The 890,835-nt window shown below is 42.7% G+C and overlaps 15 protein-coding genes and 1 non-coding gene across 23 annotated transcripts; 8 read left to right on the forward strand and 8 right to left on the reverse strand.

Moving 5' to 3' along the window:
* The first annotated feature begins 9,780 nt into the window (after positions 1–9,780).
* LOC122785714 (protein shisa-6-like) lies at positions 9,781–86,087 on the forward strand. Of its 2 annotated transcripts, XM_044051627.1 has the most exons (9): positions 9,781–9,880; positions 10,271–11,134; positions 18,813–18,970; positions 26,515–26,598; positions 26,986–27,051; positions 73,116–73,178; positions 74,746–74,766; positions 76,558–76,686; positions 84,590–86,087. In XM_044051627.1, the coding sequence occupies exons 2-9, from the start codon at positions 10,560–10,562 to the stop codon at positions 85,219–85,221; spliced, it is 1,728 nt and encodes a 575-aa protein (XP_043907562.1). In that variant the 5' UTR covers positions 9,781–9,880; positions 10,271–10,559; the 3' UTR covers positions 85,222–86,087. The 2 variants fall into 2 exon arrangements, with proteins under 2 accessions (XP_043907562.1, XP_043907564.1); XM_044051629.1 differs by lacking the exon at positions 74,746–74,766.
* A 27,333-nt stretch (positions 86,088–113,420) lies between these two features.
* LOC122784763 (amine sulfotransferase-like) lies at positions 113,421–115,676 on the reverse strand. The gene is made up of 6 exons (XM_044050095.1): positions 115,447–115,676; positions 115,148–115,353; positions 114,654–114,780; positions 114,127–114,221; positions 113,845–114,016; positions 113,421–113,759 (listed from the first exon to the last, which is right to left on the reverse strand). Exons 1-6 carry the CDS (start codon positions 115,586–115,588, stop codon positions 113,650–113,652), a joined length of 852 nt encoding a protein of 283 aa, XP_043906030.1. The 5' UTR covers positions 115,589–115,676; the 3' UTR covers positions 113,421–113,649.
* Positions 115,677–120,304: 4,628 nt separating this feature from the next.
* On the reverse strand, positions 120,305–133,146 carry LOC122784764 (amine sulfotransferase-like). Its single transcript, XM_044050096.1, has 7 exons — positions 133,125–133,146; positions 122,282–122,430; positions 121,983–122,188; positions 121,513–121,639; positions 120,972–121,066; positions 120,668–120,839; positions 120,305–120,582 (listed from the first exon to the last, which is right to left on the reverse strand). Exons 2-7 carry the CDS (start codon positions 122,421–122,423, stop codon positions 120,473–120,475), a joined length of 852 nt encoding a protein of 283 aa, XP_043906031.1. The 5' UTR covers positions 122,424–122,430; positions 133,125–133,146; the 3' UTR covers positions 120,305–120,472.
* LOC122784765 (phosphoinositide-interacting protein-like) lies at positions 126,515–129,902 on the forward strand. The gene is made up of 2 exons (XM_044050097.1): positions 126,515–126,736; positions 128,590–129,902. The coding sequence occupies exon 2, from the start codon at positions 128,606–128,608 to the stop codon at positions 129,011–129,013; it is 408 nt and encodes a 135-aa protein (XP_043906032.1). The 5' UTR covers positions 126,515–126,736; positions 128,590–128,605; the 3' UTR covers positions 129,014–129,902.
* A 4,158-nt stretch (positions 133,147–137,304) lies between the features above and the next one.
* Positions 137,305–138,749, forward strand: LOC122784762 (transmembrane protein 238-like). Its single transcript, XM_044050094.1, has one exon. The coding sequence runs from the start codon at positions 137,415–137,417 to the stop codon at positions 137,940–137,942; it is 528 nt and encodes a 175-aa protein (XP_043906029.1). The 5' UTR covers positions 137,305–137,414; the 3' UTR covers positions 137,943–138,749.
* Positions 138,750–145,369: 6,620 nt separating this feature from the next.
* On the forward strand, positions 145,370–160,976 carry foxk2b (forkhead box K2b). Its single transcript, XM_044051007.1, has 9 exons — positions 145,370–145,870; positions 152,790–152,984; positions 154,737–154,890; positions 155,665–155,811; positions 155,907–156,100; positions 156,907–157,115; positions 157,211–157,438; positions 158,804–159,001; positions 159,450–160,976. The coding sequence occupies exons 1-9, from the start codon at positions 145,578–145,580 to the stop codon at positions 159,635–159,637; spliced, it is 1,806 nt and encodes a 601-aa protein (XP_043906942.1). The 5' UTR covers positions 145,370–145,577; the 3' UTR covers positions 159,638–160,976.
* A 33,141-nt stretch (positions 160,977–194,117) lies between these two features.
* hlfa (HLF transcription factor, PAR bZIP family member a) lies at positions 194,118–207,976 on the forward strand. Its single transcript, XM_044050747.1, has 4 exons — positions 194,118–194,487; positions 196,117–196,488; positions 205,200–205,414; positions 206,104–207,976. Exons 1-4 carry the CDS (start codon positions 194,373–194,375, stop codon positions 206,317–206,319), a joined length of 918 nt encoding a protein of 305 aa, XP_043906682.1. The 5' UTR covers positions 194,118–194,372; the 3' UTR covers positions 206,320–207,976.
* A 3,973-nt stretch (positions 207,977–211,949) lies between these two features.
* mmd (monocyte to macrophage differentiation-associated) lies at positions 211,950–222,019 on the reverse strand. Of its 3 annotated transcripts, none has more exons than XM_044051420.1 (7): positions 221,583–222,019; positions 216,887–216,968; positions 215,820–215,980; positions 215,602–215,676; positions 215,380–215,481; positions 214,498–214,567; positions 211,950–214,404 (listed from the first exon to the last, which is right to left on the reverse strand). In XM_044051420.1, the coding sequence occupies exons 1-7, from the start codon at positions 221,618–221,620 to the stop codon at positions 214,201–214,203; spliced, it is 732 nt and encodes a 243-aa protein (XP_043907355.1). In that variant the 5' UTR covers positions 221,621–222,019; the 3' UTR covers positions 211,950–214,200. The 3 variants fall into 3 exon arrangements, with proteins under 3 accessions (XP_043907355.1, XP_043907358.1, XP_043907356.1); XM_044051423.1 differs by having other exon boundaries at positions 221,575–221,606; XM_044051421.1 differs by lacking the exon at positions 221,583–222,019 and adding an exon at positions 218,008–218,599.
* LOC122785560 (small integral membrane protein 36-like) lies at positions 221,716–222,018 on the reverse strand. The gene has a single exon (XM_044051424.1). It carries the CDS (start codon positions 222,016–222,018, stop codon positions 221,716–221,718), a length of 303 nt encoding a protein of 100 aa, XP_043907359.1.
* Positions 222,020–235,867: 13,848 nt separating the features above from the next.
* tmem100a (transmembrane protein 100a) lies at positions 235,868–239,179 on the reverse strand. The gene is made up of 2 exons (XM_044051571.1): positions 238,970–239,179; positions 235,868–237,120 (listed from the first exon to the last, which is right to left on the reverse strand). The coding sequence occupies exon 2, from the start codon at positions 237,031–237,033 to the stop codon at positions 236,623–236,625; it is 411 nt and encodes a 136-aa protein (XP_043907506.1). The 5' UTR covers positions 237,034–237,120; positions 238,970–239,179; the 3' UTR covers positions 235,868–236,622.
* Positions 239,180–241,882: 2,703 nt separating this feature from the next.
* LOC122785671 (phosphatidylcholine transfer protein) lies at positions 241,883–246,427 on the forward strand. The gene is made up of 6 exons (XM_044051570.1): positions 241,883–242,084; positions 243,149–243,266; positions 243,934–244,013; positions 244,126–244,297; positions 244,735–244,802; positions 245,933–246,427. Exons 1-6 carry the CDS (start codon positions 241,956–241,958, stop codon positions 246,005–246,007), a joined length of 642 nt encoding a protein of 213 aa, XP_043907505.1. The 5' UTR covers positions 241,883–241,955; the 3' UTR covers positions 246,008–246,427.
* Positions 246,428–284,900: 38,473 nt separating this feature from the next.
* nog1 (noggin 1) lies at positions 284,901–286,285 on the forward strand. Its single transcript, XM_044051217.1, has one exon. It carries the CDS (start codon positions 285,370–285,372, stop codon positions 286,048–286,050), a length of 681 nt encoding a protein of 226 aa, XP_043907152.1. The 5' UTR covers positions 284,901–285,369; the 3' UTR covers positions 286,051–286,285.
* A 25,630-nt stretch (positions 286,286–311,915) lies between these two features.
* cbx2 (chromobox homolog 2 (Drosophila Pc class)) lies at positions 311,916–318,770 on the reverse strand. The gene is made up of 5 exons (XM_044051149.1): positions 318,666–318,770; positions 318,513–318,556; positions 315,843–315,908; positions 315,303–315,372; positions 311,916–315,220 (listed from the first exon to the last, which is right to left on the reverse strand). The coding sequence occupies exons 1-5, from the start codon at positions 318,735–318,737 to the stop codon at positions 313,898–313,900; spliced, it is 1,575 nt and encodes a 524-aa protein (XP_043907084.1). The 5' UTR covers positions 318,738–318,770; the 3' UTR covers positions 311,916–313,897.
* Positions 318,771–320,334: 1,564 nt separating this feature from the next.
* Positions 320,335–326,927, reverse strand: LOC122785391 (ectonucleotide pyrophosphatase/phosphodiesterase family member 7-like). The gene is made up of 6 exons (XM_044051150.1): positions 326,420–326,927; positions 325,856–326,001; positions 324,327–324,956; positions 322,296–322,530; positions 320,777–320,900; positions 320,335–320,690 (listed from the first exon to the last, which is right to left on the reverse strand). Exons 1-6 carry the CDS (start codon positions 326,652–326,654, stop codon positions 320,633–320,635), a joined length of 1,428 nt encoding a protein of 475 aa, XP_043907085.1. The 5' UTR covers positions 326,655–326,927; the 3' UTR covers positions 320,335–320,632.
* A 59,254-nt stretch (positions 326,928–386,181) lies between these two features.
* On the forward strand, positions 386,182–884,772 carry LOC122784870 (RNA binding protein fox-1 homolog 3-like). 5 transcript variants are annotated; one of them, XM_044050270.1, is made up of 17 exons: positions 386,182–386,338; positions 439,746–439,871; positions 494,588–494,704; positions 571,289–571,356; positions 644,418–644,511; positions 731,534–731,643; positions 837,076–837,378; positions 845,340–845,483; positions 851,842–851,895; positions 854,770–854,862; positions 855,598–855,658; positions 855,750–855,803; positions 864,470–864,602; positions 866,061–866,100; positions 870,207–870,265; positions 874,278–874,356; positions 877,699–877,745. In XM_044050270.1, the coding sequence occupies exons 5-17, from the start codon at positions 644,490–644,492 to the stop codon at positions 877,741–877,743; spliced, it is 1,197 nt and encodes a 398-aa protein (XP_043906205.1). In that variant the 5' UTR covers positions 386,182–386,338; positions 439,746–439,871; positions 494,588–494,704; positions 571,289–571,356; positions 644,418–644,489; the 3' UTR covers positions 877,744–877,745. The 5 variants fall into 5 exon arrangements, with proteins under 5 accessions (XP_043906205.1, XP_043906209.1, XP_043906208.1 ...); XM_044050274.1 differs by having other exon boundaries at positions 837,076–837,327; XM_044050273.1 differs by lacking the exon at positions 877,699–877,745 and adding an exon at positions 884,687–884,772 and having other exon boundaries at positions 386,184–386,338.
* On the reverse strand, positions 416,012–416,084 carry trnar-ucg. The gene has a single exon. It is a non-coding gene; the product is annotated as a tRNA-Arg (tRNA).
* Positions 884,773–890,835: the final 6,063 nt, after the last annotated feature.

Consider the following 890,835-nt stretch of genomic DNA (forward strand, 5'->3'; position numbering starts at 1 on the left):
CTCCACAAGGACGTGTGATTGTGATGATGGCTGCTTCGTTTTAAAGAAACATCACAATACCTCGAGTTTGTTTTCTGTGTACTTCACTGGATTTGAATCCCTCGAGTTGCACAACCCGCACATTATCTTCCTGTTTTTGTGTATTTTGTGTGTTATTTCTAGAGCACATGTAAAAACAACCACGGTCAACTTATATCTTATATTCTTTTTTAAATCCAGCACAACCTAGACAATCGGATTAAAAGAAAAAAACATTATAAAATATAATATTTTCACCAACTATGTGAAACACACCTGAACCAAAAGTACTCAAAATGTTTAAAATCAGATTGAATTTGTGAAATTTGTCTTGTTTTTATGAACAAAAATAAAAGTCTATTTTGTGACTTCTGCACAATTACAGCTACTTTATATCACTGCACGAAGGCATGAAGGGTTCAGGGACAGACAGACGTCTTTGCATTTTTAGATATATTATTTTTTCTGGGTTTGTGTGTTTCACAGGTTTTGAAAGATGTCATCATTCCATCATTCGTTCATTAGTATTAATTTATGTGTATTTTTTTCCCTTCAAATATGTAGAGCAGAAATGTATCAGTGTGAAAGTTTCCCTCCCTCTCATGACTGCGAGTGTTGGCTCTCCCTCTTAAAAATGCTCTTTATTTGCCCGCCAACTCTTGACAGGGCCAGATGTCCCCAACATTAATGTGTGTGTGTGTGTGTGTGTGTGTTTGTCACAAAACACCTGTGATGGTGTGACACACACACACACGCGCTGACACACACACACCCAGCATTAGGAGACACACTTGAAACAAGGCAGAAATGGCAGACTTCACCACATTCATGCGAGAAGCTTCTGTCAAATGCACGTCAGGGTCAAAATTCACAAACTCTAACAAGCTTCCGTCGTTCATATTGAAAGCACAGCCACCAAAAACAATACTTCACTCAATGGAGTGAAGTAATAATGTGATACAGTCTAAAGAAATGACGAAATACATCAAAATTCTGAGCTAAAAAATATCAAAATTTGATATATAATGTTGCTAAACATCAAAATAATGTTAGATTGGAAAAGATGATACAAGTCAGATAAACGTCACAATTATGAAATACTATATATATATATTTTTTTTTTTTAAATAACGAGATAAAAATGGACCTCACACAGATATAAACACTTCAACAACCTCCTCTGAGAAAATCTCACACACTGTGATTCATGGACCTCACATCCAAACCCTGTTTCATTCTCCAAAACACACACACACACACACACACACACGCATTAACGCAAACAGACTGAGTAATAATTTCCCTTGACCCTCCTTTGCATTCTCTATGTTTTGCTTTAGTCTTCTTTAAGGTTCCGTGTGGTTTATAATAATCCACTTCGATGCATCGCAGAGCAGTGATGAGGCGAGAACCCACACAAACAAACCACGGCAACACAACCCTTCCCTATAAGTTAGTTTTCATGTATCCACTGCTGCACCTCATCCCCTCATCAATGATAATAATTTAAAGTGTTCATATGCACACGCGGCACAGGACGGTGATTTGTTCTGACGCCCGTCGAGAGGCGAGAACCAAGCGAGGCGAGGTCCAAATTATTAGAGTTTGTGTGGTCGTAAGAGGCTCTTTACATTTTATATACTTTATATTATCTTCTTTATCATATGTAATAACATACATGCACACACACACGTATGTTTGCTGCTTCATGTCACTGTTGGACAGACATTTCTCAGCCACTCACTCTCCCTCACACCAAAGTCCATAGAGAAAATCAGTGTTTTTAGCCTGTGGAGAAACAGGAGCTGCTGGTCCACTGCTGCCCCGTGTGGTCACTTTGTGTCACTGAGGTGAATCTGAACAAAGGATTTTAAATGCCGAATAATACAAAATAAGACATTTGAACTTCCTGATGGAGGCAGCAGTGGTTCGACAACACCTGTGCGCTGTGATGTTAAAATTGATGATTTTCTCAGTGGAGTTTGGCGCAGGAGAGCAAGCCAACGCAACCTTCAGTTTCCAGTCAAAGACGACTGGCGAACAATGAGGAAAAACATATTTTTAAAGATAATGTCGACTTAATCTGGTGTAGATGGGTGATTACTTTGATGAATTAGTTGCTGATGACTGGTGGAGATCTGCAGGCCTGCGTGTCTGCTGTAAGAGTGAAAGGAGGATCACTTTGCGTCGGAGCGCGTGAAACATGCCGAGGCGTCCTGGCTCATTAACAGAGGACGACAGAACGGACCCTTGAACACACTCGGTGTCAGAGGAGAGCTAATTCCCCTCTGCTGCTGCAGAACTGGGGCAGACATTTCGGTCGGAGCTCTAAGCGAAGCCAAATCCAGACCCACGTGAAATCTCCTCACACAAAATATACGAGAGACGATCGCTGCCAACGTCCTGATCAGAAAATAAGGAACGGATATATCATTCATTCATTCACTCATCATTCACTTCATTCAAGTCATGATGATGTGTATCAACTCATGAGCCAAATAATCCAAGAAAAAACACCATACACCTTTGCTACAATAGAAATGAACTATTCATTCATTCATTCATTCATTCATTCATTCATTCATTCATGGCTCCTGCTTCGATTAATCTGTCATTTTTCTGTCATGGCCTCAAACCTGGGGCCCGTGGGCCACATGCGGCCCACCACTTAATATAATGGGGTCATATAAAAAAAAACTAAGATTCATTTAGTATCATAAAGAAGTTTTTTTTTTCCTTTTATTGTCAACTATTGTCATTTATAACACATGCTTTTATTTAAAATTATGTAAAATACCTGATTTAAAATCAGAATTCTGAGATTAAAGTCAGAATTCTGAGATTAAAAAAAGTAGAACTCTGAGATTAAATAAATAGAATGCTGAGAATAGATAAAGTGGAATGCTGAGATGAAAGAAAGTAGAAAACTGAGATTAAAGTTGAAAACTGAGAATAAATAAAGTATAATTCTGAGATTAAAGTTGCAGGTAAACAGAGGCAGATGTGGTTTTTACTTTTACAGCAGAACGAGACATTTACATAAATGTCAACCTAAATTCTTCCTTGCACAAAACTCACTTTTAACCTTTTGACACTGCAAACGTGCAAAAAGCGCACTCTGCATTACCGTAGTTACGCTGCGGTTTGAGATATCGGAAATTTCCAGTGGTTTCTGAAAGCTGTGGTTATTACGGTAATTTCACAGGAAGCGGGAGAATCGGCATCTTTGTCACCAGAGAGGAGAGAGTTGGAAACACGCCTGTATATAAGTTTACATTTCTTGTCGTTTTTGGACATTGAGACATCATTTTAAATGTTTCAGTTAATGCACTATTTTAACATGCAGTGTATTGTAAATAACTGCCACATATTGAAAGTTATAAAAATGGACAAAAAATAACTCACTCACAGGACATTTTGTTGTCCCTTATATTATATTATACAATATTAACTAAAATAGTGGAAAACTTTAATTAGTACTCACTGCTTTTCCAAAAGCACTTGGATTATGGGCGTGTCATCTGAACCCCCTGAAAAATGACGTCCGGTGGGATGTCTCAACGTTTTGTTAGACATTTAGGTAGTGGAGGCGGCGATTGGTTCCAAACGGCGTCGATGGCAGCGTGGGCTCACGGGGGAGAGCGTGGGAATCCATAAAAGACAAAACAACGAGCAGCGAGTCAGCGACACCGGAGGAAACCATGTTACCACAGAGGTGACTGTCACCGTGTGGCAATGAGTGGATTGGAAGCAGCTGTTCTCTCGCCACAGGTGAGCTGATCGCATGCTGGAGGTGGAGAAAGGAGGAGATGTAGGCGGAGACCAGGCGGGGCATGACACGCCCCTAATAATGAATGCACATGAAGGGAACACTTAAAGCAACTTAAAACCAAAAAAATGATAAAATTTGCCTCAAAATTATTAAGCCTCAAAATTATTACATATATATAAGATAATATATATATGTATAAAATGCAAGGAACAACATAATCACACACCCAAATGTTAAGATAATATAAAATATATGAAATGTAAAGTGACTCAGGTTTCAGTTTCAGTTTTTTCAGTGATTTTGGTTTAATCTTGTGGATAAAAGGTGTGTTTTTATTCTACTTGTGCTAATTTGGAATTCACTGTTTTGTTGTGTTCACCAATTCTTTTGCCCATTTTCCCATGTTAAAATAGTGTTCGAACAATTCAAAATGAAGAACCACAAAAAAAAAACACACTGTAGTTGAACACAAACAGCAGATTGTGTGTGTTAAAAAAAAGTTGTACAATATAAAACATATTTAAAGTAACGGCGCAAGTGAAAATACCGTAATAACTGTCGTCGTATGCAATATTATACGCTCAGTGTTCCAGTGTTTTAATCACCTTTACGCTTATGCTGCTATACCTCCACGGCACCACCGGGGGGGACGTGAGGACACCAGGACTCTTAAGTGTTCCGACACCTGCTGTGACACTAATCATCGCAACAGTTACGATGTAACATGGCGTTAACGTTCCCAGCTGCTGTTGTTGTCGAGGAGAACGTTCCTCTGTGGAGTTACGGTGTCATCACTCCTCAGCCAGTGTCGACCCTGTCGTCATCTGTCAGCGCTTTTTTCTGCTGAGGCTCGCGAACTCGGAGCTGTTTAACACTTAATGGACAAATTCCTCTTCCCTTTGTGCTCAAACGCGCCCAAGTCATGTGCCGCGGTTTGAGTGACACGGGAACCGAGGGCCAATTTGCAAAACGCCGTCTTCCAGAGCCTCCGGTGAGGAGAGACATTCATCAAACGCTCCGTGCACTTTTTTTTTTTCTTTCTCTCATCTGCTTGTCATATTATGTGTAAAGCGCTGTCAGGAGCATTGTAGCGTTGCTTCTCTTTTTGTTCAAAGGGCCACAGGGGGAGATCACATGACTGCTGTAAAGTACGGCCGAGCAATTAAAGTGCACTCCTTCTTCTTCTTCTTCTAATTCTTCTTCTTCTTCTTCTTCTTCTTGTGGCTCAGTGAGATGTGAAATGAGCTGTGCAGGATAAAATAGTTTGGACAACTGAGAAGACCAAGAGTCCCATCACTAAAAGAAAAAAAGACATTTTGGACCAATCTGTGCAAAGAGTGGACGACACAAAGACAAGAGTTACCGTCTTTTTTTTTATCAATTACTCCTTAAAAACAAACTTTAATCACAGTTTCTAGTAAGACGTGGAGATTTTAAAGCTGCAGTATGTAACTGCAGCGGCACGTCCGATATTCTCTTATTTCACGTGGTTTCTTAACACTTAAAGTCTGATTTTAGTCAGACTTAGACAATAATTCAGTTTTCTTAACGTCATGTAAACACGTTAGTCCGACTATAATCGAGCCAGTCAGACTAACATACCGAAACAGCCACTTTTGGACATTTCAACAATTAACATGTGTAGCAGTTTGTTTGTTTGTGTTTCCTGTGACGTAACAGGTCAACAGGAAACTGATTCAGTATGCACTAGCTTATAGAGGGATACAGCGCCACCTAGGGAGGCGGAGTCAGACATACACGGACAATAAATCTATTTTCTCCTCTGCATGTAGAATATCCGGACTCTGCAAGTTGTCCAATTCCCTGTCTTAGTCGGACTAAGACAATAATTCAGTTTTCTTAACGTCATGTAACCAAGTTAGTCCAACTATAATCGAGCCAGTCTTAGTCAGACTAACATACCTGGATAATAGTCCGATTACTCCTGCATGCATACGCTTAGTCGGACTGGAGTCGGACTTCTGGCATTCTGAAACTTGTACTTTTACTCCACTACATTTCCTCTAACTCACTTTGTTACTTGTTACGACCAAATAAAATCAGAAGAAGAGTTGGTATTATGGTCTGTATTTATATAGAGCTTTTCTAGTCTTGATGATCTTCACACACTACAACATGGGGTCCTGCTCAAACCTTCCAGTTGACAGACACCATGGCACAAGCCTAAGTCTGCACTTTTTTCAATACTTTTATTTCCAGAACTTAAGTACATTTTAGATCAGAAAATGACTTTTGCTACTTAAGTACAGTAAATGTCTTTAAGTATGTTTACTTATGATAAAAAAGTGACTTTCAAGTACTGACTTTGCAAGCTTTAAATACCAGGGTAGTGTGGACAACAGGTCTGAGCATAATTTATACATCTTTGTAAAACTAAAACAGAAAAACAGAGGAATCTGGATGGAACCTTAGTTCTTAGGACTATAATTCTAGTATAATTCCTCTTGTGGTGGCTGAATAGTTTTGGGACTATGTGCCAAACAACTGCAGTGACTGTGGAGCATTTTCTAACGTCACAGCAGACTCTCTCTTTTTCTCTCTCTCTCTCCTCTTCTCTCCTGTCTCGCCTCATCACACCCGACTGTCAAGAAATGTCTCCCCTCCCCCCTCCCCCGAAACAATTGCAATACTGTGTCCAGTGGATAGATGGTGATGGTGAGGGAAAGAGAGGAGACAAGTCAAATAAGCCAGACTCAACCTGTCCAGGTGACAGATGTCAGGTTAGGACAACCCTGTCCGTCCCCGCCTGTCTCTCTAACTGTGAGCGGAAAGAGAAGCCGTGGACAGCAGGAGGAGGATGTCACTCTGTCTGTCTGTCTGTCGGTCTGTCCCTGCTGTAATTCTAACATGTTTGTTACAGCGAGAACAGTGTGGGGACATGTTTGTGGACAAGCCAGTGTGCACGACTTTCACTCTCAGTGCAGATGTTTGGCGCTCGAGGAGGGTGGAGGTTTGATGGAGGACGTGTCTGAAGTGATTAGTGAGGCGTCTGGCGTCTGAATATTTCATACAACATGTATTTTCATGAAGGAGTCGAACGAGCGACCGTGTTCTGACTTTTAATGCATGAAACTGCACTGATGTAGTGAAAGTGATGAGTGTCGGGGCAAAACATGTGTTTGTCGTTACTGATCATTAATTCATTTTGGTACCACTTTAAGCTCCATGTGAGGGTCACAGGGAGGGGGGGTCATTGGAGCCAATCGCGGCTGACACAGGGCGAAAGGCGGACCCTGGACCGGTTGTCAGGGTCACAAAGAGACAAACACCTGCGGTCAATTTGTGTGTCCAATTAACCTCTGTGCGCTGCACGGCTGGTGTAGTGGTTAGCATTCTTGTCTTGGCAGCAAGAAGTCCTTTTGCTGCTAGGCAACATTGCTAGCCGCTACTGCACTGTGTGGTGCCGTTATTGAAACGAGACTCTAGAGGAATCTGGAGAAGGATTCTTGGGGAGGAGCCAAACACACACACACACACACACACACATAAACATACTGACCTACTCACTTTAGTGGGGAACAAAGTCTATGAACATCTCTGTTGGTCACTGTTTGTGCAGAATTTAAATATAAACACACTGTGATTCAACTTCCTGCTGAAAGATTGTTGGCAGTGGACAAGTGGAAAGGGAACTTGGCTTGTAACTGGAGGGTTGCTGGTTCAAGTCCCCAGAAGGGCTGGGGTACCCCTGAGCAAAGTACCCAATCCCCATTGTTCCCTGGGTGCTACTCAAATGCAGAGAAAGAATTTCCTAAGGGGATTAATAAAGTATAAGACTTAGATTTCCTCAACTCTTCTCATTTTTGTTGCTTTTCCATCAGAGATAGCACCTGGTGTTTTTTAGTATCTAGCGAGCTAGCCGGTACTAAATTGTGACGTCAACAGACGGCCAGCCTCTGATTGGTCAGAGAGTGTCGTCACTGAATAGTCATCCACTGATTCTAACGATTCAGTTTCACCCAAAACGACTGCTTTACAAGTGCTTTGTGTGTTTGTGTCGCGTAGAAAAAAAATAGAACTGTGGAAAGTGGAAAAGTGACATAACACACACACACACATACTGGTCCACTCACTTTAGTGGGGACCAAAGTCAACGTCTTGAACAGAATCTTAATGTGAACACTTCGGTTTCAAGCCACTTGCTCAACAAACGTTAATTTTCCGCCATTTCGGTGTCAGTTTAACAACAAAACTGTTACACATACATGGGGCTGCTCTCTGTCTCCCTCTGTCTCTCATCAGTGGTACTGCAGCCTCACAGCCAGAGTTCCTCATGAGCAGGTGCAGCGCCTCACGGGTGAATGGTAAACTGTTGATAACACTCGCTCAGGTTTTTGGTGACAGTGTTTGAGGAGGAGCTATGACTCCGGTGAGTCGTCAAGCCATAATTATAAGACACGCCCTCAAATCCTGAACAAAAGAGAAACGGTTTAAAGCCTTTACTTTGTAATTCATTATTTCACAGTAGTAATTGTATCACTTTTTCGGAGCCACTACTTTCTAACATATTTCATTTATCTGCGGTCACGTGATGAAGAGCAGAGCTTCACCTCGATCAAATCTCACTCGGACGACTCGGCGTTGGCAGAAGGTTCCCGTTTTCACGACAGACGGACGAGATTTGACACTGAGCGAGCGAGGACGAAGTCGTTAAAAAAGTATTTGTAAGTCAATTTCCCCGCGTCGTCACAACGTTTTCAGTGTGGTGATTTTCACCATCTGGTGCAGCCACATTTCACCAGATTAAAACACGGTTTATGAATACGATTAAGCCGCCAATGAAGCGGCGTGGAATAAATGATTCTCCATTAATACTTTTTTTTTTTTTACCTCCACTCCCACTCGAGATATTTCTCCTTGTTATGACTTTGTTGCGACAGCAGCCTCCGTAAATGATTATGCAGATACATTATTTTAATTAAAACATGTTGTGTTGCGATAAATGATGATGGGTGAACGTTCCACACACAGACACCCAACCTGAGGAAGGTGAAGAAGATGGAAAATCACTCTATTTTTCACTCAAGTATCTAAAAATTCACCACAATTCAGTCGCAGTCTTGAAATAAAGTTTATAGAAACAAGTGGAAATTCACAGAAAAAAGGAACACTTTGCCAGTTCAAGAGAAAAAATGTCAATTCTAAGACTGAAAAATTCAACACTACAAAATATTATGTTTGATTCCCTGAGATTTCTTACTAAACCTAAAAGCAAGTCTGAAAATCCAAAATTTTGAATATCAAATTGTGCAAAAGTCCAATTTACACACACTCCAAAGTTTCTGTTCTGATTCAAACCTGTCTTTGTGAAGACATTTTTATCTGGTCCTCACACCTTTTAAAGGTTTTTTTTTTGAGGGTTAAGACTTGGTTTTAAGATTAGAATTGGGTGAGGCATTTCTTTAAGGTGAAATTAAGGGACCTGTTTAAACCTAACCCTAAAACCAAGTCTTTACCTATAAACAGTCCTTATAAGGTGTGACAGACAGTGAGGACCAGTCCTGTTGTCCTCACTGTCACAAAATGTCCTTGTCTCCTGAGGTTTATGCCACACACACACACACAAACACACACACTTTCTTTAAGACACTTAAACACGTTATTTCGTCTGGTCCTCACACCTTTAAAGGGCTTTTGGAGAGTTAAGGTTTTATGGTGAGGTTACAGGGAGTGTCCTCAGTAAGACTGCTGTACAAGAATGCACACACACACACACACACACACACACACACACACACACGGAAGGTGTGTGGATGCACGCGCGTTGAAGCATGAACAGACACAGAATCACCAGCAGCAGCTTTTCACTGACAAACTTCTTCTATTCTCTCTCTCGTTTTTTCACAACCGCGAGTTATTGACTGAAGCCCAGAGGCAAAAAAAAGCATAGAAGAAGAAGAGAAAGGGAAAGGGAGAGGAAGAGGAGGAGGGAGGGTTTGATAATTAACCGAGGCACCTGAAAGAGAGAGAGGGAGAGAGAGAGAGAGGTCCTGTTCTCTCGCGCTGCTGAGGCGTTTTGATTCCGTGGCAGTGGCTGAGACAACGCGGTTACAGACCGCCGTGAACCCGGTAAGTCTTCTCCCTCTTCTTCTCCCTCCTCTCATTTTTTAATCTACGCACACAAATAAATTAACTTCTATGTTTTTTCTTCCTTAAACGAAAATAACCCTCTACGTTTCCAAGTTTACGCACAGGATGAGGCGATGATCCGCGTTCACTGCGGCGAATATTTCACTCGCGCGATTCACGAAAATTGTTTTTAGTGGAGTATTTATTTTTCAAATATGTTTTAAGTGAAAAAAGAGAGAAAGAAATAATGAATAAAAGAAGGAGATGATTTAAGTGGAAACCTGAGAGCCCGGGCGCTGGCCGTAGTGCTGATTTCATGCATTGTTGCTGCTTATTGGTACAAGTTCTTCTTGAGTGACATGTGTTGGACACGTCTCTCTTTGTTCGCAGTGTCACATGAAGAAAAAGACAGATTTCACCTGAAGGACTTTCGTCTCTGCTGCAGCCAAAAGTTTTTAATCAAAAGAAGAATAAACATCTGGAGCCGCGCGAGAACCACACAGTGTGAAGATGTTCTGCGCGTGTGATGTGCGTAAAAGCCGCCAGTCACAGTCCGTGAGCGAGAAGTCGGCGCGTAAAGGTGGAGCACCTGCGATGGACAAACCCGCCAGAAGCTGCACTCGGTAAAGGACGTGGACAGAGTGACACTCAGGACAGAAAACCACCAGCGTGTCCTCGAATGATGGGGACAAAGCACCTCCTGCTGCTTTTCATCTACTTAGACCCGCTGAATGTCCTGTGCGCCGCCGCCGCCGCTGCCGCCGCCACCACCAACAGGAAAACCAAACCCTCGCACAACCGGAACAACAAGTTGAAGGCGGTGAACGGCAGCAGCACCACCGCGGTCCCCGCGGCCGCGGCGGGGAAGATCACGCAGCTGCAGGCGCCCGCGGTCCAGCACGACACGTGCCTGGGCTACTACGACGTGAGCGGCCAGTACGACAAGGAGTTCGCGTGCAACAACACGGACCACCGCTTCTGCTGCGGCAGCTGCTTCCTGCGCTTCTGCTGCGCGGACCGTGGCAAGCGGCTGGAGCAGAAGACCTGCACCAACTACAACACGCCGGACTGGATCAAGACGCAGCCGCCGTCCCCGGCGCCCACGGGCGACACGTACGACCCGGAGCTGGACCAGACCAACGCCACGGTGTACATCACGTGCGGCGTCATCGCGCTCATCATCGCCATTGGGATTTGTGTTAAAGTTGCCTACGACAAAGCCACGAAGCCTCCTCAGGAAATGAACGTGCACAGGTGAGACCTCCGCCTCATTAGCGCAGTGCATTCTGGGTGAGGAGCAATTATGTGGGGTGTGGTTACTGACACTGACTGGAAACCTGATTTGTTCTACAGCATGTGAGAAAATGGACAAACTAAGTAACTTACTAAGGCTGTTTCCATGGTTACAGGGAAAGTTTGAATCTGGTTTCCAGCAGGGATCGGGATCCGGCATCTACCCGATCCCTGCTGGAAAACCCTGTTTGTTCCTCACATGTGCGGAAGTGTGGCTTTATTTGAAACCATTTACAGCAAAGATTTCAGATAGTATTTAGATAAAATAAGGTTTTTCTTTAGTTATAATTCTGATCAAATCAAAACACATTTGTATGTCAACGACCACGTCCTTTAAAAACATTTTATGGCAGTTTCAGTGACATGAGGGACTCAGACAGAGGCGTTTGAAGGAAGTTAAAGTGCCTGGGGCCCCCAACATTGAACCAACTGTGATGAAACTTCCTAAAGTTTGACTCATCCACTGCACATTTGCAAAATGAAGTAGAAGTAGGAGCTCATTTCCAATTCTGAATTCCATTGTTTGTTTGTTTTTAGAAACAGTGGAGTCGCCCCCTGGTGGCTAACTAGTACTTTTCTCCCACTTCGCAGGTTTCAGTTTTCAATATATTGTTGTTTATTGTACTATTATGGTACCAATCCAAACAAGTTCATATTTCTATTCAAGATACTTTGAGTTTTAAAGGTAATCGTACTGAGACGTTCAGTCAAATATTGATATCTATAATCTTCCACCAGTGTTTGGTCTAATCTGACTCACAATTATTGTTTATTGATCTTTTTGCCTCAAGTCCTCGTGATGTTCTCCACACTGAGCGTCTGAAACCACGACGAGTTAAATCACTGATCACTCCTTTGATTGAGTGGTTCGTTGACCTTGTTGTTGTTGTCACCAGTTTGTATTTTTACTTTTCCTGCAAAACCACGGAGAACTGGAAAAGAAAAGGAAAAACAGTTAATGTTGATGTTTCGTCTCCGTCGTTCTCAGGGAGTTGAGGAGAAAATTGGCAGGTGGCGACGGAGTTGTTTGTGGTGAGTGTGACATTCAGAGTGACGGCGAGAGACGGAACACAGTCGGAGACCAAGCGTTGGTGTGTTTTCAGGGATTTTGTGGTGTTATGAGGACACTCTGGTGTGTGTGTGTGTCTTTTATTTAAAAGACGTGACAGGATATGAGGACGAGGATAAACCAAGAGTCATTTCCAGGTTCTTTTTGTGCCTCAATAACCACAAAAGTGGTCAGAATCACATACATTGATAAGCATTTCTGCCAAAATCCATAATCTGGGAGAAGAAAAAGTGTTTCTCACACATTTGAAGATTGTTTGTGACAAAAATTCAGATCGATCCGTCAAAAACTGTAGACAGGAATTTGATAATTATTGCTTTTTATGGATTTTATGCCGTCATGACGACACTCGGGTGTGTTTTCATCTCTCGGATGTCGTGACATTTTAAACCACGATCTCTTCTCAGCCTTTCCCCAGGTGCTTTTTTTTTTTTTAAACCTAACCACATTAATCACCACAAAATCGTCCTCGTTCCCTTATTTTCCTCATTAACGCCTCGTTTAATTGCTACAGAAAATGAGTTCCTTGCAAAAAAATGAAATGAGAATGCAGTTAAATTGAGTGGCAGCATGAATCCATGGCATGGTTTCTGCAAACCACAGGGAACGTTACATTTCAGCATTTTGTTACAGCTGAATGTTATGTTTCTATATTTACACGTGAAAGTGAGGTAGTTTTGAGTTTACCGTCACTCTCATTTACTCATTTACGCACGGAGCAGTAAAAGCAGTTAAAACACAGTCAGTTATGTGCTCGTCTGTAGATGTGTGGTAATTTTGGCTCAGAAATCTGAGCTCAAACGTATCTGAGGGGTTTTAAAACAAACATACAAGTGCAACATATGATCGTGGAGCCTCCAAGGATCCACTTCAAGTACCAGCTTATAATTTCAGTTAAAAAAGAAAAGAAGTGCCATCTGTATTTTTGTGCCTGTAGTGAGGCTTTAATCACAAATATCCAACCTTCAGCCTCTAATTACACTGTGTTCTTTTTTCAGGCTGTCAGTTCAATGCATAGTGAAAATCTAAGGGTTTGTGTACATTCAGCTGGTTTACAGTAGTGCGTCAGTATCATACATCGCGTTCTCTCCGGGCTGTGACCTTCAGTGAGCGCCTTTCTTCTCCTCCCCAGAGCTTCCCTGTCAAAAAATGTCAAGATTGTGTACATTTCCACGCCACACATTCCCATTTCTGTGTCAGTCCTGAAAATGGGAGGGGGTTGGGTATTTGATGTGTGTTCAGCGGCGGTAGAGTTATGGAGGGGAGCCACTCATGTTCGCCCTGGTAGGAGTTGTCTTCGTCGATGACAGCGTGTTTTTTAAATCCTCAAGGCTCATACTGAAATGTTCACTGAGCATTAGAGATCATATAAGACATCGCACGTCTTTGATTCAGTCACTGTTTTCAGAAACAGCACCGAAGGTCACATGTTTCCCTCCATCCTCAGGAAAACGGAATCGTTAAAATCAACACTTAAGTTCCTTTTTAAAAATGTTATAACTTTATATCTTGCCATTTCCATACAGCCTTCAATAAATAGAGTTTTCTTGGAGAAAAGGTTGCAAAAGTGGGATTCACGACATCTGCTAGCTCATATTAGCGTTACTAGCATCTATCCAAGACCTATCGCTACCCAGCTTTCCGCTAATGATGACAAAGCTACCAGGTACACAACTGCTTGAAGATTTGGCTCAGTTTGCTAAATTTAGCAGTAAAAACAGGCAACTTTTATCATACATTAGCAAAATTCTTGCAAGTAAACGGGTTAACAACCCCAGGAAACTCAAATACAACAAAAAAAAAGCAAAGCAGCAGAGCATGTTTGACAAAACTATAATTTAGCAAAACTAGCATTGAGCCAAGCAGGGGTTTAGCAAAAGTAGCATTTAACAAACCTAGCGTTTAGCAGAACTATTGTTTAGCGAACGTAAACATTCTGCTGCTGATAACAACTGTAGCATACTCACAGCGCTGATGCTAATACAAACTGGACTTAAGCTAACCCCTTACTGTACTGCAGAGGGTGGCTACAAACTTAAGACACTGTTTTTAAGAACTTTGAACTCTAAACAAATGTGTTTACTGTACGTGTTAAATAATCCCAGAAAGGATGTCAGTCAAGCAGCTTCAAGCAGCTTCAAGCAGCAGACACAGTCGCACAAATAACAGAACATGATTCGGGGAAAACACAGCTGTCATCACATAGACGAGCTCTGCAGAGCTTTTAGCTGTGGTATCCATCCATATATCCATCTGTCTATCTCTCTAGCTCTTGAGCTAGTTCTCTATTTAGCTAACTAGTGCTTGATCTAGCTCTTTATCTCTCTATCTAGCTATCTAGCTTTTGAGCTAGCTCTCTAGCACTCTATCTTGCTCTCTATCCAGCTCATGATATGTCTAGCTCTCTAGCTATCTAGCTCTAGTTCTCTATCTAGCTCCCTAGCTCCCATTTCCCAAAATCCACAGCAGATTAGCAAATGTAAAAGTGTGAAAATAGTGTGATGTGAATATTAGCTACATGGTCATAAGCTTCATGTTTGGACTATAATCCAAACACCTGTCCAAGATCATTGTCTTCACTTTGTGCTGAGATGGATATGGAAGGTGGACAAAGACATTAATGGCTCCTCAGAGTCTGGTTGAGGTCTGACTACATTTGCAGGTTCTCCACCCACTGATAAGAATGAGAGAGAGAGAGAAATTGCAGTCACTTAGTCATTGCTCTTATTCAAGTGCCGCTTGAGTCACCTGCTTTTATCCGGCCTTCATTTTGGACAGATCAGCGGGAGAAGGACGTCCTGCTTCTCAGCCAGAGTCGTGCCAGTTGATTTAATGATATGAAGACAATTGAGCATTGTTGTGCCTCAGTCATGAAATTTCACTGCCTGCTGCTTTGGAAATGTTAAGGGCAGATTACTCATCTCTCTGACACACAGTGACAAGTTCCTGATGAAGAAAAACAGAATATTTAAATCCAAGACAACGACTGGAAGGGAAATCTTCAGCAGATGTAACCCTCTTATGACCATGATGATCATTTTGATTTTTATGGCTGTAAAATTGTCAAAAAACGTTCAATGAGTGAGTGCTTTCTTTCCAAGATAGCTTTCACTTTCTGTTTATCTGGCAGTTATTCAACCGTTTAGGTTACTGTCCCCAGTCCATAGTTTTTGAATTTTCTAGATATCACAATGGTCGAGGTCTTTGCCAAAATTTTGAGTTAGATACACACCATTGTTTAATGACTTCACACAATGTTGATTGAGCCCATCATCTCCACATGAGTCTAATTGTGTTTGTCACAGAATGTTTCGATCTTTAGATTTTTCCGCACTGCAAACACAGGAAGTGATTTCTTTAATGTCAAGACAGACAGAGGCACCAACATTGAGCTAGGAAAGTGGGACAACTGCAAACAGCTCAGAGTTTGACTGAAAATGCAAAGAAGCGTCCATACAATATTTTTAGAAGATAATTCTCCTGCTCCGCTGCTGCTGTATTCACACAAACACTTCCTCACTCAGGTCTGATAGTATTGGGTCACAAAGCCGGTTTACATACGAAGGACAGGTTGGTAAAGTGGCTAGCACTGTTGCCTTACAGCAAAAAGACCCAGGTTCGCGACCCGGTCTGACGAGGGCCTTTCTGTATGTGTTTTGGGCCTGCGATGGTCTTGACCAGTGTCTGCTGGGATTGGCTCCAGTGGCCCTGCAACCCTCATGAGGAGGATAAATCAGTAAAAGATGGACAACACCAAGTTTTAGCCACTTCTTCTCTAGGGGTCGCCACAGTGAACGATGCGCATATTTGATTTGGCTTGGGTCAATTTAGAGTGGCCATTTAAATATGAGCAATGGGGATTGGGTGCCCCAGCCCTTCACCTGGTTGGAACTCAAAATTCACAAGCACTGCATCTTTGAATTCAAGTTCAGGTCTTGGCCTTAGGCGTCTTCTCCAAAGTTGACTTTAATGTCTGCATGAACTTATTGGACTATGTGTTGTCCTATAGTGTTTTGTTTGAAATGACAAACACAAAAAGAACAAATCTTATCACAGATCCATCCATCTTCCACAGCTTTATCCTCCACATGAGGGTCGCACTGTGCCAATCTCACCTGACATTGGGCGAAAGGCGAGGTCCAGCCTGGACAGGTCGCCAGTCCATCACAGCGCCAGTCTTATCATAAGTTTTTTTTTTAATTTTCCATTTCCTCTCTGAGAAATAAAGAGATGTTTGGCTGGCTCTGCTCTTCTTGCCACGGGGGCGATCCTTCAAGTGGATCCATCTGATGCCATTACTACAGTGTGAGCTACGGCCGCGAGAGTTCAGAGATGGGACGATTGAACGAGAAAGCGTAGCTTCCTGGATGCTCAATGGTGTTATTATATAAATTTTTGTGATTTGTTTACTCGCACCAAACCGCTTGGCACAGTCATAATGATATTTGCTGGAATAGAGCTCAGAGGCCTGGCAGCAGCCAGTGCATATCCACGCTGACAGCTGTGACCGCAACAGAAGAAGAAGTGGAACATAGGATTTACTTTATATTTGGCCAAAGGTCTTCTCCTTAAAAATGAGAGCGTCTTTGTTAATTTTCGCTGCTTGGCTCGACTGATTTTGGACTCCTAGGTCTGTGACTGATGGAGCACTGTGAGCAGAATACTGAGCTGTTGGCAGACCTTTGCTTTTTTTTTTTTGCCTGTGACCTTCACCGAAACACAAGAATTGTTGAGTGAGAGCTAAAGATTTGAACAGGCTGTATTGATCACCCACTGCAGAGCAAATCAAGACGCAATTTATGCCAGCAGTCTGTGATTGTGAGGCTTAGATACTGAGGTAAAAGACAGGACGCCCTGTGAAATTGTGGAAAATAGCAGCAAATAAACTGTCCTGTTCTGTCCCATAGACTTTATTTTTAAAGCTGTATTAGTCTCTGGGTGTGGGAATGTGAAGCCAATGCAGAAATGTCTGAAACTTATATTCTCTGTGTGGAAATGTGTGAGGAAATTAGCCCAATTCTCATTTGATATGTATGTATATACATATATGTGTATGTATATATATATATATATATATATATATATATATATATATATATGTATATATATATATATATATATATAACTTTATAGTTGCAGGTCTTTCTCAGTACAAAATGGCATCCATTTTGTATCTTATTCACAGACTGCAAAGCAGGGGGAGCTTTAGGGTGTGGTTACTGTGACCAGTCTTTACTCGTGCTCAAACTCCAAACCCAAAAGACTATGGGTTGTTCACAATTCAACTGATTTAATCCATGACGTCGTAATGTCCAAATGTGTTGTGGCATCTACCTACGTTGCAGTCAATACATCTGTCCACTTCTAAGGATAAGGTCCCAGTTCTCCTAATTTCTTCTCCAGCCTAAGAACTTAAACTAATATTCCTACGGTAAAGGCAAATCTTTTATAAATTATTCACTAGTTTATTTTCTTGATTTGTTTTCAACTGTTTTTTGACAAAAAGAGGATCAAGATATACCAAACTAATACTTGCCTGTTCAAGTTCAATTATGGAGTTCCTCAGGGATCAATTCTTGGTCCCTGTTTGACAGAACCAGGTTAAACTTACATATTTTGTTTTAAATGTGTTGCATTCCTTGTGTTTTATTAATAATTAGTGTAACCTTTGATAGAAAATCACCATGCAGACCAAGTCCATTTTGCATCCAAAGAATAGTCCATCTCTTGGTCGACATTTCCCCAGGACTATTACACATACTGTCTAATATAATCCAGACTATAAATACTATTATACATATTAGTTAAGAAAAATGTTGGTAAAATACCTGGTATTAACCCAAAACTTCTCCAGGTTCCACAAGGATTATAAACAATCACAGCGTTTGTGACAAAGACAAAGTTTCCTGCAGTTTTCTTTAAGAAAAATGAGATGTAGACGTGCGCTTCAGAACTCCTTTGCCCACATTGTCCATTCCCTTTGAATCACCACATCATTGTCAGGCCCCTTTGCTGCAAACTGTAGCTCCTGCCGCACACGACATGGCAGCCAATTAGGACAATGCAAAATCAGGTCGCCTCTGTCTGTGAAAAAGGAATGGATAAAGTGTGCTGATCCTGGAAGGGAAACGCTATTAATACACTGCATATCTCCCAAAGTCACAGAGTTACAGGAAAAGTGGACTGTGTGGTTGCATTGGGTTGACATTGACATAGTTAAACTGCCCTTTCATTTCCTTCAAGAAAATGCAAAGGCCGACACTGAGCCTCCAAATGTTCAACACGGTGTTGCTGAAATATTTTATTTTGTGGCTTGAATAAAGAGACATTGAGTTAAATCTCACTAAATCAGCCTTGATTCTTGACTCCACCGCAAATGACTTTGGGTAGCAAACAAGAGAAGTGTGACTCTTTTAATTTCCTTTAAATTGTAGCTGTAATTATGCTTTTTTCCCTCTCCACTCCCCTTAAAAATTGCAAAGATTCAATTGGAACTGTAGCTAAATCAACCAAAAAGAAACATTAACATTTAACTTTTTTTCTGTTGTGTTGTTTTCTTTTTCCTCCCAGAGCTCTGGCAGATATTCTGAGGCAACAGGGACCAGTTCCTATATCTCAGTATGAACACGAAAACATCGCAGCAATTGATGGGTCGCCTAAAGACGAGACGCCGGTCAGAACCTTGAAGAATCATTACACACCTGTTCACGCCAAGGCGTCAAACCACGGTAGGAACGGTGCTTTTATGTGAATCAATAACTCAGACACTGAAACGCTTGTCCATTTATAAGAATCCAACTCTGTGCTATTACGACGTTGTGAGCCTCTCAGTGTGTCTTCCGTGGCGAGACCGTCATTAATCTGTCACAACGTGCTTTGAGTGACGTCTTGCGGAATTGACAGATGGGGCTGTGAATCCTGAGCTTTCCCTTCAATCTTTCTTAGCATGAAACGTGGAGAGAAAATAGAAATGCGAGGCCTTGGATGAGTTCTCCAATCTCTCACGCTGTTTTCCCATAAGCCCAACTCAGCAGTGGCTCAAAAAAAAAAAATTGAGATGCAAATTGTCATCTTCAAGCTTTTTTTTTGTCCGGAGATAATTCTGTCGTGCAAATGCCGTTCCGCCTACTTTTTATCTGGTCGGGTCTCCAGATTCCTGCTCCAGGGACGGGCTCGTTTTGCTAAGTGCCCCAGTATGGTGTCCCAGATTCGACGGTGTTACGTTTCACTCTCGTGTCACTCCCGCCTCCACCCTCAATCATGGATGGAACGTGTCAGAGGAGAGGAGATATACCACGGAGCTGCATGATGGAAGGAAGCTGTTTTTCTCACTGTTCTGCAGCAGGATGACGTCGTGTTTCTGCCATGTATATGCGACACACGTTAAGTGACTATTCAGGAGGGTCTTAAATGGTGCTCTCATCACTACATTTGCATTATTATATTATCACATCACAGTATCATAATGTTCCAATAAATTATTCTCCCTTTTCTAGTCTTTATTACCTTCACTCTTTTTATGTGCATTTTTTGAAACTTAAATTATGAGCTGAAGGAGTTTGGGACACACTTGGATACATATTATATTGTTTCGATCAATAATTCTGTAATAACCTTCAACATAATGCAAATCATTGACTCGAGAGAGAACTCGACTTCCTTGGGCAAATCTGCCCTGTGATGGGAGACAATATCTGGCTTTCCATTAAAATGTGTGGCAAATTTTACCTGAATTTCCCCATTGTCTGCTGCATAATCTGTTTTTCAAGCTTGTTTCAGTCACATAAGTTCTAAAAGTTGCTGAATCTGTTTCCATTGCACCAACTTTTCCACCTCCTTCATGCAGCAAAAAAACCCTTTTAATGCGATATTTTAAAGACTTTTTTGAATTTACCCTGTTTTCAGTTTCTCTCTACAGTGGAAATGTCGCCACTGTAGCATTCGTAACAACTGAATATGCTGCAAAGACACCTAAAAATAACGTTTTTCATGATCTCCAATACAAAGAGAAGTCGGTCTGCAGATGTGAAGTGGTTAAAAGGTTTAAAAACAAAACCAACGCGGAGAAAAACAGGTGTTACACACTTGTTTGTTTATGGTAAACTGAAATAGGCGCCGTACAATCCATTAACAACACAACGACTAAACAAATAAAGATACTCATTCTACAAAGACTCAATTATCAGACAGGTAAAATGGGCGACGGCCCCAGGCCCCCAAACCCTGGAGCTATAAGTTGCTTTTAATTAACTTTTAAGAAAATGTGTTTATTAATTCTGCTCGCACCCCACAAGCAGGGACTGAAGCACCGGCTGCATTTTGACTTGTTGTTAAGGTTCTGCACAAACACACAGTTATGTTCTGGTTTTTGTCTCCTCCTCTGTCCAGCTCCGTGCTACAGGTCGACCAGTTAAGTCGTTTTAGCTGATTGATCAGCATCAATTGGATCTTTTACAACCTAATGGCCTAAGAGATGCAGATCACTGCTTCGCATGGATGCCACTGGCTAACAGCACGCCAAGCATGAGGATGGGTCAATGGTCACCTTTGCTTAAAAAGGAGGAGGGAGTGGAGCGATGGTTACGGTCGACTTTTTTGTTTGTCTTGGTCTATAACAGTGTTTCCCAACCCTGGTCCTCAGGGGACACTGCCCTGCATGTTTTAGATGTTGCCCTGCTCCATCACACCTGAGCAAGTTCGACTCCACCCCTGGCTGATTGTACTTAATAATTTAGCAGATAAAAAGCGTCTGCTAAATGACATGTGATGTAATGTAATGTAACATCTAAAACATGCAGGGCAGTGTTCCCTGAGGACCAGGGTTGGGAAACACTGGTCTATATCATCTGTTATCACTTTAGGGGGCGCTATATAGCCCCTGAGCAACGCATGGGTCGCATTTTCGCCAGACCTGACCTCCATGCAAAGTTTCAAGACGTTTTTATGTACGTTACGCCCTCAAAAATGACCACAAAGCTACAGATATGATGATAATCTGAAGGATTAACAACAGGTTCCTCTCATGAATTCGTGCCTGGAGCTGTTTTCGGCCCCTGCCATTTGAGGCTCGGCCCCTGTCAAATAAAGAGTAGAAAATGATGTGTACAGTGTAAAAAGAGAACATGCGACATGTTCCCTGTTCATGCCGCACGGTTACATTCCCGAGGACCTCTTTTCTATTTGCCGTCAAGGTCAAGGACAAGTTGTTGTCGAAAAGAAAATGGCTTTTGCGAAAAGCGTGCGCCGTATGGATCCACTTCAGCGCCGCGACACGGCCCTTAAGAAGGTTGTCGAGCAGCCGCTCCAGCACTTCTCTGCTGTGGAAGCGTCTCACAGCAGCAGCAGATCACAGTTAATGGCTGAGGAGAACAAAAGTAGATTTGAAGAGATTTCTGTGCCAGAGCTGAATATATATCTATAATATATTCCTGCAACATCACCACTGATGGTTTCCTGCACGCAATTGGAGTTCACTTTCAATCGCTATCCCGTTTTGTATATGGCTATTGTATTTTATAGCATTTCCAGGCAAAAAGGGGAAAGTATTAGCAGTGATGTGCAGCAGTGGTTGGTCTCAGAGCGTCAGCCCTGTGTGATGTGAACTCATCCCAGAGATATTACACTTAGATGAAGTGCTGATGGCGTGTTTGTTGTGTTGTGTATCCAACAAGCCACCATTTTCACTTCTCCAAGCTCTGTTCTCTCACGTTTTCTGCTTGTGTGTGTGTGTGTGTGTGTGTGTGTGTGAGAGAGAATGAATGGGTGACAAATGTCTTCCACACTTTGCAGACAGAGGGAGGAATTAACTCTGTAGGACACTCGCAGCCACCTCACTCTCAGCTCATTTCAAGTTTCACAGCCCCGTCAGAACTTTCACTCTACAATGAGTTTGTTTTTGTTTTTCATAAAAAAAGATGATGTCATGGCAGATGTCAGTGATGAGTCTTCTCAGTCTGACTGTACACACACACACACACTTAAAGTCAAAACAGTGAAGCTACGTGTTCACCCGCTGCCTTAATTGATGATGCACGTTGCTTTAACACAGAGACTTAAAGGACAAATACGGAGTTATAGAGGCTGTAGGTCTATTGTTGATAATGGGATGATTTTTTGATTTCGACTGATACACAGCTACAGCAGTACATGGGGCATTAGCATTGCGTCAAGGCTCAAAACAACGTTTCACCTCTGTGGCAGTGAGGAGAGGAGAGGATTCCTACAGACAGTGCAGTGTCCATAACTTTGCACACAGTGTACAGACGGATTCTTAAAGTCTTATCTTCCTGTGACACCATCTTCAAAGTCCGTAAAAGTCGATTGCAGAATGCAGCACAGTATTTCCATATTCCAATATAGGCTAGTATTGAAGTGTAAACTGAAAGGGAGATGCATAGAACATGATATTCTGTTTGGAGATGGCTCAAACAGTAGCGTAATGAAACATCAAAGTCAAACTTTCACTTGTGATAATTTCATGTTTAAATCTTCTCTGGGTTTTTTGTTTAAGACCAAGTCCGACTAAGCGTATACAGTACATGCAGGAGTAATCGGACTATGAATCACATTATCCAGGTATGTTAATCTGACTAACTAGACAAGCTCAATTTTAGTCAGACTAAAGTGTTTACAAGACATTAGCCCTTAAGTGTTCATTTAGAAAACTTACTCATTTGTTCCTAGCGGCACAAAATGTCACCCTTCCAAAAAATGCTGTAAAAATATGATATATTAATATTTGTTTCCACTTTAAATGATTCAGTCTACACCACTATTTCATGAAATATACATATCAAATGTTATTATTAGTATTATTATTATTGTTATTACAATAGAGACTTTAACCCTTTAAAGGCCATTATGTTTACACAACTCCTCTTTCTCAACTTTTTTTTTTTTATCAAAAAACAAACACTGATGTGCACTGTTATCCCTGTTTTGACACTTTATTGGCCACCCACCCCCCCCCTCACCCACGCCTGTATTGTGACCACCATTTTCTCTGGACCCTCCACTGGGGGCCGATCAACACGACTAGAAACACATTTGATTTCCAACCTGGTGTGACAGCACGTCAGCAGAGCTTCAGTGCGACTGTAAACAAACCCTCAGAGGCACTGGCAGCGGGCAGGTCAGTTTTGTGCTCTGCTGGACTGAGCCAACTTTGCCATCCCCCCTGTTTTCAGTGTTTGTGTGAAAAGCCACATTCTGGCTGTTTTATATTTGTACCCCGACGACGGGAGAGAGGATGCAATGTCATTTATCGCTCAAATGTCAAACAATTTATTTAGGAACTCACGCGCCTCATATACACAAGTCAATATGATACAAGTTCAAAGTATTATATGACACACTATTTCTTTAAAGATATTCAAGGTATTTCCCTCATGACCACATGATTTATTCATACTCTTCAACATTTGGTCGGAGCTAACATATAAGCTAACAGGTACATTTGCAGATTTGTTTCGTTACTTTCCCAGAAACACTTATCCACATGCCGCTTTTTAGACACTCTGGTGCCGTGATTGTCCTCTCAGGAGGACGGTTTACTTACATTCTGTCCTGCATTTTCACACTGTGCTCAGGTTGCCATCTGCTGCCACCTCAGACAGTCTGATGCACTTCTAGGCTAAATATAAACAGGACAATAAAAGTTTGAGTCCCTGTGGTGTTAGATTTGTGTCAATATTTTCAAACACCACTTTTCACGAAGCAAACAACGCTTTTTAAAAATATCGATTTAATCATTCAAATATTGTATTCTATTGTTTGTTCTTTGGGGGAAAACTTGGGGGAAAGAGACGGCCAGCGACTCCAAGCCCGTGAAAACTTCCGGTCCATTGAGCTATCGCTCCAAAACTCAGTAGCCAATCAGCAGGCAGCTTCCTAAGGCCGGCCCACAAACAAAAAAAGGGTCTTGGAATTATGTTGTGCAGCTATTTCCAATTTTTTTTACCCTCTCCTTGAGACAAATTCCAGCGTTATTTTTTTTAATCTTTTTTTTTTCAGGATATTTGAGTTTTTATCTTGGAAAATAAAACACTGAGGCCATCACTGACGAACATAAAAGTGCGGACAAGGCATCTTTGATGAACATTACCTGGAGATAAGGGGGCTTTAGGTTTGTCGTGGCACACGGGAGCAATTTATATCACCGTCAGCATCTCCAGTCAGCGGCCTGTTTTCTGCTCCAAAGTGCAGTCCTTGCAGCACACGGAGGTTATGAATCGTCAGCACTTCGTCCCGGGAGACGACGCGCACTGATGCCCGACCGTATCATCTCCACAGAAACAAGACAATTCCTTTCTTGTGATTTTTTATGGAATTCCTCAATGGTCCTAATTAGCCGTGATGGTTAGAGTAATCAGTTTGTCGTCTTCCTCTGGGTTTGATAAAGGAGTAATAAACTGTGGAGCTCAGGCTATTATTGCCAGACCTTGGTGCGATGAAGATCCCAGGTGTCTGTCTTCATTGCGATAATTTGAAATACTGGTCGATCTTGGTTTCCTGAGGCCCAAAGGTCTGAGGGACGTTACTGTGTTTGAAGTAGTTCCTTAAAGACAGAGGCTTTTAACCGTTTGCCAGTTTACGTAAAGATGGACTTGGAAAGAAAACAAGGGCAGTGGGGCTGGGGCAAAGAGGCCATTTGATAATTCAACTCTCTAGATTTGGGACAGTATCCCTCACTTCACCCACTCGGAGCTCTTTTATTTCCCGTGACGACTCGTCTGTGATTGGCAGCACAATTGGATGTTGTCAGGGTCGGCGCCGGCACCTTGTCTCGCTCCTTGTGTTCATGATGTAAACTCAATTACAGTGGTGGTTTTGGAGGAGCGTTAACAGCAGTGTGGTACAAATTGCATTACCCAGCGATCCTTTAACACCGAGGAAACACAAAAGTGTGTCTACTGTGGAGGTGTGTAGCGTTGGATTCCCAAACTAAGGTCGGATCGATTCTGAAATCAAATGTAACCAAACTTCCTTTCACCACGGGGGATTTTTCCAGAGCCGTGATTTCACTGCGTAATTAAGTCACATTTTCTGATTCAATGTAGAAAAGAGAATGTTTGATGAATGGGCCCCGGAACCCCAACGCGGCATCTGTGGCATCCTTATTCAACACATATTGATGAGCTGATCAGCCCACCTGAGAGCCGCTGTTCGCCAGTCCTGCCATTTGTTATTCTGTTTAGTATTCTCGTCGTCTGTGGCTGCTTTTTCCACAAAATGGCAGAAAAGGAAAACAGACACTTCTCAGTGGAGGTTGACTGATAAAGGGGTTTTTCTACGGCCTATGCCAATAATTAATGCAGATTTAAGCCCTTACATTATGCCGATATCTATCTGATGATCTATCTGATAAAATGGATGAATGAATATCTTTATTTCGGTTGCAGTGAACATAAAGTGAAACCAGTGAAACACAATTATGCCAATAACCGAAAAAGTAATAGGTGAAGCATGTGGGAACTTACAGTTATAATACTAGACGTCAGCTGTAATTATTTTACATTTCAGACTTTATTTGAACCCCAAAAGAGTTTTTACACAATTTAATTTCATCATTGAGTTTGTTCCATAATTTAGCCGTAATCTGCATTTAATATTTGTTCTTGCTCTGGTAGTTTCAAACCCAAATAATCCTCGTAAATTTTAATTTCCTTCTATCAATTTAAAGAATGTATGAATGCAAACAGGAGGAGAGTTTAATTCACCGCACAAAAAATGATCTCTAGTGTTTCCGAATATTCAATGTCTAACATAAAAGATTATAATTGCTCTTTTCTGTGTTTTCCCCAAATTTGGATGCAGTATGACATACAGTATAAGGCAAAATGTAACCGCTTAATGACAACAAATAATACTTTTTTAAAATGGTCTGTCTCTGCAAATATACAAATAATGCGTAAGCTCAATATTAAATACATGAAACAAGTCATCAAAAAACAAAACAAATAAACATTTGCATGATGTGTTAATGACTTCTTGTCAGAGAACAAAACATGGGTAATTTGTATTAACAATCAGTTTCTGTTTCGTTTAGTTACAGACCTTTGTGCTCCATTTCCTGTCCGTGGTCTCTTTGGTGCGTTCCAGGTTTTCCAACGCTTACATGCTAATAAAGGAAAAGAATAGAATCAAATTGATGTAAAAGCACCTTCTGACACACTGGCTTTAGCTACTTTCCATTGACAGCAGTGATTTTTTTTTCCCCTCCCATTACAGTTGGAAAACTTGTATATTTATTTATATATCTCTGTCTCTTCAGGTCACTATGGGAAAGGAGGAGGCCAAGACATGCACAACTACATCTCCTCCGGGTTTGTGACGCTTGGACGTGGCCACTTGCAAGGTAAAAGCTCGTCCTCGCGAGTTTAAAGTGACGACAGTTTCACTCGCAGAAGCTTCTGTGTCATGCTGTCGTCGTCCCTGCTGCCAAACGCGAGAAAAGAGAAGAGAAGAATATCAAATAGTGTGACTTTTGTTTCTGCCCGTACAGAATGGCATGAAGTGACATCTTGCAAAGTCCACTCACACGTTTAGTGTCTATGATTAAATCCACACTTCCAGTAACAAAGTAACACTTTTCGCAACCGATAAGCAGCCAGCGTGACGGCGACAGTGAGGCACAGGAGTCGATTTCCATCCCATTTCCTCCCTTTGGGGAGCTAATAAATCAGGAGCGGCGCCGGAGTGAGAATGAGCTGTAAACAAGGGGCTGGTTGTTGTGTTTTTACAGCGCAGCACTCCATCGATGAGTCGGGCATGTCCTGGCAGGGCGATCTGGACGTCCCCATCTCCTACGGTACGTTCGTCACATTATTCAAATGTTCCCTCAACAGACACTCAACACAACCTTCTCATTTCCTGCTCACACCTGATAAGAAAAGTCACACAGAGGCAGAGAGAGAGAGAGAGAACACAGTTGAGTGCTCTTGGCTGATAATCGCAGCACAGTCACTGGGCGTAAAGAGCCACAGTCCCGGGCAGCGACTGCTGCTATTGTATCTGCTCTGATTATTCTTTTTTCGCTTACACTTAATATTTAAGGGCACTTTTGAGGACCTTGTCACGCATGGAAACTCATTAAACTCGGCGAGCGCATCAGGATCTGCGACAACTGCGATGTGACCGAGTTTTAGGGCAACCGGATGAATTTTGCAGGAATTGTAGTTAAAAGCACATTTTCACATTTTGTGTTCCCACTAGCCATGTGGCAGATTTCAACCTGGACAGACGGCTCCCTCCCTAACCTCACTTTCCTGATCTGATTCCTTATTCGATCTGTTACCGTGGCAACCACAGGATCAATTATTTTTCATCTTCTCCTGAGGACCCACGATGATGGTCTTCTGTATCTAGCTGTAAATAATCTCTAATACAAACTTAAAATACAATTTTAAACTATATCTGGTGTATTTTGTTGACTTTTTTAACGTTCAGTAGAGGATACTTGCAATATAGCTGATATTGTATTAAATATTTATTAAATAACAACTTTTTTTTCCATTCTAAGGCGGATTATTTGTGTTGTAGCACAATTTTACAAAATTCAATGGAATCCTTGCTTCTGGTGACTGCACATAAGAAGGCGACGGGTTAAAAAACATCGACCCTGAAGCTAATTTAGTGTAAAATAGCGCTGACATGAGATGCTGTTGATTTAAAATTGAAGCGCACAACACTCTGAAGCAGGGACATGAACAGCAGGCACAGAAGTCGTCGTCTTTTATGATTCATGCGACGCCTGATACTGTATTTAAAGTGTTGTCGCTGTGAGGAACGTCACCCGCTCACTGCACCTCACAGGTGACAGGCGTCAGCAGCGCGTCATTTCAAAGCTCACGTTCCTGTCAGCCGCCATCGTACACGTGTGAGTTAAGCAGCTGGCTGTCGGCTGCTGGCTCACACACACACACACACACACACACACACACACACACACACACAGGTTTCCATGACTTCAGAGTACGTTGCATTGATTTGCATTCATTTCCTGGAGACTTACACTAACCTTAAACCCTCATTACCGTAACTCCTCGACCTTTTGTGATATCTAGAAACTGGCGATCTGTCTAGGGTTTGACCCCCGCCCTTTCGGCCTATGTCAGCTGAGATTGGCACAGCACCCCCGCGGGACCCTCATGTGGAGGATAAAGCGGTAAAAGATGGATGGGTAACAGAAAGTAGAGAATGAACTTGTCAGTACGGTAGCTCCTCAGGACTTCCGCGGGAACACGTTTGCGACGTCAGCTTCTCAGTACCGTAATTCCTAAACGGTTGAATAACTGCCAGATATGGAAAGTGAAAGTTATCTTGGAGAAAAAATGGGCAGAAGAACTCACTCATTGAGCCTTTTTTGAACAATTCTACAGCCATGAAATCAAAATGAATCCAGACGGCCTGATTATCATGATGGTCATCACCTAAGCCTGACTTCACCTTTCCTTAAAATTTAGTCATTTACATAGGAATACCAGGAGACTCATAGACATCATGCATTGGTCCTTGAAAACATTGGAAGTTTGTGAGTTTGAAAATTTAAATTTTGAGGGCCTTGAGCGTTCCTTTCTCCTTCCCTAGATTCCCTGCTTCCTTTCCTCGGCTCTTCCCTTGTCCTCTCTGACCTCCTGCATTTCTCTTCACAATAATTGTTTTCTTTTATGGACAAAAACATAATGTCCTCTGTCACAATCATCTCATATCTATTGTGGAGTATCCTCCCGTGTATTCCTCTGCACTGCGGTGTCGTTTTCCTCGCGGCTTCTGTTTGCTTCCAAACACCAAACAACTCGAGACAAGCTCATTAACATGAACAACCCACTCCCCTGCTTTTAATCCACTGTTTTCTAAGACAAACCACGTTTGATTACAAGCGGCCATGACCTCAAACTCAACTGTGTGTGTGTGTGTGTGTGTGTGTGTAGTGTTTCATTTTTTGTGCGGGAGTGTTCGCCGTGAAAGGAAGAGAACAAACAGTACAGACTCCGACGTACGTCAGGGCTAACGAGCCGCTAAACAAAGCTCCGAGTTATGTCGTCATTAATATTCATGCACACAACGCGACAATCGCGTGAATCCACTATCACTGCAGTAAAGTGAGAGTGTGTGGAGCCACTGCTGAGGCTGCGAGAGATGGATTCATGTCTGATATCGGTGTGTCTGTCTCTCTGTCTTTATTTTATTCCTGGTGATGGATTGTCTGCGGGCGAAGGCGACGTCGAGCAGCTCTGAACCAGAGCAAGTGTGTTTTGATGGAAATCGAGCTGCTGCCACAGGAGACGCCGGAGCAGAATCAGATTCCTAAATTGTCAACGAGCTCCTGAAAACGTCTGGCTCATCTTCTACAGGATCAGGATTTTCTTACACCCCATTAAACCCAATACCACTGGTGAAAAAAATTTAAAAAATGTACTCGCAGGTCAAATGTTTGATGGTGCACGTAGCAGTGGCTAACTAAGAAGAAAGAGTTGCTAATGTTGCTAAAGCGATTGGCCATTGTTAGGTGCGCGTTGTCCAATACTTACCCCATGAAACCCATATTTAATCCCAGGGTTGAATGGGTTTTTACAAGATAAAGACCCATAAGTACGTTTTTAAAGTAGGCGCCCCCAGTGGTAATATAAATGACAGCAATCTGGTACCTTGGGTTTGTCTTGAACGTTAGACACCCACATACGTAGCTTAGCCCTGTCTTTTCTTTAGCCCAAACCCTAATCTCACTAACACTAAACGGACCTATGAGTTCTATTCAAAACAACCCATACTTACGTTTTATTTACAGATTTACATGTTTCGCGTCATCAGTTCTTGGCGGTGGGCAGGTCTTACGCTAGGTACTGGAGCTTAGCTATCAAAGGTTGGATTAGCAGGCTAACTGAGTTGCTAATGTTGCTACTTACTTAGCCATGACAGACGGCTAAGCAGTGGCTATCAAAGTAGCGAGAGTTGCTAATGTTGCTAAAGCGATTGGCCATTGTTGGGTGCACGTTGTCCAACACTTACCCCATTAAACCTGTTCCCACTGGTGGAAAAAAACCTATATAATCCTAAATTTGAATGGGTTGTGATTGGTTTCCTCTCCAACTGGCTTTAGTTGGAATAGAAGAATTTGGAGAAGCCGCTAACGCTGGATTTTCATGTACGATCATGGGCAGGTCTTACGCTTGGTTAATTTTGTTTCCTGCATCTATTAATTGTCATCGATAATCAATAGTTTGTTTTTTGGGATTTCAGGGCCGACTATTGGGCGAATCAGTCAATCGAGAGTTGTCGGTTCACTCTAACTAACAAATACTTATTTGAGGAGAAACTTTTGTAAAACAAACCAGTCATATCTCTTTAATTGTCCGAGGATTTATAAAGAAAATCTAATCTTTTTGTGTGTGTGGTGTACAAACATTGTCTTCGTCCTCAGGCCTTTGTCGTCTCACTTTACCGTCTCTGCCTGTGGCGTCCACTGATGTGCATCCTGCTTAATTACTTTTTCATGAATTCGCTCCCTGTTTTCGTCCTGAGGGAATTGCTTTTTTCCTCCTCATCCCAAACCACTTAAGGTGACCTTGTCTTATTGGCACGCACCCCCCACCTCCTCACACTGTAATCCCACACACCCACACCGTGTGTGTGTGTGTGTGTGTGTGTGTAAAAAGAGTGGAGTTCAATTGTGCCACTTGCCCACTTTGCCTCCTTTTGTCCATTTTTATCCCCGTCACCGTCTTTAACACCGCAGACGCCGTTTCGGGCTGAAACGAAACTGGAAACCTTGATCCTGAGGATAATCGATCGATAAATCATGTGCTGTGACATCAGCAGGGCACTGCGCACACGCGTCGTGTTGACCGTGATGCTGTGTATCGATCGGGAGACAGAGAGGCGGTGAGTCGAGCTCTTCCTGGATCATGTGCTCGCTCACCGTCGCGACGTGAAGTCCACTCTGAAGTTTGAAAAGAAAAGTAACACCCACTGAATTTGTTTTATGGACTAAAAGGATTGTAGAAGATGTTGTTTTTACAGTATTTTTTTTACAATAACTTTACTTGAACACTATTAGAAGTTAGTTACTGGTTAAATTTGAAGAAAAACACAAATTAAGAACCCTTTATTTTGATGTTGAACCTTATGTTAAAGCTAATTTATTAATTGCCCAGTTAAAAACAGACCTTCCTCCCCTTTGCCCTGGAAGTTTGCATATTTATGACAAAAAAAATATGCATTAAAAGGATATTGCAAGGAATAGGGATCAAAATGTGAAGTAAATGCTGACTTAATTATAACAACATATTTATATATTTAACATATCTGTTAAATGAGAGCAAATTTCAAACTTCTGCCTATTTTTGTAGTATTTACATGGAGAGGAAACCAAAAACACACAAAATAAACAGCATTTAAGAAGCTGAAAAAGTCATTTGAATTTAGAAATGATTTGTCGTTTCAGCCCTAATTTGAATCCATCATTTGTCTCTTTTTTCAACGTCTCACATCAAAAACACACACAAATAGGTCGGAACAGGAAATTAAACATTTGCTCCTGGAGACGTTGCTTTTTTATAATTATCTGCTTGTTTTTTTTTGTGCAGAAATGACACAGTTCAGTTACAGTTTACAGTTCAGTGTCACTGTGTTTCACCAAGGTTCTTTCTCCTCCCGCAATAAAACAAGTGTTACGCGAGAGGTGACCTTTGACATCTGTTCGCATCAGTGTCAACTTCAAACCTATTTTATTCTGTCACCGGGCAGGTTTGGTCTTTATCGGGTCATTTTAAATCGCTGCAACGTTCGCCAAAGTGGTAATATCCGCTTCTTTCTTCAATGAGGGTGATTCAGAGCAGTGGAGCTCGTCTCACGCTGTGGCCGTCAGACACACAATGCAAACTGATTCCTCTCCTTATCTCGCCACGTTCCGTTAAATGGGAGGCTAATGAAGCGGATTCGGTCGCTGGAATGAAGCCGCACACTCGAAGAATCACGCTTAATATCTGACACATATACACACACACACACAATCTTTGTCCAGCCACTGCACATGCATTATGTAGTGCATGTTTGCAGGCGCTGAAATCACATCTGAATCCCTCGCCGCAACTGGAAGGTCAAGCTGCTGCCTCACCTGGTTTTCAGCTTTTTATCTCAAATTGGAATTTTTTTTAGAAATGTCCCCTTTCGCCATTATCATATCATGATGATCTCATATTGGTCCGTTTATTTCCGTGTTGGTCATTTTAAGCGGTTCTGTAAATATTCCACTAAAACTGCAATGGCTGCATCGTTAAAAAAAAGAAATAACCGGAGAAAAACGGAGAAATCACAACTTAAATGTGTTTTAAAAAACACTTCTCGCTTCTCATTGGTCGATACCGGAGCGTCTTTGCATGTAAATAGGCGTGAAGGTCAGGTCAGGATCACACTGATGACCGGTGGCGTGTGGATTAATCTGGAAAACCAAACTTCATCCACCGTAACTGTTAAAAAAACAGTTTTCAACCAGTTTAATCTGGTTTAAACCAGTTTGTGAGCAGTGTGAATGTGTTATTTTAGTGGAATGTCTTCTTTGTGTGACTTGCGTGATGTGTTTCTGCCCTAATTCAAAGTTTGGAGCTGTAGCCGATTTAATCTGCATCTTTTCTTGTCCATTATGGTCGACCGTAAAAAAGGCGGTCCAAAATGGCCGCCTCTGCTCATTCTGGGGCGTAGAAAAACAACAGCTCATACAATCAAGTGATTGTACACTTATTTATCTCAAATTTCTTGCCAAATGACAATAATTTCACCTAAAATTTGACACACTGGTCCTTCATAAGCATTCTCTGGGGTCTGTTTGACCCAAAATGGATGCTGAAACTAGGAACTAGGTAGTTTATGCTTCTTCATCCACCACTGCTTTAAATCGGTTTAAGCCAGTTTTTGACCGGTGTGAATGTGTATGGATTTTAGCTGCATTCACCATCAATGGGAACTTGTTTAACACACACATTTCTTCTTTGTGTGACTTATGTGTGGACTTTTCTGGCCTAATTCAAAGTTTGGAGCCGCTCCAGTCGGTAACAGCAGATTTAATCTGCATTTTAAAGCTCTTCTCTTGTCTCGATGATGACTTAAAACTGCTTTACACGACAGTTTTCACCATTCACTTTATTTTCTATCACGTGTCTCTCAAACCCAATGATTTTTGCTTCACTGTTTGGATCAAGAGATTCATTTGTGACGTCACATTTCACACGTAGTGTTGGAATTTAAGGCAGAACAAGCACTGACAATGAAAATGGAGTTAATCCCTCTTTCCATCTCACCGACACAGAGTTTCCTCTCCTTGCTTTGGCAGCGTTTCTCTGTAAATACTCATTTTCTTTAGCCTTAGAAAACGTCCAGCATGATTAAAAACACCGACACACTGAGCTGTGATCTTCTTAGTATTGTTGCCAGGTTGTGGCGCTGACGCTGCTGACTGAAGCACTTCCACGTCCAGCCTCGTCACTGCCTCGTCCTTGTCCTCCACTCATAATAGATATTGACAGGTTGCGGCGCAGATAATCCTAATCTGCATCCTAATTGTGCTCTCTCCTCTACGCCGTGCACTTTAATTTGCGACTCTGTTATGCGGCTAATGGAATTTCACAGTGGCATGGCCCTGTGAGAAGTGTGTGAGTGGATTCATTTGTTCTAGTCACATGTGTCGCACATACAGTATGATGTATGAATATAGGTTTGCTGTGTAAGGGTTGGTGAAGTTTCATTTTGTCGTGTTGGTGAACATACACTATTGGCTCTTTTCCACTACACGGCTCAACTTTGCTTTTCCATCAGTGATAGTACCTCGTACCTGCTCTGACGATGCTGAGCAGACACTAGAAATGTGACGTCGACAGACTGCCGGCCACTGATTGGTCAGAGAGTGTCGTCACTGAAGAGTCATGAGCGCGACGTCCGACACAAGAATCAAAGCCAAAAATTTCCAACTGTAGATGAGTCAAAAAGACTTAAAAATCCAACTTATAGTTCAAAATCTACTTATAGTTCACTTATAATGCCAACATCTACTCATAGTTCCAAAATCTACTTATAGTCCCAAAATCTACTTATAGTTCCAAAATCTACTTATAGTTCCAAAAATCTTATAGTCCCAAAATTATATAGTTCCAAAATCTACTTATAGTTCCAAAATCTACTTATAGTCCCAAAATGTACTTATAGTTCCAAAATCTACTTATAGTCCCAAAATGTACTTATAGTCCCAAAATCTACTTGTAGTCCCAAAATCTACTTATAGTCTCAAAAATTTACTTATAGTCCCAAAATTTACTTATAGTTCCAAAATCTACTTGTAGTTCCAAAATCTACTAATAGTTCCAAATGTACTTATAGTTCCAAAATCTACTTATAGTCCCAAATGTACTTATAGTCCCAAAATCTACTTATAGTTCCAAAATCTACTTATAGTCCCAAAATCTACTTATAGTCTCAAAAATTTACTTATAGTTCCAAAATCTACTGAAAGTTCCAAAATGTACTTATAGTCCAAAAATGTACTTATAGTCCCAAAATTTACTCATAGCTCCAAAATCTATATGTAGTTCCAAAATGTCTTGTTTTTATGTCGAGGAAAAGTTCCATTACGATATCATTATCATTATTGTTTTATTGCCCGTAGTCATTTTCTATAGTAACGGGGGAAAAGCAGCCTAAACTCTGTGTTCAAACGTTTTAAAGAAGATAAGATGGAGTTCAGCAGGTGTCGGTTTCATGATGTGAGTCTTTGTTTGTTTTTTTGAGTTTTTCTGCATTTGAGGCTTCACTCGGCTGTTATTGATCCGACTGAAGACTCCACTCCTGATGAATTCAACATTTTCTTTCATGAAACGAGACGGTGACGAGACGTCTTTATGGAGCAGTAATGGTGCATGCGGCCGCCTCATCGCCGCGATGTGAAGTTTAATATGCTGCAGAGTCGAGGCCCGCGATCAGATCAGATCAGCTGTGGCTGCGGGCGAGTGGAGGAGGAGGAGGAGGAGGAAGCTGAGTGGCTCCTGGTGCATCATATTCTTCCCATTTCTCCGCAGCTCCAGACAACAGGCCGTGCTGAAATGACTGTAGGTGCCGCCAACTGTGAAATTAATTGAACTTGTGATCCGAGGGCGGTAGAGACCAGCATCCGGCCCCGAGGAGACGAGCTGTGTGCAGCCGCGCTTACATTAGCCCACGACGAGGGAACAGCCGAAGCCCCGGAGGCGTTGGACTGGATCCGCGGTTGGACGCTTGCCTTGGACAAGATGTCCAGCGTCTCCGCTCGACGCGCATGACATTGTCGCAGAGACGTGTTGTCTCGCTACCGGCTCGTATTAGGGAGGTTTTGTGTTGGCGAGGAATGGGATTTGTTCACTGATCCATCGGGTGACCGATGGCGAGCCTGTGGATCATGATTCTGAAGAGATTGAAGAGCTGCAGTTTTGTTTGGGTTCTCGTGAACGTGCGCGACGTAGCATTGTCTGTTTGCTGCGACTCTCGTCTGAAATCCAGCTCTGTCGAGCAAAACTATCAGTGTTTGTGTGCACACAGTAGCTGTATACAGTGGTACGGTGGCCTGGAAGTGCAAACCATTATTACAAAACAGTGTTCAAGTACAAAATTCACGTATCTGTATTTTACTTTATTTATATTTCTGTACTCCACTACATTTCCTCTAACTGTTACTCGTTACTACCAAATGAAATCAGAAGAGGAAGAGTTGGTATTATGGTCTGTATTTACATTATATAGAGCGGTTCTAGTCTTGATGAGCTGCTTTACACTATAGTTTTCACCCATTCACTCATTCACATGCTGCAAGTGTTTTTGCTCAAGGACACAATATTATTAAACAAAAGTGACTTCAGATTCTGGTAAAGGTACTTGTACTTTTACTCAAGAACCCCTTTGTTAAGGTACTTTATATAAGACTGATTGTGAAGCAGCTCATCAAGACAAAGATAAATAAATACAGACTAACTTTACGTCAGGATTAAGTTAAGTTAATTTGGTCCCCGCTGCGCTCACCTCGCGATGAAAACACGAGAAATCAAATGGAAACAGCTGTCGTCTCAGAGACGGCGATCAGTCTGGGAGAAATGAAACTTCTCTCTCAGTTCCCTGGTTTTTTTTGGCCTGAAAACCAAAAAGAGGCAGAACGTTCTCTCTCTCTCTCTCTCTCTCTCTGTTCTGCTTTAAGCAGTTTGTGTCGTGTCCCTGAAGTTTCCTCCCCCCGCCCCCAAACCTCCCGACTCCTGTGGATACAATGAAATCCGCACTGGCCCATATTAGATAAGTATCCTCCAGCTCTCATCCAGGTCACATTGCACCGTGGAGAGCAGCAGCAGGAGCAGCAGCAGCAGAAACCGCAACAGCAGCAGCAGCAGCAGAAACAGCAGCAGCAGCAGCAGCAACAGAAACATTACATTACATGTCATTTAGCAGACGCCTTTATCCAAAGCGACTTACAATAAGTGTATTTCAACATTTGGGTACAAACAAGAGCTAAAAGTAAGTAAGTGCTTCAAGTAAGTCAAACTAGAAAGTGCTAGTCATAAGTGCGATGTACAAGTAAGTGATTACTTTATTTGTCTTAGTCGAGGTAGTGTCCAAAGAAATGTGTTTTTAGTCAGTGGCGGAAGATGTGGAGGCTTTTTATTCGGTCAATGCCTCTGCGATCCTCTCAGTGAGGGAGGAAGCAAGCCGAGGGAGAGAGGAAGCAGCAAGCCGGTTTGCCGATGCAGAGTGGGCGGGCTGGGGTGGAGGTTTTGATCATGTCCTGGATGTAGGCTGGACCGGATCCGTTTGTAGCATGGAACACAAGCACTAGCGTCTTCAGCAGTAGCAGCAGTAGAAACAGCAGCAGCAGCTCAGGTGGAGGAGACGACGCAGGTCGACTCACAGCTCCACATCGACCCAAATCAAGAACTTCACATTCAAGGTCGACCAATAAACCGTAGTTACTTGTACTTTTTTGATTTTATGATCAAATATAAAAATGATTCACTTCAGTAACCAGTTACTGGAAAACACTTTCGTTTTATGCAGTATTTTCAATACAATTATCATGTCTAATGTCACCATAAAAGAGCTTGGAAAATGTCCTTCGAATGTGTAAAAGTGTTTTTGACCATTTTTCCAGAAAACATTGAATATTGGGCAGTTTCCAACTGATTAATCCGTCCACGTCTGGTCCACCTTACTTTGGCATAAAGTCATCTTGAATGATGTAGGGACTCCATAACCCGAACATTGATTAAACATGTGTTTACCTCCAAATAGACACAGGTTTGGTAAAATGTCTGTATTTTCCTCTTTTATTCACACGTATAGAGCCGCTGCACTTCAGAGTGACACAGCAGTGAACTTCTGTGTCGGAGACGTCTTTACCAGCCTTGTTTTTCGCTCATTGTTTTCCGGCTGAAAACTGAAGTTTAGAAACCGCTCGCACTCCTACACCAAAGTCCATGGAGAAAATCAGCGTTTTTAGCTCGTGGGGACGCAGGAGCTGCTGCTCTGCCGCTGCCTCGTTTGGTACGATGGTGTCTCTGAGGTAAATCTGAGAAAAAGGATTTCCAACACTGAAGTCACAGAATAAGACTTTTTTTTTTACATCACTGATGTCAAGAGCAAAGAAGATGGATAGGATCAGGAATGAGTCAATCAGAGGAACAGCACATGTTAGATGTTTGGAGATAAGGTCAGAGAGGCCAGAATGAGATGGTTTGGTCATGTACAGAGGAGGGATAGTGAGTATATTGGTAGAAGGATGCTGGGGTTGGAACTGCCAGGTAGGAGGTCTAGAGGAAGACCAAAGAGAAGGTTTATGGAGTGAAAGAGGACATGAAGTTAGCTGGTGTGAGAGAGGGGGATACAGAGAACAGGGTGAGATTCGCTGCGGCGACTCCTGAAGGGAGCAGCCGAAAGGAAAAGAAAAAGAAGAAGTCAAGAGCAGTGGGTTAACAGCTCCTGTGCTGTGGTGTAATGTCACTGATTTTCTCTCTGGACTTTGGAGCAGAGACTTCGGGGGTGGAGTGGCTCAGTGGTTAAGACAGGTACCCTGTGTGCGAAAGACCTCATGGTCGCAATGGTCGCAAGTTTGACTCCTCCCCTGGTTGATTGTACTCAATTCCATTATAAGTCGCTTTGGATAAAAGCGTCTGCTAAATGACATGTCATGTAATGTAATGTAATGGAGAGAGTTTGTGACTTTACGACTCCGTTTGGAAACACTGTCTGACTTTTTTTAATCGGATAAAATCTGCTTTTTATTTACACCAAACACGTGTGAATGAATTCCATTTCCCTGCAGCTCGTGACAGAATAACGCGACGTTTATTCATTTACGGACATCAAATGTCTGATATTTAATTAGCATCCCCCATTTGAATGTGTCATTCAAATGTCGCGACCTTCGGCAGAAACAGCCGTCTTTGTCTCGGAGCGCCGCTGCGGCCGCCGCCTGCTCGCCCTTAATCAATTAAAAAACAAACAAACAAACGCTTTTTAAGCTCGTTCCTTTTGATATCTGTGATATGCATAACAACGACCTCGTTACTGGAGGCGTCGCTGTTGTGTTTGTGGATGCAAAACACACACTTTCATTGTTGTGTGATTCCTCCGTGCAGTGGAGCAGAGGAGGACGGGAAACAAACAGCGAGCGTCTCTCGAGGCGTGAACTCACATCTGTGGCTTCTGTGTCGTTCGCCGGCTCCGGGTGGAAAAATCACTTTTTAAAGACGTGTCCTCCATTTGCTTATAAAACGTCGCCGTTCTGCTGCTTCTCGCTTTTGTCAAAGCTGCCCATGAAACGGTGGAATAAAAAACGACCTTCCGCTGAAGGGAGGACACATTTCCTCGTCTCTGCGTCCTCCGTCTCTCCTTGAACGCGGCGCGGCTCGTTTCTTTTTTAGAATCCACTTTCCCGGAACAATAAAACAATCTTATGTGAAGAATCAGGTGCGCGAGGAAGGGAACCGGAGATTTCACAGCTATGTTGGAGGTGTCAAACATACGGCACGTGGTGCCACATGTGGCCCGCTAATCCATTTCCTGTGGCTCGCCTCTTTATTTTTTTGTTATTTCTGCGTTTTTACATACATTTACACAAATACTTTTATTTCGATGGCCATTTTGAGGGCCCGAGCCACGAATGACAGCGGCCGAAACGGCTGCTATTGTGTTATCCTTCAGATTGTTATTAAGTCTGTGGCTTTGTGCTTGTTTTTTGAGGGCGTTAACGTGCATAAAAACTCTTATAGTTTCCGGATGCGTGCGTTGCTCAAGGGCTCTATAGCACTAAGGTGAAAACAGAGGCAAAATTTTGTTCCACCGAATTTCACAAAACTTGGCGGGAAGATGTTATGGACCAAGACGAACAAAAAAGTCGACCATAACCATGATCTAAACTCAACAGGAAGTCGGCTATTGTGAATTCCATTTTTGGCGATTTGCACCTTACGGAAATGAGCGAACTCATCCGAGCACATTTGTCGTAACGACACGTCAATTTGTACTTGACACATCAAAGTGTTTTGTGGATTCAAAATGGCGTGGCCACGGCAAACCTCTGTGTTTTGGCCAATTTCGACCATTCGCCACGTAACAGGAAGTATCATACAACTTAAGCATTGAGTTCCATCGAATTTGCCGAAACTTGGTGGGAAGATGTTATCGACCAAGATGAACAAAAAAGTCGACAGTAACCATGGCCTCAACTCAACAGGAAGTCGGCCATTTCTAATTTTGGCAATTTGCACCCTACGTAAATGAGCGAACTTGTCTGAGTGAATTTTGTCGTACCGACGTAAAAATACGATCCACTGAATAAAAGTCTATTATTCTCTAAAATGGCTATTGAGTGAGAGTCAGTGAGGTCGGAACTGAAACGTTGTCTCAATAATTGTTTCAGTCTGAAATCCAAAATGCCTCCAAATGTGGCTTCAGGTTTGTTGAGTTTGTCTGCATGGTTTTTGAAGGGTTTTGTCTTCAGCTAACATTGTGCGTAAAATCCCACCATATGTCCTCTCTTCTCGACTTCATTTCTGTGTGAAGTGTGTCCTCCTCCGTGTGGACTTCCAGATAGATCCAAACCAAACCTCTGTCCCTCACAAGAACAGATCTTCTCTTCCCAGTTCGTCATGATGCCCATAACATTTCCATTTTTGTCTCGTTGACATCTCGTTATCGTCTGTGAAAAAAAGAGTTTTCGTTAACTAAATAAACACTGGTCACTCCCAGACATGCGTGCATGCGGGGGAGTCTATTTTTGTAATTCCTTGCCAAGAGACTGCTGGACTGTCCGAGGTGTGAAAAGCAGTGAGAACAGAGTTGATAAAGAAGCACTCAGCTGCTCGTTAACTCCGGGCATCGTGTCCTAATGTTTCAGAGCCAGATTAGGTTTCGCTCTGCTCTCCAATTCCCTTTTAAAGTGCTTTTAAAAAAGTTCCACGTTTTTAACAACAGTGTCAAATTCCGTGAAGTTGAAGGAGCAGTTGTTGGAAGTTCAGATCGATGCTCCTCAAAGTTTATTTAAGTTTAGAAGGATTTACATCTCACGTGACCTTTTTAGTCCTTGTCAGATTTCAGAGATTTCAGATTGACAGAGTTCATAAATGATGATGTAGTAACAATGAGTTAAATATTTAAATATAAAACAGATTAGGTGTCATTTTCATCTTCTGTTTAATGATTTGTAGTTTCTTGGTAACGCAGCAATGAATTGAAATCTGAAAGACACAAAACTTCAAAACACAGTTTCATTTTCTGACGGGTTTGTGTCGCTTTGCAATCGCTCACTCCACCCACACCAAAGTCCACAGAGAAAATCGTCGATTTTACATCACGGCACATGTGGGTTGTTGATCCACTGTTGCTTGCATATGTAAGTTCAGACATGTTATTTTTGAGTTTGAAATCATGCATTTCTCCTCTAAATGAAGTGTTGATATTGTGCAAATGCTCATTGTTTTGTCTTGTTGTTGCTGTTGTTGTTGTTGTTTGCAGAGCACAGGGTTTTTTCACCATGTGCAGTTAACGGCAGCTGACGCAGGTGTTTGAGATTAAACTCGTCAGAGGGAAACTCTGTTCTCTGTCAGGACACGATTAACTGATCCGACTAAGTGTTCCACAGGGTCCCAGCGTGTGTGCTTGTGTGTGTGTGTGTGTGTGTGTGTGTGTGATTAATGACAAACATATCTACTGAGTCAAAACGTTTGGCTAATGTCACTAGAGAAAAAAAAAGAAAGACGCAATATTAATTACTGTTGTTCTGTTCTTTAACCTTCACGCTTAATCTGTCCTTGAGATGAAAAAAGTGTGAAATACTTGTGAAATACTCTGTACATAGACAACATCATGGAGAGCAGAGAAAGCCAACAATTCACACAATGAGAAAACATTAGAGGCAACAGTGGAGAGAAAAAACTCACTCTCCGACAGAACCAGACTCAGTGATGTGCGGCCATCTGCCAAGACAGGTTGGGGTGAAAGGAAAAATGGGGGGAGAGAAAGAATAAGTAATAAGTTACATCACTTGTGACTTTAATAAACTGATGTACAACAAGTTTCCTTTGGAACCAAATCAATGGAACAAAGGCAACAAAGCAAAATATTAGCGATCAACAATCACAATAAACATTGTTCTTGTTTACCTATAAAATTAGAAACGCCAGACACTAGAAACAAACACACATTATTCTGGGCTTCGTTAAAGAATTTGATTGATAGTAAAAAGCATCTTGTTACAAATGCTAAATCATTTAAAAGGGAAATAAACAGATATTTCCAACAGTATAAGGCTTATTGCAAAGAAGCGTTGTTACAACAAAGAAATAATCAACCCAAACACTAATGTCCTTACTTTTTCTGATAAGTTTATATAGTGTGAACGTCCCCTGTTCAGATCTCTCCATCAGTTTAGGGGTTCCTTGTCTTGAAAAAGTCTGTTCAACGTAATGACTCAAAAAAACAGACTGAGAAAAGATCTGTTTGAAATGATATTCTGATACTAACAGAATCACCGAGAATACATGAAAAACATCATTCTGCTGCTTCTCAAAGCAAAAAAAATACTCTTTTTTTGGGTTGGACTGAAAGTCACAACGCTAAATAAATGTTTGCCTCATGTGTCAAAACACACATATATATATATAAAGAAAAGAATGACCCCGGTGAACCATGGACATTGCTCACGTCTCGGCCTCGCGAGCCTTTAATAGAGATGTCAGCCTCAGTAAACAGAGACGACCGCGGTGCTAAGCGTTCCTGTCACACTTTGGGCCCAAACTCCTCTCGGTGTGAGCATGTTGTTTTGATTAAAGGGCCGTGTGAAGGTTGAAGCACCTCTGAGGGGAAGAGTTATTGCTGCAGCGTGGATTGGCAGCTTGATAATGATCTCAGTGGGAGAACTCAATGAGCTTTTAAAGGCAACGTGTCGCCTCCGTGACCCCCACAGAAAAAAAAATAGAATCCCACCTCCTTTTAAATACCAAGCGGCTGCTTGTTTGTCAGGGAGACTTTCAGGTAAACGTCAACAGCAGGTGTTGATCTCATGATGAAGTTCATTCTTTTATTCATCTGTCCATCAACTCGCACGTGGAAACGAGGGAAAAAAAGCTGCAATTTACTTGTCCTTTATTTATTGATCAGTTAAAAATGTGAACTAAGCGGCTGCTTGTGGTCAAATTAAAGAAATCTAGGTGTCTTTAGATATGTTTAGTTATTTATATTTACAGTAGTGTTACTTAGCATTACTTAGAGTGTCATCATTTTTGGTTTGTGGACAAAAACAAGACATTTGAGAAACATCATCATTTCCAGAGTTTGGGGAACCCTGATCAACATTTTCTGACATTATTTTCATAATCAATTAACAACTACCACAAATTTTTTGAAAGAAGACGTATTTTGAATCAAATTGCAATTAGTCAACTAATCATCTACTTTTTTTTTTCTTAATGTAATGCTTGTTATTTCAAACATAAACACATTAATCTGAAATAAAAGTTTCAGAAAATTCAGAAAATTTGCTTTGGGACCCAAAAAATTCACCTGCGACCCATCTCTGGGGCCCTGACCCAGTGTTTAGGAGCTACTGCTGTAAATCATTTTGGTCAAAGCCTGTTTAAATTTCTATCAATCATAGTCGAGCACTGGCTACTCAGAGGTGGTGCCACCCCAAAAATTTAATTCAGCTTATGGCACCATATCATTTTAAATATCGCGTTACATTGATGTGATGATGCTCCATTTTGTTTTCAACTATAGACCAAAGAAGTCGAGTCTATAACAGGTTTTTTTTTGCAGATAATATAATATATTTATAATTGCAGTATATGTAAGAAAAATGAGTGTAAACCTTTTCATGGTTTGTACGCTTTAGTGGGGACCAAAGTCTGCAAACACTGCTGTTTGCACAGAATATAATCGCAAAATAAAAACACTGATCATAAACTTCCCGTTGAACAGACGCGTACAAAAGCCACGGGAAGCTACTTGAACTGAAGCTTGTACGTGAGTCAGTGTCGGCTTCTAACGCGCACGTGTCTCACTCGCACACGTGGGTCCACTCGCTTTAGTGGGGACCAAATCCTCTGAGTCTCTGTTCGTCCACGTTTGGAAGGAATATTAGCGTAAATGTTCTGAGCTCAAACCACTTGTTTCCCAAACATGTAGAGAAATTATATTTTCACTTATATTTTAATCTAAAAAGAAACACTCCTGCTCTATGTCTCCCCCTTGTCTGTGTCTGTCAGTGGTACTGCAGCCTCACAGCAGGAGTCTGCTCTTCTTCACCTCTTTTAATCATTTTATTAGAAATTTTAAATACAGTGTCAGAGCTTTTTTGCATGCTTTTGCCTCGAGGTGAGACAGGTCAGACAGGTCAGACAGGTCGAACTCTGATTGTGTCGTTCATAAAAAAAAAATATTTGTTTTTTATTTAACATCAGGGATCACTTCCTGAACCGCCACGTTTTCTTCTGCCTTTCTTTCTTTCTTTCTGTCTTTCTTTTTGACGAGTTCATTAGATTTCGTGAGGAACGTGACGTGACTGTGTTGGAAACCCTTCGGCAAACATGCCAGAGTAAACGCAGATTATCATAAAACAAAAACCCATCGCAGAGCGGGTGAGACGTGTTTAGAAAAGGATTAGAGAAGGTTAACAGATGCTCCGTCTGGATTTGACTGGATCAGTCAAACAATTCACATTGTGCAGTCAGGACTCGCGTCATGCTGGCAGTTTTCTTAAATAAGTGTGTCCCGTGTGCAGCCTTTCATCTGCTTCTGTATTTCACAGTTTGAAGATAAAAAAAACCTTTCTGCTGCTTCTGCTGTAGTAGTAATAATAATGTCACTGTTCTTTGTTCTTTGGGCTTTGTGATGATCTGTTAACTGATGCTGAACTGTGGAAGTGTTGAACTCGGCAGCTGTTGTGACAGTGAAAATGTCACAAGTAGGCGAAATGAGAGAAAGCAATAGGAAATGAGAATTCAGTGTGAGCGGTGGCGAATTTACCACTCGAGAGCGAGCAGCGAGTCTCTACTTTAATGCTCTTTTGCACTGAACGTGCACCTTTTTTTTTTAGAAAATTAAACGACCCTTGGTTAGAGCTGCAGAAGTATTTTTAATCAAAAGATTAAAGTCGTATTTATTTGCAATACACAAGGTTCAAGGTTCAAGGTTCAAGGTTTTTATTTGCCATTTGTGCTTAAACAGAAAGTCCAGGCACATTGGAAATCTTGTGCGGGTTCTACGAGTCAGTAGTACGAAACATAAACACACTTAAGGATAAATATAAATATAAGTATAAAAGTAATAATAAAATAAAATAAAAAAAAAATGTTGAAGATGTGGGGAAATAAAAATAAGGAAATATACAGTTATACAGCAGATTATGGGGTGTATTGCACATTTCTGACATTGCACATTTATCAGGGAGGGAATATTGCACATAATGTTACACATGGTTAGGTGAGGTAGTGTCTGGTAATTTACAGAGAGTTCAGTGGTTTTGATTTGCCATCAGTCTGACTGTGGCCGGGAAAAAACTGTTAAAAAAGCGAGTTCTGTGTGTTTTGATGCTGTCCGCTCTGCTGTGCCTCAGGTTGTACTTGCAGCGTTTGTGTTTGAGCAGAGTGTGAGCGGGGTGGAGTGAGTCTCTAATGATTCCCTCTGCTCTTTTCCTACAACGCTGCGTATACATGGAGTCCATGGTAGGAAGTTTTGTCCCAATAATCCTTTCCCCAGTCTTTATGACTCTCTGCAGGGCCTTCCTCTCTGCCTGTGTGGTGTTCCCGTACCAGACAGTGATGCCTGCGGTGAGGATGCTCTCTATCAGTCCTCTGTAGGCCAGGGTGAGAGGGCGGTGGTTCAGTCCAGCTTTCCTGAGCAGCCTGATGAAGTACATTCTTTGCTGGGCTTTTTTCACTGTGGCTGTGGTGTTACAAGCCCAGCTCAGGTCAGATGTTACCTGCAGTCCCAGGAACCTGTAGCTGTCTGTCCTCTCCACCTCAGTCCCGCTAATGAATAGAGGCTGTAGAGGGGGGGGTTTCTTCCTGAAGTCCAGGATTAATTCCCTGGTCTTGTCTGTGTTGAGGAGGAGGTCGTTCTCCTCTCCGTAGACAGTGATGTTGTTGACCAGGGCCCTGTATCCTGACTCGTCTCCCCCCTTGATGAGCCCCAGGATGGTGGTGTCATCAGCGTATTTAATGATGATGGAGCTGTCCTGGGTGGAGACACAGTCATGTGTGTACAGGGTGAAGAGTTTGGGGCTGAGGCAGCAGCCCTGTGGTGATCCAGTGCTGACTCTGATTTCAGCAGACACTCGTCCTCCCATCTTCACCGCCTGGGGCCTTTCGGTCAGGAAGTCCAGGATCCAGTTGCAGGTGGGAGTAGGGACTCCAAGGTCTGCCAGCTTTACGTTCAGTCTGCCTGGGTGGATGGTGTTAAATGCAGAGCTGTAGTCCAGGAAGAGCATCCTGGCATACGCTCTGCTGCTCTCCAGGTGTTGCAGGGTGTGGTGAAGAGCTAATGCTACCGCGTCGTCCACTGATCGGTTGGGGCGGTAGGCGAACTGGAGGGGGTCCACAGTGTCTGGAACCATGTTGTTGATGTGGGTGAGGACTAATTTTTCCAGGCACTTCATGGTGACTGGTGTGAGTGCCACTGGCCTGAAGTCATTTAGGGTGGGTGTGTCTGGTCTTTTAGGGACTGGTATGATGGTGGAGGTTTTGAATATACGGGGGACTACAGCCTGAGATAGTGATGTGTTGAAGATATCAGTATACACACCGGCCAGTTGTTCTCCACAGGCCTTCAGTACTCTGGGAGGCACTCCGTCGGGTCCCACCGCTTTGTGGGGGTTCACCTTCTTCAGAGCCTTCAGGACCTGTGTGTGTGTCACCTGGAAGGCAGTGTCCGTGGGGTCACAGGGGGTTTTTGAGGGTGAGTCTGTGTTCAGCCTGTCGAACCTCGCATAGAAGTTGTTCAGGCTGTCTGGGAGTGTGACGTCCCGGGGGTCTTTGGTTGTTGTGGTCCTCCTGTAGTTAGTGACAGACTGGATTCCCTGCCACATGCTGCGTGTGTTGTGGTTGAGGTAGTAGCCTTCAAGCTTTTGGGAGTGAGCCCTCTTTGCTGCTCTGATGGACTTCTGCAGCTCGTACCGGGCTCTCTTATACTCCCCGTGGTCTCCTGACTTGAAGGCCTCCCGCCTCTTCCTTATGTTCCGCCGTACGTCCCCATTAAACCAGGGTTTTTGGTTGGGGAACATACGCACAGTCCTGGGGGGTGCGCAGATGGTCGTGCACCAGCTGATGTAGTCACTAACGGTCGTTGTGTATTCATGGATGTCGTCAGTGGCCTCTTTGAACATGCTCCAGTCTGTGGCCTCTAAGCAGCCCTGCAGGCTAGCTTGTGCACTATCAGTCCAGGTGTTAATAGTTCTGACTGTGACTGGGCTTGACTTGAGCCTTTTGTTATAAACCGGTTTGAGCCGGATAGCCAGGTGATCAGACTTTCCAAAGTGGGGTTGTGGTTCAGCTGAAAAGGCATGTTTGATGTTGCTGTAGCAGTGATCCAGTATTTTGTTTTCCCTGGTGGGAAAGTTCACAAACTGATGCAGTTTGGGCATAGTTTTCCGGAGATTACAGTGGTTGAAATCTCCCAGGATAATGACAGCAGCATCAGGATATGTGTCTTCATGCCCACTGATCATGTCATGTAGCTCCTTAAGTGCAGCCTCCTCTTTGGCAGAGGGGGGGATATACACGACACTCACAATAATGCATTGCAGTTCTCTGGGCAAATAAAATGGTCTTAGTCTCAAAGTGAGATATTCCACATTTTCAGAGCAGGATCTCGAGATGATCTTACTGTCAGTACACCAGGATTGTTTGACGAGGGCAGCCGTACCTCCTCCGCGAATCTTGCCGCTCTCTGCGGCGCTGCGGTCCTCTCTGAAGACGGTGTAGCCGTCTGGTGTTACTGCCTCGTCTGGTGTTTTCTCCCCCAGCCATGTTTCGCAGAAACACAGTATGGAGCAATCCTGTATGTCCCTCTCGGTGGAGATCCTGGCATGAAGTTCGTCCATTTTATTTGCCAGCGACTGTGCGTTAGCAAATAGTATGATCGGGAGGGTTAGCCTGCCGTTGCTAACCAAGCGCCGCAGCTTCCGGTCCGTTCCTCCCCGTCTGCCGCGCCTCCGCTTCGGCCTTCGGCTTAGCGTCGGGTCCGCGTAGCATGTTAGCTCCGCGTAGCGTGTTAGCTCCGGGTAGGACTCCAGCACGTTCGGGTCGAAAAGTCCGAAATTGCTGCGCTCTCTCAGCTGTAGTAAGATCGCCCGATTGTAGACACTGTTTGCAGTGTGTGCCTTAACTCGGCATAAAAAAGTGGCAAGTATAAATAGGAAAATAAACAACTGGACTCGGAGAGCTCCGCGACGTCGCACACTGTGGAGCGCCATGTTGGACAACGGTTTTTAGGTCCATGATAACACTGTAAAGCAACTTGTGCCAGCGTTCCCTTGACTTTGAATCAAATGAATCCAAGGAAAGTAACTTTATGAACTAGACCTTTTTAGATTTATGTGATTATTTCAAATCGCGCCAGAGGAAAACACAGTGTTCATTTACTCCTCATGAAAATGTTTACTCATGTTGTGAATCAAGCAAAATGCAGAGACTTACTTTTCCCATATAGTTCCATTCAAATTCAGTTCATGTATGGCAAGCAGCACTGTTGCCCCCCACAGTTGCTATTTCATATATTCTTACTTCCGGATTGCCCTCAAGCACATGGCGGTCTAGGATATAGGCCAAAATATAAATATATTATATAAGTATCTCCCTCCCACTGCATACGACTGAATGCTAACTGAACTCTTTTGCTATCCACATTTTCTGGTAGTCAGGAGGATATGGGACCATTCACACAAGAACAAGTTACGTTAATCATCATCAAAAAGTTTGGGCTTTTTATCCACATTTACGAGCATACTTCGCATCTTCTACTCGCAGCATTACAGCGCCACACACAGGCCTGGCATACCTGGCATTTAGAGCTGTTTCCAAAGAGCTGCTGGGTGTTTTAACATCTTTTCTTGAAACGAAAGAGAAAACAAGACTAGGACTGTCATGATAAGGCCCTTGCCCAAACAACTCGTCTTGTCCGATGACTCTGAGAAATTTCATGTAGTTCTGTTTACCGTTAACCCCTCGAAAGTGACCGGAAAACCAAGGATATCATAATAATAAACTGAAGGCTAAGAATGGGTTCCTCTCCGTTGCCCCTGGTACATTCATGCTTGGGCTCTAATTATACAGGGAAAGTCCTATTTCTGTGTGGATCAGGCTGATGTGTGTCCTGGGATGTGTCCTGCAGAGTCTCTGCCGCTGTCTGTGGACGAGCCTCCTGTCAGGTGTCAGTGGCCAATCCGTTCTTTCTTATCGGGCTGAAGGATTCGAGAGTGAATAAATAAAAGAAATGGAGAGGTGAGGGCTGATTTCTTCACACTGCTGGGGAAAATAAATGCTTTCCAGTCAGATTGTGGCCGGATTTATGTGGTCATGGGAGGTCGGGTCAAAGTGGGGAGCGTAAAAAACGCTGAGCAAGCTCTTCTCCGCGGAGAGTCACGCCGGGCCAAAAAGGATTTAGTTTGTGAGAAATATTCTCATTACCTCTGGGGTTAAAGGGAAATAAAAAGATCTTGACTTTTTTAAAACTCCAAATGCATTTGATCCCACACAATCTGAACTCTGGCACTAAATCACCAGCCTTGTGATTAAATATCAAGCTGCTGATAACTGGAGCGCAGATAAAAGAATAATGTGTGGACTCCCTGTGACATGTACCGTGGCGTATTATATATGACGATTGGTCCTCCAACTGCGGTGTGTGCCCAATCTCTGCTGTAATTGGGCCAACTCGACTGACTACTTAAAAAAGTTTTGTGCAACTCGTTTGACATCTATTATCTGTGCAGTGCATTGTGGGCAAAACAAATGACAGAGCGTAGTGTAACAGACGTTCTCCAGCTTGTGCTGAAATAATGAAAACTAAAACAAAAAAACGTTGTACTGAAGGAACTTTTAAAACTCTACTGGAGACTTTTGTCATTTTTCACAAAACCTCCATTTAAATTTGTACCAAGGCTCCAACTGTTTCTGAAGATAACAAATATGTCAGAGTGAATATTATTAGTGGGATTTTTAAAGTGATGCATGAGGCAGCTGGAATAGTTCAGTCTGGTGGTGTGTGATTGTCATTGTTCAGATAGTTGAAACAGTAGCCAGGTAAGAAACTCTTGACACTTTCTATGACCAAAATTATTAACACCTTGTGTTAAAGGCAGGATGAGACCCATTCAAGACCAGCACCAAGTCAAGGCTAAGACTAAGGCAGGGCTAGACCAAGTCAAGACCAGCACCAAGTCAAGGCTAAGACTAAGGCAGGACTAAACCAAGTCAAGACCAGCACCAAGTCAAGGCTTAAGACTAAGGCAGGGCTAGACCAAGTCAAGACCAGCACTAAGTCAAGGCTAAGACTAAGGCAGGGTGAGACCAATTCAAGACCAGCACCAAGTCAAGGCTAAGACTAAGACAGGGCAAGACCAGGTCAAGACCAAGTCAAGGCTAAGACTAAGGCAGGGCAAGACCAAGTCAAGACCGCACCAAGTCAAGGCTCAGACTAAGGCAGGGCGAGCCAAATCAAGACCGGCACCAGGTCAAGGCTAAGACTAAGGCAGGGCAAGCCAAGTCTAGACCAGCACCAGGTCAAGGCTAAGTCTAAGGCAGGGGCAAGACCAAGTCAAGACCGGCACCAAGTCAAGGCTCAGACTAAGGCAGGGCAAGCCAAGTCAAGACCAGCACCAGGTCAAGGCTAAGACTAAGGCAGGGCGAGAGACCAGGTCAAGACCAGTACCAAGTCAAGGCTAAGACTAAGGCGGGAGAGACCAGGTCAAGACCTGCACCAAGTCTAAGACTAAGGCAGGACCAGGTCAACAGCACCAAGTCAAGGCTAAGACTAAGGCAGGGCGAGACCAGGTCAAGACCAGCACCAAGTCAAGGCTAAGACTAAGGCAGGGCAAGACCAAGTCAAGACCGGCACCAAGTCAAGGCTCAGACTAAGGCAGGGCGAGCCAAATCAAGACCGGCACCAGGTCAAGGCTAAGACTAAGGCAGGGCAAGCCAAGTCAAGACCAGCACCAGGTCAAGGCTAAGTCTAAGGCAGGGCAAGCCAAGTCTAGACCAGCACCAGGTCAAGGCTAAGTCTAAGGCAGGGCAAGACCAAGTCAAGACCTGCACTAAGTCAAGGCTAAGACTAAGGCAGGGCGAGACCAGGTCAAGACCAGCACCAAGTCAAGGCTAAGACTAAGGCAGGTTATAACAACACAAATGAATATTATGTTGTGTCTCACAACAAGTTTGAGTGACAGCTCTAACTCCTGGAAAACTGAAGCAAAACATGGAGGAAAAAAAAGAAATCACCCACAGTCTTGATGCGACAGAACAAAACCAGAGTTCTGAAAACAACAGGAAGCGAGTTTCTGTGCTTTGGCCCATTTATCATCGAAGACAGCACATGCAGCAGCGGCAGCGGCGGCAGCAGCAGCGTCGGCAGAGGGTTTGAAACACGGATCTTGGAGATAAAGATGATTAAGACACTTTAGAACCCAAGAGCCTGATTGCTATAATTTGCTGCTGCAGATGATTTGAAGCAGTGGCTCATATTTTTAGATTAAGACTCAGTAACACTTCCTGAGGATTTCTTTGGTAGCAAATATTTATCGTAAATAAACGTCCAGAGAGGAGAAGAGGGAACGGCTCATGATATTACCTCAACTGTAAGAGAAGAGTAACTCCTTGTTTGAATTGACTTGGTTGATTGTAGGTCACAGTGTGACTCACTGACTCAAGACGACAGCAACGCAAATCAAGTCCAAAACCTTTAGGGACTGAGACCAAGTCAAGACCACAAACAGACCATCACACAGTGAATCTCACTTGGAAAAGTTTCACCCAGCTTTAATTTTGCTCTTGACTTGGTCTCATCCTGGCTTGATCATCCTTGGCCCTGACCTAGTCTTGGTCTTGATTTGTATTGCATCTGGCTTAGTCTTGGTTTCGACATGTTTACATCATATTTAGTCATGTAAGTCATATAAAAACACCCTCTTTTACTCATTTTTATAAGATTTTACACAGATTTTTGCTGTGACACGATGATCAGGTCTGTTTTAGCTGTGTCACATGATGGAGTAAATGAAGTTGTGATTGTCTTCTCTCTGACTCCTGCTGTCAGCGAGTCGCATTTCTCTCTCACTCTGTTCCATCAGCCTGATGAAAAATGATCTTGGTTTTAATTAGACGCCACAAAGAGGCTGATTCATTGTTTATTTGCATTTTCCGTTGTGTTTTTCCTCTCTGTTTTTCTTTAACTTGAACCTCACAGACATTGTGGAATCGATGGGGAGTTGCATATTTGCCGAGGGAAGAAAGCGTCCGTGTGTTTACTGCAAATATACGCCTGTGGCCAATACACTGTGACGATCACACAGCCGGCACTTTATATGTAGAGGGGAGGAAAAAAAGAAAATTGCACTTCGAGGACCTGATAGATGAAGGTGAAATAAAAACCCAGCCTGTAGCCAAAAGTGACAGATGAAAAGGTTGAATGAATAAAGGTGCGGGGAGAAGTAAAAAGAAAGAAAAGCCCCCGGTGACTGGTGCAGCATCCACACTCCCCTCACAGGACAATGTGATGCCCTAACGAGCCCTCAGAGGGGCTCCTTTTTCCCACCCCTAGCTTTTACTGCTCATCCCAGGTGCCAGACACATTTGTCTGCAGGGTTGCGGGGGGTTATGGGGCTGCTCTGCTCACAGATGGAATCCTATTGGGCGCCACATGGCTGGAATCCATGTGGCGTGATTCAGTCTGCCAGGAGCTTTTCACGATCGCGAGGAGCAGTTGTTGTGTGGTCTATCTTGGAGGGAGGCAACCAACTGTGTACAGTGGCATGGGACGACAGAGTCTGGGGCTGTTTTGTTGCACAGAGTGACGACGCGATCAAACAGGTTGAGCTGTTTCCCCTCCTGTTGCGACGTGTGCCTGATTTTCTGGACGTTTGTCTTTTCATACTTGGGCAAAAACAAAAACTTTGTGTCCACTTTGAAATGACCTGAGAACATCCACCGTTCAAGTGAAGCTCCTGAATCCTGAGATGCTGAAAGTGCTGATTTATTTATTTATTCATACTACATTACAGGGACAGTGCATGCGAATAAAACATTCCTGTAAAACCTTTATTGTATATTATAATATATAAAATGTAAAAAATGATGTATTTTAATCCAGAGACTGAAGCCAATGTGAACATTTCTGAAACCTCATACTTTATATTGTTGATATATATATATATTTAGTAATTATGATTATGAAGTAACATTTCTTATACTAGTTATTAATAGCATATGGAGGAAAGTTTTACATAGTTTTTGTTCACTTATTTTCTTTCTTATTGTCTCCGTTGTTTTAACGTTGTTTGAGATGATTAAATACATAAAAATAAAACGTCAATAAATATAATTATAACTAGGACTGCATGCAGTCTTGATAGGACTCTGGCGTCCTCACACACGTCTGGGAGTGCAGCAGTTCTCCCTCACTCAAAAGTCTTCACTGCACTCGGACGAGTTCGCTCTTTTACGTATGCTGCAAATCGCCAAAATGGACGCCAAAATTCAAATTGTCCGACTTCCTGTTGAGCTGAGGCCATGGTTACAGTCGACTTTTTTGTTCATCTTGGTCGATAACATATTCTCACCAAGTTTCGGGACATTCGGTGGGACTAAATGTTGCCCCTTTAGGGGGCGCTGTAGAGCCCTTGAGTGACGCACGGGTCTGGAACGATGCCAATATCGCATTTTCGTTTCAAGAGTTTTTATGCATGTTTCACCCGCGAAGCCACGGATATAATAATAATCTGAAGGAAAAAAATGAGTTTCCGTTTGGGCCTTAAATATATGCAAATATAGAAGATTGTCTCCTAACAAAGATAAAATGTCAACAAAACTTATTGACTTTTCAAATCTGAAAATAAATCTTATAAAAGTCAAGATTCAATGGAATTACTGATCAATAATCCCAAATATAAGTCTTTGTGTGGCACACGATGATGCTTTTTAATTATTTTTGGTCCAATATTTGCATCTTTTTACCTCTGAGGTTATTAACAGCCATAGATTAAACATACTGGGGGTAAAAGGAGCCTCCTTTAAAGAGGAGAAGGTTTAAATTTAATTATAAAACAACATCACCAGCTCCCCAGGAAGTGCTGATCAGGGTATGTGAAGTAATGAACCTTCATTATGAGCTGGCAGGCGCCTCCTCGACTGCTGACACGCTTAGAAACCTATTATCGCCCCGGCAAATTAAAACAATTGAGCGCAAAACATTTCAAATGCATAAGTCGTTTCCAGCGCGCGGTGTTTGATGAATGGGATCGGAGCGAGAATCAGGAGAACAGTGTGACGACGGCAGACCGAAAACATCAGGTCACGAGCAGAAAATCACCCGGCGCTGTGGGAAAAGACGTTTTCAAATCATTTCCTGCTAATTAAATTTCTCCAAAAGTCAAGCAGAGGCCATTAAAATGACTCTGCTGCCGTCTGAGTGGAGCGTCAGTGAAACTGTGCTTGTGTCAAGGCGACACATGGACAAAATAAAAATGAACTGGGCCTCTGCTGGTTCACATCATTACATCAACGCTCTGCTGCTTTTTCCTCCACAAAACTCAACTTCCTGCTGCTGCTTATACACAGTGTTTGTTTTAAAGATGTGCTCTGAGTTAGTGAACACAGTACACTCATGATCAAAATTTTAAGACTGGTAAAAAAAATTCAAGAATTTACATTTTGCACTGTTTTTTGTCTTACTCCCATTTCTTCTTTTTGCATTTTGAAGCACTACTTAGAACCTTCTTAAGATCCAACATTGCAAAATGTAAATTCGTGCAATTTTTCAACTGGTCTTAAAATATTGATCACGAGTGTATTTGTGATGGTTTTACCTTTTACCTCTTCTGAGCTCCCCCTACAGTTTCGGGGGAAATCATTTTGCTGTGACACCACCGTAAACATCCATCCATCGTCTCCTGCTTTATCCTCCGTCAGTGTGTTTACATGCATGTCAAAAGTCCTACTTCAGTCAGACTAAGACAATAAATCTTAATGTCATATCAACACAGTAGTCCGACCAAAATCGACAACACGACAACCACAAGAGCTGAGTTTCGATCTAATTTGTATCACAATGAACATGAGCAGCGGGTACAAAACATACAGAACCACAGCGCCCATCAGTTGTCCGATTCCCTGTCTTAGTCTGACTATCACTCGACTAAACTGCACATGGAAACGTGTCGTAAAAACTCGACGGAGCTTCTGTGTTTTGTACTCAATCAGTCAGAGTTTCCTCTTCCTCGCTCTTCCTCACGCTTCCTCGCTCCCTCCGACAACAGTTTGCTCTGCTCCGCATCTTTTTCTCCGACTCTGCCGCAGTGAACGTCTAAAATAACGCTATCACTGCAGTGAGCTTATAAAGTTAGTTGTCGTGAAATCACGTGTGGTTCCTTTCTTGTTGTTCCGCCTCTGTTTGGTCTCACACCTGACTGAGGGAGCGTTTGTGTGCATACAGCAGCAGAGCATGGGTGGGCGGAGACTGATCTGATCTGGAACCTTTCGCTTCTTTGTATTTCCTGTTTGCAGTCGTCTCGCTTTGCCAGCTCGATGTTGTTGTTGTTGTGGACAAAACAAATGTGGTGGACATTTAAAAAACGTTTGGGTGATTTTCAAAGTTGTTTGTCTTTCTGTCGTTTCAGAAACTTTCTTTCTTACGCAGTCGTTTGACAGAGAAAATGTCTTATTGATGTCGGAGGTCAGGAGAGAGAGACCAGACTGGTTCAAGATGATGAAAAAACTTAAATAACCACTTGTTACAACTGAGTCTGACACAAGGAAAAAAAAAAAGAAAAATCCTGAACTTGAGAAGGAGACGAGGCCAAATGAACCCGTGTGGGGGAGTCTTAAAATACACCTTTAACTAGGCCAGCGTGCAGCGTGCGCGGCTCGGGGTGCAAAAGCTGTCCACGCAGACGGGACACGGGTTACATAAACCAACACGAGACTGAAGTGTGTCATCGCCTCACCTGCCGCACTGTGACCCACATGACCGAGCAGGGAGCGAACACAGAGACACCAGCGAAGCAACACAGCGACGCACGGCTTGAGACGGTCATGGGCTCCACGTCCATGACCGTCCGTTTCCCCCTCGATGAGGCCCACGGTCCCGGGGAGCGCAGGAGCCCTCGCGCGGCGTTAAACGTACATTGGGCCCTTTTCAATTCTCCTGGCGTCGCCCGGCTCTGTCCTGCACATATAATGAATTCCAGTAATGAACTGGGTTTATACAGGAGAGAACAATATGAGCCGCAAAGTGTTGTACAATGTGGCCTGCATTTGTCACCATTACAGTCAATATTTGGTGACTGGCACAAGATGAATGCGGCCCCGGGGAACAATGAAAGAAGCCTGGTCTAATCTAATGTGAGTCCTGATTGTAGCGGGCGCTCCCGGACGCCGTGCTAATGGACGGCATTATACAACACTGCGCCACCAACTCTTCTCTTATCGCCCCACCTCCATGCTCTGCTGAACGGAGACACATTAATAAGTTTGAGGCGAGTAAAAGTACAAAGATTAGGGGAATAATCCGGCATAAAGATGCTTTTATGTCCAAGTTGAAACGCACCAAGAGTCTGAAAGGGAACAGAGAGGCGACGGCAGGTTTTTAAGTTCTGAGGACTGACCCAAATATTGGAGACGAAATCACCTCCTTTTCTATTTGTGCCGCTGCTCGTCTCTGGTGACCGAGCTTAACATGGAATCAATTCAACTCATTTAAGACTTTAAATGGAGTTGCTCTCGCCCTCGCTCAGCCGCTGAACCGCTGCCAGAAATCACCGCAGCCTCAATCAGCCAGAGAAAAAAACAAATGACGGGCATTTACGTCCATTAGCTCCGTCTTCAATTATATTCTTATTTTTCACTCCAGATTTAATTGAATTTAAACTTAAACGGGTTACAGTGTGTAACTGGATGAAGAACCCGTCCGACTGTGGACAACAGCTGAACCCGGGAGAGGAAAGGGTTGTGGGTTTTCATCAGTCTTCAGGCAGTAAGATGAAGATCACAGTATTTACACTTTAATAAAAAAAGGCTTCACATTAGACTGAACGCTGGCTGAAGGTTGAAAAGTTGTGAGTCATTTCTAGAAAAGACTTGTGTGATGATGACACGGAGTCTTGTTCAGGTTTTTGTCACTGACTGTTGCTCTGAGTGGAAGCAGCACGACTCCATGTTTGAAATGTCAGTGCAGCAGGAGGCGTGAATGTTTGTGATTTCACTGCTGCTCGGTGGGAAGAAAAATAAGAACAACACAAAAACAAACTGTACAGACGAGTTTCCGCGTGTGACTGATTACACGGTGACTTCTATGAAAGGAACGGGAAACGCTGATGAGAGGTTTGGAAAGGAAACTGTTCATTTATTCATTTTAATTGCACGTGAATACAAAGAGGGGAATTTCAATGTTCAGCCGAGCAGTTTGGTGAATTGTCCATAAAAAGCCAAAATATGAATCACAGCAGTATTTTCTTATCCACATCATGAGATTCACCTCTTTTTTAATCAACCTCCTGCTAACAAACAGCGTGACTGAAAGCACCAAAAAAAATAGCGTCATAGACACAATAATTCAGCTTTTAAACATTCACCTTCAATCAAATAAGTATTTGTACTTCTGTATGAGTCTTTTTTAATCACCACAATCATTGATTATATACTAATGACTAAATAGGAAAAACAACAATGAAGAATCGTAACAGTCACTTTATTTCCTGATTAACCTTAACAATAATAATAATAATAATACATCAAATTTATATAGCGCTTTTCTAGACACTCAAAGACGCTGTACAAACACAAAACAAAACAATTTGGTGTTAAATTGACCGTGTGCTTAAGTCTCGACTGTATAAACGTATATGAGTATAGATAAAGTATATGATTCAGTATAGATTAGTTGGGTTGTCAAAGATGGGGAGGAAATGTGTTCCGTGTCACGTACGTAGACCGACTCTCGCATCTGCAGTGAAGATGTTGTTGCCAAAGATCGCTCATCGGTGCATTATTGTATCATTATATGTACATTAATGTCAGTGTCATGGATGTGTGGAGTCTTTGACAGCAGAGTGTTGGCTTCACTGTGTTTCCCTCAGCCTTTGATGTTGCCTTGTTCCCTCAGAGGTCTTTGTTTCTTCCACCCTCTGCTCATATTTTTTATTCTCTTTCATTGGCAGCGGTGGATTTCTTTATGACGTGACCATCTCTTCACTCACCTCTCCTTTTTCTTTTTCTTACTTTTTTTTTCATACAAACCTGGCAACATGGTTCTTCAAATCAATCACTTTCACCCCGTTTCATGCCTCGATCGGTCGAGCAGCAGACTTTACATAGTAAAAGTAGGCTTCAAACAGAATTCAGACAACAACAACACAGTCACTCACCTGCCACCCATTCATTCCCTGTGAACAGATGAAATTAACAAATGAAGCAGAGGAAAATGAAACAAGAACGTGAGGAAGTGAAGAATCGATGTCAATCGACGACGAGGAAACACTTTAAATCAATAACTCTATAGCTACAAATATGCATTTAAATGCAACATTGCTCTGTCTGTCTGTCTGTCTGTCTGTCTCTCTCTCTGTCTGTCCTTCAAACTTGGCAGGGGACTTGGTCAGGGCACCAGTGTGTGCAGAGACAACAAGGTTGTTGTTGTTGTTGTCGTTGTTGTTGTTTTGGATAAGAAATGAAAGGGAAAGGCTTACAGGTGCTGTTTTATTTTGAAAAACCAATCACTTCTTTCTGGCCTTCACTTGAGGATGAGAACATTTGATTTGGGCGTCTCTAACTACATTTCGTTTTGATGATTTGTACCTTGTTGTTGTTCCTTTTCGCCTTGTAAACGATCTCTTGGGTCAACCCTGGTCGTTTTTAAAATGAGCTATAGAAATAAAGTCTACTCAACTTAAATAGTAGTAATACAGTAAATATAAGAACAGCAACATGAAGAAAGTAAAAGTTTGAAATTGAAACTAAAACACAAGGGTAGATAAAATAATTAAATGCAACCTGTTACATCTGTTACATATAACAGATGTAACAGGTTGTCGTTCTGCTGTTCCTCAGGGTCTATTCTTGTGGAATCACGCTGCATCAGGTCACAATCATATTACAAGCAGGAGACGTCCATGAAGTAAAACAAATAAAGAAAAGAAAAAGACACATTTTTGGCGCATTACATCTCTGCAGCGCACTTCCCTGCTGCTGTATAATTAGGAGTCACTCCTGTGGTTTGGACAGTAGGGGGTGATCTGAGCTGCAGGGACGACGACCGACAACTGCGGACTCACGTCGAGAACAAAAAAGGAGGTCGCCACGAGAGACAAGTCAATTAACCGGTTTCGTAAAAGGACTGCAGCGTTGCCTCATCACGGCGACTGTGTGGTTGTTGTGCTTTTTTTACTGTCTCAGCCGACTTATCTGTACTTTTAGTAATGAGGAGTTTACAGCAGAGCGCTGTGACCATGGTGGAAACAAGAGTTCTAAAGCTCTGGCTTTATAATTACAGTCCCTCCAAACATACTGAAAATTATCATTGTTCCCCGGAGGAAAGGTTTCTGAGGAGTGACAGTTTGTATTAGCATGCAGCTGTTGTGTCCAGCACTGAATCATTTAAAGCCTTTGTAATTATCACACATACCTGTGTGAGACAGGTTTAAACAACCTGGGGTCATCCGTCCAAAGCAAGAGAGGTGGAGACGAGTGTCAGGACGGATGTGAGACAGAAGTACAGCAGCAAAAGTGAGACCGATGCTGAGACTTTCATTGGGCGTGGCCAGGATTAGAAACTATCAATATTCAGTCCTCATTTTGCAGGCTGCAGGATCCAGATCCAGTTTCAAGGCTATATTATTATTATCATTCATATCATATCATCACCATTATTATTATGCTGTAATTAAAGTTGATATCAGTATAATTTGTTATCAACAATCTCTGCTGCTGCTTATATAAAGGACATTGTAGTTCTATAAACACGTGATGACTAACTCAGAACTGTCCTGTCTAAACGTAGAACTTCTGTTCCTGTTCTCTCTCTTATGCGCTGCCTCACCCCTTTCTGTCCCCCATTTTTTTCCTTTCACCCCAACCTGTCTAGGCAGATGTCTGCACATCTTTGAGTTTGGTTCTGTGAGAGATTTCTTCTTCTGTTTTTTCTCCCTCCACTGTTACCTAGTGGGGTTCTCTGCTCTCCATGATGTTGTCTATGTACAGCATCTTGAGATAATGTATGTTGTGATTTGGCGCTATACATATAAAATTGAATTGAATATAATTCAGGGACAGCTCAGGTTGAGAGTCGAGGTTGAGATGGTTTGGACACGTGCAGAGGAGGGACAGTGTTGGACAGAGGATGTTGAAGATGCAGGAGGAAAAGAGGAAGACCACAGAGAAGGTTCCTAGATGTTGTGAAGGAGGACATGAGGACAGATGGAAGTAGATGATACACTGTGGCGCCCCCTAAAGGTAGAAATTTAAGAGGCAACTGTTCCACCCCCCAAAAAAACCATCGGCCTGGGCAGCAGGTTTAATCTTTTCTTCGTTGTTATTTCTCTTAAGCAAACAACTGCAGATAATCAACTCTTTTTTCAGGTGTGTCAGTATGAACAGTATTATTATCTGAAAAACATAATGTTTAAATGGAAACATAATGGTATGAATATACAAAATGAGTAAGATCGCAGTAAACGTTTGGTGCCATCAGCATATCAGAGGAAATATAGGCCGTCGTTCTGACTTGTGGTGTGTCCTGGGGAAGAATGAAGAGGATGAACAGAAGGGGGCCAAGAGCGGAACCTTGTGGGACACCTTGCGAGTGTTATTGGGTTGAGTTATTGATATATGGACGATGTGACATTTATTAGATCGTCAAAGGTCATCACATACCAGGATCTTTGCCTGAGTGACACAGAACCATTCTGACCTCCAGTCAGAAGTCTCTGATGAAGACTTGACACCTGAAGACCTTTGTCGTGCTTGCAACGTGAACCCCGAGGCTCTTTGGGCTCAAGGCCAAAGTTTTAATAAGCAGTCTGCCTGTGAACGCGTCGAGGCGTGACCTGACCTTGACACGAGAAGATATTCTGAACACCTTCACTCAGCGGCTTCGGGCACACTGTTGATCATCTCACAAACAAAATGAAGTCACGATGAAGTCGTTGCTGCTGTTGCGGTCGTTGTGTTTTCGTGTGGCATCTATTTAAGCAAAAAAAAAAAAAAAAAGGTTCCTCCTGTTTTAAAAACATACCGTGACATTTCCAAACGTCCCAGTGCGATTGAAATGTTAACGAGGTCTGGCATTATCACCGAAGTGTTCATTTGAGATTCTTATGAGGGCGCTCGATATCGTGGATGACAGCGTCTGATCAATTAGGCCCCGCAGCCTGTCTGACGATGTGCAGCGCTGCGGTCGCTCTGTCCCCACTCCCGACGTCGCGTGAATCCACATTAGTCACGCGTCTCCTAATAAACGCCGTCAGACGCAACACAATAGCGGCATCTCTTTTACGCGTAGCTGCCTCGCTGTTCAGCCTGTCGTTAATTAACGTCATCCGCAATTGTTTACTTGTCGCGAATGATCGTTTAATTAGGTAACTTCAGATGGAGGATCCAAATATTATGGATTGATTATAACAAGATCAGCGGTGGGCGGATCCGGCGGCAGCCTAAGGAAGCTTTAACTCTGTGGGACAAGTACCAATCACATTTGTATGTAAATAGACATAATTATCTGTTCTAATCATCCCCCGTTACTCTTGAGGCAGGCGGGGAGGAGGAGGAGGAGGGAAAAAAGGGGGCGTTTTGCTGCTTCAACTCTGTGGAAAGTGGCAGAAGTGTGAAGGAGACAAAGACACGCGGCGCTGAGCCAAGAGCTGCTCCACCCGCAGTAAAATAACACCTGCTAACTCAACCACTTCCTGATGAAAGATTCTCAGAGGAGTCTGTAAACGGTGAGACACCGGTGCTGTTTCTTTTGTTTTCCTCCAGGAACAATGAGCCTCGGGTCAGACTGTTTTTGGAAAGAAACCAGAGCTATTATATCTGCAGAGAGAGAGAGAATGTGAGAGAGAGAGAGAGAGAGAGAGGGAGAGAGAGAGAGAGAGAGAGAGAGAAAAGTCTCCTTTTAGTCACAGATGCAGTTTGAAGAGTTTAGTTTCTTCAACTTCACAAACAATAAACTCTTGATTTCGGAAATTATCATCAGTTAGGGTTAGGTAAGTCTTTTCCCTTTTTGTCTAAAACCTGAGACGTTGACTTCAGTTTTCTCTAAAACAGCAGAAGCTCTTGATCTTTATGATGACAGTTTGTTTCTGAAAATAATCTTTACATTACCCATCATGATAATCCGGCCGCCTGGAGTTCTTCTGCCCCTTTTTTTTCCAAGATAACTTTCACTTTCCATATCTGGCAGTTATTCAACCATTTAGGAATTATGGTGCTGAGAAGCTGGTGAATCTCGTCTGTGATTGAACGCTCGTTCTGCGGAAGTATATGGTCATAAATCTCTATTTCTCTCTGCTTTCCGGTATCCATCCATTCATCTATCCATCTATCTTCTACCACTTAATCCTCCACATGAGGGTCACGTGAGGGCGCTGTGTCAATCTCAGCTGACATAGAGCGAAAGGCGGAGTCACAGCCTGGCCAGATTGCCTGTCCATAGTTTTTGAATTTTCCAGATATCACAAACAAGTCTAGGAGTTACGGTAATGAGATAGTAGGATAGTAACAGAAGGGTTAAACAAGGAAATGTAATAAGGTTCGATTATTTCTTAGGTTTTTCATTGTCTGTTATGTGTCCACGACAGAGTAGTGCAGTTAAGGCAACTCTAACTGTTCATTTGAATTTGTAATATCGGTAAAATTTGTCCACAAAGTGTTTATGGTCTTAATCGCGAGTTTCAGGTCTCATTCACTACATCACGATGTGAATTTTGTAAATGATGGCCATGTTATGTGTCAAAGCAGTGCGTGGCTATGGTGTGATTGATAGCAAAATGCACTGTAGGATTCGCCTCCTCTTCCAAATATGGTTTCTTCTTGTTTGCAAAAATCAAAATGGCAGTAGAGGTGATACATCTACAATTCAAGTGACATTATTTCAGTTTTTGGCAATTTTTTGGCAACCAATTTTTTGGTTTCAGGTTTACTGCATGAGAAGAAAACAATTAGTGGCAGTCGTGGCTTGATAAAAACTGTTTCCTTTAATATTTGATGTAAAGGGAAGGAGGCACACTCTTCTAAAAGTGAATTTTCCAGTGAGTTATTTTCCATAATTATACTACACGTTTTCCTTTAATTGCATTGGCAGTGTGGCACAAAGCAACTGTTGATAAGCAGTCTGATGAAACGATTAGAAAAGGCAGAGCAAACTGGAAAATTACAAGGGAAGATCTTTTTAATGAATTTGCAATTAGGAGCTGAGCTCAGCTGCTATAGCCGGCATTCGGCGGCAGCGCGTGTGGAATGCTAAGCGTTTACGGTCACATTTTTCTCTTCAGGTTTGGGGAGGGAAGCGTTTTCGGTCGAGACTTTGGCTTAATTTGAGTTAGCGACTGAGCGTTTTTGGAGAAATTGTCATTGTTTGGCTTCAGTTCTGCACCTGAATGCCTCAAAAATGGAGAAAAGTCCCTATTTCTGATGGTGTCTGTGAGGTTCAGACTCCCCTCCCTCTATGGAAAGATCAGGAGCAGGAGACGTGAGGCGAGCAGCTCGGCATGACACATGACGACTTCCCATAAGGAGCTCCTGCAGCCGAGGATCTTTGTTTCCCCCGTATTGATTAAGGATTGTGTGTCACAGCTCCTGGGCCCATCATGCACTCCCGACACGGGTTTTTTCCAGGCAAGTGAAGGCAGTGCCGGTTGTTTTGCCCCCCACCACCCTCTCACCGTCCCTCAGGCTGACCTTGTGACTTCTTTACAGAAATAAGAAATATCAGACAAACTCTTGAGCTTGGCCGAGCGTGCAGGCCAAAGACAGAGTGATAAATGTTCAAGGGAGGAGCTCCGACAACAACGATGCGCTTCTGAAACACAACTGTATAAAATGTCTCATCTTATCCAGAGCTGTTTGAGGACAATGAGGTCATGTCCTGTCTGTTTTTCTCTTTTGTAACCCTAACCCTAAGCTTAGCTTAGCGTGAGTTTAAGCCCTTCAATTAAAAATCTTCAATTAAAATATATATAACAATATATATTTTAATATATAATATATAGGTTAATATTTCTCCATGTTTTGACTGAAGCCTTAATTAACCCCACATAAACAGGACTTTCCCTTTGTTTTTAAAATGTCTTCATCCACACAAAGCAAAGACGCTAAATGCTATAGTACATATGCCAGGCCTGTATGTGGCGCTGTAACACTTTTGTGTTGTGTACAAACAATGAAAATAAAACGTATCATTAAGTGAAAAGACCAAAAAAACTCATGTCTTTTAGGGAGACATTGCCATTGGAATGTGACTCCGGGACACTAGGTGGCGATATCACATGTTTTTTTCCTGTTGCTGTAAGTCACGTTAACTTCTTATATTTATAGAAAACATCTAATTATTGTGTTAGTCTGACTAAAACCACATTTTTAAAATACATGTAAACATGATAGCTTTCGTTAAATAAAGGTATATATATGTATATATCGATATATACATCTATCTATATATTAGGGACTTAATTGAGTCTCTAATATATATAAAAGTCAGATTAACACCCAGATCCTGTGGTTGGGAGTTGAATTACTGTTGCAAAAAAAAAGTCTAGCTCTTTTTCTTGGCTTAAAGAATGAAATATTTATCTTCTTTAGCTCACCATCTCAAAATGGATAGCTGCGCTAACCATGCAGTCACAGATGTTAACGACAGTTTGTTGACGTGTGTGGGAGTTTTATTTCAGCAGGTGTGAGAAGTCGCCGTCAGAACGTCAGAACATTTTCTGAGTCTCATGACGAGTTTGGCGGCTGATATGAGAACAGTTTGACATCAGATTAAATGAAGCAGGTTAACGTGTCGACGCAAATCTGTCTCCAAATCTGTTCCAGCACATGTTCTTGTTGCATTAATGAGGTGAAACCTGCGAGTTCAGGCGACGGTGTGGCTCTACTGCCTCTGCTCATGTGGCACAGTGATTGTTGGTGCCTGCTGTCGCGCTTCATACCTGAAATCTGTACGTCCCTGACACTCATAAGCTCCGCCTCCATCCCAGCTGCCACTTCTGCATCTGCCTTCTCCTCCTGGGAGTCTTGACGTTGTCGCTCCACTGTCATCTGCCTGGTGTTCATGATAATGAAGAGTGACAGGATCAGACGCTGGTTGCCATGGTGACTCTGTACATGTTCTGTGTTCATGTGTATGCAGATGACACTGTCATTTACCTCCTGATCCTCAGAGATGGATGCAACTTTGTCATTTTTGCCAATTATTATTTACAAAAATAACCATTTTATCTTTCACTAAAGTAACATTGATCACAATGTGGGCTTTTGCCAGCTGATAATTATTCCCACTTAAACTGCACAGCAGCTTAGCCACATTTTATTTTATCTATTCTGGTCTCCCGGAGGAAAAAAACTTTTATTACCTGCAAACCATGGGGAAATCATAGACTATATAAAAATATTATATATGTAATATATAATATAGTCTGCCAGTCTGCAGTCAAACCATAAAGTAAAAATATTTTCAATAACCACATGGGGGTGATACTGCTGGTTGTCAAAAGAACTCAATTTGCCTCTTTCTCACTTGATTTATATCATTTGTAAACATCTTCCTGCAGAGTTAATGGTCTCAATCGCGATAGTTTCAGGTATTTTCAATAAAACGTTATGTAAATTTTGTAAACGATGTTTTTTTTACATTTCCAGGAAAATAGACAATAAAGCACAACACACACAAGCTGTGTGATTGACAGCTTGGTTGGCTGATGTCTGTCATCTTCTGGTGGCAATTTAGAAAAAGATTTATAGAATGACTGACATGTTTCGGCACCTTGTTTCACATGTGTCATATTAACGTTTCAAAAATCGAGAAGGCCCAAGACATCTGCCCAACATCACACCGCAGTTTGAGATCAAACTGCAGATTATTTCCATTTTGTAAACTGTGGCTGAATGCAGGGATGTTGCAACATAACAGAACCTCAGAGCAGCTGAGGATAATTCCACCACAACCGGACCCTGCAACTATGGGGGTGGAGTGGCTCAGTGGTTAAGACCGATACCCTGTGTGCAAAGACTTCATGGTCGCAAGTTGGCAGGTTGTACTCAATTCCCTTGTAAGTCACTTTGGATAAAAGTGTCTGCTAAATGACATGTAACAATAATAATAATCTGTGCCCCCCAGAATCTGTTGAAACGTCCCTGGCTGAATGTGAAAGCCTGAAGAATGGAGGCTTATACATGTGAAGTGACATACATTTGAAAGAAAACACCATCCATCCAAAGCTTTTGTGGCATTTCAGAATTACAATTGTGTTTTTTTATCAGATTCTTATCACGGTTGCGGGTTTTTTTTTTCCTTCCGAAGACTCGGCTTCACCCATTTACTGGGATCCTCTTGTGTTCGGCCCCTTGAATCGTGGAGTCCCACATTTCACGGCAAGGATAACGGCAGCTTTGTGTGATGTGACTTCTGACATATCAAAGAAGACATCAGATAAATCTGTGCTTATCCTTGTTAGTAATTCACAGACTCCGGGAAGCCGTGCTCCCCCCTGGGAGACGCCGCCGGTCGAGCTTGTGACGCCGCATGGGTAAGACTCAGAGAGACACTGCTGCGTTGGTGTGGATCTGTGTTTCTGAAACTGTGTTACTGTAAGAAAAAAAAAGGCTAATTCCAGAGCTGGAGGAGGAAGGCTGGAGTGACTGATTGTTTCTCAGTTGCAGCTCGTGAAATGGAAAATGAACTGATTTCCTCTCAGTGAGTGAAGGGTTTTAAAGCCGGGGATTAACAGGATGTGACGATTTCAGACAGATGTGGTTCACTTGTAAACAGAATTAACATTCATTCATGTGCAGAGAGAGAAATACTATAATTGAGTTAAGTGCACCGAGTGGAAAATGCTGCCGAGGAAATATGCATTTGTGATAAATAAATAAATAAAAAAATCCCCGGTGCACTGAAACATGGCAATAAGATGCTCTGGTGCAGAAAACTCAACAAAACACCAGCGACTCATCAAAAATGAATATTAGCCGATATTAAAGCTGCAGTAGGCAGGATGGCATGAAGCTAATTCTTTAAGATAGATGCTTTCTCCCTCACTCTCTCTTTCTCCTGAGCCTCTCCCATACACACACTTTATAACAATTTTCCTTTTATTGAAGTTTCTTTGCAGTGTAGGCAGTTCTAACCAATGCAGGAATAGGAAGATTTGCACTGAAGGTTTGTCTACAGGTAACTGTTTTGTAGAAAAACCAATAGAAGGCGGCCTCTCTCTCTGAGCTGCTCTGTGATTGGTCAAAGTCTCCCAGACTTCTCCAAGCCTGGGAACAGAGGAGTCTTTTTCTCTGTCAGATCTCTTCATTTTCATTGTTTTGGAAAGTTGTCGGTAACATGTTGCCAACCCCGGCTTTGCTTTTCTTTGTTTTCTAAAATCGAGCTATAAAATAATAATGTCAAATAAGGAGGTTATTGTATATAAAAGAGAAAGAAGGTTTGCATTTCTAATTTTAACGTCCAATCATGACATTCGGGCTTCAACTAACGAGTCATTAATCAAGTAATTGTTTGGGCCATGAAATATCAGAAAATGTGAAAATCAGTGTTTCTCAAACCTAGAAAGGATGATGTTGCCAAATGTTTTGTCCAGAAACCTAAAAACGACTCTGGTTTTTTTTTTGTTATATGGAGCAAAGACACGAGAAAATATAAAAAACCTTATTTTAATCAAATAATTAATAAACTTATTTGATGCCTAAAGACAAGTATCTGTATGAAGCATGATGATAAATTGTAGCTGAAGTGAATTTCCTCTAATAACCAGTTTTGGATATTTCTCACGTTCTACCAGAATTAGTAGCAAGTTGTAATGTCTCATATTGTTTTAGCAAATGTAGTCCAATATCAGGTTTGTGCTAAAATGTAAAGTCAAAACTAAAATGAGCCACAGTCTCACAGCTCAGTGCTTCATTTTGACTTTAAAATGGCAGCATGCTTCCATCTCTGCTCTCTCCTGCTTCGCCTCAGTGTCACTCTCCATCACACGTTCGTCCGGACAAGGACAAAAATGAGGTGATCTGTCCCACCAGGTCCACATGGTACTTCACACTCTGCCGGGCTAATGACCTAGCATGGGTTCTCTCCGTCGCCCGCGTCTGTCCATCAGCTTCCCTCCAGAGTGAGGCGTTTAAAATGGATCTGGGTCACAGTGGGATCCCCCCTCTGTTCACCCGCCGGAACCTGGAAGCGTTGGATTCATTTGTGACACAGCCGTCTGTATCACTCCAGCCAATCCACGTGACACGCCTCGCTGTCTGCTGCATTATGCATTGACACTTTGCAGGTATGTTCCCCTCCGTGTACTTCACGCGGCACCAGCTCGGTGTCACATGGACTTAGTGTGTCAGCGCCTCCGAGTGTGAGAGATGAAAAGTGATATATATCGAGAGGAAGAGGAAGAGCTCCCTCTGACACCAGGGGGTCCTTGGTTTTTCCGCCATTGCGGCTTTGACTGCAGGAGCGACACTTTACTCCTCGGTTACATTTTTTTCCAAATGACATCACCCCATCCAGGACGGCAGCTCCTGCAACTGTTATATATTCTGGCAGAAAGCCATGTCGCTGCTTCATTTACAGTTCTCTAATTGCACCAGATGTCATATAAAAACATCTTAGAGTTTAATTTTAACAGCCAAATTGTGATTGTAGGAGCTTCACCACCACCTTCAACTCGACTCAGTTTGATATCATTCATGTCGTTCTCCATTACTTCTCAGCTCCTCCTCAAATTCGGGGCGGAGTCGTCATAGCAACGGATGCATGAAACTGCCGCGCCGTGGTTTCATACGTTTTCACGCTCTGTCTGACACAGTCACTGAACTGAAGAGATTAACGCACGTTTTTATTTTTAGTTGACCTACAGTTCGCCATTATTGGCTTTCATTCTTGTGTCGGACGTAGCACTCATGACTCTTCCAGTGACGACACTCTCTGACCAATCAGTGGCCAGCAGTCTGTTGACGTCACATTTTAGTATCGGCTCAGCTGGCTTGGAACCTCGTCAGAGCAGGTACCAAAAAACACTTCAGGTGCCTGGTACTATCACTAACGGAAAAAAGCAAAAAAACAAGAGTCATGCTAGTACTGAATAACGGAAAAGTTCCATGTTTGTGCGATCGATTCACTGTAAAACATTTAGACAGAAGTGCTGTTGGAAATCCACCTCATGAGTGTGAAAACTGCGAGCTCTGACTACAAATAGAACACAGCGGAAAATCTGAAAACCACTCACCTCACAGTCTGTATTAACAGCTCCCCCGAGTGGTGTCTCCTGTTATATTTCAGGATCATTTTCCAAAGCAAAATAAAGAGTGGTTTCTTACCGACTCTCAGCCCATGCCGCGCAAATTGAGTCGTGTAACAAATCCTCTGAAAAACCACTGTCTTGTGACCAAAGGATGTCAAAGTAAAAAATCAGAGATTTCAGCTTCACATGTTGTAATTGTCTCGGTCCTTTGGCCTACTTTTGTCCCTTGCAGTGCATGAGAAGACAGAGCTGGACATGTGCATCAGATTGGTTTCTGATCGCCTACAGTATAACCCTCATCATGACCATGCTGTGTCGTCCTTGGTCGTTCAGACGGTTGCAAGTTTCCTTGAGGGAGAGAGCGCCTCATTCTCTGGCTTCTTGGTTCCACTTGAGTAAACACTCCTCTGAGCGCTCTGTGGTTACGTGTGACTGCTCGCTGTCCCCACGGCTGAATCACGCCTGCAGCTGCATCGCTGTGTGCGGGGGAAGTGGAGTCTTCTCCTGAATTACACACTTCTCATGAACAAATGACACATTTTGTTTTATTTGTTTGTTTGTGTATATCCAGTGTTTGCTCAGTTGTTGCATAGAAGCAATAACACTCAAATGTCTTCACATTACATTACATGCATGTCAGCCCTTAACTGCATATCACCACTAAACTTTTGAACCTTGGGTCACCACTTATGCTACATTTCATTTTGTGAAGTCATTTAAAAATAAATAAGACGCTGAAGTGGAAGTGAAGGAAAGAACAACATGACAGTGGTTCATTTTATATCTACACTGAGGAGAGCCCTAATATTTTCATGTGAGGAGACTTCACAGCAACTCGTTACTACGGTAGCAGCTTTCGGCTACAATAGCTAGCAGCTACATAGCAGCAATCAACTGTGGTAGCAGTTTTCAGCGACAGTAATCAGCAGCTACATAACAGCTAGCAGCTACAATAGCTAGCAGCTACATAGCAGCAATCAGCTAGGGTAGCAGGTTTTAGCGACAGTAATCAGCAGCTACATAACAGCAAACAGCTACAAGAGCAACTACACAGCAGCTACAATAGCTAGCACCTACATAGCAGCAATCAGCTAGGGTAGCAGGTTTTAGCGACAGTAGCTAACTGCTATGGTAGCAGCCCCGAATTTGTACCAGCAACCAGATTTGTTCTGCACATGTGGCAAATGTGACTACTTCCTGTCTAAACAATTAACAACAGGTTCAGAGATTTTAAGTGAAATAATGTTAGATAGTATTTTAGTCATTATTCTATAAAATGCACATTTTCATGTTATCTCTCGTTTTACTAGAGTAGGGTAACAGATATTAACTACTACATACTATGTTATATATAGTAGTAGTATAATTTTGCAAATGTAGGAGATTATCAAGGTGGTGCAACATCTTTGAATATGTTAAAAATGAAATGAATAATAGTCATGTTCAGACACTGATCCAAAAGCAAAACACAGCGCCCCCTGTCATAAGTTCAAACCAGCTCATATATAAATTTCTTTTATTGTGTTTAGTGTTTTAACAGGATGATAGATGAACATATTTACATGCAAATAAGGAACCTCCATCATATATATCTCCATGCTTTTTATGCTCCACTGTTTGGAAAATCCACATCTAATTGAATCAAGGAGAATATCCTCATTCTCGGAAAATAATTTAAACCCCCGCCGCTGCTCAGCGATGGAATCTGGTTTGTTCTTTAAGCACTCAAACGACACATAACGACATTAGCGCGGCATCAAATGAGTCCCTAGCAACAGAGATGGATTGCTGTGAGGTGGAGCCATGTTCCATGTTCCTCTTCATAAAGACGCCGCAATCAATCATTTTGGCAAAGCAGTGAGGATTGTGTCAATGTCTGGAGGGGGTCATGTGACCGAGCTGTGACGGCTTACTGCTCACTCCAGATCAACAAAATCATTACAGTTTATCCTCGGGGGACAGTGACCGCATAAATTAACGTCAGTCGCCGTCTCAGTCCTTTGAGGGGTTTCAGGACGAGCTAAGCTAATCTTTGCTGACGTGATTGACAGGTTACACCCTGGACATGAGTCCAGCGTCCAACTGTGTCATGTCTGTGAAGACTTGCATGATGAAAACAGTGCTTCCTCTTCATGTTTAATCGCAGTTAGCCAACAAGACAGTTAAAAAGACAAGCTGTCACTCAGTTGGTAAAGCAGGTGTTTTTTAAGGCTGCACCAATGAGTCACTTTAATCAGGGATAGTACAAGTACGATCACTTGAAGCAGAATTTGCATGTCTGGTCGCCTTTTTCTCCTTTTTCTCTACAGAGCTCCCCCTACAGTTGTTGACTACATATTTTTACGACTATCGTAATCATCCGGCCATCATCGTCAACCGCTTGTGTGTTTCTTGCAAGAACCAATATTTTTTCTATGTGGAGACTTCACAGCAACTAGCAACTCTGGTAGCAATTTTTAGCAACAGTAGCTTGCAGCTACAGCAGCTAGCACCCATGGTCGCAGCTTCCAGCTACAATTGTTAGCACCTATAGTATATAGCAGCAATCAGCTATAGTAGCAGTTTTTAGCAACATAAGCTAGCAGCTATTGGCAGTAGTGGGCAATGAAGACAGCCCAGATTGTCCCTGGATCAAGATCAATCTGCAAACTTCTGCTTTAAATTTAAGTCCTATTTGGTTTACTGTGAACAAAATCCAACATTAGATACTATTTCTGCAGCGTCTCCTCCAAAACTATTGGAAGAGTGAGGACAATTAATTTACCTTTGCTGTAAAGCATTTGGGTTTATACAGCATATCAAAAGACAAGAGCTCAGTATTTCAGCTTTTATGTCCATGTATTTACATCCAGATATGTTGAACAACGTAGAAGATTAGCCTCCTTTGTAATGGGAACAGATTTTAAATGAATAACACTTCACATTTAGTGGTAAAAACCTTTTCCTGTGCGCCCTGTTGGTTCTTTTTTGATGTTTTATCCTCTCGAGAGTCGAGCAGAGCACAGGTTACAGTCTGCTCTGTACGTAAAGTGGTATTGGGTGGAGCAGTATTGGAGTAGTTTTATGAGTATGTGAATTACACGAGGGCTGCATCAAACCTGATACTGGTATCAGGTGCATCCGAATGGCCCCGACTTGGTGTCAGTAGTTGCAAATATTGCCAACATGATCCCACTGTGTGCACAGTTGTTGCTTGAACTGTGTCCGACACAAATCGGACAGCAGCATTTGGACGGTAAACTGTTTATGTTTGAACAGATGTGAATGGTTGATTGGATTAGTTGGTGTCTGGACTGGAATATTTGAGTGGCCAAAAAATAAAAAATAAAAAAGCAACAGACCTACAATGCAGTTTGTTCAGCGTGAATGGGCAGTGTTTCAGTCATTAAGAAATCTGAGTGGTCATGAAGACTTGGTAAGCAGTATGAATACAGACCCGTACCATCAGAAGTCAACGCAGTGACCGTGTCGTAGGCTTTGATGGGAAAACTGCAGTTTGCTGAACTTCAAGACAGAGCATTTATTCATTCATTGGAGTGAAGTGACCAAGCGGTGAAGAAGGAGAGTCTTTAATGCATGACACGCATAAAACATGAAGGACACGTCTGGTTTTCTTTCCATAAAGCGACCACCCTTAACTCTGTCTTTCCTTTCCTTTATAGGGAACCACCACCACGACTATCAGCACAGTCACCTGGATCTGACTGCGCTCACGCCCAAACTGGGTAAGAGAAACTGAAAAGTCCTATTGCCCTTGACATTAAACCACACACAAAACCTCACTGTTGAAAAGCTCACCAGAACCAACTGTATTCATCTTTTCAGTACAAAAATAAAGTCTTAAATAAAAAGAATGCTGCTCTAAGTTTGAGTTAGAACTTGTTCAGCCAACTTGACTTTTGGAAATGATATGCATTGTTATGTCTGTAAATGAAAGTCAGCATTCTTGCCAGTTTCAAGGACGAGCTTAGATCTTTCACAGGGAAATTAAAATCTTGAGAAAAGAGTCTTGAGAGTAATTTCATAAGCAAAAAAAGGAAAAACACTGTTTGATAATCAAAGGATCATCTGCAGTTTGCAGACGTTATTGAAAACCCAATTACTATTATTGTGTCCCATCTTTTTTTTCTTCTCCGATTGCGATTTTTTCCATGAAAGAGGTGTGGAATTACTGAACGGTCCTGCAACTGAACGGCAATGAAATGAAACGCTCATGTGTAATTAGGGAAAGAATCAGGCATTTATTTGTTCCGAAAACATCCCGTGTGACGCTCTTAAAGCTGCAGAAGCAGATGTTTGGCGTCAGCGTCTCTCTCTGAAACCCTCGCTGAGTGATTGTACAACGTTTCCCAGCATTAATGGAGCACCGCAGTCCACATCCTGCCCGTACCCGTCTGCCTCTTCAACAGAGCGGCCTTTTCACGGGGAAAATGGCTTTCAAAAGTGCTTTTAGCCACCAAATAAAACTCTTCAGAGCTGCTTCTTTAGTCTATTCAGCTTCTGACGAGGCTCCTGGCTGCAATGCATAATTCAAAAGTTGCTGGTGTTTTGACTTTGTGTTAAACATTCAGGTATTTTCAAGTATGGTTTGTATGAGGTACTGACATGTAGTCTTCACTGACTGTGCTCAAGCACTCTTTAAACGTGGAAAACTTACATGTGCAATAATAATAGTAGAGATAAGTATGAGATTATGGTTGTTTGCGACACGGTCACGTAATACAATCGAGGTGTGCAGCCTTATTTTTGACCGGAAAGCTAAGTTTTGTTGATTTTTTTACTCCTCAATCTCCTGCACCAAAGTCCATTGAGAAAATCAGCGATTTTAGGAGCTGCTGGTCTACTGCTGCCTCGTTTGGTACATTTGTGTCACTGAGTACAAGAAGTTTAAACCCTAAAGTAAGAACATTTTAATATCTAAACCAGTCGATGGAGGCAGCAGGGGATCAGGAACTCCCGTGTGCTGTGATGTAAACTTGCTGATATTCTCTGTGGAGATAACCGAGGTCACGAAGCAGCAAGAACTTAAGTTTCCCGTTGAAAACGTCCGTCTACCAGTAAGATAAAGTGTTGAACGTATTCTTATGATATCATAGACTTAAGGTGGTGTAGATTTTATTATCAGCAAGCCTTTGTGTCTCAGTACTTCCGACAACCAGACAAAAAAAAAACCTGAATTATGGCAGCATTCTTCCAATATTGGCTTTGAATTAGGTCGAAAACTCTGGTGTGCTTTATAAAAACATGCTGTGTCCAATGATTGATCTTTTCTTTCTCACTTGGATTTGTTAGCCCACAGACAAATGAGATACGGTAAGTGATACACATGCACATGTTTGTGTTTATGTGTATTTTTATCTTCATCTTTTCACATAGAGATCAGTTCTTTACCGTTTTCTTCTCCCCCCCACACACCTTTTTCAGTGCTTGTGTATTCTTTTGCAGTCACAAAAGTTCCCGCCGCTGCATTATAATCCATGACCTTTAGTCCGTTCTCAAGAATCCTTTCACGCAAACACACACACACACACACACACTCAGAGAGCATCTCCTCTCTGCACCATATGCTCCGCGGTGTTGTGTGTCCCTGTCCTCCTTTGCTGCAGTAGTCGCTCGGTCCTATATTTAAACCCAGAGTCGCTGCCCCCCACTATCTGTGCCTCATGACCCATGACTGGGCGTCCCAATCAAACACTGAATCCACAGGAGCTCGACGCAGTGCAGGGAACTCGTAACGTTGCCACACGATTTATCAATCATTCAATATCACAAGACATGTCAAGCGCAACAGATCAGGAAACAGTTGCCCCAGACATCCACCAGGGGGAGTGTCACTACCAGAATTTTGCCCTCAGGGTACCCCTATGGTCTGTAAATGGTATTATTTATCACGCGTTGACACTCCAGACCAGGTACAGTCATTTTCCCTTAAAATACAGTGTATTACTGTTTCCCTTAAAATTCAGTGTATTACTGTGGTTTAGCAGTATTACTGTGGTTTAGCAGTATTTTCCCTTAAAATACAGTATATTACTGTTTCCCTTAATATACAATGTCTTACTGTGGTTTAGCAGTATTTTCCCTTACAATACAGTATATTACTGTGGTTTATCAGTATTTTCCATTAAAATACAGTATATTACTGTGTTTTAGCAGTATTTTCCATTAAAATACAGTATATTACTGTGGTTTAGCAGTATTTTCCCTTACAATACAGTATATTACTGTGGTTTAGCAGTATTTTCCATTAAAATACAGTATATTACAGTGGTTTAGCTGTATTTCCCATTTCCACTGAGGGACACAATCCACTGGACGAGCTTGACTGACCTGAGAAGCGATAAAAGTCGTGAAACCTCGCCAGGAGTCCACCGGACGAAAGAGACTCATGCGATGGTAGATAGTGTCCACGGGTGTGGGGATCCAGGTCACTGAGTTTGAGGTTCATACGCTTAGTCAGCGGGAAAATGAGTGAAGCAGAACTGTTTTTACAAGACAGAGGAAACATATTGTAGAACTGTTTCTTTGCTGTGAGACAGACCTTTTTATTGACACAGTTTTCCTATAGATTCAATGACAACAGTTTAAAAGCTGTGTTGCGACACGGCAGATCAGCTGTTGGGGAATATCTTTGACCGTTCAGGTCATTGTGTTTAAAACCAACCGGACTTCATTTACTTTGATGACACCCAGATATAAAGCATACAGTGAGAAATGTATTGATGTTTTTCAGCCGGGTCTCGTACGACGCCCTGAAACACACAGAGTTTCTCACACAGACTGACCTTTTGCCTTCTCACATACAGTCACGGAGGCGAATATTTGGCCTAAAAGAAACTGTAAACATTCTCCTGCATGCAGGTGTGATTTTCACACTCTTATTCATTTATTTTTGTTCAGATTAAATCACGTCACAGTTGTCGTCCAGAAATTCCCCAAAAACTGATCTCTAGTTCACCCGCCAGGCGGTGGCAGTGGCCCGAGAGCTGCCGCTCATCCCTGTCATCTTCTGCCCGTCTGTCCGTCCGTCTGTCTGTGTTCTGACCGCACTGCCTCCACTCCCTCCTCCTCCTCCTCCTCCTCCTCCTCCTCTGTCCACTGTAGAGCGACCGCAGCGGATGAACAACATCCTGACCTCAGCCACGGAGCCGTACGACGTGTCGCTTTCCAGATCCTTCCAGAACCTCAGCCATCTGCCGCCCTCCTACGAGCTGGCCCTCCAGTCTGACCTAAGTAAATACTCCTCCTCTTCCTCCTCCTCCTCCTCCTCCTCTCTGCTCAGATTAACTCATCCTCCATTGCAGTGTTTTGCTTGATGCAGTTGATGTCACCCTGTGGCCTGATGAAAGGTCTGAATGTCCATTACGGGGACAAGCATCACGATAAGTGTCTCCAGATGTTCATCGTCCACGCTCTCCTTTTTTTTTATTTCCCAACTTTTCACCTTTTAAAAAGGGACGTGTTCTTCTTAAGTGCGTGACGTTTTCCAGACGTCACACATATTTCCACAGACTCATGCGTCGGCCCAGCGACTGTTGTCTAATTGGCATGTAATCTGGCTCCATCTGCAGCGCGTGTCACGCCGCTAATGTCTGCTAATGACATTTTAAGAGGCATATTTTTTCCTCAGCTGAGCGGCTCCTATAGGCCAACAGGGCGGTGCTTTAATGTATCTGCGATGCCACAGATCATTATCTCCACCGTGACATATTCAGCCCCGCGATGACGACGTTGATGCTGACATTAAAACCCCGAGATGTGTCGTCCTTTAGAGCAAACACAAGTTTGATTTCATTCATCCTTGTGACTTTCAAGTGTATTCTTTCAGTAACAGGGGTCACTGTATTACTGTGGTTTAGCAGCATTTCCCCCTTAAAATACAGTATATTACTGTGGTTTAGCAATAAAAAATACAGTTTATTACTGTGATTTAGCAGCATTTCCACTTAAAATACATTATATTACTGTGGTTTAACAGTATTTTCCCTTAAAATACAGTATATTACTGTGGTTTAACAGTATTTTCCCTTAAAATACAGTATATTACTTTGGTTTAACAGTATTTTCCTTAGTAGTATTACTGTGGTTTAGCAGCATTTCTTAAAATACAGTATATTACTGTGGTTTAGCAGCATTTTTAAAATACAGTATATTACTGTGGTTTAGCAGCATTTCCCCTTAAAATACAGTATATTACTGTGGTTTAACAGTATTTTCCCTTAAAATACAGTATATTACCGTGATTTAGCAAAATGTCCCCTTAAAATACAGTATATTAATGTGGTTTAGCAGTTGTTTCCCTTAAAATACAGCATATTAATGTGGTTTAGCAGTATTTTCCCCTTAAAATGCAGTATATTACTGTGGTTTATCAGTGTTTTCTCTTACAATACAGTATATTACTGTGGTTTAGCATTATTTCCCCTTCAAATACAGCATATTACTGTGGTTTAGCTGTATTTTTCCTTACAATACAGTATATTAATGTGGTTTAGCAGTATTTTCCCCTTAAAATACAGCATATTACTGTGGTTTAGCTGTATTTTCCCTGATAATAGCATGAATTAAACAAAATGTAACTTGAGCCGCTTTGTGATTCCAGTGGAATTCAGTGGAAACCTTACTGTGTGTGTTTGCAGGTGAATGAGGTTGTTGTCACATCCTCTTTTTCAGAAATGTTTCCTTTAGCCTTGAGAAGCTGCTGGACATTTAAAACGTCAGGGAAAGCAACCTTTAGAGCTTTTAGTCCAGAGCTTTTGTGTTCTCTCTCTCTCTCTCTCTCTCCAACAAAAGCAACAATGCTACATTTACAGGGATGCTATTCAACGCGTGACGAACACACGCACACACACACACACACACACACACACACACACACACACACATAAGCGCTGCTGTCGCTGTCCTTGAATCTTAACAGCCGTCGCACACAGTTCAGAAGTGCCGTCTCTTTTCAGGATGCTCGATATTGCTCTTTTGAATACATTATTTTCTTTCACTATCGACCGTGAGCCTTGTTTACAAACACACACATGAATGACGAAAGCCTTTTATTAAGTGGCTGAAAGAATCTTTAATCCAAGAAAAAGGGAAAAAGAGCATCATAAAACTGGTTTAAGTTGGTTTACCACTCCTGCTCTGATCCCCTGGAAAGATCACTTTATAATTGATGTTGCACTAGTTACATGAGTGTTAGTGCATTATATGATTACAGTCCTCTGCGATCAACAGCCGACACATAAATACTCTGGCTATATTGAATGTAATCTCGCAGAGTGGGAGTTGGGGCCTTAATCAGCCGCTGTTAGCAATTTCCTGCATGCGTTTGTAGCTGCGCTCCCCGCTCGGGACCCTTTAGCCTCTCACAATCACGTTAATTGTAAAGTGCTTGCGTTTTTTCCAGCACCGCAGAGAGGAGCTCGGGCAATATGCATCGCCGCTCCTAAATCATTTGAGTGTAAACAGTGTAAACACTTAAAAAGGCCAGAGCTTAAATCAAGACTCCGCAGCTCGACGGGCTGTATTTGCAGTTTCTGAGAAACGTGGTGTGTGTGTGTGCACGAGTAACGTCGCAGTAAATCCTCTAATGGTGTCTTTATTTGCCTGAATGACAGAGAGAAGCTGCTCTCATTTCCTCCACATTTATATTTGACAATATTTTAGTTAGAAGACTCCCTGTTTGCTAATCTGCAGCTGCTGATGCGGCTCGAGCCCAGTTCATACTCTGTGGGGTTTCAGAGTCCTGGCATCACAGTGCAGTTTCTAATTATTTACAGTGAACTACAGTGTTTCCATTTCGCAAAACAACCTTAAAATCCAAAGCCATGTTTTTTGGCGCCCATGTTAACAGATTAAAGGCAGTGTTTTTCCTTAAAATACAGCATATTGCTGTGGTTTAGCAGTAAAAATACAGCATATTGCTGTGGTTTAGCAGTAAAAATACAGCATATTGCTGTGGTTTAGCAGTAAAAACAGTATATTACTGTGGTTTAGCAGTATTTACCCTCAAAATACAGTATATTACTGTGGTTTAACAGTACAGCATATTGCTGTGGTTTAGCAGTAAAAATACAGTTTATTACTGTGGTTTAAAGTATTTACAAAATACTGTGGTTTAACAGTTAGCAGTAAAAATACGTTTATTACTGTGGTTTAGCAGTAAAAATACAGCATATTACTGTGGTTTAGCAGTATTTACCCTCAGAATACAGTATATTACTGTGGTTTAGCAGTATTTACCCTCAAAATACAGTATATTACTGTGGTTTAACAGTACAGCATATTGCTGTGGTTTAGCAGTAAAAATACAGTTTATTACTGTGGTTTAGCAGTAAAAATACAGCATATTACTGTGGTTTAGCAGTATTTACCCTCAGAATACAGCATATTGCTGTGGTTTAGCAGTAATCATACAGTATATTCCTGTAGTTTAGCAGTATTTACCCTCAAAATACAGCATATTACTGTGGTTTAGCAGTGTTTTATCTTAAAGTACAGCATATTACTGTGGTTTATCACTAAAAATACAGCATATTATTGTGGTTTAGTAGTATTTTCCCTCCAAATACAGTATATGACTGTGGTTTCGCAGTGTTTTCCCAATAAATACAGTATATGACTGTGGTTTAGCAGTGTTTTTCTCTTAAAAGAGGTGGTTCATCAATAGGGGGCGCCAGTGTGCTGCCCCACTAGTTTATTATTTAAAAGAGCAATTGGCGTGTCACAGTTTGGTACATGCTTCAGTTTGGAGCCAAAGTTTGGTGCAGATCTGGATTTATTTCCATTCGTCCTTAACAGTAACTTCCACAGACGTGCAGGTGAATGAATATTTGAGTACAGTGGAATCACTAACCACAGCTCTCTCACAGTGACTGACTGTGTCCTTAAGTTTGACCTATTATGGAGCGACGAGCCACGGCGTGTTGATTGTTAGACGTGCTTGTAGCCTCTGGTTGAGTTCGGTTGACATTTTCCACCATAATGTCGCTTCTAAACAAATTCTTCCGGGAGGTAAAATCCTATGCCACACTGCCCCAAGGCCAGAGACGGACTGTCTTCATTAGAAATGCACAGAGCAGTGGACATGAAGCCCCCTAATGGACGGACAATAAGGTGACCTTCTGTGTCCAGGCGTGAGATCACTCCCTGAACGTCCAAACAAACAAGTCCCATCGTTAAATTCCTCTGTGGCTCTGTGGAGCGTGCTACCGTCCTAAAAACAGAGCTTTGACCTCACTGGTCCTCGCTAATTAACTGCTACACAGGTGACGACACCTGAGCCGCAGCAGTTAATCAGAGAACGTCAGTGGAATCACTCCCTCGAGTCGCCAGAGCTGCCAAAAAAATAAAACACAGGTCGACAGAACTCTGCAGAGAGAGAGAGAGAGAGCTGTTTATGACAAGTTCAGCCGGCATGGTTTTACTATCAGGGGGAGGAGTTCAAAGACCGGTTGCCCAGAGTTGTGCATACATGTCTGCAGTTCCAGTCATACTAAAACGAGGCTCCTTGTCTTTCTATGCATCCTCAATCCTCCAATCTTATATTCCAGTTGCCGTGATTTCTCACCCGTTTGCCTACATTTCGATGTCTTAGGCTTAATCCCGTTTCACCACTCAGCCTTATACTCTTAACGTTTGACTGATCCAAGAGGAACTAACATTGGTTAGCAGGCCATGCCCAAGAGGAAAGGAACTGGGCTTGTAACCTTCAATCCTGGGACACGCCAAGGGCTGGGGTGCCCCTGAACAAGGCACCCAATCCCCCACTGCTTCTGCACCTGTGTGCAAAAAAAATACTCATTCTAATACTTTATGTTGTGTACCTGCTTTAATGTTAGCGGTCTTTCGTACAGACCATGGCAGAGACAACAGTTTACTGATAACATTCACATTCTTGAAGGGGCGTCCCTTTTTTGTGGGAGTAAATTTAAACCACTTGTCCAGTTCCAAAGGTCTAAGAGACAGGGACAGGGGTACAAAATGAGAAATGGGGTTCAGCTGTTTTCTTTGTCTTCGAGCGATTGCTTGAACAAGTGTGGGGACCGGTGGACATCATAGCATGACCCTCTTTTTGAAGCAAGCGCCCCGGTTATCGTCGTCTTTGTTGTCTGCTTCTTTAACCTAAACGAGTATTGCGCGAATGGTCACAAATCGAGTATGTCCGTATGTGTGTGTGCATTGCTGTATTATGGCATTTATTTTGCCTCATGTCAAATCAAGTCTTGCATGTATGACGACCAGTATCTTGTGATACAGATAGAGTTGATCATATGCGAAATCTTGGGGACGTTCGAAACCATTCGTTTACCGTGAAAAAGGCTTAGCGTCCAAAAATGGCGATCAACCGTTGACAAATTTCTCATGGACATCTCTCGTCATGTCCACTTTCACCTCTCCAAAAACCAAAGCTGAAACTGCAATATTATGGTCAATAATGAGTGGCTTTGGAGCGGAAAAAGCTTAACGCTCACTGGATACATAATATTGGGGTTTCCGTCTAGAGTAGAGACGACTAGAGGTATAAAATTTAGTGTTGATTGGTCGCTGTTTTCGGACGCTAAACGACTTTTCACATTCCCAACTTTTGAGACTAAAAGAAAGCAGATTTCTGTTGACTCATGACAACATTGTTACATCACTGCTCTTAAAGTGGCCTCTCCGTACCAAGGGGGAAGTGACATAAATATTCATAGAAGTTTTAGCTAACTTTCGTACACAACCATTTGCAAATATGTCAGATGAAACTTCAAACTGAACTGATCAAAAATGACTCTGAGCTTTTTTTCCCCCCTCAATTAAACTCAGGTACAGATTGTCTGAAGCTCATTTGCAGCAAACTCTGAAGGCGAGTCTTCGTTTTTAGAGAAAACATTGACCCCACACACACACACACACACACTGGTGTTTTGTCCACAGGGAATCTCCCAGTAATGAGTCACTGTCGAGCAGCCGGCGAATCAAGCTCTTTAATGAGAGTTTCCTCAGAGGGAGTCCAAACAGTCTCAGTTAAAACGAGGAGAAACCCGTGGTCGTGGTGGTGATGAGGTGCCTCCTCCCAGCAGGGGCTGGGCTGGTTTTCATCTCGTCTGCAGGCTTTTGAGAATCCACTGTTACATGACAATGATGAAGAATGTGGCGACATTTCACAGTCTTTGTTTTCTCCGCTGGGTTTTCGGAAACTAAAGTGAACAAAAATATTGGGCAGCAAAAGTGATTCCAAAGAGTTGAATCACATTTCCTGAATGTGGCAGATAAATCTGCGATGTTAAAGTCCTGCAGGGGCTTCTTGCAAAGTTTTTCATTTCTTAGATTTGTTTGGTGAAATGTGTGCATACCTAACAAAAAAAATGCAAATAAATTACCAAGTGCTGCAAATTGCATGTTACAAATCTGACAGAATTGGCCCCGAGTGTCACCGGCTGTTATTGAGAAACATAGACGGGCTTTCAAGGAGTCATGGGAGTTACCAACTACAGTACAGGAGGCACATAAAGAAGATTAGTTTTTACAGCGAAAGCCCTTTGTACAAAATACATTTTTTTTTCATGCAATTTGTGTTTCAAGTGTGAGCAATAATGAAGAAAGAGCCCCTTTCTTTTTACCCGACTCCCAAGAAACCACCAGCCACATATTAAACAAATCATTTTAAAGGTTTATTAAAAAAAATGCGCTAGCTGTGACTGATCCGATGCAAGTTCCTACTTCAGGTGTTAAGATATTCTATCATTGCTGTAGGCACCCAGTGATCTGCCCACTGGCATCGATTCTGCTGAAATCCAATGCTTCAGATTGTAATTATTCTGTGTAATTTATGAAGTTGTCGGGCACGAGATAACTTATGCCTCCATGCAGCGATTCCCAAAGACTGGGTTTGGAAGTTTTCCATCCTCATAGTTAAAATTAATGTGTAATAACGTGCACGACATGGAGTTTTAATTCATTTACCAAGTGATTATTTGTTTACCAATTAGCTGTTATGGATATGGCTGTAAAATGAGTCGCTACATTATGAGCAAATTAGCGCTTGTCATGATTTATATTGTGATTTATGTTGCGGTCGTTAGCCGTCTTTTAAAAGTTCGGGTTCAGGAAAAACTGCCTCAGAGTGTTTCTGGTTATTGTGTCCCGGGAGTTGTGTTGTCTTTCCTTCTCGCTCTCTCTCACCATGTGTGTGTGTGTGTGTGTGTGTGTGTGTGTGTGTGTGTGTGAGAGAGTGTGTGAGTGTGTGTGTGATGAGTTGCAGGTGCGCATGATTGATTGAATGACTGACATATGTGTCAAGCTGGATCCTGGGAGCTGATTGGTTTTGCACATGTGGTTCCACTATAAGAGACCACACCCATCATGGCCAGTTTGTCCATGTTTTTTTCCAAATAAACCTTTAATAGGAGATTCTTGGGAATGGAGTAAAAATAAGGGAGTTGCTCTCATGTTTTCCCCTAGACCTGGACCTGGACCTGGACATAACACTGTGGCTTTTATTTTATGGACCAATGTCAACTTTTGTCAAAATTAAGCTGATGACTGGTTCAAGTATAAGCAACCAGACGACCTGCTGTTGATGATGTGACCCTGAAATATTCAAATACGCTAACACACACACACACACATACAGACATGCTAATGTCCGTCTGAAAGTTTATTTTATTCATTTATTTATTTATTTATTGTCAGTATTAAAGACTCTGCTCATAGCCTGCTCGTGTGTTTGTGTTAGTGTATAATCCTGTGGTTTTTCTGGCCTTAAGATGAGCCTTTACATGGACTTAAGGAAAGATTTTCCATTCCATTTGCCATCTCACGTTGATATGGTTCGATAGCAGCCTGAAAACTACACAAACAAAAAGAAGAACATCCTATTTGGTCTCTGAAGACCACCGTAGATCCCTGAGGAGTCCTCAATCTGGAGGCCTCACCATTAGATGTCTCTAATTCTCAGATATGTGGATCATTTTTGCCATCTGTGTTGCCTTTACATGGGAACTAGGAAGTCAGATTAGCAAAAGAGGTTGTTCCCAGTGTCCGAGTCCAGGGGCGTTTCTTCAACGCAACCTCAGAAATCCAAGTTTGGACTACAAATGGAACACACCATTATGTCTGTTACCACAAAGCTCATTTGACCTGTTTTCTTACTCAGGTGATAAAGACATTGACGACTACTACACGAGGAAGCATCATCATCCCGACTTTGGCGGCCGGGGACCGACCCACATGATGAAGCTGAACGCAGACCCCATGCAGCACCAGCAGCACCAGCAGCACCAGCAGCACCAGCAGAGGCAGCGTCCCCGCCGAGTCCAGCGGGCCATGTCCCAGGACCACGTCCTGTCTCCTCCCAGGACGCCGCGGCGCGGAGACTACGGCTTGTCCTCTTACGGCGTGATGGCGGCGACGGCGTACGGGAGCAGCCGCCACCTCTCCGAGGAGCAGCTCCTGTCCGCGGACCGCCTCCACTCCCAGGATCCATTGCTGTCGCCGGCGATGAGGCGCGACAAGTTCCGGGAGAAGGCGATGGCGCGGGCGATGTCTCACGCTGACATGCTGCTGCCGACCACGCCCGTCATGGACCACCATAAGGTGACTAAGATGCACTCGCAACCCAGTGCCTCTAACGACTCCTACAACACGCTGACGGTCAACCACCAACCGACCACGTCCAAGAGGCAGGCGTTTGCCTCCCGACGGACACACACGGTGGACCACCTACAGTACATTCCCGGCCACCACCACACATACCGCACTGCCAGTAAGAACGAGGTAACTGTTTAGTCGTAAAAACAGGATTCCTGAGACGAACCCCCAGACGAACAAACCTCCTGCGTTCAGAGCACTTCCCGCTTTTTAGCACAAGCTTCCTGTGTCATCCATATTTTCGGGTAACTAGAATCAAAGACTTTCCTCTCTTAGAGCATCATAAGGGCTTTGAGCGTCGACACAGAGTGGATCCTTCATGTCGAGGCGTGTTCGACGGCGTGAAAGTAAATATTTTTTAAAACCGACTGGACGTCGGACTGGAAGGGGAATTGTGTCAACTTTATAAATATATAAATACACTATATTTACTATTTGTATTTCCAGTCCTTGTTATAGCTTTAGAGATTCTTACTGACTGATGTGAGTTGAGCACTTCAAGAGGTGCCTCTAAAACTGTCCCATTTCAGTGACGGAAGGGGATTCGTGGGTTAAAAAGCACAATTAATGAATTCCCTTTTTTTGGGTTTGGTTAATTTTCTTCTTTCTTTTTTTTTTTCCTAAACGGCCAGAACATATCAGCTTATTAGTGAAAACAGAATATGTGTCTGTTGCGTACAATAGATGATTGTAAATAGGCTATATTAGCAGCAGTAAAAGAGAGTTTAAAAAACAACAAAAAAAGAAGCTGGCCTCATTGATGTTGTTTGTTTGTTTGTTTGTTTTTTCTCCTCCCACCTAGAATCTATAATGGATTCGCAATTAATAACTTTAATTTTAGATAAGTCAAAGAACCCTAATTAGTATTATTTCCACAGATGTCTGTGAAATTGTGGATCTAATATAAGTATAAGGGGATTTTTTTTTCTCTTTTTTTAAACCGTGCTTGTAGCGTACAATGATTGTGTCTGTTCACTCGATTGGCAGCTTCAGCTAAAAATGGAACCCCCGTTCTCTTTGGTTCACGTACACGTCCTGGCTTGTGAGCGATGCGATGACCTTTCTCTGCCCCCCCCCCGCTGCTCGTTTCTCGTGATCGGCCTGCTGCTTCCATCTCTACATATCAGGTGCTCTGTGTCAGAACTAATGAGCAAAAAGAGGTCCAGTTGTAGTTTTGTGTTGGTGTGATGACTTAAAACAATCAATACTTGCAGCAGAGGACACCATAACATGCTAGTCAATCAAGCATTAATTAAAACTGTGAACTGTTTGTCCAGGTGTTTTCATTAAAGTAATGCCTTACTGTACGGAATCCATATGCTCTTAATTGCAAACAATCATGTTTAAGTCCTGTCTCCGTGTCTTTTGTGCATTATTACCGACTACAGACAACGAGCAGAACCTGCTGTAAAAAAACCTTTACTGTGGTAGATGATACAGTACACTCGGTTTACCTGGAAAAAGACTCTTAAATTTTAAAAGAAAACAATTGGGAAATTCACTTGGTTCCTTGTAATCAGTCATTAAAGTCCAATAGACGATTCCCAAAGTCTGGTTCAGGTGGGTCTTGGGAGATTTTGTTTTGGAGTCACAAAATATTGTCCAAGTCTCTGACTTAAAGAGTGATTATTCTTCATATCATAAAGTCACAGTTCATTTATCAAACATTGACATATATGACTTGGTTTGTGACAGTCAAAAGATGTTAATAGTGATGTTTAATTGCAAATTTCATCATATGGCTGTCAGACAGTCACTGTTTTGAAGTCCTGGATTAGAAGCCCCCTTCAAATCCCAACTGAAAATCCCAAATTCCAAGTACAAAGTCTCTATTTTATGTGTCCCAGTTCAAGATACATTAAATTAAGAAATAACAAATATAAATATATAAATAACAGATTACATTAAGAACCAAGTGAGGTCATTTCAGTCCCAACTAAAATCTCTATTCAAGGCAAATCAAATTCCCAAGTCAAAATTTGAAGACAGGACCATTGAGCCACAGGTAAAGGTTGGAGTCAACATGAGGACCAAGTAAAGTCACAACTCAAACTAAATATCCAAAGCAAGTCAAAGCCATACAAAGTCAAATCCAACATCGGGACAATTCACTCCTGAGAAAGAGAAACAAAGTCAAAGTTTCAAATCAAGACAACGTCCTAAGCCATGACATGAAGACAAGATAATGGAGTCCTGGTTAAAAGTCTTCAGGTAAATCAGTACTGAGTTGTCCCATGTAAAGACAATTCAGTCCTAAGAAGAGATAATCAGAGTTACAGGTCACATCCAGAGTCAAAACAAATCAATTCTAAGTTAAATTCCAAACCAAGACCAACTAAGTCCCAAGTGAAGACTTGAAGACGAGACCATGGTGTCCAACTATGAAAAGTTCAAAGTCAAGGTGAATCTGTGCCGAGTAGTGCCAAGACCAGACCTGTCCTAGAAGGTCCCAACTAAGACAACTCAGTCCAATGAAAGAACCCAAATAAAAGACCACACAAGTCAAGACTCAGCGATACGATACTTGAATTCCAGGTAAAGTTCTAAGTCTTAAGGTATCAATATTGATTAAGAGCCGATTTGTTCCCAATTAAATTCTTTCAAGGAAAAACCAGAACAAGCCTTAAAAATCATGTCAGGAGTCAACTGAGTTCCAGATAAAATTCTGAGTCAAGTTTCCCAATCAAGACTTTCAAGGTATAAGAATAAAGGGTGAAAATTCAATTTTCAATTCAATTTTGTGCACAATTTTGGGACATGTGAAAACCTCTATTGGTGAGTCCAATGTGCCATAGTACGAAGGTCTTTGTATCTTTGCCAATAATCCACTGCTGTGTCTTCGTAAGCAGAAGGTACGCTGCCGTATGTAAAATGTCTCACACACGTCATTTAAAGCTATTTTTGATCACGCGATGTTGCACATTTGTTTTTCCTGTTTCTCGTGATGATTTACTGTGTGGAGAATCGGCCAAACGTACTGAAATTTCTCAATGTGTGACTTTAATTTGAATTAAATGATGTCAATTAGAGCTTTGTCTTTTAACCCACCGCTGACAATTAATTGTCATTATTGTACATATTTAATGAAGTATTTGTCTCCTTTTCTTGGAGAGAGAGTGTGTGTGTGTGTACTCTTGAACCAGTAGAACAGGGGACTACGGCGTCGTTACACACTCATAAAGAGGGGACTCCGCGTTGAACAGGGGACATTTTCAGGTCCCCTCTTTGTCATGATTTAAATCAAGTGAGTAAAGAATGACAGTCCCCTGTTAGCCTGGTAAATGTAAGGTAATAAAGTGCATTTGACCGCTTTGGGTGAGCGAAGGACGCTCACTGTTTCGTAGACAAGTCGTTGTAGCTGATCACAAACTTCTGCTTCTTCTTTTCACTTAATTAACAATAATAATAATAATAATAATATTAATAATAATAAAAATGATGTCATCCCAAGAGCCTTTCTCTCTCTCTCTCTCTCTATGTGCAGTATAACTCTATAGCCACTTCTTAAAAATGTGGTGCTCATTTGCTACCATCAAGGCTTTGTTGTCCTTTTTTTTTATTATATAGGACTGTATTGTCCCTCCACATATATATACAGTATATATAAATTGTTTTTAATGTGGTATGAATGAAACGGTGTCTGTGTAACTGCACAAACGACTGGAGACTAATTTAAAGGCTTCAAAACAAAAAAATACAACTGTTTCTGTGTTTGTTTTCAAATGATTCATTATTAGTAGTATACAGTATATATAAATGGAACTTGGCTTGCAAGCGTAGGGTAGCCTGTTCTATATTATCCGTATGATATTGGTATCATTTGACATTAAGCATTTAGCAGATGCTTTATCCTAAAGACGAATAAGCTACATGGAAGTAGTCTTGGAAAGAACTCCACTAGATAACAGTGGACTGATAGTTGGTGAGAGTGCCAAGGTGGATCCAAGTGCAGGGGATAAAAGGTAAGTGCTCGGACAGAAGATGCTGGCTTTTCAAGAGCTTCTTGAAGATAAATAGGGACGCCCCGGTTCCGGTAGCGCTGGGTAGGTCATTCGGAGGGAGAAGTTACTAATTATTAAGCAATGCTAGAATGAAGAGGAACTTCATCTTCCAGCACGACAATGACCCAAAGCACAAATCGAAATCAACAAAAGAATGGCTTCACCGGAATAAGATTGAGGCTTTGGAATGGCCCAGCCAGAGTCCAGACCTGAATCCCATCAAACATCTATGGGGTGATCTGAAGAGGGCTGTGCACAGGAGATGCCCTAGCAATCTGTCAGATTTGGAGCAGTTTTGCAAAGAAGAGTGGGCAAATATTGCTACATCAAGATGTGCCACGCTGATAGGCTCTTACCCAAAAAGACTGAGTGCTGTAATAAAAGCCAAAGGTGCTGCAACAAAGTATTAGTTTAAGGGTGCGCAACCAGGTTATTTTAAGATTTTTATTTTATATTTTTCCCCTTTAAAGGTTTCAGTAAGTTTTTCAATTGCATTGTACAGGTTATAAGTCACATTAAAGGTGGAAAAAGTTGTGAAATTATTTGTCTTGCTGTAATTTTTTTACATCACAAAAACCTGGCATTTGAACAGGGGTGTGTAGACTTTTTATATCCACTGTAGATACAGAAGCTTTGGGTCATTGTATTGACCACATACAACCACTCTTAAAAAAAGAGTTCCTTTAATATCCTGACTAATTTGTTCCTAGAGGTAGAAAATGTCACCTTCCCAAAAACTGCTGTAAAAAAATATTATATATTTAGGGTTCGAGCAACAAGGTTGCAAGAACCCTATTACTCACCAATTTTTGCAACAAACTCAAAATTGGTGAAAACACTAAAAACACATGGTAGATGATGCGTGCTTAATATGACAACAAATCCTTCAACAGTGTTGCCATGGCAACACTGCAAAGTCAAATATTTGCGACCAAAAAACAAACTGCTACAACTTTGTGAATCCTAGTCCAATCTGAACCAAAATTGCTAGGATCGATGATCGTCCAGCCCTGAAGACGCCTATATGAAAATATTCACTTTCAAAAACAGCACCCCCTGGTGACGGCAGACACTATGACGTCTGGTATTTGAACAAACTTGTCCTAGAGCTTTCATGGGATCACCTTTAAACTTGGTGAGGTCACTGTGGACAAGTTGAGGATCTAAAGTTATCGAAAACTTTTCCATAAGTATCATGGTGTACGAGATAGGCTCTTAAATTCTTAAAACCCCTAAAACTTGTGGGCCTGAGGAGCACGTTTAATGTACATGCACTAAACTTGGTACACGCGTTCCTTAGGTCGGGAAAGTCGAAAAAGTCAGTTTAGCAGACATTTAGCAGATGCTTTATCCTAAAGACGAATAAGCTACATGGAAGTAGTCTTGGAAAGAACTCCACTAGATAACAGTGGACTGATAGTTGGTGAGAGTGCCAAGGTGGATCCAAGTGCAGGGGATAAAAGGTAAGTGCTCGGACAGAAGATGCTGGCTTTTCAAGAGCTTCTTGAAGATAAATAGGGACGCCCCGGTTCCGGTAGCGCTGGGTAGGTCATTCGGAGGGAGAAGTTACTAATTATTAAGCAATGCTAGAATGAAGAGGAACTTCATCTTCCAGCACGACAATGACCCAAAGCACAAATCGAAATCAACAAAAGAATGGCTTCACCGGAATAAGATTGAGGCTTTGGAATGGCCCAGCCAGAGTCCAGACCTGAATCCCATCAAACATCTATGGGGTGATCTGAAGAGGGCTGTGCACAGGAGATGCCCTAGCAATCTGTCAGATTTGGAGCAGTTTTGCAAAGAAGAGTGGGCAAATATTGCTACATCAAGATGTGCCACGCTGATAGGCTCTTACCCAAAAAGACTGAGTGCTGTAATAAAAGCCAAAGGTGCTGCAACAAAGTATTAGTTTAAGGGTGCGCAACCAGGTTATTTTAAGATTTTTATTTTATATTTTTCCCCTTTAAAGGTTTCAGTAAGTTTTTCAATTGCATTGTACAGGTTATAAGTCACATTAAAGGTGGAAAAAGTTGTGAAATTATTTGTCTTGCTGTAATTTTTTTACATCACAAAAACCTGGCATTTGAACAGGGGTGTGTAGACTTTTTATATCCACTGTAGATACAGAAGCTTTGGGTCATTGTATTGACCACATACAACCACTCTTAAAAAAAGAGTTCCTTTAATATCCTGACTAATTTGTTCCTAGAGGTAGAAAATGTCACCCTCCCAAAAACTGCTGTAAAAAAATATTATATATTTAGGGTTCGAGCAACAAGGTTGCAAGAACCCTATTACTCACCAATTTTTGCAACAAACTCAAAATTGGTGAAAACACTAAAAACACATGGTAGATGATGCGTGCTTAATATGACAACAAATCCTTCAACAGTGTTGCCATGGCAACACTGCAAAGTCAAATATTTGCGACAAAAAAACAAACTGCTACAACTTTGTGAATCCTAGTCCAATCTGAACCAAAATTGCTAGGATCGATGATCGTCCAGCCCTGAAGACGCCTATATGAAAATATTCACTTTCAAAAACAGCACCCCCTGGTGACGGCAGACACTATGACGTCTGGTATTTGAACAAACTTGTCCTAGAGCTTTCATGGGATCACCTTTAAACTTGGTGAGGTCACTGTGGACAAGTTGAGGATCTAAAGTTATCGAAAACTTTTCCATAAGTATCATGGTGTACGAGATAGGCTCTTAAATTCTTAAAACCCCTAAAACTTGTGGGCCTGAGGAGCACGTTTAATGTACATGCACTAAACTTGGTACACGCGTTCCTTAGGTCGGGAAAGTCGAAAAAGTCAGTGTAGCCTATGCTCTAAAACGAACAGGAAAGCCGCCATCTTGGATTGAAAGTACATTTTTTGCTGATTTTGGCCATTTCGCACCAATGGTATTTGAACAAACTTGTCCTGCAACTTTCATGGGATCACCTTCAAACTTGGTGAGGTCACTATGGACAAGTTAAGGATCCAACGGTATCAAAATCTTTTAAATAAGTATCATGGCATACAAGAAAAAGGGCGGCAAAGTTGACGAAAAACACGACTCTTCGCAACACACAACAAACCCTTATACAAATTCTACACAAAAACTGTAAATTTTGAATACAGCGCCTCCTGGTGGTAACAGAAAATACAACAGTTCATCGTATCAAACTCAAAATTGGTGAAAACACTCAAAACACATGGTCGATGATGCGTGCTGAATATGATAATAAATCGTTCAACGGTGTTGCCATGGCAACACTGCAAACAATTCACTCAACTGAGTGGTTCGTGCGTTCATTTTCATGCATTACCCTTTTTCGCCACATGATGGAGGCAGCTGCATACAAATCTATATGAAAATATTCCATGTCAAAATCAGCACCCCCTGGTGGCAGACGAAATTACATTTAACTTTCTGATGCTGCTCTAACAGGGATTGTTGTATCCACTTGAAACTTGATATGTGAGACCTCAGACCCGTCCGGAACATGTCTGAAAGGATGACCTCCCTACAGGAAGTAGAACTCCTGAAACAGGAAGTAAAGTCTAACATTGTCCGACCTTCACAACACTTGATATGTGAGTCAAGGGACCGTCCTAGAACACGTTTACGGACACACCATTCACCCAACAGGAAGTCGGCCATTTTAAACAGGAAGTGGTGAATGAACGGGAGATGAGCTAGAGGACTCGCGCGGCGACGTGGGCGCGCGGAGACTCGCGAGCCCTCGTTCATTACCGCTTGTGGTACTAGTTATATATTTTTTCCACTTTAAATTAGTCAATGAGTCAAAACTACTTCAGCCTGAAATACATGTGTGTTTATGTAAATATATATATGTATATATATTTATATTTATATATATATGTATATATATCTATATATATATATATAGATATATATGTATAAATATATAGCATTATTTAATAATATTAGTTCTAAATTTTTCTACATTCATTCAACACAAACATAATGGCTTGACATTAAAAAAACGCAATCTCTGTTCTTCACTGCACAACTCTTCAGGTTACTATGATTTTACCACAAATTTCAGCGTGGGCTGAACTGGTAGTTTGGTTAAAAGCCTAAAAGTAGCTTTTATGCAGTTTCAAGAGAGGCTTTTAACGACTTAGCACAAGTCAATTAGCTAAATCATCCCCAGGGGCATGAAATAAACAAAGCAACAAATGGAAATTAACCAAATATCATCAAATGTGCTCATTTGTCAAGGAATTGACTGCATTAAAATTACTCCAGTGTGTGTTTGAACAGCCATTTACATCCTATATCTACCTTTTTTTTAATGTTAACACACTGTCGGTGAAGATGCAGTGTGATTCCAGTCCCAACTCGCAGTGAATAGGTCCAACAACAATATCAATATTGCAACGATGAGGGGGAAAGTTTTCCCCAGAGTTTCCTCTAGGATAAAGCAGTTTGCGGAGAGCAGTTTTCTTCCCTGGGTGTGTGTGTGTGATTGTGCAGAATCAGTACTGACACACACTCGGCTCCCAGGTGATCGGTCAACCATGACACTGCTCAAATGGGAAGTCATTGGTGCAGCACGAGTTTGAAACTCACCAGAAGTTGCCGCCCGGCACGTGTTCTTTACTTATCGCTTTGCAGCAGCTTTTTGACAGCTGCAGTCGTCAGGATCGCTGGAGAAACAGTCGGCTGTTGAGTCGATCAACGGAGGCTTGGAGGAGAAATATGTAAAACTGAGCGCAGGAGTTTTCCAAAAACAGGTCCTGAAAATCCAAATTCACAACATTGGCTATAGTGTTTCCTCCTCCTCCCTTAGACCTGAGGCTCTTGTGGGCTTGGCATTTAAGTTCTTCTTAAGACTTAAGCCCCAAAGTTACACTGAGTGCATGCACATATAAATGTCCCATTGTCAAACCATCCATCCATCTACTACCGCTTTATCCTCCACATGAGGGTCACAGGGGGCACTGTGATAGGCGGGGTATACATAGAGACAAACAACCATTTATTCTCACACCTACAGTCCTACGGTCAATTTAGTCCAATTTACCTAATCCCCAAATCTCTGTTTTTGGACTGTGGGAGGAAGCTGGAGAACCGGGAAAACACACACACACACACACACACACACACACACACGGGGAGAACAGAATGCAGAAAGGCCCTTGTTCCAAAGGCAAGAGTGCTAACCACTACTCCAACCACGTGGCCCACTGTCAAACCGGGTAGCGTTTATTTTCACGTCAGCAATAGGAAGTGGAAGTAAGTCGGCTCTGAGCAGCAGCAGAGAATGATCACATGACGAGGCAACGGTGTAGCGAGAGGGAGAGAGAGAGAAAAAATGAATAATTACATTACAAAACTTACAAAATGAAGTACAACGGCAGCTTTTTGGTCTCTCTCTTCTGTCTCTACCTCACCTCCCTCTTTCACTTTCTCTCTCCCCATTCTGTCCCCCATTTTCCCTTTCACCCCAACCTGTCTGGCCGCAGATCTTTGAGTCTGGATGCGTCAGAGATTTCTTCTCGCTGTTCTCTCCACTGATGCTGCAACAGTCATGGAAGTTTGAAGACCACATGTTGAAAGTTAAACCTCATTTGGTCAAAGCACTGCATCACGTTCAGCCTGCGAACTTTTCATCCCACCCTTGCATGTTAGAGTGAGTGTGCAATTTTTTTGTCTAATTATGAAGACATTTTCCTCCAGTCACCATTCTTTTATGTCCTTGTTGGTGTTTTTGTTTAGTTTGCAGCATCAGCGGCTGAAGCTTTGTGTGTCTGGTCACTGACACCATAAACAAAACCACAATGAGACTCCTATTACGTTTACGACACGTGTATTAATACCTTCTGTTCCACATCGCGTCGTCTTGAAAAACTCTCTTGAAATTCACGGAGCAGTGAAATGCATTTTTTTTTTACACAATGCCTTAAACAAAACCTTGTGGTTACAAAAGTGCACACACACAAATGTGAGAGATAGCATAAGGCAGCAGCTCCCACTTCCTTCTGCTTTTGGCCATTTGCATTTAGATAGAAAAATTGAACAAGGTTATTTTGGACAACTGTGGCTCAAATGGAGGAGCAACGTACGGTCAAGGTTTTTTTTTTGCCATTTTAACACTTTAATTCTGCTCTTTTTGTCTTCTTATCAGGCAAATTAAATCCAGATTATCACACTCAGGTGACCATTTATGATCCGGAAAAGGTTGAGGTTGTGTTTATATTTTTATCAGAGATCTACAAGTCTGTCAGTAAAATGAAATATCCACCTTTTGCACCCATAAATCCTTCTTTCTTTACAGTCCGTGTGTATCACTGCTGCCTCACACTGTTTTTTCTTCTTCTTTTTTTTTTAATGGTATGACCTTTTCCAAAAAAAAAAAAACACGCAGACCTCGGGGGAAGAAGCCTGAACTTTCCGTTGTCTTTTATTATTCTTCAGATTCTCAGTTGAGTTGACAAAGGAAAAGGTATAAGGATTTTTTTTATTATTATTTCTTTCTTTTTTTCTTTCTTTTGAAAAGGCTACTGTTGACCTTCCACATCTCACTGCCAAACAAATCCCATCAGAAGTCACCGCCGCGTGAGGGATAAGTGTCGCTCCAGCTGACTGACGCGTCAAACACGGAACAAAAGGGACAGGAGGGTGACGGTAAAACTCATATACCATCGCCTGCCACTTTATTAGGTACACCTGACACCGGATAAAGTGTTCCGAGTGGCGACTGGTGTGGTCTGGAGAGGTTCTTCTTCATACATTTGATGTAATGAGTGCTTATTGAAGTTACTGTTGACCTTTTTCCCAGAGAATTTCTTTTCTATTCTGTTTTCCAGAACATTATCGATGGTTGTGCATGAAAACCGTTAAAAGTCATTTTTTGATGCTCAGTGTGAACTTCAGCAGCTCGTCTTGGGCCCTTGTATGTGTGTACCTAATAAAGTGACCATGATTGTAACTGGCATAACAGTGGAGGCACTAAAGCAGCATTAATTAGTTTTTACTTAACATTTTTAAACTTATTTTTCTTTTATTTCAAAGTGATTCCACACTTATAAAAACACATTAAGGGAAGAATATTCAATTCACGCCAGTAAACCATTTTTTTGCTTGTTGTTCACACTTTTAAGCATCATATCTTATTTAAAATGTGTTTTTATCATTCTGTTTTCAGTGATATTGAGTTTTCTCTGGCGCTTTCATACGTTATTCCAAGAATTCCGTGAAGCATTTATCAATTTTGCTCAGTAATCTCAGGATTTCCTAAACATTTTCAGACGTTTATTGATTTATATTTATTTTTCACTTTATTATTATTTATGTATTATGGGTTAAATATCATGCCCGCGTGCCAGTTATATCAATAATAGTTGGTCTTCAGTAGTCTGAAAATAGAATATTTCCCTGTAAAATCAGTTTAGTATAAGTAATGTAAATGTATGTCGTCTTAGATATTGTGTCTTCCTTTAATTTTTGTGTTGTTTCTTTGTTTTAAGTGCTTGTTCTTTGGGCAAGTAAACAATATTTAAATCTCAATGAGACAACAATAAGACAAGTACAAGATTTCTCTTTTACATTAGTTTGGTATAAAAGGGAAATAATCCGGTAATGAATGCTCTCAGTTCCTCACCGCTGCTGAGCAACCACCCGAGCAGAAACAGGAGCCCCATTATCTGAACTGCAATTATACCAACAACATCCAACCTGGGCAGAAATTGGACAATTTGTGTTATTTATGGTCCACAGTCACAGCTCTTCACCTCCGGGGAGGAAACCGATGGATGCTGGCATCATGTAAATGCAGCCTGTTAATAGAGGCGGGTGCTTAAGGAGTCTGAGAGTGTAAACACCGCGGCATTCACCGGTGACCGCACCACCATGGGATTCTGATGATGAATGCAGCTAATAGGCATTTCTCACTGCACCGCACACACACACACGTGTTTGTGTGTTTGTGTGTGTGTGTAGTTCTAGTAGGCAGCTGCTATCGATCCGTCCCTGACATACTGCCTTCACCACTGCTTAAAAGAGAGCAGTCAATAGCAGAGCTGCCTGCACGATGGCCCCGAGTGTTTCTGCAGTGGAATGGATAGTTGTAGAATGAGAAGGGGGGAAAAAAATGTAATGGCGTAACTATACAGCCTAAAGAGGAAAATCCACAAAAATTGACTGGTGTGTCTCTGCAACACAGACAATCTAAATGTCTCCTATAGTTTTTTTTTCTCCCCCTCCACCCTCCTCCTTCTCCTCCTCCTGTTTTACTTTTATTTTTCCAATTCAGTTTTATGACTTTCAGGAGCTTTTTATGAGCTTTTATGGCAGTTCTGGAGAGAAATGAAAGGGAGAGGTTTCTTTGTCACGGTGCAATGATAGGACACAAAGAAATAGGTTCAGGCTCTTGCAGAGATGAAAACGTTCTCCTTTAATGAAGATAATGTCAGGTTTGGTATGCCGTATAATCATCCACAAAACAGGCAGGAGTACGGAATCAGCGGGCAAGCGACTGCGTTGGGGGTGCAAATCACTTCCTGACCAAATTTTACAATTTATTTGGCAGTTGTCTGCAGCAAATTGGAAACATTTTCCAAAAAGAATTGGTGGAAAACTTACAGTATATAAGAAGCAGACACAATTATATTGATATCAACTTTAATTATAGCAGAATAATAACGGTGATGATATGATATGAATGATTGTAAAAATAATAGCCTCAAAACTGGATCTGGATCCTGCAACCTGCAAGATGAGGATACAGGGGAGGAGAGAGAGAGAGAGGACAGGAAGGAAAGACACAAACTAGGAAGAGAAAGAACCAGGTTAATGACATATAATGAAGTCATATTCATGTTCCCGATGTAATTCTTGATTTGACTGATTATACTTGTGTTGACAAAAACAACAATTGTTACTTTCAGGTGAACGTATACATTTCTGCCAATGTATACTCCAAAATCCTCTTGGCCACGGGCAGCCCAAAGGAAAGGAAGTGGCCTTGTAACTGGAAGGTTGCTGGTTCAATGTCACGATGGGCCAAGGGCTGGGGTGCCCCCTGAGCAAGGCACCCAATTCCCCCATTACTCCCCCAGGCGTAGATAAGTGGCTTCTGTGTGTTCACTCCTGGTGTGTAATAAGATTGGGTTAAATGCAGAGGTCAAATTCACTATCACTAATTGGTGGATGTGCAAAAATAACTCATTCATTCATTCATTCATTCATGCTAGTCTATTGAATGATATAGAAACCAGGCGGAACTAGCTTCTGTGTAACGCAGGGCCAAACATTATCACGCTAACAGGCTCTATGCCGATGATTAGCTGGTTTATTCCATCCAGTGTCTATCATAGTTTAGCACATTAGCATTCTGGCATGATTGTGAGTTATTGCTGTATGCTGACAATTAGCTGCACTAATGTCCATCATAGTTTAGCATGTTACTACCGTCTGGATGAGGTTTAACTGGGACATTATGCTACAAAAAGGTGTGTGTGTGTGTGTTAATGTTTTGATGAGGACATTTTTACGTATATGTGTATGTGTATAAAATGATATCAGACTTTAACTTTGACATTGAACACAAACGTCCAGAAATAGAAAAGGTCCCGTTTCTCAATGCTCCACATTCAGCGACAACATTTTTCCATTACAGTCAGAGCCTCCTGCCAGACTGACAAATTAATATCCCGCCTGCATTGTCTTATTGACAAGCACCTCCATTAATCACAAAACAGACACAATTCAGTCTCCATCTGCTACCAGGATAACAAGGGTTTGTTAGTCTCCACACACACACACTCTGATAGGACTCCTCTTTCACTCTCTATCTTCCTCTTCTCTCTTCTTCACCTTGAGAAATATTTTTTAATCCTCTGGTCAAAGTCAATTGTTCCCTTAGATTGGTACTTGATAAGTTAAATTAAGCTGAGCTAAGACTCTCTTAGGGATCAAGGTTAGGGATCTACTACATTCAGGATTTAGTAATTACTTAACCACTGCTACAGCTTGAGGAATGACTAGCTAGTTTGCACCAGACCAACTTGGTCTCGTAAATCCATAGTGAACGAGCACGTCAAAAACGTGGCAACCAAATCAGCATGCAAAGCAGAATGTAAACAGTGTCTGGGGACAAGGGCAGCTGGACATATTCATTTAGACACTGACATAGAGACATTTAAAGACATTTAAAGACAGCACCACCTTGTAATAAAATATCTCAATGATATGCAGGCGCGACAAAACCCCATTCAGCTCCGAGCAGTTAACACCCTCATCTAAAGGATGTCTCCCAGGACAGGTTCCTCCTCCTGTACAACCATGAACCTCCCTAAATGAGTTACGTCATGGGGTAGGTGTAAATATTCAGTAATTACTAAGGTTTAGTGGTAAGTGGAGCCATCCATTTGAATTTAGGGGTGACACCAGCAACTAGCCCCAAGTATTATCACACCTTTACATCAGACTCTGCCTCTCCAGAGGCTCAGTTATCAATTTTATTAAGCACCAAAGAAAGAAAGACATTAAAACCCTGGTTAAAGGGCGGATTGTCAGCTAATTTTGTCCCACCTGTGACAACACCTGACCGGCTCCACCGAGAACACTCTGAGAGCGTCTGACCACGAGTAAGAACAGGTGTGATTTCCACCCACAACAACTGGGCGGAGCGGAGGTACACGGTGTCTCTGAGGACATCTAACAAGAAAGCGACAACTAAACTGCTTTTGTCGATTCTAACACGCAGGGTAAAGCGGGCCATAGATGTCTGCCAGTCTCAAAGGCCTGAATCTTCTGGATGACGCTCGCACTGAGAGTCCAGACCTCGTAGGTTGCAATGGTGGTTTTCACTGGAGCTCTATCGATCCATATCACTTCCAGGGACGAAAGAACAGTTTAACTGCGATTAACTCTGACTGTGGTTTCAGTTTGATGATCTTTACGACCAGGGAAGCATGTGACGAGATCATGTTTACATGACGTTACATGTGCGGGTGTACATCTGGTGTCTGATGTGGAACCTCCTGTTTCCTCCGCGTGCTGCGGCGAGGTGTAAAGCTTCCTACTGTTTGAACGAGCGATCCGACGAGGATGTTCACAGGTCGTCAACGAGACGCCGCGGAGCTGACTGCGTCCTGCTGAGGACAATCTGACAGAGTGAGAGTCTGCACTTGTTTACACAGATGCTTGTGTGTGTGTGTGTGTGTGTGTGTTGGCATGTGCTTGTTTGTCTATGAACGTGTGTCAGGGAGGTTTCAGGCACGACTTCCTGTTGTTCTAGACTTGGACGTGAGACACAAACCCTAAAGAAAACGTCCGGCGGCTGTTGTCTTAAGTGACCTGTGTGATTTTACTGCTCTCGTAAGGAGGAGGGAGTTACAGTATGAGACAGAGCAGCCAAAGTGATACCCAAAAGACAACCTAATTGAAAACAACTTTATTACGGCTGTGAATGTAATCCAGTTAAATCAAATGGAGTCTATTAGGAAGGTGTTCCAGTTTAAGAATCTAAATAAGCCACTCCAAGATTTGTTCTCTGTTCTTTTCTTCAGACTGTTCCAGATCACACGGCTCCAGACACGAGGTACAGTTCTTCCTTTAGGCGTAAGGAAATAAATCAGAGCTCTGTAGGTTTCCCCCCTCCTGTAGAAATCAAGGTCACACAGTGTCTTTTAAATCTGGGACAGCTCGTCTCATGTGACAGGCCACGCTCACACACACACACCTCACAGTGATTCTCTGTGGAAGTTGTTGCTGCTCATTTGAACAGGTTTGTTTGTGTAAGTGAGAAACTATTATGCCTGAAGCAAGAAAAAAAAAACAAAAACGTAGACAATTTTATAAATGTAAACATGGATGCGTGAGCACACAGTGATCTAACGAAAGCTTCCCGGGCTTCGTGTTTGGGCCCGTGGAGCTTCGCTGCTGTTGACTGATGAGTTTGCACAGTGAGATCTTGACACAGTCGATGAGCTGGAGTCTGGAGAGCTGTTTACTGCAGAGGAATAGATGAACCACGGGGACTGTTTTCGTTTCTTTTGTGTGCTTACAGTGTGTCCTGCAGTAAAATCCTCGGAGAGACTTCAGCCTAGTTGCCTAGATTGAAAATCTCCTGCCTGAACAACCGACTATTTCAGTCGACATTATACAATGTTTTCAAACCACTCACTTAAAGTGATAGTTTGGGTTCACCTAATAGACTCTCTGCCAGTTTAAGTGAACAACAAGTTAACAATGTGAAGGTCTTGTCTTTTTTTGTGAACTGACAACTTCCCAGCCATTTTACATCACAGCACTCAGCAGCTGTTGATCCACTAGTGCCGCAAATATCAAGGTCAAATATGATATTTATGGATTTTCGTGTTTGAAATGTTTTTGGTTTCATTTACTTCGGTGACACAAACTCATCAGATGAGGTAGCAGGAGACCAGCAGCTCCAGCTAAAATAACTGTTTTTTTTGCATGGACCTTTGTGCGGGAGAGAGGTTTCTGTCCAATCTGAGTAATTTTACAATTTCATTAAAGCATAACTGTTGATTTTCGTCGAACTGACTCGAGGTTTATTCAATGTAATAACTTCTTTATATGGTGTTCCTGGTATCTAACAAATAGGAAACGTTGCCATAATAAACACATTATAAAATATGTTCCCTATCCTTTTGCATCACACATTACATTGTTATAAACAGAGAGATATATCAATTCATCTTTTATCTATGTTATTACTTTGTTATCTATGTTATTACTTTGTTATCTATGTTATTACTTTGTTATCTAGGTTATAAAGGCAGATTTTTTATATTTTTTTCACTACATTGCCATTTAAAAATTATAATTGTGGCAATGAAAATACTTTTTTTTTTTTATAAAACAATGCATTTGTGTGTTACGAAAGAGTGTGAAGGCCACATTGAGAAAAGACATTTTTTTCACAGACTTCGTGAATAAAGTCGTAATAAAGTCGTAATATTCGAACCCAAATGATGCATCCACCGATAACCCTGCAGTGGACCAGTTCCAGCCATTTCCCCTCCACAGAAGCAGTGATTTCCTCCATGTCCGCCTGGTTCTTTCTGCGGAAAAGATGCGTTTTCTTGCTCTCCTCTTCTAAAACAAGAGGTTAGAATATTACGACTTTAATGTCGTACATTTACGACTTTGTTGTCATTTATTCTAATACTCTGTTGTAAAGAAGTTGGGACACCCGTGTCACTGTTCCATAACGTGGTCAATGCTTGCTCTCAACTTTTGTCCCACAATGCAGTTCAGCAAACGCTTGACGCGGCTCTATTTAAAGGGAACGGCGGCGTTTCCGTGGACGCCTCCTCGACGTGTGTCCTACACACACACGAGTTGTTTAATTACTTTCAGGCAGACACAGACAGGCACAACCACACTCCATGAACTGCTAAATGAAACGTTGCCGCATGTGATTTAGTGGGCTGTGAAAAACCCGGCTAACTGCTCCCTCCAATTAACACAGTGGCTTCCCTCCAGCGATTTGCCAAATCAGAGTTAATTTCCCCTCAGCACCGCTTGTTTATGTCGACACCCAGGACCACGTCCGCAGAGAGACGGTTTTCCCAGTTTGGATTAGAGGGAATTAGACAGATTCCCGACCTTAACCGAATCTGCAACGCGAGCAGAGAGACGGGCAGAGACAGAGTGACTTTGTTGTTTGTTGCATTTTTTAAAGCGTAGTATTGATCGACAGATGCACTGAAGGATTCACAACATGTTTTTGTCATTACCACTTCATAAGAGAGACCATGTGATTTTTCTTTACCCCCATTCACAAAGAGTGAGAAGGGGGAGGGGCAGAGAGCGCCAGAAATCCACTTCCTGATCTGTTTATGGCCAACACGTAACTCACACTTTTTTTTTATTGTAGTTTTATGACATTATGTTGTAAATAATCTGCTGAATCTGTGTCACACAGTAATAAATATAAAGTATGCGCTGTTGACACATCCTACACCAGAGAGCCATAGATCCTATAAGCAGATTATAATGACATTATATAATATTAACCACATCAATACAACAGTGGTAGTTTTCCAGTTGCAATGCAATGTCCACCATGGTTTTAATGTCTCCTAAATGTCTCCTAAATATGGACATTATTTACACAACATGACATCACATGCTGTTGAAGAAGAGCTGAAAATCATCAGATGTTTCAAACTAGCTTTCCTATGGACTTCCATTCAAACGTGTTTATTTTTAGCAACCGGGACAACGCCCCCTGGTGGCTAACTGATGTGTGAACTGGAATTGGCAATGAGCTCCTACAAAAGATTAAATTTATATCTTAGAAAATGAATGGATGGCTGTGGACACAGACTGGGGTTAATGTTTCTGTGTCCATGGAGTTATGGTTAGGGTTATTTTGTAATTTGTATTTTAATGAGATGATGACATTTTGTATCAAAGTACTTCTATATATTTTTGTATTTTTAAAATACTGTAAAAAATAATGCTTTCCTTGAAACAACGTGATGGTGTCGTAAGAAAACAGATTGACAGGCAGGCGACTTAAATTTGCCCTGACACATTTATTAGTTGGGTATTTGGTGGTTTATTACAAAATACATAATGTTTTTTCATGATTTACAATGAAACAATCAGAAAGCCACCCCTGCATAGGTTGATTTTAAATATACGAGAGCTTTCACAGACTCTCCCGATGAAAGACTGTTGACCTTCTTAGCTGATGTTGTTTATACTGCAGCGAATATGAGCCGTCCCGTTCTGTCAACTCACTTTATCTGGCCCTTCAACTGTCCGGCCGACCACAGCGACTAATGTCCTCTCCAAAACACACACACACACATAAAAACAGAATCATAAATGGCAAAAAAAGGTTTCCCCGATAAGGTCAAACCTCTCTGCATTTCAGTAATTAAACGTGGCAGGTGGAGCAAAAACAAAAAGCACGCTAACATGAAAATGCAAAAGACAAACCTCAGTTTGGAGAATAAAGCGGTCGCAACGTGTTTCTACTTCAACGTTGGAGGTGAGTGGACAAACATACACGGTGGAGGTGACAAATAAAAGCAGACACATGCACGATCATGAATCCACAGACGCCGAGGAGCTGCTGCTGTAATTCTTTATTCCTGTTCGTCCTCTGAATAAAAATGAAGAGGAACGGAAAAAAAATCAATGGCTGTCTCGATGGAGAGATGAAAATGAAGGGAGGAGGAGGAGGAGGATGGGGGGGAGAAAAAAAATCAATTTCATCGACATTATCCCGGGGAGTAAGTGTTCCTCCGCTTGTTTGTCTGAGAAGCGCTGAATGAAATCTTTATACCTGAATGAAATGTTTTTGAGCTCCGACGGCAGAGCCAGAGGAAGTGAGAGTTCCTTCTCCAAAAGATGAATCTTTATCAATAAGTCGCATCATTCAAACGTCTGGAGGAGGAGGAGCTCATTGATGAAATGTCTGCACATGCAAAGCCTGATGTCACTCACACACACACACACACACACACACACACACACACACACAGTTATCCTTTTAAGGACTCTGCATTGACTTCCAACACATTATCCCTAACCTTAACCATAACTAGTTATTGTCTTACCCTCAACTTAGCTAGTCACAAATAGGGCTGGGGTACCCCTGAGCAAGGTACCCAACCCCGGGCGCCACTCAGTGTGGCAGCCCACTGCTCCTAATTCTAGGATGGGTCAAAATGCAGAGGAATACTTTCCCTAAGGGGATTAATAAAACTAACTTTAAATGAGGTCCTGCCTCATTAGGACCAGGTTTTGGTCTACAGGAGGACTACTAGTCCTGACAAGTTCGGGTTAGCCATAACTTTAAGCGGGTCTTAACCCTGAAAAAAACCCTTAAAAGTTGTGGGACCAGACAAAATGTCCCCACAAGGTCAAAATGTCCCCACAAAGTGGACCTCACAAAGATATAAATACAAGTACACACCAACACACACTTTGTGTGTCCATTCTGCATTGACCTCCATTCATTTTAACCAAATGACAATTCAAATCTTAACCCTAAACTTCATAAATGATGTTCTGCCTCATTAGGACCAGGTTTTGACATACAGGAGGACAAGGTCAGTGTTTATGACAGAAAGGGTCCTACAGAGGAAAAAAATACCTAAGACTTCAGAGGACAGTGACTTACATTAATTTCCTTGAGACTCACCACTGAGCTAACCTAACCCTAAACTTAAACAACTATACATCATTAACATGCAGGGGACTAGATTTTTGCCCCTCCTGGAGCCTCCACCTTATCGTGGTGGAGGGGTTTGCATGTCCCAATGATTGTAGGAGCTCAGTTGTTGGGCGCTTGTATGTCTCTGGTAGAGGCAAACAGGCCCAAGTTGAGGGACTGGACAAAGATGGGTTCAAAGACCTCACCAGGTCTCCATATCTGGAGCCAGGACTGGGGGTGGGGAACAATGGTGAGTGCCTCGTAGTCGGGCCAGGCACATCCCGAAGAGGCAACTTGGGTCCCCATTTCCATGGGCTCACCAGGGGCCATGGAGGTGTGAGTTGGGTGGTGGCCAAAGGCAAGGACCTTGGCGGTCCGACCCTCGGCGGTCCGACCCTCGGCCGTAGAAGCTGTGTCTAGGGACCTGGATGCCTCCCTGGTGAGGTGTTCTGGGCACGTCCCACTGGGAGTAGGACTAGGGGAAGACCCAGGACTCGCTGGAGAGACTGTCTCTCGGCTGGCCTTGGAATGTCTCGGGATTCTCCTAGAAGAGCTGGACAAAGTGGCCAGGGAGCGGGAAGTCTGGGATTCTCTGCTCAAGTTGCTTCCCCCACAACCCAACCTCAGATAAGTGGTAGGCGATGGATGGACAATCCTTACAAGTTGTACCTCGATGTGAAGGCCATTAATCAGGCTTTCCAACAACTTAAAGTACAATAACAATTGGTATTATTAAAATAATTGGCTGAAATAGTGTTTGGAAAAGTGAGTTTAGAGTACTCAATGTCTGCCAATAAACCCTAGCAAATGTTACACCCTTTAAGAGTAAAATGTTAAATTAATGTGATGGCATTTCCACATCTGACTCGCTGCCTCTGCAACATTTGCTTAGTTCAGACATTCATCCTAAAAAAATTCCAGAATTAACGTAACAACCAAATCAGCAAAAAGCCGCGCGGAGGCCGTTCACACTCGCCTCGGAGTGACATGTAATTGGAGTGAATTGAACGGGCGGTTTGACTTCATCTAAGTGCTCCGTGCCATCTCCTCACACGGAGGCAGAGATTAATGAGATCACCTCACAGAGGCTGGAGCAGCCTGATTGTTTGTGAGAACTGCGATCGCAGTTCACGGTCACAGCGGTGATTTTTTTTTTCCTTAACATCATGGACTGAAAATTAAGGATAATGCGATCGCTGCTGGAAAATAGCAACGTCATCTTTCACCAAGGACACTCGGGGAAAAATGAGAGTGGGGCTTAAATACTAACAGAAACACAGACTTTACAAACTATGTGTTGAAATAAATTGGACCTAATTTGTTTTTTTTTTAAAACATGTCAGTATTCCACCGTGTCGGAGCCACGACTTTAAAGGTTTGACCCGCTTTATTTTCATTTTATTTTTTAATGAGGACGAAGGAAAACAAGCTCAGCATCTAACAAGTGGCTCATTTCAACGAAATAGGACTAAAAACTGAAACTAAGCAATATTAAGATGAAATACTGTGACCCATAACACCCTGGTGTTTGTAAATGAGCCTGAGAATTAGCAAAAAACAAACCTCAGGACGGAAGATACTAAGAACAGTGACACTGGTATAAAAAAAGATTGGAAAGATTAACAGTTTAGTGGTTAGAAATTAAAAATGATATCTTGATGAGCCATCAAATAAAATGGACATCGAGTAGGGGGCACATGTGGCACGCGGGCCGCGAGTTTGAGGCCTCTGCTTAAAAAGGTTTGAGTTTAAGGTTTGTTGATCACAATCACAAAAAGTGGTGAAAGGAAAAGACAGAAACTCTCATAAACATCCACGGTGCCACCTTCAGTTTTCTATCATCCCCTTAGAAGCAATAAAAATCTAAATGATGTCAGCCCTGAAACAGAGAGCAGTGCTATCAACAGAGGTTACAAACCATATGAGGCAATATACAGCAAGTTATGACTGGACCTCACCACACAGACACACACTCTGACATCTGATGTCATAAATCAAGACTTCTTGAACCATGGGAAATAAGAGCAATCACACTCAGGTCAAAGGGATAAAGGCTACGCAACTCAACAGCTAACCCCCCCGCGCCCCCATATATATGATTGAGATTTCACGACGAGTAGGCTACTCCATAATGCTGAGGTTACCACGGCAACTGGGCTGTAAAGCTGCACAGTGTTTGGTACAGTCTGTCTGAGACCACAGGTCAAGGCTTCGGCACATTCCACCTCTGACTGAGAAACCCTGCGGTCGATGTGATATCACAGCCGTGGATGGAGTTCCTCTCCAAATGCTAATTCCCCGCAGGGCAGGAGGGACCGGTCGATGACATCGATCCGCTCGCCCATCGGGGGGGAGGAGACGAAGATCCTGCGGTCATATGGATGAGCATCTCTCATCCTCTTTCTTTCCCTCCGTTCAGACTCCTTCCACATTTTGTGTGTCGCTACCGTTTACCGACACTTTGACGGACAAGATTGTGCAAATGTTCGGACCCCGATCGAGATAAATTGGGGTGTTTTGAGGCTGCGCTGGGAAGTCAATATGGCGCGGTCCCAGCGAGTTACCTGGAGAAACTCCCTGCGGAGACTTTAAATTAGCTTGTGCTAACAGACACAACAAGCAGCAAGTTTCCTATGCAGAAAACTTGCTGCTTGTTGTGTCCGCCTCCACTGTGGTTCTGCAGTTTCAGACTCCCAAGAGTGTAAAGAATGATTGAAGTCGTAAGCCTTGAGGTAAAGGTCAGGACTCGGAGCACTCAGTGTCCCTTTACCTTCGCACTAAATTCAAGATTTATTGAATAAAAATGCAAAAACTTAACGTATGGTATCAAAACTGTGACAAAGAGTTTGGAGACTTGGGATTGTGCACATTTCCTCATTATTCATGAGGTGTCTCACAACACAGACAATTAACTTAAGTGTTATCTTACACTTGTCGAGCATCATCACATCAAAAATGATCAAGAATCTGCTCTGAAACCTGTGCTCAATGAAGCCTCTGGGAATCTTTCTTGCGTTGAATTTGGAACTGTCCTTCCGATGGTTCAGTTGGTGCTGTTTTGTAGGTAATGCAGTGTCTCTTACTGATTCAAAATAACTCAGTTCTAAAGCTTTTCAACCTCAAAAGAAAGTAGAGTAAGTTTCCTTTTGCCACATTTGCCAACTCGCTGAAAGTCACCCATTTTGTTACTTACCTTCTGTTTTTTTTTTTGTATTTCCTGCTTTATTGTGAAACTTTCATCTTGTTTCCTGTGTTTCTCCACCTTGTGGATTATCTGCACCTGCCCTAATGTGTCACACCTGGTTCCAATTGTCTCACCCACTGTATAAAGTCTCTGTGTTCCTTCCTTACTCTCCCAGTTGTCTTAATCATTCTTCAGCATCCTGGTGTTCCCCTCGCCTCTGATTTTGACCCTTTCTTCTGTGTTTTTTTTGGCCTGGTTTCTCATTAAGGGACTGAAAAATCCAAACATGTTTGATTACCTGCGACTGAGGTCGGGTTGGGTCTGTTACCCTCACATACCAACTGTCCCCAACTACTGACTGGTGCTCTGGACTCTGAAATCCTGTAGTGTGTCCCCAGCTTAAGTTTGAAGCCTAAAGGCTCTGGTCTACTTCCACGCACATGCCTCGTGACGCATATCGTGGATCCTGGTATACTCACGCAGGGTCTTGTAGTATCACCGTGGGGAATAGGACACATTCCAACCAAAGAAGAAGAGAATGATGCTACAGCTCCCATGTACACGTCTGGTTTGAGCGGCTGATCAGCTGAAAGGTCTGTCGGGCAGGGGAGTCGGGGGGGTCAGGCGGTTTGAGGGTCGGATGACGATTTCTTCGGGCATCGCATGCGCGGAAGTATACCAGGGCCTTGAGTGACTTGATTTCCTGCCTTTGTAGATAAAGTCACGGTAAACACGCCCTCACGTCTGTGTCCACTGGTCAGTCTCTCAGCACCTTTTTATCATCAGTACCTTGAAAAATGGGGAAAAAAAGCAGCGAGTCGCGAGCCCGGAGGCCACGAACCATCAAATCAACCAGAGTGTGGCACGCTTTGTTCTCTGCCCAATTATCAGCCGGGGAAAACAAATCTGTCGGAAATGAGATGTGTGGCTGAGCTATTGATCTGTTTACACACACACACACCATATCTCCTGCTTTATTCCCCCTCAGAAGCAAATAAAAGCACTCTGTCCTTTTCCCCGTCCATCGCTGACATGTCTCAGCGGGGAGGAAACAGCGCCAGCCCTTTGACGTCATGAGGGCCACGGGTACGTAACCCTCTCCTCCGACTGCTGACAACATGTGCGATGTGCTCTATTTTTATGCCAGTGCGTCAGATGGACGGACGGATAGATGCCTGTACGCTATGTGATCATACATATGGATGTTGGGATCATCAAAGGGAGAGAATGTGTGCCCACACTTTCCTCAGCTGTGGAGGAATCCACCTGAATATTTTAACCCTGTCAGATTAATGACCCAGATAACGCAACACGTTTCTGATTATTACTCTTCGCTGTGTTCTGTTTGTTGACTTGAAAGCCTGTGTGTGTGTGTGTTCACTGTGGATTCACCAAAGCCGTGAGATTAGTGGTGCTTGTTGTGACATTAGACAAAAGACCAAATGGACAATCAAAGGTCCAGAATCTGTCACGTTATATAGGTTTTCACAAATTTTGTTTGAAAGTCTGTGGTGAAGCAATGTGTTTTGAGCTCTCCTCTCCTTCTTCACGTGACACTACAGGTATTAGTTTTCTTTCCGTTATTTTGTTCCTCGTAATTTATTCACTAAATCTCATCACACTCAATGTAAACGGAGAGGTTTGAAATTCACACTGCACTTGTGAATAAGTGTGTTTCATGTGCTTGTTGTTTTACACCTGACACCTGACTTTACCTCTAGATGCCACAAAATCATCTTTCTTAGTATAAAATAACCTTGAAATTGGTGTTTATTTGCGTTGTTGTTGATGTGAGAAGGCCGTAAAATGGATACCATAGTTTCTTATTTACACTTGGACAGGGGGCATAGAGTACACAATATGTAATATCACATCAAGTTTGTTAGGTTTAGTCACTCATGTCTGTTTTATTTTGTATTCACCTTTCAGACCCTGACTTCCTCCACTTGTGTGATTTCCCGCCACTGTGATTGTCTGCCCCGCCCCTGATTGCTTTCACCTGTTACCACTTACTTCCTGTATAAATAGTCCTGGTCTTCCCCTCTCATGTCGCCAGTTTGTATTGTTTGGGCCTCGAGTTATGTTGTCAAGTTTTTCAAGCAAGTAATTCATCTTTCCCTGGTTTTGTTTACTTGTGTTGAGATTTGTTTAATCCTCCTGATGAGTGCTTTTTGTTAATGTTTTTGGGCCTTTTTGTGAGCGTTTTTTTGTTCATATTCAAAGGTTTATTAAGTAAACCTTTTTTAAATTTTACATTGACTTTGTGTCGTGCATGTGAGTCCTCCAGTCTCGTGTCTAAAAGCACAATACAACACAATAGTTGCAATTTGAAACTTCGCCTCTATATTAGTCACTAAATCCTGCATACTTGAAAAAGCAACATATTATTTTGTAGAAGAGCTGTGAACTGTTATCATGGTGTTTTTGTAAACTCTGTGCAAAGGTAAATCAAAATTAAGTCATTCAACAACGCCATTTTAGGAAGCTGCTGCTGTCTTTGTCCCGGTATGCAAACACTAGCAGGGAATCAATACATTGAATGTGAATTTGAAGTCTGTCCAACTGTCCTGTGGCAATATGCCCCCTTATCGACCTTTTGTGGTTACCTACGATGTCACAAACCAGAAACTTCTTCAGTTGTTACCATGTCAAGGACTGTTCTGTGTCTTTTACGCCAACATCAAAATATTTAAAACAGAAATTTGAGTATTGGTATTTGGTATTATAAGGTTGACTGAAAAAAAAGTTCAACCAAATGTTCAAAACAGTTCATCTTTTCCTTTTGGGGATAATTTGATGGCTAAACAATGAATAACAGCATTTCCAGGAGTGCAAAAACTCTTTATGCTACAGTTGATTGTTATGCCTTTCCCTCTGGGATTACTCAACAAAATATGCAAAGCAGATTAATTAGTTTTCCAAGGTCATCTGTACAGAAATATGACTGTGTGTGTGTTAGTAAATCAGCAGTGTGTATTACCTGTGGTGTGACACGTCTGCAGATGAGTTGCTGCTCGGGTTTTATTGGTATTTGCTCAGGACTTAACGAGGCTTTGTGCGAGGCTTCATTTGGCCAAAAAGTATTCCTGTTTAATCCACAGCCTCGAGAAAAAATAAACACAACGCAAGGGTTGGAGTTGTTAGAGCATCTTAGTTCTGGTAGCTTTAACCATAGGATGTGTGCTGTACCTTAAAGTCCACAGTTCATTTGAATCCGGTCTTAAAAACCCCTGTCACATCAACAAAGTCAGCATGCTGACTCAATATCAGGTTTATGCTGATATACTCAACTTTTAACTTTAAAAAACTGACACAGTCACAGAATCCACGTGTGAAAGGACATATGATCAAAGTCTGGGAAAATATAACTGATCATAAGTATACATTAATCCAAAACTAATTTCTGTGAATCCAAGTCATACTATCTGTGTACACAGGTGTACAGAGGTCCGCTAGGGTTTGCCCTGCTAGTAGCTGTGCTACTTGACGAGAACTTGAGAGACGACAAAGAAGTTGGTGAGCACAAAAACTTGCTTGTGTTCGTGTGCGAAGGTTCAGCACTCAAAGAAAACAAGGAAACAGGAGTGAGGATGAATTCCTGCTGAGAAATTGGCGCTACTGGAGAGGAAAGTTAGTAGATCGAGTACGCACTGACCCGCAGAACCGCATGCTTGTTCGCACATGCGGTTCTGCGGGTCAGCTGTGTGTCCCGGCCCTTAATGAGCCATTAGAAGAGTGTGGTTGTGTTGTTTCTTATTGTCTGCAGAGACACTGCCCTCTGCTGGTATTACTGGTCTACTCTTATATAGCTGTGGCTACACAGCTATTGTTTTAGGTCTTTGCTGTTTTGTTGATGTCATCATGTAGAGCACTTTGGTCACCGTTGGTTGTGTAAACATGTTTTTCTACATACATTTTGACTGGACTGACAAAAGCCTGAGTGATTCTGGTAATGGCCTGCATGTGCGAGCAAACACTGAGGGAGAGGACGGGTATGAAGGGGATGAAGGGGGAAAATCAGCGTTTCTCCAACAAAGGTTACGTCCTTACTAGAGCAAGGAGTTTGTAGCCTACAAACTGAGACCTACAGCGAATAACTGAAGACAACTGACAAACTAGCCCTGGAGATCTGTCGTGATGAGTTTGAGCTTTGAATTGTAACCGCTCAATGCTGTAATAAATATGACCAATCATTGCATTCAGATCACGTGGAACAAGATGGTTTAATAGGGCTGTCACTCTTTGATCCAAAATTGGATGTCCATTTGGACTTTTGGTGGAGCACCATACATGTGATCAAAGGCAAACTAGGCACATGCCTAGGGCCCGATTGGCAGAGGGCCCAGACAGAGTAACAATCAAAACCTAAAAATGACTTGGTCGCGTTTCAAGACGATTTACGCTCCTCGTCCTGATGACGCGATGCTGTCAGGGCGTTCTGAGGACAGTCTGCTCCGATCGACAGTCGCGCTGGGGGCAGACTGGTGGGAGAAGCCGCAGCAAGTGCACATGTCTGTGGCGAGGTCCGGGCGGGGGTTCGCTGTAAACCACCTTCGCCCCAAGCCTTTCCAAGCAGATCTATAGTTTAATCAACACATTTAATTAAGATTTTCTGCTAAATGCAATAGCTTACAACATTTATCTTATTTGCTCTGTTTACGTAGCAATGCTGACATCTATTGGTAATATACTGGTACTACTGCCTTAACAATGACACTTGCAATGGATAAGATAAGGATAATTTAGTAGCATTTAATAGAGCCTTGTAGTAACATATAAATACGGTAATAAAAATCAAAAATAGTCTGATAAACTGTTTAACATGTGACACATAACTTATTTTGGCATACGAAGAACCAACTCGTAACCAAAGACTACGCTATGTAAAATGTGAATTAACTTTTATTAGTTATTTTGGTAAGTTTCGGATTTCAATTCATAAATAACATCGATGGAGGGGGGCCCAAAAAATACAGTCTGCCTAGTATAGTCCATTTATTTAATCCAGCTCTGCATGTGATAGAAACATCTGAATTCCTTTTAACTTTCAACAAAGTCAACAAAAATTGTTGTTTATTGTTCATTCACAGAATCAAAGACAGAAGAAGAGAAGAAAGCATCTTAACAAGAAACCATCAGGATGTAGGAGTCGACATTGTTAGCGAATTTTAGGGTCTTCAAGACCATAAACATCGTAAAGTTTGTTGTGGTTTATTCACAGATGATCTTCAGAGACAGATCACCCAGTTTCTCCTGAAGCAGCTGATCAACTCTTTCACTCTGAGCAACAGTGAAGAGGTTCTTCCAGTCACCGATCTGACCTGCAGTGAAAACCACAAACTAGACGTGATCATCTCTTCACATGCTCTCCACACAGAAAGCTTTTCTTTCAAAAGTTTTTGTTACCTTTTCGCATGAAGTGTCCACTGAACTTCTCTTTTGGCAGGAACTCGTAATTTGCCTTTGAGTCTTTCTTCATCGTCTTGAATGTGGATTTTTCTACGACTTGATTGATGGCGTCTTCACTGAGGGTTCTCCCTAAGAAGCGGCAGAGCTTAGTTACTGCCCCCTTCAGGTCCTAAAAAGCAACACAAGGTCAACTGAGCAAAGTCCAACAATGACAAACAAGTTCTTTACTGTACAGTGTGAAGATGATTCTGGATGTGTCAACACAATAAAAGTTCTCACCAAAATCATGTCCTCGTAGGTCAGGAAGAGGATGTCGTACTCGTCTCTCTTTGAATGCCACTCCCTGATGTGGTCAAACCACGATGATGCAAAAACTGTACAATGTGAATTGAAGGTCAAGACAATTGATAAGAAATAAGAAATAATAGTCATCTTAGCACACCTGAGCTAATGTAAACACTTTCACAATTCTCTCTCTACTGTTTCACCCTCCTCCTTCTTCATTGGTTCATGGATCAGGTTTATGAGGGCAAAGCAGTTTACCATCATTAACAAAGTGAGCTCCTGTATCTAGCGGTTGCAGAAACATGTCAACTCAAGATGGTGACCTCTGCAAAGCTAGCCCCATATTTTAAATTAAGTGAAGGCATATATTCTGAGGATACAAGAACCTAATGAATATTTCTTTGGACTGATTAATTTGCTGAAACAGACCTGAGCCTTTAAGAGCGTTCTAAGGCTTTTGAGCAATTATCTACAGTCTCATCCTTGAAGAATATAGATGCGATTGTGTGGAAGTATCTCACCGTCGCCCTTCAAAAACTGCTCAAAAAGACTCCCAAAGCTCTCAGGAGTCTCCATGTCAGCCAAGGCTTTGCTGAAATGATAATAGGAGACGGCAACGTCTTTCGGATTCCTCATCACGTAAATAATCTGTAACAGAAAGAACCAACAATCGGGGGTTGATCTGATACATGACGTCGGACAATACCAGAGTCGTCCGCAACAAAAGAACTGAAACAAAAACATAGCGAAATCCAGGCCAATTGTATGCTCGGTCAAAGGTCATGGATGCCCTCCATACTAACACCTCTGTAATTTACTGGCAACCAATAATCTCTAATTTTTTTAATTAAGATTGCAGCACTAGTTTTAAACACTAATGGCTGCATATGTTGTCTATTTAACAGAATAAACACTCCTGCGATCAGGTTACAGGTTGTTTGGTTAGTTCATCCAATGATTTTTCAAAATGTTACTGTCCCTGCAGACATTAACTTCCACAAAATAAACCACCAACCTTTGCCTTCTTGTTCTTCATGTCTGGAGGCATGAGAGCCGGGGTGAGGTGAGAGGCAAAGAGTCGTGGAGAGGGTCTCAGGGCGTAATCTGGACGATCGTCCCGGTATTCCAGCCACGGCATCTTCTCATAGTTGTTTGGATATTCAGTCATTCTGCCACTTAGCTCGCAGATGGAGATGATGATCTGCTGAGTCCATATGGTGCCTGTGGAGGGGAGTCACAGTTCAGTGAAGTTTCCAGAACATAAAACAAAAAAAGAGAGAAGAAATACTGTAAGAGTTGAAACGTTTCACTGACCGGACTTTGGATAAGTGACCAGGAAAATGTCAGAGTCTCGTACTTCAAAGCTCGTGAGGGAATCCAGGTTCTCGACAGACGTGAGAGCGGTGATAAAGTTGTAGTTCTTGTACCTGCTGAGGTTTTCACTGATCTTCTCCATGTTACTTCTGATTCACAACAAGAAGTGAAATAAATGTTTGGTCCCGAGTCATTCAGTGAGCCAGCAGTGAGAAAAAAAGAAAAGAAGGAAAAGACTGGACTCTGGACTTAAGCCTTTATCTGTGATACTGACTGCCAGTATATCACTGATTGCCATCAGTGAAAGTTATTTTTTTTTTTATCTGGAGCCACAACCTAGTCTCAATAGTCAGATTCTCTTTAAATACCTACTTGGCATTCAAGATTCACATTTTTTGTGGCGGTTTTATTGTGTTGTGTACAGAAAGTGCTGCTGTATTGTTTTATGTCTTGGCTGTTTTGTTGATGTCATCATGTAGAGCACTTTGGTCACTGTTGGTTGTGTAAACATGTTTTTCTACATACACTTTGACTTGACTGACACGGCATCTAAAAAAGCAGTAGTTTTTACAGAGGCTAAACACTAAGAGGTCAAAAGGCTTCATGTGTGAGCAAACACTGAGGGAGAGGATGGGGGCAACATGGAGGTGAAGTATCAGCATTTCTCCAACAAAGGTTACGTCCTTACAAGAGCGAAGAGTTTGTAGTGTACAAACTGAGACCTACAGCGAATAACTGAAGACAACTGACAAACTAGCCCTGGAGATCTGATGTGCATAGTTTTGAATTGTAACAAGCCACCGCTCAATGCTGTTATAAACATGACCGATCATTGGGGGCAGAGAAAGGTCAGGACGAGGGACCCTGCTCCTGATGACAAAGACCGGGCCAACAACCTGAATCTGTTCTTCAATAGATTCGACACCGCTCACACCCCCTCCCCCTCCGGCCTGTGCACTGACCTGCAAACACCCAGCTCCCCTTGACCTTCAGGTGATGGTCAGACATCCACTGAGAGATGTCGGTCAGACAAGCAGAGATCCGTTCTGCTACATGTGTGTCGGAGATGGGAAAAGAGAGAATGAGTTGGGTGTCATCGGCGTAGCTGTGATAGGAAAAACCATGAGAGAGAATAACAGAACCAAGAGAGTAGGTGTATAGAGAGAAGAGGAGAGGGCCCAAGACAGAACCCTGAGGGACCCCAGTAGCTAGAGGACAGGGTTCCGACACGGATCCTCTCCAGGTTACTCTGTATGTTCGGTTTTGAAGATAGGACGAGAGTAGGGTAAGTGCAGAGCCTGAGACACCTAGTTCTTGAAGGGAGGAAATAAGGATCTGGTGGTTAACTGTGTCAAACGCTGCAGAAAGGTCCAAGAGGATGAGCACAGAGGAGAGAGAGGCAGCCCTGGCAGTGTGGAGTTGCTCAGTGACAGCAAGAAGTGCAGTTTCGGTCGAGAGACCTGCTTTAAAACCAGACTGAAGAGGATCAAGAAGGTTGTTCCGGTGAAGGTAGGAGGAGAGTTGATTAAAGATAGCACGCTCCAGAGTTTTGGAGAGAAAAGGAAGAAGAGAGACAGGTCTGTAGTTATTTACTTCAGACGGGTCAAGGGTGGGTTTTTTAAGGAGGGGGTCACTCTGGCCTCTTTAAGAGAGTCTGGAAAGCAACCAGATGATAGAGATATGTAGGGATGATAGAGATATGTAGGTGACATCGAATGCTTGTATCACACATATATGTTAGTTATGGACTTACATATATTAACTTGTTTTCATGATTAAAAACCTCCTAATCGCTGCAAACAAGCCGATCAAAATATCTCCTCACTGACGCTCTCGTCAGCCGTGCCGTTTCAGACTAAAATCGCACCCCCAGAACGTGGACTTTGTTGTGATTGGCCAGTCAACAAGAGCTTTCCCACTGTCCTGTGATTGGCCAGGTACCTGTAAGTGACGTAATAGATAGGCCAGCTCTCAGATACACAGCTCCGGATGCAGGTGAATGCTCTGCATCTCAGCAGCTACAACAAGAGTAGTTCTTCTTCTTCTGCGGTTGAATGTACGCAACCGGATGTGCCCAGACTAGTGCCGCACCAGGAGGCACTACGGTGGTGAGAGGAGTGGTGAGGATTTCTGATGACGACATCAACCTACGGAAGAGCCGATCCGCTTCGCAGAGCCCAGGAAAACAATACAACACTATTTTCTCAGCAGAGGCTGAATTGTTGTTCTGAAACTTTAGGGTTTCATAAACGCGGTAATGGCGCAGATACATACACACAAACGCAGCGTTAATTGGAGCTTCCGGTCTATGTGGCCTTTAATGAGGTGGGTGAGGAAAGGAAGAAGATCAGAAGCAATTGACTGAAGAAGGTGAGAGGGGATAGGGTCAAGGGGGCAGGAGGTGGGGCGGGCAGAGGTTATTAGGGAAAGAACTTGATCCTGAGATAGAGGGGTGAAAGAGGATAGAGAAGGAGCTGAATGTGTGGTTGGTAGAGTGGTGAGAGCAGAAGGTGGGGTTGAGAAAGAAGAGCGAATGTCATCTACTTTTTTGTGAAGTAGTTGACAAAGGGAATTGGTAGAAGGGAGGAGGGGGGTGGAGGGGTCAAGGAGGTTAGAGAAGATCGAGAAAAGTTTTTTGGGGTTAGAGAAAGAGGATTGAATTTTAGTCTGATAGAAAAAATTGTTTGGCGGCTGCAGAGATAGAGGCAGTGAAGGTGGAGAGAAGAGAGTGATAGGAAAGCAGGTCGTCAGGGTGTTTTGATTTCCTCCATTTCCTTTCTGCTGCCCGTATTGTGGCTCTCACAGCACGCACTGAGTCCGACAACCACAGGGCTGGGGAGGACTTACGAACCCGCCGTGAAGTAAGAGGACAGAGAGAGTCAAGAGAGGAGGACAGAGTAGAGAGGAAGGTGTCTGTGGCAGAGTTGGGATGCATAAGGGAGAAGGAGTCAGCTGAAGGAAGTGTTGATAGAACAGTTGAGGAGAGAGAGGAGGGCGAGAGAGAGCGAATGTTACGGCGGACAAGTGCAATATCTGATGAGATGAGACCATCAGATTGGGAGAGTGGGAGAGAGGAAGAAATTATCAGAGACATGAAGTGTAGTTACCTTGAGGTCGGAGGTGGAGCAGTTTCTGGTGAAGATGAGGTCAAGGTGGTTGCCAGCTTTGTGAGTTAAGACCAGCTCTGCAAGGTCGTCTGCCACCTATTCAACATGAGTCTGAGTCTGGAGAATGTCCCCACGTTGTGGAAGACTTCTTATGTGGTCCCCGTCCCCAAGATATCGCACCCCAAGGAGCTCAACCACTTAAAACCTGTGGCCTTGACATCACACCTGATGAAGGCGCTGGAGAGGATAATCCTCAATCACCTCCGCCCTCTGGTGAGCCCAAGCATGGACCCTCTGCAGTTTGCGTACCAGCCTAGCATCGGGGTGGATGATGCCATCATCTACCTACTGCAGAGATCCCTGTCCCACCTGGAGGGCACTGAAAACAGTGTGAGGATTACTTTCTTCGAGTTTTCCAGTGCCTTTAATACCATACAACCATCACTACTCAGGGTGAAGATGGGGAGAGCAGGTGTCAGCGACGGCTGGTTGCATGGATTATCAATTACCTCACAGATAGACCCCAATTTGTGAGGCTGCAGGACTGTGTGTCCGACATGGTGGTCTGCAGTACGGGAGCCCCCCAGGGCACAGTGCTCTCCCCCTTCCTCTTCACCCTGTACACCTCGGACTTCAGGTTCTCCACAGACAGTTGCCACCTCCAAAAGTTCTCAGACAACACCACTATCGTGGGGCGCGTGTCGGGGGGTACGATCTGGAGTATAAACAGACCATCATGGACTTTGTCAGCTGGTGTGAGCTAAATCACCTTCAAGTGAACGCCAGCAAGACGAAGGAAATGGTGGTCGACTTCAGCAAGAAACCCACAATCACTGCACTGGTGAACATCCAGGGACTGGACATCGAGAGGGTGAGGACATACAAGTACCTGGGTGTTCACCTAAACAACAAACTGGACTGGTCTGACAACACTGACTCACTCTACAAGAGGGGTCAGTGCCGTCTGTATCTCCAGCGGAGACTGCATTCCTTTGGGGTGTGCAGGAAACTACTGAGGACATTCTATGACACTGTGGTCGCGTCAGTAGCCCTATTTGCTGTGGTGTGTTGAGGAGGGGGGTGTTCTGTGCGGGACAATAACAGACTGAACCGAATCATAAAGAAAGCCGGCTCAGTCTGTGGCTGTCCTTTGGACTCCATTCAGGTCATCCATGAGAGGAGGGCCCTGGCCAAACTATCGGCCATCATGGACAACACCTCACACCCTCTACACAAGACTGTTGGGGCCTTATGCAGCTCCTTCAGTCAGAGACTGATGCACCCTAAGTGCAGGACAGAGCGCCTCCGCAGGTCATTCATTCCAACTGCAGTACGACTCCACAACAACAGTGTATAAATATTATGATGATGTTTATGTCCCTGTTGTTATCATGTTTCATTTTTTGGTCTGCCATAACGCGATGTTTACATTCATTGTATATTTTTACTACAGAGAGAAACTGCACCTTATTACATATGTATATTTATATATATATGTAAATAATTTCTTTCCTACTTGTATTGTTTGTATGTTTACTTGTTTATTTGTTTATCTATTGTTGAGCTGCTGTAACGCCGTTTTCTCTCCAGTGTGAGATAAATAAAAGCTATCTTATCTTATCTTATTGCATTCAGATCACATGGCACGAGATGGTTTAATAGGGCTGTCACTTTTTGATCCAAAATTGGATGTCCATTTGGACTTTTGGTAGAGCATCATACATGTGATAGAAACATCTGAATTCCTTTTAACTTTCAACAAAGTCAACAAAAAGTGTTGTTTATTGTTCATTCACAGAATCAAAGACAGACAAAGGGACGAAAGCATCTTAACAAGAAACAATCAGGATGTATGAGTTGACATTGTTAGGAAATTTTAGGGTCTTCAAGACCATAAACATCGTATAGTTTGTCGTGGTTTATTCACAGATGATCTTCAGAGACAGATCACCCAGTTTCTCCTGAAGCAGCTGATCAACTCTTTCACTCTGAGCAACAGTGAAGAGGTTCTTCCAGTCACCGATCTGACCTGCAGTGAAAACCACAAACGAGACGGGATCATCTCTTCACATCCTCTCCACACAGAAAGCTTTTCCTTCAAAAGTTTTCGTTACCTTTTCGCATGAAGTCTCCATTTAACTTGTCTTTTGGCAGGAACTCGTAATTTGCCATTGAGTCTTTCTTCATCGTCTTGAATGTGGATTTTTCTACCACTTGATTGATGGCGTCTTCACTGAGGGTTCTCCCTAAGAAGCTGCAGATCTTAGTTACTGCCCCCTTCAGGTCCTAAAAAGCAACACAAGGTTAACTGAGCAAAGAAATCCGACAATGATAAACACATTCCGTTTAATGTACTGTAAAGTGTGAAGATGATTCTGAATGTGTCAACACTTATAAAACTTGGATAAAAATTCTCACCAAAATCATGTCCTCGTAAGTCAGGAAGAGGTTGTCATACTCGTCTCTCTTTGAATGCCACTCCCTGATGTGGTCAAACCATGACCCTGCGAAAACTGTACAATAGTATAACAAGAATTGGTTAGAAATAGTGACATCTAGGGGTGGATGGTGGGACTGTAGCTCACCCCTCACTTTTCCAATTATGTCAGGGAACTACATGAACTACAGTTTCACCCTTCATCTTCTTTGTTGGTTCATGGATCAGGTTTATGAAGGTGAAGTTGTTTACCATCGTTGACAAAGTGACCTCCGTAAACTGACCTGAGCCTTCTCGAGCTTCCTCTACAAATATACAGTGCCCTCCTATAGTATTGGAACAGTGAAGCCAATCGCTTTATTTTTGCCGTAGACTGAACCCATTTGGGTTTGACATCATAAGATGAACATGAGATCTGATACACAACATAGAAGATAACACTTTGGATAACACCCATTTTTCATGTGACCAAAAGTATTGGAACATGTGACTGACAGGTGTGTGGTGTTGGAAGTTTCTCACCGTCGCCTGTCAAAAACTTCTCAAAAAAACTCCCGAAGCTCTCAGGAGTCTCTATGTACGCCAAGGCTTTGCTGAAGTGATAAAAGGAGACGGCGATGTCTTTCGGATTCCTCATCACGTAGATGATCTGAAACAGAAAGAATCAACAATTGGGGGTTGATCTGATACACGACGTTGTCCGCAACAAAAGAACTGCAACAAAAACATAGCGAAATCCAGGCCAATTGTATGCTCGGTCAAAGGTCATGGATGCCCTCCATACTAACACCTCTGTAACATACTGGAAACCAATAATCTCTAATATTTTGATTTAAGATTGCGGCACTAGTTTTAAACACTGATGGCCGTATATGTTAACCAAATAAACACCTCTGCGATCAGGTGACAGACTGTTTGGTTAGTTCATCCAATGTTTTTTCAAAATGTTACTGTCCCTGCAGACATTAACTTCCACAAAATAAACCACCAACCTTTGCCTTCTTGTTCTTCAAGTCTGGTGGCATGAGAGCCGGGGTGAGGTGAGAGGCAAAGAGTCGTGGAGAGGGTCTCAGAGCGTAATCTGGATGACTGTCCTGGTATTCCAGCCACGGCATCTTCTTAAGGTTGTTTGGATATTCATTCATTCTGCCGCTTAGCTCGCAGATGGAGATGATGATCTGCTGAGTCCATATGGTGCCTGTGGAGGGGAGTCACAGTTCAGTGAAGTTTCCAGAACATAAAACAAAAAAAGAGAGAAGAAATACTGTGAGAGTTGAAATGTTTCACTGACCGGACTTTGGATAAGTGACCAGGAAAATGTCAGAGTCTCGTACTTCAAAGCTCGGGAGGGAATCCAGGTACTCGACAGACGTGAGAGCGGTGATGAAGTTGTAGTTCTTGTACCTGCTGAGGTTTTCACTGATCTTCTCCATGTTACTTCTGATTCACAACAAGAATTGAAATAAATCAATAATCATGACTCCAATCACTAAATGGTGATTGCATTCTGAAGATGTCATCATGTTGGTTTTTTTTAAAAAAAGAAGTATATTACAGTAATTTGAAAATACCGAAAATGACATGACATTGAAGTATTTGGATCCAAAACCCATCATGTCTTTTGTCATCTCAGTAAAATACAAATTACAGTGGAGACAGTGGGCCAGAGGTTACATCTCCTGTTTACTGCCTCTATACTGCACAGCATTGATGGCCCAGAAAGATAAAGTTTAGAGTCATTGTCAGGGTTGAATAAGGACAGAAAAATGGCCCTGGAATAGGGACACTGTGTTCCAACTGTGTTCCAATACGCATAAACTGAACAAATGAAGCATGAACGACTAGACTATGAAAAAACTTGACAATGTAGCTCATGGACGAAACAAGACAAACTGGGGACATGACAGGGGAAGACCAGGACTATTTAAGCAAGGTGGAAGTGGTAACAGGTGAATACAATCAGGGGTGGGGCACAGAAGTCACAGAAGGGAAGGAAGTCAGGCTCTGAAACGAGAGGGAAAGGTGAATATAAAAGTGCATATGAAAAATAAAACTTGAGTGAGTAGCCTAACAAATCTGGCGAGATATTACAAGCGGTGGTGAACATTTGTCATTGTTTTTACGCTGTTTTAGTAGTTAGCCCTGAGGCGTTCAACGTGGCCTAAAGGCGTGAGGGGGAAACCACAATGCACCGCTTCATCCTTCCTGACCACAGCCTCCACTAAATTAAGTCTATAAGTCAGTAAAAGCTCTTGAAAACTTCTGAAGAACATCTTGAACAGCTTGAAACAAACCTCAATTGAGCTCCATCTCATGTGAGATTGAGTCTAAAGGTCGTTGCGGAAATACAGGACGAAAGTGCTGATACATCGGCTGCAAATTCCGACGCACCTTCCTGTGCACATCAATCGTGATGCCAAGAAACGAAATTCTGAGGGAACGTCGGTGAAAACTATTGGAGCTTGATTTACACGCTTTTCACACACTGTCGAGTTTACTAATGGTACGTGCCGTACTTTGTCGTCTATTTTCCTTCTAAATGGGAACAAAATGTACAAAACTGGCATCACAGTCAATAGTTGTTTTGGGAGTCGCCCCCTGGTGGCTATTCAATTAAATTTTTACTTCCTCATTGATTTCACCCAGGAAACCAGCGCATGGTCTAAGGTGTGAACTCACTTGAGTCTTCTCCGTCTCTCCCTCCACTACGGCAAAGAATTGTTATCAAAAACAATTAGCCAAATCTTTCCCCCAAAATTTCATGCTAAAATAAATGAATCTCTGACACAGAATTGAATGAAAAAACAGGTTTTTATCACTGAGCAGAGTGAAATATCCCATTTAAACAAGGGCCATTAATGACAATGAGTGACATCATAATCTCATCGTTTATCACCAAAATAAAGGACTTTGATGTTCATGAAGTCTTAAACAAAAACAAAAACACCCTCACACTCAACAGTTAAGTTACAGCTGAACTGAAGCAGCACATTTTACAAAAACACATGCCAGTGCTGCCCTCTGCTGGATTCTGTGGCTCATTACAGGTATTAATCAGTGTTGTTGTACACACACACACACACGTGTTTGTATAGCATTAATAGTGAGGACATTCATTGACGTAATGCATTCCCTAGCCACTTACCCTAATCTTAACCATCACAACTAAGTGCCTAACCCTAACCTAAACATGATTCTAACCCTAACCCTAAAACTAGGTCTTCACAACCCTGAAAAGGGTGTCAGAATAAGACCAGCCAAAACGTCCTCTTGTTACCAAAATGTCCTCACTTCTTCGGTATACGTTTTTTGGAGCTCACAAAGATACCCATACAAGAACACACACAGACACACAGAGGTTTTCCCTCAGAGAACTTGGGTTAAATCCTCAACCTGAAGCATTCTTTCAACATTATTTTACCTCACTCGTTTTTCAGAGACCATGAGTTAAATCCTTAACCTAAAATTTCCGTGTTTCAAAGAACCAGGGTTAAATTCTTTACCTTAACTTTCCCCCATTTCAGAAAACCAGGGTTAAATCCTTAACCTAAAACATTCTTTCAATATGCTTTTACCTCACTCGTTTTTCAGAGATGGGGGGTTAATTTCTTAACCTAAAGTTCTCTTTCAACATTCGTTTCACCTCACTTTGCCTCGCCACCTCACTTTACTAGTGTAGTCAGTCATGACATGAAATGAATCAACACAGACATGAGAACACAACGCCCCTATTTTGTTAAAAGATCCCATAGCCCGGAAGTGCCAATTAACGCTGCATTTTTGTGTGTATCTGCATCATGACCTCATTTATGAAGCCCTAAAAGTCCATAACAATCAGTTCAGCCACTGCTGAGAGCGCAGGGTTTGATTGTTTTCCTGAGCTCTAGAAGCGGAACGGCACTTCTGTTGACTAGTTACGTAACTGGCGAATTTCACCACTCCACTACAGCAGCGCCTCCTAGTCCGGGCACTAGAGTCCGGGCGCATCCGGTGACTTACTTTCAACCGTAGAAGAACTACTCTCGTTGTAGCTGCTGAGCTCCGTACAACCGATACGCTCAGCAGCTACAACAAGAGTAGTTCTTCTTCTTTTTCAATATAAAGCAGGACACAGCACCAAACTTCACCTAAAGGAAGGAGCAGTGCCAACAATACCTATACATACATAACTGTCTTTGTGTGCTTGTTTTTTCGATTAGCATTAGCGATAGCCGGCAACAGGCTAAGCTACACGCTACGCTTGTGTTTCATTTGCATGTGTGTTATCATCTCGGTAACCGCAACGTTATCCAAGCTACAGGCGTCCTGCAGCAGTCTTTCATTTATCACAGTGTCTTCTGACTCTGAGTCAGACTCCGGATCAAATGTGTAAGGGATTACGGCATTACTCAATGTTTTGATAATTGCTAGCGGTGCATCTGCCTTTCCAGAGGGGGAGCTGCGGGTCTGCGAGCTGACGTGCCAATTACGTCACTTCCAGGTAACTGGACATTACATTGGCTCGTTTGTAGCGACTAGGACGTTTTTTACCATTAAAAACGACTTCATGTTTGTAAGTACACCTCCATATCTCACATATTAGTGAGATACGGCCATGCTATGGCCGCTTTAATCATTTTAATTTAGTCGCCCTCGCCTCCAAACTCAACTCTCAGACCCTCCACAGAACAAAAAAACACACACTTGTGTCGTCTGCAAACGGAGTAAATTTGAGTGTTTCTGAACTCAGCAGTGGTTGTAATGAGATCAGCGTGGAGGGTGTTCACTGATCATACAAAGAGGAGCAGAGCTGAGGAGTCGTTTTCATTTTCACCGTGAAGCGTAATTGCATTGAAGGGCGAGATCGTGTTCGGATCGATAGCCTCGCGCAGACACTTTGCACAAAAACGAGCACACGTACACCAACAACAACAACAACAATGCGACAGATGCAACATCAGGGCCATTTGATGGGAGCACAAGTGTCATGTTCCTGCAGCAGCAGCTCTCCCATCCCCCATGATGCATCTGAGGCAGCAGCTGAATCACAAACAGACAGCACACAGATAAATTCTAAAAAATTGACCCGTTAAAATCTCCCGAGGGGTCTAACGGTGCTACACACATTCCATCGATCTCATGTTCAGGCGAACAAAACTATACAACTTGCAGATAATTGCTCTGGGCTACTTTGGGATCAATGCGCTGCCAACGTATCAGGCTGTATCGGAAAAGTCTCTGTGTGGGTGATTGCTCTCTGCATCAATCCTTTAACAGAGAGCCATTTCCCAGCCGCTGCCCTGCCCCGTGCTCTCTGTGGGGGGAAGAGCAGCTATGGCCAACATATTTCCTCATTGTCCAGTGCTGGGCAAAATAACACAGAAAATCATGTCAGAATCATTCCCCAGTCTGATGGAAACATCGGTCTGAGTGGTTTTTGGGCGGGGTTGGGGGGTTGGGGGGGTCCACTGTACTCCTGAAATCCTCTGGGGAGCGGAGAGGAAACCAACCTCCTCGCCCTGGATGTGGTGTGTGGTGGTAGATGATGGTAAAGAGGATGGAGCTCGCAGGAGAACTCTTAAGGAGATGCAGCGAGTGCAGAGGAGGGCGGGTGGATGAGCTGTAGCACTGCGCTTTTACTGGTTTCTCTGGTCGGACGCTGGGGGAGGCTTCTCCGTCACAATTCTGGATGTTTTTTGGTGGCGGTTGATGTTACTCCAAACTTTCCATTGACTCTTGAAAAAAGAAGTTGATCCTGATTTGTAAGGTATGCTTTTTTTTTTTACTTTTCTAAACTCTGTGCGTCTTCTCACAGGCAAACGAGTGGAAATAACGTTTGTAAAGTAATTTTTATGTATAAAATTCTCAAGCGTCCCAGGTAGATTCTTCCATGTGTGATGTAACGACAGCGTTCGTCAGGATACTGTATATGTGCTTAAAGGTGCAGTACGTCACTTCTAAACATGACAAGTCTGTTTGATTCAAACCGTTGTCAAAAGAGTTCACACGCTGTTGAATTCTGGTCTGTCAGCTCCACACGACTGTCTCTCTCTCTCTGTCTCTCTCTCTCGCTCTGTGTTTCTCAGTACAGAAGTGTTTACTGTACAGTCTTGTGTCGCCCCAGCGACATTCCCTTGTGCTGCACACGAGAAGTGACAGAGGCAACAGCAACATAGTAAAAGTGCGCCGACTGCAAGCAGATTGATTGGACAGATATTTAAAATGTCATAGTAAAAACAAATTTTTGTGTAGTAAAGAGCTAAAAAAATCAAATGTCGCAGTGTACTAAAATGTAAATTTTTTGTTAAACCTGTTAAGTGTAGTAAAGCGTTCACAATTTTATCGAAATATCACAATAAACCAAAGTCAAAAAGATGCGGTAAAGTGTAAACGACTGAACTTACATTGAAATTTAAGTTGAAGTGTGAATTGAAATGTGAAGCCCGGAAAATAGGACAAAAACTGCTTTTCATTATTTTCATTCAGGGTGGATGATTTGAACTCAAAATGATATCACGATATACCATCATTACATCAAAATATTGATATTTACGATGATATTTCGCAGAATTTCAAAACTTATGTGTGGCAAAGCTGGCAAAGTAAATGAATATATGATGCAAAATGAATATATTAATAAAGGAATACAGTCATTTTAACTCAAAATTAAGTGGCGAGCTACAGGAAATTGATTTATGACGGTTTATTATTTTCCTGAGGTGTTAATGGTCAACAGTAAATTGCTAGTTTCAGCTCCTCTTCATTTGAACATGATGTCAATTTTGAAAACAATCTGTGGTGAAATGGTTAAAATACAAAAAAACACCCATGAATATTTCTTAGAATTACATTGATTATGCAGGGACTTCTGCTAAAACATTAGCCTGCTCTGTTACTTTGACTTGGTCGGGTGTTAAGGGGAAACGCAGACTCATTAAAATTTCCAATCTAGGTCTATGAAAGCGGTAGAACGTGTCGCTAGTTCGTTCAGAATCACCTGTTTATCACAGACCACAGATTGACAAATGCAGCAAAAAAAGTCACTTCCACGGAAGCTCAGCTTCTCTGGGAGTCAACGGAGCAGTGGGCAGGGCGCAGGCGCTGGCTGGGCTTCTGCACGATGATTGGAGGAAGTGTCTGAAAGGTGGAGCCAGTTTTTGATTGACAGTGTTGCAGAAACAAACACGACAGCGGAGCCTCTTTCTGCCTCAGTCCTGTGTGGATTTTGTGAGGGAAGTCTGTAGACAAACAGCTGCTCGTGTGTTATTTACTCTGTGATATAGAACATTTTCATTTGTACATATACACTGCAAATAAATAGTGTTTCAGTTTCACATAATTATCGCGTTTCCTTGATCGTTTATGTAAGAATTTATGTTTAAATAACTGGGCCTGAAATGAGCTCCAGCTTTTTCAAAGACCAGATTCAAAGATCCTCAAAAACAATAGTCTGTCCCTCCTCTGCTCCTGTATACGCACAAACGCTCCCTCTATCAGGTCCAATCTTTTTTGCTTGACAGAACTATTTTCAGATGAAGGACACGGCAAACAAATAATGACACAGATATGAAGGAAGCGCGGCGTCCTCACGTTGATTCTTGTGTGGGCTCACTTCCACAGACTCACGCCGGAGGCCATGTCCGGCAGCCCAGAGAACATCCCGCTGGGAGAGTGCACTCTCTCTGAGTCCAAGGACCAGCTGACGCCGCCGAGCCGCACCGAGAGCACCGTGTTCAGCCTCTCCCACAGCGAGTCCCTCTGGACCACCGAGACGGCGGAGAGTAAATGCGAGGTCTTCTGGTTCCCCATACACCTCATGTCCACCGGGGGAAGCTTCCTGGCATGCGGCCTCATCATCAGTGGCCTGTACTTTGCGGGCCACTGCAAGAAGGTCACCAACATCCTGGGACCGGCTCTGCTGTCCATCGGTCTGATGGTTTTCGTGTTGGGCGTGGTCCTGATCCCCATCACCAAGGAGAACAGGAAGAGGTCGAACATAAAGAGGCCTCTGAGCTACTACAGGCCGCCCAAGTTCAATCTGTGACCACAGAACAGTCGGGGAATGATTCCGACTTCAGGATCTGCGATGAATTGAAATGTAACTTTTCCGTGGTGATGGTGACAAGTGTTTTTGTTTTAAAATTTTGCTCTGGAATCATCTGTTGTTCAAGTAATCCTTGGCATTTTTAGAAACTGACTCTGTTTTCATTTGAAAACTCCATGGCAGAGTTTTATGTTGCGTTCCAGTTGTGTTTTTGGAAGTTGGAATTTCCAACTCGGAAAGTCAGAGCAACCTCACCGAACCCAACATGTGATTCCAAAATGGCTGCCCCTCATACCAACACTACTACTTTTATTGTTATTTCCACTTTTATTCACATTAAGTCACTCGTAAACAATGGCTGGTATTACGAACTGTGGCTAGCCCGAGATACGTTTGTGTCCATGTTTTTTTCCGACACAATCGACTCAGAGCTGACATCACTCCCAGTCCAGACCTCCGACTTCCAAAGTATATGGAACACAGCGTTAGTGAGAATGCTGGAGTTATTCACGTTAAATTCCTGATTGGTTCTTGGTATCAGCCGCAATGCGACTTTTGGGCTGTGAACAAAAACCTGCGTTAACGCTCGCTTTCAGTTTCACCACTTCTTCATCTTTGGTGCAATAAATGATATGATAAATTTCCACGTTTTTCACCATTGTTTTTTTGTCAATTGTACTTTCTGTAACTAAGCAACTTATGAAGCAAAAGCCCATTGAACCTGAATGGTTAACGGTGTTGAAAAAACCTAGGTTTAGATAAAAAGGCCAATTTTAGTCACACTAAGACAATAATTTGGTTTTCTTAATGTCATGTAAACGTGTTAGACTAAACGACTAAATTCGAGCCAGTCTTCGTCGGACTAACATACCTGAATAATGTGATTCATAGTCCGATTACTCCTGCATAGTCGGACTGGAGTCAGACTTGGCGTTCTGCACATGCACCAAAATGTCCTCCCTTTCTTCGGACAACGATCTAATTTGTATCACGATAAACATGAACAGCAGGTACGAAACATACAGAACCACAGCATGGTCCATCTCGCCGTCCACTGTTTGTTTTTCTGTGATTTTTCTGTAAACTGATTCAATACCCACTAGTTTATAGAGCGATACAGCGCCACCTACGGAGGCGGAGTCAGACGTACACAGCCAATATATCCAACTTCTACGTCACATGTATACTCGGACTAGCTTGTGCATGAAAACATACTGAGTAGTGACACAAATCTACCACACGAGGCAGCGGTGCACCAGCAGCTCCTGTGTCCCTGTGACTTGAAAACGAAAAAGATTTTTCTCAATGAGATTTGGTGTGGGAGAGTGAGCCTATACGCTTCCAGCCGGAGTGAGTGTAGCAGTGCGATAAAGCAGCGTACGTCTACGTGCACACATATCGCCACTGGCAGCCATTTTGTTACTCACAGTGTCGTTTGATTCCGTGCACTCAGCTGCATGCGCTTGGAGGAAAAAGTTGCATGGGTTATATATACAGTAAATGCCTGTTCTACGGTGGCCCTGAAGTGCAAATCACCATCACAAAAAGGAAAACACAGCAAACTAAACACAACTGCAAACATGACAAAAGCAGAAAACACAATTATAAAAGCAGTAAACACAATGATAAAAGCAGGAAACAGGGCCACTGTACTGTTCTCAGTAATGTTCTCAATCATGCCGCACGGCCACATATCAGAAATATACCTGAACTCGGACGACGTACTGAAATAACGCAATCCGGACTTTAAACTCTGAATTAAAAATCTGATTTTTAATTCACACACACTGAGACGTGAATGTAGCCCCTTTTTTATTCCTCTGTTTCTGTGAACTGTGCATGACAACATTTCAACATAAGAAAACAAGCGAAAAAGAGACGACAAATATTCCCACGCTCGTACAGAATTTAGTGCTGAGGACACCACAGAGCAAAACTGTCCTTATTAATATTAACGAGAGAAAAGTGGACAAGAGGGAGTTCCTCGTTGCCGTTTGCTGCAGCATGAGCCAATTCATGAATAATTAAAGGTGGTGAGAGCTTATCATCGTCAATTCCCGCTTTAGTTTGCGTCCACTGAGTTTCTTTCCTCCGCGAACAGAATCACCATAGAGGAGACTCTGGGAAATACGTCCACAAACATGGAAAAGAGACACTGAGAAATTTGACTGCTGTGACCTGAAAGGGCATTTTCATGGCATTTAAATACGACGTAGCAGGAGATTTGCAGTCAAAACCTTCGTCACTGGGCCTCCACTGTAGTGCACCTTAAATATTGATGTGTTTTATGACGAGACTTCGGCCCGTCACAAGGGAAATTGTGATTAAAGCAGCTTAAAATCAATATTTGCATATTAAGAAAAGCTTTGCCGTCTGTGTGAGAAAGGTGTGGCTCAGAAACGTACAAACAGTCCTCATCCACCTCTGAATAAAACTGTCCCACTGGATTCTGACTTTTTAAGAAGTTTCCATTTTTCCATAGCTAAAAATTCATTATTAACAAGATTATTTTAACACCTTTTTAACAACCAATTTGTTCAAAACTGAACAAATAAAGTCAAAATGGGATGTTTAAAATTTGAAGGGGAAAAAAAAACAAATACAATGCTAAAGGCTTTTATTCAAAATTCACAAGCTGAATGAGTTACACTGTAAAAAAGAAAATGGTAGAAAAACATTTTTTTTAAAAATGACTTACATTTATGACACGTAAATGCATGAAGTTCCTTTAAACTAAAGTTAGCAAAGTTGTCTTCATATATCTTGGTCAATTGAACGTGTATTAAAGTAATTCATTAAGGTTTTACCAATTTTAGGGATTCATTTTTATTTTGTCAACAATTCAAAACCTTTTTTTTTTATTAAAATCAACTTTTTTTTTTACTTAAAAACAACTTTGTGTTGTTTTTGTCATCCACCTTAATTAAAGACATTTTTCTCAGGAGAAAATGGTATTATTAAAATTACAAAGCAACTGTTTACTAACTTAAAGGATGATGTCATCATAAGTCATGTTTGTTGCCCCCTAATGGCCAAAAGCATGAGTTATCATTTTGAAATGGTTGAATGTAAACTACAAACAAACAAATGTAATGGCGCATTTCCACCGGCTCTACTCGTCTCACCTCGCCATGGCACGGCACAGTTTAAGTAGCGTTTCCACTAGCCTAGTACCTGGTTCCAGGTACTATTTTTAGTACCTGCTCTGGCGAGGTTCCAAGCGTGCTAGTAGTAGGTAACTATGCGATGATTGGTCAGACTGCCGGCCGCTGACTGGCAAGAGTCCCGTCACAGGAAGAGACGTCCCACACAGAAATCAAGCCGAACAGTGCCGAACTGTAGATCACTTAAAACTACTTAACAATGCTAACAAAGTGGGTTAATCTCCAACAACTACCAGGGAAATCTCTATATTTAACAGGAGTCTTCTAAAGTGGAGTGGTGCATTTAGGGCCAGCGCCGCTGATCGCGAGCGGCATCACAGATCGCTGCCGCTGTAGTCTGTGGAGCAGAAGGCTGTACTCCGGAGACGTGTGGACAGAAATCAAGCTGAACAGTGCCAGATTGTATTAAAACTATTAAAACTTGGGTTAATCTCCTACAACTACAGAAGTGTGGTGTCACTAGTCACTAGTCACTCGTGTGTGTGTGGGTGTGTGTGGTGAGGCGAGTAGTGCCCGTGGAAATGCGCCATAAGTGTACTTAAGATGGTATCTTGAAAACTAAAGTTTCTACATCATCATATGAACAAATGAAAACTACTGTCAAAGGTTATTTATGAAACCATGTGTGAGAGCATGAACTTGACTGCCCTTTAAAACCTTCATGTTATGTGGGTTTTTTTTAATACAAATTGAATAAATATGTGATTACGGCTTCTCAAATGTGATTGTTTTTGGTTCTGAAACTGAAGATTTTGTCACATTCTGCAGCAACAACAGAAAAAAAAATTGGCTAAATTTCTAAATAGTCTGGCAGAAAGTCATAAATTCCAAAATTAAACAACAATAATTGAAAAAGAAGTTCAGTTACAGGAAATTAACCATTTCATAATTTTAGTACGTACACACTTTAATTTCACTTAAAGGTACAAAATAATATTATGTCTTACTTTTTTGGTGGCTTTCTTGGAAACTAAACGTCCCTTCTGAAAAGAAAGGATCATTTCAAACAGGGAGGGAAATGGATTAGAGAAATATTTTTGGTCAATAGATTTAACGTTCTTACTCAGCATAAGCCTGTCCAACCTGTCCTCCAACTGAAACGTACATATGAGTCAATATCACCATAAGGTGCCTTTGAGACTTCCCCATTTCCCCCCAAAAAAGCTGAGATCTTCCATTGAACTTCATATTCATTGCATTAAGTATATGTTATGCTCTTAGAAATGCATATTGGTCAAGCTCCCACACTTTTTATAAATTAACTGCAAGCAGACAATTTACATGCAAACAGCAAAATATGTCCACCCTGTCATGGACAAGTTCAAAGCAGAGTAAATACATTGTAATTACATAGTTATTATAAAATGTACATTTTCAGAAAGGTATTTGTTCACTTTCTCAACAATATATTTTAGTTAATGGGAAAAGTATTTGGATAATAATGAAATGAAGGCAAACTATTTGTTTCTCTATAAAATCTGCAAGAGCTGCACTTTCTTTTCTAAATAAAATCTAACAACAAAGATATCTGGTCAAACTTTCAAGCAATACTATTTGGCCCTCATTTGTTTATAAAGGAATCACACAAAAGGTGTTGCTAACTTGTGAAAATAATTTGTTTCTTTTCATAGAACATGAAAATAACAGGGTGGACAGTGACATGACAGGGTGGACACGTTGTGAAATGTCATTGAATGGCCTCATAAATGCGAGGAACATTGCAAGAAAATTATGTAACAAATGCCTTTTCCCATGTAGGGGCCAAATTACCAGCTGAACAGACTGGTTTTGATCCACTCAACCTGCATGCAGCCACTAAATAAAGATGACGGAAATGAGACATTAATGTGGCCTTCTAGCGTTAAACTCTGTACATCATTCAAACATTCAACTGTAGAACAAGAACAGTTGAAAAAAGAAAAAAAAAGAATATTACAGAAAGATCACTTGGACGCATCTCCAAACAGTCTCTTCCGTTCTGCAGAGACATGGCTCAGTTCTGCAGTTGCTGTTCCACATACTTGCATGCAGACACTTCAATCTGTACAGAGCCCTTGTTCAGAGCCTGTGGTTCTGGTATTAGGCAAAGTACCTGCCAGTCATGGTACCAGCAGATGTTGTCCCGAAGACTTGGCCAACGGAACTTGTTTATGCCATGGCGTTGCATTAACTTTCACACTGTTCCCTTCTGCATCCATGATGATACCTGGGTATGCTTCATTGTCATAATTAACGACGCACCACTCTCCAATGTGCTTTACCTCAATCATCTCTCCATTTCTTGCTTCAGTCTCCATTGAATAAAAACAAAATGCTCATAGTGATGTCAGTGAACAAATCAGTGGGTTTCTTAAAGGGGCAGTTACCCCATAATGACAGGGTGGACAGCAATTTCAGGGACACATGCAAAATGTTCAATATGATTATGAAAATAGAATATACACGATCAAAATGACTTGTTTTATCAAAGAACCTATTGTGGACAATAACACCATGTAAAACCTTTTTTGATTTAGTATCATTTAACCACTTATTATACACACTGTTGTTAGCAGAGCAGTGTGTGGGACATGCCAAAATCACGTACATCCAATGAAAAAAAAAAAGTATAAAATGAAGGAAACACATTTTAAGAGACTTATCATTGTACTGATATGTGTGCAAATGTTTGGCCACTTATAATAAGACCTCACACTTTCATTATTCTGTTACATTTTCATGATGACTGAGTGAGTCTGATGAGGACACCAAAGGCACTTCATAGTGATATTGACTCATATAGGTCGTTTTTTTCAACCCCTGAAAACGTACATATAGGTCGTTTTCTGAAAACTGTATGTACGTATGTACTGTATGACAGTCTGAAACAAAGCTATGAAGAAGACGCACGGTGTTCCTAATAAAGTGGCCAGTTAGTAAGTGATTGTTATTCATTATTGGTAACGTTGGGTGTAACAGTTAATTATTAAAAATGGAAATATCTCCTCTATTTAGAACATTCATGTCAGAAAATAGACACATTTTGACATAATTTAGCCTCATTTTATTAAAAAAAATTGTATGAATTTATTTATTTTTTACAGTTAAATACAGTATTCAGTAAAATACAACAAAATCAAAATACGCTACTGTATTTATAAAGAGAGGTAGCACTAACTGTCTTTAATATAAATAATACAAATGAATATATTGCATTTTAAAGTAAATACTGCTAAACCACAGTAATATACTGTATTTGAAGAGGAAATACTGCTAAACCACAGTAATATACTGCATTTCATGGTAAAATACTGCTATACCACAGTAATATACAGTATTTTACTGCTAAACCACAGTAATATACTGCATTTTATGGTAAAATACTGCTATACCACAGTAATATACAGTATTTTACTGCTAAACCACAGTAATGTACTGTATTTTAAGGGGAAATACTGCTAAACCACAGTAATATACTTCATTTTATGGTAAAATACTGCTATACCACAGTAATAGACTGTATTTTACTGCTAAACCACAGTAATGTACTGCATTTTATGGTAAAATACTGCTATACCACAGTAATATACAGTATTTTACTGCTAAACCACAGTAATATACTGCATTTTATGGTAAAATACTGCTATACCACAGTAATATACAGTATTTTAATGCTAAACCACAGTAATACTGTATTTGAAATACTGCTAAACCACAGTAATATACTGCATTTCATGGTAAAATACTGCTATACCACAGTAATATACAGTATTTTACTGCTAAACCACAGTAATATACTGCATTTTATGGTAAAATACTGCTATACCACAGTAATATACAGTATTTTACTGCTAAACTACAGTAATGTACTGTATTTTAAGGGGAAATACTGCTAAACCACAGTAATATACTTCATTTTATGGTAAAATACAGCCTAACCACAGTAATATATGACAGGGGAAGTGATAGTAAATGGTTTTCAGTTCACAGTAATTAACTGTAAAATGATACACTAACTTACTGTGAAAGTACAGTATATATGACACAGTTTATTTACTGTAGACACGGTTTATTTACTGTCAAATATGTTTTAGCCTCACTTTCACATCAGAATAAAGTGATATAAATATGTAAAGATAGTCACACATGCTGCATATTTATGACCTGGAGAGACAGAAAAGAAAAAGTGTAAATGTTGATTTATCTTCATGAAGATAAACTGAATGTTCAAAAGAGAGTGAAAACTGGTTTGTGGCGTAGCTTCCTGTTTACATGTTGCACCCTTTGTTGATGTGTAAACAAAGCAGGAGCTGAGTCATGTTTACAGTGACACGAGGAAAATGAATTTGACTGACAAATGATTGCAGAGTCTGATGAAGAAGAAGACGAAGAAGAAGAAGCAACAACAGAAGCAGCCATTTGCATTAAGAGGAGGCGGAACAACAATGACATAATGTACACACACACACACAGTGGAGAAGAGAAGGTGTGTTTTAGTATTTATTACCTTTTTAGGACCTTAAACGCCGACCTTGTCAGGACCTGTAGTCCTCGTGGAGACCAAAACCTGGTCCTAATGAGGCAAGAACCTAATTTCTGAGGAAACTGGTGAAGTTTAGGTCTAAAATTTGAATTGTGGTTAAGTTAAGCTTAATGTTAGTGAGAACAGCGTCCTCAGAAGAATAGCAGTGCAAAACTCAGTGTGTGTGTTTGTGAATACATGTCTCCAGAGGTAGTGAGGACCCATTTTGATTAAAAACCATCTTTGTGAGGTCATTCTTGTAATTAAAAAGAAAAAACTACAAAAATGACACTATATACATTATTTATAAAGGGAAAAACAGGAAAACCCACAGTAATATACTGTAATTTAAGGGAAAATAATGCAAAACCAGCGTGTGTGTGTGCCTGGTATTCCTCATGTTGTGGGGACGTTAGTCAGTTTACACATTGAAATTATGTGGACTTGTCTTCCTTATGGGGACAAAAACCAAGTCCCCATGAGGTTAAACGTCAGGGTTAGGGGTCAGAGTTCGGATTAGGGCAGTAGTTATTATGGTTAAGGTTAGAGTAAGTCTGTAGGGAAATGAATATGTGTGTGTGTGTTGACAGTGAAGAGCAGGTGATCCACCTTGTTTGCCTTCTCGTGCCGGAGGGGCGGTGTCAGTGTGAGCCTGTGCAGGTGCGCACAGGTGCGCAGTCAGGATGCAGCGTCCTCCCGTTATTCACGCGTAAAGACGCTCGCTGTGTTTCCCACGATGGACGTGCGCAAACACATCGGCGGCTGCCTGCTGCTGTTCGTCCTCGCCGTCGTCTTCGACGTCACCGGCTTCATCGTGCTCTTCGTGGGCATCTTCGCCAACGTGCGCCTCGACGGCCGCTTCTACGGGGACTTCTTGATCTACACGGGCTCGATCGTCATCTTCATAAGCCTGGCCTTCTGGCTCATGTGGTACGTGGGCAACATCCAGATGTCCGAGCGCTACCACGACCCTTACGACAAGAACAGCGTCGTGGAGCGACTCGCGAGGACCTTGTCCAGGAAGATGAGCCAGAAGCCTGGAGGAACCGCGAGGAGCCTGAAGGACGTGGACGGCAGACGACGTCCCGTGGACCCGACGCCTCCACACAAGGCCAGCAGGGTGACGTGGGGCAAAAACTCAGCCTTCCACAACCACGGGTTCGAGGGGGAATCCATGGATTCACCCACTGTGGAGAAGAAGCTGGAGAAATCAGAGAGCAACGAAGAGGAGAAGCTGCCACCTTCAGACATGATGGATATTTGAGTCCTGAGACGAAAGAAGACATTTTGGATCATTTCCAGGTTGATTTTTTTTATCAAATATTTGGAAAAGAAACTTGTTTCTTTTTGTCAAGATTCTCCAAAATCAACTTTAAGTTGCACTATAACTGTTTACATGATATCATGGAGGATCAGTTCAGAGTCTGAGCCAAAGAAAATTTTTATGTTTATCATTAATAGACCAATATTTAATACTTAAAGTGCCCACTAAACCAATGAGTCCCAAAGATGTGGGTCGGGGCCCACAGATAGGTCGTGGGAGAGGTTTTTTGGGCCCCCAAAATGAAGTTTTAATTAATTTGCCAAAGATTTAAGACCAATTAATTACAATATGTGTCAGAGATATGGGTGTTAATGAGTCTCTATATTTTGTGTTGATTTTAAATCTTATTTTTATAATTTGGGCCATTTTTGAAAAGTGGAAACACTTGTATGAAACCGTCAGATGTAACTTCCTATTATTGGCAACACTGTGATTTGACAGCAGACACTTTTGAAACATCATTCGTTAGATGGCAAAGTGAAAAAAACAAACATTATCAAGAATATCGATCGCAGAATAATCACAGTGGTGCAATTAAAAAAAGCATAAAAAGGTGATCACAGGAAATCAAAAAGAGGGCCTATTATAATAATATTAATAACAGCAAATAAAATAAACAAGATAATGACAAGAAAGTTTATACATACTATAGTAGTATGACAATAATACTTACACCAATAAAAGTAGTGTAATTAAATAGTGTAAACAAACGTAAAGTAATATATCATTTAAAATAATCCAAACATTTACCGTGTTGTGGCGCTTTATTTCTATTTTTCCTGCCAGTTTCTGTCATTTATTTAATGATAATTCTGTGGTGTGTTCAGACAGTGGGACAACTTGCACTTGCATATTTATTTATTTCAATAACCACATCGTCATGCACACGTTAAATAGTCCTAAGATTGTACAAAGATACTGTGTAACGCGTGAAACTACAACTCAAGTGAAATTCTGGGGCGTTTTTTTTTTACTCACTTTTACTTGTCTCTGAGGACATGGCTGCCAGCGGAAGACAGAAGGAGAAACAGATGTTAGGACACATTGACAGAAGACTTTTGTGTCTCCACCACCAAACTCCATAGAGAAATCTGCAAAATTAGCGCCGCGACTCGTGGGGAGTCGTCGATCCACTGCTGCCTCTGTCAAATGTGTTATCTTGTGAATTCTGTGTTTGTGACACAAACTGACCACATGGGGCAGCAGTGGACCAGCAGCTCCTGGGTCTCCATGAGCTAAAAACACAACATTTTTGAATGAATGGCAGTTTACTAACTTCATTTCCCGGGTGGAAAAGGCTGTCGAGTGGGGAAACAAAGCTGCACACATGTTCTTATGATATCATAGACTTAAGCAGGTGTATATTTTATGAGGTGAAAATCTGTGTTCCCTCGTGTCCCCACAGGTAGACGTGTTAGAAATGAGAGCTAGCATCCTTGCCTCAGGCTGTTTGTTTCTATTGATGTTGTGTTTTTACTGCTTTCTTTATTTAAGAATGATATTTTTCATCAGAATGGGGCATAATGAGTCTAAAATATTTAGTCTTTTTAAAGTCATTTATACCACAAAACAAAAACACATTTTACCGATCAGAATACAGAACATTTACTCTGTTACCTGTTCCCTTTGAACCATAATGCTACTGTTATTTGATCAGGAAGGATAAATATTGTCCTTGTCAAAGTCCTCTGTCATTTCAGTCCCATTTGTCAAATGTCTTTAATGAATATCATTCAAACTGCTGCTGCTGCTGCTTCCAGGCAAAGTGGAGCTGTGCAAACACACACACACACACTCACACACTCACACTGGTCAGACTGGTTTTGTCCCAGTGGTGTTGGTTAAACAAACCATGGAAATCCTCAACAGAGGATCACAGGTGACCTGGGCAAAGTGTACAACTGTATAAGTGTCTTTTGTTCAAGTCGTGAGAGTCGCAGAGTTTGATCCCCGCGTTTGCCACGCCTTACGCAAACGTCCGGCTCTTTGCTCCACAGTTTGGTTTTGAATCAAATCTTTTAAAGGACAAAGACACACAGACCGACAGACGGACGGACGGCGTCTGTGCTATCGTTTATCTCCTCTCGCTGCAACGGCGGACAAATTCCCGCAGCTCGACTGGACGAGGAAGTCTCCATTACACACGTTTCCTCTTTTGCGTTATTGTAACTCCTACAGGAGCCGTGTGTGTGCACTCTTAAATATTTATGTAAAGTGCATCTGCCCCACTGGACTGCTCCCAGGTTAAATATGAAGGGTAAACACTGTGCCGTTGGTCAAATCTCTGAACGCATCTGATCATTTCATTAGCTGAATGAAAACAATCCATCCATGGGGTGGAAAGGAAAAGGAAAATTAATTACCTCGAGCTTATCACTGTGTAAACAGAAGCCCAGTGGCGAGGGATTGTGAATTATGATGTGCGTGTACTGTACATCTGTCACAGAGGTGACAGACAAAGGCCCGGCGTGTCACAATCGGCGACACGAAAGGTGCAGAACGAGTCGGCCCTGCAAAGGAATGAAGATGGACGACCCGTTGTTGTGGTTGGGGACCAGTCTTGCTACTCAGGCTGCAGCTATGAAAGAAATGCAGAGGTGTGCTCGTGTCGTGAAAGCCAGTGACTCTCACGACAGGAAGGCACTCTTCCTGCGCTCGCTCTCCCCGCCAGACGTCTGCATCCACGGCGTCCGCCATGGGAAAGACAAACGTCACCAAGCTCTTCCTGTCGCTGGCTCTGATTTTGGACATCATCGGCCTCGTCCTCTTCTTCGTGGGCATCTTCGCGCCGCTGAGTTTCTGGGACTTCTTCGTGTTCTCGGGACCTTTGCTCATCTTCCTCAGCCTGATCCCGTGGATCTTCTGGTACATGGGGAACCTCACCGTGTCTGAGGAGGAGCTCAACCTGTACAAGCCGGGCATACTGTGATTACGGCTGCTTTTCCTGGACGTAATCTTGAAATTTGGGGGCTGCACGTAAGGATGTAACAATGTTCCAGAACTTCTTCTGCCAGCAGGAAAAGCTCTGGTTCACCTTCATCTGGATCCTTCACCTCTGACCCAAATTATCCTGCTCCATTCAATCATATATGAAGGACAAACTGTAAGGGGAAGCTGGACTGAGCCTGAGAAAGACTGGACTCTTTAAAAGTGGCCGTGTGTGGTCGTGTAGAGAGCACGAGTGTGGGACGTTCAATTGTTGTGATCAATTCAGAATCCAAACACAACTTGGAACACATTTGAATAATCCTCACTGATAAAAATAAATAAATCCACTCCACCCTTTAACTTCAGGGTAGAAACAGCTTGTCATGTTGTGTGTGTCGAGCGTGTTTCGGAATGGAAAACAGCACTTTCACCTGGAAGAAGAGACCAAACGTCTTTTATTTATGTCATAATTATCTTCTATTTATATTTCATGTCTCTCTGTGTTAACATGAGACATATGTGCTAATGTAATGAGCAAACACGCTTTGAAATGACTACTGTTGTGTTTCCTGTGGAGCTGCTCCTCATTAAAAAAAAGAAAAAGAAACTGGCCAAACAGGCAGTGTGGGTTATTTTAAGTGCCGATTCACCCAGTGTGGAGAACAACAACATAAATAAACATGAATTTAAAGTGATAGTTTTTTTTGTTTTTTTGAACTAAAATATAAGCCTGGTTAAGTCAGAAAGCCTGTACTTACTTAAAACTTAAGATTGTAAACAACTCACCTTCCCCACACCAAACCCCATAGAGAAAATCAGTGATTTTAGCTCACGGGGACACAAGTGCTGCTGGTCTACTGCTGCCTTACAGCAGCCTTGTGTGGTCATTTGTGTCACTGGGTTCAATCTGAACAAAGGATTTGAACCACAGAAGTCACAAAATAGTACATTTGAACTTAGAGATGAAAGCAGCAGTGGGTCAACAACCCGTGTGTGCTGTGACGTAAAAATCATTGGTTTTCTCTATGGAGTTTGGTACAGACGAGCGAGCGCTTTACACTGTGACCAAAACGTCCATTTCCAGTTTAAAAACAGTGGTCTAACAGTGGGCTAAACATGTTTTTAAGATATCGTAGATGTAAATAGGTACACGTTTCATTGGATGAACATTTTATGTGTGAGGTAACCTCTGCGTCTCAGGCTGGTTCTCTGCTCACAGTCAAATTAGTTTAATTTGTATTTGTATTGTGCTGTTATCTCAACGCACTTTACATAGTAGTCAAGTTTTAAAATTATTAAGAGAAGAGAAACAGAAGGACCATTGTATTAAAAACTCAGTAATTGTACAGATACGATATACTTTAACGATATAATAACAATAATCTCAGTCCTGGAGTCACAGGTACCTGTGCAAGGTGCGGTGTCGGACTCATACAGCCACACTAATACAAAAACTAAACTACACCTTTAAGTACTGAAGTCTGTAGAGAGGCAGAAAACACACTTCCTCATGAAGCAGTGACTCTGCATGAGGGATAAAAAAAAAAAAGAAGAAAAAAAACCTGCTGGATTTGTGTTGTGAGTGTAACTAATACTCCTCCTCCTGCTCCTCCACGCCCAAATCTTCCCAGCCTTAATCAGCACTTAAAGCAGCATTAGCTCCCTCAGACATGGGTGAGTGTTATTAATGTGTCCATTCGTCTGCTGCCCCAGAGGACCGAGAGGAAATGGGAGGAGAGGCGTAATGGGGCTCTTTCTCTGCAAAGAGATGGAAACCCTGCTGCTCGGAGAGCCCCCTCCCCGCCTCCCTCCTGTAGAGGACGCCGCCCTCACTTGTAGCACTCAAATCCCCAAGTTGTCTTCATGGTATATGCCATAATAGCCTTAATCACAGGTGCACTCATCAATGTATAATCGTCCGTCCCTGAGGTTTTACTTTGAGCGTGTGCGGCCCGAAATGGCCGACTGGCCCAAATCAAATAACACAAGTGTTTTACTGGGGAGCGAGAACTCTGTCTGCAGGTAACGCTGCAATGATATTAGGTCATAAATCCGCAGTTGTGTGGTTTGGAAGAGCTCTGAGTACGAGCTTATTGGTGCCACGGCGGTGGCTGCTGCTCTTCCTGGAACGTGTAATGGAGCCGGCTGTCACCAGTGGAAAAACACGTTTTCCCATCCAGAGGAAATACACTGAACGATAAACACACCACACAGATCTCACACACACACACACACACACACACACAAACACACACACACATATATGTAGATGTATATATACATCTACATATATACATATGTAGATATACTGTATATACATACATATGTATATATATATATACATATGTATGTATATATATATATATACACATTTAAATCTCCAAATTTAAAAGCTATTTTGCAAAAACAAGAATTTCAGTATTAGTGATGAACATGAATAGAAAATATTATACAATCATACAGGGAAAGAAATACTATAACTATTCACCACCCAGAATTTTGACGCAACATTGGCACCCCCTAGTGCCTACACGGTGTGAAATAAAGTGGAGCTTTATTTCACTTTATTAGCTCATCTTGTCCAGAGTGACCTGACCAAATTTGAAGGTGGTCGCAGGAAAGCTGTGGGAGGAGTTTCCTTAAATTCATCACACACGGAATTGCCAAAATGGAATAATAATAGAATTCTACAGATATGACATTAAAAAAAATCAAAAACTTGTAATGAATACTGTATAGTATAAATACTGGATAAAATACTACAAAATCACACTAATCACAGTATTTATAAAGGGAAAATATTGCAGAACCACAGTAATATACTGTATTTTTTGTGTGTGTGAACACACATCAGTTCTGTCTGAAAATGGCCGGTGAGTTCATCATGATGTCATCCTTGGAGAGTGATTGAGAAGAAGAAGGTGAATGTCTCCCTCCAGTGGTCGGTGTGAAGTCAAAGGCAGGAAGTCATTTCAGGTGCTATTTTGGGGCCTTTTCAAATAGAATGAATACATAAGTTATACATGAAAATGATCAAATAGAGGTTAAAAAGACTAAAAAGACGTTGTTCTTTTTTTGATTTGTCAAAGTCTGCTTTTATTTTGTAAAACTGGTGGACATTTTGGTTTGTATTCACATCATTTTGATTTTAGAAATATGTGTAGTGTATGTGTGTGAGTACATTAATTGTAACAGCACATGATACTTCAAAAACAATACTACACATTTATTTTCAATATTTTAAGTTGTTTAGTTGTTATTATTTATTTATCCTTTTTCTTTGCAGATAGTGCTGTGGATGGTGCATTGTTCTTTGTTTGTGTATTCATTTACACTTTATTTTCTTATTTGTTGTATTTTGTGTTTTAGTTTTGCTCTAATGTTTATTAGTTTAGTTTTTGCTCTATAAATCGCGCTAAATCCAATCTAAAAATCTAAAAAGAATCTGAAAATAACAAAAGTAAAATAGTCTTACTTCAGGAATGAAGTTTCAAATGACATTTAAAATTCTACTTTGGGAATTTAAAATTATATTTTAAGAAATAACTTACATATTCTAAATAACTTTTACATGTTTTTATGTTAAATTAAAATATTATTAAAAATGTACTTTTAGTATTTAAAAGTATAAATTGTTAACATTGTTAACAGTTTTTTAAAATGAATCGTTAAAACCCTGATCATGACTTTGCTCACAGAGGTGTTGTTATCGTCAGGTAGATCTCGCGCGTGCGCAGTCGCAGCAGTTTGCCCTCAGACAGTGTTTACAAACAGTTAAGTGACCTGCAGATGGCGGGGTCACGCACTCTGGTGGTATCAACACGGTGCGACGTGCAGATCCCCCCACACACACTCGCCACCTGTCAGTCTGTAAACACGGTTTATTTATTTGTTTGCTTCTCCTTTGGTTGTTTGTTTACGTCGTTCAAACATTTGTAACGACGTAAAACCTCCTCTCAAACTTTACAACTCAACACAAGATGCTGCAACGGGGGCGACGTGCAAAAGCCGGCATGGACTCTATAGTGGAGCGGGACTGCCACAGAGCCCGGTTAGCTTCGCGCTGCTGCGACGCAGAGCTACAAAATCATGGGCGCCGCTTGAATACACGCGATTATTTTTCGATTTCCACGCACGAGCCATCTGTAACGATGATGTACTAACGTGGATTGTCGCGTATCTATGGCCGCGTTGATTATTGTCATCGAATGCACGTGCGAGATACTGAATCCAGTTCGTGTCTGTACGCCGCGCCGCTTCTTTTATTCCGCCAAGCAGCATATGCTCGTCCAGCCACACACCAACCGACCTTGAATCTGTCCTCGGATTAATACTGACACCTGATTGGCGGCGGCGTTGGGGCCGTATCCACTCTCTCGAATCTTATCGGTGGAGAGCGCTGTCAGTCAAACCGCGCCCGCCCCCTGCTCTGTTCGGTTGTTTCGCTCTGCTACCCTTTCTCTCGGCGGTGGGTCGGAGCCGCTGCTGTCCCTGGCCTCGCATGTTTCCCCTCTAAATTCCTGCGTTAAAATTCGGTGCCCCTCTTTTTTGATTTGATCCACGAACACGCCTCTGTCGGGCCGCAGCTGCTGTCTAATTTAACCCCCCCTAATATTCGGCGTTTGGAGACTTAAAATACACCCGAGCATGGCCGTGGTGAGCGGATCGTCTGGGCCGGTTGCCCGGCTCGAGGGCCGTGAATTCGAATACATGATGAAGAAGCGCTCGGTGACCATCGGTCGGAACTCGTCCCAGGGCTCCGTGGACGTGAGCATGGGCCACTCCAGCTTCATCTCGCGCCGGCACCTGGAGATATTCACCGCCAGCGACGACGGCACCGGCAGCGGCGACTTTTACCTGAGGTGTCTCGGTAAAAACGGGGTGTTTGTGGATGGAGTGTTCCTCAGACGGGGCGCCCCTCCTCTGCAGCTACCGCGAATGTAAGTCACCCCCACCCTCACCCTTATCCCCGCTCCTTCCCTGCCTGGTGAACATGTGGACGTGACGCTAGTAGCCTGGAAGCTAAACGTCCAAACAGAGGACAACATTGGGTTTGTGTTTGGCTAACAAGGGTCGAGAGCACCACGTGTTTTAGCATGTTAGCAAAGGAGAAGAAGCCCGCATCCTGTTCGCAAAGCCTCTGTCTTTGTTGACATTCCTGTTAGCAACAGTGTTTATTAGCCGCCTGTTTTCATTCCACCCCCCCACCCCCCGAACACACGCATTCAATGTACTTAACACTAGCAGTTAGCCGTATTCCACACTCTCGATTAGACTTTAGCTCGAAAGCTAGCTCGTGATTACATAGATGGAATGCGATTTTGTTTCCCACATGTAAACACATGGTCACGTTGAGTCCGTCATGTTTGTGTCGTGTTACTGTAAAAAACAAACAAAAACCACCACCAGCGAGGTCATGTAAACATGATAGCGCACTGCTAGCTTGTATCATTTGTTGTGAATGGAGCTCCTCTCGACCCCTAAAACGTAAACAAACCCAGCCCGTCCCCGCCCTGCCGGCTCACAACAGCACAGCCTGCGGGGAACTTTGGCCTCTGTTGAACACAGCCGAAGTGACGCTAACATGCGAATTTCGTCAAACATTCACTAACTTAACGCATTCATTTATGTTTTGAGCGTAGTGCAGTCGTTTCAAAATTAAATACTACCTAATTGTAAGGGAGTTTGTGTCGGCGTCCAGAAAAGCAGAGCTGTGGAGGCCACAGCCCGCATTGTTCCTCCATTTCATTGTTTGTTTATCTTTCTAAAAAAATGGACAATGCACAATATTGTAAATTGACCTGCAGATGTGCCAAATTGTGGCCACAAACTCGTTTCAATCGGTAGTCCCCATGCAGTTCTACAATAAACAGTAGAGCTCCATTATTTGTGAAATATGCAACAGGCCTTAAGGATATAGCAAAATGAGTCTATATCAATAATTATCATAAAAAATGTGAGTTAGCTTTACTCCTAAATTGAACAAACCAGTTCATTTTGGGTTCAAAATGCTTTCTGGACAGAAGATGACAAACTAAACATGTAATGGTAATTATTATGTGTTGTGTCTGAAGCCATGTTTGGTTTATTGCCTCTTCATTCAACCTTTTGTCATATTATGGTTGAAGAAAATTATACAGCGTTATTTATTGTTGTTGGATTATTGCCTGGCCGTAAATTGGCGATAACTTTGTTGAAGGTTTGCCATGACAATATGAAATGCGAGGAGTAAACAAATGCTTAAGTGTTTGTGTCTTTCTTTCTGCTTTGGCTTCACTGCAAACAGACCTGTAGTGAGTAGCCTATTCTGTAAACTGGTGTTTCCCAAGCTTTCTTTATGGGTACCCACTGGTCCCCATAAATGGTAGATGAATTATAATATCATTTAATGCACGTTTGAACATTTACACTTAAATCTGAATATAGAGGTTGAGAAATGTCTTCAAATTTGTTTGGGAACCCCGAAAAAACTCCTGTGACCCAGTCTTTGCAAATCATTCCTGCAAAGAAATGTAATGCATTATTTCCATTCCAACATCATTATAAAGATATGTCGTAATGCCCCACATTAAAACATTGTGTGCTACTCTTAAACGAAAACAACTCCTACTACCTATATGGCGGAACTAAGTTGATACAAGCCTTAAAACAAGTTATAAATATAAACATAGCAATTATAATCCAACATAAATCTACCTTTTATGCTAAACCAAACACATCAAGCTTGAGAAATATTCTCCATTTGTGGAGGCTTTGTGATGTGTGTAGTAAAAGTAAAAATAACAACAATGTAAAGTATAGGTAAAAATTTATAATTTCCTTGTAAATTGCGTTGGCCATTATTGGACGTTGTCCATTGATAATTAATCACAGAGGAATCTGCCCTGGTGCTGCATTAAACTTGAATATATTATACTGTACTTTACTTTGGCATATTGTAAATCAGGCCACGGTTGAGTGGCTGCTCCAAATAGAGTTAGTGATAAAAATAAATGGTAAATAAGTTGGTCTGTCTTTTCCAGGTTAATTGATGAAATGATGAGCTCTGGGAAAGGTTTTTTGTCATTCATGTTTTTTTTAAAGACCAAGTATTAAAAATCATCCACAACATTAAATTAATGATACTCTTATTGTACTTTTTACTGGCCTGTCGTTCTGAAGCTGGGGGCACAGAATTTTATATTTGTGAATGCAAATAGTTTTTGTCAAAACAAAGAGTACCGTAGGAAAAGATTTATTCAAAGGAAATGATGGGGTGTGTGTAAACAACTGGTGAGACTGGGTCTGAATCAATTAAATTAAGAACAAGAGAACATTAGATCTGTAAGGTTGAAAACCTTTTGATTTGAGGACAAACTATCGTGTTTACAGGTCATTTCTTCACTGCTGTCTGACTTTTTATGGACCAAATGATGATCTGTTGATTATTTTCTTGATTCACTGATTAGTTGTTTGGGTCCATAAAGGGTCAGCATATGTTCACTAATTATATTTTTATAATTATAATGGTTCTGTTGTATGAAACAAAACAAAACTGAAACTATTCAAAGTTAAGGAATTGAAACACAACAATACTTTGTCATTGTTGCAAGTCCTAGTTCAGACATTGCCAGAATAATTTGGATTATGAAGAAAAAACTGCCATATACAGAGTTAAAGATTTTGAGTGACAACAACAAACCAACCTTTTCCATTTTCACAAATTAGTGGCTCCAATTTATTCAATTACAGTGTAATGTAATGTGGACAAACTTTCCAGCCCTTTCCAGCATCCATTTTCTCCCCTTGCTCTCAGCTGTTGTGCAATTCCCTGACTGTGAAACCACTTTTTCATACTGCAAAGCACAGGGGCCTGTTTTGACTTGATGTAGAATCTCAATTAGCATTTTTCTTTACCAAAATGCCTCTTTTTTTATCTGGAGCTGCAACTTTGTTAAATCGATACCCCACGCCACTCTTTAGCAACATCATAACCTAATATATGTTGGTGCATTTCATTGCGTAGATGCCACACGGACGGAGCAACAGAGGTTTAAGGTTCCAGTATTGATCCGGTCGACCGAAGACCTTTTAATCAGTGGCACTCTTTATCACCCGTGCAGCCGGCACGAGTAAGACACCACAGCATGGGCTCACATGTTGTGTACTGTACTGCACTGCACTGCCCTCGAGCCTGAGACCACGCTTCCGTGATAAAGAGAGTAAGGAAGCAGATTGACAGCATGAGCCGACTCGCTGAGCCGCGGCCCAGGAGAGAGGTCGCTCGTATTCCAGGGATTCCTCTGTGGTGATGTAAACAGACGGAACACAGAGGAAAATCTTTCCTTCCAACCTTCATCCCTCCTTTTCTTTCTCTACACACTCATAAATTCTCTCTAAGTCGGTGCACTTCCTGCCTGCTTTTGTTTACATTCTTTTTTGTTGATGAGGGAGGCATCAAGATCAAGTGAAAGTTTTCCTGTTGAGCAAGGCTTGGTTTGTTGCTGCTCCAACAGTAGTGTGTTTGTGTTGTGGAGTTTAGGGGAAAACATGGGGTTAATGAAGAGGTTCCTGTGAATGTGGGTATGCATGGAGGGAGGGACTGTGGGTGAAGGGTTGTTGAGCATTATAAATGCACCTTTCCCCAGAAATTTGTCTCACACAGACAATTGAGCTGTGTTTCCAACGAGTGGAGCAGTTCGGTTTGGTATAGTACCAAAGTAACCAGCCCCCAACTGTTCCATTCTTTGGCAGCCGTCACTTGGGGGTACCAGAGTAAAATTGTGCAACAGAAAAACGTCACTTTCTTGCGATCAGTATAAATATCACTGTGGAAGTTGAGGCAAACACCACAGTCTGTCTCAATGAGACGTCAAGTATGTTGGATATGAAATCCTGCAAGAATATTTATATAGCGTAACTGCCTATTCACCAAGCTTTTTGTATTTTTGGATTCATTGCACATTTATTTTAAAGCGAATAAGGATATGTTTTACTGGCATCAATTCGACACATGTTTATTTTGGCATTCAATCAAAATAGTGGCAATAACATTTTGCATCTGTAACAAAAAGCATTAGTATTTTGTTTTTATTATTATTATAATAGATATATTTAGATACCACTGTCCCCACTCTGTCAGATTTTGTGATTTGTCTTGATATTGTGAATGTCTCTGATGTTATTTGTGGCTGACGTTTAACTTCCGAAGCTCGTCAGTGAAGTGTCTGCCCTTCCTGAAAGGCAGCTCGGAGGCCACATGCATAATCACAGTGTCCCCCCCCACCACCACCACCACCACCACCACCACTCTGGCTCCAGGAAGCGTTAAAGTGTCTCCTCCTGTGAGCGGCAGCGCTAATTCGAGATGCGAGTGTCGCGGATACAGTTCAGTTCAGCAGATGCCAACGCTGCGAGATTCACTGCTGTGCCTGGCACTCTGAAATTAAAGGAACAATGTGTGGCTGCTCTGTCTGCCGGGTGTCACAACACATGATTTGAAACAAGTTCATCCTGTTCACTGATATCTGGCGGTGTGAGCAGCTTCCTTCTGATGTGAATGTCAACAGCACACTTAGGGTTATGGTCGGGTCAAAGCTGAAATGTTTTAATGAGGAGAAATTCACCTTTAAGAGTCGCTCAGGGTTTCTGTTGGCAGCGTCGTCACATTCCTGACTCCATTTTGTTGGTTTTGCTGTTTTGAATTCCTCTGGATGGTAAAAAGAAAAAGTGAAAGGAGGAATGTTTTCCTTTGTCGTAAACTTGTTTACTGTTATGTCTGACAGTGTGTCGCAATGTAATATAATGTTAAAAAAGTGTGTGAAGACACTTTGAGGCATAACTCATTTTGACAGAATTGTTTTTGTTGAGTTATAATTTTGTTTTATAAAGCAGAAGAAACCAGAAAACATTCACATTTTAGAAGCGGGAAAGTCAGATCAATTGTCAACATAACAATTCATCAATTATTAAAATAGTCGATGATTAATTTAGTTATTGATTTATAAGCAACAAATCCTTGCAACCCTAAAAAAATGTAGAAGATTTATCAATTGTTCGAAATTGTGACAGTGAATTGTGGTCATCGTTCACACTGGGGGGGACATTGGTAGAGGTTCAAGGATTCAATATGATTAAAAAGCATATATACATGCATATACAACATAAGTAGTACAATTGTACTCGGTTGTATTTTCCTAAAATATATATTTTTTATTTATATGTTTATTTCGGCCATTTAGATCACTCATCACCCAGCATTGTAGTTCACAGAATACACATAACCGAAAGGGAAAACGGGAGAAGCCAGAAGCTTATCTAGTCCCGCTCCCATTATCATCACACATTACTTTTTTTTTTCTTTTTTTTTTTAAATGACATTTGACAAAGAAAACGTGTTTCAGCATCAGGTAGCACTCAGAGATATAGTCTAGCTCTTGACAGTCAAATCAGACTCCATGTGTGTCTGTACATGTGTCCATGATATTTCGTCGCGCGTGACAGTCTCGACTTGTTGCCTGGCATATTCAACTTCCCAAAAGTCACGAAATGATCCAATCAATAGATGTCAATGCATCATTTTTTTTTATTTTTTTTTTTTCCATCCCTTTAGTCGTCCATCTCATCTGTAGGATTTGCCTCGCTTTGCTTCTCCATTCTTTTCACGTGCCCGAGGGTTGTGGAGACGTCGGAGCTTAGCCCAATCATGACTCTCTTTGCTATTGCGCTTTCCACCTTCACATCGATCAATTCATTGGTCATCTCACTGCCGATCTTTCTCAGTTCCCGGTATTGCAGGAACATTCCCCATCCCAGGGAGAGCATTCCGATCATCATGAATGTGAATATGTACACATCCTCGACTTTCCACTTATCCCATCCGTCCCGAATGTAGCCAGCCGTCAAGGTCCCATCTGGGCAACTAGGTTCACCAGAACCTGCACTTTTTGTCGATCGCATTCATTGACCAGCTTAGCAGTTCCATCTTGGATCAATTCATCCTCCGTAGTGACTTATTTCACAGTGGCAGCTAAATACTTCTCATGTGTTTACATTTGTATCAGCTGTTGTTTGGGTACATTCGCTTTTTTGTAATTTTTCTTTTTGTTTGGTTGATATAATGATGACAATGTGTTCACTCGATTAATCAAGCACAAAAGTCAGAACATGTTTATCGTTGTTTCCAAAAACTTGGAAATGATGATGTTTTCAAATGTCTTCTGTTGATAGCTTTTATAATCAGGCCAAAAATGCTACTATTGCTTGCTGTGCCACTCTTACTGTACTTACCCTAGCTTTAACCACCAGACCTTTTTTTTAAAGGAGCTAATCGTCAATATAACATCAGAAAACATGTATATTTCCCGAAGCTGTTAATAAAAGACAGATTCACACTCGTGGAGCCTGAAGTTGTGAATATTTACATGGTTTTCTTGTTAATTATTAATCATAACTGCAAGTTTTTCCATTGACCTACATAATCTGGATAAATATACAACTCCAAACTAGAAGAATGACACATGTTTACCTGTGGTATATTATATCTGTGACACGTTGCTGAGGGGACGTGTCGTCTTAAATTTAACTGTCTAATTTAGGCCTGTCTTCCTCCTGAGACAAGCGCTCCCCTTTGAAAACAAGCTCACACCAGCGTCACTTTCGGTCTTTAAACTCCACGTCTCTTCAGTTTAATAATACTTCATTGAGCCATTGCACGTCAGAATTCACATTTAATTAACTCGCTATCGGCGAGAGAACGTGCAAACAGTTCCACCACAGCAGAGTGTGTAGATTTTGCCTTCTTCTCATCGGCACTTGCTCTTGATAAAACAAAAGAAAAATGAAGCTTCATTAAGCTCATGTTTTTGTTTCTGTCTGCAGGTGCACGTTCAGGTTTCCCAGCACAAACATCAAGATCACATTCACGGCGCTGTCGAGCGGGAAGAAGGCGAGGCGTGACGCTCCGGAGTCCCCCGTGAAGCCAGTGCAGCCGCAGATCTCCCCGCTGACCATCAACATTCCAGACAACATCGCTCACCTAATGAGCCCACTGCCGTCGCCAACTGGCACCATCAGGTACTCGCTGCTGCAGATGAGATGCATTCACTGAGTGCTGCTGTAACTCATCTGCTCCTGTGATTTGTTTTACCCAAATCTCACAATATTTGAGATACGTTGAAGTCATAAGTCAGGTTGTTTTAAGTGTGGTTGTGTGAAGAACCGTCACCTATGGCACTTCCCCACTACACAGGTCCAGCACAAGTTGGCACCGCTCGTTTCCCATTACTATAGCTCCGCCTCAAAATGGGTGCGTGATGTGGTTTTTATGCGTGACACAAACTAGTGACCTGTAAAGCAGTTGTTTTGGCTGTAACTGAATCATTAGAATCAGAATGGTTGAGTACTTCCTGCATGACCAGAGTCACTGAACTGAAATACCACTGAACGTGGTTGTGATTCGGCTCACGTGCGATCCTCGGCTTTCAGCAGGGATGTCGCTAAATTTCCTTTGCTAAATGTTGGAGATTAACACATGTTTTCGAAGTAAATCTGAAGATAAGATTTCAAACACCAAAGTTATAAAATAACTAATTTTAACCAACCGACGGAGGCCACAGTGGATCATCAACTGATGTTAAAACGATGATTTTCTCTGTGGACTTTGGTCTGTGGAGCACACGGTTCACAAAGAAACTTCAGTTTCTAGTCAGACGAGCCTGTTTAACAGCAAGATTAAGTGACAAACATAATCTTAAAATACCATAGCCTGAAGCTGGTATTTATTTTTATTGCGTTATTCCTTTGTGTTGACTATGTTTCAGTACCTCAAATAACCGCGATCCCTTTAAGGGAGTGCATGTTCTAAAAACCTTGCTTCTTAATGACTTTCAGGTCTAAGTTTAGCACTTCCCTCTGTCAGTGCTGTAAGCCTGTAGATTTCCAATCCCACATCAGTGGGTGGCTGTAAGGAGACTTCACCCACACATCGCCGCTACGCGACCTTTAGTTGTTTTCTGACCTTGACGATTTCTGTGTGCGTTGATCAGCTTAGGCTTAGGTCAGTGACTGCAGGGCAACTCCCACCTCACACCCTGAGATCCTCTCAGCCCCTGATCTCATCCGGGTGGCTGCAAACCAGTCAGGTTTCTTCTGTCATACAAGTTTGTCCAATATCACAACCTTGACTGTGCACCGTTACCGATGTCAGTCCATCGTCGACTGTGTTTTTAAGTGTTTGAATCATCTTAGTTGGTCACGTGGCGGTGGTGGCGGACTGAGTTCAGTCAAGTATTTGTGTCATATTAAGGTTTTATGCATGGTGTAGGATTATACTTAATTTATCAGATATCCAATCCAGTTATTTTGGCCACTATCGGACCACAAGTCCTTATTTACTCGTTGGATAAATGGTGGAATGTTTGTACCTTTTTTAAAAGCAAACAAATAGAGATTGACTGTTTTATCTGGCCAATATTTGCCCATTTCTTTGATTATTTATTATAAATTAGCTTCTTGAAAGAAAATTTGTTCTCTGAAACTTGGTAAATGTTGCCACTCGTACTTGTATTTTTTGCAGGATTTTTGATGACTTGTGTAATGTATTTACTATTAAGTTTGTAAGTTTTTATAGCAGTGCAGACGTAAAATCTAGAACCATTAATGTTCATGTACCGGTTTCTGGATAAAATCTAATCGTGGTCTTCAGACTGAACAAAAACACAGTAAATGTGTTATTCAAACGAAAATGAGAATAATTAAGCAAATAGATATTAATATAAAATGGTTCAAGTGTCCCCGTCCGCTGACTGTGCCGTTGTTCCCTCCCAGTGCTGCTAACTCGTGCCCCTCCAGCCCACGCGGCGCTGGATCCTCGGGCTACAGGATGGGCGGTCGCATGGTCAGCTCTGCAGAGCTGCAGCTTTTAAACGACAACTCCCAGCCCGAGAACGACAAAGACGCCTCCGGAGGAGACAGTCCAAAGGTGAGAAAAGTAACATTTGAAAACTGGATTCATTGACTGAAGTGAAATGAATCTGCAAACACATTTTAAATGGGTTTACATTCGCACTGCACAATATCAATATATCATGACATTAGACAAGATGTCGTCTTCATATTGTGATAAAGTATCTGTGATGACTTTTCCTGCTTTTAAAGGCTGTTGTGTTGATATTAATCGTATTTCTTCTATTGAGTACATTTGTGTAATACACTACACATGATGTGTATTGATTGAAAAATACATGAAATTGCCAGTTTTATATTTAAAAAAAAAAAAGCATACAGTAATAACACGTCTTAAATTTAAGCCTAATTGTTTATGTTCTGGCAGAATGTTACTATATTTATAGGTTCATTTCATTGTTTCTAACACACGTAAATATCCTTCATTCAGTGTTTAAAAGCCGAAGAAATAAACCAGGTATTACCATGGTATTATTAAATGAAAAGTGTATTTTAACAGCATATAATACAGAACATAAACAGCCTGTGTGCAGCTTTATATCCATGTATCTCCTATATCGGGGTATAGACTGAAAATATCCAGATATCATTTATAAGCCATATGGCCCAGCCTATATTTGTGTAATAGATAAAAGATATGAGATTTACAAAATATATATATGTAAAGAAAAATACAATTTAAAGTAAAAGAGGTAGAAGGTAGAAAAGATATTAGAAAAATAGGTCATACACCTCTACAGTTTTCTTTCTTGTTTCTTAAAAAGGCTGTAATTCCTCCTCTGCTCCACAGGATGACTCCAAACCTCCGTACTCCTATGCACAGCTGATAGTCCAGGCCATAACGCTGGCCACGGACAAGCAGCTCACACTAAACGGAATTTACAATCACATCACAAAGAATTATCCTTACTACAGGACTGCAGACAAGGGCTGGCAGGTGAGACTTCAGCCTCATGTTCTTCTTCTGTTACCTGCTGAGGAGCAACAATCAAAAAAAAAAGCATTGTGTGATTCCCTTTTTTCTGTTTGCAGAACTCGATCCGTCACAATCTTTCGTTGAACCGTTATTTCATTAAAGTGGCGCGGTCGCAGGAGGAGCCCGGCAAAGGCTCGTTCTGGAGGATAGACCCGTCCTCGGAGGGGAAGCTCATCGAGCAGGCGTTCAGGAAACGAAGGCCCCGCGGTGTCCCCTGCTTCAGGACCCCGCACGGACCCCTCTCCTCCAGGTCTGCCCTCACACCCACCGTTAGTTTGTCTGTATGAAATGTATTTTATTCGGAGGGAACCCCCTTTGAGATGCATCGTCTGGTTTTCATGGGAGGTCTGATACCAGAAAAGTCAACACGACAGTGACAAAATACTTAATCAGAGAATAGGTCAAAAAAAGTTGCAGCCTTGACTATATAAGCAATATAATACAATGAAATGAGTTGCAATACAAAGCAATCTTAAATAATGGTTACACAAAAATGGACATTTCTAAGTCAAAGATACTTTTCACAAGAAGCTCAAAACGTGACAAATATTTTCCCTACAGAAGGAACCCTAAAAGACCTCAGCTCATTTTGTTCAAATTTGTTTAAGATGATTAAGAGAGTTAATCATTTGGTTGATAAAATGTCAGAAAATATGGATCTGACTGTGATGATGTTCTCAAATGTCTCACCAAAATGATGATTTATTTTTTTCTATGGAGCAAAGAAACCAGAAAATATTCACATTTAAGAAGCTAAAAAAATGTGAAAACCTATTTTTAATAGTGGAAAAAAATGATTGATCGGTTGACTATTAATTTAGTCATTGATTAACAGTCAGTTAATAGTTGCAGCCCTCATCATTACATGTTAAGCAATTATGTTGTACCGGTCGGCAAATCGAGGAAATTCTCTATTTTATTTCCTGTAATTGGCCGCGATGTGTATTTATAGCAGTGTCATCAGCATATCATCGTATTCATCACATTTAAGCTCAGGTTGTTTCCGTCGTACAGTCTGACCTTTGACCTTTGACCTTTGTCCCCACACCGTCTCAGGAGTGCACCGGCGTCTCCCAATCACTCGGGGGTGCTCTCCGCTCACTCCAGCGGCGTCCAGACCCCCGACAGCCTATCACGGGAAGGCTCCCCGGTTCCGCTGGAGCTGGACACGTCCGCCGCCGCTCCCGTTCCGACGACCGCCACCGCAGTGGTCCAGCCCAAACTGGCAGTCATCCAGGAAGCACGCTTTGCACAAAACACATCAGGTAAAAGGAAAAGTGTGCTGGTCATATTTTGTTTTTGTTTTTTTTGTCTTTTTAAATGGTTCGTAACTCCTCATCTCTGTGCTGTTGCACTGCAGGCTCGCCTGTGAACAGCCAGCCGGTTCTCATAGCAGTCCAGCGTCAGTTACCTCAAACCATCAAGCCGGTGACGTACACCATGGCGTCCCCGGTGAGCACCAGCGCCTCGCAGCCCGCAGTCCAGACGGTCCACGTCCTGCAGCAGATCCCCTCTGCCGTCATCGCTCAGCCAGCCACCATCATCAAGAGCGAGCCGCAGGAGAATGGAGAGCACACAGAGGTCAAAGGTGAGTCACAATTTGTTTGTTGTAACACGATTTTGTGACTTTTACCTTCTTTTTAAAATACAGAATGGGAACAAACCGCTTGATATTTCACAGTAAAGCATAGTTAAGGTTTAGGTAAACAAGGGAAAGCGGATTTTAGCGACTTGACCAAACTAAATCAAATTAAGATAAATATTAATACCTTAAAGGCGACATAGAATGCTTGTATCACACATATATGTTAGTTATGGAGGTCTACTTACATATATTAACTTGTTTTCATGATTAAAAACCTCCTAATCGCTGCAAACGAGCCGATCAAAATATCTCCTCACTTACGCTCTCGTCAGCCGCGCTGTTTCAGACCAAAACCACACCCCCAGAACGTGGACCGTGTTGTGATTGGCCAGCCAACAAGAGCTTTCCTACTGTCCTGTCATTGGCCAGGTACCTGGAAGTGACGTAATAGATAGGCCAGCTCTCAGATACACAGCTCCCCCTCTGGCACGGTGGATGCTCTGCATCTCAGCAGCTACAACGAGAGTAGTTCTTGTTCTTCTGTGGTTGAATGTACGCAACCGGATGTGCCCGGACTAGTGCCCGCACCAGGAGGCGCTACAGTGGTGAGAGGAGTGGTGAGGATTTCTGATGACGACATCAAATTAAGGAAGTGCCGATCCGCTTCGCAGAGCCCAGGAAAACAATACAACACTATTTTCTCAGCAGTGGCTGAACTGTTTGTTCTGAAACTTTAGGGTTTCATAAACGAGTTAATGACGCAGATACACACACAAACGCAGCGTTAATTGGAGCTTCCTGTCTATGTCGCCTTTAAAAATAAGCATGCAGCCGAGTGGGAGCAGTTTGTTGCCCTGCAATCTGCTAAGAAGGATAACGATAGCCCCCAAACAACACAGAGGCAGGTAACGTTAGCCGCTTCATTCGCACACAATACCCCGTATGAAACGGAAGGAAAAAAAGTCACATCGCCAAAGATATGGTTCCCATATATACCATAGAAAAGGTTGGCTTCATCCACATGCTGAAAGCGATAGACCTCGGTTACCAATCTTTTGTTTGTTTAAAACAAACTCGCCCAGCCCCGGTCACAATCAGTCATTATTTGAATAATAAGTCACACTGATTAATCTGAAAGTCTTTGCCACTTGAACGAACTGAAGGAGGCAGCAGTACATCAGCGACTCCTGTGAGCTGTGATGTAAAATCACTGATTTTCTCTATGAGTTTGGTGCAGAAAGAAAGGTGGTTTACAAAAGAGGAAAGGACGTGGTGTTACTGTGAGATAAAGCCGCAAACATCTTCTAATCATATAACTTTTGGGCTTTTGCTAATGTTTGTCTTTGAAATGTTTTCGGTCCTCTTCAGTCAAAGTGGAGACAATTCCCACCATCACCTCTATAGGCGGCTCCAGTCGCATCATCCAGAGCTCCCAGTCAGCCACGCCCCTGCAGACTGTTACCATAGTGCAGGCTCCCCTGGGTCAGCACCAGCTGCCCATCAAGGCCATCACGCAGAACGGCACCCACAGCATCACCACTGCCCTCCAGGGAGCTGTCAGCTCAGGTGAGACGCGCTCGGGGGACTGGGTGTGGCCTCGTTTGTGGAGCTGTGGCTCGCTAACGAGGATCGTGTCCATGAGCTGTTTATTTGTTTGAATTATGGGAAAATGTTAAACTGTACAGCATGATTGTGTGACAATATTTCTAAGATAAGATTGTGATATAATCGTTAAATGACGAGTCGGCTCTGGTTATCCATGGAAATATCAACACAGACACCTTTATTTTGAAATCAGGTGAAATATCGTAATAAGTGTTATTATTTCACTGTGTTTTCCTCATAAAACTTACAAAAAAAGTTCCAGGCCCTCAATAGACATGGGTCATTAAAATCCTTTAAGGTTTGTGTATTTAAAAAAAATCCAAGCCCTTAAAGGTTTTTCCGCATGGGTCCTTGAAATCCCTGAAAGTTTGTGTTTACATCTCTGACACTCTTCTGTCTCTCTCTTCAGCTCCCGCCGCGGCGAGCCCCCTCCACCTGCTGGCAGACCACGCCTCCGCCTCCGCCTCCCTCCCCACCAAACGGCAGAACGGTGACCAGCAGGCGAGCGAACAGCCGGACGCCAAGCGCATCAAAACGGACGCCGGTGCAGACTCGGACTCGTCGGCAGCAAACGACCAAGGCAGCCTTCCCAACTAATCTGCAGCACCACACGCACCAACACCACCACGTCTCCCACCCCTCTCTCCCCTCTTGTTTTTTTTTTGTTTGTTTCTCCTGCTTCTCCCACCGACTCCAGTCGTGCCAAACGGAGAGGATTCTTATCATTTTTCCACCTTTTATCTTTGCTGGAGCGTCAGAAGGGAAGAAAAAATAAATAACGTGCATCCTCCCTGAAAGACTGGAACTCAAAAGGTTCCTCCCCCCCTCTCCCACCCTCTGTGAGCCGCTAAAACAGGAGAGTGACTAAACCACGACCACAGGAAGCCTTAACAACGACCGGGAGCCGACATGTGACGCGTCGTCGTCGTCGCGCGGTCAAAGCGGCGACGGGGGAGACTGAGCTCGGGCTGGACGCCAAACCTTTCTGTCGCATCTACCTCAGAGCAGACGGGAGACTCCGGCGCCCTCCTCAGTCCACGAGTGCCAGCGACGAGCATTTAAAAGGAAAAAACTTAACAGTAGTAATAATAATAATGATGATAAATATTAAACGGTCATCGCGTTCAGAAAGGGATCAACTCGGAGCCAATATTCCTGAAACTCTGGCAGCTAGCCTCTCACGACACTGACCTTCCATTTATCGCAGCAGCTGTACGTAGATAATGCAGTATTTTGTCGTTCAACACGTGGATGCATAGGAATTTTTCAAAAACAAAAAAAACACCTGTATTTTCACCTCATCGAGATTTAAATAATAATTTAATTAAAGGAAGTGTTCAAATCGGTTATTACACTTGCGTTTTTTCTTTCGTTTCCAAATGTGAACTTTTCCGTTTGTGACGCGATGAAATAGTTTTCGCACTCTTTCTTTCTCACTCTTCCGTTCTTTCTTTCTTTCCCCCCGTACGAGATACCGTATACCTTTACATATTTTAATACTTGCACAGATTAACCCGTATAAGCATATGAAACCTCCATGTGTAGTTCCAGATGTTGACGTTGCATGTAACTGACAGAGAAACTGTAAAACTGTACGTTGAACCTGAGGAAGAATAAGACAAAAAAAAGTAGAAGAAAAAACAACCAAGACCCGCTTTGTTCAGAAAAACCCGACCTGCACTTGACGAAACGTTCGTGTTTTCATTTCCTTTTCATTTCTTTAAATGTTCCTCTTCTTCTTCCTCCTTTTCTTCACGTTCCCGGCCGTGTTGACGTTGTGGTGTTGGCAGACCCCGCCCACCTTCACCCACACGCCCCACCCACCAAACCAAAACCAACCCCACCCCCCCTTCCCTCCGTCTTTTACTCGATTATTTTACTCCGCTCTGGCGACGCGACGAGTCCGTTTTCTGATCGTTCCAAAAACAGTAGTAAAGGAAAAAAATTTGATGTTTGTTCTGCTTCAGTGGAGAAATGCTTTTTTTAAATAAATTAATTTAAAGCCCATTTCTGTATCTGCATCTTTCAGTTCCAACGGGGGGGGTGCTAACATGCAATCCATTTGAAGTCGGAACGCGGATGATCCTAATCGATCTCGGAAAATCCTGTCTGAACTCGGAGAAACCTCACCGAACCCCAACAAAATCTACTTATAATTTACAAAATTCTACTTAAAGTTCCAAAATCTGCTTAAAGTTCCAAAATCTACTTAAGTTTCAAAATCTGCTTAAAAGTTCCTAGTAACTATTTTTGCGACGTCTGACACAAAGCTAACAAAACTGAACTGTAGATCAGTTAAAAAGACTTAAAAATCCTGAAAACTTACCTTAATCTCCAACATTTAGCAAAGCAAATGTCTAAAATGTCATCATTTAACAGGAGTCTGGTGGATTTAGAGACGGCGATCGATCGTGAGTCCAATCACGAACATGTTCACTGGTATTTCAGTTCAGTGACTGTCAGACGTCAGAGTACCGACATTTGTGTCACACGATGTTAATCTGCGAGTCATTTGTTCCAAACGTTAATACAGGAGAAAAAAAACATTTAGGTTTGTTCTGCTTCAGTGGAGAAATGCGATTTTCTTGTAAATATAAATTAATTTAAAGCCCATTTCTTCACCTGCATTCACCGTATTATGTGAAGTGTCTTATTATTGTTGTAGTTCCACATTTCTCCACTGAGGGGCAGCAAAGGACTGTCTTTAAAAACTGCACATTTTTACTGTGTCCTTCAAACACAAGATGGCTGCAGTGATTTCACTCAAAGTTTAAAAAAATAATTACTTGTTATTTTTCGAACTTAAGACGAAAATCTACATCCCAATTTTTAAGTGTTTTTAGTTTTTTAATTCACAAATGCTCTCGAGCTGCTTTAAACCATTTAAGAATTCACTTTTGTAAAAAGCTCAGAACAACTGGGACGTTTTGAGATGAACACATTTTTAGTCAGTTTATTTAATTGAACTGCTTTTAGGGGAATTATGGGAAGAAGTGAATACATGAAAAAATTAAGGTGTATTTCAAGCAAAAGAAAAATGTCAAACAGCAAATTAATAATACAAACAATAACTGATGAAAAAGAAGAAAAGGAATCAACTACTTTGTAATTGATTAGGTCATATTTTTTTTAAAATTATTATTATGTAAATATAACAGAATTTTAACAACGTATTCAGGACAAAAAAATACATTCCCCTTGTGTTTATATTCACGGTTAAAGAAGAGAAGATGTTTATAGTGATTTAAAAACAAGCTCATGAGGGATGTGTTTACTAGTGAGGTAACCATAGTAACAAGACGTCAGGACAGTTCCTGTTTCCTGCCAGAGAGAAGGGGAAGTTCTTTGTGAAGCTGGTAACAAAAAACAAACACTTACATTCCTGAGACTCTGTGAGTGTGTGTGTGTGTGTGTGTGTGAGGACAAAAAAGACTTAAAACCACAGGAAGTGAGGACATTTTTGGCTGGTCCTCGCTGTGTCGCACCTTAAAAGGCTCTCTCTCTGACCATTGGCGTGAGATTCCATGCAGAACAATGAGTGAGTAAAGCTAAGCAAGAGAGAGCAAATGACGAAACGATCAAAGACAAATTTACATAGACTGACTTTGACCAAGATCCACCATGGACGAAGACACTCTTACAAGTTGTCCTCCCATCTTAAAATTCCAAAATATACCTAAAATTCCAAAATATACTTGTATTCCAAAACATACTTAAAATTCCAAAATATACTTGTATTCCAAAATATACTTATATACTTATATAATTGGAATATATGAATTCCAATTCCATTCATTCATTAAAGACAAACTGATTAATCAGTTATCAGAACAGTTAATAATAAACGCCGTCATGGACGAGGACAACTCTTGCAAGTTGTGCTTCCATCTTTAACTGTGTCAGGATATTCTAGTCCTAGTGGAAATGGTCCTGGAAAGTCCTTGAAATTGATGTCAACAAAGGTGTGGGAACCCTGATGAAAGCAACTGTGGAAGTCTCTCTCGTCAAACTTCATAAACCGTGACAAAAGAGTCTTTTGGGTTGATGTTGAAAGACGGCAGAGCTTCATGTTCCTGCTCTGAAACATCTCACATGTTTCCGGAGGCTGCAGGTGACACGTGTTACTGCTGCGTGTGTAGGTGGAGATTCATTCTCCTGCAGCCTGAAAACAACAACAACAGAGAACTGACTGATTTCACTTCATTGAGAATAATTCTCGTTTTCCCTGAATCGTTAACGTCTAAGAACGAGGACATGAGGTCTTTAATTAGCTGCTCATTTCCAAACTATTCCAGGCCTTAATCTGTCTGATCCTTCTAATAATCTCTGTCTCTGTTTGTCTCCTCAAGCCGCTGAACTCACAAGGAACCCGTCGCAGTCGGCGGGCAATGTTTAAAAGTGTCTCCGGTCCCTTTTTTGGACCTGAAAAGTGGAAAATCTGCAGCTCAATCCTGCAACAAAATCTGCCTCTCCACGTGGATGTCCTGGTGCTATTCTGAGCCGCCGTGACTCCGTCTCTTATAATAGTAACAATGTTGGTTAAAGCCAAACAGGCAGTTGACAAGAATCATATGGCAACAAAACAAAAAACTTGTGGAAACAAATTAAAACTGATGAAAAAACTAATTAAAAATGGTGCATGAGAGGAAAAACTGAAGTTTGTAAATCTTTCGCTCTCACACACCAAACTTCATAGAGAAAATCAGCGATTTTAACATCACTGCACACAGGAGTTATTGATCCACTGCTGCCTCCATCACTGAGTTGAAATGTCTTATTTTGTGACTTCAGTGCTTTAAATCCTTTGTTCAGATTGACCTCAGTGGCACAAACTGACCACACGAGGCAGCAGCAGAGCAGCCGCTCCTGTGTCCCCTCGAGCTAAAATCACTGATTTTCTCCATGGACTTTGGTGTGGGTTCTTTTGACTGATGAAAAAATGATTTTAGTCCACTTAACAAAACCAGTCTACGACGTCTTCACCTCACTGTTAGACAGATGTTTCCAACAGGAAACTGAAGTTTGTAAACCACTCACTCTCCCACACCAAAGTCCATAGAGAAAATCAGTGATTTTCAGGAGCAGCTGCTCTGCTGCTGCCTCGTGTGGTCAGTTTGTGCCACTCACATTTAAGTAAATGAAGAATTTCTAACACGGAAGTCACACAATAACATATTTAAATGTACTGATGGAGACAGTAGTGGATCGGCAACTCCTGTGTGCCGTGATGTCAAATTTGTCTTTTTCTTTATGGAGTTTGGTGCAGGAGAGCAAGCTCTTTAGAAAGTAACCAAAACTTCTATTTCCAGTCCAGAACATAATCTTGAAAAATCTTTTTTTTTGTCGTGAGAACAGCCTTCAAGAATCCTATTTTTATATTTCTCCACTGCTGCACGTACACCTGCTCCATAATCAGACAAGAGATGTGGAAGACTTGGCATGTCAAGTGTAGGGCTGCAGTGCCCCCAATCACCACAGGGTGGCAGTGCAGTGCAAAGCAGACACATTTCGGCCCACACACTCCTGTCACCTGTGGTGAATCTCATTTTCTTTTCCACTCTTCTCAGCTCCTCATCTGGCCTGAGCAGCAGCAGCAGCAACAGCAGCAGTCAGGGGAACGAGAGCGTGATGGAGACAGAGTGGGAGAGAGGAATAAATAAAAAAAAATTGGGTGGGTGGCGCCGTTGAGCAGAGAGGAAAAGATGCTCCACTGTGATGAGGCACTGTGGGTGTTAAAGGGACGAGCTGTGCTGCCCGTGACCCTCTCTGTGGAGACTGTAACCGAGGGCAACACACCAGATTCCCAGAGTCCTCGCGGAACTCGGCAGTGAGCAATCTCAGCGTTTTCTTTTAAAGAGAAAGAAAAACCCGCGCTGAGAGCACTCGACGCGCTGCTGATGTCACAGACTAATTTGATGCTAAAAAAAGCAAACACTCGAAGCGCAGGGAACGGACGGTTTGTGCTTTGTCTCGTCTTTGTCCCTTCGTCTCCACTCGGGTCTTTTCATTGACTTAAGTTCAGGTCAAAGGGGAAAGTTGTTGTTTCCTACAATCAATTTCCTGTCGGACACAGTTTAAAACACAAATAATCCATTTTTTTTTTTATTCTATCATATTATCTGGTGAATGACCTTTATTCATTTCCCTCAAGTTTCCCCTTAACTGCCGACCTGGAGGCTTTGGATGCCAAATTTGGTTTCGTTAAAGACTCCCAATGCTAATCAAGTAGTTTTGGGAAGCACCAGGGGGCGGTATAGGGATCAGATATATTCAGTCCGTCAGGTTCTGTGATATTTTGTTCAATCTCTGTGGGTTTAAAGTTCGCAGTGAAAGAATTCTGATGACTTGAAACCAGCATCATTTTTGCAGAAGCTTTTCCTGCCAACATGCTTTTTCTTTTTTGATCGTATTGGAGTTTTGTCACCACGGAAACGGTGTCTCTCTCTGTGTCTACAGTCAGAGTAAGTCTCCGCCCACAGGAAGTACAGCTTGTGCAGCAGAACTCGACATTTCCGTCTCGGAAAGTAGTTGACGGTCATGTCAAAAAGTCGCGACTCGCTAGATTTGTCACTAGTTTTTTGCGGTTTTATACATTGCAATGTGTGCAGTGTCTTCTTCTGCGTTTGTGGCATAGCGTTACAGCGCCACTTACAGGCCTGGCATATGTACTAGTCGCTTTGGGGGAGGGGAAGTTTAGGAAGCAAGCCTTCTTAGGCTGCAGTCTTCGAGGCACTCGTGGGACTGTGCTTCTGTCGTGTTTCATATTTTGGAGTTTATGGATCGTGTTGAATTTTAGGTTTTTCCTTTCTTTGCAACATCTGATCCAGCGATTCCGATACAGAGTCTCAGTATCAGGATTAGCTATCGGCTAAATTGTTATTTTAAGCTACTTTTAAGCTCATTTATGTGTTTTTGTGACATTCAGTTAATTAATTCAATGGTTTTTCCCTCTTACCTAACCTTAACTATCACAACTAAGTCCCTAACCTAAATCCAGACCCTGAAAGTGTTAGGGCCCAGACAAAATGTCCTCACAAGGTCAAAATGTTATTTTAATTTCCTTTAATTATCCATAACCTTAACCAACCCAACATATAAATCATCATCCTCAGAAATGCAGGTTCTGCCTCATTAGGACCAGGTTTTGGTCCCCATGAAGACTACTCGTCCCGACAAGGTCAGTGTTTACGACAGGAAAACACAGGTCCTGAAAAGGCAACACATACAAGAACACACACACACACACACACAGGTGATCAGGCGTGCTCTCCTCCCGACAACATGTGCAGCGTCACGTGTTATTAAAGGCTCTGCCATCAGTGAGTTGGTCGTCGTGGAAACATGATGCAACAAACTCAGCGGAGCCTTTATATCGTGTTGTGAAGACGAGAGTGTCACGGTGGCGAGGTGGTGTGAGACGTGGTCAACAGGAAGTTCTGGGAATGACGATGATGATGATGATGATGATGGTTTCCATGATGCCACTGTCCATCCATCTATTCATCCTCTCATCCACAACTGACTCGAGTTTCACCCAATCCAAGACAAAAATAGTTTGTGAAAACATTAACGGGGCACAGATGAAAACTAAAAAGGCTATATTGAGAAATACTATTTTTTATAAAGATGTTACATGATTGTTATTGCCAAACAGACATGTTTACTTTGTAATTTTGTAAAATATCATCATAATTTTTCGTTATTACTAGTTTAGTAATAGTGTGTTTTCATTTTTGTACCTTAAAGTACTTATAAAGTACTTTAAGGTACTTATAAAGTACTTATAAAGTACTTTAAAGTACAAGATACTTGAGTAAAAGTACAAATATCTTTACCAGAAAACTTATTACTTAAGTAAAAGTACTTAAAGTGTATGACATTAACTGTACATAAGTATCAAAAGTCTTTTTTGCTGTTGATAAAATGTAGTTTTCGAAGTAATAGTGTAAAAAAGTGAGGAGTTAGGATTGAGCCATGGTGACTCAGTGGTACGGCGAGTTGTCTTTCAACTGGAAGGTTGCAGGTTCAATTCCTGAACACTGTTGTGTAAAGCAGCTCACCAAGACTAGAAAAGCTCTGTATAAATACAGACCATAAAACCAACTCTTCTTCTGATTTTATTTGGTAGTAACGTGCAACAAAAGTACAGTAACAAAGTATTTGTACTTTGTTACGTTACAACACTGCTAGATGCTCAGTGGTTTAGAGCAAAAATATGAGTAATAATAGTAATTTTGCAGCCTGGCTCTTATTCACAGAATATTTCCAGTGATAGTACACTCAACAACCTCGATCCAAGTAAATAACCTTTTCTTTTATGTGAATGTTTCCATTCATGAGCACAGATGCTTTTTTATATCTTTATATATGTACACTCATATATATATATGTATATATATATACATATATGTATATATATATACTGTATATATAAACGCAACCTTCATAAGTCTTTATTTTCAGTGTCACAGCTTCATTATACTTCTTGCATCCGTGTTTTTGTGTTTAAAAGCCTGAATGCTTCATTGACCAAGCTCAAAGAAGAAGAAGAAGAAGAAGAAGAAGAAGAAGGAGGAGGTGGAGGAGGAGGAGAGAGAAAAACCCCCCCAAACCTGCTGCAGTGTAAAAACAGGCCTCGCTGTTTCCGTGGAGACCAGAAGGAGGCTCTTCCATCTCTCGGCAGTGAGTGCTGCTGCAGGAGAGTGACACTTACCAATTACAGGGCAAATTGGACAAATTATCTTCAAGAGTATTTCACTCGCTAACTCACGTTGGGTGAAGGACGCAAATTATAAAATGATGGAGGGCAAAAGCTCAGGAGAAATGTTTTAGTTTCTCCTCTTCACACGTTATATATATGTGAGAACAACAGTGGCTAAGAACGCGTGAAATAATCACAGCTGTGGTCATTTTTTTTCCCTAAAGAAGAGGAAATGAAAGTGAGACTGCAGTACCACTGATAGAGGAAGGGGGCGACAGAGAGCAGGACTGAAGCAAAACCAGCTGCCTTGATCTTATAGTCGGTACCTGGCTTCGTGTGACTCGCGAAGACTTAGCAAGACCTCAGCCGCCCTGATTTGGCTGGTTTTCCCACTAACAGACAGTAGGGGGCAGTGGAGAGAGCCCCCAATCTACCCGCAACATTTAATTGTCACAATGGTTAAATGATGCAATGCTGGTTTAGACTAGTGGTTTGACACTGTTTACGTTGACATTAAAAATATCAATAATAAAAAAACAATAGTAAAATGTAAAATAGTGATAAACGGAGATGTTAGCAGACTTTGGTCCCCACTAAAGTGAGCGGACCCGTGTGTGCGAGTGATTTTTCACCTTCTCCAGAGGACCCGTCACACCCGTCGTCTCTGGGCAGAAAATGTTCAAAGTTGCTCAGGTGTTTAGTGACAAAGTCAGAGGAGATTTTTTTTGTTGTTTTTTGCTTCATTTAAAGTGCGTCAAACTTTTTCCCTTCAATTCCTCTTGAACATTGACACGCCCTCCTTCATACTTTTTGTCTCTTTTATCACAGGTTCAAATGTTGTTTATTCCATTTTTAAAAAAAATTAAACCTCTATTTTGTCCCTTGTTTGTCAAAGCACAAATGTGCTATTTAAATTTTAGAAGTTCAAACATATTTAGAGAGAAAGAACTTCTTCTGGAGGTCATTTAACAAAACTCTCTGAAAGAACATCAATTATCTTGTATCTTTTTTCTCTCTTTAATTTTTCCGTTTCATATTTTTTCATCCATTTTTGACAGATTTATAGAAATTTAAAACATAATAAATGTGGAGGGCTTTTTTGCACCTAAATCACAAAGCACCTGGTTGAATAATCAGCTAAAAGCAGATCAGCTGTGTGTCATCAGCTGATCGTGGTATAAAAACACCTGCGGCTGCAACCTCCAGCAGTCTCAGATCTGAGACACAGACGTGAGACACAGTGAGAGAAAAACATGGAGCAGAGGCTTTTATTTACTTTTATTTCTAGTTTGCAGATTTAACTAAATCCCTTGCTTTTTATTTTGGGGGTGGACTTTCATTTAATTATGTTGAACGTCTACAGTTCTCATGCTCTGCTGATGCTTCAGTAGAATCTGTCAGAGTGTGTGTTTGAAAGCAGCTGCATCCAGCTCACTATCATGTTTACCTCAGGTCAGAGGTCAAGTCTTCACGGTTATCCCTCGTTTGGCTCAAGATGGAGTCGCCATTGGAAACACATTTGGAGCAACAGGTGGCGCAATAAAGGACGTTAAAAGATTAGACAAAGAAAAAGAAAAAGGAAAAATATGAAAAAAAAGCCTTAAAAATATGAGTTACACGTCTAAATACATGCACAGCAAGTTTGTGGGATGAACGTCAAATCATTTTCATTAAATACAATTACATGCAAACCTGTCTAAACTTATTATTATTATTATTGTTGTTGTTGTTTTTGTTATTTAAGGGGGCATTCAGGTGTTTAAAGGTTATACAAAGCACTGGCACAAAGTCAGAGTTGACTGGGCTGTGAGCGCCTCCTGCTGACATAATAAAATCTACATCGGCTTAAGTCCACAGTATCTTAAGAATATTTATTTGGCTCTGATTTGCTGTGAGACAAACATTTTTTAATTGAAGTTTTTTTTTAATGCCTCTTATTCTCCTGCACCAAAGTCCATAGAGAAAATGAGCGTTGTTTAACTCCCTGGGACACAGGAGCAGCTGGTCTCCTGCTGCCTCGTGTGGTCAGTTTGGGTCACTGAGCTGAACCCGAATGAAGAATTTCAAATAAAATATCATAGACTTGAAGCAAGAAATGTGTTTCTTGCTGAGTTGTTAGTTTAAATCCCTGTTTTCACTCGTCATGTGGCAGCTCCAGTTTGACAATAATGAACTTTAGCACCGAGGAGGTGGAAAAAAATGTGCCGACCTTAGCAAAGGGCAGAGAAGTTTGAGTTAGGGTTGATCACAGCTCACCTTGAATGGTGTTCAGTGAACAGTAATTAGGACCCGAGCACGAATGCCAGGGGCCAAAATGGCTCCTTGGAACCTATTGTTTTCCTTCACATCATTATTAGGGCCAGGAACCTATTTTTCTCCAACGTTGCACTCACTTTTTAGGAGGTTAACATGCATAGAAATTCTTTGGCACGGAGGTTGGGTCAGCTAAACATGCGATATTAGCATCGGGCACTAACCCTCTCATAGCCCCAGGGCTCTGTCGTGCCCCCAAAAATGATCAGACAAAAGTCGTCAGATTGGGACGAAATTTGGGGCCAAAATTGCGTTGAATGCAAAATTTTGGAATTTTATGCTATCGTGTAGTTGTATAGTTGTTCCGATTTTAACAAAACTTGGTACACTTTCGTGATTTTGTGACATTTTGGAAAAAACAAAAATGGCTAGTCTCCGCATTTGAACAACAAACTGGGTCCATATGTTCTAGACAAGTTAATGATATAAAGGCATGGCCTCAGCACTTGCTGCACTCCCTGTGTTGCATGGGACGAGGACCCTTTCATGTCCTGAAGGGGTTAACGTGCATAAAAATGCCGGAAACTTGGCACGGAGGTCAGGTGTGGCGGAAATTGTCATAGTGCTTGGAACCGTGCATTGCATCAGGGCTCTATAGCGCCCCCCCCAAGGTGAAGCGTGGATAGAGACTGCCAAAATTAAGTTGAACCGAATTCCACGAAACATGGTGGGAACTTGCTGTAGCCCAAGACGAACAAAAAGGCCCATTGGGACCATGGCCTCAACTCAACAGGAAGTTGCCCATTTTGGTTTTTGGTGTTCACCTTTAGCGGTTTGCACGCTTCATATATGAATGCGTTTATCATACCAACTTAAAAAAACCTGACCATTTGTACTAGACACATGAGAGGGAAAAAGGTGTCTGATTCAAAGAGGCGTGGCCACGGCAACCATCGGCATTTTGGCGAATTTTGACCATTCGCCACGAAACAGGAAGTGCCCTTAAAACTTCGCCATACATTGACCGATCGCTTCCAAACTTTTCTTAACTTTAATTTGAGAACATTTAGATTTTCAAAATAGTGGCACATTTTATTTGAGTAGAATATTTCAGTACTCTTTCCACCTTTGATTCCAAAATCTGATCATATGCTCATTATGAAAAATTAATGTTTATGTGCAGTTAATAAAGCCTGTGACCGAGCACAAGTGTGCGCTCTTTTCTTTTCAGTCATGTGATGAAGTGCCAAGTGCCGCCAGCGCTGCTTGACCTTTTTAAAAAAAAACCTGAAAAGCAAGTTTCAGACAAAGTTAAAAGCTGTTTCCTTGTGTTTGCTTCTATTTATATGAGCGTGTTTGCATTTCTCTCTGGGGTTTTTTTGTTTTTGGGAAAACAAGCCAGTGCAACAAGTGCAGCGCACTGTACCTGCAGATAAACATGGCGGAAGGTAGAAAACAGCAGGAATGCTGAAAGGGGGCAGCTCCGGGGGGTCAGTGTGTGTGTGTGTGTGTACATGTTCCAGATTGGTGGTGTGACACATGTGTGAGGCCCTGTCCCTGTGAAGTGCATTCCTTGTGCAGGGAGGCCTCCAGGATCAGGGGCTCGCTCGCTGCAGTATTCTTGTGCCTGCCTGTTTAATCACATTTAACGGCGGGCCACAAGCCACGGTCAGGACTCGCCAGACTGTGCGGATCGGAGCTCACGTGGCAGACCATGCTTGCTCGCTGCCACTCACCCTGCAACAAACCCAATACCTAAACAGCTCCACGAGAGCTCCGCCCCCCTCCATCCATCCATCCAGTCCCCGGCTGGACTCCGCTCCACATCTTGACTCGAGCTTGTTCCCTTCCCTCAAAAAGTAGGTCACTGTTTGCTTTGTATTATTCAGCAACTGGAATGATTGTGCAGTGAGGGTTCTTGACTGTGATCTGGGTGACGTGCAGATCTGTGTGTGTGTGTGTGGAGGGAAAGAAAAGCGAGACAAGAAAAAAACAACAACAACAACAACAACACCCTGACCGGTTGTTTATAGAATAATAAGGAAACCCTCAATAAAAAAACAACAACCTGTAGATCGGCCGGCCTGTCGGGTTTTCACGGCCCAGTGAGGAAGTGCATGGATCCATAATTGGGCAGCCATGAAGAGGCTGATGAATGAACAAGTGAAACACAAGAGCACAGAGGTCACAGCAAAACAAAGAGGATCAGGAAATAAGAATTAAACCAAACGAAGTGAGAGTTCCTGCCAACACGTACCAATATCAGGTTGATTTCCTTGTCACAGCATCCGAGAAATCTAACAATAATAATAATAATAATGATAATAATCTGGCAGGTGCAGGTACATTCAGCCTTTTTTGTGTTTCTTCTTCTGCTAAAATGAATCTGCTTTGAGTCCACGGGGGCCTCAAAGGCCCGGCTGGGATTCTACCTGGAATGCAGAGTTGTTTTGGACGATCTGCGAGCGAGCGAGTGATCTGGCTCCAAGTGCAAATACAGCAGTGGCACGAACACAAACAAAGAAGAGAAGAAAAGACTGGTAACAGTGTAAAGTCATGGGTTTAAATGAAGAAAAAAAAAAGATATATAATCACCCGGCTCGTGAATGACCGACCAGCATTCGTCACAGTTAGACAACTGCACGAAACATTATAAGAAAGAAAGAGTTATAATTTTTTTAATAAACTGATGGTAGTCAGCTGAGACAAGTCGGCTCAAATTTTATTTATATAACCCCCAGTATCACAAAGTTTGCTCCAAGGAGCGTGACGATCTGCTGAAATCAAATTGATGGAGCAAAAAATAACATCAAAGTGAGAAAACACGAGGAAGAGGAAGAGAGAAGGGATGTTTTTTAGTACAACCGAAGAAAAATAAATATATTAGCGATTGTCTGCCTGCAGGGATGTAAATGAAAAACACAATTTAGCCACTTTTCCAACTGTTTGTCAACTACTCACTCTCCCGTACCAAAGTCCATTGAGAAAATCAGCGTTTTTAGCTCGCAGGGACACAGGAGGTTGCTGGTCTAACACTGCCCCGTGTGGTCAGTTTGTGTCCCTTACCTGACTCTAAAGAACATTTTTTTCAAACACCAAACTAAAAATAGCACATTTGAATTTACTGATGGAGGCAGCAGTGGAGAAGCAACTCCTGTGCACTGTGATGTAAAATCGCTGATTTTCTCTATGGAGTTTGGTGTGGGAGAATGAGCAGGTTTACAAAGCGAGACAAATTTAATTTTCCTGTCAAAAAAAAAACCCCACACACATTCTTAAGTTAGTGTTTTTTGTTTTGTTTTGGGGTAAAGCGATTACTCCCTGCACCAAAGAACGTAGACACAACTTTATATTTAGTACACAAAGTTATCAGAACATCAGAGTTTTGCAAACAAACAACGACTGACCCTTGATTCAGCTGATAAATCCTGAGACAAAATAGAGACCATTCGCCTCTAAGAGAAAGAAAACACTGCAAAATTGTGCAACTTCAAATCCATGTTGATCAATTTAAGTTGCTGAAAACATGTGCTACTGCAAGTGCAAGTTTAAACAGTTTTTGGAGTAGAGCTATCCTCTGTGACACTAAGAAGAACTTGTTACAAGCTCGGTTTTAGACTGACAAATGAACTCATGCTCTTTGTGGAACAAAACGAGTATAATCTGATATAACGTGCCTTTATATCACTGAAACTGAAGCTGAACTTTCTTACCTGGAGCTAAAACTAAAGCCGTCAAATGGTGTGATGTGAATGGTGAATTGCAGCAGGGTGATTTGGTTATTTTCCTCCTCATATAATTTATTCTGAATTTCCTCAGTCTGAGTAAATGAGAGTCATCGTATATGCAGATGACCGTGTTAAATATGTTCTTGTGCAAAATGGAATGATAATAATCTTATCTCCTGTGCAACATTTCCCTGTTGCTGTCAACCGATGGAGATAACACGTTAACTGCCATGGATTCAACGCCGCGTCATCTGAGCCAGGCCCACCTCCATCTTTAGATTTTGAGCCGTGAAGCTGCCAGTGTTCCGCGGCTGCTACGTGCAGGTACGCAGATAATTTGACAAACCACAAAAGGTAGAGAGTTCCTTTCGAATCGTCGTGCCAAGGACATTGTGTGTTTTGGGGATTCTTGTTTTTGCCAATCAATCATGTCAGACAAAAGGGCGTCGGCCCTGGTAGGTGTGAAGGAGAAGTATGTCCGGTGTGTCATTCTCTGTCATCTTCACACAACAATGTGCCGCTTTTGTCAACGTGACAGGTGGAATTGTAGCTGTGACTGACGGCTATCACTGACGTGGAAAGCCAGTGTTTGCACACACAGCTAATGAATGCAAATACTTAATATTTAATTGTTTTACTATTTTTGTCCCCGTAAACAAGCGCTCGTGGTGAAAATTCTATTTATTAACTCATGGATGTACAAAGTCTGGTACACGGGCCAATCACGGCACTTGGTCAGATTTTGTACGGCCCACAGCTTTGGTTCTGAAATGTCCTATTTATGTGAGACAGGGACGGACTGGGACAGAAAGTTTTAGCTTTTTTTGGTAAGCCATTGAATATTTGGGCCAAAACATTGTATCTTTATAAGGCAAAAGTCTCTTAAATATGTCTTCAGTCACAAACAAAAACTGCCTTAACTGCCATGTTTACGGCCTTAAAACTAGCAATAATGTGGACGTTGTCTTGCTCCTTCTTCTTCTTTGAGCCTAACGTTTGCAAGTAGTTATTTTACGGACATTTACTCCTCAAAACCAACAGCAGTGTTGTCAAACCAATCCTACCAACAGAATCTTTTTGAATAAGATGTGAAAGAAAGGCATGATTTTTTTTCAATTGTTCACTCCTGCGTGGCTTAGATTTGGTTTTATCAAATCTGGCCCCTCGTTAAGTAAAGTGTCACCACCTCCAATACACTAGGTGGCGGTATGGCCCGTTTCAGCTTGTTCTTCTGGTTAGTACAAAAAAGTAAAAAGTACTAAAGTATCAGACTTCAACCATTCTATTTTTGAGTACCCCTCCCTTGGGGTACCAGAGTAATGGTTTGGTACGACTTTGACATTCGAAACGGAACCACACCATGATGGAAACCTAACTTGAGCCTAACTTGAGTCCAACTCTGGTCCCATTTAACACGTTACCAAAACCTTGGTTTCAGTGTTTCGACAAAGTGTCCTCACCAAAAAAAAACGATGGATGATGATGATGTGAGCAGTGACCAATTTCCCTAAGAATTTTTTATTTTTTTTATTAAAATATGCCCACATTTTGATGTCATCAGCCAACATGAGCAAACACAAGCCGGTGAAGTTTGACAGGTCGGTCAACGTCAACTGTGAGTGTGATCGTGTGCGTCACTGTGAAGAAAACAAACAAACAAATCAGCCACATGATCGTGAGAAGAGACAATCACTACACTGCAGGTGATACTGGAGTATTCCATGAGGAGGCAACATGGCTCGACTCTACTACCTGGTACCTGGTCTTTTCTGACGAGGTTCCAAGCAAGCTGAGCTGATACTAAAAATGTGACGTCAACAGACTGCTGGCCACTGATTGGTAAGAGAGTGTCGTCACTGGAAGAGTCCCGAACGCGACATCGGACACAAGAATCAAAGCCAACAATGTTGGACTGTAGATCAGTGTCTTTTCAAGACGGCTGTCACTTTCTTTCTCTGCTCAGAGGCCTGTCATAATCTATCAAGAATCACCAAAACATGGTGCCATCCAGTCAAAATCGAATCCATGCCATTTGCCCGGCATTGATCTACTTTCATCCCGTTGGAAATTTTGACTACGAGGCCGAAGGCTGCAATCGAACAAAGAAGACCAGAGGTTTGAGCTCCTGTGGAGCGAAGGGTGGGTGACTTGGAGCAGAATTCCCGGGCTGATGACCTGGAGACCAGACATCAAAGCTGGCCCAACTGGAGACCAACAAGGAGAGGGTGCACCACCTGATGAGCTACACACAAACCTGGGCATCTTACGGCCCAGGTCTGCAAACAGTCATAAACACAGATGAACAGGTATTTATGCTACGCATGCAATACACCTGTGTTGCTTTTATTTTGAAAAGCCTGACAAATGGACACACGTCTCTGCCCTAAAAATGTCGGCTCACGTTAAAAAAAAAAGTTAATTAAAGTTAATTCCTAATGGCATGTTTTCAACAAGACATGGACTGTTAAATGTTTCTTTACAGGCGTCAAAGGTAAAGCCGTGTGCTCAGTTTGTGGTACAAAGTGTACAAATGTGGTTTAAGGATTACAATCTGAATAGCTACTACGTGATCTGATGAACAATGCAAAGGAGTCGGAGGCAGCCTATATCGAAGACAACGTTAAGAACGAGGTGTCTCGGTTTAAGTTCAGGAGTTATTATTATCTCCCTCCATGTTTATTATTTTATGATCTAACCAGCAAAGCACTGTCACTCGTATGTATGATGCCAATTTTACACCAAAACCATACAATTTAGTGCTTTTTTAGATGAAAGAGATTAAATTCAATTAAATTAAAATTAATTCAAATTGGCCCAGCCCTCAACAATATTTTTTGTTTCTCATGCGACCCCTTGAGGAAAATAATTGCCCACACCTGCTTTAGAGCAACAACATTTAGCAAAGGAAATGTCTAAAATCTCAATATTTAACAGAGGCGTCTGTTACGTCTTTTAATGTAGCTTGTCCAGACTGCACCCGGGAAACTTGTGTTTCCATCATGGTACGGTACAGGAATGGTAAAGCCCCATGTCAGGCTTATGTTTCGACTGTATTCCGACCTTTACTTGGTCGGCGGGGAGCAGACAGTGTCCGATGGCTGCATAGCAGAAACTAACGGAACTCTGCCAAAGAAGTGAACGGTTGGGGCTGGTTATTTTGGTACTAAACGTTCCACTCGATGGAAACTTAATGTTTAGGTTTATTTTCAGCAAGATAAACCTTTTATGAGTGCTTCATGGTGTTTTCAGCTATAATCCCAACTGTATATAGCCATCTTGCTTCTATGGTAGTTGGATTATTTACGTCTCTTAACATCTAAAACATGGAGCTGTGTGGTGCAGGAACAGCAGAAGCTGTTGTTTATGGTAACTCTTCTTGGGCTCTATTTTTGGCGACATGTGTTTATATTTAACTTACAAAACAAATCATTTCAAATGTCACATACATGATGTGTTAAATTGTTCTAGTTTGTATGTTTCCATTAGATTTAGTGAGGACTGGTAGTAATAACAATGATCAGCCTGATGCAGCCACAGTCAGAGGCTCCACCTACACTGAACTGTCAGACAAGGGGTTTTTTTTAGCTGGGAAAAAAGAAAAAAAATTGCATTATGCATGAAATGATTCACAAAACTCGGCCGCTCTGACTGTTTGGCAGCAAAAAAAACCCCAAAATGTATATATATTAATAAAACTAATTCTATTCATGTCAGAGAAACTGAATGAACATGGACAACATGTTTCCTTTCCACGACCTGCTATTTTACAAAATGAAATAAGATTTTGAAATTGTATTTAAACACTGAAAACCTTGTTTTCTCTCAGCGTTAATCATGTTCCAGAGGGAACATGCTGCCCACACAGCTGCCGGGTTGCCTCAGTGTATCTCTGGCGTGGTGGAGGTGGAGGTGGAGGAGATGGTGGTGGTGGGTTTACAGCTGGTACTGATGTTCACCTTGTTCTCCACAGGAAACCGCAGAGACAGATTATCCAACATGACCTGCAGAGACTGAAGGACCGCATGAAAAGCTCAGTGGACCAAAAACATCCAGTACTCCTGCTCGTAACTGATAAAATGGTCTATTACATGCTCCTATCTAAATTAGCTCAGCCATTAGAGGGTTTTGGGAATTTGGGAGTGACCAGGATGGACAGCTCAGGTGGAACAGTTTGGTCATAAAGTGAAAGATGTCAAGGGGAGGAGAACATGAGGACAGTTGGTCTAACAGAATAAGACACAAGGGAGAGGACAAGATGAAGATGGAGGCAAAGTCACACAGCACACCTTGGTAACCTGAATCTAACTCATGTTGTGAAGTAACTTCACTTTGGAGCCCTACTGTTAAATGGGGTTCCACAACAGGTCCAAATGATCCAAAAACGATTGTCAGGCTCGGTCACGTCGACTGACGTGGTCATTTCAAGTTCTTCTAATGAAAACAGTGAAATATGATGAATTGAAATGGCTCTTTTTTTCATTATTTAAATGAAAATGACCTGGTGTTTCTGTTTAGAATTGACTAAGTTCTGTTTTGGGAGGGCTGTTCTACTTGGTGCATCAACCATACATACTTCAGTCATACCATAATAAATCCCCATGCGCCATCCCCAAGAAGATTTTCTGTTAAACGACAGTTCTGTCATGACAGTGTGTACACTTTGTAAATATTGGAGGAGGAGATGAAAAATAAATACACACAGGAGACAACCCAAATATGTGTTCACACACACACGTCACATAGGTAATTTATATGTAATTAAATATAATAACTATATTACTCCATGTATTTGTTTAGTCGTATTGTCCTGTTTGGCTTTCTATTATTTACATTACTATTTTATATAGTGTCTGTATTGTCCACATTGTCCTTTTTAGTGTCCTGCCCAGAGCTAACTCTGGTGTGGGATTTTGTTCTGTGCATGGCTCCTGGTTAAATTAACTAATAATACTAATAATAAATGATACTTGTTCTCTTGTACAGTTATCAGACTTAAATATATATAAAAGAATAATTGAAATTTATAAACGCAAATCTAGCCAGCAAGATAGTTCTTGCTAGTTCTAGTTATGTAGCTAGCTAGCTACACATTGTATGTATTGCCTTAATTTGTTTTAAATATTTATACTTTGTCGTACACATTATATGAATGTATTAATAATTCCTGAAAATTCTATTTCTATCTCATATTTTTAATTAAATGAGCAGTTAATTAACTTTCTAATAAACTGACACCGTGTCAGTTTATTGGAAAGTTAAATTGTGTGTTAAACATTGTTTTTTCTAGCGTGTCCATCATTCAAAAGCCAAATTTTCACATGGTGGTTTTTTTTTCATATTTGGCCTCCACATAAAACCCATGAATACGAAAACAAACAAAAACATTTTTTTTTTAAATGAAACACAACCAGCATTAATATTTCAAGCAAGTTAAGGAGGAGATGTCATAGAGGACCTAATCCTATGTCTCACGGTTCATTTGTGTGTTTGTATGTGTGAAACTAGGTCGCATAAACCGAAATACGTAAGAGCGGCAGCATGACCTCGTCCCTCCTTTGAACTCGGCACAGTCGGTGGTGACGACGTTGCCTAGAAACTGAGAAACTGCCTGGTCCCTCACCTCTCCAATGTCTCACATTGCCGTTGTTGTTATGACGACACATCGTCATCAAGTCTCGGATGTGTGTGTATGTGTGTGTGTGTGAGATAGGGGCTAAAAACCCACTCAGGGGGGAAACAAAGACACAGATCAGTGGTGTCCTGCTCTAATGCACCCTTATGTCAGTCAATCAGCTCGACACTCATTGTACGTAGGTCACGTGTTCCTGCCGTGATTTTCTTCTCAATGAGAAGTGACATACACACATCTGGCCCTTTTATTCTTTGACTGTGTCAAGTGGAAGCTGTGGACCAGGGAGTGAAACACGGGCCTAATCACAACATTGAGCCTGCTGCGGTGAACTCAAGTGGCCTTCGATACAATTAGGTGGCTTGTTAAGATTTCCAGGACATGAAGGGATTTACTCGGTAATCCGACCATCAGCTGGTCAGAGCCTGTTGACTATTTTTGCCCGACACCGTCGCACCGACTCCTCACCGTCGTGTTTTTAATCTGAGGTGACCACTCCTATGAGCTGCACAGAGAGGTCGATGCCAATTACAGACGGAGTATTTATCAATAACATCATAAAAAACACCTTTCGGAATAACGTAAAACATGTAATCTGAGAGGCAGGTGTCAACAGAGTGTCAACATAGTTACAGATTGAAGTCACAGATACTTCAATCTGTCACAGATACGCCAGATTATGGCGTATTTCCACCGGCTCTGCCTCGCCACGGCAAGGCATGGCACGGTTTAGGTTGCATCTCCACTACAAAAAAAGTACCTACTCAACGTAGGTGGAGTCACACACACAAACGAGTGACTTTACACCAGACTCCTGGCAGTTTTTAGGATTGTTAAGTAGTCTTAACTGATCTACAGTTTGGCACTGTTCGGCTTGATTTCTGTCAGACAAAAATCAGTATTCTGAGATTAAAGTCTGACTTTTCTTTAAATACCGACTAATTTTTTTCCACAGAATTCTGAGATTAAAGTCAGTAATCTGAGAAAAGAATCTGAATTCTAAGATGAAAGTCAAATTTGCAAACAAAATTCCAGTCATTGCAAAAAGTGTATTTTCAAACAAGATTGTTATTTTTATTTGAGTTATTTGTGTATTTAGATTTTCTTTTCTGTTTGCTCAATCCATTAAATGCTGTTTGCGTCTTAAAAAGTGTTGTCCATTTGTCTCCTGGCTCTGCAGATACCTGCCTGGATCGACTCTGGTTGCCTGAAGGCAACAGCACAATTCGGCCACAGCAGCAACAGCAGCAGCAGCAGCAGCAGCTGCTGTTGCCATACCAACACTGTTACTCCGGAAATAACAGACAAACCTGAAGACACTGCATGTTTCATCCTTTTCAAACAGTCCATCACCCACCGCATTCACCCTAAGAGAGAATTCACTTCCTAACCAGTTTAATCAAACAAATCTGGTCCTCAGTGGACGCTTGTGGACATTATCCAATTATTTAAAAAAAGAAGAGAAAGAAAGAAAAAAGCCTGTTAAGGGACTTGGCTCCATCTCCCATATTAAAGCAGCTCCTGCGGCATGGAAACTTCTCTTCACCTTTGGTTCAGCCCAGACAGGATTTAAAACTGGTGTTCAGCCAACACATGGATTACTGAGTGCATGCACTTTGCTGTTCGTTCACAATCTTGGTTGATTTTGGTGTGTTTGTTAAACATTAGTGAATCTGTAGCTTCTTCGGTCCAGAGCAAGAAAAACGTCAAATGAAACAGCAGAATCATCGAAGACAAACGATCTGCATCAGTAAATTCAGAATTCTTGGTAAAACTATTATATTTGTATGCCGTCTGTCCATACATGTACACTCCGATCACATACCCTGGTATATGCAGTAGAACAGTGTCGGTGAAGGTTCTCAGTCTTCCAGGTCATAACCTTCTTCTTCTGTAGTTGGCTGTGGGCGACTGGACTGGAACAGTAGTTCCAGTTATTCGATTTTAGTTAGTTGAGTTTACCAGAGGAAGCTTGCGTGGCACTGGTGGTGCATGCACCACAGTTTGAGATCCAAGGGTCTAGAGCAGGGGTCTCCAACAAGTAGCTTGCAAGCTACCAGTAGCTCCCAGTCCCTTTCCAAGTAGCTCGCCAAAGGTTTCAATAATTGGACATAAACCTGTTTACGTTTTCATCCGATCTCCTCTTCAAGCTCATTCAGTTTATTCTGGTTGAAATGAGCTATGAGAATAATGTTAAAAAACACAAGTAGCTCTTGGCCATTTTCACTTTGACGCAGTAGCTCTCAGAAGAAAAAAGCATCTTAGGGGGAAACTTTCTAATTTGGCACAAACATTGATTTGGATTTATCAATGAACTACTACAATTGTGGTGGTCAAATTTCATAGTTGAGAGTTGTTGTGACCTGACAAGCCTTGTGTTATCTTAGGAATAACTCCAGAGAATCATCTGGCACAATCGTGGAGTTACATGTTGAAGATGGACTGGATGGAGTTTGATGGTCAAAGTCCAAGAATAGCTGTGAGCTTGAGCCTTGTGTTGTGTTGTCTTGTGGAAGTGTCGTCATAAGAATATCATAATATAATGTGTCACTTTCACTTAAGGGTAAAGATTATGGAAAACCAAAAATGAAGTCACAGTGATCTTATGGAACACGTTTGGTTTTTTTTTGCCTGTTAGACATGAAATTCCTGTTAAGTCAACCAGCACATGTTATATAAGCCTTTGAACAATTGTGTTCACTTTAACTGTTGGGCGACTGTTCCTATTATTATGAGATTATCATAAGATTCTCTGTGTTGCATTTAACTCACTGATATTTTAACTTGATGGAATTATTTTACGTGATTATTTTACTAATTTTCAGGTTCAAATCAAACCACAATTTGATTGTAACCCACCCTTGATTGAATTTAAGGTGAATCTTTCACTTCCATTCTGCCCATTGTCCGCTAAAAGATATTTTAGTGTGAAAAATAGCTGGAATGACTCACTCTGGGTGAGTAGGTTGCATAAAAAACTTACCACGCTTCCCCTTTCCAGTATTCATGCCTCTGAGTTGCCTTTAGACACCTGAGCACGACAGCCTAAAGCCATGGACATTGATCTGATGCTATAATTGAGTTTCCTCCTCTGCTTTCAGGCTCTCCAGCACATTCTAAACCAGGCTGCAGAGATGTTCTGCCATTCAACAAGTATTCAACGAGTATTAGAGAGAGAACCTATAGTGATGTTGGGTGACAAGGCCAGGCCCAAGTCCAGAAGGTGTCATAAGGGTTTGGGGTCAGAGCTTGTGCAGGCCATGTCTCTAAAGCCATGTTTCCATCGTGGTACAGTTTAAGTTTGGAACAGTAAAGCCCAGGGTCGGTGAGATGTGTATTCACCACAACACAACGGACAACAACAATGGAGTTCATCCAGCAGATAATCTTTTTCCTGCTTGGTTTGTGGCTGTTTGTCTCCACAAGACATCAAGCTTTGTATGAAAATAGACTGCAGGGGGACTTTCACAGGAGAGGGACACTTTTCTGTCGCCCAATCAGCTGGTCTAGCTCCACCCATACCGTACCATACCATTACTCTGGTACCCCAAGGGAAGGGTACTAAAAAATGGAACGGTTGACGGTTGGAAGTTAAAACCATTGATTTGAAGAGTGACTTGAATGAGGAAGGGTCAGGACAGCCACGGATGGGTCTGGGGTACTGAGCTCCAGAAGAAGATTTGTCTCTCCAGGTTTGTGCCTGTGCCCGGGTGGTGGCTGTAGCAGGTTGGAGTCTGAGAACCCGGAGGCTGCAGGATGGTGTGTAGGGGTGTAGAAGTTCTGTGTCAGGTAGGAGGGGGACTTTGAACTGGATGTGTTATTCTGTTGCTATTCCTAAAACAAAAAGTACCGAATGGAACCGTTCCACTTGGTGGAAACACAGCTTATACATCTCATGTTGCGTTCATTGGGGAAAACCTCACAAAGTATGTTTTAGCTACATGGGTACACACAAAAAATTATTGTTTTACAAGTCTTGAGCTAAGACTAGGCCAAGTAAAGACCTGTTCTATTTATTACCATCATTTCAGATCCTGCCCTCCAGTACAATCAGTTCATTGCCCTCACCTGTTGTTCCACGCCCCCTTCTTCTCACCTGCAGCTTATTAGTCCCCCATATATATATATATATATATATATATATATATATATACATATAAACCAGGGACAAGCTCTCCAGCATTGTTTATTTTTTCCTGTTCTCTCATCTACCCGATCTGACCTGTTTCTGTTTTGACCTCTGGATTCTTGCCTGCCGCTTATTGGATTTGTTTGCCTTATAGATGGACTCTCTCAGCTATTTTTAACCCTGACTGTTTTCGTGACCATGTAAACTGAACGCTCCTCTTGAACTGAGTTCTGCCTCTGCCGTGCTTTTGGGTTATTCTCTGCTAGTACTCACACCACATGTTTCCATTGCCACGGGTTTACTCCTGTTAGCAATTTCCTGTTTTTGACGGATCATTCTGCATTGTTTGTGATGGGTAGGTGATCCCCCCCTCCCCCCCTCCCGAGTATGATGTAGACCACATGGTCTACATGTAGGTAGGATCAGATACTACCATGATACTAAGTTTGATCCAGTTCTTATCCAGGTTATGGATTTGATGGCATTTGTTTGTTGGTTGTTTCTTCCATAAAATGCAGAAAGTGGCATTTTGTGTTCCCTGAACCTCAAAATGGCAACACCCTCAAATGCTTTGTTTTGTCCACAAATAAACCCTTCATTGGTTTATTGTCATCGAAGGAGAGAAAAGACAATAAAGGAGCCGAAACCACAAATATACATGACTATTTTGGTAATCAGCTATCATCAATTAATTGTTGCACCCCCGATTTATAGTCTCCCATTAACCTATCTGCAATCTGCAGGTCTTTGGACTCTCGATTTGAACCCAGAGCCTTCTCACTGTGAGGCAAACAGGCTGAACATGAGAGTCCAAAATGTGTATTTTCATTCGTCCACGTCTCATGATGAACCCAGCCACTGGGGGACCACATCCAGTGAACTCCTAGAGCCAGTCCCAAACCCGGATAACTGGAGCGGGTCGCATCAGGAAGGACATCCGGCATAAAAACCTTTGCCAAATGAAATATGCAGATCACGGAAAACAATCGGTAGGGCAAGATGGAGGCAGGTGATCTGCTGTGGGCGACCCCTAAAGGAAGAAGTTCCCCGTCTTCTGACGATAAATACTGTCGTCCATCTGCAGTGGCATCGATGTACTCGCAACACTGACAAATTCAGGGAGCCGTCATTTTAACGTCGTTAACTTCAATCTTGTGAACGCCGGACTGGAAGCGGGCAGAGGTCGTTTGATGAGACGCGCCGCTGGGTCCGGACTGTTTACGCTCCGTGTCATGGAAAGATGAGAGGGCTAAATTGAAATGGTCTGCTGTGTCGTGTGAAAGTGTGACTCACTGCGAGACGCATGGACATGGAGACGCACACACACACACACACACACACAAAGGCCGTAATGTCAACACAGCGGGGCTCTGTGTTAATGTGACAGAGAGAGCAAGCTCAAAATAAGGAAAGAAAAAAAACGAGACAGCGGGAGCATGTTCTCAAAAACGTGTCCGTCCATGGTGACAGCATGTGACTCCTCATGTCTTTCTCGTGTGTGTGTGTGTGTGTGTGTGTGTGTGTCAGACCTCTCACTGCAATGTGTGAGCGGGATTTGACTGAGTAGGAGGAGGAAGCTGAAAAAACATCCCAGTGAACCCTGAAGCCAACTGTTGCTAAAATTCATTTACATTCATTTCATTTGCAATAAAGTCAAAGGATGTATTTGGATTCTTCGAATAGTCTTGTCGATTATTTATTTGGCTTGTGACGTTAGACTCCGGTTTGACTCCAGTGTTAGAGCGGTGAAAAAAGGTTGGGAACCACTGGGTATGGGAAGGCTGGTTAATGTCCACAGATACTACTTTCTCTTTCACTCTGTATTGATTTGACCTGAAATAGGGCTTGATCGTATGGACGTTGAGTTTTGTGCAAAAGTCTCAGGACGCCGGCAGCTTTGTTGTTTTTTTTTGTGACTGACAGTTTCTGTGATCGTTGTGACTGAAAGTTGGTCTTCTGCTCAAGCATGTCTTTTTCAAATTGTTGCTGTGAGTGTAAAAGCAGGTCACTATAAATACTTGACATTTTAACCTGTAGAAGCATTTTTTTCCCCCCTGAAAAATGTTGTTATTTTGAAACTGCAATACATGCATATGCATGCATAATACAATATCTCGTCAATCTTTTACTTTTCGATTCTACCATTCCTGACTCCACAATTCTGGATTTTACACAAGTTCTGGAAAGAGATGTACAACACTGTTTTTGCACAAACATTACATGAGCGTTTAGAAGCTCTTTGTTCTTTAAATAATCAGACTGAGAAACAATAACAATCACATATAAGTCTAACATCTTTTTTTTAATTGTGAGATAGTTTCTCTTTCCGACTACTTTCCCAAACAAGAAACCCAGCAGAGCATCCATCCATGCCCTCCCTCTCTATAAATGGAACTCATCACAGGCTCCAGAAATACACTGCAACTATCAACCACTTGGTTTCACCTGCAGCCCTTTCCTCGTGTGTGTGTGGGCACCTGAGTGCGTGGTGGCTAACAGAGGGATGTGAGTGCTTAATGCAGCGAGTGGGACGTGCAGATGAGCAACCCCTGCGCCTTGACATCGCTCACCTGCCGGCGAGTGGAGAGGGTGAGCAGGTAGGTGGAGGTAAGTCCAGAGCCCAAAGCAGGTTGTTTTGTTTCCCCGCTGAAAGACCTGAAGTAGCACTGGAAAACACAGGACACACATTTCCATTTCTCATTTGGCAGAAATGTGGTTTTGAAGTCATTCTGTGGCGACTTCATTTACCTCCAGCCACAGTTTGTGCACGGCCAGACGTGTACGGACGACCAAAAACTTGGACGATATGAGATTGTTTTATGCACAAAAGCATTCACAATAAGTCGATTGCCAAAATTGGGAAAGTCACCAGATAAAAATTGGTAATATTTCACGTGAGTGACTTGAAAATCCATTCACTCCAGGACCTCATATTTCATATTGATCATTTTTAAAGATCCAGGGTGCAAGGATTGGCGACATCTAATGGTGAGACTGCAGATAGCAACAAAGAGTCGGCTGAACCCCTCCCTTTTCCAATCACTTCAGGCATCAGAACTAGAAGTTGGAACTGGGAGTTCCAGTTTGAGAAGTCAGAAGTGCAAACACATCTCTGACTTACCACTGTTAGCAGTACCACTCGTTAACAGTAGCACCCTACATGGTATTTTTGCACATCATCAGTGTGCAACGAGTCTAAGGATTAAAACTTTGACAGTACTTTGTGTGCGACTGATTCACTCTGACACAAATATGACAGAACGGTAAAAGAAAGATTCTCGTTTTTCCCCTTTAGAATATTCACCCAACAATATCTGTACCTCTTACCTGCAAAAAGGAACTTCACAGTCAGCAGCCTGAGCAGGTTTAACACAATTTCTGCTGACTGAATAATTGAGATCCGGTGAGTTGAAGTAGCTTTTGATGGAAAATGTCAACCCTCCTGTCCTATCTTGTCCTGTTTTGTCCTGTCCTGGCTCTAACAGCGTGTGCTGCTGAGGGGGTGAGTGGTGGTGGGGACAGCTGTGTAGTTTCAGACGCGGAGCATTCACTGCTGTTACAGGCGAGGCAAAACCGCCGGAGACCATGTAATTGCTTCTCTGAGTGTTATGTAACAGGAGCGATTCTGCTGCAGATTCGAGGCCCAGCGTTGATGGATTATCCCAGAGACATTTCTTTAAGCTTGTTCTTTTCCAATGCTCCCTTTGTTACCCCAGATCTGCTAGAGAGAGGAACTGTTGTGTCTGACTCATTTGTGGAAGCAGGTCAGGTGTTCTTTGGGCTTTATGTGTTCCTCACGCAACTCTTCAAAGTCCCTGTAAAGCAAATTGTTTCTTCTCTTCACACTTTATTATTATGTTTAAAAAATAATATCTGAGAACATTACAATTGTGGAGTAAAGACCCTTCGTCCCCAAAAACTGGAACGATATAAAACCCTGCAGAGAGCTTTGTCAGCAGTTTAGCAAGCTGAGACGTCTTTTTCCCGACTTTTTCCCGTCTTACCTCAACGTAAAAACACAAATAAATGCTCTGACACTTTTTAAAAATGTTTCCTAAAAATTAGATAATGAAGTAGAGAAGTACAGAAGTAAGAGCAGACTCTTGCTGTGAGGCTGCAGTACCACTGATAGACAAAGAGGGAGACATAGAGCGGGACGGGAGGTGAACAAACTCTTCAAAGTATGTTAAAGTGCCACCAAAATGGTGAAAATGTAGCTTCTTAACATGAACATAACTTTGATACTAGACGGTAATATTCTGTACAAACGTGGACAAACAGAGACCTTCGAGGACTATGGTCCCCATTAAAGTAAATAAACCAGTATGTGTGTGTGGGTGTGTGTGGTAGTGCATCGGGAGGAGAGGACAGAACTCCTCCAGGAGACACGGACTCATATTCATGCACAGGAGATTTCATTTGTATTCGAACAGGGTTTGTGGACTTTGGGCCCCATTAAAGCGAGCAGGCCAGGATGTGTTACATGTAGAGTTGTCACGATACCAAAATGAGTAACCACGATACTATACCAGACAAAGTATCACGGTTCCGGGTAGTATCGTGATACTGTGGTTTTGATTATTATTATTTTTATGAACTGCAATGTATTTGTACAAGTTATAAATACTTTTTAATAACTTATAATGTTGTTTGGTGCATGATAAACATATATATGTATATATTCATATAATATATATATAAAATATAAATATATATATATACATATATATATAATCATTCAGTTTCCTTTGCACATTAATTTATGTTTAACTAATATAAATAATCAACATAGGATAACAAATTCTCTGTCTTTTTAAAAAATCTATTTGACAATAATGCTTCTTTTCCAACATAATAATCCATAGAGAACAGGAGCTGATTCTCTGTGAAAACTATAATTTTATGCCTTTTCTATGTGCTTTGTGCTTTTCATTCCTCAGCCTGTACACGGAGCATATAGCCTAATATTAGCTAATACTAACCTGATATTCGACATATAAATGTGGGTGACGACACTGCAGGTGTTTCATGAGGTTGGACGTGTTCCCTCCTTTGGCTCCTATAGCTTGGTGGCAGCGCCTGCACAGTGGACGGCCATCGTCTATTGCTTTACCGTCTGTGCCTCGTTTAAAGCCAAAATAGTTCCAAATGTGACTTTTGGAGTTTGTTTTTTTTTTTGAGCAAAGTTAGCGTTGCCACTGACGCCGCCGCCACGGCAGACTAGGCGCTCGGGCCCGGTGCTTCTGCCATGGTGAGTGTGTTGTCTCGTAAGAGTGTGTTTGTGACTGTAAGACGTGTGTGCGTCTGGGCGGGACACAACTTTAGCTTGTTGTTTGTTTTGAAACCAATTTCTATCGAAGCGGCGCTGTCTTCATGGAGTTCGTTCTTGCCGGCAGAAACACACGAACAGCCAATCAGCTAACAGACGGGCGGACCCAGCGTGCGGAAACAGCCTATCATATCCCAGGACGTCACCAGTAACAAGCAAACAGCCAATCATTCAGCAGCTGTGTCGTTCGGTTGCAGTAGTTACAATGTGGGTTTGTTTACAAGGGAGTAGCATGCAGTGAGAAGACGGCCGTTATGTAGCAGAAACTGGCCGCGGTAGTATAGTAATTCACAATAGTACCGTCGTGTAGAATTTCTAGTATAGTAGGAACCGTTACGATTTGGCACCGCGGGGTACCGTGGATACCGTGGGTATTAAGTTACAGGGACTACATATTTTGTAGAAAAAGTTTTCGTGTGTGTAACGTCTATTTGTGTGTAACGTTTTTCCTGTTGTTGCTGCAAAAAAAAAGAAAATTCTGGCGCTAATTTCAGTGTGAAAGGGACTTTAAAAAGGATGCCGCCACAAAGCTTTTCCATATCGGTGCAACAAATCTTGTGTTGAAGAAAACTGATAGTGAAAACTGAGGAGCAGTTACTCCCGACTCCTCAATAACAACACACACACACGGATCTTTGTTGTCACAATTTCACATCTTGGGTTTTTTCTTCTGAATTTCTCTGCCGCACGGATCTAGGGGCAACTTGCCTCGTTCAGCTGACCACTCTCATACAACACATGTTTGTTTGGTTTGTACGTCACAGTTTCTTTCCTCTTAGACTTTTTCCCCTCACGACATTTTTGTTTCTTACAAAAGGCCTCAGATGAGAATGCTCAGAAGTTCACCCATTCACCTGCAGCTGTCTCTGTCCTTTATCTGTCTTTATCCTTGTATATGTTACAGAATTCCACATTAAATGAAATGGATTTCAAGGTTGCTTTTTTTTGGTAAACAGGGAAATGCCTGAGCTGACAGCGGACCCCAAGGCGTGGTTGCTTACTTTATACCACAGCAATGACAATTAAACAAATGTCTGTTGCGTTCAATTGTCAAATGAGTTCACACAATGTTGATTAAGTCACAGGAAGGGATTTGTGGAGTATACATTTTAATGCAGTTATCATCGGAAGGTTTGTTCAATAACATTCAAATTATTCAGTTAATGACTTGAAAATAATGCTGACTGTCATTTGCATCGACTATTAGAGAAAAATATCACATTATTGTCACATTATAATTTGGAACGCGGTGTATGTGGAGACAGATGGCAGCAACAGCCACACTGAGCTAGTAGAGCGAGACGAAAAGATTCAGAAGTGAATTCTACTGCTCCAAAAATAACCTTCTTGTCCCCAGTTTTGCGCACGTATGTCGTTAAAGTGTCAACAAAATAAAATAGAAATAAAAAACGGTTCTACTCACCTCGCCTCGGCACGTCACAGCACGGTTTAGGTTGCATCTCCACTACAAAAAAGTACCTACTCAATGTGGGCGGAGTCATCACTGCATGGCTGCGTGAAACTGCGGTGACTTGGTTTAATGTGCGACAGACACACACACACACACACAAACGAGTGACTAGTGACTTGTAAAGCAGTGGTTTTCAGTGTAACTGAATCACTAGAATCAGTTAATTAAAACTATTTGTTCAGTACTTCCTCCATGACCGGAGCGCAGACTCCATCTGACACAGTCACTGCACTGAAACACAGCGGCAGTGTGATGCTGGTCGCGGACCAGATTTTAGGCATTTCCCCGGTAATTGTCGGGGATTAACCTGGAACTCAAGTCTCTGTAAATGTTGGTGGAAAAGGGGCTATTGACACTGAGTTAGTTCATCGTTGGGGCCTCCAGACCCCTTTTTGCTCCGGAGTTTCTTGAAACACCCCTGCTAAAGGACTTAAAAAAACAACACAGAAAACAACTTTAATTGATTCCGGATAGAAATTTCACTTTGTTGAATCGGAACAAAACAATGTTCTTTGGTTGCACACAAAACGTGGATCAGTCAGTCGAGAAATGTGATGATTTCTTTTCAAAAAGAAAATTCAGAGAAAGTGTAAAGGTGGGGTGGGGAACATCAGGTTTTCATCATGTGGACCGAACCACATATAGCGTTTATATTCAAGACAACGGATTGTATCGGCCGGTGTGACTTGTACAAAGGAAAATTATCTCTACTCGTGTAAAGGTTTGTCATATTCAAATTCAAATTTGATCCTTTTGTTTACCCCTGACTGCATGTGGTGTATGCGTGTCTCTTGAAATAACTTCATGCAAACCTAATTACCCTTAAGCGGTGTATAAAGTACGCATCATCAGTGCTGACTGTGTGCTCACCAATTTATCTCACCATTCCGACAGCCTTCTCCGACTGACACTCGGCAGTTGATTTGTAATCCTCTTATTCTGCCACACCAACGTCCATTGAGAAAAGTAGCATTTTTAGCTCACGGGGACACAGCAGCTGCTGAAGTTTGGTCAGTTTGTGTCACTGAGGTGAATCTGAATAAAGTGTTATGAACACAGAAGTGATAAAAATGACACATTTGGACTTAGTGATGGAGGCAGCAGTGGATCAACAACTCCTGCGTGCTGTGACGTATTTCTCTATGGAGTTTGGTGTGGGAGAGTGAGTGGTTTACAATCTTCTACACAAATCTAATTAATCTTGTAAAGATTTTTATTGGGGTTCAGCACCTCATATAACAACACTTAAAGATTGGATTTCAACCTTCATATAATGTCTCATATAATGGTGGTAGTATCCCACCGTTTTATCCGCCATCGTAAGTTCCCCTGCACAACGACGAACGATGAAATGATGAAAAGCTCCATCCGCTTTTGTCTTTTGTCTCTCTGTGTCCTCATCATGCAGGCTGCAGGATCCAGATCCAGTTTCGAGGCTATTATTAGTATCATTATTATTATTGTAATATCATATCATCCCCATTATTACTGTGCTATAATGAAAGTTGATATCAGTATAATCAACAATCTCTCCTGCTGCTTGTATAAATGACATTGTAGTTCTATAAACATGTCATCACTGATGATTCAGACATGTCTTGTCTAAACTTAAAACTTGATCCAATTGTGATCCAATTTCTGCTCCTGGTCTCTCTCTTCTGTCTCTGCCTCAAATCCCTCTTGTGCTTTCACCCCACCTCTCCTCTGTAGCCATCATTTTTCCTTTCACCCCAACCTGTCTTGGCAGATGGCCGCACATTTTTGAGTCTTGTTCTGTCAGAGATTTTTTAATTTTTCTTCCAATTTGTCGGTTTTCTCTGCTCTCTACAATGTTGTCTGTGTACGGTGCCTTGAGATAATGTATTTTGTTTGGCACATTTGAATTTAATCGAATATAACTTCCGGTTTTTGGGGTCGATGCCACAAGAATAACTTGACGACAAACGTCACAGGAGGAGAATCTCATTAAGATGCAAAATGTCAGAGGCAAAGTTCAAATCGTCTCAGAGTCGTGGGTGGCATGACAAATAAGATCTGTGGTTGGATATGGTGTGACATTTTCATAGGCATGAGAACAGATTCAGATGTAACCGTTTTGCAACAGTCTGGTCAGAACAATCACTTCCTTTCATTAGCCTTTTCGTCATGTGCAACTCGATTTTTTTTTCTCTCTCTCATTGTTATTGTTTTTGTCTCTGTTATGGGGCCTTGTTGTGTTTTTCCTTTTTTTTCAAAAACTGACTACACATGCTCATAAATCACTAAAACAAAGAGGAAACAGGCTGCGGAGTGCATTTAAACTGAGTGACTCAGCAACTACGACTGTAGACAGCATGAGTTTGCATGTGCCAGGGGCTGCACAGATACAATTGCAGGCTGACTCCAACAACCATTGGCTGAAAGTAGGTCAAATTTGGATTCACATCACTCACCCTCTCCTCTGCCGTGGCTCTAGATTGGAGTGTTTCCTCTCTGCTTAGATTTACAGTTACACAGTCGCCCTGAAAACCTCCTTCTGTCGTGCTGAACATGAACGGGTTTGTATGAAATGTGAGATGTCCCTGTGTTTATATTTTCACCATGTATGTTGTCTGATAGAGGAGTCTATCTGTCTGCTGATCTATCCACCTGTAACCCTGATTTCTGGGTGGGTAGTGTGGGTTACACACACACACAGACACACACACAGGTAAGTTTCACCGGTTCAGTGTTGTGACCTGGCACATAACAGTAAAAATAAAATCTGATAAAATTCAAGTTTATTTTAAGAAAAAGGTGAAGAAATTAACAATGAAAATCAACAAAAGGTCAAATTAGTGCCAGATTAGTGCAGGTTTAAAAGATTAAAAATAATTTTAAACCAAAAGATAAATTATGGCCTCATCTATGGTGCGTTCCATTTGTAGTCGGAAATCGGAAAACTCGACATGGGATTCTAAGATGGCTGCCACAATAGAAACACTGCTACTTTTATGGTTATTAGTCCCTCTGTTGTTTTTAATTAACAATAAATCGGTCATAGGCCTAGTAATGGTTAATTTTTAACTTGTTGCTGCATTGTTTGTGTGCGCAAAATACCACATATCGTTATCGACCGCTATTGCTACCAATAGCTAACACTGGCAAAGCCCAAGATACATTGGCGTTTTGCGACTTCTCAATTGGAACAAAGTGAGCAAACAACGACTTTATTAGACCACCGCCCAAAATCATAGCTGACCTGAAGTATCGAAATTATTGTTTATGTTTTTGTAATGGTTAATACACATTGTACTATGTAAAAAATCTTTAACCCAAATGACATTTTTAATGCTAAAACATAATTTTTATTGTTTTCCATGAATTTTCAAATTTACTGTTTAACAAAAAACAAAAAGAAAAAATGTAAATCACATTATTATTTCTTGATAAAGATGTCCAATTATATTTATTTTACAGAAAAATTTGTTTTACTGGTTGAATTGATTATTTTCTGACTCAAATTTGGGTATAAAAAGGTGAATTCAATTTGTTATTAAGCAAATAAATTACAATAAAATGTTTAGTTTTGAATAAACAAGTACATTTATTAAGCACTGTATTTATTTATTCATTTTAATTAAAGAAATATTGAACTATTTGCCTGGAGCTGCCATTTTGAATGAACTTTGTTTGTAAACAGTTTGTAAATCTGTAAATACTTTTTTTCCCTGTGTGACATGAACGTACCGCAAGAAGAGTCCCCGCCCTCCCGGTGCTTTGACGTCACCGGCGTCCGTCTCGGCACATGGATGGAGGAGTGCTGAATAAACCACGCCCCCTCCCCTCCCCTCCCATCACGCGCTCCAGCCTCTCTCCCGTCACTCAGTCAGCTCCAGCTCCAGTAGCGACACTCCGTCAACAGCTCACCGTCCCGCAGCAGCGCCGAATCCCGTCTACCTGCCGCCGAGCAACCAGGCGTCCACCTGCAGCTCAGTTCCCGTTGCCCCCGCCTGCGAGGGTCTCAACGGGCCGGCCAGCACTTGCGGTCGCGTCTGTCTTCGAGGGGGGGAAAAGCGTTGACACTCCTCCGCGAGCGTTCTTCTCCATTCTTTGCCCTTCAAGTCAAGACATATGGAGAAAATGGCTCGACCTCTTCCCATAAACTCAACTTTCTTGCCGCCGACTCACGGCGTCCTCAAGTCCCTGCTGGAGAACCCTCTCAAGCTGCCTTTCCACCACGATGAAGGTACGTGTTTCTCTCCTACCTCTCTTGCTGTGTTCATAATCGGCTGTCATTCATGGTCTTTGACAGACAAAAAAGTGCCGGGTGAAGGAGGTGGACTGCGGCGCGGGTTTGTTTCGCGTAATCCTCAATGAGGGATCCCTCTTCATATTCTGCGATCTTTGTGGAATGTAATGCCATTAGTTTGTGTGTGTGTGTGTGTGTGTGTGTGTGGGAGGCAGATATGAAAAACAATGCGCTGCTTCACTCGGTTGGATGTTGCTCGACTCACACTGGACTGACAGCTAGCTTGCTTAACAACAACAACTTTATCGGATTTAGCGCGTACTTAACGTCCAAAATTAGCATCGTACACACTGAATTTGCGTGCGTTATTTTCGTACCTGCTGCGCTGTAACCTTTCAAAGAATCTTGTCTCCAATGGGATTTGTGAGTGACGCTAACGAGCTGCCGGTAGAGGGCGTCTTTTCTAGTCACTGTGTTATTGAATGTATTGACTGTCATTACATCATGTGAACATGAATGGAGAACCTCGTTTATTATCTTAAAGCATCAGTTCACTCAAGACAAACAAATTATCTATCCTTGTTTTGGTTTCTTTTTATTTGTGTTGTTAAAAAAATAAAAGCTGGGGCTGGACAATATTTCAGTCACAATATATATGTTTATACATCACACCTTACATGTTTTACATTTGAGTTTGTTTTGTATTTTGTCCATAAATAAACAGATACTGTAGGTCAATACATTGATACAGTTAATTAAATAATACAATTAGACCCTTTAAAAAGGCAAAATCAGCATTTAGTTTTCCATAAATATCTAAAACAACAGTGACCTTTATTTTCAGTGTTTTTAATATGTAAAAGTGTAATTACGGCTGCTGTTGTTTATTATTGTCTTGATTAATCTGTTAGTTGTATGGTCCATAAAGTGGTGAAAAATGTTGATGAGTTTTTCCCCAAATTTAAAAAATGAAGATGTTCTCAAATGTCAATTTAAATGATTTCTTTGTTATATGGAGCTGAACATTCAGAGAACTTGTGTTAAGTATCAAAAACAACACTCTGATTATCTAAATAGTTAAATGCAGTTTAATTCCTCTGCTTTTGATTGTTCCATCTTTTATGCAAATTTAAGAAAAGGATATGGTGAAGTTAATGATTTGTCGGTGATTTGTGTTAATTAGGGTGGGTTTTTTTCAACAATTAAAACATGTTTCTCAGATATTTTCTGTTTTTTTTGCTCCATATGACAAAGAAAATCATTAAAACTGAAAACAAGACATTTGACAATGTCATCATTTCCAGGTTTGGGAAACAAAGATCAACATTTTGTGACATTTTACAGACCAAACATGTACATGATGATGAAAATAATAGTTAGTTGCAGCCACCGTTGTTAATTCTCCATCACATTTTTGAATCTGTTACACCGTGAATATTGAAGTGAACCTTGGCCTTGCACTAATTGTATCACAAATTGCAAAAGTGCAATATTTGTCAGGGAAAATTGAAAGTTTGACATTTCTTGCCTTAACCGCAGGCACACTTTCTATTTCTGTCCATGCACCGAGCCGCGGTGCTCCTCTGCTGCCACTTAATGACATGACATGTTTCCAAACATCCGCAGGATTCAGCAAAGACAAGGAAAAGGAGAAGAAGTTGGACGATGAGAGCAGCACGGCCAACCACCCGCAGTCGGCCTTCCTCGGCCCGACGCTGTGGGACAAAACCCTGCCGTACGACGGCGACAACTTCCAGCTGGAGTACATGGACCTGGAGGAGTTTCTGTCGGAGAATGGCATCCCCGCCAACACGGCGCAGAGCGACCAGGCTCAGCATTCGACGACACAGCCGCCGCAGCAGCAGCAGGCGACTCTCCAACAGGCCCCACCCACCGCCACGCCCACTCCCTCAGTGGTGGACCTCAGCAGCCGAGCCACCACCTCAGTTCACACTGGCATGGCTCCACAGTCCTGCCTCCACAGCCCCGGCACGGCAGGTAGGAAGCACACGCAGTGCAGCCTGATGTCACTCCTGCTCACACACACGTACACACACTGCTTTCCATGACTTCAGAGAACATTACATCGACTTTCATTCATTTCTTACTCTGATTTACTCTCACCATAACCACCTGAGCTTAGCCTCAACCAACTGTACGCACATCTTTTTTTTGGTTGAAAAAATATATTTCTGTTATAAACAATTAAGGCTGCAGAGTTCATCGCAGCCGATATTCTCAAAAGTGCCCCGACCTAAAATACCTCAAATTTGAACATACGCAGTTATGAGCATATGACATAAACAGCGTCAGGGTGAATTTCTGCCACACTGAGCCAATTTGTATACATTTATTTCGCTTTTTACTGGATCCGATAATTTTGATCCAAAAAAAGATCAGTTGTACCAAATTATCACCATATGATATTGCTTTAAAGTATAGTAGCTAATATTTGGACAGTATCACCTGTGTTGTTGTGTTAAATCTTAAGTCTTTATCGGTCTTATTTTGACCTCAAAAGTTTATATCGCAAATCCAATCGCAATATGCAGAAACACACTTAGGCCAATGACTGCATACTTTGACAAGCGTCTCTCTTTTGTCTGCTTATGGCAGTTTTGTTCAGTTATCCCATTATGGAAAAGTTTCTGGAAATTACCTGGGGAGTTTTCCGCTACCTTTACAACCCTATAACAGACACATCTCAAAATCTGTTACCAAATCAAGCAAACTTGGGAGATCGGATCAAATCAAAGACGTTGAAATAGATCGATTGAAATTGAGTCAAATCAGTATTTTGTGACTCAGAATCAACGTCTCCGCTCCAGGTTTTTGTGTTTCATTCAGCATCAGATAATCTCATCAATTAACTCAGGCAGGTAGTGAAGCGAGACTGACGTGTTCATCTCTGTTAATCTGCTGCCAGGTGCCATTTACACTCTTGTTTTCAAAAGGTTGAGCTTCTCTTAAGAAAACAAACAGAGTTGAATTTTGAAGCGCAAGCCCCCTCCCCGGCCACTGGAGACGTGTTGTGTTTCACAGCCGCACTCGAGGCAGAAATCCCTCCTGGCAAAAGAACAAGATGATCTGAGTGTAGATAAACAGATGGAGCGCTGGGACTCGCACTGTGTGTGCGTGCGTGCGTGTGTGTGTGTGTGTGTAAACGCTGTGTTTGTCGGTGTGTTTCACCTGTAAACACTGAAGATGTCGAATTACACACACGTGTGTTTTGACGTCAGTGCTGATTTAAAGACCTGAAGGTTTGGATTAAAAATGGGGGATTGATCGCCATCACGTGACCTGAGCAGCAGCAGCGGCAGCAGCACCAGCAGCGTCCACCCGTGGTCGTTTGTCAGCGGAGTCACGCGTAATGTGACCCCTGTCCTGTTTGCACGTGAAATCGTCCGCGGCTCCTTTTTTCCCCTCGACGGAGCCACGAGACGGCGTGTGTACAAACCCTGTTTGCGCTCCGTGCCAAGATCAGGAGGGAAGACTCCTTAAATGATTTATTAAAGGTTGATTTATTAATGTTGTTGTCAACACATCAGGCTTTGTTTACAACTATAAATTATCCCGTTTGTCAAATTGTACCGAAATGGATTATTAAATCAATGAGTCCAGGGGAGGAAAAACATGAATATTCAGACTGAATTTATTAGTCTGGCACAGTTGTTAGATTGAACAATAACTAATTAAAAATGCAGTTTTTAGAGAACGTCTCAAAAGCAAAAGTCGCTTTTTCAAGGAAAACAATCAACATAAGAAGTACTTTATGTCAGATTTTAGCCTCTTAAGGCTCAATACTTCTTTTTTTCATGTCGGATAAAATCGATCACAACTTTGATTATCTGTGGATATTTATATCGGTCAGTTTGAACGATTTCTGTGTTTTGTGGAACAAAGAAACCTAAAAAATATACATATACAAGAAAAAAACTCTCAAACTGATCTATTTATTATGAAACAAGGAGGTTCATTTCATGATCAATTGGTGACGCAAAAACAGTCTCAAATCAAACAGCCTTGAGCTGCAGATTACAGGTCATTAGTCGTGAAAAAAAGCGTGTAAATGCTCATCACAAGGTCCCACATGGCTTAAGAGGGATTATGCGAAAAGCTCATTATGACCCAAATTCAAAGATATTTTTTAAAAGTAAAAATACAGAGAAAATTTGAAAATGATCAGATCAAAGCTCTAGCACCAGTTCGTTCAAATACCACCAATGTTGCAAAATCGTTACAAAATCGCCAAAAATGGCCCTTCAACCCAAGATGGCGGTCCTCATTGACTATTTTGACATGATTGTGCACCAACTTTGGTTCATGTACGTGAAACATTAAAAAAAAAAAAATCACCTGCACTCGGATCCTAATAAGAAAAGAAAAACACTTAATTTGCTGCATTAATTTTGCTTTGTTGACTTTCGTGTCCGACCGATATCACAACCTCAGATATCTACCTTCACAGATGTCACCCATTAAAAGTGATGAAGCTGTTAATTCTCCGACTGCGCCAACAAATATTCTACTCTCTTAAAGAAGGAATAGGCACTTTCTCTTTCTTTCTGGTGATTTTGACCAAGTATTGGCCCGATACCAACACCAAGTATCGCATTGTATCCCTAATCACAGTTTTTGGAGTTTTGGATCATAATCAGATTTCATGTTTTTCTTGATCTGATATCAGATCTGATGTTTTTTGACATGAGGAAGTGGCCTCATTTAAGGTATATATAATCGTTACTCCCCTTAAGCTGTCGCTCAGTGTGGATGGTTGAATAAATTGATTTATTTAAATACAAGAAGGCAAAATATCCTGGTTTTAATGACACGATTTCTGTGTATCAACTGTTACTGGTGACACCAACTCAACACGCCTTTTACCGTTTTACCGTTTTATACTTCTTTGATAGTACAGCATAGTAAAATAAAACAAATACACACACATTTCTTCAAATTTAAGGCTTTTTAAAGCATTTCCTTGTTCCAAAGGGGGTTCCAACATTCCTGTTTCATTAAAGACTTTCCGTTTAAACCACTGACTGCTCATGTGGTACCTGCTGTACTCGAGGTTATGTTATCTTTTAAATTTGTTGCGTAAAAGCTCGCTAAATATTGACCGGAAATGCCAAACTGGAAGTCCCCACAAAAGGTCTATATAGACTAAAATGAGTGGGTATAGATCCAGGATTATTAAACATGGGTAAATCACTTTTGTGGGGTTTTTTTCGACGAAAGACAAAAACAACAACAACTCCAAGTAGCTCTTAAAGTGTCACAGTCGTTACTATTTTGTTTATATCTTTCAATTTTGGTCCCTCATTGAAACTCAAAAAAATTGCCGTCATCAATGGCTCTTGCGTTTCCTACTGAAACAGATTAAGATGATTAAAAAAAAAAAAAACTTTCACTTCTTAAGTAAATGCAGATTAAACGCATTCACACTCGTCACAAACCGGTTTACACCCGGGTGTCAAGCTGGGTTTTTGACCCGTGCAAATTGGGTCTATCTGGTCAGCAGTCTATGAAGATGATGAATCATTTATTTATTCATGTTTGTTCCCTTTTATGATTAAAAAACACGTCGCGCAGAGTTGACGTACGGCCGAACGATTTCGAATAAGTGTTTGATTTATTCAATTATTTTCAACACAAATTGCGATTGTGATATCAGAGAGAATGTAAAAACGACCATTCTCTCCATTACTGTAGAATAAGATGTGTATGGATAATTCATAAAAATTATATCTTGACACACATTTTTGGGTGTCTGTAGGCCATATTGTGTTTTCGTTCAAATTTCGATAAATTGTTGTGTAGCTGTGGCGTTTCCTGTGTACCTGTGTGCCTTCTGATCGGAGAATCGGAGAGAAGTGCACATGTGCAGACACAACTTCATTGTATGTGTGTGTGTTGTTTTGGTCCTTCTGCTTCTTCACATTTCACGTGAACGCCGCTCGAGTTTCCCCGCAGCGTGCTCGGCCATGTGACGGACACATGCGGCAGCCCTGTGCAGCTCTGAGTCAAACAGGAGCCTGTCACGGCATGAATCTGCCTCTCTACTCCCCTCCCTCCTTTGCTCACTCATCACCACTCACTCTCTCTTTCCTTCTTCTCCTCCTCCTCCTCCCTTTAACACCCGCTCCACTTCCTGTCCAGTCCTCCACCCCTAACCCCCTCGCCGCACTGGGCGTCGACAAAGCCTGGACTCTGAGCCAAATCACAGGCTGTTCCCTGCAGAGGTCACATGGACTCGGGTGTGCTTTTGTCACGTGTTCACAGGCGTGTTCCAGCTCTCTGAGCCGTGTTGTCTAACCAGTCACTCCACTGCCGCCAACAACAGCCCCCCCGTCAGCCAACGTCCCCTCTGTGCCTGCACTCTGCTTACAAGCAAACACAGCAGGCGGCCGATAACGTCGTTATCACCACCACCACCACCACCACGACTGGGTGGGGTGGGGGTTAAACATGTGAGCGGCCCCTCCAGGGGTCCGTGTCAGGAGGTGCTGGACTCTTTGCCTGTTGGCAGATGTAGGAGGGGAGGGGTCAAAGGGCGTGTTGTGGTGCATTCCAGTGAATGAATGGTGGCTTTAAGGAGGTTTATGAGTAAATCCTGCAGAAATACTTAAGTCGGGAATCTGTAGATACTGGTGTTTGATACCAGACGTCGATCGATATGACTTTTGATACCGATGTTTTTCAGGGATGGCACAATACCAATATTTTTTGTCCGATACCAATACCGATATCATGGACTCGAGTATCTGCCGATATCGATATCAGTCCGATACAGTCATTTTAGACATTTGTGCCCTTCAATAAACAGCCCACAACATGACTCGGCTAAAATGCAGTTGCTGATTTTTACTTACATTTTTACAGTCTGAAATATATCGAATTTTTTGGATTATATTATCGAATTTTACATTTTTATTTTACATATTTCATGAATATCGTCCCTAATACATTTAGCCTTTCTTCTTTTTTTTCTTCTTCCATATATTAAAATGAAACATTAAAAATAAAATGTTAACATGTTTATTCATAACAAATTCGACAAAATATCGATACGATATCGGCATTGGCCAATATTGGCTTTAAAATGTATTATTAGATAAAACTAAAATTATAGGCTAAAACCACCGCTACCTCCTTCTTGACGTCTGTGTTAGCACCCTCTACAGTAATTATTTTAATTATTTTGCACAATGAATAAAATTTAAAGGTACATCTGCTGCAAAATGAGTCCTAATATCATTCATATTATTTAAAATATTTTCAATAAAAATAACAGAGGTGAATATTATTATCATTATTATTATTATTGTTATTGAATAAATAGAGGTAGAATATTGAAAAGTGTCCTGGAAAAAAGAAAAATATTCACATTTAAGAACCTGAAAATCGGCAAAATTGTTTTAATCGTTAAAAAACACTCAAACAGATTCATCTATGATCACAGCAAAACATTTACTAATGATGACCACTTCTGAGGGTTTTTATACCCTCAGAAGTGGCCTTTTAACAAGGTGCTTATTATTATTAATTGTATTATTTTTGTATAAATATGCATAATACAAAAAGTTAACAGGTGAGTCTTGTTGAGGACTAGAATATTGATTGGTATTATTGCGCGACTATATTCAAATATTCTAATCTCCAGTGCACAAGCGTGGGTGAAAAATAACAAGATGCATTCAACGGGACCTCGTAAATTCCATCACTAATGCAATCACTCGTGAAGTCCACTAAGAGGTGCTGATTATTAGTTTTATTATTTTGTATAAATATGCATAATACAAAACTTTAACGAATGTGTTCGCTGAGTCATGTTGGGTACATTAGAAAAAAAGTGTTATCACAGTTTTTTAAAATCCAGTCAGAAGACAGTGAGGGACTCGCCCCGTTGTTGGTCAAAGGTCAGCGTGTCCATCCCTGTACAGTACAGTGCATCTGCTTTATCATCCGCGCAGCGCGGTGATAAGATCTTGTAGCGTGACTCTGGGCTGTAGCCAGCAGTGTGTGTGTGTGTGTGTGTGTGAATAGATAAAACACATCTGAGGTCAGATTAAAAACTAGTTCCACAGGTCGATCCTCAACACACACACACACACACACACGCACACCTTCACGCAGACGTTTGTAGGTCAGAGCTCGTCTACCTTTTCTGGCCTGTTAATTTTAGACAGAAGAATAAGAGAGTGGGTGTGTACGAGACATTCTTCTCCTCAGGAATGTCTCTGTGTGTTTCACATGGGGTCTTCAACCTGTGGCTCCACAGCCACATGTGGCTCTTCCACGCACAAAATGTTGTTAATGTTTGTCTTATTGTATTTTTTCTTTCAAAGTGAATATGCATCGTCCGTCCTTATGTGTGCATGAAAGCTATATGAAATCCAAATAATTTGGTAAAAACAGTAATAACATGTAGTGTATATGCATATAGAACTTAATACATGATGTTTTCTTCATTTTATGGATAAAATGTTTTATTTTGATGGCTCCAGATTACATTTATTTGGGTGGAGAAGGGACAAAAATGGCTCTTTTTTTAATACGAAAGGTTGCAGAGCCCCTGGTTAAGATCATTAAATCACATGTAGCTCATGACACCACGTGTGTATTTGTGATTTTTCCTAAAGCAGCGTCCACAGAATCATGTGACGCTCAGGAGTTTTCTGAGCTTTATCTCGAGCCGTCAATGAGACGTTTGATCCACGACGGGACGGGGGAAAATAGTTCTTGTTTTGTCATTTTAACTTTGTAGTGATGGAAAACACATGAGCTGATACCGACAACGCCTTGTGACTGCAGGGAAGAAAGTCAGCCGTGCCGTAGTTGCAGCTACTAAAATGATCAATTATTGTCCATAAAAATGAGAAAATATCATAATATCCAGTACTTGTTTGGTCCAATATGAAAAAAAAGTGTCAAAATGATAAAGAGACAAACCAATATTAATCAGTTTTAATTCTAATTGTCACATGGAGCGAAGAAACCAGGAAATATCCACACATAAGAAGCAGAAAACTCAGAGAACACCCAAACTCTTTAATCAGTTATTAAATTCTTTAATAACTGATTAATCTTCAATGTTTTTGTATCAAAATGTATAGTTTAAAGTTCACTTCTTTACATTCATATCGTGAAAAGCACGTACATCCGCGATATGATATGAAACTGTCATTTCTTCCAGTGTCAAACTAGTGAGAAAAGCAAGAGAACGTCTCGCTAATGTACGAACATTCTGACAAAAGGTCAGCGGTACATTTATCAAGTTTCTGAGAGCAGAAATTTGTGATTTCATCTAAAAAATTGGCCTTTTTAATAAATAATAACCGGCATTGCTGATTCTTAAAAAAAAACAAAAAAAAAAAAACGCAACCATGGCCACGAGTGAAAAATAACGAGACGCATTCAAGGGCACCTTGTAAATATCAAGTCCACCAAACTAAATGTTTGCTGCCACCTTGTGGTCATAGATGCGCCACAAATTAGGAAGTAATACGAGTAGAAACATTTGTATATTTGTGGAGGTCAGCTGACTGTTGTGTCTGTTTTGTTGTTGGTCATCGACCTAACATTAATTCAGGGAGGGATTCTAAGAAAAAGAACATTTTTGGACTCGGAATAATTGAGTTATCCTGGTGAATAACATCATGTGTTAGAGTCACAGACAGCCAGGTATTATTGAATTAATCACGCCAAGTACTATTCATGTATTTTTTATTTTGTTCTTATAAACATGATAAATGATGATACATTGTACAACATTATATTAATGTTAACACATGTAGATTTACGCGTCATATTAACGCAACCTTGTGTTAAGTGTTGTTACTTAAACTCATATTTTATCAGACGGAAGACGGAAGAAAACTTCATATTTCTTCATTTCTTTGTTTCCTTATTAATCGGAGCGACAGTAAACGGCACAAAGTTCTCAGAGATTCTGTTCCTGGGGTAAAAACCAGATCTCAATAAAAATCAGCAAAAACACATTTCAGCTGAGTCATGTTAGTTATGCAGCGTGTTTCCTCCTGTTGGGAGAACATGTCTGTGAATTATGTCTTTTTAAAATGACTCGGCAGCTTAGCAGTTCGTAGTGGTCGATAAATGGTCTAAGATGATTAACATCAGTATCAGATACTGGAGTGTTATCATGATTTCAACACATCACAAATAGATACAGAATGAAATAACCACATATATAAAGCATCTTTTTTTGTTAAAAAAATTTAAATAAATCTGAAGCAGAAATCAAGTCAAAGTAAGGAAACGTTGGTGGACAGGTTACTTCATTTAAAGCTGGTGTCATAGCATCACCTGCTGGTCAGAGAGAATAACTTATGGCTCGGTGCACACCAAATTACAGAGGATTGTCCTATTGTCCAACTGTGTCCTCCTGCCACAGCTTCACAGCAAAACATTTAATAATGATGACTAAGTTGAAGTCCTTTACAAACAATAATCAGATTTTTAAACCCACTTAAAATGCAATTTAACTTTTATTGCAACTTAAATTTGATTATTTTGCTTTGAATTTATTTTTAAGGCTTTTGTTTTTGAGAATTAGTGATAAAATGAACCCTATACTTTGTTTCTTTCAGGAAAAATGATCACATTCATTCTCAGAAATTGCCTAAAATGTTCAAAACAGTCAGTGAAAAGTCATTAATCATACATATAATTATTTTCCCCCTCTGCAGCTCTGCCCTCAGCCCGTGACACGCCCAGCCCCATCGACCCAGAGTCCATCCAGGTGCCCGTGACCTACGACCCCGACCCGGCAGACCTGGCACTGTCCAGCGTCCCCGGTCAGGAAATGTTTGACCCCAGGAAACGCAAGTTCACCGCAGAGGAGCTGAAGCCGCAGCCCATGATCAAAAAAGCTCGGAAGGTCTTCATTCCCGAGGACCTGAAGGTGACGCCGGGTGTGGGGGGAGGGGTTTGTTGTTTTTGTGTGGGCTCTGATGTCATGTCCTCTGTGTGGACCTGTTGCTATGGTAACAGTTTAAAGGGAAGCAAGGTCCTGAAGTAAACGCACAGCGGTCTGTTTAAATAATCACAATCTCCAACAGTTTATATACAAGTGTTATGTAATTCATTCCACAATGATGGCTCCATCCTGTAGGGATCGCCGCCGCACTGGTTAAAAAAAATTGTTAGATATGTGGGATAAATTGAAACTTTTTTTTTTTAAGCATTTTATTTACTAGTACTACAAACTTTTTGTGGATTAGCGTTAAATATCGTGCTATATTGTATCGTCACTTAAATATCGAGCTAAAATTGCATCGTGGTATTTGGCGATTTGTTTACAGTGTAAGGAAAAACAAGAATTCAATAAGCGCCAACTATTTTTATCAATACATGAAATACTTTTTGTTTTCTGACGTCTTTCTATTGAGATTTTGGAAAAAAATAACAAAAGACCTAAAAAAATTAACCCTAACCCTATAATGTAAATCAATGAGATGTCGAGACCAGCTGAATCGCCCCCTGGTGGCTAAGTAGTATATTCTTACTTCCTGGTCAGCCTCAGTCAGTAAAATGGTAAAAATTCAACGTATTTTGACCCATGTGTTCCGCTCTCCTCTCCTCCCCCTGCAGGACGACAGGTACTGGGCGCGGCGCAGGAAGAACAACGTGGCAGCCAAGCGTTCGCGGGACGCCCGGCGGCTGAAGGAGAACCAGATCGCCATCCGCGCCTCCTTCCTGGAAAAGGAGAACTCGGCGCTCCGCATGGAGGTGTCCGACCTGAGGAAGGAGCTGGGCCGATGCAAGAACGTTCTGGCCAAATACGAGGCCCGGCACGGGCCGCTGTGAGGAACCACGCCCCCTGAACGCCACCTCTCCCTTTGCTCCTCCTCCTCGTCCTCACCTGAACCCATTCACATCAACACACTTTACTGCCCCGCCTCCAGTTTTGAAGGACAACGTTTTTGTTTTTTTTGGTGGCACCGCCCCCTTACACAATAAGCTCCTCCCACTGCACCCCCCCTCTTCAGTCTCTCATGGTATCATCTTCTCTTCGATTTGTCCGTTCTTTTTATTATTTCCCGTACTACGTTCGACTGAAGACACAAATATATATATATATGTATACATAGATGAATATCTATATATTTTCACGTGCATACTTCCCACTGTATTCATGTAACTGTGAGGAGTTATGAGCCAACCCACCACCAGCTGAGTTCCTGCCCCCATGCCTCACCTCAACCCGCCCACTTTTGAGAAACAATGCCATGCTGTTTTTTTTTTTGTCGTTCACTTTCATACCGATTTTATACGTAACATCAGGACTGAGAAAACTGTCGTTTCCTGTTTCTCTTCTTCTTCTTCTTCTGTACTCAAATCATCAGACGTCATTTTTTGTATAGCACTTAAATTTCTGTGTGCATTTGTGGAATCGTAGATTTGCGTTTTTTTGTTTGTTTTTCTGAGCAATAATTCCTGTCCACAGTAAAAACCTTCAGACATTTATTTACTCACGTTATTCTTCACCCCCTTTTTCCTGCCACAAACCACCCACCTGCAGCTCTGCTGCCCCCTAGTGGCAGGTCTCCTCCACCTCCTCCTCCGTTGACTGAGACAATCTTTGTGCACTAATGCGTGTCTCACAATCTGATCCGGTGCAATGTTTCCACTCGCTCAGAACATTTTCCTCATATTTATCTACCTGTTTGTTTCTCGAATGGAAGATTGTTGTTTTTATTTTTAATATATATACATATACAGTATATTGTATATTATATATTATATACTTAATACATATTAGTCCTGGAGCCAGGTCCGCCCAAACTACAGTTGTATAAATATATGTGCAAGTGTGATATTTGGCAGGAAGTTTCCCGAAATGAAGGATAACGTAGCAAAATAAGATATTGCTACTTTGTTGTCTCTTTGGCTGTGATTCGGCTTTAAAATTTTGCCCAAACTGTCTAATTATCTTCAAAAATTTTAATTTTTCCACTAAACTTCCAAATCTATCAGAAAACAGTGCATATATCACGATAAAAACAAAGAAAAGATTATAGGTTAATAGTGCTTGTCAAGTTACTTAAAATGCTGCCACAAGGGGGCGCCTGAACCTTGTGATTTATACCTGTGATACAAACAAAAAAATGTATTAAAACATTTTTAATGTAAGGCAAAGAGTTGATGATCGCAATGACACTGAATCGCAATCATTTTGGTCAGGATAATCACAATGTGAAATTTAATCTTCTTTAATCTTAATGGCCTGTTGTGGCGGCTTTTTGTAACGTCAGTAAAATTACAAAATTTTGCAAAAGATTTAACGATACAAACGTAGAGAACTCATATACGTACACATTTTCTGAAATGTTCCCGTACAAATACATAAGACAATTTGTTGGCAACTTTTTTTTTGTTACAATTGTCACACTAATGTATTGGATCAGTTATTTTTTGCAGTATCCACGAATATTTGTGATATAGAACGACTGCTTGTCTAGACCTTGCTCCTGGGCTAACATATACAGTGTGTATATATATATGTTCTGTTGATATATTTGTTGTATTATTACTACTCTTGTTGTCGTTTTTTAGCCTCGTTGTTTTCCAGATCTAAAGCATGATTTCTTTAACGGAATGAAAAAGCTAGTCATTTTTTTCTTTTTCTCAAAAAGGTGTTAAATAATTCTTTTTTTTTTTGCTTCTGCTTACCTTAGCATGATGGAGGAATGTTTTTGTTTTTTTAGGAAATCAACAAAAATCATCTGTATTCTTTGTCTCTTTCTTTCTTTATGTTTGCCTTCTTTAAAAAACAAAGAAAAGAAAAAAAACGGCTGTACGAATGTAAAAGATGTTGGTGAAACGAAAAAGAAAAAAGTTGGATGGTGTTGTCCGATACTGTGGTTTCGTTAAAAACCCGATCAATTTGTGTACTGCAAACCAAACTATTCACAACAGAGATGATATATTATTGGTTACAAGAGATATGTTTATATAGATATAAACCTATTCTATATTATAAGTTGTTCTTTTTGTACAGTATTTTTCCTATACATTACTGAAGTATGTATTTTAATGGCACAACAGATCCATATTATTAAAGAAATGTCTATAAACTCAAAGACAGATTGCATATAGTGGTATTTTTAATATTCTGTGTTAGCGAGCATGAGGTCATTCTGCGGAGACTCTGCAACTCCAAAAACTCCCGGGCATCATTATTATTATTATTATTATTAGACACTCGTGCTCATGTTGGCGCCCCCTACAGGCCTCCTTGCTTTTATTAAGCTTTTTTTGTAATGTTATCATTCGTGATGACACTGTTGGCGCCCCCTACATGCCTCCTTGTCATTTAACTCGCAGGAATCCAATGCACAAAAAAAAAAATGCAGTCCAGAGGACGGAATGTACCATTTTCTGGCAAGAATTCAGCAAGAAAAACGCACATTTTCCGCCCTAAACACAACCGTCTTGCAGGCGATCGTCGGAACTCATTCTGAGGCTTTTGTTTTTGGTGAACTGCACTGTAAACTTGTGTGTGTCGCGTGTTTTTGTGCTCTGATTTGATGGGGCGAAGTTACGATGAAGGAAGGGAAATGTTTTGCTGGTTACCGTTGCAGTTGTCGCGTGATCCTGAACCTGAGAAGCTTTATTTCTCTTAGAGTGAAGTCCCCGCAGATATTGTTTAGCTTTTAGCTTCTTTGCTTTGTCGGTTTGGAATGGATACATTTTATTATGTATTTCTTTCCTATGTTTCAGAACGCTTTAAATTAAATAAAATTGCACCCAAGTAGCAAAAAAATCAAGACGTTAAATATTTTTTATTGAACTCTTTTTGAAAACCTTTAGGACGCTCCATATTTTTTTCTTTTGTTTCAAAAAAACGAAAGGTTTATTCATATTTTTGGATAGTCAGATTTGTGTCGAAGGTATTTTTTCCCATTTTTGGGGTCAATTTTTTTTGAACAAAAAAGGTTTTTTCCACGTTTTTGCGGTTGTCCATTCAAATTCTTGAATAGAGGGTACATTTAAAAAACATTTATTTTTTGTGGGTAAATCGCCTAAAATACAATAAAAGCTTTTTTTCTACCAATCCCTTAAATCCCAGTCCAGATTTCATCCAAAGATTTTTGCTTTTACAATTTGTGTTTGTTTCTGTGTGAACTAAATTTGTAGAAGAGAGTGACAACTGGAGCTTTTATGATTTAAATATATACAGTATATATATGAATAGGAAAAAGCCAATAATGAACCCGTGCATATCCCATAATGACCTCACTGTGGAGTGATCTCACTACCTCACCCGGAGACGTCAACCATAATCCCGAGTCTATTCCAGTGCCTTGAATACACTGACTGTTCCTCCGTCTCTCAGCGATGTAAAGATCTAATAAAGAATGAATTCACATCTGCACTGAGGGGCTTCTTAGTGCATCCAAAAAATCTATATTATTATTATTATATACAGTATATATAGATATAGATAAATAGATATACACACGCACAACTCCTCGTTTCTTATTCCTGACAATGCAGCAGACTTAATAACCATTGTATTCACGGCAACACCAGCGGACTGTTTTTATCGTGTGTGTACAGGAAGAAGCAGAAGAACATAAAGTGAGTTTGTCACAGAATGAATGAATGAATGCGTTCAATTTTATTATGATTATTATTATTTTGTTTGTGCTGTTCAGCCTCTCTCTCTCTCTCTTTCTCTCTCTCTCTGTCAATCTGTAATCTGTAGTGTTGAATAAAAATCCCACTTCTTTTCTGACGTTCTGTTCTCGTTCCTCTGCCTTGGGTGAAACAAGATTGAAATACAGTGAAATATTGTGATTATATATTGTGATTATATACATCGCTTTTGAGACACCAAACAAACGTTTTTTTTTAACCGATTTTACCAATAATAGTTTAACTTTTTCTGGATTAGCGTGAAAAAAAAATGGATTGATATTTCAGTCCACTAGAGGGCGCCATGTGCCCATGTGAGTATATTGCGATATATGATTTCGCAAATCTTTGCAATATTGCAATATCGTGATTGTATCATAATAATATTGCATTGTGGCTTAAATATCATGATTGTATTGAATTGCGACTTAAATATCGTGATAATATATCTCTACTTAAATATCGTTATTATATCGTATTGTGACTTAAATATCGTGATTATATCGTATTGTGGCTTAATTTTCATGATTGTATTGTATTATGACTTAAATATCGTGATAATATATCTCTGATAATATATCTCTACGTGATAATATCGTATTGTGACTTAAATGATAATATCGTAATGTGACTTAAATATCGTGATAATATCGTATTGTGGCTTAAATATCATGATTGTATCGTATTGTGACATAAATATCGTGATAATATATCTCTACTTAAATATCGTGATAATATCGTATTGTGACTTAAATGTCGTGATTTTATCATATCGCGACTTAAATATTGTGATATCGTATTGTGACTTAAATATTGTGATAATATCGTAATGTGACTTAAATATTATGATAATATCGTATCAGGACATAAATATCGGGATAATATTGTATTGGCACATAAATATCGTGATAATATATCGTGATATAAATATCGTGATAATATATTGTGGCTTTATTGTAACTTAAATTTACAGGTTTTTTTATATACACAGAAATGTGTTGCGTTTAAAACAGGAATAAATATTGATATATACACAGCACAAATCAAAGGATTGCACATGCCCTCTTCATTCAATGGTTTTCCTTTGTTTTTATTATTTTCTAACTTATCTATCAACTAACTACAGACAATCAAATATATTCTTCACAGAAGCTTCACTTTGCTCTCATGTCACACCCGTGTCACTCCCTCAATCAGATCCATGCGTTCATCAGCTGGAGATGTTTTCAGTCGACAGGTGAGCGTCGTCAAGAGTTCGTTTGTGGATTTTGTTGATCGTACGGAGGTAAGACTGTTTCACAAATCTGTTCAGCTACTGTTTTAATCCTCATTACCAAGAAAAGTGAAAAAGAAGTTTTTACTTTAAGACATGAAAGTCAGTCCGTGTGGAAACTTTGAAAGAATTTTGAAGCAACTGGTGACGAAACAAATGTGACTTTTCAGGTACGCTTTAGTTCTATTATTTTAACAAAACTTTACTGTTTCAAGGAAGCTTCTTTTGAATATAAAATTTGGTGAGAATCTCAAAAAAAGTGAGCTTTTAAATTGTCAACAAATATGTGGAAATCCTTAAAATAATCTGTGCTGTCGACTCACGACACATTGTAATCACATCATTGAAAATGACTTTTTTCTATGAGACAAAAATCTGAAAAATTGATAAACTGATTTTTTTAAATTTGAAATTGTCAACAAATCCTTGAAATTATGAACTAAAAATTAACTACTTCTTTAAATTGTCAATAAATCTGCTGAAAACGCTGTGTAAAATTAAAATAAAACAGAAACCATTCATAAAACGACGTTAAATATTTTTTTATTGTCACATTAAAAAGTTGACGTTAATTCAGCACCTTTTGAAAAAGTCAATGGAAGAGACCACAATGAGCTTAAATGTTTTATTTATTTATTCATTCATTCATTCATTCATACATTTGTTTTCTTTCCCCGTCTGCAAAAAGGCGCCTGGATCATAAAACATGTGACAAACAACAGAAAATACAAACATTACAAAACACACACACACACACACACCACAGTGGTTAAAGACGTTGACGACAGTTAGAAAAAAGTTTGCAGTCGTTTGGCGTCGCAAAAAAAAACAAAATGAGAAAACACGAGTGGAAATGTTGATACAGGACTACAGTGCACTAGAGTTTGTGCGCACACACGCACACACAGTGTTGAACAGATTCCTCGTCATCATGATTTCTCTCTCCGTGACAAATGTCTGCCACAAGGTGTCGCCACTGCGCTTTCCTGAAATGTCGAGGAATCGCCTTCTCTTCTCACATTAAATGTCGTTTCCCTGAAAACTGCACATGGACTCGAAGTCTGAATCAGAAGTAAAAGTCAGAAAAATAGTAATAAAAAAATAATATATTGTTTCCTGAAAGAAGAAACGACCTCTGACCCCGACTGCTTGTTCTCCGTGAAAGGACAGGAATGTAAATACTTTTCTGGTGCCTAAAGTGTCCAGAGTTGCCTTTGAACGCCTCGTCACACGCGCGTTCTTTACTTTTCCTTTTATTTTCACTTTGGCAAAACACCTGTAGCTTCCTGTGTGAAAACTGTTAAATCACCACCTGGATTTAAATGAAGCCAACTGTTTTTTAAAAAAGCGCTCCGTTGGATAATTACTGCCGTGGTGAACGAGTTTTCCCTGGCGACAAGTGACTTATTCCAAATGGTCAGCATTTATCACAAAACAAACAACTAAACGTGGGTTCAACACGTGATTTTAAGTTTTATGTTTGAGGAGGGAAAAGGTCAGAAAAAGCAGTTGGAACAACATTACAACTCCTTTATGTTTAAAAGGTCCAGTGTGCATTTAGGAGGGTTTTTATTGGCAGAAATGTTCCCTCAACCCCCTCACGGTATGTTCCAGTCATAGTCGGAAGTCAGAATTTCCGAGTTGTGGCCGCCACTCGTACAAACACTGCTGTTTTTAAATCAGTACGACGCTGTTCAATAAACGCTAAATGCTTAAATGTTAACACGTGTGCAAAATACTGTCACTCCCAGTTCCGACTTAGCATTAGAACAAATTTTTACTTGATGCTAAGTGAGGGCCTTGCTTTACGGCCACCGTAGATCCCCGACGCACTAGATGTCACTACTTCTTACACACTGGGCCTTTAATAACACAAGCGGTCCACCCACTTCAGTCACAAAATACACGATCTTTGCGGTGGAAAAAAAGTAAATAACGATAAAAACACGTGCTAAAGGCGAGCCAACAAATATTCTGAGTGTGTGACTTTTGTTGTTGGCTAGGCAGTGTATTTCGCAGAAAAAGGTATTGGCTAAAATATCGCAACATTAACTCATTAACATTAAGGTACGATCGGAGGAGGAGGAGTTCTGTGACTCGACTCTGCCGCGGTGAAATGGCGACGTTTTAGCACCTCGTGTCTCGGGAATCAGCAGCTGAAATGGATGAAGTTTACAGTTTGTTTGTTTTTCATATATATATATATATATATATATATATATATATATATATATATATACATATATACACATATATATACACATATATATATGGTCGCCGCAAAAACAATGTTAACATCGCTGTTGACTTTAAACTGTCAGATGCTCTTCTAGGCTGAATATTTTGGTTTGAGTTGCCTCTTTAGACCGTTCTGTACATCTGAAATGTTACTACTTTGCGATAGTTTTTTGACATAAGAATTGTTTTAAATGTTGCAGCAGGTTTAAGAGATCTATCACTCAAATCGGGCCTCAGTCGCGATACCCAGCCTTACACAGATGTGGAATGTGACTCTCCGACTCTTCAAGCGATAAGAAAAAAAACCTGTCACCAAAATATCTCAAGTACTCACGAACGTGCCGAGGCGAACACTTTACTAGTAAAAAGTAGTTTTACAAAAACAGCTTCTGTTCCCCGCGTTAGAAAACGGTAAACAATTCAAATATATATATATATATATATATATATATATATACATACATATACTGTATATATAATTTTTTTTCGTAAACGTTTCAGCTGCCGCCGCAGCTTCAGTGGTCAGTCGGGCGCAGTCACGAGCCGAGGAGGGCGTCGGCGCTGGGAGCCTTGTAGAGGTATTTCCAGATGGCGTAGTAGTGCACGGCGGCGGCGAGCGCCACGAACACGTGCCAGATGGCGTGAGCGAAAGGGATGACGCCGTCACACTTGAAGAAGAACACGCCGAGGCAGTAGATGAGTCCGCCGCAGGCCAGCTCCTGAAGCCCGTCGGTGTTGCTCTGCAGAATAAAGAAAACCTCGTTTTAAAGCCGTGGGACAAAGTAGCAGGTGAACATTCAGAGCGTGTAAATAAGACTGAAAGTGAAAATTACCATTGACGTCACAACCGACGCCGGGAAAAAGCCCATCGCCAAGTAGAAGGCCAGCTCAACCACTTTATACCTAGGGAGGAAAAACAAACATCACATGAGTGATGCAAATGTTATTTTCATAAAATATGAATAGTCACATCAATAAAAAACATGGAAATTAAACCTTTTTAGAGTGTGTAAGTTCTTAGATTTTACAGCTAATTTAAGATATACATACCGCTGTCCACGTTTCATATAATCCTAATTTTAATGTATTTGCAGCCAGAAAAAGGTGAAGGTAATTCTTTTCATTTACAACACTTTAAAGGCCTTTTGCACACCAGACGCAGTGTAAAAATATTTTTTTCATTATTTATTCATTTGTTCAAATTGCGCTCTAGAGCTGAAACAATTAATCGATGATTCGATTATTAAATTAATCAACAACTGTTTTGATAATTGAATAATCAGTTTGAAGCTTCTTTCATGATTAAAACAATATTTCCAATTTTTTTAAGCTTCTTAAATGTGAACATTTTCATAAAAGTTAATCATTTTGGTTTGTGGACAAAACAAGACATTTGAGAAGATCATTTCCAGGTTTGACAAACACCGATCCACAGTTTGTAAGGTTTTCTGATATTCTGAACACCAAACGATTAATCGATCAATCAAGAAAGTAATCGACAGATTCATCGATAATGAAAATAATGGTTAGTTTATTTGTTAGTTCGTTGCAGCTCTATTGCGCTCGATGTGAGGCTGCGTCCTAATTCACATCCGAGTTCATCCCAGTCTAATTTGCGTCACAAAACAAAACGTCCAAAAATTCCCAGTTCCTCATGGATATTTTATCCGTGAAACAACCCACGAGTAAACAGACGTGTGTCGACGCAAACTCACTTCTCATGGTAGTTGAAGACGTAGACGGTTCCAGCCGCGGCCATGAGCCACACGAACCAGCGCATGTGCGCCGCCAGAGGTCCCAGTTCACGCAGGTTTAACCTGTGGAGAGACCACACACACACAGACACACACACACAGCCGAGGTTACACAACCACCAAGAAGTATACAAGAAGAGACGAGACAAAAAAAAAACAACAACAAAAGACAAAGACACTCACCAAGGTGTGTAAGAGGCAGCGATGAAGAAATAGATGACCACTCTGTCACACATGTGGAAACACTGCTCCATCGACCTGAAACGGAGGGGGGGGGAAATTAATAGCCCTCCAGTAAGTCGTAAAACTACCCTACGATATATTATTTACCAACTTGATTGAAGATTTGGAAAACTTCCACTTTATTCCCATAAGTTATCTCTTGTTCTGCTTCTCCTCACCTCATGTGGCTCTTCTTCCAGGTGATGATGTGAAACACAGTGGAGACCAGGAACAGTGCACAGAGGCCCATCCCGTACACCCAGGCCGTGATCCTCTCCCAGCTGTTGTCAGACAGACGGTACAGCGAGGCCATGCCCACGAAGGCCGGCACGATGAGGAGCTGCGGGGACGACGATCACAGAGTCAGCAGCAGATACTTGACACACCCACACACACACACACACACACACAGCTTCCCAAAGTTCACGTTTCAGTACATACATGTTCTAGCACGACTCAACTCATTTTTTTTTACGTTGACAGACTGTCAGCCACTGATTGGTCAGAGAGTGTCGCCACTGAAGAGTCATGAGCACAATATCCGACACAAGAATCAAAGTGAACAAAGCTGAACTGTAGATCAGTTAAAAACGACTTAAAAATCCTGACAACATGTGTTAATCTCCAACTAAAATGTCAATATCAGTGGAGTCAGTACTGAACGATTCTGTGAACAGATCTGTTTTTTTTTTAAATCAACTGATTCTAGGAGTGTGCGATATGTAGCGTCTACGACAGTATCTTAATTGTTGTTTTACGATGTGTGAAATCACAATATCGAGTATGTCAAAATCATTTTTGAGAGGCCACATATTCACTGCATGATCAAGCTCAGTAGGACAGACTGCGGCGCATGCGCGTTGAGAACGCATGCCGTGTCCATGCTTCACAACAACAAGCTAACGCAGCTGCATGTATGAAGTTAAACACGAGTGAACAAACAGCTCCAGGACACAAAACACAAACTCTACCAGCCTCAGAATCCACGTCGTTAGATTTAATAGCTAAACGCGTAGAATATGAAAACTTCGGCAGTCAGCGGTCGACCACGACCGGCCAGCTAAGGTACCGACAAGAAAACACCCTCCGCAAACTTTGGCCGCAGTTAAATGTGGAGCCACGTCCTCATGTTAATGCCTTGTAGTAGACTTCACGCAGCCCTTACTATGACGACCTCGCCCACATTGAGCAGGAGCTACGAAGCCGAGCCGAGCAGTGCTAGAAAAGCGCCTTGTGTGACACTCACAGCATGGGTGTAGCAGTTTGCAGCATGCTCGTAGCAGGTGGGCTGGTAGCGGCAGTTAGCAGAGGCCCGTCTGTTCATGAACCTGAAACACAACAAAAACAAAAAAATGTCACTACTATGTGTCTCCTCGCGGTGGCGCTGCTCAAATGAATGAAGGGCGGAAGTGACCTGGCTGAAGAAAGAGGGATTTTACAGCGGGATGACGGTAGAGAAAGCTACGCTAAAGAGATGCTCCATCCATGTTCAATACACAACACTTTGACCTTTCAATACTGTATGTCGTGAATAAATGGAGGAATCCTGCACTTTAACTTATCACGTTAACATTTTGTTTTATTCAGTTCAAAGAACTGTTGTATGTATCTAAAGCCGCAACTACCGATTATTTTCATAAACGAATAATCTGTCAATTATTTTCACGATTAATCGAGTAACAGCAAACAATGTTGATCAATTTGTCAAACCTGGAAATGATGATGTTCTCGAAGGTCTTAATTTTGTCCACAATCAAATGATTTAGTTTTAATGATTTCTTTGTTATATGGTGCAAAGAAACGAAGAAAATATTCACATTTAAGAAGCTGAAACAATCAAATCTCATTTTAATCATGAAAAAAGGTTCAAACCAATTAATCGATTATCAAAATAGTTGACGATTAATTTAATAATCGAGTAATTGTTTCAGCTCTAGTTGTATAAATATATATATATAGTGGTAACCTTATTATGAATAAGTGAACTATCAAAAACTCATGCCCATCCCTGAATTAGGTTGAGTATTTTCTATCGAGTAATCGTTTGGTCCATAAAGTGTCAGGAAATGTTGAAAGATGTCGAGTTAAAGTTATTTCATAGATTTGTGTGATTGCGGAACAACAAAAACAAGCTAATAAACTGTATATTGTGCAGTATATCTTGTTTATACTATTTAATCATTATTTGATGTTGGTTTCCTTTTAGTGTCTGTATGTGAATAACAGGATAATAACTTACTTTAAAAGTGGGGTTAACTATGCAACACATGGCTGCAGACATTTTTGCATTAATACAGTGAATTAATATCTATATTAAAAAAAGTGTCATATGTGGGATTAAGAGGCAAATGATCAGATGTCACTCACCTCTGAAAGCTGTTCACTCTCTTCATTTCACTGCTCAGTGAACCACGGGGAGAAAAGCAGCGAACAATGGAGCCACAAAGCTCCGCTATTAGTAAAAATGATTCCAAAAATGAAACAGGCACAACCTGCTCTGACAAAGCGAGGGAAACGGAAGGCCTAGCATCAGCTAGCTACGATAACGCTCACGAGCTAACTTTCATTTAAGGCACAAACGCACACTCGGTCCCACTTCTTCTACACAGCCTCCATTTTAGCCTTTTTCTTAGAACCATTTCTGTTTCAGAACCCACTCACTCACTCACTGCCGCTGCTGTACGCTACAGGTATCCATGAGCACCGGGAAGAGAGGGGGGTGGGGGGGGCGCAGCCTGGAATGACCCCCGCAAAGCACACACTACAGTCGGGTAATGACGAGCCGGCTCCGCCGCTGCTGCTCCACTCGAGTCTGCGTGAACGCCCCGCCCAAAAACTGTCATGAGATGTTGACCGACAGTACATTCAGCCAATCAGCGGCTAAGAGAATATTAAAGGGGCGGAGTCAATGTTTTTGTATTTACCAATTTATCCATAACTAAAGATTCTTATTGTATCTTTGTGATGTTATTGATTTGATTTAATAATATAATATCATATTTTTCTAATATAAATTATAAATATAATTATATTATAATTATATAATATATATATATATAATATTATAATATATATAATTATATATATATTATATAAAATATATTCTAATATAAAAACAAACCAAAAAAAGTGTTATATCGAAAAATAAATATATATATGTGTATGTATATATGTATGTATGTATGTATATGTACATATATACAATAGTATATGTATATACAATATGTGTGTGTGTGTGTGTATATATATGTACGTATGTATGTATGTATGTATACATATATATACACACATAAACTCATGCAGTAGCTGCATCTTGGGCTTCAACTGACTCATGCCTCTATGTAAGCTCTGGAAGCTGAAGTTCGTGAATTAGGCCTCACTTATATTCTTTAATGATCCTGTTTTATTTGTACTTGGAGCATGTATTGGTCAGGCTTCACAAATAAATAAATAAATAAAAGAAAGCAAATGAAATAAAAGATGTTGCTGAGTCACTGATGTTGACTGAGTCACTGATGTTGAAAAGGTCAAAAGAAAACCTGCCGGCCTGGTTTCAACCTGAACGTTACCTCTGACGTAACTGCTGCACTTTGAGACGAGCAGAACGGAATTATTTAATCTCAATCTGACAAAAAAAAGCACACATGCAAAAGCATCCACGGATAAATATAAATATGTGTTCTGGAGCAACATTACTGCTGTGTAACAGTAATGGAGTAAAGTAAAGGTGGGAAAACCTCACCTTAGATTAGAAGAGGCTTTATGTGAACATGTGACACGGCGCTAAACAGCTTTGTAATTGGTTTTACTCTTGCCTCAATAGTTTTTTACCTCCATTAGCCATAAAATGTATTTTTCATGTTTTAATGATTTATTTTCTTATTTGAAGCAAATAAACTAGAAAATATTCAAATTTGAGAAGCTGAAAAATCAAAGAAACAATTTTTGACATTTGACAATTATTTTAGTTAAAAAATTAAATATATCAAAAATATCCTCATAGTAATGAGTAATTACAAAAGATCATATTACTAGAGATTATAATCCTACATACAGAGTCCCACATATTCTCCTTTGACACTTAAGTTGTTGATATTATTAGTTATTTTACTTTATTTTACTTGGTTTATTTTTTACACTGTATGAATGTTATTTATGTACAACCCATATTTAAGGTATTTTTATTTATTGTACTTGTTTTTTTTATTGTATGACTGTTATTTGTACCCATATTGAAGGTATTTTTCATTTTGTATTAGTTTTTATTGTGTTTTTTTTATTGTATGATTGTTATTTTTACCCTTAATGTATTTTTATTCAATTTATTTGTATTTTCATATATATTTTATTGCCTCGTCTGATCTTTTATGTGTTATTTATTATTACAAATAAAGTTGGAATTATATTTATTGATTGTCAAAGTAAATAGTGTATTCTTTTATTTTTGTGTTTCTTCACTGTCAGTATAATGAAGCTGAGCAGATGACAGGCTGAGCCTGTAGCGTGCACCACAGTGAGACACATGGCTGAGGATTAATGTGTTCACTGAAGCGCAGTCGCCTCCCTGCGCTCACTTTACACCTCAGTGTCACAGACAAGTCGCACTTCTGTGAGGATCGATTTCCTTGGAACAAAACACTGTTTAGCACCAGGAAACTTCTGCCCTTAAATATTTTAGCATATTGTCAATAATCAAGGCTACGTGTTGTATCTATTTTGTTCATGTATAGTAAAGTAGCAGCTGTACACCCAGGCCTGATTAGCCTCTGCTAAGCTAACTCAGCATTCTCATCGCGTATACCCCAAAAAGTTCCAGTGCAGTATGTCTCGTCACGATTGCACTTGTTTTGGTCTGACATGATATCTTAAAGGTAAATTTGATTATCGTCAACATACAATTGATTTGAACCTCATACTGTGTTGCATAAAATTGATCGAAGAGTTAGATGTGGCCGACGATTTTTTGTTGTTGAGTTCTGCTCACGCCCCCAATCTCTGTTCAAGTCGCAAACATGTTTAATACTTGCGATTTTGAGCTCATATGACATTCAAATCTCGTCTGTTAATCCCTCACACTCCAGGATATTTTTGGTCAGGTGAAATGTTCAAACCAGCCTCAAATCGGAATTCTCACGATTGCCGGAAGGGCCTGATCGGGACCAAAATCTGTGGGGCAGGCTTAAGCTAAATCGACCTTCTCAACATGGACCCCCAAAAAGTTACCGTATGTCTCATCGCGATTGCATCTGTTTTGGTCGGAAATTATACCTTTAAGGTATAACTGATTGTCAACATACAATCTGTCTCACGGTCAGCTTTGAGCAAACGTCCTCCCTGAGTAAAGACAGAAGAATGGAGATGTGGCAGACGAGGAACCTGCATTACAATTTTATGTAAGACTTTCAAGAAGTGAAGTGTCAAAGTTAAGAGTGCTCAAGACCAGTTACAGTTGGCTAGTTAGAGATTTTAGAGAGAAAATGTTTTTGCACCAGATGAGAATTCAAGAGACTTTGCTCTTCTGATCAAATTACAAAGCTAGTTCCAGCATCAGGGACTTAACCAAAAGTTGACCACTAATCTTCGATACTTGTGGCTGCAGATCTGGAGCAGTAAACTTTGATTTGATAGAGATCATTTTTATCTCCATGTGGCAGAAGAGCAAAGTCCAAAGACGACAACACGTGAAACGAGGGCACTGATTTGTTTATATTAAAGCTTAAGTACGCAGAATTTGTCCTGCGTTTCCAGTCCTCTGCATCTTTCTCCGAACTCTACCCTTAAACCATAAACCACCACTCAACAGAATGCCCTCTTTATTCCCTGTGCTTTATCAGTTGTGACATTTCCTCTCCAGAGCAGACTGCAGGCTTTGGCTTGAAACCCTTGAGATCAAGAGGGATTTCAGGAGCACACAAACCACATAAAGACACTTACACACTTACCGTCCAAACCTGGTCCTGCGCAGGTCAAATACAAGCATTTTTCCAAGCAAGAAAGTGTAAAAAGAAAGTGTATGTATAAAAGCAAAAAAAAAAGAAGTCAATTATGTACAAAGGTGAGTCCTCTGAGTGTCCCTCAGACCATTGTGCTCTTCTTCTCCCTAAAGTCCGAGTGCGTAGGCTCGTGGTACGTCGTGATCATGTTGGTCGTGTCCCACCGTCCCACCGAGGCTGGAGAGCTCTGCATCACCACCAGCCTGATGGGAGACTGGGTTGGCTGCGGGTCCGGGGCGTACTCCTTGGTAGGATCTTTGCCCCGGCAGTCATACATGATACAGGATATCAGGAAGACCAGGAGCAAGATAACGTAGCTGGCGATGAGGATGCAAAGGTTCAAAGTGACGGGGTCGATCTCCTGGTAGTTTTCCAGAAAGCCCATGGTTCCTGCTTCATGCTGTGAGGCCTGAAGGCCTTAGAGAGAACACGCACCGTTAGAGGGAGCGAAGCCTGGGAGAAGGTATCAAAGACCGACAGAGGAACGTTAAACAAGCCTGGGTGACAGGAGGCTTTTCTCCCTCTCTATCCTCTTCAATCTGTCACTCTCTACTCTTCTACTGTCCTCCCCTCCCTCCCTCCCTCCCTTCATCCTCTCTTGCTCACTCCCGTCTCCCTCCTCTCCGTTTCAGAGAAGCGCCGTGGATACACGACTTTGAGGTAAAAATACTTTAATCCGTGCTACTCCCTCCAGCCTTGAATTTCTGCGACCAGCGGATCGCTTTAATAACTTAAGCTTCGGCTGTAACTCGGCAAACACTGACCAACTCTGTGTTATGTCATCTGTGAACATTAATTACTGCGTGTTTCGACGTATTTAAGTGCATGTCTATGTGTGTGTGTGTGTGTGTGTGTGTGTAGAGTAATCCTAATCTTGATTGTGAGTGGGGATTGACGGGGGAAGCCATCTGGCTAAATCGAGGCCACCGAGCAGGGCCAAAAGTGCTATCGTGACTTGCTAACACAGGACATTTTCTTTTTCAAAGCTGCATAGAGCAACTTTTGTTGATTTTTGTTGTTACACATTCATTAAGACCAAAAACATTGGTGAGAAAAGAAAAAATAAGAGCTACGTAAGTTCAAGAAGTGAAGTGTGGACGTTTAAGCGTGCTAAAGACAGCTCAGGGTTAGCAAATTAGCGCTGGCATTATGAGTTTTTAGAAAGAAAACGTTCTCGAAATAGATGATAATTGAAGAGTTTCTTGAAAAAGAGAAGAGACTTCGCAGTTCTGACCATGTTACAAACCTTTTTATCTCGGTTTGCAGTCGTCTTGCGTCTGTCTGTACATAAAATCATCACTTCCTGTGTGCAGATCGCCTGTCGCCGGGTGACACAAAATCTAAACACAGAGATTGGATGTGTCTCTAAACTTATTTGACAAAGATTTGAATCAAAAGTTGCATACAACTGTTTTAAGTACAAATCTGTGTCTAATCTGGTGTGGATTTTTTTGTTTTTTGTTGGACAAACTATCCAAGTGGATTACAGCAACGTTTTTCCTCTGTACACTGGAATCTTGGAATCTTCTTGTGTTATATTTGATGTGTGGTGATACAGGGAGGGTTAAACAAAACAAACAAACAAAAAACATTGCATGTGTTATAGTGAGTGATGAACAGCAGAGGGCAGCAGTTAGCAATGATGGAGAGCAAAGCCTGAGGCTGAACTTTAACCCAGACTAACACTTCCAAAAGAGTAAGCAGGGAGATTAAGATCCGTATAAACACTCTAATCTCATAATGATTATACAAAACATGAAAAAAATACAGAGTTTTGTTTTGTTTATTTCTGTGTTTTTGGAGATCTTGTGAACACATGCTGTCTCTTATCAAATAAACCAATAAAATAAAATGCATAAAAAGTCATTTTAATACTTTTCTCTGTATATTTTCAACGTGATTTCGATTTTCCACGTTTCATTTTTGTACATTGTGATTGTGTTTTCTTATTCTGCCCTCAAATTTCAAGACAAAATACTTCTTTATTCAATAAAACCAACCAGTTGAATGAATTAATGGCTGAATTTTGTTTAGTGTTCTTCAGTTTCAGTGAACAGAATCATTGTGAATGTCATCAGAAACACCTGTACAAAAACAAAATGGCTGTTGCGAAATCAAAATCCACTGAAATCACCACCTGAATTCACTCAGTCACGATTGGGTGACGCCCCCTCGCCAACTCTATAAAAGTGTTTGCTTCATAATCGTCCACCATTTTGTGACCCGACCAAGATCTCTGAGGTCAAAACAAGTCTTCTTGGAAGTATGACACGACAAGTGTGAGACTTCAATTCAACAGAAAAAGTGAGCAACAGAGCATGAAAAGAGGCTTTAATCTGCTGCAGCTCTCCTGCACACACACACACACACACACTTCCTGCCTCCTGGTGTGTAACAGAGAGTGAGCTGCAGATTTTCAGCATTATATCTGTGAACCGCAGAGTGACCTCACTCCGGTCCTGATGTTCAGGCCTGTAATCTCCTCTGTGTGTTCAGGAGGAAACTGATGTCAGGAGTGAAAAGGCTTGACCCCCCACCCCCGGCCCCGCCTGACCTCCTCCACACAGATCAGAGGCCCGAGTCATGTGACCATGAGAAACGATGACCATGCCATCTGTGCGCGTCCTGCACCTGGAGCAGGTAAAGAACTCTCTGCAAACTTTTGTGGTCTGATAGTTATAGTAGAAAAAGATGAATAATTCAATTCAAGTATGTCCACATTATTGTTGGACATGCTGACTCAGCATTCCCTATGAATTAAAAGCAAAAACAGAGAGTCAGAGAAGCAACATTTGACAATGCTGACTCAGCATTCCCAACTAAAATGAAGTATAACAGGAGCACTCTTGTTGGAAGTGCTGACTCACCATTTTCAGCTAAACCAATAGTCGGAAATGCTGACTCACCATTTTAATCAATAAAACAGGAAAACAGTATTTGGAAAAGCTGTTTTCCAAAGCTGGTTTCAGCATTCCCAGCCAAAAACAAATATAACAGGAACCTTAAGATAGCTAACTAAAAATAATGTATATGGTTGAATATGCTGACTCACCATTTCCAACTAATATTCAGTAAAACAAGAATGACGTATTTAGACATGCTGACTCAGCATTTGCAACCTAATAATTAATAATAAAAATGGAACGCGTTAGTTGGAAAAGTTTCTAAAAGGGTCACACTGTTCATCTATCAATCAAAATAATATAATTGCAATAATTTTACACAGAAAAGGATCAGAATCTTATAGTTTTTGTGTATTTTTATTATGTTTATGTCATGGACATTCCCTTGTACATATATATATATATATACATATATATATATATATATATATATATATATATAGCCCACTGCTCCTAATTCTAGGATGGGTCAAAATGCAGAGGAATACTTTCCCTAAGGGGATTAATAAAAAACTAACTTTATATATATACAGCTAGCTATATATGTATGAATAAAAAGGGCCATTTTATCGCATACCAGGTGTGATTGTACGATTATATTCAAAAATCAACAGAGAAAAGATTTAAAGCTCTACAAATGGATGATTCTGTCCTGGGAATGTTTGTATTGTTGTGGCGTCAGAGAATGATTAGCTCAGAGTTTTGTCTGTATGTGTGTGTGTGTGTGTTTACTCGGCTTCTTGGGTGGAGTTTCTCCTGCTTATATCTTGGAGATATAGATCTTCTTCCCCACAGGCCAGACTCTGGTGCCAGTGAGTCCAGCAGAGAGACACAGAGACAGAGACAGAGCGATGGCTCAGGATGTTTTTCAGATCTTTGTGGATGAGGATGTTGAGGGTTTGCTTCTTGTTTTGCGTTCATCATCCTCTGGCCTGAGGGCCTCTGAGGGGCCACACCTGATGTTTGTTCATTTTACCAGCGTGAAGCTTGGAGTCTTGCTGCGTTGGCACTGACTCTCCATCAGAAACATGTGAAACATGTCGACCTCCACCTCTGCTCTGTTTTCCCTCCATCAAACATCTCCAAAAACAAATGTGGAGCAAGAATCAAGTGTGTGACGGCTAACACTTGTGCTAGTGTTAGCATTGCTAACATTGCTAACTGAACTTTTAACATATTTGTTTCTGTCCACATTGTTTATTTCTCTTCTGGTTGGACAGCAAGGCTTTGCAGTGACAGTTATGTCGCCACCTGGTGGCTGGGCATCATTTAAGTGGGTTTTTGTGTGGGGAGCTTAGCTGCAGGAAATGCTGACTCAGCATTCCTAACTCGTACTAAATGAAACAGGAAAACAATAATTGGTTATGCTGACTCAGCATTCACAACTAATAACACATGATTCACAAATACTATAGTATGAAATGCTTACTCAGCATTTCTAATTCATAGTAAATTAAACAGGAAAGCTATAGGTGGATATGCTGACTCGGCATTCCCAACTCATAAAACATTAAACAGGAAAACAATCGATGGACATGCAGAGTCAGCATTCCCATTTTGTAGTAAATTAGTTGGACTTTTCTTCTTTTATATTATTATTATCTTTAAAGTATTTTCAGTTTTATAAATATCTAAATATGTGTGGACTCAGCCTGGCATGCTAACCAGTGCAGTCGCCCCCTAGTGGCCATTTTAAAGGTACCTCCTGCCTGATTAACAAAAGGGCTGCCATGCTGTACTGAAGAAGAGCTGAAAGCAGCAAATCAAGTGAAAATGTAGACTCATTTTCTCATAAACTTGTATACGAACTAGTGGAGTCGCCCCCTAATGGCCATTCTAGAGAATACAAGTGTAGCACACTGACACATTGGCTTTATTTTCTGAACCCAGAGACTAAAAACCAACAAAACCCCTTTGATTACAAGAGGTGAATTGAAAATAATTAAAATATTATTAAAAATAATAATAATATAACAATAGTAATATAGTAATAATGAAATAATGACAGTAAAATAAAGCACTGAGCAAACTCCAGTTGTTCTAATGGACAGAATATGTGGTTCAGTTTCGAACTGGCCTGTGCAGGACAGATCCACGGGGAGGTGGGAGAGGAGGGAAGGGAAGGGGGGAGAGTTGGGGGACGAGGAGGACGGGGGTGGGCGGGTTAACGTGATCCTCTGTCTCCTTTGTGTCTTCAGACTGTTTGAGTTACTGCGGAGACGTTCCATGAGGTCAGCAAAGGAGGTGCTGTTACACAACCATGCAGGAGACAGCTGAGACAAACCCCTGCTGCGTCCGTCCTCTGCAGAGACACTGTGTCTTACTGCACGTCTGTCACTGGGAGACAACTTTATCTCACTGTTTCTCTTCATTTAGTCACAGACTGTTGATAATAATATTGATTGGATTTGATGAAGTCGATTAAACCCACTCCTTTTTTTCCCCTGATCGATCCGACTTTATTTATATAAAACATCTGATACAAATGAATGAAACCTAAAGTTCTTTACAGTATAAAAACAAAATCTCACATTCTAAAATTAAATAAGTGAAATAAGCAACAGATGTTGATTAAAAATGCGAAATATGAAAACTACGTAAGATAATTGAAAGGCTAAAATAAATAGAGGAATAAACAAATGAACTTCTTTTTTTAATATAGAGTAAACACTGAAAAACGTGGAAAAACAATTTCCCTTAAGGATGAAACCGACCTGTGTATGGGTCAAATGTGTGTGTGTGTGAGACAGAGACAGAGAGAGACCTTCCCTTCCTGAGTGTTGGACTGTTTATGTTAGAGTCATCAGTGTCTCTTCTTCTGGGTGTAGGAAACCTGCTCCTCCCAGAATCAAGCGTTTCCTCTCCTCAAGTATCTATCTATCTATCTATCTATCTATCTCTCTATCTCTCTATCTATCTATCTATCTATCTATCTATCTATCTATCTATCTATCTATCTATCTATCTATCTATCTCTCTATCTCTCTATCTCTCTATCTATCTCTCTATCTATCTATCTAGAGAGGCAAATTAGGGATGCTCATGAGCTAACCCGAGGTAAATTTCCGGGGACAAGCAAAAAAATTAATATCTGCTCCGTTTTCCTGAATCAATTCAAGCAAACCAACACAGTCCCCTAATGAATTAAAAAGCATTTACAGTTATGTTTCATAGAGAAATAAAATGTTATTTATGACATAAAATGTCTACAGATATGCGTATAAACTACTAAATGAATCGTCAACTATTGTGATCCTCGACTATTTGGTTAAAAGTGTTTTTTTTTTTAATAATTAAAACGTCTTAAATATGAATATATTCTGGTTTCTTTGTCTCCACATGACAAAGAAATCATTGAAACTGAATCAGTTTGGTTTGTGGACAAAACAAGACGTCGTCATTTCCAACATTTTTCAACATTTTCTAACATTTTACTGACCAGACAAGTACGATTATGTACTTTTATTACTTTTTTTATTACTTTTATTATCAAAACAATAGTTAGTTGCAGCCCTTATATAAACCTAACAATATTGTCCACAGTGATGCTGGTTGCACTCACTCAACATTTATTACTTTGCACTTTTGCTTCACAAAAAAGCCATCGTTTGTGTTTTGAGTTTTTAAGCTGTGCAGTTTGATCTGCCACATGGAGGGAAAACGAAGACGAAAGTCGCTCCTAAACTTGAGTGAAGGTGTTAACGGGAGCGTCGGTGTGGATAAATACGGCTGCGCAGGTTCCAGTTTATGGCTCAGCATCAGATTTCCATCTTTGACATCACACGATGAAATCACCACTGCAACACTAGAAGGATGTTGCTGTCCATCTGGCAAGTGCAGGACAGTAGGATTTAGGTTAGTTTTGTTTACATCCCACAAACCAGGGAAATTCACTTGAGAAATTCATGTTTTCTGATGAGGAATAAAGAATTTAGGACATCTCTTGGTTCTCTTTGAAGGTGCCGTGAAGCCATCACCATGAATCCAGAAGACAAAACGTGATTAGGCAACAAATTCTGGTCAAATCTGGACACTGACATTGACAGAGAATTCCCTGTTGTCCATTATTGATTGGTTATGGGTTACTCATGGTCCATTGTGCATATACTATTTTATATTGTACTATATTCAAACAGAAACTCAAAAACAGTCTGATATTAAATTGGAACTCTACTCGAGCTGGGAAGAGGATGTTGTTGTGTGATGATCTAGAAACTCTAGAAACACCTGACTATGGAGAGAGTGAAGGAGTGATTTTTCAGGGTTAATGTGACTTGGAAGTTTCAGCTCAACTGTTCACATGAAAAGGAAACCGAGTGCTGTGAAGAAGAAGCTACTTCCCATGACATCATTGTGTTTGTTAAATGACCTCGGCGGGCAGCGTGTCAGTCAGACACACCTTCTTATTTCCTCCCTGACGGAGTCACTCGAACCTATTTACTTAATTCCCTGAAACAATGTGTGGTCAACTGAGAACATTGTCCAAACACGACTTAATCCCATTTTATTTTCCTTTCTTTCAATTGTTTGTGCATATCACGCATTATCACGGCTTTCTTTTACTCTACTTTATGAAATGTAGTGAAAAGATAATAATGTACTACAACAGACAATGCCAAGAGCATCATTGAAATACTTTTTATTTAAATGTAATTTACAAGAAAATTTCTTTATTTCCCTTTATTTGGGGTTTTGACATGTTTCTAAAACTGTGTCATCTTTTCTTACATGTTTTAAAACGGTATTTTAAAACAGCCCAAAAACAATTTAACAATTCCACAAAGTAGCAGTTAGTAATAAGCTAACTAACATACACAGCCCCCTAAATTTACTCTGTTTATAAAATGTACACACACACACACATATATATATATGTATATATATATATATATATATATATATATAAAATGAATAGCAATGTTTGGAACTGAGCATCATTTAAATACTTAAAGCCAGCTAAACATACTGTACAGCATGTTCTAAAACAAGTAGAATCACGATTAGCAAACTAGCATAGCTAGTCAGCTAAACATACTGTACAGCATGTTCTAAAACAACAAGTAGAATCAACAAACAACAACAAACAAGTAGAATCACGATTAGCTAACTAGCATAGCTAGTCAGCTAAACATACTGTACAGCATGTTCTAAAACAACAAGTAGAATCAACAAACAACAACAAACAAGTAGAATCACGATTAGCTAACTAGCATAGCTAGTCAGCTAAACATACTGTACAGCATGTTCTAAAACAACAAGTAGAATCAACAAACAACAACAAACAAGTAGAATCACGATTAGCTAACTAGCATAGCTAGTCAGCTAAACATACTGTACAGCATGTTCTAAAACAACAAGTAGAATCAACAAACAACAAGTAGAATCACTAACATAACTAAAAAGTTGCATTGCTAGTTATTTATGAATAACATGGCTAAAAAACAACACTTTGTTTAGCTAACATAGCTTAATTTTGCTTAATTGTACTTCGTTTCTTGTCTTCAACAGAATAAAGTTAAAAGTGGGCAGAGATTTTTTTTTATCACCTGCAGAGTTTAATTAACACCGGCTAACACTGATGTGTTCCAACACACTCGACAACGGCACTTGCTGTTTACGTGACGCAGTTTTCAGTTGCTCAACGTTGCCTTTGTCAGCGCAGATTTATGAAACTGCCCAGTTGACGACATAATTCTGCCTCGTAGGAGCAAATCTTTGGCTAATAAACACTCCTGTGTGTCTGTTTCTCAACTCCTTTGAGTGAAAGCTGTGGCTTTCTCAGAAATGATTTCAGAAGAGCAGGACAGAGGGTCAAAATAGCAAATGACTTTAACTTTCCTCCACACTGACCAATTTTACAATTTCCCTACAGAACAAATATTGTGTTTTTCATCTAAAAGCCTCATAAACTTCACACCTTTGGTGTTTTCAGTCACATAAATGACGATAAAATGAATGTTAGTCTTACCAGCGAGCACAACTTTTTTTTTTTTTTTTTTTAATGTGTGAGAAACAAAAAGAGAAAAAAATGTGAGAAACCTAAAGAGAAAAAAATAGTAATCCCCATTTAAAAGTGTGAGAAACCTAAAGAGAAAAAAATAGTAATCCCCATTTTCATTGAATTTTGAGAAGTTTATTCTTTGTCATGAAAATGAACAATTTCATCAATTTAGCATAAGCACAGTTTCATTGCTGGTAATATTGTTGCGTTGTTGAAATGAAGATCAAGATTCTTGAATTGTTGTTGAGAAATCAGTTGGTTATTCTCAAATGAATTAAGTTACATCAAACTAAAGTTAGCAAGTAATATAAGCTTTATTTATGCCCTTGAAATGCACACGTTAGTCAGTAGGTGATACACTGCGTTTAAAAAAAAAAAAAGGTATAAAGAAAAAAATGGTCACAATTTGGTTTTTTTGTTGATATGAGTAGTTATATTAGACCAAAGGCCTCAAACTTGCGGCCCATGGGCCACATGTGGCCCCCCAATCCATGTCATGCGGCCCACCATTTAACTGGACTTAGTATTTTTTATTGCAAACTTTATATCATTACAATCTGAGCAGGATGGGGTGGACCCCTACCTGGTGGACTGGATCTCAGACTACCTCACTGGCAGGCCACAGTACGTCAGGCTGAAGGACACCATGTCTGACACTGTGGTCAGCAACACTGGAGCCCCCCAGGGCACAGTGCTGGTCCCTGTTCTCTTTAACCTGTACGCCTCAGACTTCTACGGCAACGACACAGCCATAGTTGGGTGCATCAGGGATGACAGAGAGGAGGAGTATCGGAGACTGGTGGTGGTCTTTGCTGCATGGTGCCACACTAACACTTCTAAGACGAAGGAGCTGGTCATTAACTTTGGGAGGTCCAGAACCAAGGAGGCTCTGGACTCTTATAAATACTTTTTATGACTGTGGCTGGATAATAAACTGGATGGGACAACACACACCAGTCACCTGTATGGGAAGACACAAAGCAGGCTGTACTTTCAAAGGAGACTGCGGTCTGTCAACATCTGCAGCAAACTGCTGTGGATGTTTTACCAGCCTGTGGTTGCCAGTGTCCTCTTTTACACTGTGGTGTGCTGGGGGGGGCGGGACACAAGAGGCACACAGACTTGAGGACACTGGACAAACTGCAGGATATTATGGACAATGCCAGCCACCGCCTGCACACGGCCATCATCATCTAGAGGAGACTGTTCAGTGAAAGACTGCTTCTTCCCAAGTGTAGAACCAATGGACTTTTAATTTTACACTCCTATCACCCACTCTGACTAAACTGGGGGTATTTTTACCCCCAAAAAGTTGGCCTTTTCCTCACTTAACGGTCTCTTCTCATTCATCACCTCAGTATCGTGTCACTCCTCCTCAGTTTGAACGCTGAATTAGAGGCTGACTCATGCAGTTTCTCCATCTCTTTCCTCATCGCGTGTGCGTCAGAGGTGACATTCCTGAGAAAATCTAAACAAACCCGTGAGTTTTTTCCTTGCACATATGGACTCAATCATTCCTGATACATGATGAGACCAACAGTACAACAGCAGGGCGTGAGCTTTTCTTCCGCGCTCCGTCTTCTTTTTTTCTCTTGGTCTCACAAAGCTTGTTAACACGAATGATCCCGTGACCACAGCTTCATGAGTCATGTGATTTAAAAAATCGCTTTTCATTTGGTGTGACTGTACCTCAAGGGTCCACTGTGTAAGAATTGGTGACATCTATTGGTGGAAACGCAGAATGCAACACATGGACGATTGCAACACATTGCCTCCTCCCATCTTTGCTTGAAGTTCTTGTGGGTGGAGCAGCGATGACTTTTTTTTGGTGTGGTACATTTCTTGCTTCCTGTTCAAAATGGCGGCGAGATGGCAGCCTTGCGAGGCCCTTGCCTAAAATGTATTTAGAAGGCTTATTCTACGGCAACAACTATTTTTATTTATAATAAAGGATATTCTATTGAAACTACCTTTTTACTGCAGCTTCATGGACTTGGTTTGTTGTAGAAAGGCCACATTTTGTTTTTGTGGGTAAATTGAGTTAAACAGAGACACAAAAAAAGACTTAAAGCTGGGAAATATCGACACTAATATTGTTATTGTGATTTTTAACCCATTTTAAGATAATATCACCTGAAGCTTTTCTGGGGTTTAGCAGCTCCAGTTCTTCTTGGCTTGTTTGTTTGATTCAAAGCACAAAATTCGATTTCCATAAAGCAAGGATCACATAAAAAAGCTTTATTGCATCCCTATGATCATCTCTTTAGTAATATGGAAGAGGTGGGAAAAAAGGTTTCAAAAGAAAAGGGAGGAGCCGGTCAGGAAAAGCTGTCTCTTTATTATGGAATGAGAAATGAGGGCGAACCGAGCCGCCTGCTCCTCTGAGACTGTGGTCAGCCAACACTTCAGTCACTCTGGGAAACCACTGGCAACACATGAAAGAGTCAAAGACAGAGGCTGTCGTGCCGAGTCACTGTCACACTGTAAAATAGTGTTGTTGTTAGGAGGCTCTTGGTTCACGGCCATAAATGCTGTTGTTCTGCACTTTTATATGAACTTCTTACTGGGAGAGGTTTCCCCAACAAAAAAAACCCCATAAAAACCACACAAAAGAAGACATGAAGGACTGCAGCCCGTGAATGAAATATCATATTTGATAGGGGAATAAAACTGCTGCAAAATTCAATTGAAAAGATTTAGTGCCATGAATGTCGTGATCGAGCAGATTACGATGTGTGACGAGTGGAAGACGATGATACGATCATGACAATTAGGAAAAAACAAGTTGGTAAATGCTGACTCAGCATTCCCAATGAATTACAAAGATAGTATAAAACAAAATGAATGCTGTCTCGTTAACGCTGGTTAAGAAGTTGGACTTTTTGAAGCAGGTCAAATGAAACACACCTGTGTGTCGGCTCAGATCACGCTCACTGAGGTGAAGCTCATTATGTGGATTTGGAACAGTGTTGCTGAAGTCTGGAATTTCACACTCGAGTTTGAGACCGTTTTTGATCGACTCTGTCGTCGTTTTGAAATCATTTTCTTCTAACAATTTCAACATTTCCCTTTTCTTTCCTCCCTGCCTTGCGGACTTTTTCTGGTTTGCCTCCATTTCTTTCTTTTCTTCATATTGATCTCAGCCTCTTTCATGCCTTCCTCCCATTATTTATTCTATCATTTCCTTATTTCCCAGCAAACTTTTTGACTCTGCTGTCTTCCCTCCAGCTATCGTTGTACTTCCCTCTATCCTTCTTTCATTATCCCAATTCTTTCTTTATTTCTTAGCCTGTTTCATCTGTCCTTTCTTTCTTTTTTCTTTCTTTCTCCATCTCTTCTTTCATCTGTCCATCTTCATTCTTTCTTTCTTGACCTGTTTTATCCCTCCATTTCCTTCATTTGCTCCTTTTATCCCTCCATCTCCTTCATTTTCCTCCATCTTATTATTTTCTTCTTAAACTTGTGTGATCGGTCTTCTTTCTTCTAAACTTTCTTTACTTCCTTCCTAAACTCCTCATCCTAGTTTACTCTTTAATTGTTTTTGTCCCTTCTTTGCCTTTTTTCGTTTCTTTACTTTTATAGAATCCATCCATTTCCTCGCGCTGCCTTGTCTCCTTCCCTACTTTCCTTGTTTAGTCGACACAGAAACACATTAAGATCCACAGTGAAACAATATAAAACTGCAGCAGCTTCTTTTGTTATTATTTCTGACAGAGCAGCTCCTCCTGTTTTTTTTTCCCTTGTTGTTGTTGTTGTTTGTTGGGACACAAAGTGAAATGACACCACGCGAGGCTCGAAAAGTGACGCACACAGTCTGTGCAGGAGGTGCCAGCAGTGTGTGAGGAGGAGGACGAGGACACTGGTGGACAGCACCTGTCCAACTTCATATCAAGTCAACACCTCTCTCTTTCTTTTTTGTGTTTCTTTGTTTTCTTTCTCACTTTTAGCCTGACTGACCTTTCAGGGAGGTGACGCCTCACCTCATAAGAGCTGGACTTTAAAGTCCACATGGTGCCTTAGCTTATATCTGATAGCTGCTTATGTGTGTGTGTGTGTGTGCGTGGTGATCTCCCCTAAAGTGACAAAGTGTGTTGTAGGTTCCTCCTCTGACGCAAGGAAACCATCGAGTTGTAGTGTCTGGTGTCACACGGACGCATGGCAACGCAAATGCTGCCTATAAATATACTTCCACGTCCAGGCTATTTTAATCCCAACAGGGTCAAACAGGAGAGTTCAGCTTCTTTACAGCACTGGGAATTTATAGTATATGTCCTGAAACGTCACGTTCATTCTCCAAGAGTCTCTGACTGAAAGGAGCAGAGAACATGTTTCAAGATCTTCAAGATAAGATCTAAACAAATGTCTGTTAAACTCAAACTGTTCTATTTTCTATGTGGGTCTCGTGATTTTGACCAACATCTCTGCTATTTACGTTAAGTTTTGCGCCACCTACTGCTCGTCTTGGTGATCCCGGAATCAGAGCTGTGACGTTCACGAACGAGTCGAAATTACGGACCGTTAGTTTGCGAGCCATTCTCTTTCTATACAAACTTTCTATGTTGCCTTTTACGCGATGCGTGAACGGCTCCTTGAAAGGAACGATGAGAACTGAGTCGCAGTTGTGGACCGTTCCTTTGCGAGAGGTTCTTTTTATATCCAAACTGTCCACACCGCCTTTTACACGACACGTGAACGGCTCTAAATATAAGAACGAGCCGAGTCTTTTGAACGGCTCTTTGAAAGGAACGGCTCCTCAAGACGCGGCTCCCTTCAAGGAGCCACAAATCCCTGCTCTACTCCCAATATTCATCCTTGGATGGAAAAGCACTTACATTTGGTGAAGAAAAATTGCGATAAATTTAAAATGGAGACCAGGTTCTGTTCACATGTTTGACCTTACCCTAGTGATTCTGACCAATATCAGACCAGCATCACTGCTATTCACGTTAAGTCTTGTGCCACCTACTGCTCGTCTTGGTGAACTAACACCTGTAATTAGAGCTGTGATGTTCACGAACGAGTCGGACCTTTTGAACGGCTCTTTGAAAGGAACGATGAGAACTGAGTCGCAGTTCTTTTTAAAACCAAACTGTCCACGCTGCCTTTTACGCGGCACGTGAACGGCTCTAAATATAAGAACGACCTGAGTCTTTTGAACGGCTCTTTGAAAGGAACGCAACATTGACAGTTTGGATATAAAAAGAACTGCGGCTCAGTTCAAAGAGCCATTCAAAAGATTTGACTCGTTCAGCCGTGGATGGAAAAGCACTTGCATTTGGTAAAGAAAAATTGCGATCAATTTAAAATGGAGACCAGGTTATGTTCACATGTTTGAGTGTTAATGAGTTTATTAAACCTCATGATGTCCAGTTAACAGAAAGTACAAGCAAACAATTACACAAAACAACAAAAAAAGCGCCACATTTTCACGACATGTGACATCATAATGCGACTCACTGCACGTCACAGTGAGGTGTCGTTTAATACTGAATATGATGATTATGAAGGGTCAAAGTGCTTTAAGTGGATACAGAAAGGTATTTACGGTTAAATGTAGAAGAGAAGACTACACGAGTACCATCTTTCACCAGCAGGTGAGACACAGTCACTTCCTGTGAGATGAACAAAAGACATGTCATGGAGAGATTATGTGCAAGTTGAAGTGTAGAAAAATGAGGCATGAATCATCGTCGTGGAGTTTACAGTTTCTCCCTTTCTCTTCCCCGGGTTCCTTTAAATCACAGTCCGTCCCATTAGAATCAAAGCCGCCACATCCAACGGCAGATTAATGGGCGACTTCCTCTACATGGCTTCACACAGTGGTAATTCATCTTAATTGGGATACACTCCTTCTGGCCTCGTTCCCAGCTCTCCAGATGTTCGACGTCTGTTTGAGGAAAAAGAAAAAGAACAAAAAAAAAACCCTTACAATGTCTTCAAAGATTAAAGTTCTGGGCCTCGAGAGTCGGCGCTCGGAGCGCTTTAAAAGGTCGGAAGCGCAACACATGCTGAAGAACATCTGGTTCCAGCTGCTTCTCCAGGCTCTGATATCGTTCCAGGCCTCGGCGAAAAAAATGATCAGGATTCAAGTAAAAATACTCCTCTGGTTCGTGACCAGGGCGGTCTGGCTCTCCCGCCGCCTCTCCTTCTTCCTCTCCAGTCTCACCTTCCAGCAGATGGCGCTGGACGCCAGGAGCACAAGCCCGGCCGAGAGGAGCACCAGGCCAAAGTAGGAGATGGTGGATCCGTGCGAGTTGAAGCTGTAGGCCACGGCGGTGACCACGATGCCCGCGATGAGCACCACCACGCCAAACGGGATGGTGCAGCGGTAGCAGGACAGCTCCGCCCCGCCGGTGGCCGCCGTCAGCTGGACTTCATTGACCAGCGGGATGTTCACGGTGGTCGCCGCGGGACGCTCGTGGTCGTTGTTGTTGTTGTTGGCCTTCTCCGGTGCCGCGGGCGTTCGCATGGCGTCCTTGTGAGCTTCTTCTGGCATCGCAGGACTCCGCAGCCTCCGGGTAAACCAGCCACAGATGGTTTCTCACACAGCGTTGCCCTTTTTACCTCACTGCGATCTCCCAGTCTAAAACAAATAAACCAAAGAGTCAAACTGGTTGCTCAACCGCTGCACACACAAAGACCCCACAGATATGTTTTGTTTTTCTTTTCTTTTCTTTTCTTTTCTTTCTCTTTTTTGTTGGAATCCAGCCCCACATTTCACAATTAATCGCCGCTCTCACACACACATGCTGCTTTAATAAACTGGCGTAACCTCTGCTCACAGTCGCAGGCGTGCGCCTCTGACCCAGTCAGAGGAGCTGCCTGAATGACGCAGGACCACTCAGCCCAGCACGAGCTGAGACATTCCCAGGAGAACGCGGGATATGACATTACAAACTGCTCCGTGAAATGCGAGGAGCTTCGAAATCACCAGCAATTTCACAAGCGGCACTGATCTAACCCCCACTCACACTCACTCAGTGAACTGGGATTCAAACACTGAGTGACAACAAATTGGAAAAGGATGGGTTCTTTTTAAAGAAAAGTAGTTCAGGAGACTTGTGTTTGCTGCTTACTTCGCCGTTCGACGTCCTTTTCTGGCGGCAAACGGAGGTTTGCGTCGCGTTGCAGGCCGCGCGCTCTCCCAACACCAAACTCCATAGAGAAAATCAGCGTTTTTTAGCTCACAGGGTCACAGGAGTTTCTGATACACTGGCGCCTCCGTCAGTGAGTTCATATGTGTTATTTTGTGACGTTGGTGTTTGAAAACCGTCAGATTAAGAACATTGACACAAACGAATCAAATGAGGCAGCTCCCGTGTCCGTGACGTAAAAACGCTGATTATCTCTATGGAGTTTGGTGCGGGAGAGTTGAGCGGGTTACGGAATTCTGTTTCTAGTTGTAAAATAAGTTCTTAAGACATTGTAGACTTAAGCAGGTGTTGGGAAAAAGTATCTTTAGTCTTGGAAATATTTGAAAAAAGTATTATTTTTTTTGAATTTGACCCCACAAAACAGTCAAAAAACACCTGAAAACATTGACACATCAATCAATCAACAATTTTCTTTATCCACAATTAATCCAAAGCCATATCTGAGTGGCTTTGGATGTGGGTGCAGCAGGAGAGAATCCACAGAAACGCCTCGATACAACAGGGATTCAAACCACAGCCTTACTGTGAGGCAACAGTGCTTACCGCTGAACCACCAAACCACAGCTGCAAATATTTAGGATTAAAATCTGCCTCACAAACGTTGCATGAACATGTGATTAAGGATGGGTTTTTTCCTTCGAATTCAACTGAATAAACGGCACAAACTTCTGTCGACTACTATTTTCTCTACGTAAACATCTAAATATTGTTTCAATGTTATTTAATTGCCTTTTTCCAATACAATTTTGTATTTTTCTGCTGTAACAAGTGCATTTTCCCCGCTGTGGTATCAAGAAAGTCTTATCTCATCTTATCTTGAAATTTTAATGCAATAACAGCTATATTTCTACACAAATGTGACATTTACTTGTTTTGTCAATTTATTCATTGTTTTATCACATTATTGGCTCAAACCTGATCATTTTTGTCTTGTATCCTCAAAAGTATGTTGTGTTTAATAGAAACATGTTCACACTGAACATTGCTGCAGATTACTGTGTCATATTATTAGAATAATCACTGTCGCTGTAGAAAAACATGAGAGCAATGAAAAGTTCATGAATTCTGTGTGAATTATTAGTGAAGACAATGAACAACAGGGGAGAAAACATGTGTGTTTAAAGTTATTAATTCTATTTAAATCCTATTCATTGTTTTCATTAACTTGACTGTAATTGTGTTTGGCTGCAGCTGGTAAAGATTTTTAAAAAAGAAAACCAGAACAACAACAAGACAGAATGATTTAATTTAATTTAAAGAGAAAGAAAAGGTATTTACCTCACAGCATTGGTCCATGCCGCAGTTTCCACAGAGGTGCGGTCAAACAAACGTCTAATAAATGTGAAAAGTAATGAAAATGTGTTGATTCGGATTCTTTCAAAATAAAACGTGACAGTTGTTGCTCGTCTTCTCTGTCTCTCTGTCACTCAGTTGTGGCTGTCGCTCGCACGGCCATCCCTCCTCCTTCTAACAGCACAAGTCCACTGGACTACAAAGCTCGCACAGGTGAGAAGAACGTTACGAGATCCGGTCTGGTCTTTCAAAATAAAACAAACGGCCTCTGGGATTTTTCAACATATTTTCCATTCAGCTGATGGGTTTATTTTGAAGTTCGAATTTGCACGTTTCCGCTACTAGCTTAACATCTTGTTAACAAATTAAAATTTTGTGGAGGATTTTTTTTTAGTGTCACGTGTATGGAAGCTCAAAAAAGGTCAAGTGAGAATAACATTTCTGAGTCAAATGATTTTTTTCAAAAAGTTGAAAAATGTATTGCAATCTGGTAACCATTTGCTTTAAAGGGAAGTTGGAATTTCCCTCCATAAATCAGAGTAACCTCTCAAACCCTGACATGCTTTAAGTCAGGGGTCTCAAACTGGCGGCCCGGGGGCCACATGTGGCCCTCCAAACAATATCAAGTTGTAACGAGTCATTTCTATATGTTTTTATTTTTAAATTGATAGATTAATTTTGCATCATAAATATTTTTTTTGTTGTTGTTGCATATTAAAACAAGCACTTATATTTTGAAATGATCCAATCCAATCCAACTTTATTTGTAAAGCACAAAACAAACACAGTGGACCAAATTGTTGTACAGATTAATGGATAAAAGACAGAAAAGCTCACACAAGGCAGGAGTACATATAAAAAAAGTAATTAATACGTAATTTTGAGCTCATAACGTCCACCGCAACTGCTGCTTTTCCCAAAAAAGTTGGGCTTTTTTTTTTTTTACTTGACTGGCCCCCGACTGACCAGACGAGACAGTCGGTGGCCCACAGGTCATTGGAGCTTGAGACCCCTGCTTTAAGTCATGTCAGTGTTAAACATAGTATTATTATAATACTATGGAGAGTGAATCAGCAGTTTTCAGTCTAACATCTACAACTTCTTGAGTCCAAAATTTCTTAAGAAGATATTTATCTCGCACTTAGACAACTGACGTGTGTGTACATCTGTAAACCGCTCAATCCACTGTACCAAAGTCCATTGAGAAAATCAACGGTTTGACACCATGGCACACAGGAGTTGTAGATCCACTGCTGCTTTTCATCAACGCATTCACATGTGCTATTTTGTGAATTCGTTTTTTGAATTTGTTTTTGTTTGAATTTGCCCAGGGGGGTATTCCATCAACGTAGCTAAGAATTGCCAGACTTAGGTGTAAGCTTGAAGCTTGACTAAGCTCCACCTCCCAATCTAGCTCCAAGCCGTTTCATCAAGTGACATCAGCTGGCTCCACCTGACGCTTAGTCAAGCCTTAAGCCTCAACTTGTGCACGCCCACAGGGAAAATAAAAAGCCCATTCTAGTCGAGCACGGAAACTGTGAAAAATGCCGAAACGCAAGGGAAAAGAGCGTGCAGAGATGTTCTCCGCAGCGGAGCAAACCCTCCTCATGGGGGTATATGAGGATTACAGCAACATAATCCGAAAGAAGGGCAATACCACGGCAATCAATAAAGTGAGGGATGTGGCGTGGCAGAATATTGCCGACAGACTGAATGTGTAAGTGACAAAGAAAATGAAGTATTTCAGCATCATCATGTTATATAAATCCTCCATCAAAGGGACAAAATATATGGAGACAATAATCTACCAATTGATTTCTTGATGGTTTTTGTTTTAAACTAATCAATTATGTGGACCTATTAATGCAACCAAATCCCTAAAATTTCCCATATTTTCCCATATTATATCGTTTGGTAGCCCTAGTAGTTATGTTAGAAAGTAATATTCATCACATTTATCAACTGAATGTTATACAAATCGATGAGATAGCTTTCATTTATTTCCTGCATGGACAATTCTATAGAATTGATATCATTTTCATTTAAGCCTGTCATTTTTACATGCTGTATTTTGTCCCAGATGCTATATGTTGAATTGTTGTATGTTCATTTTATTTTATGTAAAGCACTTTGAATCACCTTGTGCTAAAATGTACTATATAAAGTTGCCTTGCCTACATTTGATAATAATAGGCTACATTTAATCAAAGTATTTTACATGACTCCTCACATGTATTATTATATTATTGTATTATCATACAATTGATGGTAGATTATTACATGAAGAAATGCAATGTTGGTTATCATTCTATACGAAATAATCATGACAGATCTATTGATTGTAAAAAAAAGTTATTATTTATCTAGAATCATTTTAGCAAATCAAGCAATTCAATGGAGACGAGGACCCCTATTACAGTAAGTGAATGTAGGTGACAGCAAATCAATCATCTATCTCCTATCAATCAGAGGCCCTAACCCTTGTTACATCAAATGAATAATTAAATTTCCTTTTATTATATTTTTTTGCTAATTTGTTTAATTTTATATTTATTTGTGTCTTATTTTTTATTATATTTTATTTTGGTGATAATGTTCTTTAATGTACTTATAGATAATATATAATTATTAGTCTAAATAATTTCTCTAATACATTTTATTATATAGTTTATGTTTTACATATTATTTTATCATTCCATGACAGTTGTGTGTCTCTGTTTCTGTCATTTAAGCTTGACTTTGCCTTTAGCCTGCTTGATGGAATACACCCCAGATAGCACAATCTTGGTAAACAAGACAGCAGCTGACGCGCAGCTCCAGTGTCGCCTCAAACTAAAAACGCTGATTTTTCTCTATAAAGTTTGGCGCAGTGAGGGTGAGCCGTCTTTTATTTTGAAGGTAGGGACCGGAAACACCCGGCGCTGTTCTCGCCGTCGTTCCGCAGCTACCTCTGCTGTTCGGAGAATCCGTCATGTCGCTTGGCTTCACAGATGAAGAGTTCCAGGGAGCGTGGAAGGAACTGGACGAGCCGCAGCTGGACGGAGGATGGGAGCTTTTCACCGAGACCATGGGGGTCAAGATCTACCGCCTCTATGACAAGGTGAAGAAAACAAACACACCTCACACCAGAGGGGGAAAACACCGCCAATGACTCAGTGAACGAATGAATGAAGTCTCTACTTACTGAAAATAAAAACACCACACAATTTCCACTGTTTTTGTCTCTTATGTGACGTCACTCCTACTATGCGTAATATAATCAATATTAACATAAACACACCGGCAGTGGCGCCCTAGCGGCAAAACCGGGAATTATCCGGACATTGAAGGATGTGTGTTTTTCCCCCTCACTCACAAACCGGTTGTAGGCCTAACCTGTTAAACCAGATTCCATTGAGAAACACATGTTAAAGGTCGAGTCATTTAAATAAAAGTATGTAAGTTGAACAAAATAAAGTTCAGGACATAACTTGTGAGCTTTCTGTTTAGTTTCATTTTCGTTAAGTCTGTAAACAGTCTTAAATCAAGGGATTAAATGATCATTTCAGATTAAACTATATGAGTCAGCCATTGTTCAACATCCACATTGAGATACTAGTGCTGCAATGCCTCATTGTATGTATTTGTTTCGCAGAATAATAACACATTTGTCCAATTTCAGCTTCTTCTTGAACTGAACGTCTTTAGGTTTGTCAACAAAACAATTCAAGATTAACATGTTCACAGATTTTTTTAACCATCAACCAAACAATTGACAAATTAAACCACACATGAGCCCTATGGGACTCAGTTTTGAGAACATTCTCTCCACGATTCATTTTTGTCATCTTTTAAACAGAGTCGTGGTTTGAGGGAAAGCGAATCGACCTTAAAACAATGCTTTTGTGAATGACTGAGCAAACAAACCCGCTGGGCCACAGAATCTGCAAAAAATCAGTGACCGCACACTGTGTTTATTGCGTTTAAGGGTGTTAACCACATGTGAACTTGAGTCCAATCCAACACCCTTCCTCACCCAGAGTGAGAAGAAAGGGTGTTGGCTCTACTCATGGAACCTTGCACGCGCTGGGATTCGTTTACGCGGCGACGCCGTGGGGTGTGGCCGCGTGTTGTGCTCGCCTGCAGTCTCCGGGAGACGGCACTTTCATGTGCTTGTGTTTTCAGGAAACGAAACTTTACGAGTACAAAGTCTTTGGCGTGCTCGCCATCTGCAGCCCAGAGCTGTGCGCAGACGTCTACATGGACCTGGCCTATCGGAAACATTGGGATGGATATGTGAAAGGTAAAATGAAAGCACGTGGGAAGGCCAGTTTCTCATGCTCTCATGTCTCCTCCCTGAGAATGAATCACGTCTTTAATATCTTTAATATCCAGTTATTGACGTTTTTCCTGCTCTTATTTTGTCTTCATGCAACTCTACAGTAACAAGGTAACATGGCTTAAACTGTACTAGACGTAGTTTGTAGTTACGTTGTCATATAGATGCTATTCTTCATGAGGCTTAAGATATACATGCTGTTTCGCAGTGTGTTATTCGTCTTGTATCTCTGACAAAAACCAAACTTCAGGAGAGCCATCGCAAAGTCAAAATCATGCACCGAACCCCAGTCGTCGATTTCACATCACACCTTTGGTTCAGATTGACCTCAGTGATACAAGGCAGCAGGAGACCAGCAGCTTCTCTGTCCCCCGTGAGCTAAAAACGCGGATTTTCTCTGTGGACTTTGGTGTGTGGAAAGAGAGAGACGTTTAAAAACACAAAGACGTGTGGCGTAGTTGACAGCAAGTATATCTTCGGCCTCACGCTAATAAAATATACGTAGCGCGGTACAGAGCTTTTCCAAATGGCGTTGATTTCCATGGGATACATTATTTACACAAGCCAATGGAGCGGTTGGGGCTTTTTAGCGCGTGATATCTTCATGTTTTTGCCTTTCTTTTCCAAATAGAGCTCTGTGAGAAGAACTTTGAAGGACAAACGGCAATCTACTGGGAAGTCAAATACCCGTTTCCTCTGTCAAACAGAGACGTATCCTTTTTTTCCGTTTTGTTTTTTTTGTCAGGCCTACTTTACAGAGCCGAGAGGAGGCTCTGTATGTTTGCGACCTTTGTTGTGTTCCCTAACGGATCAAACCCCTCAGTATGTTTACATAAGGGAGAGGAGAGACCTGGACGTGGACGGCAGGAAGATCTGGGTGATCCTGGCCAGAAGCTCAGCGGAGACGGCGTGCGCGGAGAAGAGCGGTGTGCTGCGGGTCAAAGACTACAAGCAGAGCGTCGCGCTGGAGAGCGACGGAGCTGGGGGAACCAAACGTAAGAAAATGCTCCGTCTTTTGGAGGACTTGGTTCTCCAAGATTTGTCTTATCACTACGTTTCAGCCGCTTTGTCAGGTAGTAAAACTGTCAAATAGCAGATTATCAATAGCTCGCCTGGACAAAAGATACCTCTGTTCACATGTTAACTTTGCTTTAGAACAGTTTGTAATTAGAAAATGTTAGCACGATTCCCGACCATGATGATGAAGTTGCTGACGTGTGCGACGTGTGTGCTAAATTTAGTAAAAATGCAGGGATTCCAAGAGAAGGAGCGGAAAGTAAACACTGTTTACGTGGGTTTTCATCCACTTTTTTTAAAAATGACCTGTTAAAAAAGTCATCCTCTGCGTGCAAGTAAAATATAGATTACTACCTGAAAACGGTGACGAGTTACAGGCTTATTAATATGCAAAAACTTGATCTTTTCTTTTTAGTTTTCATGAATTACTTCGACAACCCTGGTGGTATGATCCCGACCTGGCTGGTGAACTGGGCCGCTAAGGTGAGTTTCATCTTTATTTCAACTCAACTTAACAAATCTCTGACCGAGTCTTTCTACAAATCTGTTAGACGGTCTTTTTCTGCCCCCGCACCAAAGCCCATTGAGAAAATCTCTGTTTTTAGCTCACAGGGCAGCTGCTGGTCTACTGCTGCCATATTTTTGTTAGTTTGTGCCACTCGTGTAAATCCAAACAAAAGATTTCCAATGCCGGAATCTACAAATAAACGCAAGACACAAACTTTAGTTTCCTGTCCAACAGTGAGACAAAGTGTCAAACGCATGCCTAAGATACTGTTAGACTGGGACAGGTGTAGTTTTTAATAGGTCAGTGCTTTGTTAAGTGGTTAAATTCAGTGTCTCAGGCTCATTCTCGTTGCAGAAAACTACCTGAAATAACCCTTCAAGTTACAGCACTGTAAGAACACAGAAAACAAAGCAGAAAACGTCTTAAACCGTGAAGCAGCTTAAGGCGCGCTGGCCTCGCTGAACACTTACAGATGGGTCACATGCAGAGAATTTCCTCAGTGGGATAAATAAAGTGAAACGAAACATGGCTGGTTTGAATCAAGGTTTTATTAGTCGAGTGTGTGGTTTTGTTTGATTCTCATGTTGTCTCATGAATGTAAAAATAAAAGGGGAAACTTACCAGTAAATAATGTATGTAAGTAACATTTCCCCCTGATTTATTGTAGAAACAGATTCATGTCAACAGACTCGTGTGGAGATATTTCTCAACCAAGTAGCTGTGTGAGGTTAATGCTTCATTAGCTCGTCTCTGGACAGCAGAGTTGTCCAAGTGCCCATGTTTTGAACAGTTACTGGTTCTTGACGTAGTTTTGAGGCTCTTTTTTTGAAAAGGGTTGCATGGTGAAATGTTTGAAATACAGATTATTTTCCCCCACTTCTCACCGCACTCACGCGTACAGTCGAGGTTTTACGCGAACAAGTTTCAGGAAACGTCTTCATTCACTTCCCAAACCTCCCCAAAAACTCTGCAGTACCTATGCCAGGCCTCTACATGGCGCTGACCCATGAAGTAGAACTCTGTAGGCCAACGCCAGTGGTTTGAATTCTTCCTGGCCCCTGCGTTCGTCCACTGACGGATACTTTGGTGTGTTTCTGTCGAACAGAACGGCGTTCCGGGTTTCCTCAAAGACATGCAGAATGCCTGCAGCAATTACAGCTGCTACTGCCAGAAGAAATAAAAGCAGCAGCAGCAGCAGCAGATGATTGTACTCACCCTCACAATCAAGGGCTTTGATCCTTTTTTTTATTATTATTATTGTTTTAGTTTTGGGAGATGTGTTTGATTGTTTGACTCTTCTGTGCGTGGTGTGGGCTGCTACTTTGACTCAGGCATGTTTTTTGCATGACACCAGAGATCCTCGTCAATCATTTTTGATCATAATCAACACTTTTGTTCGCTGTAAATTTCCGAAAACCAGCCTTGCAAGACCAGGGCTGCCGACCCTGGAGTCCTCAGAATCATGCAAAAGACGGCACTAAACACAAACCTTAGCCAGGTACCGGCTATAAGATCAAGGTGGCAATATTATATTTTCTGCACCTTCTCGCACACGTTTTATGTTTTTTTGCAAAAAATTAGCTCACATTCAATCGTTGCAGTTGCTGTTAGCTCTAAACTGAGCTAATAGTGCGTCCCAGTTGTAGTCGGAAGTCGGAATTTCCGAGTTGAAAACTAGTAGTAACCTCACCTCACTCCATTAATGTTGGATTCCAACATGACTGAGTGGCTCAAAAACTCAAAAAGCAACCTGACTCCACCCCCCTAACGGTGGAGTCCAACATGGCTGCCACTCGCACACACAGCTACCACTACTTTTACTGCTAATCGCACTCATATTTGTTTTGCAGTAAATCTTTTCGTCTTTCTGTATTTGTTGCTACACTCTTACCTGTTCTCTGTGTCCATAACTTAACTTCTGTTTTCTGGTCACACTGGAGTCTCATCATTGTCTGCTGTTCACTGGAATTCACTCCAAAAAACAAACAGCACCACATTTACTCTTGTGATTCTTTTCTTTTGAGTTTTGATTATTTCTGCAAAAAGAAAATCACATATTATAGATGCATATGAATAAAGACACACTACGTGAGTGTAGTCGGGCTTCGTTACCTCAGTAGGACGACTTTTCAAATATGGTTTTATCTGATCATGAAATCCTATTACTGTGTAATACCTGCTGTTTTATTGTCATGAATAAACTCTCATTTGACATTCAGACTTATGTGTAACTGTGTTGTGTAACCCCCGTAAAGCAAGTTTGAAAGCAACCCTTGTTTTTATCACCAATTTCTGTAGAGAAACTTAAAATCCAGATGTTTCCAGACAGAAGAAGATGCTTCAATCTGCTTAATCTAACGTCGACTTCTATAATTACAGCCCAAGTCAGGATCAGTGCAAACACTGAGGCTATTTGAGAAGTAAAGAACAAGTAATATGGACTGAAAACAGGACAGAACAGATTAATTAGGGTTCGAGCAACAAGGTTGCAAGAACCCTCTTCAAACTGTAAGGATTATGAATTATTATTTTCATAATTGAGTAATTTGTTAGTTATTTGCTACTTAAAATGTCAGAAAATGTTGATTGGTGTTTACCAAACCTGGAAATCTCAAAATTCAAATAATTCCATGTTAATTATTTATTCGTTATATGGTGCAAAAAATACAAAATATTCACATTTAAGAAGATGAAAAATCTGAAAAAAAAACCATGTTTCCATTTAAGGGTAACAGTCAGCAGCTGATCAGCTCACTTATCTGTGATGTTTTTACTCCCTCTGGTGGTGAAAGGTGAGCATTGACCCAAGTCTTGACCATGAATCTCCCTCCTCTTACTTTTTCCCTCTCCATCTTCATCATAATCTTCATCATCTTTGCATACATACATTCTTCTTCTCATAATGATAATAATAATTTATTATTATTATAATAATAATAATAATAATGATAAATTGCAATTAAACATCTGGTCTATGTCAAACAATAACAAAAATAAAAAATACAGTACATATAAGCTCATAAAGTGGTTGAAAACCAACATTAACTGTGTTCCTCTCAACATTTTATTAAATAAACCATTATCTGACAGTTAATGCATTCATTTTCATTACTGACAGATTTTTAATATCACTAATCACAAATTATATCACTCGAAAGATTACGATTTAAATCTCGAAAGATTACGATTTAAATCTAAGATTTCAAAAGATTACAACTCTATTCTCATGATATTACGACTTTATTCTCAAAATATTACGACTTTAATCTCGAAATATTACGACTTCAGTCTTGAAATATTATGACTTTAATCTAGAGAGATTACGACTTTATTCTCGTAATTTTATAACTTTATTCTCGAATGATTATGACTTCAGTCTTGAAATATTACGACTTTAATCTAGAGAGATTACGACTTTATTCTCGTAATTTTATAACTTTATTCTCGAATGATAATGACTTCAGTCTTGAAATATTACGACTTTAATCTAGAGAGATTACGACTTTATTCTCGTAATTTTATAACTTTATTCTCGAATGATTATGACTTCAGTCTCTAAATATTACGACTTTAATCTCGAAAGATTACGACTTCAGTCTTGAAAAATTAGGACTTTAATCTAGAGAGATTACGACTTTATTCTCGTAATTTTATAACTTTATTCTCGAATGATAATGACTTCAGTCTTGAAATATTACGACTTTAACTTTATTCTCGAATGATTATGACTTCAGTCTTGAAATATTACGACTTTAATCTAGAGAGATTACGACTTTATTCTCGTAATTTTATAACTTTATTCTCGAATGATAATGACTTCAGTCTTGAAATATTACGACTTTAATCTAGAGAGATTACGACTTTATTCTCGTAATTTTATAACTTTATTCTCGAATGATTATGACTTCAGTCTCGAAATATTACGACTTTAATCTCGAAAGATTACGACTTCAGTCTTGAAAAATTAGGACTTTAATCTCGAAAGATTACGACTTCAGTCTTGAAATATTACGACTTTAACACCTAGAGAGATTACGATTTTATTCTCATAATATTATCACATTGTTTTCGAAATATCCCGACTTTTATAATATTATGGTTTGGACTTCCGGGCCACCGTAGATCGTCTGTATCTCCTGGTTTTTCAGCAGCAGTGAGTCTGTGGTTAACGTGACACATTAAACATTATAGAACGTGAAGTGTGGCACTGATGAGATTTGAAACACTCGGTGGATCACGTTTCTTTGGTTTGTTTGTTTGTTTGGTTTTGAAAAAGAAAACTCGGCGTGGACGCTTTATCCGCTGGAATGTCTCGTCTCGTCTCGGCGCTGCTGCTGGACTCTGTCCCACTGGCAGATGGAAGACAAATATATTTCTTGGCTGGGGCCATTGTGTTTCAGAGCGAGGCTCTTTTGATTGCTAATGTACGAGGCTAATTAGCTTAAGAGAGTGATGGAGTTTTTGTGCTGGAGCGCTGCTCCCCCTCCACGTCAGCTCACATTTCCCAGGTGCCTCTCTGTCTGCCAGAGGTAACAAAATAATGGCTCCACTTGGAAGCTTATTTTTCAAAGTCTTTTTTCCCTCTGTGTGTGTGTATGTGTGTGTATGTGTGTGTGTGATTTTTAATAGATTACTATTAGAGATATTAGTGTGCTCCGGGGAATCCTTTATCCTGAATAGGCTTTTATGTGTTTTCTTCTTTTTCTTCATGCTGCTGTGCAAAGCAGTTAATATTTTAGTGGAAGGACCTTTTTTTTGTTTTGCTCCATTAAACACGTGAAGCAGATTCACATCAATGTCAGATTTATATACAGATAAAAAGCAAACACCCTTTTTATGTACCACAGAATGAAATAATATAATCTAAAGTGCCATAATGTAAACACATCAGTTTCAAATTATAGGGTATTGTGTGTCATGAATTCATATAATACTTTAACCACTTCATAAGATCTATGCCTGCTTATTCCCATAGGATTACAGCTTCATTCTCGAAAGATTACAACTTTAATGTCATAATATTACGACTTTATTCTCAAAAGATTATATTCCCATAATTTTACGACTTTATACCATAATATTAAGATTTTAATCTCATAATTTTACAACTTTAATCTTGAAAGATTAGAACTTTATTAGACCTCTCATAATAAGGAGGAATGTGAAGATTAAAATGACATACTCTAGCTTTAAAGTCTCAAAACTGTGCAGCATTTGTGTTTGTTTTCTTTTCCCAGTTCACGAAACATGGTTTACTCTCCAGATGTGATGCACACTTGTGTTGTTTGCCATCCAGCAGAGAACAAAGAAGATGGAGCTCAACAACTTTGATGCAAGGAGTTTATATTCATTCATATTCATGTTGTTGTGTCAATTAAATGTACAGTACACATGGGGACGGGATATATAACTTAAATAACGCATGTTATTTTAAAACCTTGTGTTCACCTAAGCGAGCCGTCCTTTATGAAGAGTTGGCTGTGACTAGATTGTGTCACGTTGATGAGTTTAGGTAATATTCTCAATAAAAATACCCAGAAATTAAGTGTGGAGTCATTTGAGAGCTCTATTATAAGTTATATATATTATAAGTGAGTCTCTGTGATATATAAATAGTATAAAGGACAGTGACAGCTCCATGGACCGGAGGTCTTCACGGCTTGGAGTCGCTGTCTGTCTGTCACTCCAAAACTCAGTAGCCAATCAGCAGGCAGCTTCCTAAGGTCCGCCCACAAACAAAAAGTGAGGTAGCGCAAAGAACAAATGAGGGAGTGCAAGGAACAAGTGTACTTTCAAACAATAAAATACAATATTTTTAAATCGATATTTTATTTTGAAAATATTGACACAAATGTAATTCCACGACGATGGTGTTAACATGTAGAGCTCAGAATTTTCTCATGAAAGCGTTGTGTGCGTAACAGGAGAGCAGCTGATAGAGAGCGAGGAAATTCATTCACCAGGTACGAGAGTCTGAGGCTGGAAAAACGGTTTGAAAGACAAATCTAAGAGGTTTCAAACGAGTGAGTAATATTATTATCGAGCTGGTAAAAACATTAAAAACCATAAATGTGGAAACTGCTTTGGTTTCCGAAAAGTTAAGTAGAAATAAAGTCAGATTTAAAGTTGACTGGACTCGAGTAGATCATATCTAAACTGCGCTGCACACAGGAAACTGAAGTCATCTGAAGAAGCACTTAGGCCTCCGACTCGTTTTTGATGAATTATCAATTACTGAGCTTGGATTTCCTCTAAATCTCCGGCATGTGATTTACTCGACGGGCGACTGGCAGGAGAAAAGAAATACGACTGTGCCGAAGCAACGGATTCTGGATTATGTTTAACGTGTAAACGTTAGCGAGATCGACGTCCGGACACTATCAGCAAGTGTCTGTCCACGGTGTCCGTCCTAATGGTAAAAACAAGTTTTATTATGAGTGGTGTGTACGCGTGTATCCAAGGACATGAGGCTGCAGTTATGACTTTGTTTCATGGAGACGTCTCTGCAGCACCAAATTAAATACAAAATAAAGGCTGAGGGTCAGTGACATTTAAAACCAAAACGGCCCATCTTTGCCCTCAATGTGTCATTATTGTGTTTAAATTGATCGTAGCTGTTTTAAGTCAAACGCTGATGTGCGGACGTCGAAATAACAGCTCGGGAAAATATAATAATTTCTACGAATGTGTCAATAAATAGAGAAAATTAGAACAAAAAATGGGTTTAGGGCGAGCTTAATTTATTAAGTTAAGTTAATTTAACCTGAATTATACAGAAGTGTGTTTGTGGTCTTTGTTAAATTTAGTTTAAATGAACTTAACTTCTGCAATTGAAAAACGAATTGATTAAGTTAATTTACCTTGAGTTTAACACTTTATACTTGCATACCTTGTTAAATTTAGTTTGAAGCAACATCATTTATTTGTGTTTCAATTGTAAAAAATACAAATTGATTACGTTCATTTAACCTGAATTTAACAAGTTACATTGAAGTGTTTGTGTACTTAGTTGAATGTTAGTTAAATTAACTTAATTTGTAATTATTTTTATTTATAATTATAATTATTGTAATTTAAATAAAACATCTTTTTTTTTACAGTGTTCTTTCACTGCATAGGTTTTTACACGCATAACCTTTCATGAACTGAAGCCTGTTGGCGCTGATGTTTTTGAATGACTTCATCAAAAATTCATCCCTTCATACGTAGCAGCAGCACCTCTGACGGACGAACGGACGACTGTCTCTGGACGAAACAGAGCCAGAGGACGTTCCTCGCTCGGGTGAGTTTCCGCTGAATTATGGGAAAGTGTTGTCAGATGTTGCTCTGGCTGATCGACAACGTAGCTACGCAAGAAAGAAATGATGATTATTTAAATAAACGACGCGGACACTGACACACACTCACACACGCATGATCTTCCACGAGGTCAGTAGGTTTGTAGGTCGGGGGTTTGGATCCCGGTCCACAAAGACCTCTTCTTCACCCCTGAACCCGTGTACAGTGATCTTTGACGTCCAAAGCGAAGACAAAACAAAGACACTGTGAGACAGATTTGAACTTCAAGCTCTTCTTCTTCTTCTTCTTTTTTCGTTCTTGGCTCGACTTCCTCCGTCAACGTGTCAGAGCGTAGAGCGACGCCAGGGAAAAGGTCGTGACCTGTGATCAAACACTTGGAACTTGCGGATTTTTAAGTCACGGAAAGGGATAAAAGGAAGCGTGAGGTGCCGACAGCCTGAGCTGTGAGCGCCCCCCTGTGTCGAGAACCAGACAGTACACACGTTGTTTTTTAATCGTACAAATACTTTGTTACTGTACTTAAGTCTGTATTTACGACTTTTACTCCACTACATTTCCTCTAAATCTCTGTCACTCGTTACTACCAAATAAAATCAGAAGAAGAAGAAGAATTATTATGGTCTGTATTTACATTATAGAGAGCTTTTCTAGTCTTGCTTTACATGACCATTTTCACTCATTCACACGATGCAGCATGGGGTTACGTGTCTTTGCTCCTGGGCACGCAGAGATGAGCAGAGCCAGGAATTGAATCCACAACCTTCCAGTTGAAAGACAACTTGCCCCTACCACTGAGCCACCATGTCTCAATCCGAAATCCTTTTGATACTTAAGTACTTTAATTAATTCTGTCTTACTTTAAGATTTAAGTACAAGTAACAAGCTAAAGCAACGTTTGTGTTATTACGTAATAAGTTAAATTAAGTACGAGGGCCTTAAATGTTGGTCTGTTTTTCCTTTTTTAAAGCACATTACAGTCTGAAAGTAGCAGCAGATTCTTTGCCTTAAAACAAGAAAATTGAATCAATTTATAAGAACATTTTGCCCCCCCCCCCCCACACACACACAGTGAACACACATCTAAATTTAACAGTGTAAACTCTTGTCTGTGCTTGTATGGATTTGATTGCGTAACAGTAAATGCTCTTACGCTGCAGACTGCAAGGCTGATGCCAGCTATTTGTTTTCCTGAGTTTTTTTTTTTTTCTGCATTCATTAAAAATAATTGTGTTTTCTGCGGAGCAGACCACAGACTGGCACCTCCTCGGAGTCGCTGCTCCTCTCCCGGGCCAACATAAGCCTCCGCATACCAAAGAGGGACGACCTGTGTTTACCTCAGCCCGTACGACGGCAGACTTCAGGGTCCTCTCCTCTTTCTTTTTCCCTGCGGTTTCTGGCAGCCAGCGCCAGATTCCTCTGTGTCTATCACTGCAATCAGCAGGCCAGGCCTCTGCAGTCAGCCAAGCGTCCTGAAACAAAGCAGCAACGAGCGGCGGCGGCTGAACGTAAAAGTGAAGGTGAAGTGTTTTCTTCGTTTTCTGCGGACACTGAGAAGAAAAGAGTCTGTTTAGCCTCTCGGATTTAACCTCCTTTTATTACCGGGGAACTTATTTTACCTGCACCTCAAAGTTCCTGGGAAAACGGCGTTCGGTCGGTTTCTTCCGCTTCGTGTCGCGGGGTCAAAGAAGATACACTCGAAAGAGCCTGGACCGCGTCGTCCGTCTTCTTTTGACGGTCTTGTGACCCTTAGAACGCAGAGCATTCTTATTTTTTTTTCTTTTTCACCAAATATAAAAACACACCTGACCAAAAAAGTACTCCAAATGTTTTCACTTTATTTTAAAGAAAGGATAGTCCAGGTTTTTGTAATTGTTGCTGTCAGGCGTTTTTTACATTACATCACATGTCATTTAGCAGACACTTTTATCCAAAGCGACTTACAATAAGGCTTCCCACACCTTGGTTGATATTGAATTCAAGGACTTTTCAAGGACCTTCTAAAGTTTTTTCTACGACCAATTCACTCAAATTCAAGGACTGAATGTGCACAGCTTACCTGAGAATTTAGCACAGAGAATTTAGGCTCAACTCAAATTCAAGGACCTCCTACGACCAATTTGCTCAAATTCAAGGACAATTCACTTAAATTCAAGGACTTTCTAGGACCAATTGGCTCAAATTCAAGGACAATTCACTTAAATTCAAGGCCTTTCTAGGACCAATACGCTCAAATTCAAGGACAATTTCCTCAAATTCAAGGACAATTCGCTCAAATTCGAGTACTTCCTAGGACCAATTAACTCAAATTCAAGTACTCTATAGGACCAATTCACACAAATTCAACCACTGCAAATTGTTTTCCACCAATCAGTGTTCTTTGACACAGAGCCCCGCCCTTTTTAAGTCATAAGGTGGTACTTCTTTGGGTGAAAGTTTGGGATTGAGGTTTTAATCTGGGTGATTTCTCTGAATATGCACCATGTTTTCAAAAGAAAATCCCGCGTAAATGAGAAAAGTTCCTGCGGTGGAAAAAGGGGACTTTTGTCTTTTCCCCCCACTTTCAGAGCGTCGCTAATTGGCTACTTAGCAGATTTGTCACTCTGTTTGGGATCCAACCCCCTTCAAATTAAATCATTACCCCCTCACCATGCCCGTAAAAACTCAAGTATGTGCTGTAAACGTTTTATTTAAATGGCAGGAGGTGTAAAGCATCCAGAAAATCAGGGTGTTGGTTTGAAAAACCTGCTTGTAATGCAGAGACATGTTTACCGAGGAATGATAAATGGCGTGATTTGCGCTGGCACCATCCACATGCTTTTCTTGGAGTGGCGGCGCTTCACCTTCACTGATTATTTGGATTAGAGTAAATCATATTAATACCAGTGGAGCGGCAGTGGGTGAAAAACAGAAGAAAAGAACGTTTTTTTTCTTTCTCTGTCTTTGAAAAATGAAACAGAGGTTCGACCTCGACTGGTGTGTAATACTAGAGCAATATTTTAAAACTGAAAAAAAAAAAGCCTTTGAATATTTAGAGATTTAGTTGGCAGCATTAACTGCAAAGAGCCATTTACTTTAATGTATGTATTCAAAGGTCCAGTGTGTAACATTTAGGAGGTTTTATTGGCAGGAAATTTAACATAAGTATGTTTTTATAAGAGTATAATCACTTTTAACTAAGGAGAGATCGTGTTTTGTAGTTTAAAAAACAGACGTTTATATGTACACAAGTGAAGATATATCACACTGATGGTAGCAATTTTAGTTCCCTGACTTGACACAAGGGGTCACTGTTTCTTACACACTGGACCTTTGAGGCTGTAGTAGGCAACATTACTGGAAAGAATAATAGACTTTTGAATCTCATCTCAAGGCTGTTACGTCCGCTCTCCGTGTCCCAGAAAATGTAACAATCTGGGCAATTTCGGTTTGATTTTGATTAATCTCGGTTTTGCTAATAAGCCCATGTGACGTACAAGATCTTTCATACTTAAGATCACCATAGCGACGATCAAAATCCTACACCTGCTTGAATCTATGTCTATCTTAAGCTGTCAGGGTTCCCACACCTTGGTTGATATCAAATTCAAGGACTTTTCAAGGACTTTCTAGGACCAATTCGCTCAAATTCAAGGACTGAATGTGCTGACACAGCTTAACTCCGAGAGAGACACAGAGAATTTAAGCTGCTTTTTTCATCACTATGCTAAAACATATAAATACAATGACAATTCACTCAATTTCAAAATTTCATACCTAAAATCACCATAGCAACATGTCCACAGACACCAGGACAATACTGTGTATATGTCACTAACTAAAAAAAAAACAGAAAAACTGATTCTGAACTTGGGGCATGGCTTTCTAGCAATTCTATCTTTCTACTCCCAAAACTAGCATAAGTTACCATCTTACAATATAATACCTAAGCTCCTCCCCAGAGGAACAGGCCACTCCCACATTGACATAAGTCTTTGTTATAGACTCTTTTTTAAGTTTTTATGAGGAATATGTGTTTGTAACCAGTGCTAGAATCAGGTATCTGGGGGCCCCAGGCAAAGAGGGATGTTAGAAACGATTCAGCGCCCCCTTTAGGTGCATCAGTTCCCCGTTGGGGACCCCTACCAACTCTGGGTCCCTAGGTAATTGCCTAGTTTGCCTACCCTGTTGTCAAAGGCACCTCTATTCAGAGTTAATGTAGTATTACAGCCAACAGCAGGCACTCTCTCTCTCTCTCTCTCTCTCTCGAGGACCTGCTCAGTGATTGGTCAAAGCCTTCATGAAATCAGCCGATTGCTCTCACCTTTCTCCTCACCTGCAGCTCGTCTTCTCGTCAGCTTCCTCATTCTATAAATCAGTTCAGATTTTCACCTCCTGTAAGAGTTGTCTTTCATGTGCACTCATAAAATGAGGAAAAAGTCCAATAATGAGCTTAAACAAATCGGGTAAATTGGAAATACTGGGCAGAAGAGAAGAAATCTGCAGTGGAGACAAGGTTCTCCTGGACAGGTGAGCAGCATTTTAAACTCAGTCCAAGTAATTTAACACCGATCGTATATCGCAGACGAAGCGTTACGGTAATTACGATACATGTCAAAAGCCAACGTGTGGTCATTATGGTACTTTCACTCGCACTGTTGCAGGAAACTGGCAAATCAGCGTCTTTGGCCTGTTTTTAGGACAAAAACTAATCTTAATTTTAAATAGTGGTCTAATTTCAAATTTAACACGCAAAATCTGGTGTTCGTGTACAATTACGGTATTTAAATTAAACTTTTTAAAAACTATTTTAACATGCAGTAAACTGCCAGATACGGAGAATTATTCTTTGAAAGATGGACAAAAAATTGCTTTTTTTTATAGTATAAAATAAGCACGATTTTATAGATTACATAGATATAGATACAGATTCGTCAAGTTAATCTGATCACTTAAAGGTGCAGTAAAATGTAAAATTTCCCCCCCTTCCAAGTGTGTTTTTGACCTTGTGTAGCCTTCAGTTCACATCAAAACTCAAAGGGAGGTCAGTTTGTCCATTGTGGGCTACTGTACTCAAAATGGCCGCCTCTTCAGAGCCGAGTCGACTCCTGTTATAAATAAAAGGTGAATTTTAAGTGAAAGTCATATAAATTCACCCAGATTTACACAGTGGACCTTTTTAAGTAACATGGACAAGTTTGTGTGCTCTCAGATTTTCTTTATTCACATTTTATTATTAAATTAGTTGAAGGAAACTGTCTCCACACACACAAACATGACTTTCTACTGAGCAGCGAAACCCGTTTTTTTTAAGAGCGAATGTTTGTTGTTTCACACCGAGCCGCGCGGAGCCAGCAGTAAACCCGTCTGTGAACTTAAGTGCTCTTCCATAAACGTCCTAACAGTGTATTCCCCAGTAAAAGAAAAGAAACTGTGCTGGGTGCGCGAGATGAATGGGGGCATTTTGGGACCAATAAACCTAAAATACACAAATACCTCAAATGAGATGTCTCTCATTGTGGCCCTGCAGACTGATTTACGGACGCAGAGACCGGTCGCCCTCAAACCGTCGCCTTTCACAAACAAAGTGGGAGCCGGGGGAGGACACACAATGGCGGCGACAATATTACTGTTATTATCATTGTGCTGCTCCTGCTGCTGCTGCTTTAAATCACTGGTAATAGAAGGATAAATAATTCCATGTCGTGCTGCAGGAATGTTTTTGTGTAATCGCTTGCGTTAGTGAGAAAAATTAAGAGGGAAATGTCCAAAACTTGAGGTTGTGTGTCAGCATCAACTACACCAACCAAATAAAACTAACCAGTGAAATCCACACCAGCTGAATCTCACAATTAGACAAAGTGTTATGACTGGAAACGTGAACTTAATGTGGCTTTTCAAAACGACCCACGGTCCTGCACCAAATTCCATAGAAAAAATCAGGGAATACGAGAGCTGCTGGTCGACTGCTGCCTCCTGTGGTAGGTTTGTGTCATTGTGATTAATCGGAACAACACATTTTAAACACTGAAGTCAAAAAATGACTCGTTTACAGTGAGTGAGCAGTTTGCAACGCTCAAGGTTCCCACGGGTCCTTGAAAGTTTTTTAAAGGTGCTTGAATTTTGTGTAAGAAAGAAGTTAAGTTGATATTTAGGTACAAGTCTCGCCTTGTTTGTTGCGACGCCACCTACTGTTTCATGCCCTGCATTGCTTGATGTACGTAGACGAGGCCTACGCAGGACAAATGTCATTCTGTCTGTCTATTGTCCTTGAATTGGTCCTAGAAAATCCTTGAATTTGAGTGAATGGGTCCTATCAAGTTGTTGAATTGGAGCAAATTGGTAGATAATGGATGGATTTAAGGTCTTAGAAATTCCTTGAATTTGAACAAATTGATCCTAGAAAGTCCTTGAATTTGAGCAAATTGGTCCGATCAAGTCCTTGAATTTGAGCAAATTGGTCCTATCAAGTCCTTGAATTTGAGCAAATTGGTCCTATCAAGTCCTTGAATTTGAGCAAATTGGTCCTATCAAGTCCTTGAAAAGTCCTTAAATTTAATATCGTAAACTCAGGTGTAGGATTTTGTTGTGTTTTTGTTGTCAAGTGACTTTTTTTACTTGCAAACGTGGCCTAAACCTTTTCAAAATAAAGGAATAAAGTGACCTTGCCTGACCTGATGTGCTCGTACGACCTTGACAACGAGCAGAATCTCGGCTGCACATCCTGTCCCTGCTCTACAATAACAAGCTCAGATATGATGGAATCCTGCTCTTCAGCGGCTCTTTTCAAACAAAAAAAGAAAAAGAGCAGTGCTGTAGTGCAGTAACGCTCTCACTGTGGCAGCAGCTCTTGCACTTTCAATAATGCCACTGCTCATTATGGCTTTGCCCCTGAATCCTCGCATACCGGGAGGAATCGAAAGTGTTTAACAGCCGCAGCCATGGCAACAGAAACCCTGGCTCTTGTGAAAGAGTCGCATTTAAACTTGCTGCAGTGAAGACACGTGTTTGTTTTTTTCACTGTCTGTCACAACAGAAGAGAGCAGCTCGTCAGCTCGGCACCGGCCTGCAAAAATGAAAATGAGACTCGTGCGCATGAATTATTCAATCTGCCTCAATTAAGTCCAGTTATTTTCCTTTTTCTCCGGCATGTTTTTGGAATCAGGAGATAGGCAGAGGTCCAGACTCTCAGGGTTCCCCCGAGCGCGGCTCGTATCCGCCCCGCCGCCGCTCACTTTGTGTTTGTAATTAGTTTAATTCTACAGTTATTAAGCCGTCTCACAAATACTGGAAGGAATTCAAGAGGCAGACTCACAGGTTCTCACAGAGCTCGCCATCCAGGCTCGTCTGGATGAGTCTGGTGCCGCCGTTCTTATGTGGGCTGATTCCACATGTTTTACACACACACACACACAGGTTCACGCAGCTATCCTTTTAAGGACTCTTACTGACTTCCAGGCGAACCCAGTGTTTCCCAAACGTTCTACTTGGGGAACCACTTCTTTTTTTTTAACGATAACAAAGTATTATGACCAAAATCACAATATAAACCGACCAGAGCAAATGTGTGCGTATTATAGCGACTAAGATAAGATAATATAACACTTTATTGTCTGTTTTGCACAGAAGAGTCTTGCATTCACCGCTCTGACAATTGTAGACAGACATGAGACGAAAGTCAGAGCCAAACATTCTGCTATAAGTCTGTAATGTGAAGAATTACACCTTGAATGTGCTGAAAATGTATTATTAACCACTAATTTACAGCCATATCTGCAAGCTCCCCCTACAGTTTCAGAGTAAATATTTTTATGTCATCCATCCGTCCATCATCTACCACTTTATCCTCAATGTCATGGAAACTCACAGCTGACGCTCTCCCCTCCCTTCCCCTCTCCTGACCATCCGATTTTCATGCTTCTGTGATTTTCAATTCTTTCCATTCGTTAAAAAAGTCAGTCCAATTTACTCGCGTGTCCCCCCCTTTTTTATATGTGAGCAGCACCACTTCCTGCCAACATGGCGTTGCTTTGGTTGCTCTATACACTTATTTATCAAATAAAGTTTGGGAAAATTCTTCTCATTTGCTTTGGGACCCAAAAATAAATCAACTGCGACCCATCTGTGGGCCCCCGACCCAGTCTTTTAGAATCACTGGCTAAACCAAAGCCTTATCCCTAACCTTAACTTTAACTCATTAATGTCTTAACTCTACTTAAACCTAACCAGTGTTCATATCCTAGCCTTTCCTAGGTTCTTCCTCATTAGGACCAGGTTTAGGTCTCCATGAGGACTACTGGACTACTGTTTCTGCCATTAAAAACAAAAAAGGTCCTAAAGAGGTAACAAATACAAGTACACACTCTCTCACATAGTGAAAATAATGATGTAGACGATCACTCACAGGCTGAACTGTACAAACACTGTGGGAGGAAAACGTTTGACCCTGAAATACCAGCGTTCACATGATACGAGAAGATCTAAGAACATTTATATAAAGTCCACGTTCTCTGTTTCTGTGTCGTACATCAAACCCCCCATTATCTCCACATGCATATTTCTTCTCTATTAATTTTGATTTATAGAAACCCGTCTGGCTCCTTCTTTCCCTCCACAGTAATTATGTTAATTAAGTTGAAATCAGAGAAGGAAATGGCTCCTCGTGTGATGTATGTATGTAGTGAAGATCATGTGACGTGGCGTGATGCTGGTGCCAGATAGATAGAATACCATAATATGGTATTAGCTGCTTATGTGTATATTCATGAAATAATATGAATATATATATAAATACAGATGTTGCAGGGCTGCAACAAGCATTGATTGTGATGAACTACTGGATTAATCAATTAATCAGTTCATTTTGTGTGTGTTTTGTGTAAAGTTATTTTAAGATTAAGGGATCTTTTCTTCAATGTTCTGACTTATGTTTGGACCAAACGACGAATAAATTCATCCAGAAACGACAGATTATTTAATATATTTTTTTAAATACGTACATATATGTTTATATTTATGCATCTACATAGTTTCTATACATATATGTATAAAAAATGATATATTATGGCTGCTGTACTATACTATGGCCAAAAGAAATATCATGAATCGTGACAGAAAATGTTCTCATATTGAATTGACCCATTAATTTAAACATTTTTCTTTTTCCTTTAAATTAAAGTTATTAATCTAGCAATTTCTTGACTTTCTTTTTAAATATCTCCAACTTCTAAGCTGCTGTGATGAAATCTGACATTTCAAAGACTTAAAATTGGAATATTTTGGCCATATTTGCTTCAAAATTGATAACATTTCTAAATCAGCATCTACAAATATAAATGAGATGGTGTGTCCTTTTGAACTTAGCGTAGCATCTGACTTAGGAAAGATGGCGTCGTTCCAAAGGTCAGAAACGGTGAGAAAATCACCCTGATTAAAATGATCACTTTTTACGTCATCCATTTCCTTTTGTTCTATTTTTTTGTGTGTGACTGCAGAAGTTGATTGTAATCGAGGGTAAAATCTACTTATAATTCCATAATCTACTTAAAGTTCACTTTTAGTCCCAAAATCTACCTATAGTTCCAACATCTACTTAAGGTTCACTTATAGCCCCAAAATCTACCTATAGTTCCAAAATCTACTTATAGTTCGCTTATAGTTCGAAAATCTACCTATAGTTCCAAAATCTACTTATAGTTCGCTTATAGTTCGAAAATCTACCTATAGTTCCAAAATCTATTTATCGTTCCAAAATCTATTTATAGTTCACTTATAGTTAGAAAATCTACTTAGAATTCCAAAATCTACTTATAGTTCCAAAATCTACTTATAGTTCCAAAATCTACTTATAGTTCACTTATAGTTAGAAAATCTACTTATAATTCCAAAATCTACTTAAAGTTCACTTATAGTCCCAAAATCTACCTACAGTTCCAAAATCTACTTAAGGTACACTTATAGTTAGAAAATCTACTTATAATTACAAAATCTACTTATAGTTCCAAATTCTACTTATAGTTCACTTATAGTTAGATAATCTACTTATAATTCCAAAATCTACTTAAAGTTCACTTATAGTCCCAAAATCTACCTACAGTTCCAAAATCTACTTAAGGTACACCTATAGTTAGAAAATCTACTTATAATTCCAAAATCTACTTATAGTTCCAAAATCTACTTATAGTTCACTTATAGTTAGAAAATCTCCTTATAATTCCAAAATCTACTTATAGTTCACTTACAGTTAGAAAAAATACTGATAGTTCCAAAATCTACTTAAAGTTCCAAATTCCACTGATTTGGTCAGAGTGTGTCAACGCTCTAAATTGACCATTGAGTTTGTGCCCTGGTGACCTTTCACCCTATGTCTGCTCGGGATTGGTGCGAGCGCCCCCTGCAACCCTCATATGCGAGGATAACTAGAGTGGGAAAAGATGGATCGATGGATTCTTATGATTCACTTAAACTGCTTTGACCGTGACTAATGTGTGTGTCTGTGGCAGTTTTGTGCAACCGTGCCCAGACAACCCCTCCCACGTTGAGGAGGAAAACGTCGTGCCTGATTCAAAACCATGTCAACTCGAGTAGAGCTGGAACTGTATAATGGAAAAGTGCCACTTAAGTAGTTTTTCCTGCCGTCTGCTCCAAGCGTCGCTCTGGAGCAGCTTCAGTCTCTGTAGTCGTACACGAGGTCGTGGTGGACGGGGCTTTGTTTAGTCTCCTCTCTGCCCCTGAAGCCTGTGGAGATGCCAATCTCACCAGTCTTTGAATGTGATGGAGCACATCACTGCTCCAGACACACACACATGGATTAAGATCACATTCAGGGAGAAATCAGTCTCTGAATCTGTCACAAAAGCTTGATTGAGTGAATTCAAAAGGGGACAATGGTTCATTTCTGGCTCTGCCTGAACACATATTTATGTGCTTCATATTTTAAGGGACTGAGGAGACAGAGAGAAGAGCTGTAGGAGATAAAGGGCGGATCTTGTGTCACTCGGTGACAGTCCACTGCTGCACACAGGAAGTTATTCGTTTATGTCAACACAGACAAAGGTAAATGGTCTGTCCATTCACACCCATTCACTCATACAGTGCATCTATGTAGCAACGTGGGGTTCAGTGTCTTGCCCTTGCAGAGCCGGGAATCAAACCCACAACCTTCAAGTTGTAATCGTAGGGTTTTAATGGTGAAGCAAGAAGTAAATTTGACTTCTTATTCTGCAGTTTGACAGCAAAAAAAATTGCTCTGCTCTGCTGCTGTATACACACAAACTCTCCATCAGTCAGGTCTGATAGTTTTGCTTGACAGAGCCCATTTTCATATGAAGGACTCATGATAGCATCACCAACAACAGAAACTATAAGTTACGTACTGCAGCTTTGACACTTCAGATCTGATTTAAACCCAGACATAACCTTTATCAGCGTCACATCATGTAAACCCTTATTTCTACTAGTGTTTATTAAACAATCTTTCATTTTTATGTAACTTTACTCACTACGAACCAGATACGTTTTGTAGATCTTCTCATGTGACGAGTATGTTTTCTCTGTTGACTCGCGCCGCGGTCAGACTTGAAGCTCGCCGAGCTAAAGAGAGCACAGCGGGGTGGAAGGTACAGAAGCCAGGCTCCCTGCCAAGCAGAGTCAGAGCAGCCCGGACCACAGACTCCTCAGCTTTCACCGTCAACATTTTCATATCTGTCCTCACCAGCTCGAGCCGTTTGTTGCCATAGAGATTTTTTTTCTGTGAAATGGCTCACGATATTAAATAAAGCAGAACGTGTCAGGGGAACAGGACGAGGAGATGCTGGCTGTCCTGTTACTACTGACCTGGAAAAAAATGTCTGGGTTTACCAACAGAGAAGGATGCTAGCAAGCTAATGCTATCTGCAAACCGAGAAAGAATAAAAAAACATTAGAATTGTTAAATGTAAAAACAAGCGTCTGGATTCACACACTGACATAAACCCAAGCTATTACTCTACTGTAATATCTGCTGTAGCCAGTGGAAGTAGCATTAGCATCAGGCTAACATGTTTTTCTGCTGACTCATTGTCCTCTAAACTAGCTGCAGATTCACAAACAGGCTGTTGAAAAACACTGAAAACATGTCACTTTATTCCGTTTCATTTCACCCGTGGTTCTAAAAGTAAAGTTAAAGTAATATCTGCTGACTTGCCTGAACATTTTACCAGTAGGAGTAATATTAGCATTAGCATCGGGCTAACATCTTGTCGCTGCAGTAGCGTGTTAGCTTCCTGCTAACGCCTATGGCAAAATACATTTACATGCTCACGGTTAATTAGTCAGTGCAAAAGAAAAACTGTATGTTTAACTTTTGAAAACGTTATAATTTGCGCTTAAAATTTAATTTAATTTATGCTTAAAAATGGTTGCGGTAAGTGTTAAAGAACCAGTTTCTGTTTTGGTTTTCAGTGACTGACGTTAATTTCTGGAGGAGTTTTAGTCCAGAATTCAAAAATCATCATCACCCTTCTAAAATATACCACAATGATTTTTTGAACAATATTTTTTTTTTATTTCCACCTAAGAGTGTTCATTAAACCTTAGTAAAGCAATATTTTATCTTATCTTTATCTTCATTTTTTTTGCTTCTGTTTTTCTTTCATCATTCAGCACCAGTTTGAGTTTGAGTCACAGGGATCCAGCGTCCTGGCTGCAGAGACGAGTTAAGGATCTTAAGCTGAGTGTCTCTGCTCTGCACCCAGTGGCTTTAAACATATATCACAGTGGCAGTAGGCTGTTTGCTTTCAACCCCTCTCTCCCTCCCTCGCTCCCCCCCTGCCTCCCCCGCTCTCAGCTGGACCGGTCACTGATCCGTCTGCGTCTCTATCTCCCAGTGAATCCCCTTCGACTCAGAGTCAAAGCTTTTGAGTTTTCACAGTCAAACAGCGCCAACACTGGGCTGAGAGTTTCTTTGATCCTGAAGAGATTTGTCTCCACCGGGTTCACAACATCTCAAAGGGATAGTTCAGGGTCTTTTAAAATATGGTTGCCGACGCGAACGCTAATCTGAAACGAGGACAAAAAGAGAAAGTGATTTTTGCCATAACAAAAATACTCGCCTGATAAAAATCTACATCAGTTCATGTCTGCGGTATCTTAAGAATGTGTTCACATCACGGCTTTATCTCGCTGTTGGAGAGACTTTCACACAGGAAAAAGAACGAAAGTTTGTTTCCCTTTTAAAACTGCTGCACCAAAGACCAAAGAAAAATCACTGATTTTACATCCACTGCTGCCTCCATTATTAAGTTCAAATGTGTTGTTTTATGACTTCAGTGTTTGAAATCCTTTTCGTCTGGTTTACGTCAGTGACACTGACGTACCACACGAGGCAGCAGTAGACCAGCAGCTCCTGTTTCCCTGTGAGCTAAAAACGCTGGTTTTCTCTATGGGCTTTGGTGTGGGGAGAGAGCGTGGTTTAAAAACTTTGGTTTCCAGTCAGAAAAGTCCATATGATATTTAAGTTATTATAGATCTTTAGGGTCTTTGAGTCTTTGGTTAAATGGTCAAAGTATTGTATTATAATAATTATAATAGCATAATTTATTCTGGACATGTGCAAAAATGCTTGGCGATACTTTAGGACAGTTGTGGAATGAAGGAACTAAAATGAAAGATAACTTGAAAATGTATCTTTTATTTCATAAGAGTTATTAGTAAGTAGTAAAAACCCAAAGTAAGTGGCTCTTATTTTGAAGGCCAGGTGAAAGTCCAATCAGCTAGCTCATGTTGCACATAAATGCTCTGTTACATGAGTTCAAATTAAGGATAACGGAAAAAAACAACAAAAAAAATAGAGTATAAAACATTATGTTGTTTTGCAGTGGTTCACAAAGTCTGGGTAAGGACCCACCGATGGGTCACAGGGAATTGTTTGGGCGTCCTTGAACAACAAAAATATGCATACAATTAAGTTAAACATCTATTGTAAAGAATTAATTGACACAGTGTGTAACAGGTATTGCTGTATATGAGTCGCTATATTGGGCACAAATGTGCTCTTTGTTGCGATTTAAGTCGTGATTTGGATCACGATAGTATGTTCCAGGGCCAGCAGGGGGCACACACAGCTCAGGTGGCGAAAGATTTAGTGTCAGTACCTGAAACTTGAATTCTCCCTTTCACATACATGTTTATATATACACATACATGTGTGTTGTGCCACTGTAGGAGCATGCAGCTTTGATTTGATGAGTTTCCAGTTCATTAAAGGTTTTATTGTGGTTGTAAATACCAGATGTCCTGGGGGAAAAAATGCAAAAAGAAACTGAGCATTGATATTTAGAAAAGAAACCATATCAGTACTGAATATAAAGACTGTGAATGAGACCCCACTGTTTATTTAATAAGTGATTGTGATTACGTTTTGGAAAAATTTGGGGCCAAGTTTGTGCAGCAGCAGCAGCAGCAGCAGCAGAGGTTTGTGCACAGCCAAACGTCAGAGCTCCTGAGTTCACACCACAGGGGAGGAGATGGAAAAATATGCAGTGATTCTGAAGGAGGGTAGGTAGGTGGGTGGTGATGATGTGGTGGGTGTGAAGTCTGTGAACTGTCCTGCTGACCCCCCGTGACCCCCTTTGATCACTGGACCTTGGTGACAGTGCACCATTCCGTGCCAAATTGCCATGTCACAGCACAGCAGACCATCTATCACTCTGGATTCTCCACCACAGACACAACTTTTATCTGTGGAGGCCGAGACCCTGAGCAGCCGTTTAATCCTGACCTGAAACAATCACGTGATTAAGTGATTGACACGGAATCAACCTATGATATTTGTTGTACATATATATATATATATATATATATATATATATGTATGTATGTATGTATATATATATATATACATATTAAAAATTGTAGAAATGTAGGTAAACATAGCACATTAAACACATTAAAAACAACCATTTTAAATGGTCTGTATTTATTTTATTTTTTTTTACTATTCACCCATTCACACCCTTCACACACACTTTTGAAGAGCACATCTATGTGCATCGTTCATACCTATTCACACGCCAAGAGCAAAGTGTGGTAAAATGTCTTGCCCAAGAACACATCAGCACGTAGGCTGGCAGAGACAGGAATCGAACCTACAACCTTCCAGTTGAAAGCCATCTTGCCCATTCATACCCATTCACATGCTGCCAGTACTGCCGTGAAAAATTAACATGTCTTGCCCAAGAACACATAGGCTGGCACAGACGGGAATCAACACACACAACGTGGGGTTAAGTGTCTTGCCAAAGGACACATTGGCGTAGGCTAGAGACGGGAATTGAACCCACAACCTTCCATTTGGAAAGACCACTTGCTCTACCACTGAGCCATAGATTTTAGGAACTATGAAAGTTATCAATGCCTCACATGTGGGAGTAGTGGCTACCGTTGTTGCCTCACAGCAAGTAGCAAGTGCGTCTACGTGCGTTGTTTCTCACCTAAAACCACCTGAGGGCTCGATGTTCACGCGTAATCAGCAGCCATTTTTCCCCTTAAGTATTTTTATACAATTAACTAAATCTAATCTATGCAGTTCTTTAAACTAATTGACAAATTCTCTGACAACCAGATGACCCATCTTTGCTCGCGGAGACTTTGTCGGACGCTTATTTTCTTACCTTTCATTGGAACTCGTTAATTGTGGAACCTTCCAGAACAGTCGGTACCTGTGTGCCCCAAATGGGATTTGTATTATTAGTACTTGATGAAACTTGAGGGTAGATTTATTGGACAATGGAATCAGTAGATCAATTAATGGGCAGTTTGTTATGTTTATGTGTTATGTTTTAGTCGTAATGTGGTTTTTGAAATGGACTATTTTTGCGTTGACGCGTGAAAGAAAAATGAGGAGATTAAAGGGGAAACGAGACAGAGCGGCGATGCAGGTTTTAACTTCACAGACTCCACATGGACAAACATTAGGTCTGTGCTGTTTTGTTGTTTGTCTGTTGTTCATTTATTGACTGTGTGGAGACAGGTTCTCTGACGAAGGAGGATGAGAAAGAAAAGAAAAGATTGTTTTGTCTTGTAACAAGAGCCTCATTTTAAATTCCACATCAAAGTCAAAACTACTGTACACAAGTACAGTCATTATGTTGTTTAAATGTTATTGTGGCATGAGTTTGAAATCAAAGTCAGAATTTTTTGACAAATTTTTGTTGTCTTGTTCGTCGGGTTCTCACCCGAACTTCAAACAGACTCCAGTCTCACAGTGACGGAGGACGACATGTCTAAATGTAGTCAGATCTCCTCTGACAATATGCTACTGAATTTCTTTGTGCTTTCATTTTTGTATTTATCTCTATCTTTCTTCTGCCTTTTACAATTCTATGGAAGTTCTGCAACATCTGAACATATTGATTATTAAATCTTAACCAAATGCAGGTTTCAAATCATGTCAACATTCACCACTGTGACACTTTTTGAAACCAGAAGTGTTGCCGTAGCCTCCAACCAGAGCCGACCCACGGCCTAAGCAAGCTAAGTGGCTGCTTGGGCCCCTCAGGCCCCCCCCAATAGTGTGTCCAGATATTTTTAGATTTATTTAGATCTCTAAATCTAGTGTTGAGCTGAAGTTATTTGGTTTTATTTAGCCAAGCACCAGCTACTGGCCCAAAATCAATTTCTACTTAGGGACCTGAAACTGATACAAATTTGTATCATGATTTCAAAATAATACAACACAATACTGAGTATTTGGCTTTATTAGTACTATTACTATCATGTTAAATTGGTTTTTACTTGCTACAAGAATCAAAAAATCCATTCTGGATTCTCACGTCTTTTAAGAGAACAAAGCTGCAGAAGAAAAGCTGTGATTTATCCGCGGCGGAGTTGAATTACAACAACAGGAAAATGTTAATTGATTTCTAATCAATGTAACCGAGCGGTGTGGGTTTTCTACGACTGATTCCACAGGTCTGAGAAATGAGGAGCGGCAGAGCGAGAGAGAGAGAGAGAGAGAGAGGAGACTTTTTAAAAAAAAAAGGCTGGAGTCAGTCTGATTGCTCCCCGGGGAGACATTTCCACCCGAGTGTCCCACAAATGACATGTTTGTATGTAACGTAATATGCTTTTCTTTAAGAGGTGACGCTTTAGTGCGAGACACATTCTTCCCCAGGGCCCCAGCCGTCAAAAACGCTCCCAAAAATGTGTTGCTTGTTTCTCCTCTTCCTCCTCCTCCATCTTTCTTTCTCTCTTGCATCGAGCACAGAAACACTCTGGTGAGAGATCTGCTACCTGCTCAGGTGCCCGATTAAGTCTGAATTATTGAATGCAACTCATGTGATCGTGCTTTGTTTTAGCTTTAATATTTGAAGCTGCAGTACGTAGATGTTACTGTTTGATCTTCATGCACAGGAACATTCTGTATTTGAAAACAGGCTCTGTCAAGCAAAACTATCAGACCTGACTGAGTGCTTGTATGCATACAGCAGCAGAGCAGGGGCGGGCGGAGACGAGAAATGTTTATAAATAAATAAGTTGAAAATGGATTACTAAATGAATCGTCAACTATTTTGATAATGGATTAATCAGATTGAGTGTTTATTTTAAAGAATAAAAACAAGTCTTCTGTTTAACAAGGAAACTTTGTTTTTTGGACAAAACATTCAATATTTTTTAACGTTTCCAAAATAAAACAAAAACCAAGTTCTATTGAAGAAGAACCGGAACTCGTGATTTAGACCATTCACTCATCAGGAACATGCTGTTTGCTGTGGTAAAAATCAACCAGCAGAGTTGCCCTCTGGTGGCAAAGTTGAAAAGTTAGTTTTTTATTATCATTAAGACACAGAAGCTCTACAATGTCCCCTTTTTTGCACTTAAAAAAAATCATGCACTTTAAAAAAGAAATCAGTGAAACGAATACAAATTTGTATTTTGATTTAAAAATAAAATGCAATATTGACCAGAAAACAGCTGCAGAAGAAAAGCTGTGATTTTGATCATCGATTAATCAGATTGAGTGTTCTTTTATAGAAGATAAATGTGAATATTTCCCGGTTTCTTCGCTCAAATTGTGACAAAGAAACTGTGTATTTTGGACGAAATGAGCAATATTTTCCACGTTTTCTGTCATTTTATGGACCAAACGAGTACACGATCAATCGAGAAAGTAATCGACAGTTTTGGAAATAATCGTTAGTTGCAGCACAGGATCTGAACAGTCGAGCGGCGAAATCAAGATGGCATGAACTCATTTCACAGTGAGACTCATTTTAATGGCCATTCCTTTACATTTAAGAGTTACGTACTACAGCTTTAAGTGATGATTTCCTTTTGTAATGTAGAAGATTGTATTGGCGTTGTAAGATTAGTTTGGAGTCAAAGAGTTATGGCTGCTATGACCGCCAAGACGTCCACCCCTCCTTTTTAATGTTGATATTCTCAGATATAAAATCTCTCCACAGCCAACTTCAGAAATAAAGGTTGACTGGATGATGGTGGAGAAGAAGCAACCTTTGATTCCAGTGTAAAGCTCTGGAAGTCACATGACTCAATTTGTATACGCCGCCATGTTGGTAGGAAAAACGAATGTCGACAGGTCCAGTTCGCCAACAGTTTTTTTGTACAGTGCGTCCGGCACAAGAATCAAAGCGAATAATGCCGAACTGTATATTAAAGTTGAAAAAACTTAAAAATCCTGAAATCAATAACATTAATCTCCAACATTTAGCAAAGCAAATGTTGGAGCAAAGCTAAAATGTCAATATTTAACAGAGGAGTCTGGTGTATTTAGTGGTATTTCAGTTTAGTGACCGTGTCAGACATAAATCTATTGGCTTGAAAAGCGTAGCTTCCTGTAAAAATGGGACCATCCCTGTCTGATTTCTTTCTGGTTCTCCCGAATGTTATTTCATTAGTTTATTTAGCCTTTTTCTATTATTAAAAATAAAAACTCCGGCTGCAGACACCGCATCGACTGCATGTGTGAGGCTGCACTCACTCTCTCACATTCACGCACTTTTGGCAGCGGCAACAAAGCAGCCATTCCTCTGGTAACCACCGCCGGTCATTAAGCATAATTTGTCTGGTATCCCAGTGTTGAGAGTGCACAAAGGAGGGTGAGTAAAGCCAGCGTGAGGTTGTCTTCTGAGCTGTCATGTGGAGGGATGGTGGGGGGCCCCATGCCGGGGCAGTGGAGATGGTGGTGGTGGTGGGCCGGGCAGACAGCGACAGAGAGGCTGGCTGGAGCAGCTCCCACAGGACTGCTCGGGGACAGCAGCAACCCGAGAGGGGACACCCACCCTTCCCCTCCAAATCCCACCTACAGCCGACTGCACCAACCCCCCTCCCTCCCTGCAGCCGTGCTTCTGATGCTTAAAACAACAGCCCCCATGGTCAGCCAGGCTCCATCCACCCTGCTGGATTTACGCTCGTTTCTCAGTTCCCACCACCCTCCTCTACACCCTCTGTCTCCTCCTCCATCAGCCAGGAAACCTCTCCTTTTCCTGACTTTGGCTCCTCTTTGCGTCTCCTGTAAACTGCTTATGCGATGATGCATTAAAGCTGCAGTGTGTGACCTTTTAGGGGCCAGAGCACGAATGGCAGGGGCCGAAACGGCTGCTGGCACGAATTTGTGTGAGGAACCCATTATTTTCCTTATTATTATGATTCTGGTCATTTTTGAGTTAACGTGCATAAAACTTCTTGAAACTTTGGATCCGTGTTGTTGCGCCCCCTAAGGTGAAAAGTAGATGGAGCAAGCCAAGATTAAGTTGCACCGAATTTCACAAAACTTGGTGAGAACTTGTAACAGCCCAAGACGAAAAAAAAAGTCAATTGGGACCGCGGCCTCTACTTAACAGGAAGTCGGCCATTTGAAATGTTGACGTCCATCTTGGCGATTTGCACGCTTCATAAATGAACAAAGTCGTCGTCTGAGAGCGTTTATGAGAGCCTAAGCAAGGATTATCGCGGCCGCATCAGACTTGGTGGAAAATTTACATCTGAAAGTGGTTCGGTGAACGTGTGTCAAAAACTGGAAATGGGAGGGGCTAAACGGGGAAAAAAAGCTTTCAGTGGGTGATTTTTTTTTTTTTTAAATGTTGAAGAAAAATTAAAGTTGGCACACATGTTCATCATGTCAGGACGGTCCAAAAACCCATCAGAAAAAGTCCTTATTTTGGATTAAAAGAGCTTATTTTGGAAGGGAGAAATTGGTGCAAATTCTGCAAAATCGCCCCAATTTCTCCCGTCAAACTGCTTAACGACGGCGTCTTTTGGAGCAACAGAATTCACTTCTGTGGACATTTTCACTGTGTTTTGCGTCTGCTGGGAGACACATTTTAGTTTATGTTTAAGAAGATTAAATCGAAAAAACATATTCTTACTTTAATATTCATATTCATACTTTAAGAAACCTAAAAAAAATCACATTTGTCTTCATCTTCTTTTTTGTTTTTTCCCCCAAAAGATTAACGATTTACAATAAGAACATGATCAGGTTATATTCAATTCAATGAAGTTACAGAGATCTGGTGTGGCAGGCAGGTCTGTGGTGTGAAAATCACACAAAACAAATCACCATGTTTGTTTAACACCACTGACCTGTCACGCAGAGACAGCTCTGTGGCCTTGATAGGAAATAACCTATAATGACTTTATTGGCTCTATAAGCTCCTCACACCTCCTCCAGTTCACACCTCAGCGGGTTCAACGTGCGACCGTGTTGTTGCTGTGAAGTCAGACAGACATGGAGACAGACACGGAGACAGAGAGACAGAGTGAGGAATTTACAGTTTTTTTTTTTTCAAAATCTCATTTCCTCCTCAACGGTAAGAATCTGTCACTGGACATTTCAGCGACATTTGTCTTGATCCAGTGTTTGGTGGAAACGGAACCTGAAGATTGTCAGTGTTCCCACGGGTCTTTTTGAAGTTTTTGAGTTTTTGAAAGTTGCTCTTAGTTGATATTTAGGTCAATGAACCTGAGACAAAGCGATGAGTCGCCTGCCACTCACATAAGGCTTCCTGCCAAAATGGCGTTTGTTATTTATTTCTTCTTCCTTTGTTTCTGTGCATATGTGATTTCATCAGGGTTCCAATAGGTCCTTGAAGTCCTTGAAAGTTTTAAAAATGCTATTTATTCAAACAACCACAACCAATTTGCAAATTTGAGAAAACAATGACGTCCTAGCCCCACCTCTCTAACCGTTACAGCGCCACATACAGGCTTGGCACATGAACTGTCGCTTTGTGGGGTGTCGTGCGTTTGAAGATATTTCTTGAAACCTTTACGACTGTGTAGATAAAGTCGATGTTACATGTGGATAAAGAGACAAACGCGTCTCACTGTCAGTCCACGGCGTCGTTGTGACAGCGTCTGCCTGTTTGTTTGATGCGCTGCAGCCACGTGGACGCTCGCCGCTCACCGGGCCTCACGGCGGTTTATCTGCTTCTGTGGAGGTGAGCTGGGAAGCGCCTGGGTGGCAGGGCAGCACACGGGGCCTCCCTGGCTGGCGCCTGTAATTTTACCTTCCCATTCATCAGGCAGAGATATTAATAATAACAGCACATCTGGATTCACTTTACTGTCTCGTATTAACCCTTTCCACTGCAGCGCCGACTTCCACTACTGCTGCTGCAGTGATGATGGCGGTCCAGCCAGACCCAAACCTCAACCCCCCTCCCAACTCAAATCCCATTCCTCTAACTGTCTGTCTTCATTATTGTGTCTCATCTTGAGCTGCATGAAGTGTTTCCCTTTCCAGACTCACAGAGAAAGACTTCACCTGGAAAAACGTCTGAAAAAAGATCTTTCAAAGTAGCTTTCTTATTCATAATCAATCACTTACTCTCACATTTTTTTATTATTTTTTGATCAATTATTCAATTAGTCGTTTGGTCCGTAAAAGAAAATGTGTTTCCCAAACCTCAAACCAAGTTGATGTCCTTACGCAATTTAGTTTATTGCATAAAGGAGGAAACAAAACAAAAATAATTAAAATAACTAATAATATAATTTGTTTCATAAAAACGTGTTGGTGTAGCTGCCTCTCGTCATTCTCCTGTCCCTTTGTAAACATTTGTTTGTTTACAGTGTTGGAGTTTTTGGAAAGTAGTAGAACATTGTTCTACAAATGGAGCAAAAAGAGTCCTATTTCACTTTTCTGCCATCTCTGTGCAGCTCTGTTGTTTGTTTGTTTAAGTGAAGTCAGTTTGTTAAGTGAAGACAGACGTTAAAAACCTTTAATTTGAGGAGACTTTACAGTACCTAGCAGCATGTGTAGCTAATACTGTTGCTACTAACTTCTACTGTAACTGATAGCTGTTGCTGTGGGTGCTCACTGCTACTATACCTGCTAGCCCCTTTTGTTGCTGCTGCTGCTTACCTGTATTGTAGTTTCTCCGTGCTAGCTGCTACTATGTATGCTAGATGCCACTGAAGCTGCTAAATGCTGTTGTACCTGCTAGCTGCTACAGCTGCTGCTAACATGTACTGTGGTTTCACACTGCTAGCTGCTACTATGTATGCTAGATGCCACTGAAGCTGCTAAATGCTGTTGTACCTGCTAGCTGCTACAGCTGCTGCTAACATGTACTGTAGTTTCACACTGCTACTGCATGCTAGATGCCACTGAAGCTGCTAAATGCTGTTGTACTTGCTACAGCTGCTGCTAACATGTACTGTGTTTCACACTGCTAGCTGCTACTATGTTTGCTAGATGCCACTGAAGCTGCTAAATGCTGTTGTACCTGCTAGCTGCTACAGCTGCTGCTAACATGTACTGTAGTTTCACACTGCTAGCTGCTACTATGTATGCTAGATGCCACTGAAGCTGCTAAATGCTGTTGTACCTGCTAGCCCCTACTGTTGCTGCTACCTGTACTGTAGTTTCTCACTGCTAGCTGCTACTATGTATGCTAGATGCCACTGAAGCTGCTAAATGCTGTTGTACCTGCTAGCTGCTACAGCTGCTGCTAACATGTACTGTACTTTCACACTGCTAGCTGCTACTATGTATGCTAGATGCCACTGAAGCTGCTAAATGCTGTTGTACCTGCTAGCCCCTACTGTTGCTGCTGCTTACCTGTACTGTAGTTTCTCACTGCTAGCTTCTATTTTATATGCTAGATTTGAGGTTTTTTTGTTTTTCCCCACAAAATCTAATTTTAAACCCATTTGGAGGTCATTTTCAAATCAGATTAGATTTGTCTCAGTCTGAATGCTGAAATCAGTTTTCAAATTGTCCTTTGCGTCACTCTTAATGCGACACACGACCAAAATACCAAATTTGTTGTAGGAGCGTATACTCATGTTGCAGAATTGTTGATGTGTTTTTCTTGTGTTGTCAAAATGTTTATGGGAAATAAAAGTATGACCCAGTCCTGAAGGCTCATGTTCTGTTGTTGCTTTTTGATTCTGGTGTAAAAAATATAGTCCCTTTTAACATGAGGCCAGACACGTTTATACTGAGCTCTAACTGGCCGTGTTCAGTTTGTCCACACTGAGGCGGGCGACGAAAGAGCCAATTAGCTGTGTCGTCCATTTCATTTTTAACCAAAATAATCCTAAATGTCTCCACGAGACGGGGTGTAAAAAGTCAGACATTGGCCTGGTCGCGTGCCGCCGCCGCTGCTGCAGCTACACGAGTGTCCGTCGACACCTCCGCGTGGAGTAAATCACCCCGCTGAGCTGTCTGTAGGTGGAGCCAGGGCCTCTGCTACTGGCTGCCACGCTTGGCTCGGTGCCTGTCGCCCCGAGACTCCCGCTGGTGGCAACAGGTGACAGAGGTCTGCTGTGTGTGGAGCTGACAGCCCCCACTCACATCACACAGAATCACTCGCTTCATTACCAGACCTCCCCCCGTCCCTCCCCTCCTCTCCCCAACTCTGAGCTGCAGAGCAAGAGACAGCGAGACAGACAGAAGAGAGAAACAGAGAGGGAGGGAGGGAGGGAGGGCGAGAGGAGGTGGGAGGCTTTACTACTTCTCTGTGGCACTAAAGTTTTGAGAGGAGGCAAAAAAGCTCATGTGTGCATCACTCATCTGCTCATGAGTCAACACTCATGATGTCACGCGCCGCCTTGCCAGCCTCACACACAACTATACTGTATTACCAATTTTCGTATAAAAGGCCTTATTTATTAAAAAAAGGGGAGAGTCGGCTCTTTTTCCATGCAGCGAACCGAGTCGTACCTCCCAGAGAGCCTGACTGTTAAACCGTTGTGCCACAAACAACCTGCTAAAAACACTTAGAGTATTTCTCCCGTACAGAAATAAACACTGGCCAATTAGTGTTCTTATTTTTGGAACTGTCCTCGCTGCCAGAGAAGTTGAAAATATAACCGAGCAGACATGGCATGACACGGCTGGACTGCAATTTCGCTTCTCTCCTTTTTTAACGTCTCCACGCGGACGTCCAGGAGCTGCTAGAGCGATCGGAGGCCGCGTGCCGGGGCCTCCTCCTCCTCCTCCTCCTCCTCCTCCTCCTTTCGCGAGGAGAGTTTATGTCTGCGAAAAGCGTATCCTCGCAGGGCGGAACAATAATGCCACTATTATAGCGGCGCAGAGAGAGATGAATTCACATGAGGACGAGGGCCATCTTTGATTTATGAAGTGTGAATTAGGAGCTGAGAGTTTCAGACCGAGGTGGGGTCGGTGGGGAGTTGCATGGCACAAACAGCCGTCTGTGTTGCAGGGGCTGTAGACACTGCGACCTCCCGTCACCCCCCCCACCCCCCTTCACCACCACCACCATCACCACCCATGGCTGCGCTCTCACTCCTGGCCTGTTCGCTCTTTCACAGGAGCATCTGGCACGGCCACAGATGATCTATCTGTTCAGGTCCGGCCAGATCGCCATGTGGGGATCAACGCCTCAGCTCTCGCATGATGAGGTTAGAAATGTACTAAATTCCCCTGCTGGCAGCAGGAGACGCCCGCTGTGTGTCTGTGCTGCTCGTCAGGCTTCATTTACATCACATGGCGGCGTTAGTAGAGCGCTGAGTCATCCATCAGGAGTGCGAGTATTTACCTTGATACCAGTAAAATCAAAGTTTGACGTGAAACCGCTGACTGAGTCGGCCCGGGGAGGAGCGAGCGCCTGCGTAAGCGTTGAATGTTGCTCTTTCTGTGGTGTTAATATTGGACTTTTAAATAGTGACATTAACTGCCGTCAACTGAGGCATTAACAGGCCGACAGTTTGTTGACATGTCAGGAGTTCCTTCTTGTCGCCAAACGAGAGATACCATCTGCGGTGGAACGTGTTTTCCAGCCTGGAATTAAAAGTTAGAGGCTGACGATTTGTCTCACTCGGCTGCTCGTAATCACAGTTTGCGCGGTTTACGGTTTACTGGGCAACGGACGACGCTCGTGTCCAGCAGCTCCTGTACGGCGGTAAAGCCTCCCTGCCAAGAAACACTAGAAGATACCGGGTGGTAACACCTCCCTTTTGAGCTCTTAACTGGGTTTGTCATTTTTCCCGTGAAAACCCCAACGCGGCGGCCATCACAGTAACAAAGCAAAAGCAAATAAGGCTCTTAGAGAATCAATGTGTATGCAGATGATGGTGTTGTTTCTCCATCACTATTCAAAACGCTGTCTCACACGACTGAACCTGCTTTTAATTTGCATAGTGAAAGAGCGGAGTTTTGAATCTTATCAGCCACGTGATTACTGCGGCTCTTTAAAGTGACAGCTGAGCTTTCAAAGGGCCGAGCGGCAATTTGTTGCACAGCCAGCGGTAACGAAATAGGTGTAAGCCACTTAACAAAAGTCTGGCCTGCTTTATCTTGCGGTGTGTGATGGTCTTTTCTGACTGGAAAAACAGAGAAAACAGGCGATTTAACATGACGGCACACAGAAGTTGTTGAAATATGTTATTTTGTCACTTCACTGTTTGAAATTCTATTCTGTCACTCTCGCTCTTCGATCACTGAGCACTTTTGTTCTCGTTTCTTGGTCGAATGACTTTGTTTGGATGCAGACTGTGAGTCTGTGAGACTTTATGGAGGAATGGAAGGAACACATGCTCCCACTGAGACTCGGGTGCTTTGAGTATTAACTCTTAAACCTGTGGGGAAAAATTAGCTACGTGTGCTAATTATAGTCCTTGTAAAAAGGACAGAATAAGGGGCGGTGCCTGGCCTGTGCACTCACAGAGTTTCGTCTGCTGTGTTCTCACATGAGCTCGCTCAGACGGTATCTGGAGTCGGAGACATTCGGTGTCTCTTTGGACAGTCTCTGGAGAATCTCCACATTTTATTGCATGTCTCAACGAAGCTCTAGAACAATCTGTAAACATCATGATCCTGAGAATTTCTTTCAGTTGCTCCCAATTATCTTTATCGTGCTCTTTCTTGTCCCACGTTGTTGTTTTGCTGTAGACTTTGTACACTGGATGTTCCTGAACCAATGTTCTCCAACGTTCTCCGTGCTTGGAACCAACGTAAACAACTTCTTTCAGACCTCATCGTGTCTAAGTCGCTCCAAGTTTAGGTCACATCTGAGTAACTGTATGTGTCCACGTTCCATGAACATCATGACATCCTCTTATCTGCGGCATTTTCACAGCATTTTTTCACTTATCGTCCTGCGCTTGTACATCAATTTATTTGTAGCCACTCTGACAGAATTAAAATCGTATTTCATGGTACAGCAGCGTGAGTGGAGGTTTGATTCGTTTTTATCTCTCTTTTTTTGTCACTCGAAGACTTTATTTTCATTTTTATGCATCATATCGCAGCATCAGGTCTACCACGCAACTTGTTTTAAAATGTTCCTAGAAAGAATTCAGTAAAACATAATTTCACTGCAGACACTGCCTTCTATACACCGTCATGAAAGACACATGTTGTTTACATTTAGCCTTTTTGAGGGGTTCAAATTAAGGATCTTGTTGGTATGACCTGTATATTCTCCTTTAACTACTTCCTTTTAGCTTTTATATTCTGTCGCAAGATTTAGATCTGAAATCGCTTCGTCTCTGTAACGACTCGTACTATTTCTACGGCTGATCTTGACCAGGACTCGCCTGGAAGAACAGATCTTGGGACCTTCTTGGCTTTGAAATAAAGGACAAAATAAGTTCCCCTTTAATTATTATATAACTATATATAATATAAATAATTGACGTGATATTGGTGTGTATTTGAAAACATGACAAAGTATTAAACCAGTTCCAGGATGGATTTCAACGCTATCCACTCAAGATACTGTGACTGAGGAAAAATATGGTTTTCTTGTACTTTCTTGTTCGCGTCGACCCCAAACGCTGAAGTAAATGATGTAAACTGAAGGTTTGCGTCGAACGAAAGATAAAAATAGTGCCGATTGCAGGAATGCGAGAGCGTCGTGTGACTCGTGGTCAGTGGTCAGTGGCAGGGCGATTAATTTTAATTAAGACTCTCAGCAGGAGTGATTATTGTGATTGTGTGCTCTTGGCTCGCAGAGGAATGATGAAGGTGTGTGTGTGTGTGTGGTGAGGGGTTGGGGGGGTTGGTTGGTGGGGGGGGGACTAAACAAACTAGCAAATTGCACACCTCCCCAAGTGCCAGAGTAAACAGCAGCAGCAGCAGCAGCAGCCACTTCATGTCTGTGTGTATTCAGCTTGGCAGTGAAGCCTCAATTAGCACCAGGTGTGAAGCCACGCAGCGACGGAGATAAAGAAGCACGTGAAAAGGTGCTCTGTGTTTCTGTGCTGAGATAACCGAGTCACCGCGGCGAGGACTCGCAGGGGGACGCTGTGCCAGTCCATCAGAGGGACACATAGAGACAGACAACCATCCACTCTCACACTCACAGTCAATTTAGTGTCTGATTTACTTAATCTCCATGTTTTTGGCCTGAGTATCCGGAGAAAACCCACACACACACGGGGGGAACATGCAAACTCCACGCAAAAAGGCCCTTGTTCTGATGTCTGGATGGAACCCGGGTCCTTTTTCTGCAAAGGCAAGAGTGCAACCCACTACACCAACCGTGTGGTCCCATTCCATTCCAATAAAGTCTTTTTTTCTCAACGACTGAGCTGTTAAAAACAATTTTTGTCTGCTGATGTCTTTACCTCTGATTGTTGCCCACACATGGGTGCAACATAAGGCCCTGGGGCCGGATCTGGCCCGCAAACCAGTTTTGTCCTATAGTCCTCACGGTACGCCTCAACTTCGCTCAGGTCATGTGACAGATCGATGGTGCGAGAATAGCAGCCGTGATGTGTGATGTGCACCCGGCCCCTCCCTGAGAAGGGGGCGGGGATCCCACCTCGGCGCGCGCCAGCCCTCACTTTCATTGCTCCACGGGTTTTTGTGTGTGTGCCCTCTGACTCGCTCGCATTAGACTCCTTGGTCCTGGTCGGATGGGTTGCCGACATCGGCGCCGACCCCTGGCACCCGATTTACACGTGCTGCTCCCCGCCCTGGCAACGCGAGGGGCGGGAGAAGGCGCAGAGGCCGCCTGCCACCTTCGCCCCGCACAAAAATCAAGTTCCCATAATGTAAATTACTACATGTTAAGGTGAAGATACGTTTTTAAGGTTAGTTTGAGGTTAGGGTAAGGTTAGAGTCAGGGTTAGGATTAGGCCAGTAGTAATTGTGGTTAAGGGTTAGATTAAGTCTCCAGGAAATGACTGTATGTCAATGCAATGTCTCCTCAAGTCATGAATGTCGAACTGTGTGTGTGTGTGTGTGTGTGTGTGTGTGTGTGTGTGTGTGTGTTTCTACCTGAGCGTGTCTGTCTTGGTACAAGTACTGATGTTGTCTGCCAAGACCAAAAAGTCTGCTTTTCTTCACTAAATGAGAAATCAGCAGGGAAGGCCACAGTGACCTGTGGGCGGCTCCGAAACAAGGAGACTGGTTTCTGAGTGCATGTCCTTAAGCGCGGGGTTTTAAAAAGTCCTTAAGAACCAGACCTCAGTGAAAAAAATGTCATTATGTGTGTGTGTGTGGGGGTGTGTGCAGTTTATTGGCCAAAGAGAATTGTTTGGTTAAGTTAAGAATAAGGGTGGGGGTGGAATGCATGGCGTCTGTCTCAAGTAGCCCCGTCTTTTTCAGGGAGGAATAATTCACTATCAGAATGTTCCTGTGGTAAAACAGTAGGAAGGGATTAGGACAAACGAAAACAACTCGGCGTTAAATGAGCCTGGCAAATCCAGATGAACCCTTAATGAGAACCATATTTGGACTTCACCCGTGCAGCCACATCAGAAACGAAGGGAATATTCCACTGTATGAAATATGGTTTCTTTAAAAAATTAAAAAAAAAGAAAGAAAGAAAGAAAAACCAACGGCAAATTCATTTTTTTTCTGAAAAATGAAAAGTGAAATCCAGCTGCTTCGTTTGAGGTGTTGAAAACAAAAATAATCGCTTTTATGTTTCGGTGAAAAAATGCCGCCGCACGGTCCACGCGGCGGATCAGAGCGGGAGCGATGGTTTATGATACGTTTGCTGGTTTTTCGGATGAAAAAATATGAGGGGGTGACATTTTCCAGACTCTTCAACCATCACTCGACCGTAAACCAAATGAGTCGTGCGCTCAAGTGCTCGTGTGAATTAGCTCATTCAAAATGAAACAGAGATGCATTTATCTAAAGCGAATGGTTTATGGCTGATGTAGCAGCTGGCTAAGTTCTTCCATTAAATGACTTTTTTTTTTCTCACAGAGTGATTCTCTGAGCGTGAGCTTAGACAGGTTCTTTTGCAAATTGTGATACTTTCCATGGCCGCCGCTTAGCGAGCGTTGTTTATTTGGGAGCTAATTTGGCCCCCGGGCTTCATTGAGAGCAGGAATCTTGAACCCTGTTCTCGAGGTGGACTAGAAAAAGTATGTGTTTTTGCTGTGTGTGTGTGTTAACACAGAAAAACAACCATCTTTGGTTTGTTGCGTCGCGAAAGGCCTCGTTTAGGAATCGGGGTAAAACAGGGTTCCGTTGTCCTGCGTACATCAAGCAAAGAAACACTAGGTGGCGTCGTTAAACAAACAAGGGAGACATAAATATCAACTTAATGTCTTTCTTTCACCAGATTCAAGCACTTTCAATGACTCATCTCTAGTTGGGGCGACTTTCAAGGGCCTTGAAATTTTGTTTCCAAATCCACAAACTATCAAGGACTTCAAGGAAACCTGATAAAAACCACATATGCACAGAAACAAAAGGAGAAATGCAGCATTTGTTATCAAAACAAACGCCATCTTGGCAGGAAGACTTACGTGAGTGGCAGGCAACTCATTTCCTTGTCTTAGGTTCTGCTTGATGCTAATTAAATGTGACATTTTTGTTGATCCTTCTCACTTTTTATTGCGATAGTGTTCTCCAGACTATCGTGACTTAAAAATTGTGAGATGTCAGCATAATGCAAATCTGGAAATACTTGTGTCACCCCTTACCGTAACTTTAACCCTTAACCTAAACCCTGAAATCCAGTCTTCAAGCCCTCAAAAAGACTATTAAAGTGTTAAGGACAAAAACAAACTGTCCAAACAAGGTCAAAGCTTAGCCCTTTTAGAAATGATGTTCCACGTCATTAGGACCAGGTTTTGGTCTCGACAAGGATGACGGGTCCTGATAAGGTAACAAAATACAATCAGATAGGACTATGAGTTGTTGTATTTTTGTGGTTTGTCTTAAAATCAAACACAAACACTTGTACCAAGGAGAAAAAAAACCCTCTGTGAACAAATTGAAATCCAGTGAAATTCAACACCCAGAAAAACAATCGGCGTCTTTTACACTCTGTTTGTTCCTGCTGCCCTCGTGATATTTACAGTACGGTGAAATAGTGAAAACGCGGCGGCGGCGGACACATTCCATGTGGTGGCCGCTGAGAGAAAAGTGAGATGTGTGACTAAATTAAATAAGTAGGCTCAGCTATTTCTGCAGGTTTTGCTCTATTTGAACGATAAGCATCTGAGCAGACTGAGTTCGGCTCCGTGTCGACCACACACTCGCTGCACGACCGTTCACACTGAGGCACAAATGAAAGTGTGCAGCCCTGCCGAGGTCAGATGGACATCAGCGGTCACTCTATATCATGTTGCCAGAGGTTAAAACAATATGTAAAAAAAGAGAAGTTCCTATTATTTGAAGAACAGTATGAGAAACATTGCTACCAGTGAAGACTTACAGTAAGTCTATGTTGTCTTACTTATATGTCCAAACCTTTGTCTCACTGTTAAACCCCCTATTTTAGCTGGAAACTGAACTTTGTGTCTCTTTGTAAACTCACTCACTCTCCCACACCAAAGTCCATAGAGAAAATCAACAATTTTACGCCACATCAGTTGATCCACTGATGAACTCTGTTATTAAATTAAAATGTGTTATTTGTGTGACTTCGGCATTTGAAGTCCAGATTAACCTCAGTGACACAAACTGACCACAAGGGGCAGTACTAGACCAGTAGCTCCTGTGTGATCCTTTTGTCCCCCCCTGAGCTAAAAATGCTCATTTTCTCAATGGAGTTTGGTGTGTATGATCACAAATGACACAATTTCACAGTTTTCTGACATTTTATTGATGAAACAACTAACCAATGAATTGATTATGGGGAAACACATTAGCTGTGAGTAACATACGTAACAATATCTCTGGTATAGGGCTTTTTTTTGTCTTGTCATCCAATTTTATGTATTTTTTTATTTCCATCTAACTTTTTTATTGACTTTAATTCATGTCCATCTCACGGTTTTACATAAATAATTTAATGATAATGCACTTTATAATGATACACCATCCATTGTTGTGCTTTTTATTATAAATGTACACATACAATTTAAACCCGCAGTGCATTTGTGTGTATATTATTGTGCATAAATTAAGTTTGGGTTAGTGATACATTGAACTCTTTTAGTGTTATTTTAACAGTAAAATGGTACATTTTAAAACTATGTGAGAGTGTATGTAACTTTTTTTCAGTGTTACTTAAATCATTTCGTGTAATTGACTTTAACGGTTGTGTCGTTTAAGAAAAAACAAACATGTACATCAAGCAATGAAACACTAGGTGGCGTCATAAAACAAACACAGGAGACATTTTTTATCCTAAATATCAACTTAATGTCTTTCTTGCACCAGATTCAAGCATTTTCAATGACCCGTGTCTATTTTTGTTTTCTTCAAATTCACAAACTTTCGAGGACTTCCAAAATCTAAATGAACGCCATCTTTTTGACTCCAATTCTGCTTGTGTCGCCATCGCTTGTGTTCATATCGGATCCAGAATCCAGAATTATCTAGTCATGTCAAACCACTTATTACCCCCATAATACATATAATAAACTTTTTCTTTCTTTTTACTTTAATACACAAAAGAAGAAATGCGACAATTGTAAGCAAAACAAACGCCATTTTGGCAGGAAGACGCGTCAGTGGCAGGCAACGCCTCGCTTTGACTTAGATTCTTTGTATGTTGTGATCAGGTACAGAATCCAGTGTTAATTTAAGGACAATCTGTTTACGGCAAAAAACTTTTTATTTATTTATTTATTTATTCATTCATTCATTATTTATTTCCTGTCTATAATAACCTTTATCTTTTTTCTTTTCCTTTTTTATACTTAAGTACATGTTTGTGTACCTTGTCACATGAAAACACTGAAAGAAAGTGAAGTTCAGCCGCTGTGAGAGAGACAGTGAGTTATGGAAGTCTGGAAAACCAACAGGGGGCGTCTCCTCTCCCTGCCCCCGCTTCTCTCTCTCTCTCTCTCTCTCCCTCTCTCTCGCTCTCTGTGATGGAAGAAGGAGGTATTGGAGGTGGGGGAGGGAGGGGAGGAGGGGTGTGTGTGTTGGGGGGGAGTGGGATCTCCTTCTAGACAACAAACCCACATTCAAAGAGAGGCACACGGATTACATCACGGTCCGTGGCGAGGATATAACTGGAGGTGGCGCGTGACGCTCAGCGCTTTTCTGCAGCGGGAGCATCATCACCAACATCATCATCATCATCTTCACCACCACCACCACCACCATCATCATCGTCATCATGTGGAGCTCGAGGAGGAGACACGCGAGCTTCTTCACGCTCTGTATCCACGCCATCATCGTCACGCGCAGATTCCCCTGATGCTGCTTTTCTTTTTATCACAAACATCGTTGTTTTTATTCTAATTCTTTTTATTATTCTAATTTTTATTCCATTTTACGGACTTTCATGATGGGATTTTGCGCTGTTTGAAGAACGCAGCACGTTTTGGATACGGCCCGTGCGTAATTGCGCACAAGAACGCAGCGCTTTCCCTCCCCGCACCTCTCGTGTCTCCGTGTGTGTGTGCGTGTGAGAAGCTGCGCCGTGCGCCATGGATCAGCGTCCGCGGCGCGCGCTCGTGTCTCTGCCGCCGCTGCTGCTGCTGCTGTCCCTCGGACTTCTCGTGGACACGGGGACGTGTCAGCACTACTACCTTCTCCGCCCGATCCCGAGCGACAGTCTGCCGCTGGTGGAGCTAAAAGAGGACCCGGACCCCGTCTTCGACCCCAAGGAGCGGGACCTGAACGAGACGGAGCTGAAGAGCTTGCTGGGGGACTTTGACAGCCACTTTCTGTCCGTGTCCGCGCCAGTGGAGGACAGATACACCGGCAACGACGAGCTCGACGACCTGGACGTTCAGAAACCGGGCGGGGTTCTGCCCAAGGAGATCCGCGCTCTGGACTTCGACGTGCAGTTCGGCAAGAAGCACAAGCCGAGTAAGAAACTGAAGCGGCGGCTGCAGCAGTGGCTGTGGGCGTACTCCTTCTGCCCCGTGGTTTACACCTGGACCGACCTGGGCAACAGGTTCTGGCCGCGGTTCGTGCGCGTGGGCAGCTGCCTCAGCAAGAGGTCGTGCTCTGTGCCGGAGGGGATGGTGTGCAAGCCCGCGAGCTCGACCCACCTGACGATACTGAGGTGGAGATGCGTGCAGAGGAAAGGTGGACTCAAGTGCGCGTGGATACCCGTGCAGTACCCGATCATCACGGACTGTAAATGCTCCTGTTCCAGTTAAAAAACAAACAAAAACAAATAAATTATAAGCTCATGTTTTGTTGATTCGTTTCCCACGTGCACTACCGAGTGTAGGAATGTATTTTCTGTATATGCGGTGCCACGCAGTTATATATATATAAATATATAACTCCCTGTACAAAGTCAGTATTATGTGTAACCAAGAGTCTACTTTATTTGTGGAGAATATTTGGTTTTATATATATATATATATATATATATATATATATATATATATATATATATATATATATATGTATATATATATATATGTATGTATATGTATATTGTATTTATGGAGCTGTGGCGCATAAGAACCACGTCGGGACTTTGTTTCCCCACATTTTGGACGTTTGAACCTCAAGAGTTTGGATAAACGTGGATTATTGTTTTTTTGTTTTTTTTTTCCTGAGCAGAACTATTTCTATCCTGTAAATTAAGGAGAATTTTACTATTTATTCTTTATATTCGTACAATAAAACGACACTGACATCATTTTTAAGGCTGTTATTGTTTGTATTTTGAAGTCACCAGCAGCTACTGCTGCTGCTGTATAAAAATGTGTGGATTCCCACGCTGTTCCACACTTTTACGCACCACAGTCTGCGCGGCGCGTGACTCAGGAGGTGTTATAAGACATTTATTACACACGAGTCCCTTTAAAATGTTATAAAGATGCTTAATAATTGGTGTTTGAATGACTCTTAGGACAAAAGTGGTGCACAAAAAGTTAGTTTTGGAGGTGAATCCACGTGAATTGATGAGTCCAACAATTGTGTCCTAAAACTGTCATTTAGGAAAGTAAAATGTGTTCATATGACGATATGTGAAGGAATAATGTTAGTTTGGAAAGATGTTTTATCGAAAAGAATAATAACCTGTTTATTGTATTTAAGGCACTCAAGGAGGTGTCAAACTTGTGGCCCGTGAGCCATTTGTGGCATGCCCAATCCATTTCATTGGACCTTTTACTTAAAAATCAAGTTATAAGTCATTTTGCATCATAAATATGTTGTTTTTTATTGAAATATTTTTGTATATATAATATATAATATAGTCACAAATATCATTATTGTGATATATGGTGATTCAATTTTAGGTTAACATAAATACTGAGAGGTGTTTTCCCTACTTGACCAGTCCCTCCTGACCAGAATAGACTCTTAAATGGTCCATTTTAGATTGTTAATAAAGCATAAAATCATTCTGTACACAGTGTTTTTGTGACAGATGGGATGTTTAAAACACGTCAAAGTGAACATAGTAGGACGTTTTCAGCGGCTGAAGTCTCTGGACGATGGCGGAAGGAGGTGGAGAGAAGAAGAGCAGAGGTCATACACAGCAGCAGTCACACATGTTCAGCCAGTCACACTTTAGTAAATCAATCAATAAAATGTTAAAAATGTGAATGAATGAATGAATACATAAAGCAGGAGACATGTACACTGAGTTCAAACAGAGTGCGTGGAGTCCTCGGTGATGGAGGTGGCGGGAACTGGTGATGTCATCCAGGGAGGACAGATGATTTATTTTCTTAAATGACTGAGTCACCACAGGAGCTTCCTGTGTGCAGCTGAGCACCCTGTGAACCACACGCATGTGTTTTTATTTCAATCATTAAATAAATTACATTTTTATTTATGATATGATAAAACCCTGGTCCTCACACATTCCATTTTTGATGTTCTACACTTCATTTAAAGGCGTTGTAGCTCATGATTATACGTCAGCAGAGTGAGATATTCAAAGAAATACTACAAATCTATGTAGACCTGGACAATACGTGAGGTAACCCTGAGAACACAGAGCAATTTGGCTGCTTTTTTCCCATTACTATGTTTAGACATACAGTATAAACAGAGGCTATAAGAGTGTGTAATATAGAGTGTCTTATATCCTTTTTTTCCAGACATGTAACAACCTGTAGGCAGTCTGATGGAAAAATAATTTTTGGCTCCTTTTTATGAACAAAACGAAAAGAAAAAACATTTAATGAGGTTCCTTGAATGCATCTTGAAGCCACTACTCTAAGCTCAACAAGCAACGGATTCCGCAGAAGTGATGAATTTTAAATGTTCTTTTCTACTGTGACTTCTGCACAATTGTAAGTCAGCCTTAAATCTTAAAGTTTCATGTAAAAATGTAATTCTTTGAATAGAATCCTCCATCTGAAGCCCAGCAGGAGCTGAAAATGATGACATTTGAGAATCACAATAATAACAATGGTAAGTGTCTCTAATGTTGTGGCTGCTCTGTAGATAACGTTTAAATTAGATTAGATTACACTTTATTAATCCCACACTGGGGAAATCCTCTTGTTGTAGCAGCAGAAGGGTCAGAGGTCAAATACGTGACAAATACAAAAAAGTACTAGAAAATAAACACAATGACGGTCTGATGACAACTCATTTTATATCGATTTTTCTCACCTAATCACACACTGCTGCTATAGCGCAGCCTTCACATCTGAGCCCGGGAACTGAACTCACGACCTTACAGACGAAAGACGACTCGCTCCACCACTGAGCCACTGTCACCAAAACTGAACCACCCTGCACTGTACAAAAAATAAAACAAGAACGGCACAAAGGACAGCGATAAAGGACAATATGAAAACAACGGAATAAAAAGTATTCTCTTAAAATAGAGAACAGGTTGCAAACTTTTAAGTAAAGCAAATATATATATATATATATATACATATATATATATGTACATATATACATATATATGTATATATGTATGTATATATATATATACATATGTACATATATACATATATGTATATATATGTATGTATATATATATATATATATATACATAAAAGGGAAACAAATGCAAAAGCAAGAAAGTGTAAAAATAAAAGCACTAAAATAGTGACATAATAAAATAGTGAAATAATAAAAAACTAGATCTACAAGTGTCCTGGTTGCCAAGGAGACGAGGTGGGTCTTAAAAAAGTGATTTTAGATTTGATTTACCATGGGTAAATGGTTCCAAAGTTGAGGAGCAGCTACAGAAATGCTTATTGCATCTAAAATCATTAAATGGCAAACCTTTCTTTGATTAGATTCATTGTTTCCAAAGTGAAATACGACTAAAGTGAATTCCTAAACACTGGAAAGTGAAAGCACTGCAATCACAGGTGTAAATAATCACATCAGTTTCAAGGTGACGTCGTTAAGGTGATCGGTAGCACTCGTGGTGGCGTGAAGTGCACGTGGTGGCAGAGTGAGATCAGGACAGGATTCAGAGCTCTGTCTCCACGAGTTAAGAGTTAAACTTTGGTCTTTGGTGGACAAAGACTGAGAGGAAGAAGAGACGAAGAAGAGGAAGAAAAAGACGACACTGCAGCTTCTTTCGTCATCTGAGCACAGGTGAGAAATCCTATCATGTTTATTTGAAACTCCTGTGTGCCGTGATTTTAAAATCACTGATTTTCTCTATGGACTTTGGTGCAGTGTGAGACTTGTGTGAGTTTGTTTTTGCAAAAGTGACACAAACGTGCACGTTGAAGGCAGAGATATGAGATAAAAACTTAGTATGTTGTGTTTTTAAATGAGCAAAAAGCTGTCATGGGTGGCTTTAAAGCTGTAGCATGTCACTGTTTACATGACATGAGACAACGTGTCACACAGAAAGAGACTTTTAAAAACGCGAGGGAACTGAAATGGAAACTTTAATACAAAACAATTCCATCGTCATTTCGCCTCTGCACACAGGAAGTGATTTGTTTTACTTTCAAAAGCGACGCAGGCAACAGCAACGTTGAGCGAGTGACGCGAGACGACCGCAGACAGGCTGGAGTTTGACTGAAAACACAAGGAAGTGTCCGCGGACGTCCCTGCTCAAAACCCGGTCGCACAACACTGTGTCTCCGCCCGCCCCTGCTCTGCTGCTGTATACACACATGCGCTCAGTCTGGTCTGACAGAGCCTGTTTTGATGGACATGAAGGACACACACACACAAAACGATAATGTAACATTGTTTTTGTTAATACAGACTAAAACGTAGGCGTCGACACAAACGTTACGTACTGCAGCTTTAAGATGAGATGATTCCACATATCTCACCGGCCTTATCTTACTTTACCGAGCAATTTTCCCTCTCATTATTCACATTACACCTGGGCAGACTGTGGGGCACCAGAGCGCCTGTGTTTTTTGTTGTAGTTTTTGTTTAGTCCATAATGATGCTCCTCGGCCTTAGAGTCGGCCTCTGCACGTACACACAGATCCCCCCGTCCCGTCCCTGTCCCCTGTCCCCTGTCCCCGTCACCGCAGAGAAACCTCACAATACAGCTTTAACAGACTCGACGTATAGACTCTTTTGATGATGTATGTGAGGCGCGGGATTCTGCAGCGTTTGACAATAATCCTCTTGTCTTTTTACATGATGCCCTTTTGTCCTCCGTTGTCCCCGCGCGCTGCGTAGATGTCCCCCTATTTCAGGTCCCGTGTGTCAATAGTCAGACGTTTGGGCTTTTCGAGGGATCAGAGGACGGCCCCTTTAACAGCTGCCTGTCAGATAATAGTTTGTCATGAGCAGGGTTAGACTCACTGTATAACTCTATGCTAACTTTTGCAGCTTTATCTCACGGTTAAACAGCCGTTTTTTGAACCGCACCAAACTCCAGAGAGAAAATCAGTGTCTTAAGCTCACAGGAACGTGGCACTCTGGGCTCTACTGCTGCCTTGTTTGGCACGTTTGAGTCGTTTGTGTTAATCTGAATGTTGGATTTCAAATGTCGAAGTCGCAAAATAACACATTTTAAACTTACTGATGGAGAAGAAGTGGATCAACGACGTCCGTGTGCTGTGACGTAAAAATCGCTGATTTTCTCTATGGAGTTTGGTGTTTTAAGAAGTTTTTTTCTCGTGGTAGCCGTGTTTCCAGTGAGGACAAGTCTCTGGTCTTTAGTCAAGGACGGAAATTTGAACTAAAAAACACTAAAAACAAAAAAAAAAATCACCTTTATTTCAAACTGCTTTTTGTTGTTGAAACATTTGTGTGGACCTGAGGAATTTTTCCCATGATTTTATCGCCTCCGTCTTTCGTCGCGCAGCACAGACGAGGTGTTGTCCGGGGTGATTTGCGTGCACACGTCGACGTAACACTGCCGCCGCCCTCCGTCACTCGCGAGCCTCGTGGTCGTTCCACAGCTCCACAGATCCTTTACTCGGGCACTGTAATGCTTTTAGCCACCAGCAATCCATTAACTTAATGATCTCGTTGGGTATGCACTGGCTTTATTGCTTTCTTTTACTCCCTCATCAACCTTCCTTTTCTTTCTTTTCTTCCTCTCTCTCTCTCTCTCAATGCAGATATTCTCAAGTCCAAACATTGCTGCTGATTAAAATTCTCCTACAGGCCTCAGATATTTTCCCCTGATCAAAGCAAACGTCTCCTTAGTTAGTCCTGCCAAAAATATCAAACACCCGGTCATTCTTTTTTCTTTTTCTTTTTTTTTTTCTGTTAACGATGATTAAATTAGTTTTAATAACCTTCACCGGTTCATTAATAGCCCGGAGCTGTAGCTTTTGTGGCACCTTCATTACCAGCACAATAACGTCTCGAGTGCAATTCGACTGTTTATTCAGTGAAAAACGACACATTTGAGATGATTTCACATGAAAGGACGTGCTTTTAATGATGAACGCACACCGCAGCGCTGGCGAAGTGACGCACGCACCAAGGTTTTGTGCTTTTATGCGGCGATGAGAGACATGTCAAAATCAACACCTTTTGATCTCCGCCTCTCTGGAGACGTTCTGAGGAAAATGTGACGGTAAACTGGCACAAAATGACAAAAAGATTCTTTTAACAGCCTTTATCTTCGAAGTAGAAACAACCACAGGTGTCGCTATCATTCAAAATGTGGGTAAGAAAAGAACAACGTTGATCTTTGTGAACCTTTCACTCTCCCGCACCAAAGTCTATAGAGAAAATCAGCGATTTAAGCAGCCAGCGACACAGGGGCTGCAGGTCAGCAGCTGCCTTATTTTAGTAAATTTGCGTCACTTGCGTGAATCCGGACAAAGGATTTTACGCGCCGAAATCAACAAGATGAAGCATTTAAACACGTAGACTGGGGCAGAAGTGGATCGACGACTCGTGTGCGTGGTGATGTAAAAATCGCTGATTTTCTCAATGGGCTTTGGTGCAGGACGTAGTTTACAAAGTGGTTGAAAGCGTTTTTGACGGCAAAATAAGACACCGGTCATATTCTTAACATGACATAGACATGTGACCACAATCACATGACCAGAATATGGTCGTGTCTCAAAGCTGAACTTGTCCATGTGGTTTGATTTCCAACAATAATGAACTTTTCTTGTTAAAGATTAAATTTAACCAAACTAAGGGTGGCAGTAATGTAAATAAACAATTTAATCCATAGTTCATTTAGTTTTTAGTTGAATGTTTTGTGTTTGTTTGAGTTTCAGAACAGTTGCGTCTTGTTTTGACCAAAAAAGGATTAAAATTCTGCTTTTTTTCGTATTTATTTCAAATCCATACAGTGAATTTGTGTGTGTGTGTGTGTGTGTGACCCAGTTTTACTGTTACAGTTTAATGAGCTTTTTGTGTCTGCGTGCATCTGTCAATATGATCAAATATATAAGGACGTTTCATTCACAGGCCAGATGTCCTGCACGTCCATCTGTGGCGGTGGAGGACGAGGACGAGGCCTCGGGGGGGGGAAAACGTGAGCTGAATGAAGGCAGGTGTTCACTCCCAGTGGAACAGGGAGCTGCTGTTTCTCATGTTCACGCGACTCAGAAATGAACCTGTCGCCAGGTTAAAGCCTCGCGTGTGTGTGTGTGTGTGTGTGTGTGTTTTCTTTTAATTTTCCACATTTATTCTCATAGTGGGGTTTTCATGCTTGTACGTACTTGTAAGCCAGAGAGCGCTTTTAGCTTTTTAGACGAGAGTTACGACAGTTGAAGGCTGAAAAACATGTGACTCATGAGGCTTTTAAAACACTTTTCCAAGCGGCTGAGATTTACCGACAATATAGCGACTGTGCGGCAATCCGACGCCGCGGTTATCCTAGAAAATGGACGAAAACCTTTTGTCTGTAAGTCTCCTGGTTTCCTCCTGAAGCCACTCAGGAACTAAGACTATATTGATAAACCACCAGGGTTATAATAGTTTGGGATTTTTCATTAGTTTTTAAAACTTTTAGACACAACTGCCAATTTATTTATCTATTTATTTATTTATTTATTTAACATTTGTTCCGTATTTTCAATTCCATCACGAGCGCTCGTGACGTCCGTGGACAGTTTTGTCCTCAAAGACAGACGCGTCCCGTCAAAACGTTCCATTTGTTTGGTAAAAAGGATGCCGTTTGGAACGCGGCCCAGCTCATTGTGCTCTCCCACACATGAGATAATTGGGCTGCTTTTGAAATATCCTGCTGCTGCTGCTGCTGCTGCTGAGGTTGATGTTGATTTTGCTGTAAATTTGGCTAAGCGGGGGGGGGGTGGGGGTGGGGTTTGATGACTTGTGGGTGGTGATCCCGCTGTTTGATGTCCAGAGCTCGTTAATCCAAACCTCATACGGTATGCGAGGTCAGGCCCTTCTTTGATGTTGCTTCTGCCAAGTCTGCAGAGAGAGTCGAGAGGAGGGCACCGCGCGTTTACCGAAGATCAGGAACCTTAGCAACCCCTCACACCTTTTTGGCTTTTGTCCATCGACTACTGTGAGGATGAGGTCCGGTGTGGTCACAGCGTAATTGGAAGAATGTGTGTGTGTGAACTTTCATGTTTTCCTCTTGGAGCCAACAATGCAACGAGCAAGCGCCCACGACGTCGTAGAATATATCAACCGAATGTCACGCAAGCATTTACCCCTTTGATTCCTGCTCCTTATCGTTGAATGAAAAACCTGTTTCTAGCCACAAAAGTCTGGAGGACACTTCTGTATCTGACACTTTTATATCACCGCGAGGCAGCGTTTTCTGGCTGGAAATTAAAGTTGTACCAAAGTCCATTGATAAAACGGACTATATTTACATATATATTTAAAATCCATCATTCTGGTTTACAGAATCAGCAGCAGACCACGAGCTCCCGTGTCCTTGTGAGCTTAGATCGCTGATTTTCTCTAAGGACTTTGGTGCAGGAGAGCGAGCAGCGTTTTTAAAGTTCAGTTTCCAGTTGTGCGACGCTGTCACACTGTGAGGTAACAGCCGCAGATGTGATCCTCTGATATTTTTATCAGTGTGTATTTTCTCTCAGTCGAAGCAATAACAAAAGAGTGAGTTTAATGGTGTCAGGAGGGGAGGAGCGCGGAATCATACGAAAAGTTAGTGGGCAAGTTGTCTTTCAACTGGAAGGTTGTGGGTTCAATTCTTGGCTCTGCTCGTCCACATGTGTCTTTGAGGAAAGACCCTTAAATGTTGCAGTGTGTGTGAATGAGTGAAAAGTGAAGTGTAAAGCAGCTCAAGACAAGCTCTATATAAATACAGACCATAATACCAACTCTTCTTCTTCTGATTTTATTTGGTAGTAACGAGTAACAGCAAGTTGGAGGAAATGTAGTGGAGCAAAAGTACAAGTTGCAATGTAAATAAAAGTAAAGTACTACTTTATTCTACTTTATTTTATTTTACTTTATTTTTACTTGATTTAATTGTTTTTACTTTATTCTACTTTATTTTATTTTTTTACTTGATTCTACTTTATTTATTTTACTTTATTCTACTTTATTTATTTTACTTTATTCTACTTTATTTTATTTTTTTACTTGATTCTACTTTATTTATTTGACTTTATTCTACTTTATTTATTTTACTTTATTCTACTTTGTACTGTTTCGCCCAGTTTTAATTTTTCCATCCAACGCAACGTTACGTGATCCGAAGGTGTCGAGTTAAGAAAAGTAAGAAGGATTTTCACAGATTGGAAACTCTGTAACGATTTCACAAAACATTGTAGAAACACATGCAAATACATATTTGAATCATACAAGCTACAAAATAATTTTCGTCAAAAAGAGAAAGTGGAGAAACTACGCTGATCTGTAAACATGCAGTCATCAGTGAGACTGGAGCTCAGGGGCCGTCTACAAAGTGTTTATTTAAATAGATATTTAATAGATGTTCAAAAATATTCAATAACTTCACCATAACACAGTGTAGTGTCGCATAAAAACGTCTGTTTGCAGACACTAATTTTTCATTTTATTTTGAAAAACAATTATTTCCTTTTAAATGATTCTAACATTGTCAATTTGCGTGATATATTTCTACCACAGACCCTGACTTCAGATTGGACCTTTAAGCCTCTAATGGTCATTTTTAATTATACTGAATTCCACTGATTTGCTCTTAATAATAAACCTTTATCTCAGGAGTGTCCCAGAGAGAAAAAGAAAAAAAGATTGCCTCAGGTCCTGAAAACTTTAAAAAGTTTGTTTATTTAAGTCAAGACAATGTTGATGAATTGTTATTTTTCTGTTAAAAATCCAATAGATAGCTGTCATTGATATACAACAAAAACCTGTAAACGATATCCTGCAATCTATTTTTATTTCTTCCCTTTTTGAAGAACGAATGATTCACAGATAGAATTGAAATGTCTCACATTCCAAAAAAAAAAACAACCACAGATAAATAAATCATTCATTTGTTCATTTGCCAGTGACGCTGCGTTCATTTCACAAGAGCCTTCGCTCCGAGATCCCTGCAAACGCAGAAGGAATGAGTTTGTTAACTGTTTGTTATGTAAAATAAAGCAACAACAGCCCCCACCACCACCACCACTTTGCACCCAGTGCAGGAATTCAATGCAATTAACTCTTGAGCGTTGCATGTAAATATGAAGGTTTGGGGCTCCACTCTCTCTCTCTCACACACACACACACACACACAGACACACACAAACAGACACACACACACAGGGATCCTGTCTCTTTGTTGTCCCGGGGCTTTGGCCGGACGCCACCGCTGCCTCAGTTGGCGGCACTTAGCTATAATTTTCTCACAATGGCTGGCGTGTGAGCCGTCCATCATTCCTCTCCTCGTGTCTCCCCGTCTCTTCCCTAGCCTCTCCCACCCCTCCTCCCTCCTCCCCCACTATCAATACCAAGTTCTCGCTCCAGAGTTTTTAACTGCTGCAGGATATTTATTAATTCACACACCTCACACTTTACTGTCTGTGTTTTGATCTCGTCAAAGTGATCGCGTATTTTTATTTAGCAGGGATGATTTCGGGGGGGGGCACATTGGGGAGATGCTCAGATGAACTAGATGGTAGGATTTCTCCAAAAATGTTTTCCAGACCCCCACCTCTTAAGTCTCATTCACCGCCATTTTGTGACGACAGGAGCCTGGATGGACAAACAAGGCCAGAGCAACAAACTCATTCATATCACGTAAACACGCCAATTTAAAACTTGTATTCAGATGTTTAAGTTTCATCAGGTTTTTTGGGACTTTGTTCACTAACTTCACTTTTCAGACACATTTGTCGAGTTTAAGTCTGCGACAGTCGCAAATGACGCAAGCACACGCGGGGACGCGATCACATGACACGCTTGCGACTTGTGCGATGGAGGACGAGGGTTCAAGCCGAGGTTTAATTGTCCCGATCTGATCTGATAGGGGATTAACAGACGCGATTTTTAACATCAGCAGACTCATCGGAGTCCTTTCTCCCGTGTGTTTCTGTGAGATCCCGATTTGATTAAATGCCCAAAAAAGTGTGTGTTTGTCGTCTCGTAGATTTTAAAATCAGGTCAGATGTGAAAAATCCTCTTGTGTGGCGCAGGTGTGAGGATTGAGGATCTGTGAATTTCAAAATAAAACTACTTGAACTTCCATTTCGGCCTACGAACTCTGTTCAGGTCTGTAGACTAATGCACTCTGCAAGTATCAAAGCGTGTAAATGCAGATTTCACACATGCATCACTTTTGAAAGACTGGACATAAGCAGTTAGTCATAAAAAGATCGACCTGCTGTTCTAGACTTTTAAATAAAATCCCCAGAACTCCGATTCTGCCTCCAGAAGCAGGAGGAGGTAACCCTAATGAATATAAACTCCACGAGCCTTCACGTTTGTTTCTCGTTCTTATTTTGAAATGTTGCTAATGCCCGGTGACGTCAGAGCAGCTCGAACAGAAGCGAAGTGTGAAATGTTATCGGGAGCAAAACGCCCTCTGGCTCCTGACACACGGAGACAAAAATCAACTCCACGTCTCCACCGCGGTGAGGGAGCTCCGTCATTAACACGCCTGTGGCTCACACTGATGTACAGTGATTGAGTTCAGTCGAGGTGCTGCACAAACACGCCGCGTAAATATTTCCAAGACGAGCCCCTACTTCAGGCGTAATCCACGCGCAGCTCCCACCGCCGACACTTATTAATTTTTATGTGTCAGTGATAAATTTTCCCCCCCCCGATCTTATCTGACGCTTGCTCGACACGGATTTTGGTTTTTGGGAACACGTCTGCAGTTATTGTTTGTCACGAAACGTCTCCAGTGGAACAACGCCTCCCGACACCACAAGTTGTTGTGTTCTTTTTTTTTTTACGTTTAAAGTTGTAGGCGAAATAGATCGTACAAGATGCAACGCTGAAGGCAATTAGTGAAGGTGTAGCAGACATTTCTTCTTCTTCATGGGAGAGAGTTGAACAGAAATGGGAGGATCGTGGGCCTGAGCTCCTCCCATTAACCACAAAAGACTCCACCCACCTGTTATTTCCTAATGTAGTAATAATAATAGTACATTTAACATATAAAGATCCTTTTAAGGGTGCTTAAAGATGCACTAGAAGATGAGATTTTTTGCAGTGTAGACAATTTTTTATAGTATTTTTAGCTACTGGGAAACAACGTTTTGGGAAATGCTAGTTTTTCAAACGCGTCACAGACTGGTAAAATAAAAATTTGTGTCTGTTTGTGTGTGTGTGTGTGTATATGTATATAGATTCTCTATATTTTATTTATATATATATATATATATATATATGTATATGTGTGTGTGTATATGTATGTATGTATATATATATATATATATATATATATGTATATATGTATGTATGTGTGTATATACACACATAGTGTAATATATACTTATTCAGTTATATGGTTTATTTTAACAACTAAAAAGCGCACATGGTGTATTACTGCAGCAGTGACACCTACAGGCCTGGCATATGTACTACAGCATTTAGAGTCGTTTTCGGAGGGTTTCTTGTGGATAAAGAATGGAAATCTTTTTTTAAAAAAACACACAGAATAAGATAATTGGATTCAAAAATGGCTGAAGTCTTTTGGTTGTTGTGAAATGTCAAAAGGTGCAATTTTCCAGCACCGTACTGCGGCACATATAAACGTACGTGACAGTATTTTTTCAGCAGATACTCGATCACCAGATAACGAGTTTAGGAGAATCTGCAAACGTTTTTTTAACCACACAGAACGGAGTGTTTTACAGTGACAAAATTTCAAAGTGCTTATTTTACGTATTCCCCATCGTTGGTGTGTTCCTGTGGCGGCGTTACAGCACCACATACAGGCCTGGCATATGTACTGCATGCTCATGAGTCATGTTTTGTGTATGAAGATCGTCACATTGCTTGAACCAATCAAGGCCAGTTCCCCTCAAAGTTCGGTTTACGTCGTGGTGATTACATTCCACACAGTGTCACACTGGGCTACAACTGTTGCCTCACAGCAAGAAGGTTGCTGGTTCAAGTCCCGTTCGAAGCCTGTCTTTCTCCCACATGTCCAAAAAAACCATGCAGATGTTTTAACAGAACATTCCTATTTGCCCACATGATTGTTTGCATCTTTATTTTATTAGACTGGTGATCTGTCCAGGCTGTGACTTTGCCCTTTTGCTTTATGTCAACTGGGATTGGAACCAGCAGCTCCGCCAGGACAAAGCTGGAGGCGACGAATAGATGAAATATGTTTGGAGATGTGAAGGAATTTCTCAGGAATTAAACACCATTCTTCAGAAATGGAACATATTTATAAATGTGATGCATGTGTTTGGTGTTAAACGATGTCCCCCAACATTTATTTTTCTGTCCTCACAAACCCTCTTGTCTGGGTTATGTGAGATAATCAATCTGCTCCTGAAGAATACAACGACGACAGTGAGAGCGAGAGCATACAGCAGAGAAACAAGTGAAGCAGGCGCTGGTGGCAGCGGACTGAAGATTTATCATCCTGCCCCGGAGTGGAAAGTTGCGCTCGTAGTCTGGGGAGAGAGTGGGTTTCCACTTCACTTTAATTTGGTGTGAAGTGTTTAAAACACACGAGTGTGGTTTTGGGGGAGATAAACGGAAAAATTTCTCAGGCCTTTTTTTTTTTTTTTTCTCTCCCCCCGCCCTCCGGTCGAGTCTGACACCTCGGCGTGTTGTGATCCATAATTCACTCCCTCAGTAGTATTTGTTGACAGGTTTTAGTGGTGATTTGCTGCGTGTGGACTCAGCATTTGAAGCGTGTCTTGTTGTTTTTGGGAATCTCACTGAACATAAATGTCCATGTTTATTAAGCAGCCAGTGAAAGATTCTTCTTTTTCTTCCTGACACGACGACTCAGAGGCGTCACACTTAATGGGATATTAACGACAGCTGCTGTTACCCAGCAGCAGGGCGATGTCTGCCATCTAGTGGCAAACATGTGTGCAGATGTTGTGCACAGCTGCACTGGTCTGTCCTGTGTCGTTCCCGTGGTGTGTGACACAGTGGACGCCGCTGTGGTTTGTGATGAAACGGCACAAGTGTTTGGCCGCGTTAACTACAGGACTAATATTAGCTGCACTGGGGTATGAGCTCAGCTTTTCTCTGGTATTTTTAGACCCAAAGCGAAACTCTGTTTGAACTCGGTGAACACTCGAGAGCTCAAGATGTGATTTGTTGAGCGACTTCAACCTTTTTTTTTATTTCACAAATTAAAAAAAGAACAAGGATGGGATTTTCACTTGCGAATGTATAACAAAAACAAACGTGATGTTTGTATTTTACTTTCCATCAGTAATAGTACCTGGTACATAGAGGTTCCAAGCCAGGGAGTCTGGTGTATTTGATCATGAGCCCAATCACGACTCGTTCATCAGTATTTCAGTGTCAGAACTTTACACCCAAAACAACTGCTTTACAAGTCACGAGTTTGTGTGGTGTAGAAAATCACGCCAGTCTATGACTCCGCCCACGTTGAGGAGGAACTATGGAAAACGACATGACTGATACGAGTCGAGTAGCGCTAGAACTGTATCATGGAAAAGCTCCATTAGTATCTTTAGCATCTTAACTGGTGACAAGTATCTACCAAAGTCTTGGCAAACAAGGAGGCTTTGACGGCCTGAGTATTGAGGTCTTTAGGGAATTGGGGGGTGGCGGGGGGGATCTCAGGGTATGAAGGCCAAAGGCACAAGCTGCTGCTGCTGAGTGTGCGTGGACATCGAGCCCTGTATGAGAAACCCATCATGCTAGCTCAGGAGTTCAGAGTTCTTTGGGGCCAAAGTCCTCTGAGATATGGACTGAGTCTCGGACGTTTTTCTGGGTAAGAAAAAATGGACGTTGGACATTCTTCAAAGGTCATTGTGGCTGTTATTAATGACAGGTTTATGGAGGAGCATCAGCGTCTACAGGATGTGAAGGTGCCACTGATGCACAAGCTTATATCGGAGACGTACGATCCCAACGAGATGACGTCGTTTCGCGAGGAACGCCGCGTTGGAGAATCCGACACTGACCGCTGAGCGGCAGGAAGTCCATTCCTGCTGCTCAAGTCTTCATGAATCAGAGCTAAATGTCACAACTTTCTGTCATAAACACTGACCTTGTCAGGACCGGTCGTCTTCATGGAGACCAAAACCTGATTCTTATGAGACAGAACCCTGATTTCTAAAACTGGTTAAGTTTAGGGCTAAAATTAGAATTGTGGTTATGGATAAATGTGGGATTAATGAACAGAAGTCCCCAGAAGAGCAGCTAAACCTGCTGAGCTTCACATTCAGTGTCTGTTTTGTGACATAAACACGTAAAACCTGAAGAGCTGCTGCGAACTGTCTACGGAGGAAAAAAAACTCTGATTACTCTGAATTTACGCGAGCCACTTTGTCGCGACTCTTCAGCCCGTCCATCTGTCTCTGGTTCCTGCTGCCAAGAGCCGGATTAGTTTCACTGACGGTGCGAGACAGAGTCCGAATAAATGAATTAAAGCCGACTGGAGGGACAGAAATAGACTGTCAGACTGTGGCGCTCATGCTGAAAACCTGGAGGAAGCAAAGGGAGAATCTCTCTCTCTCTCTGTGTTGTTATCTCTGAAGAGCTTTGAGGAGCCAGAAGACTCTCGCTCTCGCTCTCGCAGCAGCAGCAGCAGTAGTGGCGTCACAGAGAGAGAGTGTGTGTTTTGTACGAGCCAGGCGGTCGTAAAAACTCAGGCAGACCGTTGTTGGTCCTGTAAACGTAATCTGCAAAGCGTTAATTACAACCTGGCGCCTCTGTGAAGCTGTGTGTGCTGGAAGTCAGCGAAGTCGTCAAGCGGCGGCGTCCGTCCCTGATCTCCTTCCTGAACAACAACAGCGGCTCGAGCCATGGCGACAGCCCTGGAAACGAGATTTTCTCCCTGTTGGGGATCCTGTTTGAATTGGCTGCTTTAAACAAATTAAAGAGTCTGTGTGTGTGTGTGTGTGTGTGAGACCCCCTCTCTCCTCAGGAGGGGGCACAGCCAGAGATCCTGTGTTGTTTACTGTCATTCATGTGAAGGGGCCAAGGGGTTTTGTGTGTGTGTTTGGCACGCACACGCACACACACACACACACGACACTCAATGAAAACGCTCTTTAAGCTTTGTTACGGCCCACACAGCAGCAGCGAGGAGCCGGAGCTGCAGCCGATTAATTGATTTAGTCGATTTGAGCAGAGAAACAATTCACACAGTCTGTTTCTTTCCGGTATTAAGACATAAATGAATAGAAAAGGCAACAAAAGTACAGTTTTTTTTAAAAGCCACAACATGTAAATAAACAAACAAACAAAAAAATGTATTCATGAGTGAACAGAACCTCACGTCTTCCTCACGTTCAAACATCTCCGTTGAGAACTTCAGCAACTTCAGCCGCAAGTGAAACTTGGTTTTTCACTCTAGAATTAAAGAGAATGTGGTGATGTAATATATTTTTAAGCGACAAAGATAAAGTTGCACACTGCCAAAGAGAAATAAAACCTTCTCTGAAGAAAAGAATGGAAAGGGAAAAGCAAAAAAATACTTATTTAATCGCCACCAAATCGCATCAAAATGCAGTCGGGCTGATTTTAGTCACTTGTCAAGATACATACATGTGTATATATATATATATATATGTGTGTATATATGTGTATGTATATATATATGTATACAGTATGTGTGTATATATATATATATGTGTGTATATATATGTGTGTATATATATGTGTGTGTGTGTGTGTGTGTATATATATATATATAGTATGTGTAACTGGAAACCAAAAAAAATGAAGAATGGATTCTTTTATTTCTTTTAGCCGATTACAAAACACGTGTGTAAAATGCAGTGATTTAAAATGTCAGTGTTTTTCCAAAATATTTACAGTGTAAGCAACACTTGAAGAAGCAAAAAAGGAACAAAATAAATGATATTTCTAGTTTTATTGAGTTTAATTGTTTCATACACGCAACAATTTGGACATTCTATTTCACAATTATACCAATTATTGTTTGCTGCTTATTATAAATCATCATAGTTTACACATTTTTTATGCTGAAGAACTTGAAAAATGCTTCTTTTCATCCAAGAGTTTAACAGTGTCGTATTTGAATAACCAGTTTAATGCGATTAATATTTAGTTTATATGGCGTTTTTCTTATTTTTCTTACTGAAACACATACAGTTACTGCAAAATGCAGATCGGAGATGAGATATTCAGTCATTTATGTTGATAATATGTCATTTTGGAGGAAGGAGGAAAAGGAAAAATCAGCTAAGAATTAAAGATTTGTCATCATATACAGATTGGTATTACCCATTTCAAAAAAAACCAACAACCCATGTTCTCATGGGTGAGGCCTGTAATATAGGTTTGTTTAATTATTATTGTTATTATTATTATTATTGTTATTATTATTATTATTATTAATAATAATAATATTAGTTCTGTTTTTCGTAGTTTTACTATGGTAATGTATATGTTTTTCAGATAATAATTAAAGAATGTCGTCATATTAGTCAGAAAAACAAAGCTTAAACATCAGATATCGGCTCTATTTTATGCCACCGAGAACCAGACGCTGTTTTAATGGTTTATCAGAGAACTCGTCCACCTCAGACTCTATTCAGAAACACCTCCATCTGTCTGTCCTGTCCTGTCCTGTCTGTCCTCCTCTGTGGCCTCCAGAAGACAGGCCTCCGTCAATGAGCCCCTCACTCTCCCTGAGAGTTTTGTTATTTTGTTATTGTGTAATGGCCTGCAGAGGTTGATGGATGGCTCCTCCACAGGTCTCCCCGAGGAGCAGAAACCTTCTATCTGGACATTAATCTACTGCTGTGAGACAGACACGCTTGTTTGGCCGGCACAAAGCCCAGTAAGCTGTTGTCTCTGAGAAAAAAAGCTGGCCGTCTCCAGAGCCACTGGAGGCTGCGCTGGCTGGAGCCAGAGTAATGACCTGTGAAATCCAGCGATAGAGTTGTCCTGTCGCACACACACAGCGCCGCCAGCGCCGGGCCTTGTTCGCGGCCTGTTGCTGATTTATCAGTGCGCGTCTCCTGGTGCCGCCGGCCTTTCATGGGCGCTTTGACCCCGGAACCGGCGCTTTTCACACAATTAATGCAGCACATGTGAATATTGAGATCAGTGTGATACGTTTTCTAACGTGTTTTAAACGACCTGTGAGGTTATTAAACACTACTAAATTCATTGTTTTGATTTAGTGTCTTTGCTTGTTTATTTTTGGCATCTGTTGAGGTTTTAAAAAATGCTAATCAACCTTTTCAGTCGATACTCGAGTATCTACCGATACCGATATCATTTATGAACCTGAAATGAAGATATTTAACAACACATTTGTGCCGAGTCATTTCAAAGACATAACATGACTCCGCTAAAATGCTTTTGCTGTGCATAGTGAAGCATGCGATATGTAGGATTTTTTGGATTGTATCAGGGCTTAAACAGTTACTCGATTAATCGATTACTAAATAATCGTCAACTGTTTTCGATAAACGATTAGTTTTCTGATTTTTCAGCTTCTCAAATGTGAGTAGTTTTCGGTTTCTTTGCGCCATACGACCAAAAAATGTTTGGTTTTTGGATGAGACAAGACAAGAATGTCATCCTTTCCAGGTTTGAGAAACACTGATCAATATTTTCTGACATTAAATGATTAATCGAGAGAGTAATCAATTAGGAAAACAGCCCAAATTGTATCGGATTCTACATCTTTATCTGTCCGATATCCGACCAACTGATTTTGACCCAGTATCGGACCGATAACGATTTTTACACCATTTTATAGACAAAACAACTCATCGATTTAAGGAGTATAAGTCAATTCAATTTTTTTTGTATAGTGAGAAACCCAACAATTCACACAATGAGCAAGCACTAAGAGAAAAAACTCCCTTTTAACAGGAGAAGAAATCTCTGACAGAACCAGACTCAAATCTGTGCAGTGTCTGCCTAGACAGGTTGGGGTGAAAGGAAAAACGGTACAGAGAGGTGGGAGGACAGTGAGGACAAGAAGTAGGTGATTAATTATCACAGCTCATAATCAGTTCAGATGTCGCACAATATTGCGATAATTGTGGTTTAGGTTTTGAAGAGAAGCAAATAAAATCAAAGGTTTTGAAAAGTGAAATAAGTTCATCTTAAATAATGAGTTGGCTGGAATGACTGGGAGAAAAAAAATGCAGGCTCCCCCTTGTGGCCTCTCTAAGTAAATCACGAAGAGTTTCACGCAACCGTGAATATCCAAATCATGGAAAATTCACTGTCCCTTTGATCATTACTCGTACCCAAACTACTGAAATACGTTCTTTAAAGAAGACAGACTTTAAGAAGACAGTTTTCTCACGATAACGGGAGAATAAAAAATAAAGACTCGGCCCCTCTTTAGTAAAACGAGTTCACCAGCAGCGGCAGCTTGGCGGCTCTGACACTTCTGAAGTGACGATCTAACACAGGCAGGAATTTCACCATCTTATCGCACGCGAGAGAACACCAGATAAATAATCTCGTCATCGCGGGGTGAAACGAGATTTGTTATCTGGTGATAACGCAACACTCATTTTACCTCATTATCACGAGAAAACGAGCCTCGTTATCTCCTGATAACGCGTTGATAATACTCGCCCTCAGCTTCCATAGATATGGGCCAAAAATGTTCCTATTCGACGACATTGATCATCGATTGGTGGCCCACAGCTCTTCAGCGCCCCCTGCAGTAGCAGAAGCTTTGATAAAATCTTTTTTTGATGCACAGTTGTCTTCGGGGTGTTTGCGGTGACACTTAGACTGAAAAGTAAAAGTTTTAATTTGTTATTCACTAAAAATATACGTCAGGAAATACGATTCAGGAACTGCGATTTCGCATCTGTCGCGTAAAGTCTAACAGTCATAAAACTAGTTTGAAAAAGTAAATATCTATGTGAGGCAACAGAGGAGAAAATGAAGTGTGAAAAGTTATTAACAGAAGGAGAATAAGGCCTAGATTGAAAATAGCATAAATTTTTGCACACTTTTTGCCTTTATATACCACATTTAAAATTGCTTACCATGCCATTTTTGGGTCTAATTTTTCCAGCACAACTTAATCACTTATTTTAACCCCCTGAACAATCCAAATCAGATTGGAAAGCAACTGTAACAATCTCAAACCTGCTTTAAAATCCAATTTTAGTGTCTGTTTGACCTGTTTTTTTATACATATATGCCGTGATAATTATTGTTTTATCGCCTTGCCCCAGATTCGGTTTAACTGTCTGTATTTGACCCCCCGTTTCCACAAGTGTATTACGACAATGGTTTCAAATATTTGCCCTGCTTTGTCCCGTGGTATAGTCTGTTTTCTCTCTCCTCCTCAATCAGATTAGGAGGTGAGTCTGAGTGAGTTCTTTGAAGAGGTGGTTAAGGAGAGGAGCTCTGTCCTCCCCACAGCCAGATTATACAAAGGAGGGCAAACTTCCTGCTGGCACCTTCTGTCTGCTGGATACACTTTGACTTTGTTTCCTCACATTCACAGCACAGAGGAGATTCCTCCTCGTTCCCGTCCTGTGGTTTTTAAAAGAAAAAGAAAAAGAAAAACTCTCACTGGGAGACAAGTGAGGGGATTTTGCATAAAAACTGCAGTTGCACAATAACAAAGATAAAATAAATCCACTGTAATGAGGCACTGATTGTGAAATTCAAGGCCAAGACGATGTTTCAAATAACAATTCGGCCGATGGCCTTTACTGTAGAAACAAACTGAACAGTTTTTAAGTCTTTCAGGCTTTTTCACTGTCGTATTATCTTTGAATTATCATAAATTCAGAGACTTTATGAAGGCAGTGATGCAAAACACAACAATAATCATACAAATATATGAAATAACCTTCTACTGCCTCGTTTTAGGCCCTTTTTGGTGTTTTATTCAACTATTTATTGACTAAAAACTACATTTTCATCCACAAAAATACATTTTTATGATAAAACATAATTGAACCAAACTTACCTAAGTTACCTAGTAGCCTGTTATTCCTTCTGTGTCACCTTAACAAGTTAGGCTACTCTGTATAGAGCTGTTTTAGCCCAATATGCTAATAAAAACATGCTAAATGACAGGAAGAAAACTGCAGATAAAACTTCCTTTTCTGCGTCACCGTAACACAAAATATATCACATTATATCTTAATTATAGCGCTGTTTTTAGCTCAATATGCTAACAAAAACATGCTAACTCAGTGTAGAAAGTAACATAAAAGATTTCAGGCTTCTACATCACTTTGAATGTATTTCATGACCAATTACTCAATCATTTACTTCTGCTAAAGTATTTTAATACGCAGTTAAGCTAGGCTGCCCTACCTAGAGGTGCTTTAGCTGAATATGCTAACTCAACTTTAATCTTTTCTGCATCACCTTTAAAAACAAAATACATCTTCATTGGTTAATTTGTGGTCAAGTTAAGCCACTCTGCTGCTATAGAGCTGTTTTAGCACAATATGCTAACAAAAAACATGCTGAGTCACTGCGAAAGAAACATAAATGATTTCAGTATTCTGCATCACCTTTAATTTACTTTATTAATTAATCAATTCCATGGCTAATTAATCATTCATTAACTTCTGCTAAAGTATTTGCTTGTACTTTTTTTTAAATTTAACGATTTGTTAGTTGACGTCTGTGTGTGTAAACGACTATGACACTTTGCACAGGTAGCCGAGTGGCGATATGAAAAAGTGTTTATGGAGCCGGGAGGGTGTGACATCAGATACTGTGACTAATCAATAGGTTTCTTCCTGCCTGCTTGCTCTTCAGGTGTCCGTGAATTTCGAAAAAGGGAGGAGGCGGCGGCGGCGGCGGCTGCAGTGTTCACGCGGTGTCATAAAAGTGAGCTCGGAGGAAAATGTGACAGATGTGGAGGCCTGTGCCAGCGAGGAAAAGCGAGAGTGGGACTGTCAGACATGTCGACTCCGGCGCAGTGATGGATGGAGAGTGAGGTAAGACAGATGACATCGTCTGTCTGAGGCCATGTTGTCATAGCGGAGGATTGCCGCTTGTCTTAACCTCTCAATATCAGAGAGCAAACTGAAGTTTGTTTACACTGCTCCAGTGGAGTGATTTAGAATGAGGGGCAAGGGAGACGTGGGTGTAGAAGGTATGCTCGCTGGAGGGTCGGGGATCGGGTTTCTAAACATTCCCTTTGAAATCGAATAGCAGCCGTCCCAGGCGTTTTGAACTCAACCAACCAGCCCCCTTTTTTGGTTACAATCCTCAAGGTAGTGAGGAGTCCAAACACAAACACAAACAGAGAGAATGGAATATCAATTGCATTATTTTTTTTTTACTTCCCCACAGCCTGGATTGTGGCCAGTGAAGGAGCAGGAAATGAAAGCCATGAGAGACTTGTTGCCTCTTGTCTTGTTCAGACTGGATTTTGGCTTAAACTTGTCATTATGATGTTAAAATAGCAGCGGTGATAGAAAAATGACACCACCCCCCCGAAAGTGCAGATCATGGAAGAATCACAATAACTCCATGTACTTTATAAAGGAACTACATTATTCTGTGTGAAAAACACTGACAGGACTGGATGTTTATGCTGTGTATACTGTCAGAACAACTTACAGCCAGGTTAATTGTCTATTCCCCAAAAGGACAAAGTCTTTTTGCCATTATGATATTAAAACTGACGCTAAAGTCTGAAGGGGAAACAATAAAATAAAGGAGTAATACAAAACACCCGACAAGAATGATCTCGTATCCAACGGGATGAGAAAACATGAATTTACGTAATTCCGTTAAATAATAATTGGAAACACACTGGCGTCTTGATACTGCCGCGGCTTTATGACAACGACCAAACATACACTGTTTAGGAGTGAGTGACATCTAGTGGTGAGGCAGCAGACTTGCAACAAATGGAGGACTCGTATCGCGAAAACTTTGTGAACCGGCAATTGTTTTGGTCCGTCGACAACAACGCCGAGGCAATCCTGAACATTGTGAGCCTTCAAACTTTTCTTTTAACACACAGTTAAGCTGGGCTGTCCTATATAGAGGTGTTTTAGCTGAATATGCTAATGCTAGCAATGCTATCTCACTGGTTTTCAGTCTTTAATCTTATCTGCATCACCTTTTTCAAAAGAAAATATATGACTTTATATCATTGTTGGTTAATCTGTGGTCAAATTAGGCTGCTCTGTATAGACGTTTTTAGCCCAATATGCTAACAAAAAACGTGGCGTCTTGCTACTACCGCAAGTGTCTTTACGACAATGACCAAACATCTTAGCATAGCAGCACAAAAGTTTAAAGCATGTTTAAAGGTCCACTGTTTACGAGTGAGTGACATCTACTGGTGAGGCAGCAGACTGCAACAAACGGACTGTGAACTGCTAATATGACGAGGGATTAGCAACAACACCAGCATGTTTATATACAGGGATTTATAATCTCTTGTATTCATGATTAAAGGTTATTGTTGTCCTTTGAAGGTGGGTTGCATCCTTTATTGGAATTGTCCACTTTCACCACAACGTCGTAGCTTTTAAACCCGAGTTAAACAAAGATCTGATGGATTTATGGCGTCCTGTGTTGCTAAAACAATAAAAACAAAAAGCGATGAACTCGCTGATCGCTGCTCATAACAACATAGTTTGTGTGTGTGTGTGTGTGTGTGTGTTACTGCGATGGAAGCGTGATTGGAGTATGGCTTATTTTGCCAGGAGTCAGGTGTGGGGAGGGCGGGGTGTCGTGGGTTGGTGCATCGCGCCGGCGGGGGGTTTTCGGCTCATGTCCAAACCCGGCCTGAAGTCAGTGCTGGGCTGGGTTGTTGGGTACATATATATATGTATGTGTGTGTGTGTGTGTGTGGGTGTAGGGGATTACACTGTCACACTGTTCATACTGTTTATGCATACCAGGCCACTGTGAGTGCCTCTTTGTCGCATAAGTGTTTACTTGGATTTATTTTGGGAGAATTCCACACAACTGGGACGGGGATCTCTATAAATTATGGAATCGAGTGCTTTGTGTAATGATAACTTGTGTCAGTCGGTCGGCCTGCGTGACAGTGTTTTTAAGAGCGTGTGTAAATACAGCGGGGAGAGGGGCGTCTGTGTGTGCTTCCACCGTTCATTTAGTCTGTTCAGCAGCACAATAACAATGTGTTAAAATAAAATGAAGCTCCTCACACGTTCACTCGCCGTCTCCCTCTCTCTCTCTCCTCGACATGACTACATGACTGTGTCGCATCATCCGCTCATTTGTCGTTTTGTTTCGAACATTCCTCATGTTTTTCACCGCTACAAGACAAAAAAATATTGTTGTATACCATTGAATCTAACGTCAATTTAAATATGTTTCGTACCGTCTCTCAATACTATGGAAGAGTATTAGTGTCACATGTAAAACATAATGAAAGAAAGAAAAATCAAACAGCATGAATTCTGAGATTAAAGTCAAAATCTGAGACTAAAGTCAGAATTCTGAAATTAAAGTCTGAATCAGAGCTTAAAGTAAAGAATCTCAGAATTCTGAGATTAAAGTCAGAATCAGAGATTAAAGTAAAGAATCTCAGAATTCTGAGATTAAAGTCAGAATTCTCAAATTAAAGTGAAAATCTGAGAATAAAGTCTGACTTTAATCCCAGAATTCATTCCGGGTTTTTTTCTTTCATTCAATTTTTTTTACATGTGGCACTAATAATCTTTCGTACAATACTTAAAGGGCTGTTTCATGCATTTTTTTCACTTGGTCAAATGAAGAATACACTTAAAACCATTGTGCTGCTGCTGGGTTTGTTTAATCCACATTCTGTAACAGAGTTGGATTAAATTTGTTGTTGTTGTTGAACAGAGGAAACACTGACACTGTGATGTGCATAAAGACACACCAGGTTAAAGGATTTCAGTCTCAAGTGTGTCATGAAACGTAATAATACACATTACGGTCTCATTAGGGAGCGGCTCAAGTGTCCGTGTATACTGCCAAGTACAATAGCACCATCTAGTGGTGTCTACAGGTAATGCGTCCAAAAGTCATGGTGGTGGGTCTTTAAAGTGTGGAGACGGACAGTCCGATAAATCATACGTTTACGAAGGAACAGTTTGTATGATTTGGCTACATTTATTGACGTTTAATGTTCGCCTCACTCTGCAAGTGTGTCGTTGAACCTTCATTTAGCATCAAAACTAACAAAGATGTTTTGAGTTTGTCCATAAAAACATGGTGGTCTAAAATGTCAGCTCCTGATATGAATAGAAAAAGCTAATTCTGGGGAAACTACAATCAGATGATTGTACAATTTTATCTTGAACTCAGGGAAAAGAAAAACAAAATGCATTCTTATTTAAAATGCCTGCACTTTGATTTTTAAAGGAGATTGGTCCTTGTGCCTTAAAGCTACAGTAAACTGGACTGTTAGAAAAATAGTTATTTGTTCAAATCGCTGCTCTCTGTCTCAAGCTTCTCTCGTCAGCCGAACACAGACAGAAGCTCTTGTTTCTTTGTCTTATAAACAATATCTTGGGATTATAATATCTCACTATATCTCGTGATGCATCTCAATATAAAGCTGGACACCGGTTGTTTATCTGAGAAAAGTTTCTTTTTAGAGGTTTGTGCTTCTCACAGGACGTTTACAACACAGTTGTGTAATATACTCTAAAATGAAATATATACCCAAAGAGATAGTCGTTTCCAAATTCTAGTTATTTACGTTCTGTATTTCATACTTAAAATACACTTGTTACCTTTAATTTTACATATCTGGTGTGTTTTAAGGATATTTACATGAGTAAAATACAGTCAGATTTTGTTGTATAAAAAAAGCTTAAATTAAAGTCAAGTTAACCATGTTTTCGTACACAAATCACGTACAGTATATCACTATTTGACATCAGTGCCACAGTGGCTTACATAAATGTTAATATCACTTTGAATTCTGTCCAAAATCTGCCAATATCTTGTCACAATATTGATACAAATTTCGATATATTGATACTGCCATATTGTTTGAAACACCAAACATATTTTCCTTCTTTGTTTAAGCCTGTAAAATGTCAGAAAATGTAGGAAAAAATACAAATTGCAGGGAGAAAAGACAGCGTCTTCACAGATGAAAGTACCTATAATCTGCTCATTTTTGGCCTTTTCAACTTCAAGAAACCCAGACTTAAACTTAAGGTTGTACCCTTTATTAGTCAAGTTTGACAAGTGGCACAATACAAGGATTGACGACGACACACCTGTCCCCTACCCTGAAAGGCTCTTATTTTGAAATAAATAGAGAACAACATTCCTTTTGAAATGGTTAGTACATCTAGAAAAATAAACACCATAACTGAAAAAATAGGATTATTACTTTTTAATGAACAAAAGCGGACGCGTTACCCCGACATCTAGCACGCGGTAGTGGAAGAAAAAAACAGAACCCTGATGTGTCAACCTAACATCTAACACATGGAATATGAGACTGTGTGTTATTCTGCTTATCATGAACAAAACATACTTCTATATGTTGAACCAGAAGACCTCGTATCGCTTCAAGAATGGCATCGAAAAAAGTCTTCCGGCAACAATGTAAGCAGAAAAACAATGGTACAAGTCCAGGGATACTCCGTTATTGACCGACCTGAAACTCTAGCTATCTTTGGGGGGTAACGGCCTTTTTGTGTTTTTAGTCTGTGAGAGGGAAAGAAAGGCACAGTCTGCAGAGCAGGATTAGACACAAGAAGTTCAGTCGAAGTGCTTTGTTGCCGAACTCCTCTCGTGGGAGTAGAAAGTAGCGGCACATTGTTGTGGTTTCTTTTCCGTTACATCAGATAAGGACCTCTCTCTCTCAGAGGCTGGGCCTGCAGCTCCTGAAAACCATGCAGGCGGGGTGGAAATGAGACTGAGTCTGCAGCTGCGAGGAGGGGAAAACACTCAAAAACAAAAAGACAAATCAAGACTGGTATTTTTTTTAGCGCTAAGAGAAACAATGACATGCGAGTGTTTCGTGGTCCGGGATAAACAATGCTCAGCGGTTTCATGGTCAGGCTTTGTCCACTTCTTCCCCCCAATTTGAAAGACGATGCCTTTGGCAATCTCAAAGAAGGAGCTCCGACAGGTACACTGTCCGCGAGCATCCAGCCGCGTCGACCCAAGCTCTTATTGTGGTTTTTTTTTTGTCCGTATTAATTACAAGCCAGAGAAGATACAAGCTGCCAGTGAATGCCACAATGCAGAGGCAAAAAAATAAAAAAGCCACCCCGGCAAAACCACAAGTCTTATCTGAGCACCAGAGATACTGTATCCAACTCCCCGACATGCAACAACCCGCCACGGATAGACTGGGCAGCACTGTGGAGTTTTGTAGGTTTGTTTTTAGCCAAACAAAGCTGCTCACAGCGGGTTTCTGGTATGAAAATGAGTCGTACGGCGTGAAAATTCAACAAAAACCCACGTGCGTAGAGAGTTTTGCGCCAAACAAAGCTGCTCAAACTGGTTTCCGGGTACGAAAAAGAATCAAAAAGAACAAAAACATAGACACGATGACAGTTTTTTTACCCTGGAGGGAACGCGTTTCCTCTCCCTGAAGAAAGAAATGAATATACATTTGCAGCAGATGTCCAAAAACAAAAAAACAGAGGTAGCTAATTCACAAAAACAGTAAAATAACACTTCTATGTACTATGAATTAAAAGTGGTTAACATTGAACTACTGCTTGATATGGATTCTACGCGTCTGCCGTAAAAAAGAAGCTCCCGCTCACTCCTGTCGATTTTTATTTGAAAGTTTGTTCATCGCAACATTTATTTATCTGCTGAGTGACGGAGGAGATAATCTCATAATCTGAGAATTGATTACGTTCTTTTGATGTTTTCCCCTCCAAACACACCCCCCCCACCAGTAACGATGCAATTGCGGACTCGCTGAGAGTTGTTGAGACGTTGCCCTTCCTCCGCTTCCATTTCTCACACAATTTGTAGAAAATAAATAACAATCAAAAACTGACGTCCATCCCTTTTTTCTTCCTTTCTTTTTAATCTAAAATTATAGTCTTCTTCTAAGAAAATATAAAGGAAACAAATTGACCTCCGTTCCCTGACGTGTTCCTCAGGGTTTTATCCAGTTCCTTCAAAGCTCCTCTGGTTCTCGGTAGTGTCTCGGGATCCTGGTCAGTAGTTGCGGAGGCTGAAGAAGCCCACACTGGTCGGCGACTCCTTGACCGTGACGGTAACTAGGTTAGCCGTGACATCCGTTACAAACACGTGCTCTATCAGACTCCGCGTGGGTTTCCAGTCCTGGTTCTGGATTACAGAGCGATCCTGCCCGATGAAGGACGAGTCGTGGTCAGAGTCTGAACTGCTCTCCTCCTCGCCTGTGCTCATGTCGTTCATTTTGGCCTTCTTGCCTTGTTGGCTCGGAGCCTCTGCGGAGGACTTGAGCACGCCGCTCTTCTCCAGCCTCCCTTGGACTCTCGAGGACTGGATTTCTGTCACTTCCTTGACCTTGTCCGCTCCGGGCTGGTTCTTCTTGGCCTGCATTCTTCCAGGAGTCGCCGGACTCTTTGGAGGATTGTAATCCTGGTTTTGTGGGACGCTGCTTTTCCTCGCAGGGTTGGCCGTGTTTCTCAGGCCTGACACTGGCGTGGCTCCATTTCCCGGGGAGTCTTTGCTTTGTGCCGGTTTGTTCTGGAGGTTGAGGGGCTGAGGGCCAGAGCCTTGATTGGAGGAGGAGTTCTTGGATGGAACAGAAGCCACCGCTTTGGTGTTGGGTATCCGCTGCAGTGCTGACACAGGGCCCTGGGGTTTCTTTTGTCCATTGGGGGAGCTCAGAGTATGCTGAGTGGTTCCTTGAATGGGGTGTTTGGATGTATTCAAATTCAACGCTGCCACCCCTTTTGATTTCCCAGCAGCTGTGTTTAAATCCAGACTTGTCCCAGTATTCACGCCGCAGACGGACAATTTGCCTTCGGTGACATTCCTGCTCTGGCTGGATTTGTTCAGAGAGTGCGAGGAAGGCTGGACCGACCTGCCGGATCCCACAGAGCTCATGGAGTTTTTTACAGCCCCACCGTGTGCCTGAGACCCCCTGGTCTGTCCCACCGCGTCTCTCGGCGAGCCTCGGTGGAAGCCCATGAAGGTGAAACTCGCAGGATGAACGGGCTTTTTAATCGCTCCGGGCAGATCGGCGTCTTTGGACGCGCTGACGAGTTTACGAAGGCTCTTGCTCTGTTGGAATTCCTTCACTTCGGGGGTCGGAGGTTTCCTGCTCCGTTTCTTTGGCGGCTCCGGTTTGGCCACAACGATCTGCGCCTTCTTCTGTGGGACCGGATGGTGGTCTCGGGTTCTGACAGCCGGGTTCATCTGTTTGGTGTCTTCGTCCTCCTCATCCTCCGACGAGGACGAGTCGGAGGAGCACGAGGATGACGAGTCGGAGGAGGACGACGACGAGCCGGACGAAGAGCTGCTTGATTTCGTAGATTCTGGCACGTTTTCCTGAAATGATAAAGAAAGTAAACATTAGAAAACTGAAGCGAGCCTCGTCGTTTTTAAAGCTCATTAGACAAATGGTACTTACTAAGATTTTCCGTGGTCTTCCTCTTGGCCTTTTCCCTTTATTGCGCAACAGGAGCTCCTTTTCTTGCTCTCTGTAAAACAACATGTCAGATTATGAGAAATTATTGACAAAAGAAATCTGATTTTTTTAAGACAATTCTGGACAAACTTTAACACCTGAGTGTAGATTTCACTGTGAAGTGTGTGCAGCAAATATATCTACTGTGTAATAATGAGGTATTTTCCAAATTTAATATACAAAAATCATTATGAGGTACAAAAATTAAAGCTTAAAGGACGTTGTAGAACAGTTCCCTAATCAGATGTTAAGGTGATGTATAGGTAAGAATGGAGATGCTCGCTAGCCGCGATTTAAAAGATTCCTTGCTGTGATTCAGTAGATTTTCCCATTGAATTCTCCTTTGTGTACGATACCACTCCAGGTTGTCGGTACACGTCTGGGAGCAGCTTGTCTTGTTTTTTTATTAACATGTCTGAATGTTTGAAAGTTCACTTTAAAGTTAACTAGTCTGCGTGCTCGTGGCTCGGTCAGAACACTCACTTCTTGTTGAACGCAGCCAACAGTCTCGGGTCAAGGATGTTTTCTTGGGGCTCCCAGCTGTTGTGTCTGCAATGAATCAACACAACTTTTAAAAAGGTGGACCTGCAAGTTTAAAAGTATCCTCCAGCCTCAGCAGAGACAGTACGGTTTATTTGGGACAAAAAATATTGTAAGAACAGACCGTCCTTTGTAATCAAGGCCACCTGAAGTCTGAATATTTTCCCTCAGCGATTTAAAAAAGCGGCACTTGTTTTTGTTTTCGAACATAAATGACAGCTAAGTATTTATCAAACATAATCATGTATCATGAAAGCAATTCTAGTTCTGCTCCTGACAACACACCCACACCATGACGAGTTTAACAAACTGCTTCTGTTATAGCGATGATAATAACAAACCATGCTGCGATAATTTCAGACTACTGTACGTAAACAAGGAACACACACACACACACACACGCAGAACTAAAATACAGTTTAGCAAAACGTGGCACGGCTGCATTTCTCCAGTCTAGAGGCTCAGGGTTAAGCACTGTTTTAACCAGTACTGATATCCAGAAGGAGGAGTATAATGTCTTTGTTATAACAAAAAAAAATACAGTCTGAGTTTTGTACACGTTTACCCAATTTTAAGAGCAAAAGAGTCTTCTGCAGCATGTTCCCCTTACTGTCAAACATCTTATTTTGAAATGATATGAAATGATAGTTGATTTTGGGTCGGGTTCTGTGACGTTTGCTGTGTTTTTTGGGTTTATTAACAGTTATTTACCCTGCACATGCATTAAATATTACAAAAACAAGGCTGGTAGTTTGTCTGGCGAAACTCTGATCAGCTGGTCGCGACATATTCTGGTTCAAATACAAAAACCCTGTCTGGGGCTTGTCCACATATTTATGTTGGTACCACTAACTGGTGACCAATGTCTGACGAGATAGCCACTAGATAACTATAAACTAACGATTGCTTTCTCAATTAAATGTTGAAAAACGCTGTTAATTGTTTCCCAAACCTCAAAATGATTATAATATCAAAAGTTAAACTTTGTCCGCAGACCAAAACAAATAAGTCTTTATGATTTCTTCGTCACACGGAGCAAAGAAACCAGAAAATATTCACATTTAAGAAGCTGAAAATGCAGGGAGATTGTTTTAGATTATTTCATTTATTTAAAAAAAAGAAGAAGCTCAAACCCATTTTTAGAACAGTTGACTATTAATTAGTTACTAGTCTGTTCACGTGTGTGTAGTAAAACATGAACACACCAGGAAGGAAAACCATTTGCAGGTTATGGAAGTTCCTGCGACGCTCACGGGAAGTTGCGAAAGTATGACGAGTTTGCTGCGCTCGTGTCACAAAATAAACAACAACTTGTTGCGTGCATGTAAATCACCACACGGCGACGGCGGTGCCGTGTTCAATATTACACACATGCATGTGTGTAATGACCTTTTCTCCTCATCACTTGCAACTGAACGGCCTCTTCTGATCAGCAGTCACCAGTGAAATAATCAACCCCCACCCTTTCCCCCCCACACACACACACACACACAAAGGATGTGGTTCTAACAGAAAGCCATGGAGCTGGCAGGCAACCCTGTGCATTGATGCTGGATTACAACAACAATGTAGAGTGAACATAAGAGGGCAACTGACAAGAAATCAAGCCGGAGTGGAGACAGATGTTCATTTAAAAACATGTACATTTTTTTTTAAAAAGTGACTTGAAATTTCCCAAACAAACACACTATGATATTAAGTAGCTATTACTTCAACGTCAAAACTCCCCAATCCTAAACATTAAGCGTAAATAGTTAAAGCAACAAAACCCAGTGATAAACTCATACATGTGTTGTGAACACAGAGGCTCATTTACTAATTGAGTATGTTTTTAAATATAACTTGAAATTTCACATGTGTAACAAATACAGTATGACATTAAGTAGCTATTACTTCAAAGTCAAACAACCCTAAATGTATTCGGCATCACTCAATAGAGATTTATACGGCGTTAAAAGGGTATTTTCTATTTTCTTTTTGCCACTTTACCAACTCTTGGGGTGTCGTGAACGCAGGAGCTCATTTACTACGTGTGTAACAAATAAAACATGACATTAAGTAGCTATTACTTCAACATCAAAAACCTCTAAATGTATTCGGCATCACTGATTTTACTCATTAATGCGATACATTTGATATGGCGTTAAAAAAGCTATTTGTTTTTTTTCCACTTGACGTGTTGTGAACACAGAACCTCGTTTACAATGCGTTTATTTTTAAATACAACTTGAAATGTGCTGCGTGTAACACATACAACATGTCATTAAGTGGCTATAAATCACACACCAAAGTGGCCCAGAAATGTTCGGCTTTACTCTCACGCACTAAAAACACTAACTCGATTCAATAAAAAGAAAATGAGTTAACGTGGCTTCGAAAAGTATTTTCGATCTCATTCTCGCCCGAACCCCCCAAATTTGAACAAAAGAAATCAACATTTCTGGTTGTATTTGGACGCAAAAGTGAACACGGATGGAAAATAAAGCAATCGCGTCGTCGTTCGTTGAGGTTTGGGCGAAGGAAAAACGGACGACGGAGGCGAGAGTTTGGTTTGGGGGAAAAGCAACAAGCGACACGCTGTTGTTGTTGTTTTCATTGTTTCACGGGACTTACTTGGATGACCATCCCCTCCACTTCACCAGAAACTCCAACTTTCCCTGAAAGAGAAGCGACACAGGCAGGGGTTATGGCGTGTGAGCCGGAGACACAGAGGCGGGAAAATACCGTAGAATAAATACAAGTGATTGTGTATGTGGAGAGTCTGACCTTCCGGAGTCGTTTGTTTAAGATGCATTCCGCATCAAAAACCTGTTCGCCCACCGCGCTCAGCTCCTCCATGTCTGCCGTCGCCACGAATAAGAATCCTCTATGAAAAGAGCCAGAGCTGCGGAGCAGCCAATCATGGACGAGCACGGGCACGACCGGACGTGGCGAGTCCCGCCTTCAAAATAAGAGTACCCTAAAACTCAAGCGACGTTAAAAAATTCAACATTCTTTTGTTGTCATGCACTTCGAGCTGAAACAATGACTCGATTAGTGGATTTTTAAGCCATTACTAAATTGACCGTCAACTGTTTTAAAAGTCGGTTAATCGGTTTGAAGCTTTTTTTCATGATTAAAACAAGATTTCTAGATGTTTCCTCTTCTCAAATGTAAATATTTTCATTTGTTTGCTCCACAAAATAAATAAATAATTAAACATGAATCATTTTGGTTTGTGGACAAAAACGAGACATTCGAGAACATCATCATTTCCAGGTTTGAATACTGATCAACGTATGGTTAAGGTTGTCTGACATTTTATGAACCAAACGGCAGCTTTCTCGATTGTGAAAATATGCGTAAGTAACTACAGTATGCAGCATTTATTACCAGCAATGGAATTATCTGAGTTCTAAATAAAAATATATACGAATACAAGAAAAGTGTAGAAAAAAGCAATAAAATACAAAATAATTCATAGAAATATGGGATAAAATAAAAAGTTAGAGTGCTCGGGCCCTAATAAAACTTAACCCGCCCAAATTTACAAATAGGACTAAGTGAAATAGTGCAAACAAGTGAATGAAACTTCAAAAAAAAAATATTGAAAAAATAAACTAATAAAATCCCCCAAATTTGAGAAAATATGCAGTCGTGTAAGTTAAGAGCAGGTTTTCTATTATATCGGTGGTACACAATAACAATGTATAGAAAACAACTCTTGTTATGTCAATTAGATTACATTAGATTGTGGAATTCACAAAATGTCAAACAAGTGACAAAAACAACATAGGAATAGAATAACAATGAAAAACATGTGATAATATGCAAATACAGAGTGGAAAAAGCAATAAAATAGCATCAAAAGAAGGATGTCAAATCCGATTAGTGTGAAAAATTAAAATATAGAATTAAAAGTGATGAAAAATTCCTTTGAAAAAATTCCTTTTAAAATATTATTGACGATAAAAGAAAAATATGTTTAGGTTTACTTAAAAAAAACACTCAATATTGTAAATCAGTAAATAATGACTAAAGTAAATACATTTTTAAAATTAATACAAATAGTGTAACGCAGTCAAAGCTAAAATGTCTGCAATACGTTTGCCCAAATATCTTCTTCACAGTTAAAATAAAATGTACAATTCTACCAAAAGTTGACATTATCATACCTGTATGTGTATATATGGAGTTTAATTTTGAAAGTCCTAACCGGAAACGCATTTTTTTCACATGTAACTTGACTCCACCTCACGTAGAGAGGCGGGCAAATGGAAAAGCGGTTGCTGCCTTTTGTCCCTCGGCGGTCACCGTTGTCAGGTCAAAGTAGATCATGGTCTTGATAAACTGTTGCTTTGTTGTGAAACGGATCCTTAAAAACACTTGTTTTTAAAAGTACCACATAGTTAAAATGTGTATATTAATGTGTAATAAGTAACAAAGATACTAAAGCTGCTGTAGATTTGGGTTGCATTTGCTTTATTTATGACACAGAGACATAATAAGTAACAATATATACGTAAATATTGCACTTTGATTTTGCGCATACAACAAACTATTAAAATAAAATAAAGTAGTTACTTTATTTTATGATTCTGCCACTATTGTGTGTTTTTAAAATTCATTTTGAAGCAATAACAATGTTTTTTAACTTTGTAAAGTAGTTTGTTGTAGATTTCTTCATAGATTGTCCACAGGTGGCTGTTTTTACCACCAAATTTCCACTTAATTTTTTCCCTTTAACTCGACAATCAAAATGGAGTTTGTGCTGTAATTTCTTTCTGTGGAGGACGACTCGGACCTTGTGATCTGAAAAAACAACAAAAGTTAAAATTGTCACATTCTCTTCTTTTTTTGATTTGAAATGATTAGTGTAATTATGACATTGCCGTTACCCTGTATCCTTGCGTTTTCTCTTGATTATCTGGTGGGTCGCCAAGGCAACAAAAACTACGACAAGAAATCCGGCCACTGCGGCAATTCCAATGAAGCCGTTTTCCAGGAAATCCTCCTTTTTAACTACAAACAGAACCAAAGAAAGAAAATATTCACAATTTTACTTTTAGGTTGGATATTTTAAGTGTACACACTTTATATTGTTTTAACCCATTTGTTTCATTCTATCCTATCATTCCTCATAGGACAAACTCCCAGAGTACTGTCCCTGAGTAACCACACAATGGCGCTGTAACAACAGCTTCTAAATTTTTATCTCCTGCAAGAGTTTGTTTACTGGCAACTGCTGTCAAAGAGGCCTGAGGTTTAAAGCAGGTAAAAATCAAACCCAGATTCTTAAGATTTTTTTAAGTTTTATTATAATCTTAGCCCTTAACTTAATCAGTTCCTCAGAAATGAGGTTCAGCCTCTTCAGGACCAGATTTTGGTCTCCAGGAAAGGTTCTGAAGAGGTAACAAATACAAGAATTACAGACACTGATGTAAGCAACATTTTAGTCAGTAATATTCGAGTGTAATATTAGTACTAGTTTTGTTTTTTGTTGGTGTTAAAATTGTGTCAACCACAGATTGATGATGCTATTAACATTATATACATTATATTATGATATGATAAGTAGATGGTTTGAAACTGGATTTAATTTTTAACCAGATTTAGACGTTTTAACAAGAATGACTATCTGTAAATGCAGAAACGTCAGTCTGTCAATCCCATAACTGAGCAACCGTTCACTTGACAGGCTTCAGACTTGGCAGGAGATGTACTTTTGGCACCAGTGTGTGCATTGCCAAATCTGGCAGTGTTTGGATAAGAGTGCAGTGCAGTGTCGACTTTGCCTGTCAAATAGCATTAAACTTGGCAGGTTTTTTTTATGTTTGCCATAAAACGAAATCCATCAGTTGGATAGTTTTGTTTTTCTAAGACCAGAGGTTCCTAACCACTGTGTCGGGACCCACAGATGGGTCACAGGAGAATGATTTGGTTCCCCATACACATTGGCTGAAACTTTTTTTTACTTACAATCTGTGTATATGATTTAAATAACATAGATAAAATGAAGTTTACTGGGGAAAAGATTTGTTCACCAGTACAAAATCGCTTTTGTCAGGAGTGATGTTGGGGAAGTTTGTTTTAGACAGTTGGCAAAGTCGTCTTTTCAACCATTTTTCTGATGTTTACTTTTTGAGTTGTGTTGCTGCAATGACAAACACACATAACCACCATGTGTCAGTTGAAGTTCTCCATTGTCACACCGTGTCCTCAGACATCAGCAGATGTTACCTTGTCTTTCCTGGATCATTACTGGCTCTACTGTAGTTTTAACCTATAAAAATCTCTCTGCTTTAATCCGAACATGCTGCAAAGTTGGAAATGATGGATGAATAGATGGATGACCCTGAGTAATGAAAGCAGTAGGTGCACAAGGCGGAGAAGCTCGTAAGTCTGGCATAAACTCACCCTCCACAGCCCTATTCGTCACCAGCAGGTGTCTGGTGGCGTTCAGGTGGCCATCGTTGACCTCTGGCTCGATACCCAGGATGTGGCACATCAGGGGGTAGATGTTCACCGTCTCGAAAGGTCCCACCTCCAGGTTCTTGTGGAACGCCGGCCCCACCGCCCGGAAGAAGGGCTTCATGTCCAACTCCTGGTTGTCGAAGCCGTGCTCTCCTTTGTTGAACTGAACAGGGATATACTGCAGGGGGCACACGGGCACAGCAAAATGACTCACACGGGACGCTTTAGATTCAATTAGACTGTGACTCATGAGCCGGTGATTTTAGTGACAGCACTTTATCATCACTCAGAGTTCACACACACACACACACACACACACACTCGCTCTACACATACTCTAGTTTGGCCAGCAGAGGGAGGTGTTGTCCAAGGTAAAAAAAAGTCCCAACCATCAACTGATGATCGTGGCAACATGGCAATGTCAATGCATCTCTTGAATTCTCATTTAAAAACCCTTAGAAGACTGATTCCGTTAATAGTTACACGAGATCTATGAAGCCGTGAAGTTGGTGATGCGGCGAACGTGACAGTAAAGTAAAAAAAAAACTAAAAAAAAAAACACCCACTTATCTCTGCTGTTATGCAACGGCATCAATACACTTATCCCTCTTTGAGATCAAAATAAAGGGAGTTTAAGGGCGGCCATAAAGAGAATGAACTCGCAGTGAGATGGTGCAAGTCATTATCACGAGCAGGCAAAAGACTTGAGATAACAGATTTCATCAGGAAATGAAGAGGACTGATTATTTTCCTCGTCATTATCGCTGCGTGTGTGTGTGTGTGTGTGGAGACATTTTTACACTTTTCAGTGATGTCACTCTGCTAAATGAACTCGGGACTTGACGTTTCTCACACGGCATTGACTGACTGACTGACTGACAGACAGACAGACACGTGCGGTGCGGTGCAGTGACCGAGCGAGCGCGGAGCCAAATGAAAAATGCTAATTTTGAATGTCGAGGCGTGAATAGCCTCGTGAAGCATTTGAGAGGCGCCGCATGTCATCAGCCGGGGCCGGGATTATCCCAAGGACGTGCAAATTCACTTGATTAAAATTGCAATGTACCCAGATTAGAAATTTAACGCCTTGTTTCTCATTCTGGAGAGAGAAAAGAAAGAGTCCAGTTTCACCATTTTCTACGGGCTAAATAGAACAAGTGATTGAAGTGTTTCTATTGTCAAGACTTGAGGCTATTTCTGGAACAAACCAGCTGGTGTGCTCAGATTTTCTTTTTTCTTTTTTTTACCTGGCTATTAATCTGTGTCAGTTTATCACTGTTTGCAGGTTTAATTCCCTTATATCCAGTTAAGTGGGTCATAATCACATTAATTACTGGCTGTTGTTAATAAGTTACCAGTGCCATTAGAAGATGTTAGTTAAGTGTATTAGCAGCTTGCCTCCTCAGCAGTAAAAGTAAATGTATTTGCACTCTGTTAGTGAGTATATGAGTGGGTACAAACGACAGGAGCATGAAGTAGGTGTTGTCGTGTGTGTCAGTTAAAAATCAAACATCGCCTGATCTTTGGGAACAAACAGGACACGCATGTAAAGATGGAACGGGCGGGGTCATTGTCGCACGTCTGCGCGAGACCGCCGCGACGTGGTTTTCAATGCGACACAAACACACAAACTATTGATTTGTAAAGCAGTTGTTTTTCGGTGTAACTGAATCAGTTGATACAAAAGGACTGAACTGAAATACCACTGTTGTGATGTTGGGATTCGGCTCACAATCACCAGCTTTCAGCGGGAAAATGTCTAAAATGTCAATATTTAACCCTTTTCCCTTTTCCCTTAAATATTGACATTTTAGACATTTTCCTTTGCTAAATGTTGGAGATGTTTTCAAGGGTTTTTAAGTCTTTTTAACTGATCTACAGTTCAGCATTGTTCACGTTGATTCTTGAGCCAGAGTAGTCTGCACGTATCGAATAATATGACAAGAAAAAAAGAAATGTAAAGCGTGAACACACCCCGTTGATTACGTATCCTGGGTCAGACCATAAAACGATGGGGAGGATGCGGTCGTTTTTGGAAAAGTGCAGGCGCTCAGGCATCTCCTCCTTCTTGTACACGTGAAGGTGTGGATGTGCGCCTTTCAGGGCGTTGTAAACCTTCTCCAGCTTTCCCGGCTTTGGCAAAAGCATCCCAGAGGGTCCAAAGTCCACCAAGTGAAACGATATATCGCGGAACGAGAAGTCTGGGATCTTTGACAGGGTGATTTCCTCCACCAGACCGTTGCGGTACACCGTGGTCATGCCGTGGTCTGCTGTGATGATGATGTTCAGGGTGCTGGCCAGATTCTGTTTTTCAGCCAAGTGTCGAATGTAGCCGATAGTTCTGTCGACTTGCTTGACCATTTCCCGGCGCTCTGGGGAGTCGGGGCCGTATCTGTGGCCCGTGCCGTCCGGCTCGCCAAAGTACATGGACACAAAGTCTAGATCCTGGTCTCTGAACCAGCTCATCACCTTGTCCGCATTCTTTCTCCACTCAACCTCATCCTTGTAGTTGTAAAACAGTGGTTCGACTTCACGCACCTCAGCGACCTCACCCTGGTAACTGGACGCTGTGCCGGGAAAATGAAGGGAGCCGGCTTTTAGGCCCTTAAAGATAAGGGAGAAAAAAAGAGTCCACATTAATTCACAAAGAACAGGTAAACAACACATGTATGAATCTGTTAGTTTCATATGATAAATGAAACTTTGATTGCTAACTTATGCTGATGATACTTGAATGTTATTAACTTGTTCATTGTCCTGTAAAAACATTAAAAACTGACAGAAATTGAAAAGTGTACGATTCACAGAAGAGATCTGTGTTGTCGTTACTTTGGTCTTTGTACAAGTCTAGTCTTGGTCTTGACGTTGTTCTTACCCTGCCTTGGCCTTAGTCTTGGTCTTGGCACAAGTCTGGTCTTGGTCTTGGTCTTGATTTGGCCTCACCCTGCCTTGTTGTAGATCTAGTTTTGCTCTGCCTTGGTCTTGGTCTTGACTTGGCCTCACCCTGCCTTGGTTTGACTTGGTCTTGGTTTTCCTCTGCCTTGATCTTGGTATAAGTCTAGTCTTGGTACAAGTCTAATCTTGGTCTTGACATTGTTCTCACCCTGCCTTGGCCCTAGTCGTGGTCTCAGCCTTGTTGGTGTTTAACTTTGTGTTTAACTTTAACTTAGATCAATGTGGGCTCATTATTTTGCAAACAACAATTCCCGGGTTTTCTTTTTGTATTGAATGTGTTGTATCATATTTTTAATAATGAATGAAAATGTTAATAACCTATTTGATAACATACTAATAAACCATTTATAAATCCTTTATATGGTACCAGGAAATCAAATCTGCAGATGTTCATGTCTTTTCTTTACCCTGCATATGTTTACACCTTACCCACCTGCATAATAATGTGCACTCTAACTGTGGTAAATATAGCTGTAATCGCTTTGTACAGAGAATTACTCTCCTGTGCCATAAAGAGTAAAACCCATTCTCTGAGTGATAAGACAGACCTGCCTCTGCGCCGTGATCCAGATGGGCAGACTGCCGTTGTCCCACCACTCGTTGACGAACTGCGTCTGGTAGTAGGGCTTCTTCTCCTGCGTCTTGGTGTTGAACCACATGTTGTGAATCACCCCATGGTTCTCGATGTAGCGGCCTGCACACACAAGTCAGTCCGCTTTGCACTTTCATTCTTCATGGCGTCCTCATTAAAAAATTCTATCAACTTAACAAGGCTGAGTGGCATGACGCTTTTGGACAAGGTCTTATACGACCAACTTTGGAGATTAGTGGAATTTAATTTCAGGGAAGTTAAATTTCTTTTAGCTGGCACTCATGATTTGAGAGTCAAAATAATGTAAAAAAAAGAGAATTCTTCCCTCAGTCATCCAAACATAATCATCTCACTCAGCTATAAAAGCTGTTGGACTCTGGGACATTCAATTACAGTTAATTCCCTTTTTTTTCCCCGTGGCTTCTTTCTAAACTCAGAATGGCTTCCCCTCTCTGTCATGATATGCAGATGCCACACCAGCGTGGAAGTGTTGTTGTTGTTGTTGTTGTAATGGTTTTACCTGTCAGGAGGGTGAAGTGCGTGGGGCTGGTGATGGTGAGGTACGGCGGCGTGACGTACTGAGCCTTGACTCCGTCCCTGGCCATGTCGTCCAGGTTCGGAGTGTGCACGTCGCGGTCGTAGTCCCAGCGGAAACCGTCGAAGGAGATAAGCAGCACTTTCTGTCTCTGCTTGTTCAGCGGCGCCCCGAGGACGGACAGAGCCCCGAGGAGGCACAGGGTCGCGGTCCACATCATGGCTCGACGCACTTTCACCTCTCAGCTCCCGAGCTGACAACTTAAACGCTCCTTTGCGACCGGACTGTGCTCCAATGAAACGCAGGGATGACGACCTGTGTTTACGTTTTCAGAACCAGCGCCCCTAGCGGTTGTATACATAAGAGCAACCACTTCCGCCTTCGATCGCTCAGTCGGCTCAGTGGCGAGAGCACTGCGCTCGCGCGCGGTCAACAATGGTTCGATTCCCAACTGTAGCACCTTTGTAATGTATTTTTAATTTATACTACCTCACCCTGTCTTTTTGCCCTAAGCCTACCCTCAGTAACATCTGTGCATATTAATATACATATTAAAATACTAGTAAAAACATACCTTTACGTCACATTCAGGGGTGTGAAAGAACGACAGGCCCCTCCCCGGTTTCCTCACCTGAGAAGGTTCTGAGCAAAGTTTCACCAAATTATCTTATCTCTTTAGATTAGACGGACTTTATCTCAGCCAGTTTTAGTGCGCGCAGCCAAGTGGTGTTTATGAGGCAATTTTACGGCCCGGGACTTGTGTTCTCAGGAAATTTCCCCCCTGTTTTCCTCTCGTGCATTGCCGGTAAAACAGATTAATCTCTGCGGGCACCGCGGCTGTTTGTTTCTGGCTTGTTGATGCTGTCTTTTCTGTTTGCCCGCCCACCCGTCTGTGTGTGTGTCGGAGTTTCTTGTGAATCACTGACACGGGCGAGGAAAACGACACTTTGATGGGTTTCACCTTGAGTTGAGATGGCGCATGATTGATCTGACACCGGGAAAATGAAGAGGAAAATGAGAGTATATATCTTTTTTGTCAGCGACCAGTAGTCTCCCGGGGAAGAAAAGACCCTAATAGTCATATTCATTTTAATAACCCTAATGTGTTTATTAGCCCCAGGATAATGTTAAAAAAGCCTTTAAAATCTACATTGATTTTTTTTAGCAACGGCCGTGACGACGGACACTCATTTTTAATAGAAATGTCCGTCGCCTGCTCTGTGTCTCACGCTCGCTTCCCTTATCCCGATATTATTCTATATAACTGCGATGTGATGAAACCTTATCAACGTCCATCAAATTGCGAGACAAGCTCCTCAAATTTGTTCTTTCTTGTGTGTGTGTGTCCTTGGCGGAGGTTCAAGGGAATTGTCTAATCTTTATGGAGATAAGGGATAACATTCATCAGCTTTCATTTACCTCATTCATATTCATTAGCTCTTCCCCCTCACGTTCACTCTATGTGCCAGTCGTCCACTCGTCAGCAAGATTTGCGGCAGCGTTTTCTTTGACGGCTGAGGACGGCGCACGTCTCCAAGTCTCTGCCGTGAGAACTTTGGCAAACACACCCAATCTCTCTGGACTTAGCAACCTCCTGACTCTCTCCACTCTGAACTGAGCTGCTGCAGGGATTTCCATGTGTGAGATAAGTGAGGTGCTTAACTTTAGCGCCCCCTGCTGCCAAACAACCTGTGCAGTACATTTTACTCCAGAGAATGTAGAGTAATGATGCAAAAATGAAGAACTATTAAGATTTGGTCAAGCTCAGAAGATAGGGGCAGCCTGTGGAAAGGGAACTCGGTTTGTAACCGGAGGGTTGCTGGTTCCAGTCCCAACCAGGTCAGAGTGGTGGTGTACCCCCTGAGCAAGGTACCCAACCCCCATTGCTCCTCTAGTAGAGGACGGGTTTAATGCAGAGAAGGCATTTCCCTCTATGGGGATTAATAAAAAGTGGGAAAAGCACTAATGTGCCATATTTCCCAGAGATGTTTGGTGAGGAATTGTTGGATTAAAAAAACATGAATAACCTCCTCTCAAAAAAACAAGCAAATCGTTCGAAGCACTCAGTCTTAAATCAGAATTTTAGATGAAAGAAGAGTCTGGAAAAAACAAACACGAGCACTCACGCCCCCTGTTTATGGGGAGGAGATAAAATTTTAACAGCATCAGTATTCTGCTCACTGCTGCGTGTGTGAATGGCAAACTGCTCCCCCACACCCCACCCCCCGCTGTGACTGGAAGTAGACCATCAAGTTCATGCCAGCGTGCCGCAATCGATGTGTTTTGAGTTGTGAGCAAACAAACTTTTGATGCATGAGCGGCTTGTTATCAGTTTACATGCGAGTGTGAGTCCAACTGGAAACACAAGGAAACTCCACAGGAAGTGTTATTGTTTTCCAATTAGCAAAATTAAACCCAACACAGTATTAATGATAAAAAAAATCAGCAAAATGTGAACTGCACAACATTTCTATGTCGTTATATACAGACGTGGAAAGTAATGAATTACATTTACTCACATTAATGTTAAACATGTTGTAATGTAGTGAATGATATGAGGACAGGTGAATGACACGAGGACAGGTGAATGACATGAGGACAGGTGAATTATATGAGGACAGGTGAACGATGAGGACAGCTGAACGACAAGGACAGGTGAATGATGAGGACAGGTGAGGGTGAGGACAGGTGAATGATGAGGACAGGGAGGGATGAGGATTGAAGGAAGAGGACAGGAGGGATGAGGATTGGTGAAGGAAGAGGACAGGTGAGGACAGGTGAATGATGGGACAGGTGAGGGATCGGGACAGGTGAGGGATGAGGACAGGTGAACGATGTGGACAGGTGAATGACATGAGAATAGTCGAATGATGAGGACAGGTGAGGGATGAGGATAGGTGAAGGAAGAGGACAGGTGAATGATGGGGACAGGTGAATGATGAGGATTGGTGAAGGAAGAGGACAGGTGAGGGATGAGGACAGGTGAACGATGTGGACAGGTGAATGACGATGAGAACAGTCAATGATGAGGACAGGTGAGGGATGAGGATAGGTGAAGGAAGAGGACAGGTGAATGATGGGGACAAGCGAATGATGAGGACAGGTGAGTGAGAAAGTTAAAGCATTTGTGACCTTTGACCCATGTTGACTGCCACTTTATGTGTTTACATAATTTATTTTGTCAGCACTTTAATTTGTTTTGCCATTAATTAAAAACAACAAGGAACCCCAACCTTGTTAATAAAGCAACAAAGTAACTTTTACTCTGAGTAAAGTTTAAACTGGCTACCTTTTCACTTTTCCAATTGCATTTGTTTCCCCAAGGAATTGCTATTATTTATTAACTTCTACAAGGCCGTGTATATTGTGTGACCCACCATGACATCATAGACCCACGGTGCCTGGTCCTGCCTTTGTCCTCACATGAGCCGAAGAGAACTGTAAAAAATACATGATACAATGTCATTCCTTGGTTTAAAAACGTTGAGAACCACTGGTTTAGAGAATAAATGTAAGTGTTTTTTTCCAAATACCACCTGAGAAAGTATTCCAATTAAAATACAGCGGTGTAAAATCACGGCAAACATGACCTAATATTTTAACCTTTGACCTTAACCAAAAAGAAAAACTTCTGCCACCACAGAATCAGACTGATACTAGTGTCTCTACTTTTGGACAAAGCCTGTATTACGCGAGTGCAACTCGACTTCGATTTGATAACACGGAGATTAACATTTGGAGAAGGTGGCGGCGGTGTACGTAACACGCGGCATTAAAGTCAAACAGCAGGGTTTTTGACAGCAGATCCCTGTAACGCGAGCAGCTCTTCCTCTGCAGTGTGTAATCATTTTCTCCTCAGTGCAGCCGCCGTCGTTAACCAGCGGTGTATCATCAGCTTTCCTCTTCACGACGTCGTCGTCAGCCGCTCTCTGAACACTCTCTCTGTCAACGCGACTGCTCTCTCTTTGTCCTGTAATATTCGGGCTCCCGCGACTATTTAGTGGCAAATAAGCACGTGTGAGGGTGGGGGAAAAAAATAATAATATATATATGACATTAAGTTAATAATCAGCTAAAGGCTTCGTCGACACCGTGTTATTACCGCGTCAATAGCAAAATTGCCATGTGCTGCAGCAGCTATAAGAGCGTTTGAAGCTGATATGATTTACACTGATGATACTTAAGTGGTCCGTGAATCATTTTGATTGACTTATTTCATGGAAAACAAAATTCACACATCATTCAAATGCTTCAGAAAAGCTTTAGAAAGCACATTTCTTTTGTTAAAGGTATTAAAAAAACAAATCAATTTGTTTAAGCGGCTTTCCTGCTTCAAATACAGGACTAAAGAAACATTTTCTGGGCCATTTTGTGTCCACTCCTGGCTCTTGAATCTGGATGAGACAGACAAATATGCTATCAGTGAACATATGGAATTTGATTTTAGCCACTTAAATCGAGGCAAAGTGCTTTTGCCACCGTTTTTAGCAGGAAGCTAAACTTTGTAAACCAGTCACGCCCCCACCAAAGCCCATTCAGAAAATCATAATATTTTAGCTTGCAGGGACACAGGAGCTGCTGATCTAGTGCCATGTTTGTGTCACTGAGGGAAATCTGAAGAAAGGATTTCAAATGCCGAACTCACACAAAAACACATTTGAACTCACTGATAGAGGCAGCAGTGATTTAACCACTGTCCATGTCCTATGTGTCCCGTGCTGTGGAAATCACCTTTTTTTCCTATGGAATTTGGTGTGGGAGGAAAAACTTGGCTGTTGACAAAATGGCAGATCCATTCTCAAAATACTATACACTTAAGATGAAGTAGATGTAACTGGATTGTTCAATTAAGATATATCACATTTTATGAGTGGAAGTAATCGCTGTTCTTACATTACATGACGTGTGTGCTTTAACGGTCATGTGATATACATTTTTAGATGTGCGCATATAAGCACATCGCCTCTCTAAAACACTAGAAAGGACAGAAATTGTTTTATTTTATTTTTATTTGTTTCCTCAAAGCTTTAATGCCAATGTCAGAGTTGCTTTCAAACTGTATGTATATATATATATATATATATATATATATATGTATGTATATATACATATATATATATATATATATATATATATATATACACATATATATATATATATATGTGTATATATATATATATATATATACACATATATATATATATATATAGTGTATATATATATATATACACATATATATATATGTGTATATATATATATATATATATATATATATATATATATATATATATATATATATATATATATATATATATACATATATATGTATATACCCCGTTTGGCTTCTAAAAATAGTGAAATATAAAGAGCCATTCATCCCAGCTCTTAAAGAAAAGCTTTAAAAACCCCGAAATGCTTCTCGTCTCCGCTCGCCCCTGCTCTGGTGCTGTATTTCCCCACACAGCTCCCTCTGAATCAGGTCCGGGCCTGTTTTTCACACGACGGACGCTGCATCGTCTCTGCTGACAGAGACCAGACAGAGGCAGAATGACAACAACAACAACAAAATCAACAAAAAGTTACGTGTCGCAGCTTTAAAATCAGCCCTTTTTTTTTTTTACCTGACTTTCAGGCAAACGGCGTAAACAACAACGACCACCGGAGGAAAAGTGGAAAAAGGAAAAAAAACCTTTTGTATTAAATTGCAGTGCAGTCACCAGAGATCTGTCAACAGCAACGAGGAGCCTATAGGCAATATGCAGTTTATAGTAAATGCCCATTATTATGCAGAATCTCTCTTTAACCTTAGCATATGCTCCTTCTCTGTGTGTGTGTGTGTGTGTGAGACACAGAGAAGGTGAGAGGATGAGTAAGAAATGGCAGCAGAGTGGAGGCAGCTCGGGCTGATTTGCGGCTCCATTCCAGCGCGTGGGCCTTTTCAGGCTCTGCTGCCTGTAACAGGTTGACGTGATAAACTCTGTAGCCCGAGCCAGTCAGATGTGGCACAGAGGAGGCGCCCTCCTCCTCCTCCTCCTCCTCACTCCTCGCTCCTCGCTCCTCTTCAATCCTCTCCCTTTAGCCCGGCGTCTGACTGTGGCGCTGTGGGGCTCCGGCGCGCTGGCATTACACTTTCACACCGGGCCGTAATTGATTTCTTTAATTTGCTCCGAGAGAAAAGTGTTGTCAGCCAACCAGGCAGCCATTTTTCAGGCCACTTTAATTAAATGCCAGGTCTTTAGGTGTGATATGAAATTCGTTTGGCTCCTCTGATCTCCTCTACTCCTCAGACAATTCGTTAACATTTTCGTCCCTCTGCCTTTTTATGTCTTCACACGAGGGCTTCAAAAAAAAAGAAGGCTCGTCAGTGACATTCCACTTCCTCTTCTTGCGCTATACGTTCAATAATTTATTTAAGTGAATTTAAACTCCAGATTAAGTGCAGCGTGGCTGTTTCACTTGAGATAATAAAAGAGTCTGTGTAGTCAGTCGGCCGAGGGAGGTCGAAAGAATAAAACAAAAGTTTGGCGTCTCTTATTGGCGTCTCGTTTGAATCAATGCAAGACAGCGGCGTCATTTCTTTGTTTACGCCACAGTGACCACACCAATTTTGTCGCCCCATATGCGAAACTATGGCTTCACATTTATGTTTAAAAAGTCGTGAGAGCAGTAAAACATGCTCAGAAGCAAATAAATGTTACTGCATGCGCGCGTAGCGGCGGTTAAACGGCCGCCGCGTGAGACACAACTGCGCTACGCTGCTTCTGCTCTACGAGGCACGTGGTTTGTTCGATAAACCATGTGATCTTTCAGTTGATTGTGTTTAAAATGTAGGAGAAGAAGTCGCTGTCATCTGCTTCTTCTGAGAGCTACTTTGACCAAATGAAAATGGCCGAGAGCTAACATTATTCAACATGTATCACATTTCTACCCAAACCCTACATTAATCCGCTCCGCCCTGTTGGCCTTTGACCCTCCGCGCCCCCCCGTCCTCGACAACCATAACATTATTATAACCGCCTGTAATCTGATGTGAATGATAGGTTTATCAAATCTCTTCACCTGACGACGGCAGGTGTATCTTTCTTTGGTCTGAAGCGGCAGAAGAGGCATTTATCTGTGTGGTAATAGCAGGGGCAGCAGGCAACACCTCCCTAATAATATCCCGATGCCTCCCCCACTCGCTCTGACTCAGATCCTGTGAAAAGGCTCCTCTCCACTCATCCTCTCACCGTGGCCCCGCTCCTCTCGTGGAGATGAACAGCAGCTGCCTCTTCCTTCCTCCCACCGTGCGTCAACACATCAGCACCACTCTGCCCGCCCGCCTGCCAGCCCTCAAACGCCAAAATATATGAGGCTCGCTAAACCCGAAAGAATAGCTTGCTGCACTTCATATTGCAATGGCTGATATGTATTGACAGAATCTTTTTTTTTTTTTTTTTTTTTGGCAGATAACTCAGTTACAGCTCGACTGAGCTTACAGGAAAAATCTCAGGAGTGGAACATAATTATTTTGGACAAGGGTGAAGAAAATACGGAGGATTGTGCAGACCTGTAACTTGGTAGCGCCGTTGCTTCTGTTGCTCAGACTGCACGTGCGTGGTGACAGTCTACTTATAATTCCAAACTCAACTCATAGTCCCAAAATCTACTTTAATCCCACTGATTGGTCAGAGAATGTCGTCAGTGAAGAGTCATGAGTTCAAAGCGAACAAAGCTGAACTGTAGATCAGTTAAAAAGACTTAAAAATCCTGAAAATGTGCAAAGGAAATGTCTAAAATGTCAATATTTAACAGAGGAGTCTGGTGTATTTCAGCGACAGCACTGCGATCGTGGGCCCAATCATGACCACGTTCAGTGGTATTTCAGTTCAGTCCTGCAGGAAGTACTGAACCGTTCTGTGAACAAATCTTTTTAAATCGACCGATTCCAGTGATTCACAACAACTGCTTTACTAGTCACTAGTTTGTGTGTTTTTGTGAAAACCTGCAAAATTCTGATCGGAAGACTGGAAAAAAATAGTTTTTTTTGCTGACAGCATATTTTCTAACATGCAGTGTGTCACGTGTGCAGAGGAGAATCTCTGCATTTACTTTACAGGGACTTTGAAATCCTGTCCGGATGGAGATGAAGTCAAGCCACTTTCTGAGATCATTCTGACGTGGAGGGGGGGGTTCTGTCCCATTTATCATGTGGACCTAATCATGAACGGGTGGATGGTCTAATACAATATCATGTCCATCTAATAAAACTAATTAGATGGATGTCAATCAAATGATGCCGATCTAATCGTAATGAGATGGATTTGATCCAGATGTAAATCATTTGCATTGGTAGTTCTCTGCAGACGTCCCTGCTTCACTGATGATGAATCGGAATTGGGAGCAGAATATCGAGTGGTATGAACCACTCAACCACTGTTGTTATCCATCAGATTTTTTTGCACAAATTTGAACTTTTTTTCAACTTTTATTATTGCAACAGTCATTCGAGGAGGAACTTTTTCCAGTTCATCCATCAGGAACCATAACTCTACTACTCTACGTGTCCCTGTCCCCTTACCTAATGTCTTCCTGGGTGAGGAAGGAGTGGAATGCTAACAGGCAGCTACAGACCAGAAGATGACATCACTGACGACAAACCCCCCCAAATACACTGGTTGCCGAATGCAGGAACTGGAGTCACGAGACTAAGGTTTTGCGGTACTTCTCGCATGGAAATACACCGTATATGTTGTAAACACAACAAACGGAGCTGCATTTCTGACCGACCGAGGAAACAGGAGCACACTGAGAATGCGCGGATCCTTTCTCTGACGCCGAAAAGTAAACCAGGACGTTTTATTCTCCAACCTTACGCCACTGCACAGACTCGTATCAGCCTCGACGCAACGCGGCCGTACTAAATGTGCGTTTTCAAAGACCTAACGTAGAGTTTGCGTGTGTATGAAAGGCCAAAAAAGATGAGACAAAAGCTACATTTTCTAAAACACCCACTGCATTGAATCTCTATTGGTACCTCATTGTTTTTTTGATTGATTCGGTTGTTCAGCGTGTTTCCTGCTAACGGGGTGGAGACAGCCCTCCAATCTCCCTACAGCAAGACATGTAACCATCACAATGACTCTGATGCAGTTAAATATAAGTATACATCCTACACATTTCTGTATTTTGGATCTGTATTACCCAAATAGGAACTGAATATATATAAAAAGTTACCCAACCCTATTGTTTCAAAAAAAAAAGCTGAAGAAATCACACTGCATACAATACCAGGGCCTCATCCCAAATGCATTTATAGAATAACAAAAAAAAGTGTTTTCATCTGGCATTTGAGCAGGAGGCATTGTAAATGGGACATTAAAAGGAATCCCACATCAATTTCCCACACCAAATGCTGCATAACAGGAGTCATTTTGACAAAGTAGCCGTGTGATTATTTTTTATTTCCATTTGAAAGCAATTAGCTGAAAGGTCCTTCCCCTGAGTTTCTGTGGCAGAATGTGTGGAATGACTCAGGATAATTGCTGTGAAATGAACAGAGTGCCAAGTTGAGAGAAGCACGGAAAAACCGCAAGGGTTCCCTCTCCATGGAAACGCCCTCTGCCTTTGTCAGTGCACCAGGAAATTAGGCAGCAAGTGATAACGGGGCTTGAATGAGTAACAAATGCAGGGGGGGGCGAGTGATATTTACTCCATTTCAAGCCATTACAGAAATTGAGTGTTTCCCCATGTCTCACGCTGCGCCTACTGCGAGCTGGATACAGGAGGAGGAGGGTCATTAAACATGGCAGCCGCCAGCGACGTGCCGGAGAAAAGGCGTCTGAACAACGCGGTGTTTGCAGCGGCACTGATGGGCAGGACAGACATAATGAAGCCCGGGTGCTGTCAGTGTGTGGCACCAACTGATGATACTGATGCCTGAAAGGAGGACAAGGTGTGAGACGAAAGACGAGGCTGGGACAGTGTCTGCGGCTCATCTCGCGCCTTTGCCACAAGCTGCCTCCTCGGCTCCTGCTCTAATTGCTGCCTTGCTTGGAGGCAGCTCTCCCTCGGTGTGCCGCCTTTCATGCCCCCCCTTAATTACGTCAGCTGGAGAGGAACGTGATTGTTATTGTCATTACTCTCGTTACTAATTAAGCAGCTATCGACGCCTCCGCTACTTTCACTCTGTTTGATTAGGCCTGAGGCACGGAGATATGGATTAGACTCTCGCCGCCGCACAAACGTGCCGTCGTCTTTTGGCGTCCGGGAGTCACGTGGCCCGGAACAAAAACCACAAACTGAGAAAGAGGAAGAGCTTAGCTGTTGCTCACTGTTTCTGTCAGCGAGGCAGGCAACCGTCAGCTCCTCGCCACGGAGGAGTTAGAGCACTTTTACCCTTCATGCTGCCTCACAGCTGGTGACGCCGGGTGCTCACCTCCTCAAGAATCTCTGTGTAAATCACAAATGCAGAACTGTCAGGAACCTGCTGAGCAGAAGCCTCAGCGGTGGTGGCGTAGATTTGGATCAGCAGTGATGGAGGAGAAGGAAAGTCGTTTTGTAGACGATGCTGACAGAGTTCAGGAGACCACCCCCACCACCACCACCACACACAACCAAGACATCAAGAGATGTTAAATTTTCTGGGTTTATCAAGCTCTTAGATTCTGTCAGGATATCTAGAGAGGCTGAACTGACAAATAAATAAACTCAAACTTCTTTCCCAGAGCAAATTAATGAAACATTAGTTTCTGGTGAAACAAAAAGTCACAATCACTAGTTTTAGCTTTTCTTCACTACAACACGATGACATTTTTGTAAATTATTTGTGAAACACTTGGGGGGGCGTGTCCACTGGAGGGTCAAACAAACACACACGCACATATTGGTCAACTCGTTTCAGTCGTCAGTGTTTGTACAAAAATATTCACATATCCTGCTTTGGTTGCGTCTAAAGTATGTACGTGAGTCAGTATGAGACACACACACAACTGCTTGATGAATCAGGTCTTATAATCCTTGGGTACAGAATATCCAAGGTTGTACCGGAATTGAAATCCCACTATTTCCACAATGTTAGTATTTGATCAACCTGTATGCAGATGACACTCGACTATTCTGTAAAGGATCCAGCCTGCTACAGCTTTATCCGCCACAAATGACCATTTTCATGTCAAAACCATTTGCAAGACTCGATAAATATGCATATGAGTCCCACTCACTCATGTAAACACAGAAATCAATGCAACGGCAGCCTGTCACCGAGGGTGTCACCAGAATCAAAGAAAACCCTAAGATTCACTGGGTTGTCATTCTGAACTCCCCCGGGGATTCCCTCCCCTTGGGTAAGTGGCAGAGGAGGATGAGAATAATAGTCTGAGTAAAGAGGAGGGAGTTCAATAATCGCGCGAGAGTGACAAGGACCCAAAAGCAATTCCTGACGGAGCACTAATCCCCACTTTTTTTTTAAGAGACGCACAGAGTGTGAGATAAGCCCGGAGGTTAATGCAGAGGCGTCTCTCCTCTGTCCTCAGCGGTGACAGCCCCTGACAGGCGGACCCCAGCAGCACGCCTTGTTTATGTTAATGCAGGTGGCCTGGGCCGGCTCCCACGCTGAGCAGCACAGATAGAGACGTCACGCGCTCGTCAGAGTGACACTCGCAACCTCCACCCAGGATCTCTGCATTCACATGCAGGGGGTTGGCAGTGGCAGAGAAACCCGGGGTGAGGGAAGATGGGTGAGGTGACGTGGGCCCTGCTGGGACTCCCTCCCACCTAATCGCCTGTGGATGGTTCATCTTCTTCTTCTTCACACGCCGTTTCAACCACAAATGACATCTTAGAAAAAGACAGGGAGAGGATTCTGCCATTTAATGTATGCGTCTTTTAAAATGTGCATTTTTATTCTCTATTCTGAATTCCTATTTTGTGATCGGGTCAGAGCCTGACAGTTACAATCAAAACTAGATATGCGCTGCTAGTTTTTGCCTCTTATTTTCCTTTTTATGCACATGTTATGTTATTCATAAAACCTGACATTGCTGATGTACCCAGCAGCGTACAGGAAACTGATGTTTTTTGTTAGTTTTTTTTTTCTGCGAGCAACGTCTTTGCTGGTGGAAATAAAAAAAAAACAAGTTATTCATTTTTCATAATAAAACCACCTTTTACCACCGTGCATTTCTTTGTGATAAATCGGCAACGGAGCGGGCATTTTTTATTTTGATTGATTAACAGGGAATTCATTGGTCACACTTTTGAGTCATTTATCAAATGAAATGCCCAAACCTTTCTAGTTCCAGCTTCTCAAATTGCAACCTGGTCCCTAATGAAGCAGAACCTGGTCAGCTTGGTTGTGACCGCCCGATTATGAACGTTGAAAACGATGAATGGACGTGTAGCGCAACACATATGAAGAACAGAGATTTGGCGCCTGGGACGTTCTGCGGCACCCTGATGAGAAGTCTAGCATGAATTTTTTTCTATTTTCCCGTCGAGTTTGACGTCTCCTACGATGCACTCCTGGACATTGACCAATAGGATAACTGAGTCCTCTGACGCGGCGTAACATAAAGACATAAACATGACCAGGAGGAAGAGGGATGCTGCTGCTGTTGTCCACATCGTGACATCCAAGAACAGTCTTCAGCAGGCATCACCCACAACGCTTCGGTAGCCATGATTGACAACAAGGTGGGGCAAGGAGGTCGGGGTTATACTTGTAAGTGTTGCCTGTCCCCCCCAAACAAGACTTGGCAAGCCTCAGTGATTGATGATCTGACATGGTGACCATCGTGAAAGACAAAAATATCGTGTAGTCTGATACTGGGATAGGTTTCAGGCTGAGATTTGAATTGTGGTTAGGTTAAGTTAAGTTTAGGCTTAGGGTTAGGCATTATTAACTTACTAACGGGTAAGGTTAGGGATGACCCTTCTCATTCAGTCTTCTTCAGTAGTTGGCTGTAGGAGAATGGACTCGTCTCAGGTGAGACCAACAACCTGAAACAGGGAGGGGTGAACAACCTTCTAGACCACTATCAGCCTCAAGGCCCTGCTATACTTCCGTGAATTGTGCCATCAACTGCGCGTGCAGACCAGATTTTCGGACCTGGACTTCCGGCCCACCGGAATGCACTGGAGTATTAAGCCCCGCTCACCAAGAAGAAAAGCCATTCCGACAACAGTAGATGTAGTCGCCAAGGATAGTCATCCAAGCCTCGACCTGGCGGCCCACAAACTGGCTGACACCCCAACTCCCCTGGGGATACTACAGGACCCTGACGATCAAGTATACCAGGGCCTTCAGAGGTTAAATACCTTTTTTTCCCACCAACTAGTCAGAACTAAAGAAGCCTCTTTAGATGGTCAAACGTCTTCAACTCAACTCAAGCAAGTCCAGTCGCCAACAGCCAACTACGGATGAAAACACTTTTGTTTACGTCATGTGTGCGTGGGTTTTCTTCAGTTCCTGCCACTTCCTCCCAGAGTCCAAAGATTTCGACCAGAAGATTGGTCGAAATCATAACATTGGATATCAGGGGATATCGATTTGTTATGCCTTAGATATCGGGTAAATCGTTTTTTTGTAATGTTTTTGTTCACTGCACACGTGTTGGTAACAGCGACATTGATGTAACGGAGGTAAAAGACATCCAAGGTTGTGATCAAGTGCTACGTCCTGATGTAACTGCAACTCTGCAGCGAGTATCTGCTCCACCTGGTGTTGTTCCCCCTGTTTATCTGTTTGCCACCCCCCGAGGTATCGGTCTCATCATACCCCCCTGTCTCTCACTGATGAATGGCTGTGCCTCGGTGACCTACGCTGTCCCCAACCAAACCCCCGCCTCCTGCTCTTGTTTGTGTTGGTGTGATGCAGGGCTGACCTGCGGAGGATGGAGCAAGGTGGGGACATTGAGACAGATGAAGGGTCAGGAGAGTGTGTGTGTATGTGTGCGCAGAGAAGCGTCTCCTCTGGGTCTCCTTCACCCGCCGTGTGCTCGACCCGCGCCAGCCTTTCATTCTAATCTGATGATAATGATATTTGCTCAGGACGACCTCTGCTTGCACAGTGTAATTACCCCCCCAGCTTTTCTATGATCTCAGCTATTGGAAATCGATGGGCCATAAGAGGGCCCCATCAGAGCTTATTATTATCACGGCTCGCTTTTTCGTTACAGTGCGATCAGATTTAATATGTTGTCCAGTTTTTTTTTCTCATCAACTTATTTATGTCAGTGGCCTTTTTTTTTTTAAATAATGCCTTTTGCAAAAATTGCACATTCATGCTCTACATTAACTGATTTGTTTACCATTTATAAATAAAGTCCCGTGTAGGGACCAGAGATTCATCATTTTAAAAGGAGACGCACACACATATTGAGACGGCGAGGACAAACAACAAAAAGTCCAGCCCTGAAATCCAAACACTTTAATTGAGAGATGTGGCCATCCAATTGTTATTATATTAAAAAAAATTATTTAATTAATATATTAATTTTGCATCATAAATGAATTGTTACCTTTCACATCATCACATATCCACACAAATTGCGGTCATTTGCAACTTTTTGGTTAGGCTAGATGAACCTTTATTGTTTTATGTTTTGTTTTGTTTTGTTTGAATACGGCAACGTCTTCTGATACTCATAAACATTACGAGGATAAAGTCGTACTAAAAGAAGCTAAGGAAAATGCTATCTCACCTATCTGCAAAAGGGTGCAACACCGCAGGTAAAGTATATAGATACAGATAAAAAGATAAACTAGTAAAATAAGAAAATACAATTCATGTTCAAAGAAAATCATAAAAATAAATAAATAACCCTAAATAATGTTAGAATTTGTGCTGAAATAAATGCTGATTGCTGTGTTATTAGGTTCCTTTAGCTCATAAAAACACGACAGCCTCTCCATGTTTACACATCCAGGCACTTTACAGGGGGTCAATAAAAGGAAATTGCTGCACAGAGGAGGTTGTCGGGGTATACATATATATATATATATATATATATATTGCTTATTATGACCTAATGTAAACCAAATATACAAAACACAGGCCTTCACACGTGTAATTATCCACGCACACAGTCCATTGTCTTTGTATAATTCCAGAATAAAACAGTCCTCATTGATGGAAATCTCACCTGTGAGGCTCATATTCTCTTATCTCTCTCTGACAAGAACCGACGATAACAGGCACGAAGGTCACCGGCAAAGACGCTGGTGACCGCGCTTCTCCTGAAATAACAAGTTTGGACTGAAGTAGCTGCAATACACTCACACACACTCGTGCTGGTCGTACATAAAAGGTCGATTTGTGGGCGGTCTCCGGAAGGTCGCCGCGGCGACTGAAGTGTCTCAGTCGAGGCGGAGCGGCAGTGGCTGGGGGGGTCACCTGATGGGCAGGGTTGTCTGTTGTGGAAGAGTACTTAACCCTGGATGAGTGGCTAATGGAGGGAGAGTCATCCAGAGCAGATTTAAATAGACATCCACTCAAAACAGCGTGGAACTCCTGATGTACCATTAAAGGCACTTAACTGCAAGATCTATAGAATCTGTTTTGGTTAGTGCTGAATGGATATTGTAAAAAGGTCAGGGTGAAAAAAAAGCTGCAGGTATTTAAAACCAGAATACTTCTTTTTATAAATATATAAGTAATTAATCCCAAGGAAGAAACCAGGGTTGTTTTTTTAAACCAAGGTGACTGGAGGTTGAGCCATTAAACTGAGAATAAAATCCAAAGATCTGTCGAATGTACAACATATAGAGAGACGATATGGATTATGAAGGTGATAATCATGCAGGAAGTACTGTGAACCAATCTTTTTAATCAACTGATTCTAACGATTGATAATGGCGGTTTGTTTGTGTCGCGTATGAAACCACGAGTTGTCAGAAAATCGCCATATGTGAAACGACAGTGTTATATCGGACACTGACTTTTTTTCTCACAATGTTACGAGTTTATTCTCATAATATTACGACTTCTTTAATATTACAACTTTATTATCGCAATAGTATGACTTTATTCTCATAATATTACAACCTTTTTAATATTACAACTTTATTCTCGATATATTGTGACTTTATTAATATAACAACTTTATTCTAATAATATTACAACTCTTTTAATATTACCACTTAATTCTCATAATATTACGACTTTTTTAATATTACAACTTTATTCTCGGCATATTGTGACTTTATTAATATTACAACTTTATTCTAATAATATTACAACTTTTTTTAATATTACCACTTAATTCTCGTAATATTACGACTTTTTTAATATTACTACTTTATTCTACTAATATTACAACTTTTTTAATATTAACACTTAATTCTCGTAATATTATGACTTTTTTAATATTACTACTTTATTCTAATAATATTACAACTCTTTTAATATTACCACTTAATTCTTGTAATATTACGACTTTTTTAATATTACAAATTATTCTAATAATATTACAACTTTTTTTAATATTACCACTGAATTCTCGTAATATTACGACTTTATTCTCAAAAGATTAAATGTTTTTTTTATATTGAGGTGTGTGAATGAATGGGTTTTTATGTAAAGCATTTTATTCGTATAAAAAGTCAAGAGACTGTTTATATAGTAAATCAGAAACGGAGAATCACATTGACACCAATGGCATCTTAAGGTCTAGAGTCTTACAGAGGTCGCGAGAAGGATTTACAAAAACAACAACAAAAAAACAAGCATTCGAGACAGAAATATGAAAAGGATTAAAGTGGGGGTGCTGGTTGTGAAAATGTATTTTTAGCAAAGGACAGAAAAGGTGACAAAGGGAAGGGGAGGTGGACGTGATCGATATGTTTGTGCAAAGGCCAGAGGACTGTCGAGACACAACAATGGAAGTCATGAGTGAAGCCGTCTCTCGAGGGGACGCCGGGCTCGGCCGGTGTGGAGACAACAAATGAGGAAACAGTAACAGAGACACGGCTGATGAGCAGAGAGGGTGAGGGCGAGGGTGAGGGTGGTGTCGCTAAGTGACAGGAAATATTTGTTATGAACAAAACTGTCAGAGTAAAGTCCAGGTTTCTAGTGACTGAACTGAGAAGATGAAGAGAAATATTGGCAGGGATCAGTTCAGTTAGTCCCAGTCTGTTTGTTCTAAGAGAAATAAAACAAAACAAACGTCTTCACAGCTTTGTCTGAGAGATAAAAACAAACAAAGATTGTAAGCAGCAACATTTAGGGAGCATTCACAGCAGCAGACCATCATCGAAACCCTAGTATCAAAGATTCTTGGTTCTGCCGAAAAACAAATGTGGGTCTCAGCTCGCTTCAAGTGAACCAAATGCAGGAAGTGGACTACAACACAGGGCATTGTGGGTAAACACAACCAAACATACACGCATAAAACAAAAAAAAACAAGACTGATAGGATTTGAAACACAAATCGTCCTGCATTAACCAACAGACGAGCGAGTTGTCTTGTTCATTGTTTGTCTTTGTCTTCTCCTTCAATCATTCTTGATGCAGCGCCGCCCTCAGGCGAGGAGGGGAACACGTTTTTCAAAAGGTTCGATTCCTTTTCACTAAAAGAGCGAACAGCTGAAAGCAAACTTGGAGCGGCTGAGTCTAGTGAACAATTAAAGACCTTAGTCGGACTATCTTTTATGTTAGTCTGACTACATTTTACTATCTTTTATCTTAGTCGGGCTATCTTTTATCTTAGTCAGACTATCTTTTAGTCGGACTATCTTTTATCTTAGTTGGACTATCTTTTACTATCTTTTATCTAAGTCGGGCTATCTTTTATCTTAGTCGGACAATCTTTTATCTTAGTCGGACTATCTTTTAGTCGTACTATCTTTTATCTTAGTCGGACTATCTTTTAGTCGGACTATCTTTTGTCTTAATTGGACTATCTTTTACTATCTTTTATGTTAGTCTGACTATATTTTACTATATTTTATCTTAGCTATCTTTTATCTTAGTCTGACTATCTTTTATCTAAGTCGGACTATCTTTTAGTCGTACTATCTTTTATCTTAGTCGGGCTATTTTTTATCTTAGTCGGACTATCTTTTATCTTAGTCGACTATATTTTAGTCGGACTATCTTTTTATCTTAATCGGACTATCTTTTACCATCTTTTATCTTAGTCTGACTATCTTTTATCTAAGGACTATCTTTTAGGTACTATCTTTATCTTAGTCGGGCTATTTTTATCTTAGTCGGACTATCTTTTATCTTAGTCGGACTATATTTTAGTCGGACTATCTTTTGTCTTAATTGGACTATCTTTTACTATATTTTATGTTAGTCTGACTATATTTTACTATATTTTATCTCAGTCGGGCTATCTTTTATCTTAGTCTGACTATCTTTTATCTAAGTCGGACTATCTTTTAGTCGCATCTATCTTTTATCTTAGTGGGCTATTTTTATCTTAGTCGGACTATCTTTTATGTTAGTCGGACTATATTTTAGTCGGACTATCTTTTATCTTAATCGGACTATCTTTTACCATCTTTTATCTTAGTCTGACTATATTTTACTATATTTTATCTTAGTCGGACTATCTTTTACTATTGTTTGTCTTAGTCGGACTATATTTAATCTCTTTTATATTAGTCAGACTATCTTTTATCTTATTTGGACTATCTTTTAATTTTAATACTGTCTGTGTTAAAGGTTTATGAGGACACTGAATCTTACAAACTGAATTTTCCTTTTTTCCCTGAGCTTATTTTTACACTTGTCAATATCAAGAAAATGTACATTATTAAAATTTCAAGCTCAAGGGAGGGAAAACCAAATTTATTTTACGATGCTCTGTCACTCTGTCGCTTCTTCTCCCTCTGCTTCATTTTCTTCTCCTTTGTTACTCGGGCAACGAGATTAAAAAAAGAAACAGTTTTCCCAATTTATTTTCCAGTCTAGAGACACGGCACATACTGTAGGAGCTACACAAGTATTATTGTGCTGATTATTCACATTTATACATCAATAAAAACAGCTTTTCTTTCCATAAATGTTCACTTTTCTGCTTTTTAGTGTCTGAGGATTCATTGACGTGAATCAATCTATTGATTAAACAAGCAATTATAGAGAAGCAAAAGTGGAAATATAGATTTTTTCTTGGATTGCTAATGAGACTTAACATCATACTTTAGTTGCTCTTTTTGAATAATGAAAGCTGTAAGATAGCGATTGTACTCCCTGTATAGTATTTAAAAAAAAAAAAATCTTATCCTTAGCAGATTATTATGTAATATCATACAACTTGTGTGGTCTAATATTTTCCTGAGATTTCCTGAAAATCCCACAGATTATTCTCACGTCATCCGTCTTTTTCCACATTGCGATCGTGTCAGTCTCAGCGTATATAAAAAGGAAATGACTATAAACTTTAAATCACATAAGGTCAACGTCAGTCTCTCGGCCTCTGCAGTAAATCACCACTCTGACATTTTTGTTTTTGTGCCTGTAGACAAGATTTCTGACAGCAGCACGTTTTCACGCTGCCGTTAATAGGACCTTCATTCCGTTGAATCCTTATGAATTTGTATATTATTTATTATATATTATATAATAATATATATCTACTGTAGCTCTTATTTGTACCCAAATGTTTAAATGTACTGATTGTAAGTCGCTTTGGATAAAGGTGTCCGCTAAATGACATGTAATGTAATGTAATATTATATTACATTTTTTCTTTAGTGACATTCAGACTGCCTTAACATAAAAAATTAAAAATGCGGCTGGAAATTTGTGGTTAAGGTTTGTTTATATATATATTATATATAATATAGTTGTTCATGTTTACAGTTTTAGAATAAATGGGTTTTTTTTTACAATTTCAAGCTCTGAAAACTGCTCTGTTTTTGAGTCTGTGACAATAAGACACATCAAAGAAACAACAAGCACAAACTTTTTGCTCAGGTGTGTTATATATAGTTGTTTTTTGCATCAGTTCACCTAGGTGGTGCTGGGAAAAAAAAGACACTTTATATTGCACATTGTTATAGCCTCTGTTTATACGTTTTAACGTAGGGTTCGTTTTGGGGGCGAGACTTTTCTGGTTTAAGTAGTGGTTTAGTCGTAGTTTGAAGAAAACGTGAACGTGAATGCAAAGCACTGTAAGAACTTTTTTCCTAAAAACCCCTTAAATTTGAAGAACCCACCCGTGTCTGTTTGTTTCACTCTGCTGTTAATGGAAATGCAATTTTGGGGCGATACTGTTTCTGAGAGATAACATTTCTTATAGGAAAACTGGTATCATACGTGCAGGGGTTGGTTTAACCCTCAGTGCACCTGCGGCACAGACCTGGGTCTGTGTGTTTATAGGTCACATATTCTGGCAAGTTCTTTTTTTTCTCATGTAATCATTGTGCAGAAATCACAAAATAGAAGTTTTTTTCTTTTCTTTTTGTTCATAAAAATGAGCCCAGTGAACTTTGAACTGTGACGTATTTCATCAGATTGCCGAGGTTGTGCTGAAAAACACACTCTATATTGTGCATTCTTATAGCCTCTGTATGTACAGTACGTCTCAACATAGTAATGGAAAAGAAGCAGCCAAAATGCTCCACGTTCCAAGGGTTTAAATGTTTAATGGAACGGTAATGTTTTGATCATCAAACAAGACGACAGCGTCATGGATGTGGAACTTTTCTCCTCCTCTGAGTAACAAGGAAACACTTTGCTTATAACTAAAAAAAAAAAAAGCCTTAAATTTGAAGAAAACATTTTATTTTGTTAAAAATATATAACCACCAGTAACCAGAGAAGTGTCTGTGCTACGATGTTACGCCGGTAAAGACTTTCAAAGCGACGATGTCAGCAGCTGCAGGTACAACTACAGCTAATTAAAATAAAAGTCTGAGTCACAGTCGACATATTTGTGGTTGTACACTATAGCCCACTTTTTTTAATTAGCTATTTTATTTAAAGTCTTTTATTAAAACCGTCCACATGAAATTGCACGGTCAATTTAAATATTCTATATAAAGATTGTTTTTGTTTTTTTTCATTAATTGAAGAATATTTGTCTTATTTCTAGTAGGAAATATGAAACACTGGGAGAGCGGCACACGAACACAACAGGAAGTGGGACTCGTAGTTACTTCCACATTCAAGAATAGGGTCTTTATATTCTAGCAACCTTTAGTCTTTATTGTCCCACTGTACATGTGTGTGTGTGTGTCAGCTGCGACTGGTTAAATGATTTCTTGAAGGAGCCGTGCCGGAGCGGCCATTTCATTTTGGCACCTAATAACAGTCAGGTCACAGCGTGGCCCCAGCTGATTCTCTCTGATACGCTCCGTGCACTCGCACCGTGCCTCCTTTCACAGGTGCCAATCATTATGATCCGGCCTCCTCCTCTTCCTCCTCTTCCTCCTCCTCCACCTCCAACACCATCACCTCTTTAACCCCAGGGAGCGAGATGGCGGCAGCTTCTCGGTGTCGTCGTGCTGAGGAAGAGGAGAGTTTTAATCTGCCCTCTGTTCTCTGACCCTTTACCTGAGGCCAGATGAAATCATAAAAATACACTTCTGAAGCAAAGATTTCTCTTTCTGTGAAGTATTTTACTCTTTAGGGAGCACAGAAATTACAATCCAGCGAGTTGAATTCCCTCTAAAAGTGTAACTAAACCTTTAAACCACCTTTGTTTCAGGTGTAAACCAGCGTGATGTTAGTTGATGTGACACAGAAGTAGGCGCGTGTGCTGTGATAGAGAACAATAAGCTTTCTTATTTGATCACATGTTTGTATAAATCAAGCGTATTTGTGTTGAAAAGTTGTGAAAAATGTTTTAGAGCAGATTAAGAGCAGATTAAAATAACATGAGATGCTGTTAATTGAGTTTCCGCGAGATCTGAAATCACCAGAGTGAAAAAGTTTGAGCAACAAGTGTGTTTTCCTGCGTCTTTACTGGATTATCTATTCTGTATGTTCCCAGGATAATCTCACGTCATTTATATTCAAATCCAGTGACATCCAGCCACATGGAAAGACGAAATAGAAACAAAAAAAAAACTGCCAAAATGTTGAGAGAAAAGTCGGAATAATGTGATTACGGTCAGGATTATTTGATTTAAATCATAATTGTGAGGAAAAGGTTGAGAGTAAAGTCAGGATTATGTGATTATAGTGATTAAATTAAGAGTTATGTGGGAAAAAGTCAATAATTCGGAGATTAAAGTCAGAATTATGTGATTTCAATCAGAATTTTGCGGAAAAAAACAGGAACCACGCAGTGGTGTGTGGAAGTAAAGTCTCCACACTTCACTCCTTAAACACTCTGGAAATAACAACCAACGACACCATCATAAGTTAAATATCAGGTATTTTCCAGACACGGAACCATATTTAAGTTGTTTCTCTTCCAGCGACGCTGGACAAGCTTTCATTTAAAGGTGCGACTGCTGTCGGCGTCTGTCGCCCTGATTTGATCTTGAGTTGATTTTGATTTGTGTCGCGCTGTCGTTGGTCAAACTCTGAGTGAGAGCAGTGAAGTCCGTACTTCATCTGAGAAAAGGCCACGGTCATTTTCTGTGACTGCGACACTCGCTAAATATAACGCTTATATAACGTGCTGACCTTTGGCCTTTTGTTTTTATAAAATGGATGACCTTTGCCAGGTGACCATCACCAGCTGGGGAAATGTGTGTGTGTTTACATTTTAAAACATGGGAGAACACACACACACACACACAACTACGGAAGAACTACTCATAACTCTGACTTTAATCACATTATCCTGACTTTAATCACATAATCCTGACTTTAATCTCAACCCTTCCCTCTGTATTCTGAGGGAAAAAGCCAATAATTACTTTTTTCCTCATAAATCAATCCTGACCTAATTTACATAATTCTGACTATAATCTCAGAAGTATTGTGCCAGAATTCTGACTTTAATCACATTATCGCACCTTTAATCTCAGAATTCTGACTTTTTCTTCTCAAAATTCTAGCCGTTTTTTGTTTTTATTTTGTTTCCTATAAACATATTCTCACTTGTGGCCTTAATCCTCTTCCGTAGAAAGAGCTATTTTTTCACAAAGTCATTAAATCAATAAATTAAAACTATAATAATCTATAAAAACCATTAACTTAATGCTACTTTCTCGCTCAGTTTTTTTTTACATAAACTGTTAAAACAAACATTATTATTATTATTATTTTTGTGTACAAAAAACAGATGCTGTAAAAATGGCTCAAAAACACACTTTGTAAACAAAACAAAATCAGATTTACGACAGCAGAGGATTACCTTGTCTTTATTTATTCATGTATTCATCCTCGCCCACGGCCCAACATCATATAGTTTGTGTTTATATTCCCAACGTATCATATGAGACATGATATATATACAGTGTATATATATATACTGTATAATATAATAAAATAATATTTACTGTCACAGAGCGCTTGTTTTCCTTTAATATCATCTTTTTCTTACAGCAAATACAAGAATGCAAGTCAGTGAATGGACGCTGTTTTCAATCCTGAAATAAATATTTGCTTTTGTGGAGGATTTTAAAAACGGCACCTTTTACAGGCGTACATATGGAAGACGATTAGTGCCACAAAATAATAACAAAAAACAGCCAACATTTTGAGAGACAACGTCAGAATTCAGAGATTAAAGTCGAGATGATGTGATTAAAGTTTAAAGAATTCTGAGACAATACTTCTGAGATTAAAATTAGAATTAAATTAGGTCCGGATTATGTGATTTAAATCATAATTTGAGAAATTATTGACTTGTTTGCTCAAAATACAGAGGAAAGTATTGAGAATAAAGTCAGGATTCTGTGATTGAAGTCAGAGTTATGAGGAAAAAAAGTCAGAATTACGCAATTTAAATCAGAATTCTGTCACAAACTCATTTTGGGTTTAATCTCAGAATTATCTACCTTTTTCCTCACAATTCTGAGGAAAAAAAATTGAGATTAAAGTCAAGATATTGAGATTAATGTCAGGATAAAGTGATTAAGGTCAGAGTTTTGTGATGATCATAATTCTGAATTCCTTCAGTATCGTCTTTGATATTGTTTGTTGTTGTCTTTATGTCAGGAGATTCTGTGTTTTAATCCGGAAATAAATATTTGCTTCTGTGGAGGATTTTAAACGTCACCATATACAGGAAACTGTATATGGTCTTCTATGATTATATCATCCTAGTCCATCACAACACCTTCCTTTAATTACTGGAAATCACCTACTTTTACCCACAAGTCTGCGGGGACCGCTGTGTCCCACGGGACGACGCCCCCCTTTGCTTAGACTTTGCTTTGTTTTTGTCAAGAAAACAAACAAACGTGTTGGAAAAGCGTTTTCTTTTTCTTTCCCCCGCAACAACTCCATCCTCCGTCTGCTATTATTAGAAACTCAAAAGTATCCAGGGATCCAGGAACTTTCCGTGCCAAATTCCCAGTCTGGTGGCATTCCGTGCCGTGGAGAGGCGGCTGCTCTCGAGTTTTTCTGTCCTCCAAGACTGGACGAGGCGACCGGGACATATTTGTTTATTCAACAATAAGCGTTGGTTGATTTTTGTTTCACCAGAACAAAACCCTGTGGATTTTCTCATATGTTTGTCTTTTTATTTGCTTTGACAGAAGTGTTTTGAGTCACTTTTGTTAGGGAGCGGATAAAAGACAAAAGTTTGGAAAATCGCAAGAGTTTAAAAAAGGAGACAGCGGCGTTTTTCTGTGTCAGTGATCGTATCAAACCGCCCCTATTTTTGATAAATGGTTGTGATCGGAGCGACTGCTTTCAGAATGGTGGGAAATTGGTCTGAACAGGAGATTAGTCCGACTCAGCTTGAGGGACAAAAAAGAAAAAGTCCCCCTGATTGGTCTGGTTTTCAGGTTATAGATTTTTTATCTGAACATTTTTATGATGTTTTTCATCTGTTAAGCGCTGGGTGGTTTTGATCGATGGTTCTGGAGTAACACATTCTTTACCTTTCTTTAGTGACAAACCTTTTAACAATAATGTCGTGTAAAGAAACTGCAGTGGTTGTTTTTGTTATTTATGTCTAAAAAGCACTAAAATTAGGGCTCAAATGTACATAGTTATAGTTCCACCTGAGCCCCAAAATCTAAGTACCTGGATCAGTCACCGTAATGTCACATGAAACTTGGGCCAAAGGGGCATTCAAAATGGATCTAAATGGCCACGCTACGCCCCCTGCTTGACTGTAATAAGCCAGTTATGATTCGAGACAGTCTGATGCACTTCCAGGTTGTATATCTCGTTTGGAGGAGGTGAAGTTTAAGCTTTTCTCCCACCAAAGTTTTAACAGACGTCTAAATTTCAGATAAAAGCTGACAACCCTAATGCATCCCCTAGTGGACATGGGTGGATAACGACTACATGTGGAAACAATAAGTTTGCATTAAAGGTACTGAAAGCTTTCCTGATCAATAATTCACAGAAGGACAGCAGCAAAAGTGGAAGGGAAGGTCTACAAGATGGCGGAGAGACCTGCTGTGATGAAAGACAGTGGCAGAGCTGAAGATGTTGAGATCTTTCCATTGGGAGTGATCAGGATGGACGGGATTATAATTTAGCATATTTGAGGGACAGCGCAGGTTGAACCGTTTGGAGATAAAGTGAAAGAGAGTCAAGGTTGATGGTTTGATGGAGGAAAAGAGGGAGACCACAGAGATGGTTCCTGGAGATGGTTCACAGAAGAGGAGACAAGGTAGAGGACAAGATGGAGGCAGATGATCGGCTGGTGACTAAATGGAGAAGCCAAAAGAGCAAGAAGAAGGTCTGACAGAAGAACATTTCTGTACCTACTTTTGCACTTTGTGACCAATCATGGAGTGGCTCAGTGGTTAAGACCCTACCTTGTGTACCAAAGACATCATGGTCGCAAGTTCGATTCCACCCCTGGCTAATTGTACTTGATTCCATTGTAAGTCGCTTTGGATAAAAGCGTCTGCTAAATGACATGTAATGTAATGTAACAGCTTTGAGAGAGTGTGGGCGCCTCCTATTGGCTGTTTCACTGCAAAGCTCTGGATAGATGTTCCTTCAGTGGAACCAGCAACAACTTGTGAATACAGAAAATGAACGCAGTACAGTTTGTCAAAATAGAGTTTCTGTGGTCGTCTTGTCGTTGTTGTAGTCGTGTCGTATATTCAGCGGAGGCTGGAGCAGAGGCCTGAACCACAAAACACAAGTAATGAAGGAACACAACCGAGATAATGCCACAGATATCTGTGATTGAGTTTTAACTGGTAAGATTCAAACTATGTTTCCCATTCATGTGTATGGGGTTTGTGATTATAGTTACAGTTACAGATATTAACATTTAAGTTGTAAATACATGTAACTGAATTGTAGACATCTTTAATTCCATTCTGACTGAAACGAAGCAGATATCTTCAGAAATCGCAATGAAGTCACAATGACGTACTGTAGATATCTGAAACTAGGATTAGAGAGTCCTACAGTTCAGTGACAGAGATCCACAACTATGATGAAACTGCAGAAACGACGTCACAGATTATGTGTACTGGAGTCAAACTTGGCGAGTAAATGTCTGAACATCTTTGCTATAAGGGACGGACCTTTCCGATGTGACCTGGCATGGAACTATGAGGCCAGAGACAGAGAGAGACAGAGACACAGAGAGATTGACCAGGAACAGCAAACACAGATAAAAATGAATGAGAGGGTGTTGGTGGGAGAAAAAAAAAAAAAAAGAGGAAAAATCAAACGGATTGACTTTGGTAAGAGGTCACTTCTGAAAGTCCTCCCAAGTGATTGTTCGAAAGTACCATTTTTTCTCAGTTCAGGACACCCCTGAGATGTGAAGTGTAAGGTTATAGTATGGCCCAGTGCTCTATATTAATGGTGACTTTGGCTCACCTAATACGGATTGTCAGGGTTATAGCCCCCGGGTGCCTGCTGAGCAGAATGTGAATGCAAAAAGGAGCCAATCCCTCTCCCCCCCCCATCCCCTCGCCGGTCACCAGGGCCCCAGCAGCCCCCGCTCAAGGTTACAGTCCATACAGCCTGGCAGCGACGAAGCCATCAGCGCTGATTTTAAATGATACCCTGGACAAGCCGGCACTTAATGTGTTCCGGCTCCCTTTACTTTTTCTTTAAACTCTTGATTATCCCCTTTTCAAGTTGATATTGTAATGTGAGATCAGAGGAGAGGCTGAATGGGTGAGACGCGTCTCTCCTTGAGTTGGTAGCTTGATTTCCTGCTGGGAGAATAAAAGAGGTTATGATCAAGGGCTTGTCACTTGAGCCCTGAGCTATGAACAGGATGCTTTTGCCTTTCACTGTGTTTCACTGGGAGCTGTATCAGGTAGAGGGGAGGAAAAAATAAATAGAAATGCTGCTCGTACGTCTTGTACAACAACCTTCTGGTGGATTTGTCTGTTGACGTTATTATTCCAACTCTGTTTGGTCTTTGTGAGCAGAAATGATGGAACCTTGCTTTGACCAAGGGAGCGTTTGTGTGTATACAGCGGCAGAACAAAGGTCGAGAAGTGAAAGTGCTGACGTCAAACTTTTCATTGATTCCAGTCTGAAAACTCCTCGCACAAAGCAGAACTATTATTTTTTACCCTCAGAGTCATTGTGATGGTCACATGACTTGTTTCGGGGGGGGATTGGGGAGCTGTCTCCACTGCGCCCCCCCCCTCACCTGGCCGCCGACCCAGAGTCCACTTTAGCACTCTTTTAAACGTGGCAGAGCCAGTGAAAAAGGAGTAAACATTGGACCGACTTTTCTTAATGTCAAGAACTGCCAACCGGATGTACTCCAAAACTGTAGGGGGCGCTCTTTAGAGAAAAAGCTAAAAAAAACGTGTTTTGTGCTTTGAAAATCAGCGGTGAGGTTTTTTTTACAATAATGAAACAAAAAGAAAAATCTGCTTTAAAATAACGCAAAAAAAAAATAATTCTGCTTTAAAATAACGCACTTCCTGTGTGCAGGACGCGCACTTCTCATTCTAACACCGCTATAGTGAGAAGAATTTGTTTTAAGACTGATTTATAGTCCGTCTACTCCACAATTATCGCAAAACGCATTGCGTCGCGCTGCTCAATTTGTAGTTCGCCGATTTATGGTTTTTCCGATTTTGTTCTAGTAGAAGACAGTAGGAGTGGTTAAGAGACCTAAGTACGTAATCATTACGTATGTGTGACATCACAGCACAACAGAAAAACGGAGGTTACCACCCATACAGTATATATTATGGATATTTAGCCACAACGTGAAACTTCAACCAATAAATAAATGCTGCCAAATTGTACACACTGTTCCTTTAACTGAGAGCACAATGGGAGCAGCGAGTTTTTCTGAACGTCATCCCAAATGTCGAGTGACACTACTTTCTTTCCTGTCACGTTTAAAAGTCTCGTATAAATCAGGATTTACACAGTTTTCCGGGGGAACCGGCACGTCTTCCAGTTACTACTCTGTAATTACAGCACAGTCTCTCTACTACGACTGTGAAATGATAGCTCCGACAGACACTGGCACTTATTTTTGTGTGTGTGTGTGTGTGTGTGTGTGTGTGTGTGTGTGTACTCCCATCTCATTGCTCATGTAGATTCCACTAATGCTTACTGGACGAGTAAAAATGTTATTCTAATGATGGTCGTGGGAGCAGGGGGGGTTTTGCAGGTAGTTGTTATGGAAACTGCAGCTGCAGCTTAACTGTACAATAAGCCCCCACCACCAACACCACCATCCACCCCCCCACCCCCGTCTTCTCTTTTCCATCTAGTGAACACAGCATGTCGGAGTCATTACCAGAGTACAAATGGTTAAGGATGGAGCTGAGACACTGTCGTAGTACAAAGAATCACAGTTGTGGCATTAAAAGGGACGCGGTTTATGTCGAGTCTATGTCAACATTACACATTTATCATAGCTTACAGACGCGGCTTTATCATAATCGGGGGGTTTTAACGGCTTAATATCTGTTTTACTCACATTAGTACTTGTTATTATATAAAATAGCTCATTATAATCAGTTTCATTAGCAGCCTTACACTAACTACTACAATGAAACGAAGCTAAAAAGTGAACGTGTTTGTACTCAAATACGAATGTCGATGATTCTGGAGATTGTCTTATTATAGTCTCCCAACATGAATTACCTGATTATTAATAATTAACGTATCATAAAGTCGAACGTCACCCTCCCCATGTTCCACTCACACATTTCCAAAGGCAATTATTCAGTAATTACTATAGAAATAAGATGATATTGTCATAATACTAGTTAAAATGATCACTGTATATTCACACCATACTATAACTGTACTGTAACGTGAGATATTACTGACATAATTTGTTTCCCAGAATAATTACACTAGCGTTGAGTGTCGAGGCCTCCTTTCATTGAGTTATGAATTTAACCGGACACGTATGAATGAAGGAGGCTTTATCACACAGGGCTCAGGTGGTCGTGATTGTTAAGAGGATGCAGTCAGTTTTCATCATTAAAGTACAAGTAGCTGCAGGTGGACCTCCCACTCTCGGCACAGCTCGTCTTTCACCGAAACTAATGTTTAATTCAGAAAAGAGAAGAATTTCCGATCGTGGACGAGAGACGAAGGCCAAACAAAATTTAATTGCTGTGAATGAAAATGTGGACTTTTTTTTTTTTTTTTCGCCGCGCCCCCCCCCTCCCCTCCTGTCCCTCCTCTCCCTCTCCACACCCGCGTGATTTCAGCTCAGCTGATACCGAGATTGAACTGTTTGCAGTGACTAATGAGCTCCATGTGAGATCACTCAAGGTTAGAGCCAGCAACTCGGCATGTGACAAGTCCCCACCGACGACACACACACACACACACATACACCAAACCCCCACCCCAACATATCCATCAAGGCTCTGTCTTAGTGAACTTCCACAAACTTGAGTTGCTGAAAAAAAGTGTGGTGGTGGTGGTGGTGGTGATGTCAGTAATGATCTCCAAGTAAACCCAGCTAAAATAGCACAGTGACCTCATTATTGTTTCCATAGTTACGGGGTTACGGTTCCTCTCTGCAGCGGCATTCACTTCACACAAACTACTGCCTTTTTCCCTCACATGGGTAGTGGTTAACAGCGACTCGACGACGGCAAAACACGCCGATCACGATTAACTGATTCGCGGCGGTCGGTTATTGTTGTTTTTTTTATTAAAGTGTCGCCGTGAAACGCCGCCCAGCAGCCGATCATCATCGTCCCTTTGTGTCCCTTTGTGTCTCTTCCTATCTATCTACTATTTAAATGTGTGCACAAAACAATGATATCAATTGCAGACCCTGAAAAGCGCTCCGCTGCCGCCCACCTACCTATTTCACTCTCTCTCTGTGCCAGAGAGAAAGCATCACACACTTAACTGAACCAGCTGGCTTTGTCAGGCGAGGATCCAAAAAACACAGCTCTATATTTACCAGGTTATGTCACCGTGCGTGAGTAAACTAAAATAAAAATGAAACTTGTGGAGCGGCAGGAGAGACCTCATTGTCTCTCAGGGCTGATCACACCTAGACGAGGTGTTCTATTTATTGCATTTGATCCAAAAAAAAGAAAATGATATTGTGATTATTGACGTTATTTTCTGTCTCGACTGTTCCCGATCTCGTTTTTTGGGGTATTTCGATGACTCATTGTAACATTCCGCTGTGGAGAGACACAGCAGGGATGTGTGTCAGCAGAACTGGGACAGTTTGGTGTCGAGAATAGATCAAACTGTGTGTGCTGCATCCACACGTGTATGACGCTGCGGTTACACTCTACAGTAGAGCGGTTTGGTAGGAGTTTTTTAAACGCTGACGTTTCTGCTTTTAGTTTGAAAACGGAAAGTGTAGCGCGTTTAAAGTCTGGGAAACGATGATGCGGCTGCCGAAATCTGTGCATCATTCGTTCTTTTCACATTCAATTAAGAATCCACAATTAAAAAATGAAGAAAAAAGTAAAATTGACGTCTTTGTGTGTCTCCATTTTAATCAGGTTTGGTCAAATCCCTGTTTTTTTTGAGAGCAAAATCAAAAGTACAAAAGAAAACAACTTCTTCTGTACGTTCCCTTTCTAATTGGTTTGTTTGCTGCTGCGCGGTCAGTTATGAGAGAAAAACACTGTCAACACTTGGTTTCATTTTTATTTTCGCCTCCTTGTTGGTCTAATAAAAGAAATCACTCCTTATTTTTCTACCATTGTTGTCACTCTCTCTCTGAAACTAAGCAAGACAGTTGCAGAATATAAAAGCCCGCTTCTTAAAACATGCAAATGTGCGTGATGTTTTGCCTTCTGTTCCCAACGAGGGTTTTTCATCCATTCTGCACCTGCAGCGTGGAATGAGCTGCAGAAGGATGTGAAAGCTTAGCAAGTTAATCTCACTAAATGCATTTAAACTCAAGAGTGGGGGGGGGGAAAAAACCGAGGTGGATATCCTGAGATGCAAATTGTTATGTGGGTTCCAAGAAATGCTTGGCCAGGTCTTCCTTGAGAAAGGGGTACACGAGCCCCTGTTCAGACCCGTGTTACCTGCGTTGACCTGATTTACATCCAACTCATGTGAAATATTGCAGCATTGAATCTAAAAATAACTAAACTAATGCTTCCAACACAACTTAAATCAGCTGTTTAGTGTAAAAATAAGACCGCGTTAGCTGGGGAGGCGGTTTTCGACTACGTCCCAGATAGATGCTTAAAAATGGAAAAGTGCGTCCTCAAACCGACTCTAAATGTGGTTTCGGAGGACACTGAGGACACTTTCAGGACACATTAACAGGGTTCAGATGTGAACACCAGATCTGAACAGGGTCCAAATCTCAACGGAACCCTTTTCCTGCTTAAAATGATGTATTATTTTTCTAAAACTGAGCTGAAATCCTCATCTGGAGCTGATTTACAGACTGTGGGAGGAAGCTGGTGTACCTGGAGAAAACCCACACACAGGGAGAACATGCATTAGACGCCGCACAGAAAGGCCCCGCTTCAAACCAGGATTCAAACCATCGTAAACCAGCCTTGCTCTGAGGCACGAGCTGCAAACCAGTGCACACTGTGCCACCCACAACAAAGCCAAACAGAGGCAAAATTTCAAAAAGGAGACAGTATAAATTAACAGTGCCAATTCATCTAAGCAGGCAAACATGTTGCATGTGTAGGCGAGCTTTGAGAGATTGCGCCTTTTCCACAAGCTAATGAGCAGAATCTGAGCAAACACACACAGAGCCCCGACTAAACCGGCTCGTGGAGTCTAGCATGACTCCATCTTAGAGACCGAAAAATTGTGAATGATCCAACCACGCATTGTTGAGCCGCCGGTTTCAGCCGCAGACAGGTGCTCTTGAATATTCATCGGCCGCGAGCCCTCACAGATTCTAATCACTGTCAATATGTGTGCACTTTGCAACTGTCAACTATTCAGAAAACAAAATATGCCCCCTGCTCCAACTGCTTATGGAAATTTATGATGCAGGCGGAAAATGGAGAGTTCCCAGTGAATCTATCAGAGATTTGCAATAAGCCTGAACAAAAGTGTGTGTGTTTGTGTGTGGGGGGTTGTTTTTATCCAGATTGTGTGGCGTTACAGGGAGACAGTGGGTGTGGTTTCTTGTTAAAATTCAAATGTGTGTGTGTCAGACGATCCATCTGTAAATACAAGGAACGTCTGTCGGTTAATCACATATTTGTCGAAACAAGTCACTTGACGGGTTTCGAACTCGGCATGTGAATCACTATCCAAACAGCGTGTCCATGTGGTTTCCTGTGAGGGTTATAGTCAAGCTGACAATATGGGTCCCAAGTGGGTTTGTCTGTCGTTCCCATGGTGGTCCCACCTGTGTTTGCCAAACATTGGCGTACCCTTGTTTGGGCCCATGAAACCATATGGGACCTGCATAATTTGTCCACTTAGCACCCAGGAAAAGGTACTTAGCCTGGAAAGGGTACTAAAGCCGCGTTTCCATGATGGTACAGTTCGGTCGGGGCCAGTCAGTCAGTCATCATCTACCGCTTTATCCTCCACCAGAGGGTCGCGGGGGGTGCTATCAGGCGATAGGCGGGGTACACCCTGGACAGTTCGCCAGTCCATCGCAGGGCCACACACAGACAGAGACGAACAACCATTCACTTTCACTCTCACTCCTATGGTCAATTTTGAGTGTCCAATTCACCTAATCCCCACATTGCATGTTTTTGGACTGTGGGAGGAAGCCGGAGAACCCGGAGAGAACCCATGCACACACGGGGAGAACATGCAAACTCCATGCAGAAAGGCCCTTGTTCCAACCGGGGCTCGAACCCGGGTCTTCTCACTGCAAGGCGAGAGTGCTAACCACTAAACACCATGTGGCTCGGTCGAGGCCAGAAACACACAAAAAAAATACGTAGTGTACTCGGTGGAAACAAAGCATGGGCTTGAAGTGGGGCATCATGGAAACCACAGACGGTCCCACTTAGGATTGTCTGCCCGGATGTGACCTTTATGGGGCCATGGACATCCTTGATGGGCGAGGGCATCAGTGTGTGCAGTGGCAACTTTTTATTGGATAAGAAATGCAAAGAGATATTGGTAGAAATGTGAAATATCCCTAAAAGAACTACATCCACCCCCTTACTGCATGCATATGGGTTTATAGTTAGCAGTGGTGACAGGGCAAGTTTTGACTTGATGGTCAATATTTGTGTCTGTGGCCTCAGATCAGCATCGCCTCCTTCAACTCCGTCTCCGCTGTTTTTCCCTGCAGCATCCTCATTTGCGGGTTGCTTTCCAGGATCACTATCTAAGTGAGGCCTGGAGGTGTCACATTCAGAACACGGACGCTCAAACTCCACCTACTCCTACTCGTTACGGTGACATCCATGCAATCCTGTCCTGTTTGTTCCGCGAGCTGTTTATTTGAAAAGGTTACTGTGCAGGAAATCTTCCCGCTGCCGCACAGGCGTTTGTTATGAGCAACATTTTTTTCTCTCTTCCAGTCGCTTGTTGTCACCTGACAACATTCAGAACCAAAAGGGGGTGGGGGGTGGATGGATGTCAATTTGACAGGGTCCTGCTGCAGCTTCAGCTGAGAGGATTCAGCTGAGGCACAGCCACTGTGACAGATCCATCTAAAACTTGCCATAAAAACTGACTCCCCTGCACAAAGCTGATAATTCATTTAAGGAATTAACGAACGGACCATATTTCAATAAAATTGACTTATAAGCCCCTCGTATAACTACTGTTATATGAGGTGATGGATAAGTTCAAGGCCTGAGTTGGGAGATAAGTTATACGGCTCTCGTTGCCATGCACTTGCATTTCCACTCTCTGAATGAGTGATTAGGCATAAAGTTTAAAGTTAATAGCTTTTGGGATACTTCTGCTTTTGGTCATTGAAAACTGCAAGTCAGCGTTGTCTGACTCAAATGGACACCGTCAGCCTTTGTGCAGTCAACCACTGCTTCTGTCTGGAGGGCTTATCACCTCGATTTATATCCTGATGAAGATATGAAGATGTTGGAGTTGAGAGAGGGAGAGAGAGAGAGAGAGATGAAAGGATGACCGGATCACATTCAGGAGATCCAAGAGGCCGAGCTTTGTTTTCTAAATGTAGGATGTTTGATGGACTGTTGAAAAGTCAAAACAAAAAACGACCACTAAAATTTGAGATATGCACATTTCAACGGAATCCTGGCCGGCCTGTGTTGGGGGAAAAACATTTTCTACATTTTATGATTTCATCAGTCACGCCTCACGTGAGCGTTCTGTGTGTGTGTCGTCAGATTCTGTAAAGACCTTTTGTTTTGGAGGGTTTGTGTATGTTATTTTCAGGTGCAACAGTTGTACTCTGCTCCCCGCTGCATTTTTCCTGCCCCAACCCAACAGACCCTGACAGAATATTGATCCAACCTGACCCAGGTTTTCTTGTTGGAGCTGAAGATAAAAAAAACTAAAGCACACAGGTGGTTATTAGCCTTTGTATATCCACATTTCATTTGTGTATCCACTTCCCACGCCATTTCTATATTACCATTCACTGGTGTCTTTTAACCCAATATGAACTTTGACCAACCCCAACCAAGACGTTTTTGTGCCTAAACCCAAGATCATTAATCATCCTGCGTTTGTGTGTGTATCTGCGTCATTAACTCGTTTATGAAACCCTAAAGTTTCAGAACAAACAGTTCAGCCACTGCTGAGAAAATAGTGTCGTATTGTTTTCCTGGGCTCTGCGAAGCGGATCGGCACTTCCTTAATTTGATGTCGTCATCAGAAATCCTCACCACTCCTCTCACCACCGTAGCGCCTCCTGGTGCGGGCACTAGTCCGGGCACATCCGGTTGCGTGCATTCAACAATTCAAAAAGAACTACTCTCGTTGTAGCTGCTGAGATGCAGAGCATCCACCGTGCCAGAGGGGGAGCTGTGTATCTGAGAGCTGGCCTATCTATTACGTCACTTCCAGGTACCTGGCCAATCACAGGACAGTGGGAAAGCTCTCGTTGGCTGGCCAATCACAACACAGTCCACATTCTAGGGGTGTGGTTTTGGTCTGAAACAGCGCGGCTGACGAGACCGTCAGTGAGGAGATATTTTGATCAGCTTGTTTGCAGCGACTAGGAGGTTTTTAACCATGAAAACAAGTTAATATATGTAAGTAGACCTCCATAACTAACATATATGTGTGATACAAGCGTTCTATGTCGCCTTTAGGTTAAATGACACATCATCCGCAAATGAACAATAATGAATATGCTGAATATCCTTTTTGTTTGTGCAGACGTTTCAGTAGGTTTGAACAGGTCAACAAAAAGTGGGTGACCAGATGTTGACAGTGGTGTTTTTCAAGCAACTGAAAAATATTTTCAGCACGAAAATCTGCCCAGCAACAAGTTATGAAAGTCACAGCTAATCACCCCCAATTGGCTCAATGTTTTCAGTCCCCAAAAGTATGCAAAGATACAACTCCCCGACAAATCACAGATGCAGATCTCACATCCAGGAACCTGCACAGGACAACAAGAACAGCTCACCAGGGAAAAAAAATAAACCACATCTAGAAACGTGAACCATAAACTGAGCTAAATGAAGCCTGGTTTCACGCGACCACACGTTTCAACGCCAACACGTGTCATTCATGAGTCAACTGCAAATGTCACGTAGCAGCGTTGAACGAATTTGGCTTCAATTGTGAGGAACACCATATTTTGTTAATGGGGAGGCTTCGTTTGGTTTCGCAAGGTCATAAAACACCATATGCAAAACACTAGAGTGGCTTTTGGAAGGCAAAGACAAACGACCATTTTCAGTGCTCAGTTCCAAGAACTTTTTTTTTTTTTTTTGTAAATCAATCCCGCGTTGGAGTCGGCAAGGGCTTTTGTGCCGGGGGGTTTACGGCTCTGTGGCTTTTGTCGAAATCAGCAGGTTTCAAGCATTGTCCTACAACCAGCTGGCACCGTCCTAAAACTCCAGACTCCACAGAACCAGGATGAGGAATGCGAGGTCAGAGCCAATGCCATTGCCAGGGCTGACTGAGTCATTTTACACTCTGTCATCACTCTTATCACAATTTTACCCCCTCTTTCACTCTATCTTGATCGGTCACTCCTCTCTGGAACACGTCTGCACCCTAGAGGCTTTATCTGTGATTCCTTATCATGCCCAACTCTGCCTATCTCTCACCGTCACCCCCTCCTCTCCAATCCTTTCCCGTCCTCCTTCTCTCCGTGCACCTCTCTCACTCACTCGCTTCCTTCCCATTTGTCTGTTGCTCTGTCATATTTGTCCTTCTCTATCTGCCGTAATAGAGTTGGGATTATATGTTGAAGGTAAATAATGTGGAGGTGAAATAGATGTAGGTTTCAGCAAAGGTCCCTGCAGGACGGCATGTCGACAGCCCCCACTTAATGATATTATTCTTTCTGTGAGTTCATTTTGTGTCTCTATTTCCTGGTTTCTGTCTGCAATCACAGGGATGAACTTATCATGGCAGCAGTACCTTGGCAAAGATCGTTGGAATTTACACTTTGGACACTGTCGACCAGGCTCTAATTGTGAAATTTTCAAAGTCAACGAGATTCACAGCAGAAGCACATTCATGCGAGGTACATTTTAACTTCTTAATTGTGCCTGTTCTGTTAAAAAAAAACGTGAAGAGTCTGAGTATTTAGTGTATAGCCTTAGGAGCTGTTTGCCCTTGGCGATTCTTTCATCTTCACATTTAATAGCAGGAGTCAAACAGTGTTTGGTAAATTTGACTGGGGTACATCAAGTAGCTGGAGCTCCTTGTGCTAATATTAACCTGAGGGAGAGGGCGAAGAGGAACGTGCGGGACACAAAGATCCCTCCGTGATGGGAAAAGGGACCGGATGCAGCGAACGTCCTCCGAGGACGAGTCTCCTCTGTCTTTGAAAGTCAAACCAACTCGAGACTTTTGTTTGGCGTCTGACTTCCATGAACGAAGCTGGTGGTTGTGCGTCTTCGTGGGTTTTCCAACGTCGGCGAGGCGTTGCCAAACTGGGGTTACGGAGTTTATCCGGCAACCTCCAACACAGAGTCCAGTTCGCCTCGCACTGCATTAGTACGTGAGAATAAACGCTGATTAGATCTGTGGGTTTTTCTGGGCCAAAAAGCAATAACCATTCACTCTCCTATCTGAGTCGTTATCGCTTATAGTTACAACACAATAAATTAATAAATCTAGATGGAGAGGGCCTTTTTAGCCGTTCTTTATTGTCCCTTAAACCATTATTGTTAGTGGGTATGGACGCGGTGGGTGTCGTAAGTGTATGAGTGTCAAGTGTCTTTTGATTAGAATTGTTTTGAACAACAAATGTTATTGTTTATATTGAGCAAAATACCATCAAAATTCTTATCCATCACACAGGACATATCTTTGTTGACAAACTATGCGTCGGTGTCGTGATTGTCCAACTATTTATCCGCAGTATCTTGAATTTCTTGTGTTTGCACACCAGTAGTAAACACATCTGAGGGGGGGGGGGTTGGTTACCTTGCTCGGGGGCGCCTCAGCACCTTGACCTGTCCCTGGATTTGAATTGGCAACCCTCCGGTTACAAGCCCAATCCCCTTTCCACTTGCCCACCTCCAAATGATCTCCCTTTTCTTGTTTGTGTCGTCCGATTTTTCACAGCAACAGTTACATCACTGTCTGATTATTCTGATCCGATCTGGCCGAGCGGTAATTACTTCAGATGGCCTGACGCACTTCTAGGCGGCATCTGTGGTAACCAAATGGGTTTTTAAGGTTCTAGTTTATACGGAGCCCCGAAAGAGCCGTCCGTATCAAGTACTGCAGATCATATAGGCTCATATTTGGCGGTCGTTTGAGTTGGACGACACGTTGTAACGATGCTACGTTTCAAACTCATTGTAGAAAACAGCGCTTTATAAGGTTGGTCACATACTGCCTTTATTATGCAGATGTGTTCCACATTTTCCCATAAAATAGGTTACGTGCATAAGATCTATTTCCATTAAAAAAAAAGTTTGAATGGATATCCAAATTTCAGCCTTACTACCTATCCTGCTTGTTCTTGAATATCTGCTCTTGAGTTTTGAAAGCTACATTAGCATGTGTGTGTGTGTGTGTGTGTGTGAGAGAGAGTGAGAGAGACCCCCTGCCTGAACCTGTCTTTCCCATTTCCTCTAATCCAGCTCATTCTGCAGCACTTTTTTTTTCTGGCACTAAACTCACTTTTGATGATTGTTCTGGCACCAAACTTATTTTTATACTCTTTGAAGTGAATATATTTAAGACACAGCTTGAAGTGCTGGCTCCCTGAGTTTAGCAAAGCTGTAATTATCGTGGGTTACAGATCTGGAGACTTCCCTCATTTCCCTGTTTATCATTTAATTCTGTCCAAAATGACTCATTGTTATTTTCGCTACACGTCTAATGGAAGGGCATTATCAAGGCTCTGTTCCCATGTGATAATGCCCGCGAAGACACCGCTCAAGGTCTGGCATGGTCTACCAGATGTCAGATTACCACAGGAAAAAGGCAGGGTAAACACAAGCACAGGCTGCCTTGCTGTTGCATATAACATTTACATCCATTACTGGCTTAATAGGTGAAAAAAAAAAAAACAATATACAGGCTTCTTATGTGCAGTGAAAATCACCATCACCTTATCCATAAATAAAGTGAAGCCATTGTACCCAAAAATAAGGACTTGTCCACTCTCTGCCCCATTCCATTTTTTTTTTCTCTCCTTTTCCGGAGGCAAGTCACAGCCTCCGTCGTCTTATGTTTGCTCCATGTTGTCATTCTCAGCACATTTCATAATGGATGAACATATTTCCTTCGTATACAGGAAAAGCGCTGATAATGAGAGTTATCGTTCTTTAGAATTTGCACCACTGATGATAATGGACTTCATTATGTCCCTCTTCCAGTAAGCTGTCACCCTGAACAAATTTAAATTAGCCAGCCCCCGAACAGATCTTACGCCGAGATTATTCCCATTCAAGGCCCCATTTGGAGCTGTTTTGATTCCCTTTAACACAGGACTTTTTCACTCCAGCGAGCAGCGGCCCTGTTTATTTGACTGTCACAACATTATAAATTACTGCCAGCTTTTTCTAAGCAACGACAAGAGCGCGGAAAAGTCACCTAGAACCAGACTCGGCTGAGAGAACGGGCTGACGTGAAGGATGCTGGCTCACCGGCTCCGAACAGGGCAAGGTGGGGTCTTGGACGAGGGACCCTGAGGGAACACTGTGGTGGAAACCATACTGTGACTCATTCAATAAAGTTAATTAATGATATTTTATACATAATGAGGGTCGGCCTCCCATGTGGTCCCCTCTCAGGTGGAGTTCATGGAGAGACAGCAGTTTTGCTGCGGCTGCAGGGACCACTCTGGAAACAAAACAAGGCTTGTAACATGTCAGGTTGTGTTAAGGTCGTTTTCTTATGACTTATTACTGCCTGGGTTTTTTTTCCCCACTTCAACCTATTGATATAATGTTCACTTGGTTCATAGATGATAAAATGCTACGATAGAAGATAAAATAAAGTACAAAAACTAACAATATACAGCATAACGTTGGTTCGCAAACATTTTAGACAAAGTACCACCTGAGAAAATATCGAAGTAATTCCGTTATCGCCGAGCAAAGTCGGCTGTGGACAGAAGGCAGATTTATTCCCAATAAGATAAGGTTTTTGTTTCATTTTCTACACTCTCCAGTTAAAATTCCCCAGCTCCACTCCGATCACATACCCTTGTATTTACAGTCGAATGGTATTACTGATTTTCCACTGGTGGTACATGTACCACAGTTTGGGAACCAGGGCAGTATAAGTATATGTGTCTGCGTTACTTACAGTACATGCAGCTGGAAACCACTGGAATCACAGAAATATTGAATTATACGCAGCTTATTACAGAACATTTCTTACATAATATACCATTTAAGTGTCATGTTAGTCCCGATTAAACAGGATTTGAGAGCGGTGCAATCCTTCGCTGGTCAGATCTTGGCAGATTTGACCTTGACAGATGAGTGGACAGGCTCAGATTTTTTTTTTTTTGAAATAGTCGATTACTGAGAGAGAGAAAAAAAAAACATATCGCGCTTGGATCCCTTTCAGCAGCTTAACTCTGTCTCTTGGAGTAAAAACATGTTCACAGTATGAAGTGTACTATAATAAGCAAGTGATTCCACGTTTCCTCTGCCAGTTTGTGCCTCTGATTAGCATGTTTTCTGCCGTATTGACTGCTGGTGAAACTCCGGGGCTGCCTTCCCCGGGAAGGTGTAATAAACAGGAGCAGGGAGGCTGGAGCATCTGCATTAACACCTTGCTGAGGCTCTTCTCCTAGGGGCCCAGGAGCCGAGGACAGTGCCTTCCCTTCACGCCTCGTTACGCCCGTTCCCTCCTGTGACCTTTCCCTGCAGGCAAACACGCACCCCACGAGACGGTGACCCAATCAGTAACCTTCTTCCATCCAGCCCCACCCTTCAAATCCATTCCTCTCTTCCTCTTCTTTCCTTTTCCTCAAATACACTTAATACATCAATCTTTGAATGCATCCATCTGCCTGTCTTTCTGACTATTCAAACTGGGCAGGTGACTTCCTCCAGTGACGACTTTGGATAAGAAATGCGAAAGATATTAACAGAAATGCGACACATGTATCACCAGAAGAGCCAATTTCATCCCTTCAGGCACATTTTGAACAGTTACTGCACTGGTTAACAAGACATTAGAAACTTTTGCTCGTCCAACTAAAACCAGACTTTTAAATTACACATAAACATGTCAGTGTGACTGAAATTTTACTACACTGGAAGGGAGGCGGGGGGGAGTCATGGGGGAGTCATGGGGAGCTGTGAGTGGAGCTACTTCTGTGCATGTTCCGCAGATTCTGCCCAGGCTTTGACGGCAGAAGAAAAACATGGCAAAAATCCAGACAGGTGTATTATTTGCACCGAGGAGGAGACCAAACGTTTATTCTGTCACCTTGAGGAATTAAATGTTTTAAAGCGAATGGGTGGTAGCAAGACAAGGAATGACGCACAGCATGGTACCAACATAGACTGTATATAAAAAAATGGACATAGTGAAGCCCAGGAAGGTGGTGTTGTAGTAGTTTGCCACCAGGGGGCGACTGCTGGTTGCAAACACAACTAGGTTTGAAAGTAAGTCTATGGGATATTACGTTCCTCTAGCTTTCACCTGATGTGAAATGACAGTAAACATTTTCTTGAGGCGTTAACAGCACATGGAAGCGGGTGGAATCTGCTGGACAATTTGACTATGTCAAAATGCAGCATACAGTTTAAGGGTACAAACGTCTTTGTCATGAGGTAAAGCTCAAAAGGGGTCATTCCGCCACCGCCACCTCGCACAGCGTCAGAGTCAGACACTTCCCCACTTGTGATTGTATACTGGGACAAGGACAGTCAAACAATTAAGCTGCATAGTTAAGCTACGACCTAACTGTGCATGTAAACGTACCGACTGTCACAGACTCTTTCACAGAGAGGTGTCTGTGATGTCGCCCCCCCCCACCCAATCATTGTCCTCCACTCCCATCAGTCAACGATGTTTACGTTCAGGTGATTTTAACTTTGAATCACTCCACTGGAAACTGATGTGACCTTGAAGAGGATGTCTGTCTCTTTCAGACCTGAAGAGGAAGGAGAATGCTCTTTGAAAGTCTTGTCTTTCATGTCGCTAATAGACAGGAGGCTCTCTCTGAATGACTTCTTTTTTTTCCTCCTTTTCTTTCTTTTTTTGACCAATCGTTGCAGCGATCAGGACGAACAGGCTTGAATGCATCGGGCCTTGGAGAGTGAAAAAGGAGTTTCTGCGGGTGAAAGGAAAGCGGGCCCTCTGGCAAGGTTGCGTGGTTTGTCTTTGATGCTCGTGGCCTGACACGGCGAGCTCACCTTGACTGGGTCATTTATCTAGACACATACTAAGTCACCTGGTACTGGGAGGCGGGGGAAACAGATCGCATTTAGCCTTGATGGAGCAGTGACGGCAGTGCATCAGAAAATATCTCCATTTTTAACATTTCAACGGTCCGTCAGAGTTCGAGTGCTTAGCCGCAATTAATAAACCAGAGTTGCCTGTGAATGGTTTTGCTTTCAAGTTTTAATTAAGTCAAAGTTAATGTCCCTTCCCACAGCTTTGAAAAGTCACCCACGATTTTATTTTCTCTAAACATAAAAAGTAACAGGAGGCATGAAAGAAAAAAAATACAGAAGCAGCGGCTGCCCTCATCCTTTAGCCCTTCTAGCTTCTGAACAAACCATCCCAACCTGACCTCGGACGTCTTGTCTGCGAGTCTCACACCACAGATGAGTTGCAAACTGCAGTGTGGCGAGTCAGAGCACAGAAAAACCCTGTTAATTGGTCCAGTCTGGCTGGCCCCTGTCAGACGAAGCCTTTCATGGCCTTTTCATGAGTTTCTCCTGGGAGAAGTGAGGAAGCTGCCTGTAATGAGGCTCCGTACCTGGTTGCAGAGGGGGAGAATCAGGAGGGTCACTCGTGGACAATTAGGGAGAAATAATGAGCGCTTTCTCTTTCTCTCTGTGTCTGTTTCTCACCCCTCCTCCTTCTCCCCCTCTCCCCGTTCCCTGTGAGGACACTGGCTCGTCGTCAGGTAACTTTTTGGGGAGGAACAGAGTGTTGGGGGCGGTTCCCCGGAGAGGCAGCCAAGGAACCAGTTAGGGTGATGTAGATGTTCAACGAGTACGCGCGAAAAGGACTTTGGTGCTGTTGACCGACAGCGGCAACAAGTGAGACTGCAAAGATTGTTTTTGGCTTCATTTAGATCTGGTGTTCCCGAACCACAGAATGATGTACTGTGGCTTTACTGTTTGAAAAGTGAGTCCTAGGAAGTGGGACAGACGTAGACGTTCTTGAGGAGTTTATGGTCTCATTGACTAGTTTCAGCTCTTTTTCAATAGAACATGTACAATGTCAGTTTTGTAAATGATGTCCCTATTCAGAGGGAAAAAAGACAATAAAGCATGGTACATATGAGTGACAGGTATTGTCCAATAGGAGCCTGGATTCATGCCTTCTATGAATTTGACACCAAATCAAATCACCAATCTCGAGGCTTCACAACTTTGTCCATTCCTTGCTAGCACTGGTACACTAGTACTCGTACAAGGAGAGTAGTCCAATTAAAGCTTAAATATTTGAATATTTTAATTTTAATGGATTGAGGAAAGACAGAGAATAGTGGTCAACATGGTACCAACATAGACTACTCATAAAAATGGACTCCGATCAAATCAACTGATTCCTGAAAAGTTGGTTGCAGTTAGCCACCAGGGGGTGACTCCTCTGTTTGCAAAAAAAAACTCAATTTGAATAGAAGTCTGTTGGAAAAATGATCTATTATTTCTCACTTGATTTATAACTTCAGTGATCATTGTCCTGAGGAGTGAATGGATCTCAATCACTAGTTTGAGCTCTCCTTCAACAGAACCTGAGAATACGTTTCATAAATGATGTTCCCGTTTAGAGGAAAACGCATGATAAATCATGGCATAAATTAGTGGACACCAGTGTGATTGACAGCTAATACCATTCAAGAGGAGCCTGGATGCAGGTGACGCCTCTGAACGTAAAAACCAAAATGGTGAATCTTGAGGCTTCACAATGGTAATATATTTTATATAAGAAATGTCACTCATGACCAGTTTCTTTAGCTGTATGAACACAGTCCATCCTCACCCGACCTGCTGTTCTTCCACAATAATCAATACCCATATGTTGATTTCTACACAGCTAATCGCCATATTATTTCGTTTTTTCCCCCAGTGGTTAAGTTTCTGTATTTGAAGTACGGGCAAATCTGATCATCAGATCTGATCTCATGTCGTCACACACATGCCAGCTGTTAGCAGTCATACTTATTAATGCGATCCACATGCAATCACATCACTGAGGATGGATGATAACACCAGGTCTGAACTGGGCCTTAGAAATCCGTGTTTCTGTAGTTGCATCTCATCCGCTCCTGTCTGCAGGCGGGTTTCCACATCTCTGACAGAGATTGATGTGCTGCCTGTCCCCGACTGTAATAGCACTCAATATCCACTGCACTTAATATCCAAATGGCACCAAATCAAAATGTGCACCAGCCTGACATCTGGGGTGAAACACCTCGGCTGAGTTCAGCACATTACTCACATGCACTGATCCTGATACTTTCTACTTCCATGGCTTGAAAATAGATCAATAATTCACATGCAGGTGAGTGACTGTGTGGAAGGAAAAAAAGGAGAATGAAAAAGGACTGCAACTAATGATTACTTTTATTATTGATTAATCCCGTGATTTCTTTCTCGTCTGAGTGGGTGTTGTCGATAAAGTGTTCTGTGTTGTCCAGACCTCAGAAACGACATCCTCAAATTGCGTCCGGGAGCAAATGAAACAGGTATATTTAGGGGCTAAAATGTTCTAACTTGCTGTGTTTAAACTGAAGGGAACGGTTAGGGTTTGGTACGACACGGTTCTTATGTTTTTGCATTTCCATTAAGAATACAACCAAAATCACCAGTCCCCAACCATTGGGGTACCAGAGTAAAACGGTACAGAATGTTCTGATTGGGCAACAAAAAAATGGTTTATTCCTCAAACAAAGCTCGACGTCTTGTTGAGACAAACAGAAGCCACATACCGAGCAGGGAAAAAAGAGCTGCTGGATTTCCTCCATTTTTGTCTGTGTTCTGTGTTTGTCTGTGCCATCAGGCACAGCCCACACCACACCTACCAAGTAAAAATACTGTTCTCAGTCGAAACGCAAGCCTGACCCAGGGCTTTACCGCGCCAAACCATACCATACTGTACCAAATCCAACCATACCATGATGGAAACACAGCATAATTGATTGTTGCAGCCCTAAACTTGGGTATTTCATTGGTATATATACATACTGTACATATATATATATACATACTGTATATATATGTATATATATATATATATGTACAGTATATATGTGTGTATATGTATGTATGTATATATAGATATACATATGTATATGTATGTATGTATATATATATATATACTGTATATATATCAAGTATATATATAATCAAATTATAATTGTTCAGGCCAATGAGGGCTGTTGTTTTGCATCTATGGCTGAAGAAAACACATTGATGGATTAAAACCAGGACAAAAGCCTTATGTTTCTGCAGCAAACAGAGACTCAGAGAAAGTACAATCACTCTGATGCTGCTCCTCCCCATGTCTCTATGCTTTAATGATAATCTCACATCCCCTCTCTAGAGGCTGCTCTGGTCTCACTTTTGCCTCTGCTCTGCTTTAGCCTTCACTTTTGCTTTTGCTTCATTAGCACATGGATGAAGAAAAAAAAAGGAAAGAAAAGGAAAATCCTCTGAATATAATTTATTGTTGAGGAAAACGAAGTCAGGGTGGGTTGAAATGTAGCTGCTGCTTAAGACTTTGAGCTGAAGGATAAAGAATGGGCACAGAATCACAGAGTGGTGCTGAAGGCTGCAGGTTTTTTGTGTGTTTGGAGGTTTGCTTTTGAAGTTATACGACAACACTGATTCCATGACAGATTTGGGTTAGAAATCCAGACCTCGTTGCTGTTTTTGCCCTGGAGAACGTTGCCATAAAGCGGTGGTGGAAATCCCTCCTTCCCAGATGAAAAAGCTCCATCTGTACACATGTAAGAAGCAGTAAGGTAGAAAAAAATAAAAACATGAATGTGAGGGTTGTGAGATGGCGCGGGGAGTCTGTTATGCTGATGGAAAATGTAAAGTGCTATAGTCATGGATGTAATGCAGAATGATTGTCTGTCTCCCGTGTTTATTTGCCAGTGTTAGAACCGTAATGGAGACAAATGCTCGTCTGAGCCTGTGAACCCGCTGCTTTGGCAATATAACTCCTCAGTATATGTGGCTGTTGAGGCAGTCTGTGCTGAAACGACTGTATGAAGGCAGGTGAAAGGTCCTCAGGTGACAAACCGGGGTTTTCTTTTGCCTTAATGGCACCTTGTTACTCTCATAGCTACAGTATTTCCCAATTTCCACCAGCAATTCCACCCTCTGTGTCCGTTAGACGTGGGGAACATGGATCAATATGTGATGCAATTTCCCTGGGGAATGAGCCAGGTTTCTTCAGGGGGACCCCCTTTTATTCACCAAGCCAACTGTGGCAGTCACTTGTTCCAAAAGAAAATCCAGTTTGAATGTTAATTACTCAACACCGTATTCCTCGAGAGATCCTCAGACATTTCCCTTACGCCAGGGTCTTGTGCTCTGCGTCCGCTGGGGTCCATGTGACGTAGATGATGACCACGAGGCCGGATGCGCCAAACCAGTTGGTGGCGCACACTTGTTCTGCTCAAAAGAGACGATGAAGAAGATGGTAACCATGGAAACTTGATACCGGAGGTCCATCTGCAGCCACACAACCCATCGCTCAAAGAGGCCAGAAAAAGGTACGGTACTATTTTTGTGCCACATTGTTGCGCGCACACATTTTTTCTTCTTCCGGCTTTTCCCTCACTAGGGGTCGCCACAGTGGATGCAACCCTCCCATTCATCTGGGCTTGAGACCATCATTATAAATATATAAAATAAATGAGTCCTTTATCAGTCCTGCAGGATGCACCCATCCTCTACTAGAAACCTTCCTAGAAGTAGGAGCAGTGGGCAGCCACTGAGCAGAAACCGGGGAGCAATGGGGGGGGTTGGGGACCTCGCTCAGGGGTACCCAACCCCCCTTTTTTTTACCTGGGGACCCGAAATGGCAACCCTCTGGGTGCAAGTCAAGTTCACTTTCCACTTGGCCATGGGCTGCCCATTACGAGTACACTATGTGGTAGTCAGGCAGCTCTTCTTGATTCAGTCGATATTTCTTACAGTATCATCTGCAGCACGTCCGTTTAGCGATGTGATTGGATAACACACAACCTGAGTGAGCAGACAGACAGTTTTGTGTGCTCATCCCTAGTTTTAAGAAAACATTTTGTCCTTTATATTATAACTCCCATTCCACTTCTCCCTCGTTTGCTCATCTCTTGCTTTTCCTTCCCCTCTTTTACAAGTCAGGCTGTGTCAGAGTCGGGTGGGCGTCGAAAAAAAAAAGACACAAGCTGATTTTGGCTCAATCATTCATCTAAATGGAGTAAGAATTCGGCGACGCCAGGAGACACTTTTGTTACAGCAGCTAAAACAGAGACCTGTCGCCCAGATCCCTGTCTTTCTCTCTCTGTCTCCAAAGCACATGAAGAATGAGTCATCAGCAGTCCAACGCCCACCCAGGAGCGAGGCTGCCACTCTGCATGCCAGCAACATCATCTGCCTTACAGCGGATGCTGCCCAGCTATTATCTTTGAACAATGAGACGCGGTTTGCTAGTATTTGATTCTGCAAAGGTCAACATCATTTTGCCACTGGAGTAAAGTGTTGTTTTAATAATGAACATGCCCAAGATTATGCACAGACACAACATAGCCTATGGAGTCTGCTGTGCGTCCAAGCAAAAGCACATTGTTGGCAGTTGTATACGTTTATTTTTGTTTTTAAATGATCGTTTTGTGTCACAATATTTTAACTGCACCCTGAGTTGCCATAAAGTCTATTCATAATTAAAGGGATGCTGAGTTTTAGAGGCTGTTACAGTAAAAAAAAGGGAAAAAAGATTTTGATTTCATTTTTCGTGAATCTCGACCCGCTTTACTTGGTGATATGTCAAGGCTTCACATGTATTGCTGACTTGCGTTTCCATGACAACTTTACTCTGTTCTAATTTTGAATATCACAGTCTGGGGACTTGATTTACGGCCGCGATGAACGTCGAGATAATTGCCACACAAACACCCCAGTGTTGTTGAGTTTTCACTCATTTTCCAATCGTTCCAGGTGCTTATGTCCTAGAACCTCGCAGATGAGCAAACATTGTAAAATAGGTGGACAATCTTCTGTTCTGAAGGCCTACAAATACAATATTATTCTGAAACATTGCACAATAACTGGCCCTGCTACTTTTCCTAAAGTTTTAAAACTGTAACACATCCGCTGTGCTAATGTCTTTGTGTTTGGAATCTGCAGCAGGAGAACGTCTGGAAAGTTCTGCTGAGGCTTGGATAAATTATCTGGAGCTTTTACTTTGGTGGACGTTCTGAGTTCTCACATACAGCCGTGTGAATCTCCAGACAAATGGAGGAACGGCTCTGAAAATTGCTTAAATGTTGTCTGGGCTGTTGGAGTTCTTATGCACAAGAAGCACAGAAGGCATACGAAGCACAGTGAGGTCTTATGCAGAAAGTTGAGTTTCGCACAATCAATTTCCCAGTTTTCCCTCTCAGAGTTACAATTGCCCTGGCGTTGTTGTGCAAACAAATTTGATTCATTTGGTTTGTTTGGCGGAGAGTCCTTGTAATGAAGGCGAATATGGAGTGCTGCATTTGAATTTTTCCCAAAACTGTGGAAGCTTGTAGCCTTCCCCAAAGTTAATTGTTTCATCACAACGGAGTGTAAAGGCAAAAATGTGGTGTTCACAAGGCAACGGAGCACATTTCTTTTTCCTCCAGTCTGCACTGTCATGGGTCAGTGATTTCCTGTGGGCTTTATTTTTTTTTTTTGTAGTTAGCACCCTGTTGCAGTTGAAGGATGTGCATTGTGCTGCGGGTGATCAGAAATCCCAAAATTGGTCCGGAGAGAGAGCCAGCGCTGACAGAAAAAGACCACAACATTGAGCGCAAAGCAATGGAAAATGTCATCCCCTGCTGAGTGAATGAATACACGAGTTTCCCGGTGAACTTTTGGTCGCACTGCTCGGATCACAGCGTCAGCAAAAAGCACTCTTAACAGTCTACAGGTTTCTAAAGGGTATAATAAAACAGGACGGGTTATATATTTCAGAATGCAAAGAACGGCGCGAGGAAGGAGTGGGAGGTGGCGCTTTTTTCCTCCTCAGAGAGAACAAACGGTTAACATTTCCACTTGTCCCATTGTTACATTTGTAAACGGGGAGGATATTTCTGTCCCACTCCTTTGTGGAAAAAAAAGGATCTTGCAGGTATCTCCCTCATGTCTTTAATCAACACACAATGTTATCTTCCACCAGCCGTGGCCCTACATCTGTTTCGGTGACAGTTTCACAACTCCTGCCTCGGCCACTGAAAGGCACCATTTAATGAGAAGAATTAAATGTCGGAAAGAAAGAAAAAAAAAAAACAAGAAGAAAAGGGCCAAAGACAAAGAGAAGGGGGGGTAGATTGGAAGAGTAGTAGACAAAGGCGACAAAAAGAAGTCCTCTAGTTCAGGATCTGAGGAGACATCAGTATGTGTGTGCAGTGTTAAATAATTTACTCCTCCTTGATCAGGCCTTATTTAATTAGCCCTTGTTCCTCCGGGTTTAATCAGGCACTCTTGACTGGGGTGTTGGGCTATGAACTGTGAGGGGCACAGAAGCATCATATGCTCACCTGCTGTGTGATCACAGCGGGGCCTCAGGTAGAGGACATGGGGACATGTCCTGCTGGCTGACTACTGTTATTGCGAACAGCACTAACAGGGCGGCAGCAGCGGCAGCAGCAGTGGGCCCAAAGACTCCTGTTAACAGGCTGGTTTCTAACACCTTCCCTGGTTTCACCTAACCAGAGTTAGTCTTTGATATCATGCTCCTCTAAACATATTTTTCACACACAAGTGTCATTGTGTGTGTGATTGTTCTGGTGAAAAGGATATTACTGAGTGGAGCACAGTGGCATTGGATAGAACTGATATTGGTCAGGTTTCCATCAACAAGATTTGCTATTAGCATTAACCTGCTTCCACCAAGTGCAGTAAATACTGATAAGCACTAGGTGGCACTAAAGTCCATTTCACCCAAGAAGGATCACAACAAGGCTCAAATTGGTCGATGTAGACAAAGAGGTTGCTGCAGCCAAACACAGTGGCACCATCTTTCTAATTATGTGTTAAATCTAATAATGTTATAAAACAAAATAAAATAATGGCACAAAATGGTGGCGACGTTGACACAGTCTCTATTAATGTAGCATCCAGGGTGACCATAATGCCCAAATTTTAAAACCGCTGTCTGTCCCATCTTTCAGTTAGATCTATGGTATAACAGATGATATGTCAGCTATATCATTGGTTAAAAACGTAAACAAGGCTTCCATGTGTTGACAACACACGGAAAAAGTGGTGCTACTGCTGCTGTTCCCCGGCTGTGGCTAATTTGACAGAAATGCCGAAACATGTTTTAATTCTGAATGGTCAAAAGAGCACGGCTCTGATGTGTCCAGTGTGAGGGGATGGTAGGGGTATAGAAATGCTATTAGTTATTATGCAGGTATACAGTAAGGTCACATGTTCTGATAGTGGTGCAGCCATCAGAAACATACTGTCAATACTGTTGATACTGATAGATCAGTGCTCGCGTCATTAACGCAAATACTATTCTTATGCTGTCATACGGTCCCAGATTTCGCAATTGTACTGTAGTGTAGCCCTATATACCTACATATAATGAGGTTTTTCTCTGCAATATTTGTATTTTTATTTCATTATATTTATGTAGTTGAAAATCAGTTATTTTTTAAATGTACTGGAAAATATTAGAAAAGAAAACAGAAATGAGAAGTGAACAGAAACAGCAAACCAACTAACAAACAAAAAACAATTTAGGTTAATCATATTCACAAAGAGAAAATCATATTTTACCACTCTTCTTTGTGTTATATATGTGACTTTTGAGTTATATAATATCATCTTGAAACTTGTGTAGCGGCAGGATAAACAGATTTAAAAAAAAGTTTACTAATAACATTTTTGCAGCTCATTTAAATTTTTTTACACAATTACACAATATATTATATGTCAGATGGGGCCAAAAACAATTTCAATATGTACAATAGATGAACAAATGTGTAAGAGATTGTGTTTCGGTTATTTTTTTTAAAAACGCTCTTAATTTGATGACGTCACGTTCCCCACAGGTGTCTCCTGTTCAGAGCTAACGAGCTCCTTACGTGGTTCAGGTGCGTGGAAAACACAGAGAGACAAAGAGAGAGAAAACACAGTGACAGGGAGTTAAATGTGAAAAGTTTTAGTTTTTAGTTTTAGTTTTGTGTGCTTGGTTATCAGTAAGATGATAATTAAGGACTTTTGTGTGCCGAGGACCTTCAAGTTAAGTCAGTTAAGTGAGGAGCTTCGGTTAGCTAGCGCACCTCTGCTTCGTGGGAACTGTTTTACGAACTGGAAACGGAAACCACGAGGATTTCTGGAATATTCGAAAGTTCCTCTCTTCTCCACCTCTGCACCAGCTCGCCTGCTGTCCTCTGTCCTCCTGTTGTCCTCCTGTTGTGATTCGCAAACTCATGGATGCTAATCTCTTCTGGGAGACTCCACAATCTCTCCAAACAAAGGTACAGTTGGGATTATTTTGATATTTCTCTCTGTATTTAGCCGGTTGTGAAGTAGGGGAAAGTCGCTACTCCCCATGTCCATATGATGTTGGGCTGCAAAGATTACTAATCACTACTAAATTAATCGTCACCTATTTTGATTAGGGCTGAAACTAACGATTATTTTCATAATTGATGAACCTGTCGATTATTTTCACCATTAATCGAGTAATTGTTTGGTCCATAAAATGTCAGAAAATAATAAACCTGGAAATGATGATGTTCTTGTTTTTCCACAAACCAAAATGACTTCTGTTTAATATGGAGCAAAGAAACCAAGAAAATATTCACATTTCAGAAGCTAAAACAATCAGAAATCTTGTTTTTAATTATGAAAAGCCGATTAATCAATTATCAAAATGGGTGACGATTGCTTTAGTGTTCGACTAATAATCGAGTAATTGTTTCAGCTCCAATCAACATTTTGTGAATCAAGAAAATTATTGATGGATTATTTCAAAATCGCAATACAGCCGACTGCAGGAGGTGCAATATTTCTTAAAGCCAAAATATGTATCAAATGAACCTTTTAGATAAAAGATTGTCCTGACCTATACGCATTGTATTCTACATACGGAAGAAAACATCTTTGTTTCCCACATAGCAATGTTATTTCAAATGAAAATGAGAGTAATTCTGTACAAATGACCATTCCCATAATAAAAAATTTGCAATTAATTATTAAAAATTGTTCAGCCCTAGCTCCAATATGATGTCTTTCGGTGTTATTACATCATTAAACGCCAAATTATGAAAATGTTCAATAAATAAGACACCAGAAGATGCTTGTGGTGTTAAATGTTGAAATATTTAACATTTAATAATCTTAATTACCCTTAAGATTCAAAGTTTGAGCACACAGTCCATTTTATATGGTGTTTTTGTTATTCTGCTGTCCTTCTGGACACAAACGTGGCAGGAAGTCGGAGTCACATAGTCGTATTGCACCACAGGAAATTATTCTGCCCTATAATAAAGAATTTCAGTAGTACAGATAACCCAAACTGGCATTTCATGACAATTGCAGGTATGCAAATTAAAGTGTTGCGAGTCAATACTGGCCCAGTCAATGATATTTAGTGAAAGGAAAGGCCCACAAGTTTTAAGTCTTTAGTGGCAACGTCACTCTAAACAACTTTCTTTCATTATGTTTTTTTTATCTTGTAGTTGAGTGATTGTCTGCCTGAAAGCGACTCGGGCTCCTTTTTATTTGTAAACAACATACACCTATACCTGTGAGGCTGAGTGGGCTATAATTTTAAAAATACAACCCCCACCATAAAAATTGCATGTTTTTGAAGCTAAATAACCCTACAGTCTGAAGGTTTAGGAGCAATAATAATAATGATAATGGATACAGCTTACACTAGCTATTCACATGTATTTCAACAGGTGACAAAATAGTGTAGTGCCATAAGGGTAATTGTGAAACGCATATTTTGTGGGAATAATTTCAGTTGTTTTTAGTATATCAGAGTATACCAACTTAAGACAGAAACATCTGGTTGTAGATGTGTTGCCTAAATCATTTCAGTGACTTTATTTATTGCATTTTGTCTTTTCAAAATAGATTTTTATGGATTTTTTATTATTTTGTACGACATACTGAGTCAGCCTCCTATTTTGCCTCTCTTGGCCAGGTCACTCTTACAAAAGAGATTTTGGATCTCAGTGAGTTCTATTCCTGCTTAACCCTTCACAGGGCACTAGAGGATATAACAAGTTATATGGAAAAATGTTCCATTTTTCAATTCTTTTTATTTTCATGTATAAAGTCAAGCTCCATGAAGGTACCATATAGTGTTCCTTGCACGTCCAAAATGAGTACACATATACACAAGGAAAACACAGATGAAGTGAAAGGAACATTATTTTAGAACATTAAAATACATTTTAGAACAATGTTCCCCAATCCTGGTCCCTGGAACCCTGTCCTGCATGTTTTAGATGTTTCCCTGCTCCAAAACACCTGTGGTTTCATCATCTAACCATTATTAGTTTTTGCGATATTACCGTATTTTTGCTATCTGGAACTGCCACTGTAGTTTCTGAATTTCACAACGACGCTTTCTGTGACAAAGCTGGATTTCTTCTGATTGGCTGATTGGTGACGTGTTTCTAAGATCCTGTGTGTGTGGTAATGCGCAGTAACACATTTTTTGGATGGTTGTGGAAATCACCAAATAGTTCTTTGCCTGTGAAAGGGTTACATTTATAAAAACATACCTTTGCTGTTCCCACAAAAACAGCTTCAAATGTTGTATATAAACATTATGATGTTTGGGTTTAAACACTCCAACGAACCCCTGAATCAGTTTCTGGTTCACAATCTCTTTTTGGGTTTTGTGTGATATTTGGTTTTTTTGACATCTCTTAATGGCTTAACGTTGGACCTTCAAATGAGAAAGTGCATTTACCGGGCATCAGAACCAGAATCTCCCCATCACGCCCCCTTCCTTCCTTCCTTCGTTTTTTCGATTAGAGGCAGCGTCTGCAGAACTTGCAGGATCTTTCTGGAAATGACAGGGGTGCCTTAAGTATTGTGTCGCTCCCAATGCTAGTTTAGGAGGAACTACAAGCTGCCAGAGGATCCAATTTCAGGCCATTTCCCCTCCTGAAAAAAATTGTCTGAAGTGGAAAATCACACCTGATGGCCCACTAGCATGGCTTTCAAGCCGCTAGATGGTAGTGTGGAAGTCTTTGTACGAATCAATTTTCTAAAGGGGAAAAAAGAGGGTTATGTTAAAAAAAAGACAGGTTGGTCAAAAGTGACCGTCTGTGTATTTTAGTAAAAGGGCTGTCTTTTTTTTTTTGAAGAAATGCACTCGAGCAGCAGTTTTTTTTTTTTTTTTTTCTCCCTCTCTCACTGTGGGACAAACATGAATGTGGCAGCAGAGGAACAGTTGAATTTTGTTCTAAGCTGCACTCCCACGACGTGCAGCCAGCACTGAGGTGCACACTTTGATTTTTGACATTCAGGGAAAAGTGTGGAAAGAGGAGACGAAGAAGAAGGCAAAGTGAAGGGGGGAGGGAGAGGAGTGTGGTGTCCCGCTGAGGTAATTTGCCTTGGGTCTTACAGAGCTTTACTCGCACTGCTGGCAGAGTCGCAGGCAGGCTGATACGGGAAAGGGAGAAGATGTGGGGAACAGCATGAGGAGCCAGCAGAATCACAAGTGTTGTGGCTTTGCCTTGTAGCTGGAGAGGAAATGAGGAAAGATTGAGAGCGGTGGAACGGCTGCAGGTGGAGTGAGAGTTTAACTAATACTCAAACAAAAAAAAGAACGGGGGCGACTGAGAGTTTGCGCACTGGCACGTTTGTGCGCGCAATCCTGGTTGTCGACCGAACGCGCCTGGGAAAAGCAAAGGCCAATTTCCATGGGAGCGCAGCAGCTTTGAGCTCACATAAGTGCCTGTGACACCTTTGGCGGTGCCAAGAGCCCACACATCATCCGCTGTTGACAGCATTGCTGGCACATGCCTGAGGGGTTGGGAATCTTCCCCTCTATAATTGCATCCCATGTCAACCTCTGACAAGTTGGGCTCAACCGGCACGGTAGATCACTAATCACCCTACCAGACCTCCTGCACCTCCTTTACCCTCTTGCCCCCCCCCCACACACACCCTCTACATTTACCCCCCCCGCCACTCCAGCTTATCCGTCTCTCATCTTTGTTTTCACATCTGTCGGGGCAGCTCCCTCTGAGCGAGCCATTACGTCTTTATCTCGGCACCTGATGCCGTCAGCGTGACTCCACACTCGCAGCAGCAGCTCTGTCTCATTAGCCCTCTTCTCTTTTTCAAGTATCTGTTAATGTAGCCAGTTGCTGCTATTTCTACCACCTGTTATTCTCAACTGACACTCGCTTTCAACTTAATTACATGAAAGTTGTAAAAAAAAAAAGTACGGGAATGAAAATGACAATAGGCTGTTGGATTCACAAGCTTTCATCACACCCTCACATGAAAAGTCTTGAGTGTGACCACGATGCATTCACGAAAAACAAGCTTTTTCAACTCGCTGGCAAGTTCAGTGTGCATAGAAGCAGATTTTCTTTCGATCACTTAGTTTCTGAAAGTCTTGCTGAGGAGAAATGAAAATGTAAATGGCGATGATTCGATTAGTAGTCCAACTGTTTTGACAATTTTCAAATCAATTTCAGTGTCAATTAAGGCTGAACAATTTTGAATAAATATGTATAATTGTGATCATTTTGACAATAATCAGATTTTTATCCAAAACCGTCATTTAAACTGATTGTGTGATAGTTGTGCAGATCCTTGCGAAACAAAGATGTTTTTTTCAGTCTGTAGGTTTACAATATTTAATCCAAAATGGTAAATTTTACACACATTTTGGCTTTAAGATATATTGTGCCTATATTCTATATTTTAAACTTTTGTAGCACCTCTCTCTTTTCTGTCGAACTAACCCTTACCATCCAGTCATGTTGTCGTTGACAGTGTGCGTACTTCTCATTATCATAACTCCTAGAGCGTTTGTGATATCGATATACTTGTCTATACGGTAGCCCTCAGGACTTCCTGACTAATGACTGTCCAATCACAGGTTTGTGACGTCAGCTTCTCAGTACTGTAATTTCCTAAACGGTTGAATAACTTGCCAGATATTGCTAAGTGGCAGGTATCTTGGAAAAAGGAGGCAGAATCACTCACTCACTCACTCATTGAAGATTTTTTTTGTGACGTTTTCTGTCGGAGATGAAGTGGGAAAGTGAAGTCACACTCTGTTTGTTGTGTGGGGTGACGTGCAAGAGTGTGAGCGAAACACAGCAGCAGCAGCAGACTCAGGTAAACCAGGGTGTGAACCAGGGTGTAACGAGTTAATACGTGTGTGTGTGTGTGTGTGTGACGAGAAGTTTGTGAAAGTCTGTGCAGCAGCAAGTCCCGATCTTTGATAAGAGAGATCAGTACATCAGTGTTGGTGTGTGTGTGTGACCAAGTCTGTGATATGTGTGAGAAAGACGGCGACACGGTGCTAGCGCCTCCCGCCTCCCCGCAGATTGAGGTGAGAGCGGCCAGGTGGGGCCCGGGTCGTATCTGTGTGCCACAGTAACTGGATGTGATGTGTGGCCTCTGGGGGGGAATCTTTGCCTTAGAAGTGCTAAACGAGCGAAGCAGAGCAATCACACCATTTTTGTGTGTGCATATGCCTCCTCTGTGTGTGTGTGTGTGTGTGTGTGTGTATGTGTGTGTGTGTGTGTGTCACAAGCCCACACAGACCTATATACTGAGCGATCGCCGGGTTTTCTTCCCCGTTGCCACTGGTTCTGTCTCCGTGTGGGCGTGTGTGTGTGTCTGCTGTAAAGGACACTGCATTTATCCTGGGACTAAATATAAACACGGCGAGATGGATACGGATAATACTAAAAAAAGAAACCCTTTTAATGTATTAAATGTTGCCTGGTAACAGGCCCTTTTTAAATAACAAATACACAAACGCGGTGGCTGCTGCTGCTGCTGCTACATGGTGATGCTAAGTGCCGCAGACGGTCCACATACGGCGGAGGGTTAGGGTCGTAAATGTGGTGACAAGTCACCGGTTTCCAGTATGGGGATTGTGACCCCCACCCTCCTCCGTCCGTCCCCATGTCTCAATGTGACTGTTAGCCTGGAGCTGCTGAAAGGGCAAACTGCCCCTCACCCCCCTTCATTAACTAAATGGAATTAATTTTATTCAATTAAGGAGTTAAATTTCCTCTCCCACGAGGGGGGAGAGGAAACGTTTGTGTACATTTGTGTACATTTCTGCTTTAAGCACACCCAGCTGCCCCCTTCTCCCTGATGCATATACCTGCACATCCATTACATGTGCAACCTGCAAAATGATCCCTCATGCATATGAAAACAAAACAAATGAAGCGTGTGTCACGGGTCGCGTTCTTGACGCGGGCCTCCGCGGTGTCGGCGCCGTGGCCTCGGCTGGCCCCCGCGGTTGTTGTAGCTGCAGCAGTGTCCCCACGGCTCCACCTGCGCCCACGTGTGCCACCCGAGCCGAGGTGAATGCCAAGGAGTCTCAGAGCCACTCCATCAAGAAGTAGCGCGTGCCGCCCCCCCACCCCCCCAAACAACCCACAGCACACAGCCCAGGGGAACAGCAGCCAATGAATTACAGATTAGATCATTGTTACAGGATCATAACAGTGATCTAATTGCCAATTTCTCTTTTTAATTGAATTTGTTGGACTGAAGAGGACGGAGATATAGGATTCATGGGACTCGGGTGTGGAGTTGGTCCACTGTTGACCGGGTGCGGCGGTTAATGAGGGTAGAAAATAACCAGAGCTTGACATTCGACTGCAAACTGGGCATCAAGTGTAGAAATGCGAGGCACGCAGTCACTGAAAACATGGTTTAGCCACTTCTCTGTCTAAGTCTGCAATTCTTTATGAAAGTTTCTGATTATATCTCGCTGTTAGACGACCTTTTCTGCTTGGAAAATGAAGTTTGTGTCATGTTTTAAACTCACTCACTCTGCCACACCAAAGTCCATAGAGAAAATCAGGGATTTTTACCTCACAGCACACAGGAGTGGTGGATCCACTGCTGCCCCCATCAGTCAATTCAAATGTGTTTTGTAAATTCTGTGTTTGAAATCCTTACATGAATTTAATTTTAGTGACCCTAATTTATCAAAGGAAGCAGCAGTAGACCAGCGACTCCTGTGTGTCCATGTGAGCTAAAAATAGTGATTTTGTCTATGGACTTTGGTGCAGGAGATTGAGTTGTTTAAATTACTAATGGCAAAGGTAAACCTGCAAATATGTTAAGATATCGTGGGTTTAACCAAATCTTAGATTTTAGTTTTTTCTTCCCTTCCCCTTGAACTATCCTCCTAATATCCTAGTAAGTGCTTCTTGTTGCACCTGAATCTCTTTTGGACCACATTTCTAATTTCCCTTTTTCTTCTGTTTTTTTACCATGCTCAGCTTTTGCTTTGTTGTTGTTTTGTTTTGTTTGTTTTTTTCGCTGGGTTTGTGTTCTCCACTGCACACAGGCTTTAATCTGAGCCTTCAGGCTGCTGCAGCTCTGACCTGTATCGAGCTAATTGCAGTTTGTCCGTGTCTCGTCTACCACCTCGGCACCACACCACCACCACCTCCACATCGGAAGCATCCCTCCTTCCATCCGGTCTAACCGTAAACAGGCTCCACAGTGTTGTCTGATTATAGCTTGGTTAAATTGGATGAGATAAGTTAGCTCCCCACATCTCCTTGCACAGCCTTTGCTTGAGAGCTTGACAAGCCCAATACATCTGCTGCTGCCACGGCTATGGTAATTGAGATGGTGGAGAGGGAGATGAAGGAGGGACTGATTTTTGTGTGTGTGTGTGTGTGTGTGTGTGTGTGTGTGTGTGTGTGTGTGTGTCCCTGAGCCTCTTGTTCCTCAGTACCTGTCATTGATGAGGAGCCAAGGAGAAGCTTCAGCTTGAAGCTGTCATCGTCCCTCTGAATCTGTCTGCCTCACTCTATCAACCCTCCCTTCTCTCCTATCTCTCTCTCTCTCTCTCCCCTGTGTGATGTGGATGCAGAGTGTGTGTGAGTCGTGAGGCAGCCAGCGAGTTTGTGTGTGTGTGTGTGCGCGTCGCAGAATCGGGCTCTCGAGTGAGGCGTTCTGAATTGGAAACACCAGGCAGACCTGCTGGGTCGCAGGCAACCTGCCGCCCTGACACTGCCGACACCGACGCTCCCTTTCCCCCGGACTGACAGGCCAATCGCAGGCCACCGCTCGCCCCTCCCTCCCTCCATTCATCCACACAGCTCACTCTCTCTCTCTCTGTCTCTTTCTCACTCGCACTCCCTCCTCCTCCTTTCACTCTCTCTCACACTCTCTCTCTCACTCAGATTGCCATTCCTTTGCGTTCAACCTGAGCATCCTCCTCCTCCTCCTCCACCTCACACCTTTTGGACAGAAGAGGACGCCCAGCCCATGGAAAGAGACGCTGTGAAGATGAAACTCTGACACGCCGACAGACCACAGGAAAACCAGAGCACAACTGTGAGTACGATAAGTCCTTTTCACCCCTCACTCAGGCTTATACACACACACACACCTGGTCCCTCACACGTGTGTGTGTGACTTGACTCTGCACACTCATCCTCACACTCCCCGCCGGTGCGACCTCTCCCTCGTGTGTCTTTGTTATTAGGAGGAATTATTTTGTAAAATTTGTCGCGTGTGTTTCGTCACATTGTTTGGCTCAGTCTCTGTTGTTGTTGTTGTTGTTGTTGTTGTGTATTTCCAGCTGAAAGTGTGATTCATACTTTTGCGATGACGTTGACTTTCTTCTGCTCCTCGCCAAAAAGTCAACAGTACGTTTTTCTTCTCTTTTTATGTCTTTGTTTTGCTCGGATGAAAAAAGAAATCACCGCCCCGCGCGATATACAAGGTCAACTGAATAATGTTTCACACGCTCTGCCTCGTGTTGTTGAGCGTCTTTTGTCTGTGAAGGTCCTCATTTTGTCGTGTTACCGGCAGTATAGGCACGCCGTATCTCTCCATGCGAGGGGGAAGCGTCCCTGTTATCTCCCATCTTAAACGTATAAGCTGCTATAAACCAATAGTTGCCTGCGGGGTGAAAAAAAAAACGGGGGCGGGTGTTTTGGGGGGGGGCTGTACTTTCTTCTCATGAGAATCCCTGAGAAAATCCCCTCTGCTTATTGTTTAGCGCTCAGCCATGGGAAGTGTGAGCGCCGGGGCTGATGTGCCCGCTGTTTGCGCCACACACTTTTTTTTTTTTTTTTTTGATTATGTTCCTGGTTCATCTCTCTGGGCTGAGGCGATTTCCTATTTCCGTCTCCCATTTCGAGAGCGGGGAGTATAATGTGATAGTGGCTCACATGCGGGGAAGTGCAGACAGTGGATCTGTGCAGGAGGACACAGATTGCATTTCCCCAGAGAATGCTCCCGCTGTATTAAAGGCACTAGAGGGCTGCTCGGGCACTTGTCATCAGCGCCGCCGGTGACGCCGGCAAAGAGGAAGAAAGTAGACATGGTGTTTACGGCCCACTCTCTCATTTAAAGAGGTCCCATTGCTCCCTAAAGCCACAGCTGCGTGGCGATCCACGCTATATTACATTTGCGAGGCCCGGGATATAACTTGGCTTTCGACTATCGCGCAGGCAAATGAAAAAGATGTTTATGTTAAACACCACACGGTACATTTGATTTGTTGTTGGGGACATAAAGACGCGTGGAATGACAAGTGCAGGATTTGCATTTTTTTTTTACGGCGGATCACAGACGCCGCTGCACCTGTTCAACCTCTTCTCTCTCCAAAAAATAAAGAAAGCAAAGTAAAATAACTTTCCTGCACAACCAGAGCTAGAGTTGCAGTGATCAATTACTTTAATTAAATCGATTAATTTGTTTGTTTGTTGCTCCATATAACAAAGAAATCATTTGCAAAATGTTGTGGACAAAACAAGACATTTGACAATGTCTTCATTTCATGGTTCATTTTATGTCATTTTCAGCATTTTTTTGATATGGTATGGACCAAACGACTCATCAATGAATCGAGAAAATAATCATTAGTTGCATCCCTAAACTTCTCAATTAGGTTTTGTTGGTTTGAGCACAAAAAGCACATGGTTAAGGTGAGAAAAAGTTTTTATTTTTTTTCTTTCCTCATTTTGTCATAACATTCTCAACGTAGCTTATCTGGTCTGAAAAGTGGTGGAGTTTGTGTCCACAGGGGGGCGACACTGCTTATTGCAAAAGTGAAAGTCAGTTTGAAAAGAAGGAGATGGGGAAGATTAGCGACTTCTCACTCGATTTAAAACTTCGGTGAACATTTTTCTGAGGAAGTTCTTCAATAGAACATCATATGTTCCCATTTAGAGGGAAATGGATGATAAAATGTGGCAAATGAGAGTGTGATTGACGGCTCGTATCATCCAAAAAGAAGATGTTTGTGAAGTTATGGTTAAGTTGAAATTCTCGAGGCTTCAAAGCTGGCAGCTTGTTTGGAAATCAGTACTATATGTTTATTTTTTTTTATATATACAGTCTCCGATATTTCCTCGATTAATCGAGTCCATGTTTTGTCCACAAAGTGTCAAAAATGTTGAGTGTTTACCGAACTTTGAAATTATGTTATTGTGTTTTGACCAAAATTAATCTGAGATGATTTCCTTGTAGGGATTAAATAAATCATCAAATGTTCACATTTAAGAAGGCAAAAGCTTTGTTTTAAAAATTTGGTAATTGTTGCAGCCCTGTATGCTACACACTTCAAAACTATGTCCAGCCTCTGAGTTGCATGCAGTTTTGTCATTTTCGGACCAAAAGCTTTGCCCCAAATTCACATTACGGCTGCAGTTTAGTACCATTTTCAAAACGAATCAATGTGTCAATTGCTGTCTTGGTTAATCCGTTTTTTTGGTCCATTAAGTGTTTAGAGGTTTTTCCTAAATGTAATTATGTCCGTTTTTTTTTAATCAAAAAAGATTGAGATTGTTGCAGCTATAATTCATAACTTCCTAATTTTTTTTTGGTTTTCCTCATTTTTCTTTCAGAGATGTTGAATCTAAATGAAAGATGCTTCTGTTATAAATGAGATTTGACACATCAGTGGCTCTCGGGGGCCCGAAGAGCCTCTGGTTTGTCAGCTGTGTGTCAGCAAAAGTGAAAAAAGTGAATGAGTAGCCCCGAGACTCTCTGGGCCTTGGCAAATTTACTGAACCCTTGTGGTTTAACACACAAACACACAATGTTACAGCAAGGTAAACAAGACAATTATCTTCTCCTCTGTAGTCGCCGCCCCCCTCTCGCCCACCCCTCCACCCCCTTTTTTCCCAGGCAAGGATTATTGGAAAAAAAGCAGATGAGGTGAGAGTTAAGAGGCAAAGAGATTCAGTCAATGTCCTACATGAGGAAAACGAAGCCTCACCATCAAAGCTGTGATTCCTTTTTTTGGGTCTCAAGAAGATTACAAAAGCGGCATGACACGACACACACACACACACACACTAGAGAAAAAGTAATTTAAACTCTCTCAATTAATGCAACTTTCATTTTGGATTTGCTTTAGGCCTTTTATAGAAAATTCATTCTAATTTAAATGCAGGAAGCCGGGGTTCTGCCTCTGCCTCGGTTGCTGACCGCCAGTTTAAATCCATCTTCTTCTCCACGTTTGTGTTTTCCCCCATTGTTGAGAAGTACATTCAAGGCAAAGTTAATAGCCTTTTATATTAGGGAAACATATTTAATTACATATATCTTTCAACCGCCAAACGTTTCACCCCTGGAGGTGCTGTTAATGTAAATGTTAAGTTAATGTATGTCTGTGATCTTTGCAGTTATTGAAAAGGCTCGTGAAGGCAGCGTAAATTGTACCACATTTCCCACCGGTACAAAAAACCTGGAGATGAAGTGTTTTTCTGCGAGATGTGAGCCCGTATGATCAGTCAGATATTGGCTGAAATCACTGGATTAGCAAAACAAAACATTTTATATGAGATAAAATCCAAAACAACGGCTGATTTTAAGTTATCGTAAAGCACAGACTGCAAAGATGCATGAGTATGAGTGAGAGATGGATACGATGATTAACCCTTGGTGCTCATGCGGCACAGATCAGTGCCGCAGGTGCACCCATGGTGAATTGCCATGGGAATAATACACAAAACTCCTTATATGGACATCCTGAAGGTGTGTGTTTATGGGTCTCATTGCCAGGCTTTACAAAATGCATTTTACCTCGTCTTATGTGTTGAGTCAAAGTTCTGATAAATATCGCATACTAAAAAAAGAAGAAGCTATAGTTGTGCGGAAGTCACAAAATACATTTATGTTCATAAAAATAAGCCAAGTAAGGCTGCAACTAGTGGCTGCAAATGTTGGTCAGTGTTTCTCAAATCTAGAATGGATGATGTTCTCAGATGTCTTGTTGTCTTGTCCAAAAACCAAAACCTATTCAGTTTGAATGATTTCTTTGTCGTATGGAGCAAAGAAACCAGAAAATATTCACATTTAAGAAGCTGAAAAAATCTGAAAACTTTCTTTAATTAAACACTCAATAGTTGACGATTCATTTAGTAATCCATTCGAATAATTGATTATATCGGACTAATATTGGTATCTTTGTATAGTCAGGGCTGTCATATGACCAGTGGAAATGTGTTAAATTACTGCAATTCACACATTTTTCCATCGATGTAAGGGCAAGACTCCTGTCTGCTTCGTTCATGGCAATGAGCTCCATCGTGTTGTTAGAGGTATACCAATTAACGTGGGGCATCTTATTTTCTGTCCATTATGAATATTTATTTACACACTTTGGCTTTTGAAAAATATTGTTCTGATTTCTAAAGAATCGGCATCAGTCTTTGAAAAACTCTGTCTTTAATCGACTTTATTTTGCATGTTCACGCATCCCGTTTTAGTTTGAAAGAGACTTTACCCCCAACTATCTGTTTATCTGCACTCATCGATTACATGATTGGTAACCAGTCCTGATCATCAATACAGCTCCTTACAAGGCAAAAAAGGCCAGATAGTGTTTCCACTTTCCCTGAAGGCTCAATTACACGGCACACATGAGGAAATATAAGGGGCGGGGGGGCGGGAGGGAAGGGGAGAGAGAGAGAGAGAGAGATCAGCGTCTGACAAGGTCAAATTATACATGTCAGCATCAAATCATTTTATTCAGCCACGGCCGACGTCGCGGACGTATAAAGAGAGACGTTTTCAGAGAGAGTTGATAAATGTTGGATGCTGGAGCGCTTTAAATATTCACATACTTTGCTGATTAAATTATGTCGACTGGAGGAGATGGCACATCTCCAGGCTCTCCGGGGTCTTTTCATTCATTTCCAGAAAATTTCCACCTTTTACTTGTGTGTGGGGGGGGACACTGAGACACTGGATGCCAGTAATTGCACCTCTTGACAGAATTCACTAATTTGCCAAGTTGTTACCATTTCGCCCAATGCTGATTACAACTGCAAACCCCATCATATGCTACTTTACAGTCAGTTTTCACACACAAACGTGGAGCTTACTTGTGTGTTTTCTGAGCTGTGCTTGGTTGATGCCGTAATTGGTGCTTTGTGGCACTGTTTTGCTTTTGCTCAAATTTGCGGACAATGGCTCACAAAACCCCATTCAAAACTGATGAATGGCCCCCGCTCCGGCGACGAAGGACGCGTGTAGCAAATATTGAAGATATTCCTTTTATTTTGCTATTGGTGGGAAGCCCAAAAGGCAGAATTGATTTGTTGAATGAGCCTGGGAAGGAAAAGCCTCTTCACGAAAACCCCTTTTGTGAGAATGATGGTAATTGCAGGGAAAAAAGTGCCGCCGACAGAATGCGGGGAGGGCTGGATGTGGGGGGATTACCACATGACTCCAATTACAATGTTTTTTTGCAACATGTATGCATCACCGAAATCGGATGTTTGATTTCCTAGTGTCTGCTGTGGTAACATGTTTGTTTAAATGTACCTGTAGTGTTGCTGCATCGATTCACTCATAGTGTTTGCCTTTTTGTTTTGGTTTTGTTTGACCAAAAACAAGCAAACCTCAAAACCTCTAAGATTTGTTTCACCAATAAATTACAATGGAAGGATTTTTTTTTTTTTTAATGTTTAAAGTCAATTCAAAGATACAAAGTTTGCTGAGTTAACTTGTTGGGCAATACAGTGCAGCATACTTCTCATTACTGTAACTCCTAGACCGTTGTGATATCTACAAAATTTAAAAACTATGGCGATCACCGCTTTTCGCCCTATGTCAGCTGAGATTGACAGCCAGCGACCCTCATGTGGAGGATAAAGTGGTAGAAGATGGAGAGCGGGATGGATGGATGGATAGTGGAAAGCAGAGAAATAGAGCTTTGTACCCATATTCGTTATTATTACAGTAGCCCTCGGGGCTCCCACGGGAACGGCCGCCCAATCACAGATCATGCTTTATTTGCTCAGTCTCATCAGGCGACGCAAATTACAAGACAGGAATCCTGCATAATTTCAAAATTTACTTAGTACACCTCACTGTCTTGCCAGGAAATAGTGCAAAAGGAATCTTGGAAAATTTTGCTTTGTTTGCTTCCACCGATAAGGCTGATTTTTATTCCATCTTATTGTTGTGTGATATCAATTCACATCAAAGTCTTCTGAATTGAATAAAAACTAAAGTTTTTTTTGTTATGTAAGGCAGAAAGTGTTAAAAGGCAAAGCAGATTTTAAGCAGAGTTTTAAATAAGCTGGATAGGATTGATGATCCAAAATGATAAAAAGTATTAAAGTGTCTGCAATTGTTGATTTTTCTGGGAGCAACATCTGGTTCTGGCGAGACTTTTTTATTACTTTTAATCGTTTGGTCAGTCCTGCCAAGGCAAAGGCAAGGCAAGCACCCAGTGTTTATTAAAACTGCATCTGCTTTAATTTGAACACTTTCTGCCTGAATAAACATTAACAATGAATTAGTAGCCGAGAGTCATTTTGCTCTTTAGTCGCAGCCAGCAGAGACGGAAGGTTTTTTTTTTTTTTAAATGTCCAATTATGTGGAGTGAGCTCCTCAAAGTGAATCTCATTTACCTACGTTTTTAAATGTTAAAAAAATAAACCAAAACTTTTCATAAAGAATCCACCTGAAAGGAAGACGAAAATGTGTATGTGTAAATTACCTTGTTAACATTCCGTCCTGTAGCCTAATTGTGTTTATATTTATTTAGTCTACTTAATGGCAGCCCAGTGTGGGCCTGTGTCACTCAGTCGCCGTGTAATCAGTGCGCACCCTCAGCGCTAACCTTCATTTACCTCTCTGTGTCGTTCTCCACAGGGTCACGCAAAGTATCATCAAATATTTATGATATTAATAACTGCGGTTAGGAGGGGGGGGGGGCAAAAGAACATAAATCTGCTCTGTGCGATGAAGAAGTTCCATTGTGTTTAATGAATGGGTGCAGGGGAAGTTAAAGGGCAGTGCTGGGGCAAAAAAGGGGGCGAGAGTCACTTGAGTTTGAGATCCCTGATATAGACAGTCAAAATTATGTCATATGCAGTTTTCTTTAGTTAATTGCAAGAAGTGGAAGGAGGTAGGTGAGGTCATAAGGCTGACTGCTAACTAGTGGTCAGAGGCTAAAATACAACACAAAAACCCCTCAAGAATGGTTCCATATTGATGCAGCAATTCAAATAATCGGTATCACAGTATCACGCCATACAATTTGCAAAATCTTTTCTTGCACCCTTAATGAAAGATTTTTCCGCTGTTAAAATAGCAATGTTTTTCCGTGAGACCAGGCTATAATTTTTATTTGTGCAGTTCTTCATCTGAGAGCAAATACAATGAGAATGAAAGGAATTGTTCTTTTGTGTACGGCTTGAGCATCCACGGTCCGGGGTGGGGAGGTGGGGTCCTCCCACGTTGGCCGTCTCTAAACACGAATAGACAAACATGCAGACACCCACACACACACGCTCACACATGTACACAAAGCTACTTAGCATGGAAGCCGATTGATGCAAGGCCCAACATTAATTATCTGTTTTTCAGCCGAGCTCTGGTGACAGTGATTAGAGTGAGTTTTTTTCTTTTTTTTGGGGGGGGGTGCACACATGGTCTAATGAGGAAAACTGGCATCTCTGTGGAGCTCTCCAGGCTCACTTGATCTGCTCCATGGTTCTGCAAGTATATGAGTGTGAGTGCACAAGTGTGTGGGTGTGACTGCTGCTGCTGCTGCTGGAAGAGACGCACTCTGAATGTAAGCTTTAGGCTACGTCCATACTCCTTTTTGTTTTTGTCTTCAAAAAGTGTAATTCTGTGTAAGTCCGTCGTACACACTACATTTTAGGGAATCCAAAAAAGTTTCTCCTCTTTAAGTACACGTACATACACACAAGAACAGGTTTTTGGAGAATCCACATACTGTAAGTTGTCTACCGTGTTTTTATCTCCAAGGAACCAGTGTCATCTTTCATCATCATCGCCGTCGTCTTGCGTTTAGAGTTTGTAAACGTTGATGTGGTCGCTCCACGTCTTCGTCACCATTTTTTTGGTTTGTTTCTGTGGCCGTGTCACAGGCCCCGGCATGTATACTACAGCACGAAAGTAGCATGATCTAATCTCAATAAAGATGGGTTAATAAATGCGTAGGTCAAAAGACTTTATATAAAGATTGACATGTACTGCCACTAATTGACGTGTGCAAACAAAAGTCATTCTAATGGACGACAGGGCTACACCTAACTTATTTTCATAATCGAGTACCTGTTTTGGTCCGTAAAAATGTCAGAGACCTGGAAATGATGTTGTCCAATGACTGGTATTTGTCCACAAACCAAAATAATTCAGTTTCAATGATGAATAATCTTTGTTATCTAGAGCAAACAACCTAAGAGTATATTTACATTTAAGAAGTTGAAAAGAAGTTGTAAGTGATGCTCTGTGCATTACAGTCAAGTTTCACTCTACAGTTTTAGATGATTGATTTGATTATTGATTAAATGTATCAGTAATGACAAAACAAGTAAAGTTATAATCAGATAAAATCAATTGGTGGTAAAGTTGGGGCAAACTGGTCAGGCCCAGTGTTTTGTTTTGACCTCCATGTCACCTGCTAATGGTTTGAAATCTAGTATATTGAGAGCCATTAAGGGACTTTTGGCATATTTTTCTGTATTAAAACTGGAACAATAAACGGCTGCTTTTGTTTCTTTGCGACACAATTGTAACTGTTTTTTTGCTCCAAACTGTCAGCACTGAGGCACAAATTACTCGTGTGTGGTTTTCATGCTGAGAAAGACATTTCATTCACTTTGACACCCAGTGTCAGAAGCTCATAAAAGTTCAGGTGACTTTGACCTACATTTGCACTGATATGCTGCAGGGTTTCATATGTAAAACACTGTTTTATCTGAACGCGACAGAGTTCAAACTGCAGCGGGGGAAGCAGATTGCATGGCTTGAAACGGTAGTTTTCCTTTTTACCAGAAGCACTGGTCCAGCACATCGACTCTCCAATATCGTCGGCTAAATCACATTTGTGAAAATGCCAATGTTGGTGTGCACCTGACTGATAGATTTCTGCTTGCGCGCCAGTTTGGCTTTAGGCAAAGGCCTACACGTCATTTTCCACACCATTTTGTCCCCGAAGTCGATTATGTTGCCTCTGCAGCGACGGCTACTTCTGAATTGAACCACACATTTAGCTCGCGAGCTGCCAATAAAAGTCAGAGAGCCCGGGCTTCCATCAGTGTAATGATATTTCAGCCTCAATATTAGTTCAGCACTGTTCTCCACAGCAGTTTCTGCTCAATTAAAGATGGTCCATATTTAAATGTGGAGAAAATCGGCAAACGCCGGGGTGCACCCGGCCCGTGTGCATTCACACATGCTGCCAGTCGGTTAAATGATGGAGTTTGAAATGGACTTTTTTTTTTTCTTACTCTCTCCACACCTTTCGAGTTAGAAGAAGGAACTGTTCATTTGTAACTGTGAAATTTTCCTTTAACGTTATTGATGTAGATTAACTTTTAAAAAGGTAAGTAAGTGAAATGTGAAATAATTCATCAAGAGGCAGCCATGTAAGAAATGTGATATTCTCTGGCAGAAAGACCTTGTAGACCATTACCCCAAACAGAGGAAGTAGATAGAGGGCTTTCTCTCTCTCTCTTTCTTTTTCTTTCCCTTCAGGCCCTAAAGTATGAATAGCACATTTCCAGCTAAACCTCCATGCAGCAGTGGAGAAAATAAATTTGAGCTGCTCTGCAGTTGTGTTATGGAACTTGCGTCGTCTTCCCTTCTATCTTCCCTCCTGTCATTCCCCATAAATCCCCCGGAGGAGGCGTCGGTCCGAGCTGCCAGCTCCTCTGCGTGGAGCACCTGTAACAGAAGTGACAGTTGTGCTGGGACGTCCAGTCAAATATGCAGACATGCAAACCGACACACGGACTCACAGCAGCAGCTTCAACAACACTTTTTTGAAGAGTCGCTGCATCGCCATAGACAGAGTTCAAAGAACATTACCTCGTAAGAGCTGCAGTAAGGAAGAAGGACCGTGTTGAGATTCATAAAATGTCAGTGTTGAAACATTTTGGCTGGTTGGTGTAGTGGTTAGCACTCTTGCCTTTGCAGCAACAAGACCCAGCTTCGAGCCCTGGTTGGAACAAGGGCCTTTCTGCATGGAGTTTGCATGTACTCACCGTGTGTGTAAGGGTTTTCTCCAGGTTCTTCGGCTTCCTCCCACAGTCCAAAAACATGCAATATGGGGATTAGGTCAATTGTTTGTCTCTATATGTGGCCCTGCGATGGACTGGTGATCCGTCCTTCGGTTGTTCGGGGGCCCTCTTTTTCTTCGGCTGGACACCTGAGTCTAGAGGAGGAGCAGAAGTCTAATTCTCTTCTCAGATTCACTTGCGCTACACATTGATGATAATGAAGTTATTGATCAATAACAAAAACATATGCTACATATATAATATAACATATGTGTGTTTGTATGTGTATATATGTATATGTATATATATATGTGTGTGTATATATATATGTGTGTGTGTATATATATATATATATATCTCAAATAGATATAATTTGGAGTATTGACTACATTTAATCTGTTTTGGCGCTTCAGTCTGTCTTTCATTTATGTCAGTGCCATTTATATTTGACACTTGAATAAATGACCACATTAAAAACACAAAAACAACCATACAGTGCACACAAGGTCACACTGTCTGTCAGTTGTCATTTACCACAGACTAATTGTTTTATTAGTCTGTGGACTTATGGATGTCTGTTAAAACAAGTCTTCTGTTCTTCTGTTCCCCCCCCTCCCGTTTTGTTTTATCTGATTCAGCTGTCAGCACACATGCTCCATCATCTGCGCTCCAGGAAATTAGAAAGGAGAAACGTTTGACAGCACAATTTCACAAAACATCGCCACGCCATCATTTCATTTTCTCTGAGCCATTTTTTTTTTGGAATGGGGGGGTCATTTATTTATTTTATTATTTTTATCTTTTGAAAACAAACTGAGCTGTTAATAATGGCTTCCTCTTCAGGTTTGTCCTCATAGCTGTGTTATACTGTACTGTAGCGCTGTCTCTCCAAATTCTTTTACCCCGGCTGTTTAGCCAAGAGTGCACTGTGTGCTATGTTGCCATAGACTTTACTTAAAGATTGACATATTGGATTCTATTCCTCTGCTTTCCGGTATCCATCCATCTTCTGCCGCTTTATCCTCCGCATGAGGGTCGCTGTGCCAATCTCAACTGACATAGGACGAAATGCAGGGTCACATCCTGGACAGACTGCCAGTCCATAGTTTTTGAATTTGTAGAGGAGTTACAGTAATGAGATGCACACATGCCAAATCCAGTCAACTGTTTTCCCCGCTTCTTTTTCGCCCGGCTCTGCCACGATCTTATAGCCGGCACCTGGTTGGTAGGCTTGTGAGTGTCGTGCCGTAAAAGCAATTTGTGTTTATAGCAAGACCCGAGACTTAGTGGGACCTCCTGATTTCGGCCCGACGATCCTGATCTTGTAAGACTGGTTTTCCAAAAAAAGTTACTTCCTGGTGAGACTTGCACCCCACAAAACTGGAAGAATACGTCCACTATTTGCTCACAGCCTCTGGTGATGATGACTAACATGAGGTAAGGGCACTTTGTTTTACCAGCTGGTGTCACTTTGATGAGTAGCAGCTTGGTGGAAGCGTTTGCTGGTTGCCCTTGGCAGCACAAGCCCGTGTCGCTCCGGTGAGCTATGACCAAGACGGTAAGAGGTCATCAGTGGCCGCGCAGCCGCGGCGGCTATACATCACCAATGTCAGTCACTGACGGCTGCTTATCTCTCAGGTATCGATTTGTAGGACTGTGCAGGGAAGACCAAAGTGGTGTGGCCAATCAATGGGGGCATTTCATTCTCCTTGAACGTCTGGTGTTTGATCCTCACCACTGATTGGCTGGGCTCGCTCCGATTGCCGTGTTTTTCTCTTTCTTTCTTTTTCTGTTGTCTAGAGTGTTGTGAAAAGGGGTGGGCGAAGAGTGATTAACACTTTGGTGTTGGCAGCCGGCTGAGCTTCTCGTGGATGTGCGCGACATATGTGCGAGAATCCCGTTGTGTCCCCACAGATCTCACTCAGATTTTTGCTCTCTAATTTTGGTGCTCGTAATTCCATCACAGAGACACCAGAAAGCTTTTCCTGCTTAAAGTTTTCCTGGACTACCTCCAGTGTCTCCACGGCTTAAGTACATGTGTAATCTGTGCAAAAACTGTAAAATATATTTGTACTCCATTTGGTTGATGTTACTCGGAGCCAGCTGTACTATTTTATTCACTTAATTTTTACCTAGTAAAATGTGATTGTAAGGAATGCAACACACTTGAAATAAAAAACGAAAGGTAGACGCATAGATATAGGTAGAGGTTATTCCCCACTTATAACTTTTTAAATGTCACCTGAACAGTTCTCAATGTGGGTACGAAGGAGGAAGAGAAACCTCAGTAGCAGTGTTGGGCATCTTACTTTAAAAAAGTAATTAGTTATAGTTACAAATTACTTCTCCCAAAAAGTAATTGAGTTGGTAACTCAGTTACCACATTGCAAAAGTAATTAATTACTCAGCAAAGTAACTAATATTATTTTTTATGTTCTATAACGCTATTACATTCTTTAACATCCTATATGTCAAAGACATTTATAATACCTGAATGAAAAACAGTATTTTAGAGCATTTGGTATTTATTTGAACTTTGAATTGAAGGTTACAATTGACACACAAATGTTAACTTGGGTAAAGAGAAACGATGGCCTTTCAGTAGTGCATATCTCTGTATCTGTATACCATTGCACAATACACAGGGCACTATCCAACTCTTAAATATTCAGTAAGTAAAATAAACAATATTCACACACTTTGCATTCAAACCAATACACACAAATGCTTCATTAAGTTAGAGTTGCTCGAGGTTGACGTGGACAAACTCCTTTTCCCGGACATAGTGTGCACGTTTAATGCTAATGACTTTTATTTTGACACACAGGAAATAGGAAGTACGTCATGACATGCTAGGATGTAAACAAACCATAAAGTGTGGCTAGCAGAAGCTCCCAAGGAAACTCTGTGTATCTGAATTTATTGACGACATACACACGTTGCAACACACGTCACATATACATTCTTTCCTTTTACCTCGGTAAGGGAGAAGTAGTGTGGATATTTCCACTTGAAAAACGCTACGCTTCCCTGGCTCGTCGCCATTGTCTTAGAGCGTACGGTGAGACATCGTGAGCAGGGCACCCGTCCACCCAGCCAATCATCATCGCATTTGCAACAGTGTCGTCATCAATCATCTCCACCTCTGCTCTCTCCTGGCAGCTGATGTGTGGCTGTCAGATAGCCCGACAACGCTGCGCTTCATTCAACCGAATTGTAACACAAGTAACGCGCCACTTTACATTTTCAGTAATGGTAACGGCGTTGCAAGGATAGGAAAAGTAATTAATTAGATTACTCCGTTACTGGAAAAATAACGCCGTTAGTAACGCTGTTATACTTAAACGCCGTTACTCCCAACACTGCTCAGTAGTGACCCCAATGACAGAACAGTACTAATTTCTGCATGCACAGAGAGAGCTGCTTCGCATTTCTGTATGCGTTTACCTGCCTACCATTTCTGTAGTGACAAATTCTCATCAGGTTTTCACCTACTTTGGATTTTTTGTGTTTCTTTGACCTGTGTGAGTGTCAACGGACTTCCGTCATGGTCACCCTCTTCTTTGTTGCCTCTTTGACCAAAACAAAAGTGCAGTTTTGTGTTACGGGGGGGCATGTGCAGTTGGTGTTAGAGAGTTCTGCAAACACGTGGATGTGGGAAAGTTTGACCCAGCTCTTATTGGGACGTGAGATGTGAGTAACCTTAGCAACATTACACACATACTGAGAGGGACAACTGAGTTGTTTACGTCAACTCTTGTGTTCACCACACACTCTAAACTCATCTGTACGCGTGGCAGATGTTAAGGGTTTTTCAGCAGGAATGTTGCTGTCTAAATCATAGTTGGACAAAAATAAAATGCTGTCGGAGTTGTTGCCGCTGTCAGTTTGGCGAGATACCTAATGGTTCTGAAGTTACGTTTGGAGCGGCATTTGTAAATGTTCACCATCTTCACACTTGCCAGTTTGAAAATTTGCCAATTAATCCTCGTGACATTTACAAGACAATTCGTCTCTTATTTACCCTCCTGTTTATGTGAACCACTCAGCAACCAAGGCTCTTTTAAGTGCGAGTGTAAATGTGCTCTCCCGAGCAACCGCTCGGTAAGTTTACCCTTCAAAGTGAGCGTTGAAGCTGTTTGGAACTAGGCAATCCATCAGCTTTTTCCGTCATCAAAAGAAAAGTCCACACTTCCTTGAAGATGGACTTTTTCCTTTAGACAAATAATGATTATTCTCTGTGTGAAACTTCCACTTATGCAATTTGATATCGCTCTGCTTTTGTATTCACAAAGAACTAGGTGTCAAAGTGTATAGATGGCTCATAGTGAATTCATGAGGCAGTCAAGCAGGAAGACGATGCACCTCTCTGATTCACTTTCAGATGGGGAAACGAACAAAAGAAGCCTCTGCCACTCTATTTGTGGTTCTGCCGAATCCTGAGATATCACTGTTTGCATAATATCTTTCTTATAGGTCTCCTTAACCTTTGTGGAAGGCTTATTGACACTCACTAACCTTGCAGGGGGTTGCTAGAGGACGGCAGATGATGATGAGCGTGCTCAGTGTATGGAAAAAGCCCCACGTGGAAGCCTTTTTTTTTTCTTTTTTTACCCCCTTTTTCCAAACCCCCCATCCTGCCCTTGTGGAGTGACACCTCTACTGACTCTTTGCATGACCTTAGCCTTGTGATCCCGGTTACCATGGTGAAGCCCGTAATGTTGGGAATTCAAGCACAATAGGTAGATGATACAGTAGCACCGTGTGGCTTTGATGTGATTCCAGCGGGTACAGCAAAAAGTGCAAACGCTGGTTAAGACTGAACGAAGGTTAAGAGGGACAGCGAGATGGAAAATGTGGAGAGGCAAATTGTCAATTTTGTGCAAATCGTAGGTTTTCATGGTCCCTCATGACATAAAACAACCGTCTGTGGGTGCCCATGCTTCCACAACCTTTCTGTTTAGTCCTCTGACCACTCGGACTGAGTTGTGTTTATCCTGTGAACATGTTGCTGTCACATGAGTGGCTACTTCGTCTCTCTTGTGCTCCGTCTTCCTTGGAATGTAGGAAGTGTCCTCGAGTTCTGGGTGGAGATTTGCTTTACTATCATTTTGCCTATCTCTGAAACGACGTTCAGGGTTAGGGATATCGGTGACATCGGTAAAACCTTCATGTTCATTGGTCATGATAAAAAGTCTGCCTGCTCACTCTGCCTCAAATTTGCATAGTCTTTGGATGTAGCTAATTTGGTCATGTGACAGATTTTAAATGTGTTTTGTTGTAAATATGTAAATGTAAAGAAACACGAAAAACGTACATTAACAAGAAGATAGCACAACACCCAAAGTAAAAGTAAACAGACGGATTGTGAAACTCTATTTAAATCAACACAAAATATATCTTTAAAATTTCAATAACAGGGTGTGACACATTTTATGAGGCATATTTTACATTTAAGTATTTAGCAGACACTTATATCCAAGGTGAGGGGAATAAGCTACATAGAAGTAGTCTTGAAATGAAATCCATGAGATAGGAAAAAAAGCAAATTCTATTACTGGGAGCTGCCTGGGTGAAAACCAGGAATCCTAACCGCTAGTTTAGAATATTAATTTTAATATAGATTTATTTTGATTTCGATGAAGAATATATTCTTCAATGAATTTGATAAATAGGTTCACCTCCAATATACCAGTGGGCCACGACCCACCCTGTTTCCCAAACTTCTTGTACTTGAGAAGGCAAACTATCATGACCCAGAACACAGTAGAAATCGTGACAAGAGCGAATTTGTGCATCTTGAACTGGTAAACAAAATCCGCTCCATGAGATGTTTGGTAAATAATTACTCTTAAGGTAGCATATTTGAGGTATTTGAGGTATCTGAATTCTTTAAATTATGCCTTGGGGGTCAGTGAGAGGTCAGTGGTTTTAAAATTGTTGTAAATCCTTAATTTTTTTCTTGTGGACAAACTTTGTACCGTATTTTATTTTTCAAAAGCACTTTAATTAGTTTTTGGTTAATAATTTACATAGGTCACTCACTGATTAATTACAATTTTTGGTACATTTTCATTTGAGACACTGAACGTCAATATTCATATTTTAGAATCAAGGACTTTATTTTGGCAATTTGAGAGAAGAATTTTAATTAAAAAAAACCAAAAAAAACCCCCAAACTATGGAAAGTGAATTTCAACGAGTTTGCCTCCACTGTAGCTGAGGTAGAGTGAACCAGCAGTGTTTTCGCCACTAAGCCCGGTTGTTTACTCATCAAATGGATCCTCCTGTGTTTATATCGGCGATGCAGGTCCACAGGTTCAAGCGATTCTGCTCATATTTGAGTTAGAATTCAAGAAAAAATGTTGGTCTTTGTTGGTGGAGGCCGGGGGAAGGAGAGGGCTCTAAACAAGACGGAGCTGTCGAAACACCCAAGAGCCATCCTTCACGTCTGACTGTAGTGGTTAAAGGGCAGCCAGCCTCTTAAGGAAACCATTAGCATTTAGATTTGAGACACCCCCACCACCACCACCATCACTGCCACCACCACCACCAGCAGCAGCAGCAGCACCACAGAGCAGCAGGGAGTGGCTGAGTCACACCTCAGACTTTTCATGCCTTGAGTGGGGCCTGAGTGGCAGCTCCATGGCACTGATCAATCTCTCAATATGCCCAAATTGTTTTGGATGACCTCCTCGGGAAGAGACAGAAGATTGGCCGCGCAGACGCTCCGCCAAATCAATAGCGGTCGCCATCACGGCTCATCAACAATGAAGTGTTTTTAATGGAGGTCAGGGCACTGAAGATCTAATTCATTTTAATTTATAAATTGTTGCATGACAAAATTCTAATCAGGACGCTTTGCTACCGAGGTGCCGCTCACTCTCTCCTCTCTCCTCTTCCTCCTTCTCCTCCTGAGCCTCATTTGTATTCACGTCTTTCTGCCTGTGAGAATCCACACAGGACCGAGAAGCATGAATGCATACATGACATATATTAAATATCAGTCAGCGCGAAGTATCAGTCAGTTGTTGTTTAAATGTAGATTACTCACGTTTGTGTGTGTTGTTATTGTTGTTTTTATTTGGAGGCAGACCGTCTTTAGGCAAAGATAACTTTCACTCACAAACACACTGTCGCACGTGTTTCCGCCTCATTACCTAAAGATTGAAAAGATGACAAATGTGACACATGCAATTTATTATCTTAATTAATTTACTGTCTTCTGTCAAAGACGGGCAGGGGCGTATCTGTCATCGCGAAAGAAAGTAAAAAACAAAAACAGGAGGAACCTGCCACAGATTCGTGTAAGAGGTGAGCTTTTTCCATCTCCTCTTCCATTTCAGCTAAATTTGTCTCAGCCACAGTAATATGCACCATGGGATCAAACCACCGCCCACCCCCCCGACCCCACCCTCTCCTTCACCCGTGAGCAGAAATGCAATTGGAATGGGATGCGGCCGTCCGTTGTGATTGTGTGCAGACGAAACCTGTCTTCAGGCTGCACGAGCGAGCGAGGCTGTGTGTGTGTGTGTGCGCCGCGGTGATCGCCTGCGAAGGCTTTCAGAGGAGAGAGGGCAGGTGTTTACAGGAAGGTGATTTCTGAGCTGAAGTTACAAATGTAGTCGGTCAAGTAAAGCTGCAGTACATAGCTTTTAAATATAAACAAATATAAAACCATTGTCAAATGTCTTCACGCAATGCTATTTAAGTCTACCAGCACCACAGTTTTCTCCATTATAGCAGTGTGTAGATCTCTAGGAAGTGTTTTGCTTTATGCCAAGTGAGACGGTGGGGGGAACCTCATAAAGCGAGATGACTGAAAACACAAAGAAGTGTCCCACGAAAAGTTTCAGGGAGTGAATTCTACTGCTCAAAGAACTGCATACACACAAATACTTTCTCCATCAGATCTGATCGTTGTGCTTGACAGAGCCATTCAGCTAATGGAGCTTTAAAATCAACCCTTACTTGACTTTCCAGGCATCAGCTTAACAAAGTACCTCAGAGAAAAGTGGAAAGAGATCTGACAACAACAATATATAAAAATATGAAGTTTTATTCCATTCCAACCAGTTGAGGGAAAGCCACTATAAAGTTGGTAATTTTGGTACGGTACAGTAAGTATTTGTTTTACGATTCCATTAGAAATGGTACCAAAACAACCAGCCCCAACCGTCCATTCTTTGTCACTCTTCCATTACTTGAAAAAAAATGGTACGGCTAGCCTGAAGATAGTCAGCTGATCTGGCAACAGAAAGACATCACTCCCCTATTCCAATGGAAGTCGAGGAAAACGCTATTCTAGTCTCATATAAAGATTTATGTTTTGTTCAGACAAACAGCCACAAACTAAGGAGGGAAAAAAAAAGTGGCTGGATGTCCTCCGTTGTTAACTGTTGTGATGCGTTCGATGTCGTCGTTTGTTGACGTCACACCGGTATAACGTCACGATACGTGGCCATCGGGCTCAACCCACACCCCATCTACCAAGCATACAGTAAAGGTAAACACAAGCCTGTACCAAACCAAACCATGATGGAAACGATAAGAAAGCATAACAGAGCATTGTTTCTGAGAATCCTGATAAACGCTTGAGGCCGAAACAGTTTGTATACGTCACGGGCCGATAACTGAAACTGATGTATACGTTTTCCCTGTGCCCAAATAATGAGGTAATGTTGACTCCTTTGCAGTAAAATGAACAAGATATTTTTTCATACTCATGTCGCAGCAGATGTAGATATTAAGTTTTCTTCATAGTACAAAACAAACATAAAACACAAGTTGTAGAGGACTACAGCATAGAAGTGAAGGAGTTATTAGCCTCTTCAGCCTACTATTTTAGTCATTTGTCATATTTAGGGATCTTGGCATGTGTGCAAATATCCAATCATACATTTTAAAGCCAGTATCGACCGAGACCAATATCAGGCTGATAATATTGTGCATCCCTAGTTTAACATGACCATGCAACTACATTAAAGACATTTAGGTAGTTTAAAAGAGAGTGCCTTGGTGTTCATCTTTGACTTTGCCATAAAAGTCGCCAAAAAACAACACTGTAAACCCGAAGTTGGTCACTCATCACAGAAATACTCAGCTGTTTTATGCTTTTAAAAGTGCCTTGACCAATTCAGTATGTATTATTTTGGAAGGATGGTGCTGAAATGGTTGCTTTCAGGTTTGGTGCATCTCCCTCACTGGTTGTAACACAGAAATCCATGTGTAAATTATGGAGAATAATCATTGATGAGAGGCAAGGGCAGGAAAGAGAAGCGGCACCATCCCCCGTCTTCGCTCTCGAATGTCCCCATTGATTTATCAGGACTCTATTTTTAGTTGCACGTGGAGCAGCAATGAATTCAGGGGAATTAACAATGATTCATGCATCGCTAATATCAGATATTTCCGAGGCTCGATTAAAAGCTGCAGGAATTCAGTGTGCGAGTCAATTTGCCAATTATTCATAATATTTCTTCCACTGCATAAACACAGCCGCTTCAGCCTCATCACAAAGCCTTGTTAAAGGAGCAGGTGTGTGTTTGCGCTCTGTTACTGTAAGAACATCTAACGGGCTGCAATTAATGACATTAACCTTTTCTCGCCGTGGCATGGCTGATAATGGATGATCAAATCAGCAACTCTCACCCCTGGTGGTATGTAACCGCTCACATCATTAAGAGTTTCTGCTTCCTGTTCTCAACTGAGAAGTCCGTCTCTGCCCCGATACGGTCAAGGTGAGTCGAATATCACAGATATGGCTCCTCGCATACTTTACAGCTTCACACATTTGTAACCACACTTTGTGCAAAATGAATTTGTATTATAGATAAATCGGTGGGATTAAAGGGTTGGTTAAGGTTTTTTGAAGTGTGGTTGTATGACACAGTGCTTCTGCATTGACATGGAGGCTCACTCACTCTTATGACATGGCTGCCACAAGGGAAACTAAGGTTTAAGCCATTAAACAGGTTCACCTAAATGAAACCCATGTCAGCTTAAGTCTACAGTAGTTCCCTCAACCGCTCACTCCCTGCACCTAACTCCATTGAAAAAAAATTGTGCTTTTAGCTCGCAGGTACACAAACTATTGGTCTCCTGCTGCCTTATGTGGTCATTTTGTGTCACTGAGATAATTCCAAACAAAGTATTTCAAACACAGAAGTCACACAATAGCACATTTGACCTTACTGGTGGAGGCAGCAGTGGCTCAACAGCTCCTGTTTGAGGACCACCCTGAACTGTCCCTTTCAAAATGGTCCAGAGCGAGAATAAATGGTTGCTACAGTAATGGCCGAATTGACACAGCAGAGAAGTTGACTTATCACATTAGAATTTGCATATTTATATTAAAAAGTGTTAACTGCTTCTTGAAACCGGCTATTCCAGTACACTTGTTTACCGAAAATGACGTTGACACGACAGATGCGTCACGCATCACTGATTGGTGTAGGGCACAATAACACAATAACAAACCCCCCCCTTCATGGAAAACTGTCAGGCTAAATAATGAAGTGGAAGAACATGACAGTTGAGTCTGATTGTTGGTTTAGGTTTATACAGCATCATCTGTTGGTCTGTGATTGAGCTTAGATTCAATTTGCTGGTTTGCTGTGGAGGATGAACGAGCCGTTTGTCTGCGGTTCTATATACGTGATGGCTCCTTTGATGTCATAGTAGATTCTAATTGGTTTTACTGGTCGGAATTGTTTGCGTCACGTAATTGAATCAGCATATTATTGAGGGGGGTCTGCAGTCGTGAAATGGAGTGTGAGGTCAGAGACTGTTCGAGGCTGAGAGATGTACCCGAGTCTTTAAATCTGAGCTGAGTTTGTGTTTGGGCCTTTCTTTTTGCGCTTTTGTGAGTCCGGTGAAATCTGCGTGAAAGACGGACCTTATTTTTGAGTACAGATGTAGCTAAGGATACGACTTCCTGTTCCTGTATGTCAAGGGGTCTCATGTTATGTGTCGGGATATTTTTAATCATAATGTGCGGCAAATTTCCTTATCTTGCTAGCAAACGTCTTCTGCTTCAAGAATTCAGTCATACATTGCAAGAACACGGACAGGATACCCAGTAATCATTGGGCACTAAACTTGGGGTTAGGGTTGTAAATGGTAAATGAGTGTTAGGGTTACAGGTGGGTTAGGGTGGTACAGATCAGATGGTATTGGCACTACTGGGTAATTTCAGTAGTTTGTTACAGATTTGCCAGGACTAAAGGCATCTGCTTTTATTTGTTTTATGTAAATAGGATTTCAAAGTACAGACCCTAGCCAAGGTAATATTGATTTAAAAATATAACGTCTCAATACTAATCCCCAGTTGTTCAAGCTAATGCAAAAAAGCCCCTACTGTGAACAGTTTTGATTACTTTGTAATGAGATGAAACATTCGCTCCTCGTTTCCTTTTTGAATTTGTATCTTGAATACAGATGTAGTTTCAGTGGCATTACCCCAATGTGTACATTTAAGTGTAAACAGCAGAATTCAGATTCTTAAACTGTGTGCGAGGTGTGATACTGTGTGTTGGGGTGTGTAATGCAAAATGGTGTTTGAATGTGTGCGTTCAGGCTTGACTTGGCATTCTGCTTTACTGTCTCTAATGCGGTTTGTTTGGTGCACAGGAGGGTGACGGCTGGCTGTGGTGGTGACTTCTGCCTTTCTTAGGTGTTTCCCGCTCCTTCTCACACACTGAGGTTAAAAATAAGTCTTCGGTTTCTGGGATTTTTCACACAAATGACGATAGTGGCTGGGGTCTTCCTTCGAGATAAGGCTCAGCATCCAGGAGAGACTTGGAGTAGAGCTGCTGCTCCTTTTTGTGTGGAGTTGGTTCAGGTACCTTCTAAGGATGCCATGGGGATGCATCCCTTGGGAGGTGTTCCTGGCACATCCAACTGGGAGGCAGACTGAGGACTAGGTGGGGGGATTATATCTCGGATTGACGATGGATAGATGAATTTGGGACGCAAAAAATCTCTGGTGTCCTACGTGTCTTGACACATTCTTTGTGAATCACTGCTAATAACTTTATCCTTTTAGTGTACATACTGTACATAAAGAAATGTTTTTTTGTGTAGAAAATATGGTAGAATTTACTGATGACTTCTTCACTGAAAACAAAGAAAGGAAACAAAATGGTCCAAGGATGTTCTAACGACAACGGTGCCTTCGAGACAGTCTGTACTAGATTCCTTCCTCACAATATGAGATGTCAAAGAGTTCACCTCTAACTTATATAATATCTTGTAGCCATGGACATCCCCTCAGACTCACCACTGATGCTTTTGTTTGCTGAGCTCAAGTTCCTTCATCTCGAGTTTTATACAAAAACAGGAGGCGATGACCTGGACTGTAAAAAAAACATCTGAGAGTGTATTTAAGTACTGCGGTTATTTACTTATCAGTGTGGTGGTGCATTTACCAAATTTTATTTCATAAAAACCCCTGACAAAAGCTAACTATCCAAAAACTGTCGGGCTTTTATTTTGGAAGTTGTCACCATTACATGAATGGCATCATTGTGTAACTTGAACATATTATTTTTGTTTTTAACTGAAACCACCAATTCCTCCAAATTATCTGCACTTGCTGCATTTCCTTCCAAATAGTTCTCCCATTTCTTATTAATAACTTCAAAAGCGGAAAAAAGTACTTCTGGTTGATTCAAGGATTGATGAAAGAATGTTTAAAAAAGGAAAATCACTTCAGAGGTCTGTTTGGATTCTTTTTAAAAACCTTCATGCTTCATTTACCAAACGATTTGTTTATGGTGATGTTTGGAGATAGAGCTTTGGTAATTTAAAGTTTGTTGCCTTCGTGCTTTTACATCCTTGTTCCGTTTGAGATGACAGACAGGAAAGTCACTGCATATTTAATTTTGGCTTGTAAAAGTGTTTGTTGGTTAAATTAATTTTATGTAACAGACTGCGGAAACTAAAAACGTGTAAAGATATGTTTTAGCTTGCTTGATTTGTTTGTGGGAAATTAAGTAGGATTTTGTTTTTGTTTCAGGTATCGCTGCCATTTCAGGCCAAGCTGTGCTGTTGAAGCAGCAATATTTGATAAATAACAGTTTTGACTTACTGGTAAGAAGTCACCCACTGATGTTTGTTTTACCAGAAGAGACCATATTTGTAAGATATGCAGCTCAATCTCCGTTTGCAACCGTGTTCATGAACCGATTTAAACAACACTAGCTGTCACTCACAGTGTCCACTGCCCAATACTCCCCATTCTTTATGGTCTGTTTGACTTAAAAATGGTGATCCTAGTTGACCAAATGGACACTATGCTGTATTGAAGATCTGAAACTAGTAACTGAGACATAAACTCCTCAAGAAAATGTTTTTTTTGTGTCAAAAACTAAACTGAGCCACAAGCCTTCTTAATGAGTTGTAAACAAGCCAGTTCAGGCACCCCCTGTTGGCCATTCACAAGAATACAAGTTTCTGGCACATCCACATTTGCTTTACTTTCTCAACCCAGACAGTAAGTACATTAGTTATATACAGTCTGTGCTTGTGTCACAGTATAGTTTGAAGTTAGGATTATAAGCTTTCCCATAATACCACTTTGTACCACAAGAGGTGGTATTAATTTGTGTTTGCGATATGGGTAGTTTTTCCCAACATGACTTTGAAGCGGTAAAGCCATGAGAACCCTGTTGCTAGGCAACAGCAACATGGATGCCTGAAGACTCGTTCTGCTCTTGTCATTCTTCATTGCTGTCTCACAAATGTGAACTGACTCTGTTGATCTCCTGAAACTCGTCAAATTAAGCAATTCCGGGACTCGATGCGATTAAAATTACAATATATTAACTTGCCGTCCGCGCCCGTGATCAAACTTCCATGGGCTCTGCCATTTTTGGGAACATCCAAGCTCGTGAACTTCATTACAATATGAGTGGGTGTTGAAATTTCGCAAACGTTTAAACTGTTCAATCTCACCGAAGGTCGGCAACCTGTAGCGCCACAGATTGCATTCCCTTATTTCTTGTGTCAGGGATGGACAGTCCCTACTTTCTGGCAATATACTGCCCCCAAATGGCCAATTCTTACACTTTGCACCATGAGTGGTGCATAATATACAAGTAAAACAAGAAATGGGTACAAATGAGGCTATGAGGCACTGAAACAGAATAAATCACCCAAACCTAAGACATGCTGAAGTGTTTCCCCACCTGAGTGGAGAACATTAAAATCTCTCTGCCAGTTTTCTGCGATATGAAAGATGGGCCGAAAGCCGAGGGGAGTGGAGGCCATCGTCTCCTCACCTCGTCACCCAGACTGGCAGACAGAGTGCTGGCCGTCTGTCCACTCGTCTGATTTCCATCCCCTTTGGCATGCTGGGTAATAGAGATCAGTAATTGGGTGGTATAAATCCTGGCCGAGGACAAGGTGTGTCAGAACAGGCTGATTACTTAGGCATTACAGTCAATCTAAGCAAGTCCTTGAATTGAAAGATCTGGCGCGGTGGATTCTCATTATCAGGCTCGGGCGCATGTACGCATTTGTGTGAAAGACTAAGAGGCCAAGGTCCCCCCCCTCTCCCTGTCCTCGTGTTTGTAGGACGACATTATGCAATGCTCCGTTGGCCTCAATCGTGCAGACTCGTAAACATCACAACAAATTTATTTTCCTCAACCCGCACACTTTGAGAATGTTTTTTCTGAATTGTCAGAGAATAGTCGCAGGGGGGCTCACCCGTAGGTTTAAGACCTAGCCGCCCGGTGCATTAAGGACCTCTGCCTGCACAACACGTTCACTGCAGTTTCAATGTTAGACCACAAGAAGGTCTTCACATTCAATCTGCACCGTGCAAACCTGGTTTCACCACGAGCCTTTGTCATCCTGCGTGTTTATCTCTCAGTGTAGCCAGAAAACAAGCTCTCAAGGTGATTAGCCCTATCATTTGACATGAATCAGATTGATGGCAATATGGTGAAATGCACCTTTCTGTTATTTTTCATCTCGGGGCCTATGAGCTTAATCCATTTTAAGCTTCTGGGTAAGAAAAAGACTGTGGAAGGTGAATTAGAGTGTAAAGCTGATAGTGTTTCTCAGCATTCTCTCCAGCTGAGGGTGTGACGTACTGGATTACGGGAACAGTAGTTTCTCCTCCAACCGTCTTCAAATTGTTGATTTGGCTTTTATATTCTATTTTGAATCAGTTTTTCTTTTCATTATCAAGAGCGCATTGACAAATTCTCAGGTTATTTTCCTCCCCTGTGCCATCAGTCATCTATAAAGTCTTTGGTTCACAGTTTGACTGAATAATAATAATAAAAAATAAAAATCCAAGGAACATCCGTCGGTCTATTAATGACATATCTGTCCGATGGTTTGCTTCACGGGCCTCAAACCTGGCGGGTGACTTACTCAGGCACCAGTGTGTACAGTGCCGACTCTGACATTGTTGGGATGAGAAATGCACGAAACATCGTTACAGCCAGAGCCCAAAATGTAAAATAACATTATGAATAATAATAATGTGCCAAGGCTCTGAAATATGGGATAAATGAGCAAAAGTGATAAATCATCTCGGCTTACATTTTCAAAAGGGAAACAAAAACAGTGAGAGAGATATATGACAAATTTATGCTGTGGCATCAGTGCAAACCCCTGCAGTGTGAAGTGTTCCCACTCAGAGAGCCACTCATACTAGCATCATCCCTCGACTCCTATAACAGCATGCTACTTCACTTAGCAGCCTCCATTTGGGATGCAGCACAAACACGGTTTTTAGCGCTTTTATCTAATGCACTGCGACACTTTGCCGCACTAAAGGCGTGATTATAGTACGGAGGAAAAAGAAAGGGAGAAAGTGCGGCGTGCATTTAAGCATTTATTTAGACAGGGACTTAGCACCAAAGCTAACCACTCAAGGGCAGATGGCTTCCTGATTCCTGTTGCTCATTTAGTTCATTTTGCTAAATGGACTCTTTGCATATATTTTAATATAACACTAATTCCTTGCATCGTTATCCCTGTTTAAGCCCTAATGTCCCACTGAGTGTGTTTACTGTTTTGGAAAGAGCTAATTTATCTGCCGGATACCGAGCTATTGTCATTTTAACCATCTGCAATCCTCAAGGAAAAAAACCCAACAACAACAAACCGAAACAGAAGGGATGAAAGTGAGGTTGGGGTGTTGATTTTAATCTCTGTGATGGGAGCAGTGTGGCATATGGTTGCTGTCTGATTTGCGGCAAAGCCAGGTGTGGAGTGGAGTGGGGGGTGGGAGGGTCTAAGAGGAGCTTTGCTGCCACACCCATCTGACGCCATCTTCAAGCCAACACAAAAACACCTGCCCTTGGCTGCCCCAATCGTGACAATGAGGCTTGTTCTCACACTTTGGGGGGGGGGCACTGATTTAATAGAGGCGCGGTGTCAGCCCTGACCTCATCCACTGATGTCTTCACAGCTAATGCCCTAACATGTGACATTGACACTCGGCAAGACAAACAGTAAAGCAGGGGAGATGGATTGGCAGAGAGACTCGTATGTCTCTCTCTCTCTCTCTCTCCCTCTCTCTCTCTGGACGAAGGAGAATGATGGACAGTAGGCAGGGAAGACAGCGATGTCAATGTGGAATGACACTGAAACAATCGGGGCTCACCTTATTTTCTGACACGACGCGACACGCGGTCTTGTGATGCTACATAGTAGTGCATGTCGTGTCACGTTATTTCACGTTATGTCATGCCATGTTACCGCGAGTTAAATCAAACAGTAATGATAATCAGGTCAAATCATAACACATTTAAATCCAAGATAAAAATAGAAAGGTTTTTTTTTATCTTGGAGACTAAAAAGTTTTTTGTTTCAGACACCCATAGAATAGAATATATAAACACAGGTTGTCTGATCCTCATAAACATCTTATGAGAAAGATAGTTTTGGCATTATTTTTAAATTAAATGCACTTAGTGAGGCACATATGTTGTATCTTTGTTGGTCTTTTTGTGGAAGGAGGTCACATCTTCAGTCTCCTGATTCTTCTCGACTTCATCATCTCTGAAAATGGCAATTATACAAGCGGGATTTCAGTTCGGGAAATAGCTCATAGTCAAATAGCAACGGGTTTGGAGTTAAACCTCTCAATTACTGTATAAAGGCCGAGAACACTATGAAGCACCCTCATTTCATCATTTTATTGCTTAAAACTGGATTGTGAAAGTCTGGAAAAGCTACCAATAGCAGACTACTGACAGATCCCGGTTGTCGATGTAGTATTTATTGCCCCGTACTGGCATGGCCTGCTGCTTGTTGGGGCAGTGCATTTCTCAAGTCAGACTTTTACTTCAACAATCAGCAGAGGTCTGCGTGACTTTATTGTCGCCATTTGCTCAAGTCCGTCATGCTACGTGAGGCCCCCATGTGATTGGCCGCATGAAATCCATGCTTTGGATGTGTTGACTGTTCCGGAAAATACAATGGAATGGAATGTGTATAGTATGTATAAATGTAAATTTAGTATGATGCAACCTTGTGAGGAAAAAGAGAGTTTGTTACAGAAAACATCATTAACAAGTCTAAAGCTGAAGTTGTTGAAGCAGCTTGTTGAATTAAGGATGTTCACAAGATGAGAAAAAATGTGACTTTAAATAAGTTGCTGGTGCCTGCTGCACTCAACATGTCCTCATTAGTCATTATCCTGTTCCCCCCTTAACCCGTAACACATGTGAGAGCTAGAAATTAAATGATGTGAGTGAAACTAAAAAAAAACAAACAAAAAAAAAACTTTTAAGAGATTCGGAGAGAAAGCAGGACTGATTTGAAAGTGTGGAACTAAAGTAACCTTGATGTGATTCCTCTCCTTTCTCCGCTAAGGCTTGTTTTATTATGTTTGTGTTCTATTACTCTCTGTTCATACATAGCTGAACTCTGCTTAATGGACTAACCTGCCAAACTCACAGCAGCACAAACACAAAGGGCCTGCTGCTTTTAAAATGATTGAGCCATGACTTGTCAGCGAGAATTCCGCTCTCGCCCTTGAATGCTAATCGCGCGGTGTTTATGCCAAGCCACGTACGCACTCCCAGCGGATCCCGGGCTGGATTTCCAAACTCTTAAAACAAATCTTAACATGTTGTCAGCATAACAATGTCAATAAAATGACACTTCACTTTGTGTCGGCGAGGTATTTCATTTTCTTCCACCCCCACCAATAGGAAAAAGGGTTCAATGGGATTCCCCCGCAGCACTCCACGTTCTCTAAATCTGTGACACAGTTTTTACAATCAGCCTGACAGCTGCCCCGAAACAAATGTAAATATGTGAAATGAAGATACAACTAGAGTTCAGCTCTGGTAAAATAAAAATAAACCAGTTTTTTCGTTGCTTTAAATGTTTTCTTAAGTCATTGTTTGTATTTGTGACTTAAGTGTCATATGGGGGTAAGGGGTTAAGGTTCCAATTTTCCAAATGTATGCAAGGGTGACCAACAGCTTGATTTAAGTCATGCACATGTTTTCAGAAGTTACCAGTAGGAATGGCTCAATACCACTTTTTTTTATTTCTCTGACACCAATATGAAAACCTTGAATTTATACTGATATCAATCCATTAACAGTGTTTACCTCTGTTAAACAACTTGGGTGTTGATACATTTCACTAGTAGATACAACCAGCCTTTACCAAAATGTAATGATCCAACTGTATGGAAGACGGTTAAGTATTTACATAATTTTTAGTCTTTACGGAGCTTATCAGACTCAAGGCATTTTGCCCATACATGCTCTATAGCAATACTAAATATCATTATTGGGTTATCCTTACTAGGTCCTCCTTCCTTTTTTTCGCCAGATCTTGATACCACTAACTCTTATTGTTCAATTTTATATTCTTATTCTGCAAATTGTAGATAAAGACTAAGTCATACACAACCACAAAGGGACTTGAATCCTCAATCTCCTGATCCGAAGTCAGACGCCTTATCCATTAGGCCATGTGATCATATTGTGATATGCAATTTTCCTTGCTTGAGTTCAGATATTTCAGCTCATGCGACTAAAGCATCGTTCTGACATTTGTGTCTACTCCTAGCTTTTAGGATCCTATAACTTCAGCTAAAAACAAACAAAAAAACCCCAAAAAATAATATTTTAACATGGCACTAAAATGGTGTGACACAATGTCTAGATAACCAATCATTGTCAACATTCTACCAATGATAGTGTAGGTGAAAGTTGTCAGTCATCATCTTCTTCAGTAGTTGGTCTATGGGTGACTGGACTTGCTTGAGTTGAGTTGAAGACGTTCGTTTCACCTCTGATCCAAGAGGCTTCTGCTGTTCTGCCTAACTAGGAAGAACCAGGGGTATTCAGAAGTGAAGAGGAGAAACGTCTTCAGCTCAACTCAAGCAAGTCCAGTCGCCCACTATTGAACAATGACGTTTTTAGTAGTTCCAATTTCGGGCCTCTTTAATTTTGTTTCTCAAATGGAGATTAAATTCATGTTGCAATATATGGTTACCCAGTCAGAGTAACTAGCACAACCACGAAGGGACTCGAACCCTCAATCTTCTGATCCGAAGTCAGACGCCTTATCCATTAGGCCACGTGGTTCCTGTTAGGCTTGTAACAGGCATCAGTGACAGTGTATATCACAGTTCAAATGTTTCAACTTAAGCAAATGATGTTCAGCGTCTTCATAAGATTTGTGTCCTCTCCTGTCTTTACATTGACCTGTACTGTGGTGTCAGATTTAAAACGTTTTTCGATTAGGATCCTATACAATTACTAAAACAAAGTTACTTCTAAGCTTCTGCAACTGGCTGGAAACACACAACCATGAAGGAACCCTCAATATTGTGATCCGAAGTCAGACGCCTTGTCCATTAGGCCACATGGTCCGTCTGCCTTGTTTTTGATAGACTTCAATGATGTTGCATATCACAATTTTCAAATTTTCATGTGACTAAAGCAAATGATGTAGATTAAGCGCTTATGTGCTATTAAAATCTGTACCGTTATTTTGACCTCTTGGACCACCCACGAAATATTCCGACATTGCCACTGTCCCTTTAAATGTATCACCATATCCACTCCATTAGCTGTGTGGATTTGTATGTTCACAGCAAACCTTTCATGCGACCAGACTACACTCATGGTGGGTGGATGCAAAAGACACTTTGTCGAGTCAAAACTACGAGTTGGAATATTTCAAATTGGGTGCCAAAATGGTGACACAATGTCAAGATAACCAATACCTGTCAACATTTAAATGACACTGAAACACTGAAGTCCCAACACCATGTCGTTGTTTCATAAATTGAAGATATTACTTGCACCAGTAAGTTCCATTTTAATATATATATTCATTTTCTGCTAAGTATGAGGTGCCAGTGATGTTACACACAGGACCTCTAATGTGTCAACATCTTATCAGGTCACTTTGGAAATGAAACGAGGGGAAGACAAGGATGAGACAAAGAAAGCTGAAGAAAAATTAAGTGGGGGGGGGGAGGGAGTGGTGGCAGTCACTGCCGCCGCCCACCGCTGCCTGGCCCTGACACCTTGTGAAGAGTGCTCATTCATCACGTGGCGTAGGGCTTGAGCCTCCGTAAATCACTGTGGATAAAGGACATGCCGTAAAGAATGGAATTGTGAAGGTAAGGGTTTTAAATCCCCCTAGATGATCCGAGATAAACACGGAGAGACTTTTGACAGTCCCTCGTTACCGCCACGAGCGAGGAGCTGTCACCGCTCCCTCCTTTGCCTTTCATCTCTTGGTAACAGTCTGGCTGCTAATATCCTCAATTATCTCCGCAATATGTTGCTGGGAAAAAGGGAAAGTTCCTAGGAGGCATTTCGCACAGTTTAAAAGTTTTAATTTGACAGCTTGTGGTGTAATGATGAGTTGTGATGAGGGTAGAGAAAGGAGGGAGGGGCGGGTTAGAAACCCACACCGAGCCTGTGACAAGTGATTGAGGCGGACTGAGAATGATTTGTGGATGCCACGTCTTTCAGAATCACGTGTCGGGAAGCCAAGTCGATGTTTCTCGGGTCGATGTCGGGGGGAATAAAAGCACAGATTTTTTCCTGATTGTTAATTGCTGATGTATTTCATCTACTTGCTGGTTTTGGTAGGGAGACAAATGTTTGTTTACATCAAAATCTATGTTGCAACAACTCTGAATTCAGTCCTTCACTCACCACATGACATAAGGATGTCTTGTGCACCTCCCCCCTTGCCAAATGTGTTCACATGGTGATGTAGGCAGAAGGGAGGGGAATGCTAACGGCAGTAATGGACAGAAAGATGGTCAAAATTAGCCAGCTTTAAGGTTTTGGTATGACTTGATTAGTTCCTGTCAGTCCTCTGGTCAAAGCTCCACCCCCAAAACACTGCAACTTGTTGTCTGTTGTAGAATTATTTTTCTGCGCTAGTTCTTGTGTCCTAACGTCTGGCTATCGGCTTCACCATAGCGTTGTAAACCTACAGATTGTTGCGTGTGCAGTGTTGGTTCACGACATGGTTAGTTCGAGTCTTGCGATAGTTACAGAAACAAGCTTCTTTTCTCTCTTTTGTGCAACTCTACTCGACTCTTTTGGCTTTTCTATTAGCCATAGTACCTGGTAGTACCTGGTTCTTTTGGTACCTGAACTGAACAAGAATCAAACCGGTCAATGCCGCAAACAGGCATGCACTGGAAAGCCGGCGATCAATCGTGAACTGAATCCCAATTGAACAATTCTGTGAGCAAATCTTTTTAAAGCCACTGATTTTAATGATTCCGTTACAGTGAAAACAACTGATTTGACCGTCACAAAGTTTGTGTCGCGTATAAAATAGCGTCACAAACTCATGATACGGTCCATGTTGAGGAGATACTGTGAAGTAGTGAAAAACAACATGACTGATACCAAACTAAGTAGAGCCGTGTCATGCTAGAACTCTATCATGGAAAAGTGCCATTAGAAACAAATCACAGATGTGGCTTTTAGTTGTCGCTAACCCCTCCATGGTGTTTAATTTCTTTTTTTTTATCACAGGACGCGCTGTCTCTGTTTCCTAAACTGTATGTAAATCCATCCAAACTTGCAGGAGGAAATATAGGCAGCATTTGCATAGACGGGGGCTCCCATTTGTCGTCGAGTGATGTCTGAGTCGCAGTGCATGATGGAGACACAAAGGGCAAGAGAGTGTCACGTGAAGGTTGACTCTCCCGCCTAAGTACCAAGGCAGATAATTGTCTCCCCTTTTTTTTTTCTTCTTCTGTAGCTGATGTACATACATAGCTTCAACTTGGAGGATAAACCAATCGATCATTCCAAGTGTCTGGAGTAATAAGTGAAAGTGATAAATCACAGCTTTGCACTCAGGTTTATGAAATATCGTGCAGGTGTTGGATGCATTATCTCGCAGTCAGTGTTCCCAGGCCGAGGTGCAGGTGTCGGAGCACAGACTGTATCCGGCAACTCTAATAGGAGGATCTGCCTCAGGTGGAAACACCTCATCACTTCACTCCATCAAGGACTTTTTTTGCGCTACGGCGCAATTAGCACTCACAATATTAACATAGGGATCAGACGTGGTGCTTCCAATGGGGGGGGTAACTTTAAAAAAGTTCCAGGTAGTTCATGCAGGTGTGTCAATCTTCCTCCGCCGGAGTAATTGCCTCGGGTCCATCCGGCTCGAATCAGTGTACGATGAAGTCAGTGTAGCTTCAGTGGCGCGGTGACAGAGTATACACTCTCTTGGTCACATTAACAGCTTTCTCTTGATAGGTAAAAGTCCCAAATAATGGCTCCTGTGATGGAGTGAATCCAGGATAACAAATTGGCCCTTTGTGGTAACAACCCCCCTGTGAGCTTCCCAGGCGCTCCGGATTGTCAGACGGCTTTGAGGAGAGTCAGGTCTACAACAGCGTATCACCGGGGGGAAACGCACCATGCCCTACAGGAAGATGGATAGTGTAGATTTGTAATGGTTCCCTTTGCTTTTGACAAAGTAACCCAACCTGCAACCTTCATCCTCATTGGCTCAGTAAAGGGCAATGGCGGAGGAAGCCGGCCTCAGATAAGTGAGGTCTGTCTCTCCGGCTGCCGCGTTATAAATTGCAGCTACCTCAATCATGTTGGTGAGACAAGGAAAAGCTGTCTCCCCCGTGACAACCTCCTTTTGACTTGACGTGCAAAAACAAAAGGAAGCGGCAACAAGAAAACAACAAATTGATACAACGCGGGGGGGGGGATGGCGTTGAAGGAGCGAGGGTTGAGCAGATTGTGGGACACAAAGTCTTCCCCCGCAACATTTATTTAAACATTGCATAATGCCAGATTTTAATATTAAATTAAAAACGCTGTGCATGCTTCATTAAAAAAAAAGAGAGGGAGAGGGAAAAAAGAGAAAAGTAGGGCTGCAGGACAGAAGAGCTGCCAACGACCGTTAATTAAAGCCCCACAGATTCTCCTTGTTTGTCCAAATTTAGAACAAGATGTAATTCTGCTCGATATGCGAGAGATGTATAATCATGTAAGACTTCACAGATCTGCTGTGAGGAAAAGAGGTCAAATAATGGTTTCATTCAGATTTACATCGCTGCACATTATCTGTACTTTTGAATGTATTCATTAAGGCTTCTGTTATTTTTGCCCTTGTTCGCAATGTACACGCCGACATTGTTGCTCTTGTTATTGAGTTTCTTACAAATGGCTTTCTTGTGTTTCGTGGTCGTCTCGCTTGACCTATCGGGCTGCACTCTTCCTCCCATCATTTTTGTCTGTTTGCTTCTTAGCAGGAATCTTTCAAAAAGATGTGCTCAAATATGGACAAAATGAACACAGAGTGTAGACAGGTGGCTCCATCTTTTTCCATATAAGCTGTGGTGGTGTTGCAGCAGAGAAGGCACAGATGACAGTTGCTTTTTCTCACTTCAGTTTCTAGCCTTTAGCGGCTGGAAACCAAAGTTTGTCAACTGCTCTTTCCTCCCCCACACCACACCAAAGCCCATAGAGGAAAATCTGCAATTTAATATCAAGGCACACGGGAGTGGCTTATCCACTATTGCCTCCATAAATAAGCTCAAATGTGTTATCTTGTGATTTCGGTCTATGATATCCTTTGTTCTGATTTACCTCCGCGATACAAACTCACAAAGCACGCCAGCTCCTGTGTCCCCTTGAGCTAAAAAATGCGGATTTTCTCTCTGTGGAGTTTGGTTCAGGAGAGTGAAAACTTTCCAAACTTCAGTTACCAAAAAAAAAAAGAAAAAGAAACAGACTCACAGTGATACTGAGGCAAACACGTTCTTAAGGTGGTGTAGATGTTGTTTTCAGTGACAGTGAGAGTGTGGGTCCAGGGCTGGTTCATGTAAATGTCAGCGTACCGGGCAGTGAATCAGTGAGGATGATGTGTCAATACCTCATATCACCACCTCTCTGCTTCCCTTTTGCCCTGGGCCCCTGAATGCTCGTGAAACACCACTGATAACACATATCTGTCAGGACAGCATTACCTGCCTCCTCCATTACATTTGTTCTGTACTATTTGTAGTTTGGATTTTTATTTGTGAAATCACTTCAAGAAATATGCATTTCCTATATCGCTTGTATATGTCGTCCGTGAAACCACAGAAACTGAAATGTCCTTTTGTGATTGACAAAGTTTTTTGTATCTGTTTGTATCACTGAGCATAAATGACCGTTTAGTGTCGTTTTGAAGTCTGTATTTCCACCAGTGGTAGGGGTGGAAATTCCGCTTACATTGGCTTGTAACCGGAAGGTTGCCGGTTCAAGTCCCCACGAGGTTGAAAGGGCTGGGGTACCCAACCCCCATTGCTCCCCGGGCTGGCCACTCAGTGTGCCAGCCCATTGTCAAATGCAGAGAAATAATTTCCCATGGGGATTAATAAAAATATATTCTAAAGTCGTTTTTTTCCCGCCATTATCTTGCTGTAAACTCCCCTTTTCTTCTTCGGCCTGGTAACTTCCACCCAGGTTTTCGCTTAGCGGCACCCAGCAAGTGAAACTGGCAGAAACTGTTTACTTTAGAGTGCCTTAATATGTCTGATATTTTGACCCCACCCCTAATAAGTAATATAATCCACTAACTAACCAAGTTATTTGGGTGACCTGGCCCTTTAAACCTCTTATGGCGCATTCCCACCGGCTCTACTCGCCACGCCACGGTTTAAGTTGCGTTTCCACTTGCATTGTACCTGGTACCAGGTACTATTTTTAGTACCTGCTCCGGTGAGGTTCCAAGCATGCTAGTAGTAGGTACTATGCGATGATTGGTCAGACTGCCGGCCGCTGACTGGCCAGAGGGCCATCACAGGAAGAGACGTCCCACACAGAAATCAAGCCAAACAGCGCCGAACTGTAGATAAGTTAAAACTACTTAACAATCCCAAAAACGTGAGTTAATCTCCAACAACTACAGAAGTCTGGGGTAAAGTCACTAGAGTGTGTGTGTGTGTGTGTGTCGCGTATAAAACAAAGTCCACGCAGTTTCCCTCAGCCATGCAATGATGACTCCGCCCACGTTAAATAGGTACTTTTTTGTAGTGGAGAAACAACCTAATCGTGCTGTGGCGAGGCGAGGCGAGTAGAGCCGGTGGAAATGCGCCATTACACAACCATACTCCACCCACACAGGTGTTCTCACTTTTGTTCTGGACTAATTGGACCTGACTAGAATTCCTCATACCATGTGGGTGTTTACATGCTGCTGCTGCTGATTGATCTTTTATTTATTTGTTGTTTTATTGTAGCTCCAGTCTTGGAGACCTTTTACTGTCCGTGCTACTACGTACGTTTATCAACAATGTACGCATCTGCGACACGGACTTTTATGGAATTAGTTTTACAGAATGAGTTCCTGCAGGTCAGTGCCTTCACTGGACATTTATTTTTACTGTTGCAAAGTGTTGAAAAGAGAGTTGTTGTTGTTGTTGTTGTTGTATACAATGGTATAAAACCTTGTTGTTGCTTGGACAAACACACAGTTTTTTGGTGAGTCTCCTTGAAAGAGCAGAGATATTTGACAGAGGAGTTTGAGGCTGAGGAAATACATTTCTGTTTCCTTTCAAACCCACTCTCCTACTGTTGTTGTTGTTGTTGTTGTTTTGAACCACACGGAACAACTCGTTCGCACTTGCTCTTTTTTTTTTCTCTCCGAAGAGAGAGAGTATTAATCACGTGACCTCATCTCGCTGAACTCTGTCTGTAAATATGAGACTAATTTTCTCCCTGCGTGGATAATCATCTTAGCGGGAACCAGAATCAGATATTTTCACCTTCATAAACTCGCTTGTGGGAATTTTTCTTTCCCGACTTCGTCACGCTTCTCATCCGATTATTCCAGACAAAATCTCTGCGCCGAGTGTTGACTCCATTCTTGCGATGGTTTTGTGAAATTCTACTTCTGATAAGAACAGTTTTGTCTTTTTGTAGTCGGTACTATTTTTTTCTTCTTCTTTCTTTTAGTGTAGTTCTATTATTGTAATATGATATTATTACAGTATGGTTTCTGTCCATATTCTTTCCTTTTATTTATATTTTTTCCTCATGTTTTTCCCTTCAATTAATCCTTATATAAACATGTTTTCATTCAGGTAAATTATTTATTAAAATGTTTTACAGTAAAACAACACAAGTTCTGAGAATGAGATCATTTATTGTGTTATAATGTCAAATATGTCACATCACGGTTGACATTAGATTTAGAAAATCTTTACATTATAAAGCGAAAGAAAATCACTGTCAGAATAAGATAATTTATCATGTTAGAATAACAAAATCTTCACCTTTTTATAAACGCAGCCATTTCATGTTTAATTGAGGAAAAATACCACGTTATAAAGTGGAACATTAGAAAAGTTAGAGAATGATTAAAGTTTTATAAAATGAAATATTTCACGTTGAAATGAGAAAATCTTCAAGTTATGAAGTATGAAACATTGGAAACATTAGAATAAATGTTAGATGAAGAGTCTTTCAAATTATGACATAAAATTTTTCACATTCTCACTTTATAATGAGAATTTATTTAGTTAGGACGTGCCTTTAATTTTTTTTTTTTCATAATAAGGTGAAAATCTTTGGTTACGCTCTTTATAAACTTCATGTTGCTATACCATCAAACATTACACATTATTTTGTGATGCTGATTTATTTTATTTTTGTTTTTTCCTGGCGTGGCAGCGCCTCTCGCTTCAGCAGCCGGGGCATTAGATATTTGGCAAATTCTCAGACAAAGGTATTTATCACACGTTACCACAGTTGACTGAACTCCATTTATTTTTTTTTTGGAAATATGAGACTAGTTTTCTCCTGCCGGGATAATCAATTTAGCAGTGGGGGAAAATAATCAGATATTTCACCTTGAAATGCTTCATGACTTGTTTGTGGGGGGGATTTTTTAGAAGCCGTCATGGCTCCGGCCTGATTTTTGGAAAACGAATGATGATGAAATAAAAAAAAGCAACGATTCTGCAGCACGGCTTCTCCTAACTCTCCTAACACACAAATCTCATATTTAATTAAAAGTCAGTCTCCTCACTCTGACAGCAGATGGAACGTTTTGGCCCTAAAAACATTGGCGTGTTGGCAAAATCTTCTCACCACAGACCACACAAGTTTACCATATGATTTTCTTTCAGGATCATCAATCAGTGACCATGTGGAGAGGCTTTAATAACTCTGGTACATATAATATGTGCAAATGTAACATCATACCTGCTGTGTGGATGCCACACTATCAAGACCAAGGAGTAGACTTTTAAGAGTATCAGTTGCATTGTTTTCCATGACTTCAAAGTTGGGAGTGAAGTATTGTTTTTGGTGGCTCTGAGTGTCGGTCTGTGCTTCCGCACTTGCTTGCACTTGCCATTATGACCAACAGAGGCCGCCAGAGGCTTGTTGCATGAATGGGGTGAAGTCTGCCATCTCTGATTGCCTTGTTGACGGAGTCGTCATAGCAACGGCTGCTGCGAAACTGCCGTGACGTGGTTTCATACGGGACACAAACTAGTGACTTGTAAAGCATTTTTCCGTCCAACTGAATCATGAGAATCAGTTTATTTAAGATCGATCGCCCGCTTTCATAAGTGCTGTTGCTAAATACACCAAAGACTCCTCTGTTGAATATTGACATTTTAGATTTTCTTTGCTAAATGTTGGATTAATTAACACATGTTTTCAGGATTTTTAACTGATCTACAGTTGGACATTGTTGGCTTTGATTGTTTTGTTGGACGTCGCACTCATGACTCTTCAGAGACAACACTCTCTGACCAATCAGTGGCCGGCAGTCTATCGACGTCACACTTCAGTATCGGCTCAGCTTGTTTGGAACCTCGTCAGAGCACCAGGTGCTATCACTAGCTAGACACTTCCCCCCAAATTTTTCTGGATTTCTTTGCAGCATAGGCAGTTTTTACCAACGCTGAAATAATGACCTCTCCACTAAGGGGACGTATACATGCAGCTGCTTAATAGTACAGCCTTTATGATTAAAGGTTATTAGCGTTAACCCTTAGAACACAATGCATTCTTTTCCACAACTTTGTTAACACGTTTATACAGAGGCTATAAGAATGTGCAGTATAGATTGAATTTGTGAAATTTGGAATTACGTTAAAGTTCCAACTTTGTCTGCTTGTTCGAAAAAAAACCAAAACACTATTATGTGACTTTTTGCTCAATTCTCGCCACTGTTTTGTTTTGTTTTTTTAATATGTGAAGATGAAAAAAATGCATTTTGAAAAGCTTGCAAATATGGCTTACAAACGCAAACCCCCTGGATGTCCATATAAGGAGTTGTGTATCATCCCCCCCCGGCACTGTTCTGTGCCAAATGTGACAAATCAGTCGGTTTACATTCAAACGATATTGAATAAGTCTTCTCCACACAAAACTATTCTGTTCCACGCTACACACAGGTAGTGATTTGTTTTCGTGAAGCTCCAGTAAAGCGAGGTGACCGCAAACAGGTTGACGTTTGACAGCTGAACGTCCAGCAGTTCCAGAATTTCAGTTTCCAGATGAAAGACGCAGCAAACGAAATGAAGAAAATTTGCACACTGCTGCTTTAATTTCTCCTGGATCACTGGGTTGAGTCACTGCTCTTTTCTCTGATGTTTGTCTCTTGTCTGGCACATTAACAGAGGAAACAGCAGCTGAGTCACTTCATCGGAGCTAATAATGCCACAAGGGGTTACAGTACTGCTAATATCCTTTATTTAATAAGTCTTATTACTGTATCTGTTTTAAAGTGAAGCACTTGTTAGAAGCGGAGTTTCAAGCACACACAAAGACCTTGTTGAGAGCACAAAAGTGTTATTTAAAGGCCTCCACTGCCCTCATCGTCCACACCAGCTCCTCTCACTGAGCTGTAATCACACCACATGAAATATTATACAGCTTTTTTTGTTTTTGTTACAGGATGGAATGAACTCGACAGTTTGTGCTGGTGACCCTTTTTGTTTTGTCTGTAGTGCAATAACTTGGGTTTCACGCGTGCCCTTTTGTGGATTATTGCACTTGATGTCTCACGCGAAGACGCAATCCATCCCCATTTAGCTTGCCGCAGGGTGACACTTGTCCTGAAGCTCTGAATGTGGCTCAAGGCTGTGCGTTTGGATTCTGTTGTTCACAGCGGCAACTCCCCGTCACGTTAGCTACCGCTGCTGGTAAGCCTCCTTTCTCGTAGAATAGAATAGAATAAAATCTTATTCAAAAAGGGACAATACAGTTAACATAGTTCCAATAGAAAGAATGCAACTGATGTGCTGTATGTATTCTAAAACTACACTACATACTTCACTGAAACACCCCAAACAAGACAAATAAACCTAAACAGTGAAGGGGTACAGCTTTGTTTTTCTTTTAGCCAGCACCTAACCTTTGTTGTTAACAATTTTATATCTGATATTCATTTGATTTTTTAGGTTGGCAATGTGTTCCAGAGTGGACAGACAGTCCAAATGTAGTCTTCCGATAAAGTATTCTCCTGTTACCAGTCTATTTGATTGATTATAAAAAAGTGGATCAGTTACTGTGACTATTCGTAACATATTTAAAACATAAATAGCTGCACAATATTAGGAAATCATGTGATAACATTGCTGAATTTCACTATGAAGATATCAGTCGTGACTGATGAAAAGATACTAATAAAAGCGTTTGCTGGTTTAAGAAGTTTATTTATAGATCACATTTCAATGACAAGGCTTTACAATAAAAAAAGAGAAAATTGGAGCAACAACAGTATTAAAGATGTAGAAGGCATATAATAAAACACAATAAAAACATTTATATAGAGAGGTAAAAGAAAGAGGCGACAGCAGCTTCCCCATGTTTTGTCCAGAGTAAACCTGACCCAGGTGACCTTAGTGGTCTGGATGGTTCATGGTGAGCAACCAGGTCAGTTAAGGCTTCTTGTCTTAGCAAATAATTTTATTTCAAGCTGTTTTCATACAGGTTTACACAGGAAGTTGTTGTTACTGAAGCCAGTGGCTCTTATTTTGAAGGCCAGGTTGAAGGAAGTGATGATGGCTAAGAGGAGAGAAGTTGATGGTGTACATGGTGTGTGAAAGAGAAACTATGAATACTATGAACTATAAATCAGCCCTCGTTTTATCAGTGATTGCGTTCATTAAAACAAATATTGCAGCTCCAATGATTTCCTAATTTGAAGTACATCTATTGTGGTGTGAATGTGAAGATACAATGTGGTACAACAAATACAATGTGGCAGCGGCAGCAGAAGGTATTGAGTTAGTGGACTTTATGTGTTTATGTTTGCTGAAGTGATTAAATTTACGAGGTTTCTTGAATGCATCTCAACATGCTGTCAACCCTGCATTACTTTCACAAATTCTCATGTGCTGGAGTTTAGTTTTGCTCTTAATAGCCATTCTTTTATTTTTTGCCAGAGGACAAATGACTCTAAACAAAAAAAGAGAATCACACATTATTTACTCAAATACTACCAAGTATTTGGGGAGCAGACTAAAAATAACATGATATGCGTCTCTTTTACGTGTGCAGGTTGGGGAGACGAGGTTAAAATGCAGGAAAATATATAAAAAAAAACAAAAAAAAAAACATGTAAAACCTGTTTGACTCATCTCCCATTACCAGTTGATAAATTTGTCTGTATTTTTGTTTTACTCCAGTGAGTCATTGTCAGTGTCCCAGTATTTTAGAAAGGAGTAAACACGGCACACAATAGATGGATTAAAGTACCACAGAAACTGTGACATTAATAATGCATTTATTTATCGAGTGCTTTCAAAGCTGATTTCAGATGATTTTCACTTTAAAAATAACAACAATTCCACGTTGAAAGACGTCAGGTAACAATGACGGTTACATATCTCACACTTTAGTAGCCGAGTGTCATAATGTCAGCGCAGATGAAAAGCAGAAGAACAAGAAATTGGCTTGTATTTACTTGGCATTTTGTTTCCATTACTGCCAACTGGAGCCAAATCTGTTAAAAAGCCAAGTTTCTTAAGTCTATTCCTGGTGCAGGTTTATTAATTTAAAGCTGCAGCAACAAATGACAGGGTTCCCACGAGTCCTTGAAATCCTTGGCAGTTTGTAAATTTGACAAAAAAATGTTTTAAAGGCCCTTGAAAGTTATTGAAAATTGTCCTAAATAGACATGGATCATTGAAAGTGCTTGAATTGTGTGCAAGAAATAAGCAAGTTGATATTTAGGTAATCGTCTCCCTTGTTTGTTATGATTCCACATACTGTTTAATGCCCTGCATTGCTCGATGTACGTAGACTAGGCCTATGCAGGGCAAACGTGGAGTCGTAATTACTAGCGTTGTTGTGGACACTGTTTGGTGTCCAATACCTTGATGCCTGGGAGATGAACATTCCAAGATCTCTGTCTCACCAAAGAAAATTTACAAAGACTGATTTTGACCAAGATCCCAAGGACAATCACTAGCCCGGATCAATAATAGTGGACGCCGTCATGGACGAAGACAAACTCTTACAAGTTGCCCTCCCATCTTAAGCTGTGTCTTTTGGTCCTTGAATTTGAGGGAATTAGTCCTGGGAAGTCCTTGAATTTGATGTCAATCGAGGTGTGGGAACCCTGAAAGCTACAAACCCTGAGCTGAGTTATTTCAGTAATTAAATTTCCTTTTTGTCAACACCAATTTGACTCCTGTTTGCGGTCATCTCACTGCAATGTTGTCTGTACATATACAGTACAGTGTATATACTCATTTGACAATAGTTTGAATGTAACAGACATTTGTTTGTATTTAAAAGCAGGGTTAAGCTACATATTTCTGTCATTATTAAGCAACAATTCCATCAGATTGTTCTTTATATTTATCTTTTAATCACAACAGTGTTTAAAACAGTGAGCAGTGTTAACTGCTCCTTGAGGATGGTAGATCAAAACATCCAGTTGTGTGAATATGGACAAGCCCAGTTGCTCAAATTGGGGGAAAAATATCATCAGAGACAGATCCAACACTGAACAGCTTACCCAGGCTATCATAAAAAAAGAAAAGATGCCCACTGTGCAGGAGCACAAATGACCTATTTAGCATCATGCTAACAGCAGAAGCTGCACACAATCTGAAAACTCAGAGTCCTCTGCACCAAAAACTGTTCACAAGCGTTTCCTGAATGACAGAGGTTCACAAAACTTCCAGGAACGAACACACACAAAACACCCGCTCATTGTGGCCCAGCAAGATAAACAGATGCTAAAGCGTGGCCTTGCATTTTTGAAGACTCTGGAAAACCCCAATTACTTGCACAAACGTGAAAATGGTAAATGACTATGCATGAAGGCGGCAAGATGTTAGAGGTCAAAGTGGTTCCCTGATGGTTCGGCATCCTCGTACCGAAGCGAAGCCTCCTCTGTCACCTCCTCTGCCCCCCCCCGCAACAACCCTCTGCATTCAATCCATCCAGGAGGAGCTGTGCCCTTCCTACCAACACGCTGATGTTTAATTCATTCGCCGACACCCGGGGGGACGCTCATAACAACAACAGAAAAAAACAAAAAAAAAGACAAAAGGAGACTCAAAAACTGAGAAAAATGGGGGGGAAACCACAGAAGAGAAAGGAAATTAGGAGCTAAATGTTTGATGTGAAATGAATGACGGGGCTCAGAGCAAGGACACTTAGGACATTTAGAAGAAAACATCATAAGTGTGGGGCTGTGAAGACAAATAAACCCGGCTTCCTGATGTTTTTCACACGTCAAGGATTGGATGAGGCCAGTGGAGATGTTGCTGGACATCTTGGCGTGCTCTCTCTTAATCAGAGGTTGATTAAGCGCACTTTCCAAGGCATGGATTAGGGAGCTCCCCTCGGACGCGGCTAAATTGGTCGGAAGGGAAGGCAGGCAGAGCGTTGAGCGGCACCGGGGGAACTTTTGATGTGTCAGTCAGACTCTGGCATGGCTCGTTTTATTGACCTTCCCATCCTCGATTTGTGACAGATCCCCCGGTGCTGGTGTAGGTGAGGTTGATGAAGGAGCTTCAGAGAGAGAGAGAGAGAAAGCGAGGAAAGGTTGGAGGAGATTCGACTTTTGAAGAATTTCCAAATTCAGCTGATCACAGTGGAGCTGCCACAAGCATCAACCGTGATTTATAACAATGAAGGGTACAGTGTTACGTTAGGTGTTGGCGACCTGGATGCTTTTCAAGAATTGTATTTCTGTCTTTTTTTTTTTTTTACTTTAATTGGCAACCGCATTTAGATCCAGGATGTTGCACTTGGAACACCTCCAGGGTTTATTGGAAAAATCTAAACAAACATACTTCTAGGTAGGGATAATACCCGGTATTGGTCCAATACTGGTCAAAATCACTGGATCTTATATTGGCAAAAAGAAAAGCTAAATATCACAGTAATGCATCTCTAAGCACTGAATGAAAATAAAAAGCAGCATTGACATTTTAACCCGGCCAATTTCGTATTGGAAAGCAGAATCATTTGCCGTTATGGATTGGTGGTAAACTCAAACAGCAGTTTCCCAAGTACACAAATGTTATTTAAAAGATGTATCAGAATATTCTCACGATTGTGATTAGGGCTGCCAAGATTAGTCGACTAGTCATGATTATGTCGACTATCAAATTTGTCAATCGTTCATTTTCAAAGCTTTGTTTTTCTCTCAAAACTGCCGCTGCACCTTCCGCTTTCTTGTCTGCCTTTCTGTCCTTGATGCACTAGCGCAGTTGTGGTTATCGGGGTCAGCCATGATGTCACTGGAAAAGTTATGCCCAAACAGTATCATGGCTGGCCGGCAACGGAGCTTGAAAGTTTGGGAGCATTTTACCAAAATAAAAGAGAAGAATGTGCAACGCAAAATCTGCAAGGCAGAACTTGCCTTCCATGGCAGTACGACAAAAGGAAGCAATGGCTGATTAAATCTCTGACTCAGAGAGACAGTCGTAAGCTAATTGGCTAGTTAACTGGTGAAATTAACGTCACAACGACGATTTCATTAGCCATTCATTGCTGTAATGTTATAACAGCGATGTCATGTTTGAATAGGAAATGTGATAACGCTAATGTTTTATAATATATATATATATATATTCGGTAACACTTTAGATTGGGGAACACATATTCACTATTCACTAGGTGCTCACTAACATGCATAAATAGCACACTAATTATTAAGCACGTATTAACATGTTATTATACATAACCTTATTCTACCTCTATTACGACATGAATTAAGATTTTTCCTGATTAAGGTGTTAATACGTGCTTAATAATGACTAATAAAGGTCGGGTATGCTACTTATATGCATGTTAGTAAGCACCTAGTTAATGGTGAATATGTGTTCCCTAATCTAAAGTGTTACCATATATTCATAGTGCATAGTTTTTTTTGGTTCCATTTTACAATGCACTAAATATTTACAGCTAAAAGATGTTAAAGGCCAGAGTTGTGCCTTCATTTTATTTATCACATTAAAAAATGTCAGAAATGCTGCTACAAGCTACAAAGTTGAATGAACTATCATCTTAATTGTTTTTATGTTTAGTTAGCGCATACCTTAAACACTTCAAGCTGCAAGGTAATGATGGTTATATAAAAATGCAGCTGCATGCTGGTGCCATAAGCTGCAATTTACGTATGATCCGACTCGAAATAATCGTTTGTGGCAGCCCTAATTGTGATACCTACTTGTAGATTGTTATGTTGTTATGGGTGTAAAACCACTTTAAATTCTTAGAATAAGCTTTTTAAGTACTTTTACTACGTGTGCCATCTTCTACGCTAACAAGGAACAGCTCCGACCACGTAAATACATAAGAATGAAGAAAAACGAGGAAATAGCAGAAGGCTTTTCTACATCCTCTTTGGTTCTTAAAGGCCACCGTAGTTCCCTGACGAGCTTTGGAACAGCAAGGGTTGAGTGTCCTTGGTTTGTTGTAATCTTCAGTCTCCCCATTGGATGTCACCAATTCACACTAGACCTTTAAAGGCCACCATGATATTTTTTTTCCTCCCATTTAATTTATTCACACATTAATATTTTCAGTCAAAATAAGCTTTTATTTTATTATTTTTTCCCAAGGTCAATCATTTCAAAGTTCTGCTTTCGCTGGCTGCACGCCTGACTTACCAGAATAGATGCTGTTTGACGTTGTGGTATTCAAAACATTGGGTAAAAAAAATCCTATTGAAATGAGTAAAAATATGCACAGCGATGACTGTTTAAAAACAAACATGACCTTTCCAGTTTGAACTCTTCAACCTGCGTGTTAGACAGTTAAAGTTTAAGCTTCTAAACCAACTAAGCTCTCTGTTGCTTGCTTGGTGTTTCAGTTTACTGCTGCCTCATTTGGTTAGTTTGTGCTACTTTGGTAAATGTAAACAGAGGATTTAAAAACGGCCAATTCACAAAATTACAGATTTGAAGTTGCTGAAGGAGGAGACGGTGGATCAGCAACTCCTTTGTGCCATCATGTAAAATCACTGATTTTCTCTATGGACTTTGGTGTGAGGGAGAATTCTCCAGCGAGAAAAAGTACATTATTCATTTCCTTTATCGCACAATGCTTAACAGGGAATAATGAATAGTGAGAGTGTTCTGGTCGACGCGCAGAGACTTTCGGACAGCTGATCCGCTGGGAAATCCTCGCCTGGTCATTTTCAATCCTCTCTGACTTTCAAATCGACTTTGATTTAGATCCAAACAAATGGTTTTTACTCACGTCATCCTCCGTCCACCGTTCATTTATTTAATCGCGCACAACAGCTCAGCTCTATATATAACCATTCCACCACTGTGTGTGTGTGTGTGTGTCATTTATCGATTTATGGTTAATAATAGTCTAACCCTTTTTCCCGGACTGGCATGTAACCACTTTCGTGGAAGGAACGGCATTATTCATGTTTCCGGCGTTTAATGTAATGAGTCGGGCGGTTAATTTGATCCCGCTTCAGACACAAAGGGGATCTCTCAACCCCCCCCGCCGCAGACAGGCGACCTCTGCACCCGACATAACAACGGGACGTGTCATCACTGATTTATTTTGCCCTTGAACCTCCTCGTGAAAAGGACCTTAGTGGGATAGCCTTTCAAAGAAGCCGCAAAGCCCGGAGATGAAATGAACGCCGTGGCTGAAACTATTGGAAGGCGGTGCGGGTTTGGGGCTGAAGGCTTTTTTTTTTGAGACAGAGCTGTTATCTAAAATGTGCTATATATTTTTTTACACACAGCACAGCTCTTGGACGGGCTGATCAGATAGTCTGAGATGAATCTGACTTGGCCTGTGAGCAGCAGTCACTGCCTCCTGCATCGCCTGGGCCATGAGTGGAATCTGCAATTCCTCACCACAGATAGAAATCAATTCAAATTCATCCGAGGCCTGCAACACCTCCTCAGTAAGGCACTGCGACCCCCACCCAGCCCCCTCCGACCTACATGTAGACTCTCAAATTTCATAATGAATAGATAAGGATTAATACAATTTCAAACTGTCAACACCTGCCAGACAGCACGTCATGAATGAGTTTATCATCAGTGCACCGTGATTTTTTTTTCCCATGCACATCGCGGAACACAAACATGCCGCGTCCAATCCATAAACATGAATCCATGGTAACCGTGTGAGGAGGCACATTACTCAGTCTGCATCAGTGTGCAGAGCCTTATTAACTCAGCCCATTTGCTTGTGGTGTAATTAATGTCTGCTTACAATTTAGCCACAATCCGCCGCGCAACCTGTGACGACACGCCGTCATGATGTGGCCCGTTTGAGTGACAGAGATCAAGAGATCAGGAGAGCAAATGGAAAAGGAGGCCTGTCTGCAGCATCATCAGGAGGAGCACACTGTTGCTCTGGGTTAATAGGCGTACTCCAGGGAGGTATTAGCCGCAGAACGTAAGGAGGGCACTAGTCGATACAGAGAAATCGGATATGTGATGCAGATTCTTTTTTTTTTTAGCCAATATACTTATTTTTCATTCATGTAATAAGATAAAATAGTTAAATAATAATAAGCTAAAAAGAGCACGAACAAAGCTTTTGGGGTACAACATTTTGAAAACACAAAACAGTTGGTTTAAACCAGTGGGAATATATTTAATCATTAACCACTAATGGCGTCAGGATGAGTGGGAATATAAGACCCGCGCTAATTTCCTATTTGTCTTATGCCAAAATAAAGCATAGTCAAGCGCCATTGTTCTAAAAATGTACAAACTCTCTTCCCTATGTGTTCGATTTCTTTGCAGCATAGGCAGTTGGTACCAATGCTGCATTAATGAACGTTCCACTGGATCTCCCATCAAGATTTCCCCCATGTCTAGAGGAGCAGGAGTCTCATTCTCTCTCAAATCTCTTTCTAATGATCATAATGACAACATATGTTGCCTTCCTCAGCTGTAGTGTGTAACTTTGACTGTAGATGTACACAAATGTCAGTTCCATTCAAACCAGTATCAAATGACATCACACAATGCTGATTTACAGTAGTCTATCAGCTCCACACGACACACGCTTTACTCGGCATAGCCGTGTTTAGATCTCGTATCACGTGGCTACATTACTGAGACAGGAAGTGATTTATACTAAGTCAAGACAGATGGAAGCAACAGCAATGTTGCGCTAGAAAACGAGGCGACTGAAAACACAAAGAAGTGTCCGCGAAAATCTCAGAAGAGAATTCTACACACAGAAACACTCCCTCAGGTGAACAGTTATCTTCTGTTTGTCAATCTGTGTGTCTGCACTACAGTGCACTTATATAATTTTCAATACAAATATGGTAAAAACTACATCAAATTTAGTTTCTTAAAAGAATAATTGGCCAGTGATGGAAATGAAGTTTCTTTAAAGTTTCCAATCAGGCCTTTTTTTATGCGTCGAAAAACAGGTTGATTTAAAGCTGCCTGTTGTCACGGGGCTTTATCCATTCCTGGTCCAAAGCTTTGTGAAGTTTTCTACACATGTCAGCATTAAATGAAACACCGAGATCCGATGAAAGAACACTTAATTTGAGCTGGACACTCTGTAGTACATCCACAAATATCCTCGCCATCTGCTTCCTGCACTCACAGCAGCCAAACACTGCGCTCAAAATACTCTCAGCCCGACTGAGGCTTGATTGAGGAACAAAGGAAGAGGAGGGAAGTACACAACAACAGCGCCGTTAACTGGAGATCCTGCAGAACCAGAGTCCAGCTCGTTGTCTGGATCCCAGAAGGAGGAGGAGGATATGTGAAGTGTATAAGGCAGTGGGGGGAAGGCCACTCGCAGTGGAGTGGACCTGTGATCGATTGGGATGAGAAGTGGCTTAGCCGTACCTCTGCGTGTCAATAGCTTCACCCTCTCCCTCAACCTGTGTGATAAAACAGAGGCTCGGGGTGTAAAATCTCAAGCCGGGGAATCTTCCTGCCTCATTTTTATCTCCATGACTTTAGCTATAAATCTAACAAACATCTATCTGTCTGACCGCTAATCACAGAACTGTCCAACGGTTTGCTTGACAGGCTTCAAACTTGGCAGCAGACTTAACTAAGAACACCAGTTTGTGCAGGGCCGACTTTGACGGCGTTTGGATAAGATTTGCGTGGGATATCGGTAGAAATGTGACAGGCACATATTGAACGGGTGCTGCACTAGTTTACCTATATATATATCAAATAATCACAAGAATCGAAACTTTTACTCTTGTATACTTTTGTATTTAGATTGTTAACCCTCGGTGACAACTCGATTTATTGGTTAAGTGATAACAGGCTGAGCAACACATTTTAATGAATTCATGTATTCGTTCTTTTTAACTAAAACCTTTTTTTTTTTGGTCCTTTTAGCAAAGAAATCATTAAAACTGAACTTGTTTCGTTGGCAAAACAAGATATTTTAGACTATTTTTTGACAAAAAACTGCAACTTGCAGTATTACTATTTTGTATCTTTTACTTTGGTCTCTCATTCAAACTCAACCTTGAGTCAACAATTATAAGTCAAATTGGCTAAAAAACATAAATAACAAGATGAATGTCCGCCTTTGTAGGGTGCCAGAAACTTTCCCAGAATTGACATCGCGATGAGCCCACAAAGAAGAAATGTACGTGTTCATATGGCCTGGGAGTGAATACTGACCAGTGGTAAATGGTCATAACAGGAAAACAACAAACATGTTCAACTTCACAATAGATTGAGACAAGGATTTAATCAGCTTTGTACCAGTGTGAGATAGCACCATCGCTGACTTTTGATAAAAAATAAAAAAGGGCAAGGTGACTTGATATTGTAGTGATAAGCAAAAATCTCAACTCGATCACATCAATACATTTCTGGAGTGGGTGGCTCACCTTGTAAACAATGACAGCGGCAGCAGCTGCCGCGCTCTCATAGACTGACATCGCAGCGCACATATGTATGAGCGTGCGCACGCGCGCGTCGTCATGCATTTATTGCCGTGTGTGCAGTGTCTGTTTTACTTAAAATCGTTCCAGTTGTTCCTGACGTTGTGTTGACTTAGAGGTCAGCCCAGCGCCGAGGCATAAATTTCTGCAGCATTGATGTTGGCTAATTCACAGCATGTCACACACAGCGGCTCTTCAGAAAAAAAAAAAAGAAACAACAACAACAAAGGTCACCTCCAAGCAGCACTTTATGGCTTCATATCTGTTTTATAGGCAACTGTGCAGGATTCTTCAGCGTCTGAATCACCCCTTTTTCTACCTTCTGTAACCTGCAGGGAACATTTTGTTTCCGTGGGATGCAAACTGGACTCCCACAGTCCGACATGAGCAAGGTGAATCATTTCAGGTTTGGACTAAAATACTCATTTAGAAGGGTTAGATCTTAGGGGTGGGAGTCACAGGGTAGGGCTGGGCGATATGGACCAAAACTCATATCTCCATATTTTGTTCGAATGGCGATATTACAACGATATATTGAACAAAAACGGGCAAAGTGTGTACTTTTAACTAATCACCATCAACCTTTTATTTAGGTTTAGTTTTGTTGTTTTTTCCTCAACAAAGCACAGCTGTGCATATAACAACAGAATATAAGCAATAGTGTTGCCTGTTTGAAACATGTAAAGTATTATAAAGGAAAATCTATAGTAATAGCTTACACTTATGGGCATAATTGTGCAAATAACACAAAATGTAAACAAAAACAAGCCTACAGCTTCACAGTATTATAAGAAACCACAGGCAGTCTTGTATAAAGTACTTGAAAGCGATATTTGAGTAGAAGTACAAGTATCTTAACAGAAAATGAATTTGGTTGAAGTTAAAGTCACCTTTTACAATACTACTTTAGTAAAAGTCTGACATTTACTGTACTTAAGTATCAAAAGTAATTTTCTGATATAAAATGTACTTAAGTATTAGAAGTAAAAGTATTTAAACAAAGTGAGCAATTACAATTTTGAATATAACATTTATTGTGACTTCTCAACAATAAAGTTTAACTCAAGGCAGCCAGTGGTGGATAATTGTCACTGACCCAACTGATTAATCCGTTTGCCTCTACTCATAATTGGTTGGTACTATGTCTTCAAAAAAAACCAATCTAGAATCTTTAAAACATGAGGGTTCTAAGTTTGCAGAAAACACAATCATTAAATCATGATACATTCCAAAAAAAACCATACTTTTACCTCTTCACGGCAGTACACGCTGAGCAACACATTTTAATGAATTCATGTATTTGTTATTTTGAACCTGATTTATGATTAAAAGCTGCTTATTCTCGCCCTGAAACAGCATTTTTCCTTGAATGAATGAACCAAAAGGTGATGAAAGGTGATTCTTACCACCAGTGTTCTGTCTTTGAAGACAAGCCAGAGAATATTAATTTGTGCTTGTGTACGATGATTTACATCTTCATTTTCTTTACCATTTTTTGTACCATATCCAAAGTTCATCACTTTGAAAGATTGAAAATAAACACACATAATTACCTTTAAGCATAGAATTATAATATATAAATTTTGTTTGAACTTTTTTTTGTCAATACATATAAACAGCCAGGTGAGATACATTAATAACACCCTTCAGAGACGACGTTTGTTGCTTGAATCTGGGTTTTTTTCAAGGTGTCACGTTCAAATGTTGTGTTAAGAGTTTCATGTTTTGATGCATCGTGCTCTTAATTTGTGTTCGACATCTATCGGGGAATAATGTCGGCCACCTTTTTGCAGCTACTGTACATGTTGATTACAGGTTGAGCCCTCTGTGGCGAGAGTGTGTTGACATTATGTCTCGTTCTCTAAGCCTGTTATCTTTGTGCCGCACAGTTTGCTTTGCACGTTCCAAAATGCCACTCTTTGTGTCCTCACTCGCGAGCCTATTAGTCTCCACGGAGACTCATTTTAACCCGTGCTTCGCTCAGCTTCCAAATGACCGCCGCTTTTGTGTGGAAGTGTTTTCTTTTGGAGATTAAACATTCGGAGGGAAATTGGGGTCCTGCGGGGTTTTATCGCTGTGATATTGAACAACTTTATGTGCGAAAATACCAAAGTGGTGCACTGTAGCACATCGTTTGAAAGCAGATTATGGATACATTTGTGAGTTTGTGAGGGACCGGGGTGATAACTGCACATGTAAAGCCAGTGGTGCTGCAGTTTTATCAGGTAGCAACAGGATGTGGAAAGTAGCGCTAAACACATTTTTGGCTGCTGCTTTAATCCTTTTGTGATATCTTTGGTAGACATTGAATAAAAGTCGCAGAAGTACGAGGCTTGCTTCACGGAGGCCGCCTTGTTCCATTATATTTCCACTTCTTTTGGCTTCTCGCTTTAAGGGTCGCCACAGTGGATCATCTGCCTCCATTGTGTCCTCTTCTGTTACACCAATTGTCCTCATGTCCTCCTTCACAACATCCATGAACCGTCTTCTCTTCTCCTCCTCCATCTTCACAACATCCTTTGTCTAGTATAATCACTATCCCTCCTCTTCATGTGGCCTCTTCAAACCGTCTCAACCTTGACTCTCTTTACTTCATCTCTAAACGAAACGAATAGAATCTCAGAAACTTACACTGACACTCACTAATCAGTCAGTATGTTTACATGCACAGTTTAATCAGGCTAAGGCCATAGTCCGACTAAGACAGGCAATCGGACAATTTGCCGAGTCTGAGAATAAATGTGAAAGGGAAAATGTATTTATTGGCCATGTATGTCTGACTCCACCACTGGAGGTGGCGCTGTATCCCTCTGTAATCTAGTGTGTATTGGATCTGTTTCCTGTTGACCTTTATCGTCACAGAAAAACAAACAGTGAATGGCGAGATGGATCGTGCTGTGGTTAATCGTGATCCAAATTTCATGGAGGAGTAATCGGACCATGAATCTCATTATCCAGGTATGTTAGTCCGACTAAGACTAGCACAATTTTAGTTGGACTAACATGTTTAAATTACCAAATTATTGTCTTAGTCTGACTAGAATTGGACTGACTGCATGGCAGAGGCCAGTGCCCTTGAATTAGGAGTATTCCAGTTCATATTTTCTCAGTCCACATAGTAAGAAGTACGACATTCCTTCTGGTATGCGAAGGCCACCGTAGTTTTGTTACACACTCGACTTTAAACACACCACGAAAACCTCGGCCGACATTGAAACATTTCCTCCGTTCAATCTTGGGACAAGGAAACTATAACTTTTTCTTTTTTATGTAACCCATGTATTGCTTCCTGTGTTTCTCGCCAGCTTTCTTGTATCAAACCCTATCTGTGTCGGGATTCCCTCTGGAATATTTACGCTGTCTCTCTCTCTCTCTCTCTTTCTCTCTCCGCACAGATAATTGCTAGAAGGAAAGAAGCTACCTGGAAGGTCAGCCAAGAATCCTGCTGCAGGTGCCAAGTGAGATCTACAGGACTACAATTACTTGGACAGACTGCGGCGGCGGAGCAAAGTGAATGACAGGTAGGAAATAATTCACATGAATCACCTTCTGTATTATGAATAACCACCTGCTGAGAGGACATAGCACGGTCAGTTATCCTCCGAATTGGTTCTGAATGGCCCTTTTTGTCATTTGTTGGTAATTGCCTTAATTCTCTCGATAATATAATGAAATTAACCTCCGAGAACATTTCCTCCTAATGGCATTTATGAGACAAGGTTGAAGTTGACATGCCAGCAGCCCTGCAATTATATTTAGATTATCCTACTCTGCCGCTATTTGGTTTTCCTCCCTCTTTTTTTTTTTTTTTCTAAAGTCGACACTTGAGAAGAGTCCTTTCCTGCCACTCATAATTCATAATCCGTTTTACCAAAACACGCCGTGTTGAATCCTACATGAAGGGCGTCCTTTAAGAAATTCAGGATCACTCGCATCTCTTTTCTTCCTGGGGTACATCTGACCTTGTAGTAAAAAAAAAAGAAAAAAAAAAAAAGGAAGAGGGCATGAAAGGCTGTCAGTCAAACCATCATTTCGTCTTTGTTTTTCCGCACTTGTCATTCTCTGGAGGTGTGAAGCAGCCCCTGACTTAAATCCAGTGATTCTCCGCTTCTGGCAAAATGCGTCTTTGTCCTTTTCTTTTCTTTTTTTTTCTCCTCCGAACTCGGCGACCGCCGCGAGGCAAGGTGGAACAAAGGTGGAAATAAGAGAAGTTTCGGAAACGGTGTCCGGGTGGGAACAGAATGTAATCAAGGGCGGTACATGGTTAAATATTTCAGTGTTTCCAACTTAACACTTTGTCCTTTTTTATGAGACTTTAACCTTTTCTGTCAAATCTCAGCGGGAAAAAAAGTCCCCTCTTACTCTTTTGTGGACGAAAATAACACACCATTCATTCATACATTTTCTTACATTTTTGGACATGTTAATGGAGAGTTAGAAACCACCCGGTGTTTCTCATGGCAACTGAAATCCTGCGTTGCTAGGACCCATTCATTCTCATGCTGTAGTATGTATGTATTCATTTTGTTCTTCCATACACCAGACAACCAAAAGTATGTTTACCTCAAAATACATGAAACTTTGTGCAGAATAAAGTAAGATATCAGGTGTGTGTTAAATGTGCATAAAAAGAGATGCCATACCTTTATGAAACAATAAAATGTAGAATATATCTTTTGGAAATTCTATGTGTACCTATTCAAAACAATATTAGCTGTAACAGACAAATTATACACCTTGTTTTTTTTTATTATCTAGTCACGATTCTTATTGTGAACTTGGGCACAATTTTTTGGGGTGAAAAGTTCTGAAAGCACTGTCTTATTAATATTGAACAGAGACCATTAATAATCCTTGAGGGGGACATTAGGGTTTCTTTCCAGCTGATCTAGCTAAGAATTTGAAATAAATAAATATTGATTTGAAACAATTACTGCATTAATCGATTACAACTATTTTTGATAATCCATTAATCGGTACTCAGTACTCCATTAATTGAGAAAATAATCATAGTTGCAGCCCTAAATAAATTAATTAAAGAAATTGTGTTTAAACATGAAGAATTATGTACAATAGAAATATGTGTCCCATGATGCTAGTTTTCAAAATTTAAGTTCTACTTTGTAGGTTTACAGGCTAGTTAGCCTAGCTTGTTAAAAGTAGCACTGGCTCTCACTATAATTTACTTATTGTGTGCATTATATCGTCACTTGCTGAGTTAATTTTTGGTATATTCCATCCATTCTTCTATACACACTTCAGCCTCTGCGACGACAGTGGTCTACAGGGGATTTTACTTTGCGTTTCTGCTAACAGTTAGTGACAGAGCTGCAGACGATGGCGAGAAGTAACGTAAATATTTTGGGCATAGAAGTCAAGTTTTAAATCAATTTGTTGTTGTTTTTAAACGTATATAACATTAACTATTCACTCAGATTGACGTATGTTGGTTAAAAGTGTGTTGTTCGGCCATATTTTGTTGGTCTGTCATGGACGTACACGTTTTCCAGCTTCTCTTTTTTTCCTGGAGCGATGGGAAAATGGGCAGTTGGTGTTGTGTTCGCTCCACGTTACATAAAGGAGGGCCGCCCCTCGTCTCCTATTCATCTGTCTTGTGTCCAGATGTGTTGATGATGGCAATTGACCAGTCTGTAAACCCACAAGTCTGTGCCGCGCCGAGGAAAAATGGCTGCATTATGCTCATTACGTTGACTAATGATGACAGACGAGGGTCACACGTAATGACAAGACACTTTATTTACGGGAGACAAAATGTTTGTCTGGTCCGGTCACACGCAGGTGATCCATTTTAGGGTAATTGGTATTGCACCTGGCAAGGAAACCAGCAGAATAACAATCGACGAGCATCTAGAATCTGAAAGAGGAAGACGGGAGGAAACCGGTCCACCACAACATCGTGTGAGCCACGTCCATTATTCATCCTTATTATTGCATCCGCTTCCTCCACATCATATCACATGATCAAACACATGCTGATCATGAATTCATGGTCAGACACATGTAGCAGTGTCTCTCGACCGCAGAGTAAAATAAGTGGATTTTAAATGAATTTATATTTAAATTTTTGTAAACTAATTTATATTTTAATTGTTGTATCCGACTTTAACTACAGTCTGATAAAATTATACAAATCTTATCCTGTTTTGTGCATAATCTGGGAAATGACTATGCAATGCCTCTGAGCCCGCTTTGTTGTCGTAAAAGATATTTGTCTTCATATTTATTTTAATGGAGATAATATTTTGACATTTTTACGTCACAATCGTTTTTGTAAAACCACCAAAAGAGCAGGGCTGCAACGATTATTCAATTAATCGATTATTAAATCAATCGTCGACTCTGGCTTCATTGTATCCATTTGACAAAGAAATCATTAAAACTGAAAATTTTCCACAATTTCTTAAAATTTTTAGTTGCTAATGTTAGCATTGGAGCTAGGTTCGTAAAATTATAAAACTATTTAAACAAATTACGTGGTATTTCATATACACCCTGTGTGTGTATGACTAAATTATAGTAAAAAAAAAAACAACTGCATTGGCAGTGTTGATGCTCTTGTCGGCCATTTTGGATATTTGTATTTCTCACAGTCGTACACGAATTATGTTCCATTTTTCATCTGCTGACATATTGCTACGCCGTTTGTGTGCACAAAACACCGCATAGGGAGTTGTTATTGACTTATAATAATATTGGAAATACTAGAACACGGGCAACTCCCACTTCCATCCTCTTAATTCCGATGTTTACAAATTCCACAACTTCACAAGTCAGGTATATTCAGTTGCTAATGTTAGCATTGGAGCTAGGTTCTATTAAACTAGCAAGCTAATCTAACAGATAACGTAGTATTTTGTACGTAAAAACACGTCCACTCATAATGTGTGTGTAAGACTTAATTATTTAGGCACAAAAAAGTGGTTGAAAACACAGTGTGTACTTGTAGTTGACAACGCTTTCCCAATCAGGAAAATAATGACCTTGGAGTAAAATAGAAGCCACAAACTTTTATTTTTTATTGTTGTTTATTTCATCATGTTGACATGTGATTTGCCGCAGCAGCTTTTATTGAGAAATTTCAGACATTTGTCCGTGGAAACCACCAGCTGGCCGACCGACTGAAACCCTCAGCAGAACATCAAACATCACAGCATCTCACTGCTGGGCTCAGTTTCACAGAAAGAGATCAAGGGTGGTACCACAGTGTTTTCATTCCAGTTGATATGGAAATGTCGCATCATTTCAAAGAGAACGTCCTCTTTTTTTCCCTTTCTTTTATTCATGTATGATATCCTTTTGCTCCTCACTCACTCACTCACTGCCTAATACTAATATGGAGCTGGACAAGGTTGAACCAAGCTGCTATGAAGCAAAACAGGGAAACAAGCCATGCTGTCGAAACAGAGTGCTCCAAATCCAGGAGATGGGAGAATTCTGCAACTGAAAAAAATTGTCAGTCGTTCCGGTTGAGAAATATGACTTTTTCTTTGGTACTTGGATGCCTTGTAGTTTGAAGTCATGATCAAGTGAATGCGAAACTTGTTGTTCAGTGGACCTTTTTCAGGAAAACTGATTTCCTTGTCTTTTTTTTTAAGCAGAACGGTTAAACAGGCAATGCAGTATCTGTCAAGAAGCTGAATCTGTGCTGCAATAATGTCACTTTTAATGTCTGTTTCAATAAATTTGACCTCAGATTTAGCTTTTTTCTGCAGCTGTTCTGTAATTTGTTTATATATTCGAGCAAAAAAAAATATCTAGAAGTTAATGGGGTAGAGTTTTTAGTTAATTACAATAATTTATCTCAGGCTGCAACTAACTGCACTAATTATTTTCCCCATTGATTAATTTACCCATCATTTTCCACAACAAAATATCATAAAGTAGTTTCAAAAGAAAACCTGCATTGCAATTAATCTAAACTAAAGGTGACTCAGTTAGATTGCATGTTCCTTTATTTTCTTCTCAAAAACAATCGAAAATGAAAAAGATTTCACTTAAAGTGTAGTTCTTTGATTTACCGACTCATATCCAACGCTGACTACACTTTTATGAGTGTATTTGACACTTTATCTCCAAAGTCCATTGAGAAAATCAGCGTTTTTTTGGCTCAGAGGGACGCGGGAGCAGCTGGTCTACTGCTGCATTTCTTGGTAAGTGTGTGTCACTAAGTTAAATCTGAAGTCATTTGTTCAGAAAAGCACCAAGTGACAAAATGACAGAATAAGACATTTGAACTTACTGATGGAGGCAGCAGTGGATCAACGACACCTGTGCGCCGTGGTGTAAAATGTTCTCATTGGGGTTTGGTTTCTTGCTGAAAGGCTGCCTGACAGTGAAATAAAGCAGCAAACATAATTTGTAAGATATCTTAGACTTAAGCAGACATAGATTTATTTATGTTAAGTTTTGATAAAATGATGTTTTCTGTCAAAATACACTCTATATTGTACATATATTCTTATAGCCTCTTTGTTCTGTGTTGTAAGGGTTAAGAACAGAGAGAAAATGCTTGAAAAGTGATCAGAATGAGCCACACTCTGAACCTTTTTAATGCCTTTAAAGGTCACATTTGACCTCATCCTGTTAAAACACCACAGACTGGACTGAGTATGAGCGACTGCTCTCCTCCAGGGTCCCCGCGGCTTCATTTTTCCAGCCGTACGTCTGGTGCCACACCCTGAGTAGTATATACCCCCACCCCCCGTTCTCCATTATACATCACTGGAATGGGAAACGAACATAGGGCACATCATAAAAAGCTTGATAACGGAGCTAATACAATTACATTACGGTGATTAAACGAGGTTAAATAGGTGATCTGTTACATTGATCTTAAATGCATTCAGACTTTAATTTAATTTAACAGTGCTATAATGCTGTAGTTAAAATATGTCCTATTAGTGTTTGGAGCCCGCATGTATAACGATTAATTATTGAATAATTGTTCATGCATTCCAACTCTGGCAGGCTCTGAAGGGTGATTTATTTTCTTCCGTGGCTGTACAGAGATAGGGCTTAATTACAGTGGATAGCCTTATCTCCCCTCTCTAATCCGCTCTTTGGAGTCTCCCGCGTTCGCGCCATCTACCCGTCGATACCATCAGGCTGTTGGCAGAGCCAGACAGAGAAAGTGATCCCCCAATTTCTTTGTCACATTAAGGCTCATTCACTGTGGACCTGACTTAAGAACTCCAAAGTGCGGGGGAAAGAAGAGAAGAGTCCCCCGAGTGCCCGGCACAAAACTCTCCCATGCAGTGTCGAGGTCAGTGCCGGCCCGGGCACATTACCACGCCCGCGCTGCCTTTGTCAGCTGCATGGGCCGAAGAACGTGCGGTCAAATCTGATCAGATAATGGGCTCAGTTTCCCTCGCCAGGAGCAATTTGTTGTTGATATCCCTGCACTAATGTGGGCAATTTGTTTACCGCCTCGCTACGAGCGCGACCCCGCATGACTGTGCTCGCCGCGGCGGCACTTACAGCACATTCTCAGCCACCCCCAAGAGCATCCAGACGAGGAGTGCTGTGACCGTCGGTGGACTTGAAATCGACAGATCTCTGGGAGGGGAAACTCAACACAAATTCACAGTTTAATTATCGCAGGGCTGATGGAAGCGTTCCACCGCGGCTGGCATTAACCGTTGCATATATTAAGAGAAAACTTGGGTGGAATTAAGTGTTGGCAGCTTAAGTAGACTTCATTTAGGAGAGCCAAAAACTGGACCGGGATCAGCCCGTGTTTCCTCCAGAGTGATCAGATGCTCGGGATAATCCACTACAGCAAAACATTTAGAAAAGTAGTCGAACTTTTAATGATATGTAAGGTCGTATATACATTCTGTGGTGAGAGACAGATCCAACAACACGCATGTAACTAGGTTTATTGTTATAATCGAATATTTAATAGTTTTTAGCTACTTTGATTCTATATTTGATTGGTTTTGAGCGTTTATTTAATAATCAAATCAGGTTCAATGAGTTTTTGAAAATTGTTATTAGTTGTATATTAAAAAGATTCTGTACTTTATCCCACTGTTGAAGCCTTTTTTCTGAAGAAGACTCTTGTGCACCATGGTCCATCGAGAAAATCGTCAATTTTACATCACAGCACACAGTGGTCGTTGATCCACTGCTGTATGTTCAAATGTAGTATTTTGTGACCTCAGTGTTTGAAATCCTTAGTCCGTATAAAACTAAGTGACACAAATTCCCTAAACAAGACAGTAGTAGACATGAGTAACATGAACTTAATTTTCCATTGGAAAAAATAGTAATGTGTCTAACAAGGCAGCAATAAAACATCAGCGTTTGTGTCTCCACGAGCTAAAATCACCAGTAGGTGAATGTTGACTTAATCAAGCATATATTTTTTTAATAATTCAGTTGTTTTAAAGTGTCTAAAAACTGGTTTTCCTCTCGTCTGTGCTGTCAAACCTCCATGTTTGTAGTTGGGTTCTTGATCAGTGTAACTATACTTGAATTGCTTTAAAGTATTTACAAAATGTCTACGTTACAGTGCTGTGGTACTGAATTATTGCAAATAAAATCATCGTTAAAGTGTAAATCAGACCAGTAACACAACATTTCTTGAAAGCGCAGTAGCGTAAAAACCCTAGCAGATATAAGGAAGAGGAAGAAAACCTATATTAATAAGACGGCGTGCTTGGTCGATGAAGTGGAATCAGACGTCTGTCGTTGTTTCCTGCAGTGCTGAACACAAACGCTCATGATCTGCTGTGCTTTCATTGGCTGAGTGGCTTCATGTTTTTGTCAGAAACGGCCTGCATGTGACTGTTGTTTGTTTTTCACACACCGGAGTCGGCACAGCCACTGTTTCCTGTCGCTCCGTGGAGAGAAATGTCAAATTGAACGCACCGACAGGTTCTGGGCTTCGGTGACAAGTTTATTCTTCCCATGAACTTGAGACAAGTGTGAAAAACACAAGCAAAATTCAACACTAATGTTGAACGAGGAGATAATATATCAACACGCGGACTCTTGGAATAATACGATTCCTTCATCATTTGTCTTTTCTTTCTACAATTACATTTTTTCCCCCCCTCGCCCCTGTAGTTGAAAAGTTTCCACATGCATATAAAGGGTTTTTAATGTAAATTATAATCAGTAAAGTTTCTCCCCTCTGTTCTTTGCATGATGAATCACTCGTCTTCCCTTGGTTTTCATTAGAGTAATTCATTTTAAGGAACATTAACCTCATTTGCCGCCATTTATTTTCATCTGCTTTTCGTTTTTTAATATGTTTATTCCCATTTATATTCCCTTCATATATTTTTTTAGACTCATTATTCTGCCACCAGGCTACCTGGAGACCTTCTTTTCTGATTAAAATCACATGAATATATTTATTTATTTTTTACTTAGCCACGTGTGCTAAGGCCTAAACACGATCTGCCGCTCTAATGATATCAGATTTAGAGACGTAAATATATAAATAAGAGGACTAAATGATTATTTATGGCTGCGATAATGAAATGGCAGTGGATACTTTTCAGGAGCTTTTTCTTATTCCAGCCGCGGCTCCTCTCTCCGACTGTGAATCAATGCGGCACACGTGACGGCGTCACGCATGGATTCATATTAATTGCTTTCCCCCTGCTGTCGCTTTAAAACAGAAACAAGATGAAGAATGTTAACTGTCTAACCTTAGCTATAATTTGTTTGCGAGCATCAGACTGACATTGGAAGGAAACGCCTGCGAGTAAATTGTCAAAGTAAGAAAAAGAAAAGAAGTTTTTCAGGGCTGCAACTATTGATTATTTTCATTTTTAATTGATTTGCTGATGATTCTTCATATATAGTTGGTAAATGAATTGATAGATGTTTGAATAATGAAAGTAAAATCGTTCATATTGGTCAGAATCTTCAAATAAACAGTGTTTTTGGTGCAAACACTAAAGGTTTAAGCTGCATTTGGTAAGTTTTGTTGTTGTTGATATAATTTTGCATCTCTTTGGTGTCCGTGAGTGGAAACTTCATCTGAAAACAGGCTCCGTCAGGCAAAACTATCATACCTGACTGAGGGAGTGTGTGTGTGTGTATACAGCAGCAGAGCAGGGGTGGGCGGAGACAAGAAACCAGGTATTTTTGAGGAGTAGAGTGCACTTTTTTTTGTATTTTCAGTGAAGCTAGCTCAATGTGGCTGTTGCCTCCATCTCTGGACATAAAACACATCACTTCCTGTGTGCTGCGTGGGAATGTCGCCGGGTGACACGAGACCCAAACACTGCTCTACTGAGAAACACTGAGCGAGGCGTCTCGTACAGAGCTGAGACTTATTTGAAAATTGTCTGACTATAACGGACATTTATTTATATTTTAAAGTTAAAAAATATGGTGAAAAGATTGACTTGGGCTCATTTATCGTGAATGAAATGAGTGCGTTCATCCATGATCATGTGATGAGTGGAGCTCGGGACAAAAAGCCGTCATCCAGGGCTGCAAATAATGATTATACATATATATATATATATATATATATATATATATTAGATATAGATATATAGGCTTGTGTAGTGTTTTAATTACAGTTTGTCTGCATCATTATTTACTTAATTTTAGATTTGTGTCGTTTGACGTATATATTATAATATTTTGCAAAAACAAGCCCTTTTACGTTATGAATATCATTCATTTCGATGTCATGATGGAATATTGTAAACTTTTACTAAGATGTATCCTCTTTTTAAAATATATATAAAGATGAAATGGTTGGTTTCTGATGAGCATCTTCTTCCCTCCATTTCTCTACACTGTTGTAATTCTTTTTTTGAAGAAAAGAAAAAAATACATATATTGCGGTGCTCGTGTGCATATGCGTCCGAGTCGCCCACCACTTTGCCAGGAATGCAATCAATATTCAAACGAGGACGAGCTGATTCCCCGGCTAACTGAATCCCCGGTGAATGCCCACTGCAGAGGATTGTACGGTTGACGGTAATAGCGCTGTCAGCTTCTGACAATGTGCAGAAAAGAAACGCCGTCACTCCCCATATTCACTTTTGAAAAATCTCATTTTGTTTTCATCTTCTTCACTAACACAGACCTGTCAACATGTAATTCAATGAGTGTCACCGCCACCCCCGCCCCGCCCCCCCCCCGCGACATTCAACTTTACTCACGTTGTGTTTAAATAAATCACGTTACGGACGACCCGGTTGCGATCGAAGTTAATGATAATGTTAAAAATATAATGTCGTATGAATACACGGGGAACCGAGAGAGGGGGAGGGGACAGGATGTTTGATCTGAAAGTGATGTGTTGATGTTTACAGCGCTGCCACCGCCGCCGCCGCCTCGACACAACAACAGCCGCCTTCATTCAAAGTCGTGGATGAAATGGGGCTGTCAGAATGGAGGAAATTGAAACCAGTCGATATCTGAGGCATTGTGCGAAAGCTATCCTCTGTTTCCAAAAGCTCCAAACACAAACACTGAAACCTCCCATTACACACACACACACACATAGAGAGAGAGTGTATAGCCCATCATACTCTCCCGAGCAGCCATTATAAAGTGTGCTTTAACCAAGGTCAACCAGACGTGTGGATTGAAGTCTCTTTAAAGGATGAAGCCGATGATGATGTAACGCACGCCTTTACTGAAACCTGCTGGTACCACCGAGTCACGTGACATCTCCGAACACTCACGTGTGCCGTACGGGAACATCATTTACAAAAAAAGGGCGTCATGTTCTCTTGAAAAAGAGATTTAAAATAGCGATTTAAACCGATAGTTTGCCATAAATCATGTGAGAAATAAGAAATATTTTCCCAATTAATGGCTTTTGCGACGAGTGCAGTCACCCCCCGGTGGCTATGCACGAAAGTAGCTCAGTGGTAGATCGAGTCATCTTTCACCTCAAAGGTTGTGTGTGTGATTCCCAGCTCCTTGGGCAAGACGCTCCTAAATGTGTGACTGATACCAAACTGAGTCGAGTAGAGCCGAGTAGAGCTAGGACTGTCCAATGGAAAAGCGCTACATGTTGCTTAATTGCGTCATAGTTCTTACATCGGAGAAGAAGCTGTTCCACATCACTGGCTTTGGCTTCTTGTTGACTGTAAGAAGCAGAATTTATCAACGGTCCAAACAGGATTCAAACAGATCATTTACACACAAAGCTGCAAAGATCCCTGTGCTGGTGATGTGTGTGTGTGTGGAATTATCCGTCGCAGTGTCGTCGCGTTTGTCGGCGAGACCCGTGCGCGACTCTTCACTTGTTTCCTGAGCGAGCCGCTGGTGCCGTCATTTTCATCAGCACTCTTGTTCAGGTGATTTCAGGCCTTATCTCGTCAAGAGCCCCCCCCTCACCGCCTGCCTCTGACAGCCGCGCAGATCTGCCCCCGCGTGTTTCATCACCATTATTGGTGATTGTGGGATGACACTAATTAAAGTCATTGATGTTTAAAAATCAAGCGCCACACGAGCTGCACAAGCCGGCCGCGTCGAGCTATCAGCGATCATGTCATGTGTTGAGAAACAAGTACGTGTGTGTCACTTTATACATATATATATATATATATATATATATATATTTATATAAATACATGCATATACACAAACACACCTCAAGATGACAGGAGCTGTGCTTAAGGAATCGTTTTTTTATGGCATGGTGTAACTCTGACAGACTGTAATGTAGTTTTTATTATAATGGAGCAAAATGAAAAGGAAAAAAAAAAAACAGATTTCTTTTTTTTCCATTTTAAGTGCCATAATTCATGCAGGCCGTAGGCCAAGTAAATATACTGTATACAGAGTTTGAATACAAAGCTTTTATGGTAAATAATGTTTTATATAAAGCATTAAATCATAGGGAATGTCCTCTGTTTAAGACTGTTTGCACACATTTATGGAAATACTTTGCATTTTTATGACCTATTTAGGTGTATTTATGTTTAAATGGTGTGTTTAAGTAATATATATTATACCGTGAGGAGGAAAAATAGAAAAAGTATAATATTTAAAGTGGCATTTACATGCTTGTAATTAAGGCATGAGCAAATTATACTAGGAATTGGTATCACTGTTGATGTCGGCATGGCTATCGCTCCAATACTGGTCAAAATCCCTGGATTAACATGAAATAACCCATAATATGGCATAGATGCTTCACTAAATACTTACAAAAAAAACATGTGCCACCAACATCTTGGATATTCTCGAATGTACTATTGCACTTTTGTCCACAAACCCAAAAATAGGTAATAGAACTTAGATCAAATTGTCAAAATCGTTGACGAATATTTCAGTCATCAATAAATAAATCAATGAATCATTATCAACTGTTGCAGCTTCATCCGGTGTCTGACATAACAAGTGATACGGAGTCACCACTACTCCAAATGGGCGAGCTGCTGGATCAGGTTTGCCAAAAAACGGGAAATCCTAAATCCTTGTCTGAGTTAGCGATAACAGTTTAGCCCTGATTAATCCTCCCTCAGCCAACGCACGGCGTAACGAGTGTTAGGTGAAGATGGCAACGAGCGGCAACGTGTCCACTAATGACCCTCAAAGTGAGGAACCTTGTGAATGTTAATCAGGGACACGTTTTGGCTCATACAGCAGATTTGGAGGAAGTTGAACAGTCTTGCCTGAGCAGCTGCCACAGCTGGTGTTTTCTGGTTGTGGGAACCTTGAGAGCGGGGCGGGAAGGTGAAGGAGCGGAGGGCGGGGGTGGTGGGGGGTGGCGACGGAGCGTCTCCTTCATCTCATCAGGTGAAGTCAGACTCATAATAATGTTCCCCCGGTGAAGGAGAAGTCAATCAATTATTTCACTTCATGTTTTTTAAACTGCAAAAGTTACTTTGTCAGGGTTTTTCCTCTCATGAAAAGGTTGACCTGGATTTGAAGAGAATAAAAAAAGGGGTGAATTTTGTGGAATTAAAAGAGAAAAGAAATACAGAATAGTGATGACAGACTTTTGGTTTGCTCACAAATTAAATTTGCAGCAAGGCCAGCTCCACAGCCGGTGAGTACACTTACACACATTCTCCAGGTTTTATATAAAAGAAACCTGCGTTCTATAATTGCAGAAGGGGATTAGAGAAACACAATTTCTCGGCCATGTATACACATGATTGCTTTTTTTTTTTTTTTGCTTGTGTGCATGTGAATGTTCACGGTGGTTTCCTGCAGAAAATAATATATCACAGTGTTGTGAAAGTATTCACTTTTGATTCTGATTTAACAAAAAAGAAAAGAATGAGACTGACCATTTGTTCTTCCCAAATGGGCAGAAAAAAAAAGATTTCGTTTTGTGTGTGTGTAGTCAGCTGAACGTACCTTGTTGTTATGTTGTCAACTCCTTGGACGGCAATAATAAGCTTAACAATTGCATGGGAAAACATGTATTAACGATAACAAAACGTGATGACGTGCATTTCCATGCTTTTCCAAAATGCTTTTAGACCGCCTTATATGACTGGAAACTGATCATCACTCTGTAAACCGCTCACTCTCCTGTACCAAAGCCCATAGAGAAAATCGCACACCTGTTACCGCCTCCATCAGTAAATCCAAATATGTTCTTTTATGACTTTGGTGTGTGAAATCCTTTGTTTGGATTATCTGCAGTGACACACACTGACCAGAAGAGGCAGCAGTAGACCAGAAAGCAGAGAAATAGAGCGTTCTGCTGAACGGTCGTCCAATCACAGACGAGATTCACCGCCGCGTCACACATTTGCGACGTCCGCTTCTCAGCACCGTCATTCCTAAACAGTTGAATAACTTCCACATTTGGAAAGTGAACGTTATCTTTCGGAAGAACTCACACGTTGAATAACTTTGTGACAATTCTACAGCCATAAAATCAAAATAAATCCAGGTGGCCTGAATATCATGATGGTCACATGATGATATGATGTGTCACCTAATGCCTGTGAAGGTTCTCTGTCATCTGGATCATTGTATCTTTAAGAGTGTAAATACAGCAACAGGACTTCTTTAGATTTTGTCAGCTTTTCATACGAAAGGCTCCTTCACTTCTGTACCTAATTTAGTGGCTGTTGAGTATATAGTAAGTGTATTATTTAGGGCTAAAACAAGTACTCGATTAATCGATAACTGAAATAATTGTTACTATTTTGAGTGTTTCTGAATTTTCAGCTTCTTAAATGTGAATGTTTTCTGGTTTCTTTGCCCTGTACTCCTGTAGTCATTTTTTGACTCGATTCATCGAGAAAATAATCGACAGATTAAACGATTATGAAAATAATCGTTAGTTGCAGCCCTAGTATTATTGTAACTTTCTCCATTATATAAACTGATTTGTCAATAAACCTTATAGATATATAAAATGTTCCCAGCCCAGAGGTCAGAATATACTGAATAGCCACTAGGGGGAGACTCTGCTGGTTGCCAAACAAACTCCATACACTTTCACCTCCTCCTCTTCAGAATATGACATCAGCTTCTGGACGCCCTTGTGACTGATCGTCTAATACAGGGGTGTCCATCTGAGTTTTGTTCAGGGGCCACATACAGCACAATTTGATCTCAAGGGGGCCGGACCAGTAAAAATAGCAAAATAATAGAAAAATAACCCATGAACAACAAGAATTCCTTTGTTTTTTCTCCTTTGTTTTACATTTAATGAAGGATAATTTTACAAAACATGAAATTTCTTGAGAAATATAAGTGCAATTTCAACAATATCGTGCCTAAATGTACTATTTACACAGCACACTGGATCTATAAAGGCACAAACATTTAGTCACGGGTATCTGGAGCATTTGACATTACGTTTAGATTAGTGTGAAATTTTAACAAATTCATCCTGTGGGCCGGATTGGACCCTCTGGCGGGCCGGTTCTGGCCCCCGGGCCGTATGTTTGAGCCCCCTGGTCTAATAGGAGCCTGGCTGCAGCAGGCGGCGTCCGTGAATTTGAGGTTGCAGATCTCAAATCTTGAGCTTGACGCTCCGGCTGCCACTTGCTGTTAGCGCGGACAGCGCCGGGGCCGTTGACTAATAAACCAATAATTTATTCAGTTATTGGTGCAAATTTACACAAGTCCGACACATTCTATTGAACAAACGAGTCGATACTATTTTCAATTAGCCGCTTTCAGACTCACTCGGACGAGCCGCTCTGAAATGACTCGAGGGCCCCCCGGATTTTCGACCCACTGCCACATTTGAATAACTCACCGCCGTGGGGGTGTCATGAATCGACAGCAGCCTGTGATTTGATTTGAGGCTTCGGTCGTCACACACCAGGCCCTCACTGCACGTTCCGCCTTTTATTTATGGTCGTAGGGAGTTGTAGTAGCAGTCGTTGTTGTTGTAGTCGTAGTAGCATCTGGCTGGCAGCCACACTTGGTCTCCTCCCTCTGCTTAAGATGCGGCGGAGCCTCTGTGGGGTTAGGAGGGCCAGCTCTATCAATCTGCTCCCTTTCCGGGCCCCCACCTTCCCTGGTGTGGTTAATCACTGCCACTAATTAGTGCTAATTACTCATCGCTGCCCGGGAGAACCCCCTCACACTCATCTCAAGGATCCCCCTCCCCCGGCACTGCTTGGTATTCCTCAGGTGTGGGGCAGAGGCGCAGAGACCGAGGGGACCGCAGAGGCCACGGGGAAGCTCATCTTTACTAATTCACTCTTTTTCTTTTTTGTGTGTGTGTGTGTGTGTGTAAATCAAACACACCCCTGGTGTTTAGCCTCTGGTGGCCGCAGGTAGGAGGTTGCGTCCCCCGTGGAACCGCATGCTTTCGCGCGTTTCTCCCGTTCTGTGCTGCTCCACTTTCGGTGTGCGGGGCTTAATGAGGCAGCCCCTTCTTGCTCCCTCTGTCATTAATTGTCCTGTAGCTGTGACTCTGTAGGTTTTTTTTTTCCTCCCCCTCTTTTCTGCCTGTAATTTTTACGTTAACAGATTCAATTTGCTTTCATTTGCTTTGTATTGATTTATTTGTCCCCGCTTTTTGTCTCGTCGACCATAAAAACCTATAATTTCTCTCAAAAGTCTGCGTGGAAAACGGACAGAGGGGAGGGTGGAGGGGGCGAAAAAAAAAGTTCATTTAATTTGCTAATATTGAGCGAGTTATTAAAAAGAGAAGGGGGAGAAATGACAAATGATGTTGATGTGGTGAGTAAGAGAAGCTGGAAAACAGAAAAAAACATCACTCTTTCACATTTGGAACCATTTTTTAAAAATAACGTCAAATACCCTGTACATATATACAGTATGTATATATATTCAATATATATATATAATTATGAACACTGCAGTGACCTACTTCCCTCTGTTTAACATTCAAGGTTTGTTTTTGCCAAATATGTTTGACAGACTGTTGGACAATGAAAACTAACTTAGGTAATTGGAGCACAAATATGAAATGTGCATAATTAACTGGAACCAGACCACCACCACCACAATAATCTAATCATTTCCTCCTCCGGTCTTAACCTTAATCCGGAGAGAAATTTATTCAAATCCGTCCACTGGTTTATGCTTTTAACAGACAAACAAGCAGCAATCGCACAAAAAGTCACATGGAATCAGACATTATTTGCAAAATAAGTCATTTTTTGAACCTAGTCTTGATTTAAAAGGGAGAATTCTGTGGTTGCCTGAGGTTCTGTGACTATGACAGAGTATTAAGGCCATACAAGTCTTAATATTATGATTTTTTTAGTGGTCTTAGGTTTAGACAGGTAACTGTTTCTTGAGGAACTATAAAACTTTGTCCAGCTATTTCCTCCTCCACAAAAGAGAGAATTTCATCAAAGTCTGTGTGATTCTTTCTTCAGACCAGACTCGATGCTGACGCTTAGATGTTGCTAATGTGCCAAATGATTAAATACGTCCTTATTTGTGAAGTATAACTTCACAAGATGCTCCACATTCTTCGCTGCATTGTGATCTGGCTTTAAAATAAGTCATATTAGGGCCTGGGGGGTGAGACACGTCGACAGCTCCACTGTCTGCCAGCAGTGGGGTGCCCGTGCCACATCTTCCCCCCGCCATTTTAACTGCACACTAGATACCAACATACCCCATATCACACATCACACACACACACACCATCAAATCATTCACCGGTGGACTGGGGTGGGGGGTGGTGGTCGTGAGTGCTCTCCCGAGCGCCCGACCCCTGCTCACCCCTCGGCCGTGTTGGGACTGGCGGTCTGGGTGGGGGCAGCTCTGGTGGCCGGGGGGCATTGCTGGACGTGGGGGATCTGGTCCCCCCGCGCTCGGTCTGGGGGGTGTCCGGAAGCCGCGGCTGTGGCCCATCATTACGAAGCTCCCTGAAGGTGCTGTGGTGGGCGGCGGTCTGCTCACCCGGTGGGGGTCGTCGGTGGGCACAGGCACTCCTGGATGTTGGGGCACCCCTCTCCGGGGCACCGTGGGGTCAGACGTGGACCTCTGGCCGCACATCTGCCTGGGGAATCTGCCCTGGACCGGCTTGGGGGTCTGCCTGTCTTCCGTCTCTGGGGGGCCCCCTTGGCTTGTGGGCCTCCACCTGTCCCTCCCTGGGTTGGGGAGGCGTGCGGTCGGTCTCTGGGGGGCGGTGGGGGTAGCTGTGGTGGGTCTCTGGCCGTCCCTCCTCGGTGGGCGATCTGGGGGTAAATCTTAACGAAGAATTCAACACACCGAAATAACAAAATAACAATAACATTTGAATTGACTGACGGAGGCAGCTGTGGATTAACGACTCCCGCGTGTGTCAATTTAAAATCAATGGTTTTCTCTACGGACTTTGGTGTGGACGGTGAGCTGTTTTGGAAAATGCTGTTTAACTTTAACGGTGAGATTTAATGCAAGTGTTTGCCTCAAAAAAAACACTATCACATTTAAGGGTTAAACCGCTGTTTATGGTATTTAGTATTCATGACTTAAAGCCGTTCTAAAGGGATGCTTAGATTAAGATGAAAGCAGGAGGAAACACTTAACCTCTGAGATGTTGTCGATGTTTTCCCTTGGCATGTCAAGTTATAACCTTTTTTGTCTCAGTAATGTTACGTCGACCCTTAATGATTACACGGTGACAAGCTGAATGCGTCGTGAACTGGTATTTGAGGGAAAACAACAGCGTGGAGCACATTTTTTGTTCAGTCTCTGTCGGGAGGATGAAGACATGACGCAGCGATGCACCGCGTGTCACCGGGAATCAGCGCCAGGGTGAAAGCCTTAGCCTCGCGCTGACCTCCAAATGTGAAGAGTGCGGCTGTAGTAACTGTGACAGATGAACTGGGGCCACAGTCATAACACACACACACACACACATTCTCAGAAAAATAAAAGCTCTCTTTCTGAGAGCCTAAAGCCGGAGTCTGCGACATGTTTTGTTTGTTGTCGCTATTGATCAATAAATCCATAATAACCTTTTAGCCTAATTTAAATGAAGTGATCTGATTTGATTGAGCGTTAAGATTAAATAATGAAACAATCATCGATGCTTCAGAGATAATTTCTTTGAATGATCCATAATTAAATAATAATAAGATGTATTTACTTCAATTATTATTATGGGTATGCAAGATAGTATATTATGCGAAGCATCAGATTTAATCTGTATTGAGCTGTAACTGAACACCACATTTATTCCTAGTTAAATGAAGGTTTTTATACAGCTGTTACACACGGTTGCAGACAAATGTGGTTGTTCATTTGCTACAGGCTTTACGGTAAACAGTCGAGAGTGGCGTGTGCGTGCGCCGCTCGCTGCACGTGTTCTGTCGCTCTGTCGCTCATTAAATCCACTCAAAGTTCTGTAAAGACTCCCAAGGTCATTTCACAAGAAAACATGTGATGCTGCTCATGCAACAATTAAAGCACAAAGATGTATATATATATATATATATATATATATATATACTTCCTGGGACAGTTTTACACAACACAAATTCTAATCATTTTAACGCATAAATGTGTACATATATATATATATATATATATATATATGTACATGATACGTCTAAGTGGCTGTTACAGACACGTTGCCGAGCAGCAAGATTGACAGAGAGTGAATTATTCTGTACGTGTTCGCTCGTCGGCTGAGCGGAGCCGAGCAGAGCAGGCGTCCTCATGTTGAAGCGTTTTCTCATCTTTGTGATATTTGCCGTCAAGGCCAAATAAAAGCTCTACAGGCCGGTTAGCCCATGAATAGAAAACACTCTGTTTATGTCACTCTGTCGCTCTCTCTCTCTCTCTCTCCGTCTCTCTGTGTCATTACTTTCACAGAGAAAAGCAGGTTTTTTTTTTTTTTTCAAAGAAATCACAGTTGCAGCTTCTCAAAGATATAGGAACAAAAAAAAGGTGACAGAATCAGAAACATCAGCAGGAGGGGGGGCACGTCTCATCGATGCACAACTGCGGTTGATAAGATGCCGCTCTGTTCCCACACCGTTTCCCGTATGTGATTCTTGTTTTTGTGATGAAAGGATGGCGCATTTGAAGCGGCTTATTTTGCAGTTTATTCCTGGAGAAATGTGTTATGTGTGGAATTTCCGTTTCGTTTGTGTTTTTAACGATGTGCAAATTGACAGTGTCGAGTATGCAAATGACTTCTGCTGGCGCAGGGGCGTGACATTCTTTTTCTGTCGCCCAATCAGCTGACTGTCGTGGGTCTAGCTCCACCCATACAGTCCTGTACCATGACTCTGGTACATTACCTAAAAAATTGAACATTTGGGGACGGTTATTTTGGTTACTATTACTCATGGAAACCGTTCCACTTTTAGTTTTGTTATCATTCAAACGTTTCGCGCCAATCGCAGATATATCGCACCACGAAATGTAACTTTTTTTTGTTATCGTGTGATTTTTCTACAACCCTGGACAGAACTTGAAGTATATCATTTCATTTTTCATTTGTTTAATCATAAGAGAACAATAATAACAATATGCATAGAGCACTTTGTTTTCCGTCTTTGAATATTCACTCGGATCCTTCTTTCTAATGACACGTTATGGTCTTTTTTTTTTTCCTCACGTAGTGTACCTTTAATGTAGAGAAAAGTGCATTGACAGAAAACAAACAACATGCCACTAATGTGTGAAGCTGTTGGAGCATGTTTAATAATACACATCAGCCTTGCTGTCGCTCTCACGTGGAGTGAGTGGAACGCGGTGTTGACCCACTGTATCGACATGGGGATCGTATAGAAAGGACATATATTATGTACGTTATGAGACACAGATGAAGAGTTACAGTGGAATGTAAAGATGCTCTCAGACGACGAGCAGCTGCCGTCGCCTCTGTTTTCACTGTAAGCACAGCGAGGTCACTGGTGGTGGTGGTGGTGGTGACGCCGGGGAGGGAGGAGGGAGGAGGGATGAGGGAGGGGCGCCTCTTTGCCTCTGCATTCTGTGTTTGTGACGGTTCAGCCCTTTCAACTTGTCACATCGTCTCGCTGTGTGTGTGTGTGTGACCGTGGCAACAGGCAGCGAGGGGGAGTGGGGACGGTGGGGACGTACGCTACAGGAGCTGATCTTTCCACGGTCCAAAAATATACATCAAGCGACATACGAGGAGAAAAGTACCAGTGATCACACCGGGTCCCCGACAGTAAACAATGTTTATGATTCCAGACGACAAATCTCGCTGGAGGCTCATGAATCACGTCGCGTTAAAGCTGCTGTCAGTGAAATCCTTCAGTTCAAGTCAGTGTAAAAGTATCTCAGTGTGTCACTGAGCTGCAGTTGTTTTACTCGGTGACATCAGCGTCTCACGCTCAGGCGACAGCGGTTCGTTGGTCCACTTGGAGTTGAAAGTCGGAATTTGCAGACGGAAGATCCAATAGTGTGCAAACACTGATACTACTGACTTCTAACTTGTTTGTTTCACATTCAATTAGTTGTACACCTTGCACTGTTCATGTTGCTGGTTTGATATCGCTCAAAACCCACCTGTGACACACAGCGACATGCATTCACTTCCTGTTATGTTATTGGTTACACTGCATTTATGAGGATTTAAAATGATAATTGTGACAATGAAAATGCAATTATTATAAAACAGTGCATTTGTAATGGAACTCTCGAGGGACTGTTGACCCCCAGAAATCCTCACATCATCAAATCTGACCCTCTACTGGAACACAGTAGGTGGCTAGGTGGCGTCAATCCCAGTTCTGACCACCGGCTTTCGGTATGAATGGACCGCACCATGAAATTTAGCCAAAAAATTTGCTACTTTATCCGTTCAGAAGCACAGAACCTTACAAAGAGCTGGTCCTCTTTTCTCATGAATAGCTTTTAGGATGATTACCTGATGATTTTCCTCACAATTATGTGTGGAATTAAAGAAAATAATGCAAATGTTGATGATAAATATTAAAAACAGTGCAAATTGCACATCAGTACCTGGTGTAGTGGTTAGCATGGTCTGCATGGAGTTTGCATGTTCTCCGTGTGTGCGTGAGATTTCTACGGGTTCTTCTGGTTTCCTCTCACAGTCCAAAAACATGCAGATTTGGGGATTAGGTCAAATTGGACACTCTAAATTGACCGTAGGTGTGAGAGTGGATGGCTGTTTGTCTGTATGTTGTCCTGTGATGGACTGGCGAACTGTCCAGGGTCTACCTGAGACCTTCATGTGGAGGACGAAGCAGTTGAAGATGACTGGAACTTGGAATTGCCATAAAAACCATAGTAATTCTGCTGTGCCATGTTAGTGTTACAGTGTGTACACACACAGGTTGTGTTTGAAAGTGAATCCATAATGACTCTCCGTTAGTGGCGGCGTTTATTAATTATTCACAAAAAGTCAAGTCAATTATATTTGTGTAGCGCCACCAGTCTGATGGCTGGTATAGATCAGGTCTGTTTAATTCACAGAGACGCACGCCATACCCTCCGCAAGAGCAAGCACTCGGCGACAGCTGCCACGAATAATTCCCCGTGAACTGGAAGTAACCTTGAAGAGTACCTGGCACTGGGTGGGCGGCCATCTTCCGTGTCTGGTTGTGTTGACAGAGAAAGACAGAGGCGGAGGGAGGGAGGGAGAGAGGGAGGGAGGGAGTTTACAGTATTCTACAGTGTCATATTGTATTTCACATTAAAATGAATTATGTAACAAGTAAATAACAAAGGAAGAGCGCCTTTTTCTGACTGGAAACTGAAGTTTTTGTTGCTTTGTCAACCATTTTATCCAAGTGCAATAAGAGTGCGTAACTCTTTTCTTACACTTCTTATCAGTGCAATATACACACCTCACATATATCTACCGTTGTACAGTATGGATTATATGTACTGTATTGTAAACGTGCAACTTTCCTCTCCTTTTACCAAGTGCTATATATAAAATAACATCCATCCACTCTGCTGTATAATGTACTGTATTAGATGTAGACTGTAATACATATACTGCATATTTCCCTTACTGGCTCCCACTGTAAATACTTTGAAGTACTTTTTTTTTACATATCCTTCTAATTTTTATTGAAGGATATGTTGTTCTTTTCTTCTTTTATCTCTTCACTTGCACTACAAGAGCTGTCCTTTAATCTCGTTGTACGCTGTATAATGACAATAAAGGTGATTCTGATTTTGATTTCCAAATTCACCAAATTCAGCAATTTTTCCATCACGACACACAGGAGATGTTGATCCTCTGCTGTCTCCATCAGTAACTTTCAAACGTGTGATCGTGTGACTTCGGTGTTTGAAATCCTTTGTTGAGATTGACCTCAGTGACACAAACTTACCAAAACAATGCAGCAGTGGACCAGCGGCTCTTGTGTCCCGGAGAGCTAAAAACGCTGATTTTCACTATGGACTTTGGTGCAGGAGAGTGAGAGGTTTACAAACTTCACTGTTAAACTTCAAAAAAAACATCCGTCTTAAGGTGAATTTATTCTTCTTAAGCTACTGCACACTTCAGCGTGTTTGGATTTTATTAGGTGAACTTTATGTTAAAGGTCCAACGTGACAGAAATTGTGACATCTAGTGGTTAGAGCGTGTCTTGTCTGTTCCTGTTTCCTGTAAAGCCCTGTTCCAGAGCTTCTCAGTTATTTGAGTCCAGTAAAGATCACGGTGTCTTTCACCTTGGACAAAAAGGTACGGGAAAATTGCCCCAGGTAAGAATAATTACCGTGCGAATAGACCAGCAGTAAATATGTGTGTAAAAAGTCCGTCATCTGCTGTTTGAACGTAGTTTTTGCTATTTCTGGAGTTTAAAAAGAAAGAGTGAAAAACAGTAGTTCGACGACATTCAATACTATTTTCCTTTTTAATGTCATTTCGTCTAATGACGTGGACGACAGAACGGATCACATAATCCAACATAATTCAACTGCAATTAATGACCAGTTAATCGACTAATCCGCAACTCCAATTTAGTTGATTTTTATTCTTTAAAATTACACTGGTACATTGACTGAGCATAAAAAAATGATTATGATTTCCATATTTAAGATGGTATTGAGTATTTTTCACTGATGAATCATCTAATAAGATAAGCAGAACATGTTAAATAAAGTAAATTTAAGGATACATTTCCTGTATAAAGCTGTTTGACATTACAGATGTCCTGTGGTCTTACCAACCCCGTGATTTATGCGTCAGGTTTACGTAAACTTCGGCTTCACAGTTTAAAATGCACACTTTAACGCCTCGTGTGTCTGTTGCCGCTATAGAAACATGATGCCACAAGATGGCGGCTTCATGTACGCACTTTATTTTAACGTAAGCGATTACACACTCATGCAAACACACGAAAATAACCTTTAATGTGACGATATCGTTCCATATTTTCTCATTCATTCCACACGCTGTCTTCCACCTCTTGAAAAAACCAGTAAATCCATCCGCTGGTTTGAAAATCGGCAGAGAGTTCATGAAACTGTTTCCCTCCCTCCCCAAAAAGAACCTTAACTTATACCACATTTCCCTCCAAAAGAAACAGCTCAAACAGACTCACAGAGGAAGTAAATCTTATTGCACTGAGCTGTTACTCTGCAGCGAGGCGTTTAAATGCTTTTTTTTTTTTTTACTCCTGTGGTTCATGCGTTGGGATTTAAACTGAGACGCCGAAGCAATCTTTTCTTTTCTTTTTTTTTTTCACCCCCCCTCTCCACTGAATGAATTCCTCTCAATGGAAGATATTAGGCCTCTTTACTGTTTGAAAAGACATTTATTTCTTGTCGGGATGCCTCCCTTGAAAATGTATTCATCTTTCCAATAAAATAATCTCCCTCTGCCCGAACTTTGTTCATTAAACCTCCGGGATTCAGGGTTTATTTTTAGAGCGTCTGTGCTGTGCTGACTTTCCACAAAGTCTGGTGGGTTTTGTTTCACATTTTTTAAAACATGTGAGTGTGGAGAAGTTGGCTTTCAGTCACGTCAGGAACGTCACACACTGCGCGACGAGCATTTCTTTGTCAATCAGCGTTTTTAAAGGGGAAAAAAAAGGAATCTTGGCCAATCGTACGTCGTGCGTTTTCCTCTGCTGCTCCCTGACAACATCAAGAATGTGAAGGTCAAGCTTTTCTTTGGCGACACCCATTTGAACGTTGGTATTTTGATGAATGACTTTTTTAATCAATCTGTGGAGAAAGAAAAAAAAAACAATTACAGGAACAAATTGAAGGTTTTGTGAAAATGGAACACAAAAGATCAAGGACTACAAAGAACTAGATTCACCAGATTTGTCTCAATTCTGCACACGAACATCTTCACTCACTTCATGTAGTGATAATTTAATGGTTTTAATATACGTAAAAATCCTCAGCGACTGTGCCACATCTTTACCAAAGGTGGCCCACATTTGTTTGAATATTGCCAAGAGTAGGGGTGGGTCAGAAATTTGATTTTCTTGTGTTTTCAATTACGATTATGGCCCCAAACGATTACAAAAACAAGCAAATCCAAGCAAGTGGTTTAGTTTTATAGCACTTTTAATGTTGTAACAGTGTCTGACTTCCTGTCCGACTTTTTCCGCAAGTATTCAGACCCCTCTTGCGACTCTTTTTTTTAAAAAAAAGTCAAATTTAGTGATGTTATGTGAGACTTTTGGAGACTCTGATGTGAAATAAATTATGGGGACGAGGATCGTCACGATCACAATCGTTTGAAATAATCGTGTTTTCAATTTTGACCCAAATAATCGCGATTATGATTTTTTTCCCCCCATAATCGAGCAGCCCCCTAGGGCAAATATTGATATTTTAATGAACAAATTAAGCCGCTCTGTAATAAACAGTTCTTGCCAGTTCCTCGATGTGTCCTCGCGGGGGCGCTGCTCAAATGAATGACGCCGTTTACAGCGGAATGTCTCCACATTCTAGATAACGAATGTCAAGTATGGTATCAAGATTCCGTACAAATGTGCCAAAATAGTCCCCACATTTGTTTCTTGCCATTTCATATATGGGCCACTTTCTGCTCACATCTTTTATTGTCTGGGCCGGACTAAACCCAGATTTGCCGAGTCATTGCTAGAACGAGAGTGAGAGTGTGAACCCGAGTCACAGCAGCCTGTGAAACCTATAGCCATCTTTATTCATTAGACGCTCATGTTGTTTTTGTTGTTGTTGTTGTGCGTTGCTGCCACTCAGAGCCACTGTCTTGATGTCTTGTTGTTGTTGTTGTTGAGTCCTGTCTGCGTCTGTGTCTGCGGCTGCCGCCGACATCTGTTGGTGTAATGTAGCGCCCGGGACCGTGAACGACAACGGGAGCTGATTTATGCACCTCTCTTGTTTTAGTGCGAGTCTTAAGGTAATTATGAAGCGGGTGGTGGTGGGGAGTTGCTGCTGCCGCTGCTACTAATTGCACCTTCCCCTGATCTGTAATGAAGGCCGAACAGCGTGAGCGGGGCGATCCTGCATGTCGGAGGCGGCACACGAGCACGGGGCAGCTGAGCTTGACCAGTTAGTGTTGGTTTAGCTCTGGGCTGGCGCTCCTCACCTGCTGTTACGCCGGCGTCTTTAGCCAATTTCTCTTGAGTAATTAACTGCGATGCCACATACGGAGCGCCGGCGATGGAGAAACTGACCGCTGGCGGATGTGGAGGAGTCAACTGTTATGAAAAAACGGCGACCGGAGCGTCGAACACCCAGTGTGCGCGTAAATGGGATGACTGGAAAATTCCTTTTGACATGGACAATTAAAAGCAAATGTTGTTTCCACGCGACGCAAATGAGGGTAATTAATCACCAAACGGATGAATTATTGGGGAAGATGAGTAAATCTGGTAGATTAAGCACAGCAGTGAGACTGGAGTTCTTCACAGTGTCTGTGTCAGTGCATTAAGGTGAAAACTAAACTCATCAACATCATAAAAGCAGGATATTAACGACGTGAAAACATCTTTAATTGAGGTAATTATGGTAAATCTTTTGTTTGCTTTACCATATTTCATATCATTAACCTTTTGCTCTTCGATTTGATATTATTTTCTTTATATAACTTTATTTTTATGATCTTCACTTTCTAGTTTCTGAGTCGCAAAATGTCGGATTTATCACATGTTTTTGCCAAATGATATATATTTTTAAATTACATGAAGGTTACACTAAGAAAAGGGAATGGAAATTGAATTCATTATATTGTTTCAAACTAAATTTAGCGGGTGCTATGAAAATAACTTCCATACTTTTGTTTTAAATAAACAAGTATATAAAAAAAAAACATTACAAGTGAAATGGAAATGGAAACAGTATATGTTAGGGATTTTATCGGCACAATAGTTGGCTTTAAAATGTATTATAGGATATCGGCAAACACGCAAAATGACTGATAACTAACACGGTATATGCTGAATAGGCTGCAATTTTGTAATGTTTATTTGTGCAATTAATTACATGTATATCTACATCTGTTATATGCAGTTGGGAACAGGGGCAAAACGCATAATTATGTATCAATATCGTTATTGGTTTTTGCCCCAAGCACTGCTGGATGTTTTTAATATTATCATCAATTTGTGTAAACATGAGAATAAGACTGTGGAATCAGGTTGTTAGTAGACCTTGTTATAATCAGATCAGGCTCCAGTCATCAACACAATAACCCTTTAATACCTTCATGTCTTGCTTATTTTAACCATAAAAATGATTTTGACCATTTTTCCACAATAACTTTGAATATCTGGCTGTTATTTCCAATTTACTGCATTTTAAGAGAGTGTATTAACAGATTATGCATGTTGAATTTGAATTTTGAACAGTATAAAAGACATTTAATATATCCATTATAAACATTTTCTTTTTTTGCCCATTTTTCCACACATAGTCAAATTAATACCATCAGCTTTTATTTTTCCGATAAACTGCCGCTTAACTACGGCGATGCAAAGTGCGCTTGTGCAAACGCGTTGTCAGCGACATTCGCTTGGTGTTAAAGGGTTAATAACGCAACAAGGAAAAACCCTCAACTCTTCTTAAATCCTGTGCCTTTTTTCTTAGTTTGCATAAAAATTAAAGACATACACATGACGAGAAGCCGAATACTAAAATTGACAAAGGAATTAAAAAAATGAAATAAAGAAAGAAAGAAAAGAATGTTTGTGTATGAATGTGGAAATATCCCTAAACGCTTTCACAAGCAAACAAATCTGCGTCTGAGTCTCCAGACATCTGTTCAGTTCATCTTTCAACTTAACAGCTTAACATAAAGCATATGCTCACACACGTGTATTTATAGATTTATTACACAGATACAGAGAAAAACTTCCATAAAAAAAAAAGTCCATACAGAGATGGACTTTTTTTTTTTTTTAATCCAAAAACTGGGAAATGGTTTCTGTTACAGCAGTTTCACAGTTTCGGGACATTTGACAACCCTTAAATATAAGAAATAATATGAAATAAAAGCAAAATATAACATAAAATAAGATGCTTACAAAGATATAGACAGCTGTACAAGAAGCTAGACATATTGGAATAAAATGGACAATTGAAATGTGTTATATATTATATAAAATATTGTAAATATATTACATATATATTGATTAATAATTATATTTAAATAAATCACTGACTAACACTTTGAATTTCAAGCCTAATTATTCTGTGTAGAATTTTACCTCATTTATTGCCAATTCCATTGTTTCCAACACATGTAAATATCCTTCATTTCACATAAACAGTAGATGAAAACCTTTCATGAGTTCATGTGTGCAGCTCCACATACAGTATGTCTGCTCTATCTGGATATAGATTAAAATATACACATATTATTTATAAAACTGCCTTACATAAGTTATATAAGATATATATCAATATCGGATGATAGAAATAAAAAAAGTATTGTTACCCAGCTCTATTATGTAGTTTAAGTCATTTGTTGAACTTAAGTATTGAAATTATACATAGATTGTGATGATCAAAGTTGGTGTATCTACTGCCCTCTCTGGTCAAACACCTGCTACTGCATTCAAATGTTTGCCATTGGCTTTCCTGGTCACTGGTTCACTCTTTCATCACACCTCTCGTTCAACCAGAGCTGTAACTTTTGTCGTCTTTGTCCTCACTTGGCTCTCAGCCCACTTCTTGTACGTTTTAAATTTAGGCATTGGGTTGAGTTAGCCTCAGAAGAGTCAGGTCGATATTTGCCATTTAAAAACCCCCCCAAAAAACAGTATTGGCCAATTATTATTTAATAATTGCAGGAGGAACATATATATATATACTATGTATACTTATTTTTTAACATATTTTTTGTTTTCCTTGTTTCTCTGAGTTTTAATGTGTAAGTATGCAGAGAAATGTGAATTCCTTGTATGTTAGAGGTGGGTGGAAAAAATCCATACACTGAAAAATTGCAATATTTTGTTTCAATATTAAGTATTGATTTGTTTTAGCATATTTTTCTTTTTAAGCCTCTTATGACCATCATGATATTCAGGCCGTCTGGATTTATTTTGTTTTTATGGCTGTAGAATTGTCAAAGAAATGTTCAATGAGTGAGTTTTTCTGTCCATTTTTCTGAGATAACTTTCACTTCCGATGTTAGGAATTACGGTACAGAGAAGCTTGAGTGATTGGACGGTCGTTCCACGGAAGTCCCGAGGGCTACCGTAATGATAAGTATATGGGCACGTGGTTCAATTTCTCTGCTTTCCGGTATCCATCCGTCCTTATTCCACCGCTTTGTCCTCCCGATGAGGTTGTCAGCCTGGACAGATCGCCAGTCCATAGTTTTTGAATTTTCTAGATATGCTGCTCTAGGAGTTACGGTAATGAGAAGAACACGTGCCGTATCAATTGACATTTCCGTCCACTAGACGGTGCCAAGTGCTCACTCTCACTAGAGCTGTTGTATTATTATATCGCAATATATGATTTCACAAATACTCCGTATTTTTGCAATATTGGGACTTAAATATTGTGGTAATATCGTATTGTGGTGTCTGGTGATTTGCACCCATATTCCATGTGCTTCCATAATTCAGATTTTGGTTGTATATTATCGTATATGGAAATGTTATCTTATATTTTAGAAGTTGCCCAGAAAATATTAAATCTCCATGAGGCAAAATGTCAAAATATTTTTTGAAGTGGTAATAAATATAAAGTGCATTTGGAGTATTCGTCATATTGTGCAGGACCTACCTGTTTTAGTCATAAAAAGGTGCAACAAATGAGCACTTTAAAACACAGATAATAGAGACGTGACACAACAAGTCAAGGCGGGTGTTTAAACAGTGAGATGACGCCGCGTTAAAGCACCGCGTTACACAGGGAGAGAGTTTTCCGTCGAGTGACTGACACAAAAGCAAGATTAGGGGATCAAGTGTGCTGCGAGATGACAGAGAGGATTTTCAGCGGAACTGACGGCACATTCAAGTGTTTCCGAGAGGAAGCGAAGACAAGGAGGGGAGGGGACGCGGGGGACGATCATCCAAAGAGATTTGAAGGGTCAAGATTAAGCTGTCTGATTATGAGCAAGAGTGAAATGAAGCAATTTAGAAAATATATGCTGATGCAGTGTGAGTGGAGGGAGGCAGACCGAGAGGGCTGTCAGACAACGGGCGTCTGGAAACATTGGATTTAGGCTGAATACTTATTGGCCGCTTTATTAGGTACAGATGACACCGCGTCATCTGTACCTTGAAGCAGCTCATCTGCTTCAAGGTTTGACATGTTGTGCAGTTCGAGGTGGATCTTCTTCATACCTGTGTGATAACGAGTGGTTACATAACTCACTGTTAATTTACCATCATCTTGAAACCGTCTGATTGTTTTCCCCTGATCATTCTCGTTAAATTCTAGTTAAATAAGGTCATAAAATAAGATTACAGCATGTAGGGGAAGCTGTATAGATATTTATGAACTGAAAGAAAAAGTCACACCTAACCAATCTCATCCCACTCTGTAAAACCTACCTAAAATGCAACTAAAACCAACTATTTTTAGTTTTATTGATATATCAGACTAATTCAAATTCCGATTTTCAAGTGACGTGGTTGTGACCGACGTCTCTGAAAGCGTTTTGCATCTCATGCATCAACATTTAGATGATTTGTCTCTGTGCATGTCCTCGCACAGAGCGAGACTGAACATAGGAGCTCAGCTTCACAGCTGAGACACCTATAGATCACTGCCGTTATATATATTATATATGCAGTTATAAAACGAATCAATGATTATTAGACTAAAACATTGAAATATGCCAATTCTGATATGATCATGGACTCAAAACAGACGGAGCAACACAGCAAAGACAAGTTAGCTTACCATTTTTATATGATATGTTTGTAGTCGAGCTGTGATAATAATAATAATAATAGATTTTATTTGTATTGCACTTTACATTTGAAAAACAAATCTCAAAGTGCTAACAAATCTCAAAGTGCATATCAAAGTGCTAGTGATATGCAAACTGTTGCTGGCAAACTTTGCATTTGACTTTTTTATTGCCATCTATTTTTGTAAAATGCTGCCACACTGCCAATGTCTTTGACATGGATGTTAGAGGACGACTGACTGAAGCTCAACATTAAATAAAACCAGCGGACGTTCTGTCGTCTTTCTGTCTCCTGTGGGTTGGGCTAATCCAAAATACTGAAAACAAGGGGGGTGTTCTCTGAAGGCTCTGAAAACACCCCCATTAGCACTTGGTATATTCCTCCAGATGAAATCAAATTAACCATAGACTGCATGAAATTAACACAGCAAAAAGTCGACTTATCAGAATTTGAGTCGAACCAGAACGTATCGACTCATAAATCGACCAGTCGACCGGGACTTTACAGCCCTAGTCAGCTGATCCTGGCATCAGCGTCAATAGTGTTTAATCACTTAATCTTGACTGCTTCTCGTTTTAAGGGCTGTTTAATGAGGTTTCTTTTGGGCCACAAGACAATTTTTGTAACAGAATAAACAGCAACAACTCTTACCTGGGTTTGCGTCCCGATCGGAACAAGGGCCTTCTCCATGGAGTTTGCATGTTCTCACCATGTGTGCATGGGTTTTCTCCAGGTTCTCAGGTTTCTTCCCACAGTCCAAGAACGCGCAGATTTGGAGATGAGGCAAATTGGACACTCTAAATTGACCGTAGGTTTGAACGATTGTTTGTCTCCTTGTGGCCCTGTGATCGACTGGTGACCTGTCCAGATTGTACCCCACGCTTTCGGCCTATGTCAGCTGGGATTGGCACTAGTGCATGAATGAACAAATGAATGAATAAACAGCAACAACAGAACAATAAATTAAATAATTAAACAATCCAGTTACAACTTTTGGCTACATTTAGTGAGAACGATCATTACAAATGATCATTTCTTCACAGCAAACGTTCAGGACACCAGAAGAATCCAGATTCCTGGTGGATATAATTAGCCGATTGTTTCTAATAGTGTCCATGGCAATGCGTTTTCATGGCAGTGTCAGTTTACCCCGAGCAATAATCCCTCCAAGCGTAATTTCTGCCCGGGCGTTTAGACTTGCCGCGATCGATTGTGTTCAGTGAATGATCTGCTCAGAAACCCATCATCTGCTTTAATAATGTCACTCACCGCCACATTCTCTCTGCTCGGCTTCCATTAATACTCGGCCCTACGTGACGTTGTCAACATTCACTGCTCAAACAACAGGGTCTTTGAAGCATGGCTGCCTCGCAATCGGGTCATTTAATCAATTTATACCATTGAACCTATTTAACATATTGATATGCAGTTACCCTGTAATGTGTGTGGCCTTTTATCCCTCCATCCTTCCTTATGTCTGAGTGAAGGAAAACTCCAGGGGAGCCTTTTTTTAGATCTTCTGCCGTTATTTATCATGTGACATTTAGCCCCGATAGCTGGCTGCTCTCCACTTTAATTAATGGTTCAACCTCTTCACTGGATGACAAATTGACTGGTTTGTGCCTTGGAGAAGTAGTGGAACATGTCTAGTCCTCACTGATCCTCCGCGCTAACGGTGGGCTAACATCGGGGAGAAGGAGGTGGAGCAGGAATTTTAGTCGAGTCATCGTTGAGAAAGGGTCGAAGGAAGGAGCTGCTGGATTAACTGCAGCACAAGTTTTTAAGGGTAAAGCTGCTTTTCCATTGCTGGAACTAGGAAGTGTGAGGTTTGGACCGTAGCTGGACAACAGCTTGAATCCAGTTACTTTTTTTGGTTGTTGCGTATTCGGTTTATTAACACACTTGATTCAAGTTGTTGCTTACAGTGTTTTTGGTTGGTTGTTGGCCAGTGCTGCTGTATAGTTCTATACATTACCAACCGCCTGGTGGACTGACATGGAACAGTTTTATTTGTAGCTTTCACTCGCCATAATGCAAAGTTGTCTGGTATTTAGACCAAGGTTGAAACACAAAACAAATTTTGATGTGATAAAATGTATAATCAACCAAGATGCTTGCAAGCTATATGTGCATTCTCCATGTCTTATACTCCATTTCCCGTGCATTTTTTCACAGTGTTGTTTTTGAGTGTAGTGAAGATGTTTTATGAAATTATGCCATGTTAACGTAAACCTTTTTACAAATGGGAAAACAAAAAGAAGTTATAGGAAAAGCTCTGTTAACATGTGGATGGGGCCTTAGTTCCAGCTACATGCAATGATACTGATTCTCTCGTCTCTCGAGTTTACAATGAAATAAAATTTGTTGTGAATGTGAAATATTGTTTCCACGTTGTGCTGTTCCTTTTGGTTAAGTTTCCCATGACCTTCTGTTGGTGCAGATGCGAGATGTGCGACTCGGTCTGGTGCAGCAAATGGCTAATGGTCCGTCCCCTGGTTATTTTACGGCAGGCTGGAGAATATGTCCACTTTGCATGGTTCCCTACTTCCATTTTTCAAACTTCGCCTGAGTTGGAGGGGTGGGGGGAGCAGTTGGGTGACACAGCTTGAAACGGGTTTCGGGAGAAACGGCAACACAAACGGAAGAGTAGGCCCAGATGATACGATCACTTTGTTCAGCATGAACACCCCTGCAAACATGTTTGAGGGTGGTGATGGTGGTGGTGGTGGTGGTGGAGGCAGGAGTTCTGTGGGACAGGCAGTGAGGCATCTGGGTGAGATGAGACGGTGTAAACTGGCGGATTGGCTGCATTCTGAACGTTAAGTCGTTGAGATTTCATGCTGCCTGGATTTATTGAGTCACAGAGCATCGACGTGTTAACCCGTGCTCCTCTGAGGCCTGCATCACAGAAGTGACAGAGCGGTGCACTTCATGATAAACCTAAAAAACACTGGAATAATTAAACATCAGCCTTTTTGTTCTTGTTTAAGGAAAACTCTATACTATATAAAACAATAGAAAGGGTAGTTTATGTCGCTTTGTAAATATGTCACTCTTTTGGAGTTGGGGTTTTATGATTGTTCCCTCTCCTGCACCAAAGTCCATAGAGAAAATCAGCGTTTTTATCTCATGTGGACACAAGAGCTGCTAATCTACTGTTGCTCCATTTAGTCAGTTTGTGTCACTCAGATAAATCTGAATGAAGGGTTTCAAACACTGAAGACACTTAATAAGATATTTGAACTTACTGATGGAGGCAGCAGTGCATCCACAACCCCTGTATGCTGTGATGTAAAATCACTGATTTTCTCTATGGACTTTGGTGCAGGAGAGGGAACGGTTCATAAAACCCCGACACAGTTGTTGACTCTGGTTTGAAGACGAACATTGTGTGTTTTTTAAAAAGGTGATTGAACTTAGAAGACCAGAACACGTTTTTATTTTCTGTTTCAGCCTCATTTCTCAGCCGCCTGTCTCCGTTTTAATCAAGTTTCCTGTGTCTATACTGCAGGTAAAACATGACTTATGGTAAAACAGAAATATAATACTTTTCCTCCTCATCAATTGTAAGTCAATAGGCACTCACATATTGACAAAGTGAAAAGAGGAACTTTCAAAAGTTTTATTTTTCGCTTAAATGTCGGAAAAGTTTGCCTCCCGCTTCGTCTATGATTTGGACACACACACACACACACACACACACATACTCCCCTGTCTGTCTAAGGTGTCACAGATGACAAAGTCCATCAGAGGTCAGAGAAACGTCCTACAAAAGCTTAAAGACGTGACATGAAGCACAGATTTGAGGTTATTTTAACTCCTGCACTGGAGGTTTCTAGAGCCTCATTGCATACCTTCTATACACTGGATTTCTGGATATCAAGGAAAGTGAACTGTATGTACTGGAGCTTGAAGTTTGTAAACCACTCTCTCTCTCCATCCCACACCAAACCCCCACTGAGAGAATCAGAATTTAAATCTCACAGGGACACAGGAGCTGCTGGGCTACTGCTGCTTAATTTGATAGGAATTAAGGATTTCAAACCCCAGAGTCACCAAATGACATATTTGAACTTACTGATGGAGGCAGCGGTGGATTGGCAACTCCTATGTGCTGTGATGTAAAATCGATGGTTTTCTCTATGGACTTTGGTGCAAGAAGTGAGCGCTTAAAAAAAAGTGACACAAACTTCATTTTCCTGTCGGAAGAGGGTGTCAATCAGCGAGATAAGATATATTTAACTCAAACAGGTACAGAGGATACAAGGTAACCAGACAAATCACCACTTAGGGCAAACCTTCATGATTCCCATTCAACCACACTGAACTACCCCTTTAACATGATATTTTAAAATGTAATTACCAGGAATTCTGTCTAAAATGGTGTTCTTTTTTTTTAATGATTGTGAATCTCGACACCAACAAAAACAAACCCCCCCAAAAATCCTGACATTAGAATCTGCATGCACTTAAAAATAAAAAAAATGAGGCTAATGAACGGGGAAAGCCAAGTTTCCCCTTTAATGACAGCACATGCGGTGCGTTTTTTTGTTATGGCGGCTGCAGAAAATGCTTCCCCCTTTTTTTCCCACCACTACAGAGTGGGTGTGGACTGGACGAGGGGGAGAGCGCGCGGCTCCCTAATGACAGTCTCCTGCAGAAGGGACAACTGTCTCCGCTCTCAGCCCTGTACTTCCTTGACAGCCCCCGGGATCCCTTTGTCCTGCTGTAAACTATTCTGAAGGAAGGACATTTAATTGCCCGGCACACACTAATGAGTTTGCAAACTAATTAAAGGGGGTATATTACGCCCTGTGGAGGCCCACATCACTAAGAAAGCTAGGGACATCTTTAATGAGGAGCCTTGATAACCCTTCAAAGGAGGGATGTGTAGTGTCTGTAATGATGCCCAGGGTAAAGCCGAAGCTCAGCCAGAGAAAAGTGTGTGTGTGTGTGTGTGTGTGTGTGTGTGTGTGTGTCCCTCACCTCGGGTGTGCGGAGACTTGCAAGCAGATGCCAAGTGTTTTCAGTCCATCGCCCACAGCTACCTACCTACACGTCCTAATCAAAGACTTTCACTCTCCTTCCAATAGGTTCAAAGAGTTCAGCTCCACCTCTCCGCTCTGTGGGTGGTGCACACACAGATCTGCGGCTTGTTCCATTTTCTTCTATTGTATTATTCACTTCAGAGTCATTAAGGAATCAGAGGAGGGTTTCCATGATCACCTCGAATGACCCCTAAGCGCTGGGTTATCGCTGCTGATTTCCCGAGTCGATTTACATTTCTCAATCGATTCAGAGATATTTCAGTGTTCATTCCAATTTTGCTTGGTTACAGAAGAGGTTTTCACCGAAAGTGTGGATCTTTCTAACATGGTGCCTCATCAAAAATGTTAATAATTACATTAAAAAACCACAAAGTAGTTCAATGAGTTCACTTTTCATTGAATAAAACCCGCACAGTGCAAGTTCTACACGACTGTTGAAGGCGATAGTTGAAATGGGAACCTTAAAGAACACATTGAAGGCGGCTTACAGAGGAGAATTGGCCCGGGCATCAGTGGGACAGATGGACTGAACCCCGCCATCAGAACCAATGAAGGTCATGATTAGTCCTCATTTTGGATTTCATTAAATCACTGGGGGGAACTTTATATATTCATATTCATATATATATACTGTATATATATATTCAAACAAATTAAAGTGTTTTTTCCACAGTGGCTTAGGTTCAGCCGTTGCTGTCCGTCACAGCTGAGTTCCCGCTGTGGCTCCCTACCCTCAGCCCCATCCACTAAGCAAGTGCTTTCCTGTGTTTATTTATTTATTAATATTTTTTTTTGTTTGGTCACAATATTTTTCCACCCAGACAGTGACGGCTGTTATTTCGCCCATGGCTCCTGTCAAAACTAACACGGCTTAATTGACTGCGAGCGAATGAGCTCCTGGATTGATCCTGTCAGGCTCCTCGGGAAGTGATGCTGCTCCATCTGTGAGGCACAACTCCAGCGACAGCGGCAATCTGTTGCTTGGGAATGAGCCAAGGCTTACAGAAAAAACAAAAAAAAGAAAAAGAAAAGGAATGTACAGAAAGTACCTCAGGCGCTGTGTGGATTCTGATCAGCTGTCAGTGATGACACACTCAGATGAACACGTGGAAATAAAGTAGCTGCAGAAACTACAACATCAACATATACGACCGGGCAATTTTTGCATCATGGTTAGCAATGTCACAGTTTTTTTTCACCCTAAAGGTAGAGGCAGGAAATCAGAATGCTCTTGTTTGGCTTGTTAGACGTTTATTCTACTGATGTTATTTGCCCAGATGTTTACTCTTCTATATTTATTTACCTCTTTCTATATTTATATTTAACTCAACTGCAGTTAAAGATCATTTTCTCAATGATTCGAGTACTTGTTAGAACCAGAATATGTTGATGTTCTTTAACGTCTTGTTTTGTCCACAAATTAAACTTAATCAGTTTTAATGGTTTCTTTGTAATATGGGGCAAAGAAACCTGGAAAATGTTCACATATAAGAAGTTGAAAACAACAAACCAATCAAATCTGTTATCCTATAAGTTGCAGATTAATTTAGCCATTGCTTAACAGTTGATTCATTGTTTAATTCAGCCTCATGTACGGCCGGGTATCTTTCTCTGTGTCATCAAAATCTGATCTCAAAGTTTGAGTTAACGAGTTACGAGTTCATCTCTGAGCTAAGCCATTAAGTGTGCTGAATGAAAGGACACGTTTATCGCAATGTGTCGTGTACGTTTTTGTTAAGATGAACTATTGTTCTGTTGTAAAACGTTGCCATTAAACCACATAATTAAATGTTAGAAAAAGACAATTCCACCTACACTTATTAAATTTAATAAATTCACTTAATAAATCTACATATTAAATTACAGACAAGCCTTTGTGTATGGGGTTTGCATGTTCTGCCCATGTGCACGTGGGTTTTCTGTTACGATACTCAGTATCGGTATCGGTCTGGTCAGAATCACTGAATTGAAAGGACGGCTAAAAATTAGAAATCCAATACAATCCACAAATCCTATACTGTACATCACCAAATTAGAAACATTAATATTTTAGCCGAGTCGTGCTGCGGGCTGTTTATTTCTTCTTAATGGGAGAAAAATACTTCTTACACAGTTGGACTAGAATTATGTCTTTGAAGTAGCGCGAACTAAAAGGTCTAAAATTACTTTAACGGACTGATATCGGCATCAGCTACGGTTGTGCTGCTGCATTTCAGTCCTGTGCTCTGGTCATGGAGGAAGTACTGAACAAATACTAACAACAAACAACTGTCACTCGTTTGTGTGTGTGTGTGTGTGTGTGTGAAACGAATCGGCAGACACTCCAGTTTGTTATATTGGTATTGGTATCAGACATGAAAAAAATGGTATCGTGCTATCCCTATGGTTTCATCCCAGATATCAATACTGGATTGAAACATTTTAATCAACCCAGCCACACTCTCACATACACCTAGTTGTCTGCAACCAGGCTCCTATTGGACAATACCAGCTGTCAATCACACTGGAGTAGTACTGAAGTAGAGCTGAAACTAGTGATGAAGAAAATGTTTATATTTGCACTTCAGCAGTATCGTCTCCTGGTGGCTTTTCAACAAATTGTCACGTCTACTTATTTATGGACCCTCAAGGCCCTTTTCACCCGTTCACTCGCTACCCCTTCATCCCTCCAGTTCATCCGTCCAGTCGGAGCTCCTGTATGTCCTCGCGACGCAGCGGCGCCTTCTGGCGCGATTAAATATTTAGACGGCTGTCTGTGGCGACGGGCGGAGGAATAATCTCGGAGGCAGCTGCTGCGGCACATCTGGGTGTCACTGATAGTCGAGGAAAGGTGCGCGGCTGGCGTTGCGGTGGAGGAGGGAGACTTAAAGAGACACAGCTGTCAATCAGGCGGGCGACACGCGGGCAGCGAGACTCGGCGCCGTCCCTGCATAGTGGGGCGGCTCACGCGGAGTGACGGCTGACAGACTGAGGCTGTCACTGACGTCTGAGCCCGGTGCACTTTTTCCACGGCAACTGTATGCTAATGCTGCTCAGACAGAGCCACAGTATATACTCTACTCAATCTATCTATTCTTTCTGTCTATACACGAGTGTGTGGCTGTGGCTGCATTTTTCTATCTGTACCCAACCGATCCTAGCCTGATCCTAGCCTGATCCTAGCCCGATCCTAGCCCGATCCTAGCCTGATCCTAGCCTGATCCTAGCCTGATCCTAGCCTGATCCTAGCCCGATCCTAGCCCGATCCTTGCCTGATCCTAGCCTGATCCTAGCCCGATTTGAACTAGACTTGTGTCCTGTATTTGTGTCTGAACCCGATCCAAACCCTTTCCAGACCCGATTCGAACCCGATCCAAACCCTATCCAAACCCAATCCAAATGTCCTGTATGTGTGTCTGAACCCGATCCAAACCCTTTCCAGACCGATATCCAAACCCTATCCAAACCCAATCCTAATGTCCTGTATTTGTGTCTCAACCCATAAAACCCTTTCCAGACCGATTCAAACCCAATCCAAACCCTATCCAAACCCAATCCAAATGTCCTGTATTTGTGTCTGAACCCGATCCAAACCCTTTCCAGACCCGATTCGACCCCGATCCAAACCACACTCATGTCCAAACCTGACACAGAGTGAGCTAAAACCCAGTTCCCATCGGTCCTTGAAAATCCTTGAAAGTTTGTGAAATTGAAAAAAAATTCATGGATGTTGAAAGGTTTTGAAAATTGCCTGACCCTGAATAGAAATGGGTCATGAAAAGTGCTTGGATTTTGAGCAAGAAAGAAGTGAAGTTGATCTTTAGGTAAATGGCTCCCTTGTTTGTTACGACGCCACCTACTGTTTCATACCCTGCACTGCTTGATGTACGTAGACTAAGCCTACGCAGGACAAACGTGGAGTGTCAATTTGTTGTAATTGGCCCTGAAAAAGTCCTTGAAATGTCCTTGAATTTGATGTCACCCAAAGTGTGAGAACCCTGGATAAAAGTTATCATTATATCCCGGAGGAAGCAGCTACTGGACACGCACACACACATGCACGGACACCTCATGAGTTATCACCAGCATTTATGACGATAATAAAATGTCAGACTCGCTATTAACGACCATCAGTTCTGCTTCATTAACTCCTGTTGAACGGTAACCACTGATAACTACTGATATGATCCAACCATGGTGGTTTATTCTCGAGTCTTTGTGGAGGGAAAAGGATAAACATTCACCGCAGATCACTGTCCTGTCCTCACCTCTTCTCTCTGGCCTTCACTCTGTGACAAGACCATTTTTTCTGGACATATCTTAGTAGATTTTACACCATTTTATGATTTTAATATTTCACTTTTTATGATTTTCTGTCCTGGTTGTACCTTTTACCCTGTAAAACATTGATGTGGACATAAAGCTGACTTCTTTCTCCAAGATATCATGACATTTTTGACAAAAAAAAAAATACTTTGTCCAACAACTGCCAAAAAAACTAACATGTAAACGTTAACACTCACCTGTCTTAATTGGCACATTTAATTTGAAGGCGCCCCTATACTATCAGACATTTTAAATCACCCTTTTCAATGTGATTCTAGAAATAAAGTTGACTTGTTTCTCCAGGTTATCGTGACATTTTGTGAGAACAATACTGTACGTCATTTACCCCAGCTTTAACCGGCGCTATTGTTTAGAATGTTGGTGTTAAAATCTGAAAAACTAACATGTGAATGCAGTGGCCTCACTATCGGACATTTTTAATCACTTTTAAAAACCCACCTCTTCTCTCTGGCCTTCACTTTGGGACAAGACCATGTTATTCGGACTAGATTTTCTGTCCTGGTTGTACCTTTTACCCCGTAAAGCACTTGTTGTAGACATAAAGTTCACTTGTTTCTCCAAGTTATCGTGACATTTTTGACAAATAATATTGTATGTCACCTACCCAGGCTCTAACCGACACTATTATTTAGAATTTTGGTGTTAAATCTGTCCAACAACTGCCAAAAAACTAACATGTAAAGGCAGTGGCCCCACTGTCGGACAGTTTTAATCACTTTTAAAAAATCCACCTCTTCACTCTGGGACGAGACCATTTTATTTGGATGTATATAACTTTTTTTATACACCATTTTATACTGATTTACTGTGTTTTATGTTCTGTTTGTACCTTGTAACGTGTAAAGCAACATAAAGTTGACTTGTTTCTCAGTTTTTACGGACTTCACCTGCTTCCATGATACTTTCACTTCCTGCAAGGAGACACTTTATTTTTTTTTTTCTTTTAAATGGCACTGATCCTCGTTGAGGTTTGCCGGTAACGGGAGGGAGGCTGTAAGGTGCAGTGTGTCAGAACATTTGAGGAAGACTGAGTGTGAAACGCTGCCCACTCCTCCTCCTCCTCCTCCCCTGCACTCGCCTGTGTGAACTTGGAGGCTGTGGACGGCGGCGCAGCGGCTGCTGCTGCTGCTGCTGCGTGGCCGTCCGGCCTGAAAATCACTCTGTGTTGTTGGTTGTCTCTCAGGCACATGCAGTATGGACGTGTGTGTGCTGCCGGGGCTCGGGCCCCTCTCTCTCGACACCGTGATTAATGGCGCTCGCTTCTCTCCCCATCTCATTCTGTTACTGTCAGAGTTAAGTGGGCCGAAGACAATAATAAACAGTCAGTCTTCTGAACCCCAAACACGATCATTCCACCCCACCCCACCCTTTTCCAATGAGAAAAAGAGGAAGAGAGATGGAGTGAGAGATAGAGAGGAGTGTGTGTGTGTGTGTGTTGCACAAGACAGACAAATGGGGAGTTAAAGAAGCAGGAACAGGCCTTGCTAATGGAAATGGAGACTCGGCGATATGTCACGGGAGCAGATTGTGTCTCGTAAGAATGTAAAGTAAAGTCGTGCGCACAGTTTTAAATCTTCAGGGAGAGAGGCCTAATGTGTGTTTTAGCTTCTCCGGGACAAACATTATGCTCACTTAGCATTTTTACACCCTTAAACGTTTCCCTTTGCCTCTGTTACGTCCGTCTCCCCCCCGATCTATGTCCTTATTTTCCATTTATTTCCATTAAGGAAGAGAATGAAGTAGCAGAGACACATAATCACGCCAAGAAGGGGAAGAAGAAGAAGGAGAAGTGGAGGAATAATTCAATAGGCCGGAAACAAAAGTTTGACAACGGTTAATATGGATTTGATCTTCACCATAAAAACATAGTTTTTTTAATTTAACACTGGCAACAGTGCTTTCCAGGGTCTACACATCAGAGAGAACATCTATCACTAATATACATTATATGATACATATGATGTTATTTTTATATAGTTTCAGATGTTTGCAGTGTTTTGATCCTAACTGGTAGTTTTATTTTTTTACAGTTTTGGCTGTTTTTATAGTGTTGTAGTGTTGTGTTTTTGGTTTCCACTTCAATAGTAGTTTTATCTTTTTAATAGTTGTTGGTGTTTTCATCGTGTTTTTGATGTTGACTTCATTGGCAGTTTTATTCTTTAATAGTTTTGGGTGTTTTAAAGTGTTTTCAGTTTTATTTTTAATAGTTTTTTTATAGTGTTTTTTTGGCTTCCTTGGTAGTTTTTTTATTGTGTTTCAGCTGTTTTGTACATGTCGTCATCACAGTTTTTTATAGTGTTTTTGATATTAACTGGTATTTTTTTTGTTTTTTTACAGTTTTGGGTGTTTTGATGTGAGCTGGTGTTTTCTTAATGGTTTTTGGTGTTTTCGTCGTGTTTTCATTGCATTTTCAACATGTTTCTGTTGATAACTAGTGTTTTTATTGTGTTGTTGATGTTACTGGTAGGTTGTTTTTTTTTAATCGATTATGTCGTTTTCATCGTGTCTTTGATGTTAACTGGTGTTTTCTTAATGGTTTTTGGTGTTTTTATCGTGTGATTTATTCGCTTGAGTGGAGATGTTGAAACCCTTTCCCTTTAAGCGCTTTCCCTGCAAAGTTAAACGAGTTGGTTCAGACACTGTGTAATTCTCACCCGCTGTTTTTAGTCGCTAAAGTCTTTCTTCAACACCAGCCTCCTCCTGCTTCCTTCCCTGGGCCTGTCATTTTTCTCTGCCACATTCTCTTCAGTCGAGTACTCCTTTCTTTTCTCTCTCACTGTGTTCCCACTAGACACTGACCAGCTCGCCTCACAGGCGTCTCACTTCTCAAACAGTAGCAGCAGCAGCAGCAGCATCACTTCATCCTCTGTGGAATTTCATTCACAGGCAGAAATAAATGGCCTGACTTTGAGTTCCAGTCACTGACCTCGGTGTCAGGGTCTCAGAAGCCTCCGCGGAGGCTGTGAGACCCTTCACCTCCCCCACCACCTCCTCCTTCTTCCCTCTCTTCTCACCGAGGACGACCTGCCTCGCATCCTTCGACTCAGTGACCGAGAAATCCTCCCGTCCTTCTTCTTACTCCTGCTCCTCCTGCCGCTACTGCTGCCAGTGCTGCTGCTGCCGGATTGTCTTTGTGTCTACCGGAGTGTTCTCGGAGAAATGAAGTGCCGTGATCTCATCACACCGAGCCCATTGTTTTCACTCTCATGCACACTGTGTAATAGCCACGGAGATAAGGGGATGATTCAGACCTTTCACGGGAAGGAAATGTGAAAAAGGCTGCCTGTGAAAAAGTGAAATTACTGTTTTGATGGCTTTTGATGGCGGGGGGCATAATTGCTGGATGGAAGGAAGGATGGAGGGTGAAATACACATTGGAGATTAGTATTTGTAGCAGTGGTGGTGGTTGGTAGGAGGGCCTGCAGAAGGTTATGAACGCAGTGGGTAGTTCTAATGAAGCTGCCATGTATGTAGAAGAGCAGCAGGACGAAAATAGCCTCATTGTTCTTCTTTTCCACTGCAACCTTTGCCCCTCCGGATTGAAACTACATTCCCGACGGCAGCGCTGATTATGATATTGTTTCCGAGGCTCATCGCCATAGAAACGGTGATTAATTTCACATTGTTTGCACACGCGAAACGGTGGCCGGATCCTTCAGGAATGAGGGAATGAGCTTGAGTATTTTTTTTTTTTTTGGGTAACCGGCATTAGGCTCATCAACACGTGCGGGTCGGAGGATTACAAGCGTGTAGTAATGACAGGGGCAGAGCGTAAATAGTATAAATACTCCACGGGATTATAATTAGCCTTACTCTGTGCATTTAGACGCACTCAAGTGGAACTAAAGCCTTTTTGACTTCTGGAGACAATTTCATATTAATTGGATGCCTCCACTTTTCATACTGTCGACCTCTTGGGTTTGTTTTTTTTTTTGTTTTAATCTGCTGACAAATGTGCAGTCGTGGAATAACGGGGACGGCGCTCTGTGGATTAGCATTAGCAACTTCGCCAGCACAAAATGGAAGAGATTTCACCGCCATCGGCACCTCCGTCATCGCTGTCACCGATTGTGTCATTGGGTACGAAGAGATTTATTCATTCTAGGTTTCTCATCCTGGAGTCCGGGGACCTTTGGGGGGTCCATGGCACACTGCTACAGGGTCCATCAGTATATTTTAAAATGTATATACAGAGGATAAAAGAGGATTTTTTCAGCACAACCTAGGTGATCAAATACTACTGAAAAACTTTATTAATTGAACAAAAACAAAGAAAAACAGTGGATTTTGTGACTTCTCATTTTGAAACAAAATATATGCGTTATAAAATGAATCATAACTTTCACACAACAACATTTAAGAAGTCACTTTCTTGTGTTTTTTTGGCTGAAAGGTTCTGTTATTTATACTCCAAAAGTAAGGCACAATATTATTGACACAATATATTGGTATCGGCTCATATTGGCTTTAAAATCTGTTGTTGGATATTTGCAAACACACCAATATGACTAATGAGTACTACAATAGGCTAGTTAAGCTGCTACTTCCTTGATGTCTTATGCTGGTGTCCTCTACAGTTCTTAATTTTTTTTACTTTTGCTCAATGGGACTGAAAAATGTGTACTTTTACTACAGCTTCTATTTACTACAGAGAATAAATGATCTGTGCAGCTGAAATACTATATCGGATATCGTACCTCCCTAATTATTGTGTAAAGGTCTGTTCCCATTCAACGTTGTTTTTAACGGCGATGCCCGCCAGACAAGAAACAAAAGCAACAGCTGTTGCTACGTGTATTAGTTGAGACCGGAATCCTTTACAACGAGCATCGATTTTCTACGCACATTTGCGTCATATCTATACTTTTTCATCGTTGAGAGTGGGGTCGTTTTCCAACAGGAATGTATGAGGATGAGGCATGTAAATCCACTGAATGGTGAAGTGTCGTGTCGTCAAGATGATACAGACCGCTTACCATTACACATACGAAAACACAAAGTGGAAAGGGAAATGGTCTTGAGTTGCTGGTTGCGAATATGACCCCGCCCTTCGCCCCTATGTCAGCTGGCATTGGCTCCAGCCACAGCTTGACCCTCATGTGGAGGACGAAGTGTGCGACATTCAATGAATGAATCTGCCAAAAATAGCAACATGTAACAATTTTTTGGAACATCAAAAGTGAGGTACAGAGGGAATACAGCAGAAACAGAGCAATATATACATGCATGTAAATATAGACTAATATAATAGTATTATAAGGACCCCATATTTTCATGTAAATGTCTTTCATAGGAGGAAATCTTTGGAATCCAATGACGTAACACTATCCTGCATCCAGTAATAACAAGTGCTATTCTACGCCAAGTGGACATCTAGACACTTTCTAAACATTTATATTGTCACAGTTTCATAGAATAAGGCCAATAAAAAATGGAAGTACATTCCTGCTTCCTGTGCCTCTCTGGCAGCGGTGTGGTGTGGACTGATCAGATATGTCACATGACTGTAGGTGAGGAGACATGGAGGCGAGGAAGGGGGGCACGAGGTTTCCTGGTGACGCTGGGGTTTAACCGGACACGAGGAGAATTAATCTGCCCCCGCAAATACACACACACACACACAAAAACACACACACTCTATTTCATCTCCTATCTCAGCATTCAGCATATGTCCTCCTCCCTCTTTGTCTGCCACTCTCCCCTCCCCTCCCCTCCTCTCCCCACCTCGTTTTATCTGGCCACAAATTCATCCCTTCTTCTTCCATCCAGAAGTGGGAGAAAGTTGTAAAGCTAATTAAGGAGCGGGGATGCGGCGGCTCGACAGATGTGCATCGAGATGGGTGCTATTGAGCAGCGGGGATAATGGCGTGTGGACCTGGTGGACAGCGGGGTTGTGTTGGAGGGAGCTCCTACCTGGGCGTGCATGTTAATCAGCGCGCCTGTCTGCTGAGAGCCAGGGAATTAAGTGGGAAGGGAAGCGTGTCGCCGCAGCTTCCAGTGACGAGACAAGGCCGGCAAGCTGATTAAGAGCACAAATTCACCACTTTGGTGAGACAGGGAGATATGTGTGCGAAAGAGGATAAAGGGCAAGGAAAGTGTGTATTGATTAACAGTGGTAGTGGTGGTGGTGGATTCCAGGAACAGACACAGAAAAGCCAGTTTGGAAATCTAGCCTGCCGTTGCCTCACTGACTGTTTCACAGCACTTTGAAGGCATCACAAGACTCGACAAAAGTTGTCGTTGATAAATGTTAATAACTTGATGATTTCTGTAGCCGATGTGTGATCTGCTCTGCGTGCACTCGCCACAATAAAACTCAGCCCAGCCTGATGAGTTTTGTGACATTCACAGTCTCCTTCACGTCCACACACACACACACACGCGCACACATTTTCAGCAGCTCAACAATGGAGGACGGAGAGCTCGACAGCGAGCGCCGTCACAGCGACGCAGGCTTTTGTCTCGGCCGGAGACAAAGGAAGTATAATCCTGCCGTACGTGTGGAATGTCCTGCGAGTTACTGACAGATCGCCGCAGCGATAACCCGCTACACGGACAGTTGACTACCCTAATTAATCATTAAATGTTGGCCTATTTATTTCAGATCGGTGTCTGGTTTTTAATCTGCACCCGTGAGCAAATATACCCAGTTAATTGGACACTCTCAATTGACCCCAGCCACTAGGGGGGGCACTTACAGTGTGCTCATTTTTGCCGGTCCCAATTTGATCCCAATTTGATCCCAACAGATCTTATACATCCACTTTTTAAATATTTACTCTAGTCCAGAACAGAGTCCAGGACCATAAAGGAGAGCTCTGAGTCATGTTTGGGTAGAACTTTCCACCGCCGGCATTTCAGACCAGTATTTAGCCCCGGTCGCGTTTCTCTCCTTGTTTGAAGCCTCGAGTAAATCCAGGGAGTCACCTTTGTGCCATCTTAACCTTCATTACCAACTGCTTGAAAAACAGTCTTTGGGACTCGTGAACTCTGAATCAGGACATGCACAATCAGCTCTTTACTTCTAATTTAACCCAGCTTTATATACACTTCCTGTGGCTACAGTACTTCAAAATAAAACGTTAAGTGTTAAAAGTGTTGCCCTTTAAATGCTTTAAATGTGAATGTGATATCATTTAGCATTGGTTAAAGCGATTAATAGTGGATGAAACGCTAACAGATACCGAATGTTATTTCTGTGTACCAGTGTCAGCATCTGTGTTCCCTATGTTCACTGATTTTTGGTGGCTGTTTTTTTGGGACCAGAGTATAATGTCACATTAGTACTTTATACTCTATTTATACTCTGCTTTAAACACTGCCACAGAGGTGAAACATTTGTATAATTTCCACTTCTAGTGTCTCTCACTCTTTACTTAATTACCTGTGTTGCACGATAAACGCTCCTGAATACAAAACCACAAACCGACACTGAAGTTCTAATCCGGGTTCTGGACGCCTTGTGAGCCAAACTAAAAGTTTTTGGGTTTTTTTTTTGCGCACATGAGCGATTAATCATTCACTCCTATAGATTAAAACAAAAAAAAAGGAAAGTAGAAGCATAGTTCACCGCTGCCGTCCTGAGATATGTGCAACTTTCTAATTAGAATGATCTCCCTCTTTACCGACACAGCCTGATCTAATTTCCACAGTAATTGTTGTTATTTACACAATAAAGGTTTATGGGTATTCATCAACAATTCCTTCCCCAGATCTCAATAATGAGTGGGGGGAAATTATTTTCAACAGTCAGTCATTATCTGTGTGTTCAAGTAGTCTTTCCTTTTAATATGCTAATGCGGCTGATATAATCAGCTGGTAATTGTAAAACACTTGAAGTACGACACAATCGCTGGCTCCCTCTGTCTCTCTCTCTGTCTCTCTCTCTGTCTCTGCTGAATGAAGAAATCACAGCGGTGGCGGCGGCGGCGCGGAGTTGCTGCGGTTGGTACCGACGCTCTGTTCGTGTTCTCCAGAGACGCTGCGCCCGCCATCTGATCCTGACGTGGCCCAAATCCAAACCTCACACACACTCCTATAGAAACATGTAAAAAAAACCGTCTCTCTGCATTAGTGACAACAACAACAATCATGCACTTCCGTCCTCTTGCCCTCAGTCCGTAAAAAAAATCCACCTTTGATTACCACTGATCCTCACATGCGTGCTTCATACCTGCGCACTGTTTATGTCACCGTGTCTTAAATGAATCTTTTTTATTGTGTCTTAACTGGAATGATGAAAGAAGCGCTCGCCCCTGCGTCCTTCGGGGGATGCGAGTGCTTTTCTGCCGGAGAGGATCGGATACTGACTTTGTTTTTCTCCTTCGGCTGTTATTTCCCTGAAGAGAAGAGCCGAGTGAAGAGAGCTATGAGTGATCGACTCTGCCTTTATTCTCCAAGTTTTCGGGGGATTTGAAGTTATTGAAAGTCTGGGGATGGGTGACAGCTCGGAGACGTCTTATGTGTGATGCCTATCAGGCTCTCCACGAGCGCCCGCGTGCACGCGTACGTCCAGCCTCGCAGAGACAGAGGGCACGGGGCTCCGGTGTCCTCAAATCCATGTTTTCTTGTGGCCAATCATCTCTGCTCACACATGACATCCCTCCCAGATTGATTTCATTCAGCTGTAGAGGGCGGCAAGATCAAACAAATGTTGTCTGAAATAGCGGCGGCGGGAGGAGGAGGAGGGGAGGAGGGGTTTTGCTCGCTTCAAAGATGGTGGAGTGAGGGATGAAAATGGAGAGAAGAAGAATCAGTCATCCAGTCAGCGCCGCGCCATGTGGCAACATCGTGCCGCAGCAGTGGAAGGTGTGAACCTACACTCCCTGTTTTTGGCAACTACTCCTTTACACGGTGAGGCGGCTGATTGGTGAGGGTGGATCGGCGGTGGTTTGGGCGCGGGCGGGGGGTTGGGGGTGCAGTCCTATTCCTCCACGATGCCTCTGAGTGCCCATGCGAGGAATAATGGATGCGTAATATGGAACGACAGCTTGCAGAGCACTGTCATTAATGTTGTAATTCACTTTTAGTGTTTCTACTATTGCGCTGCAACAGGAGGCACAGATGTCACCTGAATCTGCTCCTTCTCGCAGCCAGAGCACACCCGCTTTTCACCAGCTGTCTTTGAACGCACCCTGCCAGCCCAGCCCAGCCCAGCCCGCCTGCCTGTGCCTCAAACTCACATCCTTCCCCCGCTGTCGCAGTAACCGCATGGAAAATAAAACAAGACCACCACAGAGGGTGAAGCCACCGCCGCAACCGCTCATGAAAGCTCCACGAATTTTCTGTGAAAAAAAAATTCAAAATTGATCTTTAGGAACTTTTTCAAGAAACCTGAACTATTGAAGCCACACATTTGAGTAAGTTTTTGATATTTTGAAGTAGATATTTGATCTAAGGTGGTAAAAGTCTGTCTGTCTAGATCAGGGGTGGGCAATTATTTTCCCCACATGGGAAACATAAAATGGGCCGGACCAATGGGCTGAATTAATTCTGCTCAATATTAATTTTATCTCTTTATAGAAACAAGTATAGTTAACTGGGCAGCCTACAAACACACAACAAACAACATTAAGGAAACTGCAGATTTTATTCAATTCTAACTGACTAACTCTGTTGAAAATATCAAATGACTACACTATATAATGAATACTATTATACTACTCTAGTGTAGTCTAGTGAATATATTGTTTGACACAACCACGACCATTTGCAAAATTCCCAAACTTGGAAAGTTTTTGGAAGTACCATTTGCAAAACCTATTCCAGACTCCACAGATGCTGGGGCCCTTCAACCCTCTTATGGCCGTCATAATAATCAGGCCGTCTGGATTATTTATTTCGATTTATTTTATGTAGAATTTTTTTTTTTTTCCACCCAAGATAACTTTCACTTCCCATATTTGGCAATTAATCCACCCGTTTAGGAATGACGGTACTGAGACGCTGAAGGATGGGTAACCGAAGGGTTAAGAGCAGCAGTGAGTGATGAACTGTAACTTCGCGTTTGCGACGTGTCTTCAACTGGACATACACTTTTTTTTTTTTCGTTTATTTCATAACACAACATCACTTTGTGTCCTCTCATTACCCGGCGTCCCACTTCTGCTTTCTTCGTCTCTTACGACACCGAGCGAACAACAATGCACTGACACAAAAGTTTGTCTCCTGCCTCTTTAACATGAACTCGTTCCCGGGTTTGTTTACATTTTGACTTAAAGTTTGAGGATAATTAATCATCCTTACGTGTTCTGTACGGTGTCGAGGACTTTGCTGTTTTATGTACATTATATATATATATATATATTTATATTTCGTAGCTGACTGTATATGATGCACATATAGAACGAGTTTCCACTTTTCCTTCCGCTCCTCTGTTTCCTCCTGTAAAAGCTAATCCATCACCGTGAGTGAGAGGATGACAGCCATGTTTGGCAAAGCGTTACAGAGTGAAACTTCTTCTTCTTTCTTTTTTTTTTTGAATATATATATATATATATATATATATATATGTGTGTGTGTGTTTGAAAAACAAGAAAGAAAGTTCTGTTTATCATTTCTTAATAATGTTCATTCTGAAAATCAACACGCCAGCCGACTCCCAACTGTCAGTCACAGTCGACCCAAACTACAAAACCAAAGCAGCAGCACAGAGCAGAACAGAAGTGAAGCCGCGCCGTCTGTATTCAAGATAAGTTTAAATTAGGAGAAGGGAGTTCATGATTGAAGAGACTTTTGTTTGTATTTGAAAGTTGTAAAGTGAGAATAAATGTTAAATATAGACGTGTCTCAGTGTTGGGAGTCAAACTATGAAATGGGCTCAGAGACGAGTTAAAGTTGAGGTAAAGTAATTAAGGATTATCGATTCATTTACATTCAAATGGAAATGAAGGATTATTTTGTACTCTTTGTCATTTCTGTGCTATTGTTGATGATATCCTGGGTTATTTGGTGAATTTTCAGTCACTGAATGTGTTTTTTTTCTTCGATTGCGTCGTATGTATGTATATATAATTAGTCCGTCTTGCACATTGCCGCTTCCTGTCACAATGGCCTTCAAAATAAGAGCCATTGAATTGGGCTTTTGCTAGCCTGGGTGAATCCAGCAACACGTCTGTCAAGGACTTTGTTTTAGCCTACATCCATGTCCAGGGTCACGGCACGTGCTGTTTCCAATTATAATTTGTTTATTTCTAACTATAGATGCTCCTATAAAAGGGAAACCAATCAGAAACCCCAGGCATGTTAGATGTGGACTTAACACAGTGAATGAGTCTTTTTATTTAACACGTTTTCCGTCGCTCTGCATGCAGTACGTTACCGTGATCATGTTTTATGTTAGCTTTCATTTTAGAAGTCATTCCACAACTGTTTTACAACATTACAGCGCATGTTCAGATCAAATGAGATGTCAGGTGACAGATCTGGTAGTGACGAGGCCTTTGTATCAGCACATGTAAAAGTCTTACTCTAAGGCTAAGAAAACCAAACACTTAATTATTATTTTAAAGCGGTTATACACTTATACAATCATATATATAGGTGGTACATACGTTTCTGCCAACAAACCCTCTGTAATGTAACACACTGTTCATTTAATACGTGTTCATTTCAATCTCCCAAACTACCACGATGAGTCAATTAAGTCAAATCCCTTCAAACTTCAGCTTAAACAATCTGAAGTAGATCATGATACGGATGTCATGGATCATTAAACCAGGTGTGATTAGCACGTTGTTTGTGTTTCATGGTTTACCGCAGGCGTGTGTGCTAATGGAAAAAATAAGATGGGGGGGAGGGGGGGAAGAAATCAACAGGAATTCATCATGTTTTCTTCTTCTTAAAAATGGGCACAGATTCACTGTGAAGATCATTCTGGCAAAACCACAAAGGGAAATGTCAGGAACAGGGAAGAATAAAAAAGAAGGTTCAAAGAGGAAAATAGCTGACTGGCTCTGTAAGTGAAGCTAAGCTGAAAATGAAAAATGTTCATTATGTGCCCGTCAAGGTGAAAGGAAACCATCTCCTCGCCGATGCAGTTAAAATGTCGACCTCTCCTTCTCTGAGGGCAAAAAAAAAAGAGGAGAAATGTGCTCTGTGTGTGTGTGTGTGTCAGTGTGTGTAGACGTTTTGCATACTCGTATGCATGTGTGTGTGACTGATGAGTGCCACAGTTGAGACAAGGGCGACGGTGTAAATGGCGCAGCTCGATAAAATGACCCACACATCCGTTTTTTTCCTTTAGAGGTTGACCGATTAATCATTTTAGCTGATTAATTGGCTCAGATAGGACGTTTTATATCGGTATCAGCAGACTCCGACTCTAACGAATATAATGGATCAGCGGCTATATTTGGACGAGTAACGGAAAAAAAGAAATGTTACTGTTGGTGTGGCCACGTGTGGCCCCCAAAGTGATAACAATACTGAAAAGTAAAAGTGATAATAATACATTAATTTTGCATCATAAATATGTTTTTATTGTGAACTCTATATCGTTCCACATCAAAACAAACACTTCAGGTGTTTCAGTAAGGGCTCTAGGCCCCTTATCTCCAGTAGGACAATCTTAAGCATAAGTCTACCAAGATGTTTCCACCTTTGTGGCAACAATTTGAGGAAGGCCCTTTTCTATTCCAGTACGACGATGCGCCAGTGCACAAAGCAAGGACTTTAAAGATATGGATTGACTTTAAAGTTGAGTTTGGTGTGGAAGAACTTGACTGGCCCGCACAGATTCCTCACCTCAACCCCATCGTGCACCTTTGGGATGAACTGGAACAGAGATCGTGAGCCAGGCCTTCTCGTCAAACATCTGTGCCTGTCGGGTCGCTGGGGCGGCCACTTTGTCCAGCTCGTCCGGGGGAATCCTGATGGCATTCCCAGTCCAGCTGCTCCTGGGTCTTTCCCGTTGGGACGTACCCGGAACGCCTCACCAGGGGAGACATTCTAACCAGATGCCCGAGCCAACTCATCTGACTCCTCTTGATGCGGAAGGGCAGTGGCTCTACTCTGAGGGAGAGCCCAGACATCCTGCGGAGGAAACCCATTTTCGTCCACTTGTATCATCATTTCAGTCACCTGTGGTCACCTACAGCTCGTGACCACAGGTGAGGGTAGGAACGCAGATCTACTGGTAAATCATACCTCACATGAAAGCATTATATATATGATATATATATGATATATACGATATATATGATATATATATATATATATATATATATCATGAGGCAGGAATGACTTTCTGCCTGTTGGAGAAGGATCTTCGCTGTCTGTCCAGTGTGTGGTGGAGGGGGGTGCTCTGGATTGTCCATGATGGAGATGGCAGCTCTTTCGGTGTCCTCCTCTCCATCGGTGTCCTCAAACGTGTCCAGCCTGAGACCGATTGCAGAGACAGCCGTCTTGCTAATCCTATCAAGTCTTTTGGTGTTACTCGGTACTCGGGACCACAGACTGGTAAAAGATCTCCGACGTCTCGCTGCATACTTTGAAGGATCTGAGGTCTGCTCATCCTCTTCTGGATTTCCAGTCCTGTATATGTATTTGAATACGTCATTGTCCATATAGTGTACGTCCGTTATACTTGTCCATATACAGTAGTGTAAAATGATAGTGATTTTATATTTAAAAATAAAAATCCACTCTGATTCTCACTTCATTCATTTCAACAGTGCATCAGAAGACCTTTGTTTTTTCCCCCCTCTTGTCAGCAGTGTTTGCGTGTCATCCTGTTGTTATTGTTGTTGTTTTATTGTGACCTCTACAGCGAGAGCCGTGACCCTCTCGGACCTCTGCCTGTCTCTTTGCATGTACCTGCTCATGTTGGGGCTGTTAAAGCTGCACTCGGGGCAGCGTGGCTGAAACGTTACGGTCGACCTCTGCGGATCGCACGCACACACACACTCGCGCTGTCCCCTGTGCCTCATTACTGACTGTTCCTATGATCTAATGTTACTTCATTCACTCACTGTGTTGGCGAATGTGTGTGTGTTTTTCAAAGAGCTTTCATTCAGCGTTAACACTTTAGCCGCCGTGATGCTACGAATCCCTGAGAATAAAGTAGCATTTGTAATTTGTAAGACGAGAAACTCGACCCGTTTTTTTGGACGCACATTTTCAGACTTAAGACCGCCGAGGCTCGATTTGTGGACTTCTGTCGGGCGGGCTGTTAGGATTTCCACCAGGATCCGACGCCAACATTGTCCGTTCTTAACTATCTATTATGGATTATGAGCTAACCTTTCACCCCGGCGTCTTATTTCTGAACGTCTGCGAGCAGCGGCGCTAAAGTGCAAACTGGGTGCAGACTGTTCTTTCCCATCATTAGCAGCTCTTTTGTCTTTGGAAAGTCTCACGCTGTGAGGAAAGGTTTCTGAAAAGTTGAAAAATGATAATTCTACTGAAGTTTTCTATTTTCCCTTCACCCTTCCCTTCTCACATTCAGCGTCTCCTGCTAATGAGTCCTGTGTGTCTCGTAACGCCCGATTAACGTTTCTTCTGTGCTACGGGTTTGTCCAGGATCTAGTTAAAAAAAAACCTTGGCTGCAATTACTAGTAAAGTAAATGTCAACTTTCTTACTAATGGTTTAATTGGTATAAAATAAAACCCTTTTGAATATGACTTTGCTCTTCTGTGACATTGCAATAATTGATATTTTACTCTGCATTTGAAGGACGAAACAGCGAAGGGGTTCATCGCGAAAATAATGAACAGACGATTCATAATGAAAATAAATTGACTGAAAACACATCATTTTTTAATTGTGTGTCCTTTGTTACGATGACAACTGAATCATGCACACGGCTGTGCTGCTGGAAGTGTGGATTAATCTGCCAGCAAAAAATAGTCCCTAACAAATCCTGCCTTTCTGAATTAAACAAACAAAACTGAAGTCCTAATTGTTCACATTTTCAGTGTCTTTAGTCAGACTTTTCTACCATAGCTCGATGTTTGTCCAAAAACTAATGAAACACTGTTAAATTGCTATTAAGATATGATATATAAATATAATCCTTTATTTATCCCTTAATGGGGAAATGTCCGGTTTTATAGTAGAGGTAAGTACAAAACTAGTCCCTTAATAAAAACTATTCCCTTAAAAAATGCTCCCTTTTTGAGTTAATGAGATAATACTGTATATTTGAAACGTTCGTTTACACACCCTCCGCTCTTTCTTTCTATCTTATTAGGATCCTCACAGTGACGTGTTGACACTGGACACACTCCAATCTCGGCGTCAACTACAAAGAGAGTTCCTCCTCTTCCTCCCAACACCTGTGACATTTGACGTCCAGCCGCTCAGAAAGGTAAGATGACTCCTCTCTGATCGATTGTGTGACACACACACACACACACACACACACACACACACACACACACACACACACACACACACATGTAGTTAAAGGTACAGGTTAAAGCTTTATGTGTAAATGAAAAAAAAGAAAAGAAAAAGGATTGCGGTGCCTTCACTTGTGCATGGGAAGTTTCCAACTCGGCACACTGTCGCTTCTTGGCACTCAAATGGTAAAGTTGTAGGAATGCGGTTGCTAGGCAACAGCAACACTGATGCACGGATGAAGGACTCCTTGTTCTTCTCCTGACATTCCTCACCTCTTCTCTGGGAAATGTGAACTTGCTTTTTTTCTTCCTCTAAAACTTTATTTTTAAGAGACAAATTAAAGATTTCTGAGCTCTGTATGACAAAATACACCACCCATATATATGTATATACTGCATATATATATGTTTATACATTTTTAGGGTCCAATCACCGACTGGTATTCTTTTTCGTCATTGTTGTTAGCATCAACTTTTTCTTTCACTAAATGTGTGAGTGCATTCACAGAAATTCACCAAACTTGTGGTGCACATCAGCACCCGTGAAACTTGCGCTCTGTCTGAATTTTTAGGGTGATCCGATGAACTCTGCAGGATTTATTTACCGTTAAAAAAAGAAACACATTTTCACATTCCATGTTCCCACCATCCACAGACGCCACCCTCACCCTCCACTGTTCTCTATGCGGGTTACCACGGCAACCCTGATAGTGACCAAAAGTAGGTTGGAATATACTTCAGTATACTATCAGTCGGTGCGTTCGCATGCATGTTAGTCCAATTTTAGTCAGACTTAAGAAAATAATTTGGTTTTCTTAATGTCACGTAAACATGTTAGTCCGACTAAAATCGAGCTAGTCTTAGTCTAACATATACCTGCATAATGCGATTTATAGTCTGATAACTCGAGAGATACAGCGCCACCTACGTACACGACAAATAAATCCACTTTGTCCGATTGCCTGTCGTAGTCAGACTACGGCCTTGGCTCGATTAAGTGTTTCATTTACATGAAGCTTTGAGGGTGTTGTCTCGGTGTAGTGGCCTCTCTCTAGCGCCTCACAATGGTCATGGGGGTGGGGTTGGGCAGCACTCCACACCCTGACATGCATGGATGGTGCGAGGGCCCGTTCAGTGCCCTAGTTTTTATTGAAAATACTCTACATGATTGCACTGCAGCTGGATCCGTCTCGGATCATTTGTCATATTGTATAACTGTTTATTGAAGTGATCCATATTTATTTACAATTTGTTAAATCAGCGAGAAGCTTCACTGATAAAAATTGGCATTGACCATAGAAACCCCACCCCCCATCTCGAGTTATGTATTGAAATGTTGCATAAGATGAGATAAATGAAAAAAAGAGACTTTTCTTTTCAGCTCCATCAGTGATGACCTCAAAAATAAATTAATAAAACAAACAGTGAGAACTCCTTCAGTCCACTGCCTCTGTGTACTTCCTCATTATTTACTTGGTCTTCTAATTAAAAGACGTCTCGGCAGGTCTCTAAATGTCATGTTGACTTAAGTTACAAAACACTGGCCAAGAAAGAAATAACATTTTCCGTCTCTCTCTTTTCTCATTTTTGCCATTTCGTGTAATGAGCCGCCGCCGTTTCCACGTTTCCCTCCTTTTGTTGTAGGTTTTTTTTTCTCTCGCCACGTCGGGCTCCACTCTCACATCAGGACAGACTCATCGGGGTTGATAATCTGCAGTTACGGAGAATCTGCCTCGCAGCAGTGTCAGACTTACATCAAAGCCGCTCTTGTAATTTTCATCTCAAGGGCAACTTGAAAGAGAAGTCGGGAGAGAAAGTGGCGGCATTACGTCCTCTCTCCGTTTTCTCCAGCAAGCGAGGCAGCAGGGTTCAAAAATAGAGTAGGATGACTCAGCAGGAACACGGCGGCCATGTTTGATTCAGTTTTGAACATAAACAGACCCCCACATTTCACGTTTTTGTGTTTAACTCTTCCTGTTCACACATAACGGCGACTGCTGATTGGGCTTATCTGAAATAACCGACCCTGCCAAAAAACAACAACAACAACAACAAAAAAAACACTGAGGAGAGGAGATTTTCCCCGTGTCACGACGGGATTGAATGTGGTCCTCCAGAAGAGGAGGGCCTGAGAGGATTATATGGCTCAGTGGGCGCTGTATTGTGTGGGGAGTGGGTACAGCAGGTACCAACCGAAATCCGAGCCAAGAGACAGACACAGACACAGTGTTGCGAAGGATAATGTTGCCTCCCAGCAATTAAAACTGGAGGTTTGGAGTGCTTTAAGAGGAAGCTTGTTAAATTATCCCAGCGCTTCTTGTCCTCCAGTATTCTCTCACTTTTTTCCTGCCTCGCTGTTAACTATCTCTGTTCCCTGTTTTTAATTATTCTTCCCATTGATGGCATTGAGCACCTGAGAACAGTAGGGGGAGTCTTGTGCCTTGTTGGTTCTCCATGTCAAATGCAGAGAAAGCTGCTATCTTTCTCTTTCTGTTTCGGTACGTGGCTTCCCCCCTCCTCCCAAATTGAATTCCAAGTTTTTCTCAGTGTAGGGGTGTTTTGTTCGTACGTTTCTGCGCACAGGAAGTGAGAAGTTTTACGCCACATCTGGCAGAGGCAACAGCGATGTCATGCTAATGAAGTGAGGGCACCTTCAAAGGCTTTGAGTAAAGCTGAAAATGCCAAAAACCTTTCACAAAAAAGTTCTATCGTGTATTCTACTGGACCTTCTTCTTCTTCGTCATCTTCTTTGCCGTCTTCATCGTGTTCCAATAAGTTCCATCAGGTTCTACTCGAATTCTTCAACACAGCTCAGAGGTTCTCCACCCAACTGCTTTCTCGTCTTCTCTGTCTCCTCACCTCCAGCCAAAGATCTCCTTCACTCCTATCCTCGTTCTTTTATCCTCTTCCTCATTCCTTAATCCATCAACGTCTTGATTCCTCCCACCGATTGAGAAGGAATCCAGAAGTTGATGGAGAGGCGTTGGCAGCACTGTTGGAATCACAGAAGATGTACCAGTTTTTACTCTCAATGGAGGTGGAAAAGTCACTGTATCAATAAAGAAGTAAATGTGAACAGAGTTGGTCAATAAAGAGTGACATTTAGAAATCACCCGACCGAGGAGGAACGTGTGGACTGATGAGGGAAACCACAAAATTCCTCAATGTAGTGCAAGAAACAAATCTGACTACACAAATAGAAGGAGGAAGCAATGAAAACCTACGTGTATTTATTTACATCATCCTTCTTCAGCAGTTCCAAAAAAACCTCCTCTCTTAGTTTGTCGTGTTTCTCCCGAACTTTAACTGCCATCTTTGTCCTCGGGCAAACAACGGGACCATTTCAAAGGTGAACGTCATCTTGAAAAAAAGAAAGAAATTGTCTCGTTTATTTCCAAATGTGACTCCGTGTCTCCTGATACCACTGGGACCAGAGTGTCCGTAGTTCCAGGTCACATCCCGTCATTGCAGATAGTGCTGCGTTCACCTTTTTTTTCTTTCCCATGTACACACACACCGAGGTAACTGCGGGGGGTTTAGGCCCGAAGCGCCCTCGTCCAGGACAAATTGGTAGCAAGCGGCTCATTTACTCGGAGCCGTCATGAATGGACTGTGCCGTGACTGTGTAAACAAGTGCAAAGACTCCCAAGGGCATTCCTGCATAAATAATGACTCCGGGAGATGTTTGCCATTTGTACCACTCACTGGTTGCAGACATGGGTCAGCTAGTCTCCTCTGTGGGGAGTCTTCGGTAAACAACAGCCCGCCGCGTCCGTTAACGACTGTGTGGAAGGTTTACCTGGTCACAGGTGCCAGGGCTGGTCTCCCAGGCTTGAGGAGACAACGGCTGTGTTTGGCTTCTTTTGGTTTTCCGGCGCTATTTTAAGACGGCTTCATGGCTAGCGTCGGTAGCTCAGATTGTAGAGCTAGCAAGGCCCTTTGCAGCATCCTTACTTTGATCTCTGCTCACTTTTATGTTTACTTTCCTGTCGACAATATAGGTAGAAATGCCCCAAAATATTGACCGATTTTGAAATTGGTAGTTTTTCATGATTGCATGTTGCACTTTTCTCTCTTGTTGTGATGTGTAGTAAGCCTGCTTATGTTATCCTGATTTTAAATAAATCATGTTGGATAAGTATCAGGGCAGTTCCTGGTCCTTCTGCAGACAGTTTTGGGAAGTAAAGTCTCAGCCAAACATTGGTTGTAGACCAGATTTATCCTCTGAATTTGTGGCAGAAGAAATTGCGATCTAATTGGTCTGAACAACTGCGAAACATTCAGCGTTTATGTTAACATTTTAACGAAAAACTATTTATATTTAAACGGCTGTCAAATGAGTTCGCCCACTGCTGATGAAGTAGTGTTCGGTGGTGTGTGTGTCTGTGGAGACACGGTGACTGATGGATCGCACAATCTTTAGGCTCAAGGAGTTAACTAGCCTCGCTTCACTCTCTGAAACACGAGTGAGGTAATGAGAGGCAGTTGGAGCGTGGACAAAGGGTTGTTCCTTTCAGAAGGTTCTGCAGTCTCACCTGAGGCGGGGGGATGGCTAGCGACACTAGCAGTGTTTTGGCGACAGACGTTACATACTGGAGCTTCAAACATCTGGTTGATTTGTGTTCAAACTACCGTTTGTTTGGCAGCAAACGGGGACTTAAAAACCAAAGGGTAGGGATATTTGGCGGCAGTTGAGGAGTCAAAACACATCACGTCCCCCTCTAGTCTTCTCCAATATCAGCCTCTCCTTTTGGTTTTAGGAAGTCTTTTTGAGCATGATGAGCAGAAGGGAGCTGTGAGCCGTTGTTGTTGATGCCCCGGCAGTTTTCTTGGAAGATAGAGCATAAGACAGAAGTTATTAATATTCCTGAATACCACGATCATATTCTCATCTCACCAAATGAATCACGCTGGAGGGATCCATCACTCTGAGCTTGATTAAATTGCTCTGAAAACCCGTGTGAGTGAATGCACGGGAGGTCCACGTTGCGGGAGGCCGTCACGTGCGCGGCTATGAGCCGAAACCTGCTCTCTTCATGTTATTTTTCCGTCATGATAAATTCTTTAATATATCAGTGTTGTAGCCGGGCAGCTTTATGTGCCTTTTCATTATTAGACAGTGAGCGTGCGCCAGGTTATTGTTTGGAAATGTAATTGCGCGTGCGATGAGTATAGACAACTCAGGGTCCATTATTTCTGTTCCTTGTTCATTACAGATCATTAAAAAACAGTTGCATCAACAGTACATTTTACCAATAGTGCGCGGGATAATCACGGCACCTCTAACTCTTCAGGGTTGGATTCAGATCCATTAAGTATTTTAAAACACATTATGCGGCAGCGTGTTCAATTTATTAACAGAGAATTCATTTATTCTACTTATTTAGAATCCGTCTGATTCTTTTAATTGCCGTGTACATGTGCACTTAAGTAATTACTGGATGTGTTTGCGGGTATAGTTTTATAGTTTCTTTACCCTACTGTGGTTATTGTTCTTGCACTTGTGCTGCTTCTCCTTCATAGCATCAATTAAAACCTTCCTTGTGTTGAGAATGGCTTCTACATTCTGCAGTCGTCAGGATCGTGGGAAAATGTACTCGACGAGAAACTTCTTCTTGTTTTGCTGAATAACCCTCTTGTGACCATCATGATGATCAGTCCGTCTGGATTTATTTTGAATTTTGAATTGTCAAAAAATGTTCAATGAGTGAGTTCTCCTGCCCCTTTTTCCAAGATAGCTTTTTCTAGATGAATCGAGTCATCGTTCGGCCCATAAACGTTGTGTTTCTCAAGTCTTGTCTCATTATCTTGTCCACAAACCAAAATGATTCAGATTTAACGATTTCTTTGTTGTATGGAGCAAAGAAATGAAGAAAATATTCACATTTAAGAAGCTGAAACAATCAAAAATGTTGTTTTAATACGTGCAAAGCTGACGTCATGTGACACGCTGGTGAGTCTTGTCTGCGATTGGACGGTCGTTACGCGCAATTACTGAGGGCTACCGTTCTGACCTCCATCGTCTAACACTTTATCCTCCACATGAGGGTCACCAGTCCTCTAGATATGAGATATGAGAAGTGAACTCTTCATCAAATCGTCGCGAACAATCAGCTGTTTAATCCCTGACCAGAGGAGAAGTCTAATCCTGCCCTCACATCACTTTATTTAAATTATGCTGAAAGGTTATGATGAAATTATTGCTTAGTAAACACGAAAAAAAAAAAAAAAGTGGCCGTTTTCCTGATATTGTGTTCCAAGTAAATGCTGGGAGTTTAAGCTGGCTGTGGTTTCTGTGATGAACTGAACAACAGAAATCTTTGGAGGCGACAGAGTTCTGTTCCTTTGAGGGATTTTTGGACTTGGGTAATTTATCTTAATCTTGTTGACATATTTACACTCGCGCGTTTGGGGCGTAATTGCTCCGTTGTTTTGAATTTGTGGTGCACTTTTGCTCGTGTGTTTTCGCAGTGATCAATAAGGGACGGAAAGGAGAGAGGAGAGGATATAAAACACTATATTTCCCCTGGTGGCTGATAAAAAAAAAGAAGCCTTTTTGTGAGACGTCTTTGGTCTTGAATGAGTGAACGTGGGGAATAATAAGTGAAGTAAAGTGCTGGACTGACCTGCTGACCATCACACATATATATATATATATGATATAAAACCACTGTGGCTACAAAACTGCAATGTTCCTCCTCGTGTCTCCCCACTGTGCTCAGGAAGCAGTGGTGCGCTGACCTGATATCATCTCCAGCTCCGTGAGCTACATGTTCTTTTGAGTGCGCGTCAGCAGCTGCCGGGGGGGGGAACTCTCCTGTCAGCTGCACCATTTAAAAAAAAGAAAAACAACCCAAAACAACGGCCACCCAGGCGGTGAGCTGCACTCCACTGAGTGTGTTGCATAATTGGTGGCGTACAGGTTTTTCCCGCTCCAAGCGTGGGTTTGAGGGAGAACGGAGAGAGCAGCAAGATGATGTGTCGGTGGGAGGGAGGGAGAGAGAGGGAGAGCGAGAGAGAGGGGAGGAAATAAGGAGGAAGACAAAGCGACGCCCACTCCTCATTAGCTTAAACGTCGCTCGCATCCGTTTTCCCCCTGTAAGATAACATTTGAAGAAGATGGAACGAGGGAGAAAAAGAAGCATAAGAAGAAAACCACAAATCTACTGAGTCACAACACGCGATGGAGATCTAAAACAAATCCCCACACTTACACTCTGCCATCTGCTCATCTCAGAGAAGTGCGTGCCTTTTCCTTTCTTTCTTTCCTCCCCTCCCTCAGAAACCATCAAGCGCTCAGAAAAACAGACAGCCTGACAAAGTGACATGCCCGGATGCCGACCCCGCGGCGGCGGCTGCTGCGCGCGTTTGCCTCCTCTTCCTCCTCCTTCTTTTCTACTTTACTTTTCCCCGTTTTTATTTATAAATAGTTTGCATATCTAAATCCAGGTTTTTTTTGATAGCATATGGGGAAATACAGTGTGACATAATACAATTTGAGCCTCGTGCGAGAAATGGGATTATCTTTGGCGGTGATTGTCGGCGCCGTGTTACCGTAATCGCTTCCTTCCAGGAGCGAGGATGTGACTCACTCACAACTTGACCCGCTGTCATTATCTATTCACTCTGACAGTATTTATGCATGTGGGCCCCACATATATGTTTATATATATATATATATATATATAAATAATATATTTTTATTTTCCTTCAGGTGAATTAGAAATGAATTTGGAAATGGAGTAAATAAATAAAGGGATGATGAAAAAGTGAGTAATCCCCCCTCCATGAAAATTGGAACAAAGAGTAAATCCTCGCGGCAGTAAATCCCACACTTTTTTCTGTCTCTGCCTCTTTTCTTTCTCTCGCTCTCTGAAAAAAAAAACCACTTGTTTTGGGATGCGTCACAGGAAGTGGTCGATCATCACAGACACAGCAGACACGCATGGGCTTCTTCTCCTTCTGCTCCCCAGTGGTCTAATTGATACAGGATGTGGAGGAAGGGTCACGTGGCATGACCGGCGCACCGTGTCCGTGTTCCTTAAAGGCGCTATTTATGTGGAAAGAGAGATCATGCGTTTGTTTGTTTGTTTGCTTCCTGCTGTAATTATTCTGCTTCATTTACCTGCTGAGGGAAAGTTGGATCTGAAAGTCATCGTCAAGAAAACGTGGCTGCAACAAGTACTTCATAAAAGGCTAAAATCTTAAGTATACAGTATCATTATTAAGAAAATATTCACATTTAAGAAGCTGTAACAATCTGAAATCTTGTTTTAGTTTTTACATTGTGAAATCACAAAATAATACATTTGAACTCAGTGATGGACACTAAGTCGCTGATTTTCTCTATGGACCATGGTGTGGGAGAGTGAGTGGGTTTAGAGAAGTGACACAAACATCAGTTTTCTCTCAGAAAAGGCTGTTGAAGAATTGAAGTTGTTAAGTGGCTGAATTTGTTAAAAGTGTTGTGGTATCTTTTTATCGCTAACGTTGGAAAAAGGAGCCCCATGAGTCACTGTTTCTCCTCACGCTCATGGATTAGATGTGTGTGTGTGTGTGTGTGTGTGTGTGTTTTTGGGTGACACACCCCTCCCACAAACACACACACGCACACACACACACACACACCTGTGCCAGGAGGTGACACATGGTCGGCTCTGCATCATTTTTCGAGTGTGTTTGGCTCTGCGTCCTCTCTCCTCGGCGTCCACAGCCCGTAAAGAGGACATCCATCAGGACAGGTGCAATTTGCCATGCAGTCACGCTTCTCTGCTAATACAATTTGTTAAGCAGTTGTTAAGTGTGTGTGTGTGCGCGCGCGTGTGCGTGTGTGCGTGTGTGTGTGAATGTGAATAAACAACATGACCCTTATGTTTTTCAGGGATTTCTGGTTTTTGTCTTTTGACGAAAGACAAAACTTTCTGCTGCTTTTCCAAGGACACTGACGACAGTGATTGGCTTATTCTTATTCTTATTATTGTTGTTCTTATTTAAATGAATTTAAAAAAAAAACATGTCCAAAGAAAGACAAAACTCTTCTTTACATACAGCTGAAGTCTCACAGATAATATAATCACCTGATTATATGAATTGCTGTTTTCCGTTTGGCTTTTGATGCTGACTGAAGGTTTCAACACACTTTCATGAATGAAGTGTTGTTGTTTTTTAGCATGTTTTTAGCATGTTTAGGGCCGTTCTGTCTTCCTAATGTCTCCTCTTCAGTCCACAAATGCACCACTCTGTGTTTTTCCTCTCTGGCTCCTTCTCTTATTTTAGGGTCACAGACTTCCAGTCACATTATTTGGGCGTGTTAGTCCACTTTTAGTTGAATTAACACAGTAATTCAATGGGGGGTTTTTTTTTGTGTGAAAATTGTCGGATTCCTAACACGGCGGAGCCCCCGACACCATCGACTCCAGAGTGTGACAGTGAGATGACCCAGAAAATTCCATGTCATTAAATGCTGGTCACAGATTAACAAACACGACATGTTTATCTCTCGCTGCTGTAATGAAAGTCTGAAATTACCGAGCTCTCCAGGCCTGTGTGTGTGTTTTTTTACTCACACATCTCTCGCCGCCAAATGGGTTTTCCCTCGAAAGCCCCCGTCGCTCGGCGGCCGTTTTCCTTCTGGCTGCGCGACACTCGATGTCACTCCGATGTCCTGAGATTAGTTTGACGCGACTGCGTTTGCCCACGACCTGGGAACGGACATCCCCCGCTCGCCTTTTAGTGCATTTCCACACATTAGCCCTCATGCTTTCACATCACATTACGTCACATCGACCACCGCCACGGCCCCCGCCGTCACTCCTCTTCCTCCTCCTCCTCCTCCTCCTCCTCCTCCCTGTTAACCACGGATCAAACGCTTGTGTCATCCGAGTCGAAGATGCCGCCTCAGATAAGCAGATTTAAAGTGTGTGTTATTTGAGCAGAAAACTGAAGAGGGGTTAGTGCTGCGCTGTGATCCTGGGTCTCGGGGGGAGGCTCCCGCTTGTCAGAATGTGCTGTTGCAGGATCTTCCTGATGAAGTCATTAAGAAGTCATTAAGAAACCATTAAGAATCATTAAGTCGGCGAGGTGGCACTCCAGTGCGCGCACAGCGAAGCGCCAGGCGTCAGGAAAACTTGTTAATCACGCAGTTTATTTGTTTCCCCAGTGTGAGACTGTAAATACTATGACAGTGTGTTGAAGTGTGCATCCTAATGAAAGTCTGTATTAGCTCCACTGCCAGTGTGTGTGTGTGTGTGTGTGTGTGTGTGTGAACGCCTGCCTCCAGAGGGGCCACTCTCATCATCACGCGACGGCTGCGGAAACCCTCTAAAGCAATAAACAAGGATCGCGCACCTTTTCCGATTCTCCTCACTCATTTTCCTCTAAAGCGGTCAGGTGGCTGATTTAAAAGTGGCAGTTCTTTTTCCTCGCCGCTGCCGTTCGCGATCTCTCTCGCACTCGTCGAGCATATACGCGCGGCCTCTGTGTTTCCTCTGGCTTGATTGTCTGCGACTACTAGAAGCCCCATTATGTGGCAGGTCGGGGAGGGAGGAGGAGAGTGCTGCTCGAAAAAAAACCCCACTGAAGGGCTCTTATCTTACTCATTAGGTCTGAGCGAGACGTCGCCTTCCTCCCCCATAATTATCTCCATACAGTAAATCTCTCATTAGGAGGTTTCTCTCCGCCAAGCCCTCGGAGACGCGCCGAGGTCCAGGTGAAGCCGCTATCACACGGCAACGACGTCCAAGTTCCAGGTTTTTTTGAAATAACATCACATTAAAATACATAAATGAACATGATGTCGTGTCACACCGAGTCTTAGCAGCTTCACATTCAATCATTACCATCATTTGCTATATAGTATCAATCTACTTCCTGTGAAATGACATCGTAATGCGGTTTAGAATGACATCATATGAACTATGTTTTGTAAAATGACATAATGGACCACATTCTATCACTTCCATTTTCTTTTTACTAATATATGACGTCCACGTTATATACCAACAGTGTCATAGTGCTCTGACATCATAATATACTATATACCATGATGTATACGTGTATTGTGATGTATTATATATGTCTAATTTCTATATTGTGACATCTATACACACTGCAGTGACATCATAATGCCCTGCACTATAATATAATGTTTAGTCTCTATACATATGATGATGATTTTATTTGAACAATCATACTTATAGTCATAATAAAATACTCACAATATGTATACATCCTATACCATAACCTCGTAAGGTGCTGAACTATGACATAATAACATATAGATGTCATCTACAGCCTGTATCATGATATCATCATTTTCTATACCCTGTGCTTCCCAGTCCTATATACTCTGTACCATGACATCATAGTTGAGTGTTTTTGGCAACAGAATAATGTCAATAAATTGTCATATCTTTCTCTGCTATGATGTCATAATGACCTAGCAGCTAATTAGCATGAATCTAAAACTCCTATTACCGTAGCTAATGTTACATAGCATCTATAGGTAGTGTTAGCACTGTATACGGAGATGTTAGGACAAACAAAACCTTTGTTTCTTGAGAAGCTGCAGCGTTCAGGTGTGTTTATTCAATTGGTGAAAATGAATAAACAGGTTGTGGTGAAAAAAAGGGGATATAAGACACTCTCTATATTGCACACACTTATAGCCTCTGTATATATAAAGTGAAGAAGTTGGTCAGCAAACATTTCGTCTGTTGTGTGTCGTTTGTTGTTGTCGCACAAGTAAGTAAACGTACGATAGAAACTGTGTGAGAATCTTAGAACAAACGCTCCTCATCCAACTGCACTGAAACTTTGACGTTTATATATCGGGAATAAAGCAAGAGCCATGGATGGAAGACGACACAAAAAAGTGTTTTTTGGGGTCAACTGCAGTTTCTGCAGCAGCAGCAGCAGCAGCGACGAGCACTTGAGCGTCAGCGCGCGTGATTTACAAGCCGAACAAGACAACAAACTACTTGAAAGAGGCTGAGTCATCTGTACCTAAATTGGAGGCACATCACTCCTAAAAAAGAAGGGAGGAGATAAATACTCTTTAACTTGTCAAGGAGAACAAGTTAGACAAATCATGTGCCAGACAGGTAATAACGTTTGTCGGCGGCGGCGTGATGTGGCGGCTGACTAACTAACGTTGGAGTGGCAAAGATGAAAAGCCTCGAGTTTCCTTGTTTATCTGTTTTTGCACTCATCTCATATTCTCCCTCTTGTGGGGGGGGCTACACTTTCTGTCATGGATGTAATTAGGGCGACGTCTTTCCTCTCAGGCATGAAGTAAACATGTTTCACTATCAAACTGTGAGAGTCTGACGGCCAAGGAACGAGGGAGGGAAAACAATAACGACGTGCGCCCCGTTTCCACTTCATTTGCAAAAAAAGAAGAAGAAGAAAAAAAAGCGTGTCACTGTGACAGAGGTGAGTGCTCTTCTTTTGCAGCTTTTCCACCATTAGTCAGGCTTGGTTTCTTCTCATCCAGGATCATAATCTCCACCACCTTAACCAAGTAGTTTCTGTGCCGCTGTAATCAGACAACAGTCACATGAATCACTTTTGTCGTGTCACGCATTGTGAGCAGGCCGTGATGTCGGCGTGCCGATAGTGACAATGCTATCAGGGAACACTTCTTCGCCTCCTCCTCCTCCTCTCTCTCCAGCTCCCTCTTGACCTTCAATCCAGGAGTTTGATGGCGTTTTTATCTTTTTTTCCTGAAGCCTCTCACGTCTCACGCCGCCGCCGCCGCTCCTCAGACTCCAGCCTCTGAATTTACAACCTGCTCTCGGAGATCAGGCGCTGCACTCGTTGTACTCATTGTCTGTTTTCTCATATCGGAAACATCTGCGTGAACATTAGTCTCATGAAAAACATGAGGCATGTAGTTCCTGTAGCCCACGATCTACCTGGTCTGTATTTATATAGCACTTTTTTAGCCGTCATGACCATTCAATCACACCCATTCACACGCTGCTGGGCACAGCCGTCAGGAGCAACCTGGGGTTAAGTGTCTTGCCCAAGGACACATCGGCATGTAGACACTAGCGGAGCCGGGAATCAAACCCACAACCTTCAAGTTGAAGACTACTCGCTCTATCACTGACCTACCGTCGCCTGTCGGAAAGGGAACTTGGCTTGCAACCTTCTAAACAGGAGGGTTGCCAGTTCCAATCCCAACAGGTCAACGGTTGCTGGGGTGCCTCTGAGGAAGGTTACCCAATCCCTGTTGCTCCCCATTGATTGGGCTAATTGGACACTCAGATTAACCCTATAGCCACCGCAGGAGCCACTCCTAATGTCGGTCCCAGGCCCGGATAAACGGGATGGTTGTGTCTGGAAGGACATCTGGTGCAAAGTCTCTGCCAAACCGAGGGGTCGCCGATCTCATGATTTGGCAGAGATTTAAAGAAATGAAAATGAAAATACTGGAGCTGCAACTGATCGATTAATCTGTCAATTATTTTCTCGATCGTTTGGTCCATAAAATGTTGTTTAACGTTAAAAAATGTTGATTGGTGTTTGTCAAACCTGGAAATGATGATGTCCTTGTTTTTGTCCACAAAACAAAATGACGGACTTTGAATGATTTCTTTGTCGTATGGAAAAAATATTCACATTTAAGAAGCTAAACAATCAGAAATCTTGTTTTAATAATGAAAAATGCTTCAAACTGATTCATTGATTTTCAAAATAGTTGACTTCATTCATTTAGTAATCGATTAATAATCGATTAATCGTACACGTTAAAGCTTATTTTTCCTTCTTTCAGTAACAGACAGTAACAGTACAGTCATTTTCACACGGTATCTCACGATACCATACGTGATCCATGGCCCTCAGTAATATCACATTAAAAGCAGTTCTGTGATCATCAACATATTGCAGGACAATCCTATATGTTGCAACGAGTAAATAATCATGTACCTGTCTTTCTTTTTCCGTCTAATAGACCTTATATTCAGCCAAATGTCAAAACCACAGAGTGTGGTGTCACGAGTCACAGCTGATTGTCATTAAAACATCAACTTCCTCATGTCGTCGTCCTCACGCTGTAATATCACACAAAGGTGTTTCCACGAGATTGGTTTAGAAGGGAAATAAATACCCGACATGCCAAGGAAGGAAGGAAGAAAGGAACGCACCTGAAATGTATTCCTTTGTTCTATAATTAAGTTGTTTACCTGTTTTTGAGGTTGTGACTGTGTCAGTTTCAGCTTCAGGAGAGTCTGTTTTGTTCGGGTTTGTATTTTTGAACGCGTTTAAACAGATTTCCCAGCAGCTGATGTTAACATCTGAATCTGCTATCCGACGGCTGACATTGATCCCAGACGTCTTTCCGTGTCCGACATATGTGGATTCCTTCAAAAGACGACACCTAACAGAGTTTGGTAGACTTTGAGAGCACATCTGCTCTCTGCAGGGTTTTCTTTTCTCTGCCCGTGTGGCCGTTTTTTTTCCCTCCCACACTCTTAACTCAATCTCGGGGAAGTTCATCGTCCGAGTCTTTCCCAGTTTGGTCGCCGCGCGCGGAAAAACGGCCCCACAGCAGCTGCAACGCAATAAATATCTGTCATCCCTGACATGTTCCCGGGTTCCCGTCCAGCTCCGCCGGCCCCCGAATCATTTAATCCGTCCCTCCCCTCCCCCCCCGCGCGCGCCTGCTGCGACCAAACATCCAAAATAAACAATGAAAAAACAAAAACACAGGTGTGCCAAACAAACCGTCTCATTTAATCACAGCCCGGGTAACTTGCGTCCCGCTCTTCAGCTGGTGAAGGATGTTATTGACAGCAGCTTTCAAACGACCCGAGGATGACAGATGGCTTTCAGCCGCCGTATTAAGCTTCGTTATGTGTCTTTGTCAGCGCAATTTGGCTCCGTACCTCTGGCCCGCTGCGTTCACCGGCGTAAAAACACGGGCCCCCCGCTGAACCGCACAACACCAGGGTCAACGCGGCCTTCTCTGGGATTCATCCTTGTTGTGTGTAAACATGTTTACTGGCAATTAATATGGAGATTGTGCTCCAGATGTGCTTGTAAATGTGGAGTTTGGTACTTGGCAGGCAGCGTTTTCCTGATCCATATGGGGTTAGCATGCGCAAGTAATATTCCACCTGCTCCTGCCGCCGTTGTTTTTCACCCAGGCAAACAAACGCCGTAAATGAGAGTCACGGCGTTTCGGTTTGGAAGCGCTGACGAGGGTGAACAGGGGCTGGAGGTGGTGGTGGTGGTGGTTGGGGGTGTTCTTTCATTTTGTGCAGCATTCACACACACACACACACCTGGCTGGTGTGTGTTGAGTATGCTAATGTCACTCCGTCCTCCCACACTCGGAACACGATGATGCGAGGGTTTCATCAACAGCTGCAACTGTCAGTCGAAGTGAAACAACATTATTGCACCGTTTATTTATTTATTTTTTTATTTCTTTATTTTTTTTCCCCCCCTCTCCTCTGTCTAACTAGTTAAACTCGACAAACTTTCAATGTCGGATCGCGTCGATAAAGAAAATGATGTAAAATGTGGAAATTATTTTTAGGAAAAAAGAAAGAAAACAAGCGCTGTAGCAGTGGCTGAAATCCCATCTGTAACATTTCACCTCACCCTCTGACTCACACGGCCCAGGATTCCTCAAACAAATCAAACCAAACTGTGCTAAATTACTCTATTTTTCCCATCGATCCGGCTTATTTTCAGGCCGTGTAATTTAATCCTCCCATTACTCGGCCTATATATCATCTTTGTTTATGTGGAGAGGGCGCGATCGATGGAAAATAATAGTGACTCTCTCTCTCTCTCTTTCTGAAACATGATGCAGCGGGATTATCATTCAGCGGCAGCAGCAGCAGCGTGGCGACATGATCCGCCTCAGTCGCGCTGTCAAAGGTTTGATCTGAGCCGGCGAGCGCCGAGGCGTTGGAATCAAACTCACACGGCGAGGCAGATAAAGCCGGGTGTTTACCCTCGCCGCGTTCGCTGACCGTCGTGTTTGCCTGTTGCTCTGCAGTCCTCTGCCTTTTTTTTTTTCCCCTCTCTCTCTCTCTCTTCTCCCCCTCAGGTCACAGCTGAGACGTTGTGTAATAACTGCCGAGAGATGATCAGTCGCCTCAGCCCGCAGCTGCAGACTGAGTGATTACGTACGAGCTCTGTTAACTCCGTTGCAATCAGGTTTTTGTTTTTTTGTGTTTGCCCCAGAAACACCCACTAATACAAGACTCACAGGAAAACAATAGGTTAGTTTTCACATGGCGGCGCTGGCATCAACCACAAGACAACGACTCCATGATGACTAATAGATAATGAAGTGCAGTTCTGCAGTTGATGAAATCCGTCAGGTGCATGCGTTAGAGCAGGAAAACATGTAAAACATGCCTCCAAGGACCAGGATTGGGAAACACTGTTCTAGAAGGTTCTAAAATAACCTTCCTTTCACTTTATTTATGTTTTTTCTTGTATATACAGTACTTATATGTACTGTATATGGGCAAGGAACCGTACGTGGTACTTTCATGGACCTTTATTTTCTAAATTTTGAAAAATGTAACAAAAGGGAAAAGGTCTTGTTTTTAATTTCCAAGTATATCATTAAGCGCCCTGGAAAGGGAGGAAGGAAATGAAGGAAAAATAATGGTGCGTTCCATTTTCATTAGAAGTCGGGGGTTGGAACTGGGAGTGACGTCACCTCAGAGTTGACCCAAATAACCCAAACATAAGATCAGTGGTCTTTCTTTTTAGAGTCTCAGTGGAATCTGACACCTTTAAAAAACCACATTCAAAACAAATATCAGTGACACAATTACAGCTGCAACTATTAATCAGTTTTTTTAACATTGAAACAAGTTCTCTGCTTCTTCAATGTGATTATTTTCTAGTTGTTTTTCTCCTCCGCGTAACAAAGAAATCATTCAAACGGAATCATTTTGGTTTGTGGACAAAACTAAAACATTTGGAAACATCGTTATTTCCAAGTTTTGGGGAACGCGGAGAAAAAACCCCCCCAAAAAACGAAGACACAGTCGTTAGTCGCAGCCCTAAAAATATGACATAAGCACCATACCTGGCCTGAGGGTGTTAAAACTCTCTGCTCCATGTAACACTTTCATCAGTGTCACCATCGTCCTCTCAGGATTCAGAGTCTTTACACTGCACTTTTTGCTCTGACACTAAAACAAGACGCGCTCGCTGCTCGCTGCTTTTTGCCGCCCACGGGCCACAATCCTCCCACTCTCCACCAGCACGGTCCTGCTTCCAGCTTGGCCCCGGATGGACCGGCAGCCTCCCCCACCTGTCCCCCGATGGTCGCATCCTTTTCTCCCTGAGGTCCACTGTGTGCTGGTGGGTGAAGGGGAAGAGATTCACTAGCAGACGCTGGCCGCAGTTGCCTCGGCCCTGGCAACCGGCACCGCGTTTGGCTCCGACCACGCCGGAGTCTTCCAAGAGCTCTGTCTTTTCCGGCCGGCCTGGACTCCTGCATGGGGTCCTGGCACGCGTGAGCCTGGCATCCCGGACAAACAACAGGAGGTGGTGGAGGCATCCTCTCTCTCTCTCTCTCTCTCTCTCTCTCTCTCCCTTATGATCTGCTCCAAGGACGATTTCCCTTCTCTCTAGAAAAAAAAAAAAAAAAACTGGCTTCAGCTGCGAACAAAACAGCAGCCGTGTTTACAGACCTTCAAAAGGAATTGAACAGAACAAAAGAGAACCGCGGGGATGAGTCTGACTCGCCTGATTCATATTGTATAGAATCAAATCCAGCCTTAATGAAATAAAAAAAAAATGTCTATATTGTGTCGTCGGAATCCAGAACACGTTTGCCAAATCCCCTCTAATGATGAGTCAGTATTTAATCATATATTTCCCCCTATTTTACAAAAAGCAAACCTGCCTCATAACTCCAACAATGATTGATAAAACCATCAGCGGACAGAATAATGTTAAAAAAGCATATTAGCATATAAAACATGTTGTTTTAATCATTCATGACGCCCCCATGATTAAAGCATTATCGCAGCGCACGTTTTAATTCTGTGATTAAAAGTCTCCAGTAGTTGGTCCAGCCGCACATGTCGGGGCAATCGCACGAGCATTAATTCTGTCTCATTAACATTCACTTTGTGAATGTGGCACTTAAAACAAAACAAAAACAACAACAAGCATCACTAATGCATAAATATAAATAACACACAGTTTCCTATTGTCACATGAAAAACATAATTTATCACTTGCACCGGGGAAAAGTTGGCAGCTCGTGTTTGGCGGTTTTGGGGGTAATTAAGAAAACAAACTTTTTTCACACAAACAAATCCATAAATAAAACTCCTCTACAGATCAGAATGAACTTTTTCTCTCCACTGTTCCTTACATTCCACATTTACATTTACATTTGGCAGATGTTTGCATCCAAGGCGACTTAAGGTAAAGGGGAAACAGTCAATGTTAATAGAAAACATTCATTAAAAGCCAGATGAGAGTAATTAAGAGTCACAGCACAGCGAGCGATAGCAATAATAACTTCAGTAAATAAAGTTCTCCTGAAACCATGTTGCTTATATTCATTGTATAAATTTAAAAAGCTGTGTCCAAAGATTTAGAACAGAACAAGCTTATAGACATTTGCAATGTACCACACTAAAGTCTTATTGTCACATTTAAATCATTCATTAACAATAAGTAATCCAGGGTTTTCCACCACTAAATAAAGTCACACGTCTGAGCGCTACAAACACGACGACAGCTCTAGTTATCGCTTTAGTTTTGCTCCAAATGAGGACAGAAAGAGTTGTTTCCATAGTAACGTCTACGTCACTAACATAAGTTCTTATTGTTGTTTAACACGAAATATTTCCACACCACTGATTTCAGAGAAATTGGATGTTGGGGGTTCGAGTTTTGGTCGACGTGTCGCCCCTAAATCAGCACTAGCTTCGGGTTAGAGGGAGGAGCTAACATTAAGTCGCGCTACTATGGCTACAACCACAACACTGGTTAAATCCTCGAGTCCACCTTTGTATTCGAAGGTCCAGACCAAGACGTTGTTTCGTGACACCACTAGTGGTAAATATTCTTAATTTAAGTTGAAATTCATGAATCACTGTCCAACGAAATTAGCAGTATAGTAATGTCTTAAGCCCCGCCCTGCACTAGACGATTATTGGCCAGATTTCGTTCCCAATCGAACGCTTCCAACAATCAAACAGATTTTTGGCTGATTTGAACAGATTATCTGGCCAATTTATCCTGTAGTCTGAGGGATTAGCATTAAACATGTCTGATATTTATGACCGAGAGGGCGCCACCTATTGTTTCAGCGCACGTTCGCCTCACTTTGACACTTGACGGCGTCTCTGCCCTGTTGTCCTTTCTGAAGTGTCTGTCGTGGCCGACTTCATTACAGCGAGGGGGCGCTGTCGCTGTCGCTGCTAAAGCTCCGGCAATTTAGCGTCTGTCATCGTTGGTTGCACTGAGTCCGACAAAAATGCCAGCAAACGGACAGAGGCGCCTCGTCTGAGAGCTCCATTTGGAAAGGGAGCATGAACATAATTTGATCGGCTCGTGCATTTGCATAATGTGATTTGATTAGCCGATGCTTGCTTGTGCTGCCACCGCTTTGAGAGTTGAAGAGGTTTGAAGTTGTTTGGCAAACGGGTGACACCACCACCCCGTTCATAGAGTATGAAGCCTTGGTGTTACAACCACAGATAGTCGGATTCTTTGGGGTAAGGGTTATTTGCCGCTATATGTGTGTAGGGGAGTTTCTCCGGGTTCTCTGGTTTCCTTCCGCAGTCCAAAAAACATGCAGATTTGAGGATTAGGCAAAGTGGACATTCTAAATTGACCATGAGTGTGAGAGTGAATGTGGTGGTGAGAAGATGAGTGAGTGATACCAAATGAAAATTTTTGGTCCTCAGAAACTTAATGTAAATGCTGCTAAGTCACTAGAACGTTATGTTTTCATTCCAAAATGTATTTTTGTAGTTGTTTCATGACCTGTTTAATGTACTTATACATTATTTTTTAATTCAAAATACTGTTTATAATGACACTGCAGTGTAGACATGCAATGTAGATTGGAGAGACCGACCATTAGTGTTGTTCAAGCAATTTTTTTTCTAGGATTGTAAAATTTTAAGATGGAGGAAAAAATGAAATCCGCTAAATATGAGTCCATAAAAAAAGTAACTCTAGTAACTCTGCCTACACTGGAAAATATTAAATTAAAAATATTAAAAATTAATTATAATATTAAACGTAATATTAAGCATGATAATGTGGGTGGAGCCTATAACAGGTGGTGCCATTGACTCCGTCTGTGGTAATGTGGTGGTAGAAGCTCAGGACAGGAGAGTTTTTATTCCCAAAACGGTGTCAAAAAATCAACTATTTTTGTCGAGATTCTGACAACTTCAAATTTAATAAACCTCCTGTGCAAAACTTACCATTAGTACAAGTTTGGAAACTTTTTTTTTTTTTTTTGCAGCCTGAGGGCTTTTCGTGTTGCTTAAATTCAAAACACTTGTACTTGCACTGTCTGAATATTTTACTCCATTATCACACAGTGGAAGTTGGAAAAGGTCAAAAGGAAACAATGATGTGAAGAAAAAGTCCCAACTCTCCCTGTTTTATTTATTATTAAATATGTGAATTACATGGCAGTGGCTGTTTTGTATGTGTCAGCTGTAACATATTGATCCTGTGCTGCGGCTAATGAGCTGGAAGCTCCTTCTTCGACTTCTCCCCGCACACTGACTGACCAACAGGAGATTTGAATCCTAACGACGTCCTTCAGGCGTCACGTGACCGCAGGCGTTGCATCTCATTTCCATAACAAGTTTTTTCTCCCCGGGCCGTGCCGGCTTACGAAAAACACAGGAAATTTGGTATATTTTAGAGCGAGTGGTGCCCTTCCCCATAATTCACAGTGTTTATGATGTAAATGTTTCACAGGGGTGAAGTGATCCCACAGCATGGCAAAGGCCATTAATCATAAAGAAAACATGTAACACCCTTGCAGTGAATAATTGCATGCGTTTTTGCATAATGCTTTGTTAGCGGTGAGCTTTAAGCAATTTACCATCAGTCCACCAAACTGTCAAAGTAACCAAGGCGACTTCAAAGTGCATTTTCTGTCACTATTTACTACAATATAGTAATATAGTATATTATATACTATATCTTTGGTCGGAATGCGTCCCATTCCCTGCGTCCAGACTTGTACCACCACCACTACAGGGCCCTGACATGCGAGTACACCAGGGTCCGTACTCGCCAGGGTCTATTATAGAGATTGTAATATTGGTAGCATCCCTAAAATGATCAGCAACATTCTCGATAGGTCATTCCCATTTGACGACCACAAGATTGTCAGATTGTCTCTCTGACATATCTGCGAGGATGAAGGACCATCACCTCCAGCTAAACCTCTCCAGAACTGAACTGTTCGTCTTCCCAGCCAAGCCAACGATACATCATAACATCTGCATTAATATCGACTCCCTATCTCTGGCTCCTTCCAAGATAGCAAGAAACTTGGGTGTCATGATTGACGAGCAGTTGACCTGTACAGATCATGTTGCTTCTGTCGCCCGGTCAGGCTGCTTTGCTCTATTCAATATATGAAAAATCAGAACGTACCTAACTCACCAGGCTACCCAGCTCCTAGTACAGGCTTTGGTCATCTCCTGCCTTGACTACTGCAACGCCCTGCTAACAGGCCTCCCGACCTGTGCTGTGAAACTGCTACAGATGGTCCAGAATGCGGCGGTGCGCCCGGTCTTCAATCAGCCTGAAAGGGCACATGTCACCCCTCTGTTCATTGAGGTACTCTGGCTGCCCTTAGCCGCCCGCATCAAATTCAAATCACTGATGCTAGCCTACAAATCGCTTCATGGGTCTGCTCCTGCCTACATGTATGCTCTCTTAAAGGCGTATGTTACCCCTCGACCACACCAAAGGATTGGACAATCCAGACTTTTTCATGTCTCGTCCCACGCTGGTGGAATGACTTACCGAGTGCTACCAGAACAGAGAGCGTCCCTGTCTATCTTCAAGATGCTCTTCCAAGAGCATCTTCTGTCCTAGCACTTACCTTACCGCCTCCCCTGCACCATCTCCTTCTGCACTTGGATCCACCTCGGCACTCTCACCCTCTGTCAGTCCACTGTTCCTATCTAGTGGAGTTCTTTCCAAGACGACTTCCATGTAGCTTGTTTCTCTTTTGTAAGTTGCTTTGGATTAATGCTTCAATGTTTTTGCTAAATGCTGCTGAGAAACTGACTGTTGAGGATCAACATGAACCGACTTGTTTTCTCTTGAATTCATATTCTTATTTATTTTGTTTTGACTCTCAAAGGTGAGTTAGTTTTTTTTGTTGTTTTTTTTTCAAAACTTGCCGTGTTGTCTAATTGTCCAAGTGAAGAGTCCAAAAACACTGAGAACATGGGGACAGATGAGGATAAATCAGACAGCTACTTGGCTGATGAGGACAAACGAGAAGCCTGGCGATTTGTTATGAGAGTGACACATCGCATCAAAACACGGCAGCAGCAGCAGCGGTGGCGGTGGATGTGGTGGTGGTGGTGGTGGTGGCAGCAGTCTGTAATGCAGAGCTTCTTCAAACAGATGGGAGAAAGAACAGCTGTGTGTTTTAATTGGTCACACATGCGATATCAAGCACGCAGCCCATCTAAAACTGAGAGACACTTCGCTTTTTTTTTTTCTTCCCAACGTTATCTTGGAAGGATCGTTTGCCACAAGGACAAACAAACACTGGCTTGACTTTCTGGTGTTTGATGTTCAGCCTCTGTTTACACGGAGAGAACAATACCTTCTTCCTGTGTGTCGGGGGCTGCGGAGGAATCCGTCTTTGTGCCATAAAACAATTCGGACAGATTTATCACCAAAATCATACAATGTCCTTTTGTTTTTTTTATCACAACAAAGGCCACGACTCCAGTTAATGTACAAACGCACTGAACAGCAACAAGTAAAAATCAGTCACTCAGAGAGACAGTGGGGAGCTGTACGCTTTATAAAAGCTGTTAGATACAATCAGCTAATTTGCCATTTCACATCACTTTCTATTTTCTAGTTTTCAGGTTTAGATTCCTTTTATATGATAAGGTGACTAAATATGATTAGTTGTATTTGGTTTTTCGGAAACTTTTCTTTTCTTTGGACTTTTACAGCAGTTGACAAGCTGCATGTTAACTCACTTTATATAAGAGCTGGTGTATAAATAGATAGAGTTGGTCAGTCGGCAACAAGTCGTGAGAAGGAAATTGTTTTTAAATGAAAATACTGTATCACTAATGTATTGTAGGATGAGCTTGTTTAGGTCCATATAGTATATTTTACGAATATCTGAGCGACATGTTCATCCACCAGTTGCTCCCAGTGTGTTACAGAAAATACTTAAAAAAAAAAAATACTTTAAAAGTGTGGGTCAGAATGACACTGTTCCCCCTGGCCATGGGATATGGAGGAAGCAGGAGGGTTTAAACTTTTAAAAAATACTTTAAAAATCCTAAGAATAACTTTGTTTACAAATGTCTTAATGGTCCTTAATGGTCCTCCACCCGACCTCTTTGACACCTTGCAGCCTCATGTTCCTCCACAGTCTCTAAAGCCGTTTTTCCACCTAGTGGAACGCTTCTGTTTGGTACAGTTTATACTTATAGGAATAGAACCAACATATCCAGCACTAACCGGGAGGTACCACAGTAAAATGGTACGAAAAGGTCAGCTGATTGGTCAGGTCAGCTGATTGCATGGCAGGAAAACGCCACCTGAAAATACCTGAATTAAATACTTAATACTTAATACTGTTGTCCATATAACATATCTACCTGTATAAAATCTATAATATACAATTCAAAATGTCTTCTCAACATATTAAAACTTCATATTTTACAGTTTAAATAGCTACCAACTCCCATAAATCCATAACTATAACTGTATGTAAGGAAGATAAACTTACATTATGCTTATAAAATTAAATTATATTTGACAAACACTATATACTATAACGTCTATAAAAAAAATTTTCTTAAGATTTTAAGTTTTTTCCATACAGTTTATTCCGTCAAAGAAGTAAAGACTTAAGTAATTTGGATGATTCATTGATTTATTTTTTGTCCTTTTTTGAATGAGTGATTAGTTTTCATGATGATGATGTGCTAACTTTTTTTTTTGATAACATTTCACAAACTCCTATATTTAATTACTTTTCTTGCAGCCTCAATCTATTCCCCGCATTAGTTATAATACCAACAAATGACATTAGGCAGCGACATATTGATGGCGTGAGCTCCAGGATGACTGAGTCACCCCCTCGTGTGTGTGTGTGTGTGTGTGTGTGTGTGTGTGTGTGTGTGTGGGAGCAGACAGACAAAACTGGCCAAACAAAGAGTCCCTCCAGTGGACGAGTGCGAGAGCTGGCAGTCGATTGTCTTATTTGATGTCGATCCCTGAGAGGCCGAGCTAAGCGGCGGCAGCCTCGCCGAAGCTTGGCTCTGGATACAAACCGCTGCTTCTCTTTGGACAATGACAACACACACACACACACACACACATATATCAAGGGCCTGTGAAACAGGTGCTGGCAATTTAGCCTCCGCGACCGACAAGACACAGTGTTTGATTGGAGTGGAGCGGCCCCCCCCTCCCCTCAAATTGAGCCACAACCGGCTGACATTTTCACAGTATTTAATAAAAGCCTCTCTTGATTAGTGCGGCCTTACTGCAATCTTTTTATTTATTCTCGGCGGCAGAAAAGCATTAATTCACAGTAATTAATGAACAAGTGGTGGAGGGCCTGGGAACAGCTGCCTCCTCTGGGAGGCTGGAGGAACGGACGCTTTCCTTTGCCCTGATTAGATGCACTCCATTTCCAAGATCCACATGACACTTTCTAATGATAGCTGCTGCTGCCGCTGCACTGGCCGTCGCACTATATTTTAACAACATACACAGTGTAAGGAGCCTGATCAGTGCTGTTATCAGTGCAGCAGTTGCCAGGATCATTATGTTTCTGTAAAACCACAGATATGCCTGAGCTCATAATTTCTCAACCAAAAAGACCGTTTTTACATTTGTACATTAGTAGAAGTGCATATTAATGTCATTAAAGTAATTGCGCTAGGCTTTAGGCATACACGGGGAAATAAGATGGTAACAATTTACTTTGGATGAAGTTTGAAGTATTTTTTTCCTCTCATTTTCATTATTTCACTTTCTACAGCTTTATCTTCAACACGAGGGTTGATTAATAAGCCCGACTCCGTTTGAGAACATAAAAGAAATGTAGATACGACGCTGGTGCTGCATCTAACGATGATTGTTATTATTTTATCGATCAACTGAGTATTGACTTGGTCCATTAAAATGTTAAAAAGTGTTGATCGGTTATGATCTCTAATGATTTTGTTTCGTGCACAAGCCAACACTTTTCAATTTCATAGATTTCTTTGTCGAACAGAGCAAAGGAACCAGAAAATATTCATATTTAAGAAGCTGAACAATCAGACAGAAACCGAATAATCAATGATGAATTCAGTATTGGATTAATTAAGTGGTAAATCTAAATTATAAATAAATTAAAATTGAAAGTTGTTTGAGCCACGTATGCCACATCAAACTCTGGCATTTCAAAGGCAAGATATGTTTAGAGAGCAAAGAAAAGGAAGTAGTGGAACAATACGGTGTGATCAGTGTGAAGAACACACATACAGCACAAAAACAATGGAAATGCAACAGGTTTATGTATATATATATGTATATATATGTATATATATATGTATATATATATATATGTATATACCTATATATATATATATATATATATATATATATATATATATATATATATATATATATATGTATATACATATATATATATGTATATATATATATATATATATATATTAATTCCACATGTTTACAGACAGTCTGCCGTCTGAGTCAGGTCAAGCCCGAGATGCAGGTACCGCACTTCTAATAATACCACATTTTTATGACCTCGACTGAAGTTTAAAGTGAAAAAAAATCAAAAACAACCCAATCACAAAAATGAAATTTTCCACAGCGGCGACAGCAGACTTCGTCGTTCACGTCGCCATCCCATTCCTGCACGGATATATATTTATTTTTTATTTTTTTTGTTATCCTGTTTAGCTGGGAGACATTTGGTTGTCTCCCGGCCCCCTCTCATATCCTCTGTCTTTGGCTGTCACTCGATTCCAGTCAGATGGATAAGCTGCTGTCTTTTATCTGCACTTGATCTTTTTCCTCTTTTATCACCACGTCTTGATTCTCGCCGCCACCATCGCGCGTCCCTGTTGCTTCCAGTTGGCTGGTCATTGAGCTCTGCTTTATGAAAACAGTTTAGACTTGAAAGGCGGAGGTGGGGTGGGGTGGTGTGGTGAGAGAGAGAGGGAGGGGGTGGGGGTCAGTGTTGCTTTCATATCTGCTCTGTCGCTGTGGAGGTCCGGCTACATGTGAGCTTGGCTTCACCCTTCAGCTTCTCAATTGTCTGGTTGCCTCTTATAGATTCTGGTTAAAGACCTGAACTTTAATTTAGACTTGCTGACATGGCAATAATAAAAAAAAGAGAAGTCAGTTTTTCAAACTCCCACATGGAAGCGGAGGTGGTAACCGAGCTAAACGAAGCCAGGAGGATTCATTATTGTCACCGTTGCTTCTCTGGCTGAGGGAGGTTGAAGTGACTCACAGGGTGAAACCTGTCCGCCTAAAAGCCCATACGTCCATAACCAAGTATTTTTTTTATTATCAGTGACTCGATGACAAGAGTTAATTTAATTGATTAACGCTGTGATATTGAATTTTTTTGCTTAATCTTTGTTTTACGCCACATTAAAGCAAAGTATATTGTGTAGTGTAAAAAGTAGAGTGTAAAAAGTGTAGTGTAAAAGTAAATTGTAAGTGTAGTTAAATGAGGTCATTGCAAGTAATTGCATTGTTTTGTTCTTGTCTTGTTGTTATTTAGCTAATTTACGGCCTTACGGCCTGAGCCAATTCCTTGTATTCAGTTCAATTGTATTTGTATAGCGTCAAATCACAACACACAGTATTATACTGTATATGTTATCTTATGTTAATTTATTGTTATCTTATGTTAATTTATACATAGTCATAGTTTCTGAAAAAAATGTAAACAACATTTTTTATTCTTATTTTATTGTTAATATTTCTATTTTCTCTTTTAAAATTGTTATTTATATATTGTATTTTGCACCAAGGGAGTGGCACCCAAATTTCGTTGTCCACAAAATAACGACAATAAAGGCTATTCTGATTCTGATTCTATAGAGAGAAGAGAAACCCAAACAGTTCACACAGTGAGCAAATAATATAGACAGACCGAAACTCAAAGATGTGCGGCCATCTGCCTAGACAGGTTGCGGTTAAAGAAAAAATGGGGGGCAGAGGAGAGAAAGAATAAGGATGTCGTGAAAACTTTACCTGTCAATAAACCTGATTCTGATTCCGATACGCCGTCCGTCCACAATGCCATGGCGGTTTCATGCTCTGGAAATCTGAAAGATAGAAAATACTGCTGGTTATTTTGCTTCCTGATAGGACTACATCTGTTGCTGGGGGCAATTGGGCCCAGCCCTTGACCTGGCTGGGACTTGAGCCGCCACCCCTCCGGTTACAAACCAATTTCCCTTTTCCTTTCCACTTGGCCACGGGCTGCCCGTTGTTTTGCTCCCCGATGAACTCTCTACATTCAGGTGTCTTAGAAGATGCTGATTACTTCTGTTAGGACCTTAAATGCTCTGAAATCTTTCTTATAAAGTCAGTGATACAAACCGCGGTGACTTTCACTCTCCTCGTGCTCACATGGGACATGGGAACGAGCGGGTGGGAGACTTGGCTGTGACCAGGGGGAGCGTTTAATTCACGCTCACAGAAGCCAGAATATATTGTTAGGAATCGGGATAAAAAAAAAACCCACAAACACACACTCTGTGGAAATGCTACCTCAGCAATTTGCAAATGAGGAGACTCTAGAGGCCGAGGTAAAAATAACCAAACCAACAACTGTGTCCTGTGAGCTGAAAATCACTGCCTTTTTTGTCAATGGAGTGATATAAAGTTCTCCAAAGGGAGAAGCTGTCTAACAGCAACCTTTTCTTAAATCCTTTAAATGTGTGCAGTCACCTGTATGTAGCACAATGGCTATATACAGAGAACCTCATGTAAACCTAAACTGTCCTTTAAAGGCCATGCAGAAAATCTTATTGTATACTTTTATGAAAGTCAATTTCATCAGATATTCTGATTTCTTGAAATTACAGACACATCCACATCCGACACACAAACACCGCGGCAGTTGTTTCGACTCCAGTCCCCGCTGTACGCTGTGTTGCTTTCACAAGTGCTCAGCAGAGTGCACTAAATGTGGATTAAAACAGTCCCTGTGCACCTTTTTCCCCATTTTCTCCACTGATTCATGTCAGTCGGAAACTGCGGCCTTGAAGCTGATCGAGAGCCACTGGAGTCGGAAAGCGCGGGGCGACAGACCAACACCATTGTTCGTTTCGCTCTCCTTTCATGGGATTTTCGTGACAGTAACAAGAGATATAGGATATTACCAGTGTTTTCATTTCCTCTTGCAATCACCTCCAGCGCCATCTGTCAAGCAACAACGTGTTTACTGCTTCATATGTATCTAAAAGACCTGGACTCGCCCAAAATACTCCGCTTTCATGATGGCGTGTTCCCAACCCAGTTCAACGTTTATTATTGTTCTTGAGGAAAATGAATGGCTTATTTAAAGGACTCTGAACTTGTCTGAAAACTCACTAAACTTTGCACATTCAACAGTGAGAACTCAGTTCATTTATAGGTCACGGTAACAAAAGGATGTCTTTTATCTTTGTTTGCGTGGAGAACTTCTTTAAAACACTGTCGGTTGTGGTCTGAAATCCATCAGTCATTTCAACTGGAACGCCTTCCTCAGGTCAGACTTCTGACTCGGAAAGTCAGAGCAACCTCAAATAGGACTCCAGCATTGTCCAAATTGTATCTGTGGACATGTCATGCCATGAAGATCAGTTTTACTGACTGGTACAGCTAACTATGGCTCGTGGAGATACAACTTTTTACCAAGGAACACCATCAATGGCGAGTTGACATCACTCCCAAGCCACCCTCCAACTTCCGATGTAGATCTAACTACGTAGGGCTGCAACTAACGATTATTTTCATAATCGATTAATTAGTTTTATTGATTTGTTTGCTATTTTTGAGCAAAGAAACCAGAAAATATTCACGTGTAAGAAGCTGAAAAATCCGAAAAAACACTCAAACCGATAAATCTATGATCAGAATAGTTGAAAATGAACAGTAATCTAAATGTAATGCATCAGGATGCTTTAAAAACCAAACAATTTCCATTTTACACTTAAAATTACACAAACATTCTTGTTAAACAATGTCATCACTGGAAATCGAGCATAACAGGTTAAAAAAAACACTATAGCAAACAACAATCAACTCTTGTTTTTCTTAAAAACTCAAACAGGCACCACTGACGCCTCCCATAATCTAGAATCAAAACTTTACGTCGTACTTGTCGTTTGAGGAGCGATGGCGGCACGTCGGTCTTTAATCACATGACACTCTTTCTTTTTTGGCAACGCTGGGAAAATCTATCAAAATCAAAAGTATTCGTAGAAACACGTGCATGCGCGAGGTTTAGATATTATATTTCATGGTTTGCCGCCGATTAGATTGCACGCATGATCGAGTTCTGCCGGCGCCACGCAGGAAATGGACAGCATATTTTATTCAACCTTCTGTTCTAATTTGTACGCATGTATGAATAATGAGGAGAACAGAGCGGCTGTCTATTGAACCTTGTATTTATGGGCCCGATGCATTAGAAAGTGCAATTCCTGAATGATAGAGAAACCCATTAAAGTAGTAATAAAATTGCAAATGTCTCCCTTTCTCTGTTTTCCTGCCTTTCAGTATGGGCAGCAGAACACGTCCGCTCTCACCGCTCTCTGTGTGCGAGCCCCCGGCGAACACATACATAGCAATATGATACAGAACGCATTTCCCAATCCAATTCCTCCCCGCTGCGTCGGTGAAACACTCGCTGAGATCCATCTTTTTCAATTACATCGAGAGAGAGGACAGGCGTCCCTTTAAGCCTGGAGGGACGTGGAGTTTTTAAGGACAGGTCTCATCCCCTGGATCTCAGGCTGCATTAAAATGTATTGGCGCCATTGAATATTAAAGAAGAATCTGCCGGATTAATCTGCGGAGAGGCTCGCCGAGGAAGAGCCGTCCCAAAGACGCACTCTTACGTATGATAACCGATTAAAAAAGAAGGAGTGAAGAAGAAGAAAGAAGCTGCAGCGACGTGTCAGGTTGTGTTAAACCTGAGAGCTTTGCCTTTGTCAAAGGATGATTTCAGTTTAATACAATTTCACTCTCTTTTTTGTTGTTTCAGTGTCACTTATATCAATAGTGCTCGCAGAGAATGACTGCAGCCTTCAGAGAGTCGGCCAAACTAACACACAAAATATCACTTTGTTATCGACTCCCAAAACAAATCATTTGACTTCCATCTGATTTACCGCTGCTATAGTTACAACCCGACGAGGAAAAAAACCCCCGTCAAACATCAATAGAATACGGGAAACAATCATCAATCAGACGAGTCAAAGTGACACGCTCTGACGAGCCATCCATCCAGAGGGTTTTTGTTTTTCGACTCTTTGCTCCTGACAGACAGAAGTCATAATTTGTACAGCTGCAGGAGATCATCATCAGAAGAAGATGTTTACTCCGGGTTGTAAACAAATGATAAATGTGCTTTCTCGCGTAAATTCTTCAGAGAGTATTGTGTCAGACAGGTTGTAAACCAGATTATCGTTGTTGTATCGTTGTTGTTGTTTTTTCCTGGAGGTCAAACTGAGTGGATGCACACCCAAACCCATGTATTGTTTGCGTCGAACTTGTGTTCATATATGTAATTGTGACATTTGGGTACATCAAACACTAACTAAGAAGATGTTTTTCATACAAACATACAAGTCAGATTAAAAAAGTGCAAAAAAAACCCTAATTGAAATGTGATTGCAAATTACAGAAGATTTCCACAGAGAAGAGCTCATGAGTGATGCTAATCAAATGCCCCAAAACTGCAATTGCCTCTTTCCGGCATGAGGGAGTACGTCTTCTATTCTGAGCCTCCTCTGGACATTGAAGCTCCCAACCCTGTCTAACGGCGACTCGAGCCACCCTGCAAAAAAACAGAAAAAAAAGAAAAAAGAAGAGATCTAATTTTTGAGATCTGCAGTCACATCCTTTTAGTCGTCATCATCCAAAGCTCCAGACAGTTTTAATAAAGTCTCCAAAAATAAACTGTAATCACAGGAGCAGGGATTAAAGAGAGTGAGAGTGTGGAGGATTCGACACATGCTGAAGTAACACACCCAATGACAACTGCTAGGTTTCCTTTCAAATGTATCACACATTGTAACATAGTTTTCCCCCCAAAAAATTGAGCAGTAGGTGGAGCAAAACAATGATGATTCATTTGTTCTTTGATTAGAAGTCGAGGAATGTTGTGGTTTCCCGATCAGAATGGCAGAAATCCGACTTTTTCCGATATTGGATATTTTCCAGCACAGCAAAATGTAGAATATGGACTGATGATGACGAATGGATGGATGGATTCAGTCATGTGGTTTCTAAATGTCATCCTTTATTGGTTGAATCTGTTTCTAAGGACTCATTTGCCTCACATTCTTCAACTGTAAAAGAACATTTTCTTCTTGTTCTTCTTCCAGTAAATTCCATCAGGCTGTACTCAAAGAGGTGCAGTGCTGTCCCCCCAAAGTCCCAAGTTCCCAATCAGACTTTGAAGTCCAAAATCATAGTTCAGAATTCTTTGAGACGGATCGAAGCTCTCATCCTCAGTCATCCTCTTCTCTCCACAACTGAAGTCCCGCAGCTCAAAGCTCTTGAACACAGTTGAAGGTTCTTCAAACATCTCCATTAAGTTCTCCACCCAACTGCTTTCTCATCTTCTCAATCCATTCACCACAGTCCAGAGTTGTCCTTCCTTCCCATCCCATCATGTTTTAATCCTCATCCTCATTCCTCAGTCCATCAACTTCTGGATTCTTTCTCGATCAGCGGGAGTTGATAGAGGAGGCACTGGCACTGTTGGAATCACAGAAGATCTAAAACCATTTTTACTCTTCAGGGAGGTGGAAAAGTTGGTGCGTCAGTGTTTCAAAACTTTGCATGTGCATTAAAACAGGCTGTGTTTCAGTTTCAAACCAACACAATGTAGGATTTGCTTACAGTAACAATAGTTCCAAAATCCCAATGCAGGTGATGTGGACCCATTCTTTTTTGGCGGCTTTGCTGGGGGTGCCATCCACCCTGTTGTACGATAATGTACAAGCGATCTTTATCAATGATGTTATTTGAAGGTCCAAATCCAACATTTTGTCACTTTAAAAGTAAACCATAGGAAGTAGCACTGAAGTACCAGCAGATGATATCGTTGGTTTGAATTGAAAATGAGCTTCTTCTTCTCACTTGATTTATAACGGCAGTAAACATTGTCCTCCCGAGTTAATCATCTCAATCACTAGTTTCAGCTCTTCTGCAACAGACCATGGTGTCACTTCTGTAGATTATTTTCAGGAGAAGATTAATCGTGACACGTACAGTATGGGTGGACAACGAGTGTGAAGGACAGCTGGTGTTGTTCAATAGGAGGAAAACAAATTGAGAATCTTGAGGCTTCGAAATGGGAGTCTGGGTTCCAACTGGAAACTATTGCAGGGACAGTAGTCGTTCAGATAAAGGTTACAATAGCTGCAGAGGGCTGCTATTGTAACCCCATCAGTTCATTGTGTGTTTGTGGTGTTTGGTGTGTGATCTTTAAAAAATCCCATCGTGAATGGGGATTGGAAACACCAGGACACTTCTGAGTTATGGACAGAACGGGGTCCCTGTGCCATCCCCGCCCCCACCCTGCCATCTCCATCATACACAGCTACTGCACTGCAGGCTGGCGGTCACAGGGGGGGATGGGTGCCAGCGGGTGGGGAAGGCAGTGGCAAGGGCTGCGAGCGTTTGATGCTCACCCCACCTTATCCGTGCTTCACAGCTGGTAATTTGTTTTGCTTTATGTGGCGCGGCATGAGCACCGCGGCGGCCTTTTCTGATCACCTTAAACATGCACGGTGCGGGTGTGTGAAACCAGGCCAGCAACAAGTCAGTCACATCCTCAGCCTCCTAATCAGGGAGCCAGGCAGCGTCGCTCCTCCTCCTCCTCCTCGTAGTCCTCAGTCCTCTGACCGAACCAGAGGAAAGGAATTACATTTCCCCCGGGTGGCCCAGCTCGCGGAAACAAGCCCCTACTGGCTTCATGTGGACGGTTGGAGATGAAGATAGTTTGTGGGGGTAGATTGAAAAAGTGAGAAAAATCCCCCAAATCAGAGGGTGGTGACCCCAGCCCAGATTGTTTGGCAGATTAAAAGTCGAAGTTTGTGATACTTTTCATTTGTCATGGCTGTGGTGATGGATTCGTGCTCTAAGAGCCTTTTTAAGTGTAGTGGTCTCACGGCAATCACACAGGGGCCGCGTCCCTGCCACGAACGTTAAGAACTCACAAGTGCACAAGCTCTCACCTATCCTTACCGTCATGTTTTTAGTTCCTCTTTTCAAATAGCAACGGGTCGACCGATTTCTTTTTTGGCCTGGTCAATATTGGGCATTTTGCTGATTAGCGTTATCTGCCTTTTATCGTAATGATCGCCAATATTATTAAGTAAATGGTGAATAAATTTTACTGAGAATTTCATGTAAACTATAAAACCAATGAAAATGTACCTTATTAATCTAGTAATAATATGTATCCATAAAAACAATATTGGTGGACCCCTAATATCTAGTATAACACTGATTATTTAGCTAACTTATGAGTCATTCAACAGATAATTTGACCGGCATAAACATCCTAGAACTGCGACTAATGATTATTTTCGTTATCGAAACCTTTGATCAAGTTCATAAAATGTTAGAAAATGTTAAAAAAATTGTCATCAGTGCTTCCCAAACCTGGACTTCACATTAATAATCGATTAATTGTTGCAGCTTTGTTTTGCTTTGTTTTGTTTAACATCATTATGATTTCTGTGAATTTTTAATCATGTGTTAATGAAATCCGGAATGGAAACAACATGAACGATCACATTAACGCCACATTTTGCATTAAACATTTACATGTTTGGCAGAGGTGGATTGTCTCATGTTTTATTTAAAATACATTGTGATATAAATGGATGGAAACTTTCAATCGATCATTGAACGTAACTCTGTGAAAACAAATGGAAAATCAAAACATTGATCTGAACAAACTGTGTCTGTGTACAAAAGTTTTTAATTTATAATAAATAATTATAATTGTTTGTATCTTACCACGTCATAATGTGATCATGTGACGGCTACAGGTTGAGGATGTTCTTGTATGTGAGGTTTATGTCATGATTATGAGTTTGTGAGTTCCATTTAAATGTAGAAACAAACAACGCGAGATGAGTCACTGACTGAGAGTTGGTAAAAAAAAAAAGGTGAAGGTGTCTGGATTCACTTTGTGTTTTGGCCAAACGGTCTTCAGGTAAGACCTGGTCCTCCACGTGCCAAGAAGTAGCTCGAAATGACTCAAAGCGTGCCCTTGTCCTGCAGTGTTTGTCAGCGGTGACGTGGTAGAAAAGGCACGACAGCTTACTGGCATTAGTTGTCATGGCCGTCTGCCGAGCTCAGCGACCGCTTACTGGACTTTTAAAACAGTTTTATGGAAACTGGAGTCGTTCAAGACTCCCTTAAGGAAAACGGTGATGAACACGGGCGTTTAACAAGCCTGCTAAGGTAGGGAGAACTAGCCGCGAGCGTCACCTTTTGTTCCCGCCCGTAACACTGACACATCTCTACCTCTATCAACAGCATCATCTACGTCGTGTAATCCACTAAATCTTCTCGTGAAGGCCCCATAAAGAGTCCGTGTCGTTTAAGCAGGCCCCGGACGCCTCTTGGCCGATTCCGTGACCCAGAGAAGGTCACCGTCAGTGTCTGTAGTAAAACTTTATGGGATGAAAGAATCCCCAACTGAGAGAAGACCTTGGTCTGTAATTTCTTGATATCCTCCTGCCTAATAACAAGTAAAAGAGAAGAGAAAAGAGACGGAGGCAGCGAGGGAAGGCTCATCTGTGAAATCCACCGATGAGATTGAGTCGGTTGAACGTCGCGAGCGATGCAGTTGGACGCGGCAATCGGGTTCATCTTCCATTGTTGGCTGCTTTTTGTTCGCCGTTTGTGTCGCCACCGATGGGATAAGAGTGTAAGGGGCCTTTTGTTGTCTCTGTACTCATCGCTGGTCTGTTCTTTCTGATCCCGACGTCCCCAGTCTCTCCTTCACAGAACCGGCGATTGTCTACACAAACAAAACCTCCCTCCCTGGCGATCCCTTTCACTCAACCCACAACACTGTATGAAAATATGTACTCCCGTATTCAGGCGCGAGAAAGGGCAGCTGTCAACAATACCTGTGCCTTTTTTTCAATGCGCAGCGCTCATCAAAAGACTGTATCAGGGAAAAATAGAGCAGAGACGCCAAGGACTTTCTACAGTTTTTTTTGTTTCTTCTTCATAAAGAATAACAATAGCTTATTGTCTTTGTCTCTCGCTGCGAGCCAGGCAGGGACAAGGAGAGGAAGAGTAATAGGACGCAGAGGTTGGGGCATATGCTGGTGCCGACATGGCCCCTAAACTTCCTCTCCATCATTCTCTCCATTTACCAACCGCTGAGATACATCTGGGTCCAGGTGGCATCCGAACATGTTGTCAGCATGTTGTGGTAACTGCCTTAATGGCTTGAGTCATTCTTACTGACAAGATGGGAAAGCAGACATGGCAAGTCTCGCTCAGCCTCTTTATCTTCTGTTTACCAACCACTGTTCTGCTGATAACAAAGAGACTCGCACCTCCGCGAGCACAGCCAGTCCTCTGGGTTTGTCATAAAGCAAATCGAATAGAGCAGGGATTTTTTTTTTTTTTTACTCCGTCGTCGTCGTTGCCGTCGTAATGGTGGATTTTCTTGTCAAAGCCTGTCAATGTGAAACAGTTTTATACCCTCATTTATGACCCTGTTCAGACATGGTATTAACCTTCATTTGTAATGACCGGATTATGGGCAGTTCAAGTCTGAAAGCTACCAATTTTTCCCTTTAGTCCTCAAAAAAGGCACAAAAATCACATTGAGAGGTGATTTAAAGACACATGTGGTCATAGTCCTTAGCTGCATGAACGCAAGCCATCCTTGGTTTGGATTAAAGGCCCCGCCTCTTCAACTGATCCTCTGCATTTTTAAGGTTTTCAACAACAATTCTTTAATTCTTTTGCAACCAACGCCACAATATTAACACATACTGTCACATAAATTGTTTTTAAATGGTTCAAATTGTATTCACGTTACACAACTTCCTTTTTTAAAGAATACAATCCTGCACTTTATAATCATCAGTAGTTTGTTCACAATGATCAATAGCGCTTGTCTTTTGGCATTCATACACAAGTTTCTATAGCTTGTAATAACACTTTTTTTTTGTGGTTCTGTGCTGCTGGAAACCTGAATGTCTTGGTGTAAACGTCGGCATGGAGCCGGTGAATTTCCAAACACGTTGATTGACAAAGTGAGACGGTGAGGAACGTCAGAGGAAAGTGTAATTCTGTCCATTTCTGTTGCTCCACACTCATTTGTCTTGCTGGCTAATGACATAGAGTAGCATGTGACTCTAATCCAGACATTAAAATAAGCTGTAAATTCACACAGGTTGTGAATTTTCCAGGATGAGGACAACGATGCAAAAAACAAACCTCTGAATTAGCAAATACGTTCGATCCGGATGACCCAGCATGCATCACAAACAAACAGAGGGGCCAGAGGTGCAACCTCAGGGTTCCCACGGGCCCTTAAAATCTTTGAAAGTGTGTGAATTTGGAAACAAAAAAACATTCAAGGCACTTTTTTTATTTCAAGTTTTTGAAAATTGGCCTTAATTGAAGGACAAATGCGGTGTTGTGGACACTGTCCCTCTCTCTCCGCCGTTGACGTGAGATTCCGTGCAGCACAACGAGCGAGTACAGTTAAAACAAGAGAGAGGACGCGATGTCTGACTTTGAACCAAGAGACTTGTCCTCTTGTCACTCGTCCAGATGTCTGCATCTGGACAAGTGGAGCGTGCTGCAAATCAATAAAAGTGGTTACCATCATGGACAAAGACAAGTCGTCCTCCCATCTTAAGACGTGTCAGATCATTCAGTCCTTGAACTTAAGGGGACATGGTCCGGGAAAGTCCTTGAATTTGATGTCAACCGAGGTGTGGGAACCCCGTTACCTGCTCAATGTTGTTAGCGTCTGTATTTGTTTAGCATTTATTAATCAGCAGGTGACATTTGACTCATGTAGACATCAACATCGTATCATTTGACGTAGTGTTTCCTTGGGGGATCCACTTTGTTTAAGATGGCAAAATAAAATCGGAATAAATCTCAACTGAAAGGTTGGGGGGGGAAAAAAAAACAACAAACCACTGATTAAACACATATGCACACAACATGAGTGTAAAACATTCATTAAAGCATGAAAGGTAATTTCTGATGAATCTTAATAAGCTGAACTGCAGGATTTTTTTAATTGACAGCACAGTGAGCTTGTTGCCCGCACACGCGGACGCGAAGCCGTCAAATAAATTGGCCCATGCCTCTGTTGTGCTTCCGCTGTGGCGGTAGAAGCTTCCAGGTCCGTCTTTGAAAGAGTTAATTTTCCTCGTAAGGAGGAAGGAGTTGGAGGTCAGTCCTTGTTTGTGATAACGACCCCCGGGAGCTGGATGTTTCGCGCGTGGACACGGCGAGGTTTAAACTGTGAACCGCCATCGGCTACACCAGAGACGTTCGCTTATGTTTAATTAGCGCAAAGTTCAAGAATCGCCGGCTTCATCCATTACGGAGACACTTTGACGGAAGTGCATTTAATTGGCGATGAGGGGCAAAGGGGAAAAAAAAAACAAAAAAAAACGAACAACCCAAACAATTAGACAATAGAGCGGCGCTCATGGGTCATGCATTAAGGTCAACGTTTGTCATAGAAACCCGCAGTCTTCTCTCACGTACGGCGTGATTACCGTTGTCATCGCTTAATTTTCCATATGTGCACTCTGAGATGATGAGTTTCCACCTCAGGTTATTTTTACAATTAGAGCTGGAACATATACCCACATAGACTGTGAATATCTCTTCTTCCTTTCTCTTAAACACATATTCATCCTGACTTTATTTGTCCAGAACATACACATTTCCCTCTTACGTGTCATTAGTGCACCATCTTTACTTGTGTAAGTATTAGCGGCAAGATATTAATTGACAGCTGCTTTCTGTAATTAAAGCACAATGAAAAGAGGAGTAGCAACACTGGGAGAGGAAAACAAATGCTGCATTACCATTTTTGTCAGCAAATGAAAACAAATATGATATTCAGACAGACAAATGGACAAATTAATTGGCTTTTTTTTTTTTTCCTCTTTTTTTGGTCGAGGTTGCTTTGAAAGAAAAGACAACAAATCTGCTTGACTGGTTGCGCTAATGAGGATTCTCTGCAACATGGTGTCTCTTTAAGGAAAGTCACCTATTTTTGGCAGTTCTTGTAACATTTATGGAATGAACGCAAACAGAATCTTTCTTAGCATCGGTGCAGCGGACAGACACCTGCACCACAGTATTTACCAGCTGTGGTGGATTGTTCGTAGTGACCGAAAGAACAAGAAAACAGAAACAAGCGGCTGGAATTAGTTTTCTCCAACGGTTATCGGGGCTCAGACTTTAAGAGATTTCTGTAATCTTAGCTGATCATTATCTACGACATGGATCTAACAAACGTGGCTAAGACATCAAGTATAATACACTCATACTGCACGATGATAACGTCATAAATCATAGCATACGTTATTGGCTACATCACCAAGGTACTTCGGTTCAGTCTAGATCATAAATAAACAAACAAGCAATAGCAAGGACAGGGCAAGAGTCATCCATGTCAGGAATAAATATTGTGCCTTGTGTTGCTTGTTGAAGAAGACAAATCCCATTCTGGCAAACGCCAAAAATCCAAAGAAGTAGCCGTGAGGATCACACACACACACATACCATTTCCTGGTTTTGCTGCCATTATGTATTGACGTATTGTTAACCCACACATTATTGGTCCTAACACTGTCAGAACATGTTCACACATCATGGTTTGGTTGCAATCACTGTGATTGTTAGGTGTTCAGACATCGGACATCCAGAGCAGTCATTCCCAAACTTAAGAATTTACTTTGAAATCTAAAAATCCCTCCGAGGTCCACACCCAACACCTTTAATCATGACTGATCGACACATAGGATCAATAATTCCCATATATGTTATTGTTTTCACGTGAACATGGGGGACACAAACATTCAGTGCAGTTATGAACTTACACAATTACTATCTTTCAACACATGCATGTGGTTCTTACAGCTGGGCTCCATGTCATATTTGGAAGGTTTAGCTTCACAACAAAAGTGCATAATTATCCTTGAACATAAATAACAATTTACAAATTATGATAATGTGGCTACTTAGCCATATATAACCAAATGCCATAGCTTTGTTTTATTCCATAAGTGTTTTTTTTTTAAATCTTTTGTCGACATTTTGTAGTTTGCTTATTTACCAAAATGGATGCCAAATTTCAAACTGGCCAACTTCCTGTTGAGTTGGGGCCATGGTTGCGGTCGCATTTTTTTGTTCGTCTTGGTCTTGAACATCTTCTCACCAAGTTTCGGGAAATTTGGGGAAACTCAATTTTGCCCTTGTTTTCACCTTAGGGGGTGCTATAGAGCCCTTGATCAACAGACGGGTCATTTTCACCTCTTGACTTTATGCACCCCCTCAGAAATGTACTGCAAAGCCAGGTATATAATAATAATCTGAAGGATAACAATAGGTTCCTGGCGCACATATCAGAAAATTACGTTATTTATATTAGATGACCTTTCACTGCCCACCTGCAATACTGTCATGGCCTACTAGGGGGCCGTGGGCCACACTTTGGGAATCACTCATCTGCTGTATCTTCTTGTTGGTGGTTCAGACATCTGAAACTGTATGGGAAGCTTCCACTGGAGGTTTTCTGGGCAAATCCACCTGGGAGGAGAACTGGAGTCCGACCCAGGATCCCTCAGGAGGAGATTGAACGTGTTGCTGTGGGAAATAAAGGATGTCTTGAACACCCTATTCCCAGCCAAACCTGGGTCAAGCCCAAGAAGCTGGATGGATGGATGAATGAATGGATGTGTTGTCAAGCGACCGGCCAATCATGAGGTGGATGGATTGTTCGCGGCGATTGTTCCCAAATGTCTGTTTCTGTCAAACTGAGTCATAACGCTGGAGTTTTCGAACACATACACACGACTGGGAGCTGGTTGTAGTCGGTCGCAAACCCTGAAATAAGACGGACGTCACACAGATGTAGTGACAGCGTGATAATCCCCGTACAGTGAGCGTTTTAGCACGTCTTCCTTAAATCACAGATGGAATATGTATGAAGTATGTTCCTTTAAAAAACACAGGAGGCAGGGAAAAACAACAGAGGAAAAGTGTGTGTGTGTGTGTGTGTGTGTGTGGGGGGGTGAGATTAATCTGCTTGGCTTTATTTTGATAATGTTTTAGAGCTACACAGTATGTCTGCTCAAATCCATCAGCGGAGCCGCTCGCCGCTTCCTCTGCCACAGACGAGCCAAGTCTTAATCCCGATTCATCTAATTGTACCTCAGAGTGCTAATAAATATTGTTATGAATTATTCAGGCTCTGTGTGGGCTGATGACACAGAAATTGGGCGCGGTGAGCGGTGAGCGGGATTCAAAAGCACTCCAGACTGGAAATGGGCAAAGTGTGATGCGTTTTTTTTTTTTCTCAGAATGTGAACTAATTAAAGTTACACGGAAAAATAAGAGTGTACAGTAAAGCGTCTCTGCGCGGTCATTGTACTAATGGGGGGATTTAGCCCAACTGTCTAAGGCAAAAACTGTTTAGTGGCGTTAAAACCCTAATGTTGACAGTGATAATAAACACAGCTGCATTCATTTCCCCGTGAAAGTTTGTGCACTCAGCGACTGACATTACCTTCACCTCAGCACCCGTGTCACGGGGGAAAATGGCTCAATAATCTATTCACGCTGCACCTGGCTGTGATTTTAATGCCATGTAAGTGCCTCTTTTAAATGCATTCTTCTCTTAATTTGCCACCGCGATAACTGTAGAATATTATGGGTAATACAGTCGATGGCTGTTAATAAAACCCTGCTAAATGTTACACTCTGGGCCTTTTACAAAAAAGCCTCACCGTGTCAAGAATTAAATCGACAGTATTTTAAGAATATGTTCACCACTTATTTTCTGACAGGGAAACTGAGGTTTTGTGCTAAGTTCACTCTCGTGCACCTTTTGTGGTGTCCATATTCTCCTTTAAATTCCGGTGTAGCAGGCCATAGTCCAGAATAAACCTGGGGTTAAAGTGGCCTATGCTACATTGTGAGAATGACTTAATTGTTCAACGTTTTATTTTCAGCTGTGTCGTGTAAGTTAAGTGAGTAGCAAGTTTATTTCTAATATATAATATAGATTATTCCAGGGTAAATACGTGTTCCTGTTCCGGTTTATTTATAAGTATTAGTGAGTGAATATACTGTGTAAATACAATCAAAATCTCTTTACACAAGAGCGGGTATAATCTGGTCTTTTTCAGATTTAGTTTGGTTTATTCCAGATTATACGCGGGTTTATTCTGTTACACCTGGTTCCTGATGCCCGCCCGTCACTAGATTATAATTGGTCTCGATCTGGCCCTGTCAAGAGTCGTCATTTGAGGCTGATTTGAATAGATTATCTTTCCAAAATGTGAAGCAGAATGTTCAGGAGGTCTTTACCGAATAAAAGAGAAGATAAGATACTGAAGAATTTCACTTTAACCTTTTCCATGTAATTAAATTGGTGTCAGAAAAGTATCACCATCAAAGTTGAAATATCAGCGCCGTGTTTGTGTGTTTTGAGCGGTCATCGCGACCACATAAATACAGATAATTCACACTGTGTCCGCACCAACTGTCCCTTCACTCGCGTTCATTTCGCTGTGATAGTTTCTCCCTCTCTCTCCCTCTCGTTCTTTTGCACTGAGCCGTCTGACATTACCTCACCTCGGTGTTTGCACCCGAGAGCTTATGTCACAGGAAAATGGCTCAATAAGTTATTCATGCCGCACCTGACTGTGGTTTCTAATGCCAAAGAGGTGCTTTTTAATGCATTCATCTCTTAATTTGCCGCGCAGATAACTGTACGTTTTCAAATGTCATCCGTGTTTTCGCACAGCTGGGTGTTTTACGTCTCGCTTTCAGCGGCCGCAGTTCCTCTGGAAGCAGCCGGGGGGAGGAAGTGGAGGCGGAGGGAGGATTAAGTTCATGTGGCAGCACTGAGTACTGAGCCTGTCTGTCCGTGGTACTGTTCCACCACTGAGCTCCACTAATGGCCAGGGCTCAGACCGGGCCTCATTAAGGCACCGCCGACACCAGGAAACCGGGAGCTCGCAGTCGGCGTGATTAGATTAAAAGTTCACACAAGTCTTTGGTCTGTGTAATTTGCGGATCTCCGGTCATACACAGATAAACAAAACACGAGAGCACTTCAATAAACAGCCTCCTTAATTACCTCGTCCAGACTTTGGTGAGCAATATCAGCGGCGTGGCCTTGGGCCGCGGACGGAGCAGAGAGACAGGGGGATTATTCCCTGTACCGTCGCCCGTGTTTGGTACGAGGTCACCTCAGGTCCAGGCTGCAGATTTGGGTGTGGAATTAAAATGTCCCGCAGCTGTTTGGCTGCACTCTGTAGCCGGACTAATGAGTTTGCGGAAACAGAACCGATACCTCGCCACGGCCGCCGGTGTCCTCGCTCCGACCGCTCAACTGTTACACAGCGCGTTTTTGACTAAAGTGCCACCTGCCGCCAACAGATGCCGCGGACCACGGAGGTAAAGGGATAGTTCAGGTGTTTGAGATAGTGACACGTAATCATAGCTGAGTCTCAGTGAAAACTGTGAGAATAGCAACTCATGATCTCTGTGCTGCATGTTTGAAATAGCTCATTTTACATCATTCACAAACAGGAGTTGCTCAGCTGCATTTTAACTGTCAGTAAGTTAAAATGTGTGATTTTTGTTTAGACTTAAGTGTTTGAAATCCTTCAGTCAGGTTTAGTGGTGTAGAAACTTTATTTTCCAGTCAGTAAAAGCTGTCTTATGACAAGATAAAGCTGTGTTTTATGTTGGCAGCCGTGTGTCTCAGACTGGTTCTTGGTGTCATGTGGCTAAACTTCCATAAACACTTAAGAAAAAAATGCAATCAGTAAAAAAGAAGGTGATTAGAGTTTGCACATTAAAGTTTTTCCTCGCCTGACAGAATTGTCTTTACATTTGGGAAATGCATTTTTGTTTTAATATTTTTAATATGTTTTTATTTTTGTGCAGCCGCAAAAATAATCCATGCGATTGTTCTTTTTCTCCTTATCTCCTTTAAGATGGAGAGTCATGTGACGTTTCCTTCAGGAAAAATGTTAAAAATAAGATAATAATAAAAATAAAATAGAGCAGTGACCCTCGGAGTGTTTCAGCCATTATCCAGGTTCATCTCGACCCGTGACTGACAACAGTGCAGAAGCCTCAGTGAGAATTAATGATTCAGATCAGGGGGACGGGACGACGGGGACGGGGCGGTTAAAAGCGGTCTGTAGGAGGGAGTCAAACCTTGGGGGCATGTGGGAGGCCGAAAGACGAGGCCTGAATCCACCACACCACCGCGCTGTGACAGGAAGAGGGGAAGAAATGAGACACCGCGCCTGTCCTCCTACTCTGTACTTCCTGAGACAAGTGTGTGTGTGTGTGTGTGTGTGTGTGTGCGCGCTTAACACAGTCTATATAATACTGTATATATATATATATATATATATATATATATATATATATATATTTACTGTAAACAGAGTAAACAGGGTTTCCCGTGGATGTGTTTGTGTTGTATAATATTACTTTAGCGTGTTTGCTCGCCTTCGCTCTGGGGTTTTGTTGTGTGTGTGTGCGTGTGTGTGTGTGTGTGTGCGTTTTCTTGCATTTGTCGCCTCTTTAAGACCTAAAAACACTGGCCTTGTCAGGACCAGGAGTCCTCATGGAGACCTAAAACCTGGTCCCAATGAGGCATAACCTCATTTCTGAGGAACTGGTTAAGTTTAGCACTCATATTTGAACTGTAGTTATAGGGTAAGGTTGTGGTTAAGGTGAGGGATGAATTGTGTGTGTGTGTGTGTGTGGGTCACAGGAAGCTGTGTATTGCAGGCCTACACACACACACACAGATATTGCATAGAACTGAGCTCACCTTGGCTCCATGCTTTCACACTGTGGGTGTCAGACGTCAACAAAAAAAGAGATAATCTGTCTTCTTCTTCTTCTTCTTCTGTCCTTACAGTATTTTAAGAATATAAAATGATTATCTGTTTCACCCAGGAGCTTTTTTAATTATTAAAACCTTGGCATCTTCAGTCTCCTTGTACACTGGCCACCGTTTTTGATATTTTGGGAAAATAAAACCCATTTTGTCATATTTATAAACATACATTTTTATACCACATTAAGGCTTATATTTTGACGCATTATGGTCTAATTTCACTCGGCCCCACACTGAGAGCCGCGGGGCGCTGTCGTCAACGTCATTTGTCGAATCGAGTCACGAGTCAGAACTCTTTAAAAAGTGTCACTGAAAGACTTTAGTCCGTTCTGAAATAGACAAAAACGACTGGATTTACGTCATCATTCCTCCAACTAAATGAATCTTGTGTCTAAAACAATAGCAGAGGGACCTAGCTTCATGATGTCAGGAAGCAGCGTGGGATTATGGGAGTTGGAGTCTCTCAGATGTTCTTTAGACGCTCACAGCGCCTTCTCCTGGACAACTTGGCGGCTGCTTTTACAGCAGGACTGAAACAGTTCATCGATTAGTAATCGACAGCTTCTTAAATTTTCTGGTTTCTTTGCTCAATGTAACAAAGAATATAAAATTTTGGTTTGTGGCCACAGCATTAGAGCTTAAAGGGTTTAAAAAACAAAACAAAAAAAGGCTGTTAGATTCAAGATTCAAGATTCAAGATTCAAAGTGTTTATTGTCATATGCACAGTAAAGAAACACGTTTCCCTGTACAATGAAATTCTTACTTTGCTGTCCACTCAAAAAACACCAGCATAAAGTAGAAAAGAGATGCTTTTGTAGAAAAAAAAGTATAAATATACATAAGAAAAATATAAATATTACAAATTAACTAAAAATAACATATATGCATAAAATAAGTGTAAACATATGCATATATACAAGGAATAAGAGTATTACAAAAAACTAACATAACATATATGCATAAAATAAGTGTAAACATATGCATATAAACAAGAAATAAGAACTGTACATAAAGTGAACGCTGGTTGTGCAATTTAACAGATTTAAAGTGACATGTTTCAGGTTTTAAAGTGACGGTAACAGATTAAAGTGACAGTGTAACCAGGTGACAGGATTATTGTAGTCCCGTTCAGCTGTTGAGGATTCTGATGGCAGTGGGGTAAAAAGAGTTCTTTAGACGGGTTGTCCTGCATTTGGCACTCCTGTACCTCCGTCCTGAGGGCAGGAGTGTAAACAGTCCATGTTGTGGGTGGGTGCTGTCTTTGGTGATGGTGGCAGCTCTCCTGTGGACTCTGCGGTGGTAGATGCTGTGCAGTGAGGGCAGTGGGGACCTGGTGATCCTCTCAGCTGTCTTTACCACTCTCTGCAGGCGTTTGCGGTCCATGGCTGTAGTGCTGCCGTACCACGCGCTGATGCAGTTGGTCAGACTGCTCTCCACGACACAGCTGTAGAAGTTGCTGAGGATCTTTGTCGACATGCCAAACTTCCTCAGCCTCCTCAGAAAATACAGCCGTTGCTGTGCTTTCTTGAGCAGCTGTGTTGTGTTGGTGGTCCATGTGAAGTCCTCAGTGATGTGGACCCCGAGGTACTTAAAGCTGCTCACCCGCTCCACTTCAAGATCCCGGATAAACAGTGGTTGGTGAGGTCTCCTCTCCTTCCTCATGTCCACTATCATCTCCTTCGTCTTGTCTGTGTTTAGGGTGAGGTTGTTGTCCTCGCACCAAGAAACCAGACTGTCCACCTCCGTCCTGTAGGCCGCTTCGTCCGCCGCAGTGATGCATCCTATCACTGCAGTGTCGTCAGCAAACTTCAGGATGATGTTGTCTTTATGGGAGGCGACACAGTCATGTGTGAACAGGGTGTAGAGGATGGGGCTGAGGACACATCCTTGTGGAGTGCCAATGTTTGTGATGATGCTGGCTGATGTTTTATTGCCAATCCTGACAGTCTGGGGTCTGCCAGTCAGGAAGTCAAGGAGCCAGTCGCAGAGGGTGGGGTGAATGCCAAGGGTGGACAGCTTGTGGGTGAGTTTGTAGGGGATGACCGTGTTGAAGGCGGAGCTGTAGTCTACAAAGAGTATCCTGATGTAGGACTCCTTGTTTTCCAGGTGGGACAGGGAGTGGTGGAGGACAGCTGTGATGGCGTCTGTGGTGGACCTGTTGGGTCGGTAGGCGTACTGCAGGGGGTCCAGTGAATCCGGGATGCTGCTCTGAATGTGCGCCAGCACCACTCTCTCGAAACACTTCATTATGATAGGAGTGAGTGCTACTGGTCTGTAGTCATTCAGGCAAGTGGGTGTTAGATGTCATTAATTGAAGTATTTGAACTTAGCAACATCTATGACATTAGTGATATTTTATGATGCATAAATGTTGCATACTGTGTCTTTAAACGCGCAGCCACAACACAACAGTCTGATGAGACTCCAGTAAGTGCCATCGTCCTCCTCTTCCTCTTCCTCCCTCTCTGACAGCTGCTCTGAAAAATCTGAATATTAAAGGTTTGACTTTAATCTGATTACATATCAGCTTCAAATGCACGCTTTTATCGAGTGAGGAGAGAGAGACAGAGAGAGAGAGAGAGGGCGTGTGAAAATACATCCAGTGCTCACATTCTGACAAATGTGATGATGAATGGAAGTTAACTGTTGGATGTGGAAATAAGTGTCGGAGAGTCACTGTCTGCTGCTGCTGCTGCTGCTTATGCTGCTTTTCTTTTACAAGGATAAAAAAAAAAAGAAGAAAATGTTTTCAAAGACGATATTAACACATCCATCACTCGCGTGTCACCATTACTCATACATAATCCATCAATCAGATTAGCTATCATGCAGCTCCAGTAATGTTTACTGATGCCGCTCCCAATAGAGGAAATAGATCCCACTTTATCAAAGGTGTGAAATAAAAACAGACGCTGCTCAGACAGCGGCCGGCGACTTTGTTTGTCTCTGCGGTTTTTAAAACCCTTAAAGGATGTTTATTTATTATTATTTAATCATATTTATTGTTTTTATTTTCTCGGCTTCCATTGGTGTCAGACGACACTCAAATGATACCCTCTATGGTTCTCAAACTGTGGTACACGAGGCTTCCTCTGGTGGTACTACTTAATTTACAAAAAAAAAGTATAATAAATGAAATAATAATAATTAGTCACCTTATCTCTCGCTCCATCCTAATCTAATCTGAAGTATATGAGAGGAAGAGGAGTGAATGATGATGCCCTCTGTGACTTTGCTTGACTTATTCACACCAGTTTATTTTAACGTCGGTGATGATGGTGTAACTGAGAGAGATCGACATTTTTTGTCAGGTGGTCTACAGGATTATGTTCAAGTGAGATCTCATCTGAGTTTAATCAGGAATTTTTTGAGCCTCACTTCTAGAATTGATCAACCTTGTCATTTTGCCGTTTCAGGGAAAAACAACCATTAAATCATGATTTCATTAAAACAACAACAGTTTTTAGTATTTTCAGTGTCAACACTCCGAGAAGCGGAGATGGAGAAAATGTGTTTTCCCTACAATATCCATTAAAAGTAATGAACATTGATGATGGCACGGTTACAGCACTCAGGATGTGTTAAAGTGCAGGAAAGATGAAGTGAAATATTTACAAAAAAACACAAAAACATGATGAAAACATGATGCAAGGAAACTGATCCAGACTGCACCAAGACGTACAACTCAGTAAAAATGATCAGGGTTCCCATGGGTCCTTTAAATCTAGTTTGAAAAAAAATAAAACATTTGAGGCACTTGAAAGTTTTTGAAAATCACCTTGAACAGACCTGGTCTCGTTAGTCATCAGTTGTCCAGATGCAGAGCGTGCTGCAAATGAAAAAAGTGGACGCCATCATGGACAAAGACGAGCTCTTCGAAGTTGTCCTCCCATCTTAAACTGTGTCTGCACATTCTAGTCCTTGAATTGGTCCTGGAAAATCTTGAAAAGGTGCTTGAATTTGACGTCAGCCAAGGTGTGGGAACCCTGAATTATGTGTCCTCAGTTTAAACTTTGACAAAAGCTCCGCCCCCAAATCACAGGAAGTTGGGGAAACTGGGGAATTTTGGCTGAACTTTCTCAACTAGCAAAGTTCTGGCGATTATCTCTTAGCTTCTGCTTCTGCGGTGTTTGCTTCTCCAGCTCGTTCTGTCCAATCAAAATCAGGCCGGCACGTGACAGACAAGGTACAAGGTCTGTACGGGGGCGTGGATGCTTGGAATCTGGATGGAGTGCTTGAAAATGCTTGAAATAGTGGCCGTATTTCTTTAGCCAGTTGACCAAATAGTTTGTTTATTAGCGTAAATAAAGTACGTTTGAGAGTCTAAATGAAAAATACTCGAACGTGTGCGTAACCATAATTGATTGTTTTGAGAATCAGTGCCTCTGGGAACATTTATCAGATATGGTGAAAAACAGGTATTTATGAGGTCACGGTGACCTTGACTTCTGACCTCCTGCTCCTAAATTCTAACGCGTTCCTTTATGACTCGACGTAAAACCGTTTGTACCAAACTTTCAAGGAACTCCTTGAAGGCATTCTTCAGATAATCGTGTTCACGACCGCTGGATCGGACCTGACAACACAACGACGAGCCTGTCTGGCCTTTGGCTGTCACCGTTTGTGGCGTATCATAAAAAAGCTACTCAGCAAAAACATAAATGTCACGCTTAGGAGCGTTTACTGTGACGTACCGTGCGTGAGCAATCCTGTATTTTTATCGCCAACGAGGAATACAGCTCACAACAAACAACTCTTTCTGTTGCTCGTTATTCACGTTAAAGAAAGACTTGCAACAGACGTCTAACGTTACCTGTCACTGCTTCACAATTAAACCTCCCGACTGGACCAACAGATAAAGCAGAGTGAGAGAACATGCTCCAAACACATACTTGTTAGGCAGAAACACTGCTTATTAAAAGTCTTGGTGACATATCATCTGCAGCAGTAATAGTGGCGCTCCACCGCTGCACATAAATTATCTTTTTTTTTTCACCCTGTTCTTGGATCTGATTTCTGAGGAAGGAAGAAAATTGGCACACGAGCGAAACACGGGGGGGAACGAAACGCCTGTGTCTGACGTCACCCTGTGGTTGTGCTGGTGGTCTGATGAGAATGTGGTCACTCCCACTCAAGACAGCCGATTTTAACCACTTAACAGAAGACTCACCTTGTAAAGTCTATGGTTCGATTAGTCTATAATATGTAAAGAATGTGTTTATCCTTTTATTTTGCCATGAAAACACGTTTTGCAGCAAGTTTTGTGTCGCTTCGTAAACGCCTCACTCTCCTGCACCAAACTCCATAGAGAAAATTGGCGTTTTTTTGGCTCACAGGGACACAGGGACACAGGAGCTTCTAGGTCTGCTGCTGCCTTGTCTGACGAGTTTGTGTCACCGTGGCAAACCTGAACAAAGGTTCCCAAACCCCGAAGTCACACAGTAACATGTCTGAACTTAGCGATGGAGGCAGCAGTGGATCAACGACTCCTGTGTCCTGTGATGCAAAAATCACAGATTTTCTCTATGGGATTTGGTGTGGGAGAGAGGGAGTGGTTTACAAAGAGTCAGATAAAGATAAGAACATGTTCTTAAAATAACGTACAGTACAGTTTAGCAGGAATAGATTTTATTGAGCTGAGCCTTTTGTTAAATGGCTTTTCTCTTCTCCCTCTCCATGTCCCTGTTGGCAGCCATTTGTTTTCAGTGACACTGAGCCTCCATGTCTCTCCAGGCTGCTTCTTGGCACAGGCGATGCTACAGTTAGCACTACCTGACACAAACACGTCAAAAAATATTATCGAAGTTTATGGTGACGCATCGTCGTTCTTCCTTGTGCATTTTAATCAACAAATTAAGGCTTTCTACACCGGGCGTCACTTCTTCATGTCTCCTCATGGTGGCGCTGCTCAAATGAATGAGGGGCAGAAGAAGAGGGAGTTTACAGTGGGGATATTGGTGGAGTGTAATGGAAAATAACACTACATCTTTTTCTTGTATCTAAGTGCATCCTCACCTTTTAGCCTAAATGCTTTTAGAATTCTTCACCGTTACCATTACACGTCTCTGGCTATAACCGGCCATAAAACGAAGTAAATGGGGAAAGCTACGTTAAGAGATGCTCCATCCACGTTTTTGTTTTCATATCGTGACGTGTCGCTGTATGATACAACATATTGATTATCACAGATCGCGTTTTGTCTCAATATTATTGTGTATCACGTATCGAATCGTGATGAATCACTGTGGTCAGAGTCTAGGATTCTTTGCCCCTGTTGTTGGGTTTCTGCCTCTTTGTTTCCTTTTCTCCCTTTAACCACTTAGATTATTTCTGTTTCCTGGTTCTGACCTCTGAACCGCCGGCCCACATCTCTACTCTTGTCCGGTAATTGAAAAAGGGTCCGCCGCTGTGTTCCGCAGGCCCTTTCCCTCACATCAGATGTTTTGACTCGGATGTGTCGGCCGCGTCGTCCCCGGGCCGACCTGCAATCGTCTGCTGCCGCCGACAAACACGGATGAGATCTCAGTGATCAGGCTGTCTTCAGGTTGCGGTTTTGAATCAAGATCCAGATACGAGACCATTGCAGACACATGTTAAAATATCTGTCCCTAAAAAACCAGCTGCCGCTGCCTGTGTTGAATGGGAACACATTAATGTGACGGATACATGGATGACTTATTGGACAGGGCGAAATTACAGCCCCTCCCAAACACAAAGACCATCAAACATGACCGTAGTGGCTGATTATTCCCTCCTCCTCCTCCTCATCCTCCTCCTCCTCCTCCTCCTCTGCCTGCCTGCCTCCACACTTCCAAGAAACGTTGTTGATAAGCAAAACTATAGTCCGCCGCCTCAGCCCAGCAGACATTCATTTCAGTGAGATGACCTTCGAAGAAAGGCCGCTGACACGACATGATTAGTGTCGATGACAGTGGGCTGTGTGCGTGTCAGAGGTCAGGGTTGCTCTGAACGGCAGCAGCAGCAGCGGCGGCGGCGGCGGCAGCGAGCTGTGATTGCAAGGCAATGGCAAAAATGTGAGCAGCAATTTTGGGACATTTGAACAAGCTGAGTCACTGGATGCAGGCCGTGGACACAATCCTGCCTCTGGTCTCCTATTTTAGGCAACGTCGTCATCCCCCGGCTGCTTCCCCCAACACCTACAGGAAAACAGCAACAGCCTCAACGTTTGAGCTGGATAATGTCAGAATATGAATTTCACAATCACGGGATCCACATGTGAAGACTGCTGTATTTTTAACGTGAGTAAATGGCTTTGAGGGCATGTTTTTGTTAGTTTTACAGTCCAGTGTCTAAGAATTAGTGACATCCAGTGGCGAGAATGCAGATTGCAACAAATGGAGCATTCCAACGGAACGACCGTCACAAACCATAAACACTCTCTGCTGTTTCCGGTGCACGTGTAAGCCGCGCTCTAAGGCACCAGAAACCAAATCATTTTTTATTTTAAAGCTATTTTATGAACATACAGTACTTATGGGCAATAAATTCCGGGACTGTCTTATTTTTTATCTATACCTCAAGCCTGGGTTTATTACCTCTTTATTTGGGGGGAAAAAAATCATCTCATCATGCAGCTCCATCCACATGGAATAATTTAAAAAAACAAAACAAAACAGTGCTGGTCTCAGTGAATGTTTTTAAATTGGCTTTTGAATAACTTTAGATGAATTTGACTTTTTCTGTTTTATTGCTGGACATTTTTTTTTGCGCATATTTTGATACTTTATCATTCCATATGAGAATCTCTTACGGCCCTGTAGATTGCACTGTTATTTATTTTTTTGTAACCTTTATTAAATGTGCGGCTGCACGTGGAAGCCAGGAGCCTCGTGTGAAATAGAACTTTAAAAACTCAATGAGTCTTACCTGGATAATTAAAGGTTATAGTAATCATAATAGTTATCGTATTCAGCTTCGAAATGTTACACACTGGACCTCTAAGCACGTTATGAGCTATATTTTTCAGGGCAACCATGTCTCATGAAATGCCGTGGCCTGACGTGAGTTAAAATGGATGCTTCCTTCCTTCCTTCCTTCCTTCTGTACTTCCCTCTAAACCCAGCTTCCACTGCCCTGAAATCAGTTGTAATATTTCACACATTTTCATGTATTATGTATTTTACTCCTCAACATTAAGAGTTGGGAAAGTTGGAGAAGTTCCAGAGCACACAGTGTTACCCAAGTACCGCCGCTGATCACCTCATCTGTGCATGACAGTTGCAGAACGTCTTGTTCTTATTTCAGCGCCCATGCTAACGCGTGACGGAAGGATAGGTCAGCATGTAGGTCGTGTGCATAGTGTGCAGACGAGAGAGAGAGAGAGTGGGAGAGAGAGAGAGAGAGAGAGAGGGGAGTAAGAGAGCAGGTACGTGATGTTGGTAAACAAGTGCTTCAGCTCCTCGAGAAGTTCCTGCGTCTTTTTCAGACTTTCACCCTGCATCAGAATACATTTCTCTACCAACCATAGGTATTTTCGTCCGTCCGTCTGACCCCCACACAGGGGTCACAGGTCACCGGGAGCCAGTCCTATCCAACACAGGGGCAAAAGTCAGGGTAAAACTTGGACGCGTTGCCAGAGGCCGCAATATTTTAACCACCCAAGGTCAAGTTAGGAGATTGTGAAACCATGAGTGTTTGAGCATGTTCCGTGTTATTGGCATTATCTCGTTCTCGTACATAAATCAAATTATTCAAACAATGAACAGGTCATGTAAGCCAAGTTTAACAAGCAAGCTGCACAAACTAGAGTTTTCTATGTTGTTTGGGGGAAGCTTGGAAAACTTGTATAAAATGCACATATAGGCCCAAGACCTGGTCTGAAGACATGGCTGTTTGGACACTAGAGTCCACTGGTACCATTGGCTTGTCAACAAAAAACAGTCGTATCAATCAGTCCTACAATGTGGTACTTTCTCATATTTATGCATGCTGATATCATCAAGATGAGCAGCTGAAGTTCAAACTGAGCATCTGAGTATTTGAGAAACTGTTGGGATTTTCCTGCGCAGTCAACGGTTCAAAGAAAACAAAATGTCCACTGAGCTGCAGTTCTTTTTGGTGGAAATGCCTTTTTGCGCTCCGAGGACAATGGACAGGATGTGATAGAAAGGCAAGAGGAACTCAAATAACCATTCTTCAAACAATCTCAGAACACGGCAGAACTTTGAAGAATGGCCACAGCAGCAGGAGACGACACTAGATGTTCTCAGCTGGTTGCAAAATGAAGTCACTGTGAAGCCTCGAGATTTAACCGGTGCTTTGTCAGTTTCTGTAACCGGACGTTCCCAGGCTCCTATCGGACGGTACCAGCTGTCAATTACCCTGGCGTCCACTTTACTTAATCGTCTATTTGTAAAAAATTGACATTATATTCCACTGAAGAAGAGCTGGAACTTCAGAAACGACAAGTAGAAGCTTCTTCGATTCAAACTGATTTTCCTTTGCAACCCCTGGTGGCCCCCGACTGCTACTTCCATCCATTTTCCTTGAACTTGTCCTGTACGTAAGAAAGTGACCAGTAGTCAGAATACATGCTTACGTCAACGCGGTCCGTCCCCAACAATGCCAACGAGTGAGCGCGTCCACTCCTGGATGTCGCGACAGAATCGATAGACATCATCGCTTTGATTGATGATGACCCAGAGCACAGTGTAAGTAAGATATATACACATTACTACGTCCTCTCTTAATGAAGGAACAACATTTAAATATATGTATAAATACAAAACAAGGCGCTGCTCTCGGGGGACTGTCGTCTAATTTCTCCCACCCCACGTGACGCTTGATTGGGCTCGGTGGCGTCCTAGTAGCCCATTCCAGTCACCATCAACTAACTGCTGTACCCTGGAGCCCGCACACCTGACTTAATCAGACCAGATATACATAAATAGCAGACCAGCCATATGGTTCTGCCGTGACGGCTAGTTCCTCATTACATTGGATCTTTAAAACAAGTAGTGAGCAGCTGTCTTCAGACCTCCTCCTCCTCCTCCTATTCCGTCAGTGGTGTTTAAAATAAATAATAAACAGCTGCATTGTCAGTATAGGCACGGGGCCTGTATAGTGCTTACTGTATGGTAAGTTCATGTGTGCTGTATATGCAGTGCAACAGCCTCAGGCAGTGCAACACTTACCATATACAGCCTCTAGGTCAACACGGCGCTGAACTCACAACATGTAATTTAGTCACACGAACATTCAAGCACAGCGAGCCGGTGCAGGGAGAGAACGGGGGGGGGCGGGGGGGTAGGAAAAATAATGCATCGACACTGTGGGCTGTGGAGTTGGTGGGAGGGAAATCTATAAATGTTTGCCATATATTGTGTCAGAGGCAGTGTAATTGTAGCCTATTAAATCAGCAGGGTGTCCAGTGGGTTAGCTCTGATGAAACACCGCTCCACTGCTGCTGCTGCTGCTGCCACAGCAGGGTCAGCAGGCTGGGGACCACCGAGATGATTTAAGGCCCGAGTCACTGGTTAATAGTTAATGAGAGTGAGTCGTTCACGGGGCTCTGGATGGTTTCCAAGGTCCGGCCCGGCTCAGGGGCGGCAGCCTCGTAGACACTCGGGGCTGGAATTGAGAGGCAACAGAGAGAGAGGTGTAATCACTCTGTTGAGTAAAGGTGTCCTTCGAAGTCTTCCTCTGTGGACACCTGTGCACCCCATACATGTGCTAGAGATGCCTTTGCATACATTGGACCAATTCATTTAGTGTATTTTAATACATGTTCTATAGATACAATGAACTTGACTTTCAGATGATAGGGGAAACGTCCTACCTACCTAAAAACATGTGTCTCTCCTGTCTCTTGGGTCAAACACCACCCTATCACATCTGAATTTTACCAGCGTACCCTGCTCTTGCATCATCAACTGTCCTCTTGTGGCCAATCCAATCCAACTTTATTTACAAAGTACTTTAAAAACAGCAACAGCTGAAACCAAACATAGAAAGATACTCCCTAAAAAGACCTTAAAAGTCAAAGCCTACTCTTTGGTACCTGCTCTGAATAGGTTCCAGACGACCGGAGCCGATTCTAAAATGTTTGTCCACTGATTGGTCGGAGAGTGTCGTCTCTGGATGATTCACGAATGCCGTCCGACACAGGAATTGAACCTGTGGCTGCTGTCCACAAAAATCGCCTATGGTCCTTCAACGAGATGCAGACGTTCCTGTGTTTGGTGGCTGACCAGAGGATTCAGAAAGAGTGTTGAGAAGATACTACGAAGTGATGGAAGACGTCATGCCTGATATAAAAACTGAGTAGAGTTGAGCTTTGGTCAGGGTTTGAGGCGTTGGTAGATACTGCTGTCCTTGTGTAACATCGATGGTAGCAGTATTAGTTTGCCGACTTTGAGCAGGCACCTCAGGATTGTGTGGTTGTTGACATGGAAACCCATAACTCGGATCTGCTGGACATTGCAATGTTTTTCCAAGATCTGTTCAATAAATATGGCTATTGATCTCATTCATTTTGAGTTAAATTAGTGGATGCAAATATGCTGTCATCGCCAACAGCACTTTAAAGTTTTCTGATTTTTGAGACTCTTTGAGAAATGTCTGGCTGGAGTTGGACAGCAGATTTATGCTTTTACAAACAAAAATGGAGTAATGTGGATGTAGACTGGGATAGAAAACAAACACAATAGACACACCGACATGCTCCTGTGGTCGCCTCATCTCCCGCTCTGTCCCACAATCAGATTTACAGCTGTCCCTGTCGCCTCGGCAACTTGTTCTCTCAGATTTTTCTTCTTTTTTTTTTTTTTATTGTATTTGTCCTGTTGTTCATCATTTTTCCATTTTTCAGGCCCACATACTCCGAGCCATAATTCAGGATTGCCGGCTACCTTGTCACTCAGCCATTTCCCGCAGAGAAAGAAAAATAACGTGGCTTGTTTTTAACGGGGTGGTGGGGGTCGGATAAAAACCTGAGGCGCTTACAGTGGTACCTCTGTCATGCCCCTCTGCCCATAACTACAGCTGTGAGAGGGTGATAAGTGAGAGAGAGAGAGAATCAAGGGCACGTTAGTCTGCAGAGAGCAAAAAATAAGACAAACCTACAGTTGGAAGCAGACGTGGACTAATTAATCGGATTTACCGGGCTGATGTTTTATTACAAATGACTTGAAACTTGATAAATGTCCCTTAAATGACTTGTTTCATGTATTTAATGTTTAGTTTATACATTATTTCTATTAGAAATACCATTAGTGTTGTTCAAACAGTTCTATATTTGATCATTGTAGGAGAAAATATGCTGAATATATGTCATTTATCATTGGTTGCCCTGATTTCTAAAAATCGGCATCAGCCGTGGAAAAAACCCCCCGCATTGGTCGACCTCATTATTATCCCAGGTGTTTTTGCTAATGCATGAAATGGTCGTCATGCGAGCGCGGGCGCCACACACACACACACACACACACACACCGGTTGTGCCTCTGGTTTTGGTCGGAGGTGTTTATTGGTTTATCGGGCTCCTCGCCGACTCCACTGTACCCATTTAATGCGGCGGAATTGAAACAGAGAGCGAGATAATGGCGTTGTCTGCAGGGGCGGCGGGAGAAAACTGTGTCACGTTGTCGCCCGTTAATGTCGTTTCATTAACGCGCCGGCGGTTCAGGGCGAGCGCGTGCCCCGCCAGATGTGATGATGAATTTCTAAACTGGACGAATTCGGGCTCAACCGATGAACGCTGACGGTGTGTCGGCGTGTGTGTGCGCGCCCTCGGCCTGCGCCTTTTGTGTGTCTGCACCTCGTTGGCTGTGAGAGAAGACAGAGATTGGGCGAGAGCTATAGAGAGACTCTCCAGGGTTTAGAGAGAATGCTCATTAAGGCCTCCTATAGCACAGCCAGCTCATTCCTCACAGTCCCAGCGGCTGGCTCTACTACGCTCCGCTTCCTCACCACATCCTCTCCCTTCTCTTTATCTGCTCCCTCCTCTATTTCTGTCTCCTTCTCTACTCTCTCCCCACTCCCCCCCTACCCTTGTCTGCGTCTCACCCGCTTCCTCCCCGCTTCCCGTCTTCCACCTGCCGTTTGGAAGCTCAAACAGCAGATGTTTTGACTTTGACTAGACAGTGACGCGACGCCTGCTTGAACATTTACTACATTCGCTAAATTTGAATTGTAACCGGGCTAAAAATAAACTTGTGTGGAGATGGTTTTCACCTGCGAGAGGCCGACATGGAAAAACACACACACCTAGGATTTAAAGCTCCCTCTCCCAAGCGCGTCAGGGAGCTACGGTGGCCTTCACATACCAGGGAGGATGTAAACGCTCTCTCTTCACTGTCTCCTGCTTTCATCTTTGTGCGTGATTGTGAAGTGTTGTCAGTTTTCCACTTAACAATGCCAAACACACGCCTCCTCAGGTTGTTTTGTATCGTCAGGTTCTTAAAGCAAGGTCTTTGCAGGAAGTACATTTATAAAAACCTATTCTCAGGCAACAGAAGCCAAACAAGTTTTATTTTAAAGCCATTACACACTCATGCAAACATACTGAATCGGTAATTATGTCCAATTATTGCCAATAAATGCTACACATTGGACTTGACCCTTGGTGTCAGTCATAGCTGACTTCATAGCGATCATTTTTTTATGTTGCTAAAGTGATGTCAGAATAATCTTTGGCTTTGCGGAGAATCAGTGTGATCAGTGTGATAGCCTAGCAGTGTGTGTCGATATATCGGAGGATGCTGGGGCTGATAACCAACACCAATACTGGCTACCAAGCTATAGAGGTCATTTAGTCTCTTCTGTAGTGAAATGAACACGCTATTTATGGTATTAGATTTGTGTCAATGTGATCAAACAACACTTTTCACAATATCGATTTAATCATTCAAAATGATTGTCTTTTGTCTTTGGGGAAAACTTGGAGGAACGAGTTCCAGTCGAAATTCCGATCGCTGCAAACAAAAATTGTACTGTAAATTTGCAATTTGTGTATTTTGATTTAGTGGTTTATTCTTGTTTGCTTGCTTTGTGTGAAAAGTGTTGCTTGATTATATTGACACAAATCTGACTCCAATATTTTCCACGTTGTAGCAAACATTACATTACATGTCATTTAGCAGACGCTTTCATCCAAAGCGACTTACAAAAGTGCATTTAAACATTTGGGTACAAATAAGAGCTAGAATTAAGTAAGAGCTTCAAGTAGATCAAACTATGAAGTGCTAGTCATAAGTGCGATGTACAATTTTTTTTTTTGTCGTCTTAGTCGAGGTAGAGTCGGAAGAAATGTGTTTTTAGTCGGCGGCGGAAGATGTGGAGGCTTTCAGCTGTCCGGATGACGATGGGGAGATCGTTCCACCATTTGGGAGCGAGGACAGTGAACAGTCTCGAGTTCTGCGAGTGCCTCTGCGATCCTCAAACCAAATAAAAATAAATCATGGCTGGAGACGGCACAAGCATAGAAGTCAAGGAGGTATCAGTCTCGTCAGCCTTTTGTTTTAGTCGTTAGTGATCTTTGCGTGTTTGCCGATATCTGATAACACATTTCAAAGCCAATATCGGCTGATATAGATACTGTGCTTCCCTAGCTTTGGTTAAAACAGCACTAATATACTGTATATTATCACAGTGAATAAAATACTTTTGCATGCAACGTCTCTCTCCCCCCTGTCTTTTCCTGAATGATTAGGGTGGAGGCGTCAAACAGGTGTCGCCTGTTTAAGCTGCTTTAAAAGACAGTTTTATATTTAACTGTTTTTTGAATCTTCACTCCACCGCTCGTCTCATAATTAGGGGTAGAGCGCTTTCCTTGTTTCAGCCTCCTGTCCTGGTTTGAAGTTAATGAGTTCATCACGGAACAACTCCTAAAGCAGCTTTAAGGGATGATGCTCACGTTATGTTTATCTCCTCTTTAAATAAGTCTCTCTCAAAAAAAAACAAAAAAAAACGGGGAGCTGTTGAATAACAAGTCATTTTTTTTATTGTGAGCAAACGAAGTGTTGTTATAGTTTGAATCGAGTTGAACAGTCGGCAAAGTGACACATGCACTCAATTTCTCTGTGGGTGTTTTCTCAATAGTAGAGGCCTATTATCAGCAGTCAAAACTCAGGATGTTCTGAAGTGTGGTTGTACACATACGCCACCTAATCACTATAATACATAGAGGAGGAAAAGCCCAGCAAATACAATCTATGCCAGTTTAAGTTGGCATTATTTTTAAGCCTTTTCTCAACCGCTCAAAGAAAATGAATTGTTTTTTACGTCACCACATCTATAGGCTTTGGTGTAGAGATAAAGTGACGATGGTGAGATAAAGTGTCGTGGTCTCAAGAGAAGAACAGAAAAACACATGCCAATTATTAAATCAGTCAATCTTTATTGATATAGCACTTGTAAGCAATGCTGCTCAGAGGATGACAGGGGGTAAAAGACCTTTTCTGCGTCTTCACCCAGGCTTAAAAAAATCCCACATATACCTTTCTAATTTCCACGTGAGAAAGGTTTAAGTGACGTCATCTGTCACACAGACGGGCAGCTCCCTGTCACCTTGATTACCACTGGCCAGACGGTCGCTTGACCCGCGAGCGGTCGCGGCCCTGGCGGGGCGTCATCCACCTCCACCACTGCCTGTCTGCATGTAATGGTCGCGCTGTGTGATCGATGGCCTGTGTACCTGTGGAGCTCAGCAGCACGAAAGCCACTTATACACACACACACACACACGTACACAACTCGCTCTCATAAAGGCCAGGAGACATGCAGTACTCCTCAGGAAACCCCCTCCAAGTCACACCCTGACACATGGATCCATTATACAGGCTTGACTAGATGTATGGTGTATTTATCATCTTGTCCAAACACACTGCTGAATTACGGGAATCATCCTGGGGCAACAGATCCTTTGTTTTCTAAGCTTTTTTATGTCCATATTATTATATCTGCTTTACCATTTGAAATAAACAGGAGTTATCCTAAATGTACCTTTCCTAGGGGTTCCCTGAACCCTCACACCAATATTTCTGTATGTCCGCCACAACTTTTGACAACTTGCTTCGCTGGATTAAACGTGCAGTTTTCCATTCCATTTTTGGATTTGCCAGTTTTAAATGCCAACATAGACTCTTCTTCTTCTTGATCATTTGTCTGACCAATTGGACCAATACTCTACACTGCCCCCGCGATTACTGGTGGTATTGGTCACTTTTGTCCTCCATCGTAAGCTCACCTGCGAGGCACACAATGGCGGATGACCGAATGAACGCAAAGGTCTCCGTCCGTCTCCATCTTTTGCATAAAGTATAAATTGGCCTTTGGCCTTTGACCACAGATGTGACCGAAATGAATGAACCATTCCCAAAGGTTAATGACAGTGGTGAGTAACACAGTACCTGTGCGCTAGGTAAGGTTTAAAATCAGTCGGATTAGAACGAACAGTAGAGGAAGGTTAAACTCGAAGCACGGAGCCTCAGACACCGTCTTTCCAACGTCTCGTTAGGTCGTCATCTAACGAAATAAAGAAATTCTACGGACGCCTCTTTAGCTCGATCACTCTTCCGTGAGCAGGGTTCCCTTGGAGGCTCGGTGTGTATGGCGGCTGAACCTACAGCAGGGGCGGGGAGTCTTTTTTTTCTGTCAAGGGCCATTTCAATTTTTATAACATCCTCAGAGGGCCATGCAGAATTATTAAACACATATATCAAACTAACCTCTCCAACGTGACAGCTGGAAGTGCTTCTCTTTGACGAGGCGTCTAATGTCTGATGATGGTGATGATGGTGATGATGCTTGCAGCTGATTTCAGCTAAAGCAACTCAAACTAATCCTTTGATTAGGCCATACATCATTTGCAAAGAGAGTAACAACCTCGACCCGGAGGGGGGTGCCGGCCTAAGTGCTGTTACTTTACCACTTCATAGGAATCATGCATTAGAGTTTGTATGATTTTCAATTAAACCAGTCGATTGAAACATGTTCTATAAATTCATGTTTAGTTACATTTCTAAAGGTTGATATTTGGAAGTGAAGAGTGTGGTGAGTAAGAGAGTCGCTGTCTCGTGGTGTCTTTTAAAGCTACGACATGGCAGGTTTTAGGATTGTTCTTCTGATTGTCGGTCACATGACCTCCACAGAAGTGTGTTGACCAAAGCCAGTGGAACCCTTGGTTTTGGAACAGTATGGGACATATTGTAATGGAATAGTACCAAAATAACCAGTCCAAACCGTGCATGCCTTCCTTGGGGGTGCCAGCGTAAAATAGTATGGTACAGTCCGGGTGGAACGAGATCAGCTCCACCCATGACAGCCAACTGATTGGGCGACAGGAAATCGTCACACACTCAGACCAAAACACAAACTGAGCAGAAAATAAGAGCTGCTGGACGTCCGTCCAAGCCTGACCGCAGGGCTTCACCATTCCAAACACAGCATTTGTGTCCAATCACCATATTTACTTCAGTTTAGCTGCACGTTTGGAGCTGCAGTGACCGGTCAACGCACATCTGAGTAAGTCAGTGACCAACAGAGGAACAACCACAAAATGGATGGGAAATTGGGAACCATTCAATGCAATAAATGCACATTTGAATCAGTCAATGGCCAATCTGTCGTTGTCACGAAGCAGCTAAATGAAGCTGCTTTGCCGTTACTTCTTCACTTCATCTTCAAGTTTTCCTTAAAAAGACTCTCAAGAGACTTGTTTCCCTTGCAAGCAACTGCCCACTCCAGCTTAACTTATTCGCAACTATAGCTTCCCAACAACAGAACTTACTTAAGCACTGAAGACACGACAACACGAGAGAACAGACATCTCTAAAATGCTCTTTATATTTCGCTTTTATATCGACTCAAAGGTTTTCTCGCTGAGCTAACACCCCGGCCCCTCCCCCCATCTCCTTTTGCTCTAATTTGTGCCATTAGTGTAACTGTAATATCCGTTTTGTTCTCAGTGTTAGAGAGGCTTTGCAGAGTTAATAAATTTCAATGTTGGGCTAAGAAGAACTGAGGCTTCTTTCTGTTCCTGCCAAAAACCGAGGCATCTGGTCATGACTGTGTCAGACAGACTTTATCTCTGCCGTGTCAGAAATGTTTGTTCTTACATTGGGAGGTGGGCGGTTCTGAAATGATTCATGTGTCATAAAAAAAAAAAAGAAGAAAATTCTCGTCAGTGACATTTCTGACTTATTTTAATTTGTATTTGAAAACGAACGTCTGCGTTAAACAAAGAACAGCATCGCTCATCATAATGTACATCAGCGATGACCTTGAGTGTGACTTCAGGCTTATTTCTCTATTTTTTTTGGAGTGAACAGGATCAGATTTAGTTATTTCTTATCCGCTGTATATTTGAACACACGCATGCATTCTCCTTGCATCTCCCCCGTGTTCTCCCCTGTTCCTGCGTGTCTCCTCCATAAACAGAATCCCTTCTGCTTGATCTTTTCAAAACTCTGCGTTTGTCCTTTGGAGAGCCAAGGTTACCATGTCCATCGCTCCCTCCCCTCCCCTCCCCTCTCTCTCTCCCTCACGCCGCCGCCGCAGAGATCTGTCAACCAACTTCTGAAGACTTTCCTCACTTGGCAAACTTAAAGAGTAGCGTGATTTTTTTTTTTTTGTCCCAGGAGGTAATCGAGCTCCTTCTCCTCCTCCGTCTCCTGCAACTGGTATCTTAAAACAGAATAGATAAAGGATGACGGGGTCATGCAGGAGAGCTCAGGTACTCGGCGGGAAAAGTTCAGCGTATTGATGTGCTCCAAAAAGGGCTGCTGCTTTCACAGAGAGGGATGTCCATCAGAGCGCACACTTCCTACCTGCGCAGGTAGCCCTGAAGAGAGCCGTAGGTTAAGACACAGAGGGAAAATGACTGGCTTAAAAAGGGAGATTATCCATGTGGCGGCCACTCAGTTTTGTGAGACTCACAGAGGTCACTAGCAAACCGCGCTCGTATTGGACGATACCAGCTGTCAATCACACTGGTGTCCGCTCATAAGTTGATCCATCTGTTTTCCTCTAAACATCATGTTCTATCGAAGAAGACTGAGACCATGAAGTCCTCGGGAAAGTGTTCACTCACGTCATAAATCCAGTGAAAATAGCTAATTTTCCCTCAGACAGTGGAGTAGCCCCCTAGTGGCAATAGAAATATTGGTTGGATTTCCACATATTTTAGTTTTTTTGGACAACAGTGAGTTTACCTTGTTACCCAGTTTCGCCGTGTACCTTCCGCCTTCCTCAGAACTGCCGCCTGATGTCAGGTGGTGACGAGAAGCATACCAGGAAAACCTAAAATCAGCTATTTCAGACCACTGCAAACAACAGAACCATGTAATGAATCGGCCAAGGAGAAAACTGATACCAACGTGGATCACGGAGGCAGCGGAGACAAGAAAACGTGCGCACAGGACGATGAACCGGGATGAGGGAGCGTACGCGCCGTCACACACCTGGAGCACCGTCCGTCTGGGGGAGCAACCGGACAGCAGGAGGCGTGGTCAATCCGTCACGTCTGACATCAGGTGACACTTCTGAGGAAGGCGGAAGATACGCGCTGAAACTCAACCAGAAGACATAATGAACTTTCGTATTTTACTCTCATTCCGTGTCCATGTAAACATAGCTAACGTCGAGTCACCAGTGACGCTGGTTAAGATCTCGACGCCGATTGTTTATCGCGACCACGGCAGCGTTTCGTGTGAACGCACACAAAGAAACAGATTATTCTACATCGGGAAAAATGGGACATTAATCAGTTCATAGTGGTCAAAACAGTGGTGATTGCTGACTTCATTTTTTACACCCCTCCTTCTTCTTCTTCTTCTTCTTCTTCTTCTTCTCACCCACATCATGAACCCTCCTTCATTCTCTTTCCACTTTAACTTTTATGAAAATGGAAGTCGGGGGGAGGTGGGGGAGGGAGAGAAGGAAAAAAAATGTGGATAAATGTCTTCCTCGCTGGAAACTAATGATCCACTGGTGTCTTTCATTCTTGGCACTGAAAGTGGAGAAGAGCTTTGATGATGGAGGATTGCAGCTGACAGATAAAAGCTGGTCGCCCCCCCACCACCACCACCACCACACCCTCCCGAGACGCTCCCCCCATCTCTCCTACTACTTAGTTATGAGCTCCACTGTCATCGCTATGGTAACCCATTGTTATTTCACATTTCATCTTTGCCACAAAAGTTCAAGCTGAAGGCAAAAGGAGAACTGTACGAATCCGGTTTGCCTCCGGCTCTGTATCTGTTAGTCTCCCCTTGACTGCGTGTGTTCGACACGCAGAATGCACTTTCGTAGCGCGACTCCCCGTCTTTTGAAGAACACATTTTCTGTCGGCACTTTGTGTTTGCGTGTGAGTGTGTGTCTACAGCTCCTTTTGTTCGTCTTCCTATTCAGGTCTTTGGATAAGCACTTGAGGTTTTTTTTTCTCTTACCTTTTTCCCCCCCTACATCAGACATCCAGTGACACAATTATACAATAAAAGGTCACAGTATTGAACGCCACATGTATAAAACTCGGCAAAAAAGCTTTCTCCCATCCTTGTATTCCCGCACGCTGACTCGCTTTACTTTCTTCTCCACTTCATTTTTATTTCCTCAAAAAAAATAAACTCCACCGCCGCCGCCGCCTTTAAAGCTCGCATTCAGCAAACCCGTCTCCATTTATTTTCGCAAAATGAGCCTAAATAATAGAGAGCTTATTGACTGCGAGGAAGAACTTGAACCTCCCTTAGAAAATTCAATTCAAACAACTTTATTAGTCCCCACTAAGGGCAATTAATTAAAGACCAGCGTGGTAAGGACTAATAAAACACAAAAAGACAACACATCGCAGCGTGCACACGAGCCAAGGAAAGTCCCAGCTGATGGAAACACGCCGTCGTAAAACGATAAAATAAGATGGAAAACCGCATAAAGAACAGTATCAAAACAATAGAAAGAACTATGGAAAGGTACAATTGTGAAAAGTGTGACAGCTTAAGGGACAAAGGATCTTTTTTCTGTGTGAGCAGGTAACGACACTCTGATGACAACAGAGGTGCAGGTGAAGCCGGGACGTTTTAATGCCTTCTGGTGGATTCTCTCCATTACAGTACATATTCGAGTCTGTTTGTTCCATCCCAGTCACTTTTTAGAGCAGATTTTTTTTACGCTGTTCTTGTCTTTAACTGTCAGGCTCTGAACCCAGGAAATAAAAGTCAAAGATTTACAGAAATATGTTAAATATGTATTAAAACGATCTGGATGTGCTGTGAAAACCATGTATCACCAATGGGAAGCACCAAACCCATTTATTTACCTAAATGTTGACCCTGAACATTTTTATTTTCCTACATAAAAGTGTGAAATGACCCTCATTTGAAACATCAGCCCTAAACCTCTTAGTTTACTATGATATATGCTAATAAAAACAGCAAAAACTCACATTCAAACGGTTTAGGTCAGGGATCTGTAACCTTTCGTATGAAAAGAGCCATTTTTGTCTCCTCTCCAAAATAAAATGAATCTGGAGCCACAAAAAAACCTATTTAATAATAATAAGTCAAAAAGCAAAAGGCTATGAATCTGAACACATTTATGTAATGCCCTTCTCCAGCTCTCAACAATGCACCAGAATATAGGAAATCACATCTAACAGATTCAAAATCTTCTGGGGCAGGAGCCCAGACCCCCAAATCAAATTCTGCTTAGGTCCCCCAAAAGGCTCGGGCCGGCCCTGCTTGTTTTACAGAGATGCTCTGACGGCTCAGGTTCCACTTGTAACTTTTCCTCCGACACTAACACAGCTTTTTTGTCTTCTTGCAAAACAAAAAAAAAAAATCTTCCTCTTCCTCTTGCACTCGCGCACAATCAGATTTTGACTTGATTTGATTTGAGTTGCTGCCACTTTCACTTTGACTTCACTGACCCAGAGTTCCTTTGGCCAGAAGAGACAAGGGGCCTCGCCCTGCCAGGATCGAAGAGAACACTGCTTATGAAAGAAAAGTCAAACTTTGTTTTTATTCAAATGTGACGCACGACTAAAAATAATATCCAATAAAATAAGACGACGCAGTGTTCAATGAGGTGTGTGAGATGTAAATGTCAGACGGAGCCTGAACACGTGGACGAAGGCGCCCGACATCGCGACCATCGGATCTGACTTGTGTTGATCCTTGATTGTTTTGAAGCCGCAGACGTACAGTAACGTTCTGAAATCCATTTTTAACTCTTCAAACCTCCACGTTACATGTACAAAGTTTACCAGTGTCTTTCTCCTTTAACACATCATTTACACTTTTGATTTCAGCCGCGTTGATGTTAGCACGGTGTTTCTCAAAGTGTGGGTTGCGACCCCCCGGTGGACCGTTGAGGTACTGTAGGTGGGCCGCGAGAGATCATAGCAAAAACCCTGTAACCCTTGTCATCTTTTGTGTGGGCAAAACAAAACAAATGAAGATGTTGACATTTAAAAAACATTGATCCACATTTCATGATATTCTGTTTTCATTTTCCATCATAACGATGATTAAAACTAGGAAGCAAATGTGGATAACGGTGTCGATGATAATTCGGTCTCGCTTTCTGTCCATCCAGTCTTCCATCGCATCCTTTTTCTCAACTTTTTTTGTGAGTTGAGGGGGTCTCCTTCAACTGAGAAGCTAAGAAGCTAAAAGCTAGACACAAAGTATTGTACTCGTTCAAATTAAAGTTGTCAAGTTATATGAAGACCATTTTCTAACTTACATTGACACATTAGTATGGTTTATTTTATTTCTGCGTTCCATTTGTTACCGGAAGTTGAACTTTTGCGAGTTGAGGGGCCGCTCCTTCGACTGGCTTCTAGCTAAGCTAGCTAATTAGTTAGCTAAAGGCTGGACACAAATTTCACGAGTATTGTTTTTGTTCAAATCAAAGTCAGCAAGTTGTATGAAGAGAACTTGCTGACTTATGTTTGAATTAGCTTAATTGATTTAGTTGTTGGCAGATCTTTCACTGATGTGTCATGTTGCTATAGCAAGTTAGTCGCGTTGACATATGAGACGTTATGTAAATGCATCAGCAGTTTTTGTGTAGGGAAGCACATAAACTCTTTTTTTTTCCATCAACCACTGCTGCACAATCACGGAGGAGGTCGCAGAGAATTAACACAAAACTTTGATTTGTTTAATTAAAAAAGAAAGAAAGAGCAGAAATCTTTAAGTGTGAGACCTTGGATGTGAGCAGTTAAACAGCAGATGTTGAGTTGAAGTAGCAGATGTTTAGATGTCATCGGTGGTGAGAGGAGGCTGCAGACACTCGCATTCCTGCCTGTACACTAACTAATGTGTGAGCTCATGGCCAAGTGGTGTCTGCGTCTGTGGATGTCTGTCTGTCTGGAGGGGGACAGATCTAAGCTCAATCTTTTGCATTTTAGCCCAACGTGTGTTACTAATAACTCATTGCGCACTGCTGAAAAAAAAAAAGATTTAATCCTGGGTTTAAATGGGTTTTTCACCAGTGGGAATTTAATTTAATTTAATCCACATTCACATTCATGTTTCTGATGCAAAACAGCCAGTGGCTTCACCTTTAGCCAGGAATGGTTTTGGTAAATCTTTAGTGTTGACAATTTTGGACCTTATTACAACAAAATGAACATTTTAGTGCTTTAATATTCATTCATTCATTCATCTTTATTTTGGTTACATACATGGAATCATTGCACTTACACTTATAGCACTAGATTTCCTTCATTCAGCGTCGTTCCTTAACTTTATCCCCAAAACAGACACATACACGTCTGTATTTAATATTTGTTTTCACTTTGATGAATTCAAACTTAAATAATCCTTTCCTTCTCTTAGTTTAAAGAATATTTGAAAGGAAGAGTTTGAAAACCTGATTTGTGGATTCCAGCAGTTGTGTTTCCCTGAAATTTCGACACAGTACGACATATGTACGCCGTCACAAGTGAACAATGCAATATCCTTAAGGATAATTCAATAAATCCTTTGTTTTTATAAAGAATAGCAATAGATGTCACTTCTAAAAACACTGGTTCAGTTTGAGTGAGGAACCCAAAGCTTGAGCTCCGACGTTGTTAACAAGTGTAAAATTGTCACTGAGCTCCATTGTTGTTGTTGCGGTTGTTGTTGTTTTCTTCTTCTTCTGACTTGTTCTGTTTCTGGCACGTTTGTAACGTCACCATTTCACGCACCAATGATGCAGAGGTGAAAAAAACAACACCACCATCCACACCATGCAGACAAACCAGTGGCAATGGGATTTGTATTAATTTACTTTTTCCTAAAAAAAAAAAAATCCTGACTCCTACCTGCTAATTTTATTGTGAAAGAGGCTTTTGAGGCCGTGTGTGCATGAGCATTCAGATTGCTCCAGTGCACACACACACACATGTTCGCATTTCTTTGTATTTGTGTGTGAGCCTCAGACCGAGCTGCTCACTGCCTGCCCGTCTCTCCATCGTCCCCCCCCCCAGAGGGTCATTCAGCTCCTCTCCCAGCTTCTAATCCCGTCTGTCCGGGGGAGATAGAGGGGAGCGGACGGCTTCAGCGCACCCGGGGCGCCACAAACACAATCACCAGCCTTTCACAGACACTTAACGGGGCTTTGCGCTTGTTCAACAAGGCAAAACGCGGCAGGAGGGATCAATTTAATACAAGGCCTGACTCAAATGGAAAGAGGGTAAATAAATAAGCAATGACAGCGAGGACTGTCGCACAATTTGTGTAGTGGCTGCCCCCGGTCCCCTCGGCCTCCCCTCTGCTTCTGTTTTAGCCCGGCGCACCTATACATATGAATCCATCTCCTACCCTCTGTGGTGTATGGGGGGGGGGAGAAAAACCCTGGCTCCTCTCTCTCCCTCTCTCATCAGGGTGTGTTATTTTAATAAATCACTTCTGCCATTGCTTGGTACATTAATTCCCCGGGCCCAGAGGGCTGTGTTGCCACTAGCAGCGATCTGCATGAGGCGCTAAATGATGTGGGGGATCCCCTGGTGAGAGAACAGAGGCTCGGCGAAATCTTCCCCTCCACCTCAGCAGAGTTGTCAGTTTGGCTCTCGACCAGGGTTTGGCCCGGGCTCTCAGCAGACATCATCATCAGAGGAGAGCCAAGGCCTCATCTCGCTGCACATACCAATGAGATGCACATTAGTATATATATATATATATGTGTGTATTCATATGTATCCACGAGGGGAGTCACCTGACACTGTCGCCCCCTTGTGTGGCTTCATGACACTCCATCACTCTGGGGTTTATATCACATGTATGCATATAAGCACACGTGTGTGTGACATGTGAACCCGCTTTTATGCTCCGTCCGTCTGGATTTTTGTTTTTCATACAATCCAAAGACGACGAGTCCGTCCCGCCGCTGTTTAACCTGCGTGCTCCTTCACCTCCCCGTGTGCAGGAGGATCCAAATGAAATTCCATCACGTCGGCCGGGGGGGAGGCCGGACGCATGCATATACACAACACTGGCGCGGCTGTTTTTACGAGGCACGCCGGATTCAATCCAGCGTCATGCGACTGCCACGGGAGGCAGGTGGCGAAAGTAACGCCCGCCAAAGTGGTAAACTCCCTCCCCTCCTGCAGCATGTTGATGCATCGTGTGGCCGTTTCATGTCTTTATCCATCATAACTCCTCAGACAGAGGGGAGGTTGCCATTGGTATGCACAGACAACACCGGCGAGATTCACCACCCAGAATACTGCTGGGAGATTATACCCTTCCCGCTCCACGCAGCGGGGATTCGGTCCACCGTAAGTAGAGCACACGGGAGCTGGTGAGGTGTGCTCGGAATGAGAGAGCGTGGCACAGGATTCGAGAACTGCCACAAATACAGCAATCGCTCACACTCTTGGCTTCTTTTTTAACCTTTTGTTTCCCTACGGGAACTCCTGTTGAAGCTGTTGCACGACAGATTAATCTGACTGGTTGTCATTCAGCGCGCTTTCATGATCGGTCGACTTTGCCATTTAATTGGACTATACTCGTATAAGCATTAATTACATGAGTTACTGAATGAAGTGTGGGACCACCTTGTGACACTAGGGGTCATTGTGCCTCCTTTCAGCTTCTTTTTGGGGTTGACCCGCGACGTCATGTAGCAAATCAACTTTAGCAGGTGGCTCGTTGGCACAGTGTTGGTGTGAGGTTAGGCTGTGCCTTCACCACATGTCGCAGGAATGGGTAGACCACATAACAAGTTCCCAGCTCCATTATTTCGTTAACGGTTGCCTAATTTTGTAGAAGCTCTGCACAGGGTCCCCCATTGATGCCTTTTTTTGTTTTATGAGATGTTGGAAATTATGAAAGTATGCTTGGAAATTAAAGAAGTGTACAAAAATGTGAGTGTTGGAGGGTTAACTGACCAGGGTCGGGTCTGGTTGGGCAGGGTTCAGACAAAAATCCGGAAAGGATTGTGGGCCTGGGGTCTGGTTGAGTCCCATAATAAGTGATAATAAGGAGACACTGATTGGAAAGTGATTGGACTCGTGTTTCTCTTCTGGAGCTGGGAGGTCTAGCGTTTTTTGCGGCAGCACAGTGATCGACGGGAAAGTTTTCCATTTGCCGTAACCGTAAATACAGTCAGAGTATTCTTCCGCTCACTCTGTGTCTGCATGCCGTCTTCAAGCCAGGCTTGGACGAAACAAAACAAAACAAAACGCTGGGTTTGTGCCGGGTTTGTTCAATAATCTCAGTCGTGTTTGAACATAAAAAATACAGCCCAAGCCACACTGTAGCTGGTCCCATGTCAAGCGCGTCGCTGTGTCTTTCTGTCGTCCATTAACTCGCATTTCAGGTCAAATAAACATTATTGGACAAAGTGCACTTGAACGTAAATAGTAATAATTTGAATTCCCTGGCAGTGTTATTCAGATGAAAGACTACAAATTCAGTCAAACAAACATGTTGACATGTATTTAAAAAGTCTGTTTTTCATTGGATCAACACAATAATTACATATTTTAATGTGATATGTGTGGTGGGCAACCACAGGCAGCACATGCAGGACATAAACAACAAGACATCAGTGACAAATTATTCCATGAGGTGGCGGGAAAAAAAAACAAAATGACTTTGCGACACAGTTTACACAAGAGAAAACAATAATCACGCTCAAACTCTAAATTAGTTAATCGATAAATTATTCATCGATTGTTTATAGCAAAATCTCGGAGGGAGCGGCGCAGGAGGCGTCGTCGCAGAGCTTCAGCTCACGCATCAAATCATTACACAACGAGCAGCAGCAGCAGCAGCAGCTTTTATGAAGGGCTTATGTAGTATCAGAGACAGGAGGGAAGCAAAAAAAAAACAACTGAATGAGGTAATTTGAACAAGTGCAGCGACTCGCCGCTGTTGCCATGGTGTGCGATGACACACAGTGGAAACAAAGATGCAGCACAGTGAAATGAGGAGTTTTTTTTTTTTACAACAATCCCAGCTGGCTGTTACATAACGACGGGCAGTTAATGAAAGTTTAAAGACCACTCCTCTCGCAGATACTTCACGGTTCTTTCACCTGCGTCTGATTTCCAACACCGACCACGTCGCCGTTTGTCTTACTCGGGGAACTATCCTGACCCATTAAAACAGCATCTGTGCGTTTGACTTAATACGGGCACGGAGGGCTGTCTTAATTAATAAGCAGGCATCCACCAAACTAATCTGCCTGTGTTGTGAAGTCTGTCCTTTCCATTAAGTGGGACTCACATTATCTCCTAATCAAATTAGTCACTTAATTGTGGCCCTCCCTTGATGGATTCCATGGAGAAAAAAAGGGTTGTGGTGGGAGGGTGGGAGGGGGTTTGAGAGGGAGTGCCCTGTTTGCTGGGATGGAACACAGCTGTTTCATTACGATATGAATTTTTTAATAACTAAAGCGTTCGCTGTCATCTCCTCGCTTTGAACCTTTCGCGGCGGGTGAAGTTGGAGTTGACATTTTATCCACTCGCAGTGTCGAGTGTTTAGCTCATGTGTTGGGTTGGGGGCTAAGTACCTCGCCCCAAGGCCACTACCCGATTGCCCCAACAGGGGATTGACCCCTGTCATCCACTGATCACTGGTGTGCTGTCTTAATCACTTCCCCCTCACTCGCCTGCTGCAACCGCTTGATCTTGGTCGATACGTCAGCTCCTTCAGCCGTGATCGAGCTCCCTTTCTCCGAGTCACGATTCATCCTCTGCGTGACGTGAGGATTCTACTTCCACTGCGGCGAGCGGCATCTTCCTCCATGAAGGGGTAACACCCCCCACCCCCTCCCCCTCCGATGAATGGCGGCGCGTGTTGGTAGTTTTTTTCCTCCGCTGATGGAGTTTTATCTCCTGCCCTTTCAGAGCAGGCCAGACAATAAAAAGAACCACAGCAGTGTGTGACAGGTTAACCCTACAGTAATAGAATACTCTTAATAGTCTCCGGCATGAGCCAAAAGAAGGCAAAGGGGGGAGGGGGTGGGCGGGGACAGATTGCCGAGCTACCTCAGCGTTGATGGCGCCGGGCGCCGTGTTCTCGCTGTTGCCGGGAGGGGAGCAAGGACAAAGAGAGGGCAGGTTGATGGCTTAACGGGTGGTTTGATGGTTTCATGGGGTGAGAGGGAGGTTTGGACGGGGCAGCCGAACAGCTGAAACAGGACGGGGGTGGGGGTGGGGGTTCACATTATAGAAAATGATGGCAACCAGCTGCATCAGGTATGCAGTATTTAAATGTACACAGTGGTGTTTGGAGTCCTGGAACAACCACACTGAAGACCATCACCACCTTCTGGTGATATGACAGGAAAAGTAGTTGGAAAGTTGTTGTTAGTTTCTGTTCATTTTTCAAGAGACAAATTAAGATAAAGAGACAAAGGAACTCCTGACTTCTCCACGGTAAACAAAGACAGATTTGCCCAAACAAAAACTGAAGGTAAAGCTTAACGTAAGACATAATTCATGTCCCTGTTCTTCCCTTCAGAGTGTGTTGCTCTTGTGGATAAAAGTGTTAGTGTAGAACTTGTTAGTTGTTAGCGTGAAGATAAAGTGGTCATAGTTCCCTGATTCTTGCTCCTGAGCATGAGGTGCGTGTTTTTAATGACACGCTGGTTCTCGTCGCTCAGAGCTGGAGCTGTGATTAAAGTAAGGGCTGCAACAATTCATCATCAACTATTCTGATCACTGATTCATCGGTTTCTGATGTGACTATTATCTGGTTTTCTTGCCACATTTATCCCAAAATTTGGAGAAGAATTTCAAAATTTTTGGACATTTTATGGACCCAACGATGACCCCGTCAATCATGAGCTGCAGCCCCACTTTTAGTGCTACATCATGATGAGATGACATCATCCTTGGGGAGGGGAAGCAGCTGTTAGAGGAAGTCCAAGTAACGTACAAATAAAACACAGACAACAAACAAAGTCTTAAAAACTTTTTTGTTAGATTACAGGATCCTTGAGTCTCGCCTCTCGCTGCCTTACGTTCACGTCCAGAGCGGTGAATATAGTCGACGCTATAACGCGGCGCTAATGCTTGTGCAGAACATGGAGAATAAACACAATCAAACTGAACAAACAGTCGGACGAGATTGAGACGATGTTGTCCCGACGTTTGACGCCGACGTGTCTGTTCCCCGGCAGATAATCCCCGCACAGACGCTTCCAGTGGTGCCACACACATACACGCCCGCTCAACCACCGCGGCCTGCCTGTGTTTGTTCCTGTAGCACCTCTTGCTTACAGTTTGTCATGTCCGAGTATAATTAGGCTACTGCAAACCGAGGCAGCGTCGGTGTCATCATCCTCATCAGGGCTGTAGGAGGAGGAGCCCGTCTGTCCGCCGCTGCACCGTCCTCCACGGCGTCTCCTCAGAGGACCTCTCCGCTCTGTGTGGGTAAGATAATAGAAGCTCGCTCAGAAGATGTTAATTGAGGGGAGATAAAGTGCAGCCGTGGCTGGAGGGATGCGGCGTGCGGGGGCGAAGGGGAAGGAGGGAGGGCTACCTGATTAGAGGCTGAGGTGTTTGACTTACAGCTTCTTCTTTTTTTCTGTCCGTGTTATATGTGGCACTAGATTTTCAAAAAAAAAAACAGCAGCAGCAGCATGCATCAAAAAAAAAAGAAAAAGAAAACAGACCTTAAAGACAGATATGAAAGTTTCTCCTGAATCATTTGTGTTGTTCAGTGCAGTGCCATGCCATGCCATGCCATGCTGTGCTATAGCCTTGAAAGGCCTGATAAGGCCAGGAGGATTAATATATTTCACCTCTCAGTAGCTGCTGGAGCGGAATGGTGCTGTCAGGTTCTGCAAGATGGAGCTGATATGGAGGGGTGGTTGTGGAACTTTGTGTGTGTGTGTGAGGGGACAGGGAGGTGGGGAAAATGTTTAGTGGCGCTGGTTCTTGTCACGATACTGGAGTTTCATCAGTGAATCATCAATGAAAAAATACAGTATCATTTATCCGTATCTGCTCGTTTTATGTGCTCGTGGTGACTGGGGTCGGTGAGGTCGCCCGACACCGTTTGTCTTGTTTCCCCCTTCGACTTTTCTCAGAGAAACTTTGCACTTTCAGAAACAAAGGATTGTGTTATTTTGAAAAATAAAATACCTTTTCTGAAACTATCAGACCTGACTGAGGGAGCGTTTGTGCGTATACAGCAGCAGAGCAGGGGCGGGCGGTGACCGTAAATGTTTACCCCGTTAAAAACTTTGGAAACTTCTCGTGAAAACTCCTTTGTGTCTCCAGTCTTACTTGCTGCCTCCGTTTGTCTCGACATAAAACAAACCACTTCCTGTGTGCAGCGGGGATAATGTCGCCGGGTGACACCACATGCAGACACCTCCACATTGAGAAACACAGATGATAGACCGAACCTGCGTTTGTGTGAACTCATTTGTCGGTGGTTCAAATGTCACATTTGTTTATATTTAAAAGTTCCGTACTGCAGTGTTGAATTCTAGTTTTTTGATCATCCGCACGCAGCCACCACGTAGAGGGAAGACGACAGACTTCACGTGGGCTGACGGAGGAGGAAGCGACGACCAAAAAAGGGTGTTCCCATCCAAAAAAACAAAGATTAATAATAGTGGTTTATGCATAAAAAAAGGGATGGGATGGATGGATGGGGAGGTTGCGCGGGGGAGAGCAGACTCCTGATTCTGCCCAGGAGAAAACGGATGGAGACGAGAAAGCGGAGGGCGTGAGGACAGACGAGGCGAAAACAGTGGCAGCAGCCGCTATAATTGCCTGAATGCCACTGGGGATTGCTTTCATTCAATTGAAGCGTTCGCTTCTCTCCGTACAAGGGAGGGAGGAGAGGGAGAGAGGGAGGGAGGGTGAGGTGGGGTGGCGTGGGCGTACGAGCGGGCGGGCGGGCCCGGAGATCCGATGGTGTCCCCTCTCTCCCTCTCTCTCTCTCTCTCTCTACAGAGATGCGGGCGATAGCTTCCCATGTACAGCAGAATCTCCAGCATCAGTGTGAGGCAGTGCAGAGAGAGAGAGAGAGAGAGTGAGAGAGTGAGAGAGTGAGAGAGTGAGAGAGCATGTAGTGCTGTGAGAGAGTGAGGTAGTGATAAGGAGGTAGGTGGACTGCAGATCAGACCTGTCAGATGTGATTGTGCACCCGAGTGCAACCGTACATGTGAGTGTGAGTGAGCGAGTTTGATATTTTCCAAAGACTCCATCACCCCCAGCCCCCCCCACACACACACACACACCTCAGTCAACACCACACACACACACACACACATAGCTGCCCAAACACTCTCCCAGAGGAATCCTTGTATTTCTTTATTCGGGCTCCTGTTGGTGCACATTGGATGCTCTGCTCCCTCCTCCTCCTCCTCCTCCTCCCTCATCTTCTTCTCCTCCTCCTCCTTCTTGTCCTGCTCTTCTCTCCTCCTCCTCCTCTTTGCCGCTCTCACAGCCTAGTTTTCTTTTTTTCCCCCTCCCTCCCCTCTTCAATCTTGTGTGTGCAGGTTGTATCTGACGGAGGGACCGGTGCCGCGCTCTCTCCCATCACCGCGCTCGCTTCGGCAACAACACTGTGAGTATTCTCATGCTAATTTTGGCTTCTCCAGCCGCTGCCGATTGTGGGTTTGTGTGTGTCTCTCTCGCTCTCTCTCCGTCTTTCTCTCTTCTTCTTTCTTCCTCTTCTTTTTTTTTCCTCTTCGTCTCCTATTCTTTTGCTGTTCTTTTTTATTATGATTTCATCTGTGGCGCACAAACGCTGTGTGGCAGGCAGGCAGGCAGGCAGCGCGGGAAAAAGAAGTGGATACCAAAAGGATTGAGAGCGAGACGATGCACAGAAATAGACAAGAGAATGTGAAAGGAGGCGAGGGGGGGGGGAGGAGGAGGAAAGGGAAGAAGGGAAGAAGGGAAGAAGAGATTTCTGCTGCCGACACTGCTGCTGCTGCTGCTGCTGCTGCGAGCAGCCGGCTCTGCCTCTGGAGGTGTTTCTCTTGGAGGATGGTGGAATTGCTGAAAGGGATAAAGGGGGCGGGTCCTGGTTTTGTGAGTAGATAGTTGTGGAGGAACGATAGGGGATGTTGTTGACGAGCTGAGAGCGCTTCATCAGACAGCCGGGGCAGCTGGAACCAAGGAATCTCTCTGCCGACTAAACTTCTGAGTCATTTTTGTTTGTCTCTCTGTCTCTGTCTCTGTCTCTCTGTCGTTATCATGTTGAGAACGATGATGTATATGTATATATGCTACTCTCTTTTCTCGTGTTGATTGAGAAGATGAATGGTACGCGGATGTGTTGTCTTGTCCCACCTTCTTCTCCTTCTCCACAGCGTATGTGTTTGCTCAACAACAGCAGCTCCATGTTTTTCCATTCAACATTTCGCACCCACGTGTCTCCACATGTTATACAACCGTGCTTCATCAGAACATACGTGGTCTGTATAAGCATATTTGTATGTGTGTATAATAATGCGGGAAGGTCAGTGTCCGTTTCTACAGCCCATGAAGTGTGTGTGTGTGTGTGTGTGGGGGTGTTGAGATGGCGAGGCCCTGCAGTGCCGCAGCTAACGGGCACACAGGGTCAGCGGGGGCAGATGTACTGTATGTCACCGACACCAAAACATCTCTCCAACTCCATCTCTCGCTCGCTCTCAGGTCTTTTGGCACGAGTCGTGGAAACACAAGACACGGCAGAAATAAAGCGTTATTGGACCAACAGAAACGCTCGCAACACACTTTGGCAGATTCATTTGGCAGAGAGTGAAGGGACTGATCTGTGCGTGGCAATTAGGCAAATTTCAGAAGTAAAGCATCTGGCGAGGCGAGAACGGCTCCGCCTGGCAGAGGATTTTTCCATTTTAGTTCCATTTTGGAGACGGCGACGTCGCAGCCCAGAATGTGTTATTTCACAGCACTCGAGCAGCATGGCCGCTCGGGGGGTTGCGGGGGGGGGCGGCGGCGGCGGGCGAGGGGGAGGAAGAAACCAGAGCATGAGGGATCTTTTTGGGTGGCGTTTTTTTTGTGTATGTTGATTTCCAGTGACCTGCTAAGTAAGAGCGCTGCTTTGATTAACGATGAGTAGGTTTAATATGTGCATGCTCCCTTTTCTCCGGCCTATCTGGGATGATGGCGGCCCCGCCGACGAGCGCCAGCGTCTCCTAAAGTAGGCTGAAAAAAAAAAAAAAAGGAAAAAGAGAGAAAGAGAGAGAGAGAACTGTTCCCCCAATTACGGGAGATTAGGTTACCCTCCACCAATCTGAGTCCTTAAATCCCTTCTGTTTTTACAGCTCTGTCTGCCCCAAATGTAATCCAGCCTGCAGAACCTGTGCAGAATAGCAATAAAAAAAGACGCTAGAAACTTTAGCAAGCAGTGGGAATATCCACTGGGAGAGAGCACACGCACATGATAATTGACACAGCGCTGTGTTTCACTTGGCTGCAATTAACTGTGTAACAGAGGTTGTCAGTTGGAAGGCGAGAAAGCCCAGACTATCTCGGCGCGTTTAACACACTTGAAAGTGCAACATTTATCGCGTCTGTCCAGGGTTTTCAACGCGTTTCCAGGTTAGCGCGGGGGCCTCTCGGCGGCGCCCAGGTAGATGTTATACGCCGCCGCTTTTATCCTTTGTTACCACAGTTTTGAACACATCTGAAAAAAAAAAGAAGAAATCAAACGATTGTTTCTGGGGCGAGCGCGCACGAAAAAAAAAAAAAAAAAAAAAAAAGCTTATCATCTATTTTTAGTGCCTCATTGTTGCCTGGGCCACAATTCATGCTCGCGTCTCGCGGTTGTGTGCCATAAACTACGTTGTGCTTCACAGCCAGGCGCTGGCTGGTGACAACTCTCACCCACACATTAGTGATCTATGAGCCGTGCACCGCCGGGGGGCCCCCCCGCTGCCTCGCCAGCCGCTTTCAAACGCACACGACCACAACAGTGTCATTCTGCCGGTGTGATAGCACCCATATGCGCCCGAGAGCACCTGTATTACCGTAATGTGCCGACCCTTTATTTCTCATCACTTATCACACAAACCCCGGCTACACGCTGTAGTGGGGGCGGGGTTTGGGGGGGAGCAGGCCAAAAAAAAAAAAAAAGCTCATAAAGATAAAAATCACATTTCACTAGAGGGTGCTTGTGTGACAGTGATATATGCTGTGAGCATGCTGCCACCTCATTGAGATGGGAGTGAGTTCTGGGTGGCTAAATCAATTTGTGCAAAGGCCGTCGGCGCGAGTATTGGTTTCGTGATATGATCTTTGTTGTCCATTTTTAGAGGTCAGCGCGAGCGCAGCGACAAGGGCAACAAGAACCTGACCGCTCTCCTCGGCTGGTAAATGATCTCCCCCAAGAGGACTGTGGGTAAAGTCAGTCTGATCACGAAGGTATATGTGTGTTTTGGTTTTGTTCGTTTTTGTTCTCCCGCCCTTCAGGTTCAGACTCTACGGATTCTCTATTAAGAACGTGCGTTCATCCATTACCAACACCGAGTCTTGATAGAGTGTCCAAGAGCCAGAGGCGAACTCCGTCCGCGCATTAATCGCTGTAATTACTCAGCGAGGGTGACAGTGATTCTGGAGGTGCGTTCGAGTACATATACCAGCGGAGGACCGGGGGGTGGGGGCAGAGCAGTCAATAGGTGAACCTGACTCCCTGTGATGTCTGAGATCTCCGGTCAGGAAGTAAAGAAAAAAGGGCAAATCTAGCACTTTCCTTATATGTCGTCATGTGTCAAAGTGGATATCAGACGTGCAGCAGCTACATGTGTGTCTTGCACACGTCTCACAGCGTGATCATCATCTCCAGGCGGTGCCGTAAAGTCATTTTTCTTTTTACAGCGTGTGAAGCTGAAAACAACACAGTCTTCTAACGAGCGCGGTGTCCTTCGAGCCGAACGAACTGGAAACATGTGACACATTGAGAGGAAGAAAACTTCCCTTTCACCCAATTCAAAGTCCCGATCACTCTTGGACTGACCTGTGAACCGCAGTGAAGTGCAGCGCGCGGGGATCACCACAGCAACTACTGCTTAGCAACAAAGATGCATTACAACAGAAAACAACAAACAAACTAACGTGACATCATGTGATTCAGTGTGTTGGAACAACGCTGCGTGCATTTGCTTTACAGGCGCAGTCGTACAGATGTCGTGTCTGTAAAGAAAAGGCAGCGAGTGGTCAAATCAAGGCTGTAAAGTCAGGGAAATAAAAGTGGAGAGTGTGAAAAGCGCCACGTTGTCTGTGCTGGGGCAGAACACGTCGGCCTTCGTGTGACGTTCCCCGGGAACGCGTCTCATAATGATGTCAGCGCGGCAGACGCCTCATCAGGACAGCATTGTCGGCCGTAGTAAGTGAATGGAATTTAATAGTTCCCTTCTTATCTGTCCGGGACTTTCACTTTCTTCTACCACCTGCAGCAAGCAATCATGGGAAACAAGCAAGTCAGAGACTGTTTTCTTTTTTTTTTTGTTTTTTTTTAATTAAGAACATTTCTTAGCATCATTGAAGGCAGGACAAAAGGAGACGGGGAGCAAAAAAAAAGGACATTTCAGGCGATTTCTTTGGGTTTGTTTTTCTCATTAAACACAGCAGAACCAACCTTCTGATACCGGGCGCTCTGGAAGCAGAGGCCAGGCTGGAGCGACAGCGTTGAATGTGTGAACCTGTCAGTGCACAGCAGTGAGTGTGTGTGTGTGTGTGTGTGTGTTTGTGTGTGTCTGCAGGGGAGGCTTTGAAATTTCATCCACTCCGTTCCTTTTAACTCGGCTGAGGGGATGTATGCGTCTCGCTCCAGTTGTCCAATGGCTGTTAAGACGCTCCCGAGCAACCCCCACCGCCAGCAACCATTCACACACACACACATGCTCGCACACACCTCGCTATCTGCCTCCACCACCACCCCGCTCCTCTACTCCACCAGACCCTGCATTGTGTCAGGTAGTTTAATGTGAAATTGCTTTTCTTTCAAATTTCCCCCTGGAAACGCGGGTCGTCGCAAAATGTTACATCTCATAATGGCGTGTTATTGTTGTTCCTTCATACGAGTCTTTGGCTTGTGAGCGCAGGATGTTTCAGCACAGAGCTGAGGTCACACTCGACTGTTCTCCCCGTCAACCCTCTCTCCCGCTCTCTTCGCGCTCCCTCCGTCTTTGCCATCTTGGATTCTACACCTGAGCTGGTCGTGTGCTCGGCTCGGCTGTAACCCCGCTGAAAACTGTATCGCCGCCTCGCTGTTTGATTACGCTGTGCATTAGCGGGGCTTAAATTTAATTTGTCGGGGCCGACGCGGTGCTACAGGCCTGGCCTATCAGACACACTTTGTAAAGGCCCTGGAAGAGCCTCCCAGGGTGATCCTATCAGTCAGACACACTGTCAGCAGACACACTCAGTTAGTCAGCATTGAGTCAGAAATGTGGCCCAGCCAAGCCACACGCCACCGATGGCTGCTCCGCTGCGCCGCTGCTCCGGGGCATCAAACTCCCCCGCCTGCCAATCAAAGCCCCAGCAAGGATGCTGACCTTTGTTCCCCTGTTGAAATAAATGCTTTTCAACAGGTGATCCGAGCGACATCACTGCCTCAAGTTTAAATATAACATAGGGTTGTTTTTTTTTTTTACCTTTTCTTGCTTTAATCCAGTCACTTTTTTTTTTCTGTGTAGCATTTTATTGAACCCTTTAACGCCGTGCCTATCGCAGACGACACATTGTGCAGGTGCACTTTTTCCACTCGCGCTGTTGCAGGAAGCCGGCGAATCAGCGTCTTTTTGTCGCCAGAAAGGGGAAAAAGTGGGAAACACACCTGTGTTATTGTGACATTGAGACAAAAACTTTTATATTTTTTTAATACTTTGAATATTTTATACTATACATTTCAAATATAACACACAGAATCTGGTGTTTGTGTACAACTACAGTGTTTTTCTTCTTTTGAATTGTTAATACACAATTTTAACATGCTAACTGCCAGATATTGAAAGTTATTCTGGAAAAATAGGCAAAAGCATTCAGTCACAGGGCATTTTCTGTCCCTTTTATAGTTAAAATAGATGGACATTTTGAGGCTTAGGTGTTAAAGGGTTAAGATTAACTAAACTAAAGATTATTGCCTATCATGTGTGAAGTAAGCTAGCATGACGATGGACATGAATCGACCGCTGCTTTGTCAGTGAAGCACAAACATTAAAGAACAGACTACAGCAAATGATTTTGTAAGGAACCATTAAAGACAAGTTAAGGAGAGAACTGAAGTGCTAAAGTTAGCCCACGGGCACCTCTTAGCTAAGCTAGCATTAGGTTGGATGCCAGCTTTGTTAATGAAACCCAAAAGTTATAGATAAAAGAACAGATTGCAGCTAACGTTGGTTAAGTGCCACTTGTAAAGTAAGCTAATAGAAGGACGCTCGTTAACCCCTGATTTGTTAATGATTAACACAGTAACCCAGTAACGACACCAGCTAAAGTGGCTAAACTATCACCTGTGTGCAGAGTGAACTCACACTTGCTTTGTTAATGAAACACAGATATTTAACACTGACAAACATGACCGCTGGTGAGGACAGCTAGCATAAGGATGGACATTAACTGACCCTTAAACGTAAGAGTTTTTCCTGTAAAGTAACATGAGACAGCAAACTGTCAGGCCTATGAGGCGACATACTGTCTTAAGTGCACAGTGAGGTATTTAAATGTGCATTTATTTGTTCTAGTTCATGCTTTCAGTAACACATAATATACATTCATACTGAATATGTTGTTTACCAGGTCCAAATAATATGTGCACAGATACAAAAAGTAGTCACAGACATTAGAATATTATTATGCACACATTTGGTTTTAGTATTGTGTGATTTTGTTCTGGAAAAAGTGGGCCCTGGATTCTGTATAAAAAGTTGTTCAACGACCTTTCAAGCCATCCGTCACATTCACTTGTTACAGCACTGCTGTGTTTATGTCGTTAGGTCTGCTGGATTGATGTATTCTTAGATTTTTATTCAGTACACAATGTCAGGCTTCCGACAATCACCTTAATAATAATCACCTGTCCAAACGTGGTAATTAGCATCTTCCACTACTGTGATCTACATTAATACGCAGCAGGTTAATGTCATGTTTCCTTACTGAGAGTATGTGGAACGTTTGAGTGCAAGGTGCTGCCTCCGCAGCTCTCTGCTGTGTGATTATGCTCCCTTTTTGCTTTGCCTTATTTTTACTCTCACATTTTCATCCTCGCAGATGACTATATCAAAATAACTCGATCTTAGGCCACTCAAGGCTGCTTTTATCGGCGCTCGCAGAACGAGAAGGTCAATTTTTCAAGGCATTTCATGGGGGGTGGGGGTCAGAGGGGGGGTTCTTCAACCCGCTTGTTACTAAAAGAACCAAGAAGGCCTTGCGCTTCCCGAGGCTCTAATTGGGATCCATTTTCATTTTCATATGATTTTAAATGTCAAGAACAGTGTGCACGCAAAGTGTTTTGAATTTGCTCAGGAAGGCCTCAGTCTGCGGGTCAGATGAGTTGAAAGCCTGTTGGTTTATTATGAAAAGAAGACTCACTGGAGAAAAGCACTCAGCTGCAGAGTTCCTCCATTCAATAGTGGGGGGGGAAAAAAAGAACGAAAAGAAAGATGATGTTCTGCTTCTGACCTCATCTGTGCTCCACTGAGAACATAATGTCAAAAGTTGCCAGCGCCTTTCTTCTGATTTGATAGAAACAAATCGTCAGGAAGGACACGGTGGCCAAGGCGGCAACTTTTAGAGGTTCTCCCTGGATGCTGCACTCACTCCTCACCTTCCTAAGTTACTTAAGTCAGGTGGTTAAGTCCCTGAAACATACAAAAGGAAATGTAGATTTTGTTGGTGAGTACGGTGATGTTGCTTCAGTCCTCTGGGTCACTCGTATGAATCGTATGAACAGTATTGTTAGCGAAGATTAATTTGGGGTTCAAACTCTTTGTGTTCTTTGCCGTTTGCGTGAAAAGGCTTCTCGATCAGCAGAGAATGGTTATATAAAGGAGTCATTCCTCCAATGGAAAAGTCTCTTTAGCAAATGAACAATAACAGCGTGTTGGCATTCAAGTGACAAAACCCTCTCGTGGTTTATAAATATAATCTCATCAGCCAAGAGCGAAGGAGGAATTAATGCCGCATCTTCACTCTAAACTTTCGAGTTTGGATGAAAACAACAAACTGTCGACACGGGAGACGTTCGTTTCATATTTCACGTCAACAGGTTTGTTTCAGCAAAAACAGAGCAAGTACAACGCCGGGGTAGACGACGTGTTTTTGTTTTGTTTTTGTTGCTGGACTTTGTCCAAACTCACCACAGTTCAGAGAGAGAAGATGCCTCCTGTTGACTGTTCTACCAAACGGCTACACATCCCCTCAATAGTATAGCTGTTGGCTGCAAAGTAACCTCCATTATGTAGACATTAGTGACATCTGATGGTGAGTCTGCAGATTGTCACTAATTGAGGATTCTTCTGGTCACATCAGGGGACTACGGTGGCCTTTTCATACCAGAAGAGATGTAAAGTAAAAGGAAATATTACTTTCCAAATACAAACATATTAAATTAATGCCATTAAAGTGTCCTTCATGTGAGAGCTGTCAGTAAATAAATCAAATGTATTTAATTTTATTTTGGTAAAGGTTAGTGACAATTAAAATAGTTTTTTCTTCCACGTTTTTATATTTGCTTAACCTTAGTTTAAACCTTAGTTTTGGACCATTGGGTTCTCTCCTATTCTGTCAAAGGTTCTGCCCCTGGTCCTTCCTTCTGTCTCTACCTCACCTTCCTCTTGTCCTTTCTGCCCCCCAATTTCACCACAACCTGTCTCGGCAGACGGCCACACAGCTTTGGTTCCTCTGGTTCTGTCAGAGATTTCCTCTTCTGTTAAAAGGGTTGTGTTTTTCTCTCCGCTGATGCTTGGGTTTCTCTGCTCTCTATAATATTCTAAATGTTACTGTATACAGTACCTTATGAGAGATAAGGTATGTTGTGATTTGGCACTATACCAATAGAATTGGATCAAGGTAAAAGTATTTTACTAGCTAATGAATCTCCAATAAAATCCTCTTAATTTAAGTGAAATTCACGTTTAGTTTCTCAGCCAAAATCGGCATACTAGGTTTACGTGGCTGTGAAACTCCAAATTTTAATGTAGGTATTTCGTCTTTCCTGCAACTGAAGTCCCTTTGTCCAAGCAGCTGTGTACTTCTACCTTAAACGTCCCATTCATCCCTTCATTTAATAAATAAATGACACCCAGACGCCGACACCTGAGACATACAGACTGATAATGCTGCTGCTGCCACTCGCGTAATGCTGACAGGCCGGCCCTCTGCGCGGATCACAACGAAACCGATCCCTGCGCCGTCAATTAGCAGCACCTCCAGCTCAAGACTGAACTTCTTTTGATTCCCGCGCATAAAGGGAAAGAGCGGCGGGGAATCTCTCCTGGGTCACGGGAGCGAGCGCCGTCTCCAGCCTTCATACGGCGAGCACTCAGGTGTTTGCTATTTTCTGCCAGACGATTACAAGCCGAGCGTCTGTTCGCGGCTTCGCTCTCGGTATAAATGTGTCCCAGGGGCGGTGTGACGGAGAGGAGCAGAGCGGAGCGTCCCGGCTCCACCTCCACCGCAACCCCGTTTCCTCCACAACACCGTCAGTTATCGCCTGCGCCGCTCAATATGAATGATTTAATTACTTGCTTTTTTAGACTTGAGCAATTATAGCTGAGCAGCACATATGTTAATTATATCTGACCTCACATTTTCTGCTGCTCTGTTAATTGTTCGCTCAGATGACATTCCCGGATGACTGTCATTGCTGCCTGCGTATCGGGCAATTTAAAGTGGGTGGGGTATATGACAGCAAAATGGCCGCGTGACAGTTTTTAGTCGCAGGAAAACTTTAAACTGCGTCTGCGCAGCGTGTCGGCCCCATCACTTGTCCTCTTAACCCCAGCGGTTCCACCTCTGTTGCCAGTGGTTACATAAATCCTCTCTGTATCAGGTCTGGACTCTGTGTGGCGTCTGCTGCTCACATTACGACAGAGAAAAGTGGAATATTTTGCGGGTGATTGTGTTCACAACAGCGGGGGAATCTTTGAAGAACCCACTCGATGGGGGAAATGCCTGGCTCGGGCTCACAGGAAACACAACACTGTGTTGTTTGGGAACAATGCAGAGATTTGTCTTGTGATCTTGCAGGAGAATCTCTGGAGAATGTCTGGAGGACATTTTTGTCCTCGCAAACAATGCCCTCTGGACATTCCCAGGACTTCAGTAGTAAGCAGCTATAGACAACTTTTTTTGTCCTTAACTTGTCTTTACGGTGTGAAAAACAGCATAACGACGACGTTTAAACGACACCATCTGTTTTCTCATTGGCCACCTACTTTATTCTCTTTGCGACTGAGTCACAGTTCTTTGTCCCTGCTGTTTGTTTCCGTCCTTAAAGCCGCAGTAGGCAGCGTCGCCGGCTCTGAGAGCCAAGATTCGTTCATGACACGTGCTTCTGGAGGTAACAACCTGACACCGTCAAGAACTCCAAGAACCTTTTGAATCCTCGCAAACGCTTCTGCGCCGAGAATGGCTTTCTGGAAACCTTTGTATTGATAACAACCAGGAACCACAAGGACACAGAAAAAAAAACTTCTGCTTTCAGCTTTTCGCCCACAGCGGATCATCTGCCTCCATCTTGGCTTGTCTCTTGTTTCCTCGTCTTTTCCAACAAGTGCACTCATGTCCTCCTTGACAACATCCGTGAACCTTCTCTCCTCAACATCCTTTGTCCATCCTTTATAATCACTATCTCTCCTCTGCACATGACCAAACCATCTCAACCTTGACTCTCTTTCACTTTATTTCAAACCGTTCAACCCGAGCTGTCCCTCGAAAATACTCATTTCTAACCATGTCCATTCTGGCCCCTCCCAGTGAAAATCTCAGCACTCCCGTCTTTCAGACTCTGGTACCTCCCCTTTCACTTTTCGCTGCTTCCCTGTTGCCTGTTTAATCAAGTGTTTTTTTAAGATCAACACACAGTTTATAGTGTCCACAAATCTTGTCAGGTGCGTGTTCCCAGCGTTCGTGTTTGGCAAACGCGTCTGTGATTCACAAACGAGTGAGTCTGAGGACGCCGTGCGAGGGGGACGCGGAGCTCACTTCCTGTCGGGTGCGACACGATGAATCCCCCCCCCCTCTCGCGTTTATTGCCCAGGAAACATCAAAACCCACTAATGCAAACATAAAGAGAAACAGCTTGCGGTGACAAATTGCTTCCTGAACTAATACATCTTGTTGAACGACGCGAGAATTTCCCCGCAACATGGTTTCATCACAACAGCTTTTTATGACATTTAATGGGGGACTGTTTTCACTTTTGCCATTACCGCACACCGAGGTTTAATTCTGGCGGCAGCGAGGAGGCAGAACAGAAGTCACGGCAGCGTGGAAAGGCAGAGAAGACACACAGCAAGCTCTTCAAACTCATTTTTATCTTGTGATGCGATCGCAGCCGATGAAGCAGCGGCAGGAGAGATGAGAAATGCACGCGCCGCGCGACACGATTACATTAGTTAATGCAGCAGTATGTCTGCGCGTGCTGTTTCTAATAGACTGTGCTTTTGTTTGTCACCTTAAGTGAGCGGAGCGCGCTTCTTTCTTTCGTTCACTCCGCTACGCTGGAGTTTGGATTTGGGGAAAATGGGATGAATCTGTCTCTGTTTCGTTCAGCGAAGAAAGGGGCTGTGTTGCAGTTCCTGTTGTACAGGTGCTTAAAAGAGCATAAAGTATTAACATACGCCAAACCAGGGACTCAATTAATGCCAGTGAACTGAGCGAATGTCGTCTCACATGTGAAATACTTTCACTTCTTTGCACACATGGAGTAAAAATAATGAGCATGTGCCAGAAGTAGACAATTAAAAATCCGGTGACAGAGAAAATTGTAATTTACTGTATATTTAAATTTTTGCATCAGTGTCCGTGTGTTATTAACAGTAATGAATTAATGTTGTGACCTTTTTGGATTATTTTAACATAAAATAATAACAAAAAATTACCTTTTTTACGTTTTTCTTTCTTTCTATTTTGACTAAAAACTCTTTACTCCTATGTTGACTAAAAACGTGCGGTCTACATTTCTGTAAGGATTACTCTTCAGGTATGAAACTGCACATTTGTAATATTACAATAAGATAAGATAAGATATTCAGTCATCCAGCAGCTCTCAAAATAGACAAGACAGTAGATATGATGACTAAATAAAGACATAAATAAAAGCCTTGTTGGAAAAATGTGTTCAGGGAAGTGAAAGAGCAGCGTGCTTTTACTTTGAAACGGGAGCACGACGTGTTGAAACTGCGGCGACAGATCACCTTCTCTGTCTGTTTTGTGCTGATGGGATGTTTACACGTGTCACGTGAACAGTGTGGCTGTTCCACAAAGGAAAAGCAAGATGTTCTCATCGAGTGTCGGGTTCAGTCACATCAGTTGTCGCCGTAATTTGGAGTTCTTTCAATCAAACATTTGCACATTGTACACACAAATGTATAACTTGTAAAACAACGTTTCTGTTTAAAAAGAGTTTACGATTTACTATTTTCCTCCACCACAACTCAAAAATAAACCACCATGGTTGGATTATGTCACTAGTTATCAGTGTTGTTGACAACTCATAAGGTGTGTTTATTTGACTAGTAGCTGTTTCCTGCTGGATAGAACAATAACTTTTGTCATTTGTCATAACCACAAATAACAGCTTTGACAAAAAAACACTTAGAACTTTTCACATTAACGTTTTGTTTTCCTTCAGTTAGACAGATATTCACATCGTATCATTGTATTGTGATATTATCGGTATCGTGTATCGCACATCACGTTGTCGCATTGTGAGACACTCGTTCCACTTAAATGGAAACCGTTTCCGTCGACTCTTCAAACCTCAAAGGTTAATTCATTATTGGATCTTGTGCTGGAGAAATTGGATTTGAATAGGATTAGTGTTGAAGAGTTGTGGCTGTATAAGTGATCACCATGAGATGTGTATTGCTTCTCGACTGTAAAGAGGTGTTTTGCCGCCCTTTGATAATGAATGAATTAATTAGCATCAGCTACAGTTGTTGGGACCAGCGCTACTGAAACACCGCCATCTTGTGTCAGGTGAACTACACCTCCGCTACGTTCACTGAAGGGAAAAAAGAAAAGAAAAAGTTGTCCACTCAGATGTCGTCATTGCTGCCCCGAAACTTCCTGCTCCGGCAACCTTTCATGAAACATTTTCACGAGGCACACAAAATATGAAAGAAAACTGCAACGCTAGGTGTTGGTATTTTTAAAATGCTTTCCAGGTGTTAAATATAGTTAAACGGCACAACTACTTATGTCAAGCATTTGCTGTGCAGCTGCATTATGTGTTGGTGTGTGTGTGTAGGGGCAGAGGTGACATTTATCATGTTGGAAAAACACTGCAGATCACTGCACACATTTCTCTGCAGGAGAACCACTTTACTCGTTTTAATTAGCAGCGTTGATGTAAAGTATTTATAGTCGCGTTGCTGTTGGTGAGTCTCACCTCGTCTCTTTGATTCTGCAGGTAATTTGTCTCCCTTGGAACGGGTAGTTATTGCGTCTTTGAAAAACTAACCCTATTTATTTTTTACTTTATTGTTTTGGTTAATTCAGCTCGTTCAGCATTAAACCTAATGTGAGCCGTCAGCGTAACATCACTCAGAACTGTGAAAAGCTTCTCCCCCCTGGTGGTAGGAAATCGTTCTGCAAAAACAAACCTTTAAAGTTCACTGCCCACACAGTTAAATACACAGAGATTCAATTCAATTTTATTTGCATAGCGCCAAATCACAACATACATTATCTCCAGGCACTGTACATAGACAACGTCATCAGCATCTGCCTAGACAGGTTGGGGTGTAAGGAAAAATGGGGGAGGTGTGAAACTTTAAGCAATTTATTGTAAAACCCAAACTGAATACATCCGACCTTTATACTGCCCCCTGGTGCTTTTTGCCAGTATTGAAACCTGCAGATATCTGAGATCTTAAACTTTCCGTCTTATTATTCCAGAAAACGCTTAGACATCGCAATAAAAGCTACGATCCACCTCTTTATCAACTTGGATCTTTGGTAATCCGATAAAATGTCCTCTCAAATGTCCACAACATGTATCTACTATTGAGCTTCCTGCCAAAATGGCAGTTGTTTTGGTTCCACGTGTGACGTCAGCCACTGTAGTTCTGTTGTCTCTCAGCTCCAGTGGTGTACACTTTTCGAGCTTGTTGCCATGGATTGTTAATTGAGTCTAGGAAGTAGGTTGGCAGCAGCAGCAGCAGCAGTTATCCACCAGGGGGCGGAAAAAAAGAATTCCCTTTGAACTAAATACATACAGTCTCAGTCTAAACACTGAAACATTGCGTTAGCAACAGACCCAGTAGTGTGAATGAAAAACATTTGACCTAATTATTAAAGTGTTTTGACATGGACATAAAATAACAAATGACAAGAACCGTGCACATAAGGGATGAAAGCGTCACGTATATCTGGCCTGGTGTAGCACAGCATTAAAGGGATGCAAGGTAACACACGCAGGGTAAACACACTTAAGCACAGGTGAGGGACTGATATCAAAAGTATAGTATATGTCTGCCAGGTAAAATGTACAATCGATACAAGATAAAAAATACATTCTGTGGAATTATACATATGAAGAATCTGCATTGCAAAGCATCCACATTTGTGTTAGTAACATGACTTGAAAAATGTATTCTGCTCCAGTGCAAACGTAACTTATTTGGGTCCAAAATGTCAAAACAACGTTATTAATGGACGACTGTCTGGAACGCGAAGAGGAATTTAACAAATTAGATCAAATGTGTGTTTTTCGAAAGTTGGAAGTTTCTCACTTTCTGTCAGGTGCGATGTTTCAGTGCCGTGCGTGTTTTTTTTCCCTGGGTTTTCTCGGTTGAGATCGGCAGCTGATGGCAGCACACATTCATTAAGCAGAGCGGCTCCGTCGTCTGGCCACCAGCATCCGCAGACAGCTGTCACTTCAGTGAGACACTCCTGCACTGATTGTACATCAACATTCCACCGCACAGCTACTCACTTGGACATTTACATACACATCAACACGGGCCGGCTGCAGTCAGAGCGCCGGGTGACTGTCAGCACCCATTACACGCCTACGACCTTTGCTCCTGCTCGCATGCGGATGTGCAGGTGGATGTTTGTGTCAGAGTGGATGATGGTGACGGTGATGTACAGAACACTATATTATTATTATTTTATTTTTTCCCCACACTAAAACCATGCAGTAAAAGGAGTTAATTAGCGTTAGCGACGTGGACGATACAGCTGGTGAAAGTATGGGCTCTGGCGAGTTCACAGTGTCACCTATTTTAAGTCATCATTATATATACAGTATGTATACATATATACTGTATATAGACCTAATGATTCATGGGCAGAAGGTTCATTGGAGGAAGACAAGGAGGACAGTTGGTGTCAAGAGAGAGGGCAGATGATCCGGTGTGGTGACCACTCAAAGGGAGAAGCCGGACGTAGAATAATGATGATTATATATAGGTTGTAATGTCTCATAGTTTCCTCAGCTTTTACGTCAAATGAGGGTGTTGTTAAAATAGTTTTTGACCAAGTGTCAGTGCTTGGCTACAGATACAGAGACAAAATCTTAATTCTCGGAGTGAGAAATTCAAGTCATATCAATCTCCATTTGAAAGATCTGCTATTGATTCATTGATTGATTCATTGTCTACCACTACATCCACTGGAACTGACTTAAGCCCGTGTCACATTGTGCATCGCATATGGTGGACCCTGGTATACTTGTGCGTCAAGGTCCTGCAGTATCCCACTTCACCACACCATCGGGTGGCGGTCTGGACACGGGGAATAGGTAGTACGCATTCCTACCAAAGACGAAGAAGAGAACAATGCTACAGCTCCCTCGGACACGTCGGTTTCGACGGGCGTGTCCACTGGTTCGAGGGTCGCCAGGTGGAGGCTTGGATGACTATCCTTGGCGACTACTTCTTCTATTGTCTCATTGTTTTTTCTGCGTGGTGAGCAGAGCTTAATACTCCCCCTACCGGTGAGGCGGAAGTTCAGTTCGTGCATGCGCCACTGTCCACGCACACCCAACACAATCTATGCGTGTGGAAGTTTACCAGGCCTTTACCGGGGATCAGATTTATTCAGGGAATCATTCGAAATCAAAACCCTGTGATGGACTGGCAAACCTCTCCAGCAGGGATTGGCACCAGTGACCTCTGGTGACCCTCATGTGAAGGATGAAGTGATAGAAGATGAATTAATTAATTAACTTTTCAAGTGGTTCGAGCTAAAAATAATACAAAATACCTCGTTTCGTTGACTGAAGATCCAACAAGACTACACCTCTGTCAGTGGACATGACGAAGCCGCTGCATATTAAACTGCCTTTTTCAATCAATTAATCAACAATATATAAAAAGGATAGAATAATTTCAAAGTGAAATATGGGCTTTCACCTCCAAAGTGCACATAAAGGAAATGTTTTACGTCTTATCCTCCTCAGAGGAAAGTTTTACGACATGCTTCCCCTCACTGTTCCTGTACATCACTGCAGTAAAGAATTCAATTCTTTTTCTCCCTCTTCCCTTTCTTCCTGTTCATTGGTATTCAAACACACTGGTCCAAAGATGGCGCTCAGTTGAAGAACGTGGAGGGGGGTGTCACCTCTCAGTTAAGGCGGGCTGCCATCCTTGAGGGCCTGGTGTGCCTGGACAGCTGGCCTCAGAGTTAGCAAGTGTGACCGCGGAGGAACGGCCGCTAAATAACAGCGCCTGCAGCTCCGTGCGGCCGTGTGGTCGGCTCGCCGACTGACCGGGCGGGCGTGACGCGACAGGACAGAGGCCAGAGCCAGAGTCAGAGCCAGCTACGATCCATTACTTTTACCTGAGGAAGAGAGGAGGAGGAGGAGGAGGAGGAGAGACGGGGAGCTTGAGCTAAGGCCAGAGCTCCTTTTCAAAGCTCTCCTCTGCATGCTAATTCCACCTCCACTTTGAAATAGGGATCACAATCTGCCGTCTGAGAAACGTGGCCTCTTAAAGGAAGAAGATAAAAAAAATCCCTCCTTCCTGCTTGACGATTTAGCGACAGCCACTTTGCACACACGTGCACATTAAAACATGGCGTGCAGATGAAGTGGTTTTTGAGTACAACTCTAGTTTGGTAGTTTTTGTTGAACATTTGAGTGACGAGATGTGTTCAAAGACCCTGGTAGATGTCATCACTTCTGGAAGATCTAGAGTGTGTCGAGAATTAGAGGAGTGGCTTCAGGATGCATTCAAAAAACCTTGTACATTTCATAATTTTCTGCAAACACACGTGAAGACACTGGACTGGACGATTATATCTTTTAAACTCTTATGGTTATCATGCAGTTGGCATTACCTTGCATTCTAAGTGGTATTAAATAAGTATTGAATTTGATTTGCAGAACCTTGGCTTCACCCATGTTAGGAAAAACAAGACTTTTTCCGCAACATTTGAGACAATTTACCTGGAAATGATCCCAAATGCCCCCCAAAATAAACAAAAACCCAGTTATTAAATAAATCAAGCAACCACCTCTTCACCACCGTCCAAAACTTGACCATGCACGGTAGACGGAGCCACGCAATGAGCATTTGTGCAAAGACCATGAAGCAGCGGGTGATTTCTGAGGTGCTGCTTACAGCTCTCATCACTATTGGAGTGGAAAGTACACATGACAACTGGTTCGCAGGCTCCAAATGAGAAACCACCACAAACAGAGTGGGTGGGGGCAGCAGACGGTGGTGTTGGTGGTGGGAGACCAAAAAAGAGTAACAGCCTGGACTGGCAGCCAGTGACAGTGATAAATCTCACCAATCGTCCAGTGTGAAGATCTGTCTAATCTTTGCGGTGGCTCACAGCGGGGTAGGACCCCATCACTCTCCCATTATTTGACAACAAAACATCCGCGGAGAGCAGTGAGCCAGGTTGAGTTAGCTGCAATACACTCCCCGCATACACAAATCCCCAGCGAGGGGGATTATAAAGTGGCTCTGTAGCCGGCCGTTAAAGGGGCAGGGCATCAGAATGCCACCGCAAACCACCTATCCACACACACACACTCTCACCGTAGAGTGCATGGAAGGGAACAAAACAAAGCCGTCTGTCAATAGCCTTTAATTCTGAATAGAGAGCAAATAAAATTCAATGCCGATAATGGCCTTCATTTTCCTCCAGACTCTTGAAATTGATTCGATGGCTTAATTTGGCGCCGGCAGGTGGGACGCGATTGGCAAACGTATACAGCAGCATGCAGTTCAACTCGGCATGACTCAATAAACAGCGTTTGCAGCAGTTTAGCAACAAAACCCCCCTTTTTTTTTATTTCTTCCTTTTTTTCCTCTTTTACTCTCCGAGTGCTGCCTGCATCACGGTCCATATGCGTCTATCACAGCCATGTGGTGTTGTGTTGGCAGTCGCTCGAGCCGCGTTTACACCCAAAATGTTATTTTGATTTCACTGACACTGAGATAATGTTTCATAACACACAGTCAGTCACGAATTAGCCCATCTGTCTGTTTGTGCTTCCCGGTGCTGATGGAATCTCTGTGTCTCTCGCTCTGTGTGTGTGTGTGTGTGTGTGTGTCTGACGTCTGTCAGCTCATTGAGCGACTCCTCCACAAATTGTATTTGAGCCAAAAATCCCGATCCCTCACGTCGTGGCTGCTGCTGCTGCTCCTCCTCTCGCACACTTTGTCTTCACACTCGTCGCCGTCTTGTCGATACACATATGCTGACACACTCGCTGCGTTTATACGTGACATTAGAAACAAGAAAATAAATTTAAAAATCCAGCGTTCGTCAGACACTTTAAAGTACACTTACTAAAATTTGAAAGACTCAATTTCAATCTACTGCTACTACATATTTACATTCAACTCTTAACCTTGAACTTTTTACCTGAAAGTACAGGTAGTGGATACACTGAAAGTCAATGTTTTAAAGTGAAGTTGTCAGTCAGTCAGTCATCATCATCTAACCGCTTTATCCTCCACCAGAGGGTCGCGGGGGGTGCTGTGCCAATCTCAGCTACATCGGGCGATAGGCGGGGTACACCCTGGACAGTTCGCCAGTCCATCGCAGGGCCACACACAGCTAGAGACAAACAACCATTCACTCTCACACTCACTCCTATGGTCAATTTAGAGTGTCCAATTTACCTAATCCCCACATTGCATGTTTTTGGACTGTGGGAGGAAGCCGGAGAACCCGGAGAGAACCCACGCACACACGGGGAGAACATGCAAACTCCATGCAGAAAGACCCTTGTTCCAACCGGAGCTCGAACCCGGGTCTTCTCCCTGCAAGGCGAGAGTGATAACCACTACTCCACCGTGTGCCCTAAAGTGAAGTTGATATTTAGGTAAAGGTCTCCCTTGACCCACTGTCTCATGGGCTCTACATTGCTTGGTGTATGTAGACTTAGGCCTAAAGAACGTGGAGTCATAATTATGAGCGGTGTTGTGGACACTGTCCACTGTCTGTCTCTGACCATTGACGTGAGATTCCGTGCAGATCAGTGAGCGAGTAGCGCAGAGAGAGGGCAAATGGACAATCACTCATCCAGACACCATGGAACGAAGCGGCATTTACGCCCTCCCATCCTCAGCTGCGTCGCCACATTCTAATCCTTGAATTTAAAGGGAATTGGTCCCTGGAAAGTTCTTGAATTTGATGTCAACCAAGGTGTGGGAACCCTTATGAAGTAAATATTTAAAAATTAATGGATGGCAGAAAGACAGGAAATGGCGGCTTGTGTAGTTGCCTAATACCAGCTGTAGGGGTTCATACTGCCACCTAGTGTTCTGGAGGCTGACACACTTTTATATCACATCAAATTAAATTTTGTGTAAACTAAGCCGACTGCTAGGCCAGGATTACCCCCACTGTGTGTGAATGTACGAGTTAGTTAGATATCTGGGAATATCTGGATTATGTGCAACACTATTTAAGGAGTTGGAGAGAGCGGAAACAAACAGGAAGTGACACAATGGGTTTCTGTAGCATGATTTTTTTTTTAAATTGTGTTGCATGACAGAAATGACAGAAGAGAAGAAGATTATTATTACTGTCGTTATTTGTCCCACATTGGGATTTGTCTCATGTAGATGTTTGCTGTCTTTGACTGTTGGACCAAGAATTGTCCTCCAATTTTATCAGGATCACAACTGAAGAATCAACAACAATCAAAATGTCTTACTTTAGTTGGTTAAACTCATTTACGACACTTAAGACTTGAAGATGCAGGTTTAAAGTGTGTCGGAGAACTTACGTAGCCTTCGCTTTGCATCGTAACTTTGTCCATTGTGGGCTACCGTAGAAACATGGGAGTCCAAAATGGCCGCCTCTGTAGAGCTGACCCAGTTCCTGATATAAATATTAAAGGGCTCGTTCTTGGATAATGAATCAAAACAACAATTCATACACAGTCAAGTCATTAAAAACACTTATATAGAAAGAATGAAGTACACTGGATACTGCTAAATAAAACACACTGGACCTTTAAAGTTCCATCAAGTGAACTCACGGCTAATGCGTTCATTCATTCTCCCAAAGGTCAAAAGGTCAGTGATTTAATCCACTGTCAAGAATCTTTTTTTTTTTTGACGCGATATGTAACGCGACACCTTTAAATCCATAAAGACGTGATCTATATCAGGAGGAGGATATAAAGCTCTACGCCATCAGAGATTTTACTGTTAGTGTCTTGCTGTTTTTTATGGCGCTCTCTTTTTAATATCTCTCCTCACATCATGTCATTATGGGCAATTTTACAAATCAGTGAGTAGAACTGCTTTATGGTAATATTAGCTTTTTTTATTGGCTTTTATTGGCGTCGTCTCCTCACTTTAAATTGTCAGGTATTTTCTCCAGATTAAGAAAAGAGACATTTTCAGTTTGTGCCTGTGTGAAAAACTCCTGTTTCCCCGGAAACTATAACTTATGTTTTATTTTGTTTTGCGTGGAGGACATTTAAGGACATTTACATCGGAAGATAAAAAAAACGAGACACGAGTTCAGGATTCAGTTTTTATTTCCTTTCAGAAACTTCTTTTTTTGCTCCAGGTAAAACTTTAAAGGTACAGTACGTATTAAGTTATGGAGGATTTATCCGGGAATTCAATATTTATGGATATGTTTCATTCATTTATTATCACTTCTGTGTAGAATAAGGCCTTTTTCTTACATTGTAAAGAGTCTGACGCGTTAGGGAGCACTTTTCATGTTTGTATGGCACAACCTTATTTTATTGGAATTTCTGAGTGATTCATTTAGGTCAGTGACGGAAACTGAGACGGAAAATACGCGAGGGAAAAGTGGAAGACAGGAGGAAAGAGAAGATGTGGAATATCACGTACGATGTTACGTAAAAGACAAAAAAAACCTTTGTCAACCACGTGGAGAAAAAAACTCAACGAACCTGAAGCCACATTTGGAGGCGAGTCGTCCAGAAATCCATGCAGAGGTTCAGTATTTTATCAGCTCAGCTGTCGCTACATTTAAAATGTAGTTCAAAGCAAAACAAACCGCTAACGCTGCTAATTTTGGATTTGAAATAAAAAATTCCAAGTGACCTTTTGAAGATATTAAGTCCAAGTGTAAACTTTCAAACTTGTAACTAGCAAATGTGGGCGACGGTAAGATCAGTGTTAGAACGAGTTGCCTTTCCACCTAAAGGTTGTGGGTTTGATTCCCGATGTTCCCGAAGACATTGGCAGCAGCATGTGCGTGGGTATGAAATTTGAGTGGGTGAACATAGATACAGTGCGAGTGAATGGGTGAATGGCAGCTTTGAGTGGTCATCAAAAGCAGAAAAGTGCTTTATAAATACAAACCATTTGCCAGTTACATCTGTGTTGTAAATTCAAACCTTAATAACAACATATGGAATGACTTTAATATGATTATATTTAAACTAAAACATCTCAGATGACTAAAATATGACTCAAACCAAACAGTATTTTAGCGTGTGGAAAAGCTAGAATCAAGTAGCGACACTTTGTAAAAAGACCTAACTTCGGTCTTCATCTGGAGCAGAAGTTAAATTTATGGCTCGGTTTCAGTGCGTTATATGAAGAAGATAAAGATAAATCATCATTTCTGACCAAACTTATTTGAGTGAAAACAGCACAAAGACAGGAAACGTCAGTCCTTTACCTCAGCGTTTCCCCAAACTTTCTACATGGAGACAGTATTTTTCAAGATGGAAAACTAATCGCAACTCATTTACAGCCGGATCTGTAAAATAAAGTTTGATAAACTTATTCAAACTTAATTCTATACATGTTCTTAAAAACATATACACATAAATCTTGAATACATTTGTTTAGGGACCCCAAAAAAATCTCCCGAGACCCCTCTGTGGGTCCCGACCCAGTGTTTTTACACAAAAATGGCACCATAGTAATATGAGCATATGCAAGAGGAGTTACACGTTGTTTTAATTTGAAGTATATTAGTGAGATATAGGAGATATAATGAATTATACACATAAGATATAAGATCAACCACAGAAGAACCGCTCGTACAAATGTTTTCCCACGTTCCTCCATTCAGTGATTCCCTCGCGCACATGCACACCGCGCCGTCGTCCGTCTCTTTGTCTCATCGCACTCCTCCTCCGTATTCCCTTCCTCCTCCCGCTCCTCCTCCTCGTCCTCGTCCTCCTCATCAAATCAAAGAGGGAGGCAGAAAAGAAAATGTCTCGCTTTGCTGAGCAGTTTTGATCGCGGCATGAATTTTTTAAAGGCAAAAACAAGTTCATTTCATGGTGTTTTTCATATTCTCTTCCTTGTCAAACACTTCTTTGTGACATCTTTTATTTTATTCCTCCCCTCGTGCTCTCTCTCTCTCTCTCCCTCCCTCTCGCTCTCTAAACCTCACCCGTCGCCCCCGCGTGCCATTTTTTTTCCAAACACGTACAAAGAAATAATGACGCCCAGATTGAGAACCGGCGCGATTTACATGACTGATTACGGTGTAATTTCACACTTATTTGCATGGATCTCCTCAAACAAACCAAACGCAGAGCTAATGGATTGTTCGAGCTCTGACTGCGGCCCATGCAAATGAGGACGAGGACGAGGAAGACGACAGGGAGACAGAGAGGTGGACAAAGTTCAGAGTTAAAGTTCAAGGTCGTTTATTTCCCCGCGGGCTCTTTATCACGCGCCGCGACATTCAAGAGGCAGCTGGACAAAAAAGAGGAGAGCAGAGAAGGAGAAAAAGAAGAGGGAGAGAGAAATCCAATTACATCCAACTAATCAGCAACCAATCACACAACAAAATGAAAGTGTGAGTTTGAGAAGAGACAAGGCCCGCGAACCGAACCCGTCTCTAATCAGCCCCGAGAAACGCGGGAGAAAAGAGACGCGATGATGCTTTATTATTAAGCCGCTCCATCACAAAGCTCCGCGGCGTCTCTGCGCCGCCACTTTATTTCATTAATAGATAGTAAATGATTGTTCACTCATCAACCGCAGCCGAGTTCAAACGGAGCCCGAGACGCAGTCGAGAGCGCGTCTGTGCCGGAGTCAGAAGAAGACGCGAGAGGAACTGGAACCGCTAATTAGCTCGTGGAATTTAACTTTTTCGTAAGCTGAAATGTACGTTTATTACCCGTTTTCCCAAATGACTTCAGTTAGTTATAGCCAAATTAAGGAATTTCATTTAAAGTCAAGTCAAGTAGTCGTCATAGAAATTGGTAACTTTAGTTTTAATGCACTTAAATCATTCAGTTAGCAACCAACTCTTCTATTTAGTTTGTGTGTTTTCATGACACTATATTCCCTCTTAAGCAGCCTTGTGAAAGGATACTTGAGTACAAGTATCTTATCTTCTTAAGTAACTACTTAAGTAACTTAAGAAAAATCAGTTAACGTCTATGACATTTACTGTACTTAAGTATCAAAAGCATTGTTTCTGATATAAAATGTACTGAAAGTTTACAAGTAAAAGTATTAGAAAAGTTGAGGAGTTAGGATTGAGCCATGGTGGCTCAGTGGTAGCGGGAGTTGTCTCTCAACTGGAAGGCTCTGCGGTTTAAATCCTGGCTCTGATCGTCTATAATATGCATGTCCTTGAGTCCAGGACACTTAACCTCATGTTGCAGCGTGTGAATGGGTGAAAGCTGTCGTGTGAAGCAGCTCATCAAGACTAGAAAAGCTCTATATAATGTAAATACAGACCATAATACCAACTCTTAGCAAAGTACAGATAAGAGATTTTTTTTTTACTGAAGTACGGTAATAAAGTATTTGTACTTTGTGAAAGTGTTAATGAACTCCTTGTTTACATGATTGGTCGACATATTTGTGCCGACACTAGAGTCTCCCCCTGGTGGCCATTCAACATATTTTAACTTGCTGTTTGTCTTCAGGTGGAACACAGAATAGTAAACATTGAAGCATGTGCTTAAACGTGTGTTTTTGAGTCAAATTTATGAAAACAAACTGTGTTGGTCGTTTGTGTTCGACAGTTTTGAGTGAATTAAAATGAGTTTGACACTTAAATAAAAACAGAATAATGGATAGACATTGTTTTTTTGTTTCTTCACAAGTCGAGTGAAAAGTTGTAAAGTAACAAAAGAGAGTATTCTGTACTTTCAAACTTAGAAACGTGTCGGTGAGCTGTCGTCGGGACTATAGTGTGTTTGGTTGGAGGAACTTCGGCGTGTGAGTGGACAAAGTTTGGTTTATTTTTATGCACAAGACAATTTGATTTCCGTGGAAGATGAAGAAGAAAATGGGGGAAAAAATAAAAAAATAACAACAGGGAGCAGCAGCTTCACTTAGAGTTTAATATTAAAAGCAACAGCAGTGTGTGTGTGTGAGAGAAGGCAAAGACGTTGGGGCCAATTAAATGGGTGCAATTAAATATTCTTAGTTGTAAAATCCTGCTTCATGCAAACATTAACCTCAAAACCACTGTAAGCAGAAATGTAGTAAAAAAATAAGGTTCAAGTCAAACATGATTATTTTTATTTTGCCGCCATAGAACGACGAGAGACGGGATACTGATTTAAAAAGTATAGAAAAAAAGACTCCTATGAAGTTATTTTACTCCTTTAAAACTAGAAAACTCGTGTTTTTTTTTACAATTTCATGCAATTGTAAAGACAAATCTAAGCCTAATATTTAGATTTCTACCTTTTTTGAAATTCTTCGAAATGAAGGAATGAGCAGCTCAAAACATGACTCAGCTAAAATGTTGCAGATTTGTGTTTTATTATGAAAGTTCATGATGTTAGTTTTTTTTAATTTGTTTTTTAGACAAAAATAACAATAACAAGGTAAAAGAGTTCTTACTATTGTCTAGAAAAACAAACCAAAAAAACTTTGTACTGACTTTTATGGAGAACTGGATTAAAACAAAAAAAATCCAGATAACTAACTGAAACTGAATTAAAAATTGACTAAAATTGTAGGGAAAATGTGCTTAGTGTATTAATTTAATTAATTAATTTCATTCATAAGTGTTTTGGGTTCATATAAAGTATAAATTTTTTCATATTAATATAAGGATTTGTGTATTATCACTGTGGCAACACTTAATATACTTATTATCATGACCTCGTGGCAAATACTCATTACAACATTACATACATTACAAAAAACTAAAATAAAACCAAGAATTTACAAATTGAAATGAATTGAAATGAACTAATTTAAAAAAAACTAAAACTACTATCACCTTGCTCATTCATACTAAAAACCACAGAAAAGTCTCTGGTCGTGAATTAAGACTGGCAGGACGTCGGCGAGACTTTGAGAAACCGACTTCATGAGGTTCAGGTCTTCATCTAACACCGTCTTGTACAAAGCATAATAGTGTCAAAGTTTAAAGTCTATAAAGACGTAACTGCCAAACTGCATTTTTGCATCGGTCTGTCGTTCAAGGCCGCAGCGGACGTGTATCGCGGTGTGTGGGGTGTGTATGTATGGGGGGTTCCACTAAAGCAGTCCAGCTCCCGCTCTATTAAGTGCACTATTTTATTTTTCTCTGCAGATGCCATTTATAGTTTTGTCTAAGAAATTTCATCAGCACTTTTTTTTACGAGAGGTTGTCCATGTTTGACACGGCTTTTATGAGGCCAGTTACTTTTTATGTGAAGCCTTCAGTGGGAAATGTTGATGCGGTATGATTGCTGGATTTGGAAGTTTATAGGGATCAGTGATCACACACACACACACACACACACACACACACAGAGCGTCGGAGGAGTCGTTGTGCGGCACTCTTGATTTAGACTTTCACTTTAAATCCATGAATATGTAGTCTCAAATTTAGTTTTTATGTGTTTAGTTAGGGCTATGAAACAAATAAAAGGCGAATGTATTTATGTAAAACCAGAGAATAAATGTAGATATTATTGTTTTATTAGCCAGTATTTAACCTACATTCTCTGCGGTGAACACGTGCACTTCCACACTACTTTGTTTTTTATTTTATTTAAAAAAAAACCTGACCTGGCCAAGAAAAATGGTGATATTGTGAAAATATTGTATCATGATGATATCATATTGTGACTCAAATATCATGATAATATTGTATTGTGACTTAAATACCATGATAATATTGTATTGTGACTTAAAAATCGCAATAATATCGTATTGCGACTTAAATATCGTGATAGTATTGTATTGTGACTTAAATATCGCAATAATATCGTATTGTGACTTAAATATCATGATAATATTGTATTGTGACTTAAATATCGTGATAATAGCGTATTGTGACTTACATGTCATGATAATATCGCATTGTGACTTAAATATTGTGATAATATAGTATTGTGACTTACATGTCATGATAATATTGTATTGTGACTTAAATATCGCAATAATATCGTATTGTGACTTAAATATTGTGATAATATTGTATTGTGACTTTAATATCGCAATGTGTCTTAAATATTGTTCTAATATCGTATTGTGACTTAAATATTTTGATAATATCGTATTGTAACTTAAATATCGCAATAATATCGTATTGTGACTTACATGTCATGATAATATCATATTGTGACTTACATGTCGTGATAATATCGTATTGTGACTTAAATATCGCAATAATATCGTATTGTGACTTACATGTCATGATAATATCGTATTGTGTCTTAAATATCGTAATAATATCGTATTGTGATTTAAATATCGTGATAATATTGTATCGCCGTGTCTCCCCACCTCTCATAAAAACACAGAAATACACTTTTTGTTTTAAAACCAAATCTTTGGAAATCTGCTTAAACAAAGGGGTTTGTACATGTTTTTCTTTTCTTTTTCTTTGAGGTCAAAGGTCAACTGCTGTAGGAAGTAAACAAAATGCAGCTGCCTCACGTTTAATATATGATCTTACATTTTTGAGACGAACTGCAACAATTTGCTTGAATTATTTCTGTGATAACAAATCCCTTAGATTGCTCTTATTATTATAATAATAATCCTCTTCTATTCTTTTTTTCTTTTCTTTCTTTCTATCCCCGTGTCATGTGATCTATCCTCCACTTGTTGTCATTAGTTAAACCAGTTTAAAAAAAGACTCACGGCCGTCTCCATGCAAATAATGATTAATTATATCTGGTTGGAGTCCATTTGTTCTCCTCGGGTGATTCATTTCTCCTGCTCGCAGAGATCCTCCTGCTTTCTTTTCATTTTCACCCCCATTTGTTCCTCTTTTTCACCCCCTCTTTCTTTTTTTCTCCACTTTCATCATAAGCTGCATGCTAATGCACGGTGCAGCTGACAATAGAGGCTGGGATACATCATTGTCTGATTACGTTCTATAAATGGACTTGTGGCTATTTGTACAGAGGACGTGTCGCGGCGTCGTTAGATATGGAAAAGCGTTTTTTTTGTGTGTGTTTTTTTTCTTAGGTACAGGTTGTCACAGAGCGCGTCCGTCTGCTCTGCGGCAGCTCGCTGCTCTCACGGCAAACGCTGCTGAGGGAATAACCAGCCGTCAGGACGAGGCTCTATTAGAATATCTCTGATGGATCCCAGTGTGAGCGTTGATGTGGGGGAAAAAAAAAAGTACCTTTCTGCATAAATGGTGCGATTCAGACGGCAGCTTTAAGCCCCTGCTTAAGTCTCCCCTCGCACACAGTCTCTCCTCATTCTTGCTCAGTCTGACGTTGAACCGAGTTGCAAAGCCCCGCGCTATACTCCCGCGAAAACGGCCATTTGCATTATTTAAAGGCTTCTACAGAGTCCAATCGAGATTCAGAACTCGTCAATTTCGGAAGTAATTGGCCTATTTGGTGAAGAAATAACACTTCAGTACAATCTGTTCAGAGGGAAAATGTCCAAATGTTACGCTTTGACAAAATGGTTTTTCACACGTATTTTTCCCCACAGTGAATTAGTAGAATTGTGAGACTAAAATCTAGGGGGGTCATGGTGGCATCTACTTAGCAGCTGACCACAGTTTGAGAACAAAATGTCAGCGAAGATTATAATTTTCTTATTAATATTATTATTTCTGTGTGTTTTCATACTGAGATATTTGTCAAAAAAATCATCTTAAACATATTCATAGCAAGGAAAATCCATCTCATCGCCTTCGTTTGCGTGCGGAAACACAAACAGACAGACAGACAAACAGATCTATCATAACAGGAAGCTAGTGTGATACCTAGTGGACAAATCAGGAACAGCGTGCAGACACACAAACAGACAGACAGACAGAGCCACTAAAAGAGCGTGGGGTGAAGTATTAAGCAACAATATTTTGGTTCTGAAATGTGCAATGACAAACACAGTGAGGTGACTCTGCTCTGTCATTGTCGCTGAATGAAGCCTTTACTCATCTCACAGACTGAGAGAAAGAAAAGTTCAGCAGTTTAAATCAAAGTTGTGCACTTCAAACAAACTGACACTGGGAAAAAGGCTTCACACGTCACTTCGGGAGGACACCGTGTCCTGGAAACGTCCTGAAAACCCAACAGACGATTTCTGAATCTCAAAGACTGACGCACGTTCAATCCAATCAATTTCTATTTTTTTTTTTTACATATAAACTGACTGATCGTACGCCCAAAGTTCGACTAAAGAAAGAGTGAAGGAGAAGAAACTTTGAGATTTGAGACTGAAAATATAAAGGGGTTAAAATAATAATAATGGAGAGACTGTGTGTGGGTTTGTTTTATTAGCTACTTAACTTCCACTGATCCCATCTCAAACATTATTTCCTCATTGATAAAAGAAAAAAAAAATCTAATTTAGTCACATCAGGTGCAAGAACTGGTCTAATATCTAAAGTATTATAATGAAAGTGAAAGTATACGTGGCCTCAAAGAGCAGAGACGCACACATATTATGGGCTAAAAGTGCATCGCAAATTAAAAAAAATGAAGCAATTATCTCGGCAAACAAGTGTGAATATGTCAAGAAAATTAAGATGAATTAACCTGGAAGTCCAAACACAAGGGATTATGGGCGTTCAGCGCATCACAGAGCACAGTTAAAGCTGCAGTAGGCGACACACATACAGTATCATTCGTTTCTCAATAACTTTTCATCCGGTAGTAAATCGAGGGATTTAAGGGAGACTCCGAAATCTGCCCCGTGACTGGAGACTTTAAGTTTTGGGGGCTAGATGGCGCCCTCTCGTGGCTGTTTGACTCTATTGAGAACCTGACAATATTTATTTTTTGTTTTTAGAAGAGAAATAATCTAAAAGTGTGTTAGAAAGTAAATGTAATATGTCAGTTTGGTGCAATGAGATTGGTTTTTGGAGGTGAGGAGCGATGGACAACATCGCCCCCTAGCTACTACAGCGCTTAGAGTCCAACTGCAATGGGCACAATCTATTTCCTGTTTACACCAACACACACACACACACACACGCGCCCAGGGTCAGATGAAGTGTAATCATGTGACAGAACATTACTTCTCAGATGCGGCGGAAACGCTAATCTGGATTAGGTTGATTTTTTAATATGAATCTTGACATTAAAAGGTAGCCTGAAGCTCCCCCAACACTCTCACACTCACTCTTTACTGTACTCTTCCTCCTCCTTCCTCCTCGGGGTTTGTGATCGGATTTAGCGCCGCGTTCTCACTCCATCTCCCAGAGATGAGTGACAGATGGTGGCCATTAGTGTATATTCCATGCATCTGTTGCGAGGCGCTAATTTATCTCATTAGGGGAACGTGTGTGGAGGAGGAGGAGGAGGAGGAGGAGGAAGGAGTGCAGGAGTGAGCATTTTATTATCAGTGTAAAACAACGGGAAAGATGCACCGAGCCGCCTGTTAGAGAGAGAGGAAGTGGGAGGGGCTATCATAGTCATGGGGTCACGCGGTCCAATCAGTGTAGTCCTTAAGATGTCTCCCAGTAAGTGTGTGTGTTACAGCCACACACACACACCCCTGTCATATCATGTATGTACATCAGAAAGAGCTCATACTTAAGGAATGTTGTGTGCGTGTGTGTGTGTGTGTGTGTGTGTGTGTCGGGGGATGGGTCGTACCAAGTGTGTGTTGAATAAACCATTAGTGAGTTGACATATGCTGTGGTTCTGCTGTGCCGCACAGCTCCAGCTTTGTCGTCGTCGTGTGTTGTCATGTGGCCTCAATAAAAAAAAATCACCTGTTATTGTCAGTGAGGATTCAGTCAAAAATGGCACAATGACACTTGGACAGTGCTGAGTGCGCCGTGAGCGCCCCCTGAAGGCTCATTTACACTCCCATCTTTGTCTCCATCGCTACCTTACATACCCATGTGCTGTCTTTTGCGTTGATATGGATGTTACACAATACTTCCTCTACAGCACACATGGGCACCATAAGGCTCTGGGGCCACACGCGGCCCGCAGACCAGTATCATCCGGGCCCGCGACTCTTTCTGATTTGATTTTGGTTCAAAATCTGATGTGACACACGAAGAGACGACGCTCAGGATCTGTGGGGCGCTGTACAGAGTTACTACAAACATCAGTTTTGCTCCTTCACATTAATAGCATTTAACTTGTAACACACGAGCAGACTTTTATTTATTTTTAATATTCACAGGAAAGGAAATGTATGGATGTAGTGATTATTATTTCTTTAAAAACTTGTACCTCGCCTCATTTATGTCAGTGTGGCCCCATCCGTGCTCTACAGGGCAGTGCCGAGTCAACAAACATGGCAGCCATTTTATGGAGCCATTATTATGATATAAATATAGGTTAGAGGTCTCAAACAACTGGCCCTCCACTCGATTTCATGTGGCCTGCCACTTAATGTTGAATTGTCATTGTTATTTTTGTATTTGTTATCTTTATTGTGATCTATATCTCATTCCGTATCAACATATGGACTTTTATTTTGAAATGATGTGAAATATGTATCATATATTACTACTTCTACTAACAATTTTCTATTGTGATGTAATTTTAAGCTCATATTGCCCACTTTTTTCCCCAAAAAAGTGGGCAATATCACTTCATCACTTCTCTGGCCCCCTACTGGCCAGACTAGACGCTTGGTGGTTATGGGATGGATATAATTCCACTCTATCTTTCAGGAAACGGTCTTTAAAGCTTGCCCATATAAACTCTTCTCTGTTGTTTTCTTGACTGATTGGACTATTGACTCTACGCTGCCCCCACCATGTCCGGTGGTATTGCGCCGTTCTGTCCGTCATCGTACAGTAAGCCTCTTCAGTTTACAATATCGTACGAATACTTTTGTTGGTTTGTCTTGATCTTATAACAGGAAGCCGAAGTCTTGTGCTGCACCAAAGTCCATAGAGAAAATCAGTGTTTTAAGCTCACAAGGGATACAGGAGCTGCTGGTCCACTGCTGCCTCTTGTGGTCAGTTTGTGTCTCTTTGGTAAAACTGAACACAAAATAGCTTTTTTGAACTTCCTGATGGAAGCAGCAGCAAATCAACGACTGCTTTGAGCGATGACGTAAAATCGTTGGTTTTTTCCACGGGCCTTGGTGTGGGCGAGTGAGCTGTTTTGATCTGGACACTGTTGTTTATGTTTGGATTAGTGTTGTTTGTGCAGCAGCCGAGGTGTGACTGATGAAAAACAACTTCATGTACTATTACAGTTTCTTGATAGACAATATGACATGGCAATACTCAGTGGTAGTAGTAGTGCAGTAGTAAGGAGACATTGTTATACTGTATAACGTTAGTTATATCGCTGCTGCTGCTGCGTTTAATTAATATGTTGTGATTGTTTTGTGTGTTTCCTGGTGTTGTGCTTGACGTTATCCTGACTTTGCCGCGTCACGGCTCGCGGATACGATGTGTCAAGGTGTGCGCGTTGTGTGCGTGTTGATCTTCCTGCTGACTAATCAGCTGACGGACAAATTAATGTGACATTTCCTCTGTGTGTGTGTGTGAGTGACAGTGACACGTGCCGGCGTCAAGGCGACGCGATCCGCCGCTTATCGGCCGTGTTAAACAGTCTGTGACAGACACGGATAAACGTATAGATTAAGCAACAGAAACAGATTGGAGGCTATTATTCCGTTTATTTATTTATTTACTTACTTTACTGTTCCTGTCCACAGTGCTGTTATGTTTCCGGAGCTTAATTCAGGTGCTAATGACAGCTCCAGCGCGTTTGATATGAAGACAATAAAGGTGCTCTAATGCAACCAGAACCTGTGGCGACGTCTGTCATGTGAGGTATTGTGCGCTGATTAGCCTGCAAAGAAGAAGTGTACTGAAAAATTACGAGCTTTATTTTGACGTTAATACTCATTACTGCATGAGTTTTGTCACATGGTGTAATTAAGCGCAGGGAAAAACAGGGATATTGCAGAGGAGATTGGCAGCCTCCTCCACATTTTTACACCGTGTTCGTGTCGGGGGGGGGTCAGCAAATTCAGCTCAAAAAAAAAAAGGAAAAGTTTTACCTTCACAGTTGAGAATTGGAAACAATATTTAATGAACCGTCATCGTTTTTTTCATGACATACGTTCAGTTACATGTGTGTCAACAAACATTTAAGGTTAAATGTGACACACGTTATAAATCTTTGAGTGGTTTTACCTCGACATTTCAGGAAATGAAAGAAGTCCATTCAGCTATTTCAAAATCATTCATAACATTGCAAACATGTTTTCTTGGAATATTCCTCTTAAAATTACACTTTATTTACTCGTAGAATTACAACTTATTTTTCATAAAATCAAGGCTTAGTCCTCATAACATTTCACGTTTGTTTTTATAAACATTTTCACAGAAATGACCTCCTTTTATTCTCATAAAAAGTTATTCTCATAGAAATTTAAACTCAGAAAAACTATATACTAATTACACTTTTATTCTCATTAAATTACAAACTCCATTTTCATAGCTTTGCAAACTTGCTCTCTTAACAAACTTGATATAAAACTGCACTTTTATTCTCATCAAATCACAAAATAATTCTCAAAAAATGACAACTGTATTCTCAGAAAACTGTTTGCGTGCTTTAATAAACATTTTATAATACATAATACAATTTTATTCTCATAACTTTTATCACAAAATTACAACTTTAATTTCAGAGACTAAAAATCAATAACACTTTTACTTCTGTGTTGCTCAGTTTTAATTTTAACTCTCTTAAACATAATTCTAGTTTAATTTCTTAAATAATCACATGTTATTTAATCTTCTTTTCTGCCCATAAACAAATTAAATTCACTGATTTCTTACTTGAACTTCATGACACTTCATTTGAAAATCTTTATTGCGACCTGTACAGTATGTCCCACTGGATCACCGCAAAAAAATCTGTTTTTAGGTGAATAAAACCTTAAAAAATAGCATTTTTTTCCGAATCATTGAATCCTAATTGTTCTAATCAGTGTGCGGTAATTAAAACCTACAGGCCTGAGTCTCATTACATCCACAACAACACTGATCATTTAAAAAGGAAAAGAAAAGAAAAGTAAATACAGAATAAACAGATAAAAAGTGTCACATCATCAGTCGTTCTCCTTCCTCACGGTGCTCCGAGCGCTGCAGTTTAAATGTCTGTCTGCTCTGCTCACAAACTCCCTCACACCTCCACGAGATTGTTTCAGCATGTATTCATGAATAAAGAGCTCCAGGACTTGAAGGAAATTTGGCATCGGGGCTCTTATTGACCCGTCCTCTGTGTCCCACTTTCTCAGGACGATCTGTGAGCCCAGGGGAAGGATTTAGCCCGGGCCGGGGGAAGAATCTAATATTTCTTCACATTAAAGTCAAATAAAAGCCACCCTGACAGGTCCAACTCTCTATACCTGTATTTGTTACCTCTTTAGGACACTGACCTTGTCAGGACCAGTCGTCCTCATAGAGACCAAAATCTGGTCCTAATGAGGCAGAAACTTCATTTCTGAGGAACTGGTTAAGGATGATGATTTGAATTGTGCTTAGGTTAAGTCGTAAACTGGTTACAGTTAAGGGTGTGTTTAGGTTATCCAAATGAATGAATGAATGAATACAGTGTCCCAACAAATCTGTGTGTGTACTCTATGGGACATTTTCTGCGGCCTTGGTTATTGTCTGGGCCCCACAACGTTAAAAGGCCTTTTTCTGCGTTAAGACCTGGTTTTACGGTTAAGGAAAGGGTTAGATACCAGTTGTGCTGGTTAAAGTTAGGGTAAGAGGCTTACATCTACGCGTGTCCTCAGTAAGTGTGCTGTACAAGAATGTGTGTGTGTGTGTGTGTGTGTGGAGGTGATACAGTGATGACCCTACAGCCGTTCACCAGAGTCCAGAGTTTAACACCGTGGTTCCGCCTCCTGTTATCTGCCTCAGGTGACGCGAGAGGTGACACATTCCCATGAGAGGTGCAGGGAGGACACGGTGGCTGCTGATATGCTGTTGATTGATCTGTGTGTGTGTGTGTGTGTGTGTGCGACTGTGGGTGAGTGGGTGAGTGGGTGAGCTTCAGCTCGTTCCACACATGTATACAAAAGACTGTCGGGATGAGCTGATGATGATGATGATGATGATGATGTCCAGTGTTTGTTTTGGAAATACAAGTACTCAAAATGGAGGCCAGTTGCTGTATGTGTGTGTGTTCTTAAGGTTTCCTCTCAATCGTAATAGAAAATAACACATTTTCAAAGTGCTTAAACATTCACATGAACTGATCTATTCATGTGATTGTTGACTTCTCAAGGCCAGATCCTGTGAGCACACGGTGCCTGACTGTGTTCTGCACATGATAAGTTAATGACGTGACAACTGGCTTTATATAAACCATGTAACTTTCTTTCTTTCTTTCTTTCTTTCTTTCTCTCTTTTTCTGCCTCTGAGGAGCTCCTCATTCTGACTCTCTCTCTTTACAAAGAAATAAAAAAAAAACTCTTATTTCCTCATCAGACATCAACAAACCAACCTTTTTCTGTCATAAACAAAGACTTGTTGTTGTCATGGAGACAAAAACAAAACCTGGTCCCAAAGAGGCAGAACCTAATTTCTGAGGAGCTGGTTCAGTTTAAGATAGTTTTTAGGGTAAAGTGATGGTTTGGGTTAGTGTTAATGCTTGTTTTGCTTCCTGGGACTCATTGATTTACGCTGTTGTTCACGCTGTTAAATTGTCTCAGAGTTTGTGAAATATTTGTGTTTGGACTCTGGGGACAAATACTGGACATGTCTGCACGGTGTACAACGATACAAACTGCTTTTCCGGAGCCTCTACAGTATTGAAAAGAGAGTAAATGAATGTCGATGTTGTGTCATTTTAATCCCATCAGAACATCCAGAGATAAAAAAAATCTAAATCAAAAGTTTCTTCTTCTTCTCTTTTCTCACCTGTCACAGTCGCTTGAAGAAAGACGCTTCTTTTTTGTCTCTTTTTTTTTGTTCATTATTCATCGCTTTGCTCCGAAGAAAGGTGTTATTTACTAAACTCCTCTCTTTCATACTTTAAGGTTTTTCAAGGACAAAGTCACAACGTTAACGGCGCAGAAAACTAAACAAAGCTTTCACCAGAAAACCTCCGCTGTGTCAGTAACGATGTGTTTCGACCAGTTTACACGGTGACACAGACCTTCACGGACAATGTTTACGCCATATTTGATATTTGTACAGCAATGCTCAAATATTCAGTTCAATTAAAGTTTGAAAAACATTTCTACCTCGTGGCATGGGTTTTAAGAAGTGTTATTTTAACTGACACCGGTCCAGTATCAAAGCTACATTAATTCTGACTTGGCTCAGCATCAAATGAAAGCATTGTTAAGTGTTAGCATTGATTAGCAGCAGTACGGGTAACGATAAGATTCCAATGACAGTCGTCAGCTTTTATAAAAACTAAAAGAATAAAACCCAGAGTCTGTTATTGGAACCCTATAAAACTAATATCTGCTCAAACTCTACATCAACCAAATAACTTATTATTATTGACACCAGTTGTCATTTATAGTCCGAAATTTGGACGTCTGATATCTGCAAGTTCAAACTTAGTGATCCACCGTGCATGACTAAGTGTAATAACAAATACGATTCTAAAGTTTTTCCATTCACACGTTCATCTTGAAAGATGAGTCTCTCTCTACCACTGGACCACGGCTCCTCCACCAAATGAAATGTCATGTTGAACTTGATTTTCTGGAAGACAAAAGTCTCCCGAAGAGACACGAGCAAGAACAAAAACATCCATCCGTCCAACATGAGGGTCGCGGGGAGCGCTGGGGCCAATCTCAGCTGACATAGGACGAAAGGCGGGGTCAACCCTGGACAGATCGCCAGTCCATCATAGGTCTACGGTCAATTTAGAGTGTCCAATTTGACCTAATCCCCATATGGTAGGAGAACACATGTGGAGAACCTGGGTCGTGAACCCGTTTCTTCTTGCTGCAAAGGCAAGAGTGCTCACCGCTACACCAACCGCGTGGCCCCAAACATCACCAGTGAAACCTCAGCTTGAAACGCTGATGTTTCACTGATTTTCCCCTCGTTTGTCTCCATCTTTCTCCCTCTGTGCATCATCATCATCACCACCACCACCCTTTCCTGTGTAGCTGCAGCTCATTTAAAGAAAACACAACATACACATACAAGTAAATATTGCGACGACACTCACCTTGCTAAATCAAACGTTGCAGAGATTGTGATGCTGCTGTTGTTGGTGAAAAACTGAGACAGGGAGAGGGGGAGATTTATTGCAGAATGGCAGGATCTTTATCTCCGGTTTATGCCTTCCACTGAAAGCGTTCCTTGTTCCTATCTCTGTGTACTTGTCGCCGTCGTCTGCCGTCACATGTCTCGTGTGAAGCGGCGGTACTGTATGTTCCCCTCCGCCCGCAGCCACGCCAGATGAAAGCTGCGTTGGTGGCGGGCGAGGCTCAGATGCAGGCAGCCTGCGGTGAATCGGTGAGCAGCGACTTGTCTTTACGGGGGCCGGGTCACTGGGAGGTCTGCTTTCATGAAGGTGACTGATGTACAGGGAGATGCACATCACTTGTATCTCTTTGTGTTTGTGTGTGTGTGTAACACGGGGAAGTAAAGCTTCTCCTTTTTTGATTTTTTTTCCCCCCACTCATTTTTTCTAGCATTGATCAAATTAGACCTTCCCATTGATGAGAATCTTCATTTAAATGTCAACACTCATATCAGTAGGCCTCCTGTGAAATATGGGATTGGGGCGGAATCATTTAGATGTCAGCCTTCGTTTTATATCTGCACTTTAGTGATGAATGGCACAGATTTGCTTCTGCTGAGCAGATTCAAGGGGAAGGTCTCGTGGTGTCAAGTCAATATTCAAATCCAGAGATGCTGCGAAGATGGATTTCTTTTTTTCTCTTTGTGAGCAGAGGGAAGGACATGAAATACGCCGACTGGTTATGTTTATCAACTGTTTGTTGCCGTGTTATTTATCCTGCTGTAGACAAACGCACAGAGGATGACGAGTGACATTTTTTGTTGATTTTTGCTCAACAACACTTTAACCTCGGGGGCTCAACCTGGGTTCCAGCCCCGCATGGAGCACGGGTCTTTCTGCATGGAGTTTGCATGTTCTCCCTGTGTGTGTGCATGTTTTTTCTCCGGGTTTCCCGGCTTCCTCACACAGTCCAAAAACATGCAATGTGAGGATTAGGTGAATTGGGCACTCTAAATTGAGCATAGGTGTGTGAGAGTGAATGTGCGGCCCTGAGATGGACTGGTGAACTATCCAGGGTGTACCCCGAGAAGCGACCCTCCTGTGGAGGATTAAGCGGTAGAAGATGGATGGATGGATGGATGGACTCTGTGTGTGTGTTTGGATTCTTACAGAAATGTATCTAAGAACCCACAAAAAAAGAGAAAAAAAGTTCTGTTTCCATGCGGATGAGACTTCAGAGAGTCGACTCCACAACTCCAGGTGGTCGGTGGTGATCATTAGAGCGTTAAAGTCACCTCCGTTCACGTGACCGTGCCTGTGGTTACGCAAGTGGCCTCCTGGAAAATGAAAGAAGCAGCATTTGTAGGTGGGAGATAGATGTTTAGGTTGTGTTCAGAAATCTACAAGATAACTAACTTCAGTGTCTTCTTTCTTTCTTTCTTTTTTCCTCCAATATGACATGGATGATCCTGCAGGTCACATGTTGACAAACGCATGGTCTCCATACTGTGAGATGCCGCTCCGTGTGCACACAGTGCAGCTTTTCAGCTCACTGAGTTCTAAACTTTGGTGTCTTGTCCACCACAAACTTTTTCTTTTTCTGAGCCCTGAAGCAAGTGTGCCTCACATTAGAGCTGCATCCCAGTGAGATCACGACGAAACATCCTGAATAATTCACTCTACCCCATCAACATGTTTTGGAAAAACACAAAGAAAAGTCTTGCTGCCTCTCTCTCTCTCTCTCTTTCTTCCCCTCCTCTCTTTTTGTTCCAGTATAAATCACTTCTAGTTTCCATTTCGTCTTCTTATTATTCCTCTTGATATGCAGAGATGCTCTGAGAGCCGTGAGAAGCTAACAAAGCTAAAGCTGCCAGAATAAACTCCTGAGGGAGACACACACACGCAGACAGACAGAGAGACAGACAGACCTGTGTGCTTGTCAGCATCCCTTTGTGTCAGCCGCCTAATTGGGATCAATTAGCCCAAAGGTTGTTTTACAAGGCGGAACATGATAGACTTCAGTTATTCCATTGTTCCTGTTTTCTGGAGGGTGTTATCTGAACAAAGCCGTGATTGGAATTGTCTTCGGCGACAGGCGCGTCCGCCCGTCAAAAAGACACTTCCCTGAAAACTGTCCGCCTGACTCACTCGGGGAGGTCACTGTCAACAGAACGAGCGTGCGCGCGTTCCTTTTACTCCGTGTGTCTCAGAGAACGAGGCGCTGTTTATCCAAGAAGGTTACAACCACGCGCGCCTACGGTGTGATCCGTCAGATTGTCGTGACGACTCGCCGCAGCGCACACATCATCACCTCTTTCTCTTCCACTCTCATTTGTGAACACACTGAGGCCAGCTCGGCCCGCTGGTTGCCAAATGGAGGCTAACCCCAAGCCAGCCGGTGCTGAGTCTCCTGACTCCCGTGGCTCTGGAGGGGAAGCCACCTTCCGAGGCCAAGGCAGCGTCTCCTCGGCAGATCCCTCTCCTCTGTCACTCCGCAGGCGCCGGTGTCTTTGTCTCCCGCGAGTCTTTTTTTATTTTATTTTTTATGCTTTGGATCCGCTCCAGGCAAATGTGCAGTTTGTTTAATTGAATTTTTTCTTTCTTTTTCTTTTTTCAATTTCACTGTAATAAGACTAACAATTAGTGGAATCATCCCTCAGATGATTTAAAAAAATATATATATATACTGACTTCAGGTGCAAAAACGAAAAAAAACCCAGCTCTTTAGAAGTGATGATTTGCTATATTTTACTTTTTTTTTTTTTCATAATAAATTAGACCAAAACATTTGAGGTGTTTTGGCTTAAATTTTCAGTAAAAGGAACTGTGAATATGCAGAATCCGTAGAGGAGGAAGGAAGCTTTCTATTTCTAGTTTGACCAATCACATGTGAGGAGACTCGTCGGTCCAAACTAAATACGGGCAACAAATACACTGACATGCGTCAGCTACTTGGCAAATTAGCTTTCTAGCTATGAAAGTATTCAGTCAGAGTCTTCTAAGACAGCTCATGTATGTACTGTAAACCCCAGCTTCCCTAAAAGGCTAATTCATCCTCAGATAATATCTGGGATTGGCTGCATCCCATTTCTGGAGCTGCATCCTGAAGGCCATATTTGAAGTCCAACAATTGTGTCCCTGTTTTGCCGAGAAATAAGTCCCAGGAAATCCCAGGATTCACATTTTCCTAAGCAAGCTTTAGTGCTAACATCACAAATGTAAAAAAATCCAAACGGTGACATTAGCAGTTCTTCTGAAGTGAATGCTGGCAGTTTGTTTTGGTTTCATGACATATTGTTCTAGTGTCCTTGGCTGTTTTGAGAGGTGTGAAGGAAACAAGATATCTTATTTATTATTGTGAGTGCATTAAAGTTTCATAAAGACTTACAGAAGCCAGAGACTTTAAAGCCTTTAGAGCTATCACAAACTCTACCCAATGGTCAAATTTCTGTCCAGCCTTCGTCGTCTTTGTTGACCACTTCTCTGAAGGATGAAGGACCTCCTAATTCTGACACTGTTAATGAGCACGACAATGCCTCTTCTTTGCTAAAAATGATCAGCGTTAGCTTCATCGCTATTTAATGAGCTGGATTTTCTGTGTCATGAGTCCCTCTAACTTCTCGCTCAGCTTTTCAAAGGCTCCTCCAAAATGTAGCCTCAAAAGTTTGTGTCCTTGTGCTGCTAAAAAATTGAAAACTCTAATGAGTTACTTCCAGAGCGGTCGAAGTATCCCAGCATTCACAGGGAGTGCTGATGAATCACCTTTTCTGAAGAGAATGTGGCAGCAGATGAAAAAAAAACAGTGTATATACAGTATGTGTGTATATATATATACATATATATATGTTTATTTATTATTATTTATTTTTACCACCAGTAGTAGTTAATTAAGTATTAAAAAGTGTCCTGAAAACATGCGTTATAATAATCCAACATTATGCAAAGGAAATGTCTAAAATGTCAATATTTACCAATTTGTTCCTAGTGGCAGAAAATGCCACCTTCCCCAAAACTGCTGTAAAAATATTAGAAATTATTTTATTTTTTTTCCACTTTAAATTAGTCATTTTTAAAAATGACTAATTTTTAAAACATTTAAAAACTTCTTCAGCCGGAAATAATCATATCAAATATTAAAAGTATTTTTTTTAAAAATTGTAACCCTTTAAAGGCATTATGTTTACACAACTCCCCTGTTTTTTTATCCCAAAAAAAAACAATAAATGTAGAATTTGATCCTAATTATTATTAGGCCCTGGTATGCGTCAATGATTAGCAGAAACATTGATTTTGGTGCATTTTTTTTGCAGTGTCAGATTTAAAAAAAACAAAACAAACAAACATACAAAACACACTAATTTGTTCCTAGTGGCCAAAAATGTCACCTTCCCAAAAAAATGTGTATTTGTGTCAGTTTCACGCTGTCGTGCTATGGCGACCTCACCCACGTTGAAGAGGAACTACAAAGTCTTTGAAAACAACATGATTGATATCAATCTGAGCCAAGTAGAGCTAGAAGTGGATCAGGGAAAAGTTCCCTAAAAGAAAAGTTCTCATTATTTATTATTAGTAGTAGTTCAGTAAAGAAGCTTGCGGCAAAACAATGAGAGTGGGACAAGAGGAAAATCTTCCATGGAGCATTTATTTCATTTTCCCTTCAGCCTTCATGGTCTTTGTTCACCACGTCCTCTGAAGGATGTTGTCCCTTAATTTGGACACAGCTAATGAGAAAGAGGAGGCTTAAAAGCTTATGAGTCCCTTTGAATTGTTGTTTAGATGAAATGATCAGTGTCGCTTCTGTGTTAGCTCCGTTATTAATTAATGAGTTGGATTTTCTGTGCCATGTGTTCCTCCAACTTCTGTTTCAGAGGCTTTTTTATTTTCTCTTTGCTGTTTAAACTTGACCAAAATAGAAATCTGGAGGAAGCGTTGAACTGGTGTCCAATGTTTTGTACCTACACCTCCTTCTTTCCTCTGCCTTTGTGTTTGAATCAGCAGAAATGTTTTTGTCGCATGTGTGTGTGTGTGTGTGTCCACTGTTTTCTGGACACCTGCCGAATCGTGTGCCCACATCCGCGTTGCCTTGCTGCTGGAACTGAGTGGGTTTCTGCGAGGAGCGGTGTGTGGTTCTGAAGGAAGGGTGGAGGGGTGCCGGTGGAGGGGGTGGGGCTTATGTTGGCAGGTGTGGAGGTCTGATCCCTGGCTCCAGTCTTTCTTTAGAGCCGGGGCGCTGGCTGCCCATACCGGAAGTAGCAGCGGGAGGATGGCAGTGTGCCGCGATACCCAACAGTGTGTTGGTGTATGAGCGATATAAATACAATGGATGGCTTGATAACACTTTGTTTGGTGTCCGATAATGACACCGATATAAGATGACATCGAAAGGAGACACATTTTAAACTACTACTGTCTTACCGTCGTAAAAATTTAATGGCAGTTTCTGGGATTTCAAATTAAACAAGGTTGTGTTTTGCTCGTTTTAAGGCTGCATGAAAGGTAGTTCATCCCATTTTTTAACATTTCACCCTGACCTTCAAAATAAGAGCCACTGACTTTGGCTTTTTACAACTTCCCGTATAAACGTTTTGCCATAAACACTGTGCAGTAAACACAGCTAAGTACACGTTCACCATATATACATATATATATTTACATACAGTATATATCTTTCATTTTATTGGTTGTTTTTATGAAATAGCATCCATGTTTTATTGTATTTGTTTAAGTGCTCAAAGTGATATTTATAGTTTTTGGAACATATCTGATTTTACTCTAATATCTGAGCCAGTAGGTATCTGATTTTGATGATTCAATATCATTTTCAATGATAATAGTCTTCATTATCAATTCAACAGTGGTTAAATCTATATAAATACTATGATTTTGAACACATAAACAACATAATAATTTTGTTTTTTAATACTGAGTTATTGCATCCATTAAATAGATTAGAATTAGTCATTTTTGCACACATGCAGAGTGATAGTGAATTTGACAGTATCCGATCCTGGGTTTTGAACCAGCAACCCTCTCATTACAAGCCCAATTCCTCTCCTCTTGTCCAAATATATCTGTGTAGCTGCTCGTCATATTCAAGAGTTTTCTGCTTTCCTTTGTTTACGTTCACGTTTGTTATGATTTATATATAATTCACAGGTTTTTTGCATATACATCTGTGCATGTTTTTCTCCTGTGTGTGTGTGTGTGTGAGCGGATGCAGCTCGCAGCTCGGTGTGTTTATTATATATTCCTGCTCTCAGCGTGAGTCCGACACTGCGGCACAGCGCCGGCTTCACCCGAGGCCAAGGAATGTCCTCTCTTCCTCCTCCGCCTCCTCCTCCTTTCTCGTCCTCTTCTCAGCGTCCCTCACACTCCTCGCCCACGCCCTCAGCAGGACGGCGGGCGCCTCGACAGCACAGCTCGGGCCAAACAAGAGCTGCCGGGCATCTGGGTCGACTGAACCAGGTCTGCACTCACCTGAACCTGGACAAGGTCAGGGAGCTGGGAACGAATACATAACAACTAAAATGCTCAGGCCTGGGGCAGCGAGGAGCCGAGGCAGCGTGAACCCGGGAGCACTCGATGTTCCTTTTCACAATGAACTCTTGTGGAATTCCACTGCACAGGCGAGGAAGACAATAATTCAATGATCATGAACAAAAAAAAAGGAAACAAAAACATAAAACTGTAACTAAGCAAAGGTCGGTAAAAGCAGATAAGCTTCATGATCCAGTATGTGTTTCCTTGGCCCCCAAAAACACGGCGAGTCGTCTCTGTGTTCAGGCTGCTGTGGGAATCAGTGAGCCTGCGGTTATTCTGAGGATTTTCATGCTGTGCTGCACACCAAATAGGCAGAACCGCAGTCAGTCGGAGCAGGCAGAGAAATTCAGAACTAACCCCTGGATCACTCGGTGTCTACAACAACAGAGAAAAAAAAAACAGAAAGAAAATTTCTCCCGTTCTCACAAAGCAGACAGCGTAGCTTTGTCTCATCAATCCCACACTCCTGGAATTCAAACTAATTCAAGCCCTGGACCACGATGCAAAGCTACAAGAGCTTTACTTCACTTCAGTGCCTCTCAAACAGGTTCACCCTCATCGCCGCCTTTGTCTCTTTTGACTTTTAAAGTCAATACTCCTGCGCGAATATCAGCACGGAGTCTTGCCGGCATTACCGCTCCACAGAGCAGAGGAGGGCTGTGGGTGAGGTCAGCTAACCGGCTGCTCCTGGAAGTCCACGAGTCTAAACTGAAGACCAGAGGTGACCGAGCCTTTATGGTGGCATGTCACATGTGACCAGACTCTGGAGATGTTGAAAGTGTAGTGTATACGTGTATCTAATGATATTACTTGTTGATCCAGGTACAGTTTAGTGTAAACTATTGAAATTATACATGCAACACCATCAGTGGTGACAGCTTCCGTGGAAGCTCAGCTTCTCTGGGAGTCAACGGAGCAGTGGCTGAGGGGGCTGTGTGTGGATGCTGTGCTTCTGCATGATTATTGGAGAAACTGTCTGAATGGCGGAGCCACTGTTTTGATTGACAGCGTTGCAGAAACGCCTCAGTGTTGTGTGGATTTTGTGAGGGAAGGCGAAATGGACCGTTTTCATATTTATCGCATTTCCTTTTTCTAGTTCTTTGGTTATGTAAGAATTGTTGTATGTTGTAATAACTGGGCCTCACTCGCTGTACTCGTCACCTTCTTGTCTAATCAACACGAGGCGCATTATCCCAGACTCCTCCCCCTTATTTCCCGCCCTCAGCTCTCAGCCCATGTCTTGGCCTTTTTTTTAAAAATCAGACATTGGGTAAGTACCAGTTTCTCCTTGGATTTTAATGCAGGTTGAGCTGGACTCGCGTTTTGTGTTGTTGAAACATTCTTATTATTCTTGCTTCTTGCTTCTCACATTGTTTTGTGTTTGCCCCATTTATTGGTTCCGTAGAACCAGTTATGGAGCCTTCAACTGAAATGATACTCGTTTAGTTTTCAGTGTGGTGGCGCTGGCTCAGCTGTTGTTGAACTTTTGTCCTTATTGTACCCATTGTATATATATATATATGTATATATATATATATATAAGACAGTAAACAGATTACAGTAAACAGAAGTGCAAGTGTTCAACAGATGTAAGTAGAGTGACAATAAAACAAGTAAAAATCACTTAAAAATACACTTAAAGTCGGAAGTTCCAAATTTTCAAATCAGACAAGCGGTGACTACGGGCTTTAAAGTTCGTAATGAATCTTGGTGTTCAAAAGTATTAGGTCCTTCCTTCACCTAGACCATTTCGAAATTTCATTCCCACTTCCCCCCACCCCCCCGTCCTCCACTGTAAATGGAACGCACCAGAAGCTACTCGGTATTCACTTTCATTGCAGGAAAACGGGTTGAACTACTTTTTCGTGCAGCCGCAGTTTCCCCCGGATAATTCCGAGGCCTCGTTTCCGCTCACAAGCTCATTCTCTTACTGCCTCCTCCTCCCTCCTCCTCCCCCCTCTGTCCCCTCTCCCTCACCCTCACTTTTATCACCATCGTTAAACTGGACCTCGTCGCCCCCCGACAGCGGTTTTTATAGTCCTTGAAGTTATTAAACATGTATAATTACTTTTAGTCACTTCTGCCGCGGGGAGATGAAGAGAGAGTGCGGAGGGAGAGGGTATAGATGGAGGGGGATAGCAGGACGGGTGGCGTGGGGGGGGAGACAAATAGAGTTGGATTTTGTGTGCTCGTATATCCTCATTTTTCATAGAGAGTGTGTGTGTGTGTGTGTGTTCTCCCGCTCCGTCCTGCTCATATTTCTTTTATTGGCTGTGTGGCGTCACTGTCGGACAGCGTGGGGGAAGCCGCGCCGCGGGGACGGCGACGGGGCCGACCAGGCAGCGGTGCATGCTGGGAATCATCCGAAAACAGCTGCGCAATGAGCCCACCGGGGCGATTTGGGACGCCGCCGTTCATTATCCTGTTCCATTATCCACCCGCTTCGTTGTTGTTTTGTTTTGCAGTGGGGAGTCTTAATTTAATATTTTATTTGTTCCAGACGTGCAGAGTGTTTAAGGTCAAAGCTCCAGTAGGGGGCACTCGCCCCACGTCATGAGGGCTGACAATTGATTTAGGTCAGCTGGTGAAGGGCGGACAGTACAGCGCGTGTGTGTGTGCGTGTGTGTGTGTGTGTGTTTGTGTGAAAGATTGTTTTTACATTTGCAGCTCAGGAGGATTTAACTCCACTTTAAGCATCTGAATCTGTTTCCTCAGCTGGTGACATGATGACTCGCCTCCACAGAGGGGGAGGAGGAGGAGGATGAGGATGCAGGGGCTGATGGGTATTGGCAGGCAGTGAGTGGGTGGAGCTTTGGAGTGTGTGTTTGTGTGTATGTTTGGTGTTGGGGTGTGTGTCAGCGCGCTGGGCGGTTGCAGTTCTGGTCGAGGTCGGATGAGGACAGAGGAGTGCTCTCGCGCTCCACTGTTGCATTTCTGTCTGCATGGGGACATCTGGTGGACACAGAGGTGAACTGCAGCGTGTTGTTGGATTACACACATGGACATTATTATTATTATATTGTTTTTTGTTATTATATGATTTTGGACTCTTTGATCAGCAGCAGTGTCTTCACAGCAGGTGTTTTGGCATCTGAAGGGTGAGAGAGAGACGTTACTTAAATGATCTCATCCCACTCATGTGTGACTCATACGTTTAAATATAAATGAACTTGTGACTCACTTATCAGATTGTCTTAAAACTCTCACCAATAACATGTTTGTGTGTTTTTAATTAGGCTTTGACTTGGATTTATTTATTTATTTTTATTATTTTCTCCACTAGCACTGCATCACTTTGCAGGCCTTAATTGACTGCCTTCTCAATGGTGTTATGCCAGTCTTAGCCAGTAGATGGCAGCAGTGTTCTGTATTTGTTTTTACTGTAAAACAACAACAATCTGAAAAAAAAAAAAAGGGTCTGACCAGGTTTTTTATGTGAGGGAATGCAGTGGTGTTTGTATTTGATCTGTTTTTGTTTGTTAATGTGTTACAATGCAAAGGAAATAATCTTAGTCTTAATGAGATTATCTCATCTCCTTCCCTCATACATGCATGCAGATGGTTGTCAGCAGGAAATTAGTCATAGTTTTTTTTACAGACAAATAAAAAAAAACAAAAGAGGAAGAATCTCATCCTAAATTCACTTTGGTAATCAGACTATTTTTGTCATTATCAGTTGCCGTTTGTGTAAAAATCTATTTTTAAAACCATTGCGTTTTAATTAAACTGCAGAAATGTGTGGACACAAATGATGGCGGACCACAGGCTCCACTGAACTCCGTGATGTATTTATTTTTTGGATTAAAATGTCAGAAAACGGTGAAAAATGTTGGCTACCGTCTCCCAGAGCCCGAGGTGGAATCTTTAAATTGCACATAACCTCTGATCAATAGTGTTAAACCATAATATATTCAATTTATTACCACAGAATTTTAATAAAACCGGGAATCACTTTCTGCACACGGAGAAGATTGTTGCATTTTTTAAGCTGAAAATGACCACAGTGATTAATCAATCATCAACATTATTGTACATTATTATTTTTTTTATTTATCCCTTCAGCTGAGTGATCATATTTGAGCTACACTTTATTTAATGTTTCCTAAATTTATACATTATTGTTCAAACTTTTATGCTCAGCTTTTCATAGCATTATTTGCAGCTTTGTAGCTTATCTGAGTGTATCAGTTGCTTAACTTAGTTCAGTATATCAGTAAATTAACTTAATTTAGTAAATCTGCAGCTTAAATTGGCTTAGTATATCAGTAGCTTAACTTAGCTCGTTATATCAGTATCTTAACTTAGCTTAGTAGTCAATATCAGTAGCTTAACTTAGCTTAGTATATCAGTAGCTTAACTTATCTTAGTATATCAGTAGCTTAACTTAGCTTAGTATATCAGTAGCTTAACTTAGCTTAGTATATCAGTAGCTTAACTTATCTTAGTATATCAGTAGCTTAACTTAACTTAGTATATTAGTAGCATAGCATCACTTTGTATATCGGTAGCGTAACTTAGCTTAGTATATTAGTAGCTTCATTTAGCCTAGTATATCAGTAGCTTCATTTAGCTTTCTATGTCAGTAGATTAATTTAGCTTAGTGTATCAGTAGCTTTACTTTGCTTGCATAGCTTAGCTTATTCAGGCTTATCTTAATTTGTTTTACCTGATTTTATCTCCAGGTAGCTTAACTTCACTCAGTATACCTTAGCATAACTTAGCTTCCATTAGCTTTTATACTATTTCTGTATTGCATAAACATAGTGTGAGGAATCAAACACATTTACTGCAAAGAGTTTAAGTTTAAAACTCACAATTCACTGGTTTAAAATCCAATGTTATTGACATAAACATGATCAAACTTTCTTTCTTTTTCTGGAGCTCTAAAACTAAAGAACCCATTGGCTTTTATATAAAAACATTTTTTGAAGTTGATTTATTTTGTACAATAAAGAGCATTTATTTCTACATGTGCTGCCACATGAGGATACAAATGTTATAATTTCCCTTCAGTTAGACTCACAGAAATATCAGTATTGATTATCGGTGCTCATGATATATTGGATATCAGCTCAAAGTCTAATATTTCTATGGTAAAATGTCCTCTTTTTACCAAAGTAACAGCTAGTGTGTGACTGCTCTGTTAATCCAATGCTGCAGGAGGAAAATTCATTCATGTGTGATTATCAGTGGTGTTGTGGTGTCAGGTGCTCGGGCTTCCTCTTCCTCCTCTTCCTCCTGCTCCAGCAGCAGCATCAGCAGCAGCAGACAGAGGAAAAGCGCGGGGAAGCCTTTCCCCTGTTTTCCCTGTGAACGTATCAGCAGCTCTCTGCCAGCTGCCTGTCTGGAATAAACAAACACACAGGCTTATTTGTTGCAAGCGGAAATAGGCCGAATCAAACTCTGCGCCGCTTATTAAAAAGCGCCGCTAATCTTTCGCAGAGCACACATTGCTCTGAGATAAAGACCGCCAAATTAATTACCGGTTAATTATCACTTCTCACACCGCTCGTTCCGAAAGAGGACAATGGAGTCTTTTTCCCTCCCTTTTGCTGTTCCCTCTCCTCCCCCGTACATAGGTTTTCCTCTCTTCCATGGCCTGATAAAGTGTTTATTTATTCCTACAGTATATTTGGCAACCTTTTTTTTTTTTCCTTCTTTTTTTCTTACTCGGCTACCTCTCTGCAGCATCTGCACTTGAGCATGCTGGGAGGAGAGGAAATATGATTTGAATGTAAATCAGTGATATGAACACAGACGAGCAGCAACATGTGTTGATTACAGAGTGATATTCAAATCGAGGATACTTGAAGAGAGAGAGAGAGAGAGAGATAGTGTGCGGGGGGGGAAAAAGAAGGTGAATAATCACTTGAGTGAGAGAGGAGGAACATTTACAGTAAGTAGGGGAGTGACTGTACTTCACCAGGCAACGTGATTAAAATGTAATGTTTCAATTGTGGAGTTATTTCATCAGGCTTTGTTGTTGTTTACTTTTTATCAGTCGTGTATAAAGTACCTTAAAGGTGATACTTGAGTAAAAGTACAAGTATCTTACCATGAAAATGACTTTGGTAGAAGCTGATGTCACTTTCTTTGTAATATTACTTGAGTAAAAATAAGTATATGATATTTACTGTACTTCAGTATCAAAAGTATTTTTCTGATATAAAATGTACTTAAGCTGTAGAAGGATTGAGCCATGGTGGCTCAGTGGTAGGGTTCAATTCCTGTCCTTAACCCCCGTGTTGCGGTGGTCTACGAAATCCCAAGATTTCAAAATGTGTTTTTTACTGTGTATCTTAAATATGTTCAGAGCTCGCAGGATATTAAAGGTGCAGTACGTAAAATGATGTGTCACATGATAAGTGTGAGTTGTGGTCTCGCGGTTGCATTTGAGTAAGTCCACTCACTCTTTACACACTAAACATGCTGTGTTCAAATGTTCTTGAGGACATTTGAACCTTCCACCATCACATTTATGACCTTGTCTGTCTTACCGGACAATGCTAAGCTAATGCGCCGCACTATACGTGTAAGTATTCATTGCGTCTTCTCACGCGGCAGAATCCAGTGCAAAGCCGTGAAGCAACAATGAATTTATGAGACTTAACAAATGTCGCCCCGTGTTTAATATTTGTTTGTCCTCCGTGCCAGGGCTCGGTTATTGTCCAAAATCTATTAAAAACTCATCAGTGAAACACACTGTTGAACTGGGTGACATGCTCCTTCATTATCATGGCGACACACACACACACACACACACACACGCTGTCCTGCTGCCAGAAATACTCACTCGAGCACCAAATCTGCAGCTGGAAATCCACAGCAAACGCACAATTTCCTCTTGTTTAACTAACGCATTTTTAAAAAAAAACAACACAGAGGCCAGCTGTTTGATGCTAGCCAGGCAACGTATTTATTTGTCGCTATTGATCAGTAATCCCACAATAGCCTTTCGCCATTATGTAAATCAAGGAATATGAGAATGACATTTGGTCCTCTGCAAGTTTTCAGGAAGTCTGGCCTGTGACAGGCATGTTCAGAGACAGAGAGGGCGCCTCCTATTGGCTGTTCTACCAAACAGTATCACCCACATCATCTCCTCTTCTCACCCTTAGCGCCGTCTCTGACCGTAATTTGTGTGGTTTAGTGTCACGACTCATTCTCCCACGCCAAAGTCCATAGAGAAAATCAGTGATCTGACATCGCAGCACACAGGAGCTGTTGATCCACCGCTGCCTCCGTTTGTAATGTGAAATGTGTAATTGTTTCGACTTCTGTTTGTAAAAATCCGTGCTTGTGATCAATCGCAGTGACACAAACTTACCAAACGAGGCGGCGGAACAGCAGCAGTCCTTGTGTCCCTGTGAGCTAAAATAGCTGTTTTTCTCTATGGAGTTTGGTGCAGTGGGAGAAACTTCAGTTTTTTTCAGATACTGTCGAATAGAATTCATTATGTGTTTTTTTTCCTCCTGTCCCCAATTGACAGAAATCCTCCGTGTCCCGGGCTGTTTTCTGGGCACAAGGAGGCGCTCACGGCACAGTGTGCGCTGAAACGTGAACTGTAAAAACAGACGTCACCTCCACTTTTGTGCCACAACTGTCAAGACTTGATAAGATAATATACCCATGCAAAGACATTCTTACTTTCCCCTGTCTCCCTTAAAACAATAACGTTTGGCATAAATAACACAATGACAAAAAAGAAGTTTAAAATAAAGAGTTTAAAGACCTTCTTTTCTTTTTTTAAATAAGAAGTAAAATGCTCTTTACCTGAACGCACACACACACACACCTTAAACAGATTAGAGGATTGAGGTTTCCTTTGTCTATAAAACTTCCATCTTAACTCTTTATTTGTTCTTGTTTTCTCAGTTCTTGTTTGCAGAAATAAAACTTGGGAGAAGTGTTTGCATCCTGACACAGACTCAGGAGCGACCAAGGGGGATTTTATTTATCTGAGTCAACATGTTATTTTCCAGCAGCTTCTCTATCACTCCGTCGTCCGACGCTGGGAATTTATCCAATAGATTTTTTTCGATTTTTTCCCTGGTGCTGCCTGGTTTCATGCCAGTAATCTTTTACACAGGCTTTTTAGTTTGTGCGAATGACAGAGGTCAGAGGTCACGTCAAACATGCCGTCACACGTGCAGGAGCTAATTAAGACGATCTCTGAGAAGTGGAGAAGAGTGTTGGACTGAGTTTTCTTTTTCCTTTCACATCCGGAGTGCAGATCTGATCAGGTCTTATCATCTAATCTGATGAAATCTAATCTAATCTGATGAAAAACCATGTTTTTTTATGTCGAGATTGGTTGTAGCAGTTTAAGTATAGGTATAGAAACAGTATTTCTGATGTTCAGTCGCTAGTGTGAAATACGTTTGCATGCTCAAACAAAAACTAAGTGTTGTAATTGAAGCTTTAGACTTCATAAAAAGTGCTAGTCAACATGGAAATCCCAGCATTTATAACGTCTGTTGCAGAGTAATTTGACCCGGGAGTGAATGCAGAATTTAAAAGCAAAAGCCAGATGTTTGGAGGTGTTTTTTTGTCCAGTGGAAATGTGGCTGGAGTCAGAAAACAGAGGCAGCAGCAGCAGCAGCAGCAGCAGCAGCAGCGTGTGTTTGCTGCTCAGTGCAGACACGACATGATAAGAGCGGGGACTCTGAGGAGACCCAGCACAAATGAAAGGCTAAGTAAGGCAGGAGGGCCATCTTGTCATCACATTAGCCTGGTTATTATTGTGACTGTGAGGCTGCCGCTGCTGCTGCTGCTGCTGCTGCTGCTGCTGCTGCTGCTGCTGCTGCTCTCAGCCGCGGTGCAGCCCAGAGCTCCGAGTCAGAGCCACCACAGACAGCGGCCCCGGATAAAGTGCTCCGCCGACTGGAGATAATTGAAAATCCAAAAAGACTGGGGCTAATTTGATTACGCCAGGCAATCGCTGAATTGTTCCCATTATTAAAGGGATTTGATTATGACACAGAGTCAAGTAATTATTGGTGCTGAAACTGCAGGAGCTGTCCCTTCTGATGATGACGACCACTGCAGGGAGACACTGGTCCCTCTGTGTGTGTGTGTGTGTGAAGGTAATTTATGATCAAAAGAAATTAAAGAAAAACAATCACTAAATGTCAGTCATAATAGTCTTTTAATCTAACCTCATTTTACCAAAGTGATCCTTCTGCATTAATGAGAATAACTGTATTAATCTGCTTATTACACTATAATTGTATTAGAAAAAAAGAAACCTGAGGTGAATATGAATTTCAACAGAGCTGCAACTAACGGTTGTTTTCATTTTACAATTATTCTGTTGATCGTAAACCGTGTGACTTTTCTCACAAACCTACAAGTGCATTTAAAATCTAACAAATAAGAGCAACAATTGAAACAAACGCAGACTCATCAATACTCGGCAAAGATGCTATAAACTGTGTCTTACTTTACTGTCACAGAAGCAAAGAAACCAGATTATATTGTAATCAGAATGTTTACACACAATGATTAACTTGGGTAACTAGATAAACTAGGCCATTAACTTATTTGCTGTGATCAATAATCAGAATCACCAGAGACACTTCAATACGATATTATCGCGATATTTAAGTCACAATATGTTATTTTCACGATATTTGAAATACAGATTATTTTGCGAAATCATATATTGCGATAAACTCCCGCGACAGCTGCAGCGAGAGCGAACATTTGGCACCATCTAGTGGACTGAAACGTCAATTTCTTTACATGCTAATCCACAAAATGTCAAGTGGTTATTTGGTTATTATCAGCTAAAAAATATCAATACGTTGGCACTCATAATATTGCATTATTTTACTGTATCCATTCCCACCACCACACCTAATAAAGGATTCATTGGTACAGCCCGAGATGTAAACAAAGTCTACATGCATCATGTTGACATGTTGAATTCTAATCTAATAAAGAAAACAGGAAAACAACAGTTGGGTAACGCATAACTTTACTCATCAATTAGGGACCCAATTTATGATGAAACATCGCTGTGCACCAACAATAACATCAGAATGACCTCATGTCAACACATGACCTATAATAAACAACTAAACAAAGCGAAAATGACCAAAGTTCATCATGAAAACACGACGCAGCCAAACACGCGAGCGGAAAATATTCTCCATTTGATTGTTGATCAGCCGTGAGTTACAGTTTATCAAAAAGGGGGCGGGGGGTAGATAAAACAATAAAAGTTCTGTGCTACTCAGCCCGATGTGTATTACATTTGTGAAAGCAGCAGCAGCAGCAGCAGCAGCAGCGCCACACTCGCTGTTGTCGCTCTGCAAGCTGTTTTTTAATGGGTTTCGTAGAACAATGGCCACAGAAGGCTGCAAAACCTGCAGCCCCAACAGTCGGCCGTGCATTTTGTGAAACACACCGTCAGGTTTCCACTTCTCCTGGGTGTTAGCGGCGGAACGAGGAAGAAGAAGAAGAAGGTGGAGGAGGAGGAGAAAATGTAGGGAAGAAAAGTCAAATTGCAGCAGTTTTAGCTTTTCACTTATGATTCATCACTTCCTGAGGACGAGGCGGCCTTACCGGCTGCACAGTATAATTTGGGCAAATAGAGTGAAACTACAGCGTCTCACTTAGGGGACGAGGGGGAAAAGAAGCTTGACTCTCCCCGCCCTCTCTCTCTTAAAGCTGCAGTATGTAACATTTTGTTGTCGTCATTATTCTGACGCAGTTTGGTGCTCGTGAGCAGAAACGGTGTCATTTGTTTGCCGCGTCCTGCATCGGAAAACAGACTCTGTCAAACAAAACTATCAGACCCGACTGCGGGAGCGTTTGTGCGTATACAGCGGCAGAGACGCTTCTTTGTGCTTTCAAGTGTCAAGTGTTTGTCGTTGCCTTGTTTGCTAGGGCTGACTTGTGTCCCGTGTGTCGCGCGGGAATGTCGCCGGGCGACACACGATATTAACACAGAGAGAGTCGTGTGGAGCTGATGGACTTTGTGAACTCGTTTGGAAATAGTTTGAATCTTAGAGACGCTTGTGTGAATGTAAAAATGGCGAACGTGACAAAGCACATACGCAGCTGGAGCTAAGGCTAAACCCAGGGTTTTTCCATGGGTCCTTGAAATCCTTGAAAATGAAAGAAAAAAACATTTCAAAGCCCCCAAATAGACATGGTGTCATTGAAAGTGCTTGAATTTTGTGCAAGAAAGAAGTGAAGTTGATATCTACGTAAATGCCTCCCTTGTTTGTTACACCTACCACTCTCTCCGCCGTTGACGTGAGATTCCGTGCAGAACGAAGAGCAAGTGAAGTTAAGCAAGAGAGCAAATGAAAACTGGGAAATGAAAATGTCAAGATCTCTGTCTCACCAAAGACTGACTTTGACCAAGATCCCGAGGACAATCACTTGTCCAGATGCAGAAGCGTGCCGCCGATCAATAAAATCGGACGCCATCATGGACGAGCTCTCACAAGTTGTCCTCCCATCTTAAGTTGTGTCAGCGCATTCCAGTCCTTGAATTTGAGGAAATTGGTACTGGAAAGTCCTTGAATTTGATGTCAACCAAGGTGTGCGAAACGGGAACTCTTGGAGGGTGTTTTCAAGCTCGTGACAGGTGAATGAAGGAGCCTCCTCCGCTCCCGCTGATTTAAATATCAACTGAATTAACTGAACACTGTCATTAAGGCCAGCGTTCGAGTCGCGTGTGTGTGTGTGTGTGTGTGTGTGAGTGCGTGCATTCGCCTCTCTCCTCCTGAATTCATACGAGGGATTAAGAATCCGTTGTCGCCGGACCCCGGTTGACATTTGAGTGAGCATTAGTGAAAGTATAACTGCGTCTGGACGATATCCAGCCACAGTTTTGCCTCCTGATGTGACGACGAGGGCTCCGTGCATGTAGCCTCACGGTGTGACCAGGAGGGTGCAGTCTTGTGCCTGGGAGTGTGTGTGTGTGTGTGTGTGTGTTGTGTGTCAGAGTACAGTACATAGCCCTCATGCACACTCAGGCTATGCAGAGATGGAAGTGTAGAAGTGTGAAAGAGTGATTTTGTCCCCCTTTTGTATCTCGGCGAGCGGCGCCCTTAGTTCTGCTCGGATGGAGGCATGAAGAGTCACAGTGGGACAGTTCTCTTTAAGGCAGGCTTTACCCACTCGAGTGTCCCCATTTGAAACACTGTGCCCCGGCTTATCCCACTCCCCACCCACCGGCCCCACAAAGGCCTGTGTTATCCTCTGCCCTCCCACTCTGTCCTTCCTTCTGCACGAAGAGTGTGGGCAACCACGAGATGACTCATCCTCCTTCCCTCCTCTATCTCCCTCTCTCCTTTAACCAAATTTGAAAAGTGACTGTGTTTGTAATTCACCTCTGCGCATGAATAAAGCCGCGCTGCTTTCCCAAAATGAGCTTCACACACACTGAAGACGTGCGCTGGCTGCTTGTTTGCGGCGCTCGCCTCCTCTCGCCGCGCGTCCTCAGCGGCACGCAATGGGAACACGAGTGGTTTGAGGTTTATTTATTTATGCCTTTCAGGCTCTCTTTTCCTCTTCATTTTGGGGCTAAGAAATGGCAAGCAAGTGCCGCTGAGGCCGCGGAGATTAGGTTAGCATTGATTGCTTTATTGGTGTGGTTGGATTGTTTCGTATCTGGGAACATCTGATGTAAGCACAGACATTTGTCTTGTCTCGCGCTGTCTCTGCCTCATCGAAGGATCATCCGTTTCTCTCAGTGCGTGGGATTTATTGGTAATACAGAAAGTAGGTAGAGCAAATGATTTTCTTTTTTGTTACATGCCCCCTGCTTGTTTCTTTAAATGATGAATGGAGATGTAGGTCCGGTCTGGAGCTGTACCATTATCGCTCTCATTGCAGCTAATGCAAGTAATGTTCCAATTTTAATCAACACCTAATTACATCCAATAATGCACATGTAGCTAATCGGCAATTGTAATTACTACGTAGTCCAGCCTAAGAAGTATGGATCTGACTGCTGCTGCTGCTGCTGCTGCTGCTGCTGCAGAGTTCTGGATGTGCAGCAGCATTGATCATAAAAGTCAATCATGACACACATTATAGTAACTTTTTTATGAGGGCTCTGCAGTGTTATGCAATCCCTCCTCCTCAGTCTGCTGCCCCTTCCTTTATTTATTGTGCTGAGCTGGTGCTATCCCCTCTAGACCTCATTGTGGATTTGCTTGAGCGTGTCAATACCATACTCTTTTGGCATCCGCCATCAATACTCCGCCCATTAAAATGTGGAATTGCTTAACGCAACACAGTAAGATACATTTCTCCGCGCGCGCCGAGACGCTGTATTCGCAAATAGCCGCTCTGATCAATGGTCTCTCGCTGCCTTCCGAAACCATTGTCTGCAAAACAATTGGAAATCTTTGGGCGAGTATAGTGGGGGCAGTGTGAGAGGAGCCGGAGGAGGCCAAGTATCCCGACACAGCGGCGAATTAATTACCCTTGTGAAGAATGCAGGTCTGTGAGATTTGCTTTTTGGGCCATTATCAAGTGACACCGCAAACGATTGTTTGTCCCACTCTGGGTAATGTAGCCCAAACAAACAATGGCTTGGCCTGGGCCATCATATGGATCATTAACGACTCACCATGGGACCCCTGCTCTATGCAGTTGCCCTTCCGGGGGTTTGAGGGGCTTTTTTTTCTGGGCACTCTCTCCCTTTCCTTCCCCGGTACCGGGGGGACAGACGGCTGAAGGCCCTCACACGAGGAGACGGGCACTTGCTGCCGCTCATTAGGAATGAATGCACTCCAGTTGGGTCATCAGAGCAAATCCCAGCGGGCGAGGATGTGGCCATTACTGCATCGGTTTAGGCAGCTGAGGGGACACCAGGGCTCACCAAGGCAACCGCGGAGACACGACGGTTTCTCCCGAAGTTCAGATAATAAAGGCCAATGGTGTGTTTTTGTGGCTGGACTGTGCTGCTGAGTGTAAAACAGTGAATTACTCTTAGAAAAAGGGAATATTCCGTTCTTAAAAACAGATGCCATCAATGCGTGTTCAAGTGCGGTTCGACTTTTTCCCCCCCCCCTCACATCCCAGTGGAACAAGTTACGCGACAACGTCCAGATGTTTGTGAACTGCCATTTTGAAGCCTCCAGTGTAAGCCACGTCAATATGCTATTTACCTCGGTGATGCAAAGACCCGAAGCTCCTCTGGAAAATGTTCCTTGTTGTATTGCGTTAGAAAACAGTCTCCCCCCTCGTTGGCTGTTCCCTGTAAAGTCGTACCTGTAAATTAAAAATAATGAACCAGGGTCACAGTTATGGCAAATAGAACGATGATGGAGATTACATGTAGCAATTATCCTGCTCACTGGCTCCTCAGTGAAAAAAAAAAAAATTTTGGACCGCAGAGCTTTGAGATGTGGACCATGAATGGTCCACGGACCTCACTTTAAGAACCACAGCAGGACGACCATTAACGTTTATGCCTTTATTTTTTTTTGGACATTTCCTGAAGAAACGCTCGTCAGAGATGTTGTTCTTTGGTTTCCTGTTTGTGTCTGAAATCTAATCATACGTTTTTTACGACGAAACTGACGGACATACATTTGAATTATTATTTTTTGTTCACCCGCAACATTATATCAGCAGTAAAACAAACAAAGCTGACGAAATAAATAAATGGGTAACATTGTTTATCTTGAACCTGTGATCCAATTTGTTTTGTCCATGCAGACAATATAATTTAATGTTTTGAATGTAGCGTACACGGCGAGAGAAACACTGTATTTCCCCAGTGAAACGGGGGAAAAAGAACAAACAAAATTGGCAAGGTGCTGATGGATTTTACGTACAGAGGATGCATAATGCCCCGTGTCAAAAAAGCAAAGTGAAATTTCCTGTTAAATATGCAAAATCCCGGCTGTCTATTGAATGATAATGGCTCGGCACCTTGTCGCCGGGTTGCTGACTCCGTTGGCTGCGCTTCAAAGGCCTGTTGACTAACTTTGAAAAGACCTTGTGTTTCCTGACTCTGGGCTTTCTAAGATTGGACAAATGCAGCAGAAAGAGCGCTGTACGAGTGCCAGTCACGGCTTCCCCCCGAGTCGCCCGAGGGATGTCAGCCTTTGAAGTGATAAAGACCCAGTGTTTCTCCAGACAGCCGTCGCAATGTGGTCGAACTCTGTGATGCACTTATGTTTTCTTTAGTTAAAAAGAAGAAAAAAAAAAGGGGGTGGAAACTGTGTTGCTTTGGCACGCCGCGACTTCCTTTTGGTGAATCACACGCTGAATGAGGAAGTCTTTACAGTTACTGTGAGGTCGCAGTATCTCAGGTTTGTAGCACGTGTGTGTGTGTGTGTGTGTGTGTGGACAGGCTAAAAAATAACAAAAAAAATCTGCTATGACACACCCATCTCCAATGTCTCTTTTCTTTGTTAACAGTTCCATTAAAGCAGGGGTGTCAAACATGCGGCCCGGGGGCCAGAACCGGCCCACCAGAGGGTCCGATCCGGCCCACAGGATGAATTTGTTAAAATTTCACACTAATCTAAACGTAATGTCAAATGCTTCAGATACCCGTGACTAAATGTTTGTGCCTTTATAGATCCAGTGTGCTGTGTAAATAGTACATGTAGGCATGATATTGTTGAAATTGCACTTATATTTCTCAAGAAATTTCATGTTTTGTAAAATTATCCTTCAGTAAATGTAAAACAAAGGAGAAAAAACAAAGGGGTTCTTGTTGTTCATAGGTTATTATGCTATTATTTTACTATTTTTACTGGTCCGGCCCCCTTGAGATCAAATTGTGCCGTATGTGGCCCCCTGCATTAAAGGCTTCTGCGCTACTGAATTCACATTTTTAATTAAGAAAACAACAACAATTTAATTGGCTAGTGTCTTTGATTTCATTGGCTGGTGTTACACAGTCTTCCCCTATTAGGGCGGGGACAGGGGAGCGTTAAGGAAAGTTATTTTGTTGTATGTGGTACATGCAATGACGATAAAGGTATATTCTGAAAATATGATAACGTGTTAATCATATTTTGCAACCTAAGAAACGAGTAGGGTGAGCCGATACAATACTTCAGAGTTTGAAAATATTATAATCCAATTCTGTTCGTATGGGTCATTTCTGCTGAGTCATGCCGTGGGCTTCGAGTAGAATACTTCTTGCACAGTTCAAGTTTGTATGTCTTTGTAATTCCTTGAAGTGGCTGTTGGTGGTCAACACCCATCCACTTTCTACCATGTTCTGTGCCAAGCTCAGCTGACAGGGGCCCATAGGTGGACTACACCTCACAGGGCCACACATAGAGACAAACAACCATTCACTCTCACTCTCACGGTCAATTTAGAGGGGCTAATTTACCTAATCCACACATTGCATGTTTTTGGACAGTGGGAGGAAGCCGGAGAACACGCAGAAAACTGTCGCACACACGGGGAGAACATGCAAACTCCACGCAAATGTGTAAAATGACTCTATTGGAAGGAAGTGACACTGAGCCTTCCGTGTTCACATGACAGCCACGGTGTGTACACAAAGTTAAAAAAAAAAGAAACGCACACAAATACACCTCCCGTTATTCATGCCTTTCACCCTCACCGTCATCTCCCCTCACCACTTTGTCTTGATTCCACTAAACCCAGTTTGCGCGCTCCTCGCCAGTTGTTCCGCCCGCCACACGTGTAAAGGTTTAATAAATGGCGCGCACAGTCCCGCCTCATGAAAAATGGGCCGCTGCTCCGTGTAATCAATGCGGCAGCAACATGAATCCGGCCGGCCATTATTCCGTCGGCCTAATCATTTCAAGGAGCCGAGACAAACTACCACCTGTGCTCCGAGCATTGATCATGTGTAGGTATTCTATTAAATCTAATAATACACTTTCTTTTGGGCTAAATCACCCCCGCACATTTCAATACCAAATGACTTCTGTTCATTCTATTAAAGTGGAACTACTCTCAATTATGTTCCATAGTCCCATTGTCTGATACTAATGAAGATGAAACGCTTTCATTTTTCCACTTAATTAGTTCATATTTAACAAAGGTGCTGTGCCATCAGACTCCATGAGAGGAGCACCCCCACCTCCACACACACACACACACACACATCATTCGCCTCCAATGGCACTGAAAATAATCCTGCTTTCATCCCTCAAAAGAAATTGCGTCTCTGTTGTTTTTTTTTTCCTCCCCCTTTTTAATGTTTTTGTTTTTCTTTTCCTGAGACTCTTTTAATTGAATTCCTCAAAAGGATACACCTGATCCTCGCTGCTGTTGCTGCTGCTGTTGTTGTTGTTGTTGTTGTTGTTGAACGACGCGCCGGCGAAGGCACCGATACTCGGGGTTTTGCGTCGGTAGGTCCGTGCCAAGGACGGCTAATTGAAGGTGAATTGATAATGCCCCAGCTGTCTGTGTGGTGCAGCCCCATAGCCGGTGCTGCTATGTGCGTCTTTGATAAGTAATTCATCTGTTTGGCCTGGCAGCGCTGCCTTGTTGCTTTCATGAGTGTGTGTGTGTGTGTGTGTGTGTGCATAATATGTGAAGCCTTGGTTGCTCCCTCCCTCAGGCGATGTGTCTGTAGTCATGGTCAACAGGGGGTGAATCCTCTGCTCTCTGTGCTCTTGCACTCTGGGTCTCTGGGTGGCATTATGGCACTCCATCTTTCTCTCCCAGGCTTCGCTCTAATTGGATCCACTCCCCAACTCACCAAGAGAAGGAGAAGGAGAGCAAGAAGGAGGAGGAGGAGGAGGAGGAGGAGAGGACTCTGTATGAGTCAGCCACCTCTCCTGTCCTCCAATAAAACTTCTTCATCTTCACAAAACGATATATATATAAAAAAAACGGAATAATAATCATCTTCATTCGCACAGCACTCATCAAAACAACGCACAAAGTGCTTAACAGTGCAATAATAAAAAATCCCTGACATGGTATAGAGACGGAATACAATTAAATAATGAAATACAACATTTAATATAAACCATTTCAAATTCAGCCAGAGAAGTAAAATTGTTGCAAGTCAAAAACCTGATGAATTCAAGCCTTGACAGAAGTCACTGACTCAGACAGAACTATTTCCTCAGTCAGGTCATTCCAGAGCCTCGGGGCTCTCAAAGCAAAGACTCCGTCTCCCCTGGTTTTCAAACTCCACTCTGGAATAGAGAGCTGTCCGGTGCCCGAGGACCTTTAGAATTCATGCAGGCATATGAGGAAGTAAAGGGACTCAAATATAATCCAGAGTCAGGCTACAGTGAGGGCTTCATAAACAATTAATCTTGAATCTTAAAAATCAATTCAACTGGGCTGTTCTCATGCAGCACCAACAAACTATTAAGTGCATGTAAAGAGTTGACATAGACTTCATGTTTGCTGCCAGGAATGAAGATAATCTGGTTGCAGGTGTCTTCTGGTTGTCAACTGATCCAACATTAATCATGAACGTGACGTTACGAGTGGTTGCCACTTGCTTAAAAACAGATTAAAAATGCACGGAAGAAGCCGGACGTGTTTTTATCCAAAGCACTTGAGGCTGACAATGCGGCCTGAGTGTGATGGACCTACTGCAGTCATTTTAGAGGGTTGTAGGTGATCCTGAGATGTTACAACCACACATCGCACACCCTGACCTGCTCCCACAACCACTTCCTGTTGCTTTAAAGTAAACTTCTCCCTCCTCCTGTGACCCCCCCCGCGTCCACCTCTGTTTTTGCGGCACAATTCATTGACATGTTTGAGGTGGTGGACACGGCGAGCCGCAGAGCCGCGGCATCTGAATCAATGCCCCTCGTCTCCCAATCTGCCCTTTATCATGTTAATATGATTTCCATTGATGGAACGCTTTTTCAAAATGGCATCCCTCTATGGTTTTACATATTGACTTTTTAATTCATGGCCCTCAGTGCCGCATCACTCTTGCTGTGCCGCCGCTGCTGCAAGAACGCTCCCAGATCAGAGACGGATGTTGCTCGAGTGTGGAATTGACTTCAGGGCACTGTTTTGTTTTTTTTCCTCCCCCCTTCTTGTTCTTCTGCTTCTTCCTCAGTGCAACTGTGTGATTGTGCATCTTCAGCTCCTCCCACTTGTGTGCCTGTCTCTCTGATGTGTGTGTGTGTTCTCTTGTTAGATAGAAAAGCCCACACTTTAGCTTGATGTCACATGGGGCAGTGAGTGAGTGAGTGAGTGAGTGAGTGAGTGTGTGAGTGAGTGAGTTGCCTCTTCTGTCCACTAATGTTCTCGCTACCAAAATACAGCCTGGCCTCAATAGTAATAATGTTTACATCCCATTTCAATGGCCAGTGGAGAATTGCCTGAACCTGTAACATCACTATAACAGGAAATGGAGAATTTAATGCCCCATAGAGTTGCCGTGCAGTAGCAGTAAAATGTAGACAGTATTATATGTTATGAAGACTCAGAGATGCCTCTGTTGTTGTAGCTCTGTTTGTCGTCAGATTAAGAGGTGACTGAAATTAGTGTCTCACTTTGTCTCTTTGTCACTAGATCTTTCAGCTTCTTTCGAAGCTTCTTTCGAATTTGCCCGAGCAAGGGTAAAAAAAAACATGCCGAGGATTTTAGACAATGGTGATTGAGTTCTAGAAAAGTTATGCGATGGTGCAACGTCTCCATCGGTGCGTCAGTGTCTGAGGGTTGCAGGTTTGGATCACAGTGTGACGGAAGGCCTTTTCATGTGGAGATATGTAGATGTGGGATTAGACTGGTTTAACTGGTGACCTGTCCAGGGTGTACTCCACCTTTTGGAAGGATGGAGTTCTGTGAAAATACCAGTGCGTTGGCTCGGTTGTCCACCGATCAATTGTCCTCTGGAGACAATAGTAGACCGTACAAATCCAGATCAAGACTTCCGTGTCCTGTACAACTGTTGTAGGGACGTCTAAAATACAGAGCGACTTTTCAAGTTGTGTTACTCTAAAACTGTGGTTGCTGTATCATTTGTTTACAGCCTTTATGCTCACAAATTTCATTCATCAACACAAGTGGTAACTGCACACCTGTGGCTAATGCTGGCGCTAACCAGGTAGTCCAACCTTCTCGACCCCCACATCGACTGTGCATCATGTTGTGTCTCCTGGATTAACAATGGCTCCTCCCACTCTTCATGAACTTGGTTAAATCCTTCCGTGACTCTACAAACGTAGCCGTGAGCCGACACAGCGGTGTTGTTTTCTGTCAGCTTCCTTGATTTATACTACGCTGAAAGGTTAGTGTGGAATTATTTATCAGTATCAGTTATTTATCAGGAAGTTAGTAAAGTGAGAACGACTGAAAACACAAAGGATCGTGAATTCTGCTGCTCAAAAAAAAAAAGCGTTTGACGGGATAAATGCTTCTTCTCCCCGCCCGCCCCTGCACTGCCTCTGCATACACACGAACACGCCCTCAGGCAAGTCTGATAGTATTACCTGACAGAGCCTGTTTTCAGATGAAAATCAAAAGTTAGCCACTGCAGCTTTAAGGCGACCGGTTTGATTCATGGCTCGGTTCCTCGTGCATGTTGAAGTGTCATCCGAGTGAAACACTGAACCCGCAGCTGCTCCAGATGCCACGCTGTGGACCCAAAACGTGCCAGATGACTATAAAGCGCGGAAATGTAGATGAGAGCGTGCGCGCGCGAGCGCGGCGGCCGAGCGGTTTGAGTGATGCCTTTTAACAGACATCAGATCACTGCGGTGAACTTCATCACCACCAACTGTGAGCAACAGTTGCACGCGCATAAATGAACAGTTAAATGAAAATAAAATCATTGTCAGCGCACCAGCAGCATCTCAGTCACCCAATCGCGTCCGCCATCGCGTCGCATCATAAAGCGTTTCAATTACAGCAGCAGCCAGCCAATCGCTTTGTCTCAGCTGTTGACACTGAGCTTTAGCCGCGTGCGTCAGGGGTTCCTCACCGGAGAGCCTCACAGATCTATGTTGAGCTCGCTGATTAAGCAATGGCTCTTCTCTCCATTTCAAACGACAAGCTGCCAGGGACTTTGGTTTTAAATTGTGCAATTAGTGATCTGGCATGCTTAGCTTGGCTTCAGCGCGACTCAAATCCCAGTCCGGGGCCTCGCTGAAGCACAGTCGACAACACATACTCCAGGAGCATTTGTCAGACAAATTCATCTGAGCCTCCACTTCCACTCTGCTCTCCGAGTGTACTAACCTCCCCTCAAATGTCAGCCAGAGTATTTACCGTCTCATTGGTGGGTAAACAGTGGTGATCGCGGGGTTCAGGCATCGGCAGATTTACAGTGATTCTTCTCAATCAGAGCACATCATGATTCACCGTTTGTTTATGCACTTTTTTTTTTTTTTATACTAGAATTATGTCGAGCGCCATGTTGAAAAAAAAAAAAAAAAAAAACAAGAAGGAGATATATTTCCCTGCAGTCATAAATTGTAAACATTTACAATATCCACCTAGAACTGCCTGTAGTAAATCGACATCATCTCGTTAGGTTTACTGCAGCAAATATATGAATTAGGTTACTCGCTTTAGGTTGTAAAACTACCAACTAGCCACCTCTCGGGTTGTTATGTTGGCTGAAAAATGAAAACTGGCTTGTATAACTTCATTATAACGGCGCTACATAAATAACCCACGCTTGACAATATTGGAAACGGCAACGATAATGGCCTTAATATTTAATTCCCCCACTCTGAAGTCATGGCGGCGTGCATTCGAACTTAAGGAAGAATATGGTGAAAGTTGTCATCACCACCACCAGCATTCATTTCAACATGTATTTTTAATACTCTCTTGTCGGAGTGGAGTTTTTTTTCTCTCTCTCCGCCGCTCTGAGAGAGCTGCTTTCATTTCAGCCGCAGTTTGTTTCATGTCTGAAAAACCGAGCATCAGGAGTCGAGCATCTGACCAGCTGGGATTTAATGTGCCTTGCTGATAGATGAAAAACTTGCTAAGTTGCAGAAAAAAAAGAAAAAAATCTGAATTATAAGTACCCCCTCTCCTCCTCTTCGCCTCCCCCCCGTCCGTCCGTCTCCTCCCTTTGCATCCAGAGCTACAGCTGGATGCTAAACATCATTTTTCTGGTCTGCGGAAACAACAGTCATCTCCCCGAAATGGCATTACGAGGCGTTTATCACGGCTGTGGTAATTAACTTTTTAATGTTGTGGAATTTTGATATCTATTACAAATTAGCATAGTTAATTTCCCCCCTCTCTCTCTCTCTATCTCTCTCTCTCCTTCTTTTTGTTGTTTGCTTCTCAACAAACACGAGGCGTCGTCCCTGCAGCTTCTGTTCCGTCTCGCCGACAACTGTTGCGGCCAAAACACGGCGTTCTAAAATCCCACAAACACCAGTGGTGAGAAAAGACACATCGAAAAAAAAAAAAAAAGGATGGAAGGAAGGCGGCAAGAAACTGCAGGCCTGCAAGTATACGCCCTAATTTCCAGTGCAGGCTTTCAGATCTATGAGGGTGATTTTACTGATGATCACTCCGCTCCCTCAGGAGCAGGAGACGTAAATGTTAACAACAAAGATTTTAGACTCTGGCACAGACTGAGCCCCCCGTCTCTCTGCCAGTAGATGTTTCTTGCTCTTTAATATGCTTTAACCAATCATGACTGGCAGTGATGTAAAGTACGTCGATAAGTACACTCACTTCTCCGCTGTGCCCACAAGTACTCTCATTATGTGCAGTTTTTACTCGACGTCTTGTTGCCAGTTTGCTCCACTTCACTTCAACCCGACGTTGATCGTGAACAAATTAGGCTAAAGACGTGTGTTAGCTGTGTGTTTTGGTTCGGATAAGTGTGATTCCAAGTGGACAGTTAAGCTCTAATGTGTGTGTTTTTTGGTCACTAGCATTAGCCTGTTAGCCTCCCGTTGGCTGAAAAAACTGCACATCGTTTTTAAACTAATTTATTTGAAATCCCGCGAGCTGAGAAAGTCGGCGTCTGTCGCCGCCGCGTTGCCGTTAAAGAAATATGAACAATCGTTTCATTCCGACAGCGTGGAGGGATTAGCTTGCGTGTCTTTCCCAAGATAACGGACAGTTCCACCTCAGATTAAGACTTCCTGTGGTTGCGTCAACATCATTTCCTCCACCACTTGTTAGGTAGATAGGTTGGTCGGTCAGTAGATGGATGGATAGATGGATGGATTTAGGAGACAGACAGACAGACTTTATTGATCTCCAAACTGGGCTTAGCGCTTCGTGCTGATGCCAAAACAGCACTTCTGTGATACATTAATTTAGGAGATTTGAATGTAGGTCAACTCATTCATTTAAATATACACTGGCAAATGAATGTGGCCATTGTTGGGTCATAAAATATGACGACCTGAGGTTGGCGCATGAGTTACAAGCAAAACATCAATTGTCTTTTTGTTTTGTTGTTTTTTTTTCACGATACCGTCGAGCCCCAAATGGCTCCGATCATATCCATTAGTCAGGCTAGGGGATGATGACCGTTGTGTACGAGGATGTAATATCCAGTGCTTGACTTGTAGGTAATTGAGAAACATCCGCGCGCTTCATCCACAAGGTCCCTCTGTGGTCGTTTGCTCTTCTCCCAAAGCAAACATAGCAATTACAGACGCTGTCAGTCACTGTCACACGTGGCATTGGTGATCAATCCAGCCCGCTGGACGTAAACATACACGCAGGGGGAGTTAAAGCCGCCGCAAACGCCTCGGCCTGCCGACTCCCAATCCAATCCCAGCTTCATTTGCTGGGATTTGATTGGGAATCCATTTTGCGTTGCCGGCTGCTGCTTCTCCTGCTATTTCTCCAGTGACATCTGTCAGTTTCAACCCACAGCATTCTAACGCTTGCCCTTCAGACATAAAAAATCCAACATTTAACACTTTAATGGCTGTCAAAACAGCATTTGACAACGTGCCCCGTGTTTCTGGCCACCCTTGTAACCAGCTGTGACTGTGTGTGTGTGATGGGAACATGTGGTTGTGGAGAGCAACTGTAGCCAGAACTTTAACATAAGCAGTTTTGAGTGCTTTGGCAGGTGTTTATATCTCTGTCCGTCCGTTACAAAGAGTTTGGATATCAAACTGACCAGAGGACACTGTGGACGTCTCCTCTAAATAATCGCAGTCAGCTGTGCTGCGGGATAGCGCAGCTGTGCACTGGAACGTTAAAGGGACATCAGGTGTGTACCACGAGGGCATACTTAAGTCAGCCACCCCCCAAAATAAGGAAAATTCTTCCAGAGCCTCTACAGCTCTGACACGACCATCTCGACAGGACATGTCGGGGATGTTGCTAACCGTCCAGGAGGCTGCAGGCGGTTTGGGCTCCTCTCTCTTGATGATTTGGCCTTTACTCAAATTCACTGCTGTGTTTGCTGTGACCTTTGTAGACATGGGAGTGGTTTGCCTCTGTTAGCACCACTGCAGTGATGACCACTAAGGACCTTTTTGACTTGAGGGCCTGGTCATTCTTGTCCCGCATCCTCGGAGAGGATACATACATATCTTGCATATGCCATTGTTAGCAATACCTGACGATAACAGTGATATTTTGCGCGGAGCAACATGTGCGCGGATGAAAAAGGCAACGGTCCTCATGTGACAGAAAGCGATTAACAATACAGTTTGCTGCGTGTTTGAGCTACTGATGCAAGTTGCAGCCATCTTGGTGTCCTTTGTCGGGTGATGCGAGATTGTTCCGACGCTCTGGGTCGGAAATCTGACCTCCAACTACAACTGGAACGCACATCAAATCAGGATCCGTGTGGGCTCAATTGCAGTCGCAGTTCTGACCAGGAATGCGTCCTCATTTGTATGTCCCACGTTGCACGTGTGTCCACCAGCGTAAACTCAAGCAGGTTTCCATGGTTACCATCTCCTGTGTTGTCTCTTTCGACCTAAACAAGAGTGAGCCACTCACTGGACTGGAAGATCAGTCGGTGTTAAGGTCTATTTGTCCTTTTGTAGGTTCCTCCGTCTGACCTGGAAATGTGTGGATGTCTATGGACATCTGTGGACACGTGGACATGGACGGGATCACCCGGACCATATTGTTTGCAATAAAGGCGGGAAAGAAACACTCCAACCATCTAAAAATGATCCTAAAAATGGCGACTAGGCTTAGGGTTAGGACAGCGAAAGCGAGAACGTTCTGCAACACACAGTCTCCACCGGGCATGTGCGTCCTGGACTGCTTTGGAAATCAATTACTGGAAGAGACGTAAAAGAGAACTACAAGTGGCTACAAGAGAGACATAAATGCCAACACACCGTCACGAAATATCTCCACAGACGGACGCACCGTAAGAGGATCTGAGGCCAGAGTTTTTCCCCCTTTAAGTGCACAGAACCTCAGAGGAGGCATAATAGCCCCATTCTTAACTTTATTCCACTGTTTCCTCTGGGCATGTGTCGCCCCTCGCGCACAGCACAACAGATAGAGATCTATAACTGCGATTGCCAGTCTGAAGGGAACCGGGAGAGTGGGGGTGGTGGTGGTGGTGGTGGTGGGGAGGGGAGAAAGGGCTGTGTTAGGCTACAGGTCCCCGCCTGCATGGTTGCACTGCCGCGCTCCTGCACGGGCAAAGAAACAGCCGAACACACGCTGACCTCAGAGCTGTTGTTTAATCACCAGGGCATTTTAATGGCTTGTCAGAGTAATGAAAGATGGTTGGAGGCTACCTGGTGCAAACATTACGATAAATCCCTCGCACACAAGCCTACGCAGGGCTTAATGGTTATAAATCATCACTTTGGGGAGAGAAAAATGACAGCTATTAAAATAATGAATGGGATGATTAATTTTTCACATTAAAGATTAAAAGCTATGAGAGGTATCATCAGATATTTGAGCCGCTGTAAACGTTTGAAAGTGAGGGCTTATTTTCCGCACGTTATGACGCCCTCCGTTCCTTCACTGTCATCCACGTTGTTGTTTTTTGTCTCTCTCTCTCTCTCTCCCTCCCTCTCTCCCTCTCGCGCTCTTTCTTTCTCTGTGTGCCGGCTGGGTGCGCCCACCAACACAGGCATCCCTTACACCTAATTTGTGCTCTTGTGAAAGTGCTCTGAGGAGAAGCCTTGAAGAACACTCATTGCTCGAGGCGGTACAGGACCCTCTCAGCCTCTCTGCGGGGGCTCCTCAAGGCGCTCGCCGACATTATTTCACACCTCTAAAGCTGTCGTACCTATAGCCGTTCGCAAGAAGAATAAGACGAGCCGGACGAGAGGCGGTTTGCTCTCGTTTGTTTGTTTTTTGTCTTTTTTTTCCCCATGCAGCTCCTGCACGTGTGTTTCTTTTACCCGGCGAGAACTGATTATTCAACTCTGAGCGCTCCGAAAATGCATGTCGAACAAAGACGGTATATACTAACACATGCTCACTGAGCTGGCATAAATCCCCATGTATACACAAACTATGACAAGCCCCCCCCCCTCTCTCTCTTCATCGGATGACTCCCAGGAGAAGGTGTGTTATTGCACATAGATTCCTAATCCAGTTTTCACTTTCAGGGGACTCGCCGCATTCATCCAACATACATCACCCAAATTGCGGCGCGAGAGATTAGAGTGGAGGAGCGTAATTAGAACATTAATAACCATACATGTTAGAGAACATAAGTAATTTAGTTCTTCTTTTTTTATATATGATGAATGGGAGTGTAAACAAAAGGCAGGAGAGTGAGAGGTTCAATTAGAATTTCCAAGCAGGGCTCAGTGTGTCTCAGCAGACGCGTGAACGCGGGCGTTCTCCCACTGTTGCCCAATTATTTCTATGTTCCCAGGCAATGATACGCGTTGCGTGTCCATCTGCAGCCTTCAAAGGGATATTCAAATCGTCTCATTGAGGCGACGGGCTCCGTTTGTTGGCAGAGAATAAATAGTTGGCCAGGTTTTTATTTATTTATACGCGAAGCCAGGTATTTGTGCAGCTAAAGTTATTTACAAAGTGGTGGGAAATTTAAACGACTCCTCTGGCATTTCCGTGTTTTTTTTCCCTCCCTTTGATTTCCCCACGTGTGTGTGTGTGTGTGTGTGTGTGTGTGTGTGTGCCGTCACTGGAGACTCTTGTGACAGCCACCCACACCTCCCTCATGTTCTTCCAGCTCTTTCTCCCTTTTTATTTGTATTTTTTTTTTGCCGTCCGCTAATGATCCAGGGACACAAAATAAAGGGGCCCGCTGAAACAAAATGGCCACCTTAGCTGCCCCACTTATATCTCAACCCTCCCCTCTCAAATCAATTCTGACATTTCATTCTGCCCTTATAGAAGGTAATGGTGCATTCAGAGGTTGTTACCGATAATGTTGAAATGGTATTGCTTGGTTTCATTGGACGGACGTACTGTAACCTCTGCTGTAAGATGGCTTCGGCTCCTCTCCCCACCTTCTACCTCGCTGTTTTCCCCCACTCGTTTGGTATTTACCGGCTCTAATATCTCTTTTGGGCACAAGTGGGGAGCAGCAATTTCAGAAGGAAAGAAACAAAACAAAAACGTTTTTTCCGTTAACAACTAACCAACCGGCGTTTGTTTTTTCCCCCCTCCCACTCTCGTGTTTCACGAAACATGAAGAGAAAACAACCTTTTAAGTCAGCCAGTCAATATGCTGTTTCTAATATATTATTTACTGCCTACAGGCTGTACATCAGAATGTGCTCAACAACTGTTTCGGATTTGCAGTCATAATCATGTAGAGAGAAATCACAGAGCCAGATGTCTGGCCCTCATTTTTACAGCATTTATGTTTTTTTTTCCTCTGAGTTTATGTAAAATTCATCCTTCCCCTGTTTTATTTATTCCCTCCACTTTTCACAGACTCAACAATTAGTCAATTCCCAATCAACAAGAGAAAAGAAATTGCTTTTAATTACTTTTGATAAATGACAAATTGTGTTGGCATGGCTCCCTGCAAATGCTTAATCAGGTGTGGGGCGGGGAAGGGAGGAAGGGAGGCGGGCACTCTCCCTCTCTCTCTCTCTCTCTCTGCGGTTCATCGGCCGGGCTTCTGGGCAACAGCCAACCAGAAGCCTGCGAAGATACACAAGTCAGCAGAAAAGCCCTCGCTGCATGAGCACAGCCACACAATGAGGCACCAGCACAATGGAATACAGCTTAAAGCTGCAGTGCGTAACTTTTGTTACAGGTGTTTGTTCGTGAAGAGAAACAGTGTCACATAAGCTGAAAGCCGTGTGACCAACCACAACCTACTACATACTACTAGTTAGCTAGCATGTTGTGTGTGTGTGTTTTTTTATTTATTCACAATTTGACCATGACTACATTCTGTCACCAAAAACTTCCCCATAAAGTGCAAACAAGACAATTCCTGTGTTCCCATTCTGCTTTAAAGGTGACATAGAATGCTTGTATCACACATATGTGTTAGTTATGGAGGTCTACTTACATATATTAACTTGTTTTCATGGTTAAAAACCTCCTAATCGCTGCAAACGAGCCGATCAAAATATCTCCTCACTGACCAAAACCACACCCCCAGAACGTGGACTGTGTTGTGATTGGCCAGCCAACGAGAGCTTTCCTACTGTCCTGTGATTGGCCAGGTACCTGGAAGTGACGTAATAGATAGGCCAGCTCTCAGATACACAGCTCCCCCTCTGGCACGGTGGATGCTCTGCATCTCAGCAGCTACAACGAGAGTAGTTCTTCTTCTTCTGCGGTTGAATGTACGCAACCGGATGTGTCTGGACTAGTGCCGGCACCAGGAGGCGCTACGGTGGTGAGAGGAGTGGTGAGGGATTCTGATGACGACATCAAATGAAGGAAGTGCCGATCCGCTTCGCAGAGCCCAGGAAAACAATACAACACTATTTTCTCAGCAGTGGCTGAACTGTTTGTTCTGAAACTTTAGGCTTTCATAAACGAGGTAATGACGCAGATACACACACACAAACGCAGCGTTAATTGGAGCTTCCGGTCTATGTGGGCTTTAAACGTTGTCTTTTCGTTTTGTTTTGATTGAGAGACCCCTAGTGGCAGACGTACTCTGTGTTTAAAGCTGCAGTACGTAGCTTTTGGTCGTTGTTGGTGTCATGTTGCCTGTTTGGTCTCCATGAACGCAAACAAAGTGAGATTAGTGAGAAATGTCACCTGTGAAACCTTTGGTGGAAGTTTTTTGTTTGTCTGCAGTTGTGCGGTCGTCTCACTTTACTCGTGCGGTGTCGCTGTTGCCTCCGTCCGTCTTGACGTGAAACAGATCACTTCCTGTCCTGTGTGCAGCTTCTTGTTCTCGGTCAGTTCTCTACAGACCTTGGCGTTGAGTGACAAAATCCCAGTCCCAGGATTAGAGGTTTCTGAAATGCTAATAGCGTGTCACATGGTAGCAAAGGGTGTGATCTCAGTGTGAGTGAACAACACGATGGACGAAACACAGTGATCATTCCGACATCTACATTGTAGATTTTTTGTGCCAATTTCCTGAAGGCGGTGCAATGTTTCTAGCTCCACCCTCTAGCAGTACCCGACCACTGTGCTTGATACCCCAACAGAAGGGCACCAAACAGTGGGAAGGTACAGAACAGTTGTTTTGCAATGGTGGCTAGCACTGTTGCCTCACAACATGAAGGTTGTGGGTTTGATTCCCAGTCTTGGAATCCCTCCCACCAGCTCTCATCAACCCCTCCACCCTATTGTGCACCAAACACACTGAATTGAAATAAACTTGGTGGAAACTGAGTTTATGAAATTTACAACCAGTGACAGCTAAGACCTTTTGAAACCCACAAATTGGTGTGAACTTCAGAAACTCCGTTTTCAGCTTCTAGTTTCTGCATGTCCTCATCTCTGAGGATCGTCCCTCTTCATTTCTTTTCCGAGGAGACTCAAGATGGTTGAGCAGTCTCCTCACACGCGACTAACTAACGGCTCAGTTTTGGACTGAAAAGCAAAGCAAATGTACGACAGAAAATGCCAGTATCTGAAAGCGTCGCACTTGTAAATGAACTTTCTTCAGCTTCTTCAACTGCAGAAAGTGTTTTAATAGTTTTTTTTTTTCTTTTGTGTCTGTTGTTCTGCAGAGTTCATCCGTCCCTGTGGCAGCAGCAGTGAGTCGAGTGACCCAGCTTCAGCCCGACCGGCTTTACCTGTACATGGAGACCCCCAGCTGGGCAGGTCAGTCTGTTTGCCGAGTCTCACTGGCTCACGACGACTAACTACAGCTTTTCTTTTTTTCTTCTTCTTCTTCTTCTTCTGTCGGAGAAACTTTGTTTTCACCTTTTTTGATTTTGTGTTGTTTGGGTTCACACAGCCTGAACTGATGCTCGGAGTCAAAATGTCTGTTTTTTGCTGCGAGAGTCGAGCAAAAGTTCCATCCATACCTTAATATTAATAATTATCCCAGAGTCTGGTTTATGTATCCAAAACTGAATTTCTCAGTCTGGGGTTGAGTTTTGTTGACCAACACGATTTTCTTATACCTCATTATCAATATTAATTATATATACTATATATTATTTACATTACAGTACAGTCAGACCTTTGTTTTAAAACAGCGATAATGTCAATAAATAATCCTATTTCTGTTGCAGTAATAGTGTGGTAATAAGAGGACAATATGCCATTAATTTCCTAAGCAATATCAAAGCTACTAGATTGGTAATAATAATTATTACACATGAAAATCTGATTGAATAATTTTTTCTGTTTCACAGCTACAATAGAAAACAGCAGAAAACAAACACACTTAATTCTTTATAAATGTCTCTTTCTGAGCAATTTCGTTGCTGTTTTGGGGTTTTGCTGATTATTTATTCAGTTTACTGTCATTTGTACTGAGGTTGAGACGATGACACGCGCAGACCTGTGTCGTGGAGAGAGAAAGGGATAAAAAAAAAAAGGAGGTTTTCTATTTATTTCATGCGCCGACATGTACAAGCAAAGATGCTCAGAGTCAGTGTGTGATGGTGGAATGGTGCTTCAGCCTTTACGTGTGACTTTAGCCGTGGGTTCGCTCTGCAGTGTGTGTGGCCCAGGTGTTACAGATTGATATGGGAAGTCTGTAATGTCTGAGTGGGAAAAGTGATTCCTGTTGATCTTCATTTACATCAGTCTTTTATTGTTTGCAACTTCCTGTATCCTTGGTTACAAAGACTTTTACAAAGCACCTGCTATTTTGACCTTTTGACCTTTAGCTAACAGCACAGGCCATATATTTATGCTTTGGTGTCAGAACCAGAAATTCTTCCACATGTTGCTTTTCAGAAGTTTGAGGCTCAGGAGCTCACAGCGCCTTCTGCTGGACAAATTGTGCTTCTAGGCTGTATATGTGGAATTTCAATGGGTTTGTTTAGGCTCACGTTTGAATAATCACCTACAAATATATGTAGAGTCACACTGTGTTGTCCTAAAGTGTATTATTGTAACATTTTGAGGACATTTTTACATTTTTTAATTATGCACCAGGTTTGAAAGATGCACATTTACTACTATTTGCAACATTAGTTCGAAAATCTCTTTTATAGCTAAGCAAAATTGGTATGGAACGTGAAACATATGCAAATGAATCAGTGTTGAAAACAATTATTATCTTTTTCGGCATCTTAAATGTGAATATTTTCTATTTTCTTTGTGCCGTATAACAAAGAAATCAATTAAAACTGGAAATATCAAGACATTTGAGAACATCATCAGTTATAGCAGAGGCCCCACATGTTGCCCCCTAATCAATTGCATGCGGTCCCCCACTTAATATCAAGTTATGAGTTATTTATGTATATTCACTTGTGTTAATAGATTCATTTTACACCTAGGATATGTTTATATTGTGAGCTATCTGTTGTTCCATATCAAAAAAAAAACTTTTGTTAAGAAACTATGTGAAATATCATCATAAGTACTTTTTTTTTTTTTTCCCACCTTTTCTTAACATTTTCTGGACCAAACAACTAATAGATTCATCGAGAAAATAATTAGATATTGAAAATAATCGTTAGTTGCAGCCCTGGATAGAATGAAATCAGGAATTTAACCATGACCTTCTAAATCAGGAGCGATACCAAGCCCTAGTTAAATATACATACGTTTTTGACAGCGTTGTTTGTCCTGAGAGGAGCGCGTCCATCTGCTCCGTGTGGAAGTGTGACTCACATCGTCTTGTGCGTTTACGGGAGTGTTTCCTGTTCCCGAGGAGCCAAACGCTTCCAGAGTCTGAGGCAAAGCGTCTTCACGCCCTCTCGCTGCGAATGTGCCCTCGCTGTAATAAAGTCAGTATGTATGCGCGCCTCACTCTCCCCTATCCGGCCATATTGTGCACTAATGTGTGCTGGTTAAGTAGCGGAAGACTAGAGAAAGACTCTTATCCATATGCCTGAGAGCCCAGGAGCCGGCACGATCTCTCCCCAGATGGAGGCCTCTGCTTCCCCACCCATCCTCGGCGGAGCCATATAGCAGGTGGCGGCAAGGATCAATGGTCCTCCGCCATTACCTCTTCTCCACTTCACATCTCCAGCCTCATCTCCAGGGGGGGCCCGCGGCGCGTCTCACTGCAGCGCGCCAAGAGGAATAGGGACGATTTCCATTAGTCTAATTGCTCGGTTATAGTTCTATATTATTGCCGTGATCACCACTGTGGCTTGGTAATGATGGACCTCCCGTGCCCCCACGTATAGCTGGTGGGTGTTATGTCTCCCCCGTCACCGCCCATTGAAACTCCGGTTGCGGCACTGGTGTAGGAGGAGAGAGTGAACTTAACAGAGAAGAAAAACAGACGGATAAACAGCTAAAAGAAAGAAAAAAAAAAGTGCTCTTCAAATGTTTGGATGTAAGAGTTTAATCAAACAGACGCAGCTATTTACATTCTCAACAGGTGCGGCGGTGGTTTGGGCCTGATTTATGGAATAAATGCTTTTGAGTTTGTAGTGCTTGTTCATTTTACTGTCACCAAAAGAAAACGGCAATATGGGGCTAATTTGCAATAATTTGCCGCTGCTGTGGCCACTGGTTAAGAATGTTTATATAATCACGATATAATAAGAAAAATGAAAATGAGTTTTTCATGCGGTTCGGGCCCCGTCACTCACCGACTCGCTAAATGATAATTACATTCCTCAAGCGCAGTATTACATTTTAGCCTCTTACATGGACTTTGTTCGCGGTAAATGGGGGGAGTGTCATTTTCATTTTAAGGCGATGTGAGTAGTTATTATTCCCACGACTACAGTCAGAGGGAACACACACACACCATCAGTCAGCAGATGAGGTGAGGATTATAATGAATTCATTTACCCTCAAACACACTTTCTGCCTTTCTCCTCTCCGATTGTAATATCTCATTTACATACTGTAGTGTGTCTCTCATGACCGAGACACCCAAGATGTTTTCATGGTGTTGGGAGAAAAAAAATCCAATTATTGTGTTAGTCTGAATAAAAGAGCACTTTAAGAGTACATGAAAACAGGTTAGTCGCAAAGTCAGACTACCTATAACCCATAATACTTTGAAATGGGGAGTTGAAATTACTGCTGCACGTGTACAATAAGCCAGCTGTTCCTCAGTTCCCGCCCCCGCGAACTTTGACCTGGATATAATAGAAAAAGTGGTGACAACAGAGATTAAAAACATGGATAAATCCAGACTGGTGCGTTTTTTGGACTGACGAGGAGACTAAATCAACGTAAAGAAATCGATATTTTGACATGCTAAAAACTAGCCTTTAGCTGCATGGAAACGCTCCATAGACGCCATATAAGAATTGCACCTTCTAAAGCTCTTTACGGCCAGGATTGTGATTTCACGTCAGAATGAGAAATGATTATTAGACGTCAGTGAAGGTTCCGGTGACTTGTACCTCTGGGGTAAAAAGGTTGAATAAAGGTGCGAACATATCATCATTATTATTATTATTGTTATCATTACCATTATATCCTGTTTACAGGTAGTTTTCTGTGGATTTTCAAGCTTAAAGAAGCATTCCTTGGGTGTTTTTGCCAAAAGACTAACATGGATGGATTCAGGTTTTAGGCGTTTTAGCTTTTGTTGACGTGTCTCTGCACTTGTGATATCGGGACGCAGCGTAGTAAGCACCAGGCGTGGTGACAGGAGGTGACGGTGGCGCGTAAATCGATTGATTCCTCCCACTGGTCGTGGTAGATTAACTGAGATTTCTTATCCTCGTGCGAATTGTCTATTAACATTACAAATGTCCCGTGGTGAAATGACATTACTCCAACGACACTTGTAAAATGAGTCCCGCCTGAATAAGGCTTACGGTTGCAAAACCATAAACTCTTTTTTTGAAACCTCAAGATTCCCGATTTGAGTGAATCTTCTGTTTTCTTGCGTTACAAATTCAAGTGGAGTTCTTTATTTTTGCAAGCAGAGGAGTCGCCCCCTGGTGGTACCTACTGCTACTTCCCCAGGCTTCACTACCCAAACAGGAAGGCTCCATCCATTTATTCACATAAAAGCCGCTTCTTGTTTTGGATTCCACATCATGTTGTTGCTGCTGCTTATTCTGCTGCTGTCCTCCCCTCATCCTTGGCTGTCTTTTTTTTTCATGTATTTATTTTGTACAGGTGTGTGTGAGTATTATTGATCTTTTATTTTTTTTTTTGCCTTTGCCTTTGCTCCGCGAGAGCGTGTTCACTTAAAAGGCCCCGCTGACGTGGTGCAGCTTATTAAACAAAATAGGCCAGACAACAAGGCCGCAGTCTCCCTGAATCATGGAGGAGGCTGACGGTATCAAATATGAAACGCTCGGCTAACAAGGTGTGTAATCTATTTTAATCAGATCATATTTTATGAAACACAGAGGAGGCTGGACTGGGGTGAGAGAGAAGGATGGAGAATCTGGGAGTCGGTCGGGGGGGTTGTATTTTGAAATTGGATGTGACGGCCGTGGGACCGCCGCTTGATTTTACATGCATGGCTTTATAATGAAGCGACGCCTAATGGTCAGTTATGGTTAACTTTAGCGGGAGCTGGAGCTCTGCTGTAATGGGAGGCTAATTCAGGGCCCGTAACGCTTTGACAGGGCTGCGGAGCGGCGCGCGGATATGGAGAAGGATGTACATTAGAGGCTCTGGGGCTGCAAGTAAAGGTCCGTATTTGTCTGCAAATTAGCCGCCTGCCTGAGGACATAACAGGGTTAACGGCAGCAAAGCATTTATTTATTTATTTATTTATTTATTTATTTATTTATTTATTCATTTTATTTTATTTCATTCTTTATTCGGCGCACACGGACATAAATACAACACCGAAGCCACTACACTCGCTCAGGCGGTAGAGAGACTCGCTCAAATCAAGTGTTGCACAGTCGCGACTTTGCGTCGTCGTCACAATTCCAGGCCGTGATCCTTTTTTTATACGTCTTTACACCGGCTGAGTTTATAGGCGAGTGTTTTCAATCACTGTTTTTTCTTCTTCCTCCCCCCCTCCCCCCTTCTTGTACCATAAATTGTCTCAGATCGTGTGACTTGGTTATGAATATATGAATATATATATATATATATATATATATATATATATATATATATATATATATATATATATATATATATACAGTATATACACATATATACATATATATGTATATATATATATATATGTATGTATATATATATATATATATACTTATATAGTACAGTATATGCTCCAAAGACCTCAGGAAGCACCCACTACTCAGGCTGGGTAATGGATAGAGAGATATTATATACTGCTGTGGGAAGCACCACTTGTTAGTGAAAAGCTTTGCCCAGATTTTTAATGATCATAAGGAAACGTCGAACAGCAAGCGTCTGCCAACAACACTGGACGGCACATTCAATTTGTGTTTTAAACTGCAGCTGACAGTGTGGAGCACTTTCTCTTCCTTCTTGCACTTAAATAATCAGAGAGGAGTGGAAGGAGCCGGGCGCTTCAGCCTGGATTTCACTCATTACCATGCGAGAATATTTACAGGATCAAATATGCGCGAGATGTCAGGAAACAAATATTAACTTATTTAAAGAGGCAGTACAGTAGAATGCTAATGTCCTGAGCTGATCTAACACTTCACTTCTCTCTCTGTCTCTTATTTAACCTCTTTTTTTGTGTGTTACATTTAAAGATTGAAGTGGAATCTTTTGTTTGCCACACGCTGAAATATAACACGTCACATTTTCAGTCTCTAAATGGATCTTGAGTTGTTATTTAACCTTTTTTTATGCAACCTTTAAAAAAAAAACTCACATCCATCACCATAAGGGCAAAAAATGTCCCACAAAACTGCTGTTTAATGTTATATAACACATATATATTTCACTTTCTGTGGCTTGATTTTCTTTAAACATCAAACCTGATCATTCAAAACAAATCAACCACATTTTTCAACAAATTTGAACATTAAAAAAAATGAGTAACCAACAACACTGGCAGAATAAATACACTTAAATGCAACATTCCCAACATTTATACATTTATACTGAATCTTTTATTAAATTGCAATGTTTTTTTGCAATTTTTTCTAAAAAACACAGATTTTTTTCTTTTCATCCCTCACGTAAGTAGTTTTCAGTAGTTATTTTATATAAATACACACATACACACCCACACATATATATTTCTTTGCATGTTAATGTCTATTTTGGTCTTTTAGTTACATTTATTTCCGTGTCCTTTTATTAATTGCCTGTTTTTGCAGGAAGAGCCGTCACAAACTCTAATTACTGTGAATATGCTTATTCAAAATGGAGGTGTTTAGACAATTACTGATAGATTTGATAAGTTCCTCTGTCATATTCACACCCAGGGGTGTATCAAGAGATTTGGGGGGCCTTAACGTGTAAGTAACTTGATGCTCACATGACTCTCGTGACTGTCGAGAATAGACACGGTTGCGTTCTGACATTAGCCGTCACTGTCTCGTTTCTTTTTCGTCTGACAGCAAATATCATCTCACTTACTGTTTTAAACTGGTTCCCAAATACTGGGTCTGGGTGATCCTGAAAAACATATTTTTAAAATCTTGAGTTGTAATTTAACCTTTTCTTATGCAACCTTTAAAAAAAACCTCACATCTGTCACCTTAAGTACAAATATGTACCTTCCCTTAAAACTGCTATTTAATGTTATATAACACACTTAATAAACAGACCCACACCCTGGGTCTGTTTCCAAGGCCATTCTACCAACACTGGAGGGGTGAGGAGGAGGAGGAGGAGGAGCAGTGGGAGGAGGGAGGAGTAGGAGGGGGTGCCTGCGTCTTTAAAAGCGAGATGGAGTGAGGGAGTGAGGCGGACGGGTGGCTGGCAGAATTGTGCTGACGGCAGGGCTTTGGTTCAGAGCATGCCCATTAGAGGGAGCCATAAATCCTGGGCTCTCTGGGCCGGGCTGTGTCAGCAGTCCACTGAATGAATTGATTTTAAACGCCACTGAAAAAAAGAGAAAGTGCAAGAGAGAGAGAGAGAGAGAGAGAGAGAAAGAGAGAGTGACTATTTAATTCACCCTCCACCAGAAGCCGCCCCTCACAATTCAGGACTGTCGCTAAAAAGGGGGTGGAGAGAAGTCTAGAAACACTGAACCTGTCACCGGCAACAAGCCGAGGGCCACGCGTTTGATTTAAGCGGGAGGGGAAACACACAAACCAAATACATAATCCCCCAAATTCCATACCACATTTGTTCTCTCCCACCCACCCCTCTAATTTTTTTTTTACTCCCAGCAGCCCTCGCCCCCTTTTTATATCTCAGCAAGAGAAATGAGACATATCGTTAAAAAAAAAGGAGAAGAAGAGGAGAGGAGAAAAAAAAGGAGGGGGGAGAAGCTGCTGCATTTGAAATTCAAATGTGTTGGATTTTTGAAAATGATGTATGTGTTTATTCATTTACGAGCAGCATCCATGTGTGCATGCATTTATATATTATCAGCAGCAATGAAACGCTCCCTCCCTCTCTCTCTCTCTCTCTGCCTCCCTCCCTCCCTCGTTTGCCCCCTTGTCTTTGTTTCTTGCTCCAGTCGTCCTGCAGTGTTATAGACGTGCGGCTGCAAATAGACATGCAGTAAATTGTGCATGAGGACCAGTTTCGGTCTGCTCTCTTCTTCTTCTTCGTCTCCTTTTTTTTTTATGTTTATGTAAATACATCTTGTGCTTCTGTTTCTGTTTTTTTAACCAGCATGCATCAGCACCTCCCTGCGCTTATATGCGTCTACCTGTTGGAGTGACATGATTGTGTCTGCGTAAAATAAATGATTCTTACTGTTTGAGGTTTTTAAACCTCTTACTCCATTGCACCAAAGTCCATCGAGGACATCGGCGATTTTAGAACACAGCACACAACAGTTGTTGATCCAAGTCCTTTCATTTGGCGTTACCTCAGTGACACAAACTTCATCACATGACCACACGAGGCAGCGGTGTGGTCCCTGCGAGCTTAAAATTGCTGATTTTCTCTATGGAGTTGTGTGTGAAGGAGTGAGTGGTTTCCAGTCAGAAAAGACTGTCCAATGATGAGATAAAGTGATGACCGTATACTTGAGATATTGTTGACCTAGATTTCAGTTTGAGAGCAATTAAATAAGTGGCTTTAACCAGTTTTTTTCCCCCGAAAAGCCTAAGAAATGAAGGAGTTTGTGTGTCTCCCTTTTTCAAGGCCTTCTCATACCAGAGGACGCTGTTGTTCTTCTTTGTTTCTGACGTAAACTTCTGCTTTTGGCACAAGATGGTGGCCTCTGTAAAGCAAAACCCTTGACCAAACGACACATAAAAGGCTGCAAAATAACACTTTTAGCACTTGTACAAATGGTAGTGTATTCAATTTAAGTCTAAAAACCCTCCCAACTGTTAAAGTGGCTAAAAGATGTGTCCCCTTGCATCCAAAGCCTGAAAGTGTCCCCTTAATAAGACCTGGAACAGCCAACTGTAAGACCAAACTGTGTTTGGCTAAATTCAATTCACTTGATATTGACACGACTTCAGCGAGTGTCGATAAACGATATCCCTGCAGACAGAGGTTTGGTTGATGGTGGGGGAGAGTGGGGGAGAGTGGGGTGGGGTGGGGTGCTTCGAGGGGCAGCGTCCGCTCTGCTTCATTACGCTGTTTAAAGAGCCGGCGCCTGCGAATCACCTGCCCGGCTCCACGCTTCAAACCAGCTCGGCCACTGGGGATCATACATCAACTTCTCCCATGAGTCCCCTCCCCCTCCTTCCTCCCTCCTCCTCCTCCCTTTACTCCAGCTTTTCACTCCTTTCGACCTGCACGTGCAAACCAGCGTCTCTCGTCCGGCGCTGACGTCGTCGCCCGAGCAGCTGCACGTTGTCATGTGCGCGATCCCCTCGTTTGTGGGCATGTGCGCCTGTTGTGGGTAGAAAAGCACACACACACACACACCCACGCGCACACACACACACACTCCTCCTACATGCCTAATTATCCACAGGCTGTGGCATGAGGAGGACGCGGCAGCATATCACTGCAGAGATTGTGACGATATTTCACTTTGAAGAATCGGCAAAGCACACACAGGACTGAGGGCTTGATTACAACGAGTTGGGTGGGGTGGGCATGTGGTGGTGCAGGGGGCGGTTGCAGTGGCCTCTACATCTTTCCTCCCCTCCTCATTTCAATTATGGCTGACTGGAGGCACGGCGCCGCCACTGTCCTCAAATAAAACTAAAATATGATAAAGCTGGAATATCAGACCGCGCCGCCAGCCTCCGGCCGTACGAGGTGCAGATATATATACGTACGCGGCGGCGTATAATTACAACATTTGACAGTATATTTCTTTATTTGACGGCGTGGTTTGTTCATGACACATGATAAAAAGCACTTTTTTTTTCCCCTCTGCCTGTGGATAAGTGGAGACACAGAAGTGGCTTATGTGAAGGTGAAGGATAGCAGGGTTCTTTTTAAGTCATTACTCATGTGGAGACACACGTGAGCTTTAAGAGGGAGGGAATCTGCTCTCATAATAACAGAAAAGGACGCAGCGACTCACTCACACTTTTGAATGAAAGACCTCTTACTGTGCATTTAAACCGCCACACTGATCTGTCAGATCAACGTGATTCTCTCTCTGAGTTTCTCAGAATAGCAGCGTTTACTGTAGATTTCATGTCACCCAGCTACATCCCTGTAGCACCACTCACAGGAAGTCAAGACAGATCGTGTCAGAAAGTGAGACGACTGCAGTTTGGTGATTGAAAGATGATTGAAAACGTGAAGAAAGCGTCCACAAAAAAGTACTGCTCAAAAAAAAAAAAAAACCCGCCCCTGCTCTGCTGGTGTATACACACAAACGCTCCCTCAGTCAGGTCTGATAGTATTGCTTGACAGGGCCTGTTTACAGATAAAAGAACACAGCATAATAATAATAATAATAATGTTACAGGATTTCTGAACAGAAGCAAAATAATAGCAACAACAACAACAAAATGACCAAAGGTTACATACTGCAGCTTTAAATGCACAAATATGTATTTTCTCCTGCCACAGAACTCTTTATCTATCTCTAAATACAAGAAACATCTGTCTGTTAATCGCATAACTGGGATAGAGATATGCGACTTAAATCTGCCATTATTTGACATTGTTATTATTATTTCTGTTTAGTGTAAAAAAAGATATGCATTTTTTTCTTGTGTAACTGTAACAGTTAAACATTCAAACAGGAAGTTATCACCAACGTTAAAATACAATGGTGTAAATAATAGACTTTTCACAGGAGGCAGATTTATTCCCATATGAGATCATTTGCCCTCTCATCCTCTTCCTCCTCCTCTTCCTGACACATACATCACACTCTGACGTATAGTGACATTAGCTTGAGATGGAGTGAGAGATAAGGCGACTCAAATTATTATTATTGTTATTATTTCATTTAATATAAATGAAAACTTAAAAACAGTATTTCTGATTCTCCTGCCAAGTACCGCCAAAGGAAGCTGGCGTACCACTGGTGGTACACGCCCCACAGTTTTATTGCATGGGGAAGCAGATGGGGATCATGGGAGATGTTACCGTCTCTTTTGGTTCTCGCGTACATCAGCATTTCAAGCGTGAATCTTTGTTGACGAACATTAGTGATGAATTCACACGATACACTGGATATCTAGTAGTTTACAGTGTGTCGTCTTGAACAGAAACACGTATTTCTGTTTACGTACACAAATTATAATTCTTTATGCAAAATGGTTACATATTTTATGTTGAAATGGGAGGGAAAGAAGAAATGAAGCATATTTTCTCTCTTATATTCCACTCATGCTTGCTCTTTTAAACGCTGACCTCGACAACCCCCCCCACAGATGGAGGTGACGTGTAACGCGGGCCGCTCTCTCACCGTGACGCCCCGGGGCGATGTGGATCCCCGATCCCCCTCGCTGTCCCCGGCGCTCCGGGCGGCCTCGTGTCTGACCTCTCTCTCCGTCAGTGTTAATAACGGCGCGGCGCGCTGACCGCGCTGTCAGTGCCACGCAGGGTGACTTTTTTTTTTCATTCCAGGGGAAATCCCTCTGTGATGTGCAGCAGCGGCGGCGGCGGCGGCGGCGGCGGCGGCGTCTCCCGGATGAGCATGCATGACGACGGAAATGCAAATTGACAGGAGGATTTGCACCGACTGTAATCTGTCTTAGCACATTGTAAATTTCGACGCTAATTGCTTTTGAGAATTGTCTCGATAGGTTGTTTTTATTCGCCGCGCCGCATGCTCGCCGGGCCGTGTACGCCTTTTAAACCATAAACAATTTAGTAATTAAATTTAGCAGAAACACACGTGTTTATGATCCGGGAGCTGACATGTCGACTCTCAGCAGAGTCACGTCTGTGTTATCTCTTTATAAATCCTCCCTCACGGCCGCGAGCAGCGTCTACGTTAATGGCGCCAGTGTGGGCCTTTAAGTATAGAAGCATTTTTTCTGATTGTTTCAGCTTCTTAAATGTGAATATTCTTATTCTCCGTATAACAAATAACTCATTAAAAGTGAAGCGTTTTTGTTTTGTGGACAAAAACAAGACATTCGAGAACATTTCCAAGTTTGACAAACACTGATCGCCTTCTTCTTAACGTTTTCTAACATTTTACGGACCCGATGTTTGGTCTTTATAAACATAAACATGGCGTGTTCACTGCTTCCTTGACTCTGTGACGCAAAACGATCAGCATTGACCGAGTGCAGCAGGGGGCGGAGTCAAGAGGCATCTATCCTGTAAAAAAAAACAAACAAACGAGACGTGGAATTCACGTCTCAAACTTTACGCTCACTGCAATGTTGCCTCCGTCTGTCTTAAGAGAGTCTTATAAAAGAGATGACTTCCTGTGGGCAGTACGGCGGGAATGTCACCGGGCGACACGAGATCGAAAACACTACATGAGTCACACGAAGCTCATCATGTGAACTCGATTGACATTTGCTTGTAACAGACATTTCTAGTGACTAAGTGGAAATAGAATTGTCATGGCTTATAACCGGAGGGTTTCTGGTTCAAGTCCCAGGATAGGTCAAGGACTGAGATGCCCCTGAGCAAGGCACCCAACCCCCATTACTCACTTGTGTGGGTTCAGTTCAGATGTCAAATATGACAATTTTAATTTATCTTTGAAAAAGGTGCACTCCGGCTTTGGAGAGGAAACATATAATATTTGGTTGATTTATTAAAAATTGATCTTTCTTTCTGTGAATTTACATTTCTTAAGCACTTATAACTGATTATTTGAGACATTAAAGAAGCTAATTTATTATTAAATAGATGAAAAACAACTTTTTTTTGGATTCAAGTCAGTGGATCTCCTGTGTTTGTGTGTTTTTTTTTTTTTTTTGTTGCTTCTTCTTCTTATGTCAGACTGTTGAAGTAGCTCCAGCACCTGCTTTTCAAAGTGAGAGGAGGAAATGTTTTTGCAGAAAGAAGCAAAAAAAACCCAAAACAAAACAGAAATTGAATGCTTTCTGCCCCTTTTCCACTCGTCACAGTGTGGGGGATTCAATCAAAAGTCTGCCCTGTGACCTGTTCTCTGGGAAACAAACAGGCCACCGCCACAGTCTCCCACGACTGAAGCCATCAGAGGAGGGCGGGGCTCGTGTGCCAGCTAAATCACGCCCCCCACACACACACACACATTCCTGAAAGCTTCCTGCACGGGGAAGACAAAATAAAAAATAAACACAAAATTGGGGAGTTGTCGCAGTGGAGAGTGACTAGCATGGCGGTACAATGATGAACTGATGCAGTGAACGTCTCGGACAGTGCAGTAAAAAGTGCTGAGGTTGAAATTAAGCTGTTATCTCTGGCATGTATCACTAGGGAGGCAAAGGAGCCGGTGGTGCAAAGGCAGCAGCCTGTTTGCTTTTTACTGTTATTGCCTCGTCCTCGACTCCTCACACCCCAAAAAAAAAAAAATGCAACTCCCCTCTCTTTAAATTTGTCTGTAGATTTGACGAGGAAACTTTCACTTTCATTAACGGCAACTCTGCGTGTCACTTTTTTCTTAACGCGTCGCTAAAAAAACATGAACCGCCTTCATTTTTAAGAAATTGGTGTAATTACCGCAAATGAACGAGGCCATCGCTGAGGAAATTGTCGAGCGAATGTTGTCACAACCGAACAAGGACTTGAACCCAATAGCACGACTCAGAGACAACTTCCAAAAATACTCTAATTTATTGGACAAAGTAACAAATAAAAATCACTCTCAAAGGGAGGAAAAGTATCAACAGAAAATCACTCTATCGAGGAATCACTAGATAAGCAAAAGGCCAAAGTAACAAATTATAATCACTCACTGGGAGGAGACAAAAGGTCTAGGCAAGGTACCAAATCAAAATCACTCTTCACGAGGAAAAAACTCTGATGGCTCAAAAAGGGACAAAACAAAGTAGCAACTAAGAAAAGCAAAAACCTTACAAACAATTGACGTGGCATGGATTGGCGTGGGTTCTCTGGCATGACAGACAAGACGAACTGACGCAGGGCAGAGGGAAGCACAGGCTATATGTAACTCAAAGTAAATGGGGAACAGGTGGAAACAATCAGGGCGGGGAAGATAATCAGACTGGCGGGAAAACTACAGGGGAAGGGCAAGTTATCTGAAACGAGAGGAAAGAGAGATGTCAAAATAAAACAGGAAGTCACAAAACAAAATAGAAGGCAAAACTAAACATAACTTAACACAACTTTCTGGATATGACAGTACCCCCCCCTCTAGGGACGGCACCTGACGGCCCAGATAACTGAGGGTGGCGTCTGTAAAAGTCTGTGATGAGGTCAGGATCCACAATAAAGCTAGCAGGAACCCATGATCGTTCCTCTGGACCGTAGCCCTCCCAATCCACCAGGAACTGCCTGCCCCGGCCCCTGTTGCGCACAGCCAGCAGAGCCTTGACTGAGTAGACAGGGCCGCCGTCGACCATCTGGGGAGGTGGAGGGGGTGCGGCTGCGGGCACCATGAGGCTTTCCTTAACCGGTTTCACCCGGCTGACGTGGAAGGTGGGGTGGACTCTCATGGACCGGGGCAAACGCAGACGGACAGCGGAAGGGCCGATGACCTTGGACACTGGGAAAGGCCCCACGAACCGTGGAGCCAACTTCCTGGAGGCGACTTGGAGAGGCAAATCCCGCGTAGAGAGCCAGACCTTCTGGCCAGGCTTGTATACAGGCGCAGGTAGGCGCCTCCGATCAGCAGCCCTCTTCATGCGGTCCACACTGCGTAGGAGTGCCTTACGGGCGGCTGCCCAGATGCGGTGGCATCGCCGGACCATGGCATGGGCCGACGGGACGATGATCTCCTTTTCTGTCTCGGAGAAGACAGGGGGCTGGTAGCCGAAGACGCACTGGAATGGAGACATGCCAGTTGCCGAGGTGAGAAGAGAGTTGTGGGCATATTCCACCCACACCAGCTTCTTGCTCCAGGAAGCCGGATTCTGCGACACCAGGCATCGAAGACAGGTCTCTAACTCCTGGTTGAGACGTTCCGTCTGGCCGTTGGCTTCTGGGTGATAACCAGAGGTGAGGCTGACGGTGGCCCCGATGAGCTTGCAGAACTCTTTCCAGAACCTGGATATGAACTGGGGCCCCCGGTCTGAAACAATGTCTTTGGGAAAACCATGAATACGAAATACTTGAGTCATCATAATCTCTGCCGTTCTTTTGGCAGATGGAAGCTTGGGTAATGCTATGAAATGAGTCATTTTAGAAAACCTGTCTACCACTGTGAGCACAGTGGTGTTTCCTTCAGAGACCGGGAGCCCCGTGACGAAGTCGAGTGAGATCTCAGCCCATGGACGAGTGGGAACAGGGAGTGGCTGCAGCAACCCCATCTGCGCTCTGGAGGAGGTCTTGTTGCGGGCACAGATGGAACACGCCTCCACATACTCCCGAACCTCCCTCTCCATGGAGGGCCACCAAAACCTCTGGGAAATGACGTACATGGTCCTCTTAACTCCTGGATGGCAGGTGAGCAGTCCGGTGTGAGCCCAATGGATCACCTGTGGACGCATAACAACAGGGACAAACAAGCGATTCTCCGGACAACCACTAGGTGTCGGATTCTCACCATTAGCCTGCTTCACCTGAGATTCTATCTGCCAACTCACCGCTCCTACCACACGGTTCAGTGGTAGGATGGGCTATGATAAAGCCAAGGAAAGATACAGTGTCGGCATGGAATTCGCTCTTTTCTGTCTTGACATATAATTGGTTCTCCAGCAGTCGCTGGAGAACCTGCCGTACATGATGCACATGAGAGTCTAAATCTGGGGAGAAGATCAATATGTCATCTAAATACACGAACACAAAGTGGTTCAGGAAGTCTCTCAGTACATCGTTGATCATTGCTTGGAAGACAGCAGGAGCATTGGTCAACCCAAACGGCATGACTAGGTACTCGTAATGACCACTAGGAGTGTTAAAGCCTGTTTTCCATTCATCCCCCTCTCTGATCCTAACCAGATGATAGGCGTTTCTGAGGTCTAATTTAGTGAAAACCTTAGCTTGCTGAAGCTGATCAAAAGCTGATGACATTAGTGGCAGAGGGTACCGATTCTTAACAGTTATGTCATTAAGTGGTGCATAGTCTATACATGGTCGGAGTGTCCCATCTTTCTTTCCCACAAAAAAGAACCCTGCCCCCGCTGGAGATGAAGAGGGGCGGATAAGACCAGCCTTTAACGAGGACTCAATATACTCGGTCATAGCCTTCTTTTCGGGGCCAGAGATGGAATATAGTCTACCCTTAGGAATAGGGGACCCCGGGATCAAATCAATGGGGCAATCATAAGGCCTGTGGGGAGGAAGGGAGGTTGCCTTCTTTTTACTAAATACCTCACTCAACTCGTGGTAACATCTTGGGACTGAAGTCAGGTCAGGAGTTTCAGAGTCTGTGACATGAACAGAGGCAATGTTATCACTAGTTTTCACATTATGACAAGACTTTAAACACTTGGTTTTACATTCTTCTGCCCAGTTCAAGACCCTCCCAGTACTCCAGTCAATGTGCGGGTTATGTTTCTTCAGCCAGGGAAAACCCAAAATGAGAGGATACTGGGCAGAGTTATATAAATGAAATTGCATAAGTTCATAGTGGTTATCAATGATAACTGTGAGCAGTTCAGTCTTGTGCGTCACTCGAAAAATCAGACTGCCATCGAGAGCGCTGGCCTCTATAGGCTGAGATAATTGTTCTGTTTTTAGCTTGAGTCTCATGGCAAAATCCCAGTCCATGAGACTTTCATCAGCCCCCGAGTCAATGAGAGTCTCCAAACTAAGTGTGGTGTTGTGATGCCTCACCTTAGTCTGGGTTAAAGCTCGAGGAGGGAATTCTGTGGAGGAGAAACGTCTCCCCAGTACCCCCCTGTCGACTGGTGAGCCTGTGCCTTTTGCCGGACACGCTGCTAGCAGATGCCCTTGCTGTCCGCAATAGAAGCACCTGCCTTCCTGCAGGCGACGACGGCGCTCCTCTGTGGACAGTTTGGTTCGCCCCAACTGCATGGGCTCCTCCACCTCCTCGGATGGCCTCTCCCTCCGGGTAATGGGTGATGGAGCACGTGAGGAGCTCCGCCAACTGGGTGTAGTGACAGCAGCGCGACCCTGATGACGACCAGCTGCAGAGGCCATTCGGCTTCGTTGTAGCTCCTGTAAGCGGTTGTCTGTTCTTATGGCCAGAGTCATTACTGAGTCTAGATCAGAAGGCAAATCTAGGGGCACTAACAAGTCTTGAATTTGATCTGAAAGTCCCTTGAGAAAAACATCATACAGGGCCGTGGTATTCCATCCGCTATCCGTGGCTAGGGTGCGAAAGCGGATAGCATAGTCACAAACAGAGTCTCTATTTTGTTTGATGTTGCTCAACTCACGTGCTTTCTCTCGGTCGGATGAGAGGGGATCGAAAGCCTTCCGCAGAGCCTGTTTAAACTCCTTGAGGGATCCGCAGATCATTGAATCCCGAGACCATTCAGCCGTAGCCCATGCCCTCGCCCTCCCGGTGAGGTGGGAGATCATGAATGCCACCTTCGATCGTTCCGTAGGAAAGGCTGAGGGCAAGTGTTCATAATGCATATCACAGTCCACAATAAACGCCCGACATCCTCCTGACTCACCAGAAAACTTTTCTGGGGGGGAAAGGCGAAGAGTCGTGGCATGGGGAGCTGAGATCAATGAAGCTCTGGTATCCGCCGGAGATGGTGTGGTCATGGTGTCTGAGGGAGAGGGATCCCTTGTGAGATGAGCAAGGACTTGATGTACTTGGTTTGCCAGGAGGTTAACTTGGGCTGTCATAGAGGCTTTGAACTCCTCCTGACTTTTAGCCATCCCCTTCACGCCACTGTGCAGAGAGGCCATGTGCTCCTCCTGCTGAGTCAGGCGGGTGTTCTGGGAGCGAACGGCCGCTGTCAGTTGTTCTGAGTCGGCTGGGTTCATGCTGGTCAGTTCGTAATGTCACAACCGAACAAGGACTTGAACCCAATAGCACGACTCAGAGACAACTTCCAAAAATACTCTAATTTATTGGACAAAGTAACAAATAAAAATCACTCTCAAAGGGAGGAAAAGTATCAACAGAAAATCACTCTATCGAGGAATCACTAGATAAGCAAAAGGCCAAAGTAACAAATTATAATCACTCACTGGGAGGAGACAAAAGGTCTAGGCAAGGTACCAAATCAAAATCACTCTTCACGAGGAAAAAACTCTGATGGCTCAAAAAGGGACAAAACAAAGTAGCAACTAAGAAAAGCAAAAACCTTACAAACAATTGACGGGGCATGGATTGGCGTGGGTTCTCTGGCATGACAGACAAGACGAACTGACGCAGGGCAGAGGGAAGCACAGGCTATATGTAACTCAAAGTAAATGGGGAACAGGTGGAAACAATCAGGGCGGGGAAGATAATCAGACTGGCGGGAAAACTACAGGGGAAGGGCAAGTTATCTGAAACGAGAGGAAAGAGAGATGTCAAAATAAAACAGGAAGTCACAAAACAAAATAGAAGGCAAAACTAAACATAACTTAACACAACTTTCTGGATATGACAAATGTTGTCTTTGAACGGAGAACTAATTATTTTTTGAGTGAGTTTTTACTCTCCAAAATGTATAAATAAGTAAATAAATAAATATGAGCAAACGGGTCAAAGCTGAATTCAAAAAGTGATGGCGAAAAGTGAACTTTTCTGGGGAAAACTTTAAAAGTTTAACCACAAAGTCTCGTCCTGTTCTCCCATTATATTTCCATTTGATGTTTATAAACTTGCATTTACTGTGGACTGATTGGTTTCGTCTTGCAGCAGAAAACAAAACATTATTCTTTGAATTGAATTGGTGAATTTGTGTTTGTTTTTTTGCTTTTTTTTTGGTAAGCTCATCATCATATAACATACAATCACACCTGTCATGTGCTGGTTCCCGGTGCAGGGCGTCAGCAGCGGGCACAAAGGGCTCAGTGAGCACTGAGTGTGTCATTACCTAAACAACTACACTTTAATAACAAAACAAAAAAAAGGGAACCGTCATTTTTAAACTCAACGATTGGCTACGGAGTTCGACAAAAGCAAGATTCAGACAGGGTTAGTCTTTCACGGGTAAGTGGAGTAGGATAAGAAGTCTCAGTAGAACTACCAAAAGTAGGAGGGGTCAATCAGTCATGTTCTGTCACATCCAATTCATGTTAACTGAGGAGCCTACTGCTTGATTCCATTGGTGCTTATGTAACTAACGTAAAGCAATGACAAGTCCTGTCCTTCTGACAAGTGCTTTCAACCTTCTTTTGGTTCGACATGATGTTCGTCATGTGCAAAAAACACCCGAGTTTTGCCACAGACTCGCGCTTGAAAGTCCACGGTAAACTGCACATAACGGATTATTTAAGAACATGTTTTCCGGACCTTTTTTACCCCAAGTAAAGGTCGGCGTGGTGATGATTACTGACATGGCACATTTGGGCGGGACTAAAAAACCTCTCCATGTAAAACTAATCCCGTCTGAATACAGCGAAAGAAACAGAAAGGAAACGTTGTTAAGGGGTTTTCAGTGCAGCTCCCTTTTGCCTGAGGGCCCTTAGTCTCGAGTCTAAGGTGAACAAGTGGAAAAAAAAAAAGATTCATAAAGCAGTGTCTGTGTTTGTTGTTTTTTTTTTTTACCTTCAATCACCTTTTATTTCCATCACTTCCACTAAGTAAAACCCAGAAATGCTTCATCAATAAATTACCGTCGACAAATTCCTCATCGTCAATGAGAAGCAAGCGCCGGTGCAGAGTTTTAGAGCCGCAGCCGCCGCAGCCGCCGCAGCCGCCGCTACACACGCGCTTTTAGTGGCACGATCTTGAGGCTGTAATGGTCTCATTTGTTTAAAAAGTGAGGTAAACAAATGCATCACAATTAATTTGACAATGATGCATTAATGTTCAAAATGCTGCACGTAGCACCTTTGAAATGGAAAAAAATATATATATATATATTCATGCATAATATCATGAAGTAGACAGTGAGTAATTTCCCTGTGAGGCGCGACAATTGGTTGACGTGATCGGGCAAAGATGACGACAAAAATCAACAGATTGCCGTTGAGAGACGGAGCCGAGACGCCGTCCTGTCCCGTCCTTCACGGCCGAGCGACTTCCTTTGTCTTAACAGAAAAGAAAAAAACACGAAGGGCATTGCCGCGCGCGCGCGTGTCTTTTTTCCTCCGCGTTACCGAGATAAGTTTGCTCGTTAAAAGTTCAGGAACGCCGCCCGTTGTCATATCTGTCGGTTCCTGTCGCGCGCCCGCTGACACGCTCGTGAGCGATCTGACGCGTGATAAACAGAGGGTCGAGGTGTCACCACAACACCTCAGTGCCTGGCACGAGGGTAATTACTCTTCCCGTTTGGGTGCAACTCAAAATTTTTGAACCTTTTCTTTCTCCAATCATACTTGATGGATTGAGTGGAAGAGGGCGATCATCTGGTTCTTAGCAGGCTCACCGAGCGTGGTAGGCCTCTTGTTGATTAATGATATCTGCTACAAGTCACCAAAAGCGGAAATTAAGTATTTCTGTTTAAATGCAACATTTGTCTCCTTTGCTGGTGTTCGAGAAAGGCATTTGTCAAATCCCCCGGCGGCTCAGTGAACGGTGGATTTCCTCGGGGAGCATGCTGGGAATTACACCCTACTTTCACATTAATGGCATTCAGTGTTTCTTGTTTGATACCTCGGAATTTTCCTTTCACCGCCTTCACCCTCTCGCAACCTTTTTTTTTTTTTTAATATTGAGTCATTCGCTTTTTCGAAAAGCAGACATGTGACAGTTTAAGGTTAAGGTTTCTGGTTGACACACACACTCACGCCGACACAATGGAAAACAGATTTTTAGCCACTTAAAGGTCCAGTGTGTTCAAATCTACATGGATAAATGCTTAAAAAATAAAAGTTGTTATGGCTTTCATAGCCTTGCTTTAAGAAGGCCGCCATCGTGTGCCTTTACTTTGAAAGACGATGCTAAACCACGTCCTGTCGGGTATGTTGAGGTCACCATAGCTTCCTGATATGTTTGAGAATGGGAGGAGTCTTCCGCTTGTTATGAACTGCAGTCTAGTCTGTAGTATCACCTGCTCCAGTCTATCATATTGTGTGCTGTGTTGTCTCACTGTTAGATGGACTTTTTGACTGGAAATGAAGTTTCAGTCACTTTTCCCTTCTTCAGCACCAAAAGTCATTGTTATTTAATAAATGTAAGCTTTTGAAAATCCTTTGTTTCAACTCTAAATAGGTGACCAAACAATGGTAGAAGTAGTAAGTTGGTTGTATGTCATATGATGATGAGCTTACCAAAAAAAGCTAAAAAAACAAACAAAAATCACCAGTAAGTTGCAGCTCCTGTGTCCCTGTGAGCTAAAAAACATTGATTTTCCTTTATTGACTTTGGTGCAGGAGAGTGAGTGCATTGCAAACTCCAGTTTGCAGTTGGAAAAAACGTCTGTCTTATTGTAAAAGACAATTAAATTAGTGGAGGTTCCAGCACATGAAACACTACTGATGACTTATGTGACTTAGACTTTGAAGTTTGCAGACTTCTAAATACTTTAACTTTCACTGGGGTACTTTGACTTTCTTTCCCTCTGGTTTGTTTATTTTGTCGAGAAAGATGAGCAATGACCTTGGTTTTATGAAAGGAAGTGATGGCATTCGTGTCTGTGGCAGGCACATGGGACTGGTTCTGGTGGTTTCACTGGTTGAGTTGGGTTACCGCTCCTGTGCTGATGGGCGAGCTCTGCCACTCTGCAAACAGAACAGACTCCAGCTCCTGAGGAGACTAATGGTTACAGAGCCTGGCCACCGTCCAGTGCTGCCCCATCCACTGCCTCTCCCCGTCTCTGGGATATCATTACCTCCAATGTGTTACATCAGACTCGCTTGGTCAGGCCCTGAAACAGTCAATACTCCACAATTTAGAAAATCAGCCAAGTTTGCAGAAACAAAGAGGCAATATCGGAAATAAAGACGGATATATAATCTGACGCCAGGCATTTTTTCATGCCGGGTGAATTATTCGTTGTCCGGAAGGTGGGGGGGACTGGGAAGGGGGTAGAGGGGAAGCAGGGCCAGAGCCAGGGATCTGTCAGGGGTTAGAGGAGGTGGTCAAACAGCCTGAATAAACGTGCAAATCACAGAGCCCCACCACTGACCCTCCCCGTCTCATACAAGCAGCCTCTACTTTTTCCATCAATGGAAATCTAATTGCTTGAAAAGCGATCAATGGAAACTAAATTGGTTTTGTGTGGAAGCGCGCGTGGAATAAGCACTGAGCTGTTTTAATGTGTGTTGGTTTTGCATCCTAAATCACGGCAATATTTGGAGCGGGGGCCTCCGCTCTCTGGAGGGGGTAAACTTTGGTAGTGCCGAGACACCGGGGGGGAGGGGGGATGGGGCGGGGCGTCGGAGGAGGCACTCAATCAAGCTCCTAATAAAAATCACAGGGCTTAATTGTTTTCCCAAACTCGTAAATCGTCCGGCTTAATGGGTTAATATTGAGACTTAAACAAGGATGGTGTAGTGCTCGTTTCACAGCGGCCCCCGGAGCTCCTCGTTGTGGAGCTGCGACCACTGATAACCCTCTAGTGATCTGATATGACTAATCCCCTCTAATCCTTAATACACTCCTTAACATGCTCCTAACTGACAGCAGTCGATACGGGTGCACTCCTCTGTCTTATCGCTGATCTCTTTGTCTTTGTGCGCTCTCTCCCGCGTCCACGTCCCCCTTTTGACTGCGAGTCACTGGCAACATCGCGCGTTTGAGCTGTGAGCGGGAGGCTTTTTGATCAGAGTTTTTGGAAAATTGCAGGGTTACCAAAGTCAAGGGTGCAGCGGTGGTGGTGGTGGTGGTGGTGGTGCTGGTGGCGGTGGAGAGCCGGTCTTTTCTTTCTACCGCAGTATCCGAAAGTGCTTCTTTTCTCCTCGCTAGTCTCTCCCAGCGGACAGCTAGATGGACTGCACAGGAGGTTGGGATGTGGCTGATGCCCCGCCGATCGTGTAGCCTTACCCAGGAAAGAGCGGTCCCAGCAGAGTAATTTATTGACAGCATTGAGATGTGTTTCTGGCCCAGGTGCTTCTCTCAGCCATCCCTCAGGTGCTTATCTATCAGTTATCAGTGCAGACAGAGCACAGACCCAGGTTGTATTTCTGTCTGCTATTGTAATTACATTGTAATTGATCCGAGGGCTTGTGCCCGTGCAGGAGTTTCACAAGGGCTTTTCCTTTTTCTTTTGTTATCTGGAGAAGTGTGACAGCAGAGCGAGGGGGGAACGTTTCCCTATCAAGGGCCGTTTCAATTTTTATTTCAAACACCCGTCGAGGGCCGTCCTAAATTATTGAATACGTATATCACACTAACGTCGCTAATTCGATGGCTGGAAATGCTCCTCTTTGCCGAAGCGTCTGACGTCCCGCGGTGGCGATGGGCTGTCCTCGGACGACTCGAGCAACAAATATCCTGGTCACGGTTGAACAACAACAGAACCCAAAGGCGTGATTGAGATTTTGAACAAGGAGTCTTTAATTAAACAAAAAAAAAAACAAAAACAAAGAGAAGACGAGCAGGAAGAGAGGAACAGGAGGTGTAGAAAATGGGAGCAGGAACAGAACAAACCTACAAACTGAATACACCGAGGAGGAATCTTAGACACAGGTGAGACTCATAACACACAGGTGAATCATGTCAGTGTGAGGCAGACGATCACAAAGGTAATAACGGAGACAGGAAGTAAAAAAAAAAAACACACACACCTTAAAGACACACAAGGGGGAGGGAAACTACAAAGTTTAACAGGAAGCAACTTACACAGTGCAGGGACAGAGGTTGAGGGTGAATTCTGGGAAAGAATTTCTCCCTTTTACAAGTCAAAAAAGATATTTATATAAACATATATAACCTTCCAGTTTGAAAAGGGAAGCCCACAGGAAGTAGGCTGGAGGAAGTAGTTAGCCACCATCTTCTTCAATAGAACATGATGTTAATTACATTATGATCCCATTTTAAAGGGAAGTAGATGATAGTAGTTTCACATGAGTGGACGCCAGTGTGATTGACGGCAAGCAAAAAAAAACGTCTATACAAAAAAAGGCTTCAAAATGGGAGTTTCTGGAAGACGATACGAGCATTTTGACCAACGGTCTGTGGTGAGACTGTAGCCGGGGCAAAACGCCAACAGGAACACATCGTTCATTCTTCACAGACCTGCTGATACCAGGGGTGAATGTTTAAATAAACATGGATAATGATGTTTGTTGGGAATCACGATACATGGTCCACGATGCCAATAATCTCACGATACAACGATTCCGTGACAATCAACATTGCAAGACAATCATCTGTCTGAACTGAAGAAAACAAAACGTGACACATAGTCTATGTGTTGTAACGCGGATGGAGCGTCTCTTAACGTAGCCTCCTCCGCCGCCATCCCGCTGTAAACTCCCCCTTCTTCTTTAGCCAGCTCACTTCCAACCCCAAGCTTCTCCTCATTCACTTGAGCGGCGCCGCCGTGAGGAGACATGAAGTAGTGACGCCCGTCGAGTGAAACTGAGCAGGGACTGTTGACTTTAAAATATCAATAGTTGCCCTGGTGCAGTTATTACACCGTGTGATCAGTTAAAATGACAGGTTTTTTTATGTGGACTCACATGTACCTGTTCTGATTGTGGCTATCTGTAGTTAGCCACACGGGAGAAGTTGCTAAAGTTGCCAAAGTGATGGTGAGGGGATTTGATCAACGTGATTTTACCTTTAGTATATTAGTTAGTTAGCATTGGATTAGCTGAAGCGAGCGCCAGTGCCGGGACAGTTGACTTGGGAGTCCATCAAGTCCTAACGTGCTGCATGAACCAGACATACATTCCTTTTTTGAAAGTCATTATGTCAAGACATTCAAAGCAAAAGTTGATTTGTTGTCCTCTGCACATTTATAATCATTATAAAGAAGAAAAAAAACAAAAAAGCTCGGACAGTCAGAAATGCTTCGCTGTCAATATCTGCTTTATTGGAATTAATGTTGATCCTGTAAATCCTGTGCGTCTCTTCAGTACGCGTGTCATCACTCTCTCGGCAACAACAACAACAACAACAAACAACAAGCGGCACACGCTCCGCGTAGCACTCCAATCACGCATATTAACCAGCCCTGCGCCGCCCATCAATCTTCCCCGCCCGCCATTTTGCAACTGATGCTGAAATGATGTTATAAAACCAAAAAGAAGAAGATAAAATATCCCCACGCTGGCCCTGCATCAGCATTCAGAAGACGGAGGCCTATCAGATGTTCTTCGCACACATCTGTGAGCTGCGCTCACCTCCGGGAAATTAGCAATCAACCTTTTAGCAGCTCAACACCTGTGTGAGGAGCACCACCACCCCCCACAACCACCCGTCCATCCCAACACCCCAACACCCCTCCCTCTGTCAGGTCGCACACCCCACGAGGCAAATATTATTGTTAACGTTGATAGTAATTTCACGTGGCTAATCGCGGCGTGTAATTTGCGTGTTTGCGCTCCCCCTGTGCCGGCGGCGGCGGCCTCGGAGAGCGGAGCTGGAAGCGTGTCCGCGCCGCTGCGGCTGGTGAAGCTCTTGTGCAGTCTAATGTAAGTATGCACGCTCTCCCTCATGATCCCTCATTTATCATTTTGACACTGGCTACTTTTTTGAAGTGGAGAAAAATGTTGCAGTCAGCTCTTCCTTTGGTCTGGGAAAAAAAAAAAATAATGTGTGAATGAGGTGTGTGTGTGTGTGTGTGTTTTCAACTGCTTGTGGAAGATAGAGCCAAAGAGTGTGTGTGTGTGTGTGTTTGTGTACTTGCATCAATATGATTAAGGAGCATGGGAACATGGCACTGGCTATTTACTGCTGATAAACCAGAGTGTGCATATATTGTTGTGTCGCGCTCGCCCGTTTCTCCACGGCTTGTTATTCTCATTCCGATGCTCCATCCATCCTGCTTTATGTAAGACAAATTGTATCCTATTTTAAGGAGCTTGTTGACCTGATAAAGAAAAAAAAAAAAATCTATTTTAAAGGCCGTTAACATTTCCCTCCCCCACTGCCTCTATCACACGGCACACTTTTAGCCCACTTAAGTTAACTTTGTGCAAACGTCCGTTGTCATTTAGGCAGCTGCTCTCTCAGTCCAATTATGACCCAGAAACGGGGGTTTGTTGAAGAACTCCTGACATTTACCTGAGCTCGGACTAATATTCCTGGCTAAATTGCATCAATAGGTATCTGAATAGGTATCTGTATTGATCGCCGCGGAATCAATTGGTGACATTATGATCCTTCTTACAGTGTGTGCTGGTGGAGAGCCTCGGATAAACAGTCTGATCCATCGAGCTGCACAGGGGGATAATGTTACTTTCGCTTTGCTGTGTGTGTGTGTGTGTGTGTGTGTGTGTTGGAGTGTGTCATGGCAGGTTACAAATGAGTTTGTTTGTGTTCTGGACGCAGAAACCTTTTATGCCGGGGGCTGTGTGTGTGTTGTGTGGGTGGGTCTTGTTGAATGCGATAGAGAATAAGGATGTGTGTGTGTGTGTGTGTGCGTGAGGCCAAATAGCTTTATATGAGTGGGATGGTTATGAGTTAAAGTTGCCACTCTTTTGTTACCACTCCGCGCCGCGTCGTTTCCTGTCTTCGCAGCTTCGATCCCCGCGCTCGCGCCGAGGTCAACCAGGTGACCTATTGGTAAAAGTGCCTTGCGTGCCAATAAATGCCTAGCAGTATTAATCACATAGGAGCCCTCACTCTGTGGAGAGGTCAATGCTTTAAAGGGCACCCAGAGAGCTGCCTAAGACTGAAATACAGCCAGGGCATCTTTCCGGTTGAACGTACCAAAAGTTTTATTAGTTCCCCCAGTGAGGTCAGTCTGCCCTGCATAAATGAAATCTGTCGATATTCCATTATAGGCTTTTGGAACTTGATTGTAGAGCATCTGTCAGATGCATATTTCATTCTAAATTTAGTTAGCTTGGCTGTAAGTAATGCATACATTAGCGGGCGGCGTATTTCCCCGTGTACATGGCTGCAGAACATCTGTTTTTCTATTAAGTGAGAGATGAAATATTAATCTGAGAGCAGATCTGCTGCGAGTCGATCGCTGACAGACCGCAGTGACAGCTGCTGCGAAAGTAACGCCGACATGTCAGGTGTCCGCCTTGATACATGTGATCACATCAGCACACACACACACACACACACACACAGAGAGACAAACAGGTTGACTGGATCAAATGGACTGTTTTATAAACTGGGTCAATCTAAGCTGGAGAAAAGCCGGTTTATCGCTTTTAGTTGTTCTTTTTATGATTTGTTTTTTTTTGGGGGGGGGAATACCTGTCAGGTCTTTATATCCCTGGCATGTTACACGTGATTTTTAGTCAGATCCATCATCCATCCATCTTCTGTAACTGCTTCATCCTCCACTCGAGGGTCACGGGAGGGAGCCGGAGCTAATCCCAGTTGACACGGGGTGAAAGGTGGGATACACCGTGAATTCACCCCTACGGTCAATTTACAGTGTCCAATTAACCTCGTCTTTTTTTGGGGAGGCAGAGAACCCGGAGAAAACCCAAGCACACATGTGGCGAACATGTAAACTCCACACAGGATTAACCTCAGTTGAACCAGGATCTGAAGCCAGTGACCTTTCACCGCCTTAAGACCAGGAAGTGGAGGTTGCCCCTGGAGCTATGAGGGAAGGGTCGACCCCTAACGTCTCCCAACGTCCATGTAGCACAGTTTGTTGACGTTTCCCAGGAGGTTTTCCGTGGCAAACTTGGCAACACAATGTGTCACACAAACGCTTGTTTCCGGGTCAATTCCTAAGTCCTTGTACCTTCCACGACGACGAAAACGCTGGAAAACCAACATCCTGTCGTAGACATACACTGTTGTCACAGCGCAAACTTCCCGGACGCTCGCCTCGCCACTGCAGTTTGAGCCGTTAGCTGCAAGTACAAGCAGGAAAACCACCAAGCTGTGATTTTCTGGTAATGGCTTGTGCCTCACTGGATCGTACTAAGTCAGAGTCAGAAAGAAAAGGAGCTAAAAATCGACCTGGATTTCATGGTTGGATAATAAGAGTGAAAAAATAAAACTGATGCTATAATTTTCAGCAAAATCAATCCTCGGCACATAAGTCATTCTCGTGTACGACTGCCTCGCTGTGATTTATGCTCCACATTTTCTCCTCGTCGGCGTGGAATCAGACATTTGGATCAAGTGACATTTGAATTTTTCTGAAATTATAGATCTTAGTTATCGCGTACAATAAAAGGAAGCAGGGCTTTAACTTGTATAAAATCAGACGGTGCATGTAAAGGCTTTGTACCTGAATGCCAAACTTAACTAAGCTGTGAGGCTTAGAGGCCGAAGTTTAACATCGTTTACATGATTATAAATATTGAAACATTCATTTTAAATAATTACTTCCACCCAGAAGTGGGAAAATTCCACCTTAAGCTCTGTTGTTGCGTTCATTCAGAGAACTGATGGTGACGCCTTAACCTAACGTTTGCTGCATTATTCATCCCTTCATCAGTTGTGATGTAAAATGCATTACTTTATGTCTCCACAGACACATAAACAAAGATGTGAACGTAGCAGACATTTGTTTACATTCAAAAATTACGCACTACGGCTTTATCTCTTGATAGTCCACCATTTTTTGACATAGATGTTTGTTGCCAAATGAAAAGTATATCATGACTTATTAATATGCTGCTGCTGGTTGTTTGTTTGTTTGTTTGTTTGTTTGTTTGTTTGTTTGCGAGGACGGCGTTTCACAGCCAAGAGACGCTGGATTCTCTTAAAGTCCAGATGATGAGAAACATCCTGAGCAGTGCAGGTGCCTGCAGCCAAGGTCTATATCCTGTCACCTGGCAACCCAGCCAAATGCTAAAGTCTTCAAATGCCACGCACGTCAATAGATCTCGCCTTTGAGCGTTATCGACACCCAGTTAGCTCCTCAAGTATTCACGGGAGCTATTTAGAGGGCAATAATTGCATGGTATGGATCTCTGTTTGTTCAAGGAATTCATTGAGTGCATTGATATGTTCGATGGCCGCATGATGTATTTACTGATTAATGCAAAATCAATGCCTCGCGCCAGCCAGGGGTCACTGGACTTTTCTTTTTACTGAGCAAAAAATAGACTTTGGCTGCAGGTGTTTACAAACTTCTTAGCGGTAATGAGAGTGAGTGGTGTTCATTAGAAGGTCCTGCTCGTTTGATCCTGCTGGAACAGACGCTGCTGTCTAGTGTGAATTCATTTTCTCCTGATATTCTATTTGTGGAGATGAATACAATGTTTTTATTTATTTTTTTGGAAAAATAACCTATAAAGCTCTAAATTTAATGAGCGAAAAGCTTGTATTTGTGCTTGTGCTCAGGTGGGCCAGAGAGAAGCCGGAGAGAATCAAACCCAGCATGTTTAGAGTAAGCCAAAGTGTTCTCAGCCACCGTGGTTATTAGTCTTCATTAATAGTGACTATAAACGACCAGAGTTATTGTTACATCCAGGCAGAAGTGAATACGAGCTTGCACGGAAATAACACCCTGCTATCAGAAAATATGCACTTTGACTCGTTGCAGGTGAGGGGAGGGACGCTCAGCTGCCACGTCACCAATAAAAGTGACTAAATTTGACATACTGTACCTTTAAAAGCTACACACTGCAGCTTTGACAAATGATGTGACGTTGTCTGAATATTAGTTGACTTATGGTGTATTTTGGTATAGCATTATATAGTTTTAAATGCGGCACAAACGCACGCACTGCTGTTGTTTTTGGTGTAAGTGAATCATTAGAATCAGTTCATTGAAAAGATTCGGTCATAGAATCGCTCAGTACTTCCTGCATGACCGGAGCACGGGCTACACCAGACATTTCCTGTGCTAGGTGTTGGATATGAACGTTGCATGTGTTCAGGATTTCTAAGTCTTTTTTTAACTGATTGTTAGGTTTGATTCAGGTACCATCGCGTACTCTCCGTGATGGAAAAGCAAAAAGAAAGTGGAGTCAAGAAGTGCTACGACTGTATAAAGGAACAAACAAACACGATGTCACAAAGCAAACAACCATGTGTCTCACACCAGTTGTGTTTTCATAAGGAAACATAAAGAAATCCGCCCCCAGAAGTGCAGTTTAGCAATGCGGCGCGTGCCTCCATTACGGCTCAAATGATTTATCAGTGTCTCGTACTGTCATGAGACACCACGGCGGGGGCTGCACTGTACGTCCATGCAGATTTCCCCTCAGGCCCCGACTGTGTGCCAACACGAGCAGAACTGTCCTCCCTCTTGAGCTAAAGACGCTTGGACATTAGCATACACGCGGCGTCACCGGCAAATGAATGACAAGAGTTTCATCTCCCCATGTGTCAGCCTCGCTTAGCGGTGACACGGTTCAATGTGCCCGCAAAGTGCCACTTTGGTCGCCCCGCGGCACCCGGCGCTCGGATTGAAACTCTGCCTCGCAAAAGATTACTTAATAAATGGAATAATTTCACCATCAATATTATCCCAGCTTTGTGACAATGTCAAAAGAGAGCGAGAAAATAACCAATCTATATTGGTTATGAAAGTTTTCACCATCCTCCCAGTGTTTGCGTGCAGCCATTTAAATCCTAATGAAAAATAGAGGTATGTGTTTGTGCACCGGAGGAAGATTCCGCCGTGTTTTCATTTCTTTTCGGCATTTTTGCAGCAAATTTGCTTCCACAATGTCACGGTGAGGTTTTTATTTTTTATTTTTTTTTTATTGGCGCTACAGGTTTATATAGCGACTCCAGACTCCAGGTACGGCCCGTGAACTCAATTACTGTACATAATCTTAACCCTGCTAGTTAAAGGCATGACAGTTAGTTTTTGTTGGGGATATTTAATGCTCATTAAAAATGAAGAGAGTGAGGAAGGCTCACTTTGCAGGGAGAAAATTTAAAACATGAATATTTTATGAGACCTGTCTTGTCTGTCTTAATGACTATGACTAGTTCTGCTATAGCAGCTGCTCCATTTTCTTTTTTTTTTTTTTGCTGCAAAAGCCGCTCCTGATCCTGTTCCAAAACTTGTGACATGCCGTTCCTTTAAAATGGATGACATCTTGATTCCCCAGTAATGAAATCATCACTGGGATATTGCACACAGGTTTTAATTCTGATTAAAAGTCTCTTTACAAAAAAAAAAAAGAAAAACACACACAAGGAAAAAAAAAACAGATGACCTCAAACATCTCACTTCTCTCATCTCCACTCTAATTCTTTATTTCCCCATTGCTCAGAGCCGAAGCCCTGAGTTGGCAAAATTCCGCTCGCGAATACGAGACGTTTATCAAATTTCTCCATTAATCTGAAGTGCGGGCGTTGATTAAAACGCTACCCCACACAGACAACGCAGATGCTCAAAGTGCAGACTTACAGGAACGCACAGATTGATACAGATGTGCGGAGAGGGGCGGCCGCGGTGGGAATCGATAAAAGGGAACGCTCTGTGATTGGGAGGGGGTCGGCTTTTGTCTCAGGTCTTCATCCTGACTCAGCACAAAGTCAAAAAGGCAGCATGTGTGCGAAGGGAAGACTGATGTGCCGACTCCCCCTCACCCCCGCCTGCCCTCCCCTCCTCTCCCCTCTTGGTATCCGACGGTCAGGGATTCCACAGAGCGAGCAGAGATTGATTCTCTTTCCCACCCGGAGATAGGGCTTGTTTTTCACATAGGGTGATATGAGGCCCGGCGATTGCAGGGTGGGGGGTGGGCGGAGTGGCGGGAGCGGATTGTGTTGGGGTGGGATTGGTACTGGTGCAGATGACAGAGTGGTGATGTGGGGATAGGCACGACTGATTGGAGTTGAGAAAGAAGTGGAAAACTGAGACAGAGATGGAAAACGCAGAGCGCCTGAAAGGTTCGGCCCGCTGCCTCGCTCCAAACGTCCCGAGCCCAGAGACTCACGCTGGTGGACAAGTTGTCCCCCGCCATACAGATCCGCTGTCTCCTAATGCTGATTGATATTAACCAAAGTGTCTGACTGACACAGCAGCCGAGAGGCTCTGGGTTTTTGGGGGCAATTTTCTGAAATGGTTGAAGTCTGCAAACGTTCTGTGCCGACTGCTCCTGCCAGGGCCACTGACCTCTGGATAGCACATGTAATGGATGAGTACATATGCCTTGTGCTGTCTCCCGCTCCCCCTGAGCGGAGGAGACATGAACTAATTAATTATGGGGCAGGGGGTAATGTTGGCCAGGCCGGACGCTGACACGATCGTTGTGGCTCTGTGGTTATTGACTACTCCAGAGAGGAAAGTTGCTCATTTAGCACTGTGTTGCGCGTCAGAGGGGTCACCGATCATTGTGGAGGGAGCATATGCTCCGTGTTTGTCTGTGTCTTCCTCCCCCGCCCTCCCCCCTCCTGTCATGTCCCATACGTGTTTGTGTGTTTTCCATCTTCCAGCCATTAACTGCACGACGAAACTGGCAAACATTGTTTTGATTTGACGGCTGGAGGAGAAACTGAAGCCCGGCTTCTAACGGGGGCGCAGCTTTTATTTCTGCGAGCCCAAGAGTGGCGGACGTTCCAAGTGCACGGCAAGTGGAGTAGATTAGAGGGTTATGCCCTTGAATATTCTCTGCTTCTCTGTATTATTCTGAAAATATAGATTACAGACTTGAGGTCAGGGAGAGCGCCACGGGAGACTATAGAAAACCACTGCAATCATCTCAGCCGGTCTCCGGCCTTGATTCACACATGCTTTTGAAATTCTAATGTGCCGAGATGGATGTGGAAAAGGACTCGAGTGCAGCTTAAAAACAGATAAATTATGATGGTCGTCCTTTTACCAAACAGATTGCCTTAATGGCAGGGCCACACTGTGTCAGGGCTTATGGTGTTCCTGCTTTAAACGCTGCAGCTCGCGGACCCTGCGGCGCTGCCGCAGATCAGCCTGCGCTCTTTAGGAGGAGGGGATGCTTTTTTAATTGCTTTGGCTTTTGCCTTTTGACATTTGGTCCGCGGGCGCACACACTGCGGGGCCAATGAGAGGCTGAGGAGGGAGGAAACCTCTGGGAATTGAGTGAGGCAAGCGTTGCAGATATTGTCAATGGGAAGAGATCGAGGCGACTCTGTGACGGTGGCGTTGTTTTATTCATGAGGGTTAACACAAGGCTGAGAGTCAGGGTGGGGAAAATGTTGCGTTAGGCTTTTCCTCAGTGCGTCTGACAGGTAAGTTTGGGTATTGATTCCCAATTTTGAAGTGGAACTGGTTCCAAATTCTCCAGAATGAATATGTTTTGGTGTTTGATCGCAGTCAATAATCTCTAAAAGTGAACTTTTGGCCCACTCGTCTTTCATCTTCATCTTCCGTAATGTATGCATCAAAGCATATACGGTATATAGTGTTTGGCAACAGGATAAAATCAGATCTTCTCTAGAAGTGGACAAGACTCTTGAACAACCGTAAGGGGGCAACTTGTAAAAAATAAGGTTGTGCGTCTCACTTGATTCATTACATCTGTTAACGTGCGTGAATCGAAAAGAAAAATATGGATGGATAGTGTTTTTTAAAATCGTATTTACTCTTCTTTTACGCCATTTATCATAGTTTATGAATATAATGAGTGTATAATGGTTACACTGACTGTTCACTAAAAAAGGCTTTAAACTGACAGCTCACAACAACTGTTTCTTTGTTGTTGTTTTTTTTTTGTTTTGATTTTATTTTTACATTAATGACTTTTCTCTCAGTAGGAGGGAGGCGTGTCATGTGTTCTCTTTGACTCAAGTCACAACCAGATTTGCCGAGATCTGAGCTCCTTTAAACCCACTCTGCGCACGAGAGCGATACAAAACCAGAGGGGACTCCCATTGCTTTAAAAAAAAAATACCCGTCTTTCTTTTATTATTTTTAGTGGCCTCAACAGAAGTGAGAAACCTCAACAAAAAAAAATAAAATACATGAAGCGGCTACAGTAGAAAACCCAAAAACAAAAACAACAATAACAACAAAAAATGATACCATTAGTCTCTTTTCTCTTGCTGCTGTCGTATATCCAATAAATCTAAGGTCCACTGGGTCTCCTCCTAATAAATGAAAACAAAACTCCCCTGGGGCCAATTAGACAATCCGGAACTGACTATCTATTGGATTATAGATATATATATATATACTTTATATAAGAACAATCTTATCTCTATTTCGTTGTAGAGCTTCAGTTTCAGTGGTTGTCAGTTGAATGGTGTGAAAATCCCGGGTTGCCGTAACGAGCCGGTAGATCCGGAATCGGAAAGAACCGCCGGCGGTGAAGGGGTGACAGTCGTCGCCTCCCGTCCGTCCCCTGCTGACGGAGGTGACAGTGATGTGTGGCGCAGACAGGTGACGGGGTGAAGTGGCAGCTGCGTGTTGTCGGGAGTCGTTTTGGTGGTGGAGGGGCCGCGGGGAGATGGCCGCGATTCGTACATTTTTAACGCGCCTCCTCGTTACGGCCCGTCCGACCTGTCACAGCAGCAGGTCCCACCCGAGTAACAGGCTCCCGCTTCTTCAGACACCTCGATGATTTAGTGCATGTGTTTACACAGCGTTGACAAAGTCAAGTGGACTGGCCCCCTGTATACAGGCCCCGGGATGAATAATACATGTGGCCGGTTCAGGAATGTGCCTGGCGGTGAGGAAGTTCAGATCTACCACACATAAGCAGAGTAAATGTCCTGACATTTCAAATATCCACTGTGCCGAAATGTGCTGAACGCACAGAACTGCTGCAGACTCCCCGTGAAGAGGAGGAGGAGGAGGGTGGTGGTGATGAAGGAGGAGGAGGAGGCGAGGGGGTGTTTCTCCTTTAGAAATAAAGACGTGACTGTGTGGAAAACAAGCCCTGCTCGGCCACGGGCTTTTTGACGTGTTGTCAGTTTGCTTTGTTTTGATCAGTTATCTAACATGCTTGAGTTTTCTTTTATGATGCAGACACTTTTACAACATCTTCAAAGACAAAAATTTGCTAAAAGACAAACGTGTTTGAGTAAACTTTGTCCGTGTCAGGGTTTTAGACTTTTTTGTAGTCACATAATCAGCCATTTTCAATCAATCTTTCCGTCCACAGCAGAAAACGATCGTATGAGTTTGTCTATGTACCGTATCTTGTGATCTCAAGAGGTTCTGGAACTGTTTGGGGAAGCGTAACATCATGGTATAGTTTGGTTTGGTACAGTTTGGAACGGTAAAGCCCTCGGACAGAACCTTTCATTCAATTCAATTGTATTTATATGGCCCAACATCAGGAATACATCACTGCCTCGAAGGGCTTTACAGTCTGTACAGCAGACCCTCCTTAGACCTCCTTAGTCCTTAGACCCTCACATGGAGTGAGGAAAAACTCCACACAAAAAACCCTTGTACAGTGAAAAAATGGGACCTCAGGAAGAGCCACAGAGGACGGTTCCCCCTCCCAGGATGTCAGGATGTTTTCTTTTTCCTGCTGGGTCTCAACAAGACAACAAGTCAAACTTTTTATGAGAATTGACTGCGGGCGTTTGAGGGAACACCGGTCGCACTGGCGTGACGTTATTCGGTCACCCAATCAGCTGACTGTCGCGGGTCTAGTTCCACCCATACTGTACCATTACTCTGGTACCTTAAAGGAAAGGGCACCGGAAATTGGAACAGTTGATGATTATTTAAGCACTATAACTAATGGAACTTGTTGGGAACACGACATGAGAGTATTCTGGATGTTTTTCGTTCCTCCTCCACGTTCTCCCCTTCCCTGTAGGAACCCCACGTGCTTCTGTATAGGCAGGGATTGGCTGGCAAAGGATGATGGGTAAACGCCTGTAGTTCTCCCTGTTATGATACTGTATGGAGACACTTTTGCACTCATGAAATTGACTATAGCTTCACATGAGCACGACTCTTACCTTCCTCTCTGACTGACGGGTGAAACACTGACTCATCTTCTTTTGCTGTTTTCTACAAAGTGGTTCAGCTTATGCCAAGGAAAGGGGAAAAGCCTCTACATCGACTTGGTTGGACGCTTAATCTCCTCAATCATTAACCTCTGTTCTTCTTTGTTTTTTTAAAAACAAGAGGACGTTTGAGCGCCATTTCCATCGCGGACAAAAATATGTGAAAAAATACGCCTCCACCGCGACATCCCATTTCAAACTGGAGTTATTTGCGAGACGTTATGTAATATGGTGTTAGGGCTGTGTACACTGCATATACGCAAACACAAACAGACGGTGCTTACATTTTGTTCTCCCCGGGCGGTGTCAGTGTTTCTGAAATGAAGCAAACATTTCCTGTTTGTTACATCGTAAGTATATAACACTATCTCTACTGGAGCAGAAGCCTGAGCTGCTGTCAGAGGCAGAAAAAATAATAATAATAAAATACACAGCGGCACAATCCTCATATGTATGTCGGCAGACGGAGCTCTCAATGAAAACATGGCTGCCAGCGGGGGAAAAGAAGGATTTTACCCAGTTAACAACAGGCTCACCTGATAACATCTACACCAGCCTAATTGCTAACCGTCTTGAAAATAATGTTCACACGTCTCACAGTGAGACAGCCCTCCTTTCTGACCGGAAACCTGTGTTTGTGTTGCTACTGTCAAGTGCTCACACTCTCCCACACCGAACTCCACAGAGGAAATCAGCATTTCTCGCTCCCTGGGACGCAGGAGCTTGCTGGTCTTCTGCTGCCCACCGCCGCCGCCGCCTCGTTTCGTCAGGTTAAAAAAACCACAAACCATAGGTTTTCAAACGCAGTAAATATTGCTGATTTTCTCTGTGGACGTTGGTGCGGGACATCTGCCTTTCTGCTGAGGTCATCATGGACCACTCACACCGAGGGCTGACAATCAATCGCTGATCACGTCCACAGTTTAATCTCAACTCCTGCATTTTTCCCTCGAGTCGCGCAGCGGTGATAACATATTTTAATTAGGTCCCCGAAGGAAGTGGGAGGGGCCACACTAACTGTTTACGTCTTTGATTCTTTAAGGGTAGAATTTTGGTATTTTGTTGGTGTTTAGGAGACTGTATTACGTGAAACACTTCACTTTTCTACGTTCAATTCAGAGTGTCTAATTAGCCCTAAATTACCCACAGATCCGTGACCCGAACCAATGACCCTCTCGCTGTGAGTCAACAGTGCTGACCATCATACCACCGTGTGTCTTTGGATCTATATCGGACCGGCGACCTGAGCAGTGCTTTCCCTGCCCTTTGCCCTTTGTCACCTGGGATTGGGATCAATGAATGCTAAATATTTATTATGAGTAATAGAGATGTACAATGTTATATTATAGATATAAATAATATTGGTATTGGGTGATATTGGCAAACGTGCCAAAAGTTCTCTCCATCTTGTGTTCAATGAGACTATTTTGCACAGATTTGACCAATCCGCTATGAGCGTGACCTTTGACCGGCGCGCGTACATTAACTCAAGTTACACACCTTCGGCGCTGCCTCTGGAGCGGAGCCTCACTCCGTGGCGGGACTTTGTGGGTTCTGTAATTTAGAGCGAAACGACATGTTGTGTCAATAAAGTGTGGACGCTCGCGTCCCCTCAGCAGAGCAGATCACAGCGGATCGACCTGCCGGGACGTTCGCTGCCGTGGGGCGGTGTTGGCTCAGGCAATAATATACATACACACGCGGGCGTAAGCACTCACCTGGCGGGACCCGTTGACGCGAGCTGACTCGTGATTGAGAGGCCGTCCCTCTCTCCCTTCACAGATTTATGACTGAGAGGATTTGTGTCCAGTTGGGACACGGGCAGGTCAAACTTATCTCGCTGATAGACGGCCTTGTAGATTTCCTCAGAGTAGATTTATGTTGAGTGGGCGCCGGCGCCAGTACCGGGCGTCATTGTTATTCGGCAAACTCGCGTATCCCTGTTTTACACAGTTCTGCTCTTTATTTGCACTTCACATTTCCACACAGTTGTGCCGCTCGTGCTTCGAGTGGCCCTCAACCTGCAGCCGTTCACTAGGAAATGTAATCATTTACCCTCCAGCGTAGAGGGGGGAGAAAAAAAAACCAATTTTTATAAGCAGCAACCCCCGTTTGATCTAATTTCCCCTTGTCTCAGAAGATCGGTGATAATGGTGTTAAATAGTTGGCCATATATGCCATGTAAGGAATCTTATTTTACTACATTATTTTAAAGTCTGCGTGATTTATGGGGCCCAGACTCGGGACGTGATGATCGTAATTAATCTGGAGCGCCGTGAGAGGGAAAAGGCCAACCACTGATCTATACACGGCATATGGCTGTGGGATCTTATTCTCCCTGCACCAAATCTCACTCCTTTCACCTGAATCAGCAGGTTCGGCCTCCCTGTGCGCAGTTGTTCTGCCAGGTTCCAGTCCTTCACTCATCGCTCTTACGGTGTCTGTTTACCCATATGGTTAAAAAACGATGCAATCCCGGGAACGTGATTTATATCGGGAGGGAATGGTGGATGGAAAATGAATTTATTACTGAGCACAATAATGAGCTGATGAGTCCTTAAAGCTGTACGAGTTCACATTATACGCTGATTAAGCCTATCTGTGTTTCTCACTACAGCATTGTTTGGAATCTTTTGTGTCGCCTGGCAACTGGGCAGGGCTTGGTGTCACTTTTTGTGTCCGATACTGATACCGACGGCAATATCACAACCTTGAGTATCCACCAATGATGATATCAGTCGGTTTATTTTTAAACTATGCATTTATACAGGTGTATTCAGCACTTGCAGCCAATTTCAAAGACATCATTCTCTCACGGTGGAACAAAACATTCCACTTTTTTGCATTACCTATAAAGTGAATCATGTGATATATGTGATGGCAAGGCACAGCAACATAGCGCTAGTAAAGCAAGGTGACTGCAAGGAGTTAGAGTACGAGTGAAAAGGGCAAGAAGTGTGGACGAAAGGTTTCAAAAACTTTTCACCGTCGGGGAAACGAAGCAAACATCTGCACAAGATAGACTTCCACTTCCTACTAATCATTGTAGTCTGGAGTTTGACTTTCTGAGTTTCTTATTCCACATGTTTTAACTGGAATGCCCGCTCAGGTCGAAACCAATCGACTCAGAAAGTCCCAAAAACCCCAACTCAGCATTCCAAGATGGTTCATACTCACGCCAATAGTAAAAACACTCTACTATTATGCTCTACTTTTACTGTCAATCGCACTTCTGTCTCATCAGTCGTACATCAGTTGTACTCATAGAGATGTTCAGCGGTTTTGTGCAAAATACCATGTAGAGTGTTGTGATCGACTGGTATTGCTAATAATGGCTAACAGCCAATAATAGGTGTTTGCGTCTATTTTCTTTTTTTTGTTTGACTTGCTCAACTGCAATATGGTCAACTTAGCTAACGCTATACAGTTCAAGCACTACTCGACGTTGTCGTCCGTCAATTAACGTGGGCGAGGTCGTCATAGCACGGCCGCGTGAACCTGAACCTGAACCTGGCGTGGTTTTAATGCGCGACACAAACACACAGCTCTTGTTTTCGGTGTGACTGAATCATTAGAATCAGTGAATTAAAAAAAAAAGATTCATGCACGTTTTGCAGGACTTTTTGAGAGTCTTTTGAACTCTGAAGTGTTGGACGTCGCGCTCATGACTCTTCCAGTGACGGCGCTCTCTGACCAATCAGTGACCGGCAGTTTTTTTACTAAAAAAAACATAAAAATACACCAGGTACTATCAAAAAAGAGTCGAGTCGAGCTGAGAAGTCCCAATGTAAATAGGAGGCACCATTTGCATGGATGCAGATTGCTGCTGAAACAGAGCTAAAGAGCTAAACCTCTCAACTGGGTGTTGAAGATCCAGCTGAAGGTGGAAAGACGCAACAAGATGATTGTCTATGGCTGAAATGACAGATAAACACCATTATGAGACCCCAGTGAAATTACAGCAAAGAAGTGGCGCTATGAATGCTTGACATGAGATGACAACAGGAAGTATGAGAATAAAGCTATCGGCAAAAACGTGCAACAGAAAGATCTTCATGCTGGAACTCTGTCTGCTGTCGTGATCCGCAAGGAAACAATGGAGGAAGTGAAAGTTAAGATTGCATTCACAAAAGCGAAAACACCGTCTTGCTCCTCCTCCTCCTCCTCCTCCTCCTCCCACAGTGTGCAGGAAACAGACAGGATCATATTTGTAGCCCCAGACACAGGCACTGACTCGTGTGTTGACCTCCTCGTACCAAACATGTGTTTTTTTCTGCAGAAATAAAACTCATCTGAGCCTCAGACTGGCAGACAAAGGGAGACATAAGTAGCTGGAGAGCTGGAACGATGGAGAGAAAATTCTGAGTAATATTGATCGCAGTTAATTAGATTCCTATCTGGTCTCTGGGGACTAGTGTTCCGGCAACACATTTTAGAGTGAAGAAAGTGGCTGAGAGATACATCAGTATATGAACTCAGCTAATTTAATTTCAAAGCCCCGAGTACAAAATGTGATTTGATTATTGGGAATATTTTTCATGTCTAATTACAATTTCTCTTTTCTCCCCTAAAGTTTATCTAAACTTTCTTCTTTTTTTTTTCCCTCCCTCTTTCCCCCTGAATCGTAATGAATCTCGGTTCTTGTTTAGAACTAATGACCAAGTGTTTATCTCCTGCACTACCCCCCACCGTGCAGTTGAGTAATCCAATATGTAGCGCAGAAAGAAAGAAGGGAAAAAAAAAAATTGGATTAGAAATTGAACGCTGATATAGTTAGTTTCTCCGCTCATTGAAACTAAATGAACGTGCGCGCTGAATCGCTAATTACATGGTGTTTTATTTCACTTTGCGTCTCGACTTGATATTACAAAGGTGCGGCCAATTAGCGGTCGCCGTGTTCGGCGATATGCACGCTGATTCCACGCGATACACAGAGTGAGGGAAAAACATGACGTATGCTTTCAGCTTTAATCTGCATCACTTTGTCTTTCAGTCAGGTGTGCGTGTGTGTGTGTGTGTGTGTGTGTGTGTGTGACAACAGGGGGGGAAAGGTCACGCTGGGGGGGCAGCGGCCTGACGTCCCGGGGGCCACACACCAGGTCACCAGCTTTGGTAGCTGATCTGTTTGTCATAATGGCTTTTAAAAGGTCACATGTGTTGATTAAAATGACTGATCGTTAAAAGCATCCGTCGCTACCGCACACACATGCATACACACATTTCTGCGCGTCACGTCCATCGGTGTATAGTGCCATTTGTTATGGATTGATCCAGACAAGAGGGGGCCCCTGGATACATGAATTAGTGGAGTAGGTCAGGCAAATGTATGAGGAGGGCCACACTCTTTGAAATACCGTCGCATTTTCCCTGTGACCCAGCGAGTTTGAACCCCGAAGCAGTCAAAAGCAGCCGCTGTAATCCCAACTCAAGAACACGTTGACTGAAGCGATGAAAAACGACGTCAGGGAAGAGATTCCAGGGATTTGGGATCTCACAGAAACCCTCGCGGTTCGTCGTGATTTCAGAATATAAACAGACATGGGGGCGGAGTCTGTTAAGCCCTCACAATAGAGGATAATTTGGCCTGATAATCTGTTCAAATCAGCCTAAAATCCAAAGGCACCCATGATTGTTGGAAGGGCCAGATTCAGGCATTACTGTCTGTGGTCTTTCACTCGTCTATTTTTTAATGCATTTTTAATCCACTGCAGAACCTCTTGTTTCTTCCCTGCTTTGGACGTTCTTACTATGACTTTTTTAGGTTTGGGAATTCTTCTGGCAACCAGTGTGTTGAAGTGCTGTTAGGGTGCGTGTTTGGGAGGGTAGCGGTGAGTTATTTACTCTTCAGGGAGTTGGCTGAAGCTCAGAAATATGTCATGAGGCGTTTAAAGGGTCAATAAACGCACTCTGAATCTGTTATCGGTGAAGCCAGTGTTTCGTTTAGCGATGTATCTGTCGCATTTCCTCCGCTATCTCTCGCGTTTCTTGTCCGAAACGACGTCAACGTCAGCGCTGGTGTTCATACCAAGTCACCTGCCGAGTTTGAAGCCAGTCAAGTGAACCACTCTCCAGTTATCCGGTTAATAGCCCGACAGACGTTCGTCGCATTTATAGATGGATCGTCTCCCTTTCAGTGATACGGTTGTTTTTTTTAAAACAGGAGCAGAGGAAGAGGGATGCACAGCATTAGGATTATCCGCGTATTCTCCTCACACTTTGTCTCCCGTGCATTATTTTTTTATGGGCTCTGGTCCTCACTCTTCGTAGTCCCTGGCTTTTGCTGCGAGGCAATTGCTCTCCGGCATCATGGGGGAATTCATCGCACAGAGATCCAAATGTATTACTATGAGGCAGCTGTGAGTGGGTTGGCTGTATGTTGGGAGTGGAGGGGGGGGTACCTGTGTCACCCTTTAACTCCCACCCCCCCACCAACACCCAGGCATCTCATTGTATGTGAGGCGGAGGAGTGGGGGGGCGGGGGCTATAATTGTTGCTGTAAATTCTGCCGCTCCCCTACGCCCCTGTCTTAAACGCCCATTACGCATGGTTCACTACGGCCCTTGTTGATTGCAACTGTCAAGAAGGGCAGATTTATGCACTCCTGCTCAGAGATGAACGGATGAAAGGGAGGAGAGAAGGGAGGGTGATTAGAAGAGGGGGAGGCGGGGTTTTATTGGGTGAGCCCGGCGCTTGACCCCCTCCTCCATCCCGGACGTGGGAGGACGCGGTCGAGGCGGATCGGCGTTTGTGAGCGAGCAAGACGGAAGGAGAGAAGAGAGCCAATCGCTTTTCGATCGGAATTTGAAGGCTGCAATTTGAACCCCTCTATTTCTGATTGTTCCGATTTTTTTTTTTTTTACTGTAAATATGACTAGTCACAGGAGGGAAAACAGTCATTTCTTTACATCTTCATCCTTGTATCCGAATATATATTAGGTTGTGTTTTGATTGTGTTGTGCGGTAATGCACCGTCATTTGTCTTAATAGTATAATATGCCGAGTCTTGCGTTATTTATTTTGTATTTACATTAGCCTCAGACTTTTCCAACGCTCCTTAAATCCCCGGAGATGATAGTTCTGTTAAAGAAAATTGACTTTTTCATTTAGGTCGCCCTTTAATGAAGCTATCTGCTGGGACACTGGAAGACAACATTTCCCATGATTCCCCTCTGCTCCCCGACATCATCAGACTAGGTCTTTTTTGTTGTTATTGTTTTGATTGAGAGACTCTCAGCGGCAGAAATTACTGTTGTTTTGTTGCTCAGTGACTTTTGAATTGAAGCTTGACTTGAAACCAAAAAAAAATAAAAATACCTAAATCAAATCACAATTGCAATATCTGTCAGAAGAATCTCTATTAGATTTTTTTTTTTTTTTTCGTTCAGCACTACGTGTGATGAGATCTGAGCCTGATGCTTTGTTGTTGTTGTTGCGCGCTCGTGTGTGTCTGTGTGTGTGTGTACGTGCACAGACTGGTTTCCATGGCTTCAGAAGACATTGCATTGACTTACATTCATTTCCTTTTGAACCTTAACCATAATAACGACTGACCGAACCCTAACCCTGACCTCAGCTTAACGTTAAAACATGTCTTCACCTTAAAATGTAGTCATTCTATTTATGGGGGGCTTGAAGTCCCCACAATGTGGCTGTGTGAACAGATTTAGGTCCCCACAACATAAGGAATACCAGACGCACACACACACACACATCCACTCCTCTCAGCCTCTCAGGAAACCCGGTCTTTTCTCAGAAAACACCACTTGTGTTACAAAAGCTGCTAATCTGTTGAGTGTAGCAGTGAGCCCAGTGTGTGTGTGTGTGTGTGTGTGTGTGTGTGTGTGTGTGTGTGTGTGTGAAAGCACTTCCTCAGCCCATCACTGCATCTGCTGTGGTCACACTCTGATCCACTGAGCCATCACAGCACTAAAATAAACCATTATGCTCGGATGCAGCGCCTCCTCTGCTCTGCTCTGTCTCCTCCATAATCCGACTGAAAACTTATCAGTTACCAGAACTGAAAAAAAAGAAAAGGTAAACATGGCAAAACAGTTAAATGTGAGGACTGGCTTTTGTTTACGTGTAAACTGGACTGTTTTTCATTCCAAATTGATAAAAATAAACACTTTTACACAGTTTTATTTTTTCCGCCACAGAGGTTATTTTTTTGGCCCCGTGTTTTTTGTCAAACAGTAAAGGGCAGATTTGGATTAAAATTTCCGGGGATAAAGGTCATGGCCCAAGGAAGAAATGATTAGATTTTGGTGGCGATGCAGATCTTTAAAATAGGAGATTGTATTGGGAATGTGGGGCTTTCAGGTGTTAAAATACTGATTATGATGATCTGATTCTGTTTGTCGTGTAAACAAATATATGTCATTTATTTCATAAACAACCAGAACATTACATATGACACTATGTCAACTGTAGTACCATGAAATCATCTATAAATAACACTCCATCAACATAGTTTAGACAACTTTAATATTTAGTCTTTGGAGCTATAATTACAAAAAAGTCATTTTTTTAACGGCCCATTAGGGGGCAGTGGGCCACACTTTGAGAACCACTGCTCTATAGCAAACTATCAGACCTGACTGAGGGAGTATTTGTGTTTATACAGCAGCAGAGCAACCAGGTTTATTGAGCGATAAAATTCCCTTTCGTGGACACTTCTATGCGTTCTCAGTCGTCTCAATGTTAGTGCTGTCTTCGTTTGTCTCGACACTTCCTGTGTGCAGCGCGGGACTGTCATCATATGTCTAATGTCGTTACTCAGCTTTAAGTATCATATCTCCATGTTGCGTCAGTGGAAGCCAGAACTCCACCACAATCTGTTATATTTCTGACAGAAAGTGCAAAAACCACCAGTCAGACACGTGCGGAGCCTCTGAAGTTCATATATGACAAGAAAACGTCAAAAAATAACGTAAATAAGGAAGTTAGAGTTGAGTCACAGCGGAAAGAGAAAAGCTAACGTGTTTTGATACGCACCAGTCCTACCCTTTGTGCTATCTTTATTTGTCATTTCACTTGTTGTCACGTGCTAATTTGTCAAGTCAGAGCTAAGCGCTAACCTCTGTGTGTGTGTGTGTGTGTTGTGCCTCTATGAGATTCCGGGCTGTTGTTACTCGCTGATGTATTTTTCATTCCATTTTTGTCCCACTAGTGTCTTTTAAAGCGAGGCCGGAGCAGGAGGCCGCTGTTTGTTAGATAGTGATAGATAGCGCTCGTTGCCCGGTTGGCAGCATTACTGTAACGCGGGCTAAACGTGCACACAAGTCTCTAAGTGGTCCCTAAGTTGTCCTGCGGGATGATGGGATGCCGTAGCAGAAGGCAGTAATGGAATTACAGGAAAGACCCTGCCCTGGTCGCGCTGACGAGAGGCACAAATGGAGGATGAGATGTAGCGAGGAGTGGAGGCAGAACCGGAGCTAACAGACCAATCTACACTGTGGCACTTATGGAATTACCCGCTTCACCTTCTGTAGGGCCGGCGCGATCAATGGCGCTCATTAATAATTCACGCGGTCTTGGGGAGGAAACGATAACTGTCATAAATGGTAATTTTGTTTGATCATGACAATCCTTTTCATTGGGATAAACAGATAAACAGACAACGTTATTCATCAGCAAAAAAAAAAGAAAAAGTATAAATATTCATGACACACATACACATATATTCTGTATGCAGAATAGCATGCAACCTGCAGACATTTTTTTTACATATATATATATATATATATATGTATGTATATGTGTATGTATCCAGGCTGTATTGATGTGATTTCCCTTGAACGATGAAATAATTTACAGAATTGATTAAGATGAAGGCTAATCTTTATGCATATAGCATATATGGCTGAATATGAATGTGGCCGCGCTGGAGCTCTGTCAGCTGCGAGATGGATGGTGAGCCCGTGTTTGTCTTTCAGCGCAGGCATCATGGAAAACATCAGAGGAAGTCAGGAGAGTTCTGGAACGCTCTGTGTGTGTGTGTGTGTGTGTGTGTGTGTGTGTGTGTGTGTGAACAACCACACCTCACAGTACTCCACTCTCATTTCATTAGCTGCCAAGACGATCAAGTCTGGACCACTTTGAATTTTTATTTATAGCCGCCGCGCTTTCTTTCTTTCTTTCTTTCTTTCTTTCTTTCTTTGAGTCATCGAAAAAAAAACACACAATCACGTTTGTTTACTGCCGCAAATCCTTCTTTTTGTGGCTAACACGTGCCGCGTCCGCTCGCGAGTACAGGAAGAAACAGATGGGTTTGGTTGCAGATACGGAGACGGGAGCAAATTGAGGTCACGGAGCAGGTCGCGTGAATCGCGCGCTCAAGACGCCGGGCGTCGGTGTGAAGCAAAGGAGGAGACTGTTTTTGTTTAAAGGGATGTTTTTGGCACCAAGCGGCAGCGCGGGGAGATGACGAGCCTCTGGGCGCAGACAGCCGTCAATGGGCAGGGATAATTTGATGAATGCCTCCGCTCCCACTTCCCCCCCCCGCCACCGCCTTCTCTTCATAACCAGATTTCTTCTTCTGCTCTGGCTTTATGTGTGTGTGTGTGTGTGTGTGTGTCTCCAGATGAAGTGGATCAACACATTTTTGTATTCATGCCGACTCGTCTGTGTGACCTCAGGGCTGAGTGACTAAGAGAAAAAAAAAAAAGAAGCGTGATATCTCTGTTCATCCTTAAAAAAACCACCAGGAAACAAAGTGATGAGGATGTTGGTTCAGACTCTGGAAGTACTACGTTTTCATTTAAAGACACAGGGTTGTTTTTTTGTGTCTTTGCTGAGGTTACAGAAGGAACACCAAAGAACATAAACACGCCAGGTGTTAATAATGAGAATCAACCGTGGTGAAAAGTACAAGATGGATTGTTTCTGTTAAAGTGATGATGAGAGTCACACTTTGCCTGATGAGAACCGATGAATGCGTGCAGATAACGGCGTCCTCCCGTTTTGCCCGGTAACCATTAAGCCCGGACAGCGCAGTGACTCTCTAAAGCCCTCGCTGGGACAGCGGCGCGTGCAGCACCTGTGGCTCTTGGCAGAGTCGACAGAAAGCCACCGGCTTTTAGGCCAACTCTGCATGTTGAAATCGCTGTTGGCGTCGGCCGCTGAGCGAGCTCATTGCGATTGGCCGTCTAGCTCCAGTTTAAATCAGGATTTCAGGAGAGAGACACAACAGGAACACAACAAGGAGCTCACGGGAATCTCTTTTTCCAGAATCTTCCATAACATCCTCATTTGAGTTGGACAACAAACGCTGAATATGTGCCTGAATAACCGACCTCTGCCCTTTCACACATCTGCAGGAAGTACATCGTGGTTGCTCGTTGGCTGTCGTGATTTGTAAAGCAGTTGATGTCGGTGTAGGTGTATTGACATTTTAGACATTTTCTTTGCTGAATGTTGGAGATGAACGCATGTTTGCAGTATTTTAAAGTCTTTTTTTTTTTTAATCTACAGTTCGGCATTGTTCGGTTTGATTCTCGCGTCGGACGCGGCGCTCGTGCCTCTTCCTGTGACGACACTCTCTGACTCGCAGCTCGCTTGGAACCTCACCAGAGCAGGTACCAGGTCGGCGTTCCCCTCTGTCCCAGCCAGTGTTTCGTGTGCGCGTCTGTATCCCGACGTGTAAACAGTGACGTTTCATCGCGCAGGCGAGACCGGTCTTGTCCTCCCGTGCTCGGCCACGGGGGTTTGATCTCATCTCTGTTTTGCCGTTTCCCTCACAAGTGTGCCGGTGCGTGTGCGGGGGTTGTGTGGCGGCGCGGCGTGCGAGCGAGTCACCACCGGGGAGCGGTTTAAGGGCCTTTTATAGAGATAGATCCGTCCGGTTTACTGGGCTGAAGCTCGCTACCAAAAGAATTGTGACAGACATGTAGCCTGCTAGACCCTCATACATAAACCACTGGAGTGTTTGTTTGCGTTGCATGTGTGTGTGTGTGTGTTGTGGGAGATAGCAATAGCTGTTGTATCGCACATGCTTTGCCTTCAATAGCCCAATCAGTCAGCGGAACCCTTCAGACAGTCTCCTCTTAATAAGGAAGCTTCCAGCCCAATTCCCGCAGATAGCCTAAGTAAATCAAAGCAGTGAGGAGGAGAGGAGAGCCTCTTCAATCAGGCTCTAGAGAATGGAGCCTGGGCAACTCTAACACTCCAGACAATAAGAGAGGGATGGAGGGAGGAGGAGATACAGTGATATTCCCCCGTATGGTGATGACAACACTTAGAGTGAGGCGTACCATTCATCTGCGCCCGGCCATCTTCTCCGAGCGGCATCTCTGCACCCTCAGGTCCTCGACACTCTGCATCCTCCCAGAAAAAAAATAAAAACATCCCCTATTGTAATTCATGTTATGCTGCGAGAACCTGAGCTTTTGGCGAATGCCTTCAAGCCTCCTCCTCCTCTCCCCTCCTTCCTTCCTTCCTTCCTTCCTTCCTCCACCTCGCTTCCACACGTATAATATAGTGGAAAGCTGAGTGAAGCCATAATGCCACGTTTCGGTATTCAGCCCTGAAAGCAAAGCCACAAACTCGTTGGTCAGGGTTCAGGTTGGACCGATCCGAGCGGTCCCACGTCGGCAATTTGAGCGGCGAGAGCGTTCCAGACCACATGCGCCCCCGGCAGTCCGTCACAGGTGAAGGGGAGGAAACGAGGAAGCAAAGGGTTAGGAGGGAGGAGGCTGAAGTTTAAAAGGCGAGGGCGCTGGCATCTGCATTCGGCCAGGCCAGCAGATGTGGCGATCCTGGTCTATTTGAGCTAAAGTGATGATTAAGGGATCATGGCCCTTAAATAGACAATCCTGTTTACCCAGTTTAGGGCTGCAATCAATCCGCCACTCGCCAGATTAATTGAGACGCTTCCGATTGATTTTCTTTTCTTTCTTTTTCCCCCCCCCTCACCCTCCTCCCTCCCTCCCTCCCCTCTCCTCCTGCCTAGCCTTCCTATCAATGACTTCTCAAACTGCAAGGCCATAATTCATGAGTGAGGTGTAGAGGTGTGTGTGTGTGTGTGTGTGTGTGTGTGTGTGTGTGCATGTAAAGTGTATGACAGAATGTTACATCACCGCCTGCCTGCACTTCACTTCACGTGTGGCTCTAACAGCGAGGTTGACTTGCTCGGACTGGGGAGGGTCGCGGTAACGATCCCGCGCGCTCGTCTCCGTGCGGGAAAATCACCCCGAGTGTAGTTCAAGCCAATGTATTCCTTTCTTCCTCCTCGACGCGCCGCTTGCCTCGTCTTCATCACCTGTACGGCGCGCGCGCGTGTGTCGGTGTCGGAAATGTCACGAGGGGCGTGGAGAATCTCTTTACTGTCCCACCTGTAACGAGCCTCATTAGCAGCTGTGGCTGCCGCCTGACAGAGGAGGCATCAGTTAATTAGGCCAAAAAAAAAAAAAAGGATGAACTTTACACACACACACACTGGCACAAGATGATGTGCACATCGAGATGTAAGAGGTTCCTCGACCCCGAGCGTCAGAGAGCTGCAGAGAGGCAGGATTAGCTGCGTGATTGCTGAGTCTCATCAGTATCTCAGTATCACACATTACGTTTCCTCAATAAACTTAATATATCTCATACTTTTAAATAAGTGTTTATTGTTTGCAGGCACTTGCAACGCCAACGTTTCTGATCCCAATGTTAGAATCTTACTACTTAATATGAGGCGTTAGTGCTACTGCTTTATAGATCAGGCAATAGGGGGCGCCCTCTGTCTCTCTTCTCCCGAACACACACACACACACACACATGCTTAAAACCGTTAAACGTGGATTTATTGATTAGTAATTAGAATAAAAAAAGAAAATCTAGCCTGCCCAAGCACAGGGAATTCATTCATTCATTCATTCATTCATTCATTCATTCATTCATTTGTTGTTTATCTTGTTTGGCGAATAGAAAAAAAAGACGACCACGACTGAACTCGTCTCCCGCGCCGCGTGAGACAGTGTCTGTCAGACATCACCAGCATCTGTCAGAATCTTTCAAGGCTCATCTTTGCACTTTGCCTTCGGGGCAAACACATTTCTCATGTCGCTCTCCCCTCCTCCCCCTCCTCCCCTCCTCCCCTCCTCCTCCTCCAAGCCAACCAATAAGCAAAAGAAATAAACCAAAGCTGGAAAACAAGGCACTGATAGGATCAGTTTTGGCAGCGTCTTGTGAGCGCTCGCTCTCTCTGAGGCAGATTTGTCAGGCTTTGCGCGGCTGCTCCTTGACAGCTTAAGCACAGCAGCAGCAGCAGCAGCAGCAGCAGCAGCAGCAGCAGCAGCAGCAGCAGCAGCAGCAGCAGCAGCAGCTACCTCCTCTGCTGTGCACAGGAGCCCGAGCATCGTCCTTGTGTGTGGTCAGCGTCCATGCTAAAGGGACGACGGTCGCACCAGCGCGTTGTTAATGTTAATCACGCTGCTAATTTTCTGTTTGCCTGCCGGTGACGCTTTATTGGACGTGACAGCAAACGTCAACGGGGACAGGAGGACTCATTGTTAGCTGCTCACAATAATCTTCTGTCCTTTTATATATCAATGGTTCAAGGATGTAGCAACCAAATAACAGCAGATAATGCTCTAATAATAATAATGATAACAATAATAATAATGATAATAATAACAAAAATAATAATAATAATCATCCCAACAATTTAAAGCCGCAATCTGCAATCTCTCATGTACAAAGCCCACGGAGGGTTTTGAACTTCAGACACTGTGGACACAAACCGCTGTCTCGTTGAGTGACGACATCATGGAACTGACCATACGTGCTTGGCTTCAACCTATGACCGAGCCGACCACCAGGGGGCAGAATATGAGCCGTTTATGCAGATTTCAAACGTTTGAAAAATGTGCTTGCTTCAGCTAGACGGAAAATAGCAACGCTGAACTCATTATTAGGGCTGAAGCTAACATACACCTTCAGAATTATTATTGTCAATTCATCGAGTTCTTGTTTGGTTTTTGCAAGATGTCATAAAATGTTGGAAAATGTTGATCAGTTGAAACATTGAAATGAAAACTCACAGAAACTAGAAAATATTCACATTTAAGCAGCTGAAAACTCACAGAAACTAGAAAATATTCACATTAAGCCGCTGAAAACTCACAGAAAGTTGAAAATATTCACATTTAAGCTGCTGAAAACTCACAGAGAAGAAAATATTCACATTTAAGCTGCTGAAAACTCACAGAAACTAGAAAATATTCACATTTATGCAGCTGAAAACACAGAAACTAGAAAATATTCACATTTAAGCCGCTGAAAACTCACAGAAACTAGAAAATATTCACATTTAATGAGCTGAAAACTCACAAAAACTAGAAAATATTCACATTTAAGCCGCTGAAAACTCACAGAAAGTTTAAAATACTCAGATTTAAGACACTGAAAACTCACAGAAACTAGAAAATATTCACATTTAAGCAGCTAAAAACTCAGAGCTTGTTTGAATTATTAAAAAAAAAACACTGAAACCGAAATAGTTGACGATTCATTTAGTAATCAGTGTATCAGGGCAGAATGAAAAATGCTTTCAAGAATTCAGGGTAAGTGTGAGGTGAGATGAGAGGTGTGATTTTATTTGCTCAGTTTTTAAAACAATCAACATAGAAAAATCTGTGTTGATGTTTTGTGTCGTTGCCACCATCAGCACTACTGGGCTTGTGTTTGCAGCTTTGGAAGTTATGTCATGGAACTGGATGTTGGATCACTGGGAGATGGATGAAAAATAATGACAGCGCTGGTCTTGTGCTTGTGCAAGCTACCATGGAAACACAGTCTCAGGTTGTCAGTGGCGGAACTAGAAAATTGTACATGGGGGGGGGTAAAGGTCCTCCTCGTGCAGTGTGTGAAATTCCCCCCAGTAAATATTTTCTTTGTGACGTTAATTTGACATTAACATCTGTTCACTGACTTCAGACATGTGTTTGACGCAGGGCCGTAGCAACGTTTTTGAGGGCCCTAAGATTATGTTTACAATTCTAATGCTTGGCGTGAATTCATCTCGTATTTATTTAAGTTGGGTGGGGGTCAGCTGTAGATCCGCCCCTGTAGGTCGTTTCAGCACCGTGGACAGTGAGTGAGCCGCATCGCCTTCATGCTCAAAGTGCATTCACGCCACGCGATGGTGCACGCGACATATGTTACAGGAAAGCACTTAAAAATACAGACTCCTCACGTGAGACGTGCAGGTGCGCCATATAGCAAGGTGCTTTGTGGGAAAAAAAATGCGGCACCTTCTTCCTCCTTCTGTCTTGTGCTCTAATTTGATTACAGACTGATTAAAGCCTCCCTAATGCAGTCAGAGATACGGGCATGCTAATGTAATAAAATCACTTACAGCTAAAACAGGTTAGCTTAATTGGCAGGCGGCACGACGCTGGGATTTGCATTTAATTATTTATTTGCTTAGCAGACGCCCTTACGCGGGGCAACGCTTCAATTCCATTATACACATTAGCCATTTGCGCAGCCAATTTAGCCCGAGCACCTCCTCGTCCAAGGATAGGACAACAAGTGCGGAGGCTCCTCGCTCGCCCCGCCGACACGCGCCGCCCCCTCCACCCTCACCGCGTGGTCGCATTTCCTGAAGGGAACAGGAAACGACAGCGCCGTGGGACGCTAGTGACGTCCTCTTACCGAAGTTTCTCCGTCGTGTTGTTTTTATGTCGACTCAGTGTTTGCAGTTAAACATGAGCCGCTCACACACACACACACACACACAGACATTAGCGCGCTGTCCCGGTCAGTCCACTGAAAGTCAAAGCGTAATTGAGCTGCTCCATTAGCACCGGGATCAACCAGATGGTGCCCGTGCTTTTATTCACCCATTTATGTGAGCATGTCATTCTTCCAAGTGTGGAGGGGAATGAAAGAAAAACAAGAGGTAGAATGAATGTGTGTGTGCGTGTGTGTGTGCGTGTGTGTGTCAGACTCCCACCTGTTAACTAATCTTCCACGTCGTTCCGTCAGCACGATCATCTCTCAGCCTAAATGGCTAACTTAGTTATCCGACAGACGGATGTGGACGTGCACTTAAATGAATCACTTTCACGCGTCAGTCAGACGCACACATACCGTGTATGTTACAGCGAATTAGAGAAACCCTCATTTAACCCTTTTTATATGCACATGAAACCGAAAAGAATTCATACTTATGGAATTTCAAAGCTGGAAACTTTCATCTTTTTTTTTTTGCTTTAAACTTGGAAATGATGATGTTAAATCTAATTGCTCATTGTAATGGTGACAGACAAACAATATCCGTGTCTTTATTGATACCATTTAAGCCTTGATTTCACTCTATTTTTTTTTCTTTTTGGGCGTCGGGGACTGTGTTGTTGTGTCGTCCAGACGTGTTTATGGCAACACGACACTCTGGCTACTGCTGCGTCTTTTAAAAAAAAAAAAAGTACTTTAATACTGTGATACTGTGACACAAGCTCACTAAAGACAAGGCTCACTTAAAGCTGTAGTAAAGAAAGTAGACAATGTTTCCTGATTGATTTATCTCGCTGTTATTCAGTTTGTGTCACTCACTCCTCGCACCAAAGTCCTTAAAGAAGCAGATCAACAGCTCCTATTACATCAGGTGTGGCTGCGATGTGAAATCACTGGTTTTCTCAATGGGACTTGGTATATAGAATATGTGTGTGTGTGTGTTTTAAATGGTGCTTCTGCTGCTTCAAACTAAACACATGTATATAATCTCTTTATTTTTGCTGGAAACCTCACTGACTCCTCCTCCTCCTCCTCCTCCTCAGTATAACTGTGTTGATAAGAATCCATTTCTGATTAAGCAAAGCGTGCCAAGGTTTAAATTTGGCTTTGCGCATTCAATTTGCTTTACATTTAATACAGTGTCTTTCACTCAGTAACAGAACTGGCCGCCTGCCACCGAGGCTTTTGATTGGAATTGAATGCACAGTCATTTTCTCTAATATAAATCAATACTCTCCAAACCTGCTACAACACATATTTGATGCTCACTATTGCTCGGGTGCAGTTTCTTTTTAGGGGCTGGGGGTTGGGAGAGGAAAGCGCCATTTAAAACGACATTTTATTTTATTTTATTTTTTATTTTTGGGGTGTATGTGCCGAGGTATTGGTTCCGTTTGCGGTGGAAAAAAAAAAAGATCCTGGGCAAACAAATCACTTAAGAGCCACTCCGACTTAATCATATTACGGCGGCTAAGTAAAAAGTTTCGCTTCCCCTTCTTTCCTCGTAAACTTCTCAGATGTTTCCACAGGTCCGATGTGTCGGAATCTCCTGTTCACGAATCTGCATTTGTGATCGAGGTTAAACGGGTGTTTTAAGAAAGAAAGAGAAAGAAAGAAAGAAAAAGAAAGAAAGCAGCGCATTACAAAGCGACCGAATTATCAGACACTAGATTCCTCGCCGTGCCATATGTGTTTCTCTCCGTTTTCCCCTCCTTCCCTTCTTGTCTTTTTTTTCCCCTCCTCTTCTCCCTTTGTTTTTTTTCCGCTGCAACAACAGTATTGTTTGCATTAAGGGTCTGGCTGGAGTAAATGGAGCTGTTTTCAATTAGTTTTCAAAGTGCTTATCCCATTAAAGGTAATGACTTATTGATTTAACGACAGAGGCGCTTTTGGTGTGAAACGCGGTGCTATTATGACTCTCTCCTCTGTTGTGTGAAAGGGGCCAGCGATAGCGAGCGCCGGGTGAACGCCTTCGGTCTCAGCCTCCCTGTGACCATGGCATCGCTTGTTTGTTTGTTTGTTTGTTTGCGTGTTTTTTTTTTTTCCCCCTCCTCTTTGGCGACACTCCCCAGGTCATTATTGAGTGGCATAAGTAACTCGGTGCTCGCAGGGGCGGAGCAGGTGATTTCTCCTCTCTCTCTCTCTCTCCCTCTCTCTCTTTCTCCTCCTGGCCTTTTGCCAGTCGTGTCAGCCAGGATCCGGGAGCCATCGCAGAGGTGGGAGAGCCTGATGTCATTGTCAGTGTTCCTGTGCGTCCCCACAAACCGCAGTGCAGAGGAGGCGAGGGCCCCGTGCAAGCTAATGTGCCCGCCGCCTCCCCGCGGGTTCCACTTTACCATGCAGCCATATGGCCGCGCTCCTCCTGTCGGTAATCCCTCACCGGTGTCAGCGTCCGACCCAGGAGGTTGCACACTTTTGTGTTTCCTCCCCTCTCTGTCTTTTCCCCCCTCGTCCTCGTCTTTCTCTGTCTCTTCCCTCTCAGACGTCTTTTTTTTTTTTTTTTTGTTTTGTCTCCCCCGTTGATCCCCCTCTTTTCTCCTCGTCTCCCTCTCATTCTTCCCGCGATCTAAAGGTTGAAACATTGTTTTTTAACCTTGATGGAATGTTTTCAGTGGCTGAACAGCTCGTCTTTACACTAATACGCGTCCCGCTGAGATAATTGGCTTTCACTTATAACTCATCATCGGCGGGGAGACGCTCGCCGACGTGTTCTCTGTGTTTGTCGGAAAAAAACCCCCCAAAAACTTTCTTTATTGCTATTAAAAAGGGAAAAAAAAAAGAAAAATCCCGGCTCTCTTGCACAGACTCCGCCGCCGTCCACATTCAGATTTCCTTATCGCTAATTGAGCTCAACAGAAGACATATCGGCGCTGTAAGGAATAACCAGGAGCAATCTGAGCCGGCTCCCCTGTTTGACTGATTTCTCCCCGCTGCACTGTGGAGACGTGCTGGACCAGGAGGAAGACGCTCACTTGCTGACAGTTGCTGTTTCAAGTAATGAGACAAGTGATAAGTCAGCCAGCGACCTTGTCTTATTCCCTTTTGCGTCTGCTCTTGCATTTCAATCCGAGCCATATAATACTGTATGCACACGGCTACTGTACAGAGCAGTTATGTCTTCATCGTCCTCCGTCGCGGGACGCCGTTTAAACAAACTGACGACAGCTGCACTGCAGCGCCGAGGCAAATCCACGGCCCGTCTGGAGAATTTCAACGTTTCAACGTTAGAATTAGCTTTAAGCAGAAAATTACATGTGGAAGTGGATTCTGAGAGCAGTGATTCCTTAAAACACTGGGTCGGGACCCACAGATGGGCCGCGGGAGATGTTTTCCGGGGTCTCCAAACAAATTTAGTTTCATTTTAAAATGACATTAGGTGTCATGGATGTGGCTGTAAATCAGTCGCTGCATTTCAATTTGTAATTTGAGTCACAAAAAGTGGGTCACTATATGAAAATCAACTACTAAGACTCAATTCTGGTGTTCCTTTAATGCTGGTCTTGAGACATCTCTGCTTTGTTGTCCTTAGTGTCAGTGCTTTATTTAAGATAAGTGTTTATTAATCCCTTTCCAAACCAAAGCCCGTTAGTTCAGTTTGGGTCACTTAGGTAAATCTGAAAAAAAGGGGTGGATCAACAACTTCCTGTGTATATTCTTAAGATAGTGCAAACTTAAACGGACATAAATTGTCTCATGGCTTCTGTCTTCAAATGTTCCACTTTTGTTTATCTCCACACTTTAAACTTGCACGTTTCCATCAGCTTTTACACCGCTGCGTCGACTTAATCACTCGCCGAGGAGTCTTCTTTATCATTTCTGCACACACCCAGTAAAATGAGGCCATCATATTGCATAGATTTCAGAATAAACAATAAAAAGGGAAAGGAAAATGTTTTTAATTATGCGTTTATGGTGCGTTTTACGGGGCCCTCAGCAGCAGGTTCCCGACATTTGCCCGCACCGGTCAGTCCACCTGTGTCTGTAAACACAAACATACTGTCGCAGTGATAACAGCGGAATGAACTTGGTCTGAGTCGGATCTGATTGTCAGCGTCCGCACAGTTAAGTCCGGAAGCAGCGCGGCAATAACGTCTTATCACCAAAGATGGGGATGGAATCAATACAAGAATGAACCTGCTGGGTTCCACTTTAACCAAGATGAGGTCATCTGTATGTAACAGGGGCTTTTTTTACTGTCTCTCTGGGGTTTTTTCCCTTATCCAATAGTCATTTTTTTTACTGTCTCTAGTGTTGTGTTTTTTTTTCACCGCGAAGATCCTTGCAGCTCGTGGAGCCAATGCTCCGTTATTATTCAATGACTCTCGCTTGTTTTCTCCGAGGACTGAGAATAAAACAATTTTGTTGCACTTAGTGAGATAAAGTTTGACTCATTCTAAATGTTGCCTAATCCACATTATTCACACAAAACTATTTTCTTCCTGAATATATGTTTTTTTTTTAAATCTGCCAACTTGCAGGGGTGAGGGGAAGGATGCCTGTTCTTAACCTGACGTCTTTGCTTGAACATAGGATTCATGACGCCGATTATGTTTGATATGAATTGAGCCTGTGACCTGCGTCTAATTATGTTAATGCTGAATGATAAATGATGGGCTTCAATATGTGGTCTAAGGAAAGGGGAATATCCTGATTCATTCATCCAGTTTTCTGACATACTGAGCAAAAGAGAAACAAACCCAAAGAGATAGAAAAGGAGAAAAGGTAGGTAGGTACCTAAGTAGGTAAGCAGATAGATAGATAGATAGATAGATAGATAGATAGATAGATAGATAGATAGATAGATTGATTGATACATAGATAGATAGATAGATAGATTGATAGACACATAGATACATAGATAGATAGATAGATAGATAGATAGATAGATTGATACATAGATAGATAGATAGATAGATAGACAGATAGATAGATAGATTGATACATAGATAGATAGATAGATAGATAGATAGATAGATAGATAGATAGACACATAGATAGATAGATAGATAGATAGATTGATACATAGATAGATAGATAGATAGATAGATAGATAGACAGATAGATAGATAGATAGATAGATAGATAGATAGATTGATACATAGATAGATAGATAGATAGATAGATAGATAGATAGATAGATTGATAGATAGATAGATAGATAGATAGATAGATAGATAGATAGATAGATAGACAGACAGACAGATAGATAGATAGATAGATAGATAGATAGATAGATAGATAGATAGACAGATAGATAGATAGATAGATAGATAGATAGACAGATAGATAGATAGATAGATTGATACATAGATAGATAGATAGATAGACAGATAGATAGATAGATAGATACATAGATCGATATATAGATACATAGATAGATACATAGAGAGATACATAGATAGATAGATAGATAGATAGATTGACACAGGACTAGGATTTGTTGAATAATTAGGACACTTTGGGCAAAGTTTAAAGGTGCAGAGGTCTAAGCATTTATATACTGTATGTAAGTAAACAGCAAAGCAATGTTTGGGAATAATGCAAAAAAGGAATAGGCTGAATTTCAAGGCATATTTTATTGTCTCTCTATTAGTCCATCCATGAGAATACCAACATAAGAAAGAAAGAAAAGACAATATGACTTTAATTACTTGAAATTTTAGTTGTTCATTATTTTAAATGTTGCTTTTAACTCCCTAAAGTGAAACATTTCATGTGCTTCACTTATAATACACATGCTTGTATTTTTACCCATTGTAACACAGCGATCGTGGCGACCAGTCAAATAACGACAACATGCGTAAAGGTCGTGGCGGCGATGACACACTCAGTTGCCACATAATGGATCCACATTTGCCGTGAAGTTCACGGTTGCACCTTTACCTGCTGTTGGTAAAACACTGGAGGAGAAGAGAGTCTGACAACAGCCCCGGTGCTCAGCATGTGTGAGATTATACGAGCATTGTGTATTCTACTGCACTGCACAGCACATGCTCTTCTTTTTCTTTTTTTTTTCTTCCCCTTTTCGCAAAAGGAGACATCTCATTTGTTCCAGTGCTTCACACTCTTTCCGAAAAGCGCCTGGTCGGAGCAGCAGTCAGGAGCCAGACGGGCCAGAGGCCAACAGAGCAGTGAAAATACTCGCTCTCGCCGCATGTGCGTGAAAGTTTGCCGCTCTGCATTCACAGCGCCCCGAGCTGTGAGAGGTTTCTGCAAAAGTGTGCACCAGAAACAACTGAGCAGAAGTGTAGCGTATACCATAGTTAAAGATCAGAAGGTCATCTGAGAGCAGAGCCACGGGTTTGTGGTCCTCCTCCAGATAACCTCTATATTTAGACCAGAGCCGAGTTTCAGAGTCCACTTTTTAATGCAAATTGTGGGAGATTGAGCCAGGAAAGCTCAGAAGCAGTGGCACTTTTAAAACGCTTTTTTTCATTTTCATACAAAAGTGAAAGTTTCAGGTTGGAGTATGGCCCAGAATTACAAATACTTTCTTAATCCCTGGTAGAGAAGTCCGGCATCCTCTGGAACTGAACTTGTTAAATGGGACTGACAATCTGTAATCTGGATCAGATATAGATTAGTTTTAGTCTGATGGTAGAGTGTCGGGTCATTCTTACACATATGAAGTTTTCTTCAAATCCAATGAGTTTCGGTGAAGATTCTTGGGTGATCATCTACCCTCAGGATTACAGGAGGGTACAGGATTAGGATTAGGGTAATGGAGATGATAGGGGATGGCAGGCTGAAACCTAGTCTGATGGTAAATGGTTGGGTTCTGCATAGATGTACCACCTTTTGTTGAAATACAGATGTTCTATATGATCGATCTTTGTCCTTTTTAAGACGAGGATTTCTTGAAAATGTGCTATTTTTTTGTGAAGTCATCGGTAATTGAATGGGAACATTCTTGGGATGACCTCCTACCTATCTCAAAAAGAGAACGCTCTCTAAATGTTCCCCTAACGTAACTTTTCTGCAACCTTTATAGAACGTTCCTTTGGTTCCCATAATGTTAGTCTACGACCTTTATAGAACGTTCCTTTGGTTCCCAGGACGTTCCCATAATGTTAGTCTACGACCTTTATAGAACGTTCCTTTGGTTCCCAGGACGTTCCCATAATGTTAGTCTACAACCTTTATAGAACGTTCCTTTGGTTCCCAGAACGTTCCCATAATGTTAGTTTACAACCTTTATAGAACGTTCCCAGGACGTTCCCATAATGTTAGTTTACAACCTTTATAGAACGCTCCTACCCAACCCTGAGGGTTAATGTTCTCTAAAAGTTAGTTTTTGGTTTTAAATAACCTTAGGAGAACCTTAGGGGAACGCTCTTTGAACGTTGCGTGTTAGTGGGGAAGATGTCAAACCTCTCGACGCCTCGACTTCCATGGGATATTTACAGCCATCGTTTTTCTGTCGCCCCAATCAGCTGCACCCTGACACCCTGACTGTACCATTTTACCCCAGGGGAAGAGTGCCAACATATACTGTTTGGGCTGGTTATTTTGGATCTATTCCTCATGGAAATGCCAAAAAAAAAAAAAAACTGTTCCACTCCATAGAAACGCGGCTTAATGTCCGCGGTGTAAAATGCCTCTCATCCACTGTCAGCTGAGATTGTCTCCGCCTCCCTCCTCCTGTGATCCTGAGCAGTAAAGAATGAATAAATGAATTAATGCATATTTACTTCAAAAAGCGTCAGCTGCAAGTGCCAAATGACAGCAAAAAGAAAAACCCCGCCGTCTCCTGATTATGAAGATGTCACCCTGTGCTGCAGAACAACGGGGATGGAGTAACTAACTCAATCACCAAACTAATACACTTCACATGACCTTTACTTTTAATTCTATTAGAGGACAGTCGTTGAGAGGGAAGGGTGGTGGTGGGTGGGGACTTTGGATGGATAGTTCAAGTTGCCTTGGAGAGTTTAAATTAGTCTTACCTTTGCTGAATTTAATGAAAGTGGTCAAATGCAGATGTGGGAGTGTGGGCTGTGCGAGGGTGTGCGCTCCGTTGTCTGTCTGCCGTGGTGCGATGATGGATCGGGCTGCCAGCAGACTGGGGTTTCACTAATACTGGAGCCTCAGTAGAAATGAGGGGAGGGAAGCTTTAATGGCTGTGTGTGTGTGTGTGTACTTGTGTGTACTTGTGTGCGCGTGTAACTGCATTTTAGCGCTGGAATGTGTGCATTTACACAGGTATTTAAGTGTGATTGTGTTGCGGAACTCGCCGAAGGCTTTTGTTTAAAAGCACCATTTTCTCCAGCTTCCTGCCTTCAGGTGCATCGTTCTCCACTCTTTAATCTCACCCTGGTCTGTTTTGTTTTGCTTTAAAGGGCTTAAAGCGCTTTTTTTGAATTTCAACGCACCTGCGCGTAAGTTGGCGCAGCGACGTGATAGTCGAGTGGCTAAAAGTAACTCCCGAACACTGTGGACGGTCACGCTCGCTGAGATCGTGGACGCCAGCGGCGACACGAGGATTTTAAGCCACTTAACAAAAGGGCTCACCTGATGAAACCTGCACCTGCTCCAGTCTATGATAACCTAAGAATATTTAAGAGGGTTTGTGAAGCACTCTCCCTGCAGAACACCAGCGATTTCACGTCACAGCACACAGGAGTTGTTGATCCACTGCTGCCAACATCACTCAGTTCAAATGTGTTGTTTTCAGTGTTTGAAAGTCTCTGTTCAGATTCACCTCAGTGACACAAACTTAATGAGGAACAGACCAACACTTCCTGTTTCCCCACAAGCTAACAATGGTGATTTACTCGATGGAATTTGGTGTGGGAGAATAGAGCTATAGAACTATAATGGCTTAAATCATCATTTAAACACATAGACACCCTGGTCAAACAATGTTAGCCACTGCGCCACCATGTGGCAGTGGATTTGAACTCTGTCACACACGAACCTGGGCTGGTTTTACTTGTGACAGATGGAGATACTGATACTGTCCATGCACACGGACTAAAAAATTTCAAGGTCGTTAGCATCAAAAGCTAACTATACATTATGGTAGTTAGCTGGTTGGCGAGCTGGCAGTCGACTTTGTGGCTAGCTTCAATCTTCTAATGGTGAGATAAAGTATATTTGTTAAGATATTTTTGGTTGGTGGACATTTTATCCTTTAGCCTTTTGTCTAATGGCTAAATTCTGTTTTGACTTTTGACCCCCATGGACAGCTATGTTTTCAGTAACAGTTAGCATCCATCTATCAGGCTAACTGCCTGTGCGTCCCACTTCAGAAAAGCAGTACTATCCCTTTAAGTGGTGCGTTCAGGTGTTGTCATGTAAATCACTCGTCCTTGTCCTCGCACTGAGACCCAAACCCAGACCCTGCGTGTGATTTCAAAGGTTCGGCACTCGGACCACAGTCTCCGTCCTCTGATTTCAGGACCGAATGACTGACCCGTGTAAGTGTCCTCCTGCTCCACGGTTATTGGGTGGAGCGACCTTCACAGGTGGAGGCGGCGGCGCTGTCAGCCTCCCTCCTCGTATTTCTTCGCTGATGTTCCCTTAAAGGCATAAAACTTTTATTTTTACTGCGTGAAAATTGCTTAACAGTGTAAAAGCAGCGTCTCAGCTAAATATGGCCAATCTGGGCAGCTGCTACATTAAGAGAGAGCGAGAGTTGGTGTGTGAGTGTGTGTGTGTGCGTGTGTGTATACTTGCATGTATATCTCTGTGAGGACCTCATTATATTGACTTCAATTCCATAGGATGTGAGGACATTTTTGGCTGGTCCTCAATCCAAACCTGGTTTTAGGGTTTGGATTAAGTTTGTTTTAGGGTCAGAGCTGCACAATTATGCTTTAAAAGAAGTTGAAAGGCATTTAATAACGATTCAATTTGCGGCGAAACAGCATTATGATGACATTCTGCACCGCTGCAGGAATTCACTGGTCCTAAATTCTGGTCTATAACTGAAAAAACATGTGTCGATTGTTGGTAACCCTTAAAATCATGATCGTTTGCCTATGATCACTCGCAAAACCATCAAAATGAATGATTTCTTGACCATATCGTGCAGCTTTAGACAGGGTTAGTTAAGGAACGCATTTGGTCCACACACTGATTAAGTTAAGGGCTAAGATTTGAATTGTGGTCAGGTTAGGATTAAGGAAGATTAGTCAGGTTGTCCAAATGAATGGAATCAATGAGTCCTTAGAAGGGTACATGTGTGAATCTGTGTGTGTGTGTGTGTGGTTTTACATAGATCCTTGTGAGGACCAACAAACTAAAGGGTTTGTTTTGTTTTGTTTTGGGCTAAATATGCATTTTGTCGATGAGTGTCCTCACTATGACTGCTGTGCCAACATGTGTGTGTGTGTGTGTGTGTGTGGTTTTACATAGATCCTTGTGAGGACCAACAAACTAAAGGCTTTGTTTTGTTTTGTTTTGGGCTAAATATGCATTTTGTAGATGAGTGTCCTCACTATGACTGCTGTGCCAACATGTGTGTGTGTGTGTGTGTGTGTGGTTTTACATAGATCCTTGTGAGGACCAACAAACTAAAGGCTTTGTTTTGTTTTGTTTTGGGCTAAATATGCATTTTGTAGATGAGTGTCCTCACTATGACTGCTGTGCAACATGTGTGTGTGTGTGTGTGTGTGTGTGTGGTTTTACATAGATCCTTGTGAGGACCAACAAACTAAAGGGTTTTGTTTTGTTTTGTTTTGGGCTAAATATGCATTTTGTCTATGAGTGTCCTCACCACGACTGCTGTGCCAACATGTGTGTGTGTGTGTGTGTGTGGTTTTACATAGATCCTTGTGAGGACCAACAAACTAAAGGGTTTGTTTTGTTTTGGGCTAAATATGCATTTTGTCGATGAGTGTCCTCACTATGACTGCTGTGCCAACATGTGTGTGTGTGTGTGTGTGTGTGGTGTTGTACATAGATCCTTGTGAGGACCAACAAACTAAAGGGTTTGTTTTGTTTTGTTTTGTTTTGGGCTAAATATGCATTTTGTCTATGAGTGTCCTCACTACGACTGCTGTGCCAACGTGTGTGTGTGTGTGTGTGTGTGTGTGTGCGTGTGCGTGTGTATAAATGTGATTGGAAGGCGAGGCAGCACACCTGCTGGGTTTGGACCAGCAGTGTCTCTGGACCTCATATCCTATTCAGGTGAGCTCCTGCAACGGAACAGGAGCATATGGTCTTTACAAAAAAAGAGAAAGAAAGAAAGTAGAAAGAAGGGTTCCTTCCTTCCTTCCTTCTTTCCTCCCTTTCTTCCTTTGTTCCTTTGCGCCCACACACCCATGGCACTGCATGGAAAAGCTGCTTCTTGTTGTTTGCCCCCGTCTGTCTCTGTGTCTCTGTGTCTCTGTGTCTCAGTGTCTCAGTCATCAGTGATTGCTTTGGCAGCGTTCATCGTTGCCCTGAGACGCCAAACTCAGTTTGTTGAACCGTCTTCTCCGTCCAGAGTGAAAGTCATTGTTTAATATTTTACTATCTGTGTGTTTCTTATGCCACTTTAAGTGTTTGTTTTACCCTCATTTTCTTGGGATCCGTTTAGAATCATTTATCTTGATTTTATACAAACCTCTATATTTATTTTAAGCTTTTATTTTCTATTTTGCACAGGGTTTTATCAGAGTTGTTTAGTTAGTTTTGCACTTAACTCAGGAACCACTTACATTGGGGTTTTATATATTCTTTATAGAAACTTATTTCTTTCTTCTTTTCTTTTTTTAATTATTTCAATTTTAAAGTGTTCTATATATTTTCACCCGATCTGATTATTTATTGATACTGAGCTAAAAGCTGTTTGCGTACGGGCTCGGTGCTGCTCGATGTGTTCTCATTTTCCTAATTTGGGTTTCTTATTCAGTCTCCTTTGTTTTTCTTCCTTATTCTTTATTTATTTTGAAAGCAATTTATACTTTAGCTTAAAAAAGAAAAAAGATTGGAAAAGATGGGCGGTGCAAGCGCTCGTACGGAGCAAAGCGTTGCTAAGCGCTGACGTCGTGAAAGTGGATGCATCGTCTCCACACGGCGTCGGGCTAAACTGAGCGTGCCACGTTGTGCGCATCAGAAACGTGCGGCTCCTTCGGTTGGGGGCGGCGCTGGCGTCCGTGTGTCCGTCGTACACGAAACATGCTTATAATTGGCTTATTTTATTAGAACGTTGACACGAAGTAGGAATATAATGAACAGCCACTAGAGGGCGACTACACTGGTTTTTGAATATTGTGTAAAAGAGAAAAGCAATTGAGAATTGATTTGTAATGTTATTCCCTGAAAAGTTAACCCATGTGACACAGATCTGTGCCGCAGGTGCACCCACGGTCACATAGTCAGGCTTTAAAAAATGTGTTTGTTGAGTCAAAGTTCTGATTCATTTCATATCAAATTTTTAGGTCAGTTAAATTCTGTAAAATTTGTTTTGTTTGTACAAGAAACGCGATTTGGTGAAATGTGAGCGGTGTAACACGAGAAGAGTCGCTTCCACGCGCTCACTTGCACACTTACACACGCTGCACTTAACTTATATGTTAATGCAAATATTAGCTCATACAAACATATTGTACTGCCCTCCTGAATGTTGTAAACGCTGTGTAAAAAGGCACAATCACATCACAGGTGTTTATCCACTCGTCCTAAAGCAGGGGCCTCATACTCAGGGGACCTGGGGGCCACTGAACTGTCTATAAAGTCTATAAAGTCAACATAACATGGCAATATTTCACCAAATTTCAAAATAAAAGGGTTTATTTTTAAATGGAGCCATCTATAGACCACAAAATGAAAAAAAAAAAAATGTCATTATAAGTTGCATTATAACGCATGTTTGACACCTCTGTCCTGAAGCCTACACACACACACACTGATCCTCTAAAGTCTCCAGCAGACCCAGTTTGAATACGGAACACTGAATGAAACATGAGGATCAATGAGGCGACCTCCCGACATGAATATGAACATGAACATATCTATGTTTAAAGACGGAGAAGACGATGACAGACAGAGACACTCGGTCCGGAATTCACTCTGCCTCACATCACGTGCAGCATCAGCAGCATCATCATCAGCAGCAGCAGCATCAGCAGCAGCAGCAGCAGCAGCAGCAGCATCACCATGTGCACGTCAGTCCAACGCGAATCAGCGATCCCTAATGTTAGCACATGCGTACATACGGGGGAGCCGCGGCTTTGATCGCCGCACCTCCTCGCTCCTCGTTGCGTGACATCCCCCCTGTGTGATATATATATATATATGTGTGTGTGTGTTGCTTATAGAAGCCTCGGCCTCATAGGTTCACATGTATATTTAACGTCCTCTCTGGTGCATTAGGGAGCGGGAAGCGCCGCGCTCGCCGCCGCCGTCTTATCGCTTCACGAATGTCCACATTTGTTAGCAATGATTTCTGTGCATTAGCCCGGGAGTAGTTATGTACACATGGGAGTGTGCGTGCGTGTGTGTGAGTTTGCGTATGAATCTTTAAACATGTGTAACATATTCTATAAGGATATTTTTAGGTCAGTCTCCTTCCTACGCATGTGTGTGTGTGTGTGTGTGTGTGTTTATGAAACTCTGTGTGCGAGTGTGTGTTAGCGATCCATCCTCCTCTGCACCAGGGGTTAAAGCCACACACTCGGGGCAGCGGTGGCTGCAGGAGACAGAGCACACGGGCGGGCAGCTCATTAGATAGCCCCCCCCCTACCCCCACCCCGCGTGGAGTGTGAAGGAGAAAAAAAACGCCCATTAGCAAAACGAGCGACGCAGCCATCGCTCACACAAACACTGCGGATGTTTAGCGAGCGCGAGTGCACACTATCTTACTGTGAAAGAAGTTTCCGGGGGTCGCACATGAGGTGAAAAGTGTTGAGAAGGTTTATCCGGAGGAGCCGCGTCTCCTCGTGAAGCAAATGATTCCCTTTTTGTTGTTCTGTGCTGCAGCTCCCGGGACAGTTTCCTCGTTTGAAAAGAGCATCAGGAGCAATATTTAATGAGTTTGTAATAAAACGTAAATGAAACAGTGGATTCAAAAATATATAAAGTGGGAAGCGCAACATTAATTATTCAATGGAGCGCTGGCCGCCGCACAGCCACCTATGCATTTTTAGCTAATTGAGGCGGCGCACTATCATATACAAATATCATATACAAATATTAAACGTGAGAGTTTAATATTTGTACACACACGTGCCGGGAAGCTCACGAAAATGGGCAACACGTGGGTAAAATAGAAAGAATGTCGACGCTTTTAAAAAGGCTCGCCCTCAAAATGCTCGTTATCTTAAGTGCGCCCTGTCTAAAGAACACGTTTGCTGCGTTACGCGACGTTTTTGTCCCTTTTGTAAAAGCACACTCCTCCACACCAGCGTCCATTGACAAAAACGGCCGTTTAAGCTTGCAGAACTCAGGATTCGCCCGTTTACTTGCGCCGTCAGAAGAGACTTAAACATATTGATGGCGGCAGCAGTGGATTGAACACTAGTGTGTCCTGTGAGCTAAAATCGCTGTTTTTGTCAATGGAATTTGGTACGGAGGAGTAAGTAGTTTGCAAAGTGATATAAATGTTTGTTTTCTGTCTGAGAGCAAGAAAAAGCTGTGAAATCACTTTTAAGAGAGCATAAAATTAAGATTATACACATCTGGGTGCTAAAACTACTCCTTTACGCTTCTGTTGTGCACAAATTCCAGCCCAGTTTTTTTTTTCTTGACGACGTTCCCTCCACCGTGACGCTAAATGGCAGAAGCGGTCATTCGTCACTGCCTTTCAAAGTGACACGTCCTGATCCAACAGGACAACATAGTTTATCACGGGCGTCCGAGTGACGGATACAACGACGACTCGCATCGCCATGTCGCGGTTCACCACCTCGTTGATCAAGGTTCGGCGCTGTTCTGGCAACTGCAGCGCCGCGGTTTTAAAGGAACGTAATCGGATTTAAAGTCTTCGCGTCGTGATTTTAAATCAAAAGGCACGTGTGTTTTTTTTTTCATTTTTTTTTTTATTTTATTTATAGTCCAACAATTAGAAAAACGCAGCTTGTTTCGTCCAGAGAGATTAAAGTGACAGTGATGTAAAACCAAGTAAACCTGTGTGTGTGTGTGTGTGTGTGTGTTTGAGAAGCCGGACAGTTTGGTATTTGCGCACAATAAATCACTGCAAGATTTATTGTTGCAGCACTAAACCTAAGTAGATCAAAGAGCCACTCCATCACAGTTAAGACAGCAATATGAAATATTGTGTCCTGGGTGTATGCATGTGTCATCTGTGCAGTGAACCCGTGAAGCTCATCGCTGCTCGTCTGTGAGCAGCACAGAATCCTGGGTAATAAGCGTGTCCGAGGCTGATTCCTCCCCGCGACCTCTGACCTCGGGAGTTTTCCCTCCCAACATCCCTGTTAAAACCCCCCCGACTCATGAATCCCTGCCAAACGTAAAAAGACTGCGAAAACGGCGCCTGATCCCCCCGCGTTAGTCGCACCGGCGCTAATTTGCTATTATGCGCGATCTTCCACTCGTGTGTGTGTGTGTGTGTGTGGGTGACTGACTTCACACAGAGAGCGCGTGTGCGCTGCGGTCTGCTGCTCCTTCCTGTCTGCGCCGTCCTCCTGCCGTCACGTCAATGACGGATTTCATCAGATAAGAATCAGGACGCGCATCGTGCCTTGGGTTTGTTTGTTTTGGGGTTTTTTTGGCGACGACAGCGTCTCATTGGAGTCTGGCTGGGTTTCACTCTCAAGGAACCGACTTCAGATCCCAAACCCCCCGCCCCCACCCCGCCCCCCCGGCTGCGGTCTCCACCGCGAGCCCTTCACATCTCTAGTTTGCCAGTTAGCGAGAAGTGGTTGGAGGTCTCCCTCGCCCTCTCTTGTCTCCCCGTCTCTCCGCGGCGCGATAATTAGCTGCCGACTGTCAGGTAATTATCCGAGCTGCATCTAATTTTGGTCGCAACCTCGGACGATAATGGTCAAAATGAAATCAATGGCGAGCATGTGCTCGGTTGGCACATTCCAAACGGCCTCCCCTGATTAATGCGTTAATGGCCGCAGTTGCATCGGCGGCGGTCATGTGTTTATATCTCATTTGGTTTTCGTAATAAACAGTAGATTAATAGAGATATGGGATTAATTAGTGTTTTTTTCTCTCTCTCCCTCTCCCTCTCTCTCTCTCTCTGTCTATAAATCACCACATTAAACAGCTTCATGATTGAGTTTTATTTGTCCAGCGCAGTCTGCTAGAGAAAAAGAAAACAGAAAAAGGGCACATTTGTGCAAAAACAAGAATGTTTGAATAGGAGGAGCGACGCAATTAAGCGAGTATCCCGGTCAGTGGCGGCGTCGCACACAGTGAAGCAGCAGACCACACTTTCAGACCCAATGTTTCGCTGATTGTTGCAGGAAAACCATTTTAGCCACTTAACAAAAGGCTCGCCTAATAAAATCAACGCCAAGCTTGAGTGTATACGGCCTCGTGCGAATATGTTTCGCCATCGCATCTGACCGTTAAACGTCCCCTGTCCAGCCGAAAAACTCAGCTTCGCGTCGCTTCATAAACTCCTTACTCCCTGCACCAAAGTCCATAGAGAAAATCAGCAATTTAACATCGTGCCACACAGGAGCTGTTGATCCACCGCTGCCTCTATCAGAAAGGTCAAATGTGTTATTTTGTGACTTTGGTGTTTGAAATGCTTTTGCTCATATTTACCCTCAGTGTCACAAACTACAGAGCAGCAGCTCCTGTGTCTCTGTGAGCTAAAAAAAATGGAGATTTTTTCGTATGGGATTTGGTGAGCAGTTAAAAAACCTCAGGAAACACTGTACCTAGTACCTCACACAACCTTTACAGCGCCATCGCGCTGACACGCACATACCGTAACATGGATGTAAATAATAATGTTCAAATTCATCTGCGGCGGACACAAGCCGAGCCGCCGAGTGAGAAAAACGACAGTCGCTGTGTAGATTATCGTCGCATGAGTCAGTTTCTCAGCCAAACACACACACACACACACACACACGCGCACGTACAGGTGTCGTGGCAAATATGTGCAAAATGGCTCCCCGCATTGGGCATTTTGTCAAGGAAACGATCGTCCCCCAACGTTCACGGGCGCCGAGAAGTGCCATTAAGTCGGGCAGCGAGTGTAAAAAGGCAGGTGCGACTGACGAAGTGCCCCCACCTTCAGACCAACACTGTCACCTCCCCAGTCCCAGCTGGGGATTGGGTGAATGCGGAGTTATAAAAGCGTAGAGGAAGAAGCGGAGGCGCCGGAACGCGCGTATGTCATCGCGACGCTCCCGCGTGTGATGACAGCCGTACTGTATGTGGCAGTAAATCCGACATACTTATGCATCATTTCCTTGTTTCCCGCGCGCTGGCGACTGAGGGAAAAGTGTCAGCGCTAAGACAACCGTCTCTGCCGGAGCATCAGTCTCTCTGAGAGGTGGAGCTCAGTGGCGCTGCGGCGTTTAAGTGGCAGACGAGGGGGACGCCTGCGAAGTCACAGAAACAACCCACTGCCACTACCACTCACTCCAACAGTGATGCAGTGCTTTTAAAGGACGCTCAAAGATGCTTTACGTACATAAAATAAAACACAGGCAAGGAAATACATACATTTTCACCACACACGGACCATTTTTCCCAATTTATGATTGGGGAGAGACTTCCTGAGACGCCCCAGGTCCGATGTTTGGACAGCCTGAGTCACACTTTTGCGTCTGTGGTGAATCATTCTTCCTGGAGTCGGCCTCATATTCCCGGGAACGCCGCCGCTGCTGCAGCTCACAGTTTATACCCAACACCATTTGTATTGAAGCGTGTGGAGGTTGTGACGTTACAGTTGTTTGACAGCGACACTGCAGGTCTCGATGCTCGGTTATGACGTCTTGTCTGTAGCCGTTAAATCTTCATCTTCGCTGTTTGACTTTTGGGGAGAAAACTTACAGGATGGATTCGTCCACTGAAAAAAATTGTGAGTAGGCCAAAACGGAAGTGTAAGTGGTGTTGTTTAAAAAAAAAAAAAAAAAAAAAAAAAAAGAAAAGTCAACTTCTTGGAAGCCCGTGGCCAAGAGGAAAGGAAACTTGGCTTTTAAATGTGAGGTTGCTGGTTCAAGTCCCCACCAGGTCAAAAAAGGGCTGCGGTACCCAACCCCCATTGCTGCCCACAAGGTTTTTCCTTTTGTTGTCGATGGCTTTTGACCGACACAGCGGACGTCGCGTTACCGTTAGCAACATTAGCAACGTTTTGCGACATGGTCAGCCGCGACGGACGCCACCAGGAGAGAGGTCTTCACAAGAGTTACTCATTCAAGTCTCCTGTGGTCGACCATGTTGACGACACGCCACGCATGTGTGTGTGCGTTTCTGTGCACTTGAGTGAATGAGTGTGTTGTGTTGCGTTGCATTTCCCCTCTGCACGTATCTTTTTGCAGCAGCGACTTTTAGCGACATCAGTATTCCGACAATATCGCCGGGGGGTCAGACGACCCACACCCCGCTCCCTCCCCCCACCCCACCCCACCACCACCACCACCACCACCCTGATCCATTCTGCAGCGCTGCTTTAACTAGAAGCACGGGGAACAAATAAAAATAGATGGGCAAAGTTGTGAGATGTGAGCCCTGAGGGACGCACTGTACGGATGCACATTTTCCGCGAGCATTTGGAGCAGCCCCTTCTCGTCAAAGAATATTATCCTGCCCCCACCTCTCCTCGCTCACCTCACCCCCTTCCCCATCTTTGGATCACGGCCGTAATTCAATTGGGGATAGACAAGAGCAGGATTTCCTTCATGCTTTATTTTTTTTCTTCTCCTCCTTTCCCTATAAACGGGTTGTCTGCCTGTCAGCATTGATAATGCTATAGCTTGTACACACTGCAGCTAACTCTGCCCAAACAGTGCTGCCATCCTCCATACTCTTCCGGCATTGAGGAGCCTCTCCGTGATTTACTCAATGCTTGTCTGCCCATCTGTTTTTTTTTTCCCTCTCAGTTTCATTGTCTCTCCCTCTCCCGAGGACGTCTCTCCTTCTCCTGCGCTGATCTGTTTTTCTATTCCACAATCTAAGCATTGTCCATCTGATACGTCTGCGTGTCTCCGGCTATGTTTTCATCCGTGGAGAGAGGAATGAAATGCGATCTGACAGCAGCTTGTTTTTTTTTGTTTTTTTTGTTACTGTACGCTTCTACCTTCCAGGCTCTCGGGCTCCGTGTGGTTTGAACATCCCAGCTGATTCTCCAGTGTATTATCAGCGAGGCTGGGGTTTTAAGTTATGGCCTGAAATGAGCTCGTCCACGGGCAGCAGGTGTACTCTGAAGCTCCACGCGCGCGCACATCATTGGTCAGCTAACAAGGACACAAATAAGTAAATGATATACAGACTGACAGGTGCGATCGACCAGAAAAAAAAATAAATAAAAAGGTTCAATGCCGAGAGCGGTCGGCTTCCTCCGAGAGTTTCCTCTCTGAGATTCTTAACTCTGACAGCTTCTTGACAGCGTTGACTTCAGAACTGTGTCTGACACTCAGACACGCTGTTATCATTTTTTCTGGGATGTTCAACATCATGTTAATGGGTGTCGGGAGAATGTGACAAGGTGTGGCAAACATCAGAGTCGCACTTAAGCTTTTTGTCGCGCTTGTACGTAGAGTGAATATCAAGAGAAGGTTAATTTATTAAGCGGTTGTAACACCCGACATGTTAGGGAAGTCTCTGCGGCGCTAATTTAATAATAATTAAGCTTTTTGTGCATCTATATGAAAGAATTAGGGTGGAGCAATATGGCAATAAGAATATTTTTCCCATTTTGATGAATATTTATCATAGTTTCCCCCCCGATACTGTTTAAAGTAGGAAAAGCATCCTGAAGAAACCACAGATTTAATTAGTTAAACTTTAGCATGTAGTTTATTTCCATATAAAATGATAAAAACAACAACTTTTTTAAAGCTGCTTGTTTAGCTGTTAGCAGCAAGGAAGTATCGCAGCACTGCTAATGCTAGTGTTGTTAGCAGAACAGACGTAGCACAGCACTGCTAACGCTAGTGTTGTTAGCAGCACGGAAGTAGCACAGCACTGCTAATGCTAGTGTAGCTAACAGCAAACAAACTATTACTCTTAAGCTAACTTGCATTAGGCGTTAGGAGGAGTCAAGCTAGCATGAGTCGGCATTTTCTTCTGTTCTGGTTGACATTCTTTTTTTACTTTTTTTTAAGTTCACTTTAAGGTCCACCACCACTTTTGTTGCCCTCAGCTCCACTTTCACTCGTTTACAACTTGACCTTCTTCGTTCTTTTGGGAGCGTTCTGGGTGTTGTGAGTGTGTTGTGAGCATGCCAGCCCCGGAAAAGGCCAACTCTGACTGGCAGATGTCTCGCCTATTTCTATTTCTCTAGCTTTACATATAACTCTACATTACAAATCCTGAATTTAAACACTATCGTCTTTCCAGATCCTCTGATCACCCAGCCCCCTGAGATGGTTGATTAACAATGACTAAAGACGCCAGAGAAGACTTCAAAGACGTGGATATTTTCATTGATTGACATGGAATACAACCATTCACAGCTCATATCGTGTCTGCATGTGAGAACAAAGTGACGTGTCTGAGGAAACATCCGCACTGTTGTAACATGAAGTAGCGTCGCAGCCGTTCACAGCTAAATTATATTGTGTCAGTGGCTGCCAATAAATCAACTTCTGGTTACTGATTAGAGGGAAAGAATCTGCGGGTCAGAGGTCGTCTCTAATCGAATGTGGTTTCATGGCATTCAGACACATTTAGCGTATATAGTAAGTGGCGTCCAGACCTGTGCCTCGTGTGAGCTGCACATTATCCAATCACACAGGATAGATGTTAATACCCGGTCTGGAGCAGAGTGTGCGAGAGTAGCCCAGGAATCCAAAAACAAAAGCCGTTAAATGAAGAGTAAGATGGAGAAAGAGAGGGAGAGTGATAGGCTGCATCAGAGTGGTGAGGAAGCTAATGCCTCCTGAGACTGTTTGTAAGTGAGGGAGGCCTTTGGATGGCGCGCTGACTTCAGTATGTGCATTACTCAGCCACATAAATCTGGGAGCCCCCGCCTCGGCTGCCTGCTTTGGTTTGGCTTTAATTACCTGAGCTATCCTGCACTCACCACCAGCACTTCCCTAATGGGGCTGCCTCACTCGGGCATCACTCACACTCAGTCCGGCCAGCTGGCAGGATGGCCTGAGGGGGGGGAGCCTGGTCCTCCTATTATAACTCCAAGTCTGTGCCCTAACACACCTGTAGTCTGAGCATGTGTGTGTGTGTGTGTGTGCGCACACTGTCCATCTCCTCAGCTGTCACACAAACTTACTTTTAAATCATAGAAAGAAAAAATCCTCATGAAAACAGGCCCTAAAATATTAACAGCTGGTTTTCCTTTAGCTCACGCTGACCACTAATCTGACTTTCCATTACACCGTTAAGTATCTGAATAGATATGTGTCCTTGGGCTCTGTTTTTTTCACTGTCAGTCCACTGACACACACTCGTCAAGTATGTGTGCTTTCATTCTCCTTGTGTACAGCTGCCTAACAATGTGCCAAGAGCTTTCAGTGCTGACTTAAAATGCATCAGACCTTTTTTTTTTTATTTTTTTTTTTATTTTTTTCCAGAAAAGACATTGAGACAACTTGGTATGAGCCCCGGCCGCCGTTGAATGACTCGCGGTGACCTTGGAGATTATTGCTATACTCGACAGAAAAAAAAAAAAGCTATATGTTTGTCAAGAGCTGTCTGTCATCAATGAGCTTTTGTGTTGGCTATCGATCGGCTCCCGGCCAGGACACCGGGGTTGATGGATGCACAACAAACAGACTGTGCGTTGCCAGCACACACACGCCCCCCCCACCCTCCCGTCATGATGGGATGTCAAGTCGGCGAGGGCCGACCATGCTTCTACTTCCTCGCGTGAATCCACAGAATAAAGCCCAGTCCCATTTCTATCAGCACCACATGGCTCTCTCTGCATTTCTTAGTACGGCAGCGTTATTTAAACCCCGGCGACGTTCCATAGATGTGCACAGGAAGTGATGTATTTTATGTGGAGATACAAAAATTACATATAAATGGATGCATGATATTGGACTTATTTGCCAATATTGGATATGCCAATTATGTCGGGAGTGCTTGCGCTGAAAACCAATATCACACCCAACAACTAAGGTAATTTAGTCTCTTCTGTAGCGAAATGAACATAACATTTTTCATATTCATGTAACAGCAGATAGATAAGTTGATCAAATAAAGAAAGAAAGAAAGCAATAGTTCTAGAGGTCATCCGCATAGAAGTCAAGCAGTATTTTTAGTCGTATCTTGTTGTGTTTGCCAATATCTGCCGATACCACTATTTTGCATCCCTTCGACATATGGATGTATATCTGCAAACGGTTGGAGTACAACATCCACGCAAGGTTTCATTGGTGAATTCTACTGCTAACAAATAAACCAGGGGAGAGAGATTCTGTCTTGCAGCTTTAAAATCTGGGACACTTTCATCCTCTCACATCAGCAAATCGTCAAAACTAAAATAACAATGTATCGTTGTCAATAGTTTGCTACTGTGGCCTTTAGATATATATAAGGAGACATGTCAGAAAATGACGTAAACAATGTACCGACAGTGAACATGTTTCGTTGTGGTTAGTGTGGCTACACAGAATGCTAACTAGTGTTTTAATTCTAACACATTCTAATAATTCTGCGTCATGGATTTTTGTGAACTATAAATAAAAATATTTTACTTATACTTTCAAAATTTCAAAATACTTTTATTTTGAAATGATGTGCAATATCATCATGAATGCCTTTTACTGTGATACCATGATGGAATATCGCCCGCCACCGCTGAACACTGTCGTCCATTGGCCCCCGGGTCGTTGGAGGTTGAGGCCCCCCCGCGGTAAATGCAGAGCAGCAGCTGCTTAAACCCTGCGTGCACTGTAGAGTCATGTAACATGGGAGTGAATGCATATTACGTGGTTTAAACCGCGTGATTAAACATTTTCTTTTGACCAGCGGGGAATGGAGGGTATAATAGTTGCGCCCCGCCCTCCACCTGGTGCAGAACAGAGCCGTGTCCCTAAACAGAGATTCATTAGTAAACATGGAATGGATTACTGTATAGTTTAGCCCCCGCATCGATAACAGGCCCTGATTGCTTTGTATAAAAAAAAAAAAACATTGCGAGCCTGCTGTAGCGAGAGAGCCACTGTATCTGCAGCATGCACATATAAAGATAACAGCACAATTCCCCTATCAGTTGACCTGGTTTCTCTTCAGTTAGTGAGCTCCAGCCTCCAGGGTGCAATTGAGAGAGCCTCGGTCCTGATACTGGATACGACGCGGATGCCGGGGTGCGACGCAGCCGACCGCCAGCCCCCCTGTGATTTTGCCGATTTTTCAGGAAGTGAACTGCCGCTGCTCTATTATTCCGCCTCTGTCTCTCACACCAGAGAGAATGGCATTAAAGTTAATTTCAGCGCGGCGGCTCCAGCTGGTGCTGTTGCATGCACAAAGACGGGCCAGTTGTTATGTATTTTTATTGTAATAGGAGAGGCAGCAAAAAGGGCTGTTATGAAGTGTTTGTTTTCCTCTCTTGACTGGCTTTAACCCCCGCCTCGTGGCTAAGCGTGGATACGCTGCGAGGTCGCGCCGATCGATCTGCTTTGATATTTTATAGACCACAGTCCGCTCCCACCAGCAGGAGCTACTGCCGCCGCCGCCGCCGCCTTGCCTTTCCCCAGTGCCGAATTACTAATGTGATCCACCTGTGACCACGAGAGATCTCACATACACACACACGCACACACACGCGTACTCCAATCAAACCAATCAGGGTTGCAGCAGTTGACCCCCACAGTTAAACACCCTTACAAAATAGAAAACATCACAAAATATAAACGGTGGAATTTTACCGCCTGTAACCGTCTTTCATTGTAGTTTTACTGTCACATTATCCCCAAACATCTGGGCCTGAGAGTGTGCGGCACTAAAGCCCGGTGTCATTTCACAGCCGCTGCGTGTTTCGCACGTGCTGGACCGGATCCAAAATTGACGACAATTTTGCAGACGAAATACAGGGAGTGGAGGGGGGGGAAAAGAAAAAAGACGCCAGATTACAGGAGATTTCCCGACCCGTGGGAATTGTCGCTCAGCTGATGTTGACAAAGCCGAGCAGATGTAGGTTAGCGGGAAAAAAAAACCCACACGTTTGGAGGAGAAATCGTTCATGTACACGTGTCGTTCTGTGCGTTTTATTTTTTTTTGAAATTTCACTCTCTTGTTCTGCTGCACTGACAAGTCGGAAAACCCGACTGAATAATTCACAAGTCAAAAAAAAAAAAAAGAATGTATGGAATGAAATCAATAGTTGCCCTTTTACTGGGCTTGACAGAGAGACAGTGTGTAACAGTTGTAAAGCAGAACTCAATCAATAACCTCAAGGTCTTTGTTTTTGTCTCCAACGCTCGCGTCCTCGCTCTCGTGTCTTGCAGAACATTTCACAACCCGCCGCCCCCCCCCTACATTGGACATGTTTCATGGCTGCTGTTCATGGATGTTTCCATTATTTATCTCTGCGTTAAACCCCCACCGACCCCCGACTGTCTTCTCCACATCTCGAGGTTGTCATTAGCCGCAGTACGTTGCGATGGCGCTCAGAACAATTAAGATAATAATGCTGCGACCGATCGTAATGGCGATAATGATAATGAAGAGATAATGATAAGAAGGAGTGGAAATGACTGTCACAAATAGTTTTTTTTTCTTTCATTTTCTCGTGTGTGTGTGTGTGTGTGTGTGTGTGATTACACAACAGCAACATGGCACTTTTCCGACACCAATAATAACAATAATTATTATAATGATGATGAGTGGGAAACTCACCCCCCTCCCTCCCCTAGTCATCCTCCTTCCACCTTTATCTTTTACTGCTTCCCATTAAAAAATAAATAATGGGGGGGGTTCACGTGTAGCGTCCATTAATTTAACCAGTTACATGACACCACACGGTCCTGAGAGCCCGGGGGCAACAATTCACTGTATTTCCCCCCCAATGTAAGTGCAGTGTAATGAAGGAAAAGCAAATAATATAGAATATATATGTTTTTGTGTAGTGTAAGGTAACGTATGGTAGTGTAACTTAAGGTAACGTCACATTATGTAACCTAATTCAAGGTAATGTAACGTAAGGCAATGTAAATTAAGTTAACATAATATAAAGTAATGTAAGGCAACGCAAGGTAACGTAACGTAAGGTAACTTGAAATAAGGTAACATAAGTTTAGGTAACACAAAGGAGCGTAATGAAAGCTAACGTAATGTGAGGTAATGTAGCGTAAGGCTATGTAACTTAAAGTAACGTAACATAACTTTAGAAAAGGTACTGAAAGGTAACGTAACGTAAGGCAAGGTAACTTGAAGTAAGGTAACATAACTTTAGGTAACACAAAGAAGCGTAATGAAAGCTAACGTAATGTGAGGTAATGTAGCGTAAGGCTATGTAACTTAAAGTAACGTAACATAACTTTAGAAAAGGTACTGAAAGGTAACGTAACGTAAGGCAAGGTAACTTGAAGTAAGGTAACATAACTTTAGGTAACGCAAGGAAGCGTAATGAAAGCTAACCTAACGTAAGGCAGTGTAACTTAAAGTAACTTAACGTAACTTTAGGAAAGGTACTGTAAGGTAAGGTAACGCACCGTAAGGTAACACATCGTAAGACAACACACTGTAAGGTAACGTAATGTAAGTAAATGACATAATGTAATGTAAGGCAACACAAGGTACCGTAACGTAAGGCAAGGTAACTTGAAATAAGGTAACATAAGTTTAGGTAACACAAGGAAGCGTAATGAAAGCTAACGTAACGTGAGGTAATGTAGCGTAAGGCTATGTAATTTAAAGTAACGTAACATAATTTTAGAAAAGGTACTGAAAGGTAACGTAACGTAAGGCAAGGTAACTTGAAGTAAGGTAAAATAACTTAAGGTAACACAAGGTAGCGTAATGAAAGCTAACCTAACGTAAGGCAGTGTAACTTAAAGGAACGTAACTTTAGGAAAGGTACTGTAAGGTAAGGTAACGCACCCTAAGGTGACGTAATGTAAGGTAAGGTAACACATCGTAAGACAACACACTGTAAGGTAAAGTAATGTAACTAAATGACATAATGTAATGTAAGGCAACACTAAGTACCGTAACGTAAGGCAAGGTAACTTGAAGTAAGGTAACATAATGTAAGGTAAGGTAACACATCGTAAGATATCACACTGTAAGGTCACGTAATGTAAGGTAGCATAACTGAAGTTAACATAACAAGTAACTTAACATAACTTAACTTAACATAAGGTAACATAACGCTTGTGACACAACCCACAGTGATGTCATCTTTGAGGGTGTCCAGGACCATTTTTTTGTATATATATACTCTATGTGTGTATGTATGTACGTATACATGAAAAAGTGTATAGAAATAGGTCATGTGTGTGTGCAGTGCTGGGTTTTCATCTTCATTCTCTCGCCCACACCTCCTTTCTTGCCCATAATAATTTAATTACGGCAGCGAAATGTACATTATTTTCACTTTAAATTCAACAACTGATCCATTAAAGCGGGGGCTGCGTTATGAGAAAGAGGAGACCACCGAGAACAGAGAGAGCGAGAGAGAGAATAGTGATGCAACGACTCTGGACTCTACTGTATTTATGTGTGTGTGTGTGTGTGTGTGTGAACTCTGTTGATAGAAATTGGCCCTAATCGCCTCGGCGGCAAAGAGAGCAGTCCACGTAACAGCGTGGCTAATTTCCATAGCTTTGATGCGGACGTGGTCTGTGTTTAGTCAGCTAAGATGTTCAGATGGACAAAGCAGGAGGAATGTCAGGGTCTGACACACAGCGGGAGGCCGAGCAGCTGACGCCGCCGTGGCGACGGCCGCTTTGATATGCAAGGTTATGGTGATGCATCGTGATGTGTTTTGGCGGATGAACCTGCAGACACAGGAGAAAAAAAAAAAAAGAGAAGAAGAATCACTCTTTTAACTTTTAACGTTGTTCTTGTCACATCGCACGTATGATTACTATTATAATATATATATCTCTCTTTTTTTTCTTTTTTAAATACCGACGTGTATCCAAAGTGTAATTCAACGGAAAATTGGAAGATTTCCTTTTTGAAAGCTCTGATCAATCCTGCGCACGAGTTAATAACATGGAAACAATTAAAAACCAACTAAAAAACAAGAAAATGAGCTTAAAAGTGTCATTTGGTGTAATTAAGGCCACATTTAATGGATCCGGTGCTAAATTGTCAGTGTACGAGGGTTTGACTTGAACGCAGCAGACTGAGGTTTCTGCACTTATTGGATTTCTTGCCACGAGCGAAATAAGGAGACGAAGGACGCCGCGTTCGTAGCCGCATACTAAACAGGAAGCCGCGAACTGAGCTTAGCTTAGCACAAAGAGAGTGTGGATGAAGGAGATCTGATCAACGTCACGACCGATCCAGATTTAAGGGCCTCGTCCGTGAGGCACAATGAACACGCGATCGGTCAGATATCCGTCACGCTGACTCCACCGTATTGGATTTCTCATAAAATACCGATACAGCGGCCAATCATAACACGTCCGACGTGCACTGTCTCTGCCCGACCTCCCGTCTCCTCCAGCGCGGGTGATTTAAGGCCCCTGCAGCGAGTTTATGGCGTGTGTGCGTGTGTATATATATATATATATGTATATATATATATATATATATATATATATATATATATATATATATATACATATACACATATATATACTAAACGGACATTTTAATAGGCTTTTACTTCTTTTTTTTCCTTTCTTATTCTATTGTGCGACGCAAGCAGTCATCGTAAATTACAATCATGATAATTTGTTGACGCCGGCTGAAAAACCTTTCAGGGTGTCGCTGAAATGTCAAAAGCTGACCACCACTGACTGCCATGTGTTGTTAGTTTTCTGAACTGCATCATGTGCATCTTGTACTAGAGAATATTAAAGGGAGGGAACCCGAGAATATGTGTCCCCTCACTGTTAGACAGCTATTTTCCAACAAGAACCAAAGGTTTCTCAACCCCTTACTCTCCCACACCAAAGTCCATTGAGAAAACCGCCATTTGAAGATTGCGTGGCCACAGCACTTGCTGCTCCACTGCTGCTTCATTTGGTCATTTGGTGTCGCTTAAATAAATCAGAAAACAGGAAATCAAAGCTCCAAAGTCTCAAAATAACACATTTAAACTCAGTGATGGAGGCAGCGGTGGATCAACCACTCCTGTGTGCTGTGACGTAAAATGACCGGTTTTCTCTATGGACTTTGGTGCAGGTGGCTAACAAAAAGTAAACTTTCCAGTCATAAAATCCAGTCTAAAGGGAAGATAGAGTGTATACCGTATACTTAAACAGGCATACGTTTTACTCGTAATAGACTCAGCTCAGTTTTTCCTGGTGTCCCCCGCTGACGGCCGTGGTCCCAGCGTCCTCTGCGTCAGTATATTATACAAGCACACATTACTAACCTGAACTACCACATTAACCATTTATGCTCAGGAGGACGAGCAGAGTCCCCAAATCATGCCAAGCTGAATATTTCGGGAGAAAAACAACATTTATGAAATGATGCACAAGAAGTCTGCGAAACAATCTCCATTTCACGGCGCGGCGCTGCAGCCACACACACACACACACCGAAAAGTATTTAACTCGGTGTAAACATCGTGAAGCTTCAATTAGGAGCTGAGTGGGGATGATAGAGAATATGCATAATGCCGTCAGACAGTTAAATCATGTGTGGATTAATGTGATTTCACAGAGAGAACTTCAGCGAGAACAAAAAAAAGCCTGAGACACCTGATCTTAAGGAGGTGATATTGTGTATTGGCTGTTTTTGTGAAGATAATGAAGAGCAGCAGCAGCAGCAGCAGCAGCAGGCACATTGACCTGTTGTGTGCATTGATGTATAACTCTGCTCCTCCTCTGCTTTTCTTCTTTCACTGGGGGGAAAACAAAAGAAAAATCATGTTCGGTCTCTCCGCGCTGCCATCAGGGCTCCGAGGCAATCTGCGGCACCTCTGAACACGCGGCGTCCTTCGCGGTGCCGCCGTGCGTCCGTCAGTGCCAACGGCGCACCCAGGTTCATTCCCCCACATTTTTGTATGCACCGCGGTCTCAGCTCAGGCACGCTCGTGTGTGTGTGTGTGTGTGTGTGTGTGTCGCGGCTAAAACCGGACAGACTTTGGACCGGAGGACTGGTGAGGACAGGGCGGAAGAGAGATTAAGAGCTACACCGTTGTTTACCTCCTCCTCCAAGGTGCAAGGATACGCTGGCGTTTATAAATGTTGGTCGTTGTTATTGGATACCTCGCAGGCTTTTGGGAGAGGAAAAAGGAAAATGAAAAACTTTGGGAAAGACCCAGGAGGGGTTCGATACAACTTTAATAATGCGTAGCAGGAGCTAAATGAGCCATTCTGCGGTACTTTAAGACATCTTCCCTCCAACACCCTGCCTCCGCCGACATCCACCTCCCGCCCCACCACCTCACCCACAGTCTCAGGGCCTGAATTATTAAAAGTGTTGTTTTCCCTTATTGCATTGCAGCAATGTGCCTCGTTGCTAGAAATGAGCTGCACGTCGTGTGAGTTCGAACGCTTAAAGTGACCCACGTCCAAAGGTAGAGTCCAGAGGAGGACACACACACACACACACACACACGAAGAAGAAGTCAAAAATGCATGTATCCCAGTCTAAAGTTACAGCCTCAAGCTGATGTCGTGGCAACTTTAGCATTTTTTTTGTTTAAAACTTTACCTTTTTAACCACTTTCGTGGCGTATCTTCCTCGGAGCTCTCACCTGATGTTAGGTGGTGACGCGCCTTATCAGGCGTCACGGAGGCGTGGTCTTCCTGTCCGGTTTGACGGGTCGACCACGCCTCCCGCTGTCCAGCTGCTCCAGGTGTGTGACAGCATTGAGTTACGCCTCAGATGTTTTTTTTTATTTAGGTAGTCTTCTTTCTTATGGCTCAAACATGGCCGCCAGGGGAGACGTCCTGTCAGGTGAAGTCTAGAATATTTGAAGAATATTTTCTCTTCTGTTGGCATGCGTGCGTCGCATTACCGTAACTCCTAGATTCGTTTTGTGATGTCGAGAAAGTAAGGACTGGCGATCTGTCCAGGGTGTAACCCCCTGCCTTTAGCCGCATGTCAGCTGAGATTGGCGCAGCACCGCCGCATGACCCTCATGTGGAGGATAAGGAAAGTGAAAGTTATCTTGGGAAAATCACTTTTTTTGACAATTCTACAGCCATAAAATCAAAATGAATCCAGACTGAGCAGACTTCTCCAGGAAACTGAAGTCAAAACTTATGAAATGAGGCGGCGGTAGACCAGCAGCTTCTGTGTCACGTTTGTATGAGAGTGTGAGAGACTCTGATTTCTTTGAGAAACGATGAGGTAACTCATGAAGGGCTAAAATCCTTCATTTCTCGTATCCCTGTGATTTCACGGAGAGTGTGGATGCAGGTACACACACACACACACACACACACACAGTGCAGTCAGTATCACTTATTGTTATTCTTGTAAATGAAAGAACATTCTTGATATGCAATTGGAAAGAGGTGAAGCTGTTCTCATTGTCGCGTTTTAGCTCGGAGACAACAGCGACGTCAAGTCTTTTGTAGTTCAGACAGTCAGTGCGTCCACTCACGCTCACACAGCAGTTGCTGATGCATAAACAATAGATGCTGCGTTCTTTTCAGTCCAAACCGATTGTAATTGAACAAGTTTCCATTCATCTTTGGCATCGCTGGGAAGAAAAGTTTTTTTTTTTAAAAAGAAAACCGGAGAAGTCTGAGGTTGAATCTTGTTGGCGTTGCAAATAATTTATAAGCAGATTTGAGCCTGAAATATTGGTAGTAGCAGCATCAGTCCTGAAATCCATGTTGGCCTAACTCCACGTGTTCGTCTGCACGGAGATAAAATAAAATAAAATAAAATAAAAAGAGAAGAGAATTGAGCCAGACTGGAGCATCAGGCATCAGTCACTTAATAAAACAAAACCCTCTGCAGCTCTCGTTGTACATGCCAGATGTTTTTTAGGCCTGAAATGTTTGATGCCTGTAAATAAATGCCTATATTCTGAATATTGAAGATTTAAAAAGAAAAAAAAAAACACACACGCAGATAAAGGAAAAAAGTTAATAGATAATACAAAGCATTCCCTCACTTCTCCCCCTGCTAGCCACACACACACACACACACTTTAATCACATGATTAATAATTAATCAGAGGTTGGGCTCAATACTGTTGAGTCTGCAGATGAGAGAACACTCAGCTACTGCTAACAAAAAAAAAACAGGATTAAGAACCAAAACAGCAGAAGAAAGAAATGGACGATCAACAGTTTATCATAACACAACGAGCTAACGCGTCGAGTCACATCAGTTTTAGCACTAATAAATAACCCTACACTTAATTAATAACACTCTAAGTCTTTAATATTTACTGCATTTTCTGACACACACACACACACACACACACCAAACTCCATAGAGAAAATCAACGATTTTACACCACAGCGCAGCAGTCGTTGACCCACAGCTGCCTACGTTATTAAGTTGAAATAATGTTATTTTAGTGATTTCGGTGTTTGAAATCCTCCGTTCAGATTTGCCGCAGTGGCACAAAGCGTCCATACGAGGCAGCAGCGGACCAGCAGCTCCTGTGTCCCAGTGAGCTAAACGGCTGCTTTTCTCAATGGAGTTTGGTGTGGGAGAGTGGAGCCAGTTACAAACTTACACGCACACGTGTTACTATCAGGGGAAATGCAGACACGGTTGCGTCACATGTGATTTATAGACACAGTAAAGCAGTCGAGCGACACTAAACCAGTCACTTTAACTCTTCATATGTGTCTTGTTCTAATCAGAGTTAAACGGACACTTTTCAGCGACCGTGTACGAGAAGAGTGAACAGGTTGGAAAAACAGTGGAAAAACACTGTTAGATAATGTGTAATGACTGTAACAGGTCAGGTTTGTGTCTTTGTTGAAAGAGTACACAAAAAAACATTGATTTTTAATCTATTCCACTACATTAGAACTGATTATAGGAACAAACAGCGATCGTTTGCTCAATTTATTTGTCTCCGCTGAAGAATTAAATATTAAAACGACTATTTATACTTCGGTTCGGCGCGGAAAGCGATTGACTCGTTCTTTTCTCTCTTTTTTTTTTGATCTTTTATTAGCGCGTCTGTGTGTTTTCCTGTGTTGCAGCAGCAGCAGCAGCAGCAGAGTGTGTTTACCCAGCTGTAATTACAACATGCACAATGACCTCATTCTGCTGTGTCAGTCGCTGTAATGTATAGGCCCTTGATCTTAAACTGCGAAGAGAGAAAAGAAAAAGGAAAACAAAAATGCTCTGCACTTATTTCCAATATGCTGACAACATTCCCAGCAGACGCTTGGCCGTGACGGCGGATCAGAATTTGATCCCGTTCGTCTGACAAACTTCTGCCTCTTTTTCTGCCTCAATATGCGTTCAATAATGTGAAATGATATTAGCTGAAGGAGCTCATTGACTGCGCACTCGGGGTCTCTCTCTCTCTCTCGCTCTCTCTCTCTGTGTCCTCCTCTTCCTCTGCTCCTCTTCCTCACACACACACACACACACACAAACACGCAGATGAAGAAATGGAGGGAAAAGGAGAGTGGACGTGCAGCAGCAGCAGCAGCAGCAGCAGCAGCAATCACACGGAGGCGATGCCCCCCCACGCCTGGCCCATTAATAACAGTAATACGCACACCGCGCCCGAGCCAGCACTGCCGAAAGCACCGCTGACACTTTAATGGGCATTTTTTACTTTTGTTTTTAAATAATGCATGTGCTACTTGTCAGCACTGCTTCCCTGCCTCTCTCCACCCCTGGCACTCGCCTCTGCAGCCCCTTTTTTTTTTTTTTTTTCCCCTTTGTGCAGAAACTACAACGGGGACCTGTGTTTTTTTGGTGCTCACTCCTTAAGCCTGCGTTCATCACTTGCGGATGCCCCGCCCCCCGCGCCAAAAGTCGGCACTACATCACCTTCCCGGGGACACGTGTGAATGTACGCGTTCGACACGCATGTGTTTGTGGAGGCCCCCCGCTCATTGGCCCAAGCTAATGAAGAGTACAGGGTCAGGGTCTGATCCAGTGATAATTAAAAATCGTTGACTTTTACTTCCTTTTCAAAACAGACCTCAGATCTGTCATTTTGTGTGGTTTTATTATTATTGATGGGTCTTGGAAATAGTCAGTGTGTATCTATCTATCTATATATCTATCTGTCTGTCTGTCTGTCTATCTATCTATCTATCTATATCTATCTATCTATCTATCTATCTATCTATCTATCTATCTATCTATCTATCTATCTATCTATCTATCTATCTATCTATATGTGTCTATCAATCTATCTATCTATCTATCTATCTATATATGTGTCTATCTCTATCTATCTATCTATCTATCTATCTATCTATCTATCTGTCTATATGCCTATCTATCTATCTATCTATCTATCTATCTATCTATCTATCTATCTATCTATCTATCTATCTATCTATCTATCTATCTATCTGTCTATATGTCTATCTATCTATCTATCTATCTGTCTATATGCCTATCTATCTATCTATCTATCTATCTATCTATCTATCTATCTATGTCTATCCTATCTATCTATCTATCTATCTATCTATCTATTTATCTATCTATCTCTATCTGTCTATATGTCTATCTATCTATCTATCTATCTATCTATCTATCTGTCTATATATCTATCTATCTATCTATCTATCTGTCTATCTATCTATCTATCTGTCTATATATCTATCTATCTGTCTATCTATCTATCTATCTATCTATCTATCTATCTATCTATCTATCTATCTGTCTGTCTGTCTATCTATCTGTCTGTCTATCTGTCTGTCTATCTATCTGTCTGTCTGTCTGTCTATCTATCTATCTATATATATATATCTCTATCTATCTGTCTGTCTGTCTGTCTGTCTGTCCCTTGTCTGACTGGAGACTCCTCACACCAAAGTCCATAGAGAAAATCAGCGATTTTAAAGTCGCTGCACACAGGAGGTGTTGATGAACTGCTGCCTCCATCAGTAGATTTAAATGTGTTATTTAGTGACTTCAGTGTTTGAAGTCACCACGGTAACACAAACCGACCATACGAGACAGCGGTGGACCAGCAGCCCCTGTGTGCGCGTGAGCTGAAATTGTCGATTTTCTCAATGGGCTTTGGTGTGGGCGGGGTTACGGACCTCAGTTTCCAGTCAGAAAACACTGTGTTATGATGAAGACTTAATCAGATGTTTATATATATATTTCCTTTGATTGACTTTGATTCTGTATTTGCTTTTTTTTCTTTCTTTCTTTCTTGTCTTGCTGCCCGCCGGAGTTGCCCCCTCGCTGCCTCCTGTCTGTTTCAATGACGCCGAGTTGTGTTTCTTTGTGTGTCCCCCGCAGGAAACACGTTGTGTAAGTCAGGAAGCATCGCTGTCTTCGGGAACGTGGTGTACAGCGGACTGCTGAACGATCACCTCTGGCATTTGGGAGTGCCCCTCTTCACAAGACTGGTAAGAGCGGCGGCCTCAGCTATGGCCTCTGTGCACGCTTACCTCCATTTTGTCCGCGGGGTTTCTTTCAACGTTTGGTTCTGTTGAGGCCCAAACCCGCTCCAGGTGCATGACTCCTCCCCCCTGGTGTCTAATGGGCTGCTTTTTTGGGTTCCCTGCTCCTCTGACATGTGTTGGTTGAAGTTTCTGCTCAGCGTAGACGACGTGACAGTCGTCTGAGCGTGTTGTTAAATATCAGACTTTTTAAAAGGTTTCCTGTTTCCTCTCCGAAGCCCCGGGGCTTCCTGTGGGAATATGAAACGTAAGAATCGCAGGTGAAGCTGCTCTGTGTGTGTTCTTCTTCTTCTTCTTCTTCTTCTTCTTCGCTCCACTGTTCCAGGCTCTAGTGTCTGAATAATAAATGGAGTTTAGTTTTTATGGCAACAGCTTAGGAAAATTACAAGGTTTTAATTAGGAACTGGATTAGTTGAAGCCTGTGTTAAGAATTAATGATAAATGTCTGTCCCTAATTGTCAAAGGGAAATTGGATGTTTGTTTTTGTACTCTCAGCCACGCCGGCGCCGGGATACGAGCCCGCGATCCGGCGGAGATTCTTGTGTATAGAAATGAGGATTGCAGGGTAATTTTCCCCAAGAAAAGGCCCTTTTTTTTTTTCGTCTCTTTTTTCTTCTTCTTCTACTCGTTAATTATCCTCTTTCTGAGCGGGTCGCGAGTTTTCATCAATGTTTGTTATTGATTAAATCTGTCGCCGTCGCTGTCATTTATGAGTCGGGAATTACCGTTGATTGGTGCACAAGGGTTGCACATAATTGGGTTACATTAAACAGATAATTCTGCTGATCTCATAAATGTCTAATGCCGAGGCTTGTTTGATTATCAATTAATGTCAAACGGAGACGCAAGGGGCTGCCGGGATTGCTTTTGGGTTTCACGTTTGTCGCTCTCCTCGACGCTGAGACAGCCCGACAGCTTCTATACTTCAGCTATGTATATGTGTGTATATGTATATGTTGTCAGACACAGTGGGTTAGTGTATATGTGTATCCAGTCCAGGTTATTTGTTGTTGATCCACGTGTAAATCTTCACAGTTTTGTGTGTTGTGATAAAAACATCAGTGGATCTACTGCCCTCTGTGGTCAAACACCAGCTACTGCGTTCCCATTTTGCCACTGGCTCTTCATGTAGGACTTATTTCCATAATCCATTCATCTGCGCATTATTTTCTCGATTGATTGAGTGATTGTTTGACCAAGAACGTCGAAATAATGACGTTCTCCGGGCCGCAAGCCAAACTTCATCAGTTTTCCTGATTTCCTTGTTGTATTTGGAGCGAAGAAACAAAGAAAATACTCACATTTAAGAAGCGAAAAACTCTGTCATTGATTACGCAGCTATAGTTTCATGATGTGATAGTGTACGCATGTGCAAATATTCTTGACAGTGACTTCCTGGCACAGTTGTGTTATTGTTGTATTGAAACCACCAACTTCTAGTTCATATTTACGAAAGGTCTAAACGTTATACTCTGCATCGGGTATCGTATTTGCGAAACTGGTGCCAATACACACACAAATCAAGTTAAAATTCAACTTTACAAGATTGTAAAGTTGTAGTATTTTACTGATATCATGTCACACTTCTTCTCCTCTCAAATTCATTTGTTTACCACGTTCATATTTGAACGCCCATGAGCTTTTTGTCGAGTATTTATTAACGAGTTCCTCTTGGTGTGATGTGACGAGTCGAAGGTTTTGGGTCGGAGATTATGTTCCATGTGTGTTTTCTTGCATACAAACCAATAGAGTCGACCCCTGGTGGTCATTCCGGAGAATGTAGGAGTTAGTTTCTGTCATTGCTTTAATACATTACACTACATTGACTGAAGAGTATGTTTGAATTATATAAGAATTTTTTCCATGCCACACACAGCTCCCTGTGTCATCCCATGCTTCTTTATTGTGGGCGGAGCCGCTCACTTTCGCTCTCTGCTGGATTTTTCTTTTTTAAAATGTTCAATTTAAAGTATAGAACACACTCGGTTTCTTGCCAATAGAACCTCCTAAATGTCACACTGCGGACCTTTAAAACAAACCAGTCAGGGGAAAAAAATTGCATTAAAATATTCATGCGTTCTCCTCCAGACTGTTTAATTCTGCCGGTGTGATGATGTGGACTTTGAGGAAACGTTTAGACCGTCGTGATGGGCAATTTTTCTGTTCTGAAGACAGCCCGATAAATACGCATAAAAAACAACAACAACAACAACAACAATACGTGGTTGTACTTGTTTTATTTAACTGCAGTCTGCACATTTAGCCTCCAAAACGGTAATGTTTTTGCCTCGTGGTCCCCGAAGACATCATCAAACATCATTTGTAAGCATACATTACACTGTACGCAGCAAATCGCCCATCTGCTGCTTCTCCAACTCAATGTCTGGGTGCGACAATAAATCCACTGTATGTCTCCATGTAAAGAATCGCACTAAACCGCGCGCGCGCGCGTGTGTGTGTGTGTGTGTGTTTGTGTGTGTGTGTCGACATACGTGGAGTATATTAAACATGGCCGTGTGCGGTGTTAATAATGCAGTGTTTACATCTTGGCACAGAACAGGCAGCACTGGCCCTGGGCTGCAAACTGGCAGGCCTGCGCAGTAATTAGGGGCTTGTGTGTATGTGTGTGTGTGTGTGTGTGTGTGTGTGTGTGTGTGTGTGTGTGTGTGTGTGTTGGGGATGTGAAGGCTTGCTGCATGTCACGCTGATACCACTGCTGGGCAGACGCGGCGTGTTTCGGCAGCAGGGCGCGCGATTGCTACACGAGGCCACGTCTCGCCGCCACAGCGGGAAGTCGCCCGCCTCCCTCGTCCTCCTCCCTCTCTCCTCTCTCTGCCGCCGTCGCCCAGTGAGCTCAGCCGTTACTCAGCGGATCGGGGACGGATGTTAAAGCCGTGACAGCGGTTGTTGAGTGTGTGTGTGTGTGTGTGGTCCATATGTCCATGCACACGCTCCTATTTAACCTCTTTGTGTTTGCGTGTCAGCGTCATGCCTTTGGAAGAATTCCAAGCATCAGTTATTATTATTATTATTATTATTATTATTGTTGTTATTTTTTGTGCTTTGACAGAAATGTCCAAATAAATCCAAGCGAAGGCGCGATGAAAAACAAGAGGACATCCCACGCAACGGGCAGGTGTAACAGACAAATAAACACAATACATTAAAAACACGACTACTCTGAGTTTGTGACGTTAATACAATTATATTTGTGCGTCCCAATCAGACTGGATCATTAGAAGTCACCCAAATAAGAAAGGAAATATTGATTTCATGGACGCACAGGACAGTTTTTATCTGCACCTAAAACTGCTGTTTATTTTTGTATGTAAACTTTTTACTTTATTCTTTTTTGTGCGCGTGTCCGGACAGAGGTTTCGGATTGTTGGGGGGAGGGGCTGGTTTGTCCTGGACACAAGCAAGGCGGGGCTTCAAGGAGAAAAAGGTTGGGAACTTTCTATATGCAGGACCCACATTTTAAACACCTTCTTATCTCCATCGCCCTAAACTCTGAGTAACAAGAGGTGAAACCAGTTTAAGGAACTTTATGTTCCTGTGGTTTGCTTCTCGCGATGCGCTGCGTTCGGCGTTGAAATGTCAGCTGAAGATGAAGACTAGATAAAAAAATAGAACAACGAGCGAGTTGTTAAACGGGGTCACTCCATAAAGTGAAGTGTGTGATTAAAGGAATGTAACCAGGGAGACTCGGGAGGGAGTCGCGTCTCCTCCCCCTGTCTTCCGCCCGACGCGTCGGGGTCTCGCTCGCCGGCCGATGAATGAGAAGTGAATAATGACCTGCGCGGTGTGATTTCGGGCCCCCGGAAACCCTGGGGAGTCTTTGTAATGACTAGACCCGAGCAGGAGTTTCTCTGTTTCACCGCAGAGCAGAGGTGAGATCGTCATGAAATATTCACACGACAGGTTTCCCCGAGCCGGCGAGCATCCGAGACAGTCGGACATTTTAGGCAGAACAAGCGCGGCGTGCGGCCCCTTCACTTCCTCATCCCTTTGAAAGGGCTCCGTCTTCATAATGGATGGCGGCGTCTCCGGGGAACGTCTAGACTCCGGTGGGGAATCTAAATGGTCGGGGAAAGCCACTCGGATCCTCGGCGAGCGAAGTGGTGGATCGCAGGAGAAGAAGTGGCGTTTGGGAGAGGAGACAGGAAGTGTGCGGGTGTTCCATTTTCCTCATCTCTAATTGGCTTAAAAGCCTTCAAATTCCCCCGTTTTCTACCTTTTTGACCCCTCGTGCCCTCAGCTTCAGACCATGATGCTCTCATGTCACTTACATCCACACATCCTCCGCCTGCCTGCTGCTCCCCTCTAGTCTACCCCCTCTTTTCCTGGTCCTACCCCAGTTATTTATGAGCAGGACTTGAAATAGACTTCAGTATTTGATAAAAGTGCGATCCTTAATCCGAGTTGCCTGAGAAGTGCATTTCATTTTTATTTCCCATCAGAGATTGATGTAGGAACGGGGCGGTTACCCGCTCTGTGATTGCTAATGTAAATCCATTGGGGGGGTTTTTTTTGGTCGGACATGTATAAAGATATGGACTTGTATGTGCATGGTAATGTCACTGATAAGAGTTGGTGTGTGCGTGTGTGTGTGTGTGTGGAGTAATGGAAAAGCTGCATTGTGATGAGATGTGAGGGGAAGAATTATGTGACTCCTCTTTGATTTATCAAAGTGCAGGAATAAACCATCCCCGCTGAAACCTCACAGTATTTTCAAAATCACTAATTGCTATTTTTTTCTTCTTCTTCTCCTTCTTTTTTTTTTTACCCTTTCCGTCACAGCCACCGCGCCTTTTCATATTTCACCATTCACTTGTGCCGTTCTGAGGGAGGTGTGTGTGTGTGTGTGGGGGCTGGGTGGGAATAAAACGGGTGATAAATTTAAGATGACAGTTACGCCGTACGAACGAGGCCCCTTGTGTATCAATCCCCGCTCAAAGCCAGCTGCAAATTTAACTCGGCCTCCTTATGTGGCAATTACTGACGGGTAACATAACCTGAAATGTATCTGCTCTGTTCATTACTCCGATGTTCTCTGTATGGCTGGCAAATGTTCTTCAGGATCCTACAGCAAATTAGCTCGTCCCCCAGGACGTCTTTTGTTTTATTGGATGATCCGGGCACTGGGGGACGCCACAGAAACCCACCAGAGCCTCTCTGTGGCGTGTGCAGCCCCCACTGAAACACCACCATCCTCCACCATCCTCCACCATCCTCCACCATCCTCCACCTAAGAAGCGCCAGCTCCTGGTCATGTATTGATGATGTGTTTTGGAAATTGCTGAGGCAGGCTCGTTGTTACAGTGCTGTCTGGAAGAAGATAGCCAAACCTCCTCCTCCCCCATCACCACCATCACCACCATCACCCCCAACCACCCCCGCCTCCCTCTCTAGATGAGAAATGACTGTTTTGAAGCCTCAGGATCTGCAGATCGCGCCGGCGTGCGCTCAATATGTGCCGCGTGTTTTCCCGCCAAATTTGACGTCGCGTTCAATTACGGAAGAGCCGAAGAGTAGCGAGCGAGTCTTACAGACTAAGTCGATTTTCCTTAGTCGCCCCCTGGTGGCCGCCGATGTCGATTGCTTATCAACAGTCGAGTGCGCCTGAGCGGGAGAAGACGGAAGTTTAGAGGGTGGCGGCGCAACGTGGAACCGGTTTCGACGTTTCGAGCGCCATCGTCGCCAAACGCGGAGCGATCTGTCAGTCGCCTGCGATCACAAGCATCATCCTCCTCATCATCGTCGTCAACACAAACCGCCCTCCCCCTTCTCCCTTCGCCCCCTCCCACCGCACTCTCCAACACAAGTTCCAGCTTCCTGCCTCCCTCACCTCTCCTCACCTCCCTCCCTCCCTCCCTCTCCTCCCTCTCGTGGATGCTGAATTTTACAGTACCGTCTCGGGATCCCGGTTTGTTCGGCGCACTCTTCCTCCTCTTCTTGTGCAGAGCAACACACGCGCGCGCGGGCTCCGGTGGAGGAAACGTTGGAGGCAGCTGTCAAGCGTGCGGGCTGCTGCTGCTGCTGCTGCTGCTGCTGCTGCTGAGTACCGACTGATTCCACGTTCACCAATAAGAAAAAGAGGGGAGAGAGAGAGAGTGGCAGAGCGAGAGAGAGAGAGAGTCTTGAAGTGTGGAGAAGCAAGTAGAAGTGCAAGAGTGTCAAAAGAAAAAAGAGGTTACAAAACCTCCCTGGCTCTACTTTCCTTCTGCCTTTTTTCCCCACCCTCTTTCTTGTGTTTTGCCTCAGAAGATAAAGGAGGAGTGTGTGTTTGAAAAAAAGAAATTAAGAGAAGAACAAGCTGATTTTTTTAAGGGAAGACAAGAAGAGGAAGGAAAAAGGGACGGACAGTGAGGTGTGGAGTGGGGGGCGACCTGAAGTCAACAGTTTAGAGGGAGGGCTTGCCTCAGCGGAGCAGGGATCAGCAGAGCTCTCTTCTGTCCAAACGCTCGCTCGGACTCTTCTCTTCCCCTCCCCAACTCTGGCTGGACCGTCCCAGTGCTCGGTCGGCCCCCCGCTCTCGCTCGTGTCTTGCACCCGCCTGTCTCCCGCACCTGTCCCACCTCCACCATGATGATGTACTTTTGGGTGAGTACCCGGATTTTCTCCCGGACTTCAACTCTGCACCAGCAGCGTGGTGCACTGCATGCGTCAGTGTACAGTACACCGAGTGTGCGTGCGTGTGTGTGCGTGCGTGTGTGTGTGTGTGTGTGCTTTCATGTGTTTCATTGACGCTGATCTGCTGCAGATGCTCCAGAAGGCCTATAGCGGGGACACGTCGGATTTATTTAAATGAGAGCATGTCGGCGTAGGTGTGATTGTTGCCCACAAGTATTGCTACTCAACTTCCACTGACGGTCCAAAAACTACCCAGCATGCACTCTGGTGTGTGCACATACGTGTCGCCAGTCAGTCGGCTATTTAACGCGGGGGAGTCTGGCGCTCGGGGTCTTCTGGGGACACAAATGTGGGCTTCTTCTGTTATTTTTTTCTTTTGGGGGTGACGTTGCTGTTTTCGTTGCCCAGTATTTTTCTTTCTTTCTTTCTTTCTTTCTTTCTTTCTTTCTGTCATAAATGAAGCCACGTTAAGCACAGGACGAGGATGATTACGGACTGTCAACCCAAGCTGCTGATTAATTCCGTTTGAGATCATGTGTGATTAGTCAGATTAGTTTTGTCCCCTCGGTGGTTTCTATTCTCCCTGCAACAATAGTGGCCCCTCATTTCAATCATTATTATTCTTGGTCTTATTTTACACAGTGTTGCTACTGCACATTGCAGCTGTTTTTCTGTGAAGTCTTTCACTTTTTCACTGAGAAACAAAGCAAACTCTTCTTAATGGCTGCTCATATTTACAGTGTGTGTGTCTGTGTGTGTGTGGGGGGCAGCTTTACTGAACATAAGCTCAGATTTCTGTTGATAAAGCATCTTTTTTGGTCGGGCAGGGCAGAAAAGTCACTTTATACGTCGACGACGCCATTCTAAATGACCTGTGTGTAAAAATGTGAATAAGAAAAAAGAGCATGTTAAGCCGCTGTGAACGAGGCAGCACTGCGTTATTGATTGAGAGCTCTGATTTCTGAGCGGAGAGACAGAATGATTTTGAGGCCAAAGTTTCTCCCGAGTGGAGAAACGAGCTTGACAAGGAAAAAGGTTTTTTTTCCTTTTTGTTTCCGAGTCGAGCGGAGGCGACGGCGAGGTTTTGATTTACAAATTATGTCATAACTCAAAGAAAATAATACAGCGAGTTTTTTTTTTTTCTCCCCTCCCACTTTTCGGTGAGGCCTCGCTCTAACGCAGGCCTTCTCCGAGTGTTCCTCCGGTTTTTGATGCGCTGTCGTCTGGAATCGGTGACACAATATCTGTGTGTGTGTGTGTGTGTGTGTGTGTGTCACATGCATAATGATGCATAATTTCTGTGTCATTGCAGGTGAAGACACAAGAATGAGGCTCAGGCTTTAGATCATTGTTATGGATGTTATTAACTGACACAGTTAAAAAAAAAAAAGTATTCATAAGTGAGAATAGGACATATCGCTGCAGTCATTCAGGATGATGTTTTACTTGTTCTAGCTTCCCAGTGTGAGGACATGTGGCTTTCTCATATTTATTCTGCTTCTCTATCTGCACGCCGTAAAGTTTCAATTCAAATCCGCAAGTTTTTTTTGTTTTTTTTTGCTTGTTATTTTGTCAGGTTTTCTATCAGATTGTCAGCGCATGACCTGCATTTTTACGGCACCTTGAGCTCTTGAGGAAAACATCGCGTTGACGGGGTGTGAACCTTCCTTGCATTCATGTTAGATTTCCGTGATTCTGATTTTGGAAACCTCTCACAGGACGAATGAACTCTTCACTGATGTTGAAGCGATTATGACGACGCGTAGACTTGAGCGTCTCTGGGTTTTGGAACCGCTAACATCCGTGTTCTCAAAACTTTACAACTCATCCTTTTACTGCATTTCTTGCATAGATTAAATGATGAATTAAACCGAAAAATAATCCGGAACATGCGCTTTTGACTGGCAGGAAATAACGGTATAGGAACGAGTTGGAAAACATTCATATAGCATAAAATAAAATAAGATGCTTCTTCTTGTAACAGTTTCAGGAAGTAAAGGTGTGATATTTATGGCTACTTCCTCACCTTCTCAGGTGTTTTTTTTACGTCCCCCCCCGCAGGCCCTAAAATCAACATCTGCTCCGCGGCACCAAACATTCGCCGAGCAACACAAAGAGAGTGGGAAGTGTGTGTGTGTGTGTGTGTGTGTGTGTGAGAGCGCCGCTTTACACCTGTCACTCCGCGCATCACCGTAATAACCCCGCGAACACGCGTGCACACGCGCGCGCGATCAATGATTCACCACACATTCTTGGCGCGAGGGGGGGCGCGGGAGTCGGCCAGCGTTTATCTGCGGGGAGGAGGGTGGGACCGCCTCCTGTTTGAACTGCAGGTGGTGAGCATTACCTGCGGTCCCTCCGGAGGCCTGTCAGCCGTGCATCAGTCTAGGGAACCTGCAAGCTCCCCCTCATTAGAATATTTATTCACCGAGCAGATGTTCTTATCCAGGGCAATTACCTTTGGCTTACATTTCCCTGTTGCCCACTGATATAGATGAATGTGTATACAAAGACGTCCCAGGTTATGCATGGGGCCCCTGGGTGCCACCCACCTTCCTCTCGCCCATATGCGCGGTGGGCAACGCCAGCGACCGTCTGCTCCGCCACAGTGTGCAAAGCCCCCCAAAAAAAAAGCCCCGTCCTCGACTGGTAATTGGAGGAAGTGGAGGCTGCACATGGCCACGCGGTGATGGAGCGACGGCCTGTACATCATTCTCTCCACCCGCCTGTTCCTTTGTATTAGCGGCAGAGAGGAAGAAGGGGAAGAGGCATGGAGTGGAGAAGCCATGTATGCTTCTGTCCTCCCCTCAGTGTGATGAATAATTTAGCAGCGCAGGGCCCTCGCTGTCGAGCGGAGATGGTGGTAATGGGGAGGCTGGATATATATGGCATGGCAAGGAGCAATGGTTTACGTTAAGACTTTACCCGCGCGACGCACTCAAGTGTGCCACGGGCTGCTCACACAGTGTGTTTGGCCTGCATTAATGATTTGTCTTTATGTGTGTGTATGGGGGGGTCCACAAACACGAGCGTAAAAATGAGGAAGGAGCCGCTTTGAGGCTTCGGATCGGCGGCCATTTGGCGCTCTGGATTCCTCCTCGGCCTCCCCGTGGATGAATTGTGCAGGTTCAGCAATCATATAAGATCATTACAAATCACACTGTTTGACATGGATGTAATAGATTTGGGTAAGTTTGTGACAAACGTTCAATACGGGCCTGTTTTTTTTTTGTGTTTTGCTGTCACATATTTGGACGATATTTCTTTCATTTCTTGTCCAAACGGTGTCTGAAGCCCGTCAGGCGAACTGTTGGACAGACAGACGGACGTTTCTTGTATTTATAGACACATGTAGGGATGAGCTAATATGGCTTTCAGTGTTGGCGTTGACGTTACTGGTCATAATCTTTGGACTGGATGTCGGAAGAAGTCAAAATTGAAATATAATGTGATTAATAAACATTCTAAATGCTTCAACAACAACATGCTGTAAAGAGGTTCCACTTTGGTCCAAACCAAGCTATCAGTTAGCTTCTTGACAAACAATGCCCCAATCAATACGCACGTCATGTTATTCTAACTTGATTATCAGTGATTTATGCCGGTCGTCACATGCATTATCACACACTTTCCATTCAGGCGTCCTCGGTATCAAATCATAGAAAAGTATTAGTATCGATAAGTAGTATTGGTATCGATAAGTAGTATTGGTATCGATGAATTACCTAAATATCTGTCATGTGTCATTTTTTTGAAATGGCTGATTCTAGCAAAGTTCTAAAGTTGTGATATTGGTCACAAAAGGTTATATCACAGCATCAGTAGCATAGGCGATGTGACACAAATATTCACAATATACACAAGTTTTCCTCAGGTGTGTGTTTGTAGAATCTCTCTCACATTATCACATATGTAGCCAAGGTTCTAAAGCAGAAGAAATCTACCGCGTGTTGTGAAACGAAAAGCAAAATAAACCAAAAAAATGACTTTGATTATGTTTATGGCATAATAGATAAAACGAAAAATGTCAGAAAATGTTGAAAAACGTTGTCTAATTTTGCCCCCAAACCAAAATGATTCCGTATTATGGATTCCGTTGTTACATGGAGCTAATAAAGCTCGAAAATATCCAAATTCAAGAAGCTGAAAAGTCATCAACTGCAGCCCTAATTATTTCAATTCAAATTGTCATAAATGATTGTTCATATTCAGCAGAAAGAAACACTTCACTCATCACTCTCTTCCCCACAAACCACCACATTCACAGGGCAGCAGTCCTGCAGAACAACCCCCCCCTCCCCCCGATCGCTTCACGTCTTGCGACGGCCCTGAGAACAGACAGGTCACGTGACACGCGCCTGCGTTTCCCCGGGCCTCCTTTATGGCCCCCCCGTGCATACACTACAGTGTGTGTGGAGCGCGTGTTGTGGCCACACTGCATTTCTATAAGGTCTGAGACTGCACACCCACACAGCGAGGTGGTTTAAATTCACGGCGGACAGCGTAGTACGGCTGATCAGGCATTCCGAGCGAGAGGCGCTGCCGCCGGTTTCATATTGCAATCGTTTGTTAATGTATTAATTGATCTGTGTCCTCAGACGGGGGGGGCGATCGGGAGTAGTGTCACGTAGACTCTTTAGTACTCGCCCAGACGCCTTCATTAGACGCCGCTGGCCCAGCTCTCCAACCCCCATTACGGGGGCCACGCCGCCTCACACTTTACCTGACTGCTGTAATAACTTTAGACATTTCTATCTCGCTGGCAAGTCCTCAGACAGCCGGGACCGTTTGGGGGCTTAACATGGAATGTGAGGCGCTTCTTTAAAAGGCTTATACTGCAGGTGATTCACTCCAGGGGAAGGAGGAGGAGGAGGAGGAGGAGGAGAGAGAACGTGGCGTTGTTTTGTCTGCACTGTTGCTCCTCTCCGTCTCGTCTCATACAAGTTTCAGGAACGGCTGTTGCAATCAGTCATTAACTTAATGTTTTATAATGTGGAAGACGCACACACACGCACACACACACACACACACAGAGAGGTGATGTAAGAGCGCTGCTGCAATAAGGAAGCAGCAGTCGAGTCGGTGCATCCAGGAAACCCGCTAATACCGACGGGATTGAAACCGACCTCATCTGCTTGTAAACTGCATATTTTTTCAAACATAAACACCATTTTCTGTTTTCCCTTCTCTTTTAAACCCCGTGCTCCACCTCTTGGACTCGGCGGGATCATTAGCGATCGGTAGCTCTCGCAATAATTCTGTCAGCTTTTTGCCCCTTGGGGCTAATGGGTCTAGAGCCCGGCTAATTGTGATTAGACTCTGACAGCAGGTTTTACTTGCAGGGTTTTCACACCACAGTCCTCTTTGATATTAGCTGCACAGCTGATAAAGAGATTAGATACAGAGAGAGGCGGAGGAGGAGGAGGAGGTGGAGAGGGAGGGTGGTGGTGGTGGTGGTGGTAGGGGGGTGTTCTTAAACTACAGAAAGACACCTACACAGGGGAAATCACTGGCGAGTTTAGCAGAGGAAAATAGATCCAGACGCAGTAAAAGCCTTGCGCTCGCTTATTGCACCTGCTATCATTAGCGCTTTTGTACACATGGTCAGCCTCCCAGGGAAAAGTCATTATCCAGCTGTGCCGTTATTTTTCTGCTGTTTTCTCCTAGTGGAGTGTGACTTCAGGGCTATAGCCAGCGCAACCATTTAATGCCTCCAACACAATAAAGGACTCCAGCCTTAATGATGTGGGATTGGATGGCCATGCCTCAGGTTGTCCAGGGGCTTGTGAGCGGTTACTACGAGCGGCCATTTTGCGAGGCTCCGTGTCAATTCAGCTCCGACCATTCCAGAGGAGAAGGGAAGAAAAAAAAAAAGAAAAATCCGATTTAGTGATTAATGGCGGCGGCGGCGTTTGAAGGGCCCTCTTCTGTCTCTCTTCAGCACGATTGTGAGAGTAAAGGAGGGAGTGCGGCTGAACAATGAGCCGGTGGAGTAGTGGGATGGAGAGTTGCCAGCGAGCGCGGCGACGGGTGCCAGAACATGAGGTGATCGTGTTTGTGCTTCCACTGGTGAGCGGAGAGGACAGGATGTTGTGAATAAAAGTTTTCACCGGGAGTGAAGCGGGCGACATTAAAGCTGCAGTATGTCACTCTAAAATGGATGCTGTCGTGACTGAGGGAGCGTTCGTGTGTATACAGCAGGGGAGCAGGGACGGGCGGGGACCTGTGAGTATTCACACCCCTGTAGCAAAAAAGCAAACTAGTGACAAATGTAGCGAGACCTTCTTACTGGACTCTTTTTGGAGACGTCTGATCCAGAAATGTTCCATTTTCTTTGTTTAAGATAAATCAACGCACTCAAAAAACTAAAGTATCTCAGTGTCCCATGCCCGGATAAAGTCATTCTACACATATTTATATTCACTTTTTGTCTCTTCTCCTACAGCGTCCCAACAGCGCAGCACGACAGACGGACGTTTCTTGTATTTATAGACACATGGAGGCATGTAGGGATGAGCTAATATGACTTTCAGTGCTGGCGTTGACGTTACTAATCTTTGGACTGGATGTCGGAAGAAGTCAAAATTGAAATATAATGTGATTAATACACATTCTAAATGTGACGTCAAAGCTTCACTAAACAACAACAACATGCTGTAAAGAGGTTCCACTTTGGTCCAAACCAAACTATCAATTAGCTTCTTGACAAACAATGCCCCAATCAATACGCACGTCATGTTATTCTAACTTGATTATCAGTGATTTACTGTCGGTCGTCACATGCGTTATCACACACTTTCCTTTCAGGCGTCCTCGGCATCAAATCATAGAAAAGTATTAGTATCGATAAGTAGTATTGGTATCGATAAGTAGTATTGGTATCGATGAATTAGCTAAATATGTGCACTATGTTTTTGAAATGGCTGATTCTAGCAAAGTTCTGAGGTTGTGATATTGGCATCATATTGGTCACAAAAGGTTATAGCACAGCATCAGTAGCATAGGCGATGTGACACAAATATTCACAATATACGCAAGTTTTCCTCAGGTTACGTGTGTTTGTAGAATCTCTCTCACATTATCACATATGTAGCCAAGGTTCTAAAGCAGAAGAAATCTACCGCGTGTTGTGAAACGAAAAGCAAAATAAACCAAAAAAATGACTTTGATTATGTTTATGGCATAATAGATCAAACGAAAAATTGTCAGAAAATGTTGAAAAACGTTGTCAAATTTTGCCCCCAAACCAAAATGATTCCGTATTATTGATTCCGTTGTTACATGGAGCTAATAAAGCTCGAAAATATCCAAATTCAAGAAGCTGAAAAGTCATCAACTGCAGCCCTAATTATTTCAATTCAAATTGTCATAAATGATTGTGGCGATCTCTCCTACAGCGTCCCAACAGCGCAGCAACTTCTTTTAGGACGACCAATAGCTGCTGACCGACGGGTTTTTTGAGCAGTAGAATTCACATCACGGATGCCACACCAACCTGTTATAAGGCTGGCTTCAACAGCGCCATGGCAACTCATTTGACAACATTTGTTTATATTTAAAAGTTATAAAAATATTAAGCTTCTCCAACCAAATGATGAGTCAAAAATCCAAAAAAAAGAGAGAGTTGTGTCCCGAATTCGGTGACGTCCCCAACACCTAAAAGTAGGCAGAGACATCATTCGAGCGTTGACAGTAGGACCTAAAAAAAAGTGCGTGGAGAAATCACGTTGTGTCATATTTAGCCTCTGAGAGGCAGCGAATGAAAGCTCTCCCTGGCAGTTTTTAGACGCTTTGGCCTAAAAATGTCCTTCCTCGGCCGATTTAAGTTAAGAAACAGCGTCTCTCAGCAGTCATTCATTTGCAGACGCTCCCTCTCCTCGCCTCTCTCATTTCAGAATGCACTCGCACAATCGTGTCTGTTTAAGGAAGCCCTTCCTCTGCCAAATGCAATATACTGGTGATCTTTTTTTCTTCCCCCTCCTCCCACCGAACCTTATTTATTTACGCTACCTTTTGTGCTCGGGCCTGTTGCGCTGCCAGTAACTCCTGAAGTCTCCCACGGCAGTCCGTCATCCTGCTCGGCAGCGTTGCAGCAGAAGGTGTATGCATCGCTAACACGCCTGTGCCACAGATATGCCCCGAAGTGTCAGCTCTCACATACGGAGGAGATTGGAGGGGAGGCTCCTGTGAGGAACGGCGGCAACATATCCACTGGCAACCTGCCACGCATGATAAGAAAACCACTTCTGCCCTCCCTCCTCTCCCTTCTTCTCCCCCCCCTCCCTCTCTCTAAGCAACAAATGTAATTTTCACTCTTTCATATTGTCCACCAAAGTCGTTCGCTCCAGAACTCAAAGCCACAGAGAAAAGTCATATAACGATATCGCGCCGAGACGCTGTCTCTCACAATCACGGTCGCGCGCTCAGTTCAGTTTTGGGGCGAGGAACCGTATTCTGGCCCAGATTAGGTTGGATGCTGACGAAGTACTGAACGCGACGTGCTTTTGTGGGGAGTTCTTTTTGTTTGGCGAGAGCAAACTTCAGAGGGTTTGCGTTTCATTGTGCTATGAACACGGCGAATTCCATTTTCCTTTAATGCTTTGATGGACAATGTGCAGGACACTTCACACACACACACTCACTAACCACCCTGACTATATATAGTTCTGTTCAATCTGCAGAAATAATTGGAAAACTGGTCCACGACCCCATTCAAGATGTGCTTGTTCTTTGGTTTTCGTACAAGAAGACCGGGGGTTCGAGCCCCGCTTGGGACCAGGGCCTTTCTGCATGGAGGTTGCATGTTCTCCCCGTGTGTGCGAGGGTTTTCTCCGGGTTCCAGAACAAATGCAATGTGCGGATGAGGTGAACTGTCCTCGACCCTCCTGTGGAGGACGAAGCGGCAGGAAATGGAGGTTCTCCAAACAACGTCAAATCTGGCAATGAATCACGCTTTTTTTTTTTTTTGCTTAGAATTGAGATTACAATTCTCTGGCGCAATTTTTTTCACAAAACAAAAATGTTTATTGCACTCACGGGCAAAAGATTAGAGACATCCAATTTGGCATTCCTTTGGCCCCTGGCCGCACTGTAGATCGGTTAAGAAATTGACTTAAATATAGACTTAAATATAGACTTAAATATAGACTTAAATCTATAGACTTAAATCTATAGACTTTCGAGCAAACCGACTTGTTATGGAGATACCTGTTGTATCTCCCTGAGAGGGGGAAGAGGGGCCTCTTTTAGCCGCATTACTCTTGCATTTCTGTGGATATCGCTTGTATTTTGTCCTCCAGACAACATGAAAGTGGGCGCTGCACACACTGGTGCCCTTAGCAAGTCGGGCTTTGGCGGACGTTTGCTCGCTTTCTCAGACGGAAAACACACAGGCATGAGGATGACGACGACGTAAGAACGACTTTTGCGTCTTCACACATTCCAAATTTGACGCACCAGGACAAATGTCTCGCCACGTGTCGTCCGCGTGCGTCTCCGCGGCGGTCACTGCGTACTGATGGTGTGAAAGTGTCGCGTCACGTCTGCCGTGAAGGCACCTTGAGTTTAATGTGGAACTGTACGAGCTGGTGTCCCCGCACCACTCTGCTCCTATAGTACACAGAGTGTGCGTATATAGGCTTTTATATCCGCGCGTGTGTTTATGTGTGTTTGTCTTTAGGGTTGCAAAGGCTCAATTCAAAGCTTCTTATATACTCTTCTCAATCAATCCCGGTGCGTATAAACCCACTTGTCACGTAAAAGGGTGAAGAAACAGCGTGGCACATGGGCTGTAAAATTAATGGCAGGAGAGTGACATTAGTGTTATAGGTTATTGACCGATTTCACGGAATTTATGACCCTAATCGAGAGGCAGTGTCAAAGGGAATGAAGCAAATAAGAGTGGCTGTGACAGCAGGGGCCGCGCGGCGCTGTGGCCAACAATTTCAGCCTCTCCAGTAAATTGTGGCTGGGACTTTATAAGTCTCGACGGAGGCACCCGGCTTCTCGCTCTGGCTGCCCCGGGTCCTGAGGCCGTGCCCCGGGCCTACCTCCATCCTCCAGGTCAGACACGGCCGAGCTCGGCAGATGATGAGAAAAACGTTACTTCATCTCGCCTCATGTCAGACTCTCGTCCTCTCTCAGTGTGTGTGTGTGTGTGTGTGTGTGTGTGTGTGTGCTTTCCACGCGCACGCTCCTGTCAGTGTGATTTTTTTTTGTTTGTTTGTTTTTGTTTTGCCCCGTTTGTTGTAGGTGGTGGGTGGGGGGGCGGGGCGGGTGCAGCGTTCACACTCTCATGTACTTTTCATGATCATTATATAACCTGTGTTTTTTTTTTTGTTTCCATGCCCGGTGTGAGCGAAGCCGCGCGGTCAGAAAATCCTTTTTAAGCGCCGACTAGAAACAGAAATATTCAGCAGAGTGCAAAGGGCCAGACCATGAAGACGACTGAACTGCTGCTGATAAATAATTCCCAGTGAAAACGCTGTATAATGTGACACGGCTGTCATTTTATCCCCCCAACATATATTTATATATATATAAATATATATATATATATATATATATATATATATATATACACAAATAAGGTGGATGGACACCTAAAAACTTGCACTTTCTCCTCTCTATGTCAAACCAGATCCGGATAATATTACCAATCCAGATCTCACCTATTAAAAAAACTGCTTAAGAATATGTTCACAGCAACCTCTCGCTGTTTTTGTTTTGTCTTTATTCCACTCACTTCCCCCCTGCAGCAAAAAAAACATCGATTTTACGTCCTTCAGGTTTTCCTGGATGTCACAAACTGACCCAAATGATGCAGCTCATGTATCCACACGCGGGCTAAACACCATGATTTTCTCTATGGACTTTGGTGCAGGAGACTGAGCATTTTCAGTCTCATGAAACCTCTTAAATGTTAAACACAGATCCTTTAATGTCACGGACGCCGAAGAAAATAGAGCACAAAGTACGTTTACAGAGCACGTGGAAGATCCTGAGGAGATAAAAGGCACGACGACCATGTGCTTTACACATGTACAGCAGTGTAACGGCCAAATAATCATAATAATAATAATTTGCGTCCTAATCTGCAGCTTGTCGTGCGACGTGGATTAACTGATGCTGCTGACACGGATCACGGCGTCACCGTCCGGTCGCTCTGGCTCTCGCGGGCGCATTCGAAGTGTAAAACTCTGACAGAGAATCCTGTCTGCACGCTAAAAACACGGACAAGGAATTAATATTTAAAAAGTGGCTCACTTCTCCTCTCCTCATGTAAAAATAGACTCTGACATTATCTTGTTGACAACCACTCGCGGACGCACGGACCTCCCCGCGGCCGCGTGCCGCTCGTATGCTCGTGGGTCCTTCAGGACGGTCGAAGCCCCTCCCCCCACCCCCCCAAACCTACTTTGTTAAAAGCCCCATTCTTTAGTGCCCGTCCTGACACGCCGCGCCATCACGCCGCGGCCTCTGTACATTCAGACGAGGCCGCGGCAGAAAAAAAGTGAAATGACTTTTTATCCAGTGCTTTGCTGATTGAATGTAATGGCACCCTCTCCAGGGAGCCGGAGTTTTCCATCCACTGATGGTCACTATTCATCACTATGCTCTTAAATTATGTATTTTCATGAATGGGATGGGGGGGGGGCGGAGGAGAGTGTGCCACTTCTGATGTCTACACTAAACAAAAGAGATGCAAAGGGGACATTTTTATTTCAACGCGCGTGTCACAGAGCCACGTTGATCCCTGCAGGAGGAGTTTTAAAGGGATTTGTTAAGTTTCCTCTTTCAGGTGCAGCCTTCGTTTAGCATTGAATCCAAAAGAGGTTTAGTTTGTCCATTGTGGGCTACCGTGGGTAAAACCGCGGTGCTCCAAAAAAGGCCACCCTCATAGAGCTGCTCGTTTAAACGTCGATGTCATTGTCACCGTTTTACAGCTCTAGCGCAACTCATCTCGACTCGCTTTGGCTCCTCCTCAACGCGGGCGCCGTCGCCATAGCAACGGCGGCGCGGATCTGCCTCGATGTGGTTTTATACGCGACACAAACACACAAACTCGTGACGGGATTTTTAAGTCTGACCGACAGTTCTGCATCGTTGGCTTTGATTCTTGTGTCGGACGTCGCGCTCGTGAATCTTCAGTGGTGACACTCTCTGACCAGTCAGTGGGATTTGGGATTATAAATAGATTTTGGAATTATTACAGTAGATTTTGGATTTTGGAGTCTTTTTAACTGACCTCCAGTTCTGCATGATTTTAGTATCGACTCGTCAGAGCAGGTACTTTAAAAACAAAACACCATGTACTATCACTGGTACTAAGAACGCCGATATTTAGTGCTAAAAAGACAATAACTTCAAATTTCACTCACTGAACCTTTCATTTCTCCCGCTCTCTCTCTCGCTCCGCTGAAAACATAAATCACCCGATGGAAAGCGATGTTGCACGAGCAGAACACGGATCGTTTCAGAGCTGATGAATGACACGTAATGAGAATTAATTTCCTCATGAATGTCATCGCTTGAGGTCGGCGAGAGCGCCTCTGACAGCTTCATCCCCGGGAAATGACAGAGACGGAGGGAGAAGAGATTCCTCCGCTGCGCTGACTGACGACGCGGCGGCGTCAGGAGCGGACGGCGGATTTCAAACAGCAACAAACGCGTACGGCCCCTCCCCCTCGCGGCCGTGGTATTTGACAGAGCGGGCGTGCGGCGCTACGCTTTTTAATTAAAAAAGAAAATTCAATAACCTTATCAGGAGTTGCCATTTTAGTTTGAGACGTATCGATCGGCCGCTCAGTTATGCAGATCTGTTCATCTTCTGGGCAATTTTGCGTGGCGGCCTCTGGTTACTGAAAAAGATCTCATTTCAGAAAAAAAGAAAAATCCATTTCATATATTATTCAGTTTATGTTCGGCTTACAATGCAATATTCAAAATGTGTGCAAGTGTCTTCATACATGGGGGGCGGTCAAAGGTCGGAGGTCAAGTCCGAGGAAGAACTAAAGCTCCACGCGACAAACACTCGTCTGTGAAGTATAATTACATTGATTTTTGCTTTGATGATTCCAATTTTAATCTAATTTACCGTCAACATGATGGACAAATAAATCTGCTTTAGTGTAAGTTAAGATAGGATAACGTAAGACAGGTTGTGTCATAACTACGGAGTCCTGTAGGGGACATTTGAAATGAAAAAGTTGCTTTTAACCTCTCCCTAATCAGAGTTTGAAAAAACACAAAAACAAAAGAAATATACTTTTGAGAGATTTCGCAGTCTTGTTTCCTTTTTCCCTCCAAAATCTATGCATTTTTAAACCTGGAAAAATACTTCTCCAATCTCGAAATGTTACATTTAGGTTGAAAGAAAAGGGGGAAATGTACTTTTGCGAGTTCTTACAATCTCTCAAAAGCACATGAATGCATCACTCCTGTTTTGTTCCTTCCAAGGCTCCGTAGTTAGAATCATTCCTATCTTATCTTTCACCTTTGTCAACATTTCAACCCAATGAAAGCTGGAAAAAACAGAAGATGAAAAATACTTCTCCAAAAGTAAATTGGTTAAGTTAAGTTGAAAGAAAAGAGGAAATGTACTTTTGCGAGTTCTCACAATCTCTTAAAAGTGCATTTCTTTTTTTTAAATCGTGGCGTTTATTTGTCCTTTTATGTTCCTTACAGGTTATAATCCGACCTGATTGTCTAATCTGTCATTTCTTTCAACCAATTGTTACTTATTTCTTCCTTCCCAGGCTCCGTAGTTATAACACAACCTTATTTACACTATATTATCTTTATCTTTACCAAAAAAAAGAAGATATATATTTAGGTATTTTTCGTTTTTTCAACCCTTTTTATTGTTTTTTTTTGTCTTGTTTGGTTAACGTCTGTCCCTGAAATACGAGACGTGGTCCCTGGAATGTTATTTATTCATCTTGTGTGGGGCGTCTGTACTGTAAAGAATTGTGCGACCTTTTGTCACCAGAGATTCAGGACAAGACGGACAAACTCCCGCGAGTGACAGAGAGAAAGAAAGAGAAACTGTGGCGCTGATGATCCGTCGCAGCGGTCCGCTAATTGCCCCCGCGCACCTCTGTCTGATTGGATTTGATTTAAAAGGGTTCAATAATGGAATTAAAAAAAAAAAAAAAAGACATGTTGCCAGGGGGTTCTTTTTGGCAATTTGGAAAAAAATAAGTCCATTAAGTTCATTCATTTAATAATGGGGGCAATAATAATAATAATAATAATAATAATACTAATAATGATGAATTAAAAAAAAAAGGTGCTGCTCAATTAGACAGCGAGCGATCGCCTCGCTGTGCAGCCGCTTAATGAGATTATAATGGAATTGATATCACATAGGTAGTGAATGAAAGCGTTACCAGAGAAGCCGTTAGGAGTGAAATTTCCAATCGTGAAAAGCGCTTGTCACAGCTGAAGCAGGCGTCTGCTCGCAAAGCCGTCTCAACGCCACTGGAGGTGGTTGACGATGATGATGATGATGATGGTGGCGGTGATGATGATGAGGATGAGATAAAGCGATTTTCCTCGACGTGTGCTGATGCTGGTGAATGTGAGGCAGACTCCCCCCCCCTCCCCTCCCCTCCTCACACACTCTCTCTGTGTGTGTGTGTGTGTGTTTGCTGTTGTATCGCTGCTGTATCGGCGGCATCAGGCCATCGATTCCACCCCCCCCGCCGAGGCCGCCGCCTCCTCGGGTTTCATGGCCAGCGTTTCCAGGGCTCGCGGAAAAAGCTGCTGAGGACGTCAGTTAAAACGACACAGACAGCACATTCGTAGTAATCTAAAAAGGTCAGGATAAATTACACCGCTTATTTCGGTGCAAAAAAAGGCAGGTAATGTGAGCCGCGGCGAGTAGTTTTTCATGCTGGTTCCTCCTCCTCTTCCTCCTCCTCCTCCTCCCCCCCGCCTGCGCACATTTGACTCTTTGACTTTTACACGCTTGACGCGCAATGTCAATTTACTGCCTTCCCCTGTTTTTTAAGAGCAGCGGGAATCCGACTTTTTTCCCTTTCGTCAGCACAATACGTTACATGAACCATTTTTTTTTTTTACATTTCACCGAACGTAAAACATCGCTGCGAGAGGTTGTTAAAATCAGAAACGGATTCATTTCGCTTCTCCTTTAATTTGGGGGCCGCATGGGGCGCTTGTGCAGCTTCAGCAAAAGAAAGTGTAACGTAAAGTAATGTATTAGCGTCCGCCGTGTTACGTAATGTATCACGTGTGCGTTAATCAAGGAGAAGAAGAAAAAAGTGTTTGTGTAATTTATTAGAAGAACACAAAGTGACGACGCGACAACTATAAACAGTTCTCATGGAAGATACAGAAATAGATTAATGTGACTTTTCCGCTCTTGTGGCGGCCGCCCTAAAACCAAGAAATTAGCTTGTATCAGCAACACAAGCGGTCCAGTGTACGACAGTATACGTTATATACAATAATATACACAGTATATGCACTACAAGCTTGTCTTATCTACTGTATATAGTGCGAGAACATCACGTCTCTACTGTTTGTATGTAAAATGTACTTTGTCCAGGCAACATAAGGCCCTGGGGCCTCATTTAGTTCATTAAAAAAAACACACACCCAGACTTTTATTTTGAAATTCTCACAGGAAAGGACATTTTAAAAAGTAATATAGTTTAATATAATATCTTTCTATTTCTATTATTTAAAAAAAATCACAATTTGAGCTGTGCATATGTTCAATAATCCTAATTTGAGGTTAAATCAATGAAATAATCAAAATATTGTGAAACACAAACTTCACGGGAGCGCGCTGTCGTGACGCGCCGTCGTCAGCTGAGCCTCAACGAGACAAGCATGTCAACGTAATGTGACGTATTAGTGTCAGTCTTAATGTACTACAGCACATGTATAATGTATAACGTGCTGTCATAACAGATTCAATCAAAGAAGAAGGTAAAAAAAAAGAACTTCTCATGTTGTTAATCAGGGCTGCTGCTGCTTCCACTGCTGCTGCTGCTGCTGCTGCTGCTGCTGCTGCTGCTTCCACTGCTGCTGCTGCTGCTGCTGCAGCCTTGGCCGACAAAACTACAGCACATGCTTTCACCTCACTCTGCTTTTTTTATGTCAGAGATATTGTATCATAAAAATGATTCAGGCTGCAACATCTTTTCCAACATGAAAATATTGTTTTCGGGGGGGAAACGGAGAGGAAAAAAAAAAGAAAAAAAAAAAAAAAAGAAGAAGGAGAAGAAGGAGAGAAAAGTACAAATCTTGTGGCTGCGCTTATTATTATTCCCCCACAAAACATGCTTTTATGAATCGGCGGTGAGCCCGTGAGCTGAATGCTGCATTTCTGAACATCGGGCAGGAAACACAGCCACAAAGTAAATAAATCACACTCTGGCCAGAACATACAGGTGTGTTCTTACTCCGGGTTCTGGTTGCGTAAGCCGCTCTGAAATCTCCCGACGCGGAGCTGCTCCGCACTCTGCAGCCAGAGTTGATTTCCTCATCCTCGACGCAAAAGAATGAAAAAGTGGAGTCAAATAAGGATTTGACAGGAGGAGGAGGAGGAGGAGGAGGAGGAGGAGCAGCACTGAGCGTCCGAAAAGGAGGATCTGGCCGTCTGTCAAAATAGTATGCACTTGTATTTGTGACCTCTTTAGGACCTTTTTTCTGGCATAAACATGGAGACCAAAACCTGGTGCTAATGAGGCACAACTGCACTTCTGCAGGTATGTGGTCCTCACAACTTTAAAGGACCTTTTCTGGTTTGGTTTAGATTAGATTAGTGATTAGAGTTTGAGGTTCAGGTTAGATTAAGGGGGAGGTATTGAGTTGTGATGGTTATGGTGCGTGGTCGTCCGGCATAAACACTGTCTTTGTCAGGACCAGTTGTCCTCATGGAGGCCAAAAACTGGTCCTTCTGAAGAACTGGTTAGGATTAGGACTAATTTGAGGTTAAAGGTTAGGATGACGTCTCTAATCTGGATGGATATCTTTGTCACCGACAAACAGATTCTAGAGCCCTCAACAAAGTCAATGCAGAGTTCTAAGATAATAATCCTGTGTAGATTGTGCTAAACTCACACCAGAATGCTCCTGATGACAGATTAGACTGATTTTTACCCTAATCCCTGCTTATATGTGGATTTATGCGCAGCCTCTGCCACAATATCAAGTCTTCAACATTCATTTTGTTTTTTTTTCCTCTTCTTTATCCAAAGATTGAAGCTCATTTCATGTCACAGCAGCGCGAGTAGAGCTTTGATTGGCGCTCTCTCATCAGAAATTGGCATTTCAATCGCATGTGGATCCAAAAAAAGTTTGCCGACTTGGAGACTTTTCACGCCGCCGTGAAAACACAACCAGGTTCATGACTCATGAGTTGTAACCCACGAGCGCTCGCTGCGTAAACATCACACCTGCACTTTTGTCGAAAGCTATTATAGCTCGGAGTGACGTTTTCTTTTCTTTAGTCGTCGTGAATATTCTTGCGTGTATAAATATTAAACACAGCTGTGAAGGGAAAAAGAAAGTCGGATTTTAGAAAACGTGTTCCTGACTCAAAGAAAAAAGGGAAGTGTACATATGCTGCTCTACGTACAGTATGTGTGTGTGTGTGTGTGTGTGCTTAATTAATATTACAGCCAATTTCAGCACACCCTGGAACGGAAGTAAAGGGGATTGTGTTCTCGTGGATCCTTTAATCCCCAGAATTAGCAGTTTAATATCAAGAAGCCATTTGTAGATTAGTACGATCAAGAGTCGGCGAGACGTGTTTGTGTACAATCTACTTAAATGCTTAGATTTATTTATTATTTTTATTTTTTTGTGATGTTGGAACATTCCCACACACACACACACACACACAGCCTACAGCTGCGCATGTGCACATGGTAATGAAATAAATACATTTAAATAGCTTAATCCTTCGGGGGGAAGTTGGAGCAGCTCAGAAATGAATATCTTAAACTTGATTTGAGTGCACTTAACAACTCGCGTGAGTGATGTCATTCCACTTTTTTTCCACTGATGTTTTTTTATCAGTGTAAAAACTGAAGTGCTTGTTCACCGCAGAGTGAGACAGATCGTGACGAATATCATTTTGCACGTGTGTTGTCTCTTTTAGTAAAAAAAAAAAAAGAGTATTAATCAATAATGATTAATCAAATGACTTATTGATTTATTATTCTAGAGTTTTATTTATGTGGGATTTCATCATTTTTGTCACTCTGAAACTTATGCGCAAAGTTTGAATCACCCATTTTGATCTTAAATAGATAGATAGAGTAAGGTGGAACTGTAAGTGGGTGGAGCTATAAGCATATAGCTCCACCCTCTCTCTTGCAGTTTGTGTCACCGTGACCTAACCCTTGACCTCAAAGACTCGTTATACGTGATACTGACACTGTTTTTATCCTTTTATTTGGCATCTTCTTGATTTGGCCAACTTGAAGTCCCGCCCACTTGTCACATTCTTGAAGGCGTTTCCCATTTCGTAGGGCTGGATTTTAACCACCACCCCCCTTGTACGTCACATCTACGAAGCAGCTGTAGGAATAGATGGGGGGTAAAAATGAAAAAAAAAAAAAAAATGGAATTGGGCCTTAACTCTTCTGTGACCTGTGACCTTCCTGTAGTCACTAGACAGGATTTGCGTACTTCTCATTACCGTAGCTCCTCCTAGATAGGGATGGATTCCAGAAAGCAGAGAATATACTTGTGTCAAAAATGAATAAATCCAGGCGGTCTGATTATCATGATGGTCATAAGAGGGTTGGAGCACAATCCCTGTTTGTTTTCCATTGACTCGCTAAAGCTAATTGTGTGTGTGTGTGTGTGTGTGTGTGAAGCTGTTTTGCATCGTGACAACCCCTTTGATCCTCGCACCTTGATCGCATCTCCTTTATCTGCGCTCGGCGCCGTCGTCATTTGCCAGCGATGACAGCCGCCTCTGTTTAACTGCGGTGGATCAGCGTGTCACGGCAGCCGCCGCCGCCGCCGCCGCAGTTTCCTAATCACTCTCACCCTCTCACCAAATCTTCCCATCTTTTTGTTGATAGCGTCGTCTGCGCCATCCCCCGACTCTCCCACCAATATCCGTGATTGATTGCTTTTGTCTCGTTATCGAGGGCCGTCCAGGTGAGATTGGCGTGCGCTCACAGGATAAGGAGGAGAGAGACGGAGAGAGAGAGAGAGAGACGGAGAATGTTTCAGTGCCTTTAAACATGTATGATGACCTGCATGAAATGTTGATGATGAATAATCAGTTGCATCACGGGAGCGGGAAAAATGGGTCAAAGTGATTTCTGTTTTTGGCTCACGAACACGTGAGGAAACGCGTTCTTTTTATACTAAAGCCAAAGAAAAAATACATTTATTTTCTCTCGTACCTAAAGGCCAAAACCTCGCACTCACACTCTCACCGACGGCGGGGAGGAGAAGAACTTGATTTAATGTGAAACAAACAAACGGGCAAGTGTCGCGCCGCGCGCTGAATTCCGACGGCCTCTCTGCCTTGGCGGTTGCCGGGGCGTTGGTGGCTCTTGCACACTAGCCACACCTCCTAAATAATTCACACTCTACTTGAGAATTCTCCGACTGACTCCGCCGCCGCCATTAGACACTCTCCGGCTGCCAGTTTTTTTTGATTTTATTTTTTTTACTGTTTTTATTTTTCACATTCTGACTTCAACGACGCTACAACCTCAACCACCAAAGGAGGAGGAGGAGGAGGAGGAGGAGGAGGTGTGATGTGATGTGTATGTGCGGGGAGCGAAAAATGAAAAACGAGTAATATCTCGGGTCGATGAGAGTTCATGGACAATCCAATACATAAAGGCAAGTTTACATGCATAACACTTCAACATTAAGATTTTTCACAGAGTTCAGCATATTTTTCCTCTGGATTTCTCCCTCTACTATTTTTTTTTCTTTCAAATCCGAGATGCCTCCCTGACAATGTCCCCCTCATGCAAAATGCATGAGTGCTTGTGGATCGATACTGGCCCCCTTTAATCTCTCTACATAGACAGCTCCTGCGCTCAGGTGTCCAACCTATGGCTGCCACAGCTGCAGCCCAGATCAGAGGCCACAGAGAAGAGAAGCCCGAGGAAAGGAAGAGAGGGAGGGAGGGAGGGAGGGAGGGAGGTCACCACTGCTGAGGCAGTAGCCGCCCAGAGGTGGACGAGTGCGGCGGACACAAACTCTGCAACGCAACTCTTTTCATGTCAGCGCGTCACAACTTCCCGCGTCCCCACAAACAACCGGACGACGTCCAGACTGGAGCGAAACAGCGCGGTTTCCGATCGTCACGTCACAACATGGCCAGTCGAAATGTGTAAACCGCTCACTCTTCACACACCAAAGTCCATGGAGGGAAAAGTGACGATTTTACATCACAGCACAGTGGAGTTGTCGATCCACTGCTGCTTCCGTCAGTAAGACGGCGATGTTTTTGTTCGGCTGTACCGCAGTGACACACGCTTACCACACGAGGCAGCAGTACACCAGCAGCTGTTGTGTGTGTGTGTGCCCCCTCCACGAGCTAAAAACGCTGATTTTCTCTATGGGCTTTGGTGTGGGAGCTAACGAGAGAACGTTCAATTATTATGTCGTGAGAAGAGGTTGCATTTCAATAGATAAAATAAAATGAAATAAAAGGTTTCAGAAACTAATTACATACTCAAGCTTCAGTGGCTTCCTCAACTGGGTCATGCATAACATGCAACAACGCAGACAGACAGATATTGTTGGTGTCTGTGTCCTCTGTTGACACACACACACACACACAGATATCCGTGTTCGGTAAGAACTGGTGTTCTGTGCGTTAAGAGTCAGTAAATCAGACAAGTGTTGCGAGTCCAACTAACACATGGTTGGTTTTTGATATTGTCATGGGATTTGTCGACTGTGAGGAAATGAAAGAGCCGACTTATCCTCCAGGTTTTGAGCGACGCACAAATTATTTGAACAGAATTGCATCACGGTGTCTTGGATTATTAGATTTGTGTTTCCGATGTATTAGATTGTCATTGGCTCTCGTGTCTGCTTTGTTTTGTTTTTTTTTGACATCACAGATGGGTCCGAGTGAAGCTAATTTCACCGGCTCTGTGTACTGTTGTGACTTTAATCTACGAGCATTAATGCGTTGGGTTTTGTAAGCCGATCATATGTTTTGTGTGTAAAATCCAAATCTGGCCTGATGAGCAAACTGATATTTTTGCAACTGAGGACAGAAACTGTCTTCGGCCCGATTCCACTTGTGATTTAAGACAAATATTGAGCCGTAACGCGTGCACTACTGGCAAAAACAGTCACTTGAGGAGCTGCATTTAAAGGAATTCAGTCCTGTCAGATCCGTTTGTGATTACAGCAGACATCACAGCACAGTAGTTGAAGCCAGTTGTGTGTGATTGCAGAGAAGAGTCTTCCCAGCGAAGCACCTGAGCTGAAACGTCAGGCTGACACAGAAAAAAAGACAAACCAACCCCCATCACCACCGCCACCACCTCCGCTGCTATCTGCCTTTTTTTCCAAATGTATGCGCACAAAGGAAGATTGCTTTGGCTTCCTTTTATCAACACTTTTGTTTACTTTGGATGTGCCAAATGCGGGATTTAGTGTCACATTTGTCTGAGTGTCTGGCACTTTCACTGAGCTCGTACTTCAGCGGCTCTTATTATCAGCCATTTTGAAGCTGTTACTCAGTTCTTTTGCCAGTCATTTTGTTATTTCTGAGGTGTTGTGGCGGTACAAGGCGTCCGCGTTGCCGCTTTGATCATACTTTGTAGGAACAGATTGAGGAAACAAAGAATCAGCACTGAAGGTTGTTTTTTTTTTCTTTTCTCCCCTCTCTCCTGTAGAACTCGGGTGTTTGCGAAATATTAAAAGAGGGGAGGGAACGCTGTTACGTTTGACAAAAGGCAGGGTGAAGCGAGGCCAGAAGAGAATCAAAGATTATCGCAGTTCCCTTTAAACGGTTGACAAATTCTTTTGATGATGCGGGAGTTGATCAGCGCGGCTGCTGCGTTTTTCAAGCCTCCGCACGTCTGATGTTCAAAAAGTTCAGTGGTGAACAACAGGATTTCAGGCCTTTGAGTGAAGACAGAGCGTGATTAGGTAACTCCTCACGCCTTAAGTTTACAATGGACTCGTTACTGTTTTGTTTACTTAAGCTCTATTTGGAGGGGATTAGTTTTACACGTGGGGAGGTGGAGTGATGTCATTTTTACCACAGGACATCTGCATTCTTAATGCCCAATTCGCATGGGACAAGAGATCTCGGGGAAAGTACCACAATTGGGAGGGGTCAATCGCCCCGTCTTACTGGGCCCAGTCGTGGAGCTGATGCTACAACCAGTTCTGGTGGGCGACCTACCAAGTAACCCTGGGTGCCAACACGGGAGGGCAAGGGGGGGTAGCAGCACTGGCTACAAACAACTTCACCCCGATTTCCCGGGCACCAAGTGGCACTTGATTTATGCACCCCTGTCGCCTCCTACCGAGGGTGCTTCATGGGTCTGCTCACCTAAAGGCTTATGTTACCCCTCGACCACACCAAAGGATTGGACACAAGACACTCCAGACTCTTTTCATGTGTCGTTCCACGCTGGTGGAATGACCTACCGAGCGCTACCAGAACAGGGCCGTGTGTCCCTGTCTATCTTCGAGAAGCTCTTGAAAACCCAGCTTTTCCAAGAGCATCTTCTGTCCTACCCCTACCCCTGAACTTGGATCCACCTCACAATCTCACCCTCTATCAGTCAACTGTTCCTATCTAAGTGGAGTTCTTTCCAAGACTACTTCTATGTAGCTGATTCCTTGTATAAAAGCTTCTGCTAAATACTTAAAAATATGTGTGTTCTACGCTGCTTCTTGATATCGCAAGTGAAGACACACGTCAACATAGCGCCACATCGATCCGTGCTTGACAATCCGCAGAAAACGACTTGCAAACTTGCAAATCAGGCTTTAGCTAAAATGCTAGCACTAACTTTCAGTCCTGAGGTATGACTTCTGACTCAACGGTAAAATATGCTAAATCTCCACAGAGGGGAGGAGTTGCAGTTGTAGGCCGGACTCTCGTATGTACCTGTTTTATTGATTGATGTAGAAACAACAGGGTTTCAGGAAAAAAACTGCCTGTGAGTGGAGACAGAGAGTGATCAGTGAAGTCGGGGCACCTCCAGATAATATGTGGCATTTTAGAAATGATCCGATATGGCTGACGCGGCTCAGCTCTTCTCCAACCCTCGACAACTTCCCACCCTCCCTCCTCCCCAGCCGCCAACCGACCCCCATCATGCAATGCAGCTTTTGTTCACCCATTCTTTTAACCGTTTCCGCGGCTGCGACTTGTCACGGCAGGACAAATTAAGGAAGTGGTAATAGGGTTATGTCAAGTAGACGGAGGTGCAGGCTCTGTGCGGATGCCTCCCTCCCTCTGTCTCCATGAAAGGTTACCGCGCTCGCCGGATTTTGTCTCTCCCCGCTGTAATGAGAAAGGCAACGGACGAGCCTCTATCAGTCCTGCAACACCTACTGACAGTTAGCATTTAGAGTGGAGGAAAAAGAAGCATTAGGGAAAGAGCGAGTGAGCATCACGGGACGTAATACAGCGACATGAGCGTGAGTGATCACAGTGGACACGCATGACCAGGGAAAACAATCCCTCTCTCCGAGGGTTGCTGGGCTCAAGCGTCTGCCGGTGACACGTCCACATGTGCATATATGTATGTTTGTAATTTTCTTTTCTCTCACATACAGTGGGGGCGCCTCGCGGAGATTGACACTTTTAACATTTGCCATGGGAAAGGGGCGGCATTAAAAAACAGGCATGTTTTAAAATATTGACCAGGGATCGCAGCACTCATATTGCATTCATGACTCCCGCTCCAGAGATATTACACTCACATTTCTTCCGCCGCCTCCTTTGGGCAGAATTTCTTAAACTCTGTCTCTGCGAGCCGCCCGTCGTTCCAGGGCAGATGTCCGTGGAAAATCGGTGTCAGTGCGAGAGTCCCCGAAGCTGCGTTATGATGGCGGTGGAGTGGGAAAGAAGGCAGGAGGGGTGTTGGGGGGTTGGGTCATCTTTGTACGCTGCCGGTGATGTGGTCAGAGGGCAAGGTTGGATTTCGGGTGACAACAGCAGACGCTCCAGGCTGCACTTCATGCTGCACAGGACGGTTTTATAGGCCGGCAGGTGTCGACACACAGAGCACACATTTACAACCTCACACACACTCTCTGGGAAACACACATTCTTCCAAGCCCCTTACTCTAACCGTAAACACCACATCTCCATGTCTAACCCCGGCTCTAAGCCTAACCCTAACTCTGTCATCCCCAAAGACTCATTATTAAGTCTTAAGTTTTAGTTTGGGTAACCAAACATTAAGCCTGAGTTATGTTGTGAATTGGGTGGTGACACTTCTTCATCTCTAAAAAGCCGTTCCTTGTATGAAAAGTCAACGAGTCTTAACCCCTAAGAAAGGCCTTTAAAGTTGTCAAAATGTCCGCAGAAGGACAAAATGTCCTCACAGATGAAGATTATCCTCGCCACAATTCAAATCTTAATCTCAAATGAGGTTCTGGCTCTTCAGGGACCGCAAGGTTTTTGGTCTCCGTGAGGACCCGTGGTCCTGAAAGGTCAGTGTTTATACAGTCACTTGTCTTATTTATAACCTCTCTCTCTCGCTCTCTCTTTAAATAACACATCGCAAAAGTCCTGGCTCCTCGCTAAAAATACGCTGATAGGACTAAAAATAAAATATGCTACATAAAACATTCAGCAGTCAGACTCATGACAGGGCCCTTTTTTGGGAGCAAATTAATGCTCTGAAAGATGTATTTTTGATGGGGTTTTTTAAGCACTTAACTGTCTTTTCTCTGTCCTACTGTCCTGCCGGTGTCTGTGGATGCGTTGCTATGGTGAACTACCATTGTAATGTGTTGACCAAGTGGACTGGAGTCATGTGCTTGAGGTGGAGCTGTGGGCAGGACTCTGGTGAAACTGTGGATGTAAATACCTGTTGATTGATGGATCGATTGATTGGTGCAGAGTTGCTTTGGGGACGACAGCAGATGCTTGACGGAGTGAAAAGCTACGGCTGGCAATAACGATTCATGTTCATGATCATTTCTTCTGTTGATCTTTCTTTTGAAATGAGGGGGAAAAAAACTGTCATTTGTTTTGCAGCCAAATATGTGGGTGGAATTCACAAATGTAACAGCGACGCAGGAGGAAGATCAAGAAAAGACAAACAGCCTCATCGCTCTTGTGAGCGAGCGGTGGCTTATGGGAAATGTGGTCTCGAGACGAATGAACGTGAGCAGCTTGAATCTGAATTATCTCCGGAATTATCCCATCCATTGATTTTTGATTTTTTAAATGGAGGTAACAGCGGCCAACACATGTTTGTGTGTTTGATGGAAACCTTTGTAGCGCGCGTGCGTGTCTGTCTGTGTGTGTGTGTGTGTGTGTGTGCGTCTGCATCCTCAGCCGGTATCGAGCGTGCCATTTCTCACCCCGCGCGCCGCTGCTAAATATGAGAGCGCGGTAGCTGCAGCGTGAACCCGTAACCCCTCTGGGAGACACGCCGGCGTTCACAGTTGTGGGGGAAAATGAGTCTCCAGGTTCCCCCGACTGCCTGTTTAGAGTAATGGTCAAAGGTATGCCTGCTGGAAAGGAACATTACTGGGTGTGACCAATCTGCTCCCAAATGGAATACACTTTATGTCACCGCACCAATCTATGTAATTGACTTCACTTTGGGCTGCAGCCATTATGGTCACGGTTCCTTTTTTATTTATTTATTTATTTATTTGAACGGCATGTCAATGGAATCTGAAATGCGCAAAATTCTGCGTGGTCGATTGTCACAATGATGGCGTCGGATGGATTTGAATTGTGGGACATTTTTCGGGGGGTCATGAGGACTGACTGCGGGTACTGTGTGTGTGTGTGTGTGTGTGTATTCGTAAACCAGTAGAACAGGGGACTTCGGCGTCGTTACACACTCACAAACAGGGGACTCCACGTTGAACAGGGGACATTTTTCAGGTCCCCACTTTGTCATGCTTTAAATCAACCTAAAATCATGTCTAAGACAACGTATTAAGCAAAGTGTGTGTTTAAGTGTGTGTGTGTGTGTGTGTGTGTTGTCTTCACTGCAGTCAGATCCTGTTAGATGTGGAAGCAGAGGCTGATTTAGATGCGGGACAACAGGTAAACGCAATTAACTCTGTGGCAGAAGGAGGAGCGGCAGGATTCTGGAGTCTCAGGATTGGATTTTAAGGACATTGGTCTGACTTATTGATTGGTACTAAACTCAGCATTGCGTGATTACACTATTGCTTGGTTGTGTGTGTGTGTGTGTGTTTGTGTGTGCTTCTGGGTTGTAAAAATGGACAAAATGCTTCAGCACAGATGCTTTATAAGGTTGAATTCCCCCTCCTAGAAACAGGTAGTTTATGGTTTGGATGTCAGTGTGGAGTTCCGAATGGAATAAGGATCAGATTTAAATGAGAGCAGCCATGTGCAAACGTTAGTGCAGCCACACCAGCCTGGAGAAATCAACACATAGAATTATGGAATAGGCAATATAAGTAAAAAAATAAAAGTATCATGCTGTATAAAATATCAATGCTTGTATCACGGAGAAGTAAAGTTTATGGGTTTTTTATATTTTACTGCTGACAAGAGCAGATAGGAATGTCTGTTTTTATGGCTAATTTAATAAATTAAGTACCTGCAAAAAAAAAAAAAAAATTAAGGTGCACTGAAGAAGAAAAGCTTTACAGGCAAACCACACTGCGGTAAACGGTACGTCTGTGGTTTCTCCTCGCAGCCGGGTCATTTAAAGCGCACTATAGTGTTTTCATTTAAAAGTAATTTAGCTTAAAGTCCCTCTTGGTTTTTTTGGAATTTCAGTGTTTCACCAGCACATAAGTAATTGTGTATTATTTCCTTTGTCAAACTCTTATAGGGCTCCCCAGGATCTTGAGAATAAACTTAAGATCCTTGAGATGTTGTTGTGTTTGTGTATTTCACATTCTCTTACATTTAGCTGGAATATTGTTTATTTTCTTATTACTCTTAACAATTGTTATAATTTACAGAAACTCAGTGAAGAGCAGCGTATGGCTTTTATTTTCCAGCTCCCTCTGTCGTTTTATGGGAATGAGACGTGTCTCTAAGAGTGGCCGTTGGATGATCACATGGCATATTTAGCTCTGAAAATGAGTAAAAACAAACATTTGCAGACATTTCGTGGTGTCGCCGATAACAAAAACGGGACTTAAGTCGCAGAAGCGGGAGCAATCTGGTTGTTTCTACATGCCTCCCTCACGCTACTGATGATACTGCAATCATGCACCAGCGTAAAGCTCATACACGAGCAAGCACAACATGTATCTGTAACACAGCAATGGAGCAAAACCCTAAGGTAAGAGGTTCTATGCGAGGCCTGACATTAGTTACTTCTGAGGAAATAAATACAATCAAATAACACATTGTTGGACGTCTGCTTGTGGTTTTATTCTGAAGCACAAAACACCGTCGTCACCGACACCTCAAGTGGGTGATGTCGATATGTTCTTATTGTGTAAGTGGTGAGTGGGCCCCTTTTATTTATTTTTTTTTCCCTGTTGACACTATAACGTTTGTTGTACACAGTGTGAGCCCCGGGAGAGCAGCTCGTAATTTTAAATACCAACACAAGTGCACACATAATACCGTTTACGTCCACAACCGTGACACTCTGTGGGTAGTGTGTATACACAAACACACACACACACACACACACACACACAGTGATTGCATAATAAACTGACAAGTGCGAAAAAAAAACACAACACACTGACATACAAAATAAAAACAAAGGCTATAATCCTCTCATATCGAGTAATATTTCGTAGCTACATGTGAAACGCTAGTTAAAAGCGTTATGGAAATTAGACATAATTGGGGGTTTAAATCAAATTCTATCGCAGTACCAATACAAACATTTATATAAATGCTGTTTGAATTCTGTGACAGCGTGGTGAGACGTCTTTATTGAAGTGAAATAAGTCCCTGCAAGACAAAATGGACAAATGCACATTTGCCTGGCAACACATTAGCCTCTATCCGTATACATCCAGCGTCGTCGCGCTCTTGCACGCACCGTGTGACGTGGGTTTCCCGAGAGCGACTGTTGCCGCCACTGAATTTTTCATCATTGATCTGATGTGATTTCCATGCTTGGCCGTCCCTCTGCCCTGTCACTCTCTATCTCGCGCTGTCATAGCATCTTTCTCGACCCCGAGGGCTAACGGAGCGTGAGCAACCGCTACTCGCCCCGTTTGTTGTCTCCCACCATGGCTCAACAAAACCCCCTGCCTTCCACCCACCTCCGACAACTATCACACACCCCGTGACCTCAGCACTCCGTAACCGCGAGCAAGCCAGACCTTTTGTAAAAGAGGGTGGTAAAACGCTCGATGTATTGAACGTTGACTGTCCACCGCCATAAAGCTCCATCACCCACCTCCTTTCCTTTCCTTGTCAGAGCAGTGGCCTGTGTGTGTGTTTGGGTGTAGACGGTGTGGCGTGGATGGTTGATATATGACAGTGGGAGGCAGAAAGTCAGTGCCCCTCGGCTTCTGCCTGCCCCCCCCCACCCAGTGGAAGCTTTTTAAAACATTTTCTGAAACGTCCTAATATCTGGCCGGAGCACGATGAGCGATGGCCAGAGCCAACCTGCTGATCTTAGCAGCGGGTGCATTAGTTTGCCATAAAGAAGCAGTGATTGTGAGACGTGGCAGGGCGAAAACATATGAGGATGAATGACGCCCTATAAAAGCCAAGCTCTGTTTCAAAATCCATTAGAGAAGAAAGTGCCTGAGCTCCCAACGCAGCAAAAGCCATGCAGCACCCCACCACCCCCATCCTACCTGAGCCTCCAATCGAGGCATAAATGGCAGATCGCTCTTGCAGTCCCTCCCCTAACTGTCCATTTAATCAAAAATTTTAATCAATGCATTAGTACATGACAGCTTTGAGGGGAGAAAAAACATGCTTCACTCCGCGCCAGATATTGGCATCCAAAGATAGGTGGGAGATGAATGCGGCTCATTTGATGCTAGATTTAACTTTGTGCTTTGTTTTTCATCTGAATGTGTGTTTGTGTGTGTGTGTGTGCAGACATGCTAAAATGGTGTTAGTCCAACTAAAAACTCCACTTTTACAATACATCGAATTTGTCAAAGTCGGGTTAACACATACTACCAGATAATGTGGTTGGGAGGGGAATCACTGAATGAATATATTCATTTGGAGTCAAGGTGACCTGCGTGGTCTGCACATGCTCCACAGTTACCAACCCTTGGCTTTGGACAGGTGATAATAATAGTAACCGGTACATAAAAGAAGAAAAATCCAGGGTAGTACACTTTTGGACCGACCAAAGAGACGTAGGCTCAAAGAATCTTCAACTTAAACAATGTTAGGAAGACTTGGAATGGCGCACAACTATTTACCAGGTCACCCAGGCCAGGAAACCCCCCCCTAACCCATCTCACGTACCCCCGCTTCCACACTGCTGGACAGTTGGAGTCGCGAGACTAGCATCATTTTGGGGCGTAGGAATTGTGTCAAGCTTCTCGGTCTGCCTGCTATAAATTCCGACATTTGGCCATTTCCATTTAAGGACAAACAGCACAAACTAACCCTAACATTAACCTGGCTATAAGACCACATATCGCCACCTAGTGTAGTGGAGGCGGACACACCAGTATAAAATCATGGCATTCAAACGGCGTAGTAGAACTAAAACAATAGCTCAACTTCAACGTACATAGAAACAATCAACTCTATGTTTTTTTTTTTTCTTTGTGTGTGCATGTGCTGCCATGAAACCTACACCCCCACCAACCAACCCCACCACCCCACCACCCCCCGCTGACACTACCTCCTAATTACTCAGATCTGCGCTCAAAGTGAGGAAATAATGAACGAGAGCTTTAATTATGCCTCCAGACAAAGGATCCCCGATGCCTCAGAAAAACTCCGCTGCGTGGCATGCTGAGATGGGAGCTGAGGGTTGAGGGCAGTTCTAACAGGAACCCCTCTCCCTGTGGGTGCAGAAAGCTGGTCAGCCTCGAATGCAGATCCAGCTCTGCAATCCCTGACATGATGCCGGAAAGAGCACAGATATCAAAAAGAGGGGGGGGAGGAGGGAAGTGTATAAAATGGACTCCCTTATTAAAAAAAAGAAAAAAAAAGAGAGAGCGCTACAGTATATAGGTTTGTTATCTCTAACAGATATGACACAACCTTTAATTAGTGGGGATCCCTGAAGCTTTGGGCCTGAGATGTAATCAGTGGACCTTTAGTGAGAGCACAACCCTCCCCTCTGTCACTGCCCCCAGGGCCGGCTGATGGAGGCGTCCTCATGCCCCCTCTTCTGCAGCAAGGTTGGCTGGCACTCTGGAGATGCCAGATAATGAGGTAGGCTGTCAGAGGAGGCACTTCAAGGGTGCCCCCTCTAAAGGCCTGGCTGCTCCTCACCACTGCAAACCGGCGGCACCAGACCCCTGCCGCTTTGTTTTCCTCAGAGCGGCGTCTCCAGAGGTTTTTTTTTTTGGCTCCGTGTTGTGTCATCATGTGTGTGCCACAGGAGAAGTTGAAAACCCCCCCCTCTTTCTCCGGATTGTACAACCCAACTGATCGCATGAGCAGCTCAGATGGGATAATTATACGCCACACTGTGACTAATGAAGAGTATAACGGAGTGCAAGTTTCACTTTCATACATATTTACAAAGTTGGGGTGTGTGTGCAGAATATGGTATAATTCTCACTCTGACATAGAGTGGTGTTGTTCAGAGTCTGGTGGTCCTCCTGGTGGGGGAGCTGTGTCCATAGTGAAGTGCATAGAGCAGCAGTGAGTGCATGTGCACTCATCTACTGCACCATCTGCACATCTCTATCCCTGCTGCTGCTGCTGCTGCTGCTGCTGCTGCTTTCCCACTTTTATCACACAAAGGTATTTTTCCACAGCGAAAATTGGAAATGTTGTACTTGTAACTTCCATTGAGGATGCTCAGTTAATGTCCTCAGAATGGTAGGGTATAGGAAGAGTATAACTTCTTTTTTTTTTCTTTTACATTTCAAGTTATTTTTTTTAGCATTTAGTTTTTTTTTTTTAGATTAAAGTTTAAAGTTATTTTCTGTCAGTGTGGAAACCAGGGTTAGGATGATTTTGAAAAGTAAAATTCACAGGGAAACTTCTGGTGTGGTTTGGAAAACTATATATTTAATGTTCAAAATACAGCTTTGTTTTCAGCAAATTATGATACAGTTAAAAAAATAAATAAAATAGTATAATAATAAATGGAATTAATACACAGATAAAAATAAACAATGTCGTTAAAAAGTAGATGATATTTGCACTCTGCATATGCCTGATTGCTCTGATAATCTCAGTTTTATTTCCTGAGAAAGAAGAATGAATAAATAATTGAAAATACACTATAGTGAATCAGATCCGCTCCAAAAAATTTTTGGCCCAAAAATTGGTGTTTGTATAATCTTACATAAAGTCAGACATTGCTGTAAATATAGAACCTACTTTATGGAGATAAATATTTACATTCCACCTGTGATTTAAGATTTTTACACAGACAAACAAATATGTTTGTGTAATTTGACAGATTAAACTGTTTAACTGTGTGTTTTAAGCATCCGCTCCATTGCCAACAACAGACACCGCTGCATCATTTTATAACGCCATAATTCTGTATATCCGCTGCCTTTAAATACATTTCCTCTTATGAGTCATACGTTCACAGAGGAACACTTCTGAATGAAGGAGTGCAGATTTAATGGCTTCTTTTACACAGTGCCGCCGCTGCTCTTACTTAAGTGAAGGATCTGATCACTTCCTCCTCCACTGTCAGCGTGATGGGAGTTAAGGGAAATAAACAGTCGTCTCTTATGATGATTAGTGCGAGTGCGCCGTATTGATCGGCGGTCATACGATAAACAGCGGAGAACAGGAATGCACCGCCGATCGTTTGAGCCCCATTAGTCGCTGCTTGTATTGCCTTTGATTATTGCTGACTGAGCTCCCAGAGCATGTGATGGCTTTTTACTGCAAGAACTGCTGCTTTCAAGCCTTTTTTTCTTTACAAAGAAGAAGCACTTTTACAAAAAAAAAAGAGGACAAAGCTGTCTTTCTCTGCCACACTTTTTTTTAGCCAAGCTATAAAGTCGCACCATGCCTCAAATCACATGAATCTCATTAGCAACCCGGTCTTTCAAAAATGACTTTTTACACTCCTGAACTACATTTTTGTTGTTGTCTTTTACAAATGATGTTTGAAATTCCACGTGTTCGGTGTACGTTTTAGTTTAACTCCAAGAGAACGCTATTGTGTCCATTCCATGCCAGTAAGAAGTCAATCAGAGCCTGGTTCAACTCAAAATGAAGATAACGATGGAGCTGAGAGCAGATTACTCCAGAGGGAGTTTGTGTCTTCCTCGTTCTAATGGAATATGTTAAAGGTCTTTAGGCAGAGGACTCCAGTGTATGTGTCATCTTGAAGGAGGAAGCATCAGGCTGTGTACATTACTGGTGTTGATGTTGCCTCTCTTTTCCTTGGCCAAGTATATTCCATATATCACAGACGATACGACCTTCTTCACCATCTTCAAAAAACTTCCCCGACAACTTATTCTAAACACACATTGATCAGTCTGTGACGTTTTTGGCATTAACATAATAAATAAAGTCGATAAACCATTTCCTGATCATGAATGTAGTACAAAAACCACCTCGGTAGGGGGAGGTGAAGATCATCAGAAGATCAGCTCTGGTTGATGATCATGCAACAGTGCCATTTTTTAACAGGAAGCTTCAAACCCATAGACACATACCAGGCACACCAGTGTAGCTGGATAACGGAGACAAACGAGGAGGAGCAGAAACGTGTTTGGTAGTTCAACCAGGGTGGCTAACATGCTAGCTACTCCTCCTAGCTGAACTCTTGGCTACCACATCCTCTCTCGTCCACGCCTCCGTCAATAACTAGTCCCAAACAACTCACTCAGTACGTGTGAGGTCCGAGGAGAAAATCTAATCATTTATTGGCCGTGTGCGTCTGACTCCGCCTCCCTAGGGGTGTGAAAGTCTGTTTTCTGTTGAGAAACAAACAGTGAACCACGAGATGGATCGAAGAATAATGAGAAGAAATACTGCAGTACTGCAGTTTATATGTCGTGAACCCCGAGTCCAACTCCAGTCCGACTAATCGTGTACATGCGGGAGTAATCGGACTATGAATCACATGTTAGTCCGACTAAGACTAGCTTGATTAGAGTCAGACTAACGTATTTACATGACATTAAGAAAACCAATTTATTGTCGTAGTCAGACTAAAAACAATAAACTTTTAAAGCAATGAGTGAAACACATACATAAACAATTCTCAGCATTACAATAGAGACCCAGGCAACTTGTCTGTTCACTGACTGTATTTATGGAAAAAATAGCTGTTGTGCCCCAGGATGCCCAACCAGTCGGGGACAAGCAAACAGGGAAAACATTTTACCGGATCACCAAAGATCCCATGCGGTAGCTTTGTATGCAAGTGTGTATGTATGTATGAAAGGTCTTGATTATTTTTTTTTTTAAAACAATTATCAAAACAATATCGTAAACTGCAACAATTGTCAGGATTATCGTGACATGTAATCTTCCTACTGTCCCATGCTTGCTGGTATATTACATCACCGCTGGTGATGTTTCAGAAAAGCAAGCATAATGTGGGAGCGAGCACAGTTGTTACGAAACACGGCTGAGGATGCAGTTTGGTGTGTGTGGGAATGTGAATTTTTTATTTTTTTTTTCCTTCCAGAAGACAGATTTGTCATGCGAGGCGACCGAACGCACTCCTGTGTGTGTGTGTGTGTGTGTGTACAAGTCCTGACACGGCAGGCAGATCAGCAGCAGCGTCACAGAGTCACGACAGACTCATGACAGAGTCAACAGTGACAGTGATGATGATGGTGATTGTGGTAATAACGATTATGCTGATTATTGCGGGGCCGTCACAGACATGTGGTGATTGCGCCGCGAGCAAGAAACACAGGAAGACAAAGGGGGTGACACTGATAAAACTGATGATGACGGTGATTAGAATCACTTCCTTTTTTCCCCCCCCCTTTCTTTTTGTGATCAACAGTCAGCCTTCTGCAGCCGCTGTTGATCTTTCTTTAATTGGCACGGAAGCAGTGTGAGGAGTTAAACCGAGGATATCGCTACCGCGTCTGAGGGCTTTGATTTCACATGACAAAAAGAAAAAGGCGCTGTTGAGAACATTCCAGCAAACTCCCCTTTGAAGGGAGTGATCTGGCAGTGCTCATTTGAATTATTAACAGAGCAAAAAAGGAGAGCAAAAGAGCGCGAGACAGGAAAACACATAGAGAGGAGAGAGAGACAGGGGCAACGCCAAGCCGCTCAAGCCCCAAACCACGCCAGATAATCGGTGACGACTGATCCTTGCATCAAACAGTCAGACCAATTATATCCACTGTATTCCGCTGAGAACGATGGCTGTCAGTGTAGAGGTATGAAAAAAGAAAAAAAAACCTGATGTTTCGCGAGGCGGCCTCTTTCAGCCAAGTTCACAAAACACAAGTATGAATGTGTAATTGCGGGTCAGCCGTCCGTCCCTCCTGCTGCTGAGTTACTTAATCTGCAGAGGGGCTAATTCGCTCCGTGCTTGTGTTGTGGCTGCCTCAGCAGGACCCCGTCATTACCGCCACCGCGGCCAAATCGGCAAATCAGAGAAACAGGAGAAAATCTTTTAGTCACAGTTTTGCATGCCATCTGACAAAAATCCAGTTTTTCTTTTTTTACTATAGATACCACTCTGTCATAATAATACAAATACAGATCTTTTTCTTTTAATGCCGCCGTCTGGAAGTGATGCCTGGTGTCATTATTTTATGGCCCTGGCGCTGGTTATAAAATGTTAGGAAAAACAAAATAAATGAAGCCATATAACTTATTTTATCCTCCAGCTTTGCTGTCATAACTGGAAAAACAACAACAACACGAATAAATAAATCACAAAACAAACAAACAATTATGTCGTTTAAGTAGCTGTTAGAAAAGCAAGCGCTTTAAAAGCACAATAACAACATACACTACCTGGTTATCTATATTATTTCTTATTTGGTTCCACACAATCGCAAGTGGAGCAACTGCTGTTCAGGGGTGTAGCGTTAGCGTTAGCACTGTCTGAGCAATGCTAATATACTTTCTAAAGTGTGTAATTGAATCAGTGCGTACATTAGCGTCTATATTTCCCTCCAATGTTCATTCTAACATTATTATCTAACATTTTTTTGGTGTGGTATAAATCTCTCCTGGACACGCGACATTATTTTCACTGCTAGCGCTAGCTAGGAGCAGCTTTTTACATCAGGGAAAGAAATTAGCCGATTTAAATGCAACTCTACGGAAAAATAACCTGAAAAAGAACAAGTTTTATGTGTAATCCTTGTCTCTTATCATGTGTTTATTGTTCTGTTCTGTTCATATAAAATAATAATAATATAATTCCATTAAAATACTGGAACATATTTGTTATTTATGGTCAGAACTAATGATGATTGAACCTGTGTGGCTTCAAAACCCAAAAATATTGTTATAGTTTATCCATTGTGGGCAATTGTAAAAACACGGCGGTCCAAAAAAATGGCAGCCGACCTGGCTCCTGATTTAAATATAAAATATAAAAGGCTCACTCTGGGCTTATGAAAAACAACAATTAGGTGATACACATATTAATAAACAAGTTTAGAAATAATTATAGAATTCTATCATTCTAAAATATAGAATTACATATAAAAGGCTACAATACTGAACATGGTCAGAACTAATACATTACAGAAGTAATTTTAATGGGAACATTTTAATTAGTAGAGTAAATGTAAGTGTTTCACATCAGTTTTAGCTAATTCTGTCCTTATTAGTGATGAGAGGACGGTATTTTTAAATGTGCAGTGTGTAGAATTGGTGAAGTTGCATGTCACGACTGAACCATAATCTTTTTATGTTTTGCAGAACCCGTGTGACCTTCAGTTAACATCAAAACCCCCAAAATATTGTTGTTGTAGTTTGTCCATTGGGGGCTATTGTAAAAAAAACGATGATGGTCCAAAAATGGCAGCTGATGGTTGCGAGAATATAATTAGATGATACGCGTATTAAACACGTTTAGAACCAAAAGAAAGAGGATTTCTGCGTCACAACAGATAACTATGCTGATTGGTTACCTCGTCTCCTACGTGGAAGGTTTCTTCCAGTTCAGCTGCATCAGTCTCATCTTGTTGCCATTTTTTTGTTGTTGTTTTCTGCTGCCATTGTTCCAGTTCTGGCAGTGGAAGATAATTCTTAATCCTGCCCACAGGTCTCTCCATCAGTGAGCCACATCTATTACAGTCGTTGAAAACTGTTTCTAAGATGCAAGACATCTGGAACCGGACCAAGAAATAGTGATATGAATTAGCTGCACACGAAACAGGACCAAGTTTGAACCGTTCTGGATCAATTTCCATTCATCTGGGTGAATCCTCTAATTACACAGAAAGTACTGCACACATTATGAAGCTTTTAGATGTAAATTTATCTTTTTCTGAAATAAAATTGAAAAAAAAAATGAGAGGAAGCTGCAAGACAAGCAGGTGCAGCTTGTCTTGACCCATATTATGTTCCGTGGATCTCACCAGCAACGCTCTGAAGTCATAACATTTCCTGCACTTTCCAACAATTTATTGAAGGTAACGTTGTATCCTGTATAAGCCCGAACCGTGATGTAATAAATGCATCATATTCTCTCTTGTCGGTGTCTTCTCAGAGCGTTATCAAACGGAATTAATAATAAAAGAAAACACGTTCAAATTATTTTGGTACCGTTTTGCGTGCTCTTCACCGCATGCTTGGCCGGATGCATATTTACAGGTCAGTGGATGCAAGTGCAGATGAAGAGGGATGTCACGACCAGGCCTAATGACAAACCCCTCCCACCCCACCCCCCACCCCCTTTTAAAAAAAAAATGCATTTACAGGGTCTTTCTGCCATAAAGAATGTGTCCTTGAGCGCGTGCACTCATTCACAGACAGAGGTGGCGCTGGCTCGTGCCGCGTATGTGTTTATGTATTGTGTGTGTGTGTGTGTGTGTGCTGCAATTAAAAGGCAGCGTGCAGCGTCCCGGGAGGTGCTAATGCCCAGGATCAGCTGTTCTAATGTCATTCACATCCCCTCTGTTATTCAGCCGGCCCTGTTTGATGTTCAAATCCACCAGGGACCTCTTCACTAACCTCCCCCCCCACCACCACCAGCACCCACCCAAATGCTACCACCACCACTTCTTTCATACCCCCACTCTGAACCTACCCAGCCCTGCCTCGACAACCCCTCCTCCTCCTCATCCTCCTCCTCTTCTTGCACAGAACCTCCCCTTCTGTGTCTGAATGCTTATGTTGGCTTTTATCGTGCTCAAAGTAAACAGAGTCGCGCCGCGGATAGTGAGAGAGAGCCAGAGAGAGAGAGAGAGAGCGAGAGAGAGAGAGAGAGAGAGAGAGTGTGTGTGTGCAATAGTGATAAAGGAGGAACATGCACATTGTCTGCGCGCCGCTCGCATCCCTGCTCCATCTTCAATAGAGACGCACGGCGGAAGGGAAAAATTTAAAAAGGCAAAAGAAAGGAGGGATCCACAGAGAGAGAGAGAGAGGGAGAGACTGAGCAGGGAGCGAGCCGAAGAGAGAGAGAGAGAGAGAAGTAGAGCGACGAGGATCTCCCTGCTAAATGCGCAAAGCGTCCCGTCACCCCACGCTGAGCTCCATGGCCAACTCCGGCTGCCTGCTGCTCTCCGGCTCCGGGATGCTACCTCACTCGCTCCAGTGTCCCCCTGCTTTCCTCTACCTGCCCGAGGTAAGACTGGATAACAGCTCGCTTCGTCCACCCTCCCCCCCTCTCTCTCTCTCTCTGCCCCTCTCTCTCTCTCTCTCTCTCTTACACTTGCTCTCCATCCATGCTTTTCACTCCGTCGCTCCGTGCGCTTCCGCGGCTGCACGTGATCGCGCGGCTCTGGCTTTTTTTGTCGCTGTCGCCCCTGAGCACTTTCACTCTCCGCCGTCGCACTCCTCCTAACCCTTGACCGCTGTCAAAAGAAGAGGGGGGGGGTCACAGTGTGGAGTGGAGGTGAAGGGGACTACCCCTTTAATTTATCCTTTCAACCAACCACCGCCTCCCCCCTCCATTCTTCCTTCCTCTTGTCTTCCTCCCATTCTCTTTATTTGTATGAAGTTGCTGATGACGTTTGTGTACGTGATCACTTTTTCTTTGTTGTTGTTGTTATTTTTGAGAACACTAAGACGCTGCTTTGACAGTAAAATGCTTATCGGACGCCAACTTCTTCTTCTTCTTCTTCTTCTTCTGCCGCACTTTGTTCCCACGTGTGTTTACACACCTATCTAACGTCCTGATGGCGTCACCCAATCTGACCCCAGATCGGCTTCAAAACCAGTAGAATTTAGGTTCCGCGAGGCCTTTTTTTATGATTACGAGACGTAAAAAAGAAAAAGAAGAAGTCGTTATGTGAGGTCAACGCTGCTGCCATTTAAATGATGTATATTGTAGAGTGTTTTATGGACTTTCTTTTGGGAGAAACTGTCTCTGAAATATTAAGTTGTTTTACACACAAACACAGTGTTCTGCACTAATTAACATTTCATTGTGTTATGTTTCTGTTTTTTTTCCACTGTTTCACTCACTCACTCACTCACTCATTCATTCTGCAAAAAACCCTAAAAAACTGAGGGAGGGTGAAAAATTCGACAACAAGGTGACTCTTAAGAGACCGCGCGCGTCTGTCTCGCTACTGAATTATTCACATGTTTTAATTCAGTGAGTTGGGGATGGGAGTGCTGTTATAGTGCCATGGTGGTCTGTGTGTGTGTGTGTGTGTGTGTGCGTCCAATTCTGTTTTACTACCCGGCAGCATGTGTTGCAGTAAACAGCGTGTGTCACTCACTCACTCACTCGGATGCGGGGAAGAATAGTGGAACTCCAGCTTTTCTTATTTTGAACCCCCTCCCTCCCCGCCATCATGGTAATGGAACCTCACACCCCTCCCACCCATCTGGCCAGAGTGGGCAAACTCTACCGGTCAGCCAGCGCCACAGCTTTAAAATAATGCTTGTTTATATATATATATATATATATATATATGTGTGTGTATTTATATAATGGAAGGTAAACAGAGCAGTTTCTGTTTATTTCTATGCAAATGTGTGTATGTTTGTGTTTATGTGTCAGTCAGACTCCACAGTATTTAACAGATGAGAATAAGTGCAACACCTCGTACATACAAGTGTTTACAGAGTGCATTTCATTGTATTTTACAGTATTTTCATTGTTGTCGCGGCTTCTGATTCTGATATTTTCACATAGACATAGTTTTCATTTTCATGCTTTTATTGTCGAGTAGGTCTACAACTAATGATTTAAAAAAAAAAAGAATAATAATTGCGTCAGTATGTCGCCTATAGTCATTTAATACAATTTATGATTTTTGTTTCCCAAACCCTCAAAGTAACAACAACGAACAATTGGATATACAGTTTACAGTCAGTGAGGAGCAATGAAAAATGAGAAATTAAGCACGTTTACGCCCCGGAATCATTGATGATCATTGATGAATCATTTCAAGTCACGTGTCACGTGGCAAAAATCCCTCTGAGCTGTGAGTGAACCCACTTCTTCCAAATCCTCTGACCCACGTGTGTGTGTGTGTGTGTGTGTGTCGTTGCAACTGAAACTTCCTGCGTTTTCATATTTTCATACAACTGCCCTTTCGTTTTCTTTCAAAAATCCCTCTTCGGTATCAGCTTCTTCGTCATCTTCATCTTTGCGGTACACCCTCGCCCTGCAGTGATGTGAGGTTGTTGGGGGTGGGGGCAGTGGGGCACACTGTTCTCCCCTCTCTCTCCTCTCCGGCTGGCGGTGACAGCGGGTGGGTGGGGGAGGGCAGGGGTGTAGATTGAGGTGATAGCCTCTGCCTTTGCCAGTTTGTTTGCATTTCAGAGAAGACACTGTATTAAGTTGGGTTCTCCTCAACCGCTATTTGCTGATTATGTGTGAACGTGGCACCGCATGATATCACAGCAAGACAGGAGTTTATTACATAAAAGATTAGCAAAGCATACCTTGCCTTGTGTGTGTGTGTGTGTGTGTGTGTGTGTGTGTGTGTGTGTGTCCCCGTGCTTTGATGCTCTTTGTCGCGGGCTCGTAGTATATATGCGTATAAATCCCGGCTAAATGTTTGCTTTCATTAGCACAAGGAGAGACTCCCTGCGGTGTGATGGGAGAACTGTGAGCTTCTGATTACCCTCCAAAAAAAAAGAGAAAGAAGAAAGAGAGGGAAAGAAAGTGGCGGCGTCACGGTCGTCCCTCCTCTCCGCCGCACGTGGTTCCCCGCCGGCTTGGTCCATTCCGCAGGATGATGTCACTTCTCCCCTCCGCCGCCAATTTGTATAGCAGCGGCTCATTTCGTGAGTTATGGCGCTGGATATTGAGGGAGTTATGAATTACAGTGTGGGGAAGGCTTTTACGGGACGCGCCGCTCGCCGCTGTAGGCCCGTATTAAAGTATAAATATATTTATGGTGCGGAGCCCGCGCTGACGGCTGGAGCTCGGCTCTGCTCGTGGTAGTTAGTAGCTGTCTTCAGAGCCATAAAAACATGGCATCGCATGGATTTTCTATTTACCAGGCACTGGGTGGGCATATGGCAACGCTCGTAAATGTAACTCTATTATCTAAGAGGATGCTGTTGGGTGAGAAGCAGGGTGTTACTTATGTCTAAAAGAGAAGGGGGTGTGGGGGGATAAGCAGTTGTTATTGTCGTCATGTCACATCTCTCTCTGTGTCTTTACGTCCGACTTATCTGGAGATCTCTTTTCCCCCCCCCGTTTTCTAAAATTGCCTCGCTTTGATTTGGAATTGGATTTTCTATCATGGCATTCCGCCGCGCTGATGTCTATTGTTATTGTTGCATGTATTGATTTTTTTTTTTTTCCTTTTATGTGGCTTCTTCAGTCGTGGCGGGCACCGTTTTGAATTTCTCCCCGCGTTTCTTAACGGCGCGCGGCTTCGGTATCGTCCTAAACGGTTAGGTCACTGAGAGGAGGCGATCCTTTCATGGCGGTGGATCCTGGGAGGAATTGCCCAGGCCTCTCTGGTTTCAGCTTCCTCCTCCTCCTCCTCCTCCTCCTCTCTTCTTATTCCTACTCATGTTGATCTCTTTTCTACTGCACTGGAGCTGACTCTCACACACACACACACACACACACACACTGATACATCTGGTTAAAGGCGAGGGATGCAGTCTGGGAATACTCGTGACACACTTCCCCCTCGGTTCAGGCCTTGATCCTGCCTCCCAGAGCGTCGCTATTCACAGGGACTTTAGATATCGAAGGATTCGGGTTGTCGGTCTCCCGGGGACGGACTAATGCGAGGCGCGCAGAGACGGCTCCTTCCTGGGGGATAATTATTGTAGGCCAAGCTGTACTATTGACAGCTGTAAATGGAGATGCTGTCTGTAACTGGGGAGGCCCCTAATAGGTTTTTGTCCCGACACAGGCTCTCGTTAGGCCCGTGTGGGTGCAGTGGAGACGAGTTTGAGAAATGAGCCGCGGCCTCGCCCCGAGAGGCCGCTGTCCCCCTTACCGCGCCACCCTCCCACCCGACCCCTCGGGAAAAGGGTTAACATACAATAGCTGCTTCGCTCTTCAGCGTTAATGGTCGCGCGTTACGCGCACGTCATCTGTTCAGGAGGTGACTTTCTCTCTGACTGTAACATTCACAGTCGCAACGATAGTGTGAAGTGATTGAGTTAAGAAGAGAAAAAACTGCAAGTGTTATGATTCAAATCATGACATTAGACTCTGTTTTCCCACATTTGCAGACAATTTTAAAGGAATTAGTCATATTTGCTTCTGAGTATATGAGATTTACACTTTGTACTGTTCAGTCTTTACCTGTGGACACAAAAAGAACTGTTAAATCTATATAAATCTTGATTTCTCAATGAAACTAAGAGTGTCGTCACATTCAGGACATACATAGATGCTAGTCCAGGGGTGTCAAACATACGGCCCGGGGGCCCGACAGAGTGTCTAATCGGCCCACAGGATGAATTTGTTAAAATTTCACACTAATCTAAACGTAATGTCAAATGCTCCAGATACCCGTGACTAAATGTTTGTGCCTTTATAGATCCAGTATGATGTGTAAATAGTACATTTAGGCATGATATTGTTGAAATTGCACTTATATTTCTCAAGAAATTTCATGTTTTGTAAAATTATCCTTCAGTAAATGTAAAACAAAGGAGAAAAAACAAAGGAGTTCTTGTTGTTCATAGGTTATTATTCTATTATTTTACTATTTTAACTGGTCCGGCCCCCTTGAGATCAAATTGTGCTGTATGTGGACCCTGAACAAAAATGAGTTTAACACCCCTGTATTAGTCCATGAGAATTCTGCATCCGTCGCGCTGGGAAACTTAAAATTGAACAAATACTGTGTCGTGAATCATGTGGCGACACAAAAATTGCATTTTTTTCAAGTCATGAAATTCAAAGAGAAAATTCAGGTTTTTTTCAGACATGGACAACAATCTGGTCCAACCCCAGCAAGTAGGCGTGGCTTAAGTTTCCCTGCACCGCTCGCACGGACAAACACAAAGTGTCGCTTTGTCGAACGTTTTAAATGAATGAACAATAACTGGGAGGAGGAGGAGCCAGATAAACAGACTAGCCGATATTTTAAGAAACCAACGGCAAGAAAACTGTCTTTTCTTTCCTTTCCTGTTCTTTTCCACAGTGTAATTCACTCCCTTCATTGTCATTCATAGCTATGTTTCACGGAGCGTGTTTGTGTATCCGAAAGCCTCTCATTGTTGACCAGAAACACATCAGCGAGTCGCGCCGAAGCGCCGTCTGTGACTCGTCCCCTCATCTGCATAAACATGGTAACTGTAATTTATATTGAGTCGCTGTCCTGCTGCAGGGAAACACTCGGCGCACACACACGGCGAACGCTTGTTCATCCAGCGGCTAAAAATAAAAATAACAGGTTTGAGCCAAATCTGAAAAGAAGAATGACTTTGAATCTATTTCATTGTTAAAGTCATTGCTTTTCCACCAGTGATAGTACCCGGTTCTTCTTCGTGGTTCCAAACGAGCCGAGCCGATGCTGAACTCGGCCAGCGATCGATCGGAGAGCGAGTGAAACCTGCTGCGTTGTAGCTAGAATCAATTACTCGATTGTTAATCGATAACTAAATGAATCGTCAACTATTTTGATAGTCGCTTTAATCGTTTCGAAGCTTTTATTTATTTATTTATTATTAGAACAATATTTCTGATGGTTTCAGCTTCTTAAATGTGAATATTTCCTTCCTTTCTTTGCTCCGTATAAGAAAGAAATCATTAAAAGTGAATCACGGAGTGAGCGTGAAGTATTATCTTCAGTGGCTCTGTGTGTCTGTCTGTCTGTGCCAATATGACCAACAGAGGCCGCCAGAGGCTCGTTGCGTGAATGGGGTGAAGTCGGCCTTGTTTTGGTTTGTGGACACTTTGAGAACATCATCGTTTCCCGGTTTGACAAACACCGGTCATCATCTTTTGACGCCACCTGACATTTCATGGACCCAACGTTTGGAAATCATCGATTACGAAAATAATCGCTAGTTGCAGCTCTAGAAGCGAGTAGAGCTTGAAGTGCATGATGGTAAAGCGTCAGTAAAGTGAATTGTTAGCAATAAGAGTTGGAAAACATACGCTATTTAATCAAGCAATAAAATCTGCTCCCACGAACTCGCCGATGCAGCGTCACGGGCTCGTGGAATACACCTCTCAATATGTTTGAAGTGTTTTGGTGTGAAATCATTTCCGTTCCGCCGCCGCCGCCGTGTGTCCCTTAAACAGCTGATTCATAGCGGCATAACAAAGGCGCAGGGGCGAGGGGGGGTCGGTGGCGGGGGCTGATTGAAATGTTTTCTCACTTTTCTCTGCCCCCGAGGAGAATTGTAAATCACAGCTCAGTCGTTTATTTTGAAATTTCATTTGGCGTGTGAGCGAGCGAGTGCCGCCTTGTTCTTCACAGAGACTTCACAGTCAGTCTGACTTGTGTATTATGTGTGTGTGTGTGTGTGTGTGTGTGTTTTTCTCAAGGCTACCCACCGTCTTACTCCACTAGACCTTTGTAAATGGAACAAAATTAAATTTGTTCCCCGTATAGAAGAACGGCACAAACACCGCACAAGATTTCCTCACCAACAAAGCCTCTCCTCTGGGGCTCCGTCTGTATTTCTTAATGTGCGCCTACATATTTAAGCTTACACGCATAAATGCATATGTGTGTGTGTGTGTGTGCGGCTCCAGTCACGTGTCGGTGGAAGCAGGCAGGCCTACACACACACACACACACACACACTGCTGCTGCTGCTGCACAAGTGCATCAATAAATGTGTATTTACATTTTGCCAATAATGCTAAATATCCCGCAAGTCATTAATGTGCTAGCGTTAGCCCCGGCAGCGCTGCCTCCCCGTCTATATTGTGAACCTATATGGTGTCATAGCACATTAGCATTCACCGCGCCGCCGATGCTAATACACTCCACTCCACTCCCGAGCTGCAAAAACAAAAAGCTTGCAGACGTACGTACCTCACGATAATTACCAACTTTCCTCTCTCTCTCTCCCTCTCCCTCTCTCCTTCTCTCTCAACGGTGGCAAATTTCTAATGAGGCTTTTAATTAACATCAGTGTTAAACATTTGCTGCCGCACACACACACACACACACACACAACGGAGGAAATATGAAACCACAGGAGATGTTTGTCTGTCTTACCTGCTAATCGCTCCACACTGTTTTCTGTCATTGGTTATTATTTTTTTGTGTGTGTGTTTCCGCACCAAAAGAATTAAAGATGACGTGAACAAAAAAAGAGAAAAAAGAGGCGCAGACGCAGGTCGCTGCAGTGAAGGCCTCAGCGGCACCAGCTCTGACACGCTAAAAAATCATCCTTTATCTCATAATATGTATATGTATATATATATGTATATGTATATATATGTATATATATATGTATATGTATATATATATATATATATATATATATATATATGTTAAAAGTATGTATTTATTTTGTGGCCGGATTTCAGCTGCAAAGAGAACAAAAAACAAACAAATCCAAGAAGAAAGAGTGGATTAATTCAACTTCAATTATTCCTCTGTATTATCATATAACAGTATTTATATTAAAAAAAACAACAACATTCCTTTAAATATGATACAAACGGTGTTGCCGTCATGGCAACAGGCCACGCAGCAGATGGTGTAACGACGCCCACTTTTTCTTTAAGGTCTTAATGAGTGAGTGTTGGAGGTGGGTGTGGCATTGCGATGCTCTCCGGGTTGTTTACAGCGCTGTTGTTTTCACTTCTATGACACATTTGAACACTTAAAAGAGCCTCATGAGTGAAAGGTGTCGGAGTGTAAAGGAGTTTGTTTGCTCTGTTAAAGATTTTACGACATTATGTGTGGATAGTAGTGGGAAGAAACCTTTTTAAAATGCACGTCATAGAGGATTAAAACGAATGCACTGTGCAGGTCGTAAAAAAAGTCAAAAGAAGAAAGAGTTCTGACAAGATTTTCATGTATTTGTTTGTAAAATGCAAGTGCACTTTGCATTACAGCAATTCTGAAAACGACGTGTGGTTATTACGGTAATTTGGCAAATTTGCATTTGCATTTTTCTGGCAAAAACTAAAGCAAACGTTAATTTAAATACGATTTATACTGTTTAAATTTCAAATATGACACACCAGACCTGGTGTTCATGTGCAACGACAGTGTTAATACACTATTTTAACATGCAGTAAATTGTAAATTACTGCCTGATATTGAATTTTATTTTGGAAAAATGGACAAAAAGCACACATTTCCTGTCCCTTTTATGGTTGAAATAAGCCCCCCCAAAAAAAAAACCAGATGGACATTTTAAAGGCTTAGGTGTTAAAGGGTTAAGGAATTTATAATCTGTACACAATGCTGCTGACGCTGCACGTTTGTTTCATGCTCAGTATGATGAAAATCTCTTAATTCTTAATCTGAACCCTTTCTGGGTTAGATTAACACACACAGTGACACTGCGGCGTCCTCGTTTCCCGCTCGGGCTGTTTAATACGGATCCGGGAGCGTCCACTATAGCTGATGAAGAGAACTCGCCCGAGCGCTCCTTCAGGGCCCCCCCCCCCAAAAAAAAAGTCAGGGACAACCGCGAGCGACGCGAGATACGGTACGACACGACACCTCCCTGTCTTCACACGGCGGGAGCTCTCACTACATCACACACACACATACTGTTACAGGAGCAGAGAGACAGGAGGATCACCTCACACCCGCTTTTTTTTTTCCTCCCCCCTCTGAGAATATAATCTGTCTCCGGGTTTTTCCATTTCTGCAAATGGCACGCGCTAAAATGCTTAAGCAGCCGGACCAGCGTGAGTCCAATTATTTCTTTACTGCAGTATCTCAGCCAGCTGTGATTATTATGTTTATAATGTAGTGTCACTCACACACTGTCCTTCAAGCGTTCTCCTCTCGGCGGGATCCTCTCAAATGAGACGCATTACCCCCGTGTGCTGAGTTAACAGAGTGGTCGCACGAGTGAAAGAAGAAGAAAGAAAGAAAGAAAGAAAGAAAGAAAGGAAGAAGAAAAAAAATAAAGCTATCACAAGCCATTAAAGGCACTGCACCTTTTTATCACCAGCAGGCTTAATGGCAGTGGTGAACAGCCGAGCATTATTGCTGCTCCTGCGAGCTCGTCTCCTTACACCACTGACACCGCGAGACAGACGGATGCTGCTGCTGATGCTGCTGATGCTGCTGCTGCTGATGCTGCTGCTGCTGATGCTGCTGCTGACACATCTGCAGGTGAACGCTGGAGCTGAAAACACACTTGTCCACCCGGTTTAGAGCCGGGAGTTTACAAAACTATTACGTGGATACGGGAGGAGTTGAGAAAAATGAGCCTGATGAACAAACTAACAAGAGTCACAGTCACAGAATGTCAAAGAAAGAATTAAAATCATCAGAAACAACACACTGAAAGGACATATGTGATGGAACAGAGGATCTAAACTATATTTTTCTTGTATTTGTTTCAATAGTTTTTTGTTTTTCCAAATATTGAAAGCAGGGGACGTCAGAGCGATTGTTTATTCTACATTGCTGACTGATTCTTTTATTAGTTTTAGTGTCGATGTGTTGAAACTTTTTTTTTACATCTCTAATTATGACTTTTTTTTAACATTTTAGCTCACAATTCTAGCTTTTTCATGTCAGAGTTCTGACCATTTTCACCATGATCACTTTTTAATGCACAATCTTGACTTTTTATCTCAGAATAATGTCCTTTAACCCATCATTTTGACTTTCTAGGACCTTTTTTCTCACAAATTGTGCCTCTTTGGACCCTTTTTTTTATTCAGTTTCTATTGATTGAATTCCTTAAATTGATCTTTGCGTTTTCTCCCAGTTTTTTGTCGTTGTCGTCGCCAAAGTTCCGTCACGTTTTCGATTATTCTCGCTTTTTCTTGAATTCTGCAGCGACTGTTGTCTGTTTTTTGGGAAACTGAGTTTGAAGCAGTCATTTGTCTCCGAAGTTTGTTCTCCTCTCTCTCTCCTCGTGCTTGGTGTCAGTATTTAATTTTTAAAGGATGCATCTTTACATTGTGTTTGACTTCGCAGAGCCACGCTGGGTCGCCCACTAAAGAAGATCAATATTTGAACTGTGCTGTTGTGGGTCAGCCTTTAATTTAAAATTAAATGGGCCTTGAAATTGATTTCAAGTTGGTTAAAAAAATAAAATAAAATATATAAAAAGAGGGAAGAAAGTCTCCAGGTATTCTGGAGTGAGAGTGAGATGACCTCCACCCGGGTGGAGTTAATAATTGTTTCTCCAAATGAAATGAACCCTTTTATTTTAAGTATTATTATTATTATTATTATTATTACCATTATGATTATTTCTATATTGCATATAGGTGGGGGTTCAAAATTGCCGGATATGGGACGTTCGCTTTTAGAGACCTATAAAATAAATAAAGTAATGTGTGTGTGTGTGTGTGTGTGTGTGATTCCCAGTGCTACTCCCCCTTTAACGTTGTGGAACATCACGGTCTGGAGTCCAGAATTAAGTTTCGGTTAACCCTGAGAACACGTACACTTATATACAGAATCTTTAAGACTGTGCAATATAGAAAAAAAAAATATTATATCCTTTTTTTTTAAGCACAACCTTTTCACAAAAATGACAAAAAAATGTTTAAAATGGGATGAAATTTGTGACACGCGTCACTGTTCAAAGTCCACTCCACTCGTCCTTATGAACAAAGAGAAAAGAAAAAACACAATCATCGCCACTTTATATCAACCACCAAAAATGCAATTGCATTATGCATATTGTTATTATTATTATTATTATTATTATTATTATTATTATTCCCTCAGCTAATTACCATGGGTGCACCTGCGTGTGAGCACTGAGGGTTAATCTGAAGAGAAAGAGAAAGAAAGAAAGAAAGAAAAGAAATAAAGAAAGTAAGAAAGAAAGAAAACATGGCAAAAGCTTAGACTTGATTACTCTGCTTCTCACTGGATAACCAGTAAGAAAGAAGAGAAGCTCGTGTAATTCAGCCTAAATAAGAACCCCCCCCTTCTCTTCCTCCTCTTCTCCCACTTCTTCCTCCTCCTCCTCACTTCTCCTCAAACACACACACACACACACACACAGACTCTCAGTATCTCTCTCTCTCAGCACTTTGTTAGTGCCGCACGCCTCTGTGTTTTTCTAAAATCATCTATCAAGGTGAGATCTGTGGGAAAGAGCAGCGCCTCGGGCTTCCTCTCCACGTGCTTATGAGGTTTTATTAGGTCCCACAGGAGCGCTGCTTTGGTGTGTGTTAAAAACAAATGGAACTTACAAATTACAGATTACAGCCTCTGCAGGCCCGCGCTTGTCTCTGTCTCTCTCTCTGTGTGTGTGTGCGTGCGCGTGCGTGTGCGTGTGCAGACGCAGGCGTGGCCACTTGATGAAGAAAACATGTTTGTGTGTTAAAGCGATCGCAGCGGGCGCGTTTATGTGTGTCGCCGCCGCTGTGGCTGCTGGGCTGAGTGCTACATTAGTGGTGATGCTGACAGTGGTGGTGGTGGTGGTGGGGAGGGATGGAGGAGGGGGCATCCAGTGGCGGGGTCAAGTTGATGATATTGAGTCCTTTCATTCGTCTGCAGAGAATCTTTCAGTGGGTTGTTTGTTTTTCGTCTCAAACGAGAGGTGGTCTTATAAAGTTTAGTGACGGTCGTGTAACAACGACAACTGTGTTTTGGTTTTTTTAAGTGTTATTTTCAAAAGCACTTGGTTAAAGCCAGGCTTAAGCGAACACTGAAATTAGACACATTTGGCGAGAAAGTCCGGCGTTGTTGTGAATTAGTGACGCCTGACTTACAGACTGCAGTCACGACAGTACGTGCTTCAGGGAACAATAGAAAAAGGACGTTTGCTGTAGAAACATGGCCTAAATGATGATTTAGATGATTTAAGCCGATCGTTTAAAAGCCTTTGTCATTTTAAAGCGATGATACACTTAAACAAACATAGTTATGGGTAGAATAGGCATTTTTAACGTCCAGGTCGCCACAGAACAATGGAGAATAAAGCTGCGTTGCACGGCTGATTTGCAGGGGTCTCAGACACAGTTGCCTGCCCTCGCCACCCCGTTGCAGCGGCCCTGCTCACTGTTCACTGTCCACACTGTCCAGTACGTGCTGCTGGCGCGGATCACCGCGTGTTGACTGGTTCCACTTCTTTACCCGAGTAAAAGTAAGAAGGTTACAGGCTCTGAGAAAAAAACCCCACTTTCTCCGATTCACTGTTGGCAAATCTCCCCCGAGCGTCTTTTCCCGCCGCTCGTCTTGATGTTGAGAAACAAAATAAAGTGGGAAAAGTGCAGATATGTGTGTTCACAGGTACAGACACATGAAACATCAACACTTGGTTACTTCTCACCCAGTCCCTGTGTGTCTTCTAATCAGCTGTCAGGACTGGTTCCTGCAGGGGGGGGGACAGAAGACCAGAGAGGTGAAACTGGAACAAGCTGCCACAGCTCCGCAAAGAAAATGAGTGTTTTCTATTCCTCCCCCTCCCTTCTTCATCTAATGACCCGGAATTGTTCGTCCGACATTGTTATCGCGCCGCAATATAGCGAGTAATGAATAGCAATTAAGGTTTCTCAAAAGAGTGGAGTAAAAACAAAAAACCCAGAGATGTTGATGCGGCACAGGTGTCCAGCTGTTTTTGGTAAATCACTTTCTCTTTTTTCCACACAAGTCATCATTCTAATATCCAAACACACTCCGACTTCCTCAGTGAATTAGAATAAAGCGTAATAAATTACTCTTTCTCCCCGACGACGATTGCTCTTTCTGGTTGCCAGTGTGAGGAAGCGCTAATTAACTGGATATGAATGAAATTCCAGGGCCGCGCGGTATCAACGACGGCGGCGGAGGTAGTGGGGGGGCCGGGATGGGGAGACAAATGCGATTTAGTTCCGTCGCGCAGTGGAAAATTGCTGTGTAAATTGGAGGTTGTTGCCGCCGAGCGTTTCCCTGTGTGCTTACATTTCACGGGTGAGAATCCAATCTCGGCAGCGGCCGGACTGCCCTCCCTCATACACTCCACCGTCCTCCACCTACTCCATGATAGCACTCTAAAATCTCTTCACACACACACACGCCATGAGCCGCTCCAGCTGCGGTAACACAAACACGCGAGAGAGAGCGGCATATGTCTGGCAAATGGAAGAATCATCTTCCAATTCACCAAATTACCCCGGCGCTTGATTTCGCGCGACGTAAACAGAGCAGATTCTAATTGTGACACTTGTCGTCGTCCGCCCGCTCCTTCACTCTGTGTTTTGCATGTTCTGCCGGTTGCGTTTACCCAACAGGAAGTGGGCACTTGAGTCAGAAACAGGCCGCAGCCGCCGCCGCCGCCGCGTCGCTCGGACTCTCACTGCATCTCCATCTGCGGCTGCAGAGGCCGTTTGGGCCGTTTTGGAGAGAATTTACGGCGACAGAGGCGCGGAAATGATAGGGCCGGCAGTGAGATATCTCCGGCCCATAAATCCCACATCGCTCGAGATAATTTACGAGCGAGGTTTGTGTGTGCACAGGACGAGACAGTGTTTCATGGTGTCCGTCCACACCGCGGCCTCCGTTCACCTCAGCCCCTCGATTTATCGAAAGCAAGAATTCACATTTTCGTTGCGTCGCTCGCTCCCAGAAGCATCACTTTGAATGATTATTAGCGTCTTTTTTTTTCCTCCTTCTTTCACCTTTTATATTTTGCCCGAGTATTATTTGTTCTGTCAGGATTATTACAGATAAAAGAGCAAACTAATAGATCTTTCACGCCGCGTCTGCTTCTTTACGACTGAGAGGCCTCGGCGATGAGGCTCTCTGCCGTCGGCAAAGGTCACCGGCTCCCCGTCACTGTGCTGCGTGAGCGCCGGGGCCGGGGCCAAAGAAGCACGCCGGGCCTGACACCAGCAACCCATCCCTCATTCACGCGACTGTTCGAAATGAACCTTCGTCTCGCCGAGGAAACCCAGAACGGGATTGTCACTTTTTGCCTTGAGACTTATTTCTCAGAAACTTTCAAATGGCTCCCAGGAGGAGAATTAGATTTTCTTAACTTGTTTTTTTTTCTAATTTTGTTTGCATTGTGTGTGTGCATTCTCTCCTTCTTTTATATACATATATTGTTTGTGTGAGTGTGAATTCACTCTCCTGCGTTGAAGGCTGATTCGATCAGAGGATGACTGCAGCCCAAGGGCAATAGAAGTTTACAACTCAGTTAGTAGCGGGCTCTGTGTCTCCATGCAGTTAGGTTGTTTTTTTTTAGCTCTTATGTTTCGGGGCTGCAGCAGTGGCTCGAGCCTCTGCTCTCTGCCAGGCCTTTTTGTTTGGATGTGGATGTCTTCCAAAAACCCTTAAGGGACCAGACGGCTCCAAAGAGTCCGGTACAGTTTGGCCTCGCGGAGACGCGCGTTTGTGTTCCGAGGGAAAGTCTCTGCAGGTTTTCCAGGTATTCCCCACGCGACTCCCGGTGTCAGCGCACCTTCTGCAGCGCCGCGGCGCACCTGTGTTAGTTTTTAACTAGACAGGATGCACAATGGAAGTAGACAAGGCTCTTTCACAGGGGAGTTAATGCAATCTACTCCCACTCCACTTGGACATTCGCTGTCACTGACACGCCGGCGTCGTCTCCAATAAAACAGGTGAAGGCAGAGCGCGTCAGCCGCGGCTCCCCGGGTAACCGGGGCTGGCACACTGCTGGGCTTTTCATGTTAAACCTCCCCGGGTTCCTTTCCAATCATTATACATGAGCATTCATTCTCAATTTGGGCTCCTCTCGCTGCCGGGCGGGTTATTTTTTACTGTCTCCTCGTGTCAGGGAAACCAAACTGTGATGACGGCGACAGAATGGGATTCCAAAAATATGAACAAACTCGCGGTTGCACTGTAGTTTTGCCATTTTTCTTCTTTTTTTCATCCACCACGTTAATGCACCCTCTCCTGCGTCTCCTGCGTCTCCTCGCTCCTCTCCCCTGCTGGGGCTGCGCGGCGCGCAAATGCATCACAGGTGACGAGTCAGTGATTCGAGTGCTCAGCAGCAGGTTATTTCCTCTGAACCGCGGCCCTTGTTTAATGGTAATTGTGGCAATTAGCATGTGAATGAGGTAGGAATTGGATAATAGAACTAAGATAAATATTGATGTTAATTCACACGGGAGGAGTAGTTGTGTGTGTGTGTGTTGAGTGAGTGAGTGGGTGGGGGGCAGGTGGGGATGTTACAAGTTCCTGCAAATGTGTCCAGAACTCTCATTTACATTCATTAACACAGGCACAATTACGACCTCAGAACACAGAATCAATCGCTCTCTTTGCGGACGACTGTGTCATAGCTGCAGAAAATGGATCCAGGTTTTTGCCGACTTCTCCTCCCTGAGACCTTATTATTTACTTCGGTGTCTAAACCAGTTACCAGCTGCTGAAGGAGGTTAAATGACATCCATCAACTGTCAAGGCGGCTGACCCGGCGGATGAGGACTTTTCATTTTGACTTTGTAATAACTGCAGCAAAATGAGACGGATGACCTTACGCGGTCTGCCCCGCCCGCTCCCCTAAGCTCTCCTCGTCGCAGGTATATAACAGGTGATGGGGACTGTGTCATTTTCTCCACTTTCTTTCTCTTTTTTATTTTTTGTTGCAGTGGTGTGGAGAGGTTTCTGACCCGGGCTGGCTCGTGCTGCGAGGAGGCAAAGCAGCAGGGTCTCAGCGGGTTACTGTGACTGCGGTAGTTGTTGGGGTGGAAGTAAAAAAAAAAGAAAAAAAGAAAGAAAATAGTCTCCCGGAAGGCGGACGCCATCTGGACATCGTGCAGCCGAGGGGCGTCTCCTCCGCCCTTGCATTTACATCGCCACGAAACATTATGTCCCCGTGCCCTCTCGAAAAATATACACCAGCATTCACATCAGCCGCCGCCGCCGCCGCCGCCGCCGCCCTCTTACACCTCCCCTTTCTTCCCCCACTGTCTGCTGTTTTTGAAAGAAAAATGCGAGAGAAGAGGAAAAAAAAAAAGAAAAAAAAAAGCTAAGGGAAAGAGTGCAGTGCCAGGGGCGGGCGGAGGAGAAAACCTCATTTCTTCCGGCGTGCTGCAGTGAGTGGGTTATTGAGGTGGCTGTAATTTGATAAGGAGAGGAAACTCAATGGACTGTGAGCAAGTCAGCAGTTTGAGGCCAGTCACATTTCTGATGTGATGTGGAGGTGGCGGTGGTGATAGTGGGAGGAGGAGGAGGAGGAGGAGGGGGTGAAAGAGAAAGTGAGGGAGGGTGGAAAAAAAAGGGATGGAGAGGAGAGGAGAGCGGGGTTCCCTGACACTGGCGGCCTCTCGTCTATGGGAACAGAGAGGAAGGAGGAGCAACACTCATCCTCCTCAGGTCCGATTGTCTCTCGGACGCAGCCAGAGGCACATTCCCAGGCAGATGGCTCATATACACGAGTCTGATCACTTCTAATCTGGAGATCTCCCAACAGAGCCCCCACTTCCACCCCCGTCCGTTTCAAACGCTCACGCCTTTATCCCCTTACCTTTTTCCCCTTCCGTGCTCTGAATTCACTCTCCTCTCGCAAAGTCACTTTTTGTTGTTGTGGCTGTTTCTCGCTCGCCAGATAAGAGACACGAGTGTGATCAGCGAACCTTTGAAGTTCCCATAAATAATCGGGCAGCGTGGCCCCACTCCGGAGCCCTCAGCTTCCAGTTCAGATCAAAGATTAGCCTCACGTCGGCCCCGGCCCCGGAATAAAGCACTTTATTGGATTCCAAAAGCCCGGGCAAGCAGGCCCCTCTCCCCCTCTCTCTCTCTCTCTCTCTCTCTCTCCCTCTCCTCTCTCTCTCTCCTCACCACGGGTCCCCCGTCAGACACAAGGCCCGAAGACTTTCACACGCAGCCTATCGAGCTGTTTGTACTCCCAGGATCCACAAGAAAGAGAAAACAAGAAAGCCCGAACAATGCTGACTTTTTAATCAACACCAAGTTCGGAGGCAATCAGCAAGCAAGGCCTGATGTCTGAGAAATCTCTTTGTGGAGAAAAAAAAAAAAAAAAAATGGGACATAGGGGATTTTTTTTTTTTTTTGAAGTTACTGTTAAACAGGCTGTAAAATGCTCCCTTGGACCTGCAGGGCTTTTTGGATCTCCACGCAGGCTGTTCACACATGAGCAGGCGCTCTCATCTGGCTGAGGGCGAAGACAATCTGGGGGCCCCGCTGTTTGTGAACAGCGAAGCCCACCGTTGAAAAGGTCGGCGTCGGCTTCTCCGGGCTCGCGGTCACTGTCTCTCCGGGCGCGGTGCCGGACTAACACCGCAGGGTTAGAGAAGCCGGCCTCGCCGATTCTCTCCACCGCCGACTTAAGTGGACGCCGGGGGCATTAAGATATCTGAAGAACTAAAGGGTAGGTTGGTGCGTTGTTAGCTGGTTAAAGACAGGGCTCACTGAGCCTTTTGTGAGGGATGAAAAATGATGTACTCCTTCATGCTACACTGCTCTGAGTAAGAATCGGCCGATGAGGGTATAGTGGGTCGTGCGGCCGGAGGTGCAGCTCCTACACACACTCACTCAGAACCATACTCCACTCCCTGCTGGTGATGGTGGGGAACTGGTTTAATCCCGCACTTAAACCGCGTTTGTGACAAATGAAACATTGGCATTCACACTCAGGTGGAGTGACTCTGCAGTGCGGGCAGTTCTCCGTCGCCGGCCTCGGCTCCGGTTGGCATCGCTCCGTCTTGTCTGCTTCATTTTCTGGCAGCGATGCAAATCCCCTTCTGCCATTAGCCGTGACTGTTCTTAGCAATACTTACTTTTTACAATCTTGGGACAGCTCCCAATTTGTCCACTTTTATGAGCGCCTTAAAATCATTCTCTCCGTCATGTTGGAACGAAGAATTGTAGTAAAAAAGCTCCACCGTGTGATTGTGTTCCTCTTCCTTTGTTTGCGGTGACGTCATATTTCTATGAACGGATGAGGCGGGGGCGGAGAAACCGGGAAAAAACGGCGTACCTGCTAATGTAACGCGAGCGAGGCTACCGTGGGTGGACGGGCTGGAGGCGGGCGGAACTCTCCGAAAGGCGGGAATTATCCTCCTTCACGCTCCTCCCACTCACTTGAAACCTTTCCCACCACACCGAGAGAGTTACCGCCGCGACTTTACGGGAGCCTCGACAACACTGTGTAAAACATTAACAGGCGCCGTTTAATATCCTCCGCCACACTTCCCCTAACATTGCACTTTTTTTTTTTAACAATAGGTAATACTCAAATCTCTCTTCCGGAGCCTAAATCCCCGCCATAAAACACATCTCCTCGTGGCAGCTGTATTCTCCGGGGGATTTGATGTTTTACGTGTCATGAAAAAGCCCGGTGCTACTTGCGCTAACTGACGCCGAGGCACCCACGCACGGATTACAGCGGTCGTGGCGGCTCTTTTTTTTGTATTGTTTACATTTCTTTTTATCTGCTATTTGTTCCTCTTGGAATTATACTTTGGTAAACACGAGCAGCAGCAGAAAGGGAAAGAAAAAAGGAAAAAGTGCAACGCAGGCGTAATGATATTAAAAGAAGGAAATGGTGAGAGGTGGCCGAGCGAGCCAAGGAAGACGGAGATAAAAAAGAATTCTGTCAGCAGACACTTTCTCCCCCCCCACGTCACCCCGCTGCACTCCCTAATTGATAAATGATGTCCACTCATTTCATCAAGGTCAGCGTACAATTAAAACAGCCGTGATTTATCAGCCGGTGAACAGAATCCAAAATCAGCAGAGATCGCGCGGGGCAGCGAGCCTCGATGTTTGATGACTCACACACACACACACACACACACTGTACAGGAGTGTGACCTGAGCAGCTCGCTGGGGATATCGAATAACTCTGAGTCCCGGAGTGACGCTCTGGCTCCTGCTGCTCCCAGGTGTGTGTGTGTGTGTGTGTGAAGCCTGGAGGTGATGAGTTATCAGACTGTCCTGTCTCCATCCACACACTTGATTTTTTTTCAATAATAAACCAGTGGAAACACAGTAGATTTGTCTTAAAGGAAGTTGGAAAAAAAGTGAAATATTAAAATACAGGATAATTGCTTCCTTTTAAAACATTGCCAGGATCTCTGCAGTAGCAGTTCCCAAAGTTGAGGGCCGTGGTCCAGTCCTACAGAAACATACTATATATTATTATTAGTTTTATTTATCCCGGGCATTAAAAGAACGAATCGCAAACCAACGCGGGGTCTCGTTTTGTCCACGGTCCACATTTTCTGCAAGGCTGTAAAGGAGTCTGGAGGGAGGAGGAGGAGGAGGAGGAGGAGGAGTCAAGTTCTCTTGATTTACATTATGCTGCGAGGTTTTTATGGAATTACCGGTCGATAACGACAAATACAGGGTTGCCAACCCCCAGCTTTTAAATGTATTTGATCAATTTAGGCAAAACAGATCTACGGATTACATTTGAATAAACTTACTTTGTGGCCGTGCTACTCACACGTCCTCTTCCTCTTCTCGTTGTTACAGGAGCCAGATTGACGACTAACATCTTAATCTGAGGAATTAAAAGAAACATACGTGTGTGACGTTAAATTAAACACACAGGCAGCTGTAGCTGTAGCTTTTGCCTCCAGCTCCAGGGTCTGCACTACCTTTGCATTTGAATAAAAGAAAATAAGGTTATTACAAAGTCTCCCTTTTTGATGTCTGAGTGATAAATAATACATATAAGCTTTTGCAAGATATGCTCTTTCAAGTCCTATCTTTTCCTCTTAATATATGCGCCGCATTACTGTGCACGCTGCACCCGGACGTACGTAGATGTATGTTAATCATTTTTAATGGGCTGCTCTGTTTCCATTTAATCAGAATCAGAGTTGTGGGATGCAGCTGTGAGCTCAGCGGTGTCGAGGCATCGCGTTGGGGTCCAGCTGAACTCGGAGGCTGCTGCTGATGCTGATGCTGATGCTGCTGCTGCTGCTGCTCGCAGATTTTCCCCCAGACTGGCCGAGACGCTTGCTTGATTGCACTCTGCACTCTGAGTGTGTGTGTGTGTGGAGGGGGAGGTTGAATGTTCTTAAGAGAGAAATTTCACTGTGAGAGAATGAAATATGAGAGGCATGTTTGATGTCTTCACAGTTTCACCTCGGATGCTTTCGGCCCCTCGCTGGTTCGGTGCCGACTCGATAATGGCCCTCGCAGGGCCCTTTTCCCTCCACGCACGCTCTAACTTTCTGGGCCAGGGAGAGAACAAAAGAACAGACAAACATGGATGTTTTTTGGGGCTGATTTCCTGATCGCTCTCTGCCTGCCTCCTCTCGACCCTGCCTGTGGTGTGTCTTTGGCGTTCCCTCCCCACTCCAGAGCGGCCCATCTCACTGAACCTGATACTGAGATTTGTGCTGCTAATTCCCTGCACTCACACGGCTCAGTGTGGTGTCATAATTGGCACGCCATTGATTTATGTCTCCTCTTACAGCGCCCTGAATGGCTGATGAGTCGAGCTTCCTGTCATAATAGGCCTTGTCCGGGCCTCTTGGTGCTCGGCTGCTCACCACACTCCTTCCTGTCCTCCACTATTTGTTGTGGCTGAAACTATGTTCATTTCCCTTTTACATGGGGACAACATGGCACTCGTGATCCTCCCCTACCTTGTAGCTAACAGCATTCTGTACATTTGGACTCATTAATGCGATTTGAAACCACACACGTCCACGTCCCTGAAACTCGGTAATCACATTGCAGGTTTCGAGTAATGCAATCCAAGATCATAGCAGAGAACATGGCTGCCATCGGGGACAGCGGGGGAGAAAAAAAAAAACAGATTCCAGCCACTTAACAAAAGGCTCACCTCATAAAATCTACGCCCGCTTAAGTGTCGGACGTCTTAAGAATATCTTTACAGCCTTATGTCGCCAGGAAACTGAAGTCTGCGTCGCTTTGTAAACCGTTTTACTCTCTGCACCAAAGTCCATGGAGAAAATCAGCCATTTTACATGGCAGCATACGCGAGCTAAGGATCCGCCTCCGTCAGTCACGCCACATGTGTTACGTTGTGTCTTCAGTCGTTGAAATACTTTCTCACGGTCTCACCAAACGAGGCAGCAGACGACCAGCAGCTCCACCAAACCACCATGTTCTCCGTGGGCTTTGGTGCAGGAGAGCAGCAGACATATCCTGAGATTAAGTGTAGATTAAGTGGCAAAAATCTGCAAAAAAGGGCAATTAAAGGTGCAAGATGTAAAAGTGAAAACAAACACGACTGCATTTTCTTTAGCTGGATTCCTGAACTACTTTCTGCATTCGGGTGGAACTCGTGCACTCGTAACATTTGTTTCCTGACATCCTCGCGGCGCTGAGTGTTCCATACTGGACCTTTAAAAGCGAGACGTCGTCTTTATCAGGCTGACCCCCTTGTTAGGACCGTAGAGGGCTTTTGAAGTGTGCTCTCCTCCTCATATAGGCGACCAGCGGGAGGCCGCGGTGCCGGTGTCTGCTGGGAGCCCGGTGCTTTCCCCCTGGGGGCTGCTGTAATCTCATTGTCCCACAGTGGGGAAGTGAAGAAAGAGGAGGTGGAGATGAGGGCTGCAGCCCTGGGGGAGTGCGGCACTCCGCAGAGAGCACTTGCTCAAATCTCCCCACCTTATTCTGCGCCGCCACGCTGCTAAACGCGCGTAGTTTGTTGGATGTGACGACGAAGGACTTACAAAACAATAAAACAAATATAGGTTTCCAATGCCAGGATTTCTTTTACTATCCACTCTGTGATGTAGACAATCCACATCAGACCTATGTGGATCCACGGATTTATGTGAAACGTGTGCAAACCATGAGAGAACAAGACCAATTGCACACATTCAGTTGCCTTTGAGAAGTCAAATACGATCTTAGAGGCAGGAGATCAGACTGAGGAAGAGGAGGCAGAGCGATACCAGCCGCCGAGGGTGGGTTCGAGCTGCAGAGCGTGCTGAGCCAGTCAGTGGAGGGCCTTGCCCCGGGGTGCAGCCCTGCCTTTTTTCGTTTTTTTTCCTTTTTTCGCCTCGCACTCAAAGAGCAACCGATCGGACGGGCAGGACTCGGCCCCCGATGAGCTGCGGTGCAGGCAGGAGTCGAGGCTGTGGGGGGAGCAGCAGCACGCGGAGAGGAAGGAGACGAGGGGCAGGGAGGAGTAGCAGAGGAGATGCAGGCAGAAAAAAAAAAAAACCACCCAGACCTTGTGTTTCTAAAGCCCAGCTCATACATTGCTAATGCCTGGAGTAATATGGGTCTCATTCATAATGGATAAAGCCTTGGCCCCTGCTTGCAAAGTATATCATGCGCACTATAAAGAGGTTAAAGATTGGGTTGTGTTTGCCGGGAATGTGGCGACCACTTCTGGCCCGAGCATTAGCGTATGTGCTATTGTTGTGAGCCGTGCGATGCAGGGAGGGGCCGCTGCATTACAGATCGGACCAGAGGCCTCGGTGTCAGAGGTAACTCATCTTTAGTATTACAATTTGGGTATTAAGTCGGTTTGTCATGTCTGCTTGTGGCCCCGGGGGTTTTTATCTCTCTTTCTATCATGTAATGGCTGCCGTAACATAAACAAGCCAAGAAATGCTGCACTGGTTGATTTTTAGAAGAAAAACCGAATCCACACCAGTTCAAGTCCAAAACATCTTCATCTCATCATTCGACGGTGTGTCTTTTCCGGCTGGAGACTTAAGTTAATAAACTGCTCACTCTCCTGAGCTGAATTCCATTGAGAAAAATCGGTATTTTTATCTTGCGGCGATACAGGAGGTTCTGGTCTGTTGCTGCCTCATTTGGCAACTCCAATCCAAACAAAGGGCGTCAAATGCCAAAAAAACGATCCCATTTGAAGCCACTAATAGAGGCAGTCGTGGATCAACAGCTCCTGTGAGCTGTGACGTAAAAAATCGCTGATTTTCTCTGTGGGATTTGGTGCGGGAGAGTGAGCCGTGTACAGTGAACGTCAGTTTTCAGCTGGAAAAATGCTATTTGACAGCAAAGAAAGCATCTTCTTAATATACTGAGAACTTACACTGCCAAATATTCTGTTAAATTACCCTTTAGTGATTTTTCTTGTTCTTATTTTAAATTAGAGTGAACATCCAATGTGCCAGTGACCAGAATGTGTCACTCCCTCATACTTTGTCACAACACTCCAACGACAGAATCACAGGGTTTGCACTGAGTTGTGCCGCAGACAGACAGACAGACAGACAGACAGAGAGAGAGAGAGGGTGTGTGTGTGTGACTGTCTGCAGCACATGCCTCAGATCAGTCATCGGCGGTGCTACTGCAGCCCCGCCATCTGCTGCTTCACCGGTCCCATCGGTGGCTTTCATCCTCAGCGTCGCTGACAGTTGAAAACACGAGCAATTAAAATATCACAGTCACGGTTCTCGGAGAAGTCGAACGCGAGTGTTACTGGGTCTGTCGGCGCCACGAGCGTTGGTTGCTGACCCTGTCACCGAGAGCCGGGGCCAAGCGCGGCGCGGTGCGGTGCAGTGGCGGTGAACTGTTTTTTTGAGGATAACAGACTTCTTCCCTGTCCCCATTTGCAGGTGACTGTGCACATAAATCAGCCCTCCTGTTTGGCCCCATTACTGCGCACTTCCTCCGTCACCATCCGGCCTCCTCCTCCTCCTCTGCTCCACTGCCTAAACAATGCATGAACCTCTCAAAGGGCAAAATGCTGTACCACTTAGCAAATGAATATTTTATAGTGTGTAAAACTATGTACAGCTTGCCTTTTGACTGCCCCACCCACCCCACTTTTCTCCTTTGCCCCTTTTCTTCCCGCTCCTTCAGACCCTCGGACACGATTGGCTCTCTGTCGGGGTCAGGGATCGTCGCGAGCCTTTCCGCCACGAGAACATCTGGCGCTCCTTAAGTAGCATTTCAATTGGTTCTTTTGATAAGGCGGAGTGCCTCGGCGCAGTGAATGTGCTGTAATTTCATTTGCCGTAATCGCATCAGACCCTTCAAGCCCCTTGTCAGATTACATACAGTACAGTGGCGTACAAATGGGGGCCAAGACTGTAAAGACTCCAATAAAAAGCTGAGGGAACTTAAGAGAATAATGTATCCGAGGACTGTGGTGGTGGCTTCATTTACGATGTTTCTGCGGTGCCATAATTGTGAAGCAGCCATCCAGAAGCTTCATGCTTAATGCCCGGCGTTTCAGTCAGGGATCACCGAGCTTTCTCCCGAGGTCACCGCTCCTTGGGTTAAGGATCTGATTATGGCGCCGCGGGTTTCCGTATCGCGTGTCGGGGGATTGAGACGCAACATGATCGCGCATTCCTTTTTCACACCCCCAGGTTTAGATGTTTGTCTGCGGATTCTGCCTCATTTTGGTCATCTATGTGTGTGTGTGTGTGTGTGTGTGGAATCCACTGAGAAACTTTCTGCCTCTCTGCAACTCACCCACATCCCTCACCTCCTTGGCCTCCATTTCCGCCTTTCCATCCCAGCTCTCCAATCCCTCCCTCCCCCTCTGTTTTTTTCCCCTACCCATCTCTTTCTTTCAATTTCTCCCCCCCTCCTCCTCCTCCTCCTCCTCCTCCTCCTCCTCTCCCTGCTGATCGATATTTGGGGCTGAATTGGCTGAAAGGGGAAAAGAGGCCTGTAAAATTGAGGAGACAGGCTGTTGGAGGGCAGCCAGCCTATCTCCCTGGCTTGTTTATGCTTCAGGAATGATTCCCAATACCAGATAACCTGCAGAAACGTCAGCATGTGTCCGTCTTGAGGGATGGCCGTGGATCCGCCAATTTCTAATTATCGGCCCGCCGACCACTTATCCAAGCAGTATTTATTGTTATTAAAATGGTTAATTACACTCTAAACTCGTGTTACACTCGCACAGAAAGGAGAAAGGTTTTCGTGTCAGGTTGTGGGAGTGACACGGAGAAGGCAGTTCGGGTCAGTTGCTGCGACGCTCCGTCCACTCTTTGCTCTCTCCCTCTCTCTCTCTCCCTTAGGGAGTTTGTCTTTCTCCATTTGTGTTTGTCAGGGGATTTTTTTTTTTTTGTTCTTGTGTGAAGCAAACACACACTTCATCACTTTGACATTGATTAAAAATACATGGCCCTGTTCTTGAGGACAGTCGGTGCACAAATCAGCACGGTGTTCAGTTCAGCACTCGCTCAGCGAGGTCCGCGGCTCTCCGGCCCCTGCTCCTCCTCGCTCTTAGCATCGCGAGCCCTCGCTCGCTTTAATTGCAGTGCTGCTCTGGGCGGCGTAACGGCAGCTCGTGGGGGCTGCGGGCGCACATCTATCCGCCACTGTGCTCCGCCACGGTCCACTGCTCACACACACACACACACACGCGAGGCAATCAAGTTGAAGGCAATACTTAGTGTGATCATCATTTTGAGAGCAGGGAGAGACACCTGCCTTGCGACAATTGCGTCCTCACTTTTGAGGTCAACACCGACACCCATGGAACTTTGTTTTAGCCGTGTGTCCAAACCAGTGCGGTCCAGGCTCGCCATGGTATCTTAACCCCGTCTCCAAATGTTAGTTTTTTTAGGCCGTAGCGATTCTGTTCTGTTAGATCCATCCACACTGGGTCGGCCAAAAATGCTCCCCTGCAGCATGAGCTGCGTTTTTCCCAACAGTGTTGGCCTGAGTTTGTGTTTTAAGATTGTGATTTGTTTCTTGTCCTTTAGAGGCTTCCTTATAATGATCATGGCAGGTCACATGATCAGGAATACGCAGAGAACAGGAAAGGTTAGAGGAGAAACCTTTCCTTAAAAAAGGTAAGCCTTACACGAGCTAGCATTTCCACCCCACGGTGTGTAGGGTGGTAGCAACGTTAGCTTCATGAATAGCGTGGACATCACTACAGAATGAAGCCAGCCTGTAAAGCAGGGGTGTCAAACTCATTTTTGTTCAGGGGCCACATAGAGCACAAGTTGATCTCAAGGGGGCCGGACCAGTAAAAATAGTAAAATAATAGCATAATAACCTATGAACAACAAGAACCCCTTTGTTTTTTCTCCTTTGTTTTATATTTACTGAAGGATAATTTTACAAAACATGAAATTTCTTGAGAAATATAAGTGCAATTTCAACAAAATCATGCCTAAATGTACTATTTACACAGCACACTGGATCTATAAAGGCACACACATTTAGTCACGGGTATCTGGAGCATTTAGATTAGTGTGAAATTGTAACAAATTCATCCTGTGGGCCGATTAGACACTCTGGCGGGCCGGTTCTGGCCCCCGGGCCGTATGTTTGACACCCCTGCTGTAAAGGCAACAAAAAAGTACAGTGTGACACAGTTAACACTGGTCCTCGCTGAACGGCCTCTGATTCTAAAATGGCATGTTTTGTTGGGACTAAAGTGTGTTTAGTAGCAGACCTTTGTAGGTGCCCCAACATTGTGTTACCCGTGACTACTTTGGACAAATCGAAATGTAAATTTGTACCAAAACTGAACCAAACTCTACTGCCGGGTAGAAACGGGGCCTTTTGTCTCTGTCCCGTCCTCGTCTCTCCGCTCAGTCCCCGAGTGCCTCTCCTGTTTCCTTTGGCTCATCTGTTAAGTGGCAGATAAACCTCAGTTAGCTTGTGTGGAAGTCTCTTCAGTGGGCACAATGTTATCTGAGATGCAGCAGTAGACTGAGAGGCACAGAAAGGTAGACGCTACAGTGTCTGTGTGTGTGTGGGTTCATACGTGGACACACTCTCTCAGGTGTGTGTGTGTGTGGTGCCTCCGTGGCTTGTTCACTGTTGCGGTCCCGGGGTGGGAAGCGTAGCCACTTCCTCCCTCTGCTAATGCAGCCTTTCCGCTCATCCAAAGCCCCTCGACTTGTGTGCGTGTGTGTGTGTGTGTGTGTGTGGTCACATGTGCCTAATGGGCTTACGTTGGGGCCCATTTCAAAGCTTTGGCTGCAGAGTTGCTTCATCCTCGCGCTGTGGTGGCCATTTTGCCGGGGTGGCTGTATGGCAGTCACCCAGGCAGGCAATTAGAGGGTATTTGGGGGGGGTGGGGGGGTGGGGGGTATCACATCCCTCCTTTTCTCCTCATCACACTCCGGGGGTGGCGATCGATGGCTGGACCTGGAAGGGGAATGGGGTTGCTGATTAGGGAGGACCGCTGAGAAGAAGCCTCAGCCGCCACGTCTTTCTGTTCGCTTTCATTCTGTCGTTCTCGCTCTTGCCCCCATTTGAAAGTGTGTGTGTGTGTGTGTGTGTGTGTGTTCATGTGTCTGTGTGTGTGTGCATGTGTGCGCTACCTTTAAGCTGACATCAGTGTGACATGGCACTTAATGGACTCTGCCATGTGAAACAAGTACCCTTGGTTAATTACCTTGCCAAGGCCCTGGCCTTTCTGGAGCAGTTCATTCCCGCTTGGGCAGGGACTGTGTGTGTGTGTGTGTGTGTGTGTGTGTGTGTGTGTGTGTGTGTGTGTGAATGCACTTTTTTTAGTGCGCAGTCTCCTCCATTGTTACTCTAATCCTCTGAAGTTGAATCAGATTCAGGCTCCTCGCAACAAAAACAAGTGTTTTGTTGTCGCCTTTGCTCAAATGCAGCAGGCTGAGGCTGGAGGCGACGCGCTAACAAAGAGCCACAAATACAGTAAAGCTGGAGGCTATTCTGGGAGTGGAAGTGGAAGGCTGCAGTGGGTACACTTCCTAAATAAGCTCGCCTTCCCCGGCTTCATTCATTCATTCATTCATTCATTCATTCATTCATTCATATGCCGATTAAGCGCAGACTCCGCGGCCGCAGAATCTCACGTACAAATGTACCCTTTTTTTTTTTTTTATTCCAATTTGTGTTTGTGAATGAGTTTTTGTTGAGTTGCTTGAAGAGTTGAATACCAGGAGAGTTTAAAGGTCCAGTGTTGGAAGTAGTGACACCTTATGGTGAGACTGCAGAATGTAAACACCACTCCCGAGTGTTTCAGGGAAGTACGGTGGCCTTCACACACCAGAAAGGAAGTCATTCTTCTTTGTTTGCGTAGTCTGCAAAACACAAAAGACATGTTTATCTTAATGTTTTTTTTTTGTTTGTTTGTTTTAAAGTAATTTTAGACAATTACAAACATACTCTTGGGTAGTGTATTCATTTTATAAAGTTTAAACCCTCCTGCATGTTACATACTGAATCTTTAAAGGGGTAATTCAGGTTCGGTTTGGTATGGTATAGTACATATTTTTGGTGTTTCCACGAGGAATAGTACTAAAATAACCGCATCGTAGCTGACTCCAAGTGAGCCTGACCCAGGGCTTTAGCGTTCCGAACAGTAGCGTACTGTACCGCGATGGAAACGCGCCATAAGCTACTTACGAGTGCACAGTCACTGTGTTACACAGTGTTCAGCACATGGCGCACATTTGGAGAGGAAGATGGAATAATTGGAACACAATTAGCATATTGTTTTGATGTGAATGGGGTTAGTAGCAGTGAAAAATGTGGTTTTAGCCACGAAAAAAAAAAAGCAAGAAAATCAATGAAATCCGAGCCGTTCACTATATTTAGAACACTTTCAGTGGTTTATATGGTGTTAGGCAGCTCTTTCCAACGTATTACCCAATCAGACAGCCGAGGTGTGGCACCGAACACAAACTTCGGCACTTCTACACTTGTGCACACAAAGGGGAGAAATGTTGGGAGGGATATAGTTTCTAAGAAAAGGCTGTCAAGACGGTGCGGTATAAAACCTCTGAGTATATCTCACACACACACACACACACACACACACACAGCGAAGAGTGTGGAGTCTGAAAACACATTCCGTGCAGCCGCTTTTAACATCACAACGCCGAGTTCAAGCCGGCGAAAGGTCGTCTGTTTCGGCGGCGATGTATGTGCATCGCTTTAGGATGATTAGGTTTTTGAGTTGCTCCCTCACTTTAATGTGCTTCTGTGTTGCTCCTGCAGTTCTCACCTGCTGACGCTGCAAACAAACGTCTGTGAAATATCAGCCTTAAACAGGTGGTGTGAAATAAAATATTTAATGGCCTTCTCTGTATCTACACATACCGTATATATATATATATATATATACATGTACTGTATACCCTATAGTGCTGCAGGAGCAAACAAATGCGACACTTGCATCACCCCCCCTATGTGAATTTCTAAAACAAGCTGACCAACATTGGCTTTTTTTATGCATTAAAGTGACAACGTGTATACATCAACACCACAAAGCTTTAAAGGCTTAAAGCTGGGTCAACGACTTCTGTGGCTAATTGCTTCTTATATGGTTAGAAAAAAAACAAAGGCTATATCTGCAAGCATGTAAGAAGCTTCATGTTTAAAACCACAGAATGGGAAGGAAAATAATGTGCAAGTCCGAATGAACTCCTGCCTCTAATTCAGCTCCCTCTTTTTTTTTATTGTTACAGTTAAAAAAAGTAAAAAAATATATATATTTTTATATATACTGTGTATATATATATATATATAAACCATGAAGCCTCACTCAACGTCAAGGTTTCCTTTTGAAGTCTTTGATGTCTTCACGTATTTAAACGCTCACGGTGGAACTTTTCTAACGGGGGCGGACTCGACGCTCATCACTCTGACGGGAATTAGACTCACATCATTGAACAATGAGAACATAAACACCTATGATTTTACATGTGACCTTGTACAGACAACAAACGTGTTCTATATTAAGAGGAAAAGTTGTTCTGAAGTGATTTTAACAACAATAATCCTAACATAAATGTGCAGGTTATAGTTGCTCACATTTTCTAAGTCTAATTTATAGTTTGTATGTTTTTTTTTTTTTTAATGACTGGATTCATTTTGCATCATAAATACGTTTAAATTGTCAACTATTTATTGTTCCATATCAAAACAAACACTTTTATTTTGAAATTGTGTGAACGATACAGATAGATAGATAGATTGACTTTTTTTCATTTGACCGGCCCCCCGCTGATCAAACTGGACACTCAGTGGCCCCCAGCTCATTTGAGTTTGAGACCCCTGGTCTAAGTCTGTATTTGCATTTTTTTGACTTAAGTGGAGTGAGTTTAACGGCAATATACCGTCAACTTATATAACGTGCCTTGCAGTTAAAATGTTCCAGTTCCATACCAGACCATGTAGCATTAGCCAGAGCTAACTAACAGGTCAGTAAAGATCAACCGTCATTCTCCGTATGTTTCCGCTTGCTCGGCATATCGCGCAACAATCAGAGCACGTAGCATACACAGCCGTTGAGATGCTAATACAAATCTTTAACTTCCCCGGTCTCAGATCATCTCTGAAGTATGTGAGTCGATATTTGGAAGGTAGGAACGGTATCATAACATCTCTCTGTGGAGCTCTGCCTCAGAATGAACGCCCCCCGTCCCCGTCCCGATGTTTTATCGGGGCTGCCCCCGCATCTATCTCTGAAATACAGGTCAAACCTCTAAATACACTTTTTACGTCTCGTTGTCACCCGCTTGCTGAGATCTCTGAAAAAGTGGCAATTTTTGCCGTCTGAAATAATAAAAAAGTAAGAGTATTGATTGCGCCGACGGAGAGTTCAGCCCTCCGGAATGAAGTACGGCTGTGATTTGAAGGCTTGGAACTGAACTGAGGCACTTTGATCAGGAAATCTGAGGAGGCAGCAAATGTGACATGGTTGTCTTCACTGCAGATGAAAGGAGGATAGAGGCAGTTTTTATTTTTACGATTCCTTTCAGCCCGTCTCCATTGTTGCACATTACAGTAAACATCCACGTCTCTTTGAGGTGCGAGTTACCCGTGATTCAATCAAAGCTGGAATTAGTAAAAGAACAAAAAGGTTATGTTAATGAGTTCGTTGTTCTCTGGCGCTCTGGCGAGATCCACTCTTAATGGGCGCAGACGCGCGGCGGCTTTCATGTTCCAAAGTTTTTCGTGTGATTGATTCTTCCTGGGAGTGTTTGTGCACCTTTTCCATGGTCAAATTCAAGCTCTTTTCAAGCACTTTCAAGCTCCGTTGCTGTGCTTCTCTCAGCACATTTTAGATCCGCGGTACATTTCCATGAATATATACGTCAATATGCCGGTGATAAGTGAAACTAATCAGCCAATTAGCCATTTGTTGTGTAATCATTTCAGGCACTTTTGCCCACAATTCAAGCCCGTTTTAAAGCTTGAAAACACAATATTCCAATGAAAGTGAAGCCTGTACGAGGGGGAGGGGCAGTGCGCCACAAGGGGGCGACTCCACTGGTTTGCAAAACAAACTCAATTTGAATGGAAATCTACAAGATTATAAGCGTCGACTTCTGACTTGATAAGTGGATTCAATTGCTAGTGTTAGGTCTTTTTTCTCAATAGTCAGCACATCCGTCTTTTCTATTCCACTTGGGGGGACAAAAGGTGGGACAAACAACCTATTCTCTCTCACACTTAGCGTCCAATTCATCTAATCACCCAATCTGAATGTTTTTGCACTGTGTGAAGAACCCGGAGTAACCGGAGAAAACCCCACACGCCCATGGAGGAGAACCGGGATTCAAACCGGAAGACGATAACATTACTTTCTATATACACTTAAATTCAAATCTTTTTAAGGATTTTTTCTGACCCTGTCTCGCTCGCAAACTTTTTTCACAACGCCGTCCGGTGTGTCTGCGATCCCCAAGTCATAACCGAACCTCCCCGTCTCCCGAGTCCGTTCCATTCATCATGGCTGATTATACAGCACATGCTGCCAAAGTAGTAGTGCGAGGCCTGGCTTTACCTCCGTCATTACCATAGTGTGTGGATATATACTCTTCATCAGTTCTCCCTCAAAAACTTTCAGGCCGGTCGCAGGCGAGGAGAGGGAGAGAGCGAGAGAGCGGGAGAAAGAGTTTGGCTGCTGCTGTGCAGGGCGTCAACCGCCTTCATTAATGATGCAGGAGACGCTACCTCTTCTCTTCGCCAAGACAGACAGTGGGAGAAGAGGATGGCCCCCTGAACTGAAGAGCCCCATGGGTTAGCCTCTAACAATCCCGTCCATCCCTCCTTCCCTCCATCCCTCCTTCCCTCGCTCCACTCAGCCTGCACATCCAACACTATACCTCCCGCCTGCAGACTCAGACCAAACTCCCCGTCTCCGACCGCAGCCAGGTTGAAACTGAGCTGCTCCCAGAGCGAGGGGGGGGTAGTGGGAGGCAGGTGAGGCAGGAAAGGAGCTAGAGTGACAGATAGTGGTTAGGGATGCTGACCGGAGCCTCAACCGCACTTTACCAGCCAGAGAGATAAGCGACATCCTGCTGGATTGGCACTCGAGAGTGGGAGTGGTTTTTTTTTTTGTGTGTTTCCTTTCTGCTGCACTATTTTTCACGCATCATAGCTCTGCTTCTGCTTCTGGACCTGGACTTGTGCATGTGTTGTTGTTCACCTTAATGCAAGTCTGTCCACCGGCTCGACTCTGGGTTCAGACGACAATTTCACAAGAGCTTAATCCGGGGGGGGGAAAGGTGCCGTTTCTGATTAAAGCACAAGAACTTGCTTGTATTTCTTTTTTTTTGTGCCTTCTGGCCTGTTTTATCACAAGCAGCTGAATGTACCAATTTGCAACTCTGCCATGATTAGATAACGTGCTGTTAGTCAAAAAAAAAAAAGTAGTATTTCTATATCTTACGCAACCATATGAAACACATGCCTGACACCTGTAAGGCTCCCTGTCAGCTAACAACCCCCCAAACCTGCGGTGTTTCCTGAATCTTTCAAAAGACGGGGTAATTCTGACATGTTTTCTTTCTTTCTGTTTCCCTGGGAAACGATCCGCTCTGACAGCCGGACATGTGCTCGTCTTTTAGCACGGCTCTGATATCAGGTGGTGGTCTTGGAGGAGTGCTCTTTGCGGAGATCATGTTAAAAGTTCAGCTGCGCGGCGGTGAATCCCTTCCCACGTCACCGCAGGTACTTTGGCTGAGCACCGTCGCTGCACTTTACGCCCTTTTCTGTCGCGCTCAGCACAAACGCCGCGGCGGCTCGTGCGCGACACGCCCGCTGACATGATTGAAAAGCGTATACTGTCCTTAAGAGACGGTGTCTCACATGCAAACTATCCCTCTTTCTCTTTATCTCCTTCCCTGCCACCCACTCGGAGCAAAGTAGCATTTCCATTTTAAGATTGCCTCCCGAGCTCCTTTGTGAATAGAATCGAATTACGCTGAAAAGCACCAATTGATTCTTTCTGTGCACAATAGTTTTCATCATTTAAGCCAATCCCAGCAGGTTTCCCCCCCCCCTTTCTTCAAGTGCCTATTGAATCTGGTCCAAGAAGTCATTGTGGCCATTTCATTGTTTCAAAATGGGTAAATGGGTGAATAGGTTTTCGAGGATCAGCTCTTAGGAGCCGTGTCACGGGGGAGCGGTGTGGAGATGCAGATGGGAGATGGACGGTGAGGGTCAAAAGTTCACGCGGTACACGCTCGAGGTCTAGGTCGTGCTTTTCAGCGCCGTGACGTACCAGCGCCGTCTCGTCTGCCCGGGCAAACCCGCGCGCAGCGCTGAGGACGAGACTCCAGCTCGTTATACGCGCTAATTTGTTTTGATGGAGGGGGAATGAAAGAAAAAAGGGGGAGGTGGCACTGGAGGTGTTTGATAAATGAGCTCCCACCATCCAGCTCTTAACCACCACCCACACTTGGGCCACTGTGTCCCCGCACCCCGCCCCTGAGTACGCTTTGAGGACACTGCGTCGTAGCCTCGGCGGTCTCCATCCTGGTGGACTCGCAGTCGCAGAAAAGCATCTGACAGGTCCACCCCCCCCCCCGGGGCACAGGTGCCCCGCGCTTTAGTCAACTCTCCTGCAGGTTTGCGGTCATGAGGATGAGAGGCCGGTCCCATCCCAACAAGCCCCCCTTTTTTTCCCCCCCCGACCCCTCACATCACCGGCCACCTTTCCTACCTTCACAGACTGAGGCAGTGTGTGTGTGTGTGAGCTCCTGCTCTGTTTTAAATAGGATTTGCTTTAGAAAAATGATCATAATAATATCATTAAAATATTCCTCTGTTCCTGTAGCTACTGCACCTGTCGGCCCCTGCCAATATTTCCCTTTAAAAGAGCGCTTTTACTTTGAAACTGGGCACAGATCGAGGTGTTAAAGCGGTTTATTTTTGCTGCGAAACGTGTGCGACTTGAGATGTCTGTTTGTAAAGAGCCTCTCTATTGTTTACCTGTGTTTGAAATGCAAATGAAAAGTGACACGGCACGCAGGGTGGACCTGGTCGTAGTGTGGAGTTAAACCAAAAAGAAACTCTAAACTCTAAAAGTAAAAAAAAAAGCCTCTGGACGAGTCTCGGGCTTTGTCTCTGTGCTGATGGACAAAAGACAACAAACGGGGCCACTCTGGGTCGTCAACAAAGGCTTTTTTTTTTTCTCCGTTGGATGTGTTTGTCGGAGCCGCTGCTGCAAGTGATGTACAGCCAGTGATACGTGGAGGAGATCCATGTGCAGTGTCACGCCGACGCTGGTGTTGTTTACACTCCGGTTCTCGTCTGGAGGGATGCCAGTCGCACGAGCTGAAGGAGCTGTCGGTCCCCACATTTTTACTTTTTACTGCTCTTCTGTCCTCGTCTGCCGCGGAAGGAAAGAATCCCACGTGCTCTTTGAGGCTTTTGCTTCTCGACGTGATACGAGGCGAGGCCTTTTTCCTCGCAGTGGAAATGTGCGAAATGGATCACTGCGAAATGTCAGCGACAGTCACGGTCACGTCCCGCGCCTCCTTCAGAGATTCATCCCGTCTCTGAACTTCTCTAGTCGCACGCGCGGAAATGAGACCATTAAACACAAGAAAGGGAACAGCGCAGGCTTTTTCTGTGTGTGTGTGTGTGTGTTTTTCTGTGTGCAAATGGCCCGTGAACAACTCTCTGGTCAGTGTGTTTATGTGGGATGTTTTATTAAACGTGTCTGTCTATTGTGTTTTAAAATGGGAGCTGTGCTTGACCTCCACCGCGCCGCCGAGCGCTTTTGAAATATTTACCATCCACAGAAATTGTCACTTCGCCCCGCCGTCCTCCGATCATTCATCTGGCCTGTGTGACCCTCGATTACTTCCACCCCCCGCCCTCCCTGTCAGGCGGACATGATCAGGCCCTGGTGGCTGCTTTTGTCCTTTTCCCTCTGTAATGTAGTATTTCATGCTTTCTTGCCCGATCTGCTCGATCAGCAGTATTCCCTCCGTCTCTCTGCACCTCCCCCTGGTTCAACCCTGTCCGTTTCCTCTCTCCGTTTGGTCTCTCTCTCTCTCACACACACACACACAGCAGAGCGTGAGCGAGCTTACATTGTTCAGCAGGGTGGATTCGGTGGAAGTTGAGATCATGACGTGCTTATTGACTTTCTCTCCTCTGCCTCCCGCCGTCGGAGCTTGTTTTCGGATCAGGCGAAATGTCAGAGTGACCAGAAGCGGCGACTCTGCGCTCCGATTCCGCCGCCGGCGCGTCGTGTCTAATTAAAGTCAATCGCTGATATCATCTTCCCACTCCACACAGACACTCCTTTAAAGGTAGTGTTACTTTAATGGTGACTTAAAGTTTTGCCAAAAGAGTCAAAGTTAATGTGTTACATGAGGTTCCTGCATGAGATCAAATATAATCCTTCTGCTCTTTCCCCTCCATCGTTGGATAAACAGAGACGATCTCTAAGCTCTCTTTATTTATATCCTTAAGACCGAACCCAAACCTTGACTGTATGTTTTTCTTTTGAAGATCCCTTCCATGGATTAAGGTGCCCCTAATTGACTCAATTATTCCGTCCAGTCAAAGTTTGAGAAGTGAAGTGTGGGTTGTGAGGATTTTGTTGGCATTAAGTCGTCACGGAGGGGCCACGCGTATTTACTGCCGGAGCCCGCGTTTATCCAACCCGATGCCTCTAATGTGGGTATCAATCTCCGCGGTGCATTCTCCCTCCAATATGGGTCGTGTCATCTCTGGTTAGTGGAGTCTCCTGATGAAATTGTCCAAAACTCCGCCGATCAATCAGGCTTGCCACCGCATCGATTTTCCTTCATCTTTTCTCGTCTTCCCTTTCTCCTGCTGCCCCTCTCTTTTCCGAGGACTCTGACGTCTCTCGGTGTAAGACGAATGTCGCGCGGAGGGTAAAAGAATGGCCGGCTTTCACACCCGCACCGACAGAACACTGGAGTGAGTTCCTTGTCCCCTCTCCCCATTCGCGTCGCTCTCTCTTTTCCCTTTGTCTTTAGAAGCAGACAGATGTTTATTTGCAAAATAAATAGGCAAGTAGGGTAACTCTAGAAATAAATCTAAAGATAAAGTTATTGACTTACTGATGTAATGTATGGTACCTTTCAATATTGACATTTTTCCTATTTTGAAGTCACTTTGGACAGTAAACTGTAACTGAGTCCTTGCATTAATTCTCCTCGTCTCCCTGAAATATTGATGGTAGGAGTAAAATAAAAAAAAGGCAGGTCTGCCCCCGAGTTTCCCCTCCCCGGTTGCTTTGGACGGCTCAGCGGATCAACACCCCTGCTGCCCTCCCATTTATATGGGCCTCACGACTTTCCCCATAATGAAATATTCACAGGTCACTGGTTCCCTGAGAAATGATGGGGGTCAGTCAATTGCTTTTCAGCGAGTAATTTTCTCCCCCCTTCAGACGGCCCTGCTTGTCGTGTTGACAGTCATTAGCGCGGGAGGAAGGCCGGATCGAAGCGCAAGTGTGACACTTGTCAGACAGTGGCAGTCTTTAGCTCCCCTGCCGCGCTCTCTCTTTCATTTCCCGCCACCTTTTCTTCCTCCGTTTTTTTTTATCTCGCCTCTTTTCTTTTTTTTTTGTGCACACAGCTGCTTTTCCAGCGTCAGGTTGGCCTGGATAAATCACGCCACTGCACTTTTCCATAAGCCTCAATTTCAGTAAATTCCGCCCAGATGATTTCTTTCACGCTATTATTTTGAAACAAAAAAAAAAAAACGTATTCCGGCTGAATGGCGGTCGCCTGAATGTCCGCTTTTGGTGCGTAATGATTCACTTTGAAACAAGGTCATCAAAAGCCAATCAAAAGAGACACTTCAGATTTGGTGATTGGTGATTAGACCTCTGCAAATCCCAGGGAAAGTTTAGCTAAGGCTCTTTTTTTTCTTTATGACTCGGCCTGACCTTTAAAGATATTAACATTTGACATGATGAATGGTGCACGGAGGAGACACAGACTTTTCTTATTAACCAGCTGTATTGAAAAGGATATCTCATTCTTCTTTCTTTTCTCTTCTCTGAACCTCGCCGTCCACCTCCCTCAGCTCCCGACTGATTTCCTTGTACCGTGTTTGACTGGGGTCGGAGTTTAAGCTGCATTTGTTCTGCAGCTGTTGTTCATTTTGGTCGCACAAAAGTGGGCGGCGGCTCATTACAAGTGGATCGGCGGAAAACTCGCGCTCTCGCAGTGGAAAGCGTCTCAGAAATGGGAGTCACGACTAAGTGGCGGCAGAAGGGCAAACGTGCATCTGTTGCAGAAAATGTCGTTAGCTCTGTCAATAGCATAGCCCAGAAATTCATCTCACAAAACACACAATTAACAAACGGACGACAATAAAAGGCATCCAGCAAGAATAAAAAGCTTTGTTTAGATCCAGGTGTGTCACATTTGGTAGGGTATAAATACTACATATACTACCCATCGGTATGTTTGTATGTCACTTTAAAATTAAACTCAGTTGGTTTCCGTAGCATTAGAGCAAACATTTAACATGTTCTTGATTCAAGGGCCTTGCTGTACAGAGGCTGCCATCGTGCGCCGCCGCGTTCTACAGCGTCCAGCACGGACATACAATCTTTGTAAAACATGCATTCTTCGTTTTTAAGTATGAGCAAAACATATTGACTTAATATTACACATAGCACCTTTACCAAGCCTCTCAAACTGTACCGCTCCGTGGTAGCGGCCCTTACAGTGTTCAATACGATGCAGGGTTGAGTTGAGTTGGGGGGGTTTTTTTGTTTTTCGGTGGTAAAGGCGCTGCAGATGGCCAGACTGACCCTCGAGGAAAACTCCAATTAGCTAACAGTAATGACTGGGCCCAGTGCCTTGTGTCTGCAGGCGGCCGCAGCGCTGACCCTTAGGCCTCACGCTCCCTCTATCTGCTGCGATGTGATGGAGCACTGCAGAGCAACCATGGCAATCTGTTTCCATTGTGTCAGCTGCCACATACAGCATACACACACACACACACACACACTGTAATGCCTGTGCAGACCAATATATCCAGCTGATTCTGCCCTTAAATAGCCAGTAGATGTCACCAGACAGGCTTGTCTGATACGTTGCAGCCTTGTTGCATTTGGACCAAAATTTGTGCTTCAGTTAAAATAAATAAATAAGGGCCAGTTGCATCATTAACTCTGCTGAAGGTGGTTTTTGGTCCAATTTGGTGGTTGTTGTGGCTGTTAGGCAGCAGGATATACTATCTGAGAAACAATAGATTTTTGGTGAAAGTTGGGCCCATTATTCTTATTTTTCATTATTGAGATGATAGTAAAAATAGAATATTTTCACTATTTCCTATTTAGCTGCTTTCTATGAACTACTACAGTTTATTGAAAAGCAGCAGATATGTCCCACGACTGTCTAAATGGGCTAAATATTACAATTTAAAGGAGGAAGGCTTCATAAAAACACTTGTGACTGGAAATGATGTTTCTAGTTGATTTAAATCAGCTTCCTCATTAGTAACAGATGATTTGATTTCGTGAAAACCCAAGAAAACCAGCAATATATGAACAATTGTCTTTTCAATAGGAAGCGTGTAGATTAGCCTTTGGCTTAGCAACATTAGCAGCCATATTTCTGTGCCGGGTGGATTTGACACCTTCAATCCATCTTCTTCTGTGTGTGAGTGGTCTTAACAGACAGAGCGAGTCGTGCACGACCGTTTTATTGCTTGTCCATCATCGAGAACAGAGCAGGACAGGCCTCGAGTCTGACACCGGAGGAGCAGCTGTAGCACTGCATTAGCAAGCAGCAGAAGTGTTAGCGAGCATCAGCACAGCATTAGCAAGCAGCAACACAGTGTTAGTGGGCAGTAGCATTTTGGTTTGCGGGCAGCAGCAAGTTAGCGAGGAGCAAACATTGTGTTCAGTGAGCAGCAGCACTTTAGCAAGAGGCAGAAATGTCTTCACTGTATTAGCGAGCTGCAGCATAGCATCAGTAACCAGCAGCACTGTGTGAGTGAGCAGCAACACAGCATTAATGGGCAGTAGCATTGTGTTAGCAAGCAGCAGCAAGTTAGTGAGTAGCAACACAGCGTTAGCAGGCAGTAGCATTGTGTTAGGAAGCCGCATCAAGTTAGTGAGCAGCAGCACTGTGTTAGTGAGCTGTAGCTTAGCATTGGTGAGCAGCAGCATGTCCTCGAGTAATAGCAGTGTGTTAGCAAGCAGCAGCACAGCATTAGCGGGTAGTAGCATGGTGTTAGCAAGCAGCATTGGCAAAGTATAACAACATTGTGTTAGCGAGCACCAACCCAGCCTTAGCCGGCATTAGCATTGAGTTAGTGAGAAGGAGCATCAAACTGTTAGCGTCGTTTTTCTGGATTTAGCTTGAGATGGTGTTTTCACTTCATTTACTACGGTGTTAATCAACAGGTTGTGTATTTATGTGCCATTTTTGTCTCTGACTATTCAAATGATTCATTGATTTTGATTTTGATTTTTAATAAGTAACATTTCTATTTATCTAAATTCTAAATGGTGGAGCAGTTAGCTGAAGCTACAGCTTATGTGCTCCTCTCCCTCTTTACAAAGTCAACAACAAATATACCATGTTAGTTTCAGCTTTATTTTGAACACACAGTTGTTGTTGTTGCCTGTTCGGTGTACGACAACAAGAGCTCCACAGTTTCACCTTCCTTTGAATATTTGTTTGTATCTTTGGTTTCCCGAATGTGAATGTTCCTCGTAGATTGCACAGACCGTCCGTCGTGTTAAACCACCTCCGGCTCTTTGGCTTTGTCCATATTTGTATGTCATTGTCGTCGACTAAATCTTTAAATTTCAGTGTGTTCGGTTGAATAAAAAGTGGCTTGTTTGGCTCTGGATAAGGTTTTGACTTCCCTTTGTTGTAAGGAAATGGGATTTGTGTTCGTCGGTGTTGATTATGTCTTTAAAAAGGTGCATGAATTTAACATCTGTTTGCAGCTGCGCTCTTTTTTTGTGTGTAATCCACTCATTTCTTGAACAAAGTCCTCAACTGCAGTAATTTCCCCTTGTATAAATACATTAAAAGTTTTTTTTTTGTTTGGTCGCTTCTACATTCATTCATTACTCTCTCTTTTTTTTTTTTTTCCCTTTAGTTTGAGCGTGTGTTTGCTGAGCATGCAACCTCTTTTCCAGGCGTCGCCCTGCAGTGCTCTCACACAGCGGTGCACATTAACTCTCAGTGCAGTCTGGCGTTTTCTGCTGATGGCGACCAAGCGGCTCAGTTAGGGGATAAGTGCTTTGCTGAAGGGCACGTGGGCTGGAGATAGTAACTTAGAGGGAAAGGTAATTTACCTGCCAACACTTGATGCTCGCAGCCACGGCGCGGAATGAGGGGGGAAATGTCTCTAAAATTTCCGGTTTCTGCTTTCACTGATAACACTTACAAATAATTTAGTGAGGTGTTTACCTCACATTTTTGATAAGACACAAATACATTTTTTTTTTTTTAACATTCATAACCAGAAGTGGGTGGAGCTTTTCTTCATACCTTACTTTAATGTACTTTGTACCTGTGCAGAAATACACAGAGAAAACAGATAAATTAACGATGACCAAAAAATATATAATAAATAAATATCATGTTACAAAACCATGTGACAGATGTATAGTGTATTATATATAATCATTTCCTGAAATGATGCAGACTCCCCTTTGTGGCAATTAATGTAAAAACAAAAAGTTATAGTTAATTCAACAAACATTACTAGTGCTACAAAAAATAAGTTATTTTAGTCATGTATGTTAGTTAAACACGTCTTCATCAATGTTTAATATTTAGTTACCGATTGATCACAATCATTGAATGATCATGCATTATAAATCAGGAGGTTCCTGGAATCATGCCCCCTTGTGGCACAAATTATGATTTCCCCCCAATCAGCATTTAGGTAAATTTGCCTCATAAGAGATGTGTTGTATCTTCCCTATTGTTTATGTTATGTGTGTGTGGGGGACTACTTTCAGCGGTGGACTGATCCACTTTGGTGCTGTAGTACACATGAGTGGAAAGAGGGAAATCAGAGTCCGAGTGAATGAAGTGCAGTTTGACAAGTGAAGGATGAATTCATTGTCAATTTGTTTCGTGGACGATTTTGCTGACAGTGACAGAAATACCGAGCGGGAACAACGCCGCTCGCTGTTCTCGTATCTTTATCCTGCATTTCTGATTTTTTTTTTTTGTCTTCGAGCACATCCAGCATCCAAATGTCAGCTCTTGCTCTTCGTGTTTGGCCTCCGCTTCTGTTCAGGAGGAGGAGGAGGAGGAGGATGGAGGAAGGGAAGGAGGGTGGGGGAGAGAAAAAAAAAGCAGCGGGAAGCCACATTAATACAAACTTTGTACTTTAAAAAAAAAAAACAGAAACAAGTGTGGATTAATTAGGAGAGACAGATCTCTTTCCGCCTCTCTGTTTCTGCATCCCCACCTCCCCCTTTTCCCCCCTCCCTCCGCTGAGGGCACAGATGTTTATGAGGAGTCGACGTTGCAGTGCAGCAAATATATATCGCCTCCATCAGAGAGTGGAGCTGCTTCAAAGATGGTTTGATCTGGTTTAGATTTTTGATAAACATGATCAGAATGTGAGCGGTCTCTCACATTATACTCAATCTGTGTGTGTGTGTGTGTGTGTGTGTGTAAACAGAGCACCTGCTGTGTATCACGATTACAGCTTGTGTCAACATGTAAACATCACGCGGCATCCATCTCGCACACGGCACAAACACACACAGTTATTATGTAAAAAAGCCCCCATTTGCCCGTCACACACACACACACACACTGTGTTACTGCTTCCCATCGCTGGGCGGAGCCTCATCCAGCAGAGTATTGATAGGCTCATTGATTGATTGATGGTCCCTGGTGATTTATCGATTCATCTCAGGTTCCAAATGAGCTGCGAGTGCTTTTCCTGCCCAGAGGAAAACAACCACACTCTCACCATCACACGAGCCACACACACTCCTTCTGATGCCACATGGCAACACATACTGTACCTTAGCCCCAGTTTTGGGATTTATTTTAAAACCTCCTTCATATGAATACTGTATATTTGGGGAGGTTCTATTTCCGCAGAAGCAGATCTCTCTGCAGATGTAGGTCATGGCCCGAGGAAGAAGTGATTAGATATTTGTGGTGATCTGGATGTGGAAAGAGTGAGATTCTTGTTAGTAACTCAAATGTGAACCTGGAGGAGGAAAAAACCTGCTTGAGTTTCAGGTTAGAGTTTTGAGTTTACACACTGTGGGAATCAGAGCGGCCTTGGTGCAGGTTTGTGCTACTTTTCCCTCGTTGGCGTTGGTTAATTGTGAGATTTTCATCAATAGCTGTGGTATAAACTGTATTTATAGCACCTCGTTTGCTGCAGCTCTGTTTTAGTGTGTAGTTTGTTCAAAATCTGGATCAAGATCAAGATCTGATGCGTGAAAAACCTGCTGGAGATCCAGATTAGCGAGTGTAGTGATGTCTAATTCAATCCGGCAAAGCAGTTTTAACCCATAAGCACTTAATGGCTGCAGGAAAGAGTTCTTAGAATTTACTCTTGATCTGGATTTGGATTCAAGAATCAATTTGGATGAATAATTCCACTGATAACATCAGTGCTACTTGTCACCCCAAAGTACCTATACCTCATCTACTCTTTCTCAATGTCACTGTGTAGTCTGGTCAAAATCCAAATCAAGATCTGGATCTGAGGCATGTTTTACGGTCGAGTCCAAGATTAAGGATTATTTATTAGGTTTTAAAAATAGTTGTTGCCCTCGCAATATTTGAATGAATGCTTCTGATTAATGAAAGTTTCCGTATTGCTTTGAACGTACTGTAATCTAGTTGAAATCTGGATCTGGATCAAGTTCTGGATTAAAAACATGCTCAAAAAAACAGTCTTAGGCTTTAGGATTATTCCATTTTGGTGGTGATACAGATCCATATTCAAATTGAAGTTTGAGATTTACTGCTTGCTTTAAAAAAAAAAGAGATCTGAGGCTTGGAAAATCCGGGCTTAGGTTTAAAGTTGAGGTTGTGATTGATGCTTTTGATTTAGAGTTGTCGTTCTAGCTCTGCAGTGTAGAATTCTACTTTGAATAATAATCATATAATAGCACGTCACGTATTAAAGCTGATTTTGCTGGATTATAATCCTCATCCAAAGCAAGTGTTGGGGAAGCGTTTGTGCGCTGTGCTTTTATTGGCTGCACTTTGAAACCGAAAGTGAAAATTATTGTTTGGGTGTTGTGCTGTGAGACCGAGAGAAAGATTCAGTAAGGCAAAGCACTTTACCCCCATCACGGCCCCCTCCCCCTCTCCCCCTCTCCCCCTCCTGAGGTTTTAGGAAGAGTTTCGTGGCCTCTGTAGGTAGTTAAAAGTGCATCGACTGTGGACGGGTTGGTGGGTGTGTAGATTAATGCCGTGGAAAGCCATCCCTCAAAGTGCTTAGAATAATTAGAGTCAGGATTCCAGCAGAATGGGCATGTCACTGGAGGAAATTGTATTTTTATTTACTGTGTCGGGTCTCCCTCGGCCTCGCTCTCGCTCTGTCTCTGCCTTTCTCCATTTGCACGGTGGCAGCAGCGGCGGCGGCGGCGGCGCTCGGCGTTCAGGAGCCGGTGGCGTTTTCTCAAAGTGTCTTAAAGATGCTGTCAGCGCGCGGCGTGATGCATCTTCCCCGGATTTGTTTCCACGTGTGGGCGCACACCATTTGTACCGGGGCGCGGGGGCATTTGTATTCAGGCGTGGATCCCCGACTCTGTAGGTGTGCATATTCACATATGTATCCACGTATGTAAATGTGTTTCATTAGCATGTGTTTGAACTTGATTTTGAACGTGCACATTTGTGAGGGCGTGTGTTTTTCTTCCCCGTCTGTGAAGATGCACACACACACACACACACACACACACACACACACACACGAGTATTTCAAAGAGGGAAATATTGTACTTACTTTAAAGTGTGCACACGTGTGTCACTAATCACTCACTGATTCACTTTTCCCCATAAAACATGTTTTAAGTCTGCTTTTAATCGGCTTAGGCCAGGCTCTTTCACCCTGAGTCCATTTTCTCCACATCTATACACACACTATGTATCTTTATACAATGAGATGTATATAAATAATAAAATTATAACACGGTTAATGAGATGCAAAGGCTTGCAGGATGTCATTTTTTGACCGTATGTGATTTACAAATCACAATAAAATCACTGTCATACATTTTCTCCAAATTGTTCGGCACGCTCTGTAACGATACACTATTTTTACGAAAACAGGAACATCCTTGGATTTGTTACCTATTTTTCTGGCACAAGCAAGAGCTAAAACCTGGTCCTAATGAGGCAGAACCTCGTTTTCTTAGGCACTGGTTGAGCTCAGGGCCGAGATTTAAATTGTTGTGATGGTTGTGGTTAGGGATAAGGATTTCATGAGGCTGTCCAAAGGAATGGAAGTCAATGCAGTGTCCTAAGAGGAATAACCACACAATTCTGTCAGTGTGTGTGTGTGTGTGTGCATCACAGTGTGTTTGCTTGAAAACCAAAAGTGTAGCTGCTTTTTTTTTTCTTCTTCTTCCATCAGCAGTGCAGTGGACGCTGGTGGACAGGAGGCGGGCCATTGATAAATTGATCACAGTGAAATTGTGGAGTAGTGAGACAAGCTTGAAATCCCTCCACTCGTCCCACGCACACACACACACACACACACACGCACACACCGCAGCTCTGGCATCAATTATTGTGGATTGTGTGGTTGACAGAGTGTAAACCAGGTGCCAGCCCTCAATCCAATTAAAGAGATTTAATTGGAGAAAATAAATGGAGTGTGTCCACAAAGTGCTGGCCTGCCTGCATTTAGCCGATTCTTCCTTTTGCTTTTTCCTTTTTTTCATTCAAAAACAAAACAAAACAAACAAAACTGAGGGTTTTTTTTGTTTATGAAAGAGCGATTGAATCTAATAAAGCCCGGAGGCTGTTGCTTCTCCCTCACTGGTTTGCTCCACAGGTCAGTAATGCAAACAATCCAATTTCTGCCGCCTGAGAGCTGTAGTGGCATGTAGAAATGGGATTATTATCTTAAAATGGGGCCCAGCAGGTGTTTCTGTGGCGCGGTGTAATTTTAGGAGGGTGATAGCGGCTTTCGCGCGGCTCGGGCTCAAACTCCCGGAGGTGCTTTTTTTTTTCTTTCTTTTTTTAAAAGGAAACATCCAGCAAACAAGTTGGCAGATCTGCCACTGTGGCCTGTTAGCGTTATTACCACAGAGCAGGCTCCATGATGCTGAGTGGAGTTAAAGAGAGGCAAGTGGCGCAGGTCAGGTGGACCCCGACTTCTCCACACCACCCCAAATTTGCCCCCCGGGGGGGGGGGGCATAGGGTTTGAGAGCGAGTGTGGCTCGTCCCCATCGCCGTCTCTACCGCCTCGACTCCTTGCGAGGGGACAGACATGCATAATTCAGGATTGTTATCTGTGTGCTGCCGCCCCACATCTTCTTTTAACCCCGCCCTCCCCCACCACCACCACCACACACACACACACACACAGATCTGCAATGAAACAGTCTGACTGCACATCAATGATTCACCAGACAGCCCCCTCCTCATCCTCCTCATCCTCCTCTCTGTGAGAGAATGGTGTGGAGCTGACAGGGACTCCACAAGCAGGCAACTTCCGATAATTGGAATAAAAAAAAAAAAGTGGGGAGGGATGGAGGAGGGGGGTGTGGTGGGCAGGGAAAATGCTGCATCAGGGATTTAGCGAGGATGGCGGCGGGGATCGGTGTTCAAACTGCCGTTCAGCGGAAGGAGGGAGTGACTGGTCGTCATAAAACCCGGCTTTTTCCATAAAAATGTGTCACAAATTTTTCCAAAAAGACCAGAGAATCAAAGGATTTGTATCACGAATCCTTTCAACTACCTGTTCCTCAACAAACCCTGTGGCCCTGATGTCTGAACGAACACTGTTGACATTGTGAAACACACTCAGGGGGAATTCTGCCCGACACACTCGTACCCATAACATCGAGCCGATTCAGCATTTCGTGAGACGGGCGTTCTCTCATTTCTTAAGTGCATCAGTCAAACTGCAGAAGTCGGGAGACGCAAACAGTGAGAAATAAATTCAACTTTTAACGTCCGGAGTTGTACGCGCCGACGGACGTCACAGCAAAGCGAGTATAGCTGACGAGATGCATTCAAGAAATCTCACAAATTTCATCACATGCAGTCCACTAGCCAAATGCTTGCTGCCACCATGTGGTAATAGAGTCGTTGGAGTAGAAAGATTTATTTTATATATATTTTTATAATATATATAATTACAACTTTTTATAGTCCAACAAAATATCCATGTGTTAGCGCAGAATTTAAAATCTTTTTCACCACAGACGAAGAATAGGTGGGAATGAGTGACATAAATTAAGAAAACCACACACTTTACTTTACTTTAGACAATCGAAGTGAAGACACTTCCGATATTTTTCCAGTAAAATGCAGAAGCTGGAGTGACATCTTCATGCCGCCTCCCCTCGAACGTGACATCTTTGTTTGTGATAATTCAAGGTTTTTTTTTTTTTTAAATGTTCAAACTGAAGATGAACGTGAAACGAAAAAAAAAAAAACAGGCGAATGGAAACCGACCTATATTCCCCCGGAAGAGACGCCGTGAGAGGACACGAGACGTGAGACACTGCTGAGGGGGTTAAAAAAAGAAGAAGGAGAAGCACTTCTCTGTGAAGACAACAGATTTTTTTTTTATCTGTGTCAAATGCAGCAACGCTGGGACTACAGACGTAAAAAAAAAACTAAATAACAAAAGAAGAAGAAAAAGAAAATCCCTCCCAGCCTCCTGCTGCGAGCGCCTCCGTTTCCTCGGGTCGCCACTGCCTCTCCCTCCTCTCCCTCCTCCCTCTTCCTCACTCACTCGACTCACCTTTTCTTTTCTTTTTTTTTTGTGTGTGTTTCTTAAACATCAGAGGATCAAATCAGCAGACGAGCGATTGTACAAGTTTTCTCAAGCTTCCAAGAATCGCCGCCGTTTCATCACGGATAATCACGGTTAATAACCCTTCTCATTAAGGAGACGAGAATCACGGGTCATTAATATTGTTAATATCTTCTCCTCTTTCTCCCTCTTGTTCCCTCTCTCCTTTCTCCCGTCTCCCACCGCCTCTGCCGCGCGGCGGGAAACAAAAGGGTGACTTAAAAAAGAGCTTAGCGCGACAGTGATTAACCGATCGGGGTAGATGGACTGTGATGAATCAACGTTATCTCTCAAATCTTAATAACTGGAATTAGCCGCTGATTAGATGAGCTTTGGCTACAGCAGGGAGCAGTCTGCACTTTTCCCTTCAAAGAATCCCACCCATGTGAAAACCTATCCCTCCTTCCACTGCAGCGCAAAGACAGGAGAGGAGGGGAGGGGTGGGAACACCAAACTTCAGTGAGGCAAAAAGGCCGGTGAAAGCCGAGCAATGGATTAATGTAAGCGTTATTGTTCCGCCTGTTTCCTCTTAGGCCTCGCTCGCACTTTCTGCCACGCGAACGTATCAGTGGCAACCGAACTCCTCGCAAATCTCAAGCGAGAGACACGATTACCCTCTTGGACCTCCTGGACTGGAAGACTGGATTTTAAAATGGACGTGGTCTTCTGGTTTTGAAAGTAAAGCCAAGGGGAGGAGGAAGAAAGTAGCAGTTAGCCACCAGGGGGAGACAGCGGGGAGTTAATGATCTGATTCATGAGTTTCATTCAGATTGTGTTCCAATTTAGTGGCAAACAGACGACACATGCGAGTGGACATGATTGACAGTTACATTTAAGCATTTAGCAGACGCTTTTATCCAAAGTGACTTACAAAAGAGGAACCAGCTACATAGAAGTAGTGGACTGACATAGGTGCCGAGGTGGATCCAAGTGTTGAAGGAGGTGAGGTGCTAGGACAGAAGATTAGTGATGTGTCGTTTGTGAACGTTTCGTTCAAAATGAACTCAAAATGAGTCATCTCAGCGAGTGATTCGTTCATTTTCATGCAGTACCTTCCTTCGCCACATGGCAGACAACTGCATAAGCTCAGTCAGCAGAACAGGAAACAGAAATGATTAGTTCAGGACTGACTCAACCGAGTGGTTCGTTCGTTCATTTTCATGCAGTACCTTCCTTCGCCACATGATGGCAGGCAGCTGCATAAGCTCAGGAAACAGAAATGATTAGTTCAGGATGACTCAACCGAGTGGTTCGTTCGTTCATTTTCATGCAGTACCTTCCTTCGCCACATGATGGCAGGCAGCTGCATAAGCTCAGGAAACAGAAATGATTAGTTCAGGATTCACTCAACTGAGCGAGCGTCCGTCCTCAGGTCACGTGACAGCTACCGAGTCACTGTCGTGCTGTTAAACAACAATGGCAGAGAGGACACTTGTCACTTTATTGAGGTGTGTATTTGCTTTCCTCGGGTTTCATATGGTTTGAATTGCATTTTGTTTATTATACTTTGTCAGCTGAAGCAAAACGATGTTGCCTACAGTGTTAAGTGTTTGAGAACCGCGGTCTTTTTTACAACGCCCACAAGAGGGATACAGCGCCACCCGCTATAAAAATGAACGAAATGAACGAAATGACTCAAAAAAAGATTAGTTCAATTTACTGTCCGAGAGTAAAAGAGCCGAGTCAGTTAGAAGAGTCGAACTTCCCATCACTACAGAAGATGCTCTTGGAAGAGCTGGGTTTTCAAGAGCTTCCTGTAGACAGGGACGCCCCTGTTCTGGTAGCGAGTCTGGATTGTCTTGTGCCGGGGTTTTGGCACCGCCAGGCGACATGCGTTTGATGAACAGAGCAGTCGAGGGGTAACACAAGCCTTTAGGAGAGCACTGAAGTAGACGGGAGCAGACCCATGGAGAACTTTGTAGGCTAGCATCAGAGATTTGAATTTGACGGTAGCCAGTGGAGCTCAGCTAGTATTGTGCAGTAGGTTGCCAATGAAATCCCAATCCTTGTGGTGAGGAAGTATGAAAAAGTTTTGCGTGGACCTCTGGAGACACATGGACGCAGAAACGAATCCACCTCTCAGTTTTCCCCGTCTTTCCTAAAGATCTCCTTCTCCAGTCCGGTGGGAGGAGACGTCACGGGCACCGTAACGAGACTCAATCTCTCTCTCTCTTTCGACTCGTGCATTAAAAAAAAAGTACAATGGAAACAAATTCAGTGAATAAAAGTTGACATTTAGAAAATCAGGAGAGTGAAATGTCACTCCTGCTTTTTCACTGCACTGGAAGCAAATGACGACGGTGGACGAGATGTTTCCGGATGGTTTTCAACCCGGGGTTGTTCATATCATAACTGTTCATTTACGCCATTACGACCTTCTTCTCTGCACCGGAGATGGAAATTCTGTTCAATTTAAACAGAAACAAGCTTTCAACCTTGTCGTTATCCATCATCTTCAGTGTCTTCTCTTCGTTCCCATGGAAATTATTGAGATTTTGTGTGTTTTCATGATTAGGCTCTTTTTCTCCTCCACAAATGAGGTGAAAAAAGGGAATGATGGGGAGGCGACATGTATGTTTGAGGTCCAGTGGGTGGAGTCATGGACGACATGATCGTGAGACTCTCTTTCATCTGCACATGTTTGACATTAGGTGGATTTTACATGAGCTCTTATGCTTTGCACGCGTTAAGTCACATTTCGTGTCACAGAATTTTTATACTTTTTACGACAGCTTCCTCTCATCTGTCTCGGTCACATCCTCAGGGGTCCAGTGGGAGGTGTCACGAGGGTCATAACGAGAGTAGCGCTCCGTCTCATTTGCATGTGTTTGCCATTGTCACAGCGGTCAACGAATGTCACGTCCAGATTCCTGAATGCTTAAGTAATGGCGCCGCGTCCCCACGAGGAACCCTGGCACCAGATCATAACCCCTGCACGTGGGTGGAAGAAAGAGTGAATTAACATGACAATCAGCTGGTTTTTTTTCTCCCCCCCCTTCATAATCCCTTGTAGGATTATGAGCGACTCATCTGTAATCTGGAGAGCGCGGTACGCTGCATGGTGTGACGGCGCCGTTGAAATTGACTCACGGGGCGTTTGTGGCACCTGAATCACAGATCAGCCTCCGTTTCATTCAGGCGACGATGATCAATAGCAATCTGAAGAAATATTGTTGGGTTTGGGAATGGAGTGTGCGAGTGCGCGCGTGTCAATATCACAACTTCGGAGGAAACAAGGGGAAAATTGAGATGGAAGAGGGGGGAAAAAAAGTTTTGGATCGGGTCAAAGCAGCGCGCTGTCAGTTCTCCGCTAATAAACTGAACACTTTCCCCACAAGCTAATCCAAATTTTGACACCCAATCTGGAGTAATTAGTCCCAGATGTAAATATCTGTTATGCAACAAAAGAGGCAACAGCACTGAAACAGACAATTATCTCCTCTTATGGCGTTGGCAAAATGTTACAAGTCTAACCATGTGTAACTGATGGCTTTTTCACGGGGCGGCTCGAGGCTGATCTGGAAGTGTTTGTGCCGTGTTATTTATTATTTCTTTTTATTTTCCTTTTGCGTTTTTTACCGCGCGGGCGCCCGAGCCCAGGCGGCGCCGCCGCCGAGGCTGAGACAGACAGGTTCATTACATGTCACAGGAGTTCAAAGTGATCCTCTGTCTGCTCTGTTTATTAAGTGGCGCTCCGGCGTCTCTGCGGTATAGTAACACTCGCAGTAGTCGCGCGGCAGAGAGCGGGCCCAATCTCGGCGGCGCGCCTCCGCCGCCGCAATGTAATGAAGGAATCAGCAAGGGATTGAGGGAAATGAACTCCCTCTCTGTCTCTATCTCTGTGCAACACCTCCGCGTGAGCAACGGCGAGCAAATAAGTGCTCGCCAATAACGAGGAAGAATCACGTTAGAGGCGGCGAAACACATGTGACGTGTGAGAACGATTAAAACCTTTCGGAGAAAAGAAACTAAAAATCTAAATTGACTTGGACGCGGGAGTGTTTGTTTTCATCATGAATTGATTTTTTTTTTTCCCTTCTCCTACCCTTCCTTCCACAAATGATGTTGAAAAATGGATAGAGGGGGGAGGGAATGTGAGACAAAACAGCTCTCTCTCTCCCCAGCCGATTTAAACATCAGGAAGCTACTGTGAAGGTGTGGAGGAGCGGGGCCGCGTGGCCGAGGCGTGTTGTGAATCTGCATCAAACTGGGCTGCTTCTCTACGTTCTCCCCGCTCTCGTTCTCTCCCTCTCTTCCCCCCCAATGCTGTGCTGTAATTGGTTGACTGGGGAGGGGGGGGTAAGAGGGGGACGGGGGAGGGGGGCAATAGCCGCTGCACCAAATATGTGCCTCGTCATGAGAAACTCGGCTGAAGGTGTTTTGTTTTTCATCGGCGCTGTTTACCTCTCCGCCGGAGTCTTCGACTGCACCTTCCTCCGCCGCGTGGCGTGCGCCTGTAATTAACGCGCGGCCGCAGCCTCTGGTGAGCGTTAATAGAGAGAGTCGGAGCGCGATCGCGCGGTTCGCCTAATTAAAATGGACCCGGCTAGACCGCCCGCTTTATTTATGCGCCTTCAAGACAAAATGAATGCCAGTTGCCTGTGGACATCATCTCGGGCCGTCTTTTCTATCGCCCGTGTGTGTGTGTGTGTGTGTGTGTGTAGGGCTACAATTAAGCGAGCAGCAGCAGCAGCAGCCGGAGACAACAACCCCTAACTACTCAGTGTTTCATTTGTGTTGCATCAACTGACTGCCATACGTCTGCCACACTTTCCACCAGAAACTCGGCTCGTGCTGCTGCTGCTGCTGTGGTGACGGCGGCGGCGACGGCGGCGGGATTTGCCACTGTCACTGTCAGACGGTCATTAAAACCAAATGAGCGTTGTCGTAGAGGCGAGCACTCAAGTGCGGGCGACACAAGAACAATTTTTGAGCCCTGAAATACACTTTAGATTCACTTTAAAAAAAATAAAAAGAAATTGTTATGTCATTTGTTATGTGAGTCCTGGAAAAACTCACTCGACGAAAAGTATAAATGCGGCGACGGAAAGTGACTTTGTTAGTTAGAAGTCAAAGTCACCGATTAGTCACCACATGGAGTGAAGTTAAAGTTGTGTGACGACAAACGTGGCCAAAATCTGGAAAGTGAAGTTTGTTTCTCTCCTGCACCAAAGTCCAGAAGAGCAGCATCTTTTTGCTCATGAGGACACAGGACTGTTTGGTAAGCTTAGGTCACTTAGGGCGAATCGGAACGAAGCGTTGTGCAACACACATCACAAAATAACACATAGAGGCACCAGCGTGTCGACAAATCTTGTGTGCTGTGATGTAAAATCGCTGAGTTTCTTAATTGACTTTGGTGCAGGAGACAGACTGTGTCCGTCTGACATTATTAAGACACCACACACTTAGTTATACGTCTTATTGTGATTCTTTGTACCCCAAAGAGCCTGAGCTGTCGCCAATTAACGGACATTTACAAAGTATTATTACTTCATTACGTTAAATCCCTGGTATTTTCCCATGAAGCACTGAGATCGCAGTGCTGTAATAGTATCAAATCTATCCATGCTGTTTGGATAATGCAGAAAAACAGAGGGCAGAGCTGTTCATGAATCAGTTTGAATTGCTTAGCATGAAGGAAAAAGGGAGGAGCATATCTGGCTTGGGAGTGTCAGTGTTGTACAGTGGGGACGGCGTAAAGCACCGAGGCCTTTGCTGAAAAATGATCCAGGCTGCATGTGAGCCGAGCTGAAGCCATAAAGCTGCCCACTCCATCACGGCCCCCCTATCGCCGGGATTGATCAGCGCCGCTCCCATTTGAGTGATTTCCCCCTGGATTTCAATGCGGCGCAATTAGTTGCCGCGCCGTATTTTGCCTCGGCGTCGCTCTTTGACCCGCGTGTCGTGCGCGCGTGAGTCCGCGCAGCACTCTGCCGATATGAGTTCCCTTCCTAACAGCTCTCCTGTATTTGCGCAGCCCGCCCCCTCTTGGCCTCTCGGGCGTCAGCCTCCAAGACAACCGGGCCATTAAAAAAGGATCACAGATTCGCTGGCGCGCGGCCAAGACGTTTTTAGCTGCTGAGATGGAATATAGCCTTGACCGTCCAGCAAAAGTCCCGCCCTCGTTTAGAGCGGTGGGCGTCGTCACGAGGCCTTCGCGACCTCTGTGGCTCCTGACGCCGACTGTAAAAACAACAACAACAACAAATCCTCAGCCCCCAGCAGTGATCTCCTTAAGTACGGGTTTCCAATCCAATTTTACGCAAGGAGAGTGCTTAAGATTAGAGATAGTGTTTTTATTGTACTCCTCAGTAATAGGAGTAGAAGGGGTGAACGGAGAGATAGGGAGGGAAGGAGGGAAAGAGGAATGGAAAGGACCCGAGATCGATAAAAGGATGCTCTCGTTGGTTGCCTTTATTCTCCGTCTTCGTGTCCGTGGAGACGGGGGCTGGGGGCGGCGCACTGAAGTGATGCAGGGGGACCAGCGCTTTCCCAATAAACAGGTAGAGAAACAAAGCTGATATCACAGTTTATATTTATAATAATAATAATAATAACGAACTAAAGAAAAGAAAAAAAACTATCAGTTGGAGGAGTGAGACGCTGAGTGCCGGCGCACTGAGGGGCTTTTTTTTCATTAGCGGATTATCTCGACGACGGCGGCGGCGGCGGCGAGCCGGGCCCCGGCAGAAAGGGCACGCGGTCGCACAGGGACGAGCACGGCTCCGCTGATTTGCATGGGCCTCCTCTCTCTCTCCCCGCAGTTCATCTGCAGTTGAATAACTCATTTGTCACATACATCAGAGGGAGGCGAAGATCACACGAGAGCCGGCGTTACTTTGTGTTTCACTAATGAGGCCTTTACTCTGCACCTCTTTGCTCTCGCCCTCGCTGCCCTTTGAAACAGCTACATCGTGCCCCCCCCCCGGTGCCGACCTGTCATCCTTGTTTTCCGCGTGTCACGTGTCTTCCGTGTCTCTCCGTGTCTTTGACCCGGGCAACGGGGGGGGGCTCGGCCTCGGCAACGATTTAACGAGTTTAGCGCGAACGTGTCGCAAGTAACATAGGACTGAGCCGCTGTGAGGAGGAAACAAGTGAGAGTGAAGTCAATTATGGACGTCTCCCCAAGGCAAACGTCGCCCACTTCATTTTTGCATCCACACAAAAGTCAACATTTGAAGTCAAGTGAAGCCAACGTGGAAGTGTCAGAAACCTGTGTTCTCCCAAATGGCCACCAGGGGGCAACTCCACTATAGTTTATATAGCGAGGCGATAAGATAGAACATTGTGTTGAGTTTTAGGCATCAATGTCTTCTTCAATAGAGCATGGTGTCCATTTTTTATAAATGATCAATTGTGGTGATGGTTTTAGGGCGTGGCTATGGTGTGATTGACAGCACATGATGTCCTAATGCTCCACCTCTTGCTTTATAATAATAATAATAATAATTTTTGAAACTCAAGGAGTTATTCTTCTTATTATTATTACTTTTTCCTCAAAATAAATCTGATTTTTGAGGACCTGAACATACCCCAAAGTCGTTGGGTGACTGTTGGGTGGGAGGTGATTTTTTTTCTAAATGTTTCACGTACATGAACGAAAGTTGTTACACATGTCAATCATGTCGGGATGGTCCAAAAAGTCATTGAGGACTTTGCTGTAAGTCCTACAGGAAGGCCGCAATCTTGGGGTTGAACGGCAGTTTTTGTGGGATTTTGGCGAATTCGCACCAATGGTATTTGAACGAACTTCATCTCCAAACTCAGTGAGGTCACTGTGGACAAGTTGAGGGTCTAATCATTATTATCATTATTATTATTATTATTATCATTATTGCTCTGGACAAACTGCAAAAACTTGATGCATCAACACTTTTAACATAAGTAATGTTTTCAGAACACAAAGCCAGTGAAGGTAGATTTCGAGTCTCTGTCCATTTCCATTGGGTTGATTTTTTTTTGGATAGTGTTCTGAGAGTACGTCAGTCTGATTTGGGTCTGTTCTGGAAAATGTGACGTGGATGTGGTCGACAGCTTTTCATCGTGATTTGAGATTTGGTGATTCTATTTCTGTTTCTTCTTTATCTTCGTCGCGGTGTTAGTGTCTTAGTGGTTACAGTAGGCGATTTGACCTAAACCCCCAAGAAGAAGAATAGGGATCTTAATAGACTCATCAATAAATCAAAACATAAAAATAACCTACGAAATTGGAGCATTTTCACATTGTCCCATATCGACTGTAAACACACTCAGAAACTCTTTAAAAACACACACACACACACACACAGATAAGAACCACAGGCATCAGCCTTGACAGCAACCAAACGGGTAAAAAAAAAAAAAAGATCAAAACTATCTTTGACTTGCTTCGTGACACGAGTCGCGTTTGATGCTCAGTCAAAAACTGCACCTTCTTCTTGTTTCCCCGGCTTCACTGGACGTTTGAGCAATCATTGTGCTGATCGGGGTTTTTCGCCCCAACCTAAAAGAAAGGAGGACGCTGGCGCGCGACACGCTTGGTTGCCTACACGGGGAGGTGCATCTTTACTACTTCGCTTATTTATTTATTAATTTCGTTTTAGATAACCAGGCAGCACCCCCACACACACACACGCCCCCCCCATTCTCTTTCAAAATGGCTGCTTTAGAAGTTGAAAATTGCCAACATCAAGAGCTCCCTTGAATTAGAATGCCCCGCGATGCAAGTGTGTTACATAATATAATGCCATGACTGGAGGGAGAGCAAAAGTAGAGCAGAGGGAGAGAGATTAAAAAAAGTTCTTGCATAAAAGAGAGAGAGAGAGAGAGAGAGAGAGAGGGGAGAGAGGAGCATGAAAGTGAAAAGAGAGAGACATAAATAGAGAAGGGGAGATGAGGTCAGGTGAAGCACTGACAGGTATTTCTCTCACAATTAGGATTTATGATAATCGTAGTCCAAAACGCGACGGACACGACGTCGTCACGGCGATGTAGCGGCCTCTAGGGGTGAATCGGTGCGCTGCGACCCACTGAAACGTAACATTTCACCACGTTTTTTTTTTTTGCTTTCAGGTCTTCTCTCCAACACTACAGCGTCCATCTTATAAATGATGAATTGTGGTGATGATTTAGGGGGCGTGGCTATGGTGTGATTGACGTGGTGTCCTAATGACCCAGTTCTGCCCACATCTTTCTCAACAACTAGACAGAAAGGTGACAAAGGAAAAGAAAAGAGGTTTTAGTTTATAAAGCACTCTTGTTATATTGTTATATGTTATATATAACTTTGCATTCCTGGGGGAGGGAATTGTATTGATAATAATGTCAATTGTGGCCGTCTTGATCCTTGTTATAAACTTCAGAGTCTAAAAGATGCAAATACTCACGTCCAGTTAAGAGGAGTGAAGGTCCACTCGTCCACAGTCACTCCTCCTCCTCCTCCTCCTCTTCTCCTGAGACTCCTCCACTCTCTCTCTCTTTTTTTTCATTTAGATAATGGAGCATTTTCCTAATTGTCAGAGCACGGCTTATGCTGAGGTTTGTTTGCCAACACGTCAGCGTAGAAATATTCCCACCAACATTTACAGCACAGTTGTTGCTCTCTCATTAAAACCGCAGCCTCCTCCTCCTCCTCCTCCTCCTCCTCCTCCTCGTGTCCAGATCGAGCGCTCTGTCGAAATCTGCCGAAGAAAAAAGCACAGAAGAAGAAGGAGAAGAGAAAGAAATAAAATACATTTATCTCCTCTCTCAGCATCCCCAGCCAGCTTGTAAAGGAAGAGGCAGAAACTTCTCTATCTGTTTACAGTTATTGTTTTCTCCAATCATAAAGTCTCACTATCGTCTGCCTCTCTTTCGCCCTCTTTTTCTCTCTCTCGCCGAAAAGAGTTATGCGTTTGAGCTGGCATGATCTGTATCTTTAAATTTGATTGAGGGTATTTGCGGTGGGTGTTATTGGATTCCAGTGTTATTGTCTCACCTTTCTCTCTCCCCTCCCACACCTCTGTGTTTTTTAACGTCGGGATGGATATCCGCTCCGGCGACAGCACTGATCCCCGCCCGTTCTCGCTCATTAGTCTGGATTTCGCGGGGGCACCGGGCGCTTTCCCGCGACAATAAGACATGCACTTGTGTAGTTCGGCCATTACTGAGTTTAACAATGTGCACCAGCCAGAAAAGTCCATTATTTCTGCAGCTCATCATCTCGAGCATCCACACGAGACAAAGGGTCTGTGGAAGAGGGGCCATCTATCACTTAAGTCATGAGCGGAGACTTGAAGGAAAAAAAAAAACCCCTTCCAAATGTGGTGTAGATAATTCAAACTGTGTGTTCTGACAGGATGTGGAAGAGTTGGGAAATCGGAGGGTTCTTAATGGAGCGGAGGGTTGTCGTCGGTGTTCGGTCACATCCTGCAGCGTCTCCTGATTTCATGTTTCGTTTTGTCCTGTGCAACGTTTCTTGCATGGACGTGTACAATTAAACCACGCGGTCGTTCGGTGGATCACAGATGGCTGACGGAGATCCCGGCGTCGCTTCATTTTCTGAAAAATAAAAGCGCCCGAAATCTTTAAAAAAAACAACTCTGTTCTCCACGTCTGCAACTGGTGAGATGCTTTTTTAGCCAGGTTTCTGACGCAAACAACTTCCTGTAGTTAAGTAAATGTAGGTAATTAAAGTCATTAATGGACTTTTATTTTTGGAAGAAAAAAAAAAGCTCTTTCTGTGATTTTTCGGCTTCTTAAATGTGAATATTTGTCTTAAGCCATAGAGAAATATAGGTAATATAAATATTTGTCCATCTGAGAACCACAGATTCATCATTTCTTTCCCCCTAACACGTAACAAAATGTCCTGTCGAATATGATACCCCCACAGATGATGAGAAACGCGTTCCATTTCCATCGTGAGGAAAAATATATTTGAATCTTTGTTTTATTACTTACTCATTGCTATTTATGTTGAATTATATTGAAAACCTTATTTTATCACCATATATACTATACTATACTATAATGCACCTGCATCACCTTCACACACTCATGGGAATCAGTGGTAGGCGATCTGCTTCAGGCTGAAGTGGCTCATATTCCTTTTTGACTCAAATGTGGAGAGAGAAATCAGATCATCAGATTTGTGATTTCCAAATCAGATTTGTGTCAGTTCAGTATATGAGGTCGTAGGTCAGAGTTTTTTAGAGTGCAGTCAGAGGCGGTCGTCCTGTACCAGCTTTTGGGACGAGTGAATTCACTAAATTCCAGACGCCATTACCGTCAGTTTTAAGAATTTAATATGTTGGTACTGCACCCATGTGGGGCTGCAGTGATCATTCAATGATAATGATTGATTACTAAATGAATCGTCAATGTGTTTAATCCATGAATCCAGTGGAGAAACATGGGATGAATTGGTTTGTTTTGTTTTAATAATTAAAAACAACATTTCAGATTTTTCAGCTTCTTATAGGAGAATCTTTACTAGTTTGTTATTGTTCAGCTTCTTAAAGGTGAATATTTTATAGTTTCTGTGATTTTCGGCTTCTTAAAGGTGAATATTTTATAGTTTCTGTGATTTTTCAGCTTCTTAAAGGTGAATATTTTATAGTTTTGGTGATTTTTCAGCTTCTTAAAGGTGAATATTTTATAGTTTGGTGATTTTTCAGCTACTTAGGTGGGTATTTTATAGTTTCTGTGATTTTCAACTGTAAGGGTAGATATTTTTATAGTTTTGGTGAGTTTTCAGCCTGCTTAAGGTGAGATATTTTATGGATTTTGGTGATTTTTACCAACCTGGGGTGAATATTTTATAGTTTTAGTGATTATTCAGCTTCTTAAGGTAGATATTTTATAGTTTTGGTGATTTTTCAGCTTCTTAAAGGTGAATATTTTATAGTTTTGATTTTCAGCTTCTTAAAATTGAATATTTTTCTGGATTTCTGTGTACCCGGCGAGCAAAGGTAGATATTTTCTATTTTCTGTGCTTTTGGCCTGCTTAAAGTGAATATTTTCTAGTTTCTGTGATTTCCGGCTGTAAATGTGAATGGCCCTCTATTTTCTTTGTGCTTTTCGGCTTCTTAAAGGTGAATATTTTATGGTTTTGAGTGATTTTCAGCTTCTTAGGGTGAATATTTTCTAGTTTCTGTGATTTTCGGCTTCTTAAATGAGAATCTTTTCTAGTATCTGAGTTTTCGGCTTGCCAAGGTGAATATTTTATAGTTTTGGTGATTTTTAACCTTCTTAAAGGTGAATATTTTGTATTTTCTGTGATTTTTCAGCTTCTTTTTGGCGAATATTTTATAGTTTTGGTGATTGTTCAGCTTCTTAAAGGTGAATATTTTCTAGTTTCTGTGATTTTCGGCTTCTTAAAGGTGAATGATTTTTCATAGAATATTTTATATTTTTTGTGATTTTTCAGCTTCTTAAAGGTGAATATTTTCTAGTTTCTGTGAGGTGAATTTTCTAGTTTCTGTGATTTTTCAGCTTCTTAAAGGTGAATATTTTCTAGTTTCTGTGATTTTTCAGCTTCTTAAAGGTGAATATTTTCTAGTTTCTGTCATTTTCACCATAATGTCATAGTTTAGTATGTCGTCACATGGTCTGTCTGCATGTAAATCTTCTCTATTTTGTAATAAATTCACACATTCAAGAAAGGACAGCTGAGGCTCGTGGAGTTTTGCCTCCGTGAATCCTTTAGAGAATTCCAGCCATGTTTGCACATCGCACATCTGTGCGGGAGAAGGTTTCGTCTTCGTCGCTGACATTAATGAAATATGGCCGTAATTTTGCCGCCTGTATATCAAAAGCGACTGCGAGACAAAGGGCGGCATCTGTGAGCGGGAGCGGCCGCGCGGTGTTAAAAGCAGGGGGAAAGTGGAGCAGCTGCTGCTTTAACAGACCTGTCATTTAAATCTAGAGGCCTAATCAAAATTTTATCAATTAATTGATCTTTCCTTCTTTTCTCCGTGCTCTACAACATAAACTGTGTTCATTAGCGGTGATCAAGGGGTTCTCTAATCTGAGCTGAGGGGCGATATGACGGCCGTTTCCCGCCTGAATTCGTCGGTCCGCGGGACGACTCGCACATCTGCTCTTAACCATAAATCATCAACTCACTTTTCCTCACACTTTTATATTGAACACTGCAGGGTGCCATCTAGTGGTTGGCATGTGTCGCTGCAAGGGGCAGAAAGAAAAAAGGTTTATTCAGGAAGACGTGATACATCAGCAGGCCACACCTGTTCATCATTGAATTCAGGTGTTTCAATCAGGCTTGGGGTTACGCCCCCTTATTTCCAAAGAACAAATCTGGAAAGCAACAAGCACCAAACTGAGTTGTCAGCTTTGTAGAACGTGATATAAAACGTAGACATCTTCCAATTAGCGATGAGGCCATGCCGTACGCGAGTGTCACTATTTGGTTGCGATACTGGTCAAAATCAATGGCTCGGCTATTGGAAAAGCCCCAAATGATCCAAAAACCCGACATTTCATAATAAAAACTATACACAAAAAGCACCACGGGCATTTTAATTGAGTCGTGACTCAGTTAAACTCCCAGAATACTTTGAAATGTCTGGTTTTGGCTGGAAAATGTGACGCAAATCAGTACAAATGCGAGTTATCGCTCGTCCCGATTTGTCTGGACGACACCGAATGTGAGAAAGAGACACATTTCTGCACTCTGCACCACGAGTTCATGCGGTTCACGGAGAAACTCAAGTGTGTGGGAGTGTTTTCGTCGTGTGTTGGATGCAAATAATCAATTTGTTCTTTTTGTTGTGACACAAACACTCGGACCTAACCTCCCGCTCCTTCCTGTCGCGTGTTTCCCGCAGGGTAACCAAGAGGCCACCAACCCGCCGGAAGCGATGGCCCAGCCGTACACCCCAGCCCAGTACCCTCCCCCCCCACAGAACGGCATCCCCGCAGAGTTCGCGGCGCCGCACCCGCTCCCGACACAGGACTACACCGGGCAGAGCCGGGTCCCCGAGCACGCCATGACCCTCTACACGCCCACACAGACGCACAGCGAGCCGGCCGGCACTGACAACAGCACGCCCGCCATCACCGCCACCACGACCGCACCGGTCAGTGTCCTCCATCACCTGCAAACACTGTTCTCAGCAGACTGTCAGCAAGTAAAAAACATTCATATTCTCTTCTTTCCCCTCCCTTGTTTTTGTGTACCTGAAATTGTCCCCACATGTCACTGTTGATATTTAAAAAAAAAAGTACTCTGATTAATATATTTAACATTAAATACCTTAAGAATATATACCATATTATGTCTCTATGAGACGACCTGTATTGACCCTAAACTGAAGTCTGTGTCACTTTGGGAAGCGCTCACTCGCCTGTACCAAATCCCATACAGAAAATCAGCGATTTTACATCATGGCTCGCATGAGTTGCTAATCCACTGCTGAATCCATCAATTCGTCCCAAAGTGTTAATTTTTTTACTTCTGTGTTCGACAACCTTCGTTCAGTTTAACCAAAGTGGCACAAACTTACCAAACGTGGCAGCTTTATACCAACACCTCCTGTTCCCCGGTGAGCTTAAAACATAGATTTTCTCTATGGGATTTGGTGTGGGAGAGTGATCGGCTCTCTAAGAGGCTGCCATATTGATATAAAAGAGGGAATTTAATCTCAAGATATTATAGATTTAAGTAGGTGTGCATTTTGTTTAGCGGCTAAAATATTTCTTATTCAGTGAACCACACATCAACAAACCCTGAATGGTCCATTTGAAGTAAAATATCCAAAATTGTGATTGTGAAAAGAGATAAATCTCATCTTTGGTTGCTGCTTGCTTCTTCTCCCTGACCCTGTTTGTTTCCATCGTCATGATGAGCTGTGCTGGAGTCACATTTGTCCTTTTTACAAGACTCTTAACTATATTTGATTTGATTACCGCTCAGGGTTTCTTAGAAAACAGAGTCGCTAAATTATGAGGAGGTGCGTCGCAGCCTCGACCCGAGAGAGACGCGTGAATCACTTTCTGAGCCGTGGTTTGAAATTTGGATGTTGTTTTGCATCACAGACACACAGATGACCTCAGTTAATGAAAAGCGAGTGTGGAGAGTGGGAGTTTTTTTTTTGTGCACATTAAGCCGGCATTGAAAGGGCACTGATGTGTGTGTGTGTGTGTGTGTGTGTGTGTTTTTTTAAAATAAGAGCCATTTGGAGAAAGAAAGAAAGAAAGAAAGAAAGAAAGAAAGAAAGAAAGACACATGAACCTGAGAGGGTTTATGTCTTTGTGTGAAGGAGTCTGTGACACCAGCTCTCTGCGATGTTTTCATTTACATTTACAGGAGCAAAGGTGCAACACATTCAACACGTGAGCAATATGCCCAGTCCAGAAAAACAGACTTTAGTCACTGCTGAGGTTTTTACGATGTTGTCAAAATACATGTGAGACTTGTCTTTGGTAACTTTGTAATCCGCTCCCTCTCCTGCACCAAAGTCCATAGAGAAAATCAACGTGTTTTTTAAGATAAAGTACAAACAAAAGTGTGCCATGATGTAAAATCGCTGGTTTTCTCTATGGACTTTGGTGCAGTAAAGAGAGCGGTTTAACAGTTTCAGGAAAAAGTCTGTTACTCAAATCCAAATCCCTCACTTTGTCCCGCAGTGATCGCAGAATCTCCTCACGGTCTGTGACCCTGTGCACAGTCACTTGAGTTCCTTACTCTCTTTGCAAATGTTTCTTTCTTCCATGAACAATAATGTCCCTCTGCGCTTTATGGGTCAGGACCTGATTTCTTCTACATTCAGTCACCCGCACGCTCGTATCACACGAACGCACGGCAAGGCTCGGGAAGTGAGTGGAATTCAAAAAGTCATGCATTATACATACATTTCATTCTTGGGTAGTGATACATACAGTATGTATATATATAGATATATATATATATATATCTATATATATATAGATATAGATATATATACATATATACATACATACATATATATGTATATCTATATATATATATTTTTATATATATAGATATATATATACATATATATCTATATATATATATTTTTATATACATATATGTATATATATATATACATACATACATATATACGTATACATATATATCTATATATATGTATATATGTATGTCTATATATCTATATATATATATTTTTATATATATATACATATATATATATATATAAAATATATATATATCTATATATATATATATATATATATATATATATTATATATATATATATATATATATATATATATATATACATGAAATTCCTTGAGCTGGAATTTACCTTCACAGGAGGCAGATGTAGATAAAAGCGAGTACGACTTAGCTCCAGACTTTAAGAGACGCGCCGAGAAATAAAGATACTGCTGGAAGAAGAAGAAGAAGAAGGAGGAGGAGGAAAAAAGAGTATGGCCTCCACATCTTCCTTTTCTCCTCGAGTGTGAAAACACCTGCTGGGGGAGGTCACAGCGAGGCCGCGGCTCTCCTGAGAGAGATCTGGGTCACTCGTAAAGAACTCCCGTTAATAACTCCCGTCGTCCCAGCCTCACAATTATCACACAGAAAGGAACATTTGGTGGCGGAAAAGTGCTTATGTGACACCGCGAGCGGATGAGCTGCACGACGGCGTCGCCTGTTGTGTGTGGCAGCGTCTTGATTTGAAGATTTGTGCAAACGCTCGCCGTGGAGATCGACTCCACACTTACAGTAATGGCTGACACACTAGTGTGGAGAGACTTGGCAAGAGGTTCATCCTCCGTCTTGTCCTGCTGCTTCTTCTTCTTCTTCTTCTTCTTCTTCTCTCCCCCACACACACTCCCTCACCCCCCCACGTCTCTCTCTCTCACTCTCTCTCTCGCTCTTTCCATTCCACATTTGATTTCATTTCATCTGTTCACCCGCTGCGAAGAAAGCCCAGAGATGGTGGCCGTGGAGAGATGAGAGCTTGTCTCCTCGATCTCCATCTTCGCTCCCTGCATCCACACTCTTCCCCACTTCCCACCCGTCTCTCTCTTTTCTTTTTTTTTTTTTTTCCTCTTCTCCTTTTAGTCTTACTCGGGGAGGACAGACAGAGAGATGAGATTAGTGGGGTGTAAACAGAGAGTCTAATCCCCGGGGGGTGGGGTCGCTGGTGTAGTGTCGCCCCACTGCTGTGTTCACCAGCTTTAATGACAGAGCCAGCCCGTTTGCTCTGGGTGTCACAGACGGGCCTGGGTGCCTTTGATTAGGGCACCCTGCAGAAACACAGATTGAGGGAGCAGATCAGCTACTCGCTGCGAGCCCCACTGCATCCCACCACCACCACCCCCCCTCCCTTTCCACTCTGCTGCGCTCAGCTCCTCTGCCCTGCGACGACGCTTTGCTCTGCACATCCTCTCAACTTAAAGACTTAAAAAAAAAGAAAAGAAAAGACGGGCGGAAATCCAGTGAAACATATGGATTCTGTGTGAGTTCCCCTGCAGAGAGCACAGAGCCCTGTGTGTTTTAATGAGGCGCAGGGACACGTCTCTGCTCCTGTCTCCGTCTGTACTGGGGGGAAGGTGTCGTTGTCCAGAGCCGGACCTCGGAGACCTCGCTCTGTACCGCGTTCAAACACGCCGACTTGAAAGCAAGAGACTTTTGCAAGAGGGAGAGGGAGAGAGAGAGAGAGAGAGAGAGAGAGAGAGGCGCAGCCCCCAACTTTTCTCCAAATCCTTAGAGATGAGAGGAGCAGAGGGCTGCTCTGCTGGAGAAGAGGGGGGGGGAAAAAGAGAAGAGAAAAGAAGCGGAGGAGCTCGTTATCTGGCTCAGTTGAAATAGTCGGAGGTTCGGTTGAATTTCATGAGTAATCGTTCTCTTTTCAGATAACAAATTAAGGCAGTGGCGTTAGGGCAGCGCTCAATTCCAGATTTTTCACAGCCCCCGTGTCAGCGGCGCGAAGGCTTTCCAAAGGGTATTCTGGGAGACTGTGATAACACACACACACACACACACACACACACGGATGACCTGTGTTTCAGGGATTGAGACGCCACCGCGGTGTAGTTTAAAAGACGACGTCCATTTTATCTGTAAGGGGGAGGAGCCGGTGAATAATCTGTGATTGTCTCTGTGGGATTTGGTGCGGCAGAGTGAGTGCAGGGAGATAAACGTGCACACATATTACTGTAGACAGGTTGCTTTAGGTGAGTCCCTGCTGGCAGCCATGTTGTCACTGACAGCGAGCGTACCTGTCTCTCTGGCTGAGCGTCTGTGGCTCAGAAAACAACCTGAGCTTTCATAAAAAGTACCCGAGGCCCAAAGTGAAGCAGCCGCCCTGTACTTGTTAGGGCTGTGTGTGTGTGTGTGTGTGTGTGTGTGGGAACGTTGTCTCACCACGCTCAGGAAACCTGAAGGCCTGAAATGACTCCCACGCCTGCACCTTTTGATACGTGACTTGAATCACAGAGAGAGTCCGTCGAGTCCGCCCTCCCCTCTCTCCCTCCCTCCCTCCCCTCGCTTTGGTCCACACTCGGCTGCCGTCACACCCCCAGCCCTCTCGGGGTGATGGAGGAGGATGTATCTGCTGCTTCCAACAAACAGTGCAGAACCAGGACAGCGGGGAAAATAATGAATTAAAGCTCAGGCATTATAATTCTTTGAGCGAAGATTCAGTATCACCCCTCTTTAATCGCATGTAATCTACCTGCTTGGCAGCATTCCAATCAGATAGTTTCAATTATGCTCTTGTAATGCCACTCTGCGAGAAGGGGGGAAAGTGCTGAGCAGAGCACTTTGCAGGCGATTTGCAAATAACAGCGAGGGAGTCTTTTAGAGAGATGACTGAACAGGAAGCCGGAGAGTTGCCGGAGTTGACAGCTCGCTCGCTCCCTGGTTTGCCGGCTCTGGCGGTGACGGCATGTTTTGCATGCCTCCTCCTCCTCTCCTTCCTCCTCTCCTTCCTCCTCGTGACAGTAAAGTGCCGCTGATGGTGGCCTCCTATGGTAATGCGCCGGTAGTTATTTTTCCCGCCGCCACCGCCTCACAAACATAGCGGGCATAATCCCAGCGACACTCCCGAGTTTGTTGAGTTAGTGGGATGTGATCCTGCGGGAGGAGGAGTCAGCAGTTCAGTATTCATGTTTCCTCCACATGTGTGTGTGTGTTTGCCCTCGGTGTCAGCACACTGCTGCCCGGCCTCGCCGCCGTAGCAACGGGGATGAAAGTTAATCTGGATGTTTGCAAACAGGCGACTGCGCCTGCTGTGGTTTGGAAAAAAAAAAAGAAAAAGAAAACTGCGGCGCTCAGAAGTCTGGCAACATATGCTAAAGGTCGATCGTGTCGCGTGTGACCGATGAAACAGATTGACCCGCGGGGGGGAGGGGGGGTCTTCGGTGCCTTGTCACCATGCGCGGCCCCAGCATCTGCCTGCGATGTGTCACCCCCGGGGCCCACCATGGCTTCTCAGGCTATTAACCTCCAGTGCAGAGTTAAGACCCCTCCGTCCGTCACAGATCCACTCCTCGCCAACACGCGCGCGTGCGTTGTCCCCGCTCCCGTGTCCTTCGCCACTTGTTAACCCCCCCGACACGGGACAGGGGGAAAAAAAAAAAAAGGCCACCGCCTCTACCTGCGCGGCTGCAGGGCGAGACAAAGTGGGACCTTGAATCAAACAACTGTCACCGTTAACAATGTGTGTCACCGTCTCGGAATGGGCCATAAAAACCAAATAAATGACAGCCATTACAGTGGGGGATTGTGATTATGATAATGAGAATAATAAAGGCGATCATCATTACGATCACGATGATAATGATAATACTGTGATGATGAATGATAATGAATAAATCCCTTCCCCATTTCCTAAATGGTGGTAAAATGTATCACTAAAAGAGAGAGAGGGGGAGAGAGTAAGGCCTGCAGCCATGTGACGGCCCCTCAGAGCAGGGTGAGGTTTATCGGTGTGCGTGAATACATGAGCGCGCGTGTGTGTGTCATTTGAAGCGCTTGTACTCGGGCGCGACAGTCGACTCCGCTTTCACGTGTCTATTTCAGTACATGATTGTGTCCGTGTCGGTGGCTCCGCAGCCGGCGTGCAGTGTGTTTGCCGCGCGCCGGAGTCGGGGAGCACTTTCCCCCCCGGGAGACCTCACAGTTTACATATCACATTCAAACAGCTTTTGAGCTCAATATCTGCCACTTCCACTCTCTCTCTCCCTTTCTCTCTCCCCGCGTCCCCTCATCTTCTCCTCCTCAGACATTTCTACACTCACCAGCCTCTAAGTCATGATTCATTTTTCTTCATTTTGATCAACGCCCCCACAGGACTTTTTCTTCTTTCATTTTAAACACTCACAACAACCTTGTTTTGTTTTTTTTGTTGGTGTGTGTGTGTATTTTGATGAGTGACCTCTTGTGGTTGTGAGAGCAATTACTGCAGTGATAGATTTGCAGGGAGGGAATAATGCGAATGATTTTGTGTCCGACTCTGACACCGCTTCACCTCGCGTCTCCTGTCAAGTGTTGCTCTCTTTTAACCGCGACTGGGTCTCGGCAAAGTTCACGCCGACGCCCACGAGCGCGCAGAGAACTCACAAATCAACCCCCGCGAGTGTCCCGTTTGTTTTATTTGTTCATAAAGAATAAGTGTAAAAATGTCAATTTGTGGTTTTTGTTGCCACTGATATTTCTCCACTAACACTTTCATTTGTTTAGCGCTTCTGTGCACAGTCGTGAATTTTCTTGCCCAGTTTTTCAGTTTTTTCATTTGTTTTTTTTGTGCCGTGATACGTCACACTTTAAAGGGATAGTTCAAGGTTTTTTGCGTGTGTGTTTGTATGAGGTGCAGTGCTGACCATCACCTCACTTATTGTGCATGTCCTTTTTTTTCAACTGGAAACTGAAGGTTGTAAACAGTTCACTCTCCCGCACCAAAGCCCATAGAGAAAATTAGCAATTTTACACCACAACAACTCGTGTTGTTGTAGCCTTTGCTGCCCTCCTCGATAAGTTCACATGGGGTATTTTGCGACGTTGGTGGTTCACGTTGGTTGCTTTGCTTTAACTAAGTCTGTCAAACTCACCAAATTAAGCAGCAGTGGACCAGCAGCTCGTGTGTCACCATCAACTTAAAATGCTGATTTTCTCTGTGGACTTTGGTGCGGGGAGTAGGCAGTTCCCAAACTTCAGTTTCCAGTCAGAAAAGGTTGTCTAACAGCAACATAAAGTGGTGAATGAGTGGTCAGCCTTTTGTAAAGTGGCTTGAATCTGTTTTTACATTGTGTCCTCGCTGGTTGCCAAGTTTTGAACCTCAGCGTTCCAGGTTCTCGGTGCAGAGGGCAAACTGACGATGTGCCTATACCTCATACAAGCACAATTAAAAAAGAAAATCACTTTAACATCCGTTATGACAAGTTGGACGACTGATTTATCCCGACGTCGCTCATAAACAACATTATGCGCGCAAACACAACCCAGCGACTCGCGCCAATGGCATAAACTACACTGATGACCACGAGCAGCGAGGTTCAGTCCACGGCAAATAAATCAGCCAAAGAAACGAGGTCCGTCTGAACAGACACACAAGCACCGCCCTCGCGGGAATCCATCACCGGTGTCACGCCGAGAAACAAGTGAATTTGTCATTGACATCAGACGCGTCATTTATATAGAAATGTCAGCATAGCATTCTCATAATGATGGAAACAACAACGCTGAGGGCTTTGGGCCTCGCACTCTGATGCCTGTGCGCAAACGTCACCAATAATGTGTCTAGACGTGTCAGGGCTGTGTGGGATCTATATCCACGCCTTTTTGTCAGCACCTTCAATCTTCCCTGTTGCTCAAGAGCTAAGTGCAAGAGATTAATAAGTGGATTTGTAATGCACAACCCCAGGTTTGACACTATAAGTCATCGGCTGTTTATCGCCTCGGCTTTCTCGCCAGATTGAAAAATGGCAGACGCCGAGGAAGTTAGTCAGCCTGGGCCTCCCAGCCCCACCCTGCACCCCCCCCGCCCCCCCGCCACATGTAACCACCCCCTCCCCCCATATTTCAGACCCAGGAGGTACAGTCTACTGTAGCAGCTAATGAGCGGCTTGTGTCTTCTCTGTGTTTGTTTCCCTCTGGCAGACAGATGACGTGACGCAAACAGAGGGCTCTCAGCAGCTCCAGCTCCAGCACTCGGACTCTTCAGAGAAGCAGCAGCCCAAGCGGTTACATGTCTCCAACATTCCCTTCCGTTTCCGGGACCCTGACCTAAGGCAAATGTTTGGGGTGAGTACCTCATAGTCCTGAGTCAGCCCGAAAACATGGTACCAGTAGTGATGTGAAGGATATCTTAAAGACAGTTATATGAGTGTTATATCACGCAGAAAATCCCTCACACCAAAGTCCATACAGAAAATCAGCATTTTAAGCCTACAATTTGAATGTAGGAGTTCAAACACTGACGTCACACTGTAACACAGTGTTCAACTGTGTCACACCTGTTGTGTGCTGTAGTGTAAAATTGCACGTTTTTTTCTATGGACTTTGGTATGAGCGAGTTAGCGGTTGTCGAACAGTGATATAAGAAATGTCCCAGCGATGCCGTAGATTTACGCAGGCCTTGGTTTTATTAGGTGAACCTTATGTTAAGTGTCGAAAATGAGTTTTTCCTTGTGTCGCCGCTGGCCCCTGACATGTTATCAGCGAGAGGGCGAGAACCTCCGCGCCTCCGGCTGTGTCTTGAAAACTAGTTTTGCAACACATTGGAGATCACGCAGGTTGCCAGAGGAGAGAGCGCACTTCTGGCCGACTCGCACATGGACACGGAGCTGTGTGTGTGTGTGTGTGTGTGGAAAAGACGATTCTCCAGGGGAAGAAAAGTTTCTCCAGTTTTTTTGGCTTATTTAGGCGCCGTGAAAAACGAGCATTGGGATCAGATCGCACAACAACGGCCACATAATTAATGGTATCCACATCAGTAACTACTTTGTCAGGAGAAAAAAGAGTTGTTTTTTTTTACAATTCAGGAAAAATAAAAGCAAAGCAGCCAAATCAGTCACAATCAGGTGCTGATGTTGGAGAAAAACAAATCTCTCTCTCTCTCTCTACCGCACTTGAGATATGGAACCAAATACAGTAAAGCCTTCTCCTTTCGCTGTGTCGGTACATCTCTGCAATTAACTTGAACTTGTGTGTGATTATTAACAATACATATGTAATTTCTCCCCGTCTCGGTCACTACAAGCGCACGTTAATCTGCATTTCTTGCAGGACTGGAAAACAAAAATCCCCCTTAAGTAGCTTTTAGACCCTTGCATAAGGTTAAATTGTCTGCTGAAAGCGGAGCAGAGGAAAACAGTTTTTCCCTGATTACCCAATTTAGAGGTTACACACACACACACAGTGAGTGGGGAGCTGCAGACAAATATTACATATCAACAAAGCCAAGCTCCTCCACATGCAAACTATTCTCTTTGTCTCTCGCCCCAATTAATGAGGCAATGAATATTTCAGCAGCTCACCCTCGTGTCTCACAAAAGCCTCAATAAGAATTGACCCAAACATCCCAAATTCAATAACCATAATGGATCTGAATGGAGATGATGGCCAAAAATGTACTTTAAATGTTATGCGCTAATTGGACCATTAGAACCCAGAGGCGTTAATTCTCATTGCTATGGAGACAACATCCAGCTGATGATATTAATTACCGCCCGGGCTGTGGATTTATAAATTGCAGACAACATGGCTGCTCTCTCTCTCTCTCTCTCTTTCTCTCCCTCTCTCTCTTCCTGATTGTTGGCTTTATTGTTCCCAGCTCTGGTGCAGGTCATGTGGAATCCAAATCGCTTCCAGTAATTAGCTCAAAGGCTTTGTGTGCCTGGCCGGCGCGCGTGCAGATATACGATACCAAATTGATCACATCCCCCTCAATCACCCACGTATTGCCCCTCCTCGCTCTCCCACCGCCTCCCTCCTCCCCTCTTTGGTGGTTGGCATAGCCGACGAGGATTGTGGGATTGATTGTCTTGGCGAGCACTTGGCGAGGAGATAGCTGAACCGCTCCACCCTCTGACATGGGCCTCCACAATGGGCCTTTGTGTGATCAGTGTGTGGAAAGCTTCATCCCTCTTACTCTAATGGCTTCTGGAGCGCCACCGGCTCAATGCGCCATTGCCGCTACGCATGAGCGAAGCCCACAGAGTCGCGCGGGCGGCCGGAAACACAGAGGAGGAGGAGGAACCGCTAAGGAAGGCTCAACCTTGTCAGGAGTGCCGTCTCCGCTCCACACCACACTGATGACAGTGCAGCCAAGCTCTGGAGCCGGCACCCTAAAACAAGAAGGGAAGGTCTGAGATTGGCCCTGCACACCACAGGGTGAGGGGATGTGGGGAAACCTGTGAGCCTTTAACGAGGCGCTAAATGAAGGGCTCATTAGGACGACCACGGCGGACCTGAATGAAGTAATTAGAGAGTGTGTGTGTGAAAACACTCCAAGATGAGTACGCCTCGTGCTGCGCCCATGCTGTGCTACTTGAGGGTGCCCTCGTTTATGCCACTCTCGCAGCGGCGTGTGAAGGATCTCGCTGCAGTTTCCCAGAGCACTTGGGGTCTTTGCTCTCCGACCCCTCCACACCGTACTGTCACAGCCGCTGCTGCGCCTGAACCTCCTTGACACTAGTACGCCACGGTTTGAATGTGCAGGGCGGCTGTAACATAATCAGAGGTATATATAAGGACCGTAAAGACATTTGTACTCATCTAGTAGGTCTTGTTTGGCACTTAAAGCTGCATTAATATCTGAGTTAAAAGTCCAGTGTGAGAGAATTTGTGATTTCAAATGGTGAGACTACAGATTGCAACAAATGGCGCGTCGTGGGACGACAGTGGCCTCGAGCTGGTTTATCCTTTCGGCTTCCCGTAGAAACATGGGGGCACAAGATTACAGCCTCTGAGCCAGACGTCCATGAAGAGGTGCCTCTCGTATGTTATAGCCCAATGAAAACACAGAAATACACGGAAATACAGTTCTATCAAAGGTCCACATTTGTGGTTTTGGAAGCTCCTTGATGTGATGTAGAGAAGATTGATGGGGAAGCTAATAACGGCACTAAAACACGACAATGCCAACAGCTGCTTTAAGGACCAGGAAATTCAGTGCATCAATGGACCACGTTAGAGTCATCTTCAGACATGAACTCTGGACAATGTCCTCAGAATTGGGTCTGGACAGAGTTTGGTGTTCGCGTGAGACCAACACAACAGACACATTCAGAAGTGTGTGTGTGTGTGGGGGGGGGGGCAGCTGGAGCCTGGGTCAAGCATGCAGGAAGTCAAAGACTTGCCAGTAATTATCCAAAGTGTTTCTCGTGGCTTTACTGAGGAGCTGGCAGGAGCATCGTGTGTAAACGCCACACTCTTAAATCTGAACATGTAATCCAGCCTCTTTTCATCGGTAATGTGTTTTAAGTGCAGATGATTCAGGGACGTTTCTGTGGTGTTCCCTTAATAACAGCCGAGGAAATCGCATGGGGTAAGAAATTAATGGAAACCAAGTTGAAAAAGAAATGATATAAAAATAAATTACATGTGATAAAAAAGGGAGATTAAAGCCATAAACTCACATTTATGTGAGTGTGCGCTTAAATTGTGGCTCCTTGCGTTTGTTTATATCTTCATATTGATATTGAGTTGTCTTTATGGTCTGTGGGTGCACGGATCTGACTTCTTCCCTCTGGAGACTCCTCCCATTGAAGCTATTGTTTATCGGTGCTGCTGATGCAGCTGTTTGTGTGTGTGTGTGAGTGGGTGGGAGTGGGCGGGTGTGCGGGGCGGGGGAGAAGTGTACGAGATCGCTGGTGAGTGGCGAACAGTCCCCAGCGCCATGTGGAAATCCACCAAGACGACTTCCTCGGAAACTAATTAATCGACGCCACAAGCCCATTACGCTCGGTTAAAACAATTAGCATCTGCACATTGCATGGGGGAGGCATTGTCATTTCAGGCGAGCGAGGGGCATCACGCTGGGACATAAATGCCTGCGTGTGTGCACGACCGATCAAAGCCTACGTTTCCCCCATTCGAACCAGTGGAGCTGAGCGCTGTATGTGGCAGATGTGTGGATGAGATCTATGGAATATCTAAGGAGGAGCGCACACTGCTCAAAGTAAGCAGGTTTTGAGACAACTAAAGTCGCTTCTCACACGGGTGCATCCAAGTCCAGATGTCCACCGGAGAGTCATTCACTCCTGAGAATATCCACAACTGCCCTGAGAAGTCACACGTCAGATCTTTGGATAGTGTCTTTGAGGGTCATGGGGAGCTGGAGCTAATCCCAGCTGGTACATCCTGGACAGGCACATTTATAGAGAGTGTCCAATTTACCAATTAATTCCCTATTCTGTATATTTTTGCACTGTGGGACATGGAGAACCGGGAGACCATCAAACTCCACTCAGAACCGACCTATCGGTCAAACCAGGATACAAACCAGTGACCTTCTCGATGTGAGGCAACAGCTACTAGGCTGCCGTGCTGAGAAACTCTACATAATCTGGCCAATGGTCTGTCTCCTGCGTGATGCACCTGTAGCTCCACCCCTCTTAAATGTTCTGGAGATTCTTCTGCTGTCGTGAAGACGTGACTCAGACAATCCCCCCGCTGTGCTTTGTCACATGTGAAAGGCAAACCCTGGAACATGTCTGGAGACCGGATTTCCCGGACATGGCTCGTGTAAAAGTTGTCGTGTACTTCATTTGGGATTGAGGCTCTCTGTCCCGAGCTCCTCCCACCTGTTGGACACATGTAGATGTGTCACAGTTGAACCTGGGGCCTGACCCTGATGCTGGAAGCGTGATCTTTCCTCTGAAGTCTAACGTGCATGGTAGAACAGCCAACAGGAGGCGCTCTCCCATCACACTACGGGATGTCCTGTAATCAGAATTGTCAAATCAAATCTGTATTAATACTAATATGTAAGAATCTGAGGACATCTGAGGACTCCTCTGCCCATGCCTTCTTTTTCCCAAATGTTTCAGGGTAAGGGTTCGGGTCAATACCCTACCTATACAAACACGTATAGGTAGTGTATGGATTTTTCCTGATTGTAGCCTCCCTCCTTCTGAAAGTGGGTGTGGTGAGGTCACGGCATCCCCCGCTCAGATGTGGAGGACATATGTTTGTCTCTAACCCATAAACCCTTAGCTCCTCAAGCCTCCTCTCAGACATTAGCGGCTCCTCCTCGCCCCTATTAGAGGCTCAGTCAAACGATCCATCCGTTCCCATTGAGTGTCGACCACATGGAAGGCCCATTTCTTCCCCGCCGTGCCGAAATGAAGGCGACGCGGACCGCTTGACAGGGTAATTACTTTTAATGAAATAATACGGCCATTGTAGACAGCAATTAAAAGTCGCTCTCACTCCACTCATTAGCGGGAACTTACAGTTTACTTTCATTCCTCTGTTTTTTAATGATCCGAGGGCAGGCCTGTTAAATCGAAAGGCTGGAGCATGTTAACCCCCGGGGACCGGCCCTTAGGTCCTGTTGACTGTGAGAGCGCACAAACAAAGACAGGAAGAGACGGTAAAGGAATAAGAGATAGAGACATGGAAAAAGGGGGAGAAAGTGCGATTCCACAAAGCGGTGAAAAAAAAAAGAGAGAAATAAATACTTGATTTGAGAAGATATAGACTATACACAAGTGAAATGATCTGCCTGTGCAGTACGATTATTACACTTTGTAAGATTTCTTTGAGGTAAGAAAATATTTCTGGGTGTTACAAGTGAGACAAAGTGAGACAAGTGGAAAAACGTCAAATAAACTCAAAATTAGCGCGTAAGGGTTTTTTTGTTTTTAGTTTCAGTGAAAAGTAACACATTATGGACCAAACCAATCGATGAGTTGGGAAAACGATCGATGGATTAAATGATGATGAAAATAATTGTTAGTCGCCGCCCTAATTAACAACACTGGAGAAGAGGATTGTGTTGATACCGCGATGATTCATTCTGCTAATCAAAGTTTATCCGATGGTTTAGCTTATTGTGTGATGAAAAATAACTAACGTTACCCTAAGTACGCAACAGCGCTTCGTGCTATCGGAAAGATTCCGACAGTTTCCGAAAGCGGGCAAGTTTAAAGCTAGAGAAAGCCCAACATGTGGTTATTATGGTAATTTCACTTGCGCTGTTGCAGGTGAATCAGCGTCTTTGGTACCAGAGAGGAGTGAGTTGGAAAACTGCCTGTTTTTGGACAGTGAAACAAAAATTTAAATACATGTATTGCTGTTCACATCTCATATTTAACAGAGATTTTTCAGAGCGGCTGATTGTGGAGGTTTTATCTGTGGTTCCATAACTCGAGAAGAACTTTAAAAACAAACACGGAAAATGCTCTTTAACACATGCCAGCGAGCTGCGAGAACTCTTCGCTGAGCTAACAAATGCAAATTGACCACCGTTTCCTCGCTAAAGTCACATTTCCATATTGTCTTAATGTTTTCTCTCTCTCTCTCTCTCATTCTCTCACTCTTCCTCCACTCGTCCTTGTCATGAATTCACAGCCAATGAGGCTTTTTCTAACGCTCCGTTCTCTGCCCTCCGTCTCTTTCTCTCCCCTCTCTTTTTTTGTCTCCCTCTCTGCAGCAATTTGGAAAGATTTTAGATGTGGAGATTATCTTTAATGAGCGAGGATCCAAGGTAAGTGAACTAGAACGCCAGCTGCTTCATTACCATGTACTTCTTCTGTTTCCTAATGATGGCATTAGTGTAGTGTGTACACTGGCGGAGAGTAGTGGTCTCTAAGCCTGGTCCTGGAGACATACATCCACCATGCCTCCCTCTCTCTCTCTCTCTCTCTCTCACTCTCTCCCTCCCTCCCTCCCTCCCGTTGTTTTTGTTGTTGCAGCTCTAACCCAAGTTGTGAATCATTAGCCCTGTCAATCAATTCATTATTGAGCTGTTTCGCAATTCACTTAATCTACAAAACAGGCTGCAGGTCCTCGAGCTCATGGAATGGAAACCACTTGTTTTAAAGGAACCCGGTCCACTTTGAAGCCTGATGGAAATTTTATTCTACATTATTCTTTTTTTCACAGTCATTTCTGTTTTTAAAATTTGGGATAACAACATTATTATTAATAATAATAATAATAATAATAACAATAATAATAAAAATAATAATTATTATTTATAATAATTATAAATAATAAATAATTATAATAATACAATTATTTTCTTGGATGTCGAAGGGGAACGAGTTCCAGACGGACAGCGACTCCAAGCCTGTGAAACTCAGTAGCCAATCAGCAGGCAGCTTCCTAAGGCCCGCCCACAAATAAAAAAACAAGTGAGGGAGTGCATTTCAACCAATAAAATACAATACTTTTGAATGATTAAATCAATGTTTTATCTGCTCCTTAAAAAGTATTGTTTGAAAATATTGACACAACTCTAATTCCACATAGACAGGAAGCTGCTAACAGGAGGACAATCCCTGAACTGTCCCTTTAAACCGTTGTGTTTATGTAACAGCGCGTCGGCGGCGTATCTTCCGTCATGTAGACGCTATTACGCTTTTCACTCTCACTTTAAACCAAGATGAATAAAAACGCCACCAGAGAAACATCAGCGTGGTATCCGTCTCCGAGTCGCCTACCGTGGACAGGTGAGAGTGAGGGGGGGGTTGGCGGGGGAGAGGCGTGAACAGCCCAGTGCTCTTCATCCAGCTGTTCATTTAATGGAGTGTACTAAGCTCCACAGCCCTCCATTCATAAAGCAGACAGGCTCCCTGGCCGGCTGCTGAGGCATGAATACTATTGATTCCCATTCATACCTGTGAGTGGTTTCGGGCCGCGGTCTGAGCAGGAAGCTCATGCAGGAACCGGGCGATGCCGCCGCCGCCACCGCCGCCGCCGCTGCTGCTCTCAGCTCGCGCTGCCAGACAAGATTGAGCACCGGATAAACCTGCCTCCTCCGCCGTAACAAGCATTTATTGTTTGTGCCCTACAAAGCCATTACCCATGATGCCTCTCTCTCTCTCTTTATAACCCCCCTCCCCCGCACCCTGTGTGCTATATAATGAACCTACCAGGCCATTAATAAACAATCTATTTCCTATGAAGCTTTGGCAATTTGCATTCAATATGTTTGTCTCCTGTGAAAAATGGTGGCGCCGCTCTCCCCTCTTGTAAGCTAATTATTTGCGCATGATAAAAAAAAAAAGAGAGAAGAAGATAGAGGGGGTAACCACAGTTGGGTGAACGTCCAAAGGATTAATTTTGCCCTCAGTTCCTTTTTTTTATTTCTTTATCTCTCTTTCCCCCCCAAGGACAGGTCTCATGTTATTTATGCTACGAGTAGCAGCCGTACGTATGCATACAAGATCACGCCGCTCAACAATCTCTCACATGTATTACATGCGCAAGCAATTATCAAGCACCATACACCTCCGTAAGTGTATATAGATATATATTTATGTATAGAAACCCAAGGAATGGGACTTGTTTGGCCAGCATATCTTAATGCTTCCACTATAGAGCTCAGGTCCAGTCTCCCAGTCCACATAACTCAAGGATGTGACAAAAAAAACCCAGGGGACAGAGGGAGACACAGAGCTGTAAGTGTAAGTGGGGAGGGGAGAAATGAGAGGTTGGGTGTATTTTGGTCAGGGTTTAGAGTCAACATTCTCGCTCGAGAGTGGGGTTTTGCCGTGACACCGATCCCTGTTTGAGTAGTAGTGCGGAGAGTAGACCAGCAGCTCCTGTTTCCTTGAGAGTTAAAAAAGAAAAAGGCCATTTTTCTCCATGGACTTTGGTGCGGGAGAGTGAGCGGCTCACAATATGACACAAACGTCGGTTTAAAGTTGCAAGGGGCTGCCTCACAAAGTGAGACAAAGTGGTAAACACAATGTTGGGATATTTCAGAGCTACGCTGATGCATATTTCATTAGGTGAGGCTTTTGTTCGGGGGCTAAAAATCAGTCTCTCCTCGTGTCCACGATGACAGCACTTACTGGTTCTTGGCACACACAAAAAAAAAAAACACACAATTACACCTCAAGAAACCAGAACTGTCCCTTTAACATTTCTGTTTGGAGAATTAATCTTCACTCCTCTCCTCTGTTGCTCGTGTCTTCAGAGAAAGACAAAGGCCGTGTTGCCGAAGCTTTGTAGATAATTATACGACTACCGTGACGGCGCAAACACAGTGTTCTGCATCCGCTGCTTCCTGACATTCACCTCGTGGCACCGAGGCTGTGCTGTTTAATTGGGTAAAGCAGGCAGGTTTTGTCGCCGCCGCCGCTGCGCGAGGTCACATCACCGCCATCCTCTCTTCTTCCTCCTCCTCCTCCTCCTCCTCTTTGGATCTCTCTGTTTGCTGTTTCCTGACGCCTCACTAACTGCCTCTAATTAATCTGGCTGCTTACAACTCGACTTCTGCTGCTCACCTTCTCCTGTCTTCTCACCTTCCCCCTCTTCTCTTCTCTCCTCCCTTCCTCTTTCTTCTTCCTGTGTGTGTGTCCAACTCCCCTCTTCCTTTTTTTTTCACCGGCGGCTAACACGGCGCTCTCAGGGCTTTGGGTTTGTAACTTTCGAAACAAGCACAGATGCTGATCGTGCACGGGAGAAACTAAATGGTACAATCGTAGAGGGACGCAAAATAGAGGTGCTTTCCTATTTTTTCCCTTTCTCGCCATCTTTTTTTTTGTTTTTCTCCACGTCCACTGCCTGCTGCCTCTTTAAAAAACAAGGCATTTGCATGTGTCTGCGGTGAGTGTGTGTGTGTGTGTGTGTGTGGATGCATGCGTGCATAATGGTGCGTATAAGTTGTTCTGACTGCGACGCACGATTCATTCACGTCAACCTGGACGCACCAGTTGTCCATCATGACCTGACAATGCAGAATGAGTGCATGCTCATCATCCTCTGGGTTCCTGTCAAAACTAGAGAAGATCTGCATCCCCCCCTCCCTTCCTCCTCCTCGTCACCATCGTTTTTGCGTTGCCTGCTCTAATTCTGAGACGAGCGGCGCAGCCCTCCCCGCTCGCTCATTCTCATCAGGTCAATAGAAGAAAAATCAAAGCACCGTCTGTGTTTTTCTTTTTGGAATCCATTTGTTTATGCAACCAATTACTGATTTTGGAGAATGCTCTTGTTTTGTTTTGTTTTTAATTGTATTTGTTGTTATTCAAACCTGTGGGTAATTGGCGCATGCTTTCCCCCCCTCTCGTTCCAGTAATTTATTAATGTGTAAGTAAGAGAAGCGAGACGATGAATACATTCATGAAAAGGAAACACAATCACACCAAAGTGCAACAAAACATGTTTATATCATCCCTTGCTTTTTGAAACTTTTGACTCTACGGTCGGTCACTAATCGCCAGCCGTCTCGTGTGAACAGGTGAACAACGCAACAGCACGAGTGATGACAAACAAAAAAGTGGCCAACCCGTACACGAACGGTAAGTGCTGAAAGTGAAACCATCACGACACAGAAGGATACAGAAAGTTTCCACTGAAGTTCTCTAAGTTTCTCTGAACTTTCTTCACCAGGCTGGAAGCTGAACCCGGTGGTGGGAGCTGTCTATGGTCCTGAACTGTATGCCGGTAAGAGGCAAAGGCCTTATTCAGAAAATCTCTGGCTCTTTTTGCATGATTTTAAGTTTGTCCAGACTAGTTTTTTAAAAGTCTGGACAGCCAAAAAGAAAACATATTAATAAATTAAAAGAAATTAATCGTATTTCTTCACATCTGGTTCAAACCACTTTTGATTTAAACTGCATTTCAAATCATTCATTTGAATGTTAAACACAACCTTGTAGAAATTGATGGTTGTGTTCAGGGCTGTCACTAGTTTGCACTCACATGATTCATTATTATTATTTCTATTAGTCACATAAGGTTGAATTCCCATTGCACTGCCCGTCTTTGACTCCGCCTCCACCACTTCATGTGGATCCTGAAATTTGTGGATTTGTCTGCTCAGGAGGACGGTTTATCTGGTGTCCTCCATTTTGACTCTTATCAGGGCCCGAGCACGAGTGCCAGTGGCCGAAACGGCAAGGAATCTATTGTTTTCCTTCAGAATCTTCTTCTTCTCCTTCTTATTATAATTCTGTTGCTTTACGGTCATTTTTGAGGGCGTTAACATGCATAAAAACTTCTGACGGGGCCAAGAGAGTGTGTTCAAAATGAATGTAAGCTGCACTCACGTCGCCCTCTTGTGGACCACATTGTAATGAATGACTTCAGACGGTCTGCTGTGCTTCCAGGCTCCATATTTGAAGAAGTTTTTTAAGGCTCAAGTTTGAACTTTCAAACGCATACATTAAACAACACCAGTTGTAATATTGGTGAAAGTGGTATTGAGTCACTCCTCGTCTGGAAACATGAATTTGATTTGATTTCTTTCAATTAACAGAGCTGAAAGTCTGTCTGGAAAAAAAAAAAAAAGAAGAAGAAGATCTGATTTGAGGAGGAAATCAGATTTGCCTGCAGTCTGAACACACACTGTTTCTTTTCCTCTCTGCCTTCCACCCCACACCACAGCCCGGGGTCCAATCCCAAATCTGACCCCTGAATTTCCACAATCGGGCTGATCCTGAACCGAGTGAACATGAAATTCCTCCTCAGATCAAAGTGAATCCGCGAGCGGCTCAGATAAGCAGTGGCTGATCCCGGCTCTCTCTGAGTGGCTGAAGGAGCCTGAGCCTTTGTTTGCACGGTGTGCAACTGTAAAGCTGGAAAAAAAAAATGATTTCAAGAGCAGGCGCCCCTGCAACTGTTATCAGATTGTGGAGGCTGCTGCCGTGGATGGATTTGCCAAGTGCGGCAGATTGACTTTTACAGAGCTAACCGAATAAGGGAGATTGAGTGAGCGATATTGTTGGCACCTTCCCTGTCGAAGGCCCCTATTCCTTCTGGTCTCAGTAATGGAGGAATGAGATGAGCTCAGTGGGGTTTTCCCTATCTCTCTCTCTCTCTCTCTCTCTCTCTCCCTCTTCCTCCCCCCGCGCCTCGACATGCCAGCTTTATTGCTGTATGTTATATGAACCCTTTGCATTTTAATGAGGGGGAAATGGTACTATTTCATTTGGAAGAAGTGCTGAGCACATCGCGCCACTTTAACGGCTTTCCTTTCTGCTCATTAGACTAAAATCTGTTCATTCCCCGGACAGCTTTACGGCGAACCTCTAAATAACTGTCCATGACAGAAAGCAGTCATCTATCATTTTTATTCCTCACCCCCCCATCCCCTACACCCTCCTCCCCCCCTGCCTCCCACCTACTTCTCCTCCCCCACCGCCACCATTCACTCTGTTTTGACATCTTCCCCTGATAATTACACACACACACACACACACACAAACAAACAGACATACACACTCTCTCTCCTCTGCGTACGCTCAAACGTATAAGTCAGGTGGAGTTTTTTTGTTAGTTTTTTTCTGAATGAAAAACACTTTATGTGTGAGAATTACACGCGGAAAACTGCCTGAAAAACCTCCCCTGCTTTCATCACATCCCATCTGGACTGTTACGATTCCCTTCTCCTCGGTGCATCCTCACATAACTTCATACTGTATGTGAAATATGTGCAGCGGCGGCCACTACTGTTCAAAACGGGCACTGCAGTTTCCTGCATGTAAAAAAATTGGAACGTGACGGGGCTGCACCTCGACCTGGTGATACGTCTGTCCAAACTTTGAACTTATTTGGTTCATTTTCATGTGTCAGCAAAAGGGGCGGAGCTTGGAAGTGAAAGGGTTAGAGGGAGGCATCACATGACGCGACAATGACGCGTTTTTTTTTCCAGCTTCCTCTTTAACCTGTAACTGTCTTCAATTTCCTTCCTAGTCTTTACTTAATGCTGATTCTTGGTCTCAGACCAAAATACCAAACTAAAACATGAAGTTAATAGTTTAACTTTTGGGGACGTGGTGGTGCCGTTGGTGTAAGATGCTGACCAGCACCAAAATGATGTTTTTATTTTGAAGGGATAAAGAGATTAAAACCTCATAAATGTCATGTGCTGCACCTTTTATGTCAGTCTAACTTATGTGACCAATCACTGACCTATATACCTACACACTCACACACACACACACACTCACTCAGAGAGAGAGCACTGTCCCTTGCCCTGCTTTTGCACTCAGACCAAGGCATTCCAGCACACAAAAATAGATAACCTATGTAGAACACAGACACTAATACACGTCTCCTCTTTCATAATACACTCTCTTTCACACACACACACACAGACTCTCACACACACACACACACACTTATACACACTTCCCAAATCATCTCATAAATCAGAGGGAGTGTGGTCCACCACTCCAGGCAGAGGAAGCAGGAGGGGCCGGGGTGATTTATTGGCTGCTAATTTTTCAAGTCGTCTTGACATGGCGCTGGAGTTTGCCAAGCCTAAACGACAACATATGCTTGCCAGCTGGGAAGATGTGAAACATAAATAAGAGATACATTTTTTGAAACAAAACCACTCTAATGAGCAGGGAAAAGTCAGTTTTAGCATAAAAAAATGTCATGTAATAAAAAAAAGAACTCTTTGACTGAGAGGCGCCTTTTTTTTCCTCCACGTAACAAAAACATAAATTGGTTGCAGGGAAATAATCATAGCTACAGTTAATATACTTTTGGTGGGAGTAAAATGGGATATAAAGGCGATTAATCACTGTTTATCAGTCCTCATTTCTGTGCGGGAGATCAGTAAAATTGGTAGCCATAAATCCTGACTCGGTGACAGCGCACTTCGTCTCCATTCGTCCTGGTGCTACAGGTTTATTGTCCTCAAAACCCATTCAGGAGAATGACGGATGAGAGCCTCACGCCAGCTCCCCGCTCTTAACCTCTTCCAGGGCAGATTGGCTCCTCCTACTGATGGAGGAGGAAGGGCAGGAGGAGGAGGAGGAGTAAGGGTCATACAGACAGACAGCACCAATCCTGGGTCAATGTCCTTTTTGCCACTAGACATGAGATGATATGGAAATTCCCTGGCTCGATTATCCTGAGGAAAATCATTCCGCCTGCAATTCATGACAATATTTATGATTTAATATACATATATATATATATATGTATGTATAATAAATCATAAATATTCTATTAAAATTAGATTCTCAAACAAAAAAGGGTGGCACATTTTGTTTGTTATCCATAAACTTTTAGAAAACATCAACAGTTTTCCTTTTAAACTGTTGAATGTCTAGGTTTTATTAGAATTCACCTCTAAAACAACTCGGAACGGAACTCTAGAAAACTCTAGAAACTGCCTCTCGGTCGGCATAGCATGTGTTGTTTAGATCTCGTGTTCCCATATATAAAGTTTGGGAGACACTGACATGATGTCACACTCCTCTGCTAACCTGAACTCTTTAGTAACTGTATGCATACATTATGTAGATTATAGTCTGTTTTCAGTGGTGAGTAGAATAGACATCATTAAATTACATCTTACGACGCTGAAGCACGGAAAAAACAAAATGAATTAATCACAAAAAAGACGTTCAGAGGCAGATCTGTATGCAGCACAGTGTTTCCGGGCCCCGTCTTAAAAAATAATTGGCAAAACTTCTGTGAGTCGCTGGACCCTTTCAGCACCATGGACAGCTGCCTCTCCACAAACGGCCAGAATTCCTTCCTCCGGAGTTTTTATGGAATTAGATTTGTGTCAATATTTGCAAACAACACGAATTGAGCTAACAAAAATTAATCGTTTGTTATTTGTTTGAAAATACACTTTCTGTTTGCAATGATCGGAATGTTGGGCTTAGAAAACTGCCTGCTGATTTGCTACTGAGTTTTGGAGTGACTGCACAAGTGACAGCACAATGGACCGGAAGTAGGCACTTGGACTTGGGATTCCATCCTATAATTGTAAGTATCTAACGTTTGTCAGATTATAAACGTTAGATACTTACAGTTGTGTCAGATGTTGACGGGGAGGAAAACTTGGGCAACGAGTTCCAGACGGATAGTGAGTCCAAGCCTGTGACTAGTAGTTCAAAGTAATTGTAAAAGTATCTACCGTTTATAATCTGACAAACGTTAGCTATACTTACAAGACAGACAGCGAGTCCAATAATTGGCAAACTTCTGTGAGTTGCTCCTTGGCCCTGGACCCTTTCAGCACCATGGACAGCTGCCTCTCCAGAATTCCTTCCACACCAGCTCACCAGTGCGTTTTTCCCGCCACAAAGGTGGGCTTTTTCCGGAGGACTCCCCGAAAAAAAACAAAAAGGAGCTTCAGCAGCTGTGTCGATGACAGAGAAGAAAGGCTAATTGCCATCTTAATATATGTCGACGGATCCTCTCATTGTTGGAGTGTACGTTAGGGGGATAATTAAGCTCCAGACTCTTGATTAGATTAAGCTGTTTTTTTTGGTCCCCAGCGTGGATTAAGTGCTCGTTGCCCGATGTATTTGAGCGGGGGAAGTATTAGAGGGATCAACCTTGTGGAAAATCAGATCTTTCTTTATGGGAGCCGGTTATGACCCCATCATCCGCACAGAGCTGGATTACCTCAGGTCCGACTGGCTCTGTAGGTATTGAGCTTCCCTCAAGTTGACACATATGACATATGAGGTGCAGCGTGACCCCGCCGCCCTCCAGCACATAACTCATATTTTCTCCAGCTCTATTTGCCCCCCTCTGACACCACCCCCACCCTCATGCTCCCTCCTCCCCACTGGAGAAGGTGTTTGACTTTGGTGGCTGGACCGGGGTTTGTGTTCTCATACACACAACAACGGCTGTTGTTGCTTTTCATGCCGGCCTACTAAGGTGTGACAGTGCCTTTGATTTATGGGTTATTATTGAAGCAGTGTAGCCTATCGCCAACTCATTACCAGTTTACATTCACATACATCAGCGCGTGCATATTGCATACAAATTTCCCCCGAAAGAAGGAAAGAAAGAGAAAGAAAGAAAAAGAAAGAAAGTCACATTTATTCACACAGCACTTTTAAAATGACAGCGGTTGAGCCATAGTGCTTTACAAAAAGCAAAGGGTTAGACAAGTCAAAACAAGACAAAAGACACTGAAAACAAAATGTATATATGAATACATTATCCATATGTATGCGTGTATAATTGCCTTTTGTATATACTCGAGGCTCGGATTGTGCTTCAGCACAGTGGTCTTGCATTATTATGTTTCTACAGCAACGTGAAACGGCCATCTGACAGACTGAGCGTGCATTTTAGCACCTTCAGTATGAAAAATGAAATCTTTATACGCACACAAAAAAAAAGAATGAAAGATTATTGTATAGTGTAAATAAATGGGATGTAACTGAGGATAACAATTGTGATTAAAACCCTTAAACTGTGGTAAGGCCTGCAGACGAAATTAACACTTGAAATAATAATATTTTATTATTAAAAAGGCCACTGTAGTTCCCTGACACACCTGGAGAAGGAGTGAGGTGTGAGCAGAGGAGTCCTCAGTTTGTTGCAGTGCGCAATCTCACCATTAGATGTCACTAATTCTTACTCACTGGACCTTTGTAGGACCAGAAATATCAATATGTGAGTTCATGTTAAATTTTAGAAGAAGAAAAACAAGATTTATGTTTTTAAATGTCATTTAATATATTTAACATTTGAACGTGCAAACATGTTTTTTACTAAAGGAAAATGAAACTAAAAGTTAATATAATAATATAAATAACATGAACATTTGATCTAGTATAAAATAGAAATTCTTGTTGTGTTAAAAATGTGTACGTTTTATTATCTGCAAACATTTTGAATTGATTTGAATTTGGACTGAAATGAATTCAATTAAAAACAAGGGAAGCAAGAAAGAAAGAAAGAAAGACGTACTTGGACTTTTTTGAGGTCAATAAAAATTGCACCGTTTGTACACACAAACACCCTCAAATCTATCAAAGAAGATAGTTGTTTGTCCTTTCGTGACTCTGCTCTGATGTCCACTGCTCCAAAAACAGAGACTAATTTAAATGTCAAGGTCAATATTATAAATCACCGGGGTGTGGGGCGGTCACATCCTGCGCCGGTGTCCTGGGTGGGCGGAGAATGTGGGCGTTACCTGGCCAAATGAGACGCAGAGTTTTGAATATGCGTGCGGACCTGCTAATGGAGCGTGATGTTAATGGTGGACGACATTAAACCTGGCTCTGTGTGTGTGTGTGTGTTGTTTTTTAAAAGCACTAGCAATCTGTCTGCCTGTCAGCCTTTATTGAAGCAGCGTGGTCGACCATGATTGGCTGCGTTCATTAGGATCCTCGCCGGATTTTGTCCATGTGACACAACACTGCAGACACTATAGAAGCCATTTTGTTGTTTTATTATTATTATTATTTGCACACACTTGAATAAGTGATTGTGCATTTATCCACGAAAACCAAGATGCAGCAGCAGTGGGAAGTGCTTGCTCAGGGGCACCGCACGCAGCCCTTGACCTGTCCTTGGACTTGGACCAACAACCCTCCAGGTTACAAGCTCAATTCCCTTCCTCTTGGCTGCATTTCACACATATTTTTTTTCTACATTTTTTCGATAGCCAAGAGACCAAAACATAAATCTGGATGGTTTTTTTTAAGGCTTTTGGTAAACAACGAAACTAGTGGTAGCTTCAGGGTCTCTACGTACGAGAATGAAGTTTTGTGTTACATGGACACACGTGATCAACTGTTATTAACCGGTGGAGAGAGTATACATTCGTATTAACATCTCCGGGGGACACAATACAGTATGGGAAGAAAGCCCATAAAACAATTCTCAGTCCTCTGAGGGGGGACGCTGGGATTTCATTCACCAAATGACAATGAAGTTCTTTTTTGTTATTTTAACCCGTGTTCACCACCACCACCACCGATTCCCCTCACCCCACCCTCTCCTCCAGCGAGATCAGAGAGGAGCTCGCCATCGCAGAGCGAGCGAGCGCTGATTGGAGACAAACCAAAGTGGTCTGTGATGAATTTGCCCAAAACCTGTCATGGAAATGAAGGTAGAAGAATAAGGTGAAGAGAGGGTGATGAGGAGGCGTTGCCGGGGATGAAGAATAATGGAGATGACTGTGCGGTGATGTACTAGGCGTTGGGGGGTGGGGGGGGGGAGAAGGAATGAGGGGTGGAGAGCAGAGTGAAGAAGGGGTGGGGTGTGAGGGAATTTCGATTGCTGGGAAGAGAGGTGGGCGACTTCATCAAGCAGAGAGATCGCTGTGTTTGTTTGTGACTCACACAGCGGCTCGTAATCAAACTGGTTAAAGGTTAAAGTCCAATTTATACTCTTTTAAATGTGTCGAGCGACAGAAATGGACAGTAAGAAGTGTCATTCACCACCTCTACTGTATACACCTGTAGAATTTCCGTGTTTCGTCCCACAGGGTGATAGATCGGAACTGTCTTCATGTAGTAGACATGTGATCCACAACCGTAGGACCAAAACATCGGCAGCCTGATCACACTGATCACCGCTCGCTCTCCATTGTCCGCTCGGCGATCTATCACCGCTCCATCCGCGGCTTCATCACATCCATCCACTGAAACCTTCGCCCGGAGCATAAATGGGAAAACGTGACGGAGGACGTTTCGACGCTTTCTACCACTCACCCCCGAAGCCTCTCACCTCCAACCTACCCATTCGTATTGTGCTGGTTTAGCTGTCAGCAGAGAGCATGTGCAGCTGCGTGATTGGCTGAGTGTGGTCTCAGGTGGGACTCGGAGATGAAGGGGGTCATACTGAGGTTTGGGCCTCGGACGTCCAGCCCATCTGCTCCATCTCCCCTTAAGGGAAGTTCTGAACATCTAGTCAGGTTGTTCATCAACCTTCACCTTCCGTTTGTCTCTACCCAACGCACAGAAACGCCCTCTGCTTCCCCAGTCACACCCCTCCCCACTGTTCCCCTTGCTGCTAGCCCATTGTGTCTAAACTATGCAAAAGCCGTGGTGCGAAACTAGTGGTATTGCATCCATTACCTGCCTGTGCTTCAAGGCTGCCCCTCACCAGGCTTCGGGAAAAGGATGCGTACAGCAAATGTGGATCCTTGCTGAGTACGGCACAAAGCAGCGAGCTGGGGAAAGGCAGAGTGCTCGATGAGCCGCACCTAGAAAAGATTAAATCTATTGTTTCCTTGTCTTACGCATAATGCATTCTGTCACAGGGAAAGCAGTGCCACATGTCTCTCTCTCTAATGTATTCTGTCATAAGGTAAGCAATGCCAAACGAAGGGTGTTCTCTGAAAGTCATTTTCTCTTCTTTTGTGTCTCTCTCTTCTCTTTTCACAGTAACAGGGTTTCCCTACCCTGCCACAGGAGCTACGGTGGCCTACCGGGGTGCCCACTTGCGAGGTCGAGGGCGGGCTGTGTACAACACGTTCCGCACAGCTCCGCCGCCACCACCCATCCCGGCTTACGGAGCGTGAGTATTGAATATCCGGTGGTTTTGACGAGTCTTCCCTGCTCCAGTTTCACTCGCTTTAATGTACAAATTTAGACGCATAAATTATAGTAACATTTGAAATGAGAAACATCTCTGTGATATGCCTCGAGCCCCTTTGTAAGCACTGTCAAATATGGGGTAAAAGACTGTCAAATATCAGACGCAGTTCAAGGTATTGTGTGGTTGTGTGAGGTACTGACACTTTTGCTATTGCTGTCCCCGTGCACAGAGAATCAGTGTAAGACAAACGGCGTAAATGTGTGACATCTTAAGACCATTTTTTGCTGCCTTTTCCTCACTGTTAGACAGACTTTTCTGGGTAAAAACTCAAATTTGTGGCTCAATCCCCGCACGTGATTTTTACATCACTTCACACAGGAGTTCTTGATCCAGTGCTTCCTCCATTTACAGTGAGACAAACTTACCAAATGATCCAAATGAGCTGAAAACACAGGTTTTCTCTGTGGGATTTGGTGTGGGAGAGTGATCCTTATCCTTCAGTTATCGTTGCTAAGTGGTTAAAAATCACTGTTTCCTTGTGTTCCTGCCGGCAGCCGTGTTGACAGTGAACGCAAACATCTGTGTCTCAACCCGGTTCTCGGTGCTCACAGCACGGAATTTGTCTCAGTCCCTCACACTTAAGTCTGTTAATACTGTTGTTTGGGGGGTGAAATCTTTGCCGGTATCTCCAGGTATGTACACGTGCTCTGACTGTGTCTGTCCCTATATTTGTACTTTTGCCTGTTGACAAAGGGAAGAACTAACAAAGCCACAGGGAGAGCTGTAGAGAGCTGTAGAGAGCTGTAGAGAGCTGAGATAGCGTATTACTGGGCAGATCTCACTGGACTGTGACCGGGGCCTCTGCTGATCTCCCGGCTTTGCGCAGCGCTGCCTCACACTCAGCTCTTATCAGCGGTGGTGTGTGTGTGTGTGTGGCCGTGGGAGAGGTCTGACGGAGGCCGACCGAGGGCCCCGGCGTAGCGGTCTATCTGTGATTAGATCAGGATCCATCTTACAGCAGAGAGTCTCAGCACTGAAGCCGGGACTAGGAAAATCCCATGTCCCCCTTTTCCACCCCTCCCTCCCACTCTGGGGCCCTTTGCTCCTGATGGCAGCTGGTTGATTTATATGGCGGAGTCATGTGACGGCGCTCCATCGCTGCCTTCCTTTTGTCCTCCCCCCCGCCACCGCCACCACACCGCCCTCACTGACAACACTGCAGCAACTGGAAAAGACAAACAATTTTAGCAGAGCAGAAAATTGGACGGGGATGTGAAACGGTGGCACTTTTTTGCTTTAATGTGTCATTCATTATTTGTGGTACAGCACACTAAAGCTGCTCAGAGCTGACCTGGCACAGGCCGACAAATGGTTGAAATAGAGATTCAGTAGATCCGCAGCACTAACACTGCTTTTCCGTCTTCTTTCATTTCACAGGGTGGTGTACCAAGATGGCTTCTATGGTGCAGAGATCTATGTGAGTACAGTTTGCTGCCTTGCTTAGATGAAACAGAAGTAAAGCAGACGAAACAGCCCAGCCCGGAGACAAAAAACGTGATCTCCTCCCCCGCCCCCAGCATTCTCCTCAGCCTCGCTGCCAAGCCGGTGTCGATTAGGTCTCTGTCTGCTGTGCCAAGAAACCCAACAACAAAATTTAAAACCCCCTCAGCTCCTCCCTCATCTCCCTGTCCTCTCTTCCTATGATCTCAGACTTTGGCAGCGAGGCAGACCCGTGCTCAGTGTCCCGTGTCAAGTTAGGTCATTTGTGCCTTCAGATTTGCCTGTTTGTTTATTTCGTCTTGTTGAGGTGGCTTGTTTTCTGCAGCCCTCGCCCACTTCATGCCATCTCTTTACCTTTGTGTGCACATCCGCACGACGCGTACATTCTGCTCCGGATGCACACGTTTAGATGCACCGTGTGTTAAAACGTGTCTAAAAGTAAAGCCTAGCATGTCGCAGTCGGCCCCCGGGGGGCTCAAGAACTCAAAGGAGTTAATTCAATTGCTTGTTTCAGGTCTTCTTCAAAAGGATGTGATGTCAATTTCCTAAATATTGTTACCATTTACTGAAAAAGAGTGCGACTGACTGTCCAATAGATTCCAGTTAAAAAACCTAAAATGGCTGCCCCTCAAAGAGCAAATCACGTGCCTTAAAACAACCAGAAGACTATGTCCTCTCTTTGATACCCTCTGACGATCGTTTTAGTCTACACGGGCAGAAATGGAGACCTTTGAAAATCATGACTCAGTTTCCCCGCATTGGTTCTTATCGGCCAACAGCGCAACGATCAGCTGTGAACAAAAAAAGGCTCCACGAACACATCATTTCAGGCCAAATCTTTGTTCTCATTACAGAAATCGTTGCTCTCACTTTTCACCAGCGCCGCCCTCTCATCAGTAATCTGTGAAACTAGGCAATGACTTCTTTCCGAAGTCTTTCTTTCCGTCTTGACTGTGCGTCGGATAACTGTCCAACAGTTTGCGTGACGGGCTTTAAACTTGGCCGGTGACTCGGTGAGGTCACCGGTAAGGTCACCGGTGAGTGCAGTGCCAACGTTGATGTCGTTTGGATATGAAATACAAGAGATATTGGGTGGAGGAGGGGAGGAAAAAAAAGGGCACACGTTGAAAGGCTACTGCACTACTTTTACAAATTTACAAATCACATTTTATGCCCCACTGCATGAAGTCTCCAAAGACACGGCCCAGCGCGGTCGGTGCTGGTGGTTCACATGATTTCATTCATGCACATAGATTCAGATTATTTCGTCTGGATACGGATCTTTTTTCTTTTTTTTTATCGGGGGGGAAGGGAAACGTGGATGTGTGTACTGTGGCCTCGCAGCGTTTTGGCTGGGATTTCCCTGCTCCCGGGCCCGAGTGGAGCTGCTTTCTCCCGGCCATCGCCGTGTGGGAGATAAGGGGAGTGACTGAAGATAAAGGGGATTAGCCGTCCCTCTGGAGCTGTCCGTGGAGGCGGGGTCACATCAGGCACTGGTCCTGCGTCCGCGTCGCCCTTGACAGAGGGCGGCGCGGACGCTCGGGAGATAATACTGAAATGACCGCGCCGTCCCAGGTGGACATCACGCCAAATGTTTGCGTGGGGGATGTAATCTGTCCCTTTAATTTGAGTCCACACACTCTCATCCGGACAAAATGTGTGACACACACACATGATAGGACTGTATTTCACTGGCTTTTATTGTTGCGACAACCACCGCTGCCACAGAGGACGACACCAGGGCTGCGCTTTGACTGATCTCTCACACTAGCTCTACCACCTCCAGCTAAGTCCTGCGCCCCACCGTCCCCTGACCAACGCCGGGCCAGGTCGCTCCATCACTCAACCCATCAGGTCGTCCCCTGGTGTTTTACCGCCATTAGTCTTGGCGCTGGTCACTGCGCTGCTTCAGACTGACTGAGTGGACGGGAAGGTCTCCAGTGACCGAAAGGGAAGCTGTCCTTTAGCCCTTAGTGTCCTTCGCAATTATTCAGTGGACACTAGCTTGTTTTTAAAAATCAATCTGACGTGTCAAAGAGTCCCCGTTTGGAAATAAATGACCCAGCTGATACATGAGCAGAAGGGGAGGGTCGGATGCACATCAGGGTCGGTTGTGGTGTCCACTGAAACACTTCTCTGCGAAGCGCTGGTGAATGAGCTCGGTGGGTCTGTGGCTCCGCTTTGCTCGTTGGGAAATATTCAATCAGATCACGTGATGTACTCTTAGTACAGTAAACTTTTCACAATCTGATACAGACCCCCGAAGGAAAGTCATGTCAACAGGACACCTTGTGGCCATCCAGAATAGTGCACGTCAATCCACTATTCACGCTAAAGGCCACCGAGTTACGAGGTTAATTGTGCTTTATGGCGCCCGCAACACATTTTGCACTTACAGATTCATACATGTTTTATGTATTGGATTTAAAAAATGATTTCATTTAAAATAATTATTGATTTCGTTCAAAAATGCATACGCGTTCTGCTCCGGATGCTCCTGCCGTCCTCGACACTTTTTAGAGCCCGTATAGATGAAGACGTGTAAAAACGCTGCTGGTTCTGTCGGGTTTTTCGACGCGTTTGCACGGAAACAGGTCACTCGTGTGTATCCTCGTCTTGCCAAACCTTCGATTTTTTCCGTTCACTGGTGGGTGTGTTTGTAAGTTCAGCTTCCACCATGTTTGTTTTGGTCAAACGCAGTGCACGTACAGTAGTGTACTTCCGAGTTAAGGTAAATTAGCTCTCATTCAGGAGGAACACAAATATCAAAACGTCCAATTATTGGGTTGCATTTCTATGCAGACGCATATTTCGTCAGCGCAAACACAAGCATGGCAACTGATATCGTTTCATTTCATGACAATAAATCGCAACCCTTTACAGCTGCTGGCGTCGCGCCTGCACATGGGCCGGTTAATCCCCCGCATCCCCAGTGCACACATACATGTATAAATATACACTACATACACCGCATGTGCTTATACATATGCATGCGTGTGCCCGTATGTGGACGCTCACATAGATGAATGCACAAACACACGACACAATAACAAATGTGCGGCACTGCTGTGTGCAGGACGTGACAGAGAGGGAGAGTGATTTATCGGGCGTGTTTCTTCGAGGGGCAGTCGCCGTAATCAGCGCAGTCCCGCCGCATGGCCCGTCCCGCAGGAAGTCATCTGCCTCAACTGCTGCCACTTCCTGTCCCTGTGGAAGTGACCTTATAGGGTAGAGGGAACCGGAGCGGAGCGGGATCCAAGCGCTGGGCCCTGACCTGATTTCACGTGGCCCGCGATTGTCGCGCCGCCACCTCTCTGCATGCCGCTCTCCCTCGGACGTCTCCGTCTCCTCCTCCGCCCCCCCGCCTGTGAGCTTAAAAATGAATGAAAACATGCATTATTAAAAGCCACCTATCCACCGCGTGGACGCAGATGGGCACACACTCCACTGGCGCTAATAGAAAAACAGTGGGAGAACAGCTTCATTTTTCAAAGAGAGTAATAGCAGCACTCCACAATGAGGTCTTTAATTCCTTCCCCACTCTGGCAAATGAATACAGCGGTCCTGACTCCCCCGACGGTCCGGTCGCCTTCTGCCTTCCTACTTCATTTGCAAGCCAGGGGGGTCGTGTAAAGGAAAAGGGGGCTCCTCAATAATGCAGGAGCAGAGTCTCAATCTTAAAATGAGCTGAATTTGGGGAGTTGGCTCTCACGTGGCCTCTGTTATGCTGTCGCTGCCTCTGGGATAAGCCTCTGGTGCCCGCCACACCCCCCCCCAGAAATGCTGCTTCTCCAGAGCATCATTCATCCTCGTCCTGCTGCCGAACACACCATACATCAAACAGCACCCTCTGGTGTCTGACAGCGCACCTGCAGCAGAGCAGCCGTGGTTCTGATGAACAAAACACTGTGCAGTGACATTTGGCAGCGGCGGCGGCGGCGATTCCGAGGCTCCGTGTCTGTGTTTTGTTTTCTTGTGTTTTCTCGCGTGCCAGAGAGAGACAGAGCTAACCTTTTCCCGGAGCAGGTTGTTATTAATCATTGATTAACACTGTTTTTATTGGTTTGTTTGTTTGTCTTACAGGGCGGATATGCAGCATACAGATTCGCCCAGCCCACCACCACCGCGGCTTACAGTGACAGGTGAGACTCCGCCGCTCATCCATCAAGTGTCTCGCGGTGCATTGCACTGCACGAGGACCTCTGAGTGTAGTATCATTATTAAAGGGACAGTTCAGCTTTTATTAAGTGCGGTGGCTACTGATGACAAATACCAGTGGAAAACCAACCTGGGACGCGGATGTTTGCTCACTCTGAAAACACGGGCAGTCCGCGGGGGACACGAGGAAAACAAAATGCACTTAATAAAAGGCTCACCTGTGTCTGTGATGCCTTCAGAATAATGTTTGCCACTTTGTGTCACCATGAGACAGGCTTTTCTGCATGCACAGGGAGGTTTGTGCACTGTCCGCTCCTCCGCACCAAAGCCCATCGAGAAAATCTGCATTTTTAGCTCACATGGACACTGCTTCCTAATTAGTTAAGGTGGCGTCACTGAGGTGAGTCAAAGGAACTTATTTCCTTCACCGATGTCACAATATAACACATTTGAAGTTACTGACGGAGGCAGCAGTGGATCGACGACTCCTGCGTGTCGTGATGAACGAATCGCTGGTTTTCTCTATGGACTTTGGTGTGGGAGAGTGAAACCTTCTGTGCGCCACAAAACACAGGAAGCTGTAAAACTGCCAACGTTCAGGCTCATGTACAACAGACGATTCCACCAATCCATTCATGTCTGAGTGAATTGATTTGTCACGATGACCGTGAGAAACAAAAACTGTCGCCGGATCAATTTACAAACTGATAGAAGAAGAAATAACATTTTTACAAGAAGAAAAATGGCGTCTAAAGGCCGAACCAGGGATGGGAGCGTGTGCGCGATGAACGACAGACCACTTCACCTGCGTTTTATAACATTCACTATGGGTTATTTTCAGTTTCCTGGGTTTGTTTCTTATCTATTAGGCAAAGTGCTGCATTCTTTTTAGCCCGGAGCTTAAGAACGGACACACACACACACACACACACAAAAAAGACTAACCTTGTTGGACTCGATGAGAAAAGCAGTGATATATGTCGTGACTCTCTGCTTGTGATGGGAGAGCAGGTATATCACTGCAGTATTTATGAATGGCCTCAGGTCTGTGGAAGGAAGGTTGGCAGACAGACAGAGAATCAGAGAGAGAGAGCGCGGGGGAAAGATGGAGCGGCGGGAACTCTATCACTTCAGAGTGATGTCACTCCGGTTCAGGTGTGCTGCGTTTTGAGGAGCCGTCGCTGATTCATTTTTTCGGCCGCCGAAAGCCGTTGTCAGCCCGGGATGTGGCGCCTGGTTTGGGAATGTAATCTGGGAAGGATTGAGCATGTCACTTGTGATAACGTACACCCTGCCCGAGAGCCTGAAGATCATATCGATAATGTAAGATTTATCAGACCTCGCCGCGGCTCGAATTATGAGCAGCCGTGCTCGGCAAGAGCAGAAATTGAACAGCATCTCTTTTTTTCCCCCCTTCCTCTGCTCCTTCTTCTTCTTCTCTTCCCAGAGTGATTTAATTCCTGTTTTTCTTGCTTGTACTTTTTCCCTGAGAATGAATGTCATTCGCTGCCATATTGTTTGTTTTGCTTTTTTTCCCCCCCCGTTTGTTTCCTTTTTGAATAAGCGCTCGGATCAATAGAGGTTTGTCGGTTTTTTTTTCTCGCCAATTTAACCGCGGGCGCTGTCAGCCAATCATGAGAAAGAGGTCGTCGGGATTGTGGGACGCCATGGACGGTGTATGATCTGAAAAGCCTTCAGTGCTCTCAGGTTGGATTACCAAAGACCTTTAAAGGGATAGTTTTTGAAGTGTGAGGACACTCCGGACACGGAGGTTCTCACTGAAAGCATGTCTAAAGGAATAAAGCCATTTTCAGCCACTTCACTAAAGCAACTGATAAAAATCCATAGCTACGATGTCAGAGACTATGGTTGCCACTTTATCTTGCCATTAGACAGCTTTTCAAACCACTCTCTCTCTTCCTCCTGCACCAAATTCCATAGAGAAAATCAGTGATTTTGTATTTCACAGAAGTTGTTGATGCATTTCTGTGTCATTTTGGGACGTCTGTGTTTGAAATCCTTCGTTTCGGGTTCACGTTAAGTGACCACAAACTTTCCAAAGGAGGCAGCAGTTCATCAGCAGCTCCGTTTCTCAATGGACTTTGGTGCGGGAGAGGGAAAGTTTCCACTCGCGTCTTCATACCGTCGAGTCGCTCGTGGGAGAAGTCAGTCACAAAGTCGGGGCCCCTGCTGCCAGGTCTGTGGAAGCTCTGTGACATTGCTCGCCGTGGTTTGACCCTCACCGCGGTCAGTACCGCTCTGCTGAGAGTCATTTCGCAGATACATTAGCAGCAGCGCGGAGCCCGTGGGGGTTCGGTGCTCACAGATGATAAGAGGACCGCGGAGACTCCCCTCTGACCATCTCATGGCACCGGCCTCCTCCCCAGGGAGCCTTTTCGCCTTTTCCCGATTCCACTTCCTGTTCACTGACCTTCGGTACTGCCGGACTTTAATGGGCTGAGCCATATTTAGATCTTATATAACCCAGCGTAGCTCACACGAGAAAAGCCCTGAACGCTGTGTGTCTTGTTGTCTCCTTTAGGAGAAATTTCTTCCCCCCTCTCCACTTTTTATTTTTTTTTATTTTTTTTTTATTCCTGGTTGATTTGGTGCCCTCAGTCCTTGGCTGGGTGTGCCTTATCTGCTCCGTGCAGACCCTCATTTGCAAGCGTGCACTGAGGAGGAGAGGAAGAAGTAGTAGAAGAGAAGAAGGGGAGCAAGTAAATAGAGGAATATGTGAAGTTGAATAAATAAATAAATAAATAAATAAATAAAACGCACACACACACACACACACACTTGTCCTGTCTCAGAAGGAAATTGGAAGGATTAGTTCCGAACGAGTAACAATGAAAAGACAGGGGGTGTGAGCCCAGTGTGCAGCCTGGGTAAACAAGAACAGGGTGAGAGACCAAGCCCCGCAGCAGCGGCAGCAGCAGCAGCAGCAGCAGCAGCAGCAGCTCCATTCTTCCCCTCCATGCTCATTACCTATTCCATCCACCCTCATCAAGATGACAATGAAAAGACAAATGGAATTCACCAACCTTTGAACTCCCCCTCCTTTTTTCTGAACCCCCCCCGCCGCCGCTGCCGCCGCCCCCCCCGGAGGCTGAGGAGGGAAATAGCTGATTGTGTTAGAGACTTGAAAGAGTCGACTCGAGGGGCTGAGCGTTAAACAAGCATGAGGCTCAATCCCATTTCACTCTTTGCCCCGGTACAACTCAGCATTGTGCATTCACTTCTCGGCGCGGGGTGTCCGGATACTTGTTGACGTAGAGTTACGTAGTCAGGATTAAAGTCCAAGATCTTAAAACGAGAGCTTCACGTCGACGGCCATGAAACATTAGTCACAGTCTCTCGTACATACCATGAAATTATTAATCCAAGACTTAATTAACCGTCAACTATTTGGATAATCGATTCATCGGTTTGAAGCTTTTTTCATGATTTAAACAAGATATCTGATTGTTGCAGCTTCTTAAATGTGAATGTTTTATTGGTTTCTTTGCTCCACAAGACATTTGACAACGTCGTCATGAATCGTGAAAATAATGGACGGATTCATCGTTGCACTTGCAGCTCTAGACCACACATGTTTAACCCCGGTTGTGATTGTAATTATATTAGATTTTGATTTTTATGGCTGTGGAATTGTCAAAAAATGTTCAATGACAAAAAAAAAAAAAAAGATTTGGATTTTTCAAGTTTATAACAAACTAGCAACTCTGAAATAACAAAGAATTAATTTCGCGTTTACAATTTGAACTTTGAACTGTTTTACACATGTACACACAATGTTGTAGTTTTCAAGTTTCTGCCTGGTTTTGGAACTGATCCTGAAGGTGATGTGTGTGATGTGTATGAACATCCGGTAAAACAGGAATATTACGTGCATTTTTAGATAAATTTTACGGAATGAATGAAGTAGTGGAAGGGGTAAAAAGGACAGATCAGTAACCGTGTTTACTCTCTCTTTGTTTCCTCCCCGTGGTGCAGCTACGGCAGAGTCTATGCAACAGCAGACCCCTACCACCACACGATTGGCCCTGCCGCCACATACAGCGTGGGGACTATGGTAAGCCCGTGACGCCGCCGCCTGTTTCCACAGTACGTGCACGACAAAAGAACGAGCTCCAGCAAACACGCTCACACTCTGAAAATAAAGAGCAGAGACTGCAGTGGTCACTGCTCTTTATTTGCCTTTCTTTCTTTTTTTTCCCATTGAATTATTCGATTTTTTTGTTGTTGTTTTTTTTTCGTTTCTGGCACACCCTGGTGGAGCAAAGCAGTACTACAAACTCCTGGTATTAGCATCTGTCCTCAGGACGGATTAGAGGCTCCATATAGGTTCATTTATTGAGCCGCCAGATTTCTTTGTCTACTGCTTAAAATTGTATTTCTTGTTACTGCAGCGCAAGTAGATGTTTGATTCACTCGAGGCTGCACACGCTGCAGTTTCCAGGATCTTTTGTTGCCTTTGTGACTTTCTGGAAACTACAGATACGGACATTTCCGGGAAGTCGCGCACAGGACATTCCAAACTCGGAGTTTTCAGAATACACCTGATGCGTTAGCAACACTTTGTTGTAGAAAGTCTCTGCTATTTCCCCCCGATATTTGGTCTTGAAAGTTGGTCTCGCCGCGCCCCCCCCCGCGCGTCACCGTCCACAGTTTGCCAGAATGTCAAATTCAAACCGTCCAATTCTGTATTTTTCTGTGCAGAAAAACATGTACCAATGTAACGTTGTTCCTGTGCAGAAAAAAGTAAAACGGCAACATTTTTCTTGGAGACCGGCTCACCGGTTGGTTACGCTACACAAGCTCACCTAATGCAACATTGATTTGACATCAGCTCCTCCTGAAATGAGAATGAACGATCGCTGCGGCTTTTCTTTCCTTTCCTTTCGCCTTCTTTCTTTTCTTTTTCCGTTGTTGGTCCTTTTGTTTTCACTTTTAAAAGAAAACAACTTTGCATTTCTCAGCATCTTTCTGCCCATTCTCCACACCAGCTCAGCTCACGATGGATCATCTTTATCATTGTTATTATTATTATTATTATTATTATTGTTATTATTATTTCTTTTTTTTTGCCATCCAATATCAAACCTTGAAGGGATAAAAGTTGAATTTGTTAATGTCTGTTTTTAGCTAGCTTTTGCAGCTATACTGTAACATCAAAGATGAAAAGTGATGATAAATCTTCTTCTTCTGTTTGAAACGGAGAGAGTTTCCTCTTTTGGTTTTTGTGTTGAATACGACGACGACGACGAGGGGCTGGGACCCAACTCGCCAAACCAAACTTAGACATTAAAGGCCATCAAACGCATGCAGCAGTGTGCCGTGGGACATTAGAGACAGAGCGAGATGCTAAAAGAAAAGAGGGAAGGGAGGCGACTGCCTCCTCCTCCTCCTCCTCCTCCTGCCTCCAACCTTGATAGGAGGCGTGTGAGAAACGACTGAAAATTGAAACATTCCGGCATGCATGCGATTCTTTTCCAACCACATTAAAAAAGAAAAGTTCCCCGGTGCAGCTGCTAGCTAAAAGCTTTCATTAATTAAGACATTTCTTTTTCCTCTTCATTTTACTTAATTAAAAAATGTGCTTGAATGTTATTTTTTATTATTCTTATTATTATTATTTATATATATATATATATATATTCTTCTTTTTCTTCCAAATTTCCTTCCATTTCTCTGACACTTTAATCGTCCTCTGGATGAAAGTAGACGCCGGGCCCCCCCCCCGAACAATATCACACGCTAACACACAGTTGCGGGTGTGTGTGTGTGTTGGGAGCTCAGGGAGCTAACACAGACTTGAGAGAGGGTGTGTGTGTGTGTGTGTGTGTGTGTGTGTGTGTGAGAGAGAGAAAAGACCAGTTTGGTTCCTTATTCTTTTATCATATTTGATTAATGGTTCTCCAGCAGAGAGGAGTCATTTTTGCATTTAAAAGCTATATAATAATTAGCTCCTCTGAGGGTGAGGTTGGGGGGGTTAAAAAATTCCTTTACCCATCTCCAGCGCGCAGGAGCTTCTAACATGGATGAAAGTTTTGTGCGAGCCCAAAAATTAGGCAAAAAGTAGCCTTTGAAGACATTCAGTAGCCTTTGGAGTTTGTCTGATTTCCTAATTGCGGCAGATCCACCGAAAGATCAGAGAGGAGACTGTGTGTGTGTGTGTGTGTGCGTGCATGTGCAGGTGTGCATGCACAGGCCCCCACGTGCATGCTTTTTATGCGTGCGTCTCTGCCCTAGATATCTCGAGCATGGTGCTAAATCTGAGGGCTAATATCCCGCGGTGGTTTGCCCCGTACAGGAAGGCGCAGACACCTCTGCCACACTTGAAAAGGAGCCGTGATTAAACCTGAACTTATTCCGCTCTGCTTTCAATCTCTTGTATTATTGCTGCAGCCTGGAATAAAAAAAGAATAACAAAGAAAAGGAAAGAATGAAAGAAAGAAAAAAAATAATGGATTTCCTCAAGTGAAAAAGCAGCGGATGCAATATTTTCCAATTTATTTTGAAATGGATTGAATTAAAGGAAAATAGCCCCCCTGTGTTTTCAGTGAAAGGGCCCCTATTTTCAATAATGCAGTAAAATATAATTTTTATTCACAGTCAATTTTAGTCAACGGCAACGGTTAAAGGGATAATACAGTTTTTTTGTTTTTTTTTTAAAGTGTGGTTGTATGAGGTAGTGACACACACACACACACACACGCACAACAAAGAACTTATTTTAACTACAAAGCAAAAGGGTCGCGTAACAAATCTGTGTCAGTTTACGGTACTTTCATGTAATTGAACTTATTTTGGGCCGCTTTGCCGTGCGCTCACTCTCCCGCACCGAAGCCCATGGAGAAAATCAGCCAATTTTACATCACGGCACACAGGGGTTCGTGATCCGCAGCTGCCTCCGTTTTTGTAAATTCAAATTTGGTATTTTCCTAATTGTAATTCAGATTCAACTGAGAGACACAAATGTATGAGACGAGGCAGCAGCTCCCGCGTCCCCCGTGAGCTAAAAACGCCGCTTTTCTCAATGGACTTAAGTTGGCGGCGACAAAGGCGCCGTTTTTTTATAAGTGAGATAATGTGTACAATTCATGACCCACGCCAAAACAAAGAAACCATGAACTATCCCTTTAAGACTCAAATCCTCGTCACGTCACGATGACCCTGTCGTTCCTAACACACACACACACACACACCTGTAGTGTTTGCGATCAAAAAAACAATCAGTTCACCAAATGTGGCTTAAATGTGTCATTTTGAAAGCCAACAGTGAAACGGATAGAAAAATAATGAATGGGGGGCGAAAAAAAGGAAGGAAATTTGTGGAGAAAGAGAAACTAAGAGACCTCCAGCTGTCACTTACTTGAATACTGATTGGTACTTTTCATCTTTGATGTTGCAGGCTAGCCTATACAGAGGAGGGTACAGTCGCTTCACTCCCTACTAAAAGAAAGAAAGAAAGAAAGAAAAAGAAAGAAAGACAGAGACATTACCCCAACAGACAAACATACAATAAAACAGTCAAAAAAAAAAAGAGACAAACACGATACAAGCGGTCCTTGGTGGGGGAGCTAAATCAAACTAAAAGCCCCCCCGACACGCCGATATTTCTACAACAACCCTTTTTGATGTCGTCATCGGTCTGCTCTTGTTTTGTATTCATTTTGTGCTTTTTTTTTCTTCCTTTATGCACATGTGCATTATCTTGATATGGGTGCTGTGTCACCGTGAAACCAATGTGAGCCTCCTGCAGCAGCACGCATGATGCATGCTCAGAGGTGTGTGTGTGTGTACGTACGCAGTGCGCTGTCATCTGGCTAAGAATATACTGGGGCATTTCAAAGTAAAGAAAGACATGTAAAAGCAGGTCTTATCAGGTCACAACACACACACACACACACACACACACAGTTAATTAACCCTCTTACCTCTTGTGTTTCTTCATCATTGAAGCGGCAGAAATAAAGAGCGGAGACGCCGCACACGTGCCTCTGTAATTCTTAGTTCAAAGACGGCTCTGCTACGATTGCATTTGTTTCCTTTTTTCCTCCTGTACATGTTGTTCCATACGAGAGCTGGTTTGACAGCATGAAGGTTGTTGTTTTTTGTACGATTTCTTTGTCTGGGGACTCGCGACGTCTCCTGCAAGTTACACGTACTGTACACGTGAATGCAACTATTCGGCATCGCTTCCGCAGACTGTGTGTGTGGGTTTTTTTAGGCCTTTCCTGTGTGGAAAAAAGTGAAAATTGGCGTAACGGTTGTACGAGAAAATGAGCGTCTGCTTCTCACTTGACTTGTGAACACATTCAACGAGGTAGTTTCAGCTCCTCTACAGCGAAACGAGACGCCAGTTTTGTCCCCGTTTAGACGAAAATAGACGAATAGATTCATGACGAAAGCACATAATTATGGTCAAAGAGTAAAATCTTGCGAGAGTCGTAAAAACTCACTGTGGAAATCGACGTTTTAAGAGATTCTTTTGTTGTGTTCAGCTCGTGTGTCGCCTCAAGCCACTGATTTGTATCCAAAGTATTGATTAGAGTCATTTGATTTTGGAGTTTGGTTCAGTTTGGTACATGATTAGCAGCTATTTGCATTTCTGGTACCAAAATAACTGAACCATACCGTTGGAAAAAAATCCAATTAACATTTTTAAAATGAAACTCCTGCTGGTTAAAGATGTGGTTAGTTTTGAGCACAAAAAGCACCTTAGGTTAGCGCTAGGAACAGGATTCATGTCATCTGCGTAAAGACACAGTGCAGTTTCCCCATAATACGACAAAAATCTTAAAACATTTGGCCACAAAATGTGTTTATCTTTATTAGATTGAAAAAATGTGAAGTTTTAATGACTGATTAATAATCATGACATTGCGGGGGTTGCAGAATAGTTGCATATGAACTTAATTTGCAGAAGATAAACTGTCACACGTCCTGACTAACACGCGCACACACACACACACGCACACTGCTCTGCTACAGGGTAGTTTTGTAAAGCCTCGCACAAACTGTTTTTTGACCTCAGGACAAACCGAACTGAAAATCACAAACTGACAAAACACACAGTGCTGCTCGCTAACCTCAGCACACGGAGAGTTCCATTTCCAACACAACCAGCAGGTTTTCTCTCTCTTCTTCTTTTGTTTCTTTGTTCTTTGTTCTTTTTTTTCCCCCGCACAACAGCTGAAGCCTGAGGTTTTGTTTTTAAAGGTCCAATATGCAACTCACCAACTAACGCGAGATGACACGTCACAAATGTGACCCCCGTCAGATCTGTCTTTGAGTGTCCAGGATGTTCCTAAACAAGATGCACTGTGTATGTTGGGATCTTTAAGTTTCCTGGTCATGGTCGTGGGAAGCAAGATGATAGAAAGTAGCTAGTGGAAGGAGGAAAATCAGAAACAAATAAAACAAATTTTTATGTCCTTACGATAAACGAGTTTGTGCAAATCGCCAAAATGGCCGACTTCCTGTTGAGTTGAGGCCATGGTCCCGGTGGACTTTTTTGTTCGCCCGGGGCTACTTCCTGTAGGAAGTCGTCTTTGACTTTTCTGACCGTCTCAACCTTATGAACGTGTGTACCAAGTTTCGCTCATGTACGTTAAACTTGACAGCAGGTGATCTAATAGAAGATTTTTGCGTCAGTTTCCAGCCCCTCCCCCTATTTTTGACGCACATTCGCTGAACCACTTTCCGACGTAAAAAAGAAAATAACTCTTGTTCTTCTCCTGGACATTTTAGTAACTTTGTTTATGTCACACGTCTGTTTTCTGGCATTCACAGTCACATGTGCTCAACTGCGACACCTTGTGGCCGGCACTTAAGTTGTGTTGCATATTGGGCCTTTAAGCTGTAGTTTGATTCTTTATTTTGAAATACTGTGTGTGTGTGTGTGTGTGTGAGAGTGTGTGTGTATGGACATGTACTGTATAAGACACATGAAACACAGAAAAGAACAGTGAGACACAGAGACACAGTGTAAATGTGGTTTAGATGATGAAGAAAATCCCTGTGTCATTGTTTCAGTGCAGCGATACCAACACAACTCAAAGCTTTGTTTGAAATAACCCTTACATATAGATATATAGATCACTTTTTGGGGGGCATAATTGTTTTTTAAATAATTTCTGAGATGTAACATATTATATATATATATATATATATATGAAATAAAAGATCATAGACAGCTAGTTATGTTTAGTCGAAATGTTGAAAATGCTAAAAAATAAAATAAGAGTAATGTTGTTATTTAAAAAGAAACAACATAAAAATTAAAAGAAAACCCGACGTGATCATTAAAAAACCCTTTATGTGGTCAAAGGAATGTCGTTCTCTTCCTTTTATATGCTAGTGTGTACGGGGGGGCGGGCTTTATATGAGACGGAAGAAACTTTTGACCACTTTGGTTCAAAAGAAGAGAAGTGGTTTGTGTGTGTGTGTGTGTGTGTGTGGAAAGAAGACGATAAGAACGTAGATGCAGTTTGTTTGGCTCCTCGCGCTCCCTGTGATATCGTCACGGCGACAGATGATAAGCAACCTCAGCTCAGTCAGTTGAAGAGTTATATATGTTCAGTATATATGTTCAAAAACACCATTAAAATGGTGTTCCTAATTTTTTGACCGCCTTATAATAATTGCAGTTCTCGTGTATTAATATACCGATGATTGAACTAATATACTAGTTCACAGCGTTAGTCACTTGTTTGAGTCACCTGTCAAACATATGTGGGTTAATCTGGATTACTAATTTAAACATTATCCAAGACTTTTTTATTGTTTCTGCCCAGATATTAACAAGGAGAGACAGTAATCAATAGAACTAGTATTATGTACTGGTTTTCATCAGTTTTTTATGAACATCAGTCGCAGATTTTTTTTACCTACCGACCAACATGTCCCCAGTTTTCCTCCGTCACGTTATCACAGGGACGCGTTTGAGTGACGTCATGTCTGATAAATCTGCATGTGTTTGTTTACAGTTTACAGAACAAAATAGAAAACGTCTGAGTTGTCTCAGCGTCAGCTTAGCGAGGTATGGAATTAGATTTGTGTCCATATTTCCAAACAACACTTTTCACGACGCAAATCAAATATCGATTTAATCATTCAAAAATATTGTATTTTATTGTTTGCAAATATATTTCTTATTTGCGCTCCCTTATTTATTGTTTGCGCTCCCTTATTTGTTATTTGCACTCCCTCACTTGTTCTTTGCACTCCCTTATTTATTGTCTGCGCTCCCTCATTTATTGTTTGTTCTCCCTTATTTACTGTTTGCACTCCCTTATTTATTGTTTGCGCTCCCTGATTTATTGTTTGAGCTCCCTTATTTATTGTTTGCGCTCCCTTATTTGTTATTTGCACTCCCCACTTGTTCTTCCTTATTTATTGTTTGCGCCCCTGATTTATTGTTTGCCCCTATTTGTTTTGCACTCCTCACTTGTTCTTTTGCGCCCTCATTTATTGTTTGCGCCCCTTATTTATTGTTTATGCTCCCTCATTTATTGTTTGAGCTCCCTTATTTATTGTTTGCGCTCCCTGATTTATTCTTTGCACTCCCTGATTTATTGTTTGCGCTCCCTGATTTGTTATTTGCACTCCCTTATAAAATATAATAAAATAGTTTTGAATGATTAAATTCATATTTTAATTGCTTCTTAAAAAGTGTTGTTTGAAAATATTGAAACCATTCTAATTCCATATCAAGGCTTCAATGTTGAAGACATGACATGTAAATAACATGTATTATTAGTTTGTATTGTAGAGGTCTTTTATTATGCTTACTGAAGTCGTTTAAACGTGAATTTATAAAAAGAAAAACTTTGATAGTTATTTTTTTTTTGTTTATTCGTTTGGTTCTTTTTAGTTTGTCGTATTCCATAACCAGCTTAAATATGCAACCAAATCCAAACATGTGTTGAGTAGTACTGAGAAATGTTTACATATAGGAGCAAGAAAACACTATTTATCCCTCCGACATTTATATTGCATTTACTTACGAGTATTCATAAAGCCCTGATAAGCTGGCAGGTGCATTTATTTATCAACCTTAAAGATTTATACAAAAAAAAACAAGCAAAAAAAACAACGTTAGAGTACTTGTAAATATATTTAAATGTAATGTAGATAAATATATATATATATATATACATATAACATATAATATACACACACACACTACAGTATATCGCGATCCTCTGACTAACTGTTTTCTATGTATTCCTATATGAAGTGAGGTTTATCTGTGTGTTTTCAATTCAGCTGAACTTGTTCTTGAACTGTATGTGATTTCTATAATGAGAATATATTGTCTGAAAGGTGTAAAGTTTTCCCTTTTTTTTCCCCGGGGGTTAATTCCATAGGTGAAAGTATACAATGATGATGATGATGATGATGATGACCTTTTTTTTCTTCTTTTTCCTTCAACCACTGATTTTTGTTGTCAATATGTGACATAATAAGTAATCTCTGATTGTTTTTGAGTGTCGGAATAAAGCAGTTATAAGAAGATTTTTGTCTGATTCACACATGGATGATGATTGTTGTTCTGTATTTGTTTTTTTGTTTTTAATCTGGATTTTCTTTTTCTCAATATGTGCAATTTGTTTTTTTGTCTTTGAAAACAATGACTAAAGAAAAAATGGAGCGGTCAAGGAAATGCAGATTAGAGTGTGAAAGCTTTTGCATGCTCTCGGTGAAAACCCCTGTACCAAACTCTATAGAGAAAATCACCAGTTTTTGCCTCACAACATACAGAAGTTCTGAAATCATTTGTTTGGATTAAGTGACAAAAACTTACTAAATGACGCAGTAGTAGCCCAGCAGCTGCTTTATCCCTGTGAGCTTAAAAACGCCCATTTTCTCTATGGACTTTGGTGCGGTGGAGTGATTTACAAAACTGCCACTTATAGAGCTACAGTTGCGTCTCTGTGTTAAACACTCGTGGACGGATTGCGTGAATCATTGGCCTGAAAGCAACGCTGTGGAAATGAGGCGTCAGGTGTAAGGGGGGAGTCTACGCTTGGGGGCTGTTTTAAACTCTCATGTCGTAATTTCTAAAAACAGACTCGGGTTTAAGAGACCGCGCAGGCTCCGTTAACTGAACCAGCGCTCTCCTGAATCCTTCACATCGTCGGGGTGATTAATATGTTTGTGTCGGCAGCTCTTCCACTTCTAGGCTGCCTGTCAGCGAGGACTATATGTAGCTGCAGCGTTATTGTGCTGCTTCCCTGCTGAGCTATAGGACCGCGTGTGGATATTTTGGTATATAGCGGGTCCCTGGCGAGCACCCGGTACGTCGGGAGGTGCAGGATGGATGGAGAGAGGGAGGCGGAGGAGCTCAGGCCAGTTCCCTCCTTGAGAACAAGAAAGAGGGGCGAGGAGACGCTGATTGAGCGTGCCACTAAGTTGATTGTTTGTCTCCCAGGGTTAGGAGTTTTTGGGAGGGGGGGGTGGAGGTTGCGGTTATACACTACAAAGCCATTTCAAAATTAAACCAGTGTCTTCTTTTCTTTTATTTATTTTGCGGGGAAAGCTCCACGGAGGTGCAGAAGATCAGTCCGAATTAGCAGACATCTGTCATGACGGGGGTCCTGGGACATACACACACCGCCCTCCTCCTCCTCTGCTCCCGCTCAGCCTCATTTACAGCACGGCGTTTTCACTTTGCTCTGCCAAAATGCCGCTCTCCGCTTGTACGGTGACGGCACGCTCCGATCTTTGTTCTAGAGGAGGAGCCGTGGCGCTAGTTTTGGCAGGAGGAAGGCCTCGGCTCAGGCCTCAGCTCAGGCTTCTTTAATGAGGGGGATGAAAAGTGAAGAGTCAAACTTTTTTGTGTGCAGCTGGGTTTTAAAAACGGTTCGTGTGGTAGTAGACAGGAGTAGACGCGCTGTTGAAACCAGCTCAAGGGCTCACAGGTCTACAGAAGACTGTATTTTTTTTGCTTTATCTTGTCATTACAGTTGTGCTGTTTGTAAACTGCCCACTCTCTTGTGCCAAAGTCCATAGAGAAAATCACCAATTTTTACGAAGAGACAAGAGGTTGCATTTCAAGTGAAAAAGTCTGGTGCAATAAAGTGGCATGGAAGAGTTTTAGTCATGGTTTTGTGACAGTACCTCATAAAACCCCATCTCTTCTAGCACAGATGGATAAAAAGTATCAGAGATGAGCATGAATTGTGTTTTTCCTTTTAAAAAGCTTGTTTTGATGAATCCGTGTGTGTGTGTGTGTGTGTGTGTGTGTGCACTTGTGTGTCTCTGTAGCCTAAATATGATCCTCAGTTATGACAGCACCTCTCTCTCTCTCTCTCTCTCTTTGTGACACATGTGAGAAACATAACATGCCGCGTATTCACCAGTCTCCCTCACTTTTCTCCCCCTGTTTCCAGTAAATACAAAAGGAAGAGCTGTACTCAGTATTGATGGACATCACAGATGAAAACAACGGAAGACAGGAGATCTAGCTTTAAGAAAATAACACAAGAAGAAGAAGAAGACGTGAAGGAGTCCCTCTACTGAGGCTGGCGAGGGAAGACGGGAGGCGTACAAAGATGGCGCCGCGGCAGCGGTGTCAAACCAGCCACAAACTTGACAGACGGAGTGAGCCAGTTTCCACCAGGGACCACCTTTTTGCTGGGTAGAAAAAAAAAGACAGAGAAAGAGAGAGAAAGGAAAAAAGTGTCCCGTTATTATAAAACATTTTATTTTTCTATACTTTTGTGATTTACAATGGTAAAAAAAAAACATAGTGTGTATAAAGCAGTATATATGTACAAATCTGTTTTTATGTTTTTTGGTAAGGGAGATGAACAGTGGGCCCTTGATGCTGATTCTGTGGTTTGCAGGAAGGAGGAGGGAGGAGCACCTCGCCTCCGCTCTCCCCCCTCTCCCCCTTCCTCCCTCCCTCCCTCCCTCCTCTCTCTATGGCACACTGCTCTGTCACCGAGGTCACGTTCAACTTTGAAAAAAAAAAAAAAAGAAGAAGAAGAAGAAGAGAAAACACAAACAGAAAAGGTGGTGGCGAGAGCTCGGCATCCAGGCAGAAGCACTTTCTAACGCTGTACTTCCTGCGGGTGGAGTCAGAGGCCCACTTCCTGGTCTTAGTGCTCCGCCTTCTTCCCTCCCCACTCGACAGGACTTCCTTCCCTGCTTCCTTCTTCCTCCCCGGGCCGGTGATGTTGCTCCTTCCTCCTTGTTGCGGCGTCACTGGCCGGCAGCGCCTACTGTTAGCAGCGTCCCCTTGTGGATACTGTTGTGATGTCACTTCCTCCTGGCAGCGCCACTGGGCCATCCCCCCGGCTTTACCCCCCCCCCAAATGGGCAGCGCCACTGGTTTACAGCGTTGGGGGGGGGAGCGGGGGGGGTTTGAGCCTTGGCGGGACGGTGTAAAGCCGAGCCTCCGCGGTCTGCCCTTCTCCACGACCCCTGCAGAGGTCAGCGACGACTACGGACTAGTTAAGAGAAAAACGAGTCGCCGACTTCACTCACCTGCCAGACTCCGAGCCCAAGCCTTTGTGTCCCTCTGCACCAACGGACTTTACCATCAGAGCCACGCGGCGGCGATGATGACGATGATGAGAGAAGGTGCGTACAAACTACCAAGGATGCACGTTTCCACCTGCCAAGAATAACTCATCCACGTCCATGTAACAGATTGAATTATAATCGAATAATCCCATCGTATTACATCAGCAGGTGCATAACCAAAACACAAGCCTGAGGCATAAAGACTATGTCAAACTAGATGAAACATTATAGAAATACAGTTAGTGCCCATCCAACGGTAACCGGGAACGAGGGCTGAAATAAATATGTCCGTTTTTTTGTTTTGTTTTGTTTTTTTAATGTATTCTGAAAATATTTATTTATTTATTTATTTCTGTGGGATTTTTCTTTTCTTTTTTTTGCAGCACTGAAAACTTTCAAAGAGGAAAAAAAAAGTTTTTTTTTTTTTTAAATTGTTATTTTTGGTGGCAGCAAAAACCTTAATTCTTTATATCAGGAGAGTCACTGTAAAACGTGTTTTTAAAAACAAAGAATGTTGGGTTCAGTTCTTTGAATGTACTTTTAAACGTCTAGGGTGTCCAATAAGTATGTATTCTTTCTTTTGTTCTGTATATAAATATATATACATATCTATTATATGGGCTGTGGTGATGTCAGGGAGTATATAGAGGGGGGGTGGGCAGGAAAAAAAAATCCTCTGGCCCCTCCCAAAAATAGATATCAGACCCCTCCCCTCATCCCCACCCCCCACACACACAAACACCTCCCCTCCCCCTCCAACTACATACGCCCCTGATATTTACTGTAACATGTGATCATGTGTTCTATGATTGAAAGTGTGATGGTGATAGTGTGAACTGATCCCCCCCGCCCCCACAACCCTCCTCGCCTCCTTCACAATGGAAAAAAAAACACGTCGAGAAAAGCGGCACATTTTTTTTTTTTCACGCAATAAGATTATTATTATTCTAATTATCGTAGAATCGTTGGTTTTGACGTTGATTTCACATCGTCACACCCGGAGATGAATAGAATTTAAGGGCCGGACAAAAGTGTCACATCAGTCAATATCAATGTGTGTTGCGATAAAATGTCCGATAGCTAAAAAGTCGTTTACGGACAGAAAGCGTCGAAACTGTGTGTTAAACAGTTCACAAATCTGAGGCAAAACATGGAGTCGCAGTTACGTTTTTTTGTCTCGAGTGCGTTTGCAGAGTCTATGGAGGTCATGTGATTCAGATTATATCGCAATATAAATACATTTTATCGCATTGCTTTTGCGCACACTTTTCAACAAGTGTACGACTTTCAGTGGCCGACGATTAATTGACTCAAAATACAATTTTTTTTACAAAGTTTTTCTCTCGTAAATGCCGGCCCTCAGCTCCAGCGAGGACATGTCTTCACGAGTCTCGCCCAAAACATCCGCAGTGCGTGAGTTCGCAAACACGATATTTTCTGATGCCACGCCGTGAAACTGCATGATCGCACTGTCGCGGCAGTTCTGCAGTGCTCACGTGAGTAATGTCCACGACGTGAAACTTTAAATGGTGGTGCTGTGTCGTCGTGGTTAACCAAAGTTAGGACGACATCTCATGACTCGAGTGCTGCTGCTGCTGCTGCTGCTACGTTGTACCCTCTTTAAACGACGACATCATCGTACAGTGTACATACGTCATACGTGATGTTTTGACCCAGGATTATCAGAGCTTTACGCGCCATTTTATTTACAGTTTTGCGGCAAGAAAAAACAAACATCACAAAACAAAACGAGACGTTTCGGGAAAACAGTCTCATCTGCAGTGATCTGGATTCTTCATCAAGCTGCTAATTAGCACGAGGTGTCAGATAACAAGCTGATTAATATTGATTCTTTTTTTCTTTGTACCCGCCCTCCTCCTTCCTTTTCTTACTTGAACCAAAGTATGATTTGAACACACAGTCTCAGTGCTCTTTGATCAGGAGACAGCGGGACTCTGCGATGGCGGCGGAAGCTTAGATGTGTTATCGACGTGACCCAGATTCCAGTCGCTGTCTCGTTACCACTGAGGAGGAGAGCGCGCTCTTCTGCAAAATGTAACCAGGCTCCTGGCGCGCAGCAGCTCTGGGCTCCGCGCTTTGTCGCACTGACCCCGGCGGGCGGGCGGGCGGGCGGGCATGCGTGCAGGCAGTTGATTGGGTGGGTTTAATGCGCGGCTTTTTTTGCGCACTGTGGAAAGTAAAAACAGAAAAAGAAAAAAAACTGCTCTTCACTGAGAAGACACTTCCTCCTCAGAGGCAGAGAAAGGTTCGGGTGAAGCACAACTTTGTTTGAAAGTTCAGGGTACACTACAAGACTGTAGTGGTTTTGTGTGAATGGTTCCAAGAAGGTTAAGCTCCTGACTTCCTGTACAAAACTACAGTGTGTACTGTTGATTTCCTGTACAGTACGAAATCTCACCTCACACTTCTTGAGTAACTTCATCTTATTTCAGGTTAAAGAGAAAAAAAACAGAGAAAAGAAACTTGTTCTGAATCAGGGCTCCTCCACGCGACCTCTGTTCATCTGTACACAGCTTCTCATATATTTACAGAGTATCTATATCATGGCAACTAACTGTTGTGAAGTCAAAACGGGGTAAAGTCGGTCATTCCTCCTCCCCCATGCAGCGATCATTATGCAGGCTAAGCATTTTTTTTTTGTAGGTTTGTTTCTGAGGGTCACGTGACTCATGTGGACTACTTTTACTTGCACCTCATGGCGGGTCAGGAAAAGGCTCGGGGAGCAGGTTGGACTTTTACTTTGACAAGAACTTCCTCTGGAGGCAGAATCAGGTTAACGTTTGGAGTTCAGAGGCAGGAAAAGAAAGACCGAACCCACTGTATTTTCATGTTTTACTTTGAAGGATTGGTCACGTGATGATTTTATTATGTGATGAAACCACTGCGGTACTATTTTCACGTCAACATTTCCAACTGTAGTGTTGGACATTATATCGTTATCCTCAGTTTTTCAAATGAATGAATGAGGAGGAAACATCCAAGAAAAACACAGAAAAGTTGCATTAGTTCACATTTATTTGTTTTGTGATAACAAACAATAACAAGCAAAACTTGCATTCTGATACAGTACAACAAAGGAAATTGTATATTGTTTGCATACAACTGCATCTCCCATGAGTCTTTGCTCCTGTAATGATAAAAAAAATCAACTATTGTATTTATTGTGGTGGTTTTAACACATTTTTAAATCCTTTTGAATCTCTTTTATTTTGGTTCGTGTGACGTCCAGAGAAGTTCTGTCCTCACTCAGAGTCCAGCCTGCTCCTCGGCAGTGAGGTGGGGTGAGGAGGGGGGAGAGAGGGAGGAGGACGAGGAGGAATTGAGGGCGTCCCTCTCTCCTTTGCTGCCTCCCTCCCTCACTTTGCCCCCATCCTCCTGTACAGAAACGTGGTCCTGATCTTCCTGAGCACAACTGCTTGAGCTGTGACACGATCAGGACGCCCCCCCGATCTGAGAGTCTCACCCACCTCAGCCGCCCTTCACCTCCCCATCACCTCCCCTTGGACACTCCCGCCCCTCCCCACCACCACCGCTCACCCTCCTGAGCCAACAAGTGTGTGAGTCGACTGGTCCCCTTTTTTGTATTCCTGCCGTTCTGTACATAATAACCCTCCCCCCAATCCTTACTCCCCCCCATCTTTCCTTCAAGGGGGGAAAAAAGAAGAAAAGTGAAAAAACAGAAAAAAAAACATCCTACGACTCCCCGAAATCTTGTATTTTGTTCTAATAATGACAAAATTTATTTATAAGGATTTTTTAAAAAATCTATCTCTTTCTCCTTTTTGTAAATGTTCCAGTAAATAAAGTTTAAAAAAAATGTTGAAAAATTAAATGAATATATTGAAAGGTTGAAAAAAATGTCTCTAGAAGCCCCACCCCCTCTTCCTCCTCCTCCTCTTCTTCCTCCAGCTCTGTACTCTGAACTTTTTGTGTTTTTGTTTTTTCCTCTCTTTCTGTATGCTTCTCTTTACGTGCTTCAGATAAAGAGTTCTATTTATATTGACATTAACGTTATTATAATTATGACTAATGATTAATATTATCATCATCCTCATCATCCTCATTATTATCATGAATAAACTTGTCTACTTCACACCTGTGTCTGCAGTGAGTTTCTGTGTGACCAGGATTCCTGCTGATCCTTGAAAGGCAGCTTTATTTCATCTATCTATAAAAGACAGAAAAGAAAAGAAAAATGTAAAAGTTTAGTATGTTGTCCAACTGTGCCAATCTCAGCTACATCGGGCGATAGGCGGGGTACACCCTGGACAGTTCGCCAGTCCATCGCAGGGCCAAACACACACACAGATAGAGACAAACAACCATTCACTCTCACTCCATGCAAAATCCATGCAGAAAGGCCTTTGTCCCAACCGGGGCTCGAACCCGGGTCTTCTCGCTGCAAGGCGAGAGTGCAAACCACTAAACCACCGTGTGGCCCGTCATAGTAGAGTATGTCATCCAAATATTGATAAAAAAAAGTCATAGTATGGTATGTCGTCCAAATTTTGACAAAAAACCATAGTATATTAAGACCTCCCACATGAGAAGAGTCCTACTGGCTTAATGGATAAGGCATTGCCCTTCTAATACAGGGGTTGTATGTTCAAGTCCCATGTAGAGTGTAGTTCTTCGAGGCTTACACAATTTGAAAAAAAGTCATAGTTGAGGATGTCTTCCAAAGTTTGGCAGAAGTCTTTGTATAATATGTCGGGCAAAATGTGACGAAAAAGTCATAGTATGTCGTCTAAATTTTGACAAAAAAGTCATAGTATAGTATGTCTTCCAAAATGTGCCGTAAATGTCAGAGTATGTCGTCCAAACTCTGACAAAAAAGTCATAGAATACTATGTTGTCCAAATTCTGACAAAAAAGTCATAGTACAGTATGTTGTCCAAAATGTGAAAAAAAGTCATAGTAAAAAAAGTCATAGTATAGTAGTATGTCATCCAAAATGAAAAAGTCATTGTATATGTCGTCCAAATTGTTA

This window comes from Solea senegalensis, linkage group LG19 (genome assembly GCF_019176455.1).
Source record: "Solea senegalensis isolate Sse05_10M linkage group LG19, IFAPA_SoseM_1, whole genome shotgun sequence".
In the NCBI taxonomy this organism is placed as follows: domain Eukaryota; kingdom Metazoa; phylum Chordata; class Actinopteri; order Pleuronectiformes; family Soleidae; genus Solea; species Solea senegalensis.

What these genes read in the sequence shown, in the direction of transcription:
- LOC122785714 (XM_044051627.1), top strand. Translation starts at nt 10,560, where the DNA reads ATGATGGGGACAAAGCACCTCCTGCTGCTTTTCATCTACTTAGACCCG. An exon ending in CAGGAAATGAACGTGCACAG is followed by an intron (nt 11,135 to 18,812) that starts GTGAGACCTCCG and finishes TTTTCCTCCCAG; the next exon opens with AGCTCTGGCAGATATTCTGA. An exon ending in CCACAGACAAATGAGATACG is followed by an intron (nt 74,767 to 76,557) that starts GTAAGTGATACA and finishes TGTCCACTGTAG; the next exon opens with AGCGACCGCAGCGGATGAAC.
- LOC122784763 (XM_044050095.1), bottom strand. Translation starts at nt 115,588, where the DNA reads ATGGAGAAGATCAGTGAAAACCTCAGCAGGTACAAGAACTACAACTTT. An exon ending in GGTCACTTATCCAAAGTCCG is followed by an intron (nt 115,354 to 115,446) that starts GTCAGTGAAACG and finishes TCCCCTCCACAG; the next exon opens with GCACCATATGGACTCAGCAG. An exon ending in TGAAGAACAAGAAGGCAAAG is followed by an intron (nt 114,781 to 115,147) that starts GTTGGTGGTTTA and finishes TTTCTGTTACAG; the next exon opens with ATTATTTACGTGATGAGGAA.
- LOC122784764 (XM_044050096.1), bottom strand. Translation starts at nt 122,423, where the DNA reads ATGGAGAAGATCAGTGAAAACCTCAGCAGGTACAAGAACTACAACTTC. An exon ending in GGTCACTTATCCAAAGTCCG is followed by an intron (nt 122,189 to 122,281) that starts GTCAGTGAAACA and finishes TCCCCTCCACAG; the next exon opens with GCACCATATGGACTCAGCAG. An exon ending in GAAGTTTTTGACAGGCGACG is followed by an intron (nt 121,067 to 121,512) that starts GTGAGAAACTTC and finishes ACTATTGTACAG; the next exon opens with TTTTCGCAGGGTCATGGTTT.
- LOC122784765 (XM_044050097.1), top strand. Translation starts at nt 128,606, where the DNA reads ATGTCCGGCAGCCCAGAGAACATCCCGCTGGGAGAGTGCACTCTCTCT.
- LOC122784762 (XM_044050094.1), top strand. Translation starts at nt 137,415, where the DNA reads ATGGACGTGCGCAAACACATCGGCGGCTGCCTGCTGCTGTTCGTCCTC.
- foxk2b (XM_044051007.1), top strand. Translation starts at nt 145,578, where the DNA reads ATGGCCGTGGTGAGCGGATCGTCTGGGCCGGTTGCCCGGCTCGAGGGC. An exon ending in TCGCCAACTGGCACCATCAG is followed by an intron (nt 152,985 to 154,736) that starts GTACTCGCTGCT and finishes GTTCCCTCCCAG; the next exon opens with TGCTGCTAACTCGTGCCCCT. An exon ending in CCGGAGGAGACAGTCCAAAG is followed by an intron (nt 154,891 to 155,664) that starts GTGAGAAAAGTA and finishes TCTGCTCCACAG; the next exon opens with GATGACTCCAAACCTCCGTA.
- hlfa (XM_044050747.1), top strand. Translation starts at nt 194,373, where the DNA reads ATGGAGAAAATGGCTCGACCTCTTCCCATAAACTCAACTTTCTTGCCG. An exon ending in GCCTTTCCACCACGATGAAG is followed by an intron (nt 194,488 to 196,116) that starts GTACGTGTTTCT and finishes AAACATCCGCAG; the next exon opens with GATTCAGCAAAGACAAGGAA. An exon ending in CCACAGCCCCGGCACGGCAG is followed by an intron (nt 196,489 to 205,199) that starts GTAGGAAGCACA and finishes CCCCCTCTGCAG; the next exon opens with CTCTGCCCTCAGCCCGTGAC.
- mmd (XM_044051420.1), bottom strand. Translation starts at nt 221,620, where the DNA reads ATGCTTGTATTTGACCTGCGCAGGACCAGGTTTGGACG. An exon ending in TGGAAGAAGAGCCACATGAG is followed by an intron (nt 215,677 to 215,819) that starts GTGAGGAGAAGC and finishes CCTCCGTTTCAG; the next exon opens with GTCGATGGAGCAGTGTTTCC. An exon ending in CGTCGGTTGTGACGTCAATG is followed by an intron (nt 214,405 to 214,497) that starts GTAATTTTCACT and finishes TTTATTCTGCAG; the next exon opens with AGCAACACCGACGGGCTTCA.
- LOC122785560 (XM_044051424.1), bottom strand. Translation starts at nt 222,018, where the DNA reads ATGGGCTTTCTGGAAAACTACCAGGAGATCGACCCCGTCACTTTGAAC.
- tmem100a (XM_044051571.1), bottom strand. Translation starts at nt 237,033, where the DNA reads ATGCCAGAAGAAGCTCACAAGGACGCCATGCGAACGCCCGCGGCACCG.
- LOC122785671 (XM_044051570.1), top strand. Translation starts at nt 241,956, where the DNA reads ATGTCGCTTGGCTTCACAGATGAAGAGTTCCAGGGAGCGTGGAAGGAA. An exon ending in TTCCTCTGTCAAACAGAGAC is followed by an intron (nt 244,014 to 244,125) that starts GTATCCTTTTTT and finishes CAAACCCCTCAG; the next exon opens with TATGTTTACATAAGGGAGAG. An exon ending in CGGAGCTGGGGGAACCAAAC is followed by an intron (nt 244,298 to 244,734) that starts GTAAGAAAATGC and finishes TTTTCTTTTTAG; the next exon opens with TTTTCATGAATTACTTCGAC.
- nog1 (XM_044051217.1), top strand. Translation starts at nt 285,370, where the DNA reads ATGGATCAGCGTCCGCGGCGCGCGCTCGTGTCTCTGCCGCCGCTGCTG.
- cbx2 (XM_044051149.1), bottom strand. Translation starts at nt 318,737, where the DNA reads ATGGAGGAGCTGAGCGCGGTGGGCGAACAGGTTTTTGATGCGGAATGC. An exon ending in TGGAGGGGATGGTCATCCAA is followed by an intron (nt 315,909 to 318,512) that starts GTAAGTCCCGTG and finishes GATTCATTGCAG; the next exon opens with ACACAACAGCTGGGAGCCCC. An exon ending in TTGGCTGCGTTCAACAAGAA is followed by an intron (nt 315,373 to 315,842) that starts GTGAGTGTTCTG and finishes GTTGTTTTACAG; the next exon opens with AGAGCAAGAAAAGGAGCTCC.
- LOC122785391 (XM_044051150.1), bottom strand. Translation starts at nt 326,654, where the DNA reads ATGATGTGGACCGCGACCCTGTGCCTCCTCGGGGCTCTGTCCGTCCTC. An exon ending in GCACTTCACCCTCCTGACAG is followed by an intron (nt 326,002 to 326,419) that starts GTAAAACCATTA and finishes TTGTGTGTGCAG; the next exon opens with GCCGCTACATCGAGAACCAT. An exon ending in GGATCACGGCGCAGAGGCAG is followed by an intron (nt 324,957 to 325,855) that starts GTCTGTCTTATC and finishes CTTATCTTTAAG; the next exon opens with GGCCTAAAAGCCGGCTCCCT.
- LOC122784870 (XM_044050270.1), top strand. Translation starts at nt 644,490, where the DNA reads ATGGAGACCCCCAGCTGGGCAG. An exon ending in TCTCAGCAGACTGTCAGCAA is followed by an intron (nt 837,379 to 845,339) that starts GTAAAAAACATT and finishes TCCCTCTGGCAG; the next exon opens with ACAGATGACGTGACGCAAAC. An exon ending in CATACAGCGTGGGGACTATG is followed by an intron (nt 874,357 to 877,698) that starts GTAAGCCCGTGA and finishes TTGATGTTGCAG; the next exon opens with GCTAGCCTATACAGAGGAGG.